At 43.9% G+C, this 1,150,356-nt stretch overlaps 6 protein-coding genes and 4 pseudogenes across 15 annotated transcripts; 7 read left to right on the forward strand and 3 right to left on the reverse strand.

Moving 5' to 3' along the window:
• The first annotated feature begins 4,483 nt into the window (after nt 1-4,483).
• LOC133759101 (activating signal cointegrator 1-like) lies at nt 4,484-12,935 on the forward strand (annotated as a pseudogene).
• Nucleotides 12,936-23,922: 10,987 nt separating this feature from the next.
• On the forward strand, nt 23,923-79,447 carry ALG6 (ALG6 alpha-1,3-glucosyltransferase). Of its 3 annotated transcripts, XM_062191464.1 has the most exons (16): nt 23,923-24,007; nt 25,510-25,588; nt 27,605-27,857; nt 38,130-38,214; nt 45,797-45,886; nt 47,957-48,045; nt 48,666-48,748; nt 49,729-49,793; nt 55,014-55,199; nt 56,132-56,267; nt 58,548-58,633; nt 59,958-60,042; nt 64,827-64,897; nt 68,268-68,336; nt 68,460-68,658; nt 79,082-79,447. In XM_062191464.1, the coding sequence occupies exons 3-16, from the start codon at nt 27,776-27,778 to the stop codon at nt 79,277-79,279; spliced, it is 1,524 nt and encodes a 507-aa protein (XP_062047448.1). In that variant the 5' UTR covers nt 23,923-24,007; nt 25,510-25,588; nt 27,605-27,775; the 3' UTR covers nt 79,280-79,447. The 3 variants fall into 3 exon arrangements, with proteins under 3 accessions (XP_062047448.1, XP_062047447.1, XP_062047449.1); XM_062191463.1 differs by lacking the exon at nt 25,510-25,588; XM_062191465.1 differs by lacking the exons at nt 23,923-24,007; nt 25,510-25,588 and adding an exon at nt 24,224-24,484.
• Nucleotides 79,448-79,877: 430 nt separating this feature from the next.
• Nucleotides 79,878-80,649, reverse strand: LOC133759841 (large ribosomal subunit protein eL42-like; annotated as a pseudogene).
• Nucleotides 80,650-84,711: 4,062 nt separating this feature from the next.
• ITGB3BP (integrin subunit beta 3 binding protein) lies at nt 84,712-162,648 on the reverse strand. 3 transcript variants are annotated; one of them, XM_062191469.1, is made up of 9 exons: nt 162,568-162,616; nt 138,454-138,484; nt 137,517-137,620; nt 124,657-124,783; nt 113,779-113,848; nt 101,732-101,810; nt 101,214-101,307; nt 100,775-100,834; nt 84,712-85,223 (listed from the first exon to the last, which is right to left on the reverse strand). In XM_062191469.1, exons 4-9 carry the CDS (start codon nt 124,718-124,720, stop codon nt 85,162-85,164), a joined length of 429 nt encoding a protein of 142 aa, XP_062047453.1. In that variant the 5' UTR covers nt 124,721-124,783; nt 137,517-137,620; nt 138,454-138,484; nt 162,568-162,616; the 3' UTR covers nt 84,712-85,161. The 3 variants fall into 3 exon arrangements, with proteins under 3 accessions (XP_062047453.1, XP_062047451.1, XP_062047450.1); XM_062191467.1 differs by lacking the exon at nt 137,517-137,620 and adding an exon at nt 94,201-94,251 and having other exon boundaries at nt 84,715-85,223; nt 162,568-162,648; XM_062191466.1 differs by lacking the exon at nt 137,517-137,620 and having other exon boundaries at nt 84,716-85,223; nt 162,568-162,648.
• On the reverse strand, nt 111,461-111,577 carry LOC133761233 (U2 spliceosomal RNA; annotated as a pseudogene).
• A 287-nt stretch (nt 162,649-162,935) lies between the features above and the next one.
• EFCAB7 (EF-hand calcium binding domain 7) lies at nt 162,936-213,621 on the forward strand. Of its 4 annotated transcripts, none has more exons than XM_062191470.1 (14): nt 162,937-163,157; nt 165,431-165,600; nt 170,767-170,978; nt 171,778-171,864; nt 172,580-172,775; nt 173,187-173,308; nt 184,679-184,820; nt 189,501-189,610; nt 192,145-192,302; nt 193,753-193,886; nt 199,442-199,590; nt 205,857-206,066; nt 211,200-211,307; nt 213,336-213,620. In XM_062191470.1, the coding sequence occupies exons 2-14, from the start codon at nt 165,432-165,434 to the stop codon at nt 213,408-213,410; spliced, it is 1,872 nt and encodes a 623-aa protein (XP_062047454.1). In that variant the 5' UTR covers nt 162,937-163,157; nt 165,431; the 3' UTR covers nt 213,411-213,620. The 4 variants fall into 4 exon arrangements, with proteins under 4 accessions (XP_062047457.1, XP_062047454.1, XP_062047456.1 ...); XM_062191472.1 differs by having other exon boundaries at nt 162,937-163,153; XM_062191471.1 differs by having other exon boundaries at nt 162,937-163,065.
• A 19,606-nt stretch (nt 213,622-233,227) lies between these two features.
• On the forward strand, nt 233,228-308,258 carry PGM1 (phosphoglucomutase 1). The gene is made up of 11 exons (XM_062191474.1): nt 233,228-233,714; nt 276,718-276,880; nt 277,226-277,372; nt 279,636-279,761; nt 281,815-282,005; nt 283,705-283,859; nt 285,619-285,734; nt 296,709-296,844; nt 299,857-300,040; nt 303,406-303,540; nt 307,617-308,258. The coding sequence occupies exons 1-11, from the start codon at nt 233,469-233,471 to the stop codon at nt 307,704-307,706; spliced, it is 1,689 nt and encodes a 562-aa protein (XP_062047458.1). The 5' UTR covers nt 233,228-233,468; the 3' UTR covers nt 307,707-308,258.
• Nucleotides 308,259-372,140: 63,882 nt separating this feature from the next.
• On the forward strand, nt 372,141-374,387 carry LOC133759102 (signal peptidase complex subunit 1-like; annotated as a pseudogene).
• A 1,058-nt stretch (nt 374,388-375,445) lies between these two features.
• ROR1 (receptor tyrosine kinase like orphan receptor 1) lies at nt 375,446-851,103 on the forward strand. Its single transcript, XM_062190090.1, has 11 exons — nt 375,446-375,471; nt 378,712-378,811; nt 417,295-417,637; nt 655,083-655,154; nt 703,266-703,553; nt 704,196-704,226; nt 807,794-807,921; nt 810,175-810,492; nt 812,453-812,698; nt 830,059-830,270; nt 847,461-851,103. Exons 1-11 carry the CDS (start codon nt 375,446-375,448, stop codon nt 848,886-848,888), a joined length of 3,192 nt encoding a protein of 1,063 aa, XP_062046074.1. The 3' UTR covers nt 848,889-851,103.
• Nucleotides 851,104-867,546: 16,443 nt separating this feature from the next.
• Nucleotides 867,547-906,655, forward strand: UBE2U (ubiquitin conjugating enzyme E2 U). 3 transcript variants are annotated; one of them, XM_062193379.1, is made up of 8 exons: nt 867,547-867,962; nt 869,876-869,957; nt 872,611-872,703; nt 877,874-877,971; nt 880,397-880,517; nt 888,929-888,977; nt 898,597-898,685; nt 906,570-906,655. In XM_062193379.1, exons 1-8 carry the CDS (start codon nt 867,897-867,899, stop codon nt 906,653-906,655), a joined length of 684 nt encoding a protein of 227 aa, XP_062049363.1. In that variant the 5' UTR covers nt 867,547-867,896. The 3 variants fall into 3 exon arrangements, with proteins under 3 accessions (XP_062049363.1, XP_062049364.1, XP_062049365.1); XM_062193380.1 differs by lacking the exons at nt 898,597-898,685; nt 906,570-906,655 and adding an exon at nt 890,197-890,515; XM_062193381.1 differs by lacking the exons at nt 898,597-898,685; nt 906,570-906,655 and adding an exon at nt 890,197-890,515 and having other exon boundaries at nt 877,877-877,971.
• The last annotated feature ends 243,701 nt before the right edge of the window (nt 906,656-1,150,356 follow it).

Here is a 1,150,356-nt window from a genome sequence, read left to right on the forward strand (position 1 = left end):
ACTAGAAGGAGCTGCAAAAAAAATCTCTGGCCATTTTTGGTCCACTATTTGCAAGCATTTTTTTTTCAATAAGAGGTCTCACATAATTTTAAAAATAAGAATGCTATTTGTAATAAATTCATAGTCTTTTGAAAATTAGAAGGGCTGGTGCTGTGGTACAGTGGCTTAAGCTATGAGCTGCAGTGCTGGCATCCCATATGGGTACTAGTTCGAGTCTTGGATGTTCCACTTACAATCTAGCTCCCTGCTAATGGCCCTGGGACAACAGCAGAAGGGCCCAAGTCTTTGGGCCTCTCCCATTCAATGTGAGAGACTTGGAAGAAGCTCCTGGCTCCTGGCTTCAGGCTAGCCCAGTTCAGGCTGTTATGGCCATTTCAGGAATGGATGAAACTAGTGGATGGAAGGTCTCTCTCCCTCTCTGTTTCTCTCTTCTCTCTGTAACTCTGCCTTTCAAATAAATTTAAAAAAATACATCTTTAAAAAAGAAAAGAGAAGAAAATTGAGTAGGACCTTGGAGATTGTTTTATATAAAAAATCTCCTAATATTGTAAGTAAGGAAACCAAGGCCTGAAAAAAGGTTAAAGCATTTTAGATAAGGTAACACAATTAGTAGCAGCATCAGGATTAGACCAGCTCTTCTGACTTTTAGTCTTGTGCTTTTAATGTGTTTTCTTTTCCAGTAGGATTTCCTTTTTCTAAATACAATTTATTAGTGAAGTTTGTTTAAGAAATTTCAACAACTTTGTATTCCTATTGCTCTCCTAGTTAAGAATTTTATAACTAATATGTCAACCAGGCAAAAAAAAAAAAAAAAGACTAAAGAAATAATTCAGGAAACTCTGAGAAAAGCAAAATGTAGAATTGAATTATCAGCCTTGGCGCTTCTTTCCTTTTTTAATTAATTAATTATTTCTTAAGCAATACGAATTTCATAAGTACAATTTTAGGAATATAGTTATTCTTCCCACCATACCCATCCTCTCACCCACATTCCCACCCCTCCCTTCTTCCCTCTGCCCTTCCCAGGCCCATTCTCCATTAAGATTTATTTTCTTTTCACTTTGTACACAAAAGACCAACTCCATACTAAGTAAAGATTTCAACAATTTGCACACACACACACACAAAAAACGGTTGGAAAACTAGTTTTACAGTTAACTTTCATAATACAACTCATTGAAGACAAACTCTGTCAGTATTTAGACAAGGCCATAAGCAAAGTGGAAGTTCTCTCCTCCCTTTAGAGAAAAATGCATCCTTCTTTGATGGCCTGGGGGGTCTCACTCACAGAAATCCTTCATGTAGAACATTTTTTTGCCACAGTATCTTGGCTTTCCATGCCTGAAATGTTCTCAGGGGCTTTTCAGCCAGACCAGAATGTCTTAAGGGCTGATTCTGAGGTCAGAGTGTTACTTAAAGTGATTGTCATTCTATGAGTTTGCTGTGTGGACTGCTTCCCATGTTGGAAAATTCTCTCCTTTTTAATTCTATTATTGTTACTAGACAGTGGATCCTATTTATACAATCATTTTAACACTTAAACCTATCTATATGTTCACTTTAACACTTAATATGATCACTTTAATACTTAAGATGGAATTTGTTAAGAAACCTAGTCCTGGGGGCCTAGTGCTGTGCATTGCCAGTAAAACCACCACCTGCATTGCTGGCATCCCATATGGGTACTGGTTTGAGTTCCAGCAGCTTCATTTCTGATCCAGCTCCCTGATAATGTGTTGCTGTGGATTCATTCTGAGAGGAGTGCGGTGGGGGCAAGACGTGTGAAGTCACGACACAGACACTGAGAGTCAGGTGAAAGCAGGCTAGAGGTGAGAAGCTCACAGGCTCCATTTATTTCAGTTGGTGCAACAGCTTATATAGCCGAGGCAGCCAATCCGGTCAATGGGCGGTTTATGCCATAACCAATCACTGCCTGTTGTCAGTCAGGCTCCTTTGCCAGGTGGGTTCCGAAGCCATTTCCTGAGTAACTGACGCTCACTTGCCAGTGCTATATTGGCACGGCCTTCTCATTCCACCACAACAATGTGCCTGAGAAAGCAGCGGAAAATGGCCCAAGTGCCTGGGCCCCTGCACTCGTGTGGGAGACCCAGAAGAAGCTCCAGGCTCCTGACTTTGAATCAGCGCAGCTCCAACCATTGCAGGGGATGGGAGTGAACCAGCAGATCGAGGATCTCTCTGTCTCACCTTCTCTCTCTGTAACTCTGCCTTTCAAATAAATAAATAAATCTTAAAAAAAAAAGAAACCTAGTTATGGATATATTCATGGAATAAACAGTTTATCAAGTCACAAATAACCTTGATCAAAATGAGTCTAGATTATTTTTCCTTTAGAGACATATACATATATGAAATTATATTTATAAATTATATTACATGTACATTACATATGTAAATACATATAACAAATTATAAATATTTATACATACAAATATACATATACACATACAAATTAAATTTGAAAGGCAGAGAGAGAGAAATAGAGAGAGAGACTGAGACAAAGATATTCCACCCATTGATTTACTTCCCAGAATGCCTGCAACAGACAGGGCTGGACCAGGCCAAAGCCAGAAGACTGAAACTCAGTCTGGGTCTCCCACATGGGATACAAGGACACAAGTACTTGAGCTATCCCTTGCTGCTTCTCAGAGTGCATAGTGGCAAGAAATTGGAATTGAAAGCAGAGCCAGACTTAAATTCAGGCCATCTAATATGGGATGTTGGTGTCCAAGTAAAGTATTTTTTTAAAGATTTATTTTATTTATTTGGAAGGCAGAGTTACAGAGAGACAGAGACAGATAGGAGAGAGAGGCCTTCCATCTGCTGGTTCACTCCTCAAATGGCCAGGGCCAGGCCAAGCCAAAGCCAGGAGCCAGGAACTTCCTCTGGGTCACTCACGTGTGTGCAGAGGCCCAAGTACTTGGCCATCTTCCACTGCTTTCCCAGGCACATTATGCTGAGACAGGAGTGGAGCTGTCGGAATGCAAACTGGTACCCAGATGGGATGCCAGCCGCAGGCTACGCCGCAGTGCCAGCCTCCTAAGTAGAGTCTTTTTATTTTATTTTATTTTTTATTTTTGACAGGCAGAGTGGACAGTGAGAGAGAGAGAGAGACAGAGAGAAAGGAAGAAAGGTCTTCCTTTGCCATTGGTTCACCCTTCAATGGCCGCTGCGGCCAGCGTGCTGCGGCCGGCGCATCGCGCTGATCCGAAGCCAGGAGTCAGGTGCCTCTCCTGGTCTCCCATGGGGTGCAGGGCCCAAGCACTTGGGCCATCCTCCATTGCACTCCCGGACCATAGCAGAGAGCTGGCCTGGAAGAGGGGCAACCGGGACAGAATCCGGCACCCCGACCGGGACTAGAACCCAGTGTGCCGGCGCCGCTAGGCAGAGGATTAGCCTGTTGAGCCATGGTGCCAGCCTTAGTAGAGTCTTAAGCACTGGGCCAAATGTCTGCTCCCCTTTTGGGATATTTTTAAAGCAAAATGTACCTTCAAGTATATTTGTTATCCTATTAGGTCCCACAGGGAATTCAGTTCTCTCAGCGTTATTTAGTCTATAATTAACACAGTCTTGATTATTAATTGGTGAGTTAATGAATTTGAAAAATAATCTGATAATTTTTAAAAAAAGATTTATTTATTTATTTGAAATTCAGAGTTACACAGAGAGAGGAGAGGCAGAGAGAGAGGTCTTCCATCCGATGGTTTGCTCCCCAATTGGCCACAACGGCCAGAGCTGTGCCGATCTGAAGCCAGGAGCCAGGAGCCAGGAGCCTCCTCTGGGTCTCCCAAGTGGGTGTAGGGGCCCAAGGACTTGGGCCATCTTCTACTGCTATCCCAGGCCATAGCAGAGAGCTGGATCAGAAGTGGAGCAGCCGGGTCTCAAACTGGCACCCATATGGGATGCCAGTGCTTCAGGTCAGGGCATTAACCCACTGCTCCACAGCACCGGCCCCATCTGACAGATTTTTATTGTGAACTCACTGGTTCAAAATATTGTTCTAAAGATTATAAATAATATGGAAAAGAATAAGATGTATACCCTTATTCTTTTTTGTGTACCCTTATTCTTTTTGAGGGACCAGCATTGTGACATAGCAGGTTAAGCGACCACCTGTGACCACCATGTGTGTGTGCTGGTTTGTGTTCTGGCTGCTGCACTTCTGATCCAGCTCCCTCCCTGGGAAAGCAGCGGCAGATGGCACAAGTGCTTAGGCCGTACCACCCATGTGTGAGAGCCGGATGAAGCTCTTGGCTCCTGACTTTGTTGTAGCCATCTGGGGAATGAACCAGCGATAGAAGATCTTTCTTTGTCTCTCTCTCTGTTTGTAACTCTGCTTTCTAGATGAATAAATTTTCTTTAAATGGAAGATTAAAATCTAGTTGCAGGCAACATATATGTACATCTAACTGCAACACAAGGAGGAATTAATTAGATGCTGTAAGGATGACATTAGCAAGGAGGAATGAAGGGGGAAAGTAGTGTGATGCAGCAGGATAAGCGGCTGCTTGGTATGTCCATATCCCTTATTAGAGTTCTGTTTCCAATCCAAATACCTGCTAATGCACCTGGGAAGGCAGTGGGTCATGGCCCAAATACTTGGGTCCCTGCCACACATATGGGAGACCTGGGTGGAGTTCCTGATTCCTGGCTTTGGCCTGGTCCAACACTGGCATTTGGAGAATGAACCAGTGGATTAAAGATTCTCTCTCACTCTCTCGCTCTTCTCTCTCTCTCTCTCACCCTTTCAAATAAAGAATATATAAGACAACTAATATACATGCTATTAAAATGATAAATAACACATATAAACTAAATCATTTTCCTGTCTGCTACCCAAGTATATAATTGTTAGCATTGTGCTAACAAACCCAAAAGAAGTCAGTCTCATTAAAGAAAGGAGACTTCTATTAGAAGGACTACTTGTCAGCTTTGCTCTCTGGCATGGCAGAACTTTGACTTTAATTGTTTGGTAGTCTCCATCTTGTCCAGAAGTCGATAGTAGGAATTAAAGAGATTTTTTTTTTAATTTTATTTTTGACAGGCAGAGTGGACAGTGAGAGAGAGAGACAGAGAGAAAGGTCTTCCTTGCCATTGGTTCACCCTCCAATGGCTGCTGTGGCTGGCGCGCTTCGGCCGGAGCACCGCGCTGATCCGAAGCCAGGAGTCAGGTGCTTCTCCTGGTCTCCCATGGGGTGCAGGGCCCAAGCACTTGGGCCATCCTCCACTGCACTCCCGGGCCATAGTAGAGAGCTGGCCTGGAAGAAAGGCAACCGGGACAGAATCCGGTGCCCCGACTGGGATTAGAACCCAGTGTGCCAGCGCTGCTAGGCGGAGGATTAGCTTGTTGAGCCACGGTGCCGGCCAAGAGATCTTTAGTTCAAGATTTAATGAACCAAAAGATCCTCTTGAGGGGAGAGAGGGAGATGATTGGTTCTGAAGGCTTCCAGTAGTGGAGACCTGCATTCTGATCATTGAAGCCTTTTAAATTCCCCAAATTTGACTTCCAGTGAGGAAATCCTACTGACCACTCTGAATATGGGAAACGTCTCGTTTGGTTCTTCTTCCTTTCTGCCACAAATAATTGGTAGAGCCTTTCCATTCTGTCCAGTCAGTGGACTTCCCACATGAGAAGCAGGGATCCATGTATTGAGTCCTTGCTTGCTGCTTCCCAGAGTGTGCTGGGTCAGAAATGCAGGTGGAACTCAATCCAGACACTCTGATATGGGGTGCAGGCATGCAAGTGGCGACTTAACCTTCTGTGCCACCATGCATACCCCCATTTCGCTTTATTTTATTAATTTTAATTTTATTTTAAAGGCAGAAATCTTTCATCTGCTGGTTCACTCCCCAAATGCCTGCAACAGCCAAGGCTGGGTCAGGCTGAAGACAGGGGCCAGGAACTCAATCCTGTTCTCCCCGCTGAGTGGCAGGAATGAACCCACATCATAACCTGTTGCCTAATAACTTGTTGTAGGGTATATATTAGCAGGAAGCTGGAATTGAGAGATTGTACCAGGACTTGAACCTGACTAATTCCACCTAACGTGGGACATGGACGTCCCAAGCAGCAACCCAACCACTTTGCCAAATGCTCACCCCGGTCTGAGTGTCTTTAATTTTTCCCTCATGTTCACTCAGTTACATTTTCATTTATGTTCAAAAGCAACCTAAAGAAAAAGGTAAAATGGGGGTGGGCATTTGGTGTGGTGGTTAGACTGTCCCACGGGACACCTGCTCCTATTATCAGTGCCTGAGTTCACAGCTCTGCTCCTGGTTTGAGCTTGTTGCTAATGCACACCCTGGAAGCAATGATGGTAGCTCAAATAGTGTTGTTCCTGCCACCCACTTGGAAGACCCAGATTGAGTTCCAGGCTCCTGGTTTCAGCCTGGCCCATTCCAGGCTGTTACAGGTATTTGGGGAAGGAGCCAGCAAATGGAAACCACCCCTTAGACCCCATCTCCCATCTTACAAATTTGAAACAAGGAAAGAAAGCTGAAGTTGGTTCAAATATTTGTGAGCATGAATGATAAAATACTGGTCCTGTTCAGTACAGAACATGATCCCATAAACTACACCTCTCCCACAGCATTGAAAGACTGAGAACAAATTGAGTTGCTGTCAGGACAGTTTTAACCAGTTATTGTTGCTTTTTTGGTTTAAATAAGACTAGTCATCTCATTTTATGAGTGCCTGTGTTATTTTTCAACATTTGGTCAGTGAAGTATATCGTTGGATAAATACGAATATTCTGGTTTTCTTGAGGGACAACACATATTCTTTGGACTTTTATTGAGTGACGTTTTACTAGTCCTAAAATATTTAGAGTTATGTACTTAAAAGATACAGAGCATGGGTATTACCTCCACAGAAAGTATTTTAGTCAGTGAATGTTCAATGTAGCAGGTAGAGATGAACTTAGCACGTCTTGTAGACTGAACTGAGAACAGACTCTTCAGCCATAAAATGCACTTAACAGTCTATTTAATAGTGGCAAGGTCCTTGAAAATGCAATATCCATGCTAATCTCGCCTTTTTCTAAATCACAGATGAAAAATAGGTCAGTTAGATAGAACCTTCTCTTTCTATTTAAAGTGTGACATTTAATCTATTTAAACAACTACCAAAACTTCATTAATTCAATGTAAGATATGGGTGCTGACAAAGTAGAGAGCTTTGTTAGCAACATAAGTTTTTCCAAAACTTGATCTGGGTGTCTTCGATTCCAGGACTCAATAAACATTTCTGCCTGGATGTTTCCAACAAATCAGTAACAGCAAGGAAGAACCAGAAAACAACAACCTTGAAGGTACTTCAAGCTCAGACTGCTAAATGACTTACGGGAGCTAAGTACTTTACAGCAGAGGAGAGGCCAAAATTAGAAGAGGAGCTTCCAGGGAAAGATTCTCCACTTCCCTGATGCCTTCAGGGAAAATTCATTTGGAAAGAAAAGTACACACAGGCAGAAAGCTTCTAGCAGAGCACAAACCAAGGAGTCAAATGAGAGTTTAATGGAACTAGATACTAGCTTTGGTGCATTTCATTTAAACCACAATGTTCTGCAGAATTCTTTGGAGAGGAAAACGCAGGGTATCTGAGAATCGTAATGGCATTTCACTGGGGTCTATTTTGGAGAACGACTGTTCAGGCTCTCCATTGCCAGCCCCTCTCATTTACTTGAATAGGATTTAGCACTCTCTGGCCCCACCCTTCTAATCAGCTGGAATGCATACCTAGGGTAATACAGTAGCTCCATCTTTCCCAAGAACAATTACAGAAGACAAGTGCACCAGCATTGGAAAAGCACAAAATACAACAACATTCCACAACTTCGGGTAGGGGTTTTTGAAAAAGGGATTCTTTTGGTTTGGTTTGGTTTTCATTTTTTAAAAAGATTATTTATTTATTTATTTGAGAGATAGAGTTATAGACAGAGAGGGAGAGACAGAGAGAAAAGTCTTCCACCCTCTGGTTCACTCTTCAAATGGTTGCAATGGCTGGAGCTGGGCCTATCTGAAGCCAGGAGCCAGGAGGTTCTTCCAGGTCTCCCACTTGGGTACAGGGGCCCTAGCACTTGGGCCGGACTCGAACCAGCACCCATAAGGGATTCCAGTGCCACAGGCAGAGGCTTAGTCCACTGTGCCACAGTGCCAGCCCTTGTTTTCATTTTTTATTTCTCCTTATCATCTGCTTTCTTGGGTTGCCTACTTGAATGTTTTAAATGAGGAGAGAAGACTCTTTCCTTTTCCTAGCCCACTTGTCTGGATCCTAGAAGAAATCCTGAAAGAAAAAGGGCACCTAGAGGTTACTTCTGCTGAACGGACTACAGCGGATTCAATAACAACTTCGTTCTGTTCAGTTCAGCTCTTATTCCAGAAAACTAACTCCATCAATTACAGAAAATAACTTTTTATAGGTAGAGTTTATCCAAACCTGTCTCCACTGCATATCCAGGAAGGATTATTTTCTGTTACGCCATCAAAGCACTCAGGTTCTTCCCTTCATTTTATGAGCACCATTCGGGTGATATGCAGTAGCTACAGTGATGGAGCATATGTGGTATCTCATTTAGATGTTTAAATCCACCTTCCTAGAGGCAGAGCGCTGCGACTGACAACATCCCCTGTCTCCTTTCTCGTTAAAACCAAACCCCAAGCCTACTACCAAACAGAATGGTGACATAAAAATCACGCCATCCATATTTTGTGTCCTGCCCCTCTCTTCAACACTCCTTGTTAGTTTGGCAATCTTTGAATAAAAAAAAATGGTGAATAAAAGCCACATATCAAGTGGGAAGCAAAGGCTATTTTTGCACCTTACCATATTTCTCTGGCGTGGACTGTGATGCCTGACTATACACAGAGATTTGTTTAAAAATATGACTTTAAATCCTGATGTATTTACTGTACATTTCACAAGTTGGAACCTCCTACTGTCTTGATTTATACGATTTTAAAGTGGAGTTCTTACTATTTCCCTCGGGAAGGCTTTTGGTTTGAATAGTTCTTACTGGCAGGTTGCCTCCTTTATATTTAGCCCAAATTTTCATTTTCAAAGACCGTTTTAGACAAGTACCATGATAACACTAAGCCAATGGATCTGTGTGCCACATAATAGAGTGTGACAATCCACTCAGTTGTGAAAGACACTGGAGATAAAGTAATAAAGCAGCGATGGTGTTAGCACTTTGGCTTTACAGACCTACCTGCACACCGACCCAACAGTGTCACTCGTTATAGGGGATTATACGTGTGCTAATTCTCCAAAACATAGGCTGAGCTAAGTCACATCATATATCATGTGTTTAAATGTAAATTCAAAATCCTGGGCTGAGAGAGATGTAGATTTGTGATACTCCTTGGAGGTTCGGGGTCCATGAACCAATGAATACATTATATTGCCACATTAAAGAACTCTTTTTATCTGTACAGATATAAGTGCCATCCTTTATTTTAAATAACTTCTAAAAACAGAGTGTTAAAATCTTATGATTTTATAGAACGTAGATTCCTATACCAAATTATATCTGTGGGCCTTTATAGATTTATATTTCTTCTATCTTATTTATGTCTTTTTAGACATAAGTAAAGACATAAAAATGTGAAAATATATAGTTAGAATTGTTTCTACATTCTGTTACAGTAACACTGAACTATGTGGCAAGAACATGTATTAGCTCTTTTTTTTTTTTTTTTTTTTTTTTTGACAGGCAGAGTGGACAGTGAGAGAGAGAGACAGAGAGAAAGGTCTTCCTTTTGCCGTTGGTTCACCCTCCAATGGCCGCCGCGGTAGCACGCTGCGGCCAGCGCACCGCGCTGTTCCGATGGCAGGAGCCAGGTGCTTCTCCTGGTCTCCCATGGGGTGCAGGACCCAAGGACTTGGGCCATCCTCCACTGCACTCCCTAGCCTGTATTAGCTCTTTTATGGCCTGCATCAACAAAACTATTCTTATATGTGTGATTATATAAATATATATAGTTGAGGGGCTGGCACTGTGGCGTAGCAGGTAAAGCCGCCGTCTGCAGTGCTGGCGTCCCATAAGGGCGCCAGTTCAAGTCCCAGCTGTTCCACTTCCTATCCAGCTCTCTGGTATGGCCTTGGAAGGCAGTGGAAGATGGCCCAAGTGCTTGGGCCCTGAACCCATATGGGAGATCCAGATGAAGCTGGTGGCTTTGGGTCAGCACAGCACCAGCCACTGTGACCATCTGAGGAGCGAACCAGTGGCCAGAAGACCTCTCTTTGTCTCTCTCTCTCTGCCTCTCTGTAACTCTGCCTTTCAAATAAATAAACAAATCTTTAAAAAATATACAGTTGATGTCTACTCTGCATTTCAAAAAATATACAGTTGAAAAATCTCTGTGTCTATGAGAATAATACAAATTGATATCTGTAACTGACAGTAAAAATAACAAACAGTAATTGGGACTGGATTTGTGGTGTAGTAAGCTAATTTGCCACTTGCATCAGAGCTAGTTCGAGTCCTCGTTACTTTTCTTCCCATCCAACTTCCTGCTGATGTACTTGGGAAAGCAGCAGAAGATGGCCCAAGTACTTGGGTCCCTGCCACCCATGTGGGAGACCTGGATGGAGTTCTGGCTCCTGGCTTTGGCCTGGTCCAGACTTGTCCATTCTGGCTATATGGAGAGCAAACCAATGGATGGAAAACCTCTTTCTCTGTCTCTCCCTTTCTCTCTGTCACTCTGCCTTTCAAATAAGTAGATAAGAGGGGATTTGGTGGTAGCTGGGGCAGTGTCTAGGGAGCTGTTGGTGTGCAGGTGCACCCAGGGTTTTGGAAAACTTTTGGCCTGGATGTCAGCAAGGAAATCATGCAGAGAGAACAGTTCAGGTCTGAGGTGGGAGGGAGGTCTGGGATGTGCACTGGCGAAGTGAATGGGGAAGCAGGAAGGACTGAAAAGTTGATGGAAGGGAAGCAATTGATTTAATAGGCATTTTTTTTAATTGAGAGTGCCAAAGAGATAGGAAAATATGTTACTGAATTCCTCCCGGGAAATGAGGGCCCAAAAGATCAATTCATAGAACAACTTATAACCAAATGGAAGAAGAATGATCAGGAGCTGATTTCTGATCCTATGTAGCAGTCCTTCAAAAAAGATGGAATTTTAGATGGTCAAAGATCAGGAGACCAGCTAACACGAGGTTGATGGAAAGGGAGGAAACCAATAGGAAGTTCCTGCATTTGCTGAGCCTGACACAGCTGTAGAGGTCAAATCACCTTTTGATTTGGCCAAGGCACAAGAGAACAGCAACTCTGTGGAGAAGACAACAAGGTTTGTCAATTGACACACAAGAGAGGGACAGCACAAGCTTGCAGTCCCACTCCACAGTTGCCACCCTTGGACTGCCTGGGCCAGAAGCACCAGCTCATCAAAAGTGTGATCTGTGGGCGTGTTGTCCATGAGCAAGAGGGTTCTGGCCCTTGCTTATTCTGTGGCTCTCTGGTACATACACATGAACAGGGTATTTTACAGGATGACTCAAGCAAGAGCCAGAAACTATTAAAAGGGCTCATGTCAGGGACAAACAACTCTGGAAAGGCAGACATCTCTACCCAGGACCTTCTTCCTCACCAAGAATCATGTGTTAAGTCTGGCATGGAGAAGACCATCAAGCGTAAGATAAACTATTAGAGTTTGATGGAACTAGCATCTGAACCCCCAAGTCACTGATGATGACTTAGATTACATTGCCCGTGATTCTAACCAGTGGTGCTCCAAAGTTGAGCAGGAAGCCCTGAAGAAGTGAGAGGAAGAGCTGAGAGAGCTTCAATGTGCCTCTCGACTCTCAAAGGTGGTCACCACTGACTTTGCAGGCCAGAAGATCCTGGAAGAAGAACCTCCACTAGCCGAGCATCACAGCAGACTAGATGAACTAGCGATATAGACCTTTACCAGTGGAACTTTGAACCAGTCACTGACCAAATTGGATGGATCTTCTGAAGACGCTTTGGGAGTTATGGTGAATCCCAACCTGTACCAGTCCCCTTCCCAGTGGGTTGACTAGACATGTGCAGCCTCACAGTAGAAGGCTTTCCATTTAGCAGAACTGGGACTAGAGTGCAACTTACATCAACACCAGCTGTGAATCCAGAATGAAGACTTTCAGGAAGGCTTTGGTGGTGGCTGGTGCCTTTCTACATATCAGCTATGGGCTGCTTTGCTTGGCAGAGTGATTAAAAGGGTGGAGGGAAGATCCTGGTACACCCCACACAGAGGATAACTTTGAATAGTAGCAGACCAAAAACTCTCCCCTCAAGCAGTCCAAAAACTCCAGGCTATGGTATGGTCTCCTTCATGGAAACGTGTGGAATGTTCCAATGACTATTCCTCAGGGTGTCTTCTGGGCTGTGTGGACCTAACTGACTGCTTATCTCAGAAAGAATTTACAGAGCAATTTCCATACATCAGTCAAGAATCTGGTTCTCCATTTGTTTTCTTTTTTCAATTTTTATTTATTTTTTAAAAGGTGTTGATTTTTTTTTTAAGATTTATTTATTTGTTTGAAAGGTAGAGTTACAAAGATAGAGAGAGAAGGAGAGATCTTCCATCTGCTGGTTCACTCTCCAAATGGCCACAACAGCCAGAGCTGGACTGATCCAAAGCCAGGTGCCAGGAGTTTCATCTGGGTCTCCCAAGTGAATGCAGGGGTCCAAACACTTTTGCCATTTTCTACTGCTTTCCAAGGTGCATTTGCAGAGAGCTGGATCAGAAGTGGAGCAGCTGAGACTTGAACCAGCACCGAAATGGGAAGCCTCTCTCCATTTTTTTTCAATTGCAAAGATCCCCAGGAAATGACTGTAAAGTTTTGTAATAAAGGAAATCTAAAAATCTGGAAGCTAGATTCCAAGATCCATCAAGGAGCAAAGAAGGAGTTAATGAAGCAGAATAAAGCTGTCTAAATCATGACAAAAGGAACTGTACACCACGGTGGGGTTTTGTATACTAAAATTACTATCCACTAGTCCTTTGGAAATACAGCAATGGAAATCTAAAGGCTTGGCATCAGGCTTGACTCTGTCCAAATTAAAAATCTTACCAAAATCTGTACATTCTTCTTCTTCTTCTTCTTCTTTTTTTTTTTTTTTGACACGCAGAATGGATAGTGAGAGAGAGAGAGAGACAGAGATAAAGGTCTTCCTTTTTGCTGTTGGTTCACCCTCCAATGGCCTCTGCGGCCGGTGCATCTCACTGATCTGAAGCCAGGAGCCAGGTGTCTCTCCTGGTCTCCCATGGGGTGCAGGGCCCAAGCACTTGGGCCATCCTCCACTGCCTTTCCGGGCCATAGCAGAGAGCTGGCCTGGAAGAGGGGCAACCGGGATAGAATCCGGTGCCCCGACCGGGACTAGAACCCAGTGTGCCAGCGCCGCAAAAGGAGGATTAGCCTGTTAAGCCATGGCGCCGGCCTGTACATTCTTCTAAAAGAATGGGATTCTTACTTTATGTAGTGGGTCAGAATCTTTGAATACATTATTTATAAAAGCTTGTTCTAAAAATTAAAAACCCAAATAAACACATAATCTTGAAAAAACAATAATTATTATGTCTTCTTGTGCCATGTATATCCTGGTTTGTAAGTTCTTTGAGGGCAGGCTAGTCGATAAATATTTGTTGACTAAATGAGTCTATCCATAAGTGACCATACATTAACTTGGTTAGCTTCATTAAACAACTTGAAACCACTCAATTCACACTCAACAACAACCCAGTTTTCTGTTGATCCACTTTGGTTCCATCCAAATATGGGGTAGTTTTAGAGGCCCCAGAGAGATTTTTTTTTTTTTTTTGACAGGCAGAGTGGACAGTAGAGGGAGACAGAGAGAAAGGTCTTCCTTTTTGCCGTTGGTTCACCCTCCAATGGCCGCCGCGGTAGGCGCGCTGCGGCCGGCGCACCGCGCCGATCCGATGGCAGGAGCCAGGTGCTTCTCCTGGTCTCCCATGCGGGTGCAGGCCCCAACCACTTGGGCCATCCTCCACTGCACTCCCTGGCCACAGCAGAGAGCTGGCCTGGAAGAGGGGCAACCGGGACAGGATCGGTGCCCCGACCCGGACTAGAACCTGGTGTGCCGGCGCCGCAAGGCGGAGGATTAACCTGTTAAGCCACGGCTCCGGCCTGAGATTTTTTTTTTTAAAGATTTATATGTTTATTTGAGAGACAGAATTACAGTGAGGCAGAGGCTTAGAGAGAGAGAGAGAGAATCTTCCATCTGCTGGTTCACTCCTCAAATAGCCACAATGGCTGGAGCTGGGCCAACTTGAAGCCAGGAGCCAGGAGCTTCTTCTGGGTCTCCCACATGGGTGCAGGAGTCCAAGGTCTTGGGCCATCTTCCCAGGTATGTTAGCAGAGAACTGGATTGGAAATGGAGCAGCTGGGACTCGAACAGGCACCCATATGGGATACTGGCACTGCAGGCTGAGGAGGCTTTGCCCACTATGTCACAGCACCAACCCAGCCCAAAGAGCTTTTTTACACATATAAAATTGTTCTATCACTTGAAACAACGATGCAGGGGAGCAGGACAGCTGAAATACGCCATCAAGAGACTTTCCCCCATCAATTATTTGGCTACCCAGAGGAAATGTTTATACAAGAAAGGATAACTGGGGCTAGTGCTGTGACATAGTAGGCTAAGCCTCTGCCTACAGCGCTGTCATCCCATATGGGTGCCGGTTCTAATCCTGGCTGCTCCTCTTCTGATCCAGCTCTCGTCTATGGCCTGGGTAAGTAGCAGAAGATGGCCCAAGTGCTTAGGCCCCTGTATCCTCATAGGAGACCCAGAAAGAGCTTTTGGCTCCTGGCTTCGGATGGCCCCAGCTCTGGCCATTATAGCCATTTGAGGAGTAAACCAGCAGATGGAAGACCTTTCTGTCTCTCCCTCATGCTGTCTGTAACTCTACCTCTCAAATAAATAAATACATAAATAGAGTTAAGCTTGACTACTATGGGATTCTTAGTCCAAGTATGAACCTTTTTTTTTTTTTAAAAAAAAAAAAAGAACAACTGCACTATTCTGTCTCCTTATTTACCAGGTTTCGCAATAGTGAGTTAGTTTATTAGCTTCTTCCATTGGTGACCTTTTTTCCAAAGAGAAGTATCATTATGAATTCATGAAGAACATGACAAACAATTCATGATTGTTGTGTATCAATCCATTGTTGTTCTTGTGTTTTCATTTGCTCAGTGTTGGGCATGGCCTGTGGGAATCCCTGCAAGTTGTCTGTTTTGTCCTTTTATTTTTATTAAGTTTTTAATATTTATTTATTTATTTGAAAGGCAGAGTTACAGATAGAGGGAGAGATGTTCCATTTGCTGGTTCATTCTGCAAATGGCCACAGTGGCAGAGCTGAGTCTGGAACTCCATTCGGGTCTCCCACACGCGAGGCAGGGGCCCAAGTACTTGGCCATCTTCTGCTTTCCCAGGCCCATTAGCAGGGAGCTGGATGCAAAGCAGAGGAGCTGGGACTCAAGTGGTGCTCATACAGGATGCTGGTGTTGCAGCCCGTGCCACAGTGCTGGCCTCTGCTACGTCCTTTTGATATGATCCTAGTAGTCTACTATGCTTGGATCATGGTTTCCTTGCTATCTGGTATAACAAGATGTCCCAGATTTATTTTTGTATACTTCTTTCCCAAACCTACAATTAACTATTCTCCAAGCATCCCTGGTTCCTTTTGGTGGGAAATGGTATCTCAGGACCACAATCTGTGTGCTAAGGAGATTACTAACTACTAATGGGTTACTCTTTTTTTGTGAAAATATCTGGAACTGTTTCCCTCCCTCTCTCCTACTTCTCTCTCCCTCCTTTCCTCCCTCCCTCCCCCTCTCCCTTCCTTCCTTCCAAAGATTCAACAAAATAAATGCTGAGTTCATATTAACTATTAGTATCTTCATCTTACAGTCTCTAATTTATTTTTCCCATGCCTGGAATCCTGCTCTCGAACACCAGAGGTAACAGAATTTGAAAACTGCATGAATCTTCATTTTCTGTATCTTGCTTTACACATAGGATAGTCTCAGAATCTAATAATCCAACACTAATAGCAATAACACAATTACATATGACAATTGTTAAAATTTTTATTTTAATAGATTTCTCTCTCTCTTCTTTCCTTCTTTCTTTTCCTTCCTTCCTCCTTGCCTTCCTTCCCCCGTCTTTCCTTCCTTTCCATCCCTCTCTTCTCCAGTCAACCTAAAGGAAACTTCACTGAGGCCCCAGGGCCATGAACCTGGGAAAGGATGCTGGCTTGTGGGGAAAGAGGAGCCAGTAGAGGGGCCTCATTTGACCTTCTTGGGGGAGGGGGTTGTTGATGAACTCTCACTTCTTGGGTGGTGGACAGCTCGCTGCGCAGGTGGCACAGTACACGTGGCAGGTCATCATCTGGGTCGCAGATGCCATCCTTGCATTTCTGAGTGAGCTGGCGGAGGGAAGATGTAGGATGCTGGTCATACTGGTTTAGGGCCCACGCCGATGACCACATTTAACTTTAACTACCTCTCTTTTATTTATTTATTTGATAGGTGGTTATTTATTTGATAGGTGGAGTTACAGTCAGACAGAGGGAGAAATGGAGAGAAAGATCTTCCATCCACTGGGTTACTCCCCAGATGGCCGCAACAGCTGGAGCTGGGCCAATCCAAAGCCAGGAGCCAGGAACTTCTTTAGGGGCTCCCACTTGGGTGCAGGGGCCCAAGGACTTGAGCCTTCTTTCATTGCTTTACCATAGCAGGAAGCTGGATTGGAAGAGGAGCATCTGGGACTGGAACTGGCGCCCATATGGGATGCAGGCACTGCAGGTGGAGGCTTAGCCCACTACGCCACATTTCCAGCCCCTAACTATCACTTTAAAATCCTTTCCTTCAAATGTAGCAACATTCTAAGGCACTAAGTATCAAGACATCAACCTTTCAATGTGAGGCGACAGGATTCAACACAACATAAGGTATGTGTAATTTGCACTATGTGATCATCACCTTCACTGTATATGAGTGAAATGGCAACCAGAGGTTGCTGCTTTTGTGAAAGACATGGTAGAAAGACAAGAAATTAACATGATTTGAACTTTGACCTCCTGGCTGATAACAAGTAATAAGATTAGGATAGTTAGTTGGGCTTTTTTCCATTTTTAGTTTTGTGCAAGTTTTTCTGTGCTATATTAGAGATGGCCATAAATCCCTTCCCACTCTTCCCATTGAGAGGTAGAATCTATTTCCCCTCTCCTTGAATCAGGGCTGGCTCTTTGACTTGACCAATAGAATGAGGAGAGGGTGATGCTGCGTAACCTTGATCAAAAGACAAAATTACAACAAATTTAGTTTAAACTCTCTATTGGCTCATATTCGTGATTCTAGAAATAGGCAAGATCTCATTCTGAGTATTCCAATGAGTTGAGCAGGACATGTTAGCTCATAGACAAAGGGGCTGAGAAAAGCAGAAAGAGAACAAAAAACAAATTGGTCATTTAAAAGATCTTTGTACTTATAAAAGTTAAAGTAGAGAGGGCTGATAATGCTGGCTAAAAATAGCCTGCGTGGGGATTTGGCTATTTGTCTTTCTCTTGGTTTTTGTGGAAGGTCAGATAAACAATTTAGTTTTCTGGGGCTGGCGCTGTGGCTTAGTGGGTAAAGCTGCCACCTGCAGTGCTGGCATCCCATATGGGTGCCAGTTCATGTCGCAGCTGCTCCACTTCTGATCCAGCTCTCCGCTATGGCCTGGGAAAGCAGTAGAAGATGGCCCAAGTCATTGGGCCCCTGCAGCTGCATGGGAGACACGGAAAAAGCTCCTAGCTCCTGGCTTCGGATAGGCGCAGCTCTTGCTGTTGTGGCCAGCTGGGGAGTGATCCAGCGGATGGAAGACCTCTCTCTCTGCCTCCCTTTCTCTCTCTGTGTAACCCTGACTTTCAAGTAAAATAAAATAAATCTTTGAAAAACAAAAAACAAACAAAACAAAACAACCAACTTAGTTTTTGCTTGGTGGCATGGAACTTCAGCATGGGTAATTCTATTTTGGTTTGGTCTTTGGGGCTAGTGCAGTAGCTCAATCCAAACCAATGGTCTCCTGTAAATTCTGTATAACACGACTAAGGCTGACGTGTAAGAGTGTGCAAGTCTTGCCTTTGATCCTTGGAGTGCTCTTTGTGGGAAGCAAGCTGCCATGTAAGAAGTGCATATAACGGCCTGCGCCGTGGCTTAACAGGCTAATCCTCCGCCTTGCGGCGCCGGCACACCGGATTCTATCCCGGTTGCCCCTCTTCCAGGCCAGGTCTCTGCTATGGCCCGGGAAGGCAGTGGAGAATGGCCAAAGTCCTTGGGCCCTGCACCCGCATGGGAGACCAGAAGCACCTGGCTCCTGGCTTTGGATCAGCGAGATGCGCAGGCCGCAGCGGCCATTGGAGAGTGAACCAGCAGCAAAAAGGAAGACCTTTCTCTCAGTCTCTCTCTCTCTCACTATCCACTCTGCCTGTCGAAAAAAAAAAAAAAAAGAAGTGCATATAACTTGGTGGAGAGAGAGACCCGTGGACAGAGTGCTGAAGCCACTGTAGGCGTTCTAGCCTCAGCTGATCCCCTAGATGAATGCAGCCTCATGAGTAAACTCTGCCAATGCTGGTGGAACAGAAGAACCACCAGTTGAATCCTGTCTGGATTCTAGATCCTTAGAATCAAGAGCAAATGAAGTGCTCACTGTTTAAGCCACTCTGTTGGTGTAATTTGTTACATAGCAGCAGCTAATTGAAACCATCACCTATTGGCCGAACTGGCTGTAGAGATTGATATTGCTCCTTTAAATGGAACAAATCTTGAGGAAGGTTTCATATTACTGTAAATTTGTTCCAGAGAAAATTTTCAGGTAGTAAGAACTAAGTAGGCTTTTTGGTGGGGGTGTGAGTGTACATAGGCTGCTATGTGGTAGAGGAAAGAAGACACTGCAAAGAGAGGAAAAGGCTATCAGAAAATGAGAACATACTAAGTACCTCTTCTTATAGCTATTATTTACTGATTGCATGCTGTATGCCAGGCAATATATTCAAAGTTTTACATGTGTAACTTTATTTTACTCTCATTATAACTCAAAGAATATGGTACTATTACTAATTTTTTTAGGTGGAATAACTACATCATAGAGTCATTTGGAGATTTACCAACATCACCCATCTAGGAGGTATGAGAACTGAGATTTTTGGGGGCCAGAGTTGTGGCGCAGCAAGTTAAGCCACTGTTTGTGATACAGGCATCCCACATCAGTGTGCTGATTTAAGCCCTGGCTATTCCACCTCTGATCCAGTTTCCTGCTAATGCACCTGGAAAGACAGTGGATGATGGCCCCAATACTTAAGGGACCCTGCCACCCAGATGAGAACCCAGATGCATTTACTGGTTCCTGGCGTTGGTCTGCTCAACCCTAACTGTTGAGGACAGTTGGGAAGTGATCCACGAAAGATCTCTTGGCTCTCACTCTCTGTTGCTTTGTTTTCTTTTCTTTTCTTTTCTTTTTTTTTACAGGCAGAGTGGATAGTGAGAGAGAGAGAGACAGAGGGAAAGGTCTTCCTTTTTGCTGCTGGTTCACCCTCCAATGGCCACTGCGGCCGGCGCATCGCACCGATCCGAAGGCAGGAGCCAGGTGCTTCTCCTGGTCTCCCATGCGGGTGCAGGGCCCAAGCACTTGGGCCATCCTCCACTGCACTCCCGGGCCATAGCAGAGAGCTGGCCTGGAAGAGGGGCAACCGGGATAGAATCCGGCGCCCAAACTGGGACTAGAACCCGGTTGGCCGGCGCCGCAAGGCGGAGGATTAGCCTGTTAAGCCTCGGTGCCGGCCTTCTGTTGCTTTGTTTTCAAGGAAATTCATGAATCGCAAAACAAAAATGAAAAACAAAAACTGATTTTTAAAAAGCCTTACTTTTTAAAATATTTCCTATTTTTTTAAAAAAGATTTATTTATTTATTTGAGAGGCAGTGTTACTAAATAGAGAGAGGGAGAGACAGAGATAGAGAGGTCATCCATCTGCTGGTTCACATCCCCAATGGCTACAACAGTTGGAGCTAGGCTGATCCAAAGCCAGGAGCTTCCTCCAGGTCTCCCACGTGGGTGCAAGGGCTCAAGAACTTGGGCCATCTTGCATTGCTTTCCCAGGCCATTAACAGGGAGCTGGATTGGAAGTGGAGCAGCTGGGACTTGAACTAGTGCCATATGGGATACTGGCCTTGCAGGCAGAAACTTAACCTACCATGCTACAGTGCTGGCCCCATCCAATTTTTATTTTTTTAAAAAGATTCATTTATTTACTTAAAAACACAGAGTGGCAGATAGAAAGGGAGAGATAAAGAGAGAGATCTTCCATTTTCTGTTTCACTCCCCAAATACCTACAAACAGCCAGGGATGGGCCAAGCTGAAGCCAGGAGCCAGGAACTCCATTTGGTCTCCCATATGACTGGCAGGAATCCAAATACTTGGGCCATCATCTACTGCCTCCAAGATGCATTAGTAGGAAGTTGTATCGGAAGTGCAGGGAAGCTGGTCCTTGAGCCAGCACTCCAGTATGGGATGCGGGCATGGCAGTGGCTTAACCTGTGTGCTACAACACCACCTCTGTATCTTGAAAAACAAATTTACTTATTTGAGAGTCAGAGATAGATAGATGATAGATATGTTGTACCTGAGCGAGTGTAAACAGAGGAGCACCACACGTTGATAAAAACTTGATAGTCCTTTACTGCCAGTGGTGGAGAGTGGGCCCATGCCCTAAAGAACTCTCCACCCTGAAGCTCAAATCAACAGGGCTTATAAAGGCAAAAACCACAAGGAGGGGAGAGGGAATACATGGTTGATAGGATCGGGGGGAATACATGGTTACTAGGGTCAAGCTGACCTAAGGCCTAAGCAAAACTAATATCAATTACAATCTTGAAAAGAGACAATTTACAATCTTAACCTTAATCCAGGTGCAGCCTGTCTGTTTTAAGCTTGAGCAATCATGCTAGGGAGTTTCTATGCTCTGCCAAGTGAGATGCAGTGTGCTCTTACTGTATGAGTACTGTTATTGTCTGAGTTTTAGATCATAGTTTCAGACCAGAATCTCACGGTGGAGGGTCCTTTCTCAAGATGAACTCTCAGGTGCTCTAAAATGGAGGTCCTACTGTTAAGGTGTTACTTCAGATAGATAGCACTCCCATATGCTAGTTCACTCTCCAAAGGCCTGCAATGGTTCAGGTCTCCCACATGGGTGGCAGGACCACAATCGCTTGAGGTATCACTGCTGCATTATCAGGAATCTGGAGTCAGTAGCTGGAGCTGGGGAATGAGACCAGGTACTCTGGGATGAGATGCAGGCATCTGAACAAGTGTCTTAACTATTAGACCAAACATCTGGCCAGAACTGAGGTTCAAATCTAAATCTGTCTCCAGAGTCAGACACTATTACTTAACCAACATTCTATCCTGTCTTTAAACTTGATCCACTTCACAGTTTTGTTATGCTTTTTTGTTTCTAGTAGATGCTGCCATTTAAAATGCAGGTGTTCTGGGTGGGCACTGTGGTACAGTAGGTTAAGCCACTGCTTGGGACACCTAATCCTATGTCAGAGTCCTGGTTTGAGTCCCAGCTCCTCAGATTCTGATCTAGCTTCCTGCCAATGTGCCTGTGAGGTGGCAGATGATAACCCAAGCATTTAGGTTCCTAGCATTCATGTGACAGACTCAAATGGATTTCTGAGCTCCTGGCTCCCTGTGTGTTCCTCTTTCACTTTCTGCTTTTCAAATAAAATGAAAACAAATAAATAAATTTTAAAAAGATTAAAAAATACATTTATTGAGTATCCGTTATGTATACCCAGGGCTGGACCAGGCTAAAGTCAGGAGCTAGAACTCTATCCAGGTCACCCATGTGTACTCCTGGGACCCGACCACTGGATTATCATTCTCTATTGCCTCCCAGTGTGTGCATTATCAAGCAACTGGAATTGGGAATAACACCAGGGCCCAAAGCCAGGTACTCTGATATGGGATGTCAGCACCGTAAGTGCTATGTTAACCAGCAGGTCAAATGCCCACTCTCCAAGCCATCTTATTCTCCAGACTTCCTTAGAGCTATCAGTTCTTCCAGTAACGGGATTGAAACCTTGGGAGCCATCCTTCATTCTCTCCTCTCCTTTGCTTCTTCTATGTATCTATTACATTACCAAGAGTCATATATTTTCCACTTGATCCCTTCCTTTCCAGTTCCGTTACCATCTCAGTCTAGGCCCTTGTCTAACCACGCATGGCCTACTATAATGACTTCTACCTCTCCCTCTCATTTATCTGGTCCATTATTACCACTTTAAATGTTCTCCAACACTGCACTGTACACCTGATTCCCTACTACAAGTCATTTTAATGGCCCCTTACTGATCACTGAATAAATTCCCAACATCACAGCCTGGTATTCAAGGCCCTCCACGGTTCTTCCTTTCCAGCTTCATCACCCAGCAGCCGAACTGGAGGATATGTTCTGCACTTTTCAGCTGTCACAGTTTGGGCTTGAACCATTTCCTTTGTCTAGATTTCTGCTCCCATCCTCTTGGGTTATCTAAGCCCAGGCTCTCCTTCAAAGCTCAGCTGACGCCTGCAGGAAAAGCAATTCCTGCTAGTTGGTAGTTTATAGTGAATACGCTTCTCTTAACTCCTACAGTGCTTGGTGTATATACCAATAATGTGGCATTTAGCATGTGCTTTCTTTTGCTTTCTATCCTTTTACGCATGAAAATGTCTTTTTTCCCTTTTCTCAAGACTTACTTATTTGAAAGGCAGAGTTAGAGAGAGAAAGGGAGAGACAGACCGAGAGAAAGAGACAGATATTCATCTGCTAGTTCACTCCCCAAATGGCTCCACTGGCCAGGGTTGGGCCAGGCCAAAGCCAGAAGCCAGGCCTTCATCTAGGTCTCCCACGTGGGTGGCGTGGATCCAAGTACTTGGGCCATCATTTGCTGCCTTCCCAGGTACATAAGGAGGGGCTGAATGGGAAGCGAAGTCAGGACTCGAACTGGCACTCATATGGTATGCTGGCATTACCGGCAGTGGCTTAACCTGCTTCGCCACAACACCAGCCCCCAAAATGTCCTTTCAGTGAGAACTAGATCCCTTGAGTGCACGGACTTGGTCATATTTCTCCACAATTCCAGGAGCGGTGGTCTTTTAAATAAAGTTTTAGGTCTGGAAGTTCACCTTGCCCTGCTGATGAAGGCTGCACGTCTAGGGTGTTGTTCAAACACACTTAGCAGCAAGGTAAAGCCACAGCCTTGTATTTGTTGGTACTTAACCGAGTAAATTAGAAGGGCAGGCTTATACAGCGTGGCAGGACTGGGGGACTGTGGCTCTTTTTGGTAAGTTTAGGTATGGCTGAGCTATGCCGCCCGATGAGGCCTGTGCGGTGGCAACTGGAGGGCAGAGCGTTCTTTTGGGACGTTCAGAGATGCTTCTGACGTGATGGGACACCCCAGCCGTCCCACGCCTGCGCTCGGGCCGCATTCTTCGCAGGCAGGCGGCTCCAAGATAACCAAGCAGGCTGGCTTTCTGACTCCTTGAGGCACCGGCCCAGAAGACCTGCTGCCCAGCCACGGCGACCAGCCAAAGGGCTCTCTCTTCGGTGGAGCGAGCCAGCACCCGCCCCTACCAGGAATTCGTGGCATAAGCAGCGCCTCAGGCCTTGGCCACCATCCCAGGAAAGAAGAGCAAGGGGCTTTCCACCTGCCCCTAGCCTAACCCGGGACGCGAGCCCTCTCGAGTTCCAGCCGCTCGTGCCCCGCCTTGTAAATCGGCTGCCTCCCTTCCGCGCCCAGGCCGCTCGCCCCGCCCCTCACGCTCGACGGGCTCGCCCCCGCGCCGGGTGCGCGAGCACGTGGAGCGGAAGGCCGGAGCAGCCGTCCGCAGCTGGGGCGAGTGCGCAGGCGCCCTCCTGAGACCCGTGGCAGGCGGGAATCCCAACGCCGGGCGGGCAGTGGGGTAAGAGAGGGGGAATTCCTTGCGGTTCTGGTCCCCGAGCCAGTGTGGGAGGCGCCACGAGCCAGCGCGGTGCTGGCTGCCCGACCCCCACCTGCGCTCCACGACCCGAGGCCTCCCCCCGCCCAGCCTGCAGGGTGTTCTAGGGTCCGGTAGGGGACGCGGCGGCGGCGGTGGTGGTGGTATCCCCTGGTCGGAGCGGGCCTGGCCTCCTTGTCCCTGTGGTCCTGAGGGTGTGGACCTCCGGAGAAAGGGGGAGACACGTCTAGAGGGGTCGTTGTTGCCGCATGCGCTCACCCAGCGAACTGCGCTCCTAGGGTAGTGTTTCCACCTGGGAGAATCTTGCCGGCTGAGGGGATCCCGCTCGGCTCTGGGACGTGGACGGAGGACTTCTCTTTTCCTAGATGCGCTGTCAGGGCAGAGCAGGAGCGAGAGCCCACTGCCACTGCGAGGCAGCTCGGCGGCGCGTGCGCGGACTAGGTAGTTACCCAGCTTTGCCCTGCAGGTGGGAAGTCAGAGAGGGGTCAAAGGCTCGCTGTCTTTCATTATTTTTATTTTATTAGGCAGAGAGAGGGAGATCCCATCCATCTCTGGTTCACGTCCCAGATGTCTCTCACTTAAAATCTTTAGCCTCAATAAAATGAGGTCCCTCCCCTCTGCTTGCACACATAACCCTCCTCCATTCAGCAGATAACTCACCGTCACCGGCTTGCTAGATGCAGGGAGCAGAGCAAGGATTAAGGAAGCATTTTCTACCTGAGAAATAAATGCAATTTATTTATTTATTTTTAAAGATTTATTTGAAAGGCACATCAACAGAGAGAGGAGAGTAAACACACACACACACACACACACCACACCACACACACACATACACACAGGTCCTTGGGCCATCTTCTGCTGCCTTCCCAGGCACATTAGCAGGGAGCTGGACTAGAAGCAGTGTAGTTGAGTCTGGAACCAGCACTCTGACATGGGACACTGGTGTTAAGGCACTGACCTAACCCATAGCACCACAGTGCTGGCTCCCAGCTTTTTTTTTTTTTTCAATTCGGTAACATACCTGCAGAACAATACTATACCTAAATCACAGTTTGTTACTTGTGATTTATCACAGAGTAAGCATGTCTTTTTGCCACCACTCAAATCAAGAGAGAACACTCCGATGTCTCATGATATTTTTGCAGACTTCTGCCAATCACCACTCTTTTTTTGCTTCCTGAAGCTAACCCCTTAGCTGATTTCCAACACCGTAGGTTCGTTCTGCCCATTTATGAGCCTTTTGCAAATGGAACTGCATGTATTTTTGGGTGTCTAGCTTTTTTTTTTTTTTTAAGATTTATTTATTTGAAAGAGAGGAGAGAGAGAGAGAGATCCTCCAGCTGCTACTTTGCTCTTTAAATGCTGCTATGGCTGGGGCCAGGCCGAAGCCAGGAGCTTTATCTGGGTCTCCCACATAGGTGCAGGGGCCCAAGGACTTGGGCTGTCTTCCACTGTTTTCCCAGGTGCATTATCAAGGAGCTGGATCAGAAGTGGAGCATCTGGGACTTGAACCATTGCCCATATGGGATGCTGGCACTGCAGGTAGTGGCTTTACTCACTGTGTCATAGCACTGGCCCCCAAGGTTTTTTTTTTTTTTTTTTTTTTTTTTTTTTAATGTGTTTGAGATTGTTCCATGTTATATATAAGAATACAATTTCTGGAAGTGTGAAGAATTAGGAAGGAAATTTAAAACAGTAGTGGTACAAACAGTAACTGGAGGGCATTGTAGTAGGGTGGTGAGGGATGATCGTTGCAAGGAGAGTTGTGATATAACATGAATGACAAAAGATGAGCCAGTGAGTGTTAGCTTCCCAGGAGCGAGCATCATGGTACGGTGGGTTAAACTGCTGCATGGAGTGCCGATTCGGGTCCCATTGCTCTGCTTCTGATCCAGCTTCTGCCTAATGCTCGTGGGAGGTAGCAGATGATGGCCCAAGTACTTGGGTCCCTGCAGCCCGTGTGAGAGAGCTATATGGAGTTCCAGGCTCTGACCTCGACCTGGCCTCGCCTTGGCCATTGTGGCCATTTGGGAAGTGAACCAGTGGATGGAAGATTGATCTATCTCTTGCTTTGCCTTTCAAATGAATAAATCAAAATCTTAATAAAGAAAAATAACAGAGGATGCTGATGCCGGCATCCCATATGGATGCTGGTTCGAGTCCTGGCTGCTCCACTTCCGATTCAGGTCTCTGCTAATGTGCCTGGGATAGCAGTGGAGGATGCTCCAGATACTTGGGCCCCTTGCACTCACTTGGGAGGCCCAGAAGAAGCTACAGGCTCCTGGCTTTGGTCTGGCCCAGCCCTGGCTATTGTGGCCATTTGTGGAGTGAACTAGCAAATAGAAGAGCTCTTTCTGTTTCTCCTTCTCTCTCCGTAGCTCTATCTTTGAAACAAATAAATAAGTAAATCTTCAAGTTAATAAATAAATGCTTGAGTCATTCTGCCTGATTGAGATACTAGAAGTCATTACTTCAGGAATTGTTTATGGATTTTTTTATTTTATTTTTTTAAAGATTTATTTTTTTAAAGATTTATTTATTTATTTGAAAGTCAGAGTTACACAGAGAAAGGAGAGGCAGAGAGAGAGGTCTTCCATCCAATGGTTCACTCCCCAATTGGCCACAATGGCCAGAGCTACACTGATCCAGAGCCAGGAGCCAGGAGCCAGGGGCCAGGGGCCAGGGGCCCAGGGACTTGGCCATCTTCTACTGCTTTCCCAGGCCATAGCAGAGAGCTGGAAAGGAAGTGGAGCAGCCGGGTTTCGAACTGGCACCCATATGGGATGCCGGCACTTCAGGCCAGGGCGTTAATATGCTGCGCCACAGCGCCGGCCCCAGATGTTTTTATTTAAGTAAGAGTGATTCTAGCCCAGTAGGTGGAATGTGCCAGTTTTTCCTTTCATTTTCAGTTCTGTTATTATTTTTATTTTCCTGAAAATATTTAAATTAATGTATATTCTATGGTAAAAGAGGCTAGTTCTTTTTCAGAGGAACACCAAACCTAAGGAAAAAATGGAAAGAAACATGTATTTGATTAATTTTTACCATTTTTGTATTTTCTCATAAGATTTGGAGCTCTTCCTGATGACTTTTGCAAAGGTTTGTTTCTCAAAGATGGAAAGTTGGTGTGCTTCCTACAAGTATCATTTAAAAGAAAAGAAATAAGAAAATAAAACTGCAGTAATCGTTTTAGTGGAAGACTTAACAAACTAAATACAAAGACAGAATTCTTCTTTTGTTCTCTTCCAAAGATGAAGCTCCCATGTATACCTTTAGCTGGGCCTGGAGGTAGACATATGCTAGCTGAAACTGACTGGCTACTGTTGACCTGGCTCTGTTGTTTCTTCTCTCCGAAATACTTGTTAGAGCAGATCTTTCCTGTATCTTTAGACCTGTTGAGGCCCCTTTGACAGGAAGGGCTAAGGGATGTGGAACTTAACACTACCCCTTCCCTCTGTGCCAGTCCTCCCGCTCAATTCTCAATCTTTCTTCTTAGTTTAATAGCCTTGTTGTTATAGGTGGTGCCCTGCTAAATCTTGGTATCTTTTTTTTCTCCAGGCTACTTCTTCACAGATGTAATGAATTGGAAACAAAGCATCATTTGAAACCATCTCCAAATTCCAAAGAAGTGATGGCATTTCCCTGATCAAGAAAAGAATTGATTGACTTGGTGCTAAAAGTGCCTGGCCCTGGCCCTGTTTTATATCGCCGCCCTGACTTTGAGGAACCATGGAGAAATGGTACTTGATGACAGTGGTGGTCCTAATAGGACTGACAGTACGGTGGACAGTTTCTCTTAATTCTTACTCAGGTAATACATTCTGACCATTTAAAAGACAGGCAAATATAATTTTAAGTAGCTCTTTTGGTTTGTTTTTGTGGTCACAGTTTACAGTTTTCTGACTGGGACAGAGAACAATTTGGTGTGTCAAGAAAATACATTTCAACATCTAATTCTAATAAGTATGTGTTGGAGCTAAATGGGCCTTTTGACTTGAGAAAACAAAAACATATTCTAGCTGGAAAGATGACACATTCAGAGATGATTAAGTATGTATAGACATTGCAGAGAGACCTGAGTCAGTACCCCAAGGGCAGGAGTAGAGCCAAAGGAGGAATACGATTAGAAATGGGGGTGGGGTGATAGAATGTGGTCCTGGAGACCCTGGGGTGGGATTAAATTTAGCTCTGGGAGTATTTATTTATTTATTTATTTAAGATTTGTTTATTATTTATTTGAAAGTCAGAGTTACACAGAGAGAGGAGAGGCAGAGAGAGAGAGAGAGAGGTCTTCCATCCGCTCGTTCACTCCCCAGTTGGCGGTGACGGCCAGAGCTGCGCCAATCTGAAGCCAGGAGCTTCTTCTGTGTCTCCCACATAGTTGCAGGGGCCCATGCCACAGCGCCAGCCCTTCTGGGAGTATTTATTTAGCACTTCTTGTGTTCAGATATTGTGCTGGGTGCTTGAAATACAAAGGTACTTCAAAAATTTCATGGAAAATGTCTATGAAAAACTGCATAGATTCCAAACATTTTTTTTGCCCTAAAATAAACATCTTTTAATTCCATTTTTCATGAACTGTTTGAAGTACTCTTGTACAGGTGAATATCCACTACTCAGTTAGGCTACAATTTGATAGATAAGTGGTCACAGTACCATGTGATAGCTATGATATAGAAGTATGTTTGGTGTACTTGAGAAGTGAATGAGTGTACATTAGGGAAGACTTCAGAGATGTTTGATTTCAAGGTTTGAAGGATGAGTTGGAATTGTCAAGCAGCTCAAATGGGGAACGTGTTGTAGAGCAGGAACATGTGCAAAAGACAGTGCAGGCATGAGAGAGCGTGGTTATCATAGGTGTTCAGTATTGTGGTAGCATAAAAAGAATTCTGGAAGAAAAAGTATGGGAAGGCAGTGGCAGGAGATTTGGTTATTTAGTTGGCTAGACAAATTACTTGGTTGTAGAAAATAACTTATGATAGGGAAATGAGTCAATAGTAGCAATAACAATAGTAATAGCCATTAGAGCTCTTTTTTGAGTATTTACTGTATGCTGGACACTGTTTTCTTTAGTACTTACCATAACCACTGAAGGTAGATAATATTGCTCATTTATAAATGGAAAGTGAGACAACCAATAAATGAGAACTGATGCAGATATAATTGTGTTTGGTTTCAGAGTCAGTGCTTTTATAATTGTGCTCTGATTTCTGACAAAGAGGCCTAAGCCAAGTCAGTTAAATGCTAACTGAATTTGAGGAATCTTGAAGAGGTAAAATCACTGTAAAGCAGCAGAAAACTTGGCCTCAAACTTTAGTTATTTCACCCATTAGCTTCCTGATCTTGTGGAAGTTTCTTTCTTCTCTTTAAAGATTTATTTATTTATTTGAAAGACTTAAAGGGAGAGTAGGAGAGACAGAGAGGTGTTCTATCTGCTGGTTCACTCCCCAAATGGCTGCAACCATCTGTGGTGGGCCAGGCTGAAGCCAGGAGCCAGGAGGAGCTTCATCCAGGTCTCCCACGTGGGTGGCCAGCATTGCAGGTGGCAGCTTCACCCTCTATGCCACAGCACCAGGGTGGAGTGGGGGGCCCCGGAAGTGTCTTAATTTCTGGAAGCCTCAGGTATCTCTTGCAAAGTGAGAGTATTAACACATACTTTAACAGGTTGTTGTGAGGACTACTTGAAATAATAAGTAAGCATTATGTTTGCTTTTTTGATAGTGTAGTGATACAATCAGCACATTTAGGATTCATAGCTTACCCCCTTTGATTTCACATTAGATTATTTAACCCCAAAATGTTAAAATGTCTGCTGTGCTGAAAAATGGTCCTTGCTGGTGACTAAACCTTCAGGTCGAGTCTTTGGGTTGCCCCAGAATAGTAAATGGGATCTTCCTTAGAGAAGTTCACAGTCTAGTGAGTCAGGTGGACATGTAAATACAAACATATAAAGGGACTTCAAAAAGATGTGCAAAATGGAATGAAGAGATGTTTATTTTGGTGCAAAATTTAAAAAAAAAAATCCAATCATTGTTCATAATATGCATTTCCTGTGAGCTTTCTGAAGAGCTCTTGGTTACTACATTAAAATGTAGTGTGGTATGAACAGCACAGACTGGCTACACAAGAGACTTCTAGTACAGGTGAGAAAGCTTCGATGTAACAGTGAAGCTTTTTCTAAGAGAGACGAGGATTGCACTAGTCAGAAAAGGGGGTGATGAGAGGTGGGGGGAGACAGCATGAACCGAGACAGATTGCTGGTCAAGGAATGGTGACAGCATTAAGTGGGAGTGGAATACAGTGGGCATTGTAAGATGAAGATGAAGTGGTGAAATAAATGGCCTAGGTGGAGCCGTACTAACATATGAGGGTTCTATCTTTTGGACAATGGAAGTTTTTAAGCATAGAGGTCAAATCATATTTCCTCCATTTTGTTTTCTTTATTTGAAAGTCAAAGTGACACAGAGAGAGAAACACAGACAGAAATAGATCTTCCATCTGTTCCATCTTCTGCTTCACTTCCCAAATGCCCGCAACAGCCTGGACTGGACCAGGCCAGATCGAGGATCCTGGAACTCCATCCAGGTTTCCCGTGTGAGTGGCAGGAAAGTAAGTACCTGAGCTGTCACTGGCTACCTCCCAGGAAGTGCATTAGCAGGAAACTGACTCAGAAGCAGATCCCAGGCACTCTGATGTGGGCTGCAGGCATTCCAAGTGGCAGCTTAGCTGCTGCACTGCAGGTTTGTTTCTTTAAAAGACAGCTCTCGGTGCTGCGTGGAGTTGGGAGTGTGGGGAGGTGAGAGTGCTGATAGGCACATTACACTGGCAGCATCTGTGTGCATTGGCCATAAGTGAGTTTATGTATTGGTCTGTGTTGGTATATGAGTATTGGTGCACATAGCTGATGGCAGTGGTCCAGGCGAGGGATGACAAGGGCCTAGACTAGGTCACTAAATCTGAGCCACATTGAATGAACATCAGCAGAATTTAATGGCCAATTGTATGTGAGGATAAATAAAAGGAGGAGTTTGAGAATGGCTTCTTGTTCAGATACTTCTTGTTCAGATACTAGAGTAGATTCAGCAGGGAAGGTAATGAATTTCGTTTTGGGTCTCTGAAGATTGGGCTGTATTCTAGTCAGCTGGAAAGGGTGAGTGCTGAGAGAGAGAGAGTTTGGCTGGAGGTCTAGGAGTACATAAATCCATCTTCAGCTGGCCCTGGAGAACACTTTATTACTGGGGTTAGGGAGGCTCTGACTTCACTCTCCAGGCAGCTCCCTGGTGAGCTAGGGTCGGCTAAATGCAGGGCTCCTTTTTTTCTTGGCTAGAACCAAAGTAGTCAGGTCCTATTTTGGTTCATTTCTCTGTGAGCTCACACCAAGCATCAGATCTAGAGCAAAGCAAGTGCAAGAGGTGCATTAAAATTTTTCTTGCTCCAATTCTGGAGGCAAATTTTGTGTGCATCATCCATCCTAAGCTTTTCTATTATTGGGGCAGTTCCCTACTAGGAGAGTTCCTGTGATTCCACATCCTTTAAAACATTTGGGTACTGTTAAGTTTTTGAAGTTTTGTCAGTGTGGAGTGTGTTAAATGATATTTCATTGTGGTTTTGAGTTTATTTCATTACTGATGAGATTGAATCATGTTTATTAGCCCTTTGTATTTCCTTTTCTGTGAAAAACTTGTTTATACCATTTGTATATTTCTATTAGGTTTTTCCCCTTTTATGTTGTCTATTTAAATATATATACACAAAGACACTCCAAAAGTTCATGGAAAATGGAAATAAAAGATAAATTTATTTTGGTTCAAAAATTTTGAAATTCATGTAAACTTTTTTGTTTATATATTATTTTTTCCTTTCCTCAGGTGTTCTCTGTTCTAAAAGCTAACTTTCATATGAGTTGCAAATACCTTTTCCCAGTTAGTGGCTTGTCTTTTCATACTCTTTTGCTGAACACAAGTGTTTAATTTTAAAATAATGTTATTTATCAGTCTTTTTCCCTTGTGATTTGTGTTTTTGTTTTTGGTTTTTTTTTTTTTTGTTTTTTTTTTTGTATCTTCCGGAACTCCTTCTGTACTCGTAGGTCATGAAGATGTTTTCCTAAATCCAGAAGTTTTAAGTTTATCTTTCCTAAATTCTGATATCCTTAGAATTGATTTTTGTGTTTTAAGTTATGAGATGGGGATCCACTGGATTTTTTTCACATGGATAATTATTTCAGCCCACTTATTGAGTAGTCCAACATTTCACACTAATCTGTGTTACAGGTTCTGTCTTTCTAAGATTTTCATATACACATGGTTCTGTCTCTGACTCTCCATTTTGATCCACTGGCCCAATACTGCCATGTCTTATTACTGTAAATTTATGATAAATCTTGGTATATGATGGAGCAAGTTCTCCCACCTGATAGTCCTGCTTTCTGAGTGTCTTGACTGCTCTTGGCTTTGTTCTCTCCTGTTGTAGTAGGCAGCATTTCTAACATGGCTCCCCAAAGCTGTCCTGCCTTCATAATCTGTGAAAATGGCATCTCCGTTGGAGTGACTAGATTTGTATTATGGCACAGCTGACTTTAAAATAGGGGGTTGCATTGAATTATCCAGTGTGCCCAGTGCAATCATATGAGCCCTTAAAAGCAGAGAACTTTCTCCAGCAGAAGCGGACACTAGAGAGATTCAAAGCAGAATGACTCAATGATGTTGCTGGGGCTATGTGAGAAGTTGTGAGTTAGCAAGGACACAGGAGTCTCAGATCTGCAGCCACAAGGAACTTGTATTTGTACTTATAGCCCGAGTGAGTGTGGGAGTAGATTTTCCCACTGGGTTTTCAGATGAGAGATGGGCTGACACCTTATTTTGGATTTGTGAGACCCTGAGCAGAAAACTGAGCTAAGCCCACCTACATTGTGTTTCTTTGTTTTTCAAATGTGAAGACTTTTTAAAAAATAAGTATTTTTATTTATTTGAAAAGCAGAATGACACACACACACACAGATCTTATTTCTGCTGGTTCACTCCCCAAGTACCCACAACAGCTGGGGCTGGGACAAACTGAAGCCAGAAGCCAGGGACTTCATCTGGGTCTCCCACGTGTCACTCATACTTCTGACCTAACTAGCTGTGAAATAACAAAAGGATATCATTTTAAGCCCTTCTCCCCAAACTTCTATAGCAAAGAAAGCTAATATACACTGGTATGTGTCTTTTAAATCATACTAAGTACTGTGAGATATCTTGTTGGGATTTTGACTGGAATTGTAAAATTCTGTATTGTTGATGAATCTTGGAGAGAATTGACAGTCATTACTGGAGCTTCTAGTTCATTAACATGTATGTTTTTCCATCTGTTTCTTTAATGTCTTTTGTTTTTGAAATATTTATTTATTCAAAAGACAGAGTTAGAGAGCAAAATAGACACAGAGAGAGAAAGAGTCTTCTATCTACTAGTTCACTCCCCAAATGGCTGCAATGGCCAGAGCTGAGCTCATCCAAAACCAGGAACCAGAAGCTTCTTCTGGGTCTCCCACATGGGTGCAGGGGCCAAGGACTTGGGCCATCTTCTGCTTTCCCAAGCCATAGCAGAGAGCTGGATCAGAAATGGAGCAGCTGGGACTCAAACTGGTGCCCATATGGGATGCCAGCAGGCCGAGGTTTTAAACCACTGCGCCACAGCAGCCCCTCTTTTATGTCTTTCAACAAAATTTTATAATTTTATACATCTTTCTGAGATGTATTCCCAGGTTATCTTCTAGTTTTTCCCTCTGTATTATAGATGGTATCTTTTTGTTTGTTTTAAAGATTTATTTATTTATTTGAAAATGAGTGTTTTTTTAAAAAGATTTATTTATTTATTTGAAAGTCAGTTACATAGAGGGAGAAGGAGAAGCAGAGAGAGAGAGAGAGAGAAAGAAAGAGAGAGAGAGAGAGAAAGAAGGAAAGAGAGAAAGAAAGAGAGAGAGAGAGAGAAAGAAAGGAAGGAAGGAAGGAAGGAAGGAAGGAAGGAAGGAAGGAAGGAAGGAAGGAAAGAAGGAAAGAAATCTTCCATCTACTAGTTCATTCCCCAGGACCGAAGCCAGGAGCCATGAGATTCATCTGGGTCTCCCACGTGGGTACAGGGGCCCAATCACTGGGGCCATCTTCCTCTGCTTTTTCAGGTGCATTAGTAAGGAGCTGGGCTCAAGTGATGCCTTAACCCACTATGACACAGTGCCGGCCCCAGATAAATAAATCTTTTTAAAAAATGATTTGTTCTTTAAATTTGAACATAATTCTGAATTTAGGAGTTAATAAAATGAACATTTAAGAAGTGCTTAAAGCCCATTCTCCTGAGACAGGATCAATGCCCTGTAAATATATATTAGTGTGTTTTCTTTATGTAATTCTGAGTCTCATACCAATGAATTTGTAGAATTAATCACTGTGGAAGGAATCCTTTTCGCCTTTCCCAAGTGCAGCTCCCACAGGTGCAGTTGGGTTGTCCTTCTGGGTTGCTTTAAGGGCACTTTAGCAGTTTTAAAAACTTAAGTACTAATTTCATCGCCAGTGTCAGCTGAATTTATTGAAGTAGGTCAGACTCTGGATAGAAACTTGTTTCCCAACTCTAAAGAGACTCATTACCCATTCTTCTATTTGTTAGAGAATGGTAATAAATTCTTCCACATTGACCACAAGTCTGGAGCAATTTCAGAAAATCTGGTTAGTTGGTTTTTTTTTTCAGGTATAAGAAATTACTTAAGATTCTCTCTGACTTTTATTATCCCAGTGGACCAAAAACAAACAAAAACAAAGCAACAAAAACAATTCCTCTCTCCCTCTGAAAGAAGCCATATTGAATGGTTGTGTAGAAATATGCACCAACCCCTCTGTAACATACACACACAAAAATGCAATTGATTCATTTTTGAAAAGTTTATTATAGGTCATTCTCTCCCTTGTGTTTAGATTAATTAAGCAAATTTTTAATATACTACAATATGGTCTAGTAATATGGTTCTTCTGAACTCGTGAAAAAAATTTTGTATATAGGAACTAAAATTCTAATTTGGGTAGCAGTTAGGGAACAGTCAGTCCAGTTACATGATGAGGTATACAGTACTGAAAGCTAAATGTTTTGATAAGTCAGTCGTTAGCTGTCAGTGTGTTTTTCATTTCTAGGGGAGGATTCTTGGAGGACATAGAAGCTGAGGTGATCCTTGAAGGTTGGATATGAGTTGATGGAAGAGATGTGTGCATTAGGGAATAAACAGCTTGGGCAGAGGCCTACCACATTAGTTTTTTAACCTTTTTTGTTTTCTCTTTTTAAAAGATTTATTCGTCAGAGTGACAGAGAGAGGGGTTGGGAAGAGACATAGAAATCTTCCATCCCCTGACTCACTCCCCAAATGCCTGAAAAAGCTGAGGCTGGACCAAACTGAAGCCAGGAGCCAGGAACTCCATCCAAATTTCCCGTGTGAGTGACAGGGATTCAAGTACTAAGGCCATCATCCACTGCCTCTCAGGTGTAGTAGCAAGAAGCTGCATTGGTAGCACTGAGTAGCTGGGACTGCCAGGCATTCCAGTAGGGCATGTGGTCTTCCCGAGCAGCTCACTGTGCCACAACACTGGCCCTGAGATTTAGAATGTTAAAGTGTCAGATGGTAATTTCAAGACTTTGTTTTTTGCCAAAAAACGATATGTGGCATTGTGTTAAAGCATAATTACTTGGTCTGGAGGCCGGGGCTGTGGCGCAGCAGGTAAAGCTGCCACCTGCGGTGCTGGCATCCCATATGGACGCTGGTTCATATCCTGGCTGCTCCACTTCCGATCCAGCTCTCTGCTATGGCCTGGAAAAACAGTAGAAGATGGCCCAAGTGCTTGGGCCCCTGCATCAGTGTCGGAGACCTGGAAGTAGCTCTCAGCTCTTGGCTTTGGATCAGCTCAGCTCCGGCCATTGCGGCCATTTTGGGAGTGAACCAGCAGATGGAAGATCTCTCTCTTTCCATCTGCCTTTCAAATAAATAAAGATAAATCTTTTTTTTTTTTTTTTAAATAATTAGTTGGTCTGCCTGCACAGTGTCCAGCACGTGGAAAATCAGACTGATAAACTCAAGTTTAAGTCTGCTGTCACACTGATTATATCAGCATCTTGCCCCGTGTCATGGAAAGTCTACTAGATAACATTATATCCAGGCCGGCGCCGTGGCTTAACAGGCTAATCCTCCACCTTGCGGCGCTGGCACACCGGGTTCTAGTCCCGGTCGGGGCACCGGATTCTATCCCGGTTGCCCCTCTTCCAGGCCAGCTCTCTGCTATGGCCCGGGAAGGCAGTGGATAATGGCCCAAGTCCTTGGGCCCTGCACCCGCACGGGAGACCAGAAGCACCTGGCTCCTGGCTTTGGATCAGCGAGATGCGCCGGCTGCAGCGGCCATTGGAGGGTGAACCAACGGCAAAAAGGAAGACCTTTCTCTCTCTCTCTCTCACTATCCACTCTGCCTGTCAAAAACAAAACAAAACAAAACAAAACAAAAACCCACAAAAACATTATATCCTAAGAGTACAACAATGACTAAGATGTGGTTCCTTCTGAAAGATTGAGGGTGAATTTCTTCTGCCACTCAATGTATATATACTATGGATTGTAGATCTGCTTTCTCATGATTATCTTATAGATGGGGTGTCTCCTTGGATAGAGATTCTAGCATTTAAAGAATATTGTTATAATCCAGCCATTAAATCCAAACAGTTTACATAGTATAGTGTAGAACAGTTGGTGAGAATCTGGGTTTGATTTCAGTGAGCCTTACGTCATTTTGAATCATTTAAGGAAGATAACCAGGCCAGCATCGTTGCTCAGCAGTGTAAGCCTCCTCCTGTGATGCCGGCATCCCACATGAGTGCAGGTTCAAGTTGTAGCTACTCCACTTCTGATCCAGCTCCCTGCTAATGCACCTGGGAAAGCAGCAGAAGATGGCCCATATTCATGGGCCTCTACCACCCACCCAGGTGACCAGGGTGGAGTTTCTGACTCCTGGCTTCAGCCTGGTCCAGCTTTGACCATCATGGGGATTTGGAGAGTGAACCACTAAATGGAAGATCTCTTTGTCTCTGTCTCTCCCCTCTCCCTGTAACTCTGCCTTTCAAATACACACACGTTTATATAATTATATAAAATATATAAAATCATATAGTATATAAATTTTATGTTATATTATGTAATATGTAAGTATTTATATATTATATGCATATATAATATATATAGTTATAAAAAGGATAATAACCTAATTAACCAGGTTGTGAGGCAGTATAGAGTAGGACCTGAGAGTGTAGACTATGGAGCCAGTCTCCCTGGGTTCAAATTTGGACTCTGCTACTTATTTCTTGAGTGACTATTACCTTTTTTTCCAACTAAAGTGGAGATAATAATAGTAATGCTTATTTCGTAAGGTGGTTGTAAGTGGGACATGGTAGGTACTATAAAGTGTTGGTTATTAAAAGCCTACTCTCCTTTATTTACAATTTTAAAGTAAAAACATGAATCATGAACTTAGTTTTTACATAATGAATTTGTTAACAAAGCTTGATCTGTCTTTGTAACATACAATCTATTTGTTTCTATACTTAACCTTAATTCCTTCATACTTAGTTTGTAAAAGCCCATGGTAAAATGCAGCTGTTTGTGGTCACTATGTTCTGGTACTTATTGGACAGTGTAGTTGACAGTTTTTGTCATGAAGTAAAAGTAAACTTAGATTTAAGTAAAGCTCCGGGTACCGTCTGTTTATGGAGTGCTGCCGTGTGCCAGGCACCATACTGAGTACTTAGATCAGTTGTCTTCTTCGTGCGTGCGGCCTTCTGTGCAGGTTGCGTAGATCCTGTCTGAGTGTGCTGGCGCCTGCTGAGGGTATGTCACCTGCCTGATGTGAAAGACGCTGAGTGTGCTGGCAGTGGGAGGATTCACAGATCAGCCCTCTGACTCTTTTGGTAAACTTTTGTGCTTTTTCCATGACCTACACTGTCTCTATTATAATACTTAGAAAGTGTTCATAAGGAATAAAATACCTGAGATGCTGAAGTGCATGATTGTTTTTACCTTTCGTCTTAGGTGCTGGAAAGCCCCCTATGTTTGGTGATTATGAAGCTCAGAGACACTGGCAAGAAATTACTTTTAATTTGCCAATCAAGCAATGGTATGGATAATTTTAACTGGCTTTTACTGTTATCACAGTTCATATAGTTTATTTAAAGGTACGTGAACACACAGTGTTCTTCAGCCCGAGTACCCTCTTATGTATCTATTCGCTTACACATATTGTTTTACCTGTAACCTTTGAAATTTCATAGTCCTCAGAGTTACCTGTATGTGTGTATATATACAAAATTCTGCAACTGGCTAGAATTTTGATGAGAAAGAACACTGATACTTACCTGCAGGGGAGATGCCATGATCATGAGATAGAACACTATATGTCTTAGAAACGCCTCTGAAAATAAACTGTGGGTGTGCTGTCATGGTTAAGTCTTTGTTCCCTGCTGCCTCATCCACTGCTTCTCCCACTGAAGATCACAGCTGTAACTCTAGGTCAGAATAGAAGAGAGCCCTGGGGATAGCAGGTGGCTGAATTTGTGGAGCTGAAAAAGTGGGAGAAGCCTGCAATCATAGGACTGAAAAGTTCACATGTGTCCCTTTGGTTCATCTTTGCGTTCCCCATTTGTACATTGTGGGCACTCAGTAAATATTTGCTGAAGGAGTATTTATGCAGTTCTTTTCCACATGGTCTCATTTTTATAGTTTTTTTTTTTTTTTTTCTGTGTATCAGGAATGCAGCTGTACCCTTCACTGGTTTCACATACAGTGTATTAGAACCTTCTCTTTCTCAGAACTCAGAGAATTGATAGAAATTATTTTATTTTTTAAGATTTATTTTTCTATTTATTTGAAAGTCAGAGAGAGGAGAGGCAGAGAGAGAGAGAGAGAGAGAGAGAGAGAGAGGTCTTCTATCCAATGATTCACTCCCCAGTTGGCCGCAATGGCCATAACTACCGCCAATCTGTAGCTAGGAGCCAGGAGCTTCTTCCTGGTCTCCCACATGGGTGCAGGGGCCCAAGGACCTGGGCCATCCTCTACTGCTTTCCCAGGCCATAGCAGAGAGCTGGATCAGAAATGGAGCCTCTGGGTCTCGAACCGGTGCCCATATGGGATGCCGGCACTTCAGGCCAGGGTGTTAACCCGCTGCGCCACAGCGTTGGCCCCGATAGAAGTTGTTAATCATTATTACCCTCAATCACTTGGACAGTGGTGATTAACTTTAATTTTACATACGAGTCCAGCTGAAGGTCTTACAAATCTCTCTGCCAAGAATGCACGAGATGTGAAAAAGTGATAGCTTGGTGGTGAAGAGTGTGGGCTGTAGAGTCTCCCTGCCTGAGTGCAGATCCTGACTCTACCAGGTTCTCACCATGTGACCTTTGGCAAATGAGCTAACTTTCTCTACCACAGTTTTATCATTTGTAGAGCGGAAATAATAAGCTACATATTGCACTAGGTTTGTGTGAGGATTGAATTCCGTAATACACGTAAAGCACCTAGGCCAGTGTTTGGATGTAATGAGCTTCCAATAAATATTGGCTGTATTATAATTTTCTTTTTTTTTTTTTTAAGATTTATTTTATTTATTTGAAAGAGTTAGAGAGAGAGAGAGAGAGAGAGAAGAGAGAGAGAGAGGTCTTCCATCTGCTGGTTCACTCCCCAAGTAGCTGCAATGGCCAGAGCAGAACTCATCCGAAGCCAGGAGCTTTTTCTGGGTCTCCCACATGGGTCCAGGGGCCCAAGACTTGGGCCATCATCCACTGCTTTCCCAGGCACATTAGTAGGGAGCTGAATTGTAAGTGGAGTAGCCAGGACTCGAACCGTCACCCGTAGGGAATGTCTGTGCTGCAGGCCGGGGTTTTAACCTGCTGCAATACAGCGCCAGCCACCATAGTTATAATTTCATAGAGATTTTTGCTGGTGTCATTTTTATTGAATATATTCTAATAACACTTGATAACATTTATTGACTCACTGGATAGCTGATAGGTTATTTATTCTCTCAGAGACAATGTATAAACTGTTCGTATTATTCTGTGGATTGCTTGAATCCCTGCTTTCATATAATTTCTTTTTTTTTTTTTTTTTTAAACTTTTATTTAATGAATATAAATTTCCAAAGTATAGCTTGTGGGTTACAATGGCTTCCCCCCTCCCACAACTTCCCTCCCGCCCGCAACCCTCCCTCCTCCCGCTCCCCCTCCCCTTCCATTCATGTAAAGATTCATTTTCAATTCTCTTTGTATACAGAAGATCAATTTAGTATATATTAGGTAAAGGTTTCAACATTTTGCCCCCATAGCAACATCGAGTGAAAAAACTACCATTGGATTACTAATTATAACATTAAATAGCAATGTACAGCACATTAAAGACAGAGATCCCACATAATTTTTTTTTTTTCAAAATAATTAATTTTCTATGCCATTTCCATTTTAACACCAGGTTGTTGTTTTTTTTTTTTTTTTTTTTCATTTCCAATTCTCTTTATATACAGAAGATCACTTCAGTATATAATTAGCAAAGACCTCATCAGTCTGCGCCCACACAGAAACGCAAAGTATAAAAATACTGTTTCAGTACCAGTCATAGCATCACTTGGCTTTAGACGACACATTAGGGACAGATCCCGCATGGGGTGTAAGTACACAGTGACTCCTGTTGCTGACTTAACAATTTGACACTCCTGTTCATGGCGTCAGTAATCTCCCTAGGCTCTAGTCATGAGTTGCCAGGGCTATGGAAGCCTTTAGAGTTCGCTGACTTTGGTCTTATTCCGATATAATTTCTTTATCAGAGAGTTTCATGTTAGAATTTCACATTGAATTTTCTATTAATAAGTTGGTTGTACCCCAGATAGAGTTTGGAGTATTTAAAATGGAAGTCAGCTAAATATTTGGCATTATTCTTTAAACTGTTTTGAGCACCTTTCAGCATCATAGACATTGATTTAATTAATGAGTGTCACTATTTGGATTATTTGTAGAATCTTAATATTTTTCCTTTTTAAAAGTTTTTTTTTTTTTTTTTAAAGACATTTATTTATTTGAAAGGTGGAGTTACACAGAGAGAGGGAGAGACAGACAGGGGGAGAGAAAACTTCTGTCCACTGGTTCACTCCCCAAATGGCTGCAGTGACCAGGACTGGGCCAGGCCAAAGTCAGGAGTCTGGAACTCCATCTGGGTCTTCCATGTGGATGGCAGGGGCCCAAGCATTTGGCCATCTTCCAACACTTTCCCAGGTGCATTAGCAGGAAGCTGAATCAGAAGTGGAGTAGCCAGGACTCGAGACGCGAAGCGGTGCATATGTGATGCCGGCGCTGCCAGTGGTGGCTTAACCTTCTGTGCCACAGTGCCTGCCCCCAATACTTTCCTCTTGCTTGATTGCAGAAATAAAGTAATCACCAAGGTAAATCAGACCATATTTTTTAACTTTTTAAAAACAATTTTTTTATTTGAAAGGCAGAATTACAGAGAGGGAGAGACACACCCATACACAGAGATCTTCCACCTGCTAGTTTACTCCCCAAATGATTGCAACAGCCAGGGCTAGATCAGGCTGAAGCCAGGAGCTTGGAACTCCATCTGGGTCTTCTATAGGAGTGGCCATATTCTGCTTTCCCAGTCCCATTAGCAGGGAGGTGGTTTGGAAGTAGAGCAGCCAGGACTGAAATCTGTGCTCATATGCATGTTTGTTTATTTATTTTCATCTACTTGAAAGGCAGATCGAGAGAGAGACAGGGCGGGGGGGCTCCCGTCTGCTGATTCATTCCCCAGATGCTCACTGCTGCTGGCATTGGGTGAAATTGAAGCCAGGGGACCAGAATTCAAACTGAATCTCCTACGTGGGTGTCAGGGGCCAAGTATTTGAATCATCTTTTATTGCCCCCCAGGCTGCATTAGCAGGAAGCTGGAGAAACAGAGCTGAGACCCACACCAGCAGTTCCATATGAGATGCTGGCATTACAAGTGGTAGCTCAGCCCACTGTTCCACAGTGCCTTCCCTGCCATGGTAGCTTTTTATCCTGAGATTTTTCACCCTACAGTCATTAGATGACTGCCTGGCTACAAGTATCATAACATGTTAAAAGTAAGAATAGTAGTAATAGCTTCTTTCATCTCTCTCTTTGTTGAGGAACAAACTCTTTTTCACCTTTAAAACAATCATTAGCAGAATGAAGTAGCTGGCTCAGTGCAAGCATGATTGTGTACCTGGGGTTGGGGAGAGTTTACTTTCCCTGAGCATAGTGCTTTTAACACATAATTGCGGTAGGGATTGGTGTGTATGGTGTTTAGTTCAGTGCAGTTATACTGAGGGTCCTGAAACCCTCTCAGTGACTGTTAATGGAGGAATGATTAAAGATATTTCCTCTGTGCAGGGGGTTTTCCTGTGTGGATTCCTAGACATACAGTCTCTAATAGACAGGTGTAATAGATACTAACATCAGAATATGTCTTTCTGCACACCTTTTTTTTATTATTTTAACATATATTGATTAAAAAAAAGGGGAGGGTAAATTTTCTTTTTGTTTGACAGGCAGAGTGGACAGTGAGAGAGAGAGACAGAGAGAAAGGTCTTCCTTTTTCCATTGATTCACCCCTCAATGGCTGCTGCAGCCGGCGCACCGCACTGATCCAAAGCCAGGAGCCAGCTGCTTCTCCCGGTCTCCCATGTGAGTGCAGGGCCCAAGCACTTGGGCCATCCTCCACTGCACTCCCGAGCCATAGCAGATCATTCAGGATAACTATTTCTTGGTATAAAAAGACATCATCCTCAAACAATAACTTTCTAAAATGCAAATACATCATGCAATCAAAGTTTTCAAAAGTTTCACCAAAGGTTTCAAACCTCTGGGAACAGATCGTGTAGTAACCATGTTGCCTGGTTTTTACCTGAATAAATACTAAGTCTTGCAAGTCCTACACAGAGGTGGGATTTGTCACACAGAGGTCTGCTGATCAGAGCCAAAAGCCATCATTTCCAAGGAGGATTCCCACAAGAAAACATGGGCGCCACTCAGAGCCAGAATCACTTCGTGCCTCTGCTCTCAGATGCTTCCTGGCCCCTGGAGTAGGTCTGCACACTCAGATTTTAAAAATTTGTATTTCCTCGAGTAATTTTGAACATCTTTTAATTTATTGTTCATCATAATTCTGCTTGTTTATATCTTCTCTCCCATGTTTCTAGTGCATTGACTATTTTTTGTAATAATTTTATGCTTTTTAAATGAACAGTTGTATTTTCTATGCTGTGTAATAATCACAAAGAGTATACTTAAAGACACTTTTTAATTTTTTCAAGATTTATTTGAAAGGCAGAGAGAGAGAGAGAGAGAGAGATCATCCATTCACTGGTTCATTCCTGAATGCCCACAACAGCCAGGGCTGTGTCAGCCTGAAACCAGGAGCCAGGAACTCCATCCAGGTCTCCCACATAGGTGGCAGAAACCCAAGTACTGTGCCATCATTGGCTGCTCCTATGCACATTAAGCAGGAAGCTGGATTGGAAGTGGAGGTGGGACTCCATCTTAGGAACTCTAATAAGGGATGTAGAAATCCCAAGTGACAGCTTAACCCCCTGTGCCACACGCCTACCCCTCAAGTTAAATTTTTTTAAAGCAAGACCACCACCTATGGGTTGTATGTTAGAAAAAATTTGAAGTTAATGGTAACACTACTGAATGTGTATTTTTTTTTTTTTTTTGAGGATTTATTTGAATGAAACAGCATCAAAGAGAGGAGTGAGAGACAGAGTTAGAGAAAGAGAGAGACATCTTCCATTTGCTGGTTCCTCCCCCAGATAACTGCAACAGCCGGTGGTGGGCCAGGCTAAAGTCTGGAGCCAGGAACTCCACCCTGGTCTCTCCACATAGGTGACAGGGGCCCAAGCATTTGGATCTTCATCTACTGCCTTCCCAAATGCATTAGCAGGAAGTTGGATTGGATGGTGGAGGCAGCTGGGAATTTAACTGGTTTCACAAGTGGCTGCTTAACCTGCTGCTCTACAATGCTGGCCCTCTTGAATGTAATTTTGTAGTTTGTATAGCAGCCATATTTTGTACTGATAAAATATCCCCTGAGATTACATGGGAAGTCAGTTGGAAAATACATCTGAATGTATAAATAGTATTTATACAATTTTCAGGTATATCTGAAGTATATAAAACAGGAACATAAGCTAGTTGCATTGTTGCTATTGGTAGATCTTGAAGCTTTCTTGAAACACTTTTAAGTTATTATCTTCCATGCCTCTTTCTTCTTATTTAGGGATTTCTGTAACAATGGAGATCCCAGTTGTTAACCTTTATCATTTTTTCCTTGCAACCCAGTGTGTGAGTTTACTGTTAGTACATATCTGTAGTATCTATAATTGTTAGTATATATACTGTTAGTATATGTCTTATATATGAGCTTACAGCTAGCTGTCAGTGCCTCTTTTTATTTATCTCCTGTGACTCGCAAGGTTAAAGTGAATGAAAATTAGCTTTTCCTTATAAGAAGCTGAAAACCTAATTAAGTTTGGTTGAAATGTGATTCTTGAATTACTTAGTTTTCCTTTGCTACATCCATTGCAGTGGTTTTGTGGCTAAAGGCCGGTTGGGGCTACTCTTGAGAACTTACCTTGTGTCAGGCAGTAACTGATCAGGTTCACATGTTTAACCTGATGCTTCAACTACTCTATGTGGCAGACACAATTAAACTTGCTGCTGATGTGCCCAGTAGTAACATGAAGGTGGCAGTAATACAACTGATGCCTGTCTTCAGGCTCTCTGTCTAGAGAAGTGGGTCCTTTGGTCCACGCTATTTGCGTGTCCCAGTTTCCAAGAGTCTAGCTATGAAAAGGGGCTCCAGCTAACCTGCATATCCTTGGACCCCCCTACTCCTTGGATTCAGTTCCCAGCCAGACATAGGAACTAGCATTGTCCACATAGTTTCTGTTTGGGACTCCTGCATCCCATATCATAGTGGCTGGTGTGAGTCCTGGCTTTTCCCCTTCTGATCCAGCTTCCTACCAATGTGCATCCTGGGAGGCAGCAGGTGATAGCTCAAGTACTTGAATTCCTGCCAACCCACATGGGAAACCCAAATTGAGTTCTGAGCTCCTGGCTATGGCCTGACCCAACCCTGGCTATTATAGGCATTTAGGGAGTTAGCCAGCAGATGAGTAAGCCAGAGATCCCTGTCTCTCTGCTTTTGAAATGAAATGAAAATAAACAAAAATTTTAAATACTAAAATGGAAAATAAATAAAACAGATGAGAAATTGAGAAAACAAAAAAACCCCAGTTTTATCCCAAGCCTGCCTGTTCCATAAAGTAGTTTTCTTTCCATAAACCATATCTTTATGTGTTCTTTGATATTGATGTTTTGCTTGTTAAAATTGTGATTTAAAAAATATTGTTTCTAGTTTATTAGATCATCGGTTGCAAATTTTATTTTTTGTTACATATTTGTTGTATGAGTGTTAGTCATTGATTGCATCTAATAATAATTGACAATAGGTTCCAGTTTGCCTGGGACAGTTTTGATTTGTGTCTGCTGTCATGGTTTAATTTTTCATAGCTTAATAATTCAATAGTTGAGCTTAAATTTAAAGAAATGGAGATGAATATACATGGAATGGAATGAAATACATCTATTTCTTGAATATTGATGAATGGATTGGTGGTTTCTTTTTTCCAGGTATTTTAACAGCAGTGATAACAACTTACAGTACTGGGGATTGGATTACCCTCCTCTTACTGCTTATCATAGTCTCCTGTGTGCACATGTGTAAGTTTTTCTTTCTGAATGTGACTGAATATTGATGCCCTTAACAGGTATAGTAAGACGTGGTGTGATCTGACTTTGTTGAACAGAGAAACAAGCACCAGAAAGCTAGTATTGTATTATGTATTACAGTTGGGTTGTAAGAAAGATAACCAGCAGAGCTGAAAATTTTTGTAATTTCTTTGGAGGACAGGCTAAAAAGAAAAGCAAACCCAGCCTTGTTTCCTAGTTATAGATATTACCAATCATGTGTGGACTGCTGACAAATCTAATGCAGCTTAGTTGTGCACAGGAAATCTTCTGTGAAGGCCCAAAATAAATGAAAACTACAGGTCCAAGTAGTATTCTGACTACATCTGTCAAATAGGAATTGGAGTTACTCTAGGGTTCCCCTTGAGATTTACAATGAGGACTGGAGTCCCTCTTCCTTTTAAAGAAGTGGAGTGGTTTAGAGAAGATGAGGAGCCTCTATTTTGGTGGAGACCTAGTTCTATTCTGCATTCAGTGTTCCACCTCACACTGCAGCGTGTCACAGAAATTTCACTTTTGCTTTCTTTGAAAGGCAGATAGACACCACCACCACCCCTTCCACACACATACACACACAGAGAAAGAGACATCCACTGATTCAGTCCCCAAATGGCTGCCTCATTTGTCCTGGGCTGGACCAAATCAAAGCCAGGAGCTAGGAGCTCCATCTGTGTCTGCTATGTGGGTGGCATGGACCCATGTGCATGAGCTTGGGCCAAATACTGCTGCCTCCCAGGGTGTGCATTAGCAGGAAACTGAATTGGAAGTGGAGGAGCCAGGACTCAAACCACACATTCTGATATGGGATTTGGGAGTCCTAAACCATGTCTTACCTACTGTGCCAAAATTTTGAAGAACTTTCTCACAGGATCTCCTGAGCTTCTCTTCCATGTTTTTATTATTTCAACTTTAACTATTTCATATTTTGTAAAAAAAAAAAAAAAAAAAAGGATTAAAAGTAAGCTCCCAGTTATCATGATAAACAGTTATACTTTGCAGTTTTCAGGGTAATATAAAAGGGTTGAAATTTTTATTTCACATTTCGGTTTTTAAGGGTGAGTGTTTAGTGTGGCAATTAAAGGCACTGCTTGGATTGCCACATTCCATATTGGAGTTCCTGGGTTCAAGTCCTGGCTCTGCTCCCAGTTCCGTCTGCCTGCTTATGTGCACCCTGGCAGGCAACAGGTGATGACTCTAGCTGGGTCCCTGGCACCCATGTGGGAGACCTGGATTGAGTTTCAGGCTTATGATGGCTTTAGCTTGGCCAGCTCTAGCTAATGCTGGCATTTGGGGAGTCAATCAGCAAATCTCTCTCTCCTTCTGTCTTTCAAACAATTAAAATAAAAGAAATATTTTAAACATTATGATTATGATTAGCTTTATGCAAATATTTATAATTAAAATATTATTGTTTTATTTGAGATGAGAAAGAGTGATTTCCCATCCATTGGTTCACTTCCCATCTGCCAAGGCTGGGCTAGGCTGAAGCCAAGAGCTTTGAACCCAATCCAGGTCTTCGACATGGGTGGCAGGGACCTGGGTGTGCATTAGCAGGAAGCTGAGTCAAGAGAACCAGAACATGAACTCAGATACTCTCATGAAAGAGAGGCAGAGTCCCAAGCAACATCTTAACACTGAGCCAATCAGCTGCTCCAAGATTTATGATTAATAGCTGTTTATTCTAGCCGATGTTATGATAACTGAAAAGATGATAAATTATAGAACATGATCCTCTGATCAATACTAGCATATTATTCTTTGCAGGGTATACGTTTAATAGGTGAAATGTGACACATCAGGTTTTTTATATGAGAACTGTGGAGGTGGGCTTCTAGTTACATGGTTTCATTGCAAGATGAGCAGAGCAGATGCTGTTTTATGGCTTTAGTCATTATCATTTGGTTAAATAAAAAGAATAAATCTTAATCGATGAGTCTGTTGCTTTATAAGAGGAATGACTAATTCTCAAAAAATAAGTTCCTGTGTCCTTATTGCTAAAAATGATGAGGAATAAAGTGTAAGTATGTATGTTTTGATTTGCAGGGCAAAGTTTATAAATCCAGACTGGATTGCTCTGCATACATCACGTGGATATGAGAGTCAGGCACATAAGCTCTTTATGCGTACTACAGGTAAGAACAATAGGTATTAAGTATACAAGTAAACTTTTTTAAAAAAATATTTATTTATTTGAAAGGCAGAATTAGAGAGAGGCAGAGAGAGGTCGGTCTTCCATCTGCTGATTCACTCCCCAAATGGCTGCAATGGCCAGAGCTGGGCTGATCCGAAGCCAGGAGCTAAGAGCTTCTTCCTGGTCTCCCATGCTGGTGCAGGGGCCCATGGGCTTGGGCCAGCTTCCAGTGTTTTCTTAGGCCATAGCAGAGAGCTGGATGGGAAGTGGAGCAGCTGGATCAGAAGTGGCATCCATATGGGATGCTGGGACTACAGGCGGCGGCTTTACCCACTATGCCACAGCACCAGCTCTAAGTATGCCTAATTTTTAAGCCCAAATGAGAGCAAAGAGAGAAAGTTGGATACATCTAATTGATTAAATACGTGAATTTGTTTGACAAAGTGAAGTTATGTGCAGAATGAAGGGAGTGCCCAGGGCCAGTTGTGTGTGCAGGATGGGCCAGTGGTTGGGAGGCTCCCGAGCCAGTAGAGCTGTCAGTCAAGGTGGGTGGGAGGAGTGGAGTGGCTTGCTGTCAATCCGAATGGATTCATGCTTAAAGTTATTTGCTTGCTTTTCCAGTTTTAATTGCTGATTTGCTCATTTACATACCTGCGGTGGTTTTGTACTGCTGTTGTTTAAAAGAAATCTCAACTAAAAAAAAGGTGAGTTTTTCAACCTGTTGTGTCATCTTTGAAATGTTTTATTAGCCTCTAGATGCTATAGAATCTTAGGGAATGGATAGAATAATGAGAAACTTTGTATCTTCTGTCAATTAGTTTTCCTTTAGGAAACATCAGCTTACAGCAGTCATTGTAATGCCTTACTGTGGTGGTTTGTTACCAACTGAATGTTAGATACTGCTGAACTCCACCCTGCTGAAATTCATTGCTTAACGAGTGAATCTGGATTTTTTAAAAAGCCTTTTTTTTATTTATTAATTTAAAAAGTCTTATTTATTTATTTGAAAGGCTAAGTTAGAGAAGGAGAGACAAAGAGAGACATCTGCTGGTTCATTCCTCCAAATGGCTGCAGGAGCCAGGAGCTCCCTCCAGGTCTCCCACATGGGTGGCAGGGCCCAAGCACTTGGTCCATCTTCTGCTGCCTTCCCAGGCACATTAGCAGAGATTTGGATTAGAAATGGAGCAGCTAGGACTCGAACCAGTGCCAATATGGGATGCTGGCAGCTGAACCCATTGTGCCACAACTGCCAGCCCCATAAATATGAATTTTCATCTGGTTTGTGAAAATCATTAAATTGAAAGGCATTTTTGAAAAGTTGTATGTTCTCTGGTCATAGTTATTAAATGATTTTCTAGTTGGCCATTTTAGATAGGGTAGTTGTTAGCTTGCCTTCTGCTTGTTATCACTTTGCTTTGTAAAGGTACTTCCTGAGACAAATACTGTTCAGTGACTTCGTTTTCTCAGAAGTATCCGGAGTCACCTCCATGAAAACCTCAGTGTCGAAAGAGATGTTAAAAAAAACAAAAAGGTGTTTGACAAACATGGAGCATTTTGAAAAATAGGCCTATGACATCGGAAGAAGAATGTTTGCTAGCTGCTGAGTTACATGCAAACTACACTCGTGCCCTGTTTGAGTGATGTCACAGATGACTTTCTTATTTCATAATATTTTCCCTTACAGATTGCTAATGCATTATGCATATTGCTGTATCCAGGCCTTATTCTAATTGACTATGGACATTTTCAGTATCCTTTTCTAATTTGGAATTGAAATCAGTTTACATGTTATGACACTTTTTGTATTATGAAATCTAGGCTCAGTTTATATAACACCATCTATTATTGCTAGGCTGCTTGCTTATATAAGTTATTTTTGCAATGATATAGAAGAATCTCTTTACCAAATTTTTCCTTGAAGTATAAAGTACATGTTTATCATAAGTAAAATTCCTTTTTCACATCTGTTTGGCTTGGGAACAAAATGCTGGAGAGCTGGAAGAAGAATGCCAAGTATGGTTGTGCTCCCTGATTCAGAAAGGGCATAATGTGTTTCTTGTCTCTTGTAAATGTTATCTGACAAAAAAGGAGAATTTTAAAACAAATTGTTTCTCTAACATAGTGGTAACTATGGAAACTGAAACTGGATAATTAAAATCTGTTTAGGTATGCGTTTTTTGATATCTAACAAATCTTGGCAGGCGCCGCAGCTCACTAGGCTAATCCTCTGCATGTGGCGCCGGCATCCTGGGTTCTAGTCCCGGTTGGGGCACCGGATTCTGTCCTGGTTGCTCCTCTTCCAGTCCAGTTCTCTGCTGTGGCCCGGGAAGGCAGCGGAGGATGGCCTAAGTCCTTGGGCCCTGCACCCGCATGGGAGACCAGGAGGAGGCACCTGGCTCCTGGCTTCGGATTGGCACAGCACCAGCCACAGCGCGCCAGCCACAGTGGCCATTGGGGGGTGAACCAACAGAAAAAGGAAGACCTTTCTCTCTGTCTCTCTCTCTCTCACTGTCCACTCTGCCTGTCAAAAAAAAAAAAAAAAGATATCTAACAAATCTTTAAGGCTAATTTGATAATAGCCTGTATATGTCCTCCTCTCTGTCTTGAATATACTGCATGTTACTATCTGTAGCTTTATGTCTTAAAGAAAAATAAAAGGCAATACACAGAAATGTGATTGTTTAATCAAGAACTTTTTCTTTTGATGCCACTTTGTTTCTGTTATAATAAAATTAATATGTGTGTCTGTCAAAAGATCTGCAAACTATTTAATTGGCAGTTCTTTTTACCATAATTTTAAATCAGTCCACTTAACCCAGTTTAGTTTTGCTGTTGGTGGTAATGCTGTTTGTGGGACCATGGCTATCAAATAACCTGACAATATCAAGAACAATGATGTAAATAAATGAAAAAGGTTGTTTACCAATTTTTTTTTTTAAAGAAAAGATTTACTTATTTGAAAAGCAGAGTAGTAGAGAGGTCTTCCATCTGCTGGTTCACTCCCCAATGACCACAGTGACCAGGGCTAGGCTAGGCCAAAGCCAGGGGCCTGGAACTCCATTTAGGTCTCCCACATGGTAATCTTCCCCTGCTTTCCCAGGCCCATTAACAGGAAACTGGTTCGCAAGTGGAGCAGCTGGGACTTCGACTGGTGCTTCAGTATGGGATGCCAGTGTGGAAAGTGTTGCTTAACCCGCTGCGCCACACTGCTGGCCCCGATCTTTGGTTGTTTTTAAGCATAGTGTACCAGTGGACACTCTTGTACACAGTGATGTAAAAGTTCCAGATGCTCCCCATCTTTACCAGTTGTCAGTTTCCTTTTAGCCATTCTGGCAAATACATTGCGCTGTCTCCCCAAAGTTTGAAGTAGACTCTTAAAGTTTTTGGGATTCTGAAGCCATTTTGTGGGGACACATTAAAGAAATTATTTCTTTGAGGGGGCCGGCCCCGTGGCTCACTTGGTTAATCCTCTGCCTGCGGTGCCGGCATCCCATATAGGCGCCAGGTTCTAGTCACGGCAGCTTCTCTTCCAGTCCAGCTCTCTGCTGTGGCCCGGGAGGGCAGTGGAGGTTGACCCAGGTGGTTGGGCCCCTGCACCCATGTGGGAGACCAGGAAGAAGCACCTGGTTCCTGGCTTCGGATCAGCTCAGCTCCAGCCGTAGCGCCCATTTAGGGAGTGAACCAACAGAAGGAAGACTTCTCTCTGTCTCTCTCTCACCATCTAACTCTATCTGTCAAATAAATTTTTAAAAAAATTATTTCTTTGAGAAGGAGAGAGAGAGAAAGAAAGTGAGCGCCCATCTGTTTGTTCATTCCCTCGAATACCTGCACTGGCTGGGACAGGGTGGTGCCAACACTGGGAGCCGGGAGCATAATTTAGGATTCCTGTTTCACCAGCAGCAGGAACCTAATTATTTGAATTGCTGCTGCCTCCCAGAGAAGCCAGGGCCAATGTTTAAACTCAAGTACTCTGATGTTGGACATTGATGTCCTAACTGCTAGACCAAAAAAAACCCCAAACCCATTATATGCTTTGCTTTTCTTATCCATAAGAGAGGAACTGTAATGTCTTTTACTCTGTAAGCTTGTTTTGAAAATTAATTGGATTAATATTTGTAAAGCACTTGAAACAGTTCTTGGGAGATAGCATTATATAGGTATTTGTTACTGTTATTGTTACTTTATTATCTTTTGTGCTCTGAAATTTTTAATGATTTCTTTCAGCCTAGTTTTTTTTTTCTTTTTAAAGATTTATTGATTTATTTGAGAGGTAGAGAAAGAGGGACAGATATAGAGAAACATCTTCCATCCACTGTTTCATTCTGTAAATGGTCACAATGGCTGGAGCTGCGCCTATCCGAAGCCAGGAGCCAGGAGCTTCTTCTGGGTCTCTCACATGGGTGCAGGGGCCCAAGCACTTGGGCCATCTTCTGCTGCTTTCCCAGGCCATAGCGGAGGGCTGGATTGGAAGAGGAGCAACCAGGACTTGAACTTGTGCCCATATGGGTTGCAGGTGCTGCAGGCGGAGGCTTGGCCCACTATGCCACAATGCCAGCCCCCTCAGCACAGGTGTTCTTTCTGATTGTTTTGTTCACATGCATGGGTTCATTCATTTTGAAGACTCATGTTCATCAGTTCTTGAAGCTCTCCTATTTCTTTGATAATTTTCACAAATCCTTGTTTCTTGAGCTTCTTAGTCAGATGTTAGATATTTCATCTCTATCTTGAGTATTTCTTTGTCTTTTGTGATTATTACCTTGACTAACTTTTCACTAATTTTGTTAATAAGCGTATTTTAAATTTGTAATTAGAATTTACTTTTTTTTGCTCCCTGAGTAATTTCTATTCCTTCAGAGTCAGTTTCTTCCACTTTTCATTTTTTTTTCTTTTGCTGTCATGTTTTCCTTAAATACCTATTTGATCCTAGTATATCTACTCATAAGAATGAAGAAGATGGGCTGGTGTCATGGTGTGGTGGGTAAAACCACCACCTGCAGCGCCACCATCCCATATGGGCACCGGTTTGTGTCCTGGCTGCTCCACTTCTGATCCAGCTCCTTGTTAATGGCCTGGGAAAAACAGCAGAAGATACCTAATTGTTTGGGCCCCTGCACCCACGTGGGAGACCTGCATGAAGCTCTTGGCTTCTGGCTTTGGCCTAGCCCAGTGCTGGATGTTGCCTGCTGACTGGGGAGTGAGCCAGTGGATGGAAGAGCTCTCTCTCTCTCCCTCTCTCTCTGTAACTGTGACTTTCAAGTGAGTAAATACATTTTTTTAAAAAGAAAAATGAGGAAGAAGAAAAATGTGAACTCCCTCTAGAGGTGGTCAGTGGGCAGAGTTGGTCTGCACACTTGGGATCCTTAAGTGTCTGTAGGCGGAGAGCTTTGCACTACAGTACTCCTGGACTAGCTGCCCTGGGTAGTTCTTACATTTCTTTGAGGAACTGTGCCTTCCTTGTTGCTGACGGGGAGATCGAGGCCAGGTACTGTCTGTACAGGTGGGGTGAGATTTGCCTTCCCGTCCAGAGATTTTCACTCAGTGCCCTTGGTTTCTTTCTCACACAGCACTCAAGCACTGCAGGCTGCTTGGCCCCCCACACTCTGTGGGGTCTCGCAGGGTGGGTTGGCTCCTGGCTTCCCCGGGCCACCAACGTGCTGTGACTCCTTGCACCCCGTTTCATTTGTTCCTGTCTTCTAGAACTGTGTTAAAGCCTTTATCTGTTGTAATCCAGTCTCGTCTTCTCTTTAGGGCTGTGAATTTAGACGTTTTCAATTCTTTGACATTTTAAAGGGGGGTCTCAGGAAGGAGAGGAGGTAAACATGAATGCCTTGCTCACCATTTAGAACTGATAATCTAATACCGATTTTTAAAATTTTTTATTTATTTAATTTTATTTTTAAAATATTTTATTTATTTATTTGAGAGGTAGAGTTACAGACTCCAGAGAGAGGGGGAGAGAGAGGGGGAGAGAGAGAGAAAAGTCTTCTACCCGCTGGTTCACTCCCCAGATGGCCGCAATGGCCAGAGCTGGGCTGATCCAAAGCCAGGAGTCAGGAGCCTCTTCCGGGTCTCACTTGGGCCATCCTCTGCTGCTTTCCCAGGCCATAGCAGAGAGCTGGATCAGAAGAGGAGCATCTGTATATGAATGGTACCCATATGGGATACCGATGGCGCAGGTGGAGGCTTAGCCTACTACGCCACAGTGCCAGCACCTAATATTGGTTTTTTTAATGAAGTGTTACTAATTACTAATCACACATTTATTAATCTATATTGCTGACATAAGGAATATAATAATTATAGAGGGAGTATACTGAGCTTGTAGTTTTTAAAAAATTCTTATTTATTTATTTGAAAGTTAGATCTTCTTTATGCTGGTTTATTCCTCAGATGCCCACAAGAGCCAGTGCTGGGCCAGGCCAAAGCCAGGAACTTGGAACTAGTCTGGGTCTCCCATATGGGTCGCTGGGATCCATGTACTTGGGTCACTACCTGTTGCCTCCAAGTGTGCGCATTAGCAGGAAGCTGGAAACAGGCAAGGTCAGAATGTGAACCCGGGCACTCTGATATGGGGTGCAGGGATCCTAAGCAGTATCTTGACCACTGTGCCAAAGGTCTGCCCACATTTAAAGATTTTTAACTTGCTATTGGAACGTTGTCTTATTCTCCTGATTTTGGTGTGCTGTTCTAGTAATATTGTTAAGTAGTCTAACAGAAACAAAGCTATGTTTTAACTATATATTGCTCTTTTAAACCTAAACAAGTCACTTGCTGTTTGGCAGATTTAATATATTTGAGCCTGTTAACTAGAACTTGCTATTTGCTAATCACTTTAATCTTTCTATTAAAATATTCTTGCTTAGAATAGCTCTCATTATATGTATATGTTACTTTAAAATCATAAGAAATCTGCTCTGTAAAATATAAGACCTATTAATTTTTGAGATAATTTCCTTGACACAGGCACATATATAATTCTGTGAGTCTTGGCTTTGCGTTGTGGGGTGTTCTTGGAGTATCTTATGACTGGGACCTGCTAGGGTCACTGGCATTTTGCTTAGCTTTAAATTATAAACAGATGGAACTTTACCATTCCTTGCCATTTTTTTGCTTTTTACTGGGCAAGTGTTTTAAAAAAGGCCTCAAAGGAAAAGGGTAAGTAACTTTTTTTTTTTTTTTTTTTTTTTTTGAAAGGCAGAGAGAACAAACTAGAGAGAGAGAGAGAAGGGAGCCCCTATCAGCTGGTTTACTTTTAAATGCCCACAACTACCATAGCTGGGCTGGCTCAAAGCCAGGAGCTGGGATTTCAACCCAGGTTCTCCACATGGGTGGCAGGAACCCAATTACTTGAGCCATCACTGCTACCTCTCAGGTTCTGCATTCGTGGGATTCTGGAATCTGGAGCCATAGCTGGGAATCCAACCCAGGTACTCCAGTGTGGGAGGCAGGGGTCTTAACTGCTAGGCCAAATGCTTTTTCCCTTCAATTTTTTTTTTTTTTAGTAACATTTAAATACCAGAATTGCAAAAACTTACTTCAGAGAATTTGGCAAACTTAACCTGGAGGAAGGTGGTCTCACTTTGTCCATTGGTGATTTCTTATAAATATGTTGCTCATGGGTGAGTGGGAAAACAGAGACTTAAGTCGTGTTCTATATTCTTTTATTTTACATCTTCCCAACTGGAGAAATATTTTAGCCAATGTCCATTTACTGTTGGCTTCTTAGAGCGTTGCTGTAGGATTTCATGACTTTAGAGCTTATGCCATGACACACTTGTTAGAACTGTGTCCCCATCTGACGTTGCTCGTCATGGCTGCTTTCCTTTATTCCGAGGGAAATGGCACCTAAGGGAAATGTTAATTAGTTTGATGATAGTCGCCTTTTTGGTGGAGAATGCACCTCTTCACAGTTGTGAAGTTTTCAACTCTGATCTGAGCAGACTCCCCTCTTGAACTTGAACTTGTGTTGGTGGCATGGATTTGGCATAGCCATCCCTTTGCCCTTGTTGCCTTCAGTGCGCTTGAGGTAGATTTTTCAGAGTTTGTAACTGTCCCCTGTCTTACTGCTTGCCTTTGTTTCGTCGTAGGTTTGCGCTGTTACTTAAGCTAGCATGTACTGTGGTGGCTTCCTTCATCCTCTGCTGGCTGCCATTCTTCACGGATAAGGAACAGACACTGCAGGTCCTAAGAAGACTCTTCCCAGTTGACCGCGGACTGTTTGAGGCATGTTTGAAACTCCTCTCATTCCTTCCTGTTACTGTACCTCCCCTGTGACCTGTGGGGATCTCCTGGAGAAGGCACAGGATTAGGAACCTCAGCTGTTTTCCTCCTGCAGTCATTCCTTGCCAGTGTGGAACCCAGTTGGCATTTTCTAGAACATTACATGAGTAGGCAATATTTATGCCATTGGCAGATCCATAATTTAGCTACACATTTTTGTAATGAAATAGGGTTCACAATGAAAGAAAGCATGAAAAGTTGTAGCTACAAAGTTAGCAGCTCTGTAATTTTTTGCTTTATATTCTCACTTTAGTCTTAGAAAATTAATTGTCTAACTAAAAATCATGTTTGCTTCCAGTCCAGCTCTCTGCTGTGGCCCGGGAGGGCAGTGGAGGATGGCCCAAGTTCTTGGGTCCTACACCCACATAGGATACCAGGAGGAAGCACCTGGCTCCTGGCTTCGGATCGGTGCAGTGCCGGCCGTTGCGGCCATTTGGGGAGTGAACCAACAGAAGGAAGACCTTTCTGTCTGTCTCTCTCACTGTCTAACTCTGCCTGTCAAAAAAAGAAAAAAAAATCTCATAATTCCTTATGAGATAAAATCTTCACCCATAGAAATTTTTAATGAGAATTATCTCATTTAATGCTGGTTTAATCACTCTTGTTAAACTTTTTTTTTTTTTTTTTAAAGATTTATTTTATTTATTTGAAAGAGTTACAGAGAGAGGTAGAGATGGAGAAAGAGGTCTTCCACCCGCTGGGTCACTGCCCAAATGGCCACAGTCGCTGGGGCTGGGTCAAGACAAAGCCAGGAGCCAGGTGCTCCTTCCAGGTCTCCCATGTGGGTGCAGGAGTCCAAGGATTTGGATCATCCTCAGCTGCTTTCCCAGGCACATTAGTAGGGAGTTGGATTGGAAGTGGAGAGGCTCATATGGGATGCTGGTGCTACAGGCAGGGGCTTTAACTTGCTGTGCGACAGTGCTGGCCCCTCTTGTTAGACTTTCATTACAATAATTTGACCATTTAGATTTAGTAATTAAACTAGGTTTTTTTCTCAAACAAAAAGGCCTTTAGTAAAAGTTAGAGACAACATATTTACAGATAATTTACTCTTGAATAACATTTCTTTTAAGAAGGATTAAAAAAGCATATATCTTCTAATTTTTTAATATATCAATTTCTCTATTCTGTAGTAGTTTTATAGGAAGTTAGAACTGCGTTTTGAAAGAAAGGATGAAAGGAATTTATTGTGAAGGAGCAGGAGTGTGTGTGGAGGGGGATGACGGTGGTGATGACACTGACACTGATAGTCACTTAGGCTGCCGCACACGTCCCTAAGACTGTGTCTGATCCTTCCGGTAGCTTTGAAGTAGCTGTGATCCCACTTTACAGATGAGAAGACTGGGATTCATATGACTAGGACCTGGCAGAGCTGTGGTTTGAAAATTGTCCTCATACCTTCTTTATATAGCCTCTGACTTTTAAACACCTATATAAAGAAAAGCATAGTTTTCCCAGAAGCGGCCTGGTTATTTGCCTTACATTCCATTTCAGAAACGGTTTTTATCATAATAATGGCCAAATGAACATCACACGTGTTTGGTGGCGCTGCCAATTTCTTCCATTTACTTGTTTCCCTCAAAAGCAGAAGAGCATTTCTTGGCTCCACGGGCCCAGCTGGCAGTGAGGGTTCCTCTCTTGACCTCGTGTCCCCACAGCTGTGCCTCAGGCCACCGTGTAGAGGATGGGCTTGCTGAGCACAAGCACTGTGTTCATAAAGTTAATTTTGAAAGCGCTCCTACTACAACTGCTAGTGTCTGTAAACTTCATTTATTAGCAATTAGCTCTTGTCATTGCTGGTAGCTGGTAGCTGGTAGGTTACTTTAAATAAACTCAGGTGTGTGATAAAATGGGTCAGCTATAATACGTGTTCTACAAATTAGGGAAAGAAGGTTTTTTTTAGAAAAATTTCCCAAAATGAATATGTTCTGTGTTTAGAGATAGTGTACTGCTCTTTGAAAGATATTAAGTGTTTTTTTGGCAGTGTTGAAATTATGGTTGACTACCTATTTAGATCAACTCCCATCACAGAAAAAATAGTGAGAATGTGTATGTGTGTATATTTACTGATTAGAGTTTAACCTACTGTACAGTTTGTTACAATTGTGAATACAAGTCTCACATGCCTCAGAGGTTCACTTACTTAGATTAGGGACTGACTTTGTGGGGGTTAGCATTTCTTTCAGATACACTGTCATGTAAAACTAACAAATCTCTTTGAAGGATAAAGTAGCCAATGTTTGGTGCAGCTTCAGTGTTTTTCTGAAGATTAAGGATATTCTGCCACGTGACATCCAGATAATAATCAGGTAAGAGACACAGTTTGTATATAGTGTTTATAAGCTTCTCTAAAAGTATTATGATAATATCTATTTATCAATAGGGAGTGAGGTGTGTGTTGGTGAATTTTCCACATCACTTAAATTTATTCCTCTGTATAAAGCTCTTTTATTTGAATTGTTTTATTGGAAAGACTTTTCTGAACTGTTACCTAGATTTATTTATTTATTTGAAAGGCTGAGTGACAGAGAGAGAGAGAGAGAGATCTTCTGTCCACTGTCTCATTCTTCAGATGGTTGCAGCAGCCAAGGCTGAGCCCCAACTCCAATCCAGGAGTCTGGAACTCCATCAGTGTCTCCCACTCGGGTGGCAGGAACCCAAGTACTTGGACCATCTGTTTTCCCAGGCACATAAGCAGGGAGCTGGATCAGCAGTGGAGCAGCCGGGACTCGAACTGACACCCAGATGGGATGCTGATATCAGAGGTGGTGTCTTCACCCCCTGCGCCACAACGCCGGCCTCACTTAATTTTCTTCTTAAACAGAGAGTACACTAAACCCAACTTCAGTATCTTGAAGATCCCTGATTGGCAGTGGTGTAATAGGATCAAGCAGAGAACTAGCAGCAGATGATGGGACTGTGTCTGTGAACTGATTACAAGGAGCTGGCTGTGCCACTGTGGGGCTGGCTGAGTCAACTGAGGTCCCCCAGGCAGGCAGGCAGACAGGAGTCTCTGGGGGAAGCCAGGGCCATTCCAGCCCAGCTGTTAGATAAGGCCTGGGCCTTCTTGTAAGTGCTCCCACTGATTAAGGTAGGCCTCCAGGCCACTTGTCCTTTCATGAACTTAAAGTCAGCTGGATGAGGACTTTACATCTGTGCAGTGTCTTCCTTAGGTTGGCATTTGAGTGACTGGGAGATGGGTGCTGCCTCCTTCCACACTCCAGCTCTTCTGAGAGGATCCCTGCTAGCCCACCCTACCAGGAGGCCTCCCAGAAAGGAATTCTCGGGGCGGTAGTTCAGCCTGGCCAAGTTGGCATGTCACAAAACCACCAGAGTAGAATGACTGGCCTCTTTGTTTCTTTTCTGTATATGACATTAAAGACTAAAATAACGTCAGCAGTGTTTAGTGTATTTAGAGTTATGTTTTGTTCTCTATCATACAGTCCTAAACAAAATATGTAGATGTTATTTGGTCTTAAATTTAAAAAATAAAAATAAACTTTAGTTTGAAATTAATTAAATTAAGGTTGATAAATAATGTGATCCTCATACTTTTAAAAAATGTTTTATTTTGGTTAGCAATATTTATACCCATGAAAAGCTAAATTTTTCTTGTTTTTATTAATTCTTTAGCTTTTGTTTTACATTTCTGAGTCTGCTTCCTGCATGTGTAAAATTAATACTTCAGCCCTCTCCCAAAGGATTTAAATTTACCCTGGTAAGTTTCTCATTATTTAGTTATACTTAATTGTTGCTACAAATGATTATTTATTTATTTTTAAGACTTACTATTTTATTTATTTGAAAGGCAGAGTTACAGAGAGAGGTAGAGATAGAGAGATATCTTCCATCCACTGGTTCACTCCCCAAATTGCTACAACAACCAGGACTGGGCCAGGCCAAAGCCAGGAGCCAGGAGCTTCTTCTGGGTCTCCCACGTGGGTATAGGGGCCCAAGGACTTGGGCCATCCTCTGCTGCTTTCACAGGCCATAGCAGAGAGCGAGATTGGAAGTGGAGAAGCTGGGACTTGAACTGGCACCCACATGGGATGCTGGCACTGTTGGTCAGGGCTTTTAATCTGCTGAGGCACAGCACCAACCCCTACAGCTGATCATTTAAAAATGTAGATAATTATATTCTTTCTTTGAATAGGATTTATTTGTCATTTATTATATATACTTTGATGCTGTGCTGGGCTGAACAATCTTTCAGTTGAATTCAATAGCTATTTAATTCTGGGTTATATTAGTGAATGAGGGAGGACAAAGAAAACAGTGACAATGTACATATGCTTGCATAATTGTTGTTGTTAGGCAGAATCAAATTCTCTCAGGTACAGCTGAAGTCCTGTGATGGTATGGGAAAGGGAGATGTATCTTGAGGGATGATTTTTAAAAGGTGCTGAGGGGAAGTGAGGTTTGAGCTACATTTTGAAAGCTGGGCAAGATTTAGAACAGGAGGTCATATAGCAATTAGGAAATTCAAGACAAGAAAGACCTTGAATTTGTAGAGATAAGGAAAAATAGGGAATATTCTGGAAACTGCCAATAAAATTGGTGTGGGGGTGTGTGTGTGTTGAGGGTAGGAGAGGATATGGTAAGAAGTAAGGGTCAAAAGGACCAAACTCTATAAGAATTTGGTTGAAGAGGTTTGGAATTCAATTTGTGTGCAATAGGAGACAAAGTGGTTTCTGAGAAGAAGGGTCAGGTCTGTGTTTAGTAAGATGACCTGTATCAGTTTGAAGATGAGTTGGGTATATTCTGTAGTTTATACACATACTTCATGATTCTGTTTGTGTGATACTTAAAATTTTGTTCTGTGTGCCTTCATTTATAAAATGACATAAAATTCTTTTGGTTTTAAAGTGTCTGCTGTGGCTGGACCTAGGCCAGGCTGAAGCTGGGAGTGGGGAACTCAACCCAGGCTTCCCACACTGGTGGCAAGAATCCAGTCACTTGAGCCGTAGCAGTAGCCTCCTAGAATCCGTATTAGAGGAAGCTGGAGTCAGGAACCAGAGCTCGGTATTGAAGCAGGGCCTCTGATCCTGGATGTTGTTCTTCTCAACTGGCGCCTTAACTGCGAGGCCTAATGCCTGCTCCTAAAAATACCTTTTAAAGTATTAAAAACCTTTAGTTTATGAAAACAGTAAATCCCATTGTACTTGTAAAAGGACAACACTGTAGAACTTAGGGTTTAAATTCTGGGATTGCCACTTACATACATGGTCTACTAAAAACAATCCTGAGCAGAGAACATAACAGTGAACTATTTCAACATCGAATCTCTACCATAGCACAGAAAAGGGTAACTCATGTCCTCTTTCCCTTTTCATTACCTTTTTATCGATGACTTCTCTTGTTTTGTTCTGTGAGTGAACTCAGCATACGAAGTCATCTACTGTTAATATTCCACAGGACATTTAGAACACAATGGATATGGTTAAAAATTCTCTGATATCTTCAATGAGCCTACCCTGAAATATTTTCAAATGTGTGAAAGATTATATATTTTTCTAGGAAAGAGTATGCTAAATAAAGATACATATCAAAGATAATGAAATAGGGGCTGGCGCTGTGGTGTAATGGATTAAAGCAGCCAGTGCTGGCATCCCCTATGTGCGCTGGTTCGAGTCCTGGCTGCTCCTCTTCCGATCCAGCTCCCTGCTAATGTACCTGGGAAAGCAGTAGAAGATGGCCCAAGTGCTTGGGCCCCTGCACCTGTGTGGGAGACCCAGAAGCTCCTGGCTCCTGGCTTCAGATCAGCCCATCTCCAGCAGTTATAGCCATTTGGGGATTGAACAAATTGATGGAAGACTTCTCTCTCTCTCTGCCTTTGCCTCTCTGTAACTCTGTTTTTTCAAATAATAAATAAATAAATAAATCTATTTTTTAAAAATATAAAAAAAGATAATAGAATTTTAGAGTTTGAGACAGTTATTTTGGGGCTGTAAACCAGACAAAATATTTTCTTCTTCTTAATTTCCTATTCTGTTTGCTGTGGTTTTAATACAAGCCCCTGTGTTTAAAAAATTAAATTTTCAGCCAGCGCCGTGGCTCACTAGGCTAATCCTCCGCCTTGTGGCGCCGGCACACCAGGTTCTAGTCCCGGTCGGGGCACCGGATTCTGTCCCGGTTGCCCCTCTTCCAGGCCAGCTCTCTGCTGTGGCCAGGGAGTGCAGTGGAGGATGGCCCAAGTGCTTGGGCCCTGCACCCCATGGGAGACCAGGAGAAGCACCTGGCTCCTGCCATCGGATCAGCGTGGTGCGCTGGCCGCAGTGCGCCAACCGCGGCGGCCATTGGAGGGTGAACTAACGGCAAAAGGAAGACCTTTCTCTCTATCTATCTCTCTCTCTCACTGTCCACTCTGCCTGTCAAAAAAAATAAATAAATAAAAAATAAAAAATAAATAAAAAATAAAGTTAAATTTTATTTAGTTTGATTTTGTTGATGCTGTTTTGAATTTTTGTTGTATATTTCTGAGAGTTTATAAAACATTGCCTATTATTATTTTTACAGCATTTTCTGGGGACAGGCATTGGGCGTAGTGGTTAGCCAGGGATGTCTGCATCCCACAGCAGAGTGCTCAGGTTCAGGTCCCAGCTCCGGTTCCAGCTTCCTGTTGGTGCACACCCTGGGAGGCAGTGGAAGATGGCTCAAGTACCTGGGTTTCTACCAAGCACATGGGAGACCCCGACCGAGTCCTCAGCTCCCGGCTTCAGCCGGGTCTTGCCCGACCATTGCAGGCATTTAGGGTGTGAGCCAGCAGGTGGGAGATCACTGTCTGTCTCTCTCTCTCTGTCTGGCTCTCTGCCTTTCAAATAAATACAAAATTTTCAAAATTTCCCTTCAAGTTTGATTGAATTACATCTCCATATGAATCTGGGATTGAGGTAGTCTGGTGAATTTGTCGATCCAGAGGCACACAACGATTTGTATTTAATTTACTCAGCTGGTATTTATTGAGTGCCCTGTAACGTGGCAGGTCCTCTTCTGGGTGCCACCATGTAAGTGAAGGACCGAGAACAGCCCCGCTGTCTTTATTTGGGGCCTTTCCTGACAGTGGCGGACAATGACAATAAAAAAAACCAACCTGTCAACAGGAAGATAGACTGAGTGTTCTGCAGACAGCCGTGTTGTAGAGAGAGCTGGTGGGCTGGGGCTACAGCACACAGCTCTAGATGAGGGCGGGGACCCTTTCGGTAGAAGTGACCTTAGACTTAAGAAGTGAATGACCATCCAGAAGGAGCCAATCACAAGAAGACCTGGGCCTTGACTTGAGGAAATCAGGGTTTTCCTTAAAGGCAGGAACACTTTCGGCATGTCTGAGGCATAGAGGGACAGGTAGGAAGTGAGTGAGGAACACTGAATGGATGGATTAGAAGCAGAAGATAGGAGTCAGGTCTTGTAGGAGTTCCAGTTTTATTCTAAGTGTAATAGGAAGCTATTTTATTTTATTTTTTTAAAAGACATTTTATTCATTTGAAAATTAGGGCGACACACAAAGGGAGAGAGATTTTCTGTCTTCTGTTTCACTCCCCAGATGGCCACAATGTCCAGGGCTGGACCAGGCTGAAGCCAAGAGCCCAGAACTCCAATCAGGTTGTCCAGCTAGGTGGCAGGGGTACTTGGAACTACCTTCCATTGCTTTTTCCAGGGCCAGTAGCCGGGAGCTGGATTGGAAGTGGGACGGCGGGGACTCAAACCAGTGCTCTGATATGGGATGCCAGCATCACAGGCAGAAGCTTAACCCTCTGTGCCACACAGCCAGCCCCTGTTAGAGAATTTTTAACAGGGAAATTACACCGTCTGACACGGTAGCAGGAGAACAAGTGTGAGGGAGCAGGAGTGTTGGCACGTAGGTTATTACTCATCCTATTAAAACAGGTGTGGCTTAGACCACTCCTCTGCCACCATCAGCAGAGGGTACTGGAGAGAAGTGTATGGTAGATAGGATTGCCAGTGGGTTAACATATGGCAGGTACACAGCAGTAATTCAGGTGTTTCCATTCAAGAACTGGAAGGATGTATATACATGTATGTCTGATATGCAGAATACAAACTTCTGAAAATAGATCTGAGTATTTTTTAAATTTAAAACCCCAACTAGCAAATGATTAGAGGACATGTACTGTATTTTATTGGCATACACATTTTAAAAACACTGAAGTAGATTGGTTTTGCCAGTTTTAGATTTTCACCTTCTTTTCCTTCCTGCTTTTTAATTTAAACTGTCAGAAATTCCAAAGGAGGAGGAAGGTGTGATTGTTGTGTCTGAGGTATTTGGTTTTGTTTATTAACACCTGATTCTCAAGTTATTATAACTTTGTAATAGTTTTTTAAAAAAAGATTTGATGAAAATATTATGCATATTGGTGCTATATTTATATTTTACTTCGAGATAGAAAATTAAAATTTTACTTGAAATGATGTTTATTTAGATTCATAATTAAATTGATATTTGCAAAGTTGTTATATCTTCCCTCCTCCCATTTTTTCTTAAAGGTTGGCTGTGCACTGTCATTCTTTTTATTTTCTTTCCAAGTACATGAAAAGTCCATTCTCTTGGTATCATTGTAAGTAGAAATGTGTGAAGTATACCGTTATTATATGTTTATAATACATAAATTTTATAATTCACACACAAATATTCACTTACACTATTGAAATCCTAATTATATCTTTGCAAAAATTAATTCATACTTGTTTTGAAGAGTGATTTTACTTTATAAACCACAGTAAGGGAGGATTATGACTGACATGTTCCTGGTGTGTTCCTGTTTTTTGATCTACATTTTCTGTGTACTAACAATATGTCCTCCAGAGGGGCTTTCCTAGTCGAGCTGCTTTACTTCATTCCTTTCCACATCGCTTCAATAGCCTTGTTCTCTCCAGTTCTCCCAGAGGGTCTTCTTTCCTCCTCCCTCCCTCCCTCCCTCCTTCCCTCCCTCCCTTCCTTCTTTCCTTCGCCCACAATCTTATAGATCTTATTGGCAGTTCCTATTGAGATTACTTTAACAGCATTAGTTTCTTGTTGGTCTTCATAGAAAGAACTAGATGACACCAGGGGGTTTATTATCGTAATATTAAAATAGTACCTGCTAAATAATGCTTGCTTGTGAATTCCAGAAACTGGCCTTGATTGGAAAGCCAGCTCAAGTTGCAGAGTAATCTGGCCCTGCCTGGTCAGCATGACCAGAAATTTGAATTCATTATAACAGAGTGTAAAGGGGCGCTGGATTCTGTCCTGGTTGCCCCTCTTCCAGGCCAGCTCTCTGCTATGGCCCAGGATTGCAGTGGAGGATGGCCCAAGTGCTTGGGCTCTGCACCCCATGGGAGACCAGGATAAGCACCTGGCTCCTCCCATCGGAACAGCGCGGTGCGCGGGCCGCAGTGCGCTACCGCGGCGGCCATTGGAGGGTGAACCAATGGCAAAGGAAGACCTTTCTCTCTGTCTCTCTTTCTCTCACTGTCCACTCTGCCTGTCAAAAAAAAAAAAAAAAGAAAAGAAAAAGAAAAAAAGATCAAGCCATCAACAAGCCCTCAATAAATTGCACTGATATTTGAGATTGATAAAATGCCCTGTTGTCCAGCAGTTTTGTCATCCATCTATTCCTGAGCTCCTACCTCCGACTCCTGACTTGCAGCTCTGCCTCTCCTCTCCTTTGTTAATTCTTTTTTTTTTTTTTTTTGACAGGCAGAGTGGACAGTGAGAGAGAGACAGAGAGAAATGTCTTCCTTTGCCATTGGTTCACCCTCCAATGACTGCCGCTGATCCGAAGGCAGGAGCCAGGTGCTTCTCCTGGTCTCCCATGGGGTGCAGGGCCCAAGCACTTGGGCCATCCTCCACTGCACTCCCGGGCCACAGCAGAGAGCTGGCCTGGAAGAGGGGCAACCGGGACTAGAACCCGGTGTGCCGGCGCCGCAAGGCGGAGGATTAGCCTATTGAGCTGCGGCACCAGCCTATATAGGGCATTTTTAAAAGGAGGTCCATGGGTGGGTGTTTGGTGCAGTGGTTAAGATGCCATTTGGGATGCCCCTAACCCATGTCAGAGTTCTTTGTTTGAGTTCCAGTTTTATCTCCAATTCCAGCTTCCTGCTAATGCATACCCGGGGAGGCAGCAGGGGACGGCTCAAGTACTTGGGTTTCTGCCATCCATATGGGTGACCCAGATTGAGTTATGTATACCTGGCTTCAGCCTGGCCCACCCCTGTCTGTTGCAGATATTTGGGGGAGTGAAACAATATAAGAGACCTCTTTCTGTTTCTCTCTGCCTTTCAAATAAAATGAAAATAAAGATAAAATAACCTAAAAAGTAAGGAGATCCAAAGTAATGAGAGAGAGAGGGTGCGAACGAAAGAGCAACAATTATCATTTAAATACTACCATCATTAGCAAAGTTTTTTATTATTAAAAATAAATACTAGGGGCCAGCGCTGTGGCATAGCGTGTGGGGCTGCTGCCTGCAGTGCCGGCATCCCATATGAGAGCTGGTTCGAGTCCTGGCTGCTCCACTTCCCATCCGGCTCTCTACTATGGCCTAGGAAAGCAGTTGAGACTGGCCCAAGTCCTTGGGCCCCTACACCCGTATGGGAGACCAGGAGGAAGCTCCTGGCTCCTGGCTTTGGATTGGTGCAGTTCTGGCCATTGCAGCCATCTGGGGAGTGAACCAGCAGATGGAAGGCCTCTCTCTCTCTTTCTCTCTCTGTCTCTGCCTTTCTGTAACTCTTTAAAATAAATAAAGTAAATCTTTTAAAAAATACTATGTTATGTGATAACTTGCGAAGCATTCTTTCTAAAAAATTTTACTTATTTAATTTTAAAGGCCGAGAGAGAGAGAGAGAGAGCGAGTGCGCGAGAGCGTGTTATCTTCCATCTGCTGGTTCATTCCCCAAATGCCCTCAACACTCAGGGCTGGGCCAGGCTGAAGATAGGAGCCAGGAACTCCATCCAGGTCTCCCACGTGGGTGGTAGAGGCCCGAGTACTTGGGCCATCATCTGCGCCTTCCCAGGTGCATTAGCAGGGAGCTGAATCTGAAGTGGAACAGTTGGGACTCGAAATGGCAGTCTGTTGTGGGACTCTGGCCTTGTAAGTAGCTTAACCAGATGCCACAATGCTGGCCCAGAGAGTTCTGTCAAGTATTTAATAATATAAGGTATTTTCACTTATACATAAAGAAAATAGATTAGTCATTTGCTCAAGATCATAGAATGAATAAATCACAGAGATGAGAGCACTCACAGCCCCCTTGTTGAGCATGGCCACAGTTAAATCGAGAAGATACTGAAGCAAGGTCTGTGGTGAGGAGGTCAGAGTTTGGAGCTATGACCCTTCATAGCTCTTTAACAAGTCCGTGGACCCATTTACAGGCATTGTGCTTCCTATATACTGTTGCCCTGTTGATTTAACCTCTTATTATTCATTTTTTCTTTTATTCTACTGTCAGCTTGATTCCCTTTGTAACTGGTTTCTCTTTCCCGGTCATCAGTGGCATGGGGGTCTTATCTGTCACAGCTTTAGTATCAACTTTGCAGAGTGCTATGTAACATGGTGGCATCATAGGGGGTTTGAAAACGACTAAACTGGGAATTCATTTCACATTTACCAAGTAGGATGACATACATGAAAAAGCTTTCTTTTTCTGAATGTTCAGATCTGCTTATCTGATCCTTTGCTTAAGGTACTGTTTGTATGATAGAGAAAAAAAGGTTCCATTAAGTGGAATACTGAAAGCAGTTTTCCAGTTATAGTGGACACCATCTATGTCTGGACTAATTCTGTTTGGACTTTCATAACGAATGAATCAGTAGTCTCTGTGACCTTCCTGCCTCTTTTTTTTTTTTAACTACCCCTGAAAATCAGACAGATAAATGCGTTCTCATTTTTGCAAGTAGGAGTTGAAATTATGTTCTGTAATATTAATATATGTATTTTTTCATTTTAGACCTGTCTGCTTAGTTTTAAATGAAATTCCTTTTATGTCTACTTGGTTTTTACTTGTGTCAACATTTAGGTGAGTCAAACCAATTTCCTTATAATATTTTCAGAATGACATTTGTAAACTCATTTAAATCCTTTTTACAAGTGGTTTGAACTATGATTCTCTTTGGATGTTTTTTCTATTTTCATATTACAGTATGCTGCCTCTGCTATTAAAGGATGGACTGCTGCTGCCCTTGCTCGTGACAGTGATGGCCTTTTTCATAGCTTGTGCAACTTGCTTTTCAATATTTGAAAAGATTTGTGAAGAAGAATTGCAGTTGAAATCCTTTTCCATTTCTGTAAGGAAGTATCTCCCAAGTTTTACATTTCTTCCCAGAATTATACAGTATTTGGTAAGTTGTTCAGTTTTTAAAGAATGGTATATTTTTTGCATGGCACTGTATTTTTATACTATTCAAAGTGTTTTATAACTTTTTGAGATATGGTTCAAAGAAAGTCACTCTTTTAAAGTGGTTTTAAGTATATACACAGTGGTGTTAAGTATATACACAGATTTGGATAACTGTCATCAGAATCCAACTTTAAGATTATGTTCATTACTCCAAAAGAAACCTTGTATCACTTAGTGGTTATTCCCCATTCTAGCCTCACTCCCAACCCCAGCCTTGTAGCTATGAATCCATTCTCTTCTCCATAGATTTGCCTGTCTTGGACATTTCAGTAGGTGAAATGTCTTAGCTTGGGCTGCCATACCAAAATACCACAGATGGAAAGCTTAAACGACAGAAATCTGCTTCTTTAGTCCAGGAGGCTGCAAGTCCAAGGTCAAGGTGCCATCAGTTTTGATCTCTGGTGAGGCATCTCTTTTTAGTTCTGTGGATGTCCTTTACTTCATATGCACATGAAGAGACAGCTCTGGTGTGTCCTGTTCTTACTAAGGACATCAGTGCGATCGGACTCAGGCACAACTTTTATAATGTCATTTAATCTTAATTATCTTTCTAAATGCACTATTTAAATGCACTATCTCCAAATATAGTCACATTGAGGGAGAGGGCTTCAGCATAAGAATTGGGATGGTAGTGGCCTGTTCAGTCTAAAACATGGAATCATAAAAAATGTCTTGTTTTATGACTTTTCACTTAGCATAATATTTTTGAGGTTCGCTCATGTTGTAGAATGCTGTTTATCCCTTTTTATTGCCAAGTTATATCCCATTGTATAGATATGTTACATTTCATTTATCCATTTATAAGTTGATGGACATTAGGTTGTTTCCCCTTTGGGTGATTGTAATACTGTTGTAAATATTTGTGTACAAGGTATTAAGTACATATGTTTTTATTTTCCTGGAGTATATACCAAGCAGAATTGCTAGGTCATATGGTAATTCTATCTTTAGCATTTTCAGAAACTGTGAAACATTTTCCAAAGTGCACATCCTATACAGCATGCATCACTGTTTTGTTTTTTGGCCTGGGTAGGAGGTGATATGAACCAGCACCTGTATGGGTTGCTGGCATCACAGGTGGTGGCTTTATCTGCTATGCCACAACACCAGCCCCTATCACTGTCTTTTTAATTATAGGCATCCAGTATCTCAGTGTAATTCTGATTTTCATTATACTAATGATTAATGTTGAGCACCTGTTTATATTTTTTGGTCATTTGTGCATTTCTTTGCAGACATTCCAATTCAAATGTTTTGCTCATTTTTTTTTCAAGATTATGTATTTGAAAGGCAGAGTTACAAAGAGAGGAGACGCACACACACACACAGACACACAGAGAAAAGGAGGCAGATTTTCCATCCTCTGGTTCACTCCCAAAATGGCTACAACAGCCTGAGCTGGGCCAGGATGAAGCCAGGATCCAGGAACTCCACCCTGGTCTCCTGTGTGGGAAACAGGAGCCCAAGCACTCAGGCCATTTTCTGCTGATTTCCCAGGTCCATCAGCAGGGAGCTGGATTGGAATTGGAGCAGCTGGAAATTGAACCAGCACTCATATGTGATGCCTGTGTGGCAGGCAGTAGCTTAACTTGCTACACTACAGCCCCAGCCCCAGCCCCAAAGATGTTTATTATAGAGCTCAGTAAAAAGAGTGTGTCTGGAGCAGCACTGTAGCCTAGCAGTTATGATGCTCATGTCCCACACTGGAGTACCTGCATTGGGTTTCCTGGTCCTGGCTCCTGACTCCAGCTTCCTGCTAATGCAGATCTTGGGAGGCAGTGGTGATGGCTCAATTAATATGGTTCCTGGCATCCATGTGGGAGATTATATTTCCAGTTCCCACTTTGGCCCTGGGCAGGTTTCAGCCACTGTCAGCATTTGGAGAGTGAACCAGCAGATGAGACTTTCTCTTTTTCTGTCTCAAATAAATGAATAAAATTTAAAAAAAAATTTGTGTGTATGCCTCCATGTATATAACATGGGAATATTTGAAGAGATTTACTTTTTTTTTTGGACAGGCAGAGTGGATAGTGAGAGAGAGAGACAGAGAGAAAGGTCTTCCTTTTTTTTTTTTTTTTTTTTTTTTAATTTTTTGAAAGGCAGAGTGGACAGTGAGAGAGACAGACAGAGAGAAAGGTCTTCCCTTGCCGTTGGTTCACCCTCCAATGGCCGCCGCGGTTGGCGCGCTGCGGCCAGCACACCGCGCTGATCCGATGGCAGGAGCCAGGTACTTATCCTGGTCTCCCATGGGGTGCAGGGCCCAAGCACTTGGGCCATCCTCCACTGCACTCCCGGGCCACAGCAGAGAGCTGGCCTGGAAGAGGGGCAACCGGGACAGAATCCAGCGCCCCGACCGGGACTAGAACCCGGTGTGCCGGCGCCGCAAGGCGGAGGATTAGCCTAGTGAGCCACGGCGCCGTCCAAGGTCTTCCTTTTTGCCGTTGGTTCACCCTCCAATGGCCGCTGTGGCCGGCGCATCTCGCTGATCTGAAGCCAGGAGCCAGGTGCTTCTCCTGGTCTCCCATATGGGTGCAGGGCCCAAGGACTTGGGCCATCCTCCACTGCACTCCGGGCCATAGCAGAGAGCTGGCCTGGAAGGGGGGCAACCGGGACAGAATCCGGTGCCCCAAACAGGACTAGAACCTGGTTTGCTGGCACTGCAAGGCGGAGGATTAGCCTGTTAAGCCACGGCGCCGGCCGAGATTTACTTTTCAAAACAAGTAAATAAAAACATTGGGAGAATATAAAACTAAATGAGGATAGAATGAAAGGACTTTGTGTTTTTTTTCCTCTTTATTTTTATTTTTTGACAGGCAGAGTGGACAGAGAGAGAGAGAGAGAGAGAGACAGAGAGAAAGGTCTTCCTTTACTGTTGGTTCACCCTCTAATGGCCGCTGCGGCCAGCACACTGCAGCCGGTGCACTGCGCTGATCCGAAGCCAGGAGCCAGGTGCTTCTCCTGGTCTCCCATGCGGGCGCAGGGCCCAAGGGCTTGGGCCATCCTTCGCTGCACTCCCGGGCCACAGCAGAGAGCTGGCCTGGAAGAGGGGCAACCGGGACAGAATCTGGCGCCCCGACCGTGACTAGAACCCGGTGTGCTGGCGCCACAGGTGGAGGATTTGGCTATTGAGCTGCGGCGCCGGCCTCCTTACTCTTTTTTAAATGTTGTTTTTTAAGAAATAGTTTATGAAATAAGTCAATAAATGTTAAAATGAGAGCAGCATGCCCAATATACAGTGAGCACTTAGAATGTGTGGGCCTTTGCTTCTTCCTAGCCCCTGATGTAGATGAGAGTATAGTAGGGACATAGCAAGGTACATTTGTCTTTTTTTTTTTTTTTTTTTTTTTTTAAGGACTACACAGTGTAGAGGATTGCACAAATTACCCAAATAACAAAGAGAAAAAATGACTGTCCTAGGCGAGTAGAGGCAAAGGTTTGAAAAGAAGGAGGTGATGTATTTTATCCAAACCCTGGAAGGAGGTCTCGAATGACTAGGCAGGCATTCTCTGGGCAGGCTGAGTGAGTATTCTGAGGGTTTTGCACTTAGTGAGGAGCATGGGGAATAGGGACAGGTGAGGTAGGAAGTCAAGAGGGTAGAGAAGAAAACAAGAATAGGATTGACTACTTGGGTTTTCAAATGGAAGGTAAGATCTAAAATTCATCTTGTTGGTATTGAGGCTAAATTTCTAGATATGAGCCACATTCCAACCTCAGTGTGATATCTACAATGTGGTCCATAGTCTTAGAGTGAGAATCACCATGAGTCCCTAGTCTCACTCATTCTTTGGTTCAATAGATATTTACTGGGTGCTTCCTACATGCCAGGCCTTCCTCTAGAGGCTGGACCAGCAACAATGAACAAAAGTAGCGAAAATTCTGCTCTCATGGAGGTTACATTCTAGTGGGAAGATCCAGACCATGGCATATGTAAAGTATATAGCATGTCAGAGGTCTTAAAGTTATCATCGAAGGAAATAAAGCAAGGAGCAAGGCATACGGATGTGCAGGAGCAAGGGGTGAATACAGTTTAAAGTGGCAGGGCTTTCTTGAGTAGTGTGAACTGTGCAATAATTGAGGATAACCATCTCAGGATAGAGAATTGCAAATACAGTGAACATCATGTATTGGATCATGGTAAGGAAAGAAATAATAGGAGGGCTGGCACTGTGGCATAGCGGGTAAAGCTGCTGCCTCCGATGGCGGCATCCCATATGGGCGCTGGTTTGAGACCCAGCTGCTCCAGTTCTGATCCAGTTTTCTGCAATGGCCTGTGGAAGCAGTGGAAGATGGTCCAAGTCCTTGGGCCCCTGCACCCACGTGGGAGCCCCAGAAGAAGCTCCTGGCTCCTGGCTTCGGATCTGGCTCCGGCTGTTGCAGCCATATGGGGAGTAAACTAGCAGATGGAAGACTTCTCTTTGCCTTTCTGTAACTCTGCCTTTCAAATAAATAAATAAATCATAAAAAAAAAAAAAATAGGAGCCAAGATCAAGAGGTAATGTTTAGATTACCTCCCTATAAGGAGACTACATTTTTTATCTTCAATTTTCTATTTATATAAAGTGAACAAATTTAATATATTTCATGTACACAGATTTAAAAGCATAATACTTCCCACCCTTCCCATGTTCACATCCCCATTCCTCCTTCCTTACTTTTTCTTTTAATTTTTACAATGATATACCTTCAGTTTATTTTATGATCGCAAGCTTGACTCTCCACCAAATAAAGAATTCAACAAGTCGTAGGCAGCAAAAACCACTGTTCTTCAACAGTATAGATATGGGCTGTAAACAATAATCAACTCTCAAAATGTCAATCTCACTCATACATTTTTGTGCTCTCTATGTTAATTACCACAAATCAGGGAAAATATATGTTGTCTTTTTTAAGGATTTACTTATTTATTTGAAAGAGTTACAGAGAGACAGAGAGAGAGGGATCTTCCATCTGTTGGTTCATTCCCCATATAGCTGCAATGGCCGGTGTTGTGCTGATCCAAAGCCAGGAGCAAGGAGCTTCTTCCAGGTCTCACGTGGGTGCAGAGGCCCAAGGACTTGGACCATCTTCCATTACTTTCCCAGGCCATAGTAGAGAGCTGGATAAGAAGTAGAGCGGCCGGGACTCCAACCAGCGCCCATATGGGATGCCAACGCTGCAGACCTGGGTTTTAACCCGCTGCATCACAGTGCTGGCCCCAGGATTTTATTTTATTTTTTTTTATGGTTGAGTAGTATTCCATTGCATATATGTACCACATTTTCTTTATCCAGTCATCAGTTGATGGACATCTAGGTTGATTCCGTATCTAAGCTATTGTGAATTGTGCTGCAATAAACATTGGAGTACGGATAACTCATGTAGCTTTCATTTCCTTTGGGTAAATTCCCAGGAGTGGATGGCTGGGTCATGTGGTAGATCTATTTTCGATTTAGGAGACAACATTTTTAAAAGATCAGTATGGAACTACGTGAAGGATAGACTGTGGCTGACAGAATCCATTAAGAGAAGGTGGTGTTGTGAACGAGGGTCTCAGTGGAAGGTCTCACTGGTTAGAGATGGTCAGAGTTTGGCACAGGAATTGTGCAGCTCACAGTGCTCTCATCCCACACCTGAGAGCTGGTTCAAGTCCCAGCTACTCTGCTTCTGATACAGCTCCCTGCTAATGCACCCGAGAAGGCAGTGCACAATGGCTCAAGTACCTGAGTCCTTGCCACCCGTGGGGGAAACCCAGATAACAGCTGCTGTCTCCTGGCTTTGCCCAGGCCCAGCCCCAGCTACTTGTGGCCACTTGGGGGGAATGAACCAGCATGTAGAAGCACACACACATTTGCCTTCTCCTTCTCCCTCTGTCATTCTGCCTTTCGAATAAAGAGATCTTTAAACATTATTTTTAAAAGTGATCAGAGTTTAGATTTATTTTGAAGGCAGAGCCAGCAGCACTTGCTGGAGTTTTACAGAGGCAGCTGACTGAGGCTTTTGTCATGAGCAGCTGAATGGATGTTAGCATTTACTGAGCTGGGGAGAAGACTGGTGAAGGAACTTTGGTGTGTGTATGAGTGCGTGGGGGTGGTAATCGGGAGTTTACTCTGTGTTTAGTTTTAGATGCCCATTAGATGCCCAGTAGGCATATTAAGGAAGACATGGAGCTGAGGGGAGAGGTTCACACTGCAGACTAGTTTGTCTTCAGCATATGGTTGGTGATTAAAGTCATGCTCTCTAAGGGTGTTGAGTGTAGACTGACGATAGGGCCAAGTACTGAGTGCTACAATGCACAGAGCTGGGGACAAGAGGAGGAAACCAGCGAAGTTGCCTGAGCATTGACGTGGCAAGGTAGGAAGAAACCAGGAGAGTATGGAAGCCTGGAAAGTGTTTCAGGGCAGTGAAGTGATGTGCTAATTAGAATGCTCTTGAAGAAACCACAGAAGGTACGAAGGATTGACCTTTGGGCTAGTGCAGTGGAGACAGAGCTGTTTCACTGAGTGACTGAAATGAAAGCTTAACTGATACAGGTCCGCAAGTGAAAGAGAGAACTGAACACAACATGGGAAACCGTTGTGAACAGGAAGAGACAAATGGGGTTATGGGTGGAGGAAGAGTGGGTTTCTGTTGAAGATGGGAGAGACTTCAGCATCTCTGTTTAACCAAATTCTAGGTCATATTAGCATATTTCAACCAGTCTCATAATTCTTAAATTGGAAACTTTTGGTGATTTCACTTTAGAAAATTTCACTTCTCACTAGAGTAACCTCAGGGATTTTTCCTGTGTAGGATACTTGCAGTCTGTTTATACTTGTTTGTAAGCCTTTTTAGCTTGTATCCTTCCCTTTTGTCCACCGGAATGCCCACTGCATTACTCTGTATTCAGATCTTACCAATACCATGGTAATGTAGCCATGGAAGCACTCTTTAGGTGTGCCCCACCTGCTTTACTAAGGTCTTTACTGTTTCTCATTGCTTTCTTTCTACATTGTGTGCACTGTGCTAGGGATAAAATGAACACGATCTGGCTGGTCCTTGTCTTAAAGAGACTCATAGTCTAAAACTCATTGTTCAATAGAGTAGCTACTAATTACATGAAGGAACTTAAAGAAAATTAAAAATTGAGTTCCTTGGTCACAACAGGCACCCCTTAAATGCTTAGTTGCAGGCTGGCGCTGTGACTCACTAGGCTAATCCTCTGCCTACGGCGCCGGTACTCGGTTCTAGTCCCGATTGGCGTGCCGGTTCTGTCCCGGTTGCTCCTCTTCCAGTCCAGCTCTCTGCTGTGGCCCGGGAGTGCAGTGAGGATGGCCCAAGTGCTTGGGCCCTGCACCTGCATGGGAGACCAGGAGGAAGCACCTGGCTCCTGGCTTTGGATCGGCACAGCCTACCAGCTGTGGCAGCTATTTGGGGGGTGAACCAATGGAAGGAAGACCTTTGTCTCTGTCTCTCTCTCTCACTGTCTAACTCTGCCTGTCAAACAAACAAACAAACAGCTTAGTTGCACAAATGGTTAGCAGCTACTGGATTGGAGTGCAGTTACGGAACATTTCCATCGTCATAGAAATATACAGCACACTGGTTTAGAGAAGAAAACTTTACTACACAATTATAATAAATGTGATACTCACATGTGACCTTGTGATTTCATTCACTATCTGCCTTATTACATAGAAAACTCGGAGGTCAGATGACTTTTTTCATACGCTCTATTGTGCTTTATTGCAGCATTAGTACATTTGAAGCATCTAATGAATATGGAATATAATTTTGTTTTTCATGGAAAAGTTTCTTAGACTTAGCTTAGGAATTTATATCCCATGGAGACCCAGGGCCCAAGGAGATGCTATGCATGTAATCCCAATTTGAGTTAACATCTGTCCCAAGTACCTTTTCAGTGTGTGGGCAGTATGAAGGATAAGACAGTGGTTTTCAGGCTTTGGCTACACATGGGAGCCATTTGAAGAATTCTAAGTGTTCTAGTTCTATAAAGTACTAAGGCCCACTCTTTAAATCCTGATTTATGGGACAGGCGTTTTCTTAAGGGTTAAGATACGATCCACTCCCATTGGAGTTTCCTGATAATGTACACTCTGGGAGACAGCAGGTGATGGCAACTCTCTGGGTTACTGTCACCCATATCAGAGACTTGGATTGAGTTCCTAGCTCCCTGCTTTAGTCCAGCCTAGCCATGGCTGTTGTGGGCAATTGGGGAGTGAACCAGCAGATAGAAGCCATCTCAAAAAAAGAAAAAAAACTTTGGAACTGGGCTGAGCACTGAGATTGTTTAAAACCTCTGAGATCCCAAAGGGACAAATATCATGTTCTCCCTGATCTGTGACAACTGAGCACCTAAAAGGAAACCTGTAGAAGTGAAACTGACACTATGTGAAGCAATGATTTGATCAGTCCTTGTACTGATTGTCAAGGAACAGCTTACTATTTTATTCCTTTTAGTATTTTCTTTTTCTACTTAATACCATTGGTTGAACTCTTTACTTAACACAGAATTATTCTTAGGTGTTTAAATCCAATTGAAAATCGATCCCTGTTAAAAATAAGAGCAGGAGGCCGGCGCCGCGGCTCACTAGGCTAATCCTCCGCCTTGCAGCGCCGGCACAACAGGTTCTAGTCCCGGTCGGGGCGCCGGTTCTGACCCGGCTGCCCCTCTTCCAGGCCAGCTCTCTGCTGTGGCCAGGGAGTGCAGTGGAGGATGGCCCAAGTGCTTGGGCCCTGCACCCCATGGGAGACCAGGAGAAACACCTGGCTCCTGCCATCGGATCGGCGCGGTGTGCCGGCTGCAGCGTGCCAGCCGCGGCGGCCATTGGAGGGTGAACCAACGGCAAAGGAAGACCTTTCTCTCTGTCTCTCTCTCTCACTGTCCACTCTGCCTGTCAAAAAAAAAAAAAAAAAAAAAAAAAAAAGAAAAAAGCAGGAATAAGAGAGGGAGGAGATGTACAGTTCAGCATGTGCTCACTCAGACTTACCCCTAAGGGTAAAGCTAAAAACTTGCCATGGGACTCCAAATCCCATTAAGTTGGCAGGTACCAATGCCATCTTACTAGTTAAAGTGATCAGTTTAAGTTCATAACTGATCATAAAGATAGGATTAAGTGTCAAAGGGATCACATAAACAAGACCAGTGTCTGCTAATACTGATAGAATTAAAAAGGAGAGAATGATCCAACATGGGAAGCGGAATACACAGCAGACTCATAGAATGGCAAATGCCCTAAACAGCACTCTGGCCTCAGAATCAGCCCTTGAGGCATTCAGATCTGGCACATGAGAGTATTTCAGGCATGGAAAGCCAAGACACTGTGGCCAAAAAAATGACCTAAATGGAAGATCTCTGTTGAGATCCCAGAAGAAAGAACAGGCCCTCAAATAAGGAGGTACCTTTCTCTGAAGGGAGGAGAGAACTTCCACTTTGACTATGGCCTTGTCTAAATAAGGTCGGAGTTGGTGAACTCAAGAGGCTTCCATAACCTTGGCGGCTCATGACAAGAGCCTAGGGTGATTACTGACATCATAATTAAGAGTTTCAATTGGGCTGGCGCCGTGGCTCAACAGGCTAATCCTCCACCTTGTGGCGCTGGCACACGGGGTTCTAGTCCCAGTTGCCCCTCTTCCAGGCCATCTCTCTGCTGTGGCCCAGGAAGGCAGTGGAGGATGGCCCAAGTCCTTGGGCTCTGCACCCGCATGGGAGACCAGGAGAAGCACCTGGCTCCTGGCTTCGGATCAGCGCGATGCGCTGGCCACAGCAGCCATTGGAGGGTGAACCAATGGCAAAAAGGAAGACCTTTCTCTCTGTCTCTCTCTCTCACTGTCCACTCTGCCTGTCAAAAAAAAAAAAAAAAAAAGTTTCAATTGTTAAATCAACAACAGGAGTTACTGTGCACTTGCTTCTCATGTGGGACCTGTGTCCTTAATATGTTGTACTATGAGAATTAACGGTAAAACTGGTCTTCAAATAGTACTTTCTACTTTGTGTGTCTGTGTGGGTGCAAACTGTTGAAATATTTACTTAGTATAGAGTTGATCTTCTGTATGTAAAGATAATTAAAAATGAATCTTAATGAAGAATGGGATGGGAAAGGGCATAGGAGATGGGATGGTTTGTGGGTGGGAGGGTGGTTATGGGGGGAAGACCGCTATAATCCAAAAGTTGTACTTTTGAAATTTATATTTATTAAATGAAAGTTTTTTATAAAAACAGTAAAACCCCTGAGATGATTCTAACGTAAAGCTGAAGTTGAGACTCACCACTATAAATAACTGGACTTCCAACTTTTTAGTTTTGTTAATAGTTACAAATCAATTATAAGTACATTAAAATTTTACCTTCATGCTACTAAATAATACTTTTTTTTTTCTTATTGTAGTTTTTCCTCTCAGTAATCACTATGGCCTTTCTGACGCTGATGACGGTTACACTGGATCCTCCTCAGAAATTACCGGACTTATTTTCTGTATTGGTGTGTTTTGTGTCCTGTTTAAACTTCCTGTTCTTCTTGGTATACTTTAACATTATAATCATGTGGGATTCGAAAACTGAAAGAAATCAGAAGAAAGTCAACTAAACACATTATCAAACAAATGTAAAAATGTGAAATAGTGCTAAAATATCCGGTGAACTTTTTGCTATAAATGAAAGTATCATTTTGAGAATCATGGAATTATTGGAAAGGAAATGGTGCAAAGTCATTGTTATTTACACAAAATAAATTTATATGGGGACCAAGAACAAATGTAGGCTTTTATTTTTGAAGTACTGCTTGCCCACAACATATTGTAGTTTCAATAATATTCACAGTGAGTCAAATGGAAAAGTAACAGAAAATGTCCTTAAAAGCCAGTGTTGGCTGGTGCCGCGGCTCAACAGGCTAATCCTCCGCCTGCAGCGCTGGCACACCAGGTTCTAGTCCCAGTTGGGGCACCAGATTTTGTCCTGGTTGCTCCTCTTCCAGGCCAGCTCTCTGCTATGGCCCGGGAGTGCAGTGAAGGATGGCCCAAGTCCTTGGGCCCTGCACCCACATGGGAGACCAGGAGAAGCACCTGACTCCTGGCTTCGGATCAGTGCGGTGTGCTGGCCGTGGCGGCCATTGGAGGGTGAACCAACGGCAAAAAGGAAGACCTTTCTCTCTGTCTCTCTCACTGTCCACTCTACCTGCCAAAAAAAAAAAAAAAAAAAAAAAAAAAAGGCCAGTGTTTACTTGGGAAATACACCCTGCTACCTATTAGGTTTTTTTTTTTCAAAGCTTAAAAATTTCCCAGAGGAATTTTATTGATGGCTCTAGTTCATTCCCTCCCAAAAGACCAAATGAAGTGAACGTAGTAACCTTTAGATTGTATTGTCTTCATACCAGAACACAAGATGAAGATCAGAACTGGATCACAAGCCCCTTTTTCTTCTTATTTCCTCCCAGTTCAGAATGTTTACATCTCTTAATAGCAGACATTCTCTTGGATCTGCAGCTGGGCTCCACACACTGACGGCTCAGCACAGTCTTTGTAGTTTTAGCTTTTTTCCAGAAAGTTGGCTTAGTCTGTCCGCCATAGCCACTTTGCTTCCTATCATAACGCTGCTTTCTCCAAGCACAGGGTCTTACCCTTCTTTTACCATGTCACTTCGTGAGGCTGGTGCTTGCCACACTTCTTACAAAAGGTCCAGTGGGTTTTTGGAACATTCACCATGTTGATGGAGCGCTACTGGCATGGTAAGCTTTATTAGGTTTTGAAAAACAATCTGCAAGTTAAGCTCTTTCTTTTTAAAGGAAAGCACTAATTTTGGTATTCAAATTTAGTTTTCTTGACAATAGAATGTAAGCAATGTGCACTTCACTGAGTTATAACTCAGGGAATTACATTTGTGATTTTTTTAAAAAAAGATTTTATTTATTTGAAAAGCAGAGTTAGAGAAGGGGAGAGATCTTCCATCTGCTGGTTCACTCCTTAAATGGCTGCAATGGCCAGAGCTGGACTCATCCAAAGCCAGGAGCTTCTTCTGGGTCTCCCATGTGGGTGCAGGGGCCCAAGCACTTGGGCCAATTTCTGCCGCTTTCCCAGACGCAATAGCCGGGAGCTGGATCTGAAGTGGAACACCCTAGATTAAAACTGGCACCCATATGGGATGCCGGAGCTACAGAAGGTGGCTTTACCTGCAGCGTAGATCCCAGCATTTGTGATCTGAGAAGGCAGGGACAGGTTGGTAAAAAGGTTTACGCTGCTGCCTGCAATGCTGGCATCCCATTTGCTGTTTGTTTCATGTCCTAGCTGCTCCACTTCCAATTCATCTCCCTGCTAATGCACCTGGGAAAGCAGCAGAAGATGGCCCAAGTCCATGGGCCCCTGTATCCATGTGGGAGACCCAGATGAAGCTTGTGGTTTTGGCCTGGCCCAGCTCTGGCTGACTTGGCCATTTGGAAGTGAACCAGCAGACAGATCTCTCTCTCTCTCTCTCTGTAACTATGCCTTTCAAATAAATAAATAAATCTGGGTCAGTGCTGTGGCACAGTGGTTTAGCTGTCTGCAGTACTGGCATCCTGTATAGGCACTGGTTCCCTTCTGATCCAACTCAGATAATGAGCATGGGAAAGCAGTGGAAGATGACTCAAGTCCTTGGGCCCTTGCACCCACGTGGGAGTTTCAGAAGCTCCTGGCTTCAGTCTGGTCCAGCCCCAGCTGTGGCAGACATCTGAGGAGTAAGCAGATGGAAGATCTCTCTGTCTCTCCTCTTTCTCTGTAATCCTCTCTCTCAAATGAATAAGAAAATCTTTAAAAAAAAAAAATTCCAAGTTTTAAAAATAAATAAATGAAAGATGAGAAAGCAAATTAAGCTGCTTGAAGTTTGAACATGCCTTGTTACCCATGCACATTTGGATTTTTAAACCAAGGCAGATAGATTATTCCCAAGAACGCAGATTTGCTTGAATCTAATAAATGAATTTCTGAATTTAAATTTAAGCTTTAAGTGATTTGAATGAAGTCCTTTTAATTATTCATGATCATTAGTTCTATACTTCCAGAATCATTCTGTAAAAGTTAAATTGTCTTATACAGGATTTTATCCTATTCTGTTTTTCTAAATTTTTTTATTTGACAGAGTTACAGACAGTGAAAGAGACAGAAAGGTCTTCCTTGTGTTGGTTCACCCTCCAGTGGCCGCTGTGGCCGGCACTGCGCCAATCTGAAGCCAGGAACCAGGTGCTTCTTCCTGGTCTCCCATGCTGGTGCAGGGGCCCAAACACTTGGGCCATCCTCCACTGCCTTCCTGGGCCACACCAGAGAGCTGCATTGGAAGAGGAGCAACCGGGACTAGAACCCAGTGCCCATATGGGATGCCGGTGCTGCAGGTGGAGGGTTAACCAAGTGAGCCACAGCGCCGGCCCCCTTATTGTGTTTCGTTATGATGTTGTTCAGTAACAGTGCCAACACATTCAAATCATACTGCATCCTTTTAAACATTTATTTATTTACTTTCATTTTATTTGAAAGGGAGAGAGAAAAAAACGTGCTATTATTTTATTTGTTGGTTCAGTCCCCAAATGCTGGCAACAGCTAGGGCTGGGCTAAAGCCAGGAACCCGTAACTAAACCCCAGGCTCCTGCATGAATGACATGGACCCAAGTCTTGAGCTCATCATCTGCTGCCTCCCAGGGTACATATTAGCAGAAAGCTGGATCAGGAGTGGAGAAGCTGGGACTTGCACCAGGCACTCTGATATGGGACATGGGCATCCCAAGCAAGCAGTGACTTACCCACTGCCCTGCATGCTTCGTCTTAACTTTGTCCTGTTAATACAGCGTCACTCTATATTAGCAGAAGCCGATTTTTACTGTAGTATTCAACTGGTAAAAATTATTATTATCTCCATGTTGTTTCTCACATAAAGAGATTTTCTTTAGTCAGTGAAAAAAATCATTTTACCCTATTTTTTAATGAATGTATTTCTTTCATAAAAAACCATTAAAGCATATAAAGTTGTGGCACATGGTAAAATAGTGCAAGTCAAACGCCACGTCCATGCAAAGAAAACCTGGGTCTGGACAGGGACAGACACAGGCTGAAGCAGGAAGGGATGTGTTTCTAAGTCTGGTCAGAGAAGTGGGTTTAGACAAAGCAAAAATCAAGAAGTATTTCTTTCTCCAAGCAAATGTGCATAAAGATTCAAAGGGCAGGTCAGTACAGAGAAGCAGCCTTGAATTGCTGCCGAATCAGCAGGAACACTGCGGCCCATGGTCACCATCTGTAATCACTGTGCCCAAATGTCAGCATCCTGGCTGCCTGGTGCAGCCTTATTTCTTAAAAAAATTTTGTAACCGTATACTCGAGTGTAACACAGAACGTTGACTTAAATCAAAGACGAGGAGGTTCTAAGTTATAGCTCCTAAATAATTGGAGTACAGAAACTTTAAAAATAAAAGTGCTATATAAATGCTAAAATAGAATGCATCTGTATTCAAGATATCTTATAGGTAAATTCTATAGATAAAAAGCCCACTGCCCAGAGAATTTAATCTAATCATATAATGTTCCATTCTACCTTTTAAGGAATCTTATAGTGATTATCTTTTAAGTCAAGCATCTCTCGTGTCTCTTAGAATCTAGTTTAACAGTATACTTTGAACTTAGAAAGATTAGGCTCCAAAATCCCAAAAATATCCAGTGATGAATTGAGATCACAGAAGCAGGCCATTCCAAAGCTTGTCTTGCAGCTTAAACTCAGGATTATAGGCATGCTTTAATATATTTAGGTTATGCAGAAATATTAAAGATAGAAGATTTCTCACTTTCTTCACTCATATACCTATCAAATGAACCCCTTTAAGTTCTATTCCAGTATAGTTTAGAGGGAAGAAGGGTTTCTGAGAAATGCAGTTTTCTTTGTTGCCAATAAACTTGGGTTTGCTGCTTGACAGTAATGAAGAGAATAGGATGTGTGTTCACATTTCAAAAATGAGGCAGGCATAGAGTCATTTTCCTTTGATGTCTTAGGGAAGGGAGAAAAATCCCCGATGTAGCACTCTGTCCAAATGATAAACCACAACTAAGTGAGTGAAACATTTACAAAAGTCAGGGCAGTGAAAGGAGCCCCTCTGTTCAATAGCGAGAGTAAGAGATGGATAGGATATAACTAAATAATGGTTGGAGTAACACAATGGTTACAAGTCTCAATTGGTCTCGGAAGATCAGGGCCAAGTATATCCCTCTCCCCCTCCCCCACGTAAACATTAGTTTTGTGTGTGGATCTTTCTGCTTTGTCCTTCACGCGGCCTCCAGGGGTGATAAAGCGAGAGTCATCTGACCTACAATGAAGAGAACTGGGAAATGATTCTTAGCAGACCCAGCTGTTCTGAAAGGCAAAAGCTTAATATATCAGGAGGTCAAACACACAGTGACTGACTTAATGGCATTAAGCACATATCTACCTAACTTAGATTATATGTGAGACCAATCTGCTTTTAACCCTTTGTGTCCTAATGTAGGTTACTTTATAAAATGTTTCAACTTCTATCCTAAGGTTAATTTTCAATGCTTGAATAATCTTTCTTATATACCTTTGCTAACATCCTATTGTTAAGGATTGTATCACAAAGTATTCTTAACACTCAGCAGATTACTTTAAAATCTTATTTAAGTAATGTTAATGAAGGCAATTGGGTTTAGTAGTTAAATTGGGTTACTGTTAAGTACCTAAATAATTTATATTAAGAATTTTTAGATGTAACATATTCTGTGATTTTCCCCCTACCTTATATTTTGTAACAGCACAAACAGTGATACAAAACATAACTACAATATGGAAATTTAATGTTTGAAAATAATTTGGAAGGGATCACATCCTCCTCCGTAGTAAGTCTTTTCTTTAAATTCAGGATAGTCTGTGCAGTTTAGCTCAAAAACATTTCATAATTAAATGTCTGTACTGAAAAATGCATCCTAATATTTTATAAAAGGTACGAAATTTTAAAACTTTGGAAATATTTTTTCTCCATAAGCACAGGAAAAAATTAGAGTATAATATTAAAATCTCACTCCATGATAGTGACTACACAATAAACCTGTAGATAAATTAAAAAATAACTTTTTTAAAAGGAATTTGTAAATAAACAAACATCTAAGGCTTTAAGGGAAAACTGGTACTTAATTACACTTACCGTTGGATTTAATCTGAGTTTTGAGAAAACATAAGTATTTTCATATAAGCTTTACTTGGTCTATACACAAATGTCTAAAGTATACAGAAACATATGGGATACAAAGTATATGTCAAGATCCTTTTTTACATACTGGCTTACATTACAGGGTCAAAGAGAAATGTATTATTTACATTGAGATTACCTACTGGTGTGTGTAGAAAGTTTAAATTAGCTGCAAGAAATTTTATCTAGACTTGCACCTGCCTCATGCTATGAGCTGGTATTTACTGGGCAGATTAATTACAAACATTTCTTCTGTTCCTTTAAATATGATCAGGCAGATGCAAAGGTTGGTGCTCATAGTAAGTGCATTTCTTCTCAGGGCCTGCAGGATATAAAAGATGATTATTACATCATCACAGATTAGCTTTTAAATTAACATGTATTTCGTTCATCACTCAAGAAATTACTTAAACATCCATGTGTGGTACCTAGTTTACTTAGATGCTGGCAACCTATTTGCTTATTTTTTGAGTCTTCTAAGTGAGATTCACCTTCACAAGTAATTGTCAGTATGACTCTTCTGACAGCATTCCTCACCTTAAGTGCAGACATTTACATGAGAGAATTTTAAAACCCCAACATGAGCTACTGAAAACATCAAATTTACATGCCTTTGTCTATAAGCCTTAAGGGCCTTTCAGCAGGTGTTTTCTCTAACAGCTGCTAAAGGGGGGAAATCGAAATAAATAAAAGCAGTCTTTACCATGACATATTTCCTATTCCGAGTGTATCCCTCTGAGGACTCCTAGTGGTGGCAGAGGTTCTTGTCCATTTGGCCTCAGGACTTGGTGGAAAAGAAAGCAGCTATGGGAACCTGAGGGCATGTGGGTGTCCACTCCAGCTCCCTATTCGTAAGAGTCCACAGATATTCTCTTCCACTTGCCAGCTTACTTTTGCCAACTCTTGTCTGAGAGTCCAGTCTGCTTTTATATGGATTTTGAGTGCTCTAGGGTTCACTTAATAAATATCCTCTGGGTTATGTATACCATGATGAGAGTTACTAAGACTACAGAGGGAAGAAAGACTATCATTTATTAAAGAGTTTATAATTATTTTGTACACTCTCACAAGGAAAATATTACCAGTCCCATTTTATTATCAAGGTTTAGGGGAACCAAGTTTCTTATTTAGGTTACACAACTAAATAGGTAATACAGCTAGTGTTGAATAGTTAATAATGTACCCCAAATGGCCACAGTAGCTGAGGTTGGGGCCAATCTGAAGCCAGGTGCTTCTTCTGGGTATCCCACATGGGTACAGGGGCCCAAGGGCTTGGGCCATCTTCCATTGCTATTCCTGGCCATAAGAGAGCTGGATGGGAAAAGGAGCAGCTGAGACATGAACCAGCGCCCATATGGGATCCCGGTGCCACAGGTGGAGGCTTAACCCACTACGCCACAGTACCGGCCCCTAGTGACCGTATTACTATTCTTAAAACATGTTGGATTGTTACTTCCCTAGTGGTCTTCAACTGGCTTGCCTCTGCTGAACGAATAAAGTCTGAACATAGCCTGGGACCATCACTGACAATGATGTGGCCCAGGTCTACCTGTCCATCAACTTGCTTCTCTGTCTTTTTAGCTCATGTTGTTCTCTTTATATAGCACATTTTATATTACACATTTTTCAAAATCCAACTTCCTAGTGAAGCTTGAAGCTTTCATTACTGGAGTCCGAATGGCTTTCTGACAAACAGTGCACAGTGCAATAACTAGAACTGATTTTAAAATCACAAATCCTCAGGGTGGGTGTTGTGGTGTAATGGGTTAAACCGATGCTTGTGACACCTGCATCGCATGTCACAGTGTCTGGGATGCAGTCCTGCCTCCGGTTCCCATCTAGCTTCCCACTTATAAACCTGGGAGGCAGCTGGTGATGACCCAAGTACTTAGGTTCCAGCTACCACATGGGGAATATGGATATAGTTGCTGACTCCTGGTTTCAGCCTGTCCCCAGCCCTGGCAGTTGTAGCCATTTGGGGGAGTGAACCAGTGGGTGAAAGCTCTCTTACCTCTGTCACTCTGTCTTTCAAATAAACATTTTTAAGCAGTTATGGGAAACGGGCTGGTATTGTGGCTGTAAACTGCTGCCTGGGATGCTGGCATCCCCTTAGGAGCAACATTTCAAATCCCAGCTCTCTGCTAATGCACCTGGGGAAGCAGAGGAAGGTGGCCCAAGTGCTTGGGCCCCAACACCCATGTGGTAGACCCAGACAGAGTTCCTGGCTCTTGGCTTTGGCCTGACTCAGCCTTGGCTGTTGCAGTCATTTGGGGAGTAAACCAGTGGATGGAAGATTCTCTGTAACTCTGCCTTTCAGATAAGTAAATAAAAATTTTTTTAAAAAGGTTATTGAACACAGATTGCTGCTCTTTAAAAACAAATCATAAATCCGTTAAGGACTACCTAATCATCTCAACTTGAGGTGAACTATGTTTACCATGAATTCCTTTAATATCATTCTTCAATTGGTACTTGCTGTAATAGAGAGGAATTTGTTTAAACTCCTTACACCCAAGAGGAAGGAACTTTTGTCAAGTCTTCCTCTCTTTACACCCCATAAAAGTGTGACAAATTTGGTCAGAGTCCAGAATATTGGCTAGTAAAATATTAGTAATATTTTTATTTATGTATCTTTTTTTAACATAGAAACCTTTTATTTAAGGTATGCAAACTTCATGCATTTCATACATATCTATTTTTAAAAGACATTTGTTTATCCGAAAGGCAGGGTTACAGAGAGAGACAGAGGTCTTCCATCTGCTAGTTTACTCTCCAAATGGCCATAATGGTTGGAGCTGGGCTGGGCTGGGCTGAAGCCAAGAGCCAGGAGCCTCTTCCAAGGCTCCTACATGGATGCAGTGGCCTAACGACTTGGGCCATCTTCTGCTGCCTTCCCAGGCACATTAGCAGGAAGCTGGGTTGAGAGTGGAGAAGTATAACAGCTAGGACTTGAGCCAAAACCCACATGGGATGCCGGCATTGAAGGCAGCAGCTTTACCTATTATACCACAATGCTGGTCCCTTTTACTAGTAATATTATAGGTCACTATTTTTACACAACACTTTTCTTTTTAAGTATTTTATTGTGTGGCATGACAGGTTAAGCTGCCACCTGCTACCCTGACATCCATGTTGGAGCACTGTTTAGTTTTAGTCTTTTTTTTTTTTTCAAGATTTATTTATTTATTTGAAAGGCAGATTTACAGAGAGGCAGAGGCAGAGAGAGAGAGAGATTTTCCATCCACTGGTTCACTCCCCAAATGGCAGCCACGTCCAGAGTTGGGCAGATCCGAAGCCAGGAGCCTCCTCCATGTCTCCCATGAGGGTGCAGAGGCCCAGGCACTTGGGCCATCCTCTACTACTTTCCCAGACCATGGCAGAGAGCAGGATCGGAAGTGGAGCAGCAGGATCTCAAACCAGCCACCACATGGGATACCAGCACTGCAGGCAGTGGCCCCACCCACTATGCCATAGCGCACACACACACACACACCCCTTAAAATTTTATTTCTTTATTTGAGGGGTAGAGTAATAGACAGTGAGAGGGAGAGAGAGAGAGAGAAAGGTCTTCCACCTACTGGTTCACTCCCCAAATGGCTGTAACGGCCAGAGCTGGGCCAATTCAAAGCCAGATACCAGGAGCCTCTTCCTGGTCTCCCATGTGGATGCAGGGCCCCAAGGACTTGGGCCATCTTCTGCTGCTTTCCCAGGCCAAAGCAGAGAGCTGGGTCAAAAGAGGAGCAGCCAGAGCTAGAACCAGTGCCCATATGGATGCCAGCACCACAGGCAGAGGATTAATCTACTGTGCCACAGCGGGGCCCCTATATAACACTCTTAAGCACTGTGAGGTTTCCCCACTACTGCCTACTCTCAAGGACACCTGACTTGTGCTTCCTGATGTCATATGGTTGGGAGACTATCCCACTCTGTCATGAAGACCTACACACATATCAGGCAGGCCTATGGTCTTCACAGCTTTTAGAGGCACGTGTATGCAGGAGCCCTGGTTGAAGAAAGCAGAGTTCATGAATTAGATTCAGTGTGGGAGTGAAAAGATTCCAATTCTGCTTGAAGGTGCAACAAGGCAAGCTAGCAGGGGGCTTGCCATGTTGCAGGTTATCAATTCTAATGCTATCTACTAATCTTGTTACCTCCTCACTGGCTTCACAGTTCTTGTCTGTACTTCCTAATGGCCAGAACCCTTGAACCAAAGTCTGAACTTGTATCACCTATCATAGCTTGCCTCACCTTATTACTGTTTCATGTGTCTTTTTGTCCTTAACTTGGTTATTCAGTTGCAAAGGTTGTTATACATAGAATTTTGTTCACTAAGCCTCAGAGTTTTGTTAACCAAGTGACTTATCTACCTTATTACTAAAGTGTCCCAACATATTCTGTCAACATGAGTCAAAGTCATGCTTTTTCTCTTCCTCTCCCTTACTGTTCTTTGCCTTTGCCTGTGACCCCTGGGTTGTTGCCTCCCCGGCTCTCTTGTAAACACTGCTTCATAAAGGCTACACTGTTAAAGGCTCTGGAGTGAATCTGTGTGGGGCAGCTCTCCTCGCTGAACAGTTACAGGGGAAGAGTAATCGTGGAGTGCAAGGGAGGACTGGAGCTGCTGTGCAGGAAAGGTGGCCACAGTGCTATCAGGAGGTCTATGTGTGTCTCAGGTTTCTGGGGGCACAGAACACAATCAGGGAGTTTAACACTATAGGAGTTCAGCCTAATATACTGCAGGCATCTTGGTCCTAACTGTCATCCTTTAGTTGACCCAGACTGTCACCCCAACCCCTAGGAGGTAAACAGTGAAGGCATTCAGATAGCCTGCTGCCCTGTTGCCTGGAATATTAGTACTTCTTGAGAAACTCCAAGTGTATGTTGGTTGGTCACAGGCCATGTTTTTCTACAAAGCCTTTTTCTTCTGTCCCATAGGGTAAGGATCCATTGTCTTTAGGTCACGTGAGCCTATACTTCTGTCCGTAAGTCCCCCAATAAGTTATACTCTGTAATCTTGGGTTTGTCTAGCTTTTTCTTTGTTCTCACAGTACCTTCCATTTTTGGCAGCCAGTTCTTGTATACTGGCTTCCCCACAATGACAAGTTCCTGCCCCTATTCACACCAGTAGAGCAGCTATGACAAAGGCACAAGAGAGAAGCTGTGACAGAGCATGGAGGAGAGGGATCTGAGGAAGCCTAGAACAAGGCAAGTTATAAACAGGTTTTGAAAGACTGGTAAGATTTTGATCAAAGTGAGGGAAAATGAATGCTAGGCAGAGGAGACAAGAACAAAGTCAGGGAAGTTAAAAAGGAACTTGCTGGGGGAGCGAGTCTAGGCAATGGCAAGTAATCTAGAGTTCACGAGGTACGAGGGAGACACTGGGGAGGGAAACTGGTCAGATCAGCAACAGTCCTAATATCAGTCTGAATTTGGATTTTATTATGGATATGGTGGGGTGATCTATTCTAAAGCATGGATTTTGCCCAGTAGCAGGACAGGCTGTAGGGGAAAGGAGCTAGAGGACAGAGAGGTAGGTTTCTATGGGGAAAACAGTAATCTAGATGACAGGTAACAGAGGGATAAACTAGTCCATTTTAAGAAGTGATCTGATCTGGTACCTGTTTGGATATGAGGACAAAAAGAGAGGCTTTACTCTGGCCTCAGAATCAGCCCTAAGGCATTCGGATCTGGCTGAAGAGCCCATGAGAGTATTGTAGGCATGGAAAGCCAAGACACTCTGGAATAAAATAAAAAAGAAGACCTAAATGAAAGATCTCAGCGAGTGAGATCCCAGTGGAAAGAACGGGGCCATCAAAGTAGGAGGTACCTTTCTCTGAAGAGAGGAGAGAACCTCCACTTTGACTATGACCCTATTGGAATAAGATCGAAGTCGGCGAACTCTAAAGGCTCCCATAGCCTCGGCAACTCATGACTAGAGCCTAGAGAGATTACTGACGCCATAAACAAGAGTGTTAAATTGTTAAATCAACATCAAGAGTCAATGTGTACTTACGTCTCATGTGGGATCTGTCCTTAATGTGTTGTCCAATGTGAAGTAATGCTATAACTAGTACTGAAACAGTATTTTTACACTTTGTGTTTCTGTGTGGGTGCAAACTGATGAAATCTTTACTTAGTATATACTGAATCGATCTCCTGTATATAAAGATAATTGAAAATGAAAAAAAAAATAACTTGGTGTTAAATTAGAAATTACATAGAAAATTAATCAATTTTTTAAAAAAATATCATGTAGGATCTCTGTCATTAAGGTGCTGTACATTGTGATTTAATGCTATAACTAGTACTCCAACAGTATTTTTCACTTTGTGTTGCTATGTGAGGGCAAACTGTTGAAATCTGTACTTTATATATATTAAACTGATTTTCTGTATATAAAGAGAATTGAAAATGAATCTTGATGTGAATGGAAGGGGAGAGAGAGCGGGAAAGGGGAGGGTTGTGGGTGGGAGGGAAGTTATGGGGGGGGGCCACTGTAATCCATAAGCTGTATTTTGGAAATTTATATTCATTAAATAAAAGCTTAAAAAAAAAAAAAAGAGAGAGGCTTTTGAGCTGATCAGTGGGATGACAGAATTCCTAGAAAGGTGGAAAGAAGAACAATTTGAAGGGGAAATAATTAAAATATTTGGGGACATTGTATGGTGGCAAACTGGATTTATAGCTCGAAAGGAAGGTCACAGATATGAAAATCACATAAACAAAGGTAAAAGCGAAAGTCAAGGGAACAGATGAGATTATGAAGAAAGTACCTCAAGTGAAAAAGGGAACACATCAAAGCACAAACTAGAAAAATGCCTCAAAGGTGAAGTTGTTATATTTTACTGTCATCTCTCTCAATGGTTTCTCATTAGAAGGGAACTTTGGGGTGTGCACTGTGCTGTGGGAGGTTAGACCACCACTTGGGACACATGTACTCTGTAAAGAAGTGCCAGTTTTGAGTCCCTGGCTGCTTTGTTTCTGATTCAACTTCCTGCTAATGCACCTGGGAAGGCAGCACACGATAGCGTAAGTTCTTGGGTCCCTGCCACCCATATGGGAGACCTGGATGGAGTTTTGGACTCCTGTCTTTGGCCTGGCCCAGCCCCAGGTTTTGGAGGCATTTGGGGGAATGAACCAGCAGATGGAAGATTTTTGTCACTGTGCTTTTCAATAAATAATAAATCTTTAAAAAAAAGGGGGGGGGGTTTAGTTAATTCTTCCAAGTTTTCTGAAAGTACTACTCAAATTAAAGGCTAGGCTGGCGCTGTGGCTCGCTAGGCTAATCCTCCGCCTGCGGCGCCGGCACCCCGGGTTCTAGTCCCCGTTGGGGTGCCAGTTCTGTCCTGGTTGCTCCTCTTCCAGTCCAGCTCTCTGCTGTGGCCCGGGAGTGCAGTGGAGGATGGCCCAAGTGCTTGGGCCCTGCACCCGCATGGGAGACAAGGAGGAAGCACCTGGCTCCTGGCTTTGGATCGGTGCAGCGCACCAGCCGTAGCGGCCATTTTGGGGGGGTGAACCAACGGAAGGAAGACCTTTCTCTCTCTCTCTCTAATTTTCTAACTCTGCTTGTCCAAAAAAAAAAAAAAAAAATTAAAGGCTCAAAAGAACACTCCTGGAGCAGGTATTGTGGTACAGTGTGTTAAGCCACTGCCTGGAACTTCCACATCTTGTACTGCTGTGCCCAGGATCGAATCCTGCCTCTGCTTTCAATACAGCTTCCTGCTAATGCACTGGGAGGCAGAAGATGATGGCCCAAGTTCCTCAGTTCCTGCCACCCACATGGAGATCCAGATGGAGTTCCTGGTTCTTCACTTCAGACTGGCCAAGCCCTGGCTATTGCGGGAATTTGTGGAGTGAACCAGCAGATGGATGATTCTCTCTTTCTCCTTCCCCGGCTTTTCAAATTAACAAATAAATAACTTTTTTAAAAAAAACTCTAAAATGTGATGCTCTTTTGTAGAATCCATGAGCAAAAAGCTATTATCAGTACTCATAAATTCCCCAAAAGCTTATCAATGAGTCTACCATGCACTAAATCTATGTATTCAGTTGCTAAATGTTTAACTGAATATGTATCTATGATCACCAATATAAGAGTTCTCTGTTGGATTTTCATGGGTCGTAAATTTTATTACATGTTTAATCCTATAATGAATGTGTGTGTATATATAATATATAGTACATCCTCACTTAATAGGAAAGAAAATCCTTGACCAGTAGTGAAACCTGCCATTCTCAGATTACTACTGTGTAGCAGTCAAGAGCACATAAGCTCCAGTCCAGACTACTCAGCTTACACTCCTGGCTTTCTCCTGGGACAAGGAATTAACCTCTTTGTGCCTCCATTTCTTCCTTATGAAGATTAAAAGGAGTAAATATGAAGTGCTTAAAACACAGCCTGGCACATATAAGATGTTCAATAATTACTAGCTATTATGATAAACTACTATTTTTTATGTATAACAGAAAGAACATTTTAATTAAAGTGACACAGTTTTCTTTCTGTATGTTTGCAAATATTTTAAGAACAGCTAGTTTGTAAGGAAGCTAATACTAATCACTTGAGATACCAGTTCCAAAGAAATATACTTTGAGGTAGAATATAATTCTTTTATTTAGCTTTAATGTTTTTTTCTAAGAGATATCAAGCAGAATCTGCTTTGCTTCTAAGAATCTTAATATTGATGCCACTAAGGCTGAGATAATGCCAGTTCTTAATGTGAACCTTCAGTAAAATCACATCATGATTCAAACTGTTTCTAGTTTATATGTATATAATAAGCTATTTGTAAACAAATCATTTTCACTTATATAGCTGAATCAATAGGAATTATTTTGATAGAAAGGTATAACTAATTGATATCTAATTATTTACTTAATCAATTTAGCACTTATCCAAATTTAACAGACTTGTTATGTCTTGTTCAATTAGATGTGTCCTATAGAAACCATACCCTACTTGTCAGTAGCTCTCTAGCTATTTATTTGGATGGTACTCAATTAAGGGCTCTCTTCATCCTCAGTTGAAAATGTGCTCTTCTGACTGTTAAAGCTAGCCTCATCAGTTCAACAGTGTTCTTTTTCAATTAGCCTCTAACTCAGATTTTGTCAGACTTCCCGCCAGTTTATAAGAATAGATTGAACAGAATTTCCAATGGACCTTCAAAGCTCATGTCCCTTTTTGTTTTATAGAAATTCAGTACTCAGTACTAAATCTGATAATATAAATAATGTTCTGCACATGAACAAAAACAATGAAATTTAACAAGGTTAAGCTGAATTAGAAAGATTTGAAATAGTACCTCAGTTTAAAGCAGCTTTAAGAAAGTCATAGCTGTCCAGACAACGTAATTCTGTATGAAAGAAGAAAGACTTTTTTTTTCACAAAGTTCAAATAACTTGTCACAGTTATGTTATATAATAAATGCTGAATCAAAATGAAATTAAAATAATATACAGTTTTATTTTACATTATAAATAGCAGTTTGGGGGCTATAAATTTTTGTTTCAGTACTCAACCAACTAGCCTGATTCTGTTTCAGAATGTATAGTTGAAAATTTGCTATGAAAATGGCAAAGACATTTGTTACCATAATGTATGTTAGTACCATTGTTAGTATACTCTTTGTGCTCTACTGAAATTGTTTGTGTTGGATTCTGTCCTCCTGAGGGCAAGACTGTGTCTGTCTTGTTTCTTGGTATATTGCCAAGTCCAGAACAATGTCTGGCTCACAGTAAATATTTAATAAACATTAAGTTAATAAGGTATGTAGAGAAGTAACCATATTTGAAATATTTGAAAATATTTAGATAAATCTTTAAGACATTTTTAGAGTGGTCACTTGTTTGTTGTTCACACATCCACTGCACTGCACTTCGGCCGTTCTATCCAGGTTGGGCCATGGCACAAAGACAGCACTTTTTGTTTGCCAAAGAACAGTCCAGAAAGATCCTTATTCCAAAGGATCACAAAGCACTACAACATGATGCATTTATAAATATTCAGATGAGTGCTATGTGAGTCTAGAAGAGGAAGCTATTTTGCTTTACTTAGGAGCCCTGAAGACAGCTTCATAGCTGATCTTAAAGGATGAGCAGGAGTTGTCAGAGAAGGAAAAAAGAGCAGCCCAGGAAGAAAGAAAAGTGGTAAATGGAGTCCTGAAAGAGATTCCAGAGGACTGAATCATATGATAGGAATAGAATGACCACTCTCCTCTCTGAGGTCTGAGCTGGAGGAAAAGTCACCTAATATTTACTTATTACACAAGTCTTGCTTTTAACTACTTAGCTATATACTATTGTTAATACCTGCTTTATTTCAATGTGTGTTTTAAATATGTAAACCACTTACACAGGGAATTTATCTCTTTTTTTGTGGAGCTCTTTTGATTACTCCAAGGGTAAAATGGAAAAAAAATTCACCTGTCAGGTGACATAAAACCAATTTCTCCTAAGTGTGCCAGAATAATTTTTCTTCACCTCTAGAACAGCTCGTCTTCAGTCTATTCATTACTGTCTTTTTATAGTATTTTTATTTAATAAAACCTATTAAGACTACCATACAAATCTCTTTACTTATGCTTTTATCTTTTAACTGATCAATTTTTATATTGCTGACATCCCTTCTTCACCATTTGCTCATTTAAAAATTCATAGTATGGGAGATATGTCTCTGGGGGAAATGTCTATAAAATTTGTTACAGCTGGCAAATGTGTATGAGTCAGTGATAGCACATGACTAAATGCTTCACAGAAAATAAAATTTGTTTCTGTAGTAAGCAGAACTGTTTAAATGTTATTTATTTTTATGTTTCAAAGAAAATATATTGTGAAGTGCTGCATTGATTTAATACGCAACAATGTCTGTGTACACGCTGTAGAAGGAAAATTTATGAAACCTTTGCACAACTCCTTTAATTGAATTTTCCAAATCTCTCACCACACACAAATAATCAATATCTTCTGCAGAGAAAACCAGTCAGAATTATTACAGTCTTTCTTTTCAATTTTGTTGTCATCAGCACATACAGAGCACCTGGATATTTGTAATGTCTGAAGGCAAGTTATTTACACCTCTTAAGCACATAATTGCTATTAAGTGAGCCCAAATCTAGTTTTAAAATTTTTTTATTGATACTATTTAAAAGAAAAATTATCATACTTCTAGCAAGTATTAAAAATTTTAAATCATAGAAGAAGTTTAAAAGGCTTTGAAAAAATAATAAACTATTTTGTTTTTCCTTAAATCCTAGACAAATCTCAAGTAAGCATTTTCAGCAGTCGAAATGTATCCCCCCAGTGATGAACAGTACAAAACAAGAGTACTAAATTTATTAGTATGAAAGGTATGACCAGGTACACAGCAAACATGACAGCTGAATCCTTAAAAAGAGCTCGGGGACTCAGCTGTACATTAATGTATATTTGCGCTACCAAAATTAATAGCTCCATTTTTTAATCTCCAGATAAACCCAGAATGTTAAAGCTAGGGGGAATTCTTGTTGTTTCCTGTAAAACTCATCATGTCTAAACTTCAAACCTCAGTGCTTTTAAAACTGAAGTATCTGTCTGAAAAAAGCCACTGCTTAATGTTAAGATATAATAGAAAAAGCTAAGAGGGTAGCAGTCCTCTGAGAGTAAAGTTATTTTGCTGAAATGATGAATACTTTTTCAAGACTGGGGGTGGAGAAGGACAACATATTTTTATGCTTAAAAAATACTTCAGTGGGTGGTAGAATGAACAGGCAATAACAAAGTATTTTATGTTTTAGAACAGAAGGAGTTTAAAATTTGCACTGCAGTCTAAGAATCTGATAATTTTGAAATCCTATAACAAAGATGAATTTTATAAGAATAAAGTTAACTAAACAAATAGGAACATTATAATTATGCTTTTTTATAAAGACTGAACTAGAAATTTTAAAATATTTTCTATTACAAACAGCTGAAACAATCAGCTTTTTTGAACAATGTAAAGTTCAGATGGTTACATTTCATTTAAAATATGCATACTGCAACCTACACAATTATTCTCAAAAAAAACATAAAATATGTTTTGGACTGAAGTTAAGTGTCCAGATTTCATATCTTGGCAACTGCTCTACAATTTGCTTACATTCTTTTCAAAAACATTTTGTTTACTGGAAGAACTAGTCATAGACAAACAATGATGGTATTTTTAAATGTCCCCGGAAAAAAATGAAAATAATAAGTACTACATAATGCCATCTATTGACCAAAGAATATCTGTATCAAGTTGTTTAAAGTAGAGGTTGATTATGTAAAGTAAATAAATTTCATGCTTTGCCATGTGATGACAATGTGACATTCCATCTGTATTAACCCACTGAATGGTCATATGTTTTAAATCTTCAGCATAACAAATTTAAAATAATTGTGAAAATTCACACTAAATTCTACCAGAAAAAGAATTTTCCACTTCATTATTTTCCTAGCAGTCAGAAAGCTGATTTTAAGGAAAGTGAAGTTAGATTTACTTCCTAGATAACTTTTTTTTAAGTAAATAACTTTAAATTTACTTCCTAAATAGAGAAGTCTTCATTTGTTCAAGATATTCTCTTTGATTCATATATTCTATTAGGGTATTTCATGATATATACAAGGTCCAGTTCTTCTAAAAACAAGATGGTCTGTTTAAATGTTTAAAACACTAGAGTGTTACTTTTACAATTGTACTCATCTGCCTGTAATCAAGACTGCAACAGATATTAACAAAGGGAACAGTGAGAGAGAGAGACAGAGAGAAAGGTCTTCCTTTGCCGTTGGTTCACCCTCCAATGGCCGCCACAGCCGGCGCACCGCGCTGATCTGAAGCCAGGAGCCAGATCCTTCTCCTGGTCTCCCATGGGGTGCAGGGCCCAAGCACTTGGGCCATCCTCCACTGCACTCCCGGGCCATTGCAGAGAGCATAGCAGAGGGCAACCAGGACAGAATCCGGCGCCCCGACCGGGACTAGAACCTGGTGTGCCGGCGCCGCAGGCGGAGGATTAGCCTATTGAGCCGCGGCGCCGGCCCCAAAGGACAGTCTTTTCATAGTACAACATGCATTTAGCTTACTCTTTTTCCTGATTATGTAATTGAAGCAAATACAATATATACTTTAGGACTGATTTATATTTCATATGATTTCTAATATTATAAAGATTACTAAAACATTTTGAAATTTAAATAGTACTTCACAGTAACACAGTTAAAGACAAAAGTAAATTAGAAATTTCTATAGAAGGCTGAAGGTCAGGGGCAGATGCTTAGCATCATGGTTAAGATCATGTCCTTCAGCAGAGTATCTAGGCATTCAACTCTGGCTCCTGGCTCTAGTTTCTTGCTAATACAAAACCTGGGAAGCATCAGTAATGGCCCAAGTAATTGGTTTCCTGCCATCCATTTGGAAGTCCTGCAGTGAGTTCCCAACTTCCAGCTTTACCTGGGCTTAGTAGCCCTGGTAGTTATGACCATTTAAGGAATCAATCAGTACATGGAAGTTCTCTCTTTCTCTGTGCTTCTCAAAGATGTTAGAAAATAAAAGTCACATCTCAAAATAAGGAACACACAAAGAAAATCAGTTTGACATTAAAAAAAAAAAAAAAAAAAAAAAAACAGAAAACAAAAACCAAAGTCCTCTTAAAAAATGTGGTGCAGCAGGTTAAGGTCCCAGCCTGCAATGCTGGCATCCCCTATAGCTGCTGGTTCCAGTCCCAGCTGCTCCACTTCTGATCCAGCTCCCTGCTAATGTGCCAGGGAAAGCAGTGGAGGATGGCCCAAGTCCTTGGGCCCTTGGATCCACGTGGGAGATCCAGAAGAAGCTCCTGGCTTCTGACTTTGGATCAGCTCAGCTCTGGCCATTGCAGCAATTTGGAGAGTGAACCAGTGGATGGACACTCTCTCTCTCTTTGTCTCTACCTCTCTCTGTTAACTCTTTCAAATAAATTAATTAATTAAAAAAGATGCTCCGTGATATGCTGGCATTCCATATGGGTATTGTTTCAAGTTCCAGTTGGTCCACTTCCAATCCAGCTCTTTGCTAATACATTCGGAAGATGGCCCAAGGGTTTTGGCCTCTGCCACCCATGTGGGAGACCCAAAAGAAGCTCCTAGCTCCAGGCTTAGATCTGGCCTTTGCCATTTGGGGAGTGAACTAATGGATGGAAGATCTCTCTCCTCTTTTCTTTCTCTCTCCTTCTGCAGTGTTGCTGTAAAGATCTGCTGGTTCTATTATTGGGAATATAGTAATTACTGGTACTCAATAAATGGCAGTCATTGGTGTGGAAGGCTGCCCAAGCAACTTGGTGGACTGGGTAACTCTCTAAGAAGGGCAGTGCGGGCAGAAATGCAGATTACCTGGCTGGGAAAACCTGTTGGGATTACAGGAAAACTCACCCTAAGAAGATGGCTACAGTTATAACTATACTCCTCAGATTATCATCTATTTTGTAGTGGCAGTTAGCCTGCCCACTGCTCCCTTGTACTGTATAGCAGCAGCCGGCTACCTTCTAGCTTTACTGCCCGCCCACTCTCTTGCAGTGTGTTCAATAAATCTAACTGCTCACTCTATCTGACTGCTCTGATGAATTCTTTTACCACCCACAATGCCAACCTCAATTGGTTGCTTTCTGTGACAACTGGTACTAAAAATTGGTAGACTAAAACATGGCCTAACTCCACTTGCAGAGATTACTAAATGGCATCTGTGTCAGTAATAATAAAATGATCACTCTTTAAAGATTTATTTATTTTACTTGAAAGGCAGAGTTACAGAGAGGCAGAGGAAGAGAGAGAGAGAGAAGTCTTCCATCCACTGGTTCACTCTCCAGATGGCCACACCGGCTGGAGCTGAGCCAATCCGAAGCCAGGAACCAGGAGACTCTTCTGAGTCTCCCATGTGGGTGCAGTAGCCCAAGGACTTGGACCATCTTCTACTGCTTTCCCAGACCATAGCAGAGAGCTCGTTTGGAAGTGGAGCAGCCAGGACTCGAACTGGTGCCCATATGGGATGCCAGCACTACAGGCAGTGGCTTTACCCCCTGTGCCACAGCGCTGGCCCCAAAATGGTCACTTTTAAATTAGTATAAAAGTTTTGATATTTTATAGTTTGTAATTATTTTGCTTACTGAGGTATGAATGTGTATTTCCTATAACTTAAAAATACTGTGAAATATAGGGCTGGTGCCTTGGTGTAGCAGGTAAAGCCACTGCCTGCAGTGCTGGCATCCCATATCCGTGTTGGTTCAAGTACCAGATGCTCCATTTCTGATCTAGCTCTCTGCTGTGGCCTGGGAAAGCAGTAGAATATGGTCCAAGTCCTTGGGCCCCTGTACTAGCATGGGAAACCTGGAAGAGGCTCCTGGCTCCTGGCTTCAGATTAGCCCAGCTCCAGCCATTGCAGCTGATGATTTCTCAAACTTAGATAGCATTGTCATGAATCTCTCTCTCTGCCTCTCTGATAAATAAATAAATAATCTTTAAAATAAATACTGTTAAATGTTCAGAGGCATAGTCACAGATCAAATGTCATCAATGATTTGAAAGATTCCAGAACTAATATACCCTTCCAATGTACCTTAAAAGTTGGTATATTAATACACTGCTGTTCCTATTTGTCTGTGTTCTCAAATAGAAATTTAACAAAAGACTACAAAATTTAAATCTTAAACTGAAAATTATATTTCAAAAGGCACTGAAAAAGCTCAATCATCAGGAAAGCTTATCTCATCAGACAGGGTCTTCTGCTAAACTCAAAGAAGACTTTTGAAATGAGACTCACATCTTCAAAAATATACTGAAAAGCACTCATGGTTGGTGCTTAACTGCTGAAATAAAAATATTTCCTATGTAATAAACTAAAATATACCTCTTTACCTTTGTGAGGAAGTCCTGAATTCTTCTTTTCTAACAGTTTTTGTTTTGTTACTTTTATCACTAAAAGGAAAAAAAATCTCATGTTAAGAATTAACGTGGAATATGAAAAATTTCTCATTACTTGGAAGAAATAACTTTATGAAAAAATAATTCAAAGCAATACACATTTGTAGGTATCAAGTATAAAATGCAGTACCTTACTTTAAAATGAGCACTACATTAAAAAAGCCAATAGCCATTTTAAGGTACATTCTTTTCCTTCACATTAAAGAGGAATTCCCAAAATAACATACCCTGGTGCAAGATACATGGCAACAGTTTTTCCGTCTATGCCCAGTAGTGCTTTATATGAAAAAGTCTATCAGATTTAAATTTGATAAAAATTAGTAAGTTTATCTTTAAAACTAATATAATTGACAACTCACAAATTTCTTCTTACTTAGTTCTTTGGTTTTTTCCATTTCTCTTTTTAAGAAGCAGGATGAATAGGAGATACCAATGAGATTTTCGAGCTCTCTATTGCCTTTCAAAGCCTGGAAGAAAACCATCTTAGATGGGTTAAATAAGTTCTCTATAAAGTTAAGATTTCCAAGAAGTCTAGAGAAAACAAGTACATTGTTTTCTTCATTTGAAAAACTTAAACTCTGTGTTAGCAGATTTAACTTTTTGTCTAGGTCAACTATTACAAGTCCTCAAATGCCTGGATAAAACAATTTATTACTAATCAAAAGCACTAAACAGAATCTACAAATTTACTTTTAAATGCAAGAAAGCCAGCTATTGCTAAACTATTATGGTTATATGATATTCATAAAAGAAAAAAATTCCCATGAAAAGAAAATTAAACCTCTACCAACTCTCAGCTGGTGTGTATTCTCCAATCTAGGGCTTCTTTCCTTACTATCCTTTTTTAATGGAGCAGTAGAGTATGAAAATTATATTTGAAAAAAAGCAAACCTGTACACTGTTTAAATTCTGCATTATCTCCACGATTTTGTCTGATGATTTCTCAACTTTAGATAGCATTGTCATGAATCTAGAAATAAATGGCAAAAAATACTTAGCAAGTGTAAGCATCTAAACACAGCCAAGTCATTTTCAGAACTTTGCTCCTCCTTCATTCTTTCCTTCCTTTGTAAGTACAATATACAGTATTATCAACTATACTCTCAGAGTTTCACTTTCTCTCATTCTCATTGAGCAGCGGTAAGGAAGATGGAGACGACTTGTCCCCATCTGCAGAACACTAGTAGTCCCAATTTTACCTTGATTTGAGCCAGGGAAGGAATCCAGGCACTCTGACACTGGACTTGGACATCTTCACTGCTAATTTAGAAGCCTGCCCCTCCAGCATGTACTTTACACTCACGGAACACTGTATTTCAAACAAGGCACATTTTAAGTGCTCAAGAGCCATGTGTGGCTGCTAACTATTGTTTCAGACAGCACAAATTTAACATATCAATTTTAAGAGCAAAACCATAAGTTCTATTTAAATGATTTTCAAGATCATATCTGTGTTACCTATTAGTAATTTTGTTATTAAAAATAAGGCAAATATGTTGGAATTTTCCTATATAAGGTACATATAGTCTGTTTCATGGGAGTCAAATATGTATCAGAGGGGTGGGTGTTGTGGTACAGCAGGTTGAGCTATTGCCTGGGACACAGTCTTATCTCTACTTCCAATCTAACTTCCTGCTAATGTGCCTGGAAGGCAAGAGAAGATGACCCAAGTACTTGGGTCCCTGTCATCCATGTGTGAGACCCAGATGGAGTTCTTGGCTCCTGGGTTTGGCCTGGCTGAATCCCAGCTGTTTCAGACATTTGGGGTGTGAACCAGTGGATGAAAGATCTCTCTCACTCTGTCACTCTGTTTTTCAAATAAACTTAAAAAAACTGAGCATGCAAAAAAGGAATAGACTTGAAGCTTATTAAAAAGTGGAAGACAGTGGAATTATGGGTGATATTTTACTTTTAAAAGTACCCTGTATTGTATATTAAAAGTCATCTGTATAAGGCCCCAATTCTCAAACAGAAGTTATGTTCGAGACATGGTGTAAAAGAAATTCCTTCCCATGGGGCTGGTGCTGTGGCACCAGCATCCCATATGGGCAACGGTTTATATCCTGGCTGCTCTTCTTCCAATCCAGCTCTTTGCTATAGCTTGGGAAAACAGTAGAAGATGGCACAAGTGCTTGAGCCCCTAACCTGTGTGGGAGACCTGGAGGAAGCATCTGGCTCCTGACTTCAGATTGGACCAGCTCTGGCCGTTGCAACCATTTGGGGAGTGAACCAGTGGATGGAAGACCTTTCTATCTTTTCCTCTCTCTGTCTATAGCTCTACCTCTCAAATAAATAAATCTTAAAAAAAAAAAAAAAATTCCTTCCCCCTTCAAAAGCCTTGATGGCAACCAAATCCATGGAATAATTTTATAACTATTATCCAACTGTTACATTCTAAGAAATTCATAAAGTGCATTCCTCTTTTTCATATCTTCTTGGAGATAACTGCTTACTGGGCAGATGTGGTGAGTTGTCTGCCACTCTCCTTTGTTCTAGACAAAATAGCAATTCTCATACATACTGAATCCTACTTATACTGAAAATAGGATTTTCATTGCTACTGAAAGGTTTTTTTCTGAATTTTCCATGCAAGTTCAAATTCTACTTTGTTGTTAGGATGGTATTATTGTTTGCTTAGAGTCCCCAGTCTTCAATATCATCTTGATGTTCCTTCATTAATTTATTTTTCAAAACTAACAATCTTTTATTTCTTTTAATCTGCATGAATACAGTTCCCAAGCTTATTATGGCATAAAATTTCAAAATTATTGCTATTCTCCCTTTCAAGTCGGTGAATAAAACCATTTGTGAGCTCCATTCATTTCTTAGAGAACACTATTCCTTTCTCTTAAATAGATTTAGACTAAATTGGATCAAATCCTTCATCCTATTACAATGACTCTTTGAACCACTCAGAAATTGTGAGGTACTTTATCAGAAATCTAGTGACTCTTGCCAGTTTCATGGCACCCTTATTTGATCAAATCCTGCACTGTGGCCAAAGACTACTGTAGCACAACTTGAGAAAACTGAAATCTTGGTCCTGTTTAAATTAAATTTTTTCCTTATTTATCAGTAGAACAAATATTCAGCTATTTTTTAAGCACCGATTAATTTTAAAGTGTCTGGATTGATCCTCTAAAATATATTAATTTATTTTTAAGTTAGGTTTTCTTTTAAAAATGTTGATTTTATTTTCATCAACTTGAATGGTAAAGTGAGAGTCAGAGAAACAGTAAGAGAGAGAGAGACAGGTATCTTCTATCTGCTGGTTCAAATGGCTCCAACTGCCAGGGCTGGATCAGGCCAAAACAGGAAGCCAAAAACTCCTTCTGGGTCTTCCACATGAATGACAGAGGCCCAAGTACTTAGGTCATCATCTCTTGCCTCCCAGGCACAAGAGCAGGAAGCTGGACTGGAAGTGGTGTAGCTGGTACATGCACTGGGCCAGCATTCCGATATAGGATGCCAGCATTACAAGAGCAATTAACCCTGCTGCATCACAATGCCAACCTTCCTAAGATACTTCAACAGAGAAACTATAATTCAACTGGTCTGGCACATTAGAAAGTTGTCCAAGACTTGACATTTTTGTCAGCCTCAGCTCAATCTGAATGTCTTCTTTCCTCTTGAGAAAGCCAATGTCAAAAAACACAATTTTCAATGAATTTTTCTAATCTCCTTAGAAAGGTCTCATTGTAAAATCCAGAATTATCTTATTTTCAGAAGAGGAGCAGCCGGGACTAGAACTGGCGCCCATATGGGATGCTGGCACCGCAGGCAGAGGACTAACCTACTGCGCCATGGTGCCAGCCCCATCTAGTTCCTTCTATATTAATTTCTTCAGTTTCAAGCAAACAACTTTCAAAACTACTGTTCTGCAATAGTTTTGCTGTTCTAGGCTTTTCCTATCTTTATAATTTTCAATTAGTTTCTGTTCTTAGTTTCAAATTCAGTTTCACCATTTTCTTTTTCTTATGAAATTCCTTAGATATATTCTGAACAGAGAACTAAAGGAACAAAGAGAAATGGTCATTAAGTCAGTGCTTCTAACTAAGATTTATTGATGCAGGTGGTCAGCAAGCATTACTTCAGCTGCCACTATGCTTAGGATGTGGAAGAAGGGGAAGCTGGGGCCAGTGTTGTGGCATAATGGGCTAAGCCACTGCCAGCAATGTTGGCATCCCATATGAGCAACGGTTCAAGTCCTGGCTGCTCTGCTTCTGACCCAGTTCCTACTAATGTGTCTAGGAAAGCACTAGAAGATGGCCCAAGTCCTTAGGCCCCTGCACCCACATGGGAGACCTGGATGAAGTTCCTGATTCCTAGCTTCGGCCTGGCCCAGCCCCGGCTGTTGCAGTCATCTGGGGAGTGAACTAGCGGATAGATCTATCTCTCCTTCTCTCTAACTCTGCCTTTCAAATAAATAAAATAAATCTTAAAAAAAAAAAAAAAAGGGAAGGAAAACGAGAGCAGATGATAAAAAGATCCAATGACTTCTTAAAGATTTCTCAGCACACAAGCATGGTGTGTGCTGGAGTAACTGTGTGGGTGTCTCAGAGTGGAAGTAAAGGCAAGAACTTTAAAAGCCATTAATAATGGCCTCTGGAGATCCTGATTTCCCTCCTTTTTGTAACTTTGAACTGTTGACATGTGTCTTCCTCTCCAGACTCCAAGTTTCATGAAGGCAACTATCTATTGTCTAACTTTTCATTGTTGTAACTCAAGTTACCCAACATAGCACCTAGTGTGGTAGGTGTTCTATAAATAAGTATCAATGAACAGAATAAAAAGGACCTGGACCAGACTATACATTCCTAATTCCAAGAGAAATATGCTCATTTCTTAGTTTTCTTTTTCTTCCTTCTTACTACAGATTCCATAATTCATCAATTCAGTTAACTCAGTCCCCTCACCTTCTACCACACACACTTCCTTCTAATGTGTAACCTTGATTTTTTTTTTTGTCTCCTTGTTTAAGCTATAAGTGCTAGAGAAAAACAATGGTGCATCAGTTGACAGTGAATATTTAGAAGTACCGCACATAAGTTTGCTGGGTTCCAATGCTGTTCAATTCTTCTTACTTGATAATTTAATGAATAATCCTTTTTCACAAATTACTGTGAAAAATAATGCTGTCGCTCAATCTCCATTTCCTTTATACTGAAATTAACCTCCCACACTCAGGTGCTTGCCTTTATCCCACTAATAAAATACTCTCAAAAACCACAAAAATCTCCTAATTCCATTCCTGAAAGCTGTTATCTAAAGTTACTGCCTCTAAGAACCTGTACTTTGGACAATCTCAAGACCTGAGAGTTACAGGCACATTAACAGAAATGAAATCTTCAAGTTTTCCCTCCTTCATAATATGAAGATGCATACGGAAAGAGATAAACATAACCATTGCTTTTAACTTTTTTTCCCAAAGCTTTCTAATTGGTACAAACAGAAATTCTTAACTATTAAGCAATAACTCATCATGGATCTCCCCCACCAGCTTCTGATAACCTAGAATATACCTTTTGTTTTTTGGATTCATGTATTCTAGATACTGCATATAACTGAGATCTTATAATATTTGTCATTATGCATCTGGTTTATTTCACATAACATAATGTTTTTAAAAATATTTATTTATTTGAAAAGTAGAATTACAGAGATCGTCTATCCGTTGGTTTACTCCCCAAATTGCTGCAAGGGCCAGCGTGGGTCCAGGCTGAAGCCAGGAAACAAGAGCTTCTTCTGGGTCTCCTACGCTGGTGTAGGAGCCCAAGGACTTGGGCCATCTTCCACTGCTTTCCCAGGCCATAGCAGACAGCTGGATCAGAAGTGGAGCAGCTGGGTCTTGAACCAGTGCCCGTACAGTATGCCGGCACTGCAGGTGGCGGCTTTACCCGCTACACCACAGCGCCAGCCCCAGGAGTGATTTTTTTTGACAGGCAGAGTGGACAGTGAGAGAGAGAGAGACAGAGATAAAGGTCTTCCTTTTCTGTTGGTTCATCCCCCAATGGCCACTGCAGCCAGCGCACCATGCTGATCCAAAGCCAGGAGCCAGGTGCTTCTCCTGGTCTCCCATGCGGGTGCAGGGCCCAAGGACTTGGGCCATCCTTCACTGCCCTCCCGGGCCACGGCAGAGAGCTGGACTGGAAGAGGAGCAACTAGGACAGAACCGGCGCCCCAACAGGGACTAGAACCTGGGGTGTCGGTGCCGCAGGCAGAGGATTAGCCTAGTGAGCCATGGTGCCGGCCTCCGGAGTGATTTTAAGAACACTAATACCAGGCCGGCGCCGCGGCTCACTAGGCTAATCCTCCGCCTTGCGGCGCCGGCACACCGGGTTCTAGTCCCGGTCGGGGCACCGATCCTGTCCCTGTTGCCCCTCTTCCAGGCCAGCTCTCTGCTGTGGCCAGGGAGTGCAGTGGAGGATGGCCCAAGTGCTTGGGCTCTGCACCCCATGGGAGACCAGGATAAGCACCTGGCTCCTCCCATCGGAACAGCGCGGTGCGCGGGCCGCAGTGCGCTACCGCGGCGGCCATTGGAGGGTGAACCAACGGCAAAAGGAAGACCTTTCTCTCTCTCTCTCACTGTCCACTCTGCCTGTCAAAAAAAAAAAAAAAAAAAAAAAAAGAACACTAATACCAACAGTAAGAGATGCTGGACAGGCAAAATAAGACAGTATAACATTGTGTCAGTTACTCTAGTTCAAAAATTAAAAGAATTCTGCTAGGTGGGAAGCTTTGTAAACCTAAGCTGTTGTTTTACATCTCTATAATTCAGTTTCTTCATCTGTGTAAGTAAGTGTGATAACATTATTTACCTCATTGTGTTTATTGAGAGGATTAATGTAATAATATTTGCATAAACCTGACACATATGAAGTATTAAATAATTACTAGCTATTATTACCTATGTCTTCTCACTACACCTTATAAATCTTTAGGAACGAGATAATATCCCCCCTTTCTCATATGTGTTTGACTATATAATTATGTTTTAATCTGATTAACAACTGAGTATACCTAGAGATACAAATAGACAGAGTATAGTTTGGGAAATGAAATATAACCCAGACTGGACTATGCAATCCTGAAGCTAAAATCTACTTCATCAATCATGACATGTCTAAAGAAATTGCTAGTGTTATTATTTATAGGGCACTTTGGTGGTCTATGGCTATAAAAATAAAAGCAGGGATAAATTACAGTTTATAAATATAAATAAAATAAATAAGCATACATCTAATTTGTTTCTAAAATTGAACATTATCTGGGCAATCAGCACCTGGATCAACAAACAGGACCTTCCTAGCACCCTACAAATTTGCTTCATGCCTCCTTTCATTAAATCCCTACCTGTTGAGAGAGAAATCAGGACCCTAACTTTTTTAACAGCATTGGTTAGTTTTCTTACTTTTATACTTTACACAAATGGAATTATGCCTTATGTAATCTTTTCTGCAGCTAGTATTTTTCGCACTTAACATAATGTTTGTGATATTTAGCCATATTGTTGTTTTTATTTGTAGACGATTTTCATTATAGACCATTGGATTAACACCACAATTTGTTTACCCATTCAACATTTGGGTATTTTCATATTTGAGGCTACTATCAATAAGGGTGCAATGAAAGTCTTTTGGGGCTGGCATTGTGGCATAGTTGACTAAATGTGTGGCGTCGGCATCTTACATGGGTGCCAGTTTGTATCCCGGCTACCCCTCTTCTGATTGAACTCTCTGCTATGGCCTGGGAAAGCAGTAGAAAGCAGCAAAAGTGTTTGGGCCTCTGCACCTGCAGAGGGATGTGGGAGACCTGGAAGAAGCTCCTGGCTCAGGTGCAGCTTTGGCAGTATGGCCATTTGGAAAGCGAACCAGCGGATGGAAGACCTTTCCCCCCATCTCTCCCTCTCTTTGTCTGTAATTCTACCTCTCAAATAAATAATTTTTTTAAAAAAATTTGTCTTTTGGTAAATATATGTATAGTAGGTCATCCATACCCATAGGTTCTCTCTCATTGCTTCAACCAACTACAGATTGAAAATATTTGGAGGAAAAATTGTGCCTATACTAAACAGGTATAGGTTTTTTTCCCTTGAAGTGATTTCCTAAAAATACAGTATAACAATTATTTATATAGCATTTACATTTGTTAGATATAAGTAATCTAGAGATGATTTAAAGTATACAGGAGGATGCGTGTAGTTTATATGCAAATACTACACCATTTATATGAGGGAGTTAAGTATCTGCGAATTTTGGTATTATAGGGGGCTGGTCCTGGAATCAACCTCCCATATGTACCAAGGGATGATTGCATACCTATGTCTAAGTATATGCCTTGGAGAAGAATTTCTGGGCTACAGGGTGTGCATTTTTACAGGTTTAGTAGATGTTGCCAAATAGTTTTCCAACATGGTTTTTATCTATTTATATTCTCACCAGCAGTTTAAAAGGATTCTAATCATTCTGTATCTTCAACCATGAGGAAAACCTAACTCATATTTTCCTTTGTTTCTATGTTAGCCATTCTAGTGAGGATGCTGTGGACTCCAGTGGGGTTTTAATTTGCATTTCCCAGTTGAGCACCTTTTCATATGTTTATTAGTATATTTAAGTATCTTCTCTGTGAAGTGCCAGCTCAAGTTTTTGTCCATTTTTCTATTGGGCTGCCTTGCAAATTATTTTCTCATACTCTGTGGGTTTAATTTTCACAAACTAAAAAGTTTTTCTTTTCATGAGAAGAAGTTTTAAAACAGTCCAATTTGTTAATCCTTTTATGGTTGAAACCATGGCTTGCGTTGTGGAGCAGCAGGTTAAGTCACTGTCTGTGATGCAGGCATCCCACATGAGCACTGATTCATGTCCTAGCTGCCCATCTTATGATCTAGCTCCCTGCTAAAGGACCTGGGAAAAAACAGAAGATGGCCCAAGTACTTGGGTGCCTGTCATACATGTTGGAGATTCAGATGAAGCTCCTGGCTCCTGGCTGTGGCCTGGCTTTGTCCCAGCAGGTGAGGCCATTTAGGGAGTAGACCAGCAGATAGAAGATACCTCGATATCTCTTTTGCCCTGCTCCCATCTCCAATTCTGCCTTTTAAATAAATATTTATCAACAGCATGTCCCATATTTTCCTCTAAAATTTCCACTCTTTCACCTTTCACATTCAGATTTTTTTTTTAACTTTTATTTAATGAATATAAATTTCCAAAGTACAGCTTATGGATTACAATGGCTTTTCCCCCCCATAACTTCCCTCCCACCCGCAACCCTCCCCTCTCACCTTCCATTCACATCAAGATTCATTTTCAATTATCTTTATACACAGAAGATCAATTTAGCATATATTAAGTAAAGCTTTCAACAGTTTGCACCCACACAGAAACACAAAGTACAAAATACTGTTTGAGTACTAGTTATAGTATTAAATCACAATGTACAGCACATTTAGGACAGAGATCCTACATGAGGAATAAGTGCACAGTGACTCCTGTTGTTGACTTAACAAATTGACACTCTTGTTTATGGCGTCAGTAATCTCCCTAGGCTCTTGTCATGAATTGCCAAGGCTATGGAGGCCTTTTGAGTTCACCGACTCTTATCATATTTAGACAAGGTCATAGTCAAAGTGGAAGTTCTCTCCTCCCTTCAGAGAAAGGTATCTCCTTCTTTGATGGCCCCGTTCGTTCCACTGGGATCTCACTCGCAGAGATCTTTCATTTAGTTTTTTTTTTTTTTTTTTTTTTTTTTTTTTTGCCAGAGTGTCTTGGCTTTCCATTCCTAAAATACTCTCATGGGCTTTTCAGCCGGATCCAAATGCCTTAAGGGCTGATTCTGAGGCCAGAGTGCTGTTTAGGACATCTGCCATTCTATGAGTCTGCTCACATTCAGATTTGAAATCCACTCAGAACTGACTTTCATTTGTGTTGTGAAAGGTCAAGATCCGATTTCCCCCATGCTGATGGCCCTGTGATAGTGCTTTTTTATGGAAGATATCAGTTATTTAGGCAGAAATACCACTTCTATATAAATATATAAATAATAGAAATAATATACAGTAAATATATCCCAGATATGAAAACATTCTTTAAAATATCTTATCCCCTCATTAATTCTCAGATTACTGAACACTCTTAAAGAACTCTTTTCTGAACAAACTGAGAAGAGTACCCTGAGAAAACCGATATCAGATGTTGTATCAAAGTTCCTATAATAAAAGGATATTTCCAGACATAACAATTTCTCCTGAAACTTAACACTGGTTAACCCTTTATTTATCAACATTTCAAGGTGTGTTTCTGAATTTGCACAATGTAGGATCAAACACTGAATATACAGTGACTCCACCAAGGCAAAGAAGCCCCATGAACATTCTAGAAGCAGGTACCTTGCTTCTTTCATTACATGTCTCTCTTAGCTAAATGATACTTCACAAAGAAAATGAAATGAAAATGGGAACATTGAAAAAACTTAAAATTGACCCATAAATGTAAAATGTTCAGTTAAATTTGAGATTTTTAAAAATTCAAGTCTTCAGGATAGTTTTCTAAAATAAGAAAATAAATGGAATAAAGAACTCACTACTAAAGCTAAAAATAGTCTTACAGACTGGGGCAGTAATTTTATAGGTAATAGAAAAAAATCATAAATGCAAGAGTTTTGTATATTTTTAAACATACTGGTTTATCCTTAAATTCACTAACTCTACACTTGATCTTAGCCAAAAGGCCAAGAAGTGACAAATTCATTAACTCTAATTAAAGTCATGGAGTGATAAATAGTAGGGATCTTCAGAAACACACACTGAGGAAAATTAATAATAAATACACAGAGGCAAATTCCTAAGTGATCTCTGTAATAAAGTTTCTTGCTCTTCTTTTGGTATAGGAAAACAAACTGACAGGGGAGCTACTGTAAAAAAATCTGATCTCTAAGCAAATTGACATGTTCAGAAGAAGAAAGAAGGGAGCACAGTTTGGAAAAGGTGGAGTGTAGCTGACTCAGGGCAGAAGCAACAGCTAGGTTTGGCTTTCTTATTACATGGTTATGCCCTTGGCCAAAAACATTTCTTCCTTCACTGCCTACTTTGACTTCAAAGTTTGTTATGCTTTATATAATTGTATCAGAAATTAATTTGGTTTAGAAGGAATCTGCTTTCAAATAACAAGATTTCCTGTGACTTTCATAATTGTTTTTACTACTAGTTTTCTTATGAACATTTAGGTTTTTCGCTATGTACATATATTTCCTACTTTATAAAATTTAAATAAGTTAAACAAAAAAGAATGATTTCCTCTTACTACCTAGTTTACATCAGTTTCACTCAGGAAATGGGAATTTTGGTTAGGTGAACGAAGGAATAGTAATTAAGACCAAAATTATTTGGTGGTGGGCCCAGCGTTGTGGCACAGCAGGTAAAGCTACCACCTTCAATAATGGCATCCCATATGGGTAATGATTCTTGTCCCAGCTGCTCTACTTCTCATAGTTTGAGAAAGCAGCAGAAGATGGCTCAAGTGCTTGAGCACCTACCACCTACATGAGACTCAGATGAAGCTCCTGGCTCCTGCTTGGGCCTGGCCCACACTAGCTGTTGCTGCCATCTGGGCAGTGAGCCAGTGGACAGAAGATCTCTGTCTGTCTCTGTCTCTCTCTGTTAATAATAAATAAAAAGATTTATTTATTTATTTGAAAGGCAGAGTTTCAGAGAGGCAGAGGTAGAGAAAGAGAGGTCTTCCATCTGCTGGTTCACTCCCCAAATGGCCACAACAGCTGCAGCTGCACCGATTTGAAGCCAGGAGCCTGAAGCTTCTTCCAGGTTTCCCACGTGGGTGCAGGGGCCCAAGGACTTGGGTTATCTTTTACTGCTTTCGCAGGCACATTATCAGAGAGCTGGATTGGAAGTGAAGCAGCCAGGACTCGAATTGATGCCCATATGGGATGCCTGCACTGCAGGTGGAGGCTTTACCTGCTATACCAACACCAGCTCATAAATAAATCTTTTTTAAAAAGTATTAAAAGGTATCTGTGGAGTAGAGGGCTGGAACTTGAAAATACTCGGAGCTAGGGGAAAAGCATGGCTAGGAAAAACAGTAACTAAAAGTAAATAAAGGGGGTACTGTGATAGATGCAGGAGGTGCCAAACCATGAGGCTTCTTCGAGAAACTTCTTCCTGTTGTCCTTATGGTACTCTAAGTAGCACTCAGTTGCCATACCCTTTACTCGAGACTATTAGCAATTAACAGTATACTTGCTTGACACTACGAAATAAATAAGACTGTGACCTGACCTGGAGTTACAGTCACAAATTATAACACTATTTATGGAAAATAAATCTCTCATAGCGTATGACACACAGGGTACACTGAAATATAAAATTAGCTGAATGTATAAAATCCTTGGGAAATTTAATCCCTTGATGTCTTTAATTATACTTTTCCAGGAAGAAGACATAAATTTCCTTCCCAGAATAAACAGGCAGTAGTTTCTGCAGATAATGCCTTCATCATTAAAAGGGACCACTGGCAGGCCAATATAAAAATGGGTGGTTGCTGGCATGTAAGCCTTTCATGTTTCTTTAGTTCCCTTATCCTGTCAACTACAATGTGTTCCTATCTCTAACTCCAACTAGGTATCAGTTGGGCATTATGTTCCCAAAGCATTATTTCTCCATTCACATAATTGGAAATTTTCCTCAGTTTTACCCTAAGCTGGCCTATTATGCAGAGGCTAGGAGAACTGGACTCACTGAGTATTAAAATCAAGGCATCATATATTACTGCAAACCACTTGACAATTAAAGTATTTTGGTCTTTAAGAAAGTTCACTGTCATATAAATTATTAATTTTCACAAATAAATGATCACTCCTACAATATCACTTTAACTAACATGACCCTATTCCTGCAAAACACACATAAATTATTTCAAAAACAAACTTACTCATCATTGACTTTTGTTGTAGATTCCTTTCTTCCCACTAAACTGAGGTGATTCAATTTTCTTCTCTTTCCTATGTGTGTAACAAAGAACACAAAGCTGAGAGAGAAGCTGTCAATTTTTGAATACAATTTAGAATGCCAAAGTTTAAATAAAAAACAAAAGAGTCAACAAATGGAAGGTAGGAAAAGAAAAACTATCCTATTTTTCATTTCCTATTTTAATTTTTTGTTCATTTGATATTACATAATGAAACAATCTTGTGAATAAAATTTCCATTTAGGTTTGGTATATTACAGAGAAAATGAGAAGAATTCAATCTGAATATAATTAGGTTAAAAATATCAGTAATCTTTACTAGATAAAGGATGCTTCAATCAAATATCAGTATTTTTAATATTTATAATACAACACACCATATTGATGCTTCCAGTTTTTATTATTTCATTCCTTTCTTTCTCATCAAAGTTAGCAACAGGAATTGGTGATAACAATATCTATAATATAGTTAAATTCCTAGTGATGTAATAGTAAGTCCAATTTGATTTTAGGAACAAGGGTATGTATTTTTAAAACATTTTCAAAATTCACAAAAATTGTATATGTTTACAGTATAACAACATGATTTTTTTTAAAAGTTTCATTTCTTTACATGAGAGGTTGAGTTACAGAGAAAGAGAGAGTTTTCCTTCCATCCGCTGATTCACCCCCCAAATGGCCATAATGGCTGGAGCTGAGCCAATCTGAAGCCAGGAGGCAGAAGTTCCTTCCAGGTCTCCCATAGGGGAGCCAAGCACTTGGGCCATTTTCTATTGCTTTCCCAGGCCATAGTAGAGAGCTGGATTGGAAGTGGAGCAGCTGGGACTTGAACTGGTGCCCATATTGGATGCTGGCACCGCAGGTGGCAGCTTTACCTGCTATGCCACAGTGCTGGCCCACAACATGATGTTTTGATCTATGTATAAATTCTGGAATGGCACCTCCTGCAATGCTGGCATCCCATAGGGGCACTGGTTCATATTCCAGCTGTTGCACTTCTGATTCAGCTCCCTACTAATGGCCCAGGAAAAGCAATGAAGATGCTCCAAGTGTTCGGGCACCTGCCACCCACATGAGAGACCTGGATGAATCTCCTGGCTCCTGGCTTACCTGGACGAGAGCTGGCCATTTGTGGACATCCGGGGAGTGAACCAGCAGATGGAAGATCTCTCTCTGTCTCTCCCTCTCTCAGTAACTCTGAATTTCAAATAAATAAATAAATCTTTAAAACTGTTACCTTAATATTTAAAATTATTCTGTGGTGAGAACACTTAAAATCTATCTCTTAGGAATTTTCAAGTATACAGTACATTGTTACTAATTATAGTCACCATATTATATAAATTTCCCAAAGTTATTCCTCTAAGCTGCAATTTTTATCCTATGACCAACATCTTTCTATTCCCCTCGTCACTGCCAGCTTCTGGTAACCCCAATTCTACTCTCTGCTTTATGAGTTTGGTGTTTTAGATTGTACACATTTGTGAAATCATCAGTATTTGTCTTTCTCCGCCTGGCTTACTTCACTTAGCAACTTCCAGGTTCATCCATGCTGTCACAAACGGCAGGATTTCCCTCTTTTTAAGCACTGAATAATAATCCACTATGTTTACATAACACATTTTGTCCATCCATTCATCTGGTGCTAGACACTTAGGCTGATTCACATCTTGTCTATCATGAGTGCCACAATGAACAAGGCTGTGTAGAGACCTCTTTAACATACTAATTTCAAATCCTCTGGATATATAACTAGTAGAAGGACTGCTGGATCATATGCTAGTTCTGAGTACCTGAATTTTCTGAATACCTGAATTCTTAAATGCATATTTATTTAGTAGATCCTTGAAAAGTTCTTAATGTAGAAAATGAACATCCAGAATCTGAAATGCTGTAAAATCCAAAACATTTTAAGTGCCACTTAGAAAATATCAGGTCTTGGAGCATTTTAGATTTTATATTTCTGAATTAAGGATGCTTGGCCAGTAAAGTCTATGCAAATATTCCAAAATCTGAAATCTTAAACACTTTTGGTTGCAAGCACTTTAGATAAGAGATACTCAGACATATATGGCTAATAAAAACATTATTCATTAGAGTATTAATTTTAGATAGTAATAAAGTAAATAAATGGTTACATTTCATTTAAAATGCTGTTTAGTTATCTAAGGCCATGATTTAAACTTTTCCAAGTTTCACAAGTGAAGACATGAGATGTAACTAAGTCAGAATCTTCTAAAAGATGGGGTTGAACATTAAAAAAGTTTGATTTTATAGCTTTACCAGAACATGATGTTTGCACTTATTAACGTTTTATGAGTTAATAACTATTTAGTTGTTTGGTCTAGAATGGTTTATAGAATTGTACATATTAAATACTTATATTCTTGAGGTATACTAAGCAATTATTTGAGGACACATTAGTACAATTAAAGATTTTCAGTGTCTTATATGTATTGGCTTTCCATAAATTTTCATCGAATGAATAATCCAAAGATTCTACAACTAATGGAAAACCATCAATAGAAACAACTTTTAAAAATATATAATTAGTGATATTTTCCTCAAACTACATATTTTTATGTAATTCCATTTGTTCAACCCTTGACACTGGAACTACTACTCAATGGTTTTATTATTTTACTAAAAGTTGCTTGATCTAACACCATGAAAAATTCTAGCTTGTATTTTCCAACAGAAATATAATGAGACATTTATTTAATTTTTAATTTTCTAGTAGAGAAATTTTAAAAAGAAAAAACATTTAATAAATTTAATATTTAATTTAACCCAATATATCTAAAATACATACTTTAACAGGTAATCAATATAAAATTATTAAAATCATTTATATACTTATACTACTCTTTGAAATCTACTGAATATTTCACATTCATAACATTTCTCAGTTCAGACTAGTCACATTCTAAATGCTCAATATCCACACGTATTGGACAGCATAGCTCTAGGTAATACTCCAGATGAAACAAAACACACAGATAATAAGTAATTTCTTTAATTTTTCAATTGTAATCTATTAACATATTAAGAAACATACTATTGTCTAGAACAGACTTTCCAATCCTAGTTCACACTTCTTCCCTTTGAATAATTTTTATTCCATTACTCTTATTTGCTGTTTCACTAGGAGAAAAGCTTACTTAAAGTGTATTTCCTGGGGCTTGTGTTGTGGTATAGCAAGTTAAGCCATAGTATCCTATAGGAGTGCAGGTTTGAGTCTCGGCTGCTCTACTTCCTATCCAGTTCCCTGACAATGTGCCTGGGAAAGCAGGGGACGATAGCCCAAATGTTTGGGTCCCTGTCACTTACATAGACCCCCGTGTAATTCCAGACTCTGGTTTGGGCCTGGCCAAGCACCAACTATTGTGGCTATTTGAGGAGTGAACCAGTGGAGGGAAGGTATCTCTCTCTGTCTCAGTGTCTCCCTTACTTTTTGTAACTCTACCTTTCAAATAAACAAATCTTTTTTTAAAAAAATATTTTCTGTTCTCTGGAACTTATACTTTGATTAAATTGTACAGACATTAACAATAATCTTTCTCATTGTTACTCTGGATCTTGCCTTCTCAGAAAAAAATCTTACTATAAGTAAACTGTTACCTCAAAATATTCTTTTCTAAAAGATATATTTATTTTAAAGTTATACACACACACACACACACACACACACATATATATATATAGAGAGAGAGAAATCTTCTATCTGCTGGTTCAGTCCCAGATGGCTGCGATGGCTGGGGCTGGGCCAGGCCGAAATCAAAAGCCAGGAGCTTCTTCCAGGTCTCCCATACAGGTGGCAGGGGCCCAGGGACTTGGATATCTTTCATTGCTTTCCCAGGCCATTATTATCATGGAGCTGGATCAGAAAGGGAGCAGCTGGGACTCAAACTGGCACCCATATGGGATGCCAGAGTCACATCACAATGCTAGCCCCAGGAAATACACTTTAAGTAAGCTTTTCCCCTATGCTGTCCCCTTAAAATATTCCTTTATGTCAAAAAGAGAAAGCTTTATGATTTAGAAATTTTGCTAAAGTACTAGTTATTTCTCTTATTTCTTAAGTTTTCATTGTTTGACTAGTCTACATCCTTAAATTACAAACAGAATAAATCAATACGGTAAAAGTTTACTTAGGAAAGGAATGTAGGGAAAATAGCAACTTTTAGAAATCTATTAAAATCCAATATGCTAAAAAAAAGCTGAAAATGTATCTTTTTTACACAAGACTACAAATGAAAACTTAAGTTATACATTAAATCTTTATTTCAGAAAATCTTTGCCTAAAGGTTAATATTAATTTCCTGAATTTTTATTAGACTGTCTACATTGTAATGTTCCAAAATTAAATATTAAAATGACTTTGCTTCTTTAACCTGCAATTCATTTTCACATTTCAGTACCAGCAGTCAGTAACATTAGTTAAAAAATAGCAAAGAATGCTTTACTTGAATTTTTACTGTATGTTCAATGCCTTTCTAAACATTTTTTATCATTGTAAATGAATTAGTCAAATATCCCACCCTGAAATATGTGGGCCAATATTAATCTCCATCTTCTTATAGAAGAACTTATGTTTTTATATAATTTTCAACTGATACCCAGGGGTCTTAATATCTTTCAGGACAATACTTTGATCAATTATCAAAGATGACTGTATAGTATAATTTATCATTAAATGTTTTTCAATTATTTAATAATTTCTTTCCTTTATTTCATTCCATTCTGTTAACAAAGGAGACAACATATACTAAAGAGCTAGAGTCTATATGGCATATATACATAAAACACCTAGCAACAAAATATATGCTAACAAACAACTGTGTAGTTGACTGTTAAGAGCAGTTTCACAAAATACTGGTGAATCACTGAATCTGGACTACACCCAGAATTATATTTGAACTTTCTGATAAGGCTCCAGAGAGTCCTTTCCCTAACTAATGAAGATAGCTTTCAACGGATCATAAGGTTTGGAAGCACAATCAATGATTATGATGATAATGGCTAATACATAGTATTTATTAGGGCCAACCACTGTTTCAAACATGTTACATATAATGGCTAATTAATCTGCACAACTCTGAGGCAGTCACTCTTGCTCTGATCTTTTTTAAAGATTCTTTTATTTATTTGAAAAGCAGAAAGAGAGCATAAGAAAGATAAAGAGAGGAGATAAACAGAAAGGGAGGGGGGTTGGAGGGAGAGAGATCTTCCATCTGCTGGTCCACTCCCCAAATGGCCACAATGGCCAGGGCTGGGCAAGGCCTGGAGCCAGGAGCCTGGAGATCCATGCAGATCTCCTACTTGGGTAGCAGGGGCCCAAGTACTTGGGCTATCCTCTGCTGCTTTCCCAGGCACATCAGCAGAGAGCTGCCAGCACTGCAGGCTGAGGCTTAATCCATGCACCATAACTCCGGCCCCTCAAGGAACTAGCCTTTGATTTTGTTTTTCTTTATTATTGTTCAGTTTTCTATTTAATAATTTCTGATTATATCTTTATTATTTCCTTCTACTATTTTGGCTCCTTCTGTTTTTCTTTTGAAGTCTTTCTGACTTGAATGCTCAGTTCATTCGTTTTTAGAAATTTTTCCTTTTAAAATATTTTATAAGCATAAATGTTCCAATAGCAACTGCTTTAGTATAATTTAGGTTTAGTTTTTTTTTCTCTGGGGCTGATATTTTGGCCCAGTAACTGAAGCCACCCCTTGCTATGCTGGCATTCCATATCAGAGTGCTGGTTTGAATTCCAGATGCTCTGCTTCCTATTCAGATTCCTGTTAATGTACATGGGAAAGCAGTGCATGGTGGCAAGTGATTAAGCCCTTGCCACCCAGAATTTAAAAGGTTTCTTCTAAATGTTGACATGCTTCATCATTCAATTCTAAATATTTTATACTTCCCATCATAATTTTCAATCAATGAATTATTTAGAAATTTGTTGGTTTCTAAACACATGGGCTAAAATTTTTAAAGTGCTGCCTTTTCATTGATTCCCAATTACATAAACTTTGGTTAGAGAATGTGGTCTCTACAACAGCAATTTTTAATACAACGAGACCTCCTCTGATTCCAAACTAGTTACATTTTTGTGACAATTCTACATATGTTTTATCATATATTGGGCATTTTATCTGGCTGGTCACTAGGCCAATTGTGTTTAAACTGTCTGTATCTCCCCTAACTTTTTATCTGCTTCATTATAGTTTCTGAAAGAGCTAGTTTTAAATGTCTAGGGAATGATGTGTCTCCTGATTCTCCTGTCAGACTCGAATATGTTTCACATGTTTTGTTTCAGATGCACTTATGACTCAGGAATCTCATTTTTCTGGTAGTGAATCTCTTTTTCTTTTTCCCTTCCTTTCTCTCTCCTTCCCTTCCTCCTTCTTTCTTTCCCTTCTCTTTTCCTAATGTTTGTATATAAACTACTAATTTTGTAAAAGAACTAATGTCTGAATTTTTCCTTTAGGCTTAATTGTCCTTTACCTTTCTTAAAGTCTAAATAATAATATTGACTGAAAACACACTATATGTCAGGCAGTGTTCTAAATGCTTTTTTGTGTATTAATTCATTTAATTCACAATTTTGAGGTAGGTATTATTATTTTCCCCATTTTAAAGGCAAGTAAACAAAAACACAAAGTCAATTGATAGATATCCCATCATCCGCCTGAAAATTCAAGGCATTTTAATTTCTATTTGTTACCTTTTTATCTACCATACTAGTGTGGTCTATTGCTTGTTTTTAACAAACCCTTCTCAAATTGACTTTTCTTTAGAGTCAGCATAATTTATTATTAGACTTTATAATTAATATTTCCTGTTTTTTGTTTGTTTACCACTGCTTTTTGTATTCTTCTCCATTTCTTGAGGTTCAATATGCTTTTTTTTTTTTTTTTTGACAGGCAGAGTGGACAGTGAGAGAGAGAGACAGAGAGAAAGGTCTTCCTGCCGGCGCCGCGGCTCACTAGGCTAATCCTCTGCCTTGCGGCACCGGCACACCGGGTTCTAGTCCCGGTCGGGGCACCGATCCTGTCCCTGTTGCCCCTCTTCTAGGTCAGCTCTCTGCTGTGGCCCGGGAGTGCAGTGGAGGATGGCCCAAGTGCTTGGGCCCTGCACCCCATGGGAGACCAGGAGAAGCCCCTGGCTCCTGCCATCGGATTGGCGCGGTGCGCTGGCCGCAGCGCGCCTACTGCGGCGGCCATTGGAGGGTGAACCAACGGCAAAGGAAGACCTTTCTCTCTGTCTCTCTCTCACTGTCCACTCTGCCTGTCAAAAAAAAAAAAAAAAAAAAAAAAAAAAGAAAGGTCTTCCTTTTGCCGTTGGTTCACCCTCCAATGGCTGCCGCGGCCGGTGCACCGCGCTGATCCGAAGCCAGGAGTCAGGTGCTTCTCCTGGTCTCCCATGGGGTGCAGGGCCCAAGCACTTGGGCCATCCTCCACTGCACTCCCGGGCCATAGCAGAGAGCTGGCTTGGAAGAGGGGCAAACAGGACAGAATCCGGTGCCCCGACCGGGACTAAAACCCGGTGTTCTGGCGCCGCAAGGCAGAGGATTAGCCTATTGAGCCATGGCGCCGGCCTCAATATGCTTTTTATAGTAAGTTCTTTCAGGGCCAGGCCTGTGCCACAGAGGGTTAGTTTGCATCTCAGGATGGAGTACCTGGTGTGAGTCCTGGCTACTCTGCTTCCAAATCAATTTCCTGCTAATGTGCAACCTGGGAGGCACCAGATGATGGGTCAAGTACTTGAGTCCCTGTCACTCCACATGGGAAACCCAGATGGAGTTCTGAGCTCCTGGCTTCAGCAGGTACAGTCCTTGCTGTTTGTAGGCATCTGGGAAGTGAACCAGTAATTAGAAGATCTCTCTCCCCCTTTCTCTGCCTTTCTAATAATAAATGGTTTTATTACCCCATTTTCTGCGAGATTCTAGATACTGATGAGAAGTCTACAATCAATATGTCATCCTTTGTAGGTAATGTCTTTTCTTTGCTTGTCTTTAAAGTTTTCTTATCATTTAATGTTCAGTTTTATTGTGGTAGGATTAGATGTGGATTTGGCTTTTTTTTTTTTTTGACAGGCAGAGTGGACAGTGAGAGAGAGACAGTGAGAAAGGTCTTCCTTTTGCCGTTGGTTCACCCTCCAATGGCCGCTGCGGCTGGCGCGCTGCGGCCAGCGCACCGCGCTGATCCGATGGCAGGAGCCAGGGGCTTCTCCTGGTCTCCCATGGGGTGCAGGGCCCAAGCACTTGGGCCATCCTCCACTGCACTCCCTGGCCACAGCAGAGAGCTGGCCTGGAAGAGGGGCAACAGGGACAGGATCGGTGCCCCAACCGGGACTAGAACCCGGTGTGCCGGCGCCGCAAAGTGGAGGATTAGCCTAGTGAGCCGCGGCGCCGGCCAAGATTTGGCTTTTTTTAATTTAATATTTTTACTTTCATGTTTTTAAAGAGGCAGAGATACAGAGAGAGAGAAACTCTCATCAACTGAATCACTCTCCAAATGCCTGTGGTGGCTGGGTCTGGGCCAGGCCAAAGTTGGGAGCCAGCAAATCAGTTCAGGTCTCCCACATGGGTGGCAAGGACCCAAATATTTGAGCTGTCTGCTCCCTCCTAGGGTATATATTAGCAGGAAGGGGGATTCAGGACTTGAATCCAGGGATTCTGATATAGGATGTGGGTGCCCCAAGCAGCATCTTACCTGCTAGGCCAAACACTTACTCCAGGTTTTGTTTCAATTTATCCTACACTGACTAAGCATGGTAGTTTAATTTGGCAACTGAGATCTTTCCTTGATTATGAGAAACTGACAGTCGTTGTATCTTCAAATTCTGCTTCAGCCTCATTACTCTATTTCAGCCTCGTAGAACTATTTGACTGATGTCCGAGCTTCTCACTCTGCCCATCATTTTTCTTTATTGGTTTATCATATTCTCCATCAAATTCTCTGGGCCAGGGCTGCCGGCTGCAGCATAGTAGGTTAAGCTGCCGCCTGCAGTGCCAGCATCACATGAGTGACGGTTTCAGGCCCAGCTGCTCCACTTCTGATCCAGTTCCTTGCTACTGCTCCTAGGAAAGCAGACAAAGATAGCCCAAGTACTTGGGCCCGCACCCAAAAGAAGCTCCTAGCTCCTGGCTTCAGCTTGGCCCATCCCTGGCTGATGCAACCATCTGGAGAGTGAAACAGCACTTTACGTATATTTTGTACAATATTCAAAAAGTAGGAGTTATTAATAGAGATTGACTTTCTCTGAAACTTAAATAATTTTAAAAGTTATATTTATTATTTATTTAAACATGTTACTTCATGAGTCAAGTTTCCTTATTTTTAAAATATGTGCAAGGTGACGTATGAGGATGACCACTGTAATGATTACAAATAATATAATCTGACATAGGACTCTAGACAAAACACTCTTGTTTTAAGATTTCTATAGATGAGAGCTACACATTACAGAGTAAGGAAAACATATATGTATAGTTTAATGTTTAACTAGAGTCAATCAGTGTAACCACCATGGAGGTCGAAAAACAGAATACTGCCAATATCTTAGAAATCTCTGCTGTCTGACTTTTTAAAAAAGGACTTATTTAGTACTATAATCTGTGATAATTATCCACTTAAATGTCAACTGAAAAAACGTGACCAATCTTTTTATGGATAAAAGGAATTTTCCATTAATACTATATTTAACTTCAATTTGGAATTAAGTCCATATTCAATTTCAGTTTGCAAAATCTATCCATATTAGCAGCAGGTAATCTCTAACGCATTAATTTTCAAACTAAAACAAGATGCAGCAGATGTAGAAAAAACAGAATGATGAAATTTAAAAAATGTATACATCTTCATACATTTTTATGAAAGCAAACATAACAGTAATAGCTTTAAGATAAAAACCATTTGATTAAATAAAAATCAAAGAGTTCAAAAGTTTAATATCTCATTATGTGTTTCATTATAATAAATTAGGTAAAAAGAGACTTTTTTGTTTCTGTGTAGCCTCTATTGAATGCTTACTTAGTACTCAATAAATGTTAAGCAACAAAATATGAATTAGGGTAATCACAACATATCTAAAATATATTTTATTAAATTTGAGCCTATTCAAAATTTTATATTATAGAAGCTGACATGTCAGTACTTCATGACCTTTCTCAATATAAAAAGATTAAACCTATGAAAAGAGGTCTATGTTTTTAAATAAATACTTTAGAACAAACTACCAGAGAACATTGAATATGTATCATCAAAACTGAACTAGCAACATTTTAAAATAAAGAATTTCATATTTAGGTTTTTCTCCTGAAAAATTTCATAAATCTTTTGCATTAAATTAGTAATGAAAAAGGAAATGAAATATAAGAAAAGCAAGCTATATGAAAATATACTAAATGTGGATAAAGCTAAATGAACAACATGGATAAAACTAAATGAAAAACATGGATAAAACTAACATTTATAAGTTTCCCCCTTAAACGTAGTGCAGCAATAAATGAGTTATGTGCCCTTTAATTTATGCTCATGACAGATAGCTTGTTAAGGGGCATATCTGTAACCACTGTAACTGATAGTAGCTGAAGGCAGTCAGGTCATAATTTCTATTTAATGGATGGGATAGTAAGGGAACAAAGTCTGCCATAGCATTTTGAAGTAATGCCAAGAAAGTTTACATTTATGTCCAAAGTAAGTTACATTGTAACCTTTTCTATGCTAAATTCTTTCAGAGAAAATTCAGCTGTAACAAGATCTATATATTACTAAATCAAAATTTTGATACACCAATAACTAGAAAAATCTTAAAATAAGTGGAAAAGAATGTTAAACTAACCATTTGATGGTTCATTTCTGTGCTCTCCTTCTTTAGAGCTTGTGGGAGAAGTAAATGGGCTCATCTGACAAGTCCCGGTTGTTGGCGAATAAGTTGCAATCCTTGTGATTTTTGAAGGCTCAGATGACTGAAAATAAATATTAATTTGGGAAAGAAATAATTTGAAAATACCTTTTAAAGACTCAGCAAATTTCAAAACAATATTCATTTCTTCCTTCTCTCTTTTCAAATATATTCAATTATCACCCTAAAACGAACATTATTCTTTCAAAGTAGGTAGATATTTCAAGTCTTTACAATAATCAGGCCATCTCATTTGATATTTGTGAAATTTTAGCATTACAGTGTTACTACCTTCAGAGAGGTACTTCCCAATAAGTTTAGATTTGGCTGACTCTCCCAATCACAACCTCACTTTTGCTTTCAGCAGAATTTGAAGTATAATTATGGGGCCAATCCAGGAAAATTCTGCCCATTATGAAGACTCATTAAGAAATCTTAGGAAGGATAAAAGCTATCCTAACCATTCACACAGTGCTCTGACACAGGATCTGGCCTTAATGATAACAAAAACAATGTTCAAATAATTGATTTTGACATTTAAGGCCTTTGAGAAACCATTCTACACAACTCCTCTTCTCTGCAGCTTCCTCCTTTGCACTTCATGGGTGGTGTGCAACCTCTTAACAGGTAACATATTTTGTGTATTTTTTACATTTGTGTCTTCCCTATTAGAATTTGCTTCTGGAAGCACAGGCAGTCAAAGCCAAAATTAACTATTGGGATTGCATCAAATTGAGAAGTTTCTGTACTTCAAAAGAAACAGTCAGGAAAGTGAATAGGCAACTGACAGAATGAGAAAAAATATTTGCAAACTATGCAACAGATAAAGGGTTGATAACCAGAATCTACAAAGAAATCAAGAAACTCCACAACATCAAAACAAACAACCCACTTAAGAGATGGGCCAAGGACCTCAATAGACATCTTTCCAAAGAGGAAATCCAAATGGCCAACAGACACATGAAAAAATGTTCAAGATCACTAGCAATCAGGGAAATGCAAATCAAAACCACAATGAGGATTCACCTCACCCCGGTGAGAATGGCTCACATTCAGAAATCTACCAACAACAGATGCTGGAGAGGATGTGGGGAAAAAGGGACACTAACCCACTGTTGGTGGGAATGCAAACTGGTTAAGCCACTATGGAAGTCAGTCTGGAGATTCCTCAGAAACCTGAATATAACCCTACCATAAAACCCAGCCATCCCACTCCTTGGAATTTACCCAAAGGAAATTAAATTGGCAAACAAAAAAGCCATCTGCACATTAATGTTTATTGCAGTTCAATTCACAATAGCTAAGACCTGGAACCAACCCAAATGCCCATCAACAGTAGACTGGATAAAGAAATTATGGGACATGTACTCTATAGAATACTACACAGCAGTCAAAAACAATGAAATCCAGTCATTTGCAACAAAATGGAGGAATCTGGAAAACATCATGCTGAATGAATTAAGCCAGTCCCAAAGAGACAAATATCATTTGTTTTCCCTGATCGGCGACAACTAACTGAGCACCAAAGGGGAAACCTGTTGAAGTGAAATGGACACTATGAGAAACAGTGACTTGATCAGCTCTTGTCCTGACTGTTGATGTACAATGTAAATCTTTGTCCATTTTAGTATTTTTTTTTATTCTAGTACTAGTGGTTGAACTCTGTAATTAACACACAATTATTCTTAGGTGTTTAAATTTTAACTGAAAAGTGATCCCTGTTAAATATAAGAGTGGGAAAAAGAGAGGGAGGAGATGTACAATTTGGGACATGCTCAATCGGACTTGCCCCAAATGGTGGAGTTAGAAACGTGCCAGGGGATTCCAATACAATCCCATCAAGGTGGCATGTACCAATGCCATCTCACTAGTCCAAGTGATCATCTTCAGTTCACAACTGATCACACTGATAGGTCTAAGAGTCAAAGGGATCACATAAACAAGACTAGTGTCTGCTAATACTAACTGATAGAACCAAAAAGGGAGAGAACGATCCAACATGGGAAGTGGGAGACACAGCAGACTCATAGAATGGCAGATGTGCTAAATAACACTCTGGCATCAGAATCAGCCCGAAGGCATTCGGATCTGGCTGAAGAGCCCATGAGAGTATTGTAGGCACGGAAAGCCAAGACACTTTGGAAAAAAAAAAAAAAATAAGACCTAAATGAAAGATCTCTGCGAGTGAGATCCCAGTGGAGAGAGCAGGGCCATCAAGGAGGGAGGTACCTTTCTCTGAAGGGAGGAGAGAACTTCCACTTTGACTATGACCCTGTCGGAATAAGATCGAAGTCGGCGAACTCTAAAGGCTCCCATAGCCTTGGCAACTCATGACAAGAGCCTAGGGAGATTACTGACGCCATAAACAAGAGTGTTAAATTGTTAAATCAACAACAGGAGTCACTGTGTACTTACATCTCATGTGGGATCTGTCCTTAATGTGTTGTCCAATGTGAAGTAATGCTATAACTAGTACTGAAACAGTATTTTTACACCTTGTGTTTCTGTGTGGGTGCAAACTGATGAAATCTTTACTTAGTATATACTGAATCGATCTTCTGTATATAAAGATAATTTAAAATGAAAAAAAAATTTGGTGTTAAATTGGAAATTGCATTGAAAATTAATCAATTCTTAAAAAAATATCATGTAGGCTCTCTGTCCTTAATGTGCTGTACATTGTGATTTAATGCTATAACTAGTACTCCAACAGTATTTTTCACTTGGTGTTGCTATGTGAGGGCAAACTGTTGAAATCTTTACTTAATATATACTAAACTGATCTTATGTATATAAAGAGAATTGAAAATGAATCTTGATGTGAATGGAAGGGGAGAGGGAGTGGGAAAGGGGAGGGTTGCAGGTGGGAGGGAAGTTATGGTGTGGGGGGGGAGCCATTGTAATCCATAAGCTATACTTTGGAAATTTATATTCATTAAATAAAAGTTTAAAAAAAATTTGCTTCTGGAAATATTTTTTATCACTGTGTCCTAGTAAATTTAAAAACATGTGAGGAATGAATGACCTAAAAGGAAGAGTACAGTAAACTCTGTCCTACTTCCCCTCTCAGAATGGACTCATTTGTTCATTAGTTCATTCATCTAACATTTAAGTCACTAAGTAGACTAAGAACATTTGGGTAGCACATCATTCTGTGATCTTAGAATGTTCTCTTTCTTACCTTTCCCAAGACCTATTCTTTCTTTGATTTAGGTCCCCACTCATAATTCACTTCCTCCAAACACTCATTATCACACTACTGTTTGTGCTCTGGAATTCTTCTAAAGCTTGTTTTTCATAATGCTTACTGATCACCCCAGCATCGCTAACTGATGTCTACAGAGAACTACAACAACTTTCCTGGTATAAGGAGTGTCTACCAATAGATAAACAGTAGAGAAAAGGTCTTAAATTAGTATGCATGTTACAGAGATCCAAAGAAAAGGGAAATCAAGGTGGGCTGCAGTAATTTGTCAAAGGATTCTTGAAAGAGGGAAGGCTGACAGATAAGTGAAATAAAAGGCATTGAGAAACCTTCAATCTAGAAGTGGAAAAGATGACAGAGGATGGATTTGGGGATAACAGAAGAAGACTTATATGTTGCCAACATTGTAGAACTAAACTTTAGCTTGGTAGCTAACTTGAAACAGTTACCTAATTCTGTATGGTCAATTATTCTGTATTTTTAAAGACACCTATGGCAGAAATAGTGGCTGTGTCACCTTTTTAGGTAATTTTGGTGTTAGTTTCAGAATCTACAGCATCACAAAGATTTTAAATGGTAAAGATTTCTTTGTATTGGAGAACAAAAGTCATTTCTTTCTTGTTTTATTATCCACAGCAGCCACAAATGTAACCAATATCTTTTTAAAAAGTAGACCTATAATATCAAGTTATAACTCTAAAACAATCTTTCCTGCAGTGTGAAAGAGTTGTAAGTCTCTTTATCAGGTGGTTACTATTACCTCTCCATCTTGAGTTTTCACCTGTTTATATGTATTAAGTTACAAACTATGACATTTATCCAATCCCTACTCTACTTTCCCAAGAATTTATTGCCCAGAACTATTTCACTGTGTATGTACAGGAATGAAAGTCACTACCCTAATGTACATTTATGTAATCTGTTCTTCTATTTTATCCAGTTATTTTATCCAATTGCCAAGTATCTAAACATTGCAACTTAGATGACACATTTCTCCCTGAGAACAATTTCCTAGCTTTCAGAAAATAACTGTGGCATGTGTGTGTATGCCTAACTTTAAAAATACTAAAGCATCTCCTGTTTTTGGTCATTTGTGTTGATTAGAAGGAAATATGTCTACAACTACATGGAGAGCAAACTGAAGATCTACTGTTTCCTCCTACCCCATTAAATATTCTTTTGTATATAACAATTTTTACATAGCTGTCTTACTGGTAAGCACAAAAAGGCACACTTTTACTTCCCTAAGTTTTTTTTTCCCCCTCAAGATTTTTCCAAGTATCTAACTTTTCTTTTTTTTTTTTTTTGACAGGCAGAGTGGACAGTGAGAGAGAGAGACAGAGAGAAAGGTCTTCCTTTTTTGCCGTTGGTTCACCCTCCAATGGCCGCCGCGGTAGGCGCGCTGCGGCCGGCGCACCGCGCTGATCCGATGGCAGGAGCCAGGTGCTTCTCCTGGTCTCCCATGGGGTGCAGGGCCCAAGCACTTGGGCCATCCTCCACTGCACTCCCTGGCCACAGCAGAGAGCTGGCCTGGAAGAGGGGCAACCGGGACAGGATCGGTGCCCCGACCGGGACTAGAACCCGGTGTGCCGGCGCCGCAAAGTGGAGGATTAGCCTAGTGAGCCGCGGCGCCGGCCAGTATCTAACTTTTCATTTCTGAAGATGCCTAAAGAAAAAAGTAATCTAAAATCCATCTAAGAACCTCTATTCTGCCATGCCCTTAACTTTGAAGAACTTGTCCTACACATTAGTCTCTTACAACAGAAAGAGTTCTGAAGATTGGGATTTGAGAGAAGACTGAGCTACAAATTGAAAAGTCAGCACTCTTTCTACTCAAGATGGGTGATTCTAGAAAATCAGAGGAACTGAGATGAACAGATTTGTCTAGGAAAGGATTCAGAATGTAAATAGAATGAAAGGATATAGAGATCATGATCATTTCTATAATAATTTACAACCTCTTCTCATAAAGACTCCTTAATTAACACCACTACTGAACAAAATAATTGCCATGTACTAAGATTCTGTCTGCAGTCAGTCCAAACACCACTGTACTTTTTGTAAGGAGGTCAAACTATGTACATTAGCAAAAGTAAAATTTCAGCATTGATTTTTCTGCCTAAAACAGAAAATAAAAACCAATGTTCTCTCTATAATTTCAAATAGGTATGACACTCTGTTTCAATATATTTCACAAATTGTAGCTTGCTTTGTCATCTTGTTTAAAACATATTCTACAAAATAGATTCCTGTATTTTATTGATTTTTTTTTTTTACCTATTATAAACCATGTAAAAAGTACTAACTAAGGGTTCCTACAGGATGAAATGTGGGATGTGAAGGATCATTATTATTATGAACTAATAACCTACACTGTCACCAAAACTTTTTTTTTTTTAAAGATTTATTTATTTGAAAAGCAGAGTTACAGAGAGGCAGAGAGAGAGAGCGATCGAGCAAGCTTCCGTCCACTGGTTCACTCCCTAAATGGCTGCAATGGCCAGAGCTGGATGGATCTGAAGCCAGGAGCCAGAAACCTCTTCCGAGTCACCCACTTGGGTGCAGGGGCCCAAGGACTTGGCCCATCCTCTGCTGCTTTCCCAGGGAGCTGGACTGGAAGTGGAACAGTTGGGACTAGAACCAGTTTCCATATGGGATGCAGGCACAGCATGCGGTGGCTTTACCCACTACGGCACAGCACTGGCCCCAACACAGAAACATTAAAAAAATTTTTTAAAAGATTTATTTATTTATTTGACAATCACAGAGTTACAGAGCGAGAGAAAGGGAGAGACAAAAAGACAGATTTTCTATCCGCAGGTTCACTCTCCAAATGGCTGCAACAGCTGGGGCTGGGCCAAGCCTGGCTGAAGCCTGAAGCCTAGAAATCCATCCAAGTCTCACACGTTGGTGGCAAGGTCCCAAGTGCTTGGCCCATCTTCTGCTGCCTTGCCAGGTATATCAGCAGGGAGCTGAATAAGAAGTAGAGCAGCAGGGACTCAAATCAGTGTTCACCTGGGATGCTGGTGTTGCAGCCAGTGGCTTAACCTACTGTGCCCCCACAGAAACATTTTCTGAAAAATGTTTACTTATGTACTTTCCACCTGAAAGGCAAAGAGATGAGAGAGAGGGAAAGAGAGAGATAGAGAGACAATCTTCCATGTATTGGTTCACTCCCCAAATACCGCCTACAGCCAGGGCTGGGTCAGGCTGAAACCAGGAGCCTGAAACTCCATCTGGGTCTCCCACATGGGTGTCAAAGGCCCAAGCACTTGAGCCACCATTTGCTGCCTCCCAGGATGCATTAGCAGGAAACTGGAAAGGAGCAGAGGAGATGTTCACCTCCGGAGTTATTTAAAACACAGGTACTATAGGTATTTGGACAACCAGAAACAAAAGGCCAGTTAAAGAAAGATAATTGTTTTGTAAACTTTTACTGATTAATTAGGTTTTTATAATATCCCACATAATATACAGTAATTAGGTACTACTGGTACTAATTATAGAATTATATTAGAAAACTCTAAACATTAACTGCCTCAAGGACTTTTTATAATTTTGGCCTATGTTTCCTAAGCCAGTACTACTACACATCAATTAACTCACTGGCTGCCACAATAACCATCCTTAATAGATCCAAAAAAGCTGAGATTTTGTTGCTGTTTTTATAGTAGCTGCAGGGGACAAAGGCATTTTACACTTAAGCAGTATCTCAATCCTCTTAAAAGGATAGCAGGGAAAGACCATGACCAATATATTAGACTCATGCTAATGCAGACTTCTATTTCTGGACTGAGTATTTGTACATGGGGCTATCCACTGGTTAAAACTTATTGTTACTCATGATCTGGGTATTTAATGGTATGTAAACTTTACCTTAAAATTTTTCTAACACAAAAAATAAAACATTGGCAAAAAAATTTTAATACACTGGCTTTTCTATTTTTTCTCATTGCTCTACCATTTTAAGATACCAATATAATAATTTAAGTATTAAGCTATCACTATTATACTATTACTATCTTGCACTATAATTCATTTATGAAATATTTTCAACTTGAAAAGTTTTACAAATTGACAAATCTTTAGTTAGATTGATAAAGGTGGGAAGGAGGGAGGGAAGGAGGAAGACTGAAATTATAAAATGAAGAATGAAAGAGGGGGTGTTACTACTGAACTTACAGAAACAAAATGATTATAAGGAGATATTATGAACAATTGTATGCTAATAAATTATACAATCTAGATAAAATAGACAAATTCCCAGAAACATACAACTTACCAAGACTGAATCACAAAGAACTAGAAAGTCTGAATAGATCAATGGTAGGTAAGAAACTGAGTTAATATTTCCAAGAAGAAAAGCCCAGGAATAGACAGTTGGCAAATTTTACCGATGTTTAAACAAGAGTTGATAACAATTCTTCTCAAACTCTTTCAAAACTAGGAGAGAACACTTGGCAATTCATTCTCTGAGGCTAGTATTACCCTGATACTGGAATCAGAGACACCAAAAGAAAATTACAGACCAGTATTATTTTCGAATATAGATGCAAAAATTCTAGGAAATTGAAACCATTGGCATATAAAAAGGATTCTACATCATGACCAAGTTGAATTTATCTCAGAGATGCAAGGTGGGTTCAATATACAAAAATTAGTGTCATACAGATTAAGAGAATAAAGAAAACACATGATCATCTGAATAGATCCAAAAAAAGCATCTGATAAAACCAATATCCTTTCATAGTAAAAAGCAAACAAACAAAAAAACACTCTGTGGCTTAGTGCCTAAAGCTGGTACCTGCAGTGCCAGCATACCATATGGACACTGGGTTGAGACCTGGCTTGCTCCACTTCCAATTCAGCTCTCTGCTATGGCCTGGGAAAGCAGCAGAAAATGGCCCAACTCCTTGGGCCCCTGCACCCATGTGGGAGACCCAGAAGAAGCTCCTGGCGCCTAGCTTCAGATTGGCACAGCTCCAGCCATTGCAGCCATCTGGGGAGTGAACCAGCAGATGGAAGACCCCTCTCTCTCTCTCTCTTTTCTTTGCCTCTGCCTCTTTATAATTCTGCCTTTCAAATAAATAAACAAATTTTTAAAAAAATACTTAACAGGCTAGGAATAGAAGAGAATTTGCTCAATCTGATAAAGGCTATCTGTAAAAAACCTATAGCTAACTTATTAAATTGTGAAAAGCTAGATGCTTTCCTCCTAAGATCAGGAAAAAGATAAGGATGCTTGTTTTTGCCACTTCTAGTTAACATTTTTCTAGAGGTTCTGGCTGGCCAGAGCTACAAGCAAGAAAAAGAAAGGGCATCAGATTGCAAAAAGAATTGAAATTCTCTCTACTGGTAGATGACAATCTTTTGTATAGAATACCCTAAGTAACCTATTATAAAAAATTATTAGAGCTAATAAAAATGTTCAGCAAAGTTGTAGGACACATGATTCATATATAAAAATCAGTTGTGTTTCTGTATACTAGCAATGGTCAAAAGAAATATGATATTATAAAACCATTCCATTTATTATAGCATCAAAAAGATTAAAATACTTAGTAACAAATTTAGCCCAAAAAAGTACAAATCCTGTACACTGAAAACTATAAAACATTGGAAGAAATTAATATCTAATTAAACAGAAATATGTCTCATGTTCATGGTTTAGAAGACATTTTTATTAAGATTGACACATCTCTCAGACTGATCTACAAACTTGATATAAACCCTGTTGAAATTTTAATTTGCTTCGCCCACCCCCAGAAATTGACTAGCTGATCCTAAAATTAATATGAAACTGCAATGGATATAGAATAACCAAAGTATTCTTGAAAAAGATCAACAAATTTTGACTTATACATCTTGATTTCAAATTTACAATAATTAAAACTTTTAGGATTCCAACAGTTGATAGTGGCATGAAAACAGACACACAGGTGAATGCAATCAATCAGAGTTCAGAAACAAATCCATACATTTATGGTCAATTTTTTTACAGCAATGGTACCAAGACTATTCACTAGCAGTTTGTTACTTTTTCAACAAATGGGACAACTGGGACAATTGGCTATCTACATGCAAAAAAAAAATGAATTTTTGTACCATGTACATAAAATAAATCAAAGTAGATCAAAGATTACAAAAATTTTAGAAAGAAAACACAGGTAAAATTCTGTTTCCATGCCTCATGTTACGTTTCTTAGATGTGACATCAAAAGGATTAGGAATCAAAGAAAAAAAATTGAACTTCATCAAAATTAAAAATTTTCTGTGTACAAAAGGACACTATCAATATGAACAGATGTCCCATAGAACTGGAGAACATATTTGCAAACTATGTTTTATAAAGTGATGGTGTTCAAAGAACTTTTACAACTCAACAGCAAAAAGGCAACCCGATTAAAAAATGGACCAAGAGAAGAACTTGGGTAGACAGATCTCAAATATACACAGACACACACACACACACACAGATGGCCAATAACCACATGAAAATTTATTCAACATGATTAGTCACCAAGGAAATAAAAATCAAAACTCTAATGGGATACTTCATAACCAGTAGAACAGACAGAATAAAAAGTCAGATAATGCCATTTGTTGTCAAGTGTATAGACACACTGGAACTCTCAAAAGTTCTGGCAGACATGTAAAATGGTGCCCCTGCTATGGAAAAAGAGTTTGGTAGTTTTTCAAAAAGTTAAACATGGGGCCGGCGCCGCGGCTCAATAGGCTAATCCTCCGCCTTGCGGCGCCGGCACACCGGGTTCTAGTCCCGGTCGGGGCACCGATCCTGTCCCGGTTGCCCCTCTTCCAGGCCAGCTCTCTGCTGTGGCCAGGGAGTGCAGTGGAGGATGGCCCAAGTGCTTGGGCCCTGCACCCCATGGGAGACCAGGAGAAGCACCTGGCTCCTGCCATCGGATCAGCGCGGTGCGCCGGCCGCAGCGCGCCAACCGCGGCGGCCATTGGAGGGTGAACCAACGGCAAAAAAGGAAGACCTTTCTGTCTGTCTCTCTCTCTCGCTGTCCACTCTGCCTGTCAAAAAAAAAAAAAAAAAAAAAAAAGTTAAACATGGAATTTTCATATGATCCAGTAGTTCTGCTCCTAAGGATATAACTACAGAAACTGTATAAAAACATGTATGACAATGTTCATAGCAGCATTTTTCTAAATAGTCAAAAAGTGGAGGGGCCAGCACTGTGGCGTAGTAGATGGGGCAGTGCTGGAATCCCATATGGGCGTCGGTTCGAGACCTGGCTGCTCAGCTTCCAATCAAACTCTTGCTGTGGCCTGGAAAAGCAGTGGAGGATGGCCCAGGTACTTGGGCCCCTGCACCCGCATGGGAGACCCGGAGGAGGCTCCTGGCTCCTGGGTTCGCGTCAGTGCAGCTCCAGCCACTGAGGCCAGTTGGAAAATGAACCAACGGATGGAAGACCTCTCTCTCTCTCTGCCTCTCCTTCTCTCTCTGTGTTCTGACTTTCAAATAAATAAATAAATCTTTTTAAAAAAAGTGGAAATAACTCAAAAGTCCTTCAACTGAGGAATGGATAAGTTAAAAGGTAGCAAGTATATCCATAAGATGCAATTTACTCATCCATAAACAAGGAACAAAGTACTGTTACTTGCTACAACATGGAGAAACCTTGAAAATGTTATATTAAATTAAAGAGGGCAGGAACAAAAAGAAACAAATTGCATAACTCCATTTACAGGAAACATCCAAACAGATGAACTTATTTGATAGAAAGGGTACTAGAAATTGCCAGGGGTTGAGGGAAGAGGAGTAGTTTTTTCCTCCCGCTATCGGTATGGGGTTTCCTTTTATGGTAATAGAAATGTTCTGAAATTAGACTAGACCATGAGTATTTTACTAATAGTAATGAAGTAATCTAGACTGGGTATCTAAGTACAAATTAGCAAGTCCAGGAGCCAACATTGTGGCACAGCAGGTAAGGCCATTGCTTTCAGTGCCAGCATCCCATATGGGTACCCGTTTAGGTCCTGGCTGCTCCCCTTCAGATCCAGCTCCCTGCTATGGCCTGAGAAAGCAGAATGTGGTCCAAGAGCTTGGGTCCCTGCACCCATGTGGCAGACTGCGAAGAAGCTCCTGGTTTTGGCCTGATCCAGCTCTAGCCATTGTGGCCACTGAAGGAGTGAACCAGTAGATGGAAGACCTCTCCTGCCCTACCCCATTACGCACTGTAACTCTGCCTTTCAAATAAACAAATCTTTAAAATAATGTAAAATAAAACAAATTAGCAAATCTTCCTGAAAACCCATACCACCACTCCTTCTACAGCATGTGTACTGAGTGGACTTTCTAAGAAGAATGCTCCTTCCCGTCCCATCTGTAGCATCTGCTTCTTCTATTCCCTCTCTGAGGTGGCCTGAAAGAGACTGGGTTATGTTAGCTAGGTTTGTGGCCAAGATGCCAAATAACCATATAAATGCATCTGGACTGGCATGGGCAACAGTTTGTAATAAATTATCCTCACTGCTGAAAATTCATGTGGAAATAGTACTTTCAGGGCAATAACTGAAAAAATTGAAGTATTGTAGGTGATGCTAAATGGGAACCTTCTTCATTTCCTTAGAACATCCAGCTCTGGGAAGTCCAGCATATAGTGGTCCTTGCAGTGTCTAATATCTACATTATAGGAAAGACACAGGGATGACCCATCTCTAGCTTCTCCCATTAAGAGTCATGAGAAAATTATGTTTGTAGCCTCACCAAAACATCATGGAACATTAACCTCCATGAAGGTCTGTAGCTGCCTTGGGAACACTGGAAGTCAGGAGTTCCGAATACCTTTGGAAGACGACATAGCAGGGCCTTAGCTTAGGATAAACAGACTCCACTTGAACCAATAGGCATTAAGAAGGTCATCTCCCTTCCTTGGACCCCAGTTTCCTTCCCTTAGCATCATATTTGTAAGGTAAAATGATCAAAGTTTTGACTAGTTTGTTGCTTTACAACAATTAAGTACTCCTAGAATTATAGGTATGTGTTTTGAATGCTAATTTTCTTTCAGATGGGGTAAGGCAACCTCAATGGGATCACAGGCCATATGGGAAAATAACTGGGAGTCAGGCTGTTACTAGGTTGGATGTGTTAGTTAGTAGGGTGGATGGAAGTGAATATGAGAGAAATGTAGAGGAGAAAAGCTCAAATAATACTGGAATAGGACAAAAGCTGTCAGATCTAAATTCAGATCTATAAACAGATTAAGAGGCAAGCATATAACAGCTGACAATATCAGAAACAGCTAAGAAAATGGAATGAAAATCCTGGCTAGCATGCTGGGAACCTGCTCTGAGCTGGTTGGTGGTAGCTATGTGGTACTAAGCTAAGTCAACTGGTTTAAAGGCACAGAACTGGGTCAGACATAACACTGTGATTTTCTAATACAGGATATTCCATCTGAAAAAAAAAAAAAATAGAAAGCCTACCGTGATTACAACTGTAACTCCATGAAGATACTGGATTCTGAAATGGTCATTCTCTTCCCCTCAAATAATGTTTCCATCTCCCAGAGAACAGCTTTGGGGCAGCAAAGAACAGTAGTTCGTTCTAAGCTGGACTACTCACCTACCAAACACTATTTTGACCAAAGAAACAGATGCAGAATTATAGTCACAGCTGCATTCTTCACAGAACAAGGTGGATAACGGTACTCCAAATTGCTAATTACCCTGCAAATGATTTTTTTTTACTGTCATTGCAGTATTTTGCCACCTTTGTTTAAAATTTTAAAAACTGCATCTAGGAAGTTTTTTAAATTGTAAATTTCTGCTATGTTAAATACCAGTGAGCTTTCCAAAGATAAATTCCATATAAAACCCATCTCTTGAAATGGCATTTTCACATGGGGTTTTGCAAGAGCCCATTTATTGACTAGCTATTTGTTTTAATTTACTTTCTCACCAATATACTTGCAGTTAAGCTTACTGAGGTCATAAGTACCTTAGTATTAGTGTTTGTATCCAGATCCATACTTAATGTGAAAATATAATAAACTAACATATGCCAAGATATGCTGGCATTGGGAATGTGCTATAACTAGATTTACAAAAAGTAATAGCAACAACACAATTTTACTGTACTGTGATAACCACGGTAAAAATTTTTATAATGTTAGTATTTTGTTGTCTAATCCATGCCAGCATAGCTGAGGGAGGTGATTACATTTTTAGTATAAAAATGCTTATAATGTTTTTATTTCATGTTAACAGATTATATTAAGCAGATTAAAGTATCAGCATTGTTCCATATGTGTTTCTTATATATTTAAGGTGCAGATTTTTTTTCTACTAATTTCTACTAAATTATTTCATTAAGATTTCTAAATAATCTGCTTAAGCAAACATCTCAAGCTGGCTACAAATGTCCACACAATAGATTACAAAAAATGTTTTATGTGCAGAAAATGGTGTAACATGTCATATTGTTTTCTGATAATTTTTATATTAGAAAATATTAAAAACAATTTTATCATGTAATTACAAACTCCTAGACGAATACTTACATTTGCTTCCAGCTTCAGTGATCTTTTAACACTGTAAACAAAACATTAAAAAAGACTCTTAAATTTGACATTCTTTAAGTCAAATACTTAATATTTAATACTTAATATTTAAGGGTAAGGTATACAAATAAAAATTTTAAGCAACTTTTGCCAACTAATTTTTACACTATTTATTAAACCAGAATATCATAAGAATGCAATTATTTATAATGGTAGCTTTGTTTTTTATAGTAAAACACTTTATATCGAAATGGGATAATTATAAGTGGATCTTTTTTTGGTATATGTTGTTCTACATATGTGGATGGACTGCAATACAACTTAAACGCTAAAGTCATATTATTTGGAGTCTAAGTAAAAAACCAGTATATTGGTCTGCTTTATAATAACACTAATAAAAAACTATACTTAAGAGTAAAATAATTTACATACCTTCAATGGAGATGCTGAAAGTCTATTATTTGCAGAAATAATGTACTAGGTGTTAAAGGTATGAGCAACATGAAAAAAGTTTCGTACATTATTGTAGCTTTAAACATGATTCAGTGCAACCAGACTATGACTTCGCTGAGGAACAGATGCTCTATGTCTTTATAAGTCCCCAATCCATAAGAAACTATTTTTTGTTTCCTTCACTAAACTGAATCAGGAACATGCCAGGCTTTCTCTGTGTAAAATCTGTTCTGCTAAACTGGATGCCCAGCTGTTGGTGACAATGCTTAGAAAGGAAAGCTGAATATTTATAATACTTTATTTCGTACAGCTGTCTTCTAAAGAGCAGTCATCAACATTTTATTGAATGCAGACTAAATGTTCAAAGGAGAAAAAGGTCAATATAAATTAAAACTAGTTTTACCAGTGACAAAGTTAGCATTAAAAGTACTTTCTTATCCCTGAAAAACAGAAATTATTTAAAATAGTAGAGGATTAGAGCATAGTGCAAAAGATGATACTAAAAAGCTTATATTACAGAAACCACCACCAAAATTTGCATAATATTAGAAAATAATTTTTTATAAATAACTACTGACTTACAACATGCTGGATTAAAAAAAAGAAGAGATGGTCAATTTATGAAAATTACTAAGCAATAAATATTAAATAAAGAACTTAATCTCTCTAAAAAGGATTTACTTAATTTTAATATAGCTATATGTCTTACATTTTTAAATTAGTCTTTAGAGAATTTTGTCTTTCAGAACTTTACATAAAATCAACATGTGAATTCACAAAGAAGCATGAAGTGAACAGAGGTATGAATAAAAATTGTAAATATTATTTTAAATTTCCACGAGAGAACATGTGGTATTCATTTTTCTATCTAGCTTATTCATTTAACATGATGAACTCCAGTTCTATCCATTTTGCTGCAAATATAGAGATTTCATTTTCTTTGGCCTAATAATACTCCACTGAGTGTAGGTACCACATCTGCTTTACTCATTCATTCATTGATGTATACCTAGCATGGCTCTGTATCTTGGCTATAGTGAATACTGATGGAATGAATATAGGAATTTAGGTATTTCTTCCATATACTGATTTCATTTTCTTCAGATATATACCCAAGTGGATAGATGGGCCATACAGATCTATTTTTGGTTTTTTTTGAGGAATCTCTATACTGTTCTTTATAATGACTATACTAATTTGTATTCCCACCAAGAGGGTGTAAGAGTTCCCTTTTCTCTACATCCTCACCAGCATCTGCTATGTTGTCTTTTTGATAACAGCCACTCTAACTGAAGTAAGATGATACATCACTGTGGTTTTGACCTACACTTCCTCCACAGCTAACAATACTGTGCATTTTTTCACGTATTTGTTAACCATTTGTATCTTTTCTTCTGGGCAATGTCTGTCTGGATCTTCTGCCCATTTCCTAACTAGATTGGTTGCTATCTGCTGTTGAGTCTTCTCAGTTCCTACGTATTCTGGGTATAAATCTTTCATCAAGCGAGAGGTTTGCAAATATTTTCTCTCATTCTATCGGAAGTTTTATACACACACACACACACACATAAATATATATATATATATATTTCAATTGAAATTTAAAATACTGTTTACCAGAGGCTATGGAGGGTAGGGCAGAGGAGAACAGCAGGGAAGCTGGATAATGGGTACTAAAACACAGTAAGGTAAACCTAACAGATCTTGGTGTTCTGCAGTACAATGGGGTGACTACAGCTCATAATGATGAAAAGAGGAGTTGGCAGGATCCAAATACAAAGAAAAGATAAGCAAATGGGAAGGCTGGTTGCCTGGTATGTTTGGTTTAAGCTATGTATATGTATTGAAAAGCTGCATTGCACCCCTTAAAAATGTACAAGTATTACATGTTAACCCAAAATTTAGAATTAAAAAATGTTTTTTAAAAGAAATAAAACGATAATTTGATGTAATGAAAGGAACACAATTATTGAGTCCTGAGATGAGGTCAGTACCTACTTGTTTTGCTCTACATTAGGTTATATATTTTTCCATCACTTTGTATGTCTTTCTAAGATGGTGAAACTAAGTCTTGAACTTTGGGGGCCAGTGTGGTGGCACAGCAAGTAGAGCTGCCACCTGCCACACCACCATCCCATATCCCATATGGACCCTGGTTTGAGTCCCAGTTGCTCCACTTCCAATCCAACTCCCAGCTAATATACCTGGGAGAGCAGCAGAAGATGGCACAAGTGCTTCAACCTTTGCACCCACTTGGGAGACCCAGAAGAAGCTCCTGGCTCCTGGCTTCCTACTGGACCAGCTCTGACCATTGTGGTCATTTGGGGAGTGAACCAGCAGACAAAGGATCTCTCTCCCTCTCTCTCTCTCTCTCTCTCTCTCTCTTACTCTTGTTCTCTAAACTCTGCTTTTCAAATAAATCTTTAAAAAAAGACTAAAACTTCATTAGAAACTCCTATGTCAATGCTAAAAAACAAAAAGGCAGATAATTTTGAAAATTATTTATATTTAGCTTTAGAATATATTGCCCTATTTGGAGACATGATATGTCTGACATTTATAATACTTAAAAGTAAGAAATAAAAAAAATAAAATTACATAGTAAAAACATTTTTTATCCTTTGTTTTTAAATGCTGTAAAGATGCAATACTATCTTTTATCATTTTTTAAAGATTTATTTATTTATTTGAAAGTCAGAGTTTCACAGAGAGAGGAGAGGCAGAAAGAGAGAGAGAGAGGTCTTCCATCCGATGGTTCACTCCTCAGATGGCCGCAATGGTCGGAGCTACACTGATCCGAAAACAGGAGCCAGGAGCTTCTTCTTGGTCTCCCATGTGGGTGCAGGGGCCAAGGACTTGGGCCACCCTCCACTGCTTTCCCAGGCCATAGCAGAGAGCTGGATCAGAAGAGGAGCAGCCGGGTCTTGAACCGGTGTCCATATGGGATGCTGGCGCTGCAGGCCAGGGCGTTAATCCACTGTGCCACAGCGCTGGCCCCAGCAATACTATCTTTTAGAAGAACACAAAAAACTCATCCTGATATTAACTGTTCAAAATATTATTGCTTTGAGGTTGGGGCTGTGGCATAGCAATTAGAGCTGCCACCTACTGTGTCTGCATCCCATATAAATAATAAATACATCTTTAAAAAATATTATTGATTTATTATTGGTGGTTAATTCTTACAGAAAGTAACTAAGTGCTTGGATTTAAAAGGTTTGCAGATTAGGTCCTATGTTGATCTAAGAAGCCCAAGAAAATATAAAAGTAAACAGAAAAGTAGATTTTGGTAAGAAACTAAAAACATGATTTATTAAGGGTAACACTGATGTAGTATTCAGATAATTCAGACAATTCATAACCAACAGCTGGAAGTATTTATAAGAATCCTAAAGAGATTTAACAGAACTAGAAGAAATCACTTAGTTCAGCTAGTAGGGAAAAGAGTATGTACAATTTGCCTATAGTCATACATCTTGAGGGAGAAAACCTAAGAGCTCAGGTCAATGTGCATAAATCTCTGTTAAGGGGCCAGTGTTGTGGGGCAGTGGATTAAGCTGCTACCTGCAACACCAGCATCCCATAAGGGTACTAGTTCAAGTCTGGCAGCTCTACTTTTGATCCAGTTTTCTGCTAATATGCCTGGGAAAGCAGTGGAAGATGGTTCAAGTATTTGGGTCTCTGCATCCAGGTGGAAGGCCTAGATGTAGTTCTCGGCCCCTGGTTTCACTGGCTCAGCCTCAGCCATTATGGGCATTTGGGGAGCGAACCAGCAGATGGAAGATTCTCTCTGTCTCTGTCTCTGTCTCTCTGTAACTCCGCATTTCAGATAAACAAATCTTTAAAATGAAAACCTTTGTTAAACTAAGGGGAAGGGAATTAAAGAAGTGTAAACCTATTAGAAGAATCTATGGCTTTTTTTAAAAAAAAAAGATTTATATATTTTAGCCGGCGCTGTGGCTCAATAGGCTAATCCTCCACCTGCGGCGTCGGCACACCGGGTTCTAGTCCCGGTCGGGGCGCTGGATTCTGTCCCGGTTGCCCCTCTTCCAGGCCAGCTCTCTGCTATGGCCCAGGAGTGCAGTGGAGGATGGCCCAAGTGCTTGGGCCCTGTACCCCATGGGAGACCAGGAGAAGCACCTGGCTCCTGGCTTCAGATCAGCGCGATGCGCCGGCCGCAGCGTGCCAGCCACAGCGGCCATTGGAGGGTGAACCTACGGCAAAAGGAAGACCTTTCTCTCTCTCTCACTGTCCACTTTGCCTGTCAAAAATAAAATAAATAAATAAAAAAGAAAAAAAAAGATTTATATATTTGAAAGGCAGTTACAGAGAGAGAAAGGGAAAGAAGGAGAGAGATCTTTCACTTTCTGGTTTACTCCCTAAATGGACACAACAGCTGGGGCTGGGCCAGGAACTTCACCCAGGTTTCCCTTGTGAGTGCAGGGGCCCAAGCATTTGGACCCTCTTTTGCTGCTTTCCCAGGCACATTAGCAGGGAGGTGGATCAGAAGTGGAGAAGTTAGGACATAAAGCAGTGCCCATATGAGATACTGGCACTGCAGGCAGCAACTTACCTGTTACTCCACAATGCTGGCCCTGACCATTTATTCTTATCATTCCATTAGAACTGGGTCCACTGCCAAGTTAGCAGTTTTTAAATTAAGACTTACTATATGCACAGCACTCTTTTGCCCATGAAGAATCTGTACTACAAGCAAGAGATAATGCTAAATGGATTAGGATGATTTTAATAGGGATAGGAAGGGATGGATGAAACACATAAATGAATAAGCAAAACTTGATTAGACATATTGGGTATTTCCTTACAATTTCTACTTTTTCTGCTACAAGTATCACTTAATAATTAAAAGAAATACCTAATAGTTCTGTAAAGCTACAACTGACTCTTGGTAGTTCTGTAAAGTTAAGTGGCTCTTGTGACTACTATATTTTAAAAATGAGCACACTAGGGCTGGTGCTGTGGTGTAGCGAATAAAGCCTCTGCCTGCAGTGCCAGCATCCCATATGGGCACCAGTTTGAGTCCTGGCTGCTCCACTTCCGATCCAGCTCTCTGCTATGGCCTGGGTAAGCAGTAGAAGATGGCCCAACTCCTTGGGCCCGTGCACCCACGTGGGAGACTCAGAAGAAGCTCCTAGCTCCTGGCTTCGGATTGGCGCAGCTCCAGCCATTGCAGCCAACTGGGGAGTGAACTAGCGGATGGAAGACCTCTCTCTCTCTCTCTCTCTCTGCCTATCCTCCTCTCTGTGTAACTCTGACTTTCAAGTAAATAAATAAATCTTTAAAACAAAATGGGCACACAAAAATGGGCAAAGGACTTGAATATACATTTCTCTAAAGACATATTAATGGCCGGCGCCATGGCTCAATAGGCTAATCCTCCGCCTTGTGGCACCGGCACATCAGGTTCTAGTCCCGGTCGGGGTGCCGGATTCTGTCCCGGTTGCCCCTCTTCCAGGCCAGCTCTCTGCTATGGCCCGGGAGTACAGTGGAGGATGGCCCAAGTCCTTGAGCCCTGCACCCCATGGGAGACCAGGAGAAGCACCTGGCTTCTGCCTTCGGATCAGCGCGGTGTGCCGGCCGCAGTGCGCCAGCCGCAGCAGCCATTGTAGGGTGAACCAACAGCAAAGGAAGACCTTTCTCTCTTTCTCTCTCACTGTCCACTCTGCCTGTCAAAAAAAATAAAATAAAATAAAAAGACATATTAATGGCCAAGAAGCTCAAGAAAAGATGCTCACACATTCTATCATCAGGGAAATGCAAATAGAAATATGATGAGACACCACTTCCCATCCACTAGGATGACTACCAGGAAAACAACAGCAGAAAATAATTAGTATTGGCAGGAAGAAATTAGAACACCTGTGCACTGCTGGTGGGAAAGTAAAATGGTACAGCAGATATGGAAAACAGCATGGCAGTTGTTCAAAGAATTAAAAATAGATTTGTCTTAAGATCCAGCAATAATTCTTTACAAAAGAAACGAAAGCTGGGACACGAACATATGTATACACCATTGTTCACAGAAGCACTGTTCACAACAGCCAAAAGGTAGAAGCAACCCAAGTGTCCACCTACAGATAAAGGGATGAACAAAATGTGGTATACACATACAATTGAGTATTTTCAGCCTCAAAAAGGAAGGCAATCTGACACATGCTACAATACAGATGAACTTTGAAAATATTATGCTAAGTAAAATAAACCAATTATGGGACCGGTGCTGTGGCGTGGTGGCTAAGGCCATCGCCTGCAGTGCCGGCATCCCAAATGGGCACCGGTTCGAGTTCTGGCTGCTCTGCTTCCAATCCAGCTCTCTGTTATGGCATGGGAAAGCAGCAGAAGATGGCTCAACTCCTTGAGCCTCTGCACCCACATGCGAGACCCCAGAAGAAGCTCCTGCCTCCTGGCTTTGGATCAGCATAGCTCCAGGCGTTACAGCCATCTGGGGAGTGAACCAGTGGATGGTGGATGGATGACCCCCACTGTAACTCTGCCTTTCAAATAAATAAATCTTTAAAAAAAAAAAAGCCGATTATAAAAGGACAAATACTGTATAATTCTGTTCATATAAGAGTAGTCAAATTCATAGAAGCAGAAAATGTAATGGTGGTTGCCAGGGGCCAGAAGGAAGAATCAGAAACTACTGTTTAATGGGCACAGTTTTAGTTTTACAAGGACAAAAATGCTCTGGAGACAGATGGTAGTGAAGATTACAGAACAATGTGAAGGTATTTAATGACAGTGAATTCTGCTTAAAAGAGTTAAAATGGTTAATTTTATCTTGCGTATATTTTAGCATAATTTTAAGCAAAATAACTTTTAAATGGATATTTATCTACTGTATTCTAGTTACCTTCTTACGGATAACCTTTAACCTCTGTGACTTCTCACTTTAAGTTACTCAAATTTCTACTTATGGTCATAATTTAAATGTTAGATATTATTTAGGTATACCAAGACAAGGTTCACTGGGATCAAAATTCTGATTGCTATGATAATTATTTTTTAGTTTTAAAAAGATAAAAATACCTGATATGCAATTTTATATCAACAGGACAAAGTAAAAATATTTGTAGAAGTGACTATATTATTCTCTATGACAATCTTCTCCCATTTTATTTAGCTTAATATGTGGTAGTATCTTGAACAGGATTCTCTGACTCATCAGAACAGACTGAGAGGGTAAATTTTATTACACACTGTTACTAACACCAGTTATAATATTTAAAAAATTATTCTAGGTGTGAAAGCTAATTATGATTCTTAATCAAGAACCAAGAACACCTATCTCAGAAACTCACAAATGATTTCAGGTTCCCTTGTAGGCCTTTTAAAACAGTAGATTACAGATGATTTTAAATGACAGGGATAAAGGTGGGAGTGGAGTTGAAGAATAAACTTAGTAAAGCAGATAAGACTCAGGGAGCCTTGATGCTATGCCAAATTCTTCCGTAAGGTTGGGCAAAGCACATAATCTCCCTAAGCTTCATAATGTTTATAGTAATACTGGCCTGCAAAGTAGCAACAAATTTCTGAGTGGGAGATAAAAATATCACTTAGTATATCAGTGTTTCCATTTACTCTTCACTATAAGAGATGCTAATATCACCAGCTACCAACTTCACAAGAGTGTTTAGAGGATTATTATGTGCATGAGATGCTTAAAAATCTTTAGACAAAAGGTAACAAATTCACATCCCATGTGATTCCTTATGTGCAAATTGAGGTATGTGAAATTTATTTTCCATTCCATGCACAGGAATGAACAAAGAAGGAAGAATTTATATTTATATATATATGTGTGTGTGTGTGTGTGTGTCTCCTTTCTACATTCTCTTTTTCATTTAAGCCTATGTTCCTGTGTGTTCAAAACTTCTCATGGTCACACAAAAATATCTACCACAGCATGGGTGAGTGGAAGGAACAGCACTCCATTGCTGTAGAAGTATGGTTATTGTCTAATAAGAGTACCTAACGAAATTCAAATCTTGTTTTTCTTCATGGTAAAACTGGCCAAAACTTTTACCAATTATTGGACAATGTGTTTATGGTGTCAAAGCTTTCCTTATAAAAAGATTAACAAATAATCAGCAAAGCGTTCTTACAGAAGCCAAACAGATATATTTGGGAATATTTACCCCAGAAGATAAATGGATGGAAGTAAAATGCTCTTTAGTTTAAACAAATGAGAAATGTCATAAGATCACTTTACTAACTCATATTCTCAAATATGAACATTAATATTACTATCATATTCAGACAAAATGTGTGTGTCATTTATTGTGTGTTAAGTGTACTGTGGTACAAAATAATTTAAAATCAGTGCACACAGTACATATAAAGGAAGATCATAAGTATGTTCCTTAAAAGTTCTATTGGAAGGGTCCAAATAGACCTATCAGAATTAAAAACGGTAGAGGGTGGTATTTTATATACTCTTCTATATGAACTACATCTCACAACATAAAAATGACCCCCAAAAGACTAATATTGATATTCACCCTATGAGACTCCAACATAATCATCTATAAGAAGTTTCCCTCGTCAAAGTCTAGTATGCACCAAGGACCCTTCCACTGTAGATCAGTAGCACTTATATATGACCTCTTTACTAATCATGCTAAAATAACTTTTGATGCTTTTCCTCCCAACCAAGGAATTTATATCTTGCCTGTTAGCTGATGGGTTTTAAATTCTAAAATGTTTGTTGATCTCTTCCATTAAAATTCAAATTCCTAGAAGGTTTATCATCGGCTCATTTTGAATTCCCACAGCTGGCACAAGTGATTGGCACATGCGTGTTAAATAAATTAATGATTTACTTGGTTAACTGCATTTATCACTTAAAACATTAGTCTTAAATTCACAAATTGTTGTACATTTACTTCCTTCAATTTTTTACGATGCCTCAATTTGTATATACTTATGATAAATAATTTTGGTTTGAAATTCTAAGATTTTTAAAAATATATTTCCATCAATCATATTGAAGGTAGCTTAAATATAGGTCCTTGAAAAATGTCATATTAAACCAGTCTAACCTCTAACGTAGTGCCTTATGTTGATCTGTGTCTTATTAGTCAGTTCTCAAAAAAAATCTAAGCCATATCTTCAAATATTGTCTCTCCTGCATTTTACCTGAGACTCTATCAACCTATTATGTCCCACAGTCCCATATATAGGACACCTATTAAGTCTTAAACTGAGCAATAAATATCCCTTATGGCAATTTTGAAATAAATATTACACCATTGAAATACTTCCAGAATTGAAGACTTGGGAATAATGGGTTTAAGAAACAATTTTAGACTTTTTTCAATCTTTCATCTATGTCTCTAAATATCTTCTTCGTATCATTGTTCTCTATACTTTATTTTGGGTAATTTCTTCAGATTTATCTTTCAGTTCTCTAATTCCCTCTTCATCTGTTTAACTCTTGCATTAATTTTTTGGATAACTTTAAATTTCTATATAAGCTTAAAAAGTTGAAGAGGGGCCAGTGTTGTGGTATAGCAGGTAAAGCAATAAAGCGACCGCCTGCAACACGAGCATCCCCAGTGGGCACTGGTTCATGTCCTCGCTGCTCCACTTCCATTTAGCTCCCTGCTGCTACTGTGCCTGGGAAAGCAGCAGAAGATGCCCCAAGTCCTTGGGCCCCTGCGCCCACGTGGGAGACCAGGAAGAAGCTCCTGGCTTTGGATTGGCCCAGTTTTGGAATGGCCACTGCAGCCATTTGGAGAATGAACCAGCAGACAGAAGGTATCTCTCTTTTTCTCTATGTAAACCTCTGCCTTTCAAATGAACAAACCTAAAAAATTTCTTCAAAAGTTCAAGAATAGGAACTCTTGTTATCTTTTAACCAGATTTACTACTAGTTTACATTTTGCGCAGTAAACGTTCTCATTCTTTTTCTTCTTTTTGATTTTTTTCAACTTTTATTTAATAAATATAAATTTCAAAAGTACAACTTTTGGATTATAGAGGCTTTTTCCCCCCATAACCTCCCTCCCACCCGCAACCATCCCATCTCCTACTCCCTCTCCCATCCCATTCTTCATTAAGATTCATATTCATTATCTTTATATACAGAAGATCAACTTAGTATATACTAAGTAAAGATTTCACCAGACTGCACCCACACAGATACACAAAGTATAGAGTACTGTTTGAGTACTAGTTTTACCGTTAATTCGCATCGTACAACACATTAAGGACAGAGGTCCTACATGGGGACTAAGTGCACAGTGACTCCTGTGGTTGATTTAACAATTGACGCTCTTATTTATGACGTCAGTAATCACCCGAGGCTCTTGTCATGAGCTGCCAAGGCTATGGAAGCCTCTTGAGTTCATAAACTCCAACCTTATTTAGACAAGGCCATAATCAAAGTGGAAGTTCTCTCCTCCCTTCAGAGAAAGGTACCTCCTTCTTTGATGGCCTGTTCTTTCCACTGGGATCTCACTCACAGAGATCTTTCATTTAGGTCATTTTTTTTTTTTTTTGCCACAGTGTCTTGGCTTTCCATGTCTCTCATTCTTTCTACACACATACATATATGCATTTATTATATTCATATATGCATATTTCTGAAGCACTGAGAAGTTGAGACATATTACATCATTACTTATTAATTTTCCATGTGTTTTTACAAAAACAAGAACATATATAAATATCAAAACTAAAAAATATATCATTGAGGGCTGGTGCTGTGGTGTAGCGCGTTAAGCCACTATAGGTGCTGGTTTGAGTTCCGGCTGTGCCACTTCTGATCTAGCTGGTTTTTTTTCTTAAAGACTTATTTATTTATTTTACTTGAAAGATGGAGTTACAGAGAGGGAGAGGCAGAGGCAGAGGCAGAAAGCTCTTCCAACCACTGGTTCACTCCCCAAATGGTTGCAATGGCTAGAGCTGGGACAGTCCGAAGCCAGGAACCAGGAGCTTCTTCCTAGTCTCCCACATGGGTGCAGGGGCCCAAGGACTTGAGCCATCTTCTACTGCTTCCCCGGGCACATTAGCAGGGAGCTGGATTGGAAGTGGAGCAGCCAGGACTTGAACTGGTGCCCATGTGGGATGCTGGCACTGCAGGTGGATGCTTAAACCTGCTACGCCACAGTGCTGGCACCCAGCTCCCTGTTAACATGCCTGGGAAAACAGTGGAGATGGTCCATGTGTCTGGGCCCCTGCACCCACATGGGAAACCTAGATGAAGCTCCTGGCTCCTTGCTTCAGTCTGGTCCAGTCCTGGCCGCTGTGGTCATCTGGGAAGTGAACCAGTAGATGGAAGATCTCTTTTTCCCTCTCTCCTCCTCTCTGTAATTCTTTTTTTTCTTTTTTTTTTTGACAGGCAGAGTGGACAGTGAGAGAGACAGAGAGAAAGGTCTTCCTTTTTGGTTGGAAGGTTCACCCTCCAATGGCCACTGTGGCCGGCTCATCGTGTTGATCCGAAGCCAGGAGCCAGGTGCTTCTCCTGGTCTCCCATGCGGGTGCAGGGCCCAAGCACTTGGGCCATACTCCACTGCACTCCCTGGCCATAGCAGAGAGCTGGCCTGGAAGAGGGGCAACCGGGATAGAATCCGGCGCCCCAACCGGGACTAGAACCCGGTGTGCCAGCGCCACAAGGCGGAGGATTAGCCTGTTAAGCCACGGCGCCGGCCCTCTCTATAATTCTGACTTTCAAACAAATAAATAAATCTGAAAAAATGTATCGCTGATCAATACTTCATATTCAAATCTTATCACTTACCCTGATAATGATCCTTATAGTTCATTTCCCTCCAAGTCTAGGACCAATCTTGGATCACTCATCCCATCTCTTTAGTCTCCTTCAATGTAGAACAATTCCTCAACCTTTCTTTGGTTCTTTGACTTTGACATTTTTTAAGAGCACGGGCATTTTAATTTCTATTTTTTGTGGACTAACCCTCAACTTGGGTTTATAACTTTGATCAGCTAGTGCTTTTTTGGGGGGAGCATAAGTACAATCAAAATGATGTATCTTTTCAACGGTATAACTTGAAACATATGATGTTGATATATTGCAGTATTAATGATATGAGTTTGAGCATTAAGATGTTATTTGCCAGTCTTCCCCAATGCAATACATAAAAAATTTTACAAATAAAGAGAAATTGGTAATTTTCTACCATTCCTTTTATATAGTTAGCATTCTACAAGGAAGAGCCTTCCCTCTACATTATAGTAACATGCACTTTAAGCGATTCCTGTCATTATTTATTTTGATATTTAACTATCCCAGGTTAAGCAACATGCCCATCTACCCTTCACGCTGATACACTGATAATTCTTTGAGCACTTTCTTACTTACCATCACAAAAAAGATTCTCCATGCAGTCTTAGAATCAGCTTTTTCTCCAATGAGACCTGGTACTATTTAGTATTCAGAAATCAAAATGTAGGCACTATATGTGTTCATTGCTACTTATGTCATTGCTTACAGGCAGTCTTGTAGACAGAGCTAGAACACACATACAACATAGAAACTTCTATCTCTAATATGTATATTTTAAAAATCTATAATTTCATAATGATACCTCAAATGTTATGTCAACATACAGTATTTGAAATTCCTTTTTGCAAAAATGAAAAACATGGCTCCCATCAACTGCAAAATATCAACTAGTTTCAGAAGTGATATTTCACCACTGCAATGTTGTACATATTACAATATGTACATATTTCATTTAATTATGAAACACTCAAAACTACAATTTCTAGATGCTTATTGCTAGAATATTTCAGCATAGCTGAACTTTGTATATTATAATTTTTTCTACATTACTTGGGATTTTCTACATGCTCATCACTGATGAACCGTAACTTTACCCTTTCCTCCTTTCTTTCTCTTTTCATCATCTCTCCTTCACTTCCTTTTTTTTGAAAGGCAGAGTTAGAGAGAGAGATATCTTCTATCTGCTGGTTTGTTACCCAGATGGGCTGGTCTGAAGCCAGGAACAAGACCTTCTTCTGGGTCTCCCACCATGTGGGTGGCAAGAGTCCAAGCACTTGGGCCATCTTCTGTTGCTTTCCCAGGTCATTAGCAGGAAGCTGGATCAGAAGTGGAACAGCCTGGACTTGAAGTCCATATGGAATGCTGGTGTTGCAGGCAGCAGCTTTTCTGGCTTCACCACAACACCAGCCATCCAAAGAACTTTTTAGCATTCTTCAAGGCAGGTCTACTGGTGATGTATTCTCTGCTTTGTTTATCTGAAAATACCTTTATTTCGTTGTTGTTTTTTTTTTTTTTTTGACAGGCAGAGCGAATAGTGAGAGAGAGAGACAGAGAGAAAGGTCTTCCTTTTTGCCGTTGGTTCACCCTCCAATGGCCTCTGCGGCCGGCACATCTCGCTGATCCGAAACCAGGAGCCAGGTGCTTCTCCTGGTCTCCCATGTGGGTGCAGGGCCCAAGCACTTGGACCATCCTCCACTGCACTCCCGGGCCATAGCAGAGAGCTGGCCTGGAAGAGGGGCAACCGGGATAGAATCCTGTGCCCCAACCGGGACTAGAACCCGGTGTGCCAGCGCCGCAAAAGGAGGATTAGCCTGTTAAGCCAAAGCGCCGGCCTTTACTTCGTTTTCGAAGGATTGTTCTCTAGACAAAAATTCTGAGTTGACAGGTTTTTCTTTTAGCATTTAAAAAATATTATTCCACTGCCTTCTGGCTTTATTTCTTACAAGAAATTAGCTTTTACTAAATAGTTTTTCCAATACATAAAGTACCAATTTTCCATGGTTGATTTCAAGATTATTCTCCCTTCATTTTTAGTTTTCATCAGTTTGACGCTTAACAGTATATGTGTAGGTTATATATATACTTGTGTGTACCAACACATACTTACTTTCAACCGTAATTGGAGTTTATTGAGCTTTTGAATTTGTAATTTTGTTTTCAGCAAAATTACAAAAATTTAGGAGTCATTTTTTTTTTTTTAAATTTTTGGCAGGCAGAGTGGACAGTAGAGGGAGACAGAGAGAAAGGTCTTCCTTTTTGCCGTTGGTTCATCCTCCAATGGCCGCTGCGGTTGGCACTCTGCAGCCGGCACATCACGCTGATCCGAAGCCAGGAGCCAGGTGCTTATCCTGGTTTCCCATGGGGTGCAGGGCCCAAGCACTTGGGCCTTCCTCCCCTGCACTCCCTGGCCACAGCAGAGAGCTGGCCTGGAAGAGGGGCAACCGGGACAGGATCGGTGCCCCGACCGGGACTAGAACCTGGTGTGCCGGTGCCGCAAGGCGGAGGATTAGCCTGTTATGCCACGGCGCCGGCATTTTTTTTTTTAAATGTATTTATTTATCTGAAAGGCAAATCTACAGAGAGGCAGAGGCAGAGAGAGAGGTCTTCCATCTGCTGATTCTTTCCCTAGATGGTCGCAATGGCTGGAGTTGTGCTGATCTGAAGCCAGGTGCCAGAAGCTTCTTCCAGGTCTCCCACAAGGGTGCAGGGGCCCAAGCATTTGCACCATCTTTCACTGCTTTCCCAGGCCATAGCAGAGAGCTAGATTAGAAGTGGAGCAGCCAGGACTCGAACCAGCACCCATATGGGATGCCGGCACTGCGGGTGGCGGCTTTACCCCCTATGCCACAGCGCCAGCCCTAGGAGTCATTATTTCTAAAAATTTTTTTCTGCCATATTCTCATTGTATTTCTAGGAATACTGATTACAGATTAGACCATTTGATTTTGTCCCATAATTCATGAAGAGTCTGTTTCCCACCTACCCCCACCTCTTCCTTTGATTAGATCATTTCTATTTCATTGAGTTCCTGGTTCCTTCTTGGCCCCACCTCAGCTCATGAGCTCATGCAGGCATCCAGCAGATGGGAACATTGTCTGTCTCTCTCTCTGTCTCTTCTCTCCTTGCCTCTCAAATAATATATATATTAATACATAAATATTTATACATAAATATATATATTAAATGAATTCTTAAAAACAGTATAAAAACAAACCTTGCTCATTATCTATGTTCCTTCTTTCAAGGATAAGCAGCTCTCCAATTTCTACCTGCTTAGGGATGTTCTCTAGTACCTTCAAGTAGTTGGTGTCAATATTTTTTCCAGGGGCCGGCACTGGTGTAGTGGGTAAAGCTGCCACTTACAGCGCTGGCATCGCATATGCACGCCAGTTCGAATCCCGGCTGCTCCACTTCTGATCCAGCTCTCTGTTATGGCCTGAGAAAGCAGTAGAAGATGGCCCAAGTGTTTGGGCCCCTGAACCCACGTGGGAGAACCAGAAGAAGCTCCTGGCTCCTGGCTTTGGATCAGAGTAGCTCCAGCCATTGCAGCCATCTGGTGAGTGAACCAGTGGATGGAAGTCCTCTCTCTCTCTTTCTCTGCCCACCCCACCTCTGCCTCTGTAACTCTGCCTTTCAAATAAATAAATCTTTAAAAAAATATTTTTTCCAGAGTTTAAAACCATCTATGGAAGATTCAGTTCAATACAAACTACTTTGACACGGAATTTCATCTACTGAATTTTTATTTCAACAACTGTATTTTTACTTGTTTTTTAATTTACCATTTATTGTTTCATCTTAGAAAGATTTTATTTTTATTTATTTAAAAGGCAGAGGGACAGAGAGAGAGAGATTTTTTACACACTTGTTCACTCCCCAGATAGCTGCAGTAGCCAGAGCTTGCCCAGCCAAAGCCAGGAACCAAGAACTCCATTTGAGTGTCCCACATGGTTGGCAGGGGCCCAAGTAGTTGGGCCATCATCAGCTGCTTTCTCAGGCACATTAGCTGGGAGGCAGATCAGATGCAGAGCAGCCAAGACTTGAACCAACATTCCAAAACAGAATGCCAATATTGCAGGCACTTGCTTAACCTGCTGCACCACGACAGCAGCCCTACTTTCTAAATATCCTAATCACCCTCATTTAAAATGTGCTCGGTCTTTTTTTTTTTTTTTCCAATCTGGCCTTTTAAAAAAGTTTATTTAGGGGCCGGTGTTTTGGCGCAGTGGGTTAAGCCACAGCCTACAATGCCCAGCATTCCATATGGGTCCTGTTCCACTTTTGATCCAGCTCTCTGCTAATGAGCCTGGAAAAGCAGAAGATGGCCTAAATGCTTGGGTTCCTGCCACCCATGTGGGAGACTTGGATGGAGTTCCAGGCTCCTGGCTTTGGTCTGGCCTAGCCCCAACCATTTGGGGAATGGAAGATCTCTCTCTTTCTTTGTCTCTCCCTTTTCTCTGTAACTCTTTCAAATCAGTAAATCTTTTAAAAATGTTTATATTCATTTTATTTATTTGAAAGGCGGAGCCACAGAGCAAGAAATTTTCAATCCATTGGTTCACTCCTCAAATGCCTGCAACAGCTAGAGCTGGACCAGGTGAAGCTCCACCTGAGTATCCTACATGGGCTTCAGGGACTCAAGGACTTGAGAGTATCTGCTGCCTCCTAAGTGCATTAGCAGGAAGGTGGACTGGAAGCAGAGGCAGAGTTGGGACTACATCCCAGGCACACTAATAGAGAATACAGGCCTCCCCAGTGGCAGCTTAACTCACTGTACTACAATGCCTGCTCCTGCCTGGTTAGTTTTTAAGTATTTTCTTATTAATTGCTAGTTTTTGTGACTCAGCTTTATTGTCTTTAGACAGTTTGTATAAGTCCACTTTATAAAGTCCTAATTCTGTTGATTTTATGTATCATAACTTTCAGTTGTGGTAGTTACCTTTCCTGTTAGGTTATCTATGATTTTGGAATATTTTCAGTTGATCTTAACCTGTGGAAAAACTAGGGGCATAAACTGAAGATGCTGTCCACAAAAGACACACATTTGATTTATCACTGGCCAAAGGATCCTTACCAACCAGGAATCATTTTGGCTTCCTCCTAGTTTAATTCTTAAGTCTCAAGCTTAACTCCTTACTCTGCCTCTAGCCCATTTCTACCAAGTACAACATGAATGCCTGTAAATATATTCAGGAAAATTCCATTTCTCTTTTGTGCTGACTCCCTGTTATGTGTAATTTGGTTTTAATTCACTTCTCAATAGTCCATCAATGTAATTAAAAAGGTAATTTATGCAGAATCTAGTTGTTTTGCAATTGTAAAGACTTTTAGAGATTCTAAGCATTAGAAGAGTTTCTCACAACATTATAAAAATGATCTATTAAAAGAAATGCCTGAGTCCTGGCTCTTCACTTCTGATCCAGCTCCCTACTAATGCACCTGGGAAAACAGTGGAGGATGGCTGAAGTGCTTGGGCTCCTGCACCCACGTGGGAGAACCAGAAGAAGCTCCTGGCTCCCGGCTTCAACCTGGCCCAGCCCTGGCTGTTGTGGCCACTTGGGAAGTTAACCAACAGATGAAAAATCTCTCTCGCTCTCCTTCTCCCTCTCTCTCTAACTCTGCCTTTCAAAATAAATAAGTAAATCTTTTTTTTTTTTTTAAGAAAAAATGCCTGCATGTATCAGTACTGCTGCAAATATAGTTTTGTCAATCTTTGTTTTATACTTTTATCAAACCAATGCTTAAGAATGTTGGGGCCGCTGCTGTGGCACACTAGGTTAATCCTCTGCCTGCGGCACCAGCACCCCATATGGGCACTGGTTCTAGTTCCGGTTGCTCCTCTTCCAGTCCAGCTCTCTGCTGTGACGTGGGATAGCAGTAGAAGATGACCCAAATGCTTGGGCCCCTGCACCCACATGGGAGACTGGAAAGAAGCACCTGGCTCCTGGCGTCAGATTGGTGCAGCTCCGGCTGTTGCGGCCATTTGGGGAGTGAACCAACGGAAAAAAGACCTTTCTCTCTGTCTCACTGTCTGTAACTCTACCTGTCAAATAAATAAATAAATTCTTTAAAAAAAAAAAGAATGTTATATAGGGTCAGCACTATGGTGTAGCAGGTACAGTTGCTGCCTGCAGGGCTGGTATCCCATATGGGGACCAGTTTGAGTCCTGGCTGTTCCATTTCTGATCCAGCTCTCTGCTATAGCCTGAGAAAGCAGTGGAAAATAGCCAAAGAGCTTGGGTCCCTGTACCCATGAGGGAGACCCAGAAGATCCTGGCTCCTGGCTTTGGATTGGCACAGCTTTGGCCATTGTAGCTATTTGGGGACTGAACCAGTGGATAGAAGAGCTCTCTCTCTTTTTTTTTTTTTTTTTTTTTTTGACAGGCAGAGTGGACAGTGAGAGAGAGAAACGGAGAGAAAGGTTTTCCTTTTCTGTTGGTTCACCCCTCAGTGGCCGCTGCAGCTGATCCGAAGCCAGGAGCCAGGTGCTTCTCCTGGTCTCCCATGGGGTGCAGGGCCCAAGCACTTGGGCCATCCTCCACTACACTCCCGGGCCACAGCAGAGAGCTGGACAGGAAGAGGAGCGATTGGGACAGAATCTGGCAACCTGACCAGGACTAGAACCTGGTGTGCCTGCACCTGCACCACAGGCGGAGGATTAGCCTATTGAGCCATGGTGCCGGCCAGATCTTTCTTTCTTTTCCTCTGCCTTTCTGTATATCTGCCTTTCAAATAAAATAATTAAATATTCTTTTTTTAAAAAAAGAAAGTTGGCCAGCGCTGTGGCTCACTAGGATAATCCTCTGCCTGCGACACCAGTACCCCAGGTTCTAGTACCGGTTGGGGCGCCAGGTTCTAGTCCCGGTTGCTCCTCTTCCAGTCCAGCTCTCTGCTGTGGCCCGGGAGGGCACTGGAGGATGGCCCAAGGAGACCAGGAGGAAGCACCTGGCTCCTGGCTTCAGATCGGCGGAGCACGCTGGCTGTAGCATCCATTTTGGGGGGTTGAACCAACGGAAGGAAGACCTTTCTCTGTCTCTCACTCTCTCACTGTCTAACTCTGCCTGTCAAAAAAAATGTTATACTACTATAGTTTTAATGATATGGTATTACTTTAAAATATACTGTATTTAGGTGAAACGCTCAGTCATATTTCCACTTAGGTTCTGTTTATGGCCCTTGCCTATATTTCCACTAAACTAAGGGTCTTTTTGCTTTTTACTTATTAAACTCTTTATGTGGTGAAGCATTAAGCTGTTAAGTAATGTAAATTAAAAATATGTTATCTCAAAAACTAAAGAAAAGCGGGGGAGTAAGAGAGGGCAGAAGGGAGAAACTGGTGGAGGGAGGGAGGGAGTATCATTATATTCTTAGAATTGCATCTAAACCATGTGAATCTGTTAAAAACTAACTTAAAAAAGGAAATGTTACTTAAAAAAGATTTATTATACTTTCCTCAGTTATAGTTACTTTACTGGTAGGAGGAAAAAATACATTTACATTTCATATTTTTCATACTTAGATGAAGTGCTAATAATTTCATCAACCTTCAAAAAATGTATACTTTTAAGTAAAACAAATTGTAGAACTTTATCTATCACAATTCAAAGAATATTTTTTTACATGGTTAACTTTTACTTGACCTGACATATCATTTCATTCACCTCTCTTTGTAATCAATCCACAAAATAAAAATAATTGTATTACGCATTTGCATCAGCATGAATACAAACACAAATTGGCACAGTAAAATGTGCATAGCAGATCCAGAATTCACTTGTATTCAGCTTCCTTTTTAATGGAAAAATCAGCACATTTTAAAGTTCTCTTAGAAAACTCCCTTCAGTGCCAAGCGCCTGCATCCATTGGGCGCCAGTTTGAGACCCAGCTGCTCCACTTCTGATCCAGCTCTCTGCTATGGCCTGGGAAAGCAACAGAAGATGGCCCAAGCCGTTGGGCCCCAGCACCCATGTGGGGGATCCTGGAAGAAGCTCCTGGCTTCAGATGGGCACAGCTCTGGCCATTGCGGCCACCTGGGGAGTGAACCAGAGGATGGAAGACCTCTCTCTCTCTCTCTCTCTGCCCTGCTTAACTTTGACTTTCAAATAAATAAATAAATAAATCTTAAAAAAAAGGAAATCAGGATCATTAATGTAATTCATCTGCTTCCCCAGTTCCAAGACAGTATCCAAAGGACCAAAAGAAGGTAGAGATAACTTACTGAGAACATAATTCAAGATATAAATTTCGAAAGTACAATTTTGGATTATAGCGGCTTTTTCCCCCATAACCCCCCTCCCACCCGTAAATCATCCCATCTCCCATCCCCTCTCCCATCCCATTCTTCATTAAGATTCATATTCATTATCTTTATATACAGAAGATCAACTTAGTATATACTAAGTAAAGATTTCACCAGACTGCACCCACACAGATACACAAAGTATAAAGTACTGTTTGAGTACTAGTTTTACTGTTAATTCGCATAGTACAACACATTAAGGACAGAGGTCCTACATGGGGACTAAGTGCACAGTGACTCCCGTGGTTGATTTAACAATTGACATTCTTATTTATGACATCAGTAATCACCCAAGGCTCTTGTCATGAGCTGCCAAGGCTATGGAAGCCTCTTGAGTTCATAAACTCCAACCTTATTTAGACAAGGCCATAATCAAAGTGGAAGTTCTCTCCTCCCTTCAGAGAAAGGTACCTCCTTCTTTGATGGCCTGTTCTTTCCACTGGTATCACTCACAGAGATCTTTCATTTAGGTCATTTTTTGCCACAATGTCTTGGCTTTCCACGCCTGAGAAACTCTCATGGACTTTTTAGCCATATCCAAATGCCTTAAGGGCTGATTCTGAGGCCAGAGTGCTGTTTAGGGCATTTGCCATTCTATCAGTCTGCTGTGTATCCTGCTTCTCATGTTGGATCGTTCCCTCCTTTTTAATTCTATCAATCATTATTAGCAAACACTGGTCTTATTTATGTGACCCTTTTGACACTTAATCCTATCTTTATGATCAATTATGAACTTAAACTGATCACTTTAACTAGTAAGATGGCATTGGTACCTGCCAACTTAATTGGATGTGGAGTCCCATGGCATGTTTCTAGTTCTACCATTAGGGGTAAGTCCGAGTGAGTATGTGCCGAACTGTACATCTCCTCCCTCTCTTATTCCCACTATTTTTTTTTTTTTTTTTTTTAAGCAGGCAGAGTGGACAGTGAGAGAGAGAGACAGAGAGAAAGGTCTTCCTTTTGCCATTGGTTCACCCTCCAATGGCTGCTGCGCTGCAGCCAGCACACCACACTGATCTGAAGCCAGGAGCCAGGTCCTTCTCCTGGTCTCCCATGGGGTGCAGGGCCCAAGCACTTGGGCCATCCTCCACTGCACTCCCGGGCCATAGCAGAGAGCTGGCCTGGAAGAGGGGCAACCGGGACAGAATCCGGCGCCCCGACCGGGATTAGAACTCAGTGTGCCAGCGCCGCAAGGCGGAGGATTAGCCTATTGAGCCGCGGCGCCGGCCCCCACTCTTATTTTTAATAGGGATCCATTTTCAGTTGAATTTAAATACCTAAGAATAATTCTGTGTTAATTAAAGAGTTCAACCAATGATATTAAGTAGAAAAAGAAAACACTAAAAATAATAAAATAGTAATCTCCAATTCCTTTAAAAACATTTTTAAAGGATTGGCATGAGGCTGAGTGGTAAAGGGGCCACCTGGGACACCAGAATCCTAAGAGGGCACTAGTTCAAGTTCTGGCTCCTGGCTTTAGAATAGCCCAGCTCCAGCCACTGCAGCCCAGTGGATGGAAGATTTCTCTATGTCTCCATCTCTCCCTCTGTAATTCTGCCTTTCAAATAAATAAAATAAATTAAAAAAAAAAAAACACTTAAAATAAGTTTGTGATACATATTAAACAATGAATGTAAGATGTGCAAGTTTTAAAATCTTTTAAGAAAATAAGCAGGGGCCAGAGCTATGGCATAGCCGCTGCCTGCAGTGCCAGCATCCCATATGGGCACTGGTTCAAGTCCCAGCTACTCCACTTCCAATCCAGCTCTCTGGTATGGCCTGGGAAAGCAGCAGAAGATGGCCCAAGTCCTTGGGCCCCTGCACTCACGTGGGAGACCCAGAAGAAGCTCCTGGCTCCTGGCTTTGAATCGACACAGCTCCAGCCATTGAGACCAATTGGGGAGTGAACCAGCTGATGGAAGATCTCTCTCTCCCTCTCCCTCTCTCTGTGTAACTCTGACTTTCAAATAAATAAATCTTAAAAGAAAAAAAAGCACCCACAAACACACCACAAAATTTAGTAATTAGAGCATCACCAAATGGAGTACAACTGCGTAGTCCATCTTTTAGCCCATCTGCTTCCCCATGAAGGCAACCATTAAACTGAATGCTATATTTATCATTTTTGTGTTTTTCTTCATAATCTTCATGGACACAGAACTCTAAATAACAGGGTTATTTTTGCTTCTTAAGTTTTACAGAGATGATATACTACATGTAGTTTTCAATAAATTGTTTCTTTCCCTTAATATTTTTAAGATACATACATCCACTCTACTGTCATTGGACATCTACTCCCTCCTATTCATTTTAGATTCTTTTAGGATATATATACATATATATATATATTTCCACAACTATTCATTACTCTAGTAAAAATTTTTTGTAAAAAGGTTCAAAGAAATTAAAAACAGGTTAGATCATACTCTCTCATAAGTTACGTGAGATGTCAACCTCAACTTTAAGATTCTCAAACTCTTCTAACACAACATGTATCTACTGGTATGTCCTTGTGAAGCAAATACACACCAGTTTTCTTTCACTGTGTTCCTAACTTGGAATTTTTTGTTTGTTGCATTTTATTTGCAGTTTTGGGTATGTGGCTATTGGCTGATTATTCTAATTCAGCAATAAAAAAAAAAAAAAAACCAAGTCTTTTTGCTTACATGTAGAGAAAGAAAAATCTCTCAGCCCGTAACTTTCAAGAGTATAAGAGAAACATTTTTTAATAGCTGTGTGCACAACACTATATTAGGTGCCCAGCTTCCTTATCTGAGTTGATAATAGTAGTCCCTACCTTCAATGAGGCCAAATTGCTAAACACTGATCGTAGGTGATAATTAAAGATTCAATACATCTAGGTTATTATTTCTGCACCTTTCATGTCAGTATCTATTTGATATAAATATTTCCTCCACCATTTTATTGTGCATTTTACTCAATTTTGAAAATAACAAAGGAACAGATTCCTCTAGCGATGGGACCTAAGTCAGCCTGGGAACAAGGAGCAGTCAGAAAAGCATTGCACGAGTTCGACATCCACTTCTACCCGCTAAGTTCTTTAGGGACTGCGTTTCTTTTTCGTTTAAGTTTCTGTAGGGCAGCAACTGTTGCATTCATCTCAATAGAAGATGGAGGAGGGGCTGGGATAACAAAACGAAAATTACGCAGCACAATGCCTATTCCCGCTTTGGTCATTCTCAATGACCAGATTATTCGGGCTGGATGGGAATTGAGAAATCATTCAGTGCAAGTTTCTTCTTATCAGTAAGCAAACCGGAGGCGGAGTTGAAAAGTGACGGGCTTCAGGAAATTAACTTTTTAAAAATCATTTCAAGTGAGACATCACCTAATTACAGCACACATCCTACATCGGTCACAAACCTTGGAGAAACAACGCTGAAATAGACTAGCGTGGAGTTCAAGTCGTTTGAGGACACAAACACCGGGAACGGTCCACAACTGGCGATAATTTTTTACTCAGAAAAAAAAAAAGGAAAGCAAAAAGGCTAGTGGAGCCGCATAGCCGCATATCTACTCTTCTCCACAGAGGGACCCCAAAGACAGTAAAACCTAGGGAGGAGATACCTACGGCATTCCGAGATCCAAAGACGCCCCGCCGCCACTAGCAGGAACCAGCCGATAAAGCTCCGCAGCGAACACAGCGCGAAAAGCGCGGGCGGGCGGGTACTGCACTGTGTGTGTCCCACCGAACGCGGACCCCCCGGAAACACTCTCCCCGCGAGAAAGGATCCGAGTGTGTGCGAGGAATGGGTGGGCGTGTGGGGGAGTTTAGGCCCATGACCTCAGCCGCTCCCTCCAGAGTGAAGCACAGAACCTTCTGCTACTCCTCTGGCCATGGTACCTCCCAGAGAACAGAGACAGCCGTCTCTGTTCGCTCAGGATCAACCACCCCTAGATTTCTAGCCGGAGCATTCAAGGAGGTGCGCTGTATCTTATTTCCGGTGGCGGCGAAGTGCCGTTGCCATGGTGATTGGAGAAAGGCCGCCGTCTGCCCGGCGGCCCTGAGACGGTCGCGGGATCGCCGGAAAGAATGGGCTGAGACTCCTCGTTTGTGAGCTGGCATTAGGTAGCGCAGCGCGGTCTCCATCTCCTCACTCGTGTGCGGCTCCGTCTTCTCCCACCGGCTGCTTTTCCTGGTCTAACTCTTGGTCCGAGTAGGTACGCGAAGTGTACGCGGGATCGCAGCTTTACGCCCCGCGGAACAGAGAGCGAGCCCGCGAGGTGTGGCCCGAGACTAGCTGGGGACCCTTTCCGGCGCGTAGGGACGGCGACTTGGATGGCTGTTTGCACGGGGCCCTTCGCAAGCCGTGGGCGCTCGTACACAGTTTGTTTTTCCTGCCAGTGTGTGTGCCTGGTTATTTATGTAGCCGTTTGCTGCGATGTACTCTCTGGGCCCCTGTCTCGGTCTCTGGCTGGAGTTTTACATACAGGAGGTTTCCAAGCCCGAGGGGTGCAATTATATATTTATTTAAGCTTCCGTGTAGTCTCTCATCGCAGAAAGGGAGAGAACAGAATTCTGGAACACTTCTGCCGTGGCATTTCCACGTGAGGGAGTTTTACCTTATTGGGAAAGACTATGGTGAAGACGATCCTTGAAAATCCTTGTATTTTAAAATTGCTGTGCAGCGACCATCCGTTCTCCCTTCCTTGTTGGCACAGTTTTCTTTCACATTTGTGAGGAGATGCGTGTGCTCCTATGTGTTTAGAACTCGGATGTTTAATTATAGTGATACCAATTTGTAGTAACCAGACTGTGACACCACATCCCTTTGGGGTCCTTCTAAAGCTGGTGTAATATGAAAGTGTCAGGCAGGCAGTCTGTGTATTATAAATAGGGTACTTCATCCATGATAAGCGATTATTATCTTTCTTTCCCAAGTGTAAAAGACCTATATAATTCAAGAAGGTGCAAGTGATTTAGGCCTCCAGAGTAGGAATCCAATGAGTCCTGAAGGGGACCCTACCTGTGTCATCTTATTTTTGAACTTGAAATATTCATTTCGTCAGCCTGGAATCTATTTTAGAAGTCAAAGCTGGATAAAGTCATGTTGGGAGCTGTTAAACAACCAGCACCATTTTCTAAAAAGACTATTTATTTATTTGAAAGCAGTGATAGGATCTTCCATCCCCTGGCTCACTCCCTAACTAGCCACAACAGGTAGAGCTGGGCTGGGCTGGGACAGGATGAAGCTGGGAGCCAGAAATGCCATGTGGATCTCCCACATGAGTGACAGGAAACTAAGTATTTGGGTTATCATCTGCTGCCTCCCAAGTACATTAGCAGGAAGCTGTGTCAGAAGCAGAGGCAGGAGTTGATCCCAAGCACTCCATATGGGGTGCTACAGTCCCAAGTGGCAGCTTAGCCTACTGGGACACCATGCCTCCCCTCACCATATTATTAGCTCATAGTAACCATTGTTCGATAATCATCATCCACATTAACAAAGAAGAAGCTGTTATTGAAATCTATAGCCTTCTGCCACTTACTACTAGGGGAGTGGCATCTCTGTTCTGCAGTTTCTTCATCTGTAAAATGGACAAAAACCACTTGACCACGGTAGTAGGGATAACACAAGATGTATGAAAAATATTTAAGCTCTTATGAGCAGAGATATTATATAAACCTAAAATAATATTAGTGAAAGAAAATAGTGAGCTCCATGGTAATACTCTAAATAGGACTTCTAAAAATTCCATTACTTTACATTGAAATGTGGGGCTTCATAGTCCAGATGTTCATGAAACCATCTGGTTGATCCAGTGAAGGGTGGGTGTCACCTGCCAATCATCTTCTGTTTGACTTGGCATTATTGTGAGTTTCACGCTGCCTCCAGTTTGTTTAGCAGTTGTTATGTGCCAGACAGTGTGCTGCATGCTGCACATGTATTAACTGATTTAACCCTCTAAGCTCTGTAAAGAGTCTGATTTAGTTGACCTCTTCTTTTGGGAGCATAAATGTATGCTTTCCTTTGTCCTGTGATTCTTCTTTTGTTTAATATTATGTTTTTATTTTTTGGGTGTTCTCATATACTTGAGCAACAACTTTATATATATGTGTATGTGTAGGAAAGGTCTTCACAAAGTCTATGGAAAATATCATTATCTTATAACTCTATTTTTTCCACAGACATGTTGGGGTGCCCTTGTGTATTTGAATATATATAAAGTTAGAAGTCAGCTGCTAAAGGCTTACTGTAGTTTATCCTGTGGTAATTCTTCCACTCACTGTACACAGCTTTCATCTTGTTCTTCCATATATAAAAATTTTCATGTCTATTTTTCCATATATATATTATAATTCTTATCTTTTTTCCCCACATATAACAGCTTTTAAATATCTTGTTCCCTCAGCACTTGAAAGGTGTGTTGTTATTTGCATTTTAGGCAATTAACATTTGACTAAAACAGATTTTTGAATGATTTTCTAATAGAATGGCCAGCAGTCCGGGAAGTGGTGCAGCTTTTCCCAGTCAGAGTCCTCAAACGAAGAAATACTCATTAACTGAAGAGAAAATATTTTATATGAACTGCAGAGCTGCCTACTTAACAGTCTTCAAAAGCAGCTTAGAAAACATTATTTCTAAAGATCAACTATACTTAGGTACAATCTTTTAAATTTTGAATCTTTCTGTCTTATTGGTTGAAAGTTTGTAATTCAGAAATATTCTAGTTAGAATTACATTATTGAATTATTCCAGTTTCTTGAACTAACTAGAGCAATGGAACTACAGTAAGTTATTATGCCATTTTATATACTTACATGTTCTAGAAGCTTCAAAATAAAATTTCTAATGTGTATAGACTGGATCGACATATTTAAAGCTTCCATCAATTATTGCTTGCTTAAAATATTTTTTAAATTCTCATTTTGGTGCTTTAAGATTCACAATATTAGAATGTAAATATTTATGGCATCTGAATCACTGGTCTGAATTTTACCTATACTGAGGAAGACATAAAGGATACATAAAAATGGGTTGAATGACTGTAAAATTATTTAGAGATAAGCGAATTTTTAAATGAGAATAAGGAGTCTGAGGTTTTTTTTTTTTTGTTATTGTTTGTTTCAGGTGTTTTGTTTTGGTGGGGGAGAATCACTTATTGCTTTTCTCCAATTTTTTCTTTTCTAAAGATTGATTTATTTATTTGAAAGTTACAGTTATACAAAGAGAGGAAGAGACACACAGAGAGAAGGAGAGATCTTCTGTCTACTGGTTCACTCCCCAAATGGCTGCAATGACTGGGCCTGGGCCAAGTGGAAGCCAGAAGCCAGGAGCTTCCTCTGGATCTCCCACATGGGTGCAGGGGCCTAAGCACTTGAGCCATCTTCTGCTGCTTTCCAAGGCCATAGCAGGGAGCTGGACTGAAAGTGGAAAAACCCTAGGTCTCTAACTGGCATCCATATGGCTTTATCCGCTACACCACAATGCCAGCCCCATCACCACAGTTTTAAATTCTTCTGGCTACAAATCTCTCCCAAACCACTGAATTTGGTCCTTGCTAGAGGTATCAAATGTCAGGAGGTCCTGAGTCACCGGAGAGAAACAATACCAGGTAACTGACTGCTCCTTCTGTTTCATCCAAGGTGATCTCCTTGCAGGAAGAGAGATTGAGCCATTTTACCAACTTTAGAAATACCTTCCTTAATCCCAAACTCTGACATATTTCTGCAGCAGTGTCTTAGGTTTGTATGCAGTAATTTCTCTTTTAGAAAAATTCCATTTTGAGAATATGAGAATTGCAAACATTAACAGTTATTTGATGTGTAAATAGAAGATATTTGTAAAATAATTTAAAAACATACGACTAAAGCAGTTTTTCAAATAATGTTTACTTTTACCTTGACTTACATTATTTTAAAGTTAGCATAATATTACATTTTGAATTTTAAGTGATAGTATTTTATTAATGTGTACTAAATGATATAGACAAATAGAATTAATTAAAATATTTGGTTTTTTTTTATTTGAAACACATAATGACAGAGAGGGAGAGACACTGCCATTATTTACAAAATATCTGAGATTTTTTTTCTCCATTTTTTTTTTGAGAATAGACTGGGATAATGGATCTGCTAATTCTAAAAATTTAACATGCAGCTGGTGTTGTGACACAGCAGTTTAATCCGCTGCTAGCAATGCCAGCATCCCATCTCACAGTGCTGATTATGAGTCCTGGCTGCTCCACTTCCGATCTGGCAGTGGAAGATGGTCCAGGTGCTTGGGCCCCTGCCACTCACGTGGGAGACCTGGAAAGAGTTCCAGGCTCTTGGCTTCAGCCTGGCTCGGCTCTACCTGTTTGTGACCATTTCGAGAGTGAACCAGCAGATGGAAGATCTCTTGTCTTTCTGTCTCTCTCTGTCACTCTGCCTTTCAAATAAATACATCTTTTTTTAAAAAGGTGAACATGTACTCTGCTGCTCTGTTTAGTTTATGAGTCAATGAGAATGTATTACTAAAGTGCTGTCAGTCTTATGAAATTAATCTGGGAAGGTAACAATGCTATGTTTGTCTCTAAAGGGTTTATGTATGATTTTGGTTTTATGGTACAATATTCTTTGTAACACTGTAACAATTTATTTCAGATACTCTGGTTTGAAAGAGGAGTAATGTTAATCAATGATGTCTTTCTTAACTTTGTTGTCTTTCTTCTGTTTCCTTCTGCTACTTATGCACATAACATATGCTCTGACATTTCCATTTTAAGGCTAAATGGAGCAGTGCCATTACCAGAACTTTGAAGTTCCTTTTTGTCAATTTATAAATAATATAGATAAAGACTCAAGTCAAAGTTTACAGTAAACCCTGGCGAAAGATCAGTGTGTCAACATTTATGCATGTACAGTTACACATATTTTAACTATCATCAAACTTAATAGACTTTAAGTAATTCTAAACTTTGAGATTAAAGTTAGTCATTACTAGATTATATCAACTTCCTAAATACAGGGATATCTTCTTATTGAGTATGAGTTTTGGCATAGGATTTTTTTTCCTGAGAAAGTTGCTCTTTTGTAATTTAAAACATTTTTTTAAACAATTTTGTCTTTGTTACTGAAGCCAGCAACAAATGTATGCTGAAGTGTCACTCATGGGAAAGAATTACATGCCTATTTCCCGGAAGTGGGACCAGCAGGAGCATTTTCTTTCATGTGAATTCTGAACCCTCAAATTACAGCTTCATTTAGAGTCTACTTATATTCCCTGCTTTTAAAGTGTGGGAGTTGGCTGGGGATGGAATCCTGAAATACACATGGCATTTCTCTGGTTGTATTAATAGATTAATTAAGGCATCATCTACTTACGAGGCAAAATCTGAGGTTTTGTCTATATGTAAAATAGACCTGTGGGAATAAAAAAATACATTATCTCCAATGCTCCGAATTTGCATAGAGGCTTTATAGGTGAATGGAAGATGGCAATTATTACAGCTGTAACTTCTGTTAACTTAAAGTTATCTACTCAATGCACTGGCTTAACCTGGATGAAAAATTTCTTTTTACCACTAGACTGCTAATATGTTATAGAACCATAAGTCATAACCACAAATAGCAATTTTATACTTCAGATATAGACTTCCTATTCTGATTGTATAACTTCTTTGAAATTAGTTTGTATTTCTGAAAAAATATCACCCTATATTATGCTTGTGCACAGTAAATGCCTGATGTAACTGACTCACAACTGTCTGTGTTTATTACCCTGATCTGGTTTCTATTTCCTGGATGATACTTATTTAACTGAATTTTTTTATTCTTATTATATTAAATTGTAGATTATCCAGATTATCATTTTCTGAATGCTGATTTATAATTCACAGATGTTGTGAATTCCCATCTAAGTTGAAAATATGCAACATAAGGTTTTATAAAGGGATTTTGTAGCATCCTTTAGGACAGTTAATACTATTTAAAATTCTGTTAATTCCTTCTGTGGTGCTTAGGAAAACTTACTATTGATTCATTTTAGAGAGTTATGTCTTAATATGCAGAAATTTATTTCAGATTACCAAAATACTTATGTTCAACTTTACAAACTATTTTTTGAAAACCATTATAGTATAGTGTACAATAAATACAATTTTTAAAAGATTTATTTATTTATTTGAAAGGCAGAGTTACAGAGAGACAGAGGCAGAGACAGAGAGGGAGGTCTTCCATCCACTGGTTTATTCCACAGATGGCTGCAACGGCCAGAGGTGCACAGATCGGAAAACCAGGAGACAGGAGCTTCTTCCGAGTTTCTCATGCAGGTGTAGGGGCCCAAGAAGTTGGGCCATTTTCTACTGCTTCCCCAAGCCATAGCAGAGAGCTGGATCAGAAATGGAGCAGGGGCCAGCACTGTGGCATAGTGAGCTAAGCCACCATCTGCGATGCTGGCATCCCATATGGATGCCTGTTCATGTCCTAGCTGCTCCTCTTCCAATCCAGCTCTCTGCTATGGCTGGGAAAGCAGTGGAAGGTAGCCTAAGTGCTTGGGCCCTTGCACCCATGTGGGAAACCCAGAAAAAACTCCTGGCTCTTGGCTTTGGATCAGCACAGCTCTGGTCATTGCGGTCATCTAGGGAGTGAACCAATGAATGAAAAGACCTCTCTTTCTGTCTCTCCCTCTCCTTGTCTGTAGCTCTGCCTTTCAGATAAATAAATAAATCTTAAAAAAAAAAAAATAGTGGAGCAGCTGGGACTCGAACTGGCACCCATATGGGATGCAGACACTACAGATGTTGGCTTTACCTGCTATGCCACGACACCAGCCAACAAATAAAATTATACAAAGCCTTTCTTGCTAATAATTATTTAACTTTCCATCGATATAAAGAAATGGTTAACAATGAAAAGCTGTTTGACCATTGTATCTCTGTGATGGTCTTCTCTAGCAGCGTTGACATTCATGATTTTCAGCAGACACATAACTTCAGATGAGTTATTAATTTTTTTTTTGACAGGCAGAGTGGACAGTGAGAGAGAGAGACAGAGAGAAAGGTCCTCCTTTTCCGTTGGTTCACCCCCCAATGGCCGCTGCGGCTGGCGCACCGTGTGGATCCGAAGCCAGGAGCCAGGTGCTTCTCCTGGTCTTCCATGCAGGTGCAGGGCCCAAGCACTTGGGCCATCCTCCACCCAGGCCACAGCAGAAAGCTGGACTGGAAGAGGAGCAACCGGGACAGAATCTGGTGTGCTGGCGCCTCAGGCAGAGGGTTAGCCTATTGAGCCACTGCGCTGGCTCCTCAAATGGGTCATTTTCATATATATATTTAATACTTGGAACATGAATAATGTTGCAATTCTACTAATGATGAAATTTTAGATGTAATGCCTTCTTGTTAATATTCTGAAACAAATGATTTCCTCATTTCATTAATATATCTGTTGATCCTTAAGAGTAATAATGTTTTCCTTTTGTGGTTACCCATATGACCTCTATATATTTAAGTAGATGGTCATTTTCCATCTTTTTTTTCTGTGAAAGTTCTTAAGTATATCATAGATTACCAGTTATTTAAACCATATACATTGAAGACCAAATTGACAACAAAGGAAACAAATCTGTTTAGTTCTGGCATTAACAAATCAAGAATCTCTATCTGGTAATATGTATATTTTTATTTCTGAAAGTCAGGCATATATTGACATCCCTAAATATTCAATGCCAAAGGCAGTGGTGTTGGTGTATGTGTGTATTTGTCTAATATCATGTATAATGGTTAGAAGAAAATACATTAAAATACCAATTCTGAATGTTACAATAACCATACCTGTTTTCTTGGGCAGTTCTTCAACATGCAGGAAGAAACCCATCCCAAAAGACAATTAATAAATATTGGACTTCTCAAACAACCAAACTGAATTTTGATGATTTTTGTGTAATTTTAAGGAAGGAAAAACCTACTTCAAAAGCAGAACTGCTAAAATCATTTAGGCAATTAGATGTAAATGATGATGGCTCTATTTTACACACTGACCTTTATAAATTTCTAACAAAGGTAAGATTTATGAAACTGTTCTGTAATATGCAAAACAACTTCAAGTCTAGGTTTGTCTTCCAAAGTTCACATTAAAAATAGCTGTTTCATTGACAGGTGAAATGAATGACATATATGTTATTTATAAAGTACTTAGGGATCCTACTAGATGAAAGGTGCTTTGTAAATAAAAAATAAAGTATAAAATTGAGCCTATGTTGCAATCCCCTTGTGCTCCTATGCAATTCATTCTTGCCCTGAACTCTTTGAAAATCTGTGATAGGTCCATATGCACTAAGTGAAAGGAAAACAAAGTATAAATGAGATTTGGAATGCATTCTGTTTTTTGGCATAATGTTAGAAAATATCTTCACTCTAAACATAATAGTAGTTATTACTGACTCTTGCTCTACAGCTGTTACAATTTAGAAAACTGAGATTCAGTGTTCTTGCACAAAATTTAATAAAATTGTAAAATCTTATTTTATATGACACTCATTCTTTTTCTAAAATATTTATTTATCATTTATTTGAAAGGCAGAGTAACATAGAGAGAGGGAGAGACAGATCTTTCCTCCACTGGTTCCCTTCCCAAATGCCTGCAGCAGCCAGGCCTAGGCCAGGAGTGTCCTAAGCTCTGGCTTATCCTGCTGTGCCAAAATGCCAGCCCCGACACTCTCATTCTTCCTTCACATAATACTCTATTTCTAGAGAAACCTTCTGGTCAAACTTGTAGAAAAAGTTAAAATATTTATACTACCTCCGTGAATAACAAAGTGGTAATTATGTTGCTTTTCAATAAATATTGGCTTCTTTTCAGAGAGGGGAAAAGATGACTCGAGAAGAAGTAAATGCCATAATTAATTTGCCTGATGTAAATGCTGATGGAAAGTTTGACTACATCAAGGTACATAAGGTCATATTGATACAAAGTTGCATACTATGTAGGAAAAGTTTTTTTTGTTTTGTTTTGTTTTTAGGAAAAGTATTTTTTAAAATTTTGTCCCTATCTTTATTAAGGTAAAATTGACAAATACAAATTATATGTATTTATAGTAAGCATGTAATGTTTTAATAAATATACATATTTAAAATGTTTAAATCAGCTAATAAACATATCAGAAGAATGCTTTTATAGGAGAACATCTTTTTAATATTGGCAATGACTACTTGCATATCAGGCATTCATCATACTTGAAATTTATTCCCACAATTGTAACTGGATGACTACATTAAAAATAATATAACCATGTTAAAATAACATATGTGTGCACGTAGACACACACACAGAGGCTCTCAGAAATGTACCTTTTCTGGCATGGAAGAATCATAAAAATTATTTAGAAAAAAAGCAAGTCTACACATGTCTTATAAAAAATAATAATAAATCACGTCTCCGTGTGAAACATTTTATTTTGCTCAGAGTATGACCTCCTCATTGAATCATGGCTACATTTCACTAGGTCACTTGAGGCTGGTCAATCTGATTCGAGAAAATGAGTAACCAAGTTCACTAGGAAATGTATTCCAGCTATCAGTCTATCCCTTGCCTATGCATTTGCCTTCTCCCAAATGTATGATTGAATATTTTACCCACTGGACGAATTTTTTATTTCCTATAGTTTTGTAAATTATATATGACAACCAATGAGCAATGTCTCAAGACTACACTAGGAAAACTGGAGATTGATAGCAAACTGAAGTGTCAGCAGTTTGGAAGCCACATCGAAGGACCTCTTGAAAGGGACCCATCACCAGTACCAAAACCTTCACCTAGAATCATAAGAAAAACGGATCAGGAGATGTTCTCAAATAAAGGTATTTGCTTTTATTGTTAAGAATTTCTTGATCAGGAATGAAGGGTCATATCCAGATAAACTTTTCCTTCTATCTCAGCTTGCCGGTAATGAAACACATGAGAATCCAACTTTTGTCACCTAGCTATAAAAATCTATTGAAGTAAAATTTTATTATGGAATTTGACTTGGCTATGATCATTATATTTTATGAAAACTAAAATTTCAGATGACATAGTGAATAAGGAATGTTATTAGTAGCCCATAAATTAAGGATCATTAAACCTGATAAGTATAAAACTTTTGACTTATTTCAACAAGAAGAACAAAGAGAACAAAGTTAATATACCTTTTATACTACACTTTATTTAGAAACAAATTCTTACTGAAAACTTTTCATAATATGAGACCAAATATCGATTATTTGTTACAGGTGGCAACAGGAGTCCTTTACTGTCAAGCACTAGGAATTTCAAAACATCTGTTTCCCTCACAGTTACCATGAGTGCTAACAGTAACCAGAACCCCAAGTTAACTGAGCCGAACTTAATAGAGGTATAGTATTTTAAATTAATAGATAATGACTTTTTTCTGAAAAAAAAAATTCATTGCTTATTAATAACTGTTCAATATCTCTGATAATCAATAATGTTTGTTAAGTAATTCTTTGAAGTTTTTTAAGTGGAATGCAACATTTCTACCCACAGTCAGTTGTAACATTTTTAAAGTAAAAATAATAAGAATGTTATTACAAATCTTTAGTTTAAAAATGATGACTTGCAACTTTTTTAACATGCTAAGTAGATTACCTAATAATATGCCTTCACAAGCAAATTTTTTTTCTGTTTAACAGATGCTTTCCATGGGTGTTTCTTGTAAATAAGTCATTTATTCAATATCAACTCCTATGAGAGAAAGACAAGAAAGTCACTTTGCTAAGTCAATATTTGTAGAGTGTTAATATTGATCTTCTTCCTTTGTTTTCCCTTTCTAGACTCAACCTTTACTAGTTTTCTTTCAACAGAAAATAATAGCTACAGAAATATAAAACATTAACTGGAAACTGCTAGGATACATTAAAAATGTGCACCTGGGGACCTCTGTAAAAGGGGGGAAAATGGTTATGACCACATACTATAACTGCTGTTAGAAAACTGAACTGATTGTTCTCAAGAGCTACATTTTTGTTTCAAATAACAACTCTGTATTTGTTATTGAACTCTGAAGTCCCTTATATCTTTAAATTGCTAGACAGTGACATTTGTTCTATATTAAAATTTTAAAACATTATCTCTAAGGAATTTTGTTCAGACTGTTTAGGAATCTGTACACCCTAAGCAATTTGGTGTGCATGTCCAACATGTTCACACACAATATTTAGTGTTTCAACAATATTATTTTCTACCAATGGAACCTGTTTGTACTTTGTAACTAAATTGAATACTAATAAAATTAACTTAGTTAAATAATTTGGTTACCTGATTCAAAAGTATAAATAGACAATCTTAGTAGCTGTAAGGAGAGATACAAATAAAAGTTAATATGGATTATATTAAATCATAATAAGGTTTTTTCTCTGTGTTGTTAATTATATGATATAATTTCTTTAGTTCAACAGATATTTACTAAGTATGTAAGGTATGCCAGTATTATTCTTAGGATAAAATATGGGGCTTTTAAATTAATTTTTTAAAGATGTATTTTATTATTATTTATTTGTTCTTAAGATTTTATTAATTTATTTGGGAGATAGAATTACAAACAGTGAGAGGAAGACACAGAGAGAAAGATCTTCCTCCTGCTGGTTCACTCCCCAAATGGCCACAACGGCCAGAGCTGCGCCGATCCAAAGCCAGGAGCAAGGAGCTTCTTTCAACTCTCCCACATGGGTGCAGGGGCCTAAGCACTTGGGCCATCTTCAGCTGCTTTTCCAGACCATAGCAGAGAGCTGGATTGGAAGAGGAACAGTCAGTACTTGAACTAGCGCCCATATGAGATGGTGGTGCTGCACCTACTATGCCACAGTGCTGGCCCCTTAAAATAATTTGCTTACTAATAATGCATTTACCAAGTTAATATAGCATTGTATTTCATTAACGTATTATTTATTCAACAAATATTTATTAAGTGTCTACTTTGTGTAAAGTGGTTCTCTATGTATTAAGAATTTGGAATATAGATGGACCTGAGCTTGAATCTTAGCTTTGTCACTTAATAACTCTGTGACCTTGGTTGGTTAACTTAGCGAGCACCTCTTCTGATTCTCGGTTTTCTTATCCATAAATTGGGAGCAATTATATTTTCATATTTTGGAAATATTTAAAACTTCAACATATGTAAAGCCTTTATCATAGTGCCACGAACATAGTATTCACTTTAATAAAATTGTTCTTAATGTTGTTATAGAACTAAGAAATGTAGGGCTTTATATGGGAATGATGTGGTAAAAAATAGAGTTTAAGAAATAGTCGTCCTACTATTGTGTTGTGTTCGGAGACCTCACTTTAGATTATCTGGGAGGCTAGTACAGCTGTCGTCTATATATAAAGTGAAGGGAGCTTGAGTTAGGGTAGTACCTGAGGTCTTAGGAAGAGACAGATCTAATAGACAGTGATGGTTACAGTGATGGTATAACAGGAGACTTCTTAGGTTTTCCATCTAAGACATCAAGAGCAAGGGAGTGATGCTGATGATAATAAGAAATTAGGTGAAAGTCTTCTAAGAAAATTTAGTATTATCTTTTACAATTGCTACTACTTTTTTTTCTTTTTTTGTGCCTTGTTTCTGATCTTAATATTGTCCACTGTTATTTGCTTTTTGCTATTAGATGTGTTGAAAGGTTTTTTTTTTTTTTTAATGCATAGGCCACTAGGCTAATCCTCCGCCTGAGGCTCCGGCACTCCAGGTTCTAGTCCCGGTTGGGGCGCCAGTTCTGTCCCGGTTGCTCCTCTTCCAGTCCAGCTCTCTGCTGTGGCCCGGGAAGGCAGTGGAGGATGGCCTAAGTGCTTGGGCCTTGCATCCACATGGGAGATCAGGAGGAGGCACCTGGCTCCTGGCTTCGGATCTGTGCAACGCGCCAGCCATGGCGACCATTTGGGGAGTGAAACAACAGAGGGAAGACTTTTCTCTTTCTTTCTCTCTCTCACTGTCTAATTCTACCTGTAAAAAAAAAAAAAATGCATAACTCTTGGATATTCAGTAAAATTCAATTTTTTACTTGCTTTTTACTTTGAAAGTATTTTTTAAAATTTCATAAATTTTATACATTTCTGGGGCATGTATGTGGCTAACAGTTGAGTTGCCTCTTGGAATGCCTGCATGTTATATCAAAATGCCTGGTTTGTATCCCACTACTCTGCTTTCAGTCCAGCTTCCTGCCAGTACACAACCTGGAGGCAGTAGGTAGTTCAAGTGCTTTGTCCGTGACACCCATACGGGAGACCCAGATTGAGTCCTGTGCTCTTAACTTTGACCTGGCCCTGGTCCTGTCTGTTGTGGGCATTTGGGAAGTGAACCAGAGGATGGAAAGATCTCTCTCCATTTGTCTTTTGGAGTCTCTCTGTCTCAGTCTCCGTCTTTCAAATAAAATGAAAATAAATAAGTAAAATTTTTAAAAAAGTATGACTTGGTTATGAATATGTAGAACAAGTAATTTAAAGGCTTGTTAGTTTTCACAATTGCTTCAAATCTATTTTAAACAAATCTGAGTACCTCAGTATCATATAGAGCAGAGAAGTATAGAATTGGGCAGAGAAGGAGGAACTTTTCAGAAATAAGAAGATTGGTGGCAAGCGTTTAGCCTAACAGTTGAGATGCCCACATTCCACGTTGAGGTGCTTGGGCTACATCCCTGGTTCTGGCTCCTGACTCTTTCCTGCTAATGCAGACTCTGAGAAAAAGTGGTGATGGTTCTACTAATTGGATTTCTCTCACCCATATGGGAGACTTGGATTGAGTTTGCAGCTCCAGATGTTGGCCTCAGCTCTACCCCAGCCATTCTGAGAGTATGCAGTGAGTCAGTAGGTGGGAGTTCTCTCTCTCTCTCTCCTCTTTCTGCCTGCCTCTTACATAAATAATAAATAAATAAATATTTAATTTTAAAAACATTAGAAAATCATTGCGGTGGGTGGGATAAACAGAAACATGTTTGTAAAGCATCAAGCCACACAATTGGTAAAGGAGCTGAATTACAGGAAGAAAAATAAGAATCTTAACATGGAATATATATATATATATATTACTTTCTGTTGACCATACTTACCTACTGTATTACTATTCTTTTTAATCTCAAATTCTGTCCTTTTGCTTAGGTTCTCTAATATGCAAAGAATGTCAAGAATTTTTAGTTGAGAAAGAAATAGCTTCAACCTCCTTGCTAAGGGCAGTTATAACTAGAATTAGAGTAAACCACAACCCATGACTTATAAATTGCAGAAATACAATACTTCCTATATTCAGGCTCCTAATTAGCACATATATATGTTGTGTAATCTGTTAATAAATGTCTATATACACAGATATACCTATATTATAAGCATATATATTGTACATACATAAATAATGTTACATATGTGCTACACAACATGTTTTTGTAATATATGTTTCTCTTCACATAGCAATACAAATATAAACATTTAAACTCAAAGTCTTTCACTGTTTTTTAATATTTGTGAAAGCTCCAAATTAATTTTTCAAGTTTTTCACATATTCAAGATGTTCATCAATTCAATATTTCATTAGGTAACAAATCCATATCAATTTTTCCCACCACCCATGTATTAAGTATTCTTTGATAGCAAAAAGATAAATAGCTTTTTCTTTACCTACTTCTCTTAACCTGTTGAAAAGCAAAGTTTTCTAATAAGTATGTGATATAGGATATCATTATAAAAATGATAATGATGATATTACATTCCTTCAAAGACTAACTCTATGGTAGATCTACTGCTTAATGATTATACTTCACCTAAAATTTTAATACAGAATATATATGTCAAAACAAATCATGTTCACTACCATGTTCCAAGAGAAAAAAGTAACTTTACTAATATATTTGCTTTCATAGCTAGAATTTTATACTTTACTACTTGTAATTTTACTTTTCAGCATTTCCTTATACATTATCAGTGAAAATAAGATTTGTATGTAACAAAGAAATGAAGTATTAGTTTATTTGGGTTTGTATGAATTTACCTGAATTGGTAGAAAATAGCTCCACCTCATGCCCTTTGTAAGAATTACAAGCCATTATTTTATTTATAGTGTCAACCTGCATGGAATTTTTTTTTAAGATTTATTTAATTATTTATTTAGATAGAGTTACAGAGGGACAGGGAAAGGATGGAGACAGACAGAAAAGAGGAAGAAAAGGAGAAATCTTCCATCTGCTAGTTCACTCCCCAGATGACTACAACAGCAAACCCAGGGCCAGGCTGAAGCCGGGAGCCAAGAGCTTCATATGGGTCTCCCTGTGGGTTAAGGGGGCCCAAACATTTGAGTCATCCTCAGCTGCTTTTACCAGGCCATTACCAGGGAAACTGTATTGAAAGTGGAGCAGCTGGGACATGAACCAGGGCCCTTATGGGATGTTGGTGTCGCAGGTGGTTGCATAACTTGCTATGCTACAATGCTGTCTTTAGAATTTCTAAATCTATCATTCTAAAAAATTTAAAATTCAGCTTTCTTTCATTTTTCTCATAATATTCAAATTGTCAACTTAATCTATATTCCTTTCAAATTGATTTATTTGAATAAGCCAGTCAATTTATCTGTACTTTTTTCTTTCTTTTCCATAAAATTTTAGTCTTTGTCCTAGAGAAAACTTGCATTTTGTGACTGAAAGTCTGTTTATTTTACAGAAGTTTTAGATTGACTAAACATTGTGTTTTTACTAACTCTAACAGTTCTTTAAAAATTTAGTGCTTACTTCTAAACAGTAGAGATATAAATTTTCCTAGTAATATCATATGCTTTATCATACTTTATAATAATATTACCATCTTCACATCCAAACTAAATTAGTACTCTCCAGTTCTGAGACAGCATCCAAAGGACCAAGAGGAAGGTGAATAAAACTACACTTATTGAGAACTTAATTAAAAATGTGTAATCTCTACATCTTTTCAAAAACATATGCTTTATTATAATATTATAAACACAGAGCTTCTTTTTAAAATTGGCTTTTTTTTTTTTTTTGACAGAGTTAGACAGTGATAGAGACAGAGAGAAAGGTCTTCCTTCCGTTGGTTCACCCCCTAAATGGCTGCTACGGCTGGAGCTACGCTGATCCGAAGCCAGGAGCCAGGTGCTCCTTCCTGGTCTCCCATGCGGGTACAGGGGCACAAGCACCTGGGCCCTCCTCCACTGCCTTCCCAGGCCACAGCAGAGAGCTGGACTGGAAGAGGAGCAGCCGGGACTAGAACCTGGCACCCATATGGGATGCCGGCACCGCAGGCAGAGGATTAACCAAATGAGCCACAGCGCCGGCCCCCTAAAATTGGCTTTTAAAAACATTGTGGCTGATGTATAACTGTTAAATAGGGTAGAACTTAGAATAGAATTGGTAGACTTGAGAGAAAGTAAAGAGACCTAGGTTCTAGCTCTGGTTCTGCAAGCAGTGAGAACTATGACATTATGCCTACCTTTAACTTTCAGACTTTTTCATCAATAAAAAGAGAAGTCTCAACTAAATTACTTTTTAGATACTTTATATCTTTAGTATTCTGTAATTCTTTTTTAAAGATTTATTTATTTGAAAGTAATCACGGCCGGCGCCGCGGCTCACTAGGCTAATCCTCCTCCTGTGGCGCCGGCACCCCGGTTCTAGTCCCGGTTGGGGCGCCAGTTCTGTCCCAGTTGCTCCTCTTCCAGTCCAGCTCTCTGCTGTGGCCCCAGAAGGCAGTGGAGGATGGCCCAAGTGCTTGGGCCCTGCACCCACATGGGAGACCAGGAGGAAGCACCTGGCTCCTGGATTCAGATCGGTACAGCGTGCCGGTCGTAGCGGCCACTTGGAGGGTGAACCAACGGAAAAAGGAAGACCTTTCTCTCTGTCTCTCACTGTCTAACTCTGCCTGTCAAAAAGTAAATAAATAAAAAGAAAATAATTGTATATTTTTAAATTTGTGTTTATTTGAGAGTAAGACACAGAAACACACATAGAGAGCACTCGACATTTCACTCTCTCGAGTGAGAGAGAGAGAGAGAATCGTCCATCCACTGGTTCACTCCCCAGGTGGCTGAAGCAGGAGTGCTGGTCCAGACTGAAACAGGAGCCGGGAGCTTCATCATTCTCCCACGCATGTGCAGGAACACAAGGGGTTGGACCATATCCTGCTGCTTTCCCAGGCACATTAGCAGGGAGCTGGATCAGAAGTGGAGCAGCTGGGACTCAAACCCACACCCATATGAGATGCCAGCATTGGAAGCGGCAGCTTAACACATTACACCATGACACTGGCCATGATATTCTGTAATTCTAAGCTAGTATCCCTTACCACTCCAGAAAGGTAAATGTAAAAAAAAAAAAAAAAAAAAAAAAAAAAAAAAATCACATAACACATTTTGTTTGTTTCTTCATCTATTAATGGACATTTAGATTGTTTCCACCTTGGATTATTATGAGCAATGTTGCTATGAACATTGATGTAAAAACACACTTTGAGTCCCTGTTTTAGGCTCTTTTGAGTATATAACCAGAGGTAAAATCACTCGATCCTATGGAATTCTGTGTTAATTTTTTTTTGAGGAATTGTCCAACTATTTTTCCAGTAGCTTCACCATTTTACATTACTATGAGCAATGTGCAGTGATTCCAGGTTCTGCACATACTCATCAATACTTGTTATTTTCTGTTATTTTGATAGTGGCTATCCTAAAAGATATGAAATGGTATCTTATTGTAGTTCTGATTTCCCTTTCCCTAATGATTAGTAATGGTCGAACATCTTTTCATGTGCTTAGTGGGCCATCTGTATATTTTGTTTGGAGAAATGATCATTCAGTTCATTTGAGAGGCAGAGAAAGAGAGAGCTCCAGTTTGCTGGCTCATTCCCAAATGCTCACACTAGGGCCAGAACCAGGAGCAGGGAATGCAATCTAGGTCTTCCTCGTCAGTGGCAGGAACTCCATTACTTACAGGATCCGCATTGGTGGGAAACGAATCAGAAGCCAGAGCCAGGAATTGAACTCAAGTATCTGATGTGAGACAGGAGTGTCTTGACCACTAGGCTAAATATCTGCTCCAAGCCCATTTTAAAATTTGTCTTTTTATTATTGTTGAGTTGTAGAAGTTCTTCATATATTCTGGATATTAAGCCCATTTTAGATATATGATTTGCAAGCAGTTTTTCTTGTTCCATGAATTTGCCTTTTTACTCTGTTGATAGTATCCTTTGATACACAAAAGTTTTTTTATTTTTTATTTTTTTATTTTTGACAGGCAGAGTGGACAGTGAGAGAGAGACAGAGAGAAAGGTCTTCCTTTTTGCCGTTGGTTCACCCTCCAATGGCCGCCGCGGTAGTGCGCTGAGGCCGGCGCACTGCACTGATCCGATGGCAGGAGCCAGGTGCTTCTCCTGGTCTCCCATGGGGTGCAGGGCCCAAGGACTTGGGCCATCCTCCACTGCACTCCCTGGCCACAGCAGAGAGCTGGACTGGAAGAGGAGCAACTGGGACAGAACTGGCACCCCAACCAGGACTAGAACCCAGTGTGCCGGCGCCTCAAGGCGGAGGATTAGCCTAGTGAGCCGCGGCGCCGGCCATACACAAAAGTTTTTAATATTGGCTGGCACCGCGGCTCACTAGGCTAATCCTCCGCCTGCGGCACTGGTACCCCGGGTTCTAGTCCCGGTTGGGGCGCCGGATTCTGTCCCAGTTGCTCCTCTTCCAGTCCAGCTCTCTGCTGTGGCCCCAGAAGGCAGTGGAGGATGGCCCAGGTGCTTGGGCCCTGCACCCGCATGGGAGACCAGGAGGAAGCACCTGACTCTTGGCTTTGGATCGGCACAGTGCACCGGCCGTAGTGGACATTTGGGGGGTTGAACCAATGGGAGGAAGACCTTTCTGTCTCTCTCTATAACTCTGCCTGTCCAAAAAAAAAAAAAAAAAGTTTTTAATTTTGATGCAGTCCCAATCATGTTTTTGTTACCTTTACTTTTGGTGACATAATCATTGCCACGTTCATTGTCAGCTTTCCCCCTTTGTTTTAATCTGTTTCATACTTTTAGCATTTACATTTAGGTCTTTAGTCCACTTTGATGTAATTCTTGCTTAAGGCGTAAGTGTCCAAATTCATTCTTTTGAATGTAGATATTCAGTTTTCCCAAGCTTCATTTGTTGAGAAGACCATCCTTTACCTCATTGAATGGTCTTGGCATTCTAGTTAAAATCATTTGCTATACAGTATATTTAAGAGTTTATTTCTAGGGGCCAGCACCGTGGCTCACTAGAAATCCTCCGCCTGCGGCGCCGGCATTCCATATAGGTGCCGGGTTCTAGTCCCGGTTGGGGCGCCGAATTCTGTCCCAGTTGCTCCACTTCCAGTCCAGCTCTCTGCTGTGGCCTGGGAAGGCAGTGGAGGAAGGCCCAAATGCTTGGGTCCTGCACTCGCATGGGAGACCAGGAGGAAGCACCTGGCTCCTGGCTTCTGTCCACGTAGCTCCGGCCATAGCGGTCATTTGGGGGGTGAACCAATGGAAGGAAGACCTTTCTCTCTTTCTCTCTCTCACTGTCTAACTCTGTCAAATGAATAAATTAAAAAAAAAAAGAGTTTATTTCTGAACTATCTATTCTAGTCTATTGATCTCTATATCTTTATGTCAGGTCCACACTGTTTTGATTACTGTAGTTTTATAGAAAGTCTGAGTCCTCCAATGTTATTCTTTTTCAATGGCAAAATATCTTGCAGGGCTGGCACTGTGGCGTAGCAGTTAAAGTTGTTGCCTGCAGTGCCAGCACCCCATATGGGCACCGGTTCAAGCCTTGGCTGCTCCACTTCCAATCCAGCTCTCTGTTTTTACCTTGGAAAGCAGTGGAAGATGGCCCAAGTGCTTAGATCCCTATACCCACGTGGGAGATCCAGAAGAAGCTTCTGGCTCCTAACTTGAAAGAGCTCAGCTACAGCTGTTATGGCCATTTGAGGAGTAAACCAGTGGATGGAATACCACCACCACCCCTCTTTCTGTCTGCCTCTGTCTCTCTGGAACTCTGCCTTTCAAATAAAAAATAAATAAATCTTTAAAAAAATCTTGCATATAAGATTAGATCTAAAAGCAGAACTTAAAATGACTTATTAAAATGTAAAACCTAGGTATTTTTATGTGGTCAATATTAAAAATGATTACATAAAACTCAAAGTAGAATGGTAGAATTATAGGGATTTTTATCTATGTTAAAATTTTTTACTTTAAATGTATTTAAATAATGAAATATTAAAATTATTATGAAAATATGTTAATATAATTTAACCTGTTTTAAAGGATGAGCTAGAAATATCCTTATAAATTATTTTTGGTCTTGCCTTTTCAGTACCATAGTAAATCTTTCTGTATAGATTAAAAATATTTGTGATATTATTGTTATAGTGCTAATGTTCAATAATTATTATTAAATTTTTGAAATTATTATTTAACTATGCTTATAGGAAAGTTTTCAAAACCTTCCTTCATAAAGGTACTTTAGAGCCTCATTAATAGTCTATTCTTGGAAGTCAGGAATAGAACAGATAGATGTCTTGTATTACAGATAGGCAAACCTACTACTAATAAAAAGCCTTGGTGTACACATCTATGTGATGGTCCACTTTCTCATAATTTCAGTAAGAATTCTTTATTTTCTGTCCTGGATGGATGCCATTTTCAAATTTGATTTGGTGCTAGTCATGAGATCCCACATGGACATTAATTCAGATTGTGAGAATGGATTTGGCTGGTACAAGAGATACATGGAAGATCCAGTGTAGAATGGTCTTTCTCAAAACTGGTAGTTTTTATGTATCAGCATTTTTTATAGGTGAAATTTTTATTAAGTATTCTTCTAGTTACCTAGACTTTTAACAGTTATTTTGGTTGTTAGTTGCTTTATCCAGCAATACAGGGTCCTATCATTTTTTCTTTCAATATATTTGTTTTAGTGGTCCTTAATATGCCATCATTCTTATGGTAGCAGCATTACTGTCTCCAGATTATTACTTCAGGGTATTTATTTTATTACTTTGCTTCAGTACTTCTCTCCTTTCATGAATTTTATTTTTCTTATTTCTTCTCTCCATTATGTCTCTTCCTAACTTCTCATAAATAAATGCTGTCAACCCTTCTTGGCATAGTTCATTCATTGGCCACTCAGTTGATATAAATGCCTCTACTGACCATTTTGACACTAAACATTTAGCATCTACAATGTACTAGGTATGATTTTAGGAAATGAGGTTATTGTATTTTTTGCATATATATAATTCCTTTTTATCCCTACTACCTTTTACCGCTAAATATAATTGAATTGTGCCATGACAATTTTGTATTTATTCTCATTTATTATCTTTAATTTTTTTTTTCTATTTATTTGAGAGACAGAGTCCCCATCCTCCTCTGGCTCACTCCCCAAATGCCTACAACAGTCATGATTGAGCCAGGCCAAAACCAGGAGTCAGAAACTCAGTCCAGGTCTTCCCTGTGGGAGGAAAGAACTCACTTATTTGGGTCATCGCTTCTGCCTCACAGGGTCTTTATGGCAGGAAGCTGGAATCAGGAACCAGAGCTGAGAATTGAACTCAGGCATTCTGGTATGGGACCTGGGCATCTTAATTGCTGGGCCAAATGCCCTATGTATGCTAACATTTCTGCAGGGTTACATTATTTAGTTTCTCCTCAATACTATCTACACTGAAAACATTTAATAAGTTTTTAATAAAACCTTTTTTTTTTTCCTTTTCAGGACTGGCAATGTGTACAATCAAAAGGTTGCTTCTTCTTAGAAGAAGATGGTAAAATCATTAGTCATCAATACAGGATGCACATACCTGAGAAGTCCATGGTTTATCTAACAATTAAGCCATTAAAACTGAGTCAGGTCGAAGGCAAGTTTAACTCTTCTGTTTATTTTAAGAACATTAAATTGTATGTATCCCATTTAGAAATACTTTTGCAAATATTTTATAGTCTTTTTTTTTTTTTTTGACAGGCAGAGTGGATAGTGAGAGAGAGACAGAGAGAAAGGTCTTCCTTTTTGCCGTTGGTTCACCCTCCAATGGCCACTGCGGCCAGCGCATCTCGCTGATCCGAAGCCAGGAGCCAGGTGCTTCTCCTGGTCTCCCATGCGGGTGCAGGGCCCAAGCACTTGGGCCATCCTCCACTGCCTTCCCGGGCCATAGCAGAGAGCTGGCCTGGAAGAGGGCCAACCGGGATAGAATCCGGTGCCCCAACCAGGACTAGAACCTGGTGTGCCGGCGCTACAAGGCGGAGGATTAGCCTGTTGAGCCACGGCGCCGGCCAATATTTTATAGTCTTAATTAATGAAGAAAATAATCTGCCTAAGTAGAAAAATTACATTTCAAGAGTTAGTGTGTACATTAACTATTTATCATATTAAAAGCAAGCAAACTACTTTGTGTTATGTGTTTAAAACATTTTATTAAAAATGAGAGAAAAATGTTGCCTTGTTTCCTCATGGTATAGAATTAATTAACTTTTTACTTTGTAATTTAGCTATTTCTGTTGTCGATTTTTAAAATCAATATGTCTAAGAAAGGTTCTCTATGGGTATAGTTTGAGATAAGAAAGTACAAGTCTCTCTTTTTTTTTAGAACCTTCAAAGTCCTATTTCTGTGTCTTAGACCATACTAATAATATTTTATTTCATGGTAAAATTCTTTTCTAGATTAAAAAATAAAATTTCCTGCGGTCTAAAATGGTTATCTTATACTTTTTTTTTTTAACATTTACTTATTTATTTTGGAGGTCAGAGTTGCAGAGAGAGAGAGAGAGAGAGTGAGAGAGAGACATCTTCCTTCCACTGTGGGTTTATTCCCCAGTTGGCTGCAACGGCCAGTTTTGGGCCAGGCTAAAGCTAAGAGCCAGGATCTTCATACAGATCTCACAAGTGTGTGGAAGGGGCTCAAACACTTGCACCATCTTCCACTGCTTTTCCCAGGCCATTAGCTGTGAGCCGGATCAGAAGAGGAGTAGCCAGGCTGAGAACCAGTGTCCATATGGGATGCTAACATTGCATGTGTCAGTTTTACCTGCTACTCCACAATGCTTACATGCATCAGCTTTACCTGCTAGTTCACAATCTTGTACCCTATCTCGTACTTCTTAAATCAGTCAAGCTTGTCTCTAAGTGTGCTTTCCTTGAATATCTGTTTTTAAAAGATACATTTATTTATGTGAAAGGCAGAGTGGGAGAGGAGAAGAGATCTTCCATCCACTGTTTCACTTCCCAAATGACTGAAACACCTGGGGTTGGGCCAGGAGCAGGAATTCCACCTGGGTCTTCACGTGGGTGGCCGGGACCCAAGTACCTTGGCCAACTTTGCTGCTTTCACAGGGAACTGGATTTGAAGGGGAGCAGCCAGTTATCTGACATGGGATACCAGCCCCTCCCTAGTTATCTTTTAATGTTGATTTTTTAAATCAGTCTTTTAAAAATCTGTTTACAAAGAAACATTTTCTGACTAGAGAATTCCTCCCACATCCATTTTTTTTTTTTCCTCTGTAAGTAAAGACTTTGAAAGTTTCCACTGCCTATTTTGTGGTATACACAATTTTATTTATTTATTTACTTATTTATTTATTTATTTGAAATGCAGAGCTACACAGAAAGAGGGAGAGTCAGAAAGAGAGAGAGGTCTTCCATCCACTGATTCACTCCCCAAATGGCTGCAACGGCCAGAGCTGGGTCGATCTGAAGCCAGGAGCCTCCTTGGGCTCTCCTACATGGGTGCAGGGGCCCAAGGACTTGGGCCATCTTCTACTGCTTTCCCAGGCCACAGTGGAGAGCTAGATCAGAAGTAGAGCAGCCAGGACTTGAACTGGCACCCATATGGGATACTGGCACAGCAGGCGGCAGCTTTACCCACTAAGGCACAATGCTGGCCCCATACAGAATATTTTTTTTTTTTAACAATTTATTTATTTGAAAGGCAAAGTTACAGAGAGGCAGAGGCAGAGAGATAAAGAGGTCTTCCATCTGCTGGTTCACTCCCCAAATGGCCGCAACAGCACAGGGGCCCAAGGACTTGGCCCATCTTCCATTGCTTTCCCAGGCCATGGCATAGAGCTGGATGGGAAGTAGAGTAGCCAGGACTTGAATCGGCACCCATATGAGATGCCAGCACTGCAGGCAGCGGCCTTACCTGTCAAGCCACAGTGCTAGCCCCAGTATACACAATATTTGGCAGCTGGTACTTTTTTTTTTTAAAGCTTTTATTTAATAAATATAAATTTCATAGGTACAACTTTTGGAATATAGCCGTTCTTACCCCCATTTCTGCCCTCCCACTCTCAAACCGTCCCACCTCCTACTCCCTCTCCCACCCCATTCTTCATTAAGATTCATTTTTAATTATCTTTACATACAGAAGATCAACTCTGTACTAAGTAAAGATTTCAACAGTTTGCAACCACACAGACACACAAAGTAGAAAGTACTGTTTGAACACAAGTTTTACCATTAATTCTCATAATACAACTCATTAAGGACAGAGGTCCTACATAGGGAACAAGTGCACAGTGACTCCTGTTGTTGATTTAACAATTGACACTCTTATTTATGACATCAGTGATCACCCAAGGCTCTTGACATGAGCTGCCAAGGCTATGGAAGCCTTTTGAGTCCACAAACTCCATCAGCATTTAGACAGGGTCATAACCAAATTGGAAGTTCTCTCCTCCCTTCAGAGAAAAGTACGTCCTCTGATGGTCCCTTCTTTCCACTGGGATCTCACTCACAGAGATCCTTCGTGTAGATCATTTTTTGCCATAGGATCTTGGCTTTCCATGAATTGGTACTTTTAAATGACAGTTGCAGTAGTAATTTTTCAGAGAGGAGAATGAATATAGTCATGACAGTGCAGTGTAGTTGCTTATTTTCTGTTCTCATGAGTAAGATTCTTTTATTTATTTATCAAATATTTATTGAGAGTCTTATATACTAAGCATCAATTTGGGTGTTTAAGATACATCAGAGTACCAAAAGGACAAAAATCTTTGCTCTCATAAATTTACATTTTAGTGTGGGAAACAATAAATAATAAACATAATAAATAGTAAATGACATTATATGTTAGAAAGTGATAAGCTCTGTGGAGAAAACAAAGCAAAGAAGGGACTATGAAAAGTGAAGGTATATGTGTTGCCCCTAAAATTAAAAGTGGAATCATTGTTGTATGCTTCATTAAGAAGCTGACACATGAACAGGCTTTGAAAGGGTATCAGTTACCAGCTGTTGCATAGCTACCCTAAAAGTCAGGGACTCAAAACAGTTAAACATGGATTTACTCATGAGTCTGTATGCACAGGGTCTTAGCTGGGACAACTAGACTCTGCCTCATGTAATCTCTCATCCTCTAGAAAGCTAATCTAGACTTGTCCTCGTGATGTAACAGGGATCTGAGGGAAAAAAAAGTAAAAGGGCAATAGGTCTGAACTTAGAATTGGCTCAGTGTGATTTCTGTTATATTCTGTTGTTCTTAGCCTGTCACAAGGCAAGTCCAGGTTAGTAGAATGGAGTAATAGACTTGATCTCTTGATGGAGGTACTGTAGTATCATACTGCAAATAGCATCTCATTCTTGCTGTCTTCCACAGAAGGCAAGGAAGGAGTAAACTTTATGAGTGTAGGAGATGTGTAAAGAATGACTGAGGAGTGGAAGAGGTGGCAGGGCATTCCAGGTGCAGGTGCTGGTGTGGAGAGTGTAGCAGAGGCTGGTGTGTCTACATTTGAGCCTACAAGGAGAGAGCAGTAGGAGAGGAAGACTGGGAGGAACAAGGACAAAACTGGGTAGAGATTTGTTTGCTGTGATGAGGACTTGGACTTTTCCCTCCATGACCGTAGTCAAGGTTTTTTCTTTTTCTTTGATTTTCATCAGTTTGAGCATGATATATTTTTTTTGTGGTTGCAATTTTGTATTTTCTTCCTTGTAATCCTCATATGCAGATGCCAAATAGTTGGTTATATAGGTCTGACATTAAGGAGAACGTTTCTGTTAGAGATAGGAATTGTGAGTACGTAAATGGTGTCTGATTTCTCTTCCTCCTGTGTCTACCACAAATAAGCTGACACCTATATCGCATCTCTACCAGAAAGGGTCTGATTTCCCTAAAATTCTCAATTGCCCTGCAGCCTCAGCTCTTGATGATTTCAAGAAAAGTTATGATTTCTAGAAAGTGACTATGTAGCAAATGTTTCCCATGCAGTCACTCTGTGTAGGTATATGGGTTATTACAAATCCTAAGCTATTAAAATGGGGTATGCATTTATTTTATTTTTTTATTTTTTCTTGGTAATTATTATATTTTGGTTTTTTAAACTTTTATTTAATAAATATAAATTTCCAAAGTACAGCTTTTGGATTACAGTGGCTTCCCCCCACCCCCATAACTTCCCGCCCACCCACAACCCTCCCATCTCCCGCTCCCTCTCCCATCCCATTCACATCAAGATTCAAATAGAGAAGAAGCCACTAACTTCCTTTTTTAGTTAGGAAAGAATAAATAGTGATTGCCTGTTTTAAGTCATTTGGGTTGTTTTGTTTATAGGAAAACCATCTCCTTGGTTATCGGTTGATACAGCTTTATATATTCTAGTGGAAAATGAGAGTCAAGCAAATCTACAGCCCTTGTGTTTTACTGAACTACAAAATAGAGAAGTATGTATATTTATTTTCTAATATTTAGTTTTGAAATACAATACAACTCAATTTTGGAGAAAATAATAGTTTTTCTGTATTTATTTTTGAATTTCTCATATTCTCCCTTCCAATTAACCTATAAATAGTACTTAAAGACAGAGATATTATATATGTTTTATTACTTATGAAGGACTCCTTCTTACTGATATATATTTATATATATTATATATATATTTTGTTAGGCAGAGTTAGACAGCGAGAGAGAAGAGAGAGACAGATAGAAAGGTCTTCCTTCCGTTGGTTCACCCCCCAAATGGCTGCCACAGCCAGCGTGCTGTGCTGATCCGAAGCCAGGAGCCAGGTGCTTCCTCCTGGTCTCCCATGCGGGTGTAGGGCCCAAGCACTTGGGCCATCCTCCACTGGCTTCCCGGGCCACAGCAGAGAGCTGGACTGGAAGTGGGACAGAATTCGGTACCCCAACCGGGACTAGAACCCCGGGGTGCTGGCGCTGCAGGCGGAGGATTAGCCTAGTGAGCCACAGCGCCAACCACTGAGATATATTAATAATTGAAGATTAATTAGTAGTCTTAGATTCTTAACTTCAAATTTACATGACATTGCATTTTCCTCTCTCTAAATGCCATCGTTCCTCACACATGAACATTTATTCTTGTTAGACTCAAAATAAGATTGATGAAAGCTCTTTCCACCTTAAATGCAAATAATTCAAAACTTCAGAAAAGTTGCTGTACATGTTTTTCATACTTAGACTTACTACTGCAAAATAGAAAACCTTCAAGATTACTATCCTCAGGCTTGACTCATATTATAGAGTTCAAAAATACATTGATATGAAGCAATGCTTTTAAATGTTTTTATATGTTGCCCTTGGGATTGTTCGGATCTGCTCTAATTATATATTTACTCAGAGGCCGAATATGTGAGTCAGATACATAAATGTGGCTATTTATTTTATGAGAACTACAAAATACATCTGCTATACAACAACAGAAATAATACTATTCAAGGGCTTACTGCAATATCATATTTAATCTTTATATAGAACCTATGCCAGACAAACATTTCCCTGATGAAATGTTATATAAAAGTCTTTATTGTAGGCTTCCTAAAAGACAAGAATAGTTATAGGCAAGAAACAAATAAAAGGCAGAAGGGAATGTTTTGACTAAACTCTTCTCCAGAACTTATTACAAAGTTAAGTTAAAAATAAAACATTGTCCAAAACAATAGCTTTTCCCATTTTGTTTTGGGTAAAATTACTTTCTTATGAGATTGAATGTGTAAAAAAGTTAGTACATAGCTAGGTAGTAATAAAGTTTGAAGGGATTTCTGGTTATCTCTTTGCTGTGTAGGCTTCATGTCGTATTTATAAAGGTTTTTTTTATTGACATTTTTAAGTTTAACACTTACTGTCTTTAAGAATAGTTTTGTGCCCAGGAAAAACTTTTCATTTTCTATCCACAATGATAATTCAAAGTTGTATGTGGATAAGGGAGGCAAATGGAAAGCAGCAAGATAATGTTTTCTCCTTCCTGGATATCAGGCCATTCTAAAGGATTCTAATTTCCAAAGAATAGATTTGGTGATGTTTGGTCTTTAAAATCATCATCAATTATATTGAATTGCTTCTTTATCAAAATGGGACATAATCACTTCTGATAGTTCCTCTGACTTTTCAGGACAGAAATAGGAAGAAACCCAGAATTTGGATGAGCAGCTTTGTTTTTATTAGTCTTTGGAGTTTTGAAAGGAATTTTTGGATTCAGTATTCAATAGCTCTTCCATGCTGAAGAGCAAATTACTGTTTAGCTATCATGACTAGAAAATGCTTAGATTTAATGTATTTGACATAGAAGACCCCTGGTTTTTATGGGAAGCCTTTAGGCTCCAGAAAGCTTCCAGGAGGAACAAGATAGCACTTGCTTTGTTTTGTAGAATAGGAAAATAAAATATTTTCCTATACAAATAACCTGGCACTCATTATAAATGTACAACACTTGACAGGAAACAACTTCATGGAAAGTAGATTTAATGAACTCTTTAAAATATATTTAATTTAATTTTTATTTATTGTGTCATTGAAATCTGATTTATAATTCATGAATTTCTACTTGAATTAAGTTAGGGAACTGTAATCTGGGATATTCTTCATTTTTTTTTAACAGAAAGCAATGTTTGTATAAAAGATATCTTAAAATTGCTCTCTTTGCTTCTTATTGAACATACTTGCATCACAGATGATTTTGAAGATTATCAGGAAGATTATTAGGGAAAATTTAGAAGAGATACAACTTCATACCTTAGAGTTTTAGGCAACTGTTTTAACATTATATAGTGAACCACCTTCTAATTGTCTTGTACTAGGGTTACTGCTAAAAAAAATGAAGCTTATAAAAGATTGATAGAACTATAATATAGTTGATAAATATTGAAAAGTCATTGATAATGCTTGTCTTTCAGGAAAAAAAATTTAAAATTCATTAAAAATCATCATTATTCTATTCTGTTTTGTTTAATTCTTTTGAGAAAAGGTGTTTGGATGGACTGGTGAACTAGGACCTGGAATTTACTGGTTAATTCCCTCCACAACGGGCTGTAGGCTGAGGAAAGAAAGCAAGCCAGTACCAGAAGAAGCCCTGCTTGTATACAGAGATGAAACAGGAAAATTATTTCTTACAAAGGAATTTAAGTAAGTTTTGTTTACTAAGGTTAGAAGTATAACATCTAGACTGGATATGTAAGTAACCTGTCTTCCACCTTTTCCTTTGGCCAGCCCCCACTCAAATCCAACCCTTACAACCCAACTCTTACAACAATGTGGATGAACCTGGAGGAGATGCTAAGTCAAACGAGTCAGGCACATAAAGACAAATACTGAATGTGGTATATAAAAAAATGTCAAACTCAGAGAAGCAGAGAGTAGAATGGTGATTAAAGGGCCTGGGAATGGAGGGGGGAAGGATTGTTTACAAGACACAAAATTTCAGACAGGAAGAATAAGTTCAGGAGATCTATCCTGCAACATGGTAACTATAGCTAATAGCAGTGTACTACATACATGAAAATTACTGAGAGGAGGATTTAAATGTTCTCCCCACAAAAATGTAAGTATGTGAGGTAATGAGTATGTTAATCAGCTTCATTAAATTAACTACAGTGTATGCATACATCAAAAAATCATGCTTAAATTCCACTCAACTCATTCACTAGGTGTCTGGAAGTGACCTTCAGAGATGGCACTGTGGCGTAGTTGGTAAAGCCACCACCTGCAATGCTGGCATCCCATATGGGCACCAGTATGAGTCCTGGCTGTTCTACTTCCAATCCAGCACTCTGCTGATGTGCCTGGGAAAGCAGCAGAGGATGGCCTAAGTGTGTGGGCCCCTGCACACACATGGGAGACCCTGGAGAAGTTCCAGGTCATGACTATCAAATTCATGATCTGCCCACCTCCGGCTGTAGCAGGCATTTGGGGAATGAACCAGAAGATGGAAGATCCCTTTCTCTGCCTCTCCCTATTTCTCCTTCCTCCCTCCCTCCCTCCCTCCCTTCCTCCCTCCCTCTCTCCCTTCATTCCTCTCTCTCTCTCTCTGCCATTCAAATAAAATAAATAAGTCTTTTTTTTTTTAACGTAAACTTCCATTCATAGATCTAGAATTATCATTCATGTCTGGGTTTCATATATTTGGCAAGTCCACTTTAGTCTCACATCTGCTAATTTCCCCCATTAGATGCTACCTTTAGAAATAGATCCTACTATTGCTGTCTTAATTTTGACAACTGTCAAATACAAAATCCAAAACTTAGATAGTTCTCCTATGCTTTACATGTACACAATAGGATGTGGCTGCAGGTGGGAAGAAAGAAGAAAATAAGTTGGAGAAATGTTAAAGGAAGAAGGGGAGTTATATGTATTGTATGTTCATTCAGTGGTTGTCTAGGAAGCCTGTTTTTCTCACATAATGTGAAACTGAGTCAAAATTGTATATGGATAATATTAAATTTATTGTCCATAAAAGTTGTTTAATCTATGATATTACTTATCATATTATGATATTTTGGAAGTTATCCTCATAGAGATTTTCTTCAGTTTAGCTGTCTTAGAGACAAGAAATAATTTGCTATTTTGATCATTTTAGGTCAGCTTTATCAGATATATTTGAAGTAATTGATTTAGATGGAAATGGTCTTCTTAGCCTTGAAGAATATAATTTTTTTGAATTGAGAGCAAGTGGTGAGAAATGTGATGAAGATGCTTGGGCTGTGTGCAGAGGTATGCACTTTTCTTTTTCTTAATTTGTAAAAATTATATTTATATATAATATACATATATATTTCACCCTTTGATTCCTAAGAAATAAGAAGTCAAACTTCTCTGTGAAATATTATTATTGCATTTAGATTAGGTTAAAAGGGTTAGCATGTTTGTAGACTTAAAACGTAAATATTTATTTTCCTTAAACTGATAGCTGACTTAATACTTAAATTAAAAGAAAATGTGAATTGGAGCTAGTGTTGTGGTGTAGTGGGTTAAGCTGCCACCTGCAATGCCAACATCCCATTTGGGTGCTGGTTTGAGTCCTGCTGCTCCACTTCTGATCCAGTTCTCTGCTAATGTACCTGGGAAAGCAGCAGCAGATGACCCAGTCCTTGGGTCCCTGCCACCTCCATGGGAGACCCAGTTGAAGCTCCTGGCTCCTGGCTCCTGGCTTTGACCTGACCCAACCCTGGCTGTTGTAGCCATCTGGGGAGTGAACCAGCGGATGAAAGATTCTCTCTCTCTCTCTCTCTCTCTCTGTGTCTATCTCTCCTTCTCTCGCTTTAACTCTGCCTTTCAAATAAACAAATAAGTCTTTTTTTAAAAAAAAAAAAAGAAAGAAAATGTGAATTAATTATAATGTCAGTTTTCAGCCTGTACCTTTTGGGGCTCAGAAGATGAGGCAGTCCTAACTCTTGATACACTGGACCTAACGTTGTCAGGAGAGGGCAGCAAAGGGCTAACAAGCTAGAGTTTTACTAAAAGATTAAGAGGTTTCCAGGAAGTTGCTTATATATGTTAAGAATTCTTTAATGTTTTTTGTGTTTAATTTGAATTAAGGAAGTCCATCCATGGAGTTATTGCGGTCAAAAGTGCCAAGATGGACAAAGAATATCGCTAAGAATGAGGCAAAGTTGGTTGTCATTTAGGAAGTAAAATTGTGTGTCTAAGCCGGGGACCCAAGGTCAAAGGGGGAAACCAGAAGGGTTTCTCCAACTATGTATAGATCAGAGAGCAAGAAGTATGAGGAAGCCAGACTGTACTCAGGAGAGAGATTAACTCACAAATGCTGTCATTGGAGTAGTAATGTATATTTCTAAAAACGGTCTAAGCTTGTCAGAGTCAGCCAACTAGAAGTCTGGTAAATCTGTTTATCTAAAGAGCAAGGAGGTTGAAAATACATTGTTAAAATAAGGAATCCTTTTGTGTATCTCTTTTTAACTGAAAATTTAAATTTTATAAGCAATAAGAAATATATAATATTGCTTTATAATATTACACTTTGATTAATAAGATTGATGATATACAATCATAACAGTAGTGATAAGATTTTTTGTTGTTGTTCTTGAAAGGCAAAGTGACAGAGGGAAAGACAGAAGAGATACTTACCATCTGCTGGTTCATTCCCCAAATGCCTATAACAGCCGAGTCTGAGCCAGGCCAGAGCCAGGAACCTGGAATTTCATCTGCATTTCCCACATGAGTGGCAGGGACCCTAGTACTTGGGCTATTATCTGCTGCCTTCCCAGTCACATTAGCAGGAAGCTAGATCAGAAGCAGAGCAGCCAGGACTTAAACCAGCCATCTGGGGGCCGGTGCTGTGGCATAGCAGGTAAACCGCCGCCTGCAGTGCCAGCATCCCATATGGGTGCCAGTTCAAGTCCTGGCTGCTCCACTTCTGAGCCAGCTCTCTGCTATGGCCTGGAAAAGCAGTGGAAGATGGCCCAAGTCCTTGGGCCCCTGCATCTGTGTGGGAGACCTGGAGGAAGTTCCTGGCTCCTGGCTTCAGATTGGCGCAGCTCCAGCCATTGCAGCCATCTGGGAAGTGAACCAGTGGATGGAAGCCCTCTCTCTCTGTCGCTCTCTGCCTCTCTGTAACTCTGCCTTTCAAATAAATAAATAAATCTTTAAGGAAAAAAAAACCAAACAGCCTTCTGATGTGGGATGTGTGCATCCCAAGCAGTGGCTACTGGGCGGATCCCACACTGATAGGATTTTTTTTTTTTTAAGATATATTTATTTATTTGAAAGACAGAGTTACAGAGAGGCAGAGGCAGAGAGAGAAAGAGGTCTTCCATCCATTGGTTCACTCCCCAGTGGCCACAACTGCCAGAGCTGCGCCAATCAGAAGCTAGGAGCTAGGAGCTTCTTCCTGGTCTCCCAGGCAGGCACAGGGGTCCAAGGACATGGGCCATCTTCTACTGCCACTTTCCCACATCATAGAAGAGAGCTGGATCAGAAGTGGAGCAACCAAGACTCAATCAGGCGCCCATATAGGATGCCGGTACTGGAGGCAGTGGCTTCACCTGCTATGCCACAGCAAGGGCCCCCCAACAGGATATTTTAATTTTATATGTGTTAGGACCAGAACACATTCCTTAAAAGTTAATCATAATTAGGATTTTCTTATGGCAAATTGTTGGTAAGTAAAATTCCATTTTAAAAACTTAATTTCGTAGACCAATTTTAAGTTTACAGGAAAAAAAAATTGAATAGAAAACACAGAGATCACCCATATACCTATCCTTCTCTTTCCTGCCAATTATTAACATGTTACATCAGTATGGCACATTTGGTACAATTGGTGAACTAAATATTGATACATTATTAACTAAAGTACATAGTTTATTTTAGGATTCACTATTAGCATTCAATCTTGGGGCTGACATTGTGGTGTAGCAGGTAAAGTCACCACCTGCAATGCTGGCATCCTTTATTGGCGCTCATTTGAGTCCCAGCTGCACTACTTCTGATCCAGCTCCCTTCTAATGTGCCTGGGAAAATAGCAGAGGACTGCCCAATTGCTTGGGCCCCTGCACCCATGTGGGATACTTGGAAGAAGCTCCTGGTTCCTGGCTTTAGCCTGCCTGGCCCAACCCTGGCCATTGCAGCCATTTGGAGAACAAACCAGGAGATAAAAGACCTCTATGTCTCTCCATCTCTCTTTGGCTCTGCAGATAAACAAAATAAATCTTTTTAAAAAATAATTCAGTCTTGTACAGTTCTATGGGTTTTGACAATTATGTAATATTATATATCTACCATTGCAGTGCCATACAGAATAGCTCCATTGCCCTAAAAAGCCTCTGTGTTTCAGTTATTCATTTGTCTTTTCCTTCCCTCTAACATTCGGCAACCTGTGATGTCTGTAATTTTTCTTATATCCTAAAGCTGGATTCATACAGTGTATGCATTTGAGTTTTAACTCAATTCATTTCAACAACTCAATTTTGTGGTGAAACTCATTTAGCTTTGAAAGAACTGGCAAACTGTCTTCTGAAGTGGCTATACCATTTTGAATTCCCACATCAATGAATTAAAATTTCTATTGCATTACACTTTTGGTGTTGTAAATTTTTTGGATTTTAGCCTTCCAAATAGGTGTAATATCTCTCATTGTGGTCTTAATTTGCAGCTCCCTAATGACACACAATGTTAAGCATCTTTTCGTATGCTTATTTGCCATCTATCTGTATTTCTTCTTTTGTGAGATGACTGTTCATAAATTTTGCCAGTTTTTAATTGGGATGTTTGTTTTCTTGAGCTTCAACAGTTTGTTTTATATTTTGAATGCAAATCTTTTTTTCAGATTATAGTTTGAAAGTATTTTTTTCAAGCATGTGGCTTATAATTTTCATTCTCTTAATGTTCCTCACAGAAGTTTTTAATTTTAATGAAGTCCTACTTATCAATTTTTTTATTTTATAGGTCATACTTTTGGTTTGTATACTTTTAGTGTTATATCTAAGACCTCATCACAAACCCAAGTTCGCTTAGATTTTCTCTTAAATTATAGATTTTATAGTTTCGTGTTTTACATTTGAGTCTGTGTCCCATTTTGAGTTAATTTTGTTGAAAGAGTAGTCTGTGTCTAGATTTGTCCATTTTGCATGTGGAATTGTTTCAGATTATCATTTCTCCCTTGAACTGTCTTTGCTCCTTTGTTAAATGTCTTGAATATATTTGTGTGGGTCTGTTTTGTGGGCTCTGTATTCTGTTCCATTAACTGTCAGTGCTTTCACCATCACCACACTGTCTTGATTATGGTAGGTTTGTATTAAGTCTTGAACTCAGGTGTGAATAAGCTTTGTAAAAATTAATGAGGATTGGCCGGCGCCACGGCTCACTAGGCTAATCCTCCGCCTGCAGCACCGGCACCCCAGGTTCTAGTCCCGGATGGGGCCCTGGATTCTGTCCCAGTTGCTCCACTTCCAGTCCAGCTCTCTGCTGTGGCCCCAGAAGGCAGTGGAGGATGGCCCAAGTGCTTGGGCCCTGCACCTGCATGGGAGACCAGGAGAAGCACCTGACTCCTGGCTTCGGATCAGCGCGGTGCGCTGGCTGCAGCGGCCATTGGGGGGTGAACCAACGGTAAAGGAAGACCTTTCTCTCTCTCTGTCTCTCTCTCTCTCTCTAACTCTGCCTGTCAAAAACAAAATTAATGAGGATCTAGAATTGTAAGTTTAAAAGTAAACTAGTTATTGATAGTCTGCAACAGAACCTAGACACAATTTTCTAAAGTAATGATTTCTTTGCATTGTATATCAAATATTATTTTTTTTTCATCTAGCTTTAATACTAGTGATTCCAGCCCCCATTTAGGTAGCTACCATTTCTTGCTGTGATATAATTTAATCTGCATTGGTTTTTTTTTTTTTTCTTTTTCCTTGCAAAAGTTATGAATCACTTTCAACCCTAAACATTTTAATCTATTAATCAGCTGACAAATTTTGGACAGGTATTTCTCTGCAGCTTCTTTCAGAATATTGCATACAAAAAGAAGCAGTATCTCAAGTAAGAAAATCTATTTCCCTTGGGTACATTACAGACAGAAGTTGAAAAATAAAACACTTCTTGTATGACAGCTAGCAAAGTTTAAGCATCTATTATAAGCGGATGTTTATTATCTAGGTTACAGATAAATCCAGGGATTGCATATTTCTAAATATTTCTAGGTGAATTTAATGTTGTTTCTCACAACCAATGGTAAATGGGTATAATTAGGATACCTGGGAAAATGTGATTGATTCTTGGACTCCGGGGTATCCCCATAGTCTAACAGTCTTTTAAGGACCAGGGAACAATTCAGTTAAAATTAGAGGAATTAGGCAGATAGTAGTCTCAAATATAACCCTATCCACATCCACCTTTTTCAAAATCCAGTAGTTTTAAGTTATTATATCTAATTTATACAGGTTCTACTTGTTTTTAAGTGGCAAATATACATGAATCATTTTAATTTTTGAAATGTATATAATTATATACTTAATTGAGCAGGTAAGCTAGAATTTACTCAGAAAAAATTACACTTTCCTCTAATTTGGGATGTTTATATTATTGATAAGTTCAGAATTTGTTGAGAAACTAAATGTGTACTGTGACAGTAGCTATGCTAACTTGTCAGGAATTAGAAGTGTAGCTCTCAAGCATGTTCAGAGCGATTCTTATTTTACTTTTATTCTGTTTACAGATTCATAAAGCCATCTTTAAAATAAGCACTTATAAATTATAATACGTAGACATTTTATTAACCATACAAATGTTTAATTGTGTAAGAAACTTTTGGTTAACAGAGAATTTTGATACGAAGAAGAATGAATTAACAAGACAAGGATTTATGGAATTGAATATGATGGAAGCCAGTGACCAAGGCGGAGATCCTCGTGACCTTTGGGTGATTCTGCACTCGATGGGCTACAATAAAGCTCTGGAGCTGACAGAGGTGAGGCTTCCTTGTTTCCAGTGGGTGTAGTGAACATGATATTTTGCCCCCTTAACATTTGCCTGATACATGATTTTTTGAATTAGGCTCTCAAATTCTTCAATTTCAGTAGTATATTAATGAATACTGAGTGGAACAGCATATTTCTGACAGTTTATGCAAGTTACTATTCTCACTCGACAGTTACTGTAAACATCTCAGTTATTCAGAGACAAAAGAATGTGTGCATATAATATTCAGGAAAGAACCGATGATTTTGAAAACTATACTCTTTAAGTGGAGATAGCTATTTGAGTTATTAAAGGCTCACTTAAATGGGAAACTCTGTCCTAAAAGAACATTTCTCAGAATGAGGAGGATGTATCTATATGAGAACTTGGAATTCTGATCTTTTTGTAAGTGGTATATTTGTTAATATTTGTAAAACACTTGGACAGTGGCTAGCTCATACAAAGCACTGTGTATGCTCTCAGCTATTAATGATTATTTATTATTTACATGATAGGTACAGAAGTCAAATGACTTGTGATAAGCTAGAGATAATAAAAATTAGACTTTATTCTTCAATTCCATATTTGTGCTTCATATTTAAATGGCAGAATTTAATGTTTCAGGAGATAGATATGTTTATACAGTGTGCCTGTGTATTATAACAGCGCATGATACTCCATAAATAGGTTCAGTGTTTATGTCCGTTAAAAATTTTTAAATTGTTTAAGAAATACATAAAATTTAAGTTTTGTTTTCAAGCTGTATGTTAGATAACAATATATGAGTATTTTAAGAATACACTATTCTTTTTTTTAAGATTTATGTATTTCTTTGAAAGGCAGAATTAGAGAGAGAGAGAGAGAGAGAGAGAGGAAAGAGAGAGAGAGAGGGGGCTCTTTCTTCCACTGGTTCATTACCCAAATGGCCACAACAGCTGGAGCTGGGCCAATCTGAAGCCAGGAGCCTGGAGCTTCTTCCAGGTTTCCCATGTGGGTGCAGGGGCCCAAGAACTTCAGCCATCTTCCACTGCTTTCCCTGGCCATAGCAGAGAGCTGGATTGGAAGTGGAGCAGCTGGGACTCAAACCAGTACCCATATGGGATGCCGGCACTGCAGGTGGTGGCTTTACCTGCTACGCCACAGTGCTGGCCCCAGAATATACTATCCTTAAAAATACTGTCCTTTTCCATATAAAAATCAATTTAAGAGGACAGTACTGTCATCAATAAGTTTTTTATTTAAGATTCATTGATAGCCTGGTTTAATTTCTGGTTTTGACATTCAGCAACCCTCATAAACCTGTTTTCTGAGAAGTTGTTTCTATTTTTATTTTTGCTATTTGTATTAATAGGAGGTGAATAGTTATAATAACTCTTTCTATCCTACTTTAACCTAACATTGAGTGAACTCCACATTCTAACCATGCTATAAAATCAGCATTTAACTAATGAACAATACTGATTCTGCTATACATGCTTTCACTTAATAAAGAAATTAGTTAAGAGCTATGTAAGACTTTTTAAAAAAGATTTATTTTATTTATTTGAAAGAGTTACGGAGAGAGGTAGAGCCAGAGAGAGAGAGAGAGAGAGAGGTCTCCCATCTGCTGGCCCACTCCCCAATGACCGGATGGCCAGCGCTGAGCCGATCCGAAGCCTGGAGCCAGGAGCTTCTTCCGGGTCTCCCACGTGGGTGCAGGGGCCTAAGGACTTGGGCCATCTTCTACTGCTTTCCCAGGCCATAGCAGAGAGCTGGATAGGAAACAGAGCAGCTGGGACTTGAACCAGCACCCATATGGGATGCCAGCACTTCAGGCCACACTTTAACCCGCTGCGCCACAGCGCCAGCCCTTATTTAAGACTTTTTATAGCATTTGCTTATGTCATTTACCTTTGAAGTCATAAGGCAGAATTCTGAGGTAATTTTTTAATTTAAGTTTTATTTATATATTGAGTAGGTAATATATTCACATAATATAAAATTCAAATGGTTAAAAAATATACATACAATGTAAAGTATCAAAGAATGATGAAACCACTACTGAATAACTTCAATAAAAAGATAAAGGTGAATTTATTTCTTACTCTAACATCAATAGCTATGATGCTCAGTCTCTGTATAAGGTAGAATACCCATTTATATAGGATTTAGGAAAGACAGAGTTCAGTAATTGTCTAGCTTTTAAAAACATAAATGAGTTGACAACATTTGAAAAAGCATGGTTACTCGGGGAATACTGTTGATTGTTTGGCACTTGATTGGTGTATTTATTAATGTGATTCTGTCCTTGATTGCCTGTCTTTCAAAGGTGAGGAGCATTGATAGTTCATTTAGGTAGGATTGTTCCTGACCGGTTGAACAGATTTAGAACCAGATCCGATGGCTACTGTTACCATGACAAAGAATAATCAGTTTTTTCCAAAGTTTGTGAGCATTTTTTTAAAGATTAATTTATATATTTGAAAGGCAAAGTTACAGAGAGAGGAGGAGAGAGAGTGAATGAGATCTATCTGCTGATTCACTCCACAAATGGCCGGATCTGTGCCTGGCCAAAGGCAGGAGCCAGGAATCCCATCTGCTGCTTTCCTAGGTGCATTAGCAGGGAGCTGGGTCAGAAGTGGAGCAGCCAGAACTCTCATGGATTCTCATATGACATGCTGGCATTGCAGGCACACTTAACCTGCTGCACCACAGCACCAGCCCCAAAACAGAAATTTCTGCTGATGCTTCTCTAAATTAACTTCAGATTTTATTTCGCCAAAATTTTACCTTCACTGTCTGTGAATATATTCATTTATTCAACAAGTACTTACTGAATACCTACTATATGATAAATCTGTAAGAGGCACTGAGTAGATGAAAAGATATGAGGGGAATCTTAGAAGTGGAGAGAACATTACTTATGAAGGCCTCACCTGAGAAAGAGCATCCTTTGTCCTGGGATCTGAAAGATCAGTGCATTTAGAACACAGCAAAACAGGAGACTGTGTTGGATAAGGAGGCAAATACTACTGTGTGCGATACATTGTAGGTTGTAAAGACTAAAAGTAGACATTGGAAAAGTTCGGATCCAAATGCAGAGATATCCTTGGATATTAGATTATTTTTAATGGATGAAAATGGCCTCAATTTAATATTTATTTCTCCCAGCATGATGATGTAGGATATGTAGACAAAAGCTTTTTATTAACTACATGAAAAGATAAACACTGTCATAATTTATGTTACCCAAAAGGGACAAAAGCAAGACTAAATTCCTCTGAAGAAGAAAAATTTCATACCTATGAAAAGGACAATACTAATTTTAAAGAATCTATTCACTTAGAAGCATTCAGAATGTCAACGAAACAGCTGCATTTTTTTTTTTTTTTGCAAATACGGAGTGTTTTCAATTAACAGAACATTTCATATAAGTTGCATCAGAGGCAACTGAAGATGAAAAAACTCCCATCCCCATATATAATTAAATTGTGCTGTACACCAAGAACATGCTTTAAATTTCCATGCCAATCTGCAACCTCATACTGTACCAGAGCAGGGTGAGTGACTATTGAAAATACCACCACAACAGGAAAGGGCTAACTAAAGACACAGTGACAAAAAAAAGACATTGTACAGTTTAAAAACAAATCTTACATAGCCTTATATTTCCAATTTTTTCTTTAAAAAGAGTGAGTTGTGTACAGGGGATTAAGTACTTTATAGACAATAAAAAAGCCCTACACTAGAACCAACATATTCATCATCATCTTCATCTTCCACCTCCTTCTCATCTTCTTTATCTTCCTCAGCTAAGGTGTTTTTAGATTGTTTGAATTGTAAATTTATTATCAACATCTAATTTTTTTCTAAATAACTTCTACTTTATTATTAGTGTGTACTTTATTATTAGGTGTTAGTCTTTTACTGTGCCTAATTTTTAAATTGAATCTTAGGCATCTATGTGTAGATACGACAGTACTTACAGGGTTTGGTATATGGGGCTTTCAGACATCCATTGGAGGTCCAGGAACGTGTCTCTCTTGGATAACGGGGGACCACTGTAATTCAGTACAATTCTGACATAATCTACCTAGAGAGAGCCTCAGATCCCACATGTTAAGGGCTCAGTCCCACAAAATCTCCCTCACATGCAACACCAACTGCATATCCCTCTGTTTCTGACCAGCTGGAGACAGAAATTCCCAAACCATGGGTCTGGCACTGTGATGTAGCAGGTAAAGCTGCTGCCTGCAGTGCTGGCATCCCATTTGGGTACCTACTGGAGTCCTGGCTGCTCTACCTCTGATCCAGCTCCCTGCTAATGTGCCTAGGAAAGCAGCAGAGGACAGCCCAAGTGTTTGGGCCCACATGGGAGAAACTCCTGGCCCTAGCTGCAGACTGGCCCAGCATTGGCCATTGCATCCATTTGGGAGTAGACTCCCAGTGGATAGAAGATCTCTCTCACTCTCTCTCTCTGCCTCTCAAACAAATAAAATAAATCTTTAAAAAAAAGATGAAGAAGTTCTCATACCTCACATCCTCTGGTTGATAATTTGCCGAGATGGCTCACAGAACCCAGGGAAATGCTTTACTTGTGTTAGCCATTATATCACACAGGATGTTGATGGTCAGCCAGATAAAGAAATGCATGCGTTAGGCAGGAGGCACGGGAGGCCCAAGAGCTTCCATGCCCTCTGTGAACGCACCAGCCTCTCAGAACCTCCACGTCTCCAGCAGTCCCGCTCGTCTGATCTCAGGGTTGAAAGTTTTTATAGACTGTGTTCTCCAGACCCTTCCCTCTACCCAGAAGTCAGTGAATAAGCTGGGAGCTGCAGCCTTTAGTCACTTGGTCTTTCAGCCTTATCTCAACATCCAATTCTATATTCATTTATTGTTTTAATTGTAACTATAATAATTTAATTTTTAAAATATTTTTATTTATTTATTTGAGAGGCAGAGTTACAGAGAGAGGTCCACTCCCCAAGTGGCTGCAACAGCTGGAGCTGGGCCAATCTGAAGCTGGGAACCAAGAGCTTCTTCCAGGTTTCTCACTTGGGCCATCTTCCACTGCTTTCCCAGGACATAAGCAGAGAGCTGGATAGGAAGAAGAGCAGCCAGGACACCAGCTGGCACCCATATGGGATGTCAGCACCATAGGCAGAGGCTTAATTTACTATGCCACAGAGCTCGGCCCAAACATAATTTCTATAGGACCCTTTGATTAATTCTTTCTGTAAGCTTAAAGTTAGAAAAAAAGTTAAATAACATGGTACTAGTTAGCATTGAACCAAATGGAGAGATGGTATTATGGCCTAAAGGAGGTATTTCTGATTTGCTAGAGGTTATAATTTTCTATACACATTATCAGTTAATATGTTACCAAAAAAGGTTTGTGCTTTTAAATTTCTTAATCATAATACTAATGTTTTCCTCTAAAAGTGTATCAGAGAGACAAGTCAGAAGGTATGGTATATTTTCTTCAGGCACAAAATAAACATATCAGTTTTTCTATAAAGATTTTTTATTTATTTTCCTTGAAAGTCAGAGTTACTCAGAGATAGGAGAGGCAGCGAGAGAGAGAGAGAGAGAGAGAGAGAGAGAGAGGTCTTCCATCCACTGATTCACTCCCCAGATGGCCGCAATGACCGGAGCTGCGCCAATCCAAAACCAGGAAGCCAGGAGCTTCTTCTGGGTCTCCCATGTGGGTGCAGGGGCCCAAGGACTTGAGCCATCTTCTACTGATATCCCAGGCTATAGCAGAGAGCTGGATTGGAAGAGGAGCAGCTGGGACTTGAACTGGCGCCCATATGGGATGCCGGTGCTTCAGACCAGGGCGTTAACCCACTGCACTACAGTACCAGCCCCAAAATAAACATATTAGTAATAATTTATTTTGGGGGCCAGTACTGTGGCCTAGTCACAGCCACCACCTGTGACACTGGCATACCATATGAATGCCAGTTTGAATACCAGCTGCTCCACTTCCGATTGAGCTCCCTGCTAATGATCCTGGGAAAGCAGCAGAATAAGGCCCAGATGCTTGGGCCTCTGCCACCCACGTAGGATCCAGATGGAGTTCCTGGCTCCTGGCTGCTGGCCTGGCTCAATCCTGGCCTTTGAGGCCATTTGGAGAGTGAACCAGCAGATGGAAGATCTCTCTGTTTCTCTTTGTCTCTCCCTCTCTATCTGTAACTCTGCCTTTCAAATAAATAAATAAATAAATATTTGACCAAATAAATATTTTTCAATTCTACCACAAGACTAAACCAAGGTTTGCTTTCTCTTCCATATCAGGCATGTCCGTTTGTCATCAATATTCATGCAGAAAAGTGCAAGCCAAGAATTAAAGCTGTCTGTATGGAGGCATGCAGTGGGCAACTTGAGAAGACCATTTGTAAATATGTTCTTACCAACGGCAATGCCAAGTTAATGGATGGCTATGAGAATATAATCATATATACTTACAAACATGACAGCTGGATAACTTCTGTTATTGAAAATAAGGTATCAGTTATAAGATAATTCTCCCTATTTTACTGTGAACCCACTATTATGTTAGTCTTCTTATTTACTCTGTTATTATAAATATCCCATTATACTAATAATGCTTATAATAGGTGATTATTCATTCTCCTCAGGTTTCAAATTAAATTGGGCATGATAATTCTTATCTGATTTCTAAAGCCTTGAAATCATTGTTGTTCCTCTTAGACTGTAAAAATTAAATATTTAGACATCAGTGAAGTAGAGAATAATCTGGGTGCAGGGTATTTTGTCTCATTTATTGGTAAAAGTCTTCACATATACATAGCAATTTTAAATAATAAACATCATGATTTAAGGATATAAACAAAGAAGAAAACTTTTTACATTAACTTTTTTAAAGAGATCCTTTAGATTATCATCATTTTATCTAGCTGAATTTATTCTGTTGAAAACATACTTTTTTTCAAGCTAATTATTTCTAGTTTGGCCATATTTTCTGCTACAAGTTGAGTATCCCTTATCTAAAATTCTTGGGACCAGAAACATTTCAGATTTGGGATATTTTTCATATCTGGGGGTATTTTACTTACACATAATGAAATATCCTGGGGATGGGACTTAAGTCCAAATGTAAAATTCACTTACGTTTCATATGAATTTTGTTGACATATTATGTCAGTACTTTTTTTTTTAAGATTTATTTATTTAGAGAAGTAGAGTTACAGACAGTGAGAGAGAGAGAGAGAGAAAGGTCTTCCTTCCGATGATTCACTCCTCAAATGGCTGCCACAGCTGGAGCTGTGCTAATCTGAAGCCAGGAGCTAGGAGTTTCTTCTGGGTCTCCCACGTGGGTACAGGGACTCAAGCTCCTGGGCCATCTTCTACTACTTTCCCAGGTCATAGCAGAGAGCTAGATTGGAAGCGGAGCAGCTGGGACTAGAACCAGCACCCACATGGGATGCCGGAACTGCAGGCAGAGACTTAATCCACTGCACCGCAGCACCTCCCCGTCAGTACTTTTATTCAGTATTTTTGGTGCACCTACATTTTGACTCCAACTGTCACATGAGGTCAGGTGTGGCATTTTCCACTTAAGGTATCAAGTCAGTGATCAAAAAGTTTCAGATTTTGGAGTCTTTCAGATTTTGAATTTTTGGATTAGAGATGTTCAACCTGTATTGATATTACAGGTCAAGAGAGTACATGCATACATTTTTTAAAAAATGTATTTGAGAGGCAGAGAAAGAGAACTCCCAACCCCTGATTCACTCTCCAAATGCCTACAATGGCCACTTACCAGGACTGAAGCTGGGAGTCCGTAATTCAGTTCAGGTCTCCCATGTGGTAAGTGGCAGGAATCTACCTACTTGAGCCATCACCATAACCTCCCTTGGGTGTCCATCAACAGGAAACTGGAGTCAGAAGCCAGAGCCAGGTATCAAACCTAGGCTCTCTGATGTAGGAGGTAGATGTCTTAAATTTGTAGGCTAAGGGGCCAGCACTGTGGTGTAGCAGGTAGGACTGCTCTGCAGCTCCACCATCACATCTGGGTGCCAGTTCAAGTCTTGGCTGCTCCACTTCTGATGCAGCTCTCTGCTATGGCCTGGGAAAGCAGTGAAAGATGGCCCAAGTCCTTGGGCCCCTGCACCCACGTGGGAGACCCATGGAAGAAGCTCCTGGCTCCTGGCTTTGGATTGGCCCAACTCCAGCTGTTGCGACCATTTGGGAAGTGAACCAGCAGATGGAAGACCTCTCTCTCTCTCTCTGCCTCTCCTTCTCTCTTTGTGTAACTCTGACTTTCAAATAAATAAATAAATCTTTTTAAAAAATTATAGGCTAGATGCCCACCCCTGCATAAATTTTTAGTCAGTCATATTCAGTTCTCCAGAAATTATAAATTTTTATAAAATCTTAAATAAGATGTTGGCTTATTTCTTTCAATCTGTGGATGAGACTTATTTTAATGCCTCCTATAAATTTGTGGTAAGTACTTAAGGTTTGGCTGAATTTTGAGTTAATGTTATATAACCAAATCTCTTAGTCATAATAGAAGCCAACCTGAAAACGTGACACATGGTTTCTGTTTTTGAGGAATTTATGAGCTAGTTGAAAAGACAAAATTAATATTCTCAAAAGAGATCAGAGAATAATTAACTGAATTTAAATAGTATCATTCCTGTATGCAATAGTTTCTTCTACTTGTATCTCTAGTAGATGCTGTTAGTTTGAATCTTAAAACTTGGGGAAGGATTTGTGATGGTGAAGAAAGGCCTGTGGTGGGGGATTTCAGGATGATTAGGATTTATGCACATAGAGACAGCCTTTAGAAGTAGGAGAAACAGGCCGGCGCCGTGGCTCAACAGGCTAATCCTCCGCCTTGCGGCGCCGGCACACCGGGTTCTAGTCCCGGTCGGGGCACCGATCCTGTCCCGGTTGCCCCTCTTCCAGGCCAGCTCTCTGCTGTGGCCAGGGAGTGCAGTGGAGGATGGCCCAAGTGTTTGGGTCCTGCACCCCATGGGAGACCAGGATAAGCACCTGGCTCCTGCCATCGGAACAGGATGGCCCAAGTGTTTGGGTCCTGCACCCCATGGGAGACCAGGATAAGCACCTGGCTCCTGCCATCGGAACAGCGCGGTGCGCCAGCCGCAGCGCGCTACCGCGGCGGCCATTGGAGGGTGAACCAACGGCAAAAGGAAGACCTTTCTCTCTGTCTCTCTCTCACTGTCCACTCTGCCTGTCAAAAAAATAAAAAAAAAAAAAGAAGTAGGAGAAACAGTATAAAAAGAAACATGGGGAAGATCAGTATGAAGTATAGGAGAGTGAAAATAACTTCCTTGTAGCAGCAGGAAACTTTATTTGGAGTATTAGGAAGGTAAATGCATAGTTAAAACTAATCTAGATTATCTATGTTATCTTGAAACCAAGATGGAGGCATCTGGATTTGATTAAGTAAACTAGGGTCTTCCCCTAATAGATTGTAATAGACACATGGGTCATACAGCTTTGAAAGGTGATTCTTTTTTTTTTTTTTAAGATTTATTGATTAATTGATTTGAAAGAGTTTCAGAGAAGAGGGGAAGAGACACACAGAGAGAGATACTCCATCCTCTGGTTTACTTCCCAGATGGCCGCAACAGCCAGGGCTGGGCTAGCCAAAGCCAGAAGCTTCATCCGGGTCTCTCACATGGGTCATAGGGGCCCAAACACTTAGGCCATCTTCCTCTGTTTTACCCAGGCCACTGGCCAGGATCTGGATCAGAAGTAGAGCAGCTGGGACATGAACCGGCATCCATATGGGATGCTGGCATCACAGGCAGCAGCTTTACCCACTATGCCCCAACACCAGCACTAGAAGGTGATTCTTAAGATCTAGCCTGCTTGCCTGTCTGATTCTGTGTTTTATTAGAATTAAAAGTAGATGGAGGTAGGTGGCATTTGGCTTAGCTGTTAAGATGCCTGTTGGGTTGTCCACATTCCACATCAGAGTACTTGGGTTCGAGTTCTGACTCAGCTTCCAGTTCCATCTTCCTGCCAATGCAGAGTGTGGGAGGCAGCAGGTGATGGCTCTAGTGGGAGGCCCTGTCACCCACATGGGAGACCTGGATTGAATTCTTAGCCTTTGGTTCAGACCATTGCAGGCAACCATGTGGATTTGAGGAATGAACCAGAGGATGGGAGCTCTTCCTTTCTTTGACTTTGTCTCTCTCTTTCTCTCTCTGAGTCCCTATTTCTCTGCCTCTCAAAAAAAAAAAAAAAAAAAAAAATGAGGAGAGTTTGTAGAAAACTCACTCCCTTACCCCAGCCCCTCTGTTCTGTCACCTGTCATGTTGCAATCCTCTACCACCTTCTTTTCCCTCAAAGAAAGTTTTTTTAAATTTATTTGACAGGTAGAGTTATAGATAGAGAGAGAGACAGAGAAAGGTCCTCCTTCCATTGGTTCACTCCCTCAAATGGTTGCCATGGCCGGCGCTGCGCTGATCCGAAGCCAGGAGCCAGGTGCCTCCCCTGGTCTCCCATGCGGGTGCAGCACTTGGGCCATCCTCCATTGCCCTCCTGGGCCACAGCAGAGAGCTGGCCTGGAAGAGGAGCAACCAGGACTAGAACCTGGCGCCCATATGGGATGCTGGCAAGCAGGTGGAGGATTAACCAAGTGAGCCACGGCGCCGGCCCCTCCCTCAAAGAAATTAAATAAACTTCCTTCATCAAAATGTGCTAATAATATTGACATTTTAGAACCATCCATGTGACAAGAATTTTTATGTATTAGTGTGTTTTCTATTTTTAGCAACCCTTTAAGGTAAATACTATCCCTATTTTATACACAGGAAACCAAAGCACAGGAATAGATAACTTGCAAGAAGTCACACATATAAAACATTAAACTGCCCTTCATAGTCATTAGGGAGTGATTGTAGGTTCTTTACCAGGGGAATATTTTGACTCCTGCATTTCTCCCATTTTTCAGCTTCATTCTATTTTCTGTTGCTTCTTGACCACTCAAGAAACCATTATGTATTATTGTCACTTCTTGCAAACATTCTTTCTTGAAATTCCAGTCTGAGCTAATGTTCATCTTTTATGTTTAATGGTTCCCTGTTATAAAATTGAATGGTGTTTTGTAATTATCATTTTGTCTGTCTTCCCTAGATTGTGAACTAGCTCATTACAGTCTTTTATCTCAGTGTCTCTGGACTCCAGAGAACAGCGCCCAAAACATCACTGATACTAAGTAAATCACGTTTATCGAATGAGCAGATGAGTAATGGATGTTTCAGGCATTTGTTTGGGAGGTAGAATCAGAATTAATGGAGGGTAGAAACATAAGAGGTTCAGGCAAAAGAAATAAAGATTATTACCTTAGTAAGACAAGGGTAAGATAATGTGGGCCAGCATATATCAATAATGGCCTGAGGATCAAGACTAAGGTCACATTTAGAATAAAAGAAATATTTAGAAGAAAAGTTTATTGGCAACAGATAGAAATGAGATGAATGAGAAAAAGATGCAGATACAAAGATGAGAGAAGGAACCAGTATATATGAGTCTATAATGGGCCATATTATCTTGACAGGATTCTGGGATTATTTGAGGTTTATTTTTGTTTCTGTTTATTAAAGAAATGACTGGTAACTTATGAAATCTTTTTTTTAGTCAGATAATAAACTGATTATTCACGTCAACAATGAGCTAAGTAAAAACTGTGTGAACAACAAAGGACTCAACACATATGTAGTAGAAGTGGCACCAAAATCTACAATGGTAATGCATTATTTTCTAATTAAAACTTTTTGTTTTATGTCTGAATGTTTGTTTTAATGCTATGAATAGACATGTAGAAAGGAACTGAAGTTGAAGATTTATTAAAAGTATGATATTCATATCAGTGTTATTCTGTACTCAGAGATAAGAGACTTTGATTCTAATCTAATTCTGCCACTATTTGGTTGAGTGACTAAGGAAAGGTCATTTATTTAATCTCTCTGTCCCAGGCTCTTTACACAGGATACATGTGTAGTATCATTAGTTTTAGACACTTATCAAGGTTAATGTAAAGATAAAAAATAAAGTGATATACATAAAAACATTTTAGAACACCATATAGAAGTGCAAAGTAGTGTTAATAATAATAGGAATTTAAATTTTTTGAATTTTCTAAATTTATTTGAGAGTCAGAGAGGGAGAAACAGAGAGCTGCCATTCCCAAATGTCCGTAATGGCTGGGTCTGAAGCCAGGATCTGAGTAATCCAGGTAACCCAACTTGATTACCTGAGTTGTCACTGCTGCCTCACAGAGTCTGCATTAGCTGGAAGCAGAATCAGGAGCCAGAGCTGGGAATCAAACCTACGTCCTCTAATGTAGTATGCTGACTTCTTAACTATTGTCTTAAGAGCTAGGCTAAGCTCTTTTCCCCCAACCATAGATTTTTTTATTTAAGAAAGAGAAAGAGAGAAGAATCTTTTTATTTTTAAAGATTTATTTATTTGAAAGGCAGAGAGAGAGAGAGATTGAGACATCTTCTATCTGTTGGTTCACTTCCCCCAAGTGGCTGCAACAGCCAGAGCTATCCAAGACCGAAGCCAGGAGCCAGGAGCTTCTTCCGGTCTCCCATGTGGGTGCAGGAGCCCAAGGACTTGGGCTATCTTCCACCACTTTCTCAGAAACATTAACACGGAGCTGGATTGGAAGTAGAGCTGCCAGGAATCGAATTGGTACTCATATGGGATACCAGTGCTGCAGGCAGTGGCTTAACCTTCTACTCCACAGCATGGGCCCCCAGAGAAGAACCTTGATAACTGAAAATATTTTATCTATATTATTCAGATTGCCTAAGTTAATTTGAAAGAGAAAACACCCCTGAATTTTAGATAAATAGTTAAGTCAAGAGTCTAGTTCTGGTATTAGCAGAACTCTGGGATTCTAATTTAGCCAGAAACAGGGACAGATCAATAGACTGTCCCCTCCCCATTCCATTGCCCCCCACCTCACCTCAGGATCTGGTGAAGAGAAGAAGGAAGCAGCTTTATATTCTTACCCGTTCTTTCTCCACACTGTCCATAGAATTCGAATACATTCTAGAACAGGATAAATAGAGATTATTCTTTGTTTCTCAAATTAAGAGTACAGAAAATAGGGGCCAGCATTGTGGCATAGTGGGTCAAGTCACCACTTGTATAATCGGCATCCAATATGGGCACCAGTTCAAGTCCCTGCTGTTCTACTTCTGATCCAGCTCTCTGCTAATGCTCTTGGGAAAGCAGCAGAAGATGGCCCAAGTGCTTGGGCCCCTGCACCCATGTGGGAGACTCAGAAGAAGCTTCTGGCTTCTGGTTTCGGTGGCCCAGCCCCTGCCATTGCAGCCATTTGGGGAGTGAACCAGCAGATGGAAGATTTCTGTCTCCTTCTCTCCCTCTCTTTCTGTATCTGTGCCTTTCAATAAATAAATAATCTTTAAAACAACCACAATAACAAAACAAAGTAAAAAACTGGAAAACATTATAGAAAACACTCTAGGATTAGTAAGGAAAGATATTTACTTCACTTTTTATCACCCTCCTTTACCCATATTCTTATACTCCAGCTAACAACTACTATATCGGGGTAGGATTTACACTGGATTATCCTGTTAGACCTCAGATCATATATCATATACTGCCAGCCCCTGCTAAGGACAAATACTATTGAATTTTATCTGCAGAATAATTTTTTTTAAGGCCTAGAAATATTGGTCCTAGTGAAAAATTAGCCAAAAAACCCAGTATGTAAAAGCTTTCTATTTTTATATGCAGGTTTGTCAACATGTAATGCCTCTGAATGAACGACAAGAATGGATATATCATTGTGTGTATTCCCTTATATCTTAAATAATTCCACCTGGAGCTATCTTAAGAATAATTACTTCAGATTTAGTCTATATATTGATCAAGTAAATGCTAATCAATTTTACTGACATATGTATATAATTAACTAATTTATATGCATCTACATTTTATGTTCATGTTAGACACTTTTATTATTAAAATATAAATGTTTTTAATCTGTGACCTTCTTATTAATTTAGTGGTAACTCTAGCATATTTGATTTATGATTAGTAAGTCAAAATAAAAATTAAAAAGTAATACTCAGTGAATTCTATAAAATATTGTATATTTTTGGTTTATCTTAATAAAAGAACCAAAATAAAATTCAATATAAAAATAGCCATTTGGTTTTCTAATCAGAAAAAATTGAAACAAAATTTGGAAAAATGCATCTTTATATTAAGAGGCCAAAATCTAATGAGAGTAGTTGAAATATTTTGTTCTTTTTATGAATTGACTTGTAGGTTGCTCTAAATTAATGTATTTTGAAATAATGGAAATTAAATCTATATGGCATTTAATGAAGCAGTAGAGGGCATGAAATTATATTAAGTGATTAAGAACTGAATGGCAATGTCATTAACAGAATACTTGGCTAGTAAATGTCAGCTTTTGAAATATGAGTACCATATGGCAGTGTGTTATTTTTGTACCCAGTACATGCTAGCACATAGTTTAAATGTCATTGGATTTTTGGCCCTTGATTTAGGTATCTATAAAATGGGTGGTTATTATCTAGCAGTTAAATTCTTTAGATAATATGTTTTAAAAAGAAATGGAATATGAAAACATTTCATTAATTGCCAAATGCTTTATAAATCTGGTAAGTGTGACCATATATTCTATTTCACCAGTTGTTGAGATACAGGAAATTATCTCTATGATAATAAAAACATGTAATAAAGTTGTTATCTTTGTCCAGAGTTGTAAAAGTTCTTTTTCTTTTTTTTTTTTTTTTTGATGCAAAAGCAAGAGGATTTTTATTAGGCGTTTGCACAAATGGGCTCCCTGTCACCAGAGGCGAAGAGAAGCCCCGAGCAGCAGTTACAAGCATCTTTTAAAAGCAAAAACCACAGGATTAACATATTTCACGGGGTTTGGCTTGATTGGCTAGTTTAAAGGTTACCATGGGTACTCATTGGGTCCTTTTAGATGGGGAGTGGCTGCCCCAGGCCGGGGTAAGGAGACTATTTTCTCGAAATACCCGCGGAATGTTCTGCCCGTTAATCTCGTTAATCTCGGTGGAACATCTGGGAAGGGCGTCTGTGAAAGCTGCCTGAGATCGGCCCTGTTCCTTGTTCTCAGGCCCAGTTCCTTGTTTTCAGTTTGGCAACATTCTTACCCCCAAGCGTTAGCAAGCAAAGCTGATGTGTACAGAAGCAAGAGATCTGCAATTAGCTCTTAGCCACACTCGCCATAAAGCACACCAAACACCAGAGTAAGGGGCCCTCGGGTTTTTCATTCCCTCCTTTTGTAAAGGTTCTTTTATAATGGGATATTGACGGGCTAACTTAAGCCATGTCTTTGGAACATGGAGATTTAAGAAAAAGAACAACAAGCACTTAAGCCTTCCACCCCTATTAACACTTGGACATACTAAGCCTTTTTCCTTCCCATAACTCACTCATAAAATGATGGAAAAGCAACTGTCTTATCAATCACATTTAAACTTAGTAGAAAAGACAGATATTTTGATTAAAGTGAAACTTTTTTCCAAGTCAATGGAAGTTCAAGGGAACCAGCTATATAGTGAATATAAACAGGGTTACATTTTTGGATCTTTCAGTAAACTAGGTACTTGTTATGGATTACTAAATTACTGTGGTATTGGAATATCTAGGAAAATTTGATTCAAGTCCTTACTTCTAGGTTTTTGTAATTCTTTATTGTTGTTGTTGTTGTTTTTAAAGATGTATTTATTTATTTGAAAGGTGGAATCACAGAGAGGGAGGGCCATAAGCAGAGAGAGAGAAGTCTTTTGTCCACTGGTTCACTCCCTAAATGGCTACAACAGCCAGGGCTAGGCCAGGCTGAAGTCAGGAGCCAGGAGCTTCCTCCAAGACTCCCAGGTGGATGCAGAGGCCCAAGCTCCTGGGCAATGGTCCACTGCTTTCCCAGGAACACCAGCAGGGAGCCAGATTAAATGTAGCATCCTGACCAGAACAGGTGCCCACATGAGATGTCAGCGCTGAAGGTGGTGGCCCAACCCACTATACTATAGTTCCAGCTCCCGGTAATTCTTAAAGCAAGCAAATATGCTTGATTAGCATATAACAATGTTTTCTTTACATTTGAGAGGTATTTCCCTTTTTCAAGGTACTTTTGCACTGATTGACCATACTATTTTATTTTAAATATTGATTTATTTATTTGAAAGTCAGAGTTACACAGAGAGAGGAGAGGCAGAGAGAGAGAGAGAGAGAGAGAGAGGTCTTCCATTTGCTGATTTCACTCCCCATTTGGCTGCAACGGCCAGAGCTGTGCTGATCTGAAGCCAGGAGCCAGGATCTTCTTCCAAGTCTCTCACACAGGTGCAGGAACCCAAAGACTTGGGCCATTTTCTACTGCTTTCCCAGGCCATAGCAGAGAGCTGGATCAGAAGAGGAGCAGGTAGGACTTGAACCAGCTCCTATATGGGATGCTGGCACTGCAGGTGGTGGCTTTACCCACTACACCACAGGCCAGCCCCTAGACCATACTATTTTAAAAGGTAACTTTATATGTGGTTTAATTTAAAAAGACAGCTGTGTGCCCCAGCTCTCTCCTGTGCTCTGAATCCATTCCTGCCTATTTCCTCAGTATGTCCATTAAATATCCACAGACATTCCCTCAGTATCGGCTTTTTCCCATGGTTACTTACACGTGTTCTAGTCTCTTTAAGAAGCCTCTCATTACGCATCTTATTTCTGTATTCCTCTTCACATAAAAAGGACTTGAAAGAACTGTCCACATTTGCTACAACCACTTTGACTCATTTATTCTTCCCAGTTAATTCAAATGTGATTGATGACTCCCTCCCAGGACAAAATAATATCCTTGTCATTAAATCCAGTGGATATTTTAGTCTTTTCTCCAGCATTGGACACTGGTGACCTTTCTGGAACACCATATTCTTCAGATTTTCTTCTTACCTTTGACCATTCCTCTTCAGCCTTTTTTTTTCCCCCTACCCATACTTCTGTAATTTCTCCCAATTTCCACATTCTTTGCCACCTTAGGACCTTTGAACATTATTTTTCCCTTCTTTCTTATAGAATAATTCTCCCCTCTCCCTTCCCTCTTCCTTTTTCACGTCTGAATGAATAAGTCATTTTCCCAAGAGTCCTTCCCTATTGACTCCCCCAGCCATGAGTACTTCGATGGCCCTGACACTCTGTGCTCGCTCGCTCTTGTAGCCCTCATTGTACACTGTTAAGATTGTGGTTATGTATTTGTACTTTTGACTAAGTTGAAAGCAGGGCCAGTTGTAACCTCAACATGTGCCACATAAAGCATAACAGATATACAATAAATATTGGTTGGATGGCTGAATAAAATGAGCAGAAAATTAAAATAAATCTATTTGTAGTATGACCTTCCCAATTCCTAAGGATGTTTATAAATTAAAACTAGAAGCATAAGAATAAAAGTATTATGACTAATTTTTTTACCAGACCTTTTTCCTTTCATTAATTGATTTAAAAACAACTGAAACAAAAATTTGATTTTTCACTGCAGTTTTAAGTTGGAGAATAGACTATAGAACCACTGTAATTCCTCTCAACTCTAATATTTTACAGTTCTGATGATGTTATAAAATCAGTTGAAGTGCTCAGTATCAAATACTATCATAAGCAATTCAAAATTAGTATTAATTGCTTTGTTAATTTTCTTTAGATATTGGAGTAAACTAAACTGCCAGCCTTCTTTCATATCTATTTTGTTTTAAGTTAGAGATGAAGCAGAAACTTAATATACCACATTAATCATATTTTGGATACAACCCGAGAAAATGGAAATGTATTTCTGATCTTGGCCACCAGAGGGTGAGCATATTATTTTCACACACACACACACACACACACACACACACACCCCACAAAGAGACAGAGACAGAGACAGAGAGAGAATGAATTTCTCAGCACTGTAAGTCCTTTGTGATGACTTAGGCTGCTTTTAGCAAGATACTGGACACTATGGCTATATGCATACTTAGGTTTATATACATTCCTACTTGAAAATCATTTCTAACTTGTAAAGTGAATACGAAATCTGCTCTTAAGAAGGTACTGACTGTCTTTCCAAAAGGAAAAGTGTAAGGGCCCAAGTCACCTACATTTGTGATAATTGACCGTCAGTTTGTACCTTAAAAATAGGGACTTTGCTACTTTTGTATATAATGCACTTTTGAAAATGTAGGAAGGTATTCAACAAGTGAAGTACTACATAATTTTTGTTTTGTAAATTTAAATCTATCGTAAAGAAAATTTTTTTTAAAAAATCCAAACTGTAAAGAAAATAAAAGAAGTTTATTTTGGTGGAAAGTATCTTGAAACCCATGCATAGTTTGTTTATGGGTTTTTTGTTTGTTTGTTTGTTTGTTTGTTTTTGACAGGCAGAGTGGATAGTGAGAGAGAGAGAGACAGAGAGAAAGGTCTTCCTTTTTGCCGTTGGTTCACCCTCCAATGGCCTCTGCAGCCGGCACATTGCGCTGATCCGAAGCCAGGAGCCAGGTGCTTCTCCTGGTCTCCCATGCAGGTGCAGGGCCCAAGGACTTGGGCCATCCTCCACTGCCTTCCCGGGCCATAGCAGAGAGCTGGCCTGGAAGAGGGGCAACCGGGATAGAATCCGGCACCCCAACGGGGACTAGAACCCGGTGTGCTGGCGCCACAAGGCGGAGGATTAGCCTGTTAAGCCACGGCGCCGGCTCATAGTTTTTTCATAATATACATTTTCCATAAACGTTTTGAAGACCTCTTTATATGTGAATGTTGAAAAAAAGATCTGCATATCATTAAGGGCTGGAATGTGGTTCCATTCTCCAAAAATTAAAAAACATATTTTTCAATTTCTCTTAGGCACACATGATAAATGGTAGACATTTATACACACTCTTATTTTTATTATTTCCTTTACAATTGTATGCAACATCGAGTTAAATTCAAGGCCAGCTAAAGTACAACAATCTTATGAAACTAATTTCCTTGTACCACATAAAAGCAATAGTGCCAGTTACAGATGACCACCTTGTATTTTTTCTGACAATTTTAGATATGAATGTGCATCTGGTCGGCACCGCGGCTCACGAGGCTAATCCTCTGCCTGCGGCGCCAGCACCCTGGGTTCTTGTCCCAGTTGAGGCGCCGGATTCTGTCCCAGTTGCTCCTCTTCCAGTCCAGCTCTCTGCTGTGGCCCTGGAGTGCAGTGGAGGATGGTCCAAGTACTTGGGCCCTGCACCCCATGGGAGACCAGGAGGAAGCACCCTGCTCCTGGCTTCGGATCAGCGCAGTGCGCCGGCTGTGGCAGCCATTTAGGGGTGAACCAACGGAAGAAAGACCTTTCTATCTGTCTCTCTCCTCTCTCTCGCTGTCTAACTCTGCCTGTCCAAAAAAAAAAAAAAAAAAAAAGATATGAATGTGCATCATTACTAAAGAGTAAATTTCTCTGTGTCTTTTCTAAGCATCTATTACAAAAGTCATCTGGGTTTAGCTTTTGAGAAGTATTTTTTCTTGATAGCAGAGAAGTAAATATATTAGGAGTAAGCTGGGGAATGGTACATATTGACATCCAGTGAGCAAGTATCCATTATATGCTGTGTTAATCATAATAAAGAAGTAGAAGACTGGGGGGAAAAGGGTTGAGGAAATGAGCGCCACGTTAGCCTATTAGGGAATTGTAATAAATCTGAAGTTAGTAAGCTGCTCATTAAGCATTATCCTAGTGGTGAGGGTATGGGAACAGAAAGGAGAGGGGGAAGGCCTGCCTAATTTAGGCAGTTAGGGGCAGATGAGGATCTCTTGGAAGACTGAAGGAAGTGTAATTTAAAGCTAAGTAGTGCTTTGATCTATTAATTAATTATTTATTTGATAGAAAGAGCTCCCATCCACTCACTGATCCTTAGTCGTGCAATATATTGTATTTTTAATTTAAAATTATATAAAAAGGGGATGTTTTGATGACAAAGGAAATGAAGCAGAGGCTTTAAAATCCTGAGAAGCACTACACTAAAATGTTAGACTAAGTGATAGAGCAAGTTTGGACAAGTTGGAAAAGTGAGTGTGAGCTGGAAAAATCAGAGGAATGAGTTAGATCTTTAACTGACTTGGAAGAGATAGGAAGGACTTAGAGTAGGGCAGACTGGAGGATGGAAATCTCAGGTATTATGTTTTTCATTTGCTCTAGAGCATCCTGTGATTTTATCTATGCTTATTAATATCATAGGCATTAGATCAATTTATCAAACACTTATTGAGTGCCTAATAGATTCAGAGCACTGCTTTCGTTACTGCTTACATAGAGGTGAACAAGGCAGACATTGTTCCTGGCCCTCATTATATAAAGTATCAGAGAAGATAGATTGTGAACCAGTATTACAGGCTGTTCCTCTAACATACATTTTTTAAATGCCTCATCTCTCATGAAACCTTTAATCCTTCCCCAGCCCAGAAGAAGCTGTTCCACTTCTGAGCTTCTATTTTAAAACTAATACCTTTTTATTCCTATGGGGCTTTTATTTCAGATTTTTTTTTAAAATCACCATTCAGTGAAGGTGACCCTTTTCAGGGGGAAGTTGTGCAATTCTAGTATTTTAACCCCTGTATAAATTCCTATAACCACCACCACAATCTGGATATGGAACAGTTCCATCACCAAGAAACTGCCTCCTGCCTGCTATCCCATACAGTCACGTTCCGCCCTGCTGTGTACCCACGCTGCATCAACCACTGCTATTCTCCATCACTACAGTTTTTTTCTAAGAATGTCACATGGATGGGACCATGAAGTATTGCAGCCATTTGAGACTCAATCCTTTCAGTCTTGGAAAATCATCTAAACTGTAGGTGTCAATAATTGTGTTTTTTAGTGGAGCTTATTGCTGAGTAGTGTTTTTGTTATATGGTCATGCCATCATTATCCATTCATCTGCGGGTTCTTTCCAGGTTTTTTTTTTTTTTTTTTGGCAATTATTTTACAGCTGCTATTAACATCCATGTACTTAAAAATGACTATGGTAATGATGAATTGACCCATTGCCTATAATATTAGTGTGCAGAGATAAATAGCAGCACACTTAGAGCCAATGAGAACAAAGAAAATACCTGAAATTTCCACCCCTCCCACCCCACTCTTTCTAAGGTTTTTACATGAACATGAGTTTCCATTTCCCTATGGACCACAGTTAGAATTGCTAGGTCACCTGGTAAATACAGGTTGACTTAAAAATTTTTTTGCTGTTTATTCGTTTTAATTTTATTTGAAAAGCAAGAAGAGAGAGAGAGAGAAAAGAAAGAGAGAGAGAGATAAACAAGGAGAGATCTTTCTACTGATTCACTCTCAAGATGCCCTCAACAGCTCGGACTGAGCCAGGCCAAAGCCAAAGCCTGAGTCTTTGTAGTTAGTAGAGACTCAAGTACTTGAGCTATCATCCTCTGTCCAGAGTACATATCAGCAGGAAACTAGATGGGAAGCAGAGAAGCCAGTAAGAAACTGCCAGAGTGTTTTCCAGAATGGCTGTGCCATTTTATATTTCCACCAGCAATGAGAATTCCAGTTGTTCTGCATCCCCATCAGCAGTTGGTATTATCGCTGTTTTTCAGACTACCCATTCTAGTAGATGTACAGTAGTGCCTTGTATGGTTTTAATTTGCATTTTCAAAGTAAGTAATTATACTTAACAACTTTTCATATACTTGCTTGCAGTCTGGATATGTCCTTTTTATGAGGTGTCTCTTCAAGAGTTTTGTGCATTTCTAAGCCGAGTTGTTTTCTTACCATTGAGTTTTGAGTTCTTTATCAATTCTAGGTATGTCTTTTGCTGAATATGTGATTTTAAAACACTGTATTATAGTCTGTAGCTTGTCTGTTCATTCTCTCAACTGGACCATATGGAAAGTGAGAGTTTTTAATTTTGATGAAGGCCAATGTCTCAATATTTCCTTTTAAGAGTATGCATTATCAATGGTGTCAAATGTAAGAAGGCCTTGCCTAACCCAGCCACAAAGATTTTCTCCTGTTTCTTCTAGAAGTTTTATAGTTTTACTTTGTACCTTTGTATCTATAATTAATTTTGAGTTAATTCTTATATGAGTTATAAGTCTTTAGTTCTGGCTCATTTTTTTATGTGAATGTTAATTATTCTAGTAGTTTTTGTTGAAAAGATTTTCCTTTCTCCATTAAATTGTCCTTGTACATTATTGAACATCAACTAATTATAGAGACCCAACTATTTATGTGAGTCTATTTCTGGGGTCTGGTCTGCTCCATTGACTTATGTGTGTTTCTTTTTTAATATTTTTAATTTTTATTTATTTGAAAGGCAGTTACAGAGAGAGAGAGAGAGAGAGAGAGAGAGAGAGGAAGAGAGAGATCTTCCATCCACTGGTTCACTCCCCAAATGGCTGCAACAGCTGGGGGTAGGCCAGGCCAAAGTCAGGAGCCTGGAGCCTATTCTGGGTCTCCCACATGGGTGCTGGGGCTCAAGCACTTGGGTCATCCTCCACTGCTTTCCCAGACACATTAGCAGGAAGCTTGATCAGAAGAGGAGTAGCTGGATCTTGAACCAGCACTAATATGGGGCTGCTGGTATTACATGTGGAGGTTTACCCTATTATGCCACAACACCAGCCCTACTTAATGTGTGTTTCTAATACTACACTGTATTGATTAAAGTAGCTTTACAGTTGGTCTAATAAGTAATATGATCCCTCCAATTATATCTTCTTCAGAATTGTCATAACTAATCTCTCTTTTTCATTCCATATAAACTTTATGGCTAGCTTGTTTATGTTTCAAAAAAACTCTGCTTGGATTTTGTTTGGTTTTGTGGTAAATGTATGAATTATTTGGAGGAAAATGATTCTTAATCCATGAGCATGGTATATCTCTCCAGTTATTTAGGTTTTCCTTCTTTCATCAGCATTTTGTAGCTTTCAGTAGTACAGATCCTATACATTCTTCAATAGATTTATTCCTAAATGTTATGAGCTATTACAAATGGGTTGTTTTTTAGATTCCAGTTTCCATTTCTGCATTGCCAATGTATAAAAATGTGATTGATTCTTGTATTTGGTCTTATTTCCTGAGACCCTTGCTAAAGTCTTATTAGTTTTAGGAGATTTTTGTCTCTTTTTTGTCTGTTTGTTTTCTTTTGTAGATTTCTTACACAGAAAATTATGTCATTTGCAAATAGGGACAGTTTCTTATCTGTATGCATTTTCTTACTCTAGTTGTTGGCTTATTGCAATGGCCAGCACTTCTATTATAATGTCAAATAAGAATGGTAGGAGTGGATGACATCCTGACCTTTGTCACAGTCTAGAGTAAGAAACCATTCAGTCTTCAGTCCAGTACCTGCGAATGTTTTTGTTTTTGTAGATGTCCTTTATTGGGGTGGAGAAGTTTCCTTCTATTCCTATTTTTCTGACTTTTTTTAATCAATAATGTATGCTGACTTTTGTCATATTTTTTTTCTGCATCAATTGATATGGCTACATGGTTTTTCTTCTTTAGACTACAAATATATTGAGTCATATTCATTGATTTTCAAATTTCAAGTGAATAAAACCCACTTGATTATGATATATTATTCTTTTCATGTGGAGATATTTCAAAAAGTTCATGGAAACAAATGAGTTTATTCTGGTACAAAAAAATTTTGGAACATGTTTTTCATAATACATGAAAATGTATATTATGAAAAGATGCATAAATTTAAAAATTTTGCATCAAAATAAAGTCATAATTTAAATTCCATTTTTCTACATACTTTTTTAAAAGATTTGTTTATTTTACTTGAAAGTCACAGTTTCACAGAGAGAGAAGGAGAGGCAGAGAGAGAGTTGGGTCTTCCACCCCATGGTTCATTCCCCAATTGGCCACAATGGCCAGAGCTGTGCTGATCCAAAGCCAGGAGTCAGGAGCTTCTAGGTCTCCCACATGGGTGCAGGGGCCCAAGGATTTGGGCCATCTTCTGCTGCTTTCCCAGGCCACAGCAGAGAGCTAGATCGGAAGTGGAGCACCTGGGATCGAACCAGCACCTATATGAGATGCCGGCACTGCAGGCGGCGGCTTCACCCACTACACCACAGCATTGGCCCCTCTACATCTTGAAGTATCATTATATGTTTATAGATTGTATGTGCTGATATATTGTTAAACATTTTTGTGACTATAAAAGATGTTGGTCTATAGTTTTATTTGTAATCTCTTTCTCATCTGGGTATCAGAGTAATGCTGGCTTCATAAAAATAAGTTGGGAATGCTCCTTTTTTTTTGTGGAATAGACTGTAAAATTAGTGCTGTCTCTTGAATTATTTTTTTCCCATTAAAACTATAAACATGGGGATTTCTTTTGAGGTAGTTTTTAAATACTAATTCTATTCTTCAACAGCTATAGATCATTTCAGTTTATCCATTTCATCTTGGTTGAATTTTTGTAGTTTTGATTTTTGAGGAATTGGTCCATTTGATCTAAATTGTCCAATTTGTATGCCTAGAGTCTTTTTCTAAATCATCTGGTGGGGAAGGAGCAGACATTTAGCCTAGCGATTAAGAAACCCAGGTCTCCTATCATATTACCTGGGTTCAATACCTAGCTCTGGGGCTGGCGCTGTGGCGTAGTGAGTAAAGTCACCACCTGCAGTGCCAGCATCCCATATGGGCGCCGGTTCAAGTCCCAGCTGTTCCACATCTGATCCAGCTCTCTGCTATAGCCTGAGAAAGCAGTAGAAGATGCCCAAGACCTTGGGCCCCTGTGCCTGCATGGGAGACCCAGAAGAAGCTCCTGGCTCCCGGTTCCTGGCTTCAGATTGGCCTAGCTCCACCACTGTGACCATTTGGGGAGTGAACCAGTGGATGGAAGACCTCTCTCTCTCTCTCTCTCTTACCTTCTCTCTCTCTGCCTCTGCCTCTCTGTAACTCTGCCTTTCAAATAAATAAATCTTTTTTTAAAAAATCAGTAACTGTTGATTTTACTATATATCTTACTTTTTATCAATTTCTTTCCTATTTTTAATTTCTTGAATATATGGATCTTATTTTAGGTGACTAATCTGAGGCCTAACCAAGTATTTTTTACTATGTGTTTTGTACAAAATGTGTTTTGTGAATATTTGATACAATGGTGGATAAATGTAAATGAAGATAATATAAAATGTTCAAAAATAGAAAAAATATATAATAGAAGCTAAAAGAGTTAGTAATACCAAGAGAAAGAATTGAGAAGCAAGTGAGAAAAATGTGTGTGTGGTTTTTTTTTTAAGATTTACTTATTTATTTGAAAAGCAGAGTTATAGGAGGCAGAGGCAGAGAGAGAAATCTTCCATCCACTGGTTTACTTCCCAAATGGCTGCAACGGCTGGAGCAGTACTGATTTGAAACCAGGAGCTAGCAGCTTCTTCTGGTCTCCCACATGGGCACAGGAGGCCCAAGGACTTAGGCCAACTTTTACCACTTTCACAGGGAATAGCAGAAAGCTGAATCAAGAGGAGTAGACGGGATTCGAACCAGCACTCATATGGGATGCAGGCACTGCAGGGAGCGGCTTTACCAGCTCCACCTCAGTTCTGCCCCGAAAAAACTGTTAATAACTAACAGCTCTGCCAGTTGCTCCTCTTCCAGTCCAGCTCTCTGCTTTGGCCCAGGAAGGCAGTGGAGGATGGCCCAAGCTCTTGGCCCTGCACCCGCATGGGAGAGGAAACACCTGGCTCCTGGCTTCGGATTGGCCCAGCGCACTGGCCATAGCGGCCATTTTGGGGGGTGAACCAATGGAAGGAAGACCTTTCTCTCTCTCACTCTTCTCTCTCTCTTTCTCTCACTCTCTAACTCTGCCTGTCAAAAAAAAAAAATTAAAAAAAAATAACTAACAGCTCTAAATTAGTTCTGATAGACAATGTTCAGGATTCCAAAGTGGTATATTGTAGATAATTCTATATAATGTATAAACAGAGAACTCTATTAGACGATTCAAGAAAAAACATCTTAGACCTTGATTAATCATAATCTAATCAAAATAACAATTTGGAAATAATTACCTCTATGATTTTCTTGGTTGCTTTATTTGTGCTCTACGTGGTGAACATTTCCCTGTTGCTTATTCATTAGTGAAGCCTGAGGATAGCCCTTTGTTTTTGTTGTGTCTCTTACTGGCTTCCAGAAGTCATGTGTTCGGCCTCCAGGGAATCAAGCCTTAAGTTTCCTGACTTAAAGCATCTTTATTAGGTCCCCATGGCTGTGGAAACAAATCACCACAAATTTTGTGACTCAAAACTATAGAAATTTATTTTCTCGCAGTTCTAGAAGCCAAGTTCAAAAATCTGTGTCAGTGGGCTGTTGTGCTAGCCCGGGAAGTTCTTGGAGGAGACTGCATTTCTTGCCTCTTCCAGCTCGTGGTGGCTTCTGCTAATGCCTTGGTTTGCTACTACAACATTCCAGTCCCTGCCTCCATAGTCATATTGCCCTCCTCGCATCTAGAGTCACATCTTCCCCAGCTTCCTCTTTCAAGGACACTTGTGATTGCATGGAGAGCCCACTTGAATAATCTGGGATAACATGCCCACCCCAAGATCCTTCATTTCATTACATCTTCAAAGTCATCTTTGCCATTTAAGGTAACGGTCACAGGTTATAGGGATTAGGACATGGAGATCTTTTGGGGTGGTCATTATTTAACCTACCACAGCATCTAACAAGGAATTGAGAACATTGATGAAATAGGGTAATGAAGACATTCATTATCTCTTGAAAAATGTCCTTTACGATCTGTATTTTTAAAAATCTTATCTTTTTGCCACTTGAAATATTAATATTTGCATATCAAATATTCATTTAAATTAATTCAGACTGATATCCTTTATAGAAGATTCCAAAAATGACTTATAAGGAAAAGTCCAATTTATCATATATCAATCCCTTTCATGTATAGCTTCATGAATAACCACTTGCTACTGAAACATGAATTCAGAAAGTATTATAATTTTGGTGTTGGAACAAAGTTAATTTCAGGATTATGGCTTCCAAATATCCATTAACTTTTATTCACACACAAGTTTTAAATACCTGAATAAGTTATGGACACAATTCAACATTAGATGGCTTTGTATTGCTTCCATATGTAGGAATTAGTAGTTTCAGCAAACTATAATAGATCAGAATTTAGTGTAACAAACTAAATCTATAGTCAGGAAGAACTTATGATTTAAGGTTAACAAATGGACTAAAATGACATTTATATTGTTCAGCATTAATCCGAGTGCATACAAAAACCAGCTACAAATAATTGAAAATTCTTATTGGACAATGTAGATAATTTATTCTATTACAGTTCTCTTAATTGGAAGACTCTCAGGCCTCTTAGAACTCTTGGGTAAGAAAAGGATTTGGGGGGCAGGCACTATGGCATAGTTGGCTAAGCCTCCACCTGTGGCACTGGCATCCCATATGGGCACCAGTTCTAGTCCTGGCTGCTCCTCTTCCAATCCAGCTCTCTGCTAAGGCTTTGGAAAGCAGTAGAAAATGGCCCAAGTACTTGGGCCCCTGCACGCACATGGGAGACCAGGAAGAAGCACCTGGCTCCTGGCTTCTCTTCGGCACAGTGCCGGCCGTGGTGGTCATTTGGGGGGTGAACCAACGGAAGGAAGACTTTTCTCTCTGTCTCTGCCTCTCACTATCTATAACTCTACCTGTCAAATAAATTTTTAAAAAATTTTTTTAAAATTCCTAATCCCAGGATGCTAGGAGCCATCACTCCTTTTCACTCAACCCATATCTATCACCAAGTTCTGATGATCTTCTCAGAATATCTTGAATCTGGTCACCTTGATATATTGTCTGCAGTGGAGTATAAGGGATCTTCAAAAAGCTCATAGAAAATGCAAATCACAAAAAAACAAAACAAAACAAAACAAAAATCTGTGTGTGCGTGGGAGACCCTGAAGAAGCTCCAGGTTCGGATTGGCCTAGCTCAGGCTGTTGCGGCCATTTGGGGAGTGAACCAGTGGCTGGAAGACTTCTCTCTGCCTCTGCTTCCACCTCTCTCTAACTCTGCCTTTCAAATAAATAAATAAACTTTTTTTAAAAAATTCTACTTTTTAAAAAAATGTGGCGTTCAATTTTTTTGCACCAAAAGAAATTTATCTTTTAAAAAATATTTTTGTGGCCGGCGCCGCGGCTCACTAGGCTAATCCTCCACCTGCAGCACCAGTACTCCGGGTTCTAGTCCCGGTTGGGGTGCTGGTTCTGTCCCAGTTGCTCCTCTTCCAGTCCAGCTCTCTGCTGTGGCCCGGGAAAGCAGTGGAGGATGGCCCAAGTGCTTGGGCCCCTGCACCCGCATGGGAGACCAGGAAGAAGCACCTGGCTCCTGGCTTCGGGTCGTCGTCGTTGTGGCCGTAGCAGCCATTTGGGGGGTGAACCAACAGAAGGAAGACCTTTCTCTCTGTCTCTGTCTCTCTCTCTCTGCCTAATTCTGTCTAACTCTGCCTGTCAAAAAAAAATATTTTTGTTTATTTCAGAGGCAGAGAAAACAAGACAGGGAGACAGATGAAGTTCCTAGTTGTTGGTTCACTCCCCAAATGGCTGCAAAAGTCAAGACTCCCAGAGCCAAAACTAAGAGTGGGGAACTCAGCTTAGGTCTCACATGTAGTTAGCAGAAGCTCAGTTACTTGAGCCACCACTGCTGCCGCCCTGGGTCTGCACTAGCTGGAAGCTGGGGTCAGAGGCTGGATCTGGAAAAAAAATCCCAACACTCCAGTGTGGCACACAGATGTTCTAACCATTAGGCTAAATGTCCACTCTAAACTTATCTTTTAATTCCATTTTGCATGAGCTTTTTTAAAAAAATAATTTATTTGATAGGCAGAGTTACAGAAAAAGAAGGAGTGACAGAGAAAGAGAGATTGATTCCATCCACTGGTTCACCCCTCAAAATGGCCACAGTGGCCAGGGATGGGCCAGGCAGAAGCCAGGAGGCAGGAGCTTCATCCAAGTCTCCCATGTGGGTGTAGGGACCCAAGCACTTGGGCTATCTTCTGTTGCTTTATCAGGTGCATTAGCAGGGAGCTGGATCAGAAATGGAGCAAACAGGATCGAATGGGTGCCCATGTAGGATGCTGGCATTGCAGGTGGCAGCTTAACCCGTTATGCCACAATGCCGAGCCCTGTATGAACTGTCTCACAATTCACCAGTTTCTAGCTGCCAACACAGTTTCACTTCAACCACATTATTTCCTTTTATTCATTCACACAGGAGCCAGAATGATCTCTTTACATTGCTGTTATGATCACAGCATTCCTCTGCTTTAAACTCTTTTGGCATACAGCAACAAGGATGAGTCTTCAAGACATTATGCTAATTGAAATGAGCCAGACACCAAAAGGCTTACACAGATCTTATATGATTCCACTTACACAGGGAACCGCTAGCAAAATTCATAGACAGAAAATAACACAGTGGTCTCCAGGGGCAGTGGGGCAGGGAGGAATGGGGAGTTACTGTTTAATGGCTACAGAGTTTCAGTTTGGGGTGATGATAAAATTCTAGAGATGGATAGTGGTAATGGTTAGAAGTGCTTTAATTGGGAGTTGAATGTACTTAATGCCACTGCACACTTATAATGGTAAAGTTTATGCATATTTTACCACAATTCTAGAAAATCCCTTTGGTTGTTCATTATTGCTATGATAAAGATCCCAATACTTACATCAACTAGAAGGCCTAGTATGGGCAAGCCCATAAATCAACCTCTCAGTTTCTATGTTCCACTTGGCTGGCTGTCATTTGAGTTCTGCTAACAGATTTCTTCTCATTTCAAGTCTTCCTTCTGAACATGTCCTCTCCCAGAATGGAGTGCTTTCCCTCTCTTTTCACCTGGCCGCCTACTACTCACTCTTCCTGCCCTCAGCTCAAAGACCCCTTCCTCCAGGCTGTTGTCCCTGACTCCCTCCAATGACAGCTTCTCCTACTTACACTCTAATAGCACCCATGCTTCTTTGGAGCACTTGCCACAATGATGATTTATTGCTCAGTATCTATCTCCAACATCTTGCAAGGTTGGTGAGACCAGGAACCATTTGCCTAACACCTTTTAAAGAGTTTGTGCTTAGTAGAAATACAGAACAGAGATCTCAATCCTGTAATTCTAAGAAAATGGAACAAACTGAAAGAGCTGTGTCAAAAATAGTCAATTTTTTAAAAGATTTATTTAGTTTTATTTGAAAGGGAAGTAAGAGAGAGGGAGATGGAGGGATGGAAAGAGAGAGAGAGAGGGAATCTTCCATCCACTGGTTTACTCCCCACTTGGCTGCAATGGCTGGAGTTGGACCCATCTAAACCCAGGAGCCAGGAGCTTCATCCAGGTCTCTCACACTTGTGTAGCAGGGGCCCAAGACCTTGGGACATCAGCTGCTGCCTTCCCATGTACATTATCGGGAGCTGGATCAGAAGTGGAGTGGCTGGAACTTGAACTTGCACACATATGGGATGCTAGTGTCACAGGTAGTGACTTTACTGGCTATGCCACAATGCCAACCCCAAAATCAAATTTTTAAGTTTATTGCACATACAAAGAACAGTTAACAAAATGGGAGACTTTTCAACAAAAGTGGTAAGATACCCAGCTCCCCGCAGTTACAGTGCATTTTATAAAGCATAAAGGAGGAAGTATTTTGACCTTCGTAATTGGCTGTTGTTATACATTAACATTCTTTTTCAGGCAAGCAGAGCTGTTTATGTGATGTGCCTGTAGCTGACTGGTTTGATTTTATTGAATCATGCTGACAAGGACATCTTGTGTTTTGTTTATGACTAAAGCTAGTGTTTCAGGACAATCCAGGTGACTTATGTCTTGACTACGTGGCTATACGTGGTTGGACCTGGGGTGTCCAAACTGTGGCCTCCATTTTTATTTATCTTCAACTTTGGGAGCAGATTCTTCCCAGAGCCTCAAGATAAGAGCCCAGCCTGGCCAACATCTTGATTTCAGTCTTGTTAAATACCCTGAACATTGAACCCAGCTAAACCCGCCCAGACTTCTGACCTATAGAAGTGTGAGATTGTAAATGGGTGTTGTTTCCAGCCAGTGCGTTTGTAGAGCTTTGTTTCATAGTAGTAGAGGCATGGTTTCCAAAAGACAAGGGGCAGGGCACTACCTTAGCCTGCCTGCCCCAGGGGCCCAGCCAAAATCAGCAGAATCATCCAGTTAACTCATAAATTCATGAGAAGTAATATTAAGTAGTTGTGTCTTAAGCCACTAAGATAAGGCTGATTTGTTATGCTGTTCAACCTAGTTATTACAACTTCTGAGGTGAAAAATGTACAAGTCAATTCCTTGTAACTAAAAAGCCCCATCCCACTTCCAAAGATAGTGAAGGCTAGAGAAAGTATGGGATTTGAGTTGGAGCCCATCACTTCATGAGTTAACATTTACTGATACCTATTTTGAGGTTGATATTTCTAAGACAGTGACTCTTAAGCTATATTTTCATTTCGTAGTTAGGTAACCTTGATTACATTCACTGTTCTATCCTCAGCTCTCTCATCTATAAAGTGGACTTGACTCTGCCGTTTAAGTCACAAGGTTATACTACTGTAAACTGTGAACTCTTATGTAAGTATTATAAAATCATTACAGAAGCCCAGGATTCAGTTTTCAAATACTATTTAATACTGAAACTGATTTAATGTGGCAGTATCACCATGCATTATGTCAGCACAACACATGCAAAATCAACATGTTTGGGGGCCAGCGCTGTGGTGCAGTAAGTTAATCCTCCGCCTGTGGTGCCAGCATTCCATATGGGTTCTGGTTCTAGTCCTGCCTGCTCCTCTTTTGATGCAGCTCTCTGCTATGGCCTGGGAAAGCAGTGGAAGATGCCCAAGTGCTTGGGCCTCTGCACCTTCGTGGGAGACCTGGAAGAAGCTCCTGGCTTTGGATCAGTCCAGCTCTGGCTATTGCAGCCATTTAGGGAGTGAACTAGAGGATGGAAGACCTTTCTCTCTGTCTTTCCCTCTCACTGTCTATAACTCTACCTCTCAAATAAATAAAATATTTAAAAAAACAAAACAAAATCACTATGTTTGGTTTCTGAGAGTCAGCGGTCAGCCCTGCTTGATGAAGATACACCAATTAACCACTAAAAGAATCATGATTAAAATCAAATTCAAAGGCTAACCATAAGCTCTGGCTTTGGAATTGGGGAAAGAGAGCTAGTATTATTGAGGCACCAAGCTAGGTGATTTAATTACACCAGTTGATGGTGATTTGATTTGGACTGGGGTTGGAATATGGGTCATTTCGAAAAGTATCCCAAGTAATTCTGGGTGTCCGTGACTGAACCACAGACACGGAAAATTCTATTAATTCTTGCAGAGATCCTCTAAGGTAGTTTTTTGTTTGTTTGTTTTTTTAATATTTAGTTATTCAAAAGGCAGAGAGGGAGATCAATCTTTCATCTACTGGTTCACTCCTGAAATGGCCACCACAGCCCAGACTGGGCCAGGCTGAACCCAGGAACCTAGAGCTCCATCTGGGTCTCCCACATGGACAGCAGGGGACCACGAAACTTGAGCCATCCTCTGCTGCCTTCTCAGGAACTCTGGCAGGGAGCTGGATGTGAAGTGCAGCAGCTGAGACTTAAACCGGCACTGATTATGGGATGCCGGCATTGCAGGTAGCAGCTTAGCTGCCACAACGCCGGCACCAAGTTAGGTTCAATGTGCATTTTACAGCAGAGAAATGAATACACACAGTTGCTAACTTTTCCAGGGTCACACAACTTAGGAAGCCAAGTTGTTTTCCATGTCACCAAAATGACACATTCCTCCAGCAGAAGAGATCGCGAAGCCTAAAGGAAAAGCTGAAGATCCCATTTACTGCCCTGTTATTCTCCATGAACCATTTCAGGGCACCTAAGTTCTTGGCAATCTGTTTACTGAATTGCTATCGCCTGGATAACTGGCTTATTTTGATGGTAACCATTCTCAGCCTTTTGCATCGGTTCCTACATTTGCATGGCCTAAGTTGTGGCACAGTTGTTAAACCTGGTGAAACCGTGGCGATATAACCGTGAGAGCCTGGTTTTGGAGCCAGAGCCTCCTGCACGTTCCTGGCTGAATGACATCACAAGGCATTTTATTCGAATTTCCGTGTTGTAAGGATCAAACAGGGAAAGGTTAAACCCATACCTTAGTAAGATTGCGAAACATTACATTCAATAAGTCACATCTACTTACACACCCACCCGCACCAGTGGAAGTCAAGTGTGTGGCTCTTCGTGGACGACAGTAAGTCCAACTCAACCTTTAGATCGGATTCCCTTTCCCCACTCAAATGTCCTTCCATTTGGGGAGAGAAGGGAAAGAAGGAACCCTGAAATGTCTCTGAGGCTACGCTTCTGACTTTCAGAACCAGTTTCCAGAAAGTTATTGCCACACGTTACGCTGGCCAAACCACAGAAAATCATAACCGTCTACTCTTCTTCCCCCCCCACCCTGCCTCCCGTCCTCGCTCTAGGAGCAGGTCCCTAGCCCAACCTCTGCCCTTCCATCTAGGGGAGGCGTGGCTGGTTTCCTTTTATAGGGGATTGGCTCACCAAGGGGAGGGCAGACCGGCAGGCTCCACCCACTTCCCCGGAGGCCTGGAGATGGGCGCACCCCCTTCCCCTCCTGGCCGGACCTGCGGGGAGGTGGGCTGGCGGTGGAGGGAGGGCCCTGTCCCCTGTCTCTTTAAGGGGGAGGGCCGAGCACGGCCGAGAGAGCCGGCGTAGCCCCCACCCGCCTGCACCCTCACTCCAGAGCAGCTGCAGCCCCCGCCGCGGCCGCCCCTCAGCCAGCAGTGTCCGCTCCGGGTCCCCGGCAGCCCGTCGCCACCATGGTGAAGATCGTGACCGTGAAGACCAAGGCGTACCCGGACCAGAAGCCGGGCACGAGCGGGCTGCGGAAGCGGGTGAAGGTGTTCCAGAGCAGCAGCAACTATGCGGAGAACTTCATCCAGAGTATCATCTCCACCGTGGAGCCGGCGCAGCGGCAGGAGGCCACCCTGGTGGTGGGCGGGGACGGCAGGTTCTACATGAAGGAGGCCATCCAGCTCATCGTGCGCATCGCCGCCGCCAACGGGGTAAGGACGACCGGCCCTGGGCTGCGTGCGCCCGGGAGCGCGTGCGCGACGTGCGCCCGAGGCCGCGCCGCCTCGCCGGCCACCGGCCACTTCCGTGCGCCGCCGCCCAGTCTCCGCCCCAGCGCCTGTGCGCTCGCTCTTCTGCCTAGGGGGGACCCGGCCGAGGTCGCCGGGTCGGGGGGGACGCGGCCACGGGGCCCAGCCGGGCTGCTCGCCTGCCTGCCGGGGGGCGGGGAGAGCCGGGCACCCGGAGCTGTGGTTGACCTTGCGCGTCTTGGCCCTCCCTCCCTGACAGTCCCCGCGCCCCCTCCTGCTCCTCGGGCCTCTGACATTTCCGGTAACCTTTGCTGCCTCGGAATATGCAGTTACAGCGCCCAGCGCTGTCACCTTAACGGGAAAGGTTAGGCCGTCGCCGGCGTGCCCGAACCTCCGCGCTGCCGGCTGCGTTGTCGGCTATTCTCGGCTGGGACTGGCGCTTCCCGCTGGCTCGGAGCCCGGCGTTGTGGGGGCAAGGGTGAGGGAGCACCCACCCCTGGGGCGTCAGCCCGCAGGTCCTGCCGGGCGAGTGCCAAGCCGCCCTCTCCACCCCCTCGTTGGCGATGGGACCGGGCTCCGGTCCTTGGGTAGGCTGCTTGCCGGGGCGCAGGCTTTTGAAAAATCCGGTGGTTGCCGGGCAGCGCTTTGGATCTGTTCCACCCAGGGGTCTGGAGCTGAATTTTCATGAAAAACAACTTGATACATAAAGGGCGTTCTTACGCAAGCAGCCCTGTCAGGTCAGGAAATTAATGCAACACCTTGGTCCCGCCCCCTGGCCCTGGGGCATTAAGCGACTTCACTGGGCAGGCCTATTCAGAGAGGTCAAACTTTAGCATCGATTTTTTCAGTAAATCTGGCACACGAAAATATGGATTTGTAAAAGTGGTAAGTTGGGGCTGATTATTGATTCCTGTGGTACAATTTCTAAGGAGTTTTAAGGTTCTTTTTTTTTTTTTTTCTTTTTTACTTCTACCCAACTCTTCTGAAACTCAGAGCCTTGAGTAACATCTTTATTCATTTTAGTTGTACTTTATCCTATTTTACTAGATAGGACTCTTTTGCCAGGCACTATGAAGAGCACTTCATTTGGGGTACTCATATCTTTGTAGCAGTGCTGTAAGGTAGATGCTGCTACCATGGGTATCTTCAAGTTGCCAGGAAAAACCCGAGCTCAGACAGGTGGAATAATTTACAAGACCTACGGTGACAGCCCTGAGAATCCAATACAAACCCGTCAATCCCAGGAACATGAGTTCCTTCTGAGAATGAAGGGGCCCTTGAATCTACAGGTCTGTTTTCTGGGCTCCACCATCCAGACTGAGCCCTCTCCGTGTGTCCCTGCCTCCCCGGGGTCACTTACAAGCATCCGTAAAGGAAGAGCGTCTGGATTGTTTTCTCCATGCGCTTGATTTTCCAGACAGGCACACGTGCCATGGAGGCAGAACAAACAGTAGCCTTGTCCCAGTAAGACCCTTCTGCCCCCTGCCACCATCTGTGCTGAGTTTGCATTTCATCCTCACAGAAGTTAGTGAGCCTATACCATGAACAGAGAATTCGAGAAATAAAAGGATGATTGACACAAGACAGTGGGAGTTTTAGGGGTCCAAATGGAAATTTGTCCCTTTGGGAGTAGGTGTGGGGTTGGAAGGAAAAAGTTAAAACTTAAAAAAGTATTCCTAAAACTTCACGTGTTAGCTATGCCCTGCTGCTCTTCCCTCCTTTGAGTCAGTATTTGTAAAGATTCTGTGCACCCTGTTGCTCTTCCCTCCTTCTTTTAGTCAGTATAAAGATTCTGTGCATTCAGCGTTTCTGATTGTCACCTCTTATTCACTCACCAGCTCTCTGCGGTCTGTCCCCTGCCTTCCCCAGGTCTCCATTACAAGTGCTCTTGCCAGAGTTCTTAGCGACTTTCTGGTCGCTAAGGCCAAGGACCACCTGAGGGCTTGTGTTGGCCCTTCTGCTGCCTTTGGCACTGCTGCTTTTGCACGAGATCAGGAGCTCTTACTCCCCTGCCTCCATCACTCTTCTGATTCTGCTCACAGTTTGTGAGAGTTCCTTGGTGGATGGTTTGCCCTTCCTGCACCCTGGCTACTGTTTGTTGCTCTTGATTTTATTCCCTCTCTCAACTTGCCTGGTATTTAAATAAGCTGCTCTTCTCCTTTGGGGTGATTCAGTTCTGAGGGCATCTACAGAAAGCTTTCCCAGACAACCTCTGCCCACCGCTCTCCTCTGCCTTTTCATCTCAAATACGTCCAGTGAAATTACCTGTTTATGTCATAGTTTCCCCACTAGGGAGTAAGCTGCTCTAAGATAGCGTTTGCATTTCACCTGTGCAGTCTTCCCTTGGTCCATCAGAGATTGGTTCCAGGACCCCGTGGATACCAAAATCCAAGGATGTTCCAATCCTGTATATAAAATAGCATGGTATTTACACAGAACCTGCACACATACTTTAAATGTGTGCATACTTTACATCATCCTAATTCCTGCATACATAAATTATCTCTGGATTACTTATAAAACCTAATATAATGCAAATGTTATGTGGATAGTTTTTAGTTTGTGTGTGATTTTATTTTTTCTGAATATTTTCTCTGGTTGGTTGAATCCATGGATGCAGAACCTATAGACACAGAAGGCTGGCTGTACCTACAGGACATTGCAGGACCATGTGACATTCCCTGAATGTTTGTCTCAGTGCTGTGGATTGTGAGTCACCTTTGTTGTCCAGGATTTAACTTACAGCTAGTTTATGCTTGGTTACCAGTAAGTTTAGTCTCATCAAACATTTATTATGTGCTTGCTTTGTCTCAGACATTGCATGTGGGATCCAGAATATTCCCACCCACCGAAAAGACATGGCTTATAAGGGATGTAGACAGCACAGTGCATGTCAGGCTTTGCAGGGGCAAGAATACTGAGGGCTCAGGGTGGGAGGGGAAGATGAAGAGAGAGGAGGGCTTCCCACAGAGGTGGTAGCTGAGCTGAGTTCAAGGATCAGTTGGAGTTCCCAAGGTAGATTTGTTGGGCAAGGAGAATTCTGGGCAGAAGAAAAAAATCATGGGAAATGGGGATTGTTCTCTTGGGCAAGTCATTTAAGTTCTGATCCTCCCCCCATCCACATCATCTGTAACAGCTGAGACTGAGGATGCCTATCAGAGAGGCTGTCGTGAGGATTAGGTGAACGGACGCTTTGGGGTGACACTTGTGCTGTCTGTGTTCTGCTGGTGTTGGAGCACACATGAATCCAGCTGGGGCAGACGGTAGCCTCCCAGGGAGTATCAACACTGTCTCCACCTTCCCATGGCCCTCAACAGCCAAGAACCCAATGCGGTGCAAGTGACAAAACCCAACGCAGACTGGTCCCAGCGTAAGAGGAATTTATTGGCCTGTGTCACTGAAAAGTCCAGGAGATGTCCAGCAGACTTGTTAGTTCAAGCTGTTTCTGGTGGCCCCACTGGCCTGTAAGTGGCCAGTGTTAGAAATTGAGGAGGGTTCACACTCATGAGTAAATCAAAGTGTGGATATTTTGAAGGATCATGTATGACCATCCTACACAAAATAAAATAAGCACTTCCAGGGGAATTTGTGCATCAGCAGATTTTTCATCAACTCAGAGGTGTTCTTTTGTCATGATCTGCTTTGCTCTATTGCTTTGTAAACCTACAGATCCCTCAATAATTTTAAGTAAATAAAATATAAGCAGGCAACTGCAAAGGAAACCATTTATTTTATTAAAATATAATTATGAAAACACTAAAAGACCAAATTTGTGATATAGTAAGATACATGCTCTATTGAAAATAACAAGACCTAGTAGAGGGTCTACCCTACTACACTACCATACTTCAGAATTATGAGTATATATAAATGACATTTTGAGATATCCACAATCCCAATATTTTGAGCTAACTAGATGTGATATGAAAATTTCTATGACTTCTAATAATGATAAAGTCTTAGGTAGCAGCAATAAGTAATAGTAATAATTCTAATAATGCTGTTTGCAATAGACAGAAATGCTAAAGTTCTGTTAGAGGTTAGTGAAATAAAGATGTTGTGTGTTTCGCCGTTCATGTTCAAGGACCCATCTACACGTGGACCTCTTGCAGTGGAGTGTGGCATATGCATCCTGTGCTGAACAAGTGATCGCTTTTTGTGTCACCTGCAGGAAAATGGGCCTCGAGTTCTGACCCAGAGGTTAAGGGCCTTGTACTCAGACCCAACTAGTGGGGCCTTGAGAACTTGGTCTTACAGCCGAGACACTCCACTATCTCCCATTTGGAATGAATAACTCTTTCCTGAACTCTGGTTAGGCCCCACTGCAAACACTGGGGAAAGGCCAAGTTTGTGACCAGTGTAGAGCTTTTACTGAAAAGGAAGTGAAAGAGCACTGAGCAGGAGGGGGAAGTTCTCAGCCTGGTAGAGAGTTGGTGTTGGAGGAGATGCTCTTACTCCTCATATGCTTGGGACAGGGATGACTTGGCAGAGAGGCATCTTGGGGTTCTTTTTAATAAGCTGTAACTCCCATGTGTGGAAAACAAAAACAAAAACTTGCTTGTTAGTTGTGGTGGGCTTTGGAATGAGCACTCTCCTGTTGCATTAAACCAGCAAGATGACTAAGATATTGTTCACCTTTCATCCATGCAATCTTTGCGGGGAGAGAAGACACAAGAGATATGTACTTACACAGAGAACAGAACTAGAGAAAGTGCTGAGTTCAGAGAAGGGAGAGAACATTCGGGATTGTAGAAAGAGGAGGTGGACTGTTTCTTAAAACGTGGATAGTGTGGGAACAAAAATGATGAGCCCCCCTTCCAGATGGGGGGCAGCAGAGAGAGCCGAGGGAGAAGGAATGGGCAAGACTGGCTTTGAGACCCAGGCACTTGATCACTAAACATTTAATCTGTTGCACAAACATTTCAATCAATTTAGGAGCTTCTCCTTCTTCTTCTTTTTTTAAGATTTATTTATTTATTTGAAAGTCATAGTTACACAAAGAGAGAAGGAGAGGCAGAGAGAGAGAGAGGTCTTCTATCTACTAGTTCACTCCCCAGTTGGCCGCAACAGCCGGAGTTGTGCCAATTCGAAGCCAGGAGCTAGGATCTTCTTCTGGGTCTTCCATGCAGGTGCAGGGGCCCCAGGACTTGGGCCATCTTCTACTCCTTTCCCAGGCCATAGCAGAGAGCTGGATCAAAAGTAGAGCAGCCGAGACTTGAACCGGCACCTATATGGGATGCTGGCACTGCAAGCGGCGGCTTTACCAGCTATGCCACAGCACCAGCCCCACTTCTCTTTCTTGGTTTCATTAGTGCTCTTGCTAAAAAAACAAAAAACAAGCCACTTTTTTTTTCCTGTTTCTTGACCAAATCTAATGCCCAAGGAATACGAAAGACTAAAAAGAAAAGCATTCTACCCTTTGAAAATAAGGCTTTTTGTAGTAAGCCAAATTAGATAAGGAAGAGCAATACAATGCCTTGGGAAGAGGGATTCAGTGGATAAATTCTTGTGAGCACCCACTATGTGCTGTTGCACATATTAGGGATGTAGCAATGAACAGAAAAATTTCCACCCTGCCAGAGCTATGGAGATCTATATGAAGGAGGTAAACTGTGTACGTCGTATGAAGAGAAATGCTCTGAAGAAAAACAGAACCTGGTAACGGGAGAGGGCAGTGGAGGGTGGGCTGCTGTTTTCAGTCCAGTGTTTGGGAAAACCTCTGCTGAACCACGCGAGCAGAGAGACCTGCGTGCAGTGAAAGGAGTGAGCCGCACAGACAGAGTTCAGTGTCAACAATAAACACATTTCATCATTTAACCTAAAATTTTGCTCCAAATAAACAAATGTAGCATACATTTTTATTGTATGAAATAGTCTGCTATGAAGCTTTACATATAGTGTATTACAAGTATTATAAGTTTATCTGGCATGATAGAAGTATGATCAGAAATGATCAACCAACAATAACTTTTTTTTTTTTTCTGTCTTGGCCTTGTAGGCTAGGACAAGCTTTTCATCTACTGCTTAAGTTATGTACTTAGGGGCCTGCAAATTAAACTGTAAAAGGCAGATTAGCAAGAAAAAGGCATCTTTATTCCTATATGTGAGAATTCACAGAAAAAAAAATGTGACTGGAGGCAATTAGAATTAGGGCTTATAAACTGCTTCCTAGAGAAAAGGGGAGAGAGAAAAGGGCACTTGCTGGAACACATGACTTTTAGGAGAGAGAAATGGGCCCTATGAGAACAGATTGTGGAGATGGGGTGGTTTCATGACAGTCATCAAGAAGGTATGGTACCAAAAAGCTGTTTTCCTTGGCTGTGAAACTCCTGGGCAGGGAATGTATGACAATTGAGCTCTTTGGAGATGCTCTGCTGCTGCTGCTGCTGCTGCTGCTGCTGCTTCTTCTTCTTCTTCTTCTTCTTCTTCTTCTTCTTCTTCTTCTTCTTCTTTTTTAAAGATTTGTTTATTTGAAAGTCAGAGTTACACAGAGAGAGAAGGAGAGGCGGTGGTTGGGGGCAGGGAGTCTTCCATCTGCTGGTTAACTCCCCAGTTGGCTGCAATGGCTGGGGCTGTGCCTATCCGAAGCCAGGAGCCAGGAGCTTCTTCTAGGTCTTCCACACGGGTGCAAGGGCCCAAGGACTTGGGCCATCTTCTACTGCCTTCCTAGGCCAGAGCAGAGAGCTGGATCAGAAGTGGAGCAGCTGAGACTCAAACCAGCGCCCATATGGGATGCCTACACTACAGGTGGTGGCTTTACCTGCTATTCCACAGTGCCGGCCCCAGTGCTCTGCTGAGAGGATGGCGAAGGCTTTCCTCACCTGGTGTCCCCAAAGAGGGGTAGAATCACAAAGGGACGATCCCATGGGCTTGTATGGAAAGGGCGAGAAGGGTGTGCAGATGGATACAAGCTGGATTTTGTTGGCTATTTTTTTTTATTAAACTTTTATTTGATGAATATAAATTTCCAAAGTACAGCTTATGGGTTACAATGGCTTCCCCCTCCCAAAACTTCCCTCCCACCCACAACCCTCCCCTTTCCCTCTCCCTCTCCCCTTCCAATCACATCATGATTCATTTTCAATTCTCTTTATATACAAGAGATCAGTTTAGTATATATTAGGTAACGATTTCAACGGTTTGCCCCCATATAGCAACACAAAGTGAAAAAAAAAATACTGTTGGAATACTAGTTATAGCATTAAATAAGAGTGTACAGCACATTAAAGGCAGAGATCCTACATAATATTTTTAAAAAATTAATTAATTTTCTATGCTGTTTCCAATTTAACACCAGGGTTTTTTTTTTTTTTCATTTCCAATTATCTTTATATACAGAAGATCGATTCAGTATATAATTAGTAAAGATCTCATCAGTTTGTACCCACGCAGAAACACAAAGTGTAAAAATACTGTTTCAGTACTAGTTATAGCATCACTGCACATTAGACAACACATTAAGGACAGATCCCACATGGGATGTAAGTACACAGTGACTCCTGTTGCTGACTTAACAATTTGACACTCCTGTTCATGGCGTCAGTAATCTCCCTAGGCTCTAGTCATGAGTTGCCAGGGCTATGGAAGCCTTTAGGGTTCGCTGACTTTGATCTTATTCCGATAGGGTCACAGTCAAAGTGGAAGTTCTCTCCTCCCTTCAGAGAAAGGTACCTCCTTCTTTGATGGCCCCGTTCTTTCCACTGGGATCTCACTAACAGAGATCTTTCATTTAGGTCTTCTTCTTTTTTTTCTTTTCCATGGTATCTTAGCTTTCCATGCCTACAATACTCTCATGGGCTCTTCAGCCAGGTCTGAATGCCTTAAGGGCTGATTCTGAGGCCAGAGTGTTGTTTAGGACATCTGCCATTCTATGAGTCTGCTGTGTATCCCACTTCCCATGCTGGATCTTTCTCTCCCTTTTTGATTCTATCAGTTAGTATTAGCAGACACTTGTCTTGTTTGTGTGATCCCTTTGTTTCTTAGACCTATCCAGGCCATCGAATGTGAACTGAAATTGATCACTTGGACTAGTGAGATGGCATTGGTACGTGCCACCTTGTTGGCTATTTTGAACGTCTGCCGTTGGAAATCTTCTTTCTCATTGCTTCTCCAAGTCACCACTGAGCTGAGTTCCTGTGACATGAAAACAGCCCTTGAGTATACAATGAACTCACCAATTAAATCATGCAGTGGAGATTTAATCATGAATCAGAAACACTTTGAATATTATTGTTCATATTGAAAATATTTTCTTCCCTTTTTCCTCTTCATGAGTTCCTTCAAGATTTCTAAAAGGATGAAATATTATGGACAGGTGGTAGTACTAAAATATTTGATTGACTTGTCTAACCTGCTTGTGGAGTTGAAACTAAGACTCGAGTCTTCTGATATTTCATCCTGTTGAACTTTTCCACAAATAAATATATCCCAAAAGCAAGTAGTTCTGGGGTTATAATACCCTGGTTAAAAGTTTGGGTAAACTGAATTGGGCAGTATTAAATAGGACTGTCAGCATGTTCAGTATACAAGGAGTCCTATAAGGACCCAAACAGAATGGGGGAAATACCAATCTACAATGTGCTGGACCCATATGACCATCCACACCTTACAGGAATCTTCACAGAGTTTTCTTTTTATTTTATTTCTTTTCTCTTTCATGTGTTGTGAATGGCATGCAGGGAGGCTGAGAGCCTGTTTTCCTATAGCATATACCACATGGCTTATGTCAGCAACTAACACAAGAATTTGAATTTGACTGTTTTATGACTGATTCAGCCTCAGGAGCATTTTCCCTCATGCCCTGGCCACTACGTGGTAGGGTTATGCAGTAAGTGGCCAAAGGCCTTACAACCAAATATGATTTTCCTGCACTGTACTGCAGGATACTCAAAAGCACTCTCCCCCCCCCCCCCCACAAAGAAACCTTTTATTTAAGGAGTATAGATTTTATAAGTACACCTTTAGGAATACAGTGATTCTTCCCTCCATACCCGCACTCCCACCCCGTCCCACCCCACCTCTTCCTCCTCTCTCTCCCATTCCCAGTCCCATTCTCTGTTAAGATTCATTTTCAATTAACTTTATACACAGAAGACCAACTCTATACTAAGTAAAGATTTCAACAATTTGCGTGCGCACACACACATACATACAAACTGTTTGAGAGCAAGTTTTACAGTTAATTCTCATAATACAATTCATTGCAGACAGAGGTCCTGTATGGGAAGTTAGTGCATAATGACTCCTGTTGTTAATTTAATAGTTAACACTCTTATGTATGACATCAGTGATCTGAGGCTCTTGACATGAGCTGCCAAGGCTATGGAAACCATTCGAATCCACAATCTCCATTAGTATTTAGACAGGACCATAAGCAAATTGGAAGTTCTCTCCTCCCTTCAGAGAAAAGTACATCCTTCTTTTATGGCCACTTCTTTCCACTGGGGTCTCACTCACAGAGATCCTTCATGTAGGACATTTTTTTGCCACAGTGTTTAGGCTTTTCATGCCTGAAATGCTCTCATGGGAAAAGCACCTCTTTTGCTCAAGGGTGAACTGAAGTGGCTACTACCTTGGCTGGGTCCAGTTAACTTGGTGTAGGAACCATTTGGGGGCCAAATCAACCAGTGTGAGGATCATAAACACTGGAAGGAAGCTCAAAATGAGATCCTCAGCTAAAGTATATTGCCTCCTGGGACACAACAGGGAAGAACGAGGTGTGATGGGTTACAGACAAGTAAACCAGCAACTGCTGTAAGGTGCAGTCGTCACTATGGGGTGAGGGCTGGGGGGAACCAGGCTGTGAGAGCAGAAAAGATTCTGATTCTGGTGAAGGGAGTGGGAGAATGATCACTAAACTCAGAGCTGAAGGTGAAGACGAGAGAAGACTGTTCCAGGAGGAACTAGGGGTAAGAGAGGTTGGCATGTTGAAGAGGTAGGTTAGAGATTCCTCTATCCAACCCCCCTCGCTCCCCAAGCTCCATAGTTTTTTTCATACTTTATAGAAGCAACGGCATTAAAACTACACATCATATTTTCTGTTTTCCAAGATACTCTCACATGCATCGCTCCATTTCCTTTCTACAGAAAACCCTCTGGGTGTCCAGGTTACAAAGTCAGGAGAAGATTAGGAGCTGCCCCATTGAAAACAAAGACCCCTGGGGCTGTACTCCAAATGCCAGGTTGCCCCTGGGAGTGACTTAGGACACTGCCAATCTAGATGAAGTTTTACACAGAAAATGAGTTTTTGCAATGGGGACATACACAGACCTTGCAACTCTGTATTCAATTGAAATAAAGCCAGCTTACAGAATGACCATGTGACAGAAGAGGCAAGTCCCTATCAGAAGCAACTGTTTTCTTTCCTTTAATGATCTATATGAAAATGAAAACTGAGCCAGTAGGATATATAAGATGTCTTCAAAAAAGTTCATGGAGGGACAGGTGCTGTGGCATAGCGGGTAAAGCCACTGCCTGCAGTGCTGGCATCCCATATGGGCACCAGTTTGAGTCCCAGCTGCTTCATTTCCGATCCAGCTCTTTGCTGTGGCCTAGGAAAGCAGTAGAGAATGGCCTGAGTCCTTGGCCCCCTGCACCCACGTGGGAGTCCTAGAAGAAGCTCCTGGCTCCTGGTTTCAGATCAGTACAGCTCCGGCCATTGCGGCCATCTGGGGAGTGATGGAAGACCTTTCTCTCTTTTGCCCCTGCCTCTCTGTAATTCTTTCTAATAAAATAAATAAATCTTTAAAAAAATTCATGGAAAATGTACAGAAAATGTACACTATGGAAAAACTATGCATGGAGTTCAAGATTGTTTTTGCCCCAAAGTAAACTTATCTATTAATTTCATTTCCCACAAGCTTTTTGATGTCCCCTAGGACCAGCTAGTCTTCCTGGGGCTGGGCGGGGGGGTGGGGGGGGTGGGGAGGCAGCGGGGAGAGGGGAGCAAGTCATTGTTGCTGACTTTACAGGGAGGTCACATTTTGCTGTGGCGTGAGTTCAAGAATTGGAGTTGAAGATGACACTTTAATGTAGTCAAAATCATTTTACACAAAATCCCTTATACAAGTACCACACCAGAGAACTCTATGTGTAATACAATATGTTTGCCTGGGAATACCAGAATAGCACTGGGCACAGCAAGATGCTCATACTTTAAGAGGCAGGTGGGGAAGAAGACTGAGCGAGAGCATGTAGGCCTTGAGTGAGGTAGTGGCAGAATTGTCCCAGCTACTTAAGTTTTTTTTTTTCTTTTCTTTTTCTTTTTTTTTTTTTTTTTTGACAGGCAGAGTTAGACAGTGAGAGGTAGAGACAGAAAAGTCTTCCTTCCGTTGGTTCATCCCCCACATGGCTGCTACGGCTGGCGCGCTGCGCCGATCCGAAGCCAGGAGCCAGGTGCTTCCTCCTGGTCTCCCATGCGGGTGCAGGGCTCAAGCACTTGGGCCATCCTCCACTGCCTTCCTGGGCCACAGCAGAGAGCTGGCCTGGAAGAGGGGCAACCGGGATAGACTCCGGTGCCCCAACCGGGACTAGAACCCGGGGTGCTGGTGCTGCAGGCAGAGGATTAGCCTAGTGAGCCGTGGTGCCGGTCTACTTAAGTTTCTCTTTTCTCCTCTTCGTCTCTCTGTCAGTTATGTGTAAGAATAATTAGATTTATGCAAGCTAAATATTTGTAGACAGTGACTACCCTGCAAATTCCGCTGCTACTCCGTTAGCCCGTGTGAGAGACTTCTTGTAATTCAGCACATGCAACTTGGAACCTGAAGCCCTTGTGACTGTCTGTGTGCTTTATATTCGAAAGCTCTGTTAAATTTCCCATTAAGGCTTTATCCTTGCATTGTATCTCAGTTTTGGCTGCTCTGGCAAATGCCACTTTGAGAGACCTCCCAAAGGGAATTCAGTGCATATCATGTAACCTATATTTTAAGCCAAATAATTTATACAATGATGCTGTTTTTTAAAAAGATTTATTTATTTATTTGAAAGTCAGAGTTACTCAGAGAGAGGAAAGGCAGAGAGAGAGAGAGAGAAAGAGAGGTCTTCCATCTGCTGATTCACTCCCCAATTGGCCGCAACGGCCGAAGCTGTGCCAATCTGAAGCCAGGAGCCAGGAGTTTCTTCTGGGTCTCTCATGTGGGTACAGGGGCCCAAGGACTTGGGCCATCTTCTACTGCTTACCCAGGCCATAGCAGAGAGCTGGATTGGAAGTGGAGCAGCCAGGTCTCGAACCGGCGCCCATATGGGATGCTGGTGCTTCAGGCCAGGGCATTAACCCACTGGGCCACAGAGTCAGCCCCAGTGATGCTGTTTTAATGGGAACTCCAAGCAACAGTGGATGAAACTAGAGGGCATTTTTCTCCTCTTGTGGCATAGTCTGGGGTAAACATGTTGGGATTAATATGATGGGACCATGGGGTGGGAACCCAGATCCTTCAGTCTTGTCAATCTGCCATCTTAAAGGTATTACACATGCTCACTTGGCTGCAAGTAGCTCCCCACCACTACATCCTTGTTTCAGCAGTGGGCATAGGACAAAGATGGGCAGGGTGCTTTCTTCCTTTAAAATCTGGAAGGTGCACACTTGACTCCAACTCACAGTCCACCTGTTAGATCTATCATGCAGGCCACATTTATCTACACATAGGACTGAACAAAGGTAGACTTCATATTTCGAGGCATATGGTCAGCCACAAATGGCTGGTTCCATTATGTTAATATAGGGAAGGAAAAGTAGAGAAATCTCTACCATCGTCACCTCTTTGACCATGCAGATAACAATGCTTACTGTTCTTCCCATCCATGGAATGCATCACTCCTTCCCAGGGGTCACATTCCTACAAGTCACCTAGTCTGTGTCCGTGAGCTCTGGGCAGGGCACCCCTTCTCCATCAGACCCATGTATGGTTCATTGTGGTTCAACACCCAATAAATGTAGAGACAAATTTCAGTCCCCTCTCTCAATTAACTATGTATGTACCTACATAAGTACATACATATATATAATTGTATACATACTATATTTAACTATATAATAAGTATTACACACACACACACACACATGTATAAAGAACAACTACCAGCCACAATAGTGTTCACGTTGTGCTGTTCTGGCAATGGAGCAGGTGCATAGGAGTGGTGGCTCCACCCTCCAAGAACTCTCATTCTCTATCTTCTGGGCTCACTTTGTAGTAGACATTGGAGAGCAGCCCCTAAAAGCCCTTTTCAGAGCTGCATAATTTTTGCAATCTGCTGATGAAGGTTAGGAGTGGGGGTAGGGGTTAAAAGGGTAGGGTTTGCTGTTGCTGGCTGGACCTGTTTCTTTCGATCTGTGGTTTCCTCAGAAACTTATTAGGCTCCTATCCTCTTCTGATCAGTTCCCTGTGTTGGTGACCAGAGTGAAAGTTTTCATCTTTTTTTTTTTTTTTTTTGACAGGCAGAGTGGACAGTGAGAGAGAGAGACAGAGAGAAAGGTCTTCCTTTGCCATTGGTTCACCCTCCAATGGCTGCCGCGGCTGGTGTGCTGCGGCTGGCGCACCGCGCTGATCCAAAGGCAGGAGCCAGGTGCTTCTCCTGGTCTCCCATGGGGTGCAGGGCCCAAGGACTTGGGCCATTATCCGCTGCACTCCCGGGCCATAGCAGAGAGCTGTCCTGGAAGAAGGGCAACCGGGACAGAATCCGGCACCCCGACCAGGACTAGAACCCGGTGTGCCGGTGCCGCAGGCAGAGGATTAGCCTATTGAGCCATGGCGCCGGCGAAAGTTCTCATCTTGATAGTTTTGAAGCCTGAAAACTTTGGCTGCAGTCATTTGGCCTCTGTGCTCTGCCCATCTGATTTCACCACTACTGATGGCCAGGTTAGATAGTAGGAAATCCATGCATCTGAGGGGTCCTCAAAAAGTACATAGAAAATGTGTATTCTTAAAAACTACGCTGAATTTCAAAACATTTTGCACCAAAACAAATGTATCCTTTTAAAAAAAGATTAATTGCTTAATTGATTGATTTGAAAGGCAGAGTTACAGAGAGGCAGAAGCAGAGAGAGGGAAGTCTTCCATCTTCTGGTTTACTCTCCAAATACCCTCAATGGTCACAGCTGGGCCAGTCTGAAGCCAGGAGCCAAGAGCTTCTACCGGGTCTCCCATGTGAATGAAGGGGCCCAAGCACTTGGGCCATCTTCCATTGCTTTCCCAGGCCATTGCAGAGAGCTGGATCGGAAGTGGATCAACCAGGACTTGCACCGGTGCCCATATGGGATACTGGCACTGCAGGCGTAGACTTAGCCCACTACACCATAACACCAGCCCCACAAATGTATCTTAATTCATTTTCTATTTATTTTCATTTTACTTGAAACAGAGAGATCGACAAATGGAGAGAGATCTTGCATCCTTCTATCTGATTCACTCCTCAGACAGCTGGGCCAGTCTGAAGCCAGGAGCCTGCACCTCAATCCAGGTCTCCCACGTGGGCAGCAGGGGATAATGGGTACTTGAGTCATTGCTTGCTGCCTCCCAGGATGCACGTTAGTAGGAACTGGATTGGAAGCAGAATAGCTGGAGGTCAAACCAGGCAATCCCAAGTCACTCCACGATATAGGCATCCCAAGTCATGACTTACACACTGTGCCAAATGCCCACCCTGAAATTTATCTTTTAAATTCATTTTTTCCTATGAATTGAATTTTGAAGTCTCCTTTTGTTTGGGTATAGAGGTAGTCATGATCGCAGCTCTGCAAGTCTACAAATCACTGGACTTGGATAACATCATTTGTAGGCTATAATTAAAGAAAACTTCCCTTAGCAGAGCCAAACAGCCCTTGCCTGAGCTTCTCTCTAAATCACAGCAATAAGTAGCCAGCCCCACTCATGTTTTAAATTCAGCTGCCATTTGCCTAGAGCTGTAGGTTTTGGGTTGGCCGGTTGTCTGTCTTCCAACCTAGCAGAGGTAAGAATTTTGCCCTTGCAAGGAAAGCACGCCAGGGCCACATGTTCTAGAATCTGTTTTGGAACAGAGTACCGGCTTTTCTTATTAGTTAAAAATGTAGATTTCACTGCTGCAATAGTTTCAAAAAAGATACTGAAAGTAAAAGTGTGTAGTGTTAGAACCCTTTTTGTCATTGACTAGTCCAAGGCTGGTGTGGGACTCTGTTGTGTAAACAGACTCTTGATTCCTTTCTTTTGTAGCTCAGTTTTCTGAAGGGTGTTGACTGTCTCTGTTTTTGGCCAGGATGGCTGACCACCGTCATCCCTTCATGCCAGGCAACAGGAAGGAGAGGAGGAGAAAGGAAGGCACAAGAGTGTACATGTCTATTTCACTCCTGTTCTGATGGGCAAAGCTTAGCTAAGGCCGCCTGCTTCTTTTCAGGATGTTTTTATTTATTTGTTTATTTTTTTTTTTTAAAGAAAGCAGGTCTACCTTTTTTTATTTTCAGATTTATTTATTTATTTTAAAGGCAGAGTTACAGAGAAGCAGAAGCGAGGGAGAGAGAGAAAGTGGAGGGGAGAGAAAGAGAGAGAAAGACCGGGCTGGGGGAGAGGAGGGGTCTTCCATCTGCTGGTTCACTCCCCAAATGGCTGCAATGGCCGGAACTGGACCAATCCAAAGCCAGAAGCCAGAAGCTTCATCGGGTCTCCCCGATGAAGGGACCCAAGTATTTTGGCCATCTTCCAGTGTTTTCCCAGGTGTGTTAACAGGGAGCTGGATCGGAAGTGGAGCAGCTGGGACTTGAACCTGCACCCATATGGGATGCTGGCACTGCAGGCGGTAGCTTTACCCATGTCTTGTGTCAAACTAAACACCGGGGGGTTGTCAAGCTAAATGAAGAGGAGAGTTGATGTTGGGAAACAGCCAGCAGTTTCCACTATCCTAAGCATTCCTTCTAAATTTGATGAAAGTCACTCATATGTTTTCACATGGTAGAATTACAGAAAAGAGATAGAACTTAATTCTATACAGGTAACTAAATATGAGACCTTGGCTGTCATTTATTCCAACCACCACCTTAGGAAGGAGCCAAGGCACAAACATTCCCCTTGTGAAATAAACTACTTTAAATAAACTACTTTATCGAGATAGAATTCGCATTCCATCCAGTTCACCTATTTAAAGTGTATGTCCAGTTCAGTATTAGTATATTCACAGAGTGGTACAGCCCTCACTACAATTGAATACTACTTCCATAATCCTAAAAGGAGCTCCCTATATTAGCAGTCAATCTCCCTTGCTCCCCTACCGCTTCAGCCTTAAGCAACCAGTAGTCTCCTTTCTGCCTACATATGAATGGCCTGTTGAGGTTCCCAGGCCAGGGAAGTTCCATTTAGCAATTGGAGCTCCAGAAGCAGGAGAAGCAAAGGGAACGGGTTGGTGACAGGCCAGTGTCTGTGTGCAGTGTCCTGGGCACTGGAGTCGCAGAGCTGAGGCTGCCATCATTCTCAAGGAGCCTCTGGTTGAAAGGGGAAGATGGCCATGTAACAAGCAGCCAGCTGCTCCGACCTGTAAGGGAGCAGACCTGTAAGGGAAGCGGTGCCTGGGGGAGCCCCAGGCCAGCCTGGGGTGTAGGTCTTCTGCAGGAGAGGAGTCTGTCTCTTAGCAGAGTCCATATGCAAAGCAGACCTGGCTGCCAAAAAGAGAGAGTGAACTTTCTCCACAAGAACAGCTTCTTCCTTTTCATGAGTAAGCAATCAAATTCCTTTTTTTCCAAACACATTTGAACTTATATATCCAAATTCAGATGGAGCCCTGCCAAATCGCTGTTCTGGGAGCTGCACACACACTCAGCCATGCGTCCAGTGCTCGGAGCATGGGCAACCGCCTCCCCGGGAATGGCTTTTCAGCTGGTCGGTTTATGGGTCACCCAGGAAAACCAGTCACATCATTTTATAGTCATGCCTCATTTTTCACCTAAAATGATGTAACAAGACTTGATCACCCACTTTATTCATTCGACATGGCTCCAGCCAATTTTTGTCTCTTTCCAAAGTTCAGATCTGTTCTCAGAGGAAGACGTTTGTTATGACCGAAGACTTCTCAGAGTAAGCGCAGCTTCAGGAACACGGTCTCTGTCACGGAATCAGAGGGGTGTCAGAGTTGTTTGAAAAAATGTGTTGCTTCCCAGGGTGACAGTTCTGAAGGAGATAACACTAGCTGAGAAGAGTATACTCTGGCATAACTGCTGAAAATGAGTCCCCATGTATTATACTGTCCAAGCTCACTGCATTGTAGAGAGACTCTTAGAAGACAGTTCATGGGGCCAACGTTGGGGTGCAGTGGGTTAAGCCGCTGCTTCTGAAACTGGCATCCCATATCTGAGCAGCAGGTCGAGTCCTGGCTGCTCTGCTTCTGGTCCAGCTCCCTGCTGTCGCACCTGGAAAAGCAGTGGACCAAGGCTCAAGTGCTTGCCACCCACAGGGGAGACCCAGCCTGGACCAGTCCTGGCTATTGTGGCCATTTAGGGAATGAGCCAGCAGATGGAAGATCCTCTCTCTGTATCTCCCTCTGTGTCTCCCACTCTGCCTTTCAAATAAGTAAATCTTTATTAAAAAAGAAGAAGAAGAATAAAAAGAAGAGGGAGAGCCTGGCATTATCCTTCTGCCATCTACTACAGTGGCGGGGGTACAGTGCTCTTCTTTCACATCTGAGTGTGCTTTGGCGAGGCATTCAGGAGCTGTACAGAATGGGACAAACATAGGCAGATAAAACAGGCAGACAAAACAGCCTGGCCCTGGCCTAGGAAGAGTCCCGCCAGCCCCAGAAACCCAGGCATTCAAGCCAGTGCCCACCTGGACTCTGACAGATCTTCTCATGACTGCAAAGAGGCCAGAAAATGAGCTGGCATGGCCTAACTGGGTGGGGACAGGGGAAGGTCTTCTGCATTAGTAATAAAACTGTTATGTTACTCCACTCTGTGGGGACTCTGAAAAATGTGCCTTCTGTAGAGCAAGATGAAATATATTATATACACAAAGATTTTTAAATTAAGCCAATGGGTAACAATATAGGAAGCTGAAATGGAGTCAGAACTATAATTGACCTCTGTCATGATAGCCACACCTCCTGTCTAGTTCAGGCCACGCAGTGGGCTCCACGTTCTTTGTAGTCACAACCACAGAAAAACCCACTTAACACACAGTTCACCAGAGCCAGTTTCCCCATATGTGAGTTTGGAAGGAAGAGTAGTAACAGCTGCCACGTAGGAGCTGTGTGATGATGGAACAGAGTTTGGGAAGCACTTACAGTGGCCGAGACTGTAACTGCTCAGTAAACAGGAGATTCTGGTGATTTTAATGCTCATCATGGTTTTAAACACTGAGGTCACTGGGGGACAGAGGGAGGGGACAAGGAGATGGGCCAAGGGGAAGGTCTTCTGTATCTGCCACTACCATCACTGCCTTCCTGTCCTGGCTGTGTCACGCCATCATCTCTTGGCTTGGATCTGTCAGGCAGGGCTTCATAGTTGCTGTGAAATGGCCACAGGCCCATTAGTGTGAGGCCTCCATCTGGTGTGAGTCATGAGCTAGCTCCTTAGATGGCTCAGGGACCGTGGGACGGTGACCTGGCCCAGGCCAATGCCACCATGCTGCTGATGGGAAGCTGCAAACATGTATGGTGGTGCTGCTGTGAACTTCCTGCGACACATGGATGTGGTCATTCCACAAGCATCAGGCACTGTGTGAGGGGGTGGGGGCTGCAAAGATGAATAAAACGAAGTCTTTGTTCTCAGCATGCTCCTGCTAATAGAGGAGGTGGGTACCTCCATGGGTAATTGCAAAAAAAAAAAAAAAGTCAATATTAGCTGGTCGGCTTAAACAGCAGACATTTATTTTCCTACATTTCTAGAGACTACAAGTGTAACATCAAGGTGTGAGGAGTACCCTTCTTTGCCTCTTGTGGCTTTTGCTGGCTTCAGGTACTCCTTGGGGCTATGGAACTCCAGTCTTTGCTTCCATATGCACATGGCATCTCCATGTGTATGTCTTCGCCTCTTCTGTTTCTTGTAAGGACACTGATCACTGGGCCACCTGCAGTGATATCATCTCGATATCCTTCACTTAATTACTTCTTCAAAACCCTTACCAAACAAGGTCACAATCAGAGGTTCTGGACGGATGTATCTCTTTCAGGGGAAGAGAGGCCACCATTCATCCTACTACAACTAGTGTAAGATGGGGACACAGAGGAAAGCATCCAACCCCGCCTTGAAGGTGCGGTGAAGACCACAGGAGGCAAGTGCAAAAGGAAGAGCATGAGGGAGGCCTTGGCCCAGGGAGACGCAAGGGCAGGGGAGAGTCCAGCTATTAGCTCACGCAGGAGGCTGATACTTCTGCTGCCCCATGCCCACGTACAACAGGGGCAAGGACTGCCAACGAGGTTCTAGAGCTCCATATCCACAGTGCTTCTGCAGACTCCCTCTGCTGTAATGTCAGATGCAAGACAGGCCACTTGCTGGCTGCCTGAATTTTACCTAACAACTTTGACTCGTTGTGATGGCTTGGAATTGCAGACTTTGTTCAGACCTCAGCTTTGCAATCTACTGTGAGATATCATATCCTGTGCTGTACTTACAGTTCTATTTTCTAACCTGTTAAACGGGATTTGTGCTAGAATCCGCTGTTTCAGAGGGCTGAATGAGAACTGAAGGAGTGTGTGTGCAAAGGTTTTGGGGAACTCTAAGGTACAACTCCAACAGGAGTTGTTATGGTTGTTATTGGATTTCCACCATTGCTCAGGACAGTCACCCCACTGGACTAATTTAAGCCTCCTGTCCAAAACAAACCTCTATGTGCAATTTAATCTCACATCTCAAAGTCCATGTGGGAAAGTCCTGGGTGAGCTAAAGTGTAACCAAAAAAGTACAGCCCTGCTGTCACTTTGAGGATCTCGGTGGGCTATCAAAGTTTAGAATTTTGTTGCAGTATAACCTTTGGTGTCAGATAGACCTGAGTTTGATTCCTGGATATGCTATTTATTAGCTGTTTAATCTTGGGCCAGTTGCTTGAACTTTTTTTTACTCGTTTGCAAAATTACAATAATATGTCACAGAGATGCATTCAGGATTAGCAGGAGGACACACAGGAAGTTACTCTGTATAACTAATCTCATGTGCATAGTCACCATTAGCAGGTCGCTCCTCTAGGCATATGGGGGTTTCAGTGGGAATCACAGACATTTAAACTTACTAAGAGTTCCCCAGCCAGCTGCCACCTTCTCAGTTTCATTTCTCTCCTTCTCAGGTTTGCCAGTGGCCTGTCAAAATGTCCACAGTTGTTACTTATAAATCACAGAACAGAAATGTCTTTCTTGGGGCTGGCATTTAGCCTAACAATTAAAATGCCAGGTAAGACTCCTGTGTCCCACATCCACATAACTGGGTTCAATATCTGGCTCCACTCCTGACTCCAGTCTCCTGCCAGTGCAGACCCTGGGAAGCAGCAGGTGATGGCTCATGGGATTGGGCTGCTGATACCCACCTGAGAGACTTGCTTTGTGTTCCCAGCTCCTGGCTTCAGCTCAGCCCAGTCTTGATCATGGCAGGCATGCAAGGGAGTGAATTGGCAGATAGAGGCTCACTCTGCCTCTGTCTCTGTCTCTGTCTCTGTCTCTGTTTCTGTCTCTGTCTTGAATAAATAAATAAAACTTGAAAAGTCTTTCTCACAGAGCACGTGTTAAATGCACAGGGCCTGAGGCAGGAATGGGAACCTGTTCTGCGTAACTTGGGTTTTCAGTACTTGGTCATCAATCTGATACTCAGCTGTTTCATCTCAACACACAGCGGCCAGCCCAAAAGTTAGCAAAGTTGTCCCTGAGTAACTTAAATACTGGTCACAGTGTTTGGTGTTTGCATACAAGGTCTCTTCATCAGAGCTTTAGGATGCTGGTTCAGGTAAGTGGTTGGGTTTGCTCGTTCCAGAAACCTCTCCCAAGTAACATTTCCATCCCACGAATGTTGACTGTTTGTTTTGTCATTGCTCCATACTGTGCTACACACAGTGCCTGAGACAGTCTCTGGGCCTGGGCACTGGGATTTAGTGCGAGAAGTGCCTCTATGAGGGTGACTGCGAGCCCGGATTAAGGGGGGAGTGTTCAGGGCTGGTCAGAGAACCTTCCCGGGGAGATGCATTTGAGCCAAGTCTTGAAGCTTGATGAAAAGGAAGCCAGGAGGAAGACAAGACAGGGAGAGCCAAGAAGACATTCTTTGAAGAAGGAGGTGAGCAGGTAAAACAAGGAGGCCCCTGTGGAAAGTAAGACCACAGCCTGACTGAGGCCTCACCTGGACTCCTGCAGTGCTGGGCTAGAAGAGGGAGGGCAAAGCAGTGGGCCTGGGGGACTGCCACACAGGTCCCTAATCCCCAAAGTCAACTTGCAGGCCAGACTGTGAATCATCTCAGGACACCGAGAGGGAAGAATCCTGGAGACTTAGGTTAGCCAACTTCCAACTTCAGAACCCATTCGTTAGCCCCTCGTCTATACACTTGAGGAACAGTGGTTTTTCTACTGACTACTTGCTGGATTCTTTGTTTAGTGAAGGGTTAATCTTGTGATTATAAAGTAAATTGAAAATATGTCATTGTCAAAATTAAAAGGCAAATAAGAAAAGCCTTCCAACCCCACCTTGAAGGTGCGGTGAAGACCAAATGAGGCAAGTGCAAAAGGAAGAGATTGAGGGAGGCATTGGCCATGGGAAGTGAGGGAGGGTAGGGTGAGAAGTAACATTATGCTCTTAAAACTCTATATATGAAATATTTGATATTTGTTCCTTTTATATAAATTTTTAAAAAGTGGTTTCTAACAGAGACTGGGTCTTGAGATTTGTTCAGTAATACATTAAGGCACTATCAGTTGGCTACAACCCTATCTGTCTTTTACTAGCAGGTTGCATGACTTATAACAGGTCTGCCTGTGGCTAGATGTCTTTGTTAGAGCAAACCTTTCCACCAGGCTTGATAGAGCTGAATCCACGTGTAGAATGAATGATGTACAGTTCACTAACTTAAATCACATGGCTACAGATGCAAAGAGTCACCCAAAGAGTAGATGTCCCCAAAAATAGGTGTCCCATGTGGCTGTGTTGTTTCAGACAGATCTCACTCTGGCATCTGTCGGAGGGTCTGAAGGCTCTGGGATTCTGTGTCTTCTCGTTCTCTTGTTTATACTCTGTCCCTAACTCCTGCTCAGCACTTCTCTGCCGCACTTGTAAGAGCACCGTGAAGACGCCTGCTTCCTCTCTCTGCCTGCGGTTCTCCAGTGCCCTCCTTGTGCGTGGTACGAGCTTGCAGCCTCAGGCACAAATGCCAACCAGCTCTGCTTCCTTCACTGTTCTCTCCCTAATTGCTATGGCACATGTCTCTGAGCTATAGAAACTACTTTAAAACGCCAGTCCTTGGGGCAGTTGTTCGGTGCAGGGCCTGAGCTGCCAGTTGGGCTCCCATGTTGGAGTGCCTGGGTTCGGGTCTCAGCTCCACTTCCAATTCCAGCTTCCTATGCACCCTTGGAGGCAGCAAGTGTTGACTTAAGTAGTTGGGTCCCTGCTACTCACATGGGAGACCTGGGTTGAGTTCCAGCCTCCTGGCTTTGGTCTGGCCCAGCTTCAGCTGCCACAGGCATTTGGGAAGTGGAACCAGCAGATGAGAGTTCTGTTTCTCTACCTATCAAATAAGAATATGTGAGTAGGGGCTGAGGTTGTGGCACAGCAGATTAAGCTACTCCCTCCAACACCAGCATCCCATTTCATAGTGCCAGTTCAGATCTTGCCTGCTCCAGTTCTGATCCATCCAGCTCCCTGCTAATGCACCAGGGAAAACAGTAGAGGATGGCCCAGTGCTTAGGCCCCGGCCACCCACATGGAAGATCTGCATGGTGTTCTAGGCTCCTGACTATAGCCTGGACCAGTCCTAGCCAGCCATTGTAACCATTTGGAGATTGAACCAGCAAATGGAAGCTCTCTGACTCCCTCTCTCTGTGTCACTCTGCCTTTCAAATAAATAGCCTTTAAAAAAAATATGTAAGTTAAAAAACTTAATGCCAGTTCTAAGTCAGAGTGTCCCCTTGCAGATGTCTTGTGCTTTAGGAAATCGTCTGTGAAGAGAGTAATTTCCCAGCTAGGGTTGGTCTCAGGAAGGGAGCTGCTTACTTAGCAAGTCCCTGGAATTTTCATCAGAAATCTTAGTCACAGAGGTCATTAATGCTCTCCCTTTAAAAGCTTACTCAGATACTTGTTTGTTTTAAATAACACTATTCTTTTAAAAAAATTTATTTTCATTATTTGAAAGGCAGAGACAGAGACAGAGATCTTCCATCTACTAGTTTACTCCCCAAATGCCTGTAGCAGTTGAAGCCAGGAGCTAGGAACTCAGTCAAGGTCTCCCATGAAGGTGGCTGGGACCCGAGTACTTGAGGCATCATCTGCTGCTTCCCAGGCTGTGCGTCACTAGGAAGCCGGGTCAGAAGCCTAGTAGCCAGGACTTGAAGCAGGCACTGTATGGGAGGTGGGTGTCTCATTAGCAATCTAACCTCTGCACCACACGCCTTCTTCTCCTCGGACATGTATTAACAGTCTACCATGCGCCAAGCCCCATTCCAGGTCCAAAGGTTAGAAGTGAGTAGGAGGCAGCCAGACTCTCAACCGTCGGCTTTGTGTGTATTGCATCACAGCAGCGCTGTGTTACTTAATGTTAGGAACCACACACATTAGGGCAAGGAGAAGAGGGGTGTGTGTGTGTGTGTGTGTGTGTGCGCATGTGTGTGTGGGTGGGTGGGTGGGGTTGTTGGGGCTGAGGGAATGGTCTACCGAAGTGCCTTTGCTCAGAACAGCTCCTGCTACAGAGGGATCAGATTTCTCTGGGGTTGGGGCTGGTCGTCTTCTTTTTAAATTACCTGTGGTATTAGCATCCTAGAGATTTATTCCGTGAGAGCTCTGGCGTCTCAGGGATCTGAAATGGAGCTGGCAGCAGGGCCGTGCTCGCTCTCAAGACTCCAGGAAGAATCCTTCTCGCCTCTTCCTGGTTTCTGGTGGTGGCTAGCAATCCCTGGCACAGCGCCTTGGGGCTCTGCTTTGGTTTCCACTTAGGTTCTTCCCTGGCTTCTCTATGCCTTGGTGCCCACATCTCCCTCTCCTTATAAGACGTGAGTTACTGGATTTAGGACCCACCCTAAGGCAGTATGACGTCCCTTTAAATTGATTACATCTATAAAGATCCTGTTTTCAAGCAATGTCCCATCCACAGGTACCTGGAGATAGGACTTCAGCATAGCTTTCTTTTTTTGATGGGGGCAGGCAAAGGTGTGTAATTCAACTGTAGCACCTGTGCTCTGTTCACCAGGTGCATGGGGGTTGTAACAGGCACCAGGGTTCATATATGGAGGTACTTCATATCATCAAAACACTCATGGAAAAATGTACGTTAGAAAAAGCTGTGCACAGATTTCAAAGGTTTCTTTTTTCTTTTCTTTCTTTCTTTTTTTTTTTTGTGTCAAAATAAGCTTATCTTTTTTTTTTTAATTTATTTTATTTACTTGACAGAGTTATAGAGAGGTAGAGTCAGAGAGAGAGGCGGGTCTTCCATTCTGCTGGTTCTTTTCCCAGATGACCGCAACATTCAGAGCTGAGCTGATTCAAAGCCGGGAGCCAAGAGCCTCTTCTGGGTCTCCCACGTGGGTGCAGGAGCCCAGAGAGTTGGGCCATCTTCCACTGCTTTCCCAGGCCATAGCAGAGAGCTGGATCAGAAGAGGAGCAGCCGGGGCTCGAACATATGGGATGCCCACACTGCAGGCCAGGGCCTTAACCTGCTATGCCACAGTGCCAGCCACCCTGGATAAGCTTATCTTTTAATTCCATTTTTCCACAAACGATTTGAAGTATCCTCATACTTTGCTTGTGGCCATATTGATTGGGGAATCACCTGAGATCTATCTCCTAATTTTCTCCAAGGTCACACAAGCTTGATAATCCAAAGAAGCAAAACAGCCCAATGCTGAGAAGCACGAGCTTTGGCATCAGACCTGGTGTTGAAATCTGTCTTCCCAACCTTGAGCAAGTTGTGTAACATCCCTAAATCTCAGTCTTCTCATCTGTAAAATGGGCAGAGTGCAAACATGTAATGTTGATAACCTTGCAAAACACTCTGCATGTGATGGTCTGGGATCTCATTTAATCATTTCAACAGTTTTGGAGAGATTGATATTTAGACCCTGGGATTTTATAGATGAGGAAACAGAGATTAAATGATTTGCTTCAGGTCAGCAGTACTAAAAAGTATCAAGAATTGAGATTCCAACCTGGATTTCCACTGTGCTGAATTCCTAAGGCAGACATTTAATCTTTTTCTTTCCTTTTCTTTTCCTTCCCTTCCCTTTCTCTTTCTTTTTCACTCTCTTTCTGTCTCCCCCCTCATTTTCTTTCTCTTTCCTTTTGAGAGAGAGAGAGGGAGAGGTTTCATCTGCTGTTTGACTCTTCAAACGCCCCCAGTGTCCAGGGCTCAGCTGTGCTGAATCTGGGAGCTGGGACCTCAATCCAGGTCTCCCATGTGGGTGGCAGGGACCCAATTACTCGAGCCATCACTGCTGCCTCCCAGGTCTCCATTAGCAGGAAGCTGGAATCAGGGGGAGCTGTGTAGCGAATCCAGATAGCTCTATATAGAACACAAGTGTTTAACCAGCACCTTAACAGTGAGCCCAAATGCCCGCCACAAGCATCTTTTAATAGTCATCAGTCTAGGGGTTCCTAAACTTTCAGTGTTGAAGTCTGACTTTTTATTTCCTTAAGCCTTGCTCTCACTTAACGCCTTAAGGCCCAGAGCGTGTGCCTTGCTGCTGCCCCATCGGAGCCACTGCTCAGTGGCAGAATTCCTGCACCTGCGGGCTTTTCTGCAGCTCACTGTTTTGAAAGCTTCTGTCTCTTGTGTGATTGCTGTTCACATGGCTGTATATTCTATTAGGAGGCAATGCAGCAGGTGGCTAGGAGTGCGGGTTTGGAGACGGTCTGCCTGGGTTCAAAACCCATCCTCCACAGTTTACCAGCTGTCTGACCTTGGACAGATGACATAACCCCTGCCTCCCTCAGTTTTGTCTTCCCTGAGATCCGGGCTGAGAATCCGGGTGGTGACATCATAAGGTCGTGGTGAAGAGTGAATGAGTTAAGGCTTCTACAGCACCTGAAACACCGCCCAACACATCCTGACCTACGACGACTGTCTCCTACAACAGCCTTTAAAGCAGATATCATTGTCCTGTTCCACAAGGAGGAACACTGAAGCCAGAGGGGCTGTGCTCAGCTGGAAGGTGACGGAGCCAGGGCTGAGACCCCTCCCCCAGAACCCCTTTCTAGTTTTGTTCATTCTGACAGCATTTATTGAGTGACTGCTGTATGTGTGGGCATTGTGGTAAGCCCCTTACAAATCTTGCCCTATTTACTCTCAGAACCTTTTCAGGAGAGTGTCAGAGTCCCCATCTCACTGAAACTCAGCTTCACAAAGATCCCATAGAAAAGAAAGTCCACTCTTCGTGGTCTTCCCATTCCTTCACAGCTGAAAGTCCGAGTTTGGCCAGGCCACGGAATCTCTTAATCATGAGCTACACCAAGAATAAGCTCACCGTTCTCGTTCTCTCCCCTTCTTTAAAGCCTGGGAATCCCACCACATTTTAATAATTTGATGGGAGGCCAACCCCGCCTACCACAAAACTCAAGGGGGCCGCTGGCCTTGTGCAGGGCCAGCTCTGGGAGGGGGTCAGCACTGTGAGCCAATCCACCGCCCCTTTCACTGTGAAGCCGCAGTCGTCTTGGTTGTTTTCTCGTTTTCCACCACAAGAGGGAAACAGACAGCCATGAACGATTTGAAAATAAAGCCGTTCTTTTTAACTAGGCATTTTTACCAAGGGATTTCCATACACACTGAGCTCCTGGTAACAGCCAGAATGTGGGAAATTCTTCCACTAGCTCCAAGGGAATATTCTTAAGGCATCTAAATGAACATTTACTTGATGGTTTTCCAAAAAAAGAAATAAGACAGAAGATACATGTGAATATTTGGTAACCATATAATTGCTATTTTTTATAGGCTAAAATGGTTGACTATTAGTGATTTGCAATAAAACAAGAATCTTCTTCATGTGCGCACTCCTCATGCAAGGGGGACCTAAGCCTCTTGTGTCTTCAAGCTGGGGAGACTCTTTTGAGACTTAACCACATGGATTATAGATAGCATTTGGGGAGTGCCTTCCAAGCTTCTGTCTTGCCTTTGAGCACTGATAGCTCCATCACAACTCCCAGATGAGCACTTATCACTCCATTTTTAATGTTTTGTTCCCTTACATATCTCTCCATCTAGACCAAAACTTTCCTGGCCCACCTGAGTCTTTGCACGGTGCCTGCTGAAATGAATGCACTAAATTAGCTTTTATAGTAAACACTGGGCAGATGCATAGATTGATGGATGGACAGACGGCCAACAGACTGACAGATGTACACTCTGAGGTAGATGTCCTTTTGTTTTTATTTTGAAATTGGCTTCAGGAGTCTTTTTGAGGATTCTGTGCAGTTCTAAGCCATTTGGCCTTGAACCTTTGCCATAACAATGTAACTTATCCCTTTCTTTAAAGAAAATTTCCTAACTCTTCCAAAGTGTATATGGCCAATGGCCTGTCCCAGTAACTGGTTTGTGAAACACGGTACACATTTGCAGGACAGTACTGAACGCTAACACTTACATGGGGCTCACAAGGCACTAGACCCAACCAGTGCTAAGCTGTTTACGATTGTTAGCACGTAGTATCTCTGTACAACAAACTGATGCAACAGGTACTCTTCAATCTCTATTTTTAGAAATCTTAAAAATTTTCATCTTAATTGAAAGACAGGGAGAAAGAGAGGTATACAGAGATGTGTCTCTTGTGTGATTGCTGTTCACATGGCTGTATATTCTATTAGGAGGCAATGCAGCAGGTGGCTAGGAGTGCGGGTTTGGAGACTGGTCGCTCCCCCAAAGTCCTACAACAGCTGGGCTGGGCCAGGCCGAAGCCTGGAACTCCATCCAGGTCTCCCATGTGGGTGGCAGGAATGCAAGTACTTGAGCCTTCACTTGCTGCCTCCCAGGGTTTGCATTAGCAGGGAACTAGATCCCAAGTGGAGTGGGGACTCAAACCTAGGCACTTTGATCTGGGATCTAGGTGTCCCAAGCAGTGTCTTGACTTCTGCACCAAATGTCCTCCCTAATCCTCATTTTAAAGGTGACAAAATGGAGACAGGAGGAGCTTGAGTGCCTTGCCCGAGGCCACTCAGTTAGTAAATGGTACCAAGTCCATCTCCTTTCTGTTGACTGAGAACAGACTCGAGTTTCCTTCCTTCCTCTTCCGGCTTGTATGGGACGGTGGGTGGAAGAGATCAGCACAGCAAACAGGTGCCAGACACTACAGAGCCCCATGCCCTGCAGACAGATGTGGGTGGTTGCAGGGAACAGAGGCCCGGTCATGTTGCAGTGAGCCATCTGAAGGCATGAGGCCCAGCACCAGGAGGCCAAGGACAAGGTGGGCATCCAGGCCTCCCAGAAGCCTGTGACAGAGGGACCCAGGCAGCTAATCTCTGTCTCTGGTCTCTGCTTATCTCAGCATATCTACTTCATTTTTCCCTCGCTCTCCTGACCCACTTGTCAGTGTAAGTTGGAGTTTTTTGGTTGATTTTTTTTTATTTATAAACTCATTTATTTGAAGCTCTGTGAACATTCCAAATTTATAAGTCAAGTATTTCTTTTCTTTTAAAAGTCTTTGTTGGGCCGATGCTGTGGTGCAGCAGGTTAAACCGCCATCTGCCTCACCACCGTCCCACGTGGGCTCTGGATCGAGCCCCTGCTGCTCCACTTCCAATCCAGCTTCTGCTAATGTGCCTAAGAAAGCTGCAGAGGATGACCCAAGTGCTTATGCCCCTGCACCCACAAGAGGGACCTGGATGAAGGTCCAGGCTCTTGGCTTTGGCCTGGCCCAGCCCAGGCATGCGGCCATTGAGGGAGTGAAACAGTAGATGGAAGATTTCTCTCTCTCTCTCTCTCTCTCTCTCTCTCTCTCTCTCTCTCTCTTTCTCTCTCTCTCTCTCCCCTCTACTCCTTTACTCCTCTCTCTGTAGCTTGGACAAAGAAAAAAAAAAGGAAGAAAAAAGAAATAAAAACATTAAAAATCTTTATCTAACAAGCACAACCTTTGAAGTACCACGTTGCTCTCATATAATCTAATAATAACAGCAGACACTTGTGTAGAGCCTGCTGACACCCAGCCCTGCTTTAGAATGTTCTACCCACAGTGGGTCCTGCACCCATGGACTCAAACAACTGTGGCTCAAAAATATTTGGTGAAAAAATATTTGTAGTGAACATAAACAGATTATTTTTCCCTCATCATTTTTCCCTAAATGACACAGTATAACAACTATTTCCACGTCATTTTCATTGTATTAGGTACTACAAATAACCTAAAGATGATTTAAAGTATATGGTAGGATATGTGTAGGTTATGTGCAAATATGATACCTGTTTATATGAGGGACTTGAGCACTTGTGGATTTTGGTATTCATGGGGATAGGGGAGGCATGGGTTCTGGAGCCAATTTCCTGGGGATACTGAGAGACAGGTGTACTACCTGATTCAGTCATGACTATGACACGTGAGACAGGCAGCTATCATTATCCCCGTTCTTACGGATGAGCACATGGAAGCACAGAGAGATGCAAACGTTTGTCCAAGTTCACACAGCCAGGGACTGGTAGAGCTAGGGGTCAAATCCTATTAGTCTGGCCTTAGAATCTGTTTCCTTAAACACAGTGTACAGTCTGTTTCTAATCAGTTAAATTATACATAGAGCACATTCCAAGTGTTCTTGAATGTTTATGATTTTGATAAAGCCCTCTTACCCCCTTTAGCTTAAAATTGTAAGTCTAAATAAGTTACTCAAAATCACATCATAAACTGAAATCCCAAAGCTAGTTGTTAGATAAGCAGATATCCTGAATTTTTTAAATGTACTTAAAATACCAAATATATACAAACTTACTCCAAAAATATTAATACAGGTTGGACATCCCTAATCCCAAAGTCTGAAATCCAAAATGCTGTGAAATCCAAAACTTTTTGCACACCAACATGGCACCCCACATGGGAAATTCCACAGCAGACCTCATGGGATAGGCCTCAGTCAAAGCACAGGCACAGTAAAAATAGTGTCTAAAATTACCTTCAAGCTACACGTATAAGGTACATGTGGAGCATAAATGAATTTCATGTTTCAACTTGAGTCCTACCCCTAAGATATCTCATTATGTATATGCAAATATTCAAAAATTCTGAAATAAAAAAATTTCTGATCCCAACTATTTCAGATAAGGAATATTCAACCTCTACTATATGTTTATCTTATTATCTACATTTTATGATGCATACTTCATCATCTCTATACTTCACTCTGTGTTTAAAAATACCCACTTAAAAAAGCATTCTCTCACCCCAAGCAATTAGGAGCTGCCTTTCCAGCTGACTTGAGGTGACATTGTCAGCTGAATGAGGAGCAGCTTGGCCAGCGCTCTGGTCTGGAACCATCCTGGCCCAGAACAGCAGTTCCCATGGGGAGTCTCCAGTGACTTGTGTTCACAACCCATGTTCCCCAATTCTCATGCCTGATGGGTCTGAACCCCTACCTACTTGCGAAGCTCCATCCAACCTATTTTCTGTTCAGTACTATTTTGAATTCTTTTCTGGTTCTTTCCATGCCGCAGGGTTATGACTCTTAGATATTTAAATGGCCCAGAGTTGGAGCCTGCCTGGATCTCACATATTATCTGCCTGTCAGTAACAGTTCTCTGGGTATTCTCATGACAGGAGTCTTCTTGCTGCACAGCTCCTGAGGTTCACCTATCTTCCTGCTTCCAGGGCTCGCTGAATCTGATTAAAACACCTGTGAGCCCCAATTCCAGTTTCCAAGGGGAGACAAATAGGAGTGACCTAGCTTAAGTTAGGTGTCCCCCTCGGTGATCATGGCCTGGAACCGGGTCCTGTAATAGAATCATCCATGTGATGGAAACTAGGAGTCCACTGACCGTTCTCAGACAGGAGCGAGACTGAGTAGGGAAGAGATTGGAGGAAGGAGTTTGATGAAGGAGTCTCTTCATGTTGGAGGAGAAGAAACCACAGCACTGAGGCTGGTTGGGGACTCCCAGTCACCGTTGTGTCTAGGAGCCAGCAGGGGAGCAGCACTGGACAAGATCACCCTGAGCAAGATCCTCCCCAGCTAAGGAAGGAAGGCATCTCGCAGCCTTGGTTGTTCTTTTTCCAAGCTTTTCTTTTCCACCGTCACCTGCCAGTAACTTTCCAAAGACTTTAGTGTATGTCTTCTTTTCTGCTTAAAAGTCTCCATAGCTCCCCAGTGCCTACAAAATAAACTTGAGCATGGTTCTCGAAATTCTAGAGTTTTGCCCCAACCATTCCTGCAGTCTGATCCCGGCCACGGCAGCCTCATGAGCAAATGTGCAGCTCTGTGAATGCATCTCTGGCACGGCACCAAGTCCTCCCCGCTGTCACGGCTCCTGCTGGTGCGAAAAAGATCGATTCCTAGCTTTGCGTGATTGCTAAAGGCTTGTGTAGACACTTGCTGAGGCAGTCTTCATGAAAACCTTGTGAATCAGCTGTTATCCGACTTTAGAGAGGAGGGAATTGATGCTCAGAGTGGTGGAGGCCACAATGACTGGTGCTAGGCACAGTACCAGGTATTCTCAGAACAACCCCTGGTGCTATCCCCATTGTATAGGTTCAGTTTGCTTAAGTAACTTGCTCTATTTAGAATCAAGCATTTGAGTCCTGGTTGGGTCTGGCTCCTAAACCTGTCTTTTTCCTTGCTCTGCAGCGCTTGACCTAGGGCTGGCGTTTACCACCTGTTTAGTTATGCTGACTGGAAAATGAACGATTGTTTCCCAACCATGTTTTCTCACCACTGGGACAAACACACCAAGTGCTCAGGGGCAAGCACCTGCAGCCATCACCAGCCTAGGGCTTTGGGCTGGGGGAGTCTGATGAACCCTGCTGATGTAGCCAGATTTGTAGCTTTCTATCTTGTGCTTATGCGTAGAGATAGGGTGAGAAAGTTCCATCTGTGGCATTTGCTAAAATAGGAACTCTTGGTGTGAAGAGATGACCCCACTCAAGCTCCGAGTCTGCTCCTCTTATGAGGCCCAAGACACAGTAGTTAGCTGCCCTATAAAGGTTTGTTGATGGAAAGAATGAAAGGATGCAAAAAGGATTGGAAGTCTGGCATCTGCCATGTTCTACTAGGATGATGTTACTGCTGGTGAGAATGGGAGCTGGAGTCTTTTGCGAGGCTGGGAACGAAGGGGTTCATAACTCTGCCATTGTGAAATTGATAGGACCCAAGACCAGTATGAAAGTTCCTTGTCTGAAGGGAGTAATCCTTAAATCCTCCATATGGTTTAAATGTAATTTGTGTCATTGTGAAGGAGTACTGGCAATGCAGGCGAATTCATTAGGCCAAATTGGGTTCGCTATGCTCGACAGTAACGTTTCTGAAGATGAAGTTCAACCTTTGCTGGAGAGCGGAAACAAATGAGTTTCTTAATGGCTGCCCCACTTAGTCTGAGCGTCTTAGGAAGCTTAATGTTTTTAGTGCCTCTTCTTTTTTACCATACTTCACAGTCCATCTAACTTCGCTGCTTCTGGTAATATTTTTATATGGGGTTGAGCTCTATAGTGCCCGGAAAATTATGACCCGGGCCCATACCTAGAATAGAAGCTTTTCTAGGGCAAGGATTATGTCCTTTTGGCTTTGTTTTGCATATCGACAATCACCATGCTCTGCATATGTAGTTGCTCCAGCTGCAGAAAGTTTCATTGAGGGCGTGCAGACCACCAGCTGAGAAAGGCTGACATGTGACGTGATGTGCTGGGTGGGGAGAGAAGCTTTGATGGGCAGTATTGTGCCCTGGTGCCCCCGAATCACCCTGGGATTTTGAGATCTCATTAAGAAAACTACCATTTACATGCTTGGTTGCTCTTGTTAGCCCAATGAAGAGATTATTGGAATATTTCATAAATCAGATTCTAGTACCAAATACGTCAAGACCCATGTGTCAGCCTAATTTGCAAGCCTATCTAAAACCAGAGTCAGGAGCCAGTGTGATGTCTACTGATTAAGATCCTTGTGTCCCACACCTGAGAGCTAGGAGCAAAGGCCAGCTGCAGCTCTTGACTCCAGCTTCCTGCCAGTGCAGACCCGGAGAGGCAGCCATGATGGGTGAAGGAACTGGGCTCCTGCCACCCAAACCAGTAAGCTGGATTCCATTCCCAGTTCCAAGCTTCAGCTCCAGCCCAGTCTTGAGCCATCACAGGCATTTGGGGAGTGAACCAGTGGATGTAACCTCTCCCCCACCTCCATACACTTCTCAAACAAATTATGGAATAATTTTTTTTTTTTGGACGGGCAGAGTGGATAGTGAGAGAGAGAGAGAGACAGAGAGGAAGGTCTTCCTTTTTGCCGTTGGTTCACCCTCCAATGGCCACTGCGGCCAGCGCATCTCGCTGATCTGATGGCAGGAGCCAGGTGCTTCTCCTGGTCTCCCTTGCGGGTGCAGGGCCCAAGCACTTGGGCCATCCTCCACTGCCTTCCCGGGCCATAGCAGAGAGCTGGCCTGGAAGAGGGGCAACCAGGATAGAGTCTAGTGCCCCAACCGGGACTAGAACCCAGTGTGCCGGCGCCGCAAGGCGGAGGATTAGCCTGTTAAGCCACGGCGCTGGCCACAAATTATGGAATAAAAGATAAAACAAAACCAGAGACCTCTTGCCACAGAACTTAAATAGTAATTTAAAAATGAATTCCTAATAAGTCAAGAAACAGTGGGTATGTAAGTCATTAATAAGGCAAGTTTGCTTTTTAAGTGAGTCTCTGGAGAATATTACTTTTAAAAACTACAGCAAGGATGGGCATTTGACCTAGCAGTTAAGATGCTGCTTGGGACACCCACATGCAATACTGGAGTGCCTGGGTTCAAGGTCTGGCTCTGCTCCAAATTTCCAGTTTCCTGCTAATGCACACCCTGGGAGGCAGCAGGTGATGGTTCAAGTGGTGGAGTACCTGCCACTGCTGTCAGAGACCTGGATGGAGTTCCAGGCTGCTGGCTTCAGCCTGGCCCAGCCCTGGCTTTTGCAGATATTTAGAAAGTGAACCAGTGGATAAGGGATCTCTCTTTCTCTCTCTATGCCTTTCCATATTTAAAATTAAAAAACTTAAAATTTAAATTTAAAAATTAAAAATTTTAAAACAAACTGAAAATATCAGATGGGCACTCACTCTGTGTCTCTGCCTCTCAAGTAAATAATTCTTTAGACTATAAACAGTAGCTGCTATGTGGCTGGCTGGCTTTCAGCTTGATATAGACGTGTCTTGTGAAATGTTTTTGTGTTTATCTAGAGATATTGTTGGCACACAGCTGGCCTCGTGTGTCCTTTGAGTGGCCTGCGTTCTACCTAAGGGCCCATTTGCCCATTTGCTTGGCTGGTCCTGGGCAGAGGAGCCCTGGAAGCCAGTGGTCCTCCTGCCTCAGAGGGGGCGCTTGGCTGCTCCCAGTGCCTGATGACGTTCAGAGCTTGCTTGACACATGAGTAGAAAAGTACTCAAATTTTGTTTCTCAAGTGGTGATTAACTTTTCCCTTGAAAACCTTAACTTCTCAGTGCGTGTCCAACTCCCCAGAAACACAGTGTGCTCAGTCTTGGTTCACTTTTGAAGCACCCTTCCAAGTTCACCAAATCCTTGACAGTGGAACCCATTCCCAGCTGCTCCCCCACCCCAACTCTAAAAAAATGTGATGTAACTGAAGAGAACTGCTTAATTGGCAACTTCTGCTGAACCACATAAACAACACACGTGTCTGTATTTAAATACATTATTAATAACAATCTCAGGGAAGACATAGGATTGGATATTACATTCAGGTAAATGTTTTAAAAAGTGTTAGGTTCTTTAAATGCAAAGAACTTCAAGTGCTTTGTGCAAATTGTTTTCTTAAGAGTCAGTTCTATTTAAAACTGAGCAAAAAGTTTTAAAGTCGATATCAAGTTCGTAGTACTTTTTTTTTTTATTTGACAGGCAGAGTTAGTGAGAGAGAGAGAGAGAGAGAGAGAGAGAGAAAGGTCTTGCTTCCATTGGTTCACCCCCCCAAATGGCCGCTATGGCCAGTGCGCTGCACCGATCTGAAGCCAGGAGCCAGGTGCTTCCTCCTGGTCTCCCATGTGGGTGCAGGGCCCAAGCACTTGGGCCATCCTCCACTGCACTCCCTGGCCACAGCAGAGAGCTGGACTGGAAGAGGAGCAACTGGGACAGAATCCGGTGCCCCAACCGGGACTAGAACCCGAGGTGCCGGCACCGCAGGTGGAGGATTAGCCTAGTGAGCCACGGCGCCGGCCTGTAGTACTTTTCTAAATAATAACTTGATCTAACCTCATGTAGTAAGAGAAATGTATCTTTTGCCTCCGCTCTGCTCATATTTTCGAGGCTCTGTAGCCTCCTCCCCACTTTCCCATAAAGTCAAGGGAGTGACCAGCTTGTTTTATTGATCACTAGGGGCATACACGGGAGTGATCTATTCTTCTAGAACTGTATACTACTATATTAAATCTTTCATGGCCAGTGAATAAACCGGTTCTATTAGTCTGTGTCTTTTCTTCTACCTGGGATTGTATTTGGAAAGAAAGAAAAAAAAAGTCCCATGAGTAACAAAATGATGGTGATGTCAGGAAACCAGAGGTAACTGAGCTCCCTCCCTTCCATTTTAAGCTTGACCTTTCTCTCGCTGGGGAGGCACGGATCGACTTTAGCTGCAGATGGCCTTCCCAGAGACGGATGCCCAGAGAGGCTCCAGTTCCACCGGTGGCTGGCGGAGTGAGAGTCACACCAGGGTGTCTGGTTCGTGATCCGGCTCCGCCTCTGCCCAGGGCTGCAGCGTGGACGCTGGCAGCCACCTGGTGTTTGTAACTGAAGTCTGTTGCAGGCAGCAGTCTTTGGAGGGATCTCTACCTTCACGGGGAAATGAGGCAAAAGTAATTGAAGGGTGTTTGGCTGGGCTGCGCTGGCTGGAGTGTCTTCAGGAAAACAACTTTGAAAGGCTGGTGTGTGGGTGGGTGTGCGTGGGCGTGTGGCCCTTCTCTTTTTCAAAAGGGCATCAACACCAAGGAATCAACCAAGCCTTCTCATTGTGAGTGACTGTCCCAGCAAAACCTTGGTTTTCGTTTACCCAAGAGGACCCTGCTGCAGCTCCAGGTTGGACAGAGTATTTGGGGGACCCTCATCCACTCTCCTGACACGCTCACCGAGCCAAGTGGTAGAAATGAAAGATGAGTGATTCTGATGGATGGATTTCCGGAACACACAGAAAAATGGAAGAAGGTCCTCTCCCTCTGTTGACCATTACAACAGCTCCCTACCATGACCAGAAACCAGGAACGAGCGGATTACGGAAGAAAACCTATTACTTCGAGGACAAACCATGCTATCTGGAGAATTTCATCCAGAGTATCTTCTTTTCCATAGACCTAAAAGATCGCCAGGGATCGTCACTGGTGGTTGGTGGAGATGGGCGGTATTTTAATAAATCGGCAATAGAAACAATATTGCAGATGGCGGCAGCCAATGGGGTTGGTATACGATAAGTATTACTGTGTTCCTGGCTCTCCAAATAACCTCTTAATGTTGCAGAAGTGTACAAATAAGCAAAGCTTTGTCTATGGTCGACATCTCAATTCTACTAACATTCAGTTAAATTGCATTGCGACTTCAGAGATTGTATATTGTTCCAAGGCTCCAGGAATTCCATCAGTCACGTTGGGATACAGGGATACAGGAATGCAGGTTCAGCTTCTTAATATGTTGTGCTCTGTCCCTGTCGCTCAAAAAAGTACCTGTTGCTTTTTAGACATTTAAAGCACACTCCCAGCCTTCAGCTGTTTTATCTTTATCATTCTAACTAGCTCCAAGGGGCACCCCTAGCCTATGTAAGAGGGCTCTAACGAATGGTGGAGAGGGGAGGATTTTGTCTTCTTTCAATGGCTTCCTTGTTGAAGTTCAGTCACTTGTCAAACAGGAATACAAAAGCCAGGGCAAGCTGTTGTTTATGGATCTTGGTAGTCATGCAGAAATGCTAGGAGTGGATTGGAAAATGTTAGGTGTGAGCTGTTCAAGAGGACCTGGTGCAGGGGGACCTGCTTATAATGACCCCGGGCACAAAGCCGCCCTGTGTGCGGTGAATTTGTGCAGCAGGGTAGTGATAATAACTCCTGTAAGACTATAATATAAGCAGGCTGTGCTAAAGCTCTGCGTCGTGAAAAGCCACATTGACTGGATTAAGCAAATCAGGAGAATATTGCACCAGAAAACATTGATCTCGATGATCCACCAGTTTGCACAGCCTGCTGATTTACCGGGAGGTGGGCATCCGTTCACCGCTGTTTTGGCTCTGCAGAGTCCTCAGCTGGACCCAAACTATTTTTTAGTGTTTCAGATAATGCGTAGCAATAATTTGAAGTACACAGTTCTTCAGTACCTGTAAATTAAAAAAAAAAAGTCTGTTAGATCCTGGTTCTGAATTTTGTGTTGTGGCCAAATGTGTTAGACATTCGTTTCAGTCTTAATAACCTGCCAGGCAGGTGTGTTTGCAAAAACCAAACTAAAAAAAAAAAACTAAAATGTAAAAATGTTTGTCAAACCTTGTGTTTGTGATGAGAATTTGCCTTTGTTGCTCACTTTGAGAATCTGAATGCCTCTCATGTAAAAATTGCTGAAACAGCACTCAAATCTGAAATTATTATGAAGCATACACATTTTTAAGATAAAATGGGACATGCCATAAATTTCCTCTTAAGGAGAGCTGCAGAGGGAATGGTATTAAGATGCTTTTCATCTTTTGAGAGGGAGTGAGTGGAACCTGATTTCTCTGCAGGTATCCTTACCATTGAATGGGTCTGGTGCACTGTCCCCTCTGCTGTGATATATTGGGCTTCATTTCATTTTTGTGTGGAGCTGAAGCATGTGGAAGCGGTGATGGGAATGTTTAATTCTGCAGACCCCATAGACTGCCTCAGATTTACTGTCCGCAGGTTTGCTAAATAATACATTTAAGTGGTAATCATTGACTAAATATGGTAAGTGCCTATTTGTTAGAGCTGTGGCACCCCCAGCAATATTTTCAAGGCTTGTCAAGGACATTCCTTATTGAACAGAGTGTTACATTTAAAGCAGTCATGCTGCCCAGCTGAATTACCTGAAACATTTAGTGGAGCGATAAAGCACCTTAATCTGATAAAACCTGTGAAATTCTAAAGTGTTTGATTTCTTCTTTTCCTAACATATCCTAAATTCTGGCGACTTTAAACACCCCTTTCACGGTGGGCAGGACAGCAGGGAGGATAATTATTGCTACAGATTTCCATAAAAGTCACTTCCTCACTTTTGTCAGTGCCCACTGCACCCATGAGCCAGTCCTTAGAGCACTCTGCAGCCTGGAGAGCTAAGTGGAGACCGTTCCATTTCTCCCCCGCTGGAGGGTACTTTAACTGGTGCGTGTATGAATCCTAGAATATAATTTGTCTCCAGTAGGAGTTTCCCTTTGTTCTTACTTGCATAGATATCTGCTTTTACAGGACATTTTAATGCACAAAATGAAACTTTGGTGGGCCCCATTTAGAATATTGGTATCTCATTCTGTCCTCAGAGGTGAGTTTAGAAGTGAAAGCAGAACCATGCGTATGGTCACTAGTAGGACAAAGAAAATAGAGGCTTGTTTTTGTTTTTGTTCTTTTTTTAATGAAACATAGGGAAACAGCAACTCTATTTTCAAATAAAAAGGAAATTTCTAAGTTCACACCTTGCCATGTTTGGCTGTTACTTTTCTGGGAGACAATGAAGTACCCATCTTGGTGGCGAGACCTGAGTTATGAGGAGGCAGTAGTGGGAGAGGAGGCAAGTAGGAGAGGCAGGTTCATGATGGGCTCCCAGGGCCAAGCTGAGGCTGTTCCAGGATCTCACAGTGGAGCCAGGACAGGTAAAATACACACAACATGGAAGCTGTCATATTGAGCATGTGCCGTACACAGTTCAGTGGCATTAGTGACATTCCCAGTGTTGGTACAACTGTTACCACCGTCCCCAGAACATTTTCATCGTCCCAAACGGAAACCACATACCCCTGGACAGTCACTCCTTATTCCCCTCCCTCCAGCCCCTGGAAACCTCTTTTCTGCCTTCAGTCTCTATGAGTTTGCCTATTCTAGGTCCCTCGCAGAAGTAGAGTCACAAGATACCTGTCCTTTTGTATCTGGCTTGTTTCACTTAGCATAATGTTTTCAGGGTTCATTCATGATATCACATGTATCAAGACTCTGTTCCACTTTTTTAGGTTTTGTTTTGTTTTTAGTTTTGGAAAGAACATTGTCTTGTGCATCCTTTCAGTCACATCCATAACCACAGATTGCAATGTCATCTTTCAGTAGTGACCAACTTCAAAAATATTTTTAATTGTGGCAAACACAACATAAAGTGAACTGTATCAGCCATTTTTTACAAAAAGATTTATTTATTTGAAAGACAGAGTGTATGTATATGTATGTGTGTATGTGTATATATATATATATATATATATATAGAGAGAGAGAGAGAGAGAGAAATCTTCCAACACTGGTTTACTCCCCCAAATGGCCACAATGGCTAGGGATCATCCAGGCCAAAGCCGGAAACCTGAAACTCCAACCAGATCTCCCATGTGAGTGGTAGGACCCAATGTGCTGTTCCAGGCACATTAGCAGGGAGCTGGATTGGAAGCAGAGCATCTGGGATTCCAGTTGGTGCTGTGATTTGGGCTGCTGGCATCATGGGTGTCAGCTTAACCCACTGTGCCATAACTCCAGCCTCCAACTTAAGCCTTTTGAACATATAGTCCAGCACCGTTAACTGTGTTCACATTGCTGTGCCACAGCTCTTCAGAGCTTTTACACCTTGCCCAGCTGAAACAGTTTGTTGAACAATTCCCTGCTTCCCCTACCCCTGAGCCCCTGGCAACCACCGTTCTACCTTCTGTTGCTGTGGTTCTGGCTGCTTTAGGAACTCCATACAGACGAGTCATTTCGTATTTGTCTTTTTGTGACTGGCCTATTTCACTTCGTCTGATGTCCTCAAGGTCCATCCATTGGTAGTGTGTGACAGGCTTCCTTCTTTTTAAAGGCTGCATGATATAAAATTGTATCACAAACATTATTTTGTTTAGCTATTCATATATTGATGGACCCTGGGGTTGTTCTCACCTTTTGGCTATTGCTGTGAACCTGAGTGTTTCAGTATCTGTTTTGTGTGGCCTTCAGTTCTTTAGATATGTCCCTGGCAGTGGAATTTCTGCATCCTGTGGTACAAGGAAGGTTTTTGAGTAAAAGGAGCGACACCAAGTTATGGTTGAGAAAAGTGAAGCTGGTGGGCTTGAGTAGATAAGATGGTTTCACCTGGGGTAGGGCAAGGGAGGTTTGGGTAGGGGAGAGTCAGGGGAGATGGGCTTAGGAGTGCTTACAATGGTTCAGGCACCTTTGGGGGAAGGAAGATACTGGAGCAACATCTCCCTGTATCAGATGGAGCTTTGATAGTCCTGAGGCTGATTCTCCAGAGTCTGCCCTGGAAGAGGAGTGCTTTGACCAAATGAGCCTTTTCTTGGACTCAGGAGAGAGAAGCTACCATGCACTTTTCTCCACTTGTGTCTCTGACTTTGACTCTCTCCCTGACCTAGGACCATGGCTGGCAGCACATGTCACCATAGGAATGGTAGAATTAAGGGTGACCTGGGTGCTGTAGTCAAATATTCACCAGCCTCTCCTTCCACACCAAGCACGTACAACATCTTAGTAAAAGCTCCTGTGCTTGATGTGCAAGTAGACTTTCCAGATAACCTTACCAGTGACTCTGGCTGATTGAATTGTCACCCTGAGCTCAGACTATTGCTATTCTGGGACTGCCTGACCATGGGCTTTTACTCTCAATCACACCCACACCGGGAAACTACTGGGGGGAGAGGGGGTGTGAGCTGTCACCATTAACATTGTATAGAGTTAGGAGGTTTCAGTGCTTCCGCCGCTCAGGCCACTGACTGGCTGGGTGACCTTGTCACACCATCTGTCCCAGCATCTGCTACATCCATCAGTGCTTCTCCGACAATGCCTGTCATTACTGCTGTGGGGTAGATGCAAGAATGAAGGAGTGGGTAGGATGGTGACAACTCTAGACCTTTCTATCTCCACAATGATGGCTGGGAGGAGCAACGTGAGAATGGACCACAAGTCCCCGGGGGGTGGGGTGGGGGTGGTGGCAAGCCCTCAGCAGCAATCCTCAGCGTTGACACCACACCATCTGCAGGTTCCTCCCATCGGCAAGGGGGCCTAATGACAGCACCTGCCCTGGTGCTGTTTTCTGGGGGAAGCAGGACAAAAACACATTAGGGCGGTTACTACAACGAAAGCATTTGGAGACCACACCTATGAGGGCAAAGAGGTGACTGAAATGAACCAGATGCTTTCTGGGAGGTGGCTGCTTGTGGAGGGGTCAAGTTCTCAGTAACCTGTTGCGGGGCGGGGCAACAAATCATAACAGCTCAGAGAAACTTTCTCCAGGGAAACCCAGTGTCTTCTTGGTATCTTCAGCACAAGAAACACATCTGCCATCACCTAGTCATTTCCTCAACCTTCTTTATCTTGGGTGGAAAAAAGGAGTGGCCAGTAGCAGTTTGAAGTCATCCCTGAAACACAGGAGAAGCAGACTCCCCAGTCCGTAGGGCTGGTCCTTGTAGCAATCAGGTGTTTCCAATATGTCAGAGGAACAGACAGCTCTTCTCCTTTTCCACCTTGGGTCAAGTTGAAATGTAGAAATCACTGCTGATTTAGCGAAGGAAGACGTAGGAGCTGTGCTGATACTGTCTGTGGGAGGGATGGAGAGGTGAGTTAAGAATGCAACTGAAGCCTCCCCCCCCCCCCCGCCCCCAGGCCCTTTCGTGTCACTGGTTCTGAGTGGTTTCTTGGTAGTAACTCCCAGCATTCTTATCTCAGCCCACCGTACATGCATGTACACCCAGGTACACCCTAGTATGCACGGGTAGGTATGTCCTGCTTTGAGGAAACCTACGATAGGAACAGCTCAAGCTTGACGGGAAAGATCATTTTATAAGATGCATTGTGTCATATTGTTGGTATAAAGTTTGCTCTTTCTCCTTTTTGAAAAATTTACTTTATAAAAACTTTCTCTCTGGGGAGAATACCTGTACCTAGATAAACCTGTATCCTCTCTCCCTTTCAACATGGAATGGGATAAAAAATGATGGCTTTCTCCCAGTCTTTCGGTGAATTCAAACTACAAGGCAGATCTGAAAAAGCTGTGTTTGTTTGTTTGTTTGTTTGTTTTTAAGGGAAAGGGTTTATTGGGCAACACCCTACAGACCAGAGTGAAGGGGCGGCGAAGGAAAAAGAGAGAAAGAGAGTATAAGAGAGAAACAGAGAGGAGAGGAGCTAGCAAGGAGAGAAGAGAGAGCAGAGGAGAGGAGAGAGGAGAGCAGAGCCAAGAGAGAAGAACCAAGAGCCAAGAGAGCACGTGTTCAGGAACAGGCCCTTTTAAAACTTCGCCAGAAAACGCTGTTTTGCCTTTGCTGTGTTTTCTTGCTTGAGCCATCCAGTACCCCCACAGCACACACTATGCTGTGATTCCCCAGTCCCCGGAACTACCTGAGGGAAGGGTCTCATTCCACCACGCTGATTCTACTTCCGCCCTGTGAGGGAGACATCCGAGCTGTGGCTGCTGATCCAAGAGATCCTTTCTGGTCCCATAGAATATTTCTCTGCCCATCTGCCTATTGTTCTGTATTTGCGAGTTGTTGCCCTGGATGTATGGATGTTAAAGGGTGTGTTCTGGGTTTCTCCTCCTAGATCGGGCGCTTGGTTATTGGGCAGAATGGAATCCTCTCCACTCCTGCTGTGTCCTGTATCATCAGAAAAATCAAAGCCATTGGTGGAATCATTCTGACAGCCAGTCACAACCCCGGAGGGCCCAATGGAGATTTTGGAATCAAATTTAATATTTCCAATGGAGGTGAGTTTGCTGTCATTTCTAGGACGGGCAGTTGTATGTTCTTTCAGATAAACCAGTACTTGAAGCCTTGGGAGGCTCGGGTTCTGGCTCTCATCTTTTACAGGTGGAGGGACCTTTGCTTCCTTTTGGTGACAGTGCAATGCTTCACACTCTACTGTATCCAAATATGAAAAACCATGCACGATTCACCACTAACAGAGGGTTTCCTGTTAGAACAACCCTGCACTTTGCCTCTTGCCTGATGAAATGCTTCATGTGCCAGTGAAGAGACTGTTGAGCTTTGGATTCTTTGTATTTTCAACTGAGCTGCACAAAATCATGCACTGCACGCTGTTTGATTTCCAGGTCCTGCTCCAGAAGCAATCACTGATAAAATTTTCCAAATCAGCAAGACAATTGAAGAATACGCGATTTGCCCTGACCTGAAAGTAGACCTTGGTGTTCTGGGGAAGCAGCAGTTTGACCTGGAAAACAAGTTCAAGCCCTTCACAGGCAGGTTCACTCCACTCCTCCTCCTCCTGTCTACTCCTCCATCTACCTTGAGAAATGTTGTTTCAGGGTTTGAATAAAGTGGGTCTTCAGCTTCAGGAAGGTGGTGGTCCCTAAGCTTTGTGTGCGTTAAGCAGCTGGCAGGTCTGGAGTTAGATTTGGAAGTCTAGAGACCTGGGCAGGGGTCAGCTTCCTGGCATTTGGTAAGTCCCTGCCATACCTGGTAAGGCCCCAGTTTCCATACCTGGACAACCTACAGCCTCGAGTAGAAGGCCTGGGAGATTACAGTCACAGCTAACTTTTTGTTTGTTTGTTTTAAAGATTGATTTATTTATTTGAATGGCAGAGTTACAGAGAGGGAGAGAAAGAGAGAGAGAGAAAGAAAGAAAGGTCTTCCATCCACTGGTTCACTCCCCAAATGGCCACAATACTTGGAGCTGAGCTGATTGAAGTCAGGAGCCAGGAGGTCCTTCTGGGTCTGCCACGTGGGTGCAGGGATGCTGGCATCACATTTGGCAGCTTTACTGGCTATGCCACAAAGCCGCCCCCTCCCTGCCTTTTAAAGATTTATGTATTTATTTGAAAGGCAGAGTTACAGAGAGAGAGGGAGAGACAGAAAGAGGATCACAGCTAACTTTTATGGAGCTCTTATTATGTACAAGCTCTTCATATGCATTGCAGGTTCAGTATACCTTATCTCAAGTGCCCAAGCACTTGAAAGTGTTTCAGATTTTGGAGTTAGTTAGATTTTAGAATATTTGCATAGATCAGATTGGCCAAGTGTCCCTTATCTGACTATCTGAAATGCTCCCCGAAGTTTCTGATTTCAGAGCATTTTGGATCTCAGATTTGCAGATCAGGGTGCTCAGCCTGTATTCCACTTTACTCTCTCAATAGACCTGTGAGGGCCGCACTGTCAGGAGTCACTGCTCACAGATGGGGAAAGAAAGGCAGGGAAAGGTTAAGGCCCAGGCTCCTCAAGCTCACGTGGTCAGGGTGTGCTAAAATCAGGATTCCAGCTGTAGTGTGGGTGACTCCCATGCCTGGACTTTGCTTTTTTTTTAATCTGCCCTAAATTAGTAAAATTAGTCAGACCCTGTGGGGGCTGCCCTGAAACCCCTGCATGGGCAGCTGTGGTTAACATTTCATTCTGGAACGCCAAGGGATTACAATAACTGACAGGATAAATGTCTAGAAATGTGTTCATGTTGATGGTTGGCAGTGGGACTTGCGGTTCTACTTTGCCCTAACATGACTTCTTGCCTCTGGGCTGCGACTTCATGGAGTGCATTTTTTTTTTTTTTGAATATGCACAAAGAGAGTTGACAATTGCATCTCAACAAAGGTGCCTGGGTCCATCTTGAAGACAATCTTGGTGGTCAGAAAACCCCACTAGAAAGGTTTCTTAAACTCCTTATACTTTGAAAATATTTGGGGACAGCACTGTGGCGCAGTGGGTTAAAGCCCTGGCCTGTAGTTTTAGCATCTCATATGGGCACTGGTTCGAGTCCTGGCTGCTCCATTTCCTATCCAGCACCCTGCTAATGCACCTGGAAAAGCAGCAGAGAATGGCCCAAGTCCTTGGGCCCCTGCACGCATGTGGGAAACCCGGAAGAAGCTTCTGGCTCCTGGCTTCAGATGGGCTCAGCTCCAGCCATAGTGGCCATTTGGGGAGTGAACCAGTGGATGTTAAGACCTCTAACTCTCTTACTCTGTCTTTCAAATTAATTAATTAAAGAAAATGTTCAGAACCCCTGCAAATCCAATAACAAGAACAACAATGCCAAGTTTGCATATCTGTTTTATTGCTTTACAACTCCTATGAAAAGAAATGCATTGAAAAGAATATTTTTCCTGCTTTTTACCATCAAGTCTTGATGACAGTGGACCTTGGAAAAGGAAAAGAAGAAAAGTCGGTGTTACATTTTGTTATCTACGACACCAGTGTTCCTCTTCAGAGTGATGAATTGGGAAGCACCGGGGCAGCGTAGATAGCAGACGTCCTGCAGGTGTCCCAGCCCTGCTGTGTGCAGAAGTGTCTTACCCTGTGAGGCCTAGACTTTACTCATCTGTAAACTAGGACTGAGAGCATGGACCTCACGGGAAAGTTGTTAGTATTGGATAGGGTAGCATTTTACAGCCCTGGTGGACTGGAGTTACTCAATTCTTGTCCTTTGAAAATAGCTCTTGCAGGGTTACAGCAGTAAAAAATTTTTCTGCATATGTTACATGCTGTTCCATCTTTTCATTTCGCTTATTCTCACAGTGGAAATTGTGGATTCGGTGGAAGCTTATGCTACGATGCTGAGAAACATCTTTGATTTCAATGCATTGAAAGAACTGCTCTCTGGGCCAAACCGACTAAAGATCCGTATAGATGCCATGCACGGAGGTATGGGATGATTGCTCCTCCGTTCCCTTCTCTCTAAGATAAGAAGTTACTCTCTACTGTGTGTAGCATGAAGCTTTCATAAGTCTTGCCTCAAGGCTCTCTGGGTTGGACAGGTTTTAGAACTATTTTGCATTCGTCTCAGAACAATAATCACACAGATCATAATCTAATTGTATGCAGCACAAAACAGTAGAGACCGTCCTCCTGGTGAGCAGTGTGAAGGTCGGTGTTCTCGCGTGGCAGCCTTGGGCTTGCAGTACCGTGCCACTTGGCTGGGGACTTGTCCCCCCTACCTTGTAGTTTTCCTACGTGGCCCCACATCTTTCCAAGGGGGTGGGTGTTTGCTAGCTGTAGCAAACATGCTCCTGAGCCCCACGCTCCCCCTCACCTGCTCCCGCGTGCTCCTGCTCTTAGAAAACAAGCGCTAGCTAAGGCTAAAACTCAGGAGCGGCAGGATGTGTGCTCCCCGTCTGCTTCCCCGGAGGGTTGTGTGGCCAGGCCAGTAGAGACAGCAGCCATCCCTGGCACCGGAAAGGCGGGATTTTCTCCCTTGTAGCAGCAGGAGGATTCCTGAACACTGATGCTGGCTATTGTGTTTGTCAGCAATCGAGAATTCTAGGCTCTTTTTGTGACAGGGACTCTCCCGTGGGTGGAAACCACACAAGGTTCAGTAATACTCCTGCTACACTACCAGTTTTGAGTAGCAAGACTTCTCCCACTGGAGTGAAATCTGCCACCTCTAGAACTTCTCCCTGGGTCCTAGCTGGCTCCTGGGAGTCCCACAGAATGGGTCCACTTCCTTCTCCATCCGAAAGCCATGCAGCCCCTTTGAAGCCTTCAGCAGGCTTCTGTTGAGTGTCTACTTGATGCAGGAGTGCCTGAGGCACGGGCAGGGACCTGGCAGGTGACTGTATTCAAAGAGCTTGTGATGTTTGGGGCAGGTGGGGGGGGGGGTGCAAAACTAGCCACTGACCGGCTGATGCAATGGGGGTTAGGACTTTAGGTACTCTCTTTGGAGTGTGGAAGAAGGCATGGCTTTTATGAAAATCTAGCTGGGGTCATTCCCCACCAAGGCAATGGCTGTGGCAAAGGCACAAAGGCTTCAAAGGGAATGAATGTCACATTATGGGAGTGAGGGGAAGCGCAGACCACCTCAACCGTGAGGCTGGGGCATGGGTCCTGGCTAGGAGAAGCTGATCAGGGAATAGACTTCTTTTTGGCACATCTTCAGCTGTCCCGATGATGCCTCCATTTCTATATCCCATAGGCGGACTGCCTTGACCTTACTCTGATGTGTCGGTTGCCTGCTTCATACGTGGCCCCTCCTAGGAGGCACATAACCTGTAGGGTTCCTGCCCTTTGTGGCCTGTCATGGATTTGGGGGCCTTCCTGGCTGGAAACCTTTGTGAAGAGAAGAGCTCTTGGTAGTTTTACGAAACGTCACTCTAAATGCATGTGACTATTTTCTCCCGTGGTTTGTTGCTGTTCCTGGTTTTTGTTTGGACTTTTCTCAACCAGTTTGTCAGATAGCTTGATCTAGTGGAAAGAGAAGAGCTCTGAATCCCAGCTCCCACTCCTACTAGCTGCATGCGTTTAGGCAAATATCATCATCTCAGAACCTCCCTTTGCTCGTGGGAGGCGGTGGGAGCCCTAACATAATTTATAGTGTGTGTGCGCCAGATGCTGGTCTCCGTGCTTTCTATCTGTAAACGCCTGTAATCCTCCATCAAGCCTGGCAGGTAGTCACTGTCACCACCCTCACGTTGCAGATGGGAGAGACCGAGGCACAGAGAGATTAAGTAACTTTCCCCAAGTCGCACAGCCAGTGAGTGGCAGAGCTGGGATTTGAACCCAGACACTGATTCCAGAGTCCAGACTGAATCTTTACCCTCAGGGCTTACCTCTCCGCCAGCCTCTAAATGTGTACATTCTCATTGTTGCTCCTGCTCTTCTATCCAGATGCACCCACCTCCTCGTCACTCCCCTCAACCCTTCCCTACCCCAGCAAGTTCTGTTCTCTGATTCTGCTACTTTGGTTCCCTGCTTTATGTAGTTGTGGGACCGTACGTGAAGAAGATCCTCTGCGAAGAACTTGGTGCCCCTGCGAACTCCGCCGTCAACTGCGTTCCTCTGGAGGACTTCGGGGGCCACCACCCTGACCCCAACCTCACCTACGCAGCTGACCTGGTGGAGACGATGAAGTCCGGAGAGCATGACTTCGGGGCTGCCTTTGATGGAGATGGGGTGGGTACAAGTGCATTTAAGCAAACTCTGATGCAGGCCAGGCCTGATGGTGCAGATAGGAATAAAATCGGGCTGTATCCACCAGGCCCTGGGAGCCTGGTGAGCAACTGCCAAGGGTCCCTTATTGTCCCTGAGGCCAGGAAGGAATTTCTAGAAGACTCCATTGAGCAGAAACAGTGAGAGGCATTGAAATGGAACGTGTTCGTTTCATTCACATTTGCTAGGAGTGGCCAGGTGATTAGGTTCCAGGTAGGATGTAATGACTGGTTCTCCATGAGCTTATTGAGTCTTGGATACCTGTCCCGAGGTAGGTTTCTGATCTCCACCATTTACTCCACCAGTAAATGGCTACTCATTTAATCCATGGAAAAGCTTTTAGTCTTAAAATATTCCATTCTAGGGAGGCCAGCATTGTGGTATAGTGGGTTAAGCTGCTGCCTGTAATGCTGGCATCCCATATGGGCACCTGTTCTAGTCCCGGCTATCCCGCTTCCAATCAGGCTCCCTGCTAATGCTCCTGGGGAAGCAGTGGAAGATGGCCCTAGTACTTGGTTCTGCAGTACCCACGTGGGAGACCCAGATGAAGCTCCTGACTCCTGGCTTTGGATTGGCCTAGCTCTGGCCAATGCGGCCATTTGGGGAGTAAACCAGCAAATGAACCATCTCTCTCTCCCTTTCTCTTTTTTTCTCTCTCTTTCCCTCACTCTCTCTATCTCTGCCTTTCAAAAAAACAAATAAATCTTAAAAAAAGAAAAAGAATATATCCTTTCATTCATTCTCATTAGCTGAGTGATGAAACTATAATTTTATAGCCTATATGGAGCCCATATGCATCAACATTTTACTCCTTCTCTATAATTAAGGTTGTTGTTTCTTTTTAAGCTTATTTAAACTGGTGACTGTGTAACAGACAAGAAGAGAGGTGGCTTAGTCAGGTTTGTGCCCCTGGTATATAACAGATAGCAGGCACTGTGTACCCTTGCTCAGGTGAAGATATGTTTTTGTTATTGATATGCTCTTTACCATCAGTGAGAAGCCGCGATTTTCTGAAAAACAGTGTTTTCCTTATCAAAGTTTTGGGAAGTTAAAGGGGTTCCAAGCAGACCTTGTTTTGCATCTGTGTGATGCAGTGCATGCTGGGAGTTTTTTCCTTATATTCTCCCAGTTACCTGAGTGGAAGCTGTGTGCCAGCCCAGGGAGTCAGTGAAGGTAGCAGCATATTTTGTTGGGTCCCAGTACCAAATGGAGGGGTCATGATTTAGAAGCCTTTCCTTGAAGAAATCTGCCTTTGTTCCTCAAAGGAGGCCTGGTAGACCCACCAAACTGTGTAAACAGCCAACGTTTCCTCTCTCGTTGCCTTCACTGCTCCCCTCTGGGAGAGAAGTGATTGGTTCCAGAGTGTGGAAAAGGTCTCGGAGGTTAAAGCTAGCTGGCCTCTGGAGGGAGAACACAGTATTTGACTCAAAAGGAGTTTGTGCTTGCACTTTAATTGAAAACAGTTTTAACACTTTGGTATGGAGGTGCCTTTGACCCAATGGTACTGCACAAATCTGTGAAAAATAAAGCCCAGCATTCAAAGCCCAGTACTCTAGGCGTAAGTGTGTCAAGTTTAAATTTTATAAACCCTCCCTGGCAGGTAGTTTGATTTCTTCCCTAGTTTGGTTTAAAAGTCTCCCTTTGCATCTCTCTTCTCCCAAAGGATCGGAACATGATTCTGGGCAAGCATGGGTTCTTTGTGAACCCTTCAGACTCCGTGGCTGTCATTGCTGCCAACATCTTCAGCATTCCATACTTCCAGCAGACCGGGGTCCGTGGCTTTGCACGCAGCATGCCCACCAGTGGTGCCCTGGACAGGTAGGCCTCTCCTTTGCCTTGGCCCTGCCACCTCAGTTCATCCTGGTGCCCACCATGCCCTTCCCTGTGCCGAGAACACTCTTCCCCTCTTTTCAGCGTAGACATTTGATGCATGTTGTGTGCTAAGTGGAAGGACGGGTGAAGTTTGTTCCAGATCCAATGCCCCTTCAGTGTTCACTTAGCATCCAGTACTTCCTCTGTACTGATACTTATCATGGAGTTCTGATATCCTATTTGCTTAATACTCTTGCAGAGAAAAAAAAAAGTCTGGATTCTACCTGCCCATGGTGTTCCTAGCACATAGAAGCTCACACCTACATATAGTTTTTTTTTTTCTTTTTTTCTTTTTTTTTTTTTTTTTTTTGACAGGCAGAGTGGACAGTGAGAGAGAGAGAGACAGAGAGAAAGGTCTTGCTTTTGCCGTTGGTTCACCCTCCAATGGCCGCCGCGGTAGCGCGCTGCGGCCGGCGCACCGCGCTGTTCCGATGGCAGGAGCCAGGTGCTTCTCCTGGTCTCCCATGGGGTGCAGGACCCAAGGACTTGGGCCATCCTCCACTGCACTCCCTAGCCACAGCAGAGAGCTGGCCTGGAAGAGGGGCAACCGGGACAGGATCGGTGCCCCGACCGGGACTAGAACCCGGTGTGCCGGCGCCGCAAGGCGGAGGATTAGCCTGTTGAGCCACGGCGCCGGCCCATATAGTTTTTTAAAATGAATGGGTGAATGCTATTGCATCAGTGGATGGATGACAGTTCTGTTTGTGGCCATGTTATCACACATCAGACCCATCAGGTCCTAGAATATCTTCTGTGTCATGCAAGAGCAACATAATTCCAATGTTTGGGGGGGGAAAATGGATGATCCACTTGTAGAATTGCCACTAAAATACCTCATCTCCTTAATAAAAGTTCATTGTATTTTTATAGTTTTCAAAATCATGGATTTGCTCTTTCTCCAGTGTTAGAGTCCAAACACAGTGTTGTTCTGTTGGGAGTAAAGCAAGTGTCCTGGAAAGTAGAACTCATCAAAACAGTGAATGAAGCTGACCACCTAACTTCCTGCTGAAAGGGAGAGGAATTAATAAATAAAAACTCACCCAAATATTTTAACTAGTCTAAGCATATATAGAGAGAAGTCAAAGATGTGTTGGAAGGAAAAGGGAGCACTGATTGGAGTGGATGGAGCTAGTACCAATGGGAGACCTCAGTGGCTGCTCTCCTTGTGGGGCCTTCTGATAAAACAAAGGGACATTGACAGTCAAAGCCTGGGGCCGGCCGTCATTGTGACTGTGTGACCTTGGCATGATCACGTAACATTCTTGGCCCCATTTCCTTCTCTCGAAAATGCTGACCTCCCAGACCCAATATTCTATGATTCTGTGATCACCAGTGCATCCGAACCTCATTCTTCTGTTCTCTACAGAAGGGTTCTAGATGCAGTTTACATCCAAAGCAGGTGGATTTAAATCGCCTGAACAGCAGCCCTGCATACTTTGTTACTGTTGCTTCTAAAACATCAAACTCTGTCATCTGAATTAATTCTTCCTTTTTTCCTCCCTACCCACCTCCTCTGAACCCACACAGAATAGCCCATTGTGTGCAAGTTTCCTCTTATGGTTTTCTACCAGCCTTAGAATTATGTTTACCTCTGAGCAGTGCTAAATGGGACCCCTGATTACAATAACGGTCGCTCATTTCCATCCCTCACATGGCCCTGTGCACAGTCCTGCTGTGAGGTAACTTTGATTTCATGTCTTTGAAGGGTGGCAAACGCCACAAAGATTGCTTTGTATGAGACCCCAACTGGTTGGAAATTTTTTGGGAATCTGATGGATGCAAGCAAACTGTCCCTCTGTGGGGAGGAGAGCTTCGGTACCGGTAAGTCGTACTTCTGTGCAAGCATTTTCTACCCTGGAACGCTACCTCTGGTGAAAGCTTAGCCTGCTGAGATAGCATTGAAATAGCAACAGTGGCTGACGTGTCCTAGATCCAGACACAATTTATTTATAACAACCCTGATGCAGTGTGCACATTTGAAAAGCAGTGAGCACAAGTTCGTTCAGCCAGGAGGGCTAATTTTACTCTCAGAGGATCACATCTAGGAGACAGGAAGTTTAGGGGCCTCCTCGGTGGCGTGACCATTGAGTCTGCAGGGATTAAACAGAGTGATAAACATATTTTTCTTCCCTCAGTGGTCAAGGAAACCTTTATAAATGTTTTCATTTCGGGGAAGAAATATGATGGAGCAAGTCAGTTTTTCGTTTTTATTTAAAGGGAGGTTTTAGCATAGCATTAAATCTTTCTCTTTCATAGGCCCAAGTTTTCTGTAGCAACAGTTACAATTTATCAAGGCTAGATGAAGGGAGACCATTAAGGTAGAACTAAGTTGCCAGGTGATCAAGAAATTAAAAACACATCCTTGTGCATGAGGGTATGTGTCAAAATTGCAGTACAGTGAAAAAGTGAAACGGAGTATACTCTGGGGGTGACCCAAGACCCTCAGACACTAGTTCTGTGCTTTCCCTCCGCCTCCATGCCTGTCCAAATATTGACCTGAACTCCTACCTCCTCCACGGCCTTCCCCAGGACCCCGGCACACCTCCATTAATCTCTCTTTTCTAAACATCTATTCAGGTGTGTGGCCTCTTCCCATGGGTTGGTCTCCAGCCAGGTTGCAAGGTACTTCGATGGCCACATCTCTCCTTCTATCCTCTCTATCCAATATTTTGAAGTAAAGTAACCAGGCTTCTAGGGCCTTTAAAACTCTACTGCTACTCTTTAGCAAAGAGAAGATCAAAACCAAGCATCTGTCAGCCTCACAATTCGGTTGTGAGGTTAAATGGAACAGAACAAAGATTTCCTTTCCTTTCCCACAGGTCTGGAGGTAGATGGATAGAGTAAACTGGTAAATTGGAGGCACATATTTACAAAATTCTGAGCGCTTTCATACCCTTGAGACCATAGAAGTATCCTTGGGCAGTGAATTACTTGTAGAGTTGGAAAGCATTAAGAAAGATGAATCTTGAATATTCCACTAAGGAGGCAGAGATGGCATCCCAAAGTTCTAGATCTTTGATCGGAGACCATAAGGCCATTGCTTAATCCTTTCTCACTTCATAAAATATGGATAGTGCCACGTTATTCCGTGAGACACTACATGGATACCCAATGAATCTGTGAAGTGGTCTTCTCTCATGATATTCTTCCCAGTGTTTGCCCATTCTAGGCTGGATATCAGTCATTCTTTATGAATGAAAATGTCTCTGAAGGCAGGCATTGTGGTTAAGCCTTTGGTTTTTCTGCCACTTTTCCTATCCCATATTTAATCAGTGTTGAGCCTAGTGAAAAGAGAAAAGTCTAGAACCAGGTTTCCTAGAGTGTGTGGGAGTGTAGAAGAATACTAGTTCCACAAGAAGGTTCTAGGAATCAGCAAAGACTGGGGAACTTGGAGTATACTTCTCAATCTTGCATATTCCCAATGATACTGACCTTTGAAGGTTCTGAAACATTCTGCTTACTATAAGGAATCCTGTTAGTACAGTTTTGTCCAAACATAGTTAACCACAATATCTTCCTTCTGGTAGTACATCCAGTAACATCTTGTCCCACAGACCCACAAAAGAGATGAGAGCTGGGGCCGAAGCTGTGAAGTAACAGGTTAAGGCACTGCCTGCAATGCCAACATCTCATATGGGCACCAGTTCGAGTCCCAGCTGCTATATTTCTGATCCAGCCCCCTGCTGATGTGCCTGGGGAAGCAGTGGAGAGGGGCCCAAGCTGCAACCAAGTAGGAGACCCAGATGAAGCTCCTGGCTCCTGGCTCCTGGCTTCGGCTTGGCCCAGTCCAGGCTATTGCAGCCATTTGGGGAGTGAACCAGTGGACAAAAGAATCTCTCTTTCTCTTTCTCTCTCTGTCTCTCTCTGTATCTCCTTCTCTTTCTATAACTCTGTGTTTCAAATTAGAGAGAGAGAGTGGGAGAGTGAGAGAGTGAGAGAGCAGAGCCAAGTAGGAGTCTCTGGTTAACTGGAAGGCACAGGCCTGAAGTCAGGACAGCTGGTTCCTGTCTTGCATGACAGACCCCTCAAATACTTGAAGCTACTCTCAGTCCTTTTTCTCCACACTGCCCATCCTTGGGCCCTCTGATTATTCATTTCACATTGCTTGCAGCCCAAACACCAACCTCTAGATGCTTCTGAGTTCTCCAGTGCCCCCTGTTGGAAGGCCATGCTGAAATCTTCTAGGTTGACCGGGCAAGTGAAGGTGGGGTGGGATGATTATATCTAGTGACCTAGTGACCTGGGCACTGTACTTTTCTCCGTATAACTTTTACTTAGGTTAGCTTTTAGGAAGTGTTATGATACAATGTAGCACATGAACAGTTGTGGATTGTTAAACCCTTCAAGCTTTCACCAGGGATCATTGGCCAAGAAAAATCACCCCTGTTGCATTTGTAGAATTGATTTCTTGGCACCAAAATACAAGACTTTATTCTTTGCTAAAATTTGTTATTATTTATTAACCCATTCAACAAATTCCAAGTTTGTCATGGTTATCCATCCATAGTTTTATCTCCCCTCCAATATCTTTTATATACAAAGAGAGAGTGCATCATCTAGTAACCCACAAGGTCTTTCTCTGTTTGTAAAAAAAATAAATAAATAAGATAAACAGTTTGCTAAAGATAAACAGTGTGTTAAAGATAAATGTTTTCAGAACAAGGCTGCAAAGCCAGGATTCTCCAGTGCTGTGAATGAGAGTTGCCGACCTTGTTTAAGTGAACTTTGGCACTCTGTGTTTATACAGGAGGTAATTCCACCACCATGCCCCTTGCTGGTGACATTTCCAACAGTTCCTTTAGAGAGTTCCTCAGGGTGGCTGTTGGCCATCCTATGAGTTTTGAAATATTTGAATTCTATAGGTTCAGTGCAAGGTGCTTTGTTTCTGTGTTTTTCCTGGCAATAGCAGAGGCACTTTCTCAGGAACTTTCCAGAATGGGTCAAGTGGGACAAGAGTATTGGCTCTCCTGGCACCATATACTTCTCCCTTGTTGAACTCAGTGAATCTGTAATTTTATTATTATTTACAGTTATTTCAGTGCTATCTGTGGTCTCCACTAGACTGTGAGTTCCATGAGGATAGGAATCTTCCCTCTTTCTCCATTGTATCCTTAGAGCCACACATAGAACCCAGCACAGAATAGGTGCTCACTAAATACTTGTTGACTGGATTAGCAAGCCCAGCAGTCACTTGGTATCTTCCACGTAAGCAAATGGAATCCTGCTGCTTGAGAGGGAGGACCTTTAAATGTCACTGGGTGTCTTTTCCTGGCTGGAACCATAAAGGGCCAGGCGCTGCTTTCCTCCTTCAACACCCACCTGTCCTCTCACAGTGATCTGGGGCTCTTGGGAGGACTCAGCACCACTCAACTCCATAGTCCAGGGCTGGAACCCCCAAGCTCTGTGTGGAAAGAGATGAGTGTTTGCATAAGATGCTTACTTGCAAAGAGGTGCACAAGAGTCTGACTTGAGAAGAACCAGTGGAAGAAGCTTCATCAAGTGGAAGAAGGAAGCAGTGCGTTGAAAGAGCAAGCCAAGAATACTGTATTACTATCATTACATGTTAGTAATACATGTAATACATGATTCTTTCATGGTGGAGAAACGGCAGCTTTCTCACATGATTTTCATAACCACAGAGGCCAGGACACCTCCCCAGACCTCAGCATTGCAAACTCCAGGGCTAAGAGTGGATTTTTGTGAGAGAGTCAGAACTTGGGGGGGGGGGGGCAGAACTAGACAGGTTGAACCTGCTGTTGTCAGCTGATCTCCTGATGCAAAGCTGTTGTTCCTCCTGACTGTGGGTGATGATGCAGAGGCTTGAGTGTCAGTTCTGTCCCACCTTGGGCTTGATAGGAAACTGAGAGTAGACTCATTGAATGTCACTGTCCTCAGAGAAGTGAGAGGACCAGGAAAGAGGAATGGGAAACACGGTTGAAAATGAACTTGGTGTCACTTGGCAGTATGCCAGTAAGTGATGATCTGATCAGACTAGAGCTTAGCAGTATTTTTTTCCCCTGTCCCATCTTTAAAGGGTGCTAGTGATAATGCAAGATGCAGGAGAGATAAGTTAAAGAAATTGCCATTAATATTTTGCAAGTTTCTTATAAAAAGTCCTTCATGTTGCTACTTCTTTGCATCAACGAATTCCTCAAACTTTTCAGCTGAATCCCAGGTACTGGGTAAGCTTTGGAGACATAATGGTGAGAAAGGGCTTCTCATGGAAGGCTCCATGAGTTTACCTATGGGGAGAACGTCAGCCGTTGTCCAGTAATTACAGCTATGCATAGTGATAGCAAGAAGGTACCCAGAGCTGCAGGAGTTCTGAACTCAGGAGCAACTAGTCTGGTTTGGTGGTGTAGGGCTCAGTTTTCTATCAGGTTCTCTGCCCATTCTAGCTTGCACAGATCTTGAACACAGTAAGTATTTCCCTGTAGGTTAAGCCCCCTAGGGAAGGTTGCAGCTTCCCGTATCTGGTGTCCCACAAAGAATACCCCAACAGCAGTAGGCTTTGACCCTCCTTGGAACAAACGCAGTTCAGCAGTGCCCTGGGTGTCTGCCTTCCTCCCCTGAGTGTGCTTATCCCGGCAGGGCAGGGGACGGGTCTTACTCATGCGGGTGTCTTGCTGTGTGCTTGAATGTGCTGACACCGAGTCATGTTTGTTGAGTGCAGGGTGAAGTTTGTGTTCAGACACAGATCCTGCCCTCAGGCACTCACTACCCTCCTCCAAAGGCAACCAAGTCCCACAGGCAGTCTCAAGGTAGTACAGGAGCGATTGCTACATGGGAACACTCCTGGGGGCTGGAAGGATCTGGAAAATTATTGCAAGGCTCGCCTTGCTTTCCAAGGGAGCCATTTGTATAGTGGGAGGCAGAAGGGATGGGATCGTGAGCCGAGCAGGTCTGCCGAGCTGCCCAGCCAGGAAACCCCAGTGGGATCTGGCCCTTCCGTGGGGTGGATTCTGTGTGAACACTCACTGTGGGCCAGGCTGCCGTGGGTGCACCACTCGGAGCCTAGGGTGGGGTCTGATCACAGGGACTGACAGAAGCACAGAGCAAGGCAAGGAATGCATCCTGGATGAGGGTGGGGTTGAGATGCACATTGACTGGCAATTTCCAGGCAGAGAGAACAGCCTGGGAGCTGGAGGAGAGAGAGGCAGACAGACAGACGCTGAGACTTTCAGAGAACAGTTTTTAGCTGCCACGTCCCTGTCCTGAGGCCTGATACCCATGGAGGCAGAACTGTGGTGGCTCCTGGGAGGCCCATAGCAGTAGATGTAACCTAATTCCTAAACCATTAGCTCTTGGCTCCCCCAGCAAGGGCTGACATTTTTCTTGGCTGAGACCCAGAGTGTGCCCTGACGGAGACGAGTCTGTACTTACCACAAGGTGCTGATTAGGCCCAAGTCGAGTGACAGGTGTTTGAAGATGCTGACGGGGCAGGACGGCATGTGCTGAGTCTCGGAGCTGGGCCGCAGTGCAGGGACCTGGTGCAGAGCCCAGCACCACCCTTGTCGGGCCAGCATAGGCAGGCCTGGCCACCAGTGTTTCCCCATTCTTACTATTCCGTGAGCTTGGTCTTTTTTCCTTCTGAAAGAAATGCAAACATGGTGGTCCAAGTAAGTCACATTCATTGTGGGGAAAAAGGAAGGAGAAAAAAATGCTCTGGATTCCCACTGCCCAGAGGGATTATATTCTGCTTTCTTCTCCAATATGTACAGCAAAGGAACATCAATTTTTCAAAGCTTAATAAGGTCAGTGGAAAATATATAAATATTCCCTAAAAGTTTTTTTTTAATTTCTCTCTTTATTCATAATGGTAGCTTGCATTCATATGGTACTTATCCATCTGTAAACTACTACCCCGACTTGCTTTATCACAGTAATTTCTTGCAATGGTATGAGTTTAGCATAATTCCCATTTTGTAGTCTAGGAGACTGAGAATCAGGAAAGTGAAGTGACTTGTCCAAATTCAAATAGCTTATAAGGAACAGAGCCTCAAATTCAAATGTTCTGATTCTTAAAAAGCAAAGCATTTTCCCACGAGCCACAACTGTAAAAACAATAGTTTTGAAGACACACACATGCAGTGTTGCCCTTTTTGGCTAGAAACCTGTCACCATTCATCAGAACACTGAAGGAAATGAAACCTACTCAGCCTTCCTGAGTATTAATTGAATTCTAGAGCTTTGGCACATCCAATGTGATTTGTGAAATTAATCAGAATATCCAAAGAGACTGAGGATCATTGTGAGTGGGATAGAATGGTTGTTTATGTTACCATAATATTAGGTGAGCACTGGGTGAGATTTTTACTTTTTATTTTAATTTCCACATGAAAGAAAAAGACAAGTTCCTTACGTAGAGCAGAAACACTGCTTCCATGCTTTCCATCTAGCAAAGCAAAGCAAAGCAAAAAAAAAAAAAAAAAAAAAGTAACAGAAGGAAAAAAGAAAAAAGTTTTGATAAAAAAGGAGGAAAACGGCCCATGGAGTGCCGATAAATAATTCCAAGCTGTGTACTGCTGTCATGAATTCCCAGTACATCGGGGAAGCTGCCAGAACCTTGCTTCTCAGGAGGAACTGTTGCCAAAACATATCCTCATTTGCAAAAGCTGTAAGAGGCAGGGAGCTAACTTGTTATTACTTAAAATAGCAGTAAAGGCAAATAAGTATCTCTTATAATAAAACTGGGTAAACAAATCTAAAGTTCGTTATGTAAAGCACTAAAAATATTGCCTACTGTCTCTAGTTTTTGCCAGCGTGAAAGTTTTAAGGGCTGTTCTAAAAGTGGTATCTCATAAGAGAGAATAGCTTTTGAAAGAAAAAGTAGTATATTTTTATGAACCAAAAAGAAAATGTTGCATAGTGGATTAGTTGATTGATAGATTTGTTCATGCACTTGCCTGCCATGTTCCCTGTGCTAGGCTAGTCACCAGACTCAGTTACAAGGATAAATAAGCGATGCCTCCAAGAAGCACATGGTTAGTGGGCACAAAGGCTCATAGCTAGATGAAGGAGGCTCCGGGAGCATGTGCCACCCCAGAGGTTTTGTACAGGCACATTAGCAGGGAGCTGGATTGGAAGAGGAGCATCCAGGACTTGAACCAGCACCCATATGGGGTGCCAGCACTACAGGCAGCAGCTTAACCCTCTAAGCCACAGCGCAACCCCTAATTTTTCTTTTTAAAAACAATGCAGGGTCAGTGATGTGGTGTGGTAGATTAAGTCTCCCCCAGCTCCCTGCTAATGCACCTGGGAAAGCAGTGGAAGGTGGCCCAAGTTACTGCTTGGTCCCTGCACCCATGTGGGACACCCCGAGGAAGCTCCTGCCTCTGGCTTCAGTTCAGCCCAGCTCCAGCCATTGTGGCCATCTGCGAAGTGAACCAGTGGAAGGAAGACCTCTCTCTCTGTCTCTCCCTCTCTCTGTCTAAAGTAAATAAATAAGTCTTTTTTAAAAAAAATGCCAGCTTTTTATTATATTAATTCATTACCTGTATTTATTTCTTGTTGAATTTCTTGTTTATATTCTAGGCTGTTTTTATTTATAGTGAGCTTTTGCTTTTTTCTTATCACTACATAAGAACTATTCCTTTATTGAGTGTTAAACATCTACCTTATGGTTGTAGATATGTTTATTTTTTAAAGTTTATTATTAGTCTTTGAATTTTATCTGTGGTAGTTTTGCTATATAAAATGCTAATTTTTAAGTAGACAGATGCATCATTATTTTCTTATGAATACTTCATTTTTCTTTTTTAATTTATTGTTTTTCTCTTTAAAATATTTATTTATTTTCACTTTTTTTGAAGGCAGGAAGAGATCTTTTACTCATAAGTTCACTTCCCAAATGCGCCCAACAGCTGGGGCCGGGGCTGGGTCAGGTTGGAACCCAGTCCTGGTCTACCACATCGGTGGCAGAGACCCAGGTACCTGAACCGTCACCTGCTGTCTCCCAGGATGCACACTAGCAGGAAGCTGGGTCAGAGGTGGAACCAGAATTGGAACCAGGCACTCACTCCAGCATGTGTTGTGGGCATGCCAAGTGGTATCTTAACCTTTGTGCAAAATGCTCACCCAAATACTGAATTTTTTAACAATTGATGTTATTTATTTGAAAGGCAGAGAGTGAAAGGCAGAGAGACAGAGGCTTTTCATTCACTGGTTCATTCCCCAAAAGCCAGAGCTGAGCCAGGTCAAAACCAGGAGCTGGGAATTCACTGTAGGTCTTCCTTGTGGGTGCCAGGGACCCTGGTGTTCGGGCCATCACCTGCTTCCTCCCAGGATTCAAATTAGCAGGAGGCTGGAATTAGGAACAGAGCCAGCACACAAGCCCAGTCACTCCATGTGGAATGTGGGCATCTTAACTGCTGGCCAAACACTGCCCCTCTGTGTACTGGGTTTGTATTTATTTTACTCCAAGATAGTATAAAAATATGTATCTCTAGTATTCAAAGGCTTCCAATTGTATAAATCAAGTTTTAATTCATCTGGGATTCTTTCTGGGATGGTGTTTGATAGGAAATAACTAAAGTCTTTCCAAGATGTTTAACCAGCTATCCAAACATCATTTAGAGATGAATCCATTCTTTTCCCACAGCCTTGAAGTAGCACACTTATCCCAAACTCAAACTTCATATGTGCTTGCATGTTTCTAGGTGTTCTCTTTAGTTCCATCGATCCAGCAGGCTATTAATTAAATAATTTAATTTAAAATTAAAAATTTAATTTAAAATAAATCTTCTAGAAATAATAATAATTATTATTATTTTAAAGATTTTATTTATTTATTTGAGAGGTAGAGTTACAGACAGTGAGAGGTAGAGACAAAGAGAAAGGTCTTCTTTCTGTTGGTTCACTCCCCAAATGGCTGCAATTGGCTGGAGCTGTGCTGATCCGAAGCCAGGAGCCAGGTGCTTCTTCTGGGTCTCCCACATGAGTGCAGGGGCCCAAGCACTTGGGCCATCCTCTACTGCTTTCCCATGCCACAGCAGGGATCTGGATTGGAAGAGGAGCAGCCAGGACTAGAACCGGCATCCATATGGGATGCCAGCGCTGCAGGCGGAGGATTAACCTACTGTGCCATGGTGCAGGCCCCTGATAATTTAATTATTTAAACTGTTTCTGTAAGATTTGTTTTTCTTACATTAATACTTTTTAAACTTTTATTTAATAAATATAAATTTCCAAAGTACAGCTTTTGGATTACAGTGGCTTTTTCCCCCCCATAACTTCCCTCCCACCTGCAACCCTCCCCTCTCCTGCTCCCTCTCCCATTCCATTCACATCAAGATTCATTTTCAATTATCTTTATATACAGAAGATCGATTTAGCATATATTAAGTAAAGATTTCAACAGTTTGCACCCACGCAGAAACACAAAGTATAAAGTACTATTTGAGTACTAGTTATAGCAACATTAATGCTTTTTGATTGCTGTACCATATTCTACTGAATTATTCCACTGACATTTTCATTGGCATTTGCCTTAAATTTCTAAATTGCTTTGACAGTCATCCATTTCTTCTCTGTATGATGTTCTTTACTCAAAATAGGTTGAGTATCCCTTTCCCAAAATGCTTGGGACCACAGCATCTTGAATTTTGGCTTTTTCTAGGTTTTTGAAAATTTGCATACACACGCACACACACACACACACAATGAGGCATCTTGAGGCTGATGCTCAAGTCTAAACACAGAATTCATTATGTTTCACGTGCACCTTATATGCTTTTTGTTAAATTAAAATACTTGAGAGAAGCTTCTTGAAGGAAGGAAATGGTTTCTTTCAGCTTGCAGTTTGAGGGTTCACAGTCCAAGACAGGGTGGCCCCATTGGTCTGACATCTGGTGAAGGCTGGCCGTGGCAGAACGTGTGCAGAGAAGTGGCCACGTGGTGAGCCAGGAAGCAGAGAAACTCAAGAAGCAGCCTTGTCGTGAGAGCTGCACTTAGAGGGCAAGCCCTCGAGGACCTAAAGACCTCCCTCAGGAAACCTAGCTAATCAAGTCTCTAACCTTAATCCAGTCATCATTAGCAAAATTGAGCCTCAAACGTCTGTATGAGCTTGGGGAGCTAAATGCTGTTTCAGCCATAGCATCCATATACTCTGAAAATAGTATGACACTACATTTTCAGTGCACCTGCATTTTGACTATGATGTGTCGCTTAAAATCAGATGTGACATTTTCCTGTAGTAGTGTCATGTCTGTGCTCAAGAAGTTTCATATTTGGGAGCATTTTGGATGTTTGGATTAGGAACTCTGAATCTGCATATTATTCCCTCCAGGTATTCAAGTTGCCAGTTAAGTTTTATAACTTACTTAGTGGCAGCTGGATGCTTACTGGGTTCCCCCCCTCCCCAAAAATTTATTTTATTTATTTGAAAGGCAGACTGACAGAGAGAGAGAGACAGAGAGACAGAGAGACAGGGACAGAGACAGAGAGACAGAGATAGATCTTCCATCTGCTGGTTCACTCCCCAAATGGCCAAAATCGCTGGGTCTGGACCAGGTGAAAGCAAAAAGACTGGAACTCCATTCTGGTCACCTAGGCAAGTGACAAGGGCCCAAGTACTTGGGCCATCTTCTGCTGCCTTCCCAGGCACACTGACAGGGAGCTGGATGGGAAGTGGAGCAGCCAGGACTTGACCCAGCACTGCCATATGGAATGTGGCTGTTGCAGGCAGTGGCTTAACCTACTATGCCACACATTGGCCCCTGGATGCTTACTGTTGAGGATATGCCCAAGTGTTTTGGAGAAGTCATGTTGCTCACAGTGGCTCGCTCTGCCTGCCAGGTTCTGACCACATTCGTGAGAAAGATGGGCTGTGGGCTGTGCTTGCGTGGCTCTCCATTCTGGCCACCCGCAAACAGAGTGTGGAGGACATCCTCAAAGACCACTGGCAGAAGTTCGGCCGCAACTTCTTCACCAGGTGAGCTGCAGCCTGGCTCAGGCAGAGGTGGGTGGGGCGGTGGGTGGTTCTCGTGTGCACGAAAATCTTCCCTGTATCAAGTAATAAGAAAGCCCTCATTCATTCAGCCTCTACCCATAGGGGATTTTAAAAATCATTCAGTTAGGAATGAGATTAAGTTAACTTAATGAAGAACATGCCTGAAACATTTTACTAACATAATCAAAGAGAATACACGCTCTAATAAGTATGTTCAAATATACTCATTGGGTGAACGTGATGATTATACTGGATCTGGTTTCTCAAAAATGGGTTAGAATTCGGTTTCTGCCCCTTACTAAATTGGGAAGTCGTTTAACATCTCTCTGGGCTCAGTTGTTTCATTGGGGAAATGGGAACGCGATCTTGCTATTGAGAAGCTCGAATGAAATAGGATTCTGCAAGCATTTTGTAAATTCTGAGTCACCAGAGTATGGACACCTTGGTTTAAGTTATGGGAACAATTATGAGTAGTCCCAATCAACATTTCCTACTCATTAAAATAGATTCCCAAAGGCTGTGTGCTTGTCAGTACCGCATTCACTGACGGAACAACTCTTTACTGTCTACTCTCTGCCAGGCACCAGGGATTCAGCAGTGAACCAAAGACATAATAACACTTAAGAATTCTTTTCCATGTGTACTTGTTTTTTTTTTTTTTTTTAAATATTATATATTTTTTAAACCAGTAATTTTTTTTTAAATCTTTCCAATTCACGTTTCTCCCAGAAATGTAAAATCTAACAAAGTTTTTTCCTGGCCTTTAGTATTTGGACTGTGGAAAGGAAATATTTGCTGGGTAAAATATGCGTCTGTAGGAAATGTATGGATAGAATTTCTCTGGACCTCCGTTGTCTTTTTGACAACTGAGTGAGTTTGACTAGATGTGATAGCTCATGACCTTTGGATAGTCAGGAAAGGATCCAGCCCTAAGCAACCTGGGCTCCTTAATCAGAATCCTTATTAACTCTGGAGAAACGTATTGATCTCTTCTTCCTCTAGTTATTTATTTATTTATTTTTTGACAGGCAGAGTGGACAGTGAAAGAGAGAGACAGAGAGAAAGATCTTCCTTTTTGCCGTGGGTTCACCTTCCAATGGCCGCCACGGCCGGCGCACCGTGCTGATCCAAAGGCAGGAGCCAGGTGCTTCTCCTGGTCTCCCATGGGGTGCAGGGCCCAAGCACTTGGACCAACGTCCACTGTACTCCCGGGCCACAGCAGAGGCTGGCCTGGAAGAGGGGCAACCGGGACAGAACCCGGCGCCCCGACCAGGACTAGAACCCAGTGTGCCGGTGCTGCTAGGTGGAGGATTAGCCTGTTGAGCCACGGCGCCGGCCCTAGTTATTCTTTTGTGGAAGACAGAAATGATAACTGACACCTGGTACCACAGTAGCCCTGGGACCCAAGGCAAGAATCACTCCGTGAGAGCAGGCATGAAGTTTCACAGAAACAGGCCCATGTCTGTTTTTGTGCCATGTGGTATCCCCAAACAGCTATCTCCCAGTAGACACTGTATAAATGAGTTTCAAATAAGGGACTGAGTTAATCAGTGAACAGTAGCCAGACTGGAATAAGGCTAGGGGAACTCGTTCAGAGAAGGGGCTACATTTGAATTAATTAACAGTCCCCATATTAAACTATTTTTAACATATTTTTATTGTCAAATATGACTGCTAACCCAGTATTCTGGATCACATCCTTAGAATCTGCATTTCTGACTAGTTAAAACTCTAGTATACTCTCTTTATGGAACCAAAATGCTAGGCACTTTTGCACACATTGTCTCATGTTAACCTCCAAGGGGTCATGGAGAAGGCACCTGAGATTCTGAGCCAAGGCCACCAGCCCGTGGTCACACAGGCAGCGATCGGTAGAGGCTGCGTTCATAGCTCGTCCTATGTGAAGACGATGCAAAGCCCCGATTCTTTCCGTTCCACCCTGCTGTACCTAGGATTTGGAAAGCATTTGCCTCGAACACCCAGAGGTCACAGATGTAAAGCACACACACCTGGTTGTAATTTCTTGCTGTTTATCATTTTAACAGGGGGAGAGGGCTGACTTCAAGATTAGGGGGACCGTTTTGTCCTTGAATCATAGACTAATGGAGCCAGAATGGGGGTTGGCCTTAATTCCTCCCTATTTCTCATGTCTCACAGGTGTCATCTTGCACACGGTGAATTTGCTTCCCTATTGCAAATAAATATGAATTCTGCTAACTTGAGCCTCTGAAAAATAACTCCCTCCAGAGGGTGCATGCCAATAGGTCAAGAAAAGCCACCTGCTAGAGTATTCATGTTCATAAGATAGAAGTCAAGAACAATTCTCAGAGGAAAAATAATTGGCATGAAATTTCATTGGCAGTGCACTCTTTTCCCCTGGCCCTTCTGCATCCACACCAGGCCTCCATGTCAGGGTGAATCCAAAGCACAGTGGACTACACTGTCCCCAAAAGGCGGGAAGCATCGCGTCTGGTCAGCAAAACCTTGGCCTTGCCTTAGGAAGCTCCTGTGGAGACTGGAGCTTCCCTTAGCCAAGGTCGCAGCCGCCTCAGGCAGGTCCCAGGCTAGGAGCCATCCAAGCCGTCCTCCTCATCCCGAACAGGCTCAAGGAGTTTGGAAAAGAAGCGGCTGAGCCACATGGCAGATTTTTGAAGAGCTCTCTGGAGATAATGTTGCTTTTAACTCTGCCTCCTCAGGATGTTAGATAGGATCTCTCCAGCGCCTTTGAAGCACCTTAGAGCTTTATCCTGTAGAAAAGCCAAGATGGGCAGGTTCTGCCATTTCAGAAGCTCCTAACCCTTCCCCGAAATCCTCCAAACCCTCCCTTTCATCCCCAGCCTGTTCTGTCCCCAGTGGCTGACAAGCTCATATGTTTTGCCGACTTCTAAAGTTCCGTGGTTTTGGGGGCGGGCCAAAGAAACGATGAAGAAAGTGCCGCTCGCCCTTGGTGTGGCCTGAAGTTAGCCCGCGGGACTCACCCTCATTTTCTTCCAGGTATGATTATGAGGAGGTGGAAGCTGAGGGCGCCACCAAAATGATGAAGGACTTGGAGGCCCTCATGTTCGATCGCTCCTTCGTGGGGAAGCAGTTCTCAGCGAATGACAAGGTTTACACGGTGGAGAAAGCCGACAACTTTGAGTACAACGACCCGGTGGATGGAAGCGTCTCCAAAAACCAGGTGGGAGCAGATTTCCTTGTCTATAGGAGACGGGCCCCAAGGCTTTGTCTCTGAGGTTTCAAGGGCATTTTTCCTTCGCTGGCTCGTTTTTCTCCAGTAACTGTTCTCAAAGACTTTTCTTTCTTTCTTTGTTAAATGTAAAAAAATGTGTTTATTTGAGATAGAGAGACATAGAAAGAGAGAGAGAGATCATCGGCTGGTTCATTCCTCAAATGCCTGCCGCAGCTGGGGCTGGGCCAGACCAAAGCCAGGAGCCAGAAACCCAATCCCATGTAGGTAACAGAAATCCATTTACTTGAGCCACTGCTGCCTCCCAGGGTCTGCATTAGCAGGAAGTTGGAGTCCTGGACCACAGCCAGGAATTGGACCTTCTGTGGGTTCTGATGTGAGATGTGATGAGGATGTGGGTGTCTTACTCGCATCTTACCTAGTAGGTTAAATGTCTGCCCACAACAGACTTTTCTGCCGAGTTTCATGTGACTGTCACATGCGTTTGGAGGGAAATTTGCCCTGATTCTAAGCATTCCCCTAATGACCTCATTTTGGGACTTTTAGCCTAGACCCAAGAGGAATTTTTGACCCTTCCAGAATTATATGCAGTATGTCATGTCAGGTGTTTAGGAACCCTGGAAATTAAAGACTGGGGAGAACTCCGGTATCAACTCTCTTTTCTCTCAACAGATTATTGCAGAATGACAGCAAGAGTGGGATTGTCATACATATTTCTTTCATGTGTGTTTCCAATTTCTAAAACAGAAGACAAACACAGACAAGGCCTTCCCAGACTTAGAAATGTCAACTGCTGTTGTCCACAGGACGCAGTAGTATGTAGCAGCATCCCGCAGTTGAGACTCTGCCCCGTCCTGGATGCAGACAGACCTGTGAAGTTTCCCCTCATTGTGTGCCTGGTACCCCAGGCAGCAGGCTTAGTCATCCCTTCTCCCAGCCTCTCACAGAATGGACTTGTCTCTAGCAAGCTAGGAACAGAGATAATCAAGAAGGGCACGAAGCCTTCCAAGTTTGCTTTTTCCTGATAGGTCCAGAATTTTGGCCCAGTCCTTTGCAAGGCTTCTGATCCAACAAGGTTTGCAGAAGATGGCCTGTGCAATTTGTTTAGAGCCTCTCTCAGGAGAGCAGGTGGTGGGAGGGTCAAGGGAACCTGGCCACAGTGACCCGCAGGGCCTGGGGTCTCCCTCCTTCGGAATTCTAGCCAAGTGGCTTCTCAACTTCGTGCCTTTTCACCATCTCTGAGAACTTTGAGGCCACTATAGGTTATTATAAATTATGTCTGAGATGATTAGAACAAAAGAGGCCTGGGGTTGAGGAGGTGAGACCGAGCGGAAGTCTCATAGTAAAGCACTCAGTGGGAGAACAAAAAGGCCGGGAAAAGGGACCCCCAAGTCTGTGCTGCGTCTGACACCTGCTAGGAGAGAACAGAGGAGCAAGGGTGTGTGTGGGAGGGATGCCAGCCCCGGCAGAGGCGCTGCTCTCTGTGCTTGGTAAGAAGGCAGAAGCTCCACATTCTAGAATCAAACCTGAGCACCGGGGCCGGTGTTGGGGTACAGCCAATTAAGCTGCGCTTACGACTCCAGCATTTTGTGTCAGAGTGCCAGTTGGAGTCTCAGGTGCTTCACTTCCATTCCAGTTTCCTGCTAATGCTCCTGGGAAGGCAGCCAGTGGATGGGCTCCTGCCACCTTTATGGGAAACCAGAATGGAGTTTCTGGCTCCTAGCTTTGGCCTGGCTCATACTATTTGTTGTGGTCATTTGGGGAGTGAGCCAGTGAATAGAAGATCCCTCTTTTTCTGTCCCTCCCTCTGTGTGAGCGTGTCCTGCCTTTCAAATAAATAAATCTTTTTTTTTTTTAAATGCTGAACATTTAGGTAGGAGAGAAAATCTTTCAAAGTAGAGACAACATCTGCAATCAAGAAAAAAGAACTTAGGAGCTTCAGGCTGAAGCTGCGGGGGAAAGAGACTAAATAGGGTTTCTAGAAAGCACGAAATGTCAAGTGGAAATGAACTCTATCCTCTCAGGGATGAACGACTGGGATGTGTATTTTTCGTACTTCACCTGCTGCCTTCACTAATGAACACTAGTGATTGGCACCGTTAAGCACTAAGTAGGGAGGGGTGACAAACAGCAGGTGAGAAGCCGTACCCTTCCTTGCAGTCGTTGGTGTTAGGCAAAGTTCATCTTTGCATGAAGAATTTACAGACCCATAAAGACTGAGGATCCGCAGGCGGCCAACTCACCCAGCCCTCGTCCCACAGGCTGAGGAATGCATACTCAGCCTTTCCTTCTGAACCAGGATCATTGATATTGATCAGTGATATCCATTGATACCAATCAACGATATTGCCAGGGAGGGAGAGGAGGGGGCAGCAGAGAGAAGGGTGCCTTGACACCGCCTCACATGGGGCCCCAGGTTGAGTCGGCAGGCATCAGCAGGAGGCTGGCTGCCCCGGGGGCCTGCCCGGTAGGTCAGGAGTAGCTGCTCTGCCATTTGGGCCAGGAGGCTCCCTGACATCTCTATGCGGCCCTTTACCAGTGTTTTGTAGACGTCTTCCCCACATCTGCCGGAAACCTCTCCCACCCTGCTTTCAGCTCATTCTGTCCATGTTTTCCTCCTGACCTGGGAGTCAGATTTCTCCATCTAGCAGCTTTGACTTACTTATTTATTATCCAATCTGGAACGATGGGTCCATACCCCTGGGGAAGCCTCCTATTGTCCAGCATCACTGACATCAGGTCTCCCACGTGGCCCTGGAAGTGCTCCTCCCATGTTAGCTAAGCCCCTGTTGCCCAGATGCAGTGAGAGGTGGACAGAGGGCAGACTTGTGAGACCCAATTGTTGTCATTCATCAAGGATCTAAATCAGCTGGTGCCGTGTTTCAATAGGCTAATCCTCTGCCTGCGGCGCCAGCACACCGGGTTCTAGTCCTGGTCGGGGCGCCGGATTCTGTCCCGGTTGCCCCTCTTCCAGGCAGCTCTCTGCTGTGGCCCGGGAGTGCAGTGGAGGATGGCCCAAGTGCTTGGGCCCCACACCCCATGGGAAACCAAGAGAAACACCTGGCTCCTGGCTTCGGATCAGCACGGTGCACCGGCTATAGCGCACCGGCCGCGGCGGCCATTGGAGGGTGAACCAATGGCAAAGGAAGACCTTTCTCTCTGTCTCTCTCTCTCACTGTCCACTCTGCCTGTCAAAAAAATAAATAAATAAATAATAAAAGAAAGAAAAAAGGATCTAAGCCTCCAGTTGGTCAAAATGGGTGAAATTAGGTCTCTAGATAGATGCCTCTTAATTTGCCGGTCTTCAACCTCCCATCTGGCGTGAGGGGAAAGAAATCTCTGCTTATCTTTTCCAGGGCTTGCGGCTCATTTTTGCAGATGGTTCTCGCATCATCTTCCGACTGAGCGGCACCGGGAGTGCGGGAGCCACCATCCGACTGTACATTGATAGCTATGAGAAGGACAATGCCAAGATCAACCAGGACCCCCAGGTAACGCCCAGGCCCTCTCCCCTGATCGGTTTGTTCTCTCGAAGAGAAGGGTAGGGCTTCTACTGAGTTGCCATCACTGATTTCTCAAAGGACCCAGCAGGATATCAGCCATGCTTGCTGTCCTCCATGTCTCTCTCACAGGACCTGGCAGCAGTGATAGAAAACAACAGTCAGAATTAACAACTGTCTGAGCATTTGCTATCGTAAGCCCATTACATGAATTAGCTCATTTCATTCTTAAATGAGGTAGGCTCTATTCTCCTTACTCCACAGTAAGGAAACTGAGAACAGAAGCCTTCAGGAAGAGCTAAAACGTTGCATGCCTGGTACCTGGCAGGTTCAGGATAACTCATCAGCCCCTCATCTGCTGTCTGATCTGCCATCAATCATTCGTCACTTGGCTTAGTCTGATCACTTGCTGTGGCAGAACACACACTGATTCTAAACTTGGCAGGAACAGAGAGCCGCAGTTTCATGCATATTCATGGAAAAGTCTGTGGACTTGAGGCCACACCCAAGGATTCTCCAAAAATATATCAGAGTGAGGCCGGGCCCCGGAGCTAAGGGTGGGTCAGAGAACTTGGAGGATAGCCGCCAAAATGGGGAACCCAAGGGAAGGCAGTGATGCACAGGGGAGTTTCCCCAAGTGATGCTCCCCAGCCAGAGCTCCATGGCCAAAAACAGGAAGTGTTGCAGTGCACGGGCCACTTCTTGGCGATTCATAGCACTGCACCTTAAAGGCTCTGAGGAGACTTCCAGTAAAGACACCTGTTCAGAGAATGTTTGTGAAAGGCCTGAATAAGCATTTTTCCAAAGAAGACATACAAATGGCCAACAGGTATATGAGAAAGGTGGACAGTATCTCTAATAAGCTGGGAAATGCAAATCAAAAACAAATTGAGATATCACCCAATGGTGATGGCTGTTACCAAAAAATCAAAAATAACAACCATTGAGGAAGATGTGAAGACCCTTGCCTGCTGTTAGAATGTAAACTGGTACAGCTATTCTGGAAAGCAGTATGGAAGTTTCTCAAAAAATTAAAAATAGAAGTACTATATGATCCAGCCTACCTCTTCTGGATATGTGAGTGATCTCAAAAGAAGTTCATGGAGGCTGGCGCCATGGCTCTATAGGCTAATCCTCCGCCTGTGGCACCGGCACCCCGGGGTTCTAGTCCCGGCTGGGGCGCCTGATTCTGTCCCGGTTGCCCCTCTTCCAGGCCAGCTCTCTGCTGTGGCCCGAGAAGGCAGTGGAGGATGGCCCAAGTGCTTGGGCCCTGCACTCGCACGGGAGACCAGGAGAAGCACCTGGCTCCTGGCTTTGGATCAGCACGGTGCGCGAGCCACAGTGCACTGGCCGCAGCGGCCATTGAGGGGTAAACCAACAGAAAAAGGAAGACCCTTCTCTCTGTCTCTCTCACTGTACACTCTGCCTGGTCAAAAAAAAAAAAAGAAGTTCATGGAAAATGTGTGTTTGGAAATGCATGGGTTTAAAATTTTTTTGCATATAGGTATATCTTTTAGTTTCATTCTAGTATGAACTTTTTGAATTACCTGTATATATCCAAAGGAACTGACATCAGTATCTCAGAGATGTCTGCACTCCCAAGTTTATTGCTGCATTATCCCATGATATTGAACCAACCTAAGTGTCTACTGACAGAAGAATGGGAAATAGTTGTTTGATATTTGTGTGTATGTGTGTGTGCATCACAATGAAAAATTATTCATCTTAAAAAAAATAAGGAAATCCTGTCAATGCCACAACATGGGTGAGCCTGAAGAAAATTTTGTTAAATGAAATAAGCTAGACACAAAAAGACAAATACTGCATGATCTCACTTACATGTGGCTTCTAAAAACAGTTGGATTCATAGACACAGAGAGGAGAGGGTTAGTTATATGGTGCAGGGCTGGGGGAAATGGGGAGAGTTTAGTCCAAGGGTATGAAATTTCAATTAAGCAGGACAAATGAGATCCAGATATCTAATGTATAACATGGGGACTGTAATGAATTATACTGTATTGTTTATCTGAAATTTACTAAGGCAGTAGATCTTAAGTGTCCTCACTACCAACATCACAACAAGAAATGTAAATAGGTGAAGAGACTGATATGTTAATTAGTTTGACTATAATAATTGGTTCTCTATATATGTATGTATATAATCAACACGTCATGTTGTATACCTTAAATACAAACAACTATTTTAAAATTAAAACCAACAGCATTTGTCATGCATAGTTTTCCACAAAGCCTTTTTGTTCTAACTCTAACAAAATTCCTATAAAACTCATTTGGAAACCCCTGGCATAATGGTTTTGAGCATAGGTTTCAGAGTTAGAGACATCTTGTTTTAAATTTGGTTGCTGCCACTTATTAACTGTGTATCCTTGGACAAATCCTTTCAATTTTATGTGTCATGGTTTCCTTGTCTATAAAGTGGCAGACTGATACCTAAGTCATAGAGTTGTAGGGATTTAAGGAGACGATGAATGAAAAATGCTTGTGGGGCTGGTGTTGTAGTGTAGCAGATTGAGCCTCTGCTTATACCACTGGTATCGCACGTCAGAGCGCGGGTTTGAGTTCTGGCTAACTGCTCCACTTCTGATCCAGCTCCCTACCAGTGTACCTGGGAAAGCAGCGGAAGTTGGCCCAAGTACTTGTGCTCCTGCTACCCCTGGGGGAGACTTAGGTGGAGTTCTGGGCTCCTGGCTTCAGCCTGGATCCGGCCTGGCCATTGTGGCCATTTGGAAAATGAAGCAATGGATGGAAGATTGATCAATCTATCTGTCTATCTATCTATATCTATATCTCTGTCTTCTCCTCTCCTTATATAATTCTGCCTTTCAAATAAATAAATAAATAAACAAGTAAATAAATAAATGTTTGAAAAAGTGCATAAACCCTAAGGCTGGCAATAGGATAAACACAGTTCATTTTTTAGTCTAATTTTTTTTGAAAAATTATGGTAAGAACCATAATATTTACTGTCTTAGCTTAAGTGTATGGTCGAGTAGACTTTTTAATTTTATAAAACAAACTCTGCACCACTAAACAACGCTTCCCCATTTCTCCACCCCCCATTCTCTGGTAACTCCAGTCTACTTCCTATATCTATGAAATTGGCAAGACACTCTCTGTAAGTGGCATGGTAGCTTTCTCTTTTTTTTTTTTAATATTTTATTTATTTATTTGAGAGGTAGAGTTAAAGACAGTGAGAAGGAGAGACAGAGAGAAAGGTCTTCCTTCCAGTGGTTCGCTCCCCAAATGGCCACAATGGCCGGAGCTGCACTGATCTGAAGCCAGGAACCAGGAGCTTCTTCCAGGTCTCCCACACAGGTGCAGGTGCCCAAGGACTTGGGCCATCTTCTACTGCTTTCCCAGGCCATAGCAGAGAGCTGGATCGGAAGAGGAGCAGCCGAGACTAGAACCGGCACCCACGTGGGCTGCTGGTGCCTCAGGCAGAGGATTAACCTACAAAACGCCATGGCTCCGACCCCAAGCATAATAGCTTTCATTACGGAAAGGGGGAGGTGAGAGAATACTTGCCATGTACATGTTTCCTAGGGGCCAGACTCCAGTTTTAATCATTGCCAGATCCCTGTTGTGTTGCTGGCATCCCTAAAACTTAAACCAAAGGCAGTGAAGTCTGCTTCCTAGACACTTTGAATATTAACACAAGAGGACAGAAGGGAGGGAATTGTGTTTGTCTTCAAGATAAATGCTTGGTATAAGGTAGGTACAAAGAATGAATGAAAGATAAGTTTTTCTGACCCATGAACATCAAGAGGTGGTAAATGTCACTCGGGCCTGCTGATGATTGGACAGGGGGAGTTGGAGAGGAAGGTATCAAGTTGATTGGTAGTTGTTCATTCCATATGACAGACAGCGGTGTGGATTCCCTGGAGTTGGGGAGGAAGGACATGTATTTAGTTTTAGCTTGGAGACATGGGAACAGACATGCGGACATACGGGTTTAGGGCTCACAGGTGAAGGTAGGGCTGGAGCTATGGAATCTGTGTTTGTAGAGGAAGTGATAGAAGAGGTTTTTCTCTTTATGTCTCCCTCAGGTCATGTTGGCCCCCCTCGTTTCCATTGCTCTGAAGGTGTCCCAACTCCAAGAAAGGACAGGACGCACTGCACCCACCGTTATCACCTAAGAACACAGACCAGATGATGTACGTCCCTCCGCCCCAAGTCATCTGATTGAAGAGCATGGACGGAAACAAAGTGCACAGGCCCCGACTTTCTGGGATTTAATCTTTACACTAACTGTTGGCGAACAGCGCATTCGTGAGGCACTGCCGGTTGAGATGCCCTTGGGAGCCACGTGGGAAGGAGGGAGGGGCCCCGAGGTTTATGCTAACGTCAGTCCCTGATCCTGCCCTCCTGCACTGCCCTTGGGTGGGTGCTTGCCTCCTAGCACCAGGTACCATTACACTGCCGTGGAAGGAGGAGGGTGAGCATCCACGAGAGGCCCCTTTCCATCCTGGGGCTATGCCAGTGCAATGCCAGTGCCAGTTGCTTTCTCCTTCATGAATCGTTCCCCCATTTACTGTTTACATTTTACCCAACAAAGTGCAACTTCTGGTGCCTTCTCTCCAATCAGTTTTTCCTCAGAGTGAGACGTACTCGTCTAGAGATTTCTGCCTTGTTTTGCAACATGGTCCCGCTACACAATTATTTTGGGCTATTAAAGCAAAATAAGCTGCTGTTGCTTACTGTCTTCTTTTTTTTTTACTCCTAAACTACAAAGTGCTGGTTTGATTTCAAAAAGATTTCTTTTTGGGGAGGAGGAGGAGGAGGTTAGTATGTTTTGTTTTAACCTCCTAGCCAGAAAACAAAATGATCTCTGTGCTAGATTGCAAAACATTACACTCATGAACTGGAATTTTAAATCCTAGCAGGGTTAGCTGAGCCCACGCTCTTTCAGAGGTAGACAAATTGAGCTTGAAATGGTTACTTGGAATGAGGGAAAGGAAGATGGCTTTCAGGAGATTTAAACGGTAAAGCTGGGATGCCATGATGCCTGTTGAAGGGAAGAGGCGGAACTCCCAGAATCTAAGAGAATTACTGGCATTTGGCTGGAAATCTTGAGCTCACTGGCATCTTATGCATCTTAGAACACCCATAGTCAATCCATACGTATAACACAGTAGTTAAAGCATAGACCTGAGAGCACATGAAGATGCCACTTAGGATGCCCACATCCTGTATCAGAGTGTCTGGGTTTCAGTTCCAGCTCCTTCATTTCTTTCTTTTTTTTTTTTTTTAAGATTTATTTTATTTATATGAAAGGCAGTGTTACAGAGAAAAAGGGAGAGAGATCTTCCATCTGTTGGTTCACTCTCCAAATGGCCCCAACAGCTGGGGCTGGGCCAGGCTAAAGTCAGGAGCTCGGAGCTGCATCTGGTTCTCCAACATGGGTGCAGGAGCCCAAGCACTTGGGCCATCTTCTGCTGCTTTCCGAGTACATTAGCAGAGAGCTGAATCAGAAGTGGAGCAGCTGGGACTAGAACTGACACCTAGATGGGATGCCAACATTGTTGGCAATGATTGGCAATGACTTAACCTGCTGTACCACAACACTGGCTCCAGCTCCTCCATTTCTTTTCTTTCTTTCTTTTTTTTTTTTTTTTTAAGATTTATTTATTTGTTTGAAAGAGTTACATCTGCTGGTTCATTCCCCAAACGGCCACAACAGCCAGGGCTGAGCCAGACTGAAGCTAAGAGCCAGGAGCTTCTGGGTCTAGCATGTGCATGGCAGGGACCCAAGCACTTGTGCCATTTTTACTGCTTTCCCAATTCCCAGCGTATTAGCAGAGAGCTGGATTGGAAGTAGAATAGCCAGGACTCGAACCAGTGCACATATGGAATGTTAGCACTGCAGGCTGCAGTTTTAATCTGCTGAGCCACAGCCCTCGCCCCCTGCCTCTCCATTTCTGATCCAACTTCCTGCTAACATCCATCCTGGGAGGCGGCAGATGACGGCTCAAGTACTCGACTTCCTGCCACCAGCCTGGCCTACTCCTGGCTGTTGTGGGAATTGGAAAAGTGAACCAGCAGGTGCAAGCTCTATCTTTGTTTGTTGCTTTCTCTGCCTTTTATATAAGATTAAAATAAATAAATAAATAAATAAAATTTTTGAAGCATAGACCTGGTAACCAACCAGCACAAATTTGAATGCCGTGTGGGACCTTGAGTCTCTCTGAATAGTACTCCCCTCATCTTTAGAATGGGAGTGCGGAGGTACAGACATCATGGCGTAGCAGGTCGCCACTGCCTGGGACAGCTGCATCCCATATCAGAGTCCTTGGGACACAGTGTTGCCTGTGCTTCCAATCTACCTTCCTGCTAATGCAGGTGGGAAACAGCAGGTGATGGTCCAAGTGCTTGGGTTCCTGCTACCCACATGGTAGACTCAGATGGAGTCCCTGGCTCCTGGTTTTGGCCTGTCCCAGCCCTGGCAGTTACAGCCATTTAGAGAAAGAAGTAGCAGATAGGAGATCTTGATATCTCTCTCTGTCTCTCTCCGTGTGTGTGTGTGTGTGTGTATGTAACTGCCTTTCAAATAAATAAAATGAAGATTAGGAACACTTATTCTGCTTTATGGACTTGAATGTTGCTCAACTGTAGAACTGTAAATAAAGCCAATAAGATCTCCATAAATAAATAAAACAAGGGTAAAATACTTGTAACTTTACAGAGTCATTGAGAGCAGTGAGTGAGCATGGCTGTAGAAAGCAGTGAGCATCTAGTTCATGGTAGGTTGTCAGAGTAGGAACTGGGATTGTGTTTACAATATTGCTTCTCGATTGTAAAGTATAGGATAAACCAGAGCTACAGTGCTGATATTTGTAATACATTTTATAGTTTGCAAGGCACTTCCACAGAGTCACTTGTCATATGGCAAAAAGGCAGCTCAGCCCTGTAACTCCCCTTAGCCACTCAGTATGGACTCCCCATTACAGGTGGCAGGATCTCTACCTAGAGTGAGCTTCCCATGTTGCTGTTCAACAAGAGACTCCTACCCGGCAAATGGAACTGAGCTGACCATGATGAAGATTTCTTTTGGAACATGAACGCCATGCCAGACACTCTGTAAGTGCTCCCAGCACTCTCTGAGGTAGCACTGCCCACTTTACAGATGAGGTCCAGTTACTCACCCAAGGTGACAGACACCACTGGGAAGCAGTAGGTGCTCCCAACACTGTAGCTCCAGCCCTCCAGGGTTCACCACTACTTCCTGTTCTGTCTCCTACCGACGGGCTACTTCTAAGCTATCTCTAACCAGTGGAAGAAAGATGTGCAGGTGCCCTTCGTCTTCTTATTAAAGGGGAATCCTGTGTATCTTGGGTGCCAAAGACTCTTGGTTTGGTACAATTGTTCTCTCGGGGATTTTGACACCTGAGTGCATCAATCAGCCAGCAAATAGGCATAGGCCCACATTGTGAGATGCCATGGGGAGGAAAGGTTGTGTAACACAGAGTCGGTGCCCTCAAGCTGCCCGCAAGATGAGCTGGGGTTCACGTCTAGCACAAATAAAAGACTACAGGATGTATGTTATGAGGTGTGTGGGCAGCACTTGCTGTTAGAATCCATATTTCACAAGCTCCTGTTCTGGTTCAGATGTTGGGCAAGATGCTCTCCAGTAGCCTCCAAACGAGACACTGTCCCCATTTTAGAGTCAAGGCAACTGGAACTCAGCAGAGATAATCTGCCCCAGGTGCTCAGGTCCACGTGGTCGCATTGGGATTTTGATCCTAAATCTGTTCACTTTCTTGACTCCCTTCTTCCTCCACGTCTGTTGAATCAGCTGCAGACACTCCCAGTTCTGTGGCCCCTGGAATGGCTTCAAATATTTCCTCTTTGTCCCTGATCGTAATCAGCTGCTTTCCCTCACCCCACTCAGCTGCAGCTTGGAGCTAAAAGCTCGGGGAAGGAAGAGGGAGGTGGCTGGAGTCATGGAGAATGGCGGTGGGCATGGCTAGGGGCTACCCTTCCTCCCTCTATGGCTGCCAGAGAGCTGCCCCAGCACGCGTGCCCACTGGGGTTGTGGGAGACAGAACTCTGAGAGGCTGGCCAGCAGCACACGGCCCGGCTTCCCTGTGTCCCGGGGCTGATGTGGTCTGTGAGTCAGGCATGTTTCCACTGGGGTGTGGTGTGAACATCAGGGTGGAACTGTCTGGAACTTCACTTTCTCCTCCGCCTTGACATTCAGCTCTCATGTCTGAGAAGCCAGTTCCTGCTCTGGGGTGTTCCCTGGGCCCAGAAAACAGCCAGGCTTCCAGGGAAAGCAGAGGCCAGGTTCTCGGCAGTGCTGGGGGTGTCATTCCCTGGGCCCTCCAAAGCCAGGCTTTGAAAACTGAGTCCCTCGGCTTTCACTTCCTCAAAGTTCACCCACGGTGCTGTCTGCAGTATTCCATGTTGATTCATTAGAAAGAAGCTGGTCCTGGGGCCGATGCTGTGGTGTAGAAGGTTAATCCCATGCCTGCGGTGCTGGCATCCCACATGGGCACTGGTTCGAGTCTCAGCTGCTCCACTTCCAATCCAGGCCCCTGCTAATGGCCTGGGAAAGCAGTGGAAGATGACCCAAGTGCTTGGGCCCCTGCACCCACATGGGAGACCAGAGGAAGCTTCCGGCTCCTGGCTTCAGATCGGCCCAGCTCTGGCCATTGCAGCCATTTGAGGAGTGAACCAGTGGGTAGAATACCTCCCTCTCTCTCTCTCTCTCTCTCTCTCTCTCTCTTTCTCTCTCTCTCCTTCCCTCTGTAACTCTGCCTCTCAAATAAATAAATAAATAAATCTATCTTAAGAAAAATAAAGCTGGCCTTGCTGCCTAAGAATCCTCCAGAAAACCAATTGCCCTGTGAGTAAGAGACACCCCAGTGGAGGGAGTGCGGGTGGATCCAAGAGCAATGACAGCCTTTGTGCTGGAGTCCCTGCGCCTCCCTGGGTTTTGGCAGGGAGCCTGATGGCCTTCCAGCCTTCACTGGTGCCCTCTGACCCATTCTCCACATCACTGGCTAAGTCCGTGCAAGTCCAAAGTCCTCTGTGTAGCCTGCAAGGCCCCCATGACCTACCTGTCACCTCATCAGCTTCTCCCCCTCCACTTCCTGTCACTCATCCCATCAGCTTATCTCCCTCCACTTCCTGCCTTGCATTCCATGCTTCAGCCAAGTAGGACCACCTGCAGTTCCCTGGGATTAACAGGCTCTCTTGTCTTGAGGCCCTTGCACCTGTTGTCTGTCTGAATCTCCTTTCCTGTCCAGCCCGCCCACCCCCATAGTCCTGCAGCTCCTACTAGTTCCTCGGGACTCAACCTAGACCTCATTTCCTCCAAGAAGCTTTCTCTGAGCCTCCAGTGTCTGGTTTGGGAGCTTTTCATAGTGTTCCTAACGCACCTGGGGTCCCTCTTGCGTGGCCTTTATCACACTCTAGGTTAATCACCTGTGTACCTTCTGTTTCTCCTACTGTACCAGGCAGTGCTGGAGACCAGGGGCTGCCTTTCTCACCAGTGTTTATCCAGGACCTAGGCTTGTGTCTGGCACATGGCAAAAACCTCATTAAATACTTTTGGAATGAGTGAATGAAACCTACTATTTGCATGCAGAGTGTTTCATTATGCTATGACCTTCCTGACCTATGAGGTAGGATTATCTTAATTTTACAGGTGACAAGTGACTTGGCCAACTTTCACACCTAAGGCCTGGCTGACCAAGAACTCTTTCATAAAGCTGTAGAGATTGATGGTGAGGTCACCCAAGGGAGAGGGGGGATACTGGCCACAGATGGGAGCTAGGTATCATGATCACTTGGAATAAAAATTTAGATGTTAGAAAGCATTTTATCTCCCCCTGCTACAAAAACTAACTGGGAGAGGATACAGTGTGGGTAGAGTTCTGTTGAATACAGAATGTGTTCACTTTTCTTTTGGAGTAGAATCAACAAAGCAGGACCCAAGCCCTGGAGCTCCCCTGAGCAGATTCACAGAAGGGAGCCCATTTGGAGTAAGGTGGCTGCCCCAGCCCTGGGCCTGCCCTGGCAGGGCATGCAGCATGCACTTCTGGAAGGCTGAGGGGACCTTGCTTTCTGTTACTGGAATAAAAACCATTCCCACAAATTGGTGTCCTGCTGCATAAGAAGTGAGGTCACCATCGACAGGACCATGCCTCATGTCTGTCTGTCTGTTCTCTGGGAACTTTTGAGGCCTTTGGTTTGTCTTTCACCAAATGTGAAAAACATGAGGTTGGACTTGTGGCTGGGGGCTGATACCTGTTTTCTAGAAAGCACGCTTTGCTGTGACACATTGAGTGCTGCTGCCCACAGTCAGACGGGCGAATTGTGCAATCTACAGCAGCTGCTTCTTGGGGACTGTTGTTTTGGAAACGTTCTGTCTCCACTGCTTTCTGACTTCATTTTTTACACCATGATAGGAGGGCTGTTATTATCCAAGACAAAGAAATGGAAACTGTGAGAACTGATGGGGCCTCTGCAGAGCCCCACAATCACGATGAAGGAGAAAGCACACCCACCACCTCCATCCACCCTTGGGATTTTTTTTTTTTTCTTTTTCTGGTTAACCATTGCTGTATAGCAAAGCATTCCCAAATCTAGTGGTGGTAAATATTTGCCTGGTTTTCTCATGCTCACAGGTTCTGTGGGTCAGGAAATCTGGGCAGTGGAGATAGCTTGTCTGCTGTGCGATGTCTGGAGCCTCACCTGGGAATGACTCAGATGGCTGGGGCTGGGGTGGTCTGGATGCGCTCTCACTCCCATGGCTGGGATGACTCCATGTCTGGGTTCTGCACAGACTGTCAAATGTCATACCTACACGTGAGCTTTCCAAGTAGCCTGGGTTTCTTACAGCATGGTGCTGGCTTCCAAGAGGGAGCTTCCCAAGAGAGCCAGATGCAAGCTGTATCCTCCTTTCCTACCTACATCTGGAAATCCTGCATCATCACTTTGGCCATCTCTAGTCGGTTACAACCAACTTACGAGGCCAGGCCAGCTTCGAGGGGGGGAACTGTACTCCACTTCTTGGTGGAGTCCCAAGGACACATTGTGGAGGTATGTGGGATGTGGGAGATACTGTGGTCATCTCTGGAAAATACATACACTCCTCAGCTTAGGAAGGGTTTACGAACCAGTAAAGTAATGGAGAAACTCATTGTAAATTGAAAATATCACAAATCAAAGATGCACTTAATACAACTCACCTACTAATCATCATAGCTTAGCCTAGTCTACCATAAGCTTGCTCAGAACACTTACATTAGCCTATGTTGGAGACTACTTATCTAACTCAGTCTGTTTTATAATTACAAATTGATTATTTCTTGTAATTTGTTGAATACTATACTGAAAGTAAAACATACATGGTTGTATGGGCCTACTTTTGCATCATTGTAAAGTTGAAAAATTGTCAGCCAACCCATCATACCGAATCTGTTACAGTTCTCAGATTAGTACTCCCCCCTCAACTATTTTCACCACAATCATCCATTTGTCAATGATATAGAAATAGACCTGGGTTATTATCACATTTCTTTGCCCGTGACAGACATAATAAATCAATTGCAGCACTATTTCACTAAGGCCCAATAGGACTCTAGAAATCTCGATAAAATGTGCTGGACAAGAAATACTAGGGCTGGCATTGTGGCATAGTGGAAAAAGCCACTGCCAATGATAGCAGCAACCCATATGGGCACTGGTTCATGTCCCAGCTGCTCCACTTCCCATCCAGCTCCCTGCTAATGGCCTGGGAAAAACAGCAGAGGACAGTGCAAGTACTTTAGTCCCTGATACCTGTATGGAAGACCCAGATGAAGCTCCTGGCTCAGCCCTGGCAGTTGTGGCCATCTGGGGAGTGAACCAGAAGATGGAAGGTCTGTGTGTGCGTGTGTGTGTGTATCTGTGTGTGTTCCTCTAACTTTGACTTTAAGTAAATAAATCTGTTTTAAAAAGAAATATTAATCCAATGCAGTGGAGATGTGAATAAAAACTATTTGCCATTTCTGAGAAATATTCCTGCCTTATTACTTTCACAAATATTTAATATTTTTTGAGTGCAAAAGCGTATTTAAAAATATACCATGGGGCAGGAATTTGGCTTAATGATTCAGTTGTCGCTTGGAGCACCTGTATCATTTGGGACACCTGCATCCCATAGCGGAGTGCCTGATTCAAGTCCTGCCTACTCCACTTCCAATGCAGCTTCCTGTTAATGTACACCTCAAGAGGCAGCAGGTAATGCATCAAGTATTTGGATTCCCACCACCCAAGTGGGAGACTTAGGGCTGTCTCAGACCCATGATGGAATTCTGGGCTTCTGGCCTATACCTGGCCCTGTCTTGGTTATTGCAGGTGAACTCTGTGGATGGAAGATCTCTCTCTCTCTCTCGTGCTCTATTTCTATGTCCCTGTCTGTCTCTCTGCTCCTCAAATAAAATGAAAATAGTTAATTAATTAAATAGGCCACACAATCTGTAAATTGATGAAAAATGTGTGCTAAATATGGAGAAAATTAGTGGTTACTATTCAATGAGATAAATCATAATTGATTTTGGAAATAGTATAAAATATTGATAAAGTAATTTTACAGTTTTTAAAAAATTCACAAGTAAATTGAAAAAGTTGACTTCACCATATTATGATCATAACTCCAGCTTTTTTGATACTTAGGCTCTTCCCGTATGCCAGCTCAGGGCCTGAACTGTGACAAACCCTCTTGCTGCACAATTCCTAAAGCTTACATAATGCTTTTTTCTTTTTACCTTATTTATTTGAGAGGTAGAGTTACAGAGAGAGAGAGAGAGACAGGGAAAAAGATCTTCCATCTGCTAGCTTACCCCCTAAATGTCCACAAGGGCTGGAGCTGCACCGATCCGAAGCCAGGAGCCAGGAGTTTCTTCTGAGTCTCTCATGTGCATACAGGGGCCCAAGGACTTGGGCCATCTTCTACTGCTTTCCCAGGCCATAGCAGAGAGCTGGACAGAAAGTGGAGCAGCCAGGACTCGCACCGGCGCCCATATGGGATGCTGGCACTGCAGGCAGTGGCTTTACCCGCTATGCCACAGCGCCGCCCCCATAGTGTTTTTGCAAGCACTTTAGCACACATTTCACACTTGAGCTTCACAGACAATAGGTAAGTTTGCAGTAAACATGACATTTTGAAATCATATTCTTTTTCCCAAGTCATGCAAGTCACTGCTGCTACTAGTATATTGATCATCTTTTAGGTACCAGAAAGCATTTATTCACTTTACACTGGATCATTTCATTCTATCACAACTCAAAAGGTGGCTATTATTGGCTCTGTTGTATACATGAGGAAATGGAGGTCTGAGATATTAAATAACTTGCCTAAGCTCGAAATTAGCAAATGGTGGAAATGGGATTTGAACTCAAGTCAGTTGTGCTCTGAAGTCCAAGTAAAATCTAGAACTACAGACAAGACCTCAGATGCTTCCTTTAGAAAATAAAACTTCATTTAGATCTAATTTTTTTACATGGTGTTCTTGGCAAGATGATCATGTTTTTGACTGATGATGGGAGACACGTTTACAAAGGAGCGGTCAAAGCTAGTTTAAAATGGGAGCTGAGCTCAGGGTCCTAAGTGTAACCCATAGATCACCCTTTGCAGGTTGGCCAATTCTGAAGGGGAGGAAAGTAGTGTGGGGCTGTCGTGTCTGTATAGTCTCCCTGCATTGGAGCGGTTCCGGGTGTTCTGCCAGGCAAGTGCTGGCCACCCCAAGGACCAGCAGCTCATTCAAGACCTCTGCCTTCATGTTTGTGTGTCTGTCTCCATACTCAAGGCAGAGTTTATTTTCTGTTATATGTGTTTAACAACTTCCAAGAAATTAAAGGTTATCTTCAATTTTTTTTTTTTTTTTTTTTTTTTTGGTGAGGGGTGAGTTCTGACAGCAGTAACCAGAGACTCCCATTCTAGTGCTCACCACAGTCCCTGACCCAGAAGGGGCCCTCAGTGAGTCTGTCAGATCATGAATTCTGCTGTCCTCACTCCCACATTGCAAGACTGTCCAGGCTTCCAGAGCAAGGGAACAAAGCACCCCCCCCAAGCTTGCTCCTGCCTCCCCCCACCCTTCCCAGCTATATCTAGTCGCAGTCCAGCACTCCAGCACTCCACAGTTTCCCAAATATCCCAAACTTTACTGCACTGGCCTGACTTTGCACCTGCTCTTCCCTCTGTCGGAACACTTTCCTCTGCCAAGTCCTGGTGTTCATCCATTCAGTTCCCCTTCTAAGGGAAACTGGCTCCTGCAGGAGGGGCCAACATCATGGCTGGTACCACAAGCCACCCTCTCAATCCCCGAGCACAGCTAATTGGAATAGAGGTGAGCACCTGACTCAAGGGAACCCAATCCACTGGCTAGCTAGTGCTGCACAACCCAGGACCTACAGCTTGGCACAAAAAAGGTCAGACTGTCTCTGAGAAGTCTGAAGAAACACAACATCCTTGATTTACAAGCCAGGAGGAAGACGCTCCTCTAGATGGCAATGACACTTCATACCTTCTTAACGATTAATACTTCTTACAGATGCTTTCTGGAGGAGAAGAGTGGTGTTTTGCATTATTACCCCAGGGTCTAGTTCCATGCCTGAGCTACATTAGGGGATCAGTAGATGTGTAGTGAATCCACAAATGCAGATGGGCAAAAAAATTTCACGTTTCTTTATTATCTTAAAGCAATTTAAATCTGTCTCTGACCCAATTTCACTAGGCCATCAGAATATTTTAAAATTTGAACACTTAACATTATTCTTTTAGTGCTCAAACAACAGAAGCAATATGATTTGCCTTCCCATTTGCTATATGAAAAAGAAAAGTGCAGAGAATTTAGGTAACTTGTTCAAGGTCACCTTGGTAGTAAGTAACCGGGCCCGGATGAAACAGGGTCAGGTCAAGTCCTTGCTCCTAACCACTTTTTCTCAGTTTTACCTCTGTCTGGATCAGGAAGTACTGAGAAGGAACGCATGAGATGATTTTCTCACTTACAACTCCTTTCCACCATAGGTTGTCCCTTCCTTTTTCCCGTGTCTTCAACACTTATTTCATTCGTATGTAATTTATCCGCACTTTTGACGGAGAACTTCTTGTGCTGTAATAATTAGCTCTGACACCTAGTGTGCTTGCCTTCTGCCAGGGACATTCTAGGAAATGGAGAGGAAAATTGATTAAATAGAGTTGGAAATGATGTGTTTTGAAATATTAATTTAAGTTGCCATTGGTTTAAGAAGGGATTCTTGTTCGATGCCTGTATGCGTGCCTGCTTTTGAAAACTGTAATTTCTGAGTCAAATGTTCCAGAGAGCAGAGTTGCGGCCCAGGTCGCCCTCCTCTGCAAGTCAGGAGCGTCAGTCACAGCACGGTGTCGGTCCCAACACATCTGGGGTTTCTGCAGATCCTGTGATGTGAAGAATCACAAAGCCCAAATGGAGTGTTCCTCAAAGATGCTTTTGAAATGGGGCTTACTGTCGTCAGGCCCTGCTTAGCGACTTGGCATGGCTTTGTGGCACTGCAGAGGGAAAGCACACTGGAAAAGTCCACACAATGAGTGAGTTACTTCCTTCTGTGGTCCGAGGGGTGATTATTCTCATCCTCATTGTGCTGGTGAGGAACCTGAGGCACGGGGACGCTGTGCAGCAGGCCAGGGGCAAGTGGCTATTAGTGGCAGGCAGGCAGACTCTAGAGTCTTTAAAAATTGAGACACAACTCACAGAATTCACCCTCTTAAGGTAGACACTCCATTGGTTTGTGGTGTATCCACAAGGTTATGCAACTACCACCACTATCCAATTCTAGAACATCTCCCTCGCCTCGCCTCCTCAAAAAGCCTCGTACCCATGAGCAGTCACTCCCTGTGCTCCTTCCTCAAGTCCCGGGCAGCCACAAATCTACTTTCTGTCTCAGTGGACCTGCCTGTTCTGGCCACTTTATATTAATGGAATTGTACACCCTGTGGCCTTTTGTGTCTGTAGAGCTCTATGTTAGCATGAAGCCAAGGCCCCTGACTGTGAGCTCCGCCAGCAGGGAGATGATTCTTTTCATTTTTGTCTTCGTGGTGCTCTGAATTCACAATGAATTATGAGTCCATGTGTGTAGACATTAAAGGGACTGAGAGTCTGAACTTTGCTGAGTGCTCACTGTCGGCCTAGCATGGGGCCAATTGCTTTGCAGAGGTCGCCTTGATGTACCCTCCTAACACTCTCATGAGGTCAGTACTGTCATGTCCCCATTTTCCAGACAGGAAACATAGGGAAGTGAAATAACTTATTGAACATCCCAGCTAGAAGGTGGAGAAGACAGAACTTGGATTCCTGGCCATGGACCTGAAGCATCACACTTCTAAAATGCATGCAATGGAAAGTCCTTTAACAATGGGGTTGAATTGCCTATGTCTACAGTGAGAAAATAGAAGTCCATAAAGCACTTGTAGCAATTTATTGAGCCCCTGCCATGTGCCAACTATTACACCACGTGGGAGGCCATGGAAAAATCAAAACTCAAGGTCCTTTAGCCCACAGTGAGATTGCCCTGTATCAGGTCTGTGTACAGGAATGGAAGGGTGCAGGCACCTGTGCAGGACACACAGCCCCGGGCCTGAGCTAGCCTTTGTGTCTGCTGCTTGGCAGAGCAGATCCTGTGCGGAGCTCTTGGGGTTTGTTGTTGCCCTTCCTCTACACCCTGGGGGGCTGCCCGGGAAGGGTCCTGGCCTTGGCCTGTCGGCACCCAGGTGGAGAAGGCGGCCCCGGCAGTGGCTCTGAAGGCCCTACCTTTGTCTCTCAAGAGGGCAAGCAGCTTCCCACTGCAGGGCAGAGTGCAGCTGCCAGCCAGCTCCCTGGGCGTTTCTGGCCTACTCAGGGCTTTTCTCTTCTCACAAAGACGCCTGTGTTGGATCTGTTTTGCCAAGTCAGATAGCTATTTGGTTTCCACATCAGAACTCAGTGCCAGCACTCAGCGTTACCAGCCCCACCAGCACAGGCCATAGTGTGCAAAGGAATTCGAGTTCCTGGAGCTGGGTCAAAGAATGCACTCCCCCATGCAGGTGGGTGGAGGTCAGGAGAGCCTTTTCACACCTACTGCTAGCTCTTGCCAGATGTGGGCCTGGCAGCAGGTGGGTGCAGGGGCTATGGGCTCAGGGGGAGCCCAGGCTTTTTAAGGCCTTGCCACCTCCAGGAGACGGCACAGGCTGGAACGCAGACCAGCCCAAAGCCTGCTTCAAATTCCCCTGCTCCTCTGTCTGGGTGCAGCATGCAGGGCCAGGACACGCTGGGGCCTCACCCACATGGAGTCGTTCCAGGAAGGAGGACCCCAAGGCCAGCCTGAGCTTATGTGGTGGAGAGAATTTGTGACTGGGGCAGCCAGAGGCCTCAGAAACAGAGGGCCAGATTAAGCTGAGAGAGAGACAGAGAGAGAGAGAGAGAGAGACAGAGACAGAGAGAGAGAGAGAGACAGAGAGAGTGAAGCTGAAAGTCTAAGCCAGAGCAAGGGTGCAAATCTAAGAGCCACGGCTGGCTCTGTTCAGGCTACAGGTTGGAAGTGGAGCCACAGACACAGAAGGTCAGAAACAGGTTGAGAGGATCACAAATGCCAGGGAGGCTGGAGGCCAGGCAAAGGTCCAAGTGGTCCTCGCAGGGTAGAAGAAACGTCTGAGTTTGCCAGTGCAGGATTGGGCATAGCCCGGGAGCTCCACTACGGGAACTCCGTGTCTCTAAGTTGGGAGGGGCCTCTCTCTAGAGAAGTTCTGGACTTCTTCCAGGTACCTCCAGGAGCTGATGGGGCTGGCAGCATGTTCAAGGTAATGTATTAGCTAGAGGATTTCAGGACCCTGCCAGTGGGATGAGTGTTAACCCAGCCCCCTGAAAATACTCATGCGTATAGAATTTCAAAGGCTTTTTTCCATCCAGCATCCAGGCAGAGACACAAATACCCCTTGTCATTTCTCCATGGTGATGAGTGTTTTCTTTTTTTCCACATTTCACCATTTGCTAAGTGTCCAGCCATATAAGGGGTCTTCAAAGAGTTCATGGAAAATATATATTATGAACAAGCTCTGCATGGATGTCAAGATTATTTTTGCACCAAAATAAATTTATAATTCCATTTTCCCATGAGCTTTTTCAAGTACCTTGCTGTGGGCAGTGAGCTGCTCAGATCTAAAACCTGCCTCATTCAGGACCAAGAGCTCGTCTCTCCAGGCCTCTTGGGTACCTAAGGGTGAAGGAACTTTCCAAGGGAGCTGCAGCTTCAGCTACACAGGGGGACCTCTGTCTTCCCGCTTCCTCCTTGTCATTGGCCCACGAGGACGTTGCGTGCCCTCATGCAAGTTTTACTGTGTGTTCCAGTGGGCCTTTGCTATTGTTTGTTGAGCATTTCTGGATAATGTGTGGGTACTGGGAGTTATTTCAGGTTGTCTAGAATCCTCAGTCCTTTGTACTTCTACTCATGCAACCTCCATTCCAGCCTTATAAGAGCCAGTGTGATTTCTTAAAAAGATCTCAGGGTGGGCGTGTGTCACAGTGTTTAAGATGCCACTGGGGAGGCCCACATCTCATAGCAGCGTGCCTGGGTTTCAGTCCAGGCTCCACTCCTGATTCCAATTTCCTTCTAATGCAGACCCTGAAGTCAACAGGTGATCAAGTCCCTGCCACCTGTGTGGGAGACCAGGGTGGAGTTCCAGGCTAATGGCTTCAGCCTTGTCTGGCCCAATTGTTGAGGGCATTTGGGGAGTGAACCAGCAGATGGGAGATTCTCTTCTCCTTTGTCTGTCTCTTTCTCTCTCCCTCTGCCTTTCAAATACATCAAATAACTAAATATGAATTTCTTTTAAAAAAAGTTATTAAAAAACCATTTCTCTTTTCGAATTTTTTAAAAAATTTATTTGAAAGAGCTACAGAGAAAGGTAGAGCCAGAGAAAGAGGGGGGTCTTCCATTCCGCTGGTTCACTCCCCTAATGACTGCAACAATCAGAGCTGAGCCAATCTGAAGCCAGGAGCCAGGAGCTTCTTCTGGGTCTCCTATGCGGGTGTAGGGGCTCAAGGATTTGGCCATCCTCCACTGCTTTCCCAGGCCACAGCAGAGAGCTGGATCGGAAGTGGAGCAGCCAGGACTCAAACTGGCACCCACAGAGCCAGCCCCCAAAACCATTTCAATTGAGAACTAAACTATAAAAGACTTCTTAACCAACACCTCAACTAATTAAGTTCTAAGACCATCTTTTAAAAAATGTTTATTTATTTATTTATTTATTTTAAATTTTTTTTTTTTTTTTTGACAGACAGAGTGGACAGTGAGAGAGAGACAGAGAGAAAGGTCTTCCTTTTGCCGTTGGTTCACCCTCCAATGGCCGCCGCGGTAGGCGCGCTGCGGCCGGTGCACCGCGCTGATCCGATGGCAGGAGCCAGGTACTTATCGTGGTCTCCCATGGGGTGCAGGGCCCAAGCACTTGGGCCATCCTCCACTGCACTCCCTGGCCACAGCAGAGAGCTGGCCTGGAAGAGGGGCAACCGGGACAGGATCGGTGCCCCGACCGGGACTAGAACCCGGTGTGCTGGCGCCGCAAGGCGGAGGATTAGCCTATTGAGCCGCGGCGCCGGCCTAAAAAATGTTTATTTTTAAAAAATTTATTTGAAAGGCAGAGTGACAGAGACAGAGGGTCCATCCACTCATTCACTCTGCAAAATGCCTGACAGAGAAAGGGAGAGGGAAAGGGAAAAAGAGAGAGAGAGAGAGAGAGAGAGAGAGAGAGAGAGAGATCTTCTATCACCAATTCATCCCCCAAATGACTGCAACAGCTGGGACTGGGCCAGGCCAAAGTCAGGAGCCCAGAACACCATCCACGTCCCCCATAGGGGTGGCAGGAGCCCAAGTACTTGGGCCAATCTTCTGCTGCTTCCCCAGGGGCATTAGCCAGAAGCTGGATTGGGAGTAGAGCAGCCTGGACTCAACTAGCATTCCAGTATGGGAATGGTAGCGTTGCGAGCCTAGGCTTAACCCATTGTGCCACAATGCTGGACCCAAAAATCACCTACTTTTAAAAAAGTTTTGTTTTAATTTCTGGTTTTTAATTTTCACATAACTTTTCAGAGCTTTCTATTCATTATGTTATTGTTTTCTCTCTCTCTCTCTTTTTTTTTTTTTTTTTTTTAGTATTCCATAATCTTTCCCATTTCTCTTCTATAATCATCTCTCTTTTTCCTTGGAAGAAACTCCACCCATATTCCATATGGCCCTGGGCTGTCAGTAGTAGTCCCTGACCCTCCTTTCTTTTACCTTCATTGCCGTCCTAGCCACAGGGGTAGGACCATGGCCCAGGATCGGCCAATCATCGTCCCACATCCATCCCTGTGGACAGTGATTTGTCCAATGGGTGGGCATTTGACTCTCAAGTTGGACCAATCACTCCTACCCTGCACTGCTCTTCTCTCTTCCAGTGACCCATCAGTACAGAATTTCTTTCCCTTGTTCAAACGTGCTCGGCTCCTTCTTGTCTCTTGCTCACAAATATTGTTTTCCTAAATTGCTTTCCTGGCTTATTCCAGCACATCGTCCAGGTACCCGTTTGTAGACTGTGTCCTTCCCAAGACATCTCTAAGACTGCTGGACTCGTCCAGGGCTCCCCAGCCTCCCCTCCTACAGCCCCTTGTGCTTTTCCTCCTAAGCGTCCATCACAGGAATAATCAGCACATTCTTTGTTTGCAGTGAGACAATTCTTGGTTTATAGTCCATCTTCTCCACTGGACCGTGAGCTCCCTGAAATTAGGGACCATTTGTGCTGATCCTCACTGGGCACTTGGTGCCTAGCACAGTATTTGGTCCAAAATAGGTGCCCAGTTAATATTTGCCAAATTAAAAAAGCATGCATGAGTGAGTGTTTTGCTTGGAAGCCCTTGTGTTTGATCTCCAGGGACTCTGTTGACTAATAAACACTGGCAGCCCTGATTCACAGAGTGAGCGTGGAGGGCTCCCTGGGGAAGCAGACGGTGTCACCAGCCGTCTCATCAGGCTGTCTGAGCCGGGTTTCCGTGTGAGCAGGCCAGAGTGGACCTGGCTCCCAGGAGATGGCAGTGTTGCATAGTCTCTGACTCACCCACCCTCCCAAAATCCCTTTTCTGAGGCCTGGGAGATATCGGGCTGGGCCTTGACCTGTCAAGACACAGAAGCTACGTCCATGGCTCTTTGAAAGAGCTGTGAGTGTTCAGGCAGCTGTGAAGCAGTGCCTTTGTTCCCGCGATGTCCCCAAGCCAAGATAAACACACACACACACACACACACAGCGCTATTGATGGATTTGGTTCCGTCCTCTGCTCGACAAATCTACTTTCCCAAAAGTGGCTCAAGGCTTCCTCTCAGCCTCTAGGCTTTAAGATGTCCTGGGAGAAAAGGCTCAGGCCCCAGAGCTGGTACCTCCTAGGGCTGTGGAAGAGTTTCACTACTCATAAGTTCTTTCCCAAATGTAGCCGGTTACTGCGAATGTAAACTCACACGATTACCCACATGGTGTGCACGTGGACAGTCTCTGTTCGTACCATGACTCAGCAGAAGCACCTTACCTGCTCTCAGTAAGAGGGTGGGCAATGTCTGCCTCTCAGGTTTGTGCTGTGTCGAGTCAGCAGTGGGGAAGCCCCTGGCACCAAACTGGGAACACAGTGGTGGCTTAGCAAAAAAAACGCAGATTCTCTTCCCTCCACCCCTTGTCCTCCTGTCCCTGCCGCCATCAGCCCAAGGTGAATTCTGTGAGAGAGCATCATCAGCAAGTTCTTAGCAGCAAATATCGAAAACAACACCTGCCTCACTCCTCCCAGGCACCTTCCATCCTCAGTGTGACGACAGGCTTTAGCCAGATTAAAAAGTGCCCCTGGTCATTGGAACACACAACCATCAATTATCCAAGTCCCTGGGCTCCTGCTGCTGCCCACTATGGGACCCCAGGCGCTCCTGGGAATTCTTAGGTTCACCATGGCCTTGGCTCCTTTTCAGCCTGCTTCCTTCTGTTAGAGCATCTGGGCCGTCGCTCTGGAAGCGTCTGGCCCTGAGGCTGGGGCTCTTATCTCCGACTTCGTGAGCCCCCATCCCTGCCATGTCAGAGCCCATTAGCGACCACTCTGCTGAGGCTTTGAAGGAGTAGCCGGTTCGTAGAGGGAAGGGCTCGTGCCAAGCCGGGCCAGATGGAGTAAGTAATGAAGGCCCCAGATTAATCTCCCCCGTCTCTTTTTTTCCAATATGAAGGCTCAACCGAGAGCTTGGGAGTCTCAAGACAAATTATACTTGTCAGCCTCAAAGCAGAAATTCCCTTCCAAGCCAGGATGTTTGCGCTTTCTCTTTCTCTTTCCTCATCTCCTCCCTCTCCCCTGAAATAGAAAACTGGAGAAAAAATGGGGTGTACATGAAATGTTATGACATCTTTGCATCATTGTAATAATAAGAGTTCCACTGAACGTTTACTGTGTACTGGGCAGTGGGCGCAGTCCTCTGTATGCATTCAACTCATTCGTGTCTCACCGGGACCCTACCAGATAGGTACGTACTGGTGTCCCCATTTTGGGGATTAGGAAACCAAGGCTCAGAGAGGATGACTGACTCAAAGCTACACAGTTAGTAAGCTGTAGAGCAAGGATTCATACCCTGGCTTGTGCTTCTGCAGCCACCACACCAGTCACTTCCTTCCATCTTTGGAGCTACTGATCTCTGACTCAAGTCTTTGCCTAAAGGGCCAAGCCAGTTCTGGAGATAGGGATACAGTGTCCTGCTCTTTCTCATTGTCAAAATCCTCCCTGGAGTCTCCCTCTGAGAGCCACCGGTAAGCATTAGGTTCCAGAAGAGCATATCCCAAGGAGTACTTCAAGAAACCTTAGCCTTGCATTGGGTGTTTGGCTTAGCCGAATGCCTGGGTTTGACTCCCAGCTCTGGCTTCTAGTTTCAGCTTCCTGCCAGGGCAGGCCCTGGGAGGCAGCAGGTGATTGCTCAAGTATTTGAGTCTCTGTTACCCCAATATGGGAGATCTGGATTGAGTTCCTGCTTTGTGCCTGGCCCAGCCCCTGCCATTCTAGGTATCTGAGCAGTGAACCAGAGGGGTACTCTGTCTGTTTGTCTTTCTATCTCTCTCTGTCTCTTAAATAAAATTAACAAAATTTTTTTTAACTGTAGCCTTTGAAATAGGTGGGGACAAATATCCTGTGACTAAATACATTTGGGAACCCCTACATAGAATTGGTTCCTCCCCAGTCATAAGGCATAAGAGCAAGTGAGACGTTCTAAGATGCCCTCAAAGTGGAGAAATTCAATGGACTTTGGGTTCCTACTGTTTTTTCAGATTTTTCAACCCAGTCTGTTTTCCAAGGCACATCTGGGAACAGCCATGGAAGTGAGCTCTTGAAGGACTCTGCCTAGAGCCTTGCTACGTAAAGGGCAAGGAGCCCCTGGTGCTCCTGTGCTTGGAGCAGCAAAACAACATTGCCTGGAGCTCACTAGAAATGTGGAGTCTCAGCCCACACTCCAGACCCACTAAACCTCCAAGTCATGGGAAGGCACCTGCATCTGAGAAACCCAACTCTAGACCAGAGTGTAACCAAAATAAGGTCGGCAGAGCAGCTGGCTCACTAAGTAGACATGTGTCATCAGTCACCTATTGTCTTTTTCAAGCTTTATTTCTTAGTTGATTTATGAGAGAGAGAGAGAGAGAGAGAGAGAGAGAGAGTTTCCCCTCTGCCAATTCACTCCCCACATGCTCTCAGCAGCCAGTATTGGGCCAAGCTGAAGCCAGGAGCCAGGGATTCAATCTAGGTCTCCCATGTGGGTGGCAGGGACCCAAATACTTGAGCCATTACCTGCTGTTTCCCAAGGTATGCATTAGCAGGAGACTGGAGTCAAAAGTGGAGTCAGGTACTCTGATATGGAACGGAACATCCCAGTTGGCAGCTTAACCTGTATGCCCATTGCCTGTCTCAGCCACCCGACCTTGGAATGATGTCAATGCAAATTTTGTATATTCGGAAAACCAAATTAGAGCAGAAGGAACCATTTTTCCTTTTTCCAAGCAGCCCTGATCCCACAAGTAAATATAAACACAGCGTGGAGAATAGAAGGCCAGATTTAAGGAGGATACTGGCGCACCTATCAGTTTTTGATAATTCCTCATTAAGAAGACCTAGCTCAGTGAACTATTTTTTTAAAGATTTGTTTATTTATTTGAAAGTCAGAGTTTCACAGAGAGAGAAGGAGGGCAGAGAGAGAGAGAGAGAGAGGTCTTCCATCCACTGGTTCACCCCCCAGTTGGCCGCAATGGCCGGAGCTGGGCCGATCCAAAGCCAGGAGCCAGGAGCTTCCTCCAGGTCTCCCACACAGGTGCAGGTGCCCAAGGACTTGGGCCATCTTCTACTGCTTTCCCAGGCCATAGCAGAGAGCTGGATGGGAAGTGGAGCAGCTGGGAATTGAACCGGCACCCATATGCTGGCATTGCAGGCGGGGGCCTTACCTACTATCACAGTGCCAATGAACTATTGCTCTCACCTCCATCTCACACATGCTGCCTCAGAACAGAGTTCTTATCATTTTTTTAAAAGATTTATTTTATTTATTTGAAAGGCAGGGTTACAGAGAAGTAGAGACACCAAGAGAAATCTCCTATCCGCTGGTTCACTCCCCAAATGGCTGCAAACAGCCAGAGCTGGGCCAATCCAAAGCCAGGAGCTTCTTCCAGGTCTCCCTTGTGGGTGCAGGGTTCCTAGCACTTGGGCCATCTTCCACTGCTTTCCCCGGCCATAGCAGAGAGCTGGATCAGAAGTGGAACAGCTGGGATTCAAACCAGTGCTGATATGGGATGCTGGCACCACAGGCGGGGACTTTAACCCACTGTGCCACAGTGCTGCCTCACTCCTATCATCTTAGTTAAAAGTTTCCAGTCATTTGAGCTGAACCATATCTGGCAACCGCACCACCCCCACACCCACAGCCCCTCTCCCCACCTGCCATCCTTCATTTCCCACTGGTGTCTCCCATTGGGACAAAGGCACCTGAGAAATGTTTGCAAGCGTGGTCTATGAGACTCTGAGTGCAGTGGGTGTGTGTGTGTGTGTGTGTGTGTGTGGATCTGAGAGCCAGCAGGAAAGTGACTGGCAGAAAGCTCTAGCGCCTCTGTAAATGAGGGCACCAAGACAGAAGATGAGAAGACTAATGGGCAGAGAGAAGCCACCCAGGAAATCCGGGGAACTTATGACCCAGAGTTGCCTGCAATGATGCTTGACTCTTATCATTGATCCTTTCATGCTTCCAATAGCTCCAGCCATTTCATCGCCCTTAGCATGGAAGCCTACTGTGGGCAATCTCCACAAGCCATTCAGACCACCTGCCTTGCACCCACATATCCCTAACCCCCGTTACTTAATGTTTTCCTGGCTTCCTCAATCCCTTGATTCCAGAGGTTCTAGCTCTGGGTGGGAGAATCCACACAACTCTTCTTTGGGAATTTTAACTCTGGGTCTCTCATGGAGACCTAGGCCTTCTGATGGCAGGATGAAGTAACGTGTAATTATTGAGTGGCTACTATATGCTCACTGCTGCATTTGGAATCCTGTAGAAGGTATGCAGGTCAATGGACAGGACGCGTCCCTTTTTCTAGGCAATCCTTTCTCAAAGGTCACTGAGAAATTAACTTCCTTCCTTCTAGCCTCCCTCCCTCCCTCCCTCTCTTCCTTCCTTCCTTCCTTCCTTCCTTCATTCCTTCCTTCCTTCCTTCCTTCCTTCCTTCCTTCCCTTCCTCCAAAATATTCCTCTGTCATCTGAGGATGCAATGGAGAGCAGAGTAGAACATAGCATCTTCCCTTTAGGAGCCTCACTTCCATGAGGAAGAAAGGAATGTGGCCATAGTTCAGCGAGCGTCGCATAGATACGGAAGCAGAGAGAAGGGGCGTTTAACCGGCCTCAGGAAAGTGGAACAGGGCTGTAAAGAAAGGGGCGGAGGAAGTAATGCCTGGCAGGATCTAGGATACAAGCAAGAGCTGACACGGCTCAAACAGGGTTGCCAAATACTGCAAAGACAAATCCGGAATGCCCAGTTACATTTGCATTTCAGATAAATAACAATTTTTTTTTAGTGTAGGTTTGTAAGTACTGCATAGGACATGTTTGTATTAAAATATATTCATTATGTGTTAGAAATTTACACTTAACTGGGTGTCCTATATTTTATGTGGCACCCCTAAAACTATTAAGAGAGAGAGAAAGGAGTTCCTGACAGAGGAAAAACTTGTTAATTACCGGGAAGCAGGAGGAGCACAGCATGCTGGGGAAACCATTAGCTGGTCAGTGTTCCTGCCCAGTGCAGAGGGATCTCCTAGTGCCTAGGAACAGAGCCCAGCTGTGCTTTGTGTGTGTTCCTTTAGTGTCTCGGTGGATACCTGAGGGCATAAAGAGTCTTTCAGATTTCCATTGCCCTCACCTACCTCTGGTCCACCCCATCTCATAACTCCCAGTAGACTTTTATTTTCAACCCTTCTACCTGCATCTGTTTCCTATCACATAATGATGAAACTTCCAGGGTTGTCTTATTATCACAGATAGCTCGGTCTGGAGTGGACCTCACATTTTAAAGATGAAGCAAATGTGGTTCAAGAAGAGGCCTGCAGGGCCAGCGTTGTGGCACAGTGGGTAAAGCTGCTGACTGCAGTGCTGACATCCCATACGGGCGCAAGTTCTTGTCCCAGCTGTTCTATTCCAGCTCCCTGCTAATAGCCTGTGAAAACCAGCAGAAGATGGTCCAAGTGCCTGGGCCTCTGATACCCATGTGGGAGGCCTGGATGAAGTTCCTGGCTCCTGGCTTCTGCCTGGTCCAGCCCTGGCCTTCATAGCCATCAGGGGAGTGAATCAGGATATGGAAGATCTCAATCTTTCTGTCTCTCTGTCTCTGTGTCTCTCTCTCTCTCTGTAACTCTTTCAAATAAATAAATCTTTAAAAAATAAAGAAGAGTGAATTCTTTTTTAAAAAGATTTAGTTATTTATTTGAAAGTCAGAGTTATACAAAGAGACGAAGAGAGGCAGAGTGAGAGAGAGCGGTCCCCCATCCGCCGGTTCACTCCTCAGATGGCCACAACGACCAGAGCCGCTCTGATTCAAAGCCAGGAGCCAGGAGCTTCCTATGTGGGTGCAGGGGCCCAAGCACTGGGGCCATCCTCCACCACTTTCCCAGGCCACAGCAGAGAGCTGGATTGGAAGTGGGGCAGCTGAGACTTGAACCAGTGCCCACATGGGATGCCAGCACTGCAGGCAGAGGCCTTCCCCGCCACACCACAGTGCTGGCCCCGAAGAGTGAATTCTATCAGATACCCAGTAAGTTAGCTGCAGAGCAAGTCTGAGAACTCATGTCTGTGACTCCATCCGGGGTTTCTCCTTCTGTAGCCTTCACTGCTATCCCTAAAATCCTGCTTTACCCATGTTGTCCAAATCTTTGCTATTTCTTCCCTGGGCTCTCCCCACACTTCAAATTTCTATGTCTTTCCATTTATTGTTTACTAGGATATTTTTTTAAAAAAGCACTTATTGAGTTTGAAAGTCAGAGTTACAGAAAAATGAAGACACAGAGAGATCTTCCATCTGCTGGTTCACTCTCCAAATGGCCACAACAACCAGGGCTGGGCCAGTTCAAAGCCAGGAGCCAGGAGCTTCATCTGGGCTCTTACATGGGTGCAGGGGCCCAAACACTTGAACAATCCTCTGATGCTTTCCCAGGTGCATTAGCAGGGAGCTGGATTGGAAGTGGAGCAGCTGGGACACGAACCAGTGTCCACATGGGATGCTGACATCACAGGCAATGGCTTAGCCCACTGTGCCATCATGCTGGCCCCTACTTGAACATTTTTTAGGAATTTCACAGCAATTTTTTTTCTGAGACAGAAATTTTCTGAGACAGAAATCTTGATCTCCTGCACTGTCATGGTCTTCTTTCCGTGGTGTGGTGGTTCATTTTAGTGTCAACATGACTGAGCCACAGGGTACCCAGGTATTTGTCTGAATATTATTTCTGTGTATATCCATGAGTGTTTCTGGGTGAGATCAATACTTTGATCTGTGGACTGAGTGAAGTCCACTGCCCTCCCCAATGATGGGCCCCATTCAGTCTGAAAAGTCTGGATAACAAAGAATTCTTTATCACTGTCTTTGAGTTGGGACATTGGTCTTCTCTTGTCTTTGAACTTGGATTTGGATACACCATGGGCTTTTCTGGTTCCCACACCTGCAGACTCGGGCTGGAACTGATATGGGATAGGCATGCAGCTTGTGTAGGAGGTACCTGCAAATCATAAGCCCCCACCCCATGTGTAACACTGTTCTTCTACTTGTCAATCAAAGTGCCGTCTCTGATGCATCTGTTTCATCTGGGACTTGGGGAAGATGCCACAGGCACACCTACAGTAAGACCCACCTGGAATTAGTGGAGGTATCATAAAACTCCCAGATGGCTTTACACTTGTAGAGGCAGCCCCCTCCATCCTCATGAAAGAGACAAAGAACTGGGAGGAGTTCTCTCTTCCGCTGGAGACCATGACTGGAGTAGGTGCCGGGGTGCTCTATCTCTGTTTTCCCTACCCCTTTCTCTTTTTGGGCCCATAGCCCACTCATGATGGGCATTTCTCTGGGTGGGCAACCCATGCTCGTGTGTGTATGGGAGGGGGTGTTTGCGTTCTCATCTTTTAAATAAAACTATCATTTTGTGCACCTTATGCAGGCATGTACGTAGAATGTTTCTCTAGGTATGAGGAAAGAGCCTGTAATAAAAAAATCCATGCCCTCACTCCCACTCCCCACTTCGGAACGATGACAATAGCTAAGCTTCAGTCTCTAGCCTGACAACTGCGAGCATTCTCTCTCTCTCTCTCTACACACACACACACACACACATTTATTTAGTATACATGTGTTAAATAGAACCTATATGTGCAATCTTTCTGGAGAACCCAGACTAGTACACATGGTTCTCCCCATCTCAATCTCACAGAATAACCCCTAGGTGCCTAGATACTTGAGCTAAGGATCTCGGAGTCATCCTTCCAGTGCCTCCATCCGATACACCTCAGAGTGTCTTCCACGCCCTCTCAGCATCACATCATGAAGTCACCACCTCTGTCACCCGGTAGTTCTGGGCACCGGCCTCCCAGCCCAGATGACACTGGTGGCTTTCATTCAAAGCTTCTGCTGCTGCCACTCCTGCCTCACCCCCCCTCCCATCCTGACAGCAGCCCAAATGCACTCTTACAAACTAAATCATGGGGCCAGCATTGTGGCGCAGGGGGTTAAGTCGCTGCCTGACACACTGGCACTCCACATGAGCATTGGTTTGCATCCCGGCTGCTCCACTTCCAATCCCATTCCCTGCTAATGTGCCTAGGTAAGCAGCAGCAGATGACTCAAGACTTGGGCCCCTGCTCCCACATGGGAGATCTGGAAGAGGCTCCTGGCTCCTTGCTTTGGCCTGGTTCCCCACTGGGAAACGAACCAGCAGACATAAGACCTCTCTCTCTGTCTCTCCCTCTCTCTGTAACTCTGCCTCCAAATAACTTAACAAACCTTGAATTATAACACAGCCTTCCGCTTTCAACACCCTTCAACAGCTTCACACGCATTTAGACTTCAACCCAAACAACGAGGCCAGGCTCAGAAAGCCCCCGGGACCTCACCCCCAGTAACCTTTCAATGCCACCCTCCCACTCCGCAGCCTCCCTGCTCTTCCATCCTCTCCTGTGGGCTCCCAGGCCTGATGACGCCTGAGCTCCCCCCTCTTTCTAGAATCCCCTTCACCCCCTGAGTGTCCCCTGGACGTCCAGAGCCATGCGAATGCCACCTCCTCACAGACACTCTCCCCGTCGAGTATGACTTAGTCACTGTGGAGTTAGTGGGTGGCCGTGGTCAGCAGGAGGAAGATCCACCGCTAGCAGACAAGCCCGCTGCATTTCTATTTGTTCATTTCTTTCTTTATCGCCTCCTGCTCACAAAAGCATAAACTTCATAAGAAACAAGCTCTGCTGTGTTCAGCACTTGCTATCCGGTTCCTAAGATAACGCCAGGGCCATGGTGGGCGTGTGACAGGCGTTTGCAGGATGACGAACATGTGGCTGTGAGATGTATGCACATGGCTCAGCCAGATGCCCCGGCTCCTGGTTCACAGCTGATACCTGCAGCAAGTGGTCTTGATGCCCCATGTCGCATCCCCGTGGCCTACTGATTTCAGCTGCAACTGTGGCAGACTGTGGGCAGACTGCTCGTTGAGCTTTCCTTAAAGTTCTTGGAAAGAAAAAAGAGGGGAAGGGAAGCGGAGGGAAGGGAGGAGCCGAAGAGCTGAGGAGTTCAAGGCCCTTGGAACACCCTGCAGCAATTGGAAGGTGGGTGCTGATGGGTAGAAGGCAGCACTGCTCTGGGTGTGTCCCACGCCGTTTCTCAGGGCGTCTCTGCAGAAGTGAAGCAGGGTGTTCACAGTAGTAACTGGCTCACATCTCTGTGGACTGTTCCTCCTTCTCCATCTTACTCTCCCATCCCCTCCCTCCTGCTCTCTGGCTCGCCTCCCACATAAACTATCCACATCCAAAATCATTGTCCCGGGCTCTGCTTTCAGGGCTATCCAGACTAAGATAATGCGTAATAGTTGTTGGAGGCCTAAATGATTCAATTGCAGCAGACAATTTCAAAGCAATTTAAGAAGCATTCCCTGCCATGTAGTTGGAAAATATTATTAAAGCGATTCCCAACTGCGTGTGTACATTATGTATGTTCTTATTATGCTGTTCCACTTAAATCTATAAATTCTCATTTAGATGGATAGTCTCCATTTATAAAAGCATAACTGAGATTTGCATACTGCACTTAACATGTCCAAGGTGGGGTCTCGCTTATGGAATTCATTTGCCTGTCAGGCTGTAACTATTCCAGTCTGCAGGACCTTGACAAAGCACTTTACTCCTTGTTCTACCCACATGTGAAATGAGCAGGAAGGGTAGACACTATCATTTCTTTTAAAGATTTTATTTATTTATTTGACAGGTAGAGTTACAGATAGTGAGAGGGAGAGACAGACAGAAAGGTCTTCCTTCCGTTGGTTCACTCCCCTAATGGCCGCTACAGCCGGCGCTGTGCCAATCCGAAGCCAGGAGCTGGGTGCTTCTTCCTGGTCTCCCACACGGGTGCAGGGGCCCAAGCACTTAGGCCATCCTCCACTGCCTTCCCGGGCCACAGCAGAGAGCTGGACTGGAAGAGGAGCAACCGGGACTAGAACCAGTGCCCATATGGGATGCCGGTGCCACAGGCAGAGGATTAACCTAGTGTGCCATGGTGCTGGCCCCACACATTACCATTTTAAAGAGAAAAAATAAAAATTATTAATCTGAGAAGAGGAGAGGATAGAGAGATAGAGAAAGTGTGCTGCCATCTGTTGGCCCTCTCCCCAAATGCCTGCAATGGCCAGAGCTAACGCCAAGAACCAGGGACCCAATTCAAGTCTCCCACATAGATGGCATGGAATCAATTACATGAACCACCACCTGCTGTCTCTCGGGGTGCACATCACAGAAAGCTGGAATCTGGACTGGAACCAAGACTCGAATCCAGGCACTCTGATGTGGGACATGGGTGCCTTCACCAGCACCTTAACACCTGCCCTGATGGATACTTTCTTTTTTAAAAAAATATTTATTTATTTATTTGAAAGTCAGAGTTACACAGAGAAAGGAGAGGCAGAGAGAGAGAGAGAGAGAGAGAGAGAGAGAGAGAGAGGTCTTCCATCTTCTGGTTCACTCCCCAATTGGCCGCAATGGTCGGAGCTGTGCTGATCCAAAGCAAGGAGCCAGGATCTTCTTCCAGGTCTCCCACACGGGTTCAGGCTCCCAAGGACTTGGGTCATCTTCTACTGCTTTCCCAGGCCATAGCAGACAGCTGGATTAGAAGAGGGGCAGCCGGGGCTAGAACTGGCGCCCATATGGGATGCCGGCGCTTCATGCCAGGGCATTAACCAGCTGTGCCATGGCGCTTGCCCCCTGATGGATACTTTCTGTAGGATATTTCAGTCCTGAGGTTCCGCAGGTCTATATGCAAGACTAGATGGCATTTAATGAGAGCAAACCCAGTAGTATGTGCAGGCAGAAGTACATCTCCCATGAGGGTAACCTGTTAGACGTAGATGTACCACGAGGTTAATGAAGCCCAAGCCTCAGGGCCCGTCCTTGCTTTGACCCTGCAAGACCCTGAGAAAGGTCCTAGCAGTGCAAAATACAAGCAGGCCCTGCTCCCAGCGAGGGAGAGGACACCTGTCAGTGGGAATAAAACCACTTGCTGGCTCAGGCCAAGTTCTGCTGTGTTGTGAAGCTCCCAATCTGTTGAAATTCTCACGTGAGCTTCGTACACAGCTTGCCTGGGATGGTGTTTCTTCAGAGGCAGACTCCTGGCTTCTTTAGAAGGTGATTTGGGGCAGCTTTGGGAGGAGAGGGGAGACAGGGATGGGAAGGCAGCCAGTAAGAATGTGCTTCATCTCCTTACTATTGTGAAGAGTTGGAGCTTGACCCCACTGGGGAAACCAGGAGCTAGCGTAAGATTCCTGGCCATGGAGAGAGGCAGCCAGAAGTGTTAGTTCTAGGACCTGTCTGTCCAGCCTTGTACTTGGGCAAAGCAGGTTCTCGCTATTGAAAACAAAACGAAGCAGAAAAAGACGCCAACACAAAGAGACTCAGATGCTGAGAGTCTTTAGGGTCATCTCATCTTGAGATGGGAAGACCTGAGGGGACAGGACAGTAGTTGCTGCAGAATCAGCCTCTAGTGCAGGGCCTGGCCCAGCAGGTACTCTGTAGTTTTCCACTAAGCGAATGCATTCGTTTTAGTGGCCATAGCGAAGACGCACGAGCTAACCCACGGGAGCAGCATACCACGGCAGGACTCCCAAGTGCAGAACTTCTCGGTGCCCTGGGCTTTTGGAGACAGCTTCTAAGACAATGTTGACTTTGGGTCTTGGGTCTACATTGTGATGGAGTTGAATAAAGCTTGAAAACTCTAAGAAGTTCTGAAAGTGAAGCTGGAGAGGGAAAAAGATACTCCCCAAAGGCCAGACTGCTTTCCATACATGTCCAGGGAGAGCTGTCAGACCGACCCTGGGCTTGCATCCGAGGCCAGAATCAAACGTAGTCCCTCACTGAAGAACCAAGCCACTGAGAGTGGGGGGCATGTTGTATGAAATTAGAATTGTAGTCAGAAGGATTGTGGTGGGGTGGTGCTGGAAGGGACAAAGTGGGGGAGAGAAAGAAGGTATCCAAGCTCTGCTGCCTTCTGGAAGCTTCCAGTGTACCATATTGACATACTGTGGTGGTCAGGCACACTGGTTGCCTAACCTCATCTAGGTTCTAAGTCTGCTTTCATCATGTACTGGCTGCTGGCCTGGGACATTTGCTAAACGCGCAGCCTTAGCTCTCTTGTTTACACAGCGAGCTAAAGCCCATCTTGAGACCTTGTGAGAATGAAATGAGAGGATGATCGTAAATGACTTTCCGTGGTGTCTGCTAGTTAAACGCTGAACACATGGACCTGCAGGGACTCTGGGTGGGCTTCCCTCAGTCTCCCCAGCACCTGGCACAGGCACTGGAGAAGAGCAGATGCATGGGATACGATGTTGGATTAAACGGAATCAATTAACTCGTCGCCTTTTCCCTGTCTCCCCAAGAGATATCGGAGGTGACTTCCAATGTTCTGAGCACGTAAAACTTGAATTGAAAAAAATTCTGCTACAACCAAGACTGGAAACAGATTTACTGATGTCACTGTGTGCCAGCACTGTGGCGATGCTTTCTGTGGAAAATTTTGTTGAACCCTGAAAGCATTTATTTAGGTTGAATCGGATGGAATTGGTTGCTTCTCCCCTACATATGAGTTTTGTTTTAGGATTAGGATTAGTACCATTGAACAGATCCCGCCACCCCCCTCCCCAAATCGGAGACTTGAGAGAGTAACAGAACCCACATCTCTGCCCTGTGCTTCTCAGTGTGCTTGGGACTCACTGGGGAACTGGTGGAAGCACAGAGAGACTCAGTAGGTGCAGTGGGGAGCTGGAGACCCATGTTTCTATTGGTTCCCAGATGTTTCCTGCTGGCCCATGGACCACACACTTTGAGTGGCTGATCTGACTCCTAGAGCTGAGACAGGGATCAGTTAAGGAGACTGCCACACAAGACTCCTGTGTTACCTTTATTTTTATAAAGAAAGTTGCCTTTGGCCCAACTTTGTTGTGTGTCTCCTGTGCATTGAGCACATGCTAGGCCCCTTTTTGCTCACCAGAAAGGACTCCGGGTTCTTTGCCTTCCCACCCCTCTCTCCTCTCCTCCTTAGTTTCCCCTCTCCTTCTCCCTCCCTTCCTCCCTTCCCTGTTTCATTCTCTCTCTTTGATCACTTTTCATTAACATTTTTTTCAGATGAAGTCACAGAAACTGATTTTGGTTCCCTTGAGTTAAAAGAGGACTTGATTGGAAGTCTCAGGGTTTCCAGAATGTCTGGAGGACCACACTTGGAGTTGCTGGAACCAAGACAGCTCCACAGGGCCAAGGAGCTGGAAGCCCAACCGCCACGGTCTGGGAGGGGCTGTGTCGTAGCCCCTGCCTCCTGAGGTCCACACGGCCACTCGTGCTTAGGCTGATGCGCCATCTACCCGCACCCCCATCACTGCTTTCATAACAAGAATTCTAACCATTCACTTTTCACCATCCCCTTGTGAGTCTGCATCGAGGACAAGTTCCACTGGCCGATCTTGGGTCACACGCCAGGTCTGTGGCTGCCAGGAGACCAGGAGAAGGAGGCCTTGTGCAGTCTTCCCACTGCCCGCCCCAGGCATCCACAGCAAGCATTCCCCTAGCAGAAGCGGGTGAAAGCTGGACAGCGCAACCTGCAGAGGTCCACCTCAGCTAGCACAGATTGTTCCCTTTAGTCTGCCTTCCAGCAAAGAGAACTGCTCCAGCTGCCCTGCTGTTACTGAGGACTTCAAAGAAAACAGTGAGAAGCACAGACTGAGAGTCTAGAGCCTAATGATGCCGATTTAAACAATGCCAGGCTTGAAAATCTAAGGGAGAAAGGAGACAAAAAGTCATTCCCTTGGCTTTAGAATCTGCTGATGAAAGTTCTGAAGTACTTGATGATATTATTAAATGATTCTGTAAACCAGGTGAGGGGCAGACAGAAGGCTGCTAGCCTCCCTCCCTCCCCCTTCCTTCTTTTCATGTTGGCATTAATGTATGCACACGTGCATCCAATGAGCACTTATTGAGTGCCTACTATGTCTCTGTGCAAAATGCAGAGGAAACAAAAATGGAACCAAATGGAATGCCTCAGGAACTGATAAGATGACGTTGTGGGCTGTGCTTGAGGCACAGGGAAAGCTAGGAGTTACAGTATCATTATCCCAGAGACCTCTGAGAATAGTGGGTGGAGCACATGTGCCTCTGGCTGGAACATTTACTATGCAAAGTGAAATGTTCTTAGCAAAGGCATTCCTTATTTTACCAGGAAAGTCACCTTACAGAGCAAGTCACCTTCCCTTTTCCACCAGTAGGGGGCAACAATACGATGGTTTAAAGCTGGTCCTAGACGAAGGAAACCTACAGGAAATAATCTAACCTTGTGCAGGAACTGGAAAAGTAAAGTCTGGCAATAAAATCTTCTTTGTTGTGTGTGTGTTTTTTTTCCTCTTGTAGAAATCAGTTTCAAAACTTTACAGTCTGTTCTCAGGGAGTAGACCGTTATATTAGTTAGGGAGGAAGTGCACATAAAGAAATCAGGTCCAGTGTAAAATCAATGGGATTTAGGCAAAAATAACAAGAGTCTGAGGGGAGCAATAGCCTAGCAAAAATATTCCTCGGTGTTAAGGTATAATGTGTCTTTATGGACCAGTTGATCAGAAGTATTTATAGGGCAACTACTGATGCCATTAGAGACTGGGTGGGAGGGGTCTTCAAGCAGACAATTGGCCTTCAAGACAGAATCTGCATTTCAAGCTGTTACATGTATGTGTGTTTAATTTGAGCACATGGCAATATATTAATATATTTATATTTCTTCTGAAATGCACGTGATAAGGTTTGAAAAGTCACTGGTATCTTCAATCACTGCTTCTGCAATGTAGTTTTGTGTTGCTGATTTATACAACCATGGGCATATTCATGGACATGTACGATCGTCAGCACAGGGCATGGAGTGTGGGGTTTCCTGGCACCTGGCACCTGGTCTGCCTATGCTGCAGGGCTACGTCAGGATGCTCATCACCCTCATTGGGAACTGTTGGGAGGGGGGTGCCCAGGGACACAGTGCTGGGTTTGCCCCTGACACTGGCACCGAACCTCCATGGGAATGTGGGACAAATTCACTTCTCTGAGTCTCGGTTTTCTTCTCAATCAAATGGAAATTGAAATAACAGTACCGATTGAGTGAGGCTGTTGTGAGGCTACTCTATGTAACCCATCAGCAGCAGTGAGCTCACTGCCTGGTGCGTGATTAACTCTCAGCACATGATGGTGCCTCAGTTCCCTTCCCTATAAACTTTGGACAACAACGGCTTATATTTTACAGAGCTGCTGTAAGAATTATCACGGGTGAGGAACAAAGAAAGTAAATTGCTGAGTGTGGTCTCGGTACATATTGAGTATTCAAGAACTACTGTTAGTGAGTAGCAGAGATGATCACTCTGTGCCAGTGTAATCAGGGGAGGCTTCCTGGAGGAAAGGAGCCTAGAAAATGGACAGTCTTTAGAAAGAATACAGACGCAGTCTCCTAGCAGGAATCCAGACATGCAAACAAGGCACAGAGGAGGAATAAGAGAGGTGTGCCCAAGAGAACACAGGATCCTTAACGGAGCACCTGCCCAAGTCAGACACTCAGCCAGATCCTTAAGCTTACACTGCAGCAGCCAAAACTGTGCCTAGGCCATGAGGCCAATTACTTGAACAAGCCACTTGGGTCTCTGGGCCTCAGTTCTGCATTGCCAGGGTCAAACAGAAATGATTCCTCTTCAGGGACTCTTTCGGGGCCAACATTTTCAATCTAAAGCCAAGATATTGCACAGCGGATGAAAATCAGTGTGCAAACACACATGTCTACCCAAGCCCAGAGGACTTAGAAATTCCTGGGCAAGCTCACACCCAGGAGCAAGGTTCCCTTCAGTCACTCATCCACCCATCCATTGTTGTGTGCTTCCATCCATCTGTTCATCTGTCAAATGTTTGCTGAGCACCTACTGTGTGCAAAACACTGCTCTAGATACCAAGGCTTTATTTTCTTTTCTTTTTTCTTTTCTTTTTTTTTGACAGGTGGAGTGGATAGTGAGAGAGCGAGACAGAGAGAAAGGTCTTCCTTTGCTGTTGGTTCATACTCCAATGGCCACTGCGGCTAGCGCATCATGCTGATCCAAAGCCAGGAGCCAGGTGCTCATCCTGGTCTCCCATGGGGTGCAGGGCCCAAGCACTTGGGCCATCCTCCACTGCCTTCCCGGGCCATAGCAGAGAGCTGACCTGGAAGAGGGGCAACCGGGATAGAATCCGGCGCCCCGACCGGGACTAGAACCCGGTGTGCTGGCGCTGCAAGGCGGAGGATTAGCCAAGGCTTTATTTTCAAAACCAAGATCTGACCCAGTCCTGTTTGGATGCTTTGTGACTTCTCATTGCCAAGGGCAAACTCGTGGCCACACACACCATGCACTTTCCCACCTCCACGCTTATGTTCATGCAGTTTTCCCTCTCCAGATTGTCCCTCCTAGTGGTCTTGACTGATCTGCATGGAATGATTCACACTGTTAAGATGCCCCTTCCTCGCTGAAGCTCAGTTCCTGCCCCTGCCCCACACTGGCACGATGTTCTCTCCCTTGTGCTTATGTAGCACTGGGTGCCACCCCTGTAAGTGCACCTGTCGCTCTCCATTTTAGCTCATTATTTGGGCAGCTTTCTCATCTATTAGGTTTTCAGTCCAGTGAAGCAGGAAGAGTGTTTTATTCATCTTTGCACCTCAGCCCCTCGCTTACTGCTTGGCAAGTGAGAGATCATTAAATATTTGATGAATGAGTTTGTTGAAGTTTTGGAAGTGGAGGAGAACCGTGATATGAATAATAGTGACAATAACAGTGACTACCTTATATCATGTACTTCTCACACGCCAGACTCCCAGCCAAGCGCTATACATCCACGATCTGTTTAGTTTTAATCTTCCCAACGTGCTGTGAGGTGGGGGCCTGGGGGACTGGGAAGGTATAACATCTCTGCAGTCAGAGAGGCCAGGGTCAGCATCCTGGCTCCACCAGTGCCTCGTGTGCTCCTACACGTTGTGCCCGGCATGAGAGGGCTTGGCTAAGGGGGCTTGGCTAGGGTGCATGTGGAGCTCAAGGTCCCCTCTGCTTGCCAAAGCCAACCACTCCACAATGCGGCTGCTGCTGACCACAGGAAGGGGACACCTTTCACAGAAATAAAAATTGGTACCATGGGCAAGCACTGGCCTCATCTAGCTCCACCCCTTGCCAGCCGTGTGGCCTTGCACAAGGTGCTTCCTCTCGCTTTTTGCCTTGACCTCCTTGTCTGGAGGATGAGGGTATCACACCACCAAGTTCACTGGATTCTTGTGGGGGTTAGTGAGCTAACGCGTGTGATACACTCGGCAGCGTCCAGTTAGGTATTCACTGTATGTTATTTATCAGTGGTAGGACTCATAGTAATGGATCTGTTTGCCAAAGAGGAGAATTTAGAGGGGATACAGTTGGCTGATAGTAGAAGAGGGGGGACTCCTCAACTTAGAGTTACCAAAAAGAGCCAGGAGGGAGAAGGGCTGGGAACGTCGAGTGAGTTAGAGGGGAGGCTGCTCACGTGTCGAGTGCTTCCGAAGGAGTAAGCGGGCAGAGTCCTGAGGAAGCTACAGTTAGAGATCATTAGTGACCTTGAGTGGAAAATGACGAGATGGCAGCAGGAGAGGAAGCCAAAGGCTCTGGGTTAAAGGGTCAGTGGGGGGCCGGTGTTGTGGTGTAGCGTGTAAAGCTGTTGCCTGTGGTGCCGGCATCTCATATGGGCGCCGGTTCAAGTCCTGGCTGCTCCACTTCCAATCCAGCTCCCTGCTAATAAACCTGGGAAAGCAGCAGAGGCTGGCCCAAGTGCTTGACCCCCTGCCATCCATGTGGGAGATTGGGAAGAAGCTCTTGGCTTCTGACTTTGGATCAGCTCAGCTCTGACTCCCATTTGGGGAGTGAATCAGTGGATGGAAGATCTCGTTCTCTCTCTCCTCCCTCTCTCTCTCTCCCCTCTCTCCCTCTTTCTGTAACTCTGCTTTTAAAATAAATAAATAAATAAATAAATAAATAAATCTTTTTAAAGAGAAAAGAATCAATGAGTGATAAGATTGAAGGAGTACCTGCCCAGTTTATCAGAAATCAGGTTGTGAAGTGCTGTGGTCTCAGTGTTCGTGTCCCCTGTGTCCCAAATTTGTATATCTAAGTCCTCAACTCAAGCTGACGGTGTTAGAGGATGGGACCCTTTGGGTGATTAGGTCATGGGGGCAGATCCCCTCAGGAGTGAAACTCATCCCCTGATAAAAGAAGTCCTGTAGAGGCCCCTGTCCCTTGTACCACGGAAGGACACAGCAGAAAGGTACTGTTAGTGAGCAAGAAATTCTACCCACATCAGACACAGAATCTGCCTTGACCTTGGACTTCCCAGCCTAGAACTGTGAGAAACACATTTCTGGTGTTTATAATGTATTCAGTTAAGGTATTCTGTCCTAGCAATCTGGATAAGCCAAGAGTGTACTGGTCAGCAGGTGAGGCTGGTGCATTGATGGGGATGGGTTAAACGCTGCAATAATCTCTAAGTTAAAGGGACTTACTCTAATGAAAGTTTATTTCTCTTCACATCAAGTCCAAACAGCATGGGATTGGAGGGGCCTCCACTCCAGGCGGTGATCAAGGAGCAAACGTCTATCCTTTTTATGGCTCCTTGTTTCTGTGGAGTCTGGAAGTCCATCCTTAGAGCTCCTGCATCCACTGGTGAGTCTGAAAAGGTGGAAACCTGTGGAGGGCTGGGTGGGAAGCTTTTGGGGCCACTTGGGGAGGCATTGTTGCCCATCACTCTTGGACACTTTCCATTGGCCAAGCATCAGTCATATGACTTCTAACTGCAAGGAAGGCAGGGAAGGGTCATCCAAGTGGGCATGGCGCTATCTTGTCCATACCCCGGTGCCTAGCACAGTGCCTGGAGGAGAGCGAGTGCTCATTAAGCGCTGTTGAGTGAACACCAGGAGTGGGATCTCATTTACTCATCACCACTATTCTCTCCACCAGCGCCCCACTGGAGGTTCAAAGATGACGAGGACCTCAGCCTACATGAGGTCAGGGATCCATTGAGCATCTCTGTACCTGCAGTTACGCCTGGAGCAAACCTTGGCAGAGTGGTGCAGATACAGATCAGGGTCTTCCAAAGACCAGCGCTGTAAGAAGTCTAGCTAATCAGTCAGCAAGCGCAGGACCCAACTGCAATTTCAATCCAAAGATGAGATTCCTAGCTTATGACTGTGCTAAGCGGAGCTTTTCCAAAGTGAGCCAGCCTCTTGTTAAACTAGCCAGTACCAAAACCAATGAACAAGTCACTGACTGAGCTACCCGGCCCCTGCTGAAGGTAAGTAGTTCCTAATCAAACTAACGACACAAGGTACCACTGTTTCAGTTGTCCTACAGAGAATGTTTAAAACCCAGGCCTGGGATTAATTTTCCCCAGGACCTTTAAGGGCTAGCATGAACTCTAGCAAGAGAAGGAAAGCTGGCAACATGAGCCATAACTTCCCTAAAGGGCAAAGAAAGGGCGAATGAAGAGTTGCTTATCAGGCTGGCAAAGCCCGCCTACAAGTAGAGCATGACGCGGAACCATGTCGGGCAGGGAATGCCAGGGTTATTTTTATAAACAACCACAGAGCTATCAACAGTGTGCGGCTGGTGCAGAGATTCCCATATTTGCAGATGATATTTCACGAGCAAGGGTGCCTGCGAATGAGCATGAGCGCCAGCAAGCCCGAGAAGGAAGAAGGAGGCAGAGGCCCAGAGTTTGTAGAACAAGTCAGTGTTTTAGACTCGCGGGAGACACAGGGCTGCGGCCCACATCTTTGACTCACTCAGCCTGGCACAGGGCAGCAGCGGCAGGCAGGGCAGCAGGGTGCCAGGGGCCTGCTGAGAGGGTAAGGGGTCCCCATGCCAGAAGCTCTGCACGGGTGACAGAAGGCTGAGAATGATGATGGCACGGAGATGAGCATCTCCTTCCAAAGACCAGCTCAGGGCAGCCATCGGGGAACATGGGCACCCCTGTCTGAACCCCCAGTCTATCTGCAGACTTGGTCATCATTCCTGACTCCTGAGATGAGGGGGAGGACTTGCCTCAGCTGCCTAACTGGGTCCTGTTGCGTGACAAAGTGACTCATTTCAAAGCAGTAGTCATGGCTCACACTTCGGTGTCTGAGTTCTGGGTGCTGTATGTCCTTGGGCAGTTCAGGCAGCCTCTCTGGGCCTTGGTTTCCTCTTCTATGGAACTGTGGTTCTCTTTTGCATGTTCATAAAGATCTAATGAGATTGTGCTTGAAGAGAGTCTAACCCACTGGTCAGAAAGTAGTGGTGTTTAATACAAATGTTCCCCCTGCCTCTCCCCCAAGCCCTACTCAGTACCCTTGCAGCCAGCCTTAAGTCTTCCCTCGATATACTGGGGCCCTGGACCAGCCCATTGCATCACCTACAGCACCCACCGAGAGTGGCCTGCCCACCAACATGGGCTTCTGCTGCGCTGCCCTGGTCTGTATGGTTTTCCAGCCAGTATGGCAGGGGTTCCAACTGCTTTCAGGCTATGATCAAGACCCAAGCTCAAAGGACTTATTCTAGGATTCTTGGGAAGAATGAACAGGCAGGGGATCAAGCCTGGGAACCCCTGGAAAACTCTGCATGGAGAACCAAAGTCTGCTCCTGCATCCAGGCAGTCATGGCTAGGCCACCGCCTCCCTCATGTCTACATCCAACCATGTTCGGTTTCATGTCCAGTTCTGCGATGGGCTATTCCGTGTCACAGGCCTGGTGTGTGTGTGGAGGGTGGGGGCTAAAAGTCAGGCACAACTTGTGTGGTCGACGTGGGCTGAGCTGGTGTGAACACGAGCATGTTCGTGGCCTACCAGCAGCATTCTGCATTCCTGAGTCAACTTGGGGTGGCGTTTGCTGCGGTCTGGGGAACCCTTGGCTTGTGCAAGACTCTAGTTGCATGCCTCTGACAGAGCAGAATCTCTGCATTGCCTTTCTGGGTGCCCCCAGGGAGATCAGGCAGGCTGCCTTTTGGGGACCTCATCCTTCCTTCTTGAACCCCCTCTTCCCCACCCCCCCCCCCACTCTGCTCCAACCAACCTGGTCTTTCTACTTGAAAGCTCTAAGCATTACTACACAGAGCCTCTGTTCCCACTCCTCCTCCTCTGGGAACTTCCTCCTCACTTCCTCGACAGCCCCTTGCTGATCACTCTTAGAAAACAGCGACCCACTTCCGCCACACTCCGTTCCCTGTTCATGGAGATTCTTCTATTGAGAACTCAGCACTAGACCTATCGCTCACTTTTGGTAATCATCAGCTTTCTCCCCCACTGGAATGCAAGCTCTGTAAAGACAGCAATTTGTTTTGTCCCCTGCTGTCTGCTCAGTACCTGGAACGGCCCTCAGTGGGCCTTTAACAAATACAGAGTAGATAGATCTTAGACATGAGCTTTAATTTGGCCTGCTGTCAATATTAAGTGAAGTAGGTAGGAAGTTATCATTAGCCACATTACACAGAAATAGAAACTGAAGTTCAGAGCTGAGTTGCTGAAGGTTACCCATTATTAGAGACAAGACCATGACCAGACCCTGTAGAGGGTGGTCCCAGGGCATCCATCTGGGGAAGACAAGGGGGAAATACAGGCTCCCCAGTTGCACTCACCTACCTTTGGAGAATCTCATGGACCATAAAAAACTCATCCTAACTGAGCAAGTATTGCAGCTACAAATATTCTTCTTCGATTGTAGTCAATACATGGATGGACAGCCTCACCGCTCCATTACCAACATGGGGTAACAGCCACCCTAACTAAGAAGGAACTGCCACTATAGGCATACAGTCTGGGTTGTGGCAGGTGTCAGCTCCTACCTGAGCTGCCTGCCCACTGCTTCCATGCAGGGTGTTGGCTAAGTCTACTGGCTCTGCTCATTCTCTCCTCCTGTGAGTTCCTCTCCCAGCCTGCGACCCTGGCCTCCTTCGGTGGCTTCCCACGGTGAGTCTCCACATGACTTCATGCTGGGAGCCACTCATTTCACCTTCTGCCTTCTGCCCCTTTCCCAGGGAGCAGCAGGTTGCTTTGCCTGAAGCTCTGCACTTACGTGGAGCATGGACTTCAAGCTCAGTTGATGTTGCTTCTGGACTTGTCAGAAAATCGAGTTTAGGGATTGTAGGGAGAAACTATGGTTTTTTTAGTACAGACCACTAACAAACAAATTAAAAATAATTGATAAGTGCATTAGAAACCGCTTGGGGCTGTCAGGAACTTACCCGCCACACCCTGTGGGCTTTGAGTCAATATTTGCTTTGCAAGCCAGGAAACCATACATATTTAGCGAGGCAGTCTCCAGCTGAGGGGCACACATGCTGCCTCTGGATTTGGCACAACGTCCACCAGGAGGCGTGCACGCAGGCCTGGCACCCTGGACTCCTGAAAAGCACAGGCAATTTGGCCTGAGACCTGGGTTCTCAATTTGTCCTCACCTATCGGACAAATTTGGCTTACCAGCTGCCATCTGCACCCACTGGTCCTCTGAATTGAAATGACAGGCCTGAGAGTGAATGCTGATGACTTTCTGTTTTTTTTTGTTTTTTTTTTTTTTTTTACAGATATTGTTAGACAGTGAGAGAGAGAGAGACAGAGAGAAAGGTCTTCCTTCTGTTGGTTCACCTCAAATGGCCATCACGGCCAGAGCTATGCCGATTGGAAGCCAGGAGCCAGGAGCTTCCTCCGGGTCTCCCATGTGGGTGCAGGGCCCAAGGACTTGGGCCATCCTCCACTGCCTTCCCGGGCCACAACAGAGAGCTGGAAGAGGAGCAACCGGAACTAGAACCTAGTGCCCATATGGGATGCCGGCGCCACAGGTGGAGGATTAACCAAGTGAGCCACGGCGCCGGCCCCGCTGATGACTTTCTAGTTAGCAAATGGCTCAAATGTGAGGGACAGCCAGGAAAGGAGGCTGTGGGTGCTTAGGCTGTTTCTTCCTTCTTCTGTCTGTTCCAGGGAGCCAACTCTCTTCTTTCTGTTTTTACCCTCAATCCTAGCATCTATTTTCCCAAAAGCTTGTTACCAATGCCACATGCTTTGAGGGCTTTTGCTCTGTAGAGCCACAGGCAGTCTCAGCATGTGGGACAGAGGGGGCTCGTGGGATAGCAGTGGGCTGTGTGGCGGGATGTGGCAGAGGAGGTATGGAGAGGCTCTGGGTCTAAACCTGGTGCTCAGAGGTGGGAAAGGTGCTCTCTGAACACGGTCATTCAACTGTGCTTCATGGAGCCCTTTTGAGCAGCATGCGCTAGCAAGCAAAGTTCAGCCCTGCCCTCATGAGGGTCTGGGGTTGGAGAGGTAGTCAAGGAACCAGCCCTGTTTCCTGCTCCCATGACACAGAAAATGTCTACTATGAAAAACGAGCTGGCCTGGCATTGTGATAATGAGGGTTAAGCCGCTGTCTGCAATGCCTGCAGCCCATATGTGCAATGTTTCAAGTCCCAGCTGCTCCACTTCCAAACCAGCTCCCTGCTAATGTACCTGGGAAAGTAGCAGAAGTGCTTGGGCCCCTACCACTGCCACTACCCCCTACCACTCATGTGGGAGACCCGGATGGAATTCCTGCTCCTGGTTTCAGCCTGTCCCAGCCCCAGACCCTGCAGCCATTTGGAGGAGTGAACCAGCAGATGGAAGATTCTCTCTCTCTCTCTCCCTCTCTCTCTCTCTCTCTCTCTCCTTCTCTCTCTCCCTCTTTCTGTAACTCTTTCAAATAAATAAAATAAATCTTAAAAACAAAAACATGGCATGAATTTCCAAAAAAGTATTTGCACCTAAATAAACAACGTTTAAGCCCAATTTTCCAATGAACTCTTTGAAGTACCCTCAAACAGGCAGCTCTGTCCACGGTAAGTGGCACCTAAGCCAGGATCTGAAATTGGGGGAGTAGACGTTCTTGTGAAAAAGGTGAGGGGGGGGGAAGCAGTCCAGGCTGAGTGTGTAAAAGGGGGGTAATGCAGAGGCCAGGGTGGTGGTGACAACAGGGAGCAGGGGCCGGAGTGCAGAGCAGGAGGGAGCAGCATGGGAGGGGAGGTGGGCGAGGACGGGGACGGAGGGGCCTGCCTAGAGCCCTGAGAGCCCTGGGACGTGTCTGGGTCTGTGGGCAGCCGGTGGGCAGTGTCCAGAGCTGGGAGGGCCGCATTCAGATATGTATCTTAGAAAGATCACTTCCCCCTGCAGAGTGCGGCGCCTCCCCTGGACACACCAGAGAGCGGGCGCCTGGGCAAGGGAAGGGATAGTGCAGAAGCTTCGCACGCCAAGAGCAAGTGCAGTGTGGGAGCCTCGGGAACAGCCCCTGTCCCTTCTCAAACCCAGGTCGTTTCTTTTCTCCATGTGGCCACAGCCATCTCCAACTTGATCCCAGTAAACGCCGGGGCTTTTGTCACCTGGGAACAGTGGGGCCCAACCCTTGTGAGCTCGAGAACCCCTTGGTGACGTCAGAGGCTTCAGCCCCATGTCATGGCCATCATGCTTTTAGTATCTGTTAATTGAGAAAATACCTAAAGAACAAAGCATCCCGTGGATGCATGTGTGCTTGCAAACTGTGCCTATGTGTGTGTGGGAGCCCCAGTCTCGCAGCCTCTGGGCATGGCTGTTGTACCATATGGATCCCCCAAGGGGTGGGGAACCGCTGCGCTGGAACATGTGCGTTAAGAAGCCGCGTAGACATGTGTCCCCAGAGCGCGAGCAGTGCATGGCTGCCTTCTCTGTAAACCGCGGGGTGCATAAACTCAGCTGCTTCTAATTGCACAGAGCATGCCATATTGTTGCCCGATGTAATGTCAATTTTTATTTATTTGTGTTTGTGAAAAGCAGGGCTGATTAGACCACTTAAAACTACACAGGCTAGTTAGAGCCCGGCCGGCGTTAGTGATTTCAGCTGCCCTGCCTCAAGTCATCAGCGCTCCCAGCGCTCGGCCTCCCTCTGAGAATGTAAACTTGGGGCTTGGTGCTATCATGATTTCTATTTCATCCTGACTCTTATAAACTACCATATAAAAAGCAGCCGCCAAAGTTCTTGTTCTTTTTATTTTTTTTTTTCAATTTCATTTTGAGGCTTGGAAAATCACAAAATAAAAATAGCCCTGAGAGTGGAAAGTTTGGGGGCGTTTGTTTAGCTTTCTTTGAAATGTACTTTGTGAAGGAACAAGTCAGTCATAAGATCCCTCTTTGTGGAGTGCTTTACAGTTGGCGTAATTTTTTTCAGATCTTTTTCTCCTTGTGGATCCTCACAGAGGCCCTGTGCAAACATGGGCCTGGGCTCAGAGGACATGAGCTGGGACCAGCAGGGTCAGCCCAGGTAAACCCTTGTCCCCAGGCCTGGCCTCCCTCTGCAATTCTCTAAATTCCCTTAAGCAAGCCCACTGCTGGCCTTGACCGTTCTAAGGAAGGGTAAGCACCCAGGGCCATAGCTGGATAAATGCAGATTCCAGGATGGCCACCTGGGATTCCTCCCTGTTCAGCAACCTACTACGCAACGTGAGATTCACTCATAGGGGCTGGCGCTGTGGCGCAGTGGGCTAAAACTCTGCCTTATGCCTGACACCCCACAGGGCACCGGTTATAATCCCTGCGCTTCTTCCAATCCAGCTCTGTGCTCATGGCCTCAGAAATCCATGGAAGATAGCCCAAGTGCTTGGGCCCCTGCACCTATGTGGGAGACCTGGAAGAAGCTCCTGGCTCCTGGCTTGGGATTGACCCAGCTCCAGCCGTTATAGCCATTTGGGGAGTGAACCAGTGGATGGAAGATTTCTCTCTCTCTTTCTCTCTCTCTCTCTGCCTCTCTGTAACTCTGCCTTTCACATAAATAAATAAATAAAATCTTTAGAGAGAGAGAGAGATTTACGTATAGGCCCCGTGAGTCCCTCATAGGCAGGCTACCAGCTCTGGGGCAGCACGTTCACTTTTTGTCATCTCTGTGTCCATAGCACCCAGGAAAGGCTACACCTCATGGGTGATGCTCATGTCAATGGTTTCCACACTGGAACAATGTTGAATGAGGAGGTTCTCCCCATCCTCCTGCTTCATTCAATTTTCTGATTATGATCAGGAATCAGTAACCAATGTCCTGATTAAGAGTTTGCTTAAAGTTTTGAGGTTATTATTTAGTTTATCATTTCCCAAATTGTGTTTTGAGGAATGCCCGGAGACATATCAATAGGCATTCCAGAAACATTCAAAGTTACGTGGTCCTACAGGTTGGGGAACTACCGATGCAAGGAGTTCAACAGACTTTCTGAAGTGCGGGTTTTCTCCAAGCATAGATTCTCCTCCAGGTCTGGTTCCCTTCAAGATGTCCAAGTCGGCGTGAGTTTCAGGCATGCCCCGTCATTCTCATGATTGTTTAATGAGTAACTTTCAAACACATGCATCTCCACGCATACCTGGAACTCTTTTCCCAAACGGCCCCTGGTTTGCAGGGCTCTTGCTCTCATTGTGTGGCCAGCCTCAGCAGAGGCACAGGAGTATGCGGTGCTCTGTGTTAACCCCTCCCTGCATGCATCTTCCACGCAAGACCAAGACCTAATGGCTGACAAAACTGCTTTGCTTTAATTTCTTCCCTTGAGTTGAAAAAGTGTTAGAGTCTCCTTTATTTAAAAAAGTCTTGCCTTGCCTATGCCTCTTACTCAGGTCATGGCCTCATTTTTCCCTTCCTCTTTGACTTTAAAGTTGTTTGTGACATTGAGCACATCCAGCGTCTCCACCTCTTCCTGCAGCTGTCTGCATCCCATGGGGAGTGAGCACACAGGGACCCAGCCAGCCTTCTTGCTCCATTAGCAATGACTCTGCAGGTCCACCCAAGCTCCAGGGCTCCACCTGGGATTAGCTGAGACCTTGGCTTCAACATGCCACTTCTCCATCTGCCCAATTCTCTCCCTTTACTCCCATCAAGTTATTCAGTGTGAGAGGGTCCCCAAAATGGTTCCATATGCCAATGTCCACCTCAGAATCTGCTTGCCAGGAAATCTGACCTGAGAAAGCACCTGTTTACAGGACACTTTTGAGCTGGCAATAATAACACCATCACTGGTGGGAAATGGGACACAGAGGGCTCCTGGTACAAGGTCACAGTGCAGTTGTTAACGTTTCTGCCACAGTGGACAAGAAAGATATACAAGTGTAAGGAATAAGTGGTGGGTCAGGATGGGGTAATATGGAGTTCATAGATATATTAAATAATTATTTATTTGAAAGGCAGATTGAGAGAGAGAGAATCTTCTATCTGCTGGTTCACACCCCAAATGGCTGCAACAGCGGGGGCTGGGCCAGGGGCCTGAAACTCCATCTGGGTCTCGCACATGGGTGTAGGGGCCCAAGTACTTGAGCCATCTTCCTCTGCTTTTCCAGACACTTCAGAAAACGGAGCAGTCGGGACTCAAATCAGTGCTCCCAGGGGAAGCCAGCATTGCAGGACCTGCTGAACCTGCTATGCCACAGCGCTGGCCCAATATGGAGCTATAAAGAGAGAGCAATTGAATGTGTGTGGCTAAGAGAAACTGATGCTTTGGAGAAAGAAAATGAAAGGCTGAGAGTGGATATCTAGCAGCATATAAAGAGATTCTCGTCTCCTTAAGTCTGAAATAGAAAGGGTTGAGGATCAGGCCCAAGACTGAATCACAAGAGTGGCAGAGCTTAACCCAGTGGGGCGTCTCTACCAGAGTTGAGTTCTGCTTGGGATGGGGTGGGAGCCTGAGACCTTGCAGGACATCTTGAGTCTCCAGATTCCCCTGAATTCTCTGTCACTGCCAAGGTCACCCACCACTCCCAGAAAGCTAGTTAAAGCTAGTTCTTCCCCCTGGCTTGTAGACAAAGCAGAAGCCTCTGCCTTGCAAGATAACACATGACCTCTCCCCACTCTCCTATATCCCCCTCTAGGCCATGAGGCCAAAAAAAAAAAGGATTACATCACAAGACATTCTAGGTGGGAAATTGCTGGGCCTGTTGCAGGAAGATAGGAACTTTATTTCTGAAGAGCAGTAGCATCCAGTCAATGTGAACCAACAGAAGCTGGGCTAATCAACACATGTGGAGAGCACTGGGTCACGGAGGGGCAGACCATGAAGTTGAGTGAGAGAAAGTCTACAGGGATGGCAGCACTGTCCCTGAGACACAAGGCTAACACACGCCCAAGCTTATGCTTAGGAGGTTGGGGAAGGCTGTGACTCACAGTGAGCGAAGCTGAAATGACATAGTTGCCATGGAAGATACTGGAAGGAGAGAGCAAATAGCTCAGAGAAGTGTGCATACTAGAACAAACAGCTACCAAAGGCCCAAAAATCTTCCCAAATGCTGTGTTTCACAGGTGGGCTCTGAAGACACTCTACTTGCCCCAGCCATAAGGAATACGCAGACCCGAGGAAGATCACCAGAACCAAGAAGCTGTGTGATGTCTGTCCCCTGTAGATCAGAGCTGATGCTGGGAGATGGGATGGTAAGACCTCCAGAAAAGAGGACAAGTTATAGCATTTAACTACCAGGGTGAAGCAGAGCAATGATCATAATAAGTGCCAGGACAGAAAAGCCCATTTTTCAGAATGCCATGGAGATGGTACTGTGTCCTCAGTAGGTAGAATATGCAGGTCTGGGAACTAAGGGGTTTATGTACAAGTAGGCCCCTTCCCATCATTGCCAGTTATTCACTCTGGGGATGCGTGTTTCTCCTCCACGACTCTGGGCTCTATGTTTTGGAGGCATTAGCTCACAGGGCAGAGCATGTTTGGCCACCAGGTGATCCATCTGAGTAGTTCTTGGTACTTCTTTGCCCAGTTTTTATGGGAAACAGATAGGGGGGTATCAATTATTACCTGAGAAGGACAGGTGAGCCAGAGTTCAGCTATCTCAGACATAGGAGTCTGGGGTGCCTCCCCACCCCCAGGTCAGCACGCTAAAGCTGCAGTGTTCGTAGCTGAGGCTGAGGGGCCTGGGCAGTGGAGGAAGGAGAGGCTGTAGTCCTTGAAACCAGGTGTAGCAGGCAGCACAGTGGTTCACACTGTGGGCCCTCTTACTGTACATGTCTCCAGTAAAACAGGTGCACTAGGAGTCTGAAAGGCGCCCTTTGGAGACATGTGGATCCGAGCAGCATACAGAGAACTGGAGTGGACACTGTGGTGCAGCAGCCAAATTTTGGCCCTCGTCCTCAGGACCACAGCATTCATCCCTGTCCACCCTACCACCACCACTACAAAGAGTGCTGAGAACTGGCAGAGAGCCACTGAGCCATTCGCCAGCATAGCCGCAACTGAAGACAGTCGCCTTGCCCAATGGCACACACCTCTCTTGGGGACAGCTGGTGCGTCATTGCTGAGGGGGAAAAAGGCTCAGCCCCATTGTCCCAACTTGGAACAATGCTTTCCAAGGGGACGGGACGAGGCACTGTTTACAACTGTATCTCAGCCCAACTTCATCCCACACCCAACCCTCTTCTTTGATTTCCCTACTCCTGTGCCCTGATCCTGAGAGTCCTCCCCACGTGCTTCCTGCATGCTGGTCTTTCCCAGAGGGAAGCATGCTTCAGCAACCAATCCTCAGTTTCAAAACCACAGTGAACTCCAACGTGGACAAACGAACAACAACTAATACAAATATGTACACACACAACAACGTACATTCACACAAATATGGCAAAACTGCAGAAAATCAAAAGAGATATATAGAGGTGGAGAGAAAAAGACAAGTCAGGAAAAAAAAGATAGGACTTTTCTCCAACAATCAGCATTTTATCTGATGGCTGAGTTCTCTGGAGAAAATATTGAAACTAAAAATGGTGAAAGGATATTTTTAATGTGCTGAAGTAAAATAACCTGGAATTCCAAACCTAGGAAAACTATCAGTTAAAAATAAGAGAAAAACACAGAAATTTTTAGAAAAACACAAACTCAAAATTTTCCAACAAAATCAGCAACTTGGGAATCTCTAGAACATATGCAAACACATGGAGACCAAACAACATACTCCTGAATGAACAGTAGGTCATTAAATAAATCAAAAGAGAAATAAAAAAAATTCTGGAAAAAAGTGAAGACAATACAACATATCAAAACTTATGGGATACAGCAAAGGCAGCGTTAAGAGGAAAGTTTACAGCAATTGGTGCCTACATTAAGAAATTGGAAAGGCACCAGTAAATGAGCTATCAATGCATCTCAAGGATCTAGAAAAACAACAGCAAACCAGACCCAAATCTAGTAAGAGAAAAGAAATAATTAGAAAAGAAATCGACAAAATTGAAACAAAAAAAATACAAATGATTAGCAAAACAAAGAGCTGGTTTTTTGAAAAAATAAACAAAATTGATACACCATTGGCCCAACTAACCAAAAAAAGGAGAGAGAAGGCCCAAATCAATAAAATTAGAGATGAAAAAGGAAATGTTACAACAGACACCACAGAAATAAAGATTCATCAGAAACTACTACAAAGAGCTGTATGCCAACAAACTGGGAAACATAGCAGAAATGGATAGATTCCTAGACACATACAACCTACATAAATTCAGCCATGAAGACATAGAAAACCTAAACAGACCCATTGCCAGGGCAGAAATTGAATCAGTAATAAAGGCCCTCCCAACAAAGAAAAGTCCAGGACCCGATGGCTTCACAGCTGAATTCTACCAGATTTTAAAGAAGAACTAACTAATTCTTCTCAAGTTATCCAAAACAATTGAAAGGGAGGGAATTCTCCCAAATTCTTTCTATGAAGCCAGCATCACCTTAATTGCTAAACCCAGAAAAGACACAACAGAGAAAGAGAACTACAGACCAATTTCCCTGATGAACATGGACGCAAAAATCCTCAACAAAATTTTGGCCAATCAAATCCAACAACACATCAGAAAGATCATATACCCGGACCAAGCAGGATTTATTCCTGGTATGCAGGGATGGTTCAACATTTGTAAATCAATCAATGTAATATTACAAACTGCTGAACAAAAACCATATGATTATCTCAATAGATGCAGAGAAAGTGTTTGATAAAATATAACGTCCTTTCATGATGAAAACTCTAAGCAAATTGGGTATAGAAGGAACATTCCTCAGCACAATCAAGGCACTTTATGACACACCCACGGCCAGCATCCTATTGAGTGGGGAAAAGTTGTAAGCATTCCCACTGAAATTTGGAACCAGACAAGGATACCCATTCTCACCATTGCTATTCAATATAGTCCTGGAAGTTTTAGCCAGAGCCATTAGTCAAGAAAAAGAAATCAAAGGGATACAAATTGGGAAGAAGGAAGTCAAACTATCCCTATTTGTGGAGGACATGGTTCTACACATAGGGGATCCAAAAGATTCCACCAAGAGACTATTGGAACTCATAGAAGAGTTTGGTAAAGTAGTAGGATAGAAAATCAATAAACAGAAAACAACAACCTTTATATACACAGACAATGCCATGTCTGAGAAAGAACATCTAAAATCAATTCCATTCACAATAGCTTCAAAAAATCAAATACCTTGGTATAATTTAACCAAGGATGTCAAAGATCTCTATGATGAGAATTACAAAACATTAAAGAAAAAAGTATAAGAAGATACAAAAAAAAATGGAAAATACTTCCATGTTCATGGATTGGAAGAGTCAATATCATCAAAATGTCCAGTCTTCTGAAAGCAATTTAAAGATTCAATGTGGCTAGCGCCGCGGCTCAATAGGCTAATCCTCTGCCTGCAACGCCAGCACACCGGGTTCCAGTCCCAGCTGAGGCGCCAGATTCTGTCCCAGTTGCCCCCCTTCCAGGCCAGCTCTCTTCTGTGGCCCAGGAGTGCAGTGGAGGATGGCCCAAGTGTTTGGGCCCTGCACCCCATGGGAGACCAGGAGAAGCACCTGGCTCCTGGCTTCAGATCAGTGCGATGCGCCGGCAGCAGCACGCCGGCCGCGGCGGCCAATGGAGGGTGAACCAACAGCAAAGGAAGACCTTTCTCTCTGTCTCTCTCTCTCACTGTCCACTCTGCCTGTCAAAAAAAAAAAAAAAAAGATTCAATGTGATACCAATCAAAATACCAAAGACATTCTTCTCAGATCTAGAAAAAAATGATGCTGAAATTCATGTGGAAGCACAGGAGACCTCGAATAGCTAAAGCAATTTCATGTAACAAAAATAAAGTTGGAGGCACCACCAATACCATATTTTAAAATATACTACAAGGCAGTTATAATCAGAACAGCCTGGTACTGGTACAAAAACAGATGGATAGGCCAGTAGCACAGAATAGAAATGCCAGAAATCAATCCAAGCATCTATAACCAACTTATATTTTACCAAGGAGGTAAAACCATCTCTGGAGCAAGAACAGTCTCTTCAGCAAATAGTGCTGGAAAAACTGGATTTACATATGCAGAAGTAAGAAGCAGGACCCCTACCTTACACCTTACACCAAAATACATTCAAAACAGATTAAAGACCTAAATCTATGACCTTATACTGTCAAATTATTAGAGAACATTGGGGAAACTCTGCAAAACATTGGCATAGGCAAAGAGTTCTTGAAAAAGACCCTAGAGGTATAGGTAATCAAAGCCAAAATTAACAAATGGAATTACATCAAATTGAGAAGCTTCTGTACTGAAAACAAAACAAAACAAAACACCTCAGGAAAGTGAAGAGGCAATCAACAAAATGGAAGAAATTATTTGTAAACTATGCCACTGACAAAGGACTAATAACTAGAATATATAAAGAGAACAAAAAACTCCACATCAACAAAACAAACAACCCAGTTAAGAGGTAGGCAAAGGACTTAAACAGACATTTTTCAAAAGAGGAAATACAAATGGCCAACAGGAACATGAAAAAAATGTTCAGGATCACTAGCTGTCAGGAAAATGCAAATCAAAACCACAGTGAGGTTTCACCTCACCCCAGTTAGAATGGCTTTCATACAGAAATCAGCAAACAACAAATGTTGGCGAGAATGTATGGAAAAAGGTACCCTAATCCACTGTTGGTGGGAATGTAAACTGGTAAGACCACTATGGAGGACAGTTTGGAGATACCTCAGAAATCTGAATATAGACCTACCCTATGACCCAGCCACCCAACTCCTGGGAATTTACCCAAGGGAAATGAAATCAGCAAATAAGAGTTATCTGCACCCCCATGTTTATTGCAGCTCAATTCACAGTAGCTAAGACATTGAATCAACCTAAATGTCCATCAACTGAAGACTGGATAAAGAAATTATGGGATATGTACACTATGGAATACTACACAACATAAAAAGAAAAGAATGGAAGGGGAAAGGGAGCGGGAAAGGGGAGGGTTGCGGGCGGGAGGGAAGTTATGGGAGGGGGGAAGCCATTGTAACCCATAAGCTGTACTTTGGAAATTTATATTCATTAAATAAAAGTTTATAAAAAAAAAAGAAAAAAGAAAAGAAAAGAAATCTGGTCATTTGCAACAAAGTGGATGAATATGGAAAAAATCATACTTAGTGAAATAAGCCAGTTTCAAAGGGACAAATACCATATGTTCTCCCTGATCTGTGAGAACTAATAGAGCACCTAAAACAAAATCTGTACAAGTTAAAGTGACACTTCAAGAAGGATGACTTGAGCTGTCCTTGTCTTGCCCTTGTCCTCAAGTGTTGAGGAACAGTTTAGTTTTTTGTTGTTTTTTCTTCATACTATTTGTTGAACTCTTTACTTTACATAGAGTTAATCATATGTATATAAAGTCAATTGAAAATAGATCTCAGAAAAAAAAAGAATGGGAATAAGAGAGGGAGAAGGAAGTTTGTAACTATAAAACTGTATAGATCTACATACATTCCTACAGACTTACTTCTAAGGGTACAGTTAAAAAAGTTACCATGGGACCCCAAATCCCCTTAAGCTGGATGTAAAAATGCCATTTTTTTTTGACAGGCAGAGTGGACAGTGAGAGAGAGAGAGAGAGAGACAGAGAGAAAGGTCTTCCTTTGCCGTTGGTTCACCCTCCAATGGCCGCCGAGGCTGGCGCACTGCGGCCAGTGCACTGCGCTGATCCAAAGCCAGGAGCCAGGTGCTCATCCTGGTCTCCCATAGGGTGCAGGGCCCAAGCACTTGGGCCATCCTCTACTGCACTCCCGGGCCACAGCAGAGAGCTGGCCTGGAAGAAGGGCAACCAGGACAGAATCCGGCGCCCTGACTGTGACTAGAACCCGGTGTGCCGGCGCCGCAGGCGGAGGATTAGCCTATTGAGCCACGGCAATGGCCAAAAATGCCATCTTAAATGTTAAAGTGATCATATTAAGAGTTAAAGTGATCATATAGATAGGATTAAATGTTAAAGGGATCATGTAAACAGGATCAAGTGTTTCATAATAATAATAGATATAATTAAAAAGGAGAGAATGTTCAAACATGGCAAGCAGTCCACACAACAGACTCATAGAATTACAATTGCTCTAAATAGCATTCTGTCATCTGAATCAGCTCTTAAGGCATTCTGGTCTGGCTGAAAAGCCCATGAGAGCATTTCAGGCATGGAAAGCTAAGACACTGTGCCAAAAAAAAAAAAATGTCCTACACGAAGGATCTCTGTAAGTGAGACCCCAATGGAAAAAAGTGGCCATCAAAGAAGGAGGTACTTGGGGCTGGCGCTGTGGCTCACTAGGTTAATCCTCTGCCTGCAGCACCAGCATCCCATATGGGTGCCAGATTCTAGTCCTGGTTGCTCCTCTTCCAGTCCAGCTCTCTGCTGTGGCCCGAGAGGGCAGTGGAGGATGGCCCAAGTGCTTGGGCCCCTGTACCCGCGTGGGAGACCAGGAAGAAGCACCTGGCTCCTGGCTTGGTGCAACTCTGGACATCATTTGGCAAGTGAACCAAAGGAAGGAAGACCTTTCTCTCTGTCTCTCTCTCTCTCTCTCACTGTCTGTAACTCTACCTGTCAAATAAAAAATAAAATAAAATAAATAAAAAACAAAGAAGGATGGAGAGAACTTCCACTTTGCTTATGGCTTTGCGTAAATACTGATGAAGAATTTGGATTCCAAAGGCTTCCATAAGCTTGGCCCCTCATGTCAGCAGCCTTGGGTGATCAGTGACGTCATACATAAGAGTGTTAATTGTTAAAGTAACAACAGGAGTTACTGTGCACTTACTTCCCATGCAGGACCTCTCTCCTCAACGAGTTGTATTATGAGAATTAACTGTAAAACTTGTTCTCAGTTTTGTGTGTGCACATGTGTGTGCAAATTATTGAAATCTTTTCTTAGTATGGAGTTAGTCTTCTATGTATAAAGTTAATTGAAAATGAATCTTAATGAACAATGGAATTGGGGATGGGAGAGGGAAGAGTAGGTGGGGTGAGAGTGGAGACAGGATGGTGGGTATAGCGAGAAGAATCACTGTATTCCTAAAGTTGTACTTATGAAATTTGTACTCATTACATAAAAAGTTTCTTTGGGAAAAAAAAAGAAAAACTGTGTTAGGAAAAATTAACCAAAATTAGGTAGGTAAAGTTAAATCAATATGAAACAAAGTAGACTTTAAAGAAAAACACATTAAAAAGATAATGAGAATTCCTTCATAATGCTAAGACGTTTCATTTATCAGGAAGATAATTGAAAACGTACATTCACCTAACAGCACAGCTTCAAAGTGTTTAAGGAAAGATAGTTTGATCTATGAAGATTCATTATCGAGTGTTTCACTATTTCAACACACTTTCTTAGTTGACATATCAAGCAGAAAGTGTAATATTGGCAAAGGTGTTTAAGATGTGAATACCCCAATTTGAAAGCTCTTAGGATACTGCCTTGGCGCACCCTCTCCTTCCAGTTCTTGCCTTTACACCATATACACTCCATCATTCTTGCTCCTGACTTTGTCATTTGTCTGTCCTTGAGTTGCATTCTGCATTGCAGTTTGTTATCTGCCTGTAGTCTGGGCAGCTACTACTCCTCCCAGTTTTGCTTTCCCAATTTCTTAAAGTTTTCTCCTAGCTGAAGAGAAGCCCCCAGGCAGGGCTAGACTCTAATCCTGTCACCTTCCCCACACTACAAAAGGGATCAAGAGATAGGGATAGTGCCTGGGATGTGTCAGATAAGTGCTTGTAAATGTATGTAGAATAAAAACAACAATTATAAATGGAACGGAAGGGTTTTCTCCGGGCTTCTGGACCTAAGTGCTTAGTCATACCAGATCCTAATCCCTAAATGCAAAAGGTTTTATCCATCTTCACTCTCACCACCTTACATCCTTACATATTCTTAGTCTTTCTTGAGTTCTCACTTCCTACCACTTAGTGCCATTTTTTTTTTTTTTTTGGATGAGAGAGGCAGGGGCTGGCTTTTTTAGTACAGCATGGTGAAAACAGCAGTGAGAGACAGAAACAGCCCGTAATATCTACCACGTGTGCAGGTCTCCAGCTGACAGCCCTCTCAGAAAGTGAGAATTCATCTGGCAATGAATAACCGGGGCTACAAAGCTGTTCCTCCTCTTTGACCCAGTAATTCAACCTCTAGCAATTTATTCCAAGGAAATAACTTTGGGGTGGGGGCAGATTTATCTCTCTAAAGATGTTCATAACAGTTCAACTCATCAGGAAGGAAAACTGGAAATAATCCAGATTCCTAGTGCTGGGAAAATGGCAGAGCAAATCATGACACTATCACAATGGAATACTCTACAGCTGTTACAAATAATTATATGCATTAAGCCATTCTTGGATATGTTCTTATGAAGGGCCATTCAGTGAATGAGACAGCACACCAGCGCACTCACCATTGAATGTCTATGGGGGGGTAAGACTCTCCAGCTGATAGAATTATTTGGTTCCAAGGATGAGGAAGCTAAAACTCAAAATGTTAAGTGCCCTTCACACAGAAGAGCTAGAATTCAGGCCGAGTTCTCTTTGATCTCAAGGCTTATATCATCCAGTACCTGTAGCTCCAACTGTGTCTAGTTTCCTAGTGAAATTAGAAAGAGAATCAAGAAGGGATGGCACTGTTGCATAGTGGATAAAGCTGCTTCCTGCAGTGCCAGCATCCCATATGGGCACCGATTTGAGTCCCAGTGTTCCACTTCAGATCCAGCTCTCTGCTATGACCTGGGGAAGCAGTAGAAGATGGTCCAAGTACTTGGGTTCCTGCTTCCACGTAGGAGACCTGGAAGAAGCTCCTGGCTCCTGGCTTCAGATTGGCTCAGCTCTACCTATTGTAGCCTTTTGGGGAGTAAATCAGTGGATGGAAGACCTCTCTCTCTCTCTCTCTCTCTTTAGCTCTCCCTTTCAAATAAATAAAATAAAATAAATCTTTTTTTAAAAAAAAGAATGAGGCAGTGTTGAAGATCATCCCATTAATTTGTAAGGAGAACATTTTTCTTGGTTTTGCTCTAATTGAAGAGGACAAAAAAAAATCAATAGGAGAAACAATAGTCAACATCTTATGCGTGTCAACTGGCTCAGCTCACACAACTTTGGCTGAAACATTAAAGTGTAGAAAATTTTCCACTCAACCAGTGCCAAAACAGTTTCACCCAGATCAGCTGCAGATGAGAGCAGAGCTTTCAATGTAAATTTTAAATAAGTGGAATCTAAATCCTAAAGCATTTCTTTTAAAAACTGGAATAGTGGAAGAAACATGGCTTTACCAGTAAGATCCTGTAGGCAAAACACAATCAAAGCAATGGCTACCAAGAGGTGAAAGTGAACCAGTCAAAGCTAAAGGGACCAGTCAAGAGCAAAAGTCTCGGCAACAATGTTTTGAGATTTCATGGTATTTTGTTTGTTGACTTTCTGGAGGACCAAAGAACAGTAACATCTGCTTACTCAGAGTATTTTGAGAAAGTTAGCCAAAATTTTAGCAGAAAAATACCTGCAAAAGCTACATCACACTGTCCTTTTCAATGACAACAATGCTTCTGATCACTCCTTCCATCAAACAAGAGAAATTTGACTTAAAAAAAATTTTTTTTTATTTGACAGGTAGAGTTATAGACAGTGACAGAAGGAGACAGAGAGAAAGGTCTTCCTTCCATTGGTTCACTCCCCAAATGGCCACCACGGCCAGAGCTGTGCCGATCCAAAGCCAGGAACCAGGTGCTTTTTCCTGGTCTCCCATGTGGGTGCAGGGGCCCAAGCACCTGGGCCATCCTCCACTGCCCTCCCGAGCTACAGCAGAGAGCTGGACTAGAAGAGGAGCAGCCAGGACTAGAACCTGGTGCCCATATGGGATGCTGGCACCACAGGCAGTGGATTAACCAAGTGAGCCATGGCGCTGGCCCCAGAACAAGAGAAATTTGGAAGCCAGAGCTGCAATGCAGCAGGCTAAGCTGTCATTTGTGATACCGGCATCCCATTAGAGCACTGATTCAAGTCCTAGCTGCTCTGCTCCCAGACCAACCCCAGCCGTAATGTTCATGTGGGAAGTGAACCAATGGATAGAAGACCTCTCTTCCTCTCTGTTGCGCTGCCTCTCAAATAAATAAATAAATAAATAAATAAATAACTTTAAAAAAAAAAAACTGCACAGTGAAGACACCTGCACTAATTTTCTCCTCATTGTGTATCCAAATCACCCAAGGGATGTCTTCAGCCCTCTTTCTTCTACCCCCTGCCCTGCATTGAAACTCTAAGACTATGGCCGGTGCTGTGGCTTAACAGGCTAATCCTCCGCCTTGTGGCGCCGGCACACCGGGTTCTAGTCCCGGTTGGGGCGCCGGATTCTATCCCGGTTGCCCCTCTTCCAGGCCAGCTCTCTGCTGTGGCCCGGGAAGGCAGTGGAGGATGGCACTTGGAGACCAGGAGAAGCACCTGGCTCCTGGCTTCGGATCAGTGCGGTGCACCAGCCACAGCGGCCACTGGAGGGTGAACCAACGGCAAAAAGGAAGACCTTTCTCTCTGTCTCTCTCTCTCTCACTATCCACTCTGCCTGTCAAAAAAAAAAAAAAAAAAAAAAAAAGAAAAGAAAAGAAAAGAAAAGAAACTCTAAGACTATGTCTGTGGCGTTGTGAGTTACTGCTCCTGGTAGAAATGGGAGTATTTATTTATATTTTTTGGTTTGGAGCCAGAAACAAAGAGTGAGAATCAGTGGCAAAAGGGTTGTCTTCAAAAAATCTCATTGAAAACCCAAGAGCTTGGACATGGATGGGAAGAATGAGCACTTTCTCATTCTCAACACATTGCTGACACAGGAGGCGTGGGAAAACATGGGAGCAGCATGATTTTTTTGGTGGATTTTGGAATAAGGGGGATTTGGACTCAATGGTAGTTGTAGGTAAGACTCTCCACCGTCGTCTGTCCTTAAAAACACCTAGAACGGCATGCTTACCTTACTATTTACCCTAATAAAGCTGAATTTTGTGACCAAGAAAGTAACCTGGTTGTTAGGCTAATACTATCTCCACAAAAGCTAAGCATAGGAAGTATTTGAATCCTGAAGGTCTTCTGTTCTTTGGCTGATGCTTGTACTTTGATCCCTGTCCTCTCTTTCACTCACAAGCAAAGTTGCAACAGCCTTTCCACCCCCTTTTCCCAGCCCCCAGGACCAACCATCAGCACCTACAGTCACTAGCTGACTTCACCACCTTCCCCTTAATTGCTGGAGAAGCAATTGGATCACATGCTTGGCTTTGCCAATGAATAGAGGACAAGAGGCTGCTTGGAACTGTTTTTTAGTCTTAAAGAAACTATAAAAGCAATCCAGGCAAAGGAAAGGTAGGAGACTTCAAGCTCAAGGGCAGTAGACCCAAGGGACTCCTTGCCATCAGCACATGAGCTTCTGAACTGCTATTCAGAGCTAGAAGCTGTTCCTTCAAAGACCTTGCAGAGGTAGCTAGATGAGGTTGGTAGTGGAAGATAGTGGCAGGGGTTTGTTTGAAAGGCAGTGTTTCAGAGATGGTTCGCTCCCCAAGTGGCTGCAATGGGCAGAGCTGGGCTGATCCAAAGCCAGGAGCCAAGAGCTTCTTCTGGGTTTCCCACAATGGCATCTTCTTTTGTTCTCCCAGCCTCATTAACAGGGAGCTGGATAGGAAGTGGAGCAGCCAGGACTCAAACCAATGCCCATATGGGATGCCTGCACTGTAGACAATGGCTTAACCTACACCACAGCACTGGCTCATCTTTCTTCCCTCCTCTTCCTCCTCCTTCTTCTCAATATTTATTTTATCTATTTGAAAGGTGGAGGTACAGAGAGAGAGGGAAAGACACAGAAAGGGAGAAATCATCCATCCACTTATTTACTCCCAAATGGCCATAATGGCCTGGGCTGTACCAGGCTAAAGCCAGGAGCCTGCAACTCCATCAGTTGCTTTCCCAGGCACAGTAGCAGGGAGCTGGATCAGAAGTGGAACAGCTGGGACTTGAACCGGTGTCCATATAGGATGCTGGCACCACAGGCAGAGGCACCAAGATGCTGGCCCCAGACCACATCCTTCTTAATGGGCAGGTGGTAAGGATTTTTCACTTTGCCATTGCAAGCACAGAAGAAAGAAATAACCCTATAGGTCAGGAGTTGACAGAATAATTCTGATATTAGAATCAGAACTTGCTCACAGGGCAGGACTTTAGAAGAGGTGGCCCATGCTGTACAGATCCCCCTAAGAGCCACCAGAAAATACAATTTACTTGCAGTGTGACTTTGAGCCAGTTACTTCACCTCTGTAACCTTGATCTTCTTCATCTGTAGAATGGGGGCTGGGTCAGTGCTGTGGCGTAGCAGGTAAGGCCACTGCCTGCAGTGCCGGCATCCCATATGGGCGCTGGTTCAAGTCCCAGCTGCTCCACTTCCGATCCAGCTCTCTGCTATGGCCTAGGAAAGCAGTAGAAGATGGCCCAGGTCCTTGGGCCCCTGCACCCACGTGGGAGACCCCAAGGATGCTCCTAGCTCCTGGCTTCGGATCAGCACATTTGCAGTCATTGTGGCCAACTGGGGAGTGAACCAGCGGATGGAAGACCTCTCTCTCTGTCTACCTGCCTCTGCCTCTCCTTAATTCTGCCTTCCGAATAAAATACATTTTTTTTTAAAGAAGAATGGGGCTAATTCTTCCTAGGAGGCAGAGTTGTTGTGAAGATAGAATAAGTCTAACACATTAATACATCTTGCTGTGTTAATGGGAGTTACTTCTGTTGATGTCATGATCAATTGGATTAGTTCCTTCTCCTTTCTGCTTCCAGTGTTTTCAATGAGAAAACAGGATAAATGTCACCAACTCAAGGCTATGATTTTGGAGAAAAGCCCTAGGGGAGGACCTGCAGAGTTAGGGGAGGCTTCCACAGAACTGGCATGCAGGAGCCAACAGCGAATGCTACCAACGAGCAGGGAGAACTTGGCTACCTGCCCTGTTTGCCTGCCTGAACCACCAGGTGCCCAGTGGGACCTGGGCTCCCTCTTGTGAGTATCCTAGGAGTGCTTCTGCTTGGCTGTGCCCACAGTGGTCTAAATCTGGAAACAGAGTCTGATCCATCAGAAGGAAGTGTTGCACACTCTGTGTGCTCCGAGCACTTTGTGCACAGTGTAACTACAACCACGCGACACCCATCATACTGTAGTAACGCGCCTGTCTCTTGCTGCTCTGTGCACTCTGTGACGAGAGAGGTCGAGTCTGATTCATGCCTGCTCCCACAGGGCCTTCTCCCATAATTGGCGGCCTGCAGGCACAGAGTAGGCACTTCTGCACTCAGGAGTTGTGAATTAGTGTTTGCGTGATGGAAACACCTCGTTCTGTCCCTCTTTCCTCAGCATCGGCTTCTGCTGTTTCTCAAATGTAAAGGAATTTAAACCAAATAGGCTTTCTTCAAAATCAGAATGGGTTAGGCTGTGTTTCAGTAAGAGCCTGTTCTAAAATCTCAGTGGCTTAACTTAACAAAAGTTTACTCTGACTCATGCAAACTCCCCTGTGGCTACGGGCAATTCTCCAGACAGCTGTTCTCCATAGAGTGGCTCATGATCCCAGGCTCCGGCATCTCTGCACAAGGCAAGGCACGGACTGGTGAAGAGTTCTCGCCCTCCCTCCCCTCGGAGCCTCTGGATCAGAGCTAGTCACGTGGCTGCACTCGACTGCAAGGCTGCCGGGAAGAGTCATTTTCCAGGTGTCCAGGGACGAGGGGAGGACTGGTGTGCAGTAAGCATGCCGAACAAGGGCTCAAGTTACAATGCAAGGCAGTGCAAATGAAAAGTGGGGAAATGGCCAAAGTTTGTCCTCCTATTGTGAGTGTATACTCTTTTATTTATTTATCCAATAAGTATTTCTTGAACACCTACTAGGAGCCCAACATTGCTGTAGGCACTGGGACACAGCACAGCAGTGAATAAAAATTGTCCCTGGCATCATGAGCTTCTATTCTAGAAGGGACAAATAATAGATAGTTTTCTAAACTCTCAGATGGTGACGTAGGCTATGGAAGTAAAAGAGGGTAAAAGGCTGGGGAGGGCTAGAGGAAGCTGCTACTTGGAGATGGTGATAGAGAAAGTGCTTGCTGCTAGGAGACTTGATGAAGTGAGAGAGACCTGCCAATACATGGGAGTGGGAGCAGAGGCAGGACCGCGGGCCGAGGGAAGACTCAGTGCCGTGGTCGATTCATGTAGTTCATTCACTCATCAAACTTCTAAGTGCTTACCACCACTATGGCAGACACTCCCTTATAGAGTTGGTACCATACATGTGAGTAAAACCCAGACAGCAATTCCAGCAGTCCACTGTCCAACAGAGGAGAGAGACATGCAAACTGATACGTGTGATGAGAAGTAAGAAATCGGAGGTAGCACAAAAGCCAGAGAGTTGCAGGTTCCATGTGGTTGGAGAAGAGCTAAGGAAGATGGTGGTGCATGTCCACACCCTCCACGTAGTCCACAGCGTTCCTCTAGTTTACGGGATGTTCCCTCTGCCATTTTCTCCCTAACTCTGCCCTGAGATTGCACTCTCTCCACTTTTTTTTTTTTTTTGACAGGCAGAGTGGACAGTGAGAGAGAGAGACAGAGAGAAAGGTCTTCCTTTTTGCCGTTGGTTCACCCTCCAATGGCCGCCGTGGCCGGCGCGCTGCAGCCGGCGCACCGCGCTGATCCAAAGCCAGGAGCCAGGTGCTTCTCCTGGTCTCCCATGGGGTACAGGGCCCAAGGACCCGGGCCATCCTCCACTGCACTCCTGGGCCATAGCAGAGAGCTGGCCTGGAAGAGGGGCAACCGGGACAGAATCCAGCGCCCCGACCAGGACTAGAACCCGGTGTGCCGGCGCCGCTAGGCGGAGGATTAGCATGTTGAGCTACGGCGCTGGCCTCTCTCCACTTTTTAAAAACTATCTTCCCTTAGACTAGAGCAGTAAACTAGAAGTAAAATTGACACTTTGAGAAGCAATGACTTTGAATAGCCTTTGTCTCAACTGTTGAGGGACAGTTTTTTTCTCCATACAATTTCTTAAACTCTTTAATTAAAATAGAGTTAATCATACATGTATAAAGTTAATTGAAAATAAGTCTTAGTAAAAAATAAGAATGGGAATAGGAGACGGAGGAAGAAGAAGGGTGGGAGAGTGGGTGGGAGGGCAGGTAAGGTGGGAAGAATCACCATGTTCCTAACGTTGCAATTATGAGATACGAAGTATGTAGTCCTTTAAAAAAAAGAGCTAAGGAAGATGTTATATAGTGACTTGAGAATCTAAATAGAAGTTAGGAAAATCAGGTATAAGGACACTGTACATGCTATCTCTTACTATATAATAAAATATCCCATGATTGTGGCTTGAAATCACATTTCATTACTTATATTTTTAAAAGATTTTATTTATTTATTTATTTGACAGGTAGAGTTACAGACAACGAGAGGGAGAGACAGAGAGAAACGTTTTCCATCCACTTGTTCACTCTTCAAATGGCTGCAACAGCTGGAGCTGGGCTGATCCAAAGCCAGGAGCCAGGAGCTTCCTTCAGGTCTCCCACATGGGTACAGGGGGCCAAGCCCCTGGACCATCATCCACTGCTTTCCCTTGCAGTAGCAGAGAGCTGGATCAGAAGAGGAGCAGCAGGCCGGCGCCACGGCTCACTACGCTAATCCTCCGCCTGCGGCGCCGACACCCCGGGTTCTAGTCCTGGTTGGAGCACCGGATTCTGTCCCAGTTGCTCCTCTTCCAGTCTGGCTCTCTGCTGTGGCCTGGGAAGGCAGTGGAGGATGGCCCAAGTGCTTGGGCCCTGCACCTGCATGGGAGACCAGGAGAAACACCTGGCTCCTGGCTTCAGATCAGCACAGCGCGCCGGCCACAACACGCCGGCTGCAACACGCCAGCCGTGGTGGCCACTTGGGTGGTGAACCAACGGAAGGAGGAAAACTTTTCTCTCTGTCTCTCTCACTGTCTAACTGCCTGTCCAGAAAAAAAAAAAAAAAAAAAAAAGAAGAAGAAGAAAAAAAGAAGAGGAGCAGCCAGGACTAGAACCGGCACATATGTGAGATGCTGGCATCGCAGGCAGAGGATTAACCTACTGTGCCACAGCCCTCGTTATTTCTTAAGTGGTAGGGCTTTGCTGGACAGTTCTTTTGGTGTGTGTGGTATGGTCACTCATGTGGTTGCATTCGGTTAGTAGTCTGGTGTAGGCTGAATACCCAAGGTGATTTCATGCCTGCGCATGGTGCCTCACTGGGGTGGTTGGAATATTTGGGGCTAACTGGACCTCTCTCTGTCTCTCCACAAGGTCTCTCATTTAGTCTACCTGAACTTTACGTGGTAGCTGGATCCCAAGACAGCATAGCCTCTTAAGGACTGGTCAAATCAATACAAAAGGTAGTCCAAATTTAAGGCAGGGAGTTGGGGAGGGGGTCATGGAAAAGTGTGGACCTGTTTGTCCAGGATGGGGAGTAATTTTTGGAGGCCATATTTTTTACAATTGATGGCCAGTGCTAACAATGTAATAGAGCAAGCTTTGCGTGTATGTGCTCCCACGCAAACTTTCTCCCATGATGTGAGCTCCTGTAGGAATCACTAATTGTGTTCACATATTCACCTGATGAGCCCAGTTTCTTTTTCAAGCAATGGGACCTGTTTGCCATCCCAATCATAAAGGAACATAGCAACCACCCAAACTGTATGTGAGGTATGTTTGGGCTGATTCTATAGCTCTCGTGTCTGCAGATGAACAGGGATGGGGAAAAGTGGTAGGACTGTGGATGATGGTTTTTGTCTTATTATGATGATAAGTAGTCAATTTTAAATGCCTGAGGGATGTCAAAATGTAAAAATAATTCTACTGCTGGATGAAGATAGAAACAAGGAAGCCAAAGCACGTGAGCAGGGGTTGGGTGAAGAGCAAACATGTTGGTCTGGAGACAGAGGAATTTGGAGGGGCCCAGGAAAGGAAGCCAGAGACACAGGCATGTCAAGGGGTTCTGGGGCAAACAATTTTGATCTGAACTCAGGAAATTGTGCTTGATTTCCAGCCAGAATGAGCTCAGCACCCCCAAGCAGTGGGGCTTGGGGAAATAAGGTTAGCCGGGCCTGGAGGTGGGAGAGGTTGGAGTGTAAAGGCAGCCTTATGTGTCCAGCTCTGCCCGCTGAATTCAATACTTGCATCTGACCTGCTTCCGTGGGGCTTGAATCCCCAAATGCACCATAACGTGTTCAACTCTGCCTTGTGTTCTCTACTACCCAGAGCGTTGGATTTCAGGCACCCATCATTGTAAAAAAAAAAAAAAAAATACAGAACAGTTAGGTCTGAGCTCAGACAGGACAGAGGCAAACTAGAAGGAACCCGTGTGATTGCTTTTGGTGGTGGTGGCGGCAGGGGAATTAATTGGGCTCCACAGCAAAGAGCTAAGGATTTCCTGAGAGGCCACATACACACACCAGGCAGCGCCTGATGATTTGAATGCTAGATATTAACCCTGACCCTTCAGCAAAGCAAAATCCTGATACAGAGACACAGTGTGAGATGTGAGACAACAATGTCTTTCCCTTCCCCCAGGCAGTGGTGATGTGTGTGTTGGGGTGGGTGGGAACATGCTGCACCCGGAGTCAGGAGGGGAATCACCTGATTGTATCTGTAGTGCACAGTGGATTCCAGGGTCATCGACTTGGACTTGAAGCCCTGCCATTTCCTGCCTGGACGACTGGCATGCCTTGGAGGAGAAGTTTGTAAAGTGATGACGAGAAGCTAAACATCTTCAAAGTACCCTGGGTAGTGAGTAATGTCCTCTCACACGGGCCCTGGTCATTTTGTTCACATTTGTCAGCCAAGGACCTTCTGATGAGTCAATTTCATTCTCAGCAGAAGACTTTGAATTCTGCCACAACTTGGTGTAGCGGCTGAGTGTTCTGGACTCCCTCCCCACCAGGTAGAGAGAGTTCCTTTCGTGTTGTGGTTTCAAATCCGCCTATCTCTGTGGCCAGATCGCTGTAGGCTCTGGAATTCAGTAAAGACACTTGCCCAGATAGAATAGAGAAGTGTGTTTCCTGACATCCCAGCCACCATCTGGGGCTTCTTTTACGTCAACAGTCATATTGTAGATCATATTGTACCCTGCTAGAACATTCACTGTCCACTCTTTCTCAGGGTACTTCAAGGCCCTCCCCAGAAACCTAGGAATCCCAGGGAGGGCAGTGGATTAGGAGAGGGACTGAAACACCTCAGTTCATCATACAGAGTCCTTCCCCGGAGTGGCCTTTGCAAGGGTTTTCTATTGAGAGGTTTCTTCTTTTATCTTAGGCTAAGGTCAGTGTTGCTTAGGTCCAAAATATTTCCGTATTGCTATCTGCCTGAGTGCTGTGTGGTCTCTCTGGAGGGAGAATCTCAAGGCGCAGTTCAGGTCCTCATCTAATCTTTTTTTTTTTTTTTTGACAGGCAGAGTGGACAGTGAGAGAGAGAGACAGAGAGAAAGGTCTTCCTTTGCCGTTGGTTCACCCTCCAATGGCCGCCGCGGTAGGCGCGCTGCTGCCGGCACACCGCACTAATCCGATGGCGGGAGCCAGGTGCTTCTCCTGGTCTCCCATGGGGTGCAGGGCCCAAGTACTTGGGCCATCCTCCACTGCACTCCCGGGCCACAGCAGAGAGCTGGCCTGGAAGAGGGGCAACCGGGACAGAATCCGGCACCCCGACCGGGACTAGAAACCGGTGTGCCGGCGCCGCAAGGCGGAGGATTAGCCTAGTGAGCCGCGGCGCCGGCTAGATTCTCATCTAATCATTTTAGAAGCACTCTCTGAAGTCCCCTGAGTTCCAGTCTTGTGGCCGATCACTGTGTTCCGGGGGCAGGGTGGACCTGGGGGTGATCCCCAGCCAGCACCGCCTGGTCTTTTCCAAGCCAGGCACTGCTAGATGGTGAGGATGTGGGCAGGTCTCAGCCCTGCAGGTGGTTCCCACCTAGTGAAGGGCTCGCCTGTGAGCAAGAGCCTTTCTTGCTCTTGTTCTCCAGAGGCTGGTAACCTGCAGGTACTGTACTGGTTTACTGTCTGTGACATGGGATGAATCATGTTCCACAATAACTCAGCACCTGGCACTTTGACCTCCTCTGCCATATTTAGTCAAGGCAATACTAGGAGTCAAAAACAACTGCCTCCCCACCCCCACCCCTGGTTCATGGATAAGAAATAAACAGAATAGAAGTTCATGTCTTGCTCCTGCCAAGCCCACATATGTTTCTGTCTACTGGACTAGTGTTCTCCAGGCAAGGCTACAGGAGCCTGGAGTTTGAAGGACACGCTGCATTCCAGCAGGTGCTGGACAAAGTGGAGAAGACACACACACTTCGTAACTGCTCCGGCCCCAGAGGGACATGCTTAGCTTCTGTTCATGTTCCATTGGTGAGAACAAAGCTCAGGGCCATACCAAGCTGCAAGGAAAGAGGGCATCCCTGGCTGGACATCGCTCTCCAGACTTCTCTCTCCACTCTGGGAAAGGACATGAACCTCAGTGGGACAGCTGACTGTCATGTCTGCCTTCTGTTGGCATGCTAAAACACTTTTATTATCTGTGCACTGATTTGCCTGACTCCCTCCTTTTTGTATCTTTGCTTTGCTCATCTACAGATGCTTCTTGATATATGATAGGGTTATGTCCTGATAAACCCATCATAAATTAAAAATACCATCAGTCATAAATGCATTTAATACGCCTAATCTACTGAACAGAGTAGCTTAGCCTTGCCTACTGTAAACATGCTTAGAATGATGACATTAGCCTATGGTTGGGAAAAAGCATGTAACACAGAATATTTTATAGGAAACTGTCGAATGTCTTGTGTAATTTATTGACTGCAGTAAGCTCTGTAGTAAGTACGGTTGTTTCCTCCATGATCAAAAGGCTGGTTGGGAGTTTTGACTCAATGCTGCTGTGCAGCCTCAGGAGAGAGGCTATGGTATTGCACACTGCTAGCCCAGGAAATTAACAAAATTCAAAATTCAGAGGTGCACATTTAGCCCAGCCATTAACACACCCACATCCCATATTAGAGAGCCTGGATTTGAATCCCAGCTCCAGCTCCTAACTCCAACTTTTTGTTATTGCTGACCCTAGGAAGCAGCAGGTGATGGTGCTAGTAATCAGGTTCCTGCCACCCATCTGGGAGACCTGGATTGAGTTCCTGAGTCCTGGTTTCAGCCTGGCTCAGCTCTGGCCACTTTGAGCATCTGGGGAGTAAATCAAATGGAAGCTGTCTGTCTGTCTGTGTCTAGGTGTTTCTCTAGCTGCCTCTCAAATAGATGGATTTCTTCTCTTTCCTTTCCTTTTCTTTTCTTTTAAGACAGGCAGAGTTAGACAGTGAGAGAAAGAGAGAGAGACGGAGAGAAAGGTCTTCCTTTCTCTGTTGGTTCACCCCCCAAGTGGCCGCTTTGGTGGGCGTGTTGCGGCCAGCGCGCTGCGCCAATCCGAAGCCAGGAGCCAGGTGCTTCTCCTGGTCTCCCATGTGGGTGCAGGGCCCAAAGACCTGGGCCATCCTCCACTGCACTTCCGGGCCACAGCAGAGAGCTGGACTGGAAGAGGAGCAACTGGGACAGAATCCGGCGCCCCAACGGGGACTAGAACCCGGAGTGCCAGCGCCGCAGGTGGAGGATTAGCCTAGTGAGCCGCAGCGCCGGACAAATAGATGGATTTCTAAAATCAAAGTGTGGCTTCAGCTTCCATGGTCTCAGCCATCACACACTGAAGTTGGGCAGGTGCTCCAGGTTGTGAGCACTGTCCTCCAGTCCCTGAGTGCTGGCCACCCCTTGCTCTGCCACCCACCTGCTTGAGCAGGCGGGTTAGGACATCTGAGCTTGCTACCCACACAGATGGATTACATGGGCCATAAGCTGGCTGAACAGATGTTATGGGGAATTTTTCTTTTTTCTGCAATAGTTGGATTTATCTACACTGAATGGTTCAGGTGGATTGTGTACATAGTTATGGCTGGATTTGCCTTTTTTGTGTTTGCTGACACTTCCTCCATGGCTAATTTAACAGTGACATCCCCTCAAATGGTTCCCTGTTCAAGATTCATGCACAGAAGACAAGAAATCAGGAGACAAAACAATTAAGAGGAAAACTAAAAATAATTGGTGTTTCCATGATTCAGCACCTGCTTTGTTCCTGAGATGAGCTACATTGCTTTCACAGCCAAAACCATCCATGCTCTTACAGCACCACCGTGTCTAGACTTAATTCCCTTTATATTTCATTTCCAACCTAGTTGAGGTTTGATTTATAAATATTTTAAGCGCTCTCTTCATCATCTTGCTGTGAAATGAAAAACAGAAAGCTCAAGTATGAGAAGTTTCAGGTATGCATCGATAATCAATGCCTCACAATAGTAAAAACAGCAACAGCAACAGTAACAAAATCTGGCTCCTGCTGATTGTGTTTGCATCTCACAAGATGGTCCTGAGCCAGTCATTTCCCCTCATGGGCCTTCATGTTCTCACATGTGGAATAAAAGCAGAATGCTTGTAGTAGTCAGATTTTTGTCAATATAACAAATATCCAAGAAGAGTTACTTATGAGGGAAGAAAGTTTATTTTGGCTTACGATTTTGGAGGTTCACAGTCCAAGAACAGGTGATCCCAGTGGCCCAGTGTCTGATGAGGGTGATGGATGGTGAAATGAGGGCAGAAGAGGGAAGCCATGGGAACCAGGAAGCCAAAACAAGGAGCATGCTTCTCCATGCAGCCTCTCCTTGCAAAGCCACCACAATTCAACCACGGAGACTCTACGCTCAAAACTTCAATCCAATCACTTCTGCTTCAGATAGCGAACTGGGTTAAGTCTCCACTCTTTCAGCACCAGTAGCAGCACAAGACTTTGGGAAGCCGAATCTTGTCCAAAGCGTAGCAAATACCTACCAGATGGGGGAGTCAAGAGATGAAATGTGATTCACATCCTAGGCGCCTAGTACCGCACCCGACAAAAGAAATTCAACCCTATTTAGTTATAGTTAGTTGGGAGAATGATGGAAGAAACTCCTGTCAGTCATTTTCTTACTAGTTTCTGCTCATTTTGGGGGCTGTCTTTCTTGGTATTAGTTAGAGATGTGGAGAGTAGGACAAGGAGATGGAAGGGAAACTGGAGTTTTCTCAACTACTCAAGAAAGTCACTGAAGGCAGGAAGTGTGCCTGAGTGTCTATATGTAAGGCTTTCCCCTGTGTGCGCACATAGAGGGGATGCCTGATAAACTGATGCTGCACCGGTGAGTTCTGCTGGGTCATGGGTGAATGATTACACCATTGCCACCCAGGGGCTGGACACTGACCCCAGAGACGGCCATAGGCCAGAGCTGGGGTTGCCTGATTTCCCAGCATCAAACCATATTTGGTTCTCCTGGTTCCAGAGCACAAGGCAATGTTTCTAAGGTGGAAAGGTCAATGCTGGTCCTTTCCTGACTGTTCCCAGATGACTTTGGACCTGTGGATTGACCTCAGTCAAATTGCTTCCTGGGGTATTTGGTGCAATGTCTTTCCAACAAACCATAGGTCACTATGGCTGGGCTTGCGTTAGAGATCAGAAGACTTGATTTCGAGTCCTACATGGGCCACTATTTTAACAGGGCTGAGTGGCAGAGTTGGAAAGAGCACAGGCTTTGAAGTTCAACTGCTCTGGCTTCAAATCCAGACTTGGCAACAAGACTTAGGCAACTTAGTCAACCATGCCAAGTCTCAGTGTTCTCATCTACAAAATGGGAACAATCATCTTGCCACCCTCCCTCTCCCTCTCCTTCCCTCACAAAGCTGGAGTCACGGGCTCTGGAGGCAGACACCTTGGGCTCATTTTTTTTTTTAAGATTTTTTTTTTTTAATTTGAAAGACAGAGTTCCAGAGAGGTGTAGAGACAGAGATAGAGGCCTTCCACCTGCTGTTTCACTCCCCAGGTGGTCGCAATGGTGGAGCTGCACCGATCCGAAGCCAGGAGCCAGGAGCTTCTTCGGGTCTCCCACGTGGGTGCAGGGACCCAAGGACTTGGGCCATCTTCTACTGCTTTCCTAGGCCATAGCAGACAGCTGGATTGGAAGAGGGCCAGCCAGGACTAGAACTGGTGCCCATATAGGACACCAGCACTTCAGGCCAGGGCATTAACCTGCTGCACCACAACACTCTCCCCTGCCCAGCTCATTTACCTGTGGGTGCATTAACCTTTCTGTGCCTCGATTTTCCCACATGTAAATGGACAATAATAACTTTCTGTCATCTACGCTCACAGCGAAGAATAGCTGAATTATTTAATATGAAAAATTTAGGTTGGGCACAAAATAACCAACCAATTGCGGTAAGTAATCCTAGCTCTTATTACTACTATTGAGAGGTTTGAATGAATGCAGAGTTGTGTGACAGCCCTGAGATGTCGGGTTTCATCAGCACAGCAACAGGCCCTCCCCTGTCCCGTCCTCAGGACACTGTTTCAGCTCTACTCCTGGTCCCTGTGCAGTCATAGGAAATGCCAGCATCGAGGGGCCCTTGCTGACTTCCATGCTCCTATGCCTGTGGCAAAGGATTAACAGGTTTTCTCCACGGCACGGCCTGTGCTCTGGTGCTTTCATGCCACCATGCTTGAAATGCACGTGCCATCAGTACAGCTCCAACAACACGCACTGAAGCATTCCCTCCCACCCCACTCCCATGGGATTCCACTTCCCTGGAGTGGGAGGGGACTGACTCCAGGCCAGCATCATAGACCGCACAAGGGGAACTGGCATGCTGGGGCCTCTTTTAGGGTGATCCATCTTCTGATACCCCACACTGGGAAACTGCAGGCCATGGGGTTTGGGAAGAGAAAGACTGTACCAGAGGTCGACCAATCTGCCTTTGAATCCAAGTTGCACCTTAGCCAAGTGCTGTTGACTCCTTGGCCTCCCCTTTTTGAGCTCCATTCCTTTACCCACAAGTCAGGGTCACTGACATTTTCTCCATGGTGCTGCTGTGGATGAGACGGCGCAGTGTCTGGCCCATTACAAGCTTTGAAAAAATGTTAACTAAAGCCACTGAGACAGGGGTCATCAAACCCGCGTGCTAAAAAGACATCTGCGACAAATGTCTGCAAGGCATTGGGTAAATCATCTGGCTCCTGCAGATCTTCATTTTCTTCATCTGGGACGTGGGTATGGTAGCTCTATACCATGGCAGCTTAGCTAAGTGGGAATCACGTCTCTCAGTGGATTTGGGCACAAGGCGATGATCTTCATTTTCTTCATCTGGGACGTGGGTATGGTAGCTCTATACCATGGCAGCTTAGCTAAGTGGGAATCACGTCTTTCAGTGGATTTGGGCACAAGGCGACTCTGTGCTAGATTTAGAAGGTGGAAGTGATAGAGCAGCCATTTTTATGTTGCATGGTGGCAGCATGCCCCCACTGTCACTGATCTGCTGGCATAGCTTGTTGGTGTGGGGCTGCACCCAAACCCGGGCCTCCTTCTGCTCCTACTGGAACCTTCAGCTTCTCAGGTCCTGGACTGGAGTGTATATAGCCCCATGCAGAGGGCACGGCTTCTCCTGCAAGTCACAGAGGCCTCAGATGCGGGAGACAGATGCAGGTTCCAGTTCATCTGTGTGGCTTCCGCATTTTCCATATGGATTCTAATGTGTCCATGTGGACAATGGTTTATGTTTAGCTTTCCTTCTGGATCTCCAGGCTTGCTAAATTGTATCAACTTTGGGTCCAACGCCCAACACAGAAATGTCTCTGGCAGGCTGCACAATTGCACAAGGCCTAATTTCTATCAACCCCCCCTTGTTCTGTAACAGCCATAATGAATCTACTTTTCTGCTGAGACTCTGACATCATGGGGGTAGTAGCAGCAACCCCCAAGATTCCTTTAAGGACCCAATGAGACCATGGATGAGAAATTGCTTTGAAAAGTACCTGTGTTGTGTGAGTGAGTGTGTGTGTGTCTTTTTCAAAAATCACATATGAAAAAATGATCCCTTAAACTCAGAAATGTAATTCTTTCAAACATTCTAAAAGCAAAACAAAGTTGCCAATAGAATTCTTGGCTTCTCTAAGACCTGCACATTGTTTTCTTTTCCAGGCCAAACTCTTGGATGAGCTTTGACACTGTTCTCTCCAACACACCTTTTTTTTTTAACATTCCAGAATCCACTCACTTCTCACCACCTGCACCTACAGCTCCCTGGTCAGAGTCTGCAAAGGGCTCCTTTGTGGCCTCCCCTCCATTCTCACCCTGAAATGATCTGATTAAAACCCGAGCTGCATCGTCTCTTTTTTTCTGCTTAGAGCCCTCCAGGGGCTTCCCTTCCTTCTCAGAGGAAAAGTCAAATTCCTCTGGATGACCCAACTGGCCTGGCTCCTACAGCTTCTCTGATTTCATTTCCTGCCACCTTCTCCCTCCGTCACGCAGCACTGGCCGTACTGGCTCGCTTGCCATCTTCATACATACAGGGTGTGTGCTAGCCCTTAAAACCCTTTTCCTGTTTTCCAGGGAGGAGGAATCAGATGTTGAAATGATGACTGTCTTGCGTTACTGTTGGTTTCGATACATCTGGGGACATTGCTTGCCACCCGTGCACAAGTATTTACCAGTAAACTATATGACCTCAGACCAAAGCTGGATGCCATCCTGGAAAGTGCTTTTTACCAGAAATTAAATACAAATTGAGGTCAATGTTAGTATTATGGGGAACAATGGCAACTTAGATGTCAATTACTATAGTTCACAGCACCATTTTGTGTCTCTGTTGCTGGCCGGTGTGTTCAAAGTGCTTTCAAGTTTGCCATTTTCTTTCTTTCTTTCTTTCTTTCTTTCTTTCTTTCTTTCTTTCTTTCTTTCTTTCTTTCTTTCTTTCTTTCTTCTTTTCTTAAGATTTATTTATTTATTTGAAAGTCAGAGTTACAGAGAGAGGCAGAGACAGAGAGAGAGAGAGAGAGAGATCTTCCATCCACTGGTTCACTCCCCAAATGGATGCAATGGTCTTGGCTGGGCCAGGCCAAAGCCAGGAGCCAGGAACTTCTTCCAGGTTTCCCACGTGCAGGCAGGGGGCCCAAGGACTTAGACCATCTTCTGCTACTTTCCCAAGCACATTAGCAGGGAGATGGATTGGAGGACTCAAAAAGTGACTGGATGGGATGCCAGCGTCACAGGTGGTAACTTTACCCATTATGCTACAACACCAGCCCATGTTATTTTATTTTCTAATTTTTTTAATGATTCATTTATTTGAAAGACAGAATGGCACAGAGAGAAGGAAAGAAAGAGATAGAGATCAGTCAATAGGTAGATAGTTCTTGCATCTTCCGGTTCATTCTTCAAATGGCCACAATGGGTAGGACTGGACCAGGCCAAAGCTGGGGGCCTGGAACTCAGACCAGGACTCCATGTGGGTGGCAGGAACTCAAGTAATTGGGCCTCTGAGGAGCATTAGCAGGGAGCTGGATTAAAGCACGGAGTAGCTGGGGCTCAAACCAGGTGTTCTGATATGGGATGTGGACATCCTAAGCAGTAGCTTAACATACTGGGCCACAAGGCCTGCTGCATTCTTTTAAATTGAAAAATTATTTATCTGTTTAAATGATAGAGAGAAAGAGAGAGAGAGGGAGAGAGAAAGAGAGCGCGCGCTCCCATTTGCTGGCTCACTCTCCAAATGGCCTTCAACAGCTGGGCTGGGCCAAGCCAAAGCCACAGCCAGGAACTCAATCCGGGTCTCCCTTGTGGTGTAAGGGATGCAGGTACTTGAGCCACCACCTATTATCTCCCACAGTGCACATTACCAGGAAGCTGGAATCAGAGGTGAGACAGGGACTGGAACCCAGGCACTCCAGGTATGGGATGTGGGTCTCCTCAGCAGTGCCCAGTGCCTCCCGCTCTGTTATTTCAGCAGCACTAGCAGTTGAGTATTGCTCCCCCCTTTTTTACAGATAGGGAAACAGCCTCAGAGGAATTAAGTCATCCAGAGTCAAAGAACTAGTAGTTGCCAAGGCTACATTTGCCAATACCAGGCTCCCTTCTCTTCCTCTATATTCTAGCTAAGAACTACTTAGGGCTGGTGCTGTGGCTAGCAGGTAAAGCCTCCACCTGCAGCACCAGCATCCATGTGGGTGCCGGTTTGTGTCCCGGCTGCTCCCCTTCCTATCCAGCTCCCTGCCAATGTGTCTGGGAAAGCAGGTGATGATGACCCAAATGCCTGGGCCCCTGCCACCCATGTGGGAGACCGGGAAGGAGCTTCTGGCTCCTGGCTTTGGATCAGTCCAGTCCAACCATTGCAGCCATTTGGGGAGTGAACCAGCATATACAAGATTCTCTCTCTCTCTCTCTCTCTCTCTCTCTCCCTCTCTGTCTCTGTAACTCTGCCTTTCAAATAAATAAATAAGTAAATAAATAAATAATTTTTTTTAAAAAAATTGGGAGCTACTTGTAAGGCAAACCTGATTTATAAGTGGAGTCAGATGGATGCAATGGAAACAGTTGTTTGTGCCATTATCTCCATCCACAATTCAAAATCCTTCCACTGTGCCCAAATTTTTGAAAAGTTTACACATTATTTTTAATGCAGCTACCCCTGTGGTTTGTGTGCTGGGCCAGCTGGTTTACTTTCCTCCCTAGAGGACCACCATGGAAGAAATGACCTTGTTTGTTATACAGAAATTGAAAAAGACAGAAAGAGTAGTGTTAGGTGACAAAGATTCTGTGCATTGACCAAACTTTGCTCTGGCTACTGAACCTTCTGCAGGACTCACACGTGCTCCTCCTTGTGAAATCCATGTTCAGGGAGAACTCTGCTAGCTCAGCTCTCTGCTATGGCCTGGGACAGCAGTAGAAGATGGCCCAGGTGTTTGGGCCCCTGCACCTGCATGGAAGACCTGGAAGAAGCTCCAGTTTCCTGGCTTCAGATTGGCTCAGTTCTGGCCGTTGCAGCCATTTGGGGAGTGAACCAGTGGATGGAAGACCTCTCTCTCTCTCTCTCTCTCTCTCTGCCTTTCAAATAAATCAATAAATCTTTTTTTTTTTTTTTAAATCACTGAAGTCACACCATGGACCCAATTTACTGAACTTCTGTAGCAGCATTGTGATTAGGAGGCTACTGAGAAGAAGTTGACCCTTTTTGGAAAGTTAGAAAAGCTCTCCATTTTTCAGCACTGCAGGCATGCCCAATAAAAGCAAACAAAGATTTCAAACAACATGCAATCTTCTGTCACTCATCTAGGAACCCTGATTTCATTACTGGGGCATTTTCTGATAGCCCCAGAATGGAAGCACTTGGCACCAGAAAACCCTGCCTGTGCATCATGGTTCTCACACTTACTGTTTATCATCACGCATTGTCGCCGCTGATTGGACACTAGTATCAGGTATTGTGCTTTCTCTGAATTATCTCACTTAACTAACCCCACTCCCCACAAGACTGCATTTAGAAGGCGTTATCTACTTGCATCATGGGTCTCTCCCACCCTAAAATGCTTCTTCTTTGCAATATGACACAGGAAAGCAGGAGAGGGGACACACGCAAAACCAGAGGTTCTAATGGAATTTATATTTTAGGTAAAGTCCGTTGGACTTCAGAAAGTTACTTCCTACAGCCCGGGTGGCTTTTGCATGCACTCCAAGTGCAGGGGCCCAGAGAAGCTCCAGGCCGACTGTCCCAGGGGCAGGCTTGGCACCCAGGAAGCTGCCGACTTGCTTCTCCCAAGGGCTGGAGACGCAGAACAGACTATCTTGAGGTTTTGTGCTCTCTCCTGTGACAAAGCATTGAAGGCTATCAGGCTGCCACACCTGAGGTCAGAAGAGGAAAGCAAAGGTGTGGGTGGTGGGGAGGCCTGAGCCTACCCCCTGGGGACATTTCTCCTTCCCCATCAAGGGCTTGTGGAGGACTGGGCTGTGGACCTGCTCAGAGGTAAGGGACCAGCATGGCTCCCCAAGCAGCAAAAAAAGCCCACCCTGCAGGGCACAAACAAGATCAGTTACTTCTTCTTCTTCTTCTTTTTTTTTTTTTTTTTAAGACTTACTCATTTTCTGAAAGGCAGAGTTACAGAGAGAGTCTTCCATCTGCTGGTTCACTCCCCAAATGGCTGCAAAGTCGGAACTGTGCCAATTTGAAGCTAGGAGTCTAGGTATCTCACGTGACTTCAGGGGCCCCAAGCACTTGGACCATCTTCCTCTGTTTTCCCAGGTCATTAGCAGGGAGCTAGATCGGAAGTGGAACAGCCGAGACTCGAACCGGTGACCATATGGGATGCCGGCACTGCAGGCAGCAGCTTTACCTGCTGCGCTACAGCGCCGGCCCCTAGTGGTAGTTACCTTCTGCCCCAGACCTGGAATTTCCCTGTCTGCACCTGGAATTCCCCTCAACAACTCTCTATGGACAGCAGAGCTTTTATCCATCGGAGACACAAATGATTAGGATCTCAGAAGGCCAACTGTACAACTCCCTCCATCCAATGAATTCCTTTAGCCATCCTAAGGGACGGGCAAGGAAACCTTGGGCCAAGAGTGGGAGGCTGGGTCCCACTTGCCTATAGTTTTACAGACACTGTGCAGAGGGGTTGGGTTTCAGTTCCATGGACGAGTGAAGCCCATACAGAGGGAGTGAGCCTTGAGCGGGCAGGACCTCTACAATGCTGTTCCTGGTTGGTGATAGGATTAGTGGTGATTTTTATATTTCTCTATCCTCCAGAGTTTTGTATTGTGGTGGTAAGATTATTATAATAACAGGCAATTATGACTAAAGGAAATGAGAGCCAAAACAAAGCGGTCATTTTTGTAGGAAGCAGAAGGCTGCTTGCAGAATCAGCAGAACAGCTGTGGGACCCAAGGCCAGTTGAAGGGGCAGACGTTTGTACGTTTGTTTCAGGTCATCTATTTTCACTGTGGCCCTTTCTCTTAAAAACAAAAAAACCTAAATTTCTGTCTCCTCTAGGTGAACACATGTTGACCCTTTCCCTCCTAAGTTAATTAGTGCCCAAGTGACAATCCTGCCAAGATTTGAGTGACACAAGGGTATGCAGCAGTTAAGACCAGAGGCTTGGGAGCCAGAGCTGTGGTGCAGCGGGTTAAGCCTCCACTTGTGGCACCCGCATCCCATATGGACACTGGTTCGTGTCCCAGCTGCTCCACTTCTGATCCAGCTTCCTACCGATGCACCTGTGAAAACAGTGGAGGATGGCCCAAGTGCTTGGGCCCCTGCACTCATGTGGGAGTCCTGGAGGAAGCTCCTGGCTCCTGGCTTTGAATTGGCTCAGCCCTGGCTATTGAAGCCATCTGGGGAGTGAGCCAGCAGATGGAAGACCTTGCTCTTTCTCTCTTTCTCTCTGTAACTCTGCTTTTTAAATAAATAAATAAATCTTTTTAAAAAAATGAGAGGCTTCCAAAGAGACACATCATTTGAGGGCCTTCAAATGTACTTTAATTTGTAACAATCTGCTTGTGATACTTCTGTTTTCAAAAAAGGCCTTTTCTGATCTGAACACCTCATTGAGAACTAGAACGAGTTGGCAGTGGGCAGTCTTCTTAGTGCTGTCAGGCATAGTCCTAAAGATGGGCTTGTCCAACCAGGAGCAAAATTAGCTTGGGGGAGGGCTTCTCCCAGGCTGCCCTGCCTTTTATGAGGACTTAGTCCTAAAATAGTTATGCAGTATCTCCTAAACCCAGAACCTGCAAATTAAAATAAAGCCTGCCCAGGGAACTGGGGCCATTTGAGGATTAAGCCAGAAGAGCTGGCTGCTGCGCTATCAAGTGACAAGATTCAGAAACAAGACAGAATCAGCCCCTTCAATTCCTGAGGCCTGGCCACCAGCTGCAGCATGGGGAAAGTGCAGTTGCTATAGGGACAGGCTGACCTAAGGCTGCTGTCAGCCACAGAGCCATCCAGAAGGGTACGCCACCTTGTCTGATGCTACGACTCAGAAACCCTCTTCATCACAAGGGCAGGTTAAGGTATTTGAACTTTTGAGTAAGGAACAGGCCTGAGAATTCCTAATGCAGGGACCTCTGGGACAGGCAGTAAGTGTTAAGATGTTGCTTGGGGTCGGCGCCGCGGCTCACTAGGCTAATCCTCTGTTTTGCGGCGCCGGCACACCGGGTTCCAGTCCCGGTCGGGGCACCGATCCTGTCCCGGTTGCCCCTCTTCCAGGCCAGCTCTCTGCTGTGGCCAGCGAGTGCAGTGGAGGATGGCCCAAGTCCTTGGGCCCTGCACCCCATGGGAGACCAGGAGAAGCACCTGGCTCCTGCCATCGGATCAGCGCGGTGCGCCGGCTGCAGCGCGCCTACCGCGGCGGCCATTGAAGGGTGAACCAACGGCAAAAAGGAAGACCTTTCTCTCTGTCTCTCTCTCTCACTGTCCACTCTGCCTGTCAAAAACAAAAATAAAAAATAAAAAATAAAAAGATGTTGCTCGGGATGTCTGCCTCCCACATCGGAGTTACTAGGTTTGGGTCCCAACTCACTCCCAATTCCAGGGAGTGGGAGCATATGCATAGGTGGGAGCAGGTGATGACTCAAGTAGCTGGGTCCCTGTCCCCCATGTGGGAGAGCTGGATTGAGTTCCTGATTCCTGAGCATTTGGGGAATGAACCAGCAGATGGGAGTGCTCGCGCGTGCTCTCTCTCTCTCTCTCTGCCTCTCAGATACTTTTTTTTTTTTAAAGGAGATTCCTAAAACATATAATGGAACTCCCATTTCATCCTTATTGCTCAATAAGGAATAGCCATGGAAATCCAAATTTTGTCTCCGGCTGCCCCAGTAACTTAATGGGTGACTCACATTCAAAACTTCTTTGCTTCCTGAGGCCCCAGTTTTCTCATCTACAAAATGGGAACAAAAACCCCTCACCTCATAGGATTGCTGTGCAGATGAAACAAGGTAGTGATCAAGTCAGTGAGAAGACCAGGCCTGTGGTCTGATTCTGGTAACTCCCTGCTCTGCTTTCTTGGCTACCAAATATTGGGACTGCACCTATTGCGCAATAACGCTCGCTATTCAAGACTGTCAGCGCCCAACCGGCCTGTGCTACGTTCCTCCCTAGGCACTGCCCCTTAATTCCTGCCAGGTGAGCTCCCTCCCATGGACTCACCAGCTTTAAGAAGCAAGGGCTCCTGCCGCTCAGAGGAATGGGGGCCGCACCCTCACGCTTAGGAGTTGGTGTCGATGGTTGCATTTTGTTGTTGGTTTGTTTGTTTTAAAACATCCACATCCTGTCTCACAGCTGGGGCATAAAATCAAGCTTTAGTTGTGGGATTTTTGTTTACTTTATTCACTAGCTGGGGTGGTCAGGAGTTTAACCGAGGTCAATGCCTTTACGTTGCTAGGATTCTATAAAGAGAATTCCAGCAGTTTCTGGCTACCAAATCTGCTGGTGTAAAAAAAGAAACTGAAGGGAAAAAAAATGACCTACACAGTCTGGTTGCTTTTAGGGTAAATTCGTTTTTGTTTTGCTTAAAAAAAATAACAAACTTTTAAATGTTTATATGTTTTCATTTTGCACAGGCAGTTGGAGCAATGGGAATTTGGGCTAGAAACAAAATAATTGAAGAAATAAATGTGGCAGCTCTCACAGCTGTAAATCGTTGATTTAGCTCTACAGGAAGAGAGAGAGAGAGAGAGAGAGAGAGAGAGAGAGAGAGAGAGAGAGAGAAGAAAAAAGAGGGAAGAGAATCATCCTGTGACCAGAGCGTGAGTGTACATCAGTTTCCCTAAAGTCCTTCTCCTGTGCCTTCCCTCAGAACATTTTGAATGTCTGGAGAGTAGTTAATTTGTAAAGGCTAAGCATAAACAAAGTAGAGAGCCTTTAAAAATCTCTTCCCAAACCTAAGAATACAGTATGATGTTTTTGTGATCAATAGAATGCTTACTCCTACAGAGAAAATGAGGAAAAGCTGAAAGGGAGACAGGGAAAGAATCCCTGTGCCCAGACACAACTCTTATCTAGAGTGCGATGTATTTTGTAGCAAGCTCTGTGCCCTGCAAATGTGTGTTGCTGGCTCTTCCTGGAGATAGTGGCGGGGGTGCGCAGCTTCGCACTCCGGGTCCTTCGCATAGCAGACGATAGCGGTTACCAAAGGCTTGCCGGGTGCCAGGCAGTGTCTGCCACTCCTTGGAATCTTTTAAGCCCCTCTCCCACATCTGCTGGCTCCTTATGCACCGTCAGCATCCTCAGCTACGGAACATGTGCAGGTCCGGGGTCTCTGGCATCACATCGTGTGAAAACAGCTGGGGGAATTTTCACCCAGTTTGAATGGTATTTGAGGATGGCTTCACTTCAACTACGGGCCACGTGGCATGAGAATTTCTCCAGGGGGAGCCTCTGATTTTTTCTTTCCTTCCAGAGGGCGCACTGTGAGCTTTATTCTGAAGATTTCACTGAGCTGAGTTTCAGACATTACATTTTTTTAAAAAGATTTTTATTTGTTTGAGAGGCAGAGCCACAGACAGAGGGAGACACTTAGAGAAAGGTCTTCCATCCACTGCTTCACTCCCCAAATGGCCACAGTGCTCGGAGCTGGGCCGATCTGAAGCCAGGAGCCAGGAGTTTCTTCCAGGTCTCCCACTCAGGTACAGGGGCTCAAGCACTTGGGCCATTTTCCATTGCTTTCCCAGGCCATGGCAGAGAGCTGGATCAGAAGAGGAGCAGCGGGACATGAACCGGCACCCATATGGGATGCTGGCACCACAGATGGAGGCTTAGCCCACTACACCACAGCACCGGCCCTGACATTTACATTTTTAAAAGTTCACTATGATTTTATGGATGGAGAAACTCCTTGGGGTCACTGAATTTCAAAATAATCATCATTTTATCCCTAATGAGCTAACATAAAAATTTTATCTGAGTGTCCTTTAAGGCATTAATTCAATGGCAGGAGGAGATTTTTAAAAAGAGGACTTTTAAATAGTTTAGAGCATCAGCAGAAGGGCTCAGATGTGGAGCCAGTATTGAGGTGTAGCAAGTTAAGCTGCCACTTGCAACTCCAGTGTCACAGATCAGAGCAGCATTTAAAGTCCCAGCTGCTCTGCTTCCAATCCAGCTCCCTGCTAATGCACTTGTGAAGGCAGCACATAACAGCCCAGGTGCTTGCGTTCCTGGTACCCATGACCCAGATGGAATCCCTGGCTGCTGTTTTCAGCCTGGTGTGGCCCTGACAGTTGTGGCCACTTGGGGCAGTGAATTAGAAGATGGAAGAACTCTCTCTCTGTGTCACTCTGCCTTTCAAATAAATACATACATTTTTCTTTTTAAGAATGGGATAGATGTTTGAGGCCCAAGGAAGAGACGTGCAATGGGGGGTTTCTCATGGTGACTGGCCAAGAGCAGCCCACTTTTCTAAGGACACTGGGAGCAGTTCCATCCTGGACATGTTGAAGCAGCCAGGTTGAAGGGCGTTCATCCCTCACAGCAAGGAAGCTGACAACCCCCCACCCACCCACCGAGGGGCCATCTGGGACTTCAGTTGGATTAGCTGCCAGGGACATATAAAACTCACAATGGTTTCTAATAGGAGGCTGCATTCCTGCGGGCAGATTCCCGAACTGTAACCATGAAGCTGCTTCTCACATGGTGCCTCTGTCAGTGATCTTCACAGGAAGACATGGAGACATATTTATACATGCCCCAAACAGTGGGACAACACATGTGTGGCTCAAAACTATTACAAAACCAGCAAATCATTTGAATCCTGCTTGGATTATTGCAACTCTAAAGTTTAGTTTCAAATAATTATTAAGTTTAGTGATTATTGTGAATTATAGATAGAAATTAGAACATGAGCTAACTTTGTTGAGGTAAAATGCTAACATTCATTTACAAATATGGTGTAAATATGCTTAGCACACTACACACTTCATCTCAAATAATTCCAACAGCAGTCCAATGAAAGAGATAACATCTTATCCCTGTGGTACAGACCTGGATCAGAATAGTGCAGGCAATTGCCCAGGGTGTAAGATTGGGCTCCAGACATTTTGCCAAAGCACCTAAGCACCTTACTTACCTCACCCTACTCCTGTTGTGTTGACAGATGAGGAAACTGAGGTTCTACAAGGTTAATTTATTGAAGGTCCTTAACTAGTAGGTGGCAAAGCAAAAATCAGTACCTGGTCTTTCAGTTTATTTACTAAATACTGACTAAAGATCCCCTGTGGATGCATTGCCTGGACTCTTAAGGAATTGACAGACATGGGAATGGAGGACAAGGCAGATGCATGTATAAGATAAAATGAGAGTTATCACCACAGATGATAGGAACTGGCATCTACTTAGGGAAGGGACTTGATTTGCAAAAAAAAAAGTCTACAAGCTACTGGATAAGGTGAAGCTGTGTGTGGGTTGAAAGAACAAATAATACAATTTGACTTCTCAGGAAAATGAGGAAGGGGAGGGTGAAAGAGAAGGAGCAGGAGAGGAAGGAGGAAGAGGAGTGAAAGAGGGAGAGGAAGGAAAAGGGGAAGGGGAGGAGGAAGGTAGAGAGGGAGGGGAGGGAAGGGAAGGGGAGGGGAGGGGAGGGGAGAGAAAAGGTGTAGAGTGGAAATAGGAGGAATGAGAGGAGCCAGTAAGTTGGTGTGAGGCTGGAGATAATGTAGGACTACATGGTACTAAAATTTCCCTGGTGGAGAGGAGACTAAATGATACTTTAAGGACAGAAATCTCACTGCCTCAATCTCCTCTACCCCCAGAATTTCAGTAAGGTCTTCTGTGTCACAAAAGCTTGCTATAAAGGAGGGATTTTTATTAAATAATAGAATGGGCACAGGGCTGCTTCTAGCCTGTGCCATACATTTGGACAAATTCGTTAAAAGAGCATCTCCTTCTGCATAGATACAAGAGATCAATAGAGCACAGGATGGATTTTTAGACCCTCTTGCCTCCTTAGCCTGGTGTCCTTGAGCAGGGCACAATTCAAATATTACCAGACAATGGCCCTACATGTACCTGGGTCAACATTTTACAGGCTGGAGGTAGCAGACATGCAAACAAAACCTGGAGATGGGAGACCAGGAAGACCCCTAGGAATTCACGAAAGGCTTTGGATTTTTGCACAATATAGAGTATGATTCAATGGACCTTATCCAACTCTGTGTGACTAAGATTGGGATGGCCCAATCATCTGTGTTCATCAGTTTTCCATTACCATAAGGAAATACCTAAGACAAGCTACTTTGAAGCAAGGAGGTTTATCTTGGCTCACAGTTTTGGAGCTTCACAGTCCAAGATTAGGTGGACTGCATTGGTTTTTGCCATTTGGTGAGTTTTTGAAGGATGGCACTGGCAGAGAGTGTGTGAAGGAGTGACCACATGGCCAGCCAGGAGCAGAGCATGACTAGGTCCAACTTGGCTTTTGTAACCAAGCCCCTCATGAGACTACCTACTCAGGGCACACTGTCAATGGCCTAGGGACCTCCCACTGGACTCAGCTCCCAGACACTATAATTGGGTTAAATTTCCACCCACTTATTATCATCAACTTATGATTGCCTGATTTCAGGAGCCATATCCTATCCAAACCACCATAACCTATAAAAACACACAGTCGCAATGCAACATAATTGTGCTGATGGAAGCAAGTATAAAGTCTCATGGAGTCCAGCAACTAATCTTTCCTTGAGAGAGCTTGGAAGATTTCCTGGAGGAGGTGACATTTAAGTTTCTATTCAATGGCTGAGATTGCAGAGAATAAAAGCAAGGAAAAGACATGGTGTGAGGGAGGAATGAAGAGAGGTTTCATTGATTGGGGCAAGACTTGTGTATGGGGTTGTGTCGGGACATAGAATAATGCTGCAGCTGGGCTTTAAATGATCAAAATTCAAGGTTTTGACTATCCTGTAGAGGCTGCAGAACCACTGAAAAATGGAAAAGTAATTAACAAAATTTCTCTGGCATCAAGAGAGGGAACAGAGCAGGGAGGAAATGCTTGTGTGTTCCAGGCAAATCAGGATGAGATCAGAACTAAAGTAATTGTCATAGGGATGGAGAGGAACATGCTGCTTTGAACAAATGTCAATTTAATTTGGACTGCTGGGATTTGGCAACAGTACCTATGAAGCACTGTATTGGTTTTAAGTCCCATCCAAGGGCACACTGCTGTGATTGATGGCCCCCATGTTCCCCATGCCTCTCCTTTTGGGGGTCAGAAAGATTGTTTCTCAGCCTCGGGGGAAGGTGTTTAGTCTCCCCAAGCCAGGGGTCAGAGAAAGGAGGAGCATTAGGGGGGAGTGGCTTCAAGGGCAGGGGAGCCATATCCACGTTGACTTCTTCTTGCACATTCAGTCAGTTAGGTTGGGCATCTTGTCATTTCAGATGGCGGCTGATGGAACAGGGAGTGCTCAGAGAGCTGGACGGAATCCCTCCGTGCACCTCTGCTGGCTTCCTGAGAGCAGGGAGGATTCGCTGAGCAGAGCACCTGGCAGGAAGGCAGAGGAGTATGCCAGCATCAAATCAATGAGGCAGATAAGGACATAAAAGAAGTCTGGTAGAGGAATGATTGGATCTCTCTCTCCTCTTCGAAATGCCCTTTCTTGCTGGATGAACCTGAGCCAAGGCTTGGCCCCAAGCAGCTTTCAAAGGCAGGAAAGCCCATCTGAGGTCTGAAGTTGAAGGATCCGGTAAAATGAGGGCTGTAGGCTTGGTAAGTAATATTGCCCCCATTTCACAGATAACACTCAGGTCCAGAGAGGTTAAGAAAATTGCTCAAGGTCTCCAGGAAGTAGCATCAGAGGAAAAAATGCTAGACAACACTCTGGAGGTGTATACTCCTGCAGGCATTGTTCTTGGTGTTCGATTTGAATTATATCATCCCTATGAGATTGGCACTTGTATTATCCCCATTTCATAGATAGAAATTGAGACATGGAGGGGTTAAGATAGAAATTGAGACATGGAGGGGTTAACTAAACTGCCCAAGGTTACTTAGTATATTAGCTGGTGCCCAAATTCAAGTCCAGGTTGTCTGACAACACATGAGCTTGACCTTGATGTTCCATTGACTTCTACATCAGCCAAGTCTTAGGATTCCAAGCCCATTGCTCTTTCCAATATATTCTAACAGTCGGTTCTTGGCATAAAAATGTCAAATATCATGCCAATAAATTCATATGTAAGGGATTTCAAAAGTATACTTCTAGGGAGCCTATGATCTCAGCCACATTGTAGGAAATAAATTGCAGGAGTTTAGTGTCTTAAATTCAGATCACAATCATAGTATTAACAGCGGGGTGGAAGTATTAGCAAAAATTCATCTTATTAAATGAACATCTGTTTCCTGGAATGTGACAGCATTCTCATACAAGTATAGCTAGGCTGGATGGCTCACTTAAGTATACTTTCCGATGAAATTTTGTTAGTTATAAAACCGACAGAGATGAAGTCAGTGGGTAATAGTCTGAAAAGAGAAATCAGCCACATTCTTTTATGTGCCCAGTTCTAGGGTCACTATATTTTTCTGTCCCCATCTAATGACTACTAAACACAGAAAACTGGGCAAGAAAACAGTATTTTTGGCAGACAAATGTGCATGGTCCAGAGTACTGGGAAATGCCCCTGCGTTTCATCTATTTTGGGCAGTGGGACTGAGCCTCCTGGCAGATCGATTGCAAAAAACGGCTTCAATTCTTGAAGCATTTTGAGAATGCAACTTTGCCATAACTCCATGGTGGGCTAGAGTGTATTTCTCTATCCTTTGAATCTAGGCTGTTTTGTGACTTACTTTGGCTGGCAGACTAGGCAGAGGAGGTGGTATGTCTTTTCTAAGCCTTAGGTCTTGAACTAAGACTTCTTGGTCAGCCCTAAGATGAAGACTTCTTGAACCTTTCCACGATCTTTCTTGTGCCTCTGCCTTTATCCTGAAAATGATCCTGAACTAGACTTCTGGACGATGAGAACCCATGTGGAGCAGAGTTGAGTGTTCCCAGTGGCAGCCATTCTAAATGAGCCATCCCCAACCTACCTTCCAACTGTCGGCAGACACACACATGTGAGTTCAACTGACCCCATCGGAGCCCATCATAGATCAGCACAGTGCTTAGTCTACCCCTGACATGCAGGAGAAATAATAAGTGGTTACGGTTTTAAGCCACTAAATATTGGGGTGGCTTGTTATGCAGTGTTATGGCAACGGACTACTGACAAAAGCACCAGAGGCAAATCTCGTAAGTAATAGGAAGTGAGTTCCCCCTTGGTCTCAACTTGTTTTCTATTGCTATAATTGAATTCCACAGACTGCGTAATTTATGAAGAATAGAGGATTATTTAGCTCATGTTTCTGGAAGCTGGCAAGTCCAAGAGCGTAACACAGCATCTGCTCAGCATCTGGTTAGGGCCTTCTTGCTACATTTTAATGGCAGAGGACATCACATGGTGACACAGAGCCAGTGTACTAGTTCAGGTCCCTCTTCCTCTTATAAAGCCACTGATGCCATCCCAGGGATCCTAACCTCATGGCCTTATCTAACCGTAATTACCTTCCAATGGCCCCACCTCCAAATGCCCTTCTAACCACAGCATCCTACATCGTTGCCTGTTTCCTCTGGCAGCTTCTTCTCATAGTGCTACAGCTCTACCCTCACCCTGCCCCGCAGGAAATCTGAGGTCAGGCCACGGTTACCTACGTGGGAAAGGTTGCCGACTCTTGTATTACAAATGGACAGAGGAAGCCACACTCCCGAAAAACAAGTCATCGAGGTGTCAGAAATTCAGATCTTTCATTTCTAGTGTGCATGTACCTTGATCTGTTTTCCATTCAATCCCCAACCATGATTCTACTTCCTGTTTAGAAAAGAGTATGGCAAAGAGCTTAGAATCATGAAATCTGGTGTTGCATAGATCTGGATTCCAACCATGGCTTGGCCACTTACTAGCTATGTGCTCTTGGAAAAGTCACTTAACACATTGAGTCTCAACTTCTTTGCACATAAAGAGGGGAAGGCAATCCCTATTTATAGGGTTATTGTGAGAACTAGGTGAGGGTGTGCTTAGGATGCATTAAGTGCTCCATAAATGGAAGTTTTGAGTAACTAGTGAATTATCCAGCCTCATTCCCTCTAGTTCCAAACTGGGGGAATCCCTTTAATGACTCTAGTTCGCATTCAAATCACCTGCTCTATGCATTCCACTCCCTACACACACACACACACACACATACATGACTCCCATGGAATCTGGTTGCTAAGGTTTGAGGTCCAGCCTCTAGTCCCTGGGAGCACCCGGACTGATATACTGGAGTGCCCCCAGTGCATGAAATGAACAGAGTAATGCCCTTTTGCGAGGGGGTCAGTGAGTGAGCCCCTTCCCCAAACCCCCAAGGTCTGCTGACCGCCTGCAAGGATTTTCACATGATGCAATGCTCCCTCTCCTCTCTGGAACAGTATTAAGTTTCCTCCAATTCCCATGCACTTCAGAGCCGGCTGCCCCTCTCACATTTCAGACACTGACCCGCGCCTTTGCACTTTTCCCCTCTGCTTGTCTGGAGACCGGCATAATGAAATTCAGACAGCGGTGACGAACTTCCCCTTGGAGCAGGGTGGTGAGGGCTGGGCTGCCCGGCCTCGTGGGGAGTGGGCTTGTCCCACAGCCTAGACATGGAGCTGGGCGAGAGCAAGCCTGGTGACTTCATTGCTTTGTGTCAGATCAGAAGTTCCTCACTCTGAAGGGAAAGGCAAACACTTTTGATCTGACTATTGGAGGGGAGGTGGGGTGGAGAATACATGAGATATAGAAAATGAAACATGCTTTCCAAAAACAAGGCAGAATCATAATAACTTACCCTTGGGGAACACTGCCGTTCTGAATGCGCCTTTCACATGCGTTGTCTAACTTGAGTCGCACAGATGCTCCGGGAGGCAGATGGGACCAGAATGTACATTTCTCTTAGACCAACTCCCTGTCACACTGTGTAGGCGAGAGCTGAGGTCACACAGCAAGTCAGTCACAGAGACCAAGCCACGCCCAGGTCCCTAGACTTTGCACCCATACTCCATGCTCCGCATGAGTATTAACTTGCTTTCTCCTGTGTTTCATGCTTTTGACTTAGGCCCAACACTTAGAAAACTTTTCCATAGAAACATGCCTTAGGGCAGAGCAGAATGAACGTCTTCAAGTGTGAGTGACCATCTCAACGCGTGAGATTACTGCTAGTTCTTGTGTTTTATAAAAAACTTCATTCAGGGGCTGGCATTTTGGCACCGTGAGCCAAGCCACTGCCTGGGACACCAGCATCCCGTACCAGAGTACCACGTAGAGTTCCAGCGCCTCTGCTTCTGACCCAGCTCCCTTCTAATGCGCCTGGGAAGGCAGCAGGTGACAGCGGTCAATGTACTTGAATTCCTGCCACCCATGTGTGAGACCTGGGTGGAGTTCCAGGCTCCTGGCTTCTGCCTGGACCAGCCTGGACCATTGCAGCCATTTGGGGAGTGAACAAGCAGATGGAAGATCTCTCTCTCTCTCTCTCTTTCACTCTCTCTCATCACTCTCCCTTCCAAATACATTTTTCTTAAAAATGAAAAAATTAAAAATTCATTTAAAATGTGAGTCACTTCGTTAACTATGTAATATTTACATTAAATACATTTTATAGTCCTAATATAATTGTAAAAGTAAAGTTCTCTTTTTGGTTTCCTTCAGATAAAATCGCTGTTTCAGGAAGATGGTTTTGCTTAACCCCTGGTAACTTCCAGGGTTTGTTCCGGGCAGTGTGGAAGATGAGCATGCAACCTGAAGAAATGCTGTATTGGAGCCCCTGCCTCAATGCGGATGTGATTTTGTAATTAGCCCTGCTGGCTGGGATTTCCTTTGCACCATATGCCCAAGCATTCCAATCTGTGTTCTCCGACAATGGAAAGACACATGTTTGTAAGTTATGTTTAGTATCTGAGGGGCTGGAGGAAGGAGCTTTTGCACATTCCCAGATGCACGAGTGCACTTGCAGAGTAGGAAGCATGCAGTCCAAGCAGGAGCCAGAAGGGGTGAGCAAGTGGAGCGAAAGCACAGGTTGTATGAGAGCGCTGCCGAAGGGACCGGACACGGAGACTGCACTCTGTGCAACCCCTCACGTCGCCCTCCAGGCAGCTTTCTCTTGAGGAGCCTCGAAGAGGAATCCCAGGAGCACCCAGGAAGCATGCTCCTCTCTAACTCCCTCCAGGGGGTCAAGGACCCCTGGATCTTCACTGTGACTGCACAGTGTCTGGCAGCTCAAGCCTCAGCTCACTCCAGCTCGACTTGGCAACCCAGCTACCATGCCAGAGCTGGCTCTGCCCTAGTGGGGGGTTCTTGGTTCCAGAGAGGACCCCGGCCTCAGCAATCTACTAATCTGAGTTAGTAGGGACAATCGCAGCCCATGCATCAAAACAGATGGGATTTAAACCCCAAGGCAGAGGTGAGGAGAGCAGCCTGAGCCGGCTCTTTCGATGTGGGTACGAAACAAATGGCGATATATTCCAAAGTGCTTTCGTAATTGCTTGCAACCATGGGTTTGGAATTTGCTGAAGGAAAGAAAGGGTGGAATCTATGAGGATGATCTCAATAGCTAGAATGTAGGAGGGCTTCTTCCATGCCAAGCACTGATCAGAGCAGCTCAAGTGCAATTGTTTGTTTACTTCTCACAACAGGCTTACGATGTAGGTGCTATTTTGACAACCAGCTCCCCTTTCACTGATAAGAACATGAAAGCACAGAGAGGGTGAGTGATTTCCCAAAGGTAAACAGCCCCTATGTGGTAGGGCTGGGCTTTGAACTCTAAGACTCCACACTTGGAACTACCATGTTCTATTGCCTCTCCCCACCTGCATAGTCAATCCGAGAGTGACAGTAGCTGGACCTTCTTTGCCCTGTTTTTTTTTTTTTTTTTCTTTTGACAGGCAGACTGGACAGTGAGAGAGAGAGAGAGAGAGAGAGAGAGAGAGAGAGAAAGGTCTTCCTTTTCTGTTGGTTCACCCCCCCAATGGCCGCTGAGGCCAGGAGCCAGGAGCCAGGTGCTTCTCCTGGTCTCCCATGGGGTGTGGGGCCCAAGCACTTGGGCCATCCTCCACTGCACTCCCGGGCCACAGCAGAGAGCTGGCCTGGAAGAGGGGCAACCGGGACAGAATCTGGTGCCCCAGCAGGGACTAGAACCTGGTGTGCCGGCACCGCAGGCGGAGGATTAGCCTATTGAGCCGCAGCGCCGGCCCTTTTCCCTGTTTTATTCCAGGCAGTGTTCCGAACGCTAGACAGGCGGAATCGCCCACAGTCCTTGTACGGCTCCTAGCGAGAGCTTTCATTTTCCAATTCAGTCCCAGTTTCCAGCCAGGACACTGGGGCTCTGAGATGTTAACTTGCCTGGTGTTACATAGCTAGGGCGTGACTCTGAAGTCCTGCTTGGAATCATCCTATTTCGCTGCCTTCCATGTAAATTCCGCACACTGGAAATAGCCCAGAGCAACGAGGCAGTCCTGCAAGAGAACCTCCTGTTGTGTTCTGGACACCAAAGGCATGCAAGATCATTTCCAAGAAAGATGGATAGGATTTGAGGTTTGGAAGGAAGGGAGTGTGGTGAAAGCAAACAAACCCAAACTCGTGGTCAGAAAATCCAAGCTCACATCCCAGCCTCAGTGTCCTCATGTGTAAAAGAGAGGCAGCAACGGAGACCGACGAGAGGAATTTAATGGTAAGAGACACACCTGGACTTCCTGCCTAGGGGCTTTGGCCTGGCGCAGCCTTGGCTGTTGTAGGCATTTGGGGAGTGAACCAGTGGATGGAAGACCTCTCCCCCTCACCATGTCACTTTGCCTTTCAACAAATAAATAAATCTCTTAAAAAAAAAAAAGATGGAGGAAGAAGGAGCATTTTCACAAATGGATGCAAGTCATGAGGGGCAAATCCTAAAATGCAAGCACTTTAAGAACATCAGGGAAGCAGCAGAAGCGCTTCATCTGGGACAGCTCTGCTGTGGTGGGCATTTGTGGAGTGAACCAGAAGATGGAAGATCTCTGCCTCTTTCTCTGTCACTCTGCTTTTTTTTTTTTTAAGATCTTTATTTATATATTTGACAGGTAGAGCTACAGACAGTGAGAGAGAGTTGGTTCACTCCCCAAATGGCCTCAACGGCCAGAGCTACGCCAATCCGAAGCCAGGAGCCAGGTGCCTCTTCCTGGTCTCCCATGCGGGTGCAGGGGCCCAAGCACTTGGGCCATCTTCTACTTCCTTCCCAGGCCACAGCAGAGAGCTAGAGTGGAAGAGGAGCAACTGGGACTAGAACTGGCGTCCATATGGGATGCCAGCGCCGCAGGTGGAGGATTAACCTAGTGTGCCATGGCACTGGCCCCTGTCACTCTGCTTTTTAAACAAATAATTTTTTAAAATATTTATTTATTTATTCAAAAGGCAGAGTGACAGAGAGGCAAAGGCAGAGAGAAAGGTCTTCCATCTGCTGGTTCACTCTCAAGATGGCTGCAATGGCTGGAACTGCACTGATCTGAAGCCAGGAGCCAGGAGCTTCTTCTGAGACTCCCACATGTGTGCAGGGGCCCAAGGACTTGGGCCATCTTCTACTGCTTTCCCAATCCATACCAGAGGGCTGGATCAGAAGTGGAGCAGTTGGGACTTGAAACAGCATCCACATGGGATGATGGCACTGCAGACCGGGGCTTTAACCCTCTGTGCCACCGTGCCAGCCCCACAAATCCTCTTAAAAATAAAAGACTGATGATGTTCTTCCCAACATAACACTCTGCATTGTCTTTCAGGCTGGCAGGTGGTTCTGCTGCAGTTATTCAGGGAACTGGACTGATGGCTGCTTGGCCATCATCATCATGTGTCTCCCAAGACTGCTGCTTGCATCTAGAAGGCAGCCCTGTTAGCACTATTAACAGCCACTAGGAAAGGGGAAGTTTCAGGGGCAGTGGATGAGCCACACCTCACATTCCACCTGGAAGGACCCAGTTTTGTGGCTGCTCCTAGATGCAAAGAGGTTCTGGGAATTGAAGTCCCTGGCTGGGCAGTCACATTCCAGTGAAAAACTATGACCATGGAAGAAAGGGAGAGCAAGTGTTGGAGGCTCCCTCGCAGTCTCCGTCACACATGATCCCTCCCTGACTTCCCACAGTGAAGTCCCCAAGGCAGGCCTGTGCTTTCACTCATCATTGCATCCAGAGGACTTGGTGTCTGCACAGCAGGTGCTCAAGTGCTGTATGGGGCGAAAGGAAAGAGGGAGAGGATTTCTCTTTTTTTTTTCCGACAGGCAGAGTGGACAGTGAGAGAGAGACAGAGAGAAAGGTCTTCCTTTGCCGTTGGTTCACCCTCCAATGGCCGCCGCGGTAGGCGCGCTGCGGCCGGCGCACCGCGCTGATCCGATGGCAGGAGCCAGGTGCTTCTCCTGGTCTCCCATGGGGTGCAGGGCCCAAGCACTTGGGCCATCCTCCACTGCACTCCCTGGCCACAGCAGAGAGCTGGCCTGGAAGAGGGGCAACCGGGACAGGATCGGTGCCCCGACCGGGACTAGAACCCGGTGTGCCGGCGCCGCAAGGCAGAGGATTAGCCTAGTGAGCCGCGGCGCCGGCTAGGATTTCTCTTTTTATCAGCTGTGTGACTGCAGGCCCAAGTCTCAGGCTTGCCACACCTCCATCTCCTCATCTATGGAGCTAGCAATAACTGCTCTGCTTGTCTCCTGCATGAATTCGGAGTTAAAATATGACCATAAAATATTTTCATACTTTCATTCTCGCTTTCATATCTTTGATCTCGTTTGATTCCCACTAACTCTGTGGGATATCATTGCTTATTATCTCCATTTTGCTGGGGAAACACTGAGTGGATGTGACAAATGTGAAGGGCCCTTTACAATGGTAAGGCAGGGGCAGGTGCTAAAATCCACTTGCGATGGCCTGCATCCTATATTGGGGTGCTTCGATGTGAGTCCCAGCTCCCCCTCCCAATTCCACTTTCCTGCTAATGTGTACCCTTGGAGGCCGCAGGTGATACAGGTCGAGCAGTGGGTTCCTGCCACCTCTATGGGATACCTGAACCCCTGACTTTGGCCTGGCCCAGTCTTTGCTATTGTAGGCATTTGTTGAGTGAATCAGTAGAGGGGAGCTCTCTCTACCTTTTGAATAAATAAATAAAGTAAAATGGTAAGAAAGATGCCAGAGGAGCTTAGTGTGCTGGGAAGGCTGGTTTACAAGTTGTGATGTGGCACTATCGATTCTATGTAAATTCAGAGAGTGTGTTCCAGAATCAGCCAGGAGAGCTCCCTTACAACTGTGCTGTCACAAAGAAGCAAGGGCAGAATGAATACTGTGGACTCCTCGGGTCATGAGTACATGGTCCTAAGTCATGTTGCAGCGTGGGAAACCAGACTTCAGAGTTCCACTTAGCCTTTGAGATCATTCTGCTCCAAACACCTGCGTGGCCCTGGGAGGGGAAGTACTTTCTTGAAGGCCACATTGCTCACGGAGTGACCCATCATCTTGGTTTGCAGTGAAAATTCTGTCTTGACAGTTCTGAGCAAATTGGGAGGGTTGTTCACCATAGGACTGGTAAATGTTCTGTAGACTCCCAAGTCTTCCTGATTCAAAATGACTGCTTGTTAACCACACTGGCACCAAATGTAATCATCAGGGAATTATTGCACTCCTCTAAGCTTCAATTTTCTCAAATGTAAAATGGATGCAATAGTGTGAATTCAAAGAATTGTATGGATTCAATCGGAACATGCACATAAAATGGTCACCAAGTTGTAGTTATGACGACTATCATTATTACTCATCAGAACTAGAAGCAGGTCATCTTGGCTCTCTAACTCTCTATTAGCCTTGATTGCTTCCAGTAGAATTAATAAATCACCATTATGAGGGTTTTCTGCACATGAAAGAAACATTATAAGTGGACATTTTTGTAAACACAGATGCCCAAGAAACATAGCTGGTTTTGATGAACAAAAAACTTTGGCCATCACATCTTGCAAGATAAATGCAGCACATAGTCCAAGCATAACCATGCGATTTCTTTTTTAGGTGGTGAGCACAAGCTGCTATCAAATACACTGTAAAGTGGAAGGATCTTGATGTATCTGGCTCAAAGGGCTTAAAGAATATTTGTGGCAGGAGAGAATGACTCTATTTCTTAAATCACATTCAATTATGTGTAATAAAGACTATTTGGGATATAGCTACCATCTGACCACATTTTTTTCTGTTGTTGCAGAGCCTGCCCATGCAAATGTGCTCTATTGCATTATAAGAGAGAACAGCAAAATCCAGCATTTCATGCTAGATTTAGAAGGCTGTCTGTTCCCCTGTTGTATTGTTCGAGTGGGCGTTTGAACTCTGAAACCCCAAGACTGGGCCCTCAAACAGACTCTTTCTGTATCTCAGTGGGAAACTCGGCTTCTCTTCTTCAGTTTCTTCAGCTGTAAACAGGAATCCAAATAATTCCCTCTAGCCCAGGGAGTCTTTGAGCTACTCTGGAAAGTTACACCGAGATGCAACATCCTGTAGCGACAATGCATGTTGAACATTGTTACAAATCTAGAGCTCAGCTTTCAATGAAATGATTTTTAAAAATTAAAAATAAATAGATCCAGCATCCAAGAAGCAAAGCCCCAAATGCTCTCTGCTCCAACTGTGGTATTTTGTGCGCGAATGTTGAGGATCAATTTCTGTGTGACTTCCTGGGGTGATCCTGCAAATGTTTTTCTACTCTTTTCCATAAAGGAAGTGCTTCTCCATTGTGGTTTTTTAAGGATTCCCTCCCCCAGCTCCCCTTCTTTTATAATATAATAAGAAAAAAAAAAAACAAAAACGAGTGTAGCTCCTTTCTGATTGTGGCAAGCAAATCTGTATCTCTTTGGCAGCTTGTTGATCAAAAGATCTGTGTCATCTGTGTGTAGTTCATTTCTCTGAAGGGAAAAGGCAGAGTAATCAAGAATGCCTCTCTTCTGGGAGGAGGAAAACAGATGCACCGGGTGTGTGATGGGACTGGGTTTTAAAAACAAAGTCAAGAATTATAACCATGACTGCTGCAAATGTGTTGAGATAATGATGGCTGAGAAAGACACCCCCTATTCCTGAGGCTTTGGTGTCTATGGCAAGGAGCAGATGACATGTGTCAATAAAATCTGGTATTTATTAGAGAGATAAGGAAGGTTGGAGTAAGTGGCGGACATGAAGATGAGCAGAGGAAACCAGGGACATTCCTGCACCCTGATCCCCGCTCCTGCCTGGGATCTGGGGGTACCTGTGTCATCGCCTTCAAAACACAGACATCCTGGCTGGTGCTGCGGCTCACTAGGCTAATTCCTTCACTTGCGGCGCCGGCACCCCGGGTTCTAGTCCCGGTTGGGGTGCCGGATTCTGTCCCAGTTGCTCTTCTTCCAGTCCAGCTCTCTGCTGTGGCCTGGGAAGGCAGTGGAGGATGGCCCAAGTGCTTGGTCCCTGCACCCACATGGGAGACCAGGAGGAGGCACCTGGCTTCAATGGGCGCAGCGCCGGCCCTAGTGGCCATTTGGGGAGTGAACCAACAGAAGGAAGACCTTTCTCTCTGTCTCTCTTTCTCTAACTCTGCCTGTCAAAACAAACAAACAAAAAAAAGAACACAAAAACACAGACATCCTGTCTTAACAGCGATTCATCCATTGATCGATCGTTGTCTTCGGAGGGCTCCCTTTTTGGCTTGATGGTGTTTACACATCGCACCAGACAATAGAGCTTGAACTCCATTAATAAAAAATAACAACAGCAAAATGAGTTGTGTATAGCGCATTTTCTCTAGGGGGGTGAAATTCACAGAAATATTAACCGCAAGCATCTCACTGTTTATAGAAACAAAACAAACTGTAGACACACAGATGATTCTCTGGTAGCTGGATGTAACTGTTTAGGACAATTGTTGTCATCGAGACCTGTGTTTCATAGAGGCAAGGTCTGGGGTAATCAGAGTACTTAAAACTTCAAATTATTTGTATTTTGTAGCGGTGAGGAGAGACAAATGAGAAGATGAATCTGTTTCTGGCTTCTGGTTTTCAAAAATGTTTTTCGATTGGATGGTGTCATAGCAGGCTTCCTGATTCCGTGTTTAGGTTGAAAGAGGGAAAATATTTTGTATTGACAGAAGATCAAGAGCAGATGTACTCCGAGGTCCCCAGCATCCATTTTAGCTTACATGTGTGTGCTGTGAGGAACTATCTCAGAGCCAAAAAGTGATCTGTATTCACTGAGTGTAGGCGGTTGGGGAGTTTTGCATATAAAAACCATGTTTCTGTGTGTCATCACTGCTGGTTTTCCCCTCGCTTGTCCTAGGGATGGTTTGTGTTTACTTCACGGGCTCCTTTTAGGTTTAATACGGTGCTATTTTACCATCCTGGGCTGCATCGGTTTTTACACCCATAAATTTTCTTAGGAAACTTGAGGAGGTTATGAAATTGCTTAAAGTAGTGGCTACGGGAGCCCGAGTCTACGGAAACAGGGCAACTGGTAGGTAAATTTGATCAAGGTGGAATGTCAGGTTGGATTATTTGCGATTGGGCTCCCAAAATAAGTCTACTTTGGTGTCCAAAAAAAGTCCAGATTGAATATCTTCATGGCTCCAACACACTGGAAGATTGCCAGATCTCTGCTTTACTTGCTGTGTGTGAAAACTGCCTACACCTGCAGCTTAGAGGGAGTCCGCTCTGTTGAATGACTGTCAGAATGTCAACACAGCTAATTGGCATTTCTAGATGGCTACTCATAAACACAGTCGGTCCTCTGGAAGTGGTAGTTAACCGTGTGGGGCACAGCGGCAGAGAACTTGGGTCCCAGACATACATGCGCATAGGGGCCTGGCTCGTCTTGTCATAGACCTGGTCTGAGGGAGCAGTGGGACCTTCTGCTGCAGGGGCACCTGCTTCTTACCTAACCCCCAGCTCCATCTCCCACCTGCCCTGCCCTTCCTCCAGGAGGCCTTGGGTGTTGTCAAGTTTTTTTTTTTCCTGTAACAAGCAGGATTTCAGGTTTTCATGTGAAATCTTTCAGACTTGAAATATTGGCTTGCATTTTTAAAAACACTGACCGCTCAGAGTCTAAACACTTTGAAAGGCTAAGTACGGCCTCCAGGCTGTCATTTTGAAACCTCTGAATTAAGTGACTCTCTGAGAAGAGAAAAACAGTCTCCTCCTGCCCCTCCCCCACTCCATTCCACACCCAGAGGTTTCTTTAGGAACCTAGGTGGGAGTCTTTTTCTCAAAAGATCACTGGACTGGTTGTTGGGAGACTAGGTGCGCCAACTCTACCTTCCCTAGCTAGAAGATCTAGGGCAAGCCCTTAACTCCTCTCACCCTCAAATCTGTAAATGTATCAATTCATATTTCCCCTACCCAGCTCATGACTTAAATTCATCCTACTAATACTTGTATCTGATTCCATTGATAGATTTTTTTTGTCTTTATGACATATTTTCATATTAATCTTTCAATCAATGAGCATGCTATAGTTCTTTATCTTCTTGATTTCTCTCCTTAGTGTTCTTGAGGTTTTCAGAGTAAAGATCTTTTTATTTATTACACTAAATTTCTTCATTTTTAAAAATGTTTTGGTGCTGTTGTAAATGGAAATTATTTGAAGATTTTATTTCCAATTATTTATTACTAATATGTAGACTTAAAATGAATTTTTGTGTATTGGTCACATATCCTGAGACCTTGCTAAATTCACTTGTTAAATTTCATAATGGAATCTAAAAAAATTGTCATGTTGTTTTTTCTTTTGTGTGTGTGTTTCTTTAATGTCCATCAACTTATTACCTCCAAAGACAACTTTACTTCTTTCTCAATATTTATAGCTTTTATTTTTCTTGCTGTGTGGTATGACTGCTACCTCCAGTGCAATATTAAATAGAAATGATGAGATCATAATCTTTTGTCTTACCTCTCGCATTAGGATGAACATAATTAATATTTCACCATTAATTATGACACTAAATGTAGTTTCCTGAGATGTCTTTTATAGTGAGGTTGTCTTTTATCTCTAGTTTAATGAAAACTTTATAAAAATCATAAGTGAGTGTTTTTCTTTTTCTGTAACTCTTGAGCTCATTGGATGATATTCTCTTTAATAATTTCATTGATTATGTTTGTGAATTACATCGATTAATTTTATAATATCAACACCCCTTGCATTACTGAGATGAACCCAACTTGATCATGATATATTATTCTTTTATGTTGCTGATTTAATTTGTAAATGCTTTGTTAAAGAGTTTTATATTAAGTTCCTGTGAGATATTGGTTTGGATTTTTTTTTTTATCAGGTTTTGATATCAGGGTTTGGTAGCTTATATTATGAGCTTGGAAGTATTCCCTCCTCTTCTCTTTTGTAAAAGACTTTGTGTAATATTAGAATTATTTCTTCCTTAAATCTCTGATGGAATTTACCTGTAAAGTCATCTGGATTAGAGGTTGTCTCTGTGCAGAGGTGTGAACAGTTCAATCTTCTTTTATAGGTACATAGATGTTCATTTATTCTTCCATCAGTTGTGGTATATTTTGTTTTTCAAAGAATTTGTTCATTTTATCTACATTGTTCAATATGTTGGCATAAAGTTGTTGAAAACAGTTCCTTCCTATCTTTCAGCAATCTGTAAGACTTGTGAATATACTGTCTATTCTTGATGTTGGTAAATTTTGTTTTTTCTATTGTTTTTCTTGATTAATATCACCAGGCTTTACCAATTGTATTGTTTATGTTACTATTTTAATACTTGTATTAATATTTTCAAATAACAAACTTTTGGCTTTGTAAATTTCTGTTATTTATTTGTTTGCTAGTTTATTGAATTCTCTTATCTCTGTTATTTTCTTCTGTTTACTTTGGGTTTAATTTGCTCTTCTTTTGTAGCCTCCTAATATGGATACTTGAATCATGACTTTGTATCTTTCTTGTGTTGTAACATAAACATGTGATGTTATGAATTTCCTCGTCATATCAATTTAGCTGTAGCCTCCAAATTTTAATGTGGTGTTTCCCTTGACATTTATTTAAATATATTTCCTAATTTTATTTGTGAATTATTTTATTCCAGGGTTATTAAAATGTTGATTAATTCTCATATGTATATGGATTTTCTATATATCTTTTATTATTGATTTCTAATTTACTTGGATTGTGGTCAGAGAATACACTCTGTGTGATTCAAATCTTTTGAAATTCACTGAGACTCATTTCATATTTCAGCATATGATCTATCCTGATGAATGTTCTCTAGGTCCTTGAATAGAATATCTGTTCTTCAGTTGTTGGATAGAATGTTCCATAAATATCTACGAAATCAAGTTGGTTGACAGTGTACACATATTTTTTTTAATATTTATTGTTTATTTTATGTCTTTATTGGTTTGCTATATTCTTTATTAAAAGCTGAAAGAGAAGCATCCAAGTCTTCAGCCATGACTGTTCATATCCGATTCTCCCCTTAGTGTTGCCAGTTTTTGCTTCCTATATGCTTGCGAGCTGTTATTAAGAACATACATATAAACATACAAAATGGCCACAATGGCTAGGGCTGGGCGAGGCCAAAGTCAGAGGCCAGGAGCTTCTTTCGGGTCTCCCACATGGGTGCAAGGGCCCAAGGATTTGGGCCATCCTCCACTGCCATTAGCAGGGAGCTGAATTGGAAGTAGAGCAGCTGGGACTTGAACCAGCATTCATACAGAATGCCAGCACTGTAGATGATGACTTAACCTTCTATGCCATAGCACCAGGGACCCTGCAATTCAAATGTAAAGCTATAGCTGATGAGCAGTTTCTAACAGACCAATAGCAAGGAAGTTACCATCCCAGAAGCGGTGATTGGCCTTGATCATGAGGAGGCAGCTTCTGCTTTAGGACCAGTGCGTACTATACATGCCATGGCCACACAGAACCTTCGAGGTCTATCCTGTGCTTCCCCTAGAGCTTCCAGGAAGGAATTAGCTTGGCCTGCACCTTGACTTTAGCCCAGGTGAACCAATTTCAGACTTCTAGTTTACAAAACTTTAAGTGAATACATTTGTATTGTTTTAAACTACTAATATTGTGATCGTTTGTTATAGAGGCCTTAGGAAACTAATATAGGGTGCATAGGAGCTATTTTTGAGGTTCTGCATGCCAGCAGATGTTCTTATCACATTGTTTTTTTTTTTTCTTCTTCTTCTTTTTTAAAATATTTATTTGAGAGGCAGAGTTATGGACAGAGAGAGGGAGAGAGATCTTCCATCCATTGGTCACTCCCCAAATGGCCACATGGCCAGAGCTGGGCTGATCCAAAGCCAAAAACCAGGAGCTTCTTCCAGGTCTCCCACGCGATTGCGGGGGCCCAAGTATTTGAGCCTGAAATTTCACTGCTTTCCCAGGCACATTAGTAGGGAGCTGGATAGGAAGTGGAGCAGCCAGACTCAAACCGATGCCCATATGGGATGTTGGCGCTGCAGGCAGAGGCTTAACCTACTACACCACAGTGCAGGCTCCTCTTATGACATTCTAAATGATAGGTTAACTGGGTAGACAATGCCAAGTAGAGCATACTTTTTATTCAGAATTTTGGAAGCATTTCTCTAAGTCTTTTCTTCTTCCAGTAATACTGTTAGGAAGATCAAGTGTCATTCTTATTCTAGATTTTTTTTTGTTTTTGTTTATCTTTTTAAAATCTCTGAAAGCTTTTGTCCAGTATTCTATAATTTCACAATGCTTTTTCTAAAGTGTAAGGATCTATTTTCATCTACTGTGCTAAGCCTTCAGTAGGACCTTTTAATATGTTAACCCATATCCTTCAATTGAGGCAAATTTTCTTTAATGATTTTGCTGTTAATTTTTTCCATCTTATTTAAGTATTATGTTTTTCTAGAGCTCTTACCCTTTAGATGTTTTCCTCTTGTAGCGATCCTGCGATCTCCTATTTCCTTTCCTTATTTCTATCTGTTGAGTCTTTGCCTTATTTTCCCCTAATCTTTATATTGAGCTTTTTCATTTCAACCTCAGTATTTTTAATTTCCAGGACTGTTTTGTTCTTTGAATCTTTTTCCTCATCCCCATGCCATCCTGTTCTTATTTCATAAAAGCAGTATTTTCACTTATCTCTCTGAATGTATGAGTGATAGGAAGTGTGTTTGTGTTTTCTTCTATCTAAATAGTCTGTTTGCTACAAATCACTTTTTTCTTATTTGTTTTTTTTTTTATCTCTGTCTTTCGTGTTTACAGCCTTGTCTGTCAGCAAATATTAATTTGAAGTGTTACCAAGGTACAACTGACATACAATAAAATGAATATATTTAAAGTGTACAATTCGATGAGTACGTTGGTTATTAAGTTCACCTTTTTTTTTTTTTTTTTTTTTTTTTTTTGACAGGCAGAGTGGACAGTGAGAGAGAAAGGTCTTCCTTTTGCCGTTGGTTCACCCTCCAATGGCCGCTGCGGTAGCGCGCTGCGGCCGGCGCACCGCGCTGATCCGATGGCAGGAGCCAGGTGCTTCTTCTGGTCTCCCATGGGGTGCAGGGCCCAAGGACTTGGGCCATCCTCCACTGCACTCCCTAGCCACAGCAGAGAGCTGGCCTGGAAGAGGGGCAACCGGGACAGGATCGGTGCCCCGACCGGGACTAGAACCCGGTGTGCTGGCGCCACAAGGCGGAGGATTAGCCTAGTGAGCCGCGGCGCCGGCTAAGTTCACCTTTTGATATATGCTCTAGAATAAGCAATGGAATTTCTCTAGGCATTTCTCCTTGAAAGTGAACTTTTGCAATTGAGGACTTACAGGGATGTTGCAGGAGGAAGGGACATCTTGCAGCTTCCAGCCTAGGCCAAGACATGTGGCCATGAGAATGTTTGGTGGAAGCTGTCCTAGCCACAACCCCAAACCCACTCTCTCTGCAATCTTCCAGCCTTGGCACAATGAGAATCTTTCTCAAGTCCTTCTGAATGTGGAAACCAAACCCCAGTGAAGTTTTCATGCAGTCACCTGTGGCTTAGAGGGCCACACACTGAGCTACTGCTCCTTTTCTAAGTCTCCACAGTTTCCCTGCGGCACCCAAGGTTGGTGAGGTACATGCAGAGCTACTGTCTCTTTTGCAAGCCTCACCCTGGCCACGTGTTCTAAACTCCTCCTGCCCTCGCAGCACCCAGATTCCCACATGCCTTAGTCACTGTTCCCCTGACTGCACTCCAGAGAGTGGCCAATGCTTGCTTCAGCCTGGGAAGACCAGCAAACTTCTCTACCATCCAGTGTGCTTTACCATATTGTCTGCAATTACATCTGAACCCCATCCAACTTTGCCATACTTCAGATCATCTCCCTCAGCCCTAGGCTTCCATGGGTAGTTATAGTTCATGAAGATTTAAGAAAAGTTTTGACACAGTTAATAATTATCTCTAGGATGGGCATGTTGCACAGCAGGATAAGCTGCTGCTTGGAATGCCCGCATCTCATATCAGAGTTCTGATTTGAGTCCTGCTTCCGGTTCATCTCATTGCTAATGTTCCTGGGAAGCAGGGATTATGGCTCAAGTACTTGAATTCCTGCCTTCCATGTGGGAGACCTGGATGGAGTCCCTGGCTCACTGCAGCCTGGCTCAGCCACGGGCTGTTGTGGCCATTTGTGGAGTGATCCAGCTGATGGAAGATATCTGTCTCTCTCTCTCTCTCTCTCTCTCCCCCCTCCCCCCGCTTTACCTTTCACATAAATAAACCTTTTTAAAAGATTTGTTAAATTTCTCCTGCTTAATTACTGTGTGGTGTCTCTCTATTGGACTCAGACTACTTCAGTGAGCTGTGACATAGGCCCACGCATGAAACCATCACCATGGTGAAGACCATGAACACATTCCTCACCCCATCATATTTGTCATTTCTTATGTTTCCCCGAACCCAGGTCAAAGATGATCTGGTTTTGTCACTATAGCCTATTTTGTATTTTCTAGACTATTATGTAAATTGCATCACACCTACATATTCTTTTTAAAAATATGGCTTTTGGGTGGGTGCTGCGGTGTGGTGGGTTGAGCCATCACCGGGGATGCCCACCTCCATGTTGGAGTGCTGGTTTGAGTACTGGCTCCCTGGCTTCCAATCTAGCTTCCTGCTGATGCATCCTGGGAGGTAGCAGATAAGGGCTCAAGTGCTTGGGCTCCTGATACCTGTGTGGGAGAACTGGACACAGTTCCCCTGCATGGAGTTCTAGGCCGCTGGCTTAAGCCTGGCCCAGCTCTGGCTGTTGGGGGCATTTGGGGAGTGAAGCAGTGGATAGAAGATCTCTGTCTTCCTCCTCCACTTCTGCATCACTCTGTCACTCAATTAGATGAAAGTAAATAGTTTTTAAAAACAAAAATAAAAGAACATAGAATCTTTTACTCAGCATAATTCTTTTGATATGTATCCATGATATGTGTATTAATAATTTATCTGTTTTTATTGGTGAGTTGTATAATTTTATGGTTATGTTATAAATGGTATATGGATATATCATTGTATGGATATACATAAATATTATACAGATATATCATTTTATGGATTTGCCTTTGGATGGACACTTAGGTTGTTTCCATTTTTGGCCATCAAAAAAACTACTATTCATGTAACTAATTTATTTGTTTTTATTTTATTTTTGATTGACACACAATAATTGTATATATGGGGCACCACAAGGTATTTCAGTACATGTAAACATTGTGGATTTAACATATCTATGACCGTATACAACTGTCATTTCTTTGCTATGAGAACTTTCAAAACGCTCTCTTCTAGCTATTTTGAAACATGCAATACATTTTTGTTTATGATAATCATGCCACTGTGCTGTAAACACCAGAATACATTCTCCCTATTTAACTGAATCAGTGTATCTGTGACCAACCTCTCCCCATCTCCTCCCTTGCATCCACCTTAGCCTCTGGCAATCACACTTCTACTCTCCACTTCGGTGAGATCAACTTTTTTTATATCTTCATAGGGGTGAAATTATGTGGGACTTGTCTTTCTATGCCCGACTTTCTTCACTTAACATAATATCCTCCAGGATCTGACAGGAATTGATCTATTTAGGACTGAATAGTGCTCCATTGTGTGCCTATGCCACATTTTCTTTGTTCATCCTGTGATGGATTCTTAGCCTGATCCCATGCCTTCGGTAGTATGGCTAGGGCTGCAATACACAAGGGAGTGTAGGTCTCTTTTCCACATATTGGTTTCATTTCCTTTGGTTATTTATCACATAGTGTGATTGCTGGGTCACATGGTAGAGCTATTTCTAATTTTTTTAGGAACTTCCTTACTATTTTTCCAAAATTCTTGTACTGAATTTTATGGAAATCTGTTTCATTCCCCTTGGGTAAATATCTAGCAGTGGATGGCTGGATCATACGGTAGACAGAGATTCAACTTTGAACTGCAAAGCTGTTTTCCAAAATGGCTTCACCATTTTATGTTACCATTTATATTCCCAATATATGAAAGTTCTAGCTGTTCTCTATCCTTGCCAAAACTTGATATGGTTCATCATTTTTACGTAAGTCAGTTTCTTAAGTATACAGTGGTTTTTAATTGTGGTTTTAATTTGGGTTTTTCTGATCATAAATGTTACTGAACATGTTTTCATATGTTTCTTTGCCATCCATATATCTTAGTTGGTGAAGTATTTGCTCATATGTTTTTCCCATTTAAAAACTCGGTTGTTAGTCTTATCATTGGGTTATAAAAGTTTTTTGTATATTCTGGATGCAGGTTCTTAGTTAGACATGGGTTTTGTAAATATTTTCTCCCAGTCTAATGGGTGCCTTTTAATCTTCAGAATAATGTTTTTTGAAAAGCATAGAACTTTAATTCAAGGAAGTCTAATTGATCAATTATTTTCTTTACAGTTTGAGGCTTCAGTGACTTTTTAAAAAAAGATTTATTTATTTATTTGAAAGTCAGAGTTACACAGTGAGAGAAAGGCAGAGAGAGAGAGAGAGAGGTCTTCCATCCCCAATTTTTTGACTGCAATGGCCAGAGCTGTGCCGATCTGAAGCCAGGAGCCAGGAGTTCTTCCAGGTCTCCCACGTGGGTGCAGGGGCCCAAGGACTTGGGCCATCTTCTACCGTTTTCCCAGGCCATAGCAGAGAGCTGGATCAGAAGTGGAGCAGCCGAGACTTGAACCGGTGCCCATATGGGATGCGGACACTGCAGGCAGCAGCTTTACCTGCTATGCCACAACACCGGCCCCCTTTAGTGACTTCTTTAAGAAATTTTTGCCAAATCCAAGATCACTAAGATTTTTTTTCCCGAGTTTTCTTTTAGAAGTATTAAAATTTATGGTGTCTTGGTGTCAGCTTTACTAACAGTCCTTTATTGTTCTTGGCTTTCTAGTTTATGTGTTTCTGATGATAACACTAGATGTCTTGTCTTTTTATATTCTTTTTTACTCTTATACAAATGAAGCTGGGAGGCTGATAGAATAAAACATGTGAAATCAAAACTGTATTAGAAATTCAGGCAGTCAGATCACCAAACTTACGCTCCTCTGTAAGTTAGGAAGTTAGAAAAAGAATGATAATAACAATTTATTGAATAATAACATGTTAAACACTGTGTTGAGACCTTTATATTTTAGATATAAAGTTTAGTATTTTATACTAAAATAGTTTATAAGATTGGTTCTATCACTTCTCTTTTTTAACAGCTGAGAATATTGTATCATAAAGAAGTTAAGTAACTTGTTCAGGTCGTCTAGTCAGGTCTGTAACGCTAGGCTCTATAGTCTTCATCACTAATAATAATAGCTAATAAAAGCTGGTTGTTGGGGCCAGTGCTGTGGCGTAGCGGGTGAAGCTGCTGCCTGCAGTGCCGGCATCCCATATGGGCTCTGGTTCGGGTCCCAGCTGCTCCAGTTCCGATCCAGCTCTCTGCTGTGGCCTGGGAAAGCAGTAGAGGATGGCCCAACTCCTTGTGCTCCTGCACCTGTGTGGGAGACCCAGAGGAGGCTCCTGGCTCCTGGCTCCTGGCTTCAGATTGGTGCAGCTCTGGTCGTTGCTGCCAATTGCAGAGTGAACCAGCAGATGGAGGATCTCTCTCTCTCTCTCTGCTTCTTCTTCTCTCTGTGTGTAACTCTTTCAAATAGAGAAATATATCTTTAAAAGAAAAATAAATATTGTTTGCTTACTCTGGGCAGGCAGTGTGCTAAACCCTCCATTTAGATATTAACTAGTTGAATCTTCAGGATAAAGATAGGTCACCAGAAGCTTAATCCTGATCTCCCACGTGGGTGTAGGGACCCAAGCCCTTGGGCCATCTTCTGCAGCTTTTCCAGGCACATTAACAGGGAGCTGGATTGGAAGTGGAACAGGGAGTTGGACTGGAAGTGGAGCATCCGGGACTCCAACTGGCGCTCATGGAATGCCAGCACTGCAGGCTGCAGCTTAACCCATTATGCCCCGCCAGCCCCAGATCATAGGGTTTGTGGTAGCTATTATGCCTCTTTACAAATGAGGGAGAACTGAAGTACTGAGACCCAAGGTCTCACAGCTATTAAGAGTAGAGCCACGGGGCTGGTGTTGTGGCACAGTGGGTTAAGCCGCTGCCTGCAATGCCAGCAACCCATATGAGTGTCATTTTGAGTCCCAGTTGCTCCACTTCCAGTCCAGCTCCCTCTAATGGCTGGGAAAGCAGCAGAGCATGGTCCAAGTGTTTGAGCCCCTGCACCCAGTTGGAACCCAGGTGAAGCTCCTGACTTCTGGCTTCAGCCTGGCTCAGCCCTAGCTCTTGTGGCCATTTGGGGAGTGAACCAGTAGATAGAAGATCTCTCTATCTCTCTGTAATTCTACCTTTTAGGTAAATAAATGTTTAAAATAAACAAACAAAAAAAGAGTAGAGCCAGGTTTTGAATCCTTGCAATCTGGCTCCTGAGCCCTCCCTAGTCACCATCGTATTTTTTCCAAGAACAATTAATGGATGAATCAAGCAAATGCCCCAAATGAGTCTCTCCATTCACAATTTTTAAGAAGATTTTACTTTTTCAGAGTCAGAGGTATAGAGAGAGTGATCTTCCATCCACTGGTTCACTCCTCAGAAGGCTGCAATAGCCTGGGCTAGGCCATGCTGAAGCCAAGAGTCAGGAGCTTCATCTGGGTCTCTGATCAGGCCCAAACACTTGGGCCATGCTCTGCTACTTTCCCAGACCATTAGCAGGGAGCTGGGTCAGAAGTGGATTAGCCAGGACTTGAACTGGTGCCCATATGGGATGCCAACATGCTGGCAGCAATTTTACCCACTATGCCAAAATGCTGACCCCCATTTATTTATTTTTAAAGATTTATTTGTAAGGCAGAATTAGAGAGGTAGAGACAGAGAGAGAAAGACATCATCCATCCACTGGATCACACCCCAAATGGACACAGCAGGAGCTTGAAATTCCATCCAAGTCTACCATGTTGGTGACAGGGGTCCAAGCACTTGGGCCATCTTCTGTTGCCTCCCCAGGTGCATTAGCACAGAGCTTGAACAGAAGTGGAGCTCCTATGGAACGTGGGCTTTAGGGAGGCAGCCAACTCACTGATCCATGATGCTGGTTCCAACCGGGTTATGGTACAGGGAGCAACCGAGGCACAGACAGATGAGGAGGATTGTCTGTGGTCACCCAGTGGAAACTGGGGAAGCCAAAGCCTCACCCCAGGCAGCCTGACTCCCCAGCCCGTGTTCCTAAGGCCTGGCATATGCTGAACTTGTAGAAATATTTCCTTTGCATTTCCTCCACCGCCCCCCGCCCCTTTTTAGATAGAAAGAACATTTTCTAACCTGTCCTTGGGAACTAGCATGCTAGACTAAACCTAAAGGGATCTGCGATGACTGTAGGAGTCCCTACCCAGGTCTACACTGGTTGGTCAAGGGTTCATTTGGGCATTGGCCAGCTCTGTGACCTTGGGCAAGGAAGTTTCACCTCCAAGGTCCATGTTTCTCCTGTAGAAAATGTTGAGGGGGGTGTACTAGTTAATTTCCAAGGCCCTTTCCAGCTCTCACATTCCTCATGTCTGTGATTCTGTGATTAAGTTCTTGGAAGGTTTAAGTACTGATAAAAGTGCCATTAAGTTCTGTATACTCAGTGCTGGCAGCCTTCTGTTACCTAAGATACCTGGGTCTGGCAGCTATGGGGTGGGGGCTGGGGCACAGTAGGTGGACTCTCAGGGCTGTGCAGTGCCGCTGTTTTTCTGATTTCTGGGCCCTGCTATCCTGAGGCTGATCATCAAAGAGAAGCTTCCAACAAGAGAAGCCTGTGCAGTATGTTCCTCGGGCAAGTGGCTGGAGGTAACTGAGACAGGAGTGAATGGGTTTCAGGCAGAGAAACTTGGAGGACAGGCCTGTTGGGGGGATGAACCGGTTGACCCAAGGCCTCTCTGTCTATCATTTCTTGACCTCAGGTCAGAGTGACAGAAAGGGGGGAAGCTACCAAGGCAGCTGGGGAGGCTCCTGCACTAAAGTCTTGGAGAAGAATAAGTGTCTGTGTGTCTCTGATGGGATACTCATTCACCTGCCTGAAGGCAGAAGGCTGCAAATCTACAGCCCGAGACCTGCTGGGACATTCTGTGGGCAACCCTCCTCACTCCCCCTCTGTCTCACCTTTCAGAGGTTTGCTTTCCTAGGTGACAGAAAGCAGAGGTAGAATTCTGTTTCTCCTCCATGCACCTTCCACCCCAAAACCAAATGTGATGAGAAAAATCATTCTCCAAATGGTGACCTAAACATCAGTGATTTTCTGAGCTTCTACTGTCTTGCGGGCACTAGATGAGGCACCTAAGAAACCCAGACATTTGCGACAGGGTCCTTACACTCACTGAAGTGACTGTTCCTTCTAACACCCGAAAGCTGGTTCTCAGAGGGTATTGCAGCGGCTGTCACCACCACCTTGCATTTTTAATTTATTTTTTGAAAGAGAGTGACAGGAGGCCGGCGCCGTGGCTCAACAGGCTAATCCTCCGCCTTGCGGCGCCGGCACACCGGGTTCTAGTCCCGGTTGGGGCACCGATCCTGTCCCGGTTGCCCCTCTTCCAGGCCAGCTCTCTGCTGTGGCTAGGGAGTGCAGTGGAGGATGGCCCAAGTCCTTGGGCCCTGCACCCCATGGGAGACCAGGAGAAGCACCTGGCTCCTGCCATCGGAACAGCGCGGTGCGCCGGCCGCAGCGCGCTACCGCGGCGGCCATTGGAGGGTGAACCAACGGCAAAAGGAAGACCTTTCTCTCTGTCTCTCTCTCTCACTGTCCACTCTGCCTGTCAAAAAAAAAAAAAAAAAAAAAAAGAAAGAGAGTGACAGGATTGGGAGAGAGAGAGATACATCCAGGCCTCCCACATGGGTGGCAGGGGCCCAAGCACTTGGGCCATCTTCCTCTGCCTTCCCAGGTGCATTAGCAAGGAACTGGATTGGAGATGGAGCAGTTGGGACTCCAGCCAGTGCTCATAGGGGCTGCCAGGATTGCAGGCTGTGGTTAACCTGCTGTGCCACAGTGCCAGCCTCTAGTGAGTGTTTTTATATGCCAGGCTCCAGTAAAGAACTTTTAGTCTCCCCATGAGAAAGAGCCCAAGTGCTAGTTTTGCTACTTATTGTATGACTATGGACAAGTCATTTATTCTCTTGTTGCATTGTAATTTTAAAACTAATATGGGGATAATATACGCAATAGAGCAAACCAGTGTAAGATTGCAAGGACTTTCTTAGTGCTACTGGAGGACTTCTGAGCAGCTGCAAACAGAAGGTATTTAGTGAGTGACCATGTGCATATCCAAAGGCTGGCGGCTGCTTTGTGCTCCTCTAGGGCCAGATTGGCAGGTGGCTTTTGCATTCTTTGAGCCTAGAGCAGGGCCTGAAACACAGCAGGTGCCCACTCCTTTATCTGATCTGGGACACTCCACAGGGCAAGTCAAACTCTCATGAGTATTTATGAATTACAACATGCACACAGCTAAGCCTAGAGACAAGGACACAGACTATCTTAGTAGGAGACTTTAATGGCTCTGTGGCCCATGGCAGAGCAGCCAGATAAAAAAATTTGCAGAGATACAGATGGCCCAAATAACATAAAGAATGTAAAGATCAGCCCGGTGTTGTGGCAGAGTGGGTTAAGGCTCCTGCCACACAGGCATCCCATATTAGAGAGCTGCTTGGAGTCCTGGCTGCTCTACTTCCCATCCAGCTCCCTGCTAATGCACCTGGGAAAGCAGCAGAAGACAACCCAAGTGCTTGGGCCTCTGCCACCAACCTGGGAGACCAGGATGGAGTTTTGAGCTTCTGGTTTCAGCCTGGTCCAGTCCTGGCTGTTGTGGCCATTTAAGGAGTAAATCAGCAGGTGGAAAAAAATCTCTTCCTCTCTGTCACTCTGTTTATCAAATTAATTAATTAATCTTTATAGAAGATAAAACTGAAAGAGTATCCTATCTCCATTCTCTGCTGAGAAACACCTTGTTTAATTGACCACAGAACAGTGACACAAACTGACTACAGAGAACTCTTCCATAAATCCCCAAAAGGAAGCAGTACACTGGTTTCAGCCCAACGAAGGTAGAAATCAAAAACAACAGAGAAGAACATAAATCACCTGTTTTAAGAACCGGCTCTTGAACAAGAACTCAAAAGGGAAACTGGTATCCGTAGAAGTCTCATGGCCAAGTCACCTGGCAAACAGCGGCAGAACAGAGACTGCTAGCATCTGGGTCCCCCGAGCCATTCAGCCACGCACTGACCTGCGACCCGGGGTAGGGGCCCCTGAGCCTCGATTTCCCCTCCCATCCGGTAGCCTGGAGGTCCCCGGGCCTGGGCCGGGACGCGAGTTTGCGGGCGTGGGTGCGGGAGGGGGGAGCTGGGCATGAGGGAAGCGCGGGAGTGACCACCACTTTCAGATACGCCGCGGAGGGTGCGGGTGTGGAGACGCGGCAGCAGAGGGCGCTGGGTCGCCGGCCTGGGCCGCGCCTGCCATTGGTCCGGGCTCAGGCGCCAGGCTGCAGAGTTGGTGCAAAGTGACAAGTTGAGCGAAAGAGCGAGCGCGGAGAGCGTGAGGAGGCGCCGCAGCCGCCACCGAGCCAGCCCCGGGACGGCAGCCCCGCGCAGGGCGCGCTCTCCTGAGTCCCCGTCGGGGAGACCAGCAGTCCGCGAGCGCGACCGAGACAGCCCGAGACTGACCGGGCCGCCGACGCGAGGCTGCAGCCGGAGGGCCGGGGAGGGACCGCGCTCGCTCACTCCAGAGGCGGCCAGGCGGAGGCGAGGGAGCAGGTTCGAGGGACAAAGAGCCGTGCAAACGCCCCCGGCCTCCAGCGAGCGCCCGCGGCCGAGGACGAGGTGGCCGGGCGCCCGGAGGGAGCCCGTGGATGTTCAGCCCGCGGCCGGGGAGCCGCCGCCGCCGCCGCCGCCGCGAGGGAAGGAATGCACCGGCCGCGCCGCCGCGGGACGCGCCCGCCGCTCCTGGCGCTGCTGGCCGCGCTGCTGCTGGCGGCGCGCGGGGTTGCTACCCAAGGTAAGAGCGCGCGGCGCGCCCGCCACCCCGGGCCCCGCCACCGCCAGCCAGCCGACCGCGCGCTGGGCACCCAGGAAGCCTGGGCCCGCCTCGCGGGGCGGCCGGAGACTGGCCAGGGGCTGCCTGCGCGCCTCGGACTGCCGGCGGACGGTCGTGGATTGGACCTGGAGCCCCGCAGCGGGCCGGGGGTGCGTCCAGGGACGTGGTTGGGGGCGCCCAGCAGCGGCTGTCAGCGGTGACAGGAAGTTTGGAGGGGCGTGAGAGTCTTGGGGGGTGATCTGGGCACCCCCGTGCCGGCGTCTCCGCCGCTGCCTCGGGCCCCTTCGCGCTCCAGGGCGGGTGTCCTGGCGTCCCTCCTGCCCAACCGGGCGAGCCGTCCGGGGAAGCGCGGTCCAGCCGGGAGCTTGGGTGCCCCGCAGTGCCTGCGGGAGCCCAGGCGATGCGTGAACCTCCCCAAACAAAAGCCGGGTGCTCCAGGGGCTCGGGCGGCCTCGCGTCGCTGCCGCCCCCGGTCCTGCGGCCCTCCAAAGGGTCACGACGCAGGCCACAGCGTGTGCGCTGCCGCCGCCGCTGCCACTTTGTGCAAAACGTGCTGTCAGAGGCGGCCTGCGGCTCCCGAGGGCTTTGGGTGTGCACGTGCGCGCGCGCGTGTGTTACAATCCAGGGGGAAAAGCCATCTAATGCATACTTGATTTTGGTAATCTCCAAAGACAATCGCCACAGTTAGAGAAAGACTCCGCCGGCGGCGCGAGCGCCTTAGGTCGCTGCGGGAGCTTGGACCCTTGCTGCGTCCGAGCCGGTACACAATGAGAGGGAAGAGCCAGGCTGCGCCCGCGGAGACAACCGATTCATTCTTTGGAGGTTGGAGGGGGAAAGTTGATTAAAGTCTCCGGGGTCTTGGGCCTCACTTTTAACATGCATCCCATGAGGGGGTGCCGGGGGCCATCGGATCCTTCCCTCCCCCACTCCCAGCCCCCGAACCTGTGCGGGTAAATAGGCTCCAGCCCTTTTATCATGCATCTTTCATTTTCAAGTTAGCGCTGTTTCAGGAAAAGGAAAGCGTCCAGGCTGCTGAGCAGTTGAGGGGGGAAAAGACGTGCGAGTGGAGAATTGTTGTTTTCTTTCTTTCTTTCTTTTCTTTTTTTTTAAACTGAAAGTTAGCCAGTCGCTTTCCTGGTAGAAAACACACCCGGGAAGGAAGTTGTGTGTGCCTGTTGATTTCTTAGACACGAGTTTTGGGAAGGGAGGGCAGCATTTTTCCGAGGATGGTTCTGAAACTGATCCTGGAGTGTGGTTGTGCTAATCTGGAAGATCCTCCGGGTAAATACAGCCCCTAATTGTCATCTAATGTACATCAGCAGGGAGTGCCCCTTCCCGATGAAAAAGCCTAATGAAATGTAAACAGCTTGGTCACATGGATGTTTTGCTTGGTGATGCCGAACATCTGGCCCAGGGCCACAACACCTGGGTGAAAAGCAAGGCGCGGGCCTTGTTGCCTGCAGAATGTAAACATCCTTCTCCAGTCCGTTTGCCCAGCAAATTGAGGTGCAGATAACCAGGGTGATTCCAGCCAAGGTAGGACTCCTAGCCTGGGACCTTGAATCAGTGCCGGGATTTCCTGTGTGGACTCCTTTTCTTTGTATTTAACCTCTCAGCAGTGGCTGCTTTCAGATCCTGGTCCCTGGGGAGGGGAGGGGGGGGCACTCACCTTTTTTGCTTACTTGTCTTGAAATAAATGTCCTTGCAATGATTTTCCCGGGTGTAAGATAATGTTGTTATCTGCAGCCACTCAAAGTCTATCTCCTTTAACTCTTTAAAGGTTTTCAAAGATTCTTAAAAAGCATATGGCCTATCTTAAACTCTAATGATGAGCTCACATCTGTTATTATTGTCTTATTTCTTGTCTCATAAAGCCCTTTCCATTTCTGCGAATGTTTCATTCCCCCCCCCCCCCCCATAAGGCTTCCAGAAGAACTCAGAGTTACTTTCTCAAACTCTCTTCCATGGTTCCTAAGGCAACACAACAAATGGCGGAGGAAATTAGCCAAAGGGGAGACAGGTTTCACTTATTTATTTATTTTTTTAAATGCTCAGCGTTTCTTCCATCACTTTTCCATTTTGTTGGCCAAGAGGAGAAAACCTTCTGATTAATTTTTTTCTGGTCTGTTCATTGTTGATCTCTGCCCACTTATTCTCTATGTACCTAGATACCTAGAATTAAGGCATCTAGGATGCCAAAGCCCTTGTAGCCTCAGGGCTGTAGGAGCTTACCTGGGCCTTTCTCAGAATTCTGTGACTTCTGTGATTTGGCTGTTAGAAGCCAGAGGGAGGTGGCTAGCTACAGCGATCACTCTAAGTTTGTAAACCTTGCATTGCCTTCTCAATAGGTGTCTATCCTACCTACTCTTTTGAGTCTCTCTTAGGCAGTTGAGACTGTCAGCTTTCCTGGTGGAAACCTTGAGATGCCTGAAAATCTCTCCTGGCTGGCTAGGGAGAGCCACACAGAGGCGAGGCAGACAAAGGCTGTGGTTAAATGGCCTTGACCTGGTAGGCTGATGCCTGGGATTATCTGCCTGATATTTAGCTTGGAGTCCTTTTTTAAAAAAAAAAATTTGTTAGGGGTTGGTGCTGTGGCTTAGCAGGTAGAACTGCCACCTGCAGTGTCGGCATCCCATATGGGGTCCTGTTTGAGTCCCAGCTGCTCCACTTCTGATCCAGCTCTCTGCTGTGGTCTGGGAAAGCAGTAGAAGATGGCCCAAGTCCTTGGGCCCCTGTATGCATGTGGGAGACCCAGAAGAAACTCCTGGCTTTGGATGGGCCTCGCTCCAGCTGTTGCAGCCATTTGAAGACTGAACCAGCAGATGAAAGATTGGCCCAGGGCTGGGCCAGGTCAAAGCCAGGAGTCAGGAGTTTCCCATGTGGGTGCAGGGGACCAAGGACTTGGGCCATCTTCTGCTGTCTTCCCAGGAGCATTAGCAGGAAGCTGATTCAGAAGTGGAGCAGCCTGGACTCAAACCTGTGCCTACATTGGATGCCAGCACTGCTGGCGGTAGTTTAACTCATTATACCACAGTGCTGGCCCCAGATTTCAAATTTTTCACCAAAAAGGTATCTTTGGATTCTGTTTTCCCATGGCCTTTTTTGAAGTACTTTTGTAAATGTGCATCCTTGTAAATGGCTTATGTATATATAGTAAGTGGCCCATGAGTGAATGGAGGATAAATTCTTTGGTTGTAGGTAGAATTGTGCTGCTATTTGCTTTTCTAAGTAAAAAAATGCAACATGGCGTATTTCCCACGATTTTTCCTTTTCACCCCATCTGGAGTATAGTGACGATCAATAGTACAGCTTAATGGTCACAAGCACAGGCTTTGATATTTGACAGACCTAGATTTGAGCCTTTTCTCTTCCATATCCTGAGTGTGTCAATGGGCTTCCTGAGCCTTGCAGGAGTCTTATGAGATTTAAGTAAAACCATGCATGCCAAGGACTAGAGAAGAGCACCCAGCTTCTCAGGTGGGTGCATGCAATTAATTTGGGGTGCACAAAATTAAGGATTGTGAATCCCCAGAAATAATAGAAAAGATTTTATGCACGTGTTTTGGTTGTATGTTTATAGCTATAATCAGATTTTCCAAGAAAACTGCAACCCCCATAGGATAGGAACCACTGACTTGGAGTCTTTGATGCCCAGGGCAATGGGTCGCCTTCCTGGGTAGGTTGAAAGGGGTTGAGTGTTGGTGGTGGGTTCTGGACTTCAGCCCAGGTCGGCACACTCCATAGAGCTTGGATATCTCGCTTCCCAGTTTCCCTCTCATCAGGAGGGCTGTTAATTGGGCCTGAGAGAAGCTGATGAACACTGCCAAGTCCTTGTGACCTTAATGGTGCCAAATCTTTGTGACCACGGTGCCAAGTCCTTGTGACCTCAATTAAGAATTTTTCCCCTGAACCCAAGTATTCCAAGATGCTCGTTTGCAATTTATTTCACAAACACTTGTGTTATCCTTCCAATGGGGCCAGTCTCTGTTATCAGCCTTTTGCAGGTACTAACTCACTGACTCCTCACTACAAGTCTTTAGGGAAGGTGGCATAATTGGCTCATTTTACAGATGGGTAAACTAAGGCACGGACAGTTAAGTTACTTTCTTAGCTCACAAAGCTAGGAAGAGCCATTGCTGGGCCTACGAGCCGAACAGTTCATGCTCTGTTCTGAACAGCTGTCCTGCACAGTCTCTGCTGGTTTTTTCTTACAATTGACATTTCTTTTTATGTGTGGGCCCACGGTGACATTTCCCCAGGTTTTCCAAGAGTAGCAAAGAGAAATTTTCTTTTTTTTGAAGATTTATTTAATTATTTGAAAGACACAGCGATAGAGAGAGAGGGAGAGACAGAGAGAGACAGAAATCTTCATCCACTGATTCACTCCCAAATGGCTACAACTGCCAGGTCTGGGTGGAAGTCAGGAGCCAGGAACTGCTTCCTGGTCCCCCACATGGGTGGCAGGGTCCCAGGTACTTTGGGCCATCAACTACCTACTCAGGTGCACTAGCAGGGAGCTGGATCAGAAGTCGGGACTGGAACCGGCTCTCGTATATGGGATGCCTGCATTGTAAGCAGCGGCTTAACCTGCTGCACCACAGTGTCAGCCCCAGAGGACACTTTTCTTAGCTGTAATCTAGAGGTTGTAAGAGATGACTGAAGACAGCCAATTTCAATTTTCCTTCCCTTGATGGACTTCCCTGTGCAGGTCTTGCTGTAACTCAAAGATAGACTGCAAGCTCCTGGGATGGCCTTGGCCCCAGGATCTGGAAGAGTTACATTTCTATAATGAGCTGCAACTTTGATGCGGTTTGAGGAGTGTGTCTGGCAGTTCCTTCCAAGGAGCGCTGAGCTATATTTTGATGAAGTGCCTTTGTATTTGGGTCTTGCTGTATGACGCTGGTTGTAGGCCCAGAAGGGGTGATTTATTAGTGAGCTCTCTAGTGTGAGAGCTGATTGCCAGCTCAAGGTCCCGGTGAGGACCAGACCCCTGGCAAATCCAGCCCCTGCAGCCAGGAAACACGCAAGTCCTGGGGACCGCTCTCTGGCCAACGCCAGGACCTCAGCCACTTGCAGGGAGCGGCAGGCGAGACCGCTCTTCGGACGGAGAGAAAGGAACCCTCGTCCACCAGGCTGAGAAAGTTCTCCGCGGCTGAAGGGGGAGGGGCGGTGGTGGGGGAACTCTTCGAAAATCCTTAACTAAATGCAGCTGCTTGTTACACGGAGCCTGACTCGCATGCCAGGAATATCTAAAAAGCTAACGAATACAAAATAAAAATAAACAGCAGTAAAAAGGCTCTCTCTTTGTTGCAGTAAGCTCGGTTGGGGTTTCCCGTGGGCTTAGGAATGGGGTAATTGTGGCATCCGCTTCATTTTGGTGAGGCAGCGAAACGTGCGGGAGGGTGATGTCACTGGGATGCTGCCACCACCTGAATGTCTTGCTGCACCCCCACCCCGCGGATGAGAACGCCCAGGCCCCGACTGCTGCAGGGCCCCAGGCTCCAACTGTTATCCTGAGTGAATTACGCTGGAAGAGGGCAGATAATTTAATGGGATCATCTTGGCAGGGCCAGCACATTTCACACCCCATCTCTCACTAATAGAAAGGCAGTAGAAGGCTACAACATCCTCAGATGAAAAGGTTGTATAAAAAGGCCCTGCTGGACGGTAACTGTCTGTCCATAAATAAGGCTCTATGCAGTTTTGATCCAAAAGCTGTTATTAAATACTGATAAGCCAGGACTCATAATGTTTGGCCTCCTCGCATTTCTCTTGCCTTTTCCCCCCCTTCCTTTCATAGAACCATAGATTTTTTTTTTTTCTTTAAAAGAGCAGGAAGGGACCTACAAGATCCATCAGTCCACACTGTTTATTTTTTCAAGTATTTCCATACAGAATGAACTTTCTTTGATATTCCGGTAAAGAGGTGGCGTGGAGTAACACAAATAAAATGGGATTTGAACCTGATAGATCAGGGTTTGAACAGGGGTTCTGGTGTTTATATGGGCAGAGTTACTTATCTGCTCAGCCTCTGTTTTCTTACCTGTGAAATGGGAAAACCACGTATCGGACCTACAGAGATTTTGTGACAATAAAGAACTTCAGGGACAAGTAGCACCTGCGCAATGCCATGGACCAGGTAAGCATGGAGTGGGTGAGCCACCTCCGATCAGGGGCTCCCTGGAGAACAGAAAGTCAGGCTCCACACCCCTGGTCGCTGTCAGAGGAGACAGCACAAAGAGCAGCCCGTTTTGTAGTATGTGGGTAACCCCTCCAACAGTGGGGCCCGTAGACCCTCTGGGTGTGAGCCGAGCCCAGGCTGGTGCTGGGGATCCTCTGAGAGGAGACTGCACGGCACAGTTTTGCAAAATCTTAAAACAAAGGCTTTTTTCAAACCTGGAGCCCTTTGGGGAAGAGCCTCCCTCCCTGGTGCTTGGTGTAATTCCAGAATCCTGCAACGGGGAATGTTGCGTTGCAGGGACCTCCACTTGTAATCCGACCGTTTTTAGCTCCAATATCCAAATAATCTTGCTGAGCACAACTTGAAAGAGAAGGGTACTGGCCAGGGGAAAGAATCCTGAGGTGCTCTGTTAGCCATTTAAAGTTTCTGAGGACAAAAAAAAAAAAAAAGTTCATGTTACCCAAAGAGAGAAGAGTAATGGAGAGTGTGGGAAGGGGGAGGGGAGATAAAACGGACTTCTAAAGGAAGAGTTTGTGTTTATTATTTTTATTTTTCAGCAGAAAAGCTTGTCATTCAATGCATTTAAACCCTCATTTATTATGTATTGATTGTAAGTGTTAGTGCCCAGGAATAAATCCATATCCCTGCTCTCAAGGAGAGGGGGAGGATGGGAAATTCTCACTTTTTTGAGCACCTGCATCCATTTCAGCAGCCCATGGAGGTTGGACTTCTGATCCCATTTTATAGACAAGGAAATTGAGGCTCAGAGATAAGTTATGTTGGTTGAACCTCGTACAGTCAAGTTGGGATTTGAACTTAGGTTTACTTGTTTTTTAATATCTTATTTATTAATGAGTGTGAGAGAGAAAGAGAGACAAAGAAAGAGCTACAGCTCCCATGCATGGGTTCATTCCCCAAATGCTCACAATGGCTGTTGGCTGCAGGGGCTGGGAACTCAGTTAAGATTTTCTACACTGAGGGGAGGGAGTTACCAACTTGAGCTCGAAGGGTCTGCATTTCCAGGAAGCTGGAGCCTGGAGCTGGGGCCAGGTATTAGACCCAGGTACTCTGATGTGGGACACAGAGGCCTTAACCACTATGCTAAACACCTACCCTGAAAGTAGGATTTTTTAAAAAAGATTTATTTATTTATTTGAAAGGCAGAGTTACAGAGAGAGAGAGAGAGAGAGAGAGAGAATATCTTCCATCCACTGGTTCACTCCCCAAATAGCTACAATGGCCGGGGCTGAGCTAGGCCAAAGCCAGGAGCCAGGAGCTTCTTCTGGGTCTCCCACGTTGGTGCAGGCACCCAAGCTCTTAGGCCATCTTCTGTGCTTTCCCAGACTTGGAGCAGCTGGGACTTGAACTGGCACCCATATGGGATGCCGGCTGGCAGCTGCTTAACCAGGTGCGCCACAGTGCTGGCCCCAGGTTTTTGTTTTGTTTTGTTTTTTGTTTTTTTCTCTAAGATGTATTTATTTGAGAGACAGAGAGGGAGAGAGAGGTCATCCATCCTTTTGTTCACTCCTCAAATGGTTGCAACGGCCAGGTTGGGCCTGGCTGAAGCAAGGAACCTGGAACTCCATTCTGGTTTCCCACATGGGTAGACTGGGCCATTTTCTGCTGCTTTCCAAGGCACATTAGCAGGGAACTGGATTGAAGGTGGGCAGAGGGGATTCAAACCCACACTCTGATATGTGGGATGCTGGTGATGCAGGTGGTGGCTTAACTGCCTATGCCACATGCTGGCCTTGAACTTCAGTGTTTTGATTCTCAAGTGTGTGCTATTTCCACTGCCTTAAGGTGTGACTGGAAAGACATCAATGAGCATACAGGTTCCCTCCACCCATCAACCGTGTCTTCTGCAAGTGAATTACAGAAAAGGGCTGAGAGAGCCCAGGGCTACGAGACGTAGATCCTTGGGGGATTGGAGGGTCAGGGGAGAACACGAGGGCCGCCTTCACAGGCTGGCTGTGAGGAGTCAGTGAAATAAAACGTGGAAACCGTGCTCAGGCAGTACTCTGTTACTGTTATGTAGTCAGTGGGAGGCCCACCCAGGGTTTATCTGCTGTAACGCCTGTGTGCTGTTGCTCCACTGGGCGGCTTTTCAACTGACACGTGCTTGTTGGAAGAGCAAGTAACTGTGCAGTGGCCAAATACAAGGCAACCAGGACAGTTGCTCTTCTACCTCCCCCAGCTGCCTAATCCAGGCCTTGGGTCCGGGAGGGGCTTGCACAGGTGTGGAGGCCGAGAGAATCATGATGCCTAACTGTGGACTCCAACACGACTGGAATTCTGGCCAGGATTTACTCCAATCCTACATCTTTTATACTCTTTTTCTGAGGCACAAATTCTGCTACAGAAAGGTGAATAAGGTTAGGCCATTGTGTGTGTGGAGGGTGACGGTTCAGATGGCAGATTTATGGGGAGCCCAAAATTGCTAACTGATCACCAAATCTGTCCTCATCACTTCCTGGGTCCATGGCTAGACTACTCCCAGCTGCCTCCTGGTTAGGCGAGACCATGTGACTAGATACTAGCCAATGGGAAGAGGTTGGAAATAATTTGTAGGTTCCCGAGGGAAGAACATGTGATCCTTCTGTCGCTTGGCAACGTAAAGGGGTGGAGTTTTGAAGATACCACCTGATGGAAACAGCCTGGAACACTCCCTTAATCCCCACATGGTGGAAGCTACCTGCTGGTGCACCCTTGCCTAGGTTTTCCATTTAGCATTTTCCATTTGCAGCTGCTAATGTTACCTTAGCTAACAGAAGACTGTAAACCATATATACTGAGATACAGTTAGTGGGTCAGGACCAGCATTTCTTGATGGAATAAAATAGGAAACCTGGTTTGGGTCTGACCATTTCACATGGAGCCTGAGGTTCCCTCTAGTGAATTATACTCTTTCCAGAATTATTTGGGACACTGAGGATGCTTCTAGCACTGCACTGAGCGTATGTGTGGTATCTAGAAGAACTAGGGCCATTCCCCTGGAGGGGTTCACCTTTTAGGGGCAATAAAACTGGCACTTGTGAAATAATTATACAGCCCCTGTGAGTACAGAGTTGGCAATTAAATATACAGAATCCCAAGAAGGCAGAGGTCTTCAGGGAGGAAGTGGGATACGCAGTGAGCTTGAAGCATGAGAGGGATTGAGAGGGTGATGGGAAGATGGGAGGGGAGCTGCTGCCAAAGAGCTGGCTTCAGGCGCCCTGTCTCCAGCAGGGGCCCAGGCCATCCTGGGCTCTTAGGAGCCAAGCAGGTCTTCAGGGAATGAGAGCTTGAAGGAAAGCAAAGAGGTTTTTTGTTTTTTTTTTTTTTTGTTGTTTTTTTTTGTTTTTTTGCATATGGAGTGGGGAGGGAAGGGAGAAGGACCCTGGATGATTCTGGGGGCATGAAGACTTAACATTTCTTTCCAAAGAGTACCCCAGAGGGTTAAAAAAAAATCCTACATTTCCGACCTGGTTGCCAAAGGTGCCTGATTATGACTTCCCTCTGCTGACTTTGGGTGGCAGTTTTGTGGTTCAGGCTACTGAATCCCAGTCCTCCTTTTGCCTGTTTGATGAAAATCCCAAGAGTGCCGTGGTAACACTGAGCGCACGGGATGTTGAGTAGCACTGCACCTTTTTTTTTTTTTTTTAATTTTTGACAGGCAGAGTGGACAGTGAGAGAGAGAGACAGAGAGAAAGGTCTTCCTTTTGCCGTTGGTTCACCCTCCAATGGCCGCCGCGGTAGCGCGCTGCGGCCAGCGCACCGCGCTGATCTGATGGCAGGAGCCAGGTGCTTCTCCTGGTCTCCCATGGGGTGCAGGGCCCAAGGATTTGGGCCATCCTCCACTGCACTCCCTGGCCACAGCAGAGAGCTGGCCTGGAAGAGGGGCAACCGGGACAGGATCGGTGCCCCGACCGGGACTAGAACCCGGTGTGCCGGCGCCGCAAGGCGGAGGATTAGCCTATTGAGCCACAGCGCCGGCCAGCACTGCACCTTTTTAAAGTGTTTTAAAGTCGTGCACCGTCTTCAGGGCAACCTTATAAGGGAGGTACTGGTTTTGACTGTATTTTTGGTTTTCAGAAAAGGGAACTGAGGCACAGAGTAGGGAGCCAACCTGCCCGAGACCACCCAACCAGTTAGGTGGGAAAAGCCAAGATTTGAACCTGGTTGTCCTGAGGCTGCGGCTTTATCCTTAATCCTTATGCCATACTACATTTCAGCTTTCTTTTAAAAAAATTCTTGATGATTCAAATCCTAGCCAAATACCTGAGTCGAAATAATTATAATTAAATCCTCCATTTGTATAGGGCTTTGCAGCTTATAAAATTATTTCATGTGCAATAGTACCTTTAATTTTCTAGACAATCCAGTGAAATGGGACTTCTTTTTCTCTCCCCTTTAAAATGAGCCAAGTGGCGTTGGCAGCTCACTCAAAGTCACTCTGGAGCTGGCCGAGCCAAGTGAAACCCAGCCTCTGTGACTGCAGGCCCATCAGCTTTCTGCTCTAAATGACAACTTGGGTTTGGAATTTGTGACTCTACAATACTGATAAATGACAAATTGATTTGCCTGATTGTTAATAGTTTCATCCAAAATATCCTCACATTAGCCCTTGGTCTTTAGAAATGGTTGTGAGGCCTCTGTAGTTGGGGCCCACAGCTGGGATTCCTGTAACCAAAGACAATTTCCATTTGTGGCTAGGCTGAGAGCAGTCACTTAAAAACAAGGAGTATCCTAAGTGGTTGGTGATGGCAACAGGTAGAGAAGCATTGGCGTGTGATGGATCGTGCTGAAACACTAGACTTGCTTTTCCTGGCAAGTCAGCAAATGACTTAACTTCTCTGGGACTTGTTTTTCTCACCAGTAAAATGGGAGACATAACGGGACCACAGGAGGCAGGGTCTGGGCTCTGGGCGGTGATCTATCACAGCCCCATCTGTGAGCTGAATGGAGAAGAGCAGTCCCTCCTTTGCGATTTTTCACAGGATGGGATGAGGCCAGACTTCTAGATCTTGGGATCTTGTTAGGCTTGATTTTATATATAGTCATCTCTGGGGATGACTTTCTTAGTTCTAGAAGTTTTAGGTTATAATTATATTAATTTCAAGGATAGGGGGTCTTTCTTAAGCTCTGTGAAGGGTAAAGATCTTAAGACAAAAATAGACCTTGCTATCCGAAATCCTAGATAGCCTTGAAAGACTCTTATCTGTTCCTCGTGGGCAGTTGACACCATTTCCTGGGTTGGTTTAGACATACATCAGAGCAGCTTGTTCTTTTTCTCCGTAAGGGATGTTATATCCCTGGTACTTAGATTTCACTCCAACTGAGGGATTTCTAATTTTATATAATTTTCACACTCCCCGGAGGGTATTGGTCGGTTGTCTTTTTTCTCATTGAACTTGTGTTGATGGGAGATATTAGCCTTGCATACTCATACCTTCGAGAATCAGTGCTTAACCCGGTCGTCACCAGTTTGCTGTCTTCTCCCTTTGGAACACTACTGTGCGTTATGTGAGAAACAGGATCTGCCTGCTCCAGGTGAGTTGTGTAGCTGGCTGATAACAAGCAGCAACAGTTTTTGATGATGTTCTTACCTCAGTGTTGATTTTCCCTGTTTTCTTCTCCACCCTTCCCTGGGCACTCTGTCCCAGTTTGTTCTATTTAGTTCATCCATAAGTCACTGACCAGTACTGTGCCTCGTGCCTCTGCAAGGAGGAGTGAGAAAGGGGCAGAGAGATCAGGACTTAGCTCAAGTCAGTCTCTCTGCATAGGAAGAAAGTGCCGAACACAGGGAATGAGGAACCCATCCCCCTTCCAACCTCCCATACTGACTGCAACTTGATTTTTGTTTAATGGCCAATTGCCAAATTTCATGGTTGTATTGGGATTCATGCTGTATGGTTAAGATGATCAAAGTGTCTTACAAACAATCCTCCTGCATCTTTGCTCAGGACTCAGGTTTAGGAAGTGTTTGAGCTGATCTAGGAGGTTGGTGAAGACAGTTTCCCTGGACTTACAGAATCAAACCAACAGAGCCATTGGTCTGTCTGCTCAGACCAGAGTGTTGGTGAAGGGGACATCAGGAGAGAAGGGGCCAGAGAGGCACAGGTGTGCAATCTGTGCTGTGTTCAATACCAAGAAGTCACTGGTGCTTCTGTTGGTAAAATACTTAGTTTGCAGCTAAAGTGGCTGAAGGAGGAATATATGGCAGTGTTCTTTCCTGTAGGAAGTTTACTCTTTTTGTAAGGGAGGCAACCTACATACAGTGGTATGACAGTAAGTAACTGACTCCAAGGTCAATGTCCTCACCTTTGCTCAGGGCCCTTCCTCTGTCTTATAGGCCCTGGGAATCTCTTCTCTAGCATCTGCCTGCCTCTCCAACACAGTGGCTCATGCTCGTCCCTCTTTCCACTTCTCTGCTCCAGAATCTTCCATGTTTCAGCCTCCGTGTGTCTACACTCAGGAGTCCACTGTGACCGGCATCAGCCTTCTGTGCTTCCTCCCGCTGTGTCCTCGTCTTGTGCAAGTGTTCTCACACAAGCCACTGAACTACTGTCACCTTACACGGATTCAGCCCCACACCTAGATTTTAATCTTTGTGGTCCTAGTCACTGTCATTTAGTGGGCACCTACTATGGGCCAAACTCCTAGCAAGGCATTTTGTATTTTGTAGCAGAATCTTACTATTTTGTCTCTCCAGATTCATTGCCCTGCTCTTAGTCCTCTGCCCCTCACTCCCTCCTTCTGGAAAATACCCCTTTATCAATTCTGAAAAGGAACTGCTCTTCCCCCACCCATTCTAGCATTGTAATGGGGGTTGCTTGGATAATCCCCAGCCTGCTTATGATGGGATAATCATAGTCTTCGCTTGGGATTCAGAGGGAGCCCTTCTCGGGTGGAGAAGCTGGGAGATGCCCTTCCCGGCCAGATCTGTGCCCAGGAAAAGGAGCTAGTGTGTAGGAGAGAACGGCTTCAGAAATCCAGAGCAGGTATTGCGAAGAGGAGGCCAGAAGTGTGACGGCACTGGTCTCCTCCGCCTCCCTGGGCTTGTCTCAACCTGAGCCTTGGATTCTGCTTTCCATGTCCTGACAACACCTGCACTCCTACACTGCATGCCCACAAGAGAATGAAGTGGGTATTATCATTCGTTCATTTCTTTTAAATGCGACCTCAAAAATTATTCCTTTGAGAGGGAGGGAGACAAGGAGAGGAAAAGGAGAGAGAAGGGAGAGAGAGGGAGAGGGTGAGGGAGAGGGAGAGGGAGAGGGAGAGGGAGAGGGAGAGAGAGAGAGAGATACAGAGAGTGTTCCCATCCACTGGTTCACTCCCCAAATGTAGCAAACAGTGGGTAGCTGGGAACTCCTTCCAAGTCTCCCAAGTGGGTGACAGGAGAACAATTACTTGAGTCATCACCAGGGCCTCCTAAGGTTGGCAGAAGCAGGAAGCTGGAGTCAGGAGCCAGAGCCAAGGGTTGAACCTAGGCACTCCGATGTGGAATGTGGGTTTCCCAACTGGCATCCTAACTGCTGGGCTAACTGCCATCCCCTATTTATTTATTTATTTGGTTTTTAACCTGAGAGGAAGCATGCTTTTTCTGATGGGAAAATATATATCCATTAGAAACAAATTCAGAAATGTGTAACAAAAATAAAAATCACCTACAGCCCCACCAGTGAGAGAGAGCCTCTGCTAGTTAGGGTATGAGAGTCCTTCAAAAGGTTAGTGGGAAAATGGAATCAAAAGATAAGCTTATAAGACATTGGAAAGCCATGCATAGTTTGATGATACTACACATTTTTGGGGAGCTTGTTGGAGACCCCTGCACACACGATTCGAGATGCCCGAGTGCTCCCAGCTGTCAGTTCTGGGCACTGCCTAAGACAGTGATTACTTTTAGGCTCTTCTGAAAATGCAAAATGTGAAGTGAAACTGCCTATGCAAGCATGACAAAGCATGCAGAGGAGGAGAGCTGCAGAGTCTAGAAGGAAAAGGACAGGTACCGGGACCTCAGCAAATCAAGACCCGCACCTGCAGTGGGGGACTGAGAAGGAGGAGACAGATACAACCACAAATATCACTGAGGATGCCGGACAGGGCTTTCATCCAGGGCTCCCATGCTGCTGACGGCCTGCTCTCAGTCCTCTCCTGTACCTCTGTTCCTGGGCTGCTCCTCCCATGGGAACACCCTTCCCCTTCACATTGACCATGGTCCTATGACCACACTGACTGACCATGGGTTCCTACTCGCTTGCTTTCCTAGCACCCTGTGCTATGCAATAGCATTCATTATCATTTGTCATTAAATACTTACCTGTGCAGTGGTTATAGTTATAATCCCTTCTTTGTCACTTATTGGGTGCCCCTTAGGGTCGTGTCTGGTTCTGGATCATCTCAGCCAGTAGAGCACTTGGTGGTCGATGGTATGAACCTGCCTGCCTTTACTAAGCTTCATTCTTACCTCCTAGGGGCTGGCATGACCTAGGTTTGCTTTGCTATAATTATTTAGGAACTGAAAAATGCATCTTTGAACAATTGAACATGTCAAGGCTGTCTCTTGCAGAAATTGAGGGATCCAACGCCATAGAAAGGTCAGTCTGGATGAAGTCAAGCCTGCTGAGGGTTCTGTTTGCAGGGGAGCTGTGAGCAGTTTGCTTTTCCAAGATGGAAAAATCTATGGTAACTCTGGGTTTGTGCTCTAGATGAGGGTCACGCTGCTCTCGGTAGGCAACAAATTTAGATTCTCCCCGAGAGCCCTCCTCTTCCTCTTTTTCTATGTTTGAGGCTACTTCAAAAAGTTCATGAAAATGAAATTAAAAGATGAGTTTTTTTATTTTTAAAAAAATTTTATTCATTTATTTGAGAGGCAGAGTTACAGACAGGTGGAGGGAGAGATAGAAAGGTCTTCCTTCCCCAAGTTCACTCCCCAAATGGCTGCAATGACTGGAGCTGAATTGATCCATAGCCGGGAGCCAGGAGCTTCTTCCGGGTCTCCAATGAGGATGCAAGAGCCCAAGTAGTTGGGCCATCTTCTACTGTGGAGCAGCCGGGACTCGAACCGGCGCCCACATGGGATGCTAGCACTGCAGGCAGAGGCTTAGCCTACTACAGCACAGCACTGGCCCCAAAAGATAAGTTTATTTTGGTGCAGGAAAAAGTCCATTCATTGGGGTGGGCATTATGCATTTGAAAATAATATTGATAATAAGCACATGGGTTTATTTTGACAAATCCGTTCACAAAACACTGCTGTCTGTGATATTTGGTTCTTGACTGAGTGATAAGATCATTTCCCAGGCCTCTCTGTAGGCCAGTCCTCCTCTGGAAACCTTAGCTGCTGAGCCAAGACCAAAGCGCAGAGGGAGGCAGACACCCCTCCACCCCCCCCCCCCCCCCGTGTCTAATTGCTGGGGCAGGGGAGGGGCTGGGAGTGGGGCTCAGGACCCATCTCCTACCTTTGCCTCTCCAGAAAGTTGCTGTGCTCTTTCTGGGAGTCTGGGGGTCAGTTTCTTCACCTTTGCATTGGGGATCAAAACTCATTCCCTGAAGATTATGGAAGATTACAGGAGATGATGGATGTAAGAGCACTTTGTAAACTTTGAAGTCTCATCTGAGATCCAAGGGGCAGACAGAAAGCAAGAATTTCTCTTCCTTTCCTGGTGAATGGATCCAGGAGGCCTCCTTTATCCATTCAACAAATATCTATGCACCAGGTTTTGTTCTAGAGGCTGGGGGTTAGGCAGTGAAGGAAACAAAGACCCTACTCAAGGAGGAGTCAGGAAATAAAGAAATACAGGGGTACTTTGGAGAGTGCATGGAAAAACAGAATCAAAAGATAAATTCAGGGAGGCGCATTTAGCTTAGTGGTTAAGCTACCTGCTCCCCACACCGAGTGCCTGGGTTTGATAACCAGCTCTGGTTCCTGACTCCAGCTTCCTGCTACCACAGACCCTTGGAGGGACCAGTGGTGGTTAAAGTAATTAGATTCCTGTCACCCATGTGAGACCTGGACTCAATTTCCAGCTCCCTGCTTTGGCTCCAGCCCAGGCTCCTTGCAGGCATTTGAGCAGGAACCAACAGACAGGAGCTTGCTCTCTCTCTCTCTCTCTCTCTTTCCCCAATAAAGGAAAAGAAAAAAAGATAAGTTGATTTGGATACAGAAAAATTTTGAAATCTATACATAGATTTTTCAGTGATACACATTTCCCATGAACTTTTTGAAACTTTTGGTAGGCATGGACTTCAAGTTTTCTTTTGGCACCAAAATAAACTTATTTTTTAAATTCATTTTCTACAGCCTTGTAGAAGTCTCCCTGTATGTGAAGTGTCAGGTGGTAGTGCTAAGAAAAATAAGTAAAGAACTTTTGTTGGGCTAAGTGATGGAGTGGGTTGGGGAGTGTCATAGGTAGTCGGGAAGTCCTCTACAATACAGTGACTGAGCAGAGACCCGTGGGAAGTGAAGGGAGAGCACTGTGTCTGTCTGGGAAGGGCTTTTCAGGAGGTGGGCAAACTGTGCATGAGCCTGGAAGTGGGAGCGGGCTGTCAGTTAACAGTATGATTGCCATTGCTTCTACTGCCGGTAATACTGTTTACGGAGCACTGCCTGTGTGTGGCCAGGATTCAACAACACTGAACCCGCACACCAACCCTACTTGGTGCACCCGGTTAGTGTCAGACTTGTATCCTGGATGAGGAAGCTAAGGCAGCCCCTCCAGCAAGCCAGGCATCGGGGTCTGGGGAAGAAAGAGCATTCTGACTCCCAGGAGGGGGTGCCGAGAGGACAGCGTGCATGGTTTGGAAAACGAACATTCTGAGCCTGGCCTGCTTCTCACTTACTGTGTGATCTTGGTCTGGGTCTCTGTTTCCTGACTCGTGAGATGGGCTAATATAACCTCAGAGGACCGTTATGTGTATTAAGAGGAAAATCCTGGTGAAAAGACATTGTGAACTGCATGGCTCTGTGAAAATGCCACTGTGTGGTTATTGATACTTTTATACCGACTGGAATCCCCTGTCTCTTGCAAACAGGAAGGGAATGAGAGAAATGGAGTCTGCAACTGATTTAACTTCCTTTATTTTTTGCCTGAAAATGTCTTTTCTCCTAATTTTCTGAAGGGCAGAACTGACTACAGGACCCAGTTGAATTGACCAGCATCTTTCTGAACTGTGAGAAGGAGCCGGTTCTGAAGATTCTCACTCAAGGTCCTAGAATTTCTGGTTTCCTTTCTTCTATGATACCAGGCTGCCTGTAATCTCCAGCCCCCAAATGGCTGCTTTCTCTAATGTTGCATTGTATAGATGATAGGTGCTCAAGAAAGATTAAGTCCATAGTCCTAACTAATGCTACATTTTTAAGCTACCCTGTGCATTTGTCTCCGAGTCCTGTGGGATAAATAGCTAACTCTCAGAGGATTTGGAGACCTAGGTATTATTATTTAGAGGATACAGAATGGAAAACCTAGGTGAAGAGACTTATCCCAAACTAAATAATTAATGGTGAGCTCAAGTCTGCAATGCATGCCTTGGCTTCTGCCTCACTGGTGGTGGATGGTAAGTTCGTTTGTTTGCCAACCCAATGATCTATCGAACATCTTCGTGTGCCAGGCACAGTATTAGGTGCTGAGAATACACAGGCGAACAAGACAGAGGCCTGGGTGCTCGCCCGAGGGAATCCCTTTAGGAGATGCAGCATCTATTTTGTAATTTGAATGCTTGCCTGCTGCTTTTCCCAGCCCTTCCAGGAAGTGCACAGAGGTGGGGGTGCTTCAGGGGCCCTGCTGATGACTGGCACGCATGCGTCCATCCCGCTGGCATTGCCTCTGCTGCTTGTGATCAGACCCGCCATCCAGTCTACGCTGTTTCTCTCAGTGAGCCGGTGGCTTCCTGCGGTAAGCTCCCTCTTGGCTGTGCTGCCTTCCTGCCCTGGGGTTGGGATAGCAGCCTCCTGGGGCCTGTGGCTAATCTCAGGAGAAGTGGGGCCCACAGGGAAAGAATCCTGTCTCTGTTGTGGGCACCTAGGATTAGTAGAGCTGCCGCCAGTGCAATCAGGTAGGGCGAGCCCTGGTTGCCAGGAAACCGGAGCATGGGGCGAGCCTCCCGCTTGCTCTCAGGCAAGGCTTTTCTCACTGCTGATGCTTTTTCAGGGCTGGGAAGGGGTTTGCTGGGAAAGCCAATCAGACCAAAGTCAAAATACTGGCTGTGGGAGTCAGCTGAAGCCACTCACCTACCTCCAAGTGCCTTTGGGCAAACCTTGAAGCCCCAGTCTCCCCGTCTGTAAACACTGGGGGCACTGCTCGTGTCTACATCCTTCCCTGTTGGTGAAGGTGGAAGCAGGTGGTGCTTCTGGGCGGGGGGCAGGTCGCCAGTGCCCGTGGTAAGATATCGCCCGTGTTTTACAGGTGAGGAATTGAAGGCTCGCACCTGCCTTGGCCAGCGTTAACCACCCTAAATTCCTCAGTGCTGGGGTCTGCAGTAGAGATCTGCTTTTCTGGCTTCTGGCATGAGGTCAGGAAGGAACAAGGTTCCTTCGCTGATGGGTGCTGGCCCGCGGTGCCCTGCTGGCCTGGCTCCAAGGAGTTGCTGGGGTAGCTGAGAGTCACTTGTCTAAGGTCAGAGTGTCTCCTTTCTGTGAGACCACTGGACGCACCGCCACCACCCAGAGCACTTGCCTGTCTTTCTGATTTCCTCCTCTGTATGGGGAGGGGGCTTGTGTGTGCCTTCCAGCCCTAGTTGTTTTTTAGGAAGCACAGTACAGGATGCCAAGTCCAAGAAGCGAGAGTGGAGGCACTGCGTCATTATGTACCAATAATAGCTGGCCTTTCGTAATTCCTGGTGATGGGCCACGGACTATGCTGGGTGCCAGGGATACCCAGGGACCAAACATCCTCCCTATCTGTGAGGGGCTCCCAGACTCGGGCGAGGAGGGAGAGACAAATTAAAGAGGAGATAGAGTTCACTTTGACACGTGCCTAGAGAGAGACGCGGCCCCCAGGCGAGGCTGCCTTGCTTACTGAACCCTGATTGGTGCACAGCGAGGGGAAGTCAGAACCTTCCATGCAGGCAAGGGGAGTTTGTGGTTGGGATGCAAGTTCAGGAAAGGTCTGGTGGGAGGGTTGGCAGCCAGGCCAGAACTCCAGGGGGCTGATGGATTACATTCCTCCACTTAGAAACCACCAGAAGCTCCACTGAGAAGGCTCTTGTGGCTTTGGAGCTATGTTGGCGCTTCCTCCTGCAAGGGGAAACGTTAGTTTTGCCTTTAAGTGTTACCCCTCTGTCCTCTGGGTTTCCTAACATGGCAAGATCCAAGTCCAGAGAAGTCGCAGTGAATTTGTTCATTTTATCATAGTGGTGGACTAGAATAAGAAGGTTAACCAGCCAGTTGATCTTTCCTTTCAGGAAATGCTTCCCTCCTTCTTTTTAAAAAATTATTTTATTTATTTGAAAGTCAGAGTTACAAAGAGAGAGGGAGAGACAGTCTTCCATCTTCTGGGGATCTCACGAGGATGGCAGGGGCCCAAGCACATGGACTATCTTTGACTGCTCTCCCAGGTGCTTTAGCAGGGAGCTGGATTGGAGGTGGAGCAGCCAGGACTCGGATGGGTGCTCTATGGGATGCTGGCATCACAGCCAGTGGCTTAACCTGCTGAGCCCCACTGCGCCGCAATGCTGGCCCCTGAGGGTGTGCTTTGTGACTTTTAGAAGAAAACTTGGTCAAAAATCTGGAACACTTGTGACTTTCAGGTAGTGGCTGTGACACTGAGTCGGGGACACACTGTGGACCTGCTGCGTGCCTTGCTTGGGCAAAGCCATCTCTTGGAGCAGGCTTTCTCGAACTCTTAAGATTGTGCAAACTCAGTTCCAGGCCTCAGGAGCCCTTTGAGTGGTTCTGAGCGGTGGGAGGCCAGGAGGCTTTGACTCCTGTCTGAAAGCTTGGACTGCCAAGTGCGACTCTTCACACACTCCGTGAGCCTTAAGTGGTTCCGGGCAAAGGATGTTCCGGTACATGAAGTGTCCTAATGATGCTGGAATAAAGACCCTTTATCTCCTCCCTCAATATTGAATTGGAATAATAGCTTGTTTTGAACTTTTTCCAAGACACTAGTTTGTAATTTGGAAAATGCCTTTGTGGACAGTAGTCGTGGTACAGAAGTTGGGTGGTAAGGGGTAGCTAGCTGATCAGAGAGGTGTCTTGAAGGAGTTGAAAAGGTTACAGTGTTACCCTAATCCAAATCCTCCCTCCCCTAACAAATTAACACGTATTTCTTTGAATAACTTTTGTTGGTAAGACTCTTTAATGGAAACTGGGACAGAGACCACAATGTAGTCCCCATTCTCTCTCTCTCTCTCTCTCTCTCTCTCTCTCTCTCTCTCTCTGTGTGTGTATTTAAAAGCATCCCACCCTACCTCCCTGAACTGAAAGTTCACAAACTTGAGTTCGTCTCCTATCTCTGCCTCTGTCTGTGTGACTCTAGACAAAATGCTTGCCTCTCTGACCCTCAGTTTTCCCCTGGGCCAACCTCTGTGCACCAGCAGCATCAACATCACCTTGGAGCTTGCTGCCAACAAGTCTTAGACTCCTCTTCACACCCGCTGGATGAGAATTTGCATTGTAACAAGATTCTCAGGTGATCTGTGTGCAAATTAAAGTCACTTAGCCTTGCTTTAAAGAATCACTGCTGTTCTAATATTCTAGTATTTCATGTTTTTCCAAAAATATATTAAAATATGGTTATGAAGGATTTATCTGAGACTGGATCAAGCATTCTACATGCGTGAAACGTGTGCATCCTCTCTTTCCCTTCAAAGGCTTGTAGTCTTTGAGAAAGAAGATTAAAAGGCAGAAGGATGCATGGATACACAGCTCCCAGTGCTTTGGATACACATGTCTCCTCCTGTGCTGTGTTTTAGGCCTTAGCAGTATGGTAAGGGCAGCTGTGAGAGAGGGGAGGAGGAGTTGGAAGGTCAAGGTGGTAGGAGATGGAAATGGCAATGGACTGAGACCTGAGCTGCCAGGGGTACAGAGAAGTAGGTCCCTGCCCAGGGTTTTCAGCATCATCGCAAGGGTTCTGAGAATCAAGGTCATCAGTGATTGTGATAAGGCTTCCAATTATTTGAGGATACACGACTATGTCTTTGATGAACTGGGTGACAATTCAGGACTTTTTGGCATTCTGCATTTTCCCAGTTAGAGGAGTCTATTTTGTTTTTACATAAAAAGGGGTGTTATTTGAGCCACAGGATACTATTGGAATAGGTCATGGCCAAGAATAGTGATACTGATGGCAATCACTGACCGATTTGCCTCTGTGCCTTACTTATCAGGAGAGACCTTAGGGGTCTGCTAACCAGTTTCTGGGTGAGGGTCTGAGGCTCAGAGTGTTGAAGCGGCTTGTTGCAAGTCACACTGGGAGGGAGTGGGTGATGAATCCCGAGAGAATCCAGGTGTCCTGGCTGCCAGGCCGGTTTTCTTTCTGATGTGCTGGACTTGGTGATTTGTCTGCCTTGTGCTCTGGAGCAGCATGGGTGAGAAAGCTGAACGGGGTGGAGTGAGTGTCCCTGGGTTCCCGCTCTGGGGTAGCATACTAGCACGGTGTGGAGGACCTGAGAGAAGGCAGGCCAAATGCTCCATTTACAGTGGAGCATGCCTGGCCCAGAAAGGAAGTGGACTTGCCCAAGGTGGGACAATTATAGGGTTGGTTGGTTGGTTTGTTTGTTTTGGTTTTCCTCTGAAATTTCATAGATAGGAGAGGTAGATGAGTGAAACAAACCCTTCTAGGAAAGTGGATGAGCCTGATTTCTAACATTGCCTTCTCGATATTGTGAGGATTGTGTATGTTCTGGATTTTAATTTTTTAAAGGTTTGTTTATTTGAAAAGCAGAGTGATGGGCTCCTCCATCCATAGGTTTACTCCCCAAATGGCCACAATAGCTGGACTGGGCCAGGCCAAAACCAGGAGCCAGGAACTTCATCCAGGTTTCTCACTTGAGTGGCAGGGCAGAACTTGGGCTATCACCTGCTGTCTTCCCAGAAAAACGGGTTGGAAGCAGAAAAGCCAGGACTCGAACTGGAGCTCCCATTTGGGGTGCTGGCATCCCAAGCAGCAGTTAGCCCACTGAGCCACAAAGTCTGCCCTAGGATTGTGTATCTTTTGAGAAGATTTAGCATAGTCACTGGTGTAAACACTCCAATCATGTTCGTTATTGCCATTATTATTATTTTTACCAAGCTTTGCATATGAGGTTCAGGAAGAGTTGTTTCTTTTAAAGTAGGGCTGATTGCAGCCTTGACTTACTCCCTGTACACTTGGCCTTAAGGATAACCTTTGGGAGGGTAGACCACCACATTCCTTTGCACTGAATACTGTACCACATAATCGTTGGAAACCATGTGAGAATGGAAAGGGAGATGCCTGCGCCCTGGAGCAGCTTCCTCCCTCGTCTTGTGAGCCTGCACTGTGCTGGCTGTCCCGGAACAGAGAAGCTGTCTTCTTGGCCCTGGGTATCCTGGTCCTCAGAAAATCAGAACATCCTCTAGGAGCCAGTCATATGCTTGTTACCAATGCAGGGGAGGAGGCGCTTTCTGGGTGTGTGACTGTGCAACTGCACAGCCCTCCCTGTGCTTGGTCCCCACTGTTGGTTTAATGCTCTGCTCTTGCTGTCTTGAAATTCGTAATTTTCTTTTGAACAAGGAGTCCTGGGTTTTTATTTTGCACTAGATCCTGTACATTCTGTAGTCAGTCTTAGAATATTCCAGAATCAGGACTAAGAGCCCTTAAGGAGCAAATCATCCGCAGGGGCTGCAACCCTTTGCAGGGGAAGAGAGGGAGGAGGGGGGGAGCGGGAGAATATGGGGGGAAGGAGGGGCACAGGAGGAGGAGGAGGTGGAGGCAGCCACAGGCCTGACCCCTTGTGGTGGGTTCTTGTATTGTGCATGGGTTTGAGTCTGACAGCGTGTGGCCAGCTGCCGCAGGCAAGAAGGAAAGCCCATCACTAAATCTCTCCATGTCTCCTTTGCCCAGCAGGCCCTGATGATGTGTAGTCACCTGCGCTTAGTAGGTACTTAGTACCTTTATTGCTGTCCTACAAAGAACTGCCATTAGATAATTTTGAAAAAGCAGAGAAAGCTCTTTATGAGAGCCATGTGATAAACTTTCCTCTTTTGGGTGTTGCTAACCATTCCTCAGGCCCAGAATACCCAGCGGCTTTCCATTACTTCTTCTGCCCAGACTCTCTTACTTTTGCTTTTATTATTTATTTTATTTGAGAGGCAGAGAGAGAGAGAGAGAGAGAGAGAGAGAGACTGAGACCTTCCATCCACTGATTCACTCTCCAAATCTCCAAGTGCTCACAACAGCCAGGGCTGAACTCAATCTGGATCTCCCATGTGGGTGACAGGGACCCAAATACTTGAGCTATTACCTTCTGCCTCTCAGAGCACACATTAATAGGAAGCTGGGTTGGAAGCAAGCTGGGGCTCTAACCCAGGTACTCTGACATGGATGCAAGCCTCGCAAAGGATGACCTAACCTCTGTCCCAAATGCCTGCCCATCTTCCTTTCAGTAATCCAACCAGCTGAATTAACTTGCTCAGCCACGGCACTTATTAGGCACATCACCTTAGATGCCCATACTTACAGGTACTCGGTCACAGTTGCCCTCATCTCTAGAAAGGGGAAGATCATGTCTGCCTTGAAGGTGGGGGGCCACTTAAGATTTTTCTTCTAGCGGCCAGCAGGTTAAGCTGCCACCTGAGACACTGACGTCCCATGTGGGTGCTGCTTTGTGTTCCTCCTACTCTACTTCCAATCTAGTTCCCTACTCATGCTCCTAGGAAAATAGCAGAAGGTGACACAAGTCCTTCGGCCCCTACTACACATATGGGAGACCTAGAAGAAGCTCTTAGTTCCTGGCTTCTGCCTGTCACAGTCCATGCCATTGCTGCTATTTGGGGAGCAAACCAGCAGATGAAAGATCTCCCTCTCTCTCTCTTTCTCCCTTTCTCTCTTCCTGTCACTCTGTCTTTCAAATAAATAAAAATATCTTCCAAAAATATTTTCCCTCTACATTCTGATGTTCCTTAACTGCATTTTTGGAATACACTGGCAGCAGACAGACCGACAGAAGTGGTGAACAAGTGTTTTGCATGTGTACCTATGGGGGTCACACTGAGTGTGAGATTCAAAGAAGGGCCAGATGGTTGAAGTTTATGTAGCACCAGAATAGAGGCTTGGAGATTCTGGAGGCAGGAGTGAGGACAGTGCACAGTGAATGAAAGATTATGTGGTTGTGTAGATAACATGTTGTAGGTAATCTCAGTGTTGTCCTTGGTTGAGTGTGTCACAGCCCTGGACAATGGGGTGGTTTGGGGGTTGTACCTCTAGAGGTGTGATCTTTCTAGATCCTCTTGAGGTGGTTAGGAGGCCTCAAAGAAAGCCTCTGAGTCCAATGTCTATGTTTTCTCTGAACAGCCATCTTGAAATCTTTTGAAATATCTTAGGGTGGTAGATTTCAGTCTCCCATAAAGGGCTGATAGGAAAATGACACATAATACATGTAAAACGCTTAGACTAATAATGACTGGCGCAGAGCAGGTGTTCTGAGAAGAGTCCCATTAGTAAAATATAAACTTGATATGTGAACAGTTTCCATCCTGTCATTTCCCTTCCTCAAAAATTCTTCAGGGCCCATGGCTGTGGAGCATCAAGGCTGTATGAACCAGGCCTGTTCTACACTGACTTCTCTCGCTAGAGTCCGAAAACTTCTAGAATGCCAGTGGCAGTTGCTATTTTTGATCTCTCAGTGTTCCCTAAGGGTATTGCAAACTCCTTGGCTACGGAATCCTCTGTAGTCCCCTGAGTGCCTAGGAGAATGCTTGGCCTGTGTGTCTGTGGCTGTTGCTGGCTGACCACAATATACTGCAGGAGCACAGCGGGACTCTGCTTATTTATACCTCTTCATTCCTTCAAACGGGAAATAGATTATGGTTTTGCATCTGAATCAGCAAATCTGTGCTTTGTTGTTGTTATTGTTTTTTAAAAATATTTATTTATTTGAAAGAGTTACCAAGAGAGAGGGAGAGACAGAGAGATTTTCCATATTCTACTACACCTCCCAGATGGCGTCAATGGCCAGGACTGGGACGGGCCGAAGCCAGGAGCCAGAAGTGTCATCAGGGTCTCCCACATGGGTGACAGGGGCCCAAGCACTTGGGAATCCTTTGCTACTTTTCCTAGGCCATTAGCAGGGAGCTGGAACATAAGTGGAGCAGCCTGGACTGGAACTGGTGCCCATAAGGGATGCTGGCTTGCAGCTGGTGGCTTTGCCTGCTAGGCCACCACACCAGTCCCTGTGTTTTGTTTTGAAACTGCTGCAGTGCTGTCTACTGGGATTATTTCTTTACATATTTGCCTCTCCCTCTGGACTGTGAACTCTGGATGGGGAAGAATGGTGTTTCATTCCCTTTCACATCTGCAGTGCCTAACACATCGAGCCTGGCACAGATAGAGGAGGCGTCCATTAAATACTTGTCAATTCAGGGGGTATTGGAAAGCTCAAGTTTTTATGGCGAACAGGGGAGACAGTGGGAGCTGCCTTTTTACTGGAAAAACATTGTTTATTAGATCTGTATGGATCATTAAAAAATATGCAGTTGGGTATCTTTTATGGTCAAAGACGAAAATCAGTATAAAATGCTTAATTAAAAGCAGAAGCTGACATTTCCCCTTGTAAGGAAGGCAGGATTGTGAATATTTTCCTTTCCTTGGCCCAGAAGATGGGCAGCCAGCCAGGTGCAAACACAGAGATGCTGCAAAGCCAGATAAGAAGGTTTGAGTTAGAAGGGCCGAGTCCTGGGGTTACTCTTGGTCACTCGTTGCTCCAATGCTTGCTGTGGGAAATGTGGAGTAACTTCTTTAAGACACTCTGATGACCACGTGGACCCTTTAAGATGCTTTTGCTCTGTTCTCTATGATGTTACCACAAGCTCATGAAATTGTGGTAATCGGGTACTGCCTTGCATCTCCCAGGGAGGGGCTACTTTCTGAGGACCGGGTCACTGGACGATTTTGTTGTTGTGCAAACAACCCTGCAGTGGATTTACACACAAACCTGGATGTGACAGCCTACTACGCCCCAGGCTGAGTGGTGTAGCCTGTTGTTCCTAGGCTGCAGACCTGTACAGGGTGTTCCTATGCTGTATACTGTAGGCAATCTTATATGATGCCTGTTTGCAGAATACCTCCTGCAAGACCTGCCTGAGGCCATTTTACACATGCTTTTTATTTTTGTAAGTAGATGGAGTATACTCTAAAATAATGCATAAGGGACTGAATTGTGGCGTAGTAGGTAAACCTATGGTCTGCAGTGCTGGCATCCCATATAGGTGCCTGTTTGAGTCTTTGCTACTCCACTTCTGATTGAGCTCCCTGCTAATGGCCTGGGAAAAGCAGCAGAAGATAGCCCAAGTGCTTGGGCCCCTGCTACCCATGTGAGAGACCTGAATGAAGTTCCAGGCTCCTGGCTTTGGCTTGGTCCAGCCTTGGCTGTTGTGGCTATCTGGGCACATCTTCCAGCAGATGGAAGATTCTCTCTCTCTCTCTCTCCCTCTCTCTCCCTCTTTTTCTCTTTGTAACTTTGTCTTTCAAGTAAATAAATAAATCTTTAAAAAAATGCATAAGCCAGTAACGCTGCCATTTATTGTCGTTGCCAAGTTTGTACTGTGTGTAACCGTACGTATTGTGTACACAGCTGGCAGTGCCGTAGACATGTTAGCTCAGCATCCGCACACACAGGTGAGTGTTCTTGGTGCTGCAGTGACACTAGGTAATGGATATCTCCAGCCCCATTATCATGTGATGGGACCACCATTGTATCCACAGGCCATTGGTGCCTGACACGTTATTAGGTGGCGTGTGCGTGTCTTTGCAGCAGTAGGTTGTGTAATGAAGGTTACGAGCTCCAGGGCATGTGGGTCTTTCCCTTACTCTCCTTGGCACTCCCGTGCATGGCCCGGAAGAGGCCCTTAATAGATGTGATGCCCATGTTCCTAGCCCTCAGCAACAGCTGGGTCAGCCTGGTGGGCGTGGAAGACACTGCTGAGGCCCAGTAGGCCCAGGGGAGGCGGAAGGGCACTGGCGTGTGTGTGACCTCTGCCTTTTGAAGGAAGCTGGGGTTGTAGAGAAGGACAGTGAGCACATGCTCTTCTAGGTTGGGACGTGGCCCCTTGCAGTGTGTCCCTGTTACCTGTCGTCTGGGAGCTGGTTAGAAACTCGAGCTCTCAGAAAGACTGAACCAGATGCTGCAGGTGGTGTAGACACACCGTTCCAGTGGAATTTTCAAAGCCCCCAGACTTTCCCCACCTTGAGGCCCAGTAGACTGGATTTTTGCAAGATGTAGTGTGGTGGAGTTGGACTGACCTTGAGTACCCAACTCCTGCCACGGGAGAGTTACTGGGTCCTCCATCTGATATTTTCATCTATAAGATGTATATATTCCATCCTTTTTTTGTTGGTGGGGGTGAGTAATATGTGAAATAATGTAATGCCCTTAGCATATAGTAGTAACTTAATAAATATTACTAGTTGCTAATACAATTACTGTTTTATATGAGCCCTGGTACAGGGGTTCAGTCACGTGTTATAATGGCAGAACTGCTATGTTCTCATCATTACAATGTTGTAATGTCACATTGACTTATGTCTTGTATGATTTAGTTAGTGGCCTTCAAGAATCAATAGTTTTAAAAACTTCCCCCTTTTTACCCGTTGTTGAGTCTTTTACTCTTTTTTTTTTTTTAAATACTTATTTATTGATTTAAAAGGCAGAGCTACAGAAAGGGAGGAGAGATACACAGAGAAATAAAGAGAGAGAATCTTCTATCTGCTGATTCAGTTTTCAAATGGGTGCAACAGCTGGGGGTAGGCCAGGTCAAAGCCAGGAGCCTGAAACTCCATCCAGGTCTCCTATGTGGGTGGCAGGGATCCAAGCACTTGGGCCATCTTCCACTGTTTTCCCAGGTGCACTAGCAGGGAACTGGATTGGAAATGGAGCAGCTGGGACCTGGATACAAGATGCAAATGTCACAGTCAGTGTCTTAACTAGCTGTACCACAATGCCATCCCAAAATCTTCTACCTTTTTTTTTTTAAAGTATTTATTTTATGTATTTGAAGGAGTTACAGAAACAGGTAGAGAAAGAGAAAGAGAGAGGTCTTCCGTCTGCTGATTCACTCCCCAAATTGCCGCAATAGCTGGAGCTGAGCTGATCTGAAGCCAGGAGCCAGGAACTTCTTCCGGGTTTCCCACATGGGGTAGAGGGGCACAGGGACTTGGCCCATCCTCCGCTCCTTTCCCAGGAGCATTAGCAGAGAGTTGGATTGGAAGTGGAACAGCCAAGACTAGAACCGGTACCCATATGGGATGCCAGTGCTGCAGGCTGGGGCTTTAACCTGCTGTGCCACAGCACCGGCCCCAAAAGATATCTTTCTCTATATATCTGTCCCTCTTTCTCTGTCACTCTGCCTTTCAAATAAATAAAATAAACCTTAAAAAACAAAAAGAGGCCGGTGCCGTGGCTCACTAGGCTAATCCTCTGCCTGTGGCGCCGGCACCTCGGGTTCTAGTCCTGGTTGGGGCGCCGGATTCTGTCCCGGTTGCTCCTCTTCCAGTCCAGCTCTCTGCTGTGGCCCAGGAGTGCAGTGGAGGATGGCCCAAGTGCTTGGGCCCTGCACCCCATGGGAGATCAGGAGACGCACCTGGCTCCTGGCTTCGGATCAGCACAGTGTGCCAGCTGCAACGCGCCAGCCGTAGCGGCCACTTGAGGGGGTGAACCAACGGAAAAAGGAAGACCTTTCTCTCTGTCTCTCTCTCTCTCACTGTCTAACTCTGCCTGTTTAAAAAAAAAAAAAGAAATTTGAACGTATGAAGCATTCAAAATGGAAAATTCCTTTAAACCCCTCCTCCCCAGTTGCTGATCCTCATCACATGGCTTGTACAGTAGCTTTTTGTTTTGGCCTGGGATAGTTATTTTTATTTCACCTTTCCAAAGAATTTGACTGTTTTCATAGAAGTAATAACTCTCCTTAATGATCTTGTTTCATCAATTTATATTCTGTAGAGTTAAACTACATAATTTCTGAAAAATATGACTGCTATATAGCTGTATAATGAGCTTTGGGACCAGACTCTACTGGTTCTTGGAGCATAAAACTCAACAGGTGGGAACAGGAGTGTATGCTGTGTCCAGGAGCATGCAGAAGTTCACACACATCCATGGCCACAGTGCAGGACGCTTTACAGAGGGAATGAAGACTCTAGTGGAGTCAGGGACCCTGTCCACTGCCTTAGTTATGTGGGAGTTGGTTAAAAAGACCTCTGCGTCTGTATGCATTGGTAGGTTATGTTATAGTTTTCAAAGCACTTTCAAAACAACTATCTCATTAGATTTTCACAACAGGGGCTGCTGGTATTGTGGTGTAGCAGGTAAAGCAGCTGCCTGTGAAGGCGGCATCCTATAATGGGTGCTGGTTCATGTCCTGGCTGGTCCACTTGTGATCCAGATCCCTGCTAATGTATCTGGGAAAGCAGCGGGAAATGCCCCAAGTCCTTGGGAGCCTGCACACTCATGGGAGACTCAGAAGCTCCTGGCTCCTGGCTCCTGGCTCCTGGCTCCTGGCTTTGGCCTGGCCCAGCCCCGATCATTGCAGTCATCTGGGGAAGATCTCTGTTTCTCTCTGTCTCTTCCTCTCTCTCTCTCTCTCTCTCTCTCTCTCTCTGTAGCTTGACTTTCAAATAAATAAGTAAATCTTTTTTTTTAATGAAAGCCATTACTTTATTAATTCATTACAATTTAAATACCATACTGCATTTGAAAGCCACAATTAACATATCAAACAGCAAAATGTTCACTGAGCACTTGTGAGTTATTACTGTTAGTTTATTTGTATTCACTTTCAATAATGACATGCTAAGAAAAACTCAGCATACCAAAATGATTAATAAGAAAATCTTTAAAAAGAAAACACACACAAAATGGGATGGCACTGTGGTGTAGCAAGTTAAAGCCCTGGCCTGCAATGCCAACATCCCATAAGGGTGCTGGTTCGAGTCCTGGCTGCTCCACTTCTGATGCAGTGCCCTGTTAATGCCCCTGGGAAAGCAGCGGAGGCTGCCCCATGTCTTTGGGCCCCTGAACCCACGTGGGAGACCTGGAAGAAGCTCCTGGCTCCTGGCTTCCACCTTGCCCAGCTCTGGTTCTTGAGGCCATTTGGGGAGTGAACCAGCAGATTGAAGACCTCTCTCTTTGTCTCTACCTGTCTCTGAAACTCTACCTTTTTAAGAAACCCACAAAATTGGGGCTGACACTATGGCATAGTGGATAAAAGCCGCCGCCTGCAGTGCTGGCATCCCATATGAGTGCCAGTTGAAGTCCCGGCTGCTCCACTTCTGATCCAGCTCTCTGCTATGGCCTGGGAAATCAGTACAAGATGGCCCAAATCTTTGGGCCCCTGCATGTGTGTGGGAGACCTGGAAGAAGCTCCTGGCTCCTGCTTTGGATTGGTGCAGCTCTGGCCATTGTGGCCAGTTGGAGAATGAACCAGTGGATGGGAGACCTCTCTCTCTCTCTCTCTCTCTCTCTGCCTCTCCTCTCTCTGTGTAACTCTGACATTCAAATAAATAAATAAATCTTTAAGAAAAACAAAACAAACCCACAAAGTCATCATTGAGATATTTGCTCTCTTTTATTTTATATGAAGTATTCAATGTCAGGTGTGTATTTTTCATTATTGCACAGCTTGGTTCAGTGTACTGTATATGAAGAGGTGGAGTAGTGTGTAGAATACATATTTTTAGAAAATTCTCCCTCAACATTTATAGAGAAGGTTTGACATAAGATCTAGCAATCATACTTGTAGAAATTTGTCTGAAGAAAGTGAAAACTTAGGTCTACACTGACGCCTGTACTGTTCATAGCAGCTTTGTTTGTACCAGCCCCAAGTCGGAGACAACCCACAGGTCCTTCAGTGAGCGAGGCATCTCTGTAGTGGCTGTGGCGATGGCACACTTCTGGGGTTGTGACGTGACAGTGGTTGTACGCATCCACACGTGGCCAAATTGCACAGAGCGTATACACCCCAGAAACTGAGTGCGTGTCAAACTGGCAAAGCCTGCGTAAGGCCTGTGGCTGCTCCAGTGTCAGTTTCCTGATTTTTCTGCTGTGCTGTGGTTATGTTCAGTGTTAGCAGCAGGCGAAACTGGGTGAAAGGTGGATGAGCGCTCTTCTATTTTTGCAGTCTCCACTATACATCTGTAATTATTTCTAATTAAAAAAACAAACAAACAAACAAACCAAAAGCACCAGTGTGATGCCCGAATGGATGTTCTATGACACGGAAAGCTTCCTGCCCAGAACTCCTCGGGGAAGGAGGGGATCCCAGAGAAGCTGAGTAAATGAGGATGAAGAATACAGGCTGCTTTTCTACCGCTCAGGGCTGGCCTCACTGCAGTGCAAAGGGGAAGGGTCCTGGCCCAGCTGTAGGACCTCCCACCCCCAGAGTCGGGAGGCACCCTGGGATGAACACTGCCAAGGACATTCTGCTTTTGAGGTCAACACAGTGGACAAGGCTACCACTGATGGTCACCCTGAGGGCCCCTGACCAGGCACTGGCACCTCTCCATCCCCCGAGGTGCCACAGGGCTCCTTGACTCTGCCTTGGGAATGCTGAGCCTGAGACCTTGCTGGTCTCAACTGAGCTCTGTCTGCACGTTTTCATATTAATGTGTCACCAGCTTTCAGCGGTTGCCTCTCGGTAATGCATTTGGTCCCTGGTGAGCATTCCATAGCCAGATGAACTTTAATCCCTGAATGCCGTGCAAGGGAGGGCTCCTTTTCCTCTTTTGAAGATTCTGCTCCCCTATGAGAAAAGTGCATGACTTAATTAATGGATGAAAGAAAAAGGCCCAAATGGAGCCAGAAAGGAGTCGGCAGCATTGCCACCCACCTGCAGACCCACAAGAAGATAAAAGCAGCGCCTGATCAGGGAGGGGAGAGACCCCGGTGGGAGTGGGACAGGCCTTGCAATCTGTAGCCAGGAGTTGTGGAGTTCCTGCTCCGGGACCAGCTCGGCCATTGACTTGGGGTGACCCTAGCGTCAGCCTCTGCTGATTTATTCTCTCATCCTTTTAAAGCAGAGGTGATGTAGAGATCCTTCCTATATCCAGGAACATGCAGATACAAGAGAGTCGGAGGGAATCCATTGAGAAATATAAAATGCCCTTGTGCAGTTTATTTTTTAAAAAAGATTATTTGAAAGGCAGAGTTACAGAGAGAGAGAGAGAGAGAGAGAGAGAGAGAGAGATCTCTTCTGGCCACTGATTCACTCCCAAATGGCCTGGACCTGGACCTGGGCTGGGCCTAAGCCAGGAGCTTATTCCAGGTCTCCCACACGGGTGCAGGGGCCCATGCACTTTCCCAAGCTCATTAATGGGGAACTAGATCAGAAGTGGAGCACCCGGGACTTGAACCACTGCCCATGTGAGATGCTGGTGTTGCAGGTGGCAGCTTAACCCACTACACCACATCACCAGCATGCAATTTTTTGTTTTGTTTTATGATTGCTCATAATGCATTACCTAAAATAATACTTCTAAGGCAGATTAAGAAAGGGAAGACAGGAAGATAAGCAACTGTCCTTGTTTCTTAAAAAAAAAAAAAAAAAAAAAAGCAAGAGGAGCCAGCATTCTGGTGCAGCAGGTTAAGCTGTTAAGGCAGGTAGATAGATATTAGCCCATGTGTATAAGAGGGGCTGAAGAAAATGAGAAATTTTAAATTTTAAAGAATTGCATTGAGTCCTGAATGCAGGACCCAGCCTCTTGTCTGTCTCCCTTAGTCCAGGGTTCCTTGCCTGTCCTTTATCAAAGGGAATGAACTGACTTGAGGGAGTGACACAGCCAGCCCGACAAGGTCCTGACCACTGGACTGAAGGAGTCATTTGCTTCTCTGACAGGTAGGAGCCTTGATGGTCAGCATCGCCCATAGGGGTTTGTTTAGGGAATTCCATGCCTAAAGTGATTGATCTTTTGCTATAACTTGTCATCTGTCTTGGGGGAGTCTCATCTGCCCTTCACCAAGAAGAGTTGTGGGAGTGAGGCCATCTACCCAAAAGTATGCCAGAGAAGATGTAGTGGGAAAAGAAATGGGGGACCCATCCTCATGTCCATAACAACCCCCATCTGAGTGCACACTGGGCTATCAATGCTTTACTAAAATGCTCGCCTGGTGCATCAGATGCAGGAGTTTCTTTCTTTTCTTTCTTTTTTTTTTTTTTTTAAAGACTTATTTATTTATTCGAAAGTCAGAGAGAGAAGGAGAGGCAGAGAGAGAGGTCTTCCATTCTATTGTTTCACTTCCCAATTGGCTGCAATGGCCATAACTGTGCTGCTTGTTTGTAGCTTTCACATAATACACATTTTTATAGATATTTTATTTTTGCTTTGAGTTCAAGGGAAACCAGGGAAAAATTTGTGGCTCAGGCTTAGTTTCCATTTCAGAATTTTGTGGCCTTTGTAGCTTTGCATACTATGCTTTCCTGATTTTCTTTCCTTGTCTTACTGACAGGTTCCTTGGCCTTGGCTTAAAAATCCTCATCGTCGGTATTGCTCATTATATGAAAGTTTCTCTGTATTGAGGTGGGCTATGGATATAGAAAAAGGAACAAAAGCCAAACTAAGTGAGCGTAACCATTGTTTATCGTTGACTTATTGTCTGTCAGGCACTGGACTGGGTCCTTTGCTTGGATGATTTCTTCCTTCATTCGACCAAGGTGTTCCTCACTTTCATCCTGGGAGTTTTCAGATCTTCTGGATCTGATTTAGGTTTTCAGAATCTTGCAGCAGGGAGAGAATTTTGAGAGCATCTGATCCTAGGAAGTAACCTTATGGGAGATGAAAGTCTACACCAGCCTGGACAGATGGTCTTCTGGAGCTCTCCATGGCAACTTGAAGTTAATCTCGGCCCTTCTGCCACTTCTGGGAAAATTGCTTTAGGGAAATGCTGTTGTAACCGGGACCATGAAATCACTCATGATGGGCTAGGTAGGGTGGCTGGCTTGTGTTTAGAGTGTAGCGGTCCAGTGCCTGTCTCTGGGGGGCGCAGCAGCGGAGTGCTGGGATCATCTAGGGCAGGTTCCGCCTGATGACAGAGGAGCTGCCCTGCGCACGCGGCTGGGGTGAGCAGGTCCTTCCCTGTGCTCCACTTGCACTGCCAGCCATCTTCTGCTTTCCCTGCCTTCACCTACCCCAGCCCATCACCTAAGATCTACCGTGCTGACAGAGGTCATCGGCCGTCACTCGTCCTCATTCAGAGCCATTTGTAGCTGTCCCAGACTTGTCCTTACTTGGCATTGGGCTTCACCATTCCTTGTTGCTTCACCTCTCCCATCTTGTTTCCCGAGGGCCAGGATGATGCCGCATCCACAGCTGTTTCAGGTCTTAGTTTTGTGCCAGGTACCTGTTGTTTAGGGGGGAATACACAGTGCCGCTGCTGATTGGTATCATTGTGCCAGGCATTGGTGGAGGTCAGGGATCTGTGCTGGTGTCAGTGATGCCAGGGTCATGGGCACTTTCAGCTTGCAGGGCTAACTGTGAGCTTCTGGAGGGAGCAGACTTGAATGTGTGCATCTCTTAGCCCCAGCATCCAGCCCAGTGCCCGCCATGTAGAAGTGTGGCAGAGCTGCAACTTGTTCTTCTCATATTATTATTTATAGCCATAATAGGCCTCTTCCTCTTCTCTCTCTTCTCCATTTCTTTTTCCTCTTCTTTTCTTCTATTGTTGTTTAGTTTAGAAAGCAAAGAAATGTGTGTCTCACAGTTCTGGAGGGTGTGCAGTCCAGTGTCCAGGTGCTGACCTGCCTCCTGCATCATAACGTGGCAGAGGGCCCCCATGGTGAGAGAACTCCTTTCTCTTTCTCCTCCCCTCAATTTTCTTCTCCCTTCTCCTCCTGTGATAGGAGCTTTAGCTGGACCTATGTCCTTGCTTTCCTTGCAGCTGAATATGGTCCTGTGAGATTTTGGCCAAGGGGAACGTGAGCAGAGGTGGTTTGTATAACTTCCAAGTTGTGCTTTCAAAAGGAGATGAGTGGACCACCTCTTCATTTTTCTCCTCTTGGGCTGGAGTGCAGGCCAGCCACCTCTGACCAGGTGAATAAAGGTAACACTTTTGGAATGGCAGAGCAGCAAGTGGAAGGAGCCGGGGTCCTTGTCATCACCAAGCTGCCATCCTAACCTTTGGTGCAATACCTGAATGGTTTTTATGTAAAAGCATGAGCAATAAATATACGTCTAGCATTTTTAGTTTTTATATCTTTGGGATTCTTGTTATAGCAGCCTAGTCTATATTCTCATTAATTCAGGAGATGTTGGTACATGTCTATAAAATAGTTGCATGGATTTCTGCCTCACTTTATTATCTGGTAGCTTTATGGCAGTCAGTGCAGCCATTTTTATCGGGAAGGGATGCCTCCCAAGTGACTTTGAACTACATTTCATTGTCCAGAACTGTGCCCTCTGAGACTCTCTAGCCAATTGTACAAAGGCTGTGAATTTGGGTTTCGTTTTCCAGTCCTGACTGTTGGAGAAGGCAGAAAAGGGGTAGGAAAGGTAAGGAGGAGTGAACCAGTCTGTAGTGCCAGTCAATTGTTGCATATAGGAAAATCGACTTTGGTTTATGTTTTTTCAAAAAAGAATATAAGCCACCTAATTTGAATATTGCCAAGGATAGATAGAGTTTTATCCCAGTGAAACCAGACTCTGGAAAGGCAAGATGTCTTGAAAAGAGTAGATAATTCTGGTTAGGGACCCTGGGGATACAAGTAGTCATCTTGCCACAAATTGGTCCGTGGACATCTGGGACAGACTACAAAAGGGTGTTGATGTGGAGGCCACCTGATGCCTCAGTGTCTCTAGTGGTTTCTTTGAGGTCAATGGCATGGCCAGGCATGGCCATCCCAGAGTCTGCAGGTGACCTGAGAAATGTGTGTTTGGGCAGTGGAAAACACTCTGCAGATACTTAGCGAGTACTTATGTGAGCCGGCCAAACTGGATACTGGGGATCTATTACTGAGCTATTTCCCATCAAGAGGAGCATGGAAAAGTGAGCTGATGAGTGCCTCATTGTGTGATGGATGCCAGATGGAGTGTTTGTCATCAGTGTTGGGACAAAGGGGAAACAAGACAGAGACTCCAAGAAGAGCAGCAGGAGGTGACTTGAGCTGAAGCCTACATTGCATTGCTAAAGAGAATGTGAGTCAGTGGGGCTGCTTGCAGATTGTGTTGGGATTAACAGCTTGTGTATCACACATGCATTACTTTTGTTCCTTTGTGGGAGAATGGGAAGTTTTGAAGCCTGGAGTCCAGGCACTGTCTTTGGCTGTGTCTAAGGAGGATGCTTTGGGAAGCTGGAGGCCACGAAGCAAAGGGACAATGGAAGGGCCAAGTTTCATCAAATAAGTTTTTTCCCTTTTTTGCAAAAAATGTACATTTATAATAATTTATTGAAGGAGAATGAGAGAGAGAGAGAGAGAGAGAGAGAAACTCTCCTATCCACTGATTTATTCTCCAAATGCCTGCCATAGATGTGACTCGGCCAAGCTGAAGCCTGGAGCCAGGAAGTCCATCTCAGTCTCCCACTTGGTGGCAAGAACCCAACTGTTTGAGCCATCACCTGCTGCCTCTCAGGGTGCTCCAGCAGAAAGCTGGAATCGTGAGTGGAGCCATGACTTTGAACCCAAGCATTTTGATGTGGGCTGTAGGCATCCCAAGAAGTGTCTTAACCACTAGACCAAACAGATGTCTCCAATATTTCTTCTTTTGACTAAAGAAAGAAAGTTACTGAGAAGTGTGTGTGTCACTTCAGGAAACAGGTATGGGTTCCTGAAAATAACTGCCTAGGAAAACCCTCAGGAGCTGCACTGTGGTGTAGCTGGGTAAGCCAATGCATGACTGCCTGCATCCCATGTTGGAGTGCCTGGATTTCAGTCCCACCTCCACTTCTGATTCAGCTTCCTGCTAATGCAATCCCTGAGAGGCAGCCAACAATGGCCCAAGTGCTTGGGTCCCTGCCATCCATGTGGGAGACCCAGGTGGAGTTTCTGCCTCCCGGCCTCGGCCTGGCCCAGCCCCAGCTGTTGTGGACATCTGAGGAGCGAACCACTGGATGGAATATTTCTCTGTCTCTCTGTTGTTCTGTCTTTCAAATAAATAAAAATAATGTAAATAAACTTAAAAAGAAGCCATCGAACCATAGAAATCCATAGAAATTCTGAATTTTTTTTTCAAAAGTAAATCTTTACAAGCTAAAATAGTCTATGAGGGCACACAACAAAGTTTGTGGAAAAGTGGAATTTAAAGATAAGTTAGATAAGTTTATTTTGGTGCAAAAAAGTTTGAAATCTTTGCATAGTTTTTTTTTTTTTTTAATAATATGCACTTTTCATGAACCCTCTTCAGACCCCTTATACAGCTTTCCAAAGTCAAGACTTTTTGGACATTACCTTTTTATATTTTGGATTTTGTTAAAGCAAGGCACACAAGAAAATCAAAGAAGTGATTTGAGATGCTGACAAAGAAAGTACACAGAGGTCAGTTCTGGCTAACTCATTTTACTGGAGAACTTTTAGAAAACAAAGGAAACTCATCAGTGGTTTAAGGCTCTAACCCTTGGATTCCAACACTCCATGCAGGCTGGATGCAGGCAACTTGCCCAGGTTTGATAGAGTTTAAAGGCCAGGTGTTTGTGCAGAGGAAGGAAAAACATTTTTCTGCTCAGGAAAAATAAATTCAATTAAGAAACGAGAAACCCGTTTTGAGAATTTCATGCATGTGTTCATTTTATGGGTATGTGGGGAAATTCTCAGCAGGTGAATAGATTTGGTCACAAAGCCTTTGAGTTGATTTGGGGGAAGAAAGTTACTTCTTGAGAGTGGCCAGAGGAGTCAAAAGAGATGTTGTTGGGAAAGTTCTAGAGCGCTCTCTTTTCTCCTTTGGCTCAGGCCTTCTGAGTTTTTAGCCTGAATCTCTTATGTGCATTAGGCAATCACACAGAAGTGGCAGGCATGCACCATGTCTTAGCCTAACTGTGTGTCCAGACCCAGTGCTGAGTTCTGGAGATGAAAAGACACAGCTGTAGCTGTGGAAGGACTCGCAGAAGGAAGGGGCACACCCATATAAGCAAATAACTGTAATGTAGTGCCATAGATTGTGTGAAGTTGTGTGGTTTTGGAGGAGAAGCACTGATTATCTTGAGGGCATCAAAGAAGGCTTCACAGAAAAATGGTATTTGAGTTGGATATTGAAGGGTCTTGGTGATTGCCAGGAAAAGAGGCAGGAGGGGAGGAGCAGGTGGAGAGATCATCACGTGCAAAGGAATGGGCGTGAGACAGGTGGTGCCTCCTGGGGATGGCTGGAGCATCATTTAGTCAAAGCGAGACTTGTGGGGGGGCCCATGGTGTTTTGGGACATAATAAGGGATACAAAAGAGCTGGATATGTTGGTCTACAGAAACTTCATTTAATCTTATAGGAAGCAAACCGCTTCTCTGTAGGAAAATAAGTCAATGATAAAGATATGTTTGCCAAAAATATCAGAACTCCTGAAAGAGGACCCCAAGGAATCACATGTATTGCCTGGTCGCTCCTTGCTTCTCCTGGGGTGTCAAGATCCTGAACTGTGCCTGGAAATTGACCCAAGAAATAGGAAGAACTGAGAGGCTGCAGAACCAACCAACTGCAGAGACCCGTGGCATTGAGGTTAATACATAATTTGCTTTCGTTTGGGGAAGTTTGAAGTAGGATAGTGCTAAAAGATAAGCTTGTGCTCATCTGATGATAATTGAGTGTGGAGCACCTTTTCCTTTAAAGTGGGCCGCACGTGCAAAGCGATGAACGTCTCTTCATGCAGTTAGGGCAGTGTCTGACAAGCCTGGATTACGGGTAGCCAAGCACTGAGCTGGTACCCCCAGAATGGAGAAATGCTAACGATAAGTGCCTCTAAAATTATCAGATGAGCAGCTGATGTGAGTAATTGGTCCCACTCATAGGTTATTTGAAGCACATTTTTAAGGAGTTTATTATTTATTTGAAAGGCAGAGAGACAGATATCTTCCATCTGCTGTTTCACACCAGAATTCCTGCAACATCTGGGGCTGGTCCAGCCAAAGCCAGGAGCCAGAAACTCCAGCCTGGTCTCCCACACAGGTGGCAGGGATCCAAGTACTTGAGCCATCACCTGCTGCCTCCCAGGGGGAGCATTGGCAGGAAACTGGAATCAGAAGCAGAGTTGAGACTTGAATCCAGGTGCTCTGATATGGAGTGTGGGAGTCTCCAGTGGTGGCTTAACTACTGCTCCTCAGTTACTTTTTAAGCCAAGATTTTGTGTCCTCTCAAGACAGTGAGTGGGCAAACGGGAGACCAATGGCCTGTCTTGTTTTGCAGAATCCTGTAGACTTCTGCAGGCAACTGCTTTTGGTGGACCTTGCAGGGAATCCCCCATCTTTCTATTTTCTTTCTGGAAAGGAAGGACTCTGGCCTTGGGGACTGAGGCTGAGTTCAGCCCCTGCTCTGTGGTCACCTGTGAGTAGGGACACAGAAGGCCACTTCTTTCCCTGGGTAAGGTGTCAGAGATGCAAGGTCCCATAAGACCCTGGGAAGGTAAGGTTGTGCTCACCCTTCTGGCCTGCTGTGGGTTCTCCCTGTGTACTCACTGAGTGACATGCCTTCTGGAAAGATCTGAGTAGCTCGGCAGTAAGGGTGCAAGAAGAGCTGCCTTCCCTGTGGCTCTGTGTCTCGAGCTCCACGTCCAATAACAAAAGAAGGTGTTTGGGATATAGAACCAGATTATTTTAGGTCAGGAGTTGGCAAACAAAGACTTACAGGCCAAATCTGGTCTGGACCCTGTTTTTCAAAAATCAAATTTTATCGGAACAAAGCCACCCGCATTCATATGCACATAGCCTGTGACTCCTTCCGTGCCACTGTACCGGAATTGAGTAGTTACAACGGAGACCAGAGAGCCTCTCTGGCTCTTTATGGAAGCATTTCTTTAGACACCTGTCATAGATCATATGTTTTGAGAGTGCTGGGTTCATTGAAGGTGCTTGGTAAATTTTGGTTGAATAAATGAATGCATGCATGGGTGGACATGGAATCTGAATTTAACTTGACAATCAACTTTTTGTGATGTGTTTCAGGCCCCATTTTCCCTTTACATAAAGTAAGAACAGTGGTGCTTGTAAAATGGGTAGTACTTATTAGTATTATTTCCCATACTATGAGTAAAACTTGCAGTGTTTAAAATGCTATCAAATATGTAACTGCCATCTATTAACATTTATGTGTGTCAAACACTCTATTAAGGATTTTATTTTTATTACCCATTTACTCCTCATGGCCACCCATTGTGAGGGAGGAATTGGAGACCCTCGATTATAGATGAATGAACTGAGCCCAGAGAGGCTAACTTACTTGTTGAGGTCACACAGCTGCTAAAGGGGTTGAGTTGAGAGTCCAGCTGGTTCCAAACCCTTTCCACCAAGCCCCACTGCCTCTGAGTGCTGTGAAGTGCTCCCTGCTCTCTTTTTAATGAGAGGCAGTTCTCAATCTTGGGAGACACAGAGTAGTAAAATGAGCAAAGCTGGTTGGTTCTTTAATCTTTTTAACAATCTAAATAATTTAGAAAACTATGAAGTTACTTGCCATTAGAAGTGTATTTGAAAAAACACTTGTTGAACTTTAGCTCAGGTGTGCTTTATGGGAAAAGGTGATGGAAAGGCAGATTTGGGTAAGGTTTAAAGAGTTGGAGAATTTGTTTTCTTTATTTAGCAACACATGCATGGTGGTCTTCAAAATGTTCACAGAACATGAGTGTTATAAAAAATTGCTACATGATTTTTAAAAAAGATTTATGTATTTATTTCAAAGGCAGAGTTACAGAAAGAGGAGAGAGAGATCTTCCATCCACTGGTTCACACCCCAGCTGGCTGCAACAGCCAGGGTTGGGCTAGGCTAAAGTCAAAAGTCAAATGTTTCATCTGGATCCCCCACGTTGGGAGGGAAAGGGGCTTAAGTACTCATACCGTCTTCCCCTGCTTTTCCCAGGTGCATTACAAGGAGCTAGATCATAAATAGAGCAGCTGGGACATGAGCCGGTGCTCATGTAGGATGTTGGCATTGCATGCAATGACTTAACTAGCTATGCCACGTTGCAGGCCCCTCTCTTCATGAATTTGAAAGTTTTTGCACCAAAATAAACATATGTTTTCATTCCATTTTCCTACAAATATTTCAAAGTACCCTCATAACATTGTGTGTGTGTGTGCATGAGTGCCCTTACCTGCTATGGGGTAAGCACCAGCAGGGCACTGGTGCCGTGTCCACATCTTTGTACCCCTTATGGCAACGGCTAGCATGGGGGCTGCCACTGAGTAGATTCTCAGAGAACATCTGTGCACTTATGGTGATGGACAGCCTGGCTTCGAGCTGTGTGCACCGAGCGAGCGGCACAGAGGAAACCGGTGTGGAGTTCAGAGGGCCTTCTCTCTGTACAGAGGTGACGATTGAGACCCACAACTATGCTGAGGTTGGATCAATCCAATGAAAACAAAGGAAAACATATTTGTTTCTTTAGAAAGAAAGCATATTTGTTTCTTTTCTTCTGGAAAATGTATTCACAGGAGATCACTGAGCTATTTCTTTTTCCTACTTTTCTGCCAGTCCGTGGGCTGGTTTAACGCCTGTACTTAGCTTTTTAGTGAAACTTTCATATGTGGCCCTGAAGCAGATTTTGTTTTTCTCCTTCAGCCTCCTCTGTTGCCAATTCGTTGTTTATCTCCTTTGTGTTTTACAGCTGACCTATTATTTTGCTTTTTTTTTGGAGAGGGGGGACGTTGCTGAAGTAGCAACACCCAAATACTTCCTATGAAATATTTTAGCCTCTGCAAGTTAGGTAGCTATGCAGGGGCCTGAGTCGGGCCAGGGCCCACATGCTCATCTGCTTTTCTGTGCCTGGAAGAAGCTGACCTGGAGCTGTAGATCCGTACCTTCCATGCTCTCTGGCATCCCCAGGCTATGCAGAAGTCAGCTGTCATGGTTCCAGCCTGGAGTGACCTCTTACAACAGGGTCCCCAGTTCCCAGCTCTTTCAGCCACTCTTTGCTGGAGATGCTGCAGATAGGTTCAGGCAGCCCCTGTCATACAGCTCTTCAGGCTGTGTAAGGGACCGGGACCGTGGCTGGTCCCAGCCTTTTGTCCTTCTGTGTTTTGCTGTCATGGCCGTATTCCCCTCTGCTTGGAGTTTAGATCCTGTTGTCCAGTTCCTCGTCCCACCTGCTCTTTTCCTCTCATTTAATTTGCTTTTGCCTATAGCTTTAGTTGCTTTGGAAAGAAGCACCAGGGCACTGGAGTCTCACTACTGGCTGGTTGGTTCTGCGAATGTGCTGTAATTCATGGCTGGACATGTGGGGAGGCTGAGACCACCTGGCTGATGGGTCGCTTCACGGGAGAGGTGGATTTGTCTATTGCTTTGATTCATGTCAGTGTGAGTCTCCATGTGATGAAACCTTCTTGGATGTGCAGAATAGCAGAGTCCAGAGGACAGCAGTAGTCATGCTCATCTGAGAGCATTACCGCTCCAAATACTATACATTTGTAGATGAGCAATTCTGCTGGCTTTGAAGTTTGGTTGTCTTTGTTTCTTGGGAGGTGGTCTGTGATTTTGTATTAAGAGGAAAATGTCTGTTTCATATTGACTCATTGTGTGCTTGCTCTCTGCTTTTCCTCCCCTTCCTCCTCCTCCTCCTCCTTCTTCTTCTTTTTTTTTTTTTTTTAACAGATTTATTTATTTGAAAGCCAGAGTTAGAGAGAGAGAGAGGGAGAGGTGGGAGAGATGGGGCAGGGGCTAGCGGGGAGGGATATTTTCCATCTACTGGTTCAGTCCCCAAATTGTTGTAATGGACAGAGCTGGACAAGGCAGAAGCCAGGAATCAAGAGCTTGTTCTGGGTCTCCCACATGGGTGCAGGGGTCCCAACACTTGGGCCATCATCCTCTGCTTTTTCCCAGATCATTAGCAGAATTGGAGCAACCAGGACATAAACCAGCGATCATATGGGATGCCAGCATTGCAGGCAACAGTTTCACCTGCTATGCCACTATGCCAGTCCCTTGTGTATTTTCTTGAACATTCATGAAAGGAAACCAAGAGAATGTTTCAGTCTAATAATATGCTACCCTGTGTATGAAGAAGAAACTAATACTAACAATACCTTCACTAGTGAAATGTTTTTAACTTGCAAAGCACAGTGCCTCCTCTGAGCTTATTAGTATGAAAGATGATTTCAGTTCCTTCCTCTTGCAGTGACAACAGACCTGCAGGAGCTTCTCGGACTGTGCAGGCGGTGGCCTTGAAAGACTCTGTCCCTGTGACTCTTATAATTCAGGACCTGGGGCTCAGAATCACCTGGGAGCCACAGTGAATGGCGCCTGCCAAGTCCTGCCCAGGACCTCCAGTCACAAGCAGTTCAGGACAGAGCTGCCTGGGACTCTGCAGGGACTGGGCAAGTGCACTGTGGGCATCTGGCTGGGGAGGCTGCCATGCCATCTGTGGCTGGAACCTGGGCAGAGCCATTCCCAGTAGGGAGATCGTGTGAAAGTCACAGAGACAGCCCCTCTCAGCAGCTGGCTGCGGGCTGAGCCTCATTAATTGTTTTAACAGCAGCGAGGCATTTGCTGCTAGATGGAGACTCTGCCCACACATCATCCCCATCTTGTGCCTGTTTAACCAGTCACGTTCCCGAAGAAATAGGCTACCAGCCCCTGGAAGGAAATGGGCCTTCAGCTGGATTCAGGGGGTGAGGACTGGGGGTTGGGATTTGAATGGATTTCACCAGTGGGAGTTTCTTCCACCTCAGTTTCTTTGTCTATGGTGTGGAGTTATTGATAAGCATCTCTCAGGAGCCAAAGGAGAAGTGACAGAGATGGGCTTTCGTGCTGCCTCTGTGGGTTCACAAAGCCTCCCTCTGTAGCCGCGTCCTCATTCACCAGATGAGGGTCACGGTGCCTATGTCATGGGGATTGCCGGCCTTGGCGATATCAGAAAACGCCCCTGCACCCTGCCTCATTCCTTGCCGATGCCCAGTCCCGTGGCTCCGCGCGGTAGGTCTGGGTGGCTGGCGGGGGTGTGTGGAAGGCCCAGCTGTCATCCTGGAAGGGTCTGCCTCAGGCCCTGCACTCCTGCTGGGTGTGCAGCAAATGCTGCTGCAAACCGTAGGAGAAGGCGTGGGCTCTGGTGAGTGCTTCCTGTGAGCCAGGCGGCATGGCGGGCACAGGTACCACGGGGGAGAGAGGTGGACGTGGTTCTTGACCTCACCGAGCTTAACAAAGAGAAGGCCCCTGAGCGAGCATTTTCAAAGCATTATCCTTCCCTGGGTGTAGGAGAGGAAAGCTTTTGTGCCAAGAAAGCCTTCTAGATGTGTCTTTCAAAACGCAGTGGGTAGATGTGGGTCCTGTCTTCTGGGAAGAAATGGGAGTTTTGCATTTCCTGCCTGCCTGTGCTTGTGAATTTGTGGCTGTAGCGCTGCCCTGCCAGGGGCTTCATTAGTTACTGGTTCCCAGGGCAGTGCGATATAAACGCATTGTGGTCTCCCCACCTCCAAGAAGGCTCTACCCGGGGCAGAGTGGGTGAAAGGACCATTTCCAAGTCTCCCTGGAAGACTTTGTGGAGTTTGAACTTGAATTTCTCCCCCATCTCCTTCCTCAAATGTTCCCAGTCCTTGATACGCATAAACCAGGCCAGTGTTTTGGAAGATTCGAGTTTGACCACCGTAAATTGGTTCATATTTCCAGCAGGGCAGTTATTTAATTTCCTGTTGGAAGTCTACAAATGTTGGCACTGTTTGCTCTTTGGCAAAGGGCCAAGACCCAGTCCGGTGTCATTAGCATGCTCTGGTACATAGATTAAAGCACGATTGTCTTTAATAAGAGGCCATCCCTGTTTAGGATGGGGCTCGGGGGCTTCGAGGGTGCAGGGAAGCACAGCAGAGCTTTCTAATCAAAACCAAAGTGCAGTTACCGGGAATCACTCAGGAGAGGGTTAGGAGGAGGGCAGAACTCCATTTTCTTGTCGGAGTTTCACTTGTTTGGGTTATTTTTCTGTAGACTCTATGAGAGTTTGGAGGCTAAGGCTGGCTAGTTTGTGGAATGTCTTGATCTGAGGTACTTCTCAGCTTCCTCCCTCGTAACTGTATGTTCATGGGAGCCCCACCTCCACAGGTCCACAGAGAACCACAGAGGGTCTCCTCTGAGCCCATGTTCATATAGTGGGCATTTGCTGATGCTGTCTTAAAGAGGGAGGCCCTTAACATACATTCATTCCAGTCTTCATGATGGACCTGTGAAATATGTGCTGATGTGCTATTTTTGCTGTTTGGAGGATGAGATTTCTGAGGGGCAAGGAGATCAAGTTATTTGTTGCCAGTGAGTATCTGTTGGGGTTAGAACCCGGTTTTGTTTCTTGGAAAGTCCTTACTCCTTCTTTATGCTGTTATCTACACTCAGGAGGATTCTGGGGAGGGAAAGGTTGTGTATTTTTGGAGGGAAGGCTAGGAAGTTTAGAATTTCCCTAAATTGAAGCTTGGTGCATTCCTGTTTGATGCTTTCCGCCACATGAGCCCTGTTTTTCTTCTATAGGGGTCCTTCAGTGTCGGCTGTTTGGTAGGATGCATATGGAGATACGCTTTATTCCCCCCTCAAATATCGTATCATGAAAAATGTCCATGAGGTAGGTGTTGTGACACAGAGGTTGAACTTCCTCTTGGGTTGCCTGCATCCCATATTGGAGTGCCTGACTTCAGTCTCTTGCTAAAGTAGACCCTGGGAGGCAGCAAGAGATGGCTCCAATACTTAGGTCCCTACAACCCATGTTGGAGATCTGGATGGAGTTCCTGGCTTTGGTGTGGATCAGCACTTTCTGTTGTGAACATTTGGGGAGTGAACCAGGGAATGAAAGATTCTCTCTCTCTCTCTCTCACTCACTCAACCATTCAATGAAATTTTAAAAAATAAATAAAAAAGGCCAGACTTTGAAGAGCTAACAGAATTATATAGGGAATTCCCTTTTGTTCACCACTTAGATTCTACAATCACTGCTTGTTCTGTCTGCTTTGCAGCCTGTCTCCCCATCTTTCCCCCCAAGGTGCATTTGTGTTTGTCTGAGTCCCATCCTCCCTGCCCAGCCCAACTAGGGGTAGCTTGTAGAACCAGAGGAGAAGTACATTTTCATAACAGTCTTTGTATAGGAAAAATGGGAACATTGTTCATATGCTTAGATAGAGCCCCAAATTACTACTTGTTTTCCTCCCTGGTTCTGTTGTATAAATGATCTGTTAGAAACAATGGTGATGATGCTGAATCCGAGACCTGTTGTTCTTGTCTGTGTACCAGGACAGATGCTAATTGCTTGATTCACTTTGTCTCACTTCTCCTTTGTGCATTGCCAGTGGGTAGTAGGTGAGCAAGCTGAACCTTTGAGAGGCTGCCTTCCTGAGCTGGGCTTTGAAACTTTATGTGAAGGCCATGGTGTGCTACCCATGCTCTTTAGCTCATGGTTCCCTGAATTTCTATTCCAGGGTCTACATGGGAGGCTCTAGAATGTGACTGATAAGGCAGTGTTGCTAGAGCCCTAGGAAAGCTTCCCAAGATTCTGAGAGACTAGGCCTGCTTCCCCCGAGGACACTGGTCGGTGTCCTGGGAAGGGAGAGAAGTTCTGCTGTTCTCAGAGTCACAGGAAGTTTCTTACCTTTTGGAGTTTCTCATGACTAATTCTCTTCCTTCCTTCCTTCCTTCCTTCCTCCCTCCCTCCCTTCCCTCCTTCCCTCCTTCCATTTATTTTATTTATTTGAAATACAGAGTTACAAAGAGAGGCAGAGACACAGAGAGAAGACTTCCATTTGCTGGTTCACTCCCCAGATGGCCACAACGGTCAGAGCTGCACCGATCCAGAGTCAGGAGCTTCTTCTGGGTCTCCCACGCAGGTGCAGGGGCCCAAGGACTTGGGCTGTCTTCTACTGCTTTCCCAGGCCATAGCAGAGAGCTGGATTGGGAGAGGAACAGCTGGGACTAGAATTGGTGCCCAAATGGGATGCTGGTGCTTCAGGACAGGGCTTTAACCTGCTGTGCCACAGTGCCAGCCCCCAACTAATTCACTTTCACAGCTTGAAGAAAAAAATACAAACCCTTACCTTGGGTCATCAGTCAGTGCACCGCTTTTATGTTGATATCACCTGTACTCCCCTTATTTCCTTCCTGGGGAAGAAGCTGGTGTTTGTAGGCATTGATTCGTGGGAGCAGGGGCAAGTGTGTACATACCTTTTGTTGGAGACCAAACTTGAAGAATTTAGTGCTTTTCAGCATGTTTATGCTTGAACATGCATCATTGCCAAGTGTGATCTTGAGCAAGTCCCATAAGCTTCTTTTTTTAATTAAACTTTTTAAAAGTTTATTTGAGAGTCAGATCGAGAGAGAAGAGAGAAGAGAGAGTGAGTGAGTGAGACAGAGAGAATACACAATCTGCCATCTGCTGGTTCACTCTGTAAGTGCTTACGGTTGCCAGGCTGGAACTGGGAGCTGGTAATTCCATCCAGGTCTCCCATTGAGTGGCAGGGACTCCACCACTTGAGCCATCACTGCGGTTTCCCAGGGTCCACATAAGTTGGAGCTAGGAGTGGAGATGGGTATGGAACCCGGGCAAACTGATGTGAGACAAGGGTATCCTAAATGACAATCTAACCACTAGGCCAGATACCCAGCCCTATATAAGTTCCTTAAACCCTGGGTCTCCCTGCAATAGTCATTGTCATGAGGGCGATACAGAAAAGGTGTGGGTAGAGTTCCTTCTGTCAGGAACTTCAACTTGTGAAGGAGCTGAGGCTCATGCCCACAAGGATCTGCTGCAGGTGCAGACATGGTGGAGACAGGAGTGGCCTTAGAAGACATAGGGGAAACTCCCTGTTGCTTGGAGTGGTTGCATGTAGGAGTGAAAACCAGCCTGGGGCTCACAGGAAGGTTCAAATCCCAGTGCTACCAGCTTAGCCTCTTCTGTCTATAAGTTTACATCATGCAATGGGGTTACTAATACCCCCATGGAGCCAGGTGCGTCCTCCTGGTCTCCTATGTGGGTGCAGGGGCCCAAGCACTTGGGCCATCCTCCACTGCCCTCCGGGGCCACAGCAGAGAGCTGGACTGGAAGAGGAGCAGCTGGGACTAGAACCCGGCACCCATATGGGATGCCAGCACCGCAGGTGGAGGATTAACCAAGTGAGCCATGGCGCCGGCTCCTGTAAGTTTTCTAACACAGCAGTTCATGGTAGTTGGCCAAGAGAGATATCTTGTAAGTAGGAAATAGGGAAACTGAGGGAGAGCTTGAGGTCTGAGTGGGTTTTGGATATATGATATGATTCTGTTCTGAATGAATCTTACAAATATCACCACAGAATATCATGCAGGCATCAAGAAGCATGGTTACACCCAAAACTTCTTTCTCATGATAAGGCAATGATAGTCAAAGTTTCTAGGTTGTTTGGTAAAATGTCATTGGTAAGATATCAGAATGTCACATGTCATTTTGATTGGAGCTCAAGTTGATGAAGACCCAAGTATGGAATTACTAAGTTGGGTGACACCTTTATATATATATATTTTAGATTTATTTATTTTATTTGAAAGGCAGAGTTATAAAGAGGCAGAGAGAGAGAGAGAGGTCTTCCATCTGCTGGTTCACTCCCCAAATGGCCACAACAGCTGGAGCTGAGTTGATCCAAAGCTATGAGCCAGGAATGTCTTACGGGTCCCCCACGTGGGTGTAGGGGCCCAAGGACTTGGACCATCTTCTACTGCTTTCCCAGGCCATAGCAGAGAACTGAATTGGAAGTAGAGCAGCCAGGTCTCGAATCAGGGCCCATATGAGATGCCAGCTCTGCAGGCAGCAACTTTACCTGCTATACCACAGCGCCAGCCCCAAGATTATTATTTATTTACTTGAAAGTCAAAATTACAGTGAGGGATCCAGCCAGTCACACACACACACACACACACAGAGAGAGAGAGAGAGAAAGAGAGAGAGAGATCCTCCATCCTTCACTTTCCAGATGGCTACAATGGCAAGGCCGAGCCAGGCCAAAGCCAGGAACCAGACGCTTCATCCAGGTCTTCCACATGGGTGGGAAGGGCCCCAAAAATACTTGGGCCATCTTCTGCTTTTTTCAAGGCCATTAGCAGGGAGCTGGGTTGGAATTGGAGCAGCTGGGACATGAATTAGTGTCCATATGGGATGCTGGCATTACAAGCAGTAGCTTTACCCCCTATCTTTTATTTGAAGAGAGAAAGAGAGAGGGAGAGCGCGAGAGAGTGTCTTCCATCTGCTAGTTCATTCTCCAAATGTACGCAGCAGTCAAGACTGAATGAACCAGGGTGAAGCCAGGAACTCTGTTGAGAGCTGTCATGTGGATGATAGAGACCCACATACTTGAGCCGTCATCTGCTGTCTGCGGGATGATTGGAAGAAGAGGAGCCACAACTTGAACCAGACACTCTAACACGGGCTGTGGGCATCCCAAGTGGCGAATCAACCTCCGTGCCATACACCTGTCCCTGGCTGAACCTCTGAGGCCAATGTAATATTTTAGTGACCTTTACAAAACACACTATGAGGTTGGTATCTCTCGCCACCCCTGCTACTCCTATACACTCTCTATACACTTGTTTGATTAGTTAATGGAATCTGGGCCCTGTATTGCTGTAGGCCACAGAGAAGCAGTGTTCAGTAAGGTGGACTTTGGTAATTGTTGTTATTGTGCAGTTGAAAACTCTTGTCATTATTTTGTTTTATTTTTAGCTTAGAGTGGACTTCTGGGTGGCTAGGAGGGGGTATATTGCCTCTGTGGAACTGAATTCCTGGTCTGGGACCTGGAAAGGGTGAATTTTGCCGTTTCTTTCTTCTCTGCTAACTCACACGCATCTTTGTTGTGTAGGGATTAAGGTGTCATGTGAATTTTGAGTGTCACAAGGATTAGTTCTTCTTGGGGAGCCTATGGATCCAATAATGCAAACATCCCAGGAGTTGACAGTAAAATTCAATGGTCAGATACATTTCTGGATGCATGTCCTGCTTGCAGTGGTTGTGTAGTGACAGTGTTGGGACTTTATAAGCATTTGCTTGTAATCTTCGGAACAAACCTTTGTTACAGGTCATATTTTAATTGCTGCTGTACAGGTGGGGAAACAGATGAGGAATGGAGAGGTTCAACAACCTGCATGAGGCAGCTTAGCTAGGAAGCAGCAGAGACGGGGTTTGGATTCAGATCTCTGACACGCAAGCCCTTCCTCCTAATGGTGGAAGAATAGGCTCTGTCCATGCCAGGGTTGCTGTTAGAGCAAACAGTGCTGCTACCACACACTGAGCCCCAGGTGCAAGGGAAGAGGAAGACAGCTTACTGCTCCGTTTCCATCCGTAGAGGCCTCATGCTTAAGGTTATGCCGTGTGAGAAGGCAGTGGTTGATGGTTCAAGTACTTGGGTCCCTGCCACCCATCTGGGAGACCCAGATGGAGTTCTGGGCTCCTGTCTTTGTCCTGGCTCAGTCCTGGCTGTTATGGGCATCTGGGGAGTGATCCAGCAGATGGAAGATCTCTCTGTCTGTCTCTCTGCCTTTCAAATAAAATGATAGCAAATAAAAATTAAAGGGGGGTGGGGAGGCTGCGTTGTGGCCAAGCAGGTAAGGCTGCTGCCTGCAATGCTGGCATCCCATATGGGTACTGGTTCGTGTCCCAACTGCTCCACTTGCGATCCAGTTCCCTGCTAATATGCCTGGGAAGACAGCGGAGGATGGCCCAAGTGCTTGGCCCCTGCACCCACATGAAAGACCTGGAAGAAGCTTCTGGCCCCTGGCTTTGGTCTGGCCATTGCAGCCATTTGAGAGGTGAACCAGTAAATGAAAGATCTCTCTCTTTCTCTAACTCTGCCTTTCAAATACATAAATAAATCTTTTTTTTCAAAGATTATTTATTTATTTGAGAGGTAGTATTACAGGCGGAGAGCGGGAGAGACAGAAAGGTCTTTTATCCACTGGTTTATTACCCAAATGGCCGCAGTGGCCAGAGCTGAGTTGATCTGAGGCCAGGAATCAGGAGCTTCTTCCCGGTCTCCCATGCAGGTGCAGGGGCCTAAGCACTTGGGCCATCTTCCACTGCTTTCCCAGGCCATAAGCAGAGAGCTGGATTGGAAGAGGAACAGCCAGGACTCCAATGGGCTCCCATGTGGGATGCTTTCACCATAGGGGGAGGTTTAGCCCACTATGCCACAGTGCCAGCCCCAAATAATTAAAAAAAAATTACATTGGGGAGAAGAAGCATTGCAACTGCTGTTTTTTTTTTTCTTCTTTTTCTTTGTTTAAAGATATATTTACTTATTAAAGACAGAGTGACGGGGTGGCGGGGTGGGGGGAGAGATTGATTGATTGATTGCATCCACTGGTTTATTCCCCAAATGGCCATAACAGCCAGATCTGGGTCAGGCCAAAGCCAAGAGGCAGGAACGCCAACCAGGTCTCCTACTTGGGTGGCAGGGGCCCTTCTGCTGCTTTTCCCAGGCATACTAGCAGGGAACTGGATTAGAAACATAGTAACGGGGACTCCCATTGGTGCTCACATGGGATGCTTGCTTTGCTCACAGTGGTTTAGCCAGCTGTGCTGCAATGCCATGGCCTCAGCTGCTGTGTTTTGAGTCCTAGTTTTGTGTCTGGAGCAAAGCAAGGTGCTTTGCAAAACCCCCACCTTAAACCACAGTGCCGCTATCCATATTTTATTGATGAGTTTCAGGAAGACAAGTTCCATGTCCCCTAAATTCACCGAGGGAGGGAATGAGATTCAGTACCCCAGCATGCCTCCCTGGTGGGTTTTCAGTGACTTCTACCTGACAGTCACAGGATGGGGTTTGTGGCTTTGATTTCAAAGACCCTTAACATGTTGCATGGTTGATCTCTCCGGTATCCATTGGAAACTGCCAAAACTTTTCCCTGCTGTCCTGGGGGGAAAAAGCTTGCAGCGAGTTGACGTGTTAGTGATTCAGGGCTTCTGGGAAACCCAAAGCACCCGTGTGTGCTTCTTCTAGGTCAATACTTCATGAGCGACTCCGGCCAATCGGAGAGAAATCTGTCTTCTGGAATTGAGTGCAGGTCTCTCCGTGGCTTCCCTCAGCGGGGAGCCGGTTATTACATAAGCTGAATACCAGGTCTGTGGGTCTCCCTCGGCTGAGAAAGCAGCCGTGCCTGCAGTTATGAGGAAAACAGAGAGAGCCATTTCTCTGTGGCGTGATACTGAACAGGCAGCTTCAGCCGTGAGCGTATTTTGGCCAGAGGAAAATGTAGCTTAAGAAAAGTCCCAGCTGGTTCAAGTAACTTAAGCCCAGCTATTCATGAAATATTATCTGACAGTTTCCCCTGTCCTGGCGTGGCTGGGGACTGAGTCAGAATTGCCCCAGGAATCTGTGTTCTCATACTGGATTTTAGCATTCCAGGTTCACCCCGCTTTGCACACTAGGCAGTTTTGGGAAAAGCTGTTTTTAGCGTAAACGTTTTCTGGGTGAATATAAAAAACGTGTAGTAAATGCACTAGGAAGCTGGCTGTGATGAATCCTTTTGTTAAGAAGTGAACCAGCATTTTGGACAGACATTTGGCCTAAGGGTTAAGTCACCTGTGTTCCACACTGGAGTATCATGGTGATTCTGAGCTCTAGCTCCTGACTACGCCAGCTTCCTGCTGGTGCAGATCCTGGGAGGCAGCCGTGGTGCCTTGAGCGACTGGTTCCCTGCTACCCAGATCGAAGCCCTGACCTGGCTTGCTGGTTCCTGGCTTCCGGGCCTGATAGGGTTGTTGCAGACATTTGAGGAGCGAACGAACAGATAGGAGCTCCCTCCTTCCCTCTGTCTCTGCATCTCAAATACCTAACTAAAAAAAATTAGAAAAAAAAAAAAAAAAAACACCTGTATTCTTGTAAGATGACTTTTATTATTTGCTTCCCTGCACTCACTTATTAGAATTATTGTGAACAGCTTTCATATCAAAATACATAATTTTTGAATCATCAATTTTTAATCATTACACATTTAACTTTGTGTGTGATTGGATCACAATTTTCTTAATTCCCATCATTGGACATTTGGGTTTTTCTTCCCCCTTTAATCTACTGCCTCCACCTACCCCAGTATAAATAATGCTGTGATTACCTATAACTTTCTGTGCATATCCATGATTATTTTCTTGGCAATGATTCTTTGAAGTGGAATTACTGGGTCAAAGGGCAAAGGCTTTTGATATACAGTCATAGTGCCCACAGTAGAAGCTGGGAAAATGTATACCTCTTTCTGAATTCTATTGAAAGAAAGAGGCTTTTTTCTTTTCCTACCAGACTTTAAAAAGTTTATGGAAAATGTGTGTTATGAAAAAACTATGTGTGGATTTCAAAAAAAATTTTTGCACCAAAATAAACTTATTTCTAAAAAGTTTTTGAAGTATCCATGTATGCTGATGTTGTAAATTGTCATTTTGAAATACTTGACTATTGGGGCCGGTGCCGTGGTGCACTAGGTTAATCCTACGCCTGCGGTGCTGGCATCTCATATGGGCGCCGGGTTCTAGTCCCAGCTGCTCTACTTCCAGTCCAGCTCTCTGCTGTGGCCCGGGATGGCAGTGGCGGATGGCCCTGGTGCTTGCACCCTTGCACCCACATGGGAGACCGGGAGGAGGCACCTGGCTCCTGGCTTCGGATTGGCACAGCTCTGGCTGAGTGAACCAAAGGAAGGAAGACCTTTCTCTCTGTCTCTCCCTCTCACTGTCTATAACTCTATCTGTCAAATAAATAAATAAAATCTTAAAAAAAGAGAGAAATACTTGACTATCTTCTAGGTTAAAAAAGAAAATATTGTTGTTTAAGTTAATATACTTTGGATTTGCTGATGGTGTTAAACATCTTTTTCATTTTTTAAATTATTTGTAGCTTTTTGTTTTGAATTACTGGTTTATATCTATTGTCTTACTCAGATTTCTGAATAGAAATATTTTTTTCTTGGTTTCTCCTAACCCATGGTAGGACTTGCTATGGCATTTTGCCCAAATTTAGCTCCAAATAAAAATTGATTCAATCCATCCACACATACACATATATAGTCACCTTTCTATCCATTCATTAATTTATTTGTTGACCTTTTTTATAAATAAGTATTGAGGACCTACTAGGTGTGAGGCAGAGAAATATAAAGCTTTTACATTTAAATAGTGCTTTGGAAATTTTTGATATTGCTACTGTCAACTACGAATCTTACACTTGTGAAAAGGACATATTAATGCAGAATCTTTAATCCAAAGTGTTTTTTCCCCTTCCCAATCCATTTTCCTTAGGATAATGAACTGAGCTTGTCTTTTCTGAGCACCCATCAGAGATGGGTAACCAGAGATCAATACAGTTTCTGTAAAGGTACAGGCAGTAAAGATTTTAGGCTTTTCAGGACAGAACGTCTGTGTTGTGACTCATCATGTCAGCTGTAATAGCAGGAGCGCAGCCACAGATAACTTGTAAACAAGCATGGCTTGTGTTCCAATACACATTTTTTATAGGACTGAGATTGGAATTTTCTACAACTTTCTTTTGTCACAAAATCTTCTTTTGATTTTTAAAGTCATGAAAATATAAGAACTGTTAAGCTTGTAGAAACTGGAGGGAGCTGGATTTGGCTTGGGGTTTATTGTTTCCTAACCCCTAGGGTAGGGGCTCAGAAGCATAGTTTGTGGCATAGAGAAGCCAGTCTGCTTTGCAGATTTGCTACAAACAACCCCCAGAATGGATAATTCACAAATAGATAACAGTCAAGCTGAAATTTAGATATGAACAATCTGATTCTTAATGAATTGAAATGCATAATTCTTGGTGTTCTAGCAATATCTTAATTTTTATTTTTTATTTTTCTAAAATATATTTTTATTATGTACTTATATAAAAATTTACATTGAAGAGTAAAGAAGAAAAAATGCTGTCATCTTGATCAATATTTTAATGTATTTTTTTAGCTTTCCATATCTGAATGGTTCACATATGTATGAGGTTATTCTATAAAAACAATGTTAAATCCTGCTTTTTTTCTCTTAATATTATACTGTGAGTATTTCTCAGTGTTCTTGAATGTTCTCAAATAAACTAAAACTAAAAGGTAGCACAAAACACCCACATAACGGCTATAATCAAAACCAACTATCAGTCCCAAGTGTTGGGGAGGAGATGGAGAAACTGAAGCCCTCACTGCTTTTTGGTGGGACAGGAAAATTGTGAAGCCATGTAGGACAACTGTTTAGCAGTTTCTTGAAAATTGTTTGTAAATTTACCATAGAATCCAGCAGTTCCACTCCTAGGTATGTATCCAAAAGAAGTAAAAACGTGTTCATATCAAGATGTAGATTCAGTTGTTCAAAGCAGCATTACTGATAATCGCAAAATGTAGAAACAGCCCAGAGATCCATCAGCTGATGGATGAGCATGGTAGAGTCATATAATAGAATACTATTTAGTAATAAAAAGGAGCAAAATGCTGATATTGTCTACAGCACGGGCAAACCTCATAAGCCCGATGGTAATGAAAGAAGCCTGGCGCACAAGACAAACTGTGATTTGGTTCCATTTGTATGACCTTTCTAGAAAAGGCAAAGAATGACCAGAGATAGAAAGCAGGTCAGTGTTTGCCTTGGCTAGAGGGGGAGGGGAGAGGTAAGTGACTGGTAACAGGAACAGCAGAACTGCTGGGGGTGATGGGAAGTGTTCTAAAAATGGAATGTGCCGATGACTGCACAGTTGTATACGTTTACTAAAACCATTGACTTGTACACTAAATCCTTGAACTGTGCACTTAAAAAAAGAGTCGATTTTAGGGTTTGTAAAAATTACACTTCAATCTAACTGTTAAAATATTTTTTGAAAACAGAATTTATGAAAAGTTTTATTTATTTGAAAGCCAGAGCAACAGAGAGAGAGGGAGAGACAGAGAGAAAAAGATTTCTCATCTGCTGGCTCACTTCTCAAATGTACACAACAGTTGTGCCTGCACCAGCCAGGAGCCAGGAGCCAGGAGCCAGGAGCCAGGAGCTGGGAGCCAGGAACTCTATCTGGGTCTCCCACGTGGCTGCCTGCAACCCAAATACTTGCCCCCATCATCTGCTGTGACCCAGGAGAATTAGCTGGAAGCTGGAACAGAAGCAGAGGACCCAGTACACAAACTGGCACTTCCTTATGGGACACAGGTGTCCCAAGTGGTCTCTTAGCCTGCTGTGTTACAATTCCTGCCCCTAAAAACTAAATTTTTAGGAGTCATATCATTCCATTGCATGGATGTCCTATTTCTTTATCTTTTATGGTTTGGGAGAGATAATTAGGGTTTATTTCCTTTATAACCCAAATCCATATTCAGTAGGTCAGATTTAAGCCGCTGGACTTCAATAAGGAGGACTTAGTAAAAAGAATCCTGGTGTGGCCATCAAGCACCTCCTTTGGTCTCAGCTCTGCCTCCAGCTGGACGGGTCTCAGTTACTTCATTCTGTAAAATCTAGGAGAGGGGTGCACACAAGGAGATACTGAGCCCAGGAGATGGAAGAATGGAAATAGAAAATATAGGCATGGCTGTAACAAGATTTGTTGAGCCAACATATGAGACCAGTGACTGATGACTTAGCCCTGTCCCCAGCGTACCCTCCCCCTTTCTGGTGCTGGTGGGAAGTCAGTAAGACCTGTGTGTGGGGTTCCGAAGGGATCATTTACCCAAAAGGAGACAGCGATTGGAGGGGACTCAGGAGAGACTGCACTAGTCACGAGACTGCCTGTGAGTGGGAAGAGGTGTGCTTGGCCTGGGCACTTGCCAGGGTGCCGGTGACCCACAATCGCGGTGACTGAAGCACCAGGAAACCATCTAGGTTTTGTCCTTTGAAGTACCAGGGTAGTGCTTATGAAAGGAAGACTGAGGCAGGCAGTATGTTTAGGGCCAAGAGTTTAGCAACGTGGCCATGAAAGTAACAGGTCCTCATGCTGCCTTCTGAGGGCGAGCTGCCGTGCTGTTCCCTGCATCCAAGTTGAAACAGGATGAACTTGAACTTGTCCCCGATTCCTTGTGTTCTCTGTTTCCAGGTTTTCTCAGAGTGCAGCCAGGAGTGTCTGTACTCAGAGAACACAAAAGAAAAGCTGTGGAAACCAAACTCATAAACGTTTTTTCCATTAGCTCCAGGCTCCCAGCCACCAATAAACTCTAAGCTTTTAAAAATCCTTTATTATTTTGTGAGTTTAAAAAAAATATGCATACTCTCCATATTTATACGTTTGGGATTTTCTTAAAATGTTACTTATCAAGCATCTATCTGTTTAGTTACCCCAAAAGGTAACCTCATTCTAGTTGTTGCATAAAAGAGGGAAAAAAATTCCCATTTAATAAACTCGCTGTAACTCGAGCCTGTTGGTGGTCTTGGAGGAAACCCAATCCAGGTTTGGTTGATACTGTGTAATGTGAATGCAATTAGTAGTGGTTTTCCTAAAGCAGAAAGCGATGTAGCAAAATAATGCACAGCAAATTTAGGCCAGAGCTGGGAAGCTTACAAATTCTGATTTTTGTTTTCATTACTTTAAGTAATAAGGAAGCTTTTGTCTTTATTATGTAATTTTCCTTGCAATAATACATTTTAAAACATTTTTTCTGCTAATTTCATCCGTTTGATCGGAAAGCCACAAGTCGCGAGCCCCTGTGATGTGGCTGCTGGTACTGTTTATGGACAGAGGATGACTTCCTGCTCATCCATAGGAAGCCAGCCCAAAAATGACTGACGGGGCAACTTTCACCACCTGCTTCTTCATTCAGAAAGAGGTCTGACAAAGCAGTCTTCAAGGGCTCAGCACTGTCCTCGTAGACCAAAAGTGAGTTGACCTTTGACGCCAGCATGTTTAAGCCTGTGTGGACAGGCTGTAAGGTCTGTAAGAACAGAGAGCATTTCTTTCTGGTTCATTACTGTATTCTCCTGGCACATAGTAGGTACTTAGAAAATTATAGCTATTTTAAAAAATTAAGTAATTAATTTTATTTATGAAAGAGAAGATTGGAGAGGAGAGGGGAGAGGAGGAGAGGAGAGGGGAGAAGAGGAGAGGGGAGAGGAGGAGAGGGGAGGGGAGGGGATCTGCTGGATCTTTCCTCAAATGCCCAAGCAGCCAGGGCTGGGCCAGGCTGAAGCTGAGAGCAGCAATCAGGAACTCAATCCAGGACTCCCACGTGATTGTCAAAGACCCAGCCACTTGACTCATCATCTTCTGTCTCCCAGGGTGAGCATTAAAGGGAAGCTAGAACAGCCAGGCTGTAACCCAGGCATTCTATTATGGGATATGGGCTTTCCATCTGGTGTCAGCTGCTAGGCTAAATGCTCACCCCAGTTCCAGCTATTTTTATTATCACCCCCAAAGTCTGAGATGCAGCTCACTGCTTTCCAGCTGAACTGCCCTTGCTGCTTCTCCTTGAACTTGCCAGGCCTGCTCTTGATGCCTTGCTACTTGTAGCATGGATCATGCCCTCACCTGGTGCAGGATTTTCTCTCCATTTATACTATATTGGCGAGGCCCAACTATCTCCTTTCCTTACTTTATATTGGCGAGGCCCAACTATCTCCTTTCCTTGCTTTATTTTTATCCATAGTATCATCACCATCTGGTAAACTGGTACATCGAGGGACTATCTAACCAATTTGGGTTATTGTCTGTCCTTCCACCACTAGGGTGTGAACTCCATAACAGCAGGCATTGTCATTGCTGTATACCCACTTCCAAGATCATAATCATTGCTATAACTTGGTTGAATAAGAGAGTAAATAAATGAGTGTTGTGCCACCTATTAGTTATGTGGCAATGGCTAGTGCATTTCTTCCCTTGAATCCTTCGTTTGAGTTCCGTTTATTTCATAAAATGGCAAGTGTGGATCGCATGCAGTGTTGCCCATGAAAGCTCTTTCATCTTAAATGTTATTTTACCAGTGTATTTGTTCAGTTATTAATTTTGCCAACCAGTCACAGTCCTTGCCTTTGCTTAGCTTAAAGATTGAACAAATATTTCAGTAATGTCAGAAAAATTGGGGTAGCAGCTGTCATGGGGAAGGTGCAGTGAGCTGTGGGAGTACCTACCAGGGACTCCTAATCCAGATCTGGGGAATAGGGCCCCAGGAGGCTTCCAGAAGGAAAGGACCTGGGGGCTGCGCTCTGGAGATAGATAGGTGTTCGCAGGCAGAGGGAGGGTGAAGGCACAGGCGGTGTGGAGAGGATTCCTGGCAGCCAGAGTAACAAGCACACAGCCTGGAAATGAGAGACATGGAGGAAAGGGGAACTGAAAGTAATTCAGTCTGTCTGGAACATCCATGTGGAGACAGGGAAGTGGTCAGAGATGTAGCTTGCGATATGGTGTGGGGATCCATCAGGGGAGCTTTTCAGGCCATGCCAAGGAGCCTGGATTTGATCCTAGGGGCAGAATGGGGCCCTGGAAAGGATCCTGGGGAGCAGTGGCTTGGTCAGTCTTTCGTTTTACAGCAGTCATTTTATAGAGTGAGCCAGCTATTTTTCCCTCGCCAAGGAACTCAAACATAAGCTCTGGAAAGGGAGGTTGTAAAAATAGAAAGAGGGGCTCCCAGAACGTGAATCCTTAGGCCCCATGAAATCTGCAGAAGTTCTCTTGACTTTGACTAGTGAGTGTCACAGCAGTGAATCCAGCGGCAAGAAAAATTCTGCATAAAAAGTCTTAATGGTCCTTGGGGGCATAGCTCATGGCTTGAGGTTTGGGGCATGGTCGTAGTGCAGGCACCAATATTCTGCATCCCTGTGGGACAAACAGAATGGAGGAGTAGAGCACTTTCTGATCTGCCTTTAGCCCCAGAGGTGTGAGCGTATGTATTACCCAGTGCTAGTTGCCAAATTCAAGAAGCAATGGCAGCTTAGGGTATAACTGGTGGAGTGGAGACCTAGCAGACCTTGGCCCTGTTCTTGCTCTATGACTTTCTTGTCTCCAGTGATGCAGCTTTGGAAATCCCCCAAGCCCTCTGAGCCTCAGTTTCCTTGTCTATAGAATGGAGTTAAGGCTACCTGTCTTTTAGCCTTGCTAGGATTCAAAGAGGTAAATAGAGTCAGTTCTGCTCTAGTGCTCATTTTGTAAATAAAATTTATTCTAACTTGATTGATATAGGAGGGAAAACTTGAGGATAACACTGATTTTGGGTTCACTTGCGGTCAATTTTATCTATGACAAACAATAGGTGAACTCAGAAGTCAGTACCCAGCTAAACCAAGCTGCATAGCAAAGGCATAGAACACACACACCTGAATCATCCTGAGGTCACCTGTGAACTGGGAGCCACATTCATCCTCATCTGATGTTACAGTTTTCGGTCTGATTTCTGAGAACTCTCTATCGCTTCATGATAACCAGCAAGCTGCAGCTCTTCTGATGGTCATTTCCACGAGGCAGTTTCAGGTCATTTGCAAAATAAAGTGTCACATTTTGTGTCCTATTTCTTAACCGTTTAATGTGTATAAGTTGATGTTACCATTATTATCGATTCCTGACTTCTATTTTGTGTCACGGATGAAGTTTTTGAGTGGTATGCCCCATCTCAGTTTTCCATAAGCTCTGTTTTTTGTTATTACATATGGTTTTGCATAGTATGGGGGAGTTTTTGGAACTTGCATGTGGTGTTATAACAGAACTGGTGCTATCTAAGGCATCTAACCCAGTTCCTGGCAGGTACAGACAGTCAGTAAAAGGTAGCTGTCATTTTTTCAATGTGAATCCACATAGTTGAGACTTTTAATGGCTTTGATTGTCAATGTAAATGAAATGGAGTACCTCAGTAGAAGGGTTTTGGTGTTTATATCTTTTTAAACTATCTGTTGTTTAGATCACTCTTGGGGTAGCAGGTCCAGAAAAGAGCAAGGCAGCAAAAGAGAAGGTACGAGAATGCTCTTCAACACTGAGAGGGCTGCCTTGCTTTGCTTTGTGGGGTTTTCAGTGCCTGGCAGGAGAAGCTCCCAGGGCCAGGGTTCTGCTCAGCACCCAGAACCTCTGAGTGCTCCCTAAGGACTGGTGTGTTTTCTGTTCTCCACGCTCTGCCTGGCTGCTTGGGGAGGTAGAGGCAGAGAGGACTCAAGCCTGGGTTTGGATGTTCTATTTTATTTTTGTGTTTAAGACTATTTATTTGAAAGGCAGAGTGACAGAGAGATCAATCTTCTATTTGCTGGTTCACTCATCAAATGACTACATTGGCCAGGGCTGGGCCAGGCCAAAGCCATTGGTACTCCATTTGGGTTTCCCAGTGGGTGGCAGAGCCCCAAGTCCTTGGGCCATCCTCCAATGCTTTCCCAGATGCATTAGCAGGGAGCTGGATCAGAAGGAGAGCAGCCAGGACTTGGACTGGTGCTCCGATATGGGATGGTGGGTTGCGGGTAGTGGCTTAACCGACTATGCCACAATGCAGGCCCCTACTTCTGCTGATTTTAAAGGGTAGGTGCAAAGATACTACAGCACTGGCCAGAGCACATTTCAGATAGAAACAGCCCCATCTTTCCTGCAGTCCTGGGTCTTCCGCTTGCCTTTTCTTTTAGAATAGTTAGCACATGTGCATATTTATGTTATGGCCTTGAACACTGAAAATATAAAGATTTTGCTTTACAAATATTTATGGCTTCTGGCATACTTAGGAATAGTGAAATCACATCAGTGTTTCCCATCCAGAGTGCTTGTTTCCCTTTTGCTCTTTTTTGATTTTGTTTATTTTTTTTCAACTCAGGGAGAAAGTTCAATTACTGCTGATCTGGCTTTAATTTCTCTGTAACATCCCGAATAGCTTTTTGTCCATTTAATAAGGAGGATGTGACCCTTTTGTCTCAGACCCTCTCAGTAGCACTAAGGTGGAGAGGCAGCAGGAAGCACAGGACACTGGGAGGAATGGCTGGGTCTGCCTCAATTATTTAAAATGGAATCCTCTGAGTGTGCAAACTGGAGGTATCCAAGGATTATTTTTGGACCCCTGGATGCATTCAAAATTAATTATACTGAGTATTTTGTTTACGTACAGATTCTAGGTTTCTGTTTGATGTTTTATTAAGAGTAGAAGTTGTTTCAAACATATTTGATTTCATTAAATTAGTTTTCCCCTCTAATCATAGAAAAGGTTCTGCTTAACATGCTGAATATTAACAAAGCTCTACAAAACTTAGCAAAATGTCATTAAAAATGGCAGCTCTCCTGCCTTGGTACTTTGAAAATGTTACCTCTTTTTGTTTTTGTGAAAAGCACGTGAAATTTAGGCTGACTCTTAAATTGATATATCCCCAAATCAAGAGTCATTACATTTCTTTCCCAGAGACAAACTGCTCTGGCCTCCTCTTCATCCAGTTCTGTGCCCGAAGAGCGGATCGTCTTTCCACGCAGGAGCTCTGTGCTGTGTGTTGGTTCTAAGGACCGGTGGGCAATGGACCAGTGGTTCTGAGCTCCAGGCCTGGGGCCTTCTGGTGGGCTGGCCTGGACTTGCCGTGAAGGAAGAGGGAATCAGACTGGCACTGCTGTGACTCTCAGCCAGCGGCCTGGCTAATCCTGTTTGGAAAGCAGCTCTTACCAGCATGCTTTCCCTCCAGCTCTGCTGTACGAGTCTGTGCTCGCTAATTGTCTGGGGCAGGTGGCCTCCGTTGGTCAGCCTCCCTTCTTGAGTTTCATTTACCAGTTGCTTCCACCACCTTCCTACCCTAAAGTCATAAAGGGCAGTGTTAAAGGTTCTTGGGAGGGGTCGGTGCTGTGGTTTAGGGGGTAAAGCTGCCACCTGCGGCACTGCATGCCTACTCCACTTCCTATCCAGCTCCCTGCTAAAGCTCCTGGGAAAGCAGCACAAGATGGCCCAACTGCTTGAGCCCCTGCCTCCACGAGGGAGACCCAGGAGAAGCTCTTGGCTCCTGGATTTGGATAGGCCCAGCTCTTGCCATTGCGCCATTTGGGGAGTGAAATAGCGGATGCAACATCTTTATCAAAATAAATGAATGAATCTTTAAAAAAGCTCATGGGAAAATGGAGTTAAAAGATAAGTTTATTCCTTTGCACATTTTTTTTTTTTAAAATCCATGCATATGAGAGGTCTTTAAAGAGTTCATGAGAAATGTGTATTATGAAAAAATTATGGATGACTTTAAAACAATTTTGTACCAAAATAAACTTATCCTTTAATTTCATTTCCCATGAACTTTTGGAAGTGCCCTCATAGAATTCCAGATAAGGTGGTCCCATCTCTCTCGGTGAGTTTCCCTCTTCCTTAGCCTCTCATAGATGAAAGGGCCTGGGCTCCAGAATCCTGGCTTTAAATCTTAGCTGTGTTATTTATCAGCTTTGTGCTATGGGACACGTCACTTTATCACTCTGAACACTTGCTCATTTTTAAAAGTGACATCAATCACCTCTAACTACCAGCACCATTGAGAAAGTAGCACGTGAAGCATCTAGTGCAGTTCTAGGCACACAGGAGGCCATCCAGAACTGGAGTCCATGCAAGCTTTACCAGTCACCCCGCTTCTCTTGGGTAGGTCAGTTGCTTTAGTCCCCATTCACATGTCTGTAAAACACAGATTTCTGCTTTTCTTCGTTGTGCTAGGCCCAGGAGTTGCACAGATGAGGAACAGGAAGCTGCTCCTTATAAAGGCACTCCCAGTTTTATTCAATTCTATTCTATCAAGAAACGTGTTTTGAAACCTACTGTGTGCAAAAGCCATGTGCCCTTGGGGAAGATACTGAGTTGACTCCATCTCTAATTCATTCATAGGCTGTCTGTTGAGTACCAGATATTGTTAAACACACACACGTGCATGCATGGTGGGTAGAAAAAAAAAACCACGCAATACTGTCCCTTCCCTTAAAGGTCACAGCACAGTGAGGTACACCTAAACGTGGTAAAGCGGATGGAAAGACAAAAGATCTGGTTGTTAGGAGGCACTTGTATTGTTGGTCAACCTAGGCTGCTTACAGTAACATGGATTGCATTTTTCCAAGTATTCAGATCTTGAAACTCAGAGCCTTGCCACGACAGCCCTCTCATTTTATAGCAGCAGCAATGGGGCCCTGGAAGGGTTAATACCTCATATATTTTTAGGTAAAAGTAAAGCTGAGACACAGCAGCGTCTATTTGGGTAGTGATTACAGCTGAAAGTGCTGTCTCTTTGTTCTTGATCCCATTGTCAACAGTAGCTGCAGAGATTTTATAATTTGAAAATATTATTCCTAGGGAGCCCCAAGAGGTAAAATTTCAGATGGGCTGCTTAGTTTGTATAAATGATCTCAGTCCGTCCTCCCAACAGCTCCATTGGAGTTAGGACCATCACGAGCCTTGGGGATTTGCTCAAAGTCACACAACTGGACCTACAAAGTTAGAATTTGAACTCAAGTCTGTCTGATTCCAGAGTCCAAGCTCTTAGCCTTGACACCGTGCCCCTTCCACAGTGCACCCTCCCTGTGGTATCTGAAGGCTGTTGCAGGATTTGAGACAGTTTGTAGGAAAGACACATGTTATGAATCATTTTTAGGGCCTGCATATCTGAACCAGTGGGAAGCTGACCTTATGAGCAATAAATAGGGCGTATAGGTGCCAAGTGAATCAGGATATAAGAAGGAAAAAAATTTACGATCAAGAAAGTTATGTTTTCCTACACCCAGTTTCTTAGGATTCATAATCACAGGGGGAATTCTGAACAGATGAATATAAAAAGACCTCTGCAGATAGTCCAAGAAATGACACCACAGTCCAGAGGTTGTAAAAGGCAAGAGGAACTGACACTGTAGATTTTCCTGTTCTCCACAACAGTTTTTGCAGAATTTTGCACTTGGCACAGACCAAACCTGAAGTTAATTTCTCAAAGTCACTGAGGCCTTTTTAAAGAGCTTAAAATTCTGAAGTTAGCTGTTCCATAGCCAAACAAAAACACCCTTTGGTTCCTTTGTGACCACTAATGCAATTGACTTTCCACCTTTTAAGAATATCCCCTTCCTCTTCCTCCTTCTTATCTTCCAATTAATTTATGTTTATTTTGTAAAAAGCTTTTGGGCCAGTTGCTTGCCTACATAGAGGCAACTCTTCCAGCAGTGGGGAGTGTGAGTGTGTTTAAAATTTCTGTTAACCAGCATCAGGTCATTAGAGCCCTGTCTTGGGTGAGTGGCAGGGGAGACTGGGCTTAACTTGGTTAAAGCAGCAGGGAGCTAATAGAATGTTTCTGCTCCCTTTAAAGAAAGGTAGTCAGGCATCTGTACTTCCCACTGAATTCCAATTTCCATTCTGCTTTGAAATTTGGCTTGCTCTGGCAGTGAGAGCCATATGACAAATGTTCAGTATGTCAGGTTTGTTTTCATTTTATACTACATATGAATTTGACCTCCACGGTAGGGCTGTGTTAATTTCCCAAAGCTCTTCCAATAATTGTATTCTTTTTTTTTATGTGCATACTATTATTCTTTTTTAGGTTGTGTTATGCCTGGTATTTTGAAAGTGGTTAAAGGATTACTGGATGCATACGGAGTCATGTGTATGTGATGTACATTCCCAGATGTAAACAGCCACTAAAATTCATTACATAGTTTGTGTCGCTGTTCTACTCATTTTACCAGACTCAACTCAATAATTTCTGGCTAGCAGAGTAGTTTTTTTTTTTTTTCTTTAACAAAAGTAAATTTGGCTGACCTTTTGTGAAAAGCAGCTTTGTTTTTGTCATATTAAGATTTGTACTGAAAACTAATTGTGGCTGTATCTAATTGTGCATGAGCTAAGTTATTCTTCCCATCTCATTTGTAGAGTAACTGGTTCATACATATATAGGTTGCCTATATCCTCCATTCAGGATTTCAGAGGTCAGATATGTATGTCTAGAACGTGTGTCAGCAAATTTGATCTAAAAAACCAGACAGTTCATTGGTTTAAAGAAAGAGACATATGAGACTGGCGCTATGGAGTGATAGGCTAAGCCTCCACCTGCAGCGCTGGCACCCCATATGGGCACTGGCTTGTGTCCCAGCTGCTGTTCTTCTGATCCAGCTCTCTGCTATGGCCTGGGAAAGCAGTGGAAGATGGCCCAAGTGCCTGCAACCATGTAGGAGAACTGGAGGAAGCTCCTGGATTGGCCCAGTTCTGTCTGTTGTAGCCATTTGGGGAGTGAACCAGCAGATGGAAGACCTTTCTCTCTGTCTCTCCCTCTCTCTGTCTGTAACTCTACCTCTCAAATAAATAAATAAAAAAAATCTAAAAAAAGAGAAAACAAAGAGAGACAACTGAGTTGAATGGCAGAGCAAAATCTGTATTTCTTTTTCTTTTCTTTTTTTTTTTTTTTGACAGGCAGAGTGGACAGTGAGAGAGACAGAGAGAAAGGTCTTCCTTTGCCATTGGTTTACCCTCCAATGGCTGCCACAGACAGCACGCTGCGGCCGGCGCACCGCGCTGATCCAAAGCCAGGAGCCAGGTGCTTCTCCGAGTCTCCCATGGGGTGCAGGGCCCAAGCACTTGGGCCATCCTCCACTGCACTCCCTGGCCACAGCAGAGAGCTGGACTGGAAGAGGAGCACCCAGGACAGAATCTGGCGCCCCGACTGTGTGCCGGTGCCGCTAGGCGGAGGACAAAATCTGTATTTCTAAGAGGAGATATTCTGGAATGTTTAAGGCAAAACAATGTCTGGTTCCATATTATCTGTCAATCTAACAAATAGTTCAAATATTTAGAAAGTATCAGTAGCTTCTAAGGTGCATTGGATAGCACACTGGACTTTTTAAGTGTGTAATAACTACAGATCTTGAAAGAGATCAATCCTTTAATAAAGGGGTAAGAAAGGGTTAAGTGGAGATAAGTTTTTAGAGTTGGTCTTAGTGATCTAATCTGGCCTTCTCCCCATTACCCTTTTGTTGTTGTTGTTTTAAAATTAGCTTAATGAAACAAACAAACAAAAAAAGAAGTGCAAATAGTGTGTATCAAAGAAACTTTAGAAAATAGAGAAATATTAAGAGAAAAATTGTTACATTTCCCTTAGGCTCATATTACAAATGAAAGTAAAAGCTTTTAATATGTTGATATTTTTCCTTCTAACCTTGCTTTTTTGCTATATTCATCGTCTTTTTAAATTCCATAAATGTGATCATCTTATACACGCTATTTATTTTAAGCTTTTTCACTTAACTTGACATATTATTTTTTCCAAGTCTTTAAAAAATTTTATTTACTTGTTTATTTGCAAGGGAGGGAGCCAGAGACAGAGAACTCCCATTCACTGGCTCACTCTCCAAATGCCCACAGGCTGGCACTGGGCTGAGGCAGACAGCAAGAGCCAGGAACTCAATCCAGGGTTTCTGTGTGGGTGGCAGGAACCCGCTTACTTGAGCCATCCCTGCTGCTTGCCGTCGTGTGCATTAGCCAGAAGCTCGAGTCAGGAGCTGGAGGCAGGTATTGGACTTAAGCTCTCTGATGTGGGACAGAGGCATCTCAACTGCCAGGCCAAATGCCTGTCGCCCCAGTCGTTTCCAAACATTGTCTTAGATGTTTGTGTGGTGTTACATGGAATGGTCACAGCCTACGTGATTCATTTAGTTGCATATTTAGGCTACTTCACTTCCACTGTCTTAGAAAATTGAAGAGAACAAAATTTGATTGAAGTCCAGGGTGACTCAACACAATGCCTCTCCAGTCTGTCTTATTGCTGTCTGCATTTGAGAGGAGTGTATGTTAAACTCAAATTACGGAAGTGTTGATGAACAGCCCACAGGTTAATGGAGGGATTTTGTCTCATAAAGGTGCTTCAAGGCTTGAAGCTCCAAACTTTTGAGTCATTTTGCATTTCATGGGTCAGTCCATGATGCACCTTGTTCACCATGGAGTACTGAGCCTTCTAACTCAGTACTCTTACTCTGTGACATAGGATCCCAGCCAACTCAGAGAAGTCTATCAGTTTGTCTGTTCAGATATTTATGAATCATCTTTCAATACTGAGTTGAATGGTTTTTGTAATTGTGGGTTTCCAAAGCTTTCCAAAGATTTCTGCTCTCTTCCTTTAAAAATATGTCATAAAAAATGCATTTGCAGTTTTCCAAAGAGGCAGTTTGGCATTGGACCTGAGCTCGTCTGGGTTTATTTTCTGCTTCACTGCTTCCTGCTGGATGGCCTGGGTTTTTTTCATCTGTAGAATGGGGATAATGCTACTCATTCATAGCTTTGTTAGAATGGTTTAAATAAGTTTAAACACAGGAATGACTCAATACTGTTAACTATTATTATTTTCACCACCAGGCTCCTAAAGTTCTGAGTTTCTACTGCCTTGGACCACTTCAGTGGCATGGATAGTATTCTGCAGTGTCTCTCAGAGAGCTTTTCTGAGTACTTTTTTCCTATCTGGCTCTTGATGATGGGGAGAATACCAGCTACCACTTTTTAGCGAGTACAGTGTGCTGGGTGCTCTCTCTAGTATAAAATATAGTCTCATCCCATTGATGAGGCATGCAATTTTTTATGATTACCTTTCACAAGTGAGGAAAATAAAGGTCATAGAGGTTAAGTAACTTGCTCAAAGTCATAAAATTGCTAATTTTGGTTGTGGGGAACGACGTTCTGGTCTGGCAAATTTGCTGCCTCTATGATTTAACAGTTCCTTTAAGGAGGGATTTTGGTACTTTCGAGGACCCTTACAGCTTTTAGTATATTCCTTCAGCATAGTAAATCCTCAGTGAACAATTTTTAAATAAATGAATGAGGGAAGACATGATTCCATGGGTACATGGAACTTCTCTCCACTAAGAAAACCAGCAGTACTGCTTTTTAGTGACCATGGAATTATAAGTTGTGGAATTGTGTTCTGCTTCTGTATTGCACGTGAGACAACAATAAATTTGTGATTTGCATGTGAGCCTGAGTGTATTTCATAAGATACAAATCTAGAGACCATGTATTTGAGACCCTGAATCGAGAAAATCTAGTTCATCATTACGTGGGTGATTGCTGATAAACTCTAATTTAAACAAAGGTTCTAACTAATTCTAGATCTGGTTTTGGCCACTTGTTTAACATACTATTTGGCATATACATTGTGACAGTCCTGCTGCAGGGCACTAAAAGTTTAAGGATGAATGTAATGGTGCCTTTGAATGCTCTGCCCTTAGCTCACTGAGGGCCTGGTAAACTTTTTACCTGTTAGGTGGAGAATTTTCTGCACTCTTGTGGTGTTAGCTACCCCTGATGCTAATGATTCATATTGTATTTTTAACCCAGCCCTTTTGACTCCATTTTTCAGCTTTGTGTTGGATACTTCTGCATGGATATCTTATAGACTTCCAAACTGAGCCTGTCATCCAAGCCCCAGCGCACCTGTGCCTCCACTTTGCCCCTGTTGCATCTTTCATCTTAGTTGGTGGCACCATTGTCCTCTTTACCCAATCCAAGACGTTAAATGTAATCTGATTCTTTGTTCTTCCTCGACTTCTGCATTAAGTCAGTCAGCAGTACTGCTGGTTTTTCCTCCTAATTAAAAGGATTTGGTACTTTACCCTACTTGTAAACAACTAGGTAGCCTGTGGTAATTTTGTGGACACTGACAGAAGATAAGAGGCTCCTCGGTTAGAGACAAAAGACATTGTTTCTCACAGCAGTAGCCAACAGCCAGAGCGTCAGCATTTTCTTACTTCTCCAAGACCCTGGAAACTGGTTTCCATAGGGTGTCATGAAGAGGGCCAGGTGACACTTACACAGGCGGTGAATTGTGTTACGGACAAGGAACCTCGGGCTTAGGAACCCAGTTTTTTATATTGAGCCATAGACCTGCCCTCCCTTTGCTTCTGGGAGAGATCATTTCTTTCCTGGCTGTTCTCCTTATGGACATCTTTGCAAAGATAACATGGAACCAAGGGCAGCAGGTGCTTTGTTCACAAGATATGCAGAAGCTGAAGAGACTCAAGAACTGTCTCCCAACAAATAAATCTTGAATCCATTCCCATTGCTCCTTCCTTAGGCTGTTAGGTGAGGCTGAGCCATTGCTCACAGGAATATTGCAACTACTTATTTTTTTTTAAGATTTATTTTTAAAGATTTACAGAGAGAGAGAGCGAGAGAGAGAGAGTATCTTTCATCTGCTGGTTCACTCTCCAGATGGCTGTAACAGCCAGGGCCAGACCAGGCAAAAGCCAGAAGCCAGGAGCTTCATCCAGGTCTCCCACGTTGTGATAGGGGCTGAAACTCTTGGGCCATCTGCTGCTGCTTTTCTCAGGTGCATCAGCAGGGAGCTGGATCAGAAGTGGAGCAGCAGGACATGAACTGACATCCATATGGGATGCTGGAGTTGTAAGCAGTGGCTTTACCCGCTACACCATGCTGTCCCCTGCAACCACTTTTTAACTGATCTCTGTAACTCTGGTTGGGTCTGTCTTGGTCTTGGTCTTCCTCACCTTGTTGGAGTAGCTTCCTGAGACATAGATCTGATTCTGTCTCTGTGCTGCTTAAAACCATTTCCTGCCTCCTCTTTGTGGAAAAAGCCCAGGCATCATAGGGGTTCTTAGCCCAGCCCCCGCTGACCTCTACCCTGGGAGGCAGCACATCAGAAGCAGTTCGGCCTGTTACTGTCCAAGTTACTAGCATGGCCTCCATTTGCTCATCGATAATGTTAGGAGGATAGTCCTCACTTCCTGGATAACTGTGAGAATTAATTAATTCAGCTCTTATGTAGTTGACCTTCAGTAACCTGTGGCTGCTTTGTATCTTCCCACTCTGTATCCTCCACTTTTGGATGTGGCCACATGGTTTTCTGCTCACTCTGTGTCCCTTTTCACCACAGCTAGCGCCTTTGTCCCTACAAGCCCCTCTTCTTGGAATGTCCCCCAGTCCGTAGTGCCTGGGTTCATGCAGTTCAGCACACCCTGTCTTCCTTGTGCTGGATTCCACCACTCTCAGCCACCCAGCTTTAGGTGTCTGTAAAGGAGGCAGTTATTGCTACCAGACCATCAACTTCTTGAGGATTGTCATTTTTCTTTGCATTGCTGGCACACAGCATGTGTTGACAAAAGTGGTGAATGAGTGCATGAAAGAATTCCAGGAGGTGACAGTCTGCTGGGGTATTTGGGGACTGGGGATGAGCAGAAGGCAGCACTTAACCAGCTTGCTAACAGGTAAGGGAATCTTGGTGAGTGGCAGGCTGGGATGAAAGCAGGGCCCTGGAGGAGTCCAGCTCAGGAAGTTTGCTTGTTGAGTGTGGCTCATGTGGGCCTGTTTGAAGTTCTCGGCTCAATGAAATGAAGTGGGCCCATTCTGTGCGATCCTAATTATTCCTTTGCCTGAAAGAAGCTATTGCAAATGGCAAGTCATGGAATCTGACTTCCTGTAAGCCTTTCAGTTCCTCAAAAGACAATGAATTCTCTGTTACCTGGGGGAGTGGGTCGAATGGAGCTTCTTTTTAATTGAATTGTCTCTGCCGCAGAAGGTGATCACACCCCTCCTCCTCAAGTCCCCCAGATCTCCGAGGCCTGGCTCAGATCCCCCTGTTTGGATTTACCGTCCCATGGGTGCACCCTGCATGAGGAATTACAATTTTATGTGAGCATGTCTAATTCCTTTACGAATATCGAGGTTCTTTGGGAATTTGGAATTTTTCCCCCTGAAATGTTTCATGTCGTGTTTTTGGTTTAGGCAGGCTCTCCCTATCTGTTTATGGACTGACTGGAATTTCCTATAAATGTAATAGAACTTTCAAATAATTAGGACACAGCCTTAATATCAGAATGCCAATGATCTTCTCCAGGACTTCAAGTTCTCTGTTACAGCAAGTACTGTAACAGCATATTTTAAAATGTTTAATATGCAGATTTTATTGCCTTTGAAATAGGAAAAAAAAGAGTTTATGTGTGTGTCTGTATGTGTGTGTATAAAATCATTTGGGAAACACTGGTAAACAATTAAACTAAAAACCCTAAAATAGCCCTAGTAATCATACCTATTATTGGTATCTGTAATATATCTCTATAACCTCTCCTCTGCAACATGAGGTCTTCCTTTATTAGTCATCTAGCAATCAGTTTCTTGCCTCCTTAACATCATTGCTTATTTAATTATTAAAGATTTATTTATTTGACTGGCAGAGTGATAGAGGAAGAGAGATCTTCCATTTGCTAGTTTGCTCCCCAGATGTCTGCAATGGCCAGGGCTGGGCCAGGCTGAAGCCAGGAGTCTGGAACTCTTGCTGGGTCTCCCATGTGGGTGACAGGGGCCCAGGTACTTGGACCATCTTCTGCTGCTCTCCCAGGTGCATTAGCAGGAAGCTGAATCAGAAATGAAGCAGCTGTGACTTGGCACTTGAACTGGTGCTCTGATATGGGATGCCAGCTCTGATACGGGATGTGTTGCAGTGGTTTAACCCTCTGCAACACAACACTGACCTTAATAGATACTTATTTTTATAAAAGACCTACTTATTTATTTGAAAGACAAAATGATGGGGGCGGGAAGAGAAACATGTAAGTGTTAGTGATTGAGAAAACTTGTGGCTTTTGCTTTCCTTTAACTCCTCGTGGTGATGAGGGGGCCAGCCCCTCACATCTGTTTTCAACCCCCATCCCTCAATAGCAGAGTTATTTTCTATTAACTCAATGCACCTTTTCTTTGTAATTCATGTCAGTTTCCCTTCCAGCCACCTGCAAGGCCCCTGGCTTGCTCTTAAGGCCTGAGTACATTCTTTGTGTACTTGCTGTTTTTGATAACCTCAGCCCAAGACTTAATGTTGAGGTGGGGGCCCCATTAAAGATGCTATTAATCATCCGCCTTAGTTTGAAGATTTCCGTGTTGGCAAACGGGCAGATAGAGTAGCCGTATGTTTCCCAGCCAGATGCACTGGTAGCTGGGATGGGGCATTCAGCTGAAGCACATTCCGATCATTATTTGGCAAGGAAAGAGCCGCTGAGATTAATAGAATAATCCTTGCTTGTGATCTGGAGTCATCAGGTGGATCATAGAACCTCTGTGTTGGAAAGGGCCTTGCACTGATCTGTTCCAAGCGCTCTGTTTGATACTTGAGGAGACTGAGCTAACATATGAGGGAACTGATTTCACATTATAGAAGTCAGAGCTTCCAGGGAAACGACCTAGCCCTGCTCGCTTATTCACGGGGATGAACAGTGAGTTCGCCTGAAGCTCGCTGACACTGCATGTTGCATGGCTTCATGGCTTGTTGCTGCACACAGCCTGCCCCCCCCCCCCGCCCTTTTTTTTAAGATTTATATATTTATTTGAAAATCAGCTACAGAAAGGCAGAGGCGGAGCAAGAGAAAGAGAAAGGTCTTCCATCCGTTGGTTCACTCCCCAAATGGCCACAATAACCAGAGCTGGACTGATCCAAAGCCAGGAGCCTGGAGCTTCCTCCAGATCTCCCACATGAGTGCAGGAGCCCAAGCACTTGGGCCACCTTCCACTGCTTTCCTAGGCACACTAGCAGGGAGCTGGATTGGAAATGGAGCAGCTGGGACTTGAACTGGTGCCCATGTAGGAATGCCGACACTGCAGGCAGCAGCTTTACCTGCTATGTCACAGCACTGGCCCCATCTGGTCTCTTTTCTAGACTCCTGACTGTGGGCCCGGTAGGCAGCCAGGTGCTGTCCACCAGTCGATGGAGTGTATGTGTAGGATTTGGCTGGTTACGGGAGCTTCCTGCTGCTCCTCCCAGCTGGCCGCCCACGGCGTCTGGTTGTGCTCCCTGTCCTGTGTTCGTGCCTCTGCCCTGTGGCAGGCTCCTTCTATGTGATAGGTGAAGACTGCCTTCTCCACAGTGGTGAGAGCCAGGGAAACCAAGCAAGGGAGTAGAACCAGTGGTGTGGGGGTAGAGGTGCTGGTAGACCCCTTAAGAGCTCAAACTGAAGGGAGGGCTTGGGGACACCCCCTATGGTGGGGGAGGGGAGTAGTTTCCACACTCTGTCTACTGAGTAGTCTACCCACGAACCTCTATTCATGCCGTTTCTCTGGGTACGAACCTGTGAATTGGAGGAAGAGCAGGTTGCTGAAGAGGTCTTTCTGGTCCTCCTACTAGTTAAGCCCCTTGGACAATGGCCAAGGAGTGTCTTCTCCCAGAGATGCCTGGGCTGTAGGAGGTGGCAGAGGCTTCCTGCCAGAAAGCTCAGAGGCCAAGGATGTGGAGGGTGGCATGCCAGCCTCCATGCATTTGGCACGGCAACAAAGGGCTTCTGTCTGCCCTCCCAGGCTGGTTCGGTAAAGCCCACTTCAGTGGAACATACTTGAGCGACTTGATCATTACAGTTCTGATGTATGCATCAGGGAAAGCAAGGGGCCACACGACTGCAATGTTAGAATACAGCTGCAGGGATCCAACTGTTTCCTCTTTTGGAGCCCTGCCTTTCGCCCATACCTTTGTCCCAGTCAGACATACTCCCTTTCAGGTAATAAGTCCCATGTGTCTTACTCAGGGGTTACATGATGCGCACAAGGCTTCTTTGTGATGGGGAAATACAAGATACGACTGCAAATTATGTGAGGTGGTAAGTGGCATCTCACCGAGAACAGAGGTGAACAAAATCCATGCAAAAGGCACTTTGGGAGCTCATTTTGTTCCCCTGTGAGTAAAAACAAGAAAGCCCAGATAGAAAAACTGGAGGCCTTACTACTGAGGTGGGCCATCAGCCTGATTTATTTCCTTGAACACTCTGAGAAAAAGCCACTTGTCGTTCTCTGTTATTAATAAAGAGGTCGCTTTATCATTAGGCCTTTGAATCTGCATTTAATGGCTAGAGCAGATGGTTATAATTTCTGACATGGTATGGCCACCTTATTAATAAAAAAGAACTGATGGAAAGGGAAAGAATTCTTCATTTTTAACTCCAGGAGCACAACACAAATGTTTTGCAGCCTTTCTTTGTGTGGAGACCAGACCGAGTGACTGCAGTAAGATCCTATTACGCGTGTGAAAAAGAGCTGCAGGGTGGAGCTAACTCCCTCTGAATCCTTCTTTTGTTAAACTTTAAAGGGACACTATAAATCTGTGGCCCCCTCCTCGGAGGGGGCATTTTGAAGGAAGCTTCAGGATTATATTTAAAAGTAAATTAATATTTTGATAACATTAAAAAAAAAAGAAACTAAAAAATACTGGCTTCATTCAGATAGTGGAGGGAGGCCCGGGGTACTCTTGTACAGTTATTCTTTTTGCTTCAACCATTGTAAACTGCTTTTTCGGATTTCATTGCTGAGCTTAGGTGAACGTGTCATGTATCTTATTTTGGTTCTTTTTAAACTCACTTGAATTTTTGTGAAAAGTTAAGAGTAGCAAAACTCTATGCCAGTAGAATTTTACCGAGCTTTACCAAAGCTACGTGTTTCTTTATAACCGTCAGGAATGTGAGAGTGTGAGGATGATTCTGGCAAGTTTTGGTCTCGGTGAGTTGTGTGAGAGAACAGTGCATGAATGCAGGTACCTTTGCTTGAGGCTTAGAAGAGCTCTAAGACTTTCATTTCGGGCTTTGGCAACGTCCTGGGGTCTGCTTTCCTGATGAACCCCTGCTCTGTTTGGCAACTAGAAGGGAGTGAGTGTGCTGTGCCGGGCTGTAATAAAAATCACTGGATTTTAGGGATAGAAAATCTTCAAAGGTTAACTTGCCCACTAGTTTTACACATGTTTTTCTGTTAGTGACACCTTTAAGAAGTCTCCATGGGTCCATATTTATAATTAGTCTTTGAAATTATTAGTAATAGGCCGGTGCCACGGCTCAATAGGCTAATCTTCCGCCTGAGGCGCCGGCACCCTGGGTTCTATCCTGGTTGGGGCGCTGGATTCTGTCCCGGTTGCTCCTCTTCCAGTCCAGCTCTCTGCTGTGGCCCGGGAGGGCGGTGGAGGATGGCCCAAGTGCTTGGGCCCTGCACCCCATGGGAGACCAGGAGGAAGCACCTGGCTCCTGGCTTTGGATCAGCACAGCGTGCCGGCCATAGCAGCATTTGGGGGCTGAACCAACGAAAGGAAGACCTTTCTCTCTGTCTTTCTCTCTCACTGTCTAACTCTGCCTGTCAAAAAATAAAAAAATAAATTATTAGTAACAATTATATAATTTTCCAGTTTTTATAATCAGACATGTAGAACAACACATTCAGTTTGTTTGTTCATGTGTTTGTTCACTCACTCAACACTTAACTCTGTGTACTTCTGACCAGGCACTGTGTTGGGTACAGGGACACAAGTGAGTTTGTGATGGCCATGATTTTTTTCTTTTTAAAGATTTATTTATTTATTCGAAAGGTAAAGTGACAGAGAGAGAGACAGAGATATTGATCAGTCTTCCATCGGCTGGTTCATCCCCCAAATGGCTGCAATGGCTAAAGCAGGGCCAGGCTGAAGACAGGAGCCAGGAGCCAGGAGCCAGGAGTTTCTTCTGGGTCTCCCACATGGGTGGCAGGGCCCAAGCACTTAGACCATCTTCTCTTGCTTTCCCAGGTGCATTAGCAGGGAGCTGGATTAGAAGTCAAGCAGCCGGGAATTGAACCGGCACCCATATGGGATGCCACCACTGCAGGTGGAGACTTAATCTTTTATGCCATGAAGTTTGTTAAGAATGCTAGAAACTGGGGGTGAATCTTTGTTACTTCTTCCTTCTCAGACTTCTGGATACCCAAACCAAGCCATGGCTAAGCCATGACAATTTGTTTTGTCTTTTAAATCTTTGAATATTATAGTTTTACAGAAAAACAAACAAAAATGATAAAAACCTTTTCAGATACATTTTGCCATATTCTGCTTCAGATTTTTTTTAAAGAAAAAAAAATTATAGATACAGCTAAAGCCCTAGTGCTGTCCTCCCTAATCTTTTTTTTTTCTTTTCCAGACATAATCATTCAACCAAACCGAATTTTTTTTTTCATTCTCTTGCATGTCTTTATACTTTGGCTATGCATATATAAATCCACTAATATCACATGGCATTACTTTCCCTATTTTTATATAAAATAAATGAGCAAAAAGATACTATATGTATGTACTCTTTTTGCTCAACATTCATTTGACATTCAATCTTGTTAATCCAGGAACAGCATGATAATCCAGGAAGTTATTTTAATTGGTATGTAGAAACTATTGTAACTATCCTTTTTTTTAAGTATTTATTTATTTGAACGGCAGAGTTACAGAGAGGCAGAGTCAAAGAGAGAGAGAGAGAGAGAGAGAGAGAGAGGTCTCCCATTCGCTGGTTCACTCCCCAGATGGCTGCAACAGCCAGAGCTGCGCCAATCCGAAGCCAGGAGCCAGGAGCTTCTTCCAGGTCTCCCACACAAATGCGGGGGCCCAGGGATTTGGACCATCTTCCACTGCTTTCCCAGGCCATAGAAGAGAGCTGGATCGTTAGTTAACCAGCCAGGACTCCTACTGGTGCCCTTATGGGATGCCAGCACTGCAGGTGGCAGATTTACCTGCTATGGCACAGTGCCAGCCCCTGCAATAACTATTCACTTCGCCATTAATGTGCCCATTCTTCTGTTTTCATTTTTTCCTATGTTATAAACAGTGCTGCTATGTAAAGTTTTGACCTGTTTGTGAGCACCTGGGAAAAAACTCTCCAAGCTGTACATCTGGGAATAAGCTGTCCTCTGCTTACCTAGATGTTGCAGACTGCTCCTTGGTGCCCTACCGTACATGGTGAGCATCCTTAATGGAAAGTCTAAAATCCAAAATCTGAAACTCGTTGAGCACCAACCTGACACACAATTGGAAAATTCCATACAATGAAATGTTGCTTCGTGCACAAAATTATTCAAAAATACTGCTTAAAATTTCCTTTAGACTATGCATTTAGGGTGCATATGAAACATAAATTTCATGTTTAGATTTGGGTCTCATTTCCAAGGTGTCTCATTGTGTGTATGCAGATTACCGAAGTCTGAAAAATCTCAAGATCCAAAATACTTCTGAGCTTTCCGTTAAGGCATCCTCAAGCTGTATATACGTTCTCCATGCAGGTCACTCTTCACCACTCTTGGCATTAGAAATATTTCTTATATTTGCTTATGTAATGGATATGAAATGATCATAATTCAGATGAATAGACATATGTCAAAAGTTGATTAAAGATCTTAGAACAAAGACTGAGGTGTTTTCTTCCATCCATTCAATCTATGCAGTAGGAGAGGTTTGAGTCTCTGATTGAGTCAAGTCATCCTCAGAGCTTGCTTTGTGCTTACAACGCATTATGTACCTTTCAAGGCAAGTGAAGATAGGAAATCTGAGTCCATGGAACCTGCATCGGGAGTGGGCTGCCGAAGGCACGCTGGCCTGATGAGAGCAGATTCGTGAACGGGCCACGCAGCACAGGCACCCAGTGCTCTGTGCCTGCAGCTTGCTGCTCACCTGCCTCTTGGGCCTGAGTGAATTCAGTGCGAACGCGAGAGGTTGCTTCAATCGTCCCATCTTCAGGTGCTGATTTTCTTTTCTGGCTTAAAAATCCCATGTTTGTAAATGGCAATGCCCCTGGTTACTTTATCTTGAAAACAAAGACACTCAATACAGGAGCCACCTCTACATGACCAGCACTTAGAGATCCTAAAATGTTACCTTCAAAATTGCCATCTAAGTTAAAATCATATAGGGAATGACGGGGCCATCAAAGAAGGAGGTACCTTTCTCTGAAGGGAGGAGAGAACTTCCACTTTGACTATGACCCTATCGGAATAAGATCAAAGTTGGCGAACCCTAAAGGCTTCCATAGCCTTGGCAACTCATGACTAGAGCCTAGGGAGATTACTGACACCATGAACAGGAGTGTCAAATTGTTAAGTCAGCAACAGGAGTCACTGTGTACTTACATCTCATGTGGAATCTGTCCTTAATGTGTTGTCTAATGTGAAGTGATGCTATAACTAGTACTAAAACAGTATTTTTACACTTTGTGTTTCTGTGTGGGTGCAAACTGATGAAATCTTTACTTAGTATATACTGAATTGATCTTCTGTATATAAAGATAATTGAAAATGAAAAAAAAAAAACCCCTGGTGTTAAATTGGAAATGGCATAGAAAATTAATTAATTTTTTAAAAAAATATGTAGGATCTCTGTCTTTAATGTGCTGTACATTGTTATTTAATGCTATAACTAGTACTCCAACAGTATTTTTCACTTTGTGTTGCTATGTGGGGGCAAACTGTTGAAATCTTTGCTTAATATATACTGAACTGATCTTCTGTATATAAAGAGAATTGAAAATGAATCTTGATGTGAATGGAAGGGGAGAGGGAGCGGGAAAGGGGAGGGTTGCGGGTGGGAGGGAAGTTATGGGGGGGGGAAGCCATTGTTATCCATAAGCTGTACTTTGGAAATTTATATTCATTAAATAAAAGTTTAAAAAAGAAAAAAAAAGAAGTAAAAAAAATCATATAGGGAATGATCACTGTCACTCATGCATGGGAATGATAGGAAAAAATAATAACAGTGTCTATGGACTGTGGGTGATTACCCCCATCATTGCCCCAGTTTTCTGTTTTCTAAATTTTCTTTAATGGCCACGTAATAATATTCTTGGAATAAAATAATAAGCATATGCAAACAATTATAAGCTCATTTGGTAGGAAAAAATGAAGGTGATTTACACAAAACATATGTTGGGCAAAGTGGAGAACACCTGTATGTGAAAAGTGATTTGTAATAATTTCTGAGATAATCCTGTGATCCTTCCCCGAGTTAAGTTGGTGGATGCTAAGTGTCATTCTTTATGTGTTGCTATTGCAAAGATCGAAGGAGAATGGAAACAGCTAGACTGGCATACTGCACCAAAGCAGTGGCAAAGTAGAGAGTACAACTTGAACTTCTCTCCCTAGGTTTTAGGACGAGAAAAGAAAGTGGAAAGCAGAACTAGAGATTTGTCAGCATTAGGCCATGTGGATGATCCTCGTCTAAAGGCCCTGGACAGATTTATCCTATTTACTCAGAAGTAATAAGAAGAGTAGAAGTAATTGTAATGTTTGCCACATGTTGAACATCTTCCCTCAATTGGAGAACACTATGAGATGCCGGAGTAGCTATTCTAGTTGATAGCTGAGAGTGCAGATGGATTAAAAAATTTGCCCCAGGGTTGGCATTATGGCTTCATGGGTTAAACTGCTGCCTGCAATGCCAGCATCCCTTATGGGTGCTGGTTCGAGTCCCAGCTGTTGCACTTGTGATCCAGCTCCTGACTTCGGCCCAGCCCAGCCGTGGTCATTGAGGCCATCTGGGGAGTGAGCCAGCAGATAGATTTCTCTATGGTTTCTTCTCTCCATAACTTTGTGTTTCAAATGAATGAATAAATAAAAGAAATTTGCCCCATGTGAGGAGCTACTTGGGGCTGCCTGACGTCCCCACAGCCTGTTTCCCTCCACTGGCACAGGCACGTGTTTGTCCCCTCGCCCTGGGAATCTGCAGTCCGTGGAGCTGCCCGCTGCACGTTGTTCTGACTCTGCCACGCAGTCTGCGGTCTGCTCCCTCTGGCATGCGGCAGCCTTCAGATGCCCGTAGAGCAAGATAGTGTCCCTTTCCCTACGCCTCTCCTCTTAAGGCTGTCCTTTCTGAAACGCTTGGTGAGGGGCTTTTATTCACAGATGCCTTGGAAATGTGGATTTTAGACTCATGCTGAGTTTGCCCCAGCGTGCCAAGATTTGTCTTACATGATGTAAATTAATTGTCCAGAAGTGGAAGAAACTCACTAATGCAAACCAGTGATACTGATGGAAGGAAAAAAAAAAATGTCAGAAATGTACCAGATCGTTGTCACAAGGAGACTGTACATTGTTGTTGAGTGCACAGTCTACTTTTAGCACAAATCCACGGCATGGCAGTTGAGTATAATAACACATTTTAGCCTTGGGAAACCCACAGTGACACTTGTAATACAGCCCAGCCTTTGTGTAAGGACTTTACACAGGGAAGAATACGATGTGCCTACATTGTGTGATCAAGCTCTGTAGCCTGCTGTTTACAGCATAAGGTGGCAAATAACTCAGCCCTCCTGTGCTCAGAGAAGGAACTCTTGTTATTATTTACATATAAGGTTTACCTTCATGGGAAACTACAAACTCTTAAGGAAAGGATACCCAACAGCAACATGGCATAACGTTGTTAGAGCTTGGCATATTTATCTTCCTGAGTTCTCTATGAGACGCAGAATGGAGAAGCTGTCTACTATATTTGAATCTCCAGCTATGAACGATAATAATGGTCCTCTCCCTTTAACATCAGAGTCACCACTGCAGCCATGCTGCTGCTACTGTTTTTGAACTCCTATGATGCATCTGGTGATGTGCTTTTTATATCAGAGATTACAATGAATTCTCAAAACTTGGAAAGGAAGTACTGTCCTTAGCCTCATTTTACAGGTGAGAACACTGAGGTTAACCAAAGAGCACATATCTTAGGTGAGGCAAAGCAGCTTAACTCATGCTTGGCTCCTGTATCTTATTTCTTTTCTTGGAAAAATAGGCTGTAAATTGAACACTAAACAATGCACATTAAGAATTTTTCATTGTAAATGAGAAGTCAATGAAGATTTTCCCAGTATGAGATGTTCATACTGAGACATGTGCCCTAGATTTTTAAAGAATGTATTTGTTTATTTAAGGGGTAGTGAGAGAGAGAGAGAGAGATCGATCTTCCATCCATTGGTTCACTCCATCAATGCCTATGTCAACCAGGCCAGTGCCAGGAGCCAATAACTCCTTCCAGGTCTTCCACATGGGTAGCAGAGATCCAAGTACTTGAGCCATTGCTTGCTGCTTCACAGGCACATTAGCAGGAAGCTGGATCAGAAAGCAGAGTAGCTGGGACTTGAACCAGGTACTCTGATATTGGATGCAGGCATCCTAAGCAGTGGCTTCAGGTGCTGTGCCCCAACGCCTGACCTTGCCCATCTATTTAAGGCATTCTTTAACTTGTTGGGGCTTATTTAAGTCCCAGCACCACTGAGGTGTAGCTCCTTGCCCTGAAAGATGAAGTTCCTGAATGCTTCCCCAAGCATATTAGTGAATTAAAATCAAGAGAGAAAACCTGCATGGCCTCCTGTTTCCTCCCAGGACAGACTTCTCCATTTGTTTCCCAGCGGCTCTTTTTGGCAGCCATATCTGAAAACAGGGCAGCATGGAGAGTTCACCAATAGTTGATGGTTTTGTGTCTCATGAATTTTTTCTCTGTTTCCTTTCCCTAGTGGAGTTGCCTGCCTCCTCCTGCTGACCTTCCACCTGTAGTTCCTTCAGAGTCAGACCGGCATGGTGGCTAGTATCCACTTCTCCCTGCGTCTCCAGATTATAAACCCACCAAGGGTATAGACAACACGTCTGTGCTTAGTACCTGGCAGATAAATGCTGCTCGATAAATGGTGAATGGATGAATAAGGAAGAAAGTTGTAGATATAATGAGCAGTTACATGAAAAATTACATGAACATTTTAAAGAAACAGTTGAAGGCCGGCGGCGTGGCTCACTTGGCTAATCCCCTCCTGTGGCGCCGGCACACCGTGTTTTAGTCCCGGTTGGGGCGCCGGATTCTGCCCCGGCTGCTCCTCTTCCAGGCCAGCTCTCTGCTGTGGCCCGGGAAGGCAGTGGAGGATGGCCCAAGTGCTTGGGCCCTGCACCTGCATGGGAGACCAGGAGGAAGCACCTGGCTTCGGATCTGCGCAGCACCAGCCGTAGCGGCCATTTGGGGAGTGAACCAATGGAAAAGGAAGACCTTTCTCTCTGTCTCTCTCTCTAACTCTGCCTGTCAAAAAAAAAAAAAAAAAAAAAAAAAAAAAAAAAAAAAAAAAAAAAAAAAAAAAAACAACAACAACAACAACAACCAGTTGAAGTTTTTCTTCTTTTTATCATTCTTGACCTCTCCAGCATGAAGTAATCTTCTCTTCTAAACAGTTAGGTGTTCTGTTTGTTTGGTGATTAATTATGAATTGCTTGATGACATTTTTTGTGTGTGTGTTCTTGTGATAGTTTCTGCTTCTCAAATATTTTATGACTTGTAAAAAACTTGAATTTGTTGCCTCATCCAGGTTGTGGATTCTTTGAGGGTAAGGGCAAGTGTTACTTTTTCATACTTAATTTTCTTCTTGCCTTTGGAGGCTCCAGTTACATGTGTATTGGTCACTTGAAGTTGTTCCTGGACTCACTTATGCTCTGCTTATTTTAAATATAAGCATTTCTCATATTTCTCTCATAAGCATTTCTCATTTTTCTCTGTTTCATTTTGGATAGTTTTGACTTTTGCACTTTCAATTTCATAAATCTCTATCTTCTGCAGTGTCTAATTTGATATTACTCCCATACAGACCATTTTTCTCTGCCTACATTGTAGCTTGCACTCCTTGAAATTTGATTTGGGTTTTTTATATTCAATGTCTCCACTTTATTTTTGAGCAGACGGAATATAGTGGTAATAACTATAATGTTCTATAATAATTTTAATGTTCTTGTCTGCTAATTCTAACATCTGTGTCAGTTCTGGATCAGTTTCAAATGATTTTTTTTTTTTCCTCACCAACAGTCAGACTTTCCCACTTTTTGTTTTTCTTGGTAGTTTGATCGAATCAGACGTTGTGAGTTATCCTTGTTAGGTGCTGGGTATTTGTTATCTCTGTAAGTGTCCTTGAACTCTGTCCTGGGCTGCAGTTCATTGCCCAGGAGCAGTTTCATCCTCGTGGGTGTTGCTTTGCTGATGCCGATGTGGAACAGAGTGCTCCTCTGGTGCTGATTCTTCCCCAGGACAGAGAACTCCTTCCCTGTACTCTGCCACGGCCTTGGCAACCGCGAGGCTTTCCCGTTTGGAAACATCCTTCCTTTCCCCAGCCTGGGGCAGTTGCCTCGTGTGCACGCTCTGACCAGTGCTCTGTGGAATACTTGAGGAGAGTGTGGCTCTCGTACAGCTCTCTGTGGGAATCTCACCTCGCTGGTGCTTTGTCTTGTGAACTCCTTGGACTGGTAGCTCCACTTACTCAGTGCAGGGAGTTCACTGAGCTCTGCCTGCGTTCCTGCTGTGCGCATACACTGCGACCTGGACACACTCTGAGCTGGGGAAGCAGGACTCCTGCCTTTTGTTTTCCTTCACTTAGGGATCAGTGTTTCATTGCCTGTTATCCTACTCCTGGCAGTCATCCTATTACCCATCTTGGCCAGAATTGGAAGTGATCCATTTTATTTGTGACATCTGGAACCACGTTACCATCACCTGCTCCAGGAGCCTTTCCTCTGGTCTCCCATGATACCTAGTCTCATAGCAAGTCAGCACAGTACTCATCTCCCTGCTTTGTTATTTCTGGTTTTTCCTTTTATTTTATTGCCTTGAGGACAGGGATGTATGTCTTTTGTCTCTGGATTTCTTATATCTAGCATAATCTAAGCATTTAATTGCTGCTCGATAAGTATTTGGTGAATGAATGAGTGAACAAATAGGGTTCCATTTTCAAAACACGAGTTTATGGACAACTCTCAAAAGCATTTTTTTAAGCAGAAATGAGATTAAATGTGTATCTTTGTACATGTGATTGATGTCTCTTCAAATTCTAGATGCTCAATTTTTTTGATGGCTTAGTTTATTTTTTTAATCTGTTTATTTCATGTGTCATCTCATTAGAAGATGGTTAATAAAATCCACCCAACTGATGCTTGAAATCATATGTGGAAGTGAAGGATCTAAGAACAGGATAACAATATTATGAGGATTGACTTTCCGGTTGCCTGTTTTCTGTTGAACTCCCAGGTGTGGTATATCCCAAATCTGAAATTTACCGAGAAGGTTGTTCTGATCTCAAGTGCCTTCTCCATGTGGGATGTACTTGGATATCTTTTATCCAAGCAGACTGCAGCTGGCCTGCAAATAGTTGTGAGTCTGTGCATTCTTACCAACCACAGACAATGAAGAGAGGATATGTGCCACTGGGGCCATGATCAAGTGCAAGTTCATACTATATTTGGATCTCTGAGAGTCAGAAGAGTGAACTATATTTGGTAAGGCTTTTAAGACTATCTTGCTCCACTTCCTCAGCAGCTCTTAGTTCCAAAGGTGATTGAGCCCCTCCTCCATATCCCGATCCTGCACAGTTGTCATCATGGAAGTGGCTTACGGCTTGTGTTCAGTATTTTCATCTGTGTCATAGGGACAGTGAGATCTACTTGCCACATGGCTATGAGGGGTAATGAAGTAATAAATGTTAGCTTTCTACCACAATTCCAGGCACATAGGAAATGTCTCTTCCTTCCTCTCCCACCTACATAACATTAAAGATAGCCATCTGCCTCTGAAACAGATGTGTGTAAGGTACTTCAAAAAGTTCACTGGAAAATATAATTAAGAAATAAGTTTAGGGCTGGCTCCGTGGCTCACTTGGTTAATCCTCCGCCTGCGGCGCCGGCATCCCATATGAGCACCGGGTTCTAGTCCCGGCTGCTTCTCTTCCAGTCCAGCTCTCTGCCATGGCCCGGGAAGGCAGTGGAGGATGGCCCAAGTACTTGGGTGCCTGTACCCGCGTGGGAGACCAGGAAGAAGTACCTGACTCCTGGCTTTGGATTGGCGTAGCTCCAGCTGTAGTGGCCATTTCGGGGATGAACCAATGGAAGGAAGACCTTTCTCTCTGTCTCTCTTTCTGACTGTCTAACTCTACCTGTCAAATTAAAAAAAAAAAAAATTAAAAAAAAAGAAATAAGTTTATTTTGATGCAAATAAATTACAAAATCCATATGCAGTTTTTTCCCTTGTTTGCATTTTCAAGAACTTTTTGAAGACCCTTGTACTGACTGGCTGCCAATATTAAAGACACATGGAGTGATTTTTATCTGTGTCTCTGACTTATCAGCTTTTCCTTTGAGGTTCATGTGTGGTTTGAGGCCAAGTGCCTATTTTCCTGAAATGGTATTTCCTTGACTTAAGGTACAGGTTTTTTTCTTTTTCTTTTCTTTCTTTTTACATCTCTTGCCTGGTGAGAGAGGTGTTCAAAGACATCGCCATTTTTCCCCGTCCTCTGCGCCAGCCTCCTCCCAAATCCGTGACCCAGGTGGGGGGTGGCTTTAATTCGCAGGAACACTCTGCATTAGCTAAGCAATTTCTCATTCCACTTCTCAGATATTGATTAAACCTCTCCCCAGTGCACAAATGAAAGCTGGGTGCATTTTGCATATTTTCCTAGAATGACACAGTGATTCTGTGGCTAAACCAAGATTAGACCCTGCTACTTTAAAAAATCTGACTTTCTGCTTAAACAGTAAACTGTGTTGCCTCTGAAACTACTAGTTGAGTTTAACTTTCAAGTGCACTTTGTGTTTAAATCTGATGATAGTGTTGTTTTTCCTTTTGTCTTGTTTAGATGAGAATTTTTTCCTTGCTGGCTTGGTAGAGCTGTCCTGAACTCTAATGTCTCAGGGACCAGGGTGGCAGGTTTCTTGATGCTGTTCACCATGCTTCTTAAGATATTTATTTTCTTTTGCCCTATTATTTTTTCCTTTATTTATTTGAGAGGCAGAGGTCCCATCTGCTGGTTCTTTCCCCCAGATGCCCAGAATAGCCAGGATAGTAGGCCATCTAGCCTGGGCCTGGGAATTCAATTTGGGCTTCCTATGTGGGTAACAGGGTGCCAGCAACTTGAACCATCATCTCCTGTCTCCCAGGGTGCACGTTAGCAGGAAGCTGGAATTGAGAGAGGAGCCAAGACTGGCAGGTGCTCCAGTAAGGGATGGGAGCTTGCCCACCAAATGCCTGTCCCACCCCCTTTTGCCCTATCATTTATGATACTTGTAGTTATGTTCATTTGATGGTAAGCTCTGCTGTCTCCCACTATACTGAGTATAGCACCCTGTATGTTAAAAATGTATGTATATAAGACTGCCCAAATACGTATATTTACATAATTATTGATTTAAGCTTCTCCAAGTTACTAGTTTAACTGTGTGTGTCTTGGATCGTGAGATGAACTAATTGAATAAGGAATTTGGCTGCATTTGTTATAACAGGCAAAGGCTTCACAGTGTGTTTTGTACAATTTGGAAGGATGCCCCTCCTGTTGGGTGTGTGCTGTCCCATGCCTCGATGCTTGGTGTAGCTGGGGGAGTCCTGGGTATATTTTTGTCTTTGATTGCTCTGTGGATTGCATGCTGTTCTGCAGGACCACAACACCATGGTCTGGAAAATCCTGTCTTTTCTGATCCCTATGGGTTTTTGTGTTGCCTGCTCTTGGGGGGGGGGGGGGGAGAGGAATTGTGCTTATCCTAGTCACTGTTTCTGTTCTGTCTTGGGACTCTTTTTTTTTAAGATTTGTTTTTTCCTTTGAAAGGCAGAGTTACAGAGAGCCAGAGGTATATATATATATATATATATATATATATATATATATATATATAGAGAGAGAGAGAGAGAGAGAGAGAGAGATCTTCCAACCACTGGTTTACTCACCAAATGGCAGCTATGGCCAGGGCTGGGCCAGGCTGAAGTCAGCAGCCAGGAGCCTCTTCCAGGTCTTCCACATGAGTGGCAGGGCCCGAAGCACTTGGGCCATCCTCTGCTGCTTTCCCAGCTGCATTAGCAGGGAGCTGGATCGGAAGTGGAGCAGCCGGGACTTGAACCGGTGCCCATGTAGGAATGCCGACACTGCACCACAGTGCCAGCTCCATGTCTTTGGGACTCTTTTGTGATGCCTCTGTCTGCCTCTGAATCCGATTCAGATTCTTGGCGATACTTGTCTGTTTTTTGTGAAGCCTTAGAGTAGAATGCTGTGTCCTTCTGCTGTAGGCAGCTTGCTGAGCTTCCCCGTGTTGGTTGAGTCAGGGCCGGTTACCTTCATGGCGTTGAGGCTGAGCATGCACTGGCTCTCCTCTGTCACCTGCTCTCACTTCTTTCCATGTCCCCACAGACACCTTCTCACCTGACCTTGCTCTTACCCCGAAGCCCTTGATGACACCTTGCTCACCATTCCCACCTCCTGGCCTTTGCTCATGGGGTTCCCTTCTGGGATGTACTTCACTTCTTCTATAAGCCTGTCTAGTGCTTCCTGTCCCCTAAATCATCTTAAGTAGCTGCTCTTCAATGAAAATATGCCGCCACCCCTTCATTCTTGGTTGTTAAGTTAAATAACACATGTTCTAGGACAGGCTGATTCCTTAGAATAGTGCCCTGCACATAGTTTGTGCTCAGTCCTTGGCTATAATGATTTCATTAAAATTGCTTTTAGCCATGCGTTCACCATGCATGTCTGTTGGTGCTGCTCCAGGTCTGAGGATACAGAAATGGTTGAGGATGTGAGTGTGTGTGCAAGCAGCAGGGTCAGTTGGCTGTCAGTTTCCCAGAGATGCTGTGGTGAGAGGTTAGACCTGGCATGGCCTCCCAAGCGCTGGATTCTAGGCTTGCAGTGTGCCCTCCCTCAATGTTCCTGGTTGAGGGGAGGCAGGAGAAAGAGCAAGGGCTTTGCCGTTGGGTCCCTGTGGATCTGAGTCCCAGCTGCGCTCAGTGCTAGCTCTTGTCTTCAGGTTCTTCAAACGGGGGGTAATAGGGATAGTTGCCACATATTATTAGGAATCGAGGCCCTGGCCCATCAGGGAGCAGAGGCCACATTCCTTACCCTTCTGTGGGATCATGCTATGTCACATGTGCAAACATGTTAAGATCCCTGACACACAATAGTAGCTATTTTAAAACTCATACCTTTTCCTACTATAATGACTAACAGTGAGTCATATGTATCATAGCTGTCCAAGAAACTTTTATTGGATTTAATTGGTTATGGGTTTTGTGTAAGGGAAGGTGGGTGATTGTACTGTCTGTATAGGGAAATGCTTAGCAGACTTTCATAAAATGGGAAAAGTTAGGAACATAGAAAATACCAGCCAGAGGGGCAAACCAGTTAATGAAATTCTGTATTGGAAAGTTGGAAAGAAGCTGAACCAAATTGAAGGGTACAGTCCGGTGGTAGACAGCATTTGAAAGTGTTCTTGCTGGCAGGTAGTGCTTTTGAGCAAAGAAATAGAGATGACAAATGCCTCCATTCCCCGGCCATCCCTACAATAATGATGAACAGCTAGGAGGGTGTGCAGTCTCAGCTGTCCTCTGTCATCTTTTGCTTGACCTTGACACCAGGCTGGTAATAGCCAGCAGATTCTGTTTTGCCTGATGAAGTTTGGAGTGAATTTGGCTAACTTGGCTTGAAAATAGCTGGTCCAGAACAAAGGTTTTCAGTCTCTGGGAAGGGGCTCTGCTTTACTCCGGGGAAGAGAACAGATTCCAGGAGGAATCTGGGCCTGCTGAGTCCCAGAACTCCCGTCCTTCCCCACCCTGTCCCCAGTGTTTCACTTGCAGAAAAAGGATGTTATTACAAGCCTGTGATGGAACAAAGCTGCCCAAGAGACGTGGCTGCCAGCACTTTAATCTTTATGGTTCTCTTGTGTTTTGGGGAGAAATAATTAAATGTTGCAAATGTAAATTGGGAGTAACATTTTCCATTTCCCTAATAGTCACTCCTTTGGTTTTTTTTTTTCCCTTGGATTTTCTTTCTTTCTCATTTTGAGTATTGCTCTGTCAAGTCTGCATGAGTGCTACATCTTCAGGGGGGCCAGAAAGCCGGTTTGTTTCTTTTCCTTCTGTTTTTTTTCCCCCTTTGAAAATTTTATTTATTTTCATTTTATTTGAAAGGCAGAGAGACAAAGAGACAGGTGGAGTGGGATCTTCCATCTGTTAGTTCGTTCTTCAAAAGTTGAGTTTGGCCCAAGCCAGATCCAGGAGCCAAGAACTCAGCTTGGGTTTCCCATGTGGGTTGGACCATAACCCACCACCTCCCAAGATGTGCACCAGCAAAAAGCTGGATCGGAAGCAGAGTAGCTGGGACTTGAACCAGGAGCCCTGAGATGGGATGCAGGCTTCTCGAGCAGTGACATAACTGCTGTGCCAGATGCCTACCCCAGAAAGCCAGGTTTGGATGCTACATAGCTGAGAACGTTCTGCAGCAACGTCTAGTTAACACTGTGAAACTGGTCTGGAGAAAATGTCACGACACCAGGGTGCAGCACACTAACATTGCTCAGGAACAAGATACCAGTGGGGCTTGCTGGGTGATCTGCCTCCCTGAAGGGAGTTTCTGCTTTACTTTTTTTCTGCATCCATGGTTTGCAAAGGGGCATATAGTTGTTTTACTGTCAGAATGCTGGGAAATAATGTTTTCTAGGCTTCTACCTTGAGATGATGGCACTCATCAAAGGAGCAAGCTGTCAGGATATTGAGAAAGTCTTCTAAAGGTTTAAGGAGGTCTTGAAAATCAAATGTCTGTTTCAATTAGCCAGTAGGTCACTCTTGGCTTTCTGAGATAACGAGGGGCTTTGGAGTTGGCTAGCCCTTCCCAGCTGATCTAGGGTTGATTTTATGTATTTGCTAAGGTTTATTAAAATTAAGACGTAAAATGGTGTCTTCTACAAAGGAAGTGAATATTAATGGCATTTTAACTCAGCTTAAGGAAGAAATAATGAATATCATATAGTTTCCATTTATTATTCTTTTTTAAGATTTATTTTTTATTTGAAAGGCAGAGTTACACAGAGAGAGAAGGAGAGGTAGAAAGAGAAAGGTCTTCCATCCGCTGGTTCACTACCCAGATGGCCGCAATGGTCAGAGCTGCACCAATCTGAAGGCAGAAGCCAGGAGCTTCTTCTGGATCTCCCGCATGGGTGCAGGGGCCCAAGGACTTGGGCCATCATCTACCATTTTCTCAGGCTATAGCAGAGAGCTGGATGGGAACTGGAGCAGCCGGGACCCGAACCAGCACCCATGTGGGATGCCAGCACTTCAGGCAGTGGCTTTACCTGCTATGCCACAGCACCAGCCCCACATTCATTATTCTTTCTCCCATTCCAGCATCTTTCTTCCTGTGAAGTTTCAATAAAATGCTTAGAAATACATTTTGCAGGGCTGGCACTGTGGCATAGCAGGTAAAGCTACTGCCGGCAGTGCTGGCATCCCATATAGGTGCTGGTTCAAGACCCAGCTGCTCCACTTCTAATCCAGCTCTCTGCTATGGCCTGGAAAAGCAATAGAAGATGGCCCAAGTCCTTGGGCTCCTGCACTCACATGGGAGACCAGGAAGAAGCTCCTGGCTCCTGGCTTTGGATCAGTGCAGCTCTAGTTGTTGCAGCCATCTGGGGACTGAACCAGCAGATGGAGGACCTCTCTCTATGCCTCTCCCTCTTTGTAACTCTGCCTTTCAAATAAATAAATAAATCTTTAAAAATACATTTTGCTTTATTGCAGATAGAATACATTTTTAAGAAGATTTCTTCCCTTTCTAGGTCTGATCTGTCTACCAAATGTCTTGATTTTGTATCTCCCATAACCCATCTGATCTTCCTGTGGCTGTGGGAGAGGCCTGTCTTTGAAAGTAGAATTTTAGCCGGTGCTGTAGCTCACTAGGCTAATCCTCTGCCTGCAGCACTGGCACTCTGAGTTCTAGTCCCGGTTGGGGCACCGGTTCTGTCCCGGTTGCTTCTCTTCCAGTCCAGCTCTCTGCTGTGGCCCGGGAAGGCAGTGGAGGATGGCCCAAGTGCTTGGGCCCTGCACTCACATGGGAGACCAGGAGGAAGCACCTGGCTCCTGGCTTTGGATCGGTGCAGCGTGTCTCTCTATCTCTCACTGTCTATCTGTCCAAAAAAAAAAAAAAAAAAAGAAAGAAAAGAAAGTAGAATTTTGAGTAAAGAAATCCAGAAATTAGAGTGGGATGAAGGCCCTGTGGTTTCTGGTTACTTTTAGCTTGAAACCTGTGCTGCCTCTTTTTTGGACCCTTACCTTACCACCGAAGGTGTGTGAATTTGTGTGAATTGTGTCTCTTGGCATAGGTGGTTTTGCTCATATTTAACTCTGATTTAACTTATGTCCTGTCTGAGCCTCAATATCACCATCTGTGAAATGGAGCTGTAAGATATTTTCCAACTTACTTAATGTTATTCTGAAGATTAAGTGATAATGTACAAAGGAGCCTTTTAAAAATTATTAACATGGAGTGGCATACAATTATTATGACCTTTGTTATTGAATTCCATTTTGTGTCCTCAAAATTTTTTCTTCTTTTCAGTTCTATCAAGGATAGCATTTTGCCTAGTGAGCTCCTTTTAGAAGAGTAAAGTGCTTGTTCAGTGTTACACAACAAGTCTGGGTAGTGGTGGTACAGAAGCTCAGCTCCCCTACTTATATACCAGCATGGTGCTCAGGTGCGCTTTATTCTCTGTTTTACCATTGCATCAAGAGTCTCTCCTTTCTTGGGAAAAATGGTACCATAGGAGAAGCAAATTAATGCTGTACTCCTTTGATTCTTTGCAACCCTCCTTTGCTACACACTTCTGTGTCTGCATGTGCTAAGCCGGCAAGAAGGCGTAAGATAAATATCACTGGATTCTGCCCCCTGGGGGCTGACAGTCTAGTGGAAGGAGACAGACGAGCAAACAGGCATCCAAGAGTCGGAGTTCTTGGCTTTGTTACTTGTCAAATGCGGTCTTTCTGGCAAGTATGCAAGTCTTTGTGCTCAGTGTTTCCAGTGCACCAGTGAGGGCCTAGGTTTGATATACCAAATGATCGCCATCACTGAGTTCTCCTTTACTTTGTCATCATCTGTGAGTCTATGGTAATACAAAGCTGTGTGCCTGCCAGACCTTCCCAAAGTGAAGTGAAAGAAAGTTATCCATCTAATGAGATATTCTCGTAATTATTTGTGTCCTATATTTTTTTTTTTGACAGGCAGAGTTAGACAGAGAGAGACAGAGAGAAAGGTCTTCCTTCCATTAGTTCACCCCCAAAATGACCGCTACGGCCAGAACTACGACAATCCGAAGCCAGGAGCCGGGTGCTTCTTCTGGTCTCCCATGTGGGTGCAGGGACCCATGCACTTGGGTCATCCTCCACTGCACTCCCAGGCCACAGCAGAGAGCTGGACTGGAAGAGGAGCAACCGCTACAGAACCAGCGCCCCAACCAGGACTAGAACCCGGGGTGCTGGCGCCGCAGGCAGAGGATTAACCCAGTGAGCCGCGGTGCTGGCCTGTGTCCTATATTCTTTATTGTTATTTTCACAGGCGAGTTACATTTTCTCACATTCAACTCTGGCATTGTATTGTACTGTTTTGGAATGAGGATGGTCATACTTAGTCAGTTAACTTAGTGATGGACTTTGGAAACAGCAGAAATGGACATCTGATGGTGATTTAGTGTAGGGCGTGATACAAATGCTGACCTTACCTGCTGTCCTCTGCAGTTCTGCTGTGCCTTTTGGATGGGATTCTTTGTATTAAGTGAATTTCCTTTTTTCCCCAAAAAGGACTATAAGCTTATTAGCAGCTAACATTTATTTAGTGTTTGCCTGTATGCCAGGTAGACACTCTAAGTGCTTTCTCTATGAAAACTCATTTAATCAATGCAACATTCTGAACCATGTGTTATTATCTTCTCCACTCTAGAGATAAGGCAATGGAGGCACAAGAAATTAAATAAAAACATGTTCAAAATCACAAAACTATGAAGAGGTAGAGGCAGGATTTGGTTGCAGGCAGCCACGCCCTTAATGGCTAGAGCAGCTCCTAAATGAAAAAGCTGCTCCCTCTCAGCTCATGTTTGAGTAACCCAAGAAACAGGCCTCTGAGCAGGCCACAGACTAAGAAAGCAGCTGAACCATCTTGCTTGCGGCTTTCCACTTGGCCCGATTCTCAGCTGTAAGGATTCTTACTATGCAAAAGTGTTCTCGGTCTGGATTCCATGTCTCAGGTGATTCATGAACCCTTGGAAATTGTGTGCCAATTGCATTTATGTGTCGGTGTGTGCTGGTTTGGATGGTTTCCTGTACCTTATCTGAAGGGCCCCCTCTACTCTCACTGGCACCATCCTAACTAGACGAGTCCTTGTCAGCCTTAAATCTGGAAGAGTACTCTGGGGCTGGAGGTTAGTACATAGCCACCCACTGAACAATGATGGTGGGAACCTGGAAGAACCAGACCTCCCAAATGTCCCTCTGCTCTTTGGAGCTTTTCTGTTGAAGTGCAGTTGGACAATGCCATTTTCTTTCCTTGAAGCTTTCCAACTCTTTCAATCATTTTTCCCCCTTGAAATTTTGGAACCTCAACATTTGGAAGTTTTTCCTTCTGCTTTGTTTTACCTCCTCCTTACTGGTTTTATTCAGAAATCAGCCGTTCATAAGCTTTTTATTACTCATCCAGTCCATGAGTTCAATTTCCTATTTAACTTTTATGAATGTTTTCTTTGTTAAGATAAGTCCTTTCAAAACCTTGTAAAGAATTTTTTACCATATACTAACACAAGAATGGAGTGTTAAAACTAAAAGATCCACAGGAAACACACACACACGCACACACATCCTCAAAGGCAGTTTACCTTCCGTTCACAGAAATTGATTGTATCTACAAGGGAAATTTTTTTCTTAAGTGTTGCAAATTTATTATTGTGTCTTGCCTAATCTATTCCAGTCTCTGAGTTCATTACTCTGGTAGGTCCTTTTGGGACTGAAAATAGATCACACATATTGTACTTGCTCAAATTTTAGAGAGATGACAAAATTATACTACAAAGTAGTTTTGTTATGATTTGAACCAAATAAGTAATACAACCAGCATGTCTCTTTTGCTGTCATCTGGCAATCTTTTCCCATCGATCTCATCTTCATATGCTACAAAGGGGCTTTTAATGCTGTTTTCTTTCATGAAATCTTTATTACAGTTCAGGCATTGCCTCTGGAGACAGATGCAGGTTCAAATCACAGCTCTATTGCTTACAAAGTGTGAGACTTTGGGCAAGAATATATAATCTGCTGGAGTCCTTTTTTTCCTTGTAAAAGGGGAAAGCAATAATTATGTGTTGCTCAAAACATTAGGTGGAGCAAGGTTGATTCAGCCCTGTTTTTGCTTTTACAGAACAAATACTTAATAGGTGATGCTGTTTTTATTGATTTTTATAATCATCATCAAGTTAATATGTGTAATATGCCTGACATATTGTAGGCACTCTACAAACATTTTATGGGATTTGATTGTATACAGTTAGCTCTGGTGATTGAATCAATATTGCCAGCAGTAGCTTTTTATTCATTACATTAACAAGGAGGAAATTGTTGAGAGAACAAATGATGGCTCTACCTTTAAGTCAACAGACTTCAGAGTGAGGTGATCTTGAAGGCAAACAATGAAATATGGCAAGTCTGAGGGGGCGGGGCTGGGGGAGCCCAGCAGCTCTGAAGCTGTGTTAAGGAGCGCCGGTTGCTTGGTCCTCCAGTGGCTGAGATTTTGCTTCTCTCCTTTGAACGAGGAGAGCAGAGAGGGGCCGAAAGGTTACCGGTTGTGTTCATTAATTTTCTTTCAAGAACTGCCACATGTCACCAGATTGCCCCCCGGCACCAGTGCTGTTTGGCTGTCTTCTCTTTGCCCAGGAGAAGCCAAAATGTTAAATTGGTGGAGCTTACGAGATCTGACAGAGAAATTCTTCACGTCTGGCCTGGATGTCTAAGTAAATTTGGTGTGCTTCTTGTGGTCTGGGGCAAATGCTGGAAGCTATTAGAATTCTGAACAAAACCCTCCATTCAAAGACTGCTCGTTTCCTGCTGGGGTAATCCAAGTATCAAACATTAAGAACTATGGGCAAGAAGAATGTGACTGCTCAGTGCAGAACCCACCAAGGTGTCTACCACGTCTCCCCAAATGACGTAGAATGTTACTTCCACTTGATCATCTCGGATAAGTGGTTTCCTTTGAAAATAAGAGCCCTCCTTTTCCTATACCCAGGGCAAATGAGAATTGGTTGAATTTCCACTTGTCAGTCAAATTTAAGGGAGGGCAGTTTTCTCCTTCCCTTGAAGCTCTGGTGACCTTAGTTTTTGATCCCCCTCCCTTTCCTTATAAATTTCCTTCTGAAATAAAAAGGTATCTTTCATTAGTTATGGTTGTGGGGTCTACTGATTTAGAGTAGGCCGGTGCAGTGGCTGGAAACTATTTTATGAAGAAGGCTTTATGGAGAAGCTGTGGTTTATCTCATGAAATATCTGAGTTTGTCATAAACTGTTTCCTTTCTGTACAGAAATTTATTTTCTGTGAAATTCCAGGTGTTCTTTTACATAGATTTGAAAGGAATGGATTTGATAGTCAGATCAGATTTTTTCCCCCCTCAGGAGAATGTTTTCTTGTGATGGATTAATTGGGGGTGAAATCAGATAACATAGGTAAGATCACTGGGTATGCATAATGAAAACCATTATTTTAATGAATTTTAGTTACAGTGTGCTATACCGGCAGTTATGCAGTTGAATGGTGTGGTGTAGCAGCTGGTACAATCTTCTGCCCTGCACTTACACTGAATGGGAACTGTTTTCCTAGACAATCTCATTCCTGCCAACCTGCACACTTCTGGAGATCAGGACAAAGGCTTATTCATCCTTGTATGTGACAACTTCAAAAAGTCCATGGAAAGATGGAATTCAAAGATAAATTTACTTCAGCACAAAAAAAGTTGAAGTCCATACATAGCTTTTTCATAATATGCCATTTCCATGGAGGTTTTGAAGAAATCCTGTATTCTGGTTCATAGCACCCCATTAGACACATAATACTTTAAAAAATGAATGGATAAGACATTTGAGTGTTAGACCAGGTGGTTTTTCAAAATAAAGCCCTAGAGTAGGCTTATGGCCCTTGCTCCTATGTCTTTCACTGCTTCATTTTGTCTTATGAGATGGTCTATGTAGTGAGTCCAGTTTCTTTGGTCATTAAGGAAGTTAGCTACTTGATACTTCTGGTTATGTTCTTTTCTGCAGAGAATGTTTGATATGTGAACCACAGGGAAAGATAACACTGAATGGGAAACGTTAACCTGTTTCGATAACTTTTAAGGAGTTCTAAGTGTGCAGGACATCAAGTGACTCACTTGTCAGTGGCCAGCAGGACTGTGTTACCTCAGGGGTATTATGGTAATTCACTTTGGGAGAGTTTTTTTGCCTTTTCATCCAAGTTTTGGTGACCTCTCAGGCAAAAATATTCGCCATCTAATAAAAGTCAGAAAAAATTTATGGGCCTACTCCTGACCACTTGTCCTTTATGTTTTAACAACAAAAAAAATCTAGTGTAAGATTCATAGGTTACTATTGGACAATGTACATGGCAGGCAGGGGCCAAATATTCCACCTTTCTTATTTTGTTTATCGCTTCCTGAATCCAGCTCTTTGGGGGATACAAAACCCTGGGAGTGGAGGTTGCTGCAAAGAATGGCTTTAATGAAGTCAGGCCCCTTTTAGAAACCCAGGCTGTTACTTTCTCTGAATGGAGAGCCCTGGGTGTGGCTGAGTAAGGCTATTAATGAAGAGGTAGTTTTTCCTAAGGAATCAACATGGGCCCAGTGCAAAGGAGAATTTTCCATAATGAAAGACCCAGAAAAACAGGAGGGTGGTCTTTCGTTGCCAACGTACTGATGATTGCCCCCCTTTAGCTGTTTTCTGTCATTTTATCATTTGCTCAGCAAGTATTTATTAAGATCTAGAGTGTGTTCTGTTCACCAGGTATTTGAAAGCTCACTTAGAGCAGCTCATAAATGAGTGGTGACTCAGACACAAGTCTGGTCCTCCAGGGTGCTGTTACCTAGTAAGAGAGAGAAGTAGGGGGCAGAGAGAAGCCAGTCCATAGCATGTAGAGCAAAGGGCTTCTTTGGCCTGATAGATTTGAGTTCGAATCCAGCCTGTACCACTGATTAGCTCTTTTGTCTTTGGCATGTTATTTAATCTTGTTGAACTTAAGTTTTTAAATATTTATATTGTGAATAATAATGAGGGCACTCAAAAATGTTCATGGAAAATGGAGTTAAAAGGAGGCATTTATTTGGGTGTGAAAAACTGACACCCATTTTTTTTTAGAATACTCATTGTCTACATTTTAAGAAAAAAATTTTTGCACTATATTTTCTTTGCACCCAAATAAACTCATACTTCTAATTCCATTTTTCCATGAACTTTGTAATGTATCCTCATGCATATCTTCCTAGAAGGGTTGTTATGGGATTTGAAATAAGGTGAGAAAAAGACCTGGCGCAGAGCTGACACTGGGTAAATGGCAATTCTTCTTATTTTGTTGTCTCTGGCGAGGCACAGAGAACTGTGAGTTCTCAGAACATGGTCTCCATACCTGTGGACCACTGGGACAGGCGTGAGAGGATCAGAGAAGGGACCAGGAGCTTCAAGGGGGACACACATCTGTGCCTGGGGGAAGGAGCAGGGTGCAGGAGATGGTGAGGGAGAACAGACAAGAAACCATTCAAGAATACTATGTATTTTTACATCTTTGGTTTGTTTTTAGCTAGTTGGCAGTCGTTTTGCCTCAATTTTATTTGCAGGGTGTGAATCAAATCTTGAGGTTAATGAGGTCTGGCTGTGATGCCCAATGCAAGGAACTGTATATTTCTTCTGTTTTCTTTTGTTGCCCCATCCCTCCATGTCCCTCTCCAGACAGCATCACTTGAATGATTGCAGAGACTCGTGATGTGGCCCTGTTGAATTCTCTGCATTTCAGCGGGGTTTTCTTCCAGCTCCTCATTGTAATCAGAGGTGCTGTGCAGCAGGTGTCCAGAGCCCAAGGCCTTTTTTGTTTCTCAGCCTGGTGACAGCCTAAGGGGAAGATGCTGGAGCGGGATGTCCTCACACACATGACAAGTCCTACCAAGGATAGTGATGGTTGTGTTTATTACCAATTATCTGTAACTTTGAACAATCCAGGAATTACAACCACTGGAATTCCTCCTTGATGAGTCTGAATACAGTGGCATCAGTCCAGTGTCTTTGCACGCTGGCTAGCAGCTCCCTTTGGCTGGGCTAACTTTGGCCTTTGTACCCGGTTTGTGTGTCTGTGTGCCTAGCTTCTGTGCCAGCCTATCAAGCCTTGAGATAACTGTCACCTTGCTCTCTCATTTTAGGCCTGCTAAGTGGAGGGCATGTGTTCCTCAGAACGAGGGAAAATGGGAGATCTTCCCCAAAATCCGATTCTCAGTGCTCTTCCCTTTCTGCACTTCCCAACATTTTTTCTTTCCCAGCCCAGAACTTGGCTTTGTAGTGCTGGGTTGTTAGGAATCTACCTTGTATCCCCTGTAATTGCCATCGTGCTAGTCTTTTTCTGAGAGTCATTCTGTTATTCTAGAACACTTGTTGGGCTCCTAGTAGAGGTGGAGCACTGTCCACAGCATCTATGCCTGGAAGCACAGAGAGTGCTTGACAGGAATCTTGTGGCTGCATCTAGTTCCTGTTGAGAGAGAGGAGAGAGAGAGAGAGGTATAAGTTAGTGACCCTAGGTAGGCAGCCTGGCTGTTATTTTCCTAAGTGGCTAAAGCTTGGCTGACATGTTATAAAGCTGATTTGTTTATAGTCATGCCACATAATTATACACTCTGTATATGAATTTTAAATTGTCATTTATTGCACAAATATTAAAAAAGAAGCTGAATTCAGAACATAAGAAAAAATGTGTGTGGGCTCACCATTTGTATACACCAAACTTTCAATGTATTTTTGGGTTTACTAATAATCTCTGAGAATCCATTGCTTTTACAGTCAGTGGAAGTCTTATTGTAGATACCATTTGTTATTCTGTCCGTCTGCCAGGCATACTGTAATATAATTCATGTGATCTCCAAAAATTAGTATCTGCATGCAGACACTTAACCATGCTTTAAAAACTCAAGATTTGAACTCTGAGCATCCAGAGGAAGCTCCCACCCCTTTCCTACCCAGGTGCCTTCTTTTCTCCTTGTAGTGAGTGTAGGAAGTAGGGATGGTAGCAAGAAAGCCCAGAGTTCATTGTTCAAGGCTGTCTTGGTAATTTCATCAGACATCTGAAGACATTGTCAGAGTGAAGCCTCTCTGCCTTTCAGGTTTGAAGAAGACAATTTAGAAGAAAGTATTTGAAAGGCTCTGCAGTGTCCATGAGGTGGAAGGACCCTACATTGTTGGTTTTGGGAGGAAGTGAGGTGCAGGTCAACATGGACTAAAATGCTCAGCACCTTGGTTTGTTCTGGAATGCCGCTCCCTGGGCTGGTAGCATTGGGAGCTCTGTGTTCTTTCAGGCTCTGTCTCTGTCTGCCTTTCCCTCTCTCTGTCATTGTCCTCTGAGGATGAGCAGCGTTGGTTCTCAGACCAGGGACAGAGGCGTTAGGGGAGTGAGACGATGAGATGAACCTTTGGGAAAGTATCCAAAGCGGGCAGAGTGCATTTGACCTTCCCCAAAAGGAGCTGGAAATGCAGCTGGGAGTGAGAGGCAGGGCAACCTGTGCGGCGAGGAGCCCTGGCTTTGAATTCAGGCAGTATGAGTTCACATCTTTGCTCTGCTGCTTGTTTGGTGGCCTTGGGCAAATTACTTCATGTTTCTGAATCCTGTAAGGAAGATAATGACAGTGTCCACTGAACATGGTGGTTGTGGGGATTAAACTGGATGATGTAAACAATACTCGGAGCACAATGCCTGGCCTAAGCAGTTAAGTACTCAATAAGTGTGAAACATTATGGTTACTTACTGCTTTTCACATGATAACTTTATTGTATTCCATACTGGTAACCCTGGGCCAGGCTGCAATGGGGTCTGTGATAAACTTTCAATATTTCCAAATCTTAGAGAAGTAGCTGGTCATCATAATAAGCATACGGTACCCGTTGAGGGAAAAGGAACAAAAGAGTTCCTTGGTGCCAGAAAAAAAGTCAGAGCTTGGATTTCCAGTAAGAGCTGGAGTAAGTAGAGGGATGTTACAAGCACAAGACTGGATTGAGTGCTGCAAGTGACCATCGCCCTGAGAAGCACCAGCAGCCGACACCCTCTGGAGTCCCAGGTGCTCAGTGGCGCTGAAGAGTGTGACATGCTGCCAAGCACTTTGGAGGCAGTGAGAAAATCTGGAAGACTCAAAGCGGTGAGAAAACTGCCAGGTACATGGAAACCGGTTTCTCTACCCAGCTTGGTAGAACATTCGTTCCAGGCAGCCAGACAGGCTCCAGGAGACATTTGTCTTTACAGTACTTTTTTTTTTTTAAAGCTGTAATTTAAACTGACGTCACTGAGTTTTGACATTGCAACAAGGTCTGTGTAGACTTAACATTATGTTCATTTTCCCATGCTCCTCCTCACTAGGAATTGAAGGGTTTATATCAAGATAGAAGCTGGTTGGAATGGAAGCCATCCAGAAAATGATTAGGGAATGTGAAGCTTTCTGAAACTAGGCACAGGGTGTATTAAGTCATTGTTTTAATGAAACTTGTCTTAGGTGGAGCCTCTTAACCATTTGTTTTCTAGTTTTAATATTGAGTCACTAATTTACGCTAATGAGCTGCTGTCAAGATTAAACACCAGCCTTATATTGTGTTTGCCAAAATGTAAGATCCAACCTGAAGTGTGGCTTTGCAGAATATTGTGTGTTAAACCTGGTGGAGAAATAGAAACAAACAAACTGCTTAGTTTCAACAGAAGCTGTCAACATATATCTGTATGAAGAAATTCATTGTAAATATGTTTTATATTTTACCAAGGTGGTCTATAGTAGATGCCATCAGCAAGCAATTATGTATCACCCTTCTCTGATAAATTTACAGGCTTGTGTATCTGCTGTATACGTTGTCTTTTGATGATCTATCTGCCTGTGGATTATAAATTATGAGAATTGTCTCTTAAAAATGGGAAGCAGCAAGGTGTAGTGGAAAGACTATAGGCACGTGCCAAACAGATGTAGGTGGGTTCTAGTTCTCTTCTTACACAGTTGGTGGCCAAGTAAATTCCTTAACCTCTTTTTGCCTTGGTTGTCTTACTTGAAACTTGGGAGTGATAGCATTTATAGGATTGTGCTACCTAAATTCTTGGATATAAGTAGCTGGAACACATGTGACACAGAGGTGGTATTCACTAAAGGGTAGATTTAAAGACAAGCATACCACCCCCTTAAATTTCTCCCAGATTTGTCCAAGGCCACCCAGCCTTTCTTGGCCTTCTCTGCCATTGTCAGTGTGTGTTCTTGAAGGCAGTCTGATGTTATCATGGCTTGGTTTGGGGGTGAGGGGGTTTGGAATACTTGGGAAGGCAATCCTACCATAAGAGATCCCATCTATCTTGCTGCAGGATCAAATACAAATGGTTTTTGAATTGTCCATTATGTATCTTTCACATCTTCCCTTCATTAGCAGTGTTAATGAAGCTATAATTATCTTCTTAGACTTTGTTAGTCATAATCTCTTAGTGACTCCCACAAGAGCAAGAGTCTATTGTGTTTTTATGATCTGTTTTGGTTTCCCCCACACCCAATCCAGATAAAGATAGTGAGAGGGTGGGAGAAGATAATCTGAGAGGTGATTTACAGTCCAAGATTATCAGGGTATAGTTATGATTTTACTTTTTTAGAGAGGGAGTTCCTATAGAGAAGTACCTTCATTCTCTCCCCCTCCCCCGCCTCTGCTTTCTCTCTTTCTATTGGGAAGGTAATAAGTGATAGGAGATCCATGCTTAGACATGCTTTCACCAAATGCTGCAAGAAGACTTGTACCTTCCATTGATGTGCTTGCTTCTTGATTCAGGGTTGAGTGATTCTGGCTCTGATTAAATGGTGTTTCTGGTTCAATTAATGTAAATTGCAGAGAAAGATAATTTTGCTAGGAGAGCATGTTTCACTTCTTAGTGCATCTACCATACTTGCTCCTCCATTCCAGTCCATAAAGTACAAAACAAAGCAAACAAATAAAGTAGCATCCAGAAGCAGTGAGGAGGCCTTTTCTTGACACAGTGGAATCCTATTACCACATGGTTGCAGGCTAATTGCAACTGTTTTAGACTGATTCATGGAAATCTCCCGGTCCTATTGATAAAGACCCACCCCATCCCCGCCCCTAAAAGTAACCCTAAAAATTTCCAGGATTAGTTCAGGAAAAAATATCATTATCATTTTCTTATCTAGAATGATGCCCAGAAATAGCCGCAGATCTTTATCCCGTCTTTCCTCACACTATACATTGTTCAAAAAAAAAAAAGAAATTTTAAAAACATTTAACCAAAAAAAGTCTCTCATTAATAGTAATACTGAGTGGGGCCATCATTGTGGCGTAGTGAGTTAAGCTGCCAACTGTGACACCAGCATCCCATATGGGTGCTGGTTCAAGTCCTGGTGGCTCCACTTCCCATCCCGTTCCCTGCTGATGTGCCTGGGAAAGCAGTAGAAGATGGCCCAAGGACCTGGGCCCCTCCACCCATGTGGGAGATCTTGAAGAAGCTCTTGGCTCCTGGCTTCGGTGTAGCCCAGCCCTGACTGTTGTGGCCATTTAGGGAGTGATCCAGCAGATGGAAGATCTCTCTCTCTCTATGGAAGTCTGACTTTCAAGTAAATAAATGAATCTTTAAAAATAGTAATAATACTGAAAATAGTGTGGATTAATTTTAACAAAGAATGCTGTTCATAGGAAGTATTGTATAACTTAAATTTTTGTTTAAGATTTTATTTATTTATTTATCTGAGTTTCAGAGAGAGAAAGGGAGACAGAGAGAAAGAGAAATCTTCCATCCACTGGTTCACTCCCTAAATGTTTGCAATGGCCAGGGATGGGCTGGGCCAAAGCCAGGAGCCAGGAGCTTCTTTGGGTTCTCCCAAATACTTGGGCTGTCTTTCTGTGCCTTCTCAGGTGCACTAGCAGGTAGCTGGATTGGAAGCAGAGCAGCCAGGACACAGAGCAGAGCCCATATAGGATGCCGGCTCTGCAGGTGCCAGCTTAACCATAACACTGGCTGCAAGACTTAAATTTAAGGCCGTTGCAGGTTGATTTTTTTGTTGTTGTTGTTCTTTTCACTGGGAAGTGTTTCAGATTCTGCATTGTGTCTGTGAATCTTGCCCTCTGCTGTTTCTCCTGACTCCAGCACTGGAAGATGTTTTGCTCGAGGACCCTGTGGTGATTGCTACTGCAGCAAGGTGGGCCCAGGCCTGAAGGGGATACGTTGCTCCAGGAGTTCATGGAGGCTCCAAGCCAATGGCAGTTTTGTGTGTCAGTAAAAACATAAACAAACAAGATGCTCTCGAAGTGCAGTTATTGGTGAGATGTGCTTATGACTTCATTAATGAGAGGACTTGAGGAATGGAAGTAAAAGAGAGAGATTGGGTCTTCCTCCAAATATCTGCTCTTGTTTTAGAGCTCTTTTATCTTGGTTTATTTTCAAACAGTGGCATATTTCCCCTGTGCTCCAGAATGTCACATTGTCGATGTAAAACCCACTTAAAATGATTTTTTTCTTCTTCTTGGGGGGTGTGGGGGAGCAGCTTCTTTTGGGCTTGTGGAGATGATAAAGAGTGGTAATTCATGAGCATTTCTGGGCATTTTTGGGCTGTGGATGTGCAGGACAAGTTAGGTCATCACAGCTGCTCGTTAGCAGGGTCTCACCGGTCACCTGCAGGCCTGGGCTTTGTTCTCTGCTCACCTCTGCTGGGTACAGTCCAGAAAAAGGATGATAAGTGAGCTGCACTTCTACTTCTGAAATGTAGTTCTTAGCACAGGGAGCCTTTCCTGCATGGGAAGTGGCCTCCATGGCCATCCAGTAAATAAACGTGAAAATGAATGATGAATGAGTCAGGTCCCAGGGCTGCTTCCTACTTTTTCCTAGGATCTGTAGGCCATTTTGACATTTTTAGAAGATTATAAATGTGTTCCCTTGCAGTTGCCTTGTCCAGAAAGCAGCCCCATACTCTCAGAACTTTGTTTCCTCCCTCTCTACTTCTTTCTCTCCCCTGGACAAGTCCCAATTTGTCAATGTTTTTCTTTTTTTTAATATTTTATTTTTATTTGAAAGTCATTGCTGCAGAAAGGGAGATCTTCCATCTGCTCATTCATTCCCCAGGTGGCCTCAAAGGCCAGGCTAGGCCAGGCAGAAGCCTGGAACCAGGAGCTTGAATCCGGGTCTCCCACGTGGGTGGCAGGGACCCAAGCGCTTGGGCCATCCTCCCTGCTTTTTCACAGGACATAATCAGGGAGCTAGATCAGAAGTGCAACAACCTGGACATGAATTGGTGCCCATATGGGATGCTGGCATCATAGGCAGCGGCTTTACCTGCTATGTCACATATATGCTGGCCCCAGTGCTTTTCTTAAAATGGTATAAAAGTAATGGAATGAAATCCTCCAAGGGCAGGCTGATGAGCACAGAGTATGGCCAAGCACTTCGCTTATGGTTCTGAACATTGTTGTTGGACTATTAGTAGAACTAGCACTGACTGGACCTTTGGGGCCACCAGGTTTGGACAGGTGGACAGTGGAGTGGCAGAGAACATTCTGAATTCAGCTGTTTCTGTTTGCATTCCGACTCGCTTCTCTTTTCATTCAGCAGTGATTATATACACAGGGCATACTAGGTAGAGGATTTTTGTTTTGTTTGTTTTTTCAAAAAGGCAAAGAAGAATAAACTTTGGCTACTGCCCTCAAGGATCTCAACATTCAAATGATTTTATTCTTTTATCTCCTTTTTGCAGGAGAGGAATTAGATGCTTAGGAAGGTAAAATGACTTATACCGGACCATGTGGTGGCAGAGCTAGGACTTAAACATAGCCCCAATTCTACAGCCTCCGTGAAAAAGTTCACTGAATTTCAGATAGTAAGCCAGAGATGGTTTACATCGTTAGGGTCAACAAAAGCTAACACAGCATATGTATATTGTTCTAGGCACTGTTGTAAGCACTTGGCATAAGCTAATTCATCGACTCCTTGAAATAACCTTAAACATAAGTACTACAAGTATCCCCAGTTTTACAGAAAGGGACACTGAGGCACTGCTAAATTAAAAGAGTAAATATTTAAATTGAATTTTCCCTTTGAGGGTCTTACCCTGCGGTGGAAAAATGAAATTCTTCACCCTTCGCTAAAAGTGTATGCTCACAAGGTTTGATTGTTCCATTGTTGTTCGGAACACGGTATTCTTTTGGCCATTGGACCCTGTCTGGTTTACTTGCACTTCAGCATTAAGAGGTTTGCTTGATCACTTCTCTCCTCATTAATTGCTGTCTAGAATTCCTGGGGAATATTGAGGCCAGTAGATACATTGCCCACTGGTCTTTGAAATGGCCTGTGAGGTAAGTAAATAATCAGGTGAGTGACAAAGGTTACAGCCAATTTTCCTGGGACTCTGGGATTCATTTTTCTTGTGTCCTTAAAGGTTTAAGCAAGTGAGCTGTGAGGCTGTTGAGAAAGTGGGAGACTATTTTAAAGAATGGTTTCTAGTTATTAATGTTTTCAAATTTTGGTTGGTTTTTAAAGGTGATTTAAACTGCAAAATGAAAACCAGTTAAATAGAGGAGTCCCTCGTCCATTCTGTCTTTGGTGTGCTTAGAATTCCATAAATTTTATGGGTTTCAAAATCCTTGCCTTGTTTTGAATGTTTCTAATAAGATGGAGTGAAGTGGCTTACACCTCATGAGACATGGAACTGTTACCCAGAAATGCAGTTTGGCGCACATATAAAGAAAGCACTGGTCTAGTGATTCGTAAAAAAATGTGTGGCTGATTTTCCCAGGATATGTGCATTATTTTCACAGAAGAATTTCATGTTTTACTCCCTCCCACCCTGTGCATCAGTTGCACACGTTTGCAATTCATCAATTGTGATTTCCAAAAATTTCTGCCCCCTCTCCTTTCAAACTCCCCCCAACTGCCCAAAAGAAAGAGATTATTCGGAGAGGAGAGAAATTTTCTTAAATGCCTCTTTTTCCTGTGTGTAAGGGGCATAGTGAATTTGTGAAATGGTCTGAATGTTAGCCCAGATCCAGCAAAGCAGTTGTGAAGCAAATTGGAAACTGTTTCCATGAAAGAGAGGGAGAGAGAGGAGAGGGGGAAGGATCCTGTGTTTATATCAGTTCTTTCCTCTGATCTATCTGTCTCTTCTTTTTTCCTCTTCTGTTGTAGTCTCAAGGCTGTATTTTAGGTTGGCTTTCCAGAAATGAGGTCTTATTGCTTCACCCTCTATACCCAAAATAAACCAAGTAGAAGACTGCATAGCTCATCCAATGAGAATCTCAAGTCTTGCTCTTGTGCTTGTCACTGAGGTTGCCAGAGAAGGGGGGAATAGGTAGCTTTGGCTTAAACGCATTGACTCTTTTCTGCAAAGAAAATAGCATTTTTTTTCTCTTCTGAAAAATATTCTTAGGATATGAAGGCCTGCCAGGATTGGTGTTTCCTTTTCTGTTTCAGACGTCTGGCTTTGCATTCTCCATAGAGTAGGGTCATTTTCCTTTGGAGACTTGATGTAGTGGAGAGAGCAGTGGCTTCCTGTTTTGTTCTTATTCAGTCACTAAGGCCCAAAGAGCTATTAGCTTTGCCCAAATGGAAAGAAAAATCCCCCTGGAGGTGCACTACATTCCTCGGAGTGGAAAGTCATAGTGGTTGAAAACTTGACCTTTGACACCAAATGGACAAGGATTCAAGTTGTGGCTCTGCGGCTCAGCGTGTGACTAGGGCAAAATGCTGAACCCAAGTCTCAGTCTCCTCATCTGTATAATGGGGATAGCAATGCACACCAGATGATTTATTTTTTTTTTTTAACAGTGTGACAGTGTGCATGCCTATAAGACGCTAGTGTGAAGTCTGGCCCCTGGTAAGAGTCAAATGCATTGTTAATTTCATTCTGCCTTCATATTTTTAATTTTTTTTTTATTTGACAGATTTAGACAGAGAGAAAGGTCTTCCTTCCGTTGGCTCACCCCCCCAAATGGCCGCCACGGCCAGCGCACTGCACAGATCCGAAGCTAGGAGCCAGGTGCTTCCCCCTGGTCTCCCATGCGGGTGCAGGGCCCAACCACTTGGGCCATCCTCCACTGCCCTCCCGGGCCACAGCAGAGAGCTGGACTGGAAGAGGAGCAACCGGGATGAGAACCCGGCGCCCATATGGGATGCGGGCGCCGCAGGTGGAGGATTAACCAAGTGAGCCATGGCGCCGGCCCCTTTGCCTTCATTTGTAAAATTACACTTGAAGGATTGGTCCTGGAGGGGTTGTGGTGGAGGTGGTTGTGGGAAGGAGGTGCAGGTGTGGCGAGGTTTACAAAGTGTTCTGAAGACTCTGAAAAATCTTGCTTCTTACTGCGGCCAGAGGAGACCTTGGTATTTTTCTGTACTGTTTCTAGAGGAAATTTAAGGGATCTTGAAGAAAATTGATCAGTTCCTAAACTCAGGATAAATGATAAATTAAACATTTGGGGTGGGGGGGGGACAGTAAGTGAATGGAACCTGCCCAGAGTTTCTAAACTCTGGTGGATTTAGTGAGAACCTTCCTGCCCTGCTCACAACCCTCAACATGTGACCTTGAGGACAGTTGAGTGCCCTGGTCCCACATCCCTGCCAGCAGGGCATGTGTGGCGGGGTCGGCCTGCAGGAGGGATTCCTCGGAGATGTGTGTGGGATGCTGGGGATGTTTGATTTGCAAACCAACCTGTGTATTCTCGGGCCTTTGCTTATGCCTCTGTGTACTCTTGGCTTTGCAAACACCATTGCCATCCCTTGGCCATGAGGCACTGATTGGAAATAAACCTGATTGTGATGGCAACTGAAGCCCTGCAGTGTGTTGCAGCAGCCTCACGGCTGTCTCCAGGCACTTTTCTCTGTCCCTTCCTAATCTATTCACCACACTGTATGTGCATGTTGCTTTTTTTTTTTCCCCAGAAATGGTAATCTGATTATGAGCCATCTTCCTTTTTTTTTAAGTAGCTGAAACTAGCACTGTTGTCTCTCTGTAATTAATTGGCAATGTAGAGTAATGCCTTTTTAAAAAAAAGATATATTTATTTATTTGAAAGGCAGAAATAGAGAGAGAGGAGAGAGAGAGAGAGATCAACCTTCCATTTGCTGGCTCACTTCCCAAATGGCCACAATGGCCGGGGCTGGGCCAGGATGGAGCCAGGAGATTCCTCCAGGTCTCTCATGTGGGTGCAGGACCACCTTCTGCTGCTTTTTCCAGGTGAATTAGCAGGGAGCTGGACTGGAAGTGGAGCACCTGGGTCTTGAACCTGCACCCACAGGGATGCCAGCACTGCAGGTGGAGGCTTAGCTCTCTGCACCACAGCGCCAGCCCCTGAGCCGCCTTCCTTTACTCTTCCTTTACTCTTGTTCATGGCCAAGGACTGAAACCCTGCCTGTGTCTTGGCTTAGAGAGCGCTGTGGGTCTGGCCTCTTCTAATCCTGCTTCATAACATGGCCTTTCTCAACTTTCATCATTCCTCCCTCACCAGCATGGCCCTCTGCCCTCCTCTGCTGCCCTGCCTCTTCTCACTCATGGCTTCCATCCTTTCTGTGTAAGCATTAGTAAGCGTTCATCACAACTTGTGATGAGGGTACCTTGTAGAATGAGGGTACTGCAAGAAGTTTGCAGAGACGCAGGCCTAGGGGCACCCCCATCCCACCTGAGAGTGCCTGTCCGAGTCCTTGACTGCTCTACTTCCCATCCAGCTTCCTGCTGATTCAGGCCATTGCCCCAGGTGCTTGGGCCTCTGCCACTCAAAGTGGAGTTCCTGGCTCCTGGCATCAGCTGGCCCAGCTCTGGCTGTTGCTCCCTTTTGAGAAGTGAACCAGCTGATGGAAGATCTCTCTGTCTCTCATTCTGCCTTTCAAGTAAATAAAAATAATAAGTAAACGTCTAAAAGTTTATGGGAGAATGGGATTACAAGATAATTATTTTGGTACAAAAATTTTTGAATTCTGTTTGTACAAGGGGTCTTCAGGACATTCATGGCTAATGCATATTATGAAAAAAATATGTGTGGATTTCTATGATTTATTTTGTACTGAAATAAATTTATCTTTTCTTTCCATTTTCCATGAACTTTTTAAAGTAGCCTCCTAGAGTCATGTGTTTATTTTTTTTTTTTCAGTCTTGCCCATGAGATTGTGTACTCCTGAGGTTAGAAGCCAAAGTTTCTTCAGTCATTGTAGTATGGGAAGCCTGCCACATCACAGGTCCTCAACATCCATTTGTGGAATAACTTAACTAGTGAATCACTCCTTTCCCTAAGGGTTTGACAGCCTACAATATTAAAACTTGTTTTGAGAGGGCAAGTTTAAAAAATTAACCATCAGAGGAAGGAGAAATAGAACCTACAGAACCTTGGAATGAGTTGGGTCTTATAGTTGAGCAGGATGCAAGATTTGAGGAAAGTGTTGTTTCTTTACTTTTTTCTTTTTTAAAAAAAAAAAGGTTTATTTATTTATTTGGCGGGTAGAGCAATAGAGGGAGAAGAGAGAAGAAGTGACAGAGAGAGTGAGGGAGAAAGAGATCTTTTATCTGCTGGTTCACTCAGCAAATTGCTGCAACAGTCAGGGCTGGGCCAGGCCAAAGCCGGAAGCCAGGAACTCAGTGTGGGTTTTCCATGTGAGTGGCTGGGGGCCCAAGCACTTAGGCCACATTCCACTGCTTTCCCAGGCACATCAGCAGGGAGCTGCATCAGAAGTAGAGCAGGCAGGACTCAAACCGGTGCTCATATGAGATGCCAGCTTCACAGGCAGCCACTTATCCCACTCGCTATGCCACAATGCTTGGCCTTATTGCCTATTTCTTTAATATTCATTTATTTATATGAGAGTACTTCAAAGCTGTTGTGGAGAATTGTGTTTAAAAAAGATACAATGTTGATACAAAAAGCTTTTGGTGCAAAAACTTTTGATACCATGAATATGAGTACTTACATCTTTCTGTTGCTGCCTGGTAATAAGGAAAGTAGAGAAAGGAAACTTGACTGCATTACTTAGTGCCTGTTACCTGGTGAAAGGAAACTCATCTGGAGTGATGCCTGTTGCCTGGCACCAAATATGACCTGAAAATTATAAAAATGAATCCATAAGGTAAAAGACAAACAAACAAATGGAAAACTCCAACAAAACCCTCTGCCTCCCATTGTGGACAATGTCTTCTATTTTGGTTTTGCCAAAGTGACAGTATTTGTGAGAGGAAGTGAGTTGTGATGACGTGGAGGTTAAAGCCTGTGTATAATTTATACACAACTGTAGACAATTCTGGAGGCATGCTGTGGTTTGAGATGAGCCCTTAGATGAGGGTCCAGTCTGCCTCTCCTTCTGGCTGCATTTCTCATGTGTGTTCTGTGGGACTTCAAAGTATCCTGATAAGTTTATGAAATATTGCACATTATATTCTGTCCTGCTCTTTTTATTTTTAAAAGAATTTTATTTATTCCATTTCAAAATGAGAGAGTGAGGAAAAACACTCCCATTCACTGGTTCACTCTCTAAATGTGCGCAACAGCCCTGGCTAGGCTAGACTGAAGCCAGGAGCCCGGAACACAGTGAGGGTGGTAGGGATCCATCACCTACTGACTTACAAGGTATGCATTAGCAATAAGCTGGGATCACAGGTGGAGCTGGGACTCAAACCCAGGCACTCTGATAGGGGATGTTGGCATCCCAAACAGCATCCTAACAGCTGTGCCACATGCCTGCCTCCCGGTCTGCTCTTGAAGATAGGTAATGCACAGCTACAAATAAAGACCCTGAGAAGTCTTATTGTGAAAAGATGTTGTTTACCTGTCAAATCCACCATCTTCAAACTGGTTGGACTCCAGAAACTGTACAGAATCCCTCAGAACAGACCTAGGGAAATGTTCATTTAGGAGTTGAGGAGAGAAAGAGCTACCATTCGATCAGATTCAGTTACCTCCTTTGTTAAGAAGGGCATTGAAATAGAATTCTGTCTTGTTCCTTTATTCCGGTAGTGGGGTGTGGAGAGTGGGATGTCCAGCAAGCGCAGTGAGGGGTCAAAGGCTTCCTTGCATGGAGATGGTGTGGGCCACACTCTTAATGGAGGGTTCTGGTGTCAGGAGGGCAGGCTGCTGGGTGTGAATCCAGGTCTTCCGCGTCTCAGCTGGTATCTTCTGTCATCTCTGTGCCTGCTCTCTCATCTGTGAAATGTGAGTTGTGATAGTGATGATGTTCCTAAGATTTTGGTGCAGTGGTACTTGTCTAAGCAGTGTCTGGTAAATAGCAGGAATTTAATAAGTGCTGGCTAATAGTATTATCGATTAAACAATTCCCAAGAATTAATCAGCATTGAAAGATCAGAGGCCTTTACTCATAACAAAATCCAGAAACATCTGACAGCTAAAATATTCTTCTCGTGGGGCCTTTTCCAGCTTGAAGTGAGTGATAATGTGTTTAGAAGAAGCTGATGGGAAGTACGTTCCCAGCTGGAGCAAAACACGAGGCTGCATCAAGTAGAGAGGACCACACTGTGTGTTCTTAGGACGCTGCTGTGGAATCATGCTGCATGCAAGGACATCCAAGTCAGCAATCATCATTAGCCCCGACAGCAGGAGCCACGGGCGTGCTTTATAATCTTTAAAATTGTTGCCTGAAATGAGACTTCGCCTACAAAAGAATTTGCGTCTATTAAGTTTGCCTATGTCTTAATTTGAGCTCTGTTTGAGGTGTTGCCTCTCTTGTTGATGATGCCAAGTTCCTTTTGGTTTCCAGGCAGTCGAATCCAGAGACAGGATGTCTAACTTTGTGGTTGCTCCATAGACAAAGTTGCATTCCCCGCCCACCCATCTGTCCATTCAACACACATTTATGATTACTTAGCCGTAGCCAAATACTCCTCACCCTCCCATGTTACAGAACACCCACACAAAGCCCCAGAATGTGGTCTGAATATAGTATTAGGAATCCTTTAGGCTCCTGCAAGTTACAGAATTGAAGTCTTCACTTCTGTTCTGTGAACACTGTGATTCTGCAAGGTTCATGCTGGAGATTAGATTAAGCTTAAAACCTAAAATTCCTTTCCATATGTGCAGATACACAAAGGCTGCTTACTAGGTGAATAATAGTAGTGATGGGGCCGGCCCTCCTGTCACCTTTACCTGGGCACGGCTGCCTCTAGTCCCACCAAGGGCTCGTTTTAATAACGCTGGAATGTGATAATAAATGAGTCTCAAGAAATTTTTCCTTTTCGTTCAGGCAGCTGTCTCCGAAGAGTGTTCCATGGGGAAGCAATCTTCATAATACAGATTTCTTACAGATAAAACTTTGGCAGATGCATTTGTGACCCTGGCATTCAGACTCCTAAAATTACCATCAACTAATAGATGTTTAGGTTACATGAAGCTAGGAAGGCACTCAAATAGGTTCCAGGCTTCTCAGGCCTTGCATGTGTGTGTATCAGACAAGGGCTATGGACACACCCGGACTGATCAGATTGGCTCTTCCATTTCTCACAGTCGGGCAGTGGGGGATGGAGGGCAAGCTCTTAGGCGGTGTCAGTTAATCCTCTTCAGTGGTAATCACAATCAATACAAAGGGCCACCTTCTGTGACTACCAGTATTTTGTATATGAGGATGTTATAAATAAATGGGGAAATTCCTTTTCTAAATGTTAACTGATGAACATTTATTGAGTTAATTTTATGCCAGATACTTTGTGAGGCCTAGGAATACAAAGGGTTCTGCCCTTAAGGAAATATGTAAAATAGCATAGAGTTTCAACTTGAGTGTCAGATCTAATCATTTAATTGGTAGTGGCTGCCTGGAGGGTTGTGTAGAGAAGGATTCTGAGGCTTTGTGTGGATGCACCAATTGATTAGCACAGTCTTTCTTGTTAGGAGAGGGCTAATGATGGCAGATAGGCTGTCATTGTTCTGCCTCTGTCTTCCAGGAGACAAGCAGGCAGTTGCAATGAATGATTTTAGCTTTGAGATCATACATAGTACTCAAGGAGCAGAGCATGGTTTCATGAGCAGGGGAAAGTTTTTGCTGGGACCTGAAAAGTTAGTAGGAGCTCACCAGGTGAACAAGCTGGTAAGGAGCATGTTAGGCAAAGGAGGCAAAGGGCTCCTAGGGGCCAGGACTCACAGGATATGTGTGGCAAAGACAAATTACTCAGGAAAGATGAACAGCCTTGCAAGGCCAGGTCACACTGAGGGGTTTGCATGGGAAAGCCCAGCAGGAGGATGAGACAGCAACAGACAGTAGCAGCTCCTGGAAACATACTGATCTGGGAAGAAGGCTCTTACAGGTGGTCTTCAGAGCCCCCACCTCTGAGCTGTTGTATTCCACCAACAGATGAGTATAAGACTTAATGTTTGGAAGATCTGTGATCCTGTGCATGACTTCAGCTGAAACCAGAGGTCTCGGGTACTTTGAATGACTCCCACCAGAGAATATCTACCAGAGGAAGATATAAAATTCTGTACGTTGCTCAAAGAACCAGTTGCACTAGCACAGTCTGGAGAGATGCTTGATTTAGCAATAGTATGTATGAGAAGGATCAGGTTTTGGTTGCAAACTTCAGCAGTCCACAGCATAGTATGGCTACACAGAGACAACAGCTATGATGGATGGGCATAATGCATTCTGGAAAAGACATAATAATCCTGTCCACTTCTGTCACAGTCAGACTATAGAAGGAATGTTCATTTTCCTGAGGGATTTAAAGATAAAAATCAGGTCTGGCGCTATGGAATAGTGGGTAAGGCCACCACCTGCAGTGTCGACATCTCATTTGGCTGCTGGTTTGAGTCCCGGCTGCTCTACTTCCAATCCAGCTTTCTGTTATGGCCTGGGAAATTAGTAGAAGATGGCTTGAGTCCTTGGGCCCCTGCACCCACGTGGGAGACCTGGAGGAAATTTTTGGCTCCTAGCTTTAGATTGGCACAGCTCCAGCCATTGCAGCCATTTGGGGAGTGAACCAGCAGATGGAGGACCTCTCTCTCTCTCTGCCTCTTTATAACTATACCTTTTAAGTAAATAAATAAATCTTTAAAAAAGAAGTTAAAACTCATGTGACATGTGTCTAGAGGAAAACAATTGGGATGTCGAGGTATTTTGCTTGGTGATTTTGGAGGTTGCTCAACCTTTGAAGAATTAGGCTTCTGTTGTGTGGAATGAGGAAAGTTGGGTGGACATTTCTGGGAAGCACATTTCAGCCCAGTTTCTGGGTGAAGTCTGCAATGGTGACAGTCTCTGCAAAGGGGGAAAGGGCAGAAAGTAAGTTTCCTGTTCCAGAACTGAAGATGCTGAGAACGGCTAATGCTTGGGGATTTCGTTGAAGGGATTTATATGTCACATAGGTGTTTGGGCCCGAAAGACCCTTCCAACTCTAACCTTTATTTTATTTTTTTCATTTTAGAGGGAAAAACAGCTGAATACTGTATTGTTTTTACTGAAACCAGAAAATGAAACCTATAAATTTGAGCCCAACCTTTGAGTCTCTTGGTTGAGTTGACATCTGGTTAGGACAGGTATCTTGACTTGCCCTGTCCTTTATTTAGACCCTGCTGTACTATTCTTGGAGTCCTCATTCTTTTTAATGTTTTTTAATAAAAAATTCCTCCTTCCTCTACTTTCTGAGCCACTCCTCTCAAAGACATCTTATAAAGTATTTGCCCAGAAAAGAAAAAGAACCTTTCAGTAAAAATACCTATAACCTGGAGGACAAGACACAAAAGCCTCATTTCCCAACTCAGAAGTTTTGTTAAAACCTGTGTTATGACTGAGTGAAATGAGCTGGCCTCAGAGAAACAGCCAGAAAACACAGAGAGTCTTCGGCTGATTGGCGCTCTCAGCCGTTTGTGGCTCTGGGCAGCATGTGATGTTGTCTCTGGCCGCCAGCACCCATCGGAGGCTTTGCCAGGCTCGATTCTGAGTCTGATTGCTCATGCCAGGTTCATCTTGTTGCTGAATAGAGGTTCCCACCATCACGAGGCGCCTTCCCCAGCCCTAGAAGAAGAATTCATCCAGAGGGTTGGGCAGCCGCTGGGGCGGCACGGCTGGGGCCCCCGGGGCCATCCTTAGTTCAGCTCTTAGAGCAGGGAGGGGAGGGACAAGCAGATGCACACCCCGAGCAACCCGTGTAGCTCCTGCTACTGGTTTCTTCCAAAACCTGCCTGGTAATCACCTGTTACTATTGCCAAGAATGCTCCACTGGGTAATGATGGTGGTTCGTGCAGGGAAGGAGGGGGAGGAGAGCAGTGAAAGGAACATCATAGGTTTTGCTCAAGTGGAGTAATCCCTTCCTGATCTACAGGCGTTTCGGTGGCTTTGGTGCAGACAGAGTGGCTGGTTGCATTCTTTTCGCACTGATGGCCAGCGGCCCCCGGTGGGCGCTTTGCTTTGCTTTGATGTCCCTTCTCTGGGAGTTCCCATGTGCAGGACAGTGCCACCGGATTTGTCTGCGCTCTCTCACCTCACCCCGTCCCAGTGCGCACTCCTGCCTTCTCTTCCTGGTGACTGCAAAGTCAGACTGGTGGAATTTGCACGTCCAGATGACAAATTGGCATGTCCCCTGTCTCTTCTCACTGCCCTCCCCAGCGGCCCAATCTTAGGATGTCCCAGCTTCAAAGGAAACTTGGAGATTGTCCAGCCTACCCAGAGAAGTGAAGGAACTTGATCATGATCACACAGCAAGGTGGTGACAGGACCTGGTCCTGAAACCTTGGCCCGTGGATGCACACTTTGAGGGTGTGTATTCTCTCTTGGGTTTAAGCATTGCCCCTTTTGAAATGGAGATTTCACTCGCTTAACCATTTATTCAGACATCCAGCAAACATAGAGGAGAAAGGGCCTGGCTGATTTTTGTGGGAGAAGGGACAGAGAGGCACCGAGTTAATCCAGAAAGAGAATACAGAGTGGCCAAGGGGGTGGACCCTGGAACCAGACAGGCTGAGCTGGAGTCCAAGCCCTCTGCCCTGCTGGGCACATTGCTTCACCTCGTTGTGTCTCTGTTCCCCACTCTAGAAAGTGGGAAAATTTGTCATTACTTATCTCCTAGACTTATTGCAGGAATTCAGTGGGTTAATATATGCAAAGCCCTTAAAAAGTATTCGATCTTATGGGAGCAAACTCATACAACATCTGTTATTATTGTTATTGGCAAAAAGCTGTATTTGCATAGTAGGCTGTGTAGTAGACAACCTGCATATTTCGCTGGTGACCAAAGATACAGAAACGTCAGCACGGTTGCCAAGGAAGGTGGTGGTCTTGTTTGGGGTTCCTTCCCAGGGAACCAGGCATGTGGGTGGAAGTGCCAGGTACAACCTGGAGAGATCTGGGGGAGAAGGAAGTCCTTTCATGGCTTTGTCCAAGTTGGGACCACAGAGGAGGAGTATTCCACTGGACAAGCAGGGGGCACTGTCGGTGTGTAGTGCTTTGGGAGACCAGTGATGGTTTCTGGCCTTGGCCCTTGCTCCGAAATAGCCTTTGTCCTTAGTGAGGAGGGTGCATTCGCTGATGCCTGTGACCTGAGATGCTGCCTTGGACAGTGGAGGATGTTGTTACCTGTCCAGTTGTCTCTCCTGGTCTCATTAGCATCCCTAACCTACTTTCCTGCTCCCCAGGAAAGGTGCCCAGAGATACCCTGGGATAGAGAATCAATGCAGCAGAGCAGGTTTGAGTCCTCTGGATGTGAAACTTCATGTATGTTAGAAAGACCATCCATTCATGGGCTGCCTTCTGTTTTGGAAAAAAAGCTAATTGCAGTGGCTGATTCCTAAAGTCATTAATGGATCTAACATTGTTGTTCTCGGGGGCCTCCGTGTTGTGGATTGTACACACATTGTTTTCCCCGTGTGCCGCTGACTTCGGCATGGCTGTGCTTCATGGTCCTCAGTGGTTCTGCTGAGGCCGGGATCTGACACGAATGAGTCATGTCGCTGGGGAGGAAACTTGCTGGCCACCTGACCTGCACTCTCTGTTTGTGGCATTTGTGACCTGGAGATGCAAAGGTTTCTGGGCCTTCTCCTTCAGAGTGCTGAGAGTCATCTGCTGCACCATTTCCCCTCATATCTAGAGACAGAAACTGTCTTCTTCCTAAGGCTACTACTCCTCTTTCTCCAAAAGACACTTTGATGAAAAAAAATTAGGGGAAATATCCTCTGTACTCAACTACCTGCCTCTACTCTGGCCCATTTCCAGCCCAAATGGGGCTTTAACCAAGAGCTGGCCCAGGCTGATGGGCTCTTGTTAACTAATGGCACAGCTAAGCAGAGGGCATTATTATTTTAAAGACAGCTTATATTGGTCAGAAATTACAGTCTTCCTTTTCATCTTTTTTTCCCTGTTTAAATATTTACATAGATAAAAGCCTGCATTTGCTCAGAATGCTTATTCTCATGGACACTGCAACTTAGAATGATGGGTGTCAAGATTAGGCCTTGTGCTAACAACAGGAAATACAGAAAAAAAAAAAACCCTGTCATTAAGCAGAAAATCATTATGATTAATCTATAATAAATTTTTCTTTATATAATTAATTATAAGACTGATTATTAATTAAGATAATAATTATTAATAATGTAATTTAAATTTTCATAGCTACCATTTGAGTGCCTAATATGTGCCAAGTAGATGCACTGTATTGGACATATTATTTCTAATCTTTACTGTAACTGTCCATAATGGGTGTTGTATTAGTTATCTAATGCTGTCTAACAAACAATCCCAAAATTTAGCAGGTGAAAGCAAGAAACATTTCAGTTTCTAAGGACCAGGTGACTGTGAGTGGCTGAGCTGAGTGGTTCATGAGGGTGTGTCAGGCTGTTGGCCAGGCCTGTGGTCTCTGAGGGGTTAATTAGGGGTGGAAGTTGTGTTTGCAGGCCCACTCTGTGATGTGGCAGGATGTGTCAGGTCCTTGATCTGGGAGCATCTCCATAGGGCCGCTCATGACATGACTTCTCCAGAGTGAGTGATAAGAGAGAGCCCGAGATGGGTGCACTGTCCTTTATACCCTAACCTTAGACATGGCGCTCCATCTTGTCTGCTGGCTGCTGCTGGTCCTAGAGGCTGATTCTTGTGAAATGGTAAAACACGAGAGGGAACCGCACAAGGGTGTGAAGAGCAGGATGTAGGGCATACTGGGGCCACCCCAGAAGCTGGCTGGCTGCCTTCAGCATTATTAGCACCGTGTTTTTCATTGATGAGAAAGTGGTGCTCTGAGGGATTTGGTACATTTCCAAAGTCAGAGATCTAGGAAGTGAGTATTCTGGGGTATGAACACTGAACTGTTAACTGCACTGCCTATATGCTCTCCAGAGTGAATGCCTGGTGCAGGGAAGCCTGAAGTGGGAACAAACCACATGTGCATCTGGCCTTGCTCCTGCCATAGCTTGCTTCCTGCCGTGCTGCTGAGGGTGTCCTTATAGATAGCTACCCTTGTATAACTGTGGTCCTGAGGGAGCTGGGTACAACCAAAGACCTGACAATTGAATTGATGTCAGATATGTTACAGAAGTTCAATATTTAAATCACTTTTGCTTAGATCTTCCTATATCCCTCTGTGTTTCTAAACTTCTCTTCAGATAGTAGAGTATCAATAATACTCTAACTGCACATGAATGAAAGGACCCTCAAGGCAATATTTGACTTTCCTCTGCTTGAGTAAATGTGGAATTATATCCCACTTAAAAATATTTTGAGATCTACAAGGACACTAATAAACCATGTGAAAGTCTAGTTACGTTTCAGATCTAGGTGGCTAGTGTGTAGATGGTGTTTTCCCAGACCATCCCAAGCCACCCTGGCTTACCACATCCAGCAAAGGGCGTTTTTATAGTTGCCTCTACTGCAAGAGGACCTGACCACTAAGATAAATCTTGCTGTCATGACCTACTTAAGTGAGTTTCATTATAGTGAGAAAATTGGGGGAGATTATATGGTCTCTAGCTGGCCCATTAAAAATGTAAACATTTATCTACTTCTACATGTCCATATCAAGCAAATAATAAAAATTACACAGGCTTCTCAAGCTCCTTTTCTTTAGAGATCTTGGAATATTTTACAGAAACAGGAATACATCATCTTCCTAGTCCTAGTCACCATTTCCTTCTTTATATTGTTACTTTGCCAATCTGTCCTACCCAGGTTAGGAGAATTTTTGTTCATCTGCTTATTCATTCATTTAATATTTATTTTAGACATGTGCTAGAAGTAATAGGTATAAAATTTCCTAATAGATACTGGGGATAAAAAGAAAAATAAATTTTCTGCCTGCAGAGACCTCAGTGTCCAATGGGAACCTCAATAAAAAGAAGATGCTGACAACCCCGATACCTTTTGGTTTACTTGAAGTCATAGAGGAAGAAGCACATTGCTCTGGACAAGGGGTGCTGGAAGATTTCTCAGAGGGGAGGATGCCCAGATGGAGTGTAGCAGGTTGAGGAGGAATTCTCAAAATAAGCAAGGGAGTGAAAATGAAAGGTTGGGATAGTGGTAGAGGAATTCCAGATAGAAGGAATCATTTGCACAGGTGGCCTGTTCCACTTGAGAACAACAAGTTATCTGGGCCTTAAGAGACGATTGTTTCAGTACCTTCCACATTTTCAGCAGTTGGAATGCTGGTTTTTTCTAGGACTATTGAATGATTTTTCTAAAAGTTGTATTATTTATCCCCAAAGATACAGTACATGAAAAGGAACTCAAATTGGCAGAGTTTATTATTTTTTCATTGCCATAACTAATAATATTTCAAACCACATTTTCTGCTTGGTGTTTTTCATGATCCTTGGGGACATCTTTATGACATGTTACATGGGCTCACCATGAGTCAGTATGGGAACTTCTCATATCAAACCACCTTTGTTAGTCAAACCACCAAATTCTAATTCTCTGGGGGTTCCTGAGATTTACAGAATCACAAGTTCCAGTTTGGTAAGAGATTCTCCTTTGCCTGATTACATTGTGGTTTCCATCTTTTCGCATCATACCACCTCCTGGTTAAAAGAAATAGGAAGAAAAAGGTCTTTCTTTTCTTGTGTGATAAATTATAAATATGCTAGAGAATGACAAAAGAGTGATGTGTGAAAACACTTTAGAAGAATTGTCACAAGCTGCCTGCCTACAGGTGGTGGTGAGGAGTCCTTTGAGGCACGCCGAGCTGTTGAAGATCTGCTTTGTGAATGTGTGCCGCAAAGGCAGACTTGCAGGTGTGAGTGGTTGCCTAGGAATGTCATTTCAGCATTTGTAAGTGTGAGAGTTAATTTTCCATGCCGACTTGACTGGGCTAAGGGATGCCCAGATAGCTGTTCAAAGATTTCTGAGTATGTCTATGGGGATATTTTCTGGATAGATTCATGTTTGGATCAGTATTCTGAATGAAAAAGGTCCACCCTCCCCTGCTGAGGGCCCTGTGGAACAGAAAAGCAGGTGATCGATGGGTTCAGTGTCACCTCAGGCTGGGCTATCCATCTTCTCCTGTTCCAGACATCAGAGCTCTTACTTCTGGCTTCTGGCTCTCCAGACTCTGGAATGCTCACCAGTAGCCCCCACCTGAGGTTCTTGGGCTTCAGGGCTTGGACTGAATCATACAGCTAGCTTTCCTGGTTCTTCACTTTGCAGACACCACAGTGTGGGACTGATCAACATCCATAATCACACGAACCGCTTCCCATAATAAATCTCTTTTTCCACAACTGTATAAATCTTATTGATTCCACTTCTCTGGAGAATCCTAAGTAATACAACAAGGCAACAGACAAAGGCAGAGTCAGTCACCTTCAGTTTGTTTCTATCCTTTTATGATTTTATTCACTTATGCTTTCTTTTCTTATTTTTATTTTTTAAAGATTTATCTGTTTACTTGAGAGGCAGAGCTACAGATAGAGAGGTCTTCCATGTGCTGGTTCATTCCCTAAACAGCTGTAACAGTTAGAGCTGGGCCAATCCAAAATTGGGAGCCAGGAGCCTCCTCCAGGTCTCCCATGCAGGTGCAGGGGCCCAAAGACTGGGCCATCTTCCACTGCTTTCCCAGGCCATCAACAGGGAGCTTGATCAGAAGTAGAGCAGCCAGGACTTGACCAGTGCCCAGATGGCATGCCAGTGCTGCAGGCGGATGCTTAACCTACTAAGCCATGGCACTGGCCCCTTCACTTACACTTTGATTGAAGAAGCATTCATTAATTCACTTCTTATGGGCGAAGAATTGTCCTAGGTGCTAGAAATGCAAAGATGATTAGGACCTGGTCCATTTTCTTGAGATTCACGATCAAACAGGATAAAGAGAAAAGGAATCATTGTTCTATAGTGCAAAGATAGGGTATACAGCTCATTACATCTGGTAGGACAGGGGATGCTCTCAGTAGTAAGTTGAGTCTGAAAAGATGAGTAAGAAACATCTGCCCCAGGGATTTACTGGGTCTTTAAGCCCAGAAGTTGAGTGGGGTTTGCAAAGTATGATTTGTGTAAACAGCAGTCTATTTTTTTATTCCTGTAAGTTCTTTGAAGCATGTTATCTAACAGTTGCACATTCACAGAATGAGCTATAGCTGTACTTATTGTCTAGTTTACAGGTGAGATGGCATAGATAGGTAAATGGTATTTCCCCAAGGCCACCAACTAGGGAGTAACAACTCTAGGACTGAACCCTGTCATTTGTTTCTTACTATAAAACCAGTGCTTGGGCCAGTCTGTGTTGGACTAGAACCAGCAGTCCTGGGTTTGGCCCAGCCCTGCCACCACTAATGAGCCCCCTGAACTTGGACAAGTTGCCAAGAGTTTCCAAACTTCCCATTTCTCATCTGAAGCATGGAGAGTGTAGGATTCGAGACCCTCCCAGCTGTGCCCTCTGTGCTTTGTGGAAACAGAACAAGACAGAGCAATGAGGATGACCGAGAGGCTAGCAGCTGCAGTCACAAAGACTCACTCTGTGGTCAGCTTGGCTTCCCCAAGGCTCGACTTCTCCTCCGCCCTTACCTCCCTATCCCACCCTTTCCCAGGCCAGTGAAACTGGGCGTGCTTGAGTTCCTCAGGCTGCTTGACGAAGGACCAGCTTGGCAGGTGAATGCAAAAAGGAGAAGGGGGAGATTTGCAGATGGATTCATTTCTATGGCGTCGGCGGTGGTGGGCACAGTCTATGGCAGGAAGAATGTTTCTTTGAGGGGCGATTGACTGTGCACTTGGGCAGGAAACATCTTCCGGACACAGTGTTGTTGGGAAGATTTTGTATGGAGCAGGCAGTGAGGCGTGAAACCTCAGCCTTCTGCAGTGCTTCCTGCTACCAGAGTGATGTCAGGGGCTTGCTGCCAGGGTTCCCAGCTCAGGCGTCTGCATCTCAAGCTTGGCTCAGACACGTGGGGAAACAGAGCAGTCAGCATACAACGCAACTCCTGGAGGTGCCCTCCTGGAGACTGACGGACAGCTGTCAAGTTTGGCCTGGAGACAATTATTAATTTGTTTCAATGATTGCTTTTCTGCCAAGTGAATGCAAGAAGCCTGATATATAAATTCTATTTCAGGTGTAACTTCCACCACCTTAGATAAAAAAGGTTTTTGGTTTTTGTGAACTTCTTTGTTCTGTATTTTACTGATGGACTAGGGATTCAATGTAAATATTTATTTCCTTTTTGCTTGGCCCTTCCCCATGGATTTACAGGCTTCACTGTTTCTAGGAAATAAAGGAAGTGGCAGTCTTTCCATGAATTAATGACATCAAAAATATTGGTCATCTCTGGGTGGTAATATCTAAAGTGAGTCAAGAGATGTATTTTTTAAAAAGATTCTTTCTTCCTTCCTTTCTTTCTTTCTTTCTTTCTTTCTTTCTTTCTTTCTTTCTTTCTTTCTTTCTTTCTTTCTTTCAGAGGTAGAGTTACAGACAGAGAGAGGGAGAGACAGAAAGGTCCCATCTGCTGGTTCACTCCCCAGATGGCTGCAATGGCTGGAGCTGGGCAGATCTGAAGCCAGGAACCAGGAGCTTCCTCCATGTCTCCTATGTGGGCTCAGGGGCCCAAGGACTTGGGCCCTCCTCCACTGCTTTCCCAGGCTATAGCAGAGTTGTATTGGAAGTAGAGCAGCTAGGACTTGAACTGGCGCCTATAAGGGATGCCAACACTGCAGGTGGCAGCTTTATCTGTTATGCCACAGTGCTGGCCCCTGTATTCTTGTCTTGTAAAAAATTAGTTATTTATTTGAAAGGCAAAGTGATGGCGGGGAGAGAGAGAGAGAGAGAGAGAGAGAGAGAGAGAGAGAGAGATCTTTCATCCCCTGGTTCACTTCCCAAATGGCCACAATAATTAGGGCTGGGCCAGGCGGAAGCCAGGAGCCAGGTACTCCATATGGGTGGCAGGGGCCCAGATACTTGGGCCATCTTCCGCCTCGTCCTCAGGTACATTACCTGAAGGCCAAATCAGAAGCCAACCAATCAGGATTCAAACTGGCACTCTAATATGTGGGATGCTAGCATCAGAAGCGGCAGCTTAATCCACTATGCTATAGCTCTGGCTCCCAAAAGATGTATTCTGAAAGTTTATAAGAGAAAGCAATTTGATGGCAATGCCATTGTGTTCACCTTTGTGGCAACACCTGTCATTTGTTCCCTCCTTTCTACATACACATACACATAGAGCCTCCCATCTTCTCCGCATAGCACATACATGTAACTTTTGTGTGACTGATTTTTGTGAGCCTGAGGTTTATTCATGTTCAAGGTGCAGCTCCCATAGCACAGGGGGAAGTTTTGGGCTATGTGCAGAAGAGGAACATAAGGAAGGAACAGCAAAAAGGATGTGATTCTTTATTGTTCATTCACAGAAACCTCTGCCTTGTGGTACTGGATTCTTAGTTGGCTAAGTGGAAGGAACACAATGGTAGTTACGAATATTCTATACATTGTAGAATAAAAGCTGGTTTCATTTGAGTTGGCCATTTGGTTGGACTCTGCTTGGCGGGAAGGTCAGCACACTTTTTCTCTGGCAAGAGCCATGTATCTTCATGCACTTTCTTCATTCTGCCAAGTACACTAAGGCCCTCCAGTCTTTGACGAGGGTGTTGGAAATGCTGTAGTACTTATTTTCCTTCAGTGTAGAAAAACTCTTGAATGTGAAATATGGGAGCTTTTAGTTCACATTATTTATGCCAATTTAGAACGCACTTTGTTAAGACATATTTGGGAGACATATAACATTGACAAGGGTCTTGTGGCATGATTGGATTTTGTTTAAGTATGTGATTTGCCTAGGGAATATTTATCAAGCTTTTTAATAAAATCTCATAATCTTTTGAGACAGAGATGGCATTGAATAGCATGGCAGGTGCCTCCTAGGACAGACTTAGTAGAGTGTTGCATTCTTGTTACATGTTTTGTTCTTTTCTGAATATGGGATTGTTTTGCAGATAGAGGAAATACAAACAAATTATCCACATTTCTCTTCCCTATGTCTGTTAAGCAGTGGGTATAATTTTGTCTTTAGATTGGCTAGATTTCTGGAGTTGAATCTTTGGGGAAAGGCTAACATTTACCCAACAAAATGATCTCAGTAAGAAGATGGTTGAAGAACTTAGAAAGGGATAACTCTCTTTACCAAGTTGGAGTTTCAAGCTGATGGAGTCAGGGTGAGGTTTTAGCAGGTTGAGTTTCTCTAATAGGAAAAATGAAGCTTGAGGCTTGATATCCACACATCTCAATTTGGTATACAGTGCATCAGTAGTCTTTCTGGAAGCTCCTGAATCACAGACCATTTGAGCTAAGGGTGAATTTCAAGGCTTTCACTCCATCCCTTACTGCTAGGGAAACAAGGCTTGGCGAGTTGACATAACTGGCTCTGAGCATTTGGCAGCTGTTAAGTAGACTTGTTCCTCCTTTGGAAACTGTTAGAAAATTTTAGGACTTTTTTCTCTTTTTCTCTTACTTCTAGATTCATGATGATTTTCTATTTTGTCTCACCATTTTTATTCTATTGTTTGAGACTTGGTGTTTTTTGCTCAGGAACTAATATCCAGAGAAGTCTTGGAGATGGCATCTCAGAGATTGAACTGTGACCCCTGCAAACCCTGTATGCTTTCTGTTCAGGAAGGTGTGTGCAGGCCTCTAAATGGATTTAGAGACCACGATATTCAACCTCCTCTGTGGTGAGTGCTTCTATTCACCGTGTCCTAGGTAGGTGGCTACTTACCTCGAATCCTTCATTCACAGTGTGCTTCCTCTTTACTCAAAGCAGCCACTCTCATTATATATTTCATATTATATCCTATTCACTCAGCAACTTCTGCAATATTGTTGAAAAGAAACATTCAGATAAATAACATGTATGCTCTTTCTGAAATTCTTTGATAGCTCTTTGGATAGCAGGTGGAATTTTTAGGTGATGTCTTTGGCACCTGGGTCAGGAGGGCTTTGTTTGGACTGTGCTGGCGTTTCTGGAAAAAAGACCAATGAACCCTCGAGTTTTCTCCAATTTATGTTTAATAGCTTGAATTCATGCTCTCTGAAGCTTTTTCCAAAATAAATGGTACTCCCCTTACCCTGAAAGATTCCCGTTACATTGGGAAGGCACTCAAGACTGCTGTCTCCACTTCCCCCATCATTTTCAGGGGACCTAAGGAATTCAAGTGTTCCTCATCCAACCAAGGAACTGGATTCTGTTTCCTAATGATGTGATCAGGCTTAGATGGTGACATTGGTGAAGCTCCTGAACTGCCTTCAGGGTGCTGGGGAGACACTGACCTCTCCTTGGTTATTTCAGTAAGAGATGCCTGAAAACAGCAGAGGGAGGCAGTTGCTGGCAATGGTGAGTGATGAGTGAACACAGTGCACCCTGTGCTCCAGGAAGGCTGTTTCCTGCAAAGCTCTGTCAGAGGCCTTACACTTTCTACTGCCCCTTAGGGTTTTATTCCCAATGCAGAATAAGAGGACCAAAGTTCGAGTTCTGACTTTCTATTAATTATTAGCTGTTGAGCTTGGGGAAATCCCTTAATCTATTTAAGGTTAATAATAACTACCCCCAGAGAGCTATTAAATGTGCCAAGTGAGGTAATAGGTGTGGGAATGCTTTGTAAAAACTACAAGGCCATAAAAAATCGAACTGTTATTATTAACGGTATTTTCTGTAAAATTTTCCTGGCTTTTGTAGCTCAGAATTTCTCTTTTCTCAACAGCCACTGTTGGCACTACCCATTGGCCCTTCCACAGTCATCTATGGTGCTCATCACTCCTCCCCTGGGTAGCCCACTCTCCCCAACGAGTTGATAGTTTTAATGTTTTTATCTAATTCTGTACTATTTTAAAAATGTAATTTTTGATAAAGTAAAAGGATAGGCATAACCTATATACATTTTAAAGCATAATGCTGTGTTTTATTCAACATTTATTGAGCACCTATGAGATGCTTGACACCGTGCCAGGTTCTGTGGATCCTCAGACTAGTGGCAGGGTTTATTCTGAATGAGGGAGGGAAGCTTTTCCAGCTTTGAGAAGTTGAGGCTGTGTTCTGAAAATGCCCTTACTCTGTTCATTTATATTTCTGTAGCAGTTCCTCTATCTTTTGTCTAAACTGCAAGCTCCATGAGTCTTTAAGTTCTACTTCCAGTATTTTTTTTTTTTTTTTGTACCTACCATGGTGCCATGTACCCAAGAGACTTCAGCTTCAGGAGGTCAGAGGTCTTTGTCTCTCTTGCTCATAGATATAGACAAGAACAAGATCTGGCAAAGAGAGGTTCCTGTCAGTTGTCAAATGAACTGCCACATTATGTTAGTTAAGGTAAACTAGCTTTCATAATTGAAAATCCTTAAGTCCAGTGGATTCATTCAGGAAATGTGCATTTGTTACTCCTATGAAGACCGATCTGCAGTGGGTTAGAGATTCTGCTGCACACAGCCATTCCGAGACCCAGACTAACAGGGGGTCTGCCATCACAGCGTGTGAATTTGCTGGTTGTCTTACCGTAGACAGTCTTCAGCCAGGACACTGGGGAGAGGGAGACTAGGGAGGGTTACACAAGAGGGTATTGCTGGCCAAAGATCAGGGTGTGAACCGACTGCATTTAGACAACCAGTTGGGGGTGGGGTGAAAACACAGACCCTTGCTGGTCACCTCTAAGTAACAACTCTGCATCTAGAAATGGGTGCTTGGGCGTGGGCAGCTGGGCATCCTACCTTCCAGTCTGCATGCCACTTATTTGCTGTTCACAGGTGTACTTCCTACCCTCTGTGAACTCTTTGGAAGCAGAGGCTCCATCTCACTCGATTTTGTATTCCTGGTTCCCAGCATGATACAACAGTGCAAAAAACGTTCTCTGAGTTGAAAAAAACATTTTTCAGTTAGGTGCCTGACACCACAGTAGATGCAGCAGAAGGGATTTTTAAAAAGGAAAGGAAGAAAGGAGGAAGAAATCAGTTGGTAAAGGTGCACTGAGTCTGGCACGAGACGCCAACATGGTGAGTGTTCTGTGAACACTCATTGAAAAAGGCGATAGTGAGAGAGAAAGGAAAAGAAAAGAAAGAAAAGGAGAAAGGGGAAGAAGAGAACTGAGAGGAAATGAGGTGAAGGAGAGAGACGGGGGTGGGGGATAGAGTGGGGGCGGGGAAAGGAGGAAGACAGGAAAAGGGAGAGGGAGGAAGAGGAGGGGTGGGGGCAGCACAGGAGGACCTTGTGTGGCCCTTGCTTCTCTAAAGAGGGAGGGGCCATCCAGCTAGGAGGCCGGGAAGGCTTCCCAGAGAGCTCTTGCTTTGGCTTCCCTCTGTCCCAGCCCTTCGGCCTAATTTCTGCAACTTTATGATCTGCCCACAGATGTCTCCCAGTTGAAGTGCATAAATCTCCCGCAAAGTGTGTGCTTCTCTATGGAAACGCACAGCGAGTGCCCCTGCCACCCAGCGAGAAGCAGTGGCAGGGGCAGAGCCTCAGGCGCAGCCGCTGGCTCCTGCAGGCACGCGCTGGCCCAAGCCAGGTGGTTTCACACCACTAGACGCAGTTGTTCAGACTTGGGGCGTGGACTCCAGGGCTTCAGAGGGCCCCAGAATATTGTGCTTATTTTTGCCTCCCTAATCAGCCTCTTTAGTTCCTGATTCATAGAGCTGGTCCACAGGATCCACATTCAGCAGTGTTTCCATGATGTGATTGATGGTGGCTGCACTGGGGCATGGAGACACCGTGCTCGGATGCCTACCGGAGGCCACACCCACACCCCCAGCCCGTGGTTAGTTGCAGCCTTGTCCCACCTTCTACCTTGTTTCCTTTGATGCCTTTCACATGTCACCCCTTTGTTCCTCCTAAATTTGCATTTTTACAGACTGCATTCGGTTCCACCAGGTTTTGCAGCAGTTCTCTGACGGTGATGTCAACATGCCCATTTTTATATACAAGGTAGCTGAGGCTCAGACAGGGTCAGTGCTTTGTTCGTGGTGCCCCGCATCAGTCTGAATTCTTTAGAGCCTTAAGACCATGCTCGCAAAGATGTAGCTGTGGACTCAAAAGAGCACTCGTGGGTGTTGGTTACACTGGCATTCAGAGTTGTAAATTAAATATTCTTTGCTCTGTATATGGATAACTTCTTGTGCTGGCCTGAGGTTTACAAAATTCTTCTAATTTCTACATGGGATTGGATAAAGCAGTTGGGGAGGGCTGTAAAATTGCTAAAACCGCACATTCATTGTTACCCTTGACAACAAGTATCGGGCCAGGTGAAGGTGGGGGGGATGTCTCAGTGTTAGGGAAGGGGAAAGCCCTGGAGTAGCAGAGCAGACACTGTCCTGCAGGTCCCCCTACCCCCACCCCTTTCTTTGCAGACAGTGTGCTGTTTCTTCCCTCTCGAACTCGGCCACCGTCTGTCACCACATAATCCCAGGCTGGGAGAAGTAGGGTATCGAGGGATTTAGGAGTTAGTGAGACTGGCGTTACTGGAATTCACTTTCTAAAGCAAGTCTGTGTACTCTTGATACTCATTGCCATGCTTACCACTGATTCTGTTTGAGAAAGGATCTTTCTAAGAGGTCGTTCTTCCCATCAGGCAAGGAAGAAGTTAATTCGTGTGTGTGACTTCATTTTCTTTGGCTAGGCAGCTGGTATCGAGTTTGTATCGGAGCGTGAGGTGCAAGGGCCATCTTAGAGACCAAGGCGATGTTGCACCCACACCATGGATTAGGAAACTGAAGCTTATGTTTAATGCTTAGGATTTTATTGTTTTTCTTATGCTCAGACGTATACAAAACTGTAGAAAAAAGACTGATTTGTAATCCCACATGTAAGACAAAATCAGTTAATATTTTATTGTCCACTCATTTTTTATTTGTGTCCATTGTATGTAAATTTGACATCTTTTTGTACATACCTGTTTGAAAATGTAATTTAAAAAAGGATTAGATATATCATGAACACTTCTTTATGTTATTGTTTCTTTCTTCCTGTCTTCAACAAGTAATGGAGATAGCAATCACTCAACATGATTCATTCTAAGTATCAGGCACACTTCTATGCACATTATAAGCAGTCACTCATTTATCCTTGCAATCATAATTGTTACCATTATCCCCATTTTACAGATGAGGACGGTGAAGCCTGGAGGGGTCACCTAACCCATGGGGTCACATGGTAAGAAAGTGGCAGAGCCAGAACAGTCACCCATGTTGTCTGTGTGACTTCTCTGTCCCTTGGGATGTAGCCTGGTCTGCAGTAAGCTGGCAACCCTGCATGCTGAATGAGTGTCAGTGTTTAGGAGACTAACTTGGTGAATGAGAACGGGTCCTTCTGCTATGGGGAATTTAGTCACTCATACTTGAACTGTGAATTATTCATGGAAGGTTCTAGGCCTGCAGAGCTCTATGCCAGCCAGGATTATGAAGCAGCAGTTATTGGCCTGCAGGTGTAGAAAGATGCTAACACGGAGTGTTGTTGGCTGGCTCCCTTTGAACCCAATTTATATTCTTTTACTAAGTCAGTAGCTGTAATAGCGGATGTAACACCAGTATACTGAAGGGCCCAGCGTGCTCCTTGATGTGTTCTGGAATTTCTAGCCAAGTGGGCTAAGTGAAAATTAATCTTGCTTTTCAGATTTCAGTAGTATCTTTAGGGGGCAGGCATTGGGGCTCAGTGGGTTAAGCCCCTCTTTGGGATGCCCACATCCCATATTGGAATGCATGGGATCAAGTCCTACCTCCACTTGCTATCCAGCTTCCTGTAAATGTGCATGTAGGGAGGCAGCAGATGATGACTAAAAGTACTTGTGTTCCTGCTACCCACGTGGGAATTTCTGACTCCTGATTTTAGCCTGACCCAGCGGCAATTGTTATAGGCTTTTTTATGGGAGGTGACCCAGTGGATGGACGATATCTATTTCTCTCTCTCTCTCTCTTTCACTTTGCCTTCAAATAGATAAGTAACAATTTTTAAAAATAAGCTTATAAAAATGATATCTTTTTGGGGCTGGTGCCGTGGCTCACTTGGTTAATCCTCCCCCTGCGGCGCCGGCATCCTATATGGGCACCGGGTTCTAGTCCCGGTTGCTCCTCTTCCAATCCAGCTCTCTGCTGTGGCCCAGGAAGGCAGTGGAGGATGGCCCAAGTGCTTGGGTCCCTGTACCCGCATGGGAGACCAGGAGGAAGCACCTGGCTCCTAACTTCGGATCGGTGCAGCGCCGGCTGTAGCGGCCATTTAGGGGGTAAACCAATGGAAGGAAGACCTTTCTCTCTGTCTCTCTCTCTCACTGTCTAACTCTATCTGTCAAATAATTTTTTAAAAAACCAAACTTTTAAATATTCCTGTGAGAAGTTTTGTCCTGAATCAGCGACTCAAAATGAATATCTTACATCCAAAAAAACCCTGTGAATATACACTTTTCCTGACTTAGAGTGAAATTTATTTTTGTTACAAATTTTTTTCTGAAGGGCACAAAATTAAGCTTTTTAACTATGTATTTTGTTTCTGTAGGGTCCAGCATAATCCCTTCTGTAAGCATTATATGCACTTCTTCCCATTACTGATTAATGAATACAACTCCCTTGAGGTGGAGAGTGTGCTCTTCATTGACAAACTAGACCTGACCTCCAAAAACTGGTAATCAGGGCGGGCGTTTGGCCTAGCAGTGAAGACACTGGTTAAGATGCCTGTAGCCCACATCAAGGTACCTGGTTTGGCCCTTGGTTTGGGTCCTGGCTCCAGTGTCCTGCCAGTGCAGACCCTGGGAGGCAGCAGCGATGGCTCAGCTACTCAAGTCCCTGCTATACACATAGGAGACCTGGATTGAGTTCCTGGCTCTCAGCTTTAGCTTGGCCCAGCTGCAGCCATTGTGGGCATTTGAGGAGTGAACCAGCGGATGGAATTTTTATCTGTTTCCTTCTGTGTCTCTGCCTTTGAAATAAATAAATAAATACTGGGGAAAAGCCCTAGTAATCTAGTAAGGAAGATAAACAAAGAATGTGATGATCAGTAGAGGAAGGTTGAGTATGAAGGTGGGAATAGGAGAACATGTTTTTATGGTGAGATGTTGTTGAAACATCATAACCATGATATAGTCAAGGGTTAGGCCTTAAAGCCTTTGTAAATATATTCAGTGTGACTCCATAAGTGTGGGGAAAGAGCTTCTTTTCAACCTTAAAAAATTCTGTTTATTACTATTCCAGAGATAAAGAGGGGAGAATTGTCATATGCTTAGTTTTTTTTTTTTTTTTTTTTTTGACAGGCAGAGTGGACAGTGAGAGAGAGAGACAGAGAGAAAGGTCTTCCTTTGCCGTTGGTTCACCCTCCAATGGCTGCCGTGGCTGGCGCGCTGTGGCCGGCGCACCGCGCTGATCCGATGGCAGGAGCCACGTGCTTCTCCTGGTCTCCCATGCTGGTGCAGGGGCCCAAGCACTTGGGCCATCCTCCACTGCACTCCCGGGCCATAGCAGAGAGCTGGCCTGGAAGAGGGGCAACCGGGACAGAATCTGGTGCCCCGACCGGGACTAGAACCCGGTGTGCTGGCGCCACTAGGTGGAGGATTAGCCTGTTGAGCCATGGCGCCAGCCCCATATGCTTAGTTTTAAATGAAATTCACAATTTCATGTGAATTAGTGAGATAAACATTTAGTGAAAATTCCCCATCTCAGAGCAGTCAGACCATTTTTCTTCCACCCTTTCTTTGGATGAACTGGAAGACTGGATCTGTGCAGTGCTGGATCCGTAGCAGGAGCATAGGGATTACTGGGGTCTGGTAGGCAGCATGTGTGGTTGAAAGTTCTGTGAACTGGGAGTTAAGAGGTGAAGACGCCAAATCTAGTTCTGTCAGTAGCCTCAGCTGTGTCACAACGTGTATCCAGCAGAGAATTATAGAGGACTGAAAAATATTACCTTACCAAGTTTTGGAGAAGCACATTATTTCATTGCCTTGTGTACCGCAAAGATGAGACAGGTAATAGAAAAAACAGAGATTTTTCATCTTATGATGTCTTCTGGGACCCAGGCACCATTAGTCTTTCCCCTCAGTCTTCATAGTGTTTGCTTGTCATCTTGTGTTCAGAAGGTGGCTGGTCCCCTTCTGCCTCTTGTCTAAGAAGAAGGGGACAAGCAACAGTGTGAGCCCCCGAGCTGAACCAGGCCCTTTTATAAAGCTTGCTCAGAGACCCTAAATAGTTACATTCAAGTTCACCTCATTGGCCAAACCATGTCACATGACCACCCTCAGGTGCAAGGGAGGCTGGGAAAATGTCTTCATTTAGTACATCGCTGTTACCAGTAGAATTGGACTTCTCTTAAGAAAGAGGAAGAGGGGAAGCTGCATGTTGGGAAGGAATCTCAGAGTCCTGCTTACAAGCTGTGATCTAAATGAACTAAGTCAGAGGTCACCTAACTTTTCTTGAATGCACCCTCCTTTCCTTTTCTCCACTAAGTCTTCACAGAACCATACCCAGATAGCAGTGTATTTTCTGTATTTGGAATCCGGATACCAGTGCCAGCGTTATTTTTCCCTCTTTCCCTATCTCTTGGTGATATTCACTTGAAATATAGTTGGGTTCATTTGTTTAGTTTGTAGTCCATTTTAGGCTTATTTTAACCCATCTTACTTATTAAGTATTTGGGAGAGAGAGAGAGAGAGTGCCCCATCTGCTGCTTCACCCCCTCTCATAGCCACAAAGGCCTGGGCCAGGCTTGGGCTAAAGCTCGGAGCTGGGCACTCACCACAGGTCTCCCATGTGTATGGCAAGAACCTAGTTATTTGAACCATCACTGCTGCTCCCAGGGTCTGCATTAGCAGGAAGCTGAATCAGGAGCTGGGAATTGTTTCCAGCTACTCTGATGTGGGATGTGAGCATCTTAAACACTAGGCAGAATGCTTGTTTACTGACCCATTTTTAATGGTTTATTTACTTATGTGTTGCCCTGTGTATGTGCAAAAGAATGTGATTTTAAAAGTCAGAACTATACAGAAAGAAACACTTAAAGACATCTCCACCCTAAATATCCTTTTACTCTATTTCCACTCTCCCACTTCCACCTCATTCCTCCTCTATCCCCAAAGGCAACCCATCTTATTAGCCCTGGTTTAACCTTCCTGTGTTTTTCTGTGTCGCTTTAGATATACAAGTTTCTTCACTTCTCCTTTTTTCTTACACGATATGTCGGGTACTATAGATGGATTCTCTTACACACAAGGGTCTGAGTAGGTAGTTATAAGAAGTGAAATGGGGCAGCAGTTTGGCTCAGTGGTCAAGATACCACTTGGGACACCTGAACCTCACATCTGAATGCCCAGTTCTAGTCCTGGCTTTGCTTCCCATTCCAGCTTCTTGCTAATGTACACCCTGGGGAGCAAAAGGTAATGGCTCAAGTGCTTGGATCTCTGCCACCCACATAGGAGTCCTGAATGGAGTTTTGGCTTTGGCCTGGCTCAGCCTGGCTGTTGCGGGTGGGGTGTTTAGGAAGTTAACCAGCAGTTGGAAGATCTCTATCAGTCTGTCTCTCTCTGTGGCTTTCAAATGAAAATAAGGGAGGGAGGGTAGGGTGTGAAGAATCACTATGTTCCTAAATTTGTATATATGAAATGCATGAAGTTTGTATACATTAAATAAAAGGTTTCTAGGTAAAAATAAAAGAAGAAAAAAACCCCAAAATAAGTAGATAAATAAATAAAAGGTTTTTTTTTTTTTTTTTTTAAGAAAAGAAATAATGCTGAAGCTAGGGAAAATGACAAATGTTCTGTAAAAGGTAAAACCAATACAAGGGGGAGACCACCTCTGCTTAAGGAAGGCTCTGGAAGGAAGATGCACTGCAGCAGGGATTCAGGAATGGGAGTTATGGCTGGAATGGAGGGCTTTTCCTGACATTCCTAGAGAGGAGGGCAGTGCCAGTGACAGGGTGAGTGGAAAGGAATGGGCCTAGCCCAGGGTGGCCCCGTGTGGACGTGAGGGCCCTGACTATCTCACCGAAGTTGAGTCTTTGGGGAGGAATGTGACATGACAAGCTGTTATACAGAAAACCTGAGTATGATGTGTTTCTCCTGGATTCTGGGGTTCCGGCTTGGCCTTGGAAAGAAGATGACAAAGTGTATAATTCAAAATTAGGAAAAACGGAACGCGATTCAGAAATTATACTCAAATAACCTCATAAGAAAAATGAGAAAATGTCACTATAATTTACCGTTTAATTCTTCAAATAACAGGGATAGCAAGTTGCTATTTAACTTGCTAATAATTGGAATACAATAATATACTCGGGATTATGGGGATTATGTAGATCAGGGACTATCACAGTTCTTACCAATTCCTCTGCCAAATGGGATCATGCCTTCCCATGAGGATTTTTATTGCCATTTCCTATAGTCATTTTACAAGCACAGATGAAATCCAACACTCATAATATGGAGAAGCACAGATCCTTGGCCAGTGGGGTTGCTTAGTGATCTTCTTCTAGGGCACCCACCAAAAAAACTGGTGATGAACATCCATCCCCCTCGAGGAAGCTTTCTGAGTGAACTGCCTGTTTCTGCATCCCTCAGCCTCCAAGACGGGGCTCTGATACCCCAGACCCATGCCTTCGTCTCTATTACAGGAGTGACCACTCCTCCTTGTGACCTCTTCTGTAGAAAGCAAGGATCATTTTGGAAACATCTGGTCTACGGAAGAAACACACATGTGCTATGGAGACCTGTGTGTGTGTGCACGCGTGTGTTTATAAAAGACACTTTATGTACGCCTTTGAATGACCTTTCCAAGACTCTCACACAGCTTGTGGCTGTACAAGCCTGTTCCCTGGATTTTGCTTAAACGCAAATCCAGCTGTGTCAGTTCCCTTAACCCCTCCTGTGTCTGCTGGAGGTTAAGCATTGCAGTCAGCTCTTCAGCAAGTGTCCAGAGGGTAATTACCCAGATGCACCTGGGTGGGGTTTAACCCCTTGCATCCCCACTCTCTCCAGTGAAGTCCCAGGGGGTGGGAGGGATTTAGATGTGCCAAAGAGGCACAGTTAGTAAAATTGCTTCCCTGGCCTGTGGTAATTCGAGCTTGTCAAACGATGCTTTTTACAGAACATATGCACTTTCATTTTATTTTCAGGTTCTGGATTAACATTCTCCATTTTGCTCACCACCAAGGCATAGGCAAAATACAGAAAATCCTCTTTTGGTTACACATGGTTTCCTCCCTTCCTCCCTCCCTCCTTCACTCCCTCCCTCCCTCCCTCCCCTCCCCTCCTTTCCCTTCTTCTTCTTCTTCCTCTGTTTTCTTCCTTTTTTTTTCCCAAAGAAAAGCCACAAGTTTTCCCAAATTTAAATAAAAGTAAATACTGAAATGTTACTTTATCCAGAGTGATAGGCAGGAGGTAAAAGTGTGGAAAGCAAATTCAGGGAAGACCAGGAGACAAATAAAATGATGGCCCCAGGTGTGAGAACTCAGTGGTTGGTTGTTGGCTGGATTTGAGGGGTCGAAAATAAGAGTTATTTAAACATCAATGTATTAAACTGTTCATTTTATAAATAGCATGATTTCTGCCCTCAAGTACTCTAGGTCTCACTTATGCTAGAAAGGACATAGAACATTCTAGATCACTTGGTTTCCCCCTTGCTCAGGAGCGTGGTGCAGTAGACGCTTGTCAGAGAGGGACTTGGCTGTGCCCCTGGAGATGGGCATTGCCGCCAGGTCAGACCATGGGTGTTTGTGCCAGACTGCGATTCTGTTGGGCAGAAGAAGCTTTTTGACCCTACGTTTCCTCCGGCATTGATACCCCCCTCCTAGGGTTGGTTTAAGATGGAAAGAAGCCAACTAAAAGTGTGTGCATGGTCTGGTTCATGCCTGGCACATTGCACTCAAATGATCGCTGATATTTCATTATTACGGAAGATAGCTTTGCCAAGATCCAGATATGTGACTTCGGATTTGTCACCAGTGTAGGATGCTGGTCTTTATCATGTATAAAATATGAAATTTTGAGCTGCAGTTTCTTCTCATTATGAAATTTTCTGAGCCTTTGTGAAACCTTGGTTTACTCTAAGAGTCTTTTCTATGCCTGGCAGTGGGCAGAATTGCCAGAATTCAGCTTCTATTTCTTGCCAGGAGGCTATTAGAACTGGAGACACTTCTCACCTGTGGATTTCAATGCAGTCCATCTTCTGAATGGAATTAAGATGTGTTCTAGGGCCACTCAGAGTGAATCTGGCGTCTCAGGCAGGCCTCTTGATCCTGGTACCAAAGCAAGAGAAAGAAATCCGTTTCATTACTCCCCAGTCTTGTATATGGTCCTCCCATATCCAAAGTCTATTTTCTCCTGCGCCTCTAACTCATCAGAACTTTCTTACTCCTTTGTGATAATATTATCTAATACATAGTGGTGCACAGTTATCTCTCGAGTACTTTGATCTGTATTATTACCCTTGCTCCTCAGAACAACTCTACGGGATGGGTCTAATATTGCCCCCAATTTACAGATCAGGAAACTGAGGGCTGGGTGGCTAAGAGTTGTGAGATGCAGGGTTCATATGCAGGTCTTTTGCTACAGAAACATGCATTTCTCCTACTGAAGCATGCTCCTGCTAAAATGCCAGAGCTCTTGTATATAAACAAGGCGAGACACAGACAGAGGTCACAACAGGATTGGAAGCTGGGATCCGGGATTTCCCACATCTTTTTATAGAAAGACATATTTTTCCAAGGAAATGATTTTTCCTTGTTTATGTATGCAAAATATATTTGTGCAGGAGATACTGAAAATTGGTTGTACATGCAGATAAACAGTGCTCATATTTTGGTGCAGTAAGTTTTAAGATACTTCCCCCAGTCCCTGTTTATGAATGTACATGTTGTTGAATGATGTTCATGTGTATTCAGAAGATGTCTTCCGTGGAACTCACTTAAGTCACAGTGTATGGCATGCCCACTTGCCCACAGGTGGTTGTAGGGCACCTGAATCTTGTGCCTCCCCTGAGTGGTTCAACTGCCCACCCCTCAGACTCTTGGCCACTTGCTTGGTGGACAGACAGCTGTCATTATTGGCACCTGTTACCACCTTATTCCCCAGGGCAATCCTGCAGCTCAGCCTGCATAGCTCCCGTGTAGCTGGCCCCAGAAGTGCCAGCTCCCAGGCCTGACTTGCCCCAGGTCGTGGAAGCCCTGGCTTTTCCCACTGTGCTAGACTCAGATGAAGACTGTGCTGGGGGTGAGCGTGGCATCTCCAGCAGTCTTCTTGGGGGTTGGCTGATGCAACCAGAAGTGCAGGGACTTAAGGCCCACGAGTGAACCAAGATGAGTTAGGGGAGGGACAGGTGGTTCTGAGCCAGCTGATTTCTGTACAGCTTCCTTCCGGTGACCTGGCACAGACAGTTTCCGTGATGCTCTGGCAGCTTGGGGACCAAATCAGTGTGCTGGATCTGTTTTATCTCCTCTCCTGCCTCACCTCCCGTCTTCTCTACCTGCCTTTACCCTGCATTGTACCCTCCTGCCTCTTGGAAAATTTTAGCATATATACTTTTTTTCTCAGGTTCTGTTTTTTTCCTCCCTCCCTCCCTCCCTCCCTAATTCCCTCCCTCTCTCCCTTCTTTCCTCCCTTCCTCCCTCCCTCCCTTCCTTTCTTATTTTCACTGAGGAACCTGAGCTAAGATGTAGGCCATTACATTTATGATATCTCTGTTCAGTGATTGCATATGAAAAGCAATACTGAAAATGCAGTTGTTGAATGGAGGTGGGTTTTATTGACTATAACAGCATTTGTATGCACTTGAAGCAAGTCGTGTTTGATGTTGTCTTCAGATAGCACTTGGTGATAGGTGGCTTGAAGGACCCCTTGAAGCCCCTCCCCGCCCCTCCCTACCCTCTTGTCCTCAAGGTCTGGAAGCCACCATTGGATTGTGCAGGTGAGATACAGTTCGCCACGGCTGTTTTACCCTCTACTTGACCTTCTTGTTGCAGTTAAAGACTCTCAGACATAAACTTCACCCATGTAGCCTCTTCCTCCTATTGCCGTGTGTGTGTGTGTGTGTGTGTCGGGAGGGTTGAAGTCTGCACACATTTTCTCAGGGTGAGGCGCTGTACACATCTGGGTCAGCTTTATTCCAGTTTTCTCTCTTTTTCTTTTTTTTTAAGTCAATCCGTGTGAGTAACCGCTACATGAAACCGTGGAGAAAATGGAATAAATATGTTGGAAATGCTAGAAAGTGATCTGCACTTGTTTATTCTCTCCGGTCTCACTTCCTGGGCTTATTTTTAAAGCATTCAAAGAGTTTGAGCAATCTTTAGGAGTTGTTTGGCATGCTGCAAAAAATATGGTGTGTTCTCTAACGTGAGGGAACTTTTACACCATGCTTCCTGGTTTGCACGAGTGTGGGAGGGCAGGGAAGGAGCGGGGGACTGGTCTCAGCAGACAGAGCCGCCTCTTGCCTGCTGATTACAGTTCTCTCGAAGAGACACTTAATCTAGTCCATAATTCAGGGCACTTAATGAACTGAGCAGTGTTCCCCTGGCTCCCTCTTGTTTCCCGAGGCTGGGATATCATCCTGCACACCTTCGTGTTTTCCAGCAATGCTACGTCTGACAGGTCCTGTGCAAACTCTTTGAATGATGAAGTAGACAGTGAATTTTTCAGCTGGTTGACCCAGTCATGGTGGAAACATGGTTTATATAGGAACAGTTAGTGAACGGATGATGTACTTGTTTGCACAACTTCCTGTTTTCAGACAGAGCTCTGTGTCCACAGAAAGGGCTACTTGGCTGGCTTAGGTAGAAACAGAGATGAGAGAGACCTGTGAAGATGGAATGGTGAAGGGAGGCAATGTCCAGGGTCCCTTAGGGAAGGAGGCGTGCAAAGCAGTAGACCTAAGGACTGAGAAAACTGAATGCTGGTCTTGGCCTCTTGAAATCTGGTCCCATCTTTGAGGCCTCTGGGAGGCTTTTCCTGGTCTCTGCATCAGTTACTGGACCTCCTATGATCTGTGGCCCCTGGGAGACCTTTGTCCTGGCTCTGCCCCAGGAGGGCCACTTGTGTTCTTGCCTGGTAGACTTCTCTGGACTGTGAAGGAAAGTCTACATAGCCTGGCCTCTTCCTTTTCTTTTCTTTTTTTCCCCAAAAATTTATTTTAATTATTTGAAAGGCAGACTGGCAGAGACAGGGAGACACAGAGAGAAAAAGACATTGATCTCTGTCTGCTTGTTCACTGCTCAAATGGCTACAACAGCCAGGGCTGCGCCAGGCCAGGAGCCAGGAGCCTGGAACTCCATCCTGGTCTCCCAAGCAGGTGGTGATAGGACCCATGTGCTTGGACCATCTTCCGCTGCTTTCCCAGGCTCATTAGCAGGGAGCTGGATCAGAAGCAGAGTGACTGGCACTCCCAATCTGTGCTCCAGTATATGAGATGCTGATGGTGCAGGTGGTAGCTTCACTTGCTGTGCCAAAACAGATGCCTGGCCACTTTCTGTTGTGTCCATGTGACCCCCAGGGTTCTTTGTAGAGTGTCTATCCACCCAGAGTTTCAGAAGGATGAGGACATTCATCCGGTGCAGTGGGTTGAACAGTGGCTCCATCACTGCAGGTGCACATCCCTTCCCAGCAGCCCTGGACTGCGAGCTTCTGGATTTTTGTATCAGAGGGACATCAATTAATTTTATGTAAATGATTCTTTTTTCAAGCTTTATTTATTTATTTGAAAGAGAAAGCTACAGATAGAGACCTATCCACTGCTTCACTTCGTAAATGGCCTTGGTAGCCAGGTCAGAGCCAGGTGAAGCCAGGAACCAGGAACTCCATTTTGATCTCCCACCTGAGTGGCAGGAACCCAAACAGTAGGGCCACCCTCCACTGCATTTCCAGGCCCGTTAGCAGTGAGCTGGATGGGGAGCAGAGCAACAAGGACTTGAACCAGCACTCTGGTACAGGATGCTAGCATCTCCAGCAGTGGCTTAACTCCCTGTGCCACAGGACCATTCCCCATGTGCTTGTTTCTGACTCTCTCTACAACCTGGTGACTGCAGTGGCGGCGGCGGGGGGGGGGGGTATTTGCTGGTTACCAACTCTGGTGCCTTCAGATGTTTGGGGGAAAGAGTAAAATCAGAGCCACTTTAAAACTCTCCTTCACCACGATATTTCAAAACTTGCAGCCTCAAGTACTGCTTGCTTGCTTGTTTTTAAACCAAGGAAGTCTATGGCATAATCTCTGGAGTTAAACAGACTCAGGTCTGAGTCTTGACTTTGTTGCTCACTCCTATAGCATGGCCTGCTGGCCCTGTACCTCAGTTTCCTCAATCTGTAAAATAGATATAACAGATGTTTTCTCTCAAGGGTTGTTGTTCAGATAGCAGGTCTATTAGTAGGCATTACTACTTGTAGTGTTGGATCTTTGTTTCTTTAGACCAAAGAAATCACTAATGCTCCTATTCCAGGGGGAGGAAGAAAGAAAAAGTTGAATGAATACAGAGTTTGAGCCATGAAGCATTAAAAGAAACACTTTGACCTCAACAAGGGATATGCTGGGGGAATGGGGAAGGAATTCCTACCCAAGCTCCAAGAATCAGGTTTGGGCCATAAGAATGAGACTGGCTTTTTCTACTCATTCATCAAACATTTGCTGAGTCCCTCCCACAGGCCATGTGTGTGTGTGCACGCATGCACTTGTGTGTTTGTGGTGGGGGTGGGCCAAGGTAAATTAAGGTATCATTGGAGGCCGGCACTGTGACATAGCATGTAAAGCTGCTGCCTGCAGTGCCGACATCCCGAATGGGCGCCGGTTCGAGTCCCAGCTGCTCCACTTCTTTTTCTTTCTTTCTTTCTTTCTTTTTTTTTTTTTTTTTTGACAGGCAGAGTGGACAGTGAGAGAGAGAGACAGAGAGAAAAGTCTTCCTTTGCCATTGGTTCACCCTCCAATGGCCGCCGCGGCTGGCGCGCTGTGGCCGGCGCACCGCGCTGATCCGATGGCAGGAGCCAGGTGCTTCTCCTGGTCTCCCATGCGGGTATAGGGCCCAAGTACTTGGGCCATGCTCCACTGCACTCCCTGGCCACAGCAGAGAGCTGGCCTGGAAGAGGGACAACTGGGACAGAATCCGACACCCTGACCGGAACTAGAACCCGGTGTGCCGGCGCCACAAGGTGGAGGATTAGCCTATTGAGCCACGGCGCCGGCCAACAGCTGCTCCACTTCTGATCCATCTCTCTGCTATGGCGTGGGAGAGCTGTAGAAGATGGCCCAAGTCCTTGGGCCCCTACACCCATGTAGGAGACCCAGAAGAAGCTCCTGGTTCCTGGCTTTGTATCGGTGCAGCTCCAGCCGTTGTGACCAATTGGGGAGTGAACGAGCAAAGATGTGCCATTGGCTGTGGCTGGAGGCAGAGGGACTGTGCTGCTGGCTATGTTGGATTGTGTCTTGAGTTTGGATGAGGCCATGGCCCTTCTTAAGGAAGGGACAGTGTAGGCAGCTCCCCTTTGATTGCCTTCTCTCTGTTCTTTTGAGTTGAACTGCTGCTACTACAGGGCACAGGAAGACCTGCTGGCTGCACAGCTAGCCTGTATCTGGTAGGGACTGACAAAGCAAATTCACCAGTGGTGTGAGGAGAAGCACCTCAGATAAGAAGTGGGCCAGTTGTACTGGGGCTGTTCCTGTTAATCCCACATCTTCCCTATCTTAACTTGCTGGGGCCATTTATTTTGACTTTCTTCCCTCTCTTTAAAAACTTATATTTCCAGTAAGTTGCAGAAAAAAAGGCTTCACCTCCAGGAATGCAATGTGGGTTTTCTTCTGGTAAAAAGTGAAGAAAAATTTAGCTTCTGGATATTTCTGTGCTTGATAAAGGGCATAGTGTGTAAATGTAGGTCACAAAACCGTATCTCCAACATGTTCTGAAATTCATAAAAGGAAAACCATGTATGCCTATATAACATAAAATACCCTTTAGGTTACAAGATTTTCTTCTTTATTTTCCACATTTTTTTTTCTTCCAGAGAGCAAATAAATCTTAAATCTCAACAGAAGTTCCCAGTGTAATCCCTGTGCTCAACTTCAGAAACAAAAACAGATTTCTTGGGAGGAAGGGAAGAGGTAGAATTCGGGGTAGGCTGTGTGTTTTGGAAAGAGTTTGGCTTCCCTCTTGTTGGGAACTCTCACTGATTGGTGAGGATCCTCAGGGCTGCTTCATTATTCATTCAGCTGATATTGGTTGAGCAACTACTCAGCAACCAGTCACTTCTCTAGGCAGGCTTATTTTGGCCTGAAAGCCAATCCCTGGCTTGTTCCCGCTCCTTTCCCTGAGATTTTCTTAGCTGGACTCCGTGTGGCCACAACACCCTGTGATTCTGTCATCGCCTCTGTGCCTGTGGGGCCACTCCAGAGCCTTCCATAAACAAACCGTCCAGGCTGTTTGGATAAGAGCCGGGAAAGACAATAATAAACCCAGGAGGATGGCATGGCCAAGGTGGCTCCTGCTGGCGGTTCTTAATGGCTTTTCACACACGATGAGCACTTTATTATCTGCAGTTCAAAGCCATGTCTGCACAGGGCAGCGGCCCATTCAATGCCAGCCTTGCCCCCGCAGCCTTCCCTTGCTAGGCAGCCTCAAGTTCAAGGGAAGGCTCTGGTTGTTTCTGAGAATGCACATACATCTCAGAGATGCCCCTACCTGAGGCAGGAGCTGTAGGTTAGGTGATGGCTGTGTTCTTGAATCCATGTTTTAAGAATAGGTATTTTGGGCCGGCGCCGTGGCTCAACAGGCTAATCCTCCGCCTTGCGGAGCCAGCACACCGGGTTCTAGTCCCAGGCGGGGCGCCAGATTCTGTCCTGGTTGCCCCTCTTCCAGGCCAGCTCTCTGCTGTGGCCCAGGAGGGCAGTGGAGGATGGCCCAAGTCCTTGGGCCCTGCACCCCATGGGGGACCAGGAGAAGCACCTGGCTCCTGGCTTCGGATCAGCGCGGTGCACCGGCAGCAGCGGCCATTGGAGGGTGAACCAACGGCAAAGGAAGACCTTTCTCTCTGTCTCTCTCTCTCACTGTCCACTCTGCCTGTCAAAAAAAATAGGTATTTTGAAAGGGGGGAAAAAATCTTTAAAAAAATCCTTCTTCACTAGCTCTCTTTCTCCACTTTAGCGCTGACCGAATACCCAGAAGCTCTAAAATGAGCTTGCATATTCACACAAGTGAAGCAGTGTTAATATCTTGTTGGAAGCAGGTTTCTTCATTGTGACAAATTATAATGAAAGCTCAGGTCCAGACGCACAGGGCTAGGCTAACTTGGAGAATGTTCACGGCAGCCGTGGAGGGAAGCAGAAAACCCCTGCCCCGGTTACAGGATGGCTCCTCTTCCTGGGAGAGGAAAGGCAGCAGGAGAGAGAAGTTAGCATCCGCTGGTATTGCTGTGTGAGCTCAGGACTCAACCTGCCCCAGGATCTCAGCTCCTGCCTGGGGTCAGAAAAGACTTCTTAGGAGGGAGGGAGGGAAAAGGAAAAAAGAGAGGGAGAGAAAGAGAGCAGGAGCGAGCTGTTAAACAAAACTGAGAACTGAGGTAGGAAGATAGGCGAGCTCTCTTGAGATGATCCCAGTTTATTCTTCCAGATTGTTCCATGGACCGGGCCAAGAGCAAACGTTCTGTTCATATACCACCCTCAGAGCTCTCTTCTCTACTTTGCAAACACCAAGTCTTCCGCTGGTGAGTTCAGAAGTGATCAACGAAGTCAGCCATTAAAAAAAGAAATTGGTTTAACTCTGGCTGGCTTCCTCCTTGCTCCCTCCTCACACACACCCCCACACCCCGCAGCAGAATCGGTCTTGTGCATGTGTTGCTTCTGTGTGACTGACTCGATTGGTGAGTGCCGTTGGAGTTGTCAGGCACAGCGTGGAGGGCAGATGGGGCCTGGGAGAGCCCCTGGAGGAAACTGGCACAGGGTTGTAGGCTGGAGCATGTGCGAAAGCCACTTGTTCCTGACGCCCCTTATCAGAGACGCCCCCAACCACCATTTGAAGGCAGGTGTTAATGGCCATCTTCCTTTTAGAGAAGTCTTCGAGAGGTTAAGAAGCAGCTGCTGGAGGCCATGTTAAACAGTCAGTGGAGAATCTGGCATTTAAGCCCAGCTCTGACTCCACCATCCTAACCCACGACACCATATTGTTGAGCAGGGGGTCAGAGGGCAGGCATGCACACGGCTGGGAAGGAGCCATGGGCCTTTGGCGTCCCACCTTCTCATCCAGGCTGGAGGCAAGGCAGTCACTGCCAGCCAGTGTGTGCAGTATGATGGGATGGGGCCTCCAAAGGTGCACGCGACATGAGAGCTCGGTTATTCCCTGGGGACATCGAGATACTTGCGGTCAGTGCTTACCTCCTCTGCACTTGTGGAATTTACGGCAGAGTTGGAGACTGGAAGGGAGTGGAAGAAATGCTGTGAGTAGAGGCCTGGGGGAGTGCAGGAAGTGTTGTGTGTGTGTGTGTGTGTATGGGTGTCTGTGTGGGTGTGGGTATGGGTATGGGTGTGGGTATGTATGGGGTAGAGGTGTGGGTGTGGGTGTGGGTGTGTATGGGGTGTAGGTGTGTGTGTGTGTGTATAGGTGTGGGTGTGTATGGATGTAGGTGTGGGTGTGGGTAGGTGAGTGTGGGTGTGGTGGTGGGGTTCTTCAGTCACTCCTGTTATTACTGAGGACTTAGGGCTCTTCACACCATCCTTCCTGTGGTCCCTGCCCTTGGCCCTTTATGACAGAAGATAGTAGCCAGGCTGATACAGGGACAGCTACCCTTCCAGTGTGTCTCCCCTTGGGTACCAATGCTTCCCTGGGCTTGGAAACATTTTTGATGGTCACAGTGAGTGGCAGGGGATAGGCTGGGCATGTGTGAAGGAGTGTGCTATTATCAGTCCTTGGTGCCTCCTGAACCACAGGACGACATATCCTGCACTGTAGGGTCAGGCCTGCCAGGGAAGCACCCCCCCCCCCCCCGCCCCAGCCTCTGCAGTGGCCCTCTGGGAAGCCCTCTGGTGTCCCTGGCACCCTTTCCCTGCCAGACACTCTAGGATGGTCTAGTTGTTTTAGCCCTAACCCCTGGGGCTCCCGGACATGCTGCTCCCAAAGCTTAGAAGTGAAAATAAAAATTGCTACCCTGTTTTTCTTTCTTTTTTTTTTAATTTTTAAGATTTTTTGGGAGCCAATGTTGTATTACCAAATTTATTTTTTTTATTTTTATTTTATTTATTTATTTTTTGGACAGGCAGAGTGGACAGTGAGAGAGAGACAGAGAGAAAGGTCTTCCTTTGCCGTTGGTTCACCCTCCAATGGCCGCCGCAGTAGCGCGCTGCGGCCGGCGCACCGCGCTGATCCGATGACAGGAGCCAGGTGCTTCTCCTGGTCTCCCATGGGGTGCAGGGCCCAAGGACTTGGGCCATCCTCCACTGCACTCCCTGGCCACAGCAGAGAGCTGGCCTGGAAGAGGGGCAGCCGGGACAGGATCGGTGCCCCGACTGGGACTAGAACCCGGTGTGCCGGCGCCGCAAGGCGGAGGATTAGCCTAGTGAGCCGCGGCGCCGGCCACTACCCTGTTTTTCTAAGGCAGCCCAGGTAGATTGTTGTAACCTTCCTCTTTGCCTGAACAAAGCCTGCAAAATGATCTGGCTACTCTTGTGATAGGAAAGAGGATGAAAAGAGCATTCAGGGGGCCCTGTAGCTCTCAGCAGGGCTGGGCAAGGTGCGACCTGGTGGTGCATTCTTGCCCAGAGTCTGAAAGGAGGGATTGGGGGGTGGGCGGTGGAAGGGGAGCCTAATAACACGGTAATAGGAGATAACAGACCACAAAACCCCGCTGACGCTGGGAATAAAAGAGGCCAGCGCTTCACAAACACAGGCTTGAATGAGTTTCGTGTTTAATGTAAATACACCTGCCATTTGCTCTCCCAAGTGCTGCTTACAGGTTTTCCGACAAAACAGTTTTGAGCATTGCGCCAGTGTGATTTGTCGTTGCCTGGGCACGGGCTGTACACCTTGTTCCCAACCAGTCCCTCACAGCAGAATAGGGGTGTCTGAGCAGCTTGAAGGAAGGAGGGAGCTCACCTGCTTTCCCTCAGCCGGTGCTGCTGCTACCAGGCCTTCCTGTGGAACCCCTTGGCTGCCCACTGAGCAGGCAGGAGAGATGGTTGGCCAGGAGGAAGGCTCGCTCATGCTGGAGGAGAGCATGTGATTGTCATGCTTCAAAGTGTCCCCTACATGAAGGGTGGAGACGGAAACCCTGAGTTTCTCCCGCAAACCCCCTGCCTGGGTGGTTTTTTTTTTTTTTTTTTTTTTTTTTTTTTTTTTTTTTTTTTTTTCCTTCTCTCATCAGAAACTCAGCTGCAGCTGCCAAAGGTTGCTTTGGGTTCCTGGGCTGTTACTGTGCACTGTCAGCCTCAGGGCCTTTGTTCATCCCCTTCATCCTTCAAGTCTTTCCACTAATCAGCCGTGTCTGTCACTCACTGGGGGGTGCTCACCTGAACCTGCCCCACACCTAGGAGATCGGGTCACCTGTCACATTGGTTACAATACCCCTACCTTTTCCTTTGTGCCAGTTTGGAATTATCTGTGTGATTTCTTGATGAATGTCTCCTTCTGCCACTGGGAGGGTACAGCCACTTCATTTTCCATGGTGATCCTGGCATTTTGCACATGCCTGATGGGTACTCAGTAAGTATTTGTTCAGTGAATGAATTACTGAATGTATTACAGATAATTTAGAAAATATAGATAAGCAAGAGGAAGAGAAAGAGAAAAAAATGTAGTAATCCTACAACCAAAAAAATTCACTTTTGATTTTTTATGTACACATTTTCTAATTTTTTCCTTTTCCATTAAATAATATTAAGACTTTCTCATTAATGTGAACAAAATTAAATATCCACTTAATGTTTTACCATTTTATTTAATCCTTTATTGTTAGGCCCAAATATCAAAAGTATCAGAAAATCAGTGCCATTTTCTGACCCAATCAGAACTTTACCGTATCCAAAAGGAATGGATGGTGTGAAGTCAGCACTGACTGCCCAGGAAAATGGAGACATGTGGTAGGGGGAGTCGCAGACCACGTGAGGAGTGCCCTGGCCACTGAACTGGCTGTGGTTGGCCACAGGGAAAGTGGAGGGGCTATTACAGAGCCGCTCCTGGTGGGGTGCAAATGTTATGAGGAAAGCCGCAGAGACATTGTGACAGGACCTCGGCCGGCGTGGTGTGGTGGCAGCAAGCACAGTGGCTGCCTTGGGACTTTCTGAGAGCTTGGAGGACTGATGAGTGGTGACTTCAGGAGGGGAGGGAATCCCTTAGCGCTCCCTCTCCAGCCTAGTCCTGGGGCCCAGAGGGAAAGAAAGCCAGCCCTGGGGAGAGGGCTCTGAGACTCTGGCTTAGTGCCCCCTTGTGGCTGCTCTGCCTCACTGGGCACCCAGGCACCTGCCCGGGACCATGGGCAGATGTGGGTTGGATTTGGGTGACCGCACCAGGAAGATGTTTTAGGAGCTGGGTTCGAGGGTCACAGTGTTGTCCCCCTCTGTGGGACAAGCTGACTGCATGTCAACGTATGACCCTCCCTCCCCGCCAACAGCATCAGATCCTTGAGTTGCCACCTTATACTCTTACCAGTCTCGCAACAAAGCAAAGGAGTAGTTAGCGCCCTCAGCCCTAATTTATACTTAGGTGCCCAGGACTTGGACAGCGTAGAAACCAGAATCTGAACGTGTGTCTGTCCAAGTCCAGACCCTGTGGTCTATTTTAAACCACTGTGTATGAACATCTTCTCAGAAGCAGTCCTACTGCTCTCTAGGGCGTTAGTGACCCAACAGTACGACTGGAAACAAGGCAGGCTCTGTGCTCCCATTTGGGGAAAGTTAATATTTCACATGCTCTCGAGAATTTAGGAGCTTGGTAAAAACTTTCTATTAAACAGGGATTTTCTTTAATTCCTTTTGTTTAAAGATTTTCTCGTGAAACACTCTGTGTACTGTGCCTCCCTCTGAGACGTCAGTGGTGCCAGAGACCGTTAGGGAGTTTGTGTAAATAGAGAGAAGGCCAAGTGCTGCCCACACAAGTAGTGAGGCATGAGGCTGAGCGTGTGCAACGGTTTCATCGTTGGCCCGGGGGCTCCGTGCACTGTCTGAGGACAGGACAGTGCTGTCCCCAGGAGACAGTGACCAGCAGGAAGAGATCATCTTAAAAAGATCAATTTGCTAAGGAAATAAAAGTCAGTATAAACTACTGATAATGCATATCTTGATGATTTTTAGAAACCTGACACTTCCTATAAAGGGCAGGGGTATCTCGAGAGTAAAATGCTTTGAAATGTCTTTGAAATGATGGTTCAGTGCACGGGGTCAAAGGCTAGAACTGGTTCTCTTCAAGCATTTCTTCAAGTGCCTCATTTGTATTTAACATTGTTCTGGGGAGGACTGCATTGTATTGACACATTGAGAAAAAAATTACTTTTTGTTTTTCTAAAACTAATAGGAGCTTAGGCATTATGATTAAGGACCAAAAAGAGCCAATGCCGATGAATGCCTTCTTTCTTTGGCTGTAAAATTTAATAGCCGCCACTGAGAGTTTTTTTTTTTTTTTCTTTTAATCAGCAAAAAATTTATTTTGTCCTTGACATTTTATGCCAAAAATCAGCCTAGAGAGTATGTTTTATGGCCTGAGCTGAATTGCCCTAAAGGTAGAGTTTTCCTATGAGCAGTGTTCATTGAGTTGGCTTTTTTGCATAAGACAACAACCCAATATCAATTGATTAGGTAACCTTTTCAGTGTTTTGGGGAGGATAAAGAAAACTTAAACCAAGACAGCAGAATGTAATGGGAGAACAAAATCAGTTCCATTGGCCCAATACTTCCTAGCTCTGTGACCTTAAGTAAATTCTTCTCCCAGAGCCTTTTCCTTTGTTCATTTGGGGATCATAACCATGCCAGCGTCGTCATGTTGTCATAATGATTGATGCACCTAAAGAATTCAGAACCAATCCTTGGCACTTACTGAATATTCACTAAATATTAAGCAAGGCACAGCTATATGTAACGTAAAGCTTGCCTCGAAGATTGCCTTCTTTTTTTTAAAGCTTCATTTTATTTATTTATTTATTTGAAAGGCAGAGTTACAAAGAGGCAGAGACAGAGACAGAGACAGAGAGAGAGAGTGAGAGGTCTTCTATCCTCTGGTTCACTCCCCAAATGGTTGCAATGGCTGGAGCTGGGCCAATCCGAAGCCAGGAGCTTCTTCTGGGTCTCCCACATGGGTGCAGGGGCCCAAGGATTTGGGCCACTTCTACTTCTTTCCCAGGCCGTAGCAGAGAGCTGGATCAGAAGTGGAGCAGCCGGGACTCAAACTGGTACCCATATGGGATGTGCTGGCACTGCAGGTAGCAACCCCACTTGCTATGACACAGCACCAGCCCTGAAGATTGCTTTCTTATGACCCAACGGTGGTAGGAGTAAGCAGAAAGTTAAGAAGGTTCAGCTATCTAGAACCACCGAATGTTAAGAGTTGCAAATATAGAACAAATGTAGCATAAAACACCAAAAGCTGATTTTCTCTCTGAAATGTTATAGAAATGCAGTTATTTTATTAACAGTGACAGGAAATCCTTTGAAATCTCTAGTCTTTCTCTGTGAAAATAGCTGGATTGCTCCATAAACTCTGAGCACCTGTTAGGTGCAAGGGCACAGGCATTATGGGAGAGGTCAAAGAAATCTACCATACAATCCCTGCCCTGGTGGGATTTTCAGTGTAACTTGGGAAATTAAATGGAAAAAAATAAAATAGCGTCACAACATCTAGCTACCAATGAGTAGGGAAGGAAAGACCCCGAGCTTGAAGCATCGGTGATGGGAGTTGCCATGGTTTCGTGCTGGTTACGGGAGGAGTAGAAAAGAGCAGGAAAGCCTCTTGTTATAGATGTGGATTAATGGCAATAGCAGAGTCGGTGTGGTGGGAACGAACAAGGCAGCAGGGAGGAAAAGTGGTTAGCAAGTGAAGGCTCATTAACATGGACGACTGCCTTTGAACCAGAAGTGGCTGACTGGCTGGATCGCGTAGACCTGTCCGTCATGCCATTCTCTCCCACCATGATTCATTACCCCAGGGTCTCTTATCTTCATATCAGAAGGAAGACAAGAGGCAGATACGGATAGAAGGAAGTACTTTGCCTTTCGCTACTATGCCAAACATAGTTTACATACCAACACTGATAATCTGTCAGCCCACCTCTCCTGGACACTTAATCATTTCCCTGGAATCCACTGGAATAATTTTTCTGTGCATTGCTAAGTATACTTCAGAGGGTCTGTTCCTTGAGATAAGGCTGTATTCCTTTAACCAAGTGGCATTCCCACACAGCTCCAAACTGGCCTGTGTTCCCTATTCCTCAAAGCCAGCATGGTCCCTCATAAATGCAGCGACCTCCAACAGCCTATTACTAACACTAATATTTGATACTTGTTGAGCACTAACTATGTGCTGGGCACTAAGTCCTTTAATGTGTCCATGTGCAAATTCATTTCATTCACCAGAAGAGAGGCATAGTAGGAGTGAAGGGAGATGGATAGACCTTACAGAAAGATTGATTTGTTGACTAATTCATCATCAATTAGGCCTATACATATTTGTTTAGAGCCTATTCTATGCCCAGTTACCCTCTCCCCCTTTAAGATTTATTGATTTGAAAGGCAGAGTTGACAGAGAGAGGGGGAAAAAGAGAGAGAGCGAGCAAGCACTTCCATCCACTGGTTCACTCCTGAAATGTCTGCAAGCACCAGGGCTGGGCCAGGGCAAAGCCAGCAACCAACAACTCCATCCAGGTCTCCCACATAGGTGGCAGGGCCCCAAGCACTTGGGCCATCATCTGCTGCCTTTCCAGGCACATTAGTAGGGAGCTGGATGGGAAGCAGTGTAGCCAGCACTGGAACTGGCACTCTGATATGAGGTTCCATTGGCGCAAGCAATGGCTTAACTCACTGCACCACAATGCTGGCCCTTAGGCAGCCTTATTAAGTGCTGGCAAAATTAATGAACAGGAAATTAATGATTGAAATAACTCGGTAATTGAATCCTAACTACCAGTACAGATACTTTATCAGCATCCCACACTCTGAATTGACTACTTGTTTATTCAGTACATTTTGAGTTTGTGAGAACAGTGCTTTATTAAGCATTAGTGTATATATGAACCACCCAGGAATCGTGTTAATCTGCAGATTCAGATTTGGAAGCACTGTGGTGGAGCCTGAGTGCCTGAATTTCCAGCAAGCTCCAGGGGATGGAAATTCAGGTGCATATCCAAGGGACCTCTTGAAGCAGCAGCATTTAGAAAACTAAATACGTGGCAAAGGAAACACAAGAAAAATAAAAGGCGGAAACACAATGTCATGTTCAAAACAGAAGGTACAGCCAGCATGCATTTGGCCATGATCTCAGCTTAGTGTGATCATTTTCATTGTTGTTACTTCCACTGGCACCTGCAAGAATCTAAGAGACTGCACCCTCCAAGCCCAGTGGCACAGCCTGGAACTCCTAAAAGAAGAATGAGAGCTGTCCTGAAACATAATTTATGAGGTGGGCACTGAAATTAGTAGACCTGAAGCCGAGAAACCTATGTCTGTGTCAGGGCTAATTTACTTGCTGTGTGACCTTCGTTCAATCACTGAGCCTTTCTGTGTCTTGCTTTCCTCATCTATGTCGCAGACTTGCAGCATCTGCCTTGCCCACCCCAGGACTGTGGAGGTTAGTAGATCAGGTAGGGTGTGCAAAAGCTCATGGAAACCCAAGGAATGTTACAGCTATGCAAGTCTACAATGAAAGATTACAGGGTCTTCAGCAGTAGGCAGGAGACAGAGGGTATCTCATGAGTTCTGGTTTATCTCCTGTTTTTGTCTTGTTTTGACAATTCTCAACATTTGTTATGTCCATGAAATATGCACAACTTTTGGGGAGCTAGCTTCAATGGTATTCCTGAACAGGCCACTTTAACCTCTACTGGGCCAATAGAAACGCCCAGATTATCATGGATTGTCCTTCCTTGTACCAAATGCTTGAAGAGTGAAAGTCTGCTCAGAGCTGGGGATGGGCACCAACAGAGAGAAAGTGACATTTATTGAACATTTCAAGAGAGCTTTCTTTAAAAGATTTATTTATTTATTTATTTGAAAGGCAGAGAGAAGGAGAGAGAGAGAAAGAGGGAGAGAGAGAGAGATCTTCCATCTGCTGGTTCATTCCCCAAATGGCTACAATGGCCAGAACTGGGCAAAACCCAAGCCAGGAGCCTGGAAATCCATCCGGGTCTCCCACGTGTGTGGCAGGGCCCAAGTGTTTGGGCCACGGTGTACTCTGAAGGGGGATGCCGGTGTTGCACACAGCATTTTAATCTGCTGTACTGCAACACTGGTCCCTCATGTGAGTTATTTTACTTAATCTTCACAACACCCTTAGGAGGAAGGTATTACCCCAGTTTCATAGACGAGGCACGTAAAGCTCCATTGCTGGAGTTTCATTTGGTTCCTCTTTGTAAAAGTGAAGCCTCTCCAGGCCGGCACCATGGCTTAACAGGCTAATTCTCCGCCTTGCGGCACCGGCACACCGGGTTCTAGTCCCGGTTGGGGTGCTGGATTCTATCCCGGTTGCCCCTCTTCCAGGCCAGCTCTCTGCTGTGGCCCGGGAAGGCAGTGGAGGATGGCCCAAGTGCTTGGGCCCTGCACCCGCATGGGAGACCAGGAGAAGCACCTGGCTCCTGGCTTCGGATCAGCGAGATGCGCTGGCCGCAGCGGCCATTGGAGGGTGAACCAATGGCAAAAAGGAAGACCTTTCTCTCTGTCTCTCTCTCTCACTATCCACTCTGCCTGTCTAAATAAATAAATTTAAAAAAAAAAGTGAAGGCTCTCCAACTTTGAAGCCCTGACATTGTGATTACTTCCCTTTCACAGGACTATAAAGGTAGAACCTCTGCTTTCTGGTTACCAGTTCACTTTGTCTGTTGTTCTAGAGGTCAATATCATGAGTTTAAGGTGAAGCTAAGAATTTTGCACTGAACACTTCTCTCCTTGCCGCAGCATTGGAGGATTTTTTTCAGAATTCTTTGAATTCAAAACTCACAGGCCTTCAAAAAGAGTCCTGCAACTCACTCTCCTAAGAGCAGAGAGAGTTGGAATGAAAGACAGCAGGTTTTTATTTTTTTAAGTGTTGATGGTGATGATGATGATGGGGTTTTATTGAGTAATTTTCATGTGCACAGATCACCCACATCATCCTCAGATAGCCCTAGGAAGTGGTGGTTTTGTTACCCACGTTTTTATTTATTTATTTTTAAGGATTTATTTATTGAAAGTTACAAAGTTACACAGAGAGAGGGAGATACAGAGTGAGAGGAGAGAGACAGGAGAGAGAGGGAGGGAGAGATAGAGAGAGAGAGGGAGGGAAAGAGAGATCCTTCTTCTTGCTGGTTCCCTTCCCTTCCCAGAAGGCCTCACAGCCAGAGCTGGGCTGGGCTGAAGCCAAGAGCTTCCTATGGGTCACCCACATGGGTGGCAGGGGCCCCAAGCACTTGGGTCATCTTCTGCTGCTTTCCCAGGTGTGTGGAACAGCCTGGAAATGAAGTGGCACCTATATGGAATGCTGGTGTTGCAGGCAGCGGCTTTACCTGCTATGCCACAGTGCTGGCCCCATTACCTACATTTAAGAGAAGAGGAAACTGGAGACAGAGAGAGTTAGGACATATGCAAGGCCTGACACCTCCCAAGTGGGACAGCCTGGACTGTGGTTCTGGTTTCCTAGCTCATCACTCATGCTGATTCCCTTACACCACCCAACCCAGTGGGTTCACCACTGTCAATGACATATGGCTTAGAAATTAGAAGTGGCTCACAAAGGAAAGCTCTTAAACTAGTAATAATAACGATGATCCTCTGCTGCTGGGAAGGCCTCCTTGGTTGGCCCTGTCACATCCCATCACATCAGAGAGTGTGTGAGATCACAGAGCTGAAATAAGCCTGGGAAACTGATGTAAAACACATTGCATGTGGCACCTGCCGTTGGGCTTCCCAGCATGGTGCTGGGGAGAGATCACTTAGTTCGCCAGCTAGGTAATAGGGGTCCCCACAAGGGCATCCTGCGGGCCATGTAACTCTACTTTCTACTGGAACAGGGGCCCAGGCACTGTGAGATCCTGTGAACTTGAATGGCACTGGAGACACCAAGTCCTATTGGCTTGGACTAGTTACTTGATCTCTCTGAGGGTCAGTGTTTTAATCTAGGTGGGGATTGTGAGAGAGCTGCCCTTTCAGAGTGATGCGGGATTTATGGGCCCAGTGGTGCCCCATGCACAGTAGGTACACAACCACGAGGATCCCTGCAATGTACTTTCCTCTGGATTGTATCATCCTTGGTTATTCTTCCTTTCCCTCTCTTTCCCCTTAAAACCAGTCACCAAATTCTGCATTTACCTCTAAATTATACTTCAAAGGAATCTATGTCATGCCCAGCTACCATCTTAGTCCTAGCCAGGCTCATCTGAAGCCTGGATTTCTGCCTTCACCTCCCACCTGCTCTCTGGCTTGTACTCATGTGTGCTGGAGCCTCTGGAGTGATTTTATTAAGATATAAACTGGACCATCCATTCCCTTCCTTAAAATCCTCCAGCAGTTTCCTATTGCACTTAGAATCACTCTGTACTTCTTACCCTACAAGTTGCTACCTGCTGTGGTTCCTGCCTGCTTCCCCACCTTTGTAGGATGCCTTGTGGCCCAGATTCACTGTGGTCCAACCATGCTGACCTTCTTTCTGTTCCTCGGATGCACTGAGACCAGGGGCCCAATGATCTTGGCCGCTGCTGTTTGTCCCTGTGGCCTTGAACACTCTCCCCCAAGATTTCTGCATGGTCCTTTTTAGAAGCCTGCTGATTTCTCCATACAAAGTCACCACATTCCGTCACCCAATTACATTCTCACATGTTTCCTTGTTTTAATTTTCTTAGGTACTCATCACGGCCTGAAACCATCTTTCCTGTGTTTATTTGTAGTGCTTCTCTCCCAGCCAGAAGGTGCACTCCATAGCTCTGCTCCTGCTTGCTGCTGAGCACAGTGCCTGGCCTCCATGAGGCAACTCAGCAAACGATGGCTTGGCTGAATCAATCCTATCCTTATTATAAGTTTTCTAAAGTGAACCTGAGTATAAGCATGTCTTAAAAAAGAAGATGGGAGACTTTCAATGTTTTTCTTCAACTTGTGGCTTGAGATCTGGTGGTCATGGATGATCCCAATGGGAAAGGGTGGGTGTAGGGCACAGCCCATTGTCCAAGCGTTAGGGGTGTCACAAGAGGCCATCTGTTCAACCCCTGCCTGCAAATGCTTTGATTTCGTCGTTCAGTTAATCAACAAGAGGTTGTTGTGTGCTGAACTCATAGCTGTTAACCAGGAAAGACTCGGGCTCTGCCTTCGCCGAGCTCCTGGTTGGGCAGCAGGGACTGGCATTGAGCACAGCAATCACCAGATGCAGTGAGCACATGGATGTAATCAGGGAAACGAGGAGATCCTGGGGGCATTTTGTAGTTGGCCCTAATTTGGGAGATCAGGTTCACTCTAAAGGAGCGCTATGGTTTGGATATATGGTTTGAGTGTTCCCCAAGGCTCACGTGCTGGAAGCTGGGTCCTCAGTGTGGCCGTGTTGAGAGGTGGTAGAAGCTTGAAGGCATGGTGTCTCATTGAAGGTAGCTCTGCCATTTGGAGTTGTGCACTTGAAAAGGATTAATGTCTTCTTGAGGGACCCTGCTTAGTTCCTGTGAGAGTGGATTGTTATAAAAAGAGCAAGCCTGGCTCCAGAGCCTGTCTGGCTTGCTGTTGCTCCATGCAATCTCATCCGCTAGTGCTCCTGACATCTGTCCATCACCAGTAGCTGGGCAGATGGGCCATCCTATCTGGGGTTTCCAGCCTCTGAAACTATGAACTTGCTATGCCCTCTTTTCCTCAGAGAGTCTTCAGCCTCAGGTGTTTTGTTATAGCAACAAGAAACTTACTAAAACAAGAAGTGACATCTGATAAATGCCTGACTTTGCCTGCATTTTCTCCTAGACTTCTCACACTCACCCCTGGAGGCCAGGGCAAGGTTGTACAGGATGGCCAGCAAGGGGGCTGGCTTTTTGGGATTTTTTTTTTACCCAGAGGACAACTTTTTCTTTTTCTGTCTTTTTAATAAAGTTGCCCACATGTACTATGTATGGGATGTTGCCCCAATGTGATTGTGAGGAATTTAAGGTTTGGGCCATTCTGTCCTGTTGCTTTTGTTTCTTCCACCCACATGGCCAGCTCCAGGTTTTTAGGAGTTAAAAAGTTGGCTGATGCCTCTTTCCATCCTAACACAGTGTCTCAACATCCCTAGGCCTTTGAAATCTCCTAGCAAATGAGAAACCAAAATGTAAGCGAACGCTTCTTGCCAGGCAGCCTAATGATTTGGCACACTGGAGCTGAGTGGTTTGAACCTGGAGGCTGCCTTTGAGTACCTGCATCCCACACGCATGCAAGCCACCAAAACCTTTGTGAAATGGCCAATATGGTTTTATAGAGGGGGTTGGGGAAATGCTCATGAAATTGATCTTGAAGTACTTGGCAATTGCAAGCTTTGTCAGAGTCCCGGGTAGGAATAATTAACTTATTTTGGAGGATGGATTTACTTAGGAAAGTTCCAACTGCAATGAGGGTGGGCCCTTCTTTCCTGTTGATCCTGGCACATGCTCATCTCCAAGTAACATTTGCTGCAGTCTGGGTGGTTTGTCTGCTTAGGGCCATCCAGAAAAGTTGGTGGGAAAAGCCAAGAGGCCACTGGCACTTAGAGAAGTGGAGTTGGCATCGGTCATAGTGAGAGGCATTGCTTTTATTAGCAACTTAGTCATTTTACAGCAGGCATGGTAGAAGTGGCTGACATGCAGATTCAAGATGTTAATGTGATTATTAGAGGAAGTGGAGTCGATATACCCAGCATCCTGCAGAAGTCCCAACTTATGGACGTCGTAGCTCACCTTCTTCTAATGTGGGCATATAACTTGGCTCATAGGCGTGCTTCCAGAAAGACCTGTTGTCAGTCTCTGTTAAGTCACATGGGAAGGTGGTTGGATCCTGTGTGATCCCATGACTAAGCTCCCTGGTTCTCCTGGATGGCATGTCCTTGCTAGAGCCGTGTCATCAGTGGCTCCAGGCAGGTCAAGTGCTGGGAAGAGTGTCTAGCATATCATGCTCAACAGACTGATTCTCAGCATTGCTACCAACCTGCAGCTAGATCTTGCCTTCCTCATTCACCTCTCATTTGCTCCTGCGAGGTCTGTAGGAGACTCCCTGGGAGAACTGTCGGGACACGCCGGAATCTGAGCCACGCTGCCTACAGCTCTTCACCTCATCCTAACAATGGGAGGACACAGCATGCCCTCGGATTGGCCCCTGTTAGAGGGCAAAGCTTGTAAAAATCAGAGAGAAAGGTCTGGAAATTGACCACAGCTGGCCCGTCCCAGATAAAAAGGATTACACTAGCGTTTAGACCGGCAAACACCGCCGATGGGCGGATTGGCACTTCCTGCCTCACAAAGGCGGGGCTTCTGCCCTTCACAGCTGCCCATCAATGTGTGCTTTCTTTCTCCCTCTTTCTGTGTGATGTAGTTTTTCTTCTTTTGTCTGTCAGTAAGTGCTAAATATTAAGCACCTATCCATTGGAGGCCATCATGGTTCCTGACCTTGGGAAATTTTGCAGCGTTTAACCTGGCAAGGTCCCATTTGAGTGTTTTAAACCCATATGAAATATCACCTCCTCTAGGAAGCCTTCTCAGAATTCTCCCCATGTACCTGGCAGTTTTTCCTCCTTCTCCTTCTCCCACCCCCACCACTCATCCTCTCTCCTCCCTTTCCCCCTCCTCTTCACCTCCTCCTCCTCCTGCTTCTCCTGTCTCTGGTTGCTTCCCAAATGCCTTGGCCTTTAACCCTATTAGGGTTGTGACTGTCTGTTTTTCTGACTCACGTGTTAGACCAGCAGCCCCTTGAGGGCAGCAGTATAGGGGATACCTGGTAGTTCTCATGTGTTTCCTTCTGCCCTGGTACTTGGGCACTCTGTTGATTTGAAATGGCAAATAAAAGTGAATAAAAGAAAATGGCAAGTGATAAAATGAGTGCTACCTCTGTGTGCTTGAACAGCACTTCCTGTTCCCCTCTGTGGGAGTGACAGCTCACATGGACCGAGGGCTTCCTTTTGTTCCACGTGTGCTCTCCTTAGTGGCTGAGGAAATATAATCAGTATCGCCACTTTATAGATGAGGTGACAACTCGCTCTGGAATTCCAGTCTGGTGATGGGACTCAGAAGCTGGTCCCTTAGCAATGACACTAGGCAGCATCTCCCCTGGAGACTTCAGGGAGAGCTTTGGGCTTTTTAAAGGGTTCTCCTCTTAGAGGGAGCAGCTCTGGCTTCTTGGACTCTGCTATGAACTGGCCCAATCACTGGGCATTCAGCTACAGTCACGTTCTGTTGAGTATAACCCGTGTTACAACGGAAGCGAGTCATATGGGCTGCATTGTTCACAAGTACATTTGTTAGCCAAGGAGCATAAAACTCACCATAAACCTCTTGTCCACATGGAATCTCTTCTCTCTGAGACCCACTTGCCATCACTGTTTAGGCAGGTGGGTTTCAGAGAGAAGTAAAGTTTAGGCAGTGCCACTATGTGACAGGCCTAACAGCGTTCTGATGTCCTGGTAGTCCTGCTTAGGCAGCAGGTCCCCACCTGCTGTGGGCACCGACGTGTTGGCTGGGACAACCTGGCCTCCCTTGCTGCTGCGAACCATGTGGAAGGTGAGACCTGGCAGTGTGAGTCCCTACAGCACGCATTCCCCACTGTCCTGGCCTGGTCCGTAGCATTTCTGACCACTACTGAAGTCAGCAAAGGAAAATGCCTTCCGATGGCGCCTTCCGCTTAGGGCGGACTGTGCCTCTTTCTCAGTAGAGGCCCCAGGTGATGCTGTCTTCATCATTCAGCATCCTCTTCATCACTTTACAGTCCTGGAGAAGGCAGCTGAGTCCTCGAGCCAGCAATAACAACAGCAAGATTTGAACCTTCATCCTGCTGACTTGACAGCTCTCGCTGTGGAGCAGGCACTATGCCAGGGTGTTTGTCCCTCCTGCCTTTTGCCTTGCTGGGTGTTCATTCTGTCTGCTGGGTTTTCACACCATGGGTTTGTACTTGTAGCTTGAAGACTGGGCTCAGGTGCTGGATGGGCAGATGTGGACCCAGAAATAGAGCTGTTGGAGTGGGTGGTGACAGTTCTGAGCTTTCTTTGCCCATGTGTCTGGCAGCCCTTTATCTCTGCAGGAATTACCAAGAGTTCTGAAAGATGCCTTCTCCACCCAGTTGCAAGGCCTGAGGTTGAGGCCATGGACCATGCCAGCCTTCATCAACTGTGTTGAAAGTTACAAGAACTGATCCTCTCTTTAAATTGCCCTAAATTAAACACTGGGGAAGGATTAGATGATAGGGAATGACCAAAATTCCTGCACCTGTCATCTAATAGAACTTGAGTGGCGGGACAACTTCTCATAGCTATGGGAACTTGGCCAAGCTTCCAGGTCTTTCAGAGTCTGGTTTTCATACTTGTACGGCAGATACATCCATTGGCTTCAAATGGATCCTCCATGTTCAATTCCTGTTGCTAGGCAGGAGCTTACTTACCCAATGTCTCTTTCCATACACAAAAATGAACTTTAATGGCCTGGTGTGTGTTTCAAACCCTCATTCAAATTTCCAGCACATAATAGATGTTCAAGAAGTATGTGTTGAATGAATGAATGTGGTTGCATTGCTTTCTTTCAGAAAATTTTCAGCCCCATCACAGAAAGGATAAGAGGCCATTAGGATCCTGCCTCTCAGTGGGCAAAGGTACTAACATTTGTTGGACACCAGCTGCTCCTAAGTGTTTTACACATTTTATTTAATGATAACAATCCTGAAAAGCATTATTCTTATATTTTAAGTTAAGAAGTTAGGGTTCTGAGAGGTTCAATGAGAAAGCCAAGATCACCCACCTAAGTGGTAGAGTTGGAATCTGTATCCAGAGCTGACTCCAGACTATGTTTCCACCAATGAATGCAAACTAGATGAGAGTGTTGGGTCCACATATCACAGATGAGACGTGCCATCTACCTGACCTGAATATATAAGACCCAGAGAAATATCTACACTCTAGTGTCTGCATGTGGGATAGGTATGGCTTCCATATAGAGAGCTACAGTGAGAGAAGCAGGGTGAGGGCTGATTGGAGCCCCAGTTTTGGGGAGCCAGGCTTTGTCTCAGCCTTTACCTCCATTTTGCTGCAACTTTGGAGATGCAGTTTGGGCTCAGGATGGTGGCAAGGAGCAAGGTGAGGGGAAGCAAGCATCAGTGATTTCAGACATAAAGGATTCAATGATTAGGATGAGCTTGAGATCCTATGGGTGAACCTATGGGTATGGAACCAGGTGGATGCTATGGAGCAAGGAACCCTGAAGCTTCTCTGTGAGGGTCCTGACTTGGACCAGCCCTGGCATTCACATACTATGTGACTTCAGACAAGAGGCTTATATTCCTTAAGACTTAGTTTGCTCATCCATTCAGTGGCTACGACAATATTGACACCAACTGCATTGGCTGTTTGGTGGAGTCAAAATGATTTTAGACCAGTACAATCTTCAACATAGTATCTGGCCCCTATAGCAAATATACAACAAATGTCTGTCAATGTGATGATTAATGACCAAAAGGTCACATTCTACCCTGAACTTCAGTTATTTCTTGAATGGACCTTGAGGGATGATTTTTGACAGATAAAGCTGTTTACTAACTTCTTCCCCCTACATAAATAGATAAGCACTGCTGGACAGAATCTGATTTAACATGCATTTTAATTTCTCAGTAAGAAAACACATGGGCTGGCTTTGGATAGGGTTTCCTTTTCACAAAAGCTTATTTACAACTTTTTGCTTTTGAGAAACCAGGGTCTTGAAGGATGGACAGCCCGTGTCTAATGTCTGGGGCTAAGAAAATCTTCTAGGAGTCAGGCCTACCAGGTTAAATTGGCCTTTCAGACAGAGCCTGCCATAGATTTTCTGGGGATTTATGATGTAAAGGGGAGTTATCCCATCTCACATTGTAAATTATTTTTTCAAAGGAAAGATGAGGGAGCCAAGAAACAATTTGTCATGAGTCTTCTACATTTTGACTTGGCAAGAGTTTAGCAATCTGACATCCATCTCCAGCTCCGTGTGATTTGGGAGCGGTGGCAGTGGCAGGGAGCATAGGTGGAGGAGGAGAAGTTTTGTGTACTCATATTTAAAAGTAACTCATTTGTTTGTGGAAATGTGAATTTCATAAATAATCCACCATCTCTCCAACCTCCATACACCAGAGACAAAAAATAATGTCCATATTCCTAAACAGTAAGAATGAATTTTCAGCTTCTAGGGTTTTTTGTTTGCTTTAAATATTTATTTTATTTTTATTTGATAAGAGAGAGAGAGAAAGAGAGAGATATTCCATCCTCTGGTTCATTCCCTAAATGTTTGTAATAGCTAGGCCCGGGCTAGACTAAAGCCAAGAACTTCATCCTGGTCTCCCACATGGGTACAGGGGCCCAAGCACTCGGGCCATCCTCCACTGCTTTCCCAGGCACATTAGCAGGGAGCTGGGTCAGAGATAGAGCAGCCAGTACTCAAACCAGCTTCCATATGGGATGTTGGTGTTGTAGTTGGTAGCTTAACCTATTGTGCTATAATGCTGGCCCCAAGCCTCTAGTTAAGGAAACAGAATGGAGGGAACTTCATGCTTATAAGTTAGCTCTGCAAGCCCAGGCAATCATTTGTCAGCTTCAGATGGGCTAAGAAGCCTTTCTTCAACTTTTAAAAACCAGGCTCTGGTAACAACTAGTGCAACTGTGTTGTCTTCAAAATTCAGCAAGCACTGTTGAATAGTTAATATTATATTTGAAATTCTAGGGTCTGAAAGTACAATGAGGAGTATATGACAGGATTTCTGATGGGGTCTTGGGACTTGATGATGAGGATGGTGATGGAGGGAGTGGAGAAGAAAGTACCATTTGTGTAGCACTTGTGCCAATCACTTTCTGTCCTTTATTTAATCATCAAGACCATGAATACCTGGTTGTAGTAGGTTTTTATTTTTTAAATCGCTTACTAATATTGTAAGGACACTCTGGCAGAAAAAAAAAAAGGACCTAAATGAAAGATCTCTGCAAGTGAGATCCCAGTGGAAAGAACGGGGCCATCAAAGAAGGAGGTACCTTTCTCTGAAGGGAGGAGAGAACTTCCACTTTGACTATGACCTTGTCTAAATATGATCAGAGTCGGTGAACTCAAAAGGCTTCCTTGGTAACTCATGACTAGAGCCTAGGGAGATTACTGACGCCATAAACAAGAATGTCAAATTGTTAAGTCAACAACAGCAGTCACTGTGTACTTACTCCTCATGTGGGATCTCTGTCCTTAATGTGTTGTCCAATGTGAAGTAATGCTATAACTAGTACTGAAACAGTATTTTACACTTTATGTTCTGTGTGGGTGCAAACTGGTGAATCTTTACTTAATATATACTAAATCGATCTTCTGTATATAAAGATAATTGAAAATGAATCTTGATGTGAATGGAATGGGAGAGGGAGCGGGAGATGGGAGGAGTGCAAGTGGGAGGGAAGTTATTGGGGGGGAGGCCATTGTAATCCATAAACTGTACTTTGGAAATTTATATTTACTAAATAAAAGTTTTTTAAAAAAAGTTTGAAATCCACACACACACACAAAAAAAAATATGGTAAGGAAAGGACCCTGCTAGGAAGCATTTGCCCAAATCTGCACAAAGAGCAAGCAGATCAGCTTGGATTCAGACTCAGTTCTGCTTTTCCAAACCATGACGCAATGCCACCCAGTGATTAAGGCAGCCCATTAAGGAGCTCACTGGGACATAGTGTAGTGTGTGCTCAAACAGATGTCCCAGGTGCACCAGGAAGACCAACTACAGCAGCTCACTTCCCACAGGAATGCTGGGCCCAGTCTCCTAACGAAGTTTCACTTACACTGAGCGTGGAATGGGAATTCCTCACTGAGTGAGGAATGGGAATTTCTACCGTGAGGAGCCGGAGCCAAGATGCAGCTGACAAGACGCCGTGGCACTGGGTGAACACGGTAAAGTGGTCAGGACCTGGGAAAAGCAAGTTTCTCCAATGGAAACCCTCATCTTGGTTAAAATATGACTTGGTTCTGTTCCTTTGCTACTTGGTTTTCTGTGGTCAGGTTCCCAAGAAGGCATCTCAGGATTATATATAATGTTCACCTACTTGCTGCCTGAGCCAGGAAGCCAAGGTCATATTTAATCACAAGCTGTACAGTGTCAGAACAGGTCCTGATACCCTGTCTTGTCACTGCCCTGAGTGGCAGTAATTTATAGCTTGCAGTGGCAGCTGGGACAGGAGGGAGCCTTTAAGGCAGCCAGATTTGTTGGTTAGCTTTGCTGAACTCAGAGGTCAAAAGCAGTTTCTGTCTAGCACATTAGATAACTTTGGAGAAGTTTGACGTGTTGCAGGTAGCATTACAGGAACATCTACACTTGTGATAAAAGGAGTTATTTATGAGGTAGCTGTGGTTTCTAATGTAAAAGGAAAAAAAAAAGTCCTATAAATTATGAAGGCTTTGGTAACAAGCACCAGTTGGATGTCGCTGGCATTTCTGAGAGAGTGAAAGGGAGATTAGCCAGGAATCAAATAGGGTAGAGCATTGAAGTACTGTCTTGGACTACAGTGGTGTCAACTGCTGATTTGAAAGGCTATCATGGAGAAAGGATTAATGCCCCAGCCTTCCAATCGGTTGCCTTTTGTGTCATGAGTTGCTATGGAAAACTCGACCAGTGTTTTCCAGCTGATCTAGTATTGTTTGGAAATAAGTGAAAAAAATCAATTGGTTCCAAAGGAATTATCACAAAGCACTCATAATCTATTAATTTCCTGCCTCAGCTTATCACAACTAAGAAAGAAACGGATGCTTTAAAGTGGAAATGTAGATACCCCGGATTCAGCCACTTGCTGAATTCTTTTTTATTTTATTTTTTTACACCTCCCTACAAGGAAATCCTTGTTTTATTCAACATTAAAATACAGAGTTTGGGGGGAATTGTGACTACTTTGAAAAAAATATTCTGGAAAGTTAGCATCCTGCACAATACACAACTAAGCGTCTTTTTTTTCACTTACATTATAGACACTGGAAAAGAAGTTAATTGGGAAGAAAGAAATTGTACTTGGCATTACCCAGATTTGTTTCTTCTTCCTTCTCTCCTTGTCTGCTATTGTGCATGCAAGCCACACCCCCTGTGAAGTGAGCCGAGAAGTGACCATGAAACGTTGCAGCCTACCAATGCCATGTCTAGCTAGGGGGTGTGGAGCAAGTGATGTGACTCTGTGCCTTGGGGAATGATAAGCACCTCTTTTAGCTCCTTACAAGGTTGCTATCATGAACAAAGGAAGTTCTGTGTGTAAGAGTTCTCTTATCGGGCCAGTTTGTGGGTTGGTGGGTAAAACCACTGTCTGCAACACAGGCATCCCATATGGGCACCGGTTCGAGTCTGGCTGCTCCACTTCTGATCCAGCTCACTGCTAATGGTCCTGGGAATGCAGTAGAAGATGGCCCAAGTTCCTGGGCCCCTGCACCCACGTGGGAGACCAGGAAGAAGCTCCTGGCTCCTGGCTTTGGATTGGCCCAGCTCTGCCACTGTGGCTGTTTGGGAAGTAAACCAGCAGATGGAAGATCTCCCCCCAACCCCGTTACTCTGCCTTTCAAATAAATAAAACAAATATTTTTAAAAAGAGTTCTGTGATATACAGAAAGCAAAAGTGTCAAGCAAATGTACTGTCGTGGATGTAAGCTCCCTGCAGGCGGGGGCTGTGTCTGCTTCAGCCCCCTCTGTATTCCCATTGTCAAACACAGAGCCATTTGTTGAATAAGTGAAGCAGTCAGCAGGTAGGCAACCACATTTCGTCAGTGGCCTAGTTTCCTTCCTGAAGCTTTTGGTTGATAGTTTTCAAATCTAGGAGCAGGTGATGTAGTCTCTTAATTAGGAAACACCTGATAATTGGCACAGGAAATGGGCAAGATCTTATCTATTTTCTGCTTCTGTTACTTGACTCTACTTGCTTGCTTCTCAAGGGCAGGGTCATGTCTCATTCATATTTCCATCTCTTAGTCACCAGGGCCAAGTGTGAGGTTTTGCTCTTGTCAGTGAGCAAGAAATGTTTCTGGGTGGCATTTCGGTAGTCCTGGGCCACCCCTTTGCTGCCGTCCTAGACCTGTTCCCACTTCCCATTCTGAATACCAATTTGAACTTCCACAGGTTTGTGCATTTGCTCTTCCTCCACTCTACAGATACCCTACGGTGCCGACACTGCACAAAGTGGAACCTTCCGCATTCTGGGACATGTTTATTGTATGATCTCTAATTGCACACTCAGACATTCCTCTAACTTCTGCTGATGTCAGTGAAGACTTGAGACCAAAAACCGCATGACTGTATCACCTACACATGAATGGTGTCTGTGTTTCATTTCCTAGTGCAAGCTGCTCCATTTGGGGCATGGCTTACACAGAGATGTGGGTACTCCTAAACCTGCATAGAGAAAGAGACTGGTCACCTGGTTATGGTTGTGAATCAAGGTCCCTGTGTTCCCGGTGCATGAGGACTATCTGAGCCTAGAGGCTAGAAATATGTTAGAGGAGGAAGTTGGTATTCTGTTGGTGTGTTTTTATTTTATTTTACTTTTTAAAGATTTATTTATTTATTTGAAAGGCAGAGTGATACAGAGAGAAGGAGGGACAGAATGAGAGGTCTTCTGTCTGCTGGTTCACTCCACGCAATGGCTGCAACACCTTGAGCTGGGCCAGGCTGAAGCCAGGAGCCAGGAATTCCATCTTGGTTTCCTACCTGGGTGGCAGGGATCCAAATATTTGGTCAACCATCCACTTCCTTCCCACGTGCATTAGCCAGAAGGTGGATCAGAAGCGAAGTAGCTGGAACTCAACTCAGTGCTGCAAAATGGGATACAAGTATGTCCCAAGTGGCAGCTTACCCCACTGGGCCACAGTGCCTGTCCCTGTTGGTGTGTTCATATGACGTGGATTTCAAAGGATGAAACTACAAGTTGCTTATTCCAGTGTTGATGTAGTTCCTGTTGTCATCTAGACAGGCCCAAGGGTGAGCAAACTTTGAGAAATCTCACAATGGGTCCTTGCAATGCTCTTCTTCCCAAATACTTAAAACTAGCAGCTTCTCTCCATCCCTGCCCCAGGCATCAGCTGAGATTTTGCTTCCTCGGAAAGCCTTCCCTGAACTCCCCTAGGGAATACAGCTGGCTCTGTGCTCTCAGAACCTTCTGTCCCTCCCCTTGGAGAGTTTCCTCAGCACCCACTGCTGTTTATGGTCATTGTCTTTTTAGTCAGGACTCCTTTTGGCCCCAAGTGTGTGCCTTACAAGATGCATTGTTCCGTAAGTGGGGATTGCACAGTTTTTCAATGCAGTCTCAGATCAGCCCACAGTGATAATCACATCTTTCATTAAGCTGGGTTCTAAAGTTTGCTTTAGTTTTTATTTTGTTCATTTTTAAAATTGAGGGTTTTATTAAGGAGCAAATTTCTGCTTTCCTTTCATTTCCTAGAATATCCTGGGTTGTCCAAAGCAAAAAGGGTCAGGTGGGTTTCCAGAGTGCGTGGTCATTCCTTGAAGAATTGAAAAGTGCTTGCTTTTCCCTTTTCTTTTTTTCTTTTTTTTTTTTTTTTTTTTACTATCTCTGGCAGTAGTTCCCTGCCTTTGCTGAATGTTACTATCATCTGGGGATCTTTAAAAAAAAAATCCCGATGTCCAGGTCAGCTTCAAATTGAACCAATTAAATCAGATATCAGGGGGTAGGAGTACTGACATCAGCAGTTTTTAAAGGATCCTGAGTGACCCCAAAGTGCAACAAAGTTAGGGCATACTAGTGTATTTTTTTATATTTTTGTGAAGGCAGTGTAATCAGATACATAATCACTAAAGAGTGCGAACTTTGCTTTTTTTTTCTTGAAATATAAAGAAAGAAAACTCAAATGAATATTTTTTGAGAACACAGTCTGCCTTCTATTTTAATGAAAGAGAAAGTATCCAAACATATCAGAAAAAATGTTATCATTGCTCTGACTTGAATGATTCCAACCAAAATGCATGTTAATACTGTGAAGCATTAAGAGACCAGGTGGGACCTGTAAGTGGTGATCAGGTCATGAGGACTCTGCCTTCATGAATGGATTAAAGGGTTATCTCAAGAGTGGGTCCCTGGGCTGGTGCTGTGACACAGCAGGTTAAGCCACTGTCTATAGTGCCAACATCCCATGTGGGCACTGGTTCAAATCCCAGTGCTCCACTTGCAATCCAGCTCCCTGCTAATGCACGTGGGAAAGCTGTAGAAGATGGCCAAGTGTTTGGGCTCCTACCCCATGTGGGAGGTCCAGTAGAAGCTCCTGGCTCCTGGCTTTGGCCTGGCCCAGCCCCAACTATTGTGGCCATTTTGGGGGGGGGGGTGAACCAGTGAGTGGAAAATCTCTCTGTCTCTGTATCTCCTCTTCGTAATTTTGCCTTTCAAATAAATAAAGAAATCTTAAACAAAAAGAGTGGGTCTCTTATAAAAGCTAGTTTGGCTCTGTCCCTGGCATGCACCCTTCTTGCCATGCAATGCCTTGAGCTACCTGAGAACTCTGTCCCCACTAGCAAAAAGCCTTCACCCAATGTGGCCCCTCAACCTCCTGGCCTCCAGAACTATGAACTCAGTAAACCTTTGTTCTTTATTAATTGCCTAGCCTGTAGCATTTAGTTATAGTAACAGAAAGAGGACTTGGATAGTCATAAAAACCATGTAGGTTTAAAATCAAAAGACACCAATGGAAGGAAAATATCTACCAACTCACCAGCTGTGTGACATTACACAGGGAACATTATACCTCTCTCAGTTACATATGTGAAAACGGATGAAAAAAGCTAAATGGGAAGGTGTTGGAAAGATTAGAAGTAATGTCCTAGGAGGACCTAGTATTAAATGTTGGCTTCACTTCCCTTCCCTTCCTACATGGTTTGAGTTAATGGATTTAGCTCCCTTTCCTAAACTTGTCACCGGAGGAGATAGGCCTGCTGCAAGGATCTCAGGCTTAGAAGATTAATTCCCCAAGAGTGTTTTCTGAATAACTACGGTGATTTGGTGGGTTTCTGCACTCAGTCTTGTGAAATGTGTAAGCGTGAGTGGGAAGGGAAGGAGTTAGGAGTTGGACCTGAGTGCCCTGAAGTAGGCGTGGCTTAGAAGTGTACTGTTCTATGTCCGTCATTCACAAAGAGTCAGATGACGATTCTCTGGTTCTACAGCAACTCATGAGCCCCAAGGGAAAGGCGGGTTTTCAACCATTCAGTCATTCACTAAATAGCTATGTGCCAGACCAAGAATAGAAGTATCAGATTATATCGTTTCCACTATAAAGAACCAGGGAATCTTTGAGAAAAAAAAAAGAAAAACAGTTCCATGGCTTGGGCAGGGAAAGTACAAATTAAGCCTAGAACATTTTATTTTGCCAGAAAGTACTGAAACATGATCAGTGCTGTCAGAAAGATACAAGGAACCATCTTGAAGGGGTTCCTGCTGGCCAAATCTGGGACAGTTTGCATCATAAAATAAATAAGGGCCAAAATACATTGTAATATATTGCATAAAATAGGAATCCATGATCCTATTCTGTTATAGATAGGTATATAAGTAGGTAGGTAGGTAGATATGATAATGGAAAGTCCATAGATAAATAGACAGACATTTGGGGTGAAAGGAAGTGTTCTTTCTTATAGCATGGTGTCAGCTGATAGATATGGAGGCAGAAGTAGATTTGAAAAGTTGTCAGTTTGGCATTCTGCCACCCTAGAATTTTTTGGGCATGAATTACCAATAGACTAAATTTGGGGGAGAAAGGATTGGTATGGAACAGGATATTGGTGTGGTCCTACCACACATTGCTCCTTGGTTGACAGTGGGCAACTGATAACTATATGTGACAAAGTAGACAGCATCTTGGCCAGGTGATCAGATTAATATCACCAGTGAGAAGCAGACAGACATCCTAAAATATCAAGGTGTCTGGGTCTGGGTTTGTGATGCACTGAGAAGGGCACAGCATCGCTTGTATGGTTTTCTGTCCAGGAATGCATAACCTTAACCTAGTTGTAAGAAAATATCAGGCAATTCCAAGTGAGGAACATTCTGTGTAATTACTGGCCTATACTGCTCACAGGCCAATGCCATGAAAATCAGTTACAAGAAGTTGGAGAGACATGACTACTAGATTTAATATGTGATCTGCACTAGGCTTCTGTTTTAGAAAGAAAATATTATGGAGAATACTATTGAAAGCCCTGGAATAGGGTTAGATATATGCCAATATTAATTAATAGGTACTGAAATATTAAGATGCAAAGAAGTGATATACATAAATACCTTAATTTTCAATAGTTCAGAAAAAATTAAACGCATGTCCTCAGAATGATACAATAGCTTGGTGAAAGGTTGACATTGACAAATCTTGCACAAGTCATCTAGAGTAGTCTTGAAGTCATTCTGCAAATTTAAAATAATTTCAAAAGAAAACTTTTTGAAAAGTGTTGGAGTATAGTAAATAGTTGCAATCCACCCATCTGCCACCACTTACCTGTCTTCATTTAGAGAAGTAACTGAGAAGTTGTAATCCTCCATTTCCTTGTATTTCAAAGAGGGCTAACATGATATAAGTCCCTTCTGCTTTATAAAGTTAGGTTGTGTGACAGACTTTTTAAGTGCAAAGTGCTTCAGATGTTTTTAGTGATATTTTAATCCAAATGCTCCCAAACCTGTAGGACTGTGTATTGATCTTGGGGACTGGTCCTCTGTCTTAAGTGCCAATAATTTGAACTTATAAATTATAAGGTTATTATACTGCTACTACTACTACTACTGCACTCTTCAACACCTCTATAGTAGTCTGTGACATTTATACTGCTTTCTGTATGTCAGGCATTATTTCAAGTACTTTACATATTTATTATCATTTAATCCTTACAAAAACCGTATTAAGTAGATACAGTTATCTTTTCGTGGAAACCCCAACCTCTGGATGGCCAAGTCCCTTATATAAATTGATTTAGCATTCACATATAATATATGCACATCCTCCAATATACTTTAAATCATTTCTAGATTACTTATAGTACTTAACACAATGTAAACTCTATGCAAAAAGTTGTTATTTTGTAGTGTTTAGGAAATCATGACAAGGAAAAGTATCTGTTTAGTACATATGCAATTGAAAAAAACTATTTCCAGTCCTTGATTGGTTGGGTCCATGGCTGGGGAACCTGTGGATCTGGGAGAGCTGACTGTGCTGTTGTTGTTAACTGCATCCTACCAAGAAGGGGACTGAGGCAAGAGGCTGCTCTCAGCTTATGCTCTCAATCAGAACCTTTTAGTTCTTCAGACATCTCTTCTCCTGTGCCCAGCATCCTACCTGGCATGGCCTGCTCCAGGCCTGGTAAATGTCTGCAGAATGAGTATTGGGAGAAAAGTGTTTTAGAAAGTGCAAGGGCTCTGGAACTACTGGGACTTGACCTGGAATCCACACTGCACATTTCTGAGCCTCAGTTCTTATGTTTGATGAGAATAGTTGTGGCCCTGAGGAGTTACTCAATAAGTGGTTGCAATTCTCCTCCTTTCTCTCCTTCATCTGTTTCTTCTTATCCTATCTTCTAAATATTTCATTGCAGACAGCTTTAATATTGCTTTTAACTGGGTGTTCTCTCTCTTTGGCTTCTATTATATATTGCCATTTGTTTAAATGATAAAAATTTTAAGTTAATTTTTAAAAATATTTATTTGAAAGGCAGGTTGACAGAGAGAGGGAGAAAGAGAGAGAGAGAAGAGGGAGAGCAAGTGCTTCCATCTGGCTATTCTCAAAATGAATCAAATGGCTAATGTTGGGCTAGGCTGAAACCAGGAGCCCAAAACTCCATCCATGTCTCCCACATGGGTGGCAGGAGCTCAAGTACTTGGGCCATCATCTGCTGTTTTCCCAGGCACATTAGCAGGTAAGTGGATTGTAAGTGGAGTGGCCAGGACTCAAATTAGCACTCTAACATGGGATGTTGACATTGCAAGTGGCAGCTTAACACAGTGTGGCCCCTAATTTATTTATTAGAGAGAGAGAGAGAGAGAGAGAGTTCCTATCCACCAGTTCACTCCTCAAATGCCCATGATTTCTGGTTGGGTTAGGGCTGAATTTGGAGCTTGGAGCTCAATCCAGGTCTCCCACATGGATTTCAGGGCCCCAGTCTCTTGAACCATCACTGCTGCCTCTCAGGGTCTACACCAGCAAGAAGTTGCAATCAGGAGCTGGAGGTGGGATTCAAAGCCAGGTCCTCCAGTATGGGGCATGGGCATCCCAGCAGGCAATTCAACCACTAAGCCAAATGTCTGCTTTTGTAATTATTGTGATGCCTTTATTATAGTTATTTATTTGTTTCTGCCTCCACTTATATTGATTTTTCCTATGGGAAAGAGCTGTGCCATTTTCATTCTTGTATCCTTATTGCCCAATACACTGGCCTTAGGATCATTGCTAACCAAAAAGGCACTTCCTCTGGCCAGGTGCAGCTCTGCAGACACAATTGGTCAGCAGATATCTTCAGGGGAAGAAGCAGCCCCTTTCTCAGAGGACTAGTCTTCTCTCAGGAGACCCAGTTGCTGGCAAATGGAGCTTTATTTCTGCAGCTGGGCATGTTGCCTTGTCCACAACTAAGTGATGATGTGTGACAGTCGTGCCTACCAGGTACTTGGGAAATGTTTGCTACATAAACGGGTAGGTAGCCACATCCCTTCCTGGACTCCTCTCATCCCCGTATGTGTTGTGCCACTAAGGCTGCTTGTGGATTGTGGGAAGCGTGGCTTCTCTATACTATTCTGGCATGGATGCTTCTCAGGGCAGGAGCCCATGGAGGTCCAACCTGGAGCTAGAGCACCACACTCACACTCATACTCCAAATGCCTTGCTCAGGATAGAGCAGATGGTCTTGTCATGGATGTTGCTCAGGGCAGACCCTTAAGCTCTGCAGCCTTGATCCGGCCCCTGCCTAATAGATTCTCCAAGTCCTTCCTGGGAAGTCACTTTCCTCAGGTGCATGGAGGGGAAAAAACTCCTCTGGTAAATGTTGGCCTTAGCAACACTGACACCAGGTGATGGCTCAGCCTCTGCAGGCTGGATTTGAAGACATGTTGTTACCCAGCTCCCCAAGCTGGCTGGTCACACAGGTGAAGAGAACCGTGACCTTGTCGTTTGCTCACAGGTAGAGCCATTTTTACCTTTCACTTGTGATTTATGTTTATTCTTTTTTGGTTAAAACAGTTTTCCTTCTAAAATTGGAAAGTATGGGGCTGGCATTGTGGCATAGCAGGTTAAGCAGCTGCCTGTGACTCTGGCATCTCATGTAAGTGCTGGTTTGAGTCCTGGCTGCTCCACTTCCAAACCAGCTCCCTGCTAATGTGCCTACAAAGGCAACAGAAGATGGCCCAAGTACTTGTGCCCCTGCCATGCATGTAGGATACTGGGATGGAGTTCCAGGCTCCTGCTTCAGCCTGGCTCAGCCCTGGCTGTTGAAGCAGCACATAGAATATATATATATATTTCTCTCTCTCTCTCTCCCCATCTTCCTCCCCCCCCCCCCCCCCGGTATAACTCTACCTTTCAAATAAATAACTCTTTTTTTTTTTTTTTTGACAGGCAGAGTGGATAGTGAGAGAGAGAGAGACAGAGAGAAAGGTCTTCCTTTTTGCCGTTGGTTCACCCTCCAATGGCCGCTGTGACCGGCGCATTGTGCTGATGCAAAGCCAGGAGCCAGGTGCTTCTCCTGGTCTCCCATGCGGGTGCAGGGCCCAAGCACTTGGGCCATCCTCCACTGCCTTCCCGGGCCATAGCAGAGAGCTGGCCTGGAAGAGGGGCAACCGGGATAGAATCCGGCACCCCAACCGGGACTAGAACCTGGTGTGCCGGCGCTGCAAGGCAGAGGATTAGCCTGTTAAGCCACGGCGCCGGCCTCAAATAAATAAATCTTAAAACAATTGTAAAGTACTAAGTATTTGTTACAAGAAAGCTGTGATAAGAACAAACAAAAAGAAAGTAAATAATATCAGTAATCCTACTCATACTTAAGCACTGTGAACCCCTAGCTCTATTCTTTCTTTTACCTCTTCCTCCCTTCCCCAACACACAGGCACACACACACACGCATGCACACACGCACACACATCTTTACCTCCATTTATTCACTGTATTTTGGAACGGTTTGGAAATTTAGAGATTATCTCAATTTGTGAGGGCAATCAAGTAATCTACAAATGTAAAGTATTATTAGTAGGTTAGGAATGGAGGTGGGATTACACCTTGAATTCCACAGATGCGTGCTTCTGGTCTGTAGTGCTTGAAACCTTGCTGGAATGTGAGTCTTTCTTTTATGCCAAGCATACAATACATAAAGAACCTACTTCCCAGGAGATTGGCAAAACTAAGCACGTTGTGTTCCATATTTATGATGAAATACAGATTTCCCATTAAAAGGAAAATCTCTTCCTTTCTGAAGGTTGAAAAAGATGATACTTACAAAAAAGGGAGGGAGAAAAAAGAATCCCAGCTGGTTAAATTTAGGGCGCTGAAAGAGATCCAATTGGCAGATGATCCCTGGCCGTGGGCCCACAACATTTTCATTTGATTGTGCATTGGATACATTTTCATTCATTTTAAGCCCTTTCCTTTCAGTATTTTGTTCCTTGGAGACAAGCAAACTAGTATCAATAGCTCTCTTGGCCTCCATCAAATGGTTTGATTTACTTAAGTGGTCTAGTTCATTATTCCAGGAAGGAGGGGCTTGCATTTGTTGATGCATTTCTGAGAATGATTGTGCAAAGACATACTGAGATTCTAATAATTTTTCCTCTGTGCTCTCATTGGTAACTGCACTTAAAGCGAGAGGTATTGGATGAAGTGGTGAGTATGGTACTCTGGGAAGAGACCACACTGGCCCCAGAGTCAGGAGACCTGGCTTCTCACCCAGTTCTGACACTGACATAATGGATACAACTTTGGCCAAATCTCCAAGTTGCCTTGGACCTTAATTTCCTTGTCTGGAAAGTAGGGATAATCATCTCTTCTCTGCTTCTCCACAGGGATCTTCTATGTGTCAAATGACCTAATCCAGTGGCTCTCAACCTTGGTTGCACATTAGAATTACCTTGGGGAAGGGAGGGGACTGCAAAAAAATAAAAAACCTTTTGTGGAGCACATTCTGACCAATGGGATCAGAATCTAGGGAGGTGGACCTGGCTGTTGGTAATTTTTATATCTTAAGAATTTCTGTTGTAATCAGGATTGTAAACCACTGAACATGAAGGAGATAATATGTTGGGAAGCCTCAGAAAGCAAGTGATAAGCAAAGATTAAAACCACCCATATTAGTATGGACCTGTATGGTTTTTAAATGGTGTCACATGGAAACCTGGAAAGGACCAGTGAGGCAGTGGATTTAACACTTTTTTGACAATAACCTAAAAAGAAAAAAAAAATCACATGCCAGTATATACAGTGAGTCACACCTAAATATATTCATTTGCATGTAAACAAAAATAAGGAAATTCATGTAAATCTAGCCTTCACAGAACAATTCTTTCCTTCTCTTTGATTCACTCTTTTTTTCTTCTTTGCTTTTCATCGCTTGTTAGACCAATAGTCTCATTTTTTTCTTATCCTCATGTTGGTGGAGGATCATGGGATTGGTTTAGTGAGCTGGGAGTGAGTTCCCACCTACAGCTGGAATAAAACCTGCAGAGAATTGGCCTCTGTCTGGGCGCAGGCTCACCACTCTTTGGTGTTGAATCCTTCTTGTTCCAGACTGAGTCTTCCAGCCTTGGTCACCTTCTGCCCTCTTCCTTCATCTTTGCTTGCCGTGTCAGACATGCCCAGTAGAGCCTGCCTGGTTGTGAACTCCTTTGGGGCTCTTCACTGGGTGATTTGGAGCCTTGCTCTTGTTTCCACATTCTAATCCCTGAAATGGTAGATCTGGCACATTATACCTAGACCTCATATGGGGTTTGGGAAACAAACCGAACTCACATTGCCAGTTGAATCCTATGTAGTTTACTAAAGAGGCTCTTTGTTAAAAATGCAAGCAGTTACAATGAATAGATAGCTCCAGCTGCAATGTGGTGCTGATGAAAATTCCAGTTCTTCCACTTTAGAGACTGGGAGGCAGGGGGGATTCTAGGCCAAATTTGCTGAAGGGACCCATGTCCCTCTTGTTCTGCCCAGATCCTCTTCTGTGCCTTCTGGTCCCCCTCGCCATTTGTGTTGCTAAGTGGTGTTACCTCAGCTACAGAGAATTCTCAGCCTCTGACCCTGCACCCTTGCAGAGTTTCACTATCACAGCCCAGAATCATCTTCTATTATATTTCTTTAACCCTGGCTCACTGTTGCTTCTGTTAGGGGAGTGTGACGGTGGGAGGGTGCACAGGGTTCCTGGTTCTCCCCCAGGATGTACTCTGTAACATTCAACCTGATCAGATGCCTACTGCTTCCTTCTCTGTTTTACTGCCATGGGGAGATTTGGACAGGAAGAGAACCTCTTCCAACTGTTTCTAAAAGATTTCCCCAGCGCTTTTTACCAATGCCTATTTTTTTGTCTGCTTAATTTGCGTTATATTGTCCTTACTTTTATTTGACAATGGCACTGAATCAATTGTAATTTGTATTTTCATTGACAAATAAAGATGACATGTATTTATTGAATACAGCATGTTTTGATGTGTGTGTGTCTATATATACACATATGTATGTATATGCACACAGACAAAACACATTATGGAATGGCAAAATCAAATTTCAACATAATTCAACATACATCTTGGCTTTTGTTATTCTCACTTAATTTTTTAAAGCAATCTTAAAAGACTGATACTATAATTTCTACTATATGAAGGGGATATAATAGAGGCTGAAAATGGTGAGACTTACATGGCTATTAAGTGTCAGAGGGAGGATTTGAACCCAGGTCTTTACCTTCTAAGTCATGGTCCCTTTCTTCTACATGCTGGCTCTGTACAGGCATGTGTGTGGTAGGCACAGGTGATCCTTGTTTCCTCAAACCATGTTGGATCCAAGATCAAAAGACTGGAAAAACAAAGAAGCACTAATGCCACCCATGACCTTGGCAAGGGTTGGAGAGTTGAGGGGTACCCCAAAGTGCCTGACTCATCTACGGAAGATAGTCTCCTTCCCTAGATCTGAAGCCTTATCTTTAGGGGTCAAGTTTGCCTTAGGCTACCATGATTGACCGACGTACAACTCCTTCTTGGCAGTGGAGGCTGTGTTACGCTGGGAAAGGAATCTAGTGGAAAAATAGATCTACCTCTTGTGCTCTCCAGGGGATTCAGGGAGTCCTCTCTCAGACGGCTGTCTCGGTTCCACGGTGATAGGCGTCCTGAATAAATACTCTGATAGACTAAACACACGTTGCCCGTGTTGGCCTGGAGAGCAGCAGTCCGGGAGCGCGCCCAGTACAGTCCCCTGTGTGGCAGCCCAACTTGTTAATCATCACACTGGCAGGCTGGCCAGGATGGAGAGATTTAGCTTGGGGCTTGTGTATTACCCTCTATGCTAATGTGAGCATTCTTAGAACTATAATTTCCATTCTGACCTCCGTGGACAGTCCTTATAGAGAACACAGACATAAAACAATTCTTGAAATGTCAGGAAGAAATTGCATCTAATGGAGGGTACCTTTGCCAAGGAAAACATACTTCAGCTTTAAAGCATTCCCATCCAAACAGGCAAATCTGAAAACTACTCTTGGATCTACGTTGGAGCCTGAGCGCTTTTCCATGCCCTTTAATAGCCTGTAATGCGTGTGGCTGCCAGTTCCACGGCAGGCCCCCCATGGATCAAGGGGTGGGGCTGCCTGTGATGGAGGCGGGGCAGCAGGCAAGAGGTGACAGTTGAGACTTGTGTGAACTGGTCCCAGCTAGAGCACCTTCCTGGGGGTTAAAACAAGAAGATGTACAATGGGGACCCATATCATATACCATCATGTCCTGTCTGCATCTGTTCCAACGGAGAATATGATCCCTAGCGGGGTCTTGAACCCTTGGCCCTCCTGATACCCGATACCAATGGCTAAGAAGCCATTTAGAGTTTTGTATCAGGGGATACAATCTGTCGTGTGAAATCATGCTTGTGAACAAATAGCACTTAGAAATGATAATCCAATATTAATAAGAATTGCCACCATCATGAGGTTTGTAATATGCCAGAACTAACTACTTTACCTAAATTGTCTCCTTTTATCCCTCTTACTAATAACTACGAGATGGATATTGCTGTTATCTGTGTTTTAGAGAGAAATCGAGAGCACGCCTGGTTAGATGACTTGTCCGAGATCACACAGGCTGTAAATGGCTGACCTGAGATTTTAAAATAATGTGATTAGGGCTATGTAAAGTGATTCACATGGATAACAAAGAAAAAGGAAAGTATTAGGACTTATTTTTCTACTTATTTTTAATTTTACCATTTTTATATTTCTATTTACGTGTATGTTTTACAGTATATGTTATAATAGTATAGAAGTTCAGACCTAAATGAAAGATCTCTGTTAGTGAGATCGCAGTGGAAAGAACGGGGCCATCAAAGAAGGAGGTACCTTTCTCTGAAGGAAGGAGAGAACTTCCATTTTGACTATGACCTTATCGGAATAAGATCAAAGTCAGCGAACTCTAAAGGCTTCCATAACCCTGGCAACTCATGACTAGAGCCTAGGGAGATTACTGACACCATGAACAGGAGTGTCAAATTGTTAAGTCAGCAACAGGAGTCACTGTGTACTTACATCCCATGTGGGATCTGTCCTTAATGTGTTGTCTAATGTGCAGTGATGCTATAACTAGTACTGAAACAGTATTTTTACACTTTGTGTTTCTGTGTGGGTACAAACTGATGAGATCTTTACTAATTATATACTGAATCAATCTTCTGTATATAAAGATAATTGGAAATGAAAAAAAAAAACACCTGGTGTTAAATTGGAAATGGCATAGAAAATTAATTAATTTTTTAAAAAAAATATGTAGGATCTCTGTCTTTAATGTGCTGTACACTCTTATTTAATGCTATAACTAGTACTCCAGTAGTGTTTTTTTCACTTTGTGTTGCTATATGGGGGCAAACTGTTGAAATCTTTACCTAAGATATACTAAACTGATCTTCTGTATATAAAGAGAATTGAAAATGAAAAAAAAAAGAATTAAAAAAAAGTATAGAAGTTCATGTATGTAAATTTATATATGATGGTACTTAGATGCATAAAATGCAAGTAAAAGCATGAGTTTATTTAAGTATAAAAATTTTGAAATCCATGCATAATTTTATAACACACATTTTCCATACACTATGAAAAAAATCTTTGTGTCCAAATGTTTCTTTGCAACCTAAATAAGCTCATACCTTTTTTTTTTTTTTTTGATAGGTGGAGTGGACAGTGAGAGAGAGAGACAGAGAGAAAGGTCTTCCTTTTGCCGTTGGTTCACCCTCCAATGGCCGCTGCGGCCAGCGCACTACAGCCGGCGCACCGCGCTGATCCGAAGGCAGGAGCCAGTGCTTATCCTGGTCTCCATGGGGTGCAGGGCCCAAGCACTTGGGCCATCCTCCACTGCACTCCCTGGCCACAGCAGAGAGCTGGCCTGGAAGAGGGGCAACCAGGACAGAATCCGGTGCCCTGACCGGGACTAGAACCTGGTGTGCCGGCGCCGCAAGGCGGAGGATTAGCCTAGTGACGCTGGCACACCGGGTTCTAGTCCTGGTTGGGGCGCTGGATTCTGTCCTGGTTGCTCCTCTTCCAGTCCAGCTCTCAGCTGTGGCCCGGAAAGGCAGTGGAGGATGGCTCAAGTGCTTGGGCCCTGCACCTGCATGGGAGACCAGGAGAAGCACCTGGCTCCTGGCTTCAGATCAGTGCAATGTGCTGGCCGTGGCAGCCACTTAGGGGGTGAACCAACGGAAAAGGAAGACCTTTCTCTCTGTCTCTCTCTCTCTCACTGTCCACTCTGCCTGTCAAAAAAATAAAAAATAAATAAATAAATAAAAAGAAAAAAAGATTTATTTATTTGAAAGTCAGTGTTATAGAGAAGGAGGGAGGGAGGGAGGGAGGGAGAGAGAGAGAGAGAGAGAATCTTCCATCGCAGTTGGCTGCAACGGCCAGAGCTGAGCCAGGCTGAAGCGAAGAGCCAGCAACTTCATCCAGTCTCTCATGTGGGTGACAAGGGCCAAACACTTGGCCATCTTCTGCTGCTTTCCCAGGCCATTAGCAAGAAGCTGGCTTGGAAGTGGAGCAACAGGGACATGAACTGGCGCCCGTATGGAAAGCCATTTTCACAGGCAGTAGCTTTATCCTCTACACCACAACACCGGCTCCAAGCTCATACTTTTTTTTTCTTAAGATTTATTTATTTATTTATTTATTTATTTGAAAGATAGAGTTACAGAGAGAGAAAGAGAGAGAGAGAGAGAGAGATCTTCCATTTGCTCATTCATTCCCCCAATAGCCATAATGACCCCATGTGGGCCAGGTCAGACCCAGGAACCAGGAATTTATCTAGGTCTCCTCTTGTGTATCAGGGCCCCAAGCACTCAGGCCATCCTCTGCTGCTTTCCCAGGCAGGTACATTAATAGGGAGCTGGATCAGAAGTGGAGCAGCTGGGACATGAACAGACTCTTCTATGGGATGGTGACATTGCTGGTGATGGTTTAGCCAACTGTGACACAAACCCAGCCCTAATAAGCTCATATTTTTAATTCCATTTCCCTACAAACTTTTTCAAGTACCCTCATAATAGAGGTTTGTATGATGAAATTTTTTTTTTTTTTTTTTTGCTGATGGTTCAAACAAATTGGGAATGTGTTGTACTTAACCACTCTCTTCCTCCTAAGTAGATGGTATTGATAATGTCATAAGAAATCTGATAGTTCCTGAGAGTTTTAGGTCTTTGAAGGCAGATATTTTGTCTGATTTGTTCACCAGCATATTCCCAGATTGAGAGATTGAGGCCTAGTGCCAGTAGACACTGGCTAGAGAAGGTGGTGAGAGAGTCTGGGAACGTAGGTGGACACACATAATTGTAAAGTCTGAATGTTTGTACCCCTTTCCCTCGGTTCCTGTGTTGGAATCTTATCCGCTGTTGTGTTGGTATTGGGAGGTGAGGCCTCTTGGTAGGTGCCTAGATGCTGAGAATGGAGCCCACACCAATGGGGTCAGGGCCATTGTAGGAGAAGCCCCAGAGAACTCCCTCGCCTGAGGGGACCCTCTCAGTCTCCAGAATGGTGAGCAGTGCGTTTTTGCTGTTGAAAAGCCATGAAGTGTATGGTATTTCGTTATGGTAGCCTGAAGAGACCAAGATGTGTAATATATAGGTTAGTGCGACTACACCAGAATTCCTGCTATGTTCAGAGACTTTGCCCAACACATCTCACGAGATCCTCTTCATGAATGGTGCATAGCTCAGCATGGTGGGCAAATCTTCAGCGAATGTGGTGTGCTTTCCTCAGTCTCTACACAAGCAGGAAAACTATTCCACATAATGCAGGAAGCAGGGAGACTTCCATAGAGTAAAGAGGCCCAAGGCAAGAGTGTGGAGAAGGGAAAGCTAACGTAAATGAAGTTAGGTGCAAGTTTAATTTCATGAAGTGATTTTTCCAGATGACCTGCTCGCTGGTCAGCAAGTTTGCTTTTTCCCATTCCATCTCCCAAGAGAAAGGCAGGTTTTTGCCTGAGCTGATAAGGTTTGAGGCTAGCTTTGGATAGGTTGGAGGAGAGAAGCCACATGTGTATACTGTTGAATGTATGCCCCTGAACCTGTTTCGTTCTGCAAGGAAGCCTGGTTTTAAGTTCCTTTTCTAAACGAAGACATTGCGGCTTGGAGTGTTGTGCAGGTTGCAGGTGACAGCATGCTGGGCCTTCTAGTTCCTGGTGCACACCTCTGCTCCAAGTAGATGGCATTCTTGGAATCAGTAGCTAGTGTTAGACCTCTTCCAGCTGTGAAGGGCGTAGTGATTGGCCCCATCAGTGACCTGCTTGGCTCTCTCAAAACCAAGGATTTCACACCATTTTCAGAAGGGCTTCAGTTTCTCAAGGGGGCGGGATGGGAACCTGAGGACTTCTGTGGTTTTCTCTTTCTTGAATTCCCCATTGCAGCCGGTACCCTTAGAACACTGGGCATGTGGGGGTGGGGTGAGGATTTTTTTTTATTATTTTAAAGATTTATTTATTTTACTTGAAAGGCAGTTATAGGGCTGGAGAGGTAGGAGAGAAAGAGATCTTCCATCAGCTGGTTCATTCTTCAAATGGGTGCAATGGCTGGAACTGTCCCAGGCTGAAGCCAGGATCCAGGAACTGCATCGAGGTCTCCCACGTGGGTACAGGGGTCCAAGGACTTGGGCCATTCTCCACTGCCTTCCCAGGCACATTAGCAGGGAGTTGGATTAGAAGCAGAGCAGCCAGTACTCGAACTGGTACTCACATGGATGCCTACTTTGCAGGCAGCAGCTTAACCCATTGTGCCACAATCCCGCCCCTGTTCATTTATTTTGACCTTTATCTTGTAAATATCTTGACTGGTTCCTTACTATCGGAATTTCTTGGAATCACAGTGGTTCCCATCTTGACTGCAGGTCAGAGTCCCCTGGGGTACTTACTAGACATGGAATGCCCTGACAGTCTCTGAACAGACTTGGATGAAGTAGACCCAGGGCTGAGCCCCAAATGTCTGTTGATTGCGAGCACTGTAGATGAAAGTGAGGGCAGCCGGATTCAGGAGCCAGTGGGCTGTCCAACACTTTCAAAGGAAATAAATGAGGGATGCCCTGTGGGGGGCAGCCAATTTTGAAACCACAGTGAAGGAAGCAGAAAATAGCATTGGAATTTCATCAAAGCCTTGGAGGTAGGAGGGCGAGATCACCACTCATCCTGGGAAACAATGATGAAAGTGCAACCCAGAGCCTTCAAACAAGCAAACATTGCTGAATTTACTAGAAAGTCTTAGTGTCTCCAAAGATAACATGCCAAATAAAGCCCTAGACTCTATCCTTTATGAGCAAAAAGCTCACTCTCTTCAAATGCTGCTCAACTTTTTAGAACTAGAGCCAGAAGGAACACCTTGAAAGCCAATAGGTGAGCCATTGTCTTAGGTCTTCAGCAATGATCCTAGCCCACCTTTTCCGAGGTCATAGGGAAGCAATGAGAAGAAGCCCTGATCCTGTTTATCATTTGGATTTTCAGAGAACGTGGGAGGTGGCTGCCAGGCCCATTCTTGTTTAGCAGCAAATCTTTTTAAAGCATGACTATGTGGCTAACATTGTTCCAGACACCCTGCACTGTTGAACTAGGCCAAGTCTCTTAAGAGCTGACATTCTTGTGGTAAAGACAGACAATAAACAAGGGAATGAAATATTAATAAAGTTCATGCCAGTTAATGATAATTGATATGAAGAAAATATTACAGGGTACTGGAGGGAGTCTAGTCTGTCTTCTCTGAGCAGAGGACAACTTTGAGTGGAGGCCTGGCTGGCAAGGCAAGTGCCATGTTAAATGCTGGGAGAGAGGAGTCTTAAGAGCAGTGAAGGGACTGGAGACGTGCGCAGGAGAATTTCCCAGGGAGCCATGAAGCTGATATTCTTGGCTTCACCCTACACAGCCTCTCCAAGGCCCTGGGAGGGACCTTAGCTATTTTGTATTTGTAATTTTTCTTGAAGACACATTCCTCTCGCCACCCATTCTGAGTTATATGAGGGGTCTTCAAAAGTTCACAGAGATTGCACGTTCTGTAAAAACTATACATGGGTTCCAAAATTTTTACATCAACAATCAACTTATCTTTTAATTCCATTTTTCCATGAAGCTTCAGGCCCATAGAACCTGAATCTGCCCATGAGATTGTGAAGTACAAAGGCCCTGAAGCAGGGATGAGCTTGGTGCATTCTAAGAACTTAAAGAAAAAGAGAATTGATATGGAGAGAGCTGCATGTGGAGCATGGTACTTGGCTCATTCATTCTTCTGTTGGCTTGTTCATTCATTCATTCAGCACTCATTTATTCAGTGCCAGGTACTCAAAAAAAGCAGATAAAGTTTCTGTCCAAATGGAGCTTCCATTCTAGTGGAGAGATACAGAAAATAAATAAACACATAGATAATGTGCCAGGTGGCAATGGTGAAAAATGAAGTAGGCCAGGTGGGAATGCAGTGTCAGAGGTTGGGTGGGACAGGGAGAGTTTGCTGTTTTATAAGGGGTGGACAAGGAAGATTTCTCCTAGTTCCCAGGAGAACCGAGATCTTGTAGAGGTGTAAAGGTAGTCCATGTGGAGGAAGAACATTCAAGGCAGTGAAACAGCAAATACAAAGGCCCCCAAACAGGAGCATGTGGGCCTTTTTGAGAAAAGTACTAGATGTAGAAAAAAGCAGGACGAGGTTATGGAGGCACTAGCTAAGGAGTTTTAATTTTGTCCTAAGAGCAGTGGGCAGCTTTTGGACAACCAGTGCTGTAGAAATCTAGGGGAGGAGAATTGACTTCAGATTGGGCCTGGAAGGGTCTTGTAGGTTAGGCAGAGCTCAGCATGGAAAGAAGGCCAAGCAGGGGCCACTGCGGGAGAACGGGACCTGACTGTGGGCCAGGGGGTGGCCAGGCACCATCTGGAGCCAGAGTATTCTGTGGGAGAAGACTGGGGATGAAGTTGCAAAGACAAGCTGGCCTGAATCATGGAGAGCTGAAACAAGGTCAGTGAGGGGAATTTGATATTCATTAGTAGTTTTTTTTTTTTTCTTTTTTCTTTTTTTGGACAGGCAGAGTTAGACAGTGAGAAAGAGTGACAGAGAGAAAGGCCTTCCTTTTCTGTTGGTTCACCCTCCAATGCCCACTGCAGCCGGCGTGCTGTGGCTGGCGTACCGCGCTGATCCGATGGCAGGAGCCAGGTGCTTCTCCTGGTCTCCCATGGGGTGCAGGGCCCAAGCACTTGGGCCATCCTCCACTGCACTCCCAGGCCACAGCAGAGAGCTGGACAGGAAGAGGAGCAACTGGGACAGAACTGGCGCCCCAACCAGGACTAGAACCCGGGGTGTCGGCGCTGCAGGCAGAGGATTAGCCTATTGAGCCACAGCACCGGCCTCATTAGTAGTTTTTAAAGTACAGTTTAAAATATTTATTTATTTGAGAGACAGAGACAGACACTGACAGCCAGAGAGCTCCTATCCACAGGCTCACTCCTTAAATGTTCACATCAGCTAGGGCAGGGCCAGGAACTCAGTCTAGTCTTCTACATGGCTGGCAGGAACCCAACTCCTTGAGCCATCACTGCATGTTAGCAGCAAGCTTCAGTCAGGAGCTAGAGCCTGGCATTGGACCCAGGTGCTCTTACATGGGACACAGGTGCCTTAAACACCAGTGTTAATACCCACCCTATAATTTAATATTTATAAATGTGAATCCTTGGGTGCCATGAGTAGAATAGTGAATTCCAAAATTTCTGTCTGGGAGTGTTTGGGGGATTGCTGTCTGGCTGGAGGTAGGGGTGATGCGGAGGGACAGAGGATTTGTGTCAGAACCAGCAAGCCAGAGTTTTCCATGGATCATGTGTTCATTGGGGGTGGCTGTAGGGAGGGAAAGCTGGTAAAGATTCAAGGTCTTGCTGGGAAGCTCCATTGCAGGGCAAGCACACTGCTTTTATTTGGATGAAATCCTATTTGGATAAAGGGCAGAGGGGACAGTGATAATGATGGGGGCCTAGTGCTTGGCTCTGTTCTGGGAGAATGAAAATTGTGGACCAAAAGCTGTGGGTTAGAAAGTTTAGCAACAATGCATGTGGAAAGGCAATCCTTCCTTCATGCTTTCACCCACTGAGTCACTGGACTTTTGTTTATTGAATGTTCCAACATACAAGTGGTAGAGTGGAACGCTGACACTCCTGTGTCCAAACTATTTCTACCACCTAAAAGCTGTGTGACCTTGGAAAGGCTTTGTTTGATCACTTAGAATTTCAGTTTCTTGATCTGAGGAATACCAACACCTACCTCACTAGTTGTTGTGGTTCAGTGTAATATGCAGGCATTAGTTGTACAATGGATGGTGGTTCTTAAGGAGTTGCAATAAATGAGAGGCACAGTAGGCAGAAAGCGGTTACTATGACAAGGCAGACTTGCCACAATAAAGGTCCTCGTAGGAGTAAAGGTGGAGTCTGTAGTGCTGGAGGTGGTTTTGAGAGGCTCACAAAAAAACTCTTAGCAGGTAAAGCTACTGCCTTCATCACTGGCATCCTGTATTGGTGCTGGTTTGAGTAATGGCTGCTAGTGGCACTGGGGAAATCAATGGAGGATGGCCTAAGTGCTTGGGTCCCTGATACCTGGAAGAAGCTCCTGGCTTCAGTTACTTAGGGAATGAACCAGCAGATGGAAGATTCTCTCTCTCTCTCTCTTTCTCTCTCTCTCTCTCTCTTTCTCTCTCTCTCTCTCCTCCCTCCTCCTATCTCCTTCCCTCTTTCTGTAATTCTGCCTTTCAAATAAGTAAATAAATATTTAAAAAAAAAAACAAAAAACCCTTGAATGGCGTGTGAGACCTGAAGGAAGTGTACTCAAAGATAACAGGAAGGGAGTGGGAAACTAGATTTCCACAAAAAAAGGGCAATTGGAAATAAAGTGGATTGAGGAAGAAATCATGGTTTAGGTGGAATCTGAGATGGTGGCCAAAGGAGGTTATCTCTAGATTTGGGGGGAGATAGTAGATGTGACAGGTGAGACCTGGCCTAAGCATACCTGTTTAGTACCATCATCACTCTACAAGGGAGAAGTCAGAACACTCACTACCCAGGGTTTCTGATTCCTGTCCTATTGCTCTGCCTTTATTAATGGGCAGACTTCATTGCAACGATCCAGTGTGTTTGCATTCCACTCACAAGGGAGGGCAAACAGGGTCAAGGCAGGGTGCATCCAGCCTCTTTGAGGGCACAACTTAGACAATGCAATTGCCACTTCTCACATCCTGCAGGCTTGGTTTCATGGTCACACCTAGCTGCAAGGGAGGCTGGATAATGTAGTCTTTATTCTGGGAAATCTGTTTCCTAGCTACAATTCTGTTATTTTGGAAGAGGCAGAGAATAAGTGATCAGGACAGCTGTCTGTCTCTGGCACATACACTATTACATAAAGACATAAAGACTTACTTCGTGAGATCACAAAGTAAGAGTTACAGCAATAATCAGTTGGACTCATGAAATTCTGTTGTGGTAAAAGGAAGGACCTAAGAAGTTAAAGAAAAACATGAAAGATCAACAAGTAGGCAAAACCAGCAGATGTGGGCTGTGAGATGGAGCACTGGTTGGCTGTATCAGATCCTGAAGAACTGCATCTGGTGATTAGTAACTTGTAGAGCCTGGGGAGCCTGGGGAGGAGCCGGCACAGGCAGATCTGTGGAAGGCGAGGCCTGGCCAAGTGCAGGCAGTGTGGGTCACCTGGGAGAGGTTAAGCAGGCGGAGGACATGGAAGAGGGCGGCATTCACAGGGGCCAGCCAGGTTGAGTGAAATGAAGTTCATGTGTCTGAAAGGGTTTACAGATATTACTTTTATATTTTTTTAATTGGGACGAAGCTTTTAAAGAAAAAAAAATCCTCTTAACTGAAAGGAACGAATCTTTTCTGGGAGTTTGTTAATGTGGGCATAAATTTGTTTCTTTGGCAGTTCCTCTCTCCCCTCATCTCTCTCAGATAATCTTATCTCAATTTCGAACCAGAAATCTTATTTATAGCTTTTCAGAATAGAATTATTTCAAAGGGAGCAGATTCTTTGCCCTTTGGACTTATTTTCTTTCTAAAAACAGATAAGTTATCCCTCCTTTTTCATGGGAGAGACAGTTAAAATATTAATTTAAAAACAATGATTGTGAGCTGAAAGGGGGTGTAAATCAAAGTAGGAGAAATAAATTCAGCTGCTTCCTGTTTTTGTGTTTCATTTTCTTTTTTTTGGAGGAAAATGAAAAATGCCAAAATTCCATCTTTCCCTCAGGACCAGAAGAGAGCTTAGCGCAGCTTCCCTCCTTAGCAGACCTGGAGTGAAATGGGGAACACTGTGGTCTTCTCACAGTCCTGCCACCCCCGCCGTGGCTGAGCCAGATGAAGAGTTGGTGTTCAAGGCTGTAGACAAGGGAGACACTTGAAGGGACTTCAAAAAAGTTCATGGAAAAATATCAAATTAAAGAACGTTTATTTTGGTGCAAAACAATTTAAATCCATGCATAGCTATTTCTTTTAAAATTATGTAATTTATTGAAACAGAGAAGGAGAAGAGAGAGACCTCTTTCATCCACTGTTTCACTTCCCAAATGCCTACAACAGTTGGGGCTGGAAGTGAGACACCCAAAACTCAGTTTGGATCTTCTACATGGGTAGCAGGGACCCAAGTACTTGAGCCATCTTCTGCTGCCTCCCAGGGCGTGCATTAGAGGGAAGCTGAATTGGAAGCAGAGCTGGGGCTTGAACCCAGGCACTCTTAATATGGGATGTAGGCATCTCAAGTGTCATGTTAACCACTGTGTCATATACCCACCTTCCCAATTCTTGATATCCTAAGTCCATTGAGAAGGAAGTTGTGGCTCAGGGCTCTTTTAGTTCCAAAAACAGTTGAGCCAGGTTTTGAGGGCCATCTGTTGATCCTGTGCACTGAATTCAGAATTATCCTCATGAAGATTTGCCCGGTGAGTGACTGTTTGGCAAGAGAAGGTCCAGGGACATCCCCAGCACTTTGCCTTCACCCTTGTGACTCTCTCTGCTGGTCTGACCCCATGGGCAGTATGACTTGTGCTGGTGGTGCTGCTAGAGCACCATGCAGCATGGAGCTCATACCAGAGGATGTTTGAGGCCCTTTGAAGCTTCAGCACACACTGGACCTAAGGGAAGGGAGCTGTCACAGATGTTCCAAAGACATGGGGAGGCATGGCTCTGACTCTGCATACATTTCTTCTGTATTGATCCCCTCTCCCCCCTCTACATTGGCATTGCATACTACATATGATTTGGATGAGGCTTCCACCAGCACTGCCTCAAGTTCCCAAGTGTGGACTTCCTTAACAGACACCAGCCCAAGAGCAACCCAGGAAGGTTCACTGCAGGGGATGTCAAAAGTATAAAGGACAGAGCTGAAGTCAAGCCTGTTACCCACTTCCACAGGCCCACACCAACTAGGAAGGAGGTAGCTCCTAACAAGACCCATTAATTAATTAATTACTAATAAAAGATGTTGCATTTTTTAGCACATCTGAAAATGTGTTCAATTCCGTGACATTTGCATAGTCATTATGTTTTAAATTTGGAAGGGTGTGCAGGTAACCATTTTGACTTTTAGGAAACAGGACTGAAAAGTAGGGGGAAAGTGAGAGGAAGATTTCTAACTGTAAGCTCTTCTGCCCAGTCCAAATTCTTATACCATCACTCTTCTTATCTTCTACTGCGTCATAAGTCCAGAGGCTTGCACAGCAGCCGCTGTGGCCTGGATTGTCCTCCACATCTTTTCACCTCTCTCTTCTGCAGACTCGTTCTGACATATGCTGCTCAGTTTAAACTCAAGCCTCGCCTCTCCCAAGGAATGTTTCCTAATTCCCCTCTCTTCCAAGGTCAGAGTCCCTGGAATACACTGCTGGGACAGTGTTTGTCTCATTCATTTTAATGTATGAGCCTGTCCTACCCAACTGGGCCCTCAGTTCTTCCAGGGCTAGACAATGAATTTATTAGGCAAAGAAACTTTGTTTCTCATTGTTGAATGAATGAACCTTTTGGTGCTTAGATCCACAGAGAAAGTAGCCAAATTTTTCTGGTGGGCTGATCCTTTTGGGGATGAGAGAGTTTCTCATAGTCATGTAATGGTGATGGTGTCTCCCTCCTTCACCAAAGCATCAACCCTGTTTGGAATTGCTTCTGTATTAAACTCCATGGTCCAGACCATCAAGTGAGAAGGTTCTGTAGTTTGTGCAGCTGAAGGGGCTTACTAGATCCCACCAGCCACTTGAATAAAATGCTGGGCTTTCAATAATGGTTTATTTTTGAATAGGAATGGGTCCTTGGCGCTAATCCTGTTTGAATCCCAGAGCTCTGTTTAGCAGAAAGATGAGCCCGAGACCTCAAGTTACATTTGTTGTTAGAGTTTGACCAGACACTTGGTGTAAGTGTGTGTCATGCATGACTTTGCTTAAGTAATTAACATTCCGATGCAGGCCCCTTAAAAGGGTCCTGTGTTACAGAGCCCCTCAGAAGGCTCCTTTAAACCTTTGAACTCCCAGCCTTTCCATTCATCGCCAGTTGCTGATATGCTTAAGTTTCATTTTTCCTAAAAAATACAAAATGGATTAGATTTTCTAGGAGAAATGTTTATTATTAGGAGACCAACCTTGAGAAGCAAGGAGATTTCCAAATGAAGAGAGTATGTATAGAAGTAACATTAGAGAATGTGTTGGAGGAAAAGTCTAAAATATTTTTAAAAGAGGAGAATTCACAAGAATATGACAGCAGCTTTCAAACATTTTAAGGAGTATCACGAGGCTGAGCAATTTGATGCACCAGATGGCTGAGCTAGCATTTTCTTTTCTTTCTTCCCATTCCTCCTTCTTCTCTTTAACTTTCTCCTTTTCCCCTGTCCTCCTTGCTCCTCCATCCTTTCTTTTCTTGATTCCTTTTCTTTTCATTTCTATTAGGCACTTTTAAGATTAAAAGGTCTGAGAGCAGAAGGTGGATGTAACTTGTTAGTAGAGATCCTTTCAAGTAAGTGAGTGAAGAAATGAATGTTATTATGATGTGCCAAGCACTGGGAATGCAGAGACAAAAGACAAAATCTGGAAGAGAAAAGGTAGACAGTTCACTGCCACGGGGAGACATTAGCACAAGGAAATTGTATGCAGAGGGGCTGCTAAGAGATCAGGAGAGGGTGGGCATTTACCTCCAGTGCAGAGGCAGGAAGTGAGACAGTGGCTTAGAAAGACCCCTCTGGAGTTGGTGATGATTTAACCACTTCTTAAATAATAATCAGGCATCAATCAGATGAGGAATAGGAGTGACCATGCATGAGCCAAAGGCTGGAGCTGAAAGCTTCATGATCTTCCGCAATTGTTTGATGCCCAAGGGCAAGCCTCTGAGCTGGGCCTTGGGAGGCTTCATGGTCGAAATCCTAGGACAGGGGTTCATTAAGGATCTACTTGGGTGTTAACTTTTGCCATGGCTGTCTACCCCAACAGGTACAGGAAACAGAGAGTTCATTATTAATTGCTGCTGTTCATAAACAAACATTCTCAATTATGCTGTTATTCAGTAAGCACCTTACAGTATGCTATGCTCTGTAAAGACCACTCTAACAATTCCATGAAGTATCATTATCTGTATATTACAGATGAAGAGACAGATTTTGGAGAAGCTAAGCAATTTGCCCAGAGTTAACACAGCTAGTAAATGGCAGGGCCTGGGCTCAAATCTAGCTCTGAGTGATTCCAAGGCTTCCCCCTGAACTCTCCTGCCCCTGTTAGTGATTTAGATGCAGGGCCACACTCACAATCTGTTGCCACTGAGGCTGGACAGGAAGGGTCAGGCCACCTTGCTTCTTCTTAGCACTTGCTCTTGGCAAGAGTGGCTGGGACTGGCTGGTTATTGTCACAAATAGTGTTGTTATTGGCCACCTCACCAATAGTGTTTCTACATTTAACATTTTCCCAGACATTACGTTTGTTTAGGAAAACACCCAACTTGTGAAACCTCTGAGCAAATTCACCACAATTTGTAATATTTTCTTTAAAGGAAGAAAAATCAAATCCTGGGTTCTTTTTTGAAAAGCCTATAAAGATGATTCAAGAGTTCTTTCCACAAGGGGCTTGTATGGTTGCATGTCACAGTCTCTGGGAAGTTGAAGTCTTTAGAGAGATTATTTCATCCTATCGGGCAGATAGGGCCTCATTTGGTATCAGCCTGGAGTTTTATTTCCTGTGTCTTGGGGCTTGACCTTAGCATATCAGTTACATGTGAAAGAGGATAGCCCCTTCTTGGAGACTATTGGGTTTCCGATTAGTCGACAAAATAACTAAGCTTTAGGAACTCTTCAACTAAACATGGGAGGCAATGATTGAAGCAGTGAATGCTACAGGGGCTTTGGAGTTAGACTAGATTATATTTTTTTCAATTTTTTATTTATTTTCACTTTGTTTGAAATACAGAGAGAGAGAAAGAGAGAGGGAGAATCTGCCATCCTGGTTCACTCCTGAAATGCCTGCAAAAGCCATGGCTGAGCTACAGCAAAGCCAGGAGGTCAGATCTCTCAGGTGGATGACAGGGACCTAAGCACTTGAATCATCATCTGCTGCCTCCCAGTCTGCACATTTATAGGAAACTGAGGAGCCAGGACTTAACCCAGGTACTCTACTATGGGATGTGGGTGTCCCAGGTGGTACTGCTGTGCCTAATGCCAGCCCCTGACCTAGATTCTATCTTCCGACTACCTGTTTGGGCAACTCATTATCCCTCTATAGGCTTCAGTTTACTCCTCTTTAAAATGGGGATACCTGTAGGATCACTGCTGATAGTAACTCCTCAGCCTACTGTTGTGACACTTAAACCCTATGCTAGAGCTTAGGTGCAGTGCCCGGCACAGGATAAACCCTTGTTATGGTGAGAATGTGTCCCCCAAAGCTCTTGTGTTGGACAGTTAATCCCCAGTGCAACAATGTTGGATTAGGGTGGTGGTATCCCACTAATAAGCCATCATTAGTGCTAGTCATCTTGGAGTGGTTTCCTGATGAAAGAGTGAGTTGGTCCCCCTTTTATTTCTCCCTGTTTCTCTCACACGTGTACACATACACATAGACCTGCTCTTTTGCTGCCTTGCCTTCTGCATTGGGATGGCACAGCAGTAAGGCTTCCACAGATGTTGGCAGCCTGATAGTGGACTTTCCAGCCTCCAGAATCATGAGACATGGTTTTTGCTATTTATAAAGCATCCGGTGTGTGCTGTTTTGTTATAGCCACACATGCTGACTATGCTGAGGACCTGCTGCTCACGATGTATTATCATTCTGATCTTTGGGCCCTGTCACAGAATGTCTCACATGTGGTTAGAACCAGTTAGTGCCTTTGGAAGTTGTTGAACAAGCAGTCATGAAATGCTGAGTGATGGGAGATGCTGCTCTGTTGGTTCAATTATGCAGACCCATCAAAGCCACAGTCAGAACCCTCTTCATTGACTGTCAGCTGTGCATGGCAGGATGGTGCCTCCTGGGTCCCCTGCAGGCAGCCGTCGTGGCCTACAGAACACTCCCCAGCACTGCATGTTGACATAACACCACTGCTGTGGCTGTTGCTGAGAACAATCCATTCTATCCTGAAGCTTTTAAATTTTGCTCAGAGATGAACAGATGCCAAGGTCTGCATAATTTCCTGCTGGCCAACCTGTTATGAGCAGTATGATCTACTTGATGACTCCAAAATGTTAACCTTGTCTCAGGTGAGATTTCAGACCAGAATGAAATAAGGAAGGGCTCAATGTATCTCTCATGCAATGAGGCCCAAATGCTGTGCCTTCCACTCTCACATCCAAAGGACTATTTTCTCCCCTTCTCAACCAAACACTACTAATTTGGAGCCTCAGCTATTTGTCCTTTTCTAATTAGCTTTTTCTCTGCTTGTTTCACTGTCTCCGAAAACCTCCCAAATGAGAAATAAGACAGTATTGTTTCAGGTTAGTCAACTTTGAAGTTTCTGTTTCAATTGAGGGAACTTGGCGTTGAATAAGGTGAGGCTAATCTCCCTAACTAGAAAATGACCAAGCACTGAACCAGTTGAACTGAAAAGTTCTGACTTTGGATCAGTTTCCTGTGCCAGATGATATCACCTTTCTAGGAGGCCTTCACATCTGGTTTTTCATGACCTTTATCTTCCCCACTTACATGGTTGTACAAATTCTCTATGTTGATTAGGTGCTGCCTCATCAGACTGGATTCTCCAGGCTCAATGAGATTTAGTTATTTGGCATCATCTGATTTGGGATTTTCTAAAATTAGATCCTAAGGGAACTTGCTATGGTTTAAGAGAAGTTCAGACTAAATGAATTACTCTAAGTAGAGGGCTTAGAATGGTGCTTGGCACATAGTAAGCACTTAATAAATGTTAGCAATTGTGGTGCTGGTGGTTGTCATTATTCCGTCATTTTATGAAACCTGGTGGATGGGTTATTTATGTCCTCTACCCAGTTGTGGAAATTTCCATTCCTTCTTGAGTCATGACATCATTAGAATCCAGATTGAGGGGAAAAACAAATTCTGCATTTGATGGAAGGTGATCTTTCAAAGGTACCATCTCACCAAGGACAACAACTACCTTTCATCACTCCTCCTGTCAGTTCTCCTTCTCCATCCCATCCTACCATCACCAAACCAGCACTTCAGCAGAACCTAATGTGTAGAAGACATCCAGGTGGCACTGAGCTGACCCACAGGGACCCACTGCATTCCTGATGTTGCCAATGACTGTGTGACTTTGGCACTAAAGTCAGTGATCCATCTTCCTCTTGGGAATTGGACCAGAGCTTCTCCTGAGTCCCTTCAGGCTCTGAAATTTTGTGATCCCCTTTGGCACTTGAGTTTCTGCTGACTGGTGGGTGGTGTGTGCTACAGCAATTTATGCATAAATGTTCATTGAAGATGAAATATAGTTTTATGTAAGTTTTTTTTTTAATTCTGGGAAATGCATTAGGCATAATTTGTTTAAGAGCTTCCTCTTAGAACTGATGGATAAAATCTTCATTACATTTTGTTCTCATTATATTTGTGCACCCTGAAAGGCCTCTAGGAATTGGTAGGATGTGTATGTATCTGTGTGTGTGTGTATCTGTGCATATTTCTGCATAATTTACAGGTAGATGGTAAGAATTTTCCTATCAGATCAAAAGTTACAAAGTTATATCTGAATTAGTAGCTCACTTTTAGGAATATCTTCTAAAAAGTAGCCTAGAAGGTAGATAAAAACTTATGGATAAAGTTATTAATAATAGTCTTATTTATAGTACTAAAAACCTGGGTAAAAATAAATGTTCAGCAACTGAGGGTTGATTATATAAATTTGATATGTATATAAAATGGAATATAATATTAAGGAGCAATGTGCAAAAATATTTTGTTCAATCTCAGCTATTTAAAATAGCAAATATAAAAGTAGAGGAAATAACCCCAAATGATGATCACATTTATTTACAGATTGTGGGATCATGAAGTATTTTTATTATCTTATTAACATTTCTGAGATTTTAAAATAATGAACATATTTATTATTGTCATTTTATATGTAAACTTCATCCAACATATAGATATTCCTGTAATGAACACTGCAAACATCAGTGTTGATTTTTTGCATGGGAACTACCATGCCAGAAAAGAGTGAGATGAATCGAACTATTCTGTCCGCAGGTTTATTGTACACACCCAGTAGTTTCGGAGTTGGCAGCAGGACCATCTCTGAAAGGCGCTAACTGTGGTGTCCGTTGAGCTGCCTGGCTGGGATCCATGCCCTGGCTCTGAGGTTGCAGCAGAGAGAGGGGGTCACTGCCCTGTGCTGCTGATGACCAGGGCCGCACAGCCAGTGTATATCCAGTCCTGCAGGCATCTACTCGCCGTGGAGTTCAGTGTTTACAGAAGGTGGTGCAGACCCAGGTAATAATAAAATGAGTGAGTTTAATTTCCCTTATGAAGGGGAATGTTACTCAGGGACTTCCTTGGGATAGCACAGTTGTAGAGCTAGCAGGGACCCCCCCCCCTTCTGAAATTCTCTTAACCTACAGAGGTCAGGGGAAGGGGAGAAATCTGGTGGGGGGGTCATCCAGTCTACAGTGGCTGTACCACTTTCTGATTGTGTGACCTTGCTCATTTGGTCAAGAGATATTTACTGAGTTGCTGCTTCGTGCCAGGTGCTGGGAATAAAATAACGAACAAGGTGAAGGCCCTGCCCTCCTGAAATTTAATGCCCTTAGTGGGCGGAGAGAGATGCAGACATGTTATTTCATTTCTTTGCAACTCCTGTTTTCCTTTAAATGCTGCTGTTCCTCGAGGTTTGCTCCCAGGCTTTCTTGCCATAAGTCCCACAGTCTCACTGGAGAGGTTCAGAGGTTCGGTTCCTCCCATGCCTCCAGGTACTGCTTACAAGTGACAGCTTCCAATCTGTGAGTACAGCTTCTGGCGTTCTCTTGAGCTGCAGAGTTGTAGAGCCAAGAGTCAGCCAGGCAGTTCCCCTTGGGAGTCCAGTACCCAAATACCCGCCGAAAACTTGGCTCGTCCCAAAGCCAGGTTGCTGTCATCCACTCTCTTTTTTTCCCCATGCCAACCTCTCTGGCCATGCTGCCCATTTCCAATGATGGCCCCATTTTCTACACGGTGTGCAAGCCAGCGATCTCTGCTCCTCTGTTTGCCTTCCTGCCCTCCATATCCGGTGAACCATGTGGTTGTGGCGACTGTCCCTCTTTTGTAGAGATTGCCCGTGCCAGCCCCGTTCTCTCTACCCTACCTCCTTTGTCAGGTTTCTCTGCCACTGGACTTCCCGCCTTCTGCTCATGTCATCATCTAGGCCTTGCCTGAGTGTGACTGAACTCTAAGACCAAACATACTTAAAAACTGATACACTAGAATAAAAATAATCTTACACGGGGCTGTGGTGTAAGATTCTGCTCAAAAAGGTGGGGTGCCTAAAAAAGAATGATAGCTAACATTTGTTGAGAACTTTTTATATGTCAGGCACCCAATAACTGCATTATGTGAATTGTTTTGGTCCTCCCAATTCCTCTGTGAGCTAAGTATCATGATTTCCATTGTACCTATGAGAAAGCTGAGGTCCAGAGAAGTTCAGTAACCAGGCTCAGGGCGTAGAACAGAGAGAGTGGTGGAACCAACCCAGCCAGTCTGATTCTGGGGCCCACATACTTGTTGCCTCTCTAGGTAAGTTCTAAAGAACCTTTATCTTGGGCCTTTTGCCTTTGGTTCTCAAAAGCAGAGATCTGCAGTCAACAAGGCATTCACCATTTGGAGGCTTCCACTCCTGTAGCCACTACCCCTGGCTGCTCTAGGACCTGGCCGGGATGGGGTCAGTACTCATGTCGAAGCCCTCCATGAACCTGTGCTTCTTTCCTGCATGGATATTTGCATTCTTTTGTGTAAGGTAATACAGCATAAAGCTTTAAAAGAGAAGGCTGCACTCAGACTCCCTTGGCTCAAACCTCAGCTTTGCAACTTACTAGGTATATGGTTTTGGGAAAATTACTTAGTCCCCATGTGCCTCGTTTTCCACATCTATTCAATGAGGATAATATTACTAATAGGCTGTTGTATGGGTTAACAGAATGAGAGCAAGGCTTTGGTACATAATAAGTGCTAAGTTTGCATTAGTATTTTTGCAGTTTGAAATAATTTCATTAATATTTACTAAAGCTGCTATTGGGGTGATTTGATTATTGAGAACAAGGGGCAGGTATTTGATGTGGTAGTTAATACCCCACTTGGAATGTACACATCTCACATCAAAGTACCTAGACTTGAGTCCCAGCTCCACTATCCATTTCATGCTAATGGTATACACCAAGAGGCAGCAGGTGATGACTTGAGTCACTTGGGTCCCCATCACCCATGTGGGAGACCTGATTTAATTTCTTTCATTTACAAAATACTTAATTTAATTAATTGATTTTTGAAGATTTTTAATGAATATAAATTTTCATATTTACAGCTTTTAGGGCTATAGTGTTTCTTTCCCCCATTCCCACCCTCCCACCTCCACTCCCATCCCACCTCCTACTCCCTCTCTCATCCCATTTTCCATTAAGATTTGTTCTTAATTGACTTTATATACAGAAGACCAACTCTATACTAATTAGAGATTTCAACTATTTGCACCCACACAGACACACAAAGTATAAAGTACAGTTTGAAGACAAGTTTTACCATTAATTCTCATAGTACACCTCATTAAGGACAGAGGTCCAACATGGAGAGCAAGTGCACAGTGACTCCTGTTGTTGATTTAACAACTGACACTCTTATTTATGATGTCAGTGATCACCCAAGGCTCTTGACATGAGCTGCCAAGGCTATGGAAGCCTTTTGAGTCCATAAACTCCGTCAGTTTCTAGACAGGGCCATTTGCAAAGTAGAAGTTCTCTTCCTCCCTTCAGAGAAAATTACATCCTTCTTTGATGGCCCCTTCTTTCCACTGGAGAGACTTTATTGAATTCTAGTCTCCTGGTTTCAGCCATGTTCAGCCCTAGCTGTTGTAGGTATTCGGAAGATGAACCAGTGAATGGAAAATCTATGTCAGTCTGTGTCTGTCTCTGTCTCTCTACTATTCAACTAAATAAATAAATAAGATTTTAATAAAAATAATCAAGATAGCTTGACTACCAGTCGAGATGTTAAAATCTACAGGTTTTTTTCATCTCATTATAGGCTTAAAAGCATACATAAATATAATATGAAACCCAAGGAGATGGAAATAAATCATCTGCAAAACCCCACTTGAAAGGTTTTCATAAATCTTCCAAAAGTTGGGCCAAGTTTAAAGACTGCTGCTTAAATTGGTTTAAAGCCCTTCAATGTGAACATTCTAATGGGGATGCCAGGAAAGAGAGCATCTGGACAGTGTGTCTGATGGTGTGTGTGTGGTCACAGAGTCCTAGGCTTTTCCCTACCTGATGGGTGTGAGTAGGAGGGGTTGGCCCAGGCTCAAGGCAAGTCAGCAGAGGGTAAAGTCCCTGTCCTCAGTCTGGCCTGTGCCAGCATTTGGAGAGCAGTATGATGAGTGTCAATTGCTTCTCAGTGCATAGCCTGGCATTCATGGGCCTGATTGCAACCCATGTCATGGTCAAAACCCACCTTTCCACTGTATATTCAGCACTGTTCTCCACCCCATAACTCAGTGAGACCTGAACCTGTCTGTATCTCAAGGCTTGGATTAAACCATTCCTTCTGGAAGCTTTTGCTGAGCCTCTTCACTACATTTTCCTTCTCTTCCCTGTGCCTACCTCTCGTGTTTAACTTTGCTGTCCTTGTAGGGGATTTCCCCTCTTGCCTGTTGCTCTCCAACACTTCCACTTTTCACATCCATTCTTTTATTTAGCCCTTAAAGCAGCCTACACGGTGGTTATCACAGACATTCTCATTTCCCTGCTGAAGAACCCAGGACTCAGAGAGGTTAAATGATTAGCCTAAAGCCACAAAGCCAAGTCACATCACACATCTAGGGCCTCAGCTTTGCCTTCTGTGCCCCAGACACCGTCCTTGAAGTCAAGCGGCAGATCTTGCATGGTTTTCTCTCTCCTGCCATGCCTCACTTGGTTTTAGGCTCAATAAATTTCTCTAATCATTCAATTTCCTTCAAATTACAACCTGTTAGGTTTTGGACACTGGCATTAAACAAATGGAGGTGCTTATAAAATTGCAGAAAGAAAGTGCTGTGGTTATAGGGTTTCTGTTTTTCTTAGCAACATCAATGGCATAAGCTTCACCCACCAAATGCCCACCAGGTCCAGGCAGGTGGATTGAGGGATGGAGGCAGGGAATTATAGTTATCCTCTTAAAACTGTACCTATGAAATACATGAAACCTGCCTTTTTATGTTAATAAAAATTTTAAAAAGAAAAAAATCAGGTATAATCAAATGAGGTATGGTGGGAACTCGTGCTAACTGGGCATCAACATTCTGTCCGAGGGAAGTGACCACAATTTAACATTAGCCAATTGTTGCCGTATTGGAATGTGGGCCCGTTATGTTGGGGTTTTCAATATTTTTTTTCAGCGAAAACTGGAAATCTAGACTTGTGCAGTTTCCTTATCATCAATGTTGGTGACTACTTTAATTTTTTAACAAGGCTGCAGCTAAGCCACTCAGGGCTCATGATTAGGTTGCCACCTTGAGGGGCTGAGAACTGAGCTGACCACACAGCCCATGGAGCCTCGGTTTGCAAGGAGAGGCCAAGGTGGCTCCTTGTTTCCTTCTTCCTTGGCAGTGGCCTCCCATGCAGGTCTCGCTCACCTGCAGGCCTCTCCCGGCCCCTGGCCCCCCTGGCCCGTTCACTTTCCCTCCCTGCCGGCAGGGGTGGTGGCTGTGCTGTCTCCTTCACAGAGGTCCTTGACACTGGAGCTGGCTCTCTAATTGAGCTCCCTGTCTTTGTTGTGATGAATGAGGCTGGGCAGATGACAGGCAGAGATCACTGGGCAGAAGATCAAACGCTCCCCTTGAGCCGCTGGGAGCATATTTATGACTTTGCCGCTTTGGGAAGCTCCACCCATGATAATGTGGGGCCTGTGGAGAGTGAACTTCTACCCATTGGAGACCTCTACCCAGTCCCAGCGGGGGAAACAGAAATTTGTAAAGGAGAAACCAAAGCAAGACCTCTGAGAGCAGAATCCGTGACAACCCGTTTGGAAGTTTCTCTTTAGCTTTGCGATTTGCTGACTACAAATTAGTAACAGTACTCGTTTAAAATACTAGTGAATGTAGTGGTTCTAGGTGACATGTGCTGCAGCAGGTCGTGTGGTCCCCTGTGGTGGAGCATGGAGCTGCTTGACACACCATCTGAGGCGCATCAGCGACAAAGTGGCCGGATTTCCCTTAAAAACATCCGTTCCTGGACCCCAGCCCAGCTCCAGGCCTGGCATCGGATCATAGGTGCTTTAATGAGTATATCGGGAGACTGGTGCATGTGGGTATTAAGAGTCCATTCCTGGCCGGCGCCGCAGCTCAATAGGCTAATCCTCCACCTAGCGGCGCCGGCACACCGGGTTCTAGTCCCAGTTGGGGCGCCGGATTCTGTCCTGGCTGCCCCTCTTCCAGGCCAGCTCTCTGCTGTGGCCTGGGAGTGCAGTGGAGGATGGCCCAAGTGCTTGGGCCCTGCACCCACATGGGAGACCAGGAGAAGCACCTGGCTCCTGGCTTCGGATCAGCACGATGTGCTGGCCGCAGCGGCCATTGGAGGGTGAACCAATGGGAAAGGAAGACCTTTCTCTCTGTCTCTCTCTCTCACTGTCCACTCTGCCTGTCAAAAAAAAAAAAAAAAAAAAAGAGTCCATTCCTTACACCATGTCTAAGAGGTGCCTGTTGCCCAAAATATAGGATATCACTGTCCCCAACTGGTATCTTTAGAGCCACATGGAGAAACTTAAAACAAAAATGCTTTTTTAAGTTTTGTGTTTGACATACATATAAAACTCACATGTTTAAACTCATCATTCCATGCATATTATTACTTATGTAAAAGTTACCTTTCTTTAAATAAAAATATTAAATCTACTTAGAGGGTAATATTAAGTAAATAGTAAATCCAGAACCCAAAACTATGAAAGAAGAATGTGAATCAGTGACATTTACAAAACAATGAGATCAGTGAAAAACTTCTGAAGGGAGCCAGAAAACTTGGATTGAAATTTGGAATTAAATCCTTATGAGCTATGTGCACTTGAGCAGATCTCTTTGCCTCTCTGAGCCTTAGCATTGCTGTCAGCAAAATGGAAACACTAAAATGAACTTTGCAGGGTTGCACTGAAGACCATATGAGAAAACATAAAGAGCATATAATAGTGGTCAAGAAATGCTGAGTACGAACATGACTTGACTCTTCCTAAAATCTTAATTGAACATGAAAGCCTTGTAGGTGAGCAGTGCTTGAATTAGAAATGAGCGCTCTTATTTTCTCACATAGACGAGGGGGTGGGGTACAGAACTAGGAGTCAGAAGACTTGTGTTCATACCCTGCTTCTGACTCTGTGAACTTGTACAAGACATTGTAACTCATTATGTCTCAGTTTTAAAATCAGTGAAGTAGGGTTACACTGAAAGAGTTACAAGGTTTCGCCCAACTGCAACATTGCTATTTGCATCCAGGCCATCTCTTCATTGTAGATAATAAATGGATTCTAGTTAGGGCAAGATGAAGTATCATTTTAGCCTAGTAGTCTATTTGCCAGAACTGCTCAGCAGGGGCCCAGTTTACTGGTTTCCGTTTCTCGGTACCTCTCCTTGGAGGTGCTGATGAGCAGTTAAACCAAATGGCTTGTACAAAGAAGAGGAAGAAGAATTCACTGGAGCAAGGAATCTGGATTCCTTTCAAGCCAGAAATATCTTCCAAATGAATAAAAGTTGATAATGTTTTTACAGGACTATAGTTTGACCATACCATATATCTTGTTAATGGAATCATGCTAGCACTGGAACAGAGAGGCAGATCTATAATTAAATTGCGTCTATGTCTTCCTCCCATAGAAATAGAAAGGAAAGCTGGATTTTTAAAGTGGAAGATCTTCCATCTTGAAAGAACGAATTATTGAAACCTAAGATGGCATAATTAGCTACCCTGGTGAGCTTGGGGAAATCAATTTTTCTTTTGGGTCAGCTGTCTCCCAGTTAAGCAGTTATACAGAAATCTTATTTTTTTTCATGCCCGGAAGTATAAAACAGAAAAATCATGGGATGCTGAAATAGCTGAACACACACGGAGTGGTGCCACAGTGTCCTCACTTTGTGCCAAAGCAAATTTCTGAGCCTTATGTAATTTCTTCCTGGCTGTGAGATCTCGTGATGCTGGCTTGAGGTCGGTATGGTTGAATCTGCTAAGATTGTATTGTACCAGGCACTTCCTTGGTGAGTGACATCTTGTCAGTATTAGAGGCCTACGATTGGCATCAAGACAGAAACTCCCATCCTTTCCGTCCACACCCAGCAGCCTGCCATCTTCCAAAATTCATGCTGGGATTGCTGAAACACACAGCATTTATTGGCTAAAGAGTAAATTACAACTTGCAATGGTACATTCATTCACTTGGAAAGTATTTATAATCATTCACTGGGCTAATAGTGCCATAGGGAATTAAAAAAATGTATTTTATATGGCTTCAAAAACAAAGTATATGGTACAACTTTTGCCCTCAAGGAATTTACTGTCCTTTCAAGAGCCAATACATGCATTTGTAAGTTAAATAACAACACATACAAAAACTAGACACCCCTGCAAACCACTAGGGATAGAACTGACAGAAAGCCATGCCATGAGTCTGAGTCTGGTTGGTGACCTTCCCTACTCCTGCTAAGCTTGCAGCAAGTTACTGAAGCACAGAGGTAGAGAAGACCCTTGAGGAGGCTTGAATGCAAATCACCTCGTGTGCTTTGTACTGTTTCCTCTAAGCATAGAATTTGATTTCAGAAAATTACAGTTACTCAGATGGGGAAGAATGGCCCACTTTAAAGATTTACTTGTAACTCTCTGTAACTCTGCCTTTCAAACAGAGAGAGAGAGAGAGAGAGAGAGAGAGAGAGAGATCTTCCATCTGATGGTTCACTTCCCAAATGGTTTGCAATGGCTGGGGATGGGCCAAGCCAAAGCTGTAACCCAGGAGCCAGGATCTCTATCTGGATCTCCCATGAGACTGTCTTCTGCTACCTTCTCAGGCATATTAAAGGGATCTGGATTGGAAGCGGAGCACCCAGGACTTGAACCAGTATTCATATGGGATGCTGACATCACAGCAGGTAGCTTAACCTATTGCTCTACAATACCAGATCCAAAGAGTTGCCCACTTTAAAAGTCACAGTGCTTGGCCTGGCTCTGTGGAGCAGCGGTTAAGCCACAGCCAGCGGCATCACCAGTATCCCGTATGGCCACCAGTTTACCTCCCGGCTAATTCACTTCCAATCTATTTCTCTTCCTGCTGCGCCTGGGAAAGTAGGGGAACTGGCCCACATGCTTGGGTTCCTGCCACCCACATGGAAAACCTGGAAGAAACTCCTGGCTCCTGGCTTCAGCCCCAGCCATGGGCAGCCATTTGGAGAGTGAACCGGTGGATAGAAGACACCCCCCCCACCAACTGTCTGTGTGTGTGTGTGCCTTTTCTCTTTCTGCAACTCTGCCTATCAAATAACAGGCTAATCCTCTGCCTTGCGGCACCGGCACACCGGGTTCTAGTCCCGGTCGGGGCGCCGGATTCTGTCCCGGTTGCCCCTCTTCCAGGCCAGCTCTCTGCTGTGGCCAGGGAGGGCAGTGGAGGATGGCCCAAGGACTTGGGCCCTGCACCCCATGGGAGACCAGGAGAAGCACCTGGCTCCTGCCATCAGATCAGCGTGGTGCGCCAGCCACAGTGGCCACTGGAGGGTGAACCAACGGCAAAAGGAAGACCTTTCTCTCTGTCTCTCTCTTTCTCACTGTCCACTCTGCCTGTCAAAAAAAAAAAAAAATCACTATGTCAGTAGTATTCCAGAAAATACATAGAACCAGAGATACAATTTGACTGAATATATATGATATACATCTCTCCAATCCAATATCATCTACATTATATATAAACTACACACACACTATTGTTAAACCATGGTACTGTACACCATCGTCCACTTTCCACTACTGGAGGAAATTTCTAGCATGAAGAGAATCTATATCCCTGATTTTCAGTGTCTTCTTTTTTCTTCTTCCTTTTATCAGCCACTTAGTTTATTATTCAGCACCTCCTTCAAAGGGATTCAGTGAACGCTGGCAAGTGGCTGTCATTCTGCAGCTCTGAAGAATTGCTTGTCTTCGCCAAATCTCCTTATCTGTGAAGTAGAGATGGTAAGAGCGCAGGCCTTGTAGGATGGGTCTGAGAACCAAGTGAGTGCATGAAACTTAGAAAGGACACCAGGTACAGGGCTAGTGCTGTGGCATTCTCAGTCTGTTCTGGCTCCTTCCTCACTTCTGCCATCATCACCCTGTGCTTCTGCCTTGCTTGCCCCAGCTTGTAACACACACAGCCCTCAGGCCACGTGGTTATGGCATGCACATCTGTACCAAAAATTCTTTTTACTTCTCTTATGGAAGGAAAACACATCTTCTTTTTCATATTTCATTCTTTTTTTAAGGATTTGTTTATTTATTTGAAACACAAAATTACAGTGAGAGAGGAAAGGGAGAGGGAGAAAGAGAGAGAGAGAAAGGAGAGAGAGAGAGGGAGAGAGAGAGAGAGAGAGAGAGAGAGAGAGAGAGAGAGAGAGAGAGAATCTTCCATGCTGCATGCTGCACATGCTGCAATGGCCAGGGCTGGACCAGATTGAAGCCAAGAGCTTCATCCAGGTCTCCCATGTGGATGGCAGGGATCCAAGCACTTGGACTGTGTTCTGTTGTTTTTCCAGATGTTGTATTGTCCCAGGGAGCTGGATGGGAAGTGGAATAGCCAGGACTTGAACTGGTGCTCATATGGGATGCCGGCTTTACAGGCAGCACTTTAACCTGCCATGTCACTGGCCCCACTATCTTCATTTTTTTAAAAGATTTATTTATTTATTTGAAAGGCAGAGTTACAGAATAGCAGAGCCAGAGGCAGAGAGAAAGAGAAGTCTTCTGTCCACTGATTCACTTCCTTAATGGCTACAAAGGCGAGAGCTGAACAGATCTGAAGTCAGGAGCCAGGAACTTCTTCTGGGTCTCCCACATGAGTGCAGGGGCCCAAGCACCAGGGCCATCTTCTACTGCTTTTGCAGGCCATAGCAGAGAGCTGAGTCAGAAGTGGAGCAGCCAGGACTCAAACTGAAGCTCAGTCTCCCAAGAAACACCAATTTTATGGCTCATGATTATAATGCACAGATTTCCATACAGTTCACCACTGGGAGTACCTTAAGGATCATCAGCAAAAGTCCCCTCGTTTTACAATGAGAATCCTCAGGTGTGGAGATGTTCCTCCTCTGCTAGTGCTGGATGTACACTAGAGGCTATCTGGTTAGCCTAGCTAAGATCAGCTCCCAGGACTCTTAACTTCAACCTGAACCACCTCTTTACTGCTGCACCCAGGGAGGGGATGAGGAATGCAAACAGGCTGTTCAAAGAATCTATGGAAAAAACTCGATCCACTCAGTGGTTCTTGACAGGAATTTTCAGGAAATTATTTGCAACCTTTATCTCTCTGGTCAAGAAATTCCTGTAATAGTAAAGTCATGTTGATTACAATAGTGGAATAATAAAGTCATATTAATATAGGCAGTAATCTGTGTGGAGCAGATAATGTTGATTTCAAAAAACAGTTACACTTTTATTTGGAACTAACCATTTATCGGATCATTAATATACTTTTTGGCTTAAAGTTCAATGTGGGTCACATTTATTTTGCAGGCTATTCTGCCTCTAGTTTCCAAACACTGTGGCTGGCACTTAGTGAACCCTTTGTAAATAATTGTAAAATGTTAGAAATTTATTTTAGCACAGTGCTTATAACACCAAAAGTTAGTATCCTACACTGGGTATATAAACTAAAGACATTCTCATGTGGTCCCATAAGGGAAAGTGTGTGTGGTCAGCACAACATTGTTGGTGGTTGCTGGGGATTAGAGGCAATCTGGGCACCCATCTCTATTAGGCAGGGCCCTTCAGAGGCACAGAGCCAATGGGACCTGGGGGGTGGGGGGGATGGTGGTGGTGGTAAGAATTTATTATAAGGAACTGGCTGATGCAATTACAGAGGCTGGCAAGTCTCAAATCTGCAGGGTGGGCTGTCAGACTGAAGGTTCAGGGCAGAGCCAATGCTGCAGCTCAGGTTGGAAAGCTGTCCACTGGCAGGATTCCTTCCTGCTCCAGGGAGCTGAGTCTCTGCTCTGTTTAGGGCTTCACCTGATTTGATGAGAACCACCCACGTTATGGAGGGCAATCTTCTTTGTTCCAACTACACCCATTTCAGTGTTAAACTCATCTGAATATAGCCTCACGCAAATATTTAGAATCATGTTTGACCACATTATCTGGGCCCTGTGGCCCAGCCAAGTTGACCCGTAAAATTAACCATCGTGTCATCCCTGCGAGATTATACAGATGAAATTTAATGGATGCTGACTCTGAGATACTGTGTCAAATAAGTGTCCAAGAGGAAAGAGGTGGTACTCTTCTAAGATTTCACCTGACAAAAATAAAAAGTCATGAAGGTACTATTTACAAATGTGGACAAAATTTACGCAATCAGAGTGATAACTGAATCCCCTGTATCAAAGATCCATCCTTCAGTGCAGGCATTTTGGTATAGTGGCTAAGACACCACTTAGGATGCTCGCATCCCATATTGTGGTACCTAGTTTTGAATCCTGGCTCTGCTTCCAGTTCCAGCCTCCTGCTAATGCATACCCTCAGAGGCAGTGGGTGATAGCTCAAGTAGTTGGGTGCTTGCCACCCAAATGGGAAATCTGTATTGAGGTCCTGGATCTTGACTTTGGCCTGGCCCAGTCCTGGCCATTGTGGGCATTGGGTGGAATGAACCAATTGGATAGGACTCTCTGTATCTCTCTGACTCTCTCTCTGTCTCGCCATCTTTCTGCCTTTCAAATAAATAAAATAATAAAATATTAAAAGAAAATTTTTAACATAAAACAGAAAATACATGGTTGGCATTAATTACTCAACAACACTCCTACAGATGGGGCAGCTAAGGCCCGAGGAGTTTGAGGAACCAGTCCAATGTTATGAAGGTAGTGGGGGATCCCTTGAGGAAAAGAGAGACCAGGGACATTCTGATGTAGACCTCTGTCTTCACTGACACTGCCTTGAGCCCACCTTGTTGAGACACTTGATCCACAAATTACAGTGATCATTTTTGTGTTTTTCCCTGGCAACCAGAGAAGAATTCCAAATACTGACATGCCACTTGTTGAGTTTGAGGACTGACTTTAGGAAAGTACTGCCATTGGCCTTGTAACTCTTGTTAGTCTAAGCTTCTGTAAATAGCATCGTTTTATGGGCAAGGTAATTGTCTAGTTGTTCTGGGCAAGACAAGCCTCAGCTGTTATCTCCAAGGTAGCTTTCCATCTCCTTCCCTTTGACATAAGTCAGCAGGAGCCTCACTCGGCTTATTGAGAAGCTTAGAAAAGGAGTTTGGATTTAGCCAGAGAGGGTGCAGCATGATCTCAGCTGCCGAGCTCTGGAAGGGAAGGAGGTGGTGGTAGCCTTATCCAAACTGGGGCTCTGTACAAGTGGACTAAGGAACCCCGTCTCTGGGGCTGGGATACTGTGTCCCCCAAGACGTACTCCTTTCCCCTATGTAGCTAGGAAGGGAGGAAAGGCTCGGTTTCTAGGAGACAGCAGGGATGGGAACCATGCCACCAAGCCAGAGTGATCTCGTTAGCAGACTGTGCAAGGTCACAGCAAGGCTTGGGATTCTGGGGATTGTTAGAAAATACACATTAGTGCCGGTGCCATGGCTTAACAGGCTAATCCTCCGCCTTGCGGCGCTGGCACACCGGGTTCTAGTCCCGGTTGGGGTGCCAGATTCTATCCCGGTTGCCCCTCTTCCAGTCTAGCTGTCTGCTGTGGCCCGGGAAGGCAGTGGAGGATGGCCCAAGTCCTTGGGCCCTGCACCCGCATGGGAGACCAGGAGAAGCACCTGGCTCCTGGCTTGGGATCAGCACGATGTGCCAGCCGCAGCAGCCATTGGAGGGTGAACCAACGGCAAAAAGGAAGACCTTTCCCTCTGTCTCTGTCTCTCTCACTGTCCACTCTGCCTGTCAAAAAAAAAAAAAAAAAATACACATTAGTCTGGGCTGCTCACACTGCCAGATCAGAGAAATCCGAATTGGCGATTTTAACAACCACAGGGTAATACAAGTTGAGCATCCCTTATCCAAAAATCTCCAGATTTCCTGAGTTTTAAACATGAGTGTCATAAGTGGAAAAGTCAGGGCCAGCGCTGTGGCGCAGTGGGTTAAAGCCCCGGCCTGAAGTGCCGGCATCCCATATGGGTGCTGGTTCTAGTCCCTGCTGCTCCACTTCTGATCCAGCTCTCTGCTATGGCCTGGGAAAGCAGTAGAAGATGGCCCAAGTCCTTGGGCCCCTGCACCCACGTGGGAGACCTGGAAGAAGCTCCTGGCTCCTGGCTTCGGATTGGCGCAGCTCGAGCTGTTGCAGCCATCTGGGGAGTGAACCAATGGAAGACCTCTCTCTGTGTCTCTACCTCTCTCTGTAGCTCTTTCAAATAAATAAAATAAATCTTAAAAAAAAATAAGTAGAAAAGTCCACACCTCATCTTGTATGACAAGTTACAGTCAGATCATAAGCACACTAAAAAATACTGTACAGAATTACCTCTGGGCTATTTGTAAAAGATGTATGTGAACATAAATTAATTCTGTCTTTAGACTTGGGTCCCATCCCTCAAATGTCTCATTATATAACATACAAATACTTCAACCTCCCTGCCCCGAAAGAAAAGCAAAATCCAAAAGCCTTCTGTCCCAAGCATTTCAGATAAGGCATACTTAGCCTATCATAGTAATGAAAAAATCTACCACCACTTTTTGTTTACCTACTCTATAACAGGCCCAGAGCTTGAAGCTTGAAAACTGTGGTCTCATTCCCTCTTCACAACAGCTTTGTGTTCTGCTGGTGGGAGACCGAAGTCAAGTAGGTTGAGCAGCTCGCTCAGCCAAGTACAGTGCCAGAAGGTGAGCCAGGCCCACCAGCCTCCCCTCACCTGTCCTGATATTAGGACAGGTCTCGGGGTGGAAGCCAGAACAGTGGGAGCTTCCCAGGAGGGACTAAGAAACTTCTCTGAGGCTCACCTGGAGCTTGTCTCAAAGGCAGTGCTTTCTTGTTGGCGTTGCTGTCCCCTTGCTTGGACGGAACTCCTGTGCTCTCTTTTGAAAAGACCACTCAGGTGTGAAGGAGTGCATCCAGTTATGCAGCTGGGAGGGACACAGATCCTGCACACCTGGTGATGCTCCCTCACCATAGCTGGAGGGCCTGACATCCTGCAATCCTTTAGCTGCTCCAGGAGGCTGAGTCTGGTCTATTGGGGTCAAAGGTGGTGAAAGGCAAAGCAGGGCTGCATGGGCCCTAGGGGTTGAAATTTGCTCCTAGAGAGCAAAGATCTGTGGCCTGGAAGCAAGGGCTGCTGGGCTGTCAGATACTCCCACCTACTTCGCTTATTCTGAGGCTCTGGCACTTCATCCGCGGGAGTCACGCACTCCCTCCCTTCCTTTGCAACCCGTGCCCCAAAGCAAGCACAACCCCTACTCTGCCAAATTTATTTTCAATACTTTGCCCTGGTTGTCTTCCTTTTGCTTTTCTCTTTCTTGGGGATGCTTCGTCCTAGTCACAAATTGTACTAAAAACAAAAGAAATAATAAAGTAGTACTATTAATAATAATTAGTGACAAACACCATTGTAGTTGCTTTAAAGAGATGATCTTAACTGATTCTCTGTATAGCATTATAAATTATTGTCCCCAATTGGAAGATGAAGAAACTGAAACTTGGAAAGGTTAAGAAACTAGTGCAAGGTCACCTAGCTAGAACATCAAGGAGCAGGGAACAGAACCCTACTCTGTTTTCCTTCAAAGCTAGGGATTCTTTCTACTTGACCACATTGCCTATAAAATGGGGATGGTAATAACAGTTGCCCTGCTTGCTTTGCAAGCCTGCGGTGAGGATCAAATGAGACAGTAATTGGGAAAGCACTTTGAAAATTGCAAAGCACTATATAAATATATGGTATTATTCTAATGTATCACTGGCCTACAAAAACACTGCTCAAACATTTCATTTAAGAGAAGACACACCAGGCCATTATTCAATAAGATAACACCACATGTGATCCTTTTATCATTCTAAGAATGTTTATGAAGTCCACAAAACCAAAGCCATTAGGAAGGTTTTGTTTTCTGGGTAGGCTCAGCAAACTTGGAGCAAGCTCAAGAAGTCTTTAAAAAGCCAGGAAGTTAAACTGAAGAGACTGCATTAAGTGTCAGAGAATTAAATGTCTTCTCACAGATTTGGGGGGTTGAAAATATATGCATTTGATAAGTTAGACTATCCCTAGGATCCGCTTTTAAGAAGGTGAATGGACATCTCTTCAGTACTCAAAGGAGCTACAGTAATTCAGAATGATAATATAATTACATTATGTTACATCTTGAGCAGTGTCAAGAATATCCATGATCCAACCAGAGTCCTGGTTTACTAGATAGGAGCTGGGGAACTGTTTAATCTTTCTCTGCCTTGGTTTTCTTATTGGTACAATGAGAATAATTAATAATAGCCTCTACCTTGTGAGGCTGTTGGGATGATTGAGTGACTGGAATGATATGTGGCTCATAGTGAGCACTAGATAAGTTACCTCATGCCATTATTGTGTTTATTAAGCATGCAAAATATTCATGAATAATTCAGGAGTAGAATGCTAAAGATATTAAGTTCAGCTATTAATTAAGGCCTCAGATGTGCAAGGTATTATGCATCTCATTTTGTATGCATTATCCTTTTAATCACCATAACAACTGTCAGAAACATATTTTATGCCTCACTCTTGATTATTTTACAGATATGGAATCTGAAGTCTAGAGGATTCCATGATAATCTGAATTGCTCTCTGAGATTTCTTTATTGTGTAATACTTCTCTGGACCCCCAGGGCCTGACAGCTGGTGACAAGTTCTCTGTCCCTGAATCTGACGGAGGCTGAGAATGAGGAATATGGGCTAATGTCTTGAGCTCAGCCTATACTGCTGAGATGGGCAAGAAAGTCATGTAGAATTCTCTAGAAGCAATGGCTGGGAAAGTTGAGCTTGGCCTTTCTATACCTTTTCAGTATTCTAGAGCTACCTGATAGAGCTATTCTTGAAGCTTCTTTCAACCAGATTTCAAGTCTTTAGGAACATTCAGTCGTCCTGGAGTGTGGACTGGTACTGTGCAGTACTTCAGAAATGGTCCAGTTTCCAACTGGGTTGGTTTAAGGTGATATCACATCAGCCTACAGCATTAAAATTTCCAAAAGATCAACCTCCTGGTTTCTTTTAATGTGATGATTGAAGTAAAGGATACTTGGCTTCCAAAATCTACAGGCTGGGGTCTGAATTGGCTCGGTCATTAATCAGCTGCACAATTTTGAGCTGAGGTTAATTTCTTGGAGCCACAGTTTCCTTATCTACTGAACAAGGCCTCCTTGCCAGGTGATTGTGAAGTTCAAGTCAAGTACAAAGGGATGCAGAGGCATAGTACCCCACAGCCTGGGTAATTTCCAGTAAGGGACTATTAAGCATTGGTTGCTTTTCCTTCTCGTATCAAGACACGGCATGGCCCTTTCAAAACAGGCTTCCCTGTATTTATTAATATTCTCTCTCTCTCTCTCTGGATGACCTCTGTGGTTCATGAAGACCAAATTGGAGCATGACTTTCACAGTTTGGCCACTGAAATAAGATCATCCCTGTGAAATTGTCCAGCTTAGAGAGCAAAGATCTGTGACATGGAAGCGAGGGCTGCTGGGCTGTCAGAGAGAATCCCACCTACTTCGCTTATTCTGAGGCTCTGGCACTTCATCCGTGGGAGTCACGCACTCCCTCCCTTCCTTTGCAACCTGTGCCCCAAAGCAAGCACAACCCCTACTCTGCTCAATTTATTTGGGCAGAAGCAGAGGGCTGTAAATCAGTGGAATGAATGAGGGCATGTTAGCAAGGTGTTGGTAGTGTTTCCTCTAGAGGAGTCCCCAAAACTTTCCGGAGAGCCTGTATGGAAGATTGGAGTAGAATGGATCTAATCTGTAAGAAGCAGAGCTCTGGGGCCTGCATATTGCTCTCCTCCAGGTAAATGTCTGTCTCCCCCACCCCCCGAGCCAGACCACAGCCAGTCACATCTAACGCTTATGGTTAGTCCATGCTTGGAAAGGGGACCCCATGGAATAGAATTAAGTGCATAGCGATTGCTTTGTGTCTCACACAGAGCATTTTCTCTGGCTACTCCTGTAAATATTATTAGGGTGTGTGAGCTCATGGCTCTTGTTGTCTTCCCATTGACTGTCTTTTTGTCAAACATAGCCCCTTAAAGAGTTCCTGTGTACAAGGCCATTGAGGGGCTCAGTTGGCCTTCAAAGCTGGCTTGGGGATGTATTTAGGATTCTGACTTACTGTGTTTTTTGGTTCTGCTGTTTCTTGTGATCCTTTTCCATGTGTCGGATAGCTGGAAATGGGCACATGCACAATATGAAGTCTCCTTTGTTTCTATAGTAACATATTATTTGTTTGGCATGATCAGTTCATTAACTGTTCCTTCTAAGTGAATTTTCCAGCTAGTCAAGACATTCCCCATTAAATGCCAAGTGGCTTGCTATTTAATGGAAGCTGTCCTAATGGATGGCCCACACACCTCTGCCTTCTTCAGGAGGGCCACCTGGTCACAGTCCTGTGAGATCAGTATTGGGAGCTACAGATGGTGTATACCCAGGGGCTCTTGAACCCTGGGCCGATCATCCTAAGCTGTTCAGTTTTACGTCTTTGGTCTCTGCACTTTTGCCTCAGAGCAGCTTCTGTTTTATCTGCCTCCATCTCCTTTCCTGCTCTCCATTTGTTGTGTCTAGTCAGCTGTGGACTGGGAAATCTGATCACCAAGCTTGTGCAAAGTGCACATAAACAGCTTCTGAATGAAGACCTTGTGAGCTTTTCTAAGGAGTAAGAGCTTCAGTGCATTCATGTAGGTTGGCGTCACCGAGACAGAAAGCACCCTAACCTGGGACCCTATTTTGTCAGATGTTTGTTTACCCAGTCTGCTGAATTGGAGTCTCTAGAAGACAATCTACATGTTGATTGGAGTGTCCAAGTTGCTGCTACCCCTGTGCTTCCTTTAAGTGGGATTTTACAAAGGGACTTCAAAAAGATTCATTCCGTTATTCCTTGTTTCCTGCCAGGCCCCGAGCTGTGCATTGGTTGTCTAGACAGATGTAGTCCCTGCCCTGAGGAGGCAAAGTCTAGATGGTGAAAAACGCAGTAGATAAACTTGAAAACACAGTAAAAGTGTTATGACTATGTTCTATTAGCTCAGAAGAAGGAATGATGTCTACTTGGAAGGATAAGGACAGTAAGAGACAATTTCCTCTCTCTAGTTCCTGCCTTTATTTAATTTCTATCTTTCTGTATTTCTCTTATTTCTACATTCAATAAATATTCTTTTGACACCAACCATACAATACATATTACATATTACAGTAGTGAATATTATACATATGATCTCTCTTTTCACTGGAATATTGAAGAATGGATAGAGAGGAGGGGCAGATGGGAGGGACTTGGCATCCCAATAAAGATAATCATTAAATGAAAGGGCAGCACATGTTTGGAGTGGTGAGCTGTAATTTAGCACTGCTGAAAGATAGGAGATGAGGTTGGAAAGGACTTTGCATGCTCTTCTGAGAACTTCAAATTTTATCTCTTGTTCAAGAGATATCCAGCAAAGGTTCTGACCAGGGGACTCTTTGAAAAGCAAGGCTGTGTGATGGATAAATTGTGGCATGAAAGAAGAAAGCAACAGAGAACCAAACTCACAACATCTAATAAATTATATGTAGTTTTCAACTTTACCTGTAGACCTTAACTTCTGGGCTTTCTGCCTTAATTACCCAGAATTTCATTTTTTTTAAAGATTTATTTATTTGTTTGAAAGGCAGAGTTACAGAGATGTAGAGGCAGAGAGAGAGAGAGGAGAGAGAGAGAGAGTCATCTTCCATCCACTGGTTCACTCCCCAAATGGCCACAATGGCCAGATCTGGGTCCATCTGAAGCCAGGAACTTCTGGGTTTCCCATTCAGGTGTAGGGGCCCAAGGACTTGGACCATCCTCCACTGCTTTCCCAGCTACCTTAGGGAGCTGAATTGGAAGTGGAGCAGCCGGGATTTGAACCAGCACCCATATGGGATGCCATCACTGCAAGCGGTGGCTTTACCCACTACACCATGGTGCCCATACCCAGACTTTCTTAACAGCCTTTGTGTGGTTTCTGCCTCTGCTCTTCTTTTCCATTGAGTGCTACTATGCTAATTCAATCATTCAGAACCTGCAGAGTACCTGACGGGGTATGGGCTAATGAACAACTCAACCATTGTTTCACTATGGAATGATTTCAGTGAAACATTACTGACTACATGAAGTCCCAGGTTGTACTGGTCCTGAACCCACATCGTGAGGATTACCTGAGATCATGAGTGTGAAATTCGGATAGATCTGACTCATAGCGCTGAATAAACAGTAGTTGCTTGTTTACCCATGCCTACTCTACTTCCTTATGCTGTCTGCTGGTTGAACACTTGTTGTCCTTGTTGAAGGGATGTGTGCGCTCAGCTTATCCTCACGACTCAGCTTCTCCACTGTGGGCATAGAGTGCTAATCTTTGTATCAGACTGACTTTTCATTGAGATCATTGAAACCTGTCATTCTGATCAGAAATGCAGAAATATACACATGTTTTCAGAGAGCTGCAGAAATTCAGTTTCAGTTTATCATTGCATTTAAGCTAAAGGGAACATGAAGGTAGTGTGCCCAGAGGTTTTAGGGAGAACAACATTCTCTTTGCATTCTCAATGTTCCTCAGTCCTCACTTGGCTGGAGTACTACCTCTGGCTTCAGCTAGCTATTTACATTCCTCTATTTTTATATAAATTGTGCTATATTAGCATATATTTCACACTGTGACCTAGTGTTTCCCAGATCCTTTAAGCCAGGCTATTTGTACATTAGTCAACGTCAACGGAAGTAAAATCACAAATTGAGTACAGACTATAGCCCTGCTGCACTGCCTACTCTGTCATGCTGAAATGGATCCCTTGTTCTGAGAAGATTTGCTGTGAAATACAGTCTATTTACATTAGGGAGACCTCTGTATATTTAAGGCATAATTGTTTCAGGGCCTTCATTAATTCTTGAACTGCAAGACTGAGATTTTGTCTTGTATCTTTTCTATAACAATGGAAGTCAGGGGTTTGCAAAAAAGGAAAAAAAAAAAGGGTAACAAATTGGTCCTCATTAAAATGAAGCTGGAAATGGTTTTCTGGTAATGTGCTTTGCAAACAATAAGAAAATCTGATTGTAAATCAACTCCGGGACCCAGCTGTCTCAGGGTCCAGGCTGGGAAGCTCCAGGATAAAAGGTAGTCTGTATTTTTATGTAAGAACGAAACATTTTTTTTTTCATTTCTGTAATTGATGATGTGCTTATCTTGTCATACAACTTTAGAGTTGGAAGGGATTTGCAGTTCACTTAACCCAGCCCTTCCCAGGATAATCATCCCTCCCTCAGAGTCTCTGACACAGGGACATCTAGTCTCTGCACATTTCCAGCCATGGGAATCCCACCCCTTTCTTGGGGGAAAAATTGGGGTTAAATATACATAACATAAAATTACCATCTTAAACATTTTCAGACATCAGTTCAGTGATCTCAAGTATATTGCACATTGTTGTGCAACCATCACCACTGATCATCTCCAGAACTTTCCCATCTTAACTAAAACTCTTGTGCCTATTACTACGAATCCCTCTGCCTCCTCCCCCAGCCCCCCACAACCAATATCTACTTTCTGTCCCCATGACTGTGGCTACCCTAGGTGCTGCAAATGAGTGGAATCATAACAGTATTTGCTACCCTCAACTGTTTCTCAATTGATGCCATTTCTAGCTCTCGCATCGGGCACATCACCCAGCTCAGAACAGCAGTTTGGTAGGAGGAGGTAACACAATGAGCACTCTGCTGTGTTCCTAGCCCCCTGTCCTTCCCATTGCCCCAAATGCTTTTTGGCCATACAGTTGTTTTTGTTGAGTTTAAAATCAGTCATGCATCACTTCAAATTTTCTCCATTTTATTTTCTCTTTTCCAATTGTCAGCTCCTTAAGAGGGGCTCCTATATGCCTTCCTATGTACCACTCCTATATACCTTCCTTGTGCTGCCCTCATCTGGGGGCATGAGGGCCGTATGTTTTATATGAAATTGACTTGTACTCTGAGGTATGGAGCTGTAACTTCTGACATGGTCACAGGAACACTGAGAGCATTGGGTACAGTTTGAGCCTTTTTCTTGGTTGACATGAGCACTTAAAGACTTGCCCCAGAAGAGAAGGCCAGGATGGGAGGATATTTTGGCTGGAATTCCAAGGTGTACTTTGAACTTGGGTCTAGAGACATGAAAGTCTAGGGAGGGCTTCACCCCACCCTACCCTGTCCTGTAATTCATTGACTCTCCAATGCCAAGCTAAATTGCCAGTTTCCAAATTTGCCCTTAGGAGTGTAAGTAGGGTGTCTTGGAAATACTAGTGCTGTTTCTGAAAGTTCTCAAGTAGTTGGAAGAATTCTGCATGCTTCTGATTTACATGCCCAACTCATCTAAATATCTTTCCTTTATGAGCTCATTGACATCCAAGAAGACTTTTTGGTTTTATTATGAACCCTGTTACCCTTAAAAACAAAAATCCCAAACCTCTTTCCCTGAGAAGGGAAGTTGTAATTTTGTCAAGGATAAAATATTTGAATGGAGTGTTCTCCCAGCTCATCAACTGTGTGTTTGAAAACCCAGTTCCTCATGTATTATACTCCCAAGCACATGTCATATGTTTACATAAAAAAAGGTAAAAGCCAGATTCTCTTCCCTTCTTTAAAAACAAACAAACAAACAAACAAACAAAAACGTGCAAGGGAGTGAGAATAAGTCACTTTCTTGGCATTTTAATAGGATACCCAGAGTCTCCCTAACATAAGATGCTATCATGGTTGAAAGGCATGTTAAAACCATGTGTAAACCAAAAACTCTGTCTTTAGTATAGGACTGGCAGCTTGACTTCTAATTGACATACATGAACTTTATGGCATGAGTTTTGTGACTTCTGCTTTAACCGCTGAAAATCTTGAACTATTTTTCAATAGTTCACAGCCATGTTTCAGATACTTGCAGTTGTCAGATTACTGACACGCAGGTGTTCTGTTTGCAAAGTCAAGGCAAAGTAATCACTTCTTACTTTGCCTGTTGGCCACATATATGCACTTGGATGGATGCCATACTGCCTGGTGATGAACACCCCTCTACAGGCATTACCTGGCACTATAGAAGGCCAGTCAATCATCAGCAGAAGGTAGGGAGAGGCAGATTTTCTTTGCCCATGTGGTCCCCATTGCCTACCATGTCTAATTTCGGCTGTGATCAGTTTGTCACGTTTGTTACATTAATTGCTTGTGATCTGCCACCTGGGGAAATTTGAAAACATCACGAGTTAATGCTTTGGGTTTCTTGAAGGTAAGGCCTTTGCAACCAAGAAAGTAGCTGTTAGCCTTCAAGGGTATGAGAGAAACCAATGCAACATCACGAACGTGGTTGTCATTAGATGTAATGACACTTCTCTCCTGGGTCTTGCCTGCTTGATGCACACCACACATCTCAGGGTGGAGATCTTAGGACAACGGGAGAGGTGGATGTGAAGAGTAACGTCTTCCCAGAGAGACCAGAATTCTCTGGCTTATATTTTAATCTTGTAACTTTTGGGGAGAACTTACACTTGTGTGTGAATTTACACACAAACACACACACACACACACGCATGTACCACGACAGTTACATATGTTAAACAGAGGCAATAATGTAAGTGCAGTGTGATACATTAAAGGCAGAGAATGGAGCACACGTGTGTGTCATGTGTTGATTATATCATACAGGCTTCTGCTCAGAGTTTTTGTATCGAAGGAGATGGACCGTATACGCACGTCCTAGCAAAAGGCTTTAATGTGTGATGGTTTAAAGAGAAGCCATTGTGGAGCAGGGGAAGGAACAATGGCTTCGAGTCTCGTTTGGCCCCTTGTGGGCAGTGACTTTGGATACATCATTCTACTCCTTGGTTTCGTTATCCCAAAACGGCTGTCATAATATTTGTTTTTTTTTTTTTGTTTTTTTTTTATTAAACTTTTATTTAATGAATATAAATTTCCAAAGTATAGCTTATGGGTTACAATGGCTTCCCCCCTCCCATAACTTCCCTCCCGCCCGCAACCCTCCCCTTTCCCGCTCCCTTTCCCCTTCCATTCATGTAAAGATTCATTTTCAATTCTCTTTGTATACAGAAGATCAGTTTAGTATATATTAGGTAAAGATTTCAACATTTTGCCCATATAGCAACATAAAGTGAAAAAACTACCATTGGATTACTAATTATAGCATTAAATAGCAATGTACAGCACATTAAAGACAGAGATCCTACATAATTTTTTTTCAAATTAATTAATTTTATATGCCATTTCCAATTTAACACCAGGTTTTTTTTTTCATTCCCAATTCTCTTTATATACAGAAGATCGATTCAGTATATAATTAGTAAAGATCTCATCAGTTTGTACCCACACAGAAACACAAAGTGTAAAAATACTGTTTCAGTACTAGTTATAGCATCACTGCACATTAGACAACACATTAAGGACAGATCCCACATGGGATGTAAGTACACAGTGACTCCTGTTGCTGACTTAACAATTTGACACTCCTGTTCATGGCGTCAGTAATCTCCCTAGGCTCTAGTCATGAGTTGCCAGGGCTATGGAAGCCTTTTGAGTTCGCTGACTTTGATCTTATTCCGATAGGGTCATAGTCAAAGTGGAAGTTCTCTCCTCCCTTCGGAGAAGGGTACCTCCTTCTTTGATGGCCCCGTTCTTTCCACTGGGATCTCACTCACAGAGATCATTCATTTAGGTCTTTTTTTTTTTTTCCATGATATCTTGGCTTTCCATGCCTGGCTGTCATAATATTTGAATCAGTGTTTGTGAAAATGTGCTTTGAGAATTGTGATAGATTTTTGACATCCATTATTAGTGTGATTGTTCTACTAATTAGCAGAGCCTTTACTAAAGTCCTCCTCCTCCTGTCCTTAATGTTGTGATACTGCACATAATTAATTTGTGAATCATTAGGGTAGGTTGAGAACCCCTGATCCATGTCCTCTCCTGCTTGTGGGTCACTCAATTTCAGCAGATATTAGGTGTCTAATAAGTGCCTGACACTGAAGCATTTAAAGATGAGTATTCAAAATATGTGAGGCGTGGGCATTTGACACAGTGGCTAAGCCGCCATTTGGTATGCCTGGATTCAAGTTCCACACCCCTGCTTTCAATTCCAGCTTCCCACTACTGTGCACCCCGAGAAGTAGCAGTGATGGCTTCCCTACAGTGGGTTCCTGCCACCCTTGTGGGAGACCTAGATTGAATTTAGGCTCCTGGTTATACCCTGGCCCACTCTGGCAGTTGTGGAAATTTGGGGAGTGTACCAGAAAAAATGAGATCTCTGTCTCTCTGCCTTTCAAAAAAATTTAAAAAATAAGATATTAACATTAATGGACAGCAATATATAATGGACAATTATTGGACAATGTATTATGCATAATGGACAATGCAATTTCCTGGGACGGAAAAGCCTGGGATCTCCCTGGTTGGTGTCTACTCATCCTTTAGGACATCACTCAAGGGTCGACAGCCCTTGACACCCTAAAGGTTGTCATTTCTCCACTCCTACATGCCACAAAAAGATATTCTTCCTCGGGGGTCCCATGATACCCTGGGCAAACCTCAAAAGACACATTGGCCATTTGAAAGAGAATCATTGAGAACTCTTTTTTTTTTCTTCCTCTTTGTACATAGTATACAAATTTAAAGAAAGAAAAGAATGTACCCCTGATGTGCAACTACCAGTTCCCTTTCTCAACAGACACTGTTCCCATTTTGGGGTATCCTTTTTATGGATATTTTATAAGAACATATATTTATATAGGTGAGAAGATATATAAACCCACACACATTTATGTACATATACACAGTATACATATGCTGATAATGTAAGTACACATATATATTTAGAACACACAGTTTTTTGTTTTAATGCAAATTTTATATATATATATATTTAAAGATTTATGTATTTGAAAGGTAGTTACAGAGAGAAAGGGAGCGATAGAGAAATCTTCCATATACTTGTTCACTCCCCAAGTGGCCATAATGGCCAGGATTGGGCCAGATTAAAGCCAGGAGCTTGGAGCTTCCTGGTCTTCCATGTACATGTAGGGGCCCAAGCACTTGGTTCATCTCCACTGCTTTCCCAGGTACATTAGGAAGGGAGCTGGATCGGAATTGGAGCAGCCATGAGGCAAATGGACACCCATATGGGATGCCAGCATTGCAGGTAGCAGCTGTACCTGGTATGCCACAATGCCAGCCTCTGCAAATCACAATTTTTATTCACACTCTCAGTATTTTGCCTTTTTAAAAACATAATGATATATTTTGATGATTGTTCCAAGTCAGTATGTGCAGTTTCCTTACTCTTGTGTAACATTGTGTCCCCTTGTGAATTTTAGATAACTATGATTTATTTTATCCATCATCTGTTGTTGTATGAGTACATTGCTTCCAAACTTTTATAAAAGGATTTATTTATTTATTTATTTGAAGGCAGAGTGACCTTGAGAGAGAGAGAAAGAGAGAGAGAGAGACAGAGACAGAGACAGAGAGAGAGACAGATCATTTATCCCAAGATTCACTCCCCAAATGCCCACAACACCTAGTACTGGGCCAGGCTGAAACCAGGAGTCAGGAACTCCATCTGGGTCTCCCATGTGGGTGGCAAGAACCCAAACACTTGGGCCATCATCACTGCCTCCTGGACTCATTAGCAAGAAGCTGCATTGGAAGTATGGTAGCCAGGACTTGAAACCAGTCATTGCAATATGGGATGTGGGTATCCTAAATGACAGCTTAACCCAATGCACTATAACACCCATACCTCAAACTTTATTAGAGACAATACTGCTTTCTAAATATTGTACCAATGTATTTCATACATGTTTTGAGGATGTCTGTAGGATTAAATTCCTAGAAGGAGAATTGTTTACACAGTATTTGCATTTTAAGTTTTCTTAGATATTGCCAAGTTGTATCAGTTTATAACCTGGTTCTTATTTCTTTATATCCATCTCCATATAGTGAGTTATCAAACTCTGTATTTCATATCTCACTCCAGTTTTAATTTACATTTTGCATGTGAGTATTATCAGTGAGGTTGGCATGTTTTCACATATTTAAGAATCACTTATGTTTCCTTATCTCTAAATCGTCTCTTCCCAACCTTTGCCTGCTTTTCTGTCACATTCCTGGATTTTTTCCCTCACTAACTGTGCATGCTTTTGCTTACTGTGTTATGGCAGCTAGTCTCTTGCCTTGTAAGCTGCACTAGTTGTTTTCTTCCTAACATTATTTGTCTTTACTTTTGCTATTTCTCCTTGCAGAATCCTTATCATCTTTCTCTTTATGACTTTCAGATTTTCTGTCAAACTTTGAAAAATCCTTTGTGCGACAGGATTGTTAAATCCATTTCTCCCCGACACTGGGGATACACCTGCTTAATGGGGAACCTGAAACAGCAGGTCCGGGGAAGAGAGGACAGCAGAGAAGGCTTGGAAGAGAGGCCTGCAGAAGAGGGTGTCCTCTGAATGGATGATCCCAAGTGTGGGCAGAGACTGAACACAGGGAGAGGCAGGAAAACAAAGCCTATTATGTTCCTTCTGTCTCCTAAGCACTTCCACCAGCCACAACAACGTCCCCTAAATACCTTGGTCATCCCTGACTGAAAATGGAAGACTGCATTCCACAGGGGGAAGGTGTCCACCTCCTCCGAGCAGAGGATCAGTGAGCAGCATTCTCCCGCTAGCCGCGGATCAAGTTGCCCATCCTGGTAGGCGACACACATGAGCAAGCAGGCTGCCCCATCCATCATGTACACGGTAGCATTGGTCGTTCCTGTTCACTGCAGTTGACCGGATAGGCCTCCCCAAACGCCACCCTTTGACAGTGCTGGGAGGATCACGGACCCTCCCCTCACTAGTCACATGTGAGCGGCTCTCTGGCAGCTCCAAGCATGACCTCGTGTTGTTATGAGAAGTTCCCATGCCTGCAGCCACGGACACCCAGGCGGCTGAAAGGCTACAGATAGAACTCTGTTTCATTGCGGGTGCTGTTATCAACACCTGGGAACTGTTCCCATTGGAAAACCAAAAGGGTCTTGGCAGATTGGTGGCCAATGGGAATTAAGTATGTGGAAAATTATTTTTCTTTTGCATAAGAGAATGAAAAAAATACATTGGATAAGGACATGACTAAATCCCCAGTTTGAATAGCTATTGCTGTTAGTTGAGCTCTGAGTATTTATGGATGTGAGACTGTCACTGTTTCCAGATCACTGCTGGAAAGAGGTGTGTACTTCTACTCTTCTCTTAAATCTGGCAAATGTGCTCCCAGCAGAGGACCCTGTCTGATGGGGATGACCCAGTCTAGGACACAGTTAGGAAGTGTCGCCCTCCACTTTCTTCTGCTTTTAATTTCTAAACCTTTTCTTAGAATGCACGAGGACTTTGAATCTGGTCAGTATATTAAATGGAAAGACAATGGGCTTTGGAATCAGAATGACTGGATTCAAACCCTGCTTTGTTGTTGTTTTTTTTTTGTTTGTTTGTTTTTTTTTTTTTTTGGCAGGCAGAGTGGACAGTGAGAGAGAGAGAGACAGAGAGAAAGGTCTTCCTTTGCCGTTGGTTCACCCTCCAGTGGCCACCGCGCTGATCCGATGGCAAGAGCCAGGTGCTTCTCCTGGTCTCCCATGGGGTGCAGTGCCCAAGCACTTGGGCCATCCTCCACTGCACTCCCTAGCCACAGCAGAGAGCTGGCCTGGAGGTGGGGCAACCGGGACAGGATCGGTGCCCCGACCGGGACTAGAACCCGGTGTGCCGGCGCCGCAAGGCGGAGGATTAGCCTAGTGAGCCGCGGCACCGGCTTCAAACCCTGCTTTGTTACTCGATGGCTTTAGGCTGTTTCCTAACTTGGTTAAGCCTTAGTGTGCTTGTCTGTAAATGGATATGTATTTTGTGCAAATAATTCTGTTACAAACCACCCCAAAATGTAGTGGCTGGCAAAAGAAAGCATTTCTTTAGCTCACAAATCAGTGTTGGGAGTAGTTCTCTGATCTGGACTGAGCCAATTTGATCTGGGAGCAAAAGCAAGTTACAAGGTCAGTCCAAATTCAGTGGCGGGGAGGTAGATGGTCTCTTCATTAGAGGAGGTGTCGAAAGATAAAGATACATGGAGAAATGAATTCTGGCTATTTGCCAACCTTCCACACTATCTTATAGAAATACGGTAATATCGAGTGCAGCTGTTATATCAACTAAGTATTCAGAAAAAAATTTGTTGAGTGCCTCCTATGTATTCAGTGCATCAGTTCATGCTCTGAGTAATGTAGAGATAAATGAAACCCCAATTCTGAGCTTCAGGAAGCATATGATCTTAGTAAAACAGCTGTATACTGACACAATTGCAGGTTATCATAGGAAGTGTGAGTGTCTTAATAGAGGAACGGGTGAAATACTATGGAATTTCTGAGGGGGTGTGTGTTAATTTAGATGCTCTGGGAAGGGATTCTGGTGTTAACATATGTTCTGTCTGATGTTTCCCTGTATTTCACTGTAATTATTGATCTCCCCAGGCTATCAATAATGACATGGTGCAGGAAACCCAGTCCAGACTGGTGAAGCATTTTAAACTGGAGTAATTTGCGGCAAGTGAAGTCTTTGAAAATTACTGGCCACCTAGATGGTACATGCCCTGGTTAAAATGGCTCGAGCAAAACCATCCTACTATGTTGCAGACTGATAGTAATACTCCTAAATGGACGTCTAAGATTAAAATAATTTCTACTAAACTAGGAGTCCCCAATCCCATTAAATTTAAACACTTGATTTCCAGGGATAGCTAGAAGGTAGAAATTACACTTTCAATAGATTTTTCTGAAAGAATGTCTCCCCTCCCCCCCATCCTTGGGAACATTGAAATGGTTGAATGAACTGTGCTAGGGGAGGTTACAAAAACCCACCTTAAAACTGGAGAAGGGGCTTCCCTGGCTATAGTGTAGAGAGTCTGCAGGGGCCAGGCATGGGGGAGGGGAGATGGTGGTTCTGTTCTTCTGTCAGTTGATGACATGTCAGGGGACTGTAGGCAAGTTCTCTGCCCGGGTCTGGGTTTCTTCAAATCCACCCAGGGTATGATTATCTCAGGCCTTGATCCTTCGCATGTGGAGTCATGAGCTAATGTCTGTTCTGTGTACTGACTTTTCTTGAAAGGAAAAGTGCTACCTAAATACAAGGTACTTGTATTGCTGTAAGGTGCTTGGAATCTTAATAGCTTTCTCAACTGCATCCAAAGCGGGCTTCTCTGTAAATGCTTTAAGTGGCTGAGAATCAAGGCTGAAAAGGGGTTTGTTTCTCTCTCCTTCTATTTGCAGAGGAGGATTGCTACACAATTTTAGGGTTTGTCCAATTTACTCATTTAATGGAGGACCCCATATACATCCCAGTCATGAGATCCTGTGTAATTTTGATAACGCTTAAGAAAATACTGCACTGCTCTTTAAGTGTTAATAATTTGCCATCTGAAATCTATTTGACAAAATCAACGCTTAACCAATTAAGAGAATCTTCAAGTTGAGCATAAATATTTGACTTTGAAAGATATTCAAGAGGTACTAATTTTGTTGTTGATTCATTTTCACTCAACTGTCTCATTATTGAGGTTACTGTCCATGTCTGAATTTTATGATCAAAACGAGAGTAAAATTTTAGTCTTCCACTGCCTATCCCTAGATCCTTTTTTTTAAAAAAAGATCCTCTGCCCTGCGGCGCTGGCACACCGGGTTCTAGTCCCGGTTGGGGCGCCGGATTCTGTCCCGGTTGCCCCTCTTCCAGGCCAGCTCTCTGCTGTGGCCAGGGAGGGCAGTGGAGGATGGCCCAAGTACTTGGGCCCTGCACCCCATGGGAGACCAGGAGAAGCACCTGACTCCTGCCATCAGATCAGCACGGTGCGCCGGCCGCAGCGCGCCGGCCGCGGCGGCCTTTGGAGGGTGAACCAACAGCAAAGGAAGACCTTTCTCTCTGTCTCTCTCTCTCACTGTCCACTCTGCCTGTCAAAAAAAATAAAAATAAAAAAAAATTAAAAAAAGATTTATTTTACTTATTTGAAAGAGAGTTACAGAGAGAGGTAAAGACAGAGAAAAAGGTATTCCATCCACTGGTTCACTCCCCAAAAGGCCACAATGGCCAGAGCTGAGCCCATCCGAAGCCAGGAGCCAGGAGTTTCTTCTGGGTCTCCCACATGGATGCAGGGGCCCAAGGATGTTTGACATCCTCCACTGCTTTCCCAAATGCAATAGCAGGGAGCTGGATCTGAAGAAGGGCAGCCAGGACTCAAACCATCACCCATATGGGATGCCAGCACTGCAGGCCAGGGCTTTAACCCACTGCACCATAGCACCAGCCCTCTACCCCTGGATTCTTAAATTAAACCCATAAATGCATTTCAACCATTTTGTGTTTCTATTATCATTATCTTGCAAGCACATCATTATCACATCATTATTTAAGTTTTGGTACCCTGATGCTTTGTAGAAGACCGTTGCTCAGCTATAGATCATGTAAGACTCACCTAAGGAGATTCAGTGGTTTAGAGATGGGGATGGGGGAGGGGCTTCAGGAAATCTATGTATTTGTTTAACATACTCCCCAGCTGGGTTTGCAAATCACTGCATTGAACACTCATTAGGTTGTCTGCATGGTTAGTCAATGTGATAGCTGCTATTTTGCTGGAGGTTTAACATTTACTGGGCAGTGGGCACATCTCCAAGTGTTATCCTAGTTAAGCCTCATAACAGTCTTGCAAGGTCATTACTGTTATGCCCCTTTTATGAATGAGGAGCTGAGCTTAGAGATGTGAAGTAATTTGCCCAAGGTCATAAGCTCAGATGTGACAGAGACGGGATTTGAACCTATCTAACTTGAAAGTCAGTACCTTTCATCCTCTGGAGTACTTCCTGCCATCTCCAGGATTCATTAGACATCAGACAGGACACATAAGAGCTGATCCTTGCTCTCAGGAAGTTAACTGTCTTATCAGAATGAAAAGGGAGAATGCCTACTCACTGACGGATGAAGGGATGCAAAATTAACTAGAAAAACTGTAAAGCAGAAAATGTGAGTAATTCTAGTTTTGCTTGTTCAGTTGTAAACTGAATATCACCGAATTCTCAGGCTTGTTTGCTTTTCCTGTTGAATAGTATCGTTCTGAAACAGAAATATTCTTTTTCTGAGGTTCCAACAAGAGATTTTATTGATATCAGTGTTAACACTAGACACTGATAGAATGTATGCATCAAAATATTCTGTTAAATATACTTTATATCATCAGTCTCTAACCACATAGCCTGGAGCAGAAATCATTTAAACTGTACCATTATTTTCTCTCTTTTAGGGCCACATGCCAATTAGACACCTTTTAGACAAATACATTACACTAACTTTGCATCCCCAGAAGATATTTATGTTGCTAGAAAGGTAAAAAGCACAAAAGAAAGTCCTGATTGAGGAAGAAATTTAGGAAGTACAACGGGACTTCAATAAGTTTGTTTGTGGGAAAATAGAATTAAAAGATAACGAGGGACCGGTGCCCTGGCGCAGTAGGTTGATCCTCCATCTGCGGTGCTGGCATCTCATGTAGGCACTGGTTCTAGTTCCGGCTGCTCCTCTTCCAATCCAGCTCTCTGCTATGGCCTGGGAAAGCAGTAGAAGATGGCCCAAGTCCTTGGGCCCCTGCACCCATGTGGGAGACTGGGAAGAAGCTCCTGGCTCCTGGCTTCAGATCGGCGCAGCTCCGGCTGTTGCAGTCATCTGGGGAGTGAACCAATGGAAGGAAGACCTTTCTCTCTGTCTCTCCATCTCACTGTCTGTAACTCTACCTCTCAAATAAATAAATAAAATATTAAAAAAAAAGATAATGCACATTTTCCATAAACTTTTTGAAGATCTCTTGTATATAGGACTGGGATCAATTCACTGACACTGGGAGAGGCATTTCCTTTTTCTGACAAAAGCATCTGTTGAACACTGAGTTCTGCAGACCACGATGGCTGTGTGAGTCCAACAGGTGAAGACATACCGATGTAAAACCGCCTTGCCTATGATGACAGGAGGCTTTCACCGAAGATGATATCCTCCCCTGGTCTCAGTTCATTGTCCACTTCTTGTTGAAAATCCTGTTATAGTTAGACAAGGACATTCAATTATATAGAGTCCTATGTCTAGCTAAACATCTGACTTGCCAGGAACTATATTAGATTCATCACCAAAATCTTGCCATCAGGCCTGGAGCCTCCAGGAGCATGCTAAGCCCTTGCCCTTCCCCACCATCCTAGCATTTGTCATACCATGTTTTAATTCTTTGTTTGCTTTTCTGTGTCCCTGCCAGATAGTGAGCTCCAGGAACTTAAGGGTCTTGATTTTGTTCAGCACTGTGTTCTAGCTCCCAGGCAGCACTGAGGTAGCCTGGAACAGAGTGGATGCTCAATAAACATTTGTTGGATGGGTAGATGGGTGGATGGATGGATCAATGAACAAATGAATGATCACTGAACTCCAGGTGAATATAAAGATTTTTTTTTTAATTTCTTGTAGCCATATAGTTTTCCAAACTGCTGTCATAGCATTGCAGCTGTAAAATCTTATATGGATCTCTTTTGTTGAATGTCAGGTGACTTTTAATTGGCCAGACAAAATCACCAGGTAATATATTTTAATATTACAGTATGTAAAGTGAATGCACATGCCCCTACAAAGGAGAAAACAAAATGGAAAACATCCCAAGACCAGGATAGAGGTCACAGAAGGATGAGTAAGAAGTGAAAATTGCTGGGAGGCAGTCTTGAGGGGAAAAGCGTAGAAGGAAGGACAATCAAGTGGAAAGATAATCAAAGAGTGACGCTTGTTCGTATCACCAGAAACCCGAGGTGTCTGCAACAACGGTATGGGCACAGGGAAATAAGACCGATTGCTGAGCTGAGCAATTTTCAGTGTTTCACCTCACCCCCTGCCCCCAACCTTGTATACTTTGGTTTTTGCCAGCTTGTCCTGAAGCTAGAAATAAACTAATTATTTCAGTGCCCTAAACATCCATTGAGTAACTACATAGTGATGGCACCTCAGGTGAAGGGAGGTCATTGAATAATTCTAACTTTGGGTCCACTTGCTAACTTCTCCCTAGGGAAGAGGCACTGTTTTTGGTCTATCTGCCTGCTTCGCTCCCTCCCTCCCTCCCTTCCTTCTTTCCTTCTTTTCTTCCTTCTCTTCTTTCTTCTTTCATTTTTTGAGTCAGTTTGAAATTTCTCTTTGGTCTTTGCACTGCTCCTAAGGCGATCTTCCCTCCTCAACTAGCTAGGATGTTTCTTTTTTCTCTTCAAGAAAAAATAAGTTAAAGACCTTAGGTTGGGAAAAGTTGATATTGCTCTAGCTGAGTATGACAATTATTGATCTATTTCCACTTCCCCAATGTGTCATAGTCTAATAGGCAATCTTCCTCTCATCCTGAACACTCCCCATGCCTGTCCTTGGAGGTTCCTCCTCCCTCTGGGCTAACTTTGACCCCTCTGCCTATCCCTGTTGTACCTCAGAATACATATTTATTTCCCAATCTATTTGCCTATTACTGGTTTTCTTGCAAACAACTCTTTCATTCTGAATTCAGTTTCTTTCTCACTCGCAATAAATAGTGCAGTCCAGATGTCTGTGAGTGAGTTCATAACAGCTTCATTTGTAAGACCTAGAAAAGAGAAACCACCAAACATGCAAGTGAATGATTAAATCAAGCGCAGTCCATCCTGCTCTGGAAGAGTAGACAAGGCTACCTAGAAACAAACTATCAACATGCACAACAGATCGAATGGATGTCAAGGGCATTATGCTAGGTGAAAAAAGTCAGTTTCATAACTTTCTTAAAACAACAAAATTGTAAAGGTGAAGAAGAGATTAGTGATTGCCCATGGTTAAGGATGATTGGGAAGAGGGGAATGGATGAGGCTATAAAGAGCCAGCTCAAGGGAGATCTTTAGGGTGATGAAATAATTCTTTATTGATTGTGATGGTGGTTACATGAATCTACCCTTTGGTGAAATGAGAAACCTAGATTCATATATTGTAACAATGACAAGTTTCTACTTCTGATAATGTACTATAATTATGTAAGCTGTAGTTATTGGAAGAAGCCAGGTAAATGGTACATGGGGTCTCTCTGGTCTTTACACCCCCTTCTAATATCTTGTGGAGATTCAGCCCACCCCCACCCCCCATCCTGGATGGAGTACAAGGCTCTCGCTGCTCCTCAGGACTGTTGGAAGGAGACCGGGCAGCTCTCCCAGGCTCAAGCAAGGCTTTGGACGGGAAGCTCAAGTCTCCCTCTGGTCTAGGGCCATGTCCTTGATTTTCAAATCAGCAATAAAACTGCACCCCACTCCACATTCATGGGCACCTTCCATCTCAGCTTCTGTTTACTTTTCTGGTCCTTTTGAGTGCTTGAGAACTTTGTTTCCTTTGGATCCCAACAATGCCCCATATTTTGTCATGGTGTTTCATTTAGTACACTTAGTGTTTTGAACCTGGTTGGGGTGGGGGTTGGCTAGAGGGATGGGGAAGCCATTTCTGCAGGGTTCCATGCTGCTCTGTCACACTGTTTATAATCAGCTGTGTTTCTGCACTTCTCTCCCTCTAGACTGTCCATTTAGGGACAATGTTTGGGACCAGGACAAACTTTTCATGATTTTACATATAGAGAGAGCTAGTCCACATACACACATAGCATGAATTAGTAAGTGAATCTAGTTTCATAGAAGAGAGCCCAGGTATGATGACTTTTAAGTTACATAGTTGTCAAGAATGCAATCTGGGGCCAGTGCTGTGGCGCACTAGGTTAATCCTCCGCCTGCGGTGCCAGCATCCCATATGGGCGCCAATTCTAGTCCCGGTTGCTCCTCTTCCAGTCCAGCTCTCTGCTGTGGCCCAGGAAGGCAGTGGAGGATGGCTCAAGTGCTTGGGCCCCTGCACCCGCATGGGAGAACAGGAGGAAGCACCTGGCTCCTGGCTTCAGATCAGCATAGCTCTGGCCGTAGTGGCCATTTGGGGAGTGAACCAATGGAAGGAAGACATTTCTCTCTGTCTCTCTCTCTCTCACCATCTCTAACTCTACCTGTCAAATAAATAAATAAAATATTTTTTTTAAAAAGAATGCAAACTGTTCTTATTCACTTTAAAGGAGATGTACATCTTTGTGATGCTTTGTGTAGCACAATTCCTTAAAACACAAGAACCACATATGATCTAGAAGATTAACATAACAAATTTAAAGAAGGAAAGAGTATGTCAATGTGACTCAAGAACTATCCCCTCTCCTACCTGTGTCTTCTGCCACCTTTTTGACTTTTAGAATTAGTCAACCTAAAGTTGACCTGGGGAGAAGTTTGGCCTCTGATTCTGGTTCTCAAGGGACCGTGGGATGGGGGTAAGGAAGGTTGAAGCCAGAGAGCCAGTGGTTCTGACTGTCACAGCCCCCAGTTACACAGAGGGCGTCACTGTGCTCTACTGCCAGGCTGCCTGGGTTTCTTCTCAGTCCTCACTCCTAGTCCTGCAAGTGCAAGGCCAGGTGCCTGAACATCCCTGTTGGGCAAATTTCCATGCGCAAGCAGAGCCTTCAAACATTGACAAAACCAGGATGCCTCTTCCTCCCTCCCTATTTTCCTGCCTCCCTCCTTCCCTCCCTTTTTCCTTCCACTCTCCCTCTCTTCTCTTCCTTCTTTCTTTTTTCTTGCAGTTCTTACTATGTAAAAATATGAATAGCACATATTTTAGAATACTTAAAATTTGTCTTCAAATTAATGACTTTGTCACATGTACGGTCATTGTTACAGACTAATTACATGTTTTCCAAAAAACTATGATTTACTGGTACAATATAGGTAGTGTGGTTGGGAGATTGAGCCAGGGGCCAAAGTTGCAGGATCATGCCATGCCATTTGTGACTGTACTGATCCTTTCCTATAGAGATTACATCAGCCCTCTGGATTTGAGATCACTGAGGATTATGAAGTCGTTGTGGACACTGAGCATGGTGTTTTCCACTCCTGACGATCTCTCATAGCCTGAGGGAGCTGTAACTTTCCCCTCACCTCAGTAAGTAAGCAGAGTCCCCACAGTGGAGAGGGCCCCTCTTTCAGGACCCTGGATGTGGGGTACTTGTGAACCCAGGGCTGGAGCAGTGTCCTTGCATTGAAGACTGTTACTGTCCTGAAGAGGTTGGTGAAGGGGCATTTCCACTTCCACTAATAAGAGGAAGGAAACAAAGATAAGAGCCTTTGCCAAATAATGTCTAAAATAATCCTACCTGCCAGAAGTGTCAGGGCCGCCAGCATGTCTGCCTCCCTGTCCCCTCACCCACTCCCTAACGACCTTCTTTGACCACAGCAAGAACATGTGGTACTGACCCTGGCTGCTGGGGAATTGCTTAAGTGTCTCAGAACTCAGCTCTGAGGATACATACTGTATCTTAGGGGTACAGACAGACAAACATGAGACTCCATGAGACGTCAGCTTGTATTTATTTCTAAGTCATTTCTTAGTCTTGGCTCTGTCTTAGATCTTCTGTGATTTTGGCAAAGCCATTTGTCTAGTGGGAGTCTCACTTTCTTATAAAATGAGGAAATTGTAACATAATTAAACTTAAAGCATTAGAGCCTTTTTCACAACACTTAAACACATAAAACAGATAAAAGTAGAGTTGTTTCTTTTGAAGGGGGGCCTAGAGCCTTGTCCTCTTGTCCTCTGCTCCCTAAATGCTCCCATAATGATATACCCAAAAAATCCTACAGATCCAAAGACTATAGTTTGATAATTAAGTCCTGGGTATTCAGGGCCCACCCAATAGGATTCAGTGATTCTGGTCACAGAGGGCAATGGCGTAGCCACCTGCTTCTCTTACATGCATCCTTTGAGGCCACTGGGCTGGTCGCCAGTCTCCTGAGTGCATGGGATGCCCGTGTTACTTCCTGTGTCACTGGACCAGGCATGCAGGATGTAGCATGGCCCACTGCTTCCTAGGAGAACTTCTGCATCCTGTGAGTGCGGGGTCTCTACCTGCCAACTGCTGAGATGAGCCAGCAATCCTTTTAGAGAGCACAGATTTTTATCAATGAGGAGGATTTTGAGGTTTCTTTTTTTTCCCCCCCTCGTCCTTCCAAATAACACTCCCACTGTTCAGACTTAAATACCAAAACTTTATGGTGCACAGAGTCAATGCCAAAAGTCAGTCATCAGAGAAAACTGCAAAGCTAATAGCTGCCGTTGATCACACTGGGAGAAGAGCAGTTGAGGTTTGCCCTCCTACCAAGGTAGAGAAAGATAGAGGCTGTAGTTCCCTGAAACATTCTTGATTGGCTTGAATGGGAGAAAACCACATATAAACACTTAAGTTCTTAGAGAACCGGTGACCAATTCAGGAAAACCTCACAGAATGAAAAGATTGCCTCAGATTGATGCAGCATGTGAAAGCATGGGGAGTGCAGTTTTGTAAGTGCAGACAGTAAGCAGCTCGTTGAGTATGGCCACGTGGAGGATGACTGCCATCTGCCTGACCAGGCAGCAGAGCAGGCACAGAAGATCTTGAGTCTCCACTCGAAGCTGGGTGCCATGGAGGAGCCTTTTGGGCCTGTCTTTTCTTTGCAAGATTTTGGGCTACCATGGTTCACCTTTTAAAAAGGCTGCTCACGTGATACAGCTCCCAGAATTCAGGGAGCTTGCGAATAGAAGCAAGGCCATTCAAGAGGCATTGCCGGCTGCCCCTCTTCCAGGCCAGCTCTCTGCTGTGGCCAGGGAGTGCAGTGGAAGATGGCCCAAGTGCTTGGGCCCTGCACCCCAGGGGAGACCAGGAGAAGCACCTGGCTCCTGCCATCGGAACAGCGCAGTGCGCCGGCCGCAGCGCGCTACCGCGGCGGCCATTGGAGGGTGAACCAACGGCAAAAGGAAGACCTTTCTCTCTGTCTCTCTCTCACTGTCCACTCTGCCTGTCAAAAAAAAAAAAAAAAAAAAAAAAAGAGGCATTGCAGGCAAGCAAGCAAAGAATGGGGAAGCAGTGGGACTCCAACAGACCTTGATGGCATTTACATCCAGCATTTTCATGGCTGCTTCTCACGGCTGCACAGTTAAATTGCCAGAATCATAGGCCTCACTTTACAGTATTAACTTCATAGAAAGCTGAGTTGGCTTTTATTATCTCCATTTTACAGAGGAGAAAACAGATGTCAAAAGCTGTTTGAGAACTTGCTCATGATCACAATATTCATAAGTGACAGAAATTAATATTTTAATTTAGATTATCTGCCTCTTGCCTGGCACATATTTATTTGCTATCACTGTGATGCTTTTATACAGAGAGGCTGCTGTCCGGTAGTGAGCCTACCTGGAAGTGTCTCGTCTTTTTGCCAGAATGAGAATAGGTAAGGCATGGAATCCATCAGAAGAGACCCTGCAGAGTCAGGCCCAGTGTCTGTTTCTCTCCACATTTGCTGGTGATGATGAGACTGATGGAGCTCAAGTTGAGATATGCTTAATTGTTCTCACTTACCATTCAGGGAAACACAACAGATTAATAAATATCATTTTGTGAGAGGAGTTGCTAATGTTAAACTTTTCACCAAAAAAAATAATCTTTTTTTAAAAAAAAAAGTGGTCTCATGAAATAATATTTTTCAGGAAAGTCATTCACATGTAAAAATATTTTATCTATTATTTTATCTAAGAAGCTGAACACGTGGTTATCTAAAGGAATGGATCTTGAAGCCGAGGATAAAATTCCTAAGAATCAGCACAATCGCTTAATGGACTTGCAGATTGAAATTATCTTTGCTGTTGACCAAGAACTAAGTGGTAATTAGTGTCCAGGGACACACAGGGAACAGTTTCCCTGTTCGCAGTGCCAAGAATGTATTCATTTGTCATTGGTCCCAAATTATGTTCAATCAGCAATTCAAACTCAGGTTGGAAAAACCAAGTGACAGAAAGCTAACTTTCTATAAAGTGAATACTGTAAAGTGAGACCTATATTTCTGGCAATTTAACTGTGAGCAGCAGTGAGATGAAGCTATGAAAATATTGAATATAAAAGCTGTCAAAGTCTGTCTTAATCCTGCCACTTCCCCATTCTTTGCTTCCTTGCATGGAATGCCACCTCAGCAGCCTTGCTTTTATTCCCAAGCTCCCTGAAGTCTAGGAATGAGAATATGTGATGAGCCTTTGCGTAAGGTGAGCCACAGTCCAAAATACTGCAAACAAGGGCTATCATTATGGAGAAAGCCGAGGGAAGTGGCAGCAGGGAGGGGGTCAGGATGGACTTGCAATTGGAGTCATACTCAGAGAACATCAAAGTGTAGACAATTCACTTTTACAGGTGAAGTCACCTACATGAAGTATCCATCCCTAGGATAAGGGGCTGTGTCACAATCTTTTGTGTTGTTATCATAGAGTACCTAAGGCTGGGTCCTTTATAAAGAAAAATAATTTGTGAAACTCAAAATTTCCACCACCTCTCCATACCATTTCACTGGGGGTCAGGCTTCCATCACATGGACTTTCGGAGGACAAACCACATTGGAACCATAGCAGGTTGCTAACAGAAGTACTGCCTTCCCCTGTAATTTTATGTTAAGCAGTTTTTCCTAATGGAGTCAGTTTTTCTCTTTGGTCTCATGGTTACCAATGTTATATGCTTTTAGATGCTTGCTGTGCTGCCCATCTGACTTCGGGTGCCCTTAGAAGAATCTCTGCTGGTTTGGGTTCAGGATGTAAGAGGTGACTGGGGCATTTAGGAATAGGGAGAGTATGTGTGGTTTGTCCACTTTTTCCCCACCTGTTTGTAGGCCAGGGGAAGAGGCCAGCCTGGGAGGTCTGTACAAAGCAAATGGCCCCTTTGTCTCTAGTGTTGCATGGTAGGTGGACCAGGCAGGGGCATTTGCAAGGTCTCCATGGGGAAACATCTTGTCTTTGGCAAAGCTCAGTCGGTGATGAAGATGTGTGGTTTCTGTGGGCATTTGGCACAGAGTCACCATCCGTGAAAAAGGAAATGCAGAACATGTGCTTATCTCTGTACAAAGGTGAAGCCAGAGGTAAGGTGAAGACAAATCCAGGTGTCGTAGACTTGAGTTCTAGGCAGCGTAGATTGCTTGGAAGTGTGTGGGTGATAGGGTCAAACAGACCTTAATTTGAATTCTGATTTTTCCACGTATTACTGTTCATCTTGCATTCTAAAGCATACCCAGTTTTATTGGCTACCTAGAACACTTTGTTAAAAAAAAATTAAAAGCCTATAGCAGAGCTCAGGTGTATAGGCCAAAAGAGCCATAATTGATTAATGATATCTGCACTGGATTGAAAGCATCTGATGACTGTGTTCTCTATTACTTGCACAGTGAGTGAGTGTGGGAGTGTATGTATACAGACATAGCTGAAAGGGAAGTTAGTGTAACCCTATTAAAACATGTTAACAGGTTAATATCATGGCTTAAATTTTCAGAAACAACAAAACATTATATATTACAGTCTATTTCAAATTTTTAAAAATCTTCATAGAGTATTACCTATCCTTTAAGTGATTGATTTGCATGTTGTCTTAATTTATGATGGTTTTGAAAGTTACTTTTATAGTTATCACAGACGACTCCCTGCTTTCAAATACTTACCCGTTCATAGACAACCACCAATGAAATCCATGGCAGGAGCAATGGTGTTCTGATTTTGGGCAGCTAGACTATTGAACATATGCTTAGTCTAAGACTGTTTTTTTTTTTTTTTTTTTAACAAGAGAAGGGGGTCTGTTAATGGAATTTGTTTTTGTTTTTGTTAATGTAATATTTGTCATTTTAATTTTCAAACTAGTGTTTTAAAGTGAGAGTCTTCAAATCTATCTAGTAACCCATGGGTTGGTCTCTAAAATGCAGGCGCCTGTCTCTAGTAACTGGAGCGGCCAATCCAATTTAATAAGCCTTGGGATCGCAGTGGTCTCCCTCTGAAGGCAGGCCCTTTGGAAATGTCCTGTAATGTTTCTAACAGCCCATAAGTTAGTATGTTTAATAATGCCCTTGTCTTTCTCCTTTCAGAAACAGAGCTGTCCGTCACTGCTGAGTTAGTGCCTACCTCATCATGGAACATTTCAAGTGAACTCGACAAAGGTATACACAGTGGGGGACACACAGGGCAGGTGGGCAGGGAGGTGAGGAACTCCATTTTTAATCCTGGCACGGCCTTCTTTGCGATCAACTGGTTTTCAGACCACTACAGGGAGGTGGTGGCCAAAATAAATTCCTAGCTTACTTTGCTTAACATTTAATTACTTGGAATTCTATTATTTCTGGAGAGTTTTTTTCCCCCTTCCTTTCCCTTCTTCCTCTAAAATGTTCCACATGGTAAAAATGTTTCAAGATGTGGAATAGGGTGGTTTCTGACCTTCTTGACACTGCCGCTAGTGGATCTTATTTAGGGGATTTGATTCAGCCTGAGCCAGCATTGATCAGAGCTGTTTGCTGGGTGACCTTTTACAATGAGTATTTGATGTGTTTGCAGGGTTCAGGACCGAGTATTTGGAATGTTTGTAATTGCCTGTGTGTGCAGATGGCAGCTTCCTGTGTGCACGTGGGGAGCAGGTTCCTGCTTCGAGGTTATTGTTTCCTATTAATTAAGCCCCGCTGTGTGCTAAGCATCGGCTACTCTGCCGAGATCCTGTATCTTGGAGTGGTCAATCAGATCACACTCACAGTCCTGCAATCTGGCTCAATCCGCCTTTCCAGTCTTATTTTTCTGTAGTCTCCTGTAGTCCTCATTATGCCTTTTATGTATCTCTAGCCACATTTCTATTTCCTCTGATACCCAGGGTCTTCAGAAAGTTTGTGGAAAATGTCTATTATGAAACGAACCCTGCGTGGATTTCAAATTTTTGGACACCGAAATGAACTTGTTTTTCCGAGATTAGACGAGATCGGGCGCGTTCAGGGTGGCATGGCCGTAGACTGAACTTGTTTTTTAACTCAGTTTTGCGCAAAGCTTTTGAGGTACCCACATGCTTCTCTGTCCCCCACCCTTGTTGGCATTCTTCTCACCTGGCATGGTCCTTCCTTTTGTGCCAGCACCTATTCTTTTCCTTCTGGGAGGCTGCAAGTGACTGCCCCTTTCAGACTGGGCATAAATTCCCTATAATCCATGGGCTTGTCCAATCCCTCAGCAGAAAGTGGCCTTTTCCTCTTTGGAGCTCCCATAGCGCTTTTCCCTGTTCTCCCCTCAGCATTTTCTATATTACACCATGGTGATTTATGTACCCGTCTATCGCACTTTCATTCTTAAGCCTGGAAGTTCCTTGCAGGTAGGATTTCTATGTTGCTTTTTGTTTTCTTCATCACTCTAATGCAGACTTTTGTTCATAGGAAATCCTCAATAAATATGTGTGAAATGATGTCATACTTTGTTTAGTGAGGGGCCTCTCTTACACATGTGTGCAAATATGACCAACACATTTACAGAGTTTCTATTTCAGTTCAGACTTGATTCTTGGATCTGGGATTATTATAGTGGTGAAAGGAACTGAAAAGTTATGGTCAAAAATTGCCTTTTATGATCAGCTCTCTTTTGTCTGCTAATATATTCCCTGGAAATTGTACTTGCCCTCTGATGAGACATGTTATTTTGCTACTTATACATTAGTAGGCATGTTAGGGTGGCAGGATGAAATGAGATGCCTTTTCATCTTAAATCAAAGGATACATTTAGGACTTTTCTTTTTTAATTACATATTGGAAAACCTGTAGCTGTGCATATTTATGGAGTACAAAGTATGTTAAAATTTTTTGATGCAATGTGGAATGACCAAGGCAAGCCAGCCAACCCATCCATCAAACATGTGACATCCCCCGTGATGAGAACATTCAAGATCTCTCTGCAAAATTGACATATACAGTATTCAGCTATTAGCTGTATTCACCATGCTGTGCAAAAGAACTTAAAAAAAAAAAAACCTATTCCTTCTCTATACCTCAGACATGATCATTTTTTCCAATTTGCCAAATTTCATCAAATTTTTCTAATTAAGAATTAAAGTACGGGGCTAGCGCCATGGCACAGTAGGTTAATCCTCTGCCTGGTGTGGAATTAAGTACATAATGAGGACTTGACAGTGGCAATCCTAAAATGTCTCAGTAACCCAGTGGGTTAAAAAAAAGTGGGCTGGCATTGTGGCATAATGGGTAAAGCTGGTGCCTTCAACACTGGCATATGGGTACCATTTCTGACCTAATTTGCTAATTAATTTCCCTGCTAATTCACCTGGGAAAGCAGCAGAAGATGGTCCAAGACTGGGGTTCCTGCATCCATGTGGTAGACCTGGAAGAAGTTTCTGGTTCCTGGTTTGGACCTGCCAGTCTCTGGCTGTTGCAGCCATTGGGGAGTGAACCAGTGGATGGAAGATCTCTCTCCCTCTCCCTCCCTCCCTCCCTTTTCTTCTCCCTCCCTCCCTCCCCCTCTCCCCCTGTCTCTCTTTCCCCCTCCCTCCTTGTCCCTCTCCCTCTCTCTCTCTGCCTCTTTCTCTCTCTCTAAACTCTGCCTCTCAGATAAATAAATAAATCTTTTTTTTTTAAAGAAAGAAAAGTAAAAATAAGTATGACAAACTTTTGGTGATGTTGGAGTTTACTTTCAATTATTATGCATGTAAGAGAGGTGAGAAAGCCACCATTAGCAAGAGTCAGCAGACATAACACATGCAGGGGTTTATAACTTAGGAACTGAAGACAGCAGACCAATTTGAGAGAGTATACATATTTAAAATGTTTCAGGGTGAAAGAGGAAATGTAACCTATCGGACAAATATAGAATAATATGGCCAAAAATGTAGCCATATTTCAGAGGAACTGAATAGAAATTCTAGGGTTGAAAAATAAATTTAGGAAAAGTAAAAATTCATCAAATGGATTAAACAGTTGATGCAGTCAGCTGAAGAGAGACATAATGAACTGGAAGATAGATTTGAGAAAATTCAGTGGATTAGAGATTGGACTTGATCCGAGGAATCTGGCTGGTTTTGAATTCTGAATCTATTACCTATTAACTGTGTGACTTTTGGAGGATCACCCAACCTGCTGTGCTTTGATCTTCTCATTTGTAAAATGTGATAATAAAAGTACCTACCTCATAGGGTTGTTGAGAAAATTCATCTAACTAGCTAACCTGATGAAATAATTGGAGAGTAAGAAGTGACAGCTGGCTTTGGCTAATATGGTCCTTCTTTTGGACTTGATAGTTAACAAATCTGGGGCACTTTGGCAATCTGGTATGGCAGATTCACTTTAGGGTTGGGGGCAGAGATGTCAAATCCTGTTAAGTCATCCCATGCTACCAGCTGCCCAATCTGGCCTACCACACCTGAGTACTCACCCATGCAAGACACTTGTCAAGCAAGATTTTGCATCGTCTTACTCCTACCAACTCTTCTTACCTGATCGTGGTGAGAGACCCACTCCCAGGGCTTGATACTCCATTTCAGTCCCAGTCCTTATACTATTTGATCTCTGCCTCCAATTCCTTAAATGTATCATTCCCTCTCTAATGCGTGGTTCATGCAGTTTCCTCAGACTGGGCATCCTTATTGCTGATCATCATTTGTCTAGTCCCTCTTCACTTAAATGTCACCTTAACATCTCCTCACCACCCCTCTCTTTCCCTACAGTGGCCCTAATGGACATACTGCTAAATAGGACAGGCAATATTCCTGCCATGGTGGACCTTCTAGAGGGAGAGATAGTCAGGAATGGGCAAATCCTTCCATAACCCCATTGCCCATGCCATCAACAGTTCCCCAAATATTTCCTATGCAGGGTAGCATATTACACCATGTCAGTCTTGATCAGAACTGTTACTATGTGATATTGACTATCTGTTTAGTGCCAGCTTCTCTTAAGTCAAGATAGCTCTTATCTATCACTGTGCTTTTATTGCCTAACACAATCCCTTCCTGGCACATCGAAGGAAATATGCTTCTAAGTTGTTTTTCTTCAAATCCCAGCTGTGTCAATTCATAAATGCTGTGTGTGCCAGTTAACTATGTTGTATGCATTGTTTGAATTCGTACCCTGCAGTGTGGTAGAACAGATCAATAACTGAAGCTCATGAGAGTGAAAGGACTTGACTGAGCGTCACAGGGTGAGTGGCAGTGCCAGGATTCCCACCAAGGCCTCCAGGTCAAGTCCAAGGATCCAGGGCCAACCTGACAGCTGAGTGCACTATCTCCCTTGCATTCATATCCCTCCTATTATCGGGCAGGTTTTGCACATGGAGGAGCAGCAGCAAAGTAAAATCCATTAATTGGCATGCTGTTCCACTCACCCACCCGACTTTGGCTTCCCAGCCTCACTCAGCCCCAGTTTTCTGTTAAAGGAGGCCAGTCAGTGGCATTAAATAGTTACCTGTTTATCCTTTCCAGCAGGAAATGAGTTTTAAAAGAGACAAGGCCACCTGGGAAGAGCCCTTGAAAGCTACTATTGATGGGTCCTGGGGGTAATTTCTGAAACAAATGCTTCAGAGGCCAGTACTGCCTAAAATAAATTGATCTACAGGGGCTCAACCTCAGCTTCCCCAGGGGGTGTGAGGGTGTGTATGGTGAGGGCCTCTTTCCCCCTCTTCCAGATTCAGGCACAAGAGATCTCAGAGGCTCTCTATAGAAAGCCAAATGTTTCTTTTGGAGAAAGGACTGGAAATTGCACCCGTGGGTAGCAGAAAGGGAGGAGCCTACTGCTTAAAAAAACTAATGAGGCCTGCTTCCAAGTGCACAAAGTTCTCTGTGCCGGCAGACTCGGTGTGGGGATCTTTTGGTCCTGGCTTGCTTCTCTAAACGGAGAACTGCCTGTCTTGATCTGACTGAAGCCTCACACACAGTAGGCAGGAGCACAGCTTGCTTCTTATGAGCACTGGCTGCAGAGTGACCTGACTCAGAGCTTCCTTTGGTTCAGCTCAGAGTGGGCCTGCCTGGCACTGCGGGCTGTTCCCTGACACGTATGTCTGTGGGGCACACATCCACACTGTGATAGCTCTTTAGAGGGTCACAAAAGAGACATGTCCTTCTCCCAGCCCAGGGCCCACTTCCTCCCTCAGAGCTTCACCACCAGGGACTAAGATCAGTTCTCTAGTTCAGGGCTGCTTGCTCCCTCTTGTCCCTCATCACTGTTGTTTGATGTGTGCACATAGTCCGCTGCAATGGTATTGACTATCTGTAGTTTGAAGCTTGATTCTCAGTTAGTCCGAATGGTGTAGCCAAGTCATTTTGTTGTGCTCCTAATTGTATATATTTGGAGCAGTGGCATAGGGTGAGGATAGCGAGGTAGGAATGGACTAGATCGGGCCCCTTGGTGCTTGGCAAGCTGACAAACAAACCTCCAGAGACTGGGGTCACTAAGACCTTATCTAGTCTTGTGTCTATCTTTAAAAGTGGTAGCTGGTTGCAAGAATCCCTTGTGGAATTCCTGAGGTGGCCATGTGACATTTAAGGCTGCCCAAGTTTAACAGGTTTGGGCCCTAAGCAAGTCTAATATTGATAGCTTCATTTTCTTTAAAGGATATCACCTTACCATCGTCAACTACCAAAGCACTTGGCACCTCTGTGACCTTGTATGGAAAATGAGACAAGCGCTATTGACCTCAAAGGGTTGTAGTAAGGATTAAATAAAGGAGAAACTGTAGCAGTCTGCAGCATAGACTGGTGCACACTATTGGAAGTCCTCTTGTCCTCAGTTCTCTTTCTAGATCCATAAAGGAGGGCAACATGATCTGAGGAGACAGCACTTGACAAGGAATCCGTGCTGTAGTCCCAGCTCTGCTCCCCTACTGACACAGTAGCCAATCTGTTAAACTCTGGGCCTCAGGGTCTTCATCTGTTTTTTTTTTTTTTTTTTTTACAGATAGAGTTTACAGACAGTGAGAGAGAGAGACAGAGAGAAAGGTCTTCCTTCCATTGTTTGACTCCTCAAATGGCCGCAACGGCTGGAGCTACGCCAATCCGAAGCCAGGAGTCTCTTCCTGGTCTCCCATGTGGGTGCAGGAGCCCAAGGACTTGGGCCATCCTCCACTGCTATCCCAGGCCACAGCAGAGATCTGGACCGGAAGAGCAGCAACCAGGACTAGAACCCGGCACCCATATGGGATGCCGGCGCTGCAGGTGGAGGATTAACCTAGTGAGCCACGGTGCCAGCTTTGGGTCTTCATCTGTTAAGAGGCAGGCATCAATCCTTGTTCTGGCTGCCTCACCCAAATGAGACTCTCATGTTGCATGGATGACCACGGTAACCACTAGCTCTCTCTGGCTATTGAACACATGGAATGTGGTCAGTCCGAAATGAAATATAGTGTAAGTGTACAACACACCCTGAAGGCTGGACATTTGGTATAGTGGTTAAGATGTTGCTGGGACACTGACATCCCATATCAGAGTGCCTGGGTTCAAACATCAGTTCCACCTCCAATTCCAGCGCCCTCTGGGAGGCAACAGGTAATAGCTCAAGTACTTGGGTTTCTCTGCCAACCATGCAGGAGGCCCCAGCTCCCACTTCCACCTGATCTAGCCCAAGCTGTTGAGGCCATCTGGGGAGTGGATGAATGGAGTCTCTCTTTCTCTGCCTCTCAAAAAAACAAAAAAACAAACAAACAAAAAACAACAACTGTGTTTCAAGGCCTCAATGAAAAAAGAATTTCATGTGATTAATTTTTACACTGATTACATGTTGAAATGACAATATTTTTACCATATATTGAGTTAATTAAGAGATAACATTATTAAAATATTTGCCAGCCACTTTCTAATGTGGCCACAAGACAATTACAAACCCCACATGTGGCTTACATTTGTGGCTCACCCCGTACTTCTATTGGAAAGTGCCATGCCTGTGAAGCAATAGCTGGGGCCTTTGGTTTGCTCTCCTCCCCGAAGTTTCCTTCTTGCCATGTGAGGAGATGGTCTCCTGTCTTTCTAGCTTCGACATTCTAGGAGCTGCTTTGTATAAAAAGACATTTTTCTAAAAACTGATTATATAGGTTTGTGGATATGTATAAAGCTTTAAAGTATGTGAAGTATTTTATGTGTAGCAGCTTATAATTACTGATTATTATCTGACCATTAATTTTCAGAGAATGGCATTAACTGGAGTAATTTCTCTTCTGTGGGGAAAAAATTTGTGGGTTAAAGCCAAAAGCCCAAAGGGATTATCATTTGAAAATGTTTTATTTGGAGGACAGCAAGGGAACCACAGGACATATCAGGGAATCCAGCTTTGGGGTAATAGCTGAGTACGTTCCTATAAGGTCTTGATGGCCCAGCTGTGGCCTTTATCTCTTGGACTGCACCTTGCATTGTGTCCTGGGCTGGGTATATGCCAGCCATACCAGCTAGCTGCCCTTGGGTTCTTCCAACAAGCCAAGTTTTTTTCCAGACCAAGGGCAGTTTGCAGATGCTCTTCCTTCTACCTGGAATCCTCTTGCCATGCTCTTTGCCTTCCTCAGGTCTTGATGTCATTGCATCTCTTCAGAGAAACTTTCTCTGAGGTCCAATGTTAAGCACAACTGTCAGTTGCTTCTTCCTTTATAGTAGGAATGGGGATCCTTTATTCTGCCGTGGGCCTTTTGGATATTGATAACACTGTTTGTGGGCCATATAAAATTATCAACTTAAAAATTAGCCTGCTATAGATTTATTGCATTTTGAGTCCTGTCTGCAGTTGCCTTGGCAGGGCCTTATACAGCATGAGGGCTGGATGTTCCCCCACCCCTGTGTTATAGCAATATTTACATTTTTCCAAGTCGAGGCCTGGAAACAGTGAGAAGAACACCTTCTTGCTAGGAAAGCAGGGGACGGGGTGTAACTGGGGCATGTCTTGCCAGCTCTGCTATGTCTGCTTTATTCGTCACTGACAACTGGCTCTTGTTCCCTTGGCCTGGAATGCAGCCTGAAAGCCTATGACAGGGAACTCAGTCCCCTCCAACCCGGCAGCTCTCTCGAGCCTTTCTTAATCCTCTGTACTTGACAAGTCTCTTCACTCTAGGGAAAGGACCCACTAAGACAAGGCTACGGAATCTGTCAGAACACAGAGGGAAAATGATAGCAGTAATAAGTGAGGAAGTAGGATAGGGCAGGGCTAGAGATAAGCCTCCTGTTTCTTGAATAGCTTGTTCATCATCGAGATTATGAATGATGGATCCAGAGCATATGTATAAAATGCTTTGAAGAACATTTGTGTACAGATATGGAGAAATGTTAAGTGTAGTTGGCTAATGCCAATGGCAGCTCTAACAGTCCTAATTAACTTGAAGTGGAAAATGAAATGATTTGGGGGGGAGTGGTATCATTTCGTTTGAGAGCAAGATGACTGTAAAAATGGTAATAATAGCACATAAGTATAGGGTTAGTATCTGGGCTGTTTTATTATCCTCTATTAATAAGTAGAAATGAATTAATAGGAAAGCCCCTACTACAACTCCATGGTCCCCTTGATTCTTCAAAGCCTGCTCACTGGAGACAGGTTGCTGCCAGGCACCCTGGCTAGAACAGAGATGGTCTGCCTCTATACTTGGTGGCTGTTCCAGCTGGTCGTCCCAGTCCCAGCTCTTGGCACTCAATGCCTCATATCATTCCTCATCTCCCCTACCTGCTGTTAGTGGGACATTCAACTTACAGGCACGAGACCCTTAGGGTGTTCTGCAAATGGCCAGCTTGGCTATGTGAGAAGCACAGAGCCCAGCACCTTCCCCCCATAGCAATCACAGCTCCAGTGGAGACAGAAGAGCAATGGAGCAAACTTGGAGATTTTTGTGTGCTCCTGGTTTTACCATTTAGATTTGGGATAGATATTTATCTACCAGCTGTTATAGGTCTCAGATTCCTTACTCCCTTCGTGCTATTTTTGGCAATTCCTGGCTAACACAGGGCACATTTTTGGACTCATAAATCAGGAAGCAGCAGAGAAAGTTTCTTGACTTTCCCAGGCTGTCTTTTTCCTTGTCTGTCTTTTAGGTTGGGTTTTAACCTGCCTCCTGCTGAAGCAACTTCCTCGTGTCCCCATTTCAGAAGTGGCTTTGAGGCTAGGCTGAAGGTGCCCCTAGAAGCCTGCGGACTGAGGTTGTGCTCTTAAAGGTCACAGGCAGCCCTGCTCGCCCTGTACCCGTGGCTTTGATCCAACCTTGCCTGATGGCTTGCAGACTTAGATGCCTCATGGCTAATGCGGGGGAAGAGAAACCTAAGGAAGTGCTTTACCATCTAGCTGCTGCCTCAGTTTCCACTGCTTCTCCTCCACTACCCCTACTGGTTATGCTCTGAAGCCAAACTACTCATCATTCCCCACCCTGTTTCAGGCATCTGCACAAACTTTCATGTGATGAGAACACCCTCCCCAGTCAGCCCTCTGTCACCCCTACAGACCCTGCTCACGCTTCTCTGCTTCCAAGGAGACCCCACCTTTCCTGCAGGTAACCACCCCTGCTCCTCACACACTGTAGGTAGGGCTTACTTTCACATAGACTCACTCTTCCTGTCCCTCCCCCTCCCTTCTCTCATACAAGACTCATTTACTGAGCATCCTCAGTTCAAGCAGAGCCCTCGTGCATCTCCTGTTCTAGAAGGAGCATCAGCCAAGAAGAGGGCTCTGAGGAGGGTTAGGATAACTTGCCAGACTGTAAGCACTTGAGGTCAGGAATTACATCTTATGTATGCATCCGTAAGTCTTCAACACCTCGTGCAAGTGTTTGAATAAATAAAGAAGTGGATGAGTTGTGAAAATCAGAACATGGGAGCTGAAAGGTGCTGTAGCTTAGCTGTCCTCAAACTTTTTTTTTTTTTGTTTTAATTTTTTTGACAGGCAGAGTGGACAGTGAGAGAGAGAGAGACAGAGAGAAAGGTCTTCCTTTGCCGTTGGTTCACCCCACCAATGGCCGCCGCGGCCAGCGCACTGCGGCCAGCGCACTGCGCTGATCCGAAGGCAGGAGCCAGGTGCCTCTCCTGGTCTCCCATGGGGTGCAGGACCTAAGGACTTGGGCCATCCTCCACTGCACTCCCGGGCCACAGCAGAGAGCTGGCCTGGAAGAGGGGCAACCGGGACAGAATCCGGTGCCCTGACCGGGACTAGAACCCAGTGTGCCAGCGCAGCAGGAGAAGGACTAGCCTATTGAGCTGCAGCGCTGGCTGTCCTCAAACTTTGACAACTGTTAGGATCACCTAAGACAGCCAGATGTCTTGAGGCACACTCCAGCTTAACCCTCTCGTTTTTTGCCAACTTTTCGAGTGATTCTGATGGCCGCCAAAGTTTGAGGACACCTAAACCTTAGCTTCAACCAGAATCACCTGAAGAGTTTAAAAAGTTACTAATGCCCAAGTCTGGAGTGACCCCACCCCACCCCTGCTCTGCTTTCCTGGTGTGGTGGGCGACTTGTGTGCTTTGAGAGACTTAGGAGCTCTCCAGTGATTCTTTTTTTTTTTTAATTTTTATTTAATGAATATAAATTTCCAAAGTACAACTTATGGATTACAATGGCTTCCCCCCCATAACTTCCCTCCCACCCACAACCCTCCCCTACTCTCCAGTGATTCTAATGTGCAACAAAGTGTGGGCGCCACTGCTTGGACTCCTTCCAGGCTTACCTGTCCTGCAATTCAACTCTTTCTATAATATTCTAACAGGTGGTTTTTCTAGGGATGGGTACTTAGAACTTTCTCCATCTCAGTCCTTAATTTTCTAAGGTAATACAGGAAAGCCCTGGGCTTGGAGTGAGGAGTCCTTGGTTTATATTTAAGCTCTTGGGCTAACTGCAGGCTTTTTCAAAGGTGCGCTTTAGAGGTTTTTTTGTTTTGTTTTTTTTTGTCTATCATTGTGAGCGTGGAATTTATAATGATACATGTAAGAGGGCTGAGCTCAGGCCCCAGCCCTGTTTGAATGCATATAGAGACAGAGTGATTGATCTTGGTATTAACATTTGTTAAGTTTCTGAGTGGGTTGGCACAACTCCATCACTTTTTCTATATGGACATCAGGAATAATAGCTCCTTGTACCATGCAATGATACCATACACTGTGTTAAGTGACTAATATGGATTGTCAAACTTAATCCTCATAAGTCAAAAAGATTATGTTTCCCTTTTATTTGAAAAACTAAGTCTTAGAGCAAAATAATATGTTGAGTGGTGACCTCCCCAAAAAATTACGTCCATGTCCAAATCCCTGGAATCTGTGAATTTTACCCTTAGGAATATGGGTATTTGCACATGCGTTACATGAAGGATCTTGAGAAGAAACCATTGTGCACTATTCAGTTGGGCTCTCAATGCCTATAGGTGTCCTTCTAAGATAGTGGCAGGCAAAGGAAGCCTACATGCAGATCCGAGGAGCAGGCAATATGAAGGCGGAGGCAGAGATTGGAGTGATGCAGCCACAAGTTCAGAACAGCCGGCCAGCTCCCAGGTAAAGAGGCAAAGGATGAATTCTGCTCTGAAGCCAGCACAGGGAGTGTGGCTCTGCTAGATTTTAGGCTTGTAGCCTCCACAGCTGCTCTTTTAAGCCACCAAGTTTGTGATAATTTGTTCCAGTAGCATTAGGAAGCTAATAAAAGAGATTTGAGTAATTTGCCCAAAGTCACAAAGCAGTGATCCCAGAATTCAGACTCATGTGCTTAACCAATATATATCACCTCTGAACTGACTTGAAGTTTGTCATAAAGTACATTGGCTGGCGCCGTGGCTTAACAGGCTAATCCTCCGCCTTGCGGCGCCGGCACACCAGGTTCTAGTCCCGGTTGGGGCGCAGGATTCTATCCCAGTTGCCCCTCTTCCAGGCCAGCTCTCTGCTATGGCCCGGGAAGGCAGTGGAGGATGGCCCAAGTCCTTGGGCTCTGCACCCGCATGGGAGACCAGGAGAAGCACCTGGCTCCTGGCTTCGGATCAGCGTGATGAGCCAGCCGCAATGGCCATTGGAGGGTGAACCAACGGCAAAAAGGAAGACCTTTCTCTCTGTCTCTCACTGTCCACTCTGCCTGTCCAAAAACAAAACAAAACAAAACAAAATACTTTAGATCCATATGCCCATCAGATATTTATTGAGTGCCAACCCTGGATGAGGCCCATTCTGGGGACTGAAGATGCATTAATGAACAAGCCGGAAACAGTCTTGCCTTTGGACACTCTGTAATTTACTAAAAGGGAGAGACTTTAAATTGCTTTCACATATACAGATATACACAAAATCATTGTAGTCCAGCAGTGATAGGTGCTACAAAGGAGGAGTATAAAATTGTAAGACTTCTCCTGGAGCAGCTGATGGCCATGTGGAATAAGACTCAGCCTTTCTTCTCTCTGATTTGTTCCCTGGGAGCTTGGGTGTTGTGATTCCACGTAAGCCTTCTGCAGCTTGCAAAAGTTAGTCTACAACAGGGCAAGTCTCTTATTTGGGGGTGAGGACCCACAAAAGGAGGAAGGCAGTAAAGCCTTCAGCAGACGTGAGCTCTGCAACCCATTACAGACATCATTATGACTCAGTGGAGTGTAGGGAAATTTCTTTTAGACAAGATTGGAAAATTTTGCATTCCTGCGCCAAGCAAGATTTCCTGTAAGGCCATGAGAAGCTCACTAATCATCTCTTTAGTTCCAAGTAATATTACTTTAGGGCAGTTTCTGTCAAGGCTCCATGCTTAAATATCTCGTTGCCTGGGTTTATTCTATCAAATGCTGATTTGCTTTGAGAAAATGCCCCAAGCCTTAACTGGTCTAGCAGCTTAGGAAGTTCAAATCTCCACATGCCTTAGAGGGCGCCTAGCTCTGCCATCAGTTACTGCAACTAATGCTAGCTTATTTCCTAACTATTTTCAGCAAAACTGAGCCCATTATTTGTGAGCCCTAAGTCGGACTTGACCAACTTTGGCCATTGGAATATGGTTGAGTAGAATGCATATCGACCTGCAAGAATTTCCCGTTCATGACCTTTGCTTCTCTTCTGAACCCAGAGCACTGGGTTCTTCTCAAAATCTTTCTCAGGTCTCTTGTTTCAACACACACCCTCAGCAGTTACAGTCACTCATTCATTAGACAGATATTTAGTGAACAACAACCACGTACCTGGCACTGTGCTGAGGGCTCAGTGGTAAAAACAAAACAAAACAAAAATTCCACTCTCAAGAACATTGATTTCTGATAGAGTTGGTTAATTATTGTATGGGAAGTACTGTCTTATAGCTAACCCTTCCTGAACACCATGTAATTTGTCATAAAACCCCTAGGAGGTCAATATTATTGTGCCCGTTTTACAGTTAAACAAATTTGAGTTGAAGTCACTCAGCTACCAAATGTCAGAGCCAGGGTTGAAATCTTGGTTTATCTGGCTTCCAAGTCCGTATTCCCCATGACTGCCGTTATGATTTGAGTGTGTTCCCCAAGGGCTCCTGTGCTGGAAGCCTGGGCCCAGTGCTGTTGGCTCCATGAAGAGGCATGGCTGAGTAGGAGGTAATTAGGTCTCTGGGGATGTTGCCCTCTAAGGAATTAAAGCTGGTCTCATGGAGTGTGTTAGTTTTTGAAAGAATGAGTTGTTCTAAAAAGAGCACTCTCCCTCTCCCTCTTGCACCCACTCTCACCATGCCATCTGTCATCTGCCATGCTGAACAGTTGAAACTGCCCAGTCTTGGACTTTCATTTTCCAAACCTGTGCACTAAATAAACCTCTTTTCTTTATAAATTGCCCAGCCTCGGGCATTTTGTGGTGGCAACAGAAAATGATCTAATAATACAACTTAGTTCTCGACTAATAATCTGTGACAATAGGGGGGAAAAAAGGAACAACATTATATGCCTTTTAGCTGATAGAAGATTCCCCCCCCTTTTTTTTAAGATTGACTTACTTATTTGCAAGTCAGAGTTACACATAGCAGGAAGGAGAGGCAGGTTCACTCTCCAGTTGGCCCCAACGGCCAGAGCTGCACCGATCTGAAGCTAGGAGCTTTTTCCAGGTCTCCCATGTGGGTGCAGGGGCCCAAGGATTTGGGCCATCTTATACTGCTTTCCCAAGTGCATTAACAGGGAGCTGGATTGGAAGTGGAGCAGCCAAGTCTCGAACTGACACCCATATGGGATGCTGGCACTGCATGCGGCAGCTTCACCCACTACACCATAGCGCCGGCAGAAGGTTTCTTATTAAACAGGATATCCTTGACTACCCTTAGATAGTTTTTCTTACCGGATTGTTCTTTTAGTTTTCTCATATTCTTCAATAAACATTCTATACTTTTATGTAAAAAGTAAGAATATATATATACGGGACAGTGATTTGATAAACGTTTTCATGAAAACCATTTGACAAGATATAAAACTGCACGTTAGCCTACTTTAGGATTTCTCTGGTTTGCCATTATAAAAGAAAGCACATTTAATGTTGTTTGGTTTCCAGTTGTGCTGTGTTTTGTGTGGTTATATTCTGTGTGCATTGTTATACTTTATATATAAGTATTGGAAATGTTATTGCTCATCCACTGCTCTCTTTTATAAACTTCTCTTCAGCACATGTAACTGGAGGTAGCTAGTTTGTTAGAATATTAGTATATTGCTCTTTTTTCTTTTCTTTCTTTCTTTTTTTTTTCTTTTTGACAGGTAGAGTGGACAGTGAGAGAGAGAGAGAGAGACAGAGAGAAAGGTCTTCCTTTGCCGTTGGTTCACCCTCCAATGGCCGCCGCGGTAGACATGCTGCTGCCAGCGCACCGCGCTGATCCGATGGCAGGAGCCAGGTGCTTCTCCTGGTCTCCCATGGGGTGCAGGGCCCAAGCACTTGGGCCATCCTCCACTGCACTCCCTGGCCACAGCAGAGAGCTGGCCTGGAAGAGGGGCAATCGGGACAGGATCGGTGCCCCAACCGGGACTAGAACCCGGTGTGCTGGCGCCGCAAGGTGGAGGATTAGCCTAGTGAGCCGCGGCGCCGGCCAAGAAATTTTTAATTGTAACTAAAGTGTCTTGCATACTGTCTTTATCAATGCCTAACACTAAAATGTGGTTTTATAAATCAATTTTTAAAACTCTTTAATTTGGATGCATCTTAATAGAATCTTGCTGATACAAGAACATGGAATTTGGATACAGAGCACTGCCAAAAAAAATCTGGGGTGAATTTCACAGCTGTGGTAGCTTTCATTATTTTCTCTTCTGTTTAGTAAGTTATCTCTGAATCAAAACAAGTACTCCTCTTCCAATTTTATTTGTCTAAATTAGACATCAGCCATAATTAGAATAGTCTTGAATTAAAACATAGCTTATTAGAACTTTGCTAATAATGCATGGATATTGTGTAATACAAGAATATTCTGGTTTAAAAGAATATGTGCCTGTAGCTGATACCAAGTTTTTCACACTGATAGGAATATCAGAGGTGTATCAGTTTTTTTTTCTTTTGCAATTTTTTAGGTTTCTAGCAGAAATAATTCTTAAACCAAATCTCAGTCTTATATTTGTACAAAATTAAATTGTCATAGATTAAAAAAAACTAAGAATATATATATATATATATTCAAAAGAATTGAAAACAAACAGGTCCCTGAACAAATACATGTACACACAGACTCATAGCTGCACTAGTTACAGTAACCAAAAGTGGAGACAACCTGGAAGTCCATCAGTGGATGATGGTGAAGCAAAGTTGTGGAGACAAACAGTGGAATGTTATTCAGCCATACAAAGGAAGTCCTGATCCTTGCCACAGATGGATGAGCCTCGAAAACATGTTGACTGAAAGAAGCCAGACACAAAAGGCCACATGTAAGATTTCATCATGTGAAGTATGCAGAATAAGGAATTGGACTGGCTGCCAGGCTCAGGATAGAGGACTGAGTAGGGAGTAACCACTTAATGAGGAGGAGGGGATTCCTTTTGAGAAGAGGACCTGTTTTGGAACTACATAGGCGTATGAGGGGTCTTCAAAAGTCCATGGAAATATGCAAACATGCACATCACTTTTTGCTTCGAAATAAACTTCTTCCTCTTTCGTTTCTATGAACATTTGGAAGTACCTTTATACAACATTGCATGCTAAATACCATTCAATTGTTCACTTTAACATGATTAATTTTATGTGAATTTTGCCTACATAAACAAAAATGAGAAAACTCTAAAAAATAAAATATTTACATTGATAAGCATTTGTTGTGCTATACTTCCGTACTGCTAGTGTTGTGAGGGCCACAAAACTGGGTTTAACATCTGGATGCTAACTGCTCCTACTTGGTGCTGTGGCCCCAAATCTGAGTAGGAGCCTGGCATGTTCACCAACTAATGAAGTCACCTTGGGCTTGTCACTTAGCCTCTCTGGACTTCTGAGTTCTCAGCTGTCACACAGGAGTGAAAATTTCACTGCAGTTTGTCCCAGATCCTAATAATGTGCTTTGTAAACAACAGAGTGATGCGAGTGTGTTTTTCTGATGCTTAGTTTTACATCAAGAATTCTCAATAATTAGCAGTCATCCCTAACTGCTTACCAGACCATGGGGAGTACAATCTCGGTAACGTTATGTTTAGAGACCATCCTTTCTGTTGTTATTATGGCTGTTTCTGAATTTGTGGGTTTTTGCTTTTTGTTTTTTACTTAAAGTTTATTTGGGTAGAAAGGAGTGTTTGGGACTGGGGCTGGGGGAAGATTGAGGCAATGGAAAATTCTAATGATGCAACCACACGCTGAGGACCATGGCTCAGAGGGAGGCTGGTGCTGGTGCTGAGCCTGTCTGCTGCCGGTTCCCAGTAGCATCCAGGGCTGATGGTAACAGTCCAGTCAGACTCGAAGCCCAGAGCACAGGCGAATCCAGGGCCTATCGTGAGAAACTGGCCTTCAAATGAGTGCCACTTTTGTGCGGAGTGGGAGGAGGGTGCCGGAACCTCTTGCCATTCACTGGTGGTCTGCTAGACAGGGCCCTCTCTTTTCAACAGCCCTCATCCTGCTGACTTAGAGATCCAGGGAAGCCCTGGGAAGATCTGCAAAGAATGCAGCTACGTGGTTCACATCCTCCATCCCAGAGTCAGTTGAAGTAGGAAACCTCTGTTAGGAAGACTGGAATCCACAGCTCCGTGCTTGGGGTGAGGAGGACTTGGTGGATCTCCTGTACCTTCCACTGCCCCTTTCCTTAATAACTTTCTTGCTTTTAAAAAGTCTAGATCTAAAATGTTTACAGAACTTAAATATATGTATTACAGAAAATGAAACTAACCCAAAATTATGTCACTGCCAACATGCGCTCACTTTCTTTTTGTCTTTTTTATGCTTATAGTTAGACACATAGATTTACCAAAATGAAACCACTCTGGGATGTTCTCTTGTAAAAGGCATTAGTTTTAATCACAACATCATGATCTTTCTATTTCATTAAGTGTTTTTTAACAATACCACTTCTTCAAAGTTTTTTTTTTTATTTATTTATTTTCATTCTGTGCTTCAAAGGTAGACAAATGCAAAGAGAACGTCCACCCACTGGTTCACTCCCCAAATGCCTGCAATATCCAGAGCCGGGCTAGGCTAAAGCCAGGAGCCCAGAACTCAATCTGGGTCTCCCACGTGGGTCGCAGGGACCTGAGTATTTGGGCCATCTCCGCTGCCTCCCAGGGGTGCAGCTAGACCAGAAGTAGAGCCAGGTCTCAAACTCGGGCACTTCAGTAAGGGGTCCAGGCATCCAAAACTGGTATAAAGACTGCACCAACTGCCCGCCCCTAACAGCATCATTTTTGTTGACTATATTGAATATCTTCCATTGCAGAGATATTCAGTAATTTATTGAAGTTTTCATTTTTGAAAAAGTAGGATTCTTCCAGTTTTTTGTTGTTGTTGTTGTTGTTGTTATAAATAATATTGTGCTGGCCTAGAGGGCCTAGGGCAGTACCTTGGCCTCATGAAGGTACTTGCCACACGATATTGTCATAAATCTACATGCACATTTATGTCTACAGCAACTGCAGCAGAGTATCTAGTCCACTAGTTGTCATCACCAGTACCTTAGTCATTGTCAATTTTAAAAGCAAAAATAACATATCATTGTTATCTTCCACATACTCGGCAACTAAGGCTGAAATATTTTTGTGTTTACTGGCTATTTTTGCCCTAATGAATACTCATTTCTTTTTTTCACTATTAATGTATTGATTTTTTGTTACCAATTAGAAATCTGCAATTTTTTATCTTGTTTATAGCGTGTGTGTGTGTGTGTGTGTTTGGACAGGCAGAGTGGACAGTGAGAGAGAGAGAGACAGAAAGGTCTTCCTTTTCCATTGATTCACCCCCAATGGCCGCTGTGGCCGGTGCACTGCGGCCGGCGCACCACGCTGATTTGAAGCCAGAAGCCAGGTGCTTCTCCTGGTCTTCCATGCAGGTGCAGGGCCCAAGGACTTGGGCCATCCTCCACTGCACTCCCTGGCCACAGCAGAGAGCTGGACTGGAAGAGGAGCAACCGGGACAGAATCTGGTGCCCCGACCGTGACTAGAACCCAGGGTGCTGGCGCTGCAGGTGGAGGATTAGCCTATTGAGCCATGGCGCCAGCCGATATGTGTGTATTTTAACAATGGAGAAGTGTACTTTTATGAAACCAGATCTGTCAATTTTGTCCTTTATGGCTGTTTACTTTGGTGTCCTGCTTAGAAAAGCCTTTCCTTCTCACATTGCTTCTTGGCCTTTTGGCTAAGATCAAGTGAAGAAATAGTCACTTATTTTCTTGAAGGTGTTTCTTTTTAAAGATTTATTTATTTATTTGAAAGGCAGAGTTATAGAGAGAGAAGGGGAGAGAGAGTGAGAGAGAGAGATAGAGAGATCTTTCATCTGCTGGTTCACTCCCCAAATTGCTGCAATGGCTAGAGCTGGGCCAGGGCAAAGCCAGGAGCCAGAAACTCTTCTAGGTCTCCCAAGAAGGATCAAATTTTCTTATTCCCACATGGGTGCAGGAGCCCAAGCCCTTGGGCCTCTTCTGCTGCTTTCCCAGGCACATGAGGAGATAGCTGAGTTGGAAGTGGAGCAGCTGAGACTAGAAATGGCACCCACATGGGTTGCCAGCATCACAGGTAGTGGTTTTACCTACTGTGCCACAGCGCCAGCCCCTTCTTGAAGGTATTATAAGTGATCACTTCCTTTTCAAAGTCTGGATTGAATTGAGCAATATTTCTAGCCATAGAGAGGGCAGCAAATGAAGCCAGTGTCAGTCAATGTTTGTGCACAACCTGCACTCAGTGTATCTCCAGGATGAGTGATCCACAAAGGCCATTTAATCCAAGCCTTCTAGCTGTTATATGACTCACTTCTAAAAGCCTCATAAATGGTTGTTGCTTATCCTAACTTTCCTAAGTGACATCATACAAGGTTAGTCTATTCTTTTTTTAAAAAAATATTTACTTATTTATTTTGAGGAGTTACACAGAGAGAAAAGGAGAGGCAGAGAATGGTTCACTCCCTCCTCAATTGGCCACAGTTGACGGAGCTGCACCGATCCAAAGCCGGGAGCCAAAAGCCAGGAGCTTCTTCTGGGTCTCTCATTCAGGTGTAGGGGCCCAACGCCTTGGGCCATCTTCTACTGCTTTCCCAGACCATAGCAGAGAGCTGGATTAGAAATGGAGCAGCCGGGATTCGAACCAGGCACTGCAGGTGGAAGCTTTACCCACTATGCCACAGCACCCTCCCCAAGGTTAATCTATTCTTTTCAAGAAGCCCTAAAGTGAGGAAGGTCATTCTTATGATGAACCAACTTGTCTTTGTTCTCTCACTTTTGTATCTCTTCACTCTTCCTCCCAGAAGTGGCTGGAAGCCGAAGGCTGTTCATGGGACTTTGGAGTCAGATTAGACTGGGTTTCTACTCTGGCACTCAGTAGATGAAATGGGTGAATTATTTGTCTTTTAGCTGTAGTTTTGTCATCTATAAAACTGGGATTCACAAATTCCTATTATTGCATATTTGATTTTGAAACAGTTAAACCTAAAAATACAGGAGCAAATGGGTACCACCTCTGCCTCACTTATCAGTAGCATATGGTCATTTCAGACTTGATTGTGGCTCAAGTTTTTCTTCAGTTCTAAGCTCCAGTTCAGATGCTGTATTTCAGACAGTGTCTTATAGCCTTATTTATGCTAAAGAAAGAGAGCTAAAATACAGCTCCAGATAAATTTGCAAATACTCTGGAAAGAAACAAGAAGAATCAAAATCAATGTTGGTTTTGTCTGCTATAAATTTGATTCTCTTCGTGATTATATCTTTTCCTATTGCCAGTGTGGAGAACTGTACAGATACATATGGTTCAGATACTGTTTTTGAGAGTCTACATAAAGATTTTAGCATCTTTCTGTTTCCTTGAAAATTGTAAGACCATCAGTACTATTTTATCTCATTAATTTATTCATAAGCATTTGTTGAGCTATGTGCTAGACATTGAGGTGCTGGGTACCAAAATAAATAATATGCATCTGTTTCTAAGATGTGTACAATCTATTGGGAGAAACAGATAAGTGAAGAGCTAAATATACTAAATAGGAGGCATGGGGGAACTGTGAATAAGGCTTCATGGAGGAGCCAAAACTGTGTGGCATAGAAGGTTAAGCCTCTGCCTGTAGTGCCGACATCCCATATGGGTGCCAGTTCAAGTCCTGGCAGCTCACTTCCGTTCCAGCTCCCTGCTAATGCTCCTGGGAAAGCAGTGAAAGATGGCTCAAGTTTTGGACCCCTGGACCCATGTGGGAGACCCAGATGTGTTCCTAGCTCCTGGCTTTGGCCTGGCCCTGCCTTGGAGAGTGAACCCGTAGATGGAAGATTAATTGTCTGTCTGTCTCTCTCTCTCTGTGTCTCTCTCCCTTTTCCTCCTCTTTCTCTGTATCTGTGCATTTCAAATAAATCAATCCTTTTTTTAAAAAAGGCTTCATGGAAGTGCTGTCATTTGAGCTGGCATCACAGGGCACATGGGAACTTGCTAGCTAGGAAGCAGGTGAAGTACACATTTGGCCATGTCTCAGATCCTCTCCCCTTGGCCCACGTTAAGTGTCAAGATCGAATGACCGTTTTCTCTCATAGTCCCTGCTGTTTTATTTATAAACCATGTTTGCTCGTTCAGAATTAGACTTCTATTCTTGGCACTCTAGAACAAGCAGTTGACATCTAGGAATGTTAAGAAGAAAGAATATTCACCATGCTTTAGCTTGAGGACACCCCTGAGAAATGTTGAGATCGTCGAACATGCTGTATCACTCTGAGATCTTGCCCCAGTGCCAGTTTTGTGGTAAGCTTGAATTATAATGATAATAAAATACAGTAATAATTTATGGAGTACCTTCCATACTTCTGGTACTTTATATGTATATTATGCCTTGCCATTAAAAGATAAGAAGTTTGAATCACTAGCCTAAAGTCACACTCCAATGAAACAGCAAAGCTGAGACTTGAACCTTGGTTTCTTTGTCGCCGAAGCCCTACCCTTTATGTTTCCTTCTCTGGCCAGTTGGTCAGTATGCACACACGCTTTCCTCCTTGGCCTTCATCCATTGATTCTCCTCTGTGGTTACCCTTTTTTGTTAGTCTGCAAGGGCTGCCATAACAAAATACCTGGACGGTGTGGCTTAAACATCAGAAATTGACTTCCTTAAAATATTGGAGGCCGGAAGTCCAAGGTCCAAAGTCAAGGCTCAACAGGGATGGGTTTCTGGAGAGAGCTGATTCCCTGTCCTGTAGGTGTCTGTTGACTTCTTGCTGTGCCTCACATGGCAAGAGGGAGTGGGGGAAGAGAGAAGCGAAAAGAGAGATTGAAAGATTCCTCCTCTTTTCAGAAAGACTTCCTAAGATTAGGGCCCCACCCTTATGACCTCATTTAACTTCAATTACTTCCTAAAAACTCTATCTGCAAGTGCTTCATGAGGTTAGGGCTTCAACATACACAGTCTGGGAGGACACAGTTCCTATAGAACACCCTTCTTGAAGCAGTTAGCACATTTTCACTGCTCTGTGGTTTAACTTATGCTGTTCTCCCAATGTGCACTTTCCGCCTCTCAGAATCCTTCCAGTTCTTGACGCTCCAAGTCTAATGGCATTTCCCATGAAACCCCCTCTGGTTTTCCAGTTCAATGCAGTTGCTCTTTCTCCTACACAATAAAGATAATTTTCATTGCAGTTTGATTCAGCCCCTTTTTGACCTCCACCGCATTATACGTAAAGCTCCTTGAAAGCAAAGACCCTGCCTTAAAATGCTCCAATTTGTCTGTTCCCCATGCTAGTGGTGCTCTGTAAAGTTTAAGACTTGAATCTTTTACTAGTTCTGAGGAATGATAAAGGCAACTGGATGGGTTTAGGCTGGACAAGAAAAGACTAGAGGAAGCCTTGTGACTTTCTCCTGGGGTTGGATGTGATGCCTTACAGAAGAAAGCAAAAATGGCTCCCTGTTTGCTGTGGGATTTGGACTCCGACTATTGGGTAAAAACTATGAAGAAACAGGCTTCAACCCAATATTTGGAAGATCTTTTTAAAAAAAAACAAAAAAGAGAAGAAAGCTAACATTCATTGATGGTTGACTGCTAAACTGCAGCTTTGTAGACATTATTTCTATTCCCACACACTCTTATAGAATAGCTCCAGATTTTTATATCTATGAGGAAAATCAAAGTTCCAACAAGGCTAAGGTCACATAGTTGATATCCTTTACCTGTTTCTCCCTATTTCTAGCAGAATTGAAGCTAAGTGCATGATTGTTTTTCAAGAATACCATATCAGGAATGCTCTAGGCATGGTGGCATAATGAGTACTTCCGTTTTCTTCCAACTCCACAATCTACAACTCAGGAGTTCTCAGTCCTGCACATCAGTTGAATGAGAATTGACCCATAAAATCTCCCTTCTCATCCCTTTGTAAAAAAGACATGTTATAAACTCTCAATATTATTATAAGCTATTATATTTATCCACCTATCATTGGTTCTTTCAGTTAGTATTTAGGAAACTATTTGGAGAACCCTGTTTTGGAAATGCATACTATTGAAATTGACTTGATTTTGCCCAATAGAGGCCCTACTTTTCAACCAAGGGCTGCTCTGTCCCGGGAAAACTGTTAATATGCATGAGTTGTCACCTGACTTGAAGTCAGATGGATGAGGTACTTAGCCTTGCTGTTCTGGTTACATTCCACGCTGAAGGTGGGTCCCTGCAGACGGAGCCCCGCAGTGTCAGATTCTGAGGCAGGCAGCCAATGTTCCAAAGCAACTGCCATTTTTCTTGGGTGATTCATGTGTGAAAGTGTCTCCCCCATAAGAACTCAAGTCATCTTGTTCCTCCTAGAGCCAGGCTCTTATCAGACCAGAAGTGTCTCCTCATACAAATGCATCCCAGTTGGGAAGTTTATGGATGTGAAGTATAGCCGTTCACCCCAAGTACATAACCCCTTTCGTCTGTGGCATCTTAGATTTGGCTACATTGCTTTCTGCACTCAACAGAAGTGGGCCTTAGAATTCTAGAGCTGTTGTACATTTTGGCATAACTTGAGAGATAACTTTAAAATGATCATGTATTCCTATCTTCCAATTTGAGTAGTTTAACTCAATATTTCTCTTTTCTGTTGTGAAGGCACAGCCTTGAATTTGGGTACAATCTCTGCCTGTGTGTGTGTGTGTGTGTGTGAGAGAGAGAGAGAGAAAGAGAGAGAGAAAGAGAGAGAGAGAGAACATTTTATCTTCTGCTATCAAATTTCTTTGCAGTCTTGTTTTGTTTTCTTGGTCAGAGGAAAGAGATGGCAGTACTTGAATCTACTGCCAGGAACATCCAAAAACAGTTCACAATTTTTTTCTTGCCCCTGATTTGTTTTCCCAGGCGAAATATCTGCTCCAGGTAACCTCCTCTTCTTCCATTTCTACCATGCAAAAATGTATTGTTCTTTGATGAGGGTCAGGGGAAGGAAAGAATGATACTTTTTAGTATCTTGCAAGATAGAAATGTGATCAGAACACTTGAACATGAAGTAGACACTACTTTGGGGTCACTTCACCCTTCTGAGTTCAGCAGACGTGCTCGAGAGAAGAGAACAATCCACTCCGTATCAGAGCACCTGGTGGCAGAAGAAAGGCCAAACCCCATCCTGGGTCCCCATCACGATGCCTTCTATCATCACAGCTTTCCAGGAGTCTTTCAAAATGATGATGTGAATGAACTAAGTCATCAGCCCCATCAGGCCCTGGAGGATGCTACCTGGGCTGTGCTTCTTAGTTCCCTAATCACAGTCCTGTCACAGCCTCCAGTACTGGGAACCCACAAACTGAAATCCTCAATTAACTGCCATTGTTTTCTGCAGCAGTTTTCAAATCAAATGGCCAAGGAATTTATTTTTCAAGCAATACTCTGTATGATTCCCCTTGTATGAGATAACTAAGGGGTCAAATTCATAGAGAGGGCAGAATTGGAGAGGCTGGGAGGAAGGGGGAATGGATGACTATTCACTTAATGTGTCTACAATTATAATCTGGGAATTTGAGAAAAGTCCTGTGGATAGATGGTGGTGACAGTTGCACAACAATGTGTATATCCTCAGTGCCATTGCACTGTGCACTTAGAAAATGCTTAAACTCGTAAATTTTCTGTTATTTGTATTTTACCACAGTTTATCAAGAAGCAGAATCCTTGGTATATCTGGAATCTCCATACCCCTTCAGAAATAGTCCATGATGCACTAAAGAACAACAAATGCATGTCGTCCTTTATCTCTCTCATGTTTTATCATCTTCAAAGTCATCTCATCTGGATGATTCCACATGATCATCACCAAAAGTGGGAGAGAAGCAGGTCTCTTTATCCCCATTACACAGATGAGCAAAGTGAGGCCCAAAATTACAGGGCTGACCAGTAATAGATTTGGTACTGGAACGCAGGGCTTCTGATTTGTGTTTGCCATGCACAAGCCAGTATAAAATGTTGTGAATTGCTATTTAACATATTATACTCGCTAGCCCTGGAAAGTTGACATATATTTTAGAAAGAATTTCAAGAACTTTGAGTACTAAAGTACTTTGGAGGTTTTGACGTAAAATAAATTTAGTCACCCAATTTTCTGACCATTCAGATGAACAGAAATGGTACTGTATGGTAATCATAATGACAAACAATTACACAGGACTTTACTGGATACCAGGTCCTGTTCTAAGTGGCTTAATTAAGTGAACTCAATTATCAAAATAGACAATTTCTTTTTCATTTAAGTTTATAATGAAATTTACTGAGGCTGGGGCCAGCACTGTGGCAGAGTGGGTAAAGCCACCACCTGTAGTGCTGGCATCCCATATAGGCACTGGTTTGTGTCCCAGTTGCTTCACTTGCAATCCAGCTCTCTGCTGTGGCCTGGGAAAGCAGTGGAGGATGGTCCAAGTGCTTGAGCCCCTGCACCTGCATGGGAGACCTGGAGGAGGCTCCTGGCTCCTGGCTTTGGATTGGCACAGCTACAGTTGTTGTAGCCATCTTGGGAGTGAACCAGCAGGTGGAAGACCATTCTCTCTCTGCCTCTCTTTCTCTTTCTGTGTAACACTGACTTTCAAATAAATAAATAAATCTTTAAAAAAAAAAAGAAAAAAGAAAGAAATTTGCTGAGGCTAACATGCACTAAACACCCTCTCAGGTACTTTATCTGACTTCATCCAGGTGACAGTCTGAGGCAACAGGTAGTAGCAGAACTTGAAGCTGTGAAATCATTTGCCCAAGAACACTTGACAGCAAGTGCTGCATCCAGGGATGAAGCCCATGTCTGCTAACCTCTCTGCTGCTACTCGGTGTATCTTTTGTTGTCCTCTCTAGATACTAATTATGTCGTTCAGATGACTGGAGCAGTGTCTGAGTGTGAGTGTTCGTCAGCTCATAGTTTGCTTCTTGAGGGACTTCTAAGTTTCACCCTGACATTCTGGCTGGAAACTTGATTCAGTTGCTGAAAGTAGAAGAAATGCAGCTCTCATGTTCATGCGCAATTTGCTTTCTCATTTTCTTTTATTATCCTGAGACTTACTGTAAATCGCGCTTTCCCATCAGTCCTGGGGGTTCTGATTATGTTCACGGGGTCCAGCTAAGAGCCAGAGCAGTAAATTACTGCCACTTTGTTTGAACATTTTTTTAGCCACAGTACATTAGCTGCTTTTGTTTGCTTTTCCACTGGTGGTGTGCACATTTTTATTTGAGAATTTGTGTTTCTTGAATATCTCATTTGTGAATAATATGACTTGCAAAATAGAATGATTGGAGAAAAATATGAAAGAGAATATCCTGTTTGACATCTGTAAGATTTTAAAGCATTTATAGTGAAAATGAGTTATGGAGTCTCTCTCTCTCTCTCTCTCTCTCTCTCTCACACACACACGAACACACACACACACACACACACACTGCATTCTCCTGTTCTCTCCCATTCCCTCTGTTTTACTCCATTTCCCAGAAGCAATTGCTAGTTAATGCCCAATGTAGTAGCTAATATCAGGTAACCACAAAGACATGCCTTCTTCCAGACTTCTCAGTATTTTTTGTTGATTAGAAAAACTGATAGATCAGGGATCAGGGGACGTTCTTTATTATGTTTCTGTTCCAAATTTCATGACATTTTCAGGCCTAAAAAAATCCTCTTAAAAGGCAAAAATGGGAACAATAGGAACCAGACCTTAAAGTGGTTGTCAAAATATCAATAAGTGACTTCTTTTCTTTATTCAGTAGCATCAATCATGAGAAATCTTTTTAGGTAGAATCTCCCTAATAGCTTGACTTGCCTCTCTTGCTGGGCCATCCACAAATATGGCTTCTACAATGACATCCAAATCCTCAATAGCTTTCAGGAACAGGCATGGGAGTTCAGTGGAGGCATTTATGTTTTGATAAAGGGGTTTTGCATGAATAGCCCTCAGCTGGAGGTTCCTCATGGGTCTGTATTGTCATAAGGTTTAGAGGACCACCCTAAAGGTCCTAGAAAATAGTGATGCATGTGTAGGACCTAAAAGAGTTTGAAAACTAATGTCTTCCTGACACTTGCTAGTTTGCAATGTGATTTTGGAAAGGATTTCAATGAGCATGAAAGAGGAAGCTTAAGTTAGATTTCATCCTTATCAGTAATCCATACAAAAATGATTCTTTTGGGTTTTGGACTTCGTGTTAGAGACCTTTCAGGAAGGCTGCCCATGTTATAATAACCTCCTCTTGCCTAAAAACTTCTCCCATGACACATCAAAATGGCCCTTAGACAGCCAAGTTTGTATCATGTAACCCTGCCCCTCTGAGAGTTGGTTGGGCCGGGGATATGACACCTTACTCAGGTTGGGCCAATTAGAATCTCTTTTCTGGGACTGGGACTCACACACAGCTGGTTAGAATTTGTGAGTAGCTGGTAGTGGCATGAGAACAACTTGGGAACAATGAGAATGATCAATTTCCTCTATGTGCCTGGAGCAGCAAAGAAGGCTGGTGTGCAAGGAGAGATTGAAGCAGATTTCTGGAGTTGGAGGTTGTGGGTTCAGGGAATTCCTGACCTGGCTCTAGGCAGCTTTCCAATTCTTAGATGCCTTCTTGCTGAGACATGGTCAGAATTCCATAAGAAACCCTTGCATCCTGTGTTAAATTCCCTGTTCACCTTATCTGCCCCATTCACCCTCAACAATAGGCAAGTTCATGTCTGTTACTTGCAATCAAAGGGTCTTAACAAAGGCTGACTCTCCAGAGTTTGTTTGACTATGGGATGGCCAAGTAAACACATAGATTGGTGTGCACACTCACATTTTGGCACCGTAAAAGGTTTGAGTGGGGAGTAACCCTCAGAGATCGCTGGACCCTGTCTTCTCATTAGGCAGATAAGGACACTGAAGACTATAGATGCAAAGTCAGAGCTTTACCCAGGGTCACACAGCCAGAACTTGATCCCTGGTCTTCCATTCCTTTGGCCAGAATATGTTCCAGAATCTCCCACTGCATATTCTTTGTGCCCCTCACGTGCCACTCTGTTCTAAACCAGTGTTCATCCACTTTTCTATCATAGCTCTCTTGTTAGCTCCTTAAAGGCAAGGACTCTGTGTGAATTTTTACCTTTACTTCCTAGCAGTGCATCTCTCACAAGGTACAGCTCCAATCCATGTCTACTATTCTGGACATGCATATTCACACTTTAGATTCTTAAATGGGGACTATATCAGTTATGATTGCTAAGTAACAGATCACTCCAAATTTAGTGATTTCAAAAAGCAACCATATATTAGTGTGATCTCTCGTGGTTCTGCGATCTCTCGTGGGTTCTCTCAAGCACCTGGTCAGTTAGGGTGTTCTTGCTGAATCTCCCGTGGTCTCAGCTGGGGCTGGGGTTGTCTTGAAGACTTCATCATTCTGTATCTGGGCCTAGAGGGCTTACACAACTGGGACTTCCAGGCTCTCTCTCTCTCCAAGTATTCTGCATGGTGACCTCAGGATAGCTCTTGGCTAATGGATCCCAGAGGGACAGCCATAAGCATTTTGTTTAAATTTTCATCTACTTGAAAGGCTGATCAAGGCAGTGAGAGTGAGGGTGAAAGAAAGAGTGAGAAGGAGAGAACTTCTGTCCAGTAGTTCACTCCCCAGATGCCCACACCAGTCAGAAGCTGGTCCAGGCTAAAGCCAGGAACTCGGAACTCCACCCTAGTCTCCAACGTGGAGGCCTGAGCACTCGAGTCACCACCTGCATTTCTCAAGACGCATCAGCAGGAAGCTGGGTTGGAAGCAGAGCCAGGATGAGAACCAGAAGTCCAATATGAGATGCAGTCAGTGCAAGCAGCAAGTGAGCTCGCTGTGCCACAACACCTGCCTCTCTAAGCCTTTTTTTTTTTTTTTGACAGAGTTAGACTGTGAGAGAGAGACAGAGAGAAAGGTCGTCCTTCCATTGGTTCACCCCCAAAATGGCTGCTATGGCTGGCGCGCTGTGCCTATCCGAAGCCAGGAGCCAGGTGCTTCTCCTGGTCTCCCATGCAGGTGCAGGGCCCAAGCACTTGGGCCATCCTCCACTGCCTTCCCAGGCCACAGCAGAGAGCTGGACTGGAAGAGGAGCAACCAGGACAGAATCCGGCATCCCAACCAGGACTAGAACTTGGGGTGTCGGCACCGCAGGCGGAGGATTAGCCTAGTGAGCCGTGGCGCTGGCCATCTCTAAGCCTTTTTAAACTCAACCTCTGAAGTCAGCCATGCAATATCACTTCTGCTACATTCTGCTTTACAAAGCAGTCAACAAAGCCCTATCTCGTGCATGGAAAGGGGACACAGACTCAACCTTTTGATTGGAAGTACTGGAAAAAAAAATGCAGACTTGTTTCTGTATCCCCGCTTTATACTTCTTCACACTTGGAAGATATGAAAGGAAATGAACATTCTATCCCTGGCCTTGGGTTAGTTAGGAGTTAGTGTGGGAAAGTAGATAGGGACCAGGTCACATTTTCCTGTGTGCTTAGGCACCCTGGAGAAATAGACAGTGAGTATATCTGCTTCCAATCCAGCTTCCTGCTAATACACACCTTGGGATGCAGCAGCAGATGGTGGCCCAAGTACTTGGGTCCTTGAAATCCAGAGACCTGGATGGAATTCAGAACTCCTGGCTTCAGCCTGGCTTGGCCATGGCTTTTACAGACATTGGGTAGTAAACCAACAGTTGGAAGGAGATGGAATCTCTCTCTCTCCCTCCTTCCCTCCCTCCCTCCCTCTTTTTCTCGCATGCTATCTTTCAAATAAATAAAAATAAATAAGTAAATTTTAAAAATGAAAAGGCAAGGGATGCTTGCAAATGTGTAAGCTAAGGAAATAATGTGAAAAGGGAGAAAAGATTTATGCATAAAGGTCTACACTGAAGTGTTGTTTTCTTACAGTAAAGAAATACAAGGGTGCTCCAGAAATTCAAGGGAAATATGTTTCTTTTGGGGCAGCACTTGGCGTCGTGGTCTAGCCATCACTTAGGATGCTTACATCCCATATCAGAGGGCCTAGGTTCAAGTTCTAGCTCTGCTACCAATTCCAACTTCCTCTGAATGTGCACTCTGGAAGGCAGCAGATAACGGCCCAAGTACTTGGGTCCCTGTCATCCATGTGGGAGACCTGGATTGAGTTCCCGGCTCTTGGCTTTGGCCTGGCCCTTACCCCATTGTTGTGAGTGTTTGTGAAGTGAACTAGTAGATGGGGGAGATGTGTATGTGTGTGTGTGTCTGTCTGTCTGTCTATCTGTCTTTCTGCCTTTTGTATACATAAGATAAAAGAAATTCTTACATTTTAAAAAATGTTTTGGTGTAAGAAGTTCTGGAAATCGCTGCATACTCTGCTTATGAGGAGTTACATATTCAGCTACTGAGAAAATTCGATTATAGCTACCTCTGATGGAAATCTCTCACAAGACACCTGGATCTGCTTCGCCCCGGATTTGTGCAGTCATGCCTGCTTGGGGAAGAAGCTAGGGAGCACAAAATCAGAACCTTCCCAAACTTCCTTCTTTATCCACAGCTCCTCCCCAGCTCTGTCTCCCTGTCCTGGTGCTCAGCTCTGAGCACAGGGTCCCCTCTGCTGAACATTGTGTGGAAACTGCCAGCTGCTGGCCGCAGGGAGTGCAGAATTCCTCATTACTGTTTGACATCTCTCTGGCCTTCTTGCCCGTGACTTCTCTATTCATAACCATTCCCCAAAGCAAGTGTGGACGCTTTGTTCCACACTGCCCTCATGCACTCTGGATGCTCAAACCTTTCAACCTTTGCTCGGGCCATTCCTTTCTCCATGGAATGCCATCTCCTCCATCTCCACCTCCTTTAGGAATCTGACCTGGAAAGGACAGGACTGGGAGTCTCCATGAGCATATCCCCCAAAGTGGCTTCTTCTTAACAAAATTTAGAGGTGCGTGGTTAACATGACAGCAACACAACCGTGATGGGAAGATGCACCAGGGCTCCTCAGTGGGGCTGGATGCCAGAGGAGCTGTTTTCAGCTGTCTCTGGAGTTAGGGGTGATACTTACTGAGCAGGAGGTTTTGGATATTAAATCCTTGCTATGTGCAGGGCATTCCTGCAGGAGGGGAAGCTTCTCCCTGTTTCTGCTGAGGAGCAGAGGAAGCAAGGGAGCTCTAGGAGAAGCACTGTGGGGCATTTAGCAGGTGGGGTGTGTCAGAGGGTCACCAAGGGCGACTCCTGGCCCAGGTCCCTACTCCCCCAGCAGTTGCACAGTGTCTGTCCCTCCCCTCTCCCCTCTTCCCAGCTCTGCTCCCACTCATGTCAGGGCCAGGCTGTGCCTCTGCTCCACCAAGGCCCAGTCCAGGCACATCCTCTTTTTCCAGCCTGCCCTGATTTCTACACAGAACATGCTCACCATCTCGGGCAGGAAACGGCCCTTTGATCGCCTTCGCCTTGTTCTGATTATAGGTTTCCTTGTCATCAGTGTTTTGTGAGGTCCAGGATAGCTGGGGCAGGTATCCCCTCTGTGGCTGCACAGGTGTTTAATAGGTATTTGCTTATTTTTAGATATTAATAGGTATTTGCTTATTTTTCTTCTGCTTCCCCTCTGCTGTCTACTTGCACCCTCCTCTGAGCTCCTGCACATTCCAACAAGAGAACAGGAAGTCTGGAGTTTCTCTCCCTGTCCACTCTACTCTGAGTCTTACCCACTTGGCCTGGTGGAAGGCAAAGAATGGCCTGGCCCCCTCTGCCACCCCTACACAGTGAACCCAGCCAGTTCATTTGATCTCACCCTTCCCTGCCCCCCCGCCCCCCCACATGCTTTAACACTCAACATCTTGACTGCACACTCAGCTCTGACTTTTACTCTGACTGGTACTTTCCAATGAGATCCCTGGAAGAGCTCTTCCTTCCTTGTAGATATTAAGGAGCTTCTGAAGGGCAGAGGCCATATCACCTTCTTTTGGGCCTAGGAGCTGGGTTGCTTTTCTCCTCTAGGGCCTTTCATCACCTTGCACATTCTCAGGTCACACTCTGCCCTGACTTTACCTTTATCTGCTTGACCCTACAGGCGGCACAAGAGATCTTGGAGCACAGACACTGATTCATCTGTCCATTAAGCATGTTCCACATCCACAAAGCCTGTGCTAGGTTTCAGGTAGCAAAGCCTTAGCAAAGGCATGTGCTAGGTTTCAGGTAGCAAAGCCTTAGCAAAGGCCTGTGCTAGGTTTCAGGTAGCAAAGCCTTAGCAAAGGCCTGTGTTAGGTTCAGGTAGCTCAGCAATGAAAAGGGCAGGATCAGAACCCTGTAGTTAACAATCTTGAGTGCTGGATTGGCTTTTGCCTCTTGCATCAAGAAAATAGTGCTCACTTCAGTTTAATCTCCAGGTTCCTCAGCGCTTTCCTGCTTTCTCGCAAAAACAGTAGAGCACATTGGGTCTATTGCTGAATTTACCTTGACATGTTGAGGGCAAAACCACCCCATTCGTAAGAGAGAACATCAAGGTGAGAGACTATACCAAGGCATTGCTCTGTGAATTGGAGACCTGAGATGTGGCCAGGTCAGTAGATTCTTTCAAGTTCTGAAACGCAAATCCTGCACCATGAGTGGAGAAGGGAAGAAAAGATGGTTTGTGCCCGCTTCCAAAACTGGAATGTCAGCCTCTGTGAAATGAGCTGGAATACTGACTGGAACACATGGGATTCAGGTCCTGCTCAATCAAGATGTGACTGTAGAAAGCTGAGATGCTGGGGCCAGTGTGGTGGAGTGGAGGATTGAGCCTATGCCTGCACATCGGCATCCCACATGAGCGCTGGTTCAAGTCCCATTACCCCACTTCCAATCCTGCTCCCTGCTACTGCATTTGGGAAAGCAGGGACAGACTTTGCCCTGCCACCCACATGAGAGACCTGGATGGAGTTCCAGGCTCCTAACCTTGGCCTGGCCGAGCCCCAGCCATTGCAGAACCAGTGGATAGAAGATTCTCTCTCTCTGTCTCTCTCTCTAATCTGCCTTTCAAACAAATTTTAAAAAAAAAAATCCTTTTTAAAAAAGAAGAAAGCTGAGTGGCTGTAACTGTGTGGTCCACATAGATGTAGAAATTCATTGACCAGAATGACACACTTTTATTTTGAAAGCTACCCAGGCTCCACTTAGAGCCATCAAATGCTTGAGAATTTATTATGACTGGGCAAGCTGCTGCTGCACATTGTCAGGCCAGAGTAGTGAAAATACACATTGACTTTGCCTCTGAAGGCCCTGAGCGAGGCCTGGTTCTTTCTCGCACGGACCTGAGAGCACAGCTCTCACCTTTGCACAGGGTGGAGGCGGCCGTGGCCTCCATTGCAATGATCCTGCACCAACCACGCTAACACCGAGGCATCTCCGTGGTATTGAAATCACAGAGGTGACTGATGGTGTGTTCTGTTTGTGTTGGCACAAAGCCCAAGCCAGAGACGCGTTTGAGGCTTGGCCTTCTAGATGCTATCTCCAGTCATTTAAAAGTTCATTACGCGGACCCCCTCATCCTGTCCTGCTGCAGTGAGGGTCTGTCAGCATTTTTCAAAGGCTTATAATTCAACCAGAGACAGGCAGGATGCAGTGTCCAGGCTGTGGTGAGGTGGGCAGGGTCTTCCCGTTTGGGTAAGTAAGAGATGAGGGTGGTGTTATTATTTACTAGTTTGGTGTTGCAGGACTGGGAAAAGCTACAAGTGACCTCATGGTATGGAGCTTCCTAATACCTGAAGGATTCCTAGAGTTTACTTATTCTGCTAGCATTCAGCTAAAAATGGGGATTGAGTTTTAAAAATGTGTGAGTTAAAATTGGGATAGATAAGGCTGAGAAAGTCAGAAACAAGATGAGGGATATTCCTCTGACTCAGGGACCGAGTCTGAAGCCAGAAACCTTGTCTCACAAAATTTCAGTTAAACAACATAAGCCAGACACAGGAAGACAAATAACACACATTCTGCCTTGTATGTGGAAACTAAAATGAAAACAAAACTCAGTCTCAACACACAATGTTGATTACTAAAGAGTGGGGTGGATAAAGGTAGTTTGGTTAAAAAGAAGCTGGGTGTGGTTTATTAATTATGACAAAGATACTAACATGAGATGCTAATAGTGGAAATGGAGTGAGGGGTATATGGGAACTCATATTACTACCTCACAGTTTTTGTTTTGTAAACTTAAAATCATTAACAATACTGTAATTGGTCTAAAAAAGAATTTGCTTGTACCAAAATCAGATAGTCTTGGTGGTTGAGGTTTTTCTGCTTACAACTCCCAGTATTCCTATTATTTTAAAGTTTAAATGAAACATGCACACATGATAAATGTGAAGTGTCAAAACAATGGCTCCCTCCATAGTAAAGGTGGTTGAAAATCAAGGTGAAATAAATGGAGTACTTAAACCATAAAAATGCACTGTCTGTGTTTTGGGGCTGCTAGACCAAGCTACCACAGACTCGGTAGTTTATTTCCCACAGTTCTGGAAGCTGGAAGTCCAAGATGAAGGGGCCAGCATGGCCAGGTCCTGGTGAGGGCTCCCTTCCTGATTCACAGACAGACGTCTTCTTGCTGTGTCTTCGCATGGTTTGAGAGGCAAGGCATTGCTCTTGTATCTCTTATAAGGGTCCTAATCCCTAGCAGGAAAGCTCAACTCTTGTGGTCTAATCACCTCCCAAGTCCCCACCTCCTAACATCATCATTTGGAAGGTTAGGATTTCAACATAGGAATTTCCAGAGGCCAAAAACATTGGGTCCATAACATCCACAACATCTGATAACTAGAAACCTTGTTGGTGATTGCCAATGACCCCATTAGAAAACCTGCACTGAGGCTCAGAACAAGGACTGGTAGAGATCATGGCATGTTTGGTGTGAGAAGTGTCATCTGGGCAGACTCAAGTGAGTGTGCATGGTAGAAACAGTTCTTAATAGCACCAGTGGGAGGGCACAAGTTGCAGAAGGGTGCCCAGTACAACTGAGTTCCAGTCCCAGCCGTGATGGACTTAGCTATCTAAAACTTCTGGATGCCTTTGAATCATCCTTAAAATGTAGCTAGAGGCCGGCGCCACGGCTCACTAGGCTAATCCTCCACCTTGCGGCGCCAGCACACCGGGTTCAAGTCCCAGTCGGGGCACTGATCCTGTCCCAGTTGCCCCTCTTCCAGGCCAGCTCTCTGCTGTGGCCAGGGAGTGCAGTGGAGGATGGCCCAAGTCCTTGGGCCCTGCACCCCATGGGAGACCAGGAGAAGCACCTGGCTCCTGCCATCGGGATCAGCGCGGTGCGCAGGCCGCAGCGCGCCTACCGTGGCGGCCATTGGAGGGTGAACCAACGGCAAAGGAAGACCTTTCTCTCTGTCTCTCTCTCTCACTGTCCACTCTGCCTGTAAAAAAAAAAAAAAATGTGGCTAGAAAAAACTACACACTTCACAGAATCCTGCTGAGGATAAAATATAGTAATATATGCAAAGTGCCTGATAGAATCAGTTCTTAACACATGTTTCCTTCTCCTCCCACCCTCATTAATTGTAGCAGGGATCCAGAGCCGTCATCTAATGCTGGAGACCAGCCATGCTTAGGCTGCATATGGATCTTAACTACTTAAGAGGAAAAGTAGTTTCCCTGAGCTTTAAGAGTCCATTTACATACAATTGGCCTACTTATTAAAATGACCTATTCATTTAAACAAGCCTCTAGGTAGCAGAGTTTCCTTAAACTCCTTTGAGTTGCTGTGTGTACTTACCAGGCTTCCTAAGGAAAGACCTATAAAGGCAGCTGTCTTTCCCCATTAGTTCAGATTTATAGGGGGTTTTGCTCTAAGTGCACATTTGCAGAACTATTTCTGATGTTATGTGTGTTCCTTACCCAAAAAGGAACTATATCATTGGCCATTTGATGTCTTTGCTCCAGTGAATACTATTTTTTTAAACGGCAACATTCTTTTCTATACATTTATTTATTTTTATTGCTTTGAAAGGCAGAGCAACAGAAAGAGAGAGACAGAGCAACACACACACACACACACACACAGAGAGAGAGAGAGAGAGAGAGAGAGAGATCCTCCATCTACTGGTTCATTCTCCCAAATGCCTACAACAGCTGATGTTGGGCCAGGCAGAAGTCAGGAGCCCTGAAGTCCATCTGAGTCTCCCATATGGGTGGCAGGGACCCAAGTAATTGGTCCATCACCTGCTACCTCCTGGGGACACATCAGAGAGCAGAGGCAGGACTCAATCTCAGGTACCCTGACGTGGGTTGAGGGTTAAATCCCAATTAGTGGCTATATGTGATGCACTACAACATCCACTCAACCAATCTACACTCTTCAAATCCACTCTTGCTACTCGGAGGTCACTACTCCAGGCTCAGTTTGCTGCATTAGTGCTTGTGTTCTCATACGTGAGTGTTAGGCCAGGACCCAGGCCAACACAGCACCTCTCTTTTGCCTTTTAACCATCATCTACCCTGGGTGGCAGCTTTGTGTAGCTGCAAAATGTTTATCTTCCTTGTGCCATCACTGTGCCTACCAGAGGACACTTTGACACTGGAGGGTTTAAGGCAAAGTTCTGGCCTGGAGACCTTCACCTTTCCTCTTTGTCGGTAATGTGACCTTCAGCAACAGACTTGATGTCTCAGCTCTGGTTTCTTCTGAACAACCGGGATTATAGTGGGGAACAATCCTGAGGACTTTAAAAAAAAAGTAGTCTTATGTATACACTGCATTTTTATTTTATTTATGGGGAGTAAATTAGTTACAGGGTTTAGCAAGAAGACAGGCAGTAACTAATGGTCAGAAAGTGATAGCTATAATTACTGTGGCCAAGTGTCCTCCTTTTGACTGTGCCAGAGAATCATTTGGGGAGGGTCTAAAAAAGGCTTAGTTCTGGACTCCACTCTGGATCGATTAAATTAGAATCACTCAGGCATTGCCATGCAGAAGGTTAAGCCACTTCTTGGGATGCCCAGAGCTCATACCAGAGTGCCTGGAATCAAGTCCCAAGTCCACTTCCAATCCAGCTTCTTGGTAATGCACCTGGGAGGCAGCAGATGATGGCTGAAGGAGTTGGGTTCCTGCCACCCATGTGGAGGAGAAAGGGAGTTCCTGCTTCCTGGCTTCAGCCTGGCACAGCCGTGGTTGTTGTGGGCCTTTGTGAAGTAAAACAGCTAAAAGATCTTTCTATCCCTGAGTGTGTCTCTCTGTCATTCTGCCTTTCAAATAAATAAATAAATCTTAAGAGACATAATTAAAATGGAATCTTTGGGTGGGAGAAGGACCCATGTGTCAGTATGTTTTCTAGAACACATTTATAAAATTTTTATTTATCTGTTTTCATTTTATTTGAAAGGCAAGGAATCAGAGACAGAGATCTTTCATCTACCAGCTCATTCCGCAAACGTCTGCAGCAGCTAGAGCTGGGCTGGGCTGAAGTGAGGATCCCAGAACTCAATCTGGGGCGTCCACATGGGTGACAAGGATCCATGCACCTGAGCTGTCATCTGCTGCCTCCCAGGGTACACATTAGCAGGAATCTGGATTGGAAGCAGGGGAGTTGGGACTCAAACTCAGGAACTTCCATAGGGTATGGGGGCTTTCCAAGTGGTGACTTAAACACTGTGCCAAACACCTGCCCTCTGGGACACTTTTGTTGTTGTTGTTCCAGAGCTGATCATCTCATTTAACCCCTACAGGTCAGTACAACAATTAGCCTAATTTTACAGTGGAGGAAACTGGGTCTTCCAAAGATTTAGTAACAGCCGGTAAGAGGTGGTATTGAGCCCTAAAGCCAAGGGGTCTGACATCACAGCACACCTCAGGTTACTGTGCCACGGTCTATATTATAAACTGTGCCTGCAGTGAGGCTGTGCCCTGGGAACCAAGGTGCAGCAAGTGGGTCACCCCTTGTCCTCGCCTCGTCTGTGCCTTCAGCCTACCTACCTCCTGCTCCTGCCTCCAGCCCCACGTCTGATAATGAACTGTGCTTATTCAGAAGTCCCTGTTATTGCGGCTGATTTTTATTAAACGCAGCTTGTGGCTCTGACTCAAGAATGTGCAAGCTGATTTAGATTATGCTTTGCATTGAGTTTATTAAGATAAAAAATATTTCCCGAGATAGTGAGTCAGAAGTATTTATGGTGAAGTGTGCTGAAAGTGAATGCAGGTTGATAGCGTGAACAGAATGTTCTCTCAAAGTCAAATGCGATGACCTAACTGTGTTTGGCAGCCTTCCTTTATGTTTAGCTAAGCATTTTATTTCATGTCGGGAGCCTCCTGCCTCTTCTAAAAAGGATCGCTCATGTAGGAGGCTAGGATTTTGGCATCTGCCTCTTTTGATACTGAGACCCAGGCCCTAAACCTAATTGTGACTGGCTCCTCGGCTGACTGGTTGGGTTGCCATGGCAAAGGCCTGTTAAAAATTTTATATCTCAGTTTCTCTCACCTGTCAGAATGGGACTGTAACTCTTGGCCCTACCCGCCTCCCTGCGGGGAGATGGGAGGGCAGTTGGAAAATTAAGTAATCAATGTTGGGAGGGATTTGTGGATTTGTGGATGTGACATCTTGTCAAGCGGGTCAGTGATACATGGAGTGTCTCTGCAGCTAATTTACCGGAAATTCACTGGAGCCTTCCATTGACTTAATCAACCAGCACTTATTAAAGGCCTACGAAGTTCATAATAACACATGGAGTGCTGGGGAGAATGGGAAAAGGGAAAAGGGCGGAAATAGAGTCTCAATTCCCAGAGAGCTCATAAACCGACTTCTTTTTTCTTGCAGTTCACTTTTTAGGTTGATTAAGCCTCAGTAGAAGCGATGGCTGTGCTGTATTTTAAAAGCTCCTTCTCAGTGATGACTTCCAGTTACATCATAAGGAACTTATGATTTCATTGTTTTCATTACCAGTGGGCGTTTTCCTGGGCTAGAGACTCACACAAAGGGCAGGAATGTTCTGGAGCCCTGGTTGTGGCAGAGGCAAGGCCACTAGAAAGTGCACTCGGGGTGTGTGGGAAATACGCTTCAGATGATCGTATGCTCTCTGGTGTCCAAAAGACTGGGTATGAGCCCTAACTGCCATTTTCTGGCTATGTGGTTTTCATGAAATTACTTCACCTCTCGGGATTAACCCAATCCAGCTTCTCCATCTCCAAAATGAGGATAAAAGAGGGTAAACCATCCTCACAGGATTATTTTTAAGTGTAAGGAGGTCAATGTGTGTAGGATGCTCAGAATGGTTCCTGGCACCTGGTAAATCCTCAGAAAGAATGCTGGCTCTGTGGGGCCACAAGGGACTGGCATTGTGGCACCATGGGGTAAGCTCCTGCCTGCAAGGTGGGCATCCCAAATCTGAGCGCCAGTTGGAGTCCTGGCTCCTCTGTTTCTGATCCAATTCTGCTAATGTATCTGGGAAGGCAGCAGCTGATGAGCCAAATGGGAGACCCCGATGGACTTCATGGCTCCTGGCTTTGGCCTGGCCCAGCCCTGGCTGTTGTGGCCATTTGGAGATTGAATTAGTGGAGAGAAGATATCTCTGTGTATGTGTGTCTTTCTCTCTCTCTGTCACACTGCCTTTCAAATTATCAAATCTTTAAAAAAGAAATATTAGCTATGAGTAGCCCTCTCTATGAACAATGGGGGACACTCAAAATTGGCATTTTATTTTCCTGCTTCATAAAAAACCCCAAACCCTTTTTCATCCAGAGTCCCAAACATTGGCAAAATCGGATGCGACCATTTGGGACCTCCCAACCCCCAACTTATTTGTTCAGGAATAGAACACAGGCATGCAAGCTGTGCCCTGCCCTCTGGCTTGTGCTACTCAAGTCAGGGTTGAACCAGTCTTTTCTGAGAGCCTCATACCAGACTAGGACCCAGAGAGGTGTAGGAGGGCGGCTGTGGGGAGTGATGGAGTTGAAGTCCAAACCCCAAATTTGCCTTTTATTAGCTGTGAACTCAGATATAGGTTTTTAAGTGCCTTGAACTGCATCTTACCCTTCATGACTATACAAACGTGGTCATGCGACAAGCTGCTGGGGCCCTACCAGACATCAAGACAGTGGCACCAGCTGGTGTCGTGGCTCAATAGGCTAATCCTCTGCCTACGGCACTGGCACACCGGATTCTAGTCCCAGTCGGGGCACCGGATTCTGTCCCAGTTGCTGCTCTTCCAGTCCAGCTCTCTGCTGTGGCCCAGGAGGGCAGTGGAGGATGGCCCAAGTCCTTAGGCCCTGCACCCTCAAGGGAGACCAGGAGAAGCACCTGGCTCCTGCCTTCGGATCAGCGCGGTACGCCGGCCACAGCGGCCATTGGAGGGTGAACCAACGGCAAAGGAAGACCTTTCTCTCTGTCTCTCTCTCTCTCACTGTCCACTCTGCCTGTCAAAAAAAAAAAAAAAAAGACAGTGGCACCTATTTGCACCAACCAGTGGTCATTATACTCTTCACTGCCAAACATTTGCACTTAAAAAGAGAAAGAAAAAAAGAAAGAGGATCCGGCATTGTGGCATAACCTGTAAAGCCAACCCCAAGACACTGACATCCCATATGGGTGCTGGTTTGAGTCTCAGCTGCTCCACTTCTGATCTAACTCCATGCTAATGGCCTAGGTAAAACAGCAGAACATGATCCTAGTACTTGGGCCACTGCCAACCAAGTGGGATTCCCAGAAGAAGCTCCTGGATCCTGGCTTCATCCTGGCCCAGCCGCAGCTGTTGTGGCAATCTAGGGAGTGAGCCAATGGATAAAAGGTAGCTCTCTATATATATAACTCTGACTTTCAAATAAATAAATAAATCTTAAAAAAGAAAGCCAGTCATGAGTCCGGCACCCTGGCTCACTTGGTTAACCCTCTGCCTGTGGCACTGGCATCCCATATAGGCACCGGGTTCTAGTCCCAGTTGCTCCTCTTCCAGTCCAGCTCTCTGCTGTGGCCCAGGAGTGCAGTGGAGGATGGCCCAAGTCCCTTGGGCCCCTGAACCCGCATGGGAGACCAGGAAGAAGCTCCTGGCTCCTGGCTTCAGAACAGCGTGACTCCGGCCGTAGCGACCATTTGGGGGGTGAACCAACGGAAGGAAGACCTTTGTCTCTGTCTCTCTCTCTCACTGTCTAACTCTATCTGTCAAATAATAATAAAAAAAAAGCCAGTCACACTTAAGAATGTCTTCCCTTCAACAGTATAAATTGTTAGTTTTATTGAATATTGTCCTTGAACATGTAATTTTTAATAGTCCATATGACCACTTGGTTAGTACCCTTGAAGCACTCCTGCTGGATATTGAAGCACTATCTGTATGAATATCTCACAGAAAAATATTTGTATTTGTTGCTGAACTCAGCACTTTTTACTTCAAAGAATAACCAACAAACTGTGGTTAGTTATTCTTGAATATTCTTGAAAATGATCAAAATGAGCCTACCACTTCAAGGAAATAGGGGGTGTGAGAAAAGTTGAGTTTTCAAGCAAAAAAACTCAACTTTGGAAAACTTTCAGCCACTACCAAGAGCTTGAAAACTTCCTAATCTTCACTGATGTGATTGGCGGTAAAATCAATAAACATAAATTACCTATATTATTTAATTGAATGTGGCCATACTTGGAAAATGTACATAACAGAATGAACCAGTGTTTGCTTTATTTTTTGATGATAGTTTGTATATTTATTTTTACTTTTTAAAATTTTCATTTTATTTGAAAGAATTGATTCATCCCCCAAATGCCCACACAACAATGGCTATGCTAAGCCAAAATCAGAAGCCAGGCACTCCATCTGGTTCTCCCACATGGGTGCCAAGGACCCGAGTACTTCAGCCATCATCTGCAGCTTCCCAGGGTGTCCAGTAGCAGGAAGCTAGATTGAAAATGGAGTTGGGGCTTTAACCAACACTCTGAACATCTGGACCAAATGTCCAGCCCCCTGAACCAGTATATTCTAAATGGGCAATTCATGGTGTTACAAAAAATACCTGGGAAGATCATTCAAAGTGCAAGGCGAATCAATTCATTCCAATGTAACTGATTATGGAAAGCTCGTTGATATGGTTTCAGATTTCACATTGCAACTAACCTTAAAGAAACCATCATTTGTTAAATTTTAGTATGGTATCAAAGAATATCCTCAATTATCTGAAAGGCTATTGAAGAATTCCTCCTATTTCCAACTGTAAGAAGTCAGATTTTCTTCAACTAGTACAACAAATCTCAACAGATTGGATGCTGAAACAGGAGACTCCAGTTGTCTACTCTTAAGGCAGTGAGTGATTCACAACCACATAAAACAGTACTAATCTTCTCCCTGTTGTGTGGGTGAAAAAATATATTTTTCAGTAAAATATTTGTATTGGGGTGGACGTTTGACACAGTGGCTTAGATCACCATTTGGGATGCCCACCTCCCATATTGAATGGAATGCCTGATTTGGGTCCTGGCTACAATTTTTTAAAAAAAAGATTTACTTATTTATTTGAAAGACAGAGTTACAGAGAGACAGAGGCAAAGGCAGAGAAAGAGAGAGAGAGAGATCTTCCATCTGCTGGTTCACTCCCCAAACGGCCACACCAGCCGGAGCTTAGTGAATCTAAAGCCAGGAGCCAGGAGCTTCTTACAAGTCTCCCACATGGTGCAGGGGCTCAAACACTTGGGCTCCTCTTACTGCCTTCCCAGGCCATAGCAGAGAGCTGGATTGGAAATAGAGCATCTGAGATCTGTGTGTGAGTGTGTGTATGTGTGTTAGAGAAAGAGAGAAAGAAATAAAGAAAGAGAGATAAAGATCTTTTGTTTGCTGATTCACTCCCCAGATGGCTACAACAGCCAGGACTGGGCCAAGCCAAAGCCAAAAGCCTGGAATTGGAACTCCATCCAAGTCTCCCATATGGGTGGCAGGGTCTCAAGTAGCCAGACCATCTTCCACTGCTTTTCCAGGTACATTTTCAGGAAGCTGGGATGGAAGTAGGGCAGCCAGGACTCGAACCTGCACTCATATGGGATGCTAGTGACACAGGTGGCAGCTTAACCCACTGTACCACAATGCCAGCCCCTGGCTACTCTACTTCTGATCCAGCTTCCTGCTAATAGGCATCCTGGGTGGCAGAGATGTTGGCTCAACTACTTGAATCCTGCCACCTACATGGGAGAATCAGATGGAGCTCCTGGCTCCTGACTTTGGACTAGCCTAACCTTGCTGTTTGGGCATTTGCAGAGAGAACAAGCAAATATAAGATTCTCTCTCTCCCTATCTCTCTGTCTCCCCCTATGCCTTTCAAATAAAGTAAAAATAAATAAATAAATTTTTAAAAATATTCATATAAGTCATGGAATTTTTTATATAAATTAATAAACAAATTATCTCTTTGTAGTCAATATTTTAAATTCTTTTTTCTTAATTTTTGACAGGCAGAGTGGACAGTGAGAGAGAGAGAGACAGAGAGAAAGGTCTTCCTTTGCCGTTGGTTCACCCTCCAATGGCCGGTGCGGCCGGCGCACCGCGCTGATCAGAAGGCAGGAGCCAGGTGCTTCTCCTGGTCTCCCATGGGGTGCAGGGCCCAAGCACCTGGGCCATCCTCCACTGCCCTCCTGGGCCACAGCAGAGAGCTGGACTGGAAGAGCAGCAACTGGGACAGAATCCGGTGCCCCGACCGGGACTAGAACCCGGTGTGCTGGCGCCGCAAGGCAGAGGATTAGCCTGTTGAGCTACGGTGCCGGCTCTGTAGTCAATATTTTAAAAGAGCGTGTAGGTAGGGGTCCTGAGACCAAAAAGTTTGAGGACTTCTGTTGCTGCAGAGACTCTAGAGGCAAAATAATTTGTTTTAAATCTCTCTTCTACTTACTGGACAACCTTCTTCTCCTCTCTGTGCCTTGGGTTTCTCAGGTGTAACATGTTCAAACCTGCCATGCTAGTAAGTACTGTTTGGCGTGGGCTATTACCCCTGTCATTATTATGTACTCACCATAGTCACTGTCATCATCGTCGCTATTGCTAGTGTTACCACTGGGAGACAGCTTATTAGGGATGAAGACCTAGATGTGGAGTCAGAACAGGAATTTTTTTTCTCTCTCTCTCTCAAATCAGATTACAGTCTATCCCACACCCTAGTTCCTTTCTCAAACCTTGTAGTCTAGGGAAAAAAGGATGAGAAATCTACAGCTCAAGCACATACTGTCAGAGATGCTGAAGCAAACGACTGAAGGAACTACAAACAGCAGGTGTAAATGTCGAGGCCATGTGGCCTGGTCTGGCATTCAAGTCCAGTGGGCACCTGCTGCCTGCCATCTGGTGGTTCTACAGCTGCCTCTATGATCTGCCATTGAAAGAGCAGACCCCTGTGGCCCAGATAATCCAAAGCCCAGGGAGGTGCAGTGCCTGCCTGATGCACACAGCTGCTTGGTGGAGACCTGGTGCTTGAGCCCACTCTGAGAATTTCTTCGGCAGTGTGTCCCTTGACTTGGATGCATACTGTAGAAGGTTCCACCAAGCCTTGGATGTAGTGACCAGAGTGGGTCCCCTAGCACGGCCCCTGAGGTTGCTACAGAAGGATCCAGCTGCTTCTGGGAAAAGAATGGATCCTGGCCAGGGCCTTGTTAGCAACAAGAAAGATAGCAGTGATACAGACATGCGTTTTTATTTTATTTTATTCCCTTCCAGTTGCAGAATGCTTTTTTTGTTGTTAGGCAAAATGCTGCCCCAGTGCTTCTGGTCTTTGCCAAATCAAGGACGAAACCATTTGTTAGTTCTGCTGCTTACTAAATGAGCAGCTACAGATGGCAAACAAATTTGAACCTGCTTTTTATGTTAGTGAAAAGTTGAAACCAAATTCCCTGTTGGTGCCAAGGCTTCTTTATTCAGTAAACACCAAGATACATTTACATTTCCTTTGTTCTCTATGACAACATTCTGATGTCAAGATGCCCTGCATTCTTCATTTTTCTTTTTAGATCCATGCTGTGCAGATATCAGAGAGCACAGGTCAGAGGAGGCACCTGGTCTCCAGAGGGAAACTGGAACCCCAGCCAGAACCCATGGCCAGAGTTTAGTCCCATTAAGAAGACAGTCCTGGTGGGAGGTAGGGGGACTACGTAGCCTCATGGGTACCTGTGTGTCCAGGACTCAGCCTAGTTTGGGATAGAAATTCCAACTCCATACCCAGCCCTTGGTGGGCTCCAAGACATCAAATCATCTGGTAGAATGGAAAGAGCTAGGTTTTGGAACCAGAGAGATGTGAATCGGGCCACATATCACTCACAAGGCCTTGGGCAAGTTCTGTAACCTCTCTGATCCTAGCTTTCATCATTGCAAAACAGTCATAACAACTTCTTCCTTGCAAGGGTCCTTGTGTCAGTAAATGTGAAAGTGAAGCCCTGGCCTATGGTAAAATTTCAAAATAGTCCGTTAACCAGCGACTGGATTGGCTGGTTACCTCCACTGGACTTTGTTTAGGGCTTGGCCGAGCCTAAGAATTAAAGGCCAATAGTGACAGAAGCTTTGGGAAATTTATAACATAACCATTGGGGCAAATCCACCAGTCCTTGAGACACAATTTCCTCATCTACAAATGGGGATCTTGGTAATTAATGTGCCTTTCCCACTTTGCTGGATTGTTGGGGGATGACAGGGTCAGAGGCCATGAAAACATTGTGTAGCCTGAAAAGCATTGTACTGAAGTTATTATAAATGTAATAGTGGCAACATAAATTAACATTTGTGAGTGCTTGCTTTTTATCAAACATCAATTTAAGGCTTTACTGGTGTCACCTGGTTTAATTAATTGAATAATTGATTTGAGAAAGTGAAAGAGGGACAGACAGACAACCACTCCCCAAATGCCTTCAGTGGCCAAGGCCTGGCTGGGGCTGAAGTCAGGAGCTGGGAATGCAACCCAGGACTCCTACTGTGGGTATCAGGAACCTAATTACTTGTGCCATCACTGCTGTCTCCCAGAGTCTACACTGGCAGGAAGCTGGAGTCCAGAGCCAGAGCCAGGAATAGATACCCAGATGTGGAATGTGGTAACTGCTAAGCTAAACATCCACTCCACTTGACTGCATTTTAATCTTCCTCTAACAGTTTTGCCATGTGGAACCCTGTTTAATATTCCTATTTTTCAATAGGAAGTACAGAAAGTTTAAATAACCTGTTGTAGGTCAGACAGATAGGCAGGGGCAGGGGTGGGGTGAGAACAGAGGTGAATTCAAACCCAGCATTCCAGTTGCAGAACCTAGTCAGTGCAGTGTTATATGATTGCTATTCCTAAGTTTCCATCTATAGAGGGGACATAGTTATGCATTCTCAAGGCATGAGATGTGGCTGTGCAGCAATGATGGTGGCTCCGTAAATTCATCTGTTCATTAATCTCCCTACTTTCTGGGCATACCACAGACATCTTATGAACACATGTGCTCGCATTCATGAGCACACACATTCACAGATAGAGTACAGATGAATATAGATTATAGAAACATGCTCAAAGATAGAAACCAGAACAGAAATGTAAGGAAGCAAGGCATTTGCAGGATCACTATGGGTTCATGATTCTGTTATGAAGGATAATTATTCATTGACTTAAGTGAGATGAAGAGTGGCATTATGGTAACAAAGTGAGTGATGGTCATCCTGACTCTCATTTCTGTTGTAAACACATAATAAATGCCATTCACACATGTGACATCCTCCTGTGGCTTCCCAGACTCTAACAATACCCCTTCCAATTTTTTGTGGGAAATGAAAGCAAATAATAAATCATTTATTTTTAACATTTATGAACTCATTTTACAGACATTTGGCTAGTTAAATTTCCTGGTTAAGTAGCTCAGAAAAGGGCTCTTTTTAAACTATGGTTCCATTAAACTCAACAAATTTACTGTATTCTACCTATGCTGCCCAGTACAGGAGCTGCTAGCCACATGTGGCTATTTAAAGTTAAATATCCAGTTCCTTATTTGCTCTAGCCCTATTTCTCAAAAAGCCATGTGTGGCTAGTGGCTACCAATTGGACAATGCAGATTTTAGAATATTTCTATCATTGAAGAAAGATCCATGGGACAATAGTACACCCTGATAATGTAGTCAATGAAGACCCAGACCTTCTGAGGCCCGATGTTCTAGGGCTTGTAGCCGTGCAGTAATGACAATGGCTAAGCCAGCCATCCTAAGCCTAGGGCTAGAGAAAGTGGAGGACAATAAGAGGGTATGATGGGTATCTACCAAAGGATGGGTTGTCAGGGAAATGAAAACTAAAGAAAACTCCATATATATGAACAACAGAGCATTTTTTAAATATTAAACTTCATTTTCTTAATATAAAATAAATCCTATTCTCTGCAACTGGATTCCACAGCTAATACTAATATGATGTTTAAATATTATCAAATAAGCTCAAATAAAATTCTACTGCAATAAACCTCAAAAGAGGCTAAATGCAAAGTGTGCATACAATGTGATTTCATTTATAAGAGATCTGGAACAGGCAAAATTAATCTGTGATGATAGAAATCAGAACAGTAGTTGCCTGTGGGTGGGGTGGAATGGAATGGTTGGCAGCAGGAATTACTACAAAGGATTTGGGGGGTACCTCCTGGGGTTTGGTGATGTCCTATCCAGACAGGGCAATGGTTTCATGGGTATATGCATTTGTAATGTAATGTAAATGTATCATGGAACTGCAGAACTAGAATGTGTACTTTGCACAGAATGTAAATCACATTTCAGAATCTGAGTATAATTGAGCTGAAGCTCTGTATATAGTGGAAAGAATTGTATGGAACATTGGTGGAATGTCTGTTGCCCTGACACTTCATCCGCCAGGGATCTGGTCTTTGCGACCCTTCTGTCTTCACTAACGGAAAGGTGTCCGGCATTCTTCCTCCTCTTGTGCCATGTGCTTGTAAATGTGTTACTCCTGCCTTTTCTAGTTTTGATATATTTCTCTGTTATCAAGAGAGGAAAGGATGTTTGCCAGAGGGGTGTTATTTTGGGGTAGGGAGATTGAGGTGAATTTTGCTTTCCTTTTCCTCTCTTCTCTGTACTGTTGGAAATTGAAGCAGGGAGTGTGTATTGTGTTCAGGATTTGAAGCACAGGAGCCCATTTTGTCTTAATATAAGAAATACATTTACCCACGGGTGCCATGTAGTGATTTGAAGACTTTGAATTTTATTTTCTGAAGAGTAACCAATTTCCTTGCAAGCACCAGGCTCTGTGGGTGATTGTTCAGTAGTCGTGGATTCTTGGAAAATGTGATCACTTCATTCCTTGTCCACCTCCATTGGCCTCTCATGTTGATGGTCTCTGTGACCCAGTGATACGAGCAAGTAGATCCGGTTGCTGCGGAGTGCTCCCAACTCTGCTCCTCTCACCTGCCTGTGTCTCCTCTGTGCTCACAGATTCTTACCTTACGCTGGATGAACCAATGAATAACATCACCACATCCCTAGGGCAGACCGCAGAGCTGCACTGCAAAGTCTCTGGGAACCCACCTCCCACCATCCGCTGGTTCAAAAACGATGCACCAGTAGTCCAGGAGCCCCGGAGACTGTCCTTTCGAGCAACCAACTATGGCTCTCGGCTGCGGATTAGAAACCTCGACACCACGGACACGGGCTACTTCCAGTGTGTGGCAACAAATGGCAAGAAGGTGGTTTCTACCACTGGTGTCTTGTTTGTCAAGTTTGGTAAGTACCTCCTACTGGGGCTGACTTTGCCCAGTGCAGTGGGGTGGCAAAGGTTCATGGGGGCAAGGAAGGAGGGAATGAGCACTTATCAAAACGTACTGGGTACCCACAACCCTAAAGCTGATACAATTATATTTCTTTTTCAAGTAGGTAAACCAAGGCTTGTAGTTAGTTGCTGTGTTCAGGGTTGCCCAGCTAGTAATTAATAGGATTGGAGGAGCCCAGAGCTGTTTGACCCTGTATCCCCTACTCCAAACCATCACCCTATTGAGTTCTTCTCAACCAGGATGCTCTTTGTCCAGAGAATGTGGGAACACTTGGCACAAGCATGCCTCTTGTCCGTCCACTCACATGTGTTCGAACTCCTGGCATAGTGTGCGGATGCATGTTCCATTGAGCCCATTTTCAGCACTTGTCTTAGCTTTCCTCAGGCCCTGAACTGTGGGATCTAGACAGTCTCACTGGTCTACTTTCCTCATAGAAGTGGTTGGGGGGAACTGGAACAAAACACTAAATCCCAGAAAAATAAATATCCCCTCTGGGTGGTTGAGAACTTTGATCTGTAATGGTTCCACTGTACCCGCACTCACCCTCCTCAAACCCAGACTGACTGCTTCCTTTGTTTGTCTTTCATTTCTGCAGGCCCCCCTCCCACTGCAAGTCCAGGATCCTCGTAAGTACTTTGTGTCTCCTTTCTTGCCATTTCTAAGCCTTTCTCCTAGGTTTCTGGGACAAAGGCAGTGTTGTCTTCTGCTTGGACCAAACACTGTGTTTCCAGATGTCATTCCACGTGGCCCTGGCCTCGTCTCGTTTTGCTTGTCCTCTGACATACAGATTCACAGAGACCAGCATTGGCAGTAATCTCAGTGATCAAAGTGAAGCGCTTCATAAATTTCCTCTTTTTAAAATGAATCTAACAGTCAGTGACAACAATAGATTTGGTGAAATCCAACAACAACAACAGAGATCGAGTGCAGCTCTAGGAACTTTAAGCAGAAAGATCAATGTTCTATAGTTGTGCACAAGCATGTCAGGTGCTTTACTTACTGAACAGGGCAAGAGTAAGGTGATCACTGTACTTTTTATTCCCTGTAATGAAGTCAGAGACAGAAGTTCTAACACACAGAGGGGGAAAGTCCTGTGCTTGGTTGAGAAGTACATAGACATTTGATTCATTTTGAGTCCCTTGCTAATGGAGTCTAAAGATCCCATTTCTTTAGCTGGTACTGTTACTGGTGCATTTGTCTTTTATCCTGCTGAAGGGATTCTCATCTTTCACTATAAGAGTACCCAGTTGGAGCATTTTCTCTTTATGTATACTTTTATTTGGGAGGAAAGACCCATTTATTAAAACCCTTGCTCTGCATGAAAATATCCTCCATATTTTGTAGGCTGATGAAGTACATTTTGCTAGGCTCTGCCATGACTGCTGTGGCCCAGACTATACCCATGACAAATAGAACACCCATTTAATTTGCTCAAATCCCCTCTGTGCCACTTAATTACAGTGTGGGGTATTTTAATATATTTTTGTGTGCCCTGAGGCCCAGGGGCCCACAATCCCATTAATAAAATAGGTAATGGGTAAAAATAAACATTGGCCTTCAGCCACACTGCTCTGCTATTTCATCAGCCTGTTAAAGGCAACTGTAAAAGAGTCCTTAAAATCACCCAAGTGCTAATTGCATTCTCCTTGCTCAGGTAGAAAATGTTGATTGATCTTACACAGATCAGAAGTTGCTCGCTCTGCCTCACATTTCTTGAAGCTAATCTTTTTTTTTTTAATGGTCTCACAATTGGTTATATGTGGAAACCTTTTGAAGTCTTACTTAAACAAAGATTAAAACTTGTGTTACTTGTTGTAAAAATGCATTCCACCCTGATACCTATTTGTTCCTGTTAATCTGTGATTCAGATGTAGTTGACAATCTATATCCCACATTGATTAATGTGGTTCACAAATCTGCCTTTAGTGTAAAGTACTGGGTTGACTTTCTGTCAGTTGTATTTACCTCAAAGAGTTACATTTCTATTATCAAAATTACTTTTAAGAACTTATATGTCTTTTCTTGGTGGATAACGATAAAAAGTTTATTTCATAAGACAGCCATATTAGACCATGTATAGGATGCATATCACAAAATACAATAAAAAAAAGTCTAGAATAATATACAGTTGTTCTTTGGTGTCCAAAAGTGATTGTTTCCAGGACTCACTGAGGATGCCAGAAATCTTTGAATGCTCAAGTCCTTTATATAAAATGACAGTATTTGCATAAAATATATGCACATCCTTCTGTATACTTAAAATCATCTCTAGATTACTTTAGACCAAATACAATGTAGATGCAATGTAAATAGTTATTCTACTATGTTGTTTAGGGAATAATGTATGGTTTTATTTCAATATTTCTTTACTGACATCTTTCTAATGGATCCAGTTTAAATCTCTCCTAGTTTTCAATTTTACACAAAGATAACATGCCACTCTTGCAAACTGACATCTTTGGAGAGGGTATTGAAGGTCCTTAATGATGCTCAACCACAGCTCAAAATATCCATTGGTGTGAGGCCCTTGTTTCTTATTGGATCTCTGATTATCCTTCATGTTGGATTCTTGTTTGTTGGTTTGTTTGCTGTTTTAAAAGTTTATTTTCATCTGCTTGAAAGAGCAAAATGGATTGGAAGAGGGAGGTGGGGAGAGATTGAGAGAGAGATATCTGCCATCCACTGGTTCACTTCCCAAATGCCCACAATAGCCAGTGCTGTGCCAGACCAAAGCTAGGAACCTTGAACTCCATCCAGGCCTCCCACATGGATGGTGGGGTCCCAGGCACTTGAGCCATCACTTGCTGCTTCCCAGGTGCTTTAGCAAGAAGCTGGATTGGAAGCAGAGTATCCAGGACTCCAATATGAGATGGAGGCTTCCCAAGTGGAGGCTGAACCTGCTGCTCCACAACTCCTGCCTCATGATGTTGCTGAGTAGACGCATAAGATACGGAGTTGCCGTGTTTGCATGGAAGGAGTTACAATAAAATCCAATCCAAGTTGCACATCCCAAAGGGCCTTCTGCAGGTCAATCTCCATGCAATTTCTGGCATTCTTCATTGGCATTTTGGTACCTTTTTTATCTTTCTCTTAGAACTGAGTGATGTGACTTTTTTTTTTTTTTTTTTGGATGTGACCCAAGTGCTTGGGCCCCTGCACCCACATGGGAGACCCAGAAGAAACTTCTGGAGCCTAGCTCCTGACTTTAGATTGGCTCAGCTCCAGGCATTGCAGCCATTTGGGGAGTGAACCAGCATATGGAAGATTTCTTCTCTGTCTCTCCCTCTCTCTGTAACTCTACCTCTCAAATAAATAAATAAATAAAATCTTTATAAATGGGGGATGGGCAACGGGAATATCATAACATTGAGGAACCTTCTAAAGGACTTTTGTCAAATTATACACTGCTTTTTCTGAAAAAGGGATGTTTACTTGAAAGTGACGTCAAGATTACTGAAAAGGAAATAAAAAGAACCTTATGACATGATCCTGACATTCAGAAATTTGTTTTGAACATGTATTTGTTTAATTGAAAGGCAGAAAGAGAGAGAGAGAGAGAGAGAGAGAATGAATCTTCTATCTACTGGCTTACTCTCCAAATGGCCTTGATGACTGGGGCTGGGCCAGACTGAAGCCAGGAGCCAGGAATGTCATCGTGGTCTCCCACGTGGGTGCAGGGCCCCAAGCACTTGGGCCATCTTCTACTGCTTTCCCAGGCACATTAGCAGAAAAGTGGATTGGAAATAGAGCCAGGACTTGAACCAATACCCTTAAGGGATGCCGTAACCACAGGCGGAGGCTTAACTTTCTACACCAGAATGCCAGCCCTGAGATTCAGAATATATAAGAGTGAAAACTGTTCAGTGTATTAAAGTTGGCGTGGGCTGAGAGGCCCTCGGCACTATGGCCCAGGGAGGCACTTGTTGCGCCCCCTTGAGATGGCATCTGTTTTCTTGTGAAGATTTCAAGATAATGTGCTAGTTTGTACTAGGAGCAGGTTTACGATTCTAGTTTGGCTTCTGTTCATAGTTTCAGGCTTTATTTCTTCTGTTTTGCTGGTTCCTGGCCCACTTCTAACAAATTAGAAAGCTAGAGGCATGAGAGTAAGCAGAGGCCCACATACCATATGTCCAAATATTTGAAAGTTATAAATCAAGTAATCAAAACTATTAAGTGAAATATGTTCTATCCTTCCACATTGACAGATACACCTTTATAATGACAAAAAATAAAAAATACATGTGAAGTCTGTGGTTTTTCTGCAACTGAAAACTGGGAACTATCAAAATGGTCTACTTTAATCATTAGTATGCATGTCTGGGTGTTTTGCTTATGGGCCAGAAATGTTATATATAGTTCATAGATTCTTGTATATTAGATCTATAAATTTTTTCCTCCATTTCAGCAGAGTGACTACTTGTGTTGTTTTATCCACAACTTTGTTTAGTGCATGTTCTATTAGTAATGCCAAATTATACAACCTTCTCTCAATCACTGTAATTCTTGCTTTTAAAACCAATTTGAGGCCGGCGCCATGGCTCAACAGGCTAATCCTCCGCCTTGCAGCGCCGGCACACCGGGTTCTAGTCCCGGTTGGGGCACTGGATTCTATCCCGGTTGCCCCTCTTCCAGGCCAGCTCTCTGCTATGGCCTGGGAAGGCAGTGGAGGATGGCCCAAGTGCTTGGGCCCTGCACCTGCATGGGAGACCAGGAGAAGCACCTGGCTCCTGCCATCGGGATCAGCATGGTGCACCAGCCGTGGCGGCCATTGGAGGGTGAACCAACGGCAAAAGGAAGACCTTTCTCTCTGTCTCTCTCTCTCTCACTGTCCACTCTGCCTGTAAAAAAAAAAAAAAAACCAAAAAAAAAAACAACAAAAAAAAAAACCTAATTTGAGGACTGGCACTGTGGCACAGCAGATAAAGCTGCTGCCTGTGGTGTCGGCATTCCATATGGGCACTGGTTTGAGTCTCTCCTGCTCAATTCTGATCCAGCTCTCTGCTATGACCTGGGAAATCAGTGAGAGATGGCCCAAGTCCTTGGGCCCCTGCACCCGCGTGGGAGACCCGGAACAAGCTCCTGGCTCCTGGCTTCGGATCAGTGCCACTCTGGCAGTTGCAGCCATGTGGGAAGTGAACCATTGGATAGAAGACCTCTCTCTCTCTCGACCTTTCTCTTTCTCTCTCTGCCTCTGTCCATCTGTGACTCTGCCTTTCAAATAAATAAATAAATCTTAGAATAAAAAGCTAATTTGGGGGCTGGTGCTGTGGCATAGTGGGTAAAGCCACCACATGCAGTGCCAGCATCCCATGTAGGCCCCAGTTTGAGTCCCACCTGCTCCACTTCTGACCCAGTTCTCTGCTATGGCCTGGGAAATCAGTGGGAGATGGCCCAACTCCTTGGGCCCCTGCACCCGCATGGGAGACCCGGAAGAAGCTCCTGGCTCCTGGCTTCAGATCAGTGCAGCTCTAGCCATTGCAGCCATCTGGGAAGTGAACCAGCAGTTGGAAGACCCATCCCTCCCTCCCTCTCTGCCTCTACCCCTCTGCGACTCTGCCTTTAAAATAAATAAATAAATCTTAGGAAAAAAAACTAATTTTGGGGCCAATGCTGTGGCATAATGGGTGAAGCCACCACATGCAGTGTCAGTATCCCATGTGAGCCCTGGTTTGAATCCTGGCTGCCCTACTTCTGATCCAGCTCTCTGTTATGGCCTGGGAAAGCAGTGGAAGATGGCCCAAGTCCTTGGGCCTCTGCACACACGTGGGAGACCTGGAAGAAGCTCCTGGCTCCTGGCTTCATATTGGCACAGCTCCAACCATTGCGGCCAACTGGGGAGTGGACCAGCAGATGGAAGACCTCTCCCTCTCTCTCTCTCTTTCTCTCTCTATCTGCCTCTCCTCTCTCTGTGTAACTCTGACTTTCAAATAAATAATCTTTTAATAAAACCTAATTTGGAGAAACTTCCTCCCCTAAGCCAGTAGCAACTATAGCTAGCAATAAAATTTCTGAAGTAACACTTAAATTTGGAAATCATCTTAGAATCTGATATGCCAAGTTCCAACATAAAAATAGAATAAGTTACACAATATAATTTCATGATAAGAATCGGTATTATGCTTTACGCATGCTCCGTGGTATGTGTAATATTGAGTAATATGAAGTGTTTACAGTATAAATCTTCTAGGATTACTTTGACAAAGTGCTGTAAACTGTCTGACTAAAATAACAGCTATTTAGCATCTCACAGCTTTGGCAGCTAGAAAGCCAAAAGGTGTTAATTGGATCGGCATCTTACAAAAGTTGTGCAAAAGGATTTCTTGCATTGCCAACATGTTTTGGGCATTCATTGGCTTGTAGATGCATCACCTGATCTCTTGATGTTCACATGGCATTCTCCCTGTACACATTTTTATTAAAAAACAAACAAAAAAACACCCACATGACCTCATTTGAACTTGATTACCTCTGTAAGGACTCTATTTTCTTTTTTCTTTTCTTTTTTTTTTTTCTTTTTGACAGGCAGAGTGGACAGAGAGAGAGAGACAGAGAGAAAGGTCTTCCTTTTGCCGTTGGTTCACCTTCCAATGGCCGCCGCGGTAGGTGCGCTGCGGCCGGCGCACCGCGCTGATCCGATGGCAGGAGCCAGGTGCTTCTCCTGGTCTCCCATGGGGTGCAGGGCCCAAGCACTTGGGCCATCCTCCACTGCACTCCCTGGCCACAGCAGAGAGCTGGCCTGGAAGAGGGGCAACCGGGACAGGATCGGTGCCCCAACCGGGACTAGAACCGGGTGTGCCGGCACCGCAAGGCGGAGGATTAGCCTAGTGAGCCGCGGCACCGGCCCAGGACTCTATTTTCAAATAAGGTCCTTTCTGAGATTTGAGGAGAATATTATTTAACTTGTAATCTTAATATTGCATAATGTGTCTCAGCCATGTGAAACTCTTCTGACTGGTAAGAACTTTTAGAAGCACTGATTGGAAATAAGTGAAAACCAGAAAATGGGTGCTTGATGGTGTTGGGATGATGGTTATTGTGCGAAACTCTTGCATTGCAACTGGGAGGAGGCATGTAATAGGTTCATAGCTGTGTCTGTCCTCAGGCTGAAGTATTGCTGCCACTACTGTGCTCCTGCATTCCAGACAGGGCCACAGCACACAAAGCCTTCATGTGTACCATGTGGTCACCTTGCATCCTAAGAACAGAGGGCAAGAGAAGCAGAGAGGTGTTCCCTGTCCCAGGGCAGCTTTAGTTCCAGGAGCAGATTTGGATTATGTTGTGCCAGCTCTGAGTTTCATATCCCAAGAGACAGAAGGTCCTGTGTGTACTCGTTTCTCTTGTTAAATTTCATTTCTGGCTTGCGCCATGGCTTAACAGGCTAATCCTCCGCCTTGCGGTGCCAGCACACCGGGTTCTAGTCCCAGTCAGGGCACCGGATTCTATCCCGGTTGCCCCTCTTCCAGGCCAGCTCTCTGCTATGGCCCGGGAAGGCAGTGGAGGATGGCCCAAGTGCTTGGGCCCTGCACCTGCATGGGAGACCAGGAGAAGCACCTGGCTCCTGCCATCGGGATCAGCATGATGCGCCGGCCGCAGCGGCCATTGGAAGGTGAACCAACGGCAAAAGGAAGACCTTTCTCTCTCTCTCTCTCTCACTGTCCACTCTGCCTGTCAAAAAAAAAAAATTCATTTCTGTGGCTTTTTTGTATGTGGGCCCAAGGTAGGGACGTTTGTTCTTTTGTGGATTTTTTGTTTGCTTGTTTTTTTTTTTTAATTAATTTATTTGAAAAACAGAGTTATAGACCGAGAGAGAGAGAGATCTTCCATCCTCTGATTTACTGCCCTAATGGTCACAATGCCCAAGTTCAGCCTGGAACTCCATCTGAGTCTCCCACATGGGTGGCAGGTGCCCAAGTACTTTGGCCATCTTCGACTACCTTTCCAGGAACATTACCAAGGAGCCAGGTTGTGAACAGGTACTGATGTGGACTGCTAGTGTTACAGGCAGCAACTTAAACCATTGCACCACAATGCCAGCCTCCCACACACACTTTTTATTAATGGCAGTTTTACTTAGATGTACAACTCAATGTTTTAACATTTTAATTGTAATATTTTAATATTTAAAAGTTTTAATATTTTAATTTTAATTTATTTATTTGAAAGGCAGAGTTACAGAGAGGCAGAGAGAGAGAGAGAGAGAGAGAGAGAGAGATCTTCCATGTGCTGGTTCACTCCCCAAATGGCAGCAATGGCCGGAGTGAGGACAATCAGAAGCCAGGAGCCAGGAGCTTCCTCTGGGTCTCCCACATGGGTGCAGGGGCCCAAGAAATTGGGTCATCTCCTGCTTTCCCAGGCCATAGCAGAGAGCTGGATCAGAAGTGGAACAGTTGGGACTCAACTGGCACCTATATGGAATGCTGACACTTTGGGCAGTGGCTTTACCTGCTACGCCACAGTGCTGGCTCCAGTGTTGTTTTTTTTAAAGATTTTTTTTTATTTGAAAGTCAGAGTTATACAAAGAGAGTAAGGAGTGGAGAGAGAGAGGGAGAGAGAGATCAAGAGAGAGCTCTTCCATCTACTGGTTCACTCCCCAGATGGCCACAACCATTGAGGCTGAGCCAGGCAGGAGCCAGGAGCCAGGAGCTTCTTCTGGGTCTTCCACATGGGTGGCAGAAGTCCAAATACTTGGGCCATCTTTCACTGCTTTCCCAGGCATATTACAGGGAGCTAATTCAGAGGTGGAACAACCAGGACATGAACTAGTGCCTATATGGGATGCCAGTGTGGCAGGTGGCGGCTTAAGCTACTACACCACAGTGCTGGCCCCAACTCAGTTGGTTTTACTAATTTCCCAGAGTTGTATAGCCCTCACTACTATCTTCTTTTTGAACTTATTCATCACCTCAGAAAGAAAGTCCTCCCAGCCTGTGTAACCTCCAACTGATCTTCTGTCTCTGTGAATTTGCCTATTCTAGACAATCCATGGAACTAGAATCCCACCACACTTGTCTTTTTTGTTACTGGCTTCTTTCACTAACATAATTGTTCTGGGATCTGTCCACATTATAGCATCTATCAGTTGCTCCTTGTTATGGCTGCATGGTATTCCACTACATGGCTATACCACATTCTTTTTATCCATCTATGTGTTAATGGACATTTAGATTGTTTCTATATTTTGCCTATACTGCACAATGCTGCAATGTGCATGTTTTCATGGGTATGAGTTTTTTGTCTCCAGGTTATATACCTAGGAATAGAACTGGCTTATGGGAATTCCTTATTTAACTTTTTGAGGACCTGGACCTTTTATATTTGCAGAAGTAATATGTAGTGTTCCAGTTTCACCACATTCTCCCCAGTACTTATTTATCTTTAAAGATGTTTTATTTAGTTATGTATTTATTAGTTTGTTTATTATGGCCATCTTAGATGGTATAACGTAGGAGGCCGACGTGTCACAGCAGCGTAAGCCACCACCTGCCTCCCATTATGAGTACTGCTTTGAGTCTGGGCTGCTCCACTTCTGATGCAGCTCCCTGCTAATGGGCCTGGGAAGGTAGCAGAGGATGGCCCAATTCCTTGGGGTGCTGCCACCCATGTGGGAGACCAGGATGGAGTTCCTGGCTCCTGGCTTTGGTCTGGCCCTGCCCTAACCATTGCAGTCATTTGGCGAGTGAACCTGTGGATGGAAAATCTCTGTCTGTATCTAACTCTTCATTTCAAATAAATAAAATAAATATTTTAAAAAATGGCATAACCTGACATCTTATTATGGTTTTAATTTGCATTTTCTTTTTTAACAATTAAAATGTGTAATGTTTATTCATTTTTAATTATTTGAAAGGCAGAGCAAGAGAGAGAGCAAGAGAGAGACAGAGGGAGATCTTCCATCCACTGGATTACTCTCCAGATGCACACAACAGCCAAGGCTGGGTCAGGCTGGAGCCAGGAGCCCAAAGTCCCATATGGTTGTCCCATGTGGGTGGCAAGGACTCAGGTACATGAGCCACCACCTGCTGCCACCTACAGTGAGCATTAACAGGAAGCTGGATTGGAAGCAGAAGCAGAGGCAGGACTTGATCCTAGGCACTCATGTGGGAAGCAGGCATCTGAAGTGATAGCTTAACCCCTTCGCCACAATGCCTGCTCCTGCATTTTCTTAAAGACTAAACGATGTTGAGTGTCTTCTAATGAGCTTATTGGTCAGTTGTATGCCTTTCTTGGAGAAATGTATGATCAGATTCTTTACCTCTTTTAAATTGAGTTGTCTTTTTATTTTTGAGTTATAAGGGTTCTCTATATATTTTGCATATGTACACTTAACAGATAGATGTTTTGCAAATATTTTCTCATTCTATGGATTGTCTTCATTTCCTTGGTAGTATTCTATTAAATAAAATCTTTTGGTGTGGTCATTTGGCACAGCAGTCATGTCACCATGTGGTATGCCCACATCTCATATCACAGTGCCTGCTTTATATTGTGGCTCCTATTTAGCTTCCTGATCATACTATGGGAGGCAGCAGATGACAGATCATGTGGGAAAACTGGATGGGGTTCTTGGTTGCTGGTTTCAAACCTGGGCCAGCCCTTGGCTGTTGTAGGCATTTGGGAAGTAAACAAATGACTGAAAAATAACTCTCTCTCTCTCTCTCTCACTCACTCTCTCTAGCTATTTCACTATTTTTCCTTTCTATTCTCAGTTTCTTATACTTCCATATAAACTTTATCATCAGCTTATTAATTTCTTCCAGAAAGCCACAGTGAGTTTTCTTTTCACTAAATAAATGTATTGAGTAGCCATGGCAACTATATGAAAGAGTTGCATCACAGAATTATATGATAAGGAATATGATGTCTTGTTTCCAATGATGAGGATTTAATGAAAGTCCCAGAGGGGCATTACAAGTAAAGACAAAGGAAAACTTGTTCAAAGACACAAAAAACAAATTAACAAACATTCATTGAGCACTATTAGTGTCCTATGGCTTCTCACAGTTCTGGCACCTGAAGTCTGAAATCCGTTTCAATGGGCTGACATTAAGGTGTCAGCATGGTTGCACTCCTGCCAGAGGCTCTGAGGAAAAAGTCCTTCCTTGGCTGTTCCAGTAGCCTTCCAGTAGCTACTGAAATTGCTTGGCTTTTGACCTCATCACTCCAGTCTCTGTGTCCACTGATCACATTGCTTTCTCTTTGTGTCAAATCCCTTTCTGCCTTTTTTTTTTTTTTAATAAGGGTGCTTATGATTGCATTTGTGTCCCACCCAGGATAATCTTTCCATCTCAAGATCTTTAACATAACCACATTTATAAAGATCACTTTCCCATGAAAGGTAATACATACTGTTTCCAGGTATTAGAACCTTATATCATTGGGGACCATTATTCAACTTGCTACCAGCACCCACCAGACATGTTCCTGTGCTTGCTTTTACTCAGTCCACACAACTAGTTCATGAAGTAATTACTGTTGTTTTGATTATGCAGGTAAGACCACTGAAGTTTAAGAAGTTGGGTGACTAACCCAAAGGCACATGCAGCAAGTGGTGGGGATTTGGTTCAAACTTAGGGCTTTGATAAGGTTTGCACTGAATCTGTTGATCAATTTGGAGAGCATTGCCATCTAAACTATATTAAGTCTTCCTATTCATGAACATGGGATATATTTCAATTTATTTAATATCTTTAAGTGATGTTTTGTAAGTTTCAGTGTATGGTTTTGCTTTTATGTTAAATTTATTCTTAAATATTTTATTATTTTTATGCTATTATAAGTAGAATTATTTTCTTAATTTCATTTTATATTATTCATTACTAATTCATAGAGATATAGTTGCTATCTCTATGATGATCTTATTTCCTGTATCCTTGCTAAATTTATTTATTAGTGCTGGTAGTTATTTTGTGGATTCCTTAAGATTTTTATGGTATAAGATCATGTCAACTGCAAACAGAAATTATTTTGCTTCTTTTTCAATTTGAATATCTTTTGTTCCTTTTTTTCTTGCCTGTCTGTCCTGGCTAAAACATTAAATACAGCGCTGAATAGAAAGTAGCAAGAGCAGATGCCCTGGCCTTTCTCCTTATCACAAGAGGAAAGCTCTCAGTCTTCTACCATTGTATGATACTGTTTCGTGGGGTTTCCGTAGGTGACTTCCAGCAGGTTGAGAAAGTTCCCTCCTATTCCTATTTTTTCATGTGTTTTTATTATAAAAGGATGTTAGATTTTGTCAGATACTTTTTTATATCCACTGAGATTATCTTGGGGATGGGAGGTTGTCCTTTATTAATGTGGGGTATTACACTGATTTTTGTAGTGAAATCAAACTTACATTCTTAATAAATCCCTGTTGACCGTGGTTATTATTCAGTTTTATATGCTTCTTAATTCTATTTGCTTGTGTTTTGTTCAACATTTTGGATACTATGTTTGTAAGAGACATTGGTCTGTAGTTTTGTTGTGGTATCTTTTTCTAGTTCTGGTATCAGGATAATAAAGGCCTCTTAGAATGAATTGGGAAGTATTTCCTTATCCTCTATTTTGTTAGAGTTTGTGAGGGACTTATATTAATTCTTTAAATATTTTATATAACTTAGCCAATTAAGCTATTTTTTCTTTGTAGAAAGCTTTAAATCTACTAATTCAACTGCTAAACTAGAAATGGAAATTCTCTATTTCTTTATCACTTGGTTTTGGTAGTTTGTGTTATTCTAGAAGTTTGTTCCATTTCATCTAAATATCTAATTGTTGTATATAGTTGTTCATAGTTTCCCTTATTCTTTTAATTTCTGTAACATTAGTAGTGATATCCTGTCTCTTCCTTCTGATTTTAGTAGCTTGTGTCTCTTTTCCCTTAGCCAGACTAGCTAATCTAAAGGCTTGCCAATTTTGTTAGTCTCTTGAAATAATTAACTTTTGTTAAAAATTGGCTATTTAAATAATGTAAAGTGGAAACACTGCAAACCATCTTGCCAGTATTGTATGTTGTTGTTGACCTCATTTTTTGAGTGAATTTCCTCAACTAATTCTGTATGCTTTACATTCTCTGACTTGAACAGCTAGTAAAGTCCTTGCTCTGTTAGTGTTATGCTCAGCCAGTGATTGGACAGAAATTCCCTCACACTGGTAAGACTCCCACTCCTTGTCAAAATGAATCTATGCACAAGTTGACGGGCAAGCCTTCAGAACTCCAGCAGTTTGCAGGCCTACCTGTGCTTTCACGTCCTGCCATTGCAGTTTCAAAGAAAGCCAGAGGGGAGAGATGGGGGCTTTCTCCAGTCTTTTCTGGGCTAGCTGCCCTAGCCTGCTCATGAGTATGCCCTTCTGTACCTCTAGGAATGGGTCAGAGGTGTTCAGACCCCTGTGGCCATCTCATTCCTTAGATGCTCACTTGGAGCTTTTGAGGTGTGGGACCAGACTCTTGTGTTCTCCAACTGGTATTGACACTTCAGGCAAATAGGATTTCCTTTTCAATCAATGTTCTGGGGCTAGGATGTTTCCCACCGAGAAGCTCCCAGTCTTGTCAAACAAAGACAATTCCTGTGGATGGGGCTTTTCCAAAGAGTGCTAGACGGGGCAAATCATGCTAATTCCCTGGAGATGGGGCTTTGCAAAGCTCCAGACCCTCTTTTCCTCCTCAGTGACTGCCAGGCTGCTGGTTTTAAAGGCTATCACTGAACTTAGGAGAAGAAATAGGAATAGGACAAGTTAAAATGCCACAAAATGGGGCCAGCACTGTGGCATAGCAGGTAAAGCCGCCACCTGCATTACTGGCATCCCACATGGGCACTGGTTCGTGTCCTGGCTGCTCCAATTACGATATAGCTCTCTACTGTGACCTGGAAAAGCAGTAGAAGATGGCCCAGGTCCTTGGGCCCCTGGACCCACGTGGGAGACCTGGCGGAAGATCCTGGGTCTTGGCTTCAGATCAGCCCATTTGAGGAATGAACCAGCGGATGGAAGACCTTCTCTCTCTCTCTCTCTCTCTCTCCCCCCCCACCCCCACCCTGCCGCCTCTGCTTCTGCCTCCCTGTAACTCTGCCTTTCAAATAAATAAATAAAATCTTTTTTAAAAATGTCATGAAATGGTGCCAGCATTGTGGCACAGTGTGTTTGTTAAGCTACCACCTGCAGCCCTGGCATCCCATATCAGAGAAACAATTCCAGTACTGGCTGCTCCACTTCTGATCCAGCTTCCTGTTAATGCACCTGGGAAGGCGATGGAAGATGACCCAGATATTTGGACCTTTGCCAGTTATGTGGGCAACCAGGACAGAGTTTCTGGCCCCTGGCTTCACACTGGCCTATTCCTGGCTTTTGCAGCCATTTGGGAAGTGAACCAGTGGATGGAAGATCCACTTTCTCTCTCTCTCTCTCTCTCTCTCTCTTTCTCTCTCTGTCACTCTGCCTTTCAAATAATTAAGTGAATAAATAAATGGTGTTTAATGCCACACAAGGCTGTTCTTAACAAATTTCAGCATTGTTTCTATCTGTCCATTCTCTCACCTGTCTTACGACATACCAGAAATTCTTGCATGGGCTTGGTTTATAATTATAACTGAATGAATTTAAGTTGCACTTGTTTTTTTTTTTTTTTTTTTTTTTCATCCTCTGAGGTCTCCTGCATAATCAGTCTATTGAAAGGCTGTGGTAAAAACATCTCACAGGGTTGTTGAAATGATGAAATGAAATAAGATAACGTGTATACAGTCCCCAGCCCTATGCCTGGCACACATCAGCAGCTTAATCATGCGGCTGACATCATCATCATGCTCTTCACTGTGGCTTGAGGAATGATGCTACCTTCTTTCCAGCGAGTCCTTCTGCTGGGCAGTGTTCCCTTCTGGGAACCCAACCAGAGACCTTGAAACCTTTCTTTCCTTTTTTTTTTCTCATTGGCCTTTGGCTCAAGTCCCTTTCCACCAAGAAAAATAAAAAATAAAAAAAAAAAAAACAGTGACTAACTTCTAATGATTTTTTTTCCTCTTTTATCTGTTTCCAAGTCTCAGACTCCGTGAAGAAGTATAGCTGGGTGCTGGCCCAACACCGGAAGTGATAATATAATTTTCAACCCAAGATAAACTCAGGGTAACTTTCCTCACAGCTGCTCAGGCAGTTCAGGGGCAAGGCATCCTGTGTGGAGGAGACCAGGAGGTCACTGGGCTGCGGAGCCAGGACTGGTGGAGGGCCACTGCTCCAGCAAAGCAGCTAACTCTGTCTCTTCATCAAACTGCCTTAGGGGAAGTAGAGAGATTAGATAAGAAGGATTTCCCAATCCCAGGGGGAAGAAATCCAAAGTATTGAGGGTTGAGAAGCCAAGCTCTTATGTCTCAATCCACCCTCATCACTCAACAATCCCCTCTGTATGAATGGGGTGTGGAAAGCTGCCAGTTACACCAACACTTGTGAATATTGGCAAGGCCTATATCTGAAAGCTTGTCCAGCCAGCCATGAGCTCCTCGGTCTGTGTGTTAGTCCTGAGTGTATCTCTAACCATGGCACAGCACCTAGCACGTAGTAGGTGGTTAACATCTACTATGTGTATTAAAATCAGCATTGAAAGTCTCTGTCCTGAGAGCTTTTCTACATAGAAGACAAGATTTTCTTCATTTGCTTAACCCATTTGTAGCAAGTGTTTTCTATGTACTAGGCTTTTGGTTAAGTTGTTCTTAAAGTCCTCATTCTGCTTCATGATATTTTTCCTTCCTGCATTTGTTGTTTTCATATCAGCTTCTACTATAGGTTCAACATGTCCCTAGCCAGTGATGCTGCGCAAATTGCTTACTTTTTCTGGGCCCCAGGTTTCTTTATTTGCAAATTGAGGAATTTGAGCTAAATGGCTTCTAAGATTTCTCCTGACTGAATTTGATGACTAATTCAAAGTCCATTTACCATTTTTTCTATGATGGTAAGATCTCTCCATTGTTCTGAGTGTCACGCAATTTTCTCTGAAAAATTTCTCTCTGTCCTAAGGTGTTGCTAGTCCTCTTTTGTCTGCCACATGTTTCCATCATACCCATCTCAGGCAAGCTCTTGTTAGATTCAGTCAATGAGAATGACTTTATTGGAGAACTTGCAGATAAACTCTTTTTCTTTCTCTCTCTGTAACTCTTTCAAAATAAATAGGTAAATCTTTAAAATATAATAATAATCGGTATCACAACGTGGCAGAGTTTGAGGTGACATATTTAAGATCCCCTTTTATTCAGGCTCTCATTTTTTTTTTTTTTTGAAAACCTGATGTTTGCCACATCAGTTGAATCTTCCTTCACATGTAGCATGTGATGTGGTGTGATACCATTTTTTTTTAAAGATTTATCTATTTATTTGGAAATCAGAGTTACACAGATAGAGAAGGAGAGGCTGAGAAAGAGAGAGAGGTCTTCTACCTGCTGGTTCACTCCCCAGATGACTGCAATGGCCAGAGCTGCACTGATCTGAAGCCAGAAGCCAGGAGCTTCTTCCAGGTCTCCCAAGTGGGTGCAGGGGCCCAACGACTTGGGCCATCTTTCACTGCTTTCCCAGGCCATAGCAGAGAATTGGATAGGAAGTGGAGCAGCTGAGACTCAAACCGGTGCCAATATGGGATGCCCCCACTGCAGGCAGTGACTTTACCTGCTACACCACAGCACTAGCCCCAAAGTCTCTGGTTTTTATAATCAATGTCAGTGTTGATAATTTCATCTCATTGCTTTGCTCTCTTTATCTCTGTCTCTGTCTCTCTGTCTCTCTGTCTCTCTCTCTCTCTCTCTCTCTCTCTCTCTCTCACACACACACATACACACACATGGCCATTTCAAAAAGTTTGTGGAAAAATGAAATTAAAAGATGAGTTTATTTTGATGCAAAAAAATTGTAAATCTATGCATAGTTTCTTCATAATACATATTTTCTGTGAACCTTTTGAAGTACCCCTGTATACTCACACATGGACACATTCTATGCTCCAAAAGCAACAACTGAGGTCCTGTCACTGGGCAGCACTTCTCAATTGTCTATTAGAACCATCCAGAGAATTCTGTAAATTCTCTATGCCCAGGCTGCACCCAAGACGAGTTAAATCAGAATCACATAGAATGGTGCCCAGGCCTGGTATTTTATTAGACCACTCCAAGTGATTTCATATGCACACAACCAGATTTCAGGAGTATACTCTCACCTCCCCCTCCTCACCTCCTCACTTCCTCACCTGAACGGCACTTGCATTAGGCTGCCCTGTTCTGCTTCTCTGTGCCAACACCATACCGATACCAGCAGATATGAAGTTGCAGAAACAAGGATCCAATCAGGAAAGCAGAACCACCTCTTGATTATTAACACAGGGAACTTAGCATAGGGAACTGGTTATAATTCAGTCAGCTATGAAATTTTCTGAAAATCCAATCAAAGCATATTGCTGCCGCATCAGCAACAGAGAGGAGGCTAAGCCACTCCTAGGCTAGAAAGACAAAGAGATGACATAGTTTTACCCAAGCCTAGGAGTACAATCATCTGTGAGGCCTGGAATGATGGCAAATCTGTTCTGTGTGAACTGGAGCCTTGGAAAAATGCTGAGGTCATCACCCAAGGCAGGAAAAAAAGGGGAGAAACAACTTGGCCTCTGGCTTCTTCCCCACATCTAAATGCCAGCCATTGTCTCCCACTACAGGAACCTACAGGAAGCTGTATGGCATGGGGAGCCTGTGAACTGCAGCCTGCAGGGGTCATCTCCCTTATGGGAGCTGAGCAGAACAGAAGAATGGCAAGGCATGAATCTGTGGGCAAACAGGCCCAGCACCAGCACCAACACTCCAATTTGATTTTCAGGCCACTTGAGTGCCAGGCATAGAGGCAGCCTGGGGGAAAAACTAATACATTCAAAGTTGCTATCCCTGCCCAGTCATCAGGTGGAAACATTCAGTGGACAGCTTGGGTATGGAACAGAGGCCTGGGGCAAAGTCAAGCTTAAGGAGGGCAGATATAGTGGTACTTGGTCAAGTTGATAGGCAAGGCATTGAAGGTGATGAAATCCCCAAGAGAAACAAGAATAGGATGACATTTCAAATTTGTAATGCTATTTGTAATGTAAAGAACATTTTTCTTATCTCTTTTGATCTTACGGCTGTCTGATAGCTTTGACAAGATAGCCTGATGTTTTGGTCTCCTGTCTAGCAAAATGGAAAAGTTGATAAATGATCACGCCTACTCTTTCTTACCATCACAAGTACTTTTTAATTATATAGAAGGAGCCTCTGAATCTAGTCTTCAACATGTATGAACTCTTTTTTATTATTATTATTATTAGATAGGCAGAGTTAGACAGTGTGAGAGAGAGACAGAAAGAAAGGTCTTCCTTCCATTGGTTCAACCTCCAAATGGCCGCTACGGCCAGTGCGCTGCACCGATTCAAAGCTAGGAGCCAGGTGCTTCCTCCTGGTCTCCCATGCAGTTGCAGGGGCCCAAGCACTTGGGCCATCCTCCACTGCCTTCACAGGCCACAGCAGAGAGCTGGACTGGAAGAGGAGCAACCAGGACTAGAACCCAGCACCCATATGGGATGCCGGCACTGCAAGCGGAGGATTAACCAAGTGAGCCATGGCGCCAGCCCCTATGTATGAACTCTTGAAAGTTAAACACAGAAGACTTCTAGAAATTTGCTTCTTGGGACTCTAAGGAGAGAATATGCTGTGGTAAACACATACTAAGTGCTACTCCGTGCCAGGCACCTTTATAAAACATTGTACAAGGATGGCCTTGTTGAATGCTTTAAAGTGAGCACTATTAGGTCTCCATTTTACAAATATAACATCTCACATAAGTAGACTCTGCGGGCAAGCTGGCAATGGATTGAAGCTTTGCTTTGAGCCATGGCAGGTGAGCTTCTGAGTTCAGACTTTAGCCACTCTGCTATATGGTCTCCCCTTGTTATGGGGAGCTGATCAGTTGATGAAGTCCTACATGTATTGCACATTTCATCACCTTAATGGCTTGGCTGCTGAAAAGACTCAGCTCTTAAGCAGCAGGAGATATAGGACAGCCACAGCAGGAGGTGTAGATATGCAATGCAGGAGGCCCAAGGATCTCAAAAACAAACTTCTTTGCACAGGACATAGTTTGTCTGCGGTCTCAAATCCTTGTTGTCGTGAACAGGAAACACTTGGTTTCCAAGAAGTACCACGTCAGTTTGTAGTGGAGCTCTCTTAAGTAGAGTGGTTGTATAGACACAGCCCAGCTGTGTGACACACCTCAATTGTTGAACCCCAAAGACTCTACTGAAGCCAGGTGCAAATCATAAATCCAATTACTATTACTAATTAATGCTGACCAGCCAATACAGCCTGCCCCAAACAACTTGTAGATTCCTAGGTGTCTCTAATAAACATATTCTTAATGATTACCAATGGATAGTGGTACTGAAGGTTAGTTTGGGTTCAATACAGGGAAGCTGAGATTAACCTATGCTATCCAGATCTCTTGGCCTTGTTTACTTTGTCAATCAGGAACTTGGACATTAGTGAAGTAACCCAAATGCAGATACTTGCTATTAACACTGGAGGTATGGTATTTTTATGGCCAATTTCTGATATCCCTACCATCCACTACTTATTGCAAAACTAAGTATCTGTCCTATGTGTCCACATCACACACTAACTTTCCCTAAAGTCCATTAGAATAAAAATGGCTGTGTCTCTAGAGCAGTGCTATCCATTAGAAACACAATGCAAGCCACACAAGTAATGGTAAACTCACTAATAGCCAGATTTTTAAAAATTAAGATAATCAAGTAAAAATGAATTTCAATATATATTTTATTTCACCCATCATACCTGAAATATTGTCATTTCATCATGACACCAATAAAATCCATTCCCAGCTTTATTGAGGTATAATTGACAAGTAAAAAGTTGTATATTATTAAGGTATACAATGTTTTCATTTTATGTACTTTATAAAGTGAGTATTATAGTAAGATATCTTATGTTCTTTTTTTGCAAGTCTCTAGTACATCTTAGTGCTAAATTTTCATCAGAAGTACTTGATCTGTTCTTATATTTTATAAAATTAATGATTAAAAACATAGATTCACATTCCCAATTTGTTTTAAACATATTGTTTTCTAGTAACCCAATCTAATACCAAAACATCATTTTTCTTTAATAGTCACATCCACATTGACAAAACTGCTTCCTCATTTTTAGAATTGATTCATGTTTGAATAACAAACCTATCAGTTCCCAAACTATGGCTGTCAAATTCTAGGGTATAAAAAAAAAAAAAATCATGGAGTTCATTGTTTTGATTTTTTTTCAGCATTTCTATAAACCAGCAATGATTCTGTGTGCACACAGATGCTCATATGAAATAGCTTTAACAACTGTATCCATGGCACTTTTCACAAAATCTGCTTCAGAAAACTGAGCGCAGATCTTGTCAGTATGTGTCACACAGTAGAATATGGCAATAAGGGAGCCATCCCTATTGATTTTAAATCCCCCTAAGTTTAGAATTTTGATCTGACTAGAAAATGACACATTAAGATAGAAACTGTTTTCATACCTAGCTGAAATTCTTTGAAAGATACAAAAGATTTAAAGTCTGATGGTGTGGGATGAGAATTAACATTTTTAATGGATTTTTATTCATTTATTTTGTTTTTTAAGGGAAAGAGTTTATTGGGGGAAACACAGCGAAGAAGGAGAAAGAGAAGGAGAGTGTAAGAGAGAGACAGAGACAAGGTCAGGAGACCGAGAGGAAGAGAGAAAGAGAAAGCCACGTGTTCAGGAACAGATTTTAAAGATTTATTCATTCACTTAAAAAGCAGAGTTACAGAGAGGCAGAGGCAGAGAGAGAGGTCTTCCATCCTCTGGTTCACTCCCAAATGGCCAAAACTACCAGAGCTGAGCTGATCCAGAGCCAGGAGCCAGGAGCCAGGAGCCAGGAGCTTCTTCCAGGTCTCCCACGCGGTGCAGGGACCCAAGCACTGGGCCATCTTCTACTGCTTTCCCAGGCCATAGCAGAGAGCTGGATTGGAAGAGGAGCAGCTGGGACTTGAACCAATACCCACATGGGATTCTGGCGCTTCAGGTGGCAGCTTTACTCGCTATGCCACAGTGCTGGTCCCTCTTAGTGAATTTTGAAGCTAAATTTTAAAATAAAATGTGCCCAAAGTATGTCATTCTTTTTTTTTAAGATTGATTTATTTATGTATTTGACCTGCTCCGTTTCCGACCTGAGCTGGTTCACCCCTCCTTAGGCAACCTGGTGGTCCCCCGCTCCCGGAAGGTCACCATATTAATGCTGAACTTAGTGCGGACACCTGATGGGCATAGCGCACAACAGCCCAGAATTCTTGCACTCAAGTGGTCCTCCAGCCTCAGCCTCCCGAGTAGCTGGGACTACAGGCGCGCGCCACTGCGCCCGGCTTATTTATGTATTCAAAAGGCAGAATTAGAGAGAGAGAGATCTTCCATCTGCTGGTTCACTCCCCAAATGGCCGTAGCTATCAAGGCTAGGCCAGGCTGAAGCCAAGAGCCAGGAGCTTCTTCTGGGTCTCCCACATGAGTGTAGGGACATAAGCACTTGGGCTATCTTTCACTCCTTTCCCAGGCACATTAGCAGGGAGCTGGATCAGAAGTAGAGCAGCTGGGACTCGAACCAGCACCCCTATGGGCTGCTGGCACTGGAGACGGCAGCTTAAGCCGCTGCACCAGAGCACCGGCCCCAGTCATTCTCTTTTATCTCATCTAAAGCTAAAGAAAAGTACCTATAATTTTTCAAACTTTGAATCAATTGATCTTTCATTTGTTAGAAAAGTTTTTCTGTTCTATAAGCTACCCATACCTAAAGCAATCATTTCTCTTTCCATCTCTTCATGTATAAAGCCAGCAGCCAGGAATTCTATCCAGGTCTTCCAGGTGGGTGGGAGTACTTGAGCCACTGCCTGCTGTCTCGCAGAAGGCACATTAGCAGGAAGCTGGATCAGAATCAGAGGGACTGCATCCCAGGTACTTCAATATGGGATCTGGGCATTGCAAATAGTAACTTAACCTGTTATACCACAGTGCCCAGCCCCGTTGGTTCTTTTTTTGCTATTAAAAGGGACCATTTTTTTACATCAAAATCATTATGTATTTGCTGAAAATATCTCTTTAATATCTTCTACTTTATTATTTCTAATTTTTTAACACAACAAACTTTTTGTTTGTTTGGCTCTACCCAGTTGATATTCATCATGAAACTTGGCACAAATTTTGTTCCAGTCTCTTTTTTTCCATTATTCCACTGTTTTGGGGGGATTTTCTTTGGCCAAAGAACTCATAACTTCTCCAGAAAAGGACGTGTTTGAATCAGTTTTCTGTTTAAGGCTAAAAATAGAAATTCAGAAAACAGGAGTGGCAGTCAGGATTTCAAAGCAGTATCCAGCAGGCTACATTTCCTCTTGAATTAAATGTGTGTGTATGTGTGTGTGTGTACATGCACGTGTGATTGTTTGGGTGATCATCCTGATTAAAGAGAAAGGGTAAATTGCAAAGAGAAACACCATGAAGTTGCAAAGTAAAATGTTATTCTTTTAGATTAGAGTTAATTTTGAAACGGTCCATGGCTCTAGCAGGCAGATCTGCAGAGGTTCATGACAATGGGAGGAGGCAGCACAGCTCAAATATCTGCAGCCCACTTAGTGGAGCAGCCAGGGAGGGCTGTGGCTCCTGGCCCAGTCTGCAAATAGCTGTGGGTACCTGACTGTCCTGGGAAATCTTCCTTGCTTTTATTATTATCATCATTATTATTATTATTGTGGTAAAAATATGCATAACATAAAATTTGCCATTTTAGCCAAAGTGTGTAGGGTATGCGACTATCACCAATATCTAGTTTCAGAACATTTTTATCACCCCAGAAAGAAATCCTGTACCTCCCCAACACTCCCTGTCCCCAGTCCCTGGCAACCACTAATCTGGTTTCTGTGCCTGAATTTGCCTATTGAGGACGTACAGAAGCCAATGATTGCAGCAGCATTTATCCAGAATGCAAATGGCAATGATATAGATGGAATCATATAGAATGTGGTTTCTCTCACCGAGCACAGCATTTTCAAAGTCCATCCAGGTTGTGGCCTATGTCTTCCTGGTGTTTTGAAGCTTCTGAGAGACTTCCTGGCATAGTAACAAAGTGCCTGACGTTAAAGCCAGGCCAACCTGGGGGTGAAGCCCCACCCCCCTTTAGGCTTCAGTGACTGGAGCTGGAGCTACCACATGCAAGCAGTGAGGCTTGGAGTGTTTGGAAGAGGTCACCTGCTAATTCAAAAAATACTGAGCAGCCTCTGTGTGGATTCAGGGTAGAGTGGTGGGCAGTGTTGTGCAAGTTCTCTGTCCCCTTGGAACCTGGTCCTAGGGGAAGAAATGGTCCAGAAACATGGAAACAAATGAGGAGATGATAGGGTGGTGTGTCAGAGAGTGATTGGGTAAGAAAAGGGCTGCTTTAACAGCTTGGTGAGAACAGAGGTTTTCCCCAAGACTGACCTTTGATCTGACCTCTGAGGAATGGACCCGGCCAGCCTTGTGGAGAGGTGGAGTAGAAAAACTGTTCTAGACAACAGAACTGCAAAAGCAGAGGCTCTACTGTGAGGACGGGTTTATCATGATCACTGAATAGGACAGGCCCCTGTTGCTGAACTTGGATGGATGAAGGGTGGAAGGCATGGCTTGAGCTTAGAGAGATTAAGCAGGAGCTTTACCTTAGAGAATGTGTGACCATTTTGGACTTCGTCCTGAGAGCCGTGGAGGCCATGGGAGGATTTCAGCTAACAGAGGGACATGCCCTAATTCACAAGCAGAGGAGCCCCCTAGCCTCTGTGTGGGGCAGGGACTGGGGAAAGGCTCCGAGCAGAAACTGAAAGAGCAGTAATGAAGGGTTGGACCAGCTCAGCTGTGAAAATCAGCTGGGCAGGTCACTTGGATCAGGGCAGGAGAGGGGGAGCTGTAGAGAAGCTGAGGTAGCTTGGGCAGGAGGCAGGTGTGAAAGGGCAAATTAAATTAAGAGAAATAAACAGGATCAATGAAAGCCACTGAGCAAATGCCTGCAAGATGCCTAATGATGCTTAGGTCAGAGCTGATGTTTAACTCATGTCCTTCCCCTTGGGGAAGCACGTTAGGGATTCTGTCCTGATCTGGAATTTCCCATCCGGGAGGGATGGCAGGAGATGGGCATGGATGTGTCTCTGATTCTCGTGGGATAGAGAGCGATGGCGTCTACTGGCTTCAGTTCCATTGCAATGCTTGTTCCCTTATAAAGCCATGGCCTTCAAGGGGGGTGCTGAAGCAGGACCCTGGGGATGGAGCAATTGGCCGCGCTCTAGGGGAAGAGAAGATCCTCTCCTGCCTTAGCTGCCAGGCCCTAACTTGCAAGGGACTCTCCTCTGCTCTCCTGCAGTGTCTGTGCTTCCCTGTGGTACTCTACGTTGTGGTCCATAGCTTAGTTCCTGGGGCAGGATCCTTCACTGTAACCTCTAACCCTGGCACACGGAGGACACTTGATTAATAACCAAACACACGAGTGCTGGAAACCCCGATGTTCCCAGGCTTCTGAGGTTGTATAGGAGCCTGCAAGTTTTTCTCTTCTGTAAAAATGGGGTAACTGTGGCATCCACTACAAAGATCATGAGGATTAGGTGACGTATGTGTGTCATTCACTTCCCGTGGTGCCTGGCATGGAACAAGCCCTTGAGAGAAGTTTTCTGTGATTCCAATGATTAGGGCTCTGCTTCCTGTGGCTTCTTCTATTAGAGTTGCGGAAGATAAATGGCCCATGGAGACTCTTTGGGGACCCTGGAATAAGACAAGAGTATGGCCAGTCTCCAAGAAGGAAGGGCTCTGGTGCAGGGACCTGAAGGAGCCCTACCAGTTCTCCTCATCACTAGGGACTTGAAATGGAGTTAATAAAGTGCCTTAGGTTTGCCGCCAGTTCATTTGCAGCCTGATTTCCAGCAAATTGTGCACCAGATGAGACTAATGGGATTGTGAATGCAAATGGCAAGTGGAATATTGTTAACCGGGGCCAATATAAATATGTTTGTGAGGAGGGCAGAACAAAAGCTTAAAGGCCTGATGTTGACAGAAACCATGTTAGTGTTTAATACATGACTTCATCTTGGTAAAAGTAATAGTTCCCCCAGGCCTGGCAGAGAATGGGAGAGCAAGAGTTATCTGTACCTACACACGCCAGGAAGCTTGGAGGTGGGGGTGGCCTGTGCATGACTTTGACCTAGCCCCCAGGACCCACCCTGGCATGTGTGGGGAGGGCCTTAGTGAATGCTGTCCACTGGGAAGTCAGAAACAGACAAGGATTGGATCTCTCTTCTGCTAGGCCTCAGCTGGGAGCCTGGGTTTTCCCACATGTAAATTCCGATAACACCTGAACTCCGCAGGATGGCTGTGCCAAACAAACAACACAACTCAGATAAACAAGACTGAAAGAAAATGTTCGCTTTTGGTCTTTGCACCAACCTCACCTGCTGTGTGCCCTTCCCGACTCCACCTGCCCCTTCCCTCCCTCTCTGCCCGCCACTTTACTTGACCCACTTTCTCCACGGTGAATGGAGTGTGGGGCACTGGGAGGACCAGCTTGAGCCCTGCATGGAAATCTTCAGCCAGCAAACTGGAGCCTCACTGCAATTTTTTAAATCCATTGGATTTATTTTTTTATCCCCCCCCCCCCCCCGGAAGAAACCTTTTATTTAAGGAATACAGACTTCGTGCATTTCATAAGTACAGCTCTAGGAATATAGTGGCTCTCGCTGCGATTTGATGAACCCCAGGCCCTGAGAGGCAGACCTGATGACACTGACGGTCTCTGCTCTCCCCCAGAAAGTTTCCACTGGAATTCCCCGGCTCTGGCGTGAGAGCTTGGCTCTGTAATCTTGAAGACATTAGGCATACACCCCACAATTAAGACTTTGCAACACCCTGCATTGTTTCTTAAGAGCAACTTAAATGCAATTAGATCATTTGAAGATAGATCAGCCTGCCGTCTACACAGTATTTTTAAAAATCACGTTGGCAAGTGCCGGGTCTCTTTGAACAGCTCTGAAGGAAAGCCACTAATGAGCTACATGCTGGGGTTCTGCTGTGCTCCCAAAGGGTTAACACGGTGTGTGGGAAAGGGAAAACTGTCCCGTGGGGTACGAAAATGCTGTGTCAGAGATTTGGAAGCCGTCCTGCTTAGCCCTGCCCTGCGCCCGCCTCTCCCGTTAGTAAGAGTTCTGTTGCTGCCTGGTGCCGACAGGGCCCAGCACTACTGTTATTACAGCCCTGAGGAATTCGATTCAGTAGGGAAAAGGACATCTGCTCCTCTTGTTTGTCCAGTGTGCATTGGGGAAATCTGCCTCCTGCCCGCTGGCATTGCACGTGGTGCTGACTCTTCTACAGATCAGGGCACCCCATGAGCAGCCCGGCCCCATTGGTGCTTCTGAGGATCCAGCTATGCCCCAGAGCCACCGGACTCGTCAGTTACAGGAGCCTGCAAACACCTTTGCGCGCGCACGCACACACACACACACGTGCACATGTTTGGGTTTTTGCCTTAAGTTTCTGCCAGGTAGAATAGGTACATTAACTATTTCAAGGATTCAATGCCGTGTAGTATAATTGAGACAGAAAATCAGTTATGTGGGAAGTGAAGAGAGGGAGAAATGGATGGGGCAGCGGGGCTCCTGGCAGAGGCCAAAGCTGAACAAGTTCCTACAGTCTGGCTAGAACTAGGTGAGGCCAAGAGAGGACAGTACCTGCGTGACGCACTGGGAGAATGGGAGAACTCGGTGAAAATGGGGGCTCCTATGGACGAGAAATGGGAAGTGGATTTGGACAGATAGAGGCCTGAGGACTTAGCACCCCAGGAAGAGAAGTTTGAACTTATCTGGACGGTTCTGCAGGGCAGCCTTTTGTGCAGGTGGGGAAAATCTACATCAGATTATGCTACTGGTTTAGGCAAGTCTATGGCACTATGTTTCACTGAGTTGGGGCTCATACAGGGGAAGGGAGGGGCTGTTGATCTTGGCTTTACCACTGAGTGACAAGGGGTGAGTTAACCTCTTGGATTCTCAAACTGTTTTCATCTGCACAGTGTAGATAATGACAGATAAATATTCAGGGTGTTTGTGAGGATAAATTGAGATAACCTGTGGGGAGCATGGAGCCCAGCACCTGACATGCGATAATAATAGTAGGTGATTTCTGTGGAGGGCTTGTTAACCATCCCCTGGGCACTGCGTGGGCTCCTGACAGGCCTCACCTCCTTTCATTCTCCCAGTCGCTGGCACTTTCAAAAATATTTCCTAAATCTGGTTGAGGATGGCATTTTCACTTCCAACAATAGGCTTTACCAGAGCTCAAGTGATCTCACCCAGTGAGATCTGGGTGTTTTCCAATATTCCAGTTCTCATTTCTGAATGTACATTCTGAAATGTTTTAAATTCATACAGCCACACTTCAGAACATTTACAGAATAGAGTAAAAGAAAAAAAAATGCACACATAGCTTCACTACCTATAATACAACCATGTTTTCTGACTCTCAGAGGGTTACAAGTATCTGCCTCCAGGTCACCAGTAAACCATACTGTGATCTTAGGAAAGTTATTTAAATTTCTCTCAACCTCAACTTCCTTATCCATCCTCATGGGGTGTCACTAGAAGCTTCTCTGTGGAGTTTTTGGTAAGGATTATGTGAGATAATTTATGTTTTATAGAGCACCTGGCACATAAACACATTCGATAAATGTTAGCACTTATTAATGCTGCTCAGTCCTTGTCTTCATACGTGCTCCATATGATTGCAGTCACCATGTATATACAGCTGCTTCTTCCTCTTTTTTTCATATAAGATTGTGTCATAGGTATTTAGATCTTTTTCCAGAAGTAATATGGTCTATTTATGTCTACTTTATCAACATGTCTTTTTTATTTATAAATAATGCAGAAGTTTGCACCTTTATACTTAGCACTCTACGAGTTCAAGTTTCTGTACACTGCATTCAGATCATGGTTCTGCCCACACCTTTTTAGAAAGTAGTGAGAATGAGTGAAACCCAAGTTAGCCAAGGCCTTTCAAATTGTGATTGTGCTGGTGTGCGGGTTGCTGGAGGAAGGTGTGATTGTCATTTTTCCATTCCATATGCTGTGCATTCCTCCCATGTGTTGTGCTCCGCCTCACCTTTTAGGTGGTTTTCTCGTGGGTCTCTGTCAGCTCAGTCTCCTGGCCCTTTTTGCTGACAGAGCAAGGGAAGTGCCCGCACCTCTGAGCTCGAAACTCTTCCCCTGATCTTGCTGCATCTTATTTCTTAGAGTAGCCAGGAAGCTGCAGAATAATTTGAGGCTGTCTTTCTGTCACAAATCAAAGGCCCAACCACTTATTTGGGTCTTAGAGGAAGCATTCTCCCAGGACTTTGAAATCGGACCCTCCCGCACACACCTGGCCTCACCGGTAAGCCTGGCCCACGGATTCCCTGACTGACGGACACACAAAGCTAAGGGCAAAGGTGAGCTTTTCATTTCTTCTCCAGGTCCCAGGATTCCTTTGAAATCTTTATGAGCTGCTCCTTTAGGGATCATGCAAACAGCTTGAGGAAATCCTAAAATTGTGTTTTCCCCAGATAAGCATCCAGGTCAAAGGGAAGACCTACACATGCCTTCCAAATAGAAGGAAGCTTGCCTGAGTTTAGAGGAGGCTACCGACAACAAAACTGGCATGCAGCAAGTGGAGGCACCATTCTGGAAGTCTCACACCTCCAGACCACTTGGAAGGAATGATGGGAAGCTCCGGAGCCATTTATCACATTGCAGAAGTCCTGCCTGGCAACTATTAGTAATTGTTGTAAACCAGCACAGGACAACTAGAGCAACTCACTTTATTTTTGCTTCAAATGACATCAAATAAATTTTAAAACTTGCATTTTCACCCTTCATTAGAAGTTTTGGTTAGCAGTTAGATTTTGATATATTTTTAGGAGTATGTTAAATCTTAACAGGCTTGGGTTAACTTATATTTTACAAAAAATACTTGTTATTTTAATAGCAATAGGGAAGCAATTGCTGCTTTTACCCTGCTGTTAGTTCACAGAGCTCACATTAAAAGCCATTTGAGGCCGGTGCCGTGGCTTAACAGGCTAATCCTCCGCCTTGCGGCGCCGGCACACCATGTTCTAGTCCCGGTTGGGGCACCGGATTCTATCCTGGTTGCCCCTCTTCCAGGCCAGCTCTCTGCTATGGCCCGGGAAGGCAGTGGAGGATGGCCCAAGTCCTTGGGCCCTGCACCCGCATGGGAGACCAGGAGAAGCACCTGGCTCCTGGCTTCGGATCAGCGAGATGCGCCGGCCGCAGCGGCCATTGGAGGGTGAACCAACGGCAAAAAGGAAGACCTTTCTCTCTGTCTCTCTCTCACTGTCCACTCTGCCTGTCAAAAAAAAAAAAAAAAAAGCCATTTGACCTCAGGCAAGCTGATAAACTACTCCTACAGTTAGTTAGCAAATATCACCTGATCCTCAGTTTCTCATCTGTAACACAGAAATGCTATTCCTACCTCAGTGGGTTGTAATAAGGAATAAAAGGCACGATATGCAAAGCTCAGAGTATAGAGGGGAAGTACCTGGCACCCAATTAGGCTGCAATGGATAAATATTTTTTCCCCTTAAAATCTGCAGACGTAAGTATTAGACAAAAAGATATTTAAACTGTGAGTCCTTAGGGGCAGAGAGCTGTAACATTTTTAAGAAAGGAGTCTTTCTTAAAACAAGGTTGACTCCCAGTTCTTTGGCCCCGACTAATGACTAATGTTGATGACATAAACAAAACAATTAGCAACTCTGTCATCAGAATGAAGTATGCAGGACAAATCTCCATTTTGTAACTCCAAAGCAAAATTCTTTGGAGTGCTTTCACACCTGGCCTAGGTGTCCTTTCTCCCTGAATCTCTGGGGCTGACATTACCCCAGGCCCCGAAGGCAGAGGTGGAGCTGAGCTGAGTCTGGAGAGAGAAGCTGACAAGCAAGTTCTCTGATCCTTGCCCAAGGGCCTGCTTTGTGAGTGGTAGCGTCAATGCCTCTTTTGTTCCACTTTCAGGGTCTGGCCCTCAGCTGAACCCAGAGACTGCTGACCGCTCAGGGAACCCTGGCCCAAGAAGGGCAGATAGCTCCAAACCGAGCCAAGCGTTCACTTAAGCCCTGAGATCCTGCACAGTGTGGTTCTCCCCATTGGGGATCAGCCTCAGGGAACAGCCCCACCCCCTGTGGCACTGTAAACCATTTCCAATGCCATGGCACTAAGTTGGAGGTTTGGAATGTGATTTCATTACTGTAAAGGCTGGAGCCATCAGCATTGAACTGGGATCTCATTGTTAACTAGGAGATACAATAATGGCCTTGTATTTATGAAGTAATTTGCTCATTCGTCACATACTGAGTTTCTACTACATGTCAGGCAAGAGACTCCATGGTGGGACATATATAAGGTGAGCTATCCCTGCCCTGAGCTATTGGGTAGACTCGGGAGAAACTGTCACCTGCTAAGGCAAATAGAACATTAATATCTGGGGAAACTATAAGGAGACTTGGAGAAAAGGAAATGCGCCTACCTAAGGGGCTAATAGTAATAATAGTTATCATTTATTAAGACTTTACTGTGTACCACTCGCCATGCTAAGCATTTGGTGTTTACTAGCTTGCTTAATCCTTAAAACACACTTACAAAACTAATCTGATTCTCTTCCTACCGCTCTAGGAAGAAGTAGACAAAGGAAATAGCAACTGAAAATCTTTTAACAAAGACTAGGAATTTGCCAACAAGACAGGTGGGGGAGATAATTCCTGGCACAAGAAACAAAATGGTCTGTCTGGGGACTTGCAGATCCCTTGGTGTGTGTGAAACAAGGGATCATGTATAGGCCTGGTGTGAGAACACTGACTCTACCACCGAGCAAAGGGGATAAGCCTTCAAATATGGACGAATCTCAGCAGGACTGAGAAGTGGAGGAAGGACATTCAGCACTGAAGTGAAGAGCGATGGCCGTGTTGGTTGGGTGGTTTCTGAGACAATAAGGAGAAATTAAAAACACAGAACAGAGGGTAAGACTAGTGGAGACAGGTCCTTGCCCTCCTCCAATTGGAGGAAGAATGAGAGACCTGAAGACATAGGTAAGCTTGTAAGAATAGGTATTGGGAGAGGGAACACAGATAAGAGAGGGCAGAAGGAAAGGATGTGACCTTGAGAGTTGTGCCTGCCTGAGGCCTGTTCTTTCTCTAAGGTCAAAGACAAGTCCAGCAAGGAGAGTTGAGAGGCCCTTGGGCATCTTAGGAGCCTTGATGAGAAGGATGAGGGTCTGGAGTCATTATTGAGGGCAGTGGTGAGCTGCTTATGACATGAGCCCCTCCTGAGTCAGAGGGTGGAGTTTCAGCGGAGGAAGAAGAGGGTGGCTGGGACAGAGGAAGGGGATGGGGGGCCTGTGAAGAACAGTTGAGAATGTTGACTGAAATGGAGGAGACAAGATGTAATAGAGGACTTCAGGTTCTGCTTCAGACCTCTGAACAAGAGGTCTAAGTTCTGTGTTACTTGGGGAATTGGCCAGGTCTAACGTGTGGTCATTACCAGAAGGCAGATTCTCTCCCCTACATGAAAATGTCTACGTAAGTGGTGCTGCCCAATGATGGAATAATCTGCCTTATGGAGGGTTTCAATAAGCTTACTTGGATGGCTTCCTCAGTCTCTTTTGGCACCTCCATTTTATAGATGTGTGACATTAGGAATATCAAAATACAGGGAAGCCACTTCCAGCATTCTTTTTTTTTTAAACTTTTATTTAATGAATATAAATTTCCAAAGTACAGCTTATGGGTTACAATGGCTTCCCCCTCCCCCCATAACTTCCCTCCCACCCGCAACCCTCCCCTTTCCCACTCCCTCTCCCCTTCCATTCACATCAAGATTAATTTTCAATTCTTTTTATATACAGAAGATCAGTTTAGTATATATTAAGTAAAGATTTCAACAGTTTGCCCCCACATAGCAACACAAAGTGAAAAATACTGTTGGAGTACTAGTTATAGCATTAAATAACAGTGTACAGCACATTAAAGACAGAGATCCTACATGATTTTTTTAAAAAATTGATTAATTTTCTATGCAATTTCCAATTTAACACCAGGTTGTTGTTTGTTTTTTTTTTTTTTCCATTTTCAATTATCTTTATATACAGAAGATAGATTCAGTATATACTAAGTAAAGATTTCATCAGTTTGCACCCACACAGAAACACAAAGTGTAAAAATACTGTTTTAGTACTAGTTATAGCATCACTTCACATTGGACAACACATTAAGGACAGATCCCACATGAGACATAAGTACACAGTGACTCCTGTTGTTGATTTAACAATTTGACACTCTTGTTTATGGCGTCAGTGATCTCCCTAGGCTCTAGTCATGAGTTGCCAAGGCTATGGAAGCCTTTAGGGTTCACCGACTTTGATCTTATTCCGACAGGGTCATAGTCAAAGTGGAAGTTCTCTCCTCCCTTCAGAGAAAGGTACCTCCTTCTTTGATGGCCTCGTTCTTTCCACTGGGATCTCACTCGCAGAGATCTTTCATTTAGGTCTTCTTTTCTTTTTCTTTTTTCTTTCTTTTTTTTTTTTTTTTTTTTTTTTTTTTTTTGCCAGAGTGTCTTGGCTTTCCATGCCTACAATACTACAATTCCAGCATTCTTACAGGCTGTCCCACCTTTGAGAACAGTGCATGTGACCTAGTTAGCAGGCATGATGTATCTGTAATACCTGTGCCAACAATGGAGAGAGCATCTGTCTAGATCCATGCCTGTTCCTTCTCATTATGGATTTGAAGAGCACCCTTGCTTAATGACCAGAACAGGTGCTCTGTCTTTGCACTGGAGTCATGTTCTCCCAAGATGTCCCACACATCTCCCCATACCTTTCTTTCCATTTGCCCATTGCATTGAGATTGTCTACTTTTGGGAACCTCTGAATCTTAGTTCAGTGGTTCTCAACCAGGGGTGATTTTGACCCTCAGAGGACATCTGACCATGTCCAGAGACTTTAAAAAAAGATTTATTTATTTATTTATTTGAGAGGCAGAGTTACAGACAGATAGAGAAAGAGACAGAGAAAAAGGTCTTCCGCCCACTGGTTCACTCCCCAAATGGCCACAACGGCCAGAGCTGGGCTGATCTGTAGCCAGGAGCCAGGAGCTTCTTCTGGGCCTCCCACGCAGGTGCAGGGGTCCAAGCAAGTGGGCCGGCCAGCCGCATCCAGAGCCTTTTAAAACATTATTTATTGTAATTTGTAACTTAAGAAGCAAAGAGATACAGAAAGACAGAGAAATAGAAAGATAAAGTTCCCATCTGCTGGTTCACTTCCCAAATGCCCACACAGCTGGAGTCAAAGAACTGGAACTCAAGTCAAGCCTCTCTCATGGAAGCAGACAGCTGGAATTGAGAGCTAGAACCAGGAATAAAACCCAGGCACCCCATTACGAGATGCCAGTATCTTAACTGCTAGGCTAAATGCCCACCCTCAGGGACAGTTTTGACTGGCATGATGGGAGGGGCTTCCTGCTGGCAGGGAAGCTACTCAAAGTTACAATGCCCGGGACAGCTCCTCACAAATGTCACTATTGCTGAGAAAATGTTTTTAAGATGTCCTTCTAGATCAGCTGCCACTCACACAGTCTAAAACCCAACATGCCGGCTTTCATTTTGTAGTTTAGAAGTTGTTGGCTGAATGCTCTGCCCTTGTGAACTGCACACCCTGCCCATCGCTGTCTTCATGCCGTAGTAATAAAAGGACATTTTAACTTCCTTGGCAAGAAAATGCACTTCTTGGTTAGAATGCAAACAAGAAACTTTATCCAGGCAGGGATGCCACAACTCTCAGGGAAACGACATCAGCTACTTCCTAATGGCGACAGCTCTGAGCCAAGGGCATGGGTGGGAGACAAGCTACACACGCAGCTGCATGGTACCCCGTGTTTGCTTTGGAGTCAGAGCTGACACTGCATTTAAAAGATGGGGTTACAGCTCCACTGTGAAAGGGCCCTGCAGCTTCTCCAACCCGGGAAGAGCCAGACAGTGATACTAATACAAATAGGACTTCAGCACAAATACTGACTGTGGAAATACAAGAGCACTTCATGGAGAAATGGGAGAAAAAGGTAAGTTCAGGGATGTGCATCGTGGTGCAGTTTGTTAAGCCACCATTTGGAATGCCCACATCCTATATGGGAGCGTCTGACATCAAGTTCATCTCCACCTCCAATCCAAGTTCCCACTAATGCATCTGGGAGGCAGCAGATGATGGCCCAAGTACGTGGGTGCTTGACTTCCATGTGGGAGACCCAGATGGGCTTCCTGGCTCCTAATTTCAGCCTGGTCCATTCCTGGCTGTTGCAGTGGCATAGAGGATAAAGCTGCCCCCTGTACTGTCAGCATCTTATATGGGCACTGGTTCGAGTTCCAGCTGTTCCACTTCCGATCCAGCTCCCTGATATGGCCTGGGAGAGCAATACCCTGCACTCGCTTGGGAGACCTGGAAGAATTTCCAGGCTCCTGGCTTCAGATTGGCACAGCTCCAGTTGCTCTGGCCATTTGATAATGAACCAATGAATGGTAGCTTTCTCTCTCTCTCTCTCTCTCTCTCTCTCTCTCTCTCTCTCTCTCTCTGCCTCTGCCTCTCTGTAGCTCTGCCTCTCAAATAAATAAATAAATCATTTAAAATTTTTTAAAAAGGAAGTTCATTTGGTGAAAACATTTTTGGAAATCCATACATAGTTTCTTCATGCTGTAACTTTTTCACGAATTGTTGAAGATCTTTCATATGTGTGGATTTCAAATCTTTTTGTATCATCATACACTTATCTTTTAATTTCATTTTTCCATGAACTTTCTTAAGTATGCTTGTGGAGGCTGACTGGATTTCTCCTAATCTTATGACCGCTTGAGAGCTCCACAGAGCATGCTACTTGTACCTGCACCTCCGAGATCAAATTAGACTGAAGTTTCAGTGAATGAGATCATAAATTAGCCCTTCAGCTTCAGTTCTGTAGCCTGAAGAATGTGAGAACCGCATCCCTTACTATGCTCCATGAGCCTGCATTGGTAGCCAGACCCGAGAGAAGTAACCCAAGTCTGCGGTTCCCTCCCTCAGCCCTGACATGCTGCAGGCTGGACGGCCCTAGGAAAACCATTCCAACTCCCAGAACCTGAGTTTTCCCATCTCGGAAATGAAGACATCTGCTTTCCCATTTCTTGGAATCTATTCTGGAAAATCCTCTCAAGTACAGACAAGACTGTATGTACAAGGCTTTTTATTGCTTCATTACTGAATATTAGGTGTCATTATAAAATAGATGGTGACATATCTACAGATGAAATACTATGTACCCATGAAAAATAATGCTCAGGCAGACTTTGATGAAGGAAAATGCTTGTGCTTTAAAGAGAAGAATAAGCAAAATATAACACCACACATGTAAATACACACATTTACATATATTTACTCATAAAATGGTCTCAGCTATAGAAAATGTATCTAAAAAATTCCAGAAGAAAGCCACACTGTTACCAAGAGCTTTTAACTAGCTTCATGTTATTACCTGAATATCTTTTGTTGTTTGGTTTCGGGTGTTTTGTTGTTGTTGTTACTTGAGAGGCACATAAAGAAATATGTGTAACATCTTGAATTAAATAACTTGATGCTAGGTATACAATCATTCTGTTTCCTTTAAAAGCAGAGCATAAATCTCTCTCAAATATGAGTAAACATTGACTTGGAGCTCTAGACACAGAGCTAAAGATAGAAGTATTGGCGTCATGGATGTTTCAGCAGGTTGATGAATGGATAAGGTGATCTAGGACAAGCCTGTAGTCTGAGAAGAGAACAGAGCCATGGATGAAGCCCTAGGGAGCTCCCAGAGTTAAGAAATGGGTAAGGAAGAGGAGCCTGTGGCAGCAATCAGTGTGAGAGAGCAACCTGTAGTGTGATAAAGCTGAGAAGCATTGTAGAAGAGAGTTAAAGTGGCAACAGGTCAGATGTCCCAGAAGGAAACATGAGTATGGACTGAGATCTTGATTTTAGTGACTAAAATTGTTTAGTTGACCTTCAAGAGATCATTTCAGGGAAAGAATGGGGAATTAAGTGCCAAACTTCAAGAATGAAGAAGAAACTTCACGGGAAATAACAGGAGGCAACAGCAGTAGGCACCACACCTGGAATGCTTGACTGTGAATGAGAAAAGGAAAACTGAGCAATCAGAGTAGCAACATCCAAGACGCTGTGAGTCTGTGTGTGTGTGTTTAGGAAGACCTAACTGACCATTTCCGGCAGAGGTCTTTAAAGGTGCTAGAGAGATAAGATAGCTATTGTGGGAATAAAATACTTGGCAGTGGGAAGAAAAGACTACTAAGCCCAGGTGGAGGGAACAGTTAGATTGCAAGGGAAAGAGAGAGACTTCTTTTCTGGAACTTGGAGGCAAAAAGACAGCTGGAATGGCAGAGATACAGTGAGTGAAAATTAATAACTGCATCCTCAGTCTGTCTTCCAAGAACAAAGGGACAAGGCCCACCTCTGAGAGTAAGAGATTGAAAAGGGGAAAGGTTTAAAGGGAATAGAGAAGGTTGGGAAGAGCTGGTGAGCGTACTAAGTTTATCACCTAAGAAATGTGATGGGGTAAAGGACAACCCTTGTCTGAAAGGCATGAAGTCAGGCCTCTGTAAAAGTTCTGCTCCAAAGGACCATGACTCTAATTGGCAGAGGAGGTCTAATAACTTATGGCATTTGTCTTACAGCTTGAATTTTCCTAGCTCAGCTATAACCTGAGTGTTCAGAGACATGATGTGACATTATGAGGTCCCCTTTTTAATTAGCCAAGCTCTTTGTTCCACTGACTTTGAAGCATAACTTGGAGACACCTTGAGGAGGTCACCATGACAGGCCAGCTTGGCCTTCCAGTGGGCTGTGCAGGTGCTGACTGTTGACTTCTGGGCCTGTTTTTCATTCCAGCACTGGCAAAGTTTGCAGGAATGTCATGAGAAGAGATTTATAATACTTTCTGATTCCACCCAGCTCCAAATCACTATATGAATAATCTTTCTCATAGCGTATTAGTAATTCTACAAGCAGTCTTGGCCAAAATCAACGGAGTGAGCAAGCTTAAGGAAATAATTTTTCCCCCTTTTAAGAAATCATTTTGGTGAAGTTTTACAAACCTCATAAAAATTAAGGGTTGGCTTGAATTTGGGAGAAAGGCTCACTTTATCTGAACTCATTTGCCAAAAATATTTAAATGAGCACATGCTGGATGTAAAAGCGCCAAAGAAATAGCATCAGTTACACATTCTCAGCCTTCCAGACTCTCCAGAACCATTAAAAGGCAGTGTTTTCCTACAGGTGTTAATAGGATCCTGTGAAGAGGAGGGTGATTTTAGGTGGGGTTGTGATAGAACGGCTCCTGGGTTTGGTGCCATGGAACTCAGTGAGGGGCTCCTGGCCACAGCCCCATTCAGAGTGGACAATGGCCCTCATTGTTCTGAGCAAGTGTCAGTCACGACAGCACCGCCATTACAGAGTGGAGCCCAGCTCTCCATACTCCCAACATGGCCAGAGGTTTCATTCTTTGAGAATGTGTTTATTCAGCCTAGTAAAAACATTAAAAAGGGGAATAAATCTCTACCGACCCCAAAATGCTTTTCACCACAGCTGTAAACCATAAAACATTTAGAAACGTAAGCAGGACTAAAGATACTAGCTAGAGTTCCCCCAAGCAGCACAGAGTGGAGACCCGAAGGTGGCCCTTGCAAAGACAGCTGCAGTGCACAGAGCTTCCCTGCAAAATCATTAAGAAAAGGACAGGTTCTAGAAGGTGCTAAATTATTACTAGGAGGTTTTTTTTTTTTTTAAGTGGGTGGAGGGCAATAATAAAAACCATGTGCTCAGCAGCCTGCCTGGCCATAAAAAATAGAGAGGCCTGTGACTTTAAGTGTTGTAAAAGGGGTTAATTGTCGATTTCTGAATGTGGCAAGTTTATTGATCTTGTTAACAGCAATGGAGCATGTGCCATTGGTTACCATGGCAGGGGGAAAAAATACAGCCATCCATCCTGTTATTCTGTGGACACTATTATTGGTTTGGGAGCCCAAGTTAAGGGACATGTGGGTAAATGAAACATTAAAATTGCTTCTTTCCACCTGTCCGAATTTGTACCCTTCCTGAAGCTCCCAGTTCTTCCTACAAATACATTTTTACTGCCTGCCATTTTTCAAGTACCTGCTGTGAATCAGTTGTTTCCAGACAAAATGTATTATTTATTTGTATGACAGCCAGAAGCAAAAGGCAAGGATAATATAGTCATTGTATAGATAAGACAACTCAGATTCAGAGAGGTTAAGAAAGTTCTCCATTGTTCCAGTTATTGAGCAGGGAACTAACCCAGGTCTTCATATTACAGGTCCAGTGCTGTTTTCCACCAGTTATTCAAACAATTTGTTTATCTATCCACTCAGTAGGTGTATTGACCACCCACCAAGAATCAAGCACTGGTCAAAGTCCTGGAGAGAGAGCAAGGGACAAAACCAATCCTGCCAAAGTGGAGCTTTTATTTTAAAGAGGATTAGCCTAGCTTTCAATAACTGCTTCTCTTCTAAGCTACTTTCTCATGCATACTCAACGTCTGTAAGTTGGTATTTTATTTTGCTGTGGGGAATTGTGCGTGTGTGTTACTTTTGGCGCCCCGTCTGGACAGCAAGCCCTGTGAAGGCAGGGCTATTATCTAATGCTTCTCTTTTTCCTGCTCCATCTAGCTCAATCCAAAAAGGAAAGAGCACTGGCCTTTTCTCTGCTGCAGAAAATCTTTGTTACTCTGATATTCAGACCATTTTTATTTTTATTTTTATTTATTTATTTAGCATTCCACTTGACCCATGCTTTACTGTTGATTTTTTAAATTATTTTTATTTTTATTTTTTTGACCAGCAGAGTTAGACAGAGAGAGAGAGAGAGAGAAAGGTCTTCCTTCCATTGGTTCACCCCCCCAAATGGCTGTTATGGCTGGCATGCTGCGCTGATCCAAAGCCAGAAGCCAGGTGCTTCCTCCTGGTCTCCCATGGGGTGCAGGGCCCAAGCACTTGGGCCATCCTCCACTGCACTCCCGGGCCATAGCAGAGAGCTGGCCTGGAAGGGGGGCAACCGGGACAGAATCCAGTGCCCTGACCGGGACTAGAACCCAGTGTGCCGGCGCCGCAAGGCGGAGGATTAGCCTATTGAGCCACAGCGCCGGCCATTTTTCATTTTACTTAGAGCTTAGTTAGCCATTGCAGTTTCAGTTATTGGGCACTTTGCTAAGTATTATACCCTCATTGTCTCATTAAGGTTGCAACAACCCAATGATAAGCCCCATTTTAAGTTGAAGGAGTTGTGGCTAAAAGATGCCAAGAAACATGCTCAGGTTCTTATAGTCTGTAAGAAGCAGAACGTGGACCCTGACGGTGGTCTGCTCAAAAGCCCAGTTTCTGCACACCGTATACTTAGGCCTGAGCAGGGAAGGAACTCTTAATCCCTGAAACACATGAAGAATGTTGGAAGACCCTATTATATGATAAACATGATATGTAAGGTAGATTCAACCACTTGAATCACTTTAAGTCTACCAGCCTCTGATTCACCCAGTCACTTGGACCTTCCTAGAAAAATCATTTGTGTCTTGGCTCCCTATTCCACCCTCTGTCTTATGGTCTTCTTATAGCATCTATTTTTTCAATAGAGAAATTTTTGGTGGAATCTCCATGTTCTAGAAAGGTGTCAAATCCAAGACTGAAGCCAGCAGGGAGATGGTTGAGTCACACCTGCTTGTGATAACTGGCTTGTTCAAAACATAAATATCAGCACAGTAGGTGGGGATGTAGGCCACCACAATCCATCAGCAGTTAGCATCCATTGTGAGAAGAGATGAAGGGTTCAAAGCCAGAGCAAGGACCAACTGCTGAAAAATAGAACCCAGCTGGGGCCACCATGGGTCCATGGAACCAGAGAGAGCCTAATCCTTTGTTTCAGTGTCTGTGACATAGTTTCCACTTTAAGTAATGTGGGCTTCATCTTCATTACATTCTTCATTCTACCCATAAATCTATTTATTATTGTCATGTGATAAGCAATAATGTTGATAAAAAGCAGTGCTCCCTGAATCTACAGGCAGTTCCAGGGTCTAGATGAAAAGACACTAATATGTAGGGAAGAGAGCCCTTCAGCATGGCAGACTTTACCAAGATGATATATATATATATATATATATATATATATATATATATATTCATATGTATATTGAAGAAAAGGAATGTTGGTCCCTTTGGAATTCTTATCAGTAAGTCTGTCAACAGGCAGCCAAATAATGTCTGCATATGAAGATTTTGATAACAAACCAGTTAGATGTATGAGTAGATTTTGTTTGGTTTCTGCATGAGTCCCATCAGAGAACAGCAGACTGGTGGATGGGAGGTCACAGCTTTCTCTGGGAGCTGTTGGAAGAGTGTACCTTGCCTAGCTGCATTCCAGAGTTTTGAGATAACAATGCTGTGCATTGTGGTGTGACAGGTAAAGCTGCCGCCTATGATGCCAGCATCCCATATGGACATTGGTTTGAGTCCTGGCTGCTCTACTTCCTATTCAGTTCCCTGCTAATGCATCTGGGAATGCAGTGGAAGATGGTCCAAGTGCTTGGGTCCGTGCATCCATGTGGGAGACCTGGAAAAAGTTCCTGACTCCTAGCTTCAGCCTGGTCCACTCCTGGTCATTACGGCCATTTGGGGAATGAACCAGTGGATGAAAGACTTCTCTCTCTCTCTAACTCTGTCTTCCAGATCTATAAAATAAATCTTTAAAAAAAATTGTGCCAGAGTTTAAATCCATTGTCTTTTGCATGTGAGCACCATTTCATTTCAGTGTCTTTACTCAAAAGAACATGACAACAATAGGGCTGAGAGTGAGGCAATCTAAGGAATGGTCCAGCAAGGAGGGCTCTCTAAGTGTGACATCTGGTAAAGGGAGCATGGGCACATGTTTTGTGTCCAGAACAGCTCTATTACTTTTTCATAAAAAGATTGACTGATTTGAGAGTGAGTGAGAGAGAGAGAGAGAGAGAGAGAGAGAGATCAGTCTTCCATTTGCTGGTCCACTCCCCAAATCCCCATAACAGACTGGGCTGGACCATGCCAAAGACAGGAGTCAGGAATCCCACCCTGGTCTCTCACACGCATGACAGGAAGTCAAGTACTTGAGCCATCATAAGCTTCTCCTGGGCACATTAGCAGAAGCCAGATCAGAAGCAGAGGAGCTGGGACTCAAACTAGTGTGCTTTTATATGGGATGCGGGCATACCAAGCAGCAGCTTACTCAGCTTACTTTTAAAGAGAGACTTCTCATCTCTCCAACTGTTAGGGTCTTCTGGGAATACTCAACACAGTGCTTCACCTTCTTACCACAGAATGGCCCAAGGGTAAGCAGATGACCCAAGCCTGGCCAGTTGTAATCCTTGCATAAAACTTTTTTTTTCTTTTCTTTTCTTTCTTTTTTTTTTTTTTTTTTGACAGGCAGAGTGGACAGTGAGAGAGAGAGATAGAGAGAAAGGTCTTCCTTTTTGCCGTTGGTTCACCCTCCAATGGCCGCCGCGGTAGGCGTGCTGCGGCCAGTGCACCGCACTGATCCGATGGCAGGAGCCAGGTGCTTCTCCTGGTCTCCCATGCGGGTGCAGGGCCCAAGGACTTGGGCCATCCTCCACTGCACTCCCTGGCCACAGCAGAGAGCTGGCCTGGAAGAGGGGCAACCGGGACAGGATGGGTGCCCCGACCGGGACTAGAACCCAGTGTGCCTGCGCCGCAAGGCGGAGGATTAGCCTAGTGAGCCACGGCGCCGGCCGCATAAAACTTTTCTAATAATGAAGCTGGCAAAAGATCTTTTCTGTGGTTTAGAGTTGTAAAATTGTAAGATAAATCTGGAAGTGCCTGTGGCCATGAAACCAAGAAGCTGAGATGAGATGACAGAAAGATATGGTTTCAGTCATGTGTCACTTAACAGTTGTAATACCTTCAAGAGAAATGCATTGTTTGGCGATTTTGTCATTTTTGCAAACCTCATAGAGTGTACTTACATAAATCTAGATGATAAAGCCTACTGCGCACTTAGGCTGTACGGTGCATACCATTGTATATGAATCCATCATTGACCACAGCATGTGACTGTATCTCATTCCTTGGATCCAGTCTTCCCTGAGCCAGCTCCACCCTTGATGTTCCCATGCCTTGACAGGTGATTCAAATAAATCTCTTTTTATTGCCCAATCTGGATCAAGTTGGAATGTTGTCATTTGCAACCAAAAGAGCCAAGAGTGATCCAAATGATTAGATCAGTCCAGAGAAATGTGACCTTCTTAGGAATCGGGTAATTAGGGAAAGCATTCAGACAAGCCATCAATTAAATGTCATACAAAAGAGTACATATGCAAAAGACAGTGGATTCGCAGACAGTGTGGGCTACTTTGAAATCTTGGGAAAGAAATACAGAATGTGGAATGTAATTCTTATGGGAGATCGAATCTGTGCAAGGTTTTCTGCAGAACTGAAAATCCATCACCTACCTTCGAGAGCAAGGCTTTCACATGACAAATCCAGTTGGTTTTGAAGACAGTAGTTTCTTAGAACACTTTTTTTTTTTTTTTACTGTGTTTGAAACTATTTTTTTCATGGTAGATAAATACCATTGTAAGACTTACTGATATTTTCCTGGAGCATTACTCCAGAAGTGGTAAGAAATTATTGAACTCAAACTTGTGGTACATTGCACCTCTGATACACTATTTCTTAAGTTAATGGTTACCATTTTAGCTGGCCTTGATAAGAACAGTTAAATAATCAAACCAGTAGGTTAAAAAGTGTTGGCCAAGCTCTGTTAAGGGACATGAACCAGAGAATAAACTGGCTGGAACATACACTGATTTTTCATCTTTTTTGAAAATGTTGATAATAACATGGTACATCTCTCTACATCCATACTTTTCATAAGCCAGGAAAAAAAAAATAGGCGAGAAAGTCAATCATGAATTACATAGTATGTAAAGATCTGAAAGAGAGGAGCTGGTAGGCTCCAAACATAAAGAAAAGATAAGGAAATTGAAATGTGAATTGATCAGCGTACTCTCTACACATGTGTTGAAATATTACACAGCACCCCATAAAAAATGTACAAGTATTATATGTTAATGAAAAAAATTTTTGAAAGTAAAAACTAAAGAAAATCTCAGCTAAAACAATAGAAATAAAATGACTAAAAATAAATGAAAATTTGGCCAAAACTTATAGTTGTTAAAGACAGGAAAATACATGCTATTCACAGTGGAAGAAATAAAATGTAGCATGCCATCTACGTATTGTAGAGAGAAAGGCTGCTGTGTTCTCGGTATCCAGATTAACTGCATTTATCCCATATCTGGGGGTGATTTCCTGGGTCATTCAAGCAATAGCCACAGTGGGTTATGTGATAGACATTTGGGGAAGAAGAAACAATCATTTTCACAAATAAATGTCTACTGAAAAAAGCAGAAGATCTCAAAAGTCAGATTTGGGTGAATTTTAGTGGACTCACTGAGACATTAATTATTGGATGAATTAAAAGCTCTTTGATGTTCTGTGTAGCCAGTTCATAAGCACCTCTGATTGCTGTCAAATACACATGAAGCAGCAATTAGAACTGAAAAATAGCAGCCAGTGTGGTGATATAGTGAGTTAAGCTGCCATCTGCAACACTGTCATCCCATATGGGCAGCGTTTCAAGTCCCAGGTGCTCCACTTTTTTTTTTTAATTAATTAATTTATTTTTTTAACTCTTATTTAATGAATATAAATTTCCAGTGTACAGTTTATGGATTACAATGGCTTCCCCCTCCAATAACTTCCCTCCCACCCGCAACCCTCCCCTCTCCCGCTCCCTCTCCCCTTCCATTTGCATCAAGATTCATTTTCAATTCTCTTTATATACAGAAGATCAATTTAGTATAAAGATTTCAACAGTTTGCACCCACATAGAAACACAAAGTGAAACATACTGTTTGAGTACTAGTTATAGCATTAAATCACAATGTACAGCACATTAAGGACAGAGATCCCACATGAAGAGCAAGTGCACAGTGGCTCCTGTTGTTGACCCAACAAATTGACACTCTAGTTTGTGGCGCCAGTAACCATCCTAGGCTGTCGTCATGAGTTGCCAAGGCTATGGAAGCCTTCCAAGTTTACCGACTCTGATCATATTTAGACAAGGCCATAAAAGACAGAGTGAGGATAGTAACCAGTGATCCTAAGAGTGGCATTTACCAGGTTTGAACAATTATACAGCATTAAGTGGGGAAGAGGACCATCAGTACACACAGGTTGGGAGTAGAGCCATTGGTGGTAGAGTAGAGGTTATGATTACAAAGGAATGAGGCCCAAGTGCACTAGACAGGGCCCAGAACAAAGGACAGAGTCATTATTAGAGGAGCTAAGAAAGGTGCTAAGCTACAAGTAATTTTTCTGATTGAGAGGCAAATAGAACCTGATAGAAGGGGCTTGATAATAATCTGGTGGGCTTTAGGCCTTGTAAATTCAGAGGCCCAGACCTATCTATCTCTTCACATGGGGTATATCCTAAGGGAGGTGTGAACCTCCTATGGGAAGGCACTCTGTTGACTTTCATTACTTGGCTGGCCTGGGAGGAGAGCTGGCCAGGTAAAGGCAGGGGGCATCTCTAACAAGAAATTTACAGTTCTGCCTGCAATGTTGCTGACCCTACTTGGCCATACCCTCAGCTGCAGTGGTCACTTTGGAAGTTAGGCTGAGTGAAGGGCTTTTCAGCTTAGAGCCAATAAGATCTGTGGCTCTGACCTGGGCATCCTTCGACTCCAGGGCAGGTCCATTTCCAGTGATCTAACTCTTGGCAGAGCTGCCAGGGCTCTTCACAAGCTGACTTCTGCTGAAGCCCAGGCTTACCACATTGAAAGCCACTGCAGTGGACTGGCCTGTTGGGTCTCCTTGAGGGCAGATCACTGTACAGATCAGCCATTAATAGGCCTGCCACCCATTGCTTCTGATGCCGAGCTTTCTTTTCCTCCTGGTTTGTGTTAAAGCAGACCAGAGGATACAAGTCAAGGGAGTGCCCGTTTCCCATCTCTAATCTTCGGTGGCCTGAACTACAAGTCTATAGTCACAGGCATGTTCTGTAGTAGTTTTTCTAAGGTAGACAATGCCCATGAGGAAAATTATATTCTCACTTTAAAACTTTCTTTCCCTTTGGTCTGAAAGGGAGGTTTTTTCTACTTACTGTATACTTCGCTGATGGCGAAGTGAATCTAGCTATGAGATTATTATTTAAGTTCTTATTTTGGCTATGCTATTACAGAAAAATGTTAGCCATCTCTTTTATAAGGTCTAAAGATTAAATTGTGCATCCTACAGATTCCTTTATAATAGAATTAGTTTCCTACCTTGAAGAGAATAGAGAAATGAAAGAACAAGTTGGGCTTAGAATAGAGAAATGAGGGAGCAAGTCCTAGATCGCTTGCTGACAATAGCAATATTACATGAATACTTAGCAAACCGTTTCAACCATTAGATAACAACTTAAGAAAACATTTACCAGAAGGTCCAATGCCTTCTATAAATTTTAAGAATCATGTATTTGGGAACACCTCTTAAATATCTAACATGGTGTAGTTTGTTTAGCCAGTAAACTTAAGCACAACCATCTAAAATGTTTTTAGTTTCTATCTACCAACACGTTTAAAACATATGATACACAGATTCAGGTCACACAAATTAAAATGTATCTTTGATTGATTTTAGCAGCTTAAATTTATGGACAATCTTATCTATAAGCCATTTAAAATAAAACTCTTAATAAAATTTCCCCATGTGGACATACAATATGTACACACATATAACATAGCATAATAGACCAATATAGCAATTTTAATAATAGATTTTAAAATCTTTAACTCTTTTTGTAGATTGCCAATTGATTTCAATTGCTTTTTGTTTTTAGTAACCTCAGTTAACCATACTTTCTCTCAGTTGGTACTGTTAATACATTATTGGCTTCATCTGTTTACAGAGCCATCCCAAAGTACTGAATACAATAAAAGTGGCTGGAAAAAGTCCATAGGAACCTATAGGAGGACAGCTAAACACAGAACCAACAACGCTTTAGTTTTATGAGCAGCACATCATATATAACTATGGATGACAAAAGACTTTAAGTCGCCATGTTTAAAATTATAAACTCATCAACCAACAAGAGGCACTTGCTTACTTCACAGTATTTTTGAAAGCACCTGTAGGATTTTAACCCTTTAGGCCTCTGGGGCTTTCTCATTAAGATAACTATCATGTCTAGTAACACAAGATCATTAGACTTTTTAATTCTCAAACATTTGTATTAATAGCATTTTCCATTATAGAAACTTAAAGTCTGGTACCACATCACATCTTGACAGTACTTCTAATATACTCCAAATAGCCTGATTAGTTGGTGTCTCTATAAGATGAGAGACATAGGTCCTTCGATTTTTTCAGTTGGGCCCAAACTGGAAAAACCAAAGTCCAGGATTTACTGGAAATTTTAGAGACCAGATTGTTTGAAACTTTGATTTTTTGAATGCCTGTCAAGAATGCCAAGAAGGCTCAAAATCCAAAATATCTGGTTGAAATAAGATTCCTTAAAATCATGACATAACATAGACCAAATTTGATCATTGTTACAAGGTGATTATTCAAATCTTTGAAAATAAGCACATATTTAAATAACCCATAGCTCTTAATAAAAATTCAGCTGTTTTTGAACAATTAGAATTAAACAGACATCAAGAGAACATAATAGATTACTTTAACACATTGCTTTAACAGAGCATCAGAGTTTAATTCTATGTCAAAGAGAAATTGAGCTTCCTGTGATCTTTTGCTGTGAGGTTTCCTTCCTTTACCTTCTTTCATATTGGTGACCATGTTTCTGTGTTTCTATGTGTAACACATCTTTAAGCATCTTTTGCAGGGCAGGATGAGTGGCAACAAATTCTTTCAGTTTCTGTTTGCTATGAAAAGTCTTAATTTCACCTTCATTCACAAATGAGAGCTTTGCAGGATATAGTATTCTGGGCTGGCAGTTTTTCCTCTCTTAGTACCTGGGCTATGTCTCGCCATTCCCTTCTAGCTTGTAGGGTTTCTGATGAGAAGTCTGCTGTGAGTCTAATTGGAGATCCTCTAAGAGTAATCTGACGTTTCTCTCTTGCACCTTTTAGGATCTTTTCTTTCTGTTTCACTGTGGTGAGTTTGATTACAACATGTCGTGGTGAGGATCTCTTTTGGTCATGTTTATTAGGGGTTCTATAAGCTTCCTGTACTAAGATGCCTCTGTCCTTCTCCAAACCTGGGAAATTTTCTGCTAGTATCTCACTGAAAATGCCTTCTAATCCTTTCTCCCTCTCCATGCCTTCAGGAACTCCTAGAACCCGAATGTTGGGTTTTTTAATAGTATCCTGTAGATTCCCGACAATATTTTTTAGATTTCTAATTTCTTCTTCTTTTCTTTGGTTTGCCTGTTTCCTTTCCTGTTCTCTGTCTTCTAAGTCTGATATTCTCTCTTCTGCTTCGCCCGTTCTGTTTTTAAGGCTCTCTAATGTGTTTGTCATTTGATCTATTGAATTCTTCATTTCATTATGATTTCTCATCACTATCACAGTTTCATGTTCCACTAGTTGTTTCATTTCATTTTGATTCCTCCTTAATATTTCATTTTCACGAGAGAGATTTTCTATCTTGTCCATTAAGGATTTCTGTAGTTCAAGAATTTGTTTTTGAGAACTTCTTAATGTTCTTATCAATTTTTTGAGATCCGCTTCTTGCATTTCTTCGATCTCATCATCTTCATAATCTTGAATTGGGGTGTCTTTTTCATTTGGGGGTGTCATAGTGTCTTCCTTGTTCTTGTTAGCTTGGTTTTTGCGTTTGTTATTTGGCATGTTGGAGATATTTGGTTTCTTCACTGTGGTGTTTTTTCTTGTTACACTATGGCTCTATATTAAGTGGACTGTCTGCTTTCAGTGGAGCCTTAGAGGCTTGAGATGAGTGTGGACTGAGAGCTGTGTTTGGTTCCTCAGGGTTGAGGGTGTGTCAAAGATGACACTCCCAGGTTAGGTGTGGTAAATCTCTCTTTTTTTTTTTTGATTCAAAAGGGAAGTAATTCCGCACAGCTGAACGTAATTGGAGGTAGTTAGGCAAATGATATACCCACAGGAGCCAGAGATCGGAAGCTCTTTCCCAAGGACCACACAGGGAATCTCTGCTGCCCTCAGTGTGTGCTCCAATTCTCCTGCAGTCTCCCACTGGGTTGCCAAGTTAGATGCTAATCTCCTGTTATTTCACCCCTCCCCAGAGTCAGGTTTTTCTTCTAGGCTCAGGGCTGGTGCAGACCTGAGGTCACCCTGCTTATGACGTATGTCCAAAATGGCGCCTGCTCTGTCTTGCTCGCCTTTGAGAGGTGAGCGGAGAGAGAGAAACTTGTGTCCGTATCGGTCACTTTTTTTATTTTTTTCCTCTCTCTCTTCTAGTTAGCCTGGTGAATTTTTCCCCACAGAGTTTCAAGCCTCGTTCCCTTTAGTCTCCTCTTTCCGCTTGCCCGCTGGTGTCTCGGGCTATTGAGGTTTGGCTCACCTCGCGTTCCAGCGCTGGTGCATTGAGTCTGCCGCTGGTGTCCCAAACTTGGGCTCCCACGCTCTCCACGCAGGTCCACTGTGAATCACTAGTTCCGGAAGAGTTTCCTCTGCTGTTTAATCCCCTACTCTTCCTTGACCCTGCAGTATCTCCACTTTTATTAACCTGTCTCTCGCCCGGACTAATAGTGTGCTCCCTGCCTATTCTGCCATCTTGCCGCTCTCTCAATTAATTTATTTTTTTGACAGGCAGAGTGGACAGTGAGAGAGACAGAGACAGAGAGAAAGGTCTTCTCTTTCTGTTGGTTCACCCTCCAATGGCCGCTGCGGCTGGTACACTGCAGCCGGTGCACCATGCCAATCCGAAGCCAGGAGCCAGGTGCTTCTCCTGGTCTCCCATGGGGTGCAGGGCCCAAGGACCTGGGGCATCCTCCACTGCACTCCCCGGCCACAGCAGAGAGCTGGACTGGAAGAGGAGCATCCAGGACAGAATCTGGCGCCCCGACCGGGACTAGAACCCGGGGTGCCGGCGCCGCAGGCAGAGGATTAGCCTATTAAGCCGCAGCGCTGGCCAGGTGCTCCACTTTCAATCCAATGCCCAGCTAATGCACCTGGAAAGGCGTAGGAGGATGGTCAAGTGCTCTCTCACGTGGGAGAGCCGGATGGAGTTCCAGACTCCTGACTTCAGCTTAGCCCAACCATTGTGGCCATTTGGGGAGTAAACCAGCGGTTAGAAAAATCTCTTTCTAAGCCAAGATACCATGGAAAAGAAAAAAAGAAGACCTAAATGAAAGATCTCTGTTAGTGAGATCCCAGTGGAAAGAACGGGGCCATCAAAGAAGGAGGTACCTTTCTCTGAAGGGAGGAGAGAACTTCCACTTTGACTATGACCCTATCGGAATAAGATCAAAGTCAGCGAACTCTAAAGGCTTCCATAGCCCTGGTAACTCATGACTAGAGCCTAGGGAGATTACTGACGCCATGAACAGGAGTGTCAAATTGTTAAGTCAGCAACAGGAGTCACTGTGTACTTACATTCCATGTGGGATCTGTCCTTAATGTGTTGTCTAATGTGCAGTATCGATGCTATAACTAGTACTGAAACAGTATTTTTACACTTTGTGTTTCTGCGTGGGTACAAACTGATGAGATCTTTACTAATTATATACTGAATTGCTCTTCTGTATATAAAGATAATTGGAAATGAAAAAAAAAACTGGTGTTAAATTGGAAATGGCATAGAAAATTAATTAATTTTTTTAAAAAAATATTATGTAGGATCTCTGTCTTTAATGTGCTGTACACTCTTCTTTAATGCTATAACTAGTACTCCTACAGTATTTTTTTTCACTTTGTGTTGCTATATGGGGGCAAACTGTTGAAATCGTTACCTAATATATACTAAACTGATCTTCTGTATATAAAGAGAATAGAAAATGAATCATGATGTGATTGGAAGGGGAGAGGGAGCGGGAAAGGGGAGGTTTGCGGATGGGAGGGAAGTTTTGGGAGGGGGAAGCCATTGTAACCCATAAGCTGTACTTTGGAAATTTATATTCATTAAATAAAAGTTTAATTAAAAAAAAAATCTCTTTCTAGGCCAGCGCCGTGGCTCAACAGGCTAATCCTCCACGTTGCGGCGCCGGCACACCGGGTTCTAGTCCCGGTCGGGGTGCTGGATTCTGTCCTGGTTGCCCCTCTTCCAGGCCAGCTCTCTGCTGTGGCCAGGGAGTGCAGTGGAGGATGCCCCAGGTCCTTGGGCCCTGCACCCCATGGGAGACCAGGAGAAGCACCTGGCTCCTGCCTTCGGATCAGCGCGGTGCGCCGGCCGCGGCAGCCATTGGAGGGTGAACCAACGGCAAAGGAAGACCTTTCTCTCTGTCTCTCTCTCACTGTCCACTCTGCCTGTAAAAAAATAAATAAATAAATAAATAAATAAATCTCTTTCTAGGCCATTTCTGTGGCTCACTAGGCTAATCCTCCGCCTGTAGCACCGGCACCCCGGGTTCTAGTCCTGGTTGGGGCGCTGGATTCTGTCCCAGTTGCTCCTCTTCCAGTCCAGCTCTCTGCTGTGGCCCGGGAGTGCAGTGGAGGATGGCCCAAGTCCTTGGGCCCTGCACCCGCTTGGGAGAACAGGAGGAAGCACCTGGCTCCTGGCTTTGGATTGGCCCAGCGCGCTGGCCATGGCGGCCATTTGGGGGGTGAACCAATGGAAGGAAGACCTTTCTCTCTAACTCTGCCTGTCAAAAAAAAGATCTCTTTTTCTCTCTCTCTCTCACTGCCTTTCAAGTAAATAAATCTTTTTTTAAGATTTTATTTTATTATTTATTTGAGATGTAGAGTTACAGACAGAGAGAAAGGTCTTCCATCTGCTGGTTCACTCCCCAGATGGCCACAATGGCTGGAGCTGGGCCGATCTATTGCCAGGAGCCAGGAACTTTTTCTGGGTCTCCCATGTGGGTGCAGGAGCCCAAGCACTTGGGCCATCTCCTGCTTTCCCTGGCCGTAGCAGAGAGCTGAATGGAAAAAGCAGCAGTCAGAACACAAGCCAGCACCTATATGCGATGCCAGTGCCATAGGCAGAGATCTAGTTCACTATACCACAGCACAGGCCCATTTAAAAAATTTTAAAATAAAAATGAACGAATAAATAAATTGGGATATTCTGTATTCAGACTGATGGAAAATGACCCCACAATGTTCTAGAATTAAGTGTTTTAGAAACTGAATTTTGTTTGCACCTAATTACCCAGTAGAAGAAAGAAAAAATACATTGTCCTGGTGAGAAGCAAATTGCTTAGTATGGTTTTCCTCACTGAGAAGCATGATGAAATCTTATTACCAGGCTCAGAGAAAGAAGTGAGAGATGGGAGAAGGACTCCTATTTATCCCATCAATATCACTAAATTTCCCCCTTTGTCCTTGGTAGAGATCCTCTCCCTGCCACCATCACCACCACCATCACCCACCCTCCAAAGACACACATATAGCTTAGAGACCTCAGTTCTATCCAGGGGCCTACCATCAACGTCCCACACTCATAGAGGCCCCTGTATTCATGACTGTTTTTGTATGTATTGTAATTCTCACAGTTGCCCTAATGCATTGTCAGTTTGGTACCATTAGTATTATTGCCCCAAACTGAGACAGAAGAGTTAAGTGCTTTTCTGAGGATGCTGTGGCTGGCTAGAAGTGGCTGGGAATCGAACACCGGTCTGTCTGGGTCTGATGTGAGCATCTTAACCTTTAAGTCCATGTGGCATGGAGTCCACACACGCAAAGCTGCTGGTTCTGATGCACACATGCAATTTTCTAAGAAGATATTAGGCAGGGGCTGGTGGGGTTAGCTCCAGACCCCAGCCAATGACCCTTTAGCATGGTGGGATGTTTGTGAAAGGGTCTGACTGGAGTATAAATACAGGTTGTGCTCGGTCATAAAACAAAAACATGTTTCTTCCACAGTTTGCACTAACAAACCTAAACAACTGACCAGATACCTAATACTAGGATTATATACTATGAAGGGCTCAATAAACTCTTCTTTGTTTATTAAAGATTCAGTATATTTGTAACCACATTTTATAGGTGAGGTAGCTAATGTGGGGAGAAAGGAAGTGACCGTCTGTGGTTTCCTTGTTCCCTGGGATCCCAAGGGTCTCTCTCTCTCAGCCCGCTGTCTGCCAGTCTGGTCTTTGCTGTTTAGGGCATAGCACTCCTCCCATACAGGTGTCCACCTGCCTTCTTCCTTCTCCACACCCCAGCCCTGCCGACCACTAGCCCCCACTGTAGTCTCCTTTCCTCTCCTCTTCTGTCCCACCCTGCACTGCCCTTGCCTTTCTTCCCCAACTCCGTTCCCAACATAAATCTTATTATCAATCCATGTCTTTTTCTCCTCAAACTGAGTTTGTCAGTCTGGGGTCGTTCGCCTCTGTCTTCCAGCAGCCATGGATGTGTAAGAATAGGGACTGCTGGTGGGATGGAAGGATGGGGGCTTGGACCATGTCATTCCTTCGAGACTCACTGAAGTCATTAATTTTAGTGCACAAATAATCAAGTTGGTACGGTCTCTTTTCCTTTCTAATTACTTATGACAGTTTTGAGTGTGACTTTATGGAGGGTGAGTTTAGTTGCCCCTGCTTTAAGAAAAAGATTTATTTATTTACTTGAGAGGCAGACTTACAAAGAGAGAGACAGAGAGATCTTCCATCCACTGGTTCACGCCACAAATGGCCACAGTGTCCAGAGCTGAGCCAATCTGAAGCCAAGAGCTAGGAGCCAGGAGCTTCTTCCAGGTCTCCCACACGGGTGCAGGGGCCTAAGTACCGGGGCCAACTTCTACTGCTTTCCCAGGCCATAGCAGAGAGCTGGATTGGAAGTTGAACAGCTAGGACTCCAACCGGCACCCATATGGGATGCTGGCTCCACAGGTGGATGCTTAACCTACTACACCACAGTGCTGCCCCTGTACCTGCTTTTAATTCCCTCCCTCCCTTCCTGCTTTCCTTTCTTCCTCTTAGACATTCTTTAGCTAAGCCAAGAAGAAACCTTAATTGTGTCTGAGCAGTTTATATCTGAGTGCATGCCTCCTACAAGCTGATGGTCTAATGTCTTCTCAGAACAATACCAAGGTTCATAATAGCGAGAACATGGGACTGAACATCAAGCCTTGCTTTAGCTCCAGTCCACCTTTTCACCATGCCCTGGGTTTTAGGTAAACCATTTGGCTACGATGCACCTAGTTTTGCTATCTCAAAGTGGGGAAGATTGGACAAAGGAGTGAATTTGAAGTTGCACTAGGAGCTCTCAGAGAGTCATGGAGGTGTCTCAGGGGTCCGTCCCGAGAGGCCTGTTGTGATAGAGAAGGGAGAGGGTATGTGGAATAGGCAGGGCTCAGCCCCCTATATCTCCCTCAACCAGAATAAATGTTCTGGTCAAACTGTTTTTCACTATATCACATTTTTGGCTCCTGTGAGAAAATCTCCAAATCTGAGAATTATGGACTAGATCCTTTTTAGGGTGCTTTCTGGCATCATTGATTTCAATATGCTGTTTGTTGGTGAACTTCACTTACAGAAAGAATGGAGACTTTCTTTTCCTCCCGTGGTGGTTGTTCTAAGAACAAGTTTGTAATCAAGGGGCTAATCTGCTTTTTGGCCAGTTTACCTGGCTCAGGGCAGCACAGGATGCACAAGCTAGGTCTGTCATCCCCCAAGAATATCTTCTGTTTAGATTTGTCCATCAGTGGTGGGCCTTGAGAGAGGGAAGAGAGAGAGAGAGAGAGAGAGAGAGAGAGAGAGAGAGAGAGAGATGTATGTTTGCACAGTTTCCACCAAGGACCGGCTATTTGGGTAAGGGTGACGAGTCAGCACAGCTCTGTGCTCTTGGGCCATCCTCTGATAAAGCTGGGGTATCTTGGCCGACGCCGCGGCTCAATAGGCTAATCCTCCACCTGTGGCGCCGGCACACCAGGTTCTAGTCCCGGTCGGGGCGCCGGATTCTGTCCCGGTTGCTCCTCTTCCAGGCCAGCTCTCTGCTGTGGCCAGGGAGTGCAGTGGAGGATGGCCCAAGTGCTTGGGCCCTGCACCCGCATGGGAGATCAGGAAAAGCACCTGGCTCCTGGCGTCAGATCAGCGTGGTGCGCCGGCTGCAGCACGCCAGCCACAGAGGCCATTGGAGGGTGAACCAACGGTAAAGGAAGACCTTTCTCTCTCTCTCTCACTGTCCACTCTGCCTGTCAAAAAAAAAAAAAAAAAAAAAGCTGGGGTATCTCAGGCCATAATCAATGCAAAGCACGGGCCGTTCACCCACATTTAAAGACATCTTTATGGTCCTGTGCCATTTCCTACGTGCTATTAATAAGGCATTCTGAGAGAGTGTGTCGGGTTTATTTTTCTGGACAAGTTGGATGAGTCTCTGTATGTGTGAGCCACCCCTTTGCCGGGTTTGTTTTTCCTGCTGTCCCAAGACAGATGACTTAACGGTTTGCTGAAAATGTCCAGGCTGCTTCTGACTGGGAAGGTGGCCCGGCCTCAACAATGGAAGGCATTTAGCAGAGCCTCGTGTTGTGGAGTGAGAAAAGCCGAGAGAGGGAATCTCCCCTGAGGTTTGTCAAGACGCTTTCCAATGTTTTAAGCAGCGAGTCTCCACCCCACTCCCCAAAATGCATCTGAGGCCAAACCTCAACTTATAAAACAGACAAAAATAAGAGGGGGAAGGTGGCAGGAGAAATTTTATCAAATTGGACTTCCTTGCTTTTGACCCTTCCCACACCCAGGTCCCACAACACACATGTACGTGTGGGAAACCTTGAACTCCCAAGGGCAGTCCAATCCTGAACCCTCTTTCTTGTTTGTCAGGGAGCTGAGACATAGTGTACCACAATATGTGCCTAAGATCCTACAGCTAGAGATGTCAGAAACAGACGACACGAGGCTTCTCCTTCTAGTTTAATCTTCTCCCCCCACCCCCCGCTCCTCTTTAATTTGAGTGGCACCTCACCTTTCAGCCTAGAAAAGATGATGTGTTTGATTCTTGTACATCTGCTTTCGGAGCTACTATATGAGGTGGTCAGTATTATTATACCCATTTTACAGATGAGGGAAATGGATAAAGTGAAGTTAAGTAACTTGCCCAAAGAAATGCAAATAGAAGTGGCAGAACTTAAACTGAAAACTAGGCTTGGGTCCAGTGATGTGGCCAAGAGGGTTAAGGTGCCACCTGGGATGCCAGCATCCTATACCAGACTGCTGATGTGAGTCTTGGCCACTCCGCTTCCAACCTAGCTTCCAGGTATGAACCTGGGAAAGCAGCAGAAGATGGCCCGTGTGGGAGACCCAGATGGCGTTCCAGGCTTCTGGCTTTGGCTCGACCCAGCCCAGGCTGTTGTGGCCATTTGGGGAGTGAATCAGAAGATAGAATCTCTCTCTCTCTTTCTTTCTCATTTCACTCTCTCTCTCTCTTCCTGTCACTCTTTCAAATAAATTAAATAAATCTTTTAAAAAATGTTTTTAAAGAAAAGCTAGGCCTATTTGGTTTCAAAAGCCACCCTTTCTGTCCATACCGTAGGACAAAGAATGCAAACTCTTGCTTGTCGTGAAGAAAGCCTTCTCTTCACGTGGCAGCCGTGGCTCCTAAAGCCCGACTCACAGCATCATGACATGCTGTGTCATTATTCTGAATGACCAGAGACTTCTCCTCTCTCAATTCTTCTGTGTGTATTTTAAGTGACTTTGAGGACATTTTCCCAAACCTTAACCAATCATGCTGTCACTTCTCCACCCCACCCCATCCAGAAACTGGGGCTCTATAAGCCTTAATTTTAATTTTGGGTCACTTTAGGTTTTGAGGGGGCCATGTTGGAATGAGGGCCGAGAGAGTCAAGATCTAAAACCAAGAGGTTTGCTCACCAGGTAGACTGAGCAGCGGAGAGAACCAGAGAAATGGAGAGAAAGCTCATGCCGGCTTGCATCCTGGTCCTGTGCCTTCAGTTCAAGAAGACGCCTGTATACTGTGTCACAGAGTCCGCGTTTCCTGCCTCAATCTTCCAGTCTATGGTACTTGCCAACAAAGCAGTCCCACTGGCTCTGTTTCCAAATCTAGAGGTTTGAGGACTCTTCAGGAACACTCACGCTGCCTTCTTGTTGCTGGCAGGTTAATTCTACATGTAAACTGCACTGGACTGGCATTAATGGAGGCCTCTGTCATCAGCTAGTTCAGTCCTCTTCATTGGCATGGAAACAAGTGCCTCTAAAAATCCTCTTTTCACACAAGTTAAGGTATAGGATCCAGAGAAAGCCAATCTGCTACAGCCCAAGTGCCTCTTTTTAAAACTTCTTTCTGGACAGAAAATCAAAACTATGTATATTTGCAATACATAGGGAAGGAATACCAAGTTCAGTTAAATAGAATAAAATACTTACATTATACACATATTCATTTGAGAAGCAAAATCTAAGTTAGTATAGTCTCCAAATGGCAGTAGCCCAAATTTCCATCAACAATGGCTAAGAAAATACATTACAGTGTTATATATTCATGCAATAAAGTACTGTCTAGAAACAAACAGTCATGAGTTACAGTGGCAGACAGCAACACGGATGAACCCCACAAACATGATGTCGAGAGAAGCCAGAGAAAGCAGTTCAAGTTGTATAACTTTATAATTAAGTTGCTATAAAGTTCAAAAATGTGAAAAACCAATAAAAGTGATAGAAATGAGAATAGCAGTTCCCTTTTAGGGGGATGGCCGGGAGGGCCACAGGGGAGGTGTCCAGGCACTTAATGGTCTTCATCTTTCTTTAGCTCTGGGGTACATGGAGATGTTCACTTTGTACACATTCACTGACCTCTGTGATTAGCATCTGTTCGTGTATGTCTGCACTTCATGCTTCGGTTGTAAACATTCATCCTCTAAAATTCAGTGTGACTATAGATCAGTCACAAAACTTACTTCATCTAGGTCATGGTCTCTCATAGGAAATAAGAAGTTAGGCCGGTGCCGTGGCTCAACAGGCTAATCCTCTGCCTTGCGGCGCCGGCACACCGGGTTCTAGTCCCGGTCAGGGTGCTGGATTCTGTCCTGGTTGCCCCTCTTCCAGGCCAGCTCTCTGCTGTGGCCCGGGAGTGCAGTGGAGGATGGCCCAAGTGCTTGGGCCCTGCACCCCATGGGAGACCAGGAGAAGCACCTGGCTCCTGCCATTGGATCAGCGCGGTGCGCCGGCCGCAGCGCACCAGCCGCGGCGGCCATTGGAGGGTGAACCAACGGCAAAGGAAGACCTTTCTCTCTCTCTCTCTCTCTCTCACTGTCCACTCTGCCTGTAAAAAAAAAAAAAAAAGTTAAACAACCTTCTTAAGACTGGAAAGGATCTAAGAAAGACTTCTTAGGTTTTATCATGAGATGTTTGACAGAAAGAGAGATTGGAGGCAAAGAAATGAAGTGATGTGCTATAAAATATAGAGCTTATAATTGGAAGAACAATGATCAGTTCATATCTTTTATCTATGTTAACAGAGATATTCTAAATAAAATTCCTAATAGTATGATAAAATCTATTCACTCTGAAGTGTGCTTTTTTTTTTTTTTATTTGACAGATAGAGTTAGACAATGAGAGAGAGACAGAGAGAAAGGTCTTCCTTCCGTTGGTTCACCCCCCAAAATGGCCGCTGCAGCTGGTGCTGCACCGATCCGAAGCCAGGAGCTGGGTGCCTCCTCCTGGTCTCCCATACGGGAGATGCTGGAGCAACCAGGACTAGAACCCGGTGCCCATATGGGATGCCAGCACTGTAGATGGAGGATTAGCCAAGTGAGCCACGGTGCCTGCCCCAAAGTGTGTGTGTGTGTGTGTGTGTTTTAAGATGTATTTACTTATTTGAAAAACAGAGATTGAGAGCGAGCAAGCCAGAGAGAGAGAATGTTATCTTCCATCCACTGGTTCACTGTTTAAATGGCCACAGCAACCCAAGTCTGGGCAAGGCCAAAGCCAGGAGCCAGGAACCTCATCCAGGTCTCCCACATGGGTGGCAGGGGACCATGTGCTTGGGCCATCTTCCACTGCTTTACCAGGCGCCTTAGCAGGGGGGCTGAATTGGAAACAGAGCATCCAGGGCTTGAACTGGCCCTCTGATGTAGGATGCCACGTCAGAAGCAATGGCTTAATGAACTGTGCCATAAACCAGCCCCTGAAGTGTGCTCTTGTACTAAGACCAAAGGGTTTGCAAAATAAATGATGTCAACAACACTGTATAGCATTGTTTGCATAGAAATGATATGATAGCATTCTTACAGATAAAAATCCCTCTGTGCAATAGCCATCTGCTTTGCTTTCTGAGAATTTTTGCCAAATTATGCTTTGTTGGAAACCTCATTCATAGGCTCTCTAAGGAATACAGCTTGGATACAGGTAATGAGGACAATGGGAAGAAAGGTAATATAAAGGGCGATGACAATGGTACAGACTGTGGAGAGCTACATACATTCCCTAACTGCTGCTGTCACAAACTGACACAAACTTAGTGACTTAAAACATCTCAGATCTCCTGTCTTACAGTCGGGGAGGTTATAAGTCACTGCACTGGGCCAAAATAAAGTTCCTTCCAGGACTCCAGGGAGAGACTCCATTTCTCTGCCTTTTCCAGCTTACAGGCTGTCACGCCCCCTGACCCATGACCCTCTTCTGCCTTCAGAGCCACTAACAGCCAGTAGGGTCTTTCTTGTGTTGCGCCATACCAGCGTGCTGAATTTTCTGTCACCTTCTCCCATGTTGAAAGCATGCTTATGATTGCATTGGGCTCACCCAGATAATCCAGGGTAATCTCTTCATTTTTAGGTCAGGTGATTACTAATTTTGATCCCATCCCACCTTAATTGAAAGGTTCTAGAAAATGGACATCTTTAGAAGGCCGTCATTCTGTTTATCCCGAACAATTGTATTTAGAGCATTTTTCAAATTACTCGTTTATATATTTTTTCTTTTTAAATTTTACCATCATTTACTATGTCATTTAATATTCTTCTGAAACATTTTTCCCCTTTCAGTTTATTTATTTATTTATTTGAAAGGCTGAGGGAGAAAGAGAGAAAAGAAAGATCTTCCATCCTCTAGTTCACTTTGGGCTGGTTCACCCAAAGGCCTGCATGAGCCAGAGCTGGACCATACAAAGCCAAGAGCCAGGAACTCCATCTGGGCCTCACCTGTGTGTGGCAGGGACTAAAGTGCTTGAGCCATCATCTGCTGCCTCCCAGAGTGCACATCAGCAGGAAGCTGGATGTGGAGGCAGGACTGGACCCCAGGCACCCTGGTCCCAGGCGAGGCCTAACCTGCTACACCTGTAACCTCCAGCTTTGTGGTTTCTTTTTCAAGCTTCAAGCCAATTATTTACCTAGAACAAAGTTACTATGGTCTAGGGTATGATTATTCTCATTTTACCAAGACAAAATATGTGGAGCAAATTGCGCACATTTCTGTAGGTGATTAAGGCAGAGCTGGGAGTAGAAGCCAGATTTCCAAACCTAGAGCCTCCCAGACCTAAGCAATGGTGTGCAGTTTGAGAATGTAGGTGGTTTGGGCTTCAAATGTGGAAGCTCTGAGACTGGAAGGATTGGCTGTTACTAGGGAGTAATTGCTACTCCACGGACATATTTTTGGGAAGAGCTGCAATTCTCAGTGTGTTTACACACAATTGCTACTCATCTAGAAGGCTTAGTATCTGTTTCACTGTTCCCTGTATTTAACCTTCAGCCTGGGTCATGTGCTTGTCACAAACCAATATTTCTCTTGCTCTGGGGCCCTTTCAAATTTGTTCCAGGCAATTTGGGAAGGTCCCAGGGCAGTGATGTAAAAAAAGTGAAAGCCCCTGATTTACTGGATGTGGAGGTGTGTGCTGTGGCCCGGGGGCAAGGCCCTCTTCACAAGCATTTCTGCTTTCAGATGCGCTGTGCTCCTGCCAGCTCCTTCCCAAAGCCCTCAGAACTGGGGAAGAAGGGGTCAGGTTGCGAGCCCCAGCAGCGCAAGTTCTCACTATCACAGTGGGAGATAGAAAGGAGGTGACCTGGCTTAGCCACCAGAGGTGCTACGGTTGCTTAGAGACCCTCAGCTGGTCCCCCTCTGCATGCCGGCATTCTCCGGAGAACTGAGCCCACGCCCCAGCCAGGACTCCAGGCTCCTTAAAAGCAGCACAGCCCAGAAGTGAAAACATTCTACCAGGCGCAGGGCTGGCTTTGTTCAACTCCCTGTGTAGCTTGGCGATCACCCTGCCATGTGTCTGGGGATCAGGACCCATCCTGCAGAGTCTAGCCTGACTCAGTGCTGTAGGCTGCGCTGCCTCAGCCCAGCTGTACGTGGGGCAGAATCAGTCTTGTCATTGGGTTCAGAACTGAAGCAGAGGCTTTTTGAACTTCAGGACTTCATTAGCCTGAAAGAATTTTCTCTCAGGAGTCAAGTGTTCCCTCAACACTCATGAGAAATAAATATCAGGGCTATGGGTGGAGTAAGTTGTTGCAGAGAATTGAACGTTATAAATTATACCACTAATGGCATTTCACCCAGCTTTACAATTCGCAAGGCACTTGCACCTAGATTGCTCACTTAATCAAGAACTGTTTACTGGCGGGCCCCAGGAGGAGAAGCCTGGTTTGTGCTCTCACGGGGCTGACAGTGCACGTGTGCGATGACAAAGGGAAGGAGGTTGCTGAGAAATGCACCTGCAGTTTTGCACATTAGCGTGTACTTCCACTGCTCAGCTCTCCTCCATGCATAGTGCACATCATCACAACAAACTAAATGAGGCAGACAAAGCTACGACCTGTGTCCAGGCTCGGCAAGCTGAGGCTCCGGATGGGTAGGAGTCTTGCCAAAGCCCCACAGAACGATATGACAGATCTACATTCAGTTCCAGTTATCTTTTTGGTATATTGATTTGTTGCAAAGCACATGGAAGCCCATAGACATGCCTCTGTAAAAATGAATTTCTCCTGGGGCCATTGCTGGGTACGGGCGCTGGTTCAAGTCCTGGCTGCTCCACTTCCGATCCATCTCCCTGCCGATGTGCCTGGGAAAGCAGCTGAAGATGGCCCAAGACCTTGGGCCCCTGCACCCCCATGGGAGACCCAGAAGAAGCTCCTGACTCCTGGCTTTGGATCAGCCCAGCTCCAGCCATTGCAGCCATTTGGGAAGTGAACCAGTGGATGGAAGACCTCTCTCTCTCTCTCTCTCTCTGCCCCTGCCTCTGCCTCTCTGTAACTCTGCCTTTCAAATAGATAAGTAAATATTTTTAAAAAAATGAATGGCTACTAAGTGCTCTGTCATCACTGTTGAATGAGAAAGATGGTGGTAATTACTTGAGCATCTGAACTGCTGAGAGGCCACCAAAGGAGCAGTCTGCTCTGGAGCATTTGCAATGTTTTGTTGTTATTGTTGTTTGTTTCCTTTTTTAAGATCAATGTTATGTATTTGGAAGGCAGAGTGACAGGGAGGGAGAGACAGAGAGAGATCTTCCATCTGCTGATTCACTCCCCAGCTGGCCACAATAGCTGGGACTGGGCCCTGCCAAAGCCTGGAGTCTCCCACTTGGATGGCAGGGCTCCAAGCACTTGGCCATCCTCTGTTGCATTAGCAGGGAGCTGGACTGGGAGCAGAGCTCCTGGGACTTGAGCCAGTACTCCAATATGAAATGCCAGCAAAACAGGTGGCAGCTGACCCAGTGTGCCACAGTGCCAGCTCCTAGAGCATTTGCATTCTAACCAAAAATTCTGAAAGCAGAGGCTGGCATTGAAAGCAAAAAGAAAGTGTTTCTATTTTCTAGTTGGTTGTAAACAGTGAAGTAATGATTAAAAATAAATTAGTTTCCTGACGTGGTGCTTTAAAGTTTGCATGTTAAGCAATAGTTTCCTACAATAAATTCAGTTAATAGTTGTACAATAATTAAAATTTCAGTCATGCTTCTTTTGCTTAAATAAGTTTGTGGGTTTATTGTTGAAAATCAATACCTAATAAATTAGGTTTAGTTTATTGTTGAGCCATTTTAAAATATTTATTAAAAATTTTAATGTTACCACAATAAATAATAATTATGTGTTGAACTAAATCAAATTCAGTTCAGACTCTTTTGATTTAGTGGGCTTTTTTATTTTTAAGATTTGTTTGTTTGTTTGTTAGAAAGGCAGAGGGACAGAGGTCTTCCATCTACTGTTTCACTCCCCCAAATAGTCACAACAGCCAGGGCTGGGCCAGGGTGAAGCCAAAAGCCAGAACTCCATCTGGGTCTCCCAAGTGGGTGGCAGGGGAGCATCACTCAATGCCTTCTCAGACATGTTAGCAAGAAGCTGAATCAGAAGCAGAGCAGCCGGGATTCACACTGTGACTCCCAGAGGGGATGGCAGCATCTCAAGCAGCCTCTTAACTTGCTGCACCACAATGCTGGCCCCTAATTCGGTACTTTAAAATATTATCTCCAAGGGGCCCGCATTGTGGCTCAGCAGGTAAAGTTGCCGCCTGCCACACCGGCATCCCATATGGGTGCCGGTTTGTGTCCTGGCTGCTCCACTTCAGATCCAGCTCCCCGCCTGGGAAAAGGCAGCAGAGGATGGCCCAAGTGTTTGGGCCTCTGCCACCCATGTGGAAGACCTGGAAGAAGCCCCTGATTCCTGGCTTCAGTCTGACCCAATCCTGGCTGTTGCTACTGTCTGGGCAGTGAACCAGTGGATGGAAGATTTCTCTGTGTGTCTCTCCCTCTCTCTACAGCTCTGCCTTCCAAACAAATAAATGAATCTTTTAAAAAATAATAATATCTCCAAATATTGATACTCGATTGAACAATAAGATTGATATCCAGTGACTTCATAGCAACATTGCTTAATTTTGACCAACAAATACTCCCAAACTTCCTTCTGCCTTTAGGTAAAGTTATAAAAGCAATCTGGACAAATGTCAACAGCCCTTGCTGGCACAAACTCTCAGATGATCAAACGTACACTGAGTCCTAACAAGTCTGTTTTAAACCAGCAGCAAGCACTGGCTGTCCACCCAGCCCTGGAAAACATCTACTGCGATGGAGTCGCGAGTCACTCCGTGTTCCCAAGGCAGACACTCTGGGACATGTAACTCAACCTATGTTGCTGCCCTCTCTGTGCCTGGACCCGGGAGCAGATCGCTCGCAAGATTGCCACGTCTCGGGGGACATCTTTTCAGGGGCTCACGATGATTAGGCCACGTTATTTGGGAAAACCAGTCACTGTATTTATTTTTACAAGCCAGATGCCAATGCATAGTGCATTCTTTTACAAAAATAAAAGGAGTTTGGGGAGGGGAAAAAAAAAAAGAGGCTTCAGGGTCACAGACAAAACCATGAGGGTATTTTACACAGTTTTAAAGATAGGAGGTTTCCTTTATTTTTACATTCTGCCAGGATTCTGAAGAAGTAGTTCAGCGGCTCTGTGTGCAGAAGTCAGGGGAGGGTTTTCTTCCCAGGTACAGCAAAGCCCTTAAGCCAGGATTTAAGGAACTCCCTATGTGAGGACATGGAGAGGGTGACAGTGACAGGGCAGGGGCCACAGAGGCCGTGCACTGTGATCTTGCTCAGCTCCTCGGGAGTCTTCAGAAGCACCTAGTTAGGCTGTTTTGATAAATACTAAGTAATAACCAGAGGCAGACATGTGGAACTGGTTAAAAGAGCAGGGATTAAGTAATGCATTAAATAACTCATCACATGTGCATGGGGGAGACTTTCTTTCTGTCCACAGACAGGTACTGAGCACCTACTATAGGCTGGCTACTGTTCTAGGGACTGAGGGTATGATGGTGAAAACTGTAGACAAAGATTTTGGTCTATTGCTGATGGAGCTTCCATCCTTGAAAGGGAACCCAGTGATGTCAGGAAGGGACAGTGGTTTATGAAAGCAGAATAAAAGGAAGTAGAGTGGAGCTGCATCATGGTACAGTGGGTTAAGTGGTGGCCTGCCACACAGGCATCCCATATGGGCACTGGTTCAAGTCCCGGCTGCTCCACTTCCAATCCAGCTCCCTGCTAATGCACCCAGGAAAGCAGCAGAAGATGGCTCAAGTCATCGGGCCCCTGCATTCATGTGGGAAACCCAGAAGAAGCTCCTGGTTCTTGGCTTCATCCATTGTGGCCATTTGGAGAATGAACCAGCAGATGGAAAATCTCTCCTTCTCTCTGCCTGCCCCTCTCTCTCTCTCTCTCTTTCTCTCCCTCTCTCTCTCCCTCCCTCCCACCCTAACTCTGCTTTTCAAATAAATAATTAAATCTTTTTTAAAAAAAATAGGAAGTAGAGTGGCATGGTAGGAGACTGCTGCTTTATGTAGCTTGGTTGGAAGAGCTCTCTCTGATAAGGTGGCATTTGGGCAAAGGCTTGAATGAAATGGGAGAGCCATGTGTTTATCTGCCAGAGAGTGAGAGAGCAAGCAAGAGAGAGAGAGAGAGACAGGTGTAACCCAGGTAAAGGGCACAGCCAGCATAAAGGCATCTTGACAGAAACGTGTTTGACAGAATCAAACTTACAAAGTGATCAGGTAAAGCTTTAATATCGACTGTCAACTCCCTTTTTTTAAAAGATTTATTTTATTTATTTGAAAGACAGAGTTACAGAGAGAGGTAAAGAGAGGTCTTCCATCCGCTGGTTCACTCCCTAGATGACCGCAACAGCCGGAGATGTGCCAATCTGAAGCCAGGAGCCAGGAGCTTCTTCCAGGTCTCCCACGTAGGTGCAGGGGCCCAAGGACTTGGGCCATCTTCCACTGCTTTCCCAGGCCATAGCAGAGAGCTGGATTGGAAAAGGAGCAGCCGGGGCTAGAATAGGCGCCCGTATGGGATGCTGGTGCTTCAGGCCAGGGCTTTAACCCGCTGCACCACAGCACCAGCTCCTGTCAACTCCTTTTTAACTTATTGGAAACCCCTGCTGGTAGGTGTACGCGGATAGGTCCTGGTCTGACCTGAAGAGCTTGCTCACTGAAAGTGGTAGCACCTCTTGTCCTCAGGCATTGAGGAGAAGAAGGCCCTGCTCCCGAGGGGTGCAGAGCAGGGCTGGGGAGAGCACGGAGGGGATGCGGGCTCGCTGGGCTCCCAGCAGGTAGCAGAACCCCGACCCCACATTTCTCTTGTTTGTTTTAACAGCTCCACTTAGCAGCCCCACAAGAAGGAGTGTGGAAAGCACGTAGTAGATGTGTTTGTTCATCTCGGGCGATTAAGTAAAATGTTTAATGAAACCAAATCTATATTCCTGTCAGAGTGAGGCAAAGAAGGAAAATAAACTCCAGCTCCTGGTGCAGACAGCAGAAGAGTGAAACAAGCAAACGCAGCTCCTTCACGCCCACGCCCCTTCTTGTCACAAGAAGTCTCTCAGTCCCTCGGGGGCCTCCACTGAATATGGCCAGCAAGGGAGGGCCGGGGAGCCCCAGAGCTCTGCTGGTGGATCTCATGGCTGCTCTTTTGTTCACTTATGTCCTAGCACGTGGCCAGCGTGTCCTGGGCTGGTGGTGCAAGGGCTGTGATGGGGACTTGCCTGTGGTGTCTGGGGGGGGACAACATCAGACTGTCAGATGAGAAATGGCTTCCTCTAGAATGCCGCGTGTATCTCAGAACCAGAAAACCAGGACTTGATAGACTTTGGGTTTTTCTTGGCTTTTTTCTTGTGTGTGTTTGTTTTGTATAATGATTTGTTTTATTTATTTGAAACACAGTTACAGAGAGTGAGATAGTTCAGAGAAAGAGAGAGAGAGACACACACACGCAGGGAGAGGAAGATATTCCATTCACTGGTTCACTCACCAAATGGCCACAATGGCCAGGGTTGGGCCAGGCCAGTGTAAGGAGCATGGATCTCCATCCGGGTCTCCTACATAGGTGCAGGGGCCCAAGGACTTGGGCCATCTTGTGCTGTTTTTCCCAGGCCATTAGCAAAAATCTGGATTGAAAGTGGAGCCGGGATTTGAACCAGCATCCATGTGGGATACCGGCATTGCAGGCAGAGACTTTACCCGCTACTCCACAGCACCCTCCCAGACCTTGTTTTTTGAAATAGTTTGTTGATTGTTCTGCTAAATCCATCAAGGAGCTATGATCTAGAACAGGATTTCTCGACAGTGCCAACACTAGGGCCTAGATGCACCTTTGAGGTAGTGCTGCCCTGTGCATGGAAGGATTCTTTGCAGCTTCCCTGGGCTCTACCCACTGGATGCCAGTAATGGTCCTGGCCCCAAATTCTGTGACCAAATGCTGTATCCAGATGTAGCCAGGTGTCCCTGCCTCTCCTGTTTCTATCATTGGGTGATCCTCATGATCATTATGTATTTTATGCCTATTGTATTTCACCTTTTGTATGTTTTTCTTCCTTTCCCAACTTTAAATAGGAGAATTAGGAGCCACTTTAAAAAAAAAAGAAGAAGAAATCTGGCTTTTTTAATAAATTTTCAGAAAATACTTGAAGGTTCCAGCAAGTTGAGTGCTTTTCTTAATCAGTACACATTGCATTGTTTTTTTTTTCATCAATTCACTTTCTAAATTTCTAGGTTAATCCTTCCATTTAGAACTGATTATCCTAACCTATATCTATGAATATGATTTTACTGGGCTTCACCTCGGAGGTGTTTTCCAATTTGGTTCTCACTCACTGTATTACTAAGTAAAACAATCATTCATCAAGTCGAGGCTGAATAGAGCCAGAGCCTATTTCTGTAACTGCCTCTGTCCTGATGGAGCCAGCCATAAATATTCCACAGTGAGGCTCCAGGCTGGCCCTGTGCGGAGTCATAGCATCCTAATGGCATGTCTATTAGATGCTGCAGTTGTGTAAATTTTGGTTTTCATTGAGGCATCATATTTTTATGATCAGTTGTTGTTTTTGTGGTTGTTTTTACTTTTTTGAAGTCATTTTTTAGCTGTTAAGTGCTAAGTCATAAAACATGAGGTCACTGTGATCTAGTCAAATCTCTCATATCCTGAACATTCAAGCTGTGGGCAGTTATGAAGCAAGTGGGCCTCTGCTCAAACCATCTCTCCCCCCACCCCTCTCTCTCTCACACACACACAAACACACACACAAACACGCACACATACACACACACAAACACACACACAAACACACAGCATACACATGCCATCAAAAGGCAAAAGCTGTGTATATGGTATTGATCATAATAATTTTGAAGTGAAAGATCAAGGAGACGAGGTGTCGGAGGGACAGCCTATATCCTGGAATTGATGTAGGGACAGGATCTGTCTGGTGACTACTTTCAACAAGCTTCTGTTTTGTGAGTCACCCTCACAGGAGCATAAGTATCCCTTGGGGAAGTTGTTTAAAATAGTGTTTAGGGCCACATCCTGGTCCTACTGAATCCAAATCTTCAGAAAAGCTGGGGAAAATGAATTTTTGAAAAGACTGCAGGGATCTGAGGCCCGCCCAGACTTGCTGAATCAGAATATCTCAGACTGGGGCCAGGGACAAGAAATGTGGGCAAAGCTCCGCAGCTGGTTCTGATACAGCCTGGTGTAGGGCACCTCAGGGTTGCTTCTCCGTCTTGTAGGGATCCCGCATGCATCAGTCACATGAGCTGATCATTAACAATGGGTGTTCTTGGATTCCACCCTGAACCAAGGAATCAGATCTCTTGGGTGGTTCAACAGCCAACCCTGTAGGAACATCTTAGGGACACACTAGTTTCTGAAGCACTAAACCACGAATACTTCTGAGCTTGATCCGAACAGAGGCATTCCAGTCTCCTACACCTTGCACATCAGCTCCAAAGAACAGCAATGATATCACAACAGCTTATGCTACAGCCTTCCCAGAATTGGCACATTTTCTGTTTCCTTTGATGCTCTAAAGCGGCTGTTGCTGGAATTATAGGTGAAGAAAATGGGGTTCAGAAGGGGTAAGTAAGGTCTCTAGGGTTACCACACACTCTGAGCAGGTGGCAGAGTTTGGATTCCATTCAGCTCTTGAGCTCCATACCCCACACTAGTGTCTGCATAGCCCTTTCCCACTCAGGACTTCCTCCGTGCTACTGAAGAGCGCCAGAAAAGAGGCCACACAGGTATGATGCTAAGCCAGTGTCAACTCATTCAGAGTTGCATTGTGAACCATTGATGAATCTGATATTGACATTCACAAAATCTGGTTCTCATTGCAAATGTAGAAACACAACCATGGGCTCTAGAAGATTCTCAACTAGCAAAGGACAATTCTGCCATATTTATTAATGTTATTATCAAGGGAAAAACAAACTCCTTTGATAGAGCAACAAATTTTATATTCTTTACTTTATGCCATGTATTAGACTAAGGGCAATTTAAGGAAGGGGTTCAGGAAAGGACCCATTATTGATGAAGAGACATTATTTCTAGCCCTCAAGGTTGTCATAAATAGAAAATAAACATTTTAGAAAATTTTCAGCACATACCATTTTCTACATTACTGTCACTTCCTGCTACAAAATGTAATCAATGAAAGTAATCAGTTGACAATATTTTGCAACACCCTCTATATGTATAACACTGTAGTAGGCACCAAATATGCAAAGATTACTAGGACTAGGCCACTGTAATTAAGAAACAAATTGTTTAACAGTGCTGGGGATGTGAAATAGTAAATGAAAGTAATTTCTGAAGAGGGCGATTTCTTTGCATTCGAAGTCTCGACAATCAGTTCCAGATGTCCCAATAGGCAAAGTAAGCATTTCCTTGGAGAAATAACAACCCTTGAGAGCCCGGGACATACCCTAGGAGAGAGCGTAGCCTTTTTCAAGTATTGCGGTAGTCACAATGGGAGAAAACAGAGCTGTGGTGAATTTGCCTGCTTTCCTTCTTCCCATCTTTTCTTTCCTTCCATTCCTCCCTCCCTTCCTTTAGTAAACGGTAGGGTGAGATAGGATGGGAATATGTTATCTTTTGAGGGCTTTTGATCTCAAAAGATCTTACCATACCAGCCCTCCCTGCAGATGTAACTAAGAACAGAGGTCACTGTCCGTTTAGACATCTCTTCCCCAGGAAACTCACTGCACCTCCCTCTCCCTTTACCCCCTGCCGCTCCCGGCTGGCCCACTGCAAGGTTGCATGCCCTCCCCCACACTCCCCAGGCTCCGTATCTCTGTTCACACTACACAAGACTGTCTATTCAGTGAGACCAAGTAGTCTCCACATATACAGATAGGATCGTATAACCCTGAAATATTCATAGAATGAGTGAAGGAAAAAATGTAATTAGAATCAGTGGGTAAATCCTTTTTTAAAAAGCTTCTTAATGTTTAATTTTTATTTATTTTGATCTACTTGAATGGAAGAGCTACAGAGAGAAAGAGAGAATGAGACCTTCCATCTGCTGGTTCACTGTCTAAATGCCCATAACAGTCAAAGTTGGTCCAGACTGAAGCCAGGAGCCAGAAACTCCATGCAGGTCTCCCATGTGGGTGGCGGGGGCCTAAGCATTTGAGCCATCTCTACTGCCTCCCAGGATGCATTAGTAGAAAGCTGGATTGGAAAGAGTAATTGGGACTCCAATCAACATTCTAATATGGAATTTGGGTTTTGCAAGTGGTGGCTTAACTGCTGTATCACAATGCCCACCCTGGTAAATCCTCTTAATATCCAAAGTGACAAAAACAGCTCACTTTTCTCCTTTGCCTATTCTAAAATTAAGCCATTCTCTCCTCATCCATCTACATTGTCAGTTTTAAACCAGATTTTGTGTGCGTAAATATATGGTAATATAGGGAAAGAGACTCCCTAGAGGCCAATACTTCCTTCTTCATTTGACAGTGAGGAACCTGAAGGTCAGAGATGGAAAGAAACTCTCCTAACACAATCTGTCAGCTATAGAGCTGGAGCTCCGCTCCTTCGAACTTTGAGGACAGGCAAGCAGTGAGTGTCATGCCTGGCATTAGAGCTCTGGTCTTCTAATCCCCATTCTCAAATTTCTTCTACTTGTTCCTTGTCGGTATAATCAAGGTAACTAAGGAAAGCTGCTTTTGTTGTTAATTTCAAGGTTAGTGTTCAGCATATTCCAAGGGTATCTTCATGGGAAAAGCATCCATTGTTTATTTATTAACTCCATACTCCTTCGCTGTCCTTGTGAGGGTTGAGACGTGTTCTGCCTCATTTTATCAGGCAAGAAATCTAGGCAAAGGAGTTTTAACATTCTCACCAGTTCCTTGGAAGGCTCGTGTTCCCTGGAAGCAGAATGCAAAGAAGTGCTGGAGGGGCCAGGAATGGAGAAGGATTAGAGTAACATGCAAAACAAAACAGCGCGGGCTGAAGGGCTTTAAGGAACTATTAACAAAAAATACTCTCACACTGTATTTCTGTGAGCCCAGGTCAGTTCCGAATTTCTGATGCAAATTCTTTCATCCAGAACGAATGCTAAGAAACTCAGGGATGGGAGTGGAGCAAAGAGAAAAGACAATGCTGCCATTCAGAAACTCGCTGCAAATCCTTGTCTCTTTGGTCAGAAATCCTCTGTTGTCAGTCGCTGGCATTCCCTGGGGATTGCCCTACCGGCAGCATTCTTCTGCTTTTACTAAATCGTCTTCTGGAAGAGAATGTTTGGCTTTGAGGAGCCAGACTTCAGAAAGCAAATCAGCGTAGAAATACATTTGGTTGTAATTTTTGTCAGCACTGCCATCTGACAGGATTTGAGGATGCTTCCATTTCTGCCAGGATAAGAGCTTTGTTATCTGCCGGGATCTGCGAGAGCGGACAGCACAGGAAATCTGTGTCTCAGCCCCCAGCTCCAAATTTAGCTCATGCATTACCTAAAATTGGGTTTACACAAGGAAAATTCCTTTAGGGCTAATCCAGTTGACTTGCAAGTAAATTTAGCTTCCCCAGGTTCCTATTCCCACAATCTAAACTGATTTCAAAGGCAGCCTTAGTAATCTTCCCGTATTCTCAATAACACTCCAGAGCTTGGGTCTCCGACCAGCTGGGGCACAGCTACTAGTCTCTCTGAGGGCCTCAGGGAGCTGCTGTCCGGGCACATTGTACAGGGCCCCACAGTCACACACTCCAGGGTTGGCCTGGGAGTGGGCTATGAGGGGTCAACAGGGGCTGGTCCGTCACATTCCTGTGTCCCCATGTGTAAAACATGAGTAACAAGTGAGGTGTCACCTGGAGGCAAAAAGTGGAATGAAATTCTTTGAACCCATTGACAGAAAACTTGTGGAGTAAAGTTTTATGATTAAAAGCAATGACATCTCCTTTCTTCTCTCTTGCTACCAACTTGGAAAGAAGCCCAATGTGACAGTTGTTTATTTTTAACTCTGGAGTTTTTTAAAATTTTAATAGACATGTGCAGTTATACATATTCAGCGGTACAATATAATGTTTTATTACATGTGTACATTGTATAATGCCAAACCATGGTCAATATTTTATACTTTCAAGAATTATACAGTTCTGTATAGAGAAAACATTCAAAATCCTATCTTTTAGGTTTTTTAAAAATAATTTTTATTTATATAAAGTAAATAAATTTCATGTATTTCAAATATACAGATTCAGGAACATAGTGATATTTCCTAATCTACTCTTCCTCCCACCCATTTTCCCACCCTTCTTCCTTTCCTATTCTTTCTTTTAATTTTTCAGTGGCATGCTTTCAGTTTATTTAATAATCATAAGCTTAACTCTCCATTAAATAAAGAATTCAACCAAAAGTCAAAAGAAAAAAACATTGTTCCTCAATAGTAGAGACAGGGGCCAGCACTGTGACAAGGTAGGTTAAGCCTCTACCTACTATGCCAGCATCCCATATGGTCTTCGGCTGAGTCCTAGCTGCTCCACTTCTGATCCAGCTTCCTGCTAATGTGCCTGGGAAGGCAGTGGAAGATGGCCCAAGTGCTTGAGCCTCTGCACCCATGTGGGAGACCAGGAAGAAGCTCCTGGCTCTTGGCTTCAGATGGGCTCAGCTCTGGCCATTGTAGCCATCTAGGGAATGAATCAGCAGATCAGAAGCCTCTCTGTCTCTCCCTCTCTGTTACTCTGCTTCTCAAATAAATAAATCTTTCTAAAAAGTCTAAATTCTTTTTTTAAAAGATTTTATTTATTTATTTGACAGGTAGAGTTATAGACAGTGAGAGAGAGACAGAGAGAGAGGTCTTCCATCTGCTGGTTCACTCCCCAAATGGCCACAATGGCTGGAGTTGTCCCAATCTGAAGCCAGGAGCCAGGTGCTTCTTCCTGGTCTCCCACAAGCACTTGGGCCATCCTCTACTGCTTTCCCAGGCCACAGCAGAGAGCTGGACTGGAAGAGGAGTAACCGGGACTAGAACCGGCACTCATATGGGGTGCCAGCGCTGCAGGCAGAGGATTAACCTAGTATGCCATGGCGCCAGCCCCAAAATTCAAAATTCTTAAAAAAACAGTAGAGACAAGGACTGCAAACAATAATAAAATCTCAAAATTTAATTTTGCTCATACAGATTTTTTGTACTCTATTAGTTACCATGGATCAAGGAAAAAATATGATATTTGTCTTTTTGGGACTGGCTTATTTTACTAAGTGTAATGGTTTCCAGTTTCGTTCATTTTGTTGCAGAAGATACTATTTCATTCTTTTTTATGGCTGAGTAGTATTTCATAGTGTATATATACCACATTTTCTTTATCCAGTCATCAGTTGATAGACATCTGGGTAGACTCCATGTCTTAGCTATTGTGAATAGAACTACAGTAAACATGAGGTACAGATAACTCGTTCATATGCTAATTTGAGTTCCTTTGGGTAAATTCCCTAGAGTGGGATATCTGGGTCATGTGGTAGATCTATTTTCATATTTCTGAGGAATCTCCATACTGTCTTCCACATTGGCTGTTCTAGTGTACATTCTCACCAACATGTATTAGGATACCTTTCCCCACACATCCTCACCAGCATTTATTGTTTTTTTTTAATTACTATGTGATAGCCATTCTAACTTGGGTGAAGTGAAACCTCATTTTGGTTTTGATTTGCATTTCTCTGTTGGTTAGTGATCATGAGCATTTTTTTCATACGTCTATTGTCCATTTGAATTTCATCTTTTGAAAAATTCCTGTTCAAGTCCTTTGCCCATCCTTTAACTGGATTGTTTGTTTTGATGTTGTTGAGTTTCTTGAGCTATGTATAGATTCTGGATATTAATTCCTCATCAGTTGCATAGTTTGAAATACTTTTGCTCATTCTGTCAGTTGCTTCTTAATTTTATGGAGTGTTTCTTTTGCAGTGCAGATGCTTCTTTAATTGATGAAATCTCATTTGTTTAATTTTTCTTTGATTCCCTGTGCTTCTGGAGTCTTTTCCAAGAAGTCTTGGCCTATGCAAATGTCTTACAGAGGTTCCCCAATGTTCTTCTCTGGTAATTTGATGGTATCAGGACATAGATTTAGATCCTTGATCCATTTTGAGTTGATTTTTACATAAGTATAGGTAGGAGTCTTGTTTCATACTTCTGCATGTGGAGATCCAAATTTTCCAATGCCATTTTTTGAAGACTGCCCTAGCAATTAATTTTAGCTCCTTTACCAAAGATCATTTGATAGTAAGATGTATGGATTGATTTCCGGGGTCTCTGTTCTGTTCTATTGGCCTACATGTCTATTTGTTCCAGTACCATGCTACAACTGCCAGTATCATGATTACAACTGCCTTGTAGTATGTCTTGAAATCTGGTATTGTGCTGTCTCCAGTTTTGTTTTTGTTGTTTAAGGTTGCTTTAGCTATTCAGGATCTCTTGTGTTTCCATATGAGTTTTAACATTGCTTTTTCTAGATCTGAGAAGAAGGTCATTATATTTTCATTGGGATCACATCAAATCTGTGAATTGCTTTCAGTAGTATGGATGATGTGAATTCTTCCAATCCATGAACATGGAAGATTTTTCCACTTTTTGTGTGTCTTCTTCTATTTATTTCTTTAATGTTTTGTAATTTTCATTATAGATATTGGATATCTCTCACCTCCTTGGTTAAATTTATTCCAAGGTATTTAAATTTTTTGAAGCTATTGTGAATGGGACTGATGTTACAACTTATTCTTAGCAATGGCATTGTCTATGTATACAAAGACTATTTTCTGTGTTAATTTTATACCCTACAACTTCCCCAAACTCATTCTTAAGAATTCCAATAGTCCCTTAGTGGAGTCTCTTGGTTCCCCTTTATATAGAATCATGTCATCTACAAACAGGGATAATTTGACTTCTTCCTTTACAATTTGTATCCCTTTGATTTCTTTTGCTTGCTTAATGGCTCTGGCTAAAACTTCCAGAAATATATTGAATGCTTCTGGATCTTATTTGAAATGCTTCCAACATTTCCCTATTCAATATGATTCTGGTTGTAGGTTTGTCATAATTGCCTTGATTATGTTGAGGCTTGTTCCTTCTATATCCAACTTGCTTAAGATTTTTATCAGGAAAGGATGTTGTATTTTATCAAATGCTTTATTTGCATTTATAGAGATAATCATATGATTTTTATTCTTCAAAGTTAATGTCATGTATCACATTGATTTGTGAATGTTGAACCATCCCTGTATCCAGGGATAAATACTATTTGGTCCAGGTGATTGATCTTTCTGATGTGTTGTTGAATTCGATTAGCCAGTATTTTGCTGAGGATTTTTACATCTATGTTCATCAGAAATACTAGTTTATAGTGATTCTGGCCTTGCAGAAGGAGTTTGGGAGGATTCCCTACCTTTCAATTGTTTTGAATTGTTTAAGTAGAATTGGAATTAGTTCTTCTTCAAAACTCTGGTAGAATTCAGCAGTGAAACCATCCAGTCCTGGGCTTTTCTTTGTTGTGAGGAACTTTATTAGTGATTCATTCTCTGTCTTGGTTATTGGTTATTGGTTTATATAGATTTTCTATGGCATCGTGACTCAATGCTGGTAGATTGTATGCGTCCAGGAATCTATACCTTTCTTCTAGATTTTCCAATTTGTTGGCATATAGATGTATTTAGTAATTCCCGATGATTCTTTTTTCTTTCTGGATCCATTTTTACATCTCCTTTTTCATCTCTGCTTTTATGAATTTGGATATATATATATATATATATCTCATTAGTTGAGCCAATGGTATATCAATTTTATTTAGTTTTTCAAAAAAAAAACCAGCTCTTCATTTCACTGATCTTTTGTATTTTTTAAAATTTTGTTTATTCTCTAATTTTTTTTATCATTTCTTTCCTCCTACTAATTTTGGATTTCATTTGTTGTTGTTTTCTCTAGGTCCTTGAGATGCATTGATAGTTCATTTATTTGATGCCTTTCAAATTTCTTGATAAAGGCACTAATTGATATAAACTTGTCTGTTAACATTGCTTTTGCTGTATCCCATTAAGTTTGATATGTAGTATTGTCATCTTTGTTCATTTCCAGGAATTCTTTTCATTTCCCTTTTGATTTTTTCTATTACCCACTGGTCATTCAGGAGCATATTGTTCAGTCTCTATGTGTTTGCATATTTTATAGAGATTCCCAAATTGTTAATTTCCAGTGTCATTCCATTGTGGACAGAAAAGATACATGGCATGATTTCAATTGTTTTAAATTTGCTGGGACTTGCTTTTTGGCCTAGCATATGGTCCATCCTAGAGAAATTTCTGTGCACTGATGAAAAGAATGTGTACTCTTCAACTTTGTGATGAAATGTTTTGTAGATATCAGGTCCATTTGGTCCATAGTGTATATTAGCTCTGTTGTTTCTTTCTTGATTTTCTGTCTAGTTGATCTGCCCATTCATGAAAATGAGGTGTTGAAGTCAATACTGTTGTATTGCAGTCTGTCTCCTTTTAGATCCATTAACATTTGTTTTAAATAGCCAGGCAGCCTGGTATTGGGTGCATATACATTTACTAAGTCACATCTTCCTGTTGAATTGACCCTTTAATCATTACATAATGCACTTCTTTGTCTCTGTCTCATTTAACAGATTTTGTGTTAAAGTCTGTTTCATCTGATATTAGGATGGCAACACATGCTCTTTTTTTATTTCCATTAGCATGGAATATCTTTTTCTATCCTTTCACTTTCTGTCAGTGTTTATCTTTGTTTGTAAGATGTGTTTCTTGTAGGCAGCAAGTGGTGACAAATTCTTTCAATTTCAGTTTGTTTTAAAAGGCCTTTATTTCACCTTCATTTATAAATGAGAGCTTTGCTTGGTACAGTACTCTGGGTTGACAGTTTCTTTTAGGACTTGGAGTATGTCCATTCTCTCCTTGCCTATAGGGTTTCTGATGAGAAATCAACTGTTATTCTCATGAGGATCCTCTGAAGGTAAACTCACATTTCTCTTGTGCACATTTTACAGTCTTTTCTCTATGTTTTACTTTTGGAAGTTTGACTAAAATATGTCCTGGTGAAGATCTTTTCTTATCATGTCTACTATGAGTTCTATGTGCTTCCTGTACTTAAATGTCCCTTTCTTTGTCCAAATCAGGGAAATTTCCTGCTTTTATTTAGCTGATTATGCTTTCTAATCCATTCCATCTTTCCACACCTTCAGGAACTCCTAAGACATGTATGTTTGGTTAGTTGATAGTTTCCCATAAATCTCAAAAGTCATTTTCAGTTTTTCTAATTTTTTCTTCTTTTTTCTGTTTTGGTCTGATATGTTTCCAAGGATTTGTCTTCTAGCCCAGATATTCTTTCTTCTGCTTTACCTACTCTGTTGTTAAAGCTTTCCACCATATTTTCTATTTAACATACTGAATTTTTCATTTCTAATATTTCAGTTTGATTTCTCTTCAATATCTCAAACTCTCAGCAAAATGTTTCATCTATAGCATGTGTGAATATATATGTATGAATATCTTGTGAATTTATTTCTCTATGTTTATGAGTAATTTTATGATCATTCATTTGAATTCATTTTCAGACATTTCATCAATGTCTTCATCTTCACATTCTAATACTGAAGTGTTGTGTCCCTTTTGGGGAGTCATGTTCTCTTCCTTGTTCTTATTTCTTGTATTTCTGCATTTATTTTTAGGCATTTATGGAAATATTTGTTGGTTTCCTCCTCTTATGAGTTTTATCTTTGAACTATTCCTCAGTGGCTTAGTGGAGTGTCTGCTTCTTCAGTGGATATCAAGAGGTGTGTGCTGGATTGTCTCAGGGAGCTCTGGTCAGTGCTCAAGAGTGGGGTGACACCCAAGTTGGGCTTGGTAAATCTCTTTTGTCAGCAAGGGGGAGTGTATGATCACCTCTGTTGGTATGATCACAACCTCACCTCCTCTCTTCCAAGGTGATCAGTGCCAACAGTGAGCCCACAGTGGGTACAACCCCCACCCACACAGGAGCAGGAACTGCACAAAGGATCTGTGTGATCCTCCGTGTGAGCTTAGAACCCTCTCCAATGACCCTACTCCAGGCAGTCAGGGAGCTGTGAGCCCCTGAAGCCAGACACAGTGATCACCCAGAGATCCCACTACATCCCACATCTTATCATGCAGTCACAGAATTCCCACAGTCATGGGGTGCAGAGGATCCCCTCTTAGCCCTGCGAGCCTGCCCCATTCATGGAGAAAGCAGAGACATTCCCAGAGCCAGATGCCTTTGAGTTCTCTGCCTTGGCAGTTTGAGCCCCAGAGCCTGTGATAGGTTGAGGAGATGGAAGTGCCTCACAGTCCTCAGTGGGTGCTCAGCCCCCTGCCAACCCTCCCAGCTAGACTCAAAGTCAGTGGGGAATGCAGATTTTTCTCTCAAGCAAAATCCTTTCATCATGTGCGTGTGAGAGCCACTATAGCTTCCACTGGCATCAAGATGATGCTTTCTCCCTGCTGGTCACCGGCTGCCCTTGAGGGTGTTTGGGGAGAAAGAAATGTGCTTTTCCTTCACTGGATTAGGTAGGTACTCTGTCCCCAACTTGGGCTCCAGGCCAGACCCAAAGACAGTGTGGTCCACAGGGCTCACCAGTGGCACAGGCTGCCACAGTTTGCTCTCACCTCGCTCTCAGAAGCTGGCATCTCCTCTAGCTCCTAGCTGCTGGAGTTGTGGGTGGTGTGGGAACACCTCTCTGCTGAGTGTCCACACTTCCCATGCTGCTCCAAAGCACATCTCTTCTATCTGTAGAATTTCTACTGCAAACTTCTCTTAAGCTCTCTCCTGGGAATGCACTTCCTATGCTTTTCTTCTGTTACCTTCCCCTGGTCAAAATCAGCATGTCTTTTTCCTATTCAGCCATCTTGGAATCCCCTCAATGTGATGGTTTTTAAGCCTGACTTACATGTTTCCTCAAAGCAGCCATTCCAGAAAACTGTGTGACTTGCGTGATGTGTCTTCCCCAGTCCACCAGCCCAGAGCTTAGGGAAGCCTGACAAAGGGATGGAGATGGTGATCTGAACTGTGAGACTCAAATCAGAGGCCAGGACATTTTGCAAGCAGGCCTTTCTATATGATGTTGTCTTGTAACAAGTAACACCTATTGGGTGCTTTCCATATGCCATTATGGGTAAGGACACAGGTTCTTCATAATGTTTGTGGAAATGCTTATTATGTAAAAAAAACTGCATGAGTTTAAAAAAATTTTTGCACTCAAATAAACATCTTTTAATTACATTTTCCCATGAATTTTTTGAAGACTTATTATTCTGATAAGCTTATTGGATCCTCATAATAATCACAGGAAGCAGTAAAGGTATTAGCTTTAAATGAATTTCAAAAAAGAAGGCTAACTTGTCCGATTAATGTAATTTTGAAGTAGCAAAACTGGGATTCCAAACCAGGCATCCTATCATGGGTATCGTAGCCAGGAACCAGACCATTGCACTTACTTGTCCTGGCCTGGAGGGGGCTGGCTGCCGACTCAAGGAGCACAACCAGTTGATCAGTCCAGTGGTTTCTTCTCAGTTACCCACGTGCTTTGTAGAATGAAGTGCTGTTGGTTATCCTTTCTTCATTAGCATTTACTGCCTTTTCCCACTTCTCTGAGACTGTTTAATGTGTTTGCTGGTTCTTCCTTTTCCATCCTTGTATTTGTGGACTGCCCCACAAGTTTCTCTCTCTGCACTTCCTCCCTCTCCCATGATTTAATGCCACCTGTGTACCTGGATGAGCTCATCAAGTCCTGTATCTTCAATTGCCAGCTTTCTACAAATGACTAAAACTTGTCACCCAACCTTGACCCTTTTTTGAAACTCAAGATTTGTATTTCTAGCTTCCCATTGAACATTTCCATTTGGACAGCCCATCAGCATTTCCCATTCCCCCTTTCCACACTGACCCGGTAACTTGCACAGTAGCCAGCATATAGGGGCATGTGATAAACGATTGATGTGCAGAAGAATGCATAATGTAGTGGAACAGTTACACGTTTGATAGGCTTTATCTCCCAGGATGCTCTTTTTAAAGATTTAATTATTTGAAAGACAGAGAGTGAGAGAGAAAGAGATTGTCCATCTGCTGGTTCACTCCCACAAATGGCCACAACAGCCAGGGTTGGGCCAGGCCAAAGCCATGAGCCTGGAACTCAATCCTTGTCTCCCACGTGGATGGCAGCAACCCAAGTACCTAGGCTACCAGATTGCTCTTAACTAAGCTACCTTCCCTTGTGTTGAATCCCCTCTCACCATGCCCTCGAGTCCTATAGATCCTTGTGATTAGTTTATTCTGATGCCTATGCTTCTCTGTGTTCTGTTATTTTCATGCGAGTATCTTTTCAAGAATGTACACACTTTAAGGATGGAAACTATATTTTATTCATTTGTATCCATTAAGCACCACAGTGCTTTCCACAAAGAGACACTTCGTGTCTACTGAAAGAAAGAACAGGTAAAAGTAGACCAGGCACTTTGCAGTTTGTCCAGCTTTCATTTATTCCATTGCTTTGGTTCCATTGAACACGTAGAAAGAAGGTAGATAGTTGGCATTAGCCCATTTTGCAGATGGAGAAGCTAAAGGTTGGTGTGGTTGTTAATGGCTCAGAATCTCACTGCTGTTAGGTTGTCACACCATTCTTACAACCCTAAACCGGAAGGTAGGTTAACTGCCTCGTCAAGACTTCCTCCTACCATGATCGAGAAAAATGAAGGAGAGCGAGAAGAGAACCTTAGATGGGGAAGAGGACTTGCATTGGAACAACTATAAATCTGTCTATTTGGTACCTTGGGTGTTACCACCACTCACCGAGTCTCCATGTGTTTTCAAGGACCCTATTTGGATCTCCTAAGAGTAACTCACTAGGAAAACACCCAGATACCAAGTTATTCTGGGGCGTAGCAGGTTTTAGTCTCCAAAAAGAACAGCATGAAGTTCAAGACGATCCAAGGATTTCTCTTTTGGAATCTGAAAGATGTGGGTTGGAGGCCCAGCTTTGACATTTAACAACCCTCTCTCCATCTATAAAAATGAAGATAATAATGCCCTCACGCACAAGGGACATGTGCAGACTAAAAGAAATGTTTAAGTGTTTGGCATGGCTCCTGTACTCCAGAATTGTGCCTCTGCCATTCACTCTTTCTGTATGTCTGACTGTGACCAGTGGATCTGGAGCCAAAATGAGACTCACCTACTGGGAGGAGACAGGAAAAAAAGGCCAAGTTAATGACTGACGCTGGGCAGTGTCAGCTGCTTCTTGCACAATTGCCTCCCTGTTGGAACAGCTCAAGGCCATCCCCAGCTTGCAGCATGAGTGACATGCCATTGGGGCGTCCAAATCAGACCCTCAGACATTCTTCAGCCTACTATGCCACTTGTTACACAGTTAACACCCACTTGATACCATCGGTATGAAATGTTGAGAAGCAAAAGCTTAAAGGCTTAACTTTAGTGGAGAGAGAGCAGCTTCCAAAGGAGTGACTGATGGGAGTGGAGAGTACAGAGATGCCCTGGGCAGGTGTGAACAACAAATCTGGCCTCTCTCGATGGCTGGTACTGAGAGAACGCCCTGCAGCACCTTTCCAGGCTTTTCTGTGAGGCACCGAGGCCCAGGGTTCCTGACAGTGCTGACAGATCCCGAGACGTTGTTTAGGATGGCATTAACAAGACTGGCACAAAGCCTTTTCTGACTGACACAACTCAAATGGGTATCAGCGGCCTTTCAGTACCACTGAAAAGTGGTGAAAATGAGGAGATCATGGCACAGTCCAGGTGGATCCCTGCAGGCACCACAAATCGTCTTCCTCGTGTCCTACCTCCTTTTTTCACAAGCAAGAAAGCTGAGGCTCAGGACACCGCTGAATGCGTGATGATGAATTCTCTCTCCATCAACTGGAGTATTCAGTTAGTCAGGATAGCGTGCCTTCTATATTGTTATAACCCAATTTTTGTTATTTAGGGGCAAATTAAAACAAGATGGCTAGGACTTTTTAAAATGTTCATTTATTTTAATCTACTTGTAAGGTAGAGCAACAGAGAGATGGATCCTCCTTCTGCTAATTCGCTCTCCAAACCCCCATAACAGCCAGGACTGGACCAGACCAAAGCCAGGAGCCCACAACTTCATCCAGATCTCCCATGGGAGTGGCAGGGACTCAAACTTGAGCCATCATCTGCTGCCTTCCAAGGCATATTAACAGGAAGCTGGATCAGAAGCAGAGTAGCCAGGTCTTGAATCAGCACTGTGATATGGGATGCAGGCGTCCTAAGTGGTGACTTACCCAGTTTCACCACAGCTCCTGCCCCTGGGTTAATTTTTCTTATTTTTTTAAAGAAAAGTAACTTGAAGTAATACATACCGCTTTGTACCCAGTACCTCGCTCCACCACTTTTAAACCAAATGACCAGCGCTGGTGCTGTGGTGCAGTGGGTTAACACCCTGGTCTGAAGCATCGGCATCCCATATGGGCACTGGTTCAAGACCCAGCTGCTTTACTTCCTATCCAGCTCTCTGCTATGGCCCAGGAAAGCAGTAGAAGATGGCCCAAGTCCTTGGGCCCCTGCACCCACATGGGAGACCCAGAAGAAGCTCCTGGCTCCTGACTTCAGATTGGCTCAGCTCTGACTGTTGCAGCCAATTGGGGAGTGAACCATTGGATGGAAGGCCTCTCTCTCTCTCTCTCTCTCTCTCTCTCCTCTCTCCTCTCTCCTCTGTCTCTTTCTCTCTCTCCTCTCCTCTCTCCTCTCTACCTCTCTTCTCTCTACCTCTCTTTCTCTCTGTGAAACTCTGACTTGCAAATAAATAAATAAATCTTTTTAAAAAATGACCTTAGACAAATTTTGTAGCTTCTTATATATGTATATCTGTTTGCTCACCTATATAAAGGAATAAATAGAAGTTACCCCATATGGATGTAATAACAATTAAATGACTTCAAAGTACATATTCATCTTTAAAAAGATCTGAGTAAGTATTATTTTTATAAAATTACAATTCGTATCTCTTTTCTCTGTTTCTGTCTGGTGCACATGAAGATTGAGTGACTTTATAAACAGGATGTCAGGATGGGCTTAAGTGTGAGTGACTTGGGAAACTTGCTTCATTTCCCTAAACTTCAGTTTTCTCATCTATAAAATGGGAGTAGTAATGTCTGCCTCTCCTGATTATTGTTTGGTGCAAGTGAGAGACTTACAAAGCGCTTGACACACACATGCCTATAGCTGGTCAGCATGATGATGTTTGTAAAAGGACTTTCAAAGCACCGTTAGTGCGGGATCATCAGAGATAGTAGCTCTTCATTCAGCATTGATGTCTTGAGTCCGCACTCTGTGCCAGACATGGAGTTTGGCACCAGCAGCACAGATTTACAATGTGTTGAAACAGATAGGGAGTTTCTCATGCACTCTTGGGCACCAAGGCAACGAGACCAGCCCATTCCTCTGCACTTTCAAGTTAATCCGTGCTCTACTGTAGAACCCTCATATCCCAGCTGTGGGATGGCTGTGTTTCATACATCCTCAGATCAAAAAGTATTTCTGTGATCAGTCATATTGAACATTAAACTGGCTGCATCTAACTTGAAAGGACGGTGCCGTGATTCTGTGTCCTAGTTTCTTACATGTTAGGCCTGGTGAATCCGCACATGGTAGATATCAGGCTGGTTCCAAAGGGGAGGCTTTACTACATGGGCTTTCAGATTGCCAGGCTGCATTTTTGGGAAAGCCACATGAAAGAATGCCTTTTTAAAAATGAGCCTTACCTCCGAGAGTATAGCTCTTTTACCAAAGCAGCGCATCATCCTAAAGCACCCTCCTCCAGGGCTGTACTGCGACTGTGATGATCATTGTGACCCACAGAAGGAACCAACCTTGTAGATGACCAACATTCACAAGGCCCTCTGCCAGGAATTAGATCCAGCAACCATGGATATGAAAGAGAGAGAGAGAGATCGAGAGAGAGGGAGAGGAAGAAATGTATCATCTATTCTTCCCTTTGTCACCAGTCCGTGTAGTAGGGAGAATATGCGCAGAGACTCAGATCTGGCCTCTGGCCTCTATTCTGCCACTACTTCGAGGGGAAGCTCAAGTTCCAGCTCCTTAAGGAAGTTCTCCCTGAGTACCCCAACCTACAGTAGCATCTCCTGCACTGAATCCACTACACTTAGATTCTCTGTTGTGTGATTTTAACATATCGCCCCTCTAGTTATTTCAACATTTTATGTCTTGTCTCTCCAAAAACACAGAGGCCAAGTTTAATATGTCCTTCAAACACTCGGAGATACAGAATGGTACTGCAAAGTAAATATGTCCTTGGACAAGACCTAAGGACAGAAACTGATCAATGGTGTTTAGTTATCTTCTGCTAAACATTTTTAAAGACTTTATTTGTTTGAAAGTCAGAGTGACAGAGTGAGAAATCTTTTATCAATTGTTCAGTCCCCAGATGGCTGTGACAGCTGGGACTGGGCCAGGCCAAAGCCAGGATCCAGGAACTACACCTGGATCTCCCACATGAGTGGCAGGAACACAAGGACTTGATTCATCATTCTGCACTTCCCAGGCACCCTAGCAGCAAGTGGGGTTCAAGTAGACACTCCAATATGGGATATAGGTGCCCCAAGCAGTGACTTAACCCACTGCACAACACCACCCACCCCTGCTTCTGCATTTTCTAAGGGAATGAGGGTGTGGGAGAATGGAGGCTCCAGTCATAGGGAATGTGTGAAGAAGAAAAGACATCAATATCCCTGGCACTGAGCCTCCACCTTGCCCCTTCGGAGCCAGAGCATCACATACAGACTCCTTGATCTCTTCAAGTGCGTTCCCTCAGCTCTGAAGTACCTGCCTGATGGTGCAATGTGGAGGAGCGGATGAGATAACAGACGGAAAATGCTTTGTGTGCAGGAACCCACTGTGCAATATTATTCCTTATTTCAAGTTCCAGTTTGATTTGGGTTATCAAAAAAATTTTCTTTCCTTAAACCAATGAAAGAAGGAAGAAATGATACTAATCACATTTTCCAGAATTGCTCCAGGTTATGGAAGAAGTTAGATCTCCCACATTTTGCTCTTATCTCAAACCAGCCCACCGGCAACATGCTACACACTTGAATCTTAGTCTGTTACATGAGTGTTGGATTCTGTAGCTCACAGAAACATTTTTATGCCTGTTGTCATACAAAAATCCCATGAAGTGGGCAATTGGCAGTGCAGAGATATGTATGCCCGTGTTGTTGATGAGCAAACTGAGACTCAGGGACGTCTGAAAAATGCCTGCCTGTCTCTCTAACAGGCCCGCAGTGCCTGCCTTCCTCCAGACTTGTCCTCTTTCCACAACGCCACATTTATTCTCCCATTCCCTTCTATTCGGACTGCTCTCCCATGATATTTTCAATTGCAAACACATTCACAGCTTGCTTCCGAGTCAAGGAGATCAGTTCCTCAGCATTGTCTCTGTAGAAGTAATGAAAACCTTCAAAACTCATATTCCATCCAATGCATAAGTCTTCACTATGTCATAGTAAATGGAAGCATTGTAAACCTGCTCTTTCTCTATATTTTTAGTCCCATAGCATACTGATTAAGAATTAGATGGACCCAAATCTAACACTTACTCTACTGTCAGATCAGAGCAACATTGAGAAGACTTGTTGAGCCCTGGTAAATCAGGGTTAACTACACCTAGCCCCCAGGATTGAGGTGAGGATGAAAGAAATAATGCACTTAGTCCCCTCTCTGACTCTCAAGATGAAAGCTGTTGGTATTTCAACCATTCCTGGCTATGTGAATTCAAGTGAGATTTATGTTTGAGTGACACGTGAAGGGCTAGCGTTTGGATCCCCAAGTGCTGTTGTGGCGTGACAGTATTCATGAGACCCCGTCTTGCTCTGACAGCAGCACCTTGATGATCCACGTGTGACCGGCATCACCTGAGGGCCAGTGTGAAAAGGACACTGCATTGAGGACATGCCAGAGCTGCTTTGCTGTCTCTCCTGCTAGAAGAGCCATTTCAATAATTTTTTCAGCATATTGCTAACCCCTTCGCCTCCAGGTAGAATGCTCTATGTGCATGCAAGGGATTTTGACATTTATTGCTTGTACTCTGAGGGAATGTGGTTCCCCTTTAACTGCATCTCCCAGCCCACTCCTGCTGGCAGAATGTTTTGGATGAGGCAGTGGAAGCAAAGGTGATACAAACCCCTGTGGTCGTGTTTTGTAATACTTCTCCCTGATTCTGAGCAGCTTCTTAAGACTGATGGCTGGGGGCCTAAGGTCTATAATCTGAGAGTTGACCAACATCCAAGGCACACATGTTAAAGGTGGAACGAACTACAGGAGATCAGAGCAGCTGTGCAAGGTGTAGTATCCTGGCTTTGGAATGAAGCAGTGGAGGCCTAGGAATTGTTTAAGGCCAGATGACCAAGATGAGCAGAGCTAGTGTCTGAAGTCTGACTTATCCAACTCCAAAGCCCTTATCTTGGACACTGCAGGTTAGAGCTTCTCAAATGCCACTTTGTTTGACAAGAGCCTTCTAGAAACAAGAAGTCTTAAGATAAAGGCAAACCTTTCCTGGTGGAGGTTCCTGTATTGTGGCAGGCCAGTTGGGAATGGTGTGTTCTTTTGAGAAAGAAAGACTCTGGGTGCTTCTCAACTCCCCTCCAAAGGGGCAGCTCTGTCCTCTGCCTCTGTGGAGGGGCTCCCTGTTGTTGAAAGGAGTCTGCTGGATGATCATGGTTATTATTAATAAACCCTAATAGCCAAAGAACAGGATTCTCCCCCACGAACAGGTCCAGGGGAAGACTCGGGGAGGCAACAGAGGAGGCAGCAGGCTCTGGGGAGGCCTGGCTGGGGGCACCATGAGGGATAGCTCGTGGGAGCCTAAAGCAATGTTGTCCAATAGGAAGGCCATGGGAGTCATGCCTGTCATTTTTTTTTTCCTAAGGGCCTACTTTTAAACATAAAAACAGGTGAAGTTAATTTTAATAGTATATTTGATTTAACCTGATATATCCAAAATACCATCATTTCAATGTATAAGCCATATTTTATGATATATAAATATCAAAATATTAATGTGATACATATTATATCATATTTAGATAATAACAATATTAAAATATTAATGAGCTGCTTTCCAGTTTTGTTTTTCGTGCTAAGTTTGGGCTAGCCACATTCAAATACTCAAAAGCAGGCACTTATGGTCAGTGGCTGCCCTACTGGACTACGCAGGACACAGAGCAAGAGTGACATTGCAGCCTCCCCATCCACCAATACTCACTCTTCCCCACCTCTGAGTTATGTTACTGCATCCACTTAACGCCTGGCATACTGGATATCTCCTTTTTTATAGTCTGAGCCTTGGCACACTGATAGTGGCTGGTCATAATAAGCCCCCACTATCTGTAGACTGAACCGAATCTATCCTTTCCTGCCATTTCTTTTTTTTTTTTTTTAAGATTTATTTGTTTCTTTGAAAGGCAGAGTTATAGAGAGGCAGAGAGAGAGAGAGAAAGAAAGAGAGAGAATCTTCCATCTGCTGGTTCACTCCCCAATTCGCCACAATGGCCACAGCTTGGCCAATCTGAAGCAAGGAGCCAGGAGTTTCGTCCAAGTCTTCAACATAAGTTCAAGGGCCTGAGGACTTGGACCATCTTCTACTGCTTTTCCAGACCATAGCTGAGAGCTGGATCGGAAGTGGAGCAGCCAGATCTCAAACCGGCACCCATATGGGATGCTGGCACTGCCAGCAGCGGCTTTACCCGCTACACCATAGAGCCGGCCCCCCTGCCATTTGCTCTTGACTCTCTCCCTGAGGAGGTAACTCTCAGCAGGTAGTAGTCCTTATGATATTTCATCATGGTTAGCCACTGTCTCCCTCTTTTTTTAAAAGAAGATTTGATATATTTGAAAGGCAGAGTTACAGAGAGAGACCAGGGCTGGGCCAGGTCAAAGTCAGGAGCTTTATCTGGGTCCTCCACAAGGGTACAGGGGTCCAAGTATTTGAGCCATCTTCTGCTGATTTTCCAGGTGTACTAGCAGGGAGCTGGATTAGAGGTGGAGCAGCCAGGACTCAAACCAGTACCCATGTGGGATGCCAGCATTGCAAGCAGCGGCTTAACCAGTTATGCCACAACACTGGCCCCCATTTCTCCCTCTTTAAACCATGAGCCCATTGGACACTATCTACCATATCCTGGCCATACTAGGTGCTCAATAAATGCTGTTTGAATAAAGGAACCTATATGTGCATAGAAAGCCACCTTCCCTTGCTGCCCTTGGCCTGCTCTTAGCTCACTCCTGACAGACATTTTCTTCCCAGTTCTCCTCATTTTGTCAGAACAGAAGATGAAGCTGGAAAGACAGGCTATATCCACAAAAGCAGGAACAGTGCCTGGTACATAGAACACTGCCAATAAATATGTCTTCTGCATATTTATGACCATGCTGCAGTCACTGGAAATAAGGAGGAAAAGAAGGAAACCAAAGAGCCCACCTCTCTTACAGAGAGTGCAGAGTTGCCCCTGAAGCCTTTGTAGAACATTCTGTTATTCCCTGGAGTCATCTTTCATGCAGGCTCACATCTCTAGCTCCTTCAGTCACTCCTCTGGTGATACGATTTCATAGTTTTCTGCCCAACATGGTCTCTCAGCTTTCGATGAATGATAATTTCTACACTATTCTGTACAAAATGATGGTTCTGTATCCTGCAGTGATAGCTTATGTATTGCTCTCTGTGAATGGCAGTTCATGCAGAGAGGCGTAATCAGGGCTATATTTCTGGTACCCAGAGTGATGCCTGATGCCACAGGTGAGGTTTGCCCGGTAGAAGGAATTCCGGAGTCTCTTCCTTCATTTCAGAGAATACATTCCTAGTCAGGAATGTCCCCAGTATCAGTCAGCCTTCTGTTTTTCAGTTTATTATTTTTATTTATTTGAAAGGCAGAGAGAGAGAGAGAGAGAGTGAACACACTTCCATTTGCTGGCTCATTGCCCACATGCCCGCAAAAGCCATTCTTGAGCCAAGATGAAGCCAGGAGCTGGGAACTCCATCCAGGTCTCCCTCATGGGTGGCAAGGACTCAAGTACTTGAGCCATCCTCTGCTGCCTCCCAGGGTGTGCATTAGTAGGGAGCTGGATTAGAAGCCAAAGTGGAACTCAATCCCATACATTATGATATAGGATGCAAGTGTCCCAAGTGGCAGCTAACCTGCTGCATGGAAATGCCTGCCCCTAGCTGCACTCCCTCACAGATACAGTAGAATATACCATCAGTCAACACACTGCCCCCATACGCAATGAGATCCTCAACATCCCTTCTAACACCATCACTCCCTACCGATGTACCCCAAGTCTGCCTCCCTGGCAGGAAAACCAAACATCATTCAGATGAAATACATTATGAAAGTGGTTAACAGGCTACCACTGTATCTGCAAATATTTTAATATAAATAAAGACCACCAAGTTGCTTGTTACTCCTTATGAAAGGGCAGTGTGCCTTGTACTCTTGCAAATGCTCTTAATCTTACCTATTTGTTTTGGTATTCATTGGATATGTTTTTGACATATTACATTTAATGACAATATTATTGGAGTTACAGTTTCTTGCATTTTAGGAAAGAATATTGTGCCTAGCATGATACGAAACTGACTGTAAAAAGCCAACCTAGAACACCCACATTTGACCCTTATTTTTGCCACTTTATGTGATCTTGGGGAAATTGACTAATCTCTCAGAATCTCAGTCTCATTAGCTAGTAAAGAATGATAATATCAATAGCAGAAAGGACACAGAAAATCTACAAAATGCACAGTTTAGGTAACAACTAATACAAATATTTTACAAATGTGAACATATAAAAAAAGATGTTTAAATCCTATAGGTATAAAACAGAGCTATGATCTTCAAAAGCAATTATACAGTAGATACTTTGAAGGTACTCATTAGCAGTGAGTGCATAGAAATAGGTACTGTCCTACTTTGATGATAGAAATATAAATTGTAACAATTTTCTTAGAGGATTATAAGAATTATGTATATAAATCCTTAAAATGTGCATACCTTTGACCTAGATGATTCCACTTACTGCTTTAAGCCTAGGAAAATATCACAAGAAAATTAAAATTCAGATACAAGGAGTTTCATCTCAACAATTTCATAATACTGAAAATTTGCATACAACCTCAATGTTTAATTGCATCTGCTAAAACTCATGTTCTAGAATGTTTAATAATGTGGAAAATATATATCAAATTAAGAAAAAGTATGTCATAATTCCAATTTGTAAAAAGAGTTCATTTGTGTGTTTATCTGTATGCATGCAAGTATTTGCTACATGTTAACCACAATTATCCATGGGTTCTAAATGTGCTTTAATTCTCTTGTGGTTCTATTTTTCAATTTTTCCATCAGATTTTTATTTTCTATTTTTATTTTATTTCAAAGATAGAGACAGACAGAGTTCCCATCCATTGGTTCACTCTCTAAATGTCCACAAGACCATGGCTGGGTCAGGCTGAAACCAGGAGCCCAGAACTGAATCCAAGTCTCCCATGTGGTGAGTGGTAGGACCTCAAGCACCTGCACCATCACCTGCTGGGTGTGCATTAGCAGGAAGCTAGAGTTGAGAGCAGAGCCAGGACTTGAACCAAGACACTCTGATATGCAGTGGGGGTATCCCATGTAGTTGTTTTTGTTTTTTTGTTTTTTTGACAGGCAGAGTTAGACAGTGAGAGAGAGAGACAGAGAGAAAGGTCTTCCTTTTTTCATTGGTTCACTCTCCAAATGGCTGCTATGGCAGGCGCGCTGCGCCGATCCGAAGCCAGGAGCCATGTGCTTCCTCCTCATCTTCCATGTGGGTGCAGGGCCCAAGCACGTGGGCCATCATCCAATGCCCTCCCGGGCCACAGCAGAGAGCTGGACTGGAAGAGGAGCAACCAGGACAGAACTGGCACCCCAACCGGGACTAGAACCCAGTGTGCTGGCGCCACAGGCAGAGGATTAGCTTAGTGAGCTGGGGCATCGGCCCCATGTAACTTCTTAACTGGTGCACCAAATGCTTACCTCATTTTTTTTTTATTTTTAAAATATGAATTTTAGGGGCTGGTGCAGTGGCATGGTAGGCTAAGCCTCCGCCTACGGCACCGGCATCTTATATTGGCACAGGTTTGTGTCCCAGCTGCCCCTCTTCTGATCCAGCTCTCTGCTACGGCCTGGGAAAGCAGTAGAAGATGGTGCAAGTGCTTGGGGCCCTGCACCCATGTGGGAGACCCGGAGGAGGCTTCTGGCTCCTGGCTTCAGATCAACTTAGCTTCCGCTATTGCAGCCATTTGAGCAGTGAACCAACGGATGTAAGATCTTTTTCTCTGTCTCTTCCTCTATCTATAAAAAAATTACTTTTATTTATTTGAAATGGAAAGGGAGAGAGAAAGAATCTACCTATCATATGCTGGTTTACTCCCCAAATGCCTGTAACACCAGGGCTAGGCCAGGTTGGAGCCAGGAGCCAGGAACCCCATAGGAATCTCCCACATGGGTGTCAGGAACTCACTTGAACCATTACATGCTGCCTCTCAGGGTGTGCATTAGCAGGAAGGCTGATAGGATATGGAGGCAAGACTTGATCTCAATCACACCACTAATATGGGATGTAGAGGTCCCAAGTGGCAGCTTAACTCGCTGCACCGCAACACCTGACGGCCCCCATTGTTTTGTAAAACCTAGAATAAGAATGCCTCTATGTTTCTTATAAAAATGCAGTGAGCATCCAAAGTATAGTATGCATGTGGAGATGTATTACTTTAGTACTGTCTATGAATACATTTATTTTATAGATATTATGTTCATGTAGATTTTGATTTCTCTAATACTTTCTCCTTTTTATCCAGCCTTCTTTCCCCTTCCTGCTTTCCATCAACCCCCTTTTCATTCCTTCCCTTTCTGCTCTCTCCTTTCTCTCTAGGCTCTACCTTAGTCCTGCTCATGTGCCCAAGGGGCATTGCTCAGCTGCCACTAGGATTAAGAGTCAAGCCGTTTGCTATCCCTGATCTGAAGCTCAGTTGATCCAAACTGAGCAAGAAGTGAACAAGTTTCTTGCATTTCCTTCCAGACCCGTAGTAGCCTTGACACACATCCTGGACTAATCAAAACTGTGTGAAATGTACGTCCATCAGTTCAGAGTTGAGCTTGTGTCACATAGGACCAAATTACCAACTTCTCAAAACCTGCTGGGGGTGCGGGTGGGGGGTGTCCTTCTACATCCCAAGTGCTGGATGCCTGTGCCTTCCAACACTCCTCAAAAATAGCTTTGTCAAACAAAGCCTGAACACTACAGGTTTCATGACATTTCATAACCACGAGCATATGATTTGCAGTTCATATTGAGTAACGATGTAAGAAATCTGCCAAGAAAGCTCCAAATACCATTTCCAGCACTGGTTCATAACCAGTTACAGCTGCCATGCCGCAGAATGTGAATACAATAGACTACCATATTCCATGGTTCTCTCGCTTGCAAAGTTTGTATTGAGTTACTGGGAGTCATTCTGATGGGGAAGTCACTCTCCTGGAAAGCATTTAAGATGAATAAAGCTGAGGGTTTAATGTTCTAATGAAAAAATTTGTCAATATTTAAATCAAACGTGTGAACACTAAGCGTTTCTACATATGTTTGCTGCAGAGGCTGCAAGGCTGTTTTTGGCTTTCCAGATGCAAATAAAGTAGATAGATGCACTGTTAAACTTTCGAACAATGACAAAGAAAAACAGGGGTAATTGCTTCACTCAAAGCCTGCCAAGAGATTAATTGCCTAAGAGATATATTTGATGCAGCGTTCAGAAACTGCAGAATCTATGGGAGTGCCTTGCTTTCACTAGGAGAAAACATATGTCACCTCTCACCAAAGATGTTTATGTCTTTTCACAAACCTGTCTTTTTTTCAGCCTAAAAACATTCCAACTGGAAATGACTACAAAGTCAGGAGTTGATAGGTTAGGGGTGTTTAGTAATGCTTAAAATAATAGCTTCATGGAGTCAGATATGATTCTGTATAGTATTGTGCCCTACACAATAGCAGCCTGGCCCACTGGGATTGTGTAGTCTTTTCATTTCTGCTTAGAGCAATCAGTGGGAGGGGGTGGGGAGCAGTGGGTCTTGCCTTTGACTGCCAGCTCTGAGAACAGATTTGGGGCTGCAGGGCTCATGGGGAGCTGGCTAAGTGCACCTAAAGTGATAGGAATTGAGCAGCCTTGTTCCACCTTTGGGATTATAGTCTGGCAAGGTCTTGCTGGAGTCTAGAGGACGTCTATGCAGCCATAACTGAGAAGCATAGAGTGCAGATCCATGAACCTTCATTGCATGCCTTCTACAAACCAGGCTGCGTGTTCTAGGCTCTGGGGTGAGATTGGGGATGGATTGTGACTACCAAGGAAAATAAGAACAGCTGCTGCCTTTCAGAATCATTCTGCCTGGGAAAGGAACACGCTTCTAACAAGTAATCGTAGTGGATGAAGTCAGCGCAGGATGCTAGAGAGCGCATGTCTTCTCCTGGACAGATCTGGGGGTTCTAGGAAAGTCTTTTTTTTTGGGGGGGGGGGGTTTCTAGGAAAGTCTTTTAAAGGAGACTTTAGTGAACTGAAACTGACGGATGAAGGAGAATGAGCCAGGTGAAGGAAGGCAGGAATGGATTTCCTGGCAGGAAACAGCCAAGTCACAGAAGTCTGTGATGGCACAGTACGATGGAGAGCTACAAGATGTGCTTTAGTGCCAGGGCCTGGAGGCCAAGGGCAATGGTAGGAGGCTGGGCTGAAGACATGGATGGGGCCTGTCAATCAGGGACCTGTGATTGTTGCCAGTGGGCTTTATGCAGTGAAGAGGCATTGGGGGTTGTAGGAAAGAGATGATCTACCTGCCAGGGCTCAACAACCAGGATAAATGCCTGCCCCCAGAAACTTCTTCTTTTATTCCCAGTTCTGAGCTTCAATATACCTGTGAATTGGACATATGAAAAGAGCGAGGGAAGGAGGAAGAGATGGGGGAGCAGAGGCTGTATGTGCCCCACTTCAGTTTATCCCCCTAGACTATAAACAAAGATAATGTCACTGGCATCTGAACACTGAGGATCTGAGGCCGCCCTGTCCTCTGCTCTGACTATCCCACCATAGTTAAAGGCCCCTCTGATCCACCCTAGTCCTCATTTCTCCTAAAGAGCCCACTGGCTTTCACAGCTCCAGCTGAGACTAACAGGCATTGCTTGTTCTCTTACAGTGTTCCCATTCAGTGCATCACAGATCCATTATTTTTTTTTAACTTTTATTTAATGAATATAGATTTCCAAAGTACAGCTTATGGATTACAATGGCTTCCCCCTCCCATAACTTCCCTCCCACCCGCAACCCTCCCCTTTCCCGCTCCCTCTCCCCTTCCATTCACATCAAGATTCATTTTCAATTCTCTTTATATACAGAAGATCAATTTAGTATATATTAAGTAAAGATTTCAACAGTTTGTACCCACATAGAAACACAAAGTGAAACATACTGTTTGAGTACTAGTTATAGCATTAAATCACAATGTATAGCACATTAAGGACAGAGATCCCACATGAGGAGCAAGTGCACAGCGACTCCTGTTGTTGACTCAACTAATTGACACTCTAGTTTATGGCACCAGTAACCACCCTAGGCTCCAGTCATGAGTTGCCAAGGCTATGGAAGCCTTCCAAGTTCGCCGACTCTGATCATATTTAGACAAGGTCATAGTCAAAGTGGAAGTTCTCTCCTCCCTTCAGAGAAAGGCACCTCCTTCTTTTTTTTTTTTTTTTGTTTTTTTTTTTTTGTTTTTTTTTTGTTTTTTTTTTTTTTTGTTAAGAGAAAGAGTTTATTGGAGAACACCCAACAGACCGGAAAGCTGATTCCAGCCAAGACTGGGAGAAAAGTCACTCATCTTTTGTAGGTAGAGGGGTTTGTCTGTAGAGAAATTCTGAACAATCATACAACATTAAGTGGGGGAGAGGACCATCAGTACACACAGGTTAGGAGTAGAGCCATTGGAGGTAGAGTAGAGGTTATGATTACAAAGGAATGAGGCCCAAGTGCGCTAGACAGGGTCTAGAACAAAGGACAGAGTCATTATTAGAGGAGCTAAGAAAGGTGCTGTCTAAGCTACAATTAAGTTTTCTGATTGAGATGCAAATAGAACCTGACAGAAGGGGCTTGATAATAATCTGGTGGGCTTCAGGCCTTGTAAGTTAAGGGGCCCAGACCTATCTATCTCTTCACATTGGGTACATCTTAAGGGAGGTGTGAACCTCCTAGAGGAAGGCACTCTGTTGACTTTCATTACTTGGCTGGCCTGGGAGGAGAGCTGGCCAGGTAAAGGCAGGGGGCATCTCTAACAAGAAATTTACAGTTCTGCCTGCAATGTAGCTGACCCTACTTGGCCATACCCTCAGCTGCGGTGGTCACTTTGGAAGTTGGGCTGAGTGAAGGGCTTTTCAGCTTAGAGCCAATAAGATCTGTGGCTCTGACCTGGGCATCCTTCGACTCCAGGGCAGGTCCATTTCCAGTGATCCAACTCTTGGCAGAGCTGCCAGGGCTCTTCACAAGCTGACTTCTGCTGAAGCCCAGGCTTACCACATTGAAAGCCACTTAATTTTGATATGAACTTCTGCTTCTACAATGTTTCAAATTGTCAGATACTATGTTTGTTGTGAGCACCTCTGTATAATTTGGGGGGGAGGGTGGTAGGAGTCATTGATGGTGGACCAGGCATTCAGCTCAACATTGGTTGGATGGGGTCTGGAAATCTTTCATCAGCGCCATCAGCCCAAGGAATGGGAAACAAAGCAGGGATTGGGTTTCACCCCCACTGCCGAATAGTAAGATGAAATTAAACCCTCTCCTAACAAGTCCCTAAATTCCATTTATTACTCTCTCCACAAAACCTCCTCTTTTTTCATTCCATGGCCAAGGGCATAAAAGAAATGAGAAGAAAATCAAAGCAATCTTAGTAATATTTGCGGGAGAAAATCTACCCAGATTGGTATGTGTGAATTCCATGTTATTCTAAAGTCCTGGTATTCTCTATGGGCAAATGGAGGGCAAGTTCAAATGCCTGATATTTGGAGAACTGCCCAAGCACATCCAAAAGCTTCTAACGAGAACTTGGGGGCTCTGAGTCTCACCTATGCATTCCCAGCTTCAGCCTAACCTTAGGGGCAGATTAGGCTTTTTACAGGAGGAAAAGTAAAAACATCCAAGGCATTCTTAGGAGATGCAAGACCACCCTCCCATGAAAACCTCAGTCCATTGAAGACAGCAAAAAAGTCACTCATTCTTTTTATTAGCGATCTTTCATCCTCTTACAAATACTGTACTAGTGGCAATCCTATCATTTCAAATGTGGAATTAAATAGGAATAAAACATATTACATACACAGTTTTCCCTCAAATTGCATTTGTGAGATACAAGCCTGGGTAGTTCTGCCCTCTTTCCAAATGAAACACAACCCTTGTGTTTCCAAACATCACGTGGAAGCAAATCAATACCTTCCCATTTCTAAACTGGACACAAAAAACTATTATGCACTGCTCTGAAAACTATGACAGAACGTTATTCATCTGTTTGTTTTAATGGTTCATAGCCAAGGAAAAAAGTTTAAATTTTTATTTAATTCTTTTAAGCAAAAAAAAGTGGTGTGAGACAGAGAAGCTCTTTTCAGTTAAGGGAATAAATGTTAATAAGCACATCAGTGTCCAGGACTGGGAATTCACACGTGCCATCTGACAGTCACCGCCAGATTGCTTCTGCCTACAGAGGTTTCCAGTACAAGAGAAGGGGTGCTTGCATTAGCTGGGTTCCCAGCCTTGCAGATTTAAGTCTTCTTGAGGAGTCATGGCTCTCTGGGTTGACATACGTTGATTGGCTCACTTTGACCTTAAGGTCAAGTGTGTTAGCACATTGCACTCTTTGGTGCCCACTTTGAGATTAGTATTTAGAAAGCAGAATTGGTGCAGTAACTCCAGGACCCCATATTTCACCTGTAAGCCCTTGACTGCAGCCAAGTCTGCTTCTGGGACCCCCAATGCCCCCTCTTCTGCAACATTCACCCGCCCTACCTGACTCTGCTCTGCTCTTGCCATGTCTCTGCCCCTACCTGTCCATAGATCCCTTCTCCGAGGGTTCTCACTCCCAGGTGTGCAGTTCAAGCTGGTAGGACTGAAATTAAACACCTTCTTCCGGGTGGCAATTAACCGAGGATGCTTCCAGACTCAACATCTTCACCAGAAGAGAGGGGAGATATTTTTGGAGAGGTGTAACCTTACAGAGCACAGAGATTTATAATCTGTTTTTGAAGTGACTATGTCTCCAGTCTTCCATCGACTTTGGAACAATTCCGCATCCTTTTATTGGATGCCTAATTTTATCACATAGTCTCCTTTTTTAATGAAAAGACAGGGCTTAATTTCACCTGAAGAGATCGAATTGCACTTCAGCAGGGAGAAGGCTCCCTGAGAAGTGGGAACTGTCACACACAGCCTGCGGTTACGAGTGCTGTTTTATGGCTGTGCTTTTAACCAGATTGGCTAATAAGTGGCTTGGTTTCCAAACTTTAAAAAGGGATACTTACCCATTTATGGCTGTGATGGTCTTCTGGGAGGGCACCAGTTCGTTATTTTTGCCCAGGCAAAGAGAAATTACTGCCTGCACTTTGCTGAAGTTCTCACCCGTGCACACCTAGGGACACCACCTCTCTCTAAGCTGTGTGCCGGCTTCCCCACAAGGAAAGGGCACAGGCATCTTGATGCGGTTTCATCTCTGTGCCTCTGAGCAGGATCTAGAAGTGGGACTGCAGGGTGAACACAAAAGTGTTGGGTTACTTAATTCACTCCAGTCCGTGCTCATGAAGCCGCCACAGTGTGGCCTGGCAGAGCCACTCTCCCTGACATTCCATTGGAAGAGCCTGAGAATCAGAACAAAGAAACCTACTGATGCTGCATAAATTGCCAATGCATATATCAGATCAGTCTGCTTGGAAGCAACCCACAAAGCTGCCCCCAGAATCTTGCCCCGACTCTGAGGCTTGAATTGCAACTGTTGGCCCTCTCCCAAGGGCCTTCCACTTTGGCCCTTGTGTAGAAATGAGGTTTTTCCAAGTTGAGGCGAAATTCACGTAACATAAAAGTAATCTTTTTAATGTGAATAACTCAGCAGTAGTTGTGCATTCAAATGTTGTACAACGACTATCTCTGTAGTTAAACATGTCCTCATCATCCCAAAATGAATTTCCATGCCCATTAAGCAATTACTTCCCATTCCTCCCTTCCCCCACCCCTGGCAACCACCAATCTGCTTCTTGTCTCTGCAGACTTACCTATTCTGAATATCTCATAGAAATGGAATCATATGGTACATGACCTTTTGTGCCCAGCTTATTTCACTTAACATAATGTTTTTGAGGTCCTTTCTTCCTTTTTGTTAAAGACTTATTTGTTTGAAAGGCTGAGTTACAAAGAAAGAGACAGAGAGAGAGAGAGAGAGAGAGAGAGAGAGAGAGATCGATCTTCCATCCACTGGTTCACTCCCCAAATTGCCATAGTAGCCATAACTGGGCCATCCCAAAGCCAGGAGCCAGAAGCTTCTTCTGGGTCTCCCATGTGAGTGCAGGGGACCAAGGACTTGGGCCCTCTTCCACTGCTTTTCCAGGTTCATTAGCAGGGAGCTGGATCCAAAGTGGAGCAGCCAGGACTCAAAAACCTGCAGTCATATGGAATGCTGGTGCTGCAGACAGCAGCTTAACCCTCTGTGTCACAGCGCCAGCCCCTTTCCTCCCTTTTTTATGGATGAACAAGCTTCCATCACACATACCTGCCACATTTTGTCTATCTGTGCATCCATCTGTGAGTGACTCGGGAGTTATCTCTCCCTTTGGCTATTGTGCATAGTGTAGCTGTGAACATGGACTGCAAGTATTTGCTGGAGTACCTGTTTTCAATTCTTTGGTTTCAGGGAGCTTCTGCAAATAGCAGACTATCTCTGTCCTCATTCTCTGCCACTAAGGAAAGGCATGCACTGTAACTGGCTTTATTACCCCGAAAGGGAACTTTTGGGGGTCAAATGCCTTAGCAAGAATCACTTGTGCTGATGAAGTCTGTTGGTCTGCCCATGCCCTTGATGATTCTGATGAGGAAGAAAATGGTTTCCAGTTTGGAGGGAGTTTCTGCTACAGAGAAGTATCCACAGTGGTGGGCTAGCCTAGGATGGTCTGCACGTGTCTTTCCATCTTTCCCTTCTGCCCATCAGCTGGTGGCAAGGCGAGCACTGAACAGATAAATGCCGTATGAAATCAGAGATCTGGAGGAATGGCTTCATCAAGGCCCTGGAAGTAGGGGGAGTGAGTGACCTTCCTGGGAGAGTTAGGAGCATCCAGACCTTGAAGATGAGAGGGCAAGCAAATAAATGGATAAAAGGGGGCTGCATTTGACACAGCAACAAAGACACTGCTTGGGATGCCCTTGTCCCACAATGCAGTATGTAAGTTGGATTCCTGGCTCTGGCTCCCAATTCCAGCTTCCTACTAACATGCAACCTGGGAGGCAGCGGTGATGGCTCCAGATCCCTGCCACCCACATGGGAGACCCAGATGGAGTTCCAGCTTCCTGGCTTCAGCCTGGCTCAGCCCTAGCTGTTGGGAGCATTTGAGAAGAGAACCAGCAGATGGGAGCTCTCTATCCTTCTCTTTCTTCTCTCCCTCTCAAGTAAAATGAAAATAAACAAATAAAATTGCTTTCACAAGATGGCAGGGCACTCGCAAGGTGAAGAAGAGGGCGAAGGGCATTTCAGGCCTCAGGAAGAACATAGGCCAAGCCGTGGAAGCATCTGCATGCTATTTGGAGACCACCAAGGTCATGAGCATGGTGGGACTCAACAGGTTCATGGGCTTGTCAGGCAGGGAATGAAGCTGGAAAAATCAGCAAGTGCTCCACGACGCTACCACAGAGAAGTGTTTCCTGTCTTTGCTTTCTGTGGTTCCTGGGTGGCTCTGAGCATCAGATCAGCACCCTGCATGGGCTGCTGGCCCGGGGGAGCAGGGAGCCCCTGGAGACGGCAGGCAGTCCATACTTGCCTTTCCTGCCATCCCATGACAGCAAATCTGGAAGGTGGGAGCTGAATCACCTTCATGAGAAACATGAGTTTCCAACACAAAGCCCCCCCGCACCCTGACATCCCAGCGAGGTAGCCGGCACGCACTCAGGGCCAGCCGCCGTGATGAATGGCCCAATCCCGTGTGCCCTTTCACAATGTCCTTTTCTTCTCCATAGAATGCAGCCCCGGGCACGCTCATCACCAGTGCCCTTGCACTTTCGCTGCTGTGCTGCTTCATGTTTTTAATTTACTGAGCGTGGGGCGAGGCAGGAAGACATCCATGATGAAAGAAGTGTGAGATGGAAAAAAGCACAAAGCTGATGAATGCGGGGGGTGGGAGGGAGCATTTGTTCCCCTGCAGCCAAAGACAGCGGCTGGGGGAGGGAGGGGAATGGAAAGGAGTGAAAGGTGATTGTGACTTCAGGATTAACAGAAAACCTTTTTGCCACCCAGTATACACCAGCACTGCCTCCCGGAAAAAAGCTCCAGGAGCAGTGTCAAAACTTCCATCACCAGGCGAGGGCATTGTGGCTCAGCAGGTGGGGACACCCCCATTCTACCCTGGCTGCTCCATGTCTGATCCAGCTCCCTGCTAATGCATCTGGGAAGGCAGGAGATGAAGGCCCAAGTTGGGCCTCTGCCACCCACATAGGAGACCCAGATGGAGTTCCTGGGTCCAGTCTCCAGCTTGATCCCATCCTGGATGTTGCAGGCATTTGGGGAGTGAACCATTGGATAAGAGATCTCTGTGTATGTGTGTCTCTGCCTCTCTATTTCTTTCTCTCTCTCTTTGATATTCTCTTTGATATTCTCATCTGTAAAATGAGAACAATCACATCTCCACCTTCTTTACAAGATTGTTGTTGGGGCTGGCACTGTGGTATAACTGGAAAAGCTGCCACCTGCAGCACCAGCATCCCATATGGTTCTGGTTCATGACCAGGCTGCTCCACTTCTGATCCAGCTCTCTGCTATTGTGCCTGGGAAAGCAGCAGAAGATGGTTCAAGTGCTTGGGCCCCTACACCCACATTTGAGACCCAGAAGAAACTCCTGGATCCTGGCTTCAGCCTGGCCTAGCCCCAGCCATTGCAGCCATTTGGGGAGTGAACCAGCGGATGGGAGACCTCTCTTTCTCTCTCTCTCTCTCTCTCTCTCCATCTCTCCATCTCTATCTCTGTAACTCTACCTTTCCAATAAATAAATAAATTTTAAAAATTGTTGTCAGAATTAAATGACTTCATGTCTATCTTATAAAGTATATGAAACTTTTTGTAGTTCTATGAAGAATGTTGCTAGAATTTTGATTAGGGTCACATTGAATCCATGAATGACTTTGGGTAGTAGGAACATTTGGATGGTGTTAATTCTTCAAATCTATGAACATGGAAGATTTTTCCGTGTGTCTTTTTCTATTTCTTTCATTGATCTTTTCTAATTTTCACTGTAGAGATCTTTCACATCCTTGGTTAAATTTATCCCAAGGTATTTAAATTTTTTTGTTGCTGTGGGGTTGATCTTAAAAGTTCTTTCTCTGCCAGAATGCTGTTGTTGTATAAATATACTATTGATTTCCATATGTTGATTTTATATCCTGCACCTTTGCCAAATTCTCTTAGGAGTTCTAACAGTCTCTTAATGGAGTCTTTAGCTCCTCTATATAGAGGACCATGTGATCTGCAAACACAGATAGTTTGACTTCCTCCTTTCCAATTTATATCCTCTTGATTTCTTTTCCCTGCCTAATGGCTCTGGCTCAAACATTGCTTGGTGTGGGATAAAGACTCATTATCAAGTCTCTCATCTATCATAAGACTGATTTAATTGAGCAGTATTGAAAAGCACAACACAGTTACAGATCTAAGAAAGCAGAGCAAGGGATTGAGCTTGAAATGTCTGTTTAAATCCTAGCCCTGCCCCTCCTTGGCTTTGTGAATTAGAGTGAGTTACTCACCTCTCCAGAAGTGCCAGCTCTTGCTCCCTAAAATAAGGATAAGAAGAGCTCATCGGGGGTGCACCTGGCACAGCACGAGTGCAGAGAGGCAGACACTTAGGGCATGTTTGTTTTACTTTGTTCTGTGGTTCTAGGTTGTTGGTTTGATTAAAAAAAAATTAAAAATCAAAGCATAAATACCTAAGCCTTGACCCCAGAGAGTATGGTTTCCTAGGTCCGAGGTGGGGCTTGGACACTGGTGTTTTCACGGTGTCCTGAAGAGATGCTCGATGAGAAGGACTCCCAGCAGATGACATTACCGTACTGCTCCATGTTGTTTGTATCTGTCCCCAAGGAGAGTGGCCAGAGTTGCGGGAATTCGGGCATGGCAGAAAAGTCAGTACACCTGCAGTTCTAAGCCCTTGATAAGAAATGGGCAACTGAGGAACTGCATTCCATATAGTCCAGGGGGAAAAAAAGGTACTCAAAGAGTCTTTTTTAAGGGTCTCCAACTGGAAAGGTGGTAAGAAGTTTAGCCTAAGCCTCACACATAAAATATGGGAACTCCCAGTAGGTTGGGGATTTATATCTGGGGTAATTCCAGGGTTTTGTCCTCCCAAGAGATATAAATTGAGGTCTTGCGAGTTTAATGTGGAGGAGGAAGGAGTGTTCTCATAATGACACCTTAAAATTCCAGGGGTCTGCTAATGCCTCGGGATAGAAAATCATCATCTGAAATAGCAATGGGGTGGCGTGGGGGTGCATGCTCGTCTCTGTACTTAGGTTTCCACGATCAAGGCGAGGTCATCGAGAACCTTCTTTCTCCCCATAGGTTTATGGTATTAGTTACCCAATAAAAGTTGGGTTAATTTTACAACCCAAGTAAAATTTAAGCCAAAAAGGCTTCAGCATTGCTCCAGGATTTATGAAAGTAAACATGTGGAGTGCTTGCAGGATTGTGCAACATTAAAATTTCAATGTCTTTATGTCAGGTATATGATATATTCATTTGTATGTGTACTGAAAGGTTAAGATCTTAAGAGCTTTGCAGTACAAACCATTTTTGGGGGCTAACCCAAAATACTGCCCCACCTCCACCTCCCATGACTGCCTGGGTGAATGGGGAGAGGGGCGCCACAGAACGTTAGCGTGCTCTCAGATAGTTTCATTCACTTGGTTTGCTGCTATCTCAAGCGTTCTAGTCTCTTGCACTGAACCCCCAAGTGGGGAAGTCCAGCACCGTGGCATTGACCATAGCCCACTTAACAAAGCAAGAGCTTAGTGAATCTCTTTCAAATACATGTCCTCCTTGGTAATTGTAAATGCTTTCATGATAATCATACAGTAGCTTGTGATTTCGAAATCTTGTACATGGTCTGATGGGATTGTCATGACTTCCACCCGCAGTGGAGAGTAGCCAATCCATTGTGATCTCCATCTGGGAGATAAAACCATGGCTCAGACTGCACAGACAGCTTGCCTAAGGATGCCCGCCTCTTAGACCCAGGAAGACACTTTGTTCTTCTGCCTTTTGCTCTGAGTTATTTTAGCCTAGCAGAAACCAAAGAGGAGAAAGGATATTTTGTTGAGATGATGTATTGATTGCAGCCTGGTGAGCAGAGGAGGCGCATCTGGGGGAGAGGTCGAGGCATAAACCTGGGCAGCAGCCTTGGCTGCAGCTGTGGTCTGCCTTTGCAAACCAGCTGGATGCTCCGTCCTCTGGGGCATGGGGGTGTCCTCTGTCCTCTCAAGGTGAACCTGCCTCCAAGGTGAGCCTCGTCTCCAGTCTGATCGCTTGCCACTATGTAACTACTTGTGTCACTTTCTGTTATCCCTTCATCTTCATGGTAACAGCCTACCCACCCAGCACTCCCACCCCAGCCCTCCATTTTTGAAGTAAGACTATGTTGTAAAATTTTCAAACGTTAGGGAAGCATGAAAGCAAGAGTTCCCCTGACATTTTCTCTAGATTGCCTTGGGTCCAGTGACTCATTTGAGATTCTCCAGTCCATGGTTTGTCCCCGGCCCCCTCCTTCAGAGTGAGAGCGTCTGAGGCAGGGAGGAGACTCCCAGCAGAGCTGTTCTCTGGTTTCTTTCCAGCTGCACCTAGCTCCGTGCCCTGTGGGTCCCCCTAATTGACATGTCACTTGGAGTGGGTCTTGTGGCTCATGCACCCACGCCTTTGTAGCAAATGAAGCAGAAATAATCTGTGCTTAAAAAACAAAAAACTGTAGAACATGTGCCCAGACTCCCAACTCTTTTCTCTTAGAACGACATCAGCTTTCAGCCCACCACCAGCTGCGAAAATAAAAGCATTTTCTCCCATAGTTCAGGATGATTTTTGTGCTTCGGGATGATTTTCTAGAGATGTAGGAAACTTGACCAACGTGACCAACAGATGTTTTAAGTGATGTTGGAAGAACAGAGCGGAAAGCCTGGCTCCTTCGCTGGGTCTTTCAGATACTGTGCGCGACTGCGCCCCCTAGTGACTATGGAGGCATCGCGCAGGTAGAGCTCCCCGAGCGTATGTGGCGCATCAGCTAACGGTCATGCTTTGTTTCTAGAGACGAGTACGAAGAAGATGGGTTCTGCCAGCCATACAGAGGCATAGCGTGTGCAAGATTTATTGGCAACCGCACCGTCTACATGGAGTCTTTGCACATGCAAGGAGAAATAGAAAATCAGATCACGGGTAGGTAACACCAATGAAATGATTTTTGTCCCTTGAATTACTCTTTCTCTCACCAAAAGGTTTATCAAGCTCCTTTCTTGACTAAGGATGAGGCTAGGTGTGGGGGGCGGGAGGAGGAACATAAAGAGGCATCAGACATGATCTCTGTGCTCTGGAATCTACATTAAAATAATTTATTGCAAGTTGCTCTGAGAGGAAAAGGAAGCTTTGAGGAGTCTCACATTCATTCTAACACTCAATAAATATTAGTGAGTGCTTTCAGCACACCAAGAACTGAGCTGGGTGCCGGGGATACGAGGGTGTCCAGGTAGCTCTCTGCCCTCACACAGCTTATGGTTGGGAAGAAAGCAACATGATGTGGACGGGAAGGGACTGCATGTGGAGTCCGGAGCGCTGGACGCTAATCCCAGAGCCATGGTCGGAGTGGGGGACCCTGCTCACTCTCCATGAAAATCGCCATCTGCGAGACGAGTGAGGAAACAGATGACCACAGGTCTCCTCTTGCCACAGCTTCCACCGCCAGACCCTTCGCTTTTCTTCCTTGGAAGGCTCCTCTGATGGAGATGAACAGTGAAGCACTGTCTGGCACACGTGACAGACAGTGGTGTAAGTCACCTTGTGCAGTTTTGCACACCTAGTTCTGGTGGCTACAGCAGCCTCGTGGCCCTTTCGTCACAGTGGCTGGTATACCTACGACGTAGCAAATAAAAGCACAGGGTAACGAGTTGCATATGAATTTCAGAAAACGAATAACATTTTAGGATACATATGTCCTGAATGTTTATCTGAAATGCAAATGTAACTGTGGTCTTATAGTTTATCTGTCAAGCCCAGGATTGGAGAGGCAGAAACAAACTCGAGGCCAGAACACAGAACAGAAAAGGTCCAGAAATGACAAGAATGCTTCAAAGGTTTGTGGAAACTGGAATTAAAAGATAAATTTATTTTGTTACCAAAAAATTTGGAATCTATGCCTAGTTGTTCCATAACAAGCATTCTCCATGTACGTTTTCAGTACCCCCAGTATGCATGGAGTTTAAAACATGTTTGCACCAAAATAAACAACTGTTCATTCCATTTTTCCATGAACTTTGCAACGTTCTCCTGCCATGTCCTATGAGGAATTTGAAGGGACTGCGAGGAGGCTGGGGGTGGGGGTGGGGGGGGCTCTTTCACCAGGAGAAGCAGCCACAGGCACGTGTGGTTGCCACTGGCTAAAGTCTTCAAGCTTTCAAGAGGAAGAGGATTCTAAAATTCAGAACAGAAGTCAGAGTGATGGGGAGGAGAAGGCACATTTTGACCTAATATAAGAATTCTAGCATAAACTAAGTAATCACAAAAATACATAGCAGCTCTGATATATTCAGTAATATACTCTTGGAGATTGTCAGTGGGCATGATCTTATAGGAAAATATTATGATTTTTTAAAATCTATTTAACATTTTAACCCAGCATTTCCCAAATTTGTTTGGCTGCGTAGTCATAGTTTCTTGAACAGGATTAAAGTTCCGAGGAACCTACTTTGGGAAGCAGAGTATCAGTGATGTCACAGGCCGCCTTGTGAGCTCCCGTCCGCTGAGGTGTCCCAGGCTGCCCTGTGGCGGTTTTGTTCACGGAGACCCTACTAGATATGAAGCTAAGCTAAAGAGCCACCCAGAGTCTGTGATACACGCTGGAACAATTGAAGCATGCTCTTGGAGAATTTGCAAGGGAGTTGCCTTACTTTCAGAAGATGGGCTTAGAGTATCCAAGCCACAAAGAAATTGAGCACGTTAACCCAAATCCATGCAGCAGCTCTCGCCATCTGGTAAGACAGAACTAAATCCCGCGCCCAGACCCAGCCGCCGCACAGAGCAAGTTCTGCCCTGGAGCTGTCATGTTTTAGAAGCCTCACAAAACTAATAAAACATACCGGATGAAGCACAAAGTTCTATTACTTTGTAGTAAAAAATGAAAAATAGATTGTACTTTAACCCAATTAATTCTTTTTATTAGGAAATGGTACATATGTAATTTCATCCTTTTTTTGTTGTTGTTTGTTTTAGCTTTGTAGTCAAAAGGATTTTTTTTTTTTTCCAAGCCAGCGAAAGGAAGCTGCGTAGACATCTGAAATGAATCTCCTTCTCCGGGCGTTGTGTTTCAGCACGGCAGATTCCAGCCCCGTGTGTGTTTAGATCTGGTCTCTGTTGACTAGATAACCGGGGAAGATAAACCCTGGCCTCCCGGAGTTAATAATCATGTTTGTTTTTCAGCTGCCTTCACCATGATCGGCACCTCCAGTCACTTGTCGGATAAGTGCTCTCAGTTCGCCATTCCCTCCCTGTGCCACTACGCCTTCCCCTACTGTGACGAGACCTCCGCTGTCCCAAAGCCGCGTGACCTGTGTCGCGATGAGTGTGAAATCCTGGAGAACGTCCTGTGTCAGACGGAGTACATCTTTGCAAGGTCCAATCCCATGATTCTCATGAGGCTCAAGCTGCCCAACTGTGAAGATCTCCCCCAGCCCGAAAGCCCGGAAGCTGCCAGCTGCATCCGGATTGGAATCCCTATGGCAGATCCTATAAATAAAAGTAAGCAGTAGCCCCCGAACTTCTGTGCTGCCCCCAGGGCCGGCATCCCTGGGGCACAGTGCCGAACTGGACTGGACCTTGACCTGCAGCCATTATTCACGTTAGTAGACTACTTTCTAGTGGGTTAGCTACTGTGCATGAGCGTTTGATAGGAGATCAGATACCAGCACCTTCAGGAAGCTTCATGAAGACAATAATTTGAAGATATAGGGGCCAGGTGCTCAGTAGCATAAACATAGAATTAACTAGCCATTGACATAGCGTTTCCATTCCTGGGGTAGAATAAAATAAAAATAGGATAAAAAATAGATAGAATAAAAAAATAATTGAAAACAGTGTCTGGATAAAAGCCCAGTAGAGAATGTTTGTAACAGCAGTGTTCATGGTAGCCAAAGGTGGAAGTGATGCAAATGTCTGTCTGAACAAGTGGATAAACAAGTGTGGCATATCCACACAGTAAAATATTACTTGTCCATAAAAAGGACTAAATACAGATGCATGCTACAACCTGGATGAAACTTGAAAACATACTAAGGAGCCAGATGTTTTTATATGAAAACATTTCTATTTGTATGAAAAAAAAATCCAGAGTAGGTAATCCATAGAGATAGAAAGTAGAGGGCCGGGTGCGGTGGTATAATAGGTTAAGCCACAGCCTGCAGTACCAGCTCCTGTCCCAGCTGCTCCACTTCTGATCCAGCTCTCTACTAATGTGCCTGGGAAAGCAGTAGAAGATGGCCCAAGTGCTTGGGCCCCTGCACCCACGTGGAGAGAGCCGGAAGAATCTTCTGGCCCCTGGCTTTCACCTGGTCCAGCCCCAGCCATTGCGGCCATTTGGGGAGTGAACCAGCAGATGGAAGACCTCTCTCTCTCTCTCTCTCTCTCTAACTCTGCCTTTCAAATAAATAAAATAAATCTTAAAAAAAAAAAAAAAAAAAGGAAAGTAGATGGGTGGTTGCTAGGGACAGGGGCCAGAGGTAGTGGGAAATAGCAGATTAATGGATGAGGGGTTTCCTTTTGGCGTGATGTAAGTATTCTGGAACCAAACAGTGGTGATGATTACACAACCTTGATAATGGACTAAATGCGCCAGTGATAAATTTCATGGTAAATGTATCGCACCACAAGTTGAAATAAATGTATATGGAGGCCTGCAGCTGTCCTCTACCCTCTTATCACCACCAAGCAAAACATTTCCTTTCCATCTAGAATTAAATTCCCTGGGAATTTTTTTGTTTCCTTTTGGTACTTAATACTGGTTTATTAGTTTAAAAAAACCAATGCACCTTAAACACTTAGAACCATACTTAGCAGATAGTAAGATCTCAAGATCATGATTATGACTGTTTTAGCGTTACCTCTCCAGATTCCAATTCCTTTCAATTCAGTAGGTCCTTCAGTGCTTCCAAGTTACAGCCCCTGTGATCACCTAGGAGGGCCAACTTCATAGCACCTGTTTCTCTAGAGTGGCTACTTCATCCCACAGAGATAGGCCTAAGGCCTCGTAGAATCCAGAATGCACTGCCCTCGATAAGCATTTTCTGTGAATTACCAACTAGATTCGTTATCACATGATTCACGTCTAAGGCCATCAATCAGAAGAAAGGGAAAATTTGGCTTGAACCTTCCTTGAACCCTTCATTAGGAAATTACTCCTGTGCCCCCAGCCCCCGCCCCAGTTCTGATTTCTTCTGTGTTCAGTATTGAAAATGCTTGTGGAAGACTGGTTTTATCCCTGAAGCATGAGCTCTAAATCCTCCCAGGAATGTGACTGCAAGGCAGGCCCTGGGTCCCAGCCCAGCAAGCAGGAAGACTGCCCTGCGTGGCCCCTGACCGGCGGGAAGCCTTGGTCACGAGGTTAATTGCATTCTCCTCCCTCCACCCCCAACTGCTGGCTGCGAGGTCCCGCATCTCATCTGTTCCTTTCTAATGGTTGGCCTTTTCGTCTGTGTTTTTTCAGATCACAAGTGCTATAACAGCACAGGTGTGGACTACCGGGGGACCGTCAGTGTGACGAAATCAGGGCGCCAGTGCCAGCCCTGGAATTCCCAGTACCCCCACACGCACACCTTCACTGCTCTCCGCTTCCCAGAGCTGAATGGAGGCCATTCCTACTGCCGCAACCCAGGGAACCAGAAAGAAGCTCCCTGGTGCTTCACCTTGGATGAAAACTTCAAGTCTGACCTGTGTGACATCCCAGCATGTGGTAAATAGAAGTCATTGCTCCTAATGGTTTCAATCACCTTTAAGATCTCCTTCCCAGTTCACTTAGGACAATCCTTGAAAGGGGGCCCAAGGAGATTGATAGTGCGCATCTGATCTCAAGCTGTTCCTAGGGCAGATAAGCCTTGCATTTCTACATAAAACACCTGTGGGGCACCAGAACCCATTCAAGGCCTGAGCTGCTCTTGTGCCTGCAGCCATTTCACTAGTAGTGAATGAAACAGGGACCCAGCTCTTCAGAGACACAGTTGAGACAGCTTATCACAATCATTTCTACAGAAAAAGGTGGTGCTCCTCATGGTCCAAGTGCAAGGGTACCTTTTGAGCATAATAGGTAATTTGGAAGCAGAAAATGTGTCCTCATGTACACCCACAGGCAGAGTGAAACTACAGCCACGACTCAGTCATCCAGGGCAAACTGTGGATAGGCTGTGTTCTTCGTCCCAACCATTGATCAGAAGAGCAGCAGCCAGCACAGGAACCAGTGCCCATGTTGGATGCCCGTGCTGCAGACAGAGACTCGGCCATTACCCCACAGCACCAGCCCCAGCAACTATTATTTGAGAACCCACTATGCAGTATGGAAATTAAAAGAAAAACCTTTGGTTCATGATTTTGAAGCATGTCAATTACAGTGCAGTATGAATGATACAGTGGAAGCTGGCACAATTGTTAGGGACAAAAAAGAGTTAAGCATACTGAAGGGGTCTGTTAGGAAAGTCATTAAAAATATTAAGAATAATCTTAGTGATGAAAATTCCAGAAACTGTTATTCTGTCGTTTCATTCTTCTGTGTTACCTGTTATCATAGTGTCTTTTGTCACAAAATGGTTTTGCAGATGGTGGAACATGCCAAATTTAAGAACGTTGACCACATGGCTTTTGTGTTGCCAGACCTTGAAATATTTGCATGTGCAGGATAATATCTAACTTGCTGTGCCATAACTGATAACTTCCACACAAATTCTGTGTCTTTTCAATGGCTTGCACTTGATTTTTTTTTCTTTTTTACTTTTTTCCACATGTTAGATTCCACATTGATAAGAGAGGGATAGAAACATAATTTAGGTTTGCAATCATTTGCATAGTTGTCCCATCCTTTCTTCTAAATCATAAGATACAAGGATCTGCAAAGAGCCTGGGATAAAGCAACATTACCAAGCATTACCACACACGGGGCTTGGTTTAGGCATTTTCATGGGTTTTATTTATACTCATCCTCGCTCGGTGATGGGTAGCATTAACCTTGTTTTTGCTGTTGAAGAAGCTGCGGCACAGAAGACCCCAAAGTCACCCAGCTAGCAAATGGTAAAGCTCCCATTCCAACCTTCTCTTCTTGCTGCTCTGCTGGTCTATCTCAGGTTACTGATGTGTGTCTTTTTTTTAAAATGTATTTATTTATTTGAGAGAGAGAAAGAGACAGACAGAGACTACTGGTTCACTCCCCAAATGCCCAGAGCCAGGAACTCAATCTGGGTCTCCTGCAGGGAAGGGAAGGATTTAACCACGTGAGCCATCACCAGCTTCTTCCAAGGGTACACGTTAGCAGGAAGCTGGAAACAGGAGTGGAGCCCAGGCACAGAATGTGGGATGCAGTTGTCCCAACCATGGTCTTAACCACTAGGCCAACACCAACCCATAGTGTGTGTTCTTAAGGAACTCACGTGAATTGTTTTAAGGAAGGAAAAGAAATGCTTTGTTTACTCCATCCTGGGTCAATGCCATTGTCCGTTAGGTAACTTCCGACCCTTACTTTCCAACTAATGCCCACTGGAAATCAGAAGGTAATTTGCTCATAAACTGGAAAATAATTTGATCTTGTGATTCAAGGATTCGACCTCTATTCCACTTAGTTTAAGACTATAATGTTTTTTTTTTAAAAAAGACTAGAGGTTTTACCTAAAAAGTATTGGTTGTCCTTTCAATGGTCCTTCGAAGCATGCATACTAAGCAAGCTCTTGAGAAGTCTTTCAGAGTGTGTAGAAGGAAGGAGCCCAGCTATGTCTAGAGGACAGCTACCACGCACTTGCATGATGTGTGGTGCTTTACACATTTATGGGGTTGGACCCTGAACCCTCATCTGTCTACATACAGCTCTGACCTTTTTACCAGACACTCCGCTACCTCTCATTTAAAGGTTTTTGAAAAATAAATCCAATAACAGCAATAGGCCCCACCTCTGGATTCTATCATGCTGGTTCCCACTATGTGATATAACATCAATAAATGTTTCCCCTACTAATAAAAAAAACAAAAAAAACAACCCTATCATGTGTCAGTATAGTATCATAGTACTATAGTATTATTCAGAGCAGTGATATTGGAAACCCACAGAACATTTCTTTCTGAATATCTGCAGAAGACACAGCTAAAATTTCGAGGACTGGTTAGTTCTAGACATACGAGCGATAAATTTAGAAGAAAGTTAAATCTACAGATGACAGGGCAGTTTTCACCACTTAGAATTTTTAAAAAGAACATTTCATTTTGAAAGGAAACAGTTCCTCTTGCGTTCTGCAAGCCAAGCCATGGACACATCCATTACAGGCCAGGGGACTCCTTGACACGGAATCGATAAGAAGCTGCTGAGCGGGGAGTGGCTCCCCAGTGTGAGACTCCCAGGAGCGCGGGGCAGCATCAGCTGTTGTCCCAGGCAAGGCTTCTCGGGGTCGCCCCTCAGCAGCCCACCTCTAGCGGCACAATCCGTGGAATCCTGTTTCTATAACTGCTTTAGAGCGTTTCATTTTTTTTTCTTCATTTCTTCCTTACAAAACCCATGGAAGATAAAGCAGAAATGCCCAGGACTGTTTTACCATATCATAAAACCACAGCCCAGGGGGCTGATAGATTTACCTAAGGTTGCAGCTGCCTTAACAGGAACCAGGTCTCCTATCTCTAGGACGTCTGTTTGTTCTACACTGGTGGTTCTCAACCAGAGTCAGGGAACATTTGGCAGTGTCTGGAGATACTTTGCTTATCACAACCAGGTGGAGCCAGGGGGTGCTACTGGCATGTACTCAGAGAGGCCAGGAATGCTGCGAACACCCCACATGACCCAAATGCACAAAGAATTATCCAGCCCCAAGTGGCAGCACTCCTAGGGTTGAAGAACATTTTTCTACACTATTCAGTTGAAGACTATAGAATAACAATAACATTAATCAGTAATCAGAATGTACTACCTGCTTACAGTGAGCCAAAAACTGTGCTAAGAGATTTTCATGCATTGGCTCCTAAGTATAAGTAGGTCCATACCTCTCTGAGTAGAATTTCAGTACACCCAAGAAGGAAAGTAACTTGTCCTAGGTCACATAGTTGTTAAGAAGTGGATCCAGGACTGGCCGGCACCGTGGCTCAACAGGCTAATCCTCCGCCTTGCGGCGCTGGCATACCAGGTTCTAGTCCCGGTCGGAGCGCCGGATTCTATCCTGGTTGCCCCTCTTCCAGGCCAGTTCTCTGCTGTGGAGGATGGCCCAAGTCCTTGGGCCCTGCACCCGCATGGGAGACCAGGAGAAGTACCTGGCTCCTCACGGATCAGCGTGATGCACCGGCCGCGGCGGCCATTGGAGGGTGAACCAACTGCAAAAGGAAGACCTTTCTCTCTGTCTCTCTCTCTCTCACTGTTCACTCTGCCTGTAAAAAAAAAAAAAAAAAAAAAAAAGGAAGTGGATCCAGGACTTAGACTAATAACCAGCTTATTGGTTAACCACACACTGGCTGTGTGTTTGTGTGTGTAGAGATGATGATGATACATAGATGGACAGAGAGATGGATCCATGAAAGAAAGAGAGAAAGAGAAAAGAAAGGAAGGGGAGGGGAGAGAAACACAGGAGGGAGAAAGGAAAGAAAAAGGTTTTCATCTTACAATAAGTGGTAAATTAGTGGGGCAGACTTTTGTTAAATATTTATTTATTCATTTATTTATTTATTTATTTGAAAGGCAGAGTTACAGAGGAGCAGAGGCAGAGAGAGAGAGAGAGATCTTTCATCCATTGATTGGTTCACACCCCAAATGGTCGCAATGGCTGGAGCTGGGCCGATCTGAAGCCAGGAGCCAGGAACTTCTAAATCCAGGTCTCCCATTAGGGTGCGGGAGCCCAAGCACTTGAACCATCTTCTACTGCTTTCCCAGGCCATAGCAGGGAGCTGAATTGAAAATGGAACAGCGGCACTCAACCCAGCGCCCAAATGGGATGCCAGCACTGCAGACAGTGGCTTTATCTGCTAAGCCACAGCACCAGCCCCCAGTGGGGCACAGATTCGAAATAAGTCCTTTTTCTCCTCTATCCCAAGTGGGATGGATTCTCATAGGAATGTTGCTGCATTCTTTAGTTAAGTCAAAGTTAAGGAAATTTCAAAATCTCCATGGGGTTACTCATTTCCCAGCTGTTTTAGTTCCAACCAAGTATGGCTAAAAGAAGTATAGGCCTAATTAAATAGAAAATGTGAACATTTGTTGTATTTTCTAAAATAAAATTAAGAACAATCTGCCACTGATAATTTTATCTTTGAACTTTCAAATAGAATAGAACATAAAATTAAGAACAACCAAAAATAGGATGGCTATGGATTTTGGGAATTGGCTTGACTGGAAAGTGAAAAACAAAACAAAACAAAAAGGACAAAAGATGCTTTGGGCAAGACCTGACCTTTCACCCTCACTGTCCTTTCTTTCATGTTCCAGGCATATAACAATTAGAATGATTAATTATTTATTCAGTCACTCACTGAAACCTGTGTGTGTGTGTGTGTGTGTGTACTGAGCGTCTCTGATGATTTGGTCTCTGAAGAAGGCAGAGCACAACATGCCCTCACATGGCTTACAATCCAGTGACAGAGTCTGATGACAACATGTGAATCACATGAAGTGCCATCATAGACCGCCCAACATTTACATCTACGATCAGGGTGCTTCGTGTTTTCATGATGACTGCTGCTGAGTTCTCTACACTACCATCTGGCCTAAGACTTGGCTGATACTTAATGAAATGTGTTGAATTAATTAATGTGATCCTCACAATCACCACAGATAAAAGTATCATCTCTGTTGTACCAATGGCAAAGCGGAGGTAGTGCTGTTTTACTAAAGCCAAGATCCAAACCAAGTCCATGGAACTCCAGATCTAGGCCTTTGTCTACCATGCCACAGTTATTTAAAGAACAAATTCTAGATTATTGCAGAGGAATAATGATGTCTTTGTAATTTTCCTCCCCCTTTGATTATGACAAATTGTTTGTGTCTCTGACATGCTGTGCGTTGATTTTTCTTACTCAGAGGACAAGGCATCCAGGAATGGAGCCCCCAGCCACAAGGACTTTTGCTCTGGGACCCTAGGGGGCTCCACCTAGATTCAGCCCTGCCTGGACCAGTTCTTCCATCAGCTCCACCTACTTCTCATGGTGTTTGCCTCTGCCCATTAAGTCTCATTTCTCTTCCTTTCCTGGAACCCTGGTCTCCAGTTCTCACAGTCGGCCATCTTCTCAGAGACGCCGTGCGCAGCTTCAGAAACTATGCTTTTTCTCCTCTCGCCACTGTGGCCTCCTCAAGTCCACCTGGGGTTGGAGGGAAACTCAATTGAAAGGAAACATTTTGCCTATGTTCTTTCCAGCTGTCATCTAGTCACACCTCCCAGGGTCACCATTTCCCTGTAGCCCTTAGGATTTGCTCAGGGGCTGGCACTGTGGGAAATACCTCCGGAGCTCCTTGTGCGATGATCTGGCCATTTTGCTTTGGCTATCCTCCACCTCATGACTTACGTTCTTTCTCCCTCCCCTGCCATTTGAGAGCCCATATTTGCTTCTTTCTCAGTTTGTAAGGGGAGGCAGAACCCTGTTTACGTTGGTGTTTTCATGGTCAAACCTTGGCCCTTTATGTTACTGGATAAAGTCTTGAGACTGTATTTCTTCCCTAGCCATGCCAGGATGTCTGTTTCTCCTGCAACAGGTTTCTCCCTCTACCAAACCACCAGAACGTGCAAGCGGCAGTATTGCTTTTATTCCTAAATCAGTTTCACTGAAGAGTACCCATTAACAGGGAAAGTAGTGAACCATTTGGCTCCATTTGGAGTTTTCATACCTGGCCTATTGCTTTTGTATTTCCTTTTAAGACTTGGGCTTGTAACAGTTTGCCAAAGGGCACGTTGCCCAGTTCTATGCCTGAATAGCCTTGACTTGTCCCATAACCCTGCAGACACCCACCCTGGGTTCTGCTTTGTCACAAACCATTTTCTCCAGCGTGGTGGTTTACAGTTCGGGGCAAGGCAGATGTTTTCCAGATTGCGAACACTGCAGTTTTTTAACTCACTCTGTCAGCAGCCTTCTCCCATATTTCATAGAAGACCTGTTATAAGGCAATTTGTCTTTCAGCCATTTCTTCAAACCAAAATTGAACATTACAGAGAATTGGATGGTGGGGAGGGGCAAGGGAGGAGGGAATAGAGGACTGCTTTGTACAGTTTGACGCTTGCAGAAAGAGTTATTTTTGTGCTTCAGAGATTTCCAAGATGTATTTTAGTTTCCAGTCTTTACACATTTTCACCAAAGTAAAGAACAATAGTGACCCAAAACTTATAGCTAAGTCATGTTCTTTAAACATTTTTAACCAGAAAAATAGTTTTCTCTCAAAGATTTTTACTATTATTTGTCCCAATATGTATACACAAGTGCTGTGTCCCAGTGTGTAAGCTGCTCTGGTGATACGCTTTGGAAAGCTCTTCTCTCTTCAGGCCCACCACCCAGGAGGTGCCCTGTTCCATCTTAACCAATTGCTGTACAAAACTATTGGCTTTGTATCAGTCTCTGTATCCATCAAGGTTCTACAAGAAACAAATGGCACAAGCAAGCAGACTAAGGGAAATTTTATTTAAAAATTATTTATAAAGGTATGGGGGAAAATGAATGGGAACCAATGAGGAGAAGGACAGGGCCCAGAGTTATCACGTATGGGAGATAGTACTCTCCTAGACCTATTCCCACACCCGGGAGAGCATAGCGGAGGCCCTGCTGTGACAGCATTTGGTAGAGTGATGCTGCCAACCCTCAGCAGCCCAGCAAGGAGGAAGCCAGGGGAACAGATATGTCAACTGGGCCCTCTTCCTGCTCTCCGTCTCCTGCCCATGACTCTCACTGGCTGAACCTAACCGGGAGCCAGAGCCCAAGAGTGCTCATTGATAATATCCATAAAGACTAGCTTCAGCATGGACTTGGATAGAAAAGGGCCGAGACTGGATCTGGGGAGCTGAGGACAAGGAGGATAAATACCATCACTGACTTTACATTGCTTTGGGACAGGCAGAAGTTCAGTAGGGGCCTAAGTCACACTAACTCAGTTTATGAAACCAGAGAACCTTGGGAGGAGTCATAGAAAATATCCAATCTCGCCGGCGCCGCGGCTCAATAGGCTAATCCTCCGCCTAGCGGCGCCGGCACACCAGGTTCTAGTCCCGGTCGGGGCGCCGGATTCTGTCCCAGTTGCCCCTCTTCCAGGCCAGCTCTCTGCTGTGGCCAGGGAGTGCAGTGGAGGATGGCCCAAGTGCTTGGGCCCTGCACCCCATGGGAGACCAGGAGAAGCACCTGGCTCCTGCCATCGGATCAGCGCGGTGCGCCGGCCGCAGCGCGCCGGCGGCGACGGCCATTGGAGGGTGAACCAACAGCAAAGGAAGACCTTTCTCTCTGTCTCTCTCTCTCTCACTGTCCACTCTGCCTGTCAAAAATTAAAAAAAAAAAAAGAAAATCCAATCTCTGCCTGAACATCACCAGGCATCTCCAGAGATAGGGGAAATGTTCCATTTCCTAGTGGCTATGGGGTGGCTCGCAGGACTCAAACAGACTGCCTTTTTAAGATAGAAATCAAAACTTAAATGTGAAATCTTATTTTTTTAAATGATGGCCACTAGTTCAGATTAAAAAAAAAAAAAAAACTCTGATAAGGAGCCTATAGACTAGATTCTGTTTTAAACCTCTGTTGCAATTTGTCATCCATCTTTGAAGACACCTGTTGCATCTTTCATTTGATTTTTCTCTTTGGTCTAAAAGCACAAAGCTCCTCCTACTTTTCCTTACTCATCCTCTTCTGTTAGATATTTCTTGCTCTTTCAGAACCTTTCTTAAAAATGTGACTCTTGGCAGAGAAGATGCTTTTCCATGTTTGTTTGTTTGTTTGTTTGTTTTTTAATATTTATTTGAAAGCATTACAAAGAGAGAGGAAGAGACAGAGAGAGAGAAAGAGAAAAAGAGAGATCCTCCATCTACTGGTTGACTCCCCAAATGGTGCAACAGCCAGGGCTGGGCCAGCCTGAAGCCAGAAGCCAGGAGCTCCATCCAGGTCTCACAAGCTCTGCTTTCCCAGGTGCCTTAGCTGGGAGCTGTACTGGAAATGGAGCAGCTAGGACTCAAACCAGTGCCTATGTGGAATGCCAGCACTGCAGACGGCGGCTTAACCCACTGCACCACAGTACCAGCCTCACTTTTCAGTGTTTATTTATTTATTTATTTTTTAAGCAGAACAAGTAGGACACCATGCTGTTTTTGACCATTACCTAGTTTCTCAATGAAGGCAATTATGTTGCTGTAAGTACCATATATGGAATTTTCAGAAGATTATATTATTCAGTTGCTGGATGCAACTGAGCCTTCAAGCCTCCACTAAAATTTATTGGTAGTCTTTTGAGGTTGTTTGGCTTAATTACATCAATAGTTATTTGGATTTGTCTAATTATTTATTTTATAAGCAAGGTTTTTTCACCTAACTGGAAGCTTTTCTAAAATTTTAGTTGCCAGTTTGGGTTCATTATTTTAATCTGTGGTGCATGAACATGTAAAATTTTAATTCTAAAGTTTAACAAGCATCTTTCCTAGATGTGGGCCTTCTATAATTTGACATTTTAATGTTAGTGTTGAATAGACAGGTTCCCTCAAGCATAGCCCTCTACAAGTTGATGTTGATTTGCTGATTAACACTGTCAGGGAAAGACATATGGTGAATTACAAATCCACCCAGTGGTGTTGTCATCCAGCCCTCCGTTTTGTCCGTATGGATATCAGGAGCCACTTGATGAGACATTTGGCTGAGATTTAAATGTGCCTCACCTATCACTCCAAAGTAATCCTATCGAACACCAGACAGACTTAATTTTTACAATGTATTGAATTTTGGCAGTTAAATATTAGTCCAGTGGAAAATCAGGCAAGTTCAAGCAAGGTTGAGACACTGCTGCGGATGCCCACATCCCATTTCAGAGTAACTGGCTCCAAGTCCTGGCTCTGTTTCCAGACAATGCACACTCTGGGAGATAGCAGGGGATGGCTCAAGCATTTGAGTCATCCATGTAGGAGACCTTGAGTGAGTTCCTGGCTCCTGGGGAATGAACCAGGAAGAGCTTTCCTTTCTGTCTCTGTCTCTGTCATTCAAATAAATTTTTAAAGATAAATAAAAAAAAATTAAAAGTGAGCAAAGGGCCTGAGTAGACATTTCTCCAAAGAAGACTTACAAATAGCTAATGAGCATATGAAAAGATGATTAGTGTCACTAATCATTTGAGAAATGCAAATCCAAACCCCAGTGAGATACCATCTCACACCCATGAGAATGGCCACTATCAAAGAAAAGAAAAGAAAAGAAAATGGAAGAAAGGAAAAAAAGAAAAGAAAAAGGAAGAAAGGAAAAAAAAGTGCTAGTGAAGACATGGAGATATTGGAATCACTGTGCACTGTTGGTGGGACTATAAAATGGTACAGCTGTTATGAAAGTTTTTAAATAGAATTGCCATATGGTCCAGAAATCCCACTTCTGGGTATTTATCTAAAAGATTTGAAGGCAGTATCTCAAAAAGATATTTACACATCCATGTTCATTGCAGCATTTTTGCTGTAGCCAGAAAGTGAAAGTAATCCAGATACCCATTAATGTATGAATGAATAATGGTATATTCAAGACTACTTCAATGCATTCATGGAAAAATACAATTAAAAGGTGGTTATTTTGGTGAAAAAATGTATTTATTTGTTTATTTATTTATTTGAAAGTCAGAGCTAAAGAGAGAGAGGGGGAGAGAGAGAAAGAGATCTTCCATTTGCTTATTCCCTCCCCAGATGGGATCTTCCATTTGCTTATTCCCTCCCCAGATGGCCACAATGGCTGGCGCTAGGCCAGGCAGAAGCCAGGAACCAGGAGCTTCTTCCAGGTCTCCCATGTGGATGGCAGGGGCCCAAGCCCTTAGGCCATCTCTGCTGCTTTCCCCAGGCCATTAGCAGGGAACTAGATCAGATTGGAGGAGCCAGGAATCAAAGCAGCATCTATATGGGATGCCATCACTGCAGGCAGCTTTACCCACTGCACCACAATGCCTGCCCCTTAGTAAAATAAAAAAAATTTTTTTTTAGTTTTCTTCAGAAAGTTCATGAAGAATTCATATTAGGGAAAAAGTATACATGAGTTTCGAAAACTTTTGTACTAAAATAAACTTGTCTTTTAATTCTATTTTCCACCAGTTTTTTGAAGTGCCCCCTGCATACAATGAATCATTGAGTCTTATAAAGGAAGGAAATCCTATCACTTGATGCAGCATGATGAAGCTTGAGGACTTAGCATAGCAGGGCTAAGTGAAAGAAGTCAGTCACAGATGTATCTTGTATGATCCCACTTACAAGAAGAATCTACAGTGGTAAAATTCATAGAGACAGAAAGTAATTGATGGTTGCTAGTGGGGGAGAGGGGCTGCAGATGATGGGGACTTATTCAAGGTGAGCTTCAGTTTTGCCAGATGAAAAAATTCTAAAGATTGGTTGCACATGCAAGTGTGCTTAACTTTACTGAACTGTACAATTAAAAAGGGATAAGATGGTAAATTTTATGTTCTACTTTTACAATTTAAAAGTTAATTTTTAAGAATTAAAAAAAAAAAAAGGCTAGCCAAACTCTTTCCTTTTCTAAAAGGGGAGACTGAGGCCCTAGGAGTTTATAAAACTTGAAGTGAATAGGTATGGATTCCAGTTAGGAAAAGTTTTCTCAACTGCTCACCAATGAGTTACTGCCCCCTCACTCATGATAGTTAAACCAAATTCTGCAGAGAAAAAAATGTAATCACTAAGTAAGTCCTATTTCGTGTTCTCTAAAGAATTCATTTGAGAATACATAAAGCAATAGATCATCTACTTAATGTTTCCATCATCAAGTGGAGAGAGGGAATACCTGAGCCCAGCATGCCTTCAGAGAGCCTAATTACCACCTTTTCCTCGTTGGCTTCCAGGCATAGCTTAAATATCATGCGTACAGGCCCCTATCTGCTACACACCAACTTGTTTTATAGCTTTCAAATTATAAATGCTTGTGATTCCTGTTCATTTTCTATGGTTCTGAATTTTTTTAGACAAGATCATACTTTGGACTATTGTCAGTTCCTTTGAACTTGAAGATTCTGTAAGATTTCTCCCCATCTTTGCCATATTTAAAAACAGAGCATGTTTTTGTTTCAATTCAAACTAATATCCCAGATGATGTTTCACTTTATACAAGAACCTTCTGAGTAAGAAATGACGTTTACCTTGCTTTAAGCCCTAGGATAAGAAAGGAGTATTTTCTCCATTATATTTAATTGCTAATCAAAGTATTGAATGTCATTGTAAAAATAAAATAGGAATGTCAGATGTGAACTGTAATACCAAATTGTTGATTTTTAAAAGAAAATTAATTATGTGATCCAGACTAAATTGTTGGTTCAAAAATCCCAAATATTTAGCTTGATGTAACTAATGTGTGCATTTAACTTCTTTTTTTAAAAAAAAGATTTATGTATTTTATTTGAAAGGCAGAGTTACAGAAGGGGGAGAGAGAGAGAGAGAGACAGAGGTCTTCTATCTGCTGGTTCACTCCCCAAATGGCTCCAATAGCCAGAGCTGCACCGATCTGAAGCCAGGAGCTAGGAGCTTTTTCTGGGTCTCCCATGTGAGTGCAGGAACCCAAGGACCTGGGTCATCTTCCACTGCTTTCTCAGGCCATAGCAGAGAGCTGGATTGGAAGTGGAGCAGCTGGGACTCGAACCTGCGCCCATATGAGATGCCGGCACCGCAGGCGGTGGCTTTATTAGGTATACCACAGTGCCAGCGCCATGCATTTTAACTTCTAAACAGTTACTATAAAGTATTAAAAATCTTCACTATTCTAATTTTCAGCAGTTTTCTCTGCAATGCATCAGAGTTTCCCATTACTCTTTCAAGTGAACACCAAGAACAATGCCCATTGTTCTGAGATTTTTTTTTAAGATAGTCTGATCTTGACTAAAGTTTAGCCTCATTGAAAGAGAACCTTGGACTGTTAAGGAGAATGTTGAAAAAATACTTCTGTGTAATATTTTAGGGTCATTTTTACTAGTAACATAAGTGTAATTGTAGAAGGATAGACACATTAAAGATGGACAAGCTTGGGTCCCAACCCAGACTCTACTACTTTCTGGCTTTGGCAAATTATTTGTGCTTTCTTAGTCTTCACATCCCAATCAAGATAAACCAAAGTGTCAGGTTAAAAATAGAAATAAAAATGTAGGACATTTAAAAGAGACTGGATAGATGCCAGTTTTAAATTTGTTATTAGCAAGGCTAATTGCTCTATGGACTATTTTATGTAAGATTTTTTTTTAACCAGATATTGAATCTCCCGCTTCTACATGGAGAGCTGTGTGGGGAAGGAAGCCTGCTTTATCATAGACTTACAATGGGCCTGAATTTGTTTTCTGTCACTTCCAACATGACTACATATTGTTCTGCTTGATTATTGCACTTGGCAAGGAGACACTGCACCCCTTGTGCTCGTTTGCATATCCTCTGTGTAATCAGAAGGAGCCAAGTTTGATTGTGTTTAAAGGATTTAGCTTCTTGAAGTTTGTTCTCCTGCAGACCTACAGGGGGGTTTGTCCCAGACCTCCGTTTACATGAAAGGCCTTCCCCGAATAGCCTGATAGGGAATGAATACAGAATAGAATCCTTTATGTGCCAGACAGGTGAGACCCTACTCTCTCGTTGCTAAAATCTAGACTGGAAAATGACTTGTGTTACATTAGTACTAAATTAGCCTCATTGCTTTTGTGATCATTAATGCTCATTATGATTTCACTGAAAATCCAAGAATAACAACACAGATTTTTACCCCCTAGGGTACTATGAAACTTGAAAATGTTTTATAATGTTAATAATAATCCCAGCATCCAACAACAGCATGGTAATTTTCAATTTTTCAAGGTTCTTTCATGAATATTATTTGATTATCTCATGAACTGAATCAGATTGGTAGAGCAGGTTTTAGCCCAGCTGAATAAATGAGAAAATGGAGATCAGAGAGGCTGTTTCTTGCTTAAGGTCATTTAGAATTTCCAGCCCAAAACTTTGATCCCTGAATCCTCTTCTACTCTAAAGGTAAACACTGAGTGAGTGAATTGTAACAGGAACTAAAATAGATACTCTCCACTTCTTACAAGGATTCTATGAAGTAGGTATTATTCCCCTTTTCCAGATGAGCTTGCCAAGGTTGTCTACTGAAAGTCACCTGGAGAGTGACAAAGGGAGCATTCAGTGGCTTCTGATTACAAGGCACTCTTCTGCATAGTGGGCCCATCTCCACCTTCTAACTCCAGCCTCCTTCCAAGGCAGACCATGGTAGACAGTGATGATGGCCTAAGTAATTGTGTTCCTGCCACCCTCATAGGAGACCTGCATTGTGCCCCAGGCTCCTGGCTCCAGCCCTCGCCGTTGTGTGCACCCGGGTAGTGAACCAGTGATTGAGGAAGCCCTTGTGCACTTTCTCACTCTGTCTCTCCACCTTCATCTCAGATAAATAATAGTAAAGGTTTTTTTCAGATAGTTTCTAGCTGTGGTTGATTGAATCCACAGGTGCAGAACCCATGGATCTGGAGGGCCAACTATAGATAAATATGCATATTCGCATTCACACACACAGGCTACCACTCGTGATTCCTTCCTTCCTATCTATGCACATGTTGACTATGTGTACATCTATGCAGACAGTCACTACTAAAGTGCCTGCCTACCAGTGATCACAGTGCCCTCCAGCAAAGCCTGGAGGATGGATTTACCTGTCAAAGTACTGCATACATAAGCAGCATGCCTGTTCAGTGTTATTCTCACCTTTCAGATCCCACTCATCCATCCTACCTCCAAGAGGAACCTTGAGAAAACAAATGCAGAAAAACAGCGGCGGTGTGGTTTAGTATCTAGAATGGGCGGCATGAAAAATCCCAGCTTCTGACTTACTAGCTGCATGTCCTCAGGCAGTTACCTAGCTGCTCTTTCTGCTTCCTTACCCATAAAAACAGAGAGAATGATGTCACCTATAACATGGAATTGGTTGGGAGAATAAAATGAGTTCATGAAGAGTACCTGGTCCATGGGAACAGTAATAGTTTATGTGGTTTTGACAAGTAGAAAACATTCAATAAGTATCAAATGTAGTGTTTTTATTATCTTCAATCACCATATTTAACTCCCCCAAATTCTCCTGAGGGGCTAACCCATGGAGCAGAATCCCAACACCCAGCCAGTACTGCTCCTTTCCAACATCTCATGCAGAGTCTGTTTATGTAAGATTGAAAAATGTGCTGAGTCACTGCTATTTCTCACTTGAACAGAAGGCTCAAAGAAGGCATGGACAAGTCAAAACTATGTAAAGGATGTTCAAGGATATTCTCGGTTACACGTACAAGAGAAGCTCACTGTTTCAAAGAACTTTGTGGGTCTTTTCATCATCCAGTTCATACTTCCATTGTAGCATTTGTAACACACTGTAATTATCTTTTCTCTATTTCCATACCAACCATGAGCTTCTTAAGGGCAGAGGAGGGGCCAGCACTGTGGCATAGCAGATAAAGCCGCCGCTTGTAGTGTCGGCATCCCATATGGGCACCACTTCAAGATCCAGCTGCTCCATTTCCAATCCAGCTCTCTGCTATGGCCTGAGAAAGCAGTAGAAGATGGCCCAAGTCCTTGGGCCCCCGCAGCCACATGGGAGACCTAGAAGAAACTCCTGGCTCCTAGCTTCTGATTGGCCCAGCTCCAGCCTTTGTGGCCAACTGGGGAGTGAACCATCGGATGGAAGACCTCTCTCTTTCTCTCTCTGCCTCTCCTTCTCTCTGTGTAGCTCTGACTTTCATATAAATAAATAAATTTTAAGAAAAAAAAAGGCAGAGCATGCGTCATATTCAATTTTACATCCCCAGGACCTGGAATAGTACTTAACACTTGTTTATTTTACTAAGAGTAGGATAATTGCATGGATGCATGATTCATTCATTGGCAAAGTAAATAATCATCTCTGGATATTGTGCCAATCTGAATTTTCACAGCTTGAATTTTCTTTTTTTTTTTTAAGATTTATTTATTTGAAAGGCAGAGTTACACAGACGCAGAGGGAGAGACAGAAAGAGAGGTCTTCCATCCACTGGTTCACTCCCCAGATGGCCACAATGGCCGGGGCTGCATCGATCTGAAGCCAGGAGCCTGCAGGTTTTTCTAGGTCTCTCACATGGGTGCAGGGCCCAAGGACTTGGGCCATCTTCTACTGCTTTTCCAGGCCATGGCAGAGAGCTGGATCAGAAGTGGAGCAGCCGGAACTTGACCCTGCGCCTGTAAGCTTTACCCACTACACCACAGCACCAGCCCCCCAGCTTAAGTTTTCTTAGAGAAAGATAGCTGGGATGGCATTGTGCAGTGGGTTAAGTCAACATTTGGGCACCCACATTACTGGGATGAAGTCTCACGTCTGCTTGCTATCCAGCTTCCCTCTAATTTGCCTGAGAGGCAAGAGATGATGGCTCAAGCATTTGGTTCCCTGATATCTGTGTGGGAGAGCTGGCTGGAGTTTCTGGCTCCTGGCTTCGACCTGACCAAATCTCACTATTGCGAACATTTTGGGAGTAAACCAGTGCATGAAAGCTAGCTCTCTCTCTCTCTCTCTCTCTCTCTCTCTATTCTTTCAAATGAATAACAATTTTAAAAAGTGAAAAGAAAAACTAGCTGATTTTGGTTTTCAGGGCAAGTCATTATTTCACCCTTCTAATTACTATACCATAATTTTTAAAAAAGATTTATTTATTTATTTATTTGAATGGCAGAGTTATAGAGAGAAGGAGAGAGACAGAGAAAGATCTTCCCATCTACTGGTTCACTCCTCAAATGGCCACAATAGCTATGGCTGGGCCAAGCCAAGGTTAGGAACGTGAACTCCATCCAGGTGCCTCACATGGGTGGCAGGGGCACAAGTACCTGAACCATCATCCTTTGCTTTCCCAGGCACATTAGCAGGGAGCTGGCTCAGAAGTGGAGCAACTGGGACCTGAACAGGCGCTCAGATGTGATGTCGGCATCACAGAAAACACTGGCCCCACATCCCGTAACTCTTTTATTTGTTTTACCAGTCAAATAATCCATTAATAATATATGCCCTAAGTATTTGGTTTTAATGGTCAGATGCCAAGCAATAAAAAGGAAAAGTATACCTCCTGTCCTTCTATGTATATTATGTTCTTTGCCAAGCAATGGGAAAGTGGATGTCTAAGATTTCAAAAATATACTTCAAAGTGTTAGCACTTATAATTATTGGGTTCATATGAAACCATTTAAGGAGAATTCTAGGGTTTCAAAAGAGTGTCAAGCTGTAGAGTGCTGCTGTGCTGGAGGAAATCGTAGATGCCATTCCGAAACAGACACTTCACTCTTGTAGATGAGAGACTGGGAAGCCTACAGCCGCGCGTGATTAGTTCAGGTCACAAAGCTCATCAGACTGGACTTCCAGCCCCTGTGTGGCCAGGCCAGTGACTCTTTGCGTGGTAGAACCAGGATTCCTAAGCAGTGGTGATTCTGGAACACGTAGGACTGGCTCTGTAAGTCCAAACCACTCAAGGCAAGAGCATGATTTCTAGAACACCCTGTTGCAGCGGTGGATCTGGGCTGGCAGCCAATGGAAGAAGAGCCCTGGGATCCGCATTAAGGCTCTTGGATATATACAGTCCGTTCACGTGGCGTTTAACTTTGAAGGTGTTGGAGAAATGCAGGTCTGCTGCTAGAGTAAGGCAACAGCCGAGAGGACCCACACACATACGAAGTCTTTATAATGTCCCTCTGAAATTTTTAAACGTTTGAACTTTAAACTTTTAAACTTCAATAAATTACATTGAAAGTTTGATAGAAGCAAATTGTAATAAGCATTGGATTCTTTTTTTTTTTCTTGCAGTGGATTTTTGTGTATAGAAGAAGAGAAGTTCATTTTAAACTGTGCAGTGTAATATTATACATGGTATTTTAATGAGTGGAACTCTTGCTCTTTCTTGTTTCTCCATCCAGATTCAAAGGACTCCAAAGAGAAGAATAAAATGGAAATCCTGTACATACTGGTGCCAAGTGTTACCATCCCCCTGGCCATTGCTTTACTCTTCTTTTTCATTTGTGTCTGCCGCAATAACCAGAAGTCATCGTCACCACCAGTCCAAAGGCAACCGAAACACGTCAGAGGTCAAAATGTGGAGATGTCAATGCTGAATGCTTATAAACCCAAGGTAAAGTTCGCAGTACAGAGCTGCATATATTCCCTGGGCTTCAGGTGAAAGCAAAACACTATGACCTTCCCAAGCCTAGAAATGAAATAATACAGAATCAGAATTTTATAAGTGCTGCAGTTTATTTTCAGCCCAACTTTGCCCAAGGTGCTTTGAACTTAACCTCCCTCAGTATGTCCTCAACAGTGGTGGACCAGCCACATCACTGCCTTCCCTTAGAGTTGCAGGGCCAACAGGAATCTGTAGGAGACCTTCCCAGCCAACCCACAGGACTCAGACTGTGAGGTTATTGTTCAAAATTCCAAAGAAGGAAATTCTAGGGGCCAGTGCGGTAGTGCAGTGGGTTAAACCACTGCTTGCAACACTGGCATCCCATAGCTGAGCACCAGTTGGAGTCTTGGCTGCTCCACTTCCAGTTCAGCTTCCTGCTAATGCTCCCAGGGAAAGCAATGGAAGATGACCCCCAAGTACCTGGGTTCCTGCCACCTGTGTGGGAGACTCAGATGGAGTTCATGGCTCCTGGCTTTGGCCTGGCCCTGCCCTGTTGTTGTAGCCATTTGGGGAGTGAGCCCACGGATGGAAAATCTCTTTCACTCTACCTTTCAAATAAATAAAAAAATTCTATCCTCTTCCAACCACACTGCAAGAAAGGGAGAGCCAACATTCATTCACAAACTTAACTGTCAGTCTTTTGTATTGCCCAACAAGGTACATCTAGTTAAAACTGCTCCACTACATAGTTAGACATGATTAAGACAGTTTTACATTATTTGTTTCTACAACAACAACAACAACAAAATCCTTTTAAGGCCTAACTTAGACATTTTTGGAGAAGCATTGTCCTCCCAGCAACCTGTGGGTGCTTTTTGCGAGATAAACCACTTCAGCCTTTCCCCTCTGCTTAATCACCCACTTCCTCCTCGCATTTCCTCCACATCTTTCAACATTTGGGTTGCTGGAGCTCCTAGCAAGGACCCAGGGTCACAGGCCCTCACCCTACACAGAGCACCCCGCGCCTCACTTGGAGCTGAAACGCTACAGGGCTTTCTCTCAGGAAAGCCCACAGCCAGGCCTCTCAGCATAACAGATTCAAACAGATTTCGTTTAAATAACTTAGGATTCTTATATCTAGAATCTTGTCTTTTCTTGTTCCAATTCCAGTGGAATATTCATTCACTGAACACATATTTATCTTCTCTATGGGGTACTGGCCATCTCTGATTCTTTTAATCCTCACAAAAAGGAGATGCACCACTTTGAATAAAATTTGGGGGAAAAATGTCTTTACGTCTACATTAACTAATCCTCTACCCTAATAAATGTAGTAGCATACATAGACTGACACATAGCTCTCATTTTATTTTGCTTTGCTGTTTTGATTTTTTAATAAGTCTTGCAAACATTTTTGTTACTTTAATTCATATTGTTAGTGAGGATTTGAGACGCCTAAAATGCTAAAAATTCATTTTCAAATAGTGAAGCAAAGCCACTGTTCTCTTTAAGCATAAATTTTTACCATCAAAAACCTCTCAGGGGCTGGCCTTGTGATGTAGTGGGTTAAGCTGCTGCCTGTGATGTGGGCATCCCATATGAGTGCAAGTTGGAGTCCTGGATAATTTCTTCTGACCTAGCTCCCTGCTAATGGCCCTGGGGAGGTCATGGAAGATGGCCCAAGAACGTAGGCCTCTGCCACCCACATGGGAGACCTGGATGGGGTTCCAGGCCCCTGGCTTCGGCCTTGTCCAGCCCCAGCCATTACAGCCATTTTGGAGTGGACCAGGGAATGGGAGCACTCTCTCTCTCTCTCTCTCTCTCTCTCTCTCTCTCTGTAACTCTGCCTTTGAAATAAATATAATAAATAAATTTTAAAAACCCACAGACCCAGAAGATGGTAGAGTTCACATAATGATTCTGAAGATGGGTGGAGGTTGCAGTTCAACTCTTTTGAATGACAGTCTCCAGCTGGCTGATTGGCATACATTATGGGTTTTTCTGTAATGTAGCACTTGCTCCTTCTTCCATATTGCCACTGGGTGAAGACCTATTTGGTCTTACAGATGCTTTTTATGTACCCCATGACTTCAAGCCTTTAGTGTAGTTAGCCAGTATTCCATGAGATTCTTTCCTGTCACTGCTGTCATTAAATGTGCAGAGGCCTTAGAAATACCGGAAGCCTGGAGACCCAGCTCCGTGTCTTTGTCCCAGCTCTGTCTCTACAGAGGTCACACACTAGGGCAGCCACCACCCTGGATGATAGGCACCCTATTGCTGTGGCAGGAACTGAGAAATTCTTGTTTCCATTTGGGAAAAAGTGTCGCTTTTGAGTTGGGCTTTTTGTGTGTGGTTCAGGTGCTGTTTGGGTCACTTGGGTTCTAGTCACAGCTCTGCTTCTGAGTCCAGTTTCCTGCTAATGTGCACCTGGGAGGCAGCAGGTGATGGCTCAAGTGCTTGGATCCCTGCCATCCACATAGGAGACCCAGACTAAATTCCACCTTCCTGGCTTTGGCCTGGTCCAGCCCTGGCTGTTGTGGGCACTTGGGGAGTGAACCAGCAGATGGAACATTTCTTTCTCTCTGCCTGCCTTCCATATAAAATGAAAATTAAAAATACTTTTTAAAAGGCAAAAAAAAAAAAAAAAAAAAGATCCGTTTTGTAGGTTAGCCTTAATCTGCACCTTAATTACATTTTAGTGGGGGGTTGTTTGCAGCACATGATATCCAATAGAGAGCTCAGAGAGCTTTGGGCAGAAATAGAGAAATTGAATATTTAGTGGCTAACACATAGTGTCAAGAACTATACCACGAGTTTTAGATCCATTACCTTGTTCAGTTGCTCGTGGCAATTATATAAGGCAGGGATATTATCACTGTTGTACAACAAGGGCAACTGAAACTCAAGAACAGATCAAGTAACTTACCTGAGATCAAAGGGCTAGTCACTGGAAGAGATAAAATGTGAAGACAGGAGTTTCAAGTCTAAATTAAGCTCTTGCTCTTGTTGACCCCCTGGGCCAGGCACACAACTAGATAAGATTCCACTTGATCAGTTTGTACATGATAGTAACCACAGGCATCTCCCTGGCTTCTGACAAACCTTTGAGAGGCCTGTGTAGCAGTCACAGCTCTGAATGACACTGAGGGACATGGAAAGCTTGGCCCAAGCAGTTAACAGTGCTCCATCCTCCTTGGTCAAAGGAACAAACATAAAATACACTGGCCTGAGGTTTCCCAGAGACTTGGCGAAGTCAGCATTGTTTTCCAAGTTTCTGGATCATTTCTGAAGTGTGCCTTGCAAAATCTCCCAGTGTCAGGCTTTCTCCAGCATAGAACGCTTAGCCTGTAGCCTTACAAAGCTCACGGGTACTTTGGAGCCAGACTGGAAGCAGGAATGGTGCAAATACTTGACTGGGTTGGAGGGGCAAGAAAAAGAAACAACGAAAACAAATGCTAACTTTTTTTTTTCTTACTCTCCTAAGAGATTTGGCTCCGATCAAATTCGAGTTATTCAGTTGTTTGTTTTGGTTCTTACTGAGTGCCTTTCCTGGAAAAAGCACAAAGGACTTTGTAGACCTTAAAGAAAATTCCTGAATGTAAACAGTCAATCTCTAAAACTCCTTTGAAAGGTGGCTCACACATAAATCTTACACGCACCTATAAAATCCTAAAAGGAAGGGACACGAGAGAGAGAGAGAGAGAGAGAGAGAGAGAGAGAGAGAGAGAGAGACTGGAAAACAAATCTGCACCCAAGCAAAATCAGGGTATTGGGAAGTGCAGATGAACACAGCCTACAGCTGCTCTGCCCTCACGGTTTCTTATTTCTCCCAGGCCAATTCAAAGGCAGGGACCCCAGGGTTCTTATTTATCCAAATGAATGCGCCCTTCGGGGGTTTAAACTATCTGTTTCCATCTCTCTTCACTGGCTGAGCTGCTAAAATTCCCCTGAGTGTTTGGATTAAGAAGAAGAGGCTCCTCTGGGAGATTAGAAACCGATACCCTTCTGGGAGGACAAAAGGCGGCCGCAGACAGACTGGCGGACCAGGCCTGGCTCAGGTCCCCGGAGAGGCAGGACCTTGCTGGTGCTTTTGATGAGGCCTAAGTTTCCTTCCGACGAGCGGGGAAGGAGGAGGCCCCAGGGAACAGGGAGGGATCCAAGCGCTGAGCCGTGTGGTCTTGATTGGGTGATGGAGGCTCCTTAGGCTGCGCCTCGACCATCAAGCTTTGGTCCTTTCGTTTCCTCAGCCGTTCAGGGAAAGGAGCAGGCTGCACCCACATAAAGGACGGTGTGTTATTTCTCTTGTATTTCATTCAGCCAAAGATTTAGATGGCCTGAATGAGGCAGGATTTTTCTCTCTTGCCCTTCGCTGTGCACAGTTGGAATGGGTTCGCTGTTTTGTCGAAGTACTGTAGAAAATGCCCCATCTCCGAGGGGCCTAAAACTCTCAGGGCCCCTCTGTCTGATCTCTTCTCCTTTGCTTCTCCTTCCTTCCCCTGCCTCTGCCTCCTCAACCCTTCATGACTCTGAAAAACAGAGTTAGGTGTGCTTGGGGGAGGGAGAGAAGCAGGGGAGGATCGCCCTGCAGGTGCAGCTGGGGCCTCCTGGGGGCTCAGCACGCATAGAAGTTAAGGGGTTAGAGGAGCAAGGGAGCACAGAGGCAGGCAGGGGCAGGAGGTGCAGTCAAAGCCTGAATGGCCCCTATGGGTCCAGCTCTGGCAGTCCCAGGCTGATCGAGGGGGCCTTTGGGCAAAGTTGGAGGAACCAGGCTTTGCCTAGCTTTCTGAAGCTAGTGGCTAAATTTTATTTCTCAGTTTACATTGCCAGCTTCTCTGTTTCTTCACCTCCAGGCAATTTGTCTCTTTTTTTCCTTTCCAACCAAAATAGTTGCTGAATATGAAACTTGATGATGTTCTCTGGGCCTGAACCTTTTGCCAGCAACGAGCTTCCATCTAGAAGGCCCTTCTGTGTGTGCTCTGGCTACATATATACATATACATATACATATACATATACATATACATTTATTTGAAAGAGTGATCTCCCATCTGCTGATGCATTCTGCAGTAGAAGGCTGGACCAAGTCAAAGCCAGGAGTCCCGAACTCCATCCAGGTCTTCCACATAAGTGGCAGGGGCCCAACTACCTTAGCCATCACCTCTGCCTCCCAGGGTACATATCAGCACAAAGTAGGAGGGGCTGGCATTGTCTTTGGGCCCTGCACCCACATGGGAAACCTGGATGCAGCTCTGGATCTAGCTTCAGCCTGGCCTAGCCCTAGTCATTATAGCCATTTGGGGAGTAGACCAGCAGATAGGTATTTCTCTCTCTCTCTCTCTCTCTCTCTCTCTCTCTCTCTCCATCTATCTATCCACCAATCTCTCTTTCTGTAACTCAGCCTTTCAGATAAATAAACAAAGTGTTAAAAAAAAAAAAAAAACATAGCTAGAATAGAGAATGGAACCAAGACTCAAATCCAAGCACTCAGAAATGGGATGCAGATGTCCCAAGTGGTAGCTTAACTATCGTGTCAAATTCCTGGCCCTGGTCACCTATTTTAAACCTCTGATCTTATCAGATGTCACCACAGTTCCTGCTGAAGCATCCTCAGTGAGATTTCCACTCACTCTTTAAAGCTATTGTCTTCCAAGGCTCGGAGCTCACCATACTATTGACGTGGGCCTCTTGGGGATGGCCAGTGCTATGACTTAGTCTGGTGACCTTGTCCAGGTCTTCATCCTCTTTACTCCCTCTGGAACATTCGGCTCCTAAGCACCAACTGAAATACTTTCCCCTTGGCTTTCCTCCTTTCTCCCTCTCAGTCACGTCCCTCACTAGTTCTGATTCCCTAAACGGAGCATGCTTTAATGCTTGGCTATTCTTTTTCCTCTTTCTCTTATGCTGATTTCATTCTCTGCTGTCTCTTTAGCTCTCACTTGAGTACAATGAGCCTCCAGTGTGGAAGGACCAATCTCAAGTTAAGAAGAAATATCTCCATTCTGTCACTCAGGAGCCCATCCTGTCTGGGCCTAACTTACCTTCCCAACTCATAGCACATCTCTGGGAGCTAGTGTCATCTACTTCAAAGAGCTAGGAGTAGAGTCTAAGAAGTATCATTACTAATCTTGGCTTCATTGTCTACTGGCCAGGAGATCTTACACAATAACTTAATTAAGTTCTGTGAACCTTTATCTTCTCACCTGTAAAGCAAGAATAAGCGTAATACTTAACAGGGATATTTTTGACACTTTGAAATCATGTAGGTAGAGCCTCATAGCACTCAATAGCTAGAAATTACTATTATTTTTGCTACAGCGATGACAAATCTTTTCATGAAGCCAAATGCTGTGCACAGGACAATGTTGCTTGGAAAGGCAGCTGTGGGAACCAGCAGCCCGTAGCAGTAACTGGGTTAGGACAGTGGCAAAAGCAGCCCAGCAAAGATTGTAGAGATAATAGATTACAGACATACAGATTACGGAGGCAGCGCTTCGGACGGCTCTGGTATTCCTCATCTCCTCATTATTCCTCATCTCATAAATTTCCCTGCTCCACACCCTGACTACCCTGGATGAAGTCCATGAGGGTGGAGAGGGTCTGAGAGTGATGGCTGAGAGGCTGTCTGGGGTATAATCTCATCTGAAATCTATGTCTATAGAACATGTACCTCTGGGGACAAGAAGCGTTAGCATGGATGCATTATAAATGGGTACTATGAATGGGCTAGAATACTTCATTAGTGAGATAATGCTGCATCACCACAATAGAATCTTCATAATAACTCTATGAGGTAGCTACTAATTGTTCTTTTTTAGGATTTATTTAATTTATTTAAATAGCATAGTGACAGTGAGAGGAGAATCTTCCATCTGCTGGTTCACTTCCCCTCAACCCCCCACAACAGCCAGGCCTGGGCCTGTAACTCCACCAGGGTCTCCCTTGTGGGTGGCAGGGACCCAAGCACTTGGGCCATCTTCTGCTGCCTTTCCAGGTGCACTAGCAGAAGCTACGTCAGAAGCCGAGCAGCCAGGATTTGGACCAGCACTCTGCAACAGAATGATGGCATCACAGGGGGCGACTTAAACCATCGCATTCCAATGCTGGCCCCTAAGGAGGTCCTAATTTGAGCCTGATTTGGGAGCTAAGAAAACAGGCTTGAAGTTAAGAGTGTAGCCAAAATCATACGGCTAATAAATGGAAGTCTAAAACTGAAACACAGGTCTGCCCAGGTCCAGAGGCCAGGGGTTCCCTATTTTGCTCTCCTGCCTTAATTTTCAGGCTAAAACATATGAGTCCAAATTATGAGAACACAGTGTCTCAAGCTGACATTAAAATTACTGGCATGTGTTCTAGGGAGCAGCTGGCAGGATAGACCCTCTCCCACTGACCTATAACCACCACACAGTCACCCTGGTCACCACCAGACGTTCAAACTAAGTATCAGAAAGTTAGGTTATAGAGAAGGGAAATACTTCTGAAGTTAAATCACTTGCAGAGAAGTGCAGCTGAGCTGTGAGCAAATGTGGCAACATAGTGGTTGGAACTCCCTCTAGAATTCAATCATGTAAGCCAGAGGCACTTCATTCAGCTGTAGTCTTTGAAGATGTCCATAACCTCCCAAAATAAAATGGCTGTGCCCTCTCAGCTTTTAAAATGTAATCCTTTCCATTTATGAGCGGAGTCAATTGTTCCACAGTCCTAACACTATTTACCTAAGTCCCACGGTTGGGGGTGGGGGAGACATAAGAAAGGAAAATCGGTCTGGGGATTGAGCACATTCGTGTCAATAGCCAAGTGCAGATACTAAGAAAGCTCGCTTTCCAATGCTCTCCAGGGCTCTTGTGCCCAATTCAGGCAAAGCTGCCGTTGATAGGTTTTGTTCATTAACCAGACAACTAAAGAGGCAGCAGGGTATACTGCAGAGGGAAAACCAGACGCCAGAGAGCTCCTGCCTCTTGAGCTGTCCACTTTTACGCCAATGGCCTTGTGCTTTTCAGATGGGGAGTCCTTTGAGGATCTGTTGAAAACTCTGATGTCTCATCCCAGAAAAGTGCTCCAACTTTGATGTCAGATGTAGTTGAATCTGAAGTCTGGCGTCACCCCTTAATAGTCAAGCTGCTTTAGGCAAGTTGCCTGAAGGTCTTGATCTGTAAAATGGGGAAATCCTAGTCTGGAATGAGGATTAGATGAGTTGATGCACGGAGTTCTTAGCCAAGCACAGGCAAGATGGTGTAGCATAGTCATTAGCAAGGCAGGCTTTGGAGTCTGAGCTGACCACCTACCAGCTGTGGGCCTGCTTAAGTAATCTGTTCTTCGGGTTCACCCCATCTGTAAAATGGGTACTAGGAATAGTTCACAATCTCATGGAGTTATTGTAAGGATGACCAGGGTTCATATGTGCAAAGTATTTACTGCCTAACACGTAAGCATCCTTGTGTCACCAGTATCCCATATCAGTGCCAATTTGAGTTGTGGCTGCTCTGCTTCTGATCCAGCTCCCTGCTAATGCACCCGGGAAGGCAATGGAAGATGGCCCAAGTGCTTAGGCCTCTGCCGCTCATGTGGGAGACCCAGAGTTCCTGGCTCCTCGATTTGGCCTGGCCCAGCTCCTGCCATTGTAGCCATTTAGGGAGTGAACCGGTGGCTAAAAGATCTGTCTCTCTCTCCATCTCTCTCTCTCTTTGTAATTTTGCCTTTCAAGTAAATAAAAAACAAATCTTTTTCACAAAATGCCAGATGATTAGCTGTATGTGAAAAAAAAAAAAGAGACTGATAAGGTGGTTCAAACTACAGTTACATTTTAAAACCTCGAGTCTCTAAGACAGTAGCCATGCACAGCATAAATCTAGTAAATGCTGCTCTGTGGTTCTTGTACTTTTCTCCGCGTGACGTTTCCAGAGCATCCTTCCAAGCACAGTATTATCTTATGCTTGTGTAAATCAGAATCACTCAACCAGGTTCTTCAGATTCACAGTGGTCATTTATCATGCATGGAATGGGACCCAGATCACTGAGAAATTGTCTGGTCCATAAAGCCGTGTTCATTTATTCTAACACCTCTCAAAGGGAGGAGCATTGTCATCTTCTGGGAGCTCTCAGAGAATCTCAGATCTATAAAAACAGGAAACTCTGGGGAGTGGGACCTAGCAATCTGTAACAAGACCTCCGGGTGGGTCCAATGGCCAGGCTGATGTAGACTATGCTGATCACTACTTGAGATTCAAAAGGAAAATCAGTTTCCAAGGAATACAGATCTCAGAGAAAAATGTGCTTCCAAAGAGCAAAAAGGACATCGTGGTGTTCTCTTACTGCCAAAAGACTCCCTCTAATTTCCATTAGGGCCCGAGTCTGTTGCGTCATTCCTCTGATGGGGTGGGGACCAATGCCACGATAGAACCTGCTCTTCTCCAGCAGTTCCTTGTGGACAACTAGAATCTACTTCAAAATCAGCATAAACATTTTGTAAAAGTGCAGCTCGGACACTGGGACCTGACCTTGACTGATAGGGTCTTCAGGGACTGGAGGGCGAGGTTTGGGGTTGGCCGTAAGAAGCTAAACTTAAATCCTTTGGTATATCTTCTGTTAGAGACCCATCTGTCCCAAAGAATAGCTCTTGGCCCAATTCTCTCACTGTCAAACAAACTCTAGTATTTATCTTTGTGTCTACTTCGAGTTGGACTCAAAAGTAGAGCAATGGTACCCCACTCAGGTTAGAGGCAAAAAAAAAAAAAAAAATCACACCAATGTTGGAGAGCATCACAAAGTCCTCCCTCATCTCCTATGATAATCACATCTGTACAGCAAGCAACTGATAGCAGGTTAAGCCTTTTTACCAGGAAGAGTCATTTCAAATGTCACATCACTCACGGTACAACTTCCCCAAGGTACAAAGAGACAAAGCACTTGACTTTGCCCTCCTTACCTGTCTAGAGCTCCCCATTTACTTACAGTTTTTAAAAAATGCGACCTGTGATTTTGTTGTTTTCATATCTAAATGAAAGGCCCAGGCCTCCCCACCTAGGACTCATCAACCACAGCATCTTAGACAGTGCAGCAGTCCTGGGGTCTGACTCACATCACCACAACAGTCCCGGAGCCTGCACGGGTCCCATAGACACGGCTCCTCCTTCACGCTCCTCCTGTGACGAGTCCACGTCGATTCTGAAACATGGCTCTTCGGAAATTCCTAAGGGAAAGAGGCACGATCAGATCTTCAAATAATGCACCGACTTCTCCATCAACTTTTATCCCACCTCCCTCCATCAGAAATTATATAATTTTTTAAAACCGCGCTGAGGCAGATGTGTGTTTACTTTGAGAAGTAAAAATGTTAACATTTAAACTGAAAGCCTGTTTCAGCCTTAAGGTACTTAATTGCCTTACAGCATATAATAAACCGAGCCCATCTTGTCATTCAACTAATGGAGGGAGTGATAAAGAGATAGGAGCCCGGGACCCTATTCATTCCAGTTTCCCTTTGTACTTGGTTTACTTTGGCACCATGCCTCCTGTGTATTTTACACTTCTTTACATTTTGTACATCCCTGTATGACAAATACTTGTCAAACAAAAACTAAACAGATTTATAACCCCTTAACTTGAAATGAGCCAAAATTGAACTGCCAAAACTTTATGACTTCATTTTCTTTCATAGTTTTCCACTACATTGGTTCAAACAGACAAACTCCACTTGGGGTCAAGCAGAGGTCATTTCACTTTCATTACTAAAATATAATTTACAGTATGCCAGACCTAAACAAGTGTAGCCTAAAGGGTTTGTTTAATGTAAACCATCTGTTCCTCAACAATACAGCTAATTTCCTGCCGTCACCGTGCAGTCTACTGGCTGCTTCTTTAAGGGTTTTTATGATTTTTTAACTAGTTCAGGATTAGTGTAAAATTTGAAAATGAGTCTGTAGTTAAGACTCATTTGTACCGAGTAACTTGAACATTTTAAAAATGCAAATCACTGTGTAAATTGTTCCCCTGAAACTCAGCTCTGAGCTTTTTTTTTTTTTTTAATTTTTTTTTTTCTGGACAGTTCTGTGCTGCTTGCTGCACAGGTGTTCGGAGGAAACGTTTTTGTGAAATCTGCCATTTTAGATGCTATCCATGCTTCTTTCCCAGGGAAATGCACATATTTGCTTTTCAGGGGGCTCTAGCAAACTCTTGTTGGAGAACCCCCGGGACTCTGCTGTGCGAGCCTTGGTGAGCTAGGACAAGGCACACTTTGAGCCAGAGTGTACTCTTGCATGGGTGTGCACACACACAGAGAACATTTATGACTGCACAGAGCGGCCACACCCTGGAGGCTGACCTCGAAGCCCAGCAAGGTGTCAGGCCCAGGCCCACCCTCAGAGGGAGAGACATTTTGCACCAAAGCGGGATTGCTGGCCAGCAGGCTTCTCTGGTTTCACACAGAGTGGTGTGGCCCAAAGCAGAAGGCCTTGCAAGTTCTTTTGGCTCTGCTGAACATTCTCAATACTATCCTTAAGCCTCTGTCTCCACGTGTAAACTGGCAAGCGGAAAGGTTCTTCTTCCAAAGGCGAATGCTAGAGAACTAATTTGCTTACTTCAGTGGATGGGAATGCAGCCGGCCTCCAGGCCCCAGGGCCAAGTGTGAGGCCGGTGCCAAGGTCCTGTCCACCCCTTCTTCTCCTGTCCCCTCCCCAGAAGCTTGGCCTTCTTGCCTCTTTGGCCCATCTGTTTCCATCCACCCTTCCACCGAGTTCTTACTGCCTCACCGTCACCCGCATCAGCTCCATTCACAAGCAGAGAAGCAGGCTACAGGCCACTCACCTCCTCCCCACCCCCAGAGCTCCAAAACAAATTCTGATGTGTGTGTGTGTTTTTAAGAATTTTTTTAAATGCCAGACAACTATCAAACACCAAAGAAAGATTGTGAAGGAAAATTAAACACAATGTTTTTAAACACAGGGGAAATTACGCGTGAGTATTTCAAAATGGTTATGGAAAATTGAAATTAAAAGATGCTTCAGATAAATAAAAATAAAAGATAAGCTTATTTTGGCATAAAATGATTTGAAATTCATGCATAGTTTCTTATTATATTTTCTATCAACTTTTTAAAGACCCCACATACACATGGATTTCAATTTTTAGACATATATGATCAGATCATTTATTTATATATTTGAAAGACAGAGAGAATGAAGAAAGAGAGAGCTCTTATGTTCTGGTTCATTCTCCAAATGCCTGCAATGACTAGTAGTGAGGTTGCCAAAGCCAGGAGCCAGGAACTCAATCCAGGTCTCCCATATGGGTGGTAGAAACCCAGTGACTTGAACCATTACCACTGCCTCCCAGGGCTGGCATTAGCAGGAGACTGGAGTCAGGAGGTGGAGACAGGTATGGAACCAGTTTGTGTCTTGTCCTCTGATATTGGACACAGATGTCTCAAATGCTAAGTTAAATACTTGCCCCAGCGTCAATTTTTTAAAAAATTATTATTTGATATATAGGGTCTCTACCATAGGGTTATTGTGTTAAATAAGTTAATATTTGTTAAGTGTTTAGGCCAGTGGCTGGCACATAGTCAGTGTCCTATAAGTATTAGCGATTATTAATAGAAAACAGCAGCTCCAAGATGCAAACCCAGATTTGTTGGCGTCCAAAGCTCGCTTAGTTTGAATTACACCACACTGGGTTATTTCAGTTTCCAGTGGTGGGGGTGGGGGTTGAAAGGGGATGTTGAGTTTCCAATTCCTCATTATATCAGCCTAACATTCCATGGATTTATTTCCTAATTCCTATTTTCCCAAAAGAAATTTAATATTCAGTCCCTTTTTGTTCCCCATCACCAAAACCCTAGGGATTCTGTTTAGGTCAAAAAGTAAGTACCTACTATGCTAATAAAGGGACCGTCACATAAATTGGGTTCTTTAACATCATTAGGAAAAGTTATGATGGAAATGCCCAATCGTACCATGCAGGAAAAAGTGCCCCTTGGGTTGCCCTTGCTAGCAAGAGTAAAATCATCAGAGTGCTGCAAAAGAAAACAGCAGGGTCAGCTCAGCCTGCCCCCGCTCTCATCACCCACACCTTGCTCTCCCAACGGAACTCCAGTAGCTCCGAGAAGAATCCAGACCCTAGAAAGCCAAAGGGGAAACCGTGCATGGACCTGTAATTGCAAAAGAAATTTCCAGATTCATTCAGATGGAACAAGTGACCTTATACTCTTATATTTAATGAATGGGGGGGGGGAGAGACTGGTAACATTCATCTGGTTCAAAAATTGTAAAGTATCAAAAAAAAAAAAAGCAGGAAGTGAGAAGCTCTCCACTCTTCCCCCATATTTCTAGTTCCCACCTCCATTTCCCTCAGTAACCACTGCTGTCTGTTAGCCAAGGATCTTTTCATGGCTTCTTTATGCATATGCAAAGAAATCTGAATATATTTGTCCTTTTCTCCTCCAATTTTTCACAAAAGCAGCATTAGCATTAGCATAGCATGAACTGGTCTCTTATGTTTTTTATCCAAGCAAGAGGATGTTGGTGCCCCTTTCCATCTCAATACATAGAAAGCTTTATCTTCTTTTTCTCAACTATAATCCTCCCCCAGTAGCTGTGGGGATTGGTTACAAATACCAAGATCCAACAATATCCAAGTCCATTATATACAGTGGCACAGTGTTTGCATATAACCTATCTACAGCCTCCTGTACACTTTAAATCGTCACTATGTTATTTATAATCCTTAACACAATGTAAATGCTATACTCGGGGCCGGCGCTACGGCACCCTGGTTAAACGCTCCCTGCTATGCCAGCATCCCATATGAGTACCAGTTCAAGTTCCCTGGCTCCACTTCTGATCCAGCTCCCAGATAATTTGGTTGGGAAGGCAGCAAAAGATGGCTCAAGTACATGGGTTCCTGCCACCTGATGGGAGACCTGGATGGAGTTCTAGGCCTCTGGCTTCACCCTGGACCAACCCCAGCCATTGTGGCCATTTGAGGAGTGAACCAGCAGATGGAAGCTCTCCCCTCTCTCTCTTTCTCTTTGTAACTCTGCCTTTCCAATCAATCAATCAATCAATCTTTTAAAAATTTAAAAATGCTATACTGCATTGTTTAGGGAATAATGGCAAGAAAAATGCTCAATCTTTTGCAGTGTTTTCCTCAGATAGTCTCAATCCATGATTGAATCCGTGGCTGCAGAACCTGTGGGTGCAGAGGGCAGTTGTGTGGACGAGTCTATTTACTAGCTGCACCATAACTTATTTGGTCACCATTGTCTAGGGGACATGTAGATGAATTCTAATCTTTTGTTATTACAAGGTACAGTACTGTAATGAATAGGACTAGATCAATAGTTTTTTCATTACTGGAGGTTTAAAGCAATGCATTACTTTTACTTTCCACACAAGTAACTTTCTTATAAAGCTTTTCCAAACATGAACCCTGCAAAACCTGCTTTGATGAACAAATGAGACCAATGTATAATGAGAAATATTCTTTGCATCAAACAATTAATGTTCCCAAATCCCCTACTCCATTTTATCCCTTTAAGTGGACATTTTGCTGCAAGTTTATTTACATTTATAATTAGGTTAGTTGGCTTTTTGCCCTGGAAAATATCAGTCTAGAACAGAGCTAATCATCATGAATTCTAAATTAGAGTGTTTGGACAAGAGAAATTTTTGACCTAATTTTCTAAACTGTTGTTTTAAACTGTAGAGAGCTCTGAATTTCATATGTATTTGCAATGTTGTCAGTTTCAATTTGGATACTCAGAATAATGTTCTTATTCTAAAAAAAAAGAAATAATAAGGATTTAAATTGTAGATTACTTTAAAAATCAGAATTTTAGGGGCCAGTATTGTGGCACAGTGGATTAAGCCTCCACCTACAGTGCCAGCATCCCATATAGGCACTGGTTCGAGTCTCAGCTGTTCCACTGCCAATCCAGCCCCCTCCTAATGTGCCTGGGAAAGCAGCAGCAGATGACACAAGTACTTGAGCCCCTGCCACCCATGTGGGAGACCTGGATGGAGCTCCAGGCTCCTGGCTTCTCTCTCTCTCTCTCTCTCCCTCTCCCTGTAGCTCTTTCTAATAAATATATAAACCTTCTTAAAAATACAAATTAAAAAATCATAATTTAAGTACAAATATATTGCTGGTGTGACTTTTTCTACCTATCGAATTAGCTTAAATATCAGGCAAAATTTAAAATGAATTGCAAAAATAGTAAAACCACGTAGCATTATAGACGTTTATTGCCAAGATCATATGCTATAATGTAAGACTTATTTTCATGATGAGCTAGATGCCTTTTCCTATCTGCTTTAAGGTCAGTCCACTGAGGAAGCCCTAGGGATGTCAATGAGTATAAAGTGCATTGTCTGCCGGCGCTGCAGCTCAACAGGCTAATCCTCTACCTGCGGCACTGGCACCTCGGGTTCTAGTCCTGGTCGGGGCGCCGGATTCTGTCCCGGTTGCTCCTCTTCCAGGCCAGCTCTCTGCTGTGGCCTGGAAAGGCAGTGGAGGATGGCCCAAGTCGATGGGCCCTGCACCCGCATGGGAGACGAGGAGAAGCACCTGGTTCCTGGCTTCGGATCAGCGCGGTGCGCTGGCCACGGCGTGCCAGCCACGGCGGCGATTGGAGGGTGAACCAGTGGCAAAGGAAGACCTTTCTCTCTGTCTCTCTCTCTCACTGTCCACTCTACCTGTCAAAAAAAAAAAAGTGCATTGTATCCCTTCAAGAAACCAAAGTCTGATTGAGAGGACAAAACAGAAGCAATATCAATGTAATAATAGTTTATTTGAAAGTGCCATAGCTCTTAACATGGACCAGGCATGGTTCTGAGTTCTTTGCAAATGTTAGTGTATTAAAAGTTCACAATCACCTATGAGGTAACTACAGCTATTGTCAATTATTTTATAGATAAGAGGGTTGAGACACAGGGTGGTAAACATTGAACTCAGGTCACACCACTAGTAAGTGGAGAAGGCAGGATTCCAACTCGGGTAGTCTGGTGTGGGAGCAGTACGTGTAACCTGCCACCACACTGCCTCTCCTGGTGGCACTGAGACTGCAAAGCCAAAGCACTGCTGTGCAGCAGTGGCAGTGTAGTGATGGGACGTGCAGCCTGGAACAGGTTCATTAGGACAGGGGGGATTTGATACATAGAGGTGAACATGTTCTGCCCCTTCCCACCCCAGCTCAGAGCACCTCAAAAAGACAATCCTTTGTTGTGGTTTCTCCAACTTTCAGCACAATGCATATCCTAAGAATGGGAGAGCATTGGAAGAACAAAAGCACTGGGCAAGAATGATTTGGGGCCGGCGCCATGGCTTAACAGGCTAATCCTCCGCCTTGCGGCGCCTGCACACCGGGTTCTAGTCCCGGTTGGGGCGCCGGATTCTGTCCCGGTTGCCCCTTTTCCAAGCCAGCTCTCTGCTATGGCCTGGGAAGGCAGTGGAGGATGGCCCAAGTGCTTGGGCCCTGCACCCGCATTGGAGACCAAGAGAAGCACCTGGCTCCTGGCTTCGGATCAGCGCAATGAGCCAGCTGTGGCGGCCATTGGAGGTTGAGCCAACGGCAAAAAGGAAGACCTTTCTCTCTGTCTCTCTCACTATCCACTCTGCCTGTCAAAAAAAAAAAAAAAAAAAGAATGATTCGGAGGTGGACCTTTGAGGAGACCTAATTAATGAAAGCGATGCTCTCACAGAGCGGAGTAGCCAGGGATGGTGCCAGGGGAGGGGGTTAGGGTCATCAGAAGAACTTGGAGTGCCGGGCAAGAATTCGGGCTGTGTCTCCTGCGGTCATGCTTCTTGCACCCTCACAGTCAACAGACATCGCCTGCATTCTTGCAAAATGCATGTAGTGACTCAGTAGGTCTAAGGCGGCCCCAAGAGCCTGCATTTGCAGGAAGCTGTGGACCATGCTGATGCTGCTGGTCCCCAGACCACACTTAGAGTAGCAAGACTCTAGGCAACAGCAGGAAACCATTTGGGGGGCTGAAGGTTGGGGTAAGGGATGGGGGAGTGACAGAAAATTGCTTATGCGCCTCCTTTAAGTTGCAGCCAAAAAATGTTAAAGACATATTGACCTCCAATATTTTATTCAGTCTATTTATAGAATCTTTTTCTATATGCCCCACCCCCTGCTTTCAGAGGCTGAGAAATCTTGCTTTAAACAATGTTTTAACCCACACTTTTCCTATCTTTCACACACAGAGCAAGGCTAAAGAGCTGCCTCTCTCTGCTGTACGCTTTATGGAAGAACTGGGGGAGTGTGCCTTTGGGAAAATCTATAAGGGACATCTCTATCTCCCAGGCATGGACCATGCTCAGCTGGTTGCTATCAAGACCTTGAAAGACTTTAACAACCCCCAGCAATGGGCAGAATTTCAACAAGAAGCCTCCCTGATGGCCGAACTGCACCACCCCAATATCGTCTGCCTTCTGGGGGCTGTCACGCAGGACCAACCCGTGTGCATGCTTTTCGAGTACATGAATCAGGGGGATCTCCACGAGTTCCTCATCATGCGCTCCCCACATTCCGATGTTGGTTGTAGCAGTGACGAAGACGGGACGGTGAAATCCAGCCTGGATCATGGCGATTTTCTGCACATTGCCATTCAGATCGCAGCCGGCATGGAATACCTGTCCAGTCATTTCTTCGTGCACAAGGACCTGGCAGCTCGCAACATCTTAATCGGAGAGCAGCTTCATGTCAAGATTTCAGACCTGGGACTTTCCAGAGAAATCTACTCTGCTGATTACTACAGGGTGCAGAGTAAATCTTTGCTCCCCATTCGCTGGATGCCCCCAGAAGCCATCATGTATGGCAAATTCTCTTCCGATTCCGACATCTGGTCCTTTGGGGTGGTCTTGTGGGAGATTTTCAGTTTTGGACTCCAGCCGTATTATGGGTTCAGTAACCAGGAAGTGATTGAGATGGTGAGAAAAAGGCAGCTCTTACCGTGCTCCGAGGACTGCCCGCCCAGGATGTACAGCCTCATGACGGAGTGCTGGAATGAGATTCCTTCCAGGAGACCGAGATTTAAAGATATTCACGTCCGCCTCCGCTCCTGGGAGGGGCTCTCGAGTCACACCAGTTCGACAACTCCCTCGGGGGGGAATGCCACCACACAGACCACCTCCCTCAGCGCCAGCCCAGTGAGTAACCTCAGTAACCCCAGGTACCCCAACTACATGTTCCCAAGCCAGGGGATTGCTCCACAGGGCCAGATTGCAGGTTTCATTGGCCCACCGATACCTCAGAACCAGCGCTTCATCCCCATCAATGGATACCCGATACCTCCGGGATATGCAGCGTTTCCAGCTGCCCACTACCAGCCCCCGGGTCCTCCCAGAGTGATTCAGCACTGCCCGCCTCCCAAGAGCCGGTCTCCGAGCAGCGCCAGTGGGTCCACGAGTACTGGTCATGTGACCAGCCTGCCCTCGTCAGGATCCAATCAGGAAGCAAATATCCCTTTACTACCACACATGTCAATGCCAAATCATCCCGGTGGGATGGGGATCACCGTTTTTGGCAACAAGTCTCAGAAACCCTACAAAATAGACTCCAAGCAACCATCTTTGCTAGGAGACTCCAATATTCATGGACACACCGAATCTATGATTTCTGCAGAACTGTAAATTGCACGACTTTTGTAAATGTGGTATGCAGGACAAACTAGGAGGCCATAGAGAAGATTTATATTCAAATGGTTTTATGACAGTAAGATTCTCATTTAGCAGACATTGCAACAAGTATCTTCTGTGAAGTTTAACTGTGTCATACAAAGCACGACAGCCCCTAGCCAGAAACCACCACCAACAACCACATCGAGGGATGTATACTCCATTGGGGTACCTGATAAGGCACTGGGATTGGAACTCACAGTTTCCGGTACTGAAAACTGCAAGCCAGTGGAGAGGAAAAGAACCTTGTGATTCAATCTCCAACCAAAAAGGAAAGTCAAATGGTGCTTGCTGTATTTGCCTTCACTGGCCACGACTGGTCTCTACCAAATGTATATACAGTAGCATTTGTCTACCTGCTGTCTTTTCTTCAGGACAGATGTTCAGGAATTGTATTGTTTCAATGTAGACTCTATGCATGTTTGTAATGGAAGCAACGTTCAGAATCAATGAGGCAACTTTAGGCCAAATGGAAATGAGCCATAAGACAAGTCTAGCGCCCCCTGGAGCCTTACCTAGGGGAGCTTTTTCAGGAAGGTGCAGGGTGTGCCTCTTGGTGAACTTCCTCCTCTGATCATGACAGCCCGGTCCACATTTTCCCTGTTCACAAAGTGTTTACACAAGTCTTTGAAGTAACACAGGGCATTAGACCCTGAAAAGGCTAGATGTGCATGCTGGAGTTGATTGGTGATTGCCAGTTCATTTCGCTGCATTAGGGATGAGGCACCCACCGAAGCACAGGAAGTCAGGAAAATAGCACCTAACCCTCCAGGAGCACTCATGGGAGCAGTACAAAGTTTCCCCATAGGGACGGTCTCCACAGGAGCTCCCCTGGACCAGTAACATTGAAAACCAGAGGTGTGGCTGCACACAAGCACACCCACACCCTGGCAACCCCTGGGTTTACAAGTTGTCCAAGGTGTTGATGCTTGATGCTTATTATCATCAGGGGACACAAGCAAATAGAAATCTCTATGATGATACCAATAGCTACTAAATTCCAAGTCTCTCTCACTTGTTTTTTTCCGTCTTGGAAATAATTCAGATTTTATTCCAGCCCCAAAAACGTAACAATTTATTCATAAGGTTAGTTGACATCCAAAGATAATGAATTCTACTTTGCAAAACTTTACAGTATTTCTTTAAAAAAATGTACTGAGTTCTCATTTCAAAGGTTACCAAGAACTGAATTCCTTCAACTGGTAAAATAGAAGCAACATGATCATTTTTGCCTGCGTTAGAAGGAGGTATCAAATGTGCATCTCCTGGCATTTACCTGCCAACTATCTTTTGCCAAGTTTAGAATTCTTGTGGGTTTCAAGTTCTATTTAGAAATGAATTTTATATTTGATTTGTCTCTGGTTGAAAAAATAACTCCTTTATTCTAAGAACAATGTCTCAAATCCTTGTTTTTATTTTAAAGCTATAAGAGTCTCACAAAGAGACTTTCAGGATGTAAAGTAATTCTTGAAAATGATATTTGATGAGGAGAATGTAAGAGAATTAGAAACACGTTGATGTTTCTATTTTTAAAAAATAAAATTAGCATGAGAAATCAAGGAAATATGTTTACCAAAATGTGTTGTAGAAATCTGAATCTTCAGACAACAAACATGAACTTATAGGTACTGTGAACTCAAGGAATTGGGTGCATCCAGACTTACTGGGAGATAAATTAAGACATACTTTTGTGGCCTAAATAAGCTGACTCAGAAGTGACATTTCTTAACTTTAGGTAGAGGAGAATATTTGTATCCTTTTGTTGCTATGCAACTGTTTAATGTTGAAGCTTCAAACCACAATTTTGTATATCATATGACAATCAATTGTTTTCCAAGAATATTTATTATTTTAAATAAACACAATTTCAGTGAATCTGAGTTTTTCCAGGAGTCCCTTAAAGGGAAATTAGCATTCCATGAGCCAGTAAAATACTCACGCTGGAAAAACATTATTACGGTTAAGAAATAAATCCAAGTTAGTTTTTTATAAAGAACTATATAGCATTTATTTTAAACATTTTATAATAATGGAAATCATTAGAGTGAGGAAACTAAATTTCGAAACCACTTGTAATAATGTGTTTTATAATAGCACTGTGATACTACACGACACAGTTCCTTTTGTATTAAAATAGTATTTTTTCACAACCTGAAAAATATCTTTTGCTTTGCTGACAATGTTTTGTAAGATGACTTTATTTTCAGATTTTTTTTCTTTGCACAAAACTATGTTTATGGTTTGTATCACAGAAGTGAAAATATATCTCTGCATTTTTATATCTGGCCTGTTTCCCTGTTTTCTTTGTTTTTAACTCAAAATAGATTTTCTTCAAATATATAATAGCAACATTCAGATATCTCACTCTACCATATCTTTCTTATTTTCATTGCATGCATTTAATCGCTGTATTACTTAATGTTTGATTTGTTATTATGGTGGGCATTTCAAATAGACAAGCATGGAATTGTAATGACAAAAAGGCTATCTTATACTGAGGATATATTGCATTTGTACTTCACACACCAGAGATGATATTAAACACTGATTATTGTATGCTGCTGTTTATTAAAAATGTTTACTATAAAATATTCTTTCCTGAATACAGCTATCCTAGAGAGATGTGGGAATTTTAAACTTGGTTCTCCTAGTGATGACATTTCCTAGAAAGAGAAATCACAATTCCTACTTGCCGTCACTTCTGTGGAATTATTTTCTCCAAGTAAGCTTTTGAAATTGACTTGGACATTTGTTTGCTGGCAACCACAGGTGGAAAGGCAACCCCAGTGATTTCATAACCCAGCACCATCCACCTAGATAAGAAAACTTTGAATTTTTAAAATCAAAATAATATATTGAATTATCACAACCAAGGAGATGTAAAATGTGCATTTTCAGAATAGAGTTTCCTTCTTTTCTGCCTTGATGTTTCCATACGTATTTAGACATCACAATTCAAGTCTTAGGTCTCTAAAGAAGAAAAGGTTGCGTACAGCTTATCATGTCCAACTTAGATGCCAACCATATTGATAAAATAAAAGAAACGTGGCCATGTAATTGTCACAGCTTATCTTTATGACCTTATGTGCCCCAAAGAAAAAGTTCCCCATCTGGCGATTAATACACACTGCCAAGGAAAATGAGTGTCATTATGAAAGTTCAAAGAACTTGTCCATTTCTGCTATTTGGTACAGAAGAGAGTACAATAAAACCTTCAGGGCCTGATCCATCTGTTTTAGGTACGGCTCTTGTCACCACTTCAGCGATCAAACTCAATAAAGCAGTCCCTTCCCATGGCAGTGAGATCCGCGTCAGGTTGGGTTTGTCTCTCACTTGAATCCCCCTTCTATCTGCCCTTCACACCCATTTCCTTCTCATGTCTCTCCAGGCTGTTGCCCCTCCCGCCACCCGCAATCCCTTCAACTCTGAGATCCCCTTGACTTCCTTCATTCCCTAATCACCAACATCTGCAGGCTCCCTGCGTCACCCTCCTGCAGTGCCTACTGCAATCCGCTAAATACTGAATCAAGAGGCGCCCTCTTATCCACGCACCTCCGAAGGTGAGGCCTTATCCCACTGGTTCTCGGAGGGTGGCTGCCAAAGCAAAGCACCAGCAGCACCCAGAACTTGGGAGAAATGCAAAGTATCACCCCATTTCCAAATATTCAATCACAAATTCTGGGGCTGGGACCCAGCAATTCTTGTTTTCACAAGCCCTCAGGTGATTATGATATGCCTAAGATTCATAAACATGGAACAAACCCAATTTAAAGGCATGGATTGGGGTGGAGGCAGGCAGTGATTACAGTCTCAGTAGTGTAGTATCTATGAGGGCAAAAAGTGTATGGAAAAACAGAATTCAAGGGTAAGTATATCTTGGTGCAAAATTTCAAACCCTTGCAGTTTTTTCATGATACACAGTTTTCATAAACGTTTTGAGGGCCCCTTAAAAGAGGTTTATTTTGAAATTTGAAATCCATGTCAATTAGAGGTCTTCAAAAAGTTTGTAGAAAATACATACTATGAAAAAGCTATGCATGGAATTCACATATTTTTGCAGCAAAGTAATTTTCAGAACAGGCGCATAGCCTGGTGGTTAAGGTGAGCACATCTCACATCAGAATACCTGACTTCTATTCCCTGCTCCAGCTTCCTGCTCGTGCAGACCCTGGGAGGCGGCACCCTTGGCTCAAGTACTTGGGCTCCCACCACCCATGTGGCCGACCTGATTGGATTTCCCCTCTGAAATTTGTCCCAGCCCAGCCCCAACTAAACAGTGTGGGCATTTGGGGAGTGAACCAACAGATGGGAGCTGGGAACACTGCTCTCTCCCCTTCTCTATTTCCCTCTCAAAAATATAAATACAATTTTAAAAACACATAATTTTATCTCACTCCTCTTCCACAAAACTTTTTAAAGTTTCCTCATCAGCATTTTAAACATTTTGCCACTTTGTTCCCCTTAGAGAAAGTTAAGATGGACTTAATCAAAGTTCAACACTAAAAACTTTGTGTTAGCCCTTTGACAACTGGTTGTATTTTATGATCGTTCACTTGGATGGAAAACTGACGGCCCCTAGCCTTCGCTAGGAACACATTCCTCATCTGGTTCACCTGAGAGCCACATTACTGGATGGGGGTCAGAAGCTTTTCCCTTTACATGGACAAGCTCAAGAAACCTTGTTCTCTTAGTGCACCTATTGTGACTCTTGTACTGGTGACTGAGCTAACTGAAACAACTTCCGTTCTGTGTTGCAGCTTAGCAAGGTTAAGATCCAGAATAGGCTGGTCTTTCTTGGAAGAGCAAAAGACCCAGCTCCTAGTAAGCATCAGGCAGGAAGCTGCCCTGAGACTGCCCTCCCTGCCCCGCCCTCCTGACCCAGCTGGCTGCACGCAGTCACCTGTGTCCTGTTCGTCCGTTGGCCGCTGCCAGCTGCAGCCCATCAGCCCTTGGCTGGCTGTGTGCAACTCCGTGCTCAGGCTTTGCTCGCCACTGCCTGTAGAAGGCTGAGAGCGCTGGAGGAAGACAGCAAGAGGGATCCAAGGGAGTTGCTGGAGGTGAAGCTCATACTCTCCTAATTTATAGAACTTTATTTTCAGCCAATAGCTCAAATGCCAAAGAGGAAGTGCTAGCTTAGAGGTGAAGGAGCAAGGGAGCACACGGAAAAAAGTGTTTCTGTAGCCAAAATATGACTGCACCTGAAGTTTGTTACCATAAATGCCAAGAGTATTAGGACACCGTTAACTCCAGGGAGGGAGAGGCTTACAAACCATCAAAGCACTCGGGGTCAAGGTAATCCTCTGGGAAATTAAGCTGGGACGGTTTAAAAACATGGAGACATACTGGGCGAAGGTCTGCTGACATATTTATGACTAGTTGGATCTAAGCACCTATGAATTGCTTATTCACAAATGAGAGCTGTAACGTTGGCCAACCAGGCTTGGCAGACAGATCCTTACCAAAGGGACGATGTTAGTAAATATTCTTCCCCCAAGAACGGTTAAGTTAGGAGAAAGGCCCCCCTTTAACATAAGACAGGACATCACTTATAATCTTAAAAAGGAAATCTGTGCATAACTAAAATGGTGCAAGGAATATTCAATTTGAACAAAAGGCACTTTCGGTGTCACTCTTTGTGGCCCTATGTTCTTGACTGTAGGTTCAAACACACACATACACACAAAGCAACAGAACTACCGAAATAAACACATGCGTTAATGTTCAAGCTCTCCTTAGCCTTAGGAGCACATAAATCTTGCAACAGCAGTAGTCTGAGTGAAGCTCCACCCTACAGCAGGTACACCTCACTTAGTTCATTCCTTGGGCACCAAAATAATGACTCCAGTAATGATTTAGGCCCCCTCCAATACAATTCCCTGAGAGGCTTCTTTTGCGTCCACACACATTAAAATCACATGGAAGAGACTGAAACTCCACAATGGCATCATCTAGATCTTAGTTTACCAAAAACCAATCAAGTAAGATGTAAACTAATATTAAGGGAAAATGACAGTTTAGGACTTCTTTTATTTCCAGGATTTGCTGGAATGATTCCAACCAATTGATTCCAAATTGACCAACGCTGATCATCTTGGTCATCTTGGTTATAGTACTAACCCCAGTACCTCAGGGGCTTCCTTATAAGAGCAAACGTTTGTTTCTCACGCATGTTTCAGCAGAGGTGGATCTATCCTGGGGCCTTACTTTCAGGTCTCTGAAGGACAAGCTGCTCTCATGGCAGATGGACAAAAACAAAAGGCAGAACTGAAACATAACCACTTGTAAAACTTAGGCTTAGAAATGTCATTTGCCACATCCTCTAGGTCAACAAGGAGTCTTCCAAGGCCCAACATGACTGTAAGACATGGACATTTGTAGGACAAATCTCCGTGTTGAAAGGCAATGTGGGACTTGTAGAATGGCAGATGCCCTAAACAGCACTCTGGTCTCAGAATCAGCCCTTAAGGCATTCAGATCTGGCTAAAAAGCCCATGAAAGTTTCTCAGGCATGGAGAGCCAAGACACTGTGGCAAAAAAATGACTTAAATGAAAGATTTTTGTGAGTGAGATCCCAGCAGAAAGAACGGGCCATCAAAGAAGGAGGTACCTTTTTCTGAAGGGAGGAGAGAACTTCCACTTTGACTATGGCCTTGTCTAAATAAGGTTGGAGTTTGTGGACTCAAGAGGCTTCCATAGCCTTGGCAACTCATGACAAGAGCCTCAGGTGATTACTGATTTCATAAATAAGAGTGTCAATTGTTAAATCAACAACAGGAGTCACTGTGCACTTATTCCTCATGTAGGATCTCTGTCCTTAATGTGTTGTACTATATGAATGAACAGTAAAACTAGTATTCAAACAGTACCTTTATACTTTGTGTATCTGTGTGGGTGCAAACTGTCGAAATCTTTACTTAGTATATACTAAGTGATCTACTATATATAAAGATAATTAAAAATGAATCTTAATGAAGAATGGAGTGGGAGAGGGAGAAAGAGATGGGATGGTTGCAGGTGAGAGGGAGGTTTTGGGGAAAAAACTGCTATAATACAAAAGTTGTCCTTTCGAAATTTATATTTATTAAATGAAAGTTTAAAAAAAAAAAAAACAGGAAAAGCAACATCAGTGATTCCCACCAGTGAGAGCAAACTTCACTGACTTATTAAAATATCTTTCCAGTAAAAAAAAAAAAAAGAGAACTAAAGAAAGGCACTGTGGGTCACAGAGCTCTGGGCAGAGCTATAAAATCCTCTTACAGGGAAGGGGATAAACCTCCAGTCCCCACCTCCAGCGGAAGCCCTGAGTAGCTAGAGTCCATAATCCTCACCACCTGTGTCCCCTCCCATTTGAATTTATGGCAGACGTCACTAGTTGGTGCTCTTCCCAGGTGAGCTCAGATTTGGCCTGAAAATATTCAACATCCTTGCCTGGACAACCTCCCATTCAGTCATAAATGACTGAAATCTTTTAGCCAGCCTTGTGCTGGAGCAATAACTGTCAAACTAGATCATTAATGATAATTGTCTGGGGGATAGTCTGCAAATGGCAACTTCTCAAGACCTCTCACCAGAACACACCGGAAAAGTTACCTTGAAGTCTATCAGTTCCTCGGGCATAGCACACAACCCTTTCACTCTAGGTCCTCCTTCTTCCTAGGACCTGGCTGAAGACAACGGGAGAAGACAGTAGTCTTTTTTGGCTGCACCTGCACATCAGCTGGCTGGCCTTGAAGCAAGGCAGTCTGTATTTTCATATCCATGAAATGGCATATGGTTAAAAGTAAGGGTTTCAATATGAGACTGCCCACTCCCACCCCATAACCATTTAGGTTGATCCTTGTTCTGTTGCTATTACAAAACACCCGAAGCTGGGTACTTTGTAAAGAAAAGAGGTTTATTTGACTCTCAGTTTGGGAGGCTGAACATCCAAGGCCCCAGCATCTGGCCTCTGGCAAAGGCCTCCTTGGCTGCACCACAGTGTGGTGGAGAAACAGAAAGGAAACTGGCCACTTTGAGGAGCCAGGTGTGCTGTGTGGCCCTGCTTTGTAACAACCCACTCTCGGGAGAGCTCAGGATGCTAGCAGTAACCCTTAGGGGCCATGCCCCCATGACCTCATTACCTTGCAGTAGGCCCCGCCTCCTGAATGTTTCACCACCTCTCAACACCACCACACTGAGGATCAAACTTCCAGCAACTGAACCTGCCAGGGACAAGCCACTTCCAAAACACAGCACCAGATGACCAGGGTCAAGTTCCTGATCTGCTGATTCTTCACCTGTGTAAGTATCTATTTTATAGAGTTGCTATGGGTTTAAATGAACCAATCAGGGGAGCTGCAGAGATGAGCACCTGCCACAAAGTTTTTTAAACCATAGTCTAGGGGCAGGCATTGGGACACAGCATGTTAAACTGCCACTTGGGACACCCACGTCCCATGCTGGAGTGCTGGGTCAAGTCCGCACTATGTTGCTTCTGATCCAGCTCCTTGCTAAGTGCCTAGGGAGCAGCAGATGATGGCTCACATCCTCGAGTCCCAGCCCCCCACATGGAAGACACAGACGAGTCCCTGGCTCCTGGTTTCAGTCTGGCCTGGCCTCAGCTACCACAGGCATTTGAAGAGTGAACCAGAGGATGGAAAATCTCTCTCTGCCATTCAAATAAGTAGATCTTCAAAAAATTAGAAGTAGTCTATATAATTTTATATTTTTTCTATCATACCTCCCTTCCAGAATTTGTATGAGCATTTAGTGAGGATATATATAAATCCATGAGCAGTAACTGGCAGATAGTAGGTGCTCAAAACGGAGTAATATTGCTACTATTCAATGTGCTTTAAGCATTTTTTATAAAAGGATGACTTATTTTCTAATGCAGTAAACAGAGTACAAAATATTCTATTTGAGTGTTCATATGTATGCCACAGCATAGAACACTCAGCAGTGGTGCCAAGGTGGGGGGCGGGTTTAGCCCCTCAATAATTTCCATCATCTCCTTTCAACCACCCCCAATAAACATGCGCTAAGTCAAACCAGCTTCAAGACACATCCCTAAGCCATCCCTAAACCACATGTCCTCCCTCCCTGCTTCCAAGCTGATGGCCACCTCAGAGCCTCCCCCACCGCGACATTCTCAACTCCCCCTGGGGCCAGCTGAGAGCACTAGGAAAAGGCAGATCAAACTGATGGCTGTTGAGGAAAGCCTAGAGCGACGATGCCTTTGAAACATCCTTACGTGCACGGACAGCCTCACGTGTACTTAGGTATTATAAATTGCAGGCTCACTCCACGATAGGTGTTTTCCCGTGGGGAAATGAGAGGAGACCTGATTCTTCTAGAACACTCCGGCGCATGTCAAGGACCCTAGCCACCCTGCACTTCATCTCAGACACTACTAGGACCCTCTCCTGGCCAAACCCTTGGCGTGACTTTTTATAATCTAGGTTACAGGGGTCTGGGCACCTGCCGGTCAGACACCAGCCTCCAAAAGCAAGTAAACAACTTTTACCAAGTGGTGCACACAATTCTCACCCTTGAAAGGTTCTTGGTGCCCAGGCTAGGCAGAGTGCCAGTTTGCCAGGGACTGTCCTAGTTCCAGCAGTGAAAAGTCCTTTGTCCCAGGCAGACTAGGGCTGTTGGGCATCCTAGCTAAAGCGAAGATAGAGAACTAAAAGCCGGTATGATTGATTCTGAACTCCTCTCTGTAGGGGGACACGAACACACCTGTAAGTAGTGAAGTGGCTGCTGTGTCTCAGTGCCTTACCAGGACAGACCAGATTATTTGGGAACTAACACAATTCAGAAACCTGGCGACGCATAGGCAACTTCCAGCTTTCCAAAGAGGAAGCAAGCATATCTCAAGCAGAGACTTTTCCAAGCTAAAATTAAAAAAAAAAAAAAAAATTGAGTTGGGAAATCTGAAGAATTCAAGTCACTGAACTGTGCTGCCCACCTCTTTCTTCCTGTTTGATCTTTGAAGATTAGCGTTCGGTATTTCTCATGACATTTATATTGAGGAAGGAATAGAAGATGATTAAAAGCAGAGAAACTCAATATTGGGGGCGCACATCAAAAGATCTGGGAGACAGAGGGGAGAGCGTATGATTTGAAACCGGAGTTACTAGAAGCATGTGTGCTACACTTCATTTTCTGGTTAACAGCGTAACATACGTCAAAATATGATTTAAAACATTTCTCACAGCCGGGCTGACGTGCGGCGGTGCTCCGCCGTCTTTTGCTCTTGGGGATGGGGGTTCAAATCCAAGCGAGGTTAACACTTTGTACTGGCACACACTCCTGGTGGAGGGGGAAAACAGTCTCGCAGTTGCGGCAAAATGAAAACAGCTGTGTGAGTCCCGAGGGAAAGGCTTATTTTTAAAAAGAGGGGGAGGGGCAGCCTGCCTGGGAAAGCAGGAAACGGCCTCGGAGACAGCACAAATGTTAAATAATGAGTGTCGCGCTCAGCCAGGACGAGGAAAGTTTGTGAGCCTCACTTTGATTTTCCTGTTCCGGGATTTTGTACCCACGTAGGGGACCCTTCGCTCGTCTGAAGTCACAGCGTTTCAAGTTCTTCTCACCACAATCAAGAAAATCTCAGCTCGGGACGTGACCGAACTTTTACCATGTAATTCGTCTCAGCGCCTGGCCCTGAACTTGGGAAGTTGTATCAGTTATCCATTGCAGCCTAACAAAGCACCACCGGCTTCCTCTCCACGCAGTGCCCCTTTCCTTAGCCCACAAAGCCTCTGCCCAGGGTCACGAGGTAGTGCTGGCTCCTGCTGCGATCCGGAACTCAGGTCCCCTTTCCAAGTTCGTGTGCTCCTGCCAGACTCAGTTCCTTGCAATGGAGGGCCCCAGTGCCCTCGCTGGCGGTGAGCAGGGCCACGCTTCGCTTCCAAAGGCTGCCCCATGTTCAAGGCCAGCTGCAGAGTCTCGCGCTGGTGGACTCCCTCTCAAGCGTGATCCAGGAAGCGCACAGTCCCAGGTAAGGGCTCATCTGATTGGATCAGGCTCAGCCCCCGACAATGACCCTTTTCTTACAGGCAAACGTGTCCCAGGACTTAATCACAGAGCCAAGCTCGCCGCAGTCACCGTGCTGAGAATTCTGCAGAGTAAGGCTCTTGGAGGCCATTTTGGAATTTCGCCTACTGTAAAAGAACAACACAGCAAATCTCTGTTCACGCCCCTAGGCCGATTTGTAGGGGAGAGGACTGTGAGACAAAGCCCCCCAAAAGCAGACAGTAAGACAATTAAATCTACTTGCTGCTTGAAAATATGAAAGGATTAAAGGACAATATAATTATTCTCTCCTGCCTTTCAAATAAACAAATCTTTTAAAAACCTTACTTTTAGTATGTTCTGAGCTATATACACCGAATATGACAAATATGCAGGGCCTTCAAAATGTTTGTAGAAAAATGCAATGAAGATAGCACAGGCTGTTTGGCCTCGTGATTAAGACACCACGTGGCCCATTGGCATCCCTCACTGGAGTGCTTGGGTTTAAGTCCTGGTTCCTCTTCTGATTCCAGCTTCCTGTTACTGCACACCTTGGGGGACAGCAGGTGATGGCCCAAGTAGTTGAATCCCTGTCACCCATGTGAGACACCCAGGTTGAAATCTGGGCTCCTTGGCCAAGCCCCAGGTGTTACAAGCATTTGGGAAGTAAACCAGGTAGCTGATTGAAGCACTCTCTCTGTCTCTCTGTGTCTTTTAAATGAATCAATAAACAAATACATAGATAACACTGCACATTTTACATGACCCTCTTGAAGCTCCCTCATATTCATAAGTTGCAGAAGTCGGCTTCAGGTCTGAATGAATTTATAACTGAAAAAAGAAGATACACATTTAGGTAACAGATATGTACATGGGTACTTTTAAAAATATTTTATTTTGGGGGCCAGCACTGTGGTGTAGCAGGTAAAGCCACTGCCTGCATGTCAGCATCCCATATAGGTACCAGTTCGAGTCCCAGCTGCTCCACTTCCCATCCAGCTCTCTGCTATGGCCTGGGAAAGCAGTACAAGATGGCCCAAGTACTTGGGCCCCTGCACCCACGTGGGAGACCCAGAGGAAGCTCCTGGCTCCTGGCTTCAGATAGGTGCAGCTCTGGCCATTGCAGGCAATTGGAGAGTGAACCAGCAGATGGAAGACCTCTCTCTCTCTCTCTCTGCCTCTTCTTCTCTGTGTAACTCTGATTTTCAAATAATTTAAATAAATCTTTTTTTAAAAAAAGATCTAACACTTTGAGAAAGCCAAGAAATCCAGGCATACTTTTAAAAAAATTATTTCACTTTTTAAATCAAAAGGCAGAGAGACAGAGATCTTCCATCTGCTACTTCTCTCCCCAGGTGCCAGCAACAACCAGGCGTGGGCCAGCCAATAGCCAGGAGCTGGGGAACTCAACCTTGGTCCCCCACATGTGTGACAAGGGCCCAGATACTTCTGCCATTATCTGCTGTGGGTGCTATTTTATGCAACAGTGGCCTTGCTTTCAGGATTTACAGCTTAGTAAGGGGGAAAAAAAGAGCAGGAATCTAAAGAAGCTAACAGGTAGAAAATCAGTCAAAACAACTAACAAAGATACACAAGGATTTTCCCCATCAATGATTGAAAGTAGCAATATTTTACTCAAGGAAGCCATAGAGCTATCTTGTTAGGACATGAGACATTTGTGAGGCAGGATAACCTAGTGGTTAAAGCCTAGATTCTGTGTGGTGTTTTTTTTTGTTTGTTTTTTGTTTGTTTGTTTGTTTGTTTTTTAGATTTATTTATTTATTTGAAATTCAGTTACACAGAGAGAGGAGAAGCAGAAAGAGAGAGGTCTTCCATCCACTGGTTCACTCCCCAATTGGCTGCAATGGCCGGAGCTGCGTCAATCTGATGCCAGGAGCCAGGAGCTTCCTCTGGGTCTCCCACGTGGGTGCAGGGGCCCAAGAACTTGGGCCATCTTCTACTGCTTTCCCAGGCCACAGCAGAGAGTTGGATTGGAAATGGAGCAGCCAGGACACGAACTGGCACCCATATGGGATGCCGGCGCTTCAGGCCAGGGCATTAACCTGCTGTGCCACAGCACTGGCCCCTGCAGCCTAGACTCTGGACCTAGATCCCCTGGTTTGCGTCCTGGCTCTGCTGTATTCCATTAACTTGGAATACATTATCTAATGTCTCTGTGCCTCAATTTCCTCATTGTGAATCAGAAGCATAGGAGCTCCAACTTCATGGAGTTGTTTCTGAGGATGCAATGACTTCCCTCAAAGCACTTAGAGCTGAGCGCCCAGGCCTTGGAAAGTGCAGGTGTTAGCCATCACGCCATGCCAGGCAGGGACTGAGTTCTTGGCAGGTGTTACTTCTTTTAATACTGGCAATGATCTGTGAGCTATTATTATTGGCTGCATATCACAAATGAGGAAATGTATATTCAGGGGAGCTAAGTGACTTCTTCAAGGCTTTCTAAACAGACTAATAAAACACAGGTATGCTGCGCTAAGCCCAGGTCTGTCCTGAGACTGCATGCTATTTACCACTGAATTACCAAGAAGATAGTAGAAGGACCACACATGGCGATTTATTTTTCCTGCTGAGTTAGTTTTTACAAAAAAACAAACAAACATAAAGTGATGAACAACACAGAGAAGGACATGCAGCAATGAGCAGTAGCGAGATCATGACATCCATGATCTCATGTCTGGAAAACTCTTGTTCAAACTAACATTTGCTGGAAGAAACAGAAGGTGCTTCCATGCAGAGAGAAGTGTTTTCAGAGCAGCTCTCACTTACAGGTTTCCAGCTCCAGGAGTCTGAACCATTGATACTGTTAGTCTCTGGCTCCTGCTGTTAACCTGGAGAAGCAAACCAAGGCAGTTAGTACACAGGTGCTGGGCATTAGTCAGCTTTTTGTGACTACAGTGAAATACCTGAGGCAAGCTAGCTCTATAGACAAGGCTTATTCTGCCTCCCGGTTCTTGAGGTTTATAGTCCGAGATTAGCCAGGCCTCACTGGTTCAGTCTGATGAGGGTGGCAATGGTGGAATGTGGAGTGACGGTGGAGGGAAGATCACATGGTGAGCCAGGAAGCACACTGAACAGCTGGGCCCCATTCGGGATTTTTTTTTTTTTTTTGACGATTAATTTACTTATTTGAAAGGCAGAGTGACAGAGGGAGAGGCAGAGAAAGACAGCTCTTCCATCTGCTGGTTCACTCCCCCAGATACACACAAAAGCTAGCTCTGGACCAGGAACTCCATCCAGATCTCCCACGTGGATGGCAGGGACCCAAGTACTCGGGCCATGTTCTGCTGCTTTCCCAAGCACATTAGCAGGAAGCCAGTTTGAAAGTGGAGCAGCCAGGACTCAAACTCACTCTCTGAAATGGGATGCTGGTGTTTCGAGCCGGAGCTTAACATGCTGTGCCACAACGCCAGCCCTCAATCGGGCTTTTCTAACCAACCCTCTTACAAGAACTACCTTCCAAGGCACACCCCCAGTGACTTAAGGACCTCCCAGTATGTCTACCTCCTACGTATTATAATTAGAGTAAGTTCCACACTCTCAGTACTACCAACTTAGGAATTTTGAGGTTTCAAATCCACTATGAGTTCAGTAACCATAGCCTATTAAAACCACAGCATACTAGATGCTACACACATCCCACATACACACACACACACACCTGACTATCACACTTCACAAATTCCACACATTTCCATTCCATAGTTCAGAAGTCTCTAGAACCAAGGCATATTTCTCATTTATCTGGGAGTTAATTATAAAAACAGGACACGGGCAGCCAGTGAATGTAACTGTGAACTCATTTAATAACACTTCCAAACACAACAGTGCATTTAAGGAGTCTTCAACAAGTCCATGGAAAATGCATATTATTAAAAAAAAAGTGTTCTTGGATTTCATTTTTTTGCATCAAAATAAAACTTTCAGTTCCACATTCCTGTAAACTTTTTCAAGTAGCCTCTTAAGTATAGATACATACAAAGTTTCTTATTGCAGCTACCCTACCCACACCCCTAGAAGTCAAACCACATTTAAAAAATTGAACATGGAGATGGGATAAACTAGAGAGGTGAAGAGTTCCCTTCAAATATTTTTAGCAAAGAATTACTTGGTCACATGCTGGTTTAAAGACACTACTATCAAGTTTCACAACAGGCAAGTCTGGAGGCAGAGAGTATTGTACAAAGATGTTCTGTATCTAGGCAAGAGATGACAAGGTTGTGAAATGAGATGTTGGTGGGAAGTCTTGTGTAGAAGAAGCGATAAAAGCAGCTTGTCTTGGTGAGTGATTGGATAGGAGTCATGATGAAGATGAGTCAGAGATGGCCTCAGGTTTCCAGCTTGGAAAGCCCGGGAACCACCTGGGATGCAAGGTGAGTTAGGATAAAGAATAATGGATTTTTTTTTTAGAACTTTGAGTTTATAATGTCTTTGGGACAGGACAGCTGGGTGAAAAATCAGACAATGGGGTTTCCTAGCCTGCAGTCCGATGGAGGCATCAGTTGAGAATCTACTTACTAAATCCCACTCACTAAAAGTTCACACCAAAGAATATTTTACATCTTAATGTTATGTATTTATTTACTTTATCTTTATTTTATTTTAATGGAATTTTCCTCTAGAACAAAATCTTAAAGAACAAAGAATTCTTATTCTACAACAGTTCATTGTAGTTAATAACAATGTATTGTATTCTTGAAAATTGAGAAGAAAGATTTTAAGCAGTCTCTCCACAAAAAAAAAGTATGTGAGGTAATGCGTACGTTCATTAGCTCAATCTAGTCACTGCACAATGTATGCATGTTTTAAAATATCATTTACACAATAAATATATATACACTTTTTTAACACAAAGCTTCTGCATTCGTATCACAATACTGATTAGAGTGAGAGAAGAAACCATTGAGCCCCCATGATATCACTGAGAAAGCTAAGATCCTCAAACTGGATCCACTTCCTTCTCACTGAAGTACTCCCTTTCTCCACTTCTAACTTCCTACAAGAGTCCAATTTAAAATCTGATGGGAAAATAAAAGTATTTTTAAAATGTAACGGGATTGGAGGCCAGCATTGTAGCACAGCAGGAAAAGCCGCCACCTGCGACACTGGCATCCCATATGGGCACCGGTTCCCATCCCAGTTGCTCTACTTTCAATCCAGCTCCTTGCTAATGTGCCTGGGAAAGCAACAGAAGATGGCCCAAGTGCTTGGGCCTGGGTACCCGTGTGGGAGATTTGGATGAAATTCCTGGATCCCGGCTTCGGCCTGGCCCAGCCCCTGCTGTTGCAGCCATTTGTGGAGTGAACCAGTGGATGCAAGACCTTTCTGTCTGTCTGCCTGTCTCTCTCTATATACATATATATAAAACTTTGCCTTTCAAATAAATAAAATAAATATTTTTTAAAAAATTAATGGGGTTAAAGAAGAGTAAAAAAATTCAATCTGAGATCCTAGTTTATGTTTTAATAGGAAAATTTTATTTAGCAACAGCCTACAAAACATCAAATCATTTTATTGTGCCAAAGTTTTACTGAGTATTTTGTTGGCAGTTTCTAAGCTACAAGAATTGGATATGAAATGGACTGGGTGAACTGGTTTCTCTCTAGCCCATTCTCCACAGAGCAGCCAGAGTAATTTTGCAACTGTAAATCGAGCATGACACTCCAATAGATTCCCATTGCTACTCCAAATAAAGGCCAAAAGTCCTATCTTGTAGTGCCCCAGGGTTATGCCCTCTCTCCCATGGTGCTCCCTGGTTCCCCTTTCAAGACAAGCTCTTCCCTGTCTCAGAACTATCATGTTTTTCTCTTTGCACAACTCTCTCCCCTCAACAATGCATATTAGGCATCTCCATCTTACAAGTTCAGAGGTCCCCTCCTTCATGAGGGTTTTCCCTGAGCATCATTTCCAAGTGGGAACCACCCACCCCACTCCCTATCATGCTACTGTTGTATTGTCTCCATAACACAGTTGTTATGATCTGAATTTATTATTTTTTGAATACCTATTTTGTTTTAGTATACAGTTGCCCGTTGGTATCTTGGGGGAATTAGTTCCAAGACCCCCAATTATACCAAAATCCAGTCCTTTATATAAAGTCCTTTATATAAAATGACACAGTATTTGCATAGAACACGTGCAAATCCTCTTGTACAAGGTCAGTCATCTCTAGGTTATTTACAATACCTACTACAACACAAGTCCTACATAAATGGTTCTTATACTATATTGTTCCAGGAGTAATAACGAGGGAATAAATGTCTGTACATGTTCAGTACATGTGCAGTTTTTTCCCCAGATATTTTCTATGTGCAGATGGTTGGATTCTCAGATGCAGACCAGGCTAGAGAGTGCACTGCATTGGTCTACTCGTGTACTGGGGCCACCGTGACAGTAACTTCATCTGAATTTTTCCCCTCCTAGTAAAATGGGTGCTTAATCAATAATTGTGAAATGAATAAACTTTTTGAAACCACATCCTTAAAACTAGTAAGTAAAAAAAGAAGGCATCCGCTGTGGCTCACTAGGTTAATCCTCCGCCTGCGGTTCTGGCATCCCTTATGGGCGCCAGGTTCTAGTTCCGGCTGCTCCTCTTCCAGTCCAGCTCTCTGCTGTGGCCCGGGAGGGCAGTGGAGGATGGCCCAGGTCCTTGGGCTCTGCACCTGCATGGGAGACCAGGAGGTAGCACCTGGCTCCTGACTTCGGATCAGCATAGCTCCGGCCATAGCAGCCATTTGGGGAGTGAACCAACGGAAGGAAGACCTTTCTCTCTCTCTCTCTCTCTCTTTCTCTCTCTCTCTCTCTCTCTCTCTCTCTCTCTAACTCTGTCAAATAAATAAATAAAAGAAAGCATTCTGAACAGCGATGCCAGGCTCTGCAGTGGGCGCTTTGGATTCAACAACCAGCAGTTCACAGGCCGGAGAGAAGGCAACGGGCAATCGTGACACTGTGCGACAAATGGCACCATACAAATACAGGATCACAAAAAAGAAGCCTATTGGTCTTAAGGGATCCCTTTGGAGTCGTTAAACCTGCAGGATGAATGCAGACGAAATGGATGCGCTAATGCCTCGGTAGAGAGAAGAGAGCAAGCGAGGGACGGCGGGGAGAGATCGGAACCTGACAAGTGTCAAGCAGTCCCCTGCTCTCGGAGCACTCTCAGGGTACTAAAATAACAAGGTGTGCGAACGTATCATGCGCCGGAGATCGCTGTGTAAGTGAAGACGCTGCTATGAATAACCGTAACCCCGTGCCTGCTGGTCAGTTATTTACTGACAGTTCTTGGTATTCAGAGAAAAAGCAGGGATAATTTCCCAGGGCAACTTCGCGTGAAGGCCTCTGTCACCACCACGCTCGGTCCTCTACGCTGTGCGTGTGGAGTCAGGCGTGGGTGGACGGCGAGGGGGTGGTGTGGCCCTGCCCCGGATCTCATTGGCCCTTCAAAGTGAAACTGTTGGGCGATTGGCTGCGGAGGTATCCAGAAGCCGGACCCACCCCCGCCACCTCGCTGATTGGTTGAGAGGCGCCATGTTCCCACCTCCTATCCGCTGTCGCACCCCGGCAGTTGCTTGGCAACCGGTTTGCGTCCTCCACGAAACAGACACCTGTGCAGCGAAGACGGCCGCTTCCTACGCTTAGACTTCGCGCTCTCACCTAAAGCGCGGACAACAGAGTTGTCCCAGTGGCCGTCCGAGTTTATCGTGGGACTGGGCTGTGCGACGGCAGCCACTGCAGTGACACACCTCAGGGGACGAAGTGCCCAAGTTTTCCTCCTGCGAGCCCTCCTTATCCTAAACTTGGAAGACACCCTGGGGGCGTCCTGGCGTTCTAGAAAGCAAGTAGCTTCTGTCAGTTCCGTAGTTACAGGAGGGAGGCCGAGCTAACCTTGGGCACCCGCCTCAGAGTGAACCTGAGGAACCTGGGGACAAGTGACACACTCTCCTCCAGCTCGTCATGAACCGCAGAGTTTTCCTCTTGCTGGAAAAACACTTCCAAGAGTTCAGAGAGAACAATTATGCGGTGAGTACTGGGGACGTGGAGGGATGTGCTTCCTTGGGTAATGATTTTTTAAGAAGCAGTGTAATCTGTGTTGAGTCTTTATTTAGTTAAACCTATCTTGCCACAGCGGTATTGCTATTTAATGACTATTTCACTATGGTAACCTATTTCATATTAAAATATTAGTATTACTGCTTCAACATAATAGTGGTTAACTATATTGAGTACGTTGTGCCAAGTAAGTTATGTGATTTTAAGTCTTGAATTTCATGGTTGCTCAAGTATATTTACTGAGTGTATTAAGTGTGCACTAAGCATAATTGGTAAGGTTTTCTATGAAATATTTTATTGTCCCTCCATTGGAATAATATTTAAAGTGTAAGAAAAAGTTTATTTTTGGCAACTGTAATTTTGGATTTTTAATGAAAACGTTCTCACTTCATGTCTTCCATATAATATCCATATTGTGCTTTAAAAAGCTTTGAAGGTGCCGGCGCCGCGGTTCAACAGGCTAATCCTCCCCCTTGTGGTGCCGGCACACCGGGTTCTAGTCCCGGTCGGGGCACCGATTCTGTCCCGGTTGCCCCTCTTCCAGTCCAGCTCTCTGCTGTGGCCCGGGAAGGCAGTGGAGGATGGCCCAAGTGCTTGGGCCCTGCACCCCATGGGAGACCAGGAGAAGCACCTGGCTCCTGCCTTCGGATCAGCGCGGTGCGCCGGCCACAATGCGCCAACCGCGGCGGCCATTGGAGGGTGAACCAACGGCAAAGGAAGCCCTTTCTCTCTGTCTCTCTCTCTGTCCACTCTGCCTGTCAAAAAAAAAAAAAAAGCTTTGAAGGGGCAGGCATTTGGTGTAGCGGGTAAGACACCACTTGGGGGGCCCGCGCTGTGGCACAGCGGGTTAAAGCCCTGGCCCGTGACGCTAACATCCCATATGGGTGCCAGTTCGAGTCCAGGCTGCTCCACTTCCAATCCAGCTCTCTGCTGTGGCCTGGGAAAGCAGGAGAAGATGGCCCAAATCCTTGGGCCCCTGCACCTGCATGAGAGACCCAGAAGAAGCTCCTGGCTCCTGACTTCGGATCAGCTCAGCTCTTGCCTTTGCAGCCATTTGGGGAGTGAATGAGCAGATGGAAGACCTCTCCCTCTCTTTTGTCTCTACCTCTCTATGTAACTCTGTCTTTCAAATAAATAAAATAAATCTTTAAAAAAAAAAAAAAAAAAGACACCTCCTGGGCCTCATGCATCCCATATTGGAATGGCTGGATTCCACCTCCACTTCTGGTTCCAGCTTCCTGCTAATGCCCACCTGGGAGGCAGCAGGTGATGGCTCAAGTCCTGGTGTCCCTGCCACTCCTGTGGGAAACCTGGGTTGAGTTGCAGGCTCCTGGCTTCATTGTGAGCACTTGGGGAGTGGGTAGGGATGGAAGCTCTCTCTCTTTGATTCAGTAGACTGTTCAGGAACCACTGAGCAAGGGCCAGCCCATTCTCCCTCTTTCTCTATCCCTGTCTCTCTCCCTCCCCGTTTGTCTTTGCCTTTCAAATAATAAATAAAACATAAATATATATTTTAAGGACACTTTGAAGAAGTAAATACTTTCCAACTGTTTCCATCCTTTTTAATTTGAATATTAAATAGGCTATTGACTTACACAAAAGCTGTATAAGCCACATGCTCCAAATTGACCTTCTAGTCCCACTTATGATTTCCACACATTCTATTTTTAATTTACTCTTCATGTATTTCCTGGGATCTACTTTAACTTCTGTGTAATAAGACATGTAACACCTTCCCAGATCCACAAATTAATTAACTTATCAAAAGAAAAGAAGAAGAAATGTAGGGATTTTGTAATTCAGTGTAACGTGGTATCTGATTTTCAAGACTCTGTTAACTATCTAATCTTTTAAAATCTGCATGGATTTTGTTTTAATGAAAGGGTATTACTGCCTTTCCAACGAGTGAAGACATGATGGAATGGGAGGCTGAAATTGAAGGTCTTCAGGATTCAATGTGGCAAGGTCTGTGGCAGTCTGGTTCTTTAACAAGTTCAGATACCATTAACAGCTTATCTTCCTTAAGTGTATAATAAGGTTGCATTAAATACAATTTCTGGAATTCCTCTTTATATGCGTAATAAATTTGCATTATTGGCCAGCGCCGTGGCTTGCTAGGCTAATCCTCAGCCTGCAGTGCTGGCACCCGGGTTCTAGTCCCAGTTGGGGCACCGGTTCTGTGCCGGTTGCTCCTCTTCCAGTCCAGCTCTCTGCTGTGGCCCAGGAAGGCAGTGGAGGATGGCCCAAGTGCTTGGGCCCTGCACCTACATGGGAGACCAGGAGGAAGCACCTGGCTCCTGGCGTCGGATCGCCACAGTGCCAGCCGTAGCGGCCATCTGGGGAGTGAACCAACAGAAGGAAGACCTTTCTCTCTATCTCTCTCTCTGTCTAACTCTGCCTGTCAAAAAAAAAAAAAATCTATAAAAAAATTTGCATTATGTCAGTTGTCTAGAATTCTGGAACTATTCATATTATTTTTTCCTTATCTGATAGTTTTCACCATTTGTCAACATAGATGGGCATTTTGAGCTTGTGTTTTTCTTTATGCCAAATCTTTTTTTTTTTTTACAGATGGAGTTAGACAGTGAGAGAGAGAGACAGAGAGAAAGGGTCATCCTTCCGTTGGTTCACTCCCCAAATGGCCGCTACGGCCGGCACTGCACCAATCCGAAGCCAGGAGCCAGGTGCTTCCCCCTGGTCTCCCATGCGGGTGCAGGGCCCAGGCACTTGGGCCATTCTCCACTGCCCTCCCGGGCCACAGCAGAAAGCTGGCCTGGAAGAGGAGCAACTGGGACAGAATCCGGCACCCATATGGGATGCCGGCGCTGCAGGCGAAGGATTAACCAAGTGAGCCACAGTGCCGGCCCCTTTGCCAAATCTAATGTTACTACATTTTTAAGAAGCAGACTCAATAAAACATATTAGTTGGGAATATCTTCTTACATTTTCCAAGAGATCAGAGAAGAGCTATCAAATTCCTGCTGGCTTAAAATCCCACAGTTACTGCCCATTTTTTCCTGCAGGTGTTTCACTCTAATTTCTGTAAATCAAATTCTCAAGAAGATTGGGCCGCTGTAAACTTTAATGCTCATGTGCTCTTTCAATTGTGAATTCTTTGAGTAAAGTACGGGAGGCAAACGCATAAGCTGATAACTACGATAAAATATAATATGTGCTGTTAAGGATTTTGAGCAGATGCCAAGAAGGGAGTGATCCGTTAATTTACCTGGGGGAGTCAGGAATGGATTCCCAAGGAGGTGATATTTGAGCTGAGTCCCTAATAATTTGTCATAGTTTGAGAATTTCAGAAAGAGGAGAAGGAAATTTAGGCGGGGGTAAAAAAACAGCACAGCAGAAGCTTTAACAAGATTGGGTACACCAGGATCTGAGTTCAGTCAATATAATGCATACAATAGGGGCAGGGTGGTACAGAGATAGCAGATGGAAAGGATTGGTGGGGGAGAGGTTAAAAACAAGGAGCGATCAGATTGCGAGACATCTTTTATATTATACAGAGGAACCTCTGCACTGTAGAATTTATTTTAAAATAAAACTATGGGATGTCCAACAGCCCCATGAAAAAATGCCCAACATCACTAATCATCAGCAAATCAAAACTACAAATGAAGTGTCACCTCACTCCAGTTAAACTAAAAAAGAAAAAACACACAAAAAAATGACACCTGCTGACAAGAATGTAGAGAGTAGGAAACCCTTGCACACTGTTGGTAACGATGTCAATTATGACAGTCATTGTAGAAGACCGTATAGAGGGTCCTCCCAAAACTGAAATTAGAACCCCCACCTGGTCCAGCCATCCCATGACTGGTTATATTTATGTATGTGTGTGTACATATCCAAGGACAATGAACACACTGTTGAAGAGAGGTCTGCACTCCCATGTTTATTGCAGCGCTATTCATGATAGCCAAGGAATTGAAACAACCGAAGTATCCATCCACTGCTAATGAGTAAAACAAATGTGATACACATACACAATGGAATCCTGTTCAGCCATTCAAAAGGGTGAAATCTTATCAGTTGCAACAACATGGATGGAATTGGAAGTCATTATGTTAAGGGGAATAAGCCAAGCCCCAATAAGACAAATACCACATGATCTCATTCATGAATTGAATCTGAAAATGTTGATCTCATAGAAGTTAAGAGTAGAGTGGTGGTTACTAGAGGCTAGAAGAAGGTGGGGCGTGGGAAAATTTGATTAATGGGTACCAAGTTATAGTTAGATAGCAGTAAGAAGTTCTGGCATTCTATTGCACAGAAGGGTAATATGGATTATGATGATACATAGAATATTACCATAAAAATGGAAGGAAGGATTTTAAATGTTTTGACATAAAGAAATGTTAAATGTTTGAAGAGATAGATATATTTACCCTTATTGGACATTGCACAGTGTACAAATATATGGAAATATCACAAGGTACCCCATAAATCTGGGTAATTTTTATGTGTGGGTTAAAAGTAATAAAATAGAAAAAATAAAAAATAAAGCTATGGGGAGCTAAACTATATGGAGAAACCTCAGTGTTAATTAGGTTGGAGTTAATCAGTACAACAGGATGCTTTAGGAAAAATGCCTATTTCTATTTTACAGGACTCGTCTTTGAGCTGACAATAGATTTTACGCCAGAGTACAACTTTGTCCCTCCAGTGGTGAAATTTAGAACAATTCCTTTTCATCCAAATGGTAAGGACCAAATGAGATGTTTCATATCAAGGGCCCTGTCCCTATTATCCTTCTTCTCTTTAGTTTTTTTTTTTTTTTTTTTTTTTTTTTTTTTTTTTTTTTACGATTTATTTATTTTATTTGAAAAGCAGAGTTACAGAGAGGCTGAGGCAGGGGTTGGGGGAAGGGGAGAAAGAGAGAGAGAGAGAGAGAGAGAGAGAGAGAGAGAGGTCTTCTGTCCGCTGGTTCACTCCCCAGATGGCTGCTTTGGCCCAAACTGCACCAATCCGAAGCCAGGAGCTTCTTCCGGGTCTGCCATGCAGATGCAGAGGCCCAAGGACTTGGGCCATCTTCCACTGTTTTCCCAGGCCATAGCAGAGAGCTGAAACGGAAATGGAGCAGCCGGGACTAGAACCAGCACCCATATGGGATGCCAGCACTGCAGGCAGTGGCTTTACCCGCTACGCCACAGCGCCAGCCCCTCTTTAGTTTTTAATAATCATTTTTCTTTTTAACAACTTCATTATGATCATAAAAGAATGTTCATTGGGAAAAACACAAAAAGTCAGGAATAAATTACTTTGAATCTTTTTTCTATGTATTAGATATTTTTGTGTGTGGTCGAGGTATTTCATATAAAGTTTTATATCTAGACCCCCTTATTTAAAATGCCATGTCCTTTTACTGTATTATTCATCATTCTTCAAACAGTCACTTCTGATGACTCCATAGTAGACTAATTTTTTATCATTATAAAAACTGTTAAAAAATGGAAAGATCAGTTTAGGAAAAAGTAAGTTAGATTGCAGCTACACATTACATACTTAAGCGAATTCTTGAAGTATCACAAATAAAAAATGTTTTATAAAGATTTATTTATTTGAAAGGCAGAGTTACAGACAGAGAGGGAGAAAGAGAGAGAGAGAGAGAGAGTGAGTCTGGGCCATTGTGGCCATTTGGGGGAGTGAATCAACAGAGCTGGGCCAATCAAGCCAGGAGCTTCTTCCTGGTCTCCTATTGGGTGCAGGGGCCCAAGCACTTGGACCATCTTCCATTGCTTTCCCAGGTGCATTAGCAAGAAGATGGATCAGAAGTGGAGCAGCTGAGACTCAAACGTCACAGGCAGCGGCTTAACAAGTTGGGCTACAACACAAGCTGCAAACCTGAAAATTTTAAATTCCTCAGAAGAAGAAAATCTAACAGAATTTCTTATGTATTTGGAGAGAAAGGCCTTTATAAGCATGATAAAACCCAGAAACTATTAGAAAAGCCTGACACATTAAATTATATAAACATTAAAATACATCAATAGCCAATGTCATTATAAACAAAGACATTGACTTTTGCAAATGGAGAGAAAATATTTGCAATGCTTACTATAACCATACCATGTAAAGAACACTTGTGAATCAATAAGAAAAAGACACACTTAATAGAAGAAACATAGCAAAAATAAACTCAAAAAGGTGCTTAACAAGAAAATAAAAGCGGGGGCCGGCACTGTGGGGCAGTGGGTTAATGCCTTGGCCTGAAGCGCTGGCATCCTGTATGGGCACTGGTTCAAGACCCAGCTGCTCCACTTATGATCCAGCTCTCTGCTATGGCCTGGGAAAGCAGTAGAAGATGGCCCAAGTCCTTGGGCTCCTGCACCCACATGGGAGACCAGGAGGAAGTTCCTGGCTCCTGTCTTCGGATCGGTGCAGCTCCGGCCATTACAGCCATCTGGGGAGTAAACCAGCAAATAGAAGACCTCTCTCTCTGTCCCTACCTCTCTCTGTAACTCTGCCTTTCAAATAAATAAAATAAATCTTTTTAAAAATATACTTAATACAATGAGAAGGTTATATGCATAGCTGTTATGGTTATATTAGTAAGTCTTATGCTCTGTTGATTGGGGAATAATGAAGAGTCTAGCTCTTACGTGTCCAGTACAGACACAGTTTTCCTCCAGATGTTTTCATTTTGATGTTGACTGAATCCTTGGATGCTGAACCTACAGATAGGAGAGCCAACTCAAATCTCAGTGTCAATTAATATAGGAATTTTTTTAAGATTTATTTATTTATTTGAAAGAGTTAGGTAGAGACAGAGAGAGAGGTCTTCCATCTTCTGGTTCACTCCCCAGATGGCTGCAACTGCCGGAGCTGCACCAATCCCAAAATAGGAGCCAGGAGCTTCTTCCGGGTCTCCCACGCAGGTGCAGGGGCCCAAGCACTTGGGCCATCTTCTACTGCTTTCCCAGGCCTTAGCAGAGAGCTTGATCGGAAGAGGAGCAGCTGGGACTAGAAACGGCGTCCATATGGGATGCTGGCTCTTCAGGCCAGGGCTTTAACCTGCTATGCTACAGTGCTGGCCCCTCATATAGGAATTTTTAAGGAAAATATCGTACAGTGATTTTCCCCACACATAACAAGGAATATTATGAAAACTAAGCTTTTTGATCATTGCTGTATTCCAAGAATCTTCAATGCCTGGCACATTGTAGATATTTTTAGATAAATATTTATGGCTTGGGGATGTGTTGACAATTCATTGTTAATAAACAAAAAAACACTTCAAACAAGAAAAGGTAAAATGTAATTCTGTTTAATATTCATGCATGTATGAGTACACCTTGATTTGTGTGCGTGTATGTTTGTATGGACCAACTGGTGATAACTCTGAAGAGCAGAATTAGTACGCAGCTGAATATGTATTTTCCTTTCTTTTATGTGCTTTTACTTTTTTAAGATTTGTTTTATTTTATTTGAAAGACAGACTTATAAAGAGAGAGGCAGAGAGAGAGATATTTCATCCTCTGGTTCACTCCCCAAATGGCCTTAATGGCCAAAACTGGGAAGATCTGAAGCTAGGAGCCAGGAACATCTTCTGGATCTCCCACATGGATGCAGGGGCCCAAGGACTTGGGCCATCTTCTACTGCTTTCCTAGGCCATAGCAGAGAGCTGGATCAGAAGTGGAGCAGCCAGGACTTAAACCAGCACCCAGATGGGATGCCAGGGTCTCAAGCAGCAGCATTACCCACTATGCCACAGCACCAGCCTCTGTACTTTCACTTTTATGTACTTTGTTTTTCACAAGTATGTTATTACTTTTTGTAATCAAAACCTTATTTTGAAACTTTTAACACAAAATGAATGATTTTCATGTGCCATTTTTGTTGAAAATACTTAGGAATAGAATTACTGGGTTGAATTTAATTGGGGACTAGTCTTATTCCCCAATCCTCACTCCTGCTAGGAGGGAAAGATTTGGGAAAACTTGTGACTGCCCTTATTTTTCTCCTTGGCTCTTCCCAGGAAAAGCAGTCACTTAGGTGACTGGGGACTCGGGGGAAGGACCTGAGCAAGTTTGTCACGGTACATTCTCAGCACTTTCTTTCCCACCATCCTTTCCTTAGTTGGGTGCAGTCTCTGTTTCTCAGGCAGGGAACTTCAGGAGGAAAGAAACCGGGCCACCTTGGTGGACCCTGATAAAAGCCGCTGATCAAGTGCCTTCTCCATTTCAGTCTTGCGTACAGAAAAGCTATGTCTTAAACCCCGTCTTTCAACACGATGGTCTATTTCATAATTACATATGCACTGGAGAGGAAAGGAGGGGTACTTACAGGCCTGCAAACCCCACACAGTAGCTATGCACACCTCTAAATCTTAGCTATACAAAGCCAGATTGCCTTTCAGCGGCTTCACTCTCCCACTAGGGAGTGTGTATATAGTTCTCATTTTAGCAACTTCCAGTTCTGGACATTGAAAGTTTGGAGAAGTTTTTTGCCAATTTGATAAGCATTTTTCTATTATTTTAAGAAGTACTTCTTGCCTGAGTTCTTGGGTCCCGGGAGATCTGGAAGAACCTTCTAGCTCCTGGCTCCTGACTTCGGCCTGGCCCAGCCCGGGTTGTTGCAGCCATGTGGAAAGTGAACCAGCAGATGGAAGATCTTTCTCTGCCTCTCTTCTCTCTCTCTATAACTCTGAGCTTCAAATAAATAAATACATCTTTAAAAAAAAGGAGGAAGCACTTTTTTGAATGCTTGTAAAGTAAGCATTTTTTCACATTTGTTGTTTTTTTACTTTATAACTTGCCTGATAATTCATGTTATCACATTGTCCTAGATGTTGCAAATATTTCCCCTGATTTGTCATTAACTTTACATTTCACTTACACTGTGTTTTTATATCTGAGATTTAAACATTTTTATGTCAGATTTAAACTTTTGAAAAGGTTTTATTGGCTTTAAGCTTAGATTATCTTTTCCGTTGAAAAACCAAATTGGCTTTTTAATTTTCTTGTAGTTGTGTGGTTTTAGTTTTTACATTTAGCTCAATTCTTTTAAAAAAGAGAAAACCTCTATTATTTTGTTTCAAACCCTGAATTAAATCGCCATGTTGGGGCATAGGCCAGTCTTTGTATATCTTCACCCACCTAACGGGCAAGCTGGGGACAGGAGGGGCCGCCCCTCCTCGATATGAGGATTCCATTTCTAGGTCCAAGGCTTTTACTCTGTCACCATTTCCAGACAGTGAGAAAGGGGAAAGAGAAGAAAAATAGGATTAAACAGCTCTTTAAGAAAAACATGGCCCAGAATTTGCACACTCATGCTTATATCCCATGACTAAGACTTAGTCACATTGGCTGGCGCTGCGGCTCACTAGGCTAATCTTCCACCTGCGATGCCGGCACCCCGGGGTTCTAGTCCCAGTTGGAGCACCGGTTCTAGTCCCGGTGGCTCCTCTTCCAGTCCAGCTCTCTGCTGTGGCCCAGGAGGGCAGTGGAGGATGGCCCAAGTGCTTGGGCCCTGCACCTGCATGGGAGACCAGGAGGAAGCACCTGGCTCCTGGCTTCTGATCGGCACAGCACGCAGGCCATAGCGGCCATTTGGGGGGTGAACCAACGGAAGGAAGACCTTTCTCTCTGTCTCTCTCTCTCTCTCTGTCTAACTCTGCCTGTTAAAAAAAAAAAAAAACTTAGTCACATGAGCACATCTTGCTAGAAGAAAGCTTAGGAAAAACAGCATGGGCACCCATGTCGTCAGCCAGAACAACAAGAGAGGGTGAAGACTGGGGACAGACATGGTGTTTCATTGCAGAGGGAAGAAATAGTAAAAAGGAAGAGTGGATGTAAATAGTCTTCCTGGTTTATCATTTTGATGTTCATAAATTTCAAATATTTTTTCTATGTGTATTGTTTTAATACAGTAGACCCCTATACTGGTCAACCATGTATAGATTTTTTGGACAACCCTGAAAAATGGAATACAAGCTACACGTTGAGCAGCATCTTACTCACTCTACAGGTAAGAATGGAGTTAACACAATGCTCTCTTTAATACTTTGAATACCACAGTCACACAAAACATAAAAATTAAAATGTACAAAGCATATTTAAAAGACTTTATCTAAATCAACATTTCTATGTTAAGTTTCTAAACTGGAATTTAAATTATAAAGACTAATATTTTTAAATGAAGTGAGTAACTAAGGCCCTTTACAACTGACTGCATATTTTATGAAGAAGAAAAGTCTTGTTAGGATGGTTTCAATTCTAGAAATATAGCCTTAGATTTTCTTTTGGCTCCTGACTTCACTTCCTGATATTGAGCAGGCCTTTTAGGTCTTTGCTCATTCCTGAACCTTGCCTTTCTCCGAGAAGTGAATCAAATGATTACAACTGAGAATGTTTTGCTTTATCCTTTGTTTCTGACAGTGTTGGCTACTTTCTCTTACATGTTCACATCAAACCGAGTGAACAATTAAACCAGAGATTTTCTCTCCTCAGATAGATGCCTGTTTCCCAACTACTACCTCCATCCCCTCTGGGCCCGTGGTACTTAGTAACATGCTCAGTGTTTTGTTATTCCTGACCCTGTAAAACCCTCCTTTCTTATCCAACGCTAAACCAAATTATTTCAGCCAACCAACTTATCATTAGTAACAAATGGAAATATAATATTAAATTTTTATTATCAAGAACACTTGGAGAATGAAATATTCTGGCTTAATTGAAATTTTCTCAACATAGAATTACTACATAAATTCCATTTCTCGTTTTGTAGTTTTAAAAATAAATAAAATAATAGTTTATTTTCTGGCTGGTCAGCTTAGTATACTGAGTAAAATGTAAATCCTTTTTAAAAATTCAGTATTTGGTTCATTCATTCACTCCTTCTGTAAGTGTGTGTAGAGCATCCACCTGCATGGGGCTGTGTGCTAAGAGAAATCTGAATAAAAACGTCAAGGAAGCAAGCGAGGCAGGTAGATATCTGGGGTTCATCTTCTGGGTCTCTTCAAAGGTAAATGTGAATATCAACACCCATCCATAGAATAGATTCCAGATCCATGGGCATTAACTAATTTTATCTTACAAAATGTTATCTGCTGCTCTCATTGTTTACTGGAATTCCATATTTTGGTATTTATCCCTTGGAAAGCTTTTTATGTTATTTCATACTACCACATGGTTATTTTAAAAGTTGAGCTTTCTATTTTTATTATTTAGCAGATGTCTTATTTATTAATTTTAATATGACTTTATATTCCAATTCTTTAAAAATCATAAAATATACTTAACAGCTTGTGTATATATTGCATGGGTAGATCATAGGCACAGTGGTTAATGAGAAGACTATTGAATAAACTTTACCAGATAAGCTTCCCTTAGTAAACTTACATCTGTACAGCCAAAGACCAAAAGCCTGTATGGAAGATAAGTCTCCTCTACCCCCACCCACTCTGAAAGGTATAGTGAAATCCACACTGAACCCTTCTTGAAGCAAGTATTCCATTCTTGGACAGATAGCCCCAATGTGTTTCCCAAATAGGAAAACTCAAGTTACAGCAGCAAATTCTTGTTGATTTTGAGATATCAAATGTCAGATGGTTACTTTCATGATTGAGAGATTGCCATCATTCCCATAACTTCCAAGCCATAACTATCCACTTTGACCAGCATCTACACTTGTATATTACAAGGTTTAGCATATTTTATCATATAATTTGCATGTTGTAAGATACAATGTCTATATTACTAAATTGCAATAAATATTTTCAATTTGGGGAGATATAATTTCGAGGTAACAGATAAACAAGTCATGGTCTTGTGAAGTTGTAGTTACTTCTGGTCATTCATATGATGCAGACACACAGGATTTTAAAGATGTCTGCTATGTATTACTGTGAAAGGACTTGCAGATGAAATTATATTTACTCGTCAGCTGACCTTCAAATTGTCCTGAGTTGTGCCTAGAAATAAGCAGCTAAATTCATTGTAGTTACACTTAGCAGCTGGAGAAGACAGCTACAGATAATAAATTAATCAAGTGTGTGCAACCTCAGTACCTGTGCTTGTTCATCCATGTTCTAATGTGGTATCGTGTTAAAACGTAAAGTTTTATTTCTTAAGCCCGCGTAATGGAAATGTTTCAGTGTTTCCTAATGTTTAGTTCCTTTTCCATAGAAACCCAGTTCAAATGTGTATGACAGGAAGGAATGTGACAGGAAGGACTGTTAACTTGCTCTGACACCAGCGTTTAGCTTGTGAGTGTGCAGTATAAAACCAAGACAGATTGGAAGCTTCTTAAGTGTAAAGACTGTGTCTCACGTTACCTTTATCTCTATTCACAGGTCTGTACATAGTAGGCATGTAATAAGTGTTTATTGAAAGTTGTATTATCGGCTTGTGTTTCTGCTTTAAAACGTTATGTTGTCTATGTTTTCCTGTAGGTTATGCTCTCTAATCCAGGGCTAGAACAGCCAGTGAATTTGGAAGCAGCCCAAATGCTGATTGAAGATGAATCTATATACAGAACACTACTTCAAAGACTTTTCCACAAGTCATGCAAATGTAAGAAATGCCTACTTACTGTTATGTGGTAACCATTGATTATGCATTAAATTTGTAGAGCAAATAAGTAATCTAGAAAATAATTGCTATATAATGGAATATTTAAATATTTTCTGTATCCATTTTCAGTTTAAAAAAATGGTACAAAGATCCCTTTTACTATAACTCTTTGTCAAACCAATCTCTTTCAAAAGATCAACCAAGACCTTAAGCTTATTATCTTTCAATGCTCTGATGGTGTGGATGGTTGGTGCCAGTTGAAACTAGTCTACCCATCAGAAAGCTGTCACATCCGATTTTAACTCAAGTACTTGGGCCATCATCTGCTGCCTTTCCAGCCACATTCTTCAGGAGCTGGGTTAGAAGCTCAGTAGCTGGGACTCGACACTCTGACACGGGATACTAGTGTTGCAGGAGGCACTTAACCCACTGAGCCACAATGCTGGCCCCAAATGGCAATTTCTAAAACTTATTTTAAGGAATTTTCTATTGTTCTTGGGTGCTTTTTTAAAGTTAATTAAGTTTCTAAGAAAAAAAGAAGAAGGTGAAGGAGGAGGAGGGGGAGGGAAGAAGGAGGTGGAAGAAGAGGAGGAGGAGGAGAAGGAAAGAAGAGAAATTAACTTCAAGATGCAATGACTTGGAACAGCCCTTGTCTCAACTGTTGAGGAACATTTTTCGATTTTTTTTCATCGTGCAAATTGTAGAACTCTGCATAGAGTTGGTCTTCCATGTATGAGGTTGATTGAAAATGGATCTTAGTGGAGAATGGGACTGGGAATGGGAGAGGGAGGGTGTGGAGGGGTAGGAATGTGGGTAGGAGGGTTTCTTTGGGAGAAAAAAAAAAGAAACAAACTACTCCTCCACACACACACAAAAAGAATTTCCTGCAAGAAATAATTCTGTGCAATACGTTTTCAGGTTTTCCCTGCAGAAGGAAAGTGATAAGAAAACGATGTCCTTTGTTTGTCGTGCTTTCTTTGACAGGCATCACTCAACAAACACTCCTTTCCGTTCTCCACCTATGTTGTCACACCTAACATAAAAGCTGCCCAGATTGCCACAACACACAGGAAAGAGCCACACAGCGAGCAGTACTCGGGCAGCTTTCACTACGTGCTCTCAGTTACGTTGGTGAAACATAAGGAACGCTAAGGCAGTAAGCAGGGGTCAGCTTGTTTGCCTGACCTTGCTGGACTGAGGGTATCATGCCAGAGAATGGTGTCTGTGGCTTCCTGGGAAAGACTTGCAGCAACGCTGAAGACACAGTTCCTATGTATCAGAAATGAGGAAGTGGCAGAAAACGTGTCCCCTCTCAGTTAGGTGGTAATATAGTACTTCTGTCTGGGTTTGTGTGGAAAATGAATGCAACGGGAATTAATCACTTGTATCTGCTTGGGAAAAAAATCTCTACTAAAATACTACAAGAATCCTTTCCCGTCTTTTAATAAAGACATATGAGGGAATTGTTATAATTTTAGGGAACACAAAACTGGAACAGCTAGTTCATCACATAAATAGGACGCACAGGCAGCTAATTATACCATGCTGGGGGCATTTGTTAGAGGCTAGAACTGTATCCTCTGTGTCCAGTGTCGTGTCTGACCATAGGTATTGAATAAAAAGGTGTAGAATGAGTGAATGAAAAACAAGCCTAAGCTTAGTTCTTGATTGTACTTCATGGTTTACTTGGTGCTTTGAGCATGTAATCAACTGATCTTCACAGCCCCCTGCTCAGAGAGGAAGTCAAGGATAAGGTGATTAGCCAAAGGCCCCTGGCAAACTGCAGCACTGGGCTTTCTCAGTCCCCCTGTGCCTGCAGGCTTAGTGAATTGACTGGAAAGTCACTCATTTGGGGTCAAAGAATTAAAAGCTGCAAGTACAGAATGGAAGCAGCCTGACTTGATAAAGCGAACTCTGTCCTGTCACCAAGCTCTCAAGGTAGCTGTTTGTGTGCCCTTCTCCCAAGCGTGTGTTCCATTATTTTACACTCCTGGTTCGGTGAGCAGCCATCTGGACTACCAGTGCACACAGGTCCAGCATCACCTTTCCTCTAGCTAGGAAAGTGTGTGTACTTAGCCAATGCCAGGGAAGATGAAGGGCAGCTGTAAATTGTGTCTTCAAATAATTGAAGAGATCTCCAGGAGAAAAGAGGTATGGTTGTAGTTCATCTTTGTAGTTCCAGGGCTCACATAGAAATTACAAGTCAGCCATTCCTTCTCCAGGCCTGCTAAGTTGTAGCTACGGGAGTCCAGTGTATGCAGGCATGGCCCTGCCTTGTGTCAAAACATATCATGGTGATTTCCCTGCATAATTAGCTGTCTGGAATTAATTTCGTTAACCTAAGGCTAAGCTTGGCATTTGATATGCAGACATGCAAATGCCTCTCATGCCCCAAACGTTTCCCTAACATCTGTTATGTTTTTTCTAACCTGAACAGCTAGGTCTTTGCCTTGATGTGTTGATAAGAAGACACAAAACTCTGAACTCAAACCCAGTTGGTAGAGGCCCAGTGACCTGCCCATATCCTGTCACCCTCCTTTCACTGTGGCCTTGTCCCTATCTCCCTTATTTTTATAGCACGTACATACCCCAGCTGCCTGGGACAGTCCTGGTATAATTATTTCTAGTACCTCTTTTACTTTGCAGTGGATCAGTTTGTATAATAAATTAAGCAGTTAGAAGAATATCTAACTGATCTCTCCTGGAAGTAAATGCCACTCTAGTGGTAGCATCCTCAATGGGAAAGTCCGTCCAGGTCCCAGCTGGCCAAACAGAGGGAAGGATTTTTCTGACAATTCAAGTTGCTTAATAGAGTAGACAAGCCTGGCTTTGCAGGTAGTCAACTCCTTATCACTAAAAGTATTATTTAAAAAAATTTATTTACTTGAAAGGCAGAATTACAGAGAGAAGGAGAGATAGAGAGAAGTCTTCCATTTGCTGGTTCAGCCCTCAAATGACCACATCGCTGGGACTGAGCCAAGCTGGGGCCAGGAACCAGGAGCTTCTTCTAGATCACTCACATGGGTGGCAGGGACCCAGGCACTTGGACTTTCTTTCATTGCTTTCCCAGGTTATTAGCTGGGAGCTGATTCGGAAGTGGACTAGCCAGGACTAGTCGGCACCCATATGGGATGCTGGTGTCACAGGCAATGGCTTAGCCTGCTATGCCACAGGGCCAGCCCCTGAAAGTGTTCTTTTATAACTAGTGTTTCTTCAGTGGAGTCAAATGACCATTTTTCAGGGCTGTTGTCAAAGAGCATCTTGCCTGGTGTCAGGAGTTATACAAGGGGGCCTTTCAAGTACCTTCCAAGTTCGGTTATGGAAACTTGGAGGAGGAAAGATCTGGAAGGAGACAATTCCTAATAACTGCTCGTCTTCTATGTTCTGAGTATTGTTGCTTTCGAATTTGCTGCAGAGATTTCATAGGTACTACATGTCTTTTTTTTTTTTAATTTGTCCTTGTGACTTCATTTCTGTTTGGTTATGTAGTCAAATAGTGTTTATCTCCTGCTTACCACAGTTACTTTTATATTTTAAAACATAAGGTTCATGGTCGGCGCCGTGGCTCAACAGGCTAATCCTCCGCCTTGCAGCGCTTGCACACTGGGTTCTAGTCCTGGTCGGGGCGCCGGATTCTGTCCCGGTTGCCCCCTTCCAGGCCAGCTCTCTGCTATGGCCCGGGAAGGCAGTGGAGGATGGCCCAAGTCCTTGGGCCCTGCACCCCATGGGAGACCAGGATAAGCACCTGGCTCCTGGCTTCGGATCAGCGCGGTGCGCCGGCTGCAGCGACCATTGGAGGGTGAACCAACGGCAAAGGAAGACCTTTCTCTCTGTCTCTCTCTCTCTCACTGTCCACTCTGCCTGTCAAAAAAAAATATATAAGGTGCATATAACTCAAAAATATTTTAATTGAAGGAAGCTACAAGAAAATAAATAATAAAATTGAGTAATGATAACTAAGCATGAGGTAATGATTTTTTTCTATATATATTCCTATATATATATTTTTTCAAATATATATATTTATATATATATAAATTATATTATATTATATTATATTATTATATAATTATATTATATTATATTATATTATATAATTATAATTATAATATTATATAATTATATTATATTTTATATATAGGAATATATATATATTTTTTCAAATATATTCCTATGGCTTTTGATAAATAAAGGAGGAAATCCTAATAGGTTTCAAATACTTATCTAAATAAATTGTAATATAATAACTGACAGATGAATCATACTACTAGAAACAGGAGTATTAGTAAAAAGGGTTTTACAGAAATTCATGGAAAATGTCTATGAAAGGTAAGTTTATTTAAATGCAAAAATTATTTTAGAAAAACCATAAGCTTCTTAAAGTACCCTTGTATTAGAGAGATTTTAATACTCATTTATATTATATACTTTCAAAAAATCTGATAATTGTGCAACTATATCCTATTCTGCTTATGCTTAGGAAAAAGCTGCGATAACCATTTGATTCCTCTCCAATTCAAGCTCTCATTAGTTCACTGGGTTTGTTTGTTTGTTTTTTACAAATACCTGTTAACAAATTGCAACTTTAAAGAAAATTATCTCTACAAATTATATCTCATAGGATTTCAGACTTTGGTGTCTTTACTCTTTAATTTGAGTGTGTTTTTTGGTTAGATGTAGGAGTACCCTTGGCCCTGGAAAATAAACTTTCTGGATATGAAAAGAAAAAAGAAAAGGCATCCAGTGGCATTGCTTCCTTAAGGAGCAACTTGGGCTTCAGCCCCATCATTCTAAACCAGTGATCCGGTGGTGTTATAGATACTCTGTCACTCACAAATGCCATGAGATGTAGAAGACTTGAGTTTAACAGGACAGAAGTGCACATACATATTTGCTGGAGTCACATCTCTTTTTTTCCCCTGCTTTATCTCATTGAGCCAATTAAAATAAAATTAAAATAACATTTTAACTCTACGTGTTAAATGTTTATTTTACATCAAAGAAAAATATGTTTATAACTTTAGAGGTGTAAATAATAGGAATTGACTTTTTTAAAAAGATATATTTATTTATTTATTTGAAAGGCAGAGTTACAGAGAGGCAGAAAGCGACAGAGAGAGAGGTCTTCCATCCACTGATTCACTCCCCAAATGGCTGCAAAGGCCAGAGCTGGGCCAATCTGAAGCCAGGAGCCAGGAGCTTCCTCCAGGTCTCCTACACATATGCAGGGCCCCAGGGACTTGGGCCATTTTCACTGCTTTCCCAGGCCATAGCAGAGAGCTAGATCAGAAGTGGAGCAGCCAGGACTCAAACCAGTACCCATATGGCATGCCGGTGCAGCAGGCAGCGGCTTTACCCACTTCACCACAGTGCTGTCCTCAGAAATTGATTTTTAATTAAATACAGCAGACCTTGGAAGCCCCCATCTTTTATCCCCAAGTGCCACCCCCAAGAACCAACAACAGCTTTCAACACATTGAGGTGTTTCTGCTGTATTTCCAAGCCGGTATTCCTGAAGTTTTTAGTTTTAGATATTATTTATAGACTTCTTATAAAATAAAAATATCTGTGTCTTAAGCTGCCACTCTCACATTTCCTGCCCCCATTCTCCTAATATAGTTTAGTTATATTAATGTGACTTTGTAAATATATCACAGGTAAGCCAAGAATGATGATCTTGCTTTTCTGGTACAAAAGACCTGCTTTTTCTATTCCTTTATTCTTTACCTGTCTACCATCTATCCTTCCCCTAAACTTTGTGACAAAGCTGTGGAACAACTGTCAGATATTTGATCAGTATCAGTCCGTCCATCTCTCCCCAACCCAACCATGGTGATGTCTTCCCAGGGCCGTCTCGCCTTTCTGTAGGCCAGAGTTGGCAGTCAGCTGGTAGGTGTGCTGGAATGGCCACTGTCTGCCTCCTGGTTGGAGTTCCTGATTGCGCCTTCATTCCCCTCGTAGTTGATTTGCTCCTTCATTTTGCTGAGTTCATGTTGCAGGAGCTTCATGGTACTTGGGAGCTCACTCTTTCCTGACCCCGCATGCCTAAAAAGGTGATTTTTCTACTCTTGTATGCTCACAGTTTGGCTAAATTTTAGTTTGGAAATAATTTTCTTTAGCAAATATAAAGACCTGATTACCTTCTGCTTTCTAGTGTTGCTTTTGAGAACTCTGATTTCATTCAGATGTCCAATTCTTCACGTGTGATTTATTCTTTCTTTCTGGAAGCTTTTAAAAATCTTCTCTTTATTCCAAGTGATCTGGAATTTCTTGATGATGTTTATTGGTGTGTTCCCCCCCTAATTCATCATGTAGGGCATTAAGCTATTGAAATCTTAAACTCCAGTCTCAGCTCTGGAGAATTCTCTTGTGAGCTTTCCACCTTTATTTTCCCTGTGTCTCTTACAGATCTCCTATGACTTGGTTTTCTTTCTTCCTTTTTTTTAAATCTTTCTTTCTCTTTTTTTTCTTTCTTTCTTTTTTTTTTTTTTACAGGGAGAAGGGAAGAGACAGACACAGAGAGAGATCTTCCATCTACTGGTTCATTCCCCAAATGGCTGAAACAGCCTGGGCAAATTCAGAATCCTGGAACTTTATCCAGGTCTTCCACATGAGTGGCAGGTACCTAATCACCTGAGCTATCTTCCACTGCCCTCCAAGGTGCATTGGCAGAGAATTGGATTGGAGTGGAGCAGCCAGAACTTGAGGATGCTAGCCTCACAGGCAAAAGTTTAACCCACTGTACTACAAATGCCAGCCCCTTTTATGAACTGGACATTGAATTTATTAATCTGATCCTCTAATTTTTTTAAAGATTTATTTATTTATTTGAAAGTCAGAGTTATACAGAGAGAGAAGGAGAGGCAGAAAGAGAGAGAGGTCTTCCATCTGTTGGTTCACTCCCCAGTTGGCCACAACGGCCAGAGCTGTGCCGATGCAAAGCCAGGAAGCTTCCTCCAGGTCTCCCATGTGGGTGCAGGGTCCAAGGACTTGGGCCATCCTCTACTGCTTTCCAAGGCCATAGCAGAGAGCTGGATGGGAAGTGGAGCAGCCAGGACTCGAACCAGTACCCATATGGGATGCCAGCACTGCAGGTGGCGGCTTTACCCACTATGCCACAGCGCTGGCCCCTGATCCTCTAATTTTTAAAATCAATTATTCCTCTGTCTGGTTTTTGTTTTTATTTTTTGAGGTTTCCAGAAAAATATATCTCTATTTTCTATTTTTCTCCTTATTGGTTTGTTTGGGTTGTTGTCTTTCACGTTAAGCTGCCCAGAGTATCTAATGATTGTCCTTTCATGTGATGGACTTATGACAGTGTTCCATTACAAACACTGGAAGTTCTGAATACAGACTGGGCATGTTGCTGGCTTTCTTCCAATTTAAGGTTATCCAGTGAAAACGATCTGGCCATTTCATTAGGCTTGACTGTCCTGAGAGGAATATTCCAGTCGAGAGAGAGAGAGAAGAGAAGAGGCTTATACTCTGAGACCTGGACAAAGGAAGAGAGAGTCAGGAATCTGTTCAATATGATTTATTTGATCTGTTCCCTGTCTTCAGGATTTTACCCATACTTTTGTTCTTAAAAAAAAAAAAAATTGAAAGGCAAGTGGCAGTGTGATCTTCCATGTGCTGGATTACTCCCCAAATGCCTGCAACAGCCAGGGCTGGGCCAGGCTGAAACCAGGAGTCAGGAACTTCACGCAGGTCTCCTATGCAGGTAGCAGGGCCTCAAGTGCTTGAGCCATCACCTGCTGCTTCCCAGGCACATTAACAGACAACCGGATGGGAGTGGAGAACCAGCACTCAAACCACTTTGTTCAGGATCAGATTCAGGTATCCCAAGTAGAGGCTGAACCCACTAAACCACACGCTGGCCACAGCACCGGCTGTCCAAACTCTTGTGCCTGGCCCCCTCCATTCCTGAGAGTCTCTGGCTCAGTTTCTCTCCCCCTTCATCTTGGCAGGGATGACCATCTGGTTGTCTGGACGCAGGTGCAGCCTTTGGTGTGGAGCTCAGCCCTCGTCTCAGCGGTGCGCGATGCCTGCTGTTCTGAAGGGCAGGTCTGCCGGTCCTCATTGGATGCCTGCTGTTCTGAAGGGCAGGTCTGCCCGGTCCTCATTGGATGCCTGCTGTTCTGAAGGGCAGGTCTGCCCGGTCCTCATTGGCCTCCGCTCTTCTCGCACCTGGGCTTCGCCTTTCTGTGGCCTGCGGAGGCAGTTCCCACTTGACATCTGCTTTCCATCTTGAAAGTTGCCCCTGTCATCTTTCTTTCGCCCTCCTTGAGGTTTTATACTTTATTTTTATTCTTTTATTGCCATTTTATTGAGGCTTTGGAAAGAGAGCACATAAAGCCATATATTCACCCTCCAAGTAAACCAAAATCCTTTCATATTTTTTTTCTTCACAGCAAAAGATGATGGCCAGGAGTTACCTAAAGACTCTCAGAAGCTTATCAGGTAAGTCTTTGTTTTTATAATTCTATGTCGATTTATTTATGAAAGAATTCTTGATTTAAACGTGTCATGCTTTCTATCATTGAATTTTCATTTTTTAACTTAGAAAAAGAAGTAGCATCTTTTTCTCTTAACAGATCTTTTCAAAATGTTCTTAGGAAGCACGTGGAAAGTCACTGTATTTTTTCTGGACTTTGAATTGTAACTCAATGAACTTACTCATTCTTTTTATTTTTTGAAAAGGTATTGTCAACAGAATGAGTCCAAACCACTCTAGGTCGTAATAATTTAGGAGAAGATAAGATTCTGGAGGAAAATGATGCGAGGCGGGGCTGAACATTGCATCTTTTAGAAGATCGCCTGGCGGCGCGCCATCATTCAGCTTCGAGCACCTGAACGAAGCATAGGCCTAGCAGCTCAGACATGATTCTGTGGCGTTTTGTTTCTTGAGAATTCGCAGCAGATTCAATTTGAGTTCAATCAGATGTGAAAGAAACAAAACAAGTCAGGTTCCTTAACTGGCCCCATATAAAAGATGAATAAAATCAGGGAACTTAAGTGCCTTTTGTTTGTGAAACTAAGTTGAAAAGTTGCGAAAAGACAGGCATAATCTAGTGAACAGTGTGCTGGGTTGAGATTCATAGAGGTCATTGCTGTCCCTTAAACGTGCCAATGTGGGGCAAACTGATTGACCGCACTGACCACCCTGGCACCAGACAGGCCTGTGATAGATGGTTGTTCACTGTTGATCACCATTGTATTGCTGCTTCACTGTCTGTCTGAAAAACATGACTGTCCCTAGAATATCAAAAAGTCCTCTTTTTTTCAGCACATAAAAATACAGTGTCAGCATTTACTAGTAAGGCAGCTGCAATAGACCGGAAGACCTGTGCTTCCAGCTTCAGCAGGTCCTGTGCACCCAGCTAAGGATAAGAGCGATGCCAGAGTCAGGTCTGATTTATGATGCTCACCTTGTGCCAACCTGAACTCTCTTGAGAAGCTTTGAGTGGGACTCAACTGAAGCCATGCAGTCTAGGTTTCAATGATACTTTATACTCCTGATATATACCAAGCTAAACTTTGTTGTGGATCTGGGAATTCTAATGTGTGCTCCTGATATGTTTGTTCTGAAATAGTTATGTCTAGTTTTTATATTTTTGTTATTTTTGACACATGCTTTCTTGAAAATTTTTAAAATTTGTTTGTTTTCATTTTTTGAAAGGCAGGGGGAGACAAGGACAAAGAGAGCTTTTATCCACTGGTTCATTTCCCAAACATCCACAACAGCTAGGACCAGGACTAGACCAAGCCTGAAGCCAGGAGCCCAGAACTCAATCTGGGTCTCCCACAATGGGTGGCAAGAACTCGGAACCTAAGCCATCACTCACCGTCCTCAGACTACCGTTAGCAGGAATGCTGGAGTCAGAAGCAGAGCCAGTGCTCTGGGCTTGGACCTGTGTGGCAACACTGTGGCTAAACACACAAAGCAGGTTGGGAGTGTCAGTAAATCCCAGCCCCCCAATGCTGCCACCCACTGGAAAATGGTGAAGAAAACTGAAGTCAGCCAGTCCACCAAGTACTCTTGCTCCTTCTGTGGCAAAACCAAAATGAAGAGATGAGTTCTTGGGAATCTGGCACTGTGGTTCCTGCTTGAAAACAGCAGCTGGTGATGCCTGGACACACAACATCACTTTTGCCCTCACCGTAAAGTCTGCAATCACAAACACTGATGGAGGAGTCAGTGCTATGGCATAGCAGGTAAAGCCGCCAATGGCAGCACTGGCAAACCATATGGGAGCCAGTTTGTATCCCGGCTGCTCCACTTCTGATCCAGCTCCCTGCTAATGCACCTGGAAAAGCAGCCGAGGATGGCCCAAGTCCTTGGGCCCCTGTAGCCATGTGGGAGATCTGGAGGAAGTTTCTGGCTCCTGGCTTTGGATCAGTACAGCTCCAGCTATTGCAGCCATTTGGAGTGTGAACCAGCGATGGAAGATCTCATGCTCTCTCTCCATCTCTCTCTCTCTGTAACTCTGACTTTCAAATAAACACATCTTTAAAAATAAGAAGAAGAAGACTGAAGGAATTGAAAGGCTAGTAGAGGCACCATCATTTGAGACATCTTTAGCCTATAGTAAATGGATTAATTTATATAACAACAGCAACAAAAACAGAGCCAGGACCCAAACTCAGGCCCTCTGATATGGGGTCATATCTTAACTGCTGCAACAAACTAAAAGCCCCAAGCTTTTAGTTTTTAAATAGTGCACCCACTATTTAAAAGTATTCAGGGAGAGAAATGGTACTGTCAGCATTGTGTTGGTCCAACAGTATATACCTAGGGGTTTTCATTACCTCATGAGCTGGATGAATTAAACTGGTTATGGAAATATATTCCAGAGGTCTAGCCAGGCAACTGAAATCCTGCAGGCAAAGTCTGGCCAACTGTGTAGAATATAGTCAGGGAATCCATTGATAATTAGTAATTGAAGGTGATTTGAACTTAGGCTAGTCATTTAGAATGTTTGCACGTGGTCTGTAGGATACTCCTTGAAGGCTAGATGGGGCTGGATTTAAGCCCCTGTAGAACAACTAGGTATTCATGTATTTAAAACACATTCACTTAGTATGTGCTCCGTGCTGCCTGGAGCTGGCAGAGTGCCCCGCAGTTGGGGCTACACACCTAAATAATACATGATCGCTAACCGTACAAGATTTACACTGTACACAGTGTTGGAAACCCTGCTTTGAAGGCAAGACAGTGCAAGGAGTGGGCCTGTCAGTCCCACAGGGTCAGTGCTGGGAGCGTCTTCCATTAAAGGGTGTAGTTGGAGGCCACAGGCAAATACCAGGATCACGGCTAAAGAAGGAACGCTAAGGTCAGGTTGAGTCGTATGTGCAGTGAGGCGTACTGAGCAGAAACATCTTCAGAGGACTTCACTTTTCCCCAAGTCCTCTGCCTCTGCAGCCCCCTGTTTTAAATGCAATCCAAAGCTTTATTGGACTGTGCCTGTTTATTGTTGCATCACGTCAATACAATATAATAAGTGCTACAATAGACACAAGACCAAGATACGGGGCTGCGTGGAAGGGGAGCCATCTCACTTCCGCTTGGCGCTGGCCGGAGGGGTGCATGCAAGGGCCAACCCTTAGGAGGAGGTGATCCCCTCGGCTGATTTTTAGAGGCTGAGTAAGAATTTACCCACAGACCAGGGGCGCAGGGCCTTTCAAACAAGGGCACAGCATATTCTAAAGCCTAGAGGGCGACAGGCATTATTTCCCACACCTGGCCCAGAGGAAGGCCTGTGACATCCCGAATCAGTGAAAATGAATCAGGAATGCCAGGGGGCAAGTGAAGTGTATCGGTCGCTGAGATACAAAGCCAAAGGGAAAAGAGGAGAGGGGGACTTAAACAGCAGAGCAGAGTGAGTACACAGGTGGTCAGAATGTTCAGTACACTAGTTCCCCTTTTCTGTAGAAGGTATGTTCCAAGACCTCGGTGCATGCCTGAAACCACAGATAATGCCCAACCCCATATATATTTGTATGTATATATAATAATATATAATAATAAAAAACACTAAGTGTTTTTCCATATACCTATTATAAAGTGTAATTTATAAATTAGGCATAGTAAGAGATGAACAATAACTATTACTGTTAAGAGAACAATTATAATAATACACTGTAATAAAAGTGATGTGAATATGGTCTCTGTCTCGACTCTCAAAATATTTTCTTATACTGAACTCATCCTTTTTCTTCCTGTGATGATGTGAAATGATACTGTGCCTACATGATGAGGTGCTGTGAGGTGGATATCATAGGCATTGTGCTGTACCATTAGGTTATTACTTAAGGGTTACTTGAATACAGACTGGATACCATAACATTTGAACTGAGAACTAAGATGGATGAGTGGTATAGACAGTGGACAAGTAGCATATACAGTGTGAGCACACTCTATAGAGGGATGATTCACAACTTGGATGGGACAGAGTGGAACAGCACAGGCGGTCATTAAGCTACACAGAACAGCAAGCAATTTGAATTGTTTATTTCTGGAAGTTTCCATCTAACACATTCAGACCATGACTGACCATAGATAATCCACAGAGAGCAACACCATAGATAAAAGGGGACTACTGGCCGGCGCTGTGGCTCAACAGGCTAATCCTCCGCCTTGCGGCGCCGGCACACTGGGTTCTGGTCCCGATTGCCCCTCTTCCAGGCCAGCTCTCTGCTATGGCCCGGGAAGGCAATGGAGGATGGCCCAAGTCCTTGGGCCCTGCACACGCATGGGAGACCAGGAGAAGCACCTGGCTCCTGGCTTCAGATCAGCGAGATGCACCAGCTGCAGCGGCCATTGGAGGGTGAACCAACGGCAAAAAGGAAGACCTTTCTCTCTGTCTCTCTTTCTCTCACTATCCACTCTGCCTGTCAAAAAAAAAAAGGACTACTGTGAATCACCTTTATTCCTGTATTAGCTAGTGTTCTCTAGAAATATAGAATTGATGGCATATTTGTATAGTCAAATGCAGAGTGGTATATTAGCATAATTGGCTCATTCAGTTATGGGAGCTGAGGGGCTGGCATTGTGACGCAGTAGGTTAAGCCACCACCTGCAACACTGGCATCCCATGAGTGCCAGTTCAAGTCCTGGCTGCTCCACTTCTAATCCAGCAACCTGCTAAAGCACCTGGGAAAGCAGTGGAAGTTGACTCAAGTGCTTGAGCCCTTGCCAGCCATGTGGGAAACACAGATGGAATTCTGAGCTCCTGGCTTGGGCCCTGATTCTGCCCTGGCCATTGCAGCCATTTAGGGAGAGAACCAGCAGATGGAAGACCTCTCTCTGAAACTCTGCCTTTCAAAATAAATAAACAGGGGCCGGCGCCGTGGAGCAGTATGTTAATACTCCGCCTGCAGCACTGGCATCCCATATGGATATAGGTTCTAGTCCCAGCTGCTCCACTTCTTATCCAGCTCTCTGCTGTGGCCTGGGAAAGCAGTGGAGGATGGCCCAAGTCCTTGGGCCCCTGCACCCACATAGGAGACAAGGAAGAAGCACCTGGCTCCTGGCTTCGGATTGGCCCAGCTCTGGCCATTGTGGCCAACTGGGGAGTGAACCAACTGAAGGAAGACCTTTCTCTCTGTCTCTCCCTTTCACTGTCTATAACTCTACCTCTCAAATAAGTAAATAAATAAACTTAAAAATATATATTTTTTAAAAAAATTAAAAACCATTTATATGGCAGCTGAGAAGTTCTACAACAGCTCATGTGCAGGCTGGAGATCCTGGATGTCAGTAGTGAGGCTCCGGCCAGGTGCCAGGGCCTCAGAAACAGGAAGTCAAGGGTGTAACTCCCAGTTCAGGGCTGAAAGCCTGAGTGTCGCCCAGGGGCCACTGGTATATGCAAGTGCTGGAGTCCAAAGGCCAGAAGCTGACATCCAAGGCAGGAACGGATTGTGCACCAGCTCTCAGAGTGACACCAGTTCACCTTCTGTGTTTAGTGTCTCCAGATCCCTAGCCAACTGGTGGTGCCCATCCACTTGGAGGCTGGGTCTTTCCACCAATCTACTCAGATTCGTGTGCTAATCTTAATCTCATTTGGGAACACCCCCACAGACACACCCAAAATAATGCTTTTCTGGGCTTCTAGGTATTCCTTAATTCAGTAAAGTTGACACCCAAAATTTGCCATCTCATTCACAGGTAACGCGATTGTGTACATAATGTAAATAAAATAATAATAATAAAATCTGAATATATAAAACTTGAAAATTAAAGAGTGAATTTAGCATGGATTCTAGATATGAGATGAATATTTTAAAATCAACCAGGGTCTGGTGCTGTGGTGTAGAAGGTAAAGCCTCTGCCTGTGGTGCCAGCATTCCATATGGGTGCCAGTTCGAGTCCCAGCTGCTCCTCTTCTTATCCAGCTCTCTGCTATGGCCAAAAAAAGCAGTAGAAGATGGCCCAAGTCCTTGGGCCCCTGCACCTGTATGGAAGACCTGGAAGAAGCTCTTGGCTCCTGGCTTTGAATCTGCCCAGTTTCAGCCATTCTGGCCATTTGGGGAGTGAGTCAGCAGATGGAAGACCTCTCTCTCTCCTTCTGCTTCTCTGTAACTCTGCCTTTCAAAAAATAAATCTTCAACAAAATATCATTTATAACAGCATCAACATGTAATAAAAGATGTATAAGACATCTATACTGAAAGCCACAAAGTATTTTTGAAATTTTTAAAATCTTGGCCGGCGCCGTTGCTTAACAGGCTAATCCTCCGCCTTGCGGCGCCAGCATACCGGGTTCTAGTCCCGGTTGGGGCGCCGGATTCTTTTTTTTTTTTTTTTTTTGACAGGCAGAGTGGATAGTGAGAGAGAGAGACAGAGAGAAAGGTCTTCCTTTTTGCCGTTGGTTCACCCTCCAATGGCCGCTGTGGTTGGCGCGCTGCGGCCGGCGCACCGCACTGATCCGAAGGCAGGAGCCAGGTGCTTATCCTGGTCTCCCATGGGGTGCAGGGCCCAAGCACTTGGGCCATCCTCCACTGCCTTCCCAGGCCATAGCAGAGAGCTGGCCTGGAAGAGGGGCAACCGGGATAGAATCCGGCGCCCCAACCGGGACTAGAACCTGATGTGCTGGCGCCGCAAGGCGGAGGATTAGCCTAGCGAGCCAGGGCAACGGCCTGATTTCCAATCTTACACTCAACCAAGACACAGTGGCTAGAGGAGAGTCGCAGCCAGAGATATATTTAGGAATTTCACCATTAGGCTTTGGTTGTGGCTGGGATGTTGCTTCCATGAAATAGTGCTGCCATGTTCTTCCTCTTCCCTCAATGAACTTATTTCCATCACTGGCTCCCTTTAACTCTGAATTGGTGTCTGCTCTTTCTTTTCTAAACACTTACTTACTCTTTCGGAGGGTTTTTCTACCTAATCTATCAACTTTATGTTGATTTGACCCAAATCTCCCATTTCCAGTCCCAATTTCTCAGTCACACTCTGAAAAGTCATTTTGACTTGTCTGTCCTTTCATCACCTAAAACCCATATCTAAAATTAAACTCATATTTTATTTCAGTTTTGCTTGATGCTTTCTATTAATAGCAAAACTCACTAGTCTTCCAGGCTATCGAAGAGTATTTGACTGTAACATTCCTTCACCTTTCACACTCTCTCAGACAACCAGTGGAGTCAGCTCTTTAGCGTTCTCTTAGATTCTTCCCTCCCCTTCATAACTCTGCTTCCAAGGTACTACTAGGTCTCAGAATCTTACACCTGAATTGCTGCATTTGTTTCCTGCCTGATCCCCCTGCATTTAGACTCCCTTATTTAATCTACTCTGCACCCTCAAGAACACTCTTGCTCAAATACTGACTTCATAACTGCCTTAGTCAAGAACAACAGATGGCTTTCTATTACCTAATGAATCAAGAAGACTGAATAAACTCTAGCCCATTCTCTGCCTAAATTTGAAGACATTGTCTTGTCTCATTTATGTTATCAGAATCCAATGTCTGTAAACTTGAACTTTCCACTTTGGTCAATTTTCTTATCTCTGTCTTCTCCCAACATCCTCTATATGTAAACAGGCACACACCATGTTCCTTCTCATTCATACTGTTGCTAATCCTGTTCACCTGGCCTAGGGTGCCTCCTTCCTTTCACTCAGACTTAAACCCCAAGTGATTCTCCTTGATGACTTCAAAACAAAGCTATATGTCCCGCCCCCAACTTCTTCTCTTACTCTCACTGCCCAAGAATATCTGTTATTCTCCAAATGTCTGTGTTAAACCTGTAAGGCTTTATTGTGTTAATATAGAAAGCCATTCTATTCACTAGTTCATGTATATATCTTTTTTTCCCAACAGGAAAATGAGCTCTAATGTTCAGCTTAAAATTGTGTCTTCTTCTTATTTATATTCATAGTGTCAAGGATAATACTCAATAAATTCCTGTTACTGGTTGAAACTGTAAGCACATGTATTTTTTATGCTGCATATATCTGTATAAACTTAGTTTATCTGAATAATAGTGAAATACACTCACTGTTCTCTCGTTTGAAAGCGCTGTTTCCTTCATAGAATTGAAAATACAAATATTCCCAAATGTTTCAGACATTCTGCTTTGTATATTCAAACTATACTAAAGTTATACCTTTTAGGGTAATATTTTTAATTATTCTGGGGGAAAAAAGAAAGCCCCTGAAGGCTAACAGTTTGAAATTGAACAGGACACCCTTGGGAAGGGAGAGGGGTCATGGGTCTTCGTCAAACAGACAAAAAACAATGGAGACGATTGTGCCTGAAGATGGTGTATTTTTTTTCACGAGACAGTGTGTTGACAGTTTCCTTCCTCTTGGGTCATTGTTGTCTGCTAAACGATCTGTGACAGCAAATTGATCACAAGCTTTTTCATGCAGGAGATATAATGCAGCCTTTCATTTGGTTACCTCCGTTGCCAAATGCCGAAACATTTCATTGGCAAATTAATGTTAGTTTAGTATATCATTTAGTAGTGTAAAGCATGGCATGCAGCTCTGGAAGCAATAATAGTAATGATTAATTTATCTCCACCTGGTTTCAGGTTTCTACTTAAGTGTGATTGCAAAAGTAGTAACACATTTGAAAAATATTAAGTCTTAAAATTAGGTGTCCATATTGTTATTTAAATAAATAAATGCATTAACACGTTTAGATATTGCCCCATTAAGTTCAAAAGTGAGTCAAATATTTACTTTAAGGTACCTACAATCTGCCTGTAAAAATTAGCACTAATATACTTGTTCTAACTGAAAAGTTGTTTCTTCTTCCAAAGAGCTGGGAGCTAAAATTGGAAAACAGATGTAATGCATATTACATTTGGTGTTAAGCATCTATGTAAGCCAGTGAGTTGATGATCTCACATGTCTGAAAAATAGCTCCAAGAAATGTTTTGTTTATAGAGTGTTGAGAATCTCTTTGTTCAAAACGTTCATAGAAAAAAAAAAAAAGGCATGGAAATGCAGTGATTTAAATACTGCTTTAGAGTTCCCATTTAATAATTTTTAAGAATTTTTGTGCTCCCTTTAGGACATATTAATGTCAGCACAGGGAAGGAAAAGTACAGATAGGAGTATTGGGAAAATAGTTGGTTTCCTCCACTCATTTGAAAGCAGCCAGGTTTGGTATAAACACTAAACTAATCTATTCTGGTGCTTTTATTCTGTTCTCAAAACAAGAAGGAAATAAAGGTGATTTCACCAAAACGTGTCAGAGAAATTCAAGAAAACTGTTAATTGTAAATGAGAAAATTTACAGACATAATGCTTTGCTTAAAGTTCTTTTGTAATGTTAGTCATGACGAGCAGGTGTCTTAAACCTGTGTTTTTCTTTTTATAATATGCATATGGCAGCACATTTACATTTATTATTGGAAAATTACTTGGGCAGATTTTTCTTTCCATAATTCCCATTCATTAATGATGAAGTTAATAATATATTCATTTCTTAGAAATCTATATGTATAAATTGGCAAAATAGTCTTTCTTGTGATAAGACACTATTACCTGAACTGTTGCCTCGATAAAATGATTTTTAAAAGCAAATTTACAAATTACTCACTGTCTAATTTTTATTTATATTTTCAGACCAATTAAGACAATCTCATTTTATGAATACCACAAGACTTGGTCTGGAATAGCTACATCAAAAGCCTCAGAATTCTACAAAACTCCATGTAAGGTGATCTAGCCTTATCCTGTGTCCTTGGGAATATATTAATCTGTTATTCTCAGCTTGTCTTGTTTTCAAAGAATAATTATCATGTATCTGCTATGTACGGGTGATAAACTTCTCTATTGGCTTTATATCCTGGTCATTCAACAACTGTTAATTTAGTTCCTGTTTTGTACAGAGCCCTGGACTGAAGTCTGATTAAAAGCCAGAAGGAAAGATAGGCAATTGCAGAAATAAAAGATGAAGTTCTTCATCTTAAAAAGGTTTACTTCCCTCCCTTCACTCCAGAAAGCCACCTTCACTGCAGGAGGAAAAAATTTAATGCTAAACACAATTATCCTCTAAGCCAAAGGAAGTATTAAGTAGAAATTCAGCAAGAAAACATAAGAACCTCAGAAAGCATAAGAGCCTATAATTATGTTTAATTAAATCAGCCTAAGAAGAAACACCATGTCAGCATCACACATTAGGAACTAAAAAGATAGCATGGGAGAAGCTGGACAACTTTCTGGCTCCATTTCACCGGATCTCCAGAGCACTGTTTCATTATTTGGATGCAAGTCGGTCCTCCAGGCTACACACACTCACTAAAATAGGACTTTGCCTCAGCCATCCTGCTATGACTTCCTAATTCCCACATTCAGTTATCTCTCTTTAGTCCTTTTCTTACTTGAATTCTCATGACCACAGTCTCCTTGACTTACAGACCACCACACATTTGTGGTTTTCTTCTGCATTCCTCTGCCTCTTTCCTTCGCAATAACTTCTTTTTTTTTTTTTTTAAGATTTATTTATTTATTTGAAAGTCAGAGTTACATAGAGAGAGGAGAGGCAGAGAGAGAGAGAGGTCTTCCATCTGCTGGTTCACTCCCCAATTGGCCACAACGGCTGTAGCTGCACTGATCCGAAGCCAGGAACCAGGAGCTTCTTCCAGGTCTCCGATGTGGGTGCAGGGCCCAAGGACTTGGGCCATCTTCTACTGCTTTCCCAGGCCACAGCAGAGAGCTGGATCAGAAGAGGAGCAGCCAGGACTAGAACTGGCGCCCTTATGGGGTGTCGGTGCTTCAGGCCAGGGCATTAACCCACTGCGCCACAGCACCGGCCCCTCCTTCACAATAACTTCTTTCAGTCTTTCCTACCCCCTCTTTGGAAGACCTCTCACACTGTTGGTTCAATTCACCTACATGCCAGCATTTCCTAAAGCTACATCTCTAGTCCTTTTCTGGATTCTACATGCATATTTATAACTGTGTGCTGGACATCTCAGCACATGTATTAAAGACCCCTCAAAGTAAATTCATTATGTTGTCCCTTAGTCCCTCTCTTGGTTAGGGGTAGATCATCATTGTTGCATCTTCTAGTCTAATCCAGAATATTAGAAATTTCCTGGACCTCTTGATCTCTCTCATTAAACCTTATGATTTATCCCCTGTAGCATTAGGAACACTTCCACTCTGCTCCATTCCCATGATCACTGCCTTAATTTGGAGTCTCATTGTATCTTATCTCATCATTGTGATAGTTTCCTACCATCATGAAAATATGATGTAGTGTTAAGGCACAAATCAGGGCAAAAAGCAATACTAAGCTCAAGAAATATTTTAAAGAGAAAGTTAGGTCAATAACTTTAAGAAATCACATGTTCTTTCAGCAAGTTGGTCACATAATTATTTTCTGATTATACATTACCATCCTCACTCACTCACAAATTAGTGCAATGTAAGTTGTTTCAAGGTACACAGGATTTAGCCAATCTATCCATGTAGAGGATTTTGTCATTTTTTATACTAGAGCACATAAATATTTACTTCATTTCAAAGATCTGTGGCTGAGTGCTGCTTGGTCTGTCCAGCAAACACACACTTCCTGCCTACTGCCTATGAAGCGCACAAGTACTCACGTGGATTCCAGGGGCGATAACCCTTAACCATACACACGCGGTGTCTGGAGACATTAACTGGCACCCACTCAGGCACGATTCAAAGTCAGAGCCCTTCCACAAAACAGCAGAGAGAGTGTTCCAGGATGGCACTTTCTAGACTAACATGTAAATATACAGGGCCACTTGGAAATCCCAAACTGCTAGACAGAAAAGTAGTAGAAGCACACGCCAAAATGCAAGGAGATTTGAGAATGATTGCTTTGCAATAAAAAACAATTGAAAGATGGAAGGAAATAATGAGGTACCGCTGACAGCAGTCCCTTCCTCAAACGCTCTCATTTTGTTGTTCCTACATCTGCCACTACCCCAGTGTGTAACGCAGCCCCCGTGTAAAGGCAATAGCTGGTAACCGTTATCTCCAGCCCAGAAGAATTTCTGAGACTTTGAGTGTAGCACTTGGTGCAAGATTTCACAACCACTCTGCCTCCTCTTCCCCTATGGAATTGTTCTAAGAATGTTTCAAGAGCTTTCCTCCAATAATAACCAGCACTTAATTAAAAAACAATTAAATGTAAACCTCACATGTGCTGCTGGCTGTTTTGTCTTTTGATAGTTTCAGCTGGATGACATCCAACACTATCTCTTTTTAATGGCCTAATTTCCTGGCAGTAATAAAGATGAAGCTTTTAGATTGCAGAATGCTTCTCCAACAACTCAGAAATAAAAGGGAAACCCCTAATAACTTCATTTTCTACAGTTGCATTCTTCTCACTGGAAAAATTATTAAACTGTTGTGCCTATTTTTAAGGGCTTTGTCTTTCAGGGTAAGTAGTGACATTTTGGTTTGGGGGATTCACTCTTTTCTATATCTTTATGCCACAAATTTATACATGGCTATGGCTGCCATAATGATAGTAAGTTTGTTCCTGTGTCTTACAGTTTACAGAGCATGCTCACATCTAGTATGTTATTTTTATTTTAAAAAAATTTTTTTAAAGATTTTTATTTATTTATTTGAAAGTCAAAGTTACAGAGAGAGAAGGAGAGGCAGAGAGAGAGAGAGAGAGAGGTCTTCCATCTGTTGGTTCACTCCCCAATTGGCCACAACGGCCACAGCTGCACTGATATGAAGCCAGGTCTCCCACATGGTTGCAGAGACCCAAGGACTTGGGCCATCTTCTACTGCTTTCCCAGGCCATAGCAGAGAGCTGGATGGGAAGTGGAGCATCCGAGACTCAAACCGGCGCCCATATGGGATGCTGACACTGCAGTCAGCAGCTTTACCTGCTACGCCACAGTGCTGGCCCCAAATCTAGTATGTTTTAAAAACCACCCCAATTAATCTTTTATTCATTGAATCAACCAGTGCTTATTGAACATCTAATGTATGTCATGCATGGTAGCATATCAGCCCTGTGAGCCAAGCATTAATACTATTACCCTGTTTTACAAACGAGAAAACCAAGACAAGCAGTAGTTTGCCCAAGGTCACACATGTGAGGAAGAATATCACATACTGGGAAAGAGGGTGGGTTCTGGAGGTAGACTGCCAGGGTTTGGGCCTGGCTCTGCCATTTACCAGTTGTGTGACATGGAGTAAGTTACTGAACCTCTGCATGTTCCAGGTCCTTCAACTATAAAACAAGAATAAATACAGTACGTAGCTCATAGGATGGAAGCACTTACTTGGCACATAGTGAGCACCCTGTAAATGTGATTTTTCTTCACTAAGTAGGCCATGGTCCAGAGACTTAAACCAGGTGCTCTGGCCCCACTTTTGTTGCTTTTTCTATCATGACTATCCTGACTCCATCATAGGATAGCAAAGTTACCTCTGTACAATACAACAGTTAAGCTCAGGCTCTGAAGTATATACAGTAAATTCATCAATAATTACATGCTTTAGTACTTAGCCGAGGCAATCACATGGGAAAATGTACCAGTGATCCATTGTTCTCTGTCCATCACTATAGAATGGCAAGTAAAAGGTTTGGCAGAGAACAAACGAATACATATGGTTGTGGGCAATAGTGCCTTAACGACAGAATATGATCCCCATAAGGAAATGTTTATGTGAGAGGCAAAGCATTCCTTCAGACCAGTGTGCTCCGTAACATTGAGCGTAGGCTTCCTGATGTTTGCTTGCTGTCATCAAGCAGACCAAACAGCCTGAAGCATCATGGGGATGCTTGCTTTCACCCTAGGAAACTTTGATTCTTTGAGTCGTTGAGCCAGCAATAAGAACAAGTCTCTCCGGAACACATTTAGATGCAAGAAGCAGTATCACCTGGTTCCAATGCAGTGGTCTGAAGTCTTGACTGCTCATCAGAACCACCTGAGGAGCTTGTAAAAATTCCAATATAAAGGGCACACCCCAGACCAATTACATTAGGTTCCCTGGGAGTAAGACCAGGTAGTAGTAGTTTTTAAAGCTCCCCGGGTGACTACAATGTGCAACCAAGATTGGGAAGGCTCTAGTGGGAAGAACATGATGTCAGAATTCAGAAATTCCTTAGCCCTGTACTAGCTTTGCACGTACAGGTAAGAGAGTTTAAGGTAGTTACCAAATTCTTTCTACTTCTTCATTTCTACTGATTGACAAGATGTTCTACCTTTAAGTGGCTCAATGGTCAATATGAGATCCTATGTGTGAAAATAAAACCTGCTGCAGCCAGTTAGTGCTGTTGTATTTCCTTGATGTAAACAATCGTAGCAGTGGGGAAAAAAATCTCAGGTCAACCTCTACCAGTGTTGGAAAAGAGGTATGTCAGAAAAAAAAAAAAAAAAAAAAAGAGTACATGCCGAGCCCAGTAATTCCCAGTAATCCTCAGAAAGAACAGGGAAACAGAACTTTGCTATGGAGCAAGAGAATGCCTTCTTACCGCAGATTACAAAACCGCTACAGAAGCAAACTACAATAACGAAAGAATTTTAATTTTCAGAGCTTTTGCTAAAATTCTACTCTCTTTCTCTGTTCTTCTCTGTTTCTTCATCTTCATTATTTCTCTCCAATCAGCATGGATCACTGGCCATCTTCTCTGTCAAGACAATTGGCTGAGTGTTGGAGGCAAAATGATACATGTCATGATGAGCTTTTTGAAGAGTTTATAGGCAGGTGCTAGGAGTCAGATGAGTGAAAAAAATTTTAGGGATAAAATATGAGAAGTGTTCAAAGTTTGTATGGCATTTTCATCTCTCGGATGGTAGAGAAAGCAAGGCATAAAATGAGTTAATGATAGAAAACTAATGGAACTATTCAGGAAAAATGACACATCAGTTGGGGTTTCATAATATACAGGAAAGGGACTGCCCTCTATGTTCCAATGTAAAATGTAAGGAAGACAATTTCAAAACAATTTGAGGAAAGATATGAATTACCCCTGAATGGAAGTCTCATGAGGCAATAGCATTTGAGAAAGGTTAAATTTTGACTGAGAGTCATGAAGATTCCTGATGAGAAGATATTACTCAATCTTTCTTTTGTTTGTTCATTGGTAAAGTGGGTATAATAATGGCAACCACTGCATGTCTACTTTATAGGTGTCCAGCACATGGCAAGAATTTTATTAATGTTAGTTTTTATAATCATGTAAAGGAAATAATGAGACCTCACTAAGAACTCTGGGGAGCTCAGATTTGCTTCTATAATGAAAGGGCAGAGCATATATATGAAATATCAATGAAAGAGTATTACTAAATTCTATAAGAATATTTACATATGTGTTCTTTTGTGTGTTTGAAGCAAGAAGGCTAGGAACATTGCTGGTGGAAATCCAGTACTATTAATAAAAGAAAAGAACTATTCAGTTTAAGTGGTTTTTTTATCAATGGAAAATACCATGAAGCTAAAGGAGAAGCAGTAAATTAATGATTATTAAAGGAAGCCCAGATAAGGGCAAGACTGGAGGGACCCTGGCTGGTTAAATAGTTCAAGACTGTAAACTCAGAACAATGATAAGGGATAGGGAGATAGATAAGTATTTGTGGGAATATGATCTGACTTAATAGTATATCAAGTAAACATTACCAGGGCCTTAATCACAATAGGTTTGAAAAAAATATTTTGTGATTTTGATTGATGACATAAAGTTCATAATTCTGCGATTTCCAGAAAAGACTAATGCAGATCTGAGCTGAGTTAATAGATACATAGTGCACAGGTCAAGGGAGGTAGTAAATCAGACATGCCCTTGGTATTCAAACTAACTCAAGCTCCTGATCCGGTTCTGGACACATACTTGAATAGAAACATCAACAAAGTTCACCATAGGACAGCAAAGATGGCTAAGTCTCTAGAAAACTGTGTCCTAAGAAAAAGTTGAAGGACCTCAGCTCTAACACAAGTATTAGAAGAGGACTCTCACTCGTGGCAGAGGAACGAACTTACTGTTTTGCTCCAGAAGTCGGAACTAGGACCAGAAGAAATTTGCAGGATAAAGATTAAGGAAGGACATTATAGCCCTTATTAACTGCCAACAGAATGGGCGGTCTCGCAACAACAACATGGAGCATTTTCTGTTGTTGGCAAAGGATTAATCATTCAGAGCCTGGATGCTCATCTGTTTGAGATCCTAAGATCTGTAATTTCAGTACACACCTTATATTGCAGTGGGTTAAGCTACCACTTGGAACAACTGCATTCCAAACTGGAATGCTGGTTTGAGTCCCAGCTACTTCACTTCCAATCCAGCTTTTTGCCACTGCATCCTGGGAGGCAGCAGATGATGGCTCAAGTGTTTGGACCCCTGCCACCCATGTGGGAGACCTGGATCAAAGGGCCTGGATATTGTAGGCATAATGGGGAGTGAGCCAGCGAACAAAAGTCTCTGTCTCTTTCAAGTACCTTTCAAGTAGATGAAAATAATTTTTTAAAAAGCTATAATATCTCTTCCTGCTCCAAGATTCTTATTTTTCTACTTCAAGTGTAAACTTATTAAACTATGATGTCTGTGGTTTCTATATGAATTATTTCAATATTTTGTTATGATTGTTAAAAAACAAAATTTCAGGCTGGCGCTGCGGCTCACTTGGTTAATCCTCCACCTGCAGGGTTCTAGTCCCGGTTGGGAGGCCAGATTCTGTCCCAGTTGCTCCTCTTCCACTCCAGCTCTCTGCTGTGGCACAGGAAGGCCGTGGAGGATGGCCCAAGTCCTTGAGCCCTGCACCCGCATGGGAGACCAGGAGAAGCACCTGGCTCCTGGCTTCTGATCGGCGCAGTGCTGGCCGTAGCGGCCATTTGGGGAGTGAACCAACGGAAGGAAGACCTTTCTCTCTGTCTCTCCCTTTCACTGTCTAACTCTGCCTGTCAAAAAAAAAAAAAAAAATTTCAACAACCTTAAAGATCTAGTTGGCTTTTATCAGTGATTCATGGATCACGTAGCATCTCCTCTAAAGAACAGATCCATGCTCCAGTATGCACGGCAGGGCAGATGGTTTTTATAAGGCAAGTAGAACAGGAACAAAGAGGCAGAATAAAAGGGAAAAAATAGATTGGTTAGAACAGGTTATTTCAGATTACTCTTCTTGTAACCATTAAAGCAGAGGGGATTTCCTCATGGTGCTTGAGACTGACTGGGTCCCTTCTAACTGGTTGCTCGGAATCTCTTAGGAAAAGCTTGTCTGTTTCCTTTAAAGTTTCAGCTTGATTGCGAGGCACTTAGCATGAGTGCCTCCATTTTGCTTTGGTCTTTGGGGGCTTATGCAGGAGCACAGTCCAAACAATGACCTCCTACAAATTTTATTCAACAACACAAATGATCTATAAACAAATGTCATTATAGTGAAAACAATTTTCAAGTCACAATCTACTTATTTCAAACAACATCTTATAAAGTACCAATAAAAGGAAGAAATTTGGAGTTTCAGAGCACTGTAACATGATGTGAACCATATAATGTATCTTATTGTCACATATCAACTTAATGAGAAGTGAATTATTTTCAACTTTTAACTATTATTAAAGAATGTATGCAGAGCTCATTTTTTCTAATGCTCTCATTTCAGTGCTTAAAGATCCAGATTTCCTTGGACACTATTATAAATGGAAGAAAATAGATCTACAGTATCCTAAAGAATGGAAATTAAAGTAAGAAATGTTAAGTGCCTTGAATTTATTATCCCATTAACTTGAAATGCACATTATTCCATTTTCTAGTATTTAACTGAACCATCAGGATAAACCCTTGGAAATAACAACTGTTGCCTTTCTCTGTGCCTAAGAATAAGGAGAAGAAAGTTCCATTTCTTCCTTTCATGTGAACTCAGGTGGGAAATACCTCTGTTCTGTCTTGGATGCCAAAGATGGAGACAGGACACGGGCCCCAGTGAAGAAATCTCAAACGCCCTCCCCATGAGTTCTCTTCCTCCCATCCATCTCATCTTCATCAATGTGTGCCTTAGAAATAGTAACAACAACAACAGCAGCAGAAACTGCATATCTTCAGTTAGCTTTTCATCCCTCTCATACTTCCTCCTCATGCAGGAACCAAATACACCAAATCTAGTGAGGAAGTATGTAGAAAAATACCCAAATAAATTATTATAATATCTTCAGCAATCAATGAGTCTTGGGCCATATGAAAAAAAAGGGGGACCATAAATCTTTGGTCTCTTGTCCTTTTGAAGGCAATCTTTGTGCTTCACCATGCTGGAGTGGAGATTCCATCTCTGCTCTCTGGCACTGGTTGCACAATCACCACTTACTACAGGGTGCTGTTTGCAAGGTGCTTAGTGAGCATATGCTACCTTAAAGCTAGAGAATTGCAGGTTCCAACTGTGACATCCCCCTCATTTTTTAACTCTTCAACTTACTGTGTCAAGTGAAATACAGGATTAATAGAAATAACGTGCTGGCTGGCGCTGCGGCTCAATAGGCTAATCCTCCGCCTGTGGCGCCGGCACACCAGGTTCTAGTCCCGGTTGGGGTGCTGGATTATGTCCCGGTTGCTCCTCTTCCAATCCAGCTCTCTGCTGTGGCCCGGGAGGGCAGTGGAGGATGGCCCAAGTGCTTGGGTCCTGCATCTGCATGGGAGACCAGGAGGAAGCACCTGGCTCCTGGCTTCGGATTGCCGTAACAACCACTTGGGGGTGAACCAGCAGAAAAAGGAAGACCTTTTTCTCTGTTGCTCTCTCACTGTCCACTCTGCCTGTCTGAAAAAAAAAAAAAAATAGAAATAACATGCTGTATTTTAAATTTGTGTAGAAATTGAGGTTCTTGAAATACCTGTAAATTCCCCTGCCCTTTAACATCATATTTTGGATTGGATTTTAAGTTAGATTTTCTTTTTTTCAATTGACTTCTGCAATAGCTTCCTTCAACTCAAAGCAGAGAAAAACTTTTGCATTAGATACTTTTCTGCTTTCAAGATAAATTATAGGCAGTTAAAAAGTTTTTATTAAGCAGAATTTGAAGGAATACAAGCATGTTTTCATTTTTTGAAGGCACGTTTCAAGTTTCTTATTGAGTTGTAGAAACTCACTTAGAAAATAAGGTTAATTTTGCTTTGACATGACTTCCTTTTTGATTTCCTTTAACAGAACTGCTTTTTTTGTTTGATCCTTGATTCATTATGTAATGCCAACATCCCACAGAACCCAAAAATGTAGAAAAAGTAGGACCATGTCATTTCAACTTATTCATCCACTTCTACATATGGTTAAAATAATTGTGAACTGTTTGAGTGCTCAAACATTTTTTCAAATACATTATTTTGAACTTGTAGGTCAAATTATCATGTGCATAGTGACCCTGTCAGAATAAAACCCTCACACCTTATGCCATCTGGTGGTTGATGAGAATATATTATTTAGATCAAATGCTATCTGCTTTTTGTAAATTTCGGTATTGATTAGTTTAAGGATACACTTTAAAAGCAGATTAGATTTATCTAGATTTTAATGTGGCATAAATGTTAAGTATGTAAACATGTAAAATATAGTAAAGACCCAAAGAATGGTGAAATTCAACTTCTTTTCATATAATTATCAGAAGTCTTGCATTCATCAAAGTACATGACGTATGGTAAAATACTCACTTCACAAGACTCAAATAGAAAATTAGTGGGGATCTCTGCAAATGAGTAACTGACCTTATGTGCATGCTATATGTATTAGCTGTCAGAGGCTACTTATGACGACAAGAGGTGTATTCAGCTCATAGTTTTGGAGTTCAAAGTCCAAATAGCATTAACTCAAGTGCAATGTTAAGGGCTCTATCACCTCATGGTGCAGATGCAATGGTGAGAGCAAGCAAGTGATCACTTTTTAAAAAAATTTTTAAAAGATTTTTATTTATTTATTTGAGAGAGAGTTACAGACAGTGAGAGGGAGAGACAGAGAGAAAGGTCTTCCTTCCATTGGTTCACTCCCCAGATGGTCGCTGCGGCCAGCGCTGCGCTGATCCAAAGCCAGGAGCCAAGTGCTTCTTCCCAGTCCCCTATATGGGTGCAGGGGCCCTAGGACTTGGGCCATCTTCCAGTGCCTTCCCAGGCCACAGCAGAGAGCTGGATTGGAAGAGGAGCAGCCAGAACTAGAATCTGCACCCATATAGGATGCCAGTGCAACAGGTGGAGGATTAACCTACTGTGTCACAGCACCAGCCCCAAGTGATCACTTCTTAAACCAGGAGCAGAATGGACCACCCCAGCTGACCCAAAGTCCTCCCATTATCCCTGCCTTTTAAAGGTCCACACCATCTTCCAATAGACTACCCTGGGGACCAAATTTCCTACACATGAACCTTTGGGTAGACAAAAACCATACCAAACTATATCACTATATAACCTCATTATGCATCACTCTACTTTTAATAAGCATTTGAAAATGCATTCTTTATTTAGTGGAGGGTTAACCTTGTGATTATAAAGTAAGTTGAAAATATATCACTGTAAAAATTTTTTAAAAAACGGAGGAAGCGGGAGGGTAGGGAAGAGCGAAGGGAGGAAGGAGGGCAGGGTGGGAAGTATCATTATGCTGTTAAAACTGTATACATGAAATACATGAAATTTGTTCCCTTTATGTAAATAATTTTTTTAAGTCTCACAAATGAAATAAAACAGAAAATTCTAGCTGAGACCCTTTCGTTTGCACAGCGTTGAGGGAGAAGAGAGACCTCGCTCTGTGTTACTGTCCTATCCTTTTCTCTGTTCTCCCTGCCCTCCTCATCAATCAATACCCCATTCTTAAACCACACAAATTTATCTTTTGTCACTTTTGTTTGGAGATAGAAGTTCTCTTTGTGCCTTCTGCCTGGAATGTCTTTCTCAGCAGAGTTTTGCAGGCAATATAGAGTTAGGGTTTGGACTGAGTTAAAAGCCAGGATGTGCAGTGCTTAAGCCTCGGGGTGCTGGGGCCAAACTGCCTGCATTTGCCTTCTAGCTCTACCAGCCCGCTGACTTGAATATGAGACCTGACTTATTTGAGCTTCAGTTTTAGCTGCTAAGTGGAGGCTATAATATGCCTACTTCCCAAGGAATTTGTGAGGATTAAATAAATTAATATATATAAAATGTTTCACAACAGCTTTGGCACATGGTAAGTACTTCAAAAGGTTTGTTCTTATTCATGATTTGTCTGCTGTGGCACCAGTTCAATGAAGTGCATGGAGAAAGAGCATGGGCTTTTGAGCCAGACAGATCTTAGAGAATTCTTACCCTCTCTGAACTTGCCTCCTTGTGTGCTAAAGGGAGATGGCATGACCTACCTTGCAGAGTTATTGTTATTGTGGTGAATCTCTTAGATAAGATCATATATTTAAAATCAGGGGCAGGCATTTGTCACAGTGATTAATTAGGTTGTGGCTTGTGGTGCCCATGTCCCATATCAGGGTGCCTGGTTTGAGTCCCAGCCTCTCCACTTCCAATCCACCTTCCTGCTAATGCACACCCTGGAAGGCAGCAGTGGTGGCTCAAGTTCTTGGGTCTCTGCCACCCACATGGGAGACCTGAATGGAGTTCCGGGCTCGTGGCTTTAACCTGGTCCAACCCAGGTTGTTGCTGACATTTGGGGTGTGAACCAGCAGTTGGAAGATCTCTGACCATCTTTCTGTCTCTGCATTTCAAATAAAAATGAAAATACATAGATATTTACAAAATAGATAAAATCGTCCAGTGATGGCACATGAGCATTCAGTAAGTACTAGTTCCTGAGGAGAGGGGGAGCTGGACCTCATGCCTGACAACTATCCAGAGAACAATCATCTCTCTTGGAGACATGTAAAAACTGTAAAATGCTCATTCTCAGGTTAGGAACCAGCACCTACCAGGACCACCTGCATTTTAGCCCCATTGTGCCTGTGGTTCTTTTCCCATCCACACTCCGCCCCCTTTTCTGTCTGCCTGGAAAAGTCGGTCATGAGGATGGCAGGAAAAACCAGCTCCAGCGTGTCTTGGAGAAATGCTCTCTGGCATGCTCAGGCATCCCCAGTTGCCCATCCTCTTTCCTGTGTCTTTCAACACCTGTGGTGTGGCAATGCATATGTTCTTGGAGAGTGACCAAGGCAGCGACAATAGTGTAGCTTTGCCGCCTGGGTACTTAGCATGGTGCCTGGCAAAAAGTACACACTCAATTAATGTTTGTTGAAAGATACATACTTGGGGCCAGTACTGTGGCATAGCAGGTAAAGCTGCCGCCTGCAGTGCCAGCATTCCATATGGGCACCAGTTCTAGTCCCAGCTGCTGCACTTCCAATCCAGCTCTCTGTCATGGCCTGGGAAAGTAGAAGATGGCCCAAGTCCTTGGGCCCCTGCACTCACTTGGGAGACCCAGAAGAAGCTCCTGGCTCCTGGCTTCGGATCAGTGCAGCTCTGGCCACTGCCACCAGCTGGGGAGTGAACCATTGGATGGAAGACCTCTCTTTCTCTCTCTCTCTCTCTCTGCCTCTCCTTCTCACTCTGTATAACTCTGACACTTTCAAATAAATAAATAAATCTTTTTTTAAAAAGTAAAAAAAAAAATTTAAAAAAAGAAAGGTACATACTTAACCCTGTTCCCCATTTAAAATTAGGGCTAAAAGTGAAAGCAGTTAATTTTAAGAAAATATCAACCTTATCTGTAGACTTCTATTAAGGTCCATTCGAATGCAGAGATTATGGCTCTATTGTAGGAGTTCTAGGATAGAGTCATAAACAGTGACTGAAAACTTGAATCTAAATGACAGTCTTGAATATTTTATGCAAATTCTTGAACTTTACACATGTTTCAGTTACTGTTAATAGAAACCAATTGTCATTATAAACAGTTCATAAATATTCATTGGTCAATCATTTCATTTGGTGCTCATTTCTGAGGTCTTTTTTCTTTCCGATTGCCTTGACTGTCTTTTGGTTATTCAGGCAAATGCTTCTGTCTACCAAGACATAGGAAAGGATATGAATCAAAAATCTAATCAGTAGTTTGTATTTTCTCTAGAGAAATAGTAAAGGATATAAGATCAGAAAGCAGTGAAAGCTGTTCTTTTGAGTATTCTTGTTATGTGCACATAAAACCATGTATCATACCCTATACCTAATGGTCGCTTATGTGATAAAGGAAAAATCTGTACCAGCAATCTAATCTGTGCCAGTCAGCAGGTAGCCTAAATAGCAGCTTTTAAGTCTGGTAGACTTTTGCATTCCACGTACTCTTTGAAAAGACTGCTGCCCAGATCTCTACGTAGGAGGTGTGAGGAGCAGGGAACAGCGGGCTACAGCTACGTCCCTTTCATAGGAAGCATCCTCCTTTCATTCCTACTGTGATGCTGGCCCCCCCGGGGTGACAGTCACACCTCCAAGTGCAACCCACAACAATATCCCGGAAACTCCTCCAAAGCCTCAAGTCAGTCTCCACTCCAGGGCAGCCCGCATTGCTCACCTGCCACCACCACTTCAACACAAGGCCCCTAGCCGCCCAGCGCCACTGGCTGCCACCCCAGGGTCCCTTGGCAGAAGTGCTATCATCTCTGGTTAACCGATGAGAGAAACTGAGGCAAAAAGCGTTTGCTTGATGTTATTGATAAATACAATTGTTGTTTGAAAATTAAAAACTAAAGTATATTCTACTTACTTACTAATATGTATTTATTAAGAACTTAAGATTTTTAGGTAAACACAGAAGTATTGCCTGCCCATTGTAAATGCAAATCAAATCTAATTTCTGTGGGAAAGTAGTTTTTTCTTTCCCATCAATATCAAATTGCATTGTTCCTTTTTCCTTGTTTATTTTTAAATTTCTTTAGTGTTTGATTATTGTAAGTGGGTATGTGAACTCACTAAAACAAATGATTTTGCTGTTAGCATACCTGTGTTTCTTTACTCCGTTTCTGTAGAAAACCTTCCTGCTGAGTATACTCACTGATTGTGTGTTTGTGCTGTCCTGTCAGGGTTATTGAATTTAAACGTTGTTTTTATAGGTTTACAGAGTTGCATATTTAGTTAATTTTTAAGGAGGAATGCTAGGGTTTTTATTCCCCAAAGATTGAACCTTGAGTGCCATCTTGTGGTTAAAGAGAGAAGTAGTATTAAAATGGATATTGCCTGTATTTTAAAATACAGACAGGTGAAAAAAATAAAGATGAAGGGGAAAATTCCTTTTTCAAAAATAACTTTTTCAAGGTAACTATATAGCCTCTGACTGGGTGTTTTAGAGATAGAGGTTGGTACTTTAAAAGTCTTCAAATATCTCTAATCTTTCTTGCTTGCATCTAACATCTTATGATTCTCAATCATTCCAGATTTTAATTGATTTTATTGAATGCCTACTACATGCTTTTACATGTGTCTGCAAAACTAAAATGAGAAATTATGTCCATTTTATTAAGAAGTTGTGCAGAAACAGTTTTTCAAAATAAAGTTTCCTACTTAAAAGCTGAAATACAAACCGGGGCCTGTTACCGCAACCCAGGCTTTCTCCATCAGAGTTAACATATCTAATTCTTTCATCGTTTGTTATGAATTTCACACTTTTTATTGAGGCCCCTTACAGATATAATTCATTTCACGAATTTCTGTCTCAGAATTTAGCCCTAGGAAGAAGCATCAGGTTCAGCCATTAAGCCACGGCTTGTGATGCCTGCATCTCATGTCAGAGTGTCTGGGTTTGAATCCTGGCTCTGCCTCAGATTCCAGCTTCCTGCTAAAGCACACTGTGGGAAGCAGCAGGTGATGTCTCAAGTGTCTGGATCCCTGTCACCCCTACAGGAGACATGTATAGAGTTTCAGGCTGCTGCCTTCAACCTAGTCCAGCCCTGGCTGTTGCAGGCATTTGGGGAGTGAACCCGTGGCTGGGAGATCTCTATCTGTCTCTACATTTCAAACACATAAAATTAATTATTTTTAAAAAGATTGTAGTGCTAAAACTTCACCATAGATTTCTGGTTGTAGCACACAATCTAGAGGAAGCTCCTGCATCGCAAGGTACCATAGCTCAAGACTGCTCCCCCACTTCCTCTCTCCTGAAAGAGTTTTGATATGAGTCAAAAACACATATATGACATTTGTTTTCCCTCTGAGAATTGCTCCTTTGGTCTGCTCATACGTTTTGAGAGCCTCCCTCCTCTATCCCTGTCTCCTCTCTTCCCCAACTTTCCCTCCTCCTTTGCCCTCCTGTCCTCACCTTGACCAGTAAAATAGGAAACACGAACCGACTTAGGTCTTGCTCATCTTCTGCCCCCGAGCAGCAGTAAGAGGGGGAGGCCTCTGTGCCCAAGGACACATGTGATTGGGCTTTATCAGAGGAGGAGAGGGGGCCGAGGAGTTCCCCTAGAACATGTCACCATGGCCCAGCATTGTGGTGTAGCAGGTTAAGCTGCTATCTGTGATACTGCACCATTTATGATCGAGCTCCCTGCTAATGCACCTGGGAAAGCAGAGGAAGATGACCCAACTACTTGGGGCCCTGCCATCCACGCAGGAGACCTGGATGGAGTTCCAGGTTCCTGGGTTTGGGCTAACCCCGCTCTAGCTGTTGTGACCATCTGGAGGTATGAATCAGAGAATAGAAGGTCTCTTCTGACTCTTTCTTTCTCTCCCCCTCCCTTTCACTCCATAGTAATTTAATTTACATTTCTTCAATTGTTGCTGTGGATTCATTTCTGGGAGGAGGAGCATAGTGGGGGCAAGAGGTGCGGAGTCACCACATAGACCCCAGGAGTCGGGTGAAAGCAGGCCTGAGGCAAGCAGCCTGCAGACTCATCCATTTCAGTTGCTACAGCAGCTTATATAGCCAAGGCAGCCAATCCGGTCAAGGGGTGGTCTGTGCCCTAACCAATCACACCCTGTTGCCAGGCAGTTTCTAAAGCCATCTAGTCACAGCCTGTTGCCAGGCAGACTCCGCTGTCATGTGATTTCTGAAACCATCCAATCAGCCTGTTGCCAGGCAGACTCTGTTGCCAGCGGCCATCTTGGCATGGCCTTCTCATTCCACCACATTCAATGATTCTAAACATTTTTGTTTTTATAATTTGTGTTTTCAGTTATATGAGAGTGTGCTTCAAAAAGTTCATTGAAAAATTGAATTAAAATACATGTGTAGGTACATGTGTAGGGGTAGATGTTGTGGTACAGCGAGTTAAACCACCACTTGGGACTCCCACATCCCGTACCAGAGGGCCCGAGTTTGAGTCCCAGCTCCACTTCCCATGCAGTTTCCTGCTAATGCATACCCTAGGAGGTGCAGCTCAAGGGTTTTTTGTTTTGTTTTGTTTTGTTTTGTTTTGTTTAGATTTTATTTATTTACTGGAGAGGTAGAATTAGACAGAGAGAGGGAGAGACAGACAGAAAGGTCTTCCATCTGCTGGTTCACTCCCCAAATGGCCACAACAGTCAGAGCTGAGCCGATTCAGAGACTCCTAGGAGCCAAGAGCTTCTTCCAGGTCTCGCATGTGGGTGCAGGGGCCCAAGCACTTGGGACATCTTCCACTGCTTTCCCAGGCCATAAGCAGAGAGCTGGATTGGAAGTGGAGTAGCTGGGACACAGACAGGCCCCCATATGGGATGCTGGTGCCACAGGTGGAGGCTTAGCCTACTATGCCACAAAGCTGGACCCCCTTGGGTTCTACTACCCACATGAGAGATAGAGACAGAGTTCCTGGCTCCAGGCTTCAGTCTGGTCCATCCCAGGATGTTGTGGACATCTGTAGAATTAACCAGTGGATGGAAGAGCTCTCTCTTTGTATTTACTTTGGTGTAAAGAATTGTAAAACATATGCATAGTTTTTCATAATATGTATTGTCCATAAGCTTTTAAAAATATTTATTTATTTCAAAGCAGAGTGACAGAAAGAGAGTGAGAGAGAGACAGAGTGACATCTATCCACTGCTTCACTCCCCAGATGCCCACAATACCCCACGGCTGCACCAAGTCAAAGCCAAGAGCCAGGAATTCTACGCAGGTATCTTATGAAGGTGGCAGGAACTTCAATACTTGCCCCATCACCTACTGCCTCCCACGCACATTAGTAAGAAGCTGGATCAGAAGTGTGGAGTAGCCAGAAGTCCTAGGGGCACTCCGGTATGAGATTTGAGCATCCCAGACAACACCTTCCCCGAAGGAGCTTTTCGTATTTTACAAGTTCAAAAAGCTTTTGCACCACAATAAACTTGCTTTTTGATTCTACTTTCCCATGAACTTTCTGAAGTACTTTCATATAAAGGCAATTAAATGGTTGAATAAGTAAGGAAATAGCCATACTTGTGGAATTTTCTGATGACAAAGTTTTCTGAATAGGGGAGAGCGGATGTAATTCAAGCTATGTTGTTTTCTAAAGCCATATTTGCCCTGAGCAAAATAAGATCCTAAAGACTTTTGACAAAGCTGAAGCAAGGCTTCGCAGAGCTGCGGATGCTTTGTGTTTCTGCTAGCCAGAGTGGTGAGACCTCGTAATTCAAGGACAATGGGCAGAGACTTCAGAAGGGTCACGCCTTAGTGGTGGGGCCACAGTAGCCCCAAGGTAAAGTCTGTCTTAGACCCATAAGGAAGCTTAAAAACAAGTCTTGAAGGAATGAGATGAGTGGATGAGATAGTGAACTGAATGTCAGAACAAAGGGCAACCATATTTAAAGGGACATAGCAAAGCTCACCGCCTAACAACATGAAATTTAGAATGTCCAACATTCCATCTAAAATCCTCAGTTTTGGGGCCAATGTGTAGCTCAGCTGGTTAAGCTGCTGCCTGTGAAGCTGGCCCTGGCATCCCATCTCTAGCTTGATCCCAGCTGCTTTGCTTCCCATTCAGCTCCCTGCTAATGAGCCTAGGAAAATGGCAGAAGATGGCCTAAGTACTTCAGGTCCCTGCCACCCATGTGGTACAACCAGAGGGAGTTACTGACTCCTGGCTTCAGCTTGGCTGTTGTAGCCATTTTGGGACTGAACCAGCTGTTGGAAGCTCTCTCCCTCTCTATCTCTCCCTCTCTGTCCCTCTGTTTTTCAAATAAATAAATAAATAAATATGATGTTTTTAAATCATCAGTTTTGGGAGCAGGAACTTAGCCTAGCAGTTACAACGCCTATGTCCCACATTAGAATACTCAGGCTCAATACCCAGCTCTAAGTCCTGACTCCAGCATCCTGCTAATGCAGACCCTGGGAGGCAATGGAGATAGCTCAAGTAATTGGCATCCTGCCACCCACCTGAACTGCATTACCAACTCCCACACTGGCTGTTGTGGGCATTTGGGGAGTGAACTGGCAGATGGGTGCTCTGTCTCGCGTTTCAAATAAATAAATAATAAAAATATTTAAATTATCACTAATGCAAATAAGTGAGATAATGACTCATTACCAAAAGAAGGAAAATCAATCAATATAAATAGATCCATAAAAATAAAGATAACAGAATTAATAGATAGGAAACTTAAAGTGGATATTATATGTCTTATAAAATATACACAAGTAGTTAAAGAAAAATATTAATACAATAAAGAAAGAAACATAAAAAATACAAAAGACCAATGGAAAACTATAGATAGGAATAAATACGGGGCAGACATTGCAGCATGGTGTTAAGCTACCCCTTGGAACTCCCTCATTCTATATTGGAAGCCCTGGTTGAAGCCACTGCTCCCCTGCTTCCTATTTAGCTTCCTGGTAATACAAACCCAGACATTTGGGAAGTGAACCAGCAGATGGAAGATCTCTTTCTATTTGTCTCTCTCTCACTCTGTCTCTCAAATAAATAAATAAAGCTTTTTGAAAACTATATATATATATATATATATGAGATATATATCTGAGAAGAGCAGCAAACTAGACACTCCAGAAGAAAAGACTCATGACCCAGAAAGTGCAGCAATACAAACTCTTAAAAATGGGCAAAAGAAAAAAGACTGAAAGGAAGAAAAGATCCTCACTGAGCTGTTGACTGAGTTGGGACAATGTTGAGTGATGTAGGATACAGGGAATTGGTGTCCCAGAAGAGGGAGACAAAAAAAAAAAAAATTTTTTGAAGAAATAATTATGATGGAAAATTTTCCAAACTTGATGAAAGCTATAAATGTACACACCATGAAGCCAAATGAATCTATAAAGAAACTGTACCAATGGGCATCATAATCACATTGCTATAATTAAGAGATAAAGGTAAAATTCTTAAAAGTAGAAAATAATACCACGAATCTACATCTTATATGTAGAGAAGCAAAGATAATTTCATGACAACTTCATAACAGAAACCTAGCAAGCCAACATATAATAGATGACAATTTTAAAGCACTTGAAAGAAGTTATGAACACTAGAATTTTATACCCAATGAAAATATCTCTCTACAATGAAGAGAAAGATTTTTTCAAACCAATAAATTCAGTCACCGATGAAATGAACAAATTTCTTGGAAGACAACATCTATCAAGGCCCAATTTAAAAGAAATGTATAACCTGAATAATACCTTATCTAATGAATACATTGACTTTTTAGTTAAAGGCCTTCACACAAGGACAACAGAGGGCTTCACTGGAGAACTCTTCCACATGTGTATGGAAAACATATTACCCATGTGCTCAAACTCTTTCAGAAAATAGAACACCTCTCAACAAATAAAGTCAGCATTACTTCAATAGCAGAACCAAAAACAGTATCTGAAATCTACAGATCAATACACTGCATAGACATAGATGCAAACTTTTAGCAAGTTGAATTCAGCTATAGACAAGGCTACTTCAAAAAATTTATGTAAACTGCAATTAAAATATAAGTTATTTCAGTGTAAAAAATCTTTAAATCCATTTATATGTGGCAAATTCAAAAAGATAATTTAAAAAATCATCTTTTATAGGTGTATATGTGTATATTTTAAAATTGTTTGATTTTTTAAATTCCGAATCAAGATTACAGTCCTAGTATAAACTGCATTTGGTCATGATTAATTACAGTAAATAACTATAATTAAGTATAATAGTTCATCATGACCAAATTAGGGTTTATACCAGGAATGTAACTGAAGTTTAACATTGAAAAATTCAAGGAGATCCAAGATGGCTGAATAGAGAAAAGACATGCTGATTCTGACCACAGAAAGATAGCAGAAGAAAAGGGGAGGAACTGCATTCCCAGGGGACAGCTGGAGAGACGTTTGCAGTGGAAATTCTACAGAAAGAAGAGAGATGCTGTGGAGAGTGGGGATGGTACAGTCATGCAGCAGCGAGCAGGGTATTGCCAGCTACCCCACAGCCAAGGGCTGGAGGAAATGCCATCTTCTTGGAGCAAGGTGAGAGGACCCTGTGGCAGCTGTGGCACTGGTGATATTGCCTGAGGGAGAGCCTCATGGCTTCCACTGACTTTGAGTCTGGCCTAGGGGGTTAGCAGGGGCAGGGTACCCACCTAACCCTTTGAAAGGAGAGCACATTGCTTTCTTCCCGTCCCTCCAAAGGTGACTGGCAGGGAGGAAGCACCATCTTAATAAGCCGAGTAGAGACTGCCGGGCCCTATGTGACTGTAGGATTTTATCAGAGGGATAAATCCATGGTCCCCACTGACTTTGAGTCTGGCCTGGAGGGTTGGGTTGGTGGAGGTGGAGCGACCACTTAGGCCTGTGAAGTGTTCCCCTCTCTTCCGCTGCCCTCACCCTATCAAGGTGCCCAGACTCGACTCGCCAAGCAGAGTACAGAACACCTCTCAGCCTGGCAGCTGGGACACATCACAGCTGTCTCTGTGAACAGGGGAAGCTCATGGGGCTGCGAGTGGGTTCCTTGCTCCCTGTGACTGTGAGATCCCTGCACGCTTTGACTGTGGGAATTCTCTGTGTGATAGGACATGGGGTGTGGCTGGGTCTCTGGGCAGTTACTGTGTCTGGCTTTGGAGGCTTCGAGTTCCCTGAGTGCCTGGGGTGGATCATCCCAGAGGATTCTATGCCCACACTGAGAGTGCAGAGATCCTTTGTGTAGTTCATGTGCCTGCATGGGTAGGGTGCGTAACCACCGTGGGCTCGCCCTGCACCGTTGGTGCACCTTGGCAGAGAGGGCCTGAGCTGTGATCATGCCAGTGATGTGATCATACCCTCCTCCCTCCTGATGATAGAAGAGATCTGTCACACTCAACTTGGTAGAGCTCTGGACTCTTTCCCCCACCCTTGAGCAGTGGCCCCAGCTCCCTGCCCACTTCTGGCACACCTCTCCGGATATCTGCTGGAGGAATATAGACTCCACTAAGCCAAAGAGGCATATTTCAAAGATAAAAGCCCTCAGAGGAGAAAACTCAACAAGTGTTTCCACAAATGCCTACAAATAAACAGAAATACAAGGACCATGAATAAGACAATATGACTCCCCAAAAGGAAGACAACACTTCAATATTAGAGTGTGAAGATGAAGTAATGAATGAAATGCCTGAAAAGGAATTCAAAAAAATGAGTATAGGATTACTCAGAAGCAATGACTAGCAAATTCATGAGTTAAAGAAATCTATACACGGGACCAGTGCTGGGGTGAATGAAGTAAGCAAAGCTGCTGCCTGCAGCGCTGATCTGAGTCCCAGTTGCTGCACTTCCATTCCAGCTCTCTGCTATGGCCTGGGAAAGTAGTGGAAGAAGCCCCTAGTCCTTGGGCCCTGCACCCATGAGGGAGAGACCTGGAGGAAGCTCCAGGCTCCTGGCTTTGGAATAGCCCAGCTCTGGCTGTTGCAGCCATATGGGGAGTGAACCAGTGAGTGGAAGACCTCTCTCTCTTTCTCTCTCTCTGCCTCTGTAATTCCACCTTTCAAATAAATAAATAGTTATTAATGCTGAGAGATAGAGATATTGAAGATAAATCAAACTGAAATATTAGAGATGAAGAATTCAATATGTCAAACAAAAAATACAGTGGAAAGACAGTGAGGCAGAAGAAAGAATATCCTAGCTAGAAGAAAAATCCTTGAAAATAGACCAAAAAAAAGAAGGAAAAAAAAAAAAACAGAAAAACTGAAAATAGTGTTTGAGATTTTTGGTATACTATGAAATGACCAAACATACATATTTTAGGAGTTCCTCAAGGTATGGAAAAAGAGAATGGATAAGAAGACCTATTCAATGAAATAATAACAAAACTTCCCTAATCTGAGAAAGATAGGGGCATCCAAGTACAGGAAGCACATGGAACTCCAATAGGCATGATCAGAAGAGCTTTCAGCATGACACATTATAATCAAACTTTCAAAAGCAAAACACAGAGAAGAATCTAAAATGTTCAAGACAGACACCAGATTATCTTTAAAGGATATCCAATAAGATTGACAGCTTATTTCTCATCAGAAATCCTCAGGCAAGGAGAGAATAGAGAGACATAGTTCGAGTCCTGAAAGAAAGAAAAGAAAAAAAAAACTGTCAACCCAGAATACTGTACACAGCAAAACTCATTTATAAATGAAGGTGAAATAAAGACCTCCCAAAACAGAAATTGAAAGAATCAGTTCCCTCTTGTCCAGCCTTACAAATGATTCTTAAGAATGTGCAACACAAAGAAACAGTCAGCACTGAGAAAGAATGTGAAGGAAGAAAGTCTCCTGGTACATCTGCAAAGGAAATCCAAAACAAACAATAGGAGTATTTATGGGAAAATAGCATGACAAAGTCATTATTTATCAATGATAATCTTGAATGTAAATGGCCTAAATTTTGCAATTAAAAGATACAGATAGGCTGAATGGATTAAAAAAAAAAAAAGACCCACCTATTTGCTGCCTACAAGAAATACACCTCACCAACAAAGATTGAAAGTGAAAGAAAAGAAAAAGATATCCCATTGTGGTGGAATGAGAAGGCCGTGCCAAGATGGCCACTGGCAAGTGAGCATCAGTTACTCAGGAATGGCTTCGGAACCCACCTGGCAAAAGAACCTGCCAGCAACAGGCAGTGATTGGTTAGGGCATAAACTGCCCCTTGACCGGATTGGCTGCCTCGACTATATAAACTGCTGTACCAACCGAAATAAACGAGTCTGCGGCTGCTCATCTCTAGCCCACTTTCACCCGACTCCTGGTATCTGTGTCATGACTCCATGCCTCTTGCCCCTACCGCGCTCTTCCTCTCAGAACGAATCCACAGCAACATTCCATGTTAATGGAAAGCAAAAACAAGCAAGAATAGACATCCTAATATCAGACAAAATAGACTTTAACACAAAAACTGTTAAAAGAGACATAGAAGGGCCTAATGTATTAATTAAGGAATATATTCAACAGGAAGATGTGACTATAGTAAATGCATACACACCCAATGCTGGGTTGCCTGGCTACTTAAAACAAATGTTAATGGATCTAAAGGGAAATATAGACTCCAATACAATAATAAGTGAGGACTTCAACACCCCACTTTCATCAATGGACAGATCAACTAGACAAAAAAATCAACAAAGAAACAACAGAGCTAATTTACACTACTGACCAAATGGACCTAGTTGATATTTACAGATCATGTCATCCCACAGTTGCAGAACACACATTCTTTTCATCAGTGCATGTAACTTTATCTAGGATAAACCATACCCTAGGCCCTAAAGAAAGTCTCAGCAAATTCAAAAAAATTGAAATCATATCATATATCTTTTCTGACCACCATGGAATGAAGCTTGAAATTAACAACATAAGGTGGCTGGCACTGTGGCACAGTGGGTTAACGCCCTGGCCTGAAGCACTGGCATCCCATATGGGCATTGGTGTGAGACCAGGTTGCTCCACTTCCAATTCAGCTCTCTGCTATGGCCTGGGAAAGCAGTAGAAGATGGCCCAGGTCCTTGGGCCCCTGCACCCGCATGGGAGACCTGGAAGAAGCTCCTGGCTCCTGGCTTTGGATCGGTACAGCTCTGACCATTGCAGCCAATTGGGGAATGAACCAGCAGAGGGAAGACCTCCTCTCTCTCTGCCTCTCCTCGCTCTGTGTAACTCTGACTTTCAAATAAATTAATATTTTTTAAAAAGAAAATAATAATTTAAGAAACTTTAGAAAATATGCAAATACATGGAGACTAAACAACAGGCTCCTGAATGAACAGTTGGTCATAGAAGAAATCATAAAGGAAATTTTAAAATTCCTAGAAATGAGTGACGATGATAAAAAATCAAAACTAATGGGATATAGCAAAAACAGTATTACGAGGAAAGTATATAACAATTGGTGCCTGCATCAAGAAATTGGAAAGGCATCAAATAATTGATCTAGCAATGCATCTCAAGAATCTAGAAGAACAGCAAACCAAACCCATAATTAGTAGGAGGAAAGAAATATAAAAATTAGAGAAGAAATAAACACAACTGAAACAAAAAAATAGGAAAGATCAGTTAAATGAAGAGCTGATTTTTTTTTTGAAAATTAATAAAATTGATACATCATTGGCCAAACTAACCAAAAAAAAGGTTGAATTGTGTTATCCCAAAACTCCTGCCTTTCCCACCCCACCCCAAGCCTCACAATCTGATTTTATTTGGAAATGATCTCTTCAGATGTAATTAATGGAGATGAGGCTATACTGGATTAAGGAGGGCCCTGAATCCAATGACTGATAGCCTCTGAAAAGGAGAAGACACACAGAGAGATACATGCAGGGAAGGAACCATGTGATGATGAGGGCAGAGAAGGGAGTGGTGCAGCTGTTGGCCAAGTTTGCTGGGAGCCAGTAGGTGCTAGGAAGAAGCAAGAGAGGGCTGTTACCTGGAGACTTCACGGGGAGCCTAGACTTCAGCCTCCAGAGTGTGGGAGAGTAAGTTCCTGTTATAGACGTCCTCCTTACCTCCGGATTTATTTTCTGAGTTTGTTTTTTTTGTTTGTTTGTTTTGTTTTGTTTTGTTTTTTTGACAGGCAGAGTGGATAGTGAGAGAGAAAGACAGAGAGAAGGGTCTTCCTTTTGCCGTTGGTTCACCCTCCAATGGCCGCTGCGGCCGGCGCATCTCGCTGATCCGAAGCCAGGAGCCAGGTGCTTTTCCTGGTCTCCCATGGGGTGCAGGGCCCAAGCACTTGGGCCATCCTCCACTGCCTTCCCGGGCCATAGCAGAGAGCTGGCCTGGAAGAGGGGCAACCGGGATAGAATCCGGTGTCCCGACCAGGACTAGAACCCAGTGTGCCGGCGCCGCAAGGCGGAGGATTAGCCTGTTAAGCCACGGCGCCGGCTCTATTTTCTGAGTTTTTAGTTAATTGCTGTCATCCATGGCCTGAAAATATTATGTGGAAAATTCCAGAAATAAGCAATTCATAAATTTTCAATTGCAATTGCACACCATTACGAGTCATGTGATGAAATCTTGCACTTTGTGCACTTTGTAGCACTTTGTCCCCCTTCTCTCTGTATGTGAATTATTGCTTTGTCCAGCTTTTCCACACTGGACATTAATTACTTAATCTGTTATCAGATGGACTGTTGCAGTATCACAGTGCTCGTGTTCAAGCACTGATTGTACTTAATAATGGCCCCAAAAGCCAAGAATGGTAATGCTGGCATTTGGGTATGCAATGGAGGAACTACAAAGTGCTTCCTTGAAGTGAAAACGTGGAAGTCCTAAATAAAGAACTAAGAAGGATCTCGTATGCTGAGGTGGCTAAGGTCAATGTTAAGAACAAATCTCGGGCCGGCGCCGTGGCTCAACAGGCTAATCCTCCGCCTAGTGGCGCCAGCACACCGGGTTCTAGTCCCGGTCAGGGTGCAGGATTCTGTCCCGGTTGCCCCTCTTCCAGGCCAGCTCTCTGCTGTGGCCCAGGAGTGCAGTGGATTATGGCCCAAGTCCTTGGGCCCTGCACTCCATGGGAGACCAGGAGAAGCACCTGGCTCCTGGCTTCAGATCAGCGCGGTGCGCCGGCCGCGGTGGCCATTGGAGGGTGAACCAACGGCAAAGGAAGACCTTTCTCTCTGTCCCTCTTTCTCTCACTGTCCACTCTGCCTGTCAAAAAATAAAAATTTTTAAAAAAGAACAAATCTCCTACTGGGGAAATTGTGAAGAAGGTAAAAGAAATTTGTTCTGGTGTTTCTGTCACTCTTGAAACTGCAAAAATTATAGCCACCACACATGAGAAGTGCTTCATTAAGATAGAAAAGGCGTGAAATGTGTGTGTGTGTGCGTGTGTGTGAGGGGGTGTTTAGGAAACATCACAGTGTACAGGCTTTTGTGTCTGGCTTCAGGTATCCACAGGAGAGCTTGGAACGTATCCCCCACCGAGGAGGGAGGACTGTATTATTTTAAGTTCCTGGATTTGTTGTTGGTTGCTGTGGTGGCCCTAGGAAACTGATACACCCTTTAATGATACACCCTTTAATGCTACATGATGCTTTTTCTACTTTTACAATCCTAATCTTCTGTCGTATTTGCTTGCTTTCTAAGTACTATTCTGTTAGCAGATGTTGAAATAATTCCATTTTATTGTCAAATTAGTCAACATTCAGAGTGGCACTGTGTTTAAAGGCCATTGTTCTACTTTTCTGGTTCACTTCACGTAGGTGGTTTATTTTCCTCAAAAGTAAAGTACACTTCCCAAAATCCACTTGGGACTTGAGATGATTTCTTCTCTTCTCTTTCTAGGTATGCTGCTACCAAGGCTCGGTTTGCTAGGGAAACTAGAATGCATGGCCAAGTCAGTCCCTCAACCAAAAGAATGCATCGCCTCCCAACTACAAGTAAATTGGATTCTGCCTATGTATTTTTTGCTTTTAGAACTAAAATATTATTCATAAGCATCAATACAATTTTTTGTTCAGTTCAGAATACATTTGAATACATGAGGCCTAATTCTTGCGTTTTCCTTTTAACTCCAACTCTTTCTAAAAAAAAATCTGTTCAGAAAATTACACAGGAATTATAGCTTTAAAAAACTGAATTACACTTTCAAGATTACTACTTCTAATGGGTTAATAATACAGTTTGAAAATTTAAGACTAAGCTGCAAAATGGAAAAAAGCAGCCCTAAGTAATCACTAAGAAACTGATCCCTAAAACCCATGGGTAAGAGATATATGCAATACACTGAAAAGAAAGGCGCCGTGGTAGCTGAGCTTCCTTGTGGGGTGTGCTTTTAAAAATGAACTTGTTGCAAAGAAACAATGTAAGTTGTTGAGACAGGTTCAGGGCAGCTTGAGCAGAGAGAGCGGGCTGGTAACTTAGAGAAGTCAGCTAGTATAGAGGCGGCAGCAGCAGATCCACGTGTTTGGGGTCAGAGACCTGGGGTTCAGACCATGCTCTGTGAGCTGTGGGAAGGCCACTTGGCCCCTGAGCTCCAGTTCCTTCATCCTCAGCTCGCATTGGGTACACAGAAGACGCTCAATAAATAGTAGTTGCTAGTGTCCTTCCCTCCTGCACAGGATTCGTGTGACTAAATGATTCCACTTATGTCAACTTCTTGGAAATCTGGAAAGTGCTGTAACGTATTACTTGCTGTGTTTCCCGTCACCTCTGTAAACACAGCAGCACATGAATGCCAGCACAGGCAATGACCTTCATTCAGTGAGCTCCACGGGCCCTGCTCCTTCTGTTCCAGCTTTCTTTTCCACGGCTCAGCATCTGCTTGTCTTCCATACCACTCAGGGTTCCCCCTGTAAGCTACCAGCCTCGGGCTTCTACCTTCAACTTGGCCTTCTTCCAGACTTCAGGATCCCTGCACGCACTGGGGAGACATGCTGCCTTCCCCAGCCTTCCTGTCTGCCTCCTCCAGGGTTTCTCTGGGCCTCCCTGCTATCTTTGTCTTCTCCACCTCCACCAGGAGAAGAGGTTATTTGGTTACATCAGTGATCACAGCAATTTCTGTCCATGCTTCATCAGACCCACGCCCACAGGTCCAATATGCTTTTGCTTTCACCAACTCTAAAGTTCTTTAGTTCCTCATTTCCCTCAGGCCAAAGTAGAGACTCTCCCCCATGAAAAGTCCTTAATGCTGTAATACCTGTTTGTCTTTCAGTGTCATCTCTTCCATTCTCCCCTCACACCATCAATGCCACAGTGACCTAGTGTGTCATGACTGTGTCCTGAGTTACTTCAAAACAATATGAGAGGTGCACTGTGTTTTCTGATACACACCCCCTCCTTTACTTTCTAATCTTATGCATCCTTTGAGATTCAGTCTAGGTATTACCTTCTCTAGGAAATTCTCTTTGCGAGTTATCATAGCACTTCTGGCATAGCCATATCCTGTTTTATTAGCTTCTTGTTGCTATATAACATATTATCAATAGAACTTGTTTTCTTCTGGCTTTGGGACAGAGGGCCCCGGCTTCTTGCTGGGTGTGTGCTGGAGGCTTCCCTCAGTTCCTGGAGGCTTCCCACAGTTCTGTACCTTCCCAATGTGGCCTCCTACTTTAGCCAGCCACAGGGAGCATCTTCAGAGTGAAGCTGATAGCAAAATGGAATCTTATACGAGGTGACATATTCAAGGGAGTGGGAGTCCGTCTCCCTTGTCGTCACGTTTCATTGGTTGGAAGCAAGTCACAGGTCCCACCCACTCTTGAAAGGGAAGGGATTTCACACAGGTGTGGACACCAGGCTGCAAGGACCCTGAGGGCCTGTCTCAGAGAGTCTGCCACACCTGCTGTTATTGTCTGCTTCTTGGCTTGCTGCCAGTCTCCTTGGGAAGAAGTGAGCTCTGCACAGGGCAGGACTGCTCCCATCTGTCTGCCACAGTGCACTGCTTGCATGCAGTAGCTAGTCAGTGCTCCTGGGTAAACGAGCAAGTGAGATGGGGAGAGGTAGAGTCTTCTAGCACTGCTTCAATTTTGGAAAAAGAGGAGCAAACCAATGATGAGTGGGAAAAAGAAAGGTAAGCTGGTAGGAAGAAACTTCCAAGCAATGTCTAGAAACTGACCAGATCCCCAGGGCTGAGTCTCGTCCTCTTTGAAAGTGGGATAGACTTTTCTTTGTGTCTACTCAGAGGAGACTCTATCTAAGAGCTTGTGATAACTAGATTGTCGTTCATAAATATTCATTCTTACTCTTACCTCCATGGGCAAAGTGTATACTTCCGTGCCCCTTGACTTTGAACTTGTTTTGATCAGCGGAATATCAGTGGCTGTGATAACCCCAGGGTTTGGAAAGGATTTGCATGGTTTGCTATCTCCTTTTCACAAGAGCATGCCTGGACTTTGGCTGATCAGAGAGAGAGGTATGGGGCACCGAGCCAAGCTTCTTCAGCCAAGGGTTCTCAGCCATTTTCCAGCTAAAGAAGTCACTCCCTAACTGATAGGCACGCAGGTGACCTAAACAAAAACTTACTGTTGCCTGTCGCTAAGATGTTGTGATTGTTTATTGTGTGGCAATGGAGAACTTGTACAAGACATCAAAGGGAAGTATGACTCAGTTGGAAAAAGAATGAGCTCTGCGTAGTTCTTTGGCAGAGAGGTAGCGTGGGCTAGTCTGCCGAAGAGGAACACTCACCTGAGACTGAGGAGGTGGCGTGGGGCAGGTGGGGAGAGAGAAGAGGCCATTGTGCTCAGGAAGGTGTGCATATTGGGTGTGGGAGCTTCCCCAGGCACAGTGGTGGCACAGATCTTTCCTCCAAGTCCCACCTCACAGACATGGTCCCTTCACACATGGCCCCATGAACTTGGCATTTATGTCCCACTTAGCCTGTGAGCATCTCCTTGTGCTTCGTGAGCCCCTTCCTGGTTTCCCACTTCCTGTTCGTACATCAGGCTCACGGAGCAGTGACTGCCTCGCCGCTTCTCAGCTGAAGCCTGCCAGACCTTGCCTCTCCTCGGCCATCCCGCACCCAGATCATCTCGGCTTCCTACCTTAAACCCCCCGCTCTTGTACTAGAGGTTCTGTTTTCTAGCTGAATCCAGACTGGTCACGCCAGTGAATGGCGGGAGCCAGAACCCACCAATCAGCAATTTTAAACTGTGTTAGTCTAAGTTAAACTGAAGATTGAACTAAATTGTTTTAAGATTAACAAGTATGTTAAAAAGAGGCAACATTTCCAAGATTCATCCTGAGAAGGGCGTGTAGAAGGTGAGGCAGTTGGAATGAGCGCTTTCATAACTTATCTTAACAGAGGGACAAAATCCCCACCTCTGTAATGTGCTCCAGACACATCAACTGGGACTCGGTAAATGCAGGTTAAACGAATAAACTAATAAGAACAGAAAGACTGAGTGAAAGGGAGAGGGTGATTGATGGCCAGGTTAACTATATAGCAGGATATTTTTGAAGTTAGAAGGGGTGTTTATGTTCACTCAGATGAGCTGAATTCAGCATGCTGGCCAAATGCAGGAACATGTCTCTTTGTGTTGTTTTTTCCCCGCTATGTCTATTACATTTCTGTTTTTTGTATTTCTCACACAGTAGACGACGCTTACCCTGAGTCACAAACCAGCAGCGATGGCACAGATTCCAATGAAAAAGAGGCGGGGTGGAAGAGTGAAGCCTCCTCGTTTAATAGCGACACGGAGGAGGACTGGGAAGAGGAGGTGGATGATCTGGTGGCCTGGACCAACACTCTCAACACGGAGGCTTTAGAAGAGCAAGCCTAGAACTCCAGGGCTCAAAACATACCCAGGCCCAACCGCCCAACCACAGCTCCGCTGCAGGGAGTAGGTAGCTTTGGAAGGCTCTCAGAAGTTGGATTCTGTTGTTTTCACACTAGCCTCGTCCTCTCACTCCAAGAACAAATTAGAAATACAAGTCCAAATCAGTGACTATGTTGCTTTGAATTTTTTGAGCCCTACGTCTTTGTTTGGAACTAAGTGAGCCAACCTAGGGGTGTTCCTCGTTGTATTCCAGCCAATGTATTAGCCTCCCACGACTGTTGGGCTCTTGGATGCAAGTTTGTGCGTGCAGGACATGGGTCAGGAAGAGGCTGGGATAGGAGGGGAACACTCAGTAGCGTCAGAAGCTGCCGTTAACCCAAGTAGAGGGATCTCTGTGTTTAACTACATCCGCCTGGATTTTTGTTTTATTTTATCCACATTCAAGGGATGAGACATCCCTGTCCACTCATGTTTTTTCTCTTTGTTCTCAGCTGTTTTCTCCTTGACTTTGTCCAGCCACAGCCATCCCCTGATATTCTTTTTTTTTTTTTTTTTGTACAGGCAGAGTTAGACAATGAGAGAGAAAGACAGAGAGAAAGGTCTTCCTTCCGTTGGACCTGATATTCTTTTTTTTTTTTTTTTTTTTTACTATTTTTTTTTAACTTTTATTTAATGAATATAAATTTCCAGTATACAGCTTATGGATTACAATGGCTTCCCCTTCCCATAATTTCCCTCCCACCCGCAACCCTCCCCTCTCCCGCTCCCTCTCCCCTTCCATTCACATTAAAATTAATTTTCAATTCTGCTTATATAAAGAAGATCAATTTAGTATATATTAAGTAAAGATTTCAACAGTTATGACCTGATATTCTTATATCTTTATTTCTTTATTTCTTTATTTCTTTATTCTTATATCTTTATTTTCTCCCTATCTTTTTGCCATGTTGGCCTCAACCTATAAATATGCTGGAGTCTCTCCTGATCTAAAATGTCTCCACCTTTGTCTCTGCCCCCACCCCAACCCTTTGTCAGCCGTATCTTCTCAGTCAGATGTATCGATAGTAGCCAGTCCTTTGCTGTCTTTATTTCTTTAATTCACTGCACATTTGCACCCACCATACGGTAAAATCTATCTTCTGCTCATACTACTCCACCAAATACACTAGGCTCCCCGCGGATTTCCATATTGTCAAAATTCAATAGATGCCTCATGTTATGGGCCTCGAGGCCGTATGTGTTATTGATCACTTCCCTGTTTGGGGAATGTTTAGTGCTGTGCCTTCCAAGAGAATAGTTTGAAACCTACCTACTGATACACATACATCTCACAAACAATACAAATGCATTCATATAACTGACCTTGGATCTAGGTGTTCAATAGATATCGCCCTCCTTTTTAGTTCCCAAGAAAGAAAAAAAAAAAAAATCTCTGCCACATGTACTCTGGTCTCTTGGCACTTCCCTGGCCAGCCAAATGTTTCTGGATCTCCTATGGTAGTGCAGACAGTAGGGCCCCACTGATAATAATGCCTGATGCTTTTCTTTCTTTCTTCTTTTTTTTTTTTTTTTTTTTTTTGACAGGCAGAGTGGACAGTGAGAGAGAGACAGAAAGGTCTTCCTTCCGTTGGTTCACTCCCCCCAGTGGCCGCTGTGGCCAGCGCACCGCACTGCTGATGTTTTCTTATCCCTGGCCCTAACCAGAACCGAAAAACTCTAGCAGCTATCCCAGATACTTCACCCCTTTAGTCAATGACAAAGTACAGGCAAGAGTCACTTAGGAGAGTTCTTCTCTCGTCCCACGAGAAACACTATCCTGAATGGCCCATCCCATACGTCAGTGAAACCATATATTCAGTGAAGAGATGCGTTTTGCTGGCGATCTCACCAACAGAGGCCGGCCTCTTGTCTGGTGGCAACCAAGAAAGCAAGAATATGTGTGTACCTGCAGGCAAATAGCAGTCACCAAGAAATTAAACCCAAAAGGATTAGGATGGCCTACCAAAAAAATGTTTCTTTGATATCGGCTGCCCAGATTGTATTTTATCCCATTTAATCTCCTTCCTTCAGGACAAAGAAGTCATATTTGCTGCTTTCTTTTCCTGCAGCCATGAGACCTGGAGGTGGAAGTGGGATGGTCTTGAGTGATCTACAGATGTGTGAGCTCCACAAAAAAAAGCACCCCAGCTAACACCCTGACTGCAGTTTTCTGAGATCCTAAGTGCCCACCAAGGCCATGCCCAGATGTGTTTTGTTTGAGCTGCTGAATATGTAGTAATTTGTTACACAACAACAGAAAATCAATGTAGCCAATATGGCCATTTATGTAGCAGTCTTGTTTGGGATGTGTTTTATTTTCTCTTGGATAAATATGTAGGGTTAAAGTGGTTGGATCATCTGATAGGTGTATATTTAAGTTTTTAAGACATTGTCAAGGGGCCGGCGCCGTGGCTCACTTGGTTAATCTTCCGCCTGCGGCACCGGTACTCCAGGTTCTAGTCCCGGTTGGGGTGCCGGTTCTGTCTCGGCTGCTCCTCTTCCAGTCCAGCTCTCTGTTGTGGCCCGGGAGGGCAGTGGAGGATGGCCCAAATACTTGGGCCCTGCACCTGCATGGGAGACCAGGAAGGGGCACCTGGCTCCTGGCTCCTGGCTTCGGATCGGCACAGCACCAGCTGTAGCAGCCATTTGGGGAGCAAATTAACAGAAGGAAGACCTTCCTCTCTGTCTCTCTCTCTCACTGTCTATAACTTTACCTGTCAAATAAAAAAAAAAAGACATTATTGAATTATTTTTCCAAAGGAGTTTCTCTATATTATATTCCCAACAGCAGGTTATGACAGTTTCAGTTCCCCCATAGCCTAGCCAATACTTGGCATGGTCAGGCTTTTAACTGTTAGTCATTCTAAACAGTGTGTAGTAGAATCTCATTTAATTCGCATTTCCGCTAAGTACCTATTCATCTGCTTATTTATCATCTTTGTATCTTCTGTAATGCAGAGTCTGTGCAAATCTGTTGACATTTTTTGTGTGGGTGTTTGTTTTCCTATGATCAAGTTTTGAGAGTTCTTAGGTATTCTGGATACAAGTTCTTTGCTAGATAAATCTAAATTAGTAACCAGTCTCTCTGTCTTTACAATATCTTAAGTGTCTTTCAAAAAGCCGAAGTTTTAAATTTTGAAAAAGTCCAACCTATCATTTTTTTCTTTTATAGACTGTATTTTAGTGTTGTGTTAGATAAATCCTTAATCAATCCAAAGTCACATTTTTTTATTTCTTATAGAAATTTTATAATTTTAGGTTTTATTTGGGGGTTCATGATCCATTAAGTGGATCCATTAATTTGTGTAAATGGATATCAGGAATAGATCAAAATGTGTGTATTTCCCCTCCCTCCTTTCCTTTTCCTTCCCTACTTCCCTTCCTGTTTTCCTTCCTTTTTTTAAATTCAGTTGTTCCAGAACCATTTGTTGAAAAGACTATCCTTTCTCCACTGAATTGTCTTAGTACATTTGTTGAAAACCAATTATCCCATAATTATCTGGACTCTACTCCATTCCTTTGGTCTGTTTGTCTTTATAGTAGTACCACATTGTCTTAATTGCTATAGTTTTTTTAAAGATTTCTTTTTCATTTATTTGAAAGGCAGAGTTAAAGGTAGAGAGAGGAAGAGCTAGAGAGAGATCTTCCAACTGTTGTTTCACTCCCCAAACGACAGCAACAGCCTGGGTTGTGCCAAGCCAAAGCTAAGAGCCAGGAGCTTCATCCAGGTCTCCCACATGGGTGCAAGGGGCCCAGGGACTTGGGCCATCCTCCTGCTTTTCTCAGGCCATTAGTAGGGAGCCAGATGAGAAGTGGAGCGGCCAAGACTGGAACCAGTGGCCATATGGGATGCTAGCACTGCAGAGGGGAGCTTAATCCATTATGCCACAACCCAGGCCTCCTATTATAGATCTTAAAATAAGATCATGGGGCCATCGCTGTGGCATAGTAAAGCCACCGCCTGCAGTGCTGGCATCCCATGTGGGTGCTGGTTGGAGACCTGGCTGCTCCACTTCTGATCTGGCTCTCTGCTGTGGCCTGGGAAAACATTGGAAGATGGCCCAAGTTCTTGGGCCCCTGCACCTGCATGGGAGACCCAGAAGAAGCTTCTGGCTCCTGGCTTCAGATCAGTGCAGCTCTGACTATTGTGGCCAGTTGAGGAGTGAACCAGCAGATGGAAGACTTCTCTCTCTCTGCCCCTCCTTCTCTCTCTGTGTAACTCTGCCTTTCAAATAAATAAATAAATCTTAAAAAAATCATGTTAACGTTGTAGTTTTGTTCTTGTTTCAAGGTATTTTGGTTATTCTAGGTCAATCACTTTCCATATGAGTGTTAGAATCAGTCTATCAGTGCTTACCAAAAATCATGTGGAGATTTTGACTGGAACTACACTGAATCTGTGAATCAGTCTGGGAAAATTAAAATCTCAACTACAGTAGTCACCCCTTATCTGCGATGGATACATTTCAAAACCCTCAGTAGATACCTGAAACCATAAATAGCATTAAGCCCTATAAATATGATGTACTTTCGCATGCATGCATACTTATAATAGTTTAATTTATAAATTAGGCACAGAGATTAACCACAATAACTAATAATAAAATACAAAAATTATAACAATAGAATGTAATAAAACTATTTAAATATTTTGAATTGTTTATTGTAGAATTTTCCACTTAATAATTTTAGGTTATCGTTGAACATGGGTGACTGAAACCATGTTTGGGGAGGGGGGAGCTGGTACAGTGAGTCGTACCCATGAGCACCCCATTTACTCAGGTTTTCTATACCATCTCTTAGCCAGGGTCTGTAATATTCAGATGTCCACATGTTGCATATCTTTTGTCGTATTTTTCTCTAAGCATTTTTTAGCAGTAAGCTTATCTAAATGATGTTATTTTAAAGTTTCCAAATATTCTTAGCTGGTATAAAGAAATACAATTGATTTCTGCATATTGATCTTGTACCTTGCAATTTTACCAACTTCACATTTTAATTCTAGTTGCTATTTTGCAGATTCTGTCAGAGTTTCTACATAGACAATCATGTTGTATCCAAGTAAACACAACTTTGCTTGTTCCTTTTCTGTACAGATGTACTTATTTTCTTTTCTTAACTTACTAAACTGGCTAGAACCCTCCAGTATGTTCTTGAAACACATCAGTGTGAGTGGACAGCTTTGTCTTAATCCTGGACTTAGCCAAACAGCATTCAGTCTGTTACCATTACGTATAATGCTAGCCTTAGATTTTCTAAATTGTCCTTTATCTGGTTGAGGAAGTTTTCTGCTAATCCTAGTTTTCTATGAGTTTTTATCACACATGGAAATTTAGTTCTGTTAAATGCTTTTCTTATGTCTATTAAGATGAAAATATTCTTTTTCTTTTCCAGTTTATTAACATGATAAATTACACTGCTTTATTTTCATATGTTAATTTTATTTGTTAACATTTTGATTAGAATTTTTACATCTATGTTCATGACAGAAATTGGCTAAGGCTTTCTTTCTTTCTTTTTTTTTTTTTTAATTTTTGACAGGTAGAGTGGACAGTAGAGGGAGACAGAAAGGCCTTCCTTTTTGCCATTGGTTCACCCTCCAATGGCCGCCGCGGTAGGCGCACTGCGGCCGGTGCACCATGCTGTTCCGATGGCAGGAGCCAGGTGCTTCTCCTGGTCTCCCATGGAGTGCAGGGCCCAAGAACGTGGGCCATCCTCCACTGCACTCCCTGGGCACAGCAGAGAGCTGGCCTGGAAGAGGGGCAACCGGGACAGGATCGGTGCCCCGACCGGGACTAGAACCCGGTGTGCCGGCGCTGCAAGGCAGAGGATTAGCCTACTGAGCCACAGCGCCGGCCAAGGCTTTCTTTTATTTAAGTGTCTCGGTCTAGATTGTGTAACACGAGCCTCATAGAATGAAGTGGAAAGAATGCCCTCTTCTCAGATTTCCTGGAAGTTTCTGTAGAATTGGCGGTGTTTCTTCTTTGATGTTTGGTAAAACTCACCAGTGTAGCCATTAGGTGAGTTTCCTTTGCAAGATGACCTCTAACTACAATTTCAGTTTGTAAAATGGCTATATGACTATATGGGGTGTCTATTTCTTCTAGAGTGACCTTTGGTATTTTCATCTTTTAAGTAGTTTGTTCATTTCATCTTTTTTAAAAACATATTTATTAATTTATTTGAAATGCAGAGGAGAGAGACAGATCTTCCATCTGCTGGTTCATTCCTTAAATGGCCGCAATGGCCAGAGCTGGACTATCCAAAGGCAGGAGCTTCTTCTGGGTCTCCCACATGGGTGCTGGGGCCCAACCACTTGAGTCATCCTCTGCTGCCTTCCCAAGTGCATTAGAGCGTAGCTGGATTGGAAGTGGAGCAGCCAGAACTCAAGCTGGTGCCTATAGAGGATGCCAGTGCCAAAGGCAGTGGCTTTACCCTCTTTGCCACTGTGCTGGCCCCTGTCCATTCCATCTTAACAATCTAATTTTGGGTGTAAAGTTGTTATAATATTCCCCTGGTATCCTTTTAATATATGTAAGATCTGTAGTCATGCCACTCAGGTCTTCTCTATTTTTCCCGATCAGTCCTCTCAGATGTTTATCAATTTTATTTATCTTCCAAGGAATTAGTTTTGATTTCACTTATTTTCTCCATTCTTTTCTGTTTTATTCAGCTCCATGGTAGTCGTTATTATTTCCTTCTTTCTGCCAACTTTGAGTTTAATTTACTGTTCTCCCCTAATCTCCCAAGTTGGAAGCTGGGGTCACTGATTTGAGAGCTTCTATTGTTTCCTGACATAAGAATTTAGTACTACAGGTTGAGCAAATTCTGAAACCTGGAATTTTCTGAAATATGCACCTTGTTGGGTGCTGACATGATGCTCAGAGATGTTCAGATTTTGTAGCATAGTTCATCTCTGCGGATTAGGGATGCTTAACTGGTATACAAACTTTCTCGAATCTGGGAACTTCCAAATCAGAAGCACTTCTGGTCCCCAGCATTTTAGATAAGGGGGCCTCTGCCTGCATCAGTGCCCCTCGGGTCTGCTTCTGCAGCTCCCACCAGTCTTCATGCGTTATACTTTCACTGTCATTCAAATCCAAATATTTCTAATTTCCTTTTTGACTCTTCTTTGATCCATGTATGATTTAGAAGTGTTTTATTGACTTCCCAAATATTTGGAAACTTCCCAGAAATCTTTCTGCTTTTGATTTCTAAAGTAATTCCATGTGCAAAGAGAACAGTCGCTAACATTGCATAGGAGTTCTTTGTTACCAGGCTGCAGTTGTACAGGCTGAAATGCATGATGACCAAAGTAGAAGCGTTTAAAAAACATTTCCAGTTGAGAATATTTTCTACCATTTGGCCTAGGAGCAGCAGCGTGGAAGAGGGTTAAGATCTGAGATTCTGGAGCCAAACCGCCTGGTTCTGCCACTTGTGAACCTGGGCAAGTTCCTCACCCTTGCTTCTCCTCTGTTTCCCCATCAAGCCAAGGATAGACAATGACGAAGGCCAGAGGCACCAATGCGTCAGTGTTTACTAGGTGCTGAGATTAGTGCCTGACCCACCGTCTGTGCACTGTGTGTGTGTGTGTGAGATATAAAAACAAACTTTGTTATTTCCTGTGATGGAGTCAATGCGATGTGGAAGAAGTTCAGACTCACGCGTTCTGAACCAAAGCCAGTCAGTCTGCAGTATTTTTAAAGGCTCTCGCTGATTCTGATGAGGACTAGCAGTGGATGACAACTTGAGACACATTATAATTCCTGTCAAATCTGCTTACCGTGACATGAGAGGCGGGGCCTCACATGGGAGTGTCATGTGTGCAATGAAGCATGTGACAGCGTTGTCGCCTTTGGACACCATACCAAAGCTGAGATGGAGGTCCTGTGTGCAAAGTTGAGGTCCTGCTCCCCTTGGGATAAGTCTGGATGGACTCAGACAACAGAGGGGGAAAAGAGAAGCTGGACATTTCACTTTTAAGGACTGGGGCCGACACTGTGGTGCAGCAGGTTAAGCTGCCTCCTGCGATGCTGGCATCCCCTATGGGCACCAATTGAGTCCCGGCTGCTCCATGTCCCATCCAGCTCCCTGCTAATGCACCTGGGAAAGCAGCAGAAGATGGCCCAAGTGTTTGGGCCCCTGCACCCGCATGGGAGACATGGATGAAGCTCCTGGCTCCTGGCTTTGGGCTGGCCCAGTGCCAGCTACCGCAGCCATCTGTGGAGTGAACCAGCGAACAGAAGAATGATTTTCTCTCTCCCTGTTTCTGTCTTTCCCTCCCCCTTCTGTAAGTCGGCCTTTCAAATAAAAAAATTTGTTTGATTGGGGTTGGATCTGTGGTGTAAGGCTAAGCCTCTGCCTGTGGTGCCGGTTTATATCTCCGCTGTTCCACTTCCGACCCAGCTCTCTGCTTATGATCTGGGAAAGCAGTAGAAGATGGCCTAAGTGCTAGGGTCCCTGCACCCACGTGGGAAACCCAGAAGAAGCTCCTGGCTCCTGGCTCCTGGCTCCTGGCTTTGGATTGGCTCAACTCTGGCCATTGTGGTCATTTAGGGAGTGAACCAGCGAATGAAAGACCTTTCTCTCTGTCTCTCCCTCTCTCTGTCTGTAACTCTACCTCTCAAATAAATAAATGAAATCTTAAAAAAAAAAAAAAGCTTTGATTTTATGTCATAACCTTAGAATGTTTTTAAAATTTGCTTCGTTGTTTAGGTGCCTCTTAACCTCCAGGTGGCGCCAGTTAGCTGCTGTTTACGGATTGAAGTCCGGGCTCTCCCTAGGCTCGGGGTCTCCAGATACCTTTAAAGGCTTGTAAGGCACATCAGCATTTCTTAAGAGCCGCGCTGCTTTGTTTTCCCTCTCAAGAAAGAGGTTTATCCAGTCCTAGGAAAGATTTCCTAAGAGGAAACGCACCCAGGGCTTACAAAATACGCACGATGGTAGAATCACAGAACTAACCTGGGGAAACCAGCCAGTCCTCACCAGGGCCTTTGGGCAGGACCACACTGAAACCACTTCTTGTAGAAAGAGCCTGGTTGTGGTTAATGACTTCCAGAGATCAGGGCTCCCCCTGAGCGGCTGCTTCAGCTCCTACCTACCTAGGGAGCGCCCCAGGAGCTGACAACCAGCCGCCCCACTTCCACCTGGACCACCTTTGCCACCCTGCTTCTCACACCAGAGATGTCCCTAAAGAGCAAAGGTGAGGCAGGGGGAGGGGCGGTCTCATGGGAGACCCGGTGCATCTCTGATTATTTGGCAACTGACAAGGAGACTCAGAATTTAATTTTTTTTTTTGAGACCCAGAATTAAATTTAAGCCACTATCTCCAGAGAGCGAGCACTCAAATCTTATCTAAATATCCAATGGCGGCATTTAACCACCCTCCAGGAGGGAGTTCTTTTTGGCTAATCTGATTCCCAGATGCAAAAGCATAAGCCCACTTGATTTGGGGTTTTCATCATAAAAGATAGGGAACAGCTGGCTCTCATTTTCAGAGCAATATCCCCCAACAGATCTGAAGGCGAATGCTAAGTGTTCCATTCCCTTCTACCCTCTGAATGAACCAACCCAGACCTTCGTGTTTTTTGCTGTACCTCCACGCCCAAACCCTCTCTCTGCCTCTTCTACTCACTTTTAAGTTCCGGTGACCAGACCGTAATCCAAGCAAAAAGGGATCACTCTAGCGACTGAGGAAAATGACACTGACAAATCGAATTCTGTTTCAGCAAACAGAATGACACCATCCAATGTGATCTACTGAGGCTCCTTGCAGGTTTCAACAACCAGCTCATGGTGACGAGGCTTCACTGATAAACGAAAATGTTTTCCGCAGAGGAGAAAAGCACACACCCTATGTGGTCACAAGTTGCTATCCATTTTGAGTGCAACTACACTAAGATACTGTTCTGGTTAAGCGTATGCTCACTAATTAGAATATCTCTAGGGGCCAGCGCTGTGGTGTAGCCGGTAAAGCCGCTGCCTGTAGTGCCAGTATCCCACATGGGCACCGGTTCGAGTCCCAGCTGTTCCACTTCCAATCTGGCTCTCTGCTATGGCCTGGGAAAGCAGTAGAAGATGGTCCAAGTCCTTTGGGCCCCTGCACCCAAGTGGGAGACCCAGAAGAAGCTCCTGACTTCGGATCAGCACAGCTGCAGCTGTTGTGGCCATCTGAGGAGTGAACCAGCAGATGGAAGACCTTTCTCTCTGTCTCTCTCTGCCTCTGCCTCTCTCTAACTCTGACTTTCAAATAAATAAATAAATCTTTTTTTTAAAAAAAGGAATATCCCTAAAGACTTTTAATAAGATAATACTACTTAAATGTTAAATAATGTTTAAATAACTCTGAATCCTTGTATCTTCTGACTGCTGGGAGTAACCTTTCTCCCACATTCAGCTGCATAAACAGGAGATCCATTTTCCTTACAAAGCAAGGAGCCCTGAGGTGGGCACTAGCTGGCCTGAGTCTAGCCGGCCGTGCAATGAAGCCACCCAGGCCTTTTCTCTCTCCACCCTGCCATGTTTTAGAGCGTTGTCTTTGCACTCTAGCGTCTGCTTCATGTGGCCAAGGTGGCTGCTGAAGCTGCACACCTCGTCTCTGTGTTGAGAAAGGAAGAGGCGCAGATCAGGGAAGGGAGGCAGTGCTGGCTGCTCCCTCCCTTCCGAAACAAAGAGTCTTCAGTGCTGGAAATGAAAACTGCCAGCAAATTAAAGTCAGCTCTCATCTACAGCTTATCCACCTGTGCATTTGTGCGCTCATGGCTGATTCAATGCATATTTTACAATACCCTTTGCCACATTTTAAAATGCATCAATAATTGATAAGGGAGAGAATGGATGATTCTATTCTATTTTTATCAAACGTACAAAAATGGCTGACTCACTTTGAAGAGGATGGGAGACAGGCAATTCTAGGCGTTTCTATCTTGGTGAGGTGACCAAATAGACCGGGTAGCCTGAGACAGGGATTTTTAACATTTCCTGTGAAACCTACAGATAAAAAGGATTCTTAACACAGGATCCTCTTTTAAGCAATTTCTTCCCAGTCATAAAGTAGCTTAGAATAAAGAATCTGTGGGATGACAAGGCCCATTCTGTGGGTCGGAATCTGTGGGTTTCAATGGTACAGATGGTTGGCTAACACCTGTAAGCCAGAGGCTGCCTCGACCACATCACCTTGGAACACAGCAGCAGCAGTAAGGACTGAGCAGGTGCATGACCGCCAAAGAGGTGGTTAGCCGGCAGCATCCAGACCCACTGCCTGCCTAGAATCCAAGAGATGGAGACAAGGCCTAGGTGGGCCGGTGCCCCATGATTAAGAGCAATTGGGTGGGGCTGGTGCTGTGGCGTATCGGGTAAAGCCACCACCTGCAGTGCTGGCATCCCATATGGGCACCAGTTCAAGTCCCAGTTGCTCCACTTCCGATCCACTCTCTGCTATGGCCTGTAGAAGATGGCCCAAGTCCTTGGGCCCCTGCACTCACGTGGGAGACATGGAGGAGGCTCCTGGCTCCTGGCTTCAGATCAGCACAGCTCCAGCCATTGAGGGCAATTAGGGAGTGAACCAGTGAATGGAAGACCTCTCCCTCTCTATGCCTTTCCTTCTCTCTCTGTGGAACTCTGACTTTCAAATAAATAAATAAATCTTAAAAAAAAAAAAAAAAAAGAGCAATTGGGTGAATGATCCATGCGCAGCACAGTAGTTTCCTGGAGCTGGGGATGTGGTGGGGAGTAGGGTTCAGCACTCAGGACTTTGCCGTGTCAGAAAAACTCCCAGGTGCAGAACTGACCTCTCTCTGTGGATGAGAACATTCTAAAACCTCAGCCTTCCAGCCCGGGGCCCTTAGTTGATTGTCTTACTAATACAATTTAAAATCCAGTGCTATTGTCCCTCACACACGATTTCTGATTTGTACAAAGAATCAGAAAAATATAGTAAATCTTTTTTATCTTGCAATTGAATGTTTTAATTTGGCCAGAAATTCAAAGAGCCGTATCTAAAAGAAATCTAAAGAATGACCTCAGGCTGTCAAGTTAGCTTAGTGGAGGTGAATTTACAAAGATGCAAACCCAGGGCACATACTATAGTGCTCTGTCAGAACATAAAAATGATATCCTGTCTCATCCTAGCAACAAGATAAATACATAATTAATTACCAATAAAGCAAAAGATTGGGAATGGAAAAATGCCTGAATTTTATCAAGAAGCATAAGAAATTTGGGTCCAAGTAGATACAATCTTCCAAATTCAATTTGTCTTCCAATTTAAAAAAGCGTGGTAAATTTAAAGAAAACTACTAATTTCTGCACCTAAAAATGCGAGCTCATAATTTTTCCAAAATCTGTTTGTTGAATATGTTTCTATCCTTTTTTTTTTTAAGAGTTATTTATTTGAAAGGCAGAATTACAGAGAGGCTAAGGCAGAGAGAGAGAGAGAGAGAGAGAGAGAGAGGTCTTCCATCCACTGGTTCATTCCCCAATCAACAGCCAGAGCTGAGCCGATCTGAAGCCAGAAACCAGGAGCTCCTTCTGGGTCTCCCACGTGGGTGCAGGGGCCCAAGGACCCAGCCATCTTCTACTGCTTTCCCAGGCCATAGCAGAGAGCTGGATCGAAAGTGGAGCAGCCGGGACTTGAACCAGCGCCCATATGGGATGCCGGCACTGCAGGCGGCGGCCTTACCTGCTTCGTCATAGCGCTGGCCCATTGAGAATGTTCTAAAGTCAGGCTACATGTGTGGTCTTTCTGTGGACTAGGATTCTCTGTGGATGCTGGGTCCTCAGGCTATCCGTCCTAACATCTGCAAGGAGGTGGTAGTGAATTGGATCACCAAAGTGCATCGGTTACCCTTTGCTGTGTAACAAACCACCCTAAAACTTGATGACCCCGCGGGGCTCACCATGGATCTGCAGTCAGCGTCTGGCTTTGTAGAAACCTATCTGGTCTAGGGCCCTCAACGGGGGCAGCTTTGCTTCATTCTCTGTTGGTCTGTCATCCTTCAACAGCCTAGCCCAGGCTGGGTCACAGGGCAGCGGACAGCTTCCCAGGGTGAGGGAGAGAGGGACGGGGAAGTGGTCCAGGTCTCTCTAGTCCAGGATTCAGAACAGGTACACTACTGCTTCCACTGACTTTTTTTTTTTTTCAGCCCAAACACGTCACAACACTAGACCAGCCTTGAGGGGAGGACGATTAACTCCTCCTCATGGGAAGGTCTCAGAGCGATGCTACAACTTACAGGGAAGAATGGAGACCTGGGCTTATGTTTGCGATCCAATACAGGAAGGGTAGACACATCATTGCAAACCTTTCTCTGCTACTAGGAAAGAGCCTTTGTCTGCTCATTCGCGTGTCAGGTGTTGTACCAGGCAGTAGGGATAGTCCAGGAGATCCTTCAAGGATAGATAATTACACGGCAGCATAGCAAATATCAAAGGATAGGTCTGTCCTGGATCAAATGAAAGCAACTTGCCCCAAGTTTTTTATGCCAAGAGCAGGGTCTTTGATTATTTCGTGAAAAGCTAGCTATTTCCATGGTATAAGCTGAGTAAATTTGTTTTTTTCCAAAAAAACATCAGGAGAAGGCATGCAGCCCACAGGCTAAGACACCACGCCCCACATTGGAGTACCTAGATTTAATTCCCAGTGTCAGCTCCTGATTTCAATTTCCTGCCAGTGCAGACTGCAAGGCAGCAGTGATGGCTCAGGTAACTGGGTTCCTGCCACTCCCGCCGGAGACTTGGATTCAGTTCCTGGCCCCTGGCTACCTTCCCTAACTGTTGCAAGCATTTGAGTGAACCGGTAGATGAAAGCACTCTCTCTCTGTCTCCCTCCCTCTCTCTCTCATGCTCTCTCTTGCCTTTCAATTACATAGACACATGATAGATAACATTTTTCAAAATCAGAATAAACAGATTTGGAAATTTGCCTTCATTTTTCCTACCTTTAGAATTCATCTTCCAGAAAGACTGGGATTTTATCCTTTTCCCTCACTGCTGCATTCCTCGTGCCTTGAACTAAGTCCGAAACATACTAGGCATTCATTAAATATTTGAATGCTGATTTAAAATTCCTTTGTTCTGCAACTACATGGACAGAAAACAGAGGAAATCCTATGACAATGGTACTTTCATGGCAGAGACAAAACTTCTCTGGATGCTCTCTTCGGTGTGCACAGGTACACCTGCGTTGCCTATTTAATCTTTTCTGGTGCTGTAATTTAACAAGAGGAAGTGTAGCAGAGTGGATATTGTCCACTCTGATCATCATTCCCAGCCGTGGCTGACAGTGGGGGGAACTGAGGTGGGGGTGGGGGAGGGCCTCATATTCCTCCCGTGTTTGCAGATATGTGTTTGCAAATGACCGAATACATCAGCCATCATGAAGACAGAGAAGAGCAGGCGCTTCGTTTTCCTCTTTCAGCAACTGCAGGTCTAGGCTTCCGTTCCCGCTGCTGACCAATGGCCCTGATTTTGGTGGGGGAGAAAGACGAGGTTGCACACAGTTAGCCGGGAACAGCGAAGAACAGGAGGTGGACCGCTGGTTCATTCTCTTGTTTATTCACTCACTTGTGTGTATGTCCATTCATTCTGCAAATATTTGTTGACCAACTGTGTGCTCATTGAGTTCAAAAGGGAATGCAGGCCAGCACCATGGCTCAACAGGCTAATCCTCCGCCTTGCGGTGCCGGCACACCAGGTTCTAGTCCCGGTTGGGGCGCCGGATTCTGTCCCGGTTGCCCCTCTTCCAGGCCAGCTCTCTGCTATGGCCCGGGAGTGCAGTGGAGGATGGCCCAAGTGCTTGGGCCCTGCACTCCATGGGAGACCAGGAGAAGCATCTGGCTCCTGGCTTCGGATCAGCGCAGTGCGCCGGCCGCAGCGCGCTGGCCGCGGCAGCCATTGGAGGGTGAACCAACAGCAAAGGAAGACCTTTCTCTCTGTCTCTCTCTCACTATCCACTCTGCCTGTCCAAAAAAAAAAAAAAAATATATATATATATATATATATATATATACAGAAATGACATGATGAAAGACGTTCAAGCTGGGTTGGGTGTCATGGGCAGGGGCGGGGGGACATCCTAATCCAGACTCCAGGGCTCAGGTAAAGTACCATGTAGAACAGTCCCAGAAGAATAAGGAGAAGAGTGCATGCGTGAGGGAACAGCTGGCCGGGAGACCTGCATGGAACAAGTGACAGCACACAACACCTGAGATCTCAGTATGTGGCTTGATATGACTCTGTTGTGGACCTGATAGCCAGGAGGTGAGAAAATGAGCTGAGAGAAAGGAGCAGGGGACAGATAGGAGGCCGGAGCTCCAGTGAGACATGATGGGGACCTGCCAATGACAGGACAGGGAGAAGACACAGGGGATGCGTGCACAGGTTATGATGCAGGGGGCTAACTGGACAAGACTTGGTGATGAGTTGGACTCTCCGGATCAAGGCTTCCAGTTGCCATGAGGGACAGCGGGGCCATGTACAGAGTGGAAGTGTAAGAAATTTTGGATGGGAGGCCGGCGCCGCGGCTCACTAGGCTAATCTTCTGCCTGCGGTGCTGGCACACGGGTTCTAGTCCCAATTGGGGCGCCGGATTCTGTCCCGGTTGCCCCTCTTCCTGTCTAGCTCTCTGCTGTGGCCCGGGAGGGCAGTGGAGGATGGCCCAAGTGCTTGGGCCCTGCACCCGCATGGGAGACCAGGAGAAGCACCTGGCTCCTGGCTTCAGATCAGCGTGGTGCCCTGGCCGCAGCGTGCCGGCCACGGAGGCCATTGGGCGGTGAACCAATGGTAAAGGAAGACCTTTCTCTCTGTCTCTCTCTCTCACTGTCCACTCTGCCTGTCAAAAAAAGAAAGAAAGAAAGAAAGAAAGAAAGAAAGAAAGAAAGAAAGAAAGAAAAGAAAAGAAAAGAAAGAAAGAAAGAAAGAAAGAAAGAAAAGAAAGAAAGAAAGAAAGAAAGAAAGAAAGAAAGAAAGAAAGAAAGAAAGAAAGAAAGAAAGAAAGAAAGAAAGAAAGAAAGAAAGAAAGAAAGAAGTTTTGGATGGGGTGAAGTATTGCTGAGGGTTGAGATCTCTGTAAGCAAGCTGAAATTTTTTTGATTATTATTCCAGGGTCAAACTTGTCTGTCTTAATCTAATCTAACCTCCAGTAGATACAGCTGGGTTCTGGGTTCAGCCAGATTCAGTTCAGAGCTACATTCCACTACTTGGAATGTAGTTGGCTATGGCAGTGTGACCCTGGACAAATTACTCATCCACTCTGAGACTCGCCTCCCTCTTTGGAAATGGAGACAATAATAATGTGTGTTCCACAGAGTTGTTGTTGCAATCAAGGGATGAAGTGTGTGTGTAGTGTCTCACATGGTGTTGGGTTCAGGAAATGCTAGCTAGACTTGTGTCTGAAGAAGGCAGAAACAGAAAGCAAGATAATAGGGCCAAAGATTTGTCCAGAAAGCACAAGAGCTGTTGAGGTAGGCAGCTAAGGGAGCAGGCCAAAGCCAAGCTTGGAATGGAATGGGCTCTGGTCCCTAGACTTGTGCCTCAATCTCTCTCTCTCTCTCTCTCTCTCTTTTTTTTTTTTTTTTTTTTTTTTTTTTTTTTGGACAGGCAGAGTGGACAGTGAGAGAGAGAGAGACAGAGAGAAAGGTCTTCCTTTTGCCATTGGTTCACCCTCCAATGGCCGCCGCTGCCAGCGCACCGTGCTGATCTGAAGCCAGGAGCCAGGTGCTTCTCCTGGTCTCCCATGGGGTACAGGGCTCAAGCACTTGGGCCATCCTCCACTGCACTCCCGGGCCATAGCAGAGAGCTGGCCTGGAAGAGGGGCAACCAGGACAGAATCCGGCACCCCAACCGGGACTAGAACCCAGTGTGCCAGCGCCGCTAGGCGGAAGATTAGCCTATTGAGCCACGGTGCCTCAATCTCAACCATGAGATTTGATCCCAATAAGAGGCTGATCATCAGATGCCCCTGCCCCTGCCCTAGAACAACCATCTGAGCTATTTCTCCTGAAAGATCTGTCTGGGGTCTGTTTCCCGGATGCCCAGCACCACGCCAGATGCTATCATTCTGCAAGTCCGTGTTGAGAACTTCCTTCGTTCACCAAGAAAGAGCCTGATGAACGGCACTGCCTTCGGCTCCCAGCCCTGGAGCCAAACTGCCCGCACTGCCAATCTGAACATCACCAAACAGTGGCCTTGGCCGAGCAATTTACCCTCTCTGTGCCCTGGTTTCCTTGCGTGTGACATGGCAGTGAGAGTAGTAACAACAACCTAAGAGGGTTTGGTATTAAACAAGGAAATAACTCAAGAGTACCTGAAACATGGCTGATCTGTGCCCAAGGTTGGAGAAAGCCCTCAGGAGCCAGGTCAGTGCCTCCTTAGACCCTTGTGCCCTGAGCTGAAGCTAATTAGAGAAGCCAGGGGCCCTGGACAGCCTGTGCTGGGGTGGGAGGAGACAGCATTGGCAGTACCAGTCAGCTTTTGGCTGCTCGTGTTCTTCTCATTGTTGAGATGAAGAGTAGCTACAGCCCAGAGTTCAGGGTCTCTGCTGAGATTCAGACCCCAGGCTCCACAAAGGTGTTGCCATTTTATACTGCTTGGAAACATCTGCCAGAGATCGGAGATAAAACAGAGCATGATTTGGGAGCCCACAATGGCCTGACTCCACAAATGGCACGCCCAGAGAACCTGGGAATGCCGGGGAGTAAGGAAAGCTCAGAGCTGGTGCCCCTGGTGGAGTCACAGGGAGAGTCTGTGATGCCTGACCGCCGCCTCTCCAGGGCCCTGCGATGCCCCCCAGTCTGGCTCGAGGAAGGGCCGGAGGATCACCGCTGATCACTGCTGCCCGTCTCCGCGTCTTCCAGCCGGCTCCACCTGGCAGGCCTCCAGCCTCACAGCCAGGGCCCCGGGGAGGCCTGACTTTAATAAATTCCTATTTCCTGTAGAAAACCGGTTTTTTCAGTGGCTTCTAACTTGACTGCTCTTGATCGCATGAAGACCCAGTCTGGCAGCCCGGCTGGCAGCCTGGGCGCAAATGGCATACAATAGCAGATTGTTGGGCCTTGGGTGCGATTCAAAACGACCTGGAGGGAAGGGAGGGAAGGAAAGAAAAGAAAGAACAAAGTGAAAGAAAAATGAGAAACCCAAACTTCAGATTATATAATGGCATAATACAGTGAACTCCTAATTCTTTTTAAGGAACACACAGAATCATTAAGCTCTCTCTTTCTGCTCTCTGTCTCTCAAACACACACAAATCAGTGGCAAAAAAAATGAACTTCAACCTGAAGTCTCCTTTTTCTTTACCAGTACATCGTACACTCAAGGAGAGTTGGAGAAGGGAAAAAATCAAGAAAATTAGGAGAGATATTAGCAGGTTAAAGGATCTTAGAGACAAGGAAGACAAGAGAGGGCCTGAGAGGGCGACAAAACTAGAGGAGTGGCAGTCAGCGTCACCATCTAGAATTGTCAGGGAAGGAATGCCTGTGACATTAGATTCCTGGAGGCTTAAGCTTGTGGTTAGAAAATGCACTGGAGGTAGATCATTGTGAAAATTGAAAGAAAAAATAAGGAAGGAGAAGGCAGGGTGGGAGGCAGGAGGGAGGGGAGGGTGGGACGTATCGTTATGCTCTTAAATCTGTATATATGAAATACACAAAATTTGTTCTCTTTATATAAATAAAATTTTTAATAAAATGTAAATAAATATAAAATAAATAAATGTAAATAAATAGAAAACAAGCGTTCAGAAAGCACCCAGTTTCATTCCTATGATCACACAAAAGATGCAGCGTGGCGAGCGAGATGTCGGGCCCCCTTGCCCAGTTCCATCAGCATCTTTGCCTTTTCCTACACCCACTTCCGGCTGTGGATAGTGCGGCTCAGACAGTCTTGTTGGAGTTCCTGCCTGAGCAGAGGCCATCCCTTCGTCACTCCCGTCTATCAGAACTGCACCCGAGTTCTGCCCGTAGAGCCCTTTCCTGAGCTGACTGGATGACAGCTTGCCTTCATGCTAGGCTTGCACCATTCTGGCGGGAGGAAAACGTTTGGCCAAGTTAGGAATCATAGGCACCTGGGCAGTACTTTTAGAGAGCAGTCCTTGTGTCATGCCACAGTGATACCACAATGAGAGCTAGCCTCATTACCAGGGGCATACATCAATGATGTGAACCATAGTGGATAGAATGAAATGATATAGGGTTCCGGTTAGGATGGGATTTGGAGTGACTGGCTATGGATTCAAGTGTAGAGAGATAGCTAAGCAAGCAGAGGACAAGTGAATTATCCCAAAAGAGGCAGTTTGGTTACACGGCAGGGCCAAAAGCTACTTGGATAAGAAATGGGTATGACAAGGGAATGGAATACAATTTGTATTCCCCTGGATGATTTCCTATTGGACACTGTTATGTCCTTGGCTTTGTGTTGGCTTCAAAGTTCTAAGATACCGTGCTTACTCTCCCTATTTCAGTCTCCTTTGGGCTGGGGTAGGAGGTGGCAGAGCACCAGTGCATGTACACAAAGCAATTAGAAATGGGTTTCTGCAGCTGGCACTGTGGTGCAGTGGATTAAAGCCGGCAGGACCAGGGGCCCGGGCCCTGGCACACTAGATTAATCTTCCACCTGCAGTGCCAGCATCCCATATGGGCACTGGTTCTAGTCCCGGCTGTTCCACTTCCAATCCAGCTCTCTGCTACGGCCTGGGAAAGCAGTAAGAGATGGCCCAAGTCCTTGGGCCGCTGTACTCACAAAGAAGACCAGGAAGAAGCACCTGGCTCCTGGCTTCGGATTGGTGCAGCTCCAGCCATTGCAGCCAATGGGGAGTGAACCAATGGAAGGAAGACCTTTCTCTCTGTCTTTCCCTCACTGTCTGTAACTCTACCACTCAAATAATTATTTTCTCATTAAACTTTGTTTTAATGGGTTTCAAAATTCTGTGACAGATTCAAATAAATAAATTTTTAAAAATTAAATTAAAAACCCTGCATCCCACATCGGTGCCAGTTCAAGTCTGGCTGCTCCACTTCTGATCCAGCTCCCTACAAGTGAGCCTGGGAAAGTAGTGGAAGATGGCCCAAGTCCTTGGGCCTCTGTACCTATGTGGAAGACCTGGAGGAAACTCCTAGCTCCTGGCTTCAGCCTGCCCCAGCCTGGGGCGTTGCTGCTATTTGGGGAGTAAATCAGCAGTTGGAAGAGCTCTCTTAGTCTCTCCCACACTCTGTAACTCTGACTTTCAAACAAATAAACAAATCTTTAAAAAAAAAAAAAGAGAGAGAGAGAGAGAGATGGGTTTTTAACTGAGGCAGGGCTGGGAAAGGCAAACGTAAGAATCATCCAAGAAACTTTTTCAAAAGCTGCCTTGGATTACATGATCAGAATCTCTGAGGAGGGTGAAGATGAAAATCGGTTTGTCTGGTTTGAAAAGCTCCCCAGAACTTTCAGATGAGCACTTTTGGTTACCGGCTGTTGAATGTGACCAGCACTTCCCGGCCTTGACCGATCCTAAGTCTCCCCAGAGTAACTCAGTGAGCATAGATTCCCTGGCCCCACCCACCCCAGGGCTGCTGATTCACCAGGCCTGGATAGGGCACAGAAATGCACCCAGGCCTATTTAATTGACAAATACAAACTTTGTACATTTATTATGTAAAATGTGCTTTAATACATGTAAACACTGTAGAATGGCTAACTCACAACCATCGAAATATCTGGTACCTCACATCCTTGTTTTTGAATACACTTACAATCTATTCACATAGCAAATTCAAGTGTATACAGCATATTAACTATAGTCATCATAGTGTACAATAGATCTCTCGGGTTTATTCCTTCTGTCTAACTGAAATTCTGTATTCGTTGACCAATATCTACCCAATCCTCCAGCCCCCAACCTCTGGAAACCACTATTCTACTTTCATTTTGAGATCCACATAACAGTGTGAGATCATGCAGTATTTTTTTTCCCTGTACCTGGTTGATTTCATTTACTACAATGTCCTCCTGATCCATCCGTGATGCCACGAATGATCGGATTCCTTTCTTTAAGGTAGATCAGTATTCCATTAGTATCCCATAGTGTATATTTTCTTTATCAATACTTATGTTGATTCTGTATCATGGCTATTGTGACTAGTGCTGCAATCAACATGGGAGCACAGATACCTTTTCAAAATTGTGATTCTGTCTGCTTGGGGTGCGCACCCTGAAGTGGGATTGCTGGGTCAGAGGGCAGTTCTGTTTTCAATCTTTTCAGGACCCTCCATGCTGTCTTCTGTAATGGCTGTCTTAATTTACATTCCCTCCAACATTACACAAAGGTTCCCTTTTCTCTATATTCTAACTAATGCTTACCTCACCTCTTTGGATATGACCATTCTAACAGATGTGAAGTGATATCTCATTGTGAGATTATTTTTAACATATATTTTAAAGTTTTTATTTATTTGAAAGGCAGAGAGACAAAAAGAAAGGAACAGAAAGATCTCCCATCTGCCCACTCACTTCCCAAACTGCCCACTCACTTCAACAGCTGAGGTGGCCAGGTGGAAGCCAGGAGCCTGGAACTCAACCTGGGTCTCCCACATCAGAGGCAGGAATCCGAATCCTTGAGCCATCAGCCTCTGCCTCCCAAGGTCTGCATTAGCAGGAAGCTGGAATTGGAAGCACAGCCAGAATTCAAACTCAATATGAGATACTGGCACCTTAACCACTGTATCCAATGCCTACCTCCCCCCATTGCGGTTTTAATTTGTAAGAAGTTGGTATTTTTGACAATTGCACCCAAATGATTCTTTTACCTGGGTAAGTTTGAAGAATTCTAAATTGGATACACTCATTTAATCAAGAAATATAACTTTCCAATACAGGAGCCCATGCACAGTGCAACACACAGTAGATGCAATCAAAGGCAAGGTGAGACTTGCTGCTGGGAAATGAATGGAGGTTTTAGCAAACACCGCAGTCAAGAGACTGGTTGGCAGGGATGGGAGTGGAATTGGGCTGTTCAGGATCTGGCTCTATGGAGAAGAGGGAAGGAGAGGTCATGTGGGCAAGAGGAAGGCCGGGTTCTAGTCCTGGTCGGGGCACCGGATTCTGTCCCGGTTGCCCCTCTTCCAGGCCAGCTCTCTGCTGTGGCCCGGGAGTGCAGTGGAGGATGGCCCAAGTGCCTGGGCCCTGCACCCGCATGGGAGACCAGGAGAAGCACCTGGCTCCTGCCATCGGATCAGCGCGGTGCGCTGGCTGCAGCGCACTGGCCGCGGCGGCCATTGGAGGGTGAACCAATGGCAAAGGAAGACCTTTCTCTCTGTCTCTCTCTTCCACTGTCCACTCTGCCTGTCAAAAAATAAAATAAAATAATAAATAAATAAAAAGAGGAAGAGAGGAGTGTAGCACTTTGTGAAACAGAGCAGAGAACTGGCAGGGAAGCCTAATAGAATCTTCTCTTGGGATCAGGCAGTCATCCTGTCTGATGGCAGTGCTGCAGGGCTGTCAGAGCGTGGGCTCTGGGGCACACTGTCTGCTTTGACTCCTGGCTCCACCATTGTCTGGCTGTGTAAGTAAGATGCCTTAGTTAACACAAATATGTCTCGCTTACCTCACTATAAAATGGAAATAGTAAAGGTCTTCTAGATTTCTCTGAGGATTGCATTCATACAAGCACTCAATAAATGTTCATATTGTTATCACATGTTAGAGCGCCGACTGCTTAGAGTGCTTTCATAAGCGCTGACTCATTTGATTTTCACAATAACCTTGAGAGGTAGGTATTATCGTTAATCGCATTTTACAAATGAGAAAATTGAAGCTAAAAGAGGTCAAGACATCCAAACAAGCTAATCACGGTTTAAACTTGAACCTGGATCTCTTAACCTAATCTGCTCTTTCTCTTATGGTAACAGGGAATCAGATGACAGGGAAGCTTTGAGTCTTGATTTAAGAAAGTTAGACCTGGGGGGCCAGGCTCTGTGGCATGGCCGGTGAGGCTGCCTTCTGCAGTGCTGGCATCCCATATGGGCGCTGGTTTGAGTCCAGCTGCTCTACTTCTGATCCAGCTCTCTGCTATGAGCTGGGAAAGCAGTAAGATGGCCCAAGTTCTTGGGCCTCTGCACCCATGTCAGAGACCAAAAAGAAGCTCTTGGCTCCTGGCTCCTGGCTCCTGGCTTCATCGGCCCAGCCCTGGCTGTTGTAACCATTTGCAGAGTGAACCAGCAGATGGAAGACTTCTCTCTCTGCCTCTGCCTCTCTGTAACTCTGCCTTTCAAATAAATAAATAAATTTTTAAAAAATAGAAATTTAGACTTGGTTCTGCATTTTGTAGGAAGCATATCAGCAGAAGATAACATGTTGAAATTAGTGTTGTGGAAAGCTGAATCTTCTGGGTTCTGTGAAAAATGGGCCTTGAGAGGAAAGCTCAGTTGATAGCAGTATTTAGGAGGCAAATGGGGCCTTGCCTGGCATGGTGAGGTTGGTGGGTGGAGGAGGAAACAGGAGGACAGGGACTGAAAAGGAAAGGAAATGTGCCCAAGCAACAACAACTGATACACGAAGTGCTCGGAAGGGGACAGTCCAGCAGTCACAATTAGAGCTGCCGCTTGCACTTGTGATGGCTATGATCTTAAAGCTGGGGGGACTGCATTCTGCCTCTCTCTTGCCTGTTCTGTGCCTGAGCAGACTTCCTCCAACTTTGCACAGAGCTTTGCATTTGCCAAGCGCCAGGGTCACCGTTTATCATTTCTTACATCAAGGGCCCAAGGTCTCAGCACTTAACTCTAAAATGTGGCATTACAATGCCTTCGGGGACCTGACCATGGGGAAAGCCTTTCAGCCTCCAAACTGTAAATATCTCCCAAGTAAAAGCATTGATTGGGAAGCCTGGGTGGATAAAATTAACTGCCGCAATCTTGAAGAAGTCTGGGTCACATCCTGGGTAGAACGGGGAAGAAGCTTTATGGAGTCCATTAATGTCCCTGTTAAATGGAGTGAAGCTACATTATGCCAACCTCCTGTGCAAGGTCTCATCTGGTCCCTTACCTTCCCCTCTTCACTGTGGTCCGTGCCCAGGAAGCCTCTCCACTGTGCAGTCAGGTGGGGGCCGTACACTGCCCACCTCCTTGTCAAGTTGTGAGTTTGATGTCTAGAGACGGAATTAACTGCTGAAGGTCACAGAGCTAGGAAGTTACAGAGTCAAGGTTCGAAGACTTTGGATCTATCTTTATTGCTCTTATAGGCTTTCTGACAAATGTGACATGTGTCATTTTCAAATACAGTAGTTTATGATGGAAAAGCTCAAACGCATAGAAGTGCTTCAATCAGAAAACAAATTCACCTTCCAGCTGCCCTCATAGACAACCCCCTTCTGGTCCCATGACATCTTACCAGGCGTCACCTAGTGTGCAGATGAGAATGTATATAATGTTTTCTTTCAAAGTAGAAAGTAAGTGGGCATTTGGTCCAGCACTTAAGGTGCCCACATCCCCTACTGGAGTGCCCGGGTTCGATGCCTGCCTCTCGCTCCTGACTCCAGCTTCCTGTTGCTATGGTCCCTAGAGACCTGGATGGATTCCCAGCTCCTGGCTGTGACTTCAGCACAGCCCTGGCCATAGTGTGCAATGAGGAGTGAGCCAGCAGATAGTAAATCTCTCTTTCTACGTCTGTCTATCTCTCTGCCTGTCAAATAAATAAGTACAAACTCATTCACCCAGTCTTTTTTATTTGCAAAAGTAAGAAGGACTATTTTATTCATACAATTCTGTGACCTACTTTTTCCCCCTTAACATATTCCAGGCAGCTTTCACATGGAAATCTGCTTCATTTGCTTTCAAAGCTGTTTTCCAAAACACTGCAATCTACTTAAACAATTCCCTATGAGGAATATTAGATTATTTTGATTTATTTTATTCTTTTAAAAAATAACCTCTGTAACTATTGTTGGCCATATGTCTCTGTGAACTGGTATTGTTGGGGGAAACTCCTAGAAACTGAGAAGTGAGGGCAAGAGGGATGTTTATTTTCTGTTTTGCTAGATATTTTCAAGTATCAAATAAGCCTCTAAAATGATCATCTTGAGGTAGGCATTTAACACAGCAGTTAACGTGCTGCTTGGCGGGGGCTGGCGCTGTGGTGCAGTGGGTTAAGCTGCCGTCTGAAACCCCTGCAACCATCCAGGCGCTGGTTCCAGTCTCGTCTGCTCCACTTCCAATCCAGCTCCCTGCTGGTACACCTGAGAAAGCAGTGGAGGATGGCCCAAGACCTTGGGCCTCTGCACCCATGTGGGAGACCTAGATGGAGTTCCAGGCTCCTGGCTTTGGCCTGGTCTAGTCCTGAATGCTGTGGCCATTTGGGGAGTAAACTAGTGGATGGAAGATCTCTCTCTCTCTTCTCTCTCTCTCCCTGTCTCTCCTTCTTTCTCTGTTAACACTGCCTTCCAAATAAATAAAATTTTTTTAAATACTGCTTAGGGGCCGGCGCTGTGGCGAAGCAGACTAAGCTGCCGCCTGCAGTGCCGGCATCCCATATGGGCGCTGGTTCAAGACCCGGCTGCTCTGCTTCCAATCCATCTCTCTGCTATGGCCTGGGAAAGCAGTAGAAGATGGCCCAAGCACTTGGACCCCCGCACCCATGTAGGAGACCTGGAAGAAACTTCTGGCTCCTGGCTCCTGGCTTTGGATTGGCGCAGCTCTGCCTGTTGCAGCCAATTGGGGAGTGAACCAACAGATGGAAGACTTCTCTCTCTCTCTCTCTCTCTCTCTTTGCCTTTCCTTCTCTCTGTGTGTAACTCTGACTTTCAAACAAATAAATTTTTTTTAAAAAAAGATACTACTTGAAAAGACCCGCATGCCATATCAGAGTGCTTGGATTCAAGTTCGGGCCCTGCTCCATGTCCAGCTTCCTGCTGCTGTGCACCCTGAGAGTCAGCAGGTGATAACTCAAGTACTTGGGTCCCTGCCACCCATGTGGGAATCCCAGATTGAGGCCTCTCCGAGTCTCAGCTGTTGCGGGCATTTGGGGAAAGAACCAGAAAATGAAAGAACTCTGTCTCTTTCAAATAAATAAAATAAATGAATGCATACAATTTTTTTTTTTTTTTTTTTTTTTTTTTTTTTTTTTACAGGCAGAGTGGATAGTGAGAGAGAGAGAGAGACAGAGAGAAAGGTCTTCCTTTTGCCATTGGTTCACCCTCCAATGGCCGCCGCGGCCAGCACACTGTGCTGATCTGAAGCCAGGAGCCAGGTGCTTCTCCTGGTCTCCCATGGGGTGCAGGGCCCAAGCACTTGGGCCATCCTCCACTGCACTCCTGGGCCATAGCAGAGAGCTGGCCTGGAAGAGGGGCAACCAGGACAGAATCCAGCGCTCTGACCGGGACTAGAATCCCGTGTGCCAGCACCGCAGGCAGAGGATTAGCCCATTGAGCCGCGGTGCCGGCCTATGCATACAATTTTAAAAAACACATTGATTGGCTGGTGCCGTGGCTCAACAGGCTAATCCTCCACCTTGCAGCACCGGCACACTGGGTTCTAGTCCTGGTCAGGGTGCCGGATTCTGTCCCGGTTGCTCCTCTTCCAGGCCAGCTCTCTGCTATGGCCTGGGAAGGCAGTGGAGGATGGCCCAAGTGCTTGGGCCCTGCACCCGCATGGGAGACCAGGAGAAGCACCTGGCTCCTGGCTTCGGATCAGCGCGATGCGCCGGCCGCAGCAGCCATTGGAGGGTGAACCAAAGGCAAAAAGGAAGACCTTTCTCTCTGTCTCTCTCTCACTATCCACTCTGCCTGTCAAAAAAAAAAAAAAAAATTGATTGTCTTGATTTGTCCTCCATTAGTAATAATTTTTAATTAATTTATTTAGAGGGTAGAGAGACAGAAAGAGAAAGAGATCTCTCACCCACTGGTTCACTCCCCAGCTGCCCACAACAGCCTGCACATGGGTGGCGAGGACTCAACTACTTATGATCTTCTGTCTCCCAGCATGCGCACTAGCAGGAAGCTGGATCAGGAGCAGAGCTAGACTCAAACCCAGGCACTCCAGTACGGGATGTGGGTGTCCCAAGTAACATCTTAACCTCTGCACCAAAAACGCACGCTGACCCCAAGATTTTTGACCTGAACAATAACAACAAAAATCAGATTGTAGCTTACTGAGGTAGGGGTGAGTGCCAGAAGCATGGGGTGCGTTTCTAGGAGAAATCACGTTTATTTTCAATCATGGTAAGTTCCAGAAGACATATTAAAGATAGTCACCTAGATGGCCTGAGAGGTTCTCTCTGGGTTGCCTTGTGGTGATGGTGATGGTTGGTTACCCATCCCCAACAGAGCAGCCGGGGTTCCAGGTGCTATCAGTATAATGCCACTTTTCCAGGGAAGCAGGAGAAAAAAGGAAAAAGTACTAAGTGGCCTCCTAGGACAATGGAGTAGGAACTGAAGTGGAGAAATCTGATAGCAAGATTGCTGTCTTATGATTATTCACATTTTTTTTTTTTTTTGCATTTGTAGTAAAATTCAGCTTTGTGTGTGTGTGTGTGATGATCAGACCTTAGGACTAATCTAGACAATAGATTGGGGTCCACCTACCTCTAAATACCTGCCTCTAGGAATAAAACATGTTGGAATTAAACTTTCCATACTATTACTATTTTAATAAATAGATCATTCACTTATTTCATCATTTACGGCTCTCTCTACTTAGTCACTTTCCTTTACAAGAAAGACCTGACTGTGTTCTGCTTTTAGTCCATCGTCTAGACTAGGCTGATCACTGTGGATGGGCTGATGCTGGCACGGACGGCTTCTCCTCCCACACAGCAATTGCAATCCTGAGAACATAAGACCAAGCACCTGCAGTGGCCTAGGATGTACTGTCCTGAGCCTCACTTCCTCGGCAATGATGTTTTGAACACATCTGGTCATTCATACGTCCCTTAGCCCTTTTCTACGGCTGGGGGACCAGACAAAAATAAGACCTGGTTGCTGTCCTCGCTGCAGTAGAGGAGACAGGCTCACGAACACGACAATCAAGTGAGGAAAAGACAATTAAAATGTTATGGGAACACCGAGGATGGGAACCTAACTGATTCTGGTAGAGTTTGGAAAGTTTCCAAAAGGAAATCCAATTGCGAATCTTAAAGATAGGAGGCTGTTGGATGAAATGGGGGAAAAAGTGTATTCCAAGCAGAGGAGATAACATGGGCAAAGCTGAGAAACTATGCACTGTGCATGAAGATCTACAAGAGTCACTCTACTGCAGGAGTTCAAGGTCAGCAATGGTAAACAGGAGGACGAGGGTGTCAGCATGAGCCACCAGCAATGGAGGGCCTCATATATCAAGTCTGTGAACTCTGACTCATCCAAATTTACTGGGGATGCACTTCGTCCATTTACTGGGAAGCCAGTAAATGATAGCGATGCGACGGAGGCAGGTCAGCCTTCTCTGATGGGATAGATACATGCACGTGTTGTTGGACTGCATGTTTATCTTAGTCTGGGTTGCTGTAACAAAATTCCATAGATTAGGTAGTTTAAGCCATAGACATGGATTCTCATGGTTTCGGAGGCCAAGAAGTCCAAAATCAAAGTGCCAGCAGATTTGGCATCTGGTATGGGCCCTCTTGGTTTGTGAGTGGTCATCTTCTTGCTATCTCCTTCTATGGCAGAGGGAGAGCAGGTGGGGAAGTCTGGTTTCTTCTCCTTTTATGAGGGTGCTAATCCCACCATGAGACTCCTCATGACTCATCCAAACCTTCCAAGGGTCCCACCCCAAAATACATGACATTGTGAATGAGAGTGTCAATGTATGAATATGGGGAAGACATGGATAGTCAATACATAGCAACATAGTTCAAGGAGAACTCACTAATATCCTGGTCTTTCCTACTATGTATGAAAATGCAGAATAAGACGAAGGACTGGGAGCTCACCTTGACTTCTTCTTTGTCATATGAACTGGAGTAAGTCAATAACTCCAAACTGTAAATTCTTCCTCTGAAAAATTGTATTAATCTTCATGCATCGCATGAAATTTTTGTGGAGTCCAAATGAACAATAATATACATAAAAGACCTTTGTAAACCGTAAAAGTACAATTCAAACCAAAGTTATATTCATTTCCACAATACATAGCACCTCTGCAGTCACAGTTTTCATAGGGTCACAGAGATCAATTCCACTTGTGTACACATTTGTCTTCTCCATTACACCATGAGATCCCATGACCATTTGTTCATCTTTATTTCCTCATAACATGTTGAATCTTGTTTTGTATTAACTCTATATGTACTTACGTGTTTATTGAGTGGAACTGATGTTGAGTGGTCATTTACCCTCCTTGCTGCTTAACCTTATAATGTGGACATTGGAAAAGCACCTCGCTTATAAAAGGGTAAGTCCAGATACTGATGTGTGGACAGTATTCAGCCTTTTCACCAAAAACCAATCTGATGAGTGTTTGCTAGGTTTTCTGCTTAGAATTATTTCTCCCTTTGCAAAAACCATATGAGGCATCATGTACAATTAAACAAGATGTAAAAGGACAATTAACATCAAAACGAAATTAATTCCATTAAAATGAACAAAGGAATCCAAAGTGCAGAGGAATATTTTAAGCACCTGGACTGGGTTAGTTACTGCATTTAAGGCAATTAGTACTGAAGGCATCGATGTCTTCCTTTGCTTTATTTCTTCCTCACTGAACGGTAGTTTTCAAGGAGGGGAAACTGTTGTTTCATCTCACATGCCAGCGTCTCAGATTTGCATTTGCTCTAAGCATTCATCAATTTAATCTCCATATTCCACAGCAACTGTGTAGAAACTGTTTGGGGGAACTTCCTTCCCCAACCCTGGAAATATCACTCTCTTTGTTACTGAACTGCACTCATTCTTGGGGCAATGCTGCCTAAAAATCATGGAGCGTTGATTGTTACAGCACTGCAGAATTCCCTTGGAAAAGCATATTACAGCCTCATTAAAACCACATTAGTGTATCACGATTTACAGTGAGAGAGCAAGAAATGAATTATTGAGTAACTTCTTATTAACACAAAAGAAGTCTGTCACAGCAAATTACACAGTGAAGTTTAAGGCATCAATTAAAGGCCTCAGAAGCAGAGTGCACAAAAATTCTCTTCTACCCAAATGACTGCACTACCCCAGAACCGTCACGGACTTCCTGAAGGGTTGTCCAGGTCTGCAGAATGATGTGCTTGCTCCCTAGTTAGGGTCTTCAAAAAAGAATCATCCAGCCAGCGCCGCGGCTCACTAGGCTAATCCTCTGCCAGCAGCGCCAGCACACAGGGTTCTAGTTCCAGTTGGGGCGCCGGATTCTGTCCCGGTTGCTCCTCTTCCAGGCCAGCTCTCTGCTGTGGCCCGGGAGTGCAGTGGAGGATGGCCCAAGTGCTTGGGCCCTGCACCCTCATGGGAGACCAGGAGGAAGCACTTGGCTCCTGGCTTCGGATCGGCACAGCGCGCCAGCCATAACGGCCATTTGGGGAGTGAACCAACAGAAGGAAGACCTTTCTCTATGTCTGTCTCTCTCACTGTCTAACTCTGCCTGTCAACAACACAAAGAATCATCCATACATGAGACTAAGCTACATAAAATCGTTCTAAGAGATAAATTATGGGCCCAGTGTTGTGGCATGGCAGGATAAGCCACCATCTGCAGCACTGGCATCCCATATCTGCACCAGTTTGAGTCTCCACTGCTCTGCTTCCAATTAAGCTCCTGCTAGTGTGCCTGGGAAAACCGCAGAAGATGGCTCAAGTCCTTGGGGCGCCCGCCACCCATGTGGGAGACCCAGAAAGAGCTCCTGGCTCCTGGCTCCTGGCTCCTGGCTCTTGGTTCCTGGCTTTGGCTTGGCCCAGTCTTGGCTGCTGTGGCCATTTGAAGAGAAAACCAGTGGATGGAGGATATCTCCATCTGCCTCTCTTCTCTCTCTGTAACTCTGATTTTCAAGTAAATAAATAAATCTTTTTAAAAAGAGAGATAAACTATGTGTGTGGGCCTTAGTATATTTCTTTCTTTTTTTTAAAGATTTATTTATTTATTTGAGAGGTAGAGTCATAGACAGTGAGAGGGAGAGACAGAGAGAAAGGTCTTCCATCCACTGGTTCACTCTCAAATGGCCACAATGGCCGGAGCTGTGCTGATCCAAAGCCAGGAGCCAGGAGCTTCCTCCCGGTCTCCCATGTGGTTGCAGGGTCCCAAGGACTTGGGCCATCCTCCACTGCCTTCCCAGGCCATAGCAGAGAGCTGGATGGGAAGAGGAGCAGCCAGGACTAGAAGCAGCGCCCATATGGGATGCCGTTGCCGCAGGTGTAGAATCAACCTACTGCGCCACAGCGTTGGCCACCTTAGTATATTTCTATGGAAAGGAATCAGTGAAATCCAGTCTGCTTACCAGTTCTAAGTATCAAGTTCCTACTGACAATATGGAAAGCCCATGGAAAGGAAAGGAGCCAAAACTCCATTTTACTCTTCAAAATTACCTGGTTGGCAACCTATTTGTAGACATGAAGAAACTGAGACTCAGAAGGGTTAAAGAATTTAGGTAGGGATAGAGTAGAGATTCGAGCTCTGTCTAACCCAGTGAACTTCCTTTTCCCATTTGGCCATGCAGGTTTTTGTTGTTGTTGTTAAGATTTATTTATTTATTTATTTGAAAGTCAGAGTTACAAAGGGCTGCAACAAGCCAGAATGGGCCAGGGCATAGCCAGGAGCTTCTTCTGGGTCTCCCATGTGGGTGTATGGACCCAACTTGGGCCATCTTGCACTGCTTTGCTAGGTGCATTAGCAGGGAGCTGAATTGGAAGTGGAGCAGCTGGGAGTTGAACTGGTGCCCATATGGGATAGTAGCACTGTGGGTGGTGGGTTACCCAGTTGTGCCACAGTGCCAGCCCCACATCACACAGTTTTTATACTGCAATACTTTCTTTTATCCTTTATGCTTCAAAGAAGAGGTAGACACCACTAAAGTTTGTTTGTTAGGCACAGAAAATTTAAAATGGAAGCATTTCTAGAATGTGTTCCTTTCTACCTTAATACTGGATATCCTGAATGGAGCTTAACCCTTGTTTTGACCTACAAGACTATTATATAAATTAATTTGTCTGTTATCTAGTAGGTGCAGTTTGACTGGAACTTAACTGATCTCTTCCCAGTGTCTGTAACACAGGTACCATGGTGAGTCCCCATGTTGAAGATAAGGGCAACAACTTTTGGAAGATCAAGTGACAAAACAGAAAAATCCAGGGCTCCTGAAGACTTCACAAAGCCACAAATGCTCCCAGAAATGGCTACACCAAGGGTTGGCAAATTTTTCTTCTGTAAATAATCAGATGGTAAATATGTTGGGTTTTGCAGGTCATGTGATCTCTGTCATAACTACTAACTGTTTATAGAGCACAAAAGCAGCTAAAGACAATTCAGAAAATAATGAGTGGGGCCACGTTCCAATAAAACTTTATTTATAAAAACACATGGCAGGCCAGATTTGGCCCTAAGGCTATAGTTTCCTGATGCTTGATCTATATAATGGAAAACCCATTATTTTAGGCCCATCAAAGCTGCTGAATCTATATTCTGAGTTAAATGCTAACCCAAAATTTGTTAAACCTGTTTTTCCTACCATCTGGTTGATATCTTGCCATTTTTCTTTTTTCTCCTGAAAGCATAGAGAAGATTTTCAGTTTCAGGACCTCCTGCAGAGTAATAAGACCATCTTTCTATTAAATTATTCACTGAATGAAAGATAAAAGTAGCTTTATGGTTCACTCAAAGGAATCATCATTCTTATCGGGGTCTTTACTGCAGTCTTTATCAGCTTCATTTTAAGTTTTGGCAGAGCTCAAACATTATCTAGTTTCAGTATCAGAACCCCCTTTACAACCTCGTCAACTTCAACTCATTTTCTTTTATTTATTTTATAAACATTTTTAGGCACACAATGTGTCAGGCACTGGACTTCGTCTCTTTCAATTATGTCTCTAGAAAGTGAGAAGCTTAATTTTCATGGGTAAAATTTTACTCTGTATGGACATTTTTTAAGGATTTGTACTTGAACCATTAAGGATGGCCCAAGTGCTTGGGCCCTGCACCCGCATGGGAGACCAGGAGAAGCACCTGGCTCCTGCCATCGGATCAGCGTGATGTGCTGGCCGCGGCGGCCATTGGAGGGTGAACCAACAGCAAAAAGGAAGACCTTTCTCTCTGTCTCTCTCTCACTATCCACTCTGCCTGTCAAAAAAAAAAAAAAAAAAAAAAACTATGTAGTATCAAGATTTCCCACCTTTAGAAAGGCAGAGAGAAAGAGAGGGCTCCCATCTGCTGGTTCACTCTCCAAACACTCTGCAAACGCTGGGCCAGACTGAAGATGGAATCCCAGAACTCACTTTAGGTCTTCCAAGAGGGCAACGAGGACCCAAGAATTTGAGCCATCACCTGGAGATGTGTATCCCAGGGTGCACATTAGCAAGATGGAATAAAGAGCAAAGCCAGGGGGCTGGTGCCGTGGCTCACTTGGTTAATCCTCTGCCTGCGGCGCCAGCATCCCATATGAGCGCCGGTTCTAGTCCCGGTTGGGGCACCGGTTCTAGTCCCGGTTGCTCCTATTCCAGTCCAGCTCTCGCTGTGGCCCGGGAAGGCAGTGGAGGATGGCTCAAGTCCTTGGGCCCCTGCACCCGCATGGGAGACCAGGAGAAGGCACCTGGCTCCTGGCTTCAGATCAGCACAGCGCCGGCCGTAGCCGCTATCTGGGGAGTGAACCAACAGAAGGAAGACCTTTCTCTCTGTCTCTTTCTCATTGTCTAACTCTGTCTGTCAAATAAAAAAAAATTTAAAAAAAAAAAGAGCAAAGCCAGGCACTCCAATAAAGGATGCAGGTATCCCAAGCGGCAGCTTAACCACTGTTCCAAACACCCAACCCCAAGACTTTCCATCTTCATTTCCATATATTTGGCCTAGTTATTTGAACCTCCTTCATTTTATCCAAATTCCAAATTCTTTCCGGTTATCAGAATACACATGTATTATTTTACTGTAAAATAAAACTAATATATGGTTATATAAGGGTAAATAGAAGTTCTATATATGGAATCTTTCTACATTTAAAATTAAATTAACTGTGGCTATGCAGGAGTAACTTACAGTATGTCAACCAGATGAGCAGAAAAGTTGTTATAAAAAATAGGGATCTGCCTGAAGCCATGAGAAATGCACAGGCAGCCAGAATACGAAGGTTCAGGATCCTAGAGAAAGGAAATGTTACTAAACTGAGCCTGACAACTGGATTAGAGCAATCTCCTCTGGAGCATTTGCTGAATATTAAAGAGTGAGATAAAAAGCATCTCAGGGTGAAAGACAGCTGACAATAGAAAGAGAACACAACAGAGCTTTCAACAATCTCATGAAATCAAAGAGGTAAAAGTGGGATTCAGATATAGTACGGCTACTACAACATAAGGGATCAAACCCCAAAGAGAAAGGAGATGCAAAGAACAGAGACCAACACTCTACTCTAGTTTTGCCTCAAGGAATTTGTTGTAAACTAGACCAAACGAGAGACTAAGAATGTAAGGAAAAAATCAAGAACAGCTTTTGACGATTTTGTGGTGCTAAAGTGAGAGTATGGGATTTTAGAAGCTGCCAAGAAGGTTGTGCTCTGGTAAACAGCCTCTCAGTTCAGACTCCTCTCCATTTAGACTGGAGACAAACCTAAAGTAGACAGAGGAATGCAAATTCTGCACTGAACTTTATCAGCGGTATAATTCATCTTCAAGTCAGCTCACGCCCAAATTTGATTAAGACAACCTATCTCAATTCTAGTTGCCTACCAGAAAAAGAAAAAAAAGAGTAAATACTGTCTGGAGGAAGATAACGTTAATAAGAGCCTCAAATTTTTTCTTAGAGAATTTCTAGCACTCAGAATTAACATGCATACTAAGAAATAGAACAAAGAGAAAAAGTAGATAATACAAACAGACCCATAAGCAACACAGACATTAAATGAAGCCTAGAGAAGTTCTTATAAAAAATGAATTCTGTTTGAAAAATCAAATGCCTTTTCTAGTTTAGAGAAATACAAAAACTGAAGTTTAAAACTTAATTAGTAGGTTTGACAACAGATAAGACAGAGTTAAATGTTGTTGAGTGCCTTGGAATATGAGCCTAAAGGAAATATTTAAATAGAAGCCTGCAGAGCATCAGGGTGAGAAATACAGGAACGCTCTTTGGAGAGACATCGCCAACAGTAAGACTTCTAATACACATGAAATTAGGGCTCTCAGGGGGAAGAAGCAGAGAAACTTTAAGTGGATAATAACTGAGAATTTCCCAAATTGACAAGATGTGAAGCCACCAATTCTAGAAATCTACAAACTCCAAGGAGGAAACATTATAAGAAAATCAAACTTAGACATGTAAAGGTAAAATTGCTGAAAAACAAGGCTATTCTCAAAGCAACAACAATAAGCCTGACAGCGTATTTCTCAATAAAACAATGTAGCTCAGAAAACAGTAGACTGGGGTCTTTAGAGTTTGGGTGGGGCGGGGCAAAGAGGGGATTAAAGAATCTCAGACCAATAATTTCTTGCCAAGTGAAAAATTCCATCAACAACAAAGATGAGTTCTAGGTTTTTTCTGGGTTATGGTCAAAATGTTTCCTTTATGACTAATAGTTCATCAAGCTATGTAACTAATATTTATAGAATTTATTATTTATATGATGTTTTAATTAATAAGTAAATAATAGCAAAATAAAGATGCTTCACATAAAGATAACCCATCACCAGTAAATAGCCTAGCAAAAATACTAATGAAAGTTCTTCTTACAAAAGAAAATAATCCTTTATTGAAACGTGAATTGCAAAGAGTGACAAAAGTCATTTAAAGATAAACGTGGAAGGGCTGGATCTGTGGTGTAGTAGGCTAAGCCTCCACCTGCAGCGCCTGCATCCCATATGGGCACCGGCTCGTTTCTTGGATGCTCCGCTTCTGATCCAGCTCTCTGCTGTGGCCTGGGAAAGCAGTGGAAGATGGCCCAATTCCTTGGGCCCCTGCACCCCCATGGGAGACCTGGCTTTGGGTCAGCTCAGCTTCGGCCATTGAGGTCATTTGGGGAGTGAACCAACCCCATGGGAGACCAGGAGAAGCACCTGGCTCCTGGCTTCGGATCAGCGCGGTGCACCGGCCGCAGCGCGCCAGCCGCGGCGGCCATTGGAGGGTGAACCAACGGCAAAGGAAGACCTTTCTCTCTGTCTCTCTCTCTCTCACTGTCTGTAACTCTACCTGTCAAATAAATAGATAAAAATCTTTTTTAAAAAAAAAGATTTATTTATTTGAGATAACGTTACAGACAGAGAGAGGGAGAGACAGAGAGGAAGGTCTTCCTTCTGTTGGTTCACTCCCCAAATGGCCACAACGACAGGAGCTGCGCAAGGTGCCTCCTCCTGGTCTCCCATGCAGGTGCAGGGGCCCAAGCACTTGGGCCATTCTCCACTGCCTTCCTGGGCCACAGCAGAGAGCTGGACTGGAAGAGGAGCAACCGGGACTAGAACCGGCGTCCATATGGGATGCCGGCGCCGCAGGTGGAGGATTAACCTAGTGCGCCACGGCGATAGACCCTAAGTAAATCTTAAAAAAAAAAAAAAGAGGTAAACATGGAAGTAGGCACCTGGCACAATAGTTAAAATGCCACTTGCTATGCCCACAGCTTTTTCCATCCTTACTTTATGCCCCCAACATTATTCTATAAATACTTCCATCACAAATAATATTTGATTGTACTCAGGTTTTTTTTGTTTGTTTGTTTGTTTTTATTTGTTTGAGAGGTAGAGAAACAGAGAGATAGAGACAGAGGGAGGGCCCCCAACTGTGTGTTTACTCTCTCTGTGCCTGACTGAGCCACAGCTGAAGCCAGGAGCTGGAATCCCCAACCAGGTCTCCCACGTGGGTGCAGGGGCCCAAGTGCTTGGGCAGGTACAAGAATCCAATTACTCGAGCCATCTCCATTTCTTCCTTAGTCAGCTTCCGTGGGAAGCTGGAGTCAGGAAGTGGAGCAGGGAATCAAAACAAGGCACTCTTGTGTGCGAAGTGGGTGTCTTAACTGCTAGGCTAAATGCCCACTCCTGTACTTAGGTTTCTTTGCAAGTTGATGTCCATTTAATGATTTCTAAGCTCCTTGAGATAGGGATCTCATCTGACACTTCCTGTAATCTCCAGAATCTTGGATAGTAGCTAACATGTAGAAGACACAGTATTGTTAGTTACTATATTAATTGCGTGTATTGTTAAAGTATAATATTCCTTAAAGCTCTCTTTGTTCAAGTTTCTTTCTTTTTTTTTTTTTTTTTGGACAGGCAGAGTGGACAGTGAGAGAGAGAGACAGAGAGAAAGGTCTTCCTTTGCCATTGGTTCACCCTCCAATGGCCGCCGTGGCCGGCGCGCTGCGGCCGGTGCACCGCGCTGATCCAAAGGCAGGAGCCAGGTGCTTCTCCTGGTCTCCCACGGGGTGCAGGGCCCAAGAACTTGGGCCATCCTCCACTAGCCTTCCCGGGCCACAGCAGAGAGCTGGCCTGGAAGAGGAGCAACGGGGACAGAATCCAGTGCCCCGACCAGGACTAGAACCCGGTGTGCCAGCGCCGCAAGGCGGAGGATTAGCCTAGTGAGCCATGGCGCCGACCCCAGTTTCTATTTTTGTGTAACAAACTATGTCAAAACGTAGAGGATAAACGTTCACCACTGTATTGTACCTCACAGGTTGTACCAGCAAAGAATGCCAGTAGGGCTTGGCTGGTGACCCCTCCTGCTCTCAGCCAGCAGACAGGCTGGTCAGGAGAGTCCGCAACTATTTCACTAACGCATTTGGTGTCTTGGTGGTGTCACTAGAAGACCAGGCTCACCTGTGCGTCAGCTGAAGTGTCCACATGTGGCCTCTGCAGCGTGGAAGTCTCAGGTGGTCACTAAGGCAGCTGACTTTCTCCAGGGGAGACCTGAGAAAGCCAGGTGGGCAATCAGGGTGTTTTCTGACTTAGCTTCAGAAATCATACAATGTCACTTCTGCTCCATTCTCTCAGTTGTTAGTGATGCACAGGCCAGCTCACATTCAAAGCAAGAGGCCTTTCCTCCTGACAGGGATCATGTTGCAAAACAGCATGTGGGGACCCGGCGCTGTGGCATAGTGGGTAAAGCTGCCATCTGCAGTGCCAGCATCCCATATGGGCGCCAGTTCAAGTCCTGGCTGCTCCACTTCCCATCCAGCACTCTGCTGTGGCCTGAGAAAGCAGTGGAAGGCGGCCCAATTCCTTGGGCCCTTCACCTGCGTGGGAGACCCAGAGGAAGCTCCTGGCTCCTGGCTTCAGATCAGCTCAGCTCCAGCCATTGAGGCCGGAGTGAACCTGTGGATGGAAGACCTCTCTCTCTCTCTCCCTCTCTCTTTGCCTCTGCCTCTCTGTAACTCTGCCTTTCAAATAAATGAATAAATCTTAAAAAAAAAAAAAAAAAACACAGCATGTAGGATGGGAGATACTGTTGTGACCATCTTTGGGAAACAATCTTGTCTCAGATGCTTTCCCCTACAATAGACTAGGCTTTGTAACATTCCATCACTAAACATATTTCTAAATAAAATAATTTGTTCACAATAAAAACTAATATTATAGAAATGCTGAGAATGAACCACCGATACCATGAAAACAGTCCATAAGGTTTCCCCCCTACGAATTAGATTGTAAAATCTTCATCAATGATTTTAAAATCGTCCTTCTATCTTCATGAATGCTCTTTCTGTAAAAGGAACAAGACCTTGAACGAGTAAAATGGAAGCCTGATTCCTGTCTTTGCTTACTTCAAAACGGAAGTCTCATGTTATTGTGTCTGATATCAGTGTGTGGAAACAGAAACACACACTTAAAATCTGTGTGTCAGCGGGTGGGCAGTGTGGCACAGTGAGCTGAGTCACTGCTTGCTGTGCCTGCTTCCTAGATCTCACATATCAAAGGGCCTGGCTGGAATCCCGGCTTCTAATTCTCCTTCCTGCTAATGCACCTGGGAGCCAGCAGATGCTGACCTAAGTGCTTGGGTTCCTGCCATCCACGTGGGAGACACAAATGGAGTTCTTGGCTCCTGGTTCTCACATTTGGAGAGTGAGCCAGCAGATGGAAGAGCTCTATCTCTCTGTCACTCTGCCTTTCATAGAAATAAATAAATCTTCTTTTCAATTAAAAAATAATGTAAATCTTTGTTTCAGCCTTCATTAAAATTAAATGAAAATAAACACTCCAAGCACAATGGAATTCTATTTCCGTGAGAGGCAATAAGGTTGTTGATACAGCACTTTGCCAACTTAAAGCAATGGGCAGCCATTCCCCTCCTAAGTGAGATAAGGAAAGGCAGCTGCACAAAGAGACACCAAGCAGGTGGGCAGAAGGACAAATTGAATGGTGATGTAGTGCGTTGTCTTGTGCTGGCATTAACGACCTCTGAAAGAATGGATGGGAAGCTAGCATCAGGACTGGGGTAGAGACATGGAGAATTTTCACTGTTAAAACACTCATACTTTAAGAAAAGTCTTATGCATTTATTTTTATTTATTTATTCGAGAGAAAAAGATCCTTTAATCCCATGTTATTAAGAAGCACCAAGAAGCTTCTTATGATATTCAAGACTGATATGCAAGATTTAAAAAAAATTCTCCTGGGATTGCTGAATTCCAGCCTTCCCAAGTAATCTCGAAGGAAAGTAACCTGTGAAACACAGGATGACCACTGCAGCTAAAGAACATCTTACCGTTCCCTTAACCTCTGGCAGAATCTGTTGAAGGAAAGAGAATTTATCCTTTTATGTTGCCAATCTATCACCTGATGTTGTGTTAAACCAACCCATTGCTATATAAATCAGGAAAGCCCTCTTATTAGTTAGAGAAGAACTTCAAAAAAAAAAAAAAGAGAGAGAGAAGAGCATCAACACTTTGGCCTACATTTCTAGGTCTCTCTCTGTTTCTCTAACTCTCTCTCATACACATAAACACACACACACACACGGCAATGTATTTCCTTCAGGAAATCAAATAATTGACACTCAAGTTTTTCTTTCAGCCTTCTATGAGTTTGCTTAAAATAAATGAATTCCTGAGAGATCGATGATGGTACTGTGCAGTTTGGTGACCAGCCAGCCAGTGCCTCTCAGTGTCAAAAATTACAAACTTATCAACCAAATAAAAACTTGAATGTCTATAAACAAAGGGCTAAAGGATAACAGGGAAAAATAATAATCATAATGTGAATAATACTATTAGCTACCATTATTGCTAGACATCACACTTTTGCACACATCACTTCTTCATTTTCAAACCTTATAGGTTAGGAAAATGAGGTTGAGAAGTTGTGCAATTGACCCACGGTCACACAGCCAGCAAGTATCAGAGCTGGGATTCAAACCCGTGTCTGAATGGTGATCTGAACCAATAACTAGTTCAAATAGGAAAAGAGTGGGTTAACATGAAGGGCTGCAGAAAATGCTTTGCTGTTTACAATTAAAAAATTGTACATATTCTCAAGTCTCAACTTCAAAAGGAAAATGAGGTGTTCTACTGGGGCTACATCTGGGAGGGAAGAACAGGCACACTCACTAGGAGGTGCACTGCGCTAGGACAGCCAGGCTCCTCTGCTAACTCCCTGTCAGCCTCAGAAGCCAGGATGGGGCCTCCAAGGGCCTGGAGCCCAGCAAGGTCCAAGCTGAAACAGGAACTGGTGACAGAGGCCCAGAGCAAGAGTGTCCAGGATGTGCTAGCTTTTCCACTTCCGGGGTGAGCTTCCAGGGGGCTTCTGTGCGGATGGGAGGCAGACAGCGGAAGGAGAAAAGAGACAGCCTAGGAATCCAGTCTTAGCCTTCTGCAGTGTGACCCAGTGAGTCCCGCTTCTCTCTTCACTTCCACCTGTCTCCAAGCCACCCCGTCCATCATCCCCGCCCAGGGTCACAGGTTCGGGTGGCCCAGCCCAGGGGCCCCCTTCCTGCTGAGCCTTCCCGGGTTTCAGAATGAGAAGAGGCCCTGAGGCATGTCTGTACCTGCAGTGGGGGTCTCCATCCTTGGGGTGTTTTATTTATCTTTCATTCTTCCAGGAATCAAATATTTTTTACTTAGGAAAAATTTCAAACATACAGGAAACCGAAATAATTTCACAATAAACATCGCACACCCATGCTCTGGATTCTGTCATTAGCACTCTGTTCTCTTTGCTTATCACCTGTCTTCTCATCCCTCCACCCTCGACGGAGTTCTGGAGTTCTTGGAAAGGAAGAGAGAGAGGGCCACACTCCGGGACCAGGCAGGCTGCAGTGGGAACGCATAACAAGGCAATCTGCCCCTGTGGCTTGTGTATCTTGGGCTCTAATCCCTTTCTCAACTCTTCAGCCCTGGCTTTCTTCTCCCTTTCCTCACCATCAACACTGCTTCTCGATGTCTTCAGTCCCGCCACGTGGGGTCGATAAAATCTTAAGCAGTGAGAGGGGTTTTGAAGATCAGTAAGGACCAACTTCTCCAGAGTGATCGGACCTCACCCTGGGTGATACACAGCCACACAGGAGCAAGTTTGCTGTAACAGCTTTCATTTGTATGGTAAACTGGAGTTACAAAGGGTTTGGGGGCACAGCCTAGCACACAGAGAAAATGATGACATCCATAAAATATATTGGGTGAATTGAGACTGCTGGTTCCTGGGTCCCCACATGTCTGGCTGTTTGGGTTTGCAGAAATCGGCATCTCACCACAGCAGTAGCCTATCTCGTGCATAGAGGGGAGGTTCCCTTGTTCTGTGAATTAACAGCACAGGTCGATCACTATGGAAGTTGTTTAACCCTAGTATTGGGCTGAGCATTGTGGTACAGCGAGTTGGGCTGCTCCAGGTTAAGCTGCTGCTTGAGACATCCGCATCTCATGCAGGAGTGAGTGGTTCAAGTCCCCGCTACTCTGCTTCCAATCCAGCTCCCTGCTAATGCACAGCCTGGGAGGCAGCAGAGGGTGACCCAAATGGTTGGGTCCCTGCCACCCAAGTGGGAGACCCAGATGGAATTCTAGGTTCCTGGCTTCAGCCTGGTCCAGCTCTGGCTGTTGCAGGCATTTGGGAAGTGAACCAACAGACTGAAGATCTCCCTCTCCCTCCCCTTTCTCCCTTCCTGTCTCCTTCTGTCCCTCTCTGTGTCACTCTTTCAAATAAATAAATAAAACATTTTTTAAAAAATTCCCCTGTTGCTGTGGATTTGTTTCTGGGAGGAGGAGCATGGTGGGGGCAAGAGGCACGGAGTCACCACACAGACCCCAGGAATCGGGTGAAAGCAGGCTTGAGGTAAGCAGCCTACAAACTTGTTTATTTCAGTTGCTACAGCAGCTTATATAGCCAAGGCAGCCAATCCGGTCAAGGGGCAGTGTATGCCCTAACCAATCACACCCTGTTGCCAGGCAGTTTCCAAAACCATTCAATCACAGCCTGTTGCCAGGCAGGCTCCACTGTCAGCGGCCATCTTGGCGTGGCCTTCTCATTCCACCACATCCCCCCAGTGTCAATTTTCTCTTCTGAAGAATGGGAATATTAACCACCTCAAAGAATTACTGTGAAAATAGAAACTGGATAATTCACTGAGACTTTTGTTACTTCCTCCATAATATTTGATCCTTTTCCAACCCCTTGTGGAAAATACCATTATTTTCCCCACTGTTAAGATGTGAAAATAAATTACCAAACCATTCAAATAACCTCTTAATAAATGTTCCAATGTCTCTCCTAAGGACACACCATTAAGCAAGGGTCAGGGCTAGGCTTTGAATTCACATTGGTCGGGCTGCAATGCACCCCCTTTTAGCCTCTGAGGCGCTGGTTCTCAGTCAGGGGCCATATTGCTTCCCAGGGATATTTGGCAAGCCCTGGAGGTATTTTAGGTTGTCACAACCAAAGAAGACGCTATCAGCATGTAGCGGGCAGAGTCCCCGGGCACTTCTAACTAACATGCAATAACTACTGGACACGACAGCCCTGCACGGCAAAGGAGCTCTCCAGGTCACATATCAATAATGCCGAGGGTAAGAAGCCCTGCTCTCTGTGGATTCCCTCCAACTAGAGGAAAAGCAAAACTCCAAAGATGAAGCAAAGGTGTGGAACACAGATTGTTATCTCAGGACAAGCCTCTGATGAGGGGAGCAAGCCATCATCAGAATGAACACTTCCCCGGGAGAGCCATCAGCAGGTGCCCCCCACCCCCACCGTGAATCAGGCGTCCTCCCTCCTGCCTGAAAAGCCATAACTCTCAGGTGGCAAAAGACTGTGGAGCCAAAGCCGCATTCATTCCTTGTTCTATCATGTCTTTTGGGCCAAGGACCCTAAACTCCTTTGACAAATTGTTAGAGGTTTGACTTTGCTCCAAGCATTAGATAATTAAAGATAAACCAAAAATGCTATAGAGAAGAAATGAGACAAGCCAGCCAAGGAGCTGTAAGAAATGCCCTGTCACTTTCTTTTGTTATGATGTCCCCTACAGCAGTTCTTCCCAAAGCCTTAGCAGGAAGGTTGTAGCCAAGGAAAGTCTGACAGGCCCTGAGGCAGTGGCTGCCTTGGTGCCCAGTTCCAAGTCTGCAAAGGCTTTGGTTCAGTTACTGATGACTGGGGAAAGACGGCTCTGGCAAGTCCAAAAAAGGGAAGAACCCAGTGGGAAGCAGGGAAAGGAGGGCCAGGTATGCTCCGTGCATGTTTATCCACAGGAAAGCACAGCCAGGAGAGGTAGAAAACAAAAAGGCAGGATGCGATCCGGAGCAGGCACTTATCCTGGTGGTTAAGACGCCCACGTGCCACATCAGAGTGCCTGGCTTTAACTCCCGTCTGGGGCCCCAGACTCCAGCTTACTCCTAATACACACCTTGGGAGGCAGCAGATGTCAATTAGTTGGGTCTCCGCCACTCATGTGAGAGACCTGGCTTGAGTTCCTCGCACCTGGCTCTGCCCCTGGCCCAACCCTGGCTGGTTGACAGCATTTGGAGAGCAAACAAGCATATGGAAACACATTCTCTCTCTCTCTCTCTCTCTCCTCTCAAATAAAAAAGAGGATGAGATCAGTAAATATGATACTGTGTGAGTAAAGTGAGGATTTCATGGATATTCAACAAAAAAGTGAGTGGTGGTTATTTCTGAGTGTGAGGACTTTGAAGAGCTTCTATTTTCTTTGGGATTTTCCAAACTTCTTTACTAATCAGTAACTATTGGTTTTAGGATCTGATAGTCCAATTATGTTTGTGGCAGGGGCAGAGAGAGGGAGGTGGTATAGCAAGCGGGTATGGCATGCAGAAGCCAGCTATAGGGTCTCACACACTGCTGGGATCTTACCTGCCATGCAGGGACCAGAATAACCGTCCACTGTGCTGTGCCTGGGCCCTCATCAGGGAAGAAAGCTCATTGACGTGCCCAGGGACCTGGGAGGAAGACACGTTATGGAGACAGGAAAGGCCATGTGCTTGCTTCAACACCAATAGAGCAGGGCCTTAAGATGCCAGTTCTCCCAGCAGCTCTCTTGTTTAAAGGAGTGCTCCCACAAGTGCTGGCACAACTGTGCATCCTAAACCAGGAATAGCTTCCTCCCCAGAAACAAACCCTGACAAACTCTTCATACCCTGGTCCAGAGTCACAGAACCACAGGACCACAGGGTGGAAACCACACCAGAAGTCACCCCTGGTCAACTCCCGCTCCCCCTGAAGCTGACTCCCTCTGTCAGGTGGGTGATTATTCTGGACATCTGCCACCCAGTGCCCAGGAATCCTGCGGCTTAAGGTTCAAGTTATTCTGTGTTTAGACAATGTTGATTTCAGAAATTCTTCTTTCCTCTGAACCCAAATGAATCTCCCTATGACCTCCACACGTGAGTCCAAACAAAACAATTCTACCTCCTCTTTCTCTTCCCTGTGTTTTACCTGTTCCATCACCTTCAAATGATGGTTGAATTCTTCTTCTGGGTCTACAAAATCCCTTAGCTTTGAGGTTGTAAGGACCACACCTCCGTGGGCTGTACCATTAGCAGGACGTGGGGGAAATGAGGAGACCCATCAGCCTGCAGAGCAGGAGTGCAGGAATCTGCTGGGACCAAGCACAAAAGGAGCCTCAGAGTCCCGCTCTCAGTCTCTGCTCTCCCTTTGCTTCTGCTTCCTTTATCCCCATCTCCCATCTCGTCTGGGCCACAAAGGGGATGGGATCTGACCCTCTCACAACTCTCAAGGGCATTTCTTTTAACCCAACAGTTCCTACCAATCTAGAATCCCAGAGTCCCAATTCCAAACCCCGAAAGATTAGTGTGGCCCAGGTTGGATCCAGTTCAACCCCCTGTGGCATGGGGAGAGGAGTGCTGTGTGTACATACAACATAGATGGCTCCTGAGAGGCACTGGCTGGAGGAGACACGGAAAGGGGTTACGTGAACTTTGCAGCCGACCCCCAAACGCCCACTAAAGCACAAAAGATTCCTTAGGGTCTGGACCCTGCGTGCCTCCCTGTGTCATCCCTTAGCTCCTTTCCTCTCACCCCTTCCGCCATGCCTTCCTTTCCTTCCTAGAAAGTCAGTAAAGCGTAGTGGTCAGTTAGGTCACAGTTCCTACCGTCAGACTGTCCAGGTGCAACTGTAGCCCTGTCACTGCTGGCTGTGTCTCGCCTGGGCAACTTACTTACCCGCTCTGCATCTCCAATTCATTTGTATACTTGGTACAGTGAAAATGCCTGTCTCACAGGATCGTTAGGATAAGTAAGGAGGTTAACCAGAGGTAAAGCACTTAGCTCAGTGCCTGGGATAAACAATCACCTGGTTAGTGTTGGGCTTGTGATGGTTTCCTATATATAGATAATATAATTATCTATATATATTATAGATAATATAATATTATATATTATATAAGATAATATAAATAATAATATATTATATAAGATAATATAAATAATAGATATATTATACATATAATATATTTATATATCTATATATGTATAATATATCTATATATAGGTATAGTCAAAAAGCTTGTGAAAAATGTACATTATCTTTTAATTCCATTTTCCCACAAACCTTTTGAAGTACCCTTGCGTGCATCCAGTCGTCCATTAAAATCCACAGAGATTGGTTCCAGAACCCCTCACGGATATCAAAATCCATGGCTACTCAAATCTCTAATATAAAATGGTGTAGTATGTACAATATAACCTATGCATACCCTCCCATATACTTTAATTCATCTCTGGATTAGTTATAATAATAATGCAATGTGAATACCATGTAAATAGTTATTAGACTATATCATTTAGGGAATAATGACAAGTAAAAAATGTTTGTGCATGTTCAATATGGGTACAATTTCTCTCCAAATATTTTCAGTGCATGCGTGGTTAAATTCATAAATGTGGAACCCATGAATATTGAGAACCAAGTATAAAATACAAAACAAATAAAATGTACATAAATGGAAAGTGATTTATTGTGAGGAATAGGATTACATATGGGGGACTGATAAGTTTCAAGATCTGCAGTAGGCAAGCTGGAGACCTAGGAGAGCTAAGAGTGAGCTGGAGACCTAGGAAAGCTAAGGATGAGGCTCCAGTCCATCTGAGGGCTGTGGGAGCCGATGTTGTCAGTTCTACTCGACATCTGAAGTCCTGAGGACCGGGAAAACTGGTGATGTAAGTTCCAATCCCAGGCAGGAGAAGGCCAACATGGCAGCTGAAAGGCAGGTGGAAGCCCCTCATACTTGACCTTTGTGTTCTACTCAGGTCTTCAGATGATTGGACAAGGCCAAGCCCACGAGTGAAGGCAATGTCGTTTACTCAGTCACATGGTACTCCCTTGCAGACATATCCTCACAGACACACAGAATCATGTTGGAGTCAGTATTTGGGTATCCAGCAGACCTATCAAGTTAAAGAAATAAGAGTAGGTGATTATGACAGTGCAGGGATCAGTAGTACAAAGCACACAGCAATGTTTGCCTTCTGGAACACGTTTTGCAGAATGGCCATATATTTTGCAGCTCCCAGCACCAAGTCTTTTTCTCCATTACTTGGATCTGGATTTGGCTGTATGATCAGCTTTGGCCATTTGGGAATTAATGAATGGGATGCAAATAGGCAACGAAAAATGTTTGCCCTTTGTTGCTGCTTTTGGAAGGCAGCCTCCATGTGAGCAGGCCTGGGCTGGAGTACTCAAGGCTGGAGGTACATGGCCCAGGGGCCCTGTGAGTCCAGCTCATCACCTGAAACAGGCTTGGGCCATCAGTGATTTTCAGTCGTCCTAGACCAGAAAACCATGGAATCCCAAGGCATTTTTAATAAGCATTATCTCTTAAATCAGTAAGTTTTGGGGAGTAGTTTGCTATACATCAATAGATAATTGATGTACAAGTTGGTATCAAAAATGGGGCCGGCCGGCGCCACGGCTCAATAGGCTAATCCTCCGCCTTGCGGCGCCGGCACACCAGGTTCTAGTCCCGGTCGGGGCACCGATCCTGTCCCGGTTGCCCCTCTTCCAGGCCAGCTCTCTGCTGTGGCCAGGGAGTACAGTGGAGGATGGCCCAAGTGCTTGGGCCCTGCACCCACATGGGAGACCAGGAGAAGCACCTGGCTCCTGCCATCGGATCAGCGCGGTGTGCCGGCTGTGGCGGCCATCGGAGGGTGAACCAACGGCAAAGGAAGACCTTTCTCTGTCTCTCTCTCTCACTGTCTGCCTGTCAAAAAATAAAATAAAAATAAAATAAAAATAAATAAATAAATAAAAATGGGGCCTAGTATTTACAGCAACATAAAACAAAATTATATGTTGGCTTTGGAACTGGCATGCGAGAAGAGATGGAAGAATGGTGAGGAAACTGCTAACAAAGACTGGGAAAATGGCGTGGACCTCATTAATGGAGAGTGGGAACCCTTGCGCAAGCTACTCCAGCAGGCTGGAAAAACAATGACTCATTTTGTACAGAGCTGCCTACAGTAACTTGAAAGATGGAAAATAACCGCTAGGCTGTGGCTCCGGCTGAGGACATCTCCAGACAGATGTTGAAAGCGTAATGTAGGTGATCTTCAGCTGCGACAGAGCGATTAGCTAAAGGCACTGCTCTGTTTGCAAGAGGAATTTAAAGGCAATTTAGAGGAACCAAGGAAAATAAAACTACTTCACAGCTTTAGTCTTCTCCATAGGGCCAAAGAGTCCCAAAGTAAGAAATGACCTCAGGCCCAAGAATCAGTTGAGGACAAGGCTGTTAGTCCTTGTGTTAAGACCTCTGAGATATTTAATTTAGGGTGATACCTAGCTAATCCTCTAAACTAATTAAAAGAGTTCTGAAGGATCCTAAAGGTGTAATCTCACAGAAACCTGGTCTCAAAATCCCTATGAGTACCTCAATACAGAGAGTCTGTCTGGCAAAGAAGGTTGGATACGATCTTGGTCTAACACCATGGACAACGATCCAGCACAAAGTTCTTGGGAGAGTTATATCAGCCTGAGCTAACAGACTGTGACAATTCAAAATCAAGAGAGGTCCCTTTGCTCCTGAGTTTCTAGAAGGGGAAAGCAGGCTAAGGATGCCACTGAGATGTAAATGCGGCTATTGACTATGGGTAATAAAGAAAATCTCAGGGCTTTCTCTTGAGCACGGGGCTAGGGCCGGAGCAATGACATAACGGGTAAAGCTGCTGCCTGCAGTGTCAGCATTCCATATGGGCCCCAGTTCAGTTCTCGGCTGTCCTACTTCAGATCCCGCTCACTGCCATGGCCTGGGAAAGCAATGCAAAGTGGTTCAAGTCCTTGGGCTCCTGCACCTGCGTGGGAGACTGGGAAGAAATTCCTGGCTCCTGGCTTCAGATGGATGCAGCTCCAGCCATTGCAGCCATCTGGGGAGTGAGCCAGCAGATGGAAGATCTCTCTCTCTCTCTCTCCTCTCTCTCTTTCTCTTCCACTGCTTTTTTGTAACTTTGCCTTTCAAATAAAAATAAAATAATTTTTTTTAAAGCACAGGGCTAGCATCTGAGAATGAACACCTCCTTCAAGTGCACACTTCAGGGTCTTGTTCACCTTACCCTTTTTTTTTTTTTTTTTTTTTTTTTACAGGCTGAGTGGACAGTGAGAGAGAGAGAGAGAGAGACAGAGAGAAAGGTCTTCCTTTTCTGTTGGTTCACCCCCCAATGGCCGCTGCAGCAGGCGCACCGCGCTGATCCGAAGCCAGGAGCAACCGGAACATAATCCAGCGCCCTGACCGGACTAGAACCTGGTGTGCTGGCGCCGCAAGCGTAGGATTAGCCTATTGAGCCACAGCACCGGCCATCACCTTACCCTTGTCCTGGCCCCGGGTTCCAGCACCATCCCTGCCACTAACTATTGTATGTCCTTAGGCAGGTGGATATCTTCCTGAGCTTCTGTTTTGTCATCATTAAAATGGGGGACTTGGACTAGTGACTCTTAAAGTTGTCTAAGGAATCTTTAAAGTAATGAGATCCTCTCGGCCACAGTCTGAATTAAGAGCTTTGCTGGAAGAGAATTAGACATCAACAAAGGGTAGAAATGTACACAGCCAAAAAGCCAGGAGGAAGTGACAGAATAACAAGGTCTCTTCCAGGCAAGAGTGGAGAGTGGACCCTGTAAGGAGAAAACAATTTGCCTGGCAACAGAGTCGGGATCCTAACCATGGAAAGGTCGCAAATCACAATGTACAAGTAGGCAAGGTCACAAACCAGGCACTGGGATATTGTGCTGTGAGACTTGGGGAGCAAGGCCTCGTTTAGGCAGCAGCCTGGTTTACACTCTCAGGATCCAACAGAAGAGGATATATTAGGTACTAAGAAGTTTCAGTGGCTTAACCAAATGGACATTTCTTTCAAGTGCAAGAGAGCTTACCTGGTGGAGGGAGGGGCTAGATGCTCTGCTGCACAGTCTCCTTCAGGGACCCGGGCGATGGAAACTCAGCCGTGTCCCACCTGTGGCTTCTCAGGTTCTCCTGGAAGCTGGAAACCCGTCAGCAAACAGGAGAGACAGAAAGGGAAGTATTGGGCCTAGGTGTGGTGTACACCCCTTCTCCTGGCCTCATGTGGCCATCGCTCGGGCACAAGCATATTCCTAACAGTCGGGGGCCTGGGATAAGTGATCTACCTGGATGCCTGGGAGGTGGGGGAACGGCAGAGTAAGTTCTGGATGACAAAGGAGTGGAGTACTTTTCAAAGTGATGATGATGATAGTTTTAGCATTGGAGCTTTTGAAAAAATGCTACCTAGAACACAAATATGTAAAGAACATAAACACAGAGTGCCCTCTTCTAAGCATAGGCTTTGAAATAAGGCAAAACTGGTTTCACATCTGGCTTTTGCTCCCCAGTGTCCACCCCAGACTTAAGAGACCCTGAGCTCAATAGTTAAGAGCATGCACTTTGGGGCCCACTAGATGTGGGTTAGCTGATTAAATGATGGCTCTGCCACTTATCATCTGTGGGATCTTGCTTTATTTTTCTGGGTCTTGGTGATTTCTGCAAATACTACCAAGTCAGCCAAAGGAATGACCTATGCCAGGAAAAGAAATGAAAGACATTCCTGATGTTTCAACAAGAGACAACCACTTGTGCAGGTGCCCGAGGGGGCGTGAGATGAGAATTATGCTGGAAACCTCAGTCGCATCCACAGGCCCCGTCCCACATGGTCTCCAGAGCAGACTCTGATGCTTCGCATGAAAGACGTAGCCAGACAGCACGTTATGGGCTTTCCTCTGGTTATTGTGAAATTTCTGGTTCCTCTCCACACATCCTGCTTCCAAATGAAATATATTTCAACAGCTAAAATGAGAGCCGATGTGGTATGCTTTTTAAAAGTACGACATCGGCTTGGCCGTAGCATGATAGGAAGCTACAATTGGGAAGGAGATGGAACTAAATACCAAAAACATGGGGATGTAGGTGTTTCGGAAAGCACAGTGGAATCAATATACCTGTGGTGGGAACTGTTAGGACGTGAGAATCCTTAGCACTTATACAGTTGGATGCTGGAATTCCAAGCCATGACACAGGACAGATGGACCTATGACACAGTTTAACTTATAAATTAGTCATAGTAAAAGATTGTTTTTAAAGATTTATTTATTTATTTTGAAAGTCAGAGTTACACTGACTTTTTTACACTCTCTACAGAGTTTAACTCCCTCATTCTATTGACCTGGATACTAAGACCAGACCCAGTAAAAGAAAAATGATGCCTCACAAGTAACGGAACCATCATCTGCTGCCTCCCAAGGTGCACATTAGCAGGAAGCTGGGTGGGAAGCAGATGTGGAACTCAATCTTAGCCTCCTCGATATAGGATGTAGGGTTCCCAAGCAGCAGCTTAACCTCCTGCACTACAACACCCGGACAGGCCCCTTTTGCCTATTTTAAAAATGAAGTTATTTGTTATTGAGTTGTATGATTTCCTTATATGTTTTGGATATCAACCCCTTATCAGATACATGGTTTGCATGCATTTTCTCCCACTCTGTAAGTTGGCTTTTCATCTTGTTGATTGGCTCTTTGCTGTGCAGAAGTGTTCAGCTTAATATATGGGGCTCAAATTTTGACTTTGCCTTTTGCTGATTTTCTGATGTTGGGACTAATGATGGTTAGTTATGATTGTTAGTAAGTTTTTGCTATATGACAAATAATGCATGCTGTCTACTATGTTAACAGTCACAACAGTAGGAAATAGGGGTAGTTATTCCTTATTTACAGAACTGAGGCTTGCACAGTGATATAGATGATTCACAAGAGGTAACAAGAGGTAGCACTGTGATAATCAGGACCAGCTCCCAGTTATATCTGGGATTAGGGATTGCAGCCAGGTTGTAAAGGAATGCCTGGGAACTTGACTTGAGTCCAAGTATGCAGATTAATTAAGAAATTACTTTATTTAGAAACAAAAATGTCCCAAAAATTGTCAATAAACCATTTGATTCACTTTTTTTTTCTTTTCCTAAAGATTTATTTATTTATTTGAAAGGCCAAGATACAGAGAGATGGGAGAGGGAGAGAGAGAGAGAAAGATATCCTCCATCCACTAGTTCACTCTTCAAAATAGCCACAACAGCCGGGATGGGGCCAGGCCGAAGCCAGGAGCCAGGAGCTTCTTCCAGGTCTTCCATGTGGGTACAGGAGCCCAAGGACTTGGGCCATCTTCTACTGCCTTCCCAGGCCATAGCAGAGAGCTGGAGCAGAGTGGAGCAGCTGGGACTCGAACCAGGGCCTATGGGAAGCCAGCACTGCAGGTAGCAGCTTAACCTGCTACACCATTTACCAGCCCCACGTTGATTCACTTTTACAGAACACAGAGAAAGTGTCAAGTGCCCATGTAACAAACTAAAGACTCCCAAACTAAGGTGGCTTTGGGCACTGCTGGCCAGCACGTGGTCCTGTGAGAAGCGTGGCCATGAACTCCTGCTCTCCGTGGGGCAGCACAGTGCTTACTCCAGGCTCCCGAGAGAGGTTTGGCAGAGCTTCTGTGCCCTAAGAAAAAGACACTACCAGAGAAAGAGATGGTGGCCTGAGTGCGCTTCCTGCAGGATCAGCAAAGGAAAAGATCGTAAAGGCAGCTGAAATATTTCATCTGTGATTAATCACTGGGAACAAAGCACAAATTCTCAAAATAATTAGGCCCAGTTAATAGGCCCAGCAAAGCCACAGACTGTGCTGTTCATCTGTTAGTTATAAATGCCGCGGCAGGAGCCTCCGGGGCTAGAGCTGGGGCTGAAGAAAAGCCTCAGCGTTTACATTTTCCGTTTTAATATTTGGCAAATAAAAGGCTCTCCAGTCATGGTCATCATTCCAATGTTAGCATTCAGGGCCTTTATAGACACTTAGCACTCGTTTGTATTTCCTGTCCTCCAACTGAAACAGAGCCGTCGCGAGGGATGCTGTTGGTGAGCTGATGGGTGTCCCAAGTCAAAGCATTCACCCTGGAGCCAGCCAATCTACCTCCCCACTCTACCCCAGACTCGGCTTTCCACCATCCAAGCCTTTCCCTCTGATCTTCTAGGCCCTTTCTTGAATTCAAGTCCTCCCCTCCCCCATTTTTTTTTCCAAATGAGTAGCAGATTGAAAGGAAGCTCCCGCCCACTGGTTTACCCCCAAAACGCCTGCAAGGTCCTGGTTTAGGCTGGGTCAAAGTTGGGAGCCAGGAATTCAATCTAAGTTTCCCAAGTGAGAATTACTCTGTTGTACATATTCTGTTTCGGCAACAGAAAACGAACTAAGCCACCATTCTGCATATTTTGCTTTGGAACTGAAGGTAGTGTAAGGAGAGAGAGACTTACACAACCGTTGCAAGGGCTGGGGAGCAAAGTTGGGAAGACTGCTGCTCACTACCAGGGAATCGCACGGTCCAGGAATCCTGGTGAAGCTGCCGCCAGGCTCTCTGCTGCTGGCAGCTCCCTAGTGAAGATTCCCAGGATAGGGCCCCAGCCTGCCTGCAGGAAACGGTGCCTTGTCATTCATCTTCCAAATCTCACGAATCTCTCTTTTATCTACTATGTACAAAACACTTTTTGATATTGGAATAGCAACACAATAAGAAATAATTCGGGGCTGGCATTGTGGTATAGCGGGTAAAGCTGCCGCCTGAAGCTCCAGCATCCCATATGGGTGCCAGTTTGAGTCCTAGCTGCTCCACTTCCAGTCCAGCTCTCTGCTATGGCCTGGGAAAGCAGTGGAATGTGGCCCAAGTGCTTGGGCCCCTGCACCAGCATGGAAGACCCGGAAGAAGCTCCTGGCTCCTGGCTTCGGATCAGCCCAGCTCAGGCTGTTGCAGCCCTCTGGGGAGTGAACCAGCGGATGAAAGATCTCTCTCTCTCCTTTTCTCGCTGTCTCTGCCTCTCTGTAACTCTGCCTTTCAAATAAAAAAATAAAATCTTAAAAAAAAAAAACAATTCTTTCCTTAATGAACGTATGTTATTGTGCTTCTAAAATATTCATTGAATAAATGAGTACAAACAACGGGAAATAGAAATTTAGAAACCCTAGTACAGACAAAACAATATAATGAGTTTGTAGTAAGAACAAGCTAGACCTGGGTTCACATCCTGCTTCTGCAAACCCACTCACTGTGTACTGTGGTCTGTCACTGTGGAGCCCCTTAGCACTTTTTCCTGCCTGTAGTTCCACTCTGTGGAAGCAGCGTGGGTTTTGGATTTGAGTGGACCAAGATCAGAAAATCTGTAATGATTATTCATGTAGGGCAGTATTTTCCATTTGTAAAGTATATTTTAAAAATTCCAAAATTATCACATAAATCTAGGATTCAACACTTTTCATTTCCTAAGCAGAAAAGTATTTAATGAATATGGCCTAGGGTAGAATTTTTTGGTAAAGATTTTTTCTGTATTTGAAAGGCAGAGTGACAGAGAACGAGAGCAAGAGGGAGAGAGGGAAAAAGAGATATCTTCCTTCTATTGGTTCTCTCCCCAAATGTCTACAACAACTGGAGCTGGGCCAGGTTGAAGACACACATCCAGGACTCCCACATGGGTACAGGGGCCCAAGCACTTGGGCCATCTTCTACTGCTTTCCCAGGTACATTAGCAGGGAGCTGGATCAGACGTGGAACAGCCAGGCCTCAATCGGCACTCTGATATATGGGATGCCAGCCTTGCAAATGGCAGCTGAACGTGCTACATCATGAAGCCAGCCCCTAGAGAGCGGAATATTTCTGTCTTTCCTCACATCTTCCTCAGTGTCTAAGTATGTCTGTAGTCACTGGCTTCCAACATGACCCCCATTAGACTCACTTTCTGGTATTTGTGCCCTTTTATAGGCCCCTCTCACACCAAAGAATGTTGACCTGTGGAACGAATTGAATACTGCTGAAATGGCTGTGTGACTTCTGTTACTGTAATATCTACATTGTCTCCTCTTGGATTACTCACTCTGGTGGAAACCAGTTACGGTGTCACGAGGACATTCAGTGGAGAGGTCCACGTGGTGAGGAATGAGGCCTCCAGCCCACAGCCGTGAGCCAGCCAGCACGCAAGTGCTTCTCCTTGGACTCACCAAGCCTTCTCATGACTGCAGTTTGGCCAACACTTTCTACCTTCATGATGGACCTGAACCAGAGCCACCCTGCCAAGCTACTACAAAACCCCTGGTCTGTGGCAATTGCGTGAGATAATTGCTTATGGTTGTTTTAGGCCGCTCAGTTTTGGAGAGATTCGTTGCAGCTGAAACAGGGTCCAGAAAGACAACCTGCAGAAGTGCACCCAGCCTCTTGTCCTCTTGTGATCTCCAGCACTCCGTTCCTGGGAATCTCTGGTCTTTCACCAGCCTTCCCTGCCCCGGGAGGCTAGACCCACGTCACCCTGCTCCAAATCTGTCTCTGCCTCGGCTCTTTTCTTCCCTCAGAGATGTGGGAAGTGGGAAAAGTGCTTAACAGCAAAGGAGAAGGGACAGCGCTCAAGAAGCTCATCTGGGCCGGCGCCGTGGCTCACTAGGCTAATCCTCCGCCTGCGGCACCGGTACTCCAGGTTCTAGTCCCGGTTGGGGCATCAGATTCTGTCCTGGTTGTTCCTCTTCCAGTCCAGCTCTCTGCTGTGGCCCGGGAAAGCAGTGGAGAATGGCCTAAGTGCTTGGACCCCTGCACCCACATGGGAGACCAGGAGGAAGCACCTGGCTCCTGGCTTCGGATCGTAGCAGCCATTTTAGGGGGTGAACCAACGGAAAAGAAAGACCTTTCTCTCTTTCTCTCTCTCTCACTGTCTAACTCTGCCTGTTAAAAAAAAAAAAAGAAGAAGAAGAATAAGAAGCAGCAGCTCATCCCATCCCAGAAAGCCTTGGGCGATGCCCACAATGCCCAGCAGCAGACAGACACCTGGTGTCGCTCGGGTCCCCCCTTTCTCTCACAGGCTCCACATCATTTCTCCAGCCATCCGGACCACTCTCGGCTCACCTCAACCTTTCGTATCTATTTGGAGTGGCGTTCTGCTCCCCCTGACTGGAATGCCGAGTGCCTTCTCCACTATTTGGTGACCTCTTATTCAAGCTACAAAATCAGCTCAAGCTGTCAGAGTTCTAGAAAGCCTTCTTTGTTTTCCCCAGGCCAACAATACAAGGGGATGAAAGACAAGCTTACTTTTCTGTTAACTTTCGGAAGTAGCCTGTATCATCCATTTCTTCCTCAGCATTCCCATCTCTATTTTTTTATTTTTATTTATTTGCTTTCACTTTATTTGAGAAGCAGAGACAGAGAGACAGAGAAGCAGACAAACATCCTCCATCCACTGGTTCACTCCACAAATGCCCATAACAGCCAGGGTTGAACCAGGCTGAAGCCAGAAGCTGAGAACTCCATCCAGGTCTCCCACGTGGATGGCAGGAACCCAAGAACTTGAGCCATCACCTGCTACCTCCCAGGGTACACATTAGCAGGAAGCTTGATGGGAAGCAGAGGAGCCAGGACTTGAACCAGGCACTCCAACATTGAATGCCGGCATCCCAAGTTGTGTCTTAACCTCTACACCAAATGGTTGCCCTCCTGCACCCATCTCTTTATTGTTAGCATTCATCCATTGCTATAACTACTGCTCTCAGAGTCACCCCCGACCAGGAGGGCCTCACACACAGGGAACATGTGCTTGTGTCTGTTGTCTCTGCTCCCAGTACAGAACTTGTAGAGTAGAGGGGGAACTTTAGAAACAGAGGGAGGGAGAGAAGGGAAGGAGGTAGAACCACTGCTCAGTTGCTTCCCAGCATCCACTTCTCTTTCTCTCACCCTGACTTTTTGTGTTGCTGTTTGGGTGTGACTGACACCATCCTCAGGAGTGGGCGGGATTTCTGTAGAAATCACAGGATTCCACTTGCCTTGCTACAAATTGGCTCAGACATGGATGTGACATTGGAGACATTTCCTGAGTGTGCATGGAACGACAGCCTCCTTCTTTTATGGGAGCTACCAGGTGGATAGATAGATAGATAGATAGACAGACAGATATAGACATAGACATAGACAAAGACATAGACATAGACAGATAGATATAGACATAGACATAGACAGATAGATAGACAGACATAGACATAGACATAGACAGATAGATAGATATAGACAGACATAGACAGATAGATAGATTGATTGATTAATATTCCAAATGAGATACTTGTATCTTCCTGCCAAATATGAATAAGAAGACTGTATCACTGGGAATTGCTGGCTCCATTTTATTCTTCAAATCAGTCTGAAGCAAATATTTAGGAAGAAAAGGCCAGAAGAAGAGAGGAAAAATGATCCTGATCATATTATCCAACTCTTAGATCCAGCCACATCTGTAAGTCTAAACCCATGTCTTCCAGATTAAAGAATTCTGTTTGTTATTAAAGTCTATTTCCATTGTTTTCTACTACTGGCAACATAAGCAGCCCTGATACAAGAAGGGAATAAAGAAAGAAGTTAATTTTTCTCATATAACATATCTAAGAAGTAATTTAAAGGTATTTAAGGGAGTAAGTTTCACTTACCTGGAGAATTCATTTTCTGAAAATTATTTTTTCCTGAATGATGTTACAACTGGAAGAAGTTGCTGCACCTCTCTGCCCAACTCTGTCTTTGTTCATTTATTCATTCACTCAGCAAATAGTGAGCATCTTCTAAAAATCAGGTGCTGGACTGGCACAGAAGAAGATAAGGTCCTTGTTGAGTGGAGGTGACAGACATGTCTGTCCATCCTCTATGGTGTCCATCACAGAGCCCTGCACATCGAGGGTGGACAACAAAGATCAGCGAGTTATTTTACGATGGCTTGGGTTGCAGCTGCACAACAGCTGAGAGTTGGTTACCAGGGGTAGGAAGAGCAAAGAGAATAGGGAAGTAGAGACTGGAAAAAATGCTAATTTGATGCAGGCTAGTGCAGGTTGGAGAAACTGTACGGGGAGTTATGAAAGAGAATGCCAGTTGAGAGACCAGGGAGATTGGAAAACACGTGAGAGACAGGGAGGACTCTAGAAAGAGTGAAGTGAGTGGGAGCCGCCTAGACAGCCAGCACTGTTAACCCCTGGCCACTCTGATAAGCCAAGTCAAGTGGGGTCAAAGAACATTCTGTCTGCATTCCCTCCCCCCTGCTCTCCTTCGAGTCCCCTCCAGATGGCAACCAACTGCCAGGGTGCTTTCTGTAGAGCCCTGTCTGAGGCTCTCTGGGACCCTCCCTCTGCCTCCTGAATCAACTGCCTACTCGGCCACTGGTGCTTACCCACTCTGGTTTCCAACCAATTTGCAGGAAAGCAGTCTGTGGCATGTGATTTCGTTGACCCATAAGTGACCCATAAATAAACCTCTCCCAGTTCGGCTCAGCTGGAAGAGACTTCGACTTACTTTACCCCTATAAGAGTCTTCATTTCAAACCCCATACCTCTCCTATGAAAAGATTCTACACCACAGTCTACTCTGTTTTTATCCAAAGTCAGGGAATTTTGCATGCTCTGTTTCCAAGTACAAGGATCCTAACTGTGATGATTCTGGCTGCAAAACATTGGGAAAGTCTAAATCAACAGATAGTCACAGAAAATTAAACCCAGTAGATTACAGGAGGAAATCACATGGAGAAGGTCAGGGATAAGCTCGTCTCCACCGTATGTAGAGGCGGATGCAGAGTATGGCCTCCTACCTCAACCGCCAGACTTTCTTGATGCTTCAGAACATCACTTCTTGGGAATTCCATGTTGGCTAAACTATTACTAAGAGGCTGAAAAGCAATCTAAATATTTTCAATATTTTGGAATGTAGAACAGTTTTGTACAATCCTGGTACCCTTATAGAACCTTGAGCCTATTAGCAGTACTGAACTATCCCCATATTTCAAAGGGTAGGTCTGAATATGGTTTAAACACCACTAACCTTTACCACCACCCATGTACTAGGATGCACTGTCTGGGACATCAGCCAGGTTTCCAACCACTTTGTACACTCACCTCTTGTCTTTTGTCCAAGTATTCCTTTTACTTACATATTGATCTCTCTTACTGTCCCAAGGGCAGGGACTATATTGGATTTGGCCCCAGCACCTAATTTGGCTCCTGCCACTATACCAGGCACTGCTTCAAGGTAGGCCAGCTGTGGGGTGGGCATTTGGCCCAGCAGTAAAGATACCCACATAGCACATCAAATTCATCAAAGTAGGTTTGATTCCCGGCTCCAGCTCCTGACTCCAGCTTCCTGCTAAGGCAGACCCTGTGAGGCCGCAGTGACGGCTCAAGTAATCCGGTTCCTCCTGCCCATGTGTGAGACCTGGATTGAGTTCCTAGCCCCCGGCCTTGGCCCATTCCAGTCCTGACTGTTTGGGCATTTGGAGAGTGAACCAATGGGTGGTCCCTTACCCAATATCTATCTGTCTGGCTCTTGAATTAAAAAAAAAAAAAAAAAAAAGGTTGATCACCTCTGCTCAAGCAAGAGCCACTGAATCTTCTTGGAGATACAGAAGTAAAGCGAGCAGGCACTCCTTGCCATGGGAACTGTGTGGCAAGGTCACTCCTCCCTCACAGATTTGACTGCTGAGATTTAGGGAAGGAAGCTTCTCTGAACCCAAACCTGTAGGGTTCTAGCAAAGGGCCTTAGGGCCCTGAGCAAGGACAGCAGACAGGAGAGCATGCATTCTCCCTAAAAGGGCACAGCAAGCCTGGGTTCAACACTCAGGCTTTGGTTTTTTGGGGTTCGGCTGGCCCCTGCACAGCCAAGAGCTGAGGCTGGGAGACTTCAGCCTCAGCCTCCCAGCATGAGGATCTGGGTGAAAAACTGTGAGTGTAAACTGAGAGTCAAGAGATGGGGCTTTGTTGAAGAGGATACCAGAGACAAGGGCGTCACTGGAGTGGCTGAGCAGCTGAGTGACAGCAGAGAACCAGGCACCATAAGGCAAGAGAGAGCAACACCCCACCCCCACCCCCGTCCAGTGGACTCTCCCTGCTGGACATCTAGAAGCAGAATGGTCCAAGGAGGTGCTGAGATCATGGGGAAGTGTGCCTGCGAGTAAGATGGCAGAGTGTGGGTTAGGGCAGATCACGGACTCCTGGAAATACTGCACATGAGAATTTAATTTGGAAGAAACATATTCCTTAAACCAGTAGTCATAAGCATAGACTGAACGTGTGCTATATGCCACGGGCTGTCCTACTATCTTAGATTTGATGGTAGATAGGTTCTATTATGGTAATGGTTGTGGTCTTCAGTAAGGATCTTATGAGGTAAGTAATATCCCCATCTTACAGGTAGGGAAAATGAGGTGAGCGAGAGTAGCTTGTTTACGGTCACACAGCTGGCAGGTAAGCATTAGACCCAAATTAGAACCCAGGCACTGTGGCTCCAGCCTCCGGGTTTGTTGTCTCCATTGTGCACTCACTCCCAGCCAGGCTGGGTGTGTGAGAGACAAAGGGACAATCTCACACTTAGCAGCTCTTCCGCACAGTAGCCAGAGCCAGGGGTTCTCGTCCCCTTTGCAAATCTAAAGTTGATGCTCAGAGCAGGTGAGCGGCTTCATTCCTGGCAAGCAGCTGATCTGGAGCAGAGCCATAATCTGGACCCTCTGGGCCCCGGCAGTGCCATTTCCACTTCTCGCTGCTTCTATCTGAAGCAGCGGCTCTCCTCCCCGCAGGCTGGGGCGCTTGTGCATCCTGAGCTTGAAAGTTCAGGGAGGGGCCGGTGCTGTAGTGCAGAAGGTAAAGCCACCACGTGCAGTGTTGGCATCTCACATAGGCGCCGGTTCAAGACCCGGCTGCTCCACTTCCAATCTGGCTCTCTGCTGTGGCCTGAGAAAGCAGTAGAAGATGGCCCAACTCCTTGGGCCCCTGTACCTGCATGGGAGACCCAGAAGAAGCTCCTGGCTCCTGGCTTCAGATCAGCACAGCTCCAGCTGTTGCAGCCAATTGGGGAGTGAATCAGCAGATGGAAGACCTCTCTTTCTCTCTCCCTCTCTCTCTCTCTCTCTCTCTCTCTCTGCCTCTCCCTTCTCTGTGTGTAACTTTTTCAAATAAATCTTTAAAAAAAAAAAAGAAAGTTCATGGAAATGCATATTGTGAAAAACTAGTGCACAGGTTTTAAAAGTTTTTTACACCAAAATAAGCTGAACTTTTGAATGTTTCGAAGTAACCTTGGCAGTTTGGCAGCTGATTTCCTTGCAAAGGGCAGACCCAGAAAAAGAGAAGCCTGGGTGTCAGGCACTGCTGTGTTTAGTGCTGAAACCCTGAAACTTTCTTCGTTTTTGCTTTTTTTTTTTTTTTAAAGATTTATTTATTTGAAAGACAGAATGAGAGACAGAGGAGACACAGAAAGAGACAGAATCTTCCATCTGCTAATTCATGCCCCCAATGGCCACAACAGCCAGAACTGGGCCAAGCTGAAGTTAGGAGCTTGGAATTTCATTCAGGTCTCCTATATGGGTGCAGGGGCCCAAGCACTTACACCACCTTCCGCACCTTTCCCAGGTACATTAGCAGGGAGCTGGGTCAGAAGCAGAGCAGCTGGGACTTGAACAGGTGCCCATATGGGATGCAGTGTCAAAGGTGGCAGCCTAACCTACTGTGCCACAATACTGGCCCCAACCCTTGCACCCACCTTCCTTCCTTCCCTCCTTCCATCCTTCCTTCCTTTCAAGATTTATTTATTTATTTATTTTGAAAGTCAGAGTTAGAGAGAGAGAGAGAGACATCTGCCATTTGCTAGTTCACTCCTCAGCTGACCACAACAGCCAGGCCAAAGCCAGGAGCCAAGACCTTCTTCCAGGTCTCCCATGTGGATTCAGGGGCCCAGGCACTTGGGCCATCTGCTGCTGCTTTCCCAGGCCATTAGCCTGGAGGTGGATCAGAAGCAGAGCAGCCAGGACTCAAATCGGTGCCCCTATGGGATGCCGGCATTGCAGGTGGCTGCTTAACCCTCTAAGCTACAACGCCAGCCCAGGTTGCAGCTTCTGAAGGGCATTGGGAGTTACTGATTCTGCTCAGTGAAGACCTCCTGAGCCCTGGCTCCAGAGCAGGAGTGGGAAGGGATGCAGGGGAGGGGTATCGTCTTCAAAGACTTCCTGGGCACCAGAGTCCCCACCACAGAACCAAATTCCCTTCAAATGCCCAAGAATGCTCAGTGGTGGCTAGGGCCTTACTGCTGATTGAGAATGATCTGAATAATTATAAATGCCAGATGCCCTCTCTAATCTGACCACATCAGTCAGATAATCCTTCCAGGCCTCCCCACCCTGCTCTGTAAAGTGAGAAAAGTAGGCTGAGCAACCTCGGAGGTGTCAGCATATACTAACTTCCTAGCAGGCTGTGATTTCCTAAATTTGTGGCCGTGCCCCCTGTCAGTGATGGCCACTGGATTGTGAGGACCACACACTTGCACAGATTTTCATGTGAGCATGTGAATCCCCGCCCCCACTCTAGAGCTAAGCAGGATTCAGCCCAGTTTGCGGGGTCAGGGAGCTGAGGCTTAGAGCATGGAGTTCTGGCTCCTGTTACTCACAGCAGGTAAGATCTGAACTCAGGTGTGCCTTCACACGGTGCTGTGACTCCGAACAAATCCCATGGACCCACCACCCCCACACGTCTCCACTCTACCCACCACCCCTACATGTCTCCACGCCCACTGGGACCACCCACAGGGCTTGGCCCCAGAGGAAGCATTGCCGGTGCTGCGCTCAGCCTGCCTGCTCGCTGACAGGTGTGTGGTCACGCGGCAGGGCTGCAGCCGAGGTGGCAGCTTTCTGCTCCATGGGGTTGCAGCGCTGTGCTAGACCCAGCCAAAAGCCCTGTTGCTGCCAGATCCTTGGCAGCAGCCAGTTCCAGGGGGTTACCAACTACAGCATTTTTGAGGTTTGCTCAGCTTTCAAGTCTGGCCACATTCAAACCCTTGGTAGGCCTGGGGCCAACCCCAGGAAATGCCTCTGGCAGTTACAGCTGCATCCAAATAAAAACAACTCCAGCAAGGCTCCACATAGCTGAGCTCCAGGGGGTGGAAGGGGATTTGGATCCCTCAGAATCCTGGCATCTCTAAGGTCCAGCTCATCAGTGAGGGATGCCAGCAGCCAGGTTCACACTGGGGATGCCAACTTAGGGAAACTTAGGCCAGCCAGAATCATAAACACATCTCCCTGCGGCCCCCTTCCTGACCGAGGGCCACCTGGGCCAGCAGCCCTTTAATCTGCTGAGGGTGTCGACCTGGGTTTTTTTTTTTTATTTTTAGTTTTTAAGCTCTTTTAACGATTTGTTTATTTGAAAGGAGTTACAGAGAGAAAAAGAGGGAGAGTCAGTGAGATCTTTCACCCCTCAAATGGCCTCAACAGCCGGGGCTGGGCGAGGATGAAGCCAGGAGACAGGAGCTTTCCCAGGGTCTCCCACATGGGTGCAGGGGTCCAAGCACTTGGGCCATCCTCCGCTGCTTTCCCAGGCACAGTAGCAGGGAGCTGGACTGGAAGTGGAACAGTTGGGACTGGAGCCAACACCCCTATGGGATGTCGGCATGGTGGCTTTGCCTGCTATGCCACAGCACTGTTCCAGAGGGTGTCAACCTAGAGAAGGAAGCCACATAGTGGAGTCATTAGAGTTCTTATCACCATTCTACCTCTTCATCTCCTTCCTGCCACCTCCTAGTTATGTGGCCCTTGGTAACTTACTTGATCTCTCTGTGCATCTGTTTTCTTTTCTATAATATAGGGATAAGAGTGGTAAGATTCAATAAAAAAAATGTCTACAAAGAGTTTCACACAGAGCTTGGTACATTGCAGGTAGTGTTAACTTCTAGTAGCAAACACATAACATTTCAACCATTTCATAACCAAGCATATGCTTTCTGTGAATTCTTGCTGCTATGGTTTGGATACTAGGTGGGGTATCCTCCAAAGACACATACATTGGGCCTTGGTCTCTAAAGTCTTATTTCAATAGTTAATGGATTAATGTTAATGGTTAATGGAAATCTGATCTAATTATGGCATCTAAGAAGTAGGCCTCCTGGGAGGTCCTTAGATAACTGGGAGCTTGCCCTTGGAAGGTAATTCTTGAGAGAGAGTTGCTTTTATAAACCAAGTCCAGCTTAGCCACTCTGCTTCCTGGCTTGCCACATGATCTTGCCCCAGGAAGACTCCACCATCCATTGCTGTCATCAGGTGCCAGACAAATGGCATCTCCTGATCTCGGGCTGGGAACCTCCAAAACTGTGAGCCAAAATAAGCCTTCCTCCTTCCTCCTTCCTCCTTCCTAGATAACTTCTTTCAGGAGTCTTAAAGCCATAGAAAGCTCACTAAATCAAGCAACTGTGTGGCAGACTCTCTACTTGGTGGCAGAAGTATTCCTAGGAAGGTCGCTTCTGTTGCATTTCCAATCTTCATGGTGTAAATACTCCCACTCTGGCCAATCTCAAACTATCAGTGCCATGTCATTGAATGCAGATCTGGGAAGAGATGCACATAACCAGCTCTCACAATTGGCCAATACAAGCTGGTGCCAGCCCACCACTACTTCTGGTGGACATCCAAGCTAGGATTCCTGGGATTTGGACCTGAGAGATGAGAAATCAGAAACAGAGGCTTCTCCTTGAACCTCTGAGGAGTAGCTTGTCCTTCCCACTTCTACTTTTCCCTACATCCTTTCTCTAGAGAAATATTCTAGATATTTCCTAGATATTTCTCTAGAGAATATGCTCATTTACTACACTCTTGGCCCAATCTGCGGGCTTCCTATCTTGAAATTGCCTAAAGCTTCAAGAGCTTACTGACTCAGCCTCCCAATGATCAATTTCAGAAACTTGACCACCCTGCCTTATTTTCCAGAGTCAGGCTACAAGGGTCACGCCAATCTGTCGTTGCTTTACATTCTTCATGACACAAAACAGCTTTCCTTTATAACCTGTCTTCCCATTTTTTTTTAAGATTTATTTATTTACTTGAAAGTCAGAGTTACACAGAGAGAGGAGAGGCAGAGAGAGAGAGAGAGAAAAAAAGAAAGAGAGAGAGAGAGAGAGAGAGAGGTCTTCCATCCGATGGTTCACTCCCCAATTGGCTGCAATGGCCGGAGCTGCGCCCATCCGAAGCCAGGAGCCAGGAGCTTCTTCCAGGTCTCCCACATGGGTGCAGGGGCCCAAGGACTTGGGCCATCTTCTGCTGTTTTCCCAGGCCATAGCAGAGAGCTGAATTAGAAGTAGAGCAGCTGGGTCTCGAACTGGCACCCATATGAGATGCCAGCACTTCAAGCCAGGGCGTTAACCCATTGCGCCATAGCGCCGGCCCCTGTCTTCCCATTTGAAAGTAAGGTCCATGAAGGTGGAAACATCATATGTCACGGACATACCTAATTCAGTCATTAATTGCATTAGGTAATTCTCTCTACAGAAATACAGAAATAACATGCATACTTGGGACATTTCACTCCAGGAATTTAGATGCAGCAACAGAGTAGCCCAAGAATATTCAAATGGGACATCTCACTTGTAGAGTTTAGTCATTTCCTGATTCGAGACATTCTAGTTTGAGTATGGTCAATCCAGCATACAGTGGGCAGGATCTACAATGCTTGTAGAGACATCTACAACAGTATCTGACTAACACCCCTCCAGCATTCCCTTTATTTTGGGAAATTCTCATACCTCAACCCTTTTGTTCATTTTGAGTGTCACCATGTTCTAGAAAATTCTCTTTCAGGTCACAGGTGGTTGGACTAGGGATAAGCAAATAACTCAAACTAAAACCCCTATTTTCTTTTCTTGACATCAGTGAGAAAAGGTGATTCAATCTTTCTCTGGTGGTAAAAGAAGCCACAAGATGTGAAATTTTGAAACTCCTGGTAAGTGAAATCTCTACTGAGCAAAGCAAGCTGATCTATAGAGAAAGGCAATGAACTTAATACACTGACAGGTGGAAAGAGAACAGGGAGGGTTAGAGTCTTGACAGCAGTGCTGAGGCCCAGATGAGTCTGTGTTCTTGCTGTCAGATGCTCAATTCTTCTACAAACCGTTTAAGAGGACTTTTCCCACCCCCACCACAACACAATTCCTTTTCTGTCCTCGGGGACTTCTAAGGCTGATTCTTGCCACATTTATTGCACTTTTATTGACACAAATTCCAATTCCCACCCCCGCCTTTCCATGTCTGAGGCTGAGCATTCCTGGGTCCCTCCTCGGCAGCTTTCTAGAAACTGGAACCCTGAGAAGGTTTAGCTAGAAACAACCTCATAGTATTTGAGATATAGATCATGAGAGGGGTACACTCTCGACAACAGAATATGAAAGGGAAGAGAAGGGAAACCATTTACAGAATGTCTATTTTATGCCATTACACATGAACTTATTATGCTATGGAATCCTCACTATAACATCATAGGAGGAAACACTATCCTCTCCCCATTTTATAGAAGATGAAACTGAAGTTTGGACACATTAGATAATTTGCCTGAAGTCAACCATGATTGAATTGGGGCTGAGATTTCGGCTCCCTCCAGCAGTCTCCAAATCCCTTACTCTTCCCATTCTACCTACTCTTAAGAGTTAACCCGACAAGGAGAAACTCAGAAGACTCTGAGACCAGAGGATTCTCTCACTGCCTCCCCCAGACAAGGCATGTCCACCTGCTGGCTGGTTCAGCCTAAGGAAGAGAGGCAATGCCCCCTCTTCACTTTCTTTCTACCTTTCTAGCCCATGTGGTTTCCTGCCTCCCACTCTTGATTTTTTTTAAGGTTCCAGGTTCATTGCCACAAATTACCAATGGATAGGTGTAGCAAGAGAGCGATCCCCACATGCGCCTCCAGCCTTGTTCCCCCTCTAAAGAATTGACGCACTTAAGCATCCAGCCTATGTAATGAAAGAATATTAGAGGAAGGGATTACATACTCAGCATTAGTAATAGATTCAGTTTGCTGTAGCCCTTAAAAAATGAGTTAAGTCTCAAATATATCCAAAAATCACTCCTGCTGCAATAAAAGCCAATACAAGCTGAGTATGCCTCATCCAAGAGGCTTGGAACCACCAGGAGTGTTTTAGATCTCAGATTTTTTGAGGATTTTGAAAATATTTGCATACACCTAATGAGATATCTTGGGATGGGACCCAAGTCTAAACATGAACTTCATTTATATTTCATGCACATACTATACACATAGCCTGAAGGTAATTTTATACAGTATTTTTAAATAGTTTCGTGCATGAAACAGTTTCACCGTGTGGAATTTTCCGCACGTGTCATCATGTTGGCATTCACAAAGTTGCGGGTTTGGAGCATATTAAAATTCAGATGATAGGATTAGGAATGTTCAACCTGTATGAGAAGACCATACCTACTAGAGTCAGGCTGGTGGGAAAGCAAGCTTAAGTTTCTCTCTCTCTCTCTATTTGTGTGGACGTGGGCAAGTTACTCTCTTTCTATGCCTTCACTGCCTCACTTAAAGGTTAAGGGAATAGCACCCACCTGAAGACTCTAGTAGCAAAGCCATGACTTAAGGTGGGAACATAGTAGCCATGGAGGTTGTTAGCTTATTCTTGTCCTTCATGGAAATAAAGGACACTACCAAGAAGGAATCAAAGGACTGTGTTTCACACACAAAAGAGAGAGAGAGAGAGAACAAACATTATATGAAGAATGCCAGTCAGCTGCTTTGATAAAATACTTTTCACTCGGCCGGCGCCACGGCTCAATAGGCTAATCCTCCGCCTTGCGGCGCCGGCACACCAGGTTCTAGTCCCAGTCGGGGCGCTGGATTCTGTCCCAGTTGCCCCTCTTCCAGGCCAGCTCTCTGCTGTGGCCAGGGAGTGCAGTGGAGGATGGCCCAAGTGCTTGGGCCCTGCACCCCATGGGAGACCAGAAGCACCTGGCTCCTGCCTTCAGATCAGCGCGGTGCGCCGGCTGCGGCGGTCATTGGAGGGTGAACCAATGGCAAAAGGAAGACCTTTCTCTCTGTCTCTCTCTCTCACTGTCCACTCTGCCTGTCAAAAAAAAAAAAAAAAAAAAAAAAAAACTTTTCACTCCTCTCTGTCATCATGGTCTGGTGTAGCCATCAGTGGGGATCAAATACATAAACTCCCCTAATGAGTTTTTGTCCTTTCTTTTTTTTTTTTTTTAAGATTTATTTATCTATTTGAAAGGCAGAATTACAGGGAGAGAAGCGGGAGAGAGAGAGAGAGAGAGAGAGAGAAAGAGAGAAAGATCTTCCACCAGCAGATTCACCTTCCAACTGGCTACAATGGCCTAGGCTGCACCAGGTCAAACACAGGAGCTAGGAGCTTCTTCCGGGTCTCCAACTCAGGTGCAGGGCACCAAGCACTTGGGCCATCTTCCACTACTTTCCAGGCATTAGCAGAGAGCTAGATTGGAAGTAGAGCAGCTGGGACTCAAACCAGTGCCCATTTGGGATTCTGATGCCACAGGGGGAGGTTTAACCTTCTGCACCACAGCATCAGCCCTGATTTTTTTCTAACCAAGATGACTTTTGATGCCAAGTGGAAAGAGACTCAAATGAGCCTTGGTTCCAGCTCTTCTTGCACGGGATGGATGCCTTTTTCCACGGAGATTCTAAAGCAGTAACTTCCATTCATATGTGTTTATTAGTGGAATCATTTAGTCAAATGAAAACTTATGAAGAACTGTAGTATCTAAAACATTAATTCACTTCTGTATTGAGTGCCTTCTTTGTTCCTGACTAATTTATAGAACTTCCTGGGTCAAGGTGATAGATCTGAAGGCTGCCCATCTGTATTCTCATTTTGATTGCCTTCTGTTTGGCTCCCAGTGGCTCCATGGTTCACAGTTTGAGAACCATTGTCCCAAGGCACCTGTGGGAGGTATCTTCTCAGAGCACTAAGAGACAGGGAGGATGGAGGAAAGAAGCTCAGACAGTTTCCACTGACTGTGGAGAGGAACTGTCAGCTTTGTGGGCCCTAGAAAATGAAGTCTAGAACTGGTAAATCATTGTCTACAGTGCTCTGAATTTCAGCCCTGGCCTCACCTTAGCTGCCACTCCCAAAGAAATATGTCTTCTCTCTCCAATTTATGGTTTGTATTCCAGCTTCCTCCTGGACCTAGAGTCTCATGCTGACTCTTACACCATTTGCTGGAGCTCTGATCTCTTGCACATCTGCTGTTGGACATTGAACTCTGCATCCACAGACCATGGCTTCAACCAGGATACTACCAATCACCAATCACCAATCAGAAAACCCTCTGATTCTGAAATAAGATGGGATCTCCAAGACTGGTAATGGAAGGCAAGTCCCCATAGAGGAAGAGGAGGTAAGCCCCTTTAGACTAGTATCCTTATCTTCTACTAAATACCACTGTACCACACAAATATTGCCCTCTTTTTGGTGCTACGGCCCAAACTCAGGCCCAGGCAGAAGTTGTTCCATTATTCTTGATTAACACATCAAGCCTACCTTTCCTTAAGAAAAGTAAGAATAAAATAAAACTCAAAGCAGAGGCTTGCATATAGCCTAACCTGGCTTACAACATGTGGTCCACTTGTTTCCATTGAGGATCCCTACAACATATCTCTGCCTGGCTCTCAGCCTTCTCCCTAGAGGAGAAACCATTGCTGAGTTCGACACCCAGATCCTGGAGAAGAAGAATCAAAGAGAACGAGCTATTCCCTCCTTTGTCTTCCTGACTGTCTAAAACTACCTTCCAAATTCTGATTTCCTGTCTCTATTTGAAATTATACAGGACATGGCTCATACCCATGGGGGATGAATTATCTTGGGTTCTCAACCCAGATCTAAACAAAATGCAGAAAAGACTATACTTTCAGGGATCATTTCTATAGTTTGCTAAATAAAATGCAAAGATAACAGCATCACACAAAAGCTGTACTACACATACACATTATTGAGCTTGGATTGGGGCAGGGACTGAAATGGTCCTTTCACACTAGAATGGAAATAATAGTCTTTGGGGTATTTTGGTTTGGGGGTTTTTTGTTTGTGTGTTTTGTTTGCTTCTTTATAAGTCTATTGTGAGTCAGGCATTGAGCTGTCTGCTCACACATATTCTTAAAAGTTTAAAGTAACACTTAAAGCAATCCAGTGTAGCAGATGATGGTATTAATTCCCTTTATAAAGTGGAGAAAGTCAAGGCTTTGAGAGAGTACAAAACTCACCCCAAGTTGCTGACTAGTGAGTGATAAAATGCAATGTTATACCCATACCACTCTAAATCCAGAAACCAGGCTCCCAATGCAGAGCAGTCCAGAAGCTCTTGTCACAAGGCTCCCAGCTCTGCCTCGGTTGTGTGGGTGGACACAGTGGTTGCATCCCCAGGGCTCATTCTACCCCAGCCCAACTGTGTAAGAGTCAACCACCTTGCTACCTTGCCACTCAGGACAGACAGCCTAAGCCACTTGGAGGCAATAAGATAAGAGTAGAAATGTACTGGGAGTTTTGAGAAAAGAGTTTTTGGACTTAAGAGAAAATCACCGGGAGCCAGCCTCTCTCCTACTGAGCGAGAACAAGGAAGCAGGTACCCTTGATTGCTAACAACTGCACCCTACAAGGATGGAAGAAACCAGCCTTGGGTTGAAGCCAACACCGTGGGCTTCAGAGCTGAAGGACACAAGGACCTTGTGTTCTTGCCAAGCTCACTGAGCCTCTTGATCACCCAGCCGTAAAGTCTCTGTGCCTCCAGGCTCTGGGTTGGTGAGCTAATATTGCTTATGCCAACTGCAGTTGAATTTTCTGCTGCCTCAAGATGGAAGCATCGTTTGTTGCTGCAGATGCTGATTCTGCCATTGCTATGCACTGTCTTTTGGTCCATAGAACCCATCTAGCGGAAGGGCAGCTATGTTTTCTGATTGGTGCTCTCCACAAAAATCAAATATGGTAATTAAAATGTCTGGCTCTGGAGTCTGGGTTTGAATACTATGACTTCTCTTGGACAATGCGCTTAACCTGATATGGACTTTCTCATCTGTAAAATAGACATGATACTAGTGCTGCCCTCCAAGAATTGCTATGAGTGAGCATTAAACAAGATAAAGCACATGAGGCCCTTAGCACAGGGCCTGACACAGTGAATAACAGGAATTGCGGTGGTATATTAAGGCTGGCCCCATCAGTTTCCATCTTCCAGTACGTTTTGCAGCACAAGTCCAGTGAATACCAGCTAGGGGGACCATAAAATTTATCATCCAAATCGCAATGCTTTTGTCTGAGATGAATGCATTAGTGCTCAACTGGAATGCAGGGGCCATCCGTCCCAGGGCACCCTGTGTGTATGCCCACTTCGCTACCATCAGGACTGGGGCCTGGAGAGCACCCCTTGCCCGGAAGGGTCATCAACCTCAGATGATTACTGAGTTCAGCAGTGGCTTCCTGGAGGATCCAGAAGTAGGGTATTGTGGTCCATTGATGAATGAGAGCTCTGTTAAAAAATACCGTCTGATGAGAGCTAGACAGCAACATAACACTAATGTCTAGCATATTTCCTTTCTGCATTTATAGCAATGTAAACTTTTTACAAGCTCTTTGCAGACAGCACTCAGCTTCCCCCTAATCCCCTATCTGTAACGCATTTCAAAGGGCTGGTGGGAGACAGTGTTTGAGGAGCCATCTTAATCCGATTACACGAGATGCATTACTTTTCCACGTTGAAAAGATGACTCTCTTGTTCTTTGTTCTGTGCCAAAGGAAATTTCAGAAAATAAGTTCAAGCTGCGATCTTCCCTGCTCCAACTAGAGTGACAGAGTCCCAGAACTGAAGAGCACAAGCCCTGTGGCCAGCAAGGTCAGGCTAAATGTGGCCACCTGGGGGAATGGCAAGAAATCCTTTAGACTTCGATTGAGGTCTATTTTTTGCTTTAAAAATATGTATTGGAAAGACAGAGAAAGGGAGAGAGAGATAGATCTATCTTCCATCTGCTGGCTCACTCCTCAAGTGGCTACAATGGCTGGGGCTGTGCCAGGCCAAATCTAGAATCCTGCAACTTCATCTGGGACCCCAACATGGGTAGCAGAGGATCAAGCACTTGAACCATTTTCCATTACTTTCCCAAGTGCATTAACAGGGAGCTGGATTGGAAACAGAGCAGCCGGGATTCAAACCAGCACTCCAGCATGGGATGCAAGCAGAGGCTAAACCCACTGCACCACCACACCAGGCCCAGGTGCCCTTCATTCTTAATCTTGCAAGCTTTTGTGGGAGTTGAGGGTACACGATCTACCTGGCTTCTGGTGTAGTTTGAGAAGAGTGAGTCCTGATATTACTGGGTCAGAAGGCACCTGCCGTTGGGCAGGGTTTGATGCAGTCCTTCCTGGACTGGACAGGTCCTCGTCATCCACACATATGCACACATACCTGACGGTGTTGCTGTCATGCTGTTGGGATGGACTTGACTCCTTCCAGCTCCAGGGGTTCAAGTCATATGGGTTGTCTCATGGCTCTCAGCACTGTGGTAACAAGACTGCAAGCATGATATAACTTGGCCCAAACACAAAGAAGCATGGGGCTTTCTTTTAAGTATTTGTAAGAATGTCTCTCTCCCCTAGCATGGGCAGGATAACCCACGGCTGCATGAAATGCTGGGGACCATCTTCTCACCTGGTGGGAAGCCAGCTGAGGATGGAGCTGCCTCACAGACAAGACCAGAGCGCCTACAAATCCCATTTAATGTTACTTTGATTTGAATTAGATTTCCTCTTACTTGTAACTGAAGGTCTCACAGGCCTGGTATTTCTTCACACACAATTATGTAGTTGGGAAGCCACTTCCGGCTCCCCTGTCTGACCATTCTATTTTGCAGAAAATAGAATTGTTGTAGATTTTTAAAGAAATTACTGACCTAAATCATATCAGCTTGTCAACATTTGGCCATTTTGGCTTATAAAATGACAATTTCATAAGGTTTAACCAGTTAGCAAGAAGAAAATACTTTTACAAATATATATTTATTTATTTATTTGAAAAGCAGAATGACAGATGGGGGGAGAGACATCTTCCATCTCCTGGTTCATTCCCCCAAATGCCTGCAATAGCTAGGACCGGGCCAAGAGCTCCATCCAGGTTTCCTACATGGGTGATAGCAACCCAAGTACTCGGGCTATCATCTGCTGTCTCCCAGGTGCATTATCAATAAGCTGGATTGAAAGTGGAGGCAGGACTTCGTCCCAGGCACTCCAATATGGGATGGGGCATCCTAAGTAGCAGCTTAACCTAATGCACCACAACACACACCTTAGAAGCAGGTACTTTTTAAAACTATGGCTAATATATCTATAAAATATCTGTCCTGGGGCAGGCATTTGGTGCAGCAGTTATGTTGTGGCTTGGGACACCTGCATCCTGTATCAGAGTGCCTGCACCCAAGTCCAAACTGTGCTTCTTATTCCAGCTTCCTGCTAATGCAGACCCTGAGAGGCAGCAGAGAATGACCAAGTACTCGGGTCCCTGACACCCACATGGAAGACCCAGAACGAGTTCCTGGCTCCTGGCTTTGGCCTGACCCCAGCCCTGGATTTTGCAGGCATTTGGGGAGTGAACCAGTGGATGGGAGACTTCTCTCTGTCTCTCTCTCTCAAATAAATAAATTAAGTACAAAATGTTTACAAATCATTCCTAACCTATTTTTCTCTATCCTCACTCTCATTACCCTGTCCCAAATCAATGCCTTGTCTTCCCTGGAGGACATCTTTAAACTTCTAGGTAGCCCTCAGCCATCATCCCTGCATCCTCCACTCTCCGTACTGCGGCCAGAGTGACCTCTTCAAAACAGAAATCTGATCTTCTCCTGCCCGAAACCTTTGAAGACCTCCCATTCCTCTTAGCAAAATGTTTCAAAATGCATAAAGCTTCCAAGGTTCTCTGAAGCCTGAACCTGAAACTTTACCTCAACCTGAGGCTCCAGGCTGTCTTTCACTCCTCCTTCGTGCCATGCTCACTCTCACCTCCTACGCTCTGATCACTATATTCTGTATACCTAGAGCAGTCTCTCTGACACCTGCAGAGCTGGGTTTTCTCTCATCAACTCGGCACAGCTATGGCTGTCTAAGAACAGGAACTGCGTGTCGTGGGCCTCCCTCTAAGATGTGATAGCTATTCTAAGCCTTGGGGTGTTCCATGGGACATTGTATCTGTTAGTCAGTTTTTGTTCATATAGCGAAATACCTGAGACAAGCAACTTTACAAAGAAAAGAGGTTGTATTTGCCTCGCATTTCTAGAGGTTCACAGCCAAGCATCAGGCAGGCCCCACTGGTTTGGCATCTGATCAGGCATTCTTGCTAGCAGAGACTTGTGGTGGCTCAGGGCATCAAATGGCAAGAGATTGAGGATGTGTGTGTCTGTCTCTCAATTTTGCCTAATAAAACCACCAGGATTCAATCATTGGGGATCACCCTAACAATCTATTATTTCCCCAAGCCCCTACATCTAAACACCATAATTAGATAAAGTGTTTATCCCCTTAGTCCCGTTAATATAAGACTTTAGGGACTAAACCCCAGCGTGAGTTCAGGAAGACAAATATTCAAACAATAACACCATGATTTTTTTTAAACCAAAGTACAGCTTATGGATTACAATGGCTTCCCCTCCCCAAACTTCCCTCCCACCTGCAACCCTCCCCTTTCCCGCTCCCTCTCCCCTTCCATTCACATCAAGATTCATTTTCAATTCTCTTTATATACAGAAGATCAGTTTAGTATATATTAAGTAAAGATTTCAACAGTTTGCCCCCACATAGTAACACAAAGTGAAAAATTCTGTTGGAGTACTAGTTACAGCATTAAATCGCAATGTACAGCACATTAAGGACAGAGATCCTACATGATATTTTTTAAAAATTGATTAATTTTCTATGCAATTTCCAATTTAAAACCAAGTTTTCTTTTCATTTTCAATTATCTTTATATACAGAAGATCGATTCAGTATATACTAAGTAAGGATTTCATCAGTTTGCACCCTCACAGAACCACAAAGTGTAAAAATACTGTTTCAGTACTAGTTATAGCATTACTTCACATTGGACAACACATTAAGGACAGATCTCACATGAGAACTAAGTACACAGTGACTCCTGTTGTTGACTTAACAATGTGACACTCTTGTTTATGGCGTCAGTAATCTCCCTAGGCTCTAGTCATGAGTTGCCAAGGCTATGGAAGCCTTTAGTGTTCGCTGAGTTCGATCTTATTCCAACAGGGTCATAGTCAAAGTGGAAGTTCTCTCCTCCCTTCAGAGAAAAGTACCTCCCTCCTTGATGGCCCTGTTCTTTCCCCGTTCACTCACAGAGATCTTTCATTTAGGTCTTTTTTTTTTTTTCCAGAGTGTCTTGGCTTTCCATGCCTAAAATACTCTCATAACACCATGATTTTTCTTTTTGACTCACCTATTCTCTCTCTCTCTCTCTTTTTTTTTTTTTTTTTTGACCAACCTATTCTCTTTCATTTTATATGTGTGCTGGACACTTACTACATACCAACACTGTGCTACATTGTAAGGAGGCAAAATCCCATAGGTTCCAACTCTGAGGAACTCTGAGTCTTCTGGGGAAGACAGATCAGTAAACAGAGTGAGAGCCATAAGCTGAATTAGTTATGGTAAAATTCTAAACATAACAAACAAATAAAGCCTATAAAACAGAGGTTTAAGAAACAAAAGTGTATTTCTATATTATGCAGTAAACCACAAGGAGAAAGGCAGCCTTTTCTACTCCACACTGTCATTCAGGGACCCAGCTTCATTCCATCCTGTTGTTCTACTTGCTCTTCAACTATGATTAACGCTGAGTAACAACTTATCTGTTCTCCCACTAGCAGGAAAGGAAACATACATGAAATATGTCAAGGCCCAGGGATGGAAGTGAGCATATCATTGAAAAGACATTAACTTAATCATATGAACATGCCTATTGCACTGTGGGACTGTCAAGGTAGGTTTCTGGCTTCATGTCCCATATTCAAGTAACCTCTATTGTTACAGAAGAAGGAGAGAAAAGGATGTGAGCAGCTAACCTTCTGCACCAAGTAAGTGGGGGTATAATGGGAGCACAGATAACTCTGCCTTCTTGAGCAGGCAGGGATGCAGGTTATTCTTGCAGGAGCAATGTCTCTTGAGATGTGAGTGTTTGGTACAGCACCTTGGGGTGCCTGCATCCCGTATTGGAAGAACTGTGTCTGAGTCCCAGATCTACTCCTGACTCTAGGTTCCTGCTAATGGTTAGCAGATGATGGCTCAAGTACTTGAGTCCATCCATCTAGGAGACCCAAAATGAATTCCTGGCTCCTGGCTTTGATCTGGCCCAGTCCTGGATGTAGTGGGAATGTGGGGAGTGACCTGAAGATAGAAGACCTCTCTCTCTTTCTCTCTTTCAAATAAATAATTCTTTATAAAGGAAATATGACATTTACAAAAAGAAGGAAGGAAGGAGGGAGGGAAGGAAGGAGGAGAGAGAGATGTTTCTTGTGCTGTGTCTTGAATGGTGAGTAAAACCTAATCATTCTTAGGAGGTGGCAGAATGATCCAGCCTGTGAGACCAGCAATTGCAAGTCACAACTAGTCCAGTGGGGCAGGATTCAAGGGAATGGTTGGAACAGCAGTCATATCGCAGAACGTTTCTAGTCTAAGACACAAAGTCCAGCCCAATCTAAAGCAGTACTCACATGTAATCAAACTCCAAACATGTCCACTGTGACTCTTCTTTCCCACCCCAGACCTGGACCACTACGATGGGATGAGGGAGTATGACTGCCTCTTCCCTCTTTCCTTGCTCTACTTCTCAGCAGTCACTGCATGGGGCCCCTTGTGGACCAGAACGAAGGATGAAAGAAGTAAGGGCTAAGACTGTTCTTTCTTGAAGGATACGGTTGTGCTGCGACTTTGGGCTTTCCTAATGGGGCAGAGGAAAAGTTCACAGGGCTGGTGTTATGGCACAGCAGGTTAAGCGGACACTTGCTATGCTTGCATCCTGTATTGGAGCTCCAGTTTGAGTCCTGGCTGTTTCGCTTCTGATCCAGCTACTGTGCTTGGGAACACAGCAAAAGATGGCACAAGTCCTTGGACTTTTGCCATCCACATGGGAGACTCAGATGGAGTTCCAGGCTCTTGGCTTCAGCCTGTCACAGTCCCAGTTGCAGCCACTTGGGGAGCAAACCAGAAGATGGAAAGTCGGTCTCTCTCTCTCCCCACACCCGACTTTCAAATAAATAAAAATAATTTTTTTAAAAAGATTTACTTATTTATTTGAAAGGCAGAATTAGAGAGAGGCAAAGGCAGAGAGAGAGAGAGAGAGAGAGGTCTTCCATCTGCTGTCTCACTCCTCAGATGGCCACAACAGCCAGAGCTGTGTCCATCTAAAGCCAGGAGCCAGGAGCTTTTTCTAGGTCTCCCACATGAGTGCAGGGGCCCAAGTGTTAGGTAGGAAGTCAGTTATGAGCTTATGTGTGTGTAACAGGCCTAAAGAGAAGACATCTTTGTCCAGCATATGCATCTGCATCTCAAAGTCATCCCGATAATGTTTCAGGGGCAGCCTGGCCCTCGCATCCTGCCCTGCCCCCTTCTACCTGATAACCTGCCATGTGGAGGTCCCCACCCCTTCTGCCTGACAATCTTCCACAATCTCCCAGGTGCAGCCCAGTATCTGCATCTCAAACACCCTGCTCCCTTCCTCCTGTCTGATAACATTTGCATCCATAAAGTCCTTTGTTTCAGACCTTCAAGAGAAGTTTTTCTATTTACATCCAAAAAGCCCTTTGTCCCAAGAGGAGCAGAGGTAGGGAAGCCAGACCCATCTCCTTAAAAACCCCCAGCCTCAACTGGACTGTGCGCTCAGCTCTCTGCATCTTTGCTGAGCCGCCCTCCTGGCCTGGTCAGGTGTAATCTCTCCACTCAACATGTAACCTCTCTCCTTCCTCCTCCCCAGTCTCTCAGGCTCTGTCTGGAGAGGTGCCCATCCGTCCTTACAGATGTCCCTTCCCTAATAAACCTTGCTATTTTACCTCCCACTACTCTCTGTCTCACGCCTGAATTCTTTCTTGCGCGAAGACAAGAACCCTGCAATTTCTCCGGTAACACAAGGACTTGGGCCTTCCTATACTGCTCTCCCAGGCTATAGCAGAGAGCTGGATCGAAGTAGAGCAGCTGGGACTCGAACTGGCACCCATAAAAAAAAAAAAAAGTTCCTCTTGTGAGGTGCTTTGATGGGTCTCTTGGTGATTTCCTGCTAGAGATATCCTTTATCCTTTCTATTTTTATTTTTTTATTTATCTTATTTTATTGAAAGGCAAGGAGACAAAGAGAGAGATCTCTGATCTTCTGGTTCACTTTCCTTCTTTTTTTTTTTTTTTTTTTTACAGGCAGAGTGGATAGTGAGAGAGAGAGACAGAGAGAAAGGTCTTCCTTTTTGCCGTTGGTTCACCCTCCAATGGCCGCTGCAGCCAGCTCATCATGCTGGTCCGAAGGCAGGAGCCAGGTGCTTCTCCTGGTCTCCTATGGGGTGCAGGGCCCAAGCACTTGGGCCATCCTCCACTGCACTCCCGGGCCATAGCAGAGAGCTGGCCTGGAAGAGGAGCAACCGGGACAGAATGCAGTGCCCTGACCGGGACTAGAACCCGGTGTGCCGGCGCCGCAAGGTGGAGGATTAGCCTGTTAAGCCATGGCGCCGGCATTCTGGTTCACTTTCCAAATGCCCCAACAGCTGGGACTAGGCAGGCCAAAGTTAGGAGCACAGAACGCAATCCAGATCTCCCACATAGGTGAGAGGAACCCAGCTAATTAGACCATCACCCGCTGCATCTCAGAGTGCGTATTAGCAGGCAAGCTGGAATACGGAGAGGAGCGAGATTCAAATCCAGGCTCTCTGATACGGGATTCCTTAACTGCTATGCCAAATGTCTGCCCTGCCACATTCTTTCTCAAATTTGCCTCCTACAATTGACCCTAAGGTGAGCTACCCTCTGCTGTGTCCCGTTGTTTTGCCAGGCAGACTTGTTGGGATGACTCCAGGCGGCCCTTTCACAAGACCTTTATCTGGTCTGCAAGAAATACACACCTTGGCCTTGCGTAGGTAGAAGTGCAGCTCTTTCTCTATGTTGTTCGGTCACATCCAGCAGCCTCAGATTTCTCTCTTGAGAGGGGCTGTGTCCTCTAAATTCCAAGGCACACACGACAAGCTCTGAGGGACGCTCTGGAAACACTTCACATGACTCAAGATAAAGGGCTAGATAGGAAAAAAAGGAAAATTCGTATGCATCTAATTCTGCAAACAGTCCTCCCAACCTGCTCTTCTAAACATTAGAAAGCTGGTTCAGACAGAGCACCAGGAGAACCCCTACCGAGTCAGGAACCCGGCTCTAACACCGTGTCTGGTTACAAGGAAGCTCCAAGGGAGCAGGAAGGCTCTCATTTAATATACTGTTGACATAGTCAATGAAGAATTTCATTTAAAATAAGTATCATTTTAAATTTTTCAATATTGCTTTTATGGTATATTTGCTAATCGAAATTGTGGATCATTGTTTTAAAAAGAGGTCACTGTTACATGGATACTTTAAGAATGAGGACAATTCACCTGCTAACTACCATTACAGAGGACAGCTGCTAGTCCCTAGCCAGTATTGTTTTACCTCTTCCCAGTCTAGAACCCTGGCCTGCTATCTCATTTTCTGTCTCTTTGTTCTCCCCCTACCCCACCTCCAGTCTCTCGGGCATGGTCATTCATTCAATAAATACTTACCTAGCACTTACACTATCCTGGGTACTGAGTATACATTTATGTACCCAACAGTCAAAATACAATCAAGGAGTTTGCATTTTGGTTGGGGGAGAGAAAGACACAATAAATAAGCAAATGCATTTTATGTATCGGTCTGTAAAGCATGCTCTAGTTAAATCCCTTCCCTGGTGTTCCACAGGAGAAGATTTCTAATGTGAGCCGCACAAGTTCCCGGAGCAGGCATCCTGGTGAAGAGAGGAGCTGTAAACACAATTCCAATACAATGCTGCAGATAGCAAGGGTGTGGACAGCATGCTAAGTGACTAATCCTGCTTCGGGCTTGAGGGGAAGATTGCACTGCATTGTATTCAGATGTAAGCTCCCTGCAGCTTTCCCCAGACCTCCCTGCACTCTTCACCCCACACTAGGGCCAGGAGCAGGGCTAAGTGGAAGAGCTCCTTCTCTCAAAAGTGATAACACTTTCATTAAAAGGAAGCAGAAGGAAACACATTCAAGATTTTGGTGGCCCTAGAGATTCTCAGTTCACAGTTCCTTCCATGAGCCCCAAGGCTCCCTTGCCATGAGGTCAGCACCTGGCTGGACTCTCCATATTCATCTATGTCTCTTTTTAGAGCTTCTTTTAAAAATTCATTATTTATTTATTTACATTTTATTTGAAAGGCAAACAGAATCAGGGACAGAAAGATCTTCTATCTGCTAGTTCACTTCTCAAATGCCCACAGGAGCCAAGGCTGGGCTAAGCCAAAACTAGAAACCTGGGGCTGAGTCTGGGTTTCCCATGTGGGGAGCAGAGATCTAACTACTTGTGGCGTCATCTGCTGTCACCCAGGATGTGCATTAGCAGGAAGTTGGGATCAGAAGAAGAGCCAGGCTGTAACCAGGCACTCCGATATGGGATGCAGGCGTCTCAAATGGGGATTTAACCAGTATGCAAAATACTTGTCGGGGCGCCAGTTCTGTCTCGGTTGCCCCTCTTCCAGGCCAGCTCTCTGCTATGGCCCGGGAGTGCAGTGGAGGATGGCCCAAGTGCTTGGGCCCTGCACCTGCATGGGAGACCAGGAGAAGCACCTGGCTCCTGCCATCAGATCAGCGCGGTGCGCCGGCCGCAGTGCGCCGGCTGTGGCGGCCATTGGAGGGTGAACCAACGGCAAAGGAAGACCTTTCTCTCTGTCTCTCTGTCTCTCTCTCTCTCTCTCACTGTCCACTCTGCCTGTCAAAAATTTTTAAAAAATTTAAAAAAAAAAAACACTTGTCCCATGGGGAGCTTCTAGCAAATTCTTATGTCACATATACATATTTGCATGGGGCAACCAGAAGTCTGGTTCAGTCCCTCCCTGAAAGCAGTGGCTTCAAGTAAAGCTGAAATGAGGTGTCCCAAAGGTAGAAATTCTGTCTCTGGAGAACTTTAATGCTTACTGGGATGATTCTGGAGACAGAGTAGGATTCTAATTCTGATCTCTCTCTTTTTTTTAAAGATTTATATATTTATCTGAAAGGCAGAGTTAGAGAGAGAGAGAGAGAGAGAGAGAGAGAGGCAGAGGCAGAATGAGAAGTATTCCATCCACTGGTTCACTCCCCAAATGGCCACAAAGGCCAGGGCTGGGCCAAACCAAAGCAAGGAGCCAGGAGCTTCATCCAGGCCTCCCACATGGGTGAAGGGATCTAAGCACTTGGGCCATCCTCCTGAACAGCCAGGACTCGAACTGGCCCCAATACAGGATGCTTAACCCACTGCACCACAGAATCCTGATGTCTTCTATATGACATTGGGCAAATTGCTTTACTTTCCCTATATTTGTAGGTATAAATTGTTGGTAAGATAACTTTACTGTGAAGATTAAACAAGGTAATAAGACCATGCTTAGCACAGAGCCAGGAACATACTGCTAGCTCAGTACTGGGCCACTCACTATTACCAAAGATGGAAACTACAATGACAGTACTTTAAAGGAGACATTTTATCATAATAGCTCACCAAGGGGATGTTTCCTTTGAGAGTTAGCGAGTCCTCCATTTCTGGAGGGATTCCAGTAACGAGATTGGATGACAGTTCGTCCATCAGATATTCCTGAACTGGGGTGAGGGTGGGAGTGGATATGCTTCACAGGCCTTGCAAGGAAAAGTCTGCTGAACTGGACTCCGGAGGATGGAGAGCATGAGCTTTGCAGGCAACAGGCTGACTTCAAATCCCAGCTCTGTCACTTCCCCAGCTCTATAATGCTAGGAACGTTATTGACTTCTTGGGGTCTGCTACGGTTTAAAAATAGTTTGTCCCCTCCAAGCTTCAGGTTGAAATTTAATCCCCATCATAGGATATTAAGATATGGGACCAAGGGCTGGTGTTGTGGCTTAGCCTGCAAAAGCCACCACTGCGCCATTAACATCCCCTGTGGGCGCTGGTTTGTGTTCCAGTTGCTCTACTTACAATTCACTGCTGCTAATGGCCTGGGCAAAGCAGTGGAATATGGCCCAAGTGTTTGGGCCCCTGCCACACAAGTGGGAGACCCGAATACAGCTTGTGGCTTCAGCCTGGCCCAGCACTGTCCATTGTGGCCATCTGGGGAGAGAACGTGGGGATGGAGAATTTCTCTGTGTGTGTGTGTGTGTGTAACTCTGACTTTCAAATAAGTAAATACAATATTTAAAAAAAAAAAACAATGGGACCAAATGGGACCTGTAAGAGGTAATGAGGGCTCTTTCCTTATGAACAGATTTACCCATTCACGTGATCAATGGATTATGGGTGAATGGGTTGATAGGTTATCTCCTGGGTGGGTCTGCCACAAAGCCAGTTTGGCTAGTCCTCCCATCTCTGGTCCCTGGAGATGGGAAACCCTGCCACTGGAGGACTCTGCAGGAAGAAGGGGTCATCATCAGATGGGATCCCTTGACCTTGGACAACATAAACCCTTTTTCTTTGTAACTTACTCTGTCTATGACATTCTGTTCTTAGTAACAGCAAGCAGACTAAGACAGGGCCTTTGTTTTCTTACCTGGAAAGGAGTAATGCTAATAGAACATTACATGCAAAATCATCATAAGCACTAAATGAGTTAGCATTCATTTTTAAAAAGATTGACTGATCGATATATTTATTCAAGAGGCAGAAATTCACCTTCTCTTTCATCTGCTGGTTCACTCCCTAAATGGCTGCAACAGCCGGGAGTTGGGTAAGCCCAAAGCCAGGAGCCAGGAACTCCAGCTGGGTCTCCCTCTTAGGTGACAGGGGCTCAAGTATTTGAGCCATCATCTGCTACCTCTCAGTCACATTAGCAGGAAGTTAGATCAGAAACAGAGTAGCTAGGATTTGAATATGGGATGCATTTTTTAAGACTTATTTATTTACTTAAAAGGCAGAGAGAGAGAGAGAGAGAGAGAGAGATCTCCCACCTGCTGGTTCACTTCCCAAATGGCCACAATGCCTGGGACTGGGCCAGGTCAAAGCCAGGAGCCTAGAACTCCATCCGGGTCTCCCACATGTGTGGCAGGGACCCAAGTACTTGGGTCATCTCTTGCTGCTTTCTAGGTACATTAGCGGAGAACTGGATTAGAAGTAGAGTAGCCAGGACTCAAACTGGTGCTCCAAAGGGATGTTGGTGTCACAGGTGGTAGTTTAACCCACTGTGCCACAATGCCTGCCCTGAATTAGCCCTCATATAATAAGCTCTTAGTAAGTCTTCAACAAGCATTAGTCTTTATTTTGTAGAAAATGACTCTCATCCTCTGGTCTCAAGTAGACCCAGCCCTTCAACTGCACCACAGAGAATGGCTCCAAGACCCAGTTGCTTGGAACTAGCCTGAGGGCTCCATTGGTCTCCCACCTCTGAACAACCTACACTTAGATTAAATCGAATCATTGGAGACAAGGTTACTCCAGCAGGGTCAGCATCCACACAGAAAGCTTGAAGCCCAGAAAATGCAGGAAGATGGCAGCTTCCCAGTGCCCTCCAATTCTGGTGAGCAGAATGGGTTAATGCAGTGCCTCCTGGGGGCCCCACTTAGCTCTCATAACAAGACAGCTTGTTCAACCCACGGGAATCTTGTCTAATGTGTTTGCAGAGTAATCTCCCAGTTAACAAGCCCCAGGGGAAAAGTTCCTCTAGCTAATTACCAGCAGTTATACACACACACACACACACACACACAGGCACACACTGTATTGAAGAAATCACATTAAATCCATCATAGCTCTGAGACTCATACCAAGGCAGCTCCAAGCATTTGCCTATCATCCTTTCCATTGAAGGAAAATACAAGGGATTTCAAAAAGTTCATGAAAAATGGAATTAAAAGGTAAGGTTGGGGGCTGGTACTGTGGCATAGTAGGTTAAACCTCTGCCTGCAGTGCTGGCATCCTATATCCGGTTCTAGTCCCAGCTGCTTCACTTCCAATCCAGCTCTCTGCTATGACCTGGGAAAGCAGTAGAAGATGGCCCAAGTCTTTGTGAATCCAGAAGAAGTACCAGACTCCTGGCTTTGGATAGGTTCAGCTCTAGCCATTGAAGCCATTTGAGAAGTGAACCAGTGAATGGAAGACCTCTCTCTCTCTCTCTCTGTCTCTCTCTCTGTCTCTCTCTTTTTGTCTGTAACTCTGCCTCTCAAATAATAAAAAAAAAAATCTTACAAAAAAAGAGAGAGAGAGAGAAGGTGAATTTTCAGTAACTCTTTTCAAGTCCCCTCCTACAACCGCTAAGTCAGAGTCACTCAGCTCTGGAAGCATGGCCTGAGCATCCTCGGCTTCCTCTTTCTATTCCTTCTTCTCCCTGGTCCCAAGAAACCTTCACTGTACTTCTGGGTCCTTCCATTATCTGGCTGCCCTCATCCCTTCTGGAGGCACAGAGAAGGAGCCATTGGACATGACATGACTGACCAGCTGAAGAAACTTTGCCTAGGACCTCATCACACCCGTGTGTCCTCCCAGCCAGGTGCTGAGCCCGGGGATGGGAGCTTATGTTTCTGCAAACTCTGCGTCCAAATCCACTCCTCGGGGAGCAGCAGCCGTGTTTTCCCTTCAAGACCCATCTCTCTTTGACCAGGTCATGAGAATCAAGTGATACTGACCCCCCTCAGAACTCCTAGGTGGGCGTACTACCCAGACGTAACCAAGACCCAAACTGACTAATAAGAGCTAATGAACACTGGTTTTAGGATTTTTCTGACAGCATGTCATCTGGAATTTCTAGGAATGAAAAGGAGATTACTGTATTTTAGAGCTTACTTAAGGATGAAGTCAGCGCCAAGTGAAATAGATCGAAGGTATAACAACACTAAGTTATAGCAACACTGATTATGTGCCTGGATTCAACTGTACCTGGAGCTTACTACCCTTGATATGTTCATTACATGAGCCAGTAAATTTCCCTTTTGCAACGGAAAGGCTCCCAACTAACACATGTGAAAAAAAATTCAGCCGGCGCCGCGGCTCAGTAGGCTAATCCTCCGCCTTGCGGCGCCGGCACACCGGGTTCTAGTCCCGGTCGGGGCGCCGGATTCTGTCCCGGTTGCCCCTCTTCCAGGCCAGCTCTCTGCTATGGCCCGGGAGTGCAGTGGAGGATGGCCCAAGTGCTTGGGCCCTGCACCCCATGGGAGACCAGGAGAAGCACCTGGCTCCTGCCATCGAATCAGCGCGGTGCGCCGGCCGCAGCGCGCCTACCGCGGCGGCCATTGGAGGGTGAACCAACGGCAAAGGAAGACCTTCCTCTCTGTCTCTCTCTCACTATCCACTCTGTCAAAGAAAAAAAAAAAATTCAGGGGCAAGTATTTAACACAGAGGTTAAAGTACTCCTGGCGTGTTTGCAATCCATATCGGAGCCTGGGTTTCCATACCAGCTCTGTTTCTTATTCCAGCTCCCTGCTAATGCACACCCTGGGAGAAAGTAAGCGATGGCTTCAGTACTTGCATTTCCTGCTTTCTATGTGGAAGACCCAGACTGAGTCTCCTAGAACCATTATAGGCCTTTGTGGTATGAATCAGTTGATGGAAGATGTCCGTGTGTGTGTTACTCTGCCTCTCACATTTTTAATTCAACTCTTAAATGGAGGTTTACCCTCTTTGCCAAAGGAAACAACCGTTAGGAGGACTATGGAGGTTATTTTCAAAATGAGGACATATCCTAGGAGGGCACTCTGCTGGCCTCATGCTGCCTGAGAGAAGAGATCTATCTCAAGGAAGTAGCACTTGAGCAAGATCCAAAGTATGGTTAGGCACAGGGGATGTGAACTGCATGGTGGCCATGGAGAGAGTTGGGCCCAGGCAGGACTATTAGAGAAGCCAGAGAAAGAAAGGAGGAATATCCAGGATCATGGGAAGATCCTGTTTATAGCATAGCCACTTCTGCCTCTACATCCAAGTGTTTAGAAAACACCCAACAGGGCAGGCACTGTGGCTTAGCAGGCTAAGTGGCCATCTGCATCACCAGCATCCCATATGGGCATCAGTTTAATTCCTGGCTGTTCCACTCCTGATCCAGCTCCCCACTAATGCACCTGGGAAAGCAGTGGAAAATGGCCCAAGTGCTTGGGCCCCTGCACACACATGGGAGACCTGGAAGAAGCTCCTGGCACCTGACTTCAGTCTGGCCCAGCTCCAGCCTTTGTAGCCATTTAGGGGGTGAACCAATGAGTGGAAGATGCTTCTCTCTCTCTCTCTCTCTCTCTCCCTCTCTCTGTCCCCTGACCTCACAACTCTGCCTCTCAAATAAAATAAATAAATCATTTTTAAAATAAAAAAGAGGTGCCAGCGCTGTGGCTTAGTTACCTGCAGTGCCAGCATCCCATTTGGGTGCCAGTTCGAGTCCCAGCTGCTCCACTTCTGATCCAGCTCTCTGCTATGGCCTAGGAAAGCAGTACAAGATGGCCCAAGTCCTTGGGCCTGTGCACCCAAGTGGGAGGCCTGGAATAAGCTCCTGGCTTCAAATCAGCATAGCTCTGGCCATTGTGGCCAATTGGGGAGTGAACCAGTGGATGGACGACCTCTCTCCCTCTCTCTCTCTCTCTCTCTCTGCCTCTCCTCTCTGTGTAACTCTGACTTTCAAATAAATAAATAAATAAATATAAAAAGGAAAGAAAAAAGAAAACACCCAACACATAGCAGCAGTGCAATGATTATGATTATCATTGTCTTTGTTATTATTTATGGGCAAAAGTAACCCAAGGCCATCTGAGAACATTCATCAGAATTCATTTGGACTCAAGTGAATAAAATTCAACTTACATCAGCTTAAGAAGAAAGCGAAATGCATTAAAGACTTAGAGCAGGGCTTGGCTGGATCCCAAGGCAACTGGAACTGAGGACTAGAATCCCACAGATTGCTTCATTTCCAATTCTCTTGGTGTGTCTGCCTCATCTTCTTTGACGCTAGCCTGGGTTTATTCAAACAGTAGGAGGAAGTTTGGGAACGATTCTCACCACCAGACTGACGCTCTCCCTCTTCATTCTGAAGTTCCAGACTCTCAGAGAAGGTTGTGATTGGCCATGTTGATTCCAGTGTGAACGCTGAGGGATGGCCTGGCTCCCAACCAGTGGGGGACACTGTCAGTGCAGGCTCTTCACTTCTTATCGCCTGTGGCTGAATCCCTGTGCCACAGGGATTGGCTTCCAGCGCCAGGGAAGGCTGCTCTGTGCTGCTGGGTGGGAAGCCAGCAGACTGGGGGTTCTCAAGATGGACTATCGGGGGTTGGTGTAAAATCCTCCAACTGCCTTGCTCCCAAGGGAGGATGCACGAGGCTGTGGTTTACGCTGCTTCCCACAGCTTCCCCAAGAGGGCACTCTTGCTGCTCTCAGGGGTAGCTGGCTTCCTCAGGCACTTTGTGAGGGTGCCTTCCCTTTCCACGGGAAATCTTCTCCCAGGTTCCACTGCACCTCCCAAGTAAATCATTGGCTCAGATGCTGCCTCTAGAGAAACCAAAACCAAAACACAAGTGAAGTAAGGAACCAAATTAGCTATCAAAATCTCAGATATGGGCCGGCACTGTGGCGTAGTGGGCTAAGCCTCTGCCTGCGACGCTGGAATCCTATGTGGGTGCTGGTTCTAGTCCCAGCTGCTCCTCTTCCAGTCCAGCTCTCTGCTATGGCCTGGGAAAGCAGTGGAAGATGGCCCAAGTGCTTGGGTCCCTGCACCCACAGGGGAGGCCCAGAAGAAGCTCCTGGCTCCTGGCTTCAGATCTGCTCAGCTCCAGCCATTCCATCCATTTGGGGAGTGAACCAGTGGATGGAAGACCTTTCTCTCTGTCTTTCCCTCTCTGTAACTCTACCTCTCAAATAAATAAATAAATTAAAAAGCTGAGATACAAAACCCCTAGGAGCAGAGGCAGAGGGATTGGGTAAATCATGGAGAAGCCACTCCTCTCACCAGAACTATGGCTCTCCACCCCCTGGACTCGGGCAGGGAGCTGGGCAGTTTACGGCAATTCTAAAGACAAGACAGGAGTTGCGTGCACTTTGCACCTCTGGATTGTGGAGATAGGAGCTCCCACGAGTCCTGTGTGTGGGGTGTGTATGGTACGGTCTGCAGGGTGCGTGTGTACGTGTGGCTATGTCTAGTGGGGTGGGGGAGTTTGCATGCCGCTGGTCCTGTGCACACACAGCACTGATTTTCTATGCGCCTCAGTCACAGCACCTGGAAGTGAAGAAGATGAGGCCCTGGAGATGGGATGGAAACTGTGAGGGCTGTGGGGCTCCATCCACTTGTCAGAAAAATCTTTAATAAATAAAGAAGGAAAGGGGGTGGTGTGGGATGACAGGCAGAAAAAGATGAAATGTGAAGGCTCTGTCCCTGGCTCTGAACCAAGGCATTTTTGGTTCCGAGATGAAAGACAGAGAAAATGATTCGTGGCCAGGCCTCCTGTCTGTTGTGCTGCAGCCTCCAGGCCATTGGCAAGCGAAGCTCACCTTCCTGCTCCCAGGGAGAAGCCGATGACCTATTTCCCAGGAAACACTCCATGGGGCTGGTGATGCAGACAACTGTCCATAGTGAGCGAACGTGTGGCAAACATCAAATACTCCTCTGGCTGCACTGGTTGTATATGTGGTATGGGGTGTGTGTGTGTGTGTGTGTGTGTGTTTGTAGGGAGATATGGTGTGTGATGTACGGTGTGTGTGTGTTTGTAGGGAGAGATATGGTGTGTGATGTATGGTGTGTGTGTGTGTGTGTGTGTGGCGTGCTGTGTGTGTGAGTGAATCTCAGGAAACAAGTGCTAAGTAGAACTGATTTTAGCCTTTTATCCAAAGTAGGCCACTGTGCATGCTTCCAGAGGCCAGAATAATTATTCACTATGAAGAACTAAACACACACACACACAAGAGGCTGATGTTAGCATTGTGGCTGCTTGTATCTCTGGCATCCCCTATCAGAGCGTCAATTTGAGTCCCAGCTGCTCCACTTCTAGTACAGCTTCCTGCTAAGTACCTGGGCCTGTGCTGCCCATATGGGATACCAGGAAGGAGTTCTTGGCTTCAGCCTGCCCCAGGCTGCCCTGCTGTGAGCATCTGGGAAGTGAACCTGTGGATAGATGTCTCTCGTTCTGTGTGTGTGTGTGTGTGTGTGTCTGTGTCCATGTAGCTCTGCATTTCAAACAAATACATAAATGTTTTTATTTTTTTGACAGGAAGAGTTAGACAGTGAAAGAGAGACAGAGAGAAAGGTCTTCCTTCCGTTGGCTGACCCCCCCAAATGGCTGTTACAGCCAGCGCGCTGTGCCGATCTGAAGCCAGGAGCCAGGTGCTTCCTCCTGGTCTCCCAGGCGGGTACAGGGCCCAAGGACATGGGCCATCCTCCACTGCCCTCCCAGGCCACAGCAGAGAGCTGGACTGGAAGAGGAGCAACCAGGACAGAATCTGGTGCCCCAACTGGGACTAGAACCTGGGGTGCTGGCGCTGCAGGCGGAGGATTAGCTTATTGAGCCACTGCACTGGCCCATGTTATTTCCATATGGGCGCCAGGTTCTAGTCTCGGTTGCTCCTCTTCCTGTCCAGCTCTCTGCTGTGGCCCTGGAGGGCAGTGGAGGATGGCCCAAGTGCTTGGACCCCTGCACCTGCATGGGAGGCCAGGAAGAGGCACCTGGCTCTGCCGGCGCCGCAGGCAGAGAATTAGCCTAGTGAGCCGTGGCTCCGGCCCATAAACGCTTTTTTTAAAAAATATGCTAACAGGGGCCAGCACTGTGGCGCAGCAGGTTAAAGCCCTGGCCTGAAGCGCTGGCATCCCATATAGTTCTAGTCCCGGCTGCTCTTCTTCCCTTCCAGCTCTCTGCTGTGGCCTGGGAAGGCAGAAGAAGATGGCCCAAGTCCTTAGGCCCCTGGACTCACTTGGGAAATCAGGAAGAAGCTCCTGGCTCCTGGCTTCAGATGGGAGCAGCTCTGGCCATTGAGGCCATCTGGCCATCTGGGGAGCAAACCAGCAGAGGGAAGACCTCTCACTCTCTCTCTCTCTCTCTAACTCTGTCTTTCAAATAAATAAAATAAATCTTTAAAAAAATATGCTAACACATTTTCCTTCCTTTGGAACCTTTCAGAGAACATTCTGGGGAAGTACCTATTTGCCTCCTCGTTCCTCAGAAATACAACAGAATTCAAAACGAGTCAATAATGTGGTCTACGGGGCCAGCATTGTGGCATAGCTGGTATAGCTGCCGCTTGCAGTGCTGGTGCCCCATATGAACACCGGTTCAAGTCCTAGCTGCTCCTCTTCCAGTCCAGCTCTCTGCTATGGCCTGGGAAAGCAGTAGAAGATGGCCCAAATGCTTGGGCCCCTGCACCCGTGTGGGAAACCCAGAAGAAGCTCCTGGCTCCTGGCTTCGGGTCAGCGCAGCTCCAGCCATTGCAGCCAATTAGGGAGTGAACCAGCAGATGGAAGACCTCTCTCTCTCTCTCTGCTTCTCTTCTCTCTGTGTAACTTTGACTTCCAAATAAATAAATAAATCTTTATATTAAAAAATGTGGTCTGCACAGCAGGCTACCCCAGGCCTTGCTTAAAGAATGACGTCTAGAATCGTAAGTATATGGTGCAGTCAAAAGACATGCTGCTGAAATGCAGCATTGTTTGCAACTGTCACACGTCTGAACTTTCTCCTCACTGTGCCAAAGGTCTTCACTTACCAAATGAGGAAGCTGGCTAAGAAAGTGAGTTCTAATGTTTATTTTGACCTAACAAAATCATATGCAGAACTATAGTAAAATAAAGTATTGGTTATTATGTGGGTGATGGATTCAGGTCCCATTTTTGTAACTTCCCTCCCTCCCAAAACAGTCCCAGAGGCATCCCTATGGAATCCTAAAACTCTAGGAAGTTGGTTTGACTTTAAGGTCATCTGACTTTAAGGTCCTCCCAGCCTTAGGGTTCTGGGCCTAGTAGAAGCTGCTGTGTCCTGGGTTGTATTGAGCTAACCAAAGTTGGGCACATTTCTTGGTCTTAGGGTCATAACCGTTTGGGAGCCAGAAGGCTGCTCTCCTTGGGCAGAACTCGGCTGCATTTGTGCCCACAGCTCTTTAGAACCCCAAGGAGGACATCCTCTCCATGGGGTGGTCCTGTAACTTGGACATTAGCCCCAGAATCCCTGTGTCAGTGCTTTTAAGGTGAACTCTTTTTTTTTTTTTTTTTTTTTTTTTTTTGGACAGGCAGAGTTAGACAGTGAAAGAGAGAGAGAGAGAGAGAGAGAGAGAAAGGTCTTCCTTTTTCCATTGGTTCACTCCCTAAATGGCCACTACAGCTGGTGCTGCGCTGATCCAAAGCCAGGAGCCAGGTGCTTCCTCCTGGTCTCCCAGGCTGGTGCAGGGCCCAAGCACTTGGGCCATCCTCCACTGCACTCCCGGGCCACAGCAGAGAGCTGGACTGGAAGAGGAGCAACTGGGACAGAATCCGGCACCCCAACCAAGACTAGAACCCCAGGTGCCGGCGCCACAGATGGAGGATTAGCCTACTGAGCCACGGCGCCGGCTGTAAGGTTAACTTTAAGAAGACAGGACTTGGAGCTGACACAATGGTGTAGCAGGTAAAGGCATCGCCTGCAGTGCCAGTTTCCTGTATGGGTGCTGGTTCAAGTCCCAGTTGCTCCACTTCCCATCCAGCTCTCTGCTATGGCCTGGGAAAGCAGTAGAAGGTGGCCCAAGTCCTTGGGCCCCTGTGCACACGTGGGAGACCTGGAGAAAATTCTAGGTTCCTGGCTTCGGATCAGCCCAGCTCCAGCCATTGCAGCCATTTGGGGTGTGAACCAGCAGGTGGAAGACCTCTCTCTCTGCCTCTCTGTAACTCTGCTTTTCAAATAAATAAATAAATAAATCTTAAAAAAAAGAAGAAGAGAGGACTTATCCTCTTCAAATTGCTCCTAGAGAGCTTGCTATCAGCCATAAACTATTCCAGAGCAGGGACGGGTACAGATAGGTCTCAGCCCTCCAGGGAAACCCAAGAACCTTGACCTTCAAGAAAAAGAAAGAAACGAAGGAGGTGCTCTTTCCTTAGCCTATAAGTCTTTTCGTGGTTCTGTATGGCCTCCAGAGTGAGACAGAGCCTCTTCCTGGAGAACCTAAGACATTTAAGGGCCGGTTGCAGCTTCTTCTCTCACCCCAGCGTCTCCTTGCTCCCCAGACCCTGCCACAGCGGCCAGTCCTGTCCGGAAGGCTTTCCCTGATTCCATCCACCAGGAATACTGCCCTCCTCTCAGAGCCACCCATCCTGCCGCAGCTGACCGACTTCCAAAGCGCCAACTCCTTAATCTTCCACTCAAACGTCTTCCCTTTGCCCACAGCCCCTCACCCCCGCATTCACACACAGACACTGCCCTGGCTCAGGCCCCCAACATCCTATTAAGTCTCCTGGAAAGAGATAGGGTGCGGTCATTGCGGTGTTGCAGTCCATAGCAAAATGTTTGCCCCATGCCAGACCTCACTTCAGGGACTTTGCAAGCAAAGACTCGTTTGCTCATGGCAACAATTCTGAGTCCAGTATTATTATGGTTGTTACTGTTTTACAGCTGAGAATACCCAAGGCACAGGAAAGCCGATGGGGCCCAGAGCTACACAACCAGGAGGAGAGGCAGGATTTTCACAGGCAATCTGATGGAATCCAGACCCTTAACTCATACCCAGGCCTGTCGACTACAGAGCAGTCGATAGATTTCAGTGGAATGCATGGATCATGACAGATAGTCTCACTCAGTGGCTCTCAGTCTATGTCCTGTGAGAAGAAGCCCTAACTCCTGAAGCCCACACACATGGCCTTTTATGAAAAAAGGGACTTGGCAGATATGATTAAGGTTCTTGAGCTGGGAAGGTTATCCTGGATTACCTTCACGGTCCCTAAATGTAGAAGAGCAAAGGGAGATGTATGGACAGAAGGGGAGAAGGTAATGTATGCATGGTGGGAGAGACTGAAGCAATGCAGCTACAAGCCGAGGAATGCTGGCGGCCACCGGACACTGGAAGAGGCCGGCGACAGAGCCTCCACCAGCATCTCCAGAGGAATCACTGCTTTCCGACTCTGTGGTTTCGGCCCCATGAGACCCCTCACAGACCCTGGCCTCGGAAACTGTGAGAGAACACGCACGTTGTGTGAAGTCACCACGTGTGCAGCAGTAATCTGACACAGCACCATAGGTACCGTAATACAGCCCCCAAATGACACTGCTTGCAAAATGGTGGCAGGGACATCAAAGGATCAGAAGCTGGACGTGCAAGGACTTGGCGGCACCGAGTAGGCAGCTTTGCTGCACAACCCAGATCACAACTCCTTTGTCACCTGCTTTTGTTACCTACCGACTCTTTCTTTTTTTCTTTTTTTAAGATTTTATTTATTTATTTGAGACGTAGAGTTACAGACAGTGAGAGGGAGAGACAGACAAAAAGGTCTTCCTTCCATTGGTTCACTCCCCAAATGGCCACAATGGCCAGAGCTACGCTGATCTGAAGCCAGGAGCCAGGAGCTTCTTCTGGGTCTCCCACGCAGGTGCAGAGGCCCAAGCAATTGGACCATCTTTTACTGCTTTCTCAGGCCATAGCGGGGAGCTGGATTGGAAGTGGAGCAGCTGGGACAAGAACCGGAACCCATATGGGATGCCGGCACCGCAGGCAGAGGATTAACCTACTATACCATGGCACCGGCCCCCACCTGCTGATTCTTAACTGCCTGGCTCTCTGGGCCTTCTCTAGGCATGACTCCAGAGTTTGGACTGCTGACCACATCTGGCAGTTTCTGATTTCACTTTTCTGATTTGAGGGTTTGGTTTGGTTTTGCATTTGTACAGAGTTGAGAAAGAGAGTGGGTAGAAGGACATTTCCGTAAGTCACAGGTGTCCCTCGTCACCTTGAGCTCCACAGGAAGACCAGGTCATAACCTTGCCTGGCATTGTGCAGAGGCCACTCCTTGTTGTGGGGCGCACGGATTAAAACACAGCGAGACTTTTGGAGTCACATTAGGAGTCTTTATTAGCCAGCTGGCAGCTGCCCTCTCACAGAGCAAGCCCGGAGAAGACAGCCCCGAGTTGGCAATGGTGGGGGCTTTCTAAAGGCAGAACCTACTTTTTATCAGATGTTTGATTATGCGTGTGAGTTTGGGCAGGCAGAAAGCAGGCATACAGAAGCGATAAGCAATCAGCTAATTAGCCGGGTTTTTTTGTAACCTTGAGGCCACCTGTGCTATCCTGTGTCTGCAGCCGGGAGTAGACAGGAGAAACCACAGTCTAGTGGCCTTGGCCATTATCAAGCAAGCAGAGGTACAGAAGCTAGAAATGGGCCAGTGACAAACTAACATTTAATTTTATGAAGAACAGACCGTGTTTTAAAAAAATTAAGTAAAATAACCTATTGAACTTTGAGTGCCTTGTCACATCCTGGGGTTCAGCCCTGGCCTGCAGCCTCCTCCCCTTCCACACTACACAAACAGGAGCACTTGTACATCTGCATGGGATCTTACTTAGCCTGCTGTGGGACTAGGAAGTAGAGCATTCTCTTGTATTCAAATTCCAATTTCTTGTTAGTCAAGTGTGGCTATGTGTGGTGGAATGAGAAGGCCATGCCAAGGTGGCCGCTGGCAAGCGAGCGTCAGTTACTCAAGAATGGCTTTGAAACCCACCTGGCAACGGAGCCTGCCTGACAACAGGCTGTGATTGGATGGCTTTGAAACCCACCTGGCAATGGAGCCTGCCTGGCAACAGGCTGTGATTGGATGGCTTTGGAAACTGCCTGGCAACAGGCTGTGATTGGTTGGGGCATAGACTGCCCCTTGACCAGATTGGCTGGTCTTGGCTATATAAGCAGTTGTACCAACTGAAATAAATGAGTTTGCGGGCTGCTTGCCTCAAGCCCGCTTTCACCTGACTCCCGGGGTCTGTGTGGTGACTCCACGCCTCTTGCTCCCACCACGGTCCTCCTCTCAGAAACGAATCCACTGCAACATTGTTGAGAAATCAACGGCAACAGCTATGTAAGCAGCTGCTCACCTCTTGAAATTGTTGTGATGATGACAAGAAGACCCCACCTACAGAGCACTCTTTAGACCCTAAAGCAACCCCAGTTGTTTCGTGCATAGGGAGCCCACCCCACAAAGGCTGAAACATTGTCTGCTCACAACGGATGATGGGAATAAGAATTGCCATTTATTTTCATTCATTTCTCATTAATTCATTCAAAAACTATCTTTTGAGCAAGTATGTGTCATACATCATGTGAGTATACAATGGATTAAAGAAGATAATAAAAGCAGGCCTTGCTCTCCTAAAGACTGCACTTTTAAGGGGCCAGCATTGTGGCACAGTGGGTTGAACCACCTTCTGCAATGCTGGTATCCCATGTCAGAGCACCAGTTCAAGTGCTGGCTGTTCTGCTTTCCAGTCCAGCTCCCTGCTAATGCACTTGGGAAAGCAATGAAAGATGGCTCAAGTGCTTGGGCCCCTGCCCCCTATGTGGGAGACCCAGATGGAGTTCCTGGCTCCTCACCTCCACCTGCCCAGCTCTGGTCATTGCAGCCATTTGCGGAGTGAACCAGTGGATGGAAGATGTCTATCTGTCTCTCTCTCTCTGTCACTCTGCCTTTAAAAGAATAAAAGAATTTTTTTAAAGACTGCACTTTTATAAGAGAGGCAAACAAAAAATAAGAGAATAAACACCCATTTAATGAGAAGCAGTGAGATTTTGTGAAGAGAAACACAGGGTGTAGTGGAAAGAATACTGAAAATAGGTGTAGTTTGTACGAGTTGGATCAGCGTTTGTTCGGCTTTCTGCCATTTGTTTATTCCAAGAATGATGGGGGATTGTTAGAGGATTTTTAACATGAACATAATGATCCGACGTAATGTTCAGAAGACAGGGAGTGAGAGAGGTCACTTGGGAGAGAGGACGATTGCTAGGCAGCTCATCCCCTGGGGTGGGGACATTGCTCTCATCTTCACAGGAAACAGGTTTTGGGAAGTAAACTGATCCACCTAGAACTGGGGCTCCCAGTCAGGTCTGTCTCACACTGGAAACCAGACTGTTAACCCCTGGCATACTTCTTTCCACACCCACTACAGCTCTGGAAAGACCTATGGAGTTAATTTGTCTTTAAAAGTCACTCCCCCCTGCCCAACACAAAGCCTGGAAGTGACCTCTCCCAGATAATTTGAGGGGAGCCCCAGTTGTGCAGGGGCCAGGGAGGCTCTCAGTTTGTCTTTTCCACGGGGTGGGGGGCCAGAGCAGCAGTGGGCAGGGCCCGGCCCCCACCTGACCCCTAACAAGGCTTTGAAGTGAAAATGAAATCCTCAGATCTGCTCAGCGCCCTTTTCTCCCCAGATGCCTCTCCAGGGACACTCACCAGCCAGGCCCCAAAGGGTCCTAAAGGGGCCTGCAGTCAGGGCAACTTCACAAGTGGGAGTGAAATGCTTCAGCCCCGGGGAGCCTGGGGGCGGGGCGAGGTGAGGACTCAGGCCCTGGCCAGCAGCCTTGGAGAGGGGAGGGAAGGCATTCTCTGTCATTGTCCTGTCCTGGTGCCCAGGCCTCCACCTCCGAGGAGGATGCTCCCCCCAAACCTCCCCCCTCTACCCTCTCATCCCTGCACTGCTGCCAGAGCTCAGGGGGCGGGGGGGGGGGGGTAGCGCTGGGCTTAGCATAGTTCTTGCCTCTTCTGGATCTCAGTTTCCCCATCAGGCCCCACACACACACACACAGCTCCTCACAAGGCTCCATGAACAGATACAAATTAGTGAATTGTGGGCCCTGGCGAAGGGGCACTCATGGTAGGCACCTTGCAGTACTGCCATGGTGAGCCAATGGAGTATCAGCTACGGAAAGCCCCAGAAGAGACCGCCCCTCCTCCCTCCCCTCCTGCCCTTCTTCCTTGTCAGCCTTTATCCCATGGAGAGTGACATCTCCCTCAGCTCCCTTCTGCTTTCTGCTTTTGAATGTCTTCCTCCTGCTTCTATTTTTAGCAGATGTCTCCACCTTGGAAGCTGGCGGAAGAGCTGAGAGCAAAAGTTTTCAAAGCAAGGCCTTGCTTGGAGCCAGGAACCTCTGCACAGCCCTCCAGCCAGTGTGGGGAGATCCGAGGGCCCAGACCAGGCCTTCCCAGGGTGCTCCTGACAGCCTGCCGGGAGCCGGTCCACCATGAAGCTGGGCTCTTCCCGAGGCCACTCGTCCTCTGGGGAGGATTTCGGGGGGAATGAGGCAACAGGAAGCCTTCAGACCTGGTTTGCCTGCTGGAAGACACGGAGCTGAGCTTCATCCGCCACCCCCACCTCCAGGCATAAAGAATCAAGAATCGTAGACTAAGCCAGGGTAGCCATCTTGCATTCCACTTGACCCAAACTGCATGCTTTACTGTTGATTTTTTTTTTCATTTTTATTTTTTTGACTAGCAGAGTTAGACAGAGAGAGAGAAAGAGAGAGAGAGAGAGAAAGAGGTCTTCCTTCCATTGGTTCACCCCCCAAATGACTGTTACGGCTGGAGCGTTGCGCCAATCCAAAGCCAGGAGCCAGGTGCTTCCTCCTGGTCTCCCATGTGGGTGCAGGGCCCAAGCACTTGGGCCATCCTCCACTGCCTTCCCAGGCCATAGCAGAGAGCTGGCCTGGAAGAGGAGCAACCGGGACAGAATCCGGCGCCCCAGCTGGGACTAGAACCTGGAGTGCTGGCTCTGCAGGCAGAGGATTAGCCTAGTGAGCCACGGTGCAGGCCCTTTACTGTTGATTTATGGTAGATGTTTGTCTTCCCCTTCATCTCAGTGCTTCTTCTTCTTCTTCTTCTTCTTCTTCTTCTTCTTCTTCTTCTTCTCCTTTTTTTAAGTATTTTATTTATTTGAAAGAGAGGGGGGGCAGGGAAAAAGATCTTGGTTCACTCTCTAAGTGGCTGCAATGGCCAGGGCTAGGCCAGCCCAGCCAGGAGTCAGGAGCTTCTCCTGTAGCAAGATTCATGTACATCAAGGCCTCTTAACAGGAAGTAGTCTTTTATTATGCCAGCATAAGGCCCAGGTGGACTTTCTCATCCAAAATCCTGAGCCCTGAACAAAGAAGGGTTTTTCCTTATATATGGTTTTAGCCTGTTTTTCTCCCATATATGGTAACATGCATACATTTAATTGGATATTCTAATGTTACATGGCAGCCACAGGATTGATGCAATACTGTGCATGGGAATGTAGTTAACTGAAGATATGTTTTTTACACACACACTGAGCCATTAGCTATCGGGCAAGGGTTAACACCACTGCTCTATACTAACAAGCAGAACCTGAATGGGTGCATGTAAGCAGCTAGGGACTGCAGTTGGAGCATCCATAGGCAAGCAGATAACAACCACATTTCATTCCCAGGACAGATGCCTCCTTTTTCTGCTTCTGACCTTGGGAAGGCCTCACCACAACGTTAATCATGTCAGTTAGAAACAAGTCTAATTAAAAGACAAAGGCCTCTGCCATGCCTCTGCATCTCCCGTGTGGGTACAGGGGCCCAAGCACTTGAGCCATCCTCTGCTGCTTGCCCAGGCACACCAGCAGGGAGCTGGAGTGAAAGTGGAGCATCCGGGACTCAAACTGGCACCCATATGCAATGGCGGCTTTGCAGGTGGTAGCTCTAGTCACTCTGCCACAACGCCAGGCCCGTGTCGGTGCTTCTACAAGATATGATTTGTCTTCTTCATCTCTGTACTATATCTGTACTCTATCTCTGCAGTAGTAGCTGGTATATAGTGGGCCTCAAAAAAAAAAAACCTTGTTGAGTGAGTTTAGTTAGTGCTTATTATATGCAAGTCTCTGTATATTAGGATAAAAGAAAAATGGGTCCCTAACTAAAAAACCTTGCAACCTTCCCAGGGAAGTCACTCACAGACACACCAGCAGCTGTCATTTTTGAAACAGTAGATGCTAAGTTACAGAACCCAGTATTCAATTTTAATCAGTCCATCCGTCATTACTTACTCCTTAAAATATAGTCAATGCTGTAGTAAAATAATTTTTTATCAGCAGGGACAGAAAATATGTCATGTGAGTTGATGGTTTTGCAGCTTTCATCGTGCTGATGAGACCAATCTAAACTGAACACCTTTTGCCAGGTGAGCTGGCGCTCCAGTAAATTTATTAACATTTCATTGGTGGTATTTATAACATGGAGGACTATGTTGCCTAGGAACCGAGTGATGGACAAGTCAGGCTTAAAGCTACCTACATGCAGTATCACTCTCAAGGTCTCCTTTGAATCTGCATTTAATGATTTCTCTGCCCTCCCTCCTCCCACTCCATCACCATCTTCATGAAAATAAATCACAAGTTCCAAGCCCTGTCAGAAACCTGCTGGGAAACTGTCTGCCTATTTCTTCCTTGGCTCTTCCTTTGAGGTTTCGACATAATCTTTAGTTGCTGTCAGCTCCAAGAGGAAAAACAATCAACACTGTGTTATGCTGAGATCCATAAGGGACATTTTTCAGTTGCCTCCTAGGAGACGGGACCTACGTGTGGGAAATGGACAGTGACGCAGTTACACACTCTGATTTTCAGCTGGGGACTCATAACTCACACTGTGACCCATGATATGTGGCAGGAGAGCTTGTGTAACAAGGGGGCTTGTAAAATACAAGACACAAAAAGGAACTAACAGTGGATTCCACCCTCTGCAAAGTTAATCAGGTATCCTCGAAAGGTTTGCCATCTTAATAGCAGGATAACGTGTTGGGGGATGGGGAGAAATTCAGGTATCCAGACACAAAAAAGCTCACACAATCTCATTCTTTTCTAGTAGGCCACACATAACAATCATGGACACCAGTCATAAGAAATGTAAAATAGGGGCCGGCGCTGTGGCGCAGCGAGTTAAAGCCCTGGCCTGAAGCACTGGTTCTAGTTCCGGCTGCTCCTCTTCCAATCCAGCTCTCTGCTATGGCCTGGGAAAGCAGTGGAAGATGGCCCAAGTCCTAGGGCCCCTGCACCCATATGGGAGACCCAGAAGAAGCTCCTGGCTCCTGGCTTCATAGAGCCACAGCTCCAGCCATGGTGGCCATCTGGGGAGTGAATCAATGGATGGAAGACCTCTCTCTGTCTCTACCTCTCTCTGTAACTCTTTCAAATAAATAAAATAAATCTTAAAAGAAAAAAAAAAGAAGAAATGTAAAATAAAAGCTTACAGTCAGCGAACCATCTAGAAATCTGTTGAAGATCAACGCCTGTCTTGTTCTCCATCACCAGGGGCACCAAACATTAACAGCTTTGCCTGACACCAGTTCTCATGTTTTGTATCAAGAACGTGCTAGTCTCAAACCAGCGACTTTTCTGGGAACAAGTAGTTCACTTTGATATAAGATCGCCTACTTCTGTCCTGCTTTGCAGTATTTCCCCTCCTGATTTCGCTGGCTTGCACCATGGTGCTGCGCTCTTCTGTTCTAAGTCTGGGACTCTTTCCTTGGCCTAAGTCCTGGCAGATGGCTTGGGTTTCAAACGGTATCTCAGGTGTAGTCTCACCTTCTCTGAGCCTTCAACTTTCCACTTATAAAGTCAGCGTATAACAGTATCTGTCTAGCAGGATCATGGTGAAAATTCTTGGCTTTAACTCAGTTCATGGCAGGGACTCAAAAAATGTTAGCATTTTCACAATGAATCATATGAAAAAAAAAGAGAGAGATTGCTTTGATTTCATAGTTGTGTCCTAGGTTGAAAGAAAAGAGAAATGACATATGTTTGCCTTTCTCATTTGCACATAAAAATATAACTGTAAGTCACTGAAACTAACAAACAAATCCAGCAAAGTTTCAGGATAAAAAATAAAACCCAGCAGACCAAAATCAGTAAGCTCCCTATATACCAACTATTGAGAATCTAAAAGCACCCTATATACCAGCAATTAGCAATCTAAAAAATTCCATTTACAGGAACTGGCACCTTGGCACAGTGGGTTAAGCCATGGCTTGCACCGGCATCCCCGTTTGAGTCCCAGCTGCTCCACTTCCAATCCAGTGCCCTGCTAATGCTCCTGGGAAAGCACCAAAGGATGGCCCAAGTCCTTGAACTCCTGCATCCATGTAGGAGACTTGGAGGAAGCCCGTGATTTCTGGCTTTGGAGTGGCCCAGCTGTGGTCATTGCAGCCATTTGGGGGATGAACCAGTGGATGGAAGCTCTCACTCGCTCGCTCGCTCTCCTTCTCTCTCTCTCTCTCTCTCTCTCTCTCTCTCTCTCTCTGTCTCTCCTTTTCTCTATCTCTGTGACTCTGCCTTTCAAATACATAAATCTCTTTTTTTTAATAGATTTTTTTCTTATTTAACAGGTAGAGTTACAGACACTGAGAGAGAGAGACAGAGAGAAAGGTCTTCCTTCCATTGGTTCACTCCCCAAATGGCCACTGCGGCCGGCGCTGCTCTGATCCGAAGCCAGGAGCCAGGTGCTTCCTCCTGGTCTCCCATGTGGGTGCAGGGCCCAAGCACTTGGGCCATCCTCCACTGCCTTCCCGGGCCACAGCAGAGAGCTGGACTGGAAGAGGAGCAACTGGGACTAGAACCCGGTGCCCATATGGGATGCCAGCATCAAAGGTGGAGGATTAACCTAGTGAGCCATGGCACTGGCCCCAATAAATCTCTTTTAAAAATTCCATTTACAATGGCATCAAAAAGAATAATGTGCTTGCAAATAAACTTAACCAAGGAAAGACTTGTATACTGAAAACTTGCTAAGTAACATTTAAAAAGGCATCAGTAGGGCCAGTGCTGTGGCACAGTGGGTTAAAGCCCTGGCCTACAGTATCAGCATCCCATATGGGCGCCGGTTCTAGTCCCGGCTGCTCCACTTCTGATCCAGCTCTCTGCTATGGTCTAGGAAAGCAGTAGAAGATGGCCCAAGTCCTTGGGCCCCTGCACCCACATGGGAAATCAGGAAGAAGCTCCTGGCTCCTGGCTTCAGATGGGTGCAGCTCTGGACGTTGCGGCCGTGTGGGGAGTGAACCAGCGGATGGAAGACCTCTCTTTCTGTCTCTACCTCTCTTTGTAACTCTGTCTTTCAAATAAATAAAATAAATCTTTTTTTTAAAAGGCATCAGTAAATAAAAAAATATCCCACAGTCACAAACTGGAAGATACTTCATTGCTCTTATGTCATTACTACCAAAAATGATCTTCCGTTTTGGGAAGCTGGAAAACTTTGGAGATGGATGGTGGTAACAGTCACACAACAATGTGAATGCCCCAAAGGCCACTCAGTGCACTGAGAAAAAGGATGGAAATTTTTATTATACATATTTTATATTTATTTATATACACAATTATTATATATAAGAAAATCAGAGGACAGTTTGCTCAGACTGTGGTCACTCTTGGATGAGGCCAAATTCTGCGAGTAACGAGCAACTTGAATTTCATTAGAGATGCAATTTCTCCAGATGTATCTGTCCCTGAAAATTATATGACTTGTACCTCAGCAAAACGCACCTGGATTTCATGGATTCTATCTTGACTCAGTAGTAAGAGCAGGCAGTTAACATGAAGTCAGCGTGTACTAGACAATGCTGTGAAATGCATAGGGAAATCCCAGAGAGAATTAGACTCTTCGCAGGGGTGGGTGAGAATCCCTTTTAGAAATACTAAAACCAAGTGTAGGTGATGACAGCAGGAAAGTTGTGTAGATTAAACAGTCCAAGCCCTCCTTTCTGAAAAGAAAAAAAAAAATTATTTATTTAAAGAACAGGAGAAATAAAGATGGTAATCCTAAGTTACGGTATGTGAAGGGCTCGTTCACCAGCACTCACAATCTTCTCTAGAGAACAGGTGGCAGCCGGTTTGGCACCCACTAACTTGGCGAGATCTCCAAGGGCCAGGCTCTGGCCCTCCCTGCCTGCTACCACCCCTGACAGCAGCTACGGGTCCCTGGAGCTGATGCACGCTGATCCTGTCTGTGGGATGGGCCTAGGGAAAAGAGAATGCCAATTTGTGAACTTACAGTGAGATATAGAAATGCTACGGGGACCAAAGATATTCAAAGTCGCTATGAACACGATGTTCTTCTCCCTGCGAAACAGATCAGTGGGAGAAGGCAAATAGTCAGATGGGTGAGTGTGACGCCAGAAGTCAGGTGTTCGGTGTTTACCGACTCCAGGCGAGGCCCAGGCTTCTCAACTCCCCACAAGTTTGACTGGCTTGCCCTCGGTTTCCACGTGGGCCTAAGTTTGCCTGCAAAAGCCGCCCCAGGCGGTTTGAATGTACTATCTGGACTTCAAACCAATGGGCAGCTGGCGCACCAGAGGGCCAGGGACTTTCTGCTGGGTGTCTCTTGGCAAAGGGCCCCTGTCGGAAGGGTGCTTGGCTCTGCCAGCCTCTGCCTCAGAGACTCATTTCCTGGGGGGCCTCTTGTCCCCAGAGGATGAGGAGGTGAAGGGACTTGCCTCAGGCTGCGCCAGTAGAGGCCAGGTGGGAACAGCCTCTCTGCAGGGCTTCCTTCCCCTCCTGGCCTTGGGGTGGAGGGGTATCAGCCAGGTGGGAGTCTAGTGCCGGGTTGCCGAAGGAAGGCAGGTCCTCCAGCTTGTCTGGTTTCCCATTCTCATGTTCTCTGCCTTCATGAAGGCCTGTGACTAGGTGGGGACAGAGTTGATGACTTCAGGTTGAATATTGGCCGTAACTGGACTGTTACTTTGTGCACACCCCACCGCATTGTGTGCCTACTTCCCTCACTCCACCCAGTTCAGTGGTCTAACTGTAACTCCCCTTAACCATCATTTTTTTAAAGGAATGGCCACCTGTCGTTGTATTATTTTTTAAAATTTGTATTTATTGGGGCTGGCGCTGTGGCCTAGCAGGTGAGGCCACCACCTGCAGTGCCTGCCTCCCATGTGAACACCAGTTCAAGTCCCGGCTGCTCCACTTCTGATGCAGCTCCCTGCTATTGTGCCTGGAAAGTAGATGAAGATGGCCCAAGTCCTTGGGCCCCTGTATCCAGGTGGGGGACCCAGAAGAAGCTCCTGGCTTGTAGTTTGGGCCTGGCTCAAGGAGTGAACCAGAGGATGGAAGATTTTTCTTTCTCTGCCTCTTCTTCTCTGTGACTCTGACTTTCAAATAAATAAATGTTTTTTAAAAATTGTGTTTATTTTCATTTTATTTGAAAGACAGAGAGGGAGAGAGTGATAGATATTTTATTTGAAAGGCAGAGTTACAAAGAGAGAAGGACAGAGAGAAAGAGAGCACCTCCATTTGCTGTTTCACTTCCCAAATGGCAGTAAAATAGGGGCTGGGCAAGGCAGGAGCCAAGAGCTTCTTCTAGGTCTCCCACATGGGTGCAGGGGCCCAGGGACTTGGGCCATCTTACACTCCTTTTCTAGGCACATTAGCAAGGAGCTGGATCATAAGTAGAGCAGCCAAGACTCGAACTGGCATCCATATGAGATACCAGCATCACAGGGAGTGGCTTTACCAGGGACACCACAATGCCAGCCCCCGAGAAAGACATCTTGCAATATATCACTCACCAAATGCCCACAACAAGCCAGCCATGAGCCTGGAACTCCATCCGGGTCTCCCACATGGGAGGTAAGGGCCCAAGTACTTGAGCCATCCTCTGCTGCTTCTCACATGAGCGTCAGCAGGAAGCTGGAATTGGAAGTGCAACCTAGACTCAAACCCAGGTACTCTGATGTGGAATACAGGTGTTCAAGCAGTGTCTTAACCACTGCACCAAATGCTGGCCCCTCAGCAGTTATTGTTTTTGTCTTGGCACCCTAATTTCTGACACATGCCATGTTCATAAATAAGGAAATTATGTTGGGGCTGGTGCTGTAGCATAGCGGGTAAAGCCGCCACCTGCAGTGCTGGCACCCCATATGGGTGTCCGTTCAAGTCCCAGCTGCTCCTCTTCCGATCCATCTCTCTGATGTGGCCTGGGAAAGCAGTAGAAGATGGCCCAAGTCCTTGGGCCCCTGCACCCACGTGGGAGACCAGAGGAAGCTCCTGGCTCTTGGCTTCGGATGGGCTCACCTCTGACCGTTACAGCCATTTGGGGAGTGAACCAGCGGATGGAAGACCTCTTTCTCTCCCTCCTTCTCTCTTTCTCTGCCTCTGCCTCTCTGTAATTCTGCCTTCAAATAAAATAAGCAAATCTTTTTTAAAAAATAAGGAAATTATGTGAAGTCATATGTTGCGCATGTGAGGCTCTAGAGCTCAGAGTCTGGGCTGCAGGTATCAACAGAGGCAGCCAATCAGCTGTGAAGGATGAGATTCCGTGGGGGAAAGCAACCATCCGAAGGCCCTGCAGAGCTGACCTGGCGCAGGCTCTGAGCCCCTTTTACATACCTGGAGAACACTAATGCCTTCCTTAGAGGGTCATTTCTTGGTGACCTGGACATTGCTCTGGTGCGACTTGTCTCTAAATCTCTGTGCTAGTGGGTTTTTATAAAGACCACTCTGGAAAACTTAAATAGAAAATGCGGACACTCCATTAATAACAGTTACAGCAAACTTGTCATAGGAACCATAATAAATTCAAATCAATAATAACTTTTTCTCTATGTCCTGCATGCTACTTTCTAAAAAAAAATGATAAAATATCTTTTATGACTACAATGTTTATCAAGATTGGGGCCAGTGTTGTGGCCCAGAAGGCTAAGTCACTGCTTGCAACACCAACATCTCATATTGGAGCACCGGTTCAAGTTCCAGCTTCTCTTCTTCCAAGCCACCTCCCTACTGACTCACCTAAGAAAGTAGCAAAAGATGGCCCAAGTGCTTGGGTCCCTACCATCCATATGGGAGACCCAGAGGAAGCTAGAGGAAGATCCTGGCTCCTAGCTTCTGTCATCTGCCTGGCCCAACCCCAGCCGTTGAGGTCATCTGAAGAGTAAACCAGCAAATGGAAGACATCTCTATCTGTGTGTGTGTGTGTCTTTCTCTGTGTAATCCTGATTTTCAAATAAATAAATAAATAGACCTTAAAAAAAGAAGATATGAAGTCAGGAAAAACTCATCTCAAACACCTACGCCTGCTGTTAGCAGGTAAGAGTCCCTAGTGTTTGACATTGTGGCCCAGCAGCACTGTAAGATTTGGGAGTGTCTTTAAACCATGAAGCTAAGACTAAATTCTCTTATGAAAAGTTTTCATGTGAATTTTACTCACCTATTCTAAATATTTGAAAATTCATAATTCACATATGTCATGTATGTTAGCTATCAGTTAGACTGAATATCCACCTCTCTGCTCCAGTTTTAGCAAGTGAGTGTCTATTCTGTTTGTGTTTAGGAACTCAGGTCTCTTGATCACTCAGACACATATGCCATTAAAGATGAAAAGTTCCCAGGGTCCTTCTACCATCATCTTTTTCCAACCTTATTAGCATATTCATCACCTTCCTTGACTACCTCTTTAAGATTTTTGTTCTGAGAACACTTAAGATCTGCTCTCTATTAACGGTAAAACTGGTCTTCAAACAGTTCTTTATACTTTGTGTGTCTGTGTGGGTGCAAACTGTGGAAATCTTTACTTAGTATAGAGTTGATCTGTTGTATATAAAGATAATTAAAAATGAATCTTAATGAAGAATGGGATGGGAGAGGGAGTAGGAGATGGGATGGTTTGTGGGTGAGAGGGTGGTTATAGGGGGAAGAACCGCTATAATCCAAAAGTTGTACTTTCGAAATTTATATTTATTAAGTAAAAGTTTTCTATTAACAAAAAAGATCTGCTCTCTAGTAAATCTAAGTACATAATATTGCATTGGAGCCATGATGCTATACATTACATCTCCAGAATGACTAGTATTTTACATTCTTTTTAAAAGGCACAGAAATATATTTTATTACTTACTCTCTTCAAAGAATGAGAATCTTTAATTTTTGTTTTTTTATTAAATAATATTTGAAGATCATTCTTTACATCAATTTTGACCATAATGGCCTGGTATGATAAAAAGGAGATACGAACTGACTTTCTCCACTTTGAGGCAAGAAAAACAAAGACTATGCTTTCACAAAGGAATGCATCTTCTCCATTTTCTGCGGCTAATTGAGGTGCTTTGGTTCAAAGAGAAGCAGTGGACCTGATTTCCAGGTCTTCATTACCATAAGGGCAGCATCAGTTCGGAAGATCAGAGTTTTGGGGTTTTTTTTGTTTGTTTGTTTGTTTTTTCCCTATTCCCTCTCTCCGTTCCCATTGGTAGAAATGCAAGTACTTAAAACAATGAAATTAAATTGATATAGATCTCAATAGCAATCAAGTAAGATTATAGAATCAAAGAAATCTATAATTAGGAAGTATTAGTAGAGCATTTTGCCTAGGGATGGCAAATATGTGATAGGTGATACAGCATCTCACCTCCAGCCATTGCAAACATTCCTACTGAAATATGGAATCTAAAAATGGCTCAAAGATCTTTCCTGAACAATGCCCCCAGCAACCACTACCAAGTAATTGGAGTTGTCAGCAGGGCGCTAGCTATCCAAGCTAAACTAGTCACCTTGCCTTATGAGAACACTGAGATACACAAAGGCAAGTGAGTTGCCCAAGGTCCCTCAGTGACTGCAGAGCTGGGACCAGAACCTATCTGCATAACATAAAACTCTCTTCTCTTATGAGTCTTGAGTCAGTTGACTATGGCCCAGAATCCAGCAAGGGCACACAAGAGTCCTTACAGCATGGATTTATAAAGGCTCATTTCTACTTGGAAAGACAGGTTTCTATGGCATCAAGAAACCCAAAGGAGGAGTGGGTGTTGTGGCACAATGGGTTAAATCACAGCTTGGAGTGCATGGATGCCATATCAGAGAACCTGAGTTTGAGTCCAGGCTCCACTTCTGATGGCAGTGTCCTCCTGATGTGCACCCTGGGAGGCAGCAGGTGGTATCTCAAGTGCTTGGGCCCCTGCCACCAATATGGAGATCCAGATGGAGTTCCTGTCTGCTGGCTTCACCCTGCCTCAACCCCTGGCAGCTGTGGAATTTTGGGGAGTAAATCAGCAAGTGGATGTCTCTCTCAGAAGGTATCATTCCCTTTCAAGTAGGTAAATGAACACGTGAGGGAAAAAAGAAAGAAAGAAACCTAAAGGAATCGTTGGGGAAAGCAGAGGACAGAAGAGAAAAATGAAGACCCATATTTATAATGGAATTTTTTTCTTTTTTCTTTAAGATTTATTTATTTATTTGAAAGAGTTACAGCAAGAGAGGGAGAGACAAAGAGAGAAAGGAGAGAGATCTTTCAATCTACTCATTCATTTCACAAATGGCCACAAACAGCCAGAGTTGGGCCAGGCTGAAGACAGGAGCCAGGAACATCACCCAGGTCTCCCACGTGGGTGCAGGGGCCCAAGCACTTGGGCCATCTTCCCCCTGCTTTTCCAGCAGGGAGCTGGATTGGAAGAGGAGCAGCCAAGATTCAATCTGGTGCCTAGGTGGGATACCAGTGCTGCAGATGGCAACGTAACTCACTGCACCACAGTGCTGGTCCCTTTTTTTTTTTTTTTTTTTCTATTTATAGTGGGATTTTTGACACAGTCGCATAAGGTATTGGGGAAGAAAGGAAGGTGTCCCTGTACTAGTGACAGCCTGCAAAGGAAGTCTCCCAGCCCCCCTGTTACTTGTTCTGGTAACAGAAACAATTCACTTTCTAAAAACCTTTCACTCTCTTGAGTCTGGCATATGGCACAGGGGGTTAAGCCACTGTTTGCAACATGAGCATCCCATCTCAGAGCACTAGTTTGAGTCCTGGTTTCCCTGCTTCCTATCCAGCTCCCTGCTGAGGCTCCTGGGAGAGCAGGGAAAAATGGTCCAAGTACCTGGGACCCTGTCACCCACATAGGATGGTGTTCCAGGCTCCTGGCTTCAGCTCCAACCATTGTGGCCATTTGGGGAGTGAACCAGCAGATAGAAGATATCTTTCTCTGTCTCTCCTTCTCACTCTGTAACTCTGCCTTTCAAATAAGCAAAATAAATCTTTTATAAAAACAACAATCTTTCTCTTTCTGTACTAGAGCTAGTGGCAAGGCAGTGATTGGTTGCAGTGAGACTTTTTGTGACAAGGGAGTGAGAAGCCACTGGGATGAGGAACCGGGCTGCTGGTTCCCACGCTGTTCTTGTACCAGTTCCAGCCCCCAGCAGGGTGTTCCACCTTGAGAGGGAAGGGTGTGAAGTGGCTTTGGCAGCAAATGGGCTAAAGCTGATCCAGTTACTCCTGCCTTTCGCTTTGAACTCTGGGTGGCATTTATGTTCACTGTAATTCAGAGTGAAAAATGGGTGGGAAACAAAGCTCTCTTAAAGAGCTCCCATGGACTTGAAACCAAGGTCTAGGGTGCTTTGAAAGGAGTAATAGCAAAGGTGACAATAAAGCAAAGGTAGAATTTGAACATAATTCCTTTTTATCCAGGCTCCCCTGCCCCTACAAAGTGCCACTAAGCCTCTCTCTGATATTCAGAGATGAAGTTTAAGGTGCAACCATCAGCAGCAAATGGGGGACACTAAGAGAAGAAGGAGCAACTAGGAAGAAAATGTGCAAGACCCTGGACGGTAGACCCAAATTTACCTCTCTAAAGAGGGCAGCTATGAAGAATCGCCATGTCCAGCTGCAGAAGTCCAATGTGGTTAGCTTCCTGAGCTAAACTCTCCCCTCCACTGCAAACTCAGTGATCAGCAAATTTAGTGGCTGTGGGACTGACTCAAAGCAAGAGAGCTTCCTTAAGCAGATTTGGCCAAAGATGCCTGTTGCAGGCCTGCCGGTCCTCCGTGCCAGTCGGAACATAGCCTCTGGGCCACCCACATTCTCATATCTGAATCTCAGAGGAGGAACAGGGTTCTGTAGACTTTGTCAGTCCTCTGGAATTCTTTAGGAGTTTTCTCTCTCTCTTTTTACCCAGGTTGGAAGGATCAAAGCTAATTAGTATGCAACTGGGGCAATAGCACTTCAATAAACACTTGTCTTTATGTTCATCCTTACAACACTTATGGATAAACAACACCCATTTTCTAGTAGAAGATGGAGGCTTGGAGAAGTTCAGACCCAGCCCAAGATCCACAGCTGGCAGGAGTCCACACTGAAATGAGAGGTCGGATCTGCGTGATACCACACTCAAGCCCTGACCAGGATTGCTCACTGCTATAACAGGTCACAGCCATCCAGCAATACCAATGTAATCAGCCTTATTTAATAGCACAAAGTACAAAAAACAAACAAACAAAAACAAAAAAAACCAGGGTGCATCCTACATAAAGGGTAGGTACTGATTGGTGACGCGTTTGATGCATATGTATTTGATGTACTTAGGAGTGATAGCAAATCGATTTCTTACTGGGGATTATGGTCAAAGAAACTTAAAGAGCACTAGCCTTGACTACTCAGATCCTGGTTGCACGGGTGGGTAAGGTCACCAAACTCATTTATTGTGGTCTTACAGGAGACTTGTGGAGACAGCGTGGTGGTCTCCTCTGAGGGCGCTCAGGGTGGGCATATCATATAAGTGCTTTCTTAGTTTATGCCTCCAGAGCTGGGGTCAATAAGATTTTCTGAAAAGCTCAAGTAGTACAAGCTTTAGGCTTGCTGGCCAGATGGTCTCTGTGGCTACTACGGGCTTCTGCGAGGCAGTCACAGACTGTACGTAACCGAAGGGTTGTGTCTGTGTTCCAAGGAAACCTGATTTATAAAAACAAAGAGCTGGCCTGAGGGATGTCCTTTGCTTGCCCCTACTGGACAGCTGTGGGTGAAGAAAGCGCATGAATTGCTGTAGTCTGGATCTATCACGTCGGAACAGTCTCCCGGTTATGTGAATGGCTCTAATTTCACATTATCTAAGATTAAATGTTCAAATTCAGCCCCAAAGACATGATTCCTATGTTATTAGGTGTATTAGTTACGCATTGTTGTGCAAGATACTTGCCCTCAAAATCTGTAGCTTAAAATAGAGCCTGGGCTGGACTTCTGGCTCCTTTTCCAATTCCAGCCTCCTGCTAATGTGCACCCTGGGAGACAGGAGGTCATTGCTCAAATAATTGTGTCCCCGCCACCCATCTGGGGGAGATGTATTGTGTTTCAGTCTCTGGTTCAACTTGGCCCAGCTCTGGCCAACTCTGTGAAACAGCAACTGAAAGATCTCATTGTCTCTCTCTCGGTCTCTCTCTTTGTGTCTTCGTGTAAGTGTGTGTGTGTTTGTCTTTCAAGTAAAATGAAAATAGATAAATAAATTTAAAATAACAAATATTTATTATCTTATAGTTCCTCCGGGACAGGAATCTGGGTGTGGCTTATCTGGTAGCCCTCCCTCAAGGTCTCCCAAAAGCTGCCATGAAGGTATCGGCTGGGGCACTCATCAAATTCTAAAGCTTGTCCAAGGAAGAGTCTCTTCCAAGTTCACCTGTGTGGTTGGTGGAGGGATGAGTTCTTTAGAGGCGTCCCTGAGTTCTCCGTGTGGGGCACTCACAATACAGCAGCTGGCTTCCAGCAAAATGAACAAGTGAACACGAGAGGGCAAGGAGGACAGAAGGCAGGGCCCTTTGTGGTAACCTGACAACGAAGTGACACCCATCACCATTTCTGTATTGTGCACACTAGGAGTAAGTCACTCGCTCCAACCTGTACGCAGTTCGGGGAGGGAATGACACGAGGGTGTGAATACTAGGACCCGGAAATAATTGGGAGTTGTTTTAGAAGCAGCCCACTACATAAGGGCAAGGTGTTCCATTCATTCCCACCCTCATTCAGCTGGAGAAGACTGACAATAAGCAAAAAAGGAGTGAACACATAAGGTCAGACAGTGTTATAAACTGAATATTTGTGACCTCCTCCTGACCCCCACACCCAATGCATTTGGTGAAGCCCTGACCCCTACTGTGGCTATATTTGGAGACGAAACTTCTAAGGAATAAGGAAGGTTAAATGAACTAGTAAGATGGGTGCAGGGCAGATAGGATCAGAAAGATCAGAGTTCATTCATGGTCTCTTATCACCTGGGGAAAGGCCCCAAGCGGGGATGTAGGCAAAGGAAAGACATCTACAAGCCAGGAAGAGAGCCTTCCTTCCCAGAAATGGAATCTGTTAACTCCTTCATCATGGCTTCCAGAACGTGAGAAAGAGCGTGTCTGTGGTTTAAGGCACCATTCTGTGGTATTTTGTTACAGCAGCATGCACATGCCAATACAGGTGATGCTAAGTGCCTGGAGAAAAATAAAGCAGGCTTGTGTTGGGGGAAGGTTTGCCATAGTAAGTTGGGAGGCTAATGGAGGCCCCATGGAGGTGGCTTCTGAGCAAAGTGTGTAAGAGGTGAAGTGCATCATGCAAATCCAGGAAAGGGTTCCAGAGGGAACGCCAGTGCTCAGAGCTTGAGATGAGAGTGAACTCTTCAAGGAGCAGTACGGGCACCAGCATGTTTGAAACAAAATGTAGACGGCAGGTAGGGAGGAGAACATATAGGGCATGGTCAGCCATTGAAATAATTTTTGCTTTTATTCTGAATAAAATATGGAGTCACTGTAGAGTTTTTGAGTGAGCAGTGCCATGATCTCACTGATGTTTCAATGTGAGCCTCTGGCTGCTGTGTAAAGACCAGGAAAGGCAACGTTCAAGGTTAGACACAGGCAGGCAGCCAGTTAGGAGCTGATGGGGGCTTGGCTGGAGGTGGTGACCATTATGGGTAGAGATAATGACAAGTCAACCTCTTTCATTCTCAGAAACACGATGCTAGTTTGCAAAGCTCTGTGTTAGCAGACCTTAATCAATACATTTTTTATATATACTGGATGATGAGGAAGGAGGCCAGAGACCAGAGACCAGATCTTGGTGTGGAGTCCATGGGGTTAGCTGAGGGACAGAAGGTGAATCGGTCAACCCTGGGTCTGACTATCCCTCTCAGTAAAATAAGATGTTTGGACAAGGCCCTCTCTGAGTCGAAAATTATAATTCATCAGCCTATCAGCAGAAGGTAGATTTAGAACAAATGAACAGTTGGCTTACTGTTCACTTGAAGCTTGATCATAGCTTATGAGAAGAAAAAAATATCAGAAATTGCAGAGCTGGATCCTCAGAAAAATTTAAGAAACAATTATGGGCAAATAGATATTCTTGGGGGAAAAAAATAGTGTTTAATCTCTAGGTAGCCTGGGGCCTTGAAAGGCTGTGGCTGTGCATCAGTGTATTTTCCCAGTGCAGATGAACAAAGCAAAATGCAGCCCCACATCAGACAGGAGCTCGTCCTGAAGGAGCGCGGTGACGTCACGGTTTTTACAGAGTGCAGTCACTGTAACCCCCCTCAATGTGGCCACATGCCAAGTCTGATGCCCCTTGGCAAGGTGTTGCCCCTTCAATAAAAGGATTTAGGGTTATTATTTGCCGTCTATATCACCCCCTGGAAATCCACCTGAGGAAAGTGGTAGGAGCCAAAGAAAGCGTCCTTAAACATTCAGGTAAAACAGGTTGAGACTTGGTAACAAGTGCTCTCCCAGCCTGGGAGGCAGCTTGTCTGAGAGAAAAGAATCTAAGTGCCACCAAGTATCTTTTTAGTAACAAAATTTTAATTCTTATCTGGTAGGGTCCCCGGGGCATGGTAAGGGACTGCAGGTAGCATTTTTGGACTGCCCATTGCCTATTCATTTAGTCCCCACAATGAGCTTGGGAGGTAAGTATGATGATATTATTATCCTTTTTTTTCCAGAGATGGGAGCTGAGCCTTCTTTGCCTGAGGATACATAGCTAGGAATGGCAGAGCTGGGATTGCTTGCGACAGCCAAGTTCTTTCAGCTCACAATGCTGCCATCTTAAGGTGTTTGTCTCAGCCCCGGGCCAACTTCCAGTGCTTTCCTAGGCCATAGCAGAGAGCTGGATTGGAAGTGGAGCAGCTGGGACTCGAACTGGTGCCCATATGGGATGCCAGCACTGCAGGTTGCAGCTTTATCCACTACGCCACAGTGCCACCACCATCACAGTCTTAATACTCACTGAGTCCTGAGTCAAACATCAGATGCGTATTATCCACGTTCTAGAGGTCTTCAATCTGGGAACTAATGTCATCAGTGCCCTGGGGAATTTAGGAGACCAAATAATTTCAAAAACTATGGCAGGCTACCAAGCTGCAAAAGTAGCTTATGAGTCTATGGAGAATGGTTTGGAGGGTGGCGGTGGCCTCTGCAGTCCAACCAGTCTATACTCAAACTTCAACTCTACCGCTTGGTAGCCATGTGACCTTGGGAAAGTTACTCAACCTCTGGGAGCCTGAGTTTCTTCATTTGCAAAACATGAATAATAGTTGTGTCTAACTTGTTAGGTTCTGTGTATATTAAATATCAAAACCATGTAAGTCACTTAGAACTATGCCTATCATATGGTACTCAATAAATATTCTAATATTATTCTTGTTTACCTAGAAAATAAATTTTTTTGAGATTGCTGAAGCTATTTCTTTGTCACAATTGACTTTCCGGGCTGTAAGTTTTTTGTGCATTTGCTTGTTTTGACAGGTCTTAGAGACTAATTGATAAAACTTCTCTTGTCCCGAAGTTACAGTTAATCTTGCTCTTCACATTCTAGTTTCTATCGAATTGGTGGTATACTGCTTGTCAGCACAGCACGGAAAAATAAACTTATGTGTGCGCCACATCTGTCCCAGCACTCTGGGGTTCAATCCCCCGTGACTTGAATTATAAGCCAATTTTTTTAAGTGCTCACTGTGATGCTGGGGCTCTAAAAAGAGTTCTTTTAAAAACTCTGCTCTCAATGGCCTCCCACAAAGTGCTCCTTACCTTCCAGGGGATTTCTGGTCCCATCAACAAGCAGAAAGGTCAGGGTGGGCAGCATGGCCAGCTGGGGAGTGCAAGGGTCGTCCAGGAGTTTGTCACCACATAAGCGCTGATCAGACTTGGTCCTGACAGACTCAATTTTTCCATGAAAGCCAGAAATCTAGATTTTGAAATTTTTATATGATAGAAATCTTCTGCCTTCCAGATGCTGGCAGCTAATCCAAATGGGAGCCACAGGAAGCTAATCAAATATTGATAACTAATGAAATGTTGCAACTGTTGAGATGGACTCCATAGGCCTTCATTTTTTTTTCTCAATCTCTGATCCAGTATAGCTCAAAGGTCCCACCTTGCTTAAAAAGTTGAGATGATTATAAAAGAATGAAAATTCAAAGAATGAAAATGGACTCAGCAAAATAAACTCGCAAATAATTAGAAATGTTTCGTGAGTTTTGGGTCAAGGTGCTATTAACGAAGCTGACAGATTTGGATCTAAAAAAGTGCCTACTAGGAAAGGCTCACCTTTTAACTAATTCTCCAATGCAGCACGATTTGAAATTAGTGGTAGAGAGTGATCTTGAGTTTGTGGACAGAAATTGGCCCCTTACCGTTCTCACCTTAACCCTGAAAGTAGAATGGGTCTCTGGTGATTAGTGATGTTGAGCATATTTTCACGTGCTCAGTGGGCATCTTAAAACCAGGTGAGTTGATATTTTTGTTGTTAAGTTGTAGGTATTCTTTATATATCCTCAATATCAAATCTATTTTTTTTTTAATTTTTGACAGGCAGAATGGACAGTGAGAGAGAGAGACAAAGGTCTTCCTTTGCCGTTGGTTCACCCTCCAATGGCCGCCACAGCAGGAGTGCTGCAGCCGGCGCACCGCACTGATCTGATGGCAGGAGCCAGGTGCTTCCTCCTGGTCTCCCATGGGGTGCAGGGCCAAGCACTTGGGCCATCCTCCTCTGCACTCCCTGGCCATAGCAGAGAGCTGGCCTGGAAGAGGGGCAACCGGGACAGAATCCGGTGCCCCGACCGGGACTAGAACCCGGTGTGCCGGCGCTGCTAGGCGGAGGCTTAGCCTGTTGAGCCATGGCGCCGGCCTCAAATCCATTTTAAAAGAAGATTCTATTTTATTTATTTGAAAGACAGAGTGATAGAGAGAGGGAGAGACAGAGATCTTCCATCCACTGGTTCACTCCCCGAATGGCCACAATGGCTGGGGCTTACCCAAGCCAAAGTCAGGAACCAGGAACTCCATCCAGATCTCCCATGTAGGTGGCAGGGGTCCAAGTATTTGGACCATGTTCTGCTGCTTTTCCAGGTGCATTATCAGGAGGCCGGAGTGGTAGTGGAATAGCCGGGACCTGAAGCAGCATTCTGACATGAGATGCCAGCATTGAGAGCTGCTGCTTAGCCCACTGTGCCACAATGCCAGTCTCTCAATATTAAATCTTTCTTAGGTCTGTGACTAGCAAATACTTTCTCCCATCTCTAAGTTCCCTTGTAACTCTGCATTCTTTGATACATTGAAGTTTTTAAGTTTGCTGTGGTTTCATTTGTCTCTTTTTTGCTTTTGTTGCCTGTCCTTTTGATGTAATGTCCAAGAAACTATTGCTGAATCCAATGTTACTAAGCTTTTCCCATTTTTCTTCTAGGAGTTTCATAGATTTTTATTTTTTTATTTAAGATTTACTATATTTTGAGTAAATTTTTGTATATGTTATAACTTCATTCTTTTGTATGTGGATATCCAGTTTTCCCAGCACCACCCGTTAGAGAATGACCTTTTTTTCCTAGCTCTTCTCTCCCATTTGATCTTTTTGTCTGTCTTTATACAAGTAACACACTGTTTGGATTACTGTAGCTTTGTGATATGTTTTGATATTAAGAAATATGAGCCAACTTTCTTTTCAGAATTATTTTTCCTATTCAGCATCCTTGAGATAACATGTATAGGGTATCCTTGAGAGAACATACATATATAAAATCAGGACGGGGCAGGTGTTGTGGCTTAGTGGATTAAGCTGCTCTTGTGACACCCACAGCCCATACTGGAGGGCCAGTTCTAGTCCTGGCAGCTCCTCTTGCAATCCAGCTCCCTACAAATGCACCTGGGAAGAAGTAGACAATGACTCAAGTACTTGAGTCACTGCCACCCCTATAGGATGGAGTTTCAGCCTCCTGGCTTCAGCCTGATCCAGCTATTGTGGTCATTTGGGGAGTGAACCAGTGGATGGGAGACGTTTATCTCTGTGTGTCTCTCTCTTTCTCTTTCTGTCATGAATACTTGTTTTTTTCATAATATGAGTTTTCCACACACTTTCTAAACTACCTTGTACATCTCCTTGTATATATGATAGAGAGACATGGGAGGCAAGGAGGCCAATGGGCAGCCCTTCACTCTCCAGGGACCATCTGCACACACCCTCCTTTTCTGCAACTGCACAAAGAAACAACAGGGCTGTTCCACATAAAAAATTTGCCCAGAGGTGAGACCAAAGATGGCATGAACAGAAGACAGCTCAGGCAATGAGAAATACTTAAGACTCAGCTCCTAAGGAGCCTGACCTAAGAGAGGCAGGGTCTCTATTATCCCACTGTTATGGGATGCTGGATGAGAGTTGGAAGCAGCATCAGTTTAGTAAGAGTCTTGTAGGGGTGGGCATTTAGCAAGGCAATTAAGTGTTTGAAGCACACTTCAGATTGTCCCATTCCACTGAGGTCCCAAATTGGAACACCTGGTTTGAGTCCTGGCTCCTCCACTAGTCTGATCTAGTTTCCTGCTAATGCACATTCTATAAGGCAGCCAGTGGTGGCTAGAGTACTTGGGTCCCTGCCACCCATAAGGGAGACCTTCTATTCAGTTCCTGGCTCTTGGCTTCAGCCCTGGTTAAGAAAAGTGATTTGAAAAAAATTTGTAATAAGACTCAAGGAAGGCTATATGAGTATACCTACTGTGCTTAGCCCCAAAGACTTGATTTTATTTCAAAATTTAGACTTTCCAGTTAATCTAAAATAATCTTTTCATGGAAGGGGCCAGCAAGTGGTACAGCAGGTTAAACTGCCACCTGAGACACTGGCATTCCATATGGGTACTGGTTCAACTCCTGGCTGCTCCATTTCTGATCCAGCTCTCTGTTAATTTGGCTGGGAAAGCAGCAGAAGATGGCCCAAGTGCTTGGACTCCTTCCACTCATGTGAGAGACTTGGATGGAGTTCCTGGCTCCTGGTTTTTATCTAGCCCAGCCCCAGCCTTTGCAGTCATTTAAGGAGTGAGCCAGCGGATGAATGATATCTATCATCTATCTATCTATCTATCTATCTATCTATCTATCTATCTATCATCTATCTATCTCCAGTACATTTTCATCACCACCAGTATACAAAGGCATAGATGGAGAGCAGAAAAAGGACTAACAAGGTCATGCATCACAACCACTTACTGCAGGGCACTCATTGGGATGGAACTGTTTTCCTCCAGAAATAAATCAACAAAACAAGCGCCTACAAACATCTTCTTTTTTAAAAAAAAATTCTTATCTATTTACCTGAGAGGCAGAGTTACAGACAAAGAGAGAAAAAGAGAGAGGTCTCCCATCCACTGGCTCACCTCCCCAAATGGGTCAATCTGAAGCCAGGAGCCAAGAGCTTCTTCCAGGTGTCCCATGTGAGTACAGGGGCCAAGCACTTGGGCCATCTTCCACTGTTATTCCAGGCCATTATCAGGGAGGTGGATCAGAGGGGGAGCAGCCAGGACTCACACCAGCACCCATATGGGATGCTGGCTCTGCAAGCAGATTCTTAACCTACAATGCCACAGCACCGGCCCCACATCCCCTTATTTTTGAAGATGATCCCATCTAACTGACATGAGAAATTCAAATTACTAGTGAAAAGAATTTTGATCCTATTTCTTACAAAATAATAACCATAGATATTACTATGTTAAAAGTTATGCATTTTACCCCCCTCCCTGTCCTGATTTGCATCACAAATTTTCCTCACGTTCACTGACAGTGAATATGGCCATCATAAACTTTCTTATTTCTTTTTTTTAAAACTGAGTTAGACTTGGATCCTTTATTTTTAGGATTTATTTTATTATTGGAAAGGTAGAGTGACAGCAGGAGTGGGTGAGACCTAGACAGAGGTCTTCCATCCACTGGTTCACTCCCCAAATGTCTTCAATGGCCATGGAACGGCCAGGCTGAAACCAGGCACTTCACCCAGGCCTCCCACTTGGATGCATGAGCCCAAGCACTTGGGCCATTTGCCACTGCTTTCTTAGGCGCATTAGCAGGGAATTGGATTGGAAGTGGAGCAACTGGGACACGAACCTGCACCTATATGGGATGCCAGTGTTGGTGTTCCAGGCAGCAGCTTTACCTGGTACTCCGCAACTCTGGCAAACTTTCTTATTTCTTAGTCCCTAGATTTCTTTTCCAACCTTGGAGGAAATTTAAGGGATGGATAGGAAACAGTTACGTCTTAAGAAAGGAAATCCCATAGTAGCTAGGTGGATTGTTGGGATGCGAAGAGGGGTTTGGTGTAGAACTGAGAAAGACAGCCCACATCTCTCTGGAAACTTTGTTCATATAATCCCTCTTATCACAGGTCCTTGTAATCTCTCTGAAGGTCCAGATTTTTCACTTACACACATCTCAGTTTGGACCTGCCATCTTTCAGACTACACCTGCTTTTCTCTAGTCTGCTCTGAATTCTCAGCCTGAGGAGTCCACATACAACTTTTCTCAGGGTTCATACACAGCTGGTTTCCGGTTATTTTCTGCCAGTAGGGGTCACTGGCAGGACATAGAAAATAAAAAAATAGAGTAGACATTCCCCATCTTCCCTCTCTCCTTCTAGCAACTTCTCTGCAAGTGGCTGTATTCTTCAGCCCCCACCTTTTCTATAGTAGCAGCATCTCTCCCTGCTGGTTCCAGCACAGCCATACAGCCTTCTCCTCTGCACATCTGGTCTCTGGTAACACTATCTTCATCCTTTTTTCTTCCAGCCCCAGTGGTTACCATTGCTGCAAGCAGTTATTAAACTATGGTTATGAGCCACCACTATTTAACAGTGCTCTCTCGCTCTTTCTCTTTCTTTCACTTCCCCTCCATCCCTACCTCTCTCTCTCTCCCCTTACCTTCATCCCATGTAACCAATTTCCTGTATTAAATACCTTATGTTTGAAATATCTAGAGGCATTTCTGTTTTCTTGACTTGGACACTATCTTTCCAGCGTTGTCTCCTGCTTACCACTCAATCCAACACTATCTTCCCCCCAACTCACGTGTCTCGGGCCCCAGTCACACCTCATTTACTCCCTCTTCACCTATGTCCTATCCTTCTCTCAAAAAGACCATCAGTAACAACTTGGGCCAAGCAAACCAAATTTGCTAGACCTACTATCAGATACCACCTTGATAGAGTCAGTAACATCTCCGAGAGGAAGGCAGAGGGAGAGAAATAAAAGTTTTTAGGTCTTAGACTGGGTGACATTAAGATCTGGAAGCTAGAGAATTTTGAAGGTGCAAGAAGAGTTTACCCCATAAGTTGAGTAGGTAGGCACAGTGAAGTAAGGTCTTGAACTTACTATGTATTGGATTCACAATGTTATGTTCCAGAAACAAGTATTTCCTAGAGAGATAATTACTCTGTGTGATTTCAATATTATTTTTTTTTTTTGACAGGCAAAGTTATACAATGTGAGAGAGAGAGAGACAGAGAGAAAGGTCTTCCTTCTGTTGGTTCCCCAGTGCACTGCGCCAATCTGAAGCCAGGAGCCAGGTGCTTCCTCCTGGTCTCCCAAGAGGGTGCAGGGCCCAAGCATCTGGGCCATCCTCCACTGCACTCCCGGGCCACAGCAGAGAGCTGGACTGGAAGAGGAGCAACCGGGACAGAACCGGCACCCCAACCAGAACAAGAACCCCGGGTGCCAGCACCACAGGTGGAGGATTAGCCTAGTGAACCATGGAGCCAGCCCTATTTCAATATTATTTTTAACATACAAGCAGGAAAATATATTTGGTTCATGTTTTAACACTCAGAGAAATTGTGTTGACTTTGCTTTTTTTTTCTTTTTTTCTTTTTTTATTTAGTAAATATAAATTTCCAAAGTACAGTTTATGGACTACAATGGCTTTCCCCCTCCCATAATTTCCCTCCCACTCTCACCCCTCCCATCTCCCACTCCCTCTCCCATTCCATTCACATCAAGGTTCATTTTTATATTTAGTATATAGTAAGTACAGATTTCATCAGTTTGCAGCCTCACAGAAACACAAAGTGTAAAATACTGTTTCAGTATTAGTTATAGCATTACTTCACATTGGACAACACATTAAGGACAGAGATCCCACATGAGAAGTAAGTACACAGTGACTCTTGTTGTTGACTTAACAATTTGACACTCTTGTTTATGGCGTCAGTAATCTTCCTAGGCTCTAGTCATGAGTTGCCAAGGCTATGGAAGCCTTTTGAGTTCGCCGACTTCGATCTATTCCGACAGGGTCATAGTCAAAGTGGAAGTTCTCTCCTCCCTTCAGAGAAAGGTACCTCCTTCTTCGATGGCCCCGTTCTTTCCACTGGGATCTCACTCACAGAGATCTTTCATTTAGGTCTTCTTCTTTTTTTTTTTTTCCAGAGTGTCTTGGCTTCCCATGCCTAAAATACTCTCATGGGCTCTTCAGCCATATCCCAATGCCTTAAGGGCTGATTCTGAGGCCAGAGTGCTATTTAGGACATCTGCCATTCTATGAGTCTGCTGTGTATTCTGTTTCCCATGATGGATCGTTCTCTCCATTTTTTATTCTATCAGTTAGTATTAGCAGACACTAGTCTTGTTTGTGTGATCCCTTTGACTCTTAGACCTATCAGTGTGATCAATTGTGAACTGCAATTGATCACTTGAACTAGTGAGATGGCATTGGTACATGCCACCTTGATGGGATTGTATTGGAATCCCCTGGCACGTTTCTAACTCCACCATTTGGGGCAAGTCCGATTGAGTATGTCCCAAATTGTATATCTCCTCCCTCTCTTTTTCCCACTCTTATATTTAACAGGGATCACTTTTCAGTTAAAATTTAAACATCTAAGAATAATTGTGTGTTAATTACAGAGTTCAACCACTAGTACTAGAACAAAAAAAATACTAAAATGGATAAAGTATTACATTGTACAACAACAGTCAGCACAAGAGCTGATCAAGTCACTGTTTCTCACAGTGTCCATTTCACTTCAACAGGTTTCCCCTTTGGTGCTCAGTTTGTTGTCACCGATCAGGGAGAACATATGATATTTGTCCCTTTGGGACTGGCTTAATTCACTCAGCATAATGTTTTTCAGATTCCTCCATCTTGTTGCAAGTGACCAAGTTTCATTGTTTTTGACTGCTGTATAGTATTCTATAGAGTAAATGTCCCATAACTTCTTTATCCAGTCTACTGTTGATGAGCATTTGGGTTGGTTCCAGGTCTTAGCTACTGTGAATTGAGCTGCAATAAACATTAAGGTGCAGATGGCTTTTTTATTAGCCAAATTAATTTCCTTTGGGTAAATTCCAAGGAGTGGGATGGCTGGGTTGTATGGTAGAGTTATATTCAGGTTTCTGAGGAATCTCCAGACTGACTTCCATAGTGGCTTAACCAGTTTGCATTCCCACCAACAGTGGGTTAGTGTCTCTTTCTCCCCACATCCTCTCCAGCATCTATTGTTGGTAGATTTCTGAATGTGAGCCATTCTCACCGGAGTGAGGTGAAACCTCATTGTGGTTTTGATTTGCATTTCCCTGATTGCTAGCGATCTTCAACATTTTTTCATGTGTCTGTTGGCCATTTGGATTTCCTCTTTCGAAAGATGTCTGTTGAGGTCCTTGGCCCATCTCTTAAGTGGGTTGTTTGTTTTGATGTTGTGGAGTTTCTTGATTTCTTTGTAGATTCTAGTTATCAACCCTTTATCTGTTGCATAGTTTGCAAATATTTTTTCCCATTCTGACGGTTGCCTCTTTACTTTCCTGACTGTTTCTTTTGAAGTACAGAAACTTCTCAATTTGATGCAATCCCAAATGTTAATTTTGGCCTTTGACTGCCTGTGCTTCTGGGGTCTTTTCCAAGAAGTCTTTGTTGGTACCTATATCTTGCAGGGTTTCTCCAATGCTCTCTAATAATATGATGGTATCAGGTTGTAGATTTAAGTCTTTAATCCATGCAGAGTGAATTTTTGTGTAAAGTGAAAGGTAGGGGTCTTGCTTCATGATTCTGCACGTGGAAATCCAATTTTCCCAGCATCATTTATTGAATAGACTGTCCTTACTCCAGGGATTGGTTTTGGATCCTTGATCAATATAAATTGGCTGTAGATGTTTGGATTGATTTCTGGTGTTTCTATTCTGTTCCATTGGTCTAGCCATCTGTTTCTGTACCAGTACCATGCTGTTTTGATAACAACTGCCCTGTAGTATGTCCTGAAATCTGGTATTGTGATGCCTCCGGCTTTGTTTTTGTTGTACAAGATTGCTTTAGCTATTCGAGGTCTCCTGTGTCTCCATCTGAATTTCAGCATCATTTTTTCCAGATCTGAGAAGAATGTCTTTGGTATTTTGATTGGTATCACATTGAATCTATAAATTGCTTTTGGGAGAATGAACATTTTGGTGATATTGATTCTTCCAATCTATGAGCATGGAAGATTTTTCCATTTTTTGGTATCCTCTTTGATTTCTTTCTTTAAGGTTTTGTAATTTTCATCGTAGAGATCTTTAACGTCCTTGGTTAAGTTCATTCCAAGGTATTTGATTGTTTTTGTAGCTATTGTGAATGGGATTGATCTTAGAAGTTCTTCCTCAGCCATGGCATTGCCTGTGTATACAAAGGCTGTTGATTTTTGTGCATTGATTTTATATCCTGCTACTTTGCCAAACTCTTCTGTGAGTTCCAATAGTCTCTTAGTAGAGTTCTTTGGATCCCCTAAATAAAGAATCATATCATCTGCAAAGAGGGATAGTTTGAGTTCTTCCTTCCCAATTTGTATCCCTTTAATTTCTTTTTCTTGCCTAATAGCTCTGGCTAAAACTTCCAGAACTATATTGAATAGCAGTGGTGAGAATGGGCATCCCTGTCTGGTACCAGATCGCAGTGGAAATGCTTCCAACTTTTCCCCATTCAATAGGATGTTGGCTGTGGGTTTTTCATAAATTGCTTTGATTGTATTGAGGAATGTTCCTTCCATACCCAGTTTGCTTAGGGTTTTCATCATGAAAGGGTGTTGTATTTTATCAAATGCTTTCTCTGCGTCTATTGAGAGAATCATATGCTTTTTCTTCTGCAGTCTGTTAATGTGATGTATCACATTGATTGTTTTGTGAACATTGAACCATCCCTGCATACCAGGGATAAATCCCACTTGGTCTGGGTGGATGATCTTTCTGATGTGTTGTTGCATTCTATTGGCCAGAATTTTATTGAGTATTTTTGCATCTATGTTCATCAGGGATATTGGTCTGTAATTCTCTTTCAATGCTGCATCTTTTTCCAGCTTAGGAATTAAGGTGGTGCGGCTTCATAGAAAGAATTTGGGAGGATTCCCTCTTTTTTGATTGTTCTGAATAGTTTGAGAAGAATTAGAGTTAGTTCTCCTTTAAATGTCTGGTAGAATTCAGCAGTGAATCCATCTGGTCCTGGGCTTTTCTTTGTTGGGAGGGCCTTTATTACTGTTTCAATTTCTGTCTCAGTTATGGATCTATTAGGTTTTCTATGTCTTCCTGGTTCAATTTAGGTAGGTTGCATGTATCCAGGAATCTATCCATTTCTGATAGATTTCCCTGTTTGCTGGCATACAAGTCCTTGTAGTAATTTCTGATGATTCTTTTTATTTCTGTGGTATCTGTTTATACAATTCCTTTTTCATCTCTGATTTTATTGATTTGGGTCTTTTCTCTTCTTTTTTTAGTTAGTTGGGCCAATGGGGTGTCAATTTTGTTTATTTTTTCAAAAAACCAGCTCCTCATTTGGCTGATTTTTTGTAATGTTTTTTATTCAATCCTGTTGATTTCTTCTGTGATTTTAATTATTTCTCTTCTCCTACTAGATTTGGGTCTGCTTTGCTTTGAGATGAATTGAAAGCTCATTTATTTGGTGCCTTTCCAATTTCTTGATGTAGGCACCTATTGATATAAACTTTCCTCTTAACACTGCTTTTGCTGTATCCCATAAGTTTTGGTATGTTTTGCTGTTATCCTCATTTACTTCCAGAAATTTTTTATTTCTCTTTTGATTTCTTCTATGACCCATTGTTCATTCAGGAGCATGTTGTTCAATCTCCATGTATTTGCATATGCTCTAGGGATTCCTGAGTTGCTAATTTCCAACTTCATTCCTTTATGGTCTGAGAAGCTGCATGGTATGATTCTAATTCTTTTGAATTTGCTGAGACTTGCTTTATGGCCTAGTATGTGGTCAATCCTAGAGAAGGTTCCATGTACTGCTGAGAAGAATGTAAATTCTTTATGTCTAGGATGAAAAGTTCTGTAGATATCTGTTAGATCCATTTGGGCTATAGTGTCATTTAAATCTACTGTCTCCTTGTTGATCTTCTGTCCTGTTGATCCGTCTATTTCTGAGAGTAGAGTATTGAAGTCCCCCAGTACTATTGTATTGGAGTCTAAGTCTCCCTTTAAGTCCCTTAACAAATCTTTTAAATAAACAGGTGCCCTATAATAAGGTGCATATACATTGATATCATTATATCTTCCTGTTGGATGGATCCCTTAATCATTATATAGTGCCCCTCTTTGTCTCTCCTAACAGTTTTTATGTTAAAGTTTGTGTTATCCGATATTAAGATGGCTACGCCCACTCTTTTTTCATTTCTGTTGGCATGGTATATATTTTTCCAGCCTTTTACTTTCAGTCTGTATGCATCTTTGTTGGTAAGATGTGTTTCTTGTAAGAAGCAAATAGATGGGTTTTGTTCCTTAACCCAATCAGCCAATCGGTGTCTTTTAACTGGACAGTTCAGGCCATTAACGCTCAATGTGACTATTGATAAGTAGTAACTTTGCCCTGTCATTTGCCAAAGATTTTTTCTAATATATGCTTTGAACTTCCTGTGATCTTTTGCTGTGAGGTTTCCTTCCTTTACCTTCTTTCATATTGGTGACCATGTTTCTGTGTTTCTGTGTGTAACACATCTTTAAGCATCTTTTGCAGGGCTGGACGAGTGGCGACAAATTCTTTCAATTTCTGTTTGCTATGAAAAGTCTTTATTTCACCTTCATTCACAAATTAGAGCTTTGCAGCATATAATATTCTGGGCTGGCAGTTTTTCTATCTTAGTACCTGGGCTATGTCTCGCCATTCCCTTCTAGCCTGTAGGATTTCTGATGAGAAGTCTGCTGTGAGTCTAATTGGAGATCCTCTGAGAGTGATCTGATGTTTCTCTCTTGCACATTTTAAAATCTTTTTTTTTTTTATGTTTCACTGTGGTGAGTTTGATTACAATGTGTTGTGGTGAGGATCTCTTTTGGTCATGTTTACTAGGGGTTCTATGAGCTTCCTGTACTAGGATGTCTCTGTCCTTCTCCAAACCCGAGAAGTTCTCTGCAAGTATCTCACTAAAAAGGCCTTCTAATCCTTTCTCTCTCTCCATGCCTTCAGGAACTCCTAGAACCCGAATGTTGGTTTTTTTAATAGTATCCTATAGATTCCCAACAATATTTTTTAGATTTCTAATTTCCTTTTCATTTCTTTGGTTTGACTGTATACTTTCCTGTGCTCTGTCTTCTAAGTCCGATATTCTCTCTTCTGTTTCACTGACTCTGTTTTTAAGGCTCTCTAATGTGTTTGTCATTTGATCTATTGAGTTCTTCATTTCATTTTGATTTCACTATCACACTTCCCTGTTCTACTAGTTTCTGCGTTTCATTTTGATTCCTCCTTAAGATTTCATTTTCTCGAAGGAGATTTTCTATCCTGTCCAGTAAGGAATTCCATACCTCAAGCATTTGTTTTTGAAAACTTCTAATTGTTCTTATCATAAATTTTTTGAAATCCATATCTTGCATTTCTTCCATCTCATCATCTTCATAATCTTGAATTGTGGTGTCTTTTTCATTTGGGGGCGTCATAAGGTCTTCCTTGTTCTTGTTTCCTCGGTTTCTGCGTTTGTTGCTTGGCATTGTGGAGATATTCTTTGGATTCTTCTTCCCTCACTGTGGTGTTTTTTCTTGTTATACTATGACTGTATTAAGTGGACTGTCTGCTTTTGATGGAGCCTTAGAGGCTTGAGATGGGTGTGGCCTGAGAGCTCTGTTTGGTTTCTCAGGGTTAAGGGTGTGCCAAAGGTGACACTCCCAGGTTAGGCGTGGTAAATCTCTCTCTCTTTCTTTCTTTCTTTCTTTGATTCAAAAGGGAAGTAATTCCGCACAGCTGCGCAGAATTGGAGGTAGTTAGCAGGCAAATGATATACCCACAGGAGCCAGCGATCAGAAGCTCTTTCCCAAGGACCACACAGGGAATCTGTGCTGCCCTCAGTGTCGGCTCAAATTCTCCTGCAGTCTCCCACTGGGTTGCCAAGGTTACTGAATTGTAGCAGGTGCAGTCCTGACTGAGGTCGCCCCGCTTATGACGTATGTCCAATATGGCGTCTGCTCTTTGTCTTGCTCACCCTTGAGAGGTGAGCGGAGAGAGAGAAACTCGTGTCCTTATCGGTCACTTTTTTTTTCCTCTCTCTTCTAGTTAGCCTGGTGAACTTTTCCCCACAGGGTTTCAAGCCTCGTTCCCTCTAGTCTCCTCTTTCTGCTTGCCCGCCGGTGTCTCAGACTATTGAGGTTCGGCTCACCTTGCATTCCAGCGCTGGTGTGTTGATTCTGCTGCTGGTGTCCCAAACCGTGGGTTCCCACACTCTCCATGCAGGTCCACTGTGAATCACTAGTTCCGAAAGAGTTTCCTCTGCTGTTTCTTCCCCTGCTCTTCCTTGAACCTGCAGTATCTCCACTTTTATTAAACTGTCTCTTCCCGGACTATCAGTGTGCTCCCTTCCTATTCTGCCATCTTGCCGCTCTCTCTGACTTTGCTTCTTTCTAAAGCACTTTTCTATCCCTATATCTTGATTTACAATGTTTCTTGGCCTTAGAATTTGCTTTATCTTTCACTACATCTTTCTTCACTCACTCAAAAATGCATTTGTTGTGAATTCACTGTATGGCAGGCACTGTTCTGGATACCAGGGACACTGCATTGAAAAAGAGACAAAGTCCTTCTATTCATGGAGCTTATATTCCACTGGGAGAAATACACAATGGAGAAATGATATCATGACAGGCAGGTAAGAAATCCTGTGAAGACAATTCTGAATAAGAAGAGCATCAGCTAATAGACATTTGACAGAAGTGCTAAGAACACATACTGGAGAAAGTTTTCAACAAGTGATGCTGGGAAAATTGGATATTCACATGCAGAAGTAGGAAACTAACCACCTCTCAGGTCTCTCACCATGCACAAAACTCAACTCAAAATGGATTAAAAACTTAAATATAAGACATGAAATTACTAGAAGAAAACAGAGGGAAAATGCTTCAGGACATTGGACTAGGAAAAGAATTTTATGGGATCAGATCCCAAAAGCAAAAATTGTCAAATGGGATTTCATCAAACTAAAAGCCTTCTGCGCAGCATGAAGAAACAACCTACAAACTGGGAGACAATATTTACAAACTATATATTTGTTAAACAGTTAATAACCATACTATATAAGTAAAGCAACTTAGCATCAAAAAGTAATTCAGTAAAAAAAAAAAAAAAAAAAAAAAAAAAAACAACCAGGCAATAGATCCAACAGGCACATGAAAAATTGCTCAACATTCCTACCCATCAAGGAAATCCAAATCAAAACCACAAAATGATATAACTGCACTCCAGTTAGATTCACTATTATCAAAAACAAAAAAGACAACAAGTGCTGGCAAGGATGTGAAGACAAGGGAACTCTGGCACACTGTTGGAGGGAATGTAAGCTAGTAAGGCATTGCGGAAAACGCTATGGAGATGGAGGCTTGAAACATGAAAACCACAACTACATACGATCCAGCAATCCCACACCTGGGTACATATCAAAGGAAAGGAAATCGGGCTGTCCGGGAGATGTCTGCACTCCCGTGTTTGGCTATTCACAATAGCCAAATACGGAAAATAACCCAAGTATCCATCAACCGATGAATGGATAAAGAAAATGGGGTGCATATACACAATGGAATACTATTCAGCCATTGAAAAGAAGAAATATTATTTGCAGCAACATGGATGGAACCAGAAATCATTATGTTAAATGGAATGAGACAGGCTCAGAAGGACAAATACCGCACCTCACTTACATGTGGGATCTACAAAAGCAGATCTCATAGAGGTTGACAGTAGAACAGTGGGCAGGGGAGAGTGTGTGAGGAGGACGCCCTGGGGAGAACTCCAGGCAGCCTCTAAGAGCCGAGAGTGACAACCAACAGGGATCTGCGGCTCTTGGTCTTGGAACCATTTGGAAATGAATTCTGCCAACACGTTTACTGAGCTTGGAAGTTGAGCCTCCAGATCAGAATAACTTGACTGCAATTTGCCAACAACTTGATCACAGCCTTGCTGAGAACCCAGCCCAGCCATGCCCACATCTCTGATCCACAGACTGGAAGAAAATACATGCGTGGAATTTTCTGTGGTAATTTAACTTTTTTTTCTATTTTATTGTGATAAGAACACCCAACACAAAATCTATTCTCTTACCAGATTTTTAACACAATCCAGTATGATAATTGCTTTTCAAATAAATAACATATGAATACATAAACCTAAAAGAAGAATTAGGAGCTGGTGTTTGGCTCAGCAATTAAGACATGCACATCTTTGGGGCTGGCATTGTGACATAGTAGACTAAGCCTCCACCTGCAGTGCTGACATTCCATATGGGTATCAGCTCGTGTCCAAGCTGCTCCTCTTCTGATCCAGCTCTCTCCCATGTGGGAGACCTGGAAGAAGCTCCTGGATCCTGGCTTAGGATGGAACCAGCTCCAACCATTGTGGTCATTTGGGGAGTGAACCAGCAGATGGAAGACCTTCGTCTCTGTCTCTCCCTCTCTCTGCCTGTAACTCTCTCTGTCTCTCAAATAAATAAATAAAATTAAATAAAAAAAGACACACACATCTCATATCAGAGTATCTGGGTTCAAGTTCACACTCTGCTTGCACTCCTGCTTTCTGTTAAAGCATCTGGAGAGTGAAACAGTGGATGGAAGATCTCCCTCTGTCTCTCTCTGTTTCTCTCCCTTTCTCTCTCTCTTTCTCATCACTTTCTCTGTCACTCTTCCTTTCAAAGAAATAACAAATAACTAGAATGACAACTTTAAAATGTTTTAAAGAATAATTAAGAATATTACTTAATTCTTTAATTATTTCACTATTTTCCAATTTCATAACCATTATAAAGAATACTGTAGTGGTCATTTCATGACCAAATTTTAACTGAAATTCACTTTCTTAGTGACATTCGTATATATAGGTATTATGTTCATATATACAAAAAACTTTGTATAAAAAAAAAGTTTTGTATATAAAAAAGTTTCCTGAAAAAATGCACGAGTAACTATGTATGGATTGCAAACTTTTGTACAAAAATAAAATTATCATTTAATTCCATTTTCCTACAAACTTTCGTAAAGATTGGGGTCAGTGCTGTGGTGCAGCTGGTTAAGCCACTGCCTGTGACGCTGGCATCCCATATCAGAACACCAGGGGCTGCTTTGCTTCCAATCCAGCTTCCTACTAATGCGACTGGCAAAGCAGCAGAAGATGGCCCAAGTGCTTGTTTCCCTGAACCTGTAGGAGATGAAGTTCCAGGCTCCTGGCTTCTGCCTGGACCAACCCCAGCAGTTGTGGCCATTTGAGGAGTAAAATAGCAGATAGAAGATGTGTGTGTGTGTGTGTCCCTCTCTCTATCATTCTGCCTTTCAAATAAATAAAATAAATCTAAGGGAAAAGATTGTAAAGATTTCAAAATCTGTTAATTCTTATTGCAAAATGCTTCCAGAAAGGTTAATTTGTACCCCTACTAGCTGTATAAGAGAATATCCATCTCTCTTTTTTTTTTTTTTTTTTGAAGATTTATTTATTTTAGCCAGCGCCGCAGCTCACTAGGCTAATCCTCCGCCTTGCGGCGCCTGCACACCGGGTTCTAGTCCCGGTCGGGGCACCGATTCTGTCCCGGTTGCCCCTCTTCCAGGCCAGCTCTCTGCTGTGGCCAGGGAGGGCAGTGGAGGATGGCCCAAGTGCTTGGGCCCTGCACCCCATGAGAGACCAGGAGAAGCACCTGGCTCCTGGCTTCGGATCAGCACGGTGCGCCGGCCACAGCGCGCCAGCCGTGGCGGCCATTGGTGGGTGAACCAACGGCAAAGGAAGACCTTTCTCTCTGTCTCTCTCTCTCACTGTCCACTCTGCCTGTCCAAAAAAAAAAAAAAATTATTTATTTTATTTATTTGAAAGGCAGAGTTACAGAAAGACAGAGGCAGACAGAGAGAGAGGTCTCCCATCAGCTGGTTTACTCCCCAGATGGCTGCAACAGGTGAAACTGGGCCCCTCTGAAGCCAAGAGCAAGGAACTTCCTCTGGGGCTCACACGCAGGTACAGGGGCCAAAGGACTTGGGCTATCTATTTTCTACTGTTTTCCCAGGGAACTGGATTGGAATCAGAGCAGCCAGAACTCAATCCTGTGCTCTGATGTGGGATGCTGGTGTCCTAAATGGTAGCTTAAGGTTGGGTCACAACTTCAGCTCCTATTAGCTATAATTTCATAATATATTTGTTTTGTCTTGAAGATTTATTTTATGTATCTGAAAGGCAGAGTTGGAGAGAGAGAGAGATCTTCCATCCACTGGATAATTCTCAGATGGCCACAACAGCCAGAGCTGTGCTGATTCAAAGCTGGGAGTCAGGAGCTTCTTCTTGGTCTCCCATGTGGGTACAGGGGCCCAAGCACTTGGGCCATCTTCTACTGCTTTCCCAGGCCATAGCAGAGAGCTGGATTGGAAGTGGAGCAGCCAGGACTCGAACCAGCTTCCACATGGGATGCTGGCACTGCAGCGACTGCTTTACTCACTATGCCACAGCACTGGCCCTCATAATGTTTCAATACTTGATGAAGTTTGTGTCATTGGTCTTTTCTGTACAGTTCTAGACTAATTTCACCTTTTTGAACATGTTTGGTTTTTATCTCTGCTACAGTACTAACCATGGATTGCCTTAAATTGGGACTGCAGAGGGGATGTCCCTTAAGACACAGGAAGCTCTGGAAGGTAGAGTTTTCAGTGCTCCCTGCTGCACTACAGCCACTCACAGGAAAAATGAAGGCCTTCCACTGCAGGCAATCGATTGGTTTCTGTCTGAACCAGTTCCCAAATGGGCCATGTTCTCCTCCTACCAGAATGTCCTAGAATCTCCTAGAAGCTCCTGCATCTCCTCTCTTTCACCCTCTCAGCAGAGAACATCAAGAATTGGCAGTCATATCTGAGGGTAATCTGTCCACTACACTGCCCTGTACATAGTATCCCCACCCATAGGCATCATTGAAAGACAAACCAATAGATCATTATCATTCTACAGGACGAATGGAGCTACCACTCATTAATGAGTTTTACTAGTAATGGCCCATATAATAGACAAAATTATCATTTAAAAGAACTGTAGCTAATAATTAGACTCATTACTCCTTCACAGAGGAAGGTTCTAGGGAACAGAGGTTATCACATACTGCCCTATACTCACTCTACCTACATCTGTGACATTTAGCATCTCTAAAAATAGCACAGAAATTCACCAGGGAGGTTTTAAAACTAAATGAGTGGCCTCCTATTTGTTTAAAAAATTCATTTGATCAAAGCTCTGATTCCCAAGCCACACTGTGATTTGGAAACACCTGAAGGTTAAAAATGCAGAGTCCTGGGCCAATGTCATGGCATCGCAGGTGCGCCTCTGCCTGAGGTGCCAGCAGCCCATGTGGTTGCTGATTCATGTCCTGGCTGCCCCACTTCTGATCCAGCTGCCTGCTAATGCACCTAGGAAAGCAGTAGAAGATGGCCCAAGTGTTTGGGCTCCTGCAACATGTGGGAGACTCGGAAGAAGCTCCTGGCTCCTGGCTTCGGATCGGCCCAGCTCCAGCCATTGTGCCCATTTGGGGAGTGAACCAGCAGATGGAAGACCTCTCTGTCTCTCCCTCTCTCTGCAACTCTGCCTTTCAAATTAAATAAATAAATATTTAGGGAAAAAATGCAGATTCCTTGGTACTGGGGAGAGAGTTTGACTCTGTAAGGCCAGGGCTAGAATTTTTCTTCTTCTTCTTCTTTTTTTTTTTTTGTTTGTTTTTCATTCCCCAGATGATTTTAATACAGTCTTTTGGGAAATCCTGGGCTAAAAACATGTTGCTAATGAGGCTGAGATCATTGCAAGGCATTCACTCATTTATTTTCTAAGACATAAATATTCCACAGGCTTTCATATAAAGGCATTTAGTGTCCCGGGGCACCCAGGGGAGTTGATTCACAAGTTACTTGACCCTCTATGGAAGAGATGAGAAAAATACACATGGGCATCTGTGCTGCGATCTGTGTTTAGATCTAGACTGTGCTTTGAATCCTTGGACCGGAAAGGGCCGGTCTTCATGTGAGCAGGGGAGGGGATTCCAGATTGAAGTGTGAACCCAAGGACATCGGAGAGGCACTCCCACCCAGCCTGCCCTTCGGCAAATTATCTCCCCTACTGCAAGCGTTGTTAACTGCCTGAAACCTTATACTTAAATATTAACTCCTTTGAGAAACCTTCTAATCATTCTATTCATTCCACGTGGTAACTGAGCATCCCCAATTACTAACCAGGACACTAACCTCTGGCAGGAGACAGACGAGAAATGAAGTCCCCATCCCAGAGTTCAAGTCCAGTGGGAGAGGCAGCATCTGTAACAGAGCAATGAGAGATGCTGGGAGCCCAGACAACAAGATTCAATGAAGAAGTGAAAATCAATCAGCCCTGCTGTTCAAGTCCTTGAAATTCCGGCCACATTGTGTGGAAGTCATCAGGGTTGTCACCGCACACAGAAACGACACAATTTGCTTGACGCAGCTGCCATTGTCCCTGCAGTCCGAGGGTCCAGGGCCAAGGGGGCCAGAATCTCAGCTGCTGGCTGGTTTTTGTTCCCACTTTCCAAGGCCGCCTGGCTGCAACCCCCAGGCCAAAACCCTCTGACCAGGCAAATGGCCAGAGGCTGATGGGAGAGGCCAATTAAGTTTTTATGAGGGCACCCAGCTGCATGGGTTTAAGAGCCACTCTTGAAGAACGGGAGTGGGAGCAGAGTCGCTGGAGCCGGAAGAGGTTTGTGAGGAGAACCAGGGGGGACGCGGGGGTGTCCATAAAGACAGCGTCAAATGAGCGCAGGTCACCGCGGCGGCGGCGGCGTGACAGGAAGCGTGAGATCACCGCGTCGTCACAGACACCACTGCACGTTACAAGGGAAGGCAGGGAGGTCAGTCTGGTGCCAGTCTGTCCTGAATCACTCTGATCCTTCTCTGTCAGCCACGTTCTACGGCTGTGGCCTGCAAAGATATTCACAAACTGGGCTTTCACTGAATCCATTGTCTTCCCCGGGAATGTCACCAAGACGGGGCCCTGCTGTAACCCAACACTAGCATAGCTCGCCCAGACCCTACTGTATTTGTCTTGGGCATCCTTATCTACATAAGCACTCTGAGCTGCCTTTTTATCTGACCCAGATGGTCTGTAATAATTTCCTACGATTAGTCCCTTGTTCCTTTTATCTTTTCTCTCCATCCAAATACATTTTGTCCCGCTGCCAACTTATTTATGATGTGACATTCTTTCTCCCTTCAGACACAATATCCGCCTTGACCCATGCTGGCGTGATTCCCCCCAGCCTGTTGTGTCTATCTCTTGTATAAACTTTCTGTATCCAAATTATTCCAAGTCTGTTTCTGGTTTTAGCCCCTCCTTGGTAATCCTTGTTACATAATGTGTCTATTATATCTCTTGGTATTTGTTTTCTTTCAGTTCCCCTCTTACCATGCATATGAAAGTCATTTGTAAGGGGAGCTGTTTAGAATGTGCTTACTTTTTCTTTCTTTCTTTTTTTTTTTTTTTTCTGCTTTCTTCTAGGGTTCTGCCTCCATCCTTGGAGTGCTTTTTGCCTCTGACTCTCCTGCCTCTCCCAGGCCCCCCGGAACATGCTAGTTGATGCCTTCTTCTCAGATGGGTGCACTTGTTACCATGGAGGCTTTGTGTATTGCGGCGTGGTTTTTGCAGACAGAGTTGGTGTTTGCTAACTTTCCAGCTTCTTCCTTTCATTTGTGTGTCAGGAGCTCCATTCAGGTTCGATCTGTCCCCATCATTAGTGTGGGTTCTGAGCCTAGAGGAAGTCTGAGGGAGACTTTAAAAAGTGTAATCAACTCACTTTACGTTTTCTTGAGACTTCAGCTGCCTATAAAAAAATTCCAAAACAACCAGCTGAAAATGACAATTATTTAACTAACTGTCTTTTGGCCTATAGGAAAAGTCAGTTTGAACTACTTTTTTCTCATAAAGTTCTTAACTCTATCCTTCCATTTTCTCACATTTTGGTTATTGTTTTGTGCATGCGAGAGTTGATGTCACCTAAGTAACTCCCTTCACATTTAAAGAAAAGTTATCAAAAAAGGCTATCACAGAGACACCTGTACTTCCTCTATCATTTAACCATTGGCTGTGGTGAGGACTCACAGCAAAAGGAGGGAGTAATGGGGTGGGCATGATTGGAAGGCTAAAGGCAACTCTTAAATATTTTCCAAGAATATAAATTTCCTTAGGGAAGAGTTATGTCTTTAACCATTTTCATTATTCAGTTTTCCTGGGCCTCAGTTGAAAAATAGAGACACTATCGGGGCCGGCGCTGCAGCACAGCGGGTTAATGCCCTGGCCTAAAGTGCCGGCATCCCATTTGGACGCCGGTTCAAGACCTGGCTGCTCCACTTCCCATCCATCTCTCTGCTATGGCCTGGGAAAGCAGTGGAGGATGGACCACGTCCTTGGGCCCCTGCACCTGCATGGGAAGACCGGGAGGAGGCTTCGGATCAACCCAGCTCCGGTGGGTGCGGCCAATTGGGGAGTGAACCAGTGGATGGAAGACCTTTCTCTCTCTCTCTCTCTCTCTCTCTCTCTCTCTCTCTCTCTCTCTCTCTCTCTCTCTCTGCCTCTCCTTCCCTCTCTGTATAACTCTGACTTTCAAATAAATAGAGCTTAAAAAAAAAAAAAAGGAAATATAGACACTATTGACAGTACTCAATGGGACTCTTATAAGGATTATTAAAGTATTATCTAGAGTGGCCAGCATTGTGGTGTAATGGGTACCACTGCTGCCTGTGATGCGAGCATCCCATATAGGTGCCAGCTCAAGACCCAGCTGCTCTGCTTCTGATCTAGCTCCCTGCTGATGTTCTTGGGAAAGCAGCAAAGGATGGCCCAAGTCTTTGGCCCCCACACCTATGTGGGAGACCCAGATAAAGCTCTGGACTCCTGGATTCTGTCTGGCCCAGCCCTGGCTGTTGTGGCCATTTGGGGTGTAAACCTGCAGATGGAAGATATCTCTCTCTCTTCCTCTTTTTGTAACTCTGCCTTTCAAATAAATAAAAATAAATCTTTAAAAAAACTATCTAGGAAGAAATAGTCTATTAATGGTGTTCTAAATAACAATAAGCTATGACTATGAAAGTCACCAAGATATCATTCAGTAAGTTTTTATGCCCAGGAACCAGGAAGTAACTCAATAACCTTGAAAGGAAAGTAAATGTTTCCTGTGGGAGTAATCTAGTGTCTAGGAGGATCCAGAGGTGCATAACTGGCAGATCTCCTTGTTTCCAGTATTTGAGAACAGCTCCCATGCTAAGGTCCCCTCATGGGACAGAGGCCAGGTGAAGGGGCTCTGATTAGATTATAGCACCATTTAATAGACCCAGAGCACAAATCCAGACAAAGAAACTTCCAAAATATTCTTGTTATTAAAATTCTTGAGCCAACTGCACTTTCCCTGCATTCAGAAAGATGAAATTTAAAGAGAAAGAAATATTCAAGCTCGTGTCTACTTGGAGGAAGAGCACAGACTGGGAGTCATGCTGCCTCAATGACAATAACAGCAAAGGATTTTCTGGCTGTGTGAGATTGGGCAAGTTGCTTAACCTCCCTGGGCTAAGTGAGAGAGAGAGAGAGAGAGAGGAAGAGACTAGAGAGAGAGACCTTCCATCCACTGGTTTACTTCTCAAATGATCAAAACCACCAGAGCCAGACCAGGCTGAAACCAGAAACCAGGAACCCCATCTGGGTCTCCCACATGGGTGGCAGGGGCCTAAGACCTTGGACCATTGTTGGCGACCTTCCCAAGCATATTAGCATGGAGCTGGATCAGAACCTGAGAAGCTGAGAGCCAAAACCAGTGTTGCAAGTAGTGGCTTAACAGCTATACCACAAGACCAGCCCCATACTTTTTTTTTTTTTTTCTTTTTATTGTCTAGAAACCCTATCACTGAGCTTGGTGCATAAGCTTGTTGTTAGTATTACCAACATAATGAGGAACAGCTGGGGCTGCACCAGGCTGAAGCCTGGAACCAGAAACAAGCCACAAACCAAGAACTCCATCTGAGTCTCCCATGAGGAGGGCAGGGACCCAAGTACTTGAGACATCACTGCTGCCTTCCAGGTAAGCATTAGCAGGAAGCTGGAATCAGAAGCCGAGCCAGGGTTCAAACCCAGGCACTCTGATATGGGACGTGGGCATCCCAAGTAGTGTCTTCAGTGTCTTTAAGAAAAGGTAGGAGTAGAGGATTCACACCATGACTGTACCTACTCAGACAAAATTTAATGTGATTAAAGATTCATTTCACAAATAAATAAATCTTAAAAAAAAAAAAGGTTCATTTCTACTAGGATACCCACTCACTCATTTCATTAAAGAAGAACATTTTTTGCACAACTCTGTTATCTAAGTATAGGTAAGCCCATTTGCCATACAAAATTGCCTGAAAAAAAAAATAACAGCATCCTTGCATTTCCTTCTAATGAGTAGTAGTTTCTGAGTGATTTTGAATCCTGAAAGATCAGCTTAATTTCAGCCTAGAGTTTGGCTGACTGTTGGCTGGTGTGTGTTTAATTCAACCCATAGCACCATTTAATTGTAGCAGAATCAAAGCTACCTTTTATGTGACATTTTTTCTTTCTTCAAGCATTCTATCTGTTTTTATCCATCTTGGCTTCATGTTGGGGTTAAGTTTAGCAACCGTCAAGAACCCTTTTAACAAGCTTGTTATCAACCACTACTCCAAGAGAATCAACCGGGTGATTAATGTTTCAACACAAGAAGATATTCTGAGATTATTTTTAGTGTTGGAACACAAAGACTCACAGAGCTGTGGGGAAAAGGAGAAGAGGGAGCCAAACATGGTGAATTCATTGCAAATTTATTTACATCTGAAAAGTGTAAGGATGTATAGATTTTGTGACCAATTATTTTTCACCAGCTGTATTTTATGACAACGCAGTCATGTAAGACATTTCTCAAAATCTTGAAGTCCATTCAAATATTAAGGCTAAGGAGTCATGTATCAGAAGAGTAATGAGAAGATCTATCAAAAAGTAAATTGGGGGGGCCGGTGCTGTGGCGTAGAGGGTAAAGCTGCTGCCTGCTGTGCCAGCATCCCATATGGGTGTCGGTTCAAGTCCCAGCTGCTCCCCTTCTGATCCAGCTCTCTGTTATGGCCTGGGGAAGCAGTGGAAGATGGCCCAAGTGCTTGGGCCCCTGTGCCTGTGCGGGAGATCCAGAAGAAGCTCCTAGCTCCTTGCTTCGGATCGGCCCAGCTCTGGCCATTGTGGTCAGGAGTGAAGCAGCAGATAGAAGATTTCTTTCTCTACCTCTGCCTCTACTTCTCTGTAACCCTGCATTTCAAATAAATAAATAAATAAATAAATCTTTTTTAAAAAAAAAGAAAAGTAAATTGTCCTCAGGAAGTCCTTCTTGCTTTATACTGAATAACAAGGAAATCACTGGAGAATCTTTGTTACTTGTGATAAGAGAAAAAACATGGTGGACTAAATCTTCCTTTAGGGTACGAATGGGGAATGTCTGGCCCACAGGCCATATAAGGCCCTCCCAAGCCAACTGTAAGAGGGGCTCAAAATTCAACAAATCTATAGCAGACTAATTTTTAAGTTGACAGTTTAGTATGGCCCATGAATGCTGTTAGAAATATCCAAATGGCTTGTGGCAGAAATATAGAGCTTTGTCTCCATCTGACCAGCCTGCAAGTATATTATTTGATTTAACAATTGGCATTTTAAGCATTCTATATTCTTTTTAAAAAAATATGTATTTATTTATTTGAAAGGCACAGAGAGAGAGAGAGAGAGAGAGAGCCTTCCATTCACTGGTTTACCCCCCAAATGGCCACAACTGCTGGAGCTGGGCCAATCTGAAGTCAGGAGCCAGAAGCTTCTTCTGGGTCTCCCAAGTGGGTGTAGGGGCCCAAGGACTTGGGCCATCTTCTACTGCTTTCCCAAGCCATAGCAGAGAGCTGGATCGGAGGTGGAGGGAGCAGCCAGAATTCAAACCAGTGCCCATATGGAGTGGCAGCATCTCAGACAGAGGCTTTACTCACTACACCACAGTGCCTGCCCCAACACAGTATTTTTTATGTAAGTGATTTTGCTGCAGAACTTTTCTTCAATTAAAGCTAATTTTATTCTTGAAGAGAAAGATTGTATTTCTGATTTCATGTTTTCCTTCCCAAAGACAGAGTTTATCTTATTTCTATTTTCACTCTCTTCACATGACCTTGGGACGCTAATGGATTATGCCAGATCACCAGTGTTTTTCTTTCAGGGATTGTGCTGTCTTTAGGGGATTGTTCTAAAGGCCACTGGAATGGGGTACATGTACAGCAAGGAGAAGGAGACCCTAGCGTGGGATAATTAATGAGACCCCGGGAAAAAGAGAGCTTATTGTCTACAGAGGGGCTATAATTAGTCCTCTCTAAAATCTCGTATTCCCAGCCTCCTGAGTCCATAGCCTCAGCAATGTGGATGGAATGCAGAACCCAGTCCTCGACTGGATCTCAGAAAAGAGCAAGGAAACCGGCACCAGAAAATGTGGGCAGGGGCCGGCGCCGCGGCTCACTAGGCTAATCCTCCGCCTTGCGGCGCCGGCACACCGGGTTCTAGTCCCGGTCGGGGCACCGATCCTGTCCCGGTTGCCCCTCTTCCAGGCCAGCTCTCTGCTGTGGCCAGGGAGTGCAGTGGAGGATAGCCCAAGTGTTTGGGCTCTGCACCCCATGGGAGACCAGGAGAAGCACCTGGCTCCTGCCATCGGATCAGCGCGGTGTGCCGGCCGCAGCGCGCCTACCGCGGCGGCCATTGGAGGGTGAACCAACGGCAAAAGGAAGACCTTTCTCTCTGTCTCTCTCTCTCTCACTGTCCACTCTGCCTATCAAAAAAAAAGAAAAAAAAAGAAAAAAAAAAAAAAAAAGAAAATGTGGGCAGGGTGACAACGTTCAGAGAGGGTGCAAAGGGAATGATAAGTAAACATGTGACGTCACCAAGGGGCTGAATGGAGACTGCATCCCGCAGAAGAGAAAACACAAACAGCATCTTCCAGGAAACATAACACAAACGATGTAAACAGAGGCCCCACCTTGCTGTATGCCAGTGAAGAATTTAATCAGAGTTCTAATAATGGTTTCAGAAGGAAGAGCTCAGTGACGATTCACAATAGGAAAAGATGCTGAGAGAAGGCAAAGCTCGGTGAACAGATGACGAAAACATCCCATTATCAAGTCAACAAGACAAACAGCAAAAGGACATTAATACTGAAATACTTCAGATAATCAACGGGAAGGCAAAAGTAAAACACAAAGAGATTAAGGTAACTGGAAGAAAATGATAGAGGTGGAAAATAATGAAGATCCACTATAATAATGACTGACATACTAATAACAGAAGCAATTAAATAAAGCATTTAAAATATGCAGGCATATAATACAAAAAATGAAGAACTAGAGGCAGTATTGTGGTGCAGCAGGTTAAGCTGCTGCCTGTGTTGCTGGCATCCCATAATAGCACCAATTCGAGTCCTTGGCTGCTCCACTTCTGATGCAGCTCCCTAATGTGCCTAAGAAAGCAGCAGATGATGGCCTGTGTATTGGGTTCCTGATACCCACATGGGAGGCGCAGATGGAGTTCCTGGCTCCTGGCTTCAGCCTGGCCTAGCCTCAGCCATTTTGGCCATTTTGGAAGTTAACCAATGTACAAAAAATTGCTTTCTCTGTCTTTCCCCCTTCTCTCTGTAATTTTTCATTTCAAATAAATAAATAAATCATTTTTTAAAGAAGGCCATGGAACAATGTCTATAATGTTCTGAGAGAAAGAAAAAATATTATGCGCATCTCAATGATAATTCAAGGATAAAGGCAACATGGAAGCACTTGACAGATACCACTTTCAACCCACCAAAATGAAGGAGCCATGGTACAGGAAGCACCTACAGGAAGCATTGTAATCATTTAAATAAGGAATTGTGTTCAAACAACCAAAAGGCTTATGACTACAAAACAAAAAAGCAAATGTAGAAACTCTGACTAACCAGAATCAACCTATAAGTGAGGGTGGAGAGAGAGGACGAATTACAAGAATTCACTTCCTTATCTCTCTTAGCAAATACTCAATCCATCTTGGCTAAAACTGTAACATATAGATTTTAAAAATGAATGATTCCCACCTCTTAGGGGTATTACTTTCTAGTTATCCAACCATTTGATCATGCATTATTTCATCTTTCCATCCTCTTGCATATATTCATGTGGATCTATCTTAAATACTGACGTATATCAAATGCTAACACTACTTATTTTTGGTTGATGACACTTAGAGTAAGTTATAGCTTTCCTTTTTTTATTCCTCTCTATTGCTTGAATTTTCAGAAAGCTATTATTATCATTGTAGTAGATTAAAATTGGCCAGAAATTCTTTGCAGGGGTATGGGGATTGTGGTACAGTGGGTTAAGTTGCTTTCTGAAGCACTCATAACCCATATTGGAGTGCCAGTTCAAGTCCTGGTTCTACCACTTTCCATCCAGCTTCCTGCTAACACACTTGGGAAAGCAACAGATGCAGTCCCACATACTTGGGCCCCTGACACCCATGCAGTAGATCAGATAGCATTCCTGGCTGCTGGCTTTGGCCTGGCCTACTCCTGGCTATTGGGAGACTGAACTAGTAGATGGGAGATATCTGTGTATGTGTGTATGTGCCTGTCACTCCTTCTTTCTCTGTCACTCTGCCTTTCAAGTAAAAATAAATAAATCTTTTTTAAAAAGGAAAATGTTTGCAGGTCCTATCAAGAAGTAGAATCTATATCCTATCCTCTGTATCTGAGCTGGACTTGTATCTGGCATTGACAAATACAATGGTACTTCAATAAGTCCATGGGAAAATGGAATTAACAATGAGTTTATTTGGGTGTAAAAAGTTTTGAAACCCATGCATAGTTTTTCATAATATGCATTTTCCATGAACTTTTGGAGTCTCCCTTAGAGAACTCAACAGAATGATGTATTGAGACATCCATGCTTTCAGAACCCTGAAACAACCATGTTGTGAACAAGTCCCAGATGAAAGCCTCATGAGGAGACAGTCTCAGCCACACAACCTGTATTAGTCAGCTTTTCATTACAGCAAGGATGTATCTGAGACGAGCTACTTAGGGAAGAAAGAGGCTTATTTTGGCTCATGGTTTTGGAGCTTCACAGTCCAAGATCAAATGAGCCCCATTGATTCCACCATCTGATGAGGCCAGAGGATGGCGATGCTAGAATATGTACGGAGAAAGGGTCACGTGACTAGCCAGGAAGCAGAGAGGCTAACTGACTTCTGTAACCAACCCTCTTGAGAGAACTACCTTCTGATGGCACACTCCTGATGAGCTAAGGACTTCCCACTAGTCCCACCTTGTAGACACCATAACTAAATTAAGTTTCTATCCTCTTAGTGCCATCAGCTTATGAGTTCAGGAGCCAAACCATCTTCAAACCATAATGCAGCCATTCCAGCCACCCTAGATGAGGCCTCAGACATTTGCATGACAAACTCACACCAGCTGAATTGCTGGAAAACTGTAGTCTCATGTGTGAGCCCAGATAAGACTGATAGAATAGTCTAACCCATCACAGACTTATGGGACATAACAAATTGTTTTTGTTTTAAATCACTAAGTTTTGGAGTTGTTTCCTATATAAACAATGGGTAGCAGATAGGCTCTTGTAACAAAAATAATTCAGCACTCTTAAAGTTCTAAGATACTGAAGTCTTTATTCTATATTGCAGGGAAAGCTCGCGCGCTCTCTCTCTCTCACTCTAAAGATTTTTACTTATTTATTTGAAAGTCATATACATAGAGAGAAGATAGACAGAGAGGGATATCTTCTATCTACTGATTCACTACCCAAATGGCTGCAATAGCCAGAGCTGGGCCAGGCCAAAGCCAGGAGACAGAAGCTTCATCTGAGTCTCCCACGTGGGTGCAGGGGCCCAAGCACTTGGACCATCTTCCACTATTCTCCCAGCTGCATAAGCAGGGAACTGGATCAGAAGTGGAGCAACTGGGACTCACTTCAGCATTGACCCCATGGGGAGCTCTCTTCACCTATATTTTTCCAAGAGACTAATAACTTCTCCATCAACATAGGCTGCAGCCTTCTTTCCTACTATTACCTGTTCCTGATGTTCTGTTACTTTCTTTGTCATCTTCTCTTTCCAGCCCACTTCACCAACTCTGGATCTAGTTTTCCTTAAAGTGCCACTATCATAAAGCTTGTCTGTGTCTCAAAAGTTTGCTAAGAGAAAAAGGTGAAAGAACACGAAGATTTTATATTATCTTTTTATTACTGGGTAATAAATTAACATGTTGCAAATAGAAAATATTTATTATTCCATAGAGTTTCTGTGGGTCAAGTATTTGGGAAACAGCTTAAATTTATGAATCTGTCTTGGGTCTCTCGTGAACTGGTGGTCAAGATGTTGTTGGTGAGGGCTTAAAAACATCTGCAGGCTTTAACAGGGCTCAAGTGTCTGCTTCCAGATGAATACTCACACGATCGTTGGTAGGAGTCTTCCTTAAAGCTGCTTGGAAGACCTCATGAGGTAACAACTTGTGTCCTCCGGAGCAGATGATCCAGGAGAGAAAGATGCAGAATTTTATAGTCTAGCCTTGGAAGTCTGTTAGTTTTGCACTGTTCTGTTCCAAGTCAGACCTTTTCCATCCACATCCCCATGAACATCAGAAATTGAGGATCACTGGGGACTGTCACAGACCTCATAGGAAAAAAGTGATTTGTACCATTAGAAGCTGATGTCTGAGGTCTTCATCTCGTTTGTACACCAAACCACAAAAAGTATTCACAAAATTCCCCAGAGCCACCATGGAGAGTTCTCCAGATCATGGCTGTCCCAAGAGAGGGACATGAACCTTCACTCAAATGTAGCACTATGGGCTGGCCAAAGGAAAGGGTATATTTTTTTGGATTTCACACTTGAAAAGCTTGAACCAACCAACCAACAGCAAAAAAAAAAAAAAAAAAAAAAAAAACACTTAAAAACTCATAGAATTTCTAGTACAATAATCCTGCAATTGTAAAGTAAGACTTTCAAGAAGTCGATGGAGAACTATTAGGATGGAATTCATTGTTAGTGTTTGCTACAAATCAGCAGCTTCCTGAACTTGAGTTGCAAAGTTTGACCTCTTCCAAACTTCCTAGCTCATCACAGTGCCTGCATTGCCTGCCTCCAACCCCTTTTACTTATTATTTTTGCCTCACTCTGGGATTTTCCAATGCTTTGAGGAGATTTTTTTGTTCCTAGACTCCCAGATTAATTCTGAAATTTTGGATCTCCTTTTCTGGGAATCAGTGGGAATGAACTCACAAAAACACTTCATACATTGTTTTGCAATAACATATCCAAGTGGAAGACAGTTAAAATGTGAATCCAGGGCGACCATTAGCTTTCTAGGGTGTTGCATAGATATTCTTGGCATGTGTCCTCCCAAAACACAAGATATTTGCAACTCATAAGAGTGTAATCTGGCAGTAGGCAGGGGTTCCAAGATGGAGGAACAGCGACAGGACAGTCTGAATCAGGAGGGGCAAAATTAATCTTTAAAAAAAAGGTAGAAACTACAGGACTGAGATAAAGCCATGAGGAATTCACGGTGGGAAAACCCAGCAAGAACAGCAGAGACAGTCCCCGTCCTCACTGGAAGAGCAAATAAGAAAAAACAAAAAAGCAATGGAGGCCCGGACCTGGGGAGGAGAGTGCTGGCCCCAGCAGACCAGGTGAGAGAGGAATCTGCGGGTCCACGGAGTCACAGATAGCAGTGGCAGGGAGTGCTTGGAGAACTGCTTTTGAAGTTCCACATTGTGGGGTGGTGGGAATAAATGAACAGATAGGGACGTGGCGCACCTCCCTCTTCCTCCCCCAACCCTGCAGGGACCAGCAACCAGCTGGGAGAAGCCATTCTGCTCCTTTGCTTGTTTGTTTGGGTTTTTTATTTTTCTCTATTTTTGTACATAGGCAGGTGGCCTACTGCAAGGGGAAGCCAGCCTATCAAAAGCTCACCGCCCACCCACCACCACTGAGAATTGAGCCAGGCTCCAGTTGGGGGGGGGGGGGGCTCCACACACATGCCCACGACCCACAGGCCTATAGCAGCTCACAACAGAGGGAACTGTGCTCACAGGAAAAGTGCCACATATCAAAGGTGCAGTTTATTAACCAGTGCAAACTAGTGCTAAAAACACCAGGGACTAACACCAGGGCATCCCACAGCTGTAACAAAAAGGGCAGGTCACGCCAACAGAGGTGAACACCCTCCTCCATCCAGATAACCAGAGGAGAGCTACAAACCCCGTGGTGGGGCCTTACCTTGGACACTTGCTCCACCCTGGAATACTGAACAGAACAACCAGGCCACACCCAGCACTCACCTCAAGGTACTCACTGTAAGTGCACATGTTGCACTAAGCCCCAAAGATGTGAAACAAAGATAAAAGCAACCAGACAACCCCCCCAAAAAAAAAACCAAAAACAAAACCAAGCAAAAATCTACAAAATGCCAAAAACAAAGGAAGAAACTTCAATAAGAATAAGGAAGAAACTATGAGCCTCCCAAAGGAACTCTACAACTCTTCAATAGTAGAAGGTAAAGATGAAGAGATTGAGTATATGCCAGAAATAGAATTCAGAAAATTAATCATCAGATTACTTAGAAGCAACCAGAAGCAAATTCACAAACTAAATGAAAAATTTTCCCACAAAACTGAGATATTAAAAAGAATGAAATACTGGAAATGAAGAACCCAATAAATCAAATAAAAAATGCAATGGAAAGTCTTAACAATAGAGTAGATGAGACAGAAGAAATAATATCAGAACTAGAAGACAAATTTCTGGAAATTATACAGTCAGACAAAAAAAAAAGAAGAAATTAGAAAGCTAAAAAATATTGTTAGAGATCTACAAGATATTATCGAATGACCTAACATATGGATCCTAGGAGTTCCTGAAGGCATGGAAAGAGAGAAAGATTAGAAGGCCTTCTTGGAGCCAGTGCTGTGGCATAGTGGGTAAAGCCACTGCCTGTAGTGCTGGCATCCATATGGGCGCCAGTTCGTATCCCGGCTGCTCCACTTCCGATCCAGCTCTCTGCTATGGCCTGGGAAAGCAGTAGAAGATGGCCAAAGACCTTGGACCCTTGCACCCATGTGAGAGACCTGGAAGAAGCTCCTGGCTCCTAGCTTCGGATTGGTGCAGTTCCAGCCGTTGCAGCCATCTGGGCAGTGAACCAATGGACAGAAGACCTCTCTCTCTCTCTCTCTCTTTCTCTCTCTCTCTCTCTACCTCTCCTTCTCTCTGTGTGTAATTCTGACTTTCAGGTAAATAAATAAATCTTTTTTTTTTTTTAAAAAAAAAGGCCTTCTTAATGAAATAATAACAGAAAACTTCTCCAATTTGGAGAAAGAAAGAGATAGCCAAGTATAGGAAGCACACAGAACTCCCAATAAACATGACCAGAAAAGATCTTCACCATGACACATTGTAGTAAATCTCTCCACAATAAAACATAAAAAAAGATTCTAAAATGTGCACAAGAGAAATGCTAGATCATATTCAGAGGAATCCCAATTAGACTCACAGCAGACTTCTCATCAGAAACTCTACAGGCTAGGAGAGAATGGCAAAATATATTCCAAGTCCTTAGAGAAAAAAACTGTCAACTCAGAATACTGTACACTGCAAAGCTCTCATTTATGAATGAAGGTGAAATAAACATCTTCCATAAGGAACAAAAATTGAAAAAATTTGTAACTACCTACGCAGCCCTACAAAAGAAGCTCAAGGATGTGCTACATACAGAAACAGGAACATCACTATGAAAGAAAGTTAAGGCAGAAAATCATCCAGTAAAAATGCAAAGAAAACCCAAAGTAAAAGATAGGACTGTTAATGGAAATATGGCAGGGCAAAGTCATTACTTAACAATAGTCACCCTGCATGAAATGGTCTCAACTCTGTAGTTAAAAGATAGAGACTGGCTGAGTAGATTAAAGAAGAAATCCATCTATTTGCTGCATACAAGAAACACATCTAATCAATGAAGATACATGCAGGCTAAAAGTGAAAGGATGGAAAAAGATAATCCATGCTAACAGAAACCAAAAAAGAGCTGGTGTGGCCATCCTAATATCAGACAAAAGAGAATTTAACACGAAAACTATTAAAATAGAAAAACAAGAGCACCATATAATGATTAAGGGGTCAATTCAACAGGAAGATGTGACACTATAAACCAAATGGACCTATTGGATATCTACAGAACTTTTCATCTTACATTTGCAGAATATACATTCTTCTCAGCAGTACATGGAACTTTCTCTAGGTTTGACCACATGCTAGGCCATAAAGCAAGTCTCAGCAAATTAAAAAAAAAAATCAATATTGTACCATGCATATTCTCTGACCACAATGGAATGAGGTTGGTAATCAACTACTCAGGAACTCCAGAACATATGCAAACACATGGAGACTGAACTACATGCTCCTGAATGAACAGTGGGTCATAGAAGAAACCAAAAGAGAAAGCAAAAAATTTCTGGAAACAAATGAAGATGACAGTACAACATACCAAAATTTATGGGCTACAGCAAAAGCAGAGTTAAGAGGAAAGTTTATAGCAATTGGAGCCTACATCAAGAAGTTGGAAAGGCACCAAATAAATGAGCTATTGATGCATCTGAAGGACCTAGAAAAACAACAGCAAACCAAACCAAAATTAGTAGGAGAAAAGAAGTAATTAAAATCATAGAAGAAATCAACAAAATAGACACCAATAAAACAATACAAAAGATCAGCAAAACAAAGAGCTGGTTTTTCAAAAAAATAAGCAAAATTAACACACATTGGCCCAACTAACCAAAACAAAAGGGGGTGAAAACACTCAAATTAATAAAGTCAGAAATGAAAAGGAAATGTAACAACAACATAGAAATAAAAAGAACCATCAGAAATTACTACAAAAAATTGTATGCCAACAAAACAGGAAACATTCAAGAAATGGATAGATTCCTGGGTACCTATGACCAACCTAAATTGAACCATTGAGACACAGAAAGCCTAAAAAGAGCAATAACCAAGACAGAACTCGATTCAGTAATAAAGACGCTCCCAACAAAAAAAAGGCCCAGGACCAGATGGCTTCACCACTGAATTCTACCACACATTTAAAGAACTAACTGGGGTCAATGCTGTGGCGTAGCAAGTAAAGCTGCTGTCTGCAGTACTGGCATCCCACATGGGCACCAGTTCGAGACCCAGCTGCTCCACTTCCAATCCAGCTCTCTGCTGTGGCCTGGGAAAGCAGTAGAAGATGACCCAAGCCACTGTGCCACTGCACCCACATGGGAGACCTGGAAGAAGCTCCTGGCTCCTGGCTTCAGATCGGTGCAGCTCCGTCCATTGCGGCCAGCTGGGGAGTGAGCCAGTGTATGGAAGACCTCTCCTTCTCTCTCTCTCTCCCTCTACCTCTCCTCTCTGTGTGTAACTGTGACTTTCAAGTAAAAAATAAATAAATCTTTTAAAGAAAAGAACTAACTACAATTCTTCTCACGCTATTCAAAACAATCAAAAGAGAGGGAATCCTCCCAAATTCTTTCTATGGAGCCAGCATCACCTTAATTCCTAAACCTAAAAAAGATACAGTAGAGAAAGAGAACTATAGACCAATCTCTCTGATGAATATAGATGCAAAAATCCTCAACAAAATACTAGCCAATCGAATCCAGCAACACATCAGAAAGATCATCCACCTGGACCAAGTAGAATTTATTCCTGGTATGCAGAGATAGTTCAACATTCACAAATCAATGAATGTGGTACATCACATTAACAAACTGAAGAACAAAAACCATATGATTACCTCAATAGATACAGAGAAAGCATTTGATAAAATACAACACCCTTTCATGATGAAAACTTAAAGCAAATTAGGAATAAAAGGACCATTTCTCAACACAATAAAGGCAATTTATGACAAACCCATGGCCAGCATCCTATTGAATGTGGAAAAGTTGGAAGCAATCCCACTGAGATCCAGAACCAGACAAGGGTGCCCACTCTCACCACTGCTTTTCAGTATAGTCCTGGAAGTTCTAGCCAGAGCCATTAGACAAGAAAAAGAAATCAAAGGGATACAAATTGGGAAGGAGGAAGTCAAACTAACCCTATTTACAGATGACATGATCTTATACATAGGGGATCCAATAGACTCCTCTGAGAGACTATAGGAACTCATAGAAGAGTTTGGAAATGTAGCAGGAATAAAATCAACATACAAAATAAACAGCCTTTGTATATGCAGGCAGTGCCACAGCTGAGAAAGAGCTTCTAAGATCAATCCCATTCACTATAGTTACAAAGAAAATAAAATACCTTGGAATAAATTTAACCAAGAATGTTAAAGATCTCTATGATGAGAATTAGAAAACATTAAAGAAAGAAATAGAAGAATATACAAAAAAACTTCCATGTTCATGGATTGGAAGAATCAAGATCATCAAAATGTCCATACTTCCAAAAGCAACTTACAGATTCAATGTGATACCAATAAAAATACCAAAGATATTCTTCTTAGATATAGAAAACATGATGTTGAAATTCATATGGAAACATGGGAGATCCTGAATAGCTAAAACAATCTTATATAATAAAAACAAAGTTGGAGGCATCACAATACCAGATTTCAAGACATACTATAGGGCACTTATAAACAAAACAGCCTGGTACTGGTACAAAAACAGATGGATATACAAATGGAATAGAATAGAAACACCCAAAATCAATCCAAGCATCTGCAACCAACGTATATTTGACAAAGAAGCTAAAATCAATCCCTGGGCAAAGACAGTTTCTTCAACAGATGGTCCTGGGAAAACGGGATCGCCACATGCAGAAGCATGAAGCAAGGTCTTTACCTGCCAGCTTTCACCAGAAATGGACTAAAGACCTAAATCTATGACCTGGTACCATCAAATTATTAGAGAACATTGGGGATACCGTACAAGACATCGACATAGACAAAAAATTCTTGAGAAAGACCCAGAGGCACAGACAATTCAAAGCCAAAATTGACAAATGGGACTACATCAAATTGAGAAGTTTCTGCCCTGCAAAAGAAACACTCAGTAAAGTGAAGAGACAACTAACAGAATGGGAGAAAATATTTGCAAATTATACAGCTGATAATGGATTAATAACCAGAATATACAAAGAGACCAAGAAGCTCCACAACAACAAAACAAACAACTCATTTAAGAAATGGGCAAAGGACATAAACAGATTTTTCAAAAGAGGAAATCCAAATGTCCAACAGACACATGAAAAAATGCTCAGGATCGCTAGCCATCAGAGAAATCACCTCACCCCTGTTAGAACGGCTTTCATACAGAAATCAGCAAACAGCAAATGCTGGAAAGGATGTGGGGAAAAAGGTACCCTAATCCACTGTTGGTGAGAATGTAAACTGGTAAAGCCGCTACAGAAGACAGAATGGAGATAGCTCATAAATCTGAATCTAGACCTACCATATGACCCAGCCATCCCACTCCTGGGAATCTACCCAGGGGGAATGAAATCAGCATATGAAAGAGCTATCTGTACTTCCATGTTTATTGCAGCTTAATTCACAATAGCAAAGACATGGAATCAACCCAAATGTCCGTCAACTGAAGACTGGATAAAGAAATTATGAGATACGTACACCAGGTGATACTACACGGCAATAAAAAAAAAAAAATGAAGTCCAATCATTTACAATGAATTGGATGAAACTGGAAAACATCATACTTAGTGAAATAAGCCAGTCCCAAAGGGACAAGTTCTATTTTTTCTCCCTGACCTGTGATAATGACTAATAGAGCACCTGGAAGACAACATGCAGAAATGAAATTGACACTTTTTTGAGAAGCACTGATTTTGAACAACTCTTCTCTTGACTGTTGAGGAGCAGCTTCTTATTCTATATTTTTGTTTATTTTTTCATTTATAATATTTTCCTTATGTTTTTCTCTTTCATATGATTCTTTGATTGCTGTACTTAACATAGAGTTAATCATGTATGTATAACGTTAATTGAAAATAGATCTTAGTAAAGAATAAGACTGAGAATAAGAAGGGGAAGAGGTGGGGGGTTGGGAGTTTGGGTGGAGGCAGTGAGGACAGGTGTGGGATGTTAGTGGGGTCAGCAGGGGCACTTTTGGTCATCAGGCGTGGAGGAGGCAGCCAATGGCAGCTTTCTGGAAGGCAACAGGGGAAGAAGTTTCAGTGGCAGGCAACAGTAGTGTCCAATATCTCGTGCTGCTGGAAGTGCCAACTGTGGCATCTGGTGCCCAGAAGTAGCCACAGTTATGCATTGTGATTTGGACATCATTCGTTGAGTTACGGCTTCCAAATCTGGATCTCTCTGGTCCTCCTGAAGACACCGCAAGCTACTCAGTATCCTTTTCTGCTTAAATTAGTTGTTAGCAACTAACAAACCTGACTGATTGAGCAAGATCTTTAAAATTTTACAAGAGTGATACTATTCTTGTGTACCAAGACAATAATGTCTCCTAGTTTTTATTCATTCAGCAAATACTTGTAGGTTGTGGAATCTAAGAAAAGTACATGGTAAAAAAGTAGAAAGATGTTTACCATCTTAACAAGGGGTTGAGGTGGGGAGAAAATGTTAGCCAAAGGTTTCAGATTTAGGATAAGTGAGTTCAGGACACCCAATGTACAGCATGGCAACTATAGTTAGTACCAATGTTCTGTGTACTTGAATTTGCTGAGAGAACAGGCCTCACATAACACATAACTGTTATGATAGCTTGATTGTATAATTATTTCACAATATGGACATATGTTAAAACACCATGATCTACACCCTAAATATGCCATGTACAGCTGGTTCTGCATATCTGCAGGTTCTGTGCCCACAGATTCAATCAATCTCTAATTGAAAATATGTGGGGAAAATGTTGCCTCTGTCCTGAACCTGTAGGCTCTTTTCTTTGTCATTGTTCTATAAATAATAAAGTATCACAACTATTTACATAGTATTGACCTTGTACTGGGTGTCATCAGTAACCTAGCAGTAACTTGAAGTGTATGGGAGAGTGTACATAGGCTATATGCAAATACTATGCCCATTATATGTAAGTGACTAGAACATACAAGGATTTTGGTACCTGTGAGGGCTCTGGCATCATTCTCCCTTGGATACTGAGGGATGACTGTAAAAATGTTTTTGTAAATCACACCTCAATAGGGCTGGTAGGGGAAAACAAAAGTAAAAAACCAATGCTTCTCAGGCATCTGCTTTGTGTCAGAAACCGGATGTAGCAGCAACCAACATAGATTCTGTCCTTGACATTCTGTGGCCAGCAGAACATACAGATATTACATAAATATGGCAAAGGATAATGACTAAGCTGTATACGGCAGGAAGTTCTATGGAGAGCTTAACATGTGAGGAAGCTTAACCTAATTTTAGGCACTAGGAAAAGCATAAAGTGAGCCATGAATGATTTGTAGGACTTTGGAAGGCAAAGTGCAATACAAAGAAGAAAAGTGTTTGAGACGAGGAAAGAGTATCTTTGAAGTGAGAGATGTCATGGAGTTTTGAAAATCTAAAAGAAATCTTGTGTGCCCAGAGTAAAGAAAGTACAGTGTATAGAGGACTGAGAAAATTTGCAGGCGTGAAGCTGCCTTATAAAAGGTTTTGTCATCTATGAAAATTGTGTAGATTTCTGAGACCTCTATCCATTGGATCAGTCACCACAACCTATATTCATTTGCCCCAGGAGAAAGAACACATGCATACACACACACACACACATACACACACACACAAGAAAACTTGGAAGTCAACTGGATTTCTAAATAGATTATTTTGTGTTACGTGTTAAATTATGCTCCTTCCCCCAAATTCATTCATATGTTGAAGTCCTGATGTCAAGGACATCAGAACATGGCTCCATTTGGAGACACCTTTAAAAATGCGCTTAAGTTACAATGAAGTCCCATGGTGCCGCCTCTCCCATGACAGTGCCCTTCCTGATAATAAGAGGTTGGGACACACAAAAGGACACTGATACACATAAGGGCACTGCAAGAAGGAGGTCTCAGGAGAAACTGAACCTGCCAGCACCTGGATCCTGGGCTTCTGGCCTCCAGAATTTTGAGAAAATAATTTTTTTTTTTTGACAGGCAGAGTGGACAGTGAGAGAGAGAGACAGAGAGAAAGGTCTTCCTTTGCCGTTGGTTCACCCTCCAATGGCCGCCGCGGCTGGCGCGCTGTGGCCGGCGCACCGCGCTGATCCGATGGCAGGAGCCAGGTGCCTATCCTGGTCTCCCATGGGGTGCAGGGCCCAAGCACTTGAGCCATCCTCCACTGCACTCCCTGGCCACAGCAGAGAGCTGGCCTGGAAGAGGGGCAGCCGGGACAGAACCGGCGCCCCGACTGGGACTAGAACCCGGTGTGCCGGCGCCGCAAGGCGGAGGATTAGCCTAGTGAACCACGGCGCCGGCCGAGAAAATAATTTTCCATTGTCCAGATTGCCCAATCTGTAGTAGTATATTATGACAGCCCTAACAAACTATCACAGTTAGGATCTAAACAAAGAAAATTGTCTTGAAAGCCACAGAGCTTTTGATTTGTAAGACCTAGGATTCTCGAAAAAGAAAAAAATTTGTACAGGTTCTTATGTTAAAAGCCTGGCATTGAAAATCTAGAGACTATTATGGAAGTTAATATGTAAGTTTTAACATGATAAGCAAAAAAGTTTAAAAGAATGCACAATGTTTTGAAAAGACAATAACGATTCTAAGATAAAATAAATGTGAAAGGGGAATAAAGATTGAAAACAGAGACACCAGAAACTGTCTCTCAGAAAGGATGGTGGGCCAGTGTGCCTCTCTAGGCTGGTGGAAGCCTTGGGGATATTTGGGAGTAGTTCAACAAGCAGGGTTTCTAACCCTCACTTGCTAGCATGTGGTTCGAAAGAGTCATGCCTTCTAGACACACTTGTATTAAGCATGGTGTTAAGCATCAGAGCAGCAGTGGCCAAGTGAAGCAACTCCACAGGTTCATAACATCTTAAGCACACAACATGAAGCAGGGAGATAGCCCTGCACCTGTGAAAGGAGTGGATCTGGCAGGAAAAGTCTAAGGGTCCTTGTGTTTGGGAGGAGTACATGGACCTGCCAGCTGGAGACTAGGGTGGGACAAAGTTAATCGAGGATGCGAGGGGACATAAGGGCCAAGGACCTAAAAATGATGGGAAACAGGTATCCCTCATCAGACACCAGCACAAGACAGAGGCTAAGATGCCTTACCTTACCCAAACAATCAGAAAAATAGAATCCTTCCCCAGAAGCTAGATAGTGAGGAAATTAAGTGTAAGAGTACAACATTGAACTTGATTATTGAGGAAGCAATCATTTGATTCAGAATCATAAATTAAATTCTGTTATAAAAAATAAAAATTTGTGGCCCATGACATTCATATTTCTCAGTCTTGCCGATGATATAGCTCAAGTACCACAAAGGAGAAGACATCAGTTAGGAGACATACAGATTTGTTTCAAAGGCATGCAAACTCAAAAGACAACAGCCACCTGACATTCTGTGGTGTCTTCCTGGAGATGACTCCAACCCCACACAGTTCTTCTTTCATAAAGCTAGTTAAACGATTTAGTGATACCTCTTACAGATGAAGCAAAACATGGTAGATATTGAGCAGTCTTAGAAAAGCTTGGGAGGGGCCAGTGCTGTGGCGTACCGGGTAAAGCCGCCGCCTGCAGTGCCAGCCTCCCATATGGGTGCTGATTCAAGTCCTGGCTGCTCCACTTCCAATCCAGCTCTCTGCTATGGCCTGGGAAGATGGCCTAAGTCCTTGGGCCCTTGCACCTGCATGGGAGACCCGGAAGAAGCTCCTGGCTCCTGGCTTCAGATTGGCACAACTCCAGCTGTGGCCATCTGGTGAGTGAACCAGCAAATGGAAGATGTCTCTATCCCTCTCTCTCTTTCTCTCTCTCTCTCTCTCTGGCTCTGCCTCTCTAACTCTGCCTTTCAAATAATAAATCTTTAAAAAAAAAAAAAAAACAGCAAAAAAAAAAAGTGTAGGATGCTCCAATGGCCTTTTCATGTATCGTTTAAGGAATGATAACAACTGTTCAACTGTTCTATTTTTGTTATTTTCTTCCCAAAGAAACCTTTTATTTAATGAATACAAACTTCTTGCATTTAAAAAGCACAATTTTAGGAATATAGTGACTCTTCTCCCCATATCTGCCCTCCCACCCACACTCCCACCTCTAATCCTCCTCCCCCTCCCATTCCCAGTCCCATTCTCCACTAAGATCCATTTTCAATTAACTTTATACACAGAAGACCAACTCTATACTGAGTAAAGGGTTCAACAATTTGCACAAAAAAAAGAAGAAAAAAACCACCTGTTGCTAAATAGTCAAGACAAGGGCTGTTTAAAGTCATTGCATCATGATGTTAATTTCACTTCTTTCTTTTTAGAAGTTTAATTAACTTTAAAGAAGCAGCCAAGAATGATAAATCTTTTGTGAGCACTTAGACATAACTATAACTTATGAGACATGAGAATATTCTCCATTTAATATATTAAAGTAAGTCCTTGAGAATGAGTTTTATCATTAATTAAGGAAGCATCTAAGAAAACAAGCAATGGAATTGGATACTTAGGCATAACTAAAACTTATGAGACCTAGGAATATCCTCCACTCACTACACTAAAATGAAATAAATCTTTGAGAAAAAGTTTTACTATTAACTCTCATAATACAACTCTTTGAGGACAGAGGTCCTGCATGGGAAGTTAGTGCACAGTGACTCCTGTTAGTTTAACAATTAACACTCTTGTGTATGACGTCAGTCATCACCTGAGGCACTTGACATGAGCTGCCTAGGCTATGGAAGCCTTTTGAATCCACAAACTCTGTCAGTATTTAGACAAGGCCATAAGCAAAGTGGGAGTTCTCTCCTCCCTTCAGAGAAAAATAGCTCCTTCTTTGATGACCATTTCATTCAACTGGGGTCTCACCCACCGAAGTCCCTCATGTCAGACATTTTTTGGCCACAGTATCTTGGCTTTCCATGCCTGAGATACTCTTGTGGGCTTTTCAGCCACACCAGGATGCCTCAAGGGCTGATTCTGAGGTAGGAGTGCTTCTTAAAACAATTGCCATTCTATGAGTTTGTTGTATGGATTGCTTCCCATGTTGGAGCCTTCACTCTTTTTATTGTTTCCAAACACTTAGTCCTATTTACATGATCACTTTAACACTTGATCTGATCTATATGGTCACTTTACAACTTATTCCTATTCATTTGATTTTTGTAACACTTAAGCTGCTATTTTTATTAGCTAGCTTAAGGAATTTTTGGGTCCTACGAGTAGTTATTAAGCTATATCTTTAGAAGTAAGCCCGTAGGAATGTATGTAGGACTATACTGCTTTGCAGTTGCAAACTTCATACATTTCACAATTATAACTTTAGGATCTTGGTAATTCTTCCCACTATGCCCTCTACCCCAACTGCTGCCTCCTACATGGGTCCTGGGCAGACCCTGCCTCTTCACATCTCTGGCTTTCCATTTAAAATCTGTTTGGTAGAGCCTGGGTTGTGTGACCAGTGCTCCAAATATAGTGGAAGCTGAGAAGGAAAATGTCCATTTTTTTTTAATTTTTAAAGATTTATTTTATTTATTTGAAAGACAGAGTTACAGAGAGAGGCAGAGAGAGAGACAGAGAGAGGTCTTCCATCCGCTGGTTCACTCCCCAGATGGCTGCAACAGCTGGAGCTGCGCAGATCTGAAGTCATGAGCCAGGAGCCTCCTCCAGGTCTCCCACGCTGGTGCAGGGCCCAAGCACTTGGGCCATCTTCCTTTTTTTTTTTTTTTATTTAACTTTTATTTAATGAATATAAATTTCCAAAGTATAGCTTATGGGTTACAATGGCTTCCCCCCTCCCATAACTTCCCTCCCGCCCGCAACCCTCCCCTTTCCCGCTCCCTTTCCCCTTCCTTTCATGTAAAGATTCATTTTCAATTCTCTTTGTATACAGAAGATCAGTTTAGTATATATTAGGTAAAGATTTCAACATTTTGCCCATATAGCAACATAAAGTGAAAAAACTACCATTGGATTACTAATTATAGCATTAAATAGCAATGTACAGCACATTAAAGACAGAGATCCTACATAATTTTTTTTTCAAATTAATTAATTTTCTATGCCATTTCCATTTTAACACCAGGTTGTTTTTTTTTTTTTCATTTCCAATTCTCTTTATATACAGAAGATCACTTCAGTATATAATTAGTAAAGACCTCATCAGTTTGTGCCCACACAGAAACGCAAAGTATAAAAATACTGTTTCAGTACTAGTTATAGCATCACTTGGCTTTAGACGACACATTAGGGACAGATCCCACATGGGGTGTAAGTACACAGTGACTCCTGTTGCTGATTTAACAATTTGACACTCCTGTTCATGGCGTCAGTAATCTCCTAGGCTCTAGTCATGAGTTGCCAGGGCTATGGAAGCCTTTAGAGTTCGCTGACTTTGATCTTATTCCATAGGGTCATAGTCAAAGTGGAAGTTCTCTCCTCCCTTCGGAGAAGGGTACCTCTTTCTTTGATGGCCCCGTTCTTTCCACTGGGATCTCACTCACCGAGATCATTCATTTAGGTCTTTTTTTTTTTTCCATGATATCTTGGCTTTCCATGCCTGCTATACTCTCATGAGCTCTTCAGCCAGATCTGAATGCCTTGAGGGCTGATTCTGAGGCCAGAGTGTTGTTTAGGACATCTGCCATCCTATGAGTCTGCTGTGTATCCCACTTCCCATGTTGGATCTTTCTCTCCCTTTTTGATTCTATCAGTTAGTATTAGCAGATACTTGTCTTGTTTGTGTGATCTCTTTAGACCTATCAGAGCTATCAATTGTGAGCTGAAATTGATCACTTGGACTAGTGCGATGGCATTGGTACATGCCATCTTGATGGGATTGTGTTGGAATCCCCTGGCACATTTCTAACTCCACCATTTGCGGCCAGTCCGAATGAGCATGTTCCAAATTGTTCATTTCCTCCCTCTCTTGGAAAATGTCCATTTTAATGTCTGTACTGGGATATGCGTTATGCCTCATAATGTGAGAAAATATCAAAGAAAGGAGAGAGGTTCAGACACTGAGAAGACAAAAAAGTGTGACAAGTGCCCACTGCATTGTTACTGCAGAAGCATGACATTCCATGGCCCCACAGAGAACTGTGCCCTTATGGTATGTGCTCATGTGTCTGCATGTGCATTTTAATGCATCTTTCCAACCTTTGACATCAAACTCGCTGGAGCACAATTTTAAAATGTCCAATGAGATGCTATTTTGGGGTTGGTTCCCTACCTAAGCACTGCACACCAAAAAGAGCACAAAGTAAAGTGCTCAGCTTGGCATTCATGAACTTGGTCAGCTCCACCCTCAACGTAGGCTCATGACATATGCTCAGCCCAGCCACCAAAGTCCTGAATTCTTTCACCTCCATCTCCTCTTCCATAATCACTCTTTTTTCACTCTTACATTTTGCCTTTTATGCATTTGAATCATCCCACTCCAAGAGAACAAAGGCTGCTTACTGTGGGGTTCCTCTCTCAGCAAGCAAGACTTCCATGGAAGTTAAGGGAGAAGAGTACTCACCCCCAGGCCTCCCTCTTGTGGTACTAGACTCTCCTCACTGTGTACGGGTTCTAGCCTTGATTCTTTTACAGCCACAGATCCCAATGTACCTCGCAACTGTTTCCCAAGCAGTTTCAGTGCTAGGAAGCCTCTCTGTTCTATGTCATTGAACTGCTTTGTCCTGTGTGTTCTTAGATCGCAGCTCATGGCCAACCCTTCAGTCAGCACAGAGCCTTCTCCCCATGTCCTATCCCTCAGCCTCCCTTCCTAAGACCGTCCCTAGTTCCCCAGTCCTTTTAACTCCCATTCCTTTTCATGAAAACGCTCCTGCCTGTGGTGTCCAGCCTCTGAGTCATCTCCTCTTTCAGGTGCCCTGATGAATATAGAAAGATGGAGGTCAGGATTGGAGGAGACCTAGAATGATTTCTCACAATGAGCTGGTCTTTATTTGAAATCTCTTTTAAAACCATTTTTAAAGGCCTCTTATACTGAGGTTGACCCCTTGCTGGCATATCTACCCTTCTTTTTATGCTAAAAGACTCCCACTTCTACCTAAATATAATTGGAAGTACAGGCTCCAGAAAGGGTATTAGAAGGAAGCAAACATTGTTCTGTCACAGTGCAAAGGGTTACTCCTCAGCCAGGCTTGAGTCAGCTCATATCCTATCTCTCCCTGGCCTCTGGGAAAGACACCCCCACCCGCAGTCCTCTACACAAAGGCTGTGCTGTCGATCTTAAAGATGAGGTAAGTTGAGCAAAATATCATTATCTCTTGCTCTTTGTCACCAGCTGGGACTTCTATCTGTGGAAACAGGAGATCAGTGAGTGTGAGGCCCTCAACAGCAACTTGAGTTATCTGTTTTAAGCAGAGAATGTGTTACCGAAAGATCTGAACAAGAGTGTGACATATGAGCTCCTGGCTTTGGATCAGCGCGGTGCGCCGGCCACAGCGTGCCGGCAGCGGCGGCCATTGGAGGGTGAACCAACGGCAAAGGAAGACCTTTCTCTCTGTCTCTCTCTCTCTCACTGTCCACTCTGCCTGTCAAAAATAAATAAATAAATAAAATTTTTAAAAAAATAGAATGTGACATATGCAAGCCACCAAAGTCTTCCCAAGATCCCATAGGGACTTTTTAAAAGAAGACTTATCCATTTATTTATTTGAAAGGTGTAACGACAGAGACAGAGAGGAGAGGGGGAGGAAGAGGGAGAGAAATGTTCCATCTTATGCATCTGATGGTTCACTCTTCGAATGGCCACAACAGCCTGGTTTGGGTCAGGCTAAAACTGTGAGCCAGGAACGCCATTTTGATTTCCCACATGGGTGGCCATGAGTTAACTGGAAGCTGGATTAGCAGAAAGCCAAATCAGAAGCACAGTAGATGGGCCTTGAACTAGCACTCTGAGATGGGACACCAATGTCACAAGTGGTGGCTTAACCCACTGTGCCACAATGCTGGCCTCCGTAGTGACTGTGTTTACTTAGAAACTGTGGGTTGCGGCCCACGGTTGACTAGTCATGCCATTACTGCTTTAAAAACATAAGGCAGTGTAACTGAATGAGTGCCCTGACCATCACTCTAACTCACAACACTCACGTGCCTCATTCCAAATCCATTTCAGAAATATATTTCCAATAAATAACAAGGGCTTTCTCTGGCCAGTTTGATGTCCACACGTGGAATTAATTTGCTTACACAATGAAAGCAAGGCTTACTGTGATCTCTCTGGAGCTGGGTCAACACAAGTCTTATCTTTATAATTGAGTGCAAGGGACCAATGGGATGAAAGTTCTAGAAAAGCACTTCTCTGAGTGTGCCAGGTGAAACAAGAGTGCCTTGGGAAATTAACAATTGTGTGAGGGAAAAGTGTTCTGCAGCCTGGCAAGTTTGAAAAACTGTGTTCGGCAAAGTGTTTGTGTTAACTCTGTGTTAACAAAGTCGGACGGGGCACTCTGCTGCAAGACTTTTCAGAACCTTTGATACACGGATGTATGTTGCAAGCTACAAAGAAAGACCTCTTCAGAGCATCTTCCAAAGGTTTCAGAATACTTTGTGGTTGAGCATCTTACAAATGTGCCTCACGATGCAGACTTGAGAATTTTGTTCCAAGGGTAGACATTGTCTTATAGCTCAGCTTTCTTTCTCCTAAGGTAGAAGAAAACAGCAAGCCATGAAAAATTTGTCTTCTGGAACCATCTGATGTGGATGGATCATCTCTCTGTGGCTGCCATCTAAAAGAGCTGTTCCTGTCTCAGAGTGTTTTGTCTGGCTACCCTGAGCAAGTTCAGACCTCCCTGCCTGTCCCCTCCAAGGACAGCTTGAACGCAGCCCCATTCCTGGAATCTATTCCTCATGGTTCACTCACCCCGTTGGCTTTCAACCTTCCTCATGTACTATTGCCGTTGGGTTCTCTGCCTTGGCCCTTCAGAGGCTGCTGTTATCTCCAAGAACCCCATTTTCTTTCTGGCTGTACAACTTGGCTTCTACACTATGTATTGGAAGACCTCTGCTTGCTGCTTCAAATACTATAGTTCCAGTCCTCTCCCCCTGCCCACACCTACCTCCTGCTTCCACCTCCCCTTACATGCTTTCCAGCTTCCTTGCAGATGCTTGTCTTAGCCCTGTCCTTGACCTTCACCTGTGGCTTGGCCCACAGCTATGATATAACATTGACTACTAAAGCTTGCCAGAACCACAAAATATTGGAAGGAATTCTTTTGCCACATAAAAGGCCAACCAAGCTTCAAAAGGAGAGTACCCTGACTGCTAAGACCAAATGTCGGTGTTCGGGTTCGTCTGTGCTGCCCGTGGTTTGCAGGTTATGTTAGTTAAGCATTAGTCAGTGGGTATTCTAGAATCTTCTCACACCAGTAAACAATGGTGCTTGTGAAGATCTGTTCTTTCTATATTTCTAATATCATTTATCTGCTATACCATACTCCAGATGCCTTGCTTATTCACATTATTAAAAGTCGTGGCAGCTCTCCGCTTGTCGACCAGAGATTAGGATTGGCCTGTCATTTTGTTTGATCTTCTTTTGTTTTTAGTTACTTTTCTCTGAAAGTGCCCAAAACCCTGCAGGCAGAAGTGCCTTCAAATTAAAAGGCATTGTTAATATTCCAGACCACACACACACGTGGTTCTTCATGTGGCTTTGACTTTTGCTGGAGAGATGATTGCGCGTGATATTCTGATGCTCAGGAATGGCACCCAACTCAGCCTGTTTTGCAAACTCCTTTGTTCCCTGAGGCAAACTTGGCAGCATTTTGTTAAAGGTTCGGGTGGGATAACCCATGTTCCTTCCCCAAGGCCACTTTTCAAATTCCTTGTCAATCAGTTTAATGGAAAATAAGTAAAGACTTGACTACAGAGCTGCCAAATGGCTTCCGTTTCTTGGGGGGATGGGGGAGGATGCACGCACACGTGTGCGTGTGTGTGTGTGTGTGTGTGTAGGTGAGGAGAGATAACAAAGTCCTCATTCAGTGACATCACAAGAACACCTGCATGTCTTATAAAATTGACAAGGTCATTTGCCAATTAAGAGACAGATTTCATCACAAACATTTATGAGCAAGATATCTCAGAGCTCATTTTCACCAAAGGACCTAGGCATGTAGGTAAATTGCGAATTTATTTTGTAAATAAAACTGTCCATTGTATTTTTAAGGATCATGACTTTCTCCTGCTGGGATGGTGTGAGTCTGGGCCTGAGCTTGTTTGCTGGTTCTTTGGACCACTCGATCCTTCCTGAGCTCCTCACCCTCCCGTCTTCAGGCCTGGACTGGGGCCTTGTGCCGAGCTCTGTTGCAGTTTGGCTGACACACGTGCTCTCCCTAGATGCATTCACAAAGCCCCATCTCTGAGTCAAAATCATTGCCAGTTACTTCCCTTAGGGATTGGCTCCCCTTCCTCTCCATCTTGCCAAAACTTACTACTCTCTCCAATGTCCAAGTCACGCCACAGCACTTCACTTCTAAACTTCAGAAAGAGAGAAGCCATGTCTGTTCGACTCCTGATCCCTTACCCAGTACCTGGCATATAATGAATTCTCAAAAATATTTGCTGAGTGAGTTTTGAAAGTAGACTAAAGAACCAGGAAATCAGGGTATTGACCAAAAGATCAGGGAGAGAACTCTGTGGAGAAACCAGTTCCACGGGCGTGGCTCTAATTATTCATCTGTTCACTCCTTGATGAGTATTAAGCACTCCATTAGGTTCTTTAAGGAAACAAACTTAAATCTGACTGGAACTATACTTTCCAGAAACCTATAGCCTTATAGGAGGAATTAGATACATCAATAACTGGAGTACAAGGTTGAAAGTGACAAAAGCAAACAGAGAAACGCTAAGAGATCAATTGTGCAAAATGGAACTTAGCAGTCATGCTTTGAGGACAACAGGTAGATGCCAACAACACCGTGTGACTCTGTGGCACCAGAGCAAGGTGTCAGGCATTTCCACAGGGCTTGCTCAGGGACCCACCTCTGAGCATCGAAGAGCTGGTGTGCAGGAGACCAGCACGGGAGAATTTCCCTGGGGAGAACAATCGATGTGCTGTGCATTGCCCACCTGCTAATCAGGCAGAGGAGGGATGGAGGATGCTTTCCTTCACCTTAACCCAAGTGAGGGACGCTAAGGGCACCCCAGAAGTTTGGGGAACAGCTCCAGCCATTGCAGCCAATTGGGGAGTGAACCAGCGGACGGAAGACCTCTCTCTCGCTCTCTCTCTCTCTCTCTCTCTATCTATCTCTCTGCTTCTCTTCTCTCTGTGTAACTCTGACTTCCAAATAAATAAATAAATCTTTTAAAAAATAAGAAAAGAAAGTGATATGCATTCAGTACAAACCATTAAGTACCTCGAATTTCAAATTGGGATCTTCTCCCATTGTGCTATGCACCACAACACTCTGGGGATGCCAAGCAGCGGCAGCATGGACAACTCCCAGGCAGCCCCACAATTACAACAGGGGACAACCTGTGCTGTGTTGCTAAGTCATGATGTTCAGCAGACCAGGTGCATAAAATGCATTTTTGATTTCAGATATTTTCAACTTAGTGTGGGTTTATCACAGTGCAACCCCATCATCAGTCCCGGAAAACTTGCATTCTTTTGTGTCTTCTTTGCACAGTATTGTGCTTGTGAGAGTCACCCCAGACTGCTCTGTGTCATTGGAGCTCTTTTATTTCCTTTGTTGTATGCATTCCTTCGTGTGACTATAACACACTTCATTCTGATCTCTAAAGGTGGGCTTTTGAGCATTCCTAGTTTGAACTATGGCAAACAATGCTTTTAAGAATGCTCTAGGCCGGCACCGTTGCTCACTAGGCTAATCTTCCACCTGCGGTGCCGGCACCCCGGGTTCTAGTCCCAGTCGCGGCACCACACCGGTTCTGTACCAGTTGCTCCTCTTCCAGTCCAGCTCTCTGCTGTGGCCCGGAAAGGCAGTGGAGGATGGCCCAAGTCCTTGGGCCCTGCACCCGCATGGGAGACCAGGAGAAGCACCTGGCTTCTGGCTTCAGATCAGTGCGGTGTGCCGGCCGCAGCGTGCCAGCCACAGCAGCCACTGGGAGTGAACCAACGGAAAAGGAAGACATTTGTCTCTCTCTCTCACTGTCCACTCTGCCTGTCAAAAAAGAATGCTCTAGTATGTGGCTTTTCATAAACAAATGGATACCTGGTTATGGACCCAGAAGTTGAATTGGTAGTGCACACGTGTTTAGCTTGAGAAGATACAAAGACAGCGGTACTGAATTGCACTCCCTCCAGCAGTAAGAGTTCTGCTGCTCCAAAACCTTAGCAACACTTGGCATTTTCTTACCTTTCCATTTTAGCTATTCAGCATGGATGCAGTGGTTTCTCATGCTATTTTTTAAAAGATTTATTTATTTTATTTGAAAGAGTTACACAGAGAGAGAAGGAGAGGCAGAAAGAGAGAGAGAGAGGTCTTCCATCTGCTGGTTCACTCCCATTTTGGCTGCAACGGCCGGAGCTGCGTCGATCCGGAGCCAGGAGCCAGGAGCCGCTTCCAGGTCTCCCATGAGGGTACAGGGGCCCAAGGACTTGGGCCATCTTCTACTACTTTCCCAGGCTATAGCAGAGATCTGTATCAGAAGTAGAGCAGCCAGGACTAGAACTGGAGCCCATGTGGGATGCCAGCACTGCAGGCGGCGGTTTTACCCGCTACACCACAGCCCCACATGCTATTTTAATATGCTTATTCCTGAATACTAATAACATTGAACACATTTCCCTGTTGTGTCTTTTGGCCATTTTTGCCCCCTGCTCTTGTCCCCATCAAAACTCATGTTGAGGCTCACTTCCCCCATGGGACAGGGTTGGGAGGAGGGGCCTAGTGAGAAGCATTGGAATCATGGGTTAGAGCTCTCGTGCATGGTCGAGTGCCATCTTATAGGAGTGAGTTCTCGCTCTCATGGGACTGGGTTGGTTACTGCAAGAGCGGGTTGTGATAAAGCAAGGCCACCCCTGGTGCTTTGTGCCTTCCACCAGCATCTGCTTTTTCTCTCGATTTCCACCATGAGTTGAAGGTGCACGTGGCCATCACTACATGTAACCACCCAGCCTTGGATTTTCAGTCTCCAGAATTGTGAGCAAAATAAACCTCTTTTCTTTATACACCCTCATGTATTCCGGTTTAGCAACAAAAACAGACTGAAACACTCCACTTTGTGATCTAGCTATCAAGGCTTTGCCCTCTATTCCTAAACAAATTTTCTCTTTTCCTTATTATTTGTAGGCATTCATTTTACACATTGATATGTCTTTTATCAGATAGATATATTGTGATTATCCTCTCTCAATCTAGAACACATTTTCACTCTTCCAATTTTTTTATTTTGGTGAACAGATGTTATTAATATAGGCTGATAATATGTTTACATGTTATATGTATATATGTGTATATATGTGTAAATATGTTAACATATGTTCAGTGTGGGTACAAATCAGATAAAAATATTTCCCCACATATATCCAATTCACCAACTACCATCTTTGGAAAAGACTACCCTTCCCTTGCAGTGTTATCTTTGTTATTATATGCAAATACCACATCTGTGTGGGTTTGTTTCTGTAATCTCTCTATTCTATACCATTGGTCAGTTATCCACCCTTGCATCACCACCAACTGTTTTATTTAATCTAGTCTCCCAGGAAATATTAGTACTTAGCAATGGAATTCTTTTTTGAGAATTTATTGGAAATTCTGAGCTCTTTGTAGTTGCATATGAAATTTAAAACCATAGGGACAATTGTTGTGGATGCCGCTTAGGTCATTCACCACCCATATCAGAGTGCCTGGTTCTAGTCCCAGCTACTTTGCACCTCAGATCTAGCTTCCTGTTAATGTGCTTGGGAGGCAGGGGATTATAGTCCAAGTCCTTGGGTTCCTGTCACTCATGTGGGTGATCGTGGTGGAGTTCTGGCCTCCTGGGTTCAGCCTGGCCCAGCACTGGCTGTTGTAGGCATTAGGAGGCTAAACAATGAATGCAAGATATCTCTCTGTATGTATCTCTCCTTCTAACTGCCTCTCTACTTTTCAAATAAATTAGTAAGTCTTTTTTAAAATCAAAAACTTTTGCCAGCACTGCGGCTCACTAGGCTAATCCTCCACCTGCGGCGCCAGTACTCCAGGTTCTAGTCCCAGCTGGGTGCTGGTTCTGTCCTGGTTGCTCCTCTTCCAGTCCAGCTCTCTGCTGTGGCCCGGAAGGCAGTGGAGAATGGCCCAAGTGCTTGGGCCCTGCACCTGCATGGGAGACCAGGAGGAAGCACCTGGCTTTGGATCGGCGCAGCACATTGGCCGTAGCAACCATTTGGGGGGTGAACCAACCTTTCTCTCTGTCTCTCTCTCTCTCACTGTCTAACTCTGCCTGTCAAAAAAAAAAAAAAAATCAAAAACTTTTAATCACCTAGTAACTTCTACAAAAAAAGTTCTTGCTGGTATTTTTGTTGAAATTGTTTTGAATTTATATACTTAGGGTTTTCTTTTGGAGAATTGGCATCTTTAAATTATTGAGTTTTTCAATCCATAAGCATGGCATACCCCTTGATTTATTTCATTTTTATTTATTTCCAGTAGTGTGTATTAGTTTCAGTATAGAGCATTTGTATAATTTTTGGTAGATAGTTTTCTATGTAGCTTGTGTTTTCACATTGTAGTAAATAACATTATTTTTAAAATTTATTTTCTCTTTTTTGTTGGTATATGTAAATATAGTTTATTGTATAGTGACATTTATAAAGAATAATTTTTGAAGTATTATTATGTGCTAGGTATATGTGATTTTCATATTCTTATATGAGGAGACTTCAAAACTTCATGGAAAATGAAATTAAAGGTAAGTTTATTATGCTGCAAACATTTTGAAATTCATGCCTAGTTCCAACATAACATGCATTTTTCCATGAACTTTTTGAAAACCCCTCATATTATCTCCTTAATCTTTACCACAATCTTGCAGATATATTTTATCTTCACTCGTTAAGGAAAAATACTGATGTTCAAAATGGCCAAGAGATCTTCCTAAAGTCGCACAAAAAATAGTATTTAGATTCACTTTGAAGAATAGACTAGTTTTCATTTTTTAAGAAAAATCACGAAAAAGACCATTCATGCAAAGGAACAATCTAACAAAGGGGAAAATGTAGGAAAGGAAAGATTGGATGTTCCTTCTGACCAGTAACCAGATGTGAAATACTATGGTAATTCAGAAAGAAAAGGTATGCTGAGGACCAGACCATAGAGTTTGCGAAGTGAAAATGAGGAGTTTTCAGCTCAGTTCTTTGTCCTCCCACCCTGTGGGATTTGCCAATTCCAGAAAGAAAAACTGACTATGGAATCAAGACTACAATATGCCTAACTAAACGAAATCCCCAAAATTCTATTGAGCTCTTTTTGACCCCAAGAATGTACTTCTCTCTGAGCAAAGTATGTACTGTTAGTCTCGCTTACCAAATCTTTTGGTGAAAACTTCTAGAAAAAGATTCTCAGATTCTCAACTCAGCCCTTCATGGTTTTCTTCTTTGGAATCTTACACCCTCTAGTCCTCATACTGCTCCTACAGTTCTCTGATGCTTTAAATAGATGATTTTTGTATTTTACTTGACTTATGAAAAGAAGATATATTCTATTTATTTGAACAGAAGAGTGACAGAGAAAGAAGGAGACACACAAACACACACACACAGAAACAGAGAGAGAATCTTCCATCTGCTTAGTCACTTCCTAAATGGCCCTAACAGTCAAGACTGTGTCAGGCCAAAGTCAGGACACTGGAACTCCATCCTGATCTCCTACATGGGTGGCAGGAACCCAGGTACTTAGGCCATCATCCTCTGTCTTCCCAAGCACATTATCAGGAAGCTGGGTAGAAAGCGGAGCAGCTGGGACTTGAACAGGCATTCTGATATGGGATGCTGAGGTTACAAGCAGTGCCTCAATCCATTGCACCACAGAGCTGGCCCCTACCTGGCTTCCTAGTTTTCCAATCAAGATGGAATTCAAACTTCACTTTAAATTTTTTTTATTTAGATGTTTTTAAAAAAAATGAATCTTCTAGAAATGTAATTTATATATAATCAATGCAAAACTCTTAAGTATAGAGTTAAATAAATTTAGAAAAATGTATACATCTATATAATCAACATCCCAGTAAGATATGGACAATTTTCCTATAACATGCCTTGGAAAAGATGTTTTTTGGCTGAGTTTGGTTGGGCTCCTTTTTAATTTTTTTTAAGATTTATTTTATTTATTTGAAAGACAGAGTTACAGAGAGAGGTAGAGACAAAGAGAGAAGTCTTCCATCTCTGCTGGTTCACTCCCCAGATGGCCGTAATGGCTGGAGCTGCACCGATCTGAAGCCAGGAGCCAGGAGCTTTTTCTGAGTCTCCCTCGTGAGTGCAGGGGCCCAAGGACTTGGGCCATCTTCTACTGCTATCCCAGGCCATAGCAGAGAGCTGGATCGGAAGAGGAGCAGCCAGGACTAGAACTGGCGCCCATATGGGATGTTGACACTACTTGTCGGGGCGTTAACCTGCTGTGCCACAGCACCAGCCCCATGGTTGGGCTCCTTTGAGCTTCCTGTAAGCCCGTATCTCTTTCAAGACTTGGGAAGTTTTCAACTATTTCATTCTGTAGGTTCTCAATGCCTTTTTCCTTATTTTCTCCCTCAGATATCCCTATAATACAAGTATTTGTTCACTTAATGGTATCCCATACTTTGCATAGGCTTTATTCTTTTTTTTTTTTTTTTATTCTTTTCTCATAATTTTTGTCTGGCTGGGTTATTTCAAAAGACTTATACTCCAGATCAGAAATTCTTTCTTCCACTTGGTCTAATCTACTGTTGAAGCTCTCAATTATATTTTTATTTCATTATTGATGTTTTTAGCTCCAAAATTTGTTTCATTCTTTTTAATTTCAATCTCTTTATTTAATTTCTCATTCATGTCATCTATTGTTTTCCTCTCTGTATTTTAACTATTCTCCTGCATCTGATCAAGTTTCCTTAGCATAGTTGTTTTGCATTCTTTTTCAGGTATTTTTTAGATTTCTTTCAGTTCAGGACCTATTTCTGGAGAACTATTATATTCTTTTTGAGGTGTCATGATTCCTTGCTTCTTTGTGTTTCCTGTGTTCCTATGTTGATGTCTGTGCATCTAGCGTAACAGTTCTGCTTTTTATGGCGTAGGCTTCATTGGAAAAGGCTTTTTTGTTTAGATAGAATGCGGGTTGCCATTTGGATTGTTGATTTGGCTTTGGTTCTAGAAGAGCCCAAAAATGTAACCTCTGAGTGATTTCTTTAGTGGTAATAGGTGTCCGCAGTGTCTACAGGAGCTGCAGTTGTCTAGTATACAGCAGTTTGTGAAAGTAGCAGTATGACACTGAAGTGAGTATGAGCTTCCAACGTGTGTGTCTCTGGTCTCCAAAGAGTTGGAAGTTAATCACACTACGGTTTTTGATGCCTGTAACCATGTTTCTGGTGCTGTGTGACACAGAGTGGTCTGTCCACTTATCCCACCCTGCAAACCTGAGGATACTGGGACTTGTGGCAACAATAGCTATTGCCTTCGGCCACATGATGTAGACAGGACCTTTCCCAGGTCCTGCTGTGTGGGTGTAGCTAATGCTGGGGCACCAAGAGCCCAAGTTCCAGCACTAGCAGATGTTAATAAAAACTTGCCCCAAACCCACAGGGTGAATACAGGCTATGCTAAGGATTGTGCATTGGCAGGTATGGCCTGGGGCACTGGGATGCAGGTAGACCCTTCCCTAGGTCCCACAGGGTATGTTCCAATGACTGCAGAATAATACTAATAGTCACAATCCTAACGTGCAGGATACATGTAGGGGCCTTACCCAGCTCTCACCGGGTGAGTGCCAGTGCTTACAGGGATTGTGGACTGATGGTTACTAACCTGACCACGAATGCAGGTAGGACCCTCTGTATCCCAAAGGTCAGTGCAAATTCCTCCAGGAGTTATAGAACCAGAGGTGACAGTCCCAGAGCAGCAGAGTCCAGAGGGACTGCCCCCAGTTCCTGCAGGGAATGAAAGGGTGATACTGGGGCATTGCCCTGGTTTCCCAGCATCCTATGGTGGTGGTGGTGGGGGGTGACAAAAGGGCTTCCTCAGGTCTGGTCCTCTGAGACTGTGTGTGGACTTCTACTGCTAACTAGCCCGAGAAGTCAAGGGAAACTTCCCCAGATGGCGCAGAGCACACAAGAGTAGCTCAAGGGCTTGGGCCCAGAGCTCCCGCAGCTGCAGGATGGAAAGTGCTCATGCTGTCTCTGGGGACTTCTGGTAGTGCAGGAGCTGCCCGCTTCCTCCTAGGACTGGTGGAGGTTAGCTGCTTCTTGGCAGCAGCTCCAGTCTGGTGCTTTCGGTGCAGAGAGAGGGAGCGAAGTAGTCTCTCCGATCCCCGTCAGCTCTGCAGCCTTGAGGACCTCAGTGAGGACTGTGGAGTTCTCCCAGCCCAGGCCCCGTCTGCGGCCGCGGCGGAGGTTGCAGGGCTTCCTACTGATTCTTCCTGGGAAGATGGCGGCCCCGGAAGAGGCGGTGGCCAGTGGCGTGGGCAGCGCAGTTAGCTCCTCTCTCCTCTGACTCTCAGCGTCTCTGTGCTTTTTGCAGATCTCATCACTTCCTTCCTGAAATTTGGCCTTCAGTCGGCCACCTTAGTTCTAGGATTGTATATACAGATCTCTTCTCGGCCAGTTGGTGTCCCCTGGCTGGGGAGTGGCAGGCAGGGCCGTGCGGCAGGGGGAGCATGCTTGCTTCTCTCTCTCTCTCTCTCTCTCCTGGTTTCCAGAGCCTCTCTTTGTTCAGAGTGCTGTTTGTAGTTCCCGTCACTTCTTCACTGAACATTTCCCTAAGACAATCTTCCGGAAACACCGTCCTTCCCTTTCTCTGAAACCTTTCTGGCTGAGGTGGCTGCAGAGTCTATTCAGCCATCTTGCCTGACCGTCCATATTGGAGCACCAGCTTGAGTCCTGGCTGCTCTGCTTCTGATGGAGAGTCCTGATAAGGTGCCTGGCAAAGCAGCACGGGATGTCCCAAGTACCTGAGCCCCTGCCCCCTATGTGGGAGGACCAGGTGGAGTTCTGGGCTCCGGGCTGCTGGCAGCCTGGCTGTTGCAACCATTATGGAAGTAAACCAGCAGATGGAAGATCTCTCTCTGTCTCCCTCCCCTCTCTGTCACTCTTTCAAATAAAATAAACCTTTTTAAAATGTTTAAAGAAAACAAAACAAAAAAATCCACTGTTGACTTTGTTACTTTTTTCTATTGCTTCTCTATTTTCTATTTATTTCCATTCTTTACCATTTATTTTTTCTATGTACTTTTGTATTTCTTTTGATGTTTGCTTTCTAACATCTTACATTAATGTCTTAGACAATTGCTTTGAAATCTGTCTCCTTTCCTAACATTTGCATTTAAAGCTATAAAATTTTCTCTAATCATTGCTTTAGCTGCATCACACAAAATCTATTATTAAATTATTAAATTTCCTATCATACAGTCTCAAGTATTTTCTGTTTTATTTGGACTTTTTCTTTACCTATCATTTTTTGTAAGGATTTATTTATTTATTTGAAAGGCAGAGATACAGAGAGAGGGGGAGAGACAGAGAAAGATCTTGTATCTGCTGGTTCACCCCCCAGATGGCTGTAACAGTCAAGGCTGAGCCAGGCCAAAACCGGGAGCTTGGAATTCCATCCAGGTCTCCCATGTGTGTGGCTGGGGCCCAAGCACTAGGACCATCTTCTACTGTTTTCCTTGGGCATATATTCAGGAAGCTGGTACTTGAACTCATATGGGATGCCAGCATTGCATAGCAGCTTAACCCATTACACTGATACACCAGTCCCTTCTTTGTTCTTCAGTCTGGATAATTTCTATTAATTTGTCTTCCCATCAACTGATCCTTTCTTCTGAAGTGTCCAATCTTCTCTAACTTCTATCAAACAAGTTTTTCTTTTCTGTTACTATATTTTTCAGTTTTAGAACTTCAACTTTGTGGTTTTAGAGTTTACATTCTCTTCTGGGATTCCTTGTCCATCAATTCTCATATTTTCTTTTAAATCTTTAAATATATTTATAAATGCTGTCTTAAGATTCTCATTCCAATGCTAACATGTGGGCTATCTATAGCTCTGCTTTTCTTGCTTTCTCTCCAACTGATATTGTTCATTTTCTTGCTCATCAAATGTCTAGTAGTATTTTTTTAATCCCAGGTATTGGAGATGATGCATTATAGAGATTCTGTATTTTTTGCATTCTTCCTCTATGCAAAGTTGAGTTTTTAATGGCAGGCAGCTAAGTTACTAGCAGATCTCCTTAATCTTAATAAGAGGCTTATTACAGGTTTTGTTATGGTGGATTTATTTACAGTTTGCTTTAAATTCTGGAGAAGAATCCATAGTCCGGGGCTTACCCATAAGGTGTGGCTTTTTTGAGGTTTTAGTGGAATGTCTAAGATGTTTACCAAACCCTTTGGACTTGGCAGAACTTGAACTTTAGTTCTTTCTTGCCAGCTCCATGCAACAACTGAAGCCTCTGCTGCTTCTTGTGAGGCTTCTTGGACTCGCTGCAACTGCATTTGCAGTTCTGGAGCCACTAAAGGATTTTAGGAAAATCTGAACGTAGAATATGAATATTCTATTAATATGAAAAATGATCTGTCCCCTACCCGTCAGGATCAGCCAGGTTATTCTATAATGAACCACCAAAAAAAAACCAAAAAACAAAAAAAAAAAACACCTCAGTTCTCAGTAGCTTAAGCAACTAAAGTCGTAGCTTTGCCTTAAACTAACATTCCAGCTGATAACAATTAGAAACTCTAGACTCTGGGCTTATGTTTATTAAAAAAAAAATGCAACCATCAAACCAATCCCTGAATTTCAATCTTATTATTCAGATGGGGATTAATTAAAATAAAATGAGTCAACTGAAACAAAAAGATGAAAGAAAACATGGACAATGGCAATTAAAAATAAATTAATTTTAAAATTAAAATAGTATAATTGATGCCTGGAAGTGGACAAAATTTCTAAAATAGTATGTAAGTCACTGATGGATGACAAATAGTGGTAAAGATTATTCCCCTAAATCCAAAACGTAGTCAGGGAATAGAAAAGAGCTCATTTGATATGGTCACTTGCACAATGACAAACGATCACTCAGGTCCCCCCTTGTCCTCTGGGGATGTTTTCCAAGAACCCCAGTGGAAACCTGCACTGTTGTATTTTTAGTGGCGCATTACTAGGGAGGAGCAATCTTGCGAAAGGACCGCATATGTGCATAAACACTGAGGAATTATAGTCAGCATTCCATTGAAACTATTGTAACTTGATGCTTTAACTAATACAGCCACTAACTTATCCATGACTTGAGGCAAATTGTGGCCTTGGACAAGATAATGGCCTCTCCATGCTTTGGGTTTCATAGTGCTTTTTTTTTTTTAAGCCGTTATCTTAAAGTATTTTGAGATTTGCAAATGGTAAGTAAAAGCGATTAAGGTTCTTCAGCCAGCTCAATGTAATTTTGACTTGGCCATGAATACTGCCCTCCTTTTCAGTGCCTCTGTCTGCTGCTTCGTCACTGGCATCCTGATGCAAGATGATAAAAGGTGGCAGAGATCCACATGCCGCTGTTGTTTAAACGCAAGTCCATGACAACCTGATTGCAAAACGAGTGCTCGAGTCAGTGTTAATGAATCCGTACATTCATCATTGGAAAACAACCCTTTTTCTCCCTCCCCCTGACTTGCTGATACCTCTCATTAGCTGGTGGCTCAGAGACTGCCTGAGATAAGTGTCTGAAGGCAAAGCTGTATGAGAAATATTCTAATCCTATTGATAGGAGAAGAAAGGGGAAAGGAGCTGGGATTTTTCACCCAATTTATGGTATTTTAATTAAGCGGAGACCTTGTTGTGTCTTTTACAAGCAGGAGGAAAACACAGGCAGCTGCATTTTACATATTGAGTGGCTATAAATAGAAGAATTAATATAGGAAAGATTAGAAAGCTATGTGGATAAGGGGTGTCTGTTACCTCCTGGAACACTATTAGAAGTTGATTAAAGAATGCCAATCTGTAGACTGCTTCTCTGAAATTGAATTTTCTAAACACAAAAGATTGGAACCAGAGTTTTGAACCCTGGGGACTTACAACAGAACTTCCCTTTTAATTCTCCCATATAATTCGCTAACACAACTTATAGTTCCCTAATTTTTGTTTGAAATCTCTCTCTTTGCCCCATCAGCGGGTGAAGCTAGAACTCACCCTGTGTTGTTCACTAGTGTTAGCCCCTGGTGGAGGACCTGGCACAACACAGATAACTCATCAAATATTGTCAAATAAGCAAAAGAGTACTTTTAAAAGAGATTAACTAAAATATAATACCACAAATAATTGTCTGATATAACAAATGAGGAACAAATATAAATATCAACATTTTAATTTTTTTAATATATAACAATTTTTTTTATAAATATAACTTAAGGAATATAGTGATTCTTCCCACCATACCCTCCCTCCCCATCCACTCTCCCACCCCTCTTCCTATTCCCCCCCCATTCTCATTCTTATTTTTAACTAAGATCTATTTTCAATCAACTTTATACACATATGATTAATTCTACACTAAGTAAAGAGTTCCACAGATTGTATGGAAAAAAAAAAATGTTCCTCAACAGTCAAGACAAGGGCTGTTCAAAGTCATTGCATCTCAAAGAGTTAATTTCACTTCTATAGATTACCTTTTAGGTGCTCTATTAGTTATCACAGATCAGGAGAACATATGGTATTTGCCCTTTGGGGATTGGCTTATCTCACTAAGTATAATGTTGTCCAATATCATGCATTTTCTTACAAATGACAAGGTTTCATTTTTTTTTTTAAATTATATCAGAATGTGGCCTTTTTTTTTTTTTTTTTTTTTTTTGACAGGCAGAGTGGACAGTGAGAGAGAGAGAGACAGAGAGAAAAGTCTTCCTTTACCGTTGGTTCACCCTCCAATGGCCGCTGCAGCTGGCGTGCTGTGGCTGGTGCACCGCACTAATCCAAAGCCAGGAGCCAGGTGCTTCTCCTGGTCTCCCATGTGGGTGCAGGGCCCAAGCACTTGGGCCATCCTCCACTGCACTCCCGGGCCACAGCAGAGAGCTGGCCTGGAAGAGGGGCAACTGAGACAGAATCCAGCGCCCCAACCGGGACTAGAACCCGGTGTGCCAGTGCCGCAAGGTGGAGGATTAGCCTGTTGAGCCACGGCACAGGCCAAGATTTCATTTTTAACTGCTGTATAGTATTCCATGGTGTACAGATCCCATAATTTCTTTATCTAGTCTTCAGTTGAAAGGCATTTGAGTTGACTCCATATTTGAGCTGTTGTGAACTGAGCTGCAATTAACATGAGGGCATACATAATGCTTTCATATACTGATTTCATTTCCCCTGGGTAAATTCCCAAGAGTGGAATGACTGGGTCATATGGTAGGTGTATATTCAGATTTCTGAGATATCTCTGTACTGTTTTCCATAGTGGCTGTACCAGTTTACATTCCCACCAAGTGGGTTAGGGTACCATTTTCCCTACATCCTCCCCAGCATTTGTTATTTGTTGATTTCTGTATGAAAACCGTTCCAATTGGGGTGAGGTGAAGCCCAATTATGGTTTTGATTTGCATTACCCTGATAGCTAGTGATCCTGAACATTTTTTCATGTGTCTGTTGGCCATTTGGATTTCCTCTTTAGAAAAATGCCTGTTTAAGTCCTTTGCCCACTTCTTAACTAGGTTGTTTCTTTTGTTGCTGTTGAGTTTCTTGATCTCTTCATATATTCTGGTTATTAATCCTTTATCAGTTGTATAGGTTGCAAATAATTTCTCCCATTCTGTCTATTGTCTCTTCACTTTGCTGAGTGTTTCTTTTCCAGTGAAAAAATTTCTTAATTTGATGTAATCCCATTTGTCAATATTGGCTTTGACTGCCTGTTCCTCTGGGGTCTTTTCCAAGAACTCTTTGCATGTTCCAATGTCTTGTAGGATTTCCTAAATGTTCTCTAATAATTTGATTGTCTCAGTTCATAGACTTAGGTCTTCAATCCATTTTGAGTGGGTTTTTGTGTAAGGTATAAGGTAGGGGTCTTGCTTTATATTTCTGCATGTGGAGATCCAATTTTCCCAGCACCATTTATTGAAAAGACTGTCCTGGCTCCAGGGACTGGTTTTAGCTCCTTTGTGAAAGATAAGTTGGTTGTAGATGCATGGGTTGATCTGTGGCATTTCGGTTATGTTCCATTGGTCTATTCATCTGTTTTTGTGCCTGTATCAGGCTGTTTTGATTATAACTGCCCTGTAGTATGTCCTGAAATCTGGTATTGTGATGCCTCCAGCTTTGTTTTTGTTGTATAAGATTGCTTTAGCTATTCAGGGTCTGCTGTGCCTCCATATGAATTTCAGTATTGTTTTTTCTGTATCTGAAAAGAAAGTCCTTGATATTTTGATTGATATCACATTGAATCTATAAATTGCTTTCAGTAGTATGGATATTTTGATGATATTGACTCTTCTATTCCCTGAACATGGAAGATTTTTCCATTTTTTGTATCTTATTCTATTTCTTTCTTTAATGTTTTGTAATTTCATCCTAGAGATCTTTGACATCATCGGTTAAATTTATTCCTAGGTATTTGTTGTTGTTTTTTGTAACTGTTGTGAATGAGATTGAACTAAAAGTTCATTCTCAGCCATGGCATTGTCTATGTATACAAAGGCTGTTGATTTCTGTGTGTTGATTTTATAACCCGCCACTTTGCCAAACTCTTTTTTGTTGTTGTTTTTGGTTTTGTTTTTGACAGGCAGAGTGGATAGTGAGAGAGACAGAGAGAAAGGTCTTCCTTTTTGCCGTTGGTTCACCCTCCAATGGCCACTGCGGCCGGCGCATCGCGCTGATCCGAAGCCAGGAGCCAGGTGCTTCTCCTGGTCTCCCATGGGGTGCAGACACTTTGGCTATCCTCCACTGCCTTCCCTGGCCACAGCAGAGAGCTGGCCTGGAAGAGGGGCAACCGGGATAGAATCCGGTGCCCCAACCGGGACTAGAACCCGGTGTGCCAGCGCCGCAAGGTGGAGGATTAGCCTGTTAAGCCACGGCGTTGGCCCAAATCTCAACATTTTAAAAAAGATTTTTTAACATGCACTTATTTGAAAGTCAGTTACAGAGAAAAGAAGAGATGAGGGGAGAAGGAGAGAGAGAGAGAGAGAGAGAGAGAGAGAGAGAGAGAGAGAGCCTCCTTTCACTGGTTTACTCCCCAAATGGCAGCAACGGAACCAGGAGCTTCTTCCAGGTCAGGGGTCCAATCACCTTGGCCATCTTCTGCTGTTTTCCCAGGCCACTAGCAGGGAGCAGGATCAAAAGTGGAGCATCTGGGACACATACCAGTGCCCATATGGGATGGCAGAGTTGCAGGTGGCAGCTTCACCTGCCATGCCACAATACCAGCCCCCAAATCTCAATGTGTTTTACAAATGAATACAAATGAGGAAGAAGAAAAAAGCTGAATTAACTAATATGCCCACTTTTCCTAATGAAAATAGTAATGTTATGGAAACAAATAAGTTTTGTAAGGAATTAGTTTCATAGCCCTTTTCCTGAATGTACTGTTGCCACCAGCTGTGTATCCAGTGTGTGTCAGGCCTTGGGTGGGATGCACCTATCTGGAAAACCTAGTACCTGAGTTTAAAGAAACTGATATTTTAAAAGACAAAGCTAGAAAGTCCTCATATAGCCAAAGGTGGTGACTTTAAGAAAGAGCATGGGACCTTCAGAGAGAGAAGAACTGAAAGGTGTCATCTTTAGCATTCTTATTTATTTACCTTTCGGCTTTGTTTGTTTTTGATTTTGAGACAACAAGACAGCCAACCAATCAGGTAAGTTCCCATCTGCTGGTTCCCTCCCTCCTGGCCCAGGAGCCAGGAGCTCAATCCAGATCTTCCATGTGGGTAGCAGGGAATCCAACTACTTGAGCCTATCACCTGCTGCCTCCAAGAGTGCACATTAGCACGAAATTGGAAGCTGGAATTGAGGTGGAGCCAAGACTCGAACCCAGGCACTCTGATACAGGATGAGTGCTTTTAACAAAGGACCTAGGATCAATTGACCTGGGGTTTTTCCTTTTTCTATTAAATTGCAAGTGACATTTATATAGGCCTTGTGTGATAACTAGTATCTCCCCAAGTATTTGTTGACAAAATTTTATCCTTTTCTGTGTGTAAGAGAAGAGCTGAAAAAGATAGCCTAAAATCATGGAGTGCAATGATACTGGCAGTGATTATAATAATAGTTACCTTTTGGGGCGGGCACCGTGGCGCAGTAGGTTAATCCTCTTTCTGCAGTGCCAGCATCCCATATGGGCACCGGTTCTAGTCCTGGCCGCTCCTCTTCCAATCCAGCTCTCTGCTAATGCCCTGAGAAAGCAGTAGAAGATGCTCAAGGCTTTGGGCACCTGCACCCTCATGGGAGACCCGGAAGAAGCTCCTGACTCCTGGCTTCAGATAGGCATAGCTCTGGCCGTTGAGTTACTTTTTTTTTTTTTTTTTTTTTTTTGACAGGCAGAGTGGATAGTGAGAGAGAGAGAGAAAGGTCTTCCTTTTTGCCGTTGGTTCACCCTCTAATGGCCGCTGTGGCCGGCGCATCGTGCTGATCCGAAGCCAGGAGCCAGGTGCTTCTCCTGGTCTCCCATGCAGGTGCAGGGCCCAAGCACTTGGGCCATCCTCTACTGCCCTCCCGGGCCATAGCAGAGAGCTGGCTTGGAAGAGGGGCAACCGGGATAGAATCTGGCACCCCAACCAGGACTAGAACCCGGTGTGCCGGCACCGCAAGGTGGAGGATTAGCCTGTTAAGCCATGGCACCGGCCTGAGTTACCTTTTATTGCATGCTAACCAATCCCAGGCAACATGGAAGCATGCGATATCACAGGCAATTCTCCCTTGTGTTAAAATACATAGAAAATATGATCAACAAAATAACTGTTACTAAATAATTATTAGAAACATAATTATTTTTAGGAGCATTCTGCTCCAGCCACCAAAAATTCAAACACTATGTGCATGCAAAATACATTTATTCCATCCCAACATCCCCCAAATCTTTTTTAAAATTTATTTATTTATTTTTTTTTACAGGCAGAGTTAGAGAAAGAAACAGAGAGAAAGGTCTTCCTTCCATTGGTTTGTTGTACCTGAGCGAGTATGAACAAAGGAGCTCCACACATTGATAAAATTTGATGGTCCTTTATTTGCCGGCGGTGGAGAGTGGGCTCATGCCCTAAAGAACTCTCGACCCTGAAGCCTAAAGCAACAGGGTTTATAAAGGCAAAAACCACAAAATCTGGAGGGGAATTTATGGTTGCTAGGAACAGGGGGGAATACATGGTTACCGGGGTCAAGCTGCCCTAAAACCTATGGGAAACTAGTATTAATTATAATCTTGACAATACCAGTTACAATCTTATAATCCTGACATTAATCCAGGTATTGGTTTTAATTATATGTAGGACATAGACAAATTACATTTTTATCATTAACCCAGGTGCAACCTTTCTACTTTTAAGCTTGAACAATTATGCTAGGGGGTTTCTATGCTCTGCCAAGTGTGATGTAGTGGACTGCTATTGTTCTACTGTTTTAGATCATAGTTTCAGACCCGAGTTTCATGGTGGGGGGGGGGGTGCTTTCCCAGAATGGAGTCTTAAGTGCTCCAAAATGGAGTCCCTACTGTCAAGGTGCTACTTCAGGTTCACTCCCCAAATGGCCGCTACAGCTGGCATGCTGTGCCAATCCAAAGCCAGGAGCCAGGTGCTTCTCCTGGTCTCCCATGCAGGTGCAGGGCCCAAGCACTTGGGCCATCCTCCACTGCCTCCCTGGGCCACAGCAGAGAGCTGGACTAGAAGAGGAGCAACCAGGACAGAATCCGGCACCCCAACCGGGACTAGAACCCGGGGTGCCGGTGTCACAGGCGAAGGGATCTGCAGCGCCGGCCTATCCCCCAAATCTTTTTTTTTTTTTAACTTTTATTTAATGAATATAAATTTCCAATGTACAGCTTATGGATTACAATGGCTTCCCCCTCCCATAACTTCCCTCCCACCCGCAACCCTCCCCTCTGCCGCTCTCTCTCCCCTTCCATTCACATCAAGATTCATTTTCAATTCTCTTTATATACAGAAGATCAGTTTAGTATATATTAAGTAAAGATTTCAACAGTTTGCACCCACATAGAAACACAAAGTGAAACATACTGTTTGAGTACTAGTTATAGCATTAAATCAAAATGTACAACACATTAAGGACAGAGATCCCACATGAGGAGCAAGTGCACAGTGACTCCTGTTGTTGACCCAACAAATTGACACTCTAGTTTATGGCGCCAGTAACCACCCTAGGCTCTCGTCATGAGTTGCCAAGGCTATGGAAGCCTTCCAAGTTCGCTGACTCTGATCATATTTAGACAAGGTCATAAAAGACAGACTGAGGATAGTAACCAATGATCCTAAGAGTTGCATTAACCAGGTCTGAACAATTATACAGCATTAAGTGCTATCCCCCAAATCTTAACTGCTTCCAATATCAACTCTAAAGTCCAAAGTCTTATCTAAATAACATCTAAGTCAGCCACAGTGAGACTGCAGGTAAGATTTATCCTGAGGAAAAATTACCTGCCAGCTGTGACCCGGTGAAAGCAGATAAGCTACGTGCTTCCAAAATGCAGCGATGGGCCAGGCATAGCATAGCCATCCCCATTCCAGGAGGGAGAAAGAGGAAAGGCCCCAAGCAAGTTCACAATCAGGCAAGCTAAATCCCATCAGATGATGTACGGCTGAACAATGGCTCTCTCTGGTTCAACGTTCTGCCTTCTGACATCCTGGGGGCTGGTGGTGGGGGCAGACCCTCTAAGTGAGGGTCTTACTCCCATAACTCTGCCACTTGTGGCTCCTGCCCGCATGACTCTGGGCCTGTTGAAAGTGATGTCTCCTACATCTGAGATCAGCATTACTCTTCCTTTTTCTTGAAGAACAGCATACATTTGTAGCCAAATAGCTCTGCCCTGTAGAAGCTGGGACTCCCACAGCCTTACTTCACTTTGTCCCATCTCTGTCCCCTTCAATTTGAACTAGCAGTGTTTCTGTTGGAGTGGGTTAGTTTCATGGTTCATACCCACATTAACCTCCTTAACAATTGGTTGTTCAGCCACACCCTTATTGTTCTTTTCAAAATGAGCTTTCTTATTTGAGGGGGGTGTTGATAAAATAAATTGAGAGTTTGCCAGCTCTTTAAGTTCTATTTTTTTTTTTTTTTTTAAGGAAATAATTCTTTGGGAACAAGCTTCTTTGGGAACAAGTTTTTTTGTTTGTTTTTTTTAAAGATTTATTTTATTCATTTGAAAGACAGAGTTACAGAGAGAGGTAGAGACAGAGAGAGAAGTCTTCCATCCACTGGTTCACTCCCCAGATGGCCGCAACAGCTGGAGTTGCCCCGATCTGAAGCCAGGAGCCAGGAGCTTCTTCCAGGTCTCCCAGGTGGGTGCAGGGGCCCAAGGACTTGGGCCATCTTCTACTGCTTTCCCAGGCCATAGCAGAGAGCTGGATCGGAAGAGGAGCAGCCGGGACTAGAACCAGCACCCATATGGGATGCCGGCACTTCAGGCCAGGGCTTTAACCCGCTGTGCCACAGCGCTGACCCCTAAATCCTGGTTTATATTTGCTTAGTTCTGGCCGGCGCCGCGGCTCACTAGGCTAATCCTCCACCTTGCGGCGCCGGCACACCGGGTTCTAGTCCCGGTCGGGGCACCGATCCTGTCCCGGTTGCCCCTCTTCCAGGCCAGCTCTCTGCTGTGGCCAGGGAGTGCAGTGGAGGATGGCCCAAGTCCTTGGGCCCTGCACCCCATGGGAGACCAGGAGAATCACCTGGCTCCTGCCATCAGATCAGCGCGGTGCGCCGGCCGCAGCGCGCCTACCGCGGCGGCCATTGGAGGGTGAACCAACGGCAAAAAAAAAAAAAGGAAGACCTTTCTCTCTGTCTCTCTCTCTCACTGTCCACTCTGCCTGTCAAAAATAATTTAAAAAAAAAAAGGTTATATTTGCTTAGTTCCTTCTTTATTTCTCTGTTCTTGAATTTTACTATAAGCAGTCAGAAGGAATAAAGTGATTATTTCAACACTTGCTTAGAAACATCCTCAGCTAAACATCCTATTTCGTTACTCCGTGTAACACGTGAACACAGTTCAGTCAAGTTTTTTGACACTTTATAAAGATCACCTTTTCTCCAATTTCATAAAAAGTTCCTCATTTTCATCTGAGACTTCAGAATCACCACCAATGTTCAAATGTCTAATATGCACCTCAAAACTCTTCCAGCCTCCACCCATTACACACATCCAAAATTACTTGCATATCTGTAGGTAGTTGTTACAGAAGCACCCACTTTTGTACAAAAATCTGCCTTAGCTCAGGCTATCATGACAAAATCCCATAAACTGGGGGGTTAGAACAAAATTAATTTATGTTTCATAGTTCAGGAGGGGGAGAAGTCCAAGAGCAAGGTGCCGGGCAATTCAGAACCCTGGTGAAACTTCTTCCTGGCTCATGGACTGCTGCCTTCTCAGAGATAGGGAAGTAATTACTCTGGTGTCTCTTTCTTTAAGGTTTATTTATTTGAAAGGTAGGTTGACGAGAGACAGAGAGAGAGAGAGAGAGAGAGAGAGAGAGAGAGAGTGAGAGAAATCTCCCATCTGCTGATTTACTCCCCAAATGGTTGCAACAATTTAAGCCAGTCCAGGCCAAAGCCAGGAGGCTAGGACTCCATCCAGGTCTCCTAGGTGGATAGCAAGGGCCCAAGCACTCAGGCCATCTTCCACTGCCTTCCCAGGCACATTAGCAAGGAGCTGGATCAGAAGTGGGGCAGCCAGGACTTGAGCCAGCACTCTGATATGCGATGCCAGCATCCCAGGCAACAGCTTAATTCCCTGTGCCAGCCCATGATGTCTCTTCTTAAAAAGACACTAATGTCATCATGAGGTTCCTACTATCATGGTATCATCTAAACTTACTTTCCAAAGGCCCCATGTCCTGCTACCATAACATTGGTAGTTAGGGCTTCAAGACATGAATCTGGAGGGAACACAATTAAGCCTATAGCAGTAACCAATGCCAAAAGAAAGAAAAGGAAATCCCCAAGGAAACAGAGATATGTCAGCTAGGGATGCAAGCAGATAATCCTAAAGGTATTCATACTGGGTAAGAGAGAAGGTTGGTCTTGGATAGAAGCCCCAAGAACTGGCACCTGGAGTTCTTAAGTCCAGATGAGGATAATAAATGCTCCTTGGACCTGGGGAATTGGAATTAACTCCTCTAATAAAACTAAGAGCCTCTGAAACCTTCTCCTTAAAAAGGAACCAATAAAATTGTACTCAGTGACCCAGGGAATCCATTGAGTGCTTCTTGTCCTTCCAGAGCCTTGGATGCACAGAAATCTTCCCACTTTTGAGAAAGGATTCTCACCAAAAAAATTAATTCTAATCTTCTGCGTAGTGTAGAAATTATGTAGGCATGTTGAAACACAGAGATTAACATAAAAGTTGACCCAGGTTATTGAAACTTCTAGAATCAGGGTAGAAGGAAACATAATAGGCACACACACACACACACATACAAGGCTGCTGAAGATGAGCTTACAGCATCAACAGTATCACAGCTGAAAACGGGTGAATTGAAAGGGAGGTCTGAGTAAAACACACAGAATGCAGCCAGCAAAACAAATAGATAGCAAAAGACATGAACAACAGAAAGAGCAAACCCAACATTTACCTCATAATAGTTCCGCAAGAATATTTATTTAATTATTGAATATTTAACGTGCCAAGCATCAAGATTTGAGTCTCTATTAATAATTTCCTTTGATGGTTTTGTAAATCCCATTATTAAAAAAATCCCATTTGGGGCCAGCACCGTGGCTCACTTTGTTAATCCTCCACCTGTGGCGCCGGCATCCCATATGGGCGCCGGTTCTGGTCCTGATTGCTCCTCTTCCAGTCCAGCTCTCTGCTGTGGCCCGGGAAGGCAGTGGAGGATGGCCCAAGTGCTTGGGAGACCAGGAGGAAGCACCTGACTCCTGGCTTCGGATCGGCGCAGCGCACCGGCCGTGGTAGCCATTTGAGGGGTGAACCAATGGAAGGAAGACCTTTCTTTCTCTCTCTCTCTCTCTCTCTCTCTCTCTCTCTCTCACTGTCTATAACTCTACCTGTCAAATGAATTTTTTTAAAAATCCCATTTTACAGATGAATAAACCAAGACTCAGAGAGCTAAAATGACTTGTCTATAATTACACAGCTAACAAATAGCACAGATGGGTTTCAAATCTAGGTTTTATCCCAATTCCCATTTCAGGATTTGTGATTAATCCTAGGAGACCAGAGAGATATCAAAGGAAACACAATCTTTTATGCCACAGAAAGAAGTTAGAATATATTTTGTAAGAAAAAGGGAAGGTCTGAAAGTCTCTTTTTCTTGTAACTTGTCTACTCTCCCATCTCCCCATCAAGTTCCTCCTGGGGATGACCAAGTATTCCTGACTCGGACCTGTAGGAGATTAATGGGTACTGACATTCTGCAGTGAGACCTACCAGACAGCACACCTCCCTCTGGTTAGTACTGATTGCCATTGTGTTGTTCCTTTGGGCATAATTTACTAACAGCCCTTCTCCAAAAGGCTTCTCTCCTTCAAAGATGAGAATGGACTAGTGTGAAGATAATAGAATTATTTTCTGTTACGTGGAAAACAAGAACATTGAGGGCAGGCAGATGTTTATTAACCAAATCTATTTTATCAATTAATCAAGAAAATTAATTTGCATCAGAACATCTCAGTGGACATGTTCATCTCAACAGAGAACTTGGTAGCAGTGTGGGATCTATGAGTGGATCTCCAAAGAGAGATTAGAACTACAGAGAAAGATCTATGAATATCTCCTCCGAACTTATGGCTAATACAGCAAGATTAGCAGGAGACTGCCTGGGGCAGAAAGATGCTCCTGATTACCCAGACTTCTTCATAAAAAGATTTCTCATACATGAAAAGAAATACTTGACCTCTGCATTTTTTAGATGTAAATGGTAAATTTAGAATGATTCCTCAAAAGGAATGAAAACTTAACACATGATAAAAATGTTGATTTAAAACCAGTTTGAGAAATTTTGCTACATGAAAACATTTAAAATAACAATAAATACAAAAAAGGACACAAAATAAAATGTGTGAATTCATTACAATGTCATAAAATGTATAAAAGCTTTTTTATGATGTTCAGAAGAGATATTAGTGGTTGGATTTTTAAAAGATTTGTAGTATTGTTTATTGAAAAGTTAATATAAACATTTATAAGAAATATACATTTTCAGTTTGAGATAATATTTATAACCAGTTACTACGAAAAATTTATTTACAACTTTTCTTTGGCTCATAATAAAGCATATTAACTCACTTTTGCTCTCAATTCATAAAGATGTCATTTGTTTGCTTTCCAGTGGAAATCACCATATCCAGCATCTTTTCTGAATTTACAAGATAAACTTTATTCAAACGTATGATATATTTAAGAGAAGAATATTATCTAAGTCTTTGCTACAGACCATCACATCCAGATGGTAGTCCAGATCCCACAGTAAAACCCTGTGTAATGGAGCTTTTTAAAATACTGAACTCTAGTTTAAAAAAAAATTATGATGGTTATTCTGGAACTTGAAGATCTAAACCATGTGATGGGAAATTCTGGGGATTCTGACAAGGTCTCTCCATTCTGAAGAATAGAAAGCAAAAGCAGATTTTAAAATTTCTTTCAAATATCCTTAATTATCTAATAATAGCTACAAACTACAGGAATGGACTTAGTAATTTTTAAGTGAACTTTATTTGGAATAGTTTTAAGAAATGCTCCTTCTATGACACACTTTTAAATTATTAGTATCTACTTGTAGAAATTTTCATAGATTGTGAAGCACAGAAATAAGCCATTTACTATTCAAACTCTATTTTCATATCTTGTAAATTATTGGCAGTCCTTGATCTGGGTACTTACATAGATTTGCTCACATTTCTAATTATTTTGCACATAATTTTCTTTTCCTGTTCTATGTGAATATTCATGTGTCATCATTTTGAGTGACTGTTGCTGAACCTTGTCAGAAAACTTTGGTACAAACTGCGGCAGGCAGCACTGTTATTAGTCTAGGTTGAAAACCAGCTAAATTAGTCCCAAACTCGTTTATTTAAGCCATTCCTGTTTTTCAATATGTGGTACATTTCCAATTTTTCATTTATTTAGGAATCTGTTGAATATACCTTCATACAAAGCCTCCCTTTTGGATTTTCTCCCTGTGAGAGAATCCTTAAAAGTGAAATTTGAAACTTTTTTTTTGAAAAAGAGTTATTTATTTGAAAGGGAGAGTTACAGAGATAGAGGGAAAGACATAGAGAGAACTTCCAGATCTTCCGTTTGCTGGTTCACTCTCCAGATGGCTGCAACCATTGGTGAGCGTGAAGCCAGGAGCCAGGAGCTTCATCAGGTCTTCCACATGGGTACAAGGGCCCAAGGACTTGAGGCATCTCCTGCTATTTTCCCAGGTACATTGGCAGGGAGCTGGATCAGAAGTGGAGCAGCCTGGACTCAAACTGGCGCCTATATTGGATACTGGCGTCACAAGTGGCAACTTAACCTGCTGTGCCACAACGGCAGCCCCAAGATTTGAAATTTGAATTCAAGATTGATCACCTACTATTGCCCATTCTGTGATGCTTGTACATGAATTCATTTTGTTTGTTTGTTTGTTTTTTAAGAAAATTATTTATTTATTCGAAAGGCAGAGTTACAGAGAGAGAGACTCTTTCACTGGTTCACTCCCCAAATGGTTGCAACAGCTAGGGCTATTTTGGCTGCTAGGCCAAAGCCAGGAGCCTGGAACTCCATCAGGATTTCCCACAGGGGTACAGGGACCCAAGGACCCAGGCCATCCTCTACCACCCTCCCAGGTGCACTTGTAGAGAGCTGGATGGGAAATGGAGCAGTCAGGACTCGAACCAGTGCACATACTGGATGCCGACATTGCAGATGGCGGCTTAACCAGCTGTGCCATGACACAAAAAAAGACTTGGTGGTCTTTTTACTCTCTCAAAGCTTATAGCTTTGACAGCTGGCATTCCACTACCCATCCTGAACCCTTATGTCACCTTAAGGATGGGCATACCATACTGTATTGGTAGGATAGGAATATAAGAGCCTAGATGAAAATGTTAATGTGTACACATCGTATCAGTCCTAAACTTCCTGCTGCTGAATTTCTTCTATGTGAAAAAGCAGTAAATTTCCACCCTGTTTATTATCATTTTTTTGGTCCGTCCTAATCCTAACTGATATGGATTCAGTTTCCAATATCCCATGTCTTCCTCTCCGTTGCTTTTCTGAGTATAGTCTTTAAAAGAAAAAAAAAGATTTACTCATTTGTTCCCTAATTTGTTATTAGTTCCTTTTTTAAAGTTTTTTTTTTTAATTTATCTATGTATTTATTTGAAAGGCAGAAAGGGAGAAAGAGAGAGAGAGAGAGAGAGAGAGAGAGAGAGAGAGAGACCTTCCATTTCATCTGCTGGTTCACACCCCAAATGACCACAACAGCTGGACCTGCACTCAGCTAAAGCCAGGATCCAGGAACACTGCCCTGGTCTCCACATGGGTGGCAGGGACCCAAGCATTTGGGCCATCTTCCGCTGCTTTCCCTGATACATTAGCAGGAAGCTGGATTGGAAGCACAGCAACTGGGACTGGAATAAACCATCTGATGCCAGCACTGCAAGTGGTGGCTTAACTGACACACTGCAACACTGGGCCTTGTTATTAGTTTCTGAATAACGCTTATGATTATTTTTAATTTGTTTTATTAAGATTACATATTTTGCATTGTTTATTCTAGTTTGTTTTCATTTAGTATGCTCTATTTTCATCTCATCCAAAGATCAAGAAGCTATCAATTGCGATATTCCTTTAGTTTTAAAAATAGTTCAGCTTAATGTAACTATAATTTATTTCGAGAAATTGTGTGAGCTAAAAACCTTAATTAGTTCTTTTTGGAGAAACACTCTTTATTGAATTCATCACCCTTATTTATATTATTTTTATACATGCTGGATCAGGTTCTGGGCTATTTGAAAGGTCTTCAAAAAGTTTATGGAAAATACATATTATGGAAAAAACTACATGGATTTCAAACATTTTTTGCACCAAAATAAACTTATCATTTACTTACATTTTCCACAAACTCTTTAAAGTTCCCTCAATTATCTAATTAGTTGACTTTCTCTTCTATTCTTGAATTAATGCAACACTGGTTGAATAATTTCACTTTTAACGACAACTAGGCAATTTTTCCCTAACCAGTGATCTTTTTCAACACCTACTTAGTTATCCTTTCCTTTTCCAGTCAAATTCTAGAATTATTTGGCTAGAATCTTGAAAAATACAAGTAAGATTTTGGTTAAAATTTTGAAAGACTTATATGTTCCTTGGGGGGAGGGGGTGAGAAATGAGATCTTTAAAATACTTGGTCTTTTCACCCTAGGGAGAAATTTAAGGAAATAAATAATGTTTTCCAACATCTAAAACATTTGAGATATCTTCTCACCCTTCTCACTCTATTTTAAGCACTTGCTTCAAAACTTAATTTTTGAAACAGTCCGTAAGATGAAAATGACTAGCACGATGCATGAGGTTCATGGACTCACAGCAATGGGCGGATGTGTGCTGCTTCTGTCCATGAACCAGCTGTCATCCTTACTGGCTCATGTCAGTAAACCTTCAACACAATTGTTTCCCCTAAGTTAGGGAGAGGCACATTTTTCTCATTGTCTAGCCTCTATTCACATGCTGAAGAAAGATTTTTATCAAGCTTGTTTGCTTTTTAAAATGTAGTTTAAAAGAGGAAGAAATCCTAAAGCTGTCAACTCATGAACAAATACTCCACACATAAGTAACACGCTAAAACAACCTCAAAACCAAATGAAGAGAAATGAATGAGGGTCCAAAAGCCAGGATCTAAGTAAGAAAATACAATGAATGAATGATTGTAGAGAAGATAAAAATATGTAATCAACTTTTAGCTGGTGAATAGGTCTAAATATCTCCTTCCGTGAGTCATTGTCCTTTGAAACTCCCCAAGAACTGGTGATCGCTAGGGTTGTGACTTTGCTGTGGCCCTTCCTAGCACAACTGCTGTTTGTTCATGGGTCCAGGTTGCAGCGTGGGGTTCGATTGCCAGGGGTATTCTTATCAAAAATAGGACCAGAGAACTAACCATAGAGCCCCTTAAGCCATATATAAAGTGACTTCCACTTAGAAATTAGCTTCAGACCATCTTATCCCATATGACCCTCAGTGGTATTTGTAGGAAACCACAAACCAAAGTGGGTTGGAGTTCAAATCCAACAGTGTCTCATCCTCCCCCGCAAATGTGGGTATTTCTCATTTCTGAGTCACATAGATCCCATGTTCCTCTGGGGAAAAGGATAAGGGAAATTCTTAGTAGGCATATGGGCTGTTCCTGGCTTCAGATCTGCCCAGCTCTGGCTGTTTTGACCATTTGGGGAGTGAATCACTGGATGGAAGATCTGTCTCTCCCTCTCTAACTCTGCTTTTCAAACAAATAAATAAATCTTAAAAAAAAAAAAAAAGAAAAGTGGTTGGATCTGAAAAAGAAAAGAAGAGGTTAAGCTTAATGGTTAAGTCACTGGTTAAGATGCCCACATCTCAAATTAGAGCTCTTAGGTTCCTGATTCCAGCTTCCTGCTAAAACAGATTCGGGGGGGGAGGGGGGGCAGCAGGTGATAACTCAAGTAGTCGGGTTCCTGCTACCCACATGGGAGTCCTAGATTGTGTTCCACATCCCTGGCTATGGGCATTTGGGAAGTGAACCAGGGCTAGGAGTGTGTGCTCTCCCTCCTTCCCTCTCTCTCTTTCTCTCTCTGCCTCTCAAATACAAAGTGGGGCAGGGGAGCAAGAGGAGAGCACAGACTTACCAAATGAGTGTAGCAAACTGGAAGAGAAGTGGTGGTGTTTGCAGCAAAGGCAGGTGCTCCTCCTACACAAGCAACATAGAGCAGAAACAGCAGAAGAGGTGAGGAAGCGTGTGCTGCAAGTGTGACTGCAGACACAGAGTACCCTCAGCCCCAGACACTGGAGAAGATTTAGGGAGGGGGGTGGACGGAAAGCTCTGGACATTTTGTTGGGCAAAGGTTTTAAATATATATGTGTTCAAATCCATCTTGTCTAGCCTCCGTGGATCTTTCTTCCATATCTGTGATCAATATGAAGCTTGCTTTCCCTCTGATAATTGTTGTATGTGCTCATTCAATAAATCAGTATTTCTTGAAAGCCTTTTATGAACCAGGCTGGTACTTTGACTTATCTCTAAATTTTTGCAATATTGGGACCAGCATTGTGCCTATAACAGCAGCATTTTGTATCAGAGTATTGATTCAAGTCCTGGCTACACTGCTTCCAATCCAGCTCCCTGCTAAAGTGCCTGGGAAGGCAGAGGATGATGGCCCAAGTACTTGAGGTACTGCCATCCAGATGGAACAGAGCTCTGCCCAGACCTCTCCCCTCAATACCATACACATTATGCCAAAGTATGGCCAAAAGTTCTCATTCTCCGTATCTATATGTCTGTATGTATATACATAGAAGGGGTTGGGTACCATGTTTAGTCCCGGTATTTCTGCAAATCAATCAGTTAGTATTCTGCTCCTTGTATGAGGGTAAGACTGTTTATCTTTACATCAGGTTGTCAAAATTCGCAGTCCATTCCCTACTTATTATAGCCCACTGACTTTATAAACCCCTAAAATAGTATGGGAGGTATTCTATGAGTATTTTCTAGGCAGAAGAGTCATAGCATTCATCAGATTCTCAAAGAGATCCTCAACCCAAATAATATTAAGAATTTCTACCTTAGATATAATTCCTTTGGTAACCCATCACTCCCCGTTGTGATCATCACGGTATAAACTGTGTGCTCAGAAACACGATCAGGTAGATCTTGTCTGTAGCATTCATCTGTGTGTCACCTCCTCTATCTTGAAATTCTCTTCTCTTCAAGGACATCTTGAAACTCTCCTCGACTTTTGTCCTTTGACTTCTGTGATTATTTTCTCTAAAAATCTGGCCTTCCTCTGCTTGCATCTGAAAGGGGATGACACTGGCAATTTTTTTTAATCCAGGCTATCTTTTCCCTTGACCACCTCTCCCCATTGCAAATTCATACAAGTCCTAATCCCACCTCAGTAGAGGACTTCCAGACAGGGCCTGGTGAACTAGTCTCTGTTCTCAGTTTTAGTCCTTCACTGGTTGCCTACTAAGTGCTTCCATGTGGTTTTTCTGCTAACACTTTTTTAAAAAGATTTATTTATTTATTTATTTTGAGAGGTAGTTACAGACAGTGAGAGGGAGAGACAGAGAGAAAGGTCTTCCATCCGCTTGTTCACTCCCCAGACGGTCCCAATGGCTGGAGCTGCGCCGATCCGAAGCCAGGAGCCAGGAGCTTCTTCCCAGTCTCCCATGTGGGTGCCGGGGCCCAAATGCTTGGGCCATCTTCTACTGCTTTCCCAGGCCATTCTGCTAACACTTGGAACTAAAAAATTCCCAAACCAGGCTCTACATTCATCCCCAACCCAACTCTTTCTTCTGACTCCTTTAACTGCTAACAGTATCACTTTTTCAAATTTGGAGGCATATGTTCCTCCTCTTCACTCTTCTTCCTCATCATGCCCAAACAATTGGTAAATCTATAAATTCTAAATTGGCAATGTCTCTGAACTTATTTCCTTTTTTCCAAGAGGAAGCACATTGGTTCTCATCTTTACCATCCTAACAGCAGCCTCTCTAGCGGCTAGGTGTGACACATGTTTTCTTCTTTCTTTTGCCATGATATGAGTTCCTGCGCTGACATCAATCCATCTAGCATTTCTTTCTCCTGTCTATCCTTTTCCACAGAAGTATTTGTAACATGCATTTTTTCACTTTTCTACTCAAAATCCATCATAGAAGCTTTTTATCTTTCTGAATTACATAAAAATCGGCCGGCTCCGCAGCTCAACAGGCTAATCCTCTGCCTGTAGCGCCAGCACACCGGGTTCTAGTCCTGGTTGGGGTGCCGGATTCTGTCCCGGTTGCTCCTCTTCCAGTCCAGCTCTCTACTGTGGCCTGGGAGTGTAGTGGAGGATGGCCCAGGTCCTTGGGCCCTGCACCCCATGGGAGACCAGGAGGAAGCACCTGGCTCCTGGCTTCGGATCAGCGCGGTGTGCCAGCTGCAGCGCGCCGGCCGCAGCGGCCATTGAGGGGTGAACCAACAGAAAAGGAAGACCTTTCTCTCTGTCTCTCTCTCTCTCACTGTCCACTCTGCCTGTCAAAAAAGAAAAACAATGAATTACATAAAAATCATCACCTTGTCAGACCTACTATATTCTGAATCATTTGAGTGATATTCAAAAGATTCATGGAAGGGGCAGGCATTGGGCACACTGCTTCAGATTGCTACTTGGGATACCCACATCTCACTTTGGAGTGCCTGGATTCAAGTCTTAGTTCCACTTCCAATTCCAGCATTCCTTCTTATGTGCAGCTAAGGAAGCAATAGATGATGGCCACCCATGCAAGACACTCAGAATGAAGGTTACTGCCTTTGGCCTGGCTCAGGCCTGGATGTGCTAAGCATCTGGGGAATCAACCAGCAGAAAAACAGATCTCTGACTGTCTGTCACTCCATTTCTCTGCCTTTCAAATAAAATGCAGATAAATGAATAAAAATTCAAAAGGTTGATGGAACATATGTGTTATGAAAAATATATGCATGGTTTTCAAAATTTTTTATACCAGAAATAAACTTATTTCATTCCATTTTCCCACAAACTTTCTGAACTAACCCCATGCAGCTACAATGAACCATTTCAGCTTGTGGTCTATACTAAGACAACCCTGAGTTCAAGTTCTGCCTCTGCTACTTCCTAATTCTGCAAATTTAGGGAAATTGTTTAATCTTTTTTTAACCTATAAAAACTGGGACAACAGTAGCATTCATCTGTGGTAGGTTGAAGGTAACAAAGTCTTTTACCACTCCTGTCCATCAAAAGTTGAACTGTTTCTCCACACCTCGAATTTGGGCCAGTCATCTGACCCGCTTTTGTTAGTAGGATATATGGAAGTGATCTTTTGCAGTTTACAAGTTTAGATCCCAAGAAATCTTGAGGATTTCCCTGTCCATGCTTGAGAACCCAAGACCATCCTTTGAACTCAACATGCCTGCTAGAGTAGCAATGTGGAAGAGAAGTATGCCTTCCCAGTTCCTCCTCCCACTGCCTGTCATTCACTGGACTTGTAACTGAAGCCGTCTTACATCATCAGCTCCAGCTAATCCACTAGTTAACTACAGCTGGATGGGTGAGACCAGGTGAGACAAGGCCCTCCTAGTTGAGCCAAATACAAACTGCCAACCTACAAAGCTGTGAATTGACTGAAGCCATTGTGTTTTGGGGTATTGTACAGCACAGGGAAAGTTAACAAAGCACCTCACAGGGTTGTCATGAGTGTGAAATGAGACAGTACACGTCAAAGTGCATAAAATGGAGTCTGATGCAATATAAGAGAGCAATTACAGTATTGTTAGCTCATTACACACCTGTGAGCCTTTGTAACTTGACCATTCACTATTACCTGAATTCATCTGGCTCTTCGTTTTTCTCTCCATATTCCTTATGAATATGAAGCATGAGTAAATGTACCCCCCCATCCCACCCATGTAGAGAGCTTCATCTCAAATGACTGTTTCATTAAACCTTTCTTACCTGTAACTAGGTAACAGGTAATGGAAAGAATGAGACTTTGAAACCAAACAAACCTAAGTCTGAATTCTGACTCCTCATTACCACTTAATCAGGGGAACCAAGTTGGTTAATTTTTAAAAACTTTTCTGAACCCAGCTCCACCCCTGTAGAATGAGTTGTTGTGAGGATTAGATGACAACATGAAGCGTCATGTTAATCTAACCTGTGATATCCATTCAACAACACTTGCTGCTTTCTCCCATTCCTGCTCCTACACCACCCCTCGTAGTACATAACGTGCTCTGCATTTCATTATAATCCTGAGTACATTTTTTATACTCTACTTAGAGGGAAAGTGACTTATTTATCTTGGAGTCCCACACAGTACCTTATATGGTTATTTTCACATGGTAAACACTCAATAAATATTTATTGCATTGGAATTTTAAAATTGCCCAATTACACAAGCAATGTTGGAGGAGGAACAGCTCATTTCTCCTGGGTGACCAGGGTAGTATTTATAGAAGACTTGGATTCAGAGTAGGTTTTTTTTTTTTTTTTAATGAAAAGGATTTGGAGAGATGGAGAAGAGGGAGAGGGGGCCCCAGATGTGTGAGCAAAAACTCAGCATCAGAACATGAGTGGATACTCAGACAACAGTTGGAATCTCTCTGGCTGTAGCAGGATTGATGGCGAGGCTACGAGGAAAGGTTAAAAATTAGGTGGCCTTTTGTTCAACAGGGTGGAGAAACTGCATTTTGTTCTGAAGGCAATAAGGAGTCACCAAGTGATTGGCATTATCATCTCTTTTCCTTGCATGTGAGTAAACATAGTATATGGACATTATACAAAATGTAAAAAGCAAAAATAGAAATGAACAGACATCTATTGTCTCTTGATGCTTTAATCACTGCTGTCAAAACTTTAGCGTAAATCCTTCTACTCCTCCCTGTTTAAAAAGACTTTTCATTTTGAAATAATTTCAAGCTCACAAATAAGCAAAAGCATTACAAAAAATACTCCATAGGGCTTTTGCCAAAATTTCTCAATTGTTAACACTTTATAAAGGATGCTTTAATTTTTTTTTTCTCTTTTTTGGACCATTTGGGAGTAAGTTGTGGACATGACTCCCCCACCCCTCTTCCAGTGCCCCTAAATACATTCACATGTATTTCCTAAGAAAGGACTTCTCCCTAAACAACCACAGTGCAGCCATGAAAATAACAAGAAACTGAATACTGATATAATACTACCATCTACCCACAGACCCCATTCAAAACTGACTAATTGTCCAATAATTTCTAGGACTCAATCCAATATCATGGATTGAGTTACATCAGGAATAATTCTTCAGTGTTACATTGAATTTCACGACTTTGGCAATTTTTTTGTTAAAGGTTTATTTATTTACTTAAAAAGCAGAGTTATAGAGAGATAGGGAGAGATAGAGATCTTCCATCCACTGGATTACTCCCCAAATGTTTTCAATGGCCAGGGCTGGGCCAGACTGTGAAGCCAGGAGCCTGGAATTCTAACCAAGTCTCACACATGGGTGACAGGGACCCAAGCATTGGGGCCATACTCCACTGCTTCCCAGGTGCATTAGCAAGGAGCTGAATCTGAAGTAAAACAGCCAGGACTCCAGCTGGTGCTCACATGTGATGGCAGTATCACAAGCTAAGCCCGCTGCACCACAACTCCCAACCTTGGCATAATTTGAAGGGTACAGGCTGGACACTTTGTATTTGTCCCCCAGTTTATATATATATATATATACACATATATATTATATTTTCTTGTGACTAGATTCGTGCATTTTTAAAGGAATAGCCCAGAAGTGACGTCAATCAGAGGCATACAATGTCAGTGTGTCTCATTCTGGTGACTAGCTTTGATCACTCTGATAAGGTGGCATCTATGCAGTTCCCCACTGTGAAGCTACTATTGTATCTTTGTAATTAGTAAATATCTTGTGAGGAAATTCTTTGAGACCATGAAATATTCTGTCAAACTTTCACTTACTGGCTTTAGCAACCAGAGCCAATTCTTGCCTAAATCAACTATTACAAGCATGATCCTCAAAGAGTCATTTTCTAATTTCACCATTCCTTCTATATTTATTCATTGGTTTTCTGTCATAAGGAAGAGTTTTTGTGTGTCTCACATTTACTTATTTATGTGTTTATGTCAATATGAGCACATGAATTCTTTTTTCATTTGTTGAGGTATAAACTGTTACTATCGGGGCTGGGACTGTAGCACAGCGGGTTAACGCTCTGACTTGAAGCACTAGCATCCCATATGGGTGCTGGTTCTAGTCCCGGTTGCTCCACTTCCCATCCAGCTTTCTGCTATGGCCTGGAAGGGCAGTGGAGGATGGCCCAAGTCCTTAGGCCCCTGCACCCGTGTGGGAGACCCAGAAGAAGCTCCTGGCTTGGGATCAGCACAGCTATGGCCATTGAGGCCCGTTGGGGAGTGAACCAGTGGATGGAAGACTTCTCTCTCTCTTTACCTCTCCTTCCTCTGTGTAACTCTGACTTGCAAATAAATAAATAAATCTTTAAAAAAAAAAAAAAAAACCTGTTACTATCATTGTTGATTTTGGTGCCCAAATTGTTCCAGATTTGGCTTAAGGAGATCCTTCAAGCCAGCTCCTACGTTCCTTTGATGTGTTGCCTTGATACTCTGAGCACTTTGTTACTCTCTGGCACAATAAGATGTTCCAGGCTCACCTTGCACTTTCCCTGCCCAATTCGATGGGTGCCATCACTTGAAGGCCCTCTCAGCAGACACCACTAGGAAATGCACGTGTTTATGTACATATGCATACCACACATGCATAAGTCTGTATCTAGAGCTATTATAACTAATAGATTCTCATAAACACTTCAATTCCAATCCACTGCTGTAAATACTACTCCAGCCTTTCCTTTCTTTGTAGTCCCCTTTCTTCATGCACAGTGAGAAACATGACTCCCATAATCTTCACTGTATTTATTGGCTCAGTGCCCCTGACTAGAACCATTCTCTATAACACTAGCCTCTTCTTAGATCATCTCCATCAGCTTCCTCCTAAGACATTCCCTCAATCTTGACCACGCCCACCAGTAACTTGGTCCCTAACTATAATGAACATCTTCTTGGTTGCTTCCAATAAATACTAGGAAGAAAAGATGGCGAGGAAATAAAGGAAAGAGAAAGTGTCATTCAATCCTCTTTTTTTGATACATAGCTACTATGTATTGAGTACAAGGTACTATACTCAACACTGAACTTAATATCAATACCCTTATTTTATAGAAGAAGCCCCTGGGAGGCAGAGAAGTTAACTGGCCAAAAACAAGAGAGCTAGAGCTGACAAACCTGGTATCTGAACCCACATACCTTCTTTTCTAAGTCCTCCACTCCTGATCACTACACCATATTACATTCTATTTTTCTATGCATATATTGTTTAAATATATCATAGGTAATAGAAGGTAGAAATCACACTCACAAGCTATGGAATCAGGTGTAAATCCAGCCTTCTGTTTTACACTCACTCTGGGACCTTGGACAAGTTGCTTAACCTCTCTGCCTCAGTTTCTTTCACTGTAAAATGATAGTAATAATTGCACCTACCTGGAACACTCAGGTTCCTCTTGTGGAAAACAGAAGCCACTAGATGAACTTTAAGGAGAATAGAACTTAACACAAGGGGCTAGGTGCTAATAGAGACCACTGGAAGGGCTAGAGAAGCAAGCTACAGGCCAGGCTTCCAGAAGCATCTTCTGAACTTCACCATTGTGATGGTTAATTTCAGGTGTCAACTTGACCTGATTAAAGAATACCTAGTCAATAGAGTCTTTTAGGTGTCTGGAAAGGTGACTCCAGAGGAGATTAGCATGTGATTCTAAGTGGAGTAGTGGGAAAAGATCCTCAATGCGGGCAGGCACCACCCAATCAGGTAGGGATCTGCTTAGAGCAAAACAAAAGAAAGGAGAATATATCTCTATGTTTCCTGGAGTTGGAATAAATTCTTCCTCTCCTGTCTGTGGATATTAGAACTCCAGGCTCCATGCCCTGTGGACTCCAAGACTTAGACCAGAGGCCCTGTTGCCAGGTTCTCAGAACTTTGACCTGGGGCTGAGAATTAAACCATTGACTTCCTTGGTTCTGAGGCTTTTGGACTTGAACTGGGCCCTGCTATAAGCAGGTGACCTGTTGTGAGACTCTTCAGCTGCCGTTAACACATGAGCTAACTCCCCCTATTACTGTTCTCAAGTCTCTCTCTCTCTCTCTTTCTCTCTCTCTCTCTTTTCCTCCCTCCCAAAAATTCATAGTAATGGAATTTAAAATATTATTTTGGTGCAACAGTTTTGAAATCCATGCATATGAGGAGTCTTCAAGAAGATTATGGAAAAATTATGCATGGCTTTCCATTTTTTTGTACCAGCATAAATTTATCTTTGCATTTCATTTTCTACAAACTTTTTAGAAGTACCCATGTATATCCTTCTGGTTCTGTCTCTTGGGGGAACCCTGATTAGTACAGCCACAAGAGTGTTTTCCAGATCTACTACTTTTGCCACAGGCAGGAAGGTAGGGAATCAGGAGGCCACTACTAGAACTACTGGTTAACATACGCCACCATGCTACGAATTAGGTGTCAGTAAGAGAGAGATTGGCAAAGTTGCAGCTGCCTACAGCAATGCTGCCTTTTCCCACTTAAAAACTGGAGATTAGACACTGGAATTCTGCTACTAGAAAACCCCAGGTCTCCACAAACCCACTGGGTAGCAGAACAGAAAACAGCCCAAAGCAGCATCAGATGCTCTACTTCACTTCTACTTTCCTGATCTCTGTTTTGAACATCTCAGGAATAGAACCAAATTCTCATCCAGAACCATAGCTCAGAGAACCTGAGAAACACAGTTTGGTGATTTCTTGCTTTTCCAGAATGTTAAAGACCTTGAGGGGGTGGAAATGCTTGCTGAAAGCCATTGCGCATCTCCATTACACCACTTCATGGGGAGTTGTAAGAATTAAACCAGTTATGCCTGACCCATAAGAAATACTAAGCAAATGTTAAATATTAGCATTGTTATACAAAAAATTAAGAATGAGTTCTTGGTACACAGTTTACCGTTAACACCAAAGGGTTTTTAAATAAAGACATTGAAAATCTTCTGATTCAGTCTCATTTTCTATAGACCAATCCACTTCCAACTCATCGAAAGCAAACAGTTAAAAACTAACTGGCAGTCATGTTAAGGATGAAATGGAGAAGGGGAGGAGAGACCAAGACATCAATCCAGGGAAATCAGAGAAGGAACTATTGCAGGTCAATTGAAAACACATAAAAGAGTTGATCCAAATACAGGAAGTATAGATGAGATAGATAGGGAACCAGGACACTGATATAGGGACAAGAAGATCTAGAAACATGAACTATAGGAGAGAGACATGAAAGGCTCAAGTGTACCCCATGGATTTCCTACCATTCTATTGGAAAGGTATACCCTTGGTGCCAGTTAAGTTCTCCTGGTCCCTTGAGTTCAAGGTAATTTCGGGTCACAAATGCATTCGATTTATCAAGGAGGTCTAAAGTCCTCTCTCAGCAGTTTCTAGGGGAGTTGATATTTTCTTGAACACTCTTGACTTCAGGTTCCTACCTCTCCCTGTCCATCATATCTATCCAACAACATGGCTAATCAGGCTTGAAGTACTGTTCCTTTAGTGATGGCCATCAAACCTGCACTCACACCAAGCACTGTTCATGTAGCAGATTTTAATAGCAATTTGGAGGAAAACAGGGCCTTGTCATAACATCATAACAAGCTTCAAACAGAACATTGAGTTTCTCCATTTTTTAAAAGATTTATTTTTATTTTTTTGAAAGGCAGAGTTACAAAGAGAGGTTGAGAGAGAGGTCTTCCATCCACTGGTTCACTCCCCAAATGGACTCAACGACTGGAACTTGGCCAATTCAAAGCCAGAAGTCAGGAGCCTCTTCTAGGTCCCCACATGGGTGCAGGGACCCAAGCACTTGGTCATCTTCTACTGCTTTGCTTTCCCAGGCACTTTAGCAGGGAGCTGGATTGGAAGTGGAGCAGCCAGGACACAAACCTGAACCCATATGGGATACCATCTCCGTAGGCTGGGGCTTTAACCTGCTGCACCACAGCACTAGCCCCGAGTCTCTCCATTTTTAAAATCTTCTTGGGGCCAGCATTGTGGCGTAGTGGGTAAAGCCACCTCCTATGGCGCCAGCATCCCATATGGGCACTAGTTTGAGTCCTGGCTGCTCCACTTCTTCTTTTTGTTGTTGTTGTTTTTTTAAAGATTTATTTATTTGAAAGGCAGAGTTAAAGAGAGGCAGAGGCAAAGAGAGAGAGGGAGAGAGAAGTTCCATCTGCTGGTTCTCTCCCCAGATGACTGCAACAGCTGGAGCTGCACCGATCTGAAGCCAGGAACCAGGAGTCAGGAGCTTCTTCTGGGTCTCCCACGCGGGTGCAGGGTCCCAAGGACTTAGGCCATCTTGTACTGCTTTCCCAGGCCATAGCAGAGAGTTGAATCAGAAGTGGAGCAGTTGGGACTTGAACTGTCACCCATATGGGATGCCAGCACTGCAGGCAGCAGCTTTACCCACTACTCCACAGTGCAGGTCCCTTCTACACTTCTGATCCAGCTCCTTGCTAATGTGCCTGGAAAAGCAGCAGAGGATGGCCCAAGTGCTTAGGACCCTGTACCCATGTGAAAGACCTGGAAGAAGCTCCAGCCATTGTGGCCATTTAGGGAGTGAACCAGCGGATAGAAGATTCTCTCTCTGTCTCTCTCTCTCTCTTTCTCTCTCTCTGATAATCTGACTTTCAAATAAAAAATAAATCTTTAGAAAAATCTTCTTTCAGAACACATATCCAGAACACATATTACCAAAGCTCCAGCTCTCTTCATCTTATCAGCTGTCCTGTCTACGTCTTTAATGTTTCCTTCCATTTCAGAAGAAAGCACATGTACACACACACTGGTTCACACGCACACACACACACACACACCAACACCAACACCACTGTCTCAAATGCCCTTTCTTGCACAGAGCAGTCTTTGCCATTATGTTGTGTCTTGAGAGACCCTTTCGTTAAACCATTGCCTTGAGCTCTGTACCCTGACTGCCTTACCAAGAGATTTTTTAAAAAGACATTTCCCTTCCTAAAAGCAATTCTGCTGCCAGCTACTAAGAAAATAGATATTATTCATCCTGCTCTAAAAAGTAAGGAAGACTTGAGAATCTTCTCATGGCTACTGATCCTCGGGGAGCTGGGACATCAAAAGAGTGTGACGTAGACAGTGGAGCGATGACAATTAAAGTAGGGCAACCATAACCCAAATTAATGTCATCTACCTGCTTTGACTCTCCTGTAAGGCTTTTTCTTCCCAATTATTTTTCTATTTCTTAAACTAATAATCAAATACATTTAGTGGAAATAAATTATTAATGAGCCTGTACATATTTCAAGAGTAAAAGTAGACTCTCCCTACATGATGTGCCGCCCTTACATCATATCCCAGTCTGAGAAGTCCTAACCCACGGCAAGAATTGTAATGCACAGTGAGGCCATCACATAGACAAATTCCTTCTAAGAAGGCTGGCCTAAGGGGAGGGGAGCCAGGTAGGGAGTCAGGACCAGAAGAGAGATTAGTGAAGAGTGTTAGCCTGGGGAAGATTGTAGGGGAAGGGGCTTAAGACTCAAGGACTAACTGTCGGGAGTGGGAGTACTGGAGATGGGATGATGGGGGAGTACTGGAGATGGGATGATGGGGGCAAGGCAAGAGAAAAAGAAGGAAGGACAAACACAAATAGGTGTGAATCTGGCCCTCGCTCTAGTATAAGGCTATCAACACACACAAAGGAGGTGGCAGATATCTGAAACCCACAAAAGACCAAGTCCTGGTCCTCTGCAAAAATGTACATGGTATGCATAAAGTTGTATTCCTTAAACTAAATAAATAAATAAATACATAGGCCAGCGCTGTGACATAGTAGGTTAAAAGCCCCAGCCTGCAACACCAGCATTCCATATGGGTGCTGGTTTGAGTCCTAGCTCTCCACTCCCAATTCAGCTCCCTGCTAATGCTGTCTGGGAAAGCAGCAGAAGGTAACCCAATTGCTTAGGCCCCTGCATGAGAGAGACCCAGAAGAAGCTCCTGGCTCCTAGCTTCAGATCGGCTCAGCTTCAGCCGTTGCAGCCATTTGGGGAGTGAACCATCGGATCGAAGACCTCTCTCTTTCTCTCTGTCTCTACATCTCTCTGTAACTCTGCCTTTCAAATAAATAAAATAAATCTTTAAAAAATAAAATAAAGGGCCGGCACCATGGCTCACTTGGTTAATCCTCCACCTGCAGTGCTGGCATCCCATATGGGCCCCGGGTTCTAGAGACTAGGAGGAGGCACCTGGCTCCTGATCAGCGCAGTGCCGGCCGCAATGCACTGGCCATAGCAGCCACCTGGGGAGTGAACCAACAGAAAAAGGAAGACCTTTCCCTCTGTCTCTGTCTCTCACTAACTCTGCCTGTCAAATATATATATATATATATATATATATATATATATATATATATTCTTTCTAATATTTTTATTATTTTCCCAAAATTTTCTTTCTCCACAAAGCTAGGGAATTAGCCACCTTAATCCAGTTCTCCCTTTGGCTTCATTTGAACATTCCGATCATCTTAAAACTGAGGTGAATTAGAAGACAGGATTAAACTGTTTGTGAATGCAAGTATAGCTCTCAAAGCACTTTTCATTGTTTTTTTTTATTACGAAGAGTCAACCTTTCCATCAGAGAGGGATTTTCGCCTCATTGTATTTACAGATTTCTAAAAAGCTAGTGTTCATCATAGTATCTCAGTGCGGCTTGTGTTGAAACACCTTTGATGCTGCCCGTCCAGTCCCGAGGTACCCCTAGCCTATATGGAAGTCTATTTATAATGCAACATTTGTTGACAACTGTGCATGTCCATCAAAAAGAAATGAACCTGCGAGGAAATTTGTGAGGCAAGAGGCTCCAAAGAGGAGGAAAACAAAACAGGCAAAGATTATGCCTGTGAGGACATGGGCTCCAACTTGGCTGGATGTGACCAGAATATTTCTCAAGTGGATACAAGAAAAATGACAGTTTCTTAGAAAGCATTGTGTTTTGGAATGTTAGGACAAGCAGAAGATAAACACAGCTAAAACACTGGCCAAAAAAACACTCTGAAAATCCACAAATAAAAAGTCAGGGACAGATGCTGGTTTCTAGAAACCAGAAACCAGAATCCTTGACACAGCTGGAGAAGGGCTCTTTATAGAATAGTAAGTAGACAGTAGATGTGTCCCCTCCAGTATGTCATTGGCCATGTCTCCAAGGGCTATGGAATACATCTTCAGGTTCATCAGTCACTTTCCATGCCTCAGTGATAATTGTGCCTGTGCAGTGCTTTGCCCAGCTGGCCTTTTCTGTCCTGCTCTACCCTTCTAAACCCATCTCAGCATTTAGGACTGACTTGAGCACAATCATTTCTCTAATTGTGCCAGCCCAGAATGATCTCTGGCACTTAGAAACTGCTTTGGTACAGAACTTAGGTGGTGGTCATTAGAAGGCATTTTAGAGTCTGTCCACCACAGATGAATCTTCTGGACATAATGATTAGTGATCAAAATCAGACACATAAAATCACAGATGGTACAACTCCACTCGTGTGACATTCAAAAGCAGGGAGAATTAATTCGTGATGATAGAAATCATTATTGTGACAAGGGAGGAAGAGCAATTGGTTAGAGAAATAGAGGAGCCTTCTGGGGTATTGGAAATGTTTTAGATTTTGACTTGAGTGATAACTACATGAGTGTTCGTGCTTGTGAAAATTCACTGGGTTGGAGCCGGCACTGTGGTGTAGCTGCCACTTGCACGACCAAAATCCCATGTGGACGCCTGTTTGCATCCCAGCTGCTCCGTGTCCCATCCAGCTCCCTGCTGATGGCCTGGGAAAATGCAGCAGAAGATCATGCAAATGCTTGGGCTCTGCCACCCACATGAAAGACCCGGAAGAAGCTCCTGGCTCCTGGCTTCAACCTGGCCCAGTCCCAGTTGTGGCCATCTGGGGAGTGAACCAGTAGATGGAAGATTCTCTCTCTCTCTTTCCATAATGCTTTCAAATAAATAAATAAATAAATCTTTTTTTAAAAAAATTCACTGGGTTGTACACTTAAGATTTGGGGTGCTTTACATATTTTATACACCAGTTTATTAAAAGTTTGAAAGTTTGAGGCAGGAGTTTGGCACAGTCATTAAGACATCCACACCCCATATTGGAGTCCTGGGTTTGAATACCAGTCCTGCTCCCAAGTCCAGCTTCCTGCTAGTGATCACACTGGGAGGCGGCAGGTAATGGCTCAAGTGGGGGTTTCTGCCACTCCCACAGGAGACTTACATTAAGTTTCTGGCTCCTGGATTTGGCTTGACCCAGCCTGGACTGTGTGAGCATTAGGAAATGAACCAGCAGATGGGACATCTCTCTCTCTCTCTCACACACACACATAAATAATAAATATAAATAAATAATTTATAATTATTAATTTTTTCAACAAGTGTCATATTTACAGTCTAGTAGCATCTTTAACAAGATGACTTTGGAGCCAGATAATCAGTGATTCAAATAATTCTACCACTTACCAGTTAAGAGAACTTGTGCCCACTACTTCGTATCTCTGTCTTGAGGTTCTTATGTGCAAAAGAAGATGATAGAAATGCTAAAAAGGAAATTGTAAGTATTAAATGAGTTAGTTGTGTAAATTTCTTGGCATATGATATCAATTATTAGCGGCAGTATTGCTATTATTATATTAATAAATTAATGAACAATTGTTAATAGTATTACAAACTACTAATGAATTCTTAATTATATTAATGAATCACTTCTATTGCTATAAGAATAGAAAAAGACTTGGGGGGTTGGCGCTGTGGCATAGTGGGTTAAAGTCCCAGCCTGAAGCATCAGCGTCCCATATGAGCACCTGTTCAAGACCTGGCTGCTCCATGTCTGATCCAGTTCTCTGCTAATGTGCCTGGGAAAGCAGTGGAAGATGACCCAAGTCCTTGGGCCCCTGCACCCACGTGGGAGACCCGTAAGAAACTCCTGGCTCCTGGCTTCGAATCTGCTCAGCTCCAGCAGTTGCAGCCATTTGGGGATTTGGGGAGTAAACCAGCAGATGGAAGACTGATCTCTCTCTCTCTCTCTCCCTCTCCCTCTCTCTCTCTCTCTCTCTCTGTCACTACCTCTCTCTGTAACTCTGTCTTTCAAATAAATAAAATAAATCTTTAAAAAAAAGAGAAGAAAAATAGTTTGGAAGGGAGGATGATATCTTAGATATACATGGATGGCAAATGCATAAAATAGGTTCTTCTATGCAGATATTGAACACTATCAACTAATCATAGCATTCTTCCCTGCTATTTCAAAAGATTCAAAATCTTTCTGCAAACACTCCAGACAGCTATTATCAATCAACTGGAGGTGATGGGAGTTGACCCTCTTAGTCAATAATGGATTACAACCACCTAAAAAGCAATAGCAAATGCAAGGAAATACGCAGGTGATTGCTTGAGAAACCTTCTGTAATGATGCATGCTCTAAGGCCATGTTATTAATAGCCTCCATCAAAGAGGAAAGTTTAAATAATCCATAATTTAAAGGCACTAAGCTTTCATTAAAATTAAGTAGGTAGATAGTAATTAGTCAGGTAGATAGTAAATCAGGATCATTGGCAAACAGATCCTTTGTGTATAGAGCAAAGCACTAGTATGTTTTAAAAAAGCTGACACTAATTTGGGTTTATCATGGAAAAGGAGCAAATAGGGACATAGCCTTGGAACCAATGAGCAAAGCAAGACTAGAGATCTTGCTGTAGCAAGGCTAAAACCAATAAACAAAGGTAAAATTAAGGTTAAAGTCAGCACAAGTATTTAAGCCAAAATGAGGACAAAAAAAGCAAAATTAAGATCATTATTAGACCAAAACCTAGGAGGACAGGTGGGGTCTAGGAAAACACATGTTTAGGAGGGCTGAATAAGGTGGACTTACTACATGTGAGATGCCTGTTGAACTTACAAGTAGAAATACCAAGCAGACTTGGATATTCAAGACTGAAAGTGGAGAAATTAAGTCAGGGCCTACACCGAGATTTCCAAAGGCCTAGTGCTGAATGAGACCATCTGGGATATGAATCAGAAACATCAGAGCTCTTCAACATTTCAAGGTCATGAAGAAAAGGAAAAGTAGAGAATACTGCATAGGAGAAATGGAGAGCACACAGAATTAGGAAAATAGAAGCAATTGATAGGCCAAAATGAAGTGAAGAAAATGCTCCCAAAGTCTTTAGAGTGGCATTGAGAGGTCAGTAAGATGAAGGGCGACCTTTGAGTGCTGGATTTTGCAAGATGGAGGTTGTTGACCCCTTTAACAAGGACATTATCAGGGAGCACTGAGAACAAAAGCTTAATCAGAATGGGTTACAGAGACCTAGTGACTAAAATTAGAAGGAATAAAATTTTAAAAGAAGTCTGTGAACTGTAAAATGTCATTCATGCAACAATTTTGTCACAACTGATCATTATAGTAAAATTACTCAAACTTAATATTTAGGTTCACTGCTATAAATAAGAGAATGGTTGGGCCGGCACCGCAGCTCAATAGGTTAATCCTCTGCCTGTGGCGCTGGCACACCAGGTTCTAGTCCCAGTCAATGCACTGGATTCTGTCCTGGTTGCTCCTCTTCCAGGCCAGCTCTCTGCTATGGCCCAGGAGTGCAGTGGAGGATGGCCCAAGTGCTTGGGCCCTGCACCCGCATGGGAGACCAGGAGAATCACCTGGCTCCTGGCTTCGGATCAGTGCGGTGCGCCAGCCGCAGTGTGCCAGCCGCAGCGGCCATTGGGGGTTGAACCAACGGAAAAGCAAGACTTCTCTCTCTCTCTCTCTCTCACTGTCCACTCTGCCTGTCAAAAGAATAAATAAAAAATAAGAGAATGGATGTAGATAAAGAGTATGAGTTACCAGGCAGATCATGACAGAGGCAAATCTTTCTCTTTTTATTATTTATTTTCATTCTATTTGGAAGGTAGGCACACACAGAGAGCTTCTATCCACTTGTTCGCTCCCCAGATGCTCACAACTAGAACTGGGTTAGGACAAAATCAAGAGCGCAAAACTCAATCTGCATCTCCCACATAGGTGGCACATACTCGGGCACTTGAGTCATCACCAGCTGTCCCCACAGTAAAAATTAGCAGGAAGTTGAAATCAGAAGTGGTGCTGGGACTCATTCCCAGGCACCCAAACATTGGATGCAGTCATCCCAAGCAGCATTTTTTTTTTTTTTTTGGACAGGCAGAGTGGATAGTGAGAGAGAGAGAGAAAAAAACAGAGAAAAAGGTCTTCCTTTTTGCCATTGGTTCATACTCCAATGGCCGCTGCGGCCGGCGCATCTCGCCGATCCGAAGCCAGGAGCCAGGTGCTTCTCCTGGTCTCCCATGGGGTGCAGAGCCCAAGGACTTGGGCCATCCTCCACTGCCTTCCCGGGCCACAGCAGAGAGCTGGCCTGGAAGAGGGGCAACTGGGACAGAATCCGGTGCCCGGACTGGGACTAGAACCCGGTGTGCCGGTGCCGCAAGGCGGAGGATTAGCCTGTTAAGCCACAGTGCCGACCATCTTTTTTTTTTTTTTTTTTTTTTTTTTTGGACAGGTAGAGTTATAAACAGTGAGAGAGAGAGACAGAGAGAAAGATCTTCCTTCCGTTGGTTCACTCCCCAAATGGCTGCAACAGCAGGAGCTACGCCGATCCAAAGCTAGGAGCCAGGTGCTTCCTCCAAGTCTCCCACACAGGTGCAGAGGCCCAAGCACTTGGGCCATCCTCCCTGCCCTCCCGGGCCACAGCAGAGAGCTGGACTGGAAGAGGAGCAGCCAGGACAAGAACCCAGTGCCCATTTTTGATGCTGGTGCCACAGGCAGAGGATTAACCAAGTGAGCCACGGCACCAGCACCCCACCCCACCCCGCCCCAGCAGCATCTTAACCACTGTACCAAATACCTACCCATGAGGCAAATTTTTTTTTAATATTTATTTATTTTTTTGAAAGTCAGAATTACATGGAGAGAGAGGGAAAGGCAGAGAGAGAGAGAGGTCTTCCATCTGTTGGTTCACTCCCAAGATGGCCGCAATGGCTGGAGGTGTGCTGATCCGAAGCCAGGAGCCAGGAGCCTCCTCTGGGTCTCCACATAAGTGCAGGGGCCCAAGGTCTTAGGCCATCTTCCACTGCTTTCCCAGGCCATAGCAGAGAGCTAGATCTGAAGTAGAGTAGCAAGGACTTGAACCAGCACCATATGGGATGCTGGCACTGCAGGCAGCGGCTTTACCTGCTACGCCACAATGCCGGCCCCAAGGCAAATCTTATGAACATGTCAGATGCAAAAATAATTCCATGTTCTTCCTCTGCTCCAAATATATACACTTTATTAGGAAGCATCTGGGAGTAGTTGACAAGAGCATTAAACACAAGAAAAGCAGACCTTTGAAAAAGAATTGATGCACAAGTAGAATTTGTACATGTATAAGTCCAAGTATAGACTTAAGCAGTAACTTTATTTTCTTTAAATTTTCATTAAAGTTTGGTTAATTAGGAAACCATAGACTTTTCCATTAGCAGTAGATAATAAATTTAATAACTCATCTAATTGCTAGGGTAAAGTGAATTGTGATCCCTTATTTATTTATCCAGTTCAGATATTAAAATATTATTGCAAGCCTGTTATGTTTAAGAAATGTCACTGAGGGGATGACACTGTGGCGTAACAGGTAAAGCTGCCACCTGCAGTGCCTGCATCTCATATGGGTACCAGTTCTAGTCCTGGCTACTCCACTTTTTTTTTTTTTTTTTTGACAGTCAGAGTGGACAGTGAGAGAGAAAGAAAAAAGTCTTGCTCTTCTGTTGGTTCACCCCTCAATGGCCGCTGCAGCCGGTGTACCACACTGATCCAAAGCCAGGAGCCAGGTGATTCTCCCAGTCTCCTATGTGGGTGCAGGGCCCAAGGACTTGGGCCATTCTCCACTGCCTTCCCGGGCCACAGCAGAGAGCTGCACTGGAAGAGGAGCAACCAGGACAGAATCCGGCACCCCAACTGGGACTAGAACCCGGTGTGTCGGCGCCGCAGGCGGAGGATTAGCCTAGTGAGTCACAGCACCGGCCTTGCTCCACTTCTGATCCAGCTATCTGCTATGGCCTGGGTTAGCAGTAGAAGATGGCCCAAGCCCTTGGGCCACTACACCCATGTAGGAGACCCAGAGGAGGCTCGTGGCTCCTGGCTTCAGATCGGCACAGCTCTGGCCATTGCAGCCAATTGGAGAATAAACCATCAGATGGAAGACCTCTCTCTGCCTCTCCTTCTCTTTCTGTGTAACTCTGACTTTCAAATAAATAAATAAATCTTTTTTTAAAAAGTCACTGAATTAAATACTTCATAGCACAAAACTCAATATATGAAAGACTTGTAACATACATTTTCTCTGATGAATTCAAAGTTCTTCAGTAGCCTCCATCCCATTAGACAAAAGGAACTATATTTAAATTCATCTATCAACAATATCTTTAAATTAACCTCTGGTTTCAGGTCACTCTCTTGAGGGTAGTCACTTGTCAGGGTGTCCTCCTTCTTCCCTTCTTGCGAGGTTAGTCTTGACTGGAGGATGACTTATATGTCCTCCAGGGCCACATCCTGTCAGCGTGGCTGCTCTGCTCCTCTTCCTGCCACCTGGAGGGCTCCCACTACTGCAGTCTTCAACATCTGGCCTTTTTGGTAATGCTCCGGTACTGGTGTTCTCACGTGTTTGTGACTCTGGTGCTGGTGGCACCTGGCTGCCCCCTGGCATGATCATGGCCCATGATCAGGAGCCCTCATGGGACTTTCCCTCCCTAACATCTAAGCATGAGGAATTCTGCAGAGCCAGAACCAGGGAGCCTCTGATTTCTGGCGGCAGAATCATCACACAACATGTTGGAGAGCTGGGGAGATGGCTCATGCCCCAGCCTTCCCTAGACCCACAGGAAACCTAAAACACTCTCTCTTCACCAACCAAGGCTTCTGATGAACACAGGGAGCTCTGTCATCACCCCTATGTCTCTCTGCCATCTCTGCTTTACAGGTTGGCGGTGCTGTGGTCAAGGCAATGCTACCTGGGTCCTTCCAGAAAAGCAAGGACGTGTCCCCAGCCTTGTGGCTCCTTAGAGTGATCTGCTTGTTTTCCAGCTCCTCATCCCACACGCCTCTTCTTTGCTTGTCTTCTCTCTGCCACAGCCCTACTTCTTGATGTCAAAAGGACGGCCTCTTGTCTTGTCTGAAAGGGTCCCTCCGACATCACGCTCTCCTCCCCTGGTGTGGTGGGTGTATTCCTCTTCCTGAGTCCAGGTAGCAAGAGAGAACTGGAAAACATAAGAGGGGGAACCCACCACGTGGTGCATTTTCAGAGAACAGTGTAATTGTTTCCACAGAACTGCGTATATGACAAACTACTTTTCCTTAGGGACGTTTTAAACTCATCGGAGAGATAAGACAATAAACAAACCATAAGATAATGCAGAAGTAACCACCCAGTTGCAGATGTTCTTTTCCAGATGCAGAGCTGGGCTGGATGAAGGGCAGCAGGGCAGCCTCCTTGCGCACTACTTTGGTGGAGGACCAGGCCTGCACTGGGCGGGAATTCACTGGGTCAGCAAAAGGCCTCCTTCCAGAGTTCTGGGTTGCATTATATTAAGCTGATCCCCTTTCCTCCCTGAGTCGTGCTGCCCTGAGCAAAAGGAATTTTGGAAAGCTATTTTGCAAACGAATAGATGTGAGATTACGCAGTCCAGTGGAAAGCAGCCTTTATTACTCATGTCTTACTTTCAGTTGAAACATTAACAAGTACGGGACACATTCTTTAATGGTATTCCAGAAAGGAACTTGAGCCTTCAGGTTCCATTTAGGTTTTTGCCTGTGAAGGAATGTCCTTGTACAAAGTCCTGTGCCTATGGCTTCCATTTCAATCATTGTTCTTTAAGGTATTTGTTAGTGGGCTGAGTGCAGTTACAGATTTAATCCAACCAATTGGATTTCCTTACTGTGCTAATACAGTAAATCTTCTGTTCCTCTTCATTCCCTTTTTGAGTAAGTTAGATTAATATATCATAAAGGTCAAAGGGGAAAGGAAAAAGCAAAGGTGATATACGCATGTCTATATTCACACACATAGTTGCATACGAAAAATCTTCAAAAAGCTCATGGAAATGTGTATTACGAAAAATGCATGGATTTCATAAACTTTTGCACCAAAATAAATTATTTTGCCAATTTTTTTAAAGATTCACTTGTTTTATTTGAAAGGTAGAGTGACACAGAGAGAGAAATATATAGCTATCTTCCATCCACTGATTCACTCCAAATGCCCACAACTAAAAATGCTAAGTCTAAGCCACACTGCAGCCAGAAGCCAGTTATTCCAGCTGGGTCTCCTGCACAGGTGACAGGAACCCAAGTACTTGGGCCACCCTCTGTAGCCTCCCAGTATCATTAGCAGAAAGCTGGTTTGGAAGCACTGGGTAGCTGGGACTCAAAACATCAGCACTCTGATGTAGTACGGAGGAATCTCAAGCATTGGCTCAACCTGTCCCATTGCAATGCCTGCCCGAAAATTTTTATTTCACACACACACACACACACACACGTCCCATCTGCTATTCACTCCAAAATGTCAGCATTGACCAGGACTGGGATGAACCGGGGAATCAGAAATTCAGTCTGGGTCTTCTACATGGGTGTCAGGAACCCAACTACTTGAGGTATCCCTGCTGCCTCCCAGGGTCTGCATTAGCCAAAAAGTGGAAGTCAGGAGCCAGAGCTTGGAATTAAACCCAGGTAACTCAATATGAGATGCAAGCATCTTAACCAGAGTTAAGGTTAAATGCTCACCCTTAAATTTATTTATTTATTTATTAAGATATATTTATTTTTTTTTGAAAGTCAGAGTTATATAGAGAGAAAAGGAGAGACAGAGAGACAGAGAGAGAGGTCTTCCATCCACTGGTTCACTCCTCAACTGGCCACTATGGCCAGAATTGCACCAATCCCAAGCCAGGAGCCAGGAGCTTCCTCTGGTTCTCCCACATGGGTGCAGGGGCCCAAGGTCTACTGCTTTCCCAAGCTTTAGCAGAGAGGAGCAGCCAGGACTTAAACTATCGCCCATATGGGATGCTGGCACCGCAGTCAGAGGTTTCACCCGCTATGCCACAGCACCAGCCCCTAAATTTATTTTTAAATTCCATTTTCCATAAACTTTTGAAATCCCCTCATATATGTGTATATGTCTGTGTATACTTATATGCAAACATGTAGCATATATAATGGATCTATAAAATATGGATATGTAGCTAAGTGAATTTGGAAGATGATACCATGTGTGTATATAAATATACACATGTGTATGTATATATAAACATGAATCCATATACATACATATGCATACATTTGGATAAATAGCAGTTTTGAGGTTCATATTGAGGTATAAGCTAAATATATACCCCCATTTGATACAAATAAAATATTTTATGCCTTTGAACATTTGCTCAATGAACATTTGCTTCCTTCACCCTGAAATGTTCTTCTAATTCCATTCAATTCCCAAACCCCCACATATTCTTCAGGAACCAGCCCAAGGTCCACCTCTCCAGTATGCTACTATTATATGGTGCTTCACTAAAGTATTTCTTCTATGCATGCTTTCCTTATGTTATGTACCTGTCTCCTCATCTAGACAATGAGCTCTTTGAGTCCAAGAACTGGCTCTCATTCATGTTTGCCTCGCCCCAGACCCTAGCCCTCAGGCATATACTAAGCACTCAATAAACATTTTATGAATGAGTAAATGCAGTCCTTGAATAATAATTAGGACTTTGATGTGAAGGGACATAAAGCATGCCCCTAGCCCAGGCTGGGAAGAGACCTTGAGAAAAGCTGGGACCATTAACTAAAATGGAGAGAAGTTGAAGGATGCCAGTTGGCCTTTGATGGGTACTACCTGTCCTATGAATAGCTTTTGTGTTTAGATCTTTGAAAATTAATGTGATAAAAATGACTGGTTTTTGAAAAGTCAAAGAAATCCAAAAGAGGGTCAAGCTCTATGGAAATTGGATATGCAGGTGGTAGGTTTGGAGTTGGATACACCTGCACTTCCCACATGACTCTGGTCATCATAGATAGCTTCTGTGGGCCCCGGTGTCATCATTTATAAGGAGACAGGGACCATGAGAAAAGGGCCTTTCTGATGGGTGAGGAGGAAGTGGGAGATTTTATGTAGTAGGCTGTTTGTGATGTATTCGTGTGAGTCAGGGCCTGGTAGGGAAATTTGCATCTGCTTTTTTTAAAAAAAAAAAAAGATTTATTTATTTATTTGAAAGTCAGTTACACAGAGAGAGGAGAGGCAAAGAGAGAGAGATGTCTTCCATCTGCTGGTTCACTCCCCAAGATGGCCGCAACGACCGGAGCTGTGATGATCCGAAGCCAGGAGCCAGGAGCTTCTTCCAGGTCTACCATGTGAATGCATGGTCCCAAGGACTTGGGTCATCTTCTACTGCTTTCCCAGGCCATAGCAGAGAGCTGGATTAGAAGTAGAGCAGCCAGGACTCGAACCGGCGCCCATGTGGGATGCCGGCACTGCAGGCGGCGGCTTCACCCGCTACGCCACAGCGCCGGCCCCTCTACAAATGCTTTCACATATCTAGAACAGGAGAAATTCAATGCAGGGAACTCATTTATTAAATGACACTGGAAGAGCTGCAATCCAAAGATGTTGCAGGGATGTAAGGAAAATGTGGTGTTACAGAGACCAGGGCCTGAGGTCACACAGCAGAGAGGAAACCACAGCCCCAGGACCAGGAATGACCCAGCCACTACTGGGAAGACGCCACCTAAGGCAGATAGGAGGGAGAAGTGCCTTGGCTTCTTCTTCCTCCACTCCCACATTGCTCACCAACACCATCCACAGTCTGAATCCAGGACTCAGCCCCTTTGCAACAGAAGGCAAAGTAGGAGACAGAGAGATGGATCGCAAAGCAAACACACAATTCATTAGCTCAGCCAGTTAGGATTAGTTTTGGTCACAAGGGACAGAATGTTCAAAATGACAGTGGCTGAAATAAGATGGAAGTGTAGGCCTGTGTCACGGAAAAGCCCAGGTAGGGGATTTAGGGCGTTTCAACACTTTATCCCATCAGAGATCCAGGTGTTCTTCCTCTTGATACTGCTGTATGTGTGGCCTTGAACTTATGGTCCCAAGTGGGACATCTGTGCTTCATTCAGGAGGCAGGAAAGCCGAACAAAAGGGAAAAGAGAAAATCACACAGACACTGCCTGGTAAAGCAATGCTTTTTGAACTGTGGTTTATGCCTCACTAGTGAGTCATAAAATCAATATAATGGATAGCTTCTAAAAGTGAAATAGAAGATATCAGAGCACACAACACTCTAAAGCTATTTCTACACTGAACTTGTGTTTCAGAAATAGATGGAGATACTTCAAAAAGTTTGTGGAATAGGACTTAAAAGATAAGCTTATTTTGGTGCAAAACTTTTTGCTATCCATGCATAGCTTAGTCATAATATTCATTTTCCTTAAACTTTTTGGAGACTGCTCATAGACATTTTGAGGAAGGAGACCACTCCTTAGGTAATAGGGAGTAATGAAAAATTCTCTGACCGTCCAAGGTCATGTGGAAAGTGGAAGAGTGTCCAACTCAAACTCATTGCTTACATACATGCCCAGCCTTCAAAGAGTTTGACCTTATCTTGGATTTTTCTGACTTTCAAAAAGCAAACATTTTGTCATATTATTTTCAAAGGCCTAGATACAAAGCTATGTATAGGGCTTCATTTCATGCAAGTATACAAGGGTACTTCTAAAAGAAAAATTGGGGAACATAGAACTAAATGTAAATTTATTTTGGTGCAAAATTTTGAAATCAGTGCACAGTTTTTTCATAATATGCATTTTCAATAAACTTTTTGAAGACCCTTTGTATGTGAATATATATGTAGTAAAAATAGATGTTATGTAATTCTTATGGCAGGAATGCTGTCAAAAAATCAAAGGCATCTTTATAAATTTCCTAAAATTATTCCACTTATGTTTTATTCCATTGGCCAGAACTTAGTCATATGGTTGTATGGAACTGTAAGAAGGGCTGGGAAATGCACTCTCTTATAGGCAGACATTTGCCTGGCTAAAAATTAAGGGTTTTCTTTTTTTCTTAGCTTCACTATTCAAGGACGATGAGGAGTCTCCCATATACACAGACATGGTTATTATCATCTTTTATTGTTGTTACTAGTTACCATGATTATTGGCTGAAAGCATCTCACTCAGGGTAACTCCTGGCAATTTAACATGGTGATGACAATGCTGGTGCCTGGACCCACTAGTCTATATGTGAATCCTGTTTTGCCATTTAGCCTTCTCATCTAGAAAACAAGAATAAAAACAGGGCCTTCTTCATCAAGTTTTTGGAATGACTGAATGGGGCCAAGTGTCCATGTTTAGCAGGTGCATACATGGTACTTACGAAGAGCTCGGTGACCCCAGCTACAGACGTCAGCCCTGCAGCCCAGAGGCAGAGCGTGCAGGAAAACAGCAGGGTGGCAGCCCACGGTGGCCGGCCAGCACCCATCCTCATGCTGGAGGAGTTGTGAAACACACGGTGAATCACCACCGCTTCCCAGCAGCAGAGGGAACGTGCCGTGTCAGCCAGCAAGAACAGAACAGCTGAACCCCCTGGCACTCTTGAGGAAGAAAGCTGAGGGGCACTGAAAGCTACTTCCAGGGTCAAAGGGAAGTCGGAGTCTGAAGCACAGTGCCTGGCATCTCTGGGGCGCTAGGTGATGAGCCACATGACCACAATAGAGAGCACTGGGAGCCAAATGCCTTTCTGAGTACGACATCAACATTTTTCCCTTCATGTTGGCTGAGATGGCGTGGAAAGGACCACGGTCACACAAATAAGAAATCACACCGAAGTCGGATGTACTTTCAACGGGAAAATTACTGTCGCACTCTTTTGTTAAAAAAAACACATAGCTTTTCCTTTCACCTTCTGCATATTATGATTACTCTTTGAACACTAATTAAACACCCTCCATGTGCTAAGTGGTAAGCAGAACATGTGAATAATATTGTTCTTGCTGTCATGGTGATGAGGTGGTAGAACACTCCACAGGATAAATGAAGGTGAATTTGATGTTTTAATATTAATCTTACTCATTATAGCACTTTCAGGGAGAGTTGTGAAACTTATTTGGAAATACGAAATCAAAGATAAAACTTCTTCTGCTGGCAGAGGAGAAAGTCAGTGCTTGTCTAGGTTCCTTCATCTCCTAGGCACCTCCTACACCTGTACCAGAGCTCATTATAGACAGGACATGTGTCCCACGTGGCCAATTCATGCATTTACAGCTCCTGTCTGGTTCCTGTAAGCATTTAATATGATGTTTCTATGAATACTTAATCGTCATTCATTCATGTATTCCTTAATTCAATAAATGTTTATTAAGGCCCCAATGTGTCCCATTTGCAGCTAAGATGGTATTAAAAATCTAAAACAAGTTGCTTTCCCCTAAAAGAAGTGATTGTACTGTAGGAAAGCTGTCAAGAATGAACAATTGCAAAGCCAGGTGAGAAAGGCAATGCCTGGCACAGGCTAAGGGAGCTTCAAGTGGCAGGCAGAGTGGTCAAGAACGGTTCCCTGGGTGGGAGAAGTTTCAACTGAATTTCCAAAAACAAGAAAGAAAATAAAAAAGGCAGGAAGGCGAGGAAAAACTTTCCAAGCACACTAACTACATAGCAAAGGCAGGAAAGTGTACAGCCAGGGAGCTGTGGTCCGAGAGGTGAGTCGCTTGTTTTGGCTGGTACCCAGGATGTAGATGTGCAATGGCAGGAGGGTGACAGGGAAACACATGGGTCGAGCTTCCGATCATGCCAGTCTGTATGTGCTTAAGATTTTTCATTTTATCCTGAAGATTATGTGAGATCACTGATAAATAAATGTGGGAGAAATAAAGTGACTTAATGGGGTTCAAAACAAGAAAATTCAAGGATGACTCTTTCACTTTAACCTTGAATGCCAGCAGGTTGCTCGCAGGCTCTGCCTTTTTTATGAAGTTCCTCACTTGTACTTATTTGTACTTGCAGTCCTTGCCTCTGTGCCAAAGCCCCTATGAGCAGGGACTGTACCTGTCACACCCCTGCCATCTAGTAAGACGCAAAGTCCCTGGCATAAGTGAATGACAAAAACTTTTAAAATCTTAATCTGGCTTGCTCCATTTATCATTCAGTTACCCATATACATATTCAAGTTCAGGTTAGCCGGATGACCTAGATAATATATTTTTATATTTTATACATTCTATGTATAATATATATTCATAATATATAATATATAATATTTATCTATAAATATATATATTTTATACCATTAGTGTTTTTGACCCTTCAGGGTGTTTTGTGTTTAAGTTCCTGTATTTTTGACTTTCCTACAGATATGTGTTCATGGTCCCACTTTTCTGAGCATTAGCTTCCTCCTTTGCAAAATGAATTTGATCATAATACTTCCCTGTTGTTATGAGGCAGGACAGCATTGTACTTAACTGTGATGGTCTAGATTCTGTTTCTCTATTTGAAAGAGGGAGAGAGAGAAAAAGAGAGAGAGAGAGAGAGAATTTCTATCCGTTAGTTCCTGCTTCATTCCCCAAATGATCACAACGGCCAGGGCTGGGCCAGGCCAAAGCCAAGAGCCAGGAACTCCTTCCTGGTCTCCCACACGAGTAGCAGGAACCCAAATACTTTGGCATCTTCCTCTGCCTTCCCAGGTGCATTAGCAGAAACCTGGATCAGATGTGGAGCAGCCAGGACTCTAACTGGAACTCCTAAATGACATGCCAGCATTGCAAGCAGCAGCTTAACCCACATGCCACAACGCTGGTGCCTGGCCTGAACTTAAATGGTGATACTATCACATATTACTTCTGAAACCTTGGACAAAAAAAAAAAAAAATCAATCTTACCAAACCTCAGTTTCCTAATATGCAAAATGGCAATGATTATACCTGCTTAACAGATTCTATTCAGGGATAAAATAATCTACTTAAAACACTTGGCATTGTGCCCAGAACATAGTGCGCACTCAATAAATGTTAGCTTTATTATTAGGATTCACAGAGTTTCGGGGATTAAATGAGAACATTCCACTTAAAACATATGGCTTCATGCCCACAACCTAGGACACACACAGAAAGTGTTAGTTATTAATATTATTTCTACTTATAGCTATTTTGTCACTTTGCAAACTACTGTCTTCTAACTCATTTGCTTTGTTCTATCTCTCCTATTGCATCTTAATCTGTGGTTTAAATTTTTCACTGTTATTTCACTTCATATATTTCTTTTTTTTTTTTTTCTTTTTGACAGGCAGAGTGGACAGTGAGAGAGAGAGAGACAGAGAAAGGTCTTCCTTTGCCGTTGGTTCACCCTCCAATGGCCGCCGCGGCCAGTGCGCTGCGGCCGGCGCACCGCGCTGATCTGAAGGCAGGAGCCAGGTGCTTCTCCTGGTCTCCCACGCAGGTGCAGGGCCCAAGCACTTGGGCCATCCTCTGCACTCCCGGGCCATAGCAGAGAGCTGGCCTGGAAGAGGGGCAACCGGGACAGAATCCGGTGCCCCGACCGGGACTAGAACCCAGTGTGCCAGCACCGCAAGGCAGAGGATTAGCCTGTTGAGCCATGGCGCCAGCCCTCATATATTTCTTTAAAAAATTAAAAAAGGATCAGGAAGGACTGTTTTGCTCTTTTTAAAAATAAGATTTATTTAAGGGCCGGCGCCGTGGCTTAGCAGGTAAAGCTGCTGCCTGCAGTGCCAACATCCCACATGGTTGCCAGTTCAAGTCCCAGCTGCTGCACTTCCAATCCAGCTTTGTGCTATGGCCTGGGAAAACAGTAAAGGATGGCCCAAGTCCTTGGGCCCCTACACCCATGTGGGAGACCAGGAAGAAGCTCCTGGTTCCTGGTTTTTTATCTACTCAGCTCCAGCCGTTGTGGTCATCTGGAGAGTGAATGAGCAGAAGGAACACCTCTCTCTCTCTTTCTCTCTCTGCCTCTCTGTAACTCTGCCTTTCAAATAAAAAAAAAGAGAGAGAGATTTATTTATTTATTTATTTGAAAGGCAGAGTTATATAGAGAAAGGGAAAGACAAAGATCTTCCATCCACTGGTTTACTCCACAAATGGCTGCAATGGTCAAGGCAGGGCCAGACTGAAGCCAGGAGCCTGGAACTCCATCCTGGTCTTCCACATGAGTGACAGGGTCCCAATGACTTGGGCCATTTTCCACTACAGAATTACAGAAGATGGTGCTTGAACCAGCACTCATATGGGATGACAGCGTTGCAGGCAGTGGCTGAACCTGCAGTGCCACCCACAACACCAGACCTTCCTTTGCATATTTTTAACTGCGTGTCTTTTGCTGGAGAATACACTCAGAGCAAAAAGTAGCACAGCCCTTTGCTCATAATAGCTGCTCGCTCAATGGTGGCTTTGATTTGGCTTGTTGATAAATTCTACTACTCCGAGATAGATTTTTAGACAATTTTAAACTTTGGTAAGATGGAAAGAACTACACAACTTCATATGTCTAATCAAGGGTTCACCAAGCCCATGGAAAGAGTGTGTCACTTGATTTCAGTATAAAGAGATGTCTAACTGGGAGTCAATTCTTGCTGTTTGCTCTCCAGGACTCTTACGTTGTGCTTAACTTATTACAATTATATTTATTGCAAAATTGTGAGATGCCTTGGCTGAAGCACTATGGTTTTGTTTATTCATTTGCTTTTCAAAATAAAAATCTACATCATAAAATTGCCTTAAGAAATTTCACTGTTCTTTTTGGTAATATTCAGATACCTTTGAGCTGCTACTTGGTTCAGCCAATAAATCTAGAAGTAAAGACTCCTGGCCTTAAATCCATCTTCCACAACTATAGAATAATCTTTCTGAAACCTCACAGCCTTGCTGAAAAAAGTCTCTGTGGCTCCTTGTTCCTCACAGGAGACAGTCCAAGGACCTTGGTTAAAGACCAAGGCTCCTCTCTTCATTAACACCTTCATCCACTGCCCTTCACTATTTGATGCTGTAGCAATCCCATCCTTATCGAATTCCTTTCTTCACATTGCAGTG

The sequence above is a fragment of the Lepus europaeus genome, chromosome 5, assembly GCF_033115175.1.
Source record: "Lepus europaeus isolate LE1 chromosome 5, mLepTim1.pri, whole genome shotgun sequence".
Classification (NCBI taxonomy): domain Eukaryota; kingdom Metazoa; phylum Chordata; class Mammalia; order Lagomorpha; family Leporidae; genus Lepus; species Lepus europaeus.

Coding starts and splice junctions, on each gene's coding strand:
- ALG6 (XM_062191464.1), top strand. CDS start 27,776: ATGGAGAAATGGTACTTGATGACAGTGGTGGTCCTAATAGGACTGACA. Junction 58,634..59,957: donor GACATCCAGATAATAATCAG/GTAAGAGACACA, acceptor TTAATTCTTTAG/CTTTTGTTTTACATTTCTGA. Junction 60,043..64,826: donor AAGGATTTAAATTTACCCTG/GTAAGTTTCTCA, acceptor TTTTTCTTAAAG/GTTGGCTGTGCACTGTCATT.
- ITGB3BP (XM_062191466.1), bottom strand. Junction 124,784..138,453: donor CACTGAAGCTGGAAGCAAAT/GTAAGTATTCGT, acceptor ATTTATTTTCAG/TCATCTGAGCCTTCAAAAAT. Junction 113,849..124,656: donor CAGAAATGAACCATCAAATG/GTTAGTTTAACA, acceptor TTACACACATAG/GAAAGAGAAGAAAATTGAAT.
- EFCAB7 (XM_062191470.1), top strand. CDS start 165,432: ATGGCCAGCAGTCCGGGAAGTGGTGCAGCTTTTCCCAGTCAGAGTCCT. Junction 171,865..172,579: donor GAAAGTTTGACTACATCAAG/GTACATAAGGTC, acceptor TATTTCCTATAG/TTTTGTAAATTATATATGAC. Junction 192,303..193,752: donor TTTCTTACAAAGGAATTTAA/GTAAGTTTTGTT, acceptor TGATCATTTTAG/GTCAGCTTTATCAGATATAT.
- PGM1 (XM_062191474.1), top strand. CDS start 233,469: ATGGTGAAGATCGTGACCGTGAAGACCAAGGCGTACCCGGACCAGAAG. Junction 279,762..281,814: donor TATAGATGCCATGCACGGAG/GTATGGGATGAT, acceptor TGCTTTATGTAG/TTGTGGGACCGTACGTGAAG. Junction 283,860..285,618: donor ACCAGTGGTGCCCTGGACAG/GTAGGCCTCTCC, acceptor ATGTCTTTGAAG/GGTGGCAAACGCCACAAAGA.
- ROR1 (XM_062190090.1), top strand. CDS start 375,446: ATGCCTGATAAACTGATGCTGCACCG. Junction 375,472..378,711: donor GATAAACTGATGCTGCACCG/GTGAGTTCTGCT, acceptor CCTGTTTTCCAG/GGAGGAGGAATCAGATGTTG. Junction 810,493..812,452: donor GGCAGATCCTATAAATAAAA/GTAAGCAGTAGC, acceptor GTGTTTTTTCAG/ATCACAAGTGCTATAACAGC.
- UBE2U (XM_062193379.1), top strand. CDS start 867,897: ATGAACCGCAGAGTTTTCCTCTTGCTGGAAAAACACTTCCAAGAGTTC. Junction 872,704..877,873: donor AATTCCTTTTCATCCAAATG/GTAAGGACCAAA, acceptor GTTTTAATACAG/TAGACCCCTATACTGGTCAA. Junction 888,978..898,596: donor GACTCTCAGAAGCTTATCAG/GTAAGTCTTTGT, acceptor TTATATTTTCAG/ACCAATTAAGACAATCTCAT.